The sequence below is a fragment of the Apteryx mantelli genome, chromosome 2 (genome assembly GCF_036417845.1).
Source record: "Apteryx mantelli isolate bAptMan1 chromosome 2, bAptMan1.hap1, whole genome shotgun sequence".
In the NCBI taxonomy this organism is placed as follows: Eukaryota; Metazoa; Chordata; class Aves; order Apterygiformes; family Apterygidae; genus Apteryx; species Apteryx mantelli.
The window spans coordinates 135,391,506-136,544,938 of NC_089979.1; the positions used below are offsets into that span (position 1 = coordinate 135,391,506).

General features: G+C 38.3%; 6 protein-coding genes, 1 long non-coding RNA gene and 1 pseudogene across 10 annotated transcripts; 6 read left to right on the top strand and 2 right to left on the bottom strand.

The window, feature by feature from the left end:
- Positions 1–20,474: 20,474 nt before the first annotated feature.
- FERD3L (Fer3 like bHLH transcription factor) lies at positions 20,475–21,056 on the top strand. Its single transcript, XM_013941494.1, has one exon. The coding sequence runs from the start codon at positions 20,475–20,477 to the stop codon at positions 21,054–21,056; it is 582 nt and encodes a 193-aa protein (XP_013796948.1).
- A 16,429-nt stretch (positions 21,057–37,485) lies between these two features.
- On the top strand, positions 37,486–39,939 carry TWIST1 (twist family bHLH transcription factor 1). Its single transcript, XM_067292491.1, has 3 exons — positions 37,486–37,500; positions 37,970–38,584; positions 39,234–39,939. The coding sequence occupies exon 2, from the start codon at positions 37,972–37,974 to the stop codon at positions 38,539–38,541; it is 570 nt and encodes a 189-aa protein (XP_067148592.1). The 5' UTR covers positions 37,486–37,500; positions 37,970–37,971; the 3' UTR covers positions 38,542–38,584; positions 39,234–39,939.
- A 44,933-nt stretch (positions 39,940–84,872) lies between these two features.
- HDAC9 (histone deacetylase 9) lies at positions 84,873–591,893 on the bottom strand. Its single transcript, XM_067291613.1, has 27 exons — positions 591,734–591,893; positions 545,745–545,860; positions 370,862–370,924; positions 317,041–317,282; positions 315,929–316,079; positions 313,407–313,533; positions 311,352–311,473; positions 295,386–295,517; positions 292,412–292,527; positions 286,354–286,476; positions 283,847–284,057; positions 283,210–283,427; positions 275,538–275,807; positions 234,225–234,402; positions 227,618–227,751; positions 220,174–220,294; positions 214,535–214,584; positions 199,540–199,647; positions 185,964–186,019; positions 185,634–185,721; positions 181,124–181,243; positions 180,694–180,791; positions 142,652–142,770; positions 110,905–111,038; positions 99,468–99,552; positions 94,125–94,278; positions 84,873–84,912 (listed from the first exon to the last, which is right to left on the bottom strand). The coding sequence occupies exons 2-27, from the start codon at positions 545,764–545,766 to the stop codon at positions 84,873–84,875; spliced, it is 3,282 nt and encodes a 1,093-aa protein (XP_067147714.1). The 5' UTR covers positions 545,767–545,860; positions 591,734–591,893.
- On the top strand, positions 591,416–612,024 carry LOC136991294 (uncharacterized). The gene is made up of 3 exons (XR_010883491.1): positions 591,416–591,551; positions 608,297–608,402; positions 611,479–612,024. It is a non-coding gene; the product is annotated as an uncharacterized lncRNA (long non-coding RNA).
- A 37,165-nt stretch (positions 612,025–649,189) lies between these two features.
- Positions 649,190–726,837, top strand: SNX13 (sorting nexin 13). 4 transcript variants are annotated; one of them, XM_067291614.1, is made up of 26 exons: positions 649,190–649,408; positions 673,846–673,958; positions 679,401–679,503; positions 684,627–684,716; positions 685,146–685,267; positions 687,721–687,842; positions 687,994–688,095; positions 688,742–688,830; positions 689,251–689,334; positions 693,763–693,901; positions 694,451–694,539; positions 695,721–695,820; positions 696,842–697,035; positions 698,570–698,674; positions 700,579–700,711; positions 703,540–703,577; positions 707,110–707,179; positions 709,770–709,942; positions 712,769–712,876; positions 714,023–714,133; positions 715,503–715,664; positions 716,822–716,893; positions 719,332–719,477; positions 721,334–721,402; positions 722,646–722,758; positions 723,285–726,837. In XM_067291614.1, exons 1-26 carry the CDS (start codon positions 649,397–649,399, stop codon positions 723,530–723,532), a joined length of 2,907 nt encoding a protein of 968 aa, XP_067147715.1. In that variant the 5' UTR covers positions 649,190–649,396; the 3' UTR covers positions 723,533–726,837. The 4 variants fall into 4 exon arrangements, with proteins under 4 accessions (XP_067147715.1, XP_067147716.1, XP_067147717.1 ...); XM_067291615.1 differs by having other exon boundaries at positions 709,803–709,942; XM_067291616.1 differs by lacking the exon at positions 715,503–715,664.
- Positions 726,838–813,566: 86,729 nt separating this feature from the next.
- LOC136991338 (tigger transposable element-derived protein 1-like) lies at positions 813,567–822,227 on the top strand (annotated as a pseudogene).
- Positions 822,228–900,719: 78,492 nt separating this feature from the next.
- On the bottom strand, positions 900,720–969,861 carry AHR (aryl hydrocarbon receptor). Its single transcript, XM_067291618.1, is given in 12 exon segments — positions 900,720–903,524; positions 903,526–903,606; positions 907,717–908,995; positions 909,846–909,987; positions 911,555–911,664; positions 913,608–913,810; positions 914,669–914,799; positions 919,362–919,485; positions 921,726–921,815; positions 926,080–926,195; positions 961,407–961,594; positions 969,761–969,861. Coding segments are annotated over 12 exon segments (2,574 nt in total). The 5' UTR covers positions 969,817–969,861; the 3' UTR covers positions 900,720–903,470.
- Positions 969,862–1,136,389: 166,528 nt separating this feature from the next.
- On the top strand, positions 1,136,390–1,142,744 carry AGR3 (anterior gradient 3, protein disulphide isomerase family member). Its single transcript, XM_013941557.1, has 7 exons — positions 1,136,390–1,136,495; positions 1,138,270–1,138,333; positions 1,139,632–1,139,684; positions 1,140,382–1,140,458; positions 1,140,720–1,140,783; positions 1,141,852–1,141,935; positions 1,142,695–1,142,744. Exons 1-7 carry the CDS (start codon positions 1,136,390–1,136,392, stop codon positions 1,142,742–1,142,744), a joined length of 498 nt encoding a protein of 165 aa, XP_013797011.1.
- The last annotated feature ends 10,689 nt before the right edge of the window (positions 1,142,745–1,153,433 follow it).

Genomic DNA, 1,153,433 nt, shown 5'->3' on the forward strand with positions numbered 1-1,153,433 from the left:
GGACAAAAGCATACTGAGGTTGGTTTCCATACCCCCAAGAGGAGTGAATAAATCACTCATACTGGAAGGAAAAGCACCCAGTGTTGAAGATCAGTATGGAAATATGCTGATATTTGAACAGAACCAGAGCTGATGGTTGGTAAGTATGCCTGAACCCTGTAGGCTGCTGCTACCTAGGGCAGCTAGGGAACATGTGGAAGCAGATGTCAGCTGTAGAGAGCCTAACGAAAGGAGGGATGCCTGCAAGGTAAAAGCAGTGTGTGTCTGAGTGCTGCAGGTGCCTAATGGTATGGCTCTTCTGGGGACCCTACTGGGTGGTGGAAAAACTTGGCTGTTAGTCCTAAAATAATGCTTCTCTTATTCACTGGAATAGGGCAAATATGACATGATTTTTAATGCAACATTTATATTTTAATAGTGCCTGGGGGCAGAATTTGAACCCACCTGTGCACAGGCACTGAACAAAACACGCAAAAAGTGTTCTTTGTCTCAGGAAACATAAATCCTATTAAAACTTCCTGTTCTCATTGGATGATGTTTGGAGGAATGACAAATAGCAATGTGACCTAAATGTTATTTATTTAAAAGTCAGAATGTCCCCTCTGAGTCCAACCAAACTACTTACAAAATTCCAGTCTGCCACAATTATGACCCCTTTTTCAAAGAATCATCATAGAACCACAACCATTTCAGCAGATACACAACCCATCCAAACACATGCAAACAGAGATGTGCACTGGAACAGAATAAATCCCTCTGTAAAGCTCCCTTTATTAACACTGGGACAAGAAATTATTCAAATGCTAGAAGACTGTAACCCTACCTCTAAAATTTTCTTAACTAAATTAGATATCAAAGTCTCTTTCTAACAGTTATGTGGTAGCAAAGAAGTATGACCAACTTCTTAAATGAAAGGAAAATCCCAGCCCCCTGCTTAAGTTAAAAATCAACTTCAAAGCCTGCTAAAATTAAGCTTTTGTTCCTGGGCTTCCTCTCTGGCTGCTCCTTGTATTCAGCCCTAAAGTTTCTAGAGCCCTGGTTGTCTTTCCTAGGCTTAATCCAATCCTGATGTAGGCTGCCAGAAGCCCTTCTCCCCTTCCCTCCCCTCCCCTCCTTTCTCAGGAGAGTCATCTAACCCAGAAACAAGCTAAACTATGCTAAATGCAGGCCGCTGAAAAATCTTCTTTTGTAATTATCTGTAAGTTACATACTCTGTAGAGTGCAGAGGTATTGTGATGGGCACCTAGCAAAAACATTAAAGGCCCAGAGCCAGAGCACTTCCCAATATAAAAATGTTAACTATATTAGTCTTGGCTGGATTAACTGGACAGAGGACGCAGTTGTCTCCCTACAGCATATCAGCTTGTCTTCTCTCTTCCCTGAGTTGTTAGGCATGAAGTTACATCAATGGTGTATGACAATTGTAACTATAAAATGTTGGATAGAAATAAAAACTGATGTGCATGGTGTCCTTGTTCATACTGGTAGCAGAGCTGGAGCAGCATAGTCCTGTTTTCCTCCTTCTCACGTCCTAGCACACAACCAGCAGGATTTTTTTTGCAAAGTATTTATATAAAATAAAGTTTAGTGGATATCAGTGAAGAGAATGATATAATTGAACTCCAGTGGTTATAGAAGGCATGCAATTTACAATTTTGCAGTGAAATATCTGAAAGAGAAAAATCTTGGTGGAAAGTCAAGTAAGTGTTTGTTCTTGTTTATAGAAACTTTTTTTTTTTTTTTTTTTTTGCCTGGAGCTTTATCTTGAGCAATAATTCTACATTCATGGTCTGATGTGACTATTCTACATGTAATCTCATTATCTTCCTAACAGAGAGAGTAGGAATGTAAATATAAATGATCTATGGTTTTTGACTTAGAAACCATGGATTTTGTGTCTCGTCTGTTAAACTGTTTTGAATCTAACCCAGCCTGTTGTGAACATTACAATAGAAATCCATTTGGGGAAAACCTTTTTATGTAGTAGTATGATATCGAACTCCCAGAAGCTCAGTTTTTCTAGTCAGTAAGCTGACTTCAAAAGGATAAGAGTATGTTTTTCTGGGAAGAGTATCCAGAAGTTTAATTCTTTAGTCTGTGGGAGCATACTCCATGTAGAGTTTGTTTCCCTGCATTTCATATAGCTTCTCTCCCTGGCAGGATCCTCCTGGATGTTTTGTAAGCCATACACTTATTTATTCCCACCTTGCTTACTTGAAGGTGATCCCTATTATCCTACCTTTCTTGGGTGAATAGTGGATGAAACTACATGTATTTCCTTGTATTTTTGCCTGTGCCCAGAAAAATCTTATTTGTCTCTACTGATCCAGTTACATTGCCTGTGCTTTCTAAATTCACCAGCTAGGTCGTGTGGCTTGGCATGTGTGCTGTTGGCAGGCTGTGCCCAGAATCCATATGACCAGCTTCTGGGCTGTCATCCTGCTGTAAATCATGGAAATAATGGAGATCACTTCTGAATTACGTCACTTAGCCGATACCAGAATCCTGACCTACCAATTTCCATAAACTATATCATTTGAAATTATTCCTCCTGTGAGGAAGTCATTTCATTTTCGTTCTGTCTTACTTCTCCTCAGAGTATCCTTACTGAATTCATGCAGGCATCCCAGTATAATAGACTGATTATAAGGGAAGAAATGTATTTTATCCTGAGCTCATGTGCAAATATTTCCTCAGTTAACACATTTCTCAGTTCCCAGTAGGATTAGATCATTGTACCTCTAATATTTCACAAGAATTTGCTGCTGATTTGATAAATTGAAAAGATGGCATCTTCTCTACCACAAAGTTCATTGCCCCACAAAAGAGCCGTTCTGTAATAAATAATAAATATACAGTACAGCTTCCTTAAACAGATTCCAAGAATTTTATATGCTGTAATTTAATCTTTAGAAAACCAGAGGCTATTAAATGAACTAAACTGTCTTAGCCAGAAATCTCTGATTTGGGCTGCTCTTTGATGTTTGTATCTGAAAGTCTTTGATGTCTTAAAATTGTTTCAGAAATTAGAAAAAAAAATCTTGACTTTGTAAATCATTTTGTGATTACAAAAATGACAATATGATGATGAATGGCACAGAGTTTACAAAAAGGAATCATTTCTCTGAATATTAAATTAATCAAAAAGCCAAGACTGTCTACTATGAGTTCCTAGCGCCTTAAAGATTCTTTGGCATCCCAGATGCACAATGAAACAAAAATAGTTTAGCGTTATTATGAGCACCTTTCCACATCTGCAATCCTGTTATACAATAAAGTCTTGTTCTTCTGTAGCAAGATTGCACCGGTTCTTTTTTTCTTTCTTTTTTATTATTAATTTGAAACATGTGGGCAGAGGGTAATCCGGTAAGCCAAAGGCATTTCATATCAGAGCTTTCATACAATCACATGTAACGTCAACCATCTGGATGGAAGGATAGATAGAACTTGTTTTATATCAATAGATTTTGAATGATAACAAGGAGCAAAACCAGTAGAGTTCAAACGGATTTATATATATATATATATATATATATATATATATATATATATATATTCCCTTCTGAGAACACAATATTAGTGGTATTCACTTGAACATGGGCCCATTGATGGAATAACTGTTCTTGCTATTCAATAAAACAACAAACACTATGCAATAAGAAAGTTCATTGTATTTACAACACTTTCAAAGTATAGCATTGTCTGTAAGGAGATACATATATAACATAAAAGAGAACAAGTGGTATGCATATACATGTGCAAAAAGAGAGTTTCTGTCAGCAACATATTTTTCTGATTGGTAAATAAATGCCACTTTGAAATTCCATGAAACTTGTGATTCAGTAGGCAATCAAAAGATAATAACTTAAAAAACAGATGCCTGTTTTTATTTTGAGCAAAGAGAAAGCATTATCTCTGCAAACACATTCATTTATCATTTCTTTTCAAAGTGAACTTCAAAATTAAATTAAAGTGTTTGAAAGAAAAAAAAATTAAACAGACATCTGAAAAGAATAGAATCTATTTATAGTTTTACCTTTTTGATGTCAAAAGATATCCTAGAGTAAAGCCTTAAGGATATAAATTCTTCTCAGAGTTAGAATAAAGGAATGCAATTTTTTAAGATGGATAATCCTGATTCCAGGTTTTGTGAAAACCTGATAAGAATTCAAAAGTTCATGCATCAACTCTAAAAGGCTAAAACCAAGAATCAATGCAAATACTTAAAAGTATTTACAGTGCTGTGAAATCCAAACTGCAAGCATGTGGAATACTATGTATGTTCTAAAAACTGCAATTGTTTGGATTTCTGTACAAATAGAAGCAGAGAGGAAAATATATGACATGTATTATCTTTGCCAGCACAATACAAATTAGTGAGTTTCCACTATATGTTTAGGTAACATATCATCTAATCATTTAGGGTATTCTAAGTTGATGTGTTGTTTTAATGTACCATTCCAGATGTTCTCTATTCTCTGCAAGTGCCTGAATAGAAATAAATTTCAAGGTGAAGACCTGAAAACTGAATGCTGGAATTATGTTCTGGCTGGTTGAAAAGCTTAGTAAATACTAGTAAATAGTAAATTAAAAGAAGTGCTGGCTTCCAGGCTGGTTGTTTAGATAGTTAATGATTTGATAGATAGATAGATAGATTGATTGATTGATTGACTGATTGATTTTTGTTAGCTTTTTCCCTTGTGATTATTAAGCATTCCACACAGTCCCCTGCCTTTTATAGTCAGCAGTTAATTCATTTTAAAGAGGAACAGAGGCCACAGGCCAGCAAATCACTTAAGCACTTGACAACCTCAAGTTATTATCACACTTGAAGTGAATGAGGCTACTTCTGTATTGGTATTGATGAACACAAATGTGTTTTTTGACTTGACTAAATCATTGACTAAAAAGTTCAGACCTCTTCTTTCAAAATATTCTTCTGTATTCCACCCGTATTTTCTCAGTTGTCATGACCAGGAATAGGATCAAAAGCTTTTATCTGCCATATCTGCCATCTCACATAAGTTCTATGCTGAAACTTTTTCAGATCCTGGAGGCAAAGGGGCATGTTGTCTCCTGCTCTTTAGAGGAAGAGTTCAGAGCCGCACAGGTTCAGGTTGAGCACAATGAATTTTCTTGTGGTGTTCTTCTTGAAGGAAAAAGTCATAAAGATTCAGAACTCTGAATTACAACAATCACAGGATCATAGAAATGTATTTTGGAGGTCTCTAGTCTGGACTCCCACCAGTGGGATTAATACCGGTACTAGATCAGGTCAGACATGGCTTTATGTTGTCCTCTCTAGAAAAATTCCAAGGATGGAGACTCCCCATGCTCTCTGAGCTGCAGTGCTATTGAAAAAGTTTTTCCTCGTGGCCAATCTGAACATCCCCAGCTGCAATTTCTGGCTATTGTACCTTGTTACATTGTCTGCCACAACCAAGAAGCATTTATTTTTTTCTTCTTTGTAGCTGTCCTTCTAGTACTTGCAGGTTGCTATCAGATCATTCATTAGCCTTCTCTTTGTCAGGCTAGACAAGCCCAGCTCCTTCAGCTTCTCTTCATGACCATTTTGGAAGTGCTTTACCAGACCATCTCGTATCTCAGCACCCCTCGTGTTCCAAGGGCCCCAAACTGGGCTTTGTATTCCATATAGAGCCTCATCAGTGCCAAGCAGAGAACAACTTCATTTGGTCTGCTCACCACACTCTCCCTAATATAGTCCAAAATATGATTTGCTTTATTTGCAGTAAGAGCACTCTTTTGCCTTATACTCCACCTGGAGTCCATCACAAGCCCATGCTCTTTTCAGGGATCTTTACTTAGCCAGTCATTTCCCAGCATCTACTGATATATAAGGTTACTCTGCCCCAGGCACAGGACTTCATTCTTCTCCTTTTAGACCTTCATGAAGTTTCTGTTGGTCCAGTCCTCAAGTTTATCAAGGACCTTCTGGATTAAATTTCTCCCATTCATCATGTCAATCATTCTCCCTAATTAGTATCTCTTGGAGATTTACTGAAGGCATATTTTATATCACCACTGATTTTACTGATGGAGATACTGAACAATATGGGTCCCAGTACCAAACCATAGAGTACTCTGCTCATTACCAGCCACCCACTGGACCTCAAGTCATTGATTGCTACCCTTTAAACATGAGGGTAGTGCCAATTTTCAATCCATCTAACTGTTCTTCCAGCCCATACTTCCTCAGCTTCCGCATGGAAATCCATGATGGGGACAGTGCCAAAAGCCTTCTTGAAGACAAGGTATTCTTTGCTCTCTTCTTGGCCATTCAGCATGTCATCTCACCAAAGAAGGCCATCTGGCTGGTCAGACATAATTAGCCCTTAGTAAGTCTGTGTTGGCTGTTCCTGATTTTTTTTTTTCATGTGTTTGGAAATAGATTCCAAGGGGACATGCTGTATGATCTTTACAGGGACTGATATGGCCTGTAATTCCCAAAGTCCTCCTCTCACTTTTTTTAAAGATGGGCATAACATTTGCCTTTTTCTGGTTGTAAGCATTCTTCCCTGATAACCACACTTTTTCAGAGACAGTAACCTTACAATCACTCCAGCATCCTCGAGTGAATCCCATCCAACTCCCTTGATTTGAAACTTCTCTAAGTAATCCTTACCCTGTTGCTACCTCATCATTGTCTTCTCCTCTCTTTCTCAAACTGTATCGGTACACACGGAAGTCTGGGACTAGGCTTTGCCTGTGAAAACTGAGACCAAAAAGGTGAGGTGCACTTCAGCCTTTCCTATGTCATCCATCACTAGGTTGTCTCTCCCATCAGACCCACGTTTTTTCTGAACTTTCTTTTGCTACTAGAATATCTTCAGAATTTCCTCTTGCCACCTTTTATGGTCCTGACCACTTTTAGCTCCAGGTGGACATTGGTCTTCCCGTTTTTTCTTTCCCCTGAGTACCCAGCAAAGTACTATAGTTATCCTATTTCACCTGTTCTTCTTTCCACTTCTTGTACATTCCCTTTTTGTGTTTTAATTCATCGGGAAGCTTCTTGTGTAGCCAAGAGGAGAACTAGCAAGAGTGCTTACACAGGTCAGTTGGATATACAAGGCTACACTGGTCTGTGATGTTCCACTCATCACTTCTGACTTGGGAGGCTGAAATGAGGGAGGATTTCCATAGGCTGATGGGCAAAAAGGTTCATGTGGCTATGCTCTCTGCACAGTCCCCACAGATGGCTTCATGGTGCTTTTCTGTAAGTGGTCTGCCTAAGTAACATGAAAAGTAACATGGAAAACAGTAGCAGATAAGAACTGAAAAGTCCAGGTTCTGGAAGGGACCACTGGACCTTCTTGTCTTCTTTTCTGAGACAATGTCAGAAAAATTTTCTCCACTGGGAAAAAGGTATGTTTAGTTTTGAACAATTGACTTTATGACTACTTAAGTTCCTTTCTTTTTCCTAGATTTTGGAGTCAGTCTTTAGACTGACCCTATAGCAATATGCTCTATCACTGACTAGTAGCTATTATATGTGACTATACAGCACATATGGCTTTAGCTGCAGGATGGCAGTGCAAGTTTTTGCTTGTTTTCATCCCTCTGAGCAGAACCATTTTGCAAAAAGCCTAATATGAATACTATATGCTGGCCAGTGGGAAATTATCCTGAATCCATTGTCATTGGGAAGAAGTCTGAAGTGAAATAAGTCTCTTAGTAACATTATGCAACTACCTAGGTTAAGCTGTTTTTATCTGATAGTTAGTTTTAGTTTAATTAATGATGAGATGATGGTTTTGAATGTTAAATGACTACTAACTAGAACCCCCTGTTCTCCCAACGTCCTTAAAAAGTCCTTTCTATGTTTGTCTTTGAATAACAAATCAAATAATACTAATACTTTAAAAAATACATGATGCAATTAAAAATGGAATTGTTTTAAAATATTCTGAAAAAATAGTACTAAACGGTAAGTGAAAAAAAATCATAAATGATGTGATTGCTTCAGAATGCATTAAGAAACTCCCTTTCAACACAGGCTTAGAGGAATGAGTCAAGAAATCCTGGAAAAAATCTCTCATAGCAATAAAGACTAAACCAAAACTACCATGGCTAATCTTTAACATCCTAGGACACTCCCTTTCAATGAATGCTGTGTACTACTGTACAAGAGTTTAATTCACAAGGCTAATTTTCTACCCAAACTAAGTAAAATGGGATTTATATTTGTCCTCTTTTTTTTCCTGAAAAGTAGAAAAGAAAGTAGATTTGCCCAATTATTCAGTCTTTCCGGAATTATAGTTAAAAGGGATTGTTCCATTCCTAATTTGTTTTCTCTGGATCTGGTCTCACAAATGAGATAATCCCAGTGAGGGTTAGCTTTGAAAGCAAAAGTGACTGATTTGACTTTCACTGAACTTGGGAACCAGTATTGCCTAGCAATTAAGAATTAAGTTAGCAATCAAGAGATAGTGGTTTTATTCTTAGCCTTGCAACTAATGTCTTTCAGTAACCCAGTGCAAGTAATTGAATCCACTTCTTTTCAGTCTACCTCTTTGTAAAATGATACTCTTAGAAGTTTTGCAGGTGTATTATGTATTTGCGTGTATATACAATTTAGAATGTTTTATGAGATGTTTGAATGGAAGCCAGTATGAAAAGATAGAATAACAAAATAATATCGAACTCTACAACTACACTTACTCCAGTGCTAGCAAAACATTCTATAGACAGGAGCCTGCATATCATGTGATTACAGAGTTAGGGGTCATAGCAAGTAATTGCAGATTCTTTTTTAAGTGCCTAAATTGCACTAATGGTGTGGGGGGCTACTGTAAGTGTAAGAATGAAGTTGTCTCTCCTACTGTGATACACCATGTCCTTTCTGTAAATGTATTGACACTATTGTTGCCCATAGCTAGTTGGGGAAAACTCCTAAATTGTTCAGGAATTCCCTGAAGTTGGGCAAAACTGGAGTAAAATTGCCTGGAAGGGAGAGGAGGACATGATGAAGCAGTGCTGAGATCAGGGAAGACTCTGGGAGTTATACAGAATAGATGGAGTAAGAGTCCTCATTCTCTAACCTGGAACATTCACTTGGGTGCATTTTTTATTTACTATTTACTTTTAAAATGTATTGTTTATTTATGTTTTCATTTAGTATTGCACCTTCAAACCACTGTGTTCATGAGTAGCACTACAGTAGTTGCTATAACTTTTAGGCTCAGTCTGTCTATATTATCCTATTTTCCCTTTAACCTGACAGAAGCAGGAATTTAAGAAATTAAATCCATTTTCAATTCCATGATTTCTGGACTTCTTTTTCATAAATTCCCCAGAACTATTTCCAGCTCCCTCCTGAATCTCTAGTCATATTGGTGAAGTAGGAGAGGATTCATGTAGTCAGTGAAGGCAGTGTGTATTCCCACCTCCTGCCTCCCCTTCTCCAGCCAGACTATGACTCTGTTTACCCCTTCCTCCCTTTAAAATATACTTCACTATCATGAACTGCACGAAAGTCAGTCTTTGCCTGAGTTTCTGGTAGTGCTTGAGGATCCCAGTAACATCTGGGATGCCCCTCTTACTAGCCACAATACAAACATAAAGGAAGATTCAATTTCAGATTCAGATCCTGTGATTCTTCCTTAATACCCAGGATCAGTCTCACACTTTCACACATATTAACGTGACCAACTGCTCCTTATTTAGTTCTAAAAACCTTCGACACATTCATGATAATTCTACACTGTGGCTACTGGTAAGCACCAAACTGCAGCTCACTGAGATTTCAGTTCTGTCACAGCCTGAAATACACAGGAAATAAGAGGAAGTATAACAAGTGATGTAGTAACCAACCTATGGCAAGGAGGAGAGAGTACTTTGATGTGACTGCTGCAAAAGAGTTCCAGGGTCCTGACCCATCGTTTGGCTCTAATAACCTGAAAATATTCATATATATTATTTTATTTTTACCCCAAACAAAAGAAAATTAGAATGGCTTATTGGTTATGTAGCACAAGTTAGAGTCAAGAAACTATGACACGATTGTATATGAGTTTCTTTGCTAGATAAACACAATGACTGGGTACCTGCAAATCAGATATTGCTTCAGTTCTAAGGGAAATAAACAAAGGGAATGCTAACAGTATTTAAAAGTCTACATGTAAATTTGCTAATAAGTAGTGAATCATGTAACTGGAAAAGACAAGCTTACACAAGATTTTGAGAAAGCTGAATGCTCATCTTTCCCACCTTTCTTTCCATCAACAATTTTGTCATCTAAGTTGGCAGTGAGCAATATCTTCCACCATTTTTGAAACATTTTCTAATGAAATTGCAGATTCAACATTCAATCTCATACTTACCAAAAATGTGAAAAGTAAAAATGTTTCATTTCAGCTTTTTTTGAATGAAAATATGACTTCTTCACTCAAAATTACTCTTTAGCTTCAGGACACATGACATTTCTTAAATAATAAAATGTTTTATTGCTGCTCAATTCACAGAAGACATGTTTCTTGAAAAGGCCAGTTCAGCATGAAAAAAAGTAACATGACACTTTGATTTGCCAATACTTTCCATCCTTTTCTTCAAAATTTCACGTGAAAAAAAAAAATCAGTTATTTCTAACTGTTGTACCTGTAGATTTTTCTCCATTAAAACCTGGGACAACAAAATAAGAGGGCTCAGACAACTCAGGTGAAAAACATTAATCTAATGACCTTTTATTTAAGCTCAGCCATGGCCAAGTAGATGTATCGGCAACCTTCTGAAACTGAATTCAGTTCAGGACCCCATAGAGACCCATTGAATTATTTTTTAGAGGAGGTAAACTTAAAAACTGCCACAAGTTACAAGCTATCAGAAAACACTCATGCAGGTTCATAGATCACATTGACAGCTTTGTGGAGTGCTGCAGCCAAATTAGGGGGTAAGACTCTAAGAGTGTGCTCAGATATACATGACAACTGTGTGAGAAATAACATTTCCAAAGTAATCTATGAAGACATGAAAGAACAATCTTCTCTGTGAACACAATTAGTATAATTAACTTCTGCAATGGCAACTTCAAACTAAAATTTGCCGTGAGAGGAGAATTCAGTCTGCTTTGACAAGAATGTCCACCTGAGTGGTAGGCTGCTGTTGGTGTTCAAAAGCCAAGAGCTTAAACCAGCTCCCTGCCAAGCCCTAACCCTATTTTCTTGACCTGAGCAGTGGAGTTCAGACATAATGTCTACTAACAAAGCCAGCAGTGGCTCAAGGGCTCTGTATCTAGTGCCAATGCTTGTGCTGCTAAATAAAACAGGCCATGGACCTTTTTCTGTCCTTGAGTTGTGGTGCCATGGCATGGCTTATGCCCACCTAGTTAAAATCTTTAGCTCTCCTAAATTCTCCAACAGGCAGGGTGGCTGCACACAAACTGTTTATTAGAAATGGTCCTTGGCCTGCGTTTCCTTTCAGACAATGCCCAAGCATTGCTAAGAGAGTGCTATTTGGCAGAGGCCCAAACCGTGCCGGGGGCGTGCAGAGAGCAAAGCAGTATGCACAGGTGCAGGCCAATTTGCAGGCCCTTGCTCTCCCCTTTTTTATTTACTCATATAAACTTAGTCACGCAGACTGACTGTGGGTGATCATGTGCAGAGGAATGTCTGTTGTTGTTGACGGTTAAGCAATTTGTACAATGCTTGCACTCAGTCAAATCAGACTGCAAGCAAGGACAGCAAATGCTTTCTAAGCGTCATTTGATTAAAGGAACCTGAATTAAATTTGTCAAGTTTGAAGTAAAAAGGAGATTCTTTCATAATAAAAAATTCATGGTCTGGAGCTAAAGCAATAACTTTGTATGTTTTACTGTATTCTTCCACATCTTTAGAACTGGCATCAAATATGCTTCCAAGTACTTTGTTGCACTCTTTTCTTGCCAAAATATCTTTTAATTTTATACATTTGTGTAATCAGACATCAGATAACCTTTGTGTAATCAGAATGTACTAGCATTTACAGGGTGATCCAGAAACCTTGCAATATCTGTGAAAAGGATTCCTTATGGCTTGTATAAAAAATAATACTGCTCCTAAATGCTGTTGAGTCCTACATGGAGTGACTGATGAATATCTTGGATATCGCAGATAATTAGAGGTATATTAGACTGGCAATATTTCTACTGTGATTTGAGCATGGAAGGTATTAGAAAAATGCTCTAATTTTCTTCCCTGCACATATACACACACGAATCAAATGAGTAGGTTTAAAAGGATATGATTTAAGAAAACACATCTGGGATATTTTACAGGCTATTGAGCCTATAAAAAGTATCCATTACTCATTTAATTACTAATTTTAATATTAATATTATCATGATTATTACTAATAATGTCATGAATTGTTAAAATCAATTATATTGACCTTAATGATATCTTTTTATTTTGTAATCCAGTCACAATGGTCATGTGTAGAGGAAAGGTAGGGGAAAACACATTTTTTTCCTAATCCTTTGAAGATCTAATGTTGCCATGATGTGCAGCAGGAACTTGAAAATCTGGCAGGATAGATTTTTGAGAGGGGTATACTTTTAGATATCCCTTTGAAAGCCTACCCTGATATAGCAGACTATAAATTGTAACTAAAACTAAATATTATAGTTTGCTTCTACATTTGTAGTAGCCAAATTCCTTAAAGATTCTATCCATGCTTGACCTTAGCAGTGAGCTAAATAAAGTTATGGGAGCTCTGTGTTGTTGTACCAGAGCGGGACCTAAGAGTGGATAACACTAACTGCAAAGGGAAATGGATGATACAGGTAAACAGAGTAAAATCAGACAAATTGGGAGAAGTGAGAGTTTTGGGGAAAGACAGCTGAACTTAAGGAAGTGAATCAAATATGAAACCCATGGAGGCAAGGCTAAAACATGTTCCACGGGGAATCTGGGACTAAGATAAAAAGCCTAAGAAGTGCTGACTGAAGCAAGAGGAGTTTACAAGAGAAGCAGTGGGACAGTGAATCATAACTGGAAAAGACACAGAACATTGATAAGGATAGACTGGAGGGGTTAAAGCAGGTTGATTCTAATTTTCCAGAAAGGAGAAGTGCTAACTAAGTCACATTCCCTTTGTAGACTGGAACAAACAGTCTTCTCCTCAAAAGTCCTTGCTGTCAGCAAATATCTATTAAATCTCTTGACAAAGTATACCATTTCCCCTCTAGTTTTCAGCATACAGGAGAAGATAACATTCTTCTTCATAGGCCTAAAGGCAGCAAGTAGTATGCTGGACCTAAAGATTTCAGCCCTGCCACAGACACATGTGGGGATAAAGTGATGGAACATAGGATGGAATTCCTCATTTTGAAGTTGACTTAAAAAAAAACCTAAAGAATTACAATAAAATTAGTATGCATTTAAAAAAAAGTTTGCTTGCAAAATCAAATCCTTGAAGTTAGTAAGTAATTAAAGTTGCCTCCATTTTGTTAATACAGACACATTCCAAATATACATTAATAAACTGCCTGATTAAATATATTATATAGAATACATATAAAAAATTTATTCTACTCATGGAAGAGCCAGATGCTTGTAGCTGAATAGTTTAATGGGATCTCCATAAGGTAAAAGAGCTGTATAACATAAGTTCTCTGAAAAAATAAATCCTAGATAACTCAGATTGGAATTCTCTTTTCAATCTTTACTTCTTATTTCCATATTGCTCTATTTCTGTTTCCCGTCTGCTCTATTTCTGTTTCCCATCTGCAAATGGATACTATACTAGTTCCATCCACATCTGTCAAGCTCACTGATATGGTAGTTGATAAGGCATGAGAAATATCTTAGAAAAGCTTAGAAATTATTAATCTTATCTTTAAATCATGGTTTAAATAATGCAGAAGAGTGAAGGTCAAATACTGAATAACAAGAAGGAAAGAAATTGCTACTCCTAACATCCTCTAATCTGCTCACAGAATGAAATGAAAATTCAGTGGGAAAGATACTATGTGATCTTGTAATTAGAGACTATTGTCATGAACACACACAAAGCCACAAACTGTTAAGAGGTTATTCAAGACCAGCAACAAAAGAAATTCCATACCCTCGGGGGAATATCAAACCCAGAATTTAGGAAGGCAGTGGGTGGTTCAGGGACTTGGCAAAAGGGACCTATTCTTTAGACATGAGTTTCTCTGTAGATCTCCTTGCTAGCTGCAGGAGATACACCTGTGAAATTAAAAAAAAAAAAAAAAAAAAAGAGCTGGCGATCTCTATCCAAATTCTAAAAATCTAAATAAAGCAAAAGGTTCGTCCTACCTGACAAACGTACTGTAAGTATCAGAAGAGAGATCAAAAAATGAGTAGCCCAAAAGACAAAATGGCTCATTCAACCAAAGCTGATCCCAAAAAATGAGAGTGGAGTCTACTCCACTCTACTCAGGATTTTAGGAATGAATCTTGGTCCATCATCATGCATGATATATTTATTCTGTTGATTTATAAACAAAATCTTTAGGTTACTATAGCTTTCAATTTGACATTTCCGTACATTTTACAAATTGTGAGAAGTGGAAGAGGAAAAAGGATTAAGAAATGGCTCTAATATCTAATAATAATAAAATTAATGAATTATAATAATGCTTTGGAAAAAAAATCGAGACTCTTAGGTAAACAATCCATATTTTTATTGCATTCCATTTTCCACAAACAATATTTATACAGCAAAATCAAGATGAAAGGAGCCATGTTTAAATAACATTACATTTTTCACACACACTGATAAAAAGCCAGGAAATTCAAAGTTAAGGTTGACATTCTAACCTTAATACAAGTCCTGTTCTCAATCCCTTCCACCCCCAAGGTTATGATTAAGGAATAAAGTGTCATTCATCAAATTTTGCAAGCTTGAGAATCACATCACACCCTAACCACAGCTATTCCCTTCATTTGTCTATGATTTATCCCAAACTTTACTTTCAAAACTTATTCTTCACCATCTGGCCCCATATGGGGAAATACCAACAATTACTTCTTTAAACTCCTCAAATGGTGTGTAATACAACTGCAAATATAAATGAATTTCACTTTACTGGCAGTATGTACCTAGTTTTATTAGCTTTTGCCCAAATTATTGAGTTTTGCTAATGATTTCCTGTGCCAGGGAACAATGATGTTACCGAATGTCACTTTTTTCAGGAAGGGCCAAGTCCTGAAGCCTGATCTTTATAAGTAGATGGTTAAATTCAAACTGGAGTAGTATTAAAGACAGGCTGTGACATGGTGATGCATTCAGGTAGTCAGATATAGGATTAGTGCCTAAAATTACTTCTGGGACCAGACTGTGATGTTCTAGTTTCACTGCATGTATTCTGTTTTTAAAGCAGAACTGGTACCTAGGCTTGACAGGTAATAATTTACTTATCTCGTGAGCAGAGGGTACTCACATCATCAGCATAAGTAATAAAGTTAATTCTTATACTGCCTATAAGGGTAAGGTTTTTGAGAAGAAAAAAAAAAGTTGCAGAGAATTCTTACAGACTGAAATTCTAGTCACTACACACAAATAAATCCAGTTTCCTTTGCCCGTAGTCTCTAGATGTATATCTTACTGGATTTTTGTTTAGTGCTTATTCATAGATTCTTTATTCTAGGGCCAAGATTCATCCCACCTGACTGAAAGTGTCTGAATTAGAGCCCAGTCTCCCTAAGCTCCTAGTATAGTCCGTAAGGGGAGACAGACTTCTAGCTGATCGAGTCCACCGCAGGTGCTCACATCTCTAAGGAATCACAGTGTCTCCAGGATAATTTGATACTTGGATAAGAGCCAGAAGTTAGATAATATGATCCCATTTGCACTATTAATTTTATTTGTCTTCACTGAGGCAGTCAACCAGCTCTTTCAGCATGTAAGACTTGCAGAAACCAAAGCTAGATAATCTTGTACTCCTCTCTACGCTTCATATATCAAAAACTTTCCTAGCTGGTCCAGCCATCAAGACCCTGCTTCCTCTGTTCTACAATAACTTAGACTTTTAATTCAGAAATCTCCTTCTCTCTGGTTTCTTTGAAAATCACTCAGAACAGTACTGACCAATCCACCTATACTTTTTGTTTGGGCTCCTTCAACCTCATGACTAACTCAGACAGAAATTCTTGAAGTTTAAATTCTATCACCATCCAGTGTTTCTTGTCTGTGTAATCTGCTAATGTATTGAGACTTCAGAGGTCTCCTTTATCCTTCCAGAGATACCTGATTCAATCACATTTTGTCCTGCTTTTGTCTGCATACCACCATGTTCTTCCAGCATCAGAATAACCAAGCTTAAGCTAACTTTGCTTAAATCCTTTCTTTTGTATTAATTCTTCAGTTGCACCTGCAGTTGCTTCCTCTGCACCATTAATTGAGCAAGTGTCAAGCAAAGATATTTTCTAAACTCTGTCCAGTTCCTTGCAAGCTTTCCCTATCTCAGCACATACCCACTCCACCAATGTGGTCTGGTCTGTCAGAAACGTTAGTTCAACAGGGCAGGAACTGTCCTCTCTTGTGTGGTAATGAGGCCATGATCCAATGGCATTACTATAACTTTAAAGATTAACAGCAAAATCAGACAGCTGCAATATTAGTAAATTGGAAGAGGCAAAGGTGGAAGCTGTATTAGCCCTGTTAGACCCTGTAACTGTTTCTATTGGTCAGACCCATTTTGAGAATGAAAGCAACTCTCTGGCTATTAAGGGATCAACTAAAGGAGAAAAGATTTTTCCCATGTTGCAGTTTAAAAGGAGATTGTGTAAACATTTTTTTTCAGTTACAGATCTAGCTTTTTGTGGTTTCTAGATTAGGCTTAGCAACTTTCAGCTCCTTGCTTATTGATTCATGCTTGACAGACAGTGCCCCCTTATTTCAGCATCCTGGGATCAGCATTGACTTCTAGTGAATATTCCAGTAAAGCACAGGTTTATATTGTTAGAATTAATAACATCTCAATCAGAGTGCTAAGTCATCTGAGTGCCTGTCTTCTCCTGTAATTGGCATAGGAACTCAGCACCCAGGGTTAAAACTATGTAAAGCTGTTTCCGTAGGAATACACTGAATTAAAATACACTTTTCCTCCATTTTTGCTGGTCCAAAGGATATTAGATTTTTGTTTTTTAATAAAAATACTTGTTAAAAGGCATTGATTTCCTAAGTTGTTAATAAGTGGGGCATAATTAGAGATGGGCAGAAGGATAAATATGATTCTCTGATAGGGCTGGTAGATCAGAAAAGCTACTGTGTTTGGGGTTTTAATCTCAAATCCTACACGAGCATCTAGAACTATATTATAGATATTTCTGAAGAAAAATAAATACACACATAGCTGCAGAATGGCTTGAAGATGTAACCATCAGTCTGTACTCCATACCTGTAAGCATTTCGTGAGTGAAAAAAATCTTTGTGATACACCAGTGAAATGCAGAAGTAGGATGTGAGGTGGATGAAGCAATCCTAGAGCAAACTGTCTGTATGCTTGGTTAAAACAAAGCTAGAACACACATATGAGCACCTAATCTGGGACAAGAAGACTGCAAAGTGTAAAGCTGTCTCTCATGAAAATTTGTCCTGTTTTCCCACATCACTACATTGTCTATGCAATGAAAACTTGTCTTCTACAGCATGGATATTCATTATGCACTTCCTCACCTCCACTTTCCTCAATGTGATAAAAATCGGCAAATATGAAATATGTTCAAAAAAAACCCTCAAATCACAGTTCATTCCGTTTATTATACACACTTTAAAACCATTAATATAAGAGGAAAACCAATATTAAAAAAAAAAAAGCTTAAGAGGAAAAAATAAGACACAAAACAGCAAGAAGAAAAAAAAGCAGTTTGACACAAGGATTCACTTTGGCTAAAAGCCTTCATTTTCTACTAGGACCTACCAGTCGCTCAGTCCTGACTCTAGTGCTTCCTTTAAGGATGCAGTGACAGGCACACCCTGCACTAATCTTTTCTGTTGTACGCTATATTTTTTTGTAATGCCATACTAACTCAGCAACCATATCCCTTTATGTTCTTGCAACACAAAGCACTTCTGGTTCTGGCTGTCTTTAAAATTTGTCTCCTGCAGAAGCCTGAAACTACAGACGTGCACTTCTTCCTGAAGAGACCAGCGTGAAGGGCTGCTCTACCCTTCTCTAAACGGCGATTTCCCATATGACTAGAAATTCGTGTAGAGATTGATACACAGAAGATTTCACATTTTCTCTTTCTTTTGTTTCATGTTCTGAGGTGTTTCCCAGATAAGTTTGCACCGTCTGATCGCACACTTCTGCTGGCATATGCCCTTAAATTGTATCTCCATATATTTAAGCGGAATGCCTGTCATATTAGAGGAGCTGAAATAATTTACGTTCCTTTGCAGATCCATCGTTTAGCCGATCTCCCCCCCCCCCCGGAAGTTTTCTTGTACAACACTCAATATTTGGAGTTCTTCAACTTAGTGTTAGTTTTGGATGCTCTGTAGTTACCACTTTTCTTAACAGCTGTATTACAGCTCCTTTTTGCTTTATCAGTTCATTCGCCAGGTGTTCTAATGAAGCATATGCATAATAAATAAGCACATCTCTGACCTCCTCTCTCCCTATTTGCTAAGAAATCTCATAACGTTAGTAAGAATAAAAGCAGCCCCCCTGCTATTTGTTTCTTTATGTAGTATTAGGCATGCCGTTAAATCACTGAAGTAGACGCAGAACCACCAGTCGTTTGCAGCAGCAGTAATGATGCCGGTGGTGCGGCAAGAGGAGGAGAGGTTCGTTGTCGCTCGGGAGCCCAGGGGCAGGAGGAAGGTAACTCGTCGGAAAAGGGCGAGGGGCGGCGGCGGCGGCGGAGCCGGGGCCGCGCACCTGCGCGCCGGGCGGCGCGGCGCGGCGCGGAGCTGTCCAATGTAGCTGCGCGCGGCACCCTGCGGCCGGGCCCCGGGGTGGGCTCCGCATCGCCCCCGCCGTCCCGCGTCGCCGGCCGCTGCCTCTTCCCTTGGCAGCACACGGTTGCTGCAAGTGGAAAAGCAAACGGAGCAGGGTGGCAGATGGGAGGCAAGAGTCTTTCCAGCTGCATCTCTCCCATAAGAGGGGATATTCGGTTTGCTCGCTCTCTTGGAAATGACGGCAGATCTTGGTCCGCGATAGGAAATATTTGCAGTCCTGTGGACAAACGGGGAGTTTTTTCACGGAGCTGGATCCTTCGGCCATCCCTACCCGTCTCCTTTGATCTGATGGGCTTTGAAATCACCTTAGAAATTAAAGACTAATTATCCCCAAAGCGGGAGTGGTAACAGTGCGTGACAAAGACGAAGATTAGGGTTTAAGAGGCAGTGCAAGGGTAATGGCCAGCCGCTCGTAAAAGCACGGTGTGCACAAATCGTGTGCCAAAGAAAATCGATCCAATTCAACTTGGGTGTGTCTAACACTGCAACAGATTGTGAGAGCCAGCCTGTTTATTTAAAGAGAGCCTGTGATGTGGGAGGGTGAAGACACAACCCCTAACTTCTTCCAGCCTCCCAAGACGAAAACCAAAACAATCCCCTACTTCCGTCCCCAAGGAAACATTGATCAAAGAAAGGTATTCAGCGGTGTCGGGTGCACGGGTGTGTTCATACGCATTTCACGGTATTTTGCGCTATGTATCCGGCGTTATCAGTGCATGCAGTCAGGTTGATTCCTACGTGCACCGCCGGTGATCGGGACGGCTCTACCAAAGGCGTGGGTAAGAGAGGCCGCTGTCCTGAGTAGCACAAGCTTATCCTCGTCTCAGGGGCAGGAGGAAGGAGTTTCAAAGCAAGTGCTTTGAAATTGCCTGAACCAAAACGAGCTTTACCAAGTAGCCTTTTACTGCCACGCTGGAAAGATGTTTGAACTCTAGCTGAAGGGGATTTAGGGGGGAATAGAGAGGCGATTCCAACAGTTACTACTGGGAATGCAATATTGGGTCCACTACAATGCTTACTTAGGCTAATGGAGGTCCTGTCATTCAGCTCCCATTGCGCTGGGATACAGGGTAAACATTCCCCGGTGACCCTCTGCATGCAGGTCCCCTCTTCAGGACATCATTAAAAGCATACATGCACTTGCCTGACATCGGTTGTCAGGCTCTCTCTCAGGGTTCAGAGATCCCGACAGAAAGCAGGAAGACAAGCGCAGTGGAAACCCGGCTCTGCTGCTGCGGGCTTTAAAGAGGCTGAAAATCGTTTGGTTGCGGGTGCGTAAGAAGAGACAAAAGTGCTCAGCAGGTAAGAGCGGAGGGTTTTTGCCAAGAAGGAACTGTCCTTGATCGCTGTGACAGGATTGACTTGCTGGGGACTCCTCTCTCGGGAGCATCCACGCGTCCCCGAGGGGGCTGCCTGTCTCCTCTCATCAGCATCACGGAGAGAAATTTTACAGCCGCTCTTTCTAGTCCTGCTAATCCTGTTATCCGCGGGGTTATAAATATTAACGTCGCTGGGGATGGGGGACCAGATTAAGCCCTCTCTGAAGTAAGATGTCAGCCAGCCTCTTCCCAGCCCACCAGCGCCCGGGGCTCTTGGATGAGCTGCACGGCAGAGCCCAGCAAATGCCGTGCCCGGAGGGGCTGCTGGGCGCCTCGGTGCTGGACTTCGTGGCCGACCTCTCCCTGGGCGCCACCGAGGACCCCCCCCGGGCCGGGCCGAGCCTGGGGCTCTACGAGTTCCCCCCCGGGCCTCCTTTCGGGGACAAAGCCCTGTCCCTCCGGGAGGGAATGGCCAGGGGGCTGCCCCTGGCTGCCTTCGGGGAAGGAGATCCCGAAGACGACGAAGAGGAAGAGGAAGAGGAGGAGGAGGAGGAGAGGATGAGGAGCGCTTCCCTCTTGGACCGGCCTAAGAGAAAGAGGGTTATCACCTACGCCCAGCGTCAGGCTGCCAACATACGGGAGAGGAAGAGGATGTTCAACCTCAACGAGGCGTTTGACCAGCTGAGGAAGAAGGTCCCCACCTTCGCCTACGAGAAGCGGCTCTCCCGCATAGAGACATTACGCCTGGCCATAGTGTACATCTCCTTCATGACTGAACTCTTGGACAGCTGCAACAGGCAGGAAGGGAGCTAGGGAGCGGGGGGCCGGGCGCGCAGCGGGGCAGGGCCCGGGCGCGCAGCGGCAGCCAGGGCGGGGGGCGTCGCCCGGGGCCCCGGGCGCTGCCGGCCGGGCGCCCCTTCCCCTGGGCACGCAGGCGGAGGCACCTTGCTTGGCTTCCTACACCGCAGCGAGGAGGAGGTACCTGTGGGCTCCAAAACGAGGAGTACTGGGGAAGTGTGCGGTTGGGAGAGGTTGGGGGGGGAGAAGAAGGGGGGAAAGATCCAGTATGTGTAGATTTTCTAATATATATGCAATAATTTTTGCAATGGGAAGAAAGAAAGAAAAAAAAAGACAGGGTTGGGGGCCTTTTGGTTGTTGTTGCTTCGCTTGCTTACTTTAAAATTCTGCAGCTTGCTGCCTTTGAGAAGGGGTCGGACGGGGCAGGAGAGGTGGTCCCATTTGTGGAGCGGCTTTCGAGTGGATTCAGTTGCCTGCTTAGCTGCCTTCCAGGGACTAGAAAAAGCTCTGCGTGTGCATTTTAGCCTAGCGCTTTCTTTTTTAAAAAAATAAACAACTCCTTTTTTCTTTGAAATCCAGCCTGACAAGTCCATGCCGTGTATCACAGGGCGAGTAAAGTGGAACATCTGGACGGAACAGTCTGTTGTCAGGATTTTCTTCTAGGGACCAGTTTGGTCCTTGCTTGTGAGCGTTCAATACTATTGCTAGTACGGAGCAGAAGCACTGGAGAAGGAGGAGGGCACGGTGCCGTGTGGGATGGCAGGGGAAAGGCCAGCAGCACGCCGAGTAGCGCTGGAAAGTCCCTGGAGAAGTGGAAAGGTGGAAGCAACAGGAGCCTGCGTGGGAAGAGATCTGGGCCCCCTGTGAGAAAGCAAACTCGGAGGCTTGTGGGCTTTGATTTTTGAGGGGGTCGGGCAGAGCCCTTCTTTTCCTCTGGATGTTTTTCCCCCTAAGCCCCTTCACGTTTCATTGCTGCGAGGAGAAATAATAATATTAATATTAATATTAAAATGCCGGAGGAGGAGGGAGGGGGGAAGCCCCGGCCGGCCGTACCCTGGGGATGGGGATCCCTGACGGGGCTCCGCCTGCGCGGACGGGGGCGGGGTGGGTCATTATTTTGATATAGGAAATACACCAAATAAATATACTAAATTACTTTAGTAATGCCTCGCAGGCCGGCTGTTAGCAGGGGGCAAGCGTGGCAGCGAGGGGGCCGTGCGGGGAGCGGGGCCGGTGGCCAAGGCCGAGGCGCCCCGCGGTGCGGGCTGGCGCCGCCGGCCCTGCGCGGGCAGTCGCGCTGCCGCGGGGAGGCGGCAGGCGGAGAAGCGCTGCGCGCCCCCGCCGCCGCCGCCGCCGCCGGCAGAGCCGCGGCTTTCTCCCGAGGTCTGCAGCAGCCTGCTCGGGGCCTAGCGCAGCCTGCACCGCAGCTCCCAGCTCTCCCGTGCTGGGCAGCGGCTCCGCGCCCCTTCGCAGCACAGATTCTTATCTCCGCTATATAAAACGGTCGTGATAATAGCGAGGTCAGCAGAGTTACCCTGGATTCAGGCCAGCACGGCTACAGTCTGCATCCAACTCTGATAGCTCTTTGATTTCTTCTCTCATGCTTTTGTTAGCTCATGGGATGATTCTTCTTCTTTTTCTCATTCCATTCACTTTAGTATTACTATCATTAATGATCTAATATCCTATATTAATATTCTGATATTCTCTTTCACTTGTTTCCTTGGATCCCTTTTCCACTTGTTTTTGTTGACCTTCCTGACTCCATACAATGCATTTGCTCTCTGCTTGTCAGAATGTTTTTTTTTCCAAGAGGCGGTCAGATAGTTAACACAGCTGGATACTCTCTAGAAGCTGGGGTGTTTCACCTCTTCAGATTTTTTTGTTTTGTTTTTTTTGCTAAAAATAAAATGAGAAAAAGGAACTAAGAATTAACAATGTTCCAAAATCAACAACTGTTCACATGACCAGATGCATTTTACTGTTACCATTGTGTCAAGCAAAAAGACGAAGACAAATTCTTTAAAGATATCGAAATGTGCAGGTCAGTGTTCATTTCTTAACACTATTTCTCCACAATGTCTATATAACTATGTTTTCCACAGCACTATTATATATCTTTTCATATTTTTTCTTGCCCATGCCACTGGATAAAATTAGAGCTCCATAACACTCTCAGTCTTAAGTTAAGAGATTCATAATGTAAACATGTCTGTAACAGATAATTCAAAAATTATTGGTTTTCTCTTCTTGGTTTAATAACAAAAAATTGGAATGTGTTCAAGATCCAAGTTTTTCCATACTTGTGTTAAAGACTAGAGAGAAGCAGAAAGAAAATGTTACATTTTATTTTTAAATATAAATCAAAATCTGAATCCTACATTATAAAATTTGATTTTAAATGGTCACAGGAAACTTTACAGCAGTAATACACAACAGTAGTGACATTCTTATTTGAGCCACTTTCTCTAAAAATAATATTTAAAATTAAAAATGCAGTTACAGTATCAACTCATGAAGACAATACACAAACAGCGCAGATCAAGTATCAAGGTGTTTTACATGTTTGTCAAAGACGTCAGAGGAGCTACTCGACTGTACAGATTTATAAGAGCTGAGAGGCTAATGAAGCTCTAGTTTATTATCCTTTATCCAAAGCAGGCAAAGATTTACCAGAATGGTAGTCTTGGCGCAACGTTTTCTTAGACACCTGTGTTAAAACTGAAGTACACCCTTACGCCTGTAAGCAGCTCGGTGAAACAGCGGGGTACCGTACCGACCATCGGCTTGCCCATGAGGATGTGTGTGAAGTCCTGGGAGCTCACCCTGCTAACAAATATCACCAGATTTTGGAATCACTGCGGACAGGCATCTCGCCGGCGTGTGATGGCAACTCACCGAGCTGACAAGAGAGGGGGCTCCGTGCTCCTCTCACCCCCCGTGAAACAGGATGGCAGGCACGAGAAGCCGGCAAAGCCCTCACCCTAACCGAGTGGCAAAACCGCTGCTGACTTGGGCGAGGCTCGGATTTCACCCGTTGTAGTTAGCTTGCTTTCGCTTGCTCAGAAACGCCGCTGCCACCAAGGCTGAAGCCAATCACAGTTCCCGGTTTCCCTAAAGCACCATGCCATTATCACCGCATTAAGCACAAAAACTGACAGTGTCAATTACTTTTGGGAAAAGATAATAGTGGGGTTTTTAAAGCCTTAAAGCTGTTTGATCATATCCCATTTTTAGATCCTGTTCTGAGGCGGGTTTGTTTATATTCTCTTTGCCCACTAAAGGCTGCCTTTCGGTAGAAAGTTGAGGTCCCTTGAAGCTATCAAGTTACGATTAGTATTCAGACACGTAAACCAAAAAATAAGTCTAAATGAAATCATATTTGAGAGGCATTACCAAGCTTTCTCAGAGAAGTAAAAATAAGCAAACGATTTTACAATCTGTAGTCAGACTGATCTTGTTTTACAGCTTCTCAACCTGAAAGTAGATTTAAGCAAATTAGTGCTGGAAACAGAACAAAATATTATGATAGCATTGCAAACTCCTGCATCCACATTTTGACCAGCTACTACGGCCCCATGATTGGTGTTTATTATCGCATTTGTCAGCGTTTCCATTATAAACACACTAGTGTGGAGGGTTTATAACTCAGCTATAAAAATTCCTTCCAGGATGAAACTTGATAAGTGAAGTCTTAGTCCAACAACACTTTTTTTTCCTTTTACAAACTTTAAAATAAATTAGTTTTTGAAGTCATGGGGTACTAAGCAAAAGTGATGGAAAAGAGTTTTTGATTTATTTTTGTTCTCCTTCAGATCAGTGGTGTTTCTCAAAGAGATTTTCTATGCGGCCCTTTTGGTCCTTTCAATGAACTTGGACCATTTTGATTTTCTTAAAATTAAAAATAGCTGAGACACTGAGGCTTAAAATGTGACTGCTGTGCATACTGAGTCCCCGTTTTCATAAGAATTTGTTGTTTTTACTAGACTTGAATACTACTGATCCACAACAATGACAGCCATATACACCTGTTACATATACACCAGAACAGTTACAAGGATACATAGGTATGCTGATTATAATCTATTTGCAGTTCAGTAAAATTTGTTGCCTTTTTCTAAAAAGTTGCTAAATTTAATCAGTTCAGAGTACTTTGTCATGTGAATAGTTGTTCCCTTCTGTGATTTCAAAAAGAGAGGTAAAGAGCCTCCTGCTGATTTGACTCTCTCCTAAGCACTGAAACCAGAAAGATAATAATTGTCCATGTTATTTCCAGTTTCATCTCATCTTACTCCAAGCTTTACAGTGATTCAAAGGAAGGTACTGCATTTTAAGGTTTTCCACACAGGAAGGAGAAAAGCTGTGTGGAGGGTCTTCACCATGCACAGATGAACTGAGAGAAAAAGGAGAAGTTAATTCAGATGCTTTTATATATATACATATATATATATAAGCATCTGAATATATATATTATCATATATCATATATCATATCATAATTATCATATATCATATACCATATCATAATATATATATTAGCACATATACATTATCTTCTACTTACTGTAACATCTTTAATTTTGTTAATGAATTCTGGCCTTTGAAAGTTACACTGTTATCAAAGAGTGGTGAATATACCACAAAAGTATAATAATAAACAGTCCACACCCAACACTATCACTGCTTGAATAATTCAGACTCATGTGGGATAGACAATCTTTCTGGACTGTATAAAAGACAATTTAGCAATGGTTTTCAAAAAATGTGCCTTAGGATCATTCATTTTCTGTATGATCAATGTGAGATACTATGTTAAGGTCCTACTTTCCAAAGATCAGTGCTGAAAGCGATAAGGCCCTTAAAAAGTCCTAGCACCACCTATAAACATCAGCTATTATCCTGGTTTTCAGGGGTGAAATGAAGGTGTGCAGCAAAGCTAGCCATTTTGTCTTCAGCTGTGACTGCACACAACAATTACATTCAGTGCTGCTGGAAAATACCAGTGTATTTTACAGTACCCTGAGAATCTTCCCCAGACTGCTGTATCCTGTACGGGCCTACCTTTCTGTGGAAATCAGGGCAGAAAGATGCCACTGTGTAGTGTGAGGAGGAGCCACCAGGCCTTGCTCCCAGAGCTGGCGAACCACTGGAACGGGTCACGCTGTCTCCACAGGCTGTTTCTGAGGCACACCTCCAGTTGCAAAAAATACCCATCATAATACATATAATGAGTGATTATAAATATAAAGAGAAGTTTTACAATAAACAGAAACTTCTGCAAGTACAAGCAAAGCCCCAGCATAGCCTTGACACACCCCCCAACGACCACCAAGACCAAGCACTCATGGCTCTTTGAATTCTCCTCCCACCCCTCCACTGCTCAGCTCCTCTCTCGACTGGTGAACAGAGGGCCCTTGCAATATAAAGAATGTCTCCTTTAAAAACACATTTATTTGAAAAATGAACATGAAATCTGGTAAAGCTACATCCAGCCACAGCACATCAGACTTCATGTTGCAATAGTGCGCTATATTTTCTATTAAAGCTGGCGCCAGTGATCACATTCTGCCATTCAGTCCACTCTGTGTGGTTGTATATTTTCTTAATGAGGATCTGAAATCAGCCCCTTCACTTAACTGACAGTCTGCCAGAATTATGCCATCTTTCCAAATGTAGAGATCATATGATCCATCTGTTGTCTGCAGCCATGCAATGGAAACACTTTCCAAAGAGAAATGTGGGTTGGCCCCAAACATACATAATTATCCAAATGCTGAAGTGTTTCAGATGTTTCAAGGTGATCTTGGACCTGATCTTGGCCATCTAAGCTCCTATGAAGTCTTTTAGAATAATGTACATAACTGAGGCATGGAGTTGGCAGCAAATTTTCTGAGTACAGGAATAATTTTAAAATTATTCTTAAATAACTATGACCTGAATCAGAGATTTAAGACTAAGGAATATCATTTTGGAGTGCTTACACTTTTAAGTAGTTCACATTTTTTGTTCTTAATAATATTATCACATATTAACCAAAAAAGTAAAGGATAGCCCTTCAGTGAATTTGCTGGAAGATGTTTTAATCAATTTTTAATCATATTGTAATGATATGCCAAAACACTGTGGCAACTCTGTAGCATCCTTGAATTTTGTACTGAAAACTACTAGATGCAAGAGAAGTTGTAGGATGGTGAATTATAGTCATGGAAAAAAAAGAAAAAGATGATTGAGAGACTGTGAAATGAAGGACTATCTGAGATCTTTCCCTGCCTTACTTGCAGACACGTGGAATTCATTTCGTCCTACATATGAGCCAGTTTAAATTTTCTTCACAGATATCTTGAATGTTGCCAAATATGATCAAACTGATAGTTTAGATCCTCATCAGGTGCCACCTCCTTGACACATAGAACCCAAATTTTAATCATGAGCAAATGGAGCTTTCACAAAAGGACTGATTACTGTGACTTGAACTAATAAACCAGACCTTGATTAGATGGAACAGGCAGTACAAGTCCTGTTGCTGAAAACGCCTTTACCAGCATAAAGGTATTAAATTTGGAGGCACGCCATTTCCAAAAAATTAGACATTCATCATGTTCTCACTGAGAGTGGTAAAAACACGAATCTTCAGTGTTCCATTGTCCCAGTCCTTTGATGGACCAAATGCATAAGCCAGTTGTCTGACTTGAGAGGATCTTGGAGTATAGAGTCAGTATTTTTTGCCTCCAAACTGAAAAGACATACTGAGTTGTTAAGAATAGTGCAGAAAGTAAAAAGCTCTGGTGAAGTTTCTTTCAAGTCTACTTTCCTTCCCAAAAGACAGTTCTCATGAAGCTGTGGTTCATTAGAATTATTTATTGGGATAGTCTTATGAAATTCTTCCATACCCACACAAACACCCAATATTATTCCAAAGATTCAAAGTGTCCTTAGGGATGGAAAGAGGGGGCTTTATGCTCAAAGTCTTTTCATTTACTGAAAACAGTCATTGACACATTTTCAAACGCTGGGAAGTATGCACAGAGAATGGTAAAGTTTGTCTTGCAGCAGCAAGGTGGAAATATTGGTTGCACTGTGGAGGTTTCCTAATCAGGGATGTTCAAGGGAAAAAAAACAAGCTGCATCTGCTGTGGGCTTTCTCTACTGTAGGCATAGAGTTGCCACTGCCTGTATGTCACTACTCTCCTGTATCTGTATTGTACCTGGGATGTTGCTATGCATCATCTGCCATGCTGTGTGTTACTGGGGAGCAGCTAATTCATTCTCTTCAGTTTTGGTGTCCTTGCAATAGCACCTAATGCAATGTGGATTTCACATACCATTTTCAATGCTCTTGAGCAAAGTTTAATGGCAACTTTTTGTCACATAATATTTTAACAACCTCTGTGACAGGGAGGAGTGGAAATCTTTTTTTGCCTCAATGAATGGCTTGGGAGGGGTATGTATGAAGAAATACAATAGCTCCCACAGCTACAAGGAATGAAAAAGCATGATCTTCTATCTATAGAAGTATAGCTCGCTCCTGATCTACACGAGGTCTTTGAGAGTACGAAGGGCTGTTCCTTGAAGTGATGGCCCGAGTGACTCTATTGCCTTCTTCCCTCCTCTCTGCATGCTTTTGGGTCGGCCCTATATCCTTCATGTCAGCAAGTGTTAAGAACTTGATTTCCCAACTGCGTACCTAATTTTAAAACATGGCTATTTTTCTTCTTTTTTGGATGAAATTTTCTACCCACAGTAAATTCTGTGTGGAAATGTTAAGGCTTAGACAGTTAACCTGTCAGCTACACTAACAAATCAGGTAGTTTGACATCTAGACCAGATAATTAGTTCCTGCAATGAACTGATGACATGAAACCACAGATGGAAGGATTTGGTGTTGCAAAATTCTACCTGCCAAATAGGAAGCTACGTTGTCCTCTTGCAAGAGACAGCCCAGTCTGGGATGCTGCTTCAAAAATAAGAATGTGGCAGCTGTTTCACTTTGTACAGCAACTGACACAGTGTTATAGGAAAGAAAATATAGAAAATTATCTTAGCTGATTGAAATTAAGCCAAATGACACTGTGCCATACCACAGCCACTCAATTACATACATTGAATGTAGATAAAGTTGTAGTTACCCATAATGGAATCTGGCCAAAAGACAACATCGTGAGTCTTTCCAAGACACTAAAGGATTTCTTACTGACCAAAAGTTCAACATCTTGGCTGAGAATAACTAGGTTGAAGGCCTTTTGGGGATAACCAAAATAGATCATAAATGTCACTGTAGATAGCTGTATGGCTGTAAGCCATTGCAATATAATTGATCAAACTTATATCTCTCTGAAAAGAATGACAACCATTTTATTGTCTTGTGTCAAATAATCCCCATTCAGCAAAAATTCCAAGAGAATTACTTCATTCAAAGTAAGCAAACATATGATACGACGACTAATGGGAAGCAGTGCAGTAAATATTGTGAGGTTGGAGTTTGCTTCTATATTTTCCTTCTTCTTTTAAAAGGCATATTGTTGACCACTATATATTGCTGTAGGATTATGAACTCAAGGTATAAACTCCATAGTTTTATAAGAAGTCTTTGCTATATTCCACCGCACATCCTCTGATTTTTAATTAATTGCAACATCTTCTGTCACTGAGAGCTGCATTAGCCCATTTGCAAAGTGTGTAACACCAAAGAATAACATTAGATCAGACATTAGAAAACCTCATAACCTGCTTGAATATGAACTGAGACATAAAGCTGGATGAAGTTTAGAGTCAGGAGAATATTTTGGAATGAAGCCTCTGCTCTGACTTTGAAAATCTGGGCCACGTTTTACTGTTTGGGGCCCGGACTGTATGTTCAGACCACTGAACTCAATTCATCTTTGCACTTACTAGGACAACATACTTTGACAACAGCATTTCTGCCATGCAGCAAAGTGTGGATGTTTTTAAGACTGAAAAGAAAATCACAGCTTTCATACAAGGGATTATTTTTAATCATGGAAAATTCCACAAAATCATCTAAAGAACAATCACTGACCCTTTACTCTGAAAGCAGCCTCTCTTAAATATTTCTCTCTATTCAACAATACTCTCGGGCTGGACCTGTTTTCATGTTTATGTTATTTAAAGTTTAATTGATCCATTTTAGGGCTTGATCCAAAGCCCGCTGAAACACTCCCTTTGACTTCAAAGGATTCTGGAACAAGTTCTTGACGAAGGCAAGCATAAATGTTCTAAAAGGAGAAACAAGTATTTCTCTGCTTCTGAGATTAGTGCTGCAAGGTCAGACAGTAGACTTGGCATGAGGATGTGTTTAGTACAGATACTTTTCAAGGCAGAAGCAGGAGTACTATGGTATTTTACAATACAGTATACAGATTGCTTTTCTGCCATAGACAGATAGAGAGATAGATAATAGAAATGAACAGTGCGTGTGCACGCGCGCATGTGTGTGTGTGTTTTACTATGTTAATTTACATTAGCATGTGAATAAAACACTGCCTTTTCTGAAAAAATGCACTAGGACTTCTGTAACCAAAATTTGTGTTCTAGATTTGCTTCTTTGTACAACCTGTTATAGTCATTAAAACTAGGGCATGGAGAAGTGAACAAGTCAATCTCCAGCGAGCAAGGTATCCTGACTAATAAATCATCATCCTGTTCTCTACAAGAGGCGCAATAGCGTATGGTAGATCTTTAGGCATCACATTGTATATCACAAAATAATTATAACCTCCCCATTTAGAAAGAAAAGTGTAGACTATTATTCCACCCTGATAGCCTTCTCTAAAGGAAAATACAACTTGACAGAGAGGGAAATAAACTCCTGCTCTCTCAAAAATACTCTAGCAGTAGCAAGTAATAGGATGTCCTTAGAGCCAAGGTAACTGTGGAAAGTATGAGATGGGTGTTCATTTCTGTGAACCTTCCCCCTCTAGGCTCCCCTCCTCTGCAGAGCTATAGTCAGCCCCTGTGTGGTCTCTGGGTGGGAGGAGGAGGAGATGGACGGGTTCCAACTTCCAGACCTGGCATCCAATCAGGCTACCAATCAAAAAAACATTTTCATTTGCCTAGGAGAGCTTATGTGTATGTTAGGATGACCTTCCAGGCCCTTTCCCTCACACTATGCTTTGCTGTCTGTCTTAGAGGTGAAAGAGACCCTATTACACTGTCTAATGAACTCCTGTGGGGTCTTCTGAGTCACTGTTGTTTCCTACATGACCCTTTTCTTCATCTTCCTCTCTGAGATCCCCAGTGCAGCTGTTAGTCAAAAGGAGACCACACTGAGCAGGGACCACTGGGAATCCTTCCCCAGGCTACAGACACTGCTAACCAGGGAAGGGCCTGCTTGCATGCTGCAATTTTGACTCTAGGAGTCTACCATGAATCGCAGGAGCTACGGGAAGAGATTGAATCCACCCCTAGGAAGCAGGCTTTGTGGAATGCTTTATCCATCATCTGTGCCTGGGGTGCTCCCTCCCCCACCTTGGAAGAAAAAGCAGAGTTTGTGGCTAAAAAGGCCTGAGGTTTTATGCAGTTTCTGTGGGCCAAGTGTATTGAAAGATTGAACACATAGATTTGAGTAACGTGTGGGAGCAAGAAGAATACAAAAAAAGGTATATTTACATAGTTCAGGAAAGATGGAAGAGATGGAAAGTCAAAAAAATCAAAGGAGTTGAAATAGCAAATAAGCTCCATTATTAATATAAATAACTATTATCCCCTGGAGTGTAGATAAGCTTGTTTTACTAAGCCGTCTTTTCAGCTTTAGACATGAAACCACAAAAATAAGACCCAGAGCCATAATTAGGGGCAGAGCTGCACGACAGTATTAGATATGTTGATCTCTTGTGGTGGAAAGGACTGGTCTTCCCTGGAGTGCAGGAGAGGCTTCCACTAAGGCTTCCACCAAGGTACTCATGCTCTGCTTAGAGAGCCCCATCCACTGTGATGAATTATTTCTGGAGCTGAATAACACATTTAAACAGAATATTTTATATTAAAACACATGTTGCAAATAATTTTGGATCTTAATTTATTAGGACTCCTGTCTCCTGTTTGGGATTGTTTGTGTGATAATGGGGACATAGGTATTTCCTGGCCTTGCACTGAGGAGAAAATCGGCAAGACAGAGCAAACCGAAACCAGACCAGACCAGACCAGAGCCAAGGCGCAGGGTCGCGCAGCGCTCCCTGCCGCCGGCCCAAGGCCCGAGGAGCGGAGAGAGCGAGGGGAGCCCAGGGCTCAGGCGCCCGGGTGCGCTCTGGACAGGGTAGGTGCGATACGAGCAACGTGACTTCCCTTCGGAGAGGGCAAAAAAGCCCTTGTCACATACTTCTGTGCCAGAAAGCCGTTATGACTTTAGCTCAAAGACCACATCACAACTCTAGATCGAGCTTAAACAAACAAACAAACAAACCATTGCAGTCATTTTGACAGTGGAACTGATTCACTAAACAATTCCCATGATGTCTTTCCCCTTTCAAGAGCTTAAAAACGAAGCAAGAGGCAAAGCAGCTTCGGATAGGAAAAACCTGCGGCCGTGTGTCCATGGAGGGCCGGTGTGCCGGGCTGCCCTCTGCCCGGAGCAGCGGCCCGGCCCGGCCCGGCCCCGCGACGCCGGCACCAGCGCTCCACGGGCGTGAGTTTGCGCGGACGAAAAGAAACGCTCGGGGCTAATTGAAACACAGCACCTTCGAGGGGATCTGTGTCTGATAAATAACCCGGGAGCGGGCGGGCAGCATCTAACTCCCGCGGCAGCTCCGATGAGGAAAAAAAAAAAAAAAAAAACAGCCTGAGCGGACTCAGCTGCAACACGAGCATCGCTGACGTGCGCCTTGCTCTAGCCTGACATACGAAGAGGCAGCCAAAGAGGAGCAGTTTGCTCACCTGGGTGCCGTGCGGGCGGCCCGCCGCGCCGGTTCGGCGGGGAATCGTGCCCCCCGGTGGCCGCCAGCTGCACAGCCCGGCCGCCGCGCCCCCGACGGGGCGGCCCTCGCCCGCCGCCCGCCGCCCGCCGCCCGCCGCCCGCCGCCGCGGCAGCGCAGCGGCGCGCACCCCGCCGCCCAGCACCGCTTACCAAGGCTTCATTACTCGCCGCCTGGAAGCTAGTCTGCACCCTCCGTTGTATGAGCTGCCGCGGTGATATAGGAAGGAAACAAAAAAAAGGGGGGGAGAAAGAACTGGAAAATAGGTCCTGCTCTGGGATACTCCATCTTCTTTCTGGCGGTTCGCTGCTCCTCGATACGAGTTTGTACCAGACCACTGTGGGAGTTCTCAGGTAATTTCCTCCCGTGCTTTGAACACGGGGCAAATTGTAGCGTAATTGCAAGTGTTCTCTTGTCCCTTTTGAAGGGACCAGGACTCGACCAGGCGTTCACCTAGCATCTTTAGGAATTAAAATGCTTTGCTGTGGAAATCAGTGGAGAAATTTCAATTGGTTTCACCGGCCTCAAAACAGATCTGGCCTCAAAACAGATCTTATCGTACAACTCCTAAGGAAATGACAAACTGGAGGTTTCCACATCAACAAATAGGCAGTCAGGAAGCCTGTCTCTGTGTGTGCATATATGCATTAGTTACATTATAGAATATCCCCTGAAATCCCCACCAGTGAGAAAGTTTTGTATTTTACCATATGAATAGCTTTTAAGAGCTGGATTACAATCTGTGTATGTATATGCAGCATCATTAATACAGAACAGCCTATTGCAACTCAACTGTCATATGTGTGTGCATGCATAACACATTGGTATACAACATTGTACTTGTAACTAGCAGATCTTGCATACATTAGTTCTTAAACTTGCCCACTAATTTATAAACAGGCAAACAAAATAAAAAGTTTAATTCATTCTTAAAGAAAAAAGAGAGAAAGAAGCAAACTGACAGTCCAGTCCCCTCCAAAGCAGCTCAATTTTCTGCCTGAGCTGATGCGGGGCATGCTTGTCCCAGCCTGAGACTCTCTGATGGGGTGCCTACACAAAAAACAAAATACTGCTGGAGGCATCTCATCCAAGTGCTTCCCTATGATCAGCCATGAATTTTGCTTCAAGGGAAATACGATCAAGATCACACTAACCATTGCAGTCCAGCTCGTTCAGTCACTCTGTTAAGGTTTCATCTTCCTAGGAGTTTGTCATTTGTTTAGCTCCAAATTCACACCCACACCTGTAATCTAGGTGTTCACTGTAACAACGTTATTCATTACTGCACAGATGAGAGAATGATGGAGTTTTCTCTTCAGGTCGTCCTGGCAGTGCCCTGTGTAAGGGCTGATCCTGCAGCACATATTTTACAGATGAGGTCCAGCAAGGCCTGCCAGAATGGAGAGACCCATGCAGACCTGGAAAGGCCTGGGAGTTGCTCGCATCTCTGCTTGCCGCCTCCAAAGAGCAGAGAGGGCTCAGAGCCCCAGGCCATGTCTCTGCGTGGCAGAGAACAGGACGTGGCACCCTTCGTCCCTTGCTCCAGAGCAGCCTGAGGTTCTACTGGAGTGGCTTTTGGAGGTCCAAAAAGTTCATTTAACACTGTGTGAACTAAACAATGATTACTGCTTTAATGTGAAATACAAAGTCCCCCACTCCACTCCCCACCCAAAGTTGTATATTTCAAAATAAACCAAAAGAAGTTGAATTGATTTTCTTTAAACTCTGCAGAGTCCCCATTCCCCTTCCCTCCCAACACAAGCACATGTATGCACACTACAAAAAACCAACAGCATATACACTCACAGAAACACACAAACACACCCTTTGAACACATATACACAGAAAACCCTGTGTCTCTCTCTCTTTCTCACACACACCCGCACATATGAATCTCTGACACATCTATCCCCCCCCCCTCCAGCACCAACTGTCTTTCTGCCACACACACTGGCACAAGGCAGGGCCACTGCCTGCTGACAGGCCTGAACAGAGGATCCAGTGGTGGGTCCCTGGGGCTCAACACTGGCCCACTCCCACCACTGGCACAGTGCAGGCCACCCAGTTCCTTCAGGCCTGTGGTGGGTGCTAGAGGCAAGAGCATGGGCTTGGTTTCCTTTGGTCCTGAGCACGCGACCTGTGAGAAAAAGATAAAACAACAACAACAACAACAACAAGATGATGGAGTTTGCCGAGTAATCATCACTCACACAGCAGTGTGCAGGCCCTGGGTAGCTCTACATGTATTCTACTGACTACTGTTGGTTGCTTTTGCTGCAGTTGCCTCCTCTGCACGCTCTGCTCCTGCCCTGCAGTGATCAGGTGGCATTCCACATCCCACTCGAAGGTCAGCCCTGACCCAGATGAGCCATGCCTCCTGCTGTAGACCCAAGCCCAAGTCTGCTGATGTCAGGCTTCACCTTTTACGCATGGCCCTGGTGTCCTGTTCCTGATGAGGTAACAACTGCTACATTTGATTTCATACTGCAATGTTGTTTCTGTAATATGAAGGGGGGAGAGAGAGAGCAGAAGGAAGGAAGGAAGGAAGGTAGGAAAAAAGTGGCAAGGCTTTTGCCAACCCCACACATATAGTTCCCCAAAAGCCTGCTGCCAAAGCAGAAGTGCACTGTGAAGACAGGCCCTTTTTATAAGGCTTGCCCATAACAAGCTCCTTATCTTTCTGAGTCCCCAGAGCTGCCTAGGGATGCTCACTGCCACAGCTTCCAACCTTTGCTCTGGGATGACACTGTCCAACATCCCAGAGGAGCATCAGGGCTCTGGGCACGGCCAAAATAATTGGTGAGAAGGAGGGGGAGTGAAAGCCAGCTCTTCCTACCTTGGAGGGAGCAGCTGTTGCAAATATGAGGGAAGCCGAAATCTCCCCACATGGGCCCTGGTGTTAAGGTGGAGGGACAGGCCTATCGGTCACTCCATACATGGCAGGGACAAACTGAAAATCAGGGGACCTGTGCCCACGCACCACAGGTCTGTGTGCCTGTGTGCTTTCCCTCCTCTGAATAAGTCACCCCCCTGTTTCGTTGTTTGCTCGCTGCGTTGGCTCGAAGGCCGAGATGGGAAAGCCCACCTGCTGCCAGCGGCAGAGCGGCGAGGCAGCTGCCGCCCCGCGGCGGCCCGAGGCCGGCCACCCCGTGCCCGACGGCCGCCGCGGGCAGCAGCGGGCAGCGGCGGGGTCTCCGGCCAGCCGCGCCGAGCCGAGCCGGGCCGAGCCGAGCCGGGCCGAGCCGGGCCGAGCCGGGCCGAGCCGAGCCGGGCCGAGCCGAGCCGGGCACCACCCGCCGCCGCGTGGCGGCCGACCCGGGCCCGGCCAGCTCAGCCCGCCGCCGGCTCTCCTGGGGTCCCGGCGTCTCGCAGCGCCCGCAGCGGGAGGCCTCTCTGTGCAAAGTGCGAGCCCACACTCAGAGGGGAGTGAGGGCTCTTTCCTCCCGAAGCAGATGGCAGTGCCCTTCAAGGAGCCTCGTCCCTCTCAGCGTTATCATTCTTCTGTTATTTTGTTCGCCCTTTTCGTCTTCCCACCTCAAACACAGCTGGGGGAGCCGCTGCGCTGCCCCGGCGCTTGCCCCCTTTGCCCGAGGTCCGAGAGTGTGCCCGACCCAAGAGACACTGCCAAGCCGGCGCTGGAGATGAGCGGTCCCCTCGCAGGGAGCCGCCGTGGTGCATCACCCCATTTGTTAATGGGTGGCAGCTTCGAGGTTTCTGTTCCAGGCTTTCCACGTTTCAATCTGAGCTGTTGTTAAAAAGACTCAACACCTGCTGCCAGCGAGGGGAGAGGAGGCACAAAGGCGGGGGAGGGGGAGAAAATGGCTTTGGCTACAAACATAAAAGAGAATTTAAAACAAGTAAGCTCGGTTCCCAGGAAGTGCCAGACTTGGGCGCCTTCAGGGAGGGCAAACTGCAGCGTGCGCTCAGCAGTCGGAGGTGAGGCAGAGCGGCTCTGCACACCCGCCCGTCTCCTGGCTTGCCAGGTTGGAGGCTGCAGGGACGCGGGTCCTCCTGGGTTTCCCTTAAGAGGAGCTCGGGGACTGGTGCATATGTATGAAGCTAGCGTTTAGTTTTCCCGCTGCTTCCACCTTTGAAGACGGCTTTTCGGATCGCAGTCCTCCAGCCTGATATGACGAGACTGTCCCGTCCTCCCTCTGCAGCCCGCAAATGTTGGGCTCCCGCAGAAAGGCAGACCCTGAGGGGGCTCGGTGATGGGAGGGCGGCGTGCGCAGGAGAGGGAGAGAGTCGGGATGTCAGCGGATGCTGCCCTGCGGAGGATTTCTCCTTCCTCCCTTCCTCTGCAAGCCGTGCCCGTTGCAGCGGGGAAAGTCCGAGAGATGCAGGCTGCCCCCGGCTGCTGAGGGCCAGCCGCCCCCCGAGTGCAAAGAGCAAGCTCCCGCTTCCCCTGCGGAGCCGTGCGCAGGGTGCGCGGGCACCCCGCGCCCCCCTGCCACAGCCCACCCCGAAGCGGAGCGCAAACTGGGGCAGCCCGAAAAAGAAACCGCGGAGAGGGAAAAGGAGAAAGGGGCTGGGGTAAGGATGTATGCGTGTGTGTGGAGGGGGAGGCTAGATCACTTGTGAATGGCTTGAAAAAAAATAACTGGGGGAGGGCGTGGAGGGGGGGAAGCGGAAACTTTCCTATAAAACTCAGCAAAAGTCCCTCCTCTCCACGTCAGGCCAATGACACTGCTGCCCCCAAACTTTCCGCCAGCAGGAGCTATAAGAACCTCCAAGTCTTCAACTTTCTCCCAATCCCAGACACCTCGAAGGGGCTCCAAGGAGGGATCGGGAGGGAATTTTTTTTGGTTGGCGTTTTTTTTCCTCTTGGATCCTGATGCCATCCCCCCTCCCCCCAAAGTGAGGTCCTCCCTCCCTCCCTCCCTCCTCCTCCTCCTCGCAGGCCAGCGAAGCAGCCGATCAAGGGGGAGCTGGCGGGTTAGGTGCCCCCCTCTTCTCCCTGCCCTCCCCCCCCTCCCGGCCCGCTTCTTGTGTCTCCCCCCAGAGATGATGCAGCAGGACGAGTCAAATTCGCCAGTCTCCCCCGCCGACGACAGCTTGAGCAACAGCGAAGAGGAGCCGGACCGGCAGCAGCTGCCCAACAACAAGAGAGGGGGGCGCAAGCGGCGCTCCAGCCGGCGCAGCGCCGGCGGCGCCGTCGGGGCCGCGGACGAGCCCTGCAGCCCGGCCCAAGGCAAGCGGGGCAAGAAGTGCGGGGCGGGCGCGGGCGGCGGGGGCGGCGGCAGCAGCAGCGGCGGCGGCAGCCCCCAGTCCTACGAGGAGCTGCAGACCCAGCGGGTCATGGCCAACGTGCGGGAGCGGCAGCGCACGCAGTCGCTGAACGAAGCCTTCGCCGCCCTGCGGAAGATCATCCCCACGCTGCCCTCGGACAAGCTGAGCAAGATCCAGACCCTCAAGCTGGCGGCCAGGTACATCGACTTCCTCTACCAGGTCCTACAGAGCGACGAGCTGGACTCCAAGATGGCAAGCTGCAGCTATGTGGCCCACGAGCGGCTCAGCTACGCCTTCTCCGTGTGGAGAATGGAGGGCGCCTGGTCCATGTCGGCATCCCACTAGCAGGCGGCGTGCCCCCCCCGCATCCCCCCGGCAGGAGCCCTAGGTAAGGCGGGGACCCCCGGAACCGGCGGGGAGGGGCCGGCGGGGCCGCCGTGGCCCGGGCGCGCGTGGCCGGGGCGCCCGCGGCGCCTCGGGGCGGGGGGCGAGCGAGGGCCCTGCGCGTCCCGGGGGCCTGGCCGCGAGGGCCGCCGGAGAGCGGGGCCGCGGGCCCTGCGTCCCGGGCGCGGCCCTCCCCGAGGAGCGCGGCCGGCCGCGTGGCCCACGCGCGGCGCTGCCGCGGGCCCGGCGGGGTGGGCTGCGGGCGGGGCCGCGGCCCCGGGCGGCCGTGCCCGAGCCAGACGGGGCCGGCCCGCGAGCGCTTTTTCGCCGAGCACTGTGGAGCCTGCCGGGCTGCCGGGATGATTCCTAGTGCTGCTAGTATTTTGAAGTGAGTCCATGTCCGCTGCGTGTTTCCCGATGTGCATTTCCTACGGCCCCACCGACCTCCTTTCTCTCGTCTCTGATACCTCTAGCTGGTTGAACTGGGGTGTCACATAGTCTCGGTACCGCATGCACAACAGAGGCACACGCTTCTTCCTTCTTTATTCGGGCACGGTATATATATTTAGAGAGAGAGAGAGAGAGAGAGAGGTATAGATATATTTATCTTTCATTTCAATAACAAGCTTTCCGCCTTCTCTGGGTTTTTGCAGATGACATTGTTCCCACAGAAGGAGAAAATGGACAATCTAGAGACTCTGAAGTTGGATACCATTTTTGGTTCTTGTCTAAAAAAATATACCAAGGATTTCTTGGAAATTAGAAGAGCTTTATCCAAATTCAAAGCAGGGCGTGGGGAGCACTTAAGGAAAGAGAAAGAGACAAGGGCTTTGGACAGTGACTACCCATTGGGCGTCTGTACAATCCACACATCTCTGCATTCTGATAGAAGTCTGAAACGTTCAATTTTTTTTTATTTTGACGAAGAATGTTGGAATTTAACTTTTTTTTATTTGCCTTTTTTGCATGCATTCCCAAGAGGTCGTGCCTATGAGCCACTGATGAAAGGAAATACATTATTGTGGACTTTCTACATTCTTGAATGAAACCAACCAACCACCCCCCCCCCCCCAAAAAAAAAATCCCCGTAGAGATGAAAACTTTTTTTTTTTTTTTTTTTTAGGGGGGAATAAGCTGGGCTCAAGCTGTTATATACAAACCTACCCGGTTCCTAACTTTTTTATTATTATTATTTTTTCCTCTGAGAAAAAAATAAACATTTTATTTATTTATTGATGACCCATGTTAAAATGCAAATAGATCCGGTGTCTAAATGCATTCCTATTTTTATGATTGTTTTGTAAATATCATTGTATATTATTTTTCTGCAATAAATAAATATGATTGAAATTTTAATAATCTTAAAGTTTGGTCTCTCTGAAAACTCAGGGTTGGAACTGGAGATAAATACCCGCTTGTTGAGCTGTAAAGACACCCAAGAGAGAGGGGGTACTAGTATAAACAAACCAGGCGAAAAAAGGCAAATAAACTAGCTACTGACAGACAGAGGCATGTTATTTATAGAGACAGCTTTATTATTCTGCACTGAAGCTCGCTGGATTTTGGGGCAAGATATATCCCCTCTGTCTCTCCCTCTTTTAATCATAACGCCATGCAGAGCTACGAGGAGAGCAGAGGAGCTCTCGCCGCGGAGCTCAAGCCCCGGCGCTGGGCTTTGCAGGCGTCTCGACCCCGAAGTGTAAGGCAGGAGAAGGGCCCATTCCCCGGCCCTTGGCGCAGACGTTTTTGCTGGTATCCCTTAGGAAGAGGCATCAGTTTTAAAGATGGGTATATCCACAGGCAAAGCAGAGAGAATGTGAGGCTGAAACAGGGAAGTGTCCAGCGAGTGGGGTTTTCCGGTGGAAGTGATGTTTGACTGTTCTGCTCTCTAGGGTTTTATTTAATATATAGACTAGAGATCAAATTTGCGTTGTTCAAGGCACGGAGGGATACGCTAACCCGCCCTCTTCTCCTTTTCTACACGTAGGACGCATGTTGCCTCTATTGCTTTTCACGGTACCTTCTACGGGTCCCCAGTATGCGGCGAAACCCCAGATGTAAGCGAGAGGAAATCTCCAGATTTGAGAGCTCGGAGGGAAGGTGAAAAGGGAAGCTGCTAAAACCAAAAACAAAACAAAAACAAAACAAAAACCCACCCAAAAACAACAAAAAAGGCCAAACCTCAAAACTGGACAGCTGATCCCGCCTCTGCTGTCACTTGCTCATCTCCCAGCGCTTCGCAGCCGGTCCGTGCCCCGGGATGCGATGCCTCCTGCCCCGCGCCTCCTGCCCCTCCGCGGCTGCGGAGGGTGCGCGGGTGCGCAGGGGGCCGCTGCAAAGCACCCGTCCCGACCCTGGGAACTCAGCAGAGTCCCCCGCTCTGTCAGGGACACTACCGCCGGGGTTCATCCAGTGTCTAGGGTAAATAGGATGGGGTGTTTATTCAAAACAGAGCCTGTTTGCGTAGCCCAGGTTGAGCTGACTTTCTTGCCTGAATGTTTTTGTTTCCATTTCCACATATTACCGTCTATTGCTGACATAACAGTATTATGAATTTAATATCGTGCATATTTTAGGCCAGTGCGCAATGTTTACAGTAGAGAGCCGGCAGCGCTTGTTTGCACTGACGGATTAGCGAGGACTTGGAAACTGGCTGGGGTCTCTGCTGGTCGCGGACCCCCGTTCCGGAGAGGAGGGGGAGCCGGCTCTCGGCTGCCGGAGGACCCCTGTGCTCCCCCCGGCGCCCGGCTCCGCAGCTCCGCGCCCAGCACCTCATGCCTCTCGAAAAAGCCAGCTCTGATGAGACCCAGCTACTGAGGAGAAGGTAGTGTTTGACTCGCTACAGAAAAAGCGAGGGGCACGGGAAGAAGACGCGGGGCTTTGGAGGTGAGGCCTGGGGGATTTTCGGGGTTGAGGGGGTAGATTTGGTTGTTCCCTTTAGGATAAGAAATCTCACCAGGGAAAGGGAGAAAACCGCTCCAAGTTTAAAAAGAGAGGAGATCGGAAAGGAACGAGGAGATGAGCTGCTCCATGCTGAGGGGAAGGCGCGTTTTATGGACGGGGATATCTGCGAAATATAAAAGAGGAATCAAGTGCATTGTAAAAAACACGGGCCAAGCTCTGCTCGCCCTCAGAAACGGGCTGAGAAATCCGGAGCAACTCCACTTGATGGGCTTAAGTCTGATCGACGCCGTCCTAACAAGTGAGCGGCCTCTGGCGCCCTGACTGTGCTAGCCCCTTCCAGCAAGCTGAAGCACACGAGGGAGAAAACCCCTCAATTTCTGTCCATGGGGCTCACGCCGCCCTCGGGTCCCCCCCCACGTCGCCTCTGGGACTCTCCAGCCGGGCTCCTCTCGGGCGCCGCCTCCCGCCCTGAGCACCCGGCGCTCAACCTCGCCGCCGGTACGTTTGCCCGACTACGAACCGTTACCTTTGCTTCATAAAAAATAATAATAATAAAAAATCTTAAAGAGGAGATAATCCTGGGTTTAAAATACAAACGTAACCTTTCCTGGGTTGGAATAGGGGACTACAGAGGCCTGGTGCTCCTAGGGCTTGAGCCAAAAGCGATTAAGTCACAGTCAGGCTTACTGAAGAACAAAAAATGTACGTATATTAATTTGTCCTCTGGGAATTTGAAACACTCTTGCAATCAGAATTTTCTGATTGTGCCTCTGCCTTTGCAAGTCCTGATTGATTTTTCTTCTTTCCCCGACGCATCAGTATGTCCCGTTTATTCACAGAGCAAACGCGAGCGGAGAAGAGGTCCGGGTGCAGGCAACTCCCCCGTCCTGCCGCGGCCCCGGCCGCGCCGCCGGGCCCCGCGCAGCGCCCCGGCTCCGGGCAACGCGGCCCGGGCGCGGGGCGCGGACCCGGCGCGAGCCCCGGCGCTGCCGCCCGCGGAGGGTGCTCGGCGCTGCGCCTCCTGCGGGGCGGCGGGCGGGTGGGCGCCAGCCTCGGGCCCTGGCGCATTCCTCGGTTTGGCAGGGGCCGCCCCGCTGCTTTCTCCAGGCCCGTATCGGATTCCTCCCAGGCGTACGATTTCACTTGAAGTCCTGCCCAGGAGCCCTTCAAAGTGCGCGCTCGTCCCGCTCCCATGATGTCAGGCGGTTTTCCCTGCATCTGTAATTTTAAACAAAACAAACAAACCTGCGGGGGGCGAGGGGGTGGAGGGCACACGACAAATGTCACGGAAACGCCAGCAAAAGCGGCGGGGCTCACCTGCGGCGCCGGGCGCGGGCACCTGCCGGGCGAGCCCGCGGGGCTCGGCGCGCCCGCGGAGCGGCCGCGGCGGGAAGGGCGCTCTCCCTGCGGGAGCCGGCACCGCCGGCCCGGGCTCGGCTCCCGGCCGCCCTCGGGGGCTGCGCCCGCCCCGCTTCACACGGTGCTCCCCTCACCTGCCCCCGCTGCAGCGGCCGGCGGGCCCGTCGGGGAAAGGGAGCGCTTTGCCGTAAATTAGCATCTTTGGGAAGGGGAGGGGGTGGGTGGCGGGAAGTCTAATCCACTCCACAGAGAGGATCCGGGTGGTTAAGGCAAAAAAAGAGGCGCACACATCCACATCCCACCAGGACTTGTTTTATTTGCTGAACAAAATAACCTGCCCTCAGTAAACATGGCACAGGATGTATTTTACATTAACTTTTGCACCGGCTTCTTTCGGCTTCAGTCCACTTGATGTTCTTGGCAAATCAAAGCACGTGTCCTTTGAAGAAGGTGTGTAATTGGAGTTTAAGGCATGTATGGAATTCCCAGATGTCTATAAAATAAGAAGGAGCATTTGGCAGGTCACTTGAAGGTGGAGCAGGTTAAAATCACTTGTACAAAAGTCCCCCTTTTCTTTTTTAAAAGCAAACAGCCTGCCATTTATAAGGACCAAGTGATCGGGATTGCAGGAGGCTTAGAGAGGTTTTACATAACAGGGACAATAAAGCTCCGGAGACATAATGATGATGATAACACCCGTCGAAAAAATCCGAAATAAAGCCCAAAACAAGAAAAAAAGATCAGATCGAGGGAAAATCTGTCCTTTCTCCCAGTAAATCGCTGTCTCCTTCGCCTGCTTAGGAGCTCTTGAACCCTTATTATTTAGACAACGTTCGTATCTCCGCCGTTACTTTTATTAAGGGGTAGCATCAGATCTGCAGGAACTTTAAGAAACGTCTCTTGTGCTCTGCACGGATACGGGCGAAAGAGGATGCATTTCACTCCAAAATAATCCTGACGAACCACGCTGAAATCAACTCGGCTGTAATGATAATAGTAGCAATTAATAATAGCAGAAATAATAATGGAATCGGTTTTGGACGACTAAGCGATCATCATCTGGCCTTGGGAGCTTTACCAGTGTTCGTGCAAAATATTAGCGCGAGCACAAATGTGGGTTTGCTTGGGGGGGTGGTGAGGAGGGGGCTGCCGCAAATCCTGTTTGCTGCGATGCAAAAATCCCGACACAAAATATTGCGGTGAGACGGGGAGTTCTGCCTTCCTAATCCGGGACAAACCTGGAACTGGGAGGGGGGAAGGATGCTCTCAGGAAGGGTCGGGGTTGCCCCCTCATGTTTAGGGTTGCTTTGTTCTGTTCGGGACGAAGCAGAGTTATTAAACAAGCAGTCGAGAAAGGAGCAGTCCACACCGTTGCAGCCGTGGGGGAAAGGGAAGCTTCAGAGGGGAAGGGATTTTGACATGTGAAAAGTTAAGCAGGTACCTGAAGGAGGTTTATTTTGACCAGATGTTAGAGCTTTTATGAAAATGTCACGTGAAGCGAACAGATGTACAACTTGCAAATGGAGCCCCGCCTTGTAAATACTGGGAAGGGAAAGGCTTGCAGAAAATCAAGCGTAAATCATTCCTGCCATTTTATTTGTGTGTATATATACATATATATACAATATGTAGGTTCTATTTAAATATTCATTTTTATTTATTTGTTTGCTGGAAAGAAAATGCAGATGTTCGGTCCCAACTTGCTATCTTTTTCCAGTTTGCCGAACCAAAGTAACTTTCTTCCTACCTTCCTTTTCTTCCTTCCCTTTCTTCCTTCCTTCCTTCCTCGCTTCCTTTTCTTTCTTTTTTGCTTGCTTGCTTTCTTGTTTTCTTGCTTTCTCTCTCTCTCTTTTTTCTCCCTTTTTCTCTCTTGCTCTTTCTTGCTCTCTCGTTCTTTTTCTGCTCTTTCTTTCTTGCCTTTCTTCCTTCTCTTTCCTTCTTTTCTTTCTTTCTCTCTCTCTTTCCTATTTTTCTCTTTTCCTTTTCTTTCTTTTCTTTCTTTTTTCTTTTTCCTTTTCTTTTTTCTTTTTTTCTTGTTTCCTTTTTCCTTTTTTCCTTTTTTTACTGTTTTACTTTTTTTTTCTTTCATTCTTTTTTGTCCGTCAACCCCCTCTTTTAGCCTCGGGACCGTTTGATCCTAAGGAAAGTATCGGATCTCTGTTGGGAGGAGAAGCTGAGACTAATCAATTGCCGCCTTTTTGAAGGTGGGTAGAGTCTGCTAAGGGGAGTAAGGGAGAGCCGGGCTGACAGCCCCGAGCCCCGCGGGGCGCGGCGAAGGCAGGCGGCGCCGCGCGGCTCCGGCTCCGGCTCCGGCTCCGGCTCCGGCTCCGGCTCCGGCTCCGGCTCCGGCTGCGCGCCCGCCGCCCGCCGCCGGCGGCCCCCGCGCTCGCGGAGCCGCCGCGCTGCGGAGCAGGGCAGAAGGCAGCAGCGCCGCGGCTCTTCAGGAAATTAAAAGCTGTCCTCAGTTTGACATTTCCAGAAGAGCACTGTCAGTCCCTCGTCAGCTGTAAGTCCTTCAGTCCCGGGTGTTTTTTATTCGTTTTGTACTATTATTACTCTTTTCCAGAAGGTCCTCGGGCTTTAACTTAAAAACTAGAGCCCTTGTTACATCCACGGCGTCAGTGGTTATCACTGTCGCTGCTCGCTTGCAGGTAGGTGGGGGCGGGTCGTTTCCCTCTGAAAGCCACCAGCCTGGAGACACACCGCCGGCCAGTGACACAGGGCCGGTGCCGAGAGAAGAAGCCAGGCTGGAGCCGGAGGAAGGCTGCGGTGTTTGTCGGACTTCTGCAAACACCTGCCCATATTCTAGGCGTTTTATTCACAAACATTTCCATGAGCTGTAAATATTCCTTACTTGTTTCTGCAAAGGTATTTCTGCAAGCGGGTAGCCAGCTACATTTTGAGCTATGTATTTTGAATTGTCGTGGAAGCTTTTTAGTATCTGTATTAAATGATAGAAAAGTTCTTGCTGAACTTCGATGGACAGAAATGAATCCCCCCCCCCTTTTTTAACGCAAACGTTTTCAAAGGCAAAAAGGGCTGACACTGAGCACATTAGTTTTAAGAATGACAGTGCAGGCGTATATAATGTAGCTAAATAGATAAAGGTACTGCCCATAATCTATAGCATCAGTCTAAAAGTCCCTTGGGATTCTTAATCTAGATTTATTGCCTTTGCGTCTCTATCACATGATCTTGTAAAAGGTTTAAAGTGAATGCAAATACAAGGTTTTTGAAATAAAAGACTAACTGTGGAGTCCTTTTTCCGTTCTTATCCATCGATGGTACACATGATGCACTCAGATTATTCAGCTGATACCACACCTTTTGGCAAGAGCCAATTGGTCTTGTAATATTTCATGTAATTTAGAAAAATATGGGAGAATGCTTTTTGCATTTGCCCCGGAATTTGAAAAGAAGTAAAGCTTTTCCGCGCGTGTGAAAGTGTACATGTTCCGAACACAGAGACACAAACACACACACACTCGCTTCTGAACCCTGGAGCTATCAAACACGTTTAGTGACTGAGTGAGATGCTGTCTACGGAGGGGTTGTTGATGTAGAAGCCAAATTAGTGTTAATTTCAAACAGGCGGCTAATTCCTCCACGGAACCTCAGCTCTTTCGAAGTGCTTTGCTTTGTTTCATACTTAATTACTGGAGACGGAAAATACATTCATTTCCCAATTAGAAAGGTTAGCTAATTAATTACTTTTTCTTTTCTTTTCTTTTCTTTTCTCTTCTCTTCTCTTCTCTTCTCTTCTCTTCTCTTCTCTTCTCTTCTCTTCTCTTCTCTTCTCTTCTCTTCTCTTTTTCTCTCCCTCTTTCTTTTTCTCCAAGCATCCTGGAACACCTTTCAACTTCAAGGTTTTTACACCAATATAAAGCAGATCCAGAACAGGCTCCCTTCCCCCATCCCCTCCGTCCTCAGATCTGAACTTAAAACATATATCATAGATCAGTTTTCATCCAGCGAATTTAGGCATAGTCCTCGACCTGTATTTTCAAAGACATTCTAGGCTGAAGTCTGCAATATTTAATCCAGTCAGCTATTAAATGTCCTCCGGCTTGAATCAAGAATTTAAACAGACATCTGTGCTGGGGATAATGACAGTAAAAGCAGTTTGGGTATAGTGTGTGTGGCAGAGTCGGGGGAATGGACAGAAGGACAAAGATTATATCTTTGATTTGGAAAATTCCTGGGTTTTAGGAGTTCTGTCGGAGTATTGGTGGGGGATAACATGAAAGAAACCCCTTTGCTCAAAGGCATGGTTTTAATGGGGAAAAATGGTTCTATTAATACCTGACAGTGCCTGACACTCTCCTTTCTTCTGCCTGCCCGGGCCGTAACGCGATACCCGCTCTCCCCAGCGCTGGCCAGGCCCGGCGCGGGCTGCCCGCTCCCCGCGGGGGACCCCGGCTCCGGCCGACGGGGCGCCCCGGCGGCGGGATGGCTCCCCCCGGGAGGGCTCCCCTGCCGGTCCCCTCTCTGGCCACTTCTTGATACCTTGGATTGGAGGGATGGGAGAAGCCCTTGGGTATTTTAGGCAGAGAAGGTTTCCCCCCCCCCCCCCCACCCCTTTTCCTCCCTCAACCAGACAGCCGATAGCCAAAGTTAGCTTGAAAGATGGATTTAGGGATTGGGTGGGTTCCTAAAATCCTGCAAAGCTTGAATCCAAAGAAGAGAAGAACAGGGAGTGGGGAAGAGGCTCAGCTTTTGATTTGATGAAGCACGTGTCAGATTCTGCAGTTCAGGCAATTAAAACTCGCTTCTGATCAAAGGGCTTCATAAATCGCTGGGAGAAGTGAACAGGTCAGAGACAGCTGTCTGTGTGAGCAAGAGGAGGGCGGCTGCCTATCTCCACCTTTCGGGCATTGCCATCCATTCCCACTGCCTCCAAGGAGTCTCGCTGGGAGTGGGTTTTTCCCGCTGCTTTATGAGGGCTTGTTTTACTTATGAAGCCATTTCAGCAGGAAAAAAGGGATGGAGGAGTTCACGACCACTATTGACTGTCCTAAGGGCAGAGATAGTACTGCTTTTTCCTTTTTGACTGGAGAAAAATTGCTGGATGCTAAGCAAATAGAGACAAAAATGATTTCCCTCATCCCTAAGAATGAAGTATGAGATGCTGGGTCCTCTGCATGGGGCTCAGCCCCAGGGCAGCCCAGGGGGGGAGGGCGCGTTCATGCTCAGCAGCCCCTGGCTCTGTCCTCAGCCAACTCCACTGCTAGGAACTGGGCAGTGAAGGAGAGAGGTGGGGAGGGAAGGGGGGAAGGTAAATGGGTTTTGCAGCCGAATGAAGGTGAAGCCCCTTCGCCCTTGCAAATGTCCCTGTGAGCAGAGCGCTGGAGCCAGGGAGTTGCTGCGGCTCTGTGCGTGCCAGCCCATGTTTGTGGGTCTCTGGGGTGGCAGGCGCTGTCAACTCTCCCACCTTCTTATGTCACAGTTGGTGTGTTATAGGACTTTACAGCTTGAGGGGCTGCTCTTTGATACTGGAATTTAGGGGAGAATCTATAAGTGGTCTCAAGGCACTTGTCCAATTTGAGTGCTTTTTGGTGTGATTTATGGCAAAAGGCTCCTTTCTGACACTTCCAGATGCCAAAGCTTTCACCTTGCAGAAAACGTGCTTGCAATAGCCAGGGCAAGTTTGTGCCTGCTCTTTAAAATAGCTGCTCTGGGGTAATAGGATGGGGACACGAGCCCAGTAAGCAGTCATTTCAAAAGATCTGACAATGGTTTCAATGGTTTCTACAATGGTTTCTGCCTCCCTCCAGCATCCAGGCAATTCACAAACACATGCTGAACCTCTCCTATCCCTCTGGAGGGATGCAGGACATCCCCCCCTGCCTCTTGCCTCCAAAGCATTCCTTTAGGTTGATTTCTTGTGCTTCGGTCTGACTTTCAACCTTCCTCTGCCCAGTTCGCCGTTTGGCCAGCTGAGTCATCCTGAGTCTCTGGATGTGGAAATCCTTTTAATACAAGGATTCTCGGAGGTTTCTCTGGACAGAGGGCAATTATGGAGTGAGAACTTGAGACTGGGAAACACAGGAGGACACATGGCTTCAGAGCACATCATTTACCATGAAGTCTCCCAGGCTAGGGTAACAGGCTTGGGATTCCCTTGCCAGAGATGACTTGCAGATAAACCATCAATAGCCCACAGAGAACAAAAAGTTCGTCCAATAATAGTGCAATGGGATGGGTATTATCCAAAGAAGTAGTGGAAACCTTTCTAATACATGCTTCTCAGTGGATGGTGGAGCCCAATCTGCATTCCTGATTCTCATGAACAGCAGGAAATAAAACCAAAAATGGATCAAAATTCACTATGTGGTGACTTCTTCCTTGCATTTCTTGGCAGGTGGGCTCAGATACTTGCTGTCTCAAAGAGACAGCAAGAGTTTTCCTTATGAAATTGAAACAGTCTTTTTTCCAAAGTGAATGCATCAGTAAAAGCAACTAACATTGAGCTTAGCTAATATTAGGCGAAGAGAAGAATGTCACCACATTAGGGTTAGCATCGCAGCAGCAGCTGGCATCTGACCACTTCCCCTCTGGAATGTCACTGTGATCCAGGAAGGCTGATGTGCTAAGATTCTTCATGGCTGTGACTGAATTATTCCACATGAAATTGAAACAGCAAACAAAAAAGAGAGGGGGAGAGAGAAAGAGGAAGGAAGGAAGGAGGGAAGAAAGGAGAGAGAGAGAAAGAGAGGGAGAGAGAGAAAGAAAGGAAGAGAGAAAGAAAGAGAGAAAGAGAGTGAGAAAGTGAGAGAGGAAGTGAAAGGAAGTGAAAGAAGCTACATTTAAAGAAATTTTCCTAAACACATAATTAGAAATCTGTGTATAGACGACTGCATGGTTGTCAGCATTTATCTGAAAATTCTCAAATGAAGCTTTTTACCTTTGTGTAAGGTTAATGGGGAGAGGAAAATAGAACTTTACTTACATTCACATTATTTCAAAGTATAAGTGTATCTGTTTCTTGTAGACAATTAATGGACCAACCCTACTTTTTATTGGCTTATGCATAACTGATCTGGATGCTCTGAACCCTAACTACAGGACAAAAGAAAAGTTATCTAATACTGGCAGTTTGACACTCTTCTCTTTTAAAGAAAGGCAATCTTGCCCCTCTCTTATGTCTTATGTTGGCCAACCATATCGAAAGACCTAAGATTGCCTTTGTCCTGCTGCATGCATATTTTCCATGGAATGAAAAGAAACTTCCCCAAACTTCAAACTTATCAGATCTTTAGCATCTGAAGGATATTCATCTTTAGGAGCAAGGCCAAAAAGTCAATAAAAATTTAATTATTTCTAAAACATATGGGAGCACTTATAAGACCAAAAATGTGATACTGTGTATTGGTATTGGGAGGAAACTCAATAATATACTTTCGGATTTGCTGATTAAGACTGTGTGTCCCCCCAAAAGGCAACATAAGCCATTGGAATTGTAATTAATCCTGACATACCTTCTAAAACTAGCATTTAGACAGGTAAGAGGCCAGGTAGGGATTACCTGTAATGATAGATTGGTGCTGAACTTCTATACGCAGGAAAAAACATGTGTTTATCATTTCTTTGTATAGTCAACAGGAAAAAGAATATTTGTATTGATAAGATTCTTGCTGTCTGAAATGAGTTATCTCCTTTTGCATATGTGAATATGTGAAGAGAGCAAAAAAATCCCAAACATCTTCTGAAGAGACAGAATGGAAATCCCAAATTCTAAAGTTAAAAATAGCTTCAAAGTATCAATTATTAGCAATGTCAAGCAGAAGGATGCTCCATCAGATGGGGAGTTCTTCTGTTGATTTCTCAGGGCAATGAATTAGGCTGCTAGTGAGTTATTTTAGCATATCCAAAACTGGGTGTTAGATAAAGGGAAATTCAATCTGCTAGATGTAGGACACTGACATGGAACAGTCTAAGAAGTCCCTTTACTCTGATATTGTCATGTAGGCCGTGCAAGACTTGCCATTGTTCTGGTTTTAGACAGCAACAGTTTCAAATGTGAGATCGCTGTTTCTGAAGACACGTATCTGAATCTGCTGAAATAAAGCCACACATCCATGTTGTCACTATCATTATTTTAACTGAGCAGAAGAATAACAATATAAGACACCCAAAACAACATACATGCAAATCACATTCTATTTGTCTATCTAATCTCAACATATTTATGCTTTCAAACATTCATTTTTTCTTTACCTCCTTTGCTGATCTCACCAACACTCTGGTCATAACCTCTTTTCTCTAGGACAACTTATTCCTGACTGCACATATGCAATGAATCTCTTCCTCTACTCCTTTTCCTCTTTTTTCCATCCTGACACAGAACAGCACATGAAGTATAGTTCTGAAAAATAATTCTGGAGCAGAGCTAGATTTAAGTTCAGATGGAAGTGAAAAACATAGTTTTCCAGTTTTCATTCAAATACAACACTTGCTTCTAGTATTGGCAGGTCCTGAATAGCAGATATTCAAACTGTGATGTCTATCTTGAAAAGACATTGGCTACTAACTGGTTACTAACTGGCTATCAACTTTCTATTCCATGGAGACTTGTACATTTGGAGGCAGGGCAACTAGATCACTTTGACTTTATAGGGGCTTTTTTAGTCTCTTAAGGACGAAAAATAAACTTTGAATTTTTTTACATGCACCATTACTCCCTCCCTTTCCCTTACCCTGAATTTGCCTGATGGTAGAGTATAATTTAAAGGATTTATTGGTATTAATTTGTGATCCTTTACCTCACTCATACACAGATTCACCATTGTCGAGTAATGCAGGCATCCAAGATGAATGCCAATAACATCACTATAATCTACCATAAGGTTATGTATGTCCTATGCCCTATAAGGGCAGAGAAAAAAGAAAACCTACACTCACAACAGCCAGGAAAATCAGGCAGTCCAAGTTTAATTTAAAGTTGTATCCTAGATTTGCTGCAGAGCATGAACAAGTTCCTAGGGATTAATAACACTTGACTACCTTACAGGATGGCTTACTTCATTAACCTCTAAATATTCTGAGTATCTCAGATGGGAGATGTTATCTAAGTACAAAGTATTTCATTTTGTATTCTAATGTATAACATTATATACACCATATATATTGACTGCATACATTTTATCTCTAGAGAATACATATACACCTACACTACTAGCTATATTCCCATTGGTGTAATATATGAAGATGATTTAAATCAGGCAGGTTTAATAAAAATTCATAGCAGAGCATGGAAAAGAGTGTGTCTGTGCCATTCTGAATATTTGCTTTAAATTCCCCCACATTAAAGAATTCAGGTAAACTAGATAATTCTATATTAATATTATATTAGCAATAGGAAATATATTTTTCCTCTAAAATTTGTGATATTTCATTCATTCTTTTCTCTTAAACAAAAATGAAAGCTAATTCAGTCTGAACAAAGTAGACTTTGCTAAGGTTACCTTTACCTGTATTGCTTGTAAGCTAAATATAACCTAATGTTCCAAGAAAGTATGGACTATTATGCCTAGATTTTTTATGGGAACAGTCAAGCTGTATGCTACACTTACTGGGTCAAGCTCTGACCCTTTTATTCACACTGAGTAGCATCTCACTCCGTAAATAGTCCCACTGAAGCCAATGGAGATGTTAATGGAGCCGAAGTCCCAGAACTGCCCATAGTAATTTTTGTTAAAAAAAAAAGAAGTATAAATATCTACAAGCAGTGGCAAGCTTTTGGCAGGGCAGAATGGGTTTCCAATGTAACCAAGGAAAAAGGATTCACAAAGTAGAATGTGATTTGTGGAGCGAATTCCGTATCACATGCTGCCAGTAATAATATGTCTTCTAGTCACTGCATGAAGTGAATAATTTTTGCAAATCGTGATGTAGCGGGGGAGACCATAACCTCTTTAACTTCTTTCCAGCAGAAGAAGAATATAGGCAGTATGATTCAGTTAGCAACATTGGACCTAATTGTCCACGAAATAAATTTTAGATTAACCATTACTTTTTAATTAATTTAGTCATTTCTCTTGGGAAATCTTCAATAATTCAATGAAGTAATATTTGTATAACTTTCTAGACTGGACATTTTGCAGCCTCATCAACTGAGTGAATTTGCCTTTTCCAATGTAGACTATAGATCTCACAGCTGTATTAACATAAGAACGCCTCTCAAAAGCTGTAGCTGAGAGATATTAGCTGGTGCTTATTTGAGACTCCATACACTTTCTTCTGTTTTAAATCGCTTTTTTACTTCACCACTGTTAGGGCCAAGAATAGCTGCATTATGACAAGAAGGATTGTGTTGACTTAACATTGTGGGTTTTCATAAGTTCTTATACACAAAACATCTTCATTATAATCAACACTGGTACAATACATGAGAGAACAATGGAAACAACCTTTTCCTCCATGCTCACCTCTCTTCTAGTTTATGGTAACATTTCTGTATGGAGTAAGGATCCTACAGAGCTGCTCTTGAAGACTTCACTGAACTATTAACATCCTTTCCTGTGCTTTCCCAGGAGCTATCTTGAAAATGTGATGACAAAAACAAGTACATTTCCCGTCTCACAGTTAAATGGTGGCCCATTCTGGTCCCCTTGGGGGTCTGAAAAGGTAAGCTATGCAAGCAGAAAGCCTCTCTTTCCCAAGCTAAAAGCAAACAATTTCTTTTGGAAATCTGCTCTGTGAATGATGCAACCAGATTTTTAAAATGGTGCTGAGAACAAATCTGGTACAAACAATCCTCAATATATCTGGCTGTCAGTACTGCCCAAAGATTTTGCCTCTTGAAAATGGTCTTGTTTTCTCAACACTTACTTTTCTTACCCAAATGTTCACAACTAAGCAAAATAGGCTCTTCCCTGGGGCTATGATGAACCAATGATAGTTTCTTTTTATCACAGAAGCTTGGTTTGGAGATATGGGCAGGAGGTTTGCCAAGACCACCTTCCCCAAGTCAATTTGCCATCCCTTGGAGACCTGTGGAGAAATGACCTGCTGGCTCTGCATGGGGTGGCACAGTAAGCATCAGCAGGGCACACCAGGGCTGTGGGAGGGACACCACAAATCCACTTAGTCCTAATGCCTGCGTGGTCATCTGTTTCACAAGGGCTGTAACCACTGCTTTCAAGCTTAGCAATAAAAATAGTAACTGAGGGACACTAGTCTGGGATAGTGAAGCTAGATATTGTCCAGCTTCATAGAGTGTAAATTGTTAAGCTTTATGGATTTTACCTGATAATATCAGTCAGCCCTTTACAAGTTCTGTTCACTCAACTTTAGCAACATTTCTACTGCAATTTCAGGGATCATCTCACCTCTCTTTTCCTTCCATGGGAAAGGCTAAGTAAGAATAATCAATTACTGGTGGAAACAAATCATTTTCGATGCAGTATTTTCTTCATCACTTGCTGGTGTGGGACGACTTCTCACAAGTTGGGATACATTTATTACTCAGCAGTTCATTTTTATAGGGAGTATATAAAGGAGTGGGGCATTGTTTCAAAATGTTTACACATACCCCTAACTCCAGACAAAAAGCTTTTTGTACTGATGTGGAAAGATGATGGACATAGGTTGTGTTTATTTGCTACTATGCTTCATAAAAGTATTAATCATTAGCCCTATACTGAACTTTCTTTTTCTGTGTGTAACATCAAAAGGGAGGTTTAAAGCTCTATAACCTTTTCTCAAGAACCCTACTCTTGAGTATTTCTGTTTCTTGTTTTGCTTTGTGGTCACTAACCACAGGAGAAATTTGTCTTTTTTACATATGCTGGAAATAATTTACTGCCCTTAGAAATATTAAACCACAAAAAAACCCCTACATTAAAGTAACATTAAGGGTCTGCCTTAAACCCACAAAAAGCCAGGAAATTGAGAGTTAAAGCTGAATCTCTGATCTGACACTCCAGCCTTAATTTACCTGATAGGGTATAGGTACAGCTGGCGTCTCCAGTGAGGTAGTGAATGTTGCTGTGTGGAGTACCAAGCTCTTGGAGCACCAAGTACCTGTAGCACCTAAATGCAACAGACGGACTGAAATACAAATTTACTAAGGGTAAATTACAGATCTCATTTTATATTCAGCTTAACTTAGGAGGATGAATGGATACACTTAGCCTCTCCACAGCCATTGCTAACTCTCTTTCTATAGCTCGTTGGCTACCATTCCTTCCTTAGCCTGACAAATATATTTTGGCCAGGGGATTCTCCTGTCTTCAAACATGTTCTGCTGGACCAATGATGAGCTACTCTGCACTCCCAGGGTTTGCTTTGCTGCTTCCAAAAAGATCTCAGCAATCACTCAGTCAGGTTTGCCCTTGCCTCACTCCATCCCATTCTGGTTCCACTGTGCTTTGTGTGCGCCACAAGCCTCTGCTTGCTGGAAGTAGTGCCCCTTAAATAAATTCTATATATTCTTCTGGACCACAAAAAGTTGAAAGAAAAGGCTATTGAAAGTACATTTCTGCACTCTGGTATATGTAGAATTAATACTATGTAAGAGCCATATTAAAATCATCAAACCAAAAAGTCATAAACCGTAAGATTAGGGGTCTATGGAACTGTTGCAGGCACATGTGATGAATCCACAGAAATTAGTGCAGGGCACAGAGGAAAAAAAATCTCAGTTTTCTGGGCTCTCATGGGTTTTTCCCTGGTCTTCTTTCACCAACTGAATTCCATTATCAGTCAACAGAAGGTACCTGACCTGGTGGAACCTTTAGGCACATCCTTCATTTTTAAAAGGATGGATGATTATTGCTAAAAAAAAAAGAAAAAAGCCCAAGGACATTTCTCACCTGAGAAATTTTCATTTTCACATATTTTTTCACTACATCGTAATCCTCGATCTGGAATTTGCTCACACAGGAGGTGATGGAAACAGAGAGTATAAATAGGTTCAAAAAGGGATTAGACAAATTCATGAACAATGTGCCCATAAACAGAAACCTATGGAGTGGTGTACCTAATACAACAGTTATGGATGCTGAAGAAATACAAGGGGAATGGGCTGCTAGACTCATAGACCTGTTGTCCCTGAGATCGAAAGTGGGCTAGATGGACAACGGCTCTTACTCAATATGGCATTACTTATGTTCCTATTATTTAACTATCCAAAATGGTAACAAATGACTATTTCATACTTAACTCTTATTTATTTTTCTAATTTCCTGTGTGAAAAGCCTTTTCTTTTTGATAGACTAAATCTCAGGCAAAGCTATTGAGTAAGAATTGTCATAGCATTGCTCTGTCTCAGGAGCAGTGCCAGGAGGAAAAGAGCAAATGGCCTATGCTTCCTTTATTCTGCTGAATAAACATATCCTTGCTCAATCCACTTTGCATTTAGACCCAAGTAAAGGGCTTGCTGCGTGCAGCACAGTCCTGGCCTACTACATACACTGGCTTCTCTCTGTCAGCAAGTAGATAAAGAGAGAGGGGAGAATGAGAAAGTGGAACTTTGCTTCTTCCCTTTCTTTGCCAGTCTGTGGTACCCAAACTGAATCGTTCTTGGTACCATAATCTGGCTTCATCCTGGGACAGATGTACTTGAGACAGATGTTTCTGAAAAGCAGCTTATCTTGGCCTGACAATAAAATATGGAATAGAATATAATGGAATGGAATGGATGGAATCATCCCTGGTTCAAGATTAAAACCATCCATTCTGCAGGTGATTCAGGTGAACTGGGTGGGTTCATCTGAAGATGATGAGATGGTCCTAGGAGTCTTGAGCAGATATGTAACTGTAGCCACCTTTCCCTTTCTGCGTTGCTAACTGAGAGTAAGGTCTCAGATAGACAGAAAGCTGTCCCTAGGAAACACTGATACAGGAAGGGAAATCTCAATGTGAAACCAACTGAGAATCACTAACTTATTTTTTTAGTATCAACAAAGGTTGCTAAAAGACATATATATGTATCCAGGCCTATAACCAGTCATGTCAGGGGCAAAAGTTTTGCTGTGAACACAGTCTAGTCCAATGGACTATTATAATGCTAACATTCTGTTCAGAGGCTAATTTGTAAGGACAGGTGATTTTATTAATTAAGTAAGAAGAGTGGGAGAATTAGTAGAAAGCTGACAATTAATCAAAATTCCAGTATTTTACAGCATTTATTATCTTCTATAGTATCTTTATCATGACACATCATCAGCCCACCTGTAGCAATCAAGCTGAAGCTTTTTCACTCTATCAGTGCAAGTTTGCCAAATGCTTGAAATAATTCCTACAGACCTAGGTCTTCATGAAAGTCACCAGGGCTGGGATGATTTAGCTGCTGAGATCAGATGAGATTGGGGTATAGAATTTAGCCAGTCTCTAAGCATTTGTAGTATCTTATGCTACCAATGAAATTACCACTATGCTCTTTTAGACTAGGAGGCTGATCAGCATTAAGGGAGGGGAATTCATATTATTCATTTGAGGCTTATGACTTTTGCCACACACTGATAATGGAAAGCAGGGTCATACCACTATTTTAACTTGCCCTCTTGGCATTATCTTCTTTTTTTTTTTAGGGCTTTCAAGAGGCAATAATCCTAAATACCTCGCATGGAAACGATAAACTGCTTGTTGCGACTTTACTTTGAACAGGTTCTCCTGCAGAGTATCATATTTAAGTAAATTGCCATCAAGTACAGCAAGCAACGCAATTGTTCACATTCAAACAGAGCCTTTTGATCATATTCTACAGTGCAATCAAGAATCACATGAGGATTCAAGTACGCACCAACCTCATTCAATGCTAAATAGGTGATAGAGAAAGAAGAAAATTAATTGTGGATGTCAACTAATTGGCTGAAGCATTAGCATATATTTATACCCTTAAAGCTTCCACTAGTTACATATAGTACTGCATATAATTGTTAAATGTTCATGTTCGCAGTGCTCTGCAAAAGTTTGGTTACTCACAGCTGAAGGATTATTAACGTTGTTTCATCTTCCCTCCCCCCCACCCAGTTCTCTCAGATCAGAAAAGGATTTTGAGCTTTTTATCCACAAGGCACATTAGGGTCACCAATTGGGAATTTCTAACTGACGGGTTAATTGAGGAAACTTATAGACTCCTGTTGAACCTCAGCCAATAATTTAGCTGATGGATTTAAGAAGGGGCAACAGATGTGGAGTTGGAACCTTTCAAAGAACGCATGGCACTGGCAGAACACTATCTCTGCCCCTATTTAAATTACAAATGGGACAACAAATATGACAAGAAAGTGAGAACTGATGCTGCCTGAAAATAATCCTTGCTTGAAAAATATGCACATCAGAAAACAAATATTTCTTAAGAAGAATATTCATCCTGAATTCACACAGACCCTGAATTCACACAGACATAGAAACAGCCTGCACTTACAACCTTGACCACCGTTAGTGCCACTCATTTGCAAACAGCTTTGTACATCCCTCCATGAAACCTCTTCTTCCTCAAGTGTTTTCTTTGAACTGCCCTGTAAGGTAACCTTCTCTCTTCTTCCAAACCCCATCTCCAATTCCCCTTTTTCAAGGTTGTCTGCTGGAAATTAACCACCTAGTGATGGTTTTCTCAAAGTGCATGTGGAAATAATGGTTGTGCCTTTAATGCCCCAAAAGGATGCTTTTTGACTACGTGGTTATATTTTTCTTGCCTTTTCCTTGTCCTCTCTAGTTGTGCAGGTTATGGATGAAATCCTGAACTAATGGGAGTCAATAGTAGGACTCCCATTGACTTGCACTGCTGGCAGAGTTTTACTTAGAATTTGGACAGCATAAAGCATTCATGAATATTCTAGTACCAGGAAATATTATTGGTAGGCTCTTATCTCCCATCTCTGTCTTTGCTCAGCCATTTTCCTTACTCTTGGATATTGTTTATGTCAGTTTGGGAACATCTGCTTTGAGCTCCACCCTTCAGGGTATAGGAAGGCAGCTTCCACCATCCTGAATCCTGAGAAGAACAGAAAAAAGTGAGAGAAGCATTCTTCCTTTCTTCTGGACATTAAAATAGAGTTTGTAAAGGAAACTGCCCATCTAAAAAACCTGGGTTGAAATACATCATCCCCCGAAATCTACAGGAATATCCAGTTGCGATGATTTAGTGAGTTTTCTGCGTGAGGCACACATCCTCCATTTCTTTCCTCGCTAGTTTTCTGTTTGCTGTCATACTTGCTCTGTTTAAGACTCCTCACAGCTATATGCCTAGGGGGCTAAGTAATCATTGCCTGAAAACACCACAAGCTTCATTTTCCATCTCCCCCTGTTGTTGAGAGAAGGAGGAGTTGAGGTGGAGTGACCCTCCCCTGCTAGCCTGGCTCTTGTTTTCCATCCCTAAATGAGATTGGCCACACTAAGTCTGGGCATAAAGGGGGCAACTTCACAAAAGTGGTTCCAGGACTCCCTCCTAGCAATGTGTAATTAGCTCTAGCTGTGGGGATAACAATGGCTCTGCTTTTGCAGAACCCGTATATAATCATTTTCTAGGATGACTATACATTCCTTTAACCATTTAGGAGTGAGAAGCGTGGTGTGGAAAGATTTTTCCAGTTTTACAGTAGTTTGAATCTCTAGCTATTTGGTGTTCTTCTTGGCTTTACTTTATTATGTTTGATATGGGCATTTTGGGGCAGGGAAGGAATGCAGGGGCCTGTATCCAGGCTGCAGTCAGACAGGCAGTTGTGGTTGCAGCTGGGCCACGTCACAGAGTACCTCTTTCCAGTCATCTTTGCTGGCTTCCCCTAGTCCTTACCCTATTCTTTTCTGCTTCTCTATCCTCTGTCACTGTCCTTGGAGGAGGTCCAAAATGATCTGGATCTAAAAAAATTAACAAAGTAAAAGTGTCCAAGTGAATCAATATATTTTTTAACATCTACAACAGAGACACTACGCATGTTATTGTGCTTGTATGTTTTAGGGAGCAATAACCTCTGGGTAACGAGAGGAAGAGCAGCTGGGCATAGGCTCAGGAACAGCTGTAGCAGCACACTTGACTATAGCTTAATTTCCAGCCTCCAGTTCATTAGGTTGCATAAGACACATCACACCTACACACTGACACCAGATATGTTCCCTTTGACATCAGCGGGAGCAGGAGCTGATCTGTGAACAATGCTGACTTTATGTCAAGCTCTGCCCTTGAAAGCTAGGGTAATCAAACTTTTTTCTTGGAAATAAGTGGAAACGTGAATTTACTTGAGATTATAAGACTGATCAGTGACGAAGAATTGTAAACCAAAAGAATAGGATGTTCCACATCAGAACTGAAATATGTGTATATATATCTTGAAATATGTGTATATATATCTATATGAATATATGTGTGTGTGTCTGTGTCTGTGTATGTATACACAAGATAGCTTAAGGAAAAGGAGAAATAACTGTGGGCAAATATTGGGTGGCCCAAAAAGAGAAAAAGATCTTGACTGTTATGCTATCTTAAAGAGAAGAATTTAAATGTTACTGCCCTTGAAGTGTGCTTGGCACTCATTTCTTTACATTTATATTTGGTTTTGATATCAGATACTTTTGAAATATTATTCACCTTTTCTTGATTCTGCTTAGAAGTTTTTACTAATTTTTAAGTAAACATTTTGGTGCATTTCTCCAACAGCGAGATCCTTTTCTTATTAACTACTACCGCATTTGTCATACTTGAATAAGTCAGATCTCTGCCTTTATCTTTCTTCTGTAATGGGAAAGTTTATGTATTTCTTCTGAACTGAATGTCACCTAAAGCAGATCAGTCATCAATAGCCTATCTATCTTGCTCCTGTTATTGTTGTACTGAACACCCCAAATCCTTGGTGTGTTTGGTACCTCTCTTTCTCCAGCCTACCTGGGGAAGCAGGAGGAAGGATTCATCACTCCAACCTGCCAAGTGTTAGACTTCTGCCTTTTCTTGGAATTTACTTTTTCAAGAATCCTGGCTTCAGCAACGTTTCTCCAAAGGGTAGCGCTAGCTGGGGTAAGTCCTTGGAGTCTGCAGAATTAGTGTTTGTTTTCCTGGATCTGTGCAAAAGGAACCTTAAGAAATGACTGAGGTTTCTTGCTTTGGCTTGATTTGCTTTGGTTTGGTTTGACTTGGTCTGGGGAATGTTTTTCCAGTTAGCTGTATGTGCATTACTCTGGCTTAAATGCTGCCACATTTTGATCATTCTGAACCTCCGTAAACACCTTGGATATCAGAGAAACCTGCCCAAACATACATAGTTTAGAGCATATAGGAGAATTATTCTTTAAATAAAAAAGGCAGCTTACACAGTCCTGAAACAGTCTATTCCTCCCAGTGGGTATTTGCATTCCCTGGCCCTAGCACCATTGCTTTAGGGTGGTGTCTAGAATGTACTGAGGATGGTTTCCCTCCACTCTTCACATAGAAGGAATATGCAATAGCCTACCTCTGGTAAGGAAATAAAGAACATACAATGCTTTCTGCCTGCAGTCCTTTTCTTCCTGCAGTCTCAGTGCTACCTTCAGAGACAGGCAGAGATGCATAGACAGAATGACTAAAACCCCATCCAGGTCGAACAGACTACATCAGACAGCAGAAATTTGACTACATGGGACACCCCTTTGCTTAGCCGGGCCCAAGATGCCAAAAGAGATGGAGTATGCAGAGCATCCTAAACAGCCAGAAGAAACAGGGATTTTCACTTCCCTGTACCACATAAAGAGGAGAAGAATATGGACCTGTGCCTCAGTAACAAGAAGGGGAACAAGGACCTTTCAGACTTGTGCATAACCAGATGAAGCAGAGGGAGAGAGAAATTCAAACCTCTCCTGAGCAAGACAGTGTCCTTAGGAAGAGCAGAACATAGGGCCAACAGTATCAGCCCTCATGAATCTCCCCTATTTGTTAGCTATTGAACCATGGCATCTTCCAAGTTTCCTCTCACACGCCTTCAACCTTAACCTTCCCTGCACTGACCTGGCTTGCCACAAGTCCTCTTCATGTCCCATTTATTCTGCTCTCTCTTTTCACTTTGCTGCAAGTCTTCCTCCCTTAAACCTTTCACTTGCTGAGAGTCATCACATGCTTCATTTATTTTCCTTTCATCCTCTCAGTTTTTGCTGGGTTTAGATTAAATTACTATTGTAACTATTGCCTTCTTTTGTTCAGCTTTCTCCTAATACTTAAACAGATTCAAATAAGCCCTGAATAAGTAGTAACTGTAGCAGTGTGTACTGTCACTCAGATGTGCACAGGACACAGGCACCCAAGCAGACAACACAGCTTGTCCCCTATTCAGTTTACACATGCACAGGGTAAGCCTCCCAACACACTCCATGTTGAGATGTATTTTTTTCCAGAAGATCTTTTTCTATTTGTTTCCCCAAGGCAGCTGTGGGACCAAGGCACTAAACAGGATAAACAATGAAGTGACTGCAATCATTTTCAGGGTAATCAGTGTGACTCCCTTCTCTCAGTCAGTTCTAGTCTGAAAAGAGGTGGAGAGGTGGTTTGATTTGAGGGCTACGTGTTGCTAATTCCTTTTTTCAAATGTCTCCAGACAGTGTTGCGAGATATTGCAGTTGTGAGATATCACAACACTTTGGGTTCATGCTAGTTTTCAGAGTGATCAGAGGTGGATGTTAAAACACTAAAAAAAAAAAAAAATCCTAACTCTGGAGCTCTGCTTTAATATCCCCAGCCAATGTACTGCATTGTTTTCTTTGTGTTAGGGAAAAATTCTTGGAGAGAGAGTAAAAAAACCTAGCACACACTGAAGATTTTACCTGCAACATTTGCTTTCCAAATCTGGAGTATCAGTGGTGGTCAGCTGTGGTATTACACATAAATCCACTGTAGATGAAACTGAGAAAAGCCTTTTTGATATTATTTTCAGCTCAAGTGGTGACAGAAAACATTATGAATGCAATAAACTGAAGGAGAGGGAAATGCAGGCTTATACAGAAAGGCAGATTTACATTTTCCCCAGCTCTTTGCCAGCTAACAAAAGTATGTCTCTGACTCTAGGGTCCACTTTTATTGGAGGTTGCTGCAGAAACCTCACTCATGCATCTGGCCAAATTTGGAGTTTGTAATAATCTTTTTTCCCTCCTTGATTTTAGAGATGCTAGAAGAATTCTGGATACTCACTTTAAGCAAAGGAATCTCTCAAATGAAACAGATGTTGAAGATGAATCATTTTACTTGACAGCTTATATCCCTATAACCCTGGATGGAATAGTTGGGTCCAAATGAAGAATAATGACATTTTATATTCTTTTTATTATTATTATTTTGATGACCACTGTCTGTAGGATTATTAGTTTGTAAATCTTAATATTTCTATATCAAATAAGGATGCAACAAGGAAATGTTTGTTCTTATTGTTGTTTGTGGACAGAGGAAGTCTTGATTAAAACTCTGTTCCTTTCTCTCCTTAAAGTTCTTGTTTCTTCTCCCCACTTCTGACCCTTCTCAAGCATCTATCTCCTTGGTCTGATTAGAGTTGCCATTCCTATTTCAATATCCTCTCACTATTGTAAATACATACCAAGGGTAGAAGGTTGCAATTTCCTTTGAGGTTAAAGTTACAGACCTAGGGTTTACCAAAAGAAGCTTATCTACTTTAAGGAAAGCCAGGTAAGTAAGGATCATGGTCACACCCTGTAAAGTATCCATTAATGAAAGACAACAGCACTTCTGAAGGATTAACCATCTCCCACCCAGCCACATGAAGAACACAGGCAGCGAGCTGAGAAGATGGAAAAAGCCCCTGATGAAGGTTGGCAGTGCAGCTGGTAGCGGTTGCTACCTCTGAGCCCCACCCCATCTCTGCGTGAGGTGACCAATGTGAGGGAGCACACCCTGAATCACAGAAAGGAGCCACAACAGCTACAAGCTAGCTGTGCTCAGTTGTAGAGAACAGCATGATGGTACAGCCACCAGGATCTAATATCTAAATGAGAGCTAGACATACATGTGTTTAAGAGGGTTTCCAACTTCTCACAAGATTGCTTTCCACAGTCCTGCTGAAGAAGCCAATGCTTTTCTAGCTAGCCAAGGGGTTTGACTTTCTATGAGATCTCACCCAAAATTGTTTTCATTTGGCCTGTGTCATGAGCCTGGCGACTCTGTTGTGTGGCAGAGCAGCAAAAGCTGCTTGCATGGGAAAGAATTTGAATGCATTGAACTCTTTGCAAAAATGAAGTTTTCTTGGACAAGTCTGAAGGTTTGCTGGGCATGGCTCCTTCCCAGGGGGTTTTCTCTGATGTGAACCAGAACCATCCCAGCTCCAGCTATAATAACCTAGCATATTACCCTTCCTCTGCACTTTGATATTTATCACAGTCACCTTTCCAAACCCAGAAGCCACAACTTGTACCCCTGCTTACTGACCCATGAAGCAGTTTCACTAGGTGAGGTATGCCAGGGAAAAGCAGATCGTACCCCCTGGGGTACTTCTAATCTGGAAAAAGTCTCAAAGCTCTTCCACAAGGGTGAATTTGTAGGGTGCCGAGTGAGACCATTTCATGGATGGCCTAACTACGACAGAAGAATCCATGCCAATTCTGACCCGTGGTCAGCTACCATCCCCAAAAAAAAGTACTTTTGCTTCAGAATTGTCTGCTGCTTGGACCCAAATGTAGTTTCTCTGCCTTAAAAACATGCAGGCCCTAGAATGAGACTGGTCAGGTTTCTAATATGTCATTAGACTGTCTAATATGACAGTCACTATCCTGTCACTGCCTAAAAGCCTGTCTAAGCAGAAATGACATTTTGGGAGATGTAGATCCTATCTGGAATGTCTTATATTAACTCTGTGCTGGATCTTGTGTCATTAAAAATCTCCAAGGATATAGAGATTCTTGCTAAATTTTGGGGTTTGGTTAGAATTTTCCAGTAGGTACTTGAAAACACAGAAAAATATGTAAAAAAAGATCTGTGTAAATGGGATAGATATATTATGGAAACTACAATCTTCAACAGCAATTCACTCTGTTTCACTGAAGGGGCTGGGATATAACTCATGAAATGGACTCAAGACATTATGGCTGACTTTGAAACTTTAATTAGCCATAGCATGATCTCTTTAAGAAAAACCCTAGCTGCTTTTAGTTTGTTGGGTTTTTTTTTTTTGGGGGGGGGAGGGGGTAAGGGAGGAGGACTCCAGAAATTCTTCTGAAAGTACAGAATGACTAAATTAAGGCAGCTTCTAATCCATTGAAGGGAAAATATTAGGAGGAAAGATTGTTCCAGTTTCTGCAATAATGCAAGGGTCATTCTACTGAGCTATAAGATAGAGTTTCTCTAAAGCTCTTTAACTTCTATTTGGAACTAAACATTGATTGGGGAAGAATCAAAGAATTAATCAACATTTTTTTCCTGTACCAAAGGGAGTCCAAAAATTTGAGAAGTCTGTGTCAGTTTAACCTCACAATAACAATATTTCAGTATTTTCAGAGGGGGTTAGGGAGGTTGGAGGAGGATGGGAAAAGAAGTGGTTTTGGCTCTTAGGTTTTCATGTGATTCAGATGAAAAGAACCTAGACCATTTCTTTGTATAATGTAAAATCTATTTCTTCCTTTTACCACGTGGCATACATCCTGGGCTGCTTAGAAGGTGCACGAAGGGAGTACAGGTAGTGAAGAAAGGCCAGGAAAGGCATGTAAGGGGATGTCAAAATGAACAAACTGCATGTATTTTCCTCTCTGCAGTATGTGCATAGGTTAAGAGACCGAGAAAAGAAAAAAAACCTTCCAGCGTGTTTTGTTTCTCATATCTGGCTTCAAAGCCAGATGCAAATCTTGGCCAAAGAAAGTATATAAATTCTGGGGCCTGTTCAATGGGAGGTAGTGATCCTTTTCAAATTCATAACTCAAACTGAAAACCATCACTCATGGAATGCACTCCATTTGGTGAAAAACATTCTTTCCAGCTCTATTGAAAAAAAAAAAAAAGAGAGGAGAGAGCTAGGCCACGTTGTACTAACATATATAGATGAAGCCATAGCAGAAGTGGAACAGCAGCTTCATAGCTAAGGGGTAACATGCTAATTAAGGTTATCTTGATTTGGGTCATTGCTTGGCTAGCGTGTCCTCATGGATTTGCATAAGTAAATTTAAAATATTCTGTTATATTTATTTTGGAAAAACATGTTGAAGAGAATGAATTTCTCTAAAAGGAGTGCATTCTGGGAACTATTGTTTTCATCAGATAAGGTTTTTCTTGGCTAAGCTGATGTAACACAATAAGCACAGTCACAATGGCTAGCACTACCTAACCTCCTTAACACCATTGCCGCTGCATTATTTAATTATTATTGCTACTTTATAGGATTTTCATTAATGTTAGCAGTGAGAAAAATCACCACCAGGGTTGCCAGGGTCAACAGTCATTTATGGGAACTCGTTCAGCTTCTGTGAGTTAGTATTTGGCACACATTTAAGAGTGTTTTCCCCCTATGGTTATCCTCACATTTTGACATTTCTGTGGCAATTTTCTTCTAAAAAATCTCATTCTCTTTCGACATCACTTATGTCAGAAAGTAGTCTGAAGCTAAAAGCTTTAGAGATGTATATGAAATTCAGGTTAGTCAACTTTGTCATGAAGACTGACCAAAAGTCAGCTATAGAAAACAGTAGGAAGAATTCACAAGTTTTCCCAGCCAGCTCACACATGTTCTAGGAACATAAATCCCTTTGTGATTTTGGAATGTTCCACTTCATAGAACAAATGGATTAGAGACTGGATTAAAAAAAGAAACTTCGAAGTGTGAAGTCATGGCCTCTGGGCTGATGTCTATTTGCTGAAAAGTCCAGAGGGACCATAAGCTTGCCGTTCTTCACACCTGCCTGACTCTGAACTGTCTTGTGTGTGCTTGGTGACATGCTAATCCACTGCAAGCACTTGGACTCAGGGATCTCTTGATGATCTAGATGCACTGTGGCCACCCCTCAGCTGAAGCTCACTCCTTCTAGCTGCACACCCCAAGAGTTGGGCTGGACTCTCCCAAGGCCAGTGCAGACAATTATAGAAGTTTAACTTCAAGGAGGATAGAATTTGTCCTGGAGGAAAATCATTATCTGGCTTTAAGTTCAATGGAGCTAAAATAGTATATACAGCTAAGACTCAGCCCCCCTGGTGTTTAGATTCCACAATGGTACATATATTCATAGCTGTGGTATGTACAGAGCTGGAGATAGACATATATGGAGCATTATAGCACTCTGGACTCATGTAATTTGCAATCTGAATGGGTAGCTAACCTAAATACAGCCATGGCAGTTTGGCAGATATCCATCTAATCTAATTCATCTTAAAATACTATTCTGCTTTGTAAAATGACTTCATTAAAGTGGCATCTTCAGATTCAACAAGCTTGTTCTCTGTGTGTATTTGGTGGCTTAGCTGCTTACTTTAATGACTGAAGTTCATTTTTGTCAATCGCACTCTTAATATCCCTGCACTGAGGGAGAAATGCATTTGTAAAAGTGGCATCCTGGGAAGATCTGTGGAGTTCAGTAATTTCCAGGTTAATTCACAAGTGACTGGGATTCCCCCCCCATGCCTCATTACCCCTGCAGATTCAATTTTATATGTGAAATCAAGCTGTTTCTTGTACATGGATCTTATGTAAGAGAAAAGTAAATTCAGATCAACAGAATGTTGAGATAAGTTACTCACAGAAGTAAATTGCTCACACTCTTGCGCTCTTTAATGGCATTTTTTATTTGAGAAATTATTCCGCAGCATGAATAAAGTGTTCACAATCTAGCCATTAGCTAGAATGCTAATAGAGCTGCATTCTGTTCTGCTTTGAGCATCATTAACAGCATTTTAGAACACTGCTCTGTAACTCATAGGTGTGTTCGCTAAAAGTGACAGTGGTAAATATCTTCTGAGGAAAACTGTACTACACAACCCATGAGCAATCACTGTTTCCTTGAAGAACAGTGTAAGCTGGTTCAATAATTGGAGAGGTTTCGCAAAGACAAGAATAAAATACAAAGGCATTAATAAGATAAAGATAATGATACACAAATACAATAATAAAAATCACAAAGACAATAACCTATCTTCTTTTTAAAGCACAGAATATTCTCCAGAACATCTGGTGAGTTACTGTTCTATTACCCCTGTACTCTTCCCTGACCTTATTATATACTTTGCATTCCCACTTCTATCTTACATTTTCAAAACAGCATTATCATCAAACAGATTTCAATCAAGAAATAATATTTTTTTCAAATGTAAAATGGCTGAAGTCTGCTCTTCAGATTTACTGCAGCAAATTGCCCAAGCCAGCCAAAATGCATTCTGGGGCAAAACGACACACACAGATACAAACAACAAAAAGCACAAATCTGACTCATATGGGAATATCTTATCACAGAGGGCACACTCTAATTAGACCAGATGAAGAAAGCAGACAGAAAACTGAGCCAATAATGATGCTAATGGTGCAACAACATGTATAATGCAAATGATAGGATGACAGAAACAGAGCAACAGGGAGATACATACATAGAAATACAAACAGCACTATTGTTCAGCCAGATCTGTTACATTTGCCATGGAGACTCAAATTTTACATGTTAAGAGCCACTGCTTATTCCTTTCCTACACATACTAAAAACATGCACTTACTTACAGATACAGATACAAACAACAAATCAAATGTCTTTGGAAATAAGTCAGGCATATTCGTTTGTCAGTGATAGCTGTCTTCCTTAGTGGGTTTTTGTTTCAATAATAAATCTCTGTGAAAATGTAGGCATCCTCAGAGTTAAAACATTTAAACTCCAAGTCCTCTGGAGGTCTTATTCACAGCTGACTGAAATAACTAGAGTTATTTCTATTTCAGTAATTTTTGGTCAGGCTGTTGGCATATTGAATAAATTAATATTAATTCTAACCAAAATTTTACTCTGCTCAGCCCTGCTTTCAGGCACTCTACCCCACTGAAGGCAATGGAACTTTTGGGGTAAGAACCTCCTAAACTGCATCTAAAAGCTAAGGAGTTTCTGTCGGTCATGGTGAAAGCACTCAGAAATGGCACGTCTGCAGAGTGGATGAGATGCTGGGCTGCACCAGTACTGCTGAAGGCATCAGTGTTACTAAACTCCTTTTTTCAGATGCTTTCATCCTGCTCTGCTTTCTTGGCTTACCTCCTCTGTGTGTTGCCACACACCATTTTGAAGATCGGTTTGTATAGCTTCCTTCCTCTTGTTCCCTATTATTGCCCATGCTATTTTTTCACCAGCTTTGAGGCAGCTCTCTTTCCTCCTTGGCATTATTGAATAAACAGAGCACATTAAAGACCTATGTCTTTATCCAAACTTGGAACAAACTATGAGGTGAGAGGCAGAATAATCGGTATCTTCTGCAACTGCAGAAATGGTAGCAGTGGACAAAGCTGCCACGGTAGAAAGAGAGATTTTTGGGTCAGGTTCTTTTAACTGGTATTTCACTGTCCAGTTGATGAACTGCTAAAGATGAAGTACAGATGTCTTCTCTACCAATAGGTGTTTTTGTAGGTAAAATATGCACAGATTATCTCTTCAATTTACATTCATAGAATCTGCTTATTGTTTTAGGGCCTCCTTTGCATTAGCTATTATTGGTGCAAAGGGCCTAGAAAAAAAATGCAGCTTTCCCCTCATGGTTCTTCTAGAGTCAAGATGACTGACTAGGAACAAATCGTTCCACCTCTGTCCCCACAGAGGCTCTGAGTTTGTGAGGAATAACTTTGGAGCAGCTGATATAGTCATCCACAGTGGAAAAAGAAACATACTCATACACCCAAAAAAACAGGGCAGCTCTCCTAGTCTCAATGGGTGGTATCAGGAGGTGGCTCTAAAAGGAAGTCAAATGCTTTAGTTTATTGCAAGAAGTCCTTTTAACTTCATGCTAAACTGGGACGGAGGCATATACCTAACTGAAGCTGCAGGGCTCTATATTTAGAATGATCTCTGATGAAAGGAAATTAAATCCCAAACACACTGAAGTCAATGGCAAAATTCCCACTGACTTCAATGGGAACAGGAGGTAGCCCATGGTCATTACAGAGCTGCTAACAAGTTAAATTTATTTAAGTCCAGATATGACAAACTTCTGTTTGTGATGGCTTCTCATAGAAGAGATTCCGGTAATAATGAGCTGACTTTGGTATTTCCATTCTAGCAAAAGTATTAGACAGTTAGTCTACACAGCTCAAATTGTGCTTAAGTCATTAGGAAAAAACAGGATACCACACCCAGTTTACGAAGCACAGATTCTTAATGAAGCCACCCTTGAAGGAACTCAGACAGATTTTCACAGAGAATATTTGTTGCCAGAAAGCATGGATGAGAATGTAGAGATGTTTATGTTGCAAAATGTATAACAAGGGCTGAATACAATAGATAGTTGTTATTTTCACACAGTTCTGTTGCTGATGGTTTTGAAAGATGTATGTAAACAACAGAAAAAGATTCACAACTTTAATTAAGGGACTTTTGTTAAGATTAAGAGCTGCAAAAGTTCAACACTCAGTATCCTTGAAAGGATGGAGGACAACATAATTCCCCTCTCTTTGCACAGGCAGTAGAGGACACAGTATGTGATGCAGTTTGCATAGAATTCCCATTTCAAGTTTGACACATAAGCAGCCTAGCGGTAAACTGTCCTAGGTGATGACATCAGTGAAAAGTTAAATAGATAGTAGAGCACTTGAAAAAGTGGGACTACTTATACTACTGCTTCCTGAAAAGATGCCACTAGGACTTCTGCACAGCCCATGGAAGTGGCTCCCTTCTGGATTTTTTTTTTTTTTGGTGAGCTTTTAAAGTTCTCATGCATTTCTCCAGCCAAAGTATAGATTAAAGTAATTTCAGTACTGCAATTTGAGGGATGCCATAACATTAAATTACACCCACTTAAATAATTACATCTCTTTAGCTACAAATGATAAAATAAACGTATCATGTTTAGTGCGTGTACTTTGCATGCAGTCATATAGCAGTTTACATGTAGAGCCTTTCCCAAAGTAGGAGAGGGAAAAAAGCCCTTCTGGAAATCTTTACCATTATGTTAACGTATTTGATTGTGGGAAACAATAATTCAAATGAGGCAAAGGTTATGGTAGAAAAATAAATGAAATCAAATGGGAATAAGCTATAGCTAGAAGGATAAGTTTCAATCAGTGTACTCTGTTCTCATTCTTAACCTCGATTAATTGTTAAAAGGAACATGATTGTTAAATCATATCTTCTGTTGGCTTTATGAACTTCTCTTTACATTTTTACTCTCTCAGGACCAATAAGACCTTTTTCATGCAACTTTATTCTCTGTATGTTCATTCATGTTAGCTATGACATATACAGAAAATGTGTGAGGTAAGGGGGAAGTAGATGCAACAGCAGAGTGTAAGCAAGAGAATAATTCTGCAGACAAAACAAATTAACTCAACAACAGGTAGTGAGGACTTTTCCTCAAATATTTGGTTCAGGTAAAGAGAAGAATGTCTTCAGGCTATTAAGAGCTAACCAAAATGTCAGTAGGGATCCTACCCATTGCTGTTTTAATCCACAGCACAGGCCATATCTGTTCCTGGCCCTCCTTGGTGTCCAGCTTATGAAGGACACAAGCTGTCACTCTACCTCAAAAACCAGGGCTTTTCAGCCCAGCTAGTGGTTGCTCACACTTTCTGAGTTTGGCTGTGCTGTTGTGGCCCAGAGGGTTATTATGCACATCTTCACAAATAACTCTCCTATTCCTCCCTGTCTGTGCCACACCTGTCTGCTTCATAAAATATTTTTACTGCAACACCTTTGGAAAAGAAGAGAGAACACTGAGACAGTGCTAATCCTTCAGTCATCATGGACAGTTTTCTCCCCTTTCATATAGCAATGTTAGAAATACATGGCAGTCTAAATGCAGCTCTAAATTTGGGTCTGGATTACAAGCAGGGCAGTATCTAGTGGTTTATATTAATATTCTTGTTTAGCCCATTTTAGAAGTAGATCTTGCTGGTGACATTTTGGAGGAAAACTTGACTCCATTTCCTCAAAACTGCCTTTGGCCTCTGGCACTATAACTTGGAGTGACAACCTGTTTTAGGACCCACAACCCCAGACAGTTGACCCAAATCTACATTATCCACAGGGCCCATTCTGTCAGATTTTCTCCAAACACACCTCCAGCATTAGGTCATGCACAAAACAGCTGGAGAGATTTGCTTCTGCCTTTTCTCTCATGTTTGGATCAGTCAGCCTTTGGGAAAAACATAGCTTCAGACCATGTCTGCAGGGGGTTGATCTATCCACTTCGGGGTGAGTGTTCAAAGCAGCCAGGAGAGACGTTGAAATTTGGGGGCACTCAAAGCAGCACCACCTTCTATGGCCTAGTTAAATACTCATTGCGAGAGTGAGAAAGAGTGTAGGTGTGACTGTGTAGCTCAGTGGTCAGACATTCCCCTGGGAGAGCAGAGGTGCAGTCCCACAGCGAGCAGGGCGCTGCTGTTAACAGCAGCTGTGAAGCTGACAGGACTGTCGAATGTGGTCAGCAGCTGACAGGGTTCTGGAGAAGAAATATCATCTCGGGAATAACCTCGTGGCAATGTTTCCAAAACCTTCTGAAACAACAAGAAAGGGCCAAATATTTTCCTTTGTCTCCATTCCCCAAGGTTTTTACCTTTTGGGATTTAAAAAGAAAAGATAAAGCAACATGTTCTAAAGAATGGAAGCAGCATTTGAAAAACTGACATTTCCCATCTCCCAGAAATCCTGAGTTCTGACCAGCTCTGCTCAATGTCCTTGGACTAAGGCTTTCTGCAGGAATGGGAGAGATTGGGGAAAGGAGGAATGGACACGTTACATTTCCAGGATTGTTACTTCAGTCAGTTTCATTTCAGCCATGATATCTATTGCAAAAGGATACTTCGGATTTGTGTGATTATATAGACACACATCAGAACTCACACTGGTTTGTTCCTGGTGGAAGCCAGGGATATAGATACTAGATACTGTCACAGATATTATAGGCATGGACAAAACTAAAAGCAGAAGATTAGAGAAATATACAAAAACACTAAGTAGGAAAACATACTACATGTGTCTCAAATCGCACAGCATGTTTCTAGAGCTGTCAGTCTAGTATCCCTCACACGCACATTAAATTTGGTCTAAAAGCCAGCAAAGCAAACAGACGTGCTGCTGCCGACATTCCTCCTGGCCACCCAGCCACACCAGCTCAGTCACCTGTGGGTTTCTCTGACTCCACACGCAATAACTCTTTCAGTCTGCTGCCAGGAAGCTTGATGATAATACGCTGTTGTGGAGAATTTGCAATGGTTATGGAGGAGGAGAAATGGGAGAGCCAATGTGATCTACGTATCTGTTAATCTCTGTTGCTTTAGTGTGACTTAGTACATTCCCTTTATTAAGTACTCTGCCACAACATACTGTGTAGTCTCTCCCTGGAGTAAATTTTCCTTTCAGTTTCTAGACATGGCTCCCACAGTCCTTAAAATTCCTTTCCTGTAGATGTGCCATGAAGAGATGACACATGCTGTGCAGTTAGAATAATTCTTCCTATAAGATGGTCTTGCTTCTTCATTGTTTTTGAACCACCAATAGGAACATGAGATTGAAGCTCAGCAGACACTGTTTGCTGTGACCTTATTTTAAATTTCCCTCTGAGCTGCTTGGACACCAGTTGGTGTCCATACCATGGTTAGTGATTCATTTCAGATGTGACTGGTAGGGTCAGATATTCTCTGGAGTTTTTTCATCCTTTTCCTACTCATCTATAAGATTCACAGAGAGTGATACTGGGCTTAGGTCTTCTTCTGCGGAATCTCACAGGAATTTTCTCTTCAGCAGTTTATTCTGATTCTGCAAGGGGATGAAAGATGTCCCAAAAAACCTTTTGAATCATGGACTGGTGCTCTACAGTGCATAGACCCCATCACCATGGAACCAGCTGGTGTGCAATACCCACACAGGTCTCACTTGCTGTGCTTGAAATGCACACTTGTCTCCTGCTTCTTGGTTTCCTGTGGTTAGAGTAATGTATTTTGAGCTCAGCACTTCAGACTTCCTAAAAGAAGACACACTCCACAATTGTAGTCTAGCAAGGATTATCCCATGACCTTGTGTCACACTGCTTCCTTCATACATCGAAGAAGATGCTTAAGAGGTCTGTATACTGGAGGCTCAAGTGAAATGTGTGTTAGAAAATCTCTAACACTACTCAAAGGAAGTCTAAGTAGGGAGCAAATAGAAAGAGTGTTGAGAAATCACCTGTTCAGCAACAGGTGTTTTTTTCCGAAGTTCTTGACTCAACTTACAATGTGAATAAGGACTTTGCTTTATTTTCTTTTATGAGGGTTTGGTGCATGTAGCCAGTGCCTGTTGTGACATGTACATTTATTGAACCTCTAAGGTTAATATGGGACATAAGGACTGGGCCAATATGTCTTTGTTTGGTAATAAGAACCACAACCTTATGTTTATAAGCAATGATAGTCTTGAGACAACTTCCTCCCAAATCCCCTGAAGGATCATAAGAGATCTGAAATGGGTCAGTTGTTATCCCTTACACAAGTGCAGTATTTATTGACATTTTTGAGTTCTTTACAGCCTACATTCAAATCACATCAGCCAACATATATAATATGATAAAGGAAAGGCCTAGTTCCTGTGCATGGATTTTTACACAACCCAAACAATTCTCTCTGTTTTGTGAAGGTCATTGAAAAACAAGGAACGAGTAAGAAAAAAACACAAAGAAACTACAGGATGTGATTCATAAAAATCCCATGTCTCCTCTATATACTTATACAGTCTTCTTTGAAAAAATAAATAAATGTTTTTGTTCTTTAGCAATGTTCCAGTGAGTAACACATGCCAGAGAACAAGCAAGCTCAAAACAACGAGCTAAAATTAGAAGAGGCAGATTCAGCATCTAAAGTCACAAATACACACACACTTACTTTATAGTGTGAAGGCATCTGGAAGAAATATAGTCACATGGACCATCTGGGTGCTAGCATTAGGACTGTAGCTCAGGAGATTCCTCTGTCAGCTACAGACTCTTTATGGATTTTTGAACAAGTCTTTAAATCCTATATGTGAAAAGAGACAAAAATTTGCCTGTTTTTGTGGCTGTTGTAAGGATGAAACTCAGGGTGTTTATAAAGATCTTGGATTATTTTGTTGCAGGCCACTGAAATAAAAAGATCTCTATGATCCATTCAGTTCTGAAAAGTGCTAAAAAGAGTGATTCAATCTGGGCCATGTTGTTATTCAGAATAATTATACTTCCTACTGAAAGTGAAGAGAAAAAGAAACCTGGTGTACAGTAGTACAATTAGTCAGTACTAATACCAATAATATCTTTTCCTGCATATTTTTCTCCTAATCTAAAAAAAAAAATTCTATGCAGCTAGATACTTGCTAGCCATCATCAATTCTCTCTTGGCCTTATCAGCTCATTCAGTAAACCACTTATACTCCCATGGGAGGCCTGTTTAGCAGCACCAAACAGCAGAAAGATCTAAATAGGAGCCTGGAGAATCATGATTTGTGGGCTAGTACCAGTGCTTCCATACTGTGCCATCAATCAGTAATCAGAGAATGAGTTATGTAGACCTAAGAAGGAAAGGAGAGCAATCATGAGCATGATTGCCCAGGTGTGGCTACCATTACAAAGAGGATTCAGGAGGAGCTGTCTGACACCACTCTAGATTTACATCCCAAGTGCAGATGCAGGCTCCAAAGGAGGCAACATGAGCTATTGTAGGTCAGTGGGGATGGAGAGTTTTTTTGGCATCAGATATTCCTTAAAAATTCCAAAGGTTACACTGCAAGGAAATACTACACTGGGATGGTACTACTCATGAAATAATGTGCTTGGACATTTTAAAACATAATTGGAACCTGCACATTTATTTTTGAAGCTTTTGCATTCTCTTCATTGTTTACAGATGGTGTTCTCAAGGTATGGGCTCAATCTTCAGTGTGAGCCGAAATGCCCATTGCAGGCAATGGCTCAGGCAGAGCTGGGACAGGTTCCTACTGGCTAAGGTAACACAGACAGTTGCTACACATCAGATCTAGTAACAGACTATACACATTTACATTTTGGCTATCATCATCCATATTTATGTTAGATTTCAGAAGAAAGGATGAGAGGTGGCTGAGAATGAGAAAAATCATTTCGTTTTCTAAGTATCAGTTATTATTTTTCCTGTGACAGTAACTAGAACAGAGAATCATCTAATTTAGCATTATTCATATTCAAGATCAGGTTAACTATAACACTGAGAAAAATGTTAGACCTTTACTAACTGGGTTGCCTAACACATCTGAAGTTGAAGAGCAGAATTTAGACATAATGAAAGGCAAGAGAAGCTGATAAGACATTATTACAGAATATCCCATTTATGTTTGTACCCTTTGATACTGTCTAAGAGTCTTGTAGAACTGCATGTAGTTATGCTGGGACTGTGTGTACTGGTCACAGCTACAGTCAGGTACTGTGAATATGGATAGTAACTGTACTGAGCTGAGTGAATGTACTTATTTGTAATGCACAATTTAACCTTTATTAATTGATTCATGGATTTGTTTTTTGATAATGTCTAATAACTTTAGCACAGGCTAATATTCAATTAGATTAGATAGTCAAAGATCAATACATTCAAAATGATGTAGTATGTTATTATCAGTAGATAAAATATTCCACAAAAAAGGTAGCCTGGGATCTTCCCAGCAATGCTCTATTTAGTTATTAATAATCTATGAAGACATTAATGTGGCAGTTGCAATGGGTTGTGTGTTTTTCAGTGATACATGGACAAAGAAGCCTAGCCTGAAGCAGCGTACAAACTAAGAGTAGTAAGAAAGCTAAAATTTTCACAAAACCCTGGACCCATACTATTGCTCAGTGTCCAGCAAAGTACTGAACTTCTTCATCTGGGGCTTTCACTGAACCTGGTTCCTTTTATAGCCAAACCCAGAAAAAGATGCAACAAGAATCCCATAACTCATTATTTCCCAAGTTTCAGGCTGCTTGTAGAGAAAATTAAGTACTGTACCTGGGCCACTCTGCTAGTAAAGGGAAAATTAAAACCCTTCCCTATTATAAAAGAAAATAAAAAGTATTCAATAGCATTCTGAATATATCATCTTCCTCTCATTTGGAAGGGAAAAGAGGCAGAAATTAGGAAGGAAAGCAATGGCTTAATGTGTATTCATCCAGCTTTTATGAGACTATACACCCTTCCTGATGAGAAGCCATCCAACTACTGCTACTTCTTTCAAAGCTGCCAGTGGAAAGAAAGATTTTTCATCGGGAGGAGGATCTCCAGGGGAAGTAGTGAAACAGCATGAGAGAATGAATCTGGAACAATTCACTCCCACCCACCTACATGAGATTCCTAGAAGTATTGTTAGCCTGAGGGTTTCCAAAAACCCACTCCACTTCTCAAAGGCAGGGTCATTTCTGTGGCAGGTTGATTTTAAAACAGAATTGGTGTCTAACTGAAATCTCTCAGAATGTTGGAATGTTTGAAATAGTCCCAGGAGAGAGGGTTTAATGCACAAAATGCAGGTGAGGCAGCCAGAAAGACATGATGAACGTAATTTATCACAGGGCTCTGCAATTTATCACAATGGTATCGCAGGAAACAGGCAAAACAGAGAAGGAGATAGATAGACTGGATAGATTAAGCTCCTTTGGGCATGGAACTTTTTTTTTTTTTTTTTTTTTGGAATATGCCAAGGAAATTACACAGTGCAAGACCAAATTTTCAAACAATATTTTACTGATTGGAATAGAGTTATGGGTTCTTGGGGCTCGGGTCCTTTCCCCCAAAAAGGAAAAAAAAGTGTAATGCTGAAGAGTGAAATTAAGGTAAAATTATAGGATGCTGGTTTGTTGATTTTGGTTTTAATCCACCTCTGAAGCAGCTCTGGATATGTGCCAGGAAGCACGGATTTGCATGTGCAAATCAACTAGCTGTACTTCCAGCTACCCATCTGCCTGCTCAGTTTTCAAGTTTGGGTACATGAAGCTCCACATACAGGAGCAGCTTCACAGGCTAAATCTGCAAGCTACTTTTGATCAAAGTGATCAAGTGTGCTCACAGGCAAATACGATTTGTCCTTACTCCTTTGCTCTTGTGTGCCTTCCTAAAAACAGTCCTGTCATATTAGTGTAACAGCTCCAACTTTTACAGCAGCAGGGCTGGCACACTGCAGTGGCCTGGAGTATTGCTGCAGTATACTGGATATTCCCCACCTCCCACAAAGTAGGGGCCTTACAGCTTTCAAAAGAGTGCATGTACTATTTGAATTGTTTCACTGGGAGGAGAGTTATGTGTTCTGCAACGCCTCAGTACAATGAGCCAAAGGAACTATAGAATATGAGCTTGGTGTTAAAGCCGTAGCTCTGCACTACTGTGCTTTGTGTGGGTTTTAGTCTGCTGTGTAACATTACTTTTACATTAACATTTGTGGTTCCTTTTCTATGCATTCCAGCTTCATCATGCTCCGCACTTTATATTTTAACAGTTAGATTCCTATGATCCAACCAGGGTGGCATGTTCAAAGCTCCACTTCTTTTCAGTGCTGATTAAAAAAAACAAAAGGAAAAAAGCTCAGAGTATCAAACAAGTTTACTTCAAATAACTTTTATTCACACTAGGACAAGACTATAGCCAAAGAATTATACAAAACACAAAACAAAAGAGATTTTTACAACTTGATTGAAGACTATTTCACGCTAATCCAATGCTTGTATATCTATAACCAACAAAATTTTGGAGCACAATATTACTTAACATTACTCATTGGATGCTTTCAGATACAAAAATGTATCAGGAGTAATAACAATAATCCACAGGTTCCTTTTACTCATACAGAAATGTTACTATTGACCTTTAAAAATTTCGCCCTTTGGGTTGATCCCACTGATGCTTTCTCCCTTAGAAAATTCTCTGCCTGGAAAGACAAATCACAGATAAACTTCTAGTGCTCAGAGCAAAAGGACTGTTTTTTTGTCATAGAAACAGATAGCAACATCAATTTTCAAAAAAAAAAAAAAAAAAAAAAAAGACATTTCAGCTATGCATCCCCGGACCAAAAAGGCAGTGTTGTAGAAACCCACAGCAATAAGCTTGTCTTGAAAGCCTTAGTCATGACTTTACCAGGTATTGCTTTATGCTTCCCTACTGTATCCTAATGTAGAATATTAAGCCAATCAAGAAATTTAAAATAGTAGTAAATAAAGCAGCAAGAGAGATGAGCATGAACTTGTTCCTGTAATACACGACATATACAGCCTTCTGAAGCCTGCTGAAGTCAATGGGAATACGCCTGCTCGTGCCAATGCTCTTTCACACAGACTTTTCTAGAAATACTAGAAATAGGGAAGTGCAGCTGAATTCAGATGTTCACCTGCACTTTCCTGCAGTTTGGGCGTGGCTGAGTGCAAAGTTAAAGTTTCTTCACTAGCTGCCTCGTGGGTCCCATCCAAAGCCTTCCAGAGAAGGGAACCAAGGCATCCTATGGCTCTGCTGTTGCAAAAGTGCCTCTAGCCAGTCACACACACCATCAGGAGGGGGATAACATGCGGAGATTTAGCACAGAACCACTCTTGCTGCACAGTACCAGCGCCCCCGGCTTCATGCTCTGTGTGGCTATAGCCCGTCTGTATAGGAGCATGTATTCCCCATAATTTACAGCCCAGCTCACAGTGGGCTCCACAGTTAACATCCAAATATTAATGTCTTTGTGCAGAACAATTCGCTGTAAACTGTTCTCATATACTGAGCTACAGAGCATGGCACTAGAGCAAGACAAGAGACCATGTAGAAGAGATGTGATATTTTCTGGAATGTCCTTTTCCGTGTTTGCACTGCACGTGTGTTATTTGCTAGAAACTGAAGCTGAGCTAGTAACAAGACATCATGGGACAAAGAAACCTTTTGGATCAAGGGAAAATCTTACATTGTTAGAAGCAAAATGGGTCCCTTCTGCGGCCAGAGAGGAATGCAAGTTTCACAATTTCTTTTTTTAACAATCAGCAGGCAGCCAGCTAAATCATACTCATAAAATACCACTCCAGTTTGGATTTGTCACAAAAATGAAGCATTTAATCGCTGCTAGATGTGACAAAGATAAGCTATTCCCATTCCCGCAGCAAGGAAAGAGGCATCTCTCAGAAGAGACAGACCTTTTTTTCGGGATCTGTGTGCTACAAGGGTGAATGCAATTACAGGTAAAAACTGAAACAAGCGACATAGCAAAGTAAAAGCTTAAGTTATAATTAAGAAGCCAAACTCCTCCAACTGCAGGTTGAAAAGCAGGTAGCAGAAGGCTGACTTAAGAGACATTCCTTCCCAGCAGGTTCCCCCCTATGTATACATTCTGTTTTACTTCCATATGGAATCTTTAAAAAAAAAAAAAAAAAAAAAGGTACAGTGGTTCACAAGGCTCTATGGTGACCTTTTAAAATAAAACAACTGTGCACTGTTACACTGTTTTTGGAAAGGCCACTCTTGGAAACCCCCCCATCTCCCCTCTCTTATTCCTGTTACACAGCGTCTTCTAGGGGCTTATTGCTTCTTGGGCAAATGCACAGGATACACTTCAGGGTAGCACACCTGGCTGTCGTTGTGTATAACAAAAATTTGTATAGTGAGGTTCCTGCCTGCGTGCGCATGGGCATGTTTGTGAGATGGAGGGGGCATTTCCTAAAGAATAAACGTTTGCTGGCCCCTGCAAGTTAACAGAAGTTAGTTGCCTAATAGCCACCAGTGCCTCTGGAAAAGCTCCCTCTAATTCTTCGTCCCAGACACATTGCCCTGAAAGTGTCCCGCTGTCTGTTTGCACAAATTAGTCAGTCTCTACATTCCTGTTCTCTACAGGACTTCTGGTGTTGGCTGCAGCAAAACCTTTCTAATATTTCATCTCCGGTTATGACTCTCGGCTTTTTAGGGAGGTTGCACTTAGATAAGATACCAAATCAAATACCACATACTCCAGAGAGGGATTCATTTAGCCACTTGAGTTCAGCTGGCAGCATTTTGTTGACTTTTTTGCAATGTAAAGAAAAGCCATTTTTGTTTACATAGCAGTTATTTATATTTTTTGTTTATTTTACGATGCTTATTTAAGATAGTTTAATGATTTTATTTTCCTTAGATTCACTTGCCTGGAATTAGTTACTTCATTTTCACTGAAAGTAAAATTAGGAAGGTACATAATTAAAAAAAGGGACTAATTTTGTCATCTTTACACTGGCAAAATTCCCATGAACTTTGATTACGCACTAGGAATTTTGCCTGAAGAAGGATCATATAATCAAGCATTTCATTGCTGCAGATTATATTAAAGCCAAATGAGCACACACAGAATTCCTACACACAGAGTCTAAAAATGAATTGCAAGACACTCAGTTTTTAGCAATTCCAAGATTTACTATTCATTATTGTTCCCACTCCAGCCCAGGTAAAACATTAAGCTGGATAAAAATCACTTTTTCTTGATATCTGGCTTCCTGTCACTCTAGCTTTCAGTTTCCAGTATGACTTTAAGGACCTAAGAACATAAAAGGAGTCCAAAATCCAATGTAGTTCAATATGCAAGCTCCAACGCTAGGGAAGAATGGAGAATAGAGCAAGCATTTTTGTGGTACTTCCTGCGACAGCATCTCAGATCCTGAAGATCTGTGGCTTGGGGAATTCTTGATCCAGTGGTGGAGTGCAAATTCCTACATACTTCCCCTGCGAGGCAGGGATTTGCCGCTAATGGCAATGGTTGTCTGGGGGTGGCGGTGCCGTGGGATGTCCTCCTCCAGGCCTGCAACCCTCCTGCATACCAGTGTCAGCCAGAGGGTCGGCCCCAGCACTGAGAACTCTCTACCACTTCTTCAGCTTCACCTTTCCCTTGGACTCACTCAAAGAAATCATCAGTTAGGCCACATTATTTATCCATTTCAGCCCGTTTTTGGAAGTAACTTAAAAGTTCAGATGTTGATATTTTGGCAGCTAATGTGAAATATCTGGGATTTAATTTTAAGAGGTGTCAATCTCCTTAGCCTAAGCTGAGGTCCATGAGAGACATAAGACTGTGACTTCTCTCAAAAAACAGCTCCTGTGGCTGTTTACATGCTCCTTACACGCTCTGAATTTGGACGTTAGAAATGAAACATGAAATTAATGCACCTTTCTGAAACTCCTGGAATTTGTTGTCAAATCAAGATAAAATTGGACATTTTTAAGAGCATCTATGCAAATGTTTTCCTGAAAGTATGGCTAAAATCACAGTTTAAATGGGAGACATTTTAACAGCAATCCATAGGGAGCTATTGATGGTAACAAAAAATACTGTGAGAAGAAAACAGCAGCAAGTGAAACTGCCCTCTCGGAAAGCCCAGGTCTGCTTTGAAGGAAGTGTTGATATTCACCATAAGCCTCAATCATTTCCCAGAGGGCTGAACAGTGCCTTGTAATGACATAATCAAAAAGTAATGGTGTTCTGGACTTAAAAATACAGGGCCTGATCCATCTCCCAGTGAAATCAAAGAGGGTTTTGCTATTGACTTCAGTGAGAACAGAGTTCTGGATACAATCTGTGTGCAGTTTATTTGTACATTTGCTTATCCAAATGATTCTAACTTTAACCAATAGTATGTCTAGATACATGCCTGTACAAATGCATGAGTGTGAGTTTATAATGTGGTTAAATTCAAATTATTTTGGCATTTTAAAAGCATTTCCAGCTACAAAGGACAGCTTTAGCTGATTTCCACCCCAGAACACAAACTTTCTTTGGTAAAGTTTGTAACTCACATTTCAAGCTGCAATTCATGTTCAGTTTCACACAAGCTAAAAGACATAAATAGATTTTGCATCTGTGGGGTTAATTTTAAACTGATCCTACTATGCAGCCAATTAAAATATTGCAGCCATTATTTCAGAATGTGAAAAGCTTTACAAATTACCCAACTCATCAGCTATGGTCCTTGGTTTCCTTGAAGGGAAGCTTCCTTGATGACCACAAGAAAATTGCAGTAAATGGCAAGTAAGATTGCCATCGCAAGTTTGCTGAAAATACACAACAAACTCCTGATTGCTGTAGTCATGTGAATAGTCCCTTCAGAACAGCCCAAATTCAGGCAAGGTGATTTACACCAGCAGTTAATTTAGCCTGCTAAGACTCTGCATTACTAAAATGAGCATGATTTTGTCTTGTAAATGGCAGATAGAATTTTATTTTATTTTTTAACTGAGGGGCAGACATTCATTTTAGAGCAAGCCTTTCAGAATAAAAGTTTACTTTAGATGATAGGAAATGACATTCCTTTTTTAGATTTCCCTTTTCAAAACATGCCTCAGATTTCTAACTTGTAGCAGAGAGCTTTTGTATAAGTAATAAAAGTCCTTAAAATTAAAATGCTAATCGTAAACAAACCCAAATGCATGAAAGATATACTCTGACTGCATAACAAAAGAGAATTATATAATTCTATTCGAGTGAAATCTTTCATCTTTGATTTACAGGTTTGAGTCTGCCTATAACTGAAACCATATTGTTCCATATCTTTCATATCATGGCCTTTCCCCAAATCTTGTTTTAATTAAGGTTTCTTTCAGATTTCAGAATAAAAAGCATGACAGTCTTCACTTATGGCTTTAATATATCCTTTGAGTTTGGAAAATATATAAAAAATGAACATCACTTGCTTTTAAAAGCTAAGCGAGCTATCAAATACTGCAAGTATTCACTTTAAGGTAAAGTAAGACATCTCGCAGGGTTCATTAGGTGAGAAAGCTGTAAACAAAACAAAAGTTGCTGTAGCACAATTTTGTTCATTTGGAGTACACTAAATACATGCCCTATCTCTTTCTCTGACGGTAAGGCAACATGTGTAATAGTTTAAGCATTCATTATCAGCTAAAGGCACAACTCTATGTTACGTTCTCAAACATGGATTTAAATAGCTAATATCACGTTGCAGGGAAATCTTGCTGCATTTTGGGGATCCAAAATAAAGCGAAACCCTTTGAAACTTCTTAAGCAACATCAACTCTCTTGGTTCAGAACTACATAAAAGAATCAGTTTGTATTCCTGTGACGACCGGTAAAAAATACTCCCAACATAACCTCCACAGAAACACCTGAGCTTCAAATGAGCTGCACGCAGATACTTAAGACTGCTGTTCTTAGAGTCAGGACACAGAAACGTTTCAGAACAAACTAAAAACACATTTGAAAAGCTATCCATTTTTCAGAAACTACTTGATCTCTGCTGCACATCTGTTGAGAGCTACTGTCAACTACGGAGTGTACCGCACTTTTTTTTTAAAGGCAGAAGATCGCTTATTTTAGAGAATCATGAATGTGTTTTTATGATATATAAGATTACATTAAATGGAGAGGGATCTTCAGGAAAATGGAAAATAAAATAAAGCACCATCAAGCACAGTACGTTAGGGGATTTATAGTACAATAAGAAATGCTTTCCCTTTAGCTAAAATCCCTTGTCTTAATTTACACACCTTTCACTTATCCAACCAAGAATTCATTACAGGGCCTAAAAAAATGGCACAGAAAATAAGAGGGATTTTTTTCATTACACAAAGCAAAGAAAACAAATTCTATTAACAGTTTAACACAGTATGAAAAAAATTACATAGTAAAAAGTGTCAGAAAGTGATTCATGGAGTTTACCGAGTATTTCGCTGGCTATTGCAATTCTCGTATCTATAATCTATCATGTAGAATTTTGTAATATTCTATTTCACAATTTATTGTTGAGCAGGTCAAACAGCATATAAAAAGCATGCTCTGGGCTCTTTCTCCCAAGCCTGTTTTACTGTAACTTTAGAATTGTAGCGGTTACATTTAAGGAATCTTTAGGGTCCTTTCAAGTCCATCCAAAGAACAAGTGAAGCTGCTATTCAGAGTTTTGTGCCCAGTGTTTATGTTCCATCTGATCTGTGCCACCCAAGCAGCAGACAAGACATGTCTGAGGGTGCTTTGGGGGGATACACAATGATGTCACCCACAGGAAATATCAGGGAGGACTTGGCACTTCACAAGGTTGGCTCTTCTTCCATGGGCTCGCCAGCAGCTCTGTAAAAATAAACAGGCAATCAGAATACGGCACAAGAGTACACAATGACATTGTAGATTTTCATGCATAATCAAAGCTGATTTTTCAGCTCTCTCTGATGTTTATTTGTATTATTCAGTTATCCATAAATAGAGTTTCTTTCCTAGGAAGTATAAACAAATGTCAAGTGGAAAAACATTTTAGATCCAAGCAATCACTGAAAATGTTCCTGTTTATATTAAAATATGTCAGAATATTTTATAACTTTTGGTCCAGAAATGTACATGCTTTGTGTCAACAGAGTCAAATAATTTCATGAAAAAAATAGCTGTGATACTTCTATTTTACAAGCTTTTGCAACTAAAAATACATGGACTTAGTTTTTCAAATGGGCCCATACCATTAAAACAAAATAGTTCTCTAGCAGTCAAGTAGTTAGCAACGTTTCTTCTGGGTTTGTCATACCAGCCCTCTGATTTTTGATTTTGTGCTTTCATAAAGGCATTGACTGGCTGCCTGCCTGCCTGAAACTTCTGACACCCGATTCTGAATTTGCTTAGCAGATTGCTGCTGTGGAGAGGATTTCTATTAATAAGGTCTAATCAGGTTATACATATATTCTTTATTAGAAAGCATCTGGTAAATATTCAGCCTAGGGAAGATAAGCTCTTAAAAACATCCAGTTAGAAAATGATGGGGACATATGCTGAGCTGGTGTAAAGGGCCATCATTCTTTGTAGCTAACAAGTTACTGCACCTGAGGATTATGTCAGTAATTATAAAATGGAAAGCTTCTGCAACCACGGTGAGACCTCACTGTTGAAGGGCATGAGAATTTGGACATAACCATTTTTCACCTCAGCCCTGCAGAACACCACATAAAAAATGAGCTTAAAACCTCCTTTAAAAATAATCACTTCAAGCAACTTTGAAATGAAAGGAGGGCAAAAAGTAAATACAAATAAATACATAAAACAGACATTTACCAGTTAAATCTCACTTAATGATTGACTTCAGTAAAACATCCCCCCAGAAAGTATACGTTCATGAGATCCCGTGGAAAAAAAAAAAAAAAAAAAAAGGAAAAGTAATTAATGGGGGCTTGCATGGGCTTTGGTGGTTTATTCAGCAAGAAAGCCAGGAATTTTAACTGAATCTGGAGTTTATTAAAGTCTTTCCCAATGAAAAATTCAGCAATGTCTCTTTAAGTGATTTTATACAGATTATTCCTTCATGATTTGGAATGATCGTAGCTAGCATGTTGAAAAATAAGTCAGATGAATGATATATGAAAAAGAAGTTTTTCAGACTACTCACTTTCCAAAGGGTTATTGACCCCAAAAGATTATTAATCTATAAATCTCAGATCCTTTGTCCCTGCCCACACCACGGGGAATTTTTCACATGCGCTATAACCACTGCAGGCTTGTTGCTGCCACGTGCAGAGGTGAAGCCAGATCTGCAGGCAGGCTGCAGGGGGGCCGCTGCGGCTGGGCAGAGCTGGGGTGGGAGCACCCCACTGCCTGCACGCAGCCACAGCAGATCACCACTCCCCCCCAAAAGGCAGAGCAGGCTGGGAGTGCTGAGCAAAACACAGCCGAAAATATTTATTGAAATCTCTTTCAAAAAATGACTATCAGTGTCTTCTCTCCTTTTTTTTTCTCTATCTTTTTTCTTTTCTTTTTTTTCTTTTCTTTTATTGTTCCAGCTTGCAGCAGAGACCACACAGTGGCAGCAGGATGGGAGGGAGCCCAGCCTGCCACTGAGCTCCTCGGTTGTGATACGCCTCGGTGGACCACTCTGGTTGCCTGTGAACGAGCAGGGTGCGCAAGTCACTCACCACCAACCTGCACCCGCTACAGCTCCTTGCAAAGAGCTGTTCCTTGGAAACAGGGTGGCAGGTATAATAAAGGCGTATGTTTCATGTGGAGAATCCATAATTATGTTTTATTGTTGCCGCTTTGCTGACCACAAGCTCCCAGTTTCTCCAGTCACTTTTGGAAGACCTGTATGTTCTCTGGCATAATGCAAAAGTACGATAAGCCCTTGTTAAACATCCAGGACCTTATGGGACTGTCTGAGAAGAGAATAATCTGGAAGCAAACAACAGTTCAGTTTTTTTAAGTTCTGCTGTAAGTGAATGAGAAGAAATAATTGTCAATAGATTTCAGTTAGAGATAGCCAGAGTGGGAAGGAGGGGAGCTCTGGAAAGCTCCTGGAAGTGAAAGTGGGAGATATTTATAAGGAGCTAGGGAAGCAGTATGCACAGCAGTCTGTTTACATGCATTTGGCTTCTGGGGGTGACATTCCCATGCACATAATCCAACTGAGAGATGATCTTGTTGAGGATTTGAGACCTGGGTAATTTTTCACTGAGGAGGGTGACTGTGAATGCCAAGACTGACCCTGGGCACTGTCCCGCTCTTCTGAGGCAGCCAGAGCCCACCTGCCAATAGAAGTTTTTATATGTAAGTGCAAGATGCAAGGCCCTTTGGGGGATCCTGGAGGAGGGTACAGCACCCTCCAGCCACCATGTCTCCGTGTGGGTACTCCAAAAGCCTTCTCCAGTCCTTCAAAGACTTATGCAGTACATGCTTTAACTGCAGATTATTAGTGTCAGAGACGTCACTGGATCTATCCGATGGCTTATCATTAAATCATACATTTTTACAGAATAATGGCTTAGGCCAGAGTTTTGTGAGAGAGCTAGTAAAAGTTTAGGGCATTTAGTACAGAAAGAAAAACACTGTAGTCACATAACACTGAGTGGTAAATCAATATATACCCATTCTGCTGAAATCAAAAGCTCCCCAAAGAAAAATTGAGGGGGCAGAGTTCGACAAGCCAAATATATGTTGCCTCAATTATGTCATTGTTAGTTACATCAGTTCAGTCAGTCTTCCTGTAGCTGACAAGAAGCTGGCATAAAAACATAAAACAGGCAAAAATATCATATTGTATGCTCTGACTAATTCCTCAGAAATGTGACTGTGAGCTTGGGTCTGATCCGGATTGATTCTGTGTGGTTGGCAGATCCAGGAGGACACAAATTGGGACTGTGATGATTGTAGAGCCACAAGTGCAATTTTTCATTATAGCTTCACTGTGGCTCATTTAAACTGCACGTTCCTAGGAGCACAGCCCTCTTGCATTTGGTCTGTTTATTTTGGTGTGCTATAAAGAGTGCTCATCTGCAGATCTATATAAATACAATTCATACTACTGCGCATTGAAATAATCCCTTTGTAGTTATTGCTAAACAAAATTATTCTAATTACCCCTTAAAATGAAAGAAATAGTTGAGATAAAATCCTGACATATGGATCAAATCTGTCAAAATTTGTGACATTTTATGTATTGCTCCGTGGCAATTGTGAATAAAAGGCTACCATATATTTTAATGAGAATATTATTCAAATTATTTCATATCTACAGTTTTTTTTAAATCGACTTTTAAGAATACAGATAAAATCCTTCACATCATCCAAAAAAGTAAATGCTTCTCTTACCTTGTTTTATAAATTAGAATTATAGAGATTCCTCATATCTACATCATCAAACATGTAAAAAAAAAAATTCAAGGTATGTTTCCAAGTCACAGAAACTGCTGAACAAAAGATAGGTTTTCTGGTGTGGTATGGCTCTTTTATGCCATAATCTGCTCCTAATTTAACTCAGCTGTCTCAGGAAAGATCACTGTGGTTGAAAAGTGATCCTCTGGTAGCAGAGAAAAAAGGTGCATTTCTGTACCACAGAGATGATTTGGAGAGTGTCTGAAGACATCATATTAGAGATCCAGAGTAAGTGTATACCCTAGTAAAAATGGACTTTGTATGGATCAAAGGAAAAAGTAACTAAAGAACTAAAAGCAAAAGCCATCATAGTTTAACAGCAGACTAAAGCAGCAGAAGGTAAATACACATACAGTCTCAAAAGCGGAAGTCATGTCCAAATAAGGCAAACAGCATAAAGTATAAACTCGGGCAAGTTCCATGTAAGCCCACAGTGAGGCAGGCCAAAGGAGATTCTGAGAAACAATTATTAAGCATATTCTGCTGCTTAAATCAGCCTCCATGCCAGAAGTAGAGAAGGTAAGAAATGCAATCCCTCTTCTGGAAACTACACGAGACACAGAAAGTCTGCACCAGGCAAATTGATAGCAACTACAATCAACGATAAAATTAGTAGTGATTTAGATAATAATAATTTGGTGAAGAGTTAAGTTTTAACTCTTACAGAGAAGTCAAGCCTTACAAATTTCTCAGAGGTTTCTGAAGGAATTGAATTGAGAGAGATAAAGGGATACCACCATGCAAAGAAAGTTTTCCAACAATTTTATCCAAATGCTTGAAGAACTTGGGTTATAAGAGAAGATCCTCTCACAGATTAACAATCCAACAAAAATAGGAAATGGATAATAATACTGGCCAGTTTTCACCACAGAGGGATGCTCCCTAGCATCTCAGAAAGACTTGGTGGTGTACCAGCATCTTTTGTGATAAACATGAAAGCATAACACCATTTCCAACTGGAAGACTAAAGGGAAAAAGAAGGTAAATAAACACAAATTAATACACAAATGGTGCGTGTTGGGGGCAGCTTTAACCGTTTATATACAGTGATGGCCTATGACTGAAAGTTTGGAGTTACTAGGAGTGGAATAGAGAACAACGAAAAAACAACAAAATACCCATATCATTAAGCTACTTTATAAATACATAAGGTGCACAACACCTTGAATCCTGCATGCAGTTCTTTTAGCCCATCTCAGAAAGAATTGTAAAAGGCACAGAAAGGGGCAAGAAGAATAATCAGAGGTAAGAAATGATTTTCCTACCAGGAGGAATAAATAAAGTAGGAGTCCTGAGATAGCTGAAGCCTTTAAACCCAGAAATGGGGCAGAGAGCATGAATAAGGAATGAACTGCTTTTATTTCTCACAGTATAAGAACTGAGGGGCACCCGGTGAATTTATCATATTTAACGCAAAGAAAAAGAAGCACAGTGCCTGATTAGATTGTGGAATCCATTACTTGAAGGCCAAAAGTGTAAGCTGGTTCAATAACAGCTTTGAAAAACTTATGCCTGGATAGGTATTCTGGTGGTTTTTTACACAGGACGTGTCAGATACAACTGCTGACTTGTCTGCTGAGATCTAAGGACTGATCAGGACAAGGCTGGCTCCAAAATTTCTCTGTTTCTGGTTCTTTTCCTACACACCCACCTTCAGCTCTTGAGCTTGCCGGTGATTTCAGATCACGTGGATTACAGCCAGGTATATGCAGGTTATTTGGCCCAACTGAGGTGGATGCCCAAAACAGTAAAATGCTAAGTGAAGCTTTATGAATTGACACAGAAACACAGAAAATGACTCTAGGTAATGGCTAGCTGCACCCCATAATCTAAACAGTCATTCTAGTATATAATATGTGACAGAAACTACAAGTGGTAGCTCAGTAACATTAAGAGAAATATCTAAAAATCACACTTTGTTTTCATTTCCATCTATGCCTAGCTGAATGAGAGCTATAAAGTCAAGTTCTGTTAAATGTTATTCTCGAGATTTACTGTTTGCTGTAAAAATAGTAAGTGCCAGAGACCTCCCTCCACACCCTTTTATTTTTCCATTTTAAGAAGAAATGTACAGAAGCTCCAATGTATCAGGGACAGCACTGTACTGAACATTTTCACAGCAAGATTTCTGAAACATATGTCTGGCTAGAGCAAAATTCTAATCAGCTAAATCTGCATCTCACTTAGAGAATAAGCAGTTATCAGCACACAAAAGTTATGGTAGTTAGAAATGTTTTATAGGGCATGCCTGTTCCTTTAATTGCATCTGTATTTAAATCTGTGTTAGCATCATGCGTGTTTTCTTTCCTATCCATGAACTCTTTTTTCTATCTCTGTTCTCTTCTGAAGTCTATAATCAAGTTTCAATTGGATCTTAAAATGCAGAGTTGTGCTTTGGTAAAATAAAACACCAAAAGCAGAGCAGCTTTTCACAGTCTTCTTCATTTAGCATGTCAGAGAAAATCAAATAAAAATAATAATCCACACTGTCGCTTGAAGAAAAGAAAGAAAAAGAGAAGAAAGAAAGAGAAATACTTAAAATGGGCTTTAGCCAGGAGCATTTTATTCTTTATTCATCAGTGGTAAATGAGTCAGATATGAGTTGGCCAGGAAAAGAGCTGTTTTAACCCAATCAGAGTTTAAAATGAGTCATCTCACTCCAAACACCAGTATATCCTCCAACATAACTGGCAAGAGTTTCCTGCAAAGTGACTCTTGCTGCTGCTCTCTTTTTCTGGAGGCCTGACCATCCAAAACCGAAGTCAACGGGATCACTACCATCAGTTCAGCGAAACAGGGTTAGAGAAGCAGACCAGAATTACTAGCTTGGATGACCATGGAGCGAATTAAGAGAAAGTAAATTGGCTCTTGGCATAACAAAGACACTGGCAGGAGCCTCTCTAGTTTAAGGAAGCCTCTTCAGGCTGCCCTGCCAGCCACAGCACTTTCTGCTCTCATCTTGCCCTGCCAGCCACAACCCAAACAAATACTCAATGCAAGGGCTTGCAACAGGTCTTCTGAAGGTACCGATATGGCCTCCTTTTACAATAGCCCTTAGCAGGAGGACTGAGGAGCCCTGAGGACACTTGATGTTGCTACAACCCTGTCATTTGTCACAGAAAGGGGCTGGAGGAGTACTGCATACTTGGTCTTTAGTTATAACCAATGTAACAAATGTAAAAAAGTAAGGTCATGACTCATTACATTACTCCAGTTTGTGTTGGTACGCGTCTATAAAATGAATGGTATGTTTCTATGAAATGAATGAAATTATACTGGCATGAAGCTGGAGTTTGCAATCGTGAATCAGTCCCTGGACTCATAATTCCATGCAGGAGTTTCATTTGTGTTCAAAGTGCAGCCAACTCCTCTCAGGAGACTTCCCACAGCTCAGAGGACTGGGCCCAAAAAATCAGACCTTGTGGGTGAGCATTTTTGATTCCCTAACATTCTTTTCATTCAGCAGGAAGAAAACAGTGACAGTGATGTCTCAGAAAGTCTCAGAAAACCTAGCTATCAATTTTGGCCCAGTGACATAACACTTATGTTGTCCCATCACTCCCTGATGGCAATCTGGTTTTGGGTACTTCTTTGTGGGTTATGAATGTGGAAACAGAATTAGGAACGCATGCGTGTAAAGGTTTTTTGTGCTGCTGAAAAACCCCTACAGCACCACAAAAGATATTTCAAACAAAGCTATTTTTCCAGAGAACAACTCATCATGATGGATTCAACCCTCTAAGAGTCCAGAACTGATGAAGTGTAATGAATCTGGCAGCCACATGAATTCCACTTGTGTACATTTCAGCACATCCGTTCCCCCCCACCGCCGTTTCTTTCAGCTCTGCTTTGAAATTCTGTTTTCAGAATGGGTGGAAACTGTCACAGGTTATCAGTAGGTAGGTAATAAATACAGTAATTAAGCACAGCATTAATCAAAGTGTTATTCTGTCAAGTCATGTGGAATCAGTGGTCGTGCTCAATGACTGTAGTTTTGGATGAGTGGAGGCTCATAACAAATACAATTCCTGGTTATTCTAAGCAATAAGTAAATAAGCAAAAATTAACTGCACTCTTTTTCAGACAATTTAAAACTTAGCTTTGACTATATTAATGAAGACTTCTTTATACTTCAGAATTATGCACACAGGTAAAGACACCCAACTTTTCTGTCATTGGCTAACAAAAGTATCTTATAACTCTCACAAATTTATATGACAAACCTTTACATTATTGCTTAGCTGAGTACCGATTAACTTTCTCACAAATTTAAAATATGTGTCCCGTTCATGACTGGATTCTTCCCTGAGCATTTATGGATTTTGTTTGTAATAATATTAGAATAAAAATAGCCATATCATATTAAAATGCAATTACAATACAAAAGGTAATTATGCAAATACTGCAAACTTTACTAGCTAGCTCTACTCCCTGTGTGTCCTTTTGAGACACATCTGTTAATTTATTGACAGATCAACATTCTTACTATTGTGAGAGACATAGACTTCCAAGTGTGTCTATGGTTTTTAGCTGGCACTAAACTATTCCCCCTGCATGCTCTCGGTTGGCTGTCAGTTAATTTCTGATTAAAAGAAACAAGGCAGGAGAGGAGAATCAAATCAAAAAAGTATCTATCGTGACGCACAAGCCATGGATCCTTTTGGCTCCACTCCCACCTCTTCCTTGCCTATCCACAGCTCCCTTCTTTCTCCCCTGTTGTTGTGCAGTTCAGCTTCACAGCATGCAGGGAACCGATGAGTCTCCTTGTAAGGATTTTTCCTTTCCTCTTCCCTCCCCAGTTTTCTCAGGTTGATGGAAACTGACTGGTTCCACTGCCTTTTGGGTCTTCCTCCAATGGAGGAAGCCAGGAAGTTTGTCCTTAAAATGAGTAAATAGGAAACTCCAAAAACTTCTGCAGTGATTTTTCTGACTCCTAACAACTCTTTGAAGAAATATTGTTTTGTAGGTGACATTATTCAGTGGCCATCAATTTTTTCATATCTAATTGGCAAAAACACTGCAGGAGTTACCATAACATTTTAACAAACTGTGAAATTGAGAGCAGTCAAAAACAGTTGACAAGCTAGGAAAAACAGCATTTTCTTCATTGGGTGGGGTACCTTCAGCACGGTACATAGAAAACATTGGCCCTGATTCTGTTCAGTTTTATACTGGCACTGTTTCATAGCTTCCAGGGAAGTAACTTTTAATGTTTATCTAATATCATTTAATAATGATTTAAGTCCATCATTTTTTAATTTATCTGACCATCTGCTAAATGCCTTTGTAGAAAGTTAAAACTATGACAGGTTTGAACATCTTCCAATAAGAAGAATGTGGGTATTGCACTTATCAGGTCTAATTTTTTCATATCAATATTGTGCATTTTATATAACAGGGAGCTTTAGAGATGTGGAGAAAATAAGGCTCCTGTACCATCATGAATCTTAGTAAAGAACTACATATTCTGAAAATATCTGTTAGCATAGAATGCCTCCATTTCTGGTGGCCAGCTAGAAATAACACAAATTCAGGGACCAAAAATTCCAGGTACCTCAATTATCAGATAATTTTGAAAACAATCTTAATCTAGGCAACCTATGCACCTCACATCACTGGAGCATAAAGCCTTGCTGTCTGCCATAGTGCGGTATACTTACCTGCTGCCTCCCTGAGGGAAGCACTGCTCAACATCCACAGAAAGAGAGGCCATAGCAGATACAGTTTCTGTCTCCTCCCTCTCTCGTTTCTGGGTCTCAGCCAGAGCACAATCCACTGGCACAGAGTATGGCTCCACTGACTTCCAGTACTTGCCTAAGGAAAACACACATAATAATTTACGGGAATTTTAGCTAGCGTGGTGGTACAAGCATAGTAATCACTTAATCCGGCACTGGGTGATTATAAATTAAAATCACTGCACTGTAAGCAGTGCAATTGAAATTTCAAACTGCAGTGAAGAAGTATATTTCTGGACCTAAGAATGCCAAGTTGGAAAGTGTTTTCATTCCAAAGGGCTGTGTCACACCCTTCCCCAGAAGGTAATAAACTGGAGGAGTAACATGAAGTCTAATGAACTCATATTGTCAGACAGACTATTGGCTTTATCTACACTAGGTGAAGGGAGTTCAGGGCAGGGTTAATACCTAGAAGCTCTGATATTGCAGACAGTGAATGCATATACAACAAAAAAGACTAGAAAAATGAACATTATTATACAAAGTGCTCACACAGCACCGTCTTGAAAAGGAAAAAAGTCAGAAATGCCAGCTTGGACTCAAGCGATGTTGCCAGAACAATCAGATTTGTTAGTCCTGGATGTTCTTTCTCCTCCAACCTCAGGGCGTATACTAGAACAATAATTTATTTAAAACTTGCATATGTGACCTGGCTGTTGCTGGAAAACTGCCAGACATCATAAGGAATTGAGCTTTCTGGTTTGATGTGTAAAAACACAGCAGTGAATTGGAAGAATAAGCGTTCTCAGCTTTTTGCCTGCAACAGAAGAGACAGTAAGCAGCCCTGCCAGTAAAACAAACAATAATGTGCAGGTGAGTCATAATGAACTTATCAAATGGTCCACTACTGCAACGCTATTCAGAAACAGAGGTCAATTGTGACAACCAGGTGAACAATTAAGAATTTACATACATATTTCTTATAGTCCTGTAATCCACTGAGCACTCACTAAATGCCAGGTGGATGACACTTGGAAATTAGGAGCATGAGGGAGGCTGGGAGCTCTGGACCAGCGCTTATTCAGCATTTAGCAAGAAGCTTCCAGCAGCTGCTACAGAGGCTGGGTCAGGGTATTTATCTGGGAATTAGAGGGAGGGTTTCAACAGCTGTGAAAGAGAAGGGATCAAGTAGGGGACTTTTCCAAGGGCTAAAAGGACGATTTTGGCAGCTGGGCAGCAGGCTGAGTCGAGGTGCTTATCCAGTGGGTAGCTGAAGGCTTTGACAGCTGGGAGGCAGGGCCAGTGGTGATGCTGTCTGTTCAGCAAAAAGGCTGCTGAAAACTCCCTCTTTGGTAACATGGCTCTCAACACAGTTTCAGGCTTTTCAAAAGATGAACTTTTTCCTCCAGTGAGAGAGCAGCTGTCAATAAAGACTGAAAATGTCTTTATTATGTCCTTATTCAAAAATATCACTGCAAGATGAAAGCCCAAGTCAGTCTGCAAGAACAACCAGCAAGCATGGCCAGCGTGTTTCTTTGAACTGTAATAGTGTGCACGTTGGAGTAGTTAGCAGAATCTTTAAATAACGGGGACCTTCTGGGGATAAAATGTAAAGTGTATTAAGTATCCTATAAAGTTGAGATTAAGTGTTAGAAGACTGGCTTCCCTCCAAAAGCATGAAAGTCACAGCTAAAAAGTTATGTACATAACAGTAGGTTCAATGATTGGAGCCTGGCAAATTTTATAAAAACAAGACAAAAATATTCTCTATTAATACTGTGCTTAGAGACCATATTCTCTATTCATTAAAAATACACTAAAAAACAAACAAAAAGTTATATGGGCATTCCACAATGTTCTCACAGATCATATGTGCAAAAGTCAGCCTTTGCAATATACACCCAATTCAAACCCTATAATTTATGGGCTAAATGTTTGCAGAGTGGGTGGGTTTTTTGTTGCAGAAACAGATGTGCAAGAAAATCAAATCTGTTGGCATGGGAATAATACCCCCTCTTGCCTATAAAAGAAATGAACCCATGTTCACTGCTGGAGTTTTCAAGGGTTCTTATTCATAAAATAAAACATTAGTAACCAACTACCACTGTGTTGCTCTCCTGCAGCAACAATAAAACAGCATCAGTGAGGACTGCTACATCGCATTCGTTCATCCACACACACTCACACACCAGCTGCCCCCTGAATTCTGACTTTCTTCTAACACTAAAACTCAGGGCCAATTCAAGCACAGTAGTGGGCTCTCTGTGCCCATTTAATTGCCCTTCACTCCCAAGTGATCAGTGATTTTTCTCGTTTCCCTGAATTGAGAATTATATTATAAGAGGGACATCAGTGATAAAGAGGGATACCAGTGTCAGGCCAGGAAGCAGGTGGCAGCACCTATGCTGCAATGGAGGATTCTTGGAGAAGGGGAATACAAGGCAGGGTATTTGTGGTTTGTGGGAGGAAATTTTAAAGCAATCCCAAGTAGGAATAGGATCGAGGTAGGAGTGGGTACCTCATGCAAAGAGGGCTTTCTGATTCTTGTGAAAAAATAATGGTAGATTTTTCTTTAAAACCAGAAAGCTGTACCTTACAAACACCTGTTAGAAGCAGAACAGCTGTGCAAGCTTCTTTTTATGGAGAGCATCACTGATATGTTGTTGTGCACAAAGCATACAGGGCTTGCATGTGTTTTCAACTGGAGGTTTTTCAGGCAAAGTCTTGTGGAATGGGTATGCAAGGTGCTGCATACAGTTGCAGAGCAGCTTTGGTAGAAACCCTACGTATGCTGTGGACTGACGATGAGATCAGCTCAAAACAGGAGCATCTCCAAAAACTGCTCACATCTCCAAAAATGGCATTTCTACTGCATTATACTGGAATGTGAAATTCTACCAGTCCTGTTACATTCATTGAGAAGAACATCGTGGAGCTCAGGGAAAAGAATGAACCATACTGCTGGTTTCATTCATACAAAGCTTGAAGAGCAATCACTGCTTGCAAGAACAAACAGTGAAACCAAATCAGTCTTCTAGGTATGCTTTGCCTTTCAGCATGAAAATGTGCTTAAGTCTCTCTCAAAGATTTGTGGGAGCACTGATTATTAACAGGAAATAATAAAAGTGAATGTTTCTGTTACTATTACAGACTTTTGTAATTGCCTTTTACTGATGGATTTGGGCATGCTGTACATAACTTGCTTGGAAAAATCAGTTTGGGGGTGGTGTACAAGCTAGTGAACAGGATTTGTTTAGAAATAGCATATTACATGGATGTGGGAACTACTACTTCCAAATGTATTACATTTCCAAAAGAGCTTTAGATCACTGTCACAAACAAAACATTTATACAAATTCCATTCCTCTCAGAAAAAAGTTGTTTTCTCTCACTGTCTAAGCACTGTACCTTCAATTTTTTGAAGCAAACACAGAGGAGGGACTTTTGTTTTTTTCCAAAATGTTACCAATATTCATTATCAAGGTTGGATCACAGAAATACAGACCCAATATAAATGTGATCAGTCATCCCAGCAAAGCAGGCTTTCTCAGTACTTCTTGAGGTGCTGCTCCACAGCCTAATACTCCTCAGTCTGCACAACTCTCCATAATGTCTAGCACATACTGGCCTCTCTTAATTTCATCTAATTATCCATCCTGCATAAAAATGCATTAAACTTCCTCAATGTTTCTTTCCATCACCCACTCCTTTCTAATACTTGTAGACTTATATGACCTCTCTCTCCTCCTAGTGATTTCTTAGGCAGAATGATATGTACATAACATTTTAGGTAATAACTGCAAGAAAAGATAGAATGCCATGTATAAATAACTCCAAGCCCTCAGCAGCCTAGCTTAGGTGCCAGAAGTACAGCCAGTTTGACTACCCTGACTGTACTGGTTCTGCTCAAACTTAAGCTTGTTCTGAACAAACTAAATTAAGCTGCTCTGCAGAGCTCCAGGTTTGGTTTTGCAGACATATGCTGTATCTTTCCTCCTGAGACTATTCCTTCTCTCTGAACTTCTGTCATTTGTGTGTATTTCTAGCAAGACACTATGTGTTTCTACATCTATTTTTTTTTCCTCCAATTCACATTTTTTGATGTTTTGGATTAGTTTTTCTTCAAATGTGTGTTTTATTCCAACTGAATTGTATATTCTCTCCTCACGTCTTTTATCTCTTTGGTGCCCCGTGTATTAGTTTTCTGTCCTTATTATCATTTGTGAATCAGTTCTGCCTTGCATAGTTGCATAGTATGTGAATTTCCCTAACTTGCTGATTCCTTCCATATCATTAACAGATCATTAACAGGATATTTTAAGGAAGAAACCACCTCATGAGGTACCCTATGACACACCACTCAGCAGAAATGACATAGTAGAATTTATCATATTCAGCTGATTTACTTATAGCTTGTCTCTATCTGAGTGAGTATCTGATATGAAGGATGAGTTATAAACCTACAATGAATTTTTGTTGTCTCTTTACAACTGAAATCAGATTGAGAACAAACCAATGATAATGTATGATGTTCCTTTTAAAACCTTCATGTATTTTATAAAGATGAATCCCTATTATTTGTGATGCATCTGATGTGAAGTAAAACATTTGTTATCCATTTGCTATTGTTAAGAAGCAAACAAACAGTAGGAGTCAGGAAGCTCCCACCACCTAGGTAAAATGGCAGAGAGCAGAAGATTAGAAAAATTAAGGAAAGTCTCCTCAGCTGGATTAAGGTAAAGAGAAAATTTTTTACTGAGGTCAGGGCAAATGCCCTAAAGCATTTGATTAGAAAGGGTTGGGGCCAGGGTACACAAGTGAAGCAGTCAAGTAGTCTTTGCACCAGAAATAGAATAAAATCTCAACATATATGTTAGCATTGTTCCATGGATCAATGTTCATTGTAAGCTTTTTGATTTTATCTCAAACTCCTATACAACTTGGAGTAACTTGTAAAGGACTACACAAGCAGAATCTAAAGAAACTATTTGTTAGATCTCTAATTTACCTGTTTCTGTCCCTCACTGATAAACATCTATTTCACTCAAGCTGCTCTGGAATGGAAAGTTTAGGGAATATTCAGGAAACAGAAAGCTCTAAATAATTTCAAAGACTTAGTTTTTCAGTGATAAATATTTAGCAGAAAAGAAGAGATGCCAAAAAAACAAAAGCAAAAACACACACATACTTGACATAGCATGTGGGTTTACACATAACACACTTGCCCATACTTTTCCCTGAAACAATAGTTTAATGTCTACAACATTAATGATATTAAAACAAAACAAAAAAAAAAAAAAAAAGAACACAAATTCAGAAACATACTTTGAATTTCAGTGGTCTTTTTTAAAGAAGCTATTGCATTCATATTGGGGATTTGGTGCACAATATCTTCTGGGAGAGGCTCCAGCTGCAAGAATAGAATAGAATAATATAAATTTTCCATAAGCCACAGGGAAATAAAGCAATCTGAAACAATCTAATCCTCAGGAAAAGCCTAGCCCAAGAACTGGTTAACATTTTGCTGGTATCAGTTCTAAAAGTATAGCCATGATTTTGTTTTCTGTTTTTCAGCCATGTAATTGAATTCCAAGGGGCTTTTCTATTGGCTGCAAGACTAATCTATGGAGTCTCTGAAGCAGGTGCATGTCTGTGTACTATTCATTAAAAAAATGCTAGTTATTTGTGTAATTTTTGTAGGTTCCTCACAAACCAAATTCCACTGCGTCTATATACGCAGCTGGGCACTCCAAATAAAACCTTGCTGAAGCCACATTGGAACCAAAGTGCGCACTCTATTATCTTTTTTTCCCACAGTTTTATTACTTCTAACCATCTTACACATTTTAAGATTTACAGAGGAAAACCATAAAACACAGCTGCTTGTAGTAGCTTTGCATTAATTTCAAATAAAGCAGTAGATAAAAAACTGCTTATGCTGATCAGCAGTAAGAATTCTCTATGTAAGATTTTTTTAGAGTCAACTGCATTTTTATTAGACCAATGTACTTCTATATTCTTTGGGTAGGGCTGCATCACAACAAAGTGACAGAAGGAAGACTGAGTGTGGAGTTACTGCACAGAGTTATTTCTGCCCTGTGGTTAATATGAGCCTCCCTTTCCCACTCTTCATGAAGGAAGATTAGGTACCTAAATATCTTAAGAAGTCTGATTCCTGGACACTTGACACGTATGCACATTTTTTAACACCTAATTTGCCATATAAATATCTCCCTCTTTGTTTCAAATCCCCATCTATAATCTGGGAATAACAGTATTTTTTTCTATTTTGCAGTGATACTTCAGTAAATGGGGACATATTAGTATTTTTGTTCTGATCATTGGACGTGAACTGGTCCTATTTTGGATACTGGGGTGCATGAAATATAAACATATCGTTGTACTGAACATCAGACATGACTGTATCCTATCAATTCATGAGGATTACGGCCAAGCAAAATAATCTGTATTTTGAAATTCATCCACTTGTGCTTTTTTGTCCACCTTCCACACATACTAGAGGCAAAAAAAAAGTCACTGATTCTCAAGACAAATGATTTTCAAATTGACATATAGAATTCATAGAAAAAGGTAGTAGACCTGTAGTTTCCTATGTATGCTCCCCAGAAACATTTGTACCTAAATTCAATACAAGTTCAGAAATAATTAGGCAAACAGCTCTTTGAATATTTATGAAAAAGGAAATCATTCAAATATATTTATTGAAAACACCAGAACATATTAAATGGTACTTCAGAAAGATTATAGATATTCAGGGACAGGGAGGAAAAAGTAAGGTAAATTACTCAATCTGTTCAGTATTAATCATTGGATTAGGCCTAATCTTGACCTCCTGAGACAGAGTGTATTATACAGGATGGTATGATGCAGCTGGGGGTGTGGGGGTTGAATGTGAGCCACAAAACAATTCTATCCAGTCTGGAAACTTTTTCTCCTAGAAAAAAGATAAAACATTTCTTTGGGCAGCATTCACCCTAATAGCTAAATAGCTTCTTGTACTGTAATAGTGTAATTCTCCTCTAACTAGCTTAGAGACCAGCCAGCTTTTCCCCTTCTCCACATAGAATGCTAAAGCTGGGCATGGAGGCATGCTTTCTCCAGAGCCAGAAGTAGCAGCTGTGTCAGGGCGGACATGGAGAGTAATATCAAAATCAATCTTTCTTTTTCAAAGCCAGTTGGACCATCTTTGATAGAAGACATCTATACTGCAGACAAAATTCCTTACTTAAGCATGCATCGGCCTACTCTAGACTGGGTCAAGTGAAGCCCACCTGGGAAGCTTCTCCTGTGAAGACTTCAGTTGCCATCACAGAATCACAGAATGGTTGAGGTTGGAAGGGACTTCTGGAGATCATCTAGTCCAACCTCCCTGCTCAACCAGGGTGACCTACAGCATGTTGCCCAGGACCCTATACAGACGACTTCTGAATATCTCCACAACCTCTCTGGGCAACCTGTTCCAGTGCTCAGTCACCCTCACAATAAAAAAAGTTTTTCTTTATGTTCAGATGGAAATTCCTGTGTTTAGTTTGTGCCCGTTGCCTCTCGTCCTGTCACTGGACACTGCTGAAAAAAGTTGGGCACCATCCTCTTTACATTCTCCCTTCAGCTATTTATACACACTGATAAGATCTCCCTTTATACACACTGATAAGATCTCCCCTCGGTCTTCTTTTAGCCAGGCTGAACAATTCCAGCTCTCTCAGCCTTTCCTCATATGAGAGATGCTCCAGTCCCTTAAAAATCTCAGTAGCCCCTCACTGGACTCACTCCAGTAGCTCCATATCTCTCTTGTATTGGGGTGCCCAGTATTGGACACAGCACTCCAGGCGCGGCCTCACCAGGGCTGAGTAGAATGGAAGGATCACCTCCCTCAACCTGCTGGGGATGCTCTGCCTAATGCAGCCCATGTGATTATTGCTTTAGAATCCTGTATGGGATTGCAGCTGGAAGATTTTCTTGTGGCTACAGACAATAGCACTATATTTTGTTTTCAAACAGTATAAATCACTCCATTCTGTGCACTGAACAAGTGTGCCAGAGAAGTGCTGGTAGGACCTGATTTGGTCCCAACTTTACTCAGTTACTGAGGAGGCCAGATTGCAAAGGAAGATTGTTGCTATATAATATGTATCAGGGATTAGAACTGAGAGAGTAATTACAATAAAAATCAGATCTACAGATACATTTAGAATTTTTAAATCAGCTTAACTTCACAATCTTCATAGGTTACTCTGTTTGGTTACTTGCAGATATCTGGGGGAAAACTATATTTGCAAAAATGCCCACCAACAGGTCAAGCTTCACAGATTTTAGAACATAGATTATTTGCTTAGTAATTCATACCTTGGGTTGTGCAGATAAATAACACTTGCTTTTATCTTTCATTGTTTTCTATTTAAAGTAATATGTAAATTGGTCAGGAAGAGGACAAAATCCTGAAGCTCTGTTGGGTCATACTTGGTGCAGGAACACAGAAGAGGAAGTAAATAGTAGCTTACGGTTCTGTTTTGACAGTTTCCTAATTCTTAAGGCTTCGAGGACCAATTCACTCCCCTGAAGTAGCTCCAGACTTTAACAGGAGGAATAATTGTACAAGGTATGGAATTGCCAGACTCAAAGATTTGAGAGCTGTATCTTGCTTTTCTCTTTCAGTACTTTGCCAGTCCTCTGCAAACCTCTTGTACTAAATAACAAGCTGGGATCAAGTGATGTAGAAATAGCTAGAGCAGATTTCCTGTTAAAAGGAGGATCTTTCGTTGCCTCTTCTTCAGAGATGAATTACAGGAGCCAAAAGTTGCCTTCATTTTTCCTAATGTATCAGTGACACATCTTTATTCAGCAGTGCAGAAATGAATTGTTTAACACAGAGGCTAAATCTGAATATCTCAGTGTATCAGCTGAATATTTAGAAATGGCAGAAGTGTTTTCAGAAATCAGGATATTTAATGAATCATTGAAGTAAAGAATAAAAAGGGTCAAATGCCTAAAAAATACTGTTTCAAAGTTGGACAGCTCTACTAACAGATCTGTAGATGATGTGTGTATAATAATCACTTTCGATTATTTCCTAAACTCCTTTTTCACAACACTTCCACATAACTTTCCAAACTCAGCTTCTGCTCCAGAGATGTTCTGCTGCCTCATCCCTGGTGGTAGCCAGGCAGGACCATGGACCCTGTTCCTTGTCGGGGAAAACTTATCAGGCTCCAGAGGTAAGTTCATTGCATTGTATACCCTGTTCAACCCAGGTGCAGTACTGTTACAAATACACTGTAAAAACAAAGCCAATGGCTTACTGCAGCAATTTCAATACATTTTGGAATAAGACTGTCTGTATCAGAGAGAATGATTTCTGTTGACAGTTATCCACTGTTTGGATACAACTATATAGCCATAGGGGTGTCCCTGGAAAATATGAGCCGTTAGACCCGACAGTGAACAAAAGAAATTACTCTACACCTGCCATATATGGCACTATCACCTTCTCTCCTACACTTATTGGCAGTCAGATCATGAAGTCTATTAAACCTGGAGGCTAACAGAATGGAAGCTGAAAAGAACACTGGAAACATATTGTCAGGAAAGAAACCTTTCAGAAAAGAACAGCTCAACTCAGTGCAGAAATAACCAAAGCCCTGGAGAGATAGTTTGGACCAGATACAGAAGGTCACATTTTCAAAGTTTTTATACTGTTGAATTGGACTTTTGTGCCCAAAATTTCTACTTTCATCTGCTATTATGTGCACTAATCATTTTTAAAATAGGAAAAACAAGGTAAAAGGGCACCAATCACTTGGACAGCCAAATGCTACCAGAGCCATACCAACAAATGTTTGAAGTAGAAATTAAGGATGGAATTTTCAAATGTCCAGAAGGTCAACTGAAATGATCCAAGGCAGTGCAGAGAGGATCTGAAGCTGTAGCAGTCGGTACCAAGCTGGAAAATCAGCTCTGGCAATATCTGCATTGTCCTTAGCCCTGTTGTATTTTAAAGCACAGAGATTAGCTTCAGTGAAGACTGCTGAAGGGTACAGTTAGAGAGAACTGACAAGTGAGGCAATTGCAAGCATAAAGTAAGGAGCATAGAGAATTCTGACAGAAACAGATGAAGGAGAGGGCAGGCCATGTTCCTCAAGGATGCCTAGGCTTCAGAGAGAAATGTTAGAAAGTCCTTTTACTGAGATATACTGAGCCAGATGTATATCAACACAAAGATCTGTCTTTTTTTGTTCTGAGCATTGCCTATGATTATGGAGGACTAAGCTCAAAGATCCCAGAGGTCTTCTGTTTTGTTATATTAGCAAACTTCTCAAAGTTTCTGCATTTTTCAATTATATTTAAACACTTCATGAAGTTTTTTTTGTGATCCACTGTTATAATATGGTATATAAATGACTTAGTTTTCACTAGGCAATACTTTCAAGGTGCAAAGATCATTAGCACCTACCACTCCCTGAAAACCAGTGGGTGCCTTGCCTTGGAAATATGTAGCTTTGGAATCCGAATATTCTCTGTTTCCTTGGCCATACTGCTTCCTGACTAGCATTGCCCATTTCGGGGACTTTGATGGAACCATGCTGACCTCTGGTACATATTTTGCATTGCTCCATTTTTCCCCCTATCTAATTTTCTATTTCTGGGCCCATTTTCCATGTTTGTGCAAGCAGCACTTGACAGGTGACTTTGATTCAGCATTAATTATTTACTAAATTGTAGGAATCAGATTAAGAATGAGGATGTGAGATTGTGACCAAGCTTAACATGCAATTTAAAATTGATGTCAGGCCATATTCACTTATATGAATGTTTCCATTTTGGAAAGAGAAATGCTTACCTGTTCTGGCAAATCATCCCCTTTTTAACACAGTCCAGGCCCTCTAGGCAGACTTACTGCCTAGCTGGCAAGCAGCCCCAGATTCACACTGAATTCCACAAAGGGGAAAATGCCAACTTTTCGTCATCCGAAGGAAAGCTGCAGAGTACATCCTTTCCTCTTAAATTGCCATCCCCTCCTAAATTCCCACTTGACAGATTGCAAGAAAGAAGCGCATACTTCACACTCTGCAAGAAAACTGCCCTGTATAAGTTTTTAAGAATGCTTGGGAGTCAACCAATCACAATGTTTTGTCAAATTCTGCTTCAGACTGAAATTCAAGCCAGAAGAGTGTATAGTAGAAGATGTTAAATTTAGTCATTTAAAAATCTTTTTGCACTTAGGGCCAAATTCAGCCTTGGGCGCCACAGTCAATGAGAGCAGACATGCATCCTTCGTTGCAGGGGTCCTGCTAGGCAGAACACGCTGTGGACAGAACTTTGTTTTTTCCTCTGTGCAGTGGAGAGCATGACCCCATCTGAAATTAATTATCACTTGTTATAGACCACAGCAAAACTGCTGTACCATGTATAGCTAAGAGACACTACCAAACCTGTAGACAGATCAGAGGGACCATGATGTTAGACAGACTTCTGTGTCCCATGGAAATATCCTGCCTGGCTGCTCCAAAAGGGGTGGAATGAAGGAAGTACTAAATCCCAGTTTTCAACCCAAGGGGTTTTGTCCTTGAAGGAATCCTTCCTCATTCTCTCTGGATGCACAAGAACACCCAAATCAATGCAGTTATGTTGGAAGTAAGCTACAAGATTTAGGGTACTGAACTCAAGGAAAGCTTGACCCTGAGGACTTTTTAAATCCAGATAGTGCCTCTTCAAAAAGAAAGTGGAGGAAAGAAGCCAGGACCTACTTCACTACAACATGGCACTGAATGGGATAATGGAAGTCTTTATGGCACTGAAGGCTACTAGGATGGACACAATAGCATGGAATTTCTATTCTCCATGACAAAGAATTTGATGGAATATTCAACCCAATTTTCATACACTGGAAGCATGGAAGAGAAATTTACTCCTTGGGATAGCATTTAATAACATGTTAACATTTAATGATTTTTTAAATGAAGTAATATATATACATGTAAATTTTAAAAATATGTATTTCAAATTATACAGATGATCCATGATAGGAAAAAATAAAATCATTTAAAGATTGTAATAATGATTGAGAGAACTGAGTTTTGAGTGCAGAATTACATCATTATCTCAAAAATGCCAAAGTTTAGAAGTAAAGTCTCTTTTAATTATCTGAAAAAAGCATTTCCTTTGTTTTGACAGGTGCTCATTCAATTGACAGATTCCAAGATCATGCCAAGAAAATGCACAGGGATATTTTAAAGCAACTTATGCCCATCCTTCCTTTTTACCTGCATGAAGGATTTCCATGTTTTCATTTTGGATTTTAAGGGAATCCAGCTGCTTAATCTCTTCTCACCTCTTGGGAAGATTTCCTTCCAAGGAGATAACCTAGGGTGCTCCTAATTAGCTCTACAAATGGTCAAAGAGTTTTTTCTCAAAGCAACATGGAGATTTTCTGCTTTTGCATAGAAGTATGGATGACAAAAACTGGGATCTCTAATTTGTTAAAATATATTTTTAATGTAAACTTTCTAATTAATAATTTTATTGATACAAAATTTATCCTTATTTTTATGTCTATAATGAACTTTTTTTTTCCCCTTCATTATTTATGGAAGGATTCAGTGGCCTAAACACAACCACATGGAGTCATTTCAGATAATTTAGAATGTCCTGCCTGACCTCCAGGTGCCACTCAAGAAGCGTGGGCTCTCCGAGTTCTTTGTTATATCTACCAGTCCTGTGCAGATATCCTGGATATCCTTGGGTATCTAAAAAGGCACTAGACACCACTGTTTAGAGAATAGTACTGGGTCAATTACCAACATAAGTACCTCAGAGAAAAACAGCAATTATTATAATCCCATTTGTATTTATGTAGAATTTCCAGATTACTGTTCAAAAGTACTTCTGTAGAGAGGTTCAAAAGTATTCATCACACATTGATTGGTCTGATAGCTCATGTAAATTCTGAGCTCTTCCAAGAAAAAGAGACCTTTTTAATGTTTTTTTTTTTGGTTAGTCTTCAAAATCAACAACTGCATGCAGGAATTTCCTGTGCCATGCTCAAATTATTTAAGATAAATTTGATAGTGTATTCTTTTCCTAGTGGGTCCACTTGCATTTATTAAGAGAAGAGTAAAAAGTTATCTTGATAAACAGATCACTTTTCTACAGGGTACATGTAATCAAAAGCAAATTTTGGGTGTCAACTTGTTCTTCATCTTAGTATTCAGAGACAAATTAAGTAAAGCAAGCATTTCTCATTTGTAAATCTGATGTTACTCCTACATATCAGAACAGCTCTCCATGGAAGTTGGAGGTTGCTGCTAGTTTTACAATTACACTTTTTGTTCTATGTTATTCTGATAATAAGACATATGAAGCAGTGAACTGCTGTATTGATGGGGCTTGGCCAAGAACAACAATAAAAAAAAAAAAGTTTTCAAAAAGCCCTGCAAAATGTTTATGACTTCTAATCTTCAGCACATGAATAAATACATCTGACAAATTGCAGAGTACCTTACAAAGGCCTTTCCCAACCTCTCTAATTTGAGTTCAATTACATGTATAGTGTTTAGAAGCTCAAGTTCATCTTGCCAATGTTTTGAAACTAAGGTTGCACTACATACCATTAATTGTAAAATTGAAGGGCAGGTAATAAGTTATAATTATCCTATTAATCACCTGCAAAGAATTGCATTCAAGGAAGAATGCATCCTCAAATTACAATAACTGGTGGTTTGAAGGAACCCATTTTTTTCTATTCTTGGCTGGAATACGCTTGGAGTTTGCTGTGCAAGTTCATGAATATTATGTTGAAATCAAGCAATGTATGTACTATTGGCCATGTGGTGTAGATTGCCATAAATCCATGGATGTCAACGGACATGGCATCCTCTCTGGAGTCTTTTTCTCTTCTTAGCAGCCACAGCGCATATTTTCTCTTTGAAATTCCTCTGCACCAGCACACTTAATGCATGTCCCTAAAGATGAAGCTGTGAGTAAGAGCCCTTGAGAATAATGCTTCCTGCATGAGAAATTTCAAGTTATTAATGATTGTGTCCTTTTTCAAGTGAATTATAAATGGTTGTGTGCTTACTTTTGTCTTCATTCTCAGTTATTAAGTATCTCCTGGAATATGCTTTGCTATATTTTGCAAACAATTAGATTCAAAACTAATACAATTTCCTAGGCTCTAGTTCCTCTATTAGGAAATGGAAGAAAGTCTTAATTCCAGTATATGTATCTTGTTTTGTTTTTCACAGTAGGTATTTTTTCTGAGATAATAGATAGCCAGTTAGTTACAGGAAAAGTGGTAGTCAGGTGTTATAGTGTTAAATCAAAACAAGGCCTTTTTCATAAATGGGTACCACCACCAAATGGCCATAACTAGATAAAGGGAGCCTGGCACCTACACAGAGGAAGACACATTGTATCATTAGCATTATTTACCTGGTGAGAATGGGTTTAGAAGGGCTATCAGTGCCTCAAGAAACTACTGCATCCTGACAAGGAAGATCATGACAGAGGATGTGAATGATAGCACCCAGGAACAGAAGCCGATTAAGGGAGCAATAAGGTGCATTCACTAAGATTTTCAAATGCCTCAAGCTGGGTTTCTTAATTCATATGTCAGCACCTAAATAAAAGGTCCAACACTGAGTTGAGCAGCCATTTCAAAAGTGCATGCCAGCATACACTCCTTTATGGGACTTGTCAAAGGTGATAGAAAATGAAACCCAATAAACTTATTTTTTTTGTGAACATTTCTGTTTTTCTGTAGAGTATGAAAGATCTTCTGAACAAGTCTAGCAGTCTTCACTTCAGTATCATTTTCTTTGCCTTTCTTTCCACATTAGACTTTTGTTAATTTTTAGGTTACCTTACCTGCTTCCAAAAAGAAAATAGGAGGAGCTATCTGGCATTGCTTACTTGCCATCTAAGTTTCTTAACGCCAATAGCCGCTCTTTAAGAGACTCAATTGCTCCATTCCCTAAACCAGATTCCCTGTAGCTTGTGAACATCGCAGCTAGTTCTTAAGAGTGAGCATAACCTGCATAACCATATTATATAGCCTGTTGTAAATGTGCACCTAGGCTGACATGCAGTCCAACATCAAGATTTCCTTAATCAGAAAAAGAATAGCGTATGTATGGGCTTTCCCTCCCTTTTTTAATGATATTTAAAGAATATAAAAATTTTGTGGCTTAAAGTTACGGGAAAATTTTAAAGTAGGGAAGGAAAGGTGCCTGTTCATTTCTAACATTAAAGGCTCCACTCTAGTCCTTCCTAGAAATTTCTGTGGCAGTTGAAGAATCACTGAAACTAAGATTCACTAGAGGAGTGAGCTTAAAACTCAGCAGCTAAAGGGGGAAAACGTTTCTGACAGATAGTGACATCTATCCATGTCCACTATTGAGAGCAAGTTTGAGGAAAGGATGTTTCTATTAAATCTCTATTTCCTTGATTATTTCCAGCTAAGTTTGAGAACCTTAAGAACTCTTGAGAACTCTTAAGATTTGAGAACCTTAAGAGTTCCCTAAGAAAAAAATATATAGAGAAAGCTGTTATTCTATTCATTGTATGTATAATGAAAAAAATAAGCACAAAAAGTCTTTTTCATGCTGGGTCATAAAGATGGAAAACAGATTAACAAGGGCATTTAGAAAAAACTTGATAGGTTATAGGCAATTTCCATTGCAAGATACAGTACGTCACATCAGTCTCACAGGCATGAAGTCTTGAACTTGAAGGGAACTAGAACACTAGCTTGCAATTTGGCACTAATTAATACATTTGATTGGAGAGAGTATTTAGCTATTGCCATTTCCCCTGGGGGAGAGGAAGGTAATGTAATACCACACTTTATAGCAAGATTGCACAGACTATGGCAAGAGAACCTGCAACAAATTCACAGTTTACGGTTAAAAACATTTGTCCTTACATAACTGATTTTGTCTGCATCTTCAGCAGGTTTATTATTATTATTCTTATGACACTTACAGGAGAAAAGATATTCCAGTGGACAACAGAACCATTTTTCACTAGCATGAATGTTTGCCTTCTGTTTTTGTACATAAATAGCAGATACTCATGTTTACCTGGTGTGATGATCCATTCTCAAAAGCTTTTTAATAGTGCATTCAGTGTTTGATAACTCCTGGACACCCAATTTAAATTACATACAGACCAACCTGAATCTTCATTTTTATCTCAAAAAAAATTTTTTTTTGATGTCTTGGACACATTTTTATTATTGTTCTTCAATTTCAAGAGCCTCTGAAATGTGTTCTTCCAGATGGCAGTTGAAGAAAGTGTCAAAATACTGCAGAAAATGTTTCTTTCAATATTCAGTCTCTAACACTAACAGGTGCCTTGCAAAAGCTCATTTCTCCATGCTAGTTGGCTGAAAGTCTGATCCTGATGATAGATGATATACACACCAACGACAACCACTGATTTCAAGTCTGGTATTCAGCACAACATCACCAAAAGCAATTTTAAGGTATAAATCTTACTCAGAACTGGGAATAATTTAGGCAGACACTAAATGATTCATATAATCATCTTATTTAGATGTATTTATCAAACCAAAAGGGGGTTTCAGCTCATTTGAGGTCTGCTCATTTCTAAGACATGTACAAATGGCATGGTTTCTATACCCAACAAAAAAAGTCTACTGCTATTGTTTTTTAAAAGAAAATCAAAGATAAGAGTTTCAGCAAACTTGGACTATTCTCTCCACCTTCTATGATTTACATTTTACCTCATTTCCTAAAAGGGCGTTTATACAGGCTTCAGATGCATCACAGATGGCAGTAAGGTCATGTCCTCCCTCCAGTGCCAACACAACACGGCCATCCGCTAGCTTCAGCAATTGCTTGGTTAGGTGACCAAAACCTAGTATTCAAATACAGTAGTGCAAATAATTAAAGCAGAACAGACATTATAGGCATGTTTGACATCTGCCACATGAGAATGTAGAAAACTCAGGGATATTGCACAGGAAGCATGGGATATATTTAGTCCAGTATCCTGTTTCTAACTGTGGCCCACACCAGGTGCTTTGGAGTTAGATATATGGAATTTTGTATGAGGCACATGTGAGATAATGTCCCTCATGCTAATCCCTAAGAGCTGGAGATTAGTTGAAATATGAGTTTGTCTCTCTCTTCTTACTGTCATTAACTACTGTCAGCCTGGATTCTCTTGCTACTTGCACATCAATGTAGCAAACACCCATATTATTTAGAGATACCTGACATGAACCTGAAGTAAGTCTCAGTTATCATATCATCAATATGACAAATAATACTTACTATTAAAATAAATTAGAATTTAAAAATATATATTCTTTTCATTTTAGATTATGAAGTTTTTGTGCAGAGATTGCTTCCTCCTCTGTATTTGGTGTTTGATTCTGATATACAATCATAGAGTGAAAAACAGTGGAAATGTTACATCTCAGCTCCATTCTGAAGTGTTTTTGGAGGCAGCACTAATAACCGGATCAGCAATTCTGATTCAAGGTTTCAATAAAGGCTGAAACTGTCCAGAATTTCCCGGAAAACTCTACCAGCATCCCTTGATCCTGACCTACAGTGTTCTAAGATATTCAGCATCACAGCCAAAAATGTCGGTACTTCACTTTCTGTGGTGATATATAACTACATAAATACTACCATAAAGATTACATCTGTCATGAAGTAAAATTAGTTTATTTCTTTTTTAATGACAAGACAAATTGTATGAAAAAAAAGTTCATTTGGAGAGAAGGGATATTTTAAATTTTGTGGTAGTTTCCTAGGACAGCTGTTGTTTTTGATTAATCTCCTTTAAGTGAGCAATAATAAGTGAAGTTTTGAAGCTATTGAAGTTAAATACCCATCACATCTTGTTCTTAATTTTTCTGTTTGTTCTGTTCTAGTTGCTCTGCTGTTGGTCATCATTACTCATTCCGGTGCATTTCATAGACTTAAAAAAGCACTTAGAAGACACCTTCTAAAGCTCAGGTGCTATAAAGATAGGAAAATCAGGGTTTTTTTTTTTTATCATGTTCCAGTGAAGAAGGTTGCCAGAAATTAAAAATTTTAAAAATTACAAGCATATTTTCTAGAGAAATTTTCCCAGTCACAAACGTAAGCCCTGACCCTCCAAACAAGCAAATACACAGTTAGTTCCATTTAGCTGATAGAACTCTGTCAAGCACATACATAACTGTTTTAAGAACAGAGACCTTAATGATAACTTTTTTTTTAAACTGTTCTGTAAAAAAAAAAAAAAAACAACAAAAAAAAACAACCCTGCTTGCCATTTAATCTATAGATGATCACAGAACACTTGTGGTAAAATATTACTTCCTTATGCCATTCCACAATCTTCTGTACCATCTAAGAACTGCAGTTTTGATTCTAGCAAACTACACTGCGGTTCAAATTACATATAGGGTTGAAAAACAAATAAAATCTTAAATCTCTCATTTAAGCGCAACCTTTCCTCATGAACCTCTCTACAAAAGAGCAAATTTAGACAGGATAATAAAAATGAAGGAAGGAGTGGAATGAGGATAACCTTTGATCTTTAGCCAATTTCTACTTTCTTTTACCTACAGAATTTATTTCTGTCTGCATGCTACAAGTGATCTTCAGATCCACAAGAAGAGAGTGCCAGCAGCATAAAGTGACTCGTACATACAGTTTTTAAAGGAAATGAAGAAGAATGAATAGGCACAGACTTCCCACATCCACAAACTCTGCAACTCACCCTTCAGGTCTGTGAGAAGCCCAGCAGCACTTTTAAGACACCATTATCCCTCACATTAAACAGCTTCTGTTAAGAGAGGAAAGTTCTACAGTATTTCCCCTACACATTTTGAAAATATTATTTGGCCACAAATGCTCTTGTAGCCACACCTTAATTTTGGGGGCATGTGTGGCAATAAATTTAAAGACTCTCTCAATGCCTTTTTCTTCTTTTAGATAACCGTACACAATATATCTGATAGACATCATTATAATGTTAGATTGTCTGCTTGCTTTCCTAATGGTGTTCCTAGTATCAATGTTATAATAATCATTCCTGGCTGAGTAAGGAACCGCGCAATGAGCCATACAGAAAGCATCTTTTCCAACAGAGATCCTGGTAACAAGATAAAGTGTTGCCAAAGCAAACCAACATGATGGGGTCTTTTCTTCAGCGTAATTACACAGAGAAAGTAAAGGCGACTTGCTAGAAGGGGAGGAAACTACTTTAGCCAACAGAACCAATGTTGCCTATGACTGAATGAGTTATGGAAATTCTTAACATAGAAACTTGGATCCCGTGTCACTGCAGCAACCTAAGAAAGATATTAGTCTCCTCGAGGAAATCCCCTGGAGTGCAGAAGTAACAAAATGGGAAGAAAGGAATCCCATTCAAGTAATGGTTTTAAGATGGGCTGTAGTTCATGCCAAATAATTAAGAAAAACAAGAAGAAAATAGTAACAAGCACCATGAAAAGAATCAGTCATCTCCCCTGATATAAGGAGATCTGATGCCTCCAACCAACTCTAATGTGCGAAAGGAGTTGGACAAGCATTTTGAATCCTCAGTCTTCCAACTTACATGAATCTTCAGATTTCAGCAGCAGTTCTTGGCCCTTCTGCTGTGACAGACAGCAAAGGTGCCAGATGTGATGCTGGCTTTAAAAGATCATTTCAGTTTGGATTTACTATATTCTGAAACTGTATGCTTTTTCTGTGGTGCATAAGATTTATAGGTTAATGACATTTTATAAAAACAGAAAAAGTTCAAGTATAAAAGAAAACTCATGCTAAAACATCAGTGCTTGATTTTCAGTCCAGCCTTAAATTGGCATTCCCTTTTTTTGAGGCTGTATTTTACTGGCACAAATGCCTTCAGTCCATTTAGAATCTGAGTCCCTGACTCAATAAGAAACACTTATTACTCAGGTCTTGAAATAGCCCAAATAGTATCCATAACTCTTTGTGTCCAAGAGGACGGATACAAAAGTCACATGCCATTAAAAAAATGAAATAGCATTTAAAAATCCAACTATTTAGGTGAAAAAAAGACAAGACATTCTGGGGTATTTATCAAATGTTATTGTAAATGTGCTGTCTCAGTGAATTTGTACTTCAGAGAAGCAGTACGATTTTTTAAAATTAGGCTCATGTTGTGTGCCAGAAAACTGTGAGCATGGTTTTGTGCCAGCAATTATTTTTAGACATAATTTTAGTAATTTAAATGTTAAAAGTACCTGTTTCCTTCACAGATCCAGTATTTAGACATCCAGGGTGGAATCTGCAAAAGCACTTAATATTGGCTTGCTATGATCCTAGTGAAGACAATGATAAATGTTCAATTTACACAAGGAACAGCACTAAAATGCTACCAAGTAGTTTTGAAAATCCTACTTGCTAATTGCTTTACATTTTGCTGACAAAAAACAGTGGGTGCACAGCTGTGCCTCTAAGCAAAAAAGAAGACCAGATTATAACTGAAATGATTATAAGACCTTATTCAAATACGAAAAGTGGAAAATGCAGTAAGCTCTTTTCGAAAACCTACAATTGTGTACATTGCACACAGAAGAACAAAAAGCACAAAAAGCAAAAGACCATTTAAAAAATATTGCTACTTTTTAAGTACTAACAAAAAAACTGATGCAGCAAATTTACTGCAGCATTTGAGAAATACCGCTGTGTATCTTCTTTCTGACTTACTATTTATCAACCTGAAACAATTTTCCAAGAGCCAGATTTCTAAAAATTGCTGTCCGCTTTTCATCTGTGCTCCTGGATGCAAGTGATTGTGACAGAAGGTAACATTCGAATCTGAGTTACAAACTGCAGCTCAACCATTTAGGTAATATATTGCATACAAACAATACAAAAATAGAAATATATCAAAACCCAGAGTAGCATAACTAGACTATTTTGTCGTGGATTGCAAATTATAAATTTCATTTTCTAGTGTACAATTTGAACTTTTGTGTTATTTTGTATTGTTATATATTGGAGAAATACACAGTATGGAAGCTATTATCTGATGACTTTTGAAGTGAAAATATAAACTTTTAAAATGAAAACATTTAACATTCTTTATTTATACCCTTTTCCCTCCTCCGATACTATTTGCAGAGTAGCTACAACATTCAGCCTTATATTAGAGAATATTTTATTGTGAGAAGGCAGAAAGAGAGAAAACTAATACTTTATTACACTAATGAGCAAGCTGCCAGACTACTATTAAAGGACACAATGTGCTAATCACTTGAATCACCATCTACTCCAATGTCAGCTTTTTGTGGATTGTTTGATGCCCCGGTATAATAGTAAGAGTCCCAATCTTTTTGCTTTTGTGGTAGACAACCCCCACATGTGCTCCTTCTAGTTCTGCCAAACAGCAAAGTATGATGTAGGAGAGTCTTCTGACTGCTTCATTCAATCAAAGATGCTGGATTTACTTAAAAACAAGAAAAAGTATTCAAGCCTATAAAAAGAGAGCACCAAGGCATTCCAATTTTCTATTTTTGTTACTGTGGTATCCTTACTCTGACAACCTGAAATAGAGAGCAGGTAAGAAAATGTTTGAACCAGGTCAGTTCTCCTCCAATGGATTCATTACACAATTTTATTTTGTACTATGGCTAGATGAGATAAAGCTAATGAGTCAGAGCATGTACATATAGCCTCTCATTTTGAGAAGGAAACATTTGAGAATAAAGATTACTTTTAAATGTTTTTCTCTCACCCTTTCCTCAGTAGACAGGGAAAGGAACCGTATAGGAGGGGAATACTCCAAACAAAACTTGCAGCACTCCTGGTCTGCATATACCATAATATATGCAGCTTGATTTGCTCTTCAGTGAATGTGCAAAATCTCAGTTAAGGGGGCTAAACCTGCCTCAGAAGATGACAGACCCCTTTCCTCTCCCCCACTGCACATAAGGAGAGCAGATGTCTCCTGTACAGTCGCTCTTTGGGCAACGTCAGGCTTAGCAGAGCCATTTCTCACAGGGGAGGTGGCTGGTGGAAGAACAACAGCCGAAAGGGTGGTGAAGCTTTGGAGAAAGCCTCAGTGAGGCTCCTGCTGCAATGGGGCCCCAATAGCTCTTCCAGCTTTAGCATCTTAAAAGCTACAATCCAACCCTAAATTACAGGCAGGGTTCTGGTGAGCTCCTCTGGTTATTCAGAGCAGTCTGAGAGGAATACACCCAAAACACAAAAACTCCACAGTCTCTGTCCTGGACCTCCAAGCATGTATTTAACTATTTACCATTTAATCATGTCATTACTCTCTAATTTACTGGAGAATGTGTTTTCCTCTCATTAAAACTGTTACAGTGATCATTGCCAAAAGTCTACCCACCAGTGTTCTGCGCTCCTTCCCTGTGGTTCCTTCGTGACTATTTGATTAATTTTCATTGATATTCTTCCAACAACAGCATCTAAAATTAACTGGGTCAGTTTTTACATAACTTCCTGAGTCATCAGGCTACACGTCCTAAATAAATATGTCCATACAGGAGTTAAATGGTAATTTACCCTTCCAGCACTGGCTGGAGCCAGAAGATTTTGCAAAGCTTGTGTTCTATGATAAGAAAACATGTTATATTCTCAGGTCTTAATTCAACACCTTTTATTCAGTCAATACTTCATTTGGATTAAGTCAGAGGTTTGACTTAGTTGGCGGGATCTGGCCCTGAGTGAGGGGGAAGGGGAGATTTCAATGCCAAATACATTCTTATGAAAAATGTTTTCCAAACAGCAGAAGTTATAAATGTTAGCTTTAAGGTACTTGAATTTAAAAGGAAAATATCTAGCCTCCAGGCATTAGCTGCTGATTTCTTGCTTTTAATACCATAGAAGGAAGCTTGGTAACAGTTTAAATTACATGTCTCAAGCAGGCATTTAATTTAGATTAAATTAGACAGTAATTGTACGTTAAATAAATACCAATGGTCTCAGAAACACATTTTTTACAGATTAACAATTTATGTAATAGATGTTTTTATTGCATGCCTGTTAGTTCTACAGTAATATGTTTTTCATAATTAACTGCTCTTTAGCTGCTACACTGAACATAACTTATTAAATCTCTATTAAGTACATGTACTCAAGGATACACAGGATGCCTTCCTGAAAACCAAACAATGCAAACCTCTCTCACCCAATACATCCTGGGAGGAGGGAGCAGATAGAGAGGGAGAGACCATCTTGCCAGCACTCAAAAGGTGGTCTGGACATCTTCAACTCTCTAAAGATATGTAGGCAAGTGGATTCCATAACTGATCTCATTTGTGTAGTCCTCCAGGAAAGAGGAACTTGCAGACCTCCACCATATAATGGCAGCACCGGCCATCTGACGAGATGTACATCAGAGAAAACACGTGAAGGAAGAAGCTTCCCCAAAACTGTTCTGCCAGCTCATTCATGCTATAAAAGGGTTTTCTTTTGTATCTTATATTATCAATTTATAGGGATTTTGCATCATCTGGGAAAGGTAATGGCAGTGCACAAAATGAGGATTATGAATTTAGAGCTGTTATATTGCTCTCACATGGACCAGAAGGAAAAAGTCTACCACAGATTTCGGCTGCAGGAGACAAAACAAGAACCTTTGGATGTTCCCAGAACTGGTAATGGTTTGGGCTGGATATTTTTAGCTCTGTTCTTGCTACCTATTTGCTCCATGCCTTTCTTCTCATTTTCCTCACATTCTCTTCACCTCTCCCCCATGTCACACCTAGCTCAAGTAATAACTTCTCCACTGTCCTGCCTTCCTCCCCCTTTTTTCATTTTGCTTCCTACTGAGCAAATCCTCTACCAAGTAAATCTGGAGAGAGAGCAAGACTATCCATCTCACAGGTTTTTTCAAGATTTTTTTCGGGAACATGTAGCTGTTCAGCATCAGAAAGAAGAAACAGAGGGAAAAGGTAGAACTGCAAGTAACTTGCTGGCAGATCAGAAACTCGAATTCAGATCTCTCTTCTAAATCAGGCTGTTGTTTTTTCTTGAGGGGGTGTTCTCTGTGGGATTGGTGGGGGAGGGGTGTTTTGAAAAGAGATTAAAAATCCCTCAAAAGGGATTTTGTAGGGGTACCTTAATTCCCCTGATATACATCAGCTTAAAACCCATCCCACATGCTGTTAAATCTGTCAAGCTAATAGTGCAATTTGTAGCACTGATATCATGATAGCTTCTTCCAAATCTGATCAGGTTGTCTGATTTAAACCAATACACAATATATGCATCTGCTGATACAATTTACAGATGATTATATCTCCAAATCTAAGTCCAGACTCAAAAGGATGGCTAGAAAACAAGACATCTGATAAAAAAAAATCCAAAGCATGAGGAATTTGTTTCTAAACCACACTGGAATGAAAATCAAATACTAATATTGACTATCCAATTAAATCAGACACCTTGATTAAGTTTGGAAAAGGTTATTATAATACTACTGCCTATTTTTTAAATACATGGAGTTTCTGCTTTTATAAATCAGTATAGCTGAAATGTGGGCACTGAGTTATGATTGAAAACAATCTGATGGGAAGATCTAGCTCTATGTTTTTTAACTGAAGAAAAGCCAAGTAAGTTAATTTTGAATAGACCCAAGAGACTAACACAAAGGATCTGATTTAAAGCCCGTCACTCAGAAGCTGAGAACTGACTGCCATTTTCTGAAGATGGTCTACAAAATTCTGCCAAGAAAAGCAGCATGGACTGAATGATCTTTCCAACATATACAGTTTCTTGGAGTCTATGAATTAAGGCTCTCGCTTTGTCATTTACTAACCCTGTCACAGCAACAAATCACATTAAATTAAGGGTTAGTTCCTTAGCCAGTGATAATCAGCATATACCATTATCTAAAGACCTGGCCTCCAGATGTGGCTCATTCATCATTCTAAGACAAGGGACACAGGCACAATGGGCATATTAGGGATGGGTTCTTGTAGGTGGATAGAGTTGAGGTAAATACTGGATTTCCTAACAAATTTAGTATCAAGTCTCCTCATAAACTCAGTATAAATATCAGAGGCCTAGTGCCTCTCAGAATTTGGATCATGTTGTTTAATAAACATGACTTTATAATATTAGGAGGGAATAAGGCAGTGCATTTTAAAAGGATTACTGTACATCTCAAATAGTTACTCACATTCCCCCTGGCCTTGTGCCCGCTAACCCCACCTGACACATACTATAATCACCCAGAAATGCACTGCCTGTCACCACTTATTGAAAAGTTAATGTGTAAAACTCACTAAAGGAAATGGTATTGAAACTAGGTTTGGGTTTGGCTCCTTACAGTCTTCTGATTAATTGCAATTTCCAAGTAAAATACATTGAGCAACTTTCTATTATGCTGTTCTGTTACAAAAATGTGTAAGAATAAAGGACGTGATTTCAGCCCATACAACAGGCTCTTTGTGCCTCTTCATACTACTAAAAGGACACACAGATGCTTGAAAAGGTGGATAGAAGCCCACAGAGTAAAAGAAAGTGTGGCTACCAATTGAATGACATAGGTGGCTCTACACAGCCTCTTTCCCAGATGGAGAAGTCATGTTAGAACCTTGTCACACATGTTACTATACAGCAAAGCTTGTGAGATCCTTAAGCTGCTGGGAGCACAGAAAAGGTGGCACAGAACTACATGGGCCTCAGATGAAGGCAGGTGTGACTTTACTCTGTGTCACAGTCAGGTGAACACAATCAAAAATATTTTTACTTGCTGTTTCCCAAAAAGAAATTTGGGACTTATCCTCATCACAGCTATGTAAGATTTTTAAAACTTAAGAGTAACAATTCTTCAATTTTTTTATTCTGTAGACATTAGGGCCAGATTCAGATGGTTCCATGTACAAAAGAGACTGATCTGGAGCAATGTTAATTGGAGTAGGAGTGGCCTCCTAGTTCCCCAGAAAACTTTCTCCCTGAATACACATATAAGAATAAAATCTTTCCTTAGAATATCCCTTCCCTGTCCTTCCAGTCTTCTGAAATACTCATTTCTCAGAACAATTGATCCATTCCATGAGCTTCTGTGGCCAAATGGTGGTCTATTAACTACCACTTGAAAAGAGATGCTCCAGAAACTTTCCTGGAATTCTTCACCCAGTGGGTTTCCACCTTTTCAAATGATGAAATAAGAATGAAATTGCATCCTCGCAAGGCCCGAGTGAAAAATGTCTTCAGACGGCTAAGCAGTTACGCAGTACTACTTTCTGGATTTTCTCAGAGCAAGGAGTAGAGTCATTCAGGAATGACCTGATTTTTAGGATCTGTAGATAATTAAATGGCCACTGTCTCTCCTGTCACCATAGCATGAAAGCAGTATCAAAGGTAGCTGGCAGACCTAAAATAATCAGTAATCTCCATCCAGCAATAGAAACATCAAGACAAACAATGAAATTTCTGTGCTACACTCAGGCCTACACCCAGCTAAGCAGTGTCAAGGTAACTTGAGGACTCCAGATGTTGTTGCAGCTGCATTACCACAGCCATCTTAGTCACTCTCCCTAAAAGTGGGAAGTTCAAAAATCAAGCAAAAATCAGTCAATCACTCTGTGAGGATACTGCTTCTTGAGCAAGATCAGCAATTTCTTTTTCAAGGAAAAAGCAATATATTGGCTTTTCTAAATGATGATACTGAAAATCTACTACCAGAATAGCTACTGTTTCTCCCTGCAGAGTTTTAACAACTGGAAGTAAAAGAACCTGCTGTCAGAGCAAAGCTCAAAGCTCCCTAGTGGCTCCAGAAACTTAGCAAACAGCAGATACTGAACTACAACATCAGGATCGCATTTGTTCTTCCTTCTGACAAAGCTGAAGAGCCACAGCAACTGAAAGCTTGGACAAAAATTATGCAAATATAATAGTAAATCCACTTACAAACCTTTAACAACAAAGGCTTTTAACTGTCTCACTGCAGATAAACAGAGAAGCTCATCAAGGCAAAATATCAAATTCAGAACAGCTCCACATATCGGAATATGCGGTCATCCTCACAGAGGAGGAGGAACTTCTCAGTCATTCTCAATTTTAGCAGAACTGCTGGTTTCATTGATCTGCATTTCAAAAGAAACATTCATGAATTGAAATACTAGGATCCTCCTACTGTTCTTATCTAAATTTTACAGCTGGCCACTATGATAGAATAATTAATCAATTAATATTAATTACACGAGAGAGAGAGAGAGAAAGAAAACACAAGATGAGACATGGGAGAACTGGGAAAAGCATAAATGCGTGATGGGTCAATGAATAAGATTGCATTATTAAATAAGATAACAAATAAGTGTGTGTTTGTGACTAAAAGACAGCATAGGCATATAAGGGAAATTACTGAATGCCTGAGTGTCTGAGTGAATGAACAAGAACAAAAATGAATGTGAATATGAATCTAAGCAGTGTCAAGGAACTAGATTTTCCTATGACCATCATAATAGTTAGAAAGTAAACAGAGCAGAGAAGGCTTATGCTCTTATTTCTGCAAATAAATCCAGATCATTTCTGAATTCTCCTGTGGGGATATCCTTTTGTGTCCTTTGTACACAGATGAACTGTGAGAAGGTTCTATGGCTATATTAACATAGAAACAATTTAATGTTTGTCTGCAGTGAACTCTGGACATATCAGTGAATGCCTACCAACTCAGCCAAGGTTTAAACAGGCAGCTGGCACTGAATTGAAAGCTCTGTGTGTTTGGGGTGACGGGTTTGTATGCATAGGCAAAAGTGTCAGTGACAACACTCAGAAATAAGGGAATATTTAAATATGTAGGTATCTGATAACAAGCTGGTCTCCTGCAAGCAAGCACATCACATGCCATTTATTCAGACATACTATGATACTATCATAGAGACAGAAGCAAAATCTGAAGTAATCCTACAGCTACAATGGCTTTATACTGCCAGAACTGCAGGCAAAATCTGGCAAAGTAAATGCAAATATGTCTGTTTCTTTAACCACAATAAAACAAGTTTAGAAATTGTGAATGAAATCCACATTAAAGTCCAAATGCATAGCTGGAGATCTGTGTTTTATCAATCAGAATAGAGATTTTACAGTGAACACATAACAGTCTCCTGAACCCATCTGGACTCAGAGAATCAGTAGCAGTTGCTATTTCTGAGCTTTAAGCTACTTCTGTGTCTTCCCACACTATGCTTTATTTTAGCGGGTCATCATAAATAAACTCAAACTACTTTTCTATATATGTTAATCTTTACAGGAGGTGGAAAGCACAGCTTCCACCTCCCTCACATGTTATGCGTGACTCCGTCTGAGGCTGCTTCCAACAGCAGCCAAGCAGCCAGCTCCGACACACACAGAGCCTAACCTGAACTAGCTCATGGTTCCTGGAAGGAACAACGATTACCAGCAAAAAACATTTGTTTTCCTTTCCTCTTTCACCTACTGAGAACTCAAATAATGAAATCGGCTGTATTTCTTATAACACTTGCAAGGCCCTAGTGCTCAGATATGAGGAGAAAACATGACTGAGCACAAATGCTTTCACATAGGTAAAGAACTGATTTCCAAATTAAAGAAGATTTCTAGTGATGGTAATTATTACTAATACACATTTAATGCTAAAATCTATACAATTCAGAGTAAGACCTGTGTGTTGCCGTATTTAAAAGGTGTGAGATCCAACAAGCTGTGCACCAGCAGGGCTGACACATGTGTGAGTGAGCAGATGTGTGTGGCAGCAAGCAGCCTGGGATGTAAAAAGCCATGACTTTTTGCTCATACCGTCCTGTTTCAGTTGCCCCAAAACCAGGCAGGAATAGTCCGTGTGATCCCCTAAGACCAGGGGCACATGGTTTTACTTCTTGCACGTTATATTGGGCCTTCTTAGATCCTCATTGTGTCTGGAAATGCTCAAGAGAAATTTGGCTCAATTTGACTATTATCAGTTCTGTTGGATTATTGTACAGTACATGTGATTTAATATTTGGATCAGAGCTCTGCCTGAATTTCTGCTGTGGCTCTTTGTGACCAGTTGCAATGCATAAATGACAAAGAATTACCTTTGGCTTGCTAGTTGATTTTACTATGGGGCAATTAGAAAAATAAATACATTTTTATTTCATCTGAAATTATGATTGAAGAAACAAGAAATGTAGAACTCTGCAGTGACATTTTTATTTCAAGAATGGAGCTTGTGCTGTTTAAGCTTGCATTTCATTATAGAAAAGAAGATAGAAAAAATAGAATAGAGAATAAATGCAGCAGAACATTTATTTTTTAAGATTGTAGGCAAACACTTTGAGGTGCCGGTTTATGGTTGCAATTTTAAACTTGCCCTCTCTATATTGAGGAAAGCAAAGGTCCAGAATAGTAGATGTTCATGTAATTAACAATTCTATCATAAAAAATATGCAAAAGGAGTCTGAATAAAGGTTGTGCAAGCAAACATAAATCTCACTTGGCCTAACTTCAGAGCAATTGACCTTACAACCCAAATAATGTTCGTTTGTGCGCAGTTTTTATATGCAATTTCTAGATTTACTGTTTCAAAGAAAGAGTGTGTAAACAATTTCAGCTGAGCTTAAATTGAACAACCCATTCATCCTACAGCTGGATGAAGGTTTGCGCCAAACTGGTAAACTTGTTTTGGAAACAGTCTCTATTGATGCTACTTTCAGATCCAGATTCAAAATGTTAATTTATTTATTTTTGTGTGATATCTTAATCAGGAATGAAATGAGGAAAAGATAAAAAATAATTTTTAGCAGTTCATTGGATAACAGATAATATAACCGGAAAAGGTAATGACACTTTGCCAGCCTAAGGATATTCCCTGTAAGTCATCAAGAGACTACTACAAATAAAGTTTTGAGAACTTCTCTAGGAAAAAGGCAGAAGAGACAACATAGGCAACATAAACAAAATGGCTGCTACTCACTTTCCCTCTTATTACCTAAAATCTTAAACTTTTGGTATTTCCTTTTTCTACAAATAAAATTTTGAGTCACATTTTAAAAAGTTCAATAACACATACCACTTATAGAAGTGTGTTCTAGGTGACATCTATATTGAAACAGTGACAAATCCCTTTGCTTGATTAAAAATGTTAAAGCTCTTATTAGACAATTTACCAAAAATAAAGATGTATTATCCACATCAGTAGTGCACATTAAAAATCTCAAAGTATCCAGTTCCAAGAGGAATCTTGGCAAACTCTGAAGTCCATATGTGGGAGAGGCAAGTTTAACACATAGTAAATATCCCCAAATCTGCAATTTACCCAGAGATATTCTTCAAATCTCACTTAACTTGACAGCTTTTTTTGGTCAGACACGTTTGGAGAACTCCAGTATGCTGAATCAGCCTCTGGGAGCTCCACTGACCATGTAAGGGATCTGTGCTTTTAATTCAGACACCCAGGTCTGGAGTTTAAATTTAGGACAGTGTTAAGACCTTTCAGGAGAGCCCAAAAGGTCCCAGACTCATTGGGAAATTCTCCCTGCACTTAAGTTATAGGTAAGTATAGCTAGCCTTTTATACATCATTAGAATTGATTGAAGTATTCATTGCAAATAAAATATTCAGATAGTGCAGCCCTGCTTCATGTTCATAAAATTGTTTGGAAATATATCTACTAGCATTTGACAAATGTTATGTTTGGCTTAGAGTTTGTCCGCAAACTGCTTACTTTGACTGTTCGCCAGTAATTCTACATTTTATGTTAGTGCCTAAAAAGTGACATCCTTTAGTGTCTGTTCTCTTAATGTGTAATGAAACTTTATATACAACATAAGAGGTAATAATTAAGATAAAGTGATGTGTTACAAATAGCCAGTTCTCGTGATCACACCAATATCCAGGAATCTTTGAAAAGAAAAGCCACTCCTCAAATATTAATGAGAACATAAATTAGAGCCTGTGAATATTTCTCAATAGGAAGTAACAAGCGACAAGAGGAGGAATGGAATGAATGAGTTTTAAAAGTCAAAGAAATGCTTACTGGAAAGATCAGCACTTGCATTCCTATTTACCTGGACCACTTGCCCCTTTTGCGAGCTGGTAAAGCAAATGAGTCAATACAAATCAAGATGACTTAGTAGAAGAACAGCAAATGGCCATTGTAAAAGTAAATGCCAGAGGAAAAGGGACGCCTCAAAGGCCCCAGTCAGGCAATTTTTTGCAGGCAGATTTAACTGGTTTATTCTGGCCAGACACCTTTAAAGAAGTCAGACATGCCATTTCACTTAAGAAAACAGCAAGATCAGGTCCAAAGAGAGTAAAATAAAATAGAATTGTAATTTGACCTTTTACAAAGTTCATATTTTGAAAAGAAAATAATAAAAAATTTGCAGTTTTTCATGAGAATCAGTTTATTCTTCAAACAACCTTATCTGATAAACAAGGAGTGTTATTTTTTCCTTCACAGACATATTGCCATTATTTTCATCAATTTATCCTGACTGTCAAAGAGCCTTCCAGAAAACTGTGGATAAGCTGAGAATTTATACAGTCCATATTCACTATCAGACAAATCTTTGCAAAGTTTCATTTTTCCCCTTGCATGTCGGACAAGACTGCAAGGCAGTCAGATACAGGTGTGCAGACATATTCAGACATTATTTTTCTTTCTTTCTCTTTTTAATAGAATATTTTGTCATTTACTCTGGTGAAAACATTATGGTTGGTAAAGTAAGATCAAGCAATAATTCTAATTTTTTAAAGCCTTTAAAACATTTTTTGAGAAATATGGGAGTTTAGACAGCACATTTATTTAGTTTTAATTTTTGTGCTGTCATACATCAGCACTGAAGTCCTGATTTAGAACACATGCAGCTTTCCTTTGAAGTTTTGGCTGCTTTTTTAACAATGGCAAAAAAGATATAAAGAAATTAAACAGCACCAAAAAATCATAAAACAGAGCTTTTGTGCTCTTGATTTATATATTGTTTTTTATGTTTGTTTAAAAAAAAGTTTTATTCTCAACAATCTTTCATGGGAAGCTTTGCTCTGACACATCTTTATTCATCTAACCCATCTCTTCTCTGTTGACCTTTCTTTTCCCCTTCTTATCCCCCTCAATCTCTCAGCAGAGCTTTCTAATTTCATTCAGTAGCAAAATGAGTTTGTTGAAATTTTTCTGGAAGCAGAAAAAGTAGAAAATACACGGTGATATGCTAAACTGAAGCTTCTGAATGAAAGCAATAAATATTCCAAGTAAACAGGGCCCGCGCATAAGAACAGCTTTATTCTGCCAGTGCTTGCTGGCCTCCCCCTTCCGTGTCTGAATCAGCAGCGAGATACTTGGTCCTTTACACAACAATGGCATTTTCCAAAGCTGCACGTGAAAGCAGCCATTGCCATTGCTCATTTTCTGTCCAGTGTGTTATAATGAACACAAGCCAATGCCGTATTCATTTGTTCCGTGGCCAGCTTTTTGCTGTTACTCTCCCTCCCTTTCAACTCAAAAACTAAATAAGATGCCCAGTCTTCAAGCAGCAACAAAAACACCACAATTGGCTTTGTACTGTTTTTCTCCTTAGGTTCTTCCATTCTCTGGAAGATTTTAGTGCCTAGTGTCATTTAAAGGTACCGGTGTCATGTGCTGCTGAGACCAGTTTTGTCCACAGCCTACCTTCAAAACTTATTGGAAAGTAATGTCAAGTTAGACCAAGGCCTAAAAGTGTCCAGATGTTTGAAGCAGAATATATTAAAAAACCATAATTCTTCACAATCAGTGCAAATATGTACATGTGTACAGTACCAGTGTGCATGCATAGAAGGATATGCGCAGGGCAGTTATGATAGCTGAGGTGGCTGGAGAAGCAGGGGCTGACCTATGGAGTTTGTCTGAGGTATTGCAGGCAGGTTAACAGCAGCATGTCCAGGAATTTACAGGCCACCTCCTCGTTTGTGGTATCTCTTCCCTTGCCTTCATCATCTCATACCCATATGCTTTCCCCCTTCTATTACTCCTGACAGTGATATAGTACTGCATCTGAGGCGAAAGTCCTTTCTGTACTATAGCTTGCTCATAGGTTAGTGCAAAATTACAGGATTATTAGAATCTCATATGACCAACATTGACATCCCAGATTTACCTCAAACCAGCTTTTCCCAGTGAAGTGATGCTTATTGCACAGATCCTTCTAATGTCTTAGTTCCACAATACCTCTCCTATAATTCATATTCAGAGCTTGAATAAAGTTTGACTGAAACTAGAGGGTTCTGCACTTTTTTTAGCAAAGCTTTAGCAACTCAGTCTATATCCATGGAATACTTGATTATGATTTCATTCTTGCTCTCATTTTAAATAAAAAAACCGTGATCTTTATACATCTTGGAAAAATTTCTGCTGGTTGGGAAAAAACCTTTGACCTTAACAGTCATAAGGATTCTTCTCCCCTCTCTTTAGCTAAGGAAAGATTAGCTTTCTTGTCTCTGTTAGTCTTCTAGGCTACCTTCTACTTAATGGAGGTAGAGAGGAATTTCCCCAGGAAGATCTGTTGCACCATTTTCAGAAAGATTGAATGGTTCTTCGGCATTAAACAGCTTTCTGTATTGACTGTAGTGCACAAATTAGACAAATAGCTTAGTGAGATGCATAATGTTCAGAAAGCTAAATTTAGGAGAGATGAGGCTCATCCATGGTTCTGAAAGACTGTTTACTTCAAGGCAAGTGAAATTTACTTTCATCTATCAAGGTCATGCTTTGGCATTATGAATACAGTATGTTCAATGAGAAGCTCTTCAGATAAATATGGAATTAGTGTTGAATTGCATTTAGATTAACCAGTCTATTCCTCTGCTAATACCTAAATAAAAATTACTCTTTTAGTCTTGCTAGATATTTTGTAAGTTACAGACCTCTGCCTTTATATTCTTTATTTTTTTATTTAAGCAAGTTATAATAGTAGCACAATCATATAGCATTACTATATTAATTATGTAATTACATGCAAATTGTTTCTAAAAATAATTTATATCTAATAATACTATATAATACAATATAATATATTTATAATAATCATTCACAGCTCTTAAAGTAGCATAGGTATTTTTATACAGAAATTATGGAAATGATGTAGAAATTATGGTGGTTCTACTCCTCATAACATGGAAGAAGGCATATTAGCTCGTCATAGTAATAATCCTTTTAGCTGTAAAGCCTAGTCACTTATGAATACCTTGCAGAATATTTCCAGATTCATAAACTTTGAAAATAATTATATGCAGACAGAGGATTTCTATGCCAAATTTGTTCCATTACTCCCAGTAATAATTCCTTAGACTACACTTCTCCTTCTGACTCAAAATATTTGTTATCCTATCTACCCACTTTGCACCTTGCTTTCTTTGGCTAAGATACACATCATCAGCTCTTTTAAGCTCCTCTCAGTACTTAGCTCACTCTTCCCCTACTGCGTTTTTATTCCACTGTTCTATTCCCTTGAGTATACCAGCAGTTCTCTGCTAATAACAGGCTAAAAACTTTAAATTCATTTTAAACTAGTTCTAACTTTCAAACAGGTATGCATTTACCACAGTAGCTTTTAAGTATCCCAGAAAAAAAAAAGAATTTGGTTATTTGTCCAAGAGTTTTAAATGTTAGGTCACCCAGTCAAAAGAACAGCTCCAGCTAGGATGTCTAACACCCAGCCTTACCATCTTCACACCTGGAATTTCCCAGGCTGAAATACAGGCCCTTGTCCTCCTTGGTCATGCAGGTATTTGTTGCTCTCAAGCCCTTTCTTTTAGATTACCACGAATGTCTATGCCAATCCAAAAAGAAGACGTTTGAAAGAGAGGAATTATTGTTTACTGTAGAGACTAAAATTGAAGCAAATGAAAATTGAATCTCTAGGGACATGCTCCAAAAGTGAAGTCTGCACAAATCAATCTCCAGACATAGCAAGTGGTATTAGCCATTCATCTGGAACTAAAACAGAGGGTACGTTCAGTAATATAGTGATATAATTATAATAAAATAAAAATTAAGTGTAGCAAAAGAGGTCTTTTCTCTTAACTTTTTTGATTGTATGATCATTTCTGATATTCTTCTAAAGCAGACTCTTTACTAATTGTGCATCAATTTTCTTAAAAGTTGAGGAAACATTCAGAGTAAAGTTATATATTTCCCATATGCACTGTGTCTTTCACTATAGTTTTATTAAAATAAAATATACACACAGGCACAGAGCAAGGACACTGTTATCTAATGCACTAAATTAGGTAGCTGAGTCAAGAATGACAAGAAGGAAGACCATATTTTGAAGAAAAAAACAGGTTATTGAAGACATAATGTTTGACATCTGGTATATGATACTCTAATAGTAGTGAGCCAAAGCCAAAAGAGCACTATTGTGCTTCAGATGAGATATATCTAGAAGAGTGCTGACTATTTACTCAGTTAAATGTATCCCCTCAGTTTTTGTTTGAAGTATATGTCTCACCTTGAAATGAAGGAGAAGATATTTTTTTACTTTGTCTCTTAAAAAGTATTGGGTATAGGTGTGGCCAGTTCTGATGACTGGTGTACACCATGCTAGAGGTGGTTTTATGAGCAAAGTGGGTAATACTTCTTGTTATGTTAGAAGGTACTCAGTTCCTTTGAAATCAATTATAAAATTTTTATTGACTCTAACAAAACAAAACAAAAAATCAGACCAATAATCTGTAAGTCTTTTTGAAAATTTTATACTGAAAAATGAAAATTAGCACTATTTTTCTTGCTTTTGCTTTCTTTTCTTAACCATGAATGTTAGATTGCAATACAATATGGAAATTCTTTGACATACTCAATCCAAATGGAAGAAACATTTTTTATCTTATGTTCTACGGTATATTCATTCTTTTTTCTTTTCTTTTCTTTTCTTTTCTTTTCTTTTCTTTTCTTTTCTTTTCTTTTCTTTTCTTTTCTTTTCTTTTCTCCATTGCTCAACTTTACTATGTCTGTGATAAAGTACTAAATCTGGTCAGGCAGATTTAATTTCCTGTTCTTTTTTAAAAGCACTACCTAAAAACTTATCTTCATTAAGTGCTACTGGGAGTCTGGCACCACATAACTAATCAGAGAATTCAGTAGCTTCACGTCCATGTGATGCTTCAAGTTCAAAGGGGACCAAGACATCCTGTTCGGTGTTTTGTTTCACTGAACCTATTAAAACTGCCCAGACCCCCTTAAGTGTTTTTTAAAGTAATCTTTATTCCTCATCAATAACCTAAACCATTATAAAAACAGTGTCAGCCTAGATAATTTTCAAATTTGTAATGTGATTAAGAAAAAAATGGTGATTTTAATGAAGTGGAAGGACTGAAACTCCTAGTGGATGCAACCATTTCAGATTATTACTGTTTTCCATGTTGCTTCAAGATTTTTGCTCAGGAATTTCGTTCAACTTTTGTGACCTTGATGTTTTTCCTCAAAAGGCATGCTGGGAAATTCCCAGAAGCGTGTACTATGTGTGGGAATGTATACAACCAAAAAGGGTCAGAAGAAAAAAATAATATGGGTCACTAGATATGCACTGTCTTCATGTATTTTCTACAAAGCTACAGCTGATGAAGCTGACACCACTAGAAAAATAAAGTTTTGTTCACAAGGTCATATAAAAGTCACAATTTTTAGATAATTCCTCTGATGTAGCACATCTTCTAATTAAATTACCAGTTTTGAAATCTTATCACTTGATCAATAGATTTTCCTTACTCCTTTTCCCAGGCCTTGATAAAAGTTTAAGACAATTGATTACTTACGAGTTTGGTCAAATGAAAAAATTACTTTTAACTTGTTTATGTTGTATTTTAAAGCTTAAATAAAACTATATTCCACTTTTATTTCTGATATAAGATGATCTGAAATCATGGAGGTAGATATGCAGCTATTTACAAGCTTATTACACACAGTGTCTTGAAATTCCTGATAAACTTATCAGTATATAAAGCAGTCATATTCAAACATGATTTTATTGCAAATAGTTATTCCAGTGTAGGAACTATAAAAGGTGCTTCCTGTATTTGGAATGAACTATAACTCTCACCTGAAAATAGAGGATTTCTTTACAATAGTCATGACTGAGATAGTGATCTCTTTACTAGAAATAAAAGAGATATGGGTAATAACAGTTGGATTTGGTTTGTTATAAGCCAATATCTTTTTTTTCCTGAAAAAAATCTTGAAAGACAAAATATTCTTTTCCTACAGTTTTTGTAGAAATTATCGTTTTTGACAGAAAGAAATAAGAATGCTTTTGCTCTTCAATTGAGAAAACTCTCAGAAAGAAATTCATATGAAAATATTATATTGAAGATATATTTTTGGAAGTACTATTTTTTATTTAAATTGTATTTTTAAAAATTTGATTTCTTTTGGCAGCATAAAAATCCTATGCAGAAAACTGTAAGTTATTCTTCATAACATTTTAACATTATTTAATAATAGGAAAAAGATGCAGAAGAACAAACACAATATGTCTAAACTGTAGGCATAAATGCAAACATAAATTATGTGGTACGTGATACATATAAGTGATCACCTTCCTTACACTGCACTCACTGAAATCATATCTGACATATGTAATCACACATAAAAACTAGGAAAATTATTCTGAGCCTAGCACTTTCACAACCCAGGCATTTCATTAAAGGATGCCTGTTGTTTTTAAATGACTTTTTTGTTGTTGCTTTTCTTCTTGAGATTGTTAATCCATTTTAGGTTGGTAAAAACAGCTTTCGAAACCAGTCATCATAACCAAACTGTACCTAAAAAATTTTGGTTACCATATAGGTAAAGAACCAGCCTTTTTTTGCAGAGGGGAATCTGAGACTATGAATCAAGGTACACAAACATTTAACCCAGACCAATATTTATTACCATAAGCAGAAATGAGGAAGTAATGGAACTTTGATTAACTTGCAGTATTTTGTTGCTCTGGACAGATACTTATGTTTATTTTTTTATTTCTAATTGGCAGACGATGGTCAGAGATCTGTCCCATGGTCAATTTTACCATTTATGAATCATAATCAGTGATGGGGAAAAAGGAAGGAATCTGAAATAAATGAACTACTACTTAATGCATTTCAAATGGATTTATTTTACAGCAGAACTATACCTTTTTCTTTCCAAGTTAATTCTGTAAAACTTCAGGAAGTATTTAAATGATTTAAATAACAGATTTCTCACTTAAAAAGATTTTTAGCCTGTATTTTTGTACAATACTAATACTTACAATGCAAGACACAGGCCCTGTAAACATTACTTATTTTAGTAAATTTTAATTGGATTGGTGGTGTGGTCCCAATCAACAGAACTGCCCAAAGTGAGTAAAAGCCTGTGGGATTAGGACCTACATTCTTGCATTACCAGCAATTTTATGACAATTAGTTGGTAGAGGCAAGAAAAATTTCATTGGAAAAATACAAATGAAGGTAATTTAGATGTTGAAAATAGTAGTGATTTGTAAATGTACTAGCAACTTGCGCCATTTTATTGCAGATTTCATGGTATTTAGTGTTTGCATTAAAACTGTTGGGATCCGGAGAGTACAATGGAATCTCATTGTTCAGTTTATAAAGGGCTGCAGGGAAAACCTTTAAATATGAAAGAAGTATGTCCTAAGAGCTCCACAGTAAAAAAGAACTCTAAATATTATTTTAATAATTCTCATGTTGTTTTGAGCATTACTTCTAGAATTGGTAGTACTGATATTCTATTTGGACAGTTACTTAAGGTGAAAGCATCCTGTGTGATACTGCATAATATGTGACTTTTTTGAAACTACTGCCATGAGTCAGTGTTTCAAGTCTGATCATATAAGTAAGCATTCATTTCCCTTTATCCACAAATAATTGACAAATTTGTTATGAGTTCTTTCTTTGTAAGTTCTTTTCTTTTGATTTCCAAAGGGAAGCCAAAACTAGCTTGGACATCATCTTTCAAAATTTCATAACCATTTTATTTTATATGTTTGCTTGGTTAAAAGAACACAACAGCAACTAAGACAGTTGCCTGGGATCAAAGCTAAAAATATCAAGAAAATTTCTTGAGATCAGTGAGGAATTGCGGGTGCTGATGTCAGTCAGGTCTGAAGTGTACTTGATACTGGGATAGTGTGAAAAAGATGAGTTTGCAGACCAAAAAAACAGATGGCCCCTTATCACCCTGTGGGGCTAGACACACAAGAGCAAACTTCAGAGACGCCTTACCTTTACCCTGTCTGTCCCTATCAGGAGAGACTGTTATATTAAGGGTTATTGCCTCTCTAGCCCTTCCTGTGATCAGCTTTTGAAGTCCATGGCCAAGAGGCCAGGGTGAGAATATCACCCCAGATAAGAGGTGTTTGCTCTGTGAAATATTCAGTACAAGAATCCGTGGGCCTCGTGATAGTTCAGCAGGGAACCACAACTCCAGCTAATATCTTCTAATCCCTGTTGGTTTCAGAACTACCCACCATAAAAAGCATAACTGGCTGTTTATTTGTGCAGGCAGGAGATAACATCTTAAAGTTACAGTCTGCCTTAAGTAGTAGGGATGTGAAGCCCGAAGAAATGAACCATCCAAGCTCATAATCAAAATTGTGTGTGCTCCCTTCTTCTCTGTCTAATAAGATGTAAACATTTTGGCTGGTGTTTCTTTTGAAAGATATTAATCAAATATATTGGTCAGGAATCACAAAGGATAGTCCGGTCTGCAAATTACATGTCTTCTTTTATAGCATTCTGAAGCTGTGAACAATACGTTAAAAATTTTCCCATGGTGCAACCAAGTAAATACTTGTGGCACATTTCTATTTATTACAGAGAATAGTTAAATTCTAAGACATAAATCTTGCTCTTCTACTAAAGGCTTTACAAATTCCCAAAGACAAGCCTAATTCCCAATGCAATGATGCTATAAAAGATCAGACACTTTATTATGGAGAAATCCACATTTGGAGATGTCTTTCAAGAATTTTCTCTCAGCACCCAATCCTGTGAAAAGCACATGCACGCTGTTGAACACTGTGTCAAGCTCCATTAGTTTCAAAATGGCCCTAAAATCTTATATTTAATTGGCTGTATTTAAATTGTAATTTGACAAGATTAATACTGCCTATGCAGAAAAAGTGCTTTTTCCCTTTCTTCATTCCATTGTCTTTTGATTTTAATAAGGAAAAAGAATTCATAAGTTTAAATTTTAAAATAAGAGAAGATGCCACCAGTTTTACCTTTTCTGTACCCCTCACATCAGCTATTGTCATTAGCCAGTGTCACTACTGTAGCAGGAAAGAAAAAATAACAAGTGGTAGGTAAAGAGATAAGGGAAGATGACTGAAAAAGAAAAATAAATTCTTGATGGTTTTGTGGAACCTCTTGTTTTCCATTGTAATCTATCCTCCGCCCTGTCCCCAGCAACTACCCTAAATCAAGTAACTGGCATCTGATGTATTTTGCAGATGGATCGGCACTGTATATCTGGAACATAGCGTACAGGTGGTTTTTCACTTGCACTAGTTAGTTAACTAGCCAGCAGACACATCATCTATTTGTGGGGCAGGAGTGGGAATGGAAAATGGAAATCTCTCCTGGCCTATTTACAGAAAGAAAGACTAAGTGAAAGAGCAGGTCAAGTAAGTGCTTCCTTATTAATATTTCTAATTGCTTTCACTTCCTGCTTAGGCTGTCCTTTTCTGGAAGGCACAGTGGTTAACCAGACAATCACTGAAAACACTGGGCAATAACAAAACCAGTGCTGAGTTTTGAATCCTTTTGAATGTCTATTCAGTCAGAGATGAGTGGCCCACATTCGGGAGATGAGGACTTCTCTGAACACAGCAAATGAGGTGAAATGTTCACTGATCTAATTCTGTTTCCTTTGGTTCAAATGGTAGTCTAAGCCATTGACATGTGCTTTCTTGACAGCTTGTGAGAGCAGATTCCTCAAACCAACATCAGAATTGTCCATCCACCACTTTCATACATTTTTTTCTATATTTCTCCAAATTTTAATTTCTTCTTTAAAAGGAAATCTACAAAAAAAAATCTTATCTTCTTTACCTTTACCTTTTACTATGCTATGTCCTAAGAGGATGCTAATGTTTTCCAGGAAATTCCTCTCTCTGTTCAATTTCCACAGATTACTCTTTCCTCATAGAACAAGATTTCTGGAATTTTCCACATTTCATATTTATTAATGCAAATGTAGTGTAAATGTCAATAATGCTGGAGTTCCTAGCAAAGAATTCTGAACTGAAAGTTGCAGTGCAAGAGGAAACTTCAGGGGTAGAAATACAGGAATAGATGTAGCATAATCTGACCTGGGAGGCTGGGCAATTCAATGACTGTGTCCAAGAGATGCTGCACCAGCCAATGCTAAGGGATAGGAGGAAAAAGAGATTAAAATGTTTCTTCCCCCCATTAGATTCAATGAAAATATTCATGACTGGTGGAATGTCACCAGCAAGCTTGTCATCTGCTTTGATGAGGTTTATGTATGCCTTTTATATTGTATCAAGCCACCATTCAACCAGCATTCAAGAAATCACCCTAGAAAACAAACAAATATGGCTTTCCAAAGTGAACAAGTGGAAGCAAAGTTTGATGCTATGTATTCATGCTGCCGGTCATGGATTCCCTTACATTTTCTAAGAAACAAAAGGAGCAAATGGAAAATCTCTGATGTGAATCAGGAGATTCTCCAAAGACACACGTTATGAATGTCCATTCCTCCACCTCCAAAGTTTTTAGCTCAGAGTTCCTCAAGATACACTCCCCAATCCCACTGCATAACCATCTTATCATCTCCAGTACATCAAAAGCAAACAATGTTAACCGAAATCAGTCTCTGAACCCAGAACTCAGACAAGAAGGAAGCTGTGGCAACTGAGTAAATTTAACAGCTTTCTGCTACCAAAAGGTATCCTCTCCTTTCTCTCCCATCCTCTACTTCCCTGCCTTGCACTAGCTTTCTCACCCATTGGTCCCTCCATAAGCTGATTTGGCTTGATGGCAAACAGAAATCTATCCACCTTTCTTGGTTGGGTAAGTTTTCTGATGGGTTGATGAGTTAACGTTGCATTCATTTAATGAGGGATTGGACAAGAAGCAGACTCTGTGCAAGGTAAGTAATGGAGAGTTCAGTAGTGGAAGGGGCATGCAATCCCCGACCCCCTTTTCCAACAGCAATGAGCTGTTAGAGCGGCTCACACTGTCTAGTGGAACTGCACTCTGCAGTAGCTAGTGCCAGACTTTCCAAGGTCATAGCTTCTTGTACTGAGAGGTGAGTCAAAAAGGCCTTCTTGCTTGTAAAGAGAAGAAATTAGAGATGGCATCCTAAAAGCCTGAAATGCTATTTTTAGAGACTTGAATTGTGTTTAAACCGCTACCAGATCAAAACTCCCATTCTGTTTAATCAGCTGTGAATTTGCATGTGCTTTCTTTGCCTGTCTTCCTTTAACATCTGTATTACTTTAGCCCCAGTAGTCCCAGTTAGGACTGAAACTCTTTCATGCTAGATATTCTACAGTTAGAAGAATATGTAGCTCCTCCCCAAAGACCTTATAATCACTCTATCCCAAATAACTCACAGTCAGCCCAAGGTACTGTGCAAGAGATAGTTATAAAAGTATTTGGGGGGCTCCTTTACAAATTAGAAAAAAGTAACTTTTAGTCTGCAATTCTTGAAATATTCAGAATTGTCACATAAAATATTTTATAAATATTGAGGTTGGCACTTAGCAAACCTTTTATCTGATATATATCTGAGGTACCAAGTTTAGAGCAAGACCAATTCTACATCCAAATGCAGTGATATTCAGTTCTAGGATTTTGCTTTGGCCTGCTTCTAATGTACACACTACATATAAAATATGGCTGAAAACTGAAAAGAAATCCAAGAAACAGTAGGACAGTTCTAAAGATTTAAGAGACTGTTGATAAAGAACCAGATCATTAAGTCTGATGCAAAATTATTTGCTAGAGAGTGAAAGTAACATTATTTAACACTCCTTGAAAGTTTATAGATCTGATCGTCAGGCATAATTTCAGACATTTAACGTGATCTTTATAGAACAATCTACAAAATTTCACTGAGTGATTTTTACATCAAGTCTCTAGCGTCTGAGTGCACTGCAACATACCTGTTTGTAAGGATATTATAAGAACATCTGTTTATAAGTCTCATTTAAAGCATTCAGGTGCTTTAAAGGCACCATGGCAGATCATTCGTTTCAGTGATCAATTACCTCATCACTAAAATGTGCACATTACTTCTGAATTTGTCTATCCTTAGATGCTACATATTTTACCTTCTTATCAGGTTGCATGCCACGTTCAGAGACCTTGTTATCAAAAACATTACTCCCTGTGGGAAGCTGGAAACTGTGATCAACTGTGTGAAGGGCAAAGCAGAAACCAACAGGATGGAAACCCAAGTTTAACCGGTTTGCTCCAATTTATGTTCTAAAAAAGCACCAGTTCCTACTATGAGAAGAGGTATTCCTAGAACTGAAGACCTTTTAGGCTATGTGTAAGTCAGCAACTCTTTTTGCACATTAATTTCTACCACTTAAAGTGACATATCCTTTGTAAATGAGTTGATGCTTAGAGCATTTATTGTTTCCTCTGTTGTGATTAATCAGATGGACTGTGGACTGTTACAGTGAAGTCCTCTAAGCCCTACCAGTGGAGGGCTCAGGAGGAGAAAAACTCTTTATAGCTTTACCACATATTTCATTGGTCCCACTTGAAAAGAGTGTCTCACGGCATAATATGACTTTTGATAAGTTAAGGACATTATTGCAATTTGCCCAAATAAAAACTTAGTAAGTTGCAAATTCGCTTAGTTGGAGTCTGTTACATTTTAGATACTGGATCACGAATTTGGCATAACAGTAAACAGGTATCCAAACTGACACTGCAGGATTTACTCCTTAAATGCCTGCAGTGGTATTTTTCCTACTGCTAATTGCTGATCTTATTTTGCACTCTGGTGTCAAATAGCATCCTTGGAATAACAGGGTAAAACAACAGGAAAACTCCAGTAAATCATGATGGCCCTTAACAAATGCAGCACTTTGGGAAGATATGTACCCTGAACAAAATCTTAAGTGTTGTCTGACACTTCTCCATTTATTTCATTCTTCTTATGGAATGATCACCATTTAATGAGCAATTGTGTGCAATATCTACTTCAACAGTAAAGTGATATCGGGGACTTTAATGTAAGCATTAGTCTAAGAGTCAATCTATAAAACAAAGAGAAAGTACTTCAGATCAGGATAATGTTACGGGCAGAAATTCTAAAGTCAGCAGAGCTAAATTTAAAAATACTGCACTTACAGGATCTAACAAATTGCAAATTTATGATCAGATCTGGCAGCTCTTTTTCAGATCTGTAAACTCTAGAAAATTGAAATGGCATGATGATACAGTATAATTTAACAGGGGTCACAGAAATTAACTATAAAATAAAGTGCAGAATATATCAGCTCTACTTGCAGTAGTTCCACCTAAGCATCATCAGGATGAGACGAAACAATAAATTCATATTCTTTAAGCATATCCTTCCTATTCTAAATATAAAATCCTTTTATTCCCTATATTTCTTTTCCATTATTTTTCTTATATTTTCTCTTTGATGCACTTTTTACTACTCCACAAAAAGTGGATTTTATACAGCTATGTTTTCATAATATTTAATATATTATATTGATATTTTACCTATTACTTTATTAAAAAAATAGTGCTATTCTAATAATAAAAAGGAAATACTAGGTTAGTAAGAAACTAATGCATGATTTTCTCTTAGTTGATTATAGTTTACATTAAAATTAAAGTACCTTTATAGTCCTTGATCTAAACAAAGGCCTCCCAATGATATCAATAGTCGCTCTGCATGAAGATCAAAAACAAGTATAGATGGTTTTCATTTAAATAATTATTTTACTGAGTGTTGAATAAAATGGATAGCTAAATATCTATAGTCATACAGTAAATAAAGCTTAGATATTAAAGGATACTGATTGAATATATGAGCTTACATAAATTTACATCTTTACAGTATTATAAATTGTAAAATGAGTTAGTTTCTCTGAGCAACCAGAAAAAAATATTATTCTTCTAAGAGTAAAGCAAATAAATAAATACCTGTGTACACTCACGTATATACTTACTGATGTTGTAAACATTGTTAACATGTAATTAGGATGTGCCTATGTTGCTATCTTATTTTTTGTTACATTATGTTGACATGCTGCAACATATTCCTTAAGTTTTTAGGGCAAATCCTCAGCTGAGAAAAATTAGCAATGACTTTTAGTTGTACCAGTTTACACCAGTGGCAATTACTGTCCTCTGCGTATGCATTTGCAAGCAGCACCTGTAATAGCTAGTGCTGTGTCGTGAGATCTGCCAGCTCCACAGAGGTGCCATCACAGAGGTGCGACAGCTTGTGGTCAAAGTACCAGTGGAGCCCTTAGAGAGTCCCTGCTTCTTCACGTAGTCTTTAGCAACCAGTTTAACCGAGCAGCATTGATGCAGCTATGCCAATACAAGGACGGGCTTGACTGACACAAATAGCTCCCATTTTTTTCCCCAATTATTTCAGTTAGCAAAGTTAAGTTTGAGTCACAGGGGAGGTGTAGCAGAAAGGAATATCTGAGATAAGCTGCTTGAGGATCCCTGATAATCTGCTGCCAGACCCTGCCGGAGGCAGTACCTATCACTAATGCCACATGCTAGGCCTGGAGGACTACCTGAAAGAGCTAAACTGCCACATGACATGGCCACATTACACTACCAACAACCTCTCTGTCTTTTCCTTTCCTTCTCATGTTAAACGTGGTGTAGCCATGACGGCCTAAGGACATGGGCAAGGCAAAGTTTTTGAGTGGAGAAAATTTTTTTTTCAGAAAAACTGGTAACGCTGGAAAAAGTGACTCATTTTCAAGCAGAGCACCTTTTTTAGAAAGGCCTTTTTCAGGACACAAGGCTTGTGCATTCAGAAGTTTATCTACTGTTTCCAGTTATGCTAGGTGGTCTAATAAAAGATATTGCCTATAAAGCTTGTCTTTTCTTACTGAGATGTTAGGAATATAGCTGGTACCAAAAGCCTAAGAACTTTCTGGCAGCAGTGAATTCCTCCATATGCCACTAGTCATCTCAAGTCTTCAAAGCCCATTTTGCTCTTAACAGATTATAAAATCTACCACTAAACTTATGCACATGGACTTGAGTATCTGTTTTGAGTCGTGTTTGTGTGGGTGTGTGCATAGGTATATGTGAGAAAATCCAATATATTAAGTGTGCACAAAGTGCTAGAGATTTATAAAGAAAGAATTTTTACACATTAAAATTTCACTTTACATTTACTTGCTTTGGATATAATTTCTGATTCTTACAATGAATTATATTAGAAATTTGCATAAATACCTATTTGTAGTCTTTAACATGAATGTTTCTCTTCAGACTTTAAATGATTTTTGTTATAGACAGTTAATTTTTCTACATACCACATACAGTATGTTATGTTCTGAGAAGGTATGGTGGAATGTAGAGAATTTTGTTTTGGGGAAATAATAAATTCCATTGGCTCTATACAAAAGGCTTTATTCATCCCTCAGGTGCATGATCATTATCCGGGTCTATCTGTGCTTTTTCCTTAATTTAAACAAGAGCCACCTACTGTAAATCACCTTTTCTTGCTTACAGACACATGTGCAACTTGTAGATGTGCAGCCTCTTAGATTTAAAAACGTACTATCATTTCAGACTCTGTGAAAAGCTATGAAGAGTTCATCAATTCATTCACAAATGAAAATTAGCCTGAGCTAATTCCAACATAAAGAACCCTTTCTTTGTTGTCAGGGTCAAATTCAGTTTATCCTGAGAGGAAAATATTGAGCTTATTGCAATTTATAGTCAAGTTGTTGAAACTGCTATGCCAGAAGATCAGGTATGGTTCCTTAAGCATGCATTCTCAACTGCAGATAAATATCCAGTGCTACTCTACAAAATAACTATTTTTAATCACTTGGAAACTCATCACCCTACCATATAAGCTCACAAAATGATGCCTCTCATCAGGAATCATACTGATGAAGAAAAATGATGAGCAGCCCATGGAGAACCCTTTCACAAAGAGCTTTTTTGTGCACAACATTTGATTAAAAATTGAAATACACACATAAGTAATACTCAGGCTACTGTGTTTCTTTCTTTTCTACTGCAACTGCTTCATGAGCCTTAAAAGCTGTGCAAAAATGCAATACATATTACTCCAAGCCACAGAGACATTTTCTTTCCTTTCCATTTATAAATTAGCATCCTTGTGAATGTGTTTCAGTAAGGCCTTGCACTGCTCTTTGCATTCTCACTTTCCACAGCATGCCAGTATGAACTCTCAGTCTAGCTCTTCATCTATCTCTTTGTCCTTGGTAGTCAGAGGAACCTTTAAATTGTGTGGTTAAAATGAAAATAAAAAATATGTATCTCATCCCTACTCCTCCTGAATTAAATGGAAAAATGCCAAATTCATTTCAATGACCCGCAATGAAAGGTGGAGGGTCAGAGGATAAAAGTCCTCTGAGTTGGGGTCCATTTGTACATGGTGTCAAACGCCATTAATTCTCGCTGACTTCCCTGGACTTTTGCCCAGGCATTTGTCATTAGCACCAAAGATCAATATTTTATAACTGTTTTTATACCATTATTATGGTATTTCTTGAGAATATATATACTGAAGAAAATTATGCACAGTACTGAAGGAGGACACCATTTTGTGTCAAAGCATGGAAACTGATTAATGTATAGTGATGTTACATTGCACAGCACTATACAGGCTATTACTACATTATCCAGTCTTGCTTAACACCCCAGGTTCACAATCATTTTGGCCACAATATCCAGTAAGAGCTAGTGACTTCAGAGTGCTAGATATGAGACACCTCAAGTAGACCTGTTCTTTAGAAACTATTGAATCTCTGCCCTGAATACACTTTCTAGAAGACTGAAATGGACATTGAAACCCTGAGACACCCAACAAAGTAGTCTTTTTAGAAAATTTTGGCCTTCGTAAACACTGATGTAATTCAGGATTAATGCCATTGATTTGAACAGATTACAATAAAAAAGCAATATGAGATTGGATTTAGGCCTCCAAAGTTTAAAATCTCCAATATATTTTTGAAGAAAAATAACTTACTCCAGCATTTGGAAAATGGGGCCTATTGAAAAGTATGAAACCTCTGAAATGCTATTTGAATGCCAGAAAAGTAATACTTAAAAAAGCCAAGACAAAAATGCCAAAAGGAACAGAGAGGAGCGAGCCAGCAATGCGAACATGTTCATTTCCGCACTGCTCCATGAGCTGTATGGGAACCCAGAGTACTGTGGCTATCTATGAATATTAATTAATGGACAATCTCTGCCTTCAGTTACACATGTGTAATCTCACAAAGTAGAAATATGTACATAATTTGGACTGCAAATAAGGTTCCTAACTAGAAGGGATACCAAATCAGAAATGTGCACCTTAGGACTAATACCTACATTTAGCTGTGACTTTATACCCGCCTAGCGGAGGGTCATGGCCTTCCACAGCATCGAATCCCGCTGATACTAGGACAATCTCTGGATCAAACTCATTGGCAGCTGGCATGATCACAGTCCTGTAGAGTGAAAAAAAAAAAAGCAGTTACAAATTAAAAAAACTTATGTCTTCATGAAATTGCCACAATTTCAAAAATCCACAATGCAACAAGATTTTATACATCAAAGACATTAATACTTTCCTTTAATTAAGGCAGTTTTCATTATAGATATCCAAAAACAAACAAATTCCAAGACTTTAATTTATTTCTTTCTATACTCAGTCTTTTTTTCTTTTCTATGTTTTAGGGAAAAAAATGCAGGTACATGTGAAAGCTTCTAATATTACACACACATCTGTGCCTGTTTTATCCTGCTGCCTATAAAAAGCTGCCTCTTCCAGGGAAGTGACTAATGGTTTACAGAGAGCACTCAAAGCCTGAGTGGAAACCCGGACTGCTCCAGTTAGTGCGAACTTGGTGTAAATTTGAACTATAAATTTCTTTTGGGAAAATGTTTGCTTTCCAAACTTTTTTTTTCTTAACATTTTTAAATGTTTGTCGAGGTGGGGGGTGACTCTAGCAAAGGAAAAACATGAAATTCCCTTAATCAAACCCAGACTATGTTGTCAAGCCTTTCCAAGGTCGAGCATAACAGGAATGTGACAACCACAAACTAGTGACAGCAACCCCTGCTGGTGTCAGTAAGATAATTCAGTTCTTCACAGTCACAAAGATTCCACTTTTTTAACCCCTTCCATGACAAACTTCAGTGATGACTTTTGTTGCTGTTTTGTTTTAGCTTTTCTCCAAAGTCACAGCATGAAAAAATGTATTGAAAGAAAAGATAAAACTTTGCATTCTGTATCCACAGATGCCTTCTTTCAAGCTGACTTTGCACAGTGAATGCATAAGGATAATTTTTACACTAGCATGACAGACACGGAGCCTGTAATGACTGTGTTAATGCAGGGAGATGTACCTAATATTAAAAGACAAATATACTAATGAATGCTGTAATCTAAATGCATTAATTCCAGGAAATCACAGTTTACAGTGGTCAAAATCTAAAGATGAACTTTGTGTATATGCAATATTATTTGTCTTAGTTCAAGTAATATTCATTTATTTATTAATAAGCATAGGCAAAAGAGATTACGTTTTTGTTGAAAGATTTAGGCTTTCTGTGGAGAAAAAAAAATAAATTATTAACTCTTTAGTTTGTTTTCAATTTATTTCTTAGTCTGTATTCTATGATCTTTGATTTCCTCAAAGGTATTTTTAACATTAGGGAAGTGTTCCTTTTACTCTTTTCTCAGGACAATTTTTCTGGCCATTTCACTGAAATTGCACCAAGAAAGTCTGTGTAGCAAAGTGATATATAGGAAAGTCTGTGATATATTCCATTTTTTCCATGTCATTACTAGGCCTCTTCTGAAATATGGATTCCAGTACTGAGCATTGCACTTCAAGGAGGACCTAGACCAATTTGAGAGAACCAAGAAGAGAACAACAGGAAAGGTGAGAGTTTTAAGAAATGTGGCCTAAGTGGAAATAATGATAGAATTGTAACTCTTTGGTCCACAGAACATGAGAGTAGATATGATAAAAGTCCTCAAATATGTAAGTGGTTGTTGCAAGAGGAAAGAAATAACCTGTTCTGCATTTCCACTGCAGTAAGACAAGAAATAATTGCAACAAGAAAGATGGAGTTCATACACCATGAAAAACTTTCTAATAGGAAGAATAGGTAATCACTGGAATAAAGTGCTTAAGAAAATTGAAGAGTGTCCATCTCTCTGAGGCTTTTAAGAATAGATGAAACAAACACCCATCGACCTTGCTACAGGTTCAAGGTGACATGGCCTTGAGGCAGGAGGTGAGAGTACATCTTTTCTAGCTCTTTTTTCCTGTAATTGTATGATTTATAGCTGTGTAATACACACACTCCACATATGAATAGTTACATTAAACACTACTGAACATTTTTGCGAATTTAACTCCCCAAAATTAGGGAATAACATCAAGAATAAAGATTTCTCATGCAACCATATCTTATCTTTCTTATGTACATACCTTCTGACACTCTCTTTAATTATATGTTCATTGTCTCAAGCAGCACCTACTTCCCAACGTCTGCAACACATGTGGCATGGATCCTGATTACTGATGAGAACTGTGGCTGATATGCAATCTTGATCTGTCCCCATAGCACCTTATATCTTATGCACTGAAAGAAGGAGGGATCCTGTGGAGAACCCTCCCTATCTGCAGCCACTTGTGTTTTGCCCTCCTCCTCTCCTTACACATTTCCTCAGACTCCAGTCAGGCTCTGTTTTTTTTCTTTTTCACATCAAATACAGTGGCAGCACCCTGAGCACAGCATAGCCAATGTGCAGGAGTGTCAGAGGATGGAGCACGTTCAGAGCAGACAGAATCCTTGGAGACACAAGTTGCCAAGCACTAACAAACCTTATCAGGCTAAAGCAGAATGAGATTTTTCAGAGCCGCATAATTCGGTATCGTAGATAAAATCTACAGTACCCCTACCACATTTCAAGGCCTTGCTTAAAAGCATAAAGGTGCCAGCACATTTTTTATAACTTGGGCAAAATAATGCATTTTCCCCTTGATCTCATTCTCAAAAGCAGCAAAAAAATAATTTAACTACAGTTTCTCACAAAAATTCCATCAAATAAATACATCTGACATGGAAACTGTTTGCCAAACTAGGTGAAATTAGCAAAATTATAGACACCTGAAGGCAAGGTCTTACAATACAAAGCACCAGGCATCACTATTAGCACCATTTTTAAAAGTAGCAAATAGTAAATGGTAACATAAATCTGTGCAGAAAGGATGTACAGAAATCTCCAGATAAAGGAAAGATAAGGCTATAAAGGTAATAAAGGTGATAAGGATAATAATGCCAAGGGCATTTAGAATTAATTGTTCTGATACTACTTTCAGTATTACCTGAATTTACATGACTAAAATAAAACATAAGAAGGCTTTTCTGAAACAGAGAAAGAAATCTTTCTTCTAAAATGTTCATATAAGTGTCTGCCAATTTTCACCAGAAAAATGACTCCCTACTTTTGCTGTAAGACTCTCATGAGTTGTGACAGAACTTTGCCAGTACAACCCTGCATTTTCCATACTAGAAGAGCTTGTCTCAGTGTCCACAAGACCCGTGTCATTGTTTGTCTCTCTTGCCTCTGCCATAATACTGAGAGACTTGGAATGTCAGAGTCCACCCAGCGCTATAGTAATCTTGTTGATTTAATACTGAACAGAAACTGCGAGCCCTTTTCTTTACAAAGGCATTACGGAAAATGTAATCTGTTTGATAGAGTAGAAAGCTTGACTCTGGATTCTACTGAAACAGCCCAGGATGTCTGCGGTCCTTGTTATGGCAGCCAGGACTGGTATTTGGCCTTTCAGACAGATGACAACCTCAGGTCTCTCAACTGTGGAGACATCCAGGGATTTAGGGACATCTAGTGCCTGAATCTGTAGTCCAGTCTTCCTCTGCGTTAGCCAACTGACATTTAAAGTCGTTCCTCTTTTGAATAACTACTACGAGCTCTATGCTCAGAGAAGAGCAGCTTAATATCTGGAAGAGATCATGAGCATTTAGTTTTGGACTGTGTGCAGAAAGGACCTCTCTAACATTTGCCTGGCTTTGGCAAAAACTCCTCTGCAGCACAAAACATACATGCGTAAATTCCTTCACGAATGAAACAGATACTTTCCTGTCTCATGAAGTGCTGTAAGGAATCATTAGTTAAATATATTAATTTGTATATATGGACTAAGTTTCACCAAGACGTAAATAAAAGCCTTTGGGATTTGCCACTTCTCAGACTTCAACCTTTTCACTCTAACTGAATAATCATTCTTAGAAAAACATTATGAGGTTGGCAATTGTAAAGAAAGCCTATCCAAAGATCTAGATTCCAATTCCAGGTAACCCAGAAGACTTGAAGATCCATCCCTTTTCCTTACCCAAATGCAAGGTGAAGCTCACTTCTCCCCCATAAACAAGCTTCCCTTGCCGCAGGAGAGTGAGGACTGCTGAACAGACAGCTACATCTCCTGATCCTGCACTGCCTCAGCCCTGTGGGTCTTGTGGGAGAAGGGACCCTGCATCTTGCTCCCTTCCCATCTTATCTGCACTCTGGAGGACACAATGAGGTGTGAGAAAAGGAAATGGTCCACAAACTGCCTCCTCAGGAGCGCCGTGCACCATAGCAATTCTCTTCTGAATTGCCTATGAACAGAATCCTCTGAATCAGCTCATACCAGAAAATGTGCTCTTTTTTTAAACATACAAGTAACATTGGTCATACACTAGCAAATATTCATGTTAACCTTCACAAATTCCTCAGATCAACCCTGGGCTCAGAAGTACGACTGCAGCTGGAAGGATTTGTTACGGTGCAAAGGGTCAAACCACTGCTGCAGAAACCCTTTGCAAGGGTACATAGGCAGACTGTATTCAGACATAGATAAGAGCAGTTATTGTCTGGTCTATAGGAGGATTAAGAAATATGATTTGGATTCTAACCATAGGGCCCCAAACAGGTACGGAGTGGGGACTGACAGACCGTCAGCTTCCCGTTTGAAGCCAGTTGGGCTGCAGGGTTTATCAGCAAACAGAAGTTAATGCTAGGATCTTTCTCTGGTGAAATGAGTAGTTTTTGTCAGAAGAGAAGCACATTTTATTCTTCCACTATGACTCACACTCTCCTCTACTTCCATCTCCAAAAAAAATAAAACACATAAAAGAGATATTTATTTTCTATGGTCCTGAATCATATAGAAGCATAAATATTTGGTATACCATAGGCACCTAATAATGACAGCAGAGTTACAGGGGTATTTTGCCTGGCTTGCTGTTTCTTTCTTGTCTCTCATATTTTCATTAATAGACATGTCAAATCCTAAAAGCTTGCACAGTCGGATCACAGGAATTATTTACCCATGTTATACTTGATACAGCTATAATGAAACTGTGTCCTTCAGCCCAAGGTAGGGCAGCTCTTCCTTTAAATCTGATGGTGCTGGGAACAGAGTATGTGTTTGGGAAGCTAAAAAGATTCTTTTTTGTCCTGCTAAGGAGATTTCCCCAAAGAATTAATATGTTCCATTTGGGTATGCTGTTGTCTGCAAAGAAGCCAAGGCATGGCTTCCAATTGGGTGTAGTCCTGGAGAAAACATCAAGCATGCAATCCCTCCCCTCCCCACCAATCTGAACATCAGATGCAAGACATTAAAGATATCCTACCAAGGGACTCTGTTTACTTGATCTTGTTCCTTTCATTCTTCCATTCTATTTTTGTACATTTACAGCACATGGCTAGGATGCTCCCAAACATTTGTTCTCTCTGAAGAGATTGCAGAGAAGTACCCAATCCAAAAATGGCTCTGCAAGTACCATCACACAGAGCTGGATATCTCCAAAGAAAGTTAAACTTATACAAATAGCTACAATTCTTTTGCTGTGTTGGTAATTTAAAAAGGAAACAAGCAGGAAAATCAGACCAGGAGAGTAATTTATGTAAGTGAGAAAAAAAAATCCACACTGTTCTAAAAGCACAGATTGGAATGTCTTAGTAACATAAATTATTTGCTCTTTCTCTAAAATCCTCCAGTGTTTTCATCCAGGGATCTTAAAGTACTTTCAGAATGTTAATACATAGAAAGGCTGAAGTCTTCAGCTGGTATAAATCAGGATAGCTGTTTCAGATTGTATAGTCCTCTAAAGCAACCATTTCTTGTACCCACTTCACAGATGAATCACTAAAACAGAGAGCTAGTATAAGAATTGATTAAAATTACTGAGCTGCCCCTGTAAAAAAAAAAAATTTTTTTAAATGCAGAAAAGTCTAAGTCCACTGTTTTAACTTCCAGAAAACACTATAAAAGCATTATTGTTTATTAAATTTCTCCAGACCTACAGTTTGCAATAAAAACATATACAGTGCATTGGTGCTATTAGAGTGAGTTTTTTGTCACCAAATGGAGACCAGTCTCTTGAAGGAATGTAAGTCTATCTACAGTTTCTCTGTTTCACATCCTGCATATAAAATAGTGTGCCAAACAATCACTATGTTGTCCTACCTTAAAATTACACAACTTTAAGTATGCTGTTGAATGCACACTGATATGAAGAGGTCTGGAAGAATTTAAAAGATTGCCCCAACAGGTATGTGGAACTTATGGTATCTATTATTTTTATGTGTTGTTTGCACATATGTTTTAATGTAACACAATATCAAGTAATGTCTGTCCTCACAGAAAACCACATAGCATTTCTTTACAACTATTGGAGACAATTTTTTTCTTTATCAGTAACATTAATTGAGTTTATATTAGTGTTCACCCAAATTTTGGCTTACCTTCATGACATTTGTTTATGCCAGTCCTGCTGTTAGACCAAGTTCACCAAGGACAAACCTGAAAACTTAACCTTCCCCCAGAACTCCTTTCTGACTGTCATCTGATCATCACCTTTGTCTTAGAGCTTTCCTCCAAGGTGTGCCTAAATCCTGCAGATTTTATCTATATTAGTTTCTAAGTTATATCTTTTATACATTTTTTATCTTTATAGCTTTGCTTTTTATATCTTTTCTTTTATTCTTACAGGTTTTCTTTATATCTGTTTTATTATTTTATGTCTTCTCTATCTTTTATGGGTACAGCCAAAATTCCTGTCCTGACTATTACTTTAGTTAAATTATTTGCTTTCTAGAGAGATAAAATATCTTTTTCTTTCATTCTTCAAGGTGCAAAAGGTACCACATCAGTACAACTTCACTACTGTAAACCATGCCCATTTCAGTGGGATTTACTCATGGTATTAAACTTAAGCACATGCCTAACTGTTTAAAGGGTCAAGGTCTTCCAAGGGGTGCACTCAAGTTAGTAATTTCAAATGTTAAACTTGTGGGAGTACCTAGAGTGCCAGTGAATTAAAAGTTTTAGAAGCATGATCATCTTTGCTTTTTTTTTGGCCTTTGAAGACATTTACAGGGCCTAAGACTATTATTTGCAGGTTCCTTTTTAAATGAATAATTATTTTGGTATCCTGAATGCAAGTTTCCTAAATTCTGTTACAACTGGAATTGCAATATCTTATACACTCAAAAAGCATAAGAAATACTGACTATAATATCTGCTGATCTTCCCATTTTTTATTATTATTTAGAAAGGTGGTTTCAATGTAATTATAAGGGCTCTTCTACATTTGATCTACAGTATGCCTCAGTCAGATCCTCTGAATCAGTATTAAAAGCACCAAGATAAGAAAAATAGTTAGCAACCGGGGCAGATATGAGAGAAATACTACTTTGTGGTTTTCAGAATGCACTTAAAAATTAATAGTGTTGTCAAATAAAAATATCCAACTTCTAGAAGATATGGGCAAATGTGGATACACACACAGTGCACATTCACATCTGTGTTCAGAACTGAGTAAATTCAAAGATCAGTATTAAACAGAAGGGTCTGAGTTCATTAAAAATTGAGGTAAGTTTGCCCAAAGGCTATGGGTCTACGTTTCCATCAAATGATTATACACTGAAAGAAAAGGTTACCTTGGGAAGGCCAGATGTGTAGGCACTAACTTCCATCTATCGAACATGCAAATATAAAGTGTTACATGGAAGTATAGGCCAAGGAAGCACATGCAGTGGCAGGATATCTCCTTGTGGAACACTTTTACCCCAAAAGTGATTGAGGAAAAAATGAATTTTTTATTAAATGTTCCTCTGCCTATTTAGCACCATATCTGTGTAAACACTTGCATGGTAAAAGAAATGTTTGCTATCTTTTTACCTTTTATTTCTTTTTCAGACCTCGATTTAAGCTGGTTGGTACCCTTCTATCTTGTGCAACGTAAATAAAACTTATTTACTAAGTTCTGGCTGGTGGCTGAAGGACTAATGTGGCTTCTAAGAGTTTTACAGCTAAAGGTGATATATGAGAAGAAAGAAATATAGGTTTCATTTGCAAAGATGAGGAATCAAAATAAAGTACACTGCATGACTTAAAATAGTATCACCAATACCAGAAAGTAAAAAGCAGTAAATATGGAATCCCACCATTTTTAGTCAATCATTTTTCTATTAAAGCCATCCTAACATGTGTGGGAAATTGTACTAGCACATGTATAAACACAGCCAAATTTTATCCTCAGGCATTACTTAAGACAGCATTTAGCTTTCATGGTGCAATATGTACCTATCAGAAAATCAATTTGGTGCCCATTTGTTTTTATTACTTTATTTTATATAAAAAGTAAATCTTTAGAAGCTTTTCTGCTAGAAAAATAATAATACCATTTAAAGGTATTTTAAGTTTTCTATTTTAAAATTTGGATGGCTGTAACATGGAGCTTAGAACACATATTGCATTTCTATCAAGCTTGAGTAAAGTACAGTATATCCCTTTTGCTATAACCAAATAACTATCAGTTTTGCCTTTCTGTTAAGTCATTTCTTTCAGCAGTATTTTATCACAAAAATCAGTAGATTTGGCCTAAAACTTTAACATAATAAGCTAATAATACTACTAAAATGGTTCACTGCCCCCAGTAAATCTTGTTATATAGTAAAATGGTTGTTCCTAAAACGACAAAAGTAAGTGTTATAATGCTAGAAACAGTTAAGTACAGAGGTAAAAATTTACCACAATGTGTTGCATTTATAGAGTTCACAAAATGATTGACAGCATGATATCCTCTCTGAGGAATTTGGTGTGTCTATGAAAAAGTGTATTATTTTGAGCATATTTTACCTTTTCAGTGTACTCTTTTCAAAGTAATTGACACCATTAAAATTCCTTAGCAACCTAAGAACAGTAGGAAACTACAGGAAAGATAGCGTAGCAGCTATTTTACTTGCATTCCCAGGAATAATGGAAAGGTGATTGGGGAAAAGAAGGAAAAGGACGACATTTTTAAAAAGTTAAAAAGAGAAGAGGGCCTTCATGCTCCCAAGAAGAGGGGTCAGGTGTATCAAGTTTGTCTCTAGGTCTAAAATCTATTCTCCTCATTTACAAAAAACTCCAAAAAAGCTTTCTACTTTAGGCCTAGAGCATATAAAACAATTAGCAGGAATAAAGAAAATGTATTATGTAAAATGCTATTGAATATACTACAGCTCAGTTTGCAGTGTTAACAGTCCACTTATGTCACCACTACAGTGATTACTAGAGAAGTTTAAAATAGTTTTCAGTACTTGCAAAGGTGAAGCGTGGGGAGGAAAGGAGTGTAAATCTTATATAAAATGTCTGGGAGGTTGGCTTGGAGTGGTTCATTTTTCATGTGAGCAATAGGCTCAGTGGATCAAAGATACAGAAATCCCTTGGAAAAATTACTTTTACCACAAAATTTGCTAAATTCCTGAAAACTGAAGCTTGCCCAGAAGGGGATTTTTTTCCACTTTTTAAATGAAAAGAAAGCAAACATTTTCTAGAAATCAGATTATTCATCAAGGTTATGGCCACTTACAAAAGCATAATTCTATGCATGCTGCATTCGGCAGCATGGTTGTGAATACAAAATATATGCAGTTGTCTTAATTTTTTCTCATATGTCTCTACATATTCTCCTCACTACTGGATAAACTGAAAGCATTGTTGCAAATGCTGTCTTCTCTTATCTTATATTTCTTTCCATATACATACTACTACTTTAAGAGATATTTTCTTTGTGTGTAGCTTTCTGTCTTATCTTCAATAGCAGTTTCACAAATTTCTGGATAGTCACTATTATTTTATGATACATTATATTGTCACTATTCCTTTGAAATGATGATATTCATAAAATAGCTCTTGTGGATAATCTGATTTTTTAGCTGTTAAGAGGTATTCTTTCAGAGGGAAGATACAGATATATGTCATCTTCTCATATTTTTTCCTGACTAGCAACATATACTAGTTGAAAAGGAAAACATGGACAATTTGTTACATCCAGACCAAATTAACCAACAGGAAGTCTCCCTGATCTAAAGCGGGAAGATATTCATGGTACAGGCAGCAAAAGTATCCAACACTTTTGTATTAGCAAATATAGGCCTGTTTGTTTGCCTCATGTTTGGCCGAACTTTGACTCTCTTGCTGGAATTTGGGCCACTTTAGCCCACTCCATTATTCCAGTATATATTTAAACACACCAGCTGGGCTCCATTTTGATAGCCAAGAACACAGTATCCCTCATATAATGTGGTACAATACAGAAACATCAAGTCTTGTCACTTTACCTCCCCACATTCACACTACAAAATTCTCAGAGAGGGGGTATTTGTGGGAGTGGGGGAACACTCACACTACAGCAGTAATCCCTACGTACCACACAGGGTTGGAAACTACTGCTTTTCCTGGTGCAGTTTCAGCTACTGTTTAGTTAGAAATGTGATCTCATGTTGGCTCTGGGTACTTTGGAGGAATCCTGCCTCTCTTATATTATTCTACACCCTCTCTTCTCTTACACTTTTTTTCCTCAACAAAATAGAGGAAATGATGATAGACTCCAAAGACAGAGAAAATAAAATGTCAGCATTTAAGAATCAGCTGAATTGAATGTGTTTAGAAGGACTGAACTCACAAAGGAAAGTACCAGACCTTGGTCAGGGAATAACATCAGGTAGGCTAACATTTTAAAATATTAAACAGTATCTTGCAAGAGTGTTACACTTACAACTTTAAGAGTGAAGTCAAAGAAAGGACTGGAAGGAATAAAGGTTTAGGGAAATATGGAGCCCAATATGGTATGTCGAGGACAACAGAATTTTATTATTGATTTCAGTGGAATTAAAAAAATAGTTCTTTATACCTGAAATTCAAGGGGGAGCATTTTCATATAGAAAAGAACTCTACATGTTAAGGAATCAATGTCATAAATAGAAAGCTTAATAAAATACAAAAGTAGCAAGGGAATCTGCTTTAAAGCAATATCTGAAGCAGAAAGCAAGATGGTCAAGAAATGCAGTGTCAGCTTCAGAGAAACTTAAAAAAAAGACCAATAAATTCCCATTCACTGAAACAATGAGGAAAACAAAAAACACATCTGGAAGGAGAGGAAAAAAAAAAGGAAAAACAAAGAGCTCTGAAAATAACTATTGAAGACAACACTACAGAATTCAGGAATAACATAACTCATCCATAAATACTTCACAGTTTGTTTGTTTGTTTTTTTTACACGGAAGCAATAGTGAATAGCAAAGCACTTGAGATCTCAGTCCAAGAAACAAAGCATAAAAAAGCAGCTATGCTGCAATGTGATTTAACATTTTACTTAAACCTCCATTGGCTTCAGGGAGCCAACGCTTCTCCTAATAGATTTTACTTGGTGTCTGCAAAAGGTATGTAGAAAGTCTTGTGGTCCTAGATCAATCACAACTGTTTCAGTGGTGCACACAGAAGAAGGCTTTTATTTGTACCAGGCAACTTACAGCACAAAGGCAGTTCCACTTGCCCAGGAGAGTCATACCGATACAATGGAAATTCATTCGCCAGTACAATCACTTACACCAACCCTTTGTGTTGCCAGCATCTCTGAAGAAAGTCAGAGGGAAAACTAAGGTAAAGTTTGGGATCTAGCAGAAGAGCATCTAAAAATTACATTTTGATGTTTCTGAATTTGCCTTTCTCTCCTGAATTTGTGCCCCTGCACTTCTACAAAATTGAACTGCTTCACACCTCTTTTAATCATTTTTTGATCTTATTTGGAGTGGTAAATTGGATAGTCTCTTCAACAGCATGAAACAGAAAAGACTTTTCTACCATATGTTACAGTAATAAAACAGAAAGCTGTTTCTCATTATTGGCTGGTCCATCCTCATGTAGTCAGTTGCCTTGGAAACTGAGATTGATCCTAATTTCAAGAAAATGTAAGAATGAACCGAATCATATAGTTCCTTTTCAATGTCTAATGTCTATCTCAATTTAAAATGTTAAAACTAGCAGCGAAACATCCCTAATCCCGCTTCTAGCTTTATTTTTGTTGCACTTATCTCTAAGAGTGACAGTTAAAATAATATGTTAGATCAGATATATCAGTAAAATAACTGTGAAGTTTCAGAAAACATTGTAAGCAATGTAAGTCAAATGTACATTGAAATGTACTTCATTAAAAAAAAAGGTTGTTCAAGATTTGGTAATCTGGATGACACAATATCTAGGTATCATGGGATTAAAAATCTTCATTGTATCCAAAAACTTGAACCTTTACTGAAGCCAAAATACATTTGATAAAATGCTCATTTTCCAGTACTTCACAGGCCCCTTCAGAAGTTCATAATAATTTATCTCCTAAGAATTTGAATGTAATTAGCTTTAGTGTGCTTACTGGAAATAAGAAGAGTTACCATTTATTTATGAAATTCTTTTGTCATTTTAAATTCCTTATTATAAAATTGCCAACAGGGCTTGTAAACTGTGCAAAGGACTAGTTCAAAAGCAGCACTTTTCATGTTGTTGTCTTTGGATTATGAACAGCAGCTAAAACTCGGCAAAGATCTGTTTACTGCTTCAGTTCTTCACTTCCAGTTGCCAACCTATGTTTAAAAACAAGTAATTTTACACCAGCTGAGAAATTGGCACACTCTTCACATCTACTCTTCCTTACAATCACTCTTGCAAGATAAAATTGCCAAGCCTGTCACAGGGAGCTGTGCAATTACAGTGAACAGGAGGAAGTTTTTATCATTCTTAATGGGAGGTGATCCAATAGATTTTTATGTTGTGGCCCCCCGAAGAAAGGCTTGAGGACTCTTGGCATCTAAGCAAAAAAAATTTGTCAGTCATTGATCATGAACAGCTAAGGAAAAATGTACTTATTAAAATTTGTAATCTTTGAATTATTTGCTTTTAAGATAGCCCAGTCTCTGCAACAAAAAGAGAACCCTAAATTAGTGTAACGTTAGGCATAGCTACCAAAAGTCTGCCTGTATACATAACCATCTAAGTTAATTTTGATTTTAGAGTCCTAATTTCATCACTCTCTAACTTTTGTGAACTCATAACAAAGTAATCAAATAATATCTAGAATTTATTTGATGATTTTTGTTCTCATTTATTGGACAAATCACTTCTTTCTTGCTGTTTATCCAGCTCTGTAAACTTGACAAATATTATTAATGAAGTAATTTACATGGTGAATTTTCTTATGTAGTGCCAGACAGATGACTTGTGAGTGGTTTTGATATTATTTGCCCAGCTTTAAAAAGACATTGCAGTAACACAAATACTATTTTAAATTTGATGTAATAGCCTTTGAATCATTAATAAATTATTTATTTTATTTTATATCTTGAATCCTAATAAAAATAAGAGCTCATAAATTGTAAATCTTGAAGTTTAATTCCAATCTTAGATGGATACTGTGGCAATCCTGGCAACCTATCAGTCCAAGTAGAAACCCATGGTCACAAAGGAAATGGTTATCTTTGAAGAGACTTGACTGTGGAACCTGACACTGGTAAAGTCTTGCTTGTTATGACACAAAGCAAGCCAGCTTTCCCATCACCTCATTCCTCTGCTTTCTTCACCAAGAAAGCAATGATAGAGATGAAGAGTATCAAAAAGCAAAGAATACTTAAAAATAAGCTGATTCTGCCAAGGCTCATATTTTCATCTTCCCTCTGGCTCTACCCCATCTCTAAAATCCATTGAATCACCAAAGGAGAACTCTAACCTGGTCATGAAAAAAAAATTTAAAAAAATAAAATCAGTGACTAAACCAACAAATCAGAAGTACTCTGCAGACTGGAATCTAAGAAGTACTCCTTTTAGCAGGATTGCTACCTACTGATGAATGCAGCTCAAGAAAGGCTTAAAGACATTAGGAAACTGCTGCAATTCTAGAATACCAAATACTTCTAAAATTCAGGCATATACTGTACAGATAAAAAGCATTTAAAATTGAATAAGGTATATGTTGTTTCATCAGCTACAGGGTACACATGCACCTTCCAGTTTGGCTCCTGTTCTAATTGCAAGCAAAACCAAATCCTGATATGCTGTTTCTACAGAGTTGTGCTCTCTCCTACTGTTCCTGAATTCTCCTTCAGAGAAGTAAAAAAAAAAAAAAAAAAAAACACCCTCAGATTTTTTTTTAATTCAAGGTCCCATATAAATGTAAATAATGACTTATTTTTAAGGGGACAAAGAATTGTTATTAGACTGGGCTATTGTGAACAAAAGTGGTGTTCTAGGTTATATGTATAAAAACATGGGGTTTGTTTATATTATTATCCATGCATTCAATTTTAGGCTCAATACAACTTTAAAAGGAAGTATATGTTAGCAAGAAAAGACCCCAAGGGGTTTGGAGTTTGGTTCATATAAACATGTAAATGTTTTGATGTTTATTTCAATCTTATCTATGCAAGGTCACCAACACTATTATAATACCCTCTTATAGAATATCTGTTTCTAATTCCAGGATGAAAAGATTCACAAAGTTTTGCTTTAACCTTTTTAAATCCTGTCGAAGATTTGGTTTATTCTGAATTTGGATTGAGGGTATAAAAGTTGGGCATTTTTTTATTTTATTTTATCCAGACTAGTTCCGCCATGTCTTGTGTAAATCATTACAGTCTTGTCTCTCTCACTTCATTGGCTTTTTGCTTCCATCTGTTTTCTCTCATCTTTTCCTCTTCTCTGTCTCATCTGCATTCTCTTTCTACTCTGTTTTCTCTCATCTGCTTGCTCCTTACTATTTGTCCAGCCCTCTGTTTTCCCCTTTACTAATTATCTAACAGGGGTGGAGAATGAATAAGAACTGAAAGCTCCAATCTGTGAGATGCTGACCACTCAGCAAACTTTACCTTTTTTTTGTTTTTTAAATGATAGTCCTGGATGTCTTCACCGCCCTAAGCACATTACTTTTCTGCATGTTGTCTGAGGTACGTTATGTTGTTATTCCTGGAAGCACTAATTTATGCAGGAGACATTTATACTTTTCATAGAAAAGCGTAACTCCCTACCTGCTCAGAGTCCTACCTGCTCACAGGTAAGCACAGTATCATGGTATGTAATTTATTAATATCTAAAGGGAAGCAGTAAATATTTATCATTACATGTTATTGTATATGTCAAAGAACATTCATGAATGTGCTTATTTTAAAGTAAATATAATTAATTTAATAATGCTGCTGCAATACAATCAAAAATTGGAGTATTTGAAATCAAAAAACAATTGATAGACATGTTCATTCACAGAGGCTCTATTCCAAAAGCTGGCACCTATGCCACAACCAAAGCAATATTTCTCTTGCAATGAAATGCTGGAGGCATGAACCTGAGTGATTTGGAGCTGCCCTGTTTAAAAGCAGACATTCAGGACAGCCTTTTTGGAAGGCAGCCACCAGAGTGTACTGTATTACAGAATAAATCACACTGAAAAGATGCTTCCTGTCAAGCTGGAGATACTTTTAGAAAAGATCAATTACAGGTACCATCACGTTTATGTGACTATTTCTACTTTTGTTAGTGACACAAGCTTATTTCATACACACTGTAAGATCCCAGATGAGTTCCCCTAAGATTTCACACAGATCACAATACCACAAGCTCTTAAATCTAGGGGAGAGGTCTCATTTTTATAGCACAATGAAGTACAATTACGGCATGGTCTTCTTCTGACAGGTTTGAAATGGTCTCCATCTCAGCTCCTTAGGGAATGTGTTGAAATGTAGCTATTTAAAAGATCTCTAGCCAACATTTCAACTGCTCTGAACTCTCATAAATATTATCGGCTCTGAATTTCTGGAAAGGGTCACTGCTGAGAGGTAGTCCCTTCAGGAGTATACAGTACCACCTGACTAAAGTACAACCTCATGCCAAATTATTATTATCATGTATTTTGTTTTAAGTGTGGCCAACAATGTTGGCTCTGGAAGGTGCAACACAAGGATATAACAAAAAGTGTACAAGCGAAGTGGCAAACCTTCCACTTACTTCATCAATACCTTGCCTAGGGATACAGCTACATTGCACATTGCAGCATAAAACAAATATGTCTGTGCTAGCTTTAAAATGCTTGGATACTGAAAATTTTTGCCACAGAAGGACTGGGTTCCATACAGGCTATTTTATCTTGCTAAGAAAAGGTAATTTATCTCAGCGTGCTATATTAGCCCACATAAAGCTTCTTCCAGCCAGGAAGATTAGCCTGAAGACAGATATAAACTACTTAGAGTGTGTGTGTTTACATTTTGACACTGTGCAGTATAGACAAAACTAGCATAGGTACTTCCTGCAAATTACATCTTCAGGTGTTGCATAGGTAACTGAAAGCTGGATTGAGTATGTCTACACTTTCTTTGCAGGTATGGAAGTATAGACATACTATGAGACACTAGCTTAGGACATTGTCCCTAACCAGATAGGCGTGAAATCATATGGCTAACTGAATTTTCCCCCAAAGTATGTGAATAACCATTATGCAGAACAGAGATGAATTTATCCAGGAATGGCATCCAAATCCAGATGCAGACCACCTACCCTTAGACACCTACAGTATAGGACTCTGCCTGTGAGCTAAGAGTCTAACCTCCCACTATATTTCATGGAGACAGAAGATTCGGTTCAGTTTCCTATCATTTGGGATGCAGGGGGTTGTCCCTCCTGGCCACCTGTTGTCACTCCAAAAGGGCACAGATCTCCCATGGATCCTCTGTTGTGTCTGTCACCAACCACACTATATGTCAGCTCCTCTAATGCTTTTCACATGGCACTAGACATGCATGTTTTGACAACTGAATCAAGGTCCTAGTCAGTACAGTCAGTGACATCTAGAAATTTATTCAAAAAATCAATGTATGTCTGTGCTTAAGAGTGAGTCAAACAGATTTGGTTCTCTAGATTTGGCTGACTGTATTGACAAGAGCTGCATAATGGGAACTAAGCCACCTTTCTTGCAGGCAGACACCTACATTGCAGGCACGTCTGAATTTGGCCCTGAATCCTTCTCTGTTTGGATGTTTACTTTTAAACATGACCTAATTTGAAATATAAAGCTGAAAACCACATCATCAGTAGTGTTGAGTAAACCAAGATAAAAGTTCTAGCAGAGAAACCATTCTAACAAGCCTCCTATTAAAGCTATTCTTCACCTGATCTTAAGGTACTGGGGCAGAGAAGGGCTTCTGGGTAAAAAATAGAGGAAGTCAAGGTTCTTGTTCCAAATAAGTCATCTCTCTTCATGTTCAAAGCAGAAAGGACATAAGGAAGTGAGTCACATCTGTATAATCAAAAATTTTTCAACTCACATCTCAAAATGTAAGGCTGCTTCCCACATTTTCCTTTAAGGTACCAATACAAATTGTCTCTACACAGCAGGCAGAACCTTCTGTTTTCTCTCAATGGCTCATACATTAATGCTTTTTCAGTACAAAAATCATAGTCAAATCTGGGCAGCTAGTACTGTTATAATAATTTATAATGATAATTATGTGAATTTTACTAAGAATAATAGTATTCATAAGCAGTATGGGCAAGACAAGGTTTAGCACTTTGTTAATTCCACAGTCCTCACACAATCTAATATGCCACAAATAGTATGGAACTGCGCTTACACAATAGCTTCCATTAAATAAAAATGTACTTGTTTTTTAACTGTATAATGGATGAATTATTAGTCCATTTTTAAGAGGCCTAAGACAGCATTGACTTCAAATTCAAAGTAATGCTTCATGCTACAGTTAGAACATAATTTCACTTCTGCTAAAAATGTTTTAAGCACAATAACAAAAGAGAATCCATGGGAAGTCTCTTGCATTTTTTCATTTTTTTAAAGAATCATTGAATTTGTGTGTATTTTCCTGTGTTTCATTACAGCACTATCGATCACTGCAGTTATTTTGGAATACTGTACATATGAGTTAAATTAAGGCAAGAGAGCTATTAGGAGAAAATATACAACTAAAAGCACTCCCCACTTTTTCTTAATCTTAAATCTGACCTTGTTAACAAACAGGTGCAAGACTTCACACTACAACAGAATACAATAGAGAAGCAATGCTTCATTTTTCCTCTAATTGTTCTTTTCTCTAAATTGTATCAGCTGCTATTTGTTTTATGTGATATTCACGATTATTCCTTTTTATTCTTTTCAAGTTTATTGTAGTCATGGAAATAAAAGTGCAATCCTTTGATCTTCTACATCATACAAAAGTAATCTATGACAATATAGCATGTGGCATGGTATGAGAAATGTATCCCAGTTGAATTCCTCAGTCAAAAGAATTACCTACCTAGGGTATCCTCTGAGAAAGTTCTCTGCAGTGAATTATTCCCTCTGTTTTTACTGAGTACAGCAATGAAATCGCACAGCCAAAAAGCCACATGTATATATGTTAGGTAGGTAATATGCTTATTAACTCTTTCACAGTCCTTCACCAGGATGAACACATGATAGCCTCTCTGAATGCAATCTATAATTATATAAACAGGTACGGCATCCAGTTAAATCTTCTTAAATGGCGTTATCTTCTAGTTACCTTCTTGGCATCGCAGCACATAAAAAATTATACAATCAACAAGAAAATGCAGTGCTGCCAAAACATATGTTGCAGTCACTGCATCTAAAAGCAACTTAATTAACCCAAGTGATTCAATTTACCTCTTATTTAAACTTTCTAAAATGATGTAAAGGAAGAGTAATGAAAATCAGAACCAAAATCTACCTTCAGAAAATTTAAACAGCAGAGTAGATAGACACATAAAAAAAGAAGGACATCTAATAATCATTTTTTAAACCTGTCATTTCAAAGATGTAGGAATTTCACAGGATTACTGATTAGGAAGCCCAGCATTTAGTCTTGGCTCAGCCAGTGATTTGCTGTGTGGTCTCCACAGTGTTTTGAAAATACATAGCACAATGACATTACATCAGATAAAGACAGTTTATGAATATTTTTGTTATACTTTCTTTTTTAAATTGAACATTTACAAGTAATTGTAACAAAACTCTAAGGTGGAAATTATGAAACTGTGTAGCCCTCCATTCCCCACATAAAAATGATCTTTTCTAGTAATAAGAATTGTAGCACCTTAAAAGATGTTGGAAACCTTGGAAATAAGACATTTAAGCCTCCAGGAAAATTTTCCCCGCAATAAAATGCTTCCTCAGTCACTATCCCCTGCTTGACTTACACCACCCACCTAAGCTTAACTTTACTCTATAAAGTTTGTAGACAGAGGTGCAAAGGTCAAATTATATTACCATTAGATTGTATAATCTTATTCCTTCTATTGAGATCAGTAGGCATATGTGCAAAGGATGAATTAAATCACTAATATATTTAGCTGAATTTAATAGATTTATTTAATATTATTTCATTTCTCCTAGTCAAGAAATCTTTTTTCCAGTATGCTGTAATACTATTATATCCTCATATATATAGATAGATATAGATATAGATATTCACCTAAATCCCATTAGCTTCTACAAAATGCAGTGAGTCTAGCGAAAGTACACTCACACAAGGGTTATGGCCACTTAACCCCACCTTGCCTTCTCACTGACACATTACTACAGCTCACAGCTATGCTGCTTCTGTTCAAAAAAGTTATCTTTTTTTTTGATTTAACAAAACATAAAATGTTCTATGCAATTTTGTTAAGAGATTCAAACTGTGTCTGACATAAGCAACTATTTCTTCTGAACATACTGTTTACAGTAGCAATAATTCAAACTTTGCTTTACTGCAATAATAGCTCAAACTATCTCTAGTGAGCATGGTATCTGTAAGGAAGTTTTTGTCTTTTTATTCAGTTACATAAAATGAGAGCAAAAAAAAAATAAAATCTGTTGTTTAATAAAGTGCAGAACATCTGCCCATCTGCAAATATTGCTTATGGGAACTCTTACATTTCACGCTATGACACCTACACCACTGTTTTCTCACAAAACTACCGCTGGTATTAGAATGGAAATCTTTTTTTTGTGATAATTGTAATGAATTATGATGTTTTCAAAAGATATTTTCTCAGCCCAAAGAGATTCATTAATGCTATAAGGTATGCATCAAGACATAATGAGCTCCCTGTGATGAGGACAATGAGCTTAACAGGTTAAAATTTCACAAAATGTTGATTAAAATATTAAAATGTGCTGCTCTTCATTAAAGCATATAACCAAATTGCCATTCTACCAACATAAAACATATTAAAACAACAGGGCATAAGAAAGGGAAGAAAAACAAGAAGCCTTCAGGCTTCTTAAATAGGAGTCCTTAGTGTTAAAAAATCTTAAGTTATACACACATAAAATTTGCTTTATAGCATATATTTTATTTGTAAAATAACATAAGGTGGAACTATCCCGAATTATAGCAGCTTGCTTTGTGAAACAGTGTTGCCTTATGGAAAGGGCCGAATACTCTGCAGAATGTATCTTTGTGACATTTCTAATTTTTATGAAGGAATCCAAGACATTTTCAAGCTATTAAGAAAAGCAGAACTATTAGCTCCATTAAAAAAAAAAACACAAGGAAATAAAAAACAAAATAAAATGCTCACAGAGTATACAACATCAGAACTGATTTTTCAGTCCTTTCTAATTTTCCTCAAAGCTTGTGTATCTTGATCTGAACTCCACAGTTGGGGTTCCACTACCGATTAATATTCATCAAAATTTCTTTATTATGTGCTAGTGTTGGTAATACGGAATCTGGCTCATACTGGACGATATTATACACTTTCACAAGTCTCAGGAGGCACAATCCTGCAAACATTAACACACATGTAACTTTACTGAGGTAAGTAGCCTGATTGTCTTAATAACATGGAGTTAACATGTAAATGTATTTATCCCCGCATCCAACTGTTTGCAGGATCTGTCCCAGGTTTCCCAACAGCAGTCTTCTCATGGACCTCCGTGGCCTGAAGTCTGAGACAAGTCTCTCCTGCTACAGTGTGTCTAGATCTGAAAACTCATTCACGCAAGAGTTTAGCTTTTTTTTTTTTTTTTTTTTTTTTTTTTTTCCAGCAGCACCACCAGCTGGAGCAGCTAAAGAGATTAGGACCAAACTCTGAAAATAATTATCCTGAAGAGAATAACTCACAACCAACATTGCTAAAATACCTCGATTGTTGCTTGCCGTTACAGTATTTCACAGGAGCCTTTCTGGTTTTGCAGAACATGTTACAAGTTACCCTCAAGATATCAGGCCGGCTGCAAGGAGTCGGTTCTGTAGGGTGTCAGGTCTGCAAACACACCATAGGGGTTTCCTCACTTTTTCCCACTTCAAAGAAACATTAAGAACAATTTCACTTTATTACAGATTTTAACTAGATTTCTTTCCCCTGTGATGATTAATTAGGCGTTTGTTACAATTTGCCTTCTTTCCACCTCTAAGAATAAATGTCCCCTTCTGCTAATCAGACACAAACAAAATGTTTTGAAAAGTAATCACTTGCTAAAAAAAATGGAAATTGGGCTTCTGTGTTGTGAGGAATGTACACATATAGCACAGTGAAATTTAACACTGGTAAATGATCTGACTACCTCAAAGTGAAGCTTTTGCCTTCCTACAGTGGCCTTTCACCCTGCCCTTTCCTCCAATCTGAGGAGAGCTGATGTTGATGGAACATATAATGGCTCCTTTCCTGTGTAGTAAAGTCAGCAATAAAGCTCAGTAATTAAGGTGACCGGGGAGGCCCAGCCCAGCAGGCTAGTGGTGTGGCAAACACTTTTAGAACTTCAAACAATATCAAAGTCACTGAAAAACGGGCCTAGTTCAGGACTGGTTTGAATTAAGCCTCACTTCCACACGCACTTTTCAAATCCAAGCTCAAACAAGAAAGCCAAGGCCTTCTGGATTTCATTAGAGCCAATTATCTTATCTGTTTCATCTCAGGCCTGACCCTAAGGCTGGCAAACAGCTATTCAGTGCATTTGTGTGGTTGTTTGAGAAAGCCTCCAGCCAGCCAATGGCCTGAGGAACCACTAATTAAAACACAGTTGCCCCCTGCCTCTAGTGATTAAATATTTTCAAGCTTTTGTAAATAATTTTTCCATTCTTTGCCCCAAGCCTCAGAGGTCCAATACATGCAGTAATTTTTTTTAGTTTGTCAAATAATACTGCTGGAAATAAAACTATAATAGAAACTTAGGAAACTCATATCTTGCTTCGTTTCTGCAAGTAAGATTCTACAAACTCACAAAACATGTATACTGTTTCTTACGGAATTAAGTCTTAATAAGCTTATTCTGCTTGAAGTGATACAGTGTATAACAGGCTTTACATTTTGTCAATAGTCATCATGTTTCCTCAGATGTCAACACGATATGTCTGCTCATGAGCTTAATGAGACCATACACACTGTAGAAGTGATCCTGAGGAATATATATGTTCCTGAAACGGATGGACAGAGAGTGGATCACACTTCCAAAGTCTATTTTGGGAAGGACAGGATCCTACCAGTAGTGTATCCAGATGTCTCATTTGAAAAGAATAGTCCCAAAGGGTCTATGGTCCCTGTCACAGTGTCCCAAATAAAATCTTGTCATCAAAATTTGCATAAGAGACAAACAATTGCATGTCTTTCATCTGGGCCAGAGGGTTCAATCTCTCCATCTCCCCTTTCAAGCCATGACCCTGGGAGACCTCCCCCCGCTTACCGCTTAGCATCACAGCAGAGGATCAGGAGGGAGACGTGGTTCTAGCCTTGGTCCCAACCACTCTGTCAGGTTGAGTGACCCAATGTGTCCCATGTATCCACTGTGAACAGTGCTGGGGGTGTGTACCTTCTGTGTAATATGATGGGGGGAGAAGTAACTTATATCCCTTTTTTTTTTCCCCACTCTGGTAGCTTTGCCAAGCAGTACATACAAAAACATGTCTTCTAAATTAACCTTTTAACTCCTTACATCTTACTATTATGCTTAATAATAATAAAAATAGATATTAGTATAGTACATTGGAGCCACTGTTATAAAACAAAACCCCAGTGCATTAGACACTGCAAAAAAGGAATAAAAAGATGGCTCCTGCCTATATAGTCTATGGGGGACCACAGGCAGAAAGCAGTACAAGCTAGAAAATTAGACAGCTTTGCTTTGCTGCAGTCTTAGTAGTACAGGAATCTAATCACTGTCCAATTTTGTAGGTGGTAATATAGCAAAACAGAACTGCAATAAAAGATTTCAAGGAGGCTACTGAAATAGCTTTGTAACTGTTTATGAGAATAACCTTACAAGTATGAATAGTATCACCAGAAAAAAGCACAGATACCACAGATACACTGACACCTGTACATGGTATCACGACCACGAAAACCAACTTCATAGGACTGAATGACACTGAAATAATTAAAAAACAAAATGGCAGAAGCTTAGATGTCACTTTAACTGGTGGAAATGTTAGCATATTCTCATATTCTGTATTTCAGAGACATGCTGCAGAAAAAATTTGCAAAATTCAGCCATTGCTGTGATGTGACTTCCAACAGAGAAGGTCAAAGATAGCACAAGTACTTGACTGAGTGACAGACAGAAAGATGGTTTTGCCTATAATGAGTGACAGTAGGAAGGACTTGGGGGTAAGAATTCAGTTACATTAGGTTTGAACTAAAGGTAGACTTTAATAATCAGTATATCAAAATATTATTCTAAATTTTCATGATGTGCAGAAGAGACAGACCAGAGACATAGATATGATGTAACAGGCTGAGAAATAGTAAATGAAGTTGCATTGTGGATGAACTATCCTCTAAAGAGATACAAAGAAGTAGGAGAAAGAACCAAGCCCAAAAGCAGAATGCCATGAAAGCACTGAAGAAAACTGAAGGAGGAAAATGTTGGTTCCTCCAAAAGACAAGTTAAAGGAGCTACTAGAAATGTTGAGTAAAATCCAGGGATACCAGGCATGGGAGCCACGGAACGGCAAATTTTCAGGACAAAGATCATCAGGGTCACTAGAAGTAGATGACACCTTACGGAAGAGCAGAATGAAATACAGACTCTGAACTTTGGGCTATGAGGAGTTTATGCTAAGAACAGTTTCAGAGAAATGGAAAGATAAGCTGCTATTTTGGAGAAGGTCTAGAAGAAGGCCAAAGGGTAGACAATAATCTGTACACTCACACCTTGGGGATAGAGAGGGAGAAAGGAGAAGTGGTGAGAGAGAGAGGTTAAGAGTGTTTTTTCTTTTCATTGAAACACAATTATATCATATGAGACAGCAGCCCTTTACGAGTGGAATTTGAGATTAAATACATGAAGAAGGGAAGAGAAAAGCTTGTGTCCAGCATAGATCAGCCAATGAAAAAGAATGATGCCCCTGGTGCCAAGGAAAAGAGTTAGAGAAGAAGAAAGGTGAGGAGCAATGCTGTGGTCAGAGGCAGAGGACAGACCGTGGAAGGGGATGGGAGGGGAGTTACAGCTGCTGTGAAGAATTTGGTGAGTGGTCAAACAAATGACTCTGAGAGAGAAATGTGAAAGGAAAATGGCAGGGGAAACTCTTAAAGAATGCAGTGTTACCTATGTCTAGTAATTAAAAAGGCTACTGCTTGAATAGTCTAATAAGATAAATGTTTACTAAATAAGCCTGTACATTGGGGAAACAAATAAGAGGAAGTGAGCTTATTTCCATTACTTTAAGGTTCTTAAACTTGCTCTGCAAGGGCATAAAGGACAATACAAACATTTCCATTTTGGTCAGTGACTTTTTCCACAGATGCCAATGACTGAACTTGACACAAAGCAGGTCAAAATTAACTCAAGAATATTCATCCACCGCATGTTTTTACTTTCAAGGACAGTTGATACTTCTTAGCCATCTGATGGTACAGAATGGGAATGAAATCATTGCCTTCTTGATCAGCTGGAAATCACAGTCTTCAAGCTGTTACAGATTCAGCATTTCTTTTTCTGACTTTGCTTGCAGTTTCTAACAAAAATTACATCAAAAAATATGTGACTGTTTTCAACACTTTTTTCTTGTAAAACCTGTAGTTTTCTTTTCTTGTAGACTTGTAGTCTACCTGGCAAATAAGCAGATAATAAATTGTCATTTTCAGATCCAAGGAGAATCATTTTCCATAGAGAATTCATCAGGTGGGGGATAGAGCTGATGTTAATAAACCATAGAGGATGAGAAGTCCTTATCACAAAGGAATGGAAGTACTTGTCATTTCTTAATCTGGAACATATGATAGCCTGGTATAGGGAGCCAATAAGCCGCCAATTTTCTATCAGCCTAATTATGAAGGTTTAGAACTATTTTTAATTTTTTTATGAAATATACTCTTTTACTAAAACAAAATAATTTTGTATCTGTGCATCAACTTTTTTTGATATTTTTCAGAGGGAGACTTTTTTCAGAGTGAGGAAAATAAAAAATATATATATTCCAAATAGCCTGACAGCAAGGGTACTAACTTCAGATGTGATGAGGTCAGGTTCAAGTCCCTGATTTGTAAGAATGGGGGATGAGAAATTGTTTTCAATCACTCAGGGCTGGGATTTTCACTTAAGATTTTTCTGCTTCCTAGAGTGATGTCCTCACCATGAGGCTACAGATGAACGTTGTCACGAAAGGGTTTGAAACACGCACTTACTTGTTTTCTTGGAAATTTTCAAATAGTTTTGGTTTTGTTCCAGTGTAGAAGAAAATCACATGTCAAAACCACGGACAGTCGCTACTTACTGGAACTGCTGTCTTAAGTCAGCTCTACTTAGTAATGCACATCCTGCACAGGAGGGAGAAAGCAGCAAAATTCAGTGAATTTTCTGACAGTGAGAGAAAAGACCCCAAAAGCTGCATCTTCCCTCTAGCCCTCCACCTTATACCATCTGACATGCAGGTACTCTGTACCATGAGATAGGAGAAGTGCTAAACAGCTTCCGCACATCCCAGGCATAGTTATTTTCAGCCTGGTTTATGCTGTGTGGTAATGTGTTTGGTTTCATTTTTCATGAATTTTTGATAAATTTATATCTTTGATAACTGTATTTTCATTGATACCTGGTATCAATATGACTATAAAGACTGTGACAGGCAAATACATGAATCAGCTAATCAAACATAAATCAGTCAATTAAAATACAAAAACATTTTTTGTTTCAAGCCATGATAACAATTGAAAATGCTCGTGTATAAACTTAAAGCTTCGCTTGCTTAATTACATTACATGTAGTCACAATAACTAAGATCAGATTCTGCCACCCTTACTCAGTGAATAGCTCCTGCTTTCACAAAGTCTTTTAACCAGAAAGATGACTCTTGCAAGAAGCTACTTATTTAGTATAAGTAATAATACTACAACTTAACCTTGAGTTATGCTGATGTGCAGAACTTAGAATGGCTTTAGCTAATGACACAGGTGACTGATTCACTTCTAAATCCTGACCCTAGTAGGAGCAAAATTGAGCATATGTGATCATAGGACAAAGATCACACTTTGCATGAAAAAAATACGAATATGACAAAAATCGTAACTCACTGTATGACTGAGCATTTTTCTAATACTGCCTGTAAGAAACAATTCACATCTAGGAGCTTGAAGTCTGATGGCTTCCTTCACACTGAGCAACAATCTGTTTTTCAAGTAGCTGCATTTACTTAATGGGATTACTGGTTGCCCAAGCAGTACTGCTAATATGAGACAATCATGAGTCATGGACCTCCCTGAATTCTTTTCATTAGATACTGTTTTTGAGAATTTGTATTTTCATAACTTCAGACATTTCTACAAGACTAAAAGCTGAATTAAAAGCATATCAAAACCCTCAGATTTTGGGGTCTAACTACATCCAGTATGGAGAAACCTTGAAAGATCTTGCAGCACTGAGATAAGTGCTACTCAGCATTATTCAGGATTCCAAAATCTGGCTCTTGACAGATTTTTCTATTTTTCTTTGGAATTACTGGAGCTTTGTTTACCAGAATATATTCTCTATGAAAAAGACATGTTCCTTTCATTCAGTTGCTTTATGGGCAAAGCGTAGCGCAGGTACACAAAATCATTAGAATTAAAAAATATCTCAAAGAAGTTACTAGTGCAAAAGCATGAGAACATCTATAAGCACAGACATGCCCTGGAGGTACACAAACAAACGTACACAGAGACACAGGTGCGTGGACACCTCATAATACTTCTTTGCAATCCTGGTCACATTTGAAAGGAGGAAAATAAAAACTCCATTTCTTTTTTCTTCTTTAAGTATTAAAAGAAGAACAGCAGAGGTCTCATTAACTAAGCTAGCTATAGAAGGCATGAATAAGAACTGTGTAGCTGAAAGGCCTCTGTTTCTGCTGTTCTTGAAACAACACTTCTGTCTGATTCTGGATAATGGGCTTTTAATAAAAATATCCACCAAAGGAAAACAATTAAACAATACATAAAGCACCAGGGTGTAATCTAGTGGTTTTGTTACAGTCTGGAGCTGTTCCAGCAGAGAACATGTGGATATTTTTTACAGGCTACAGTGTAGTTCTCAAAAGTTATTATAAAGCAACAAAATTTAAACTTGGGGCTGGACATCTACACAAGTGCTCAGTGTTGCTGTAGGACTTTGAATTCAGACCTGAAACTTATCTCCATCTAAATACCACAGATATTTTGACTTTTAGGGTAAAAAAAATCTTCTGTAGTCTTGCTGCTGTTTAATTTCTTCCAGGATGTTTCTGGTGATATTCTCACCTTTCCATCAAAGTATTTGACAATATGGCAATTCTTTATCCATTCGCCTCTATTCTTTCATCTTTTCTGGCTTGAAAAAAATTGGAAAACAGTTATATTGGAAAAGAGCTCAGGTACATTTCAGTACTTTGAAAACTACAGACCATGTATTGCTTGGGGTTTTAATCAAATAGTTTTTAACCTGAACCACATAAACTTGACACATGCCATATTTTATTATCCTTTCTCCTCCACCCCCTACTCTGCCATGTCAATAAAAGAAACTGTGCATCTGTAGAAAAGTAAGCCGACACTAATTAATTTCTGTAATGAAAGATTTCATTTTTGTAGTCCCAGTGAATGAAAGGAGCTTCATATGTATTTTTTTAAATCCCGGTACAGTTAAGGTGAAAGTTTAGGGTAGTTTGTTGAGGAAAAAGTTGGATTTTCCAAATAAAAATAAACAAGTAGGAAGAACAAGAGGTCACAGGATATAAACAGTGTTGCCAGTTTTAGTTTTATGGTGAACTCTGAAGTATAACAAAATGTTGAAAAGCTGTTTATACCAGTGTTTCAAAAAATTTTAACCCTATTTCTCCATTTCCTGAGAACTCTGTCCCTATCCCCACAATATAAATCTGAGTGCCCTGAAGAACTGTCACAAAACAGGAAAACAGCACAAAACTTTACTATAATTACACACACTCCAAACCTATTCAAAAGCACAAATCTTCACAGCTATTCAATATGCACATATGAAACTTATATACTAAGAAGCTTGAAGAATATTATTCCAAGCAAACTTCTATCAAAAGAAACTGTTAAAGCACTTTTAAGTCTTCTTTTTTATGGGTGTTTTGTCTAGTTATCTTTGAATTTTCCTAAGATATTTGCCATGACAGAAGGGAGAAGAAAAGAGACATTTCTGGTTCAAGTGTTATTTTAAAGACATTAGGAAGAAAGGGACAAAATCAGAAACGAATAACTAATTGCAACTCTAACTTACAAATCTGCAGAATACTATGGGTGACAGAAGGCAAACTATATATACAGAAATCACTGTATACATAGATAGATATTCCCCGACTGCGTTCTGTTTTGTTATATTGTTCTGCACAAAAACCCTAGCTTTTCCAAGTAGTACTATGCCCATGAGAATGCAGAAGGATTGTGGATAATTAGCACTCCTCATATGCCCATCTGTATTTGGGTAAATCATTATCTGCGTCTTGTACACTTGACTCAGATATTGTGTCTTCCTCTTTATGAAGTAAAGTGCTGAACACATTGCTGTCAGCAAACAGACAAGAGAGATAACAATATCTGGGATAATCCTCACCAGTTATTATAAAGCAAAGTATTGAGAAATAAATAATTTATTTCCATTAATAAAGATAAATATGGCATTTTGCTAGTCTGAGACCATTACTGATAACACAATAGATCCAGATTCTGAAGATCCTAGTTCTTCTATCCGCTTCTAGTTCTTTTTTTCAACTCATATGAGGCCAAGCAGCCTTTTTTGCTTTTTTGTTTCCCCTCCCACACCTTTTGTCTTTTTATGTCTTTACACTGCAGTTTTCTTAAATCAGAGACTGTTTCTTACTGTATTTTTTAGTCTGAGCCTAGCACAATGTAGCCTCATCAGCAGCCTCTCAACATTACAGTCCTAAAAATAATAGCATTAAGTTATGGATAATTAGAATATTAAAAAAAAACCTTTATTATTCAAAAGCTATTCATTAATAGTTATCACTATATACCAGTGTTCTACTACTTAGTTTATTTACAGTATAGCTAGGTAGAGCTAGCAAAAATGTTGTTTTTGTCTCCCAAGTTCTTTTGTTATGTTTATCAAAAAACAATGTTTCTACTCCATCAGAGAGTTATACAATATTGCAGAGCAGTGATGTCAAATAAAGCCATAATAATATTGGAAATAATATAAATCAATGGTTCGCCCTCATGTGGTGTATTTAGTTCACTTCCAGAAGAGCTTCAGAGATGAGCAATTAAATTGATTATGCAACTGGATAAATTTCTAAATAAAGAGTGATTGAAAAGATCAGAAATATTAACTTTCAAGAGAAGATAAATAAGAAGGGACATGACATAAGAAATGGAAATGTATTTAAGATAATAGTTAATATAGAAAGGAAAAATGTGCACTTCACCTACACATGAACATATGGACTTTTAATGAAATTGGAAGACTATAGATTTGAGATAAGAAAAAGGATTTTTTTTTTCAGACACACATACTTTAGATCTCAATACCTACAGATCAAATGAAGAAAAAAACTTAACAGGATGCACAAAAAATTAAAGCTGCTATCTCCACTTCTTTAGCAAGCAAAAAGTTCTTCAAATAAAATTTAGGCGAAAATAAAATAATATATATGAAAATATACTATATATGTGTACTTATATGAAACTACGTAAGTAAAACATGGGAATATTTCCTTTTAGTTTTCTTTTTAGGCTTCATGTATGACATTGTAACTTAAAAAGTCAAGAAAATTCATGATTAATATGTATGTTGAAACAGAGTTTAAAAAAGACACTATATTTGAAAAAGAGCAAAAATACATTTATAAAGGTGGGTTTTTTTATTAGATTCAAAAATAAATGTCATCAAATCAGAAAATACAGAACTAAGACTAAAAAAGAGGGGAGATCAGTATACATCAATGCAATCCCTCAAATACCATAGCAATGCACTGTAAGGCCATAATACTACAAAGAATATTTCTTAATGGTTTTGATCAGAGATTAGACTACAGTGATTTTTAAACATTTATTTATTTTTCTCCCCAAAAAAGCTCTGGGAACTGTAAGAAAGAGTAAGGAATTTATACATACCTTTATTTTCTTTCATTTTTACACTTTAACATGTCTAGATTCAAGTATGACTTTAATTTTGAAATTCCTTTAATACGATTATTTTGGAGTAACTATAATTTTTGAGATGTATTTTAAATTAAATCATTGATGCAGTACTTCATCCTTAGCTCTGTCTTAATGTCATCTATGTCATGTGAATTTGCTCACCCTCTTGAATTCAAATCATATACATGACTGCTAAAAATCAAATTCAGTATTATCATACGCTATTTCAAACGTTTCCAAGAAACACCCCCCCACACACATTTTATTTTAAGCAAGCTTTATGGCCAGGTTCACTGATATGCTCGGTTGTTTTATGCTACACTGGAGCGGTGCAAAGCAGCCAGAGCACACTGCCTGGTTAAGCTAAATTTACAGCTCCTTTGTTGAATAAAAGCAGTGCAAAGCAGTTGGAAGGCACAGCCTAGTTTCTTCCGCCTCTTGCATCTCCCCCACTCTTCTGAACACTCACGTTTGTTTCCTCCAGCATCTGCTATATTCTGCTATATAAAAACACATCTCCCTTTCTGTCCTCTATAAACTCTAAGTACATACATGCACATGGGCACGTGTACAACACAGACCTGTGCCTCCGTCTGCTGCCTCCTTTACTGAGCACATCTGGTATAATGTGTAGCTTATGAAAATAATTATTTTAACATGAGTAGTTGATCATTGCTGTTATTTTTTCTATAACTTTTGGCAGAAGTTAGTGGATTATATTCTCATAAACTCTTGTGTAGAATCACCATCTTAGAAGATAGCCACCATCTTCCCTTGTTTTCAAAGAGGTTAAAGTGAATTTAGCTTATATTGGTGAATGATGAAACAAAACTCTCTAGGGGCAAAGATACCTTGGTCCTTGAGAATAACAGAAAAGAGCTGTGCTTTTGTCTTATCACTGAGAAAAAGAAGAGGTGGCTTCCCTTTAGAAAAAGGACATTCTTTCAAGGATTTTTTTAGATAGACCAGTTGCTGAGCTATAATAAACATCAAACAAAACTTTTCTGGCAAAATTAAGACGTGTATTGTTTTCATTATTGCACTTCTTTTTCATTCTATGGAAGCTTCTATCTCTCACTTATATTTTTGCTACCTCCTTGCACTTAAAGTGAGCAAACATTTTCTTAGAAGAAATGCAAAAGAAACAGAAGGAAAAACATATTTTCTTATAGATGGAAGTCTTCATTTTCAAACTGTCTATAACCATTTAAATTTGTTTTTGCACTAAAAAGAGTTAGCTTAAAAATGCAATAAAGACTCTTCACATAGTACTGAACCAAAAATGGCAGATGCAAACCAGCACCATAATTTTTCCAGGTTCCCACTAGACTCCCACTGGAGCCACTCTCTCAGCATGCTTTTGAAGTGATTATTCTGTGTTATGCCTCTAACTCATCTTCAAATGCACTGTATTTTTACAGATGAAAGCTGGGAGCAAGGAGAGGGAGGTCCCTATTTCTCAAAAGAAATAGAAATATTTTCTAGGAGAGTTTGGAGAAAGAGATTGAGGTGGAACTCATTCAATCACAACAAGATTTAGGTAAAATAGATTTATCTAGTGATTTATTCAGCTGGAAATCACAAATATTTACCTACTTAAGTGTGTACATGCTTGTACAGTTCTAGAAATAGATTCTACTCTAAGAACTGTGTTCATGATATCAAACATATCATTTATCTATCATATATACCTGATTATGAGCAAAACTCTAGTGGCAGAAAAAATTGCCTTGGTCTCTTTTTCTGTGGACATAAACATTCAGAAGGTTCTGTGCTGTGAAATTTGATAGTCAATCAAGCAGTAATGAGCTACCTAGAGTCATGGTTGCCAACACTTCAAATATGCACTGGGTGTAACTGGAAGAAACTAGAGCTCTGCTGGTGAGAAAGTGAAGGTTATGTATACCTCCTAGGGAGCTTTGGGTGATTTTAATGCGAATTTCTCAATTTCTAAGGACTCAAAGGATTAGGTTTTCGAAGATGCCAGAAAGCAGGAATCCCCAGTTGTTCTCAAAGCAGACTCCATCCCTCTGCAGACTTACACACACCTTGCATATGCTGAAGAGGAACATTACCGACACCGTCTCTTACTTACCACTACTCTTACCATTCTGACCAGATGCATAGTAAATGACTATCTATCTGGCCCATCCTACATAATTTACAGAGTTTTGTGTTCAAAGTTGCATGAAGTTTGCTTTACTGATCCCCACTCAAAACTGTCAGACCAGTGATATCACATCCATACCACGGTGCACTACAGGCAAAAAGGTGCTTAGGGTGAAAGAAAATTTTTCCTGGTGTTTCTGCTTGTTTGTATAAAAGGAAAATAGCAGTATCTATTGCAATCAGCATTGTATTTCTCAAAAATAAAAATTAAAAAATAGCAATTAGGTATTTAACGTAATGTAGAAATGTCACCCGCATAATGCAAGCATGAATTTCAGGATTAAATAGATGCATTTAAAATAACAGCATCAAATTTTGAACCATTGGCAATTTTTTTCAGGGAGATCCTAATCATTACACTGAATGCATCTGCTTTAAAGGAATTATAACTAATCACTCATTGTAATGGTATGACTGCAAATGATTATTCAGTGTGTAAGTTAACATGAATTATGTTTTCCTGAAAAGTCCTGTTTTGCCCAGGCAAAATTGACATTGATTGACATTCCCTTTAACTCTGAAGTAGAGCAGTATGAACAGCAGCAAGATTAGCTACTCAGAACTGTTCACGAGTATGCCTTACATTAGACCTGTAAAGAACATATTTGGAAAGGTATAATTAAGTCCAGGTATTTGTCGTCATGATAACAAGGGTGCCAAATATGGTAGTAGTCTCAGCTACTAAGTCTTCTGTTCAATAAGCTGAGACCAGCATTGCCCACAGGGTTAGATGGCCAGGTTACTTATAGCATTATCAGTGTAGGTCAAATCTAAACCAAGAATTTTGGGGTGATCATACCAGATATTAACACCAGATGCTAAAACCAGTGATGTGAACCAACCAGTACCCTCACTTCCATAAAAATTCAACAAAGAATAAAGCAGATCTTGGAAAGAGCTTGAGGCAACATTTAAGTGTAGAAAATTTGGGGCCTACCACCTTAAGCTATTTGTTTAGACTCTTAAGTACAAGCAAATGATGTTAAAAAAATTCAAACCCGTTTCACACAAACAGTTTGATACTGTGACTCTTTTAGGCCATTTCTGTGCTTAGGGCTTATACTTTGAATTCAGGTGTATTGTTATGAGATCCTCCAAGTAGTTTTTTACGGACTACCAAAGAGTGCTTCAGAAAAAGATCAGAAATGAGTTTTATACTTTCTGTGGTATATTTTTGATATAATATAAGTCAAAAGCTGTAAAAGGTAAATGCACTGTTTCAAATTACAAGTCTTGGAAGTGATCAGAGATACATGTTAGTTGTTTCACTGTCCTTCTTACATGTCAGTTTTCACTAAAAGAAGGCTGTGTTCAGATATGTAGCATTTGCTCAATCTTGAGGGGCAAGAGCTCACTAAACCCTTTCACAGGACCACTTTACAATGAAAGGAAATGATGTATGTAAGATAGGACTACTGAAAGTATAAAAGGGCATGTTTTAAGCTGGTTCTATCTCCACTGGTCCCATGAAAATAGGACTAAGATTATGATGCATCACCTATGAAAGAATGAAATTTCATTTAGAAAGCTATTGAAAGCAAAGAGAAATACAGCATAAGACATTTCATATCATCCTTACTGATATGTTTCACAATTATTTACTTCTAAGTAACCTATACTTTACTGTCCTATACATAAAATGCCAATTGTTCAAATTTGTGAGGATCATAGCGAGATGATTTATGATTAGACTTTCCAGGTTAACGACTGGCTGCGCCGCTGGTGTTGGCAACAGGGTTTTGGTTTCTACGACCATGGGACCCTGTTTGAAGATCGACAACTGATGGCGAGAGATGAGATCCACCTCACGAGGCGGGGCACACGGGTCTTTGCCAACAGGTTGGCCAACCTGGTAAGGAGGGCTTTAAACTAGGAAAGATGGGGGAAGGGGAGAGTTATAGTGCCAGGGTAGCTGGCAAAAGACTGCTCAAGTCAGGATGCCTCCAACAGGTGAATGCAGCCAGGGAAGTGCGCATGGGATGTGGCTATGGAGGACCCTCTTTTACCCCTCCTGGGAAACCTGCATGCTCTATCACCTCCCTGAAATGCCTGTACACCAATGCACGCAGCTTGGGGAACAAACAGGAAGAACTAGAGATATGCGTGCGGTCGCAGGGCCATGATCTCATTGCCATTACAAAGACATGGTGGGATAGCTCACATGACTGGAGTGCTGTCATGGATGGCTACGTGCTTTTTAGGAAAGACAGGCCAGGAAAGCGAGGTGGTGGAGTTGCTCTTTATGTGAGAGAGCAACTGGAATGTATGAAGCTGTGCCGAGGGGTGGATGAAGAGCGAGTCGAGAGCTTATGGGTAAGGATTAAAGGGCAGGCTAGCATGGGTGACACTGTTTACTACAGGCCACCTGATCAGGATGAGGAAGTCGATGAGGCCTTCTACAGACAGCTGGAAGTAGCCTCACAATCCCAGGCCCTGGTTCTCATGGGGGACTTCAACCACCCCAATATCTGCTGGAAAGACAACACAGCTAGGCACAAACAGTCCTGGAGGTTCCTGCAGAGCATTGGTGACAACTTCTTGACCCAGGTGGTGGAGAAGCCAACAAGGAGAGGTGTGCTGCTGGACCTCGTACTAACAAACAAAGAAGGACTGGTGGAAGATGTGAAGGCCGGGGGCTGCCTTGGCTGCAGTGACCATGAGATGGTGGAGTTCAGGATGCTGCGAGGAGGCAGCAGGGCACCAAGTAGGATCGCAACCCTGGACTTCAGGAGAGCAAACTTTGGCCTCTTCAGGGACCTACTTGGAGGAATCCCATGGGTTAGGGCCCTAGAAGGAAGGGGGGTCCAAGAGAGCTGGTTAATATTCAAACATCACTTCCTCCAGGCTCAAGATGGGAGCATCCCTATGAGTAGGAAGTCAAGCAAAGGAGGTAGGAGACCTGCATGGATGAGCAAGGAGCTCCTGGCAAAACTCATCCAGAAGAAGGAAGTATACAGAAAGTAGAAAGGGGGACAGGCCACTTGGGAGGAATATAGGAACGTTGTCAGAGTATGCAGGGATGCGACGAGGAAGGCTAAGGCCCGTTTGGAATTAAATCTGGTGAGAGATGTCAAGGACAACAAGAAGGGCTTCTTCAAATACATCAGTAGCAAAAGGAAGACTAGGGAAAATGTGGGCCCTTTGCTGAATGGGGTGGGTGCCCTGGTGACAAAGGATGCAGAGAAGGCAGAGTTACTGAATGCCTTCTTTGCTTCAGTCTTTACTGCTCAGGCCAGCCCTCAGGAACCCCAGACCCTGGAGACAAGAGAGAAAGTCTGGAGAAAGGAAGACTTTCCCTTGGTGGAGGAGAATTGGGTTAGAGATCATTTAGGCAAACCTGACACCCACAGATCCATGGGCCCCGATGGGATGCACCCACGAGTGCTGAGGGAGCTGGCGGACGTTATTGCTAAGCCACTCTGCATCATCTTTGAAAGGTCATGGAGGACAGGAGAGGTGCCTGAAGACTGGAAGAAAGCCAGTGTCACCCCAGTCTTCAAAAAGGGCAAGAAGGAGGACCCAGGGAACTACAGGCCAGTCAGCCTCACCTGCATCCCCAGAAAGGTGATGGAGCAGCTCATCCTGGAGGCCATCTCCAAGCATGTGGAGGAAAAGAAGGTGATCAGGAGTAGTCAGCATGGCTTCACCAAGGGGAAATCATGCCTAACCAATCTGATAGCCTTCTATGATGGAATGACTGGCTGGGTAGATGAGGGGAGAGCAGTGGATGTTGTCTACCTTGACTTCAGCAAGGCTTTTGACACTGTCTCCCATAACATCCTCATAGGCAAGCTCAGGAAGTGTGGGTTAGATGAGTGAACAGTGAGGTGGATTGAGAACTGGCTGAATGGCAGAGCTCAGAGAGTTGTGATCAGTGGCACGGAGTCTAGTTGGAGGCCTGTAGCTAGCGGTGTCCCCCAGGGGTCAGTACTGGGTCCAGTCTTGTTCAACTTCTTCATCAATGACCTGGATGAAGGCACAGAGTGCACCCTCAGCAAGTTTGCTGACGATACAAAACTGGGAGGAGTGGCTCATACGCCAGAGGGCTGTGCTGCCATTCAGAGAGACCTGGACAGGCTGGAGAGTTGGGCAGAGAGGAACCTCATGAAGTTCAACAAAGGCAAGTGCAGGGTCCTGCACCTGGGGAGGAATAACCCCATGCAGCAGTACAGGTTGGGGGTTGAGCTGCTGGAAAGCAGCTCTGCCGAGAAGGACCTGGGAGTGCTGGTGGACACCAAGTTAACCATGAGGCAGCAATGTGCCCTTGTGGCCAAGAAGGCCAATGGTATCCTGGGGTGCATCAGGAAGAGTGTTGCCAGCAGGTCGAGGGAGGTGATTCTCCCCCTCTACTCAGCCCTGGTGAGGCCACATCTGGAGTACTGCGTCCAGTTCTGGGCTCCCCAGTACAAGAGGGATGTGGCACTACTGGAGCAAGTCCAGCGAAGGGCTACTAAGATGATTAGGGGACTGGAGCATCTCTCTTATGAGGAAAGGCTGAGAGAGCTTGGCCTGTTTAGCCTAGAGAAGAGAAGGCTGAGAGGAGATCTTATCAACGTGTACAAGTATCTGAAGGGAGGGGGTCGAGAGGATGGGACCAGACTCTTTTCAGTGGTGCCCAGCAACAGGACGCAAGGCAACGGGCACAAACTGAAACACAGACAGTTCCATCTGAACATGAGGAAAAACTTCTTCACTGTGAGGGTGACAGAGCACTGGAAGAGGTTGCCCAGAGAGGTTGTGGAGTCTCCTTCTCTGGAGATATTCAAAACCTGCCTGGATGCAATCCTGTGCAATGTGCTCTAGGTGACCCTGCTTGAGCAGGGGGGTTGGACTAGATGATCTCCAGAGGTGCCTTCCAACCTCAGCGATTCTGTGATTCTGTGATTCTGTAATGAGGAGTGCTGGATTTGGACCATATTTCACATTGCTTTGTATCTGCTATGCTTGCATGCAACTGGAATCAACATGAACACTAAGTATTTTTCTTGTGCCTGGTATAACTGCTTACACTTAAATTTTGTAGGTAGGGAAGTAAGCAGTTCAAAGTCAGTTTACCAGCATGATATAACTATGACAAAATGATTGAATGATTAAATTGTTAAACACTTTGTTGTTGTTGTTCATTCTGATTGGGTGACAACAACAATAGAATAACCCATTTATTAATCCTAATAAGTTTTTAAATACCAGGATTAAGTTAGTTTCACCATCGCTCTTCCTCCTTTCAAAATTGCAGTAGTTGTTACTCGTGTGCTTATGTTCTACAACTAGTTTTTGTAACTTTAAAAGAAAAAAAGTACCAACCTGAATGCTGTAAGATACTCGACATCTCCCATAGGAGGGTCCAAGCCACCTGTCCAAGCAATATTTATATTATACCCTTCACCAAGGCCACTTCCAACCTGAAAAATAGGAAGAAAATGCCCAAAGGATTGAAGAAGAGGAAGAGGAAGGAGGAAAAGAGAAAGAGGGAACAGGAATAAAAAGAAAAAATTCTGAAGTGTACTTTAGAAACAAACATCAAACAACATGTCAGATCAGCCCAGCCTTGTTTGACAAGGACTGCTCTGGGTTATGCACTTGTTCTACACTGGTCCCCTGGTCCCAGTGGACAATTTGGTAATCTGGTGTAATTTAAAGAACCAGAGAAGGACGAGAAAATTAGGGGTAATCATGCAATGCAATTACCTGAAAGATACAAATAAAAATGGGACTCTAAAGAAATAAACCTAACCTCATTTGGGGCTCCACTGCCGGGGAAGAAGTTGCCTTCATCATAGCGATGGAGGGAAACATACAGGATGCTGGGGTCAGCATAAAAAGCCTGCTGTGTACCGTTGCCATGGTGAACATCCTAAAGGAGAAAGAAAACAGATGACATGTAATAATGTCCAACTCAGTGCAGAGAGCTCAGTTCTGCTTTCTTTTACCCTCTCTCTCTCTCTCTCTCTGTTTCTCTCCCTCTCCCTTGCCCTCCTTTTGTCTTTCCCTTTCCCCCTCCCTTCACCACCCCATACTTCCTGAACTTTCAGGCAAATTACTCTTTAATGCACTCATTTTTTAAACTGGCTTCTAAAAATCAGGAAACCATAGCGAGCAGGCCCTGGAGACTCCAGATGAGCAGTCATTGAGAAATCCCAGTCCTTTTGTACAATTAGATATTTATACACCGGCTCTTTGTACTCCTTGCCTCAGTGATGGAATCTAGCATCCTGTTTTATGGAGGAATTTTATGACTTATTAACTGCCAGCAGTTCATAACCCCTCAGGCTTAATTAACTAGCCTCATTGGCCTCTGAAGAAAGACTAATGTTTAAACTACAAACTAGTATTTTGCAGAAGGATCCATGGTTTACAGAGCTTTTTCACCATTCTTGACAGAACACTAAACATAAGTGTATTCATTGATTTGCCAAGTTCCACTATTGAGGTCAAAGGCTTTGCGACCAGCTGAGTAAATTGGCTTTTTTGAAACATTCAGTTCAGTTAGCAGTCCCTCAGCAGTTAGATCCACATCAAAAGAGATGCCAGATGCAGAAAGGACTTCATACTTCATTTTTGCAAAATCATGACGGCAACAGTTAAGACATCAGAATATGATCTCATTAGCTATTAAATCATCTGGTAGATAGGATGGTGCCTTCCACAGTCAAGGAGTGACCTTGGCCAGGCTCCATATTTCAAACATTATATAACCTCAGTGAAAAGAAATTCTATGTCATTAAATAAAATACTGAGAAAGAAATACTAACAGTATATCTATATGATAAAAGCTGATGATGTGGACTCTTCTTTTTTTTTTTTTTTTACAGTTCTATTATTGTACACATGAAATTTTACAAGTGAAATGTAAAATGCACTTGTCCTTTGGCAAAGGAAAAATTTTTTGTAAAAAAATGTTTCAAACCTTTTTGTAAGTTTCTGCACAGGGATTTGTAAGAAGCTGAAAAATTACAGATATTATCAATTCTCCTCCTTTAGTCCTCCTTTAGTCAATCCATTTAAAATTTCTAATTTTAAGACAGAATTGAGAAGGATGATAGACAAAGTACTCTGAAGGGCATCATTACTACTCAGACTGTATTTATTTTACAAATGCTATGAAGTCTGAACTGAAGTTAGTATTAGAAAAACAATAGTCACTTTTTCCTCAGGATGTCTAGACTCCAGGAAGGTTCAGGTTAGGTCTACACTGCCAGCAGCCCAGCAAGCACTGCCCATTGCTTGCACCCTTTGCCAGCTGAGGTAGTCCATGACTTTTATCCATATTGCTCCAGGCTCTCCAGATTGATCTAATCTCACTTGCACTGCACTGTACGTGACTTGGATCTCCTCTGTGACCTATCCAGGGTAATATTATAAGGATTACTTTTCTTTTCTCAGTTGAAAGTGTTTGAAACAACATGAGGATGAAGTCACAGCCTCATTGTATAATGCTGAGATTAAATGTAATTCATCTTGGGGGCGGGAGGAGCATACACTAATGTGAGGGTGTTGGAGGTTTGAAGGCAGCCAGTGTAGTATTAGAGGTCTTTGAGCAGCAAATGAATTCAAATGTGGCATGCAGACTAACCCCAGAACCACATCAGTTTTCATTTGGGGCCAAACTAATTGGTTTACTCTAAAACAGATCCCAGATCACACTAACATACATGCAAGTATGGATGATCTTGGGACCAGAAATGCAACAACAAACTGAAGAACTATATTGATCATATAGATATATCTACAGAGAATATACCTAAAAACATAAGAGTACTATGCTTTGTGATTTTAGATTAGTCTTTATTTTCCATGCATATTAGGGGGTTGGCATAGGATTTAGGTTTCTTGCCACAAAAGTTTTCAAATGGCAGAAAAAAAATTAAATGGTAGGCAGAGCCTTTTCCTGTCTGCCCAAATCTCAAAACTAACTTTCTTGTTTAAACTTTAACCAAGGATAACCAAGGATGTCTATCTTTTGAAGAGCAGTAATTTCTCTTGTTAGACAAAAAGACATCTGTGTTGTTTAAGACTGTGTATGTTAGTTACCATGTGTGAAATGTTCAGATTCTGGCCTTGGTAGATCAAATGCATTCAGAGTGTATAATTCAATTCAAAATTGGAGGTTTATTCATATGGTGAAAAGAGGAAAGAAAAGCTGACAAACCAGTCTTTTACTTTAGTGTAGAAAAAAATGAAGGAAAGATTAAAAATTAAAAGGCTAAGAATTTATATATGAACACATGTAGCAGCTATGAAGATTACTCTTCATTTGTAACTAGAGTACAGTTTAATGTATGGGACTGAATATTATATTTTAGCATTTACATTGTAGTAACATGTATAGCTGCCAATCAGCCTAAGGTCCCGCTGTGCTAGTCACTGTCAAAATATAGTCTTAAAGGTTAATTTTAAGTCTAATGCCTGTAATTCCATTCTTTCTTTCAGATGCCCGAAGTTCTCCTTTGATGGACATAAAGACATCACTATTAACTTATTCATTCATTCATTCAGTTTGGATTGTAATTTAGCCATAGTTGGCATATATAAGAAATGTTCCTTATGAATTTTTATGCATCATTGCACTGACCATGGAGCAGACTAAGGACTGGACTGTAACTGCTCCGGGAATGAAGTAATCTGTATCAGCCACATATTTCCCCCCTTTCACCAGCTGAGTTATTCTGGCCAATGGGATAGAGTCAGAGAGAGGCTGAGTGTTCCCTATCTACTTTCCCGAGTAAGGATAGGCAGCTTCACGGGTAATTATTTGCACAGGCAATGATTTGCACATTTAACTTTGCCTTGCAAAATTGAAGCTGAATTCCTAAGTATTTATTGGTTGAGCAGGTCAAATGGAAGTGATTTCTTTTTCTGACTCAGTGAATGTAATGCTTACAGTCAAAAAGACTTAAAAACATTCACAAAATACAAACATTGAGTAGGCTTTTCCTATTCAAAAACAAGAATAAACATAGAATTCACTTTTGGCCAGCATTTACTGTAGTAAAACTCAATGAACTGTAAGATTCAAGTCAGCAAATGGATACAACATACAATGGAAGTGATTTTTTTCACAAATACTGGTTTCTTGCAGTTAATTATTGTGTTCCTAGGTGATAGTAAAACACTGAGAAATATCTGAAAAACTTCCTCAGAATATCTAAGTTACCCATATAGTTATTTTACCGCTCATTTTTCACTTGCTATTTCTTTCTCCCACACTCGCTCTTTCTCTGCTTCTCTTCAACAACCAGTATGCGTGTTTAACTGAACAAAAGTGCTAGATGGTAAGGCCATGACTTCACAATAAGATTTAATTATCAGTGCAGATATGAACAAGATTTAGACTATTAAGTCCTGCACTTCAAAAACCCTTTAACATATTTTGTCTTTAAATCTTTTATCACCTGCAAAAATTAATTAAGTGCAGATGTAGCAGGTTAGGTTTTGATGCCAGGGTTCATTTCCTGTCTATGCTTTCTCAGACACCCTATTACACCTCCTCGTGAACTGTAGGAAAACAAAAATGGTGCTCATAAATCAGCATTCAACTTTCCCTGGGCTGTGGATTGGGCTGATCCTACAAGTGCAAGGCAGAGCTCCAATTCATTATTCATGAAAATAATATAGACAACATGCCAAATGTCATCTGCATTTAAATAATCCATTTGTTAAACCTATTAAGTATTGTGTAAGAATGCCTTCTATTAAAATATGAGACTAATCCAATGAAGCTGATTTTTAATCATGTAGCTTTCCTTCAGGGAACCATTAGAAACCGGCATACATGATTCGAAAACTTCTTAGAGGGAATGACCTGTTGATTTGTTTAATAATATTGAAGTTACACAACAAGTCAAATCATTGCTAGCTGGGGGAAGTGGCCAATTTGGTTACCAAAGCAACAACATTCTTTAAGCACATCTGACTATTTAAAGTTTGTATTCTGTAGGGAAAAGTAAACTTGGGTTCTGTAGGGTTATTTTAACAGTGGAAGTATCAATTCATTTAAGGACCATAAAAGTTGCCCTGATCTGTGCCTTCTTCTCATTAAATTGCAGTTAACACCATTAAAGTGAAACATAGATGTTTATGGCTTCAGTACTGCCATCCTGGCTTTAATGAGTTCCCAAAATCAGAGGAAATGCACACCTTTATTACTTGTAGGTATTAAAAGCAGGAAAGCCTGACATATAAATACAAATTCATTATCTTTCATCTAGGTGCACTGAAATTATGGTGCTTGCAAGAATACATACCAGATCTACAATCAATATCTTGCCTATATTTAGCTTGTCTCTCAAGTATTTGGCAGTAATTGCAATCGAATTAAAAAAGCAGAACCCCCTGTGGAATAGAGAAGAACAGAAATAAGAAAGCAAATCAGTCAGGAAAACAGTTATAAATAATGTTCAGAGCATTTTAAAAAATGCTATATGATCTCTGAGGCCATAAATCTGCTTCTGGGAGTACCTAGAAAGCCTTTTCAGTCATCTGCTAACAATTACAGTTCTTCAGAGACATGCACAATGCAGGTGATTGCCAGTAACCTTACTGCTCCAAGATGGGCAATATTCCCTGGTACTTACATGGCTGTTGATTCTTCAGCATGATGGCCTGGGGGTCTTACAACAGCAAAACCATTCTGTAAGAACAAGATAGATTTTCAATTATCAGCTTAGGGAAAAAAAAAACCTTGACTCATTGCAAAATAGAGCAGCAGGCAGATAGGATTGAAATCTATTAGAGGCTCTTGAGCACATTTTTCTGTCCAATCACCCTTTTATATTTTTAGCTAAAATAGTATATTTGAGAAAAATGGCATATAATCTTATACAAATACATACAAACACGCACACACATGCTCACACAACATGATCAAAAGGGGAGGGAAAGGCAGGAGGAGAAAGCTGTCATTATCAATTCTGTTGTCTAGAATTCACACTTAACAGGGAGCAGAGACCATTGATCCATTCTTGTTCTAAATTCATGTAGTCTAACATTGCTCAAGCTAGAGACACTTCAAACTAAAAGTAGCTTGAGGTATATATTTTAAATGATTAGTCAGTATTGACCCTACCTCCTATATGGACTAAATGATAAATTCAGATGCACACACATGCAATTCCTAAGAGTAGAAAAAGAGGACAATGAATATCCCATATTTCTGCAGACCATAAATTAAACTAGGGAACCTGCCAAGTCTGCAAATTTAATAGATTCCCTAAAGCCAGTATCTCACACATTCTGGAATTTTATAGAAATTTTCGTAAAGGACAGCATTAGGATCAGTGAAGATCAAGGAATTTTTAGTCTACAGATTCACTGAAGATAAAACAAAAATGAAGTCCTTCCCCTCCACAAGGTAAAAGGAAGATGTAGAAATATTGACAAGGCATCTCAGTTCAAAAATGCAGATTACGTATTCAAAAACAATGCACCATAAGGGACACAATATCCAATCTGTTAAAACAGTCGTACTCAGGAACAACACAATTAATCCATCAAATTAACTCTTTGTTTCAACTGCTCAGGTCAGTTAGTTCTCTTTTGTATTTAGCTATATCCTTCATATCAAATTAATGATAATTGACATATAGATAAAAACAAGAAGTTATAATCTATGCCTGATTATATCAGCCAAACTTATATTTTCAAGCATCCTCACACAAATACCATATGTATATATGGCTACAGAGACTAAGCTCTGCATTATCAGAGGGGAGGGGAGAGAATGAGAAAGGATGGAATATTTCTATATTTTAATACTCAGTATTAAATTAGCCCAGTTAGATATACTTAAGTTAGTGATACGTCAGTGTTTCAGTCTTCACTCATCTAAAGCAAACATGATAATCACTAAACTTTCCTCTCACTCACACAGGTGTAAATCAGGAGGAACACCATGGAAGTTAATAGATTTACATTGGTGCCTCTGAAATCTATTTGTTTTGTGAATTATTATTCAATAATATTGAATAATTGAATATTCAATATTATTAATAATTATCAATATCATTCATTCAATGTGCATCTGCATACCTACAGTTCTATAAATCTATGTGTGTGCATGCACAATCATCTACCTGTGCTGTTTGACTGGTATTTAATTTAGCAAAAATATATTACCAGGCTATCTCACATAATTTGCTGCTAAACACAATCCAAGCAACCAGCTACAAAGTTTTGTAGAGTCCTAGCCAAAGATTCATCCATCTATAACAAACTTAAAATGTAATGAAAATGGAGTACATCTGTAAAAAATAATTCTGCTGATTGTCATTTAAAGAATTTGGGGGATTTGACAACATCATGCCTTAATTTGTATTAAATGTCCATACTTCAAAGAAAAACTTAAGATAGAACAAGTATATACATTCATATTTAGAAATGCATTCTTGGTGGTTGAATATAAATTGCCAATAGATCAAACACCATCAATTGAAAAAAAATGCAAAACAGCCATGAAACCAATGGAAAAGATAGATACACATGCTGCTGCCCAAAAGTTCATCATGTTATTTTTTTTTCTTAAAATCATAAATCTTTGGAATCAGTTCTTGTGTTTTTCAAGAAAAATTGGACATGCAGTCTCTATGGGCTCAAAGCAAAGTGCAAATGGAAAGAAACCTATGTTTAACATATTGAAAAAAGAAAAACCAACAAGATTTTAGTCTTTTGATCCAGGGGCTAGTGTTGGGGAGATCCTTCCTGACACATAATTTTTGAACAGCAAACTTTTACGCTGGTTATCTAAAATAATTCAACTGCATATATTTATTTTTGCCCATCCTATAGAGGATAGTGATCTAGGAGCATACAAGCTTCATGTCAGGTCTTGTGGGCTGCACTATTCAGAACTGAACCAGGTTTACACTCTTAGCTAAAACATTACTCCTTAACCCTCGAGATGTTTTTGAAGTTCCTTTGCACACAAAGTATGAGTTAGATGTTAATTCTGTGATGTATTTTTTTTCTTTTAGCATTTATGAAATCATTAAATAAATGTATGTTGGGAAAAGTACAGATAAAGAAGCAAAAGAATACTCACACAAAGAGGGTGTTACTGAAGAGAGAGCGTCATCATAGCTGTATTTTGTTCTCTTAAAATTTGTAAGTATTTGGAAAAAATCCCTACAAGAATTACAGCTGTCACTGCTCAGCTCACAGTTTATTATTGTCTAACTTTATCAGCAATCCCAAAAGATCAATATAATTAAGATGATTCTCTCTGAGAGGACTTGATAGGGGAATACAGAGAAGGAAAAAATGGGCACTGTGCTGTTTTCGAGAGCATGACAGATACTCTTCAGGCTTCTCTTTTCTGTTTCCTTATTTTGACAGATTTCATTACAGCTGGCTAATTTTCTGCTATCAGAGCTTAGCTTAACTATTCCGTTTCTCCATGAGCATACAGGACATGTACATTTATATTGTGACCATATATTGTGTGGTTTTACATCACAATCAGGTTCAGTAATCACATGGTTTTTTTTTTAATACAATGCATATGTTATGTTGATGATAAAGCACATAAAATAACCAAATTTTACCAAGCACTGAAAACTAGTTAACCTACAGTATTAACAGCAACATTTGTGCAATTGATAAAACACTTTCTGTTTCTCCTAGTTTCAAGCTTTGCATGGACACACTCTGTATTAGCACAACAGAATGTGAATTCATTTATTTAGGCAATATTTAAATACCAGACAGTGAGCTCAGAACAGTAGACAGAAAGGCAAAAATCTGCTTAAAAGGAAGAAAGACTAACACAGAGCAATATGTTGAAAATGAAGCCAACACACATAAATTCAAGTATTTTATACAGAGCCTTATTTATACTAGGATACAGACACCTTTATATGTAGACAGTCCTTTAAGCAGACTGACAGACATGAACATTAGAAGAAGGATTCATGTCTGTGTCATTATATGATTAGCTCTAGTTAAAATCTGAGGATAAAGAGTAAAGCCCCAACAGAGATATCCTATGATCTGTGCGTATTTGGACAACGAACAGAGAGAAGTCTGCCCAAACTTTCAGTTTATAAGGAAAGTCCATTGCGAATAGACCCACTTAGATGGATCTTAAATGGAAATTAAGAAAAAATATTATCATTTTTTCCATAGTAAGGTAAGTATCTTCTTTCATGGCTTTAAATACATAACTGGATGTTTGATTTCCTATGAGCAGAGGTGGACATCTCCATACTGCTACCTTCTTGTCTTTAGTGGTATAGTTGATCTCTTTCTCTAGCTGGGCTAGCATTCAACTACATCATACTTCAGCACCTACTATACCTCTGCCTTAACCTTTCCAAGACAAGCAGTCAAGACAATACAATAATGCAGTTGGTTCCTCCAAGGTTAGGGACTGACCTCTTGTGTTTCTACAACATAATGAAGTAAAACTAAAGCTAGGCAATTTTTCCTTAGAGCAACATGTGGTGGGCAAGGTGCAACCTCACTCTGCCCATCTCATAACGGGAGGAGCTTGCTCTGCCTGCACTTCAAGTGGATCAAAAGCAACACAGCCATTCTGGCACCCAAAGAATGCTGAGAAGCCTAGCTGTGAAATGGCACATACTAGCTTCAGCCTGTTGCTAGACTAGTAAAATCATATGTCTTTCGGTTGGCTCAAAGAAGAGTCACTGGACAGGTAATGCTTAATAATAATATTTTAGATCTTTGCACTTTTATTTTTCACTGAGAATGCAAGAGATTCCTTGCTGTTCTACACAGAGCAATACAGCTGATTTGTTCTTTAACCTGAATTCACACAATTGCATTGTATGACATTTATTTTTTTTTTAATATCGCCTTCCAAAAAAAACCAGTCCTTTTTTCTTCAGTCACAGTCTTCTTCAGTTTGCTGTCTTTTTTTTGTCCAGTGTAAGCAGGGAAAAAGTAAATACAAGATCTAAGATCAGATCCTAATAACGGCCTGTGAACCTGAACTGGTGATGGGATTTGGAAGGCAGTGTCCTTCAATAGAGGACAAAAAAACCACCCCTGAGTCTCTGATTTAAGACAGGACATTTTTATATGGAATTTAAAAATGGATCCCTTCCAGTTGAAAAGAGAACAAATTGAAGCTCATCTTGTGTTTTAAGTTCTATACTCTTGTATGGAAGAGCAATGCCCTTTATTCCAATTATGTAGAAGTTCATAGCTACGTACCTTTGAAAAGTGGCTGTCAAAAATTTAGTGTGTGTAATCCCTAATGAAGAGCAAGGTTTTCAGGAGAACACTGTCCTTTGCATAAGCTGATTGTAGCTGCACAGGTTGTTTAGGACAGCTTTCTCAGGAACCTCTTTTCAATTTATAGGGAGACCAGGTACCTAACTCAGGGCCTGAATTACATACTAGAAGCTCTATATCCCAAAGTCACTTGTTGAAGTCTCTGTTTTCTACAAGTCTAAATTCCTTAGCCTATCAAACCTTTAACTCTTAACAATAACATTGCTCAAACATGGTGTTCTTGGTCATCCACTTGTTTTTAATGGAAAAGTTTCATTTTTGCTTTAATGTGCACAGACTTCGAAATCACGAACAACTAACTGAAGCTAATGCTTCATTTCTTCATAGAAACTGCTTTAGCTGACTATAACGATCCCCTTGGAACTGGTACCCTGAAGAAGGTAATGGTATTCCTCTCAATGTCACTTCTGCTGTAACATGATCTTGACCTATGCCATCCAGCAGGGTAAGAATAAGAGTGACTGGTGTAAGGCTGAGACAGGTACCTGTTTAGGACAATTTTACAAGTTTACAATTCATGCTGCCAGAGCAAGAGCCAGTATCTGGCCCTAGAGGTCTATGCATACCGTGAGCAAGAACCCATGATTTAACAGAGCAGTGTTAGCACCATGTAGATTTGCCAAGAAAACAATAATGGACATGAGGGAATACCATTTTGTCTTACAGAGGAAGCTAGCAGTGGCCAAGAACAAAAAAATGGACATTAAATGTTTAACTCTATGACAGAAACAGAGAGCTCCCTGTCTGCGTTCTTGAAGTTCTGAAAAGATATAGCACTGGAGAAAATATATGAAAAGCTTCTACTTGTAATCTAACATAAATACAATTGTGTTGGCCTGTTCAGCTACATGTAGTGAGAAAAAGCAGACAAACAGTTTTTGAAACAGAGCGGTCATGGAGATAAGATGTGTACCACATATATAATTATATTGTACTGCTATATGAAATAATAATAGCCATTCAGCTATAAATTCAACCACAATTACTGGGATAAAATATCTAAGAGATGGTTCCATATAAAATTTGTAATTTTGTAACTTTGTAAAAGCAAAGAATATAAAGTACTATCTAAAAGGTTGTATTGGCAGCTTTGATTGATGGCTTTTATCAATCACATCTCTAACACTAGTAAAAAAAGCATTCATTTGTTACTGTTTCTTACATGCCATGCGTTGTATAAAATGCTGTTCCTGGGCAGTGGGGAGAAATGCCTCCTTTTTGTGGCTGCTTTTGTGGCAGATGTGTACATCTGCACGGTGGAAGGCACATCTGCACAGTGCTCCCTTCTGGATGGGAGCCTGAGCCTTCCCTGGCAGCAACAGAGGGCACACAGAGAATTTTATATGGCAGAGGGAGAGTTTGGTAGGGCAGAGAGTGAGATAGGGAGGCTGAAACAGAGGTAGGACAAAATCTGCAGGAGTGCCATCTGGGAGGCACCTGAGCATAGGGCACTTCCCCAGAAAGGAGATTTTTCTAGGTATCCAAAGGAGTTGTGTGGGGTTTGCTGCCGTTCAGGCAGGCATGGAAATTTGCTGACCTGACGCAAGACTAGAGGAAGGACACCATGGGACCAGGGGGACATCTGTCTTCAAGCCCTTTTCTTTTATTCTGGCTTTAGAAAGACACTTCATTTTAGTTTTTATTCTAGGAAAACATAGCATTAGAGCCATGAAAGGTGACTGAGGAGGATTTTTATATAGAATACTAGAAAATAAAAAGACTTTTTTTTGATTAAGCTCATTCTGCTGATTCTTTAGATTAGTACAACTTACCTTATAATGCTACTTCTATAGCCCTGTGTGACAAAGACCTTGAGAACAGTGATAACCAAGTGCATTTTGAATGATAATTTCAAGTTCAATTTAAGTTATCCAGAAATCACAAAAAAAACAGCAGAGTAACAATGGCCAAATGCAGGAGATTTATTTTCCTTTTGATTCAACCCGACATATCAGAAAGAACCATCCCAGGAACATATCAGATTCTGGTTATGAGGAAATTCATTTCAACCACTTTAATTCTGTTAAATGATCCCTGACTACCAACAGGGCAATTCTACACATGTGTGCACATGCACATATACACACACGCACATACACACACACAAAGGAAGAGAAAGGGCTTGTGCTTGTGCTTTCAACTTGCATTCAGCTGAAATGGATGTTCAAGACAGGCTCAGATCATGTCTTCTTTCAACTAATTTGCCCTTTTTCTTGAGTGTTCTTTTGCAAAATTGCTTATTCGAATATTCAGACTTTTTTGTTTTTAAATAGGGAATAACCAGACAAAACCTACCAGCTCCTGACAGTTTATTGCATAGATCTCTTCTGTTTCAAATTTGTCAAATCAAAAATATACGGTGCTTATGTGTTTCTATCACAGAACAGAGTGTTGCCATTGCCAACGTTGACATATTTAAAGGATATACAAAGTAAACTAGAGAGTAATCCTTATTATGGGTAATTAAAAAATAATAATTAATTCCAGCTATAGTAGTATTTAATGGGAACATCTGAGACTGAAGAAAACCATTTCAGAAGCGTTCCTGTGTATTTTCAGTAGTTTCACAGTCTGCTCTGGCACTGAGTTGCCCTTTGTGATGGAAAGTCATCTTCCATTGCAAAAAGAGGTTCTTCTCAGGTATACTCTTTTTAAATTATGTCTGGTTGGAACTTTTTTTTTTTTCTAGTCAGTTGTAAGACATTAAGGGACAGCCAGAGAAATGTACATTTTGTTACTAGAAAAGTAGTTAGGACACATTTACTAGTTACAAAACAGCATGCAGTAAAACAACAATTACAAGAACAAATAATATTTTGAAGGACTTTACTCAACAAAGTATAATTCTAAGAAAATTATCATACTAGCATAATCAACTATTTGAATTTCAGCTGCCTAAAAGTGTTATTAGCCAGTTAATAAACACCTAATATATAGCAGCAACATAAATTGCCAGCATCAATATGGATAATTTAGTTAACCAAATGGAAGTACCAGCAACTTAAACTCTTTCAGAAAAAACAATTATTTGGCAAAGCTAAGCCGTAAAAGTGATCTTCTATGCAAGTGCTAACAGTTACAAACAAAATCTGAAGTTCAAGGGAGCCCAAAGATGCAGAAAACCTTCTCCTTTCTTTTCCCCCCAAAACAGATCTGACATGGGGGTTAGTGGAACTGTGTATTCCTAGTGCCTGGGAGGGAGGTCAGAGGAGCACCAGAGCCAGCGTAAGGGGAGCAGTTGGTGCATATGGCCATGGTTTGAGAAGGAACAGGAAGGCAGGGAAGGACAGGGCACCACTTTCCATGCCAACCAGCCATAGATCACCCGCTCCTGAAATCTCCATCACTATTACAGAGCAATGCCTGGGACATGCTATGAGCTGCAGGGCTGCCTTTGGTCCCTACAGCACATGTATTGCAGCCTGAGCCTCCATATGCACTCTTTCCATTTCCAACATACTTGTAGCAAATCTCTCTTTTCTTATGACAATGTGAGAGAGGAAGGGCAGCCTTAGAAGGCAATCATTTTCCATAATACCTCCAGGAAAGAAATTTCTCTCTGCTGATGCAGATTTTTTAAGGCCCTCTTTCTGAAGGTATGGTCCTTAACCATTTTATAGGGAATAGAGACAAAATCTCCAAGTTCATGAGATATACTACATACAAGAAATCATATATAAGGCACAACCTGTATTGCTTCCCAAAGCCCCAGTAATTATATACCATAAGGTTTCTCTTATCTATTGAAATTACTTACTATGTATTTCTAATGATTAAAATGGAATGATATTCACCCAGTTCCATATACTCCACTCCTCTAAAGATCTACAGTCAGCCAGCATAGTATCAAAAACTGACTACATAAATCTGTTAGGGAAATGAGAAATGGGGAGAGGTGAATAGAGAAAAACAGCTGGACAGGAGAACTGTGGCACTGGTTCCATATGACAGAAAATCTTCATCAGCCATCAGCAGGCTTCCTAAATTCCATAAAATCCAAGAAAGGGCAACTTTCATGCAATCTTTAGATTCATCTCCTTTAGTAATATTGCCAAGATTGCCTCTTTGCACATGTAAATAAACAGATAAAAAAAGAAAAGCATAGCACATGAGTCTATAATATCATATTTATCATACTACTTATTTCACTGGCGTGATTCCTGGTTCTCTGTTAAAAATTATCTCTGAAGTGTAAAAAATGGATCTCAGATGAGTGCTCATTATATCAGCAAAAAATCCTTAATTTTGATGGGTAATTTTACCTACTTGATATAATCAAAAAAGAAACATCCAGATTAAGACTCCCCACATAAGGGATAATTTGTCTTGATAAAAAAAAACCCAAAACATTAATTTACTATTACAGCAGCAGTAGAATTTCAGTAAACCATATTGTTTTACATCCTTAGGGCTGTCATTCTGATGTTTTCCCCATTAGTCAGGGAGATCAAAGAAACCTAATATCTCACAAGGGATTTGAACTACAATGAAGAGAAACTTGCTCTAACTCGTGGTCAGTTTTTGAATACTGTCCAAATCAGATGAACAAAATGTTGTTGTCCTGAGAAGAGACCTGTGTGAAATGGGACTGCTAGTCTCAGGAAATTCAGAATAAACTATAGAACCTTTTGCATTGAGTACGAGTTTGACTCATGCCCAGATCTATAGTGAATCTCTCAACTGTTCTGTAGACTTTGGCAATTGGTTCTGTAGTCTCAATCCTTTTCTTAGTGGCATGTATCGATAGTACAAACCCGTTATTAACACTCTTGCAATAGCAAGCAATGTCAGTAGAGATCATGGACTGAATAAGCATGGAAACTGAAAAGTCCTTTCCTTCCTGGAATGGACTTTAAATGTCAGATGTCAGTCAATACAGGGCAACTTATGTTTGTTACTTTCTGTATTACAGTTATTGCATTGAAGACATTTGTCTCCAGTATTGTAAGTCCTTTGTTTTTCAAATTAATTGAACACATGTTCTATTCATTTTAATTCTAGCAAAACCAAGTCACATCATTGTTTTTTAAAACATATGTATTGATTCCTCAAGTTGTAAGAAATATTTGGGCAGCTCATCCCAATGCCACTGACAAATGTGATAATTTTCATGTCAGAAAAGCACATTTTAAAAGAGTGATATTAATTTTTCATTTCCAAGTCTTCTTGTCTCAGGTTTTGTCTGTGCTAGAAAGTTTTATGGGCTGAAGTTCTGAGGTTACCCTATGTCATCATAGCTGTTTTGGAAGATGGCACTCAGGTTCAACCTTTTTCTCCAGTGCTGATAAGCCGGGTCTCCTCTGCAGCACTTTGGAGCAGTACCCTGTGGGAAGGCCTTGCTGCGTATTGTAGGACTGCCTTTGTGAGGTGCAGGGTATGCAGCTCTTCTCAGGAAACTGTGGGAGTTCAGAACAAGTCTCTATGTCCTGTCTCATAATGCACTTTTCTTCTGAAGATGACACCAAACTGACAGTGCACCATCTGACAGCAATCCATGGTTGCAAACTTCCAGGGAACAATTACAACATGATTTTCTACTGCTATCATCTTGCTGTTTACACATTACAGAGCTGTTGTTAGATTACGCACAACACTTGGAAGGCCTTTTGTCGTGCAAAGGTTCTGAAGCTGTGGCAGAACTTTCCAGATTCCCATCACAGTTTCTCATCCAGATTCCCATCACAGTTTAATCCTCCCACTCAGTGTTCATAGTACAGGCCCCAATTGGTTGTTCCATATGCATATTTGCTTAATGAATGCATATAGAAGTGGTCAGCTTCACTTACTTCTCCTCAGATCTCCATAAGTACATTATGAAATTGGCTTTTCCCCTATATTTGAAACAGCTAACCAGCACAACGCACATGTTTCTAGAGGAAACCTGGGGGTTGACCTGCTGGAAAGCAGCTCTGCCGAGAAGGACCTGGGAGTGCTGGATGGACACGAAGTTAAGCATGAGCCAGCAATGTGCCCTTGTGGCCAAGAAGGCCAATGGTATCCTGGGGTGCATCAGGAAGAGTGTTGCCAGCAGGTCGAGGGAGGTGATTCTCCCCCTCTACTCAGCCCTGGTGAGGCCACATCTGGAGTACTGCGTCCAGTTCTGGGCTCCCCAGTACAAGAGGGATGTGGCACTACTGGAGCAAGTCCAGCGAAGGGCTACTAAGATGATTAGGGGACTGGAGCATCTCTCTTATGAGGAAAGACTGAGAGAGCTGGGCCTGTTTAGCCTAGAGAAGAGAAGGCTGAGAGGAGATCTTATCAATGTCTCCAAGTATCTTAAGGGAGTGTGTCAAGAGGATGGGACCAGACTCTTTTCAGTGGTGCCCAGCAACAGGACGCGAGGCAACGGGCACAAACTGAAACACTGACAGTTCCATCTGAACATGAGGAAAAACTTCTTCACTGTGAGGGTGACAGAGCACTGGAAGAGGTTGCCCAGAGAGGTTGTGGAGTCTCCTTCTCTGGAGATATTCAAAACCTGCCTGGACAAAATTCCTGGAAACGTGCTCTAGGTGACCCTGCTTGAGCAGGGGGGTTGGACTAGATGATTACCAGAGGTCCCTTCCAACCTCAACCATTCTGTGATTCTGTGATTCTGTGAAAAGTGGCAGCAAGATGGAAAAGCAACATGTAAAGTCCTAAAGGTAGATTGGAACACAGAAATCTTCAGGGCTAAAAACCCAGAGCTACCTAAAATTTAATCCTGAACACAGTGCAGGAAGCCCCAGAATACACTGCAAAAATATCCCCAAATTTCTTTACCATGTGAGGGTGGGTATTGTTGGCATCTTGCCAGCAAATCTTGGTTTTGTAAGGATGCAATGACAAAGCAAATGCAGGAAGACCCTGAGAAAACAGCTGATATCAGGAGTAGCACACTCATGGAATTTCCACTAGTGTGCCTTTCCTCTGCCAGGCAGGCCTGAATAACTTCTCCATAGGTAACCTTTCCATAATAATATTTCCAATAACCTGTCCTAAACTTTTCATCTTCTTTCACTTTAAATTATAAATGCCACATGCAGATTGCTGCTTCATATAATTGACATACTGGCACATAAATCATTTGACTTCATCTTAGAAGTATAGGAGCAGGTTAGATAAACACCGACCAGGAATAACATGAGTATTCCTGATTCTCTTTCACATCAAAATCTTTCCATACCTATTTTCTTAATGATTGAGGTAAACTAACTGTTTGGTACATCTGTTGGACAGTTGCCTTTCCTGTGTCTCAACTGGAGGTTGTATGAGACTGTCTCAATTCTCTCCGCTCTAGACAGAGATTCAGATTAGGATCAACAATAAATTTAGAATAAACTACAAATTAGCATTAAATTTAAAAAATATGTTTACAGACTGTAGCAATTTCAGTAGCAATTAAGGTCTTAGAGTGGCTGATGTTTGATTCTTTTCAGCTGTCCATCACACACAGATAAACAACCAAAAGCATTCACACAGTGTGAAAGACACCATAAATGTGTAGTGATATGCAGTGAAAGACCCTGATCATGTCAGCTGCACATAAGGCACAATCTTATTATTCTTATCAGAATTTGCTTTTACATTCTCTTAAAGACTGAAGAGTGTCCTACATTCGTCAAAGTTAAAAACTGGCAAAAAAATCCTACTTAATGTTCATTTTTCCCATTGCATGGGAGTAATGCACTCTGAGTTGTATAAAGAATCCTGTTGTGCCTTAAAAGCCTAATGGTGATGAACTGGCCATAAGAAAGCCTGCTAAACAGTGTCTCATATGGGTATTGCCTTGGCCTTGATTTGGGGTTTCAAAATTCATATGTGCTTGGTTTAGTACCTAGATAATGATTTCAGTATCTGAATATGAAAGTTTAGTAAACACATTTGATTGACTCAAAGATACAATAATATATTTCACCCAAACATTCTGCCATTTAAGACCTATACACACTACGTATATGTATATTTTCATACACACACACACACACACACATACATACACGGACCCGTCCTCTAATATGTAGCCTACATATTTTGGCTGAAATAAGGCTGAAATAGAAGAAGAAAATCCACAAGTTTCTTTGTCTTTTGGAATTAAAAAAAATCACAGTATAATGTTAATGCGAAAATATTTATTTCTCTCTCGATTTTGGAAACAGGACCGAATCCATTAGTATTTGGACTGGAAAGTGTATAAACAATTTCATTAAGGAGACATGTTAGCTCCAACAATGTTTATTGGGGCAAGTCTGCATTCTAAGTGCATATGGTGTACCTTTAAATAGGGTTGTTAAAATACCAAATAAAATGTCACAGTCCGTCAGGTCTGGAGCTTTTATAAATTGTTTAGACTGGGGATAATTTGGGTTTTGTACATCATTCTTTGCAGCTCATGTAGAAAGGAGATAAAAAAAAAAAGTAGGGCATGAGGAACAATGAAGTGCAGTCAGTTTGAAGTCGTTTCATGGAAAGGCATATTCTGGCTCATTACTCTCCTAATCAACAATTTCCCTCTTCCTCCGTAACCTGCACGCCCACTATTTACCTTTCCTCTCTTTGGGTGGCATTCTGAGGTTACACACGTGGCTAAATAAACATATTAAAAACATCACTTCAAAAGGGAATTCCACAGCAGCTTGCCAGATAGGTACACACTGCGTGCGCTTTTATCTGGGGCTACGGCTCCCTATCACCTCGACGGGCTGCAGAAAGCACTTTGCGGCGTCGACGGCACAACTTCCCCTTGCGAACGGAGGGCCTGGGGCGGCGGGATCGGCCGGCTGCCCCGGGAGCTGCTGGGGTTACCACGCCTTGGTGACCACCCTCCTCCCCGCTCGCCCTTCCTCCACCCTGCCCGCCAGCCCAGCCTCGCGGCCGCTCCTCCTCGGCGCTTTCCCACACACAACGCAGCCCAGACCTCACCTTCAGCTCTCCGGAGGCCACTCGGGAAGCCAGCTCGATGACACAGCCCACAGCCATGCGTGCAGCCCCGGCTGAGTGCAGCTCGTTCCAAATGGTGTCACTGTCCACCTGAGCAAACAGTCGGCCGGGAGAGAAGAAAGAGGGAGAGAAAGGGAAGGAGAAGGAGAGAGAGAGGGAAAGAGAAAACAAATCAGCGAGGGAGGGCTGGCAGAGTGACAGCCAATGTACAATAACATTAGTCTTCCGTCTTGGCCAGCTGAAAGGCCTTCTGGACATGGCTTTGCTTATACTTTTTCTCTACACGGACTTCTCCAATGGAAACACATTCCTGTCATGCCTCACTGCCATTCCCTGTTTAGATTTCTCATTACAAACAGCATTACATCGGCCGGATCTGGCCTACTTACGGGCCCGTCAGACACTGAGGCACAGCACTGGATGCAACGCGCACCGAGGGTCCCTACTTAGGCGTAAAAATCAGGAGCTGCAAGTGCCAGCACAAAGCATTTAAAAGAAATCTGTGGCTACTGGCTTGAGGAGGAGTCACAAAAAACTGAGCTGTGATCATTATGTGTTTGAAAAGGCAATAATAGTTTGCGTTTCTCACACAGGCAGAAGACATTTTTAAATTACTGAAATCAGAATAATTTTTTACATTAATTTCAATACTAACTATTGCCATAGACAGAAAAGAGAATAAAATAAAATAAAATAAAATAAAATAAAATAAAATAAAATAAACCCTCTGTTGTATCTCCAGTTTTGATGAACTGATAAATTTTGACTGAAAGGTTTTAGGATCTAACATTTTATAATAGATGAATGTGGTTTATTAAAAGCAGAGAAATTTTTCTTTCACACATTCTAAATGAGAAATTGTCACACATAAAACTTTATAAGAATAGTACATAATAAAATATTTTAAAGATGGCAGAACAGACCTGCTATACAGCTACAATCAATATGCTAAAATTTTATTTTGAAGTCTATATATTTTGGTAATGATTTATTTGCAGAAACAAACAAAAAGATATACAGGAAATGTAATATATCCCTTGTATGATATTATGTCAAGCAGAGATGATATTCTGAAATATTCTGAAATAGTCATCCAAGCAGCCAACCAGATTTTCCTGATGCTCCATGGGAAGTGCATTTAACTATATCATACCATACAAATTTATCATGAAAAGGAAAATGTTTAGGGATAGACAAAATACTGTGGCAGATGCTATTTGGATAATTTCCAAATACACAGCGACATGTTTTTAGTTTGAACCAGAAGCTTCTGTTCCTAATTTCTAAAAAAAAGAAAGAAAGAAAGAAAGAAAGAAAGAAAGAAAGAAGAAGAAAAAAAGAAATCAAGTAATTGAAAATGGATGCAATTGTTACTTGACTCTGGAGGTTTTGAGGAATTCTCTGATTAGTCAGTTGAAACAGAAAGAAGCTTGATCTTCACTACACCTGTCAAATGTCTTCACCATTACGGTTACAATAATATTATATTTCAGCTACTAAAATGATCTTATTTTTCTGTGATAGAGTTCTGTCCTGAGTTTTCTATCAGTTTTATCAGTTTTGTATGCATGCAACAGAACAAATGAAAATATTCATATTTAGAATAGACCTGAATGAGAAGACTGGCTTTTGCTTGCAAAGTTTAGAATAATAATAATAGTAACAGCACACTGTGTTTTCATCTGAGGCTCTCAAAATGTTGAACAAACATAATTAAGCATCATCAACTAGACACAAGATGATTTATAATATTTGTTTTGCAGATTGGTAACCTGAGATTTAAAGAAATGAAGTAGCTTTCCCAAAGACACACACAGATCAATAGGCAGTCCAGGATATTACGAGAAAAAAGAAAGAAACCAAGTAGTAAAAAACTGAAGACATATTTAACATTAAGCAGAACTTCGGGCTCTTTCTCTGTTGCTTTAAAGCAACTGTGAATCAATTCTTACTTTTTAAAATAAACAAGGAAATAAATAAGTAGAGGTCACCGGTTAAATCAATTTAATCAAATCATAATAAAGTTTGAAAAATACCGTGCAGTGCTTTCTTTAAAGAAGTTTTAACAAGAGGGCTGGGAAGAAGTACTTTCTTACCATTTTTATGACTAGCAAATTAAGGTTAACATGAAGGAGTGGCTGATGAAAATGATTCAGTGGCAGCTGCTCCGTACACCAGGGCACGAGCAGGAGCCTGCATCCTCAAAGGGGCTATGATTCATTTCCAGGAAGGCCGATTAAGTTAAAATTGTAACCGCAGCTTGCAAGTACCCACCCTTCAAGACAGTTGTCTGCTCTGACACAGGAGAAGGCAGTTTCTCCAACTGCTGAGCACTGTGTATTGGCATGGGTACGGCATTTATCATTTTCTGCTTTCAGCTGAGTGTGAGGAGACTGAACTGGGACAATAAGGCCAAATATCTTCACTGCAAAGTTTCCCTCAGACGACTTGAACAACTGCTACCTAATTTTAACTAGCCTTGACAGAAAATGGGCAACCAGGAAACAAAACTGCATTTCCCGAGGAATTTTCAAAAAAGACCATCTAAACATGCACAGGAAATTCAGGATATTTTGGCTGATTGCTTGGGATATTACATGTATCAAATCTTAAACTCTCAAAGCAAGGGGTAGCCCATTCAAGCTGCATATCTGAGTGCACAGTAATTATAATACAGGAAAACTAACATACAGATATGAGTAAGTACCATGGGAGGGAACAGTATTATAAACTTAGATGTCAGATCTATTTCATATTCCTGCAAAATTCAAACTGAATTTCTGAGGAACATCTCCTGTAAAACAACCCAGTGAAACTTTGATCTTACAGCCAAAGGTCTCGCTGCCACATCTGGAAAATGCCATCTCACTCTTTTAACTCCATTTTATATCTCTACTGCTGTTAGTGCTATGTCTTGCTCTGCCTTAAATATTTCAGGCGCTTAAACAGAGATTTTCTTTTTTGATGTCACTCAGCATTTACTTAGTAACTTGCTGTTGAAATACTGTGATATCAATGGCAAACCCATTAAAATTACAGCTATGAGCTAGTCCAGTTGTCATGTTGTATATGAAATACAGCTATGTAAAATTCTACTAGATATGCTTGCTTTATTCATAGGAGATGAAATGATTGGAACTTATATGAGTAAAGGGAATAAGATTAGACTCTTTGTGGTTTCTGGTTCTACTTCATGTATATATCAGATATATATCACACTATTTCTAGATGCTAAGTATGCATGAGCTGGTGACAAATGTGATACTTTCTGAATCACAGTCGATGAAAAAGTCAGATGGAATTTAGTAAAAAGTTACTTTTTTCTCTAAGTGATTTGCAGTGTTTAATAAAAACTCTCCATTAGGAATTTTTTTCTGAAAGTTTCAAATAAAATTTACAGAAAATATAACATTTCTAGTACATACTAGGATTTTCATACAGAATTTTAGCATTTTTTCCTGTTTAATTTCACATATTCTTACAATAAGATTCCTTTTAAAAATTGACAAGACAGGAAAACATTCTGAATGTCTAACCAAAATGAAGAAGAAACATTTTTAAATCATCAAAATGTCAGTTTCAAACTATAAGCATACTACATATTTTGTTATCAAAAAATCTATTACTATAGCAGCTCTTCAAAGAACAAGGATTGTGCATGATAGCCGCAAGAGCCAGAAAACACAAGCCCTATCTGAACGCTAAACTTTTTAACACACATATGGATTTACTTCACTCCGAGTTTCCTGAATGAGCACTGTAGGTTGTAGGCTTTTTCAAGCACATCTAGTATAGCTCAATCATTGGCATGTGTAGCAAAGCTAATACTCTGTAAAGCTACAGATGATAGAAATTAAGCTACCTGTCCCTGAAGTGGATGTGGAGGCATTAAAGAGGAAAGGAATGACTTAAGTGAAAAGAAATGTAGGTAACTTCTGCTGACTGAATGCAACTAATGTTTCAAGTGGTGTGTACAGAAATTCCCTGCCTTACACTATGAAAAGAATGTAATATGAACGTTTCCTACAAGAAATATCTATGTGATAATCGAAGCTTCACACTGAAAACTTTAACCGTACCAAAAACAAGCTAACAAACAAGTTTCACAGCCGAGATGTTTCAGCAGATAGAAAGCATGCACTGTTCCACCTCACAGCTGGAATATTTCATATAAGACAGATTGGCTATAAAGTCTGAAAGTTACCGACTCCTTATACCTTGTTCACGTCGTAGTATCTGTATATGAAGGTGAGAGGAAGAATATGGAAATACATCTGAGAGAGATAGATTGTTTATGCAAAGGCCGTTCTGAAATCACCATGGTTACTGAACCTGGAAATGCTACTTATATTTATCTGGAATTTATCTGAGATACAAAAAAGTGCCATGAACAACGATTCTAAAGCATTTTTAAAGGATTTTTTTATAACTGCCTTTTGTTTTATCTGTCCCTTCCCCTGCTAGAGAACCTCCTCATTCCTCATCCTGTTTTAGTCTCCCATCCTCTGGAAACCTCCTGGGATCTGCCTTATTGTCACTGGCCACAACTCTGTTGAAAGGTATTCTGCTCACAATCTGACACACCTTTCCATTTTTCACACCCTGCATGGTTAGTTATTTCCCATCTTTAACTAATTTTTATAAACTCTGAAGCTGTCTTACATACACATTTACTGATAGCTGGATCACAATATCAAAGAAGACCAAAGTTATTGCTTTAGGATAGATTCTGACAAAGCATCCTAGAGCATCCTTTCTCTCTCTCTCTCTCTTTCCCTATCACACACACATGCTCTTTTGATTTAACATAGATGCTGCTTCTGCAATGGACTCCTGATTCCATTCAGTGACCATTCCTAAAAGGAATTAAAAACATACCAAATTTCTCATTCCCATTCTGGATTCACTGCACAACTGTTGCCACCATGAAAATCAAAAGCATTCCTCCAAGAGTTATCATCTGGTACTACCAGAGGTCCTGTACTTATTCTCTGAGAATAGTGAGAAAATGCAATTTGTTGTCTACCTGTGCATGGAAATACTGACCAGTGACAATCCTTTGATGGCAGTGATTGTATGCTATGTGTCCAATATCTTAGACAAGAAACAAAAAAGTAGAAGTTCTTCACAATATTTTAAAGGGGGGGGGGTTCCTCTCTCTCTTTTTAATGAATAGACATCAGGGTCAGCTATTCTTAGATGGAATTTAATCCAGTATGCATTTCTGATGGACACATTTCAACACAAAATCTGGAAAAAAACTACTACATTAAAAAAAAAAAGCACTAGATATAAATGATTATAAAACTGGGAAGTAAATAAAATCTAGTGAACCAATAACAATGTAGTCATCTGCAGTAAATAAACAGATTAAGCAATATGTGAGAAAGAATATAAAAGAGTACAGACCTCTTCTGTGATACTGCAATTTAATAGAATTTGCATATTGCAGAGTAAATTCCTCTGCCTTAGCTTTAAAAAACATTTGGAGTCTCACACTCTTCCACTTTGCCAGAGCAAACATGTTTCCATCACCGGAGTTTTTAGTTCCCTGGCAAGAAGATAGAAATAAAGTGTTTTCCTAAAGTGTCGCAACCTCTGAAAATTGCGTGTGGCATTTTGCTATCATTTCCAGCAAGGAGTCTGCCATTCTTGGAAGGAGTTGGTGCCAGCAAATACCAGTGCAGAGGTCTGGAACAGCGTGCCTGCGACCATGAGCAGCGCAACGTCCCAGGTGCTGCACTCAGAGCTCTCCCCTCCTGCTCCTGCAGATTTACTAGCGGGTCATTCATCACACCCACGATTTCCACTAAGAATCAAAAGATCCTCCCCATGCTTCTCAGCTTCTGTTTCATCTCACCATGACTAAAGAAGCTAAGGTGTGCACATCATACCCAAGAAACGGTCTCTAATGAATGGCCTGTCATCCACATCTCTCAGTAAAGAACAAAGGGGAAAAAGTATGTATGGCTGACATCTCTTCCATAAATCCCACATACAGGAAGTGTGAAAGTGGACTACTTCAGGAGAAATATGTACATTGAGCTTCCTGAATTTCTACTATAATTTTCCAGCTGTATCAGAGACTTGTTTTGCCAAAGGACTTTTCAACTGCTTTAATCTAAAATGCTTGCCACATGGAGTACCCAAATATCAACTTTTCATTCTTACCTTTCCAGTGTTATTTTCAAATAAATTGTGAAGGTGATGCTATCTTTAGATCCCAGTAGGATGAATAGTTCAAAAGTTCTTCACAAATCATTTCTTAAGTAAAAAATGTGGAATTCACTCAGGCTGCACTGGCTTCTCTGTTGTGTTTGTATAATTCCAGTAAATAAATCTATCAGCAATAATATTAGTGGAAATACAAGTTTTTAAAAGAACTTCAGAGTATATTAATGAACTTTAGAGTATATTAATTCTGACTCCAAAAGCCTTTCTTTGTGCAACAAGGAAAGTGGATAGTACATGCACCTACAGTATATAGAATATTTAACATTTTTCTAGTTTTAACTGCCAATAGTGGACCAGCTTTTAAAGCAATTATAAATCAAAGTTAACCTTCAGAAAATATCCATCAAAAACTTTCCAAGTAGAAATTAAACCTTGAATGTCAGGTGGTTACGGATTGTGGTGGTTTAGCCACTGATAAAATAAATGCAGCACTCCTACTTTTATGTAAAGTGAATTCACCTGAAGATTGGTAAAAAAGCAAGTAAATATGTGAAATTTTTATTTAAAAATAAAGAGCTTTGTATTCTAAATGAGAATCAGAAAAGAATCAGGATAAGTCAAGCTAAGGCCTGAAAACAATAATATTGTCAGAAGAAATATTTTAATTTAGTTACTCTCCTAAACAAACTTTTATGACAAGCATTCAGAATCTCTGGGTCTCATAAAGCATACATTAGACACCCAAAAGGAACTCAAAACCTTAGTGAAATGGTGATGTGTTGATCATTGGTAGGTGGAATGGAGGGAGGACAGCATGGATTAGATGTGGATTAGAACTTGTTTTTAGAAAAAACTTATAAATAAAACACTTAGGCCCAGATTCAAGTCTCAGATACGTGGCGTATATCACCAGACGCTTGTAAAAATGTTACTGCACTTGCAGGCCTGGCCCTGAGTACTCTATTAACTTAACTTGACATTTGTTTTATTTTTTAATGTATTAGTGTGCAAAAATGCTTGTGCAATTGCCTTCTTATGTTTGATTGCGCAGTTTCTGGGAGTTTGTGGGCAAGTGGATGGAACAACATGTATTTAGCCATAATGCGTAGAATCACAGAAAATACAACTTTTATGCGCAGAATTCAAGCTTTCTTTATAAAAAGTTTGGCCGCTTGCCGCTGAACACTTTTTCCCAATGCGCAGCATTTAAGTTTTCTTCCTGGATGTAGATAATGTTCTTTCTGTCAGAGGCCACCATGGAGCTATGCTAGAACCTGGTGTTTATTCAGATAAGCCGTACACGAATCACAGTACATCTTCAGAGAGTTTTTCTGTCCATACTGGAGGCTGAATTCTACCAATAAGCATACGATGTGTTTTTAAAGTGCAAATGTGAATTCTGGTTTATTTACAGAATTCCCATCAAATCCATATACATGTGTGTAGTTGTCTGGGGACAGTGAATACTTGTGTTTGTAAACTGTACGTAAGGTATTATCCCACTATTTACATTTAAATTACATGTATACTGATTAATATCTTTGCAAGAAGCAGGCGTCTTTCATAATACTGGCTTTAGGCAGCTCAATATTTTTTAGGGAACACACAAAATGAAATAAGACCTTTAAAGGATGGACTTTATGGTAGTTCATTAACTTTACAATAACTGTCTGTGCTCTGTGCTGTATCTTTGTCTACATTGAATCTGGTCTAGTACCAAGGGAAAAAGGTTCTCTGTTAAAAATCAGACAAGGTTAGCATTTGCGCACAAGCTTTCAGATTACCACCCCTTAGCTCTCTATCCTCCCCTGCTGCAAGTTAAAGCAGACTGGGACATTTCTAAAATAGACCTGCCTGCAGCAATGCCAGGGAACTCACTCTCTCTCTCAGCTGAACAATTTTGCCTTTCACTACTCTAAACATCAAGCTGTGTGGTGGATGGCACATGGCCGCCTCAATGCAATGAAAGGAGAAGAATAGGGCAAAGTGTCTGCCCTTTAATGTGAAGAGATTGTTTCCTTTTTCTGTGGCCACTCTACTGATAAATTAAATGCAGCACCTCCCCCCCCCCCAAGAACAGACACCGTTGCACATTCCAGATCTGTAGAAAAAAATCTCTGTACCTCTGTAAATGAAGAATATCAAATTATTCCCTGCTCTGATCATCCAGATTCACGTTATCACACTTGCCTAACTTTTTTTTTTTTAACTAATGTGCCTAAAATTAGGAATTTAGTTGTGTAAACTCCCTATCAGTGAAGGGAAACAAGCGCCTCCGGCAGATTCTTCAGACCTTAGGTGGAGTGACTCTTGCTTTAGTGGTGCACTTGGCTCCTTAAAGACTGTATAGGCAAGCAAGGGTGGACAGGCTCCTGCTTTCGGTGTTTCAGTGATTTGTCTAAAATTAGATACAAAGAGCCAGACAAGTGAGTCTTCTGAGTCATGCCTTACTATTGTTCTGAGCTAAAAAGAGGTAAATGTAGTTTTTCTCTCATCCCCCTATTCCTTCTTCAGGTTGCCTGCTCTGGGAAGCAGTGAGTCTGTCAGCTAGAAAGACTACAATTCTCTATGCATAGAAAGAGCCAGAGTAAAATGAAATATTCATTGATCCAGTCGTACAAAACATAGTCCAGTGAATTGTCAGAACTGGTAGGAGTACACCAGCTGAAAACAGTGTTTTCCATAGTAATTGGGAGGATATTACACCCTAATCCTCCCATCTTATGGAGAGCCCCAAAAGGTTTATCTGGAACTGCACTGGGTGACAGAGCATGTAGATGCCTGAATGCCCTGGCAGGACAAACCTCCAGCTGTGCAGGGCCCTTGCTCAAGCTCCCATCTCCACTGGCCATGAGTGGTGGCTCCAGGATGGCCTTTCTGACTACGGATTTTGATGTCTTCAGCAGAAAACATCACACAGTCGAAGTTTTGTAACTGTGAGCCCTAAAAAAAGTCGTGCAAAATATATCAAACAAAGTAAAATGTGTATGTGAGTTTGTTCTGATTAAAATCTTGGAATTTCTTTATAGATGGTCAAGCTGTCAGAGAGGTTTAGGAGGTTAAAAAGTCCTTTTTTTCCGAGAAGTCTCCTGAAATCTGCTCCAAAATGTTATAACTAACAAACTTCTGTAGGTTAAAAAAGCTGCTTGTACTTTGCAAGTACTTTGAATTAACAGGTGAATATATTGGCAACATGGTACATTCATGATTACACAATGGAAGATATCCTATTGGGTTGCTGAGCTTTTAGGGATAACAGCTTATTTGCCCCAAGCAAAGAAACAGACATATTTTTGGTTGATATTATAAAAGAGCTTTACCTATTTGGCTACAGCCTGGGATATAGGGGAAAGACACAAGTTAATTGTAGCACCTGTGTGGAGGTGATGCTTAATCTGAGTGCCCAAACCATAGGCAGTCTTCTTTCTTAACAGCCAGAATTGGATGTTGATATAAGGAGAGACCCCTAAACAGTCTGGGGGTTAAATCTCCTACCAGGAGACAACCTCTTCACAAATACTTTCATAATTCTTACAAAAGGGCAGGTTGGGTACCATTAACTTTTACACAAATAAGAGGAGCGCACTGAAGTCCTAGTCTGTAAACGCTGACAGTTCTTCCTGCCCCTGGACTGGAAAGGTCAAGGAAGGAATGAGAAGTAGCACAAAACAACGTATTGCCTGGATAAATTATTTAAAGTTGTGCTCTAATTATCATTCATCTTTCCTTTCTTCCTGTGTGTCCAAGGCAAAAAGAACTACTGGCCAGCTACCACAGCAAGGAATGCCAAGGAGAAAATCAAGAGTAACGTGTGTGTGTGTGTGTGTGTGTGTGTGTGTGTACAACTATGTGTAAGTCTTTATCTCCTTTGATTTAACCTTCAGAGAATTTAGAAAGATGCTTCGAGCATTTTGAGGGATTTGTAAAAGTATAGAAACATTTTATAGCTTTACTTTTTTATATATATATAGTTACAAGCCCAAATTCTCTTCTAGTATGAAAGATCTAAGTTATATTAAAGTTAATGAAACAACACAGCTTATCCCAGAAGAAAATCGGATCCCCATTTTACTGCCACAAAAGCAAAATTAGAGGGAATGCAATGCACTTTCCATAAAATGTAGCCACCTTAGCCTTCAGATAGCTCAATATTTAGCCCACGAACCGTGCTGTTCAGCTCACTAAACATTTACTGTGTATAAGTCTGATTTCTTGCAGGGTGGTGTTCTTCTACAGCTCCTTCTCTTGCAATTTAAAGATCTGACTTTGCACAGTACAGGTTTGGAGCAGTGTCTTTTTTTTTTTTTTTTTTGAATTGGATAACTGACCAATTTCATATGATAAAAGTGAAATTCCCTTCTGTCTGCAGGGCAATCCCCAGGGAACAACGTATGAAACCCAAACTTAAATAAAATCATATCCTGTTTGCAAACATCATATTCCCTTTGCTTCTCAGTAATCTAGACCCATAAACCCCAGCACAGCTTGAGAGCCCATTCCTCATCTAAACAAATGCCATAAGCCCCTGTATACTTTTACAACCATGTCAGAAAATAATATTGACTGCCAATAGTGATGTGATTGGAATTGCCTCCTCTGAGCCATAAAAGAAGCAGTCTGTTATCAATTTCTCTAAATGCATAAGGGGAATTATGGGTCGGTTCAGTTCCAAGTTATAAATGACAATTCAAAAGCCGCAGAAGTGTTTGAAGCTGGGAGCCGATGATGACATTATCATAAAAGCCTGCTCTTCTTTGCTTTTGTGGGTTTTTTTGCCTATCAACTAGACAAAAAAAAATGGCTGAGAAATGACTTCAAGATTTCTTCACACAGCAGCAGGTCAGACAGGCAGGAAAACAATCACTATTTTCAGTGACAGACTGAGGCAAGGAGATTAAAATTACTCTCATTAAAAGTAGATTTCTGCTTCTTTTATTGTCATTTTCTTAGCACAACAGAGGGGAGGAATTGGAATAGGTGTATGCATTGATCAAATAATCAATTGTTTCTCTGATGGCTGTAAACAGATGAAAAAATGTGGAATTGTCTGATCATCCTCAGAACCAAAAGTAATTTGTGATTTTTCTCCCCATTAGGCCATTTTACCTGCAATTTACCCATCTTTCCTGGAATAGTCTTCACATTCCAAACCTCTGACCAGCTGCAAGGAACCATTTCTTGTTATTAAAAACACTGGCCTTTGAGCTGTTTGTCTTTTTCCAACACAAGTAATTTCACCCCCAGTATTTAGGATTGCTTAAGAATAGCTAGTCCTTGAACGGTGTCAAACTTGAAAAAAGAATAAAAAGCTTTATTGCAAAAGGGAGGCCCCATACTTCAGGGGCTGTTATACTGCTGACCCTGGATAGTCCTATGATAATGAGCCATCATTGAAAGAAAGCCTATTATAGGCAAATTTATGAGGTTAGATTTAATCAACATTTCTTTCTCCCTCTGTGACACCTGTGCAATTTGGCTGTCGGTATAAGACAGCTTCATTTTCATAGATGGAGAGATAAATTTATTACTTGTATAGTTTCTTATAAAACTTTGTGGTTTACTGTCTGGTTTTCTTCTGAAAGCCTTGAATATACCAAGTCAAATTCACCAATGACCCTGACATAAGCAGTCAGTTTTGCTACTTGGAAGCAAATTCATACGGATGAAAAATGTTTACAAAATAAGTAAATGGTAGCTTTACATGCAATTTGCACTGAAGTGAAAGCTTAGAGTCATGATGAAACAGGATCAGAGAATATAGGAGTTTTGCTATTTACACTGTCTTTCATTTACTTTGCGAAATTCTTTAAAGAACTTTCTTTTACTACAACCATAGATAATATTGAAAGAAGAGGAACTCTGATCTTGACTGTGGTTCCTTGGCACTATTGAACAAAATGAATAATATTATGGAATTCAAAGTTATGGAGGTTAGTTGGGCCTTTAAGTCTTTGGGGAGAAATGCAAGCCATCACAAGCTCATGCTAGGACAATCTTTATAGCTCATCAGGTATTCACTGCCTATGGAGCCCTAGGTTCCAGCCCTCGCTCCAAGAGTTGTTGGTGTTTTGCCCAGTGGTTCTTTCATGTGGAATGTATAAGCTGTCTCTGCAGCAGGGGCTGAGAGCTAGGACTTTGCATTACCTGTAAATCCATTGTAGATAGATCATAGACTTAGATAAATGGCCTTTATACCCTTCTTCTGCTCTGTCTTATGGGCCCAGGAGTCCTGAACTGTTTTCAACAGCGAACAGCTTCAGTGGATCATGTGAGGGGTCCCCAGCCAAAAACAGCATGCGATCTCCTCAATGGTTACAACACCCTCCCTGCCGCCAAGAGAGGGGAGATCTGCTATTAAATCCAGCATGGCAGAGGAGATAAATAAGCCTAGGTTTCTCATCCCCTGTGTGAGATAGTCTAACCACTAATCTATTTCATAATAGAAGGGCTGCATAATGACAGCCAGCAAGGTCCCCATATGGTTAGAAGGCAATAGGATCAAAGAGCTCTGAAAACCATTCTTCAAGAGACAGTCGTAACGAAGGGTGGGATTTTTTTAATAATACTCTTTCTCACTGTATTTTTAGCAAACAAGTAATCGAGCAAGCAAGTGAGAAAAAGAAATAAAAGAGAAGAAAAAAATTAAATTCAGACTCTTCTATCCCCCCTTACAGAGTCTTCCCATGACCTGAACCATGATCTTACAGCCTTACATTGCTTACTGCTTCATATCCTCCATTATACCGAAAACTACTAAGTAGCAATGCTTCTTTCTTTCCACCATCATTTTCAAAAATACGTAAAGGAATTGCTTTCCACACAGGGTGAAGTGGTTCCCTTTTCCAGAGCTCATCTTAACTAATAGAAAACTAAATATCAGTAAAAGACAACTCCTAATCTGATTATTTACCTTGAAAAAGGTCGTAACCCATTCCTTTAAAAAAATCCCATAGCAAGCCTGACAATAATAATATGTAGCAAGGCAAACCAACTAGAAAAATAAATAAATAAAGGATCAATTTCTACAACATGTTCTTTAACCCAATTTCCATGATTTAAAATCAGAAATAAATCAAACAGCCACAAAAAAGCATAGATAAATTTAAGTGCTCAAAAAAATGAAGTTACACTGAGCATTTCTGGCTTGCATTAGCTTTACAATGGACAACATACTTTTCTTTCATTAGAAAAAAAAATCAAAGTGCACCCATATTCAAGATTTTTACAACATAACTCATTAATGCCTCAATAACCTGTTTCATAGAAAAAATCTTTTATAATTTTATCTTTCAAAGAATACCACAATCATCTTTACATTCCAAAGCCTATAAAATCCCTTGTTCAGTTCTCTCTAAATTTCCTAATAACTGCAATAACAGTGGGAAAATTGTCTTAATGACAATTATTTTCACCTTTTTATACATAAAAGTGTGTGCACATGTGTGCGTATGTGTGCGCGCATACATAGAGGTGCATGTGCACATGCATGCATACATACCTGTGTGTAATGTTAGTTAATCCATATACATAAATGATCCCTGCATTTCAATTATAGCAAGTTGTTAATCACTGAGTTCAAAATTTTAGGCAGAATCCCTAGGAAGCATAAATCCACATTACAGGGCCTGGAATGGTTGCCATCTCTTGATCCTTTGTTCCTTAATTCATAGTCCAAAAATCCTCAAAATTGTTAAAAACAGTGAAAACTAAAAAGGAAAATATATTCTTTTTTGTTAAATTCTTAATATTTATTTTGTCAGTTTTGGGCTTGATGATGCTATCTCACAATAATAAAAAAAAGGATTACTGTAGTATGGAACTCATCCTTTGTGAAGGATAAAAGTAAATAAAACAAGTTGGTGAGCTATAGTAGAGAGAAGAAAAACATTGTAAGATTGCATTGGAAGTTGACCTGTAGCTCCAATTGCACTCCAGAGATTGTGGTTTTATTCCTGCATACCAAGAAACAGTGAACGAAAACTAAAATATATTTACATCATCCAGCCAGGCCATCCATAACCAGTAATATCAGCATTTCACTTTGATATTGCTGACATCAATAAGTAATGGATCCAGCCGGATGAAAAAGCATAAAATGCCTCTGTGTGAAAAAAAATTTAGATGGAAAAATATTTCTCCTTCATATTATCTTCACTAGAATTTAACATGAGCATGATACAAACTTCAGTAAAAATTCTCCATTCTAATTTTTTTTCAGTAATTCTTTTCCTAGTTTTGTAACAGATTTTCACCTGCAAATACTGGTTTGTTGAGCCCTAACACATACTTGCAAGCTTGTATCTCAGAATGAATCAGTGTCAAAACAGGACATAAGAATGTTTAGTTATTGAGTTAATTTATCAGCATCTACAAAGTTCTAGCAGCTATAAGCGGTTCTGCTTATGCTAAAAGTGTTGGTAATTTTTTTCTTCTCTGAGAAATGCAAAGCTATGTTTCCTCTTAAACAATCCATAAGACAGCTTCTTCAAAGCACATTCTCCTATAAACAACCATACCTGCATAATTTTTCTCAAAAATAAAGAATCCGTGGAAAAAAAATTAGGACATCTAAGAAATTTACACATTATCACAACAAAATATTTTCCTAACTGTTCCATAAGTTTATGTCAATGTACCGTCTTCTGTGTCTTTAAAAACACAGTATGATAATGGCTCAAGTTTCATCTTTACATTTATTATTAGCTTCTGAAGACTTTAAATTGATAATGCAACAATGCTAAAGAGGTCATGAATACATTTGTTGTATGCTGTCCCTCTTGCAAAGAAAACAGCATCTACTTACCCCAAGTCCCCCACAAGGCAACAAGGAAAAGAGTTTTTGAGACACGTTTCCTATATGTTGAAGAAAGAAGAAACAATAAGCATTGTTTATCAAAAACTGGAACAGAAATTCCTCATTACAGTAATTCTGATTTCTGAATTTTTATATTACACAATCAAAATACCATACATTAGAATAAAAATATTAATAATACTTAGAAAGCAAATCAGCCATGGGACATCATTGAAATTACTTTTTTTCAACAGTGGCAAATCTTAAAATTGGTAAGCACGTAGTTCCAAAAGAGCGTATACATAATGATCCAATCTCCACAGAAAGTCTGAACAAGGGCTAGTAATCATCAAAGTATCGTTAGCTGCCGAAAAGATAAGCAGCTAGTCTAAACTAGTCATCTCAGCTTCTTCTGCAGTCAGTGAGGAGAGGTAGGCACCTCTACCCAGCCTAGATGACTGATGGAATGAATTATATTTGAGAGGTACCTGTTTCTTTTCACTGACAACAGAGGGAGCCTCATTAAGCTTAAAGGGAACTGAAGACTAATTTCTTAATTTCACCTAACCAAAAAGTTAGCTGAGCTGACTCCTGCTCTAGGTGACTAGCTCACCCAGCTCCTTTGAAAATTTCAGTCTTTGTCTTCCTATCTATGCAAAAGTGCATTTATTTGCACTCAATCAATACAACAATATTTTTTAAACATAAAATGAAATACTATTTATTTCAGTATTACTTGGTAAATAGATTCTTCTAAAGGAAACATAAAAAATTAATAAATAGACTTAAAGCCTAATTTCTTGCTTATCCTGATTTATACATTAGATAATATGATGGTTTTTATCTTAATATTTATCCTCCCTTTTTATTCATTCATATCTTCTTTTTTTAAACCACTAAACTCACTGTTTGTCTTGATAAGGGACTATTAAAACCGAGTAAGGATCTCAGGATTTGATGCAGTTGCTATTCAAGTGTGTAATTTGATCCTAAAGCAGCTGTGGAAGAGAACATAAACTTTTCCCCTGCCGTATCACAGAACTGGCTTTGTAACTCTGCCATATGGAGGAAACATTAGATAGTGAATCACCCAAGTTACCTAAGAGTAGCCACCCATTGTTAAGGAAGAGGCAAACGCTACAGTTACTCATGTTTAACAGGTGCCAATGAAATGTATAAAGACAATTATAAGCCATCATCTTTGAAGTATGAGAGACTAGGCTAAAAGGTCTGAGACGAAGAAAGTGCTTTACATGTCGAGCAAAAGCCAAGATACATCTTTAACTGGCCAGAGGCCTTTGATCAGTTTGCACAGTGTGCAGGAGAACCCAAACAAAGCCTCCTGAGGAGCTACCAGGGGAAATGCAGGTGCAGCAGCTATGCCAAGCATCCTCATACTGAGAGTCCTAATGGCATGGCCCCAGACATACAAGGATATATTGGCTGCAGGAGCTTGTCAGAGTAGAGGTCTAAGAGGATTTTCCAGATCCCTTGCTAAGCAGATCCAGTACCCAATGCAAACAGCAATTTTTCACTTTTACTGAGGTGAAGATCAAAAAGTCTTGAACAGATAACTAAAAATTAGTGCTGTTGAAGTGTCAGGAGAAGTCAATGGGAACATAAGCTGTAATGTGAGATAAAAGAAGGCATTTTTAGAATATTGAATGACTAGACCCTTTTTCTTAAATTCCACTGCGCAGTTGGGTCATAAGAAAGAACAGATGAATTCTCATTTATCTCCATGCAGCTGGGCATATTATGGATGATAAACACTAATAAAAACAAACAGAAAGTAAAGACAAAAAAACAGATGGTGAGGCAAGGCACTAAAATCACTCAACAGATAGTACTAAAATGGGTGGAAACAAGCACAATGGCTTTTCAATATATCAAGAAACTTGCCAGGACATTCACTTCTTATTGTACAATACTCAGAAAAGCAGGTAACAGAGTTTACAGAACAAGAGAAACACCAACATTTCTTGGAAAGATCAGTGTGTGGAAAGGTTCCACTAAGAGAGAGTGAGACCATCACCTATCCATCTTCACAGAAAGAAAAGCTCTCCCAACACTCCTCACCAAAAATGAAAAGCAGTAACAAAATCAAACCTTGAAAATGATTCAGCCTGAGAAATTCCCATGATGACTGGAAATGATGCCCCAGAAGAACCTGGTAAATACTCAGTGATTTCCCTTCCCCACCCCAGAATACCTCCAGAATAAAAAAAAGATCCTTGGACATTTCAAGTAAGATAGAAGGAAAATTAAAAAATCCTACTTTTCTGGCTTTCCACCAGGACAGAGCTTGCAATCAACAGCAAATCATTTGAGAAAAAATGACTTTTTATGGAAGATTCACCACAACAATTTATAGATAGAGCTAGAAAAAAATACCAAAGTTTTGTCTTCTAAAATGTCAACCCACAAAGGCAGTAGAAATGGTTAATCAAATTTAAGTGTTACGACATTTATCACTGAGGTCAGGAAACCCCTACAGAATTTAAGGAATCTGCTGAGGTTATTGACAACTGAGGACTGAGAGTCTGATGAGCAAGAAAAGTGATGGGCAAAAAGCTCTCTCAAAAGAAAAAAAAAACTGAAAAGCACATTAACTTGGGAAAAGACATAGTTCAGCAATGTGAGTTTGAGGAACCTAACGGTGTTCCAGTATCATCCCTGGAGGATGAAGCCCTTTCTGCTAAATGGTCATTTTTTGACTGACTTGAAACTGCAATTTACTTGCAGATGCTCTGGGAATGCATCCTTTAGCTGTACTTTTAAAACTGCCTCACCATTAGGGATGTGTTGGCAGCATATGTCTCACTTTCACAAATTTGTAATCATTGGAAACTTGCTTTTAGAAACACTTTCTCAATTATAGTTGGAGAGGGAATAAGCAAACAAGTTTTTAAAACCTGTTTGGAAACTGTTCTGCCCTTGAGCTTATTCAAAGAGGTTTGAAAGGTTGTATTCTGTCACATAAAACCACAATGTGAGCTGACACATAGTTTCCATATTAGTTTCCTTCATGTCAAGAAAATGTAATGCAACATAACATGTTGCTTAACACACCGCAGTGAAATAAGATCAGTCAAAAGTTTAACTGCTCAATAGTGTAAAAATTGAAGTGATCATTTGCGATAGCTGCATTTGTAGGCCCTGATTCAGGGCAAATAAAGCCAAGAGTTCCAGCCAGTTTATATTCTGAAAGCATTAAGCGCATGAGAACTAAAACTGTGTGCATAATTTTCACTGATTTCAGTACTTAACAGCCATTTTGCTTTGCAGTCTTCCAGAGTTTTTTTCCTGAACATAGACACTGAGATAAGCATTTATTAACAAATAGTTAGGACAACTGAGTAGGACATTTCTATCCTTAGTCATACATAAACTTCATTCCCTCAACTGTTTCTTTTCTGTTTGAAAGATACAGAAAGTGCTTTTTAGAAACAAAAGAGCTTCAAACAGCACAGGTGTATTCTTCCGACCATATAGAGGGAACAAACACTTTTCTGGAATGCAAGTGGAGAGCAAACTGTGCCTCCGTCTTTTGGGAAGGAATGGTTAGGTCCTCTTTTTCATTAGGATGCAAAGCCATTTTCTGATGGAACAATGTCTGTAGAAAAAATGCACTTTCATCAAAACAGAAATGTTTTATGAAACGTTATTGATGACATTTTTGAACAGAAACATTTCCTTTAGATTTTTCTCCTTTGCTACACATCATTTTGAATTTTTATACTATACCAAAATATTAATTTTAGTGTCAGTATTGGTTAGGTTCAATGTCACTAAGCTGGGGACAATGAAAGGTGGGAGAGTGCATTTAATTTTGAGAAAATATAAGAAACAATTAAGTTCCTTTATATAAGAGTCGGAAAGCTCAAATGATTAAAACCTCCAGCCAAAACACAGACACATGCAAACGCACGTGCAAAGGGTGCTCCACTGACTGTTGTCTTGGTAAAAGGCTGTGCGAGAGACAGCAGGAAAACATCCTGCAGAGACAGAAAAGGGCGTTAAGCCAAGGATACTCTCAGAATATATGCTAGGAGCGTGATCTTGATACAAACTATAGAATAAATGTTTTGGACTGAGTGTCGAATAAAGGAGGCAAAGAGTGTTGAATAAAAGAACTGTGAGCAAAGAAATGATTTTCTGAGATTAGATAAACAAAGCTTTCTTCAGTCTTTATACATAGGCAGGAATGAAGTAGGAGAACCCGGGTGCATTACTTTTTTCACTCCGTAACTGAAACTATACACTGCATCCCATATGCTAGTCAACCTTTGAGATCCAAAATGGGAACCATATTTTATATCACTGTATGTTATATTTAGTAATGTAAAAATTAAAATGAAATGAATCAAAAACAATAAAATCTAAATGAAATGCTTGACTCTATCAAAATGGAGCATTTTGACAATGTTGATGAACCCAAATCAAAATGTTTCCAAATTTTCATTTTGCAGGAATTTTTAAACATATGATTTTTCTTGGAAAAACTTGTTTTTGTTTTTGTTTTTAAACGGGGACTCTCCTGTACATAGCTAATTTGAGCTCCTGTCTTAATGCATCATACTATAAGTATTTTTAATCTTTGATGATGTCTTGTATAAGAAGGTATATAAACTTAGATAACACTGTAATGGAGACATTTTTATTACCTAGTCTTCACTGAAACAAGTCTGCCTTACAGAAGAAACTCTTAGCATCAGCTTCTAAAGCAAAATAATTTCCACATTTTACCAGAAGTGTGGGAGCAATTTCTTTTGATAGCTAGTATTGGTTTTGTTTGGTTTGGTTTTTATTATATTTAGGGAAAACTCCACATCTTACAATGAGTATTATAAAAATAGCAGAGATTTCTAGTATTGCATCTAGTGTGCTGGGACATAAAGGGCAAGATTTTAGTCACAGATTATTTCCAAAATGCACTATTGTATTTCCTTTCACGTTCACTGCAGAAGGTCTGACAAGATGCTCTGCTTCGTGATACAGAGCTGAATTTAACCCTACTTTTCCTAATATAAAAGCACACACTGAGCGCTGGCTATGCATAGAGATATTTCATATGACAATGTCAGTTTTCTGATACTCTGTATATCCATAGGTCCATTTAGTATATTGATTTTTTTTCCCTATTATTGAGAAAGGTGTCATATTCAGCATAATGGGAAGGCATTAAAATAAAGTTCATATCTTAGCGAGATCTAAGCGTGGTATCTGTACTCAGTGTGGCTCAAATAATGATGGAAATAAAGCAAATGAGAACAGCAAACAAGCAATTCTGACAAGCAAGTGTGTCTTAAACTCCCATTTTCAAATCAAAGAACACAAGGAGACAGAAAACCAGCTGTGTTCCAAATTGCCATTGCCCTCTGATGGAGAACAAATTACAATAAAAGGTTAACATTTAGATGATTTTGAAGCAAATGTGGAGAAACTTCTATTGCTGTTTTCCAGCCTGTGCATTTTGCTAATCTATATTTGGCTTCCATTGTAACATTCTCATTCCACATAGCAATGCATTTGGAAAAAGTGAATTTTTGTCACACTGCTTGCCAAGTATTTTAAACTGACACCAGCTATGACTAATGACAGTGCTGGAATGTGCTGTTCTCAGTAGAATAGAGGCCTGTACAGACCTAGGAGTTTCCTGGGGTCCAGCTTCTGTCTGTTCAGGGGGCTGGTGCCATACAGCAGTGAATGATGTTCAGAGTGAACCAGCTGTATTTCCTCCAGACTGGCTTTTCGACCTCGAATTCGCTGAAAGAAAGCAGCAGAGGCCTACAATATTCCACTGACAATATTTAGGGAAAAAAAAGTAAAGGTCCAAAATAACATTTAGTATGATTAATAATGGGTAGAAATTGCATCATGCAGGAATGTGACACTGATTTGTTTATTAAAGTAATGCTATATGAAAAACAAATGCATGCATGGTTTATCACAAATGCTCCACTTACATCTTAGCAGAGTTAACTTAATGCAAGGTTTCACATATGAGAAAAAAAAAACTCCCTCTTTTTTATATTACATTAAGAGATAGAAACCAAAAGGTGAAGTATTTCGTAAGTAAGAAAGTTGGCTAGACAACTTCTCGTTTAAAAACAAAAGCTTATTCACACCTGTAAACTGCAGATGTATTCTGAATGAGGATTAATGCGTTTTGCCATATGACTAGTACCAGCGATTTACGTTGCTGGGAAGAACATGATCACAGTGAGGAGAGCCAGGGAGAGGAAGAGAATTAAAGGTTTAATAGTTAAACAAAATTTTTCTGTATCTTTTTTCTCAAATGTACATTTGCTCTCCCTGGATGTTTTTTCTGTCACATATGCTGACTCACTTGCTTCGCTATGTTTTTTGTAAGTATAGTTTCTTTCTTTAATTGTTTCTCCAGCCTGTACTATTCCCACTTAAATTAATATTAAAAAATCTGGCACTTCTTTCTCTAAATCTCTTGAAATGCTATCAGTTTAGGAAGGAAGGAAGATAGGAAATAAGGAAGAGAAGATAAAACTAACAGTTTCTTATTTAGCAGATCTGTTCCTAGTACATATTTGGAGTTACACACAGCCATAAAAAATATTTACTCCTCTGCTTCTGTTCCTGTGGTGCAGATTTTGCAGCTACAGCAAAATGAAGCAGATTTTGTTCAGGTTCAGGCATAATAAGCAGCACTGTCAACAAAGTTCTGATCCCAAGATCATTTTTACTGTTGATACTGGATAAGGTAGAGTGAAAACAGACTGATTTTAAGGTCTCAGATTCTCTTTGCAGAGCTGGTCACTAGGAGCACTTGGGGCAAAGCCTCTCAGGAGTGAGACTGTGACTCAGTCCAACTGTCAAGGTCTACAAACAGATACAGAATTTATCTAACTAGACCATTCTATTTTTACTAGACTGATTAACCTGTCACAAAAATACCACTCACAACTAGTTTTCCTAGAAGTTAATTTGTCATTCATATTATATCCATCACCTACTCACATGCATCTGAAAGCACCAACCTCTTCTCTGCGCTATCGGAAGAAAGCAACATTATACATATTTAAAGAGAACGTGCACTGAGGAAAAAAAGCAGTTGTCTGGGAGGGTTCAGAAGAACCAGGCACAATTTATTTTGAGTTAAGCAGTGGCATTTTTTTCTGAGTAATCAGGAAAAATTTCCTAAGAATTAGATCTAGATGACTGTGGAACAAGCTCCCCCAGGGAAATGGTGGAAGCCCTATTTCTTGCAGTGTTTAAAACTTAACTGGACACAGCAATGGAAAAAACATTTTAGGGAATGATCCAAGAGCTAAATGACTTAACAAACCTTTTTTTCATCTCTAATTTCTTCAGGCCTCTCCCAGTCTCACATGAGAATTTGTAGCAGTGCACTCACATCCTTTTAACACGCAGTTGCACAATCAAACTCAGCACATTATGTTACTTCATGGAGTCAGTAAACTCTATAATAGTTCTTCTGGGTCAGATAACATGTTTTTCTTCACAAGTAAGGTAACTGGTAACATTTATTTGTTCATCCATTCTCACTAAGGACTGTTTCTAATAAATTGCTTTAAAATATATATACCCAATTCTTCACAGAGAAATAGGAAAGGGAGGATAGCTCTTAGGACAGCTAAAACAACTGTATAAGAAAAGTAAAGAGATATTTGAGACAGGTCACATCAAAGAACCTTGAGTAAAATACTCACTCTCCGGTCATATATTTTCTACAAGTTATATAAAAACTCTTTAAGACATGCTTAAAAGAGTTAATTGTCTGGCTCTTTTTTAAGTGCTGCTAAATGCCATATCACTTTAACTATAAAAGGACCCACAGACAGCCATGACTTATGATAGGGATCTCTGTGGTATCCTGTGGAACACAGTGCTTTGCTCCAACAGGGCAGGGTCTGGAAGTGGCCCCCAAAAGGGTCAGAGAGCTGGAGAATTTTGCCAGCGAGCTAGGTATTACCCAGAATTGCCAGCCAGATTCTCCAGAGCAGAAACAGATTGTGCAGAAACAGGTCTAGTGGAGAAAGCGAAGAGCATCAAAGAGGATGCCCCACTCCAGGCAACCCCGGGCAATGAGTTTGTCAGGGTGCAGCCAAGGGCTACAGCTAAGAGGGCAGGCACAGCTCAGAGCTGCCATTTCTCCACTGCTTCTCCAGCTCTAACCTCGAGCACCAGTGAGCGAATGGCAGGAGGACGGGGAGGAAAAACAGTTCACACACATGTGCTGTTTCTGCATCCCCCATCCTCATTTGATGTTCCTTTCATCCCACCCTTGATGTATCTCTGTTTGTCAAGTCATTTTTAGTAACATTAAAATTCCAGCTACCTAAGGTTCCACATAGAGGGGAAAAATAAGCGATAGTAAAAAGCTTCTAATAATTGCTAAGAATAATTCTTCTTACATAATGATGTCAGATCTATAAAAGCACATGTCGTAAGTCTGTTACCAGAATCTGAAATCATATCATTTCAGTTATGCAAAGCAATAGTTGTTAGCTCTCACTGTCATGAGCTATCAGACAACAACATATGCATTTTTATAACTTTAGGCATGCACTTTTATCCACCTCTTTTTTAATTTCAAAGTGTCCTTTATTTTTATTAGCCATGGTAGTATCTAAAGCCTAAAATGTAGTAGAAAGCAGAAAATCGGCATAAAGCCAGTGAAAAAGATGTTCCGCTTCTTAGAAAACCAGAAATAGCATAGTAGAATGCGTGAACAGTATTTGTTTCTTTTGGGAGGAATTGGAAAGGGCTTTTTTGGTCATACATTCCTAACAAAAGGCAGGTCACTCTTCTCTAATATACATGAAAATGTGTGTGTTTTTTTTCTGCCCTCACACATGCAGTTCTCTCATCAGCTGGGACAACTCACGAGAGCAAAATACTGCATCTGAGGGCTTCAAAAACCATTCTAGAATTAGAAAGTTATTCTTTCCACAACAGGAAAATACTTTCACCATTCTTAGAATTTAAGGTCAGAAAGGACTGCCTACTCTGGTCTCCTGTTTAAAATAGACCATTAAAGTTTCACACAGAAAACCTCTATTAACCTAAAGATTTTGGTTATACTTCCAGCAGACTAAACTCTTGCACAGTTAGAGATTAAAAAAGACAAAAGTGACACTGCCTGTGTCTCTCTACTAAACTAATAAGAATAGTTGACATAGCTTAAGCACTATTTCTCACTCAGATCTCTCAGTATAAGGTGTCTATTCCCATTACTGCAGCTATTTGTATGGATATAGTGTCTCTGAAATTCCCTCGTGCTATCTGGTTTGTAAACAAACCAGAGTCTGCTGAGTCTTTCCTGCCTTTCTGAGTTTTCTCATTGTTGTTTAATCCTCTATTGGTTTTTTGAAAATGCTCACAGATAACATTAATCTTTTGGCCAGTTGGTACATGCACATCTTTCTCTCACGCGCACATGGAAATTGCAAGCATCACTCTCACATACATTCACACACATAGAGATGCATTTATTTTCTTTTTGTGTTTTACAGTACCTAACATGAATAGGGTCAACACTACAAGGGTTTTTTTTGTTGTTGTTGTTTTTGCTTTTAAGTGTCTTCATGGAGTCTCTTTTCCCTTATTGCTTCTTTTGTGGTAAACTAAGATTCAGAGTGTGGAATTTCTTTTATTTATTTCAGTCCATGAAAACCAGCAAACTCAAGGGTTTTGAATTTTAAATTCTTCCATTCTGACTCCTTCAGTCCATGAGATGCAGACAGCAGGAGCTGCAAGGTGCCTCTCTAATCCAGAAAACTATGAAAATTCAGATCAAATTCCATGGTGAAAAAGAAAATGTTGCTGGACCACCATCCCTATGGGAAATAGAGGTGGAGGCAGTAAGTGGGACCACATATACACGCCCCTTTTCCTTTCTAAAATTGTGCTGATCAGTATAGCCTGATGTCAGTCATGTGTGCATAAATTATGGCCCCACAGGAGCTGTGCAAATACTTCCTCTCCACAGAACAAGTAGAAAGCAGACACCACTACCAAAACATAATTCAGTCCTCCTTTTGTCCCAAAGGTAGGGCAACTATGCATTGCTCTTTACTAAGAGCAAGTTGAAAAAAAGACAATAGATGTTTTTATGCCAGTCTTTGCGTCTTTTAGTTGCCCTGTTCTGGTGCCATCCTTTGACATTTGACTATTCTATGTCCATCAGCCTTTATCAAATGCAAAACTGGCATTTCAAAAAACAGAGGCAAAACTGTTAACCTAATGCAAAAGTATTATAATAATTTTGTTTTACCAAAACATATTTTATATACCAGGACTATAAAAAAAAACACTACAGGAGGAAAATGACTGCATTTTCTTGCCCTGGGCTCAATCTTTAGTAAGTTTATAAAACTCACTAAGAAAATTCTCAGGACTGGCTGTGATCTAAATGTTTTTATTTTTCCTTTGTCTTCTGAAATCTGATGAGGGGGGTGCTCCATCCATTTAGAAGAGTGATGGGATTAAAAACAAAACAAAACAAAAAAAACCCTAGAACTAGTTTTTTGATTTAGCAAAACTCTTGCAAACCCTTGTTTGAATAACTCTAGAGTTCAAATACCTATGGATAGAAAGACAAAATACAGTCTGGAGAAGTAAGTCCTTTTGGCTGCATCTGCAGCAGTAAATTGACCAGTGCCAGGAAATATTCCCAGGCAGAGGAACACAATCATCTGTACTATTAAATTGCTAAAGTGGTCCTTCACACTGTTTTGGCCGAGGAAAAACTAGCGCTCTCCCAAACAGCTCCCAGACATGGTTTGGTTGCTGGCATGGACCAAGGAGCATTCCTGATACTATAAACATGGTCCTTTCCATGCCAGTTGGCCTGAGCAGCGGAGAACAGTCCCAGGCACATTTAATTTTGTAGTGAAGACACAGCTTTGAGTACCCCAGTCAAACCTTGTTATGATTTTACCAAGTTATATTTTAAAAGTCATGCTACACATGGGGGCTATGAGAGGAGTATACGCAGGGCTGACGCAGTGCTCACTGCAGTTAACACAAGTCACCCCTTGCCTGGTTGGTGATGACTGGGTTCTTCATACACATGGGCTCTCTCCTCCCCAGGGCCACAGACGTGAACTGTGTAAGAGGATTAATCCACACCATGTGATTTAGGAACCAGGTCTTACTCCCCGGTGCAGATAACAAAGATTGTATAGACATTGATTGTTCATTTGCATAAAGGTTTCTTGCTAGAGTAAGAAAACAGGGAGGGCCCCACGGACACACAGCTGTGGCTAAGGGTACATACAGTGCATGGTGCAGTGCAAGATAAAGAGGTCAGAGCTACCTCTGACTGTATTATCTTGGTGCTGAAAATACCTCATCAGATGAAGAGTGGGACTGCAGCCTTGCTAATTCACCTGCTTCCTGGGCAATCTCCAGGCCAATAATCCTAGCAGAGGTCTTTGCTAACACGCTTCTGTCATTAACAGTAGGGCTTGCCAACTAGTGCTGACTTCTGTTGCATAGAGGAATCCTGTACTACTTTTTAATGAAAAACTTTATGCAGGTTCAGAGTGACTGCAGAGTTTCCTGAATGGCTGTTGCAGGTTGATGCTCCTGAGCTGCCCTTCACACTTGTTGCACGAGGCAATGGACATGGCAGAACTTGACCAGTGGGTCTCCCCACATTGCCTCACTCCTTCAGACAGAAACTCGGGGAAATTATGTTAAGAAATTACATTAAGAAATATTAATGTGCATTCCGAAGTCAGCAAAAGAGATAATGCAGTTGCTTGTGATGCTTTGGCTCTGCATCCCTAGTGTAGTATATTCTGCAATGGAGTTTAATGGTGATAACCTATTATTTCTTGAATAATGCATTAACCTCTCCTTTAGACACCCAAGTCATATATTCAGCTGAATAACTTTTCTAAAGAATCCAGGCACCTCTGAAGCAAATCACTTCAGCCTTCCTCATTTTGAAAAGCAAGCATATTTCAGGATGTGCTTAGTGTCAAGCAAGCAATAAAGAAAATTCTGTGAAGCAAAGGACAGATTAGATCATCAAATGTAATCCTGTCTTTAGCTACATAAGAGAACCAAGATACTTGACACTTGGCTCCTTGCATTGCAGCAAATCTTTGCAGACAGTCACTAATTCACCTCCAAAAAGAGCTATTGTGCAAGTTACCTTGGATTTGTAAAAAATCTAAGTATATAAAAAGAAGCAAATCAAAAAATGGAGTATATGAATCCAGGCAATGGGTGGGTTCCTACAAAATGTAAGCAAACAATTATTTTCCTCAATAGTAGTTTTCACTGAGCTTTTTTAAAACTTGTGCTGCAATGCAGTAAGCTCCCTCAATTGCCACATGCTTTTGCAGAACTTGACAGTGCCACACCGCTCACGGGAAGTGGTAAGTAGTAGGTAAAGATTTCTTTTTCAGTAACCAAGAGCCTGAGAATGAACTTGGGAGCCCATATTCAATTCAAGTATAATGCTTTAATCTACAGTTTTGTGAAGTAAATCAAAACAGAAGAAAGTTTCACAGTTGCTCTGATATTGCCTAGGAAATTGGGCTTAAATATCTTGATTTTTGACTCAGTAACATTTTAGTCCTGGCAAATGAAAATGCTCATGAAAACAGGCTTTATAACCTGAAACAAGACAAGATGCAACGTGCTTATGGAGTGATAGGAACTACATTAAAAAATAAATAAATAAAAAATAAAAGCAAAAGCAGTGTCCTATGCTGTTAACTTTTTGAAGAAATTAAGAATTGTGTTATTGGAAGGACTGTACGTGCTATTTGCTACTACCTGTCTATCCTCCTGTACCAAGGTGAGGATCACAGTTATGTCTGGATTTCATGTCCTGATGCTTGTGGATAAATGACTTTCATTGTATAAATTCTTTGTTTTATGACTGAGAAGCATGCTTTCCTAAAATGCACTATTTTAATATCATCAACTAATTCCAAATAATTCCTAAAACAAATAACTCTATTATTATAGAAGAAAAACAGATTTAGAATTTAATAAATTTGCCCTTTACTTAAACAAGTAAACTACCTGGTATTTATTTATTTATTTATTTATTTATTTATTTATTATTACCTCACACTTGTTTAGCAACCCAGTTTCTTGCAGCCTTGACCAGATGCTTTGTATCCTTCCAGCATGTTCAGGGTGATTAGTATAGTTGCCACACATACACTGGTGCTTCAGCATCAGACTGTCATACACAACACCTTCAGCACAAAGACAGTACAATAAGAAACAGTAAGTAAAAAAAATGCAAGTTATACAGTCACATGCCATGTATATTACAGAACAACTGGATTTTATTTGTCTGTAAGAACGAGATGAAAATTCTAGATCTTTATTCCCCTTAACTCTGGGAGACTCCAAATTTAGACTGAAAAGATGCATCTTGTATCATCCAGAAGGTAAAAATGAATCCCTAAGAAATTATACTAGCAGACAGTATTAACTGTACAGAAAAAGGCAATGGGTAGTCTCTTGTAATAGCTTTTATGGCTAGAAAAAAAAATCAATCAAATTACTGAATAATTTATTTGCTCTTTCTCTAGTGGATAGTTAAGGCTGTAATCAATCTGTTTATAACAAGAAAAGGTCATGTTTTCATTGCAGTGTATGAAGAAATCATTCAGAAAACCCCCTTTTTAATATCTTTTAAAACGACAATACCACTCTGCATTTATATTGATTAACTAATACTATATTCATTCCAGATCTTAAAGCATGTCATATATACATTTCAGAGAGTTGCAGCCATGGCAGTCAGAGCCCTTTTTTCATTAAAAGAAGTTCTACCCACTACTGAATTAGGACCAAATCCTGTTGTTAGATGGCAATGCAAGGTTCCTTTTCAATTTTTTGCTTTCATTTATGCAAGGACAGAACAACTTTATAGGGAACAGCTATCAATATCACATTTCTCTGTAGCTGTATGTTGTAGGAGAAAGAGAGGATTCTAGCCAGTAGGCTCAGAGCTAAACTAACCGTCAATTTTCAAGGCTTTCAAACCAAGTCAGAGACACTGAAAAACAATCTAATTTATTTACTCATTGTTTGCATTTTCCTCAGAAATGTCTGAAACAAAAAATATTTTCCTTACCACTGTGAAGCATTTTTGTTTGGGACAAACTTGGATTTTTTCTTTCCCTTACAGTTGAAAGGGACTCAAATTAACAATTTCTCCAAGCTACAAAACTTGGCGTTCAAAACCTCTTTCTTATGTGCCACCACTACTTGGGATGCCAACACAGTTCTGGGAAAATTGTGTTAGCCTGCTACTGAAAAGTCAGCCAGCAAAGAAAATACAAAATTAAAGTCCAGATTCAACAACATGCTCAATACCGCCCTTATTCAGCAAAGTCCTTGAATGGGTATTGAACTTTATTAAAGTGTTTAAGAACTCTGCAGAATAGGAGTCTGTTTACATTGTGGGTAATGCAAAGTTCAGGTTCTGAGATAATTCACTTAGAAGGCAGAAATTTTAAATTATACTGTTCTAGAAATATTTATGCTGCCATATTACTTGGCTCATGTACTTTAGATCTGATCTTCTGGGATCTTCTTACTTAAGCCAAAATGATAACGTGACAATTATGTTTATCATAAGGAGAACACAAAAATAATATCTTGGTGCAGCATGACTAAGTTTATGCTGAATTATTATCTAACAAACTGAATAGTGCATTAGCAATAAATTCTTATACTTACTTTCTTGGTTTGTTTTCTTTTAAAGAAAAAAAACAGAACCAGTGAAAATCTGGAGCTAATAAACTAATAGAGCTTAAAATCTCTGCTGGCATTGCCAAAGCAGTTAATAATTTCCTTTCTCTGCAGTTATTTGCATTGTGCAGTTTATCAGCTTCGCTGCTCTATCATCAGGTCTTATAAGTTATTTGAAATAGCAAGTGTGCATGTAAATAGGTGCACGCTTACATACCTTGCTTTCCTTTTCTTGGCACCCGCAGTTTTAACTAATCAATTCTATCGTAAATTCTGATTGTACAATTCACCAGTGGTCATTTACAGTTAAACAAAAAACCCTTTCCTCTGCCCAACAGAGAAGGTAACAGACTGGATTTTCTGGAGTGTTTAGATGCTAAATGTACAGGTATGCATCAGGATGTTCAACAAGGACTGAGAGCAGAGTAGGTACTTATATCCAATGGACTTCAATGAAAGCACTTGTTAAATGTTGACAAAAGTAGCTGAAAGTTTCTCCTGCCTGCCACTCTTTCAACCAGTATTTCATCCTAATTATGAGTGTTCCCTGCAAGGTTAGATTTGCATAATCCAACCTTCAGTTAAAAGAAATAAAATATAAATTTTTTACTATGCTACTTTTATACAGAATCAAGATGTTGTGTAATAACTGCACTTTTTGGTAAACTATATCAGGGTTGCAATTAAACAGTCATTTTGAAATAAAATGCTGAAACTATGCATTCAGGGTGCCTCCTCTGGCTGATACAGGTATAAACATCCCATTCTCACTGGTGGCAGTACTACTTTACTAGTATGTTTTCCAAAATAGAATATAACTAAAAATGTAATTGTATAGCATGTGAATTATTTTGTCCAAATCAAAAATTGGGTTAGGTCAGTAGTGTATGACAGAAACATCCACTCCAAACCTTTAAATAGTAAGATATTCACACCAGTGAGTGTAAAATTTATTTCTAAACAGGATTAATTGATTTAAGAAAAGTCTGAAATACATGTTTTCATTTATTGCAGCCATCTAAATTGATTTAGGATGTGCAAGTAATTCAGATGTGTGGCTGCTGGTCACACAGCACATGTGCTTGGTACAATACCACAATGCAGCAGTAGAGTTTACTGCTAAAAATAGCCTGTAGGATTTCCCTAGCAGGATTCAGCCAATAATCTCCCCACCCCCACGAAAAAGAGTGAGAAAGAGAGAGGGAGACAACTGTTTTCAATTGCAGACTGCTGTGAAATATTAATAAAAGATGGTTACTCTGTCTCTCCAGAACAAATGCCTACAGCCAGATTCTGCTCTCAGATTCCTTGTGTAAATCTGAGCAGCTCCACTGAGACTGGTGGATTTATTCTGGATTTACACCAATATCACTGAGGTCAGAATGCGGCCCTGATGACAGACTGGAATGGTGACACCACTGAACCATGTAATGATAGACGACACAGGACAAAAGAAACTGAATTTGCACTGAGTCAGAAAAAGCAAGGTCTTCCTAGAGGGGACTCCCTGACATTCATTCTATTCCAAAATATTTTATTTGGGTCAGCTTCTTTTAATATTGTTTTGAAGAGAGGGGAGAGAGAGAGAGATTTAAAAATCGTTGGCTAGCATCATGCTTTGAAGAAATGTCATGGAGAACAACAATACCAAAAAAAGGCCAAGGGGACAGGTTCTAATAAATTATTCAGAATAAAAATCTAAACTAAATAATAGCAAATCTTCTGTAAATCTTCTAAATGAACATCAAGTAGATTTTATATTCTTTTCCATCTTTAACTCATTGTGTTGTGTATACACTACATATATACTGCCTAGCTCTCTTACAATCATCACCATTACAATTCCCTTCAGATATTTGGCTAAGAACATTTTTTCTCATGACTCACAAAAATATAGGCTCATTTTGATCCTGGTGTAATATTCTGCCCTAACAGTTTTCTTCCTGCTTTTTTTCTCTTCCAAGAATATATTGTCTTTAAATAGAAAAATAAACAATAAGGAATAATTTAAGGCAGGGAGGGGTTTTTTTTGTTTGTTTGTTTTGTTTTGTTTTACACAATAACTTATAAGGCCTCAATTTGGCCTCACTTTGTGCTGTACTAGATTTTTCTCCCTCTCCATCCATTCCTTCCTTCCATGTTTATACAAATGTTGGGTAATGCAGCAACTCTTGTGGGTAAAGGCTGGCTGCATTTTGTGCTCTTTTAAGGAAGCAAAGCATAGAATCACAGAATAATTCAGGGTGGAAGGGACATCCAGAGGTCTCTAGCCCAACCCTCTGCTCAGAGCAGGTCAGCTTTGAGATCGGACCAGGTTGCTCAGGGCTTACATACCACAGGATGTTGGAAAGGCTGAACAGTAATAAATAAAAACTGGGTCTGTGTCCTATCTTTCTTCCCTCTGACTAATCAACATATGCTAGGGCACTGTCCAGACACAGAAAAAAATATGCAAAAATAAAACTATACCGTATCATACCATTCCTTAATAACACATATATCTCATATTATTCACAGAAATAGTATTTCAAAGTCTGAGCATTATTACACCAAAGATGATAATTTCATACAATCAAAAATAGATCTATTTTCAGTGCACCCAACTGCAGTGATATAGATTATAGAAGTAAACAGGAAGAGAAATAGACAGTTTTATTAATTCAGGGAACGAGAGCGCAGGGTACACAATCAGTTTCAACAACTCAGATTCAGGTTCAGTTTATGCCATCGCAGAGCCAGCAACTTTAGAGCCACCTTGCCATTTCAGCTGAGCTTAAGAGAAGCCTAGAGAGATGTCAAAGATGAGGATTTCTCTGAGGAGAAAGGAAAGGTTTCCTCATGAACACAACGGTTGCGTTTTCTGTTGGACCTGCAGACTGGGCAACCAGTGGGCACCGGCTGGCCAGTTAGCATACATATAGCTCGGGAGCAGCTACAGCACCACACCATGCCTTCCTCAGCCACTACAAAATGGATGTAAAAGGGAGATGAAGGTACAGAGAGCAAGGGGAGATGCAGAAGCAAGAAGGGCCTGAGGTTGTGAGAACATGGGAAAGGAGCTCAATGATTGACTGAGAATCTCAGTTGTAATAAGCTGCATTTTTTTCTCTCTTTCTTTCTCCGAATCTCACCACTATTGTTCACATAACAATGCTTTTCTAAAAGGATAAGATTAAACTGTCTGCCTGATCTTAATACAACCCAACTGTGCATGTGCACAATCTGCATTTCCTCATGCAACTCCAGTGTATCTAAAACCTTATCAAGCTTCCTTGTGTCAAATCTCAAGCCCTTTACACCTGGTATGCCCCATTACCTGACATCGTCTCCATTCAGTATCTGTCCCACATCATTTCATTCCTTCTCTTTCTCTTCCATCTCAATTTCATGTTTTCTTCCTTAATCAGTGCCACTAATGCCACAATTCCGCAGATATATGTTACCCCACTGGCCCCAATCTGAGGACTTACAGTGGGAGGTGTCAGTAAACTTGAGCAATCAGATTCAAGCAGCAGCCTTTAGATTTGCAATTCCATTCAACTTTTCCAGTGGAATAGCAGATTTCTGAATAGGATATTGAAGCCTACACACGGTAAGCTTGCTTTAGTTGTCTTCTGTGAATCTTTTAAAATTAGTTTAAAATATTTTAGGGACTCTATGAATGACAGCTAGAAAAATAGTGGCCTTGCTTAACATTCCTCTCTATGCACAGCTGATCTTTTTGCTGAAACTCATGGAAAGTGTATTAGCATGTTTCTCTTTATACAGTCCAAACATTTCTTATCCAATAAGTGAAAGGCCTAAATTGACAGCATATTTACAGAAGAGGAAATTATGTCTTTCATCTTTGAATGTCACTTGCATCCATTCACCCACTTACTTTCTGTGTTTTAAGGCTATCTTTTTTTCTTTTGCACTTTTTTATTTAAAATAATAAATGTAAAATAATAAATGCTGCTTTCAAAGTCCACATTCCACACAGAGAGATGGGACAGCACGTTGTCCAGTACACAGCCAAATACAGTGCCCATTAAGGACTCCACCCCTACATCAGTCCACAGTCATGGTCTCAAGAATCATAAGCTTTTAGAGCATGGCAAGTTCTGCCAACCAATGTGAAGGAATTAATACTTATGGCAGAAACCTGAATAAGCAGCATCTCTGGGTACCGTCACTCCCCTTTTCTTGCGCACAAAGTGAAACTTTGCTTCTAACCATGCTGCAATGTCACACTGAGATTCACGCTGTTACAAAGTTAGACCTCTTGGAAGGTTAGGTTACCTATAATAAGAAAGATATTCTGTGGTCATTTTTCTCCCTTTCCATGAAGGTTTTGGGGGTCCTAATCACTCTGCTTTGGACAACCTAGATGATACCTATATGAGATGCTCCCTGAGTGACTGGACTACCCAGTGCCTGACCAGGAAAACTTTCCTCTGTAGAGTTTTCACACAACTGCTGAGAGACATCAAAGTTATAGTTGACATCACCTTCCATACAGCTTTGCTTTTGCTACAGTAAAAACAACCCTGTAGCATAGACTGACTTGTCAATTAAAGATGTTGAGAATTATACTGCAGCTTCACTACTTACTGGTGGTCTTTCTCCAACTTATTGGTGGTCTCTTTACAAAACAGGCAACAAGAACATGGAGAAAAGAGCCAGAGGATAGGGAAATGAAAGAAAAAGCTATAAAGGACTTAAAAGCAGCAAAAATGCACCTGTTGTTATATTGTCAGAGCCAGTCAATGATAATAATTCATGACTGTATGAATATTAACCCTGTGATTTATCAGCTGCACTGGCTGACTTGATGCCAGTACAACGTCATAAAACCAGGGACCAGTGAGGCTAAAAATGAATGTATTGCTGCAGGAGGTATTCAAAGAATTTAAATCAGTTGATCCTACATGAACAAACGCATTTGCCCTGCCTATTAAAAGCGGTCTTTAGGGAAACCTACCGGTTGTGTAGACATGCTGGCTGGGCTGGTCCATTGCTGGGTGAGGTAATGTGGAATCAGCGGGGGAAGACGGGGTCCTGGAAACAGGCCGATGTTTATCTAATCCTGCCATGCCAACTGTAACCATCTGAGCCTGGTAGATTTGCAACTGGTGGACACGCCGATGAGCCAGGAACTGCTGTTGCCAAGAAAACAGCACAGTAGAACGAAACGTGAGAAGGGATCAAGTAAGACACTGAGGGAAACATGTCAACAAATTAAGTTCATTAGGTCAGGGCTGTAATAAACAGTGTGAAAAAAAATGCACCTAAGACCTAGTCAATAAATCCATTCAACAGATGTTTTCACACTGACAGTGTGGGCTGCTGACTTTGCCAGAGAGTGGGTGATGGCAGGCAACCTGTCAGTTCTCCCTGACAGAGGAAAAGACGGCTTCACACACAGAGATTTATAAAAGACTAAAGGTTTTTTTCAAATACATAATATGGTGTTATAACATGCACTGTTATGTTCGTACACAGATAAACAAAAATAAAAACTTCTTGTAATACTGAAGGCTAAGAGCAGTGTCCTTATAACTCAGTACCTAATTTGCTGAACAAGCGTGAGGCTAATTTCTACAGAGGACTCACCAGACTCTTTCTAGAGCTGCCTGAAAAGCAGGAACATTTTGCATGTAAGTTGTCACAGATCATTTAGAAATTCAGGAATGGTTACATGAGATCCCACTTAGGGACCATCTTTTTTTGTCATAACAGCTGCTGGCTGTAGGCAGTGCCAAATGCTTTAGTGAAAAGTAGGCAGGTGTGAAAAAGATCAAGACAGAGTGGAAAGGCAGATTTTATCCTCTATTTTGTTTGTCAACAAAAGATGATTTTTCCTGACATGAAAAAAGCTGAAACTCTGGCCCTACTGAAATCAGTAGAAACTTTGGCATTCACTCACTCTGCAGAATAGGATTGCTTCCCAAGTCTTTTTTTTCCCCTCCGATTTTTTTCTATTTTGTACATATAGACCTAGAACCTCAACAGAACGTGTATGCAAAGGTGAGACAATTTCTAACCAGTCTGCACTCTAAATTCGGCTGAAATTCAGACCTCCATCTTAGAACTACAGACTTCATTTATCTTCACCAGGACCTGGTATATATGCAGGCATATATGGATTTTTTTTTTCCCTGAACCCAATAGCATTTAGTAGCGCCGTATGGTCCCGCTCAAGACAACAGGTTAGGCTGCTGAGGGCCTGGCCTGCCCCGGGAGGTGTTGCTTGGTGTCCAGAGAGGTGAAGCAGAGCTCACACTGCATGGGAAGGCAGGTGGAGCACCCGGGGAGTACCCCAGCCCCTCACTAGCTGCAGAATGAACCCAGAGTTCGTAGGAAGTGTCAATGTCTATCCCCCATACTAAAAAAAAAAAAAAAACTTCCATGAAAATGAGTGCTCATGAGTAACAGCTAAAATGGGAACAAATGCTTCAAAAGGCAACCTCAAAACCCACACTGAGGTCATGGACAGGGTAAATCACCTGGGACTTTGTCATAAGTGATTAAATATAGAAAAAAAAATATGAGTAAGTAAAAAGAGGTTTTACAAGAAATGGTTTGGGGTCATGAACCATCTCCCTTTCATCAATACAGTTCCCCAATTTTTTTTTTTTTTTTTAGTATTATTTTTGGTTAATGTATGCTGACAGGAAGCTGTTATGTATGCCAGGAATTATTTGGAGGTATCTGAGAAAGTCTGTGTAACCCCTTCCTTATGAACATAACATAAAATAGGATTCCTTCCTAAACTGCCTAAGTGCCTTACTGCTTTTATTTAGTTTCTCTGATGGTTTTAATTGCAGTGAATTTTCAGAGGGGCATTTGTTGTGCTCCTAGGTATACACATCTTTCATAATCTTTGTTGCAGATGTGTGTGAGTGGAAAGGAGAAGCGAAGAATTAACTATGGATGCATATTATCATGTGGAATATTCTGCCTGTGGAGAACAAAGGTAAATAAATCCCTTTCTGAGAATACAGCATTAGTTTTCCTCAGTGCTGGCTTAGAGCTCAAGAGGTATTTTGCTGTCTGTGGCACCATTGCTCTCTGCATCGTACAGTCACATGGTGACAGCAGCACTAGCATGCAGGTGTCTCCCTGATGTTAGTCTATTCACCAGCTCCTAGCCACTTTTCCAAAGCACTGGGGGCTAGCTAAGTGGTTTGGAAGAAGCAATGCTCCTACCTGCTAGAGCCTTCCTTCATCACACAGAGCTTGACTCTCACCTATGAAATCAGCAGAGTGGTTGTTATTTCTGCTGCTCTTCTCAATCTCATAGGTTGCTTTAATTAAATAGATAATATCTGTGTAGTTCTTCTATCCAAGGGACTTATGCTGTTGGTTTTTAGTGTTCACACTAACTAATGATATTTAATTAATTGAGACCACTTTTCTGCTAATTACTAGAGTGTAGAAAGCAAAGGGGATTGCTCCCTGTTGGAATGCTCTTCAAGATAGTGTATCTTTCCTCAGTGAGATATTTTGGCAGTCTGTATTAAATAGTATTAATTAAATATTCTGAAGGAAGTCTGTTTGGAAATTTGGCTCTCAGTGAGGTTTGAGGGGATTTGCACCATGCACAGATGTTTCTGTTTGGACTTTCCTCAGTGCTGGTTGACTTAGAGCACTGAGCCTTTAGAGCTGTCTTTTCTGCATTTTTTTACTTTCAAAATTGAACTTCACTTGTGCAATGCCTGCACAATTTTTTCAGTGAAGCCATAAGTTAGTTATTTAATCAATATCTAAAATTTAGTCTATTCAGGTCTCTGACATGAAAGAGTTAATTTAAGTGAGTTTATCTGATCTCTTCTGGTGTCTTGAAGAAGAGGGAGCAAAATGTGGTACACTATGAAACGTAGTAAATAATTCAGAAAGATGTTCTTACCTGTGCTTGTAAAAAGACTAGGTGTTTTTGTCTGTGTAGTCTATGTGCCTATATTGAGGGACATGAATAAATCAGGATGATTCTTTTTTTTAATGTTACTCGACCTGTATGAATTTCACCAAGAGCCAGCCAGCTCTGTATTTTAGCAATTTGTCAAAGCCCAAGAAGAGAGCTTGTTCCTGCTCCCCTGTATTTTCCTTCTAAAGTGTTTTGTTTATATCATTCTCCCCTCCTCAAATGAAACCAGATACATACCTAGAACTTGACACATGTTTATCAGCATAATCTGTCCAGGGAAGGAGAAGAAATCTGTGGAAGATTGGAAGCTGAATGACACCTGATTTAATTTCTGAGGTCACAGAGTAGTTTACCAGTGAAAATCTTCTTAAATTTCTTAAAAGTGTGGTAGTTTGTCTCACAGGGCTTGCACTGGGGCTGGCTTACTTCCTCTAGCAATTTGCAGACCTTCTAACTGTGATTTTAAAACTCTAGACATCATCAAAGTTTGGCCTTGTTCAGATTTTAGCCAACATTTTAGGTTAAACTCCTGATTAGGTTTCATTTTACAGAAAACAGGCATCCATGACATGCATATATTTTTTCCAGCCACCTATATATTTACACCCTGAATGTCTGAGATACTCTCTATAATGCAGACAAGCGGATTAATGAAAAGAGTAATGTGGATAACCAACACACTTATCTGGCTTCCCAAATGCCCACCTGGCCTCTGGAAGGGATTAATGCAATACAGTGAATTCATCTTTGGGATTTATGTGCAGCAGTACTGCAAACATATGTCCATCTCTCCAGCAATATGACAAAAGCAGTATTTGCACATCTTCAGGGTTAGTGATTTGTGTGCATATATTTGGAGCATTTCTTTAGTAATCCAAGCCCTGCCTGCCCTGCGTGGAGCCTGCCAGTTCCAGGTGCTTGAGATTAGTTCATTAGTAGAGGCAGGCAATTAGAGCCTCATCTACCAACCCCAGAGTGAGTTGAGAGCCACTCATCAGCTTCCTTAGGAAGTGGTTCAGGCCTTTCAGTAATTATTTTGAGGAGGGTTTTAGAATCAGTATCTGAAGAGCAGATGACCCTTTTAGAGGCATGGGAGGTAAATATTTGTTATTCTCCTAGAATTACTGTGAGGGTTGTTGTTTAGAAGGAGGTGGAATCAGTTTGGGTTGGTGTGAATGTTCCTTTTATCTAGAAATGTGGTTCCTACATTTTAGTGCTTAATGTTTTATGTATTCTGAGGTTTTTAATGAAAGCTACTTACTTATTTCTAATGGCTTTGTGAACTAGTGTCTGGTGATGTGCAAATGTATCCAGTTGAGTCTGTGTTGAATGACAAAACATAGCTGAATTTTCTATGAATTGTTGTTCCTTCAAGTTATTTTGTCTTGCACAGGGGAAAAGAAAATTACTGGGACTCAAACATAGTTCTTCTTCTCTATCCTAACAGTCTATTTGCTTTTTATCTTTGTTGGATATGTTGATATTTAGCTTGAACACTCTTAACTAAATCCTTAGATTTAAATGTGTGTACCATAATTCTAATGATTCTCTTCAATACTGCTGTTGCTCTTTTTGCATTGGGATAAAATATTCTCTTAAGAAAATCAAAATTTACTTTTCTTAACAGTGAGCTTAGTAGGCTCTCATATATTTACATTCAGGGTTTATAGCTATCTGTTGATGCACCTCTAATGTGTGAAGCATGGAATGTGAGTTAACGTCTATTATTTGTTAAAATCATTCATATATTACCCATTTATGCCTTCCCCTGAAAAACTTCAGTGCTACTAATCTTACAAGCTAAAACAATGATATTGGCTTAAACATTGTGATTTTCTTTCTCTCAAAGCCCTTCTTTGGGGTCTGTTCTCCAGTTACTTTTCTTCTATAACTTTCACATTGTTTTCTGAAAATTACACAAAAGACCAAGTATTACTGAAGAGGAAAAATACATATCTGTTGCAGGAAGCTTTGTCCTAAGTGAGGTTGAAACCAAAATCTTCCCAGAAGGAAGACCTGCAGCCTTCTAAGCACTTCCTCTAGCTCCTTCCTCTGAAGGCTATTTCTGATGCTTGCTCTGCTACCTTGTCTTGTACAGTGGCTCACATTGGAGGTCATACTCCTTCTGCCTCTTTAAGACCCTTGCAGCAATGCAGGAACAGGAAACTGTGTTTCTTTTTCCCCCCCATCACTCTCCTTACCTTTCTTCCTTCCCAGTGCAGTGCTAGCTGAACACTTACAAGGGCTACCCAAGCCAGCCACTGGCTGCATCCAGTAAAACAGCCTCTACTTGCAGCAAGCAAAGCTCAGTCCTGCTTTAGGGCAGCCTGTGGCCCAAACCACATCATCTAAAGTCTGCTTCAGCCAGAAACCCCGAGCAACCAGGAGATTCCTATAGAGCGGAAAGGTAGTTAATAGTGCTCCAGAAACCAAGGAGCTCATGAAAATGCTAATATAACTGACCTTGGTTATCCCTGAAAGGGGGAGAAACCCAAAGAAAGTAACAAATTCCTAAACAAGGAGTGTCAGGGACAAAATGGGATCTAGGTAAGCAGAAGCAGCAGGTCTTTTAACCCAGGAGTTCTGTGAACAGTAGCTCAAAGAAAACAGTAGTTTTGCCCATTGTCTTCAAACAAATCCATAACTAGTTGCCCTCAAGAACTGAGCAAAGGTAGATCATAAGATCTGAAAATACTTGTGTGCGCAAATGTGGAAATGAAGGACTGTAACCTAAAATGCACACTAGTCTGAGGTATCTCTAAAAATGAATATGTTGAGAGGCCTTCTTTTAAATTGTTCTGTCACTTGGAGAAAATGGATGACCAAGAAACCCTACTGATACTATTTTTCACAAAACCACGTATAAAGCCACAAATTTCCATGGCCATCATTTTCTCTAAAACTTGAAAAATTCAGTATTGCCATCTGAAATATACAGTCATCCACAAATTCAGAATCAGCATTTTATGGAAAGTAAATAAATAGCAAGTATGGACACAGGCACACTGATAGAGCAAGTAGAAGGATTATAGCAAGAGTGGACAGGAAGCAATAAGACTTCTAGCCTTGAGGCATCTGGGTGTAATGGGTCACAAATGATCAGGACTCTTATAGAGTCAGATTTTTCTTTTGTTGTAATCCAAGGCACACAAAGTTGACTGGAAAATGGTGAAACGGAGAGCAAGTTTTATCAGCTGAGTGTTAGATGTGGACATAAAACAAGGGTCTGAAAGTCACATCCCAGTGCTGCCTACAGTCCTAGGCAAACTATCTGTTGCCTTGTGCAGCAGATTGCTGCATGCAACAAAATAACACTGTGCCATCTGCCTCCCCTTGCCTCCCTCAGGACTGTGGAAAGGCTGCTGCCAAGATATGGATTATTATATGGGGGGGGGCCTTCTGCAGTGACTGCCCAGAACACGATCATCACCCTTGTTTCCTCCCTTAGTTCCTGGAGCAGCAAAGATGACATTTCAGAGCTCTCTGCCCTTTTCCTTCCACCCTTCCCTTCGAGGGCAGGAGCACCTTTCGGTCAGCAGAAGAACCTTACTGAAATGACAACATTTTTGTCTAGCGGGTCAAGGTGGAGGAGAAGAGTAAAGACTAATAATGGGATGACAAGGGTGTGCTCCTTTGTCAAGTCATGTGAGAAAGGACATTTCCGTGTTGAGTTATGTGATCGGATGCATAGGTCAGGGCTGGGGTCGCAGCCCTTGCCTCTGGTTGTAGGATGTAATGGTGGGATCAGGACTCTACCTCTTATTATTGCCCTGGGAGGTGAGTAGTTTGCTGACCTGTGGCCTGAAAGGGAGAGACAGTGAAAGTTCCCCCTTAGACAGGGAGCTTCCGAAAATCTGAGCGTCTAAAGACTCCTAACAAGGGACATCCTAGCCAAATGTAGGTAAGGAGTCAAGATGGCTATGTGCACTGAGAAGTCTTCAGCTGTCTTTAGGAAGAAAAATGAGTTGGGCAGTAACTATGTTGAAGCACAGAGTGATTACAAGGAGGGGAATAATGGGAAACAGCTTCTGGGAGGGAGAGCGAGAAGAACCCTAAAGACAGAACTTTCTGCTCGAGGGAAATTCCAAAGGGATTGAGCTGCTGGTTTTATTTGATGATTCCCACTCCTGTAGGATCTGCCTTCTCCATTCCTGACATTGGCAGGTGCTTGACTTTTGTCACTTCTACTAAAATGCTGACTCTGTGGTGCATGCAGCATACGTCCAAAGCAAATGCAGCACCTCCTTGAAAACTTGCATTCCTGGCTGAATCTTTTCCTTATTCTCTGACTCTCTCGGAGATTTAAAATACATAAGTAATTGGGGGTACAGTGGAGGGGAGAAAAAGAGTATCTAAACATCTTGTGTGTTGTGGCGGGGTTTTCTGTTTGTTTTCTCATTTTTGTTGTTACTTTTTTTTAACTTCTTAGAAGATTCTGGTTACTTTATTACTGTTATTAGAAATACCACAAGGCTTTTCTGAAGTTATTTGGTGCTTTCCAGAAAAGGAATATAGAGAAGTGCAGAAATGAATGCTAATGGGAAAATGCTGTCTGCATTTCTTGCCCTAACTTTCAGTGCAGTAAGTATTTGCTTCTTTTACTTTGATGCAAAGAGTAAATAGGCTATATAATCTTTTTATCATATTCTTGTTACAATTGCATAATCCTAGTATCTTTCCAGCAGTCATCCAGTTAAACCATCAGTTGACCAAAACTAATTAAAGAAAAAGCACCTGTCCCACCTATTTCTTTGTTCTAGGAAATATCACTGCACTCTCTTTAACAGTACTGGCAAATCATGATGGTGGTAACACCATTTTTGCAGACTCTCCCCTCCCCCAAAGAAGTATCATTAGTTTGTCCTTTATGCAGAGGAAAAAATAACATCCAAGCAAAATTCAGCTGTTCCTGCTGAAGAGCTGTGTTTTCTACATGCTTCAGTAGATTCTGCTTCGGTCTTGTATGAAAATCTGCAAATTCAGGATTTACTCTAATAAATGGAACTTCTTTTCAGAATTTGCTCTAATAACTGAACTTCCTTTCTCCAACATATTCGTAGAAAGAGTTATATAAGTTCTTAAAGCACATGCAAACGCATATTTATAATAAATGGAAATTACTTGGGCCAAAATATAAAGTCTTGCATAACCCTGTTTAATAAACAGTCCACAAACACTGACAAACAAGGTGTCCAAGGATAAAATCATCAGGGCGTATAGAAGCCTTTTGTAGATGCTTTCTCTCTTATATGGAAGCACATGCAGTCAGAACAGTGAGCATCAACAGATCATATGGTGAGCAAATAGAGGAGACATAACCAAGGGGTTTTACCAACTCTGCCACCTCTATGGTTCATTGCACCTAAAGCACGAACTCCAACAGGCTTTTGTATTGCCATCGTGCACCACAGTTCTGTACAAACCACCCATTTCTGCTATCACGTGTTTGACAGCAGAGTTGTAACCTAGTTAATTCTAGTCCTTTGGACTTCTGTCCCTCTGAAGATTTCAGAGATCGCAGTTTACTTGAATGTCATTAAAATGTCAACAGACTGCCTTTCTCCAACATATTCATAGCAAGAGTTATTGAAAGTTCTTAAAACACATGCAAGCACACATTTGTATATACTCCAAATTGTTTTAAAAACTTTTTAAAATTATTTTCCCTCTCAGATGTTCATCTTCCCATTTCTTTGATTTTTGGCATACAGAGAAGTAGTGATTATATAGTGACATAGTGACATGATTTGAGACTCTACAAAATATAGGACTTGAATATAAGGAGAAGCGTGCTGAAGAATGGGAAAATGGATGTTATAATGAAATAAAACTCTTTAGACCTCTTCTATATATTTTATAGAATAAAACTTACTTCAGCAACCAACAAGAAGTGCAGCATGTTATACTTGTTTTTTTCTTTGGAACAAGATCAAATTATTTGTAATTTGAATAAAATTGTACTGAAAACCTTAAGATTATTTTAAAGTGTTTCTTGAGACCAAGGACTTTCCTACTGTATACTTCTCAGTATAGGCTTCACTGCCTTTAACAAGGGGAAAACTGCCAGAATAGGTTAACTGAAAGCAGGGAAAAACCTGTATACTCATTGATTTAGGAATAACTAGAGGATAAAAAAAATGTGGAAAACAATATGTGCTCACACAGCACTATTTCTATAATGCAGACTGCAAAATAAAACATAATGTTCAATTTCTCATTCTTTGAACAAATCTTGGCCCTCTAAATACAAAGTACATTTAGAACAGTTCATAATGCTTAATATATTTTATAGCAAGGATTAATTAATTTATGTGAACTTTAAACTTGCTCAGTCACAATGTATTTCAGATATGTCCCATTGGAAAAAGAACTTGGGAGTAAAGTGCTACCATAAGGTGGTGTGTGGAGAACGGAAAGGGACTGAAAAGGAGGAGAGAGACAGAGAGCGCAGTATTATAAAATCCAAACAACTGGACATCATAAGCTTTGGTTTCCTCCCTTCTCTTTTCACCCATATTTCTTTATGATAATGCTGTCCATTTTCTTTCTGTTTTTAAGGTTTGAAAGCTATTATGCTTGTATGTTCAAACTGCCTTCCATGGTCATAAACTCAAAAAATGTTTCTTGTCTTTATTCTTTTTCCAACAAAAACTGAGGTTTTTCATGTATTTGCATGTCTCCAGAATCCTCAAATGTCATAAGATGTGACAAAAGTTGCAAGATGTAGAAAGACTACAAAGCCAACTGACAGGACGAGGAGGAGGACAGGAGCAAGTAAGAATATTTGTCTAAGTATAGCACTTCTGGAAGTGATTCATTGGATCAAGCTACAAAAGGTTTTTAGCACTGCAATAGCAATCATATTTTCTCTATCTAAAAGAAATCCCTATCCTAAATACACAGGCTTAGCTTGCAGGGAAAAGAGTCTGTATGCTTAAGAGACCCAAGGACCTAAAATTAGACACTGAACTTTAATATATGTTCCTTACCTGGGCTCTGTTGCTCCTTACTATAGTCCCTTTTAATACAGTAGAAAAATTAACATTCAAAGTATACAGATTAAAACTTTAAAAACTGCCCAAATATTGAAACAAAACTCACTTTCTTCTTTTAAAAAAGGGCTTTTTTTCACAGGATGGCTGCTTAGCATTTAGAATCACTAGTTCTTTGCTTTAAAGGCCAACTAAGACACAGTGGTAGCTTAATTTGTGTTTGAAAATAGGCAACCCTGGGAATTGGCTCCATTGTGGTACCACCCCTAAAGCACCTCCCCGAGCATGGCCCGACAGCACCTCTGGAAAGATGTCCAAGTGCCTGAGAACATCCTGGAGTTGGTGATCTGAGAAGGCAGACCAAAAGCAACCTGTAAGGGGCAGATGAGCAAGCCTGGAAGCACAAATGAGGCCTCCCAAGAGCTGTGCAGATGTAGTTAGAGCAGAGGGCTTTCAGCAGTTCCCCAAAGAAAAACAGTCTGTTGAGATGGTCACCTCCACTAATAAATTCATAATGCATTGTAGCTCTGTTTTGGGGCCAGAGTGTATTATTTACACTGATGTAAGTCTAGAGAGACTAAAAAGACTGGGTTTTCAGTGGGATATCTAAGACGACGATTTGGCATTTCAATGTCTCCTTCTTAAAGCAATGCCCACAATGAAGGGAAAGACTGTCTTCTTACAGCCAGGCGAAGCTTGAAGAGGAGGAAGAAAAAAAAAGTGGAAAATATTGCACGAAATCAATACCACAACTTAAACTATGTCTAGTGAAAATTGGGGGAGGGGGAGGGGTGGGCATCCTAAGAACCAGTCAAAGCAAACTGCTAATTCTAATTGTTCTCTTTAGTTGACCTTGCCTTGTGACAGGTTTGGTATTATGCAGATTTTCTACCTGCCACCTTCCATGGGAGGATTTTACAAAGTGAAGTTATGCAGGCAATTCCCCTTGCTTCTTACCTCTTTATTCCTAATTATGTTGGCCCTGTGTTCTCTCAAGATAACATTATAGCTGTCCCCAAATGCTCTAGATTTGGGGCCTGTGACAAATGAAATCATTTAGTGCTTGGAGATTTTTTTTTTTTTTTCTGTGTTGCAGAACTGTAGCTACTAACATGCTGAAAACAGGGCTGTTGCTTGCTTATTCTATGCCAACAGATTTATTCCTTTTTAAATCTTTTTAAATCTTTTCATGGGAATAACTTCATAGCTTTCCTTTTTGTCTTCAGATAGGTGTATTATGTAATGTCACATGGGATGTATTTTTTCTTTTAAAAATACATATGTGTTTACATAACCTGCTACACTTCTTGCCTTTTCTCATTGCTGTTTCTCACAAGGACTTTTTTCTTCCTCTGTAATCATTTTGCGTATATGTATGCGTATGTATCTCTTGCACCATTCAATCCTATTAAAGGATATCATGAAAATAATCTGTAATTCACCTGCTATGTAGAAAGTATTTCATGCATGAGGAAACTGAGGTGTAGAAAGAATGTGAACTGGGATTAGAAATCCTGAAATGTAAATCCATCCTTTAACCATTGTATCAGTAATAACTGCATTACTCCAACTGGCTGTTTTAGCTTGGAAATAATGCAGTGCTGTGGCCTTCAGTGTTTCTTATTACAACAGATAGTAGCAGAGATAGAGTCAGAAGTTGTTTCGTCTGTGCTTGGTTTGGAAAAGCGTAGGAGAAAATCAGAACAATGAAATCAACCAGATATCACAGCTGTTAGGTATTGGAAAGTGACAATTTAAAGCAGCTCTACTCCACAGCTTTAAGGTGGTGGCAAAAGGGTTCTGGACAGACTGGGTGAGAGCAAAAAGGGAGATTATCTCCATGACATAGAGTCATCATGGGGAAAAGGCCCAGGAAACTTTTCCTGTTGTTTTATCTTTAGGGTCGTTGTACTTAGACTTGTTGGGACAACCCATTCTGTTTTCTTTCCAACCTCTAGAAAGGGTTAAACATATTTGGAGAAAGCCAGGAGGGAAGGCTGACACACAGAGCAGTGCATAGAGCTGCAGCAGACACAGCGTTTCAGGTCCACCCTGATTCCTGAGAACTGCACCAGCAGCACCCCAAGCTGGGTGATCCCGGAGTGCTCCCCAGAGCTGACACCTCACATCCACGCTTTCGTTAGAGGCTGCCTGCAAACCTCATGGGCCACAGAAGACCTTTTTAAAAAGAATGGAGTCATCAAATGTATCTTAGTCCCGTGGCAAAACCACAAACGTGGACAGAACACCTGAAAGTTTTGGGGCTGGGTGCAAAGTGTCAGGTCCTGTCAAACCAGCAAAGTGCATCCTGTCAGTATGCTAAAATACAGAATGCACTTGAAGGTTTCTTCCCAGGAACAACATGGGGTTAACCCACAGTTGGCTCCAATATCAGCAGATATGCTAAGACATGGCAGATCTAGCCCTGAACCCATACAGAGGGCTAACACTATCCAGAAGTGTACTTGCAGACAGTGAACTCCTCGACTCCTTCCCTCTCTCCTTTTTAAAATTCCTACCTTGACTGTGGGTCTTGGGGTTGCTCTTTGCTATTCTCAGTGGACAAAACTAACTAAACAATTCAAAGCTTAATAGTGACATTTGAAAAGGAAAAAGAATAGATTATGGTTGAGTTGACTTTTAGTAACAATTTTAGGAATACCTCTGTTTTCAACATAAAAGTTCAAAGAGCCATTTGGATATGTGAATTTGGACTTTGAAATGTGCTATACACATGGATACAATTTAATGTGGAAGAATCTGACTGCTGCTACCTGGCCTCTTTTGCTTATTTTTAGTCAGTCTATGGAGAATTCGGAAGCCTTTTCTTTTATGGTTGGAAATATGAAGCAGGGTTGGTTTTTGTTTTTATTCATGTGGGTTGTGAGGCATCAATCTAGGCTGTGTCCATGTTCCTTTAAAACAAAACAAAACAAAACTGGATTTAAGCCCTGATGACTCTTGCCATCATACAACAGTATTCCTGTAGGAATGCTTTAAATTGTAATACAAGACATTTTATAGAATACGTGCTATGCTATAGGTTTTTTTTCTTTTGTCATGAAGTTATAAGATTTCTAATTAATATTATGTAAACTTGTTAATCAGCTTGAGACTTCTTTTGATTTTGAGTATATCCAGGACAGGATCCTGATATTTAACTAAAAAGTGTTTTGAAAAGTTAGATTCAATATGACTTCAGATGGAAGCATACATTCTCTGCTACCTCATCTAACCTGCAGCCTATTTTTGTGTGTGAGAATAAACAGCTACTGAGCTCCCTTTCAGAGCTGGCCATGTTTCGGTAGTAATGTTAGTAATATCTGGAGATTCAAAGTATTCATTCAGTATGAAAAGTGTTATGTGAAGTTATGCAAGCTAGCAGGGCCAAACTCTTTTGAAATTAGCAAAGTTTTGCTACTTGTGCAATGATTGCTAAGAGTGAAATTAATCTTATTACATTGGAAATAACATACCACAAGTTCACATGGCAGGAAGAAAAATCTGCGCTAATTTATGAGTAGGTGCCATCTGACAAGGTCTGAAGGTGTTGAGATTTTAGGGCCATTGAAAATCTTAGCAAAAAAAAAATAAGGGGAGTCTCTGGGACAGAAGCTAATTGGTAGGTTCCTCTTGGCCAACATCATTCACATAATAGGCACCTATCTTTAACCCCATGACAGAGGGAATAAGACAACAGAGGGGAAAATAGTGTGGGTCATGTGTTGTAGCTAATGCATTGAATGAACCGCTCCCTAAAACACCCAGTTTTGTCCCCAGAATAAGAAAGGAAGCTTAGGGTGACTAGTGCACACACTCAATGCCTAAACCAAAGGTGCGAGTTGTCTCACCCAACCTTCATTTTTTTAATGAGAAAGGAGGGAGTGAGAGGCCCTGAGCAGGGGGCCATGGCTGGCTCCCTCTGGTTGTGGAAAGATTTTTGGCTCTTGTGTCAGTCCTCTCCCAAAAGGGGATGTAGCCAGACGATCCTCCCCTTTTCTCTTAATAAAAAGGTTACAGACCCGTGCTGCAGAAATAGCTGCAGCAGTAGCTGAAGGTTCTGAGCGAGGCTTATGCTAAGTTGTCTTGTTTTGGGAAGATTTGAATCTCTAAAGTTGTTTTGTTTTAATATTCATCCTTTGAATTAAAACTTAATTCAAGTAATTTAAGTATATAAGCCATCTCTGAGGAATGTTGTCTTAATCCCGTCTCTTAAAATTCAGAAATCCTGCTTTTTCTTCTGTTACTGATAAGCTGTAAGAGCTTGGACCAATCTTTTAACCTCTCTAAGCCTGTGTGTCCTCTTATCTCATCCTGACTTTATCTGTCCTAACTACTGAGATTTCAAGGAGTCTGTCCTTTGCAATGTGAGGATTCAGTGCTCAGCACTAAGGACACTTGACTGCAGTTGTGGAGCTAAGGCACTACTGTAATGCACTTAAAATACTGAAAAAAGAAAAAAAAAATTGAAAATCTTCCTTCACCATAAAAAACTGAGTTTCATTTAGTTTGTTTCAGCATAGTAATTACTTATATAGGTCCAACTGCATTTCATGTTATATATTTATATAAAGATTAAAATAAATAGTGAACGATATGAGGAATTAAAGCAAAAGGACAAAGAGAGAGAGAGAAGAGAAGGTAGATTGGGAGCTGAAGAACAGGGATTCAACTTTAGAGGAGACAAATCATGCAGACTACATAGCTGAGTATCTGGATCCAACCACTGGCCCTTTCATGGCTTAGAAATGGTCAGAACTTTTTTTTTTTTTTTTTTAGTAGGAGCTTAATCCTCCTGTAAAAATTTCCTTGAAAAGTCAGTGCCGTGTGAATGAATATCACTGCACATCCCTGCACCACTATTGTGATTTTTGGACATTCATGCTGTACGGAGTTCTGCTGAGTGATCCTCCAGGACCCCCTTCAACAATTACTCCTTTAAAAGCCTTTAAATTAGTACTTGCATAACCTTTGAATACCTGGGCTTCTGAATCTGTGCTGATTTTGGAGGGTTTTTGTTTAACGCTCCATTATGAAATGGTATGTAATCTATTTATTTGATGCTTTCCAAAAAACACAGCAATTAATTGCTATAGCATAGCTATGTTTGTGGTAGCCTAGTAGTCAAACCAAACCATCTCAGAAAGCAGGGCTGCTTCCACCACAACTGCAGCACCCGCCCATTGCTGACCACGGTAACCTTTTTGGGAAAAGTCACTTCCATCAGTCAGGCCACTACAGGGCACTGGCCTCAAGGCAGCAAAACACTACTTGGAATAATTCTTTGCAGATGCCAGGAACCGGAAGTTTCAGGGAGAAAAATGAAAGCCATTCACTCTTCCAAAGACACAAGCCTTTGATACCACAAAGTCATTTGGACAGAGAGCTCCAAGGTCAGGAAGGCACGTAAAGATTGGTGATTAGAGAAATACTATATCAGCAAAGTGTGGCAAGCTATTAAAAGAAACTGTAGCTTTTATGATTGTGTTGCTGAAGCTTCCCCAGGGCTATTTGTATTAGATATTGAGTTAAGCATAACTTATTTAGTCCCAGCATTCCAGAAAACATTTTGATGTCAGCTACTGAAGGAAAGTAAACACAAGGAGGAGGAAACAGTACTGATCCCAAACAGATAAAAATATTGTAATTTAATTTTGTGAATCCATGCATGTTAGAGCATTAAGAAAGAGGAATTCTTAAAAGGTTGACTTAACTTAAAAGACTTGGTTGGTAGAGGTATTTAGTCACCGTGCAGCTGGGGGAGGAAGAATGGACAAACAGAGATGATTTATCACCTTCAGTATATGCTATACCCTGACAAAGCATGAATGCAGTTTTCTGTAGGCAACGTTTTTGTCTACAGCAGATTTTATGCACATGTGTGATTCTCATCTAATGTTGTGGCCTTGTGGGTATGTTATGCTAAACTATTTGCTTAGCTGGGATGTCTGTCCGGTGCATGTTCTGATGGTTGGTGACAGGGATTTGCCTGCATTGTATTGAGAAATTAGGCACTATAATTTAGGAATAGCTTTATGGCTCTGGATTTTTCGTCACTAAATTAAGGGTTCGTAATCTGATATAGAGGTTGATGATCAGCATAGATGGTAATCTCATAGGTCAAAAGCTACAGAGCAGTAGTCATATTTCTTTAATTTCTTTTTAAAAAAGCCAATAAATCCATCAAGGAATTGCTCTTGAATTCTCTATTCTCTCAGATACAACACCACAGACTTGAGGAAATCCCAGGTATAAATGTAAGGTCAGGTGTGTTTTTCTTTGATTTGCTAGTAATTACAGTTTGTTTAAGAGTGGGGAAGTGGGAGAGCTGAAATCTCAAAGCCAAGTACAGCTAACCCCCATCACACAGGAGAGATGCACCTCAAGAACAGCTTCTTGCATAACCTTACAGATATCACTTTGTAGATGTTACTTGTCCAGAGACGCTGTCTGAGAATTGCTATATACTCCCTACTAGCTTGCTCTGGCCAGATGTATTAATGTTGCTTCATTTGGGACCTGGGGAGATGCCAGACCTTCCATTTCCTTTTGTCTCAATAGAAGAGGGACATCAAGACTGTAAAGACCATTGAATTTGGGGGCTTCTCCTGATTAGCATAGTTACAGTTCAGTGCCCTGATGCTGGTGCTAAAATCCAGATCTCTCAGATAATGAAATTCTATGTTTCTTTGTTCAGAGTAGGAAAACTCCAGTATGAGATGAAGAGGAAGAAAAATGTATCTCCCTTCTCTCCTTGCTATGTATTTTTGTTCTTTCACTTTCACTGCAAAGAAGTTATTCATTACAACAGGAGTATTCCAAACTCAGCAGGTTACATATTAATGACCAGTTCTTCCAGACAGAGGATCATATTCCATTTAAAGTGTAAATGTTATGACTACTAGTTAACAAACTTTGCATATAAGACTTAGCAACTGAAGATTTTCTTTGCATATCTTCTCCCTAAAACATACTAGTTAATACACAGACTTGCTTCTGATATTTTTTAACTTAATTCAGTCTTACATACCTGCCCTAATTCTTGACATACTTGATTAAAAAATTCTGGACTATGGATTCTCTACTTCATAAACTGTAATTTCAACACTATTGCATCTTTAGGCTGTCTTTAACAACAGAGCCTTTTACTCAGGAATATAACTATTGCATTTTGTATGTTAAGGCAAATTTGAAACTTTCTGAGAGAGACAGCTAAGATGAAAAAAGGCTTATTTTGTTGACTGCTTGACTTCAGGAGTTTAATTCATGGCTTAAGAAAAAGAAAGCATAAGTGTGATTTGCCCTGAAGCTAGACAAAAAATAAAAAATAAATTTTAATAGAAGAATCCATGTCTGGCTATGTCTGAAGAACTAGATACAGCCCAATCAGATATAAGGAGGTAATAACATAAAGGTGTATCCTACTGTGTCAGACCAGCCCATCTAGCCCAATACTGTCCAAGATTGTGGCAATAGGAGATGCCATTTAATGAGAGCACATGAGCATGGTTACTTTCTGCAAATCGCCCTCCTTGTATTCTCCCAGCACCCACAATTTTTGCATTATAGATGTTAGAGATACATCCCTGCCCGTTTCCTTTAGTATCTGTTTATGACCTTATGTCCATGAATTTGTCTAATCCCTTTTTGAACTGCTGGTCCCTCTACAATCTCCTGTGGCAACAAATTTCACAATTTTGCTACTTGCTGTGCAAAGAAGTCTTTTGTCTGTTTTAAACTGATCTCTTAATTTCAACAAAAGCTCTCCAGACCTATTGCTGAAGGATCTGATGAATTACAGTTCTTCCTTCACTTTGCCTACTGCCCTCATGATTTTGTAAACCTCTCTGAGGGAAGTTATTTTGTAGCAGAATTAGTGACATTTCACCAAGAGAATTTGTGCATTTTTTAACAGCCTTCCATGGGTGATAATGTGGCCCTGCTTCTCAGCTGTACAAATTACCTTTCTGCTCAGCATTTTTGAAAATGCTGCTTTAATTAATGTTCCTGCTGCAGGCAGCCTGGTGGGTGACCTGCTGAGCGGAGCAAGATTACTGCCTCCTCCTGCCAGGCGTGCCCCAGATCTGTCACCCATTCTGAGGGCCAAGGAGAACCTGGCACCCAGCCGGGAAAATCTTATTATGTAGGTGATATTCACCAGGGGACCATCTGTAAGGTGCATTTTAGTTTTATTGAAATGTCCTGGTTTCTACTGCCATGGATTTACATGTAAAAAAGTACCACATTTAATAGATAGTTATGCATGAGCTTTCCAAGTATTTTTTCTACACTTCTGCTCTTAATCTCCGCGCTCTTCAGCCTGAGTTTCTTTCTCACTTCACTTCTTCATTCTTTCTTATTATACCCCCTGGGAAAGCATGATGTCTCTGCAAAAAAAGATTAGTGTCTGCTCCAGTGTTTGTAAGTGGTATGCAGTACAACTTTAATGCAATTAGAGTCAAAACAGAAGATACAGACCCCAAAGGTAGAGATCAGCACTGAAGCTAGATGTTCAATATTAAATACACTGCAACTTTTTCTTTCTAATATTTTCAAGTAGGAAATAAATCTCCCTTCTGTTGAAAGGCAGTTCTGCCTTTGAAGATAGAATAACGTTTACATAAATGGTAAGGCCTTCTTTAATGTAGCTTTCATTATCTCCTATGTTCCCCCTTTCTCTGAAAGCCAAGTGACTGATGTCAAGATCAAGGGAGTCAATCAATGTAGATACACTCCAGGACCCGGATAGGATATAAATCACCCTTACTCCTAACCATAGTAGACACCTAACTGAAGGACAAAAGTTTACATATTCACTGTCCTTGTGGGGGAGGCTAAATTTCCCAGTCGCTTACCTCATGGGAACCCCTCATGCATTAACCATTTGGGGTGCTTAGTATCACTTATCAAATAGGCTAATCAAAGTTTGAGAGAAACCAGCTCTTGACCACTTCTTGCCCTTTGAGCACTCCAGGGCCACCTCCTGCCCCTAGACTTTTATCTAATTAAAGTTAAAGAGGGGAAAATTAATCCATGGAAGAAAATGAGATAACAGCCACCATAGCAGACCATCTCAGAGCCTGGTTTGGCTTTCATCCATTGCTACCTGACAATTAACTCTTCAGCAACACAGGAACCCCGTTTTATGGGAGAAGGATCTGTCCCTTAACAGAAGGATAGGCTTTGTTTTTTCGTTATTTACTCTCCATATTGCAGCTCCTCTACTTGTAATGGGTGTGGATGAATTGAAAAGGTCATCCTTTACTCTCCTTCTCTCAAGCTTGACTTAGTGCTGTTTTCACTTGCAGAATACAAAAGTGAAAACTGTAATTTATTACAGTACTAGCAATTCAAGATGTTTTCCTTGGATTGTGTGCTTGCAATTGGTTACCAGCATTCCAGCCTTTCTTGCTTTTGTTGGCTACTAGCTTATAACCCTCAACTTCATTCTCTAAATCTGTGTTTAAAAAGACATTTAACAACACAGTTGGGTTTTTTCTTTTTTTTTTTTCCCTTGGAGAAGTGTGGAGTGTTTCCTTTACAAACGTGTTACAATTTTTTTATACTGCTTGTGTTCCTGTTTTGTGTTCCTTTTTTTTTTTATTTACCTATTTGATTTGGTTTCTGAAATCCAAAGCATCTTCCTTTATGATTACTTGAATTTTTCAACAGCCAAAGCTTTGGCACTGTAAATATCAGAAATAACACAGCAGTAAGTTAGTTAACTTACTAGAGTTACACTGCCAATGGAGAGAGTTGCATTTTATAGGGTACGTGGGAGTCCCAGGCTATGATTGTGCTTGTTCGCCTGGGAGGAGGCAGCAAGCCAGGCTGCTCTTACAGCAGCACCTGCTGGGCACCAGCTCGGGATGTGTGGGGAGCCGCTCCAGCGGAGGATCCCCCCTCCCGGGGATTTCGGGTTTTGTGGCGTGGAGGTAGCAACAGCATTGAAGTTTAATTTTCTTTCTAAAAATACTCTGATAATTTTAAAGACAGTGTTTGTATATCCAGCTTTTTTAACAGGAAGCATTGGATTATAATGTCTGTGGGACAGGCACATACAGCCAAAATTATAAGTCCTGAGGAAATCCCACTTATACTCTACACTGTCTCGGTGTTGTAACTTGCACCTTGAGGCACTCAAAGGTGGGTAAGTTAAAGTAGCCCCACTTGGACTCCTGTCTAGAGAATGAAAACTGGTTTAAATTATGACATGTTTATATTACTTTGAAATGGGCCACTGTTACTTTTCTTTCTTTCTCAGCCTTCAAACCTCATGTGTATCTATAGCGCTACAGCCAGTAGCGGTCATTAAATACCTTACAAGACTAACTTTAATATTGTCAGTATGCAGTCCCTAGCACTTAATAATGGGGATTCTACAACTCAGTTAATTACTTGCAAATGGAAGTTGTAAAAGATAATAGGGTTCAAACCTTTTCATTTAAATCAGAAGGAAGCCCAAATCAAGCTTCTATGTACTGATCTCTTCCAAATTTTGGGAAAATTTTAGTCCATATCCATGTCTGAACTAATAGGTGCCCTTTCCTTTAGCTACCTGAACTAGTCCATCAGGCCTATGATTTAAGATTATGACCTACAGCTGCTTACTTGTGAAAGGGACATTGGTAGGACTTTAAAGGGGGATAAGTGAGGCTGTGAAAATGAAATTCAGTAAACCCCTAGTACTATAGGATGTTTTGCACAGGGTAGGAAGGAGCTGAACTTTTGCTTGCTTGTCCATGCCAGGCGGCGGAGGTGGGGTATGTGGTGCTCCCTGGCTGGTGGCCACCCCCCACGAGGGCTGTTTGCAGCAGTGGGGTGTTTACGGGATTCCCCCCTGCGCCTCCAGGTCCAGTGTGGGGGGTTCTCCAGGACCCAGTTAAACTGAGATATTAACTAAAATACCAGCTGCTCTGCTCTGCAGTGTGCACTGGACCTACTGGGACTGGAAAAATCTATAATTGGGAAACACACTAGAGAGACCAGTTCTGCACTGGTAAGGGGATAGGCTGCAAGCTGTAACAGGTCTTTTCCATCTCCAATTTCTACGTATTTAATTTATATAGGGCACCGAAAATTTAAATTGTAGCAAACTTTGGTCACTATCCACAAGACGCCGATTTGATTCAGTGACCCCAAGGCGAAAGGTTCTGTACTCGATTAGCGTCCCCTCGCAAAAGCAGTCCCTCACTGAGCTTTTATATCGATAACTAAATGTAACTAACCTTTGCAAGCTGCGTCGTAACGTTTTCAGTCACCTAATTCCCAGTCATTTCACAAGAAAAGGGAAATTCAGGTTTGTACTAGACGTAAAAATGGAACTTCTTTGACACTTTATGTCTAGATATTTAAGAAAAAAATTATTTTTTGAAAGGGGGAGAAAGAGAACAGGTTGGATTATGACTCGGAGTGTTTAGGAGAGTCTAAAAGGTCCTTCCCTAGCAGAATATATTAGGCATCACTCCTACACTGCTTTTCCCACCCTCTCATGTGACTGATTGCTGGAGAAAATTCTTCTCCCACCCTTGCTGGCAATTTTACCTCTTCGACTATGTTACCCGCTGGAATGTGCATTGGAATCCCACCCTGTATCCAAAAGCTAAGAGAGTCTTCATCTTGATACTAGTGAAACTTGTAAGCAAGATTAAGGTATTTCTGCAGATTTTTTTGTGCATGCACAAAAATTTACACAGGCTAAGAAGATATAATGCTGTCTCCAACTAACACTAAAGGTAAAAATTTGGAAATAACCAAAAATAAGTTACATAAAATAGAAGTTGGAGGTCAGTATTTGTGCTGGAGGTGGTCTATTTCTATTTTTTTTTCTTTTTCCTTTACCTACAAGCCAAACACCGCTAAGCCAGAAACCACCAACTGGTACAGTCTCACAGTAACAAGATATTAATAGCCCATGGAAAAATCAACATATAAGTTTATATTATGCTACTTACTACAGTCCCTGTATTTTTTAGTTCTGACCTAACTGTAACTCTAGAAAAGGCAGCAGTGACATACAATAAATGTGTGCTCATTTTAATTTGTAATATATTTAAAATATTGTTGAAATTTCTCATCTGATTTGTGTTCAATGGACCCTCACTTCAACCCTTGTATTACAGAAAACTAGAAATTTTACATATGCTTTATGTTGTTGTTGCTTTTTGCTTAAACAAATACCTCATCCTTTAATACAGAGAGAAATATAAAATAATCCTGAGAGTATACAAAGTGACTTTGAGATTCTGCCATATCCTATACCACCTAAGGGGACTGTTTGGGCTTGCTCTCTTCATCATTAATTATATGGGCTCCTTTCATACACGTAAGCTTTTTCTTTCTTCTTCTTCTTCTTTTTCTTCTTCTTCTTCTTCTTCTTCTTCTTTGCATACACAAATATTAAGTAAATGCTGAAATATCTTCATTAGATGGCAGAAAACATTTGTATTTTACTTGCATGGACCTTTGAGGAAGTCACGCACATACATATAAGCATGTAGGCATGTTCAAAACTGGTGTATAAGTGTATCAGTGGTTTTACTTTAATTTTAAGATTACAATACGGAGGTTTGTATACACAGAAATGATGAATGACCTGAACTGGGTTCAAGCAGGCCTAATGTCTAAACTAGTCTCTCTTCATTTCTATGTATACTCTATAGTTTTACTATTGTCCCTTCTTGTTCAGATTCCTCCTTTATCATCAGTGACTTGGAATCTCCTATGTATCCTAATGGAGTCTGATATCATGATCCTCACTCACAGACCATGGAATTTTTTTTAATGATACATAATCAATGTCTTGATGTCTTCAAGTGCCAAATCCAGCAAGTGCCAAATCCAGCAGCAATTAAGGAATTTGCTGGTTAACAACTTGACAAGAATTCAGTCTGCGTTTGACTGGCCCCGACTTGTTCTGGTAAAGGTATGCAAACAGATTAGCAAACTTTCAATCAGTGTCTCTGAGGCTTGCCTCTTGGAAGGACTGACGCCAGTTCAGAAGTGCAAAGACGTTTCTCAATTTCAGGGATGTCAAAATAGCAGCAAGAATATCGAGCAAAAGAGAAAGAATACAGATGCAGCTTCTCTAAAAACTACCCCCCTAAAAATAAAAAGCAAGCCTGAAAGAGAGAGTCCATTCAGCAAGTGGTTTGGAGGATAAGATGTTAGATGTATAACACCATTCCCGCAGGCAAACCGGGAGCTGCAGGCAGAGTGCAAAGATAAAGCTTTAGGTCAGAGAAGAAATGTCAGAACTTCCGAAGAACTCTGAATAATCCAAGTTATACCCCGGAGTCAAAGGTACTGCTAAAGCTAACTGAAGCTGGATTGCAGGCTTGCTCTTAAGAGTCTCCAGACATTCAGGATGCTTTGCTGCTGTTTATATTCTGATGCTGAAGCAAGATTAGATACTTGGGAAAACATTGTTTTAATCTACTCCACAGTGATTCACACTGGTCACCAGATCAGAGTGAAGTCCATCCTGCTGAAAAGTTTTAAAACTAGGCAACAATATTGGAAGTGGAGCCAAATCAGCAGTGTTGTTTCTAAGGTTCAGGGCTCTGCTCCAAAACTACTGTCTCCTCTTCTCAAGCAGCTTAGTCGTCAGAAGAGGTCCATTTAATACTAAAAATTACCATGTTTGGGGTCAATAAATCTTTTTTTTTTTTTAAGTGATAAACCACAAACTGCCCCATGAATTGATCTACTTTATGTTGCCATGGAGTTTGTCATCTTCTTTTTTTCCACATACCCAAGTATTTCATTATGTTCTCTCCTTGAGACTTGGAGGATTTGGATTTCTCCCTCTCCCAAGATAGTTATCGTTGGCCTGCGCATCAAACAATTTCTTCTAGTGAACTCCAGCCACAGAACAAATACACCACCTACCAAACCAAAGGCGCCCTATTCAAATCACAGTCCCATTTGGCAGCCAATTCTTCTCATACCATTATACCCGGAGCAAACTATAAATCTTTTGCCTTGGACACTACTCACTACCTCAAGTGCGTAAAACTAGTTATTACAACAATTTTAGTAAAATGATCAACTGCTAGAAAGGGATTGTACTGTAGGCGTGACACCTTTTGCAGAGTTAGCTTTGTATAGACCCATTTTTTATTTCTCAAAATTCTTAGTGCTTCCTTCTAGCAGACTTGAAGCTTTTACTTCTTTGGACCTGCTTCTGCTTTTTTTCTTTCTTTCTCTCACTGTCTTTTTTTTTTTTTCTTTTTTTTTCTTCCCTGTGTGGTTTCTTGTATTCTTTGTGAGCTCAAAAACATATCCTATGATTTGTGGAAACCATCACCACACATAATTCAGTGTAAAAAAGGGCCTCATCATTACTGCCTTAGGTGAAATATAAACTTGAAATGCCACATCAAATTCATATTCATTGAGATCAAAATCTCACTGAACTGTCATAGGACTTTGTTTAACCCAGACTGGTTTTGTCTTCATGTTATCTTAAAAAGAATTCTTGATGTGACTGGAGGTATGGGAAAGGAATATCTCCTTAAAACATCTCCACAGTATAACTGCCTGAATAACTATGCATATAAGGGTACTTTTTTTTCCCCTCCATATTGAAAATAAAATATTCTTCTACTCCACTAGCACGTACTTAGTTGAAAACATTCTGAAGTGCAGCCTAACATTAGTCCTCCTCCATGATATGCATCAGGATTATGAGTTCAGTATAATCTATTGGATGGTACAATATCCACATCCTAGTTTAGTACAAAAACAGAAGTTTTAGTAAGACACTTATAATCCAAATGGAGTGATTTGGGAATATATATACAGAGCTTTCATTGCAGTTGACAGAAGGCACACACATATTCCAGGCAGGCAGGAGGGCAGCTTTACCCCAAAAGGCTCTGTTTGCTCTCTGTTACCCCAGTTACCCTTTGCACTGCTCCAAAATGCCTGCTAAAACTGCCTTGATAATGCACGGGAGTGAGAGAGGAGGGAGCAGTTAAAGTATTTGTTTACAAATAGTTTATTTCCCTCTCCAGGGCTATATAAAGCTGTGTGTGTTACTTTCCACCTTCTGAATTTGATTCAGATCCTTTCAATTTGAGGTAGTTTTGCTGCCTTCTGAGTTACTTGGGGGAAGTTTTTTTTTTTTTTTCCTGCTGAGGTCTTGGATACAGCTAACAAGAAGTCCTTTGCCACAGGGTAAGAGTGAAACATCATTAAGTCATGATTTCTTTTCCACAAGTGTAGCAGGTATGACTAAGCTGCTTACCTCCTAAGGCTCGCAGTCCCAAGGAAAGGAAGCGGTTAGCCCCAAAAGGCTGCCTTCTTTGGACCGCTATAGCTTAGGTTAAGGTCCTTCTGTCAGAAGGAGAGAACAAAGGTGACTTAAAACTTGTCCTCCCTTCAAAAGCAATGTAAAAGCTCACACTGCCTGCCTAAAATGAGACTGAGCATGTCCCTGCACGTGCAATAGATGCATCAGCAGGCTGCCTTTACTGCAGCGCGTCACGGATTCAAACCTGAAGATACGCTGCTTTCTCATCTTGCTCTGCTTTTGTATACTCGAGCTAACCTTCCTGCAGCTCGTGCTTAGCCCCAAACAGGGTGGAGAGCCTTTTCCCTTAATAAGCCGTCTTCAAAGGGAGGCTCAAGTAAATTTTACTGACAAATTTAAGAAATGGTAAGAAATCAATGTGGGGGGGAAAGCTATTCCCATAAATGTGCTTTCTAAATATAAGAGCACAAGATCTATAAAGGAAATCAAAGTCTGAAAATGTAGTTACACCTGCTCAGAGTAAATACAACACAGCACTTTAATAGACAAGCAGAACCTCTGTCTAGCATGTTATTTCTCAACCTTTCCCTTATGTTTAAAATTAGCCATATTTTCTCCTCAGATCCATACTGTCTAGTAAGTGAACAAATAACAAATCCACAGAATAAAAATAAACCTTTGAGTTTGATTACTTTGCTTATGGTTGCAATTCAGGTAGTCTTGATTTCAGCCAGTGTTGTTTCTTGGGACTTGGTCACACTTAAACTGCTCAGAATATCTCAGTTCTTACATGTGTCTGGTTAAGCTGTTGGTCACAAAGAGATAAGCATATCTCTCTTTATTGACAAATGACTTAGAACATAGTTTTGCAAATATGGTGTGTCTGTGCTGCTCTTTCATAGGGACCGTGGGCTTACGTTGGTGTAACATGGAAGAATTTAGTTCTGAATGTGATAGAGTTTATCTGTAAAAACAATTCCCCAACATTCAACAGAACTACAGGGAACAAAAAGTTAACTAAACTGTAGCACAGACAGAGCAAAGCTGATGGCATTAAGTAAATGTAGTTTCTTCAAAAGCAGCAATTTAATTTGTATCTCTTAAGGCACACTTGTAATAAAAATGACACATTAGCAGAAATACCTTGCTCACTACTCTAGAGCTACGTAAACACTATGTTGACATATGGCATGCCTGGAAAAACTTGTGCTTTTTTCTTTCAACTTTGGAAAGCTTCTGCAAGGAAATCCCAAACTGCATTGGGATGGCAAGGAGGAGAGAGCAGGACTGATCCTGACAGCTGCTGCAGCCAAGGGAAACATCCCCACAGGCAGCACAGCCCTTCAGCAGAGATTGAGGGTCTTTGGTGTAACCGGTGAGGCTAGGCACCTTGCAAGGCTGATCAGAGGGACTGGGGAAAAGTGGAGAGCTCCTGAAGGCTTAATGAAACTGTTTGTAAAGCACTACTTGTTAATCATGGACCTCTTTCTTTAGAGCTGCTAGTATTGTACTCCTACGTAGCTATATCAGCTTGTCATAAATGAGACAAGCAAGAAATACCTCTCTACTGCTCTCCAGGCCTTGCAGATGGCCAGTTTGGGGACATACCACACTTTAGAAGGAGCTCTTGGCATTAAAACAGAAGAAATAATGCTAAAATAGTGGGTTGCCATAGAATGTGAAATGTAAACAGAGTAAAGCATCCTGTCAAGGCAAGGAGGCTCACTTTTTCCGCTTGCAAGTCCCTTTTCTCAGGAGTGTGGAAATAGCTGGCTAGTGTGACACAGCAACAGGATTCACTCAACCCATATTGTCACGTCACTGGGGATCAGGATTTAAATCAGATGCAAAATGAAGAAAATATTTAATATTTCAAATTTAGATTACTAAAACAAAACCGAGTTCTTAATTTTGCTTTGACTATGGGTAGTACTCTATCACACTACTAGATGACAGGCAGATTTTAAAGAAATGTTTTACTATGGCCACACACTTTAAATGGAGTCTATCGCACAACATATGTATTACAATTGTAATACATATACAGCAAATGCATTATAAACCACTGGGCCCAAACTTAATAAAGCAAGATGCCTATTAACATAGGCAAAAATGAAAGTGTATCTGAAAGCACTATCACTCCACTTCCATATGCTCATGCACTTTTGCATGTAATTCAGTAGTGTAAATGCAAGTTTGGGAGGGGGGAGGAGAGGTATTTTCAAGTGATCTGCAGCTTCTGAACTTCTGAAAATCAGTCTTTGAAAAATGTGGAATTCTTTCTACACATCCTTCTGGAAGGTTCATTGCTCCTAATTTAAAAACCACAGCAGCAGCAGAAGCAGCCTTATGGATATGCAGGACACCATATTCTTTTTCTCCTCCTCCTCCTCCCAGTTTGTCATTTTTGGACTTGATTTGCCTGCTCTTGGCTGGCTCCTCTGCATGTTTTTCACTATTCCCAGTCTTCCCAGTATCACACTACAGAAGCCAATCTATTATCCCCTGCTTGGGGGGGTTGTTCTGCACAGACTACAGCCTATCAAGTTTTTCTTGGAATGCCTCTAGTTTCTTTTAAGTAGAGCTATCATCTACACTTGCTAAGTTACAACACCCTAAGGACTTGCATAGTGAGTTATAATCTACATTTTCCATAAATCATGCAAAGATGCATGGACACTGCTTGAAATGCTTGTGCATACATTCATGTTCACACCTGAATACCTATATGTATGTACACAAAATATAAGATCTACTAAAATATATAGATGTTAAGGCAATTCCTCTACAATGTTCTGTTTGAAGTTCTTTGGTTGAGAAGCATGTAAATATATGAACTGGTATGTAGAAAGATGGGAGCATATTCCCTCACCTGTTAAGTAAGTGGGAAGTAGTGTCATCTAGTGGTTAGTTCAAAGCTAATTGGGACAGGAACTGTGATTCAGTATGTATTATTTACAATATTTTTAATTTGTGCGTTGCTGTACTCTGCAGCTTAGATGAATCAATTTTATTTCATTGCATCTCACTAATTCAGCTACAAAACTGGGGAAAAAGTAAAGCTGGTTGGAGAGCAATACACTGAGATATCAAATACCTCAGCTCTGTCCCATTCTGCTCAGACATGGGTGCTCTCCTTTTCTGCACGTATTTGTGGTCACATACAATGTTTCCCTCCAATGGTGCAGACTGCTTTAGATCATATCCATAGACCTTCTGCCCATCCTCCTCCATACAACATGGGCTGAAAACTACTGTGGCAGGATACTTGCACAGCACCATATGAAGAGGTAAATGAATTTACTGCTAACACATAGAGTATCCAAAGTTTGATCTGTCTCTGAAAACGTAATGGAAAATTCTTTCTACACGTGGTAATTCCTTATGAGGTGGGACTCACTTTTATTAAAAGCTGGTTCTTATTTTTTCCTCTTATGGTAACATGGTCATTAGAAATTACATTCTCATAAGTCTAAAGCACTCCTTAATAGCATTTCTGGATGCAGGAAAACATACACTTGCTTGCAACTTAAGGAAATAGTAGTGCTAAGTGCATACTTAAAACTAAATGTGTGATTAATTTCTTTCCAGAACTGTGTTTAAAATATGAATGAAGTACTGTAATCTGACTATCTGTTCTACATTTTTGTCAAAAGACTTGCATTAAAGCTCTAATTTGCAGGTACTTCTTACATAAAAATCATGGTAAGGTGCTAATATAAAAGCTAACTTCTACCTGAATCCAACATTATCTATATGATTGCTTGCTAGATAGTGTCTTAATGAGTTACACTTTTATCTATTACAGTTTCATCTATTAAAGAAATTGAAATCTACTGAAAGAACTGAATGAAGAACTAAGCATATTATAATGGACCAATTACAAATAGGACTCTTCCAGCTGCCCTTGCTAACAAGCAACTCTAAAATAACTGTGATGCATGTCTTAAGTTTCTGCTAACAAAGCTGATTTCTGACCAGAAGGCTAGAGTATTCTTTTTCATCTAGTAAGCCCCAAAAAGTGACAGTTCTTCTTCATATCCCTAATATTTCCTTTTCAGCTCACCAAGGCCAAAATGTCATCTTCTCTTGTAAAACAAAAAATCAAAGCCAAATGGTAAAAATGCAAAGTTTTGGTTAAACAAACAGTCAGTATTTCAGTGGTTTTATCTGCAGCCTGCAGAGCAACTAAACAAAGCCAAGATATTGTCCATCTCTTTGACAGACAAAGAGCCTCAGAGGTCCAGAATGACATGCCCGGGGCTGGCACGTGATTAGAGTAATTAAATTAAATAGCAGGAAACATGTTTTCCATATGCCATTGCCTGGCCACACACAAACTGTAACAGTAAATCTTTTATATTACATTGGTTCAGGGAAATGTATAACCATTTTAAAAATGCGTGATGCCCACAAAAATAAAGTTAAAGGGAATACAGTAGCATACTGAATGGGCTCCCTGGCTTTGGTCATTGGTCTGAAATGCCAAACAAGTTCATTCCTTATTTATTTTTAAAGGTGCAGCTCAAAATGCCCTGAGCATGTGAACATTCAGGAAGCATTACCAGGTTTACATGGAAGGATAGTGCTGGTGATCTGATTCAGAGGAAAAAAAATAAGATCTCCACAGTAAAGTTAAGAGAAATGTCTTCAGTATCTTACAAACTGAAATTCTAACACATTTCTGTCAGTCTTTCGCAATAATTAGGTGCTCCACAGATGTGTTAAAAGAATTTTTTTGTTTCATTTCTGTTTTCCCAGCAATATGACTTAAATGTGATTTTTGTTTTCATGGCCAGTTGTTACAAGATACAATGTGTTTATCTATGCCATAATGCAATCAGAAGAATTGCCAGTCAGTAGAATCATCTGTCATCCTTGATTTTACTTAGCATTGAATTATTAAAATCAGCAAGAACACTTACCAATGTTTTTGCAACTAACCTTCCACTGGTTGAAGATGCCAAATTAAATCACTGGTGGTTTTATTTTGTTATGTCTTTTTGCATGGTAGAGACAAGATTGCAGATCAGTTTGGAAGGAACTATAAATCAGTGATTGTCACTGTGATTTAAATGTCCAGTCCCTGAGATTTTTTGGTGATGACATGCAGGAATATTTCCTGTAAATGATAAATTCTAAAGACTACAAAATGCTTTTAACATGAAGAGAATTAAGAATTTGGGGAAAACCTTCTCAGCACATGAAAATCTGTTCTTGAAAGTAAATTAAAAATGTATGCTACATCTTTCTGGTAGAATATGCATTGGATAATTTCCTAATCATTTTAGATATTTCATCTTTTGCTTTATCTATTTCCTTAACCCAGAATGCTGAAACAAGAAATAACAGAAACTTCAGTGCTTCCAATTTCAGGTCCACTACTGAACTAAAAGTGTTAAGTTTGATAATTATAGAATGAAATCAAAGTACAATCTTCCAGCTGGAAAAATAAATGTAAATTATGTTTAATAAGTAGTATAACAAAGATGATAGAATGTTGCTACTCTTGGCACAATCTCTAGTTATTATAATATTTCTCAAGTTATTAAAGTGAGATTCAAGATGCAACAAATACGGAGACTTAAGGGTTGGGATTTTTTTTTCCTTCTACTCCTTTGGATGCTCTCTTTACTAACTAATCTCCATTATTTGATCTAAAAAATTCTTGTTTAACAGTGAATCTAAGTTAATTAAAGGAGATAACAATCGCAGGAATGTGAAAATCAACGTCTCATGTTTGTAGCGGCTATTGGCAGTAGAGTTGGCAGAACTTTTTTTTTTTTTTGAACAATGTTTTTTTCAATTCTCTGATCCCTCACTTCTATTCCCTGAAAGCTGCAGTGAATTTTGGTTCAAATTGTTTCGTCTGAACGACCTATAAAATGTGTTAAAATCATCAGTTAAAAAGCAAAGCAATTAATTCCTCATTACAATCTTGTCTGCTAGAAAAAAGAAAGATGTAGAGCAAGTTCTTTGCCTGAACCTAGGCAGCAAGTAAAAGCTGTACGCTGTGGCTGAAGCAGCGCTGCTATATCGGGAGGAGACACAGCTGCAATGCAGCTGCTCTCTGATCCAAGTGTGGGCTCTTGAGCCTAACTTCAAGATGTCCTGTAAGACATGTTATGGCTACTTCTTCCTCCCCTCCTGCCCCCCTGTTACTTCCCACAGAAGCGCCTAAACGAGGAAACCCCTCTGCGACTCCGGTCCCCCGCTCCCAGCCGGCCCTGGGCTGCCTCCCTGCTCCCTTCCTTGCAGCGAGAGGCAGGTCCATCCAAGCCAAAGCAGCAGCGACTATAGGCTTGTGGCCTTTCTAAAGCGCATCTCCTTTTTTCCAGCACCGCTTGCCTCCCCGTAGTTGGAAGGGGGCGAATTCAGAGCGCTGTGAGGGAGGAGGCTCTGCTGAATGGCAGCCAGCCGCTGTGGCCAGGGTGGGCCAAGGGCTGGGGGCTGCTAGCCAGGAGTTGCTCACAGGAGCAGGGAAAGGCAATGGCAGCTCTGGGCATAACTGTTACTCTGCAAAATATATTCTTGGAAAGCAGCTCTGTGATTTTCACGCTCTGGTGTTTCTTCAGCATTACCCTGTTGAGGAAAACGAGCTATGTTCTGCAAGGAGTCTGCTTCCTCGTGAACCTCCACAACTGCTCAGTGGCCCAGAGGAAATTAGGCCTATAGAATGAACTTAATAGCATTTCTTTGCTCTTATAATGCTATTGTGTATGTAGAGCTAAGAAAGCAGGTGAAATTCAGTTCAGTGGCTTTTGCTGATATTGAAGAAACTAATTTTGTCCCTGGTGAATTGCTGGGGCCAAAAGATTTATACAGTTTTGTTTTTCCTGTCCTGGTCCCTGAAAGTATCCACCCTACTCCTTATTCCCAAGATCTTTTTTTTAAACCCTCTGTGCCTCCTCTAGTACAGCACTTCTCAAAAACTACTCAGCACGGGGACAAAGTATGGAAGCCGTTTCTGACAGCAGCAGTAGGGGGATAGTTGTTCACTGGTGATGCAACAGCATTGCAACAGAGAGCTGCAGAGAAGGAGATAAGGTGAGTACTGAGTCAGTTCTGGTAGTGGGCCAGGTGTGAGATGAATATTTTTCAGCTTCTAATTTTCCACAGATAATCTAGGCTGTGCAGTCAGCTGTAAGGCTTGAATCTGCTGGATTTGTTGGGCCCAAGAACTTATTCCAATGAATGAAGCTTTTATAGCATAGAAGTGAAATACACTTATATTGGTCCTTCTTGACAGAAGTTACTGTTGCATTTACAGGATTCTGCAGGCTGAATGCAACTAACTTCAGTGGGATTATGTCCCTCCTTCCTGACTTGTCCTACGTGGTGTTATAACTCTACCTCCATTTCCAAACTTCTCACCTGAAAATTCTTTTTCTTTTCAATATTTAATATTCATATTAAAGCAGGAGAAGGAAAAATGTGAAATATCAGCACTACATGGATAATAACTTGCTATGCATCAAGTGTTAAGTGCTTTTTCTTCTGACATCCTTAACTCCTAGCTGAAACAGTCACCCAGAAGAAGAGCAGATAGACACAGTAGAGTTGATCCTGTTAAGAAGACGTATAAACCTTCAAAACATTTTTCCTTCTCTGTAACATACCAGATCTGTCTGTAAGACAATATTCAGCCTTTTGCAATGATACTAAATGTGCAGGTGACCACGACAGCAAGAAAGAGAACCAAAGATTTATTTCTTCCTATAATTGTCTGGATAAATTCAAAGCATCCTTTCAGGCTTAAGTGAACCACTTATTCATGGCCTTCAGGATTGGTTACTGAAATCCAGATATATGAAGGAAACTGTGTTCTGAAACTTTCTCTTTGTGGTGACCCACTGAAGCAAACCTTTACAACACCAGCTTCATGAATGCAGTGCTCTGGTGGCTCTGGCATCTCCCAGAGGAGAACCCTCCACTTGTTCTCTGACCAAATATGCTTTATGCAAACGGACTTCACTGCCTGAAAAAATCTTGGTGTTTGATGGCTGTTGTAGCCCCTTGCCAGTGAAGCAGTGTAAGGTTCAAGAGCGCAGTGACTGAGTCTTTCACAGAACTGGACCCAGAGGGTGCAACCTGGCATGAGCTGAGCATGCGTGTGGGCTTCAGGGTGTTAACTGCACAGTGCAAAAGTCCTGTCTGATCAAGCCATCCCTGGTTTATCTTCTCGCCAAATCACACTGATTCTTGCAAACCCACACAACTGAAAAATGAAACTGATTTAATGTGAGGTGTTTTTTTTTTTTTCTGGAGGGAAAGGGTCAATGGAGGTGAAAGAGAGGATTACTTCTTTCACATGAGGGTCTAAGCTACTATAAAAGAGACAGAGCCTAACAAGAGCATACAATTCAAGCTTCTCAGAGAGGACTTGGGAAAACATGTAAAAAGAAGAGACAACATTGGTGCTCTGAGCAGTCTGCCTGGTCAGTTTGTTCTCCATCAACACAGATAAGTAAGTCTCCACGCTCATTCTCAGTCTCTCGCTGAAGAAGTGAAGTCTTGCTCCTTTCCCTTTTCTCTTGCTAGTCCTGCGTTGCCTGTGTTTGTGTTCTCCTAGCCTTACTGCAAGCGCTGGAAAATTTTATGAAAACAGACTCTTTCAGATAGCACAAAAGGCAATGCTGAATGCATTTTATCTGAAATCACTAGCCCTAGTGAGGCCTGCTCTCCTCCAGAAATGGCCAGGTCTGAGCTATTCAAGTGAGGTATCCCTGGGTTGAGCCTGTGGCGATGACACCTGTATTAGTGCTGCCACTTTTATTTTTCAGTCAGAAGAACGAACAGAGATGGCTTTGAAGATCTCTGTATAAAGTCAGTAGCTTCAGAAAACTAAAAGCTACACAGAAACTGATCTAATTTATTATTCCAAAGTGAGGGAACTAACCAGAAACTATGACAAAAGACCTATAAAAATGAGAACAAAGATGTTCTGAAAAGAAAGGGAGATATCAAGGGATACGCTGTTAGGCTTGGGAGCCTTTGATGTCCTAAGGCAAGATTTCAAAAATGGATCAAAACTGGTGAGAACTGAGGGGATCTTGATCACCACTTGTCTCTGTGTGCTGTGAGGTAGCTGGCTTTGTCATCGCTCTTAAACTTGTATTTTCAGTAAAGGAAGATCTAGGAAAATGATCGAGGAAAAAGAATGACTGGTCTTCTCAGCAGTTATCCATCCCTCTGGGCATAGAGGAAGCATTCAGAATGTTCCTTCTGCCCAGTGCCCATTTGGGGTCTGCAAAATGCACTGTATGAGAAATCTGGTTTAAAAATCTGCAAACTGCCACCTAAAAATACTGCAGCGCTTATCTTGATGGGTGCAAAATCAAAAGACTAAGGAAAGGCCTGGAGACTAACTGAACCCTCTATGCTTCACAAGCTTCTTTACAGTGAACCTGAGCAAAGGCTTCTTAGCCCTCACGATTGCTGCCTTGCTGCAATCTTGTAGCTGCACTTTCCACAAGCTCCTTTGCTGAGGAAATACAGGCAGAATGAACAGAAAGACCTCCTTGGTCTCCTGGGGGTCCAAAGGTCACAGGCGAGAACATGAAAGAGACAGATTATGTACTGCTTTCTACATTAGAGCACCTATGTCTCAAAGGTATTCAGGCCGGGCTTCTCTTCCAGGACATTAAACAACAGAGCTTTATTAAGATTTAACCAGCAGTATACTGAGGAACACATTTATTCACACTCACATTTTAAGGGAGGGAAGAAAATGAAAATGTGTGTGTGTGTGTGACAGAGGGAGAGAGAGAAACATTCAGAGGTCAAAAGATAATTCTTCCAAAAATGAAGCATCTAACAAAGCAGCTTTCCAAGAACACATAATCCTCTTCAATGACAATAATAAAAAATTATACTGTCTGATACAGGAAATGATGAATTGTCTAATGGTATGAAAGTAATATTATCTGACTGTCAAAATGTGAAGTGATAATTACTAGGATCTAGACTTAGAAACTTTCAGCTCATGTTAGTTATGTATCCCTGATTAAGTAATTTTGCCTAGTGTTGCCCCAGAGGTCTCCTTACATGCTGCTTTCTCTGACAGAAGGGGCTAGTAACAGTAATCAAGGTGCTATATCTCAAGTATCTAAAGGAAGAAAATATGCATAACAAAATTTGGGGTCAAAAAATAAAAGCAGTATGAACATTATTCGATGCAGGTATCGGTGAAGTGAAATAATTTGTCACATCGTAATGCCATATGGTTGCTCAAACAAATCAGTTCTCAATTTCATTATGTAACAAAATAAGCCTTGTTGTAAATCATCAGTTGCAAAAGCCAATAGGAGAGGCAAATGAAAATAACAATCTCCTTGGCATTCATCAGAAAGTGAATTTGATATGATCAGAATATCTTGATTGTTTTCAAATCCAACTAGAAAAGGAAAATTACTTGGAAAAAATTTCATTATGATGCACTCTCACATAGAATCAACATAAAGAAAAGGATTATTCTTCCTGTAGCATTTGATATAGATCTACATTTTTGATTATAACAGTTAAAAACATGATACAGATGGACCAAACCTCAAGAGTAAAGAAGACAGAAAGCTATCTAAATATTCAGATGGGGCTTCCCCTCATGTAGATGAATCAAAAATTTCCACATGATTCTTGGATTATCCCTTTCTCATTCTGGGGATAGTCTATGGCTCAAATTTGATCCAAAAATCATAATGCCAGCTTGAATTATTCAGATGTTGTTCTGGGACTGTGTACTGACAGAACTGAAGAAGGGCAGAGTGGTACAAGGTTAATGCCTCTCTTACTTGCTGCACAGTTAGAGAAGACAACTAGGGTAGCCTAGAAAAAAAAGGTGAATTGAGCTAGTATGTTATAGGACTGTTGTTACTTCCTCAATTGCAGAAGGAGGAGAGGAAATGGAAGGTTTCCTTAGAAGTCTGACGGTGTTCAAAAATTAGATTTCCATCTCACCTTCTGGGACTGAAGACCCAGTACTCTTCAAGGCCAAACATGTACCTTGCTGTCAACTTCGAAGGACCAAACGTTCAGAGGGCACGTTGAAGAGAGCATCTTCCAAACAACCTCCCTTATGTTTCAGAGCTACATACAGCTAGAGTCAATACAGTCAATTTAAGGCAGTTATGGAAGATTAAAACAAATGCTAGGAAGGCCCCACAGCCAAATTCAAACCATCTCATTTAATCAGTTAATTAAGGCACTGAATCACTTACAAGTAAGTATCTGGTCTGTCAAAACAACTCTAGTGACTAAGGTCCCCAGGTAGCCATAACAAAGAATTAGGTGTCGCTGAAGAATGATTTCAAGTTACCAAGCTAGTACCCTTTTCACCCTCAGCTGATGTTGAGGTAACCCCCGGGTCTCCAAGGGCTCAGTGTGCCTGCATGCAGAATGGGGAGTTATCCACTATGGGCTACATTAGTTATGGGCCAGAATCAAAATAAGCAAAAGGACTCTGACACTTGAGCTCAGAAACCAGGATATGCCGAAAAGATTCCCCTTCCCAGTTCTGTTTGTGCATATCAGTGAGCAAACAGGGCCCAGACCCCAAGAGTCCCTACTGCCCAGCCTTTTCACTGGCTATGCATTTTGGCCGAATCATATTTTTTTGCTCTTTATTCTAATTCTAAATTAGGCTGAGTTAAAATGAGGGAAAAGATGCAAAGCACAAAATCTTTCACATGCAATGGTAAATCCCACAAAAATCAATGGATTGCACTAGAAAAATATAGAAGATAATTTTATCCTATTGATGATCTGTTTGCCTGAGAAGTAATTCAGCATATAATGTTCTGATCTAATTACTCCACTGAGAAACGAGGTACAGAAGTACTGCTACCACCCAGATGATGGGAATTGCATAAGGAAATCAGAAACTAAGCAAATAAATGAAAAGCAAACAAACATCCCTTAAGTGGATAAGTAGGACATGCTGCTAGTGGGACAGAATACAATAAGGAAATTAACTTGGCTTAACTAATTCTGGCTGCAAATTGTAAAGTGTTCATAAGGGGGAGAAATAAGTAAACATTTTTAGATTGGTCCTTGGGACTAATGTTTATAAATTTTACCTTAGAATGCCAGTGAAGACAAAAACAGGGTATAGCTGGATTAAGCAACAAGGAATCTTAGAAATCCTGATGATGATGACGATGGAATGAAGATAGTGCATGAACGAATTGTTGAATAGAAAAGATGAGTGGTGGTAGTGTCTAAAAAGCTCCTGCTTTGCTGAGGAATTCAGTTTTTAATCCTATTTTGCTAATGCCAGAAGATGAAAAAAAAAAAAAGGCTAATGTTATAGTAACTATAGTCCAGTAATGAATTGAATATATAAATATTATCTTGACTAAAACCTTGAATATATAAATATTATGAAGCTTTTCCCCTCATTTAGTAGTAAATGCAAACTCTAACTAAATTTCTTAGTAAACTTCTAAACTGGCACCTTTACTGGCTTTATCTTTTTGGACAACAGGGCAGAATAAGCATTTGCTGTTCCAAAAAAAGATGCACATGACTCCTGGAAAAAAATGTGACTTGCGGATTGTATCAGTTTATGATTGTTTTATTCATTGTGGGTGCTCTGATGCATGGTAAATAAATAATTTAGAAAAAAATTTAGCTATAGCCACCAAAACATGAATTTTGAAAACTGAAAATATTTAAGGCTGCTCTTCTAACTCTGACATGAGTATTTAAACAAAAGACATCTCAATAAAATCACTCTTGGTAAGAGAATTTACAGACACCAGATTCCAAATATGTAATAATCTATAGGGCAAATAGTACCATGTTTTACTGTTAACACTACTTAAGCTTTGCTAAGCTAAAACTTGACTTTTTTTATCTAGTAATTTTCATGTATTACTGATAAAACATTTTTTTGCTGTTCTACAACTGAAAATAATTTCATTGTATTTACAGAAATACATATTCTTACATATTCATGTTGCTAAAAGCATTTTATTTTAGTCAAAATGCTACCAGAATCAAAGTAGTTAAGAGCCAATGCAATTTAAATGAACAGTTAAAAGGATTAGATAGAATGCAACAATTTTCTGAACTCTTGTCGTAGTAATAATTCATATATTTCCTCAGTAGAGATGGTCACATATATACAAACTATGTTTCTCTCTGTAAAGCTGAATCAAAGTTCAGGAAATGCCACAAACCAGGAGAGCATTTAACATCTTTAAGTATATACTTAGGTGCTTCTCTGAGGTAGGATTTGACTCTTTCGTCCATAATTGCTTTAAAGTCTGCAAAGTCTGTAGTTCCCCCCCTCCCCAATATATTTATAGGTGGCCTCTAGTTCTGCCAAGGTCTTGAAGAATATCAAAAAGGTCAGTATAAGCTCAGTTTCAGATGAATATCGTTTTGGTTCTAGATGGACTTTAGAAATGTGATGGAAATGATTTCAGTTCATCCAAATTTTGGATAATTAGGAGCCAAGAACTCAGGATTCACCTTTATCTTTCCAAAATGGTGTTACTTATGATCACATGGTCAAGACAAATGCCATGACGGGAAAATGAGCATGCATCAATAGCATTTCCACATTCACTAAAACTTATAATGGTTGATGTAGGATAAAACAAGAGACCAAAAATAGACTTTGTGTAATCATTGTAAAAATAGTGTAATAAAAACCTTGCTCCTGAAAACTTCAATTGTTTCAATAATGTGTAGCAAGCACATTTGGTTATACAAAAGCAAAAGCACAACTAAGTTATCAACTTTACACAAAGTCAAATATCTGAAAGGGGATCTTTTAAAAAAAAAACTTTATTTGAGAAAGGAAGAGACTTATATCAGAAGGCGAAAAAGGGAACATACAAACAGAATATATTTACAACACAAAACAAGAGATCACCTCTAAGGGTGTAAATTATAATAAATACAGTAGATTTAAAACGTAAGAGACAATTATCAATTAGAAATGTGGTTGTTTAAACCCAGTTTTCCTTTTCACTGGTTCCAGGTAGTTTCTCTACTTTAATTTTATCCAAATTTGAAAGATTCTGAAGTTGAAGTCCACTAATGTACTGGGGTTTGTCACCTGAATGACATTATAAAAATATCTTTTGTCCTTTGTGAATACATGTCTTTCTCTGAAGTGATATCATACAAAAGTCTTCTCATCTGCAAGTTTCTCCCCAAATAAAATGTATCTTAAAAGATGCACTATCCCTTTTGACAAGGCTGAAGTTAGGTTTCAAAAAAAGTAAAATTATACAGAATGGGGAAAATATATAATTTCATCTGTATATATGCTTCACTCTTTTGAAAGTGAATGTGATTTTTCAATCCAAGATGGCGAAAGATTATTATTAAAATATGAAGCACACATAAAAAACACCTGCATTTTGTCAATTAATAAATCTTTCCTATAAAAGATGATCTAATGTTTCAGGAAGCCTTTCATTTTATAGTGACTATTTAGTCATTTAATTTGTTTGGAGATCTTTTTAATAAAAAGGATAATGTATCTTTAGAAGTTGTAACATTTTATGAGAGATTTAATAATATTAGAGCAAAATGTAAACAACACATGCTAATAACATATATTAGAACAATTTCTACATTTGGCAAAACAGCTATCTCTTTTGAAACAGGATACTGCACCTTAAAATACCTTAGCTTTAGAAATATAAATATTTTTAATAGAAAAAAAACTGACAAGGATTCCAGGTCATTTTGGGATTATCCATATTAAAGGGGGTCTTAATACAATGAATCTTTAACTAGCTTAACAAAAGTAAACCTATAAAACAAGGTAAACATATCAAAAGGGAATATGAAGGAAATGTTTTACTGGAAAGCTTCCTTAACAATTTCCCTACTCGCTTTGTTATTTTCTTTGACAATAAATCAATTCATAGAGTGCCTTTAAAAACAGAGAGAACACCAGCCTGTTCCCCCTGCCTTACATTCCTCAGTACATGAATCACTTGGGCTTCCTGTTTCCATAAGGCATTTCCTGCTCCCCCTCACAGAATCACTTTTCTGCAGGAGAACAGCAGGGACCTGACAAAGTAGCGACTTAAATAAACAGTGCCTTCCATTGCATCCAGCATTGCTCTGTCTGATTTTCCAGTAACCAAGAGAACCCCAGCTTTCTGCAAATGCACACTGTCCGAATGCACTTCACTTTCCAGCATTTGTAAAATACTCTGCAACGATTTGCGTTTTCCTTTTGCCAAGCTGGCATTTTATACACAGTCATTATTTTAGAATATGTCCATGAGACCTAGCGATAAAAGTTATACAATATTGTATGATTAATCTTTATTAAAAAAAATAAACACGTGATTGGATATCAGATAATAATAATAGTTCTGTGCTTTTCCTGCAATATCGTAGTATCTGATTGGAACCTAATGCTGCATTTTGCTTCTCGCCAGTATTTGCATCTGCTTCATTTGAGGATGTCTCTGTGGACAGTATCATCAAATAAGACAGAATGAAAAATAAACTAAGCAGTGCAAAAAAGGAAACAATGCAATTTTTAAACAGTGCCTTGCTTTGCATCTTTACATCCACCTTGTATTTCTAGTCTTCTCTAAATTATATTTTATACACAAGCCTGGGACCTCCGATATAGCAGTCAGTACCTGTCTACTGGGTAGAAAATACCCTATTGTTAACAGTGTTCAAGACTACAGTATGATACATTATATACAGATAGATGAAAGCAAAAGTCAGAGGATTCAAAATCAGAGAACAAGACTGTTTCATCAGTCAGGTCTGGAAACTAATTCCAGCAAATGCTGATCTCAACAAGCTAGGTGATACAAGTTCCATTTCACTAGAACTAAGAGATGTCATGACAATCCTGGCCTAAAACATATTCTATTTATTATGCAAAGATTTAGGTAGAGTAATTGACTGCAACAGGTATTTCTCTCAACTAGTGGCCTTAAGGAAGAGCTTCACTATGGTTTTAAGTGTGCATACAACACCTCTGCTGTTGTTAAACTCCTTGAACAATAAACTGGGATTTGCTAGTTCAGTGAATCAAAACACAATTGCTTATCAAAGCCTAGAAAATGCATGTGATTTTCAGATAATAACCTTAATGACAAATCCTGGAGCTAAATCTTTGCCTATTACCTGTTGCATAAAAGCAGCTTGCTCCCCAGATTCCATTTGCTGGGTTTGAATATCCTCATCACTGTCGGGCGGCTCCTCTTTGACTTTCACAGCCCCCACCTGCTGTCCTATTCTGTCATCCACATCAGCATTGCTGCTCTCAGCCCTAATGCTGGCACCACTAGCAGGAGCTCCTTCTTCCTGCATTGAGGGGTCTCCATGCAGCTCTTCTTCAGCTTCCTCTAGGTGACTGCCAGGCTGCTTTAGCTGTTCAATGGACTTGGAGAGCATCTGGAAGGAGGAAGAGGGCAACAGTTACTCTTTTCGCTGATGGCAAACACTGAGAATTACTAGGTTTGCACCAATAAAAATCAAGGTTCCACAATAAAAGCAGATAGCTATGCACCTCTAACAAACTAATGTATAGGAAAAAAAAGAAACAAAGTTCATAAGCAAAAGGTCACTTTTTAGCCTGCAGTAGAAAATACCATATATGTAAAGAGTGCTATACAATAATATTAAACTAGCAATAAGGCAGAAAAATGAAAAATCATTACACATCAATCACAATGAGTAATATGGTTAAAATTTTGCTATAAGGAAATTAGGGAGTATTCACACAAGCTTCTCTACCAATTAAAGCCTGAAGGCACTAATGTCCAACAAAGAAGCGGTGACAAGGAGCTGGTGTTGGTCATGCCTCCTGTGGCACAAGGAGGCTCCCTGGGAAGACTACAACCTTTGTCATGCATGGCACAGGTATCCATTTCAGCCGTAGTGACATAACACAGCTACCCAGACAATGGTGTTTTTACATGGTTAACTGCTAGCATAAAGCTTTGCTGAGGTGCCATATGCCTCGATGTTGCTGTCAAATATGGTTTATGCTTTCCTATTTAAGATTCAGCAAATGTAATCCAAAAAATGTCACCCTCTGCCTTGCTGAAAGAGACACAAATCAAACACACGCCTAAGCATCTGCAGGATCAAGTGAGTAATTATCATTTGTTCACCTGCCCCCTAGCCTTGATTTCAAGCAAGAAATGATTTGTATCACCAGGGTCAAATATACTGAGAGAGAAAAGGCATCTTTTACCATTATACTTGCATTCTCCCCCTTCTTCTCCCTCCTGTGCCTCCCCCCAACTATGAAGTCTTTCAGACTGAGTTTTAGCTAGCAATATATGCTGAGTTACTGGATGGTTTGAGTAAAGCTATTTTGGCACAAACCATGGATGTCGTAGTTCTTTGCTTCATTCTGTTTGCTAATGCACATGGAAAAATGCCGCCGTAGTGCAGGGCAGGTTTGTCATGTGAACTAAGAGCTAGAGCCTACAGCTGGACTCAGGAACTCACACAAAGCCAGCCACGAGAGCTGAAAGATCTGTGTGTGCAGTTCCAGGTGATGCTCTGATGCTTAAGGCTAATACCAATGGCGAAACAAGTTCCACAGTGGAAATCTCCAGGCTTCAGTCACAGAAAACCTTCATTCTGGAGGTAAGGGAAGCAAAATGGCTTACTAAAAAGAAAAAAGCAAAAATCCTTTTCCATTTCTCTAGTGTCTGGCAAATCACAACGTCTCCTTCATGGTGCAGGTGGCATTGCTCTAAGCCGAGGAATACTTACTAGTGCAACTAATGCAAAGTGTCTCCTTTTAACATGAAGAGTCTGGAAAATTTCTCAGATCAAACCCATAAATCTTTTACAGTTGTTTCTCAGGGATGATGCTGACCAAGAAGGCACTGAAGCTAGCTACATGCATTCAGATTGAGTACACTAATTTCTGTCTCTTAGTCAAACATCTGTGGGTGATCCTTCTCCATTCCTCAAGGAAGGAAAAAAAATAAAAAAATAAAAAATAAAAGGAAAGAGTCTGGCTGCTTGGCTGGCTCACTAGCAAGCAAATGCAAGCTGAAACATCTGTGTGACAGATAATCATATACAGCTACAAGAGTCACTGATGCTGATCCATCTGTAAAATGTTCCATATGCCAGTTACTTGACATCAGGTGGGTTACTCTGGCAGGAGAGCCAAGAGAAAATGGGTGCATATCCACAGCAAAGTTAAGACACATATTTAGCTCATTACTGTTCTCCTTTCTTTTATACTTTTTCACTTTTATTTCAGCCTCTTTCTCCTTCATGCTGCTATATGGCATAGATCTTCAGTGCTGCTGAGCCTTCTGATGCAGCACATCATGTCCTGTAGTATTTAATCTATACATGGAACACTTTCAGATGCTTTTTGCATGTAATCAGAGGAGCGATACAAGCATGTAAGGGGCTGTGGAGACTACAGTGGTATTTGTGTACATTTTGATTTGCAGTGGCCTGCTCCTGCACCAGGGAAGTCAGTAGGAGATTTGCTCCAGACTTCAGCGGCAGCAGGAGCTAAGCAAATTAAACTTTGCAGAACTATGTGAAATTAAAATGTATATATATTTTCAGATAGATTTCACAAAGTGCATAAATATAATCTTTTATGCAGAATCTTATTTAAAAATCCTTTACATTGTGACCTGATGGCAGAATTGAGAAGAAAGACGAACCTCAGCTACAACTTTAAGGAGTTCAGAGGGAGGTGGAGGAGACAAGGGGCTATGAGGCTGTATGGTCATTTCCTCTCATACAATAAAGCATGATAAAAAGATGCTGAGGGCAAAGGCAGAAGCCAAAACCTGTAAAATCACCCTGCTGGCCAGTTTGCTAAGCCACAGTTGTCCCATTTCTCCATATCAGCACCATTCATCAAATGCTGCTCAAGTCCTTTCACTGTGCAGTTGGATGCTTCTGCTTAAACTTAATGTTTAAATCCTTCACTTCAAATTTCAACTTAACATATATATTTATATATATATATATATATTTGGATCTATCTGTAGTTAAATGCAGGACTTTCTTCTGGTTTAATGCACAATTTTGATTTTGAAAAAGTGATTGCTTAATCTCACCTCTACTAAGAGTACATTTAAAAATAATAATAAAAATGTTTTATATAATGAATTCAAATAGAACTGTATAGATTGGTCTTCTCAAACCAGCACATATTATTTTTATAGCTATTCCAAGAAAAGGAATCACCCCCAAAATAACTTCATGCTAATGTAACCTATATATTTTTTCCTTTTATTTTCAGGAAATTAAACTGTAAGGGATATGCATGAGCCAAAGTAAATAGTGGCAGCAGGAGAGGAAGCATTTACAGAAGTCAGCTCTATTGTATAGCTGTAAGAGTCTCACCAAAAAAAGACCTCAAAGACAATCTAACCTGCTTGGTTGTACAGAAAAATGGAAGATTAAGTATAAATAGTCTGGACACTGCAACAGACCATTTTATAGGTTTTTCAGTTGCAGCCATTGTCTATGTGTCTCCTCTGTAATGACAAGCTCTTGTAAAACACATCATTTCCAAAGACATTTTAAATAAAATGTCTTTACAAAGAGACAAAGGACCGAGAATAGTCCTGCAACAGCCACCACATATTTCTTTCCTTTATAGACGGTTCATTTTAAATACACAGCTGTTGTTTCAAATAACTTGTTTACATGCTTATAGAACACACTTTTTCTCCTTCTTTCCTATGGTGATCAGTTTGCTTTTACTAGCCATGGATGTTGTTAGCTGTATGGAATCATCATGGCACCTGCTCACTGGGCACTGCTAAGGGGTCTAGTTATCTCTCAAAATCTTTCTTGTCCATGTGGCTTAGATATTAGTTCTCAATAAAGGAGAAAATGCTCTGGCTATTTTTTCAGGTTCCACACATTTTTTGCTATTGCTATAGTTTTGCCCCAAACCCTCCCACTATTAGAAATATTTGAAAGAAGAAATGTGTATCTCACTACCTCTCACTTTCAGAAGATGCTGGTCAGAAAGGTTCAGCTGGAAAGCTGGAACCTCAGCTGTGACATGTTTAATGAAATTATGCCCATTTACTCCAGGTGAAGCCTGGATCCAAATAGTCTTCAATATTTCATTAGAAAGCAATCACAGCAGTAAATGAATAATCTGGAGTTAATTGTCTCTGTAAAATATTCCTGTTGACAACAAATATCTCCCTAGTTTTTTCCATCAATAAATCAATAAAAACATCCATGTTATTTTTTATCAATAAATATTGGCCAATTAGCATCAGCATCCAAAGCAGTGATGAATTTTCATTCCCTATACATTTTTGTCATTTATTTTTTCACCTCACAGTCTTGCCCAATCACTCTTTTCCTATACAAAGATACTCTAAACTTGAATAAAACTGAAATTCAGGTACTCCTTATTTAATCTTTAAAATTCTCCAGGCTGCCTCCATATTTTAGTGCACATTGCAAACTGCCCCATTATTTTAATTCTTACTGCTCCAATACAAAGAAGGATTTTACCATGGGAAAATATTTGTGAATAGTTAAAACCCTATAAATATATTATTATAAGAACACATGTAGGGTTCCCATACTGAACAAATGAAATCTGGGTCCCAGTGAAGCCAGTGCTAGCTTGTCATCGGCTTCAGTAGAGGCAGAATTTTACTCATCAAACACAGTGATAAAAATAACCTTTAAAGGCAGAGGGTTCCATTCACTTACTGCTCACATTATTAATTCTGAAATTTTCTTGAACTCAGACTTCTGCTAGTGGCTTTGCACTTACATTAGCTACATCAAAATTACTTTTTTCTTTTTTTTTTTTTGTAAGTGGCAGGGTCAAAGTTTTTTAGATTCAGAGATTACACATAACATCAAGATCTTAAGTTTTTTTATTGTAGCAGTCTTTCAGTACCTGATTGCAATAATTTTAACTGGAGTTTTCAGACATTGCAGTCGCATTATTGAGCAGAATGAAGTTCAACAATGGTGATCAAAGGGCCTTAGGAGGAAATAAGCTGTCATTTGAACAGAAGTATATTAAAGCTGACAACAGCAAAGTCGATCTTCCCAAAGACAAGCGGAGTTCAGGTTACTGCACATTCATTATTATTTTTCCCCCAGAAAGCTGTGACAAGGGTTTCTACCTACTTTTGGATGGGAGGTCAAAATTTGCATTTGAGCTAGAATATTTTCAGAAGGTCAGTGCACTAGATCCCGCAGGTATAAGTGTCAGACTTCAGCAGAGATGTATACCGTTTCCCACAACAAAAACTCGGCATCTGACAGCTGATCAGAAATAATCCATAGGGGATCTTCTCTTTGTTAGTAAGGACAGAGGCACAACTCTCAGCAGTGATTTGTTTCTTTTCAGAATGGAAATGATCTAGGGAATTCTTTACTTCTGATCTATGTTAGATTTTTGCTTGTTATCACCCTTACAGAAGCTCTGGCTTGCTCCTGAAGTATATTCTTTTATCAAAGAAAAGAATTGCTTTTTTATACAAGATATATTTAAGATTGAGGGGGTGGGGAGAGACTGTTGCTCTCTTCCTCTTTTTTGTTGTTACAGCACGATTTCGCCCATATTTCCACTGAAAAAGATCGAACCAAAAAGATTTTTCAGTGAGTTCTGACAAATGCCATATCATCTTAGTTCAGGGTGAAAATTCAAATACTGGCTTCTGCTGAAATATATTAAAGCCTTAAAAGCTAAAGTCCTAAACATCAGGAAAAAAAAAGGAAAGAGGAACAGAAGAGAGATTGAAGGCATTAAAACTCATTCTAAGCTCTTGATCAATTGGCATTTCATAGTCTTGTCAGCTTAAAATCATTCTTGTTGTCTTTCTAATAAAAACTTTTAAGAGAATGTTTGAGTACTTTTTATTAAATAAAGCATTTTTTTCATGACCAAAAAGGAGGGAATTATACATTTTTGCAGGCTTTATCATATGGCCTACATACGGAAAAGTAACAGACAGAAAAATGGAAAATAACAAATGCATGTATTCCCTTGACGCAAGCCCAAAATTCTCCTAAGAAATGATAAGATGGGGGGGTTGCTTTGCTCCCTGGTCTAGAACACCTCTTGTTTTCCAGGCTGACTGCAGTCTTTTCAGTTTCTTATCCAGTCTAGTTTTGTGAGGTTCAGTATATCCCTGGTTAAACTAAAATGAAGCTACCTAATCTCTTTGTATGATTCATATCTGATTTATTTGACTCAAGTTTAAATTTGACATTCAGGACAAATATACCTATCTGTCACATCACATATCCCCGAATGTCACAGTAAAATTTATGTCAATAAGCATATGATCTAACAAAAACCTGTAGGTTTGGTTCTTTCCCTTGTGAGGAATGCATGAACAGTAACTGATCACTTTGCAGTGAATACCCACAAACAGCACAAAGACTCAGTACTTTACTACTAAAAATTCTTTTCTCTTCAGACAGTTGAGGGCAGGTGAAATGTTTTCAAAACCTGAGGCTACAAGATGAGCATATGCCATCTTGATTAAACATATGGAATGCATACTCAAAGGAAAGCCAACTGGAGTCCTAGTTGAGTAATCAAAACACCCAAACTGAGAGGGGTTAACATGCGAGGATCAGCCCTGAACTTTGAAGTCTTCTGGTCTTCATTTTTCCTAATTAAGACAAGATTTAATAACCAAACCACTGTACAAACTATGTATTTAAACTCTAGGTTTGTTTCTAATTTTGTTGGGAATTCCTAGTAGATTCCAAAGAATCAGTACCCCATGGGAAGTTCACCCAGTAAGGTGGACTGATTTTTTTTCATTTTCTTATAGGTACTAGGACTGAATGCCCACTTCTCATATTTTTTTCTTTGTCCTTGACTCTTATATAAAAGTTATGAATTGACCCTTAAATAAAACAAGAAAAGGAAAAATGCACAATTAATATATCCTTGAAATATTCTAGGAGCTGTGGCAAACAACTTCTGGAAGATTTTCTAATAAGTGCAGAAGAAAGTTCTTTAGGTAAAAGCATTTAATTACTTGCATAGCTACATTTTAGAGCAGAGAACAGCATTACATTTGTTGTAGAAGCACTGGCCACTGATAAATATATCTAGATTCTGCTGCTCTCTGTTTATTAGCAGATGGTCCCCCTTTTTTTTCCCCACCAGAATAAGTTATTACTCTACATGGAAAGAGGGGCAGAATTCAACTCTAAAACTGATGTTAGAAATAGTGCATGCTTCTCTCTCTCATTTTTTGGTATTGAGTTTTATACTGCCATGTAGATAATGAACATTAATGTTACTAAACAACTTAAAGAGAAGGAGTTATTTTAATAAAAGCTGATTAATTTTTTTTCAACTGATCAATAAATTTCTTACACCAAAAAGATAAATTTAATCAGCTGACTGACTTCAAATGAATTATATACATACTCCACATGCTATCACATAATGAGTAAGCTTAACATATGACTCAAAGGCAGCTGAATGGAATGCTTTCTGAAACTGGAAATGGCAAATAAAAAAGTTGAATAGAAATTCAGTAATCTTTATGGCATCATTTACTTATTCAACAGGAAACCAGCTGTAATTTAAAACTGTAATATTATTTGATCCCTGTTTCATTGAATCATATTTTCATTGATGTCAACAACGATAAACTAGTTTTGTATCATTTTTCAGAAAGCTGAAAATGAAGATCTATACAAACGCACACAAAATATGCATAAACAAGCTACTTGTACAATAACCTGTCTATTGTGAGCTACCACATGGCACCAATACTGTGCTTCCTTATTATTTTTCAGTCTTTAAGTTTAGTGGAAAGTCCTTACTTTGGGAACTCACCTTATTCATGTGGATCTGTTGCTGGTACTGTTTCTGCTTCTCCAAAAACTGTTGATGTTGCTGCTGGATAACCAGCTGGGCCAAAGTACTCTGAGGAAGAGGAGCTGACTGGGTTCGATTCAGTGGCCTGTGACGAGGCAGTTTGTGGGCAGCTCTTATGCCAGGTGAGACTCTTTCCTTTGCTGCTAAAGGAGACTGAGGATGAAGAGGAACTGCTCCTGCAAAACAGCGACATTTCACTCCAGTGTGAAGAACAATAAACTAAGAGATCTAATAGAAGAGAAACCTCTCAGTAAGAAGCAGGGGAGTATATTGCAGAAATTTGCATCAGCACTGATGCAGTGGACCATGTATCATGTGCCTAGCCACACTGGGAAGCTCAACAGCTGCAAATGAATGTGATGAAGCAAACATTTTCTCATTTCCGTAATCACTGAATTTTTTCATGCTAAAGGACTGGAGCAGAAATCACTAAAGTGGGTAAACAAAACAAAGACACTGCACTTTTTTCTCCCACCCTTCTGCTTCTTCCAATGGCCAAGACCTGTAGAATCTGTATTACCACATGCAGTTTAATACAAATAAAATGTCATTAAAACACCTAAAATTAATCCTGTATTGAAGCCTTGATCATTACCAGTCACAAGAAGCTTCTGCTGTCTCATTTGTTCTTTCAGTAACAGATGTTGCAAAAGAGCTTGGTGGCTGCTATTTGGCTTTCCCTCCAAAGCAACATGGGGATGAGCTGAAGCTGGAGGAATGCTCCCCCCATACTGTCCAGCCAAGGCCACTCCTTGTCTGAGTGTCTGGGTTTCTCCCTTCTGCTTTTCTTTGAATGATGATGAAGCCTGTCAGAAAAACAATGGCACTGGTAAATGCTTTTCATAGACCTAGTCTTTTAATTAGATGGTCTGATGCCATATTTTGAATATATATAGAAAGAAAGGTTAAAATCTCTGCCTTACGCTTTGCCTGTGAGATGAAAAGGGACGAAGAGCATGCCAGTTAATTTTAACACCATGAGAAACTGAGTAATAGAATCACTTGAAAAAAAAAATCAATAATAAAAGTCAAAGCACAAGGAGCTACTGATCAGAACATTATTAATGAAATGACAAGACTGAGACCTATCCTTAAAATTCTGAAAGATCTTTCCACAGAATCCTGTGCAGGAAAAGAGAGGATCAGAGGAAATAGTTTACATTGAGCTTGGATTACGCAGGGATTGTTTTTTAACATAATTTTCCATCAGACAGCAAGTTAGTCAGTAAAACAAAATAACTACCTGTAGTAATGGTAAGCTGTTACTTTTACTGGAGCATTCCCTGACCCCCGGAAGGACAGCACAGATGTAAATTATCCCCTTTGCAAAATACATTTTTATAGTAAAACTCTGATCTACTGAATCACCAAGAGCTCTTGTATGTGTGTGGCATTTTAAAGTGCCCTTATACATGGCTTGGCTATTGATTGGAGGCCTAATTTTGGAAGGCTTTGGTCTAACAGAAAAATATGTTGAGGCCTGCAGGTTACCAGTAATGAAATGTCATGGTAAAAAACAGTAGGTCTGATAATCTGAATTCCACATATTCTAATGAAGCAAACTAGGCTTCCTAATTAATATTTTTTGGGCATATGCTTACTTCACACTCTGCCATCACCCTTCCCTGAAAAACAAACACCAAAGTAAACTTTACAATTTACAACTATTTATTCTAGAAACAGAAATAAACATTACTTACGTAAAACCCCTTTGTTTTTTCAAATGCCAAAAGCAATATTTGGTGCTAGCTGACCACACCAAAAGCTCTTACGATTTGAGCGAGAAAATTAAAGATATTTTCATTTCCTTTGTTAATGTTATAAAATTTCTTTGAACCTAGTTATATGTTTTGTGAATCAGCTAGGAAATTTTTGATGATATAGTTTGGAAAAGTAAGCATTACTTTTCGTGATCAGTTCAATTTTTCCATCCCTTAAAAACAATAATTTGCTTATAAATATCTCATGAAAGGCTTCTAGAGAACTGATTTAGAGCTTACACAGTTTTAGTCGTAAAGGTCATTATCTGATCTTAAAAGGCTGGACTGCAGCAATATATTACTGGTGAGAACATTGCACGTACTGAAAAAGCCATAAAATGACATGAAATTTGAACTATATTTAGCATTGTAATTAAGTAGAACTTATTACAAACCATAGTAGGCTGCATATTTTTTTATACACTGGAAGATTTTATTTACACAGCTAGAATTTTTATAGAAGTTACCAATTCGTATTCTATGAAATCTAAATTGCTAAAATTTCTTCACAATTCAGACATTATTGTACAGAACCATCATATACTTTACACTAATATTTTTACCTTTTTGCTGGAAATTGGAAAGGGTAGAATTTTGACTAGTGACAACATTTTCAATTATTTTACAGGGCCCCAGATTTCACCTCTAGATCACTGTGACTTTGTCTAGATCTAAAGATCCTTATCCATCAATATGGATTGCTATATATACCATGTCTGTGTTTTCATGCATTTTATGCATCAGTTTAACATTTCACTACAAATAAAGTTGATGATTGCTGCAGCTTGAAAAAAGGCCATATGAATGTAACTGGTCAATAAAATACCAAAAGTTGTTTCCATATCTGCCTATTTCATTTTTAATGATTGATAGTGCACCCCTCAAATAACAAACCCACCTGCAGGAATACCAGATACTTCCCCTACTATGCTTCATACCAGCCTAGGTTGCTACTGGAATCTCATTGTAAAAATAGTTACAGGTGTTGTACTTAACCAGGTACCATCAATCATTTACCCAAAATCATCTAGTGTTAAAGTTCAAATTCTATGATCTCCCCATATGCTATACCTCACCACGTCTGAAATGAGGTATCTGATTTGCAAATATAAATACAATGTGTCTGGCCTGTACTTAGCTAAGCTCCATACAGGTATTTGTTTATTTGTTATTAAGAAGGATTATTGCTTCAAGTCATGGTCTTAAATTTTCAGATGTTGCCCATGCAAAGAACGGTGTGTTTCCTGCTCTGAATGGCTTACATTCCCAAATGCTAAAAAAAAGAGAATAGGCAGAAAGTAGGTTTCCTGGAAGACAGAAACGCTTTAAACTTGTCACTTACACTGATGTGAGATTGTACTGCTGGAAGTCCCAGGGTAATGTTGGGCAGTGAAGGGGATGTGTACAGACTCAACAAGTTCACTGATTCTTCGTGTATCAAAAGACGTTGCTGTGAAACCAGATGCTGGAATAAAGGAGAAAAACAACAGATGTATAATCTCCAAGCTTTTTATCTTGGTTACTCTATCCTGGTTATCCTGCTACATTGAAAGTCTGTTACATATCATACATTGGGTAGCGTCCCATTGGGGTTCCAGATAAGAAAAAGTACTGTCCCTCTAAAAAAGCTATTAATATTTCCTGTCTTAAGAAAATAACTGGTATTTGTCTGGGATTATGCCTTAGTTAGCAAGTCAAATTTCTATGCAAAACCCAAAATCTTGAGAATGCCTAGACCATCTCTTCTCTCATCACCTACACTTTCACTAATATAAGTTCAGTGGGGATTTAGCCAATATATTAAGGACCATAAGACAAACTGTAAAGCACAGTTTGCCTTTTGGAACAAAGGAGATTCATCCCCTAAGGTATATGAGGCTATATATAGTCAAATCAAAAGTGTCACTGAATGCAAATGTGTTAGACCTTTACTTACCATGGTTATTAAAATTTCTGTTGTAAAGTATGAAATACAGCTCACAAATAGACTATGTATTTTCTAATTCTGATCGTGATATGGGGATGTTTCAGTCGCATTACTTAGTTCTATTTATGTGGGAATTTAGGGTACCAACTGAGGCAGAATTGCCACATCTTCCATTTAAAACAAATGTACTCTGTCCCTCTCTCTATATATATGCATATATAGAAATAGTGTCCCATCATTCTCTGATGGTGGGATACTGCTGCACAGCTTTCCTAATTCCGTTCAACCAAAAATCTTTAACACTTGTTTTGAATCCTTGTGATATAATTTTCAAGGACATGTAGTTTCTAATATACTTTTAATCACTGTCAAGTAAAAACCGGCATTCAACAAAGATCACCCATTGCCTTCCCATTTTAGATTCATTGCGAAGAAACATAAAAAGTTACATTACCACAACAGGAATCTTTTTGAAGCCTTTGCCTCTCTGATTTAACAGTCATGTTTTTCAACATGTGGTCTAGTATAGTTGCTTGAATTACACTTTCTGTTTAACTCTTGCTTCCCTCCCAGAACTTTAACACAATAAGAGCTACAAAGGTCTTATTAGACTTAGGAACTCTGGCATGATATGGTCCCCAAGGGACCAACATCCTTGAAAAAGAATACCCTGTGTAACAGTATGACACAGTGACTGCTTTCTTCCCAAACAAAAAGCATATGGGACTCCAATAACAGACCACCTCCAAGAGGGATACTGCACACTCGGGCTTTGACTAAAGTAAATATAATAACTTGTCAAGCATGTTGTGGGGAGCTGTAGATTTTCCCCTGGACAAACCTGGAATATCAATTAACTCTGTAAAATACTTTGTGCTAATACAATGCAACTTCAGACCATCAATGAAAAGTGGTTAAGCACAAAAACACAGGATGCTATTCCAAAACATAACCTTCCTCATACAGTTTGTTTGGAGACACGACCTGTCACTGAGACAATAACAGTAGACGTCTATCTCTGTAGTTTTCTCTTGGTACCTAGGGAATGTCAACAGACAGTATACGAAACAAAGAAGCTTCACTTGTATATTACATTAATTCCTGGTTAACAGTGCCTTGCTTTGATAACATCCACCTTTGACCATTATTAAACCAAACATGTCCAGACTATGGAGATATTATTGAGGGAGACTACAAAAATTTAACTGAAAAAGGATGCTGTAGCAGCTGCAATGCACCTTCTAGAACATCATCACATTTGTACTGACTGCAGTATCTACACAGAGCTACTCCAAAAATACATGTTTCCTTTTTGTTTTTCAATACACCACTGTTACCTTCTAAGATTTGAATTAGCAAGTGAAACAGTGGTAAGGTTTAGAGAAGCAGTAGAACTCATTCCCACTGCATTAACGCTAAGCATGACTGCTACAGGAAGCAAAATCAATTGTGTTATGTAGCATGAAAGTTTAATGTTAAAAATATGAATTTATTTATTAGACTATTTACATCCAATTTGTAATACCTCTATTAATTGGTCATTTTTTGTTTTGGTAAATAATTGATTAAAAAAAAATCAGTAAATATTTGCTTAAATGCCAGATAAACCCTGTCTCTGAAAAAGAGTTTAGGAGTCCACCTGCATGGATTAGGGTCCAAAGTATGTTAATGTACAACCACATGTCCCCAGCTGCAGCTTCTCCTTTTACACCATTGACAAAACCCTGAGATAGTGGCACAGATTTGAGATGCCAGCAGTGTCGTTTGGCAGCACAATAGCTAAGGAATGGTCCTTCTCCATGTAGACCTGATGGTCTGGACTGGCACTAAAGGCAACTGCCCTCCAAATACTTACTGGGTTCATGGATCCTGCTTTCTGTTGCTTAAAATAATCCTGTCAGTGTAGTTACTTTCTTTCTTAAGATAGAAATACAATAACTAAATATAGCAGTGCATGGTGGTGCACTGCTAAATTTAGTTATTGTACTTCTATTTTGCTACCTGGGCTGGCTGAGAAGCGGGAACAACTATTTCACATGTCCGTGTTACATAAAGTGAGGAAGAGGAAGTGGTTTGCCTTTAATACTTCTAAATTGTGAAGCTACAGTAAGGTTGTCATGGCTTTGAATATTCACAGTTAATTAAGTTATTTCTTAAAGTTTCTTCTTTTGTTGCTAGAGCTAAAAAATGAGGCAGAATCTTTCCACATGCATTTGAAGCAGACCTCCCCAGCTGTTCAGAAACTTATACGCTTTGCCACTAGCCATTTGTAAAGAGCACCTCACAGAGTTGAGTATTAGAAACATAGGGTTACATAAAGCAAGTATGTGTTTATCTGCCTTGCATGTCGTTTATGTCTCCTGTATAATCAGGTGATATTCTAGGAAATGCTGCTCTCCAAAGTGCAAATGAAAGAGTCAGAACGTGACCTGAAGCCCACTGACACCAGATGGAATCTTTCCTTTGCCTCCGATGGCTTTGGACCAGGCTGTGTACACCTAACATTAATCATTTCGCATGACCTAGGCAGGTTGTCCTCTGAACTCAAGGGACATGCTGTGCGGGGCCTCAAACCTGCTTGCATTTCTCATGGAAGTAAGATTTAGTCCCAGCACAGCAGGTGACCTGAAAGTGTATGGCACACTACCAGAGACAAATAGCTGCTGCGGTGAACCTTGATGCTGCTGGAGACAACCAGGCCTAATAAAAACAGCATTTTATTTATAAGGTGCAATTAAAAACTTGCGCTTAACTTTCAAGTTTCATATAATGAGACCAGTGTTTTAACAAAGCATACACTGAAAGTACTGGTGAGGGAACCATGATAGTAAAGTGTTATCTGCAGAGATGCAGCATTTGCAGTGCACCTTTGTTCATTCAAAAAAATGTAAATGTCTGCCCACCAGACTGTCTGCTCCACTGGGTAAACCACTTTAAACTCTAGCTATTCAAATGGATATGAGAAAAATACTTTAAAAATCCGTTTCATTACTGATAATGCTCTAATTCTGCCTATGCACTAGAGTGTGATCATTTACGGTATTGACTCATGTTTTTACTGGTAAATGGCTCTCTGTCATAGCAACCTGTTTTCCCCCAGCAAAAAGTGTTTTATTTGCTGCCATGAAAACCATGGCTATCCACCCACTCAGATATGAGCACAAAACTTACTGCAAATGTCACAACAATGATTATGAAACAACAACAATGTGAGTCATGCAGAATTACAGCAAAACAAGTGATATTTTGGGTGATTTTAGAGCACTTATCCTATTATTAGAAACTTCTGTACTTTGTATGTCTGATGAAAAATTGATTAGATATATAGCCTTTGAGAGCTGGCAGCAAATGTTGAGCTAGAGAACAGATATGTAGTAGTTTGGTTACTGTTAAACTACCAAATAAAATCCCACTGAAATTAAAATGTACTGAAGTTGAGATTTATGGAAAAATGTTTGAGCCCACAGGACCACAGCATTAACAATCAAGTAACCAAAGAGGTAAAGAAATCCCTGTCTGGATCCAGAAATGGAAGCCAGTGGTTTCAGCTTCTTAGCACACTTCCAGCAAGCTAAGTGACTGACTCCAGTACACAGAGCTCAACATCTAAAGGAACTTTTTACGCTCATTGGAACATGTGTCATACGAGGCTAAAACTTCTGTTGCTTGGTATAGCAATGGCAAATGATATGCGATGCAGTGTCCTAATAATGAACAGAATATAATCCTGCTGGTTCTAGCTACAGCCTTTCAAATGTCCCCAAAGAGAGATTGCTAGTCTGACCAGATTGTATGTGTTTCTGACTGTCATTTAATGCTGTGGGCAAGTGTCCAAAAACTAAAATATGCAAAGTAGCAAGCACTGAAAATCAGTCTGAGACATTATTCTCTTTCTGTCTTGTAGTAGTAACTCTGATCTCCTCAAGTCAATACATGATCCAATTGGATATGATTTTGTTTAATACAGCATTAATATCTACATATTACAACTTTCTACTTCTATGTAAAACATTCACAATTTTAAAATATACTATTTAATCCCACCAAACTAGTATCTGATCTAATCCAAATGTTGTATCTTGCTGTCCATCATTTAAATTTCTTTGCAATCACATACAGAGTGGCTATGAGGCAAGACCACATGTTAGCCATCAATGCAATTTTTTTTTCTTTTTGGTTACGGGCCAGAGAGAGGCTACTAATCAGTGTGCAGAGGTCACCCACCTGCCCCCTGGATCATAGTTCACACACACAATTAATTCATTATGGGGAAAAGTCACTGCTGGAGGTTGAACTGCCCATTCCAGGTTTTTTTGAGGTGAATGTCCTGCCACTGACCTGGAGAAATAGCTCCATTAGCTAAAACTCTGTTAAATCACATTTCCTTATGCAATTTTTCTAACATAAACATTATAAAGCAACAATTAATAGAAAACTTTTCCACCAAAGCAAAAATGGCTGTAAGTATGGGTACTGGATACAGAATACATTTGAATTTCATTTTCTCTTAGAATACATTTATTGTCCCTTTACAATATTGCCACAGATAAGCCTGACTTAGGTATGTCTGTGGTAAATGAGGTTTCTCACAAATGATTTAGCACCTATATGCCTATTATTATAGGCATATATGAACAAAACAGAATAATAAATAGTTACAGTTCCTTCAGTCCTTGGATCTGTCCTTAGACCTAAAGATCCAGCTTTATGAAAAAATTATCAAAAACTCTGGGCATGTCAGTTATGTGGATAAGTACTGTACAGATGAGGAAACTGAGATACAGTAAAATTAAAGGCAAAAGTGAAAAATGACTTAGTCACCTAACTCCAATATTGGAATTAAACAAAACTACTTTAGCAGGCATCTGAACCTGGAAATGCCCTAATCCATATGAGCTAGAGTGACCAGTGCCTAAGTCACTCCTTCTCACGTGAAAGTCCTTTATTAGAGTTCTGCAACGTGCACCTCTTCAGACTGTCCCAACAGAGAAGCCAGATGCCTTGTCCCTTCCACCTACAGCAATCTGAGATCCTGAAAACAGGTTTAACGCTTTACTACCTCATCCAGCAAGACGGTTGGTCCTAAGACCCTGAATATTGTTGTGACTGTTCATTTCACATTCAACAGTCCTTGCCTCATTTGTCCTTCATGACCTTGCCCCCAACTCCTTTCCTAATATTCTGCAATAAAGATACTTCCAAGCTCCTTCCATAGCTCCCTCCCACTGTTTCAGTAGCATCACTGCCATTTTTGTTTAGACTTTGGTTACCAAGCAGTCTCTTTATATGCCAGCCTCCTTTCCAAAGATACTCTGCCATCAGTCTACAGTGTCCTGGTACCCTGATAATCACAACTGCTACAACTGAGTAATGCTTGTGAGTATCATCAAACTGAAGTTTGGAGTCTCTCCAAATCTAGAAGTCTGAGCAGTTATCTAGTCAGTAAAAAGAAAGAGTATACACTTAGTCTTACCTCAGCTTGAATGGTAGCTGGCAAAACCAAGGTTTCATTTTCTGTTATACTACCAGTCGGACCATTGCTTGGGGAACTGGGACCTGACCCAGGGGAGCTGCTACTGACTGAAGATTCTGGAAAACAAATTACGCATACATGAATTCATGGTTCACATAGAAAGGCAATGCATGATCTCAGTGAACCAACTGCACATTGGTTATGGCATAGTTGTTGTTTTTTTTGCAGCTGAAGAGTATTTACCAGCTATGAATAAGCTATTAATTAAAAAAAATAATAATTTGTTCTCAATTATTTTGGTTTTGTTTTTACAACACAAAGAAAGATACTCTTGTTCTTTTCGCTTCGGATCTGTCTGCTTCACAAAGTGTGGGATTGTGGGGTTTTTTTTCTCCACAAAGATGGTATGATACTCAGTAGCAGGCAGAGATACAGGCATTGAGCATGTAATCAAAAAAAAGAAAAGAAAGTCTCTTCTTTTTAACTGCATAGTGCCCTGCCTCTGTAAGAGATCAAAATGACAGAGATAGCCAGCTTGCAAAGGTCATGATAACACGTCATCAATTCATGAGGCCTACTGCCACTCCCTTACTATTTGGAAAGGGTGCTGGAGTAGTCTGTTGTAAACTAACCTTTATGTACACAAGTAATAATGATAAAATACACACCACTTTCACTACATCTTTGTCACAAATAAGAAATACAAAAGTTTTAAAATAGCATTTTAAAGGCTGTACATTATCTTGATTAAAAATTCCCAAATTCTGTCTAAGATAAAGGGAAGGAGTATGATCTAGTTGTGTGTTGTTGTATTAAACTGTTCTAATCCTATATTGATAAATGAAAGTTCTGTACATGGAAAAGATTAATAAGGTTACAGATAGAAGAGTGTGGCACTAGTAGAGATAAGACTTCTTCATTGGATAGCTTTAAATGAAAGTCTTCAAGAAGTTAAAATAACTAATATCTAAATATGGCCATAATTATTCTGAGGCTACTTCTTTGCTTCTTTGTTCTTTCTTTCTCAGTCCACTTGCAAAAATATGTCCTCACTTTCACTGAAATTAGCATGAGATTTCCTAGCAGCTTCTTGGACCTGTTGCTGTTTCCTGCCAGAGCTGGCTTCAATTTACTAAAGTGAATCAGTATCCAAATATACTAACTGGTCAGGGAAATTTCCTGCACTGAATTCTCACTGATTTCATTAGAAGAGTAGAAACACAAACTAAGTAATTTTTTCTCAGCTTTTGAAAAACTATAATAGCACTTTTTACATAAATATGCATTTACTTAAGTGCTAGTTTCTGTTAAAAGAAAAAAAATGAGAAAACACTTCAGCCAGAAATGTTTCATCGAAATCAAATAATTGATTAAATGTTTGATAAGTCTTGATTATGAAAGGTATAAAATGTCATGTATCATAATAATTATAATGGCAGTCTGTTAGGCTCAGTGTCATTGACACAGCCATGAGTAAAACACATATTTCCTTCATTTTGAAGTTTCTGCTCTAGCAATGGCTACAGAAAAAGCTCCTGGGATAAGTATTTTACTTTATACCTTACTTGCAAGTGTAGAGAATACAAAGAAATCTGCCACAATTAAGGAAGAGGAGATCAAGAATCTCAAAAGAGTTTCAGAGAACTGAAATAATAAACTAGTTGTAAAAAGTCCTAATCTGGAAATAATTTATAGGGAAATCATCTTATTTAGTTACTTTGATGTTTACAATCACATCTGTGTCCCAGTTTTACATCTGACATACTGTGAAAAGTTGTTGTGAGAATTGCATCTATGGGGACATTGAAGTGAATCTGCCTATGTTGCGCTGTATCTCCACCTTGGTGTGGCCTAACTGATATACCAAGTGAATCCAGATATATCTCTGACAGATTAGTAATTGCTGGTGGTATAAACATATGGCCTGACTGTAATAGCACTTGAAGCATGAAGCTACCAAGTACTGGTGTAAATTCATAGCAAGCAATACCAGAGTCAGGCCAAACACTGTAAATGCTCTTTTATTTCAAATAAATGGGTAAAGCCTTGGCAGTTTTCTGTTCCTATGCACTAAAATGACATGACTTCAGGCTGCTTGGGAGCTGTGGTGAAATGTGCAATTCTGCAAAATAATGCATGTGATATGAGTCACCACTCTATATATCAATACCATACATGTGAAAGAATGCTTTGGTATCTCCTGTTAATTGGCCTGTCACTTCTTTTAGTTCAAGGGCAAGAAAAATATTGAAAACAAATACTACTTGATGAAAAAAATTTACTTTGCGTTTTCCCCTTTTTAATCTCCCATATACATATTCTGTGTTTTCACATGCTAAAAATTCTGTTTCAAGTACTAACAATATTATCTGCTACAACCAAAAGTTTGCCACTGAATATTTAAACATCCTCAACTTTTTCTATTTAAAAAATAGCTTAGTGATTCCTTACATTGAAAACAATTAGTTGACATTTTCAAACAAAAAAAAAACAAAACAGGAGGACAGGATCAAATGTATGATCCCCCAAGGGTTCTGGATTAACCTAAGGACTATCACATAGGCCTTTCTGTGCCTGCTGTTTGCATTTACATTCTCCACTGGAGACAGAAAGTGGGAGATGCAAGAACCAAAATTTTGTCAGTGTACAGAAGAAATAAACAAGGGGAACAGACTATTCTTTTTTTTCTCCTTTAATGTCCTTCTTCGCTGATAGGCTGCCATTCATTTGTTCTTGTACTTGCTGTTGTAAAGTGCTGGTTTCCAAACTGGTTTGGAATCATGATTTTCAAACTGACAATGACTTTTTAATAAGTGGTAAAAAGTTGCAGATTTATATGTAATCATTTCTTTAAAACAGTTCCCTTTCCAGCAGCAGAAAAACAACGGCTAATAGCATGGTTAATAAACAAATTCAATTCCAGTGTATCATTTTGGGGGCTGATAGATGAAAGAATTTTTCCATTCTTAATTACCTGTCACCTCGAAGAGTCTCTTCTTGAATGAACTGACAACATTTCCATCCCTCCTCCTGAGTAAAGGACTGCTTCTCCTTTCTGTCACCTTTTGTTTTAACCTCGAACGTACCTTCAAATTGGGCTCTGAAGCTGGAAACAGAGAGAAGAAAATGAATGATTACAAATCAAAGTATTGCTTCACCCAGATACCACTGACCTGTATAGGGCCTTCCCTATAGGACCTCATCAGATCCAAAGAGAGCTCAAAGGCAGAAATTTTCCTACCTGTCCTCCCCAGTCATCCTGCTGCCCCTCATAAAACTCCATTTTAGATTGGGGAATAGGAGAGAGAGGAAGGGGGCCAAATAGCTTTGGGCCCAATACTGTTACTACTTTTGACCTCACCTTTCCCTGATTCTCTCTCCCCTGCCAAAAAACAAGTTCGGAATGAACTTGTATTATCAGAATGTCTCTGTTCCCAATCTAAGTTAAATCTAGGACACAACAGAAAAGAAGACACGAGGACACTCTATTCTGTACACTATTTCCTTGACTCCAAAGAGAAATAATGTTTTTTTTTCCCATACCTAGCAATCTGGGATTCTTATCCTACTTTACAACGTTGCATGGATTAAAGTATGTGAAGCTAAGCTATGAGGAGCACATTTAAAAAAAAGCTTGAGAAAATCAACAACACAAAACTCACTAAGAGTCAGTAAGACTTGTACTTAATATTTACTTTACTGAGCTAGTGTTGGTTTGTTCTTTTATCTGCCTCTAAACATTTATGATTCCTCACATATTCTTCTTGAATTCAAGGAGCAGACACTAGGCTATTAAAGCAAAATATTTCAGTGGCTATGCTGAAAAAGGAGAAAGGAATTTCAGTAATAAGTCATTGAACTAACTTCTGTTCCACCCTACAGAAATGGCCATTACTCACTTTTCATCTCATCCCATTTCAATTCTAATGTTACCCAAATATCAGTACAGAAAACATTTTTTTCTTTTTCCCTTAGAGTCCAATAGTAGGTACTATGACTATTAGCAGCTCATTTTATCATTAGCATTAATTAGAGGTTAATGAAAGTTTTATTCTGCATCATTTTATATCTCTTGTAGGTGAAAACTTGGATGTCAATATAGCTTGGAACTCAACCTTATAATTGGATTACAGTCTGATGACAGAAATAGAAAGAAGCCTCCATTGGTGCCTTTTGATTTCTCTCAGAAATATAAATTATGACAAGATTTGCTGGCAGAACATTTCTTGGTCAGCAATTTTAGGCCCAGAACTTCAATGTTTTCTGAATAACATACCAAACAACTAGATTTTTTACAGTGTCCAAAGAACATTTACGCAGAAAAGTATATGCTCTAAAAAGGAAGAAGTAGGATTGATTCCCAGAAAACCTAGGATTATATTTAATGCACCTTGGGCAAGTTCCACCTCTCTCTCCTAAATAGACATAGTCTTTTCATCATGTGAAGACCAGAGATGAAGCTCTGCTATGCTTTTTATTTTGTGATGTTTTTAGCACGATAAAATGTTTCATGTACCCAATTATCTGTTCTTGTGAGTAAACTTGCTATCAGATAGACTGCTAAGAGCTAGTGAAAGATAACTGTGGAATAGAATTTGTTTACATTTCTCTTTCTGGAACCGAGACTTGGCTGACCAATATTTTAAAACAGAGAGAGCTGGAAACTGGGATCAGTTCTCTCTCCTATGCACATGCATAAACCCAGCCCCAAAAAAGGAGCAGGAGTTAGCAGAAAACAAAATAAATTAAATCTTCACTCCATTCAACACTTTACCTTTGGTTGCTTTGGGATAAGGATTCAGCCCCACACTTCTAACTCCAATCCTTGTCCGGTAGGTAATATCAACACATTTGTTTCCTGCTGTCCCACTTGTTCCCTCAGGAACAGGGACATTAGAAATGCTTATGGCAGAGCAAAGGAATAGCTACCCTGCTCAGAGTGCTGCTAAATGTTCTGTAACCTCAAGGCTCCTTCCATCTGTAGTCATTCACTTGCCTTTGTCACACTATATCGCTCTTGGCAAGCAGTCCCTTCTAAATGTGCCTTGAGCACATTTCAGAGAAAGAGGCACAGGCTAGCAAAATGCTGGAAATCTTTAATAATAAAAATATTAACAAGAAATTTCAGTTTCATCAGTTACTACCATCGCTAAGACTAATGGTCACTACAGATAGCACCTAAGTATGATGACATTTCGAAGAAAGGTAGTCATCTATTGTGCTGACTCACTTTGCACCGTACCCTTAAAATTTAGAAGATTTCCACGCCCATGACAAACTAATGTGATACAAATCCTCTGTGATATTCACTGGAGAGAAGCTACACTTCTATATGAAATGTGTTTCATGCTCAGTCACAGAGATTGCCTTTCTATTTTTACCACATTCCCATCATATTCTGCAACTCAATCAATCATATAAACAGAGAAAGCACTTTGATGTGAATGCCTGAATTTATGAGCCAGCTGAGAAGATAGCCCTTACATGAAAGATGAAGTACCATTTTTAAATGGAAATAATCAATTTCAAAATGAAAAGGCATGGAGAAGAGTGAGTTTAAAATTATAAAATAAAAACTCCTGATAAAAGACAAAGCCAAGGTTTGGAGGGGTGTGTGTTCCTCAAGAACTGGCATTCTTGAATGTTTCCCATGAGACACTGCCAGATGCTGACATGATACCAGGTAGGACTTGATGGCTGGAAGTAAAAATTCAGATTTCAATGTATGAAATAAATCTATCCAATCTGAGGATATCTGCTTTGAAGGACAAAGTGCAGAACTGGAAAGTGGTTTCTTGATACCCATCAGTGGCTGAGGCACTGACTTGGTGTATGACTGTAGAGGTCACTGTATCAACCTGCCCCACTGAAGTGGAAGCAGAATTATTGTTGACTGCAACCAGTATGGATTATATTATCAATCCTATGGACCTCAGTACACTCTTACATGAAGGCAGTAATAACATTTCTATAACTGTCAACATTCTTCTAATAGTTAAAAAGGCAAAATTAAATATTTTAAGCTTCAAGGACAGACCTGTGTATTAAAATTATAAATGTATGTGTGGATGGATGGATAGAGAGATAGATAGACACACATACCTCCCCAAAGCTCATTACTGATATATGTGATTACTTATCAATTATTTTAATCCTTTGAACACTGAAATGCCAGAGCAAAGGGTGGAAAACAAATTTTTTTAAACACTGTTTAAATTACATTGTCCCCCTAATATTTGCAGAGCATTTGGAAAGCCTTAGTTGCAAATGGTGAAGAATTATTTTAATTAATCTGGTTTGATATTTTAGCTAGTGGTTCTTAGAATTGGTCTGCAGAGGGTATCACACAAAATAACTATTTTGCATTAGTTCCTTCTGTGGGTATTTTTACTGCACATTATGAACAACTTTGTTGAGTTTAACTAAATCCATTGCCAATGTTGACTATGCCAATCACCCAAAGATACTTGTAGTGCAGAACAGGAGTGTCACAGGGGGAACTAGTACTAGTCCTAAACTTCACTCACTGGCTTACTGCAAAACAGCTTCCTCATGTAGATACAAGCCCTTAAGAATTAACCTTTTTATGCTGCATTAATACCACAAGATAATTAAAAAGGCCCCTAAGGAGGCTATTACTCTATGCAGTGATTCAACCATAAACCAAGACACTGATTCAGCAAGATAATGAATATGTGACTAACTTTCTGTACACCAAACGTCTCACTGAAGTCAAGAACTCAACACTAGATTAATTCTAACTGATACAGGAAGATGCAATTTTCACTTTCCTGAGATAATAAGCCCTTTCCAAAGCTAGGGAGGATGACATTCCTAAAACAGTATAAGTCATGGCTCTTCAGAGTATATGCACCAGAGCAGGAGAACACAAACTGCAGAGATACCAAAAGGATCCCTTCTGGCAACAGCAGCAACGGGAGGATGCTGAATGAGGTGAGGTTTCCTGGGTTAGATTTCTGCCACTTAAGTGGGCTGAATCATGTCGCCCGGCAGCCAGGATGCCAGAGACAAGAGAAGCAACAAGAGCACGTGGCTGGGAGCCTGGAGGAGGAGGAAAGCAAGAGCGCACCTTTTCATGGTAGCAGGCCGCTAGAATGGCTTATTCATCTAAAATCTTGCTAAGAGCCAGCATATATCAGCTATGGCTCTAACATGGCATTAGCCTAGCCTCTTTGCTACACAGTCCTCTGTGCTTCTAATACATTTAGCATTTTGTGACAAGTAATCTCCTCCCAGTTGCAGAAAGGGAAAATATATTATTTGAGTATGTTTTGTAGGAAAGAAAACAAAAAGATACAGTGATATTCTCTGAAGCTCATCAAAGACCATGTCACTGATCTTGACGGGAATCAACTGATACCCATTTGAGTAATTCACTCAAGTGGATTTCAGTAAAGACTAACTTGAGAATGACTCTGTTTATGCAACTCTGCAATACAATTTTTAATAATAGGATGTTACAGTAATATGGTGTGTTCGGTATCTTATCATTATTAGCTGGCTTAGCATCTCTTTTTAGTGCTGTTAACCTGAAGTGGTATTACACTTTAAATGGTTGCCTACTTTAAGTGGCCAACGGCTATGAAAGATACAGACAGTATCAGTTTAAATGACAACAGAAGATATCATAAGCAACACAATGGATCAGTTACCTAACTCCTTGGCATGACCTGCAGTTATTTCTACAGAACTGGTAATTTTGGTTCTAGATAAAGAAGAAAGATAATGTCTGGATGAATTTTGTCATCTTTTATGGTGACTTCACATAGCGGGAAAGAGGTTAGTGGCCATATTGTTAAAAATAGCAAATATACAGACTTGCACATATGTATGTATTATTTCATCACAATCACCATCACTGGTGAAAGAGAACTACTCTCTCCTGAATAACATGATATTGAGAAGCAAGCATGAGAGACAGGAAAATGATACAGTGAAATCATTATGTCATATACTACATTTTGCTTAATCATTAACAATTTGCAGATACTAGCATGAAAGAATATAGCCTGTGGCTAAATTGCTCCCAAATGAGCTGAGTTTTTTTGACAGGGCTTTGTTTCACTGTTTCTTCTTATTAAATACACAGAGATATTTAAGAAGAACGGATAAAAAAAACTCTCTACTCATGGGAAGGGGACATATAAATGAAGGGAATGTAAAAGATAATAATGTGCTATTTTCTCATGGTTCCTGGAACACAGTACTACTTTTGTATCAGAAAAGCGTGTGCCAACTTCAAATCAGCATTTAATGAAGGCAGACAGGAAATGGGGGATGGCAGATGGTGTGTAGTGAGCAGGTCCTCATCTTGAGGCTAAAGCCATATATAGGAAACCTGAAGAACAGAAAGTGAGCTTTTGTCCAGGTTTAGAAAGGCTCTAAAGTGAAAGCATTTCCTTTTATTAGCTGGTCTCAAAAAAGCTGTGGGGCAGTAGAGGTAAATGATACTAAATTTGGCTACAAGGATTCCAACAGCAGCACAAGCAACAGAGGCAAATTCTGTATATTTTCAAGATTTGCCACATCTCACACGAGAAAGAATTTCTCCCTGTTGCCCAGACACCAACTGTTATCACTAAGATCATTTTGAAGTAATAACATGGACTTCTCTAAAATATTTAAGTCAGCAGAAATAACTACAAAACAAAGACTTCATAATCTAGAAGTAATTTAGCTCTGGTATTCTCTGTTTCTTTTGCTGTCGTTTTTTTAAGCTGTGAAGAGTCATCTATTAAACTAATTTGCATACATTCTATACTGTACACTAGGCAGAAGTTATCTGAAGATCTTTTTCTGTTGTTTTTACTGCCTTGTATCTTACAAGCACCAATAAAGGAAATTACATAGTCAATGAATTCTTTTATTTGAGCACATGGGTTGTTATTTTTTTGTACTGTTGTACTGGGGACCCATGCACAGACAAGGACTCTATGGCATTATTTGCTTTACAACACACTACAATGACAGTCCGTTCCTTAGATAGCTTAAAGTCTACGTACAGGACAAAAGGATGATGGATGGGTACAGATCATTGGAGGTACAACAGGTGGTTCTGGCTAGCATGACGGTGGTTTTCAGTGTACCAGTGGCTCTAGCTTTGTCAAGTTTCTTTGTAGCACTGTGGCAAATAAGAGTTTTCTAAAAGTTACTGAATGTGGTAATAAAATAACTTTGAGTTCTCTGCTGATATTTCCCCTGAAGCAGGAAGAGCATAGTGAGAAAACATTGTTTTAAAATTGAAGAGATGAAGTTGTCCTCCTTTGGTTGCATTCATTGCATAGCACAAGTGGGTCCCTGGCCCACTGTGGGCTCCCAGTCACGATGGTGATACATATAAAGCCGGCTGGGCTGCCTGTCTATGCGGTGCCAGCACTGGAGATTAAGGAAAAGGTCAAATCTCACCCGATTACTGTACCAAGGAAAACAGTCGAAAGAGGCATATCTAAGATTCCTAAGAAGGTAGTCTGAGGGTAGTTGGCTTGGGAGAAATACCCATTCATATATCTCTCAGGAAAAAGACCAAATCTTCCCATTTTCCCCCCTCAGTGACGTAGGCAGTATAAAAGGCACAAGCTACTCCTATCCCCCATCAGAAAGGAAAAATGAGGAGACAGTCTGGGCTTCTTCACCAAAAATATGAATCCAATCAAAGTCTGGCAGAAGGCTCTAGAGAGGCAGAGAACATAGGTCAGGAACCAAAGCTGCTTCCTGCTCCCTCAGTTGCTCTGTGGAGAGCTGCCATCAAATTCGTCCTTCTGAGAGACCTCTGAAAGTCTCACAATCCTATTTACATGTCTGCTAGAACCTCATGTAGACTCAGGAAGCTCTGACTACATGAGGTTCTAGCAGACATGTAAATAGCTTCTGCTCTGCTTGGAGTTTCTGACTTCTGCTCTGATTTCCTGCAGGCAGCCACAGACTGTTTCAGCCACCTCCACATATCTGAATATATTAAACACGGGCAAGACGGGCAATGGCTTTTGGTTTCATACATGACTGACTTCTACAGTAAAACCCCACCTTCAAATACAAGACAATATTGGAGAGTAAATACATGGGACAACCTCTCCCCTAGCTGACAGACTGGAAGATACCTGCATGCAGTATAGTTTTGTAGGTTCAAGGACTTTTAAATTCTGGTAATTTAAAATGCCTCTTCTCAAAGAGTTTTACATTAGATTCATAAGACTGAAAGCCATTTATACCATTTCCTTGAAATTTCTTCCAGAAACTACATGGAACATCCATGTTACTGGTCCTGACCACTGGGTGGTCCCAATGAGGTGGGAGCACCAGATACAGCCATTTAGGATGAAGATGCTTTGTTTATCTGACTTGCATCACCTAATGTGTTTTCAGCATATACAGAAACTGTTTCCTGTACTACCATTTGCTTTAAGGGGAATGCTAGTCACATGTGAAACCCTTTAGTCCTTTGCTTTATTTTAGTTTTGTAAAAGGTAGAATGCTTTATTTACTCAGACTAAGGTAAATATCCATTCCCTAAATAAGAAAACAGGTTTAGTGAAACACATGGTAAAATAGCTAATTAGATTAGAAGGGATCCCTCAGCCCTTCAGCTGTCTTCAGGCTAAGGAAGTAATTTTAACAAGATTAACAGTTTTTCATTGATTGCCTAAAGAAGGTTGAAAAATGAAATATTCCCTGAAGCCACTTTAAATATTGAACTTTTCCTTTAATGCATTGCAATCAATATGGAAACATAAAATTTCTGTTTTAATACCCATGCAAATAAGTATTATCTTTCTAGGAATGCTTAATTGAATTAGGTGTAGGAATTATTTAGTGAACTGCTTGGATTTAGCCAGAATTAGGCAGCTGTAGGGTTTTTTTCATGAAAATATGATCTACATAATATATTTCCTCTTGATATCTCCCCTGTGTGTCACCTGTGAGGCCAAAGAAGCAGACTCTTGATAGAATTCTTAGCAATTTCTATTCACTAGCACCATCTCTTCGCATTTGCACAAACTCAGCCCATATGACTGCATCAGCAGAAACCCCACTACCTTGAATGAGGCTATAGTTTCACTGGGCTCTCTGTAAATCTATAGGGAGTAGAGTCCTCATTGTGTTTCAGATCTGCTGAAGCCATGGCATATGATTGTTATGTCACATCTCCTTCCATGTGAAATGGCAGAAAAAAGTCTTGAAATATAGAAAAGAAGAACAAGGATATTTTAATATTAATTCTTATCTTCCCTTTTCATCCTCAAATTCTGTTATGTTTGTGCACGTTATAGCATTTATGAGAGCTAAATCACATTTTAGTTCTAAGGAGCTGTAGAGGGTAAGGATGAAGGTGAAGGCATCCCTCATTTGAATGGTAAGAACCAAATTTAGACATGCATGACTAGCAGTCCTCCTGGATATGTCTTCACTGGTTATTCTTGTCCCCACTTCTGGCCCTATACACCAGGCAGTTCTAGCTGGGAAGATGTAATGGGAATACAATACTGTACTTTCTTCAAATATAGCAAATCCCACTCTTCAGCCTACATCCTCCTCCAGCATCCCTTGAATCATTATTTTTGCACAAGCAAAATTACATTCTCCAATGAAGAAGTGCCAGAGACAATCCCCTAATCCCAACAGTCCAGGCTTTTGCAGGGCCACAGTTTGACTCCTTAATATATTATTTATGGTTTACAGAATAATCATGTTCATTTCCCCAAGCCCTATGCAAGAAGGAATTAGTTAATAGGGTGATTAAATCCCAGGGATTTTAATCTAGAAAAATATCCAACAGTGAAAAGTCATTGATGGCAGGCAACAAATTATAATGTAATATTTCGCCAGCCTTCAGAAATCTATGATTAAACACCATCACTTTCTCCCCGTATTTGAGAGGACATCAGTTTCATTGTAGATGAGAGCTAGGTAGGTCTAGACTGCTGAAGCATATGTTTAGAGCTGCCCAAAGCTAACACAGAGTAGCAGCCTATAGGGACTCTGCTACAACAGTACAGGATGCCAAGAAAACTAAAACATCAAAAAGCTGTGCATCTTGCTTTCCTAACAGATGAGAACTCAGGGCCAAATTCAGCTCAAGGATAGGAAGGCACAGCTCCACTGAAGGCAATGGAAACTGCATTTGGCCCAAAAGTTGCTTGGGTTTTTAAAACATGTTTGTGTAACTTCTGTAAGGCAAGGCTGACTTTGTGAAAGATCTCTCCATATTAAGTGAAGTGAGGAAACTCCTCACCTGTTTAAAGCCTTAATTAGACATTGATAATGCACCTTCACAACAAAGCTGAATCAAAACAAGTTACTTTTAGATAGGTTCTTTATGCTCTGGGATGCAATTCCAGTCCTCTACAACTTAATTAGCTAAATATACAATGTAACCTTCCATCTGGTAGAGTAGTTTAACAGGAATAATTGTGCACCACCATAACTCAAAGAGACACTGAGGAAAATCATTGAAATGCTATTTCCTTTCCTTTGGAAGAGAATTATGTACAATTTCAGCATGCTTTGCATTTCTAACAGTTAAAGTCAACAGGGAGGTATCACTCTCATTTATATTACTTTCCCATGAGAAAATCAAAAGCAAAGTACAAAGCTTATGCCGTTGTTCATGAATGGCTCTGTAATACTTACTTGGCTTTAGCCAGAACATGCTATTTGGCAGCTAAAACCTTTAATTAGAATTGTGGGTTTGAACAGATTTTTCAGTGAAACTATGTTTTGCAGGAGTTTGGAGAAGTGCAATCTTTACTAACCAACATATTCTATTTTAGATGATCTGATACCATGTGATTTCCACTTTTCATTTCTATGTCTGTTTCTCTCTTTTTGCCATCGTTTAGATGTTCTTGTTTACTTTTCCAAAAGTTTTCAACTGTCTTTGCCTTTGATATGGCTATCTCACAAAAATCCAACAGGAGTGTTTGCCACCGACTTCAAAGAGTCTCAGATTTTATACATACTATTTTGAAACTTATTTATACAGAAGGAAGAGACTTTCAAAAGCCCATTAAAACCATTCCACTTCACAGTCAATGGACATTGTGCTCTTAAAATCCTTTATATATTAGGACTGCTCTGTGCTCCTTATTTAAGCTAAATTTCCTTTAGGTTCAAGTGTAAAAAAGGTGTTCAATACTTAATTAGTTACTTATCAAAAAAGTATGCAAGCTACTTGGTAATTTATAAAATGTTTCTGAAAACATTCAAAGTTTGTGTAAGAAAAGCTTTAGGTATAAAGTTAGCAATATCAAAACACATGAAGTAGAACTTTGTAACTCAATTTTGGCTATGTACAGGCAAGTAAAAGAAGAGTAACTGAGAAGTTAAGATAGTAGTTAGATTAAGACTGCCTAGTTAGCCTAAATGTGGATATACCAGCCATCAAGAAGGTTCAGTACTCAACACAGCAGAGTAATTATCTGACATGATATAATGTGAAGTAAATACAAGTAGTGGGATTTATGCTAAAACTCCAGAACAAAAAAAGATAGAAAAAAAACAAGTCCAGACCACCTAGAAATTAAGTAAAAATAATCATCCAAGGATAACAGCTTGGCTTCCTGCAATTAAAAGTAAGCGTTGAATAGAATAGAGGAACAATCTTGCACTGATGGGAAGACGAGGATGGTCTTTATGGGACTCATCCTAGTGAATCCTGGTTGAATCCTCCTGTTGAATCCTGGTGCAGGCCTCAGCAGCTTTCGCCATACCAAGACAGACCAACACAAGTGCCTTAGATACCAAATATTGTCACTAGGCATTCATTTTTATTTGGTTTTAAGCTATCTAAAACCATTTTTCCTCTCACCCAAGCTAAGTTGGAGTGACACTGCATTCATTCTCACCCTCAGCCTAGGAAGCTACAGAACACTAATGGAACCAAGATGACTGCAGAACAGCACAGTAGCTACAACAGTATTACATTTCTTTAAAGCTATTGGGCTCCAGCGGGCTGAACTCTACTTTGGCCTGCTCATTACATAAAGCCGGAAGAAGCTGTTAACATCACTTTTCTTCAGATTCATTCTTTAATTACAAGTGACAGTCTCTTCTCGTTCTCAAAACTCTTACTGCTAACTGGGCCCTCTCAACTTATTGATAGCGAATTTAAGAAGGCTAAAAAGTCTATCTGGCAATTAGTTACTATATTGAAAGAGAAGTCTTGAAGAAAAAGGACTGGGAATCAGGATACCTCTTTTTTTTTATTCCTGTTCTGTGACAAGCACTGGTGATTTCCTTTGGGCAAATCACCCAGCCCAAATTTGTCACGATTGTTCACTAACTCGGGCAACCAAAGACTCTGAGAGGCAGGAATGTTTAGCACCTCTAAAAAACAGTATGAAATGAGAACTGTATCATGTTTGCCCTCTTTCCCTGCTTTGATTACCAAAGTGCCTCTCCCATTTATTGTGCCTGCTTATAAACTAGGAGTAAAATAATGCATCTCTTTACTGAGGTGGAATTCTTCATTTTGGCAGACATGTAATAGAAGATTTGTGATCCTCTAAGCCATTTTTTTCATTGAAGACCATCAGAAATTCAGCTTTTTCATACACTGTTACTTCACAGGAGAATGTTTTCCTGGAAAATGCAGACAGAAATGGAATTAAGTGGCATGTGGGTCATGGAAGGGAAGGGGAGAAAAACTTTCACATACAAAACGTTTTTCTTCTCAGTTTCAACTGCTCCAGTAGATTAGTGAGTCACTAAGTGCAGAAAGAATGATGGTAAGGAAATATTCTAATTAATTTCTTTGAAAAAAAACTACATCTGCTGAGCTCTCATTCAGGAATCTTTCACTCCCCTTACATAAGAGCTATGCTGTTATTCTACTGCCTAATCAGGTTAACCTAATACGGTTTTTACAAAGTGATCTTCATGGCTGTGCAGCACAGCCTCCTTCCTCTCTTTCATCACAATATTAAACAGTCCTTCATCTCCTCTTTTTTCCTGTATGAAATTACATAATTTCCCCCCTCCAAGCAAGCATCTTGCACTATTTGAAACAGCCATGCCATGTTTCCATTGAGCATTCTTCCAAATTTTGGGAAGTGAGCTACTAACATGTTCTCAAATAGTACCATCCTGACTGACCCCCATACAAAATACAAGTTGTAAGCTTACAAGTCCATGAGCAAAGAAAGAGCCAACTGGCATAAAATCAAAATAAATGGAAATATTGATCAACATTCCCATTCTATCGTGATCGTGCTAAACTCATGAAAGAAAAAGTTTAAACTTGATATACTGACATCCCCAGGAATTTCTTCCAACAAAAGTCAAAATATGAGGCAAAATGCAGAAATTCCATCTATAAGAAGATTTTTAAAATGCAGTTAGAGAGTTAACCTTTATTGGAATTTACTGGCTTTTGCTGGTTTGCATCAACACTAGCACACAGAAAAAGAAATGTTACAGATTCAAGAAAATCCAAATATTTTGGCCTTTTGCCAGAACATTTCTGCATTTATTTCAACAAGGTAAAAAAAAGTTTTCTTTGAGAAAACCTCCTGTCCTATGAAACCCATGTGGTTTGCTACATTTTTTTTTTAGTTTTATAGCAGCCTTGTGAAATAGATGATATTTTCCCAGATAGATAGATAGAGTATTATGGACATCAGTAATCAAAAGTACCTCATATTAAATGATCAGGTTTTCAAAAGCACACAGCTCCCATTAGAGCTCTTACAATGGTCAGTATGAATTTCAAAAGTGTTCAGTAACTGGGAGGAATTTTCAAACCTCTCTGGGTAATTTAGAAGCATGATTCTCATTGAAAATTAATGAGCCATGTGCTGCTCAGGCTTTTGGGTGATTTGCAAAAACCTCTCACATTACAACTGGTATCCACAGCGAGGTCTTGGGCATTTTAAAAATTTGGTCTTATGCTATTTAGGCCAAATTCTGCTCTCAGCTACAGATGTACAACTTATGGTATATTTATCTGTCCAATGAAGCAATAGCTCCCCTTGCTCTGCTCTTTTTGAAAGTCTGTCAACACAGAGCATCTGAATGCAGCTGTGCAAAGAGCTGCATATCCTGGCCTCTATCCCCTAGGACAGTCCCAATCCTCCATGCAGCAAAGCTGCGTGAAGCCCACCGCTGACGAGTTCTGCTACGTCTTGTAAGGAAAGCAATGATCCACATGGCTAAGGGAGGTGTGCAGTAACCATCGTCACTGCATTAATACGTTAACCCTGGTGCCTAACTGTAAGCACACAAACACCAAGACACCAAGCATTTCCCCAGTTAGCTATGTATCACATCATTACTCTAGATGCTAGAAGAATAACAGTAGAAGCTGTGTGGAATATTTTCTCTCTACCATGGTCTATCTGAATTCATTTTAAAAAGATTAACAAGGAGATGCCATTTTAGGACTAATTTAAGTAAAGGTTAAATAGATTACTCAAAAAGAAAGTAAGTAAGAAAGACTCATGATTTACAATTCCTATGTGACACTTAGCATTCCGTTAGTACTGAATAACACATTAGGATGTCAGAAGTGAATCGTTCAGCTTTGCTTCCCATTAAATCTGATCTTAAAGTAACCAATTCAATTATCCTCCAAAGACATTATATTAAATTTGGAAAAGGTATTTCTATGTTTTATGTTATGAATATGGAAAACAAAATTGAGAAGCAAACCAAAACTGTGATTAAAGTCTACAATAGGTACTCCTTTCTTAAGGCTAAAAAGAATGTAAGGTTCACTTTCATATGAATTGCTGACTTCACGCAGGTTCAGCATCACAGAGGGTTTACCAGGAGCCAGTGGCAATAAGCATTCATAGCCCAAAGGAAAGGAAAAGAGGTTCACCCTTGTGGCAAAGGTCAGATTTCTGCAGGCTTATAGCCTGTTCATATATATGAGTGTTCGTGGGACATCTTTGTCTAGTAAGGTCCCATGAGGATGACACAGGCTCCGCAATGTCCCCTCTGCCTGGAGGATGGCCCTATAACCACCCAGATCAGATGAGGGTCATTTGACTTGTATTGATCTGGTTCCTGTTGCTTTTACTCTCAACCTGGTGAATAATCATTGGACCCTTTGTGGGGATGTTGCTGAAGGCTGGAATTACCACTCTAGCATGAGAGACTGAACGTGTAAACAGGATATTTGACAGGGTTGCTATTTTCACTGATGCAGAGAGCTGTCAAGTACACTCCCTTGCTAACATACAACATGCTGTACATGTCATTTCTATTTGCTTATCAGAATCACTATATAAAAACATTAATTAATGCTCATGTCATAAAAAGTTATGCTAATGACTATATTACTATTTGTCTACTTATTCTGCAGACATCTTTTCAGAGAGTCATCATGTCCTTTGTTCAATTTTGTAACTGATGCATTACATGCCCAAATATTTGGAATAACATATAGAAAACATCTGGATTTAATTATATTATAGTCCTCTTATGCAGACAATGGGAATTGAATTAAGGAATATTTTGAAACCCCCACAGAGATATAAAAGTATTAGCAGCTGCATGAGAACTTTACTGTTACAATGTTTGAAAATGTTTTGTTTTACAGATCAACAGTCTGACACATCATGAATATCAATCATAATATTTAAGATATGTAAACATGAGGGGAAAATTAAAACTTGCATTTCAAAAAAACTGTAGATGAACTCACAGCATTTAGAAGATGAAAGGTGTATCCTTTTGTTTAAAAAATCAAAATGCATAGCCTATTGGCACAGAAAATCTATCTTGTACCATGGTGTTAAGCAGAAAACCGCAGAAAGGCGTATTGTGACAGAATAGCCTGAACAGTATTTTATAGAATCTTGTTATAATGCCACCATATTGTACAGAAATCACATGGAATAATTCCGCTAGAATAAATTAGCAGTTTGCTTTTCATTTTTTCATTCTTCTGGAAATACTTGGGGATATAATATGAGCTTAGAGAGTCTATCCTGAAGTATTAGATGCAGACTGGATTTTCTTTCTGAATGTACACTGGTTCCAAATGCCACTTCTTTTCAAGTCAGTACCAGTTTTGCTGTTAGTTTTCAATCTCCCAGTGGCTGAATCACATTCAAAGGCAGTTAGCACAGTCGGGGGCCAACCCTTCTCTCTGAATGTAACTGTATCACTCAACAGCAGGCTCATGCAATAAGAGATCTAATGTTTTCTTTTCTTTTTCCCCTCTTAATGTCTCCCTGCATTCTTGGATACTGGTCACTGCAACAAGGGCCCGAGACAACAGCCACATGGACTCCACCACCATCCCTCCAGCATTCTTTATGGTGCAGAGAAAGTCAAGTCTACAGTTCACCTTCGGTCAAGACATAAGTCTCAGTCGCTAAATCCTTTTAAACATTCTGAAATGTTCAAGTGAGTATTTTCTTTTAAAATATTAAACATTCCTACATGAAGAATTTAAAAAGCACATATAAATGTGGGCGTGTGTATGTTTGTGCACATATGCACACAAACTTTGGCAACCGAAGTCACAAAATATAATATTAATCCAATTTCTCCTCTTTCCATGAATTCTTCTCAAAATATCCTCAAGAACTTTGTCTAAAGACAGCCTACAGTCTGAAGATAGATACTGTATCTACCATGGAAAAGAGAGAGCACTATTAAACCCAGAAGTAATACAGTAATACTCAGAAAAAAAATATAATACCATAAAAGCTCCCTGAAATGATGGTTTATTTAGAAACTAAGTTTATCAGGATTGAAGCTTGCGCTCGCTGTTAGCACTGGGAAATATTGGCTTTTGACATCTTATGGTCAATCTAACCCAGAAAAGATACAGGCAGGATCTTCGAACTTTCCCTGTGAATCATCCTGAACAGGCTTTGTGGATTACGAAACGTGCCTTACTGATGGACAACCTGGTTAAAAGGTGGGAGAATAGCTGGGTAAGGGGTTTGAATAAACTACTCTAACTCACCCGTTTTACGAAGTGGAAAATCATCCTTGGCATCCTGTGCTCCTGGTAAAGTGTATTTGTATGGTGGCGAGGCCCCACTCAGGGGTGGAGAGCTTTGATCCAGTGAGGTATGGTGGGCAGCCCTGCAGCAGACACAGAGAGGTCACAAATTAGCAGTCATTGAGGTGACCAGCAGTAACTATCTACACATGTTGTACACATGTCTCAGCTGTGTTTATGTTCTTGTTTCTCTAAGTGTGCACAAACCACAGGCTCATGTAACCAATTTCATTTTTACAGTAAGTTATGGAACTCCTTGGGATTCCCAAGAATGTGCTTTTTGACTCATTATAAAAGTCACATAGGGTAAGATTCATGTTGACCTACAGACAGGATCTGTCACCAGATTGGGGAATTGACCATTTTAGATGGTTGCATTTTAATATGAACCAGCTGAAGCACAGCAAAAGCCATTTGAATCCTGTTTATTACGTACAAATAGAGGTACACTTATCCAAGCCTTTTCTATAAGAAGGTGGGGAGCTTTTCAGGACAGGGGTGCTTGTACAAAACTAATCCAAAATATTGAGTCATTATTATCTCTTGAAAAATATATAGACTATTTAGTCAGAAGTGGACAAGGAAGCTAAAACCTTGCCTTTAGGTTTACTTGGTAGCTTTTGTGACTGTACCATGCTGCGACATATAACATTTATGTCAGCAGAGAAGCTCCAAACTGAAGAGTTCTTTCTGACAACTATTAAATGAAAGAAATAATGTGGACAGACCTTTCTGAACATGGCAACTGTAAATTGCAAAAAAATTGCATCATTTGGCCCAGAGACAGGGGTTTTTTTGTTTGGTGGATTTTTAATTTGGAGGAGGAGGGAGGAGAAAGGAGGGAAACTTTCAAACTTTGCATTTATCTAAACATCATTTTATTTGGCTTCTTACAGAGTCCTCTCTGTCTCTTTCCAGTGTAGTGCAGTTAATCAAATAATAATATGTCTCTGTCAAAGAGAGGCACTAATGTGAGATGAAGTACTTCTTTCCCTTGTGTAGAAGACATCCCTCCACAGAGCTCCTAGTTCTTACTTATCTGAAGACTCAGAGCTAACCTCAGACTACTAGGCCAAAAATCTTACATGTTCCAGAGAATCTTGCACATTATTTGGAAGAAATTATTAAGTAATATATCTCCACTAGAAACAATGTAAGCATATATTAAATCATGTTACCACAATGCTGTGATTAGCTCAGAAAAGAAAATCCAAGGGCAGACCTTCAATAATTCTTTTCAAGAATTAAGAGCAAGTACTAGATCAAAATCTACATGTATTTTTGTTTGTCCTATTACAGGTCAATTTGGGGGTCACATTGAAATCTTTCAGAAATGCAGCCGGAGCTCATTTTGTAGGATTGCCTTATAAAAATGTGTCTGTTGCAATATGGAAGGTAAAAAGGCAATAATTAATGACTGTAAACTCTTAGAACATTAATACAACCATTACAGAACTCAATAAAACCACTTGTTTCAGTGTTCTAAGTAGATTCTTATCAAGGCCAAGGCATCATCAGAATATAGTTTTGAATATTGAAATCCATCAGAGTAAGAAAAGGTAAATGACCTACCAGCCTTCTCAGAATCCTTGCGAGTTACTTATACTATATAAATAATTGCACTAGAAGGCAACATATCTTCAAGAAGAAACAAGTTCTCTGATTGATTCAAAATCAAAGCGAATCAACCACAAAGTTGTGCTAAGTGCAAAAATTGAACAGACTTGGCAAAGAGGCAGGTGTACTTGGAAAACTTGTGATGGCAAACTCAGGAGATGAAGCAGTTATATTTATACAAACTCCTGACACCACCTTGTTCTCTATGGCTTTCAGCTCATCACCTGCCAGTGAGTACTCTTCAGTTCACCAGAAATATTGCACTTCTGTTTTTTTTCTAACTTTTTGGTTGAACTTTTACCTTGATCTGGAGGCAGACTCGCAATATCCCTGCTGGAGAAGCATACTGACATGCAGTTTTAGCAATAAGGCAAGGAAACAGCTTAACACTGAACATACGTGTACCAGAGCTTGGGGTGGCGGCTCATGGAATGATTCTTTCCATTTGCTGGAGAGTCTTTTGTTACTGATTTACTCAACAGGAACTCTTGAAGTTTCTGCTTCACTTCTGTACTGGCCACTGCCCCTAAGACACACAGAATTGAAGAGTTTTTATCTGCACTGAAAAAAATATTTTTAAGCAAAACATAAACCAAATCACAGAAGAATGCCCATGTCTTGTTGCTGAAAGTGTTGTAAACTATAAAAAGCATTGGTGGAAACCAGTCAAAATGAGATAACATCTGAATTAAACATTTTTCTGTAAAAGACTTAAGTTGGCCATAACCCAGAAATACAGTGAAGTCATAAGGAATATTTCAACAGTAGATGAGGCCATTTATCCAGGGCCAGATGTATCTAAAGAATTTAAATTATTTCCTAATAATTCCCAAATATAAAAACAATGATAGAACTAAAAAGATAGTGACAAAAGGTCACTTTGAGTTAGCAGCAAAGAATGTTTTTCTTTTAGTAAAGTGATGGTAATAGCACAGCGAATCTGCTCTGAGAATACTGGCTTGACTATGGGTAGAGCGTGACAGAAAGACTCAGCAGTGAGCCTTTTTATTCAAGCCACTTAAGAGCCTGTACCTGCAATGTCTGGAAGATGAAACACAGTCTGAAACACGAGTTGCAGTTGATAACTCTACTCTTACAACACTGGAACATAACTACAGAAGGACACAGCGCATTTTGACCTCTCTTGGGGGCTAGCTTGATAAAGTGCAATTATTAGAGCACGCCAATGTCAGCTTAAAGTGCTGATCCCTGCTTCCAGAACTAGGCATGCTTTTTTACTACTGATAATAATATTTTACATAAAAAAGCATAAAAAAGAAAAACAAATGTTTGTGCAGTTTTCCTTGTATAGTGATAAAGAAGGGAAGTAGCAGTGCTAAGGACAACCGATATTTGGTGTTACAAACTTACTCCACCCTGACACAGGAAGACTAGCTGGCCAGCATGTCCCCTACGACCTGGCTCCCATAAAAACCTCTCCTCCCTGCCAGCTTCAGACCCTAACTCCCCTCCCAGAACCAGCCTTCCCTCCCCTACTCATTAAGTACATCAGCAGCAGCACATGCTGGAGCTGGACCTGGGGTTCACCGGTGCTGCTTGGATGACTGGTACACACTGAACAGCCACCCGGCAAGAAGGGAATCACTGAGTTCACACTGCTGCTTTTCCTTTGGTGGGAGCACTAATAAGACCCAACTGCTTATACAGAGGCAGATTTTCATAGCACTTTTAGGTTCATTTTGGTTTTGGGTCTTCTTTCACCCTCTCTCTTCTGGGTCAATAGGCTGGTGGTTTGAAAAGTTATTAATGTGGCAGAGAGCAAGGAACCTGACTAGGTCAGGTTGAAAAGGACAAAGAAAAAAACCTCACATTGCGAATGCTCTTCTGGAAAGCATTCTGCAGACAGAGGAACATATACATTCCCCTTACACTCACCTTCCCCCCGAAAAAACAACCCCCACCCCCACTCCCAAAAGCTAGGCAGTGGAAGTTCTTTGAAAGCTCTGTTTGAGAGTCATATGTTGCCTTCATGGATTCATTATTCACCAAAGTAATGGAAGCCTCTTAATTTCTAGAGCCTACAACCTGCAGTATATCAACAACTGTCCAACTGATACATTCTTCCTCACAAGAATAGGCATAAGTATATTACCCCTATGAGCATAACGTACAGCTCTTTTCTGATTCATTCTTTGTTAGTTAATACTTTGTGCTCATTTATCAGGGCCAGTAACAATATCTGCTTGTGGCAGCTTCATTTTGAATACCTTCACAATGTGTTTCTACAATCTGATTTTTAAACTGACCTCACTAAAGGGAATTATTTGTATCTGTCTCCCTCTAGTGAGCATCAAATTCCAACAATATCCTTTATCTCCATCATTTGCCTTAGAACTATGTAAGAGCTAGGAATAACTATTGGTCAGTTGCCATGAAATGGTATCAGGAACAAACATAAGGCAGTTTGAAAAAGTACTGTTTTTGTAACTAACACAAAAATAATCAGATGTCTCACTTGAAGACATTCTTAAATATTTTATTATATTTTCAGTCTTGAAACAATGTTCAAATTACTTCATCAGCAATACAAATTGCTGTTTTGTAGTGCCTTCTGTATTGGGAAATAAACTCCTCAGAGAAAAGTGAAGTGAAACCTTCGGCTTCCAAATTCCCTACCTTTCTATAAAAAGAAGAGCTAGATTCTTGAGAGGCATATCTACAGGTCTGTCAAAATGTGCTTTCCTACAGTTCTCCAAGTCTGCATGCAAAATAATAACATGTTTTTGTGGGTGCAACAGCGGCTCTGCCTTTCAGCAAGCACAGCTTTGACCTCTCTAGCGGCATATTTCATGCAGTTAATAGACTTGTTTCAGATTCCTGTTCTTTGTCCGTTTCAGCTGGGAGAAGATAAGGGAATATATTATCTTTCTTATTAGGATTCATGGTGCAGTGGCTCTTACTTTCTCGGCCTCTTTCTTTGCCTCTGAGGGGTGGAAGCTGTTGTTCCCTGCGATGCCTCTCCAGTTCCTGCTCTTGCCTCTGCTGCTCCAGTTTCTGCTCTTTTTCGAGGAGTTCTTGCTGTTGTTTAATGGCTAGGAGTTCCTGTTGTAACTTGCACAGAACAAAAAGACATGAGAAAGTGCAGCTTGCACTGTTTTCTAGGTCAGTGCAGGCCAAAATAAACCCCTTCAAGAACTGAGTATCAGCACTTTTACTTGTGCTTACACTTCTTTATACCTCTTAACCCACTTTCTCACTCTTTCAAGTGGGATAGTGCATTATCACTTCTCACTAAAGTCAGCTCTAATATCAGGTAGCAGCTTGCTGCTGCGGTTTCACTTCTTTCTCTTTTGGCTAAATGCATTGAAATTGCACAACATTCTCCGTTTTTGCCAGTGTATCACCAAATTCTGGCTGTGGTGCTCAACTGCATTTGTCAGCTTCATTGAGCAGAAGCTTAACACAGTAATATAATGGCAACTAGACCTCTCAGAAGGGGAAAAAATAAAAAGAAAGCCAAGATCATAAATTCCCAGTCAAAATCCATTACAGTAATCCTATCATTGTGCATGTAATCCCATAAAACATTTTCTTTTTACATTATGGGAGACAGCTCAGGGAAGAGTGAAAATACAATATTTTTAAGGCCTACCTTCACTTTACAGATATAAATATTACGCCCTTGTTTATCAATTTGATTTGTGGGCACAAACTCAAACAGCAGCCAAAAAGAAGTCTTTTAATATACTCAAAATTGCACATACAGAAAAGAAAGCCATACTGAAGACTGACTGAAAATTTGGCTAAAAAATAGGTAGTTTGAATTTCTGTGAATGTATTGGCTTCATGAGACTGAGGACTCTAATACTACTACCTTGGTTTGCTGCAAGTAACTTGCAGGTAGGTGCTACTAACTTTGCTTGAAAAGGCGTCTATCACCCAAATACACCCAAATCCCTCAAATTCCACCTCTCAGTCACAGCGATCTTTCAGGATCGCTCCCTTTTCATGTCAGCCTATAAGCATATTTAGTTTACAGATAAGCTGAGGGATAAATGAAAAATGTTGCTACCTTTATGTGCTCCTGGAGCTGGGCTTGGTGCTGGCGGGTCAGGTTTTCATGCTGTTTCTGAAATTCTGCAATCAGCAGTTGTTTCTGAATTTGCTGCTGCTGCTGGATCAGGAGTAGTTCCTGCTGTAGCTGCTTTTCACGCATAATTGGGTCCACCATGGGAACCATCATCCTGAGATCAGTTCGCAAGTCTAACGGTGAGATAGGCTCTAATCCCACGGGAACCTCTGATTTTACATCCACTGTGTGAGAAAAACAACAAAATACACATATATGTGTACACACATATATATATATAAAATCTATAACTGGAGAAGCAGAACCAAGATAATTCCTACTGGGGAAGAGCATATTTTCATTTAAAAGCTCCTTCAATATACAGAGCTAACAAAACACTAATACAATCTATACCATATGCAAACTTCAGACATTTCTACCAGCAACCTGAGATTTTACAAACTATCTTATAATTTTCTTTCCATTCTCTAGAAAAAATATTCTCAGATGAATATTCTCCGTGGTAGATTAATGGGAACTCCAGTTCTAAAACCATGTCACAGACCAACTGAGCAATATTTAGTGAGAACTTGCTAGGCACTATTAATGCATAGCAGTGAACACTCAGGGTACTTCTGCAGTGGAAGATGAAGGCCTTGGACTTCTCACTGAATTGCAAGAGATTTTACCTTAAACAGAGAAAGCTAGCATCTAGATTATCTGAGAACGGCACTACACATGAACAGCTACCGGATGTCGCATAGCTATTGAATGTTAGGGAAATGAATATACCTAGGTTTCTAGCAAACACACATGACAATAACACACAGAAAATTATAGGAAAATAATTGGACAAACAAAAGTTAAAAGTTTTAATACAGCTTTTCAGAAAGTGACTGCCATGCTTGGAGTGGATCAGACATAACACACTATTACAAGACTCCTAAAGAAACGAAAAGGTCTTGCTAAAAAGGATTGCTCCAATTTGCTGCAATAATGGTATATATTGTTAACCCAGCATTAAAGTAGTTAATAAAGAATCCCATGGCTTTCCATCTCTTGATTTAAGTCCAAGGGACTAAAAAGCAGAGGGAGAGAGAGATATTTGATGATTTTCACTAGAATACATGTAAAGCTCGAGTTTTCATATTAACCGAAGAGACAGAGGATAACTTTATCTGTTACAAAAAGACCAAAACACAAACAAATAACATTTGTAAAGAGGGGAAATAATTAACAGCATAGTCTCTGCCAAAGCTGAGCTGCTCTGATTCCATCCACTAGAGGACAGTGGAACACAAATACATTTACTACTATTCAGCTATTTTCATACAAAAATACGATTATTATTAATTGGAAAGAAATATGGTGTTCTGAAATGACCAGGGGTCAAGACTCTATCCATATTTTCTCCTTTTTCTCCATTTTACCTGTCTTTGTTTTTCAAGAAACAACACAGAATGAAAAAGAAAAAAATTCTGGCAAACAGGAGCAGTAAAACTGCCGAAGTTGAAATTGCAGCAAATAGAGCTGAACTCCAATTGTACGATAAAATCTATTAGCATGAAATAGACAATACATTTTATAAAAAGAAGATATGAGGCCCCAAATCACTCCAGCTGGCCATATTCTTTTCTTGTCAATATTCTGGAAACATCAAATTTTGTTGGCCTTTTTTTCACTCCTAGTAACTGTGGTTGTAAACCTCAAAGCATAATTTGCCTTCTTAACCCGCTATCCCAACAGAATGATTGTGCCTAACTGCTTACTTTTGTTCTGAGACTAATCACTAAATTATAAAAAATCACCTTTAACTTACAAAAACTACGCTTGATTATAAATAATTGCCCCAGACCAAGAGAAAGGGACAGGCAAACCCCCCAGCCTTTCATCCAATTTATTCAGCAGCAATCCACATTCCATTTGTCTAGACTAAATATAGCTGCGTTTATACAAGAAATCAATAGTGCTTGCAGAGAGCAGAGCAAAGACATGAATATTTCATCAAACTTGAAGAGAAACGGCAATCAGCAACCTGACAGGTCTGTGGAGGCTGGCTGCCCCTCCCAATAAGTCCCGCTACTTGGACAACGGCTCATTGCCTGCAAGTCCCAATCTTATCATAGGCGCTCTTCTATTTTTAACATTAATTGCATTGTAGGTGACAAAGGCTTATCATGTATAAAGTGGAGAGATGGATTTTCTTACATCTTCTGTGACGGGATAATAAGCCTTACTAGGAACAATAATAGTAACTAGAGCTCTGCAAACCCTGCAGGGTTCAGTTCACAATAGTGTTTGCAAACTGAACCCCGCAGGGTTTGGTTCGAAATAGTGTTTGCAAACTGAACCCTGCAGCTTGGTTTGCAGATACTGACTATGAATCAACTCCTACAGGTCTGCACGAAGATTCAGTCTGATTATGCTTCCCACCTCTAATCAGCATCCCACTTCTTAATTTCCAGAGCACTTCTTTGTACCTCGGAGGGGACGTCTTCCGATTTTTCTGATGGAAATTTCCTTCAACAATTAGTAAAATGTTGTAAAACTCAAATCAGGCTTAGTTTGATGAGATTCAAATTTTCAAGAATTCACACTCTCTAATAACAAACAATGTTGGAACATTGATTTCATCAAGTTCAGCTCCATTCATTAATGTGGGGGAAAAATAAACATTTAAGTATTTCTAGAGACTTCAATACATAGAAATCAGTACATAATATTTCATGTCAATAATTATCATTAAAAAGACAATGTTTACTGACAAATAGAGACAAGCAGTTATTTACCGTCATAAACTTTGTTAACGGTTAGGTTATCTCCAACACTACTTATAACTGTTGACACAGCAAATATTAGCTTTTGGGGGCAATCATGGTCTTAAAACTATAATAGCTAATAGTTACCTTGACAATAGGCAACCTCATCAACCAAATACAACTAAATGATTCTAAATAAGTAACTATAAAATCATCAGTCAAACTGAATATTGTGCTACTGCCTGTTACACAGTCCTCATGCCACAGGCCACTTACATTCTTCTTACTGCTTATCAAGTGACAAGAAAGGGACAAAGAAGCCCAGAAGAGTTATGTCAGTGTAAAAAATGTGTAATGGAGCAGAGAATCAGAATCAGTGTCTTTAGGAGCTTTGACTCTTAGCTGAAGCATCTTCCTCCCCCCATGACCAACACTATTTTAATTCTGGAAAGATCAAAGGTGATGCAGGATGTTCATTCTCACAAGTTTTTTTATGCTTTTCATCCACTCCACACTAGAATACATGTATTTTTTCAGGTAGAAATGGAATGTCTTAATTTGCAGTGCATTCAACTTTAAAACTTCACAAGAAGCAGCGGGATGCAGGATTTTGCCATCAGGATTCATCAAATTATTAGCCAAAGGAGGAAATGGATGCATAATGAAAGAAAATATTAATCAGAGTTTCATAAAGGCTAATTTCACTTTAAGGAGTCTTGATTTGCAGGATTTCCTGTAACACCAATGCAAAGAGATTCTACAAGGTACAATTCAAGAGTAGGACCCTACCCTAGGTTTTCTCCCCTGTGGTCTGGAAGAGCTCCTTCCCAGCTTCTCTGGAGGCTACGGAGGAAGCCCAGGGTTTCCTCTCTGAAGTCAATTAAAGTTAAACTCTCTGAGTTCAAGTTAGCCATGGTGAATACTCCAGGAGGCAGCAGAACATTAACTCAAAATGTTAAGGAGAGCTCAGTGGTTCCAGGAAATATGCCAAAATCTTAGTAGAAAAATATTTATTTTTCAGCTAACAACATGCAAAAGGCATGTGTATTTATTTGCCCTAAAAAAATGTACTGCCTTTATCTTGAAACACAACAAGAATAGTCTCAAAAGAACTTCCATATCAATAATATTCCATAGACAGAACTTCCTGCAGTGGTTTTGTCATTCTATAGAAAGAAAATAAGACACTTGTAAAATGGTAATTGAATATATTTGGAAGCTTGGAGCATATTTATAAGGAGATAAAAGAGCTTGCTTTAACTCTGGGGCGTTGTTTTTTAAAACCACTCCTTAAAATGGGAATCGCTGAAAAACATCTCTTTCATTGAGAGATGGCATCTCCAGCTCTGTTTCCCGTGACTAGTTTCAACATCTGCACACTGGTATATTAGAATATACAAGTCTTCTGAATCACAACTGCCAAAAGAAAATACCAGAAAATAAAACAACCCACTTTCTTATCATCACCTCTCAAGAGGGGCGATCTTCTTTTTCACTGGCAATTATCTTTCTTGGCAGACATTTATGTCATCTTTAAAAGTGGGAACTTACATGAGGGGTGGTGTAATTATTTGAACAGTTGTCATTCTTTACTTGAGATGTAAAGAAGAAATCTAGTAGGTCAGCTTACTATAACATGCTTAGTACATTTATGGTTTTTACTTTAGAGGAACTGTGTTAATTTGTTGGGACTGTAGGGATGCAAGTTAACTCTTTCAAAATGGAATTTCTTGTGTAGCCAATTATGTTGCTGGGATGGCAGAGTAAGATAGACTGGAGAGAGGAACAGGGAATGGGGCAGGTTAGGCTCTTTCTTCTGCTTGCTTATCCAAGGCAGTATTTTACTTCGGAAGTGGTTGAGGTTTATGAAGTGAGCAAGGAGAACTACAAAACTTGGAATGTTAAACTTTTAAATGCGACAAGAGACAAGGGGCAGAAGATAAGTTCCTCCAACTGGCAATTTCACTATTAAGCAATAAAAGCGTATTTCTGAAAACAGACAAAAATGAGTAAAATCTAGAAGACTCAATCTGTCAAGAAATGGTCACGCTTTATCCCAAATATCAATTCAATGAAATATTACACAAAAAAGACAAAACTCTATTCTACAAAACAGAGCCCACCTAAAGTTATTATTGAGTTGCATAGCACTTTCAACAGGTTTTTTTGATAAAATTAAAACAAATCAGAACAGAGTTTTGCACATTTTATGTAAAAGATACAGCCTCCATTTAACCTCTTCATTCAAAGAAAGTGCAAAATCTTCCTTTTTCAGGACTGATCATCAGTAAATCATGACATAATCAGAGCACTAAGGAATTTACAGAGAAGTATTCTAAATAGTGGAAAGCATGGAAGATCCAAAAAAATGTAGACAATACTTTTAATTTACTTTCCACTTTAAACTTAGAATCTCTAGATTTGTCTGCCACCAAATCCAGGACTTGAAAAGATCCACGGATATCTGAAAAGCCATAACAGTGTCTTGGGACTTACTGAGGAGCAAAGGATTGAAAAAATGAAATAACATAAGAGGCTGAAAGTTACAGGAATAATGAACAGAAGGTAGCAGGAAAACTTTGGCAAGTGAGGAAGAGACAAGGTAACTGGCAGGAGATGGGGTAGAGAAGGACTTGCCAGGCATTAAGACACGAGCAACTAACCAGACATAAAGCACAAGGAAAGGAATTAACAATTTCTGAGCCAACTGAGGCAGAAGTTTCTGAGTTGAGAAGCAGTGTTACCGAAACATGGCTCACTCCGTAATCTAAGAGCAGTCCTGGCACACTGATAAAGTGGCATTGCTTGACCTCACAGCCAATGTAAATAAAGAACTAGTGGAGCAATGTGTCAGTTGTGAGGATGCTGGGAAATTAAGTGAGCAACATGGTTTTGAACAGCCACTGATAAAGGGAACAGAGTCGTGCAGGAGAACTACTAATGGGGTTCAGTGTACAAACTTATAGAAAAATTCCTAATTTGGAGCCCATTTTTCAGAGGAGAGGTGGTTCACAAGAAGTTGCAACCCTGGGCGACCTACACTGCAGACTCCAGGAGCTAGAAATTGAAATTTTAAGAATTACTAGGGACCTCAGAAGTACAAGTCGGACAATCAATAAACTATGAAAGGTTAGGTTACCTCCCGTGGGATGCTTTTATCATTCCAGCTCTGGTAGCTAAAAACTTGTACCTCGATTCTCAGCTGGTATAATCTGTCATTTGTCTGTTGATGTCAGTATAGGCAGAGCTGCTTTGGGCCACCTGAGAAGCTTGGTACAAAACCTCCCTCACTAGATAGAATGGGAGTGAAAGAAGTAAGATGGCCTTGAGAGCATATCATTTTAGCATCCATAATGGGACAAAAGCATCCAGATTTAGGATCACACTTGGATTTTGTAATCTTTTTTTTTACAATATTTAAAGCCAACAGAAATTATTCTCTAATCTCACAAACATTTTAAAAGGATGCACCTACACTAAATAATCTGCCACTTAGATTTCACTGAATGTTTATAAATTTTTTTGTTTAATTACATTTTCTCAATCATAGTCTGGATTTTGGTTGTGAACAGAAAAGGGAAAAAGAAGAAGGAGAGCATATGCAAATGGAAGAGTCTTTTCAAAGCCAACATAATGACTTCTGGTGGCTGTTAAGTACTCTGTTGCAATTTGTATTTTGAAAACTTTGTCACTGGGAAAGGAAAAGTACAAGAAATTAAGACACATTTCAGATCTGAAAAAATACTTTCCAGTTTTTTTCTTGGGTTATCCTTAAAGAGTCAGTAATTATTTAAACAGTACTATCACAGAATTAGAAGTATAAATGAACTGTCAAAAACCTGATGAGGCACTCAATTGGCTTTACGGTATTAAGAAGAAGTGTAATAAATTAGACTAGAAATGTATTCCTCTTTGTTCTGTAAAAGGGATTTTATCATGATTATACCTTTTCCCTATTTCTTTTAAGTGTTTGCATACATGTCATAATGAGAAGTAAAATAAATGCAAACAGCGATCTGGGCTTTGATTTACCATTCTCTTATTTCCCCAGGGCCTGAAAAGGAAGCTCAAACAACCACAAACTTCTAAAATATCAGTGAGAGGCCTTGAAATACCAACACTGAAGTTACAGCTAGCTGACTTTTTTAAAAAAATCAAAGACTTTATTAAATTGTTTTACTAAAATCAGATTCCTTCTCTGCAAATATGCTTTTGAGTCAAACAGTCATAACAAACACAAACACAAATGCCATCTAATTTGTCATATGCAAGAAGTTTTTAAATGTTATAGTGTTTGCTGTTTCTTCACTAGTGAATACATGAGCAATAGTTCCATTTATTAACCTGCCAGAGTTCATGCAAGTATCCGGCCAACCACTGCTGTCAGAGGAATAAAGGCAAATGTGCCCAGTAAATCACATCAGAATGTGAAACACTTCCAATCTCCAATCTGGGATGATCTGTTATCAAGAAATCCAAGCTGAGCTATATTTGGGTTTCTGAGTTACTTTATTTATATTTCAGCTAGGAGAGCTCTTACACATGCATTCTCTATACCCGTCAACACATAGGCAAGCTTTCACTTTTCAGAAAATGCCCTTTTCTTATAAAGAATCTGAATATCCTAAATTCTGGATACTTCTGCTGCAGGCAAGATAAAAATAGGCCAAAGATAAATGTGGATATAGTTAAAAATGTAGAATTTCTATATAACTGCCAACTTTCTTCTCAGCTCCAAAGTCTATGACATACTAGTAGCAGTATTAATTAATGATAATATATTGGTGTTAATGATGCTGTTGATACATGCTATCAGGTTAGTCTATTGGACCATAACGTGCCCACCCCATGGTAGGAGTGTACTAGAAAAGTCAGGGGAGATCTTATTAATGCGTACAAGTATCTTAAGGGAGGGTGTCAAGAGGATGGGACCAGACTCTTTTCAGTGGTGCCCAGCAACAGGACGCGAGGCAATGGGCACAAACTGAAACACAAACAGTTCCATCTGAACATGAGGAAATACTTTTTCACTGTGAGGGTGACAGAGCACTGGAAGAGGTTGCCCAGAGAGGTTGTGGAGTCTCCTTCTCTGGAGATATTCAAAACACGCCTGGACACAATCCTGTACAACATGCTCTAGGTGACCCTGCTTGAGCAGGGGGGTTGGACTAGATGATTACCAGAGGTCCCTTCCAACTTCAGCCATTCTGTGATTCTGTGATTCTGTGAAAGCAAATAGCATTCGTCCAGTTGTGCATCCTCTGGGCACAGATCATACCACTGTAAACTAGATCATTATTGAAGAAACCAAATAAGGTTTGACAAAGTGGCAATGCCACTTTCTGTTTGCAGACCTAAGTGGGCACAATATGTCTCCAAATCAATAGATGCCAGCTTATTGCTATCCTCTGGTCACTTTGTTAAAGCTTTAACTCAAGGGTGATATAAATATGTGGATGTGCACTTGCATACATGCATAATTCCTGCCTAAAATGTTCACAAAGAGCAAAGAGGAGCCATGATACAGTGTGCAATAGCTTACCCTCACCCTCCTTTTTAAAGCAGGAATAATGGTAGCTGCTACATACACATCAAAAATGGCAATAGGCCTTTAACTGCCTCAGCATTACATGCATTAAAAGACAGTGTTCAAAGCACTCCAGCTTGCTAAAGATGAACGAAAAGGCACCATGGAGTTCTCTAGAGACCTGCTACAGTCTTTGCCTGATCCTCCATTCTGAGACAACACGAGGCTGCTTAAGTGCTACTAAATTTATCTGGAATGTACCATTTTCACTTACTCTTCTTTCATGCTGTTCTCCACCTGCGAATGCTGCAGGCATGTCAGTGGCAATGCTGGGTTTACATCTGCTGAGTACTCCTCCCCTCTCCCCAGCTGTGGGTACACCACTTGTCTAGTCCCAAGTGGACATATAGAAAGAAAAGAGGGGCAGAAAGGTCCTCCTTAGAGCTAGGGTACCAAAGGTAAACAGTAACCACGTGGGTATGCCAGCAGTTATATCCCTAAGTATTGCTGACCACCATGCTCATGGCAAATTAGACTGCGGGTAGATGTCTGCTGAACCAGTATCTGCAAGCAACTTTGCTGTTTCAGATGTGTGACAGCCAGCGCTCCAAATGAAACCCTTGGAAGCCAAGACACAGTGCGAATCTTCCACAGGACTCTTGGCAACTTTGTATTTTAGGGAAAAAGATGAATGACCCAAAAATATATCTTAAAAGGCATATTTTCCAATTCCTAGCTTTTTTTTTTTTCATTTTTGTAGCTGTATGTGTTCTCCAAGGTACTACAATATCCAGGGTTGTCTCTTTTCTTCCTTTTTACTGCGTAACAAAAGTTGACATGCACACGTAACTCACTAAGATCACAACCTCTCAAGAAGTCATTATACCCAGGAAATGAAGAAGGACCTTCTATTATTCCAGTGCTTTTAATAAATGTTTATGGAACATTCTGATCTGTGACAAGCATGGTGCTAAAAATGGTTTCTGATTCCAAGTGCAGAAAAAGGGAGGGACCAAACTGAAATTGCACACAAAGGAGGGGAAAAAATCCAACAGAAAAATAATAACATTATTTAAAGAATCTTTTCAAAGGGAGATTAGATCAGTCAGAGACTAGCAATGCAGTACTACTTACTGTACTAGCTCAGAAATAAATGCTGCACAAAATTACTGCAGATATTTATTAACAAGATGTACTTGCTCATATTATATGTTTATTCCTATTCTGCTGCCCTTCCTACCACCTTCCCTTTGACTGTAACTGTCAGGGGAGTCTGTCTTCCTCTGCTTATATAAAACACCTAGTATACTTGCATAGTAACTAAAATAAAATGAATAAATAATAAAAGATCACTGGCTTGTGATTTTTCACAAGTCCACCCCTTGGAATACTGATACCTAGAAGCAGAAGAGATTGTTACAGCAAGAATGGGAAACATATATAAAAAAATATGAGGAAGGCAGGAAAAAGGAGGGGAAAAGAAAGGGTCGGAAGGATAGTGTAAAGCAAGGAAGGTAGAGTTTGTTAGACTGCAGAGTTGAATTAGGAGTGGCAGAAGATGAAAAGGGACAAACTAACACTGGCAATACAGCAGATGGGAAATTATGCAGCAGACAGACCACAGAGTTGGATGGATTACGATGTCAAAAGGAGGAGAAAATGGGCTGCTCTAAAAAAAGTAAAGGGGGAGTTTCTCAGGAAGATCCATCTCAGCTTGATGAAAGGGTTGTGAAGGTTTTAAAGGCCTTGATTTAAACTATTTTTTGCTGTAGACAGGGCATATCTTTCAGGGAACAACGCTGAGTACCATGCAGATGGCCTCATTTGCATTACTAAATTTTATAAGACAGGCACTTCAGTAAAAGAGATTACATAAAATATCATACAAAAAACACTATAAATGCACAATCAAGGAAATACCAATCTTCCAGGATGATTACTTATATTTTTGGCTCATTAATGTGAAGACGTTTTTGGTTTTATAGTGCATAGATTCAAACCACAACCATTTGCAGTAAATAATCACATAAAATCTCTCTCTCTCATATTCTGCATTTGAGATTTGGGGGAGTTACCTGAAAAAAGGAGAGAGACATCTCACACGCACAGTTCTAATCTAAATATTACAGAACTCTTCTATATTATAATGAAAGGGTCTCTTGGCAAAAACAAGCATTTTAGATGTTTACTTCTGAACTCAAGCAATATTCTTAAACTGAAGAAAATCCCAAACTAGAGCTATGACATCTAGTTCATGTAATTCTGTGAAATACCTAATGATGTAATGAGATACTTAATAACTAATTCTTGTCACTATTACACTGCTTATCTGAATTCTTCCTTTCCTGGTTTGTCTCTTTTTGCCACAGTAAATGATTTAGATCCTACCAGGTCCATTTGCTTGTTTACATTGCTTTGACTATCTACTTTGATTCTTTAAAACTATATGATGTAAATACACTCCACCAGTTCAAAAGATTTTGGATGGCTGAAGCAACTTACCACTAACATAGCATTCCATATGACAGAAATAAAAGATATTTCAATTTCTTTTACAATTATGTAAGCTAAACTTATTATAAAATATTATTGTTTTGTCCTCTCTAGACAAAATAGATCTCTGAAAAATTCTCAGGAGTGTAAAGACATTATTTCAACCACCAGAGGGAGTCAATCTTGTTTTTTAGGTCAACTAAAAATTAGATTGAATGGGAAAAGTACTGAAAAGGCAAGAAATGGCTAACAAATACCCTTGTTTGTATCCACATATATGTACACAACAAATATAAAGAAAATAAAGCTTAATTTAGTATGGGATTCTGTTCACTGATATAAGAAAATTACCCAAACTTTTTGCTTTAAGTGTTTATTAACAAATCCTATTATGACTTCAGATTAATTAGATTTTCCAGAATCAGAAACAAATAATTCACATCATCAGAACGACACTTCATATTTCCCTCCAACTTAGTATTCTTTCTTTATTTGACTTCAGCTCACTACCCTGCCTTTAAGTCTGTTCCAGGCATATGCTGGCTCAGTTCAAACCTGTAAATACAGCAGGTTGTCTCCATTTTTTTTATGATTAAGTCACCTTGTGAGCATGAAGAGTTATGAACTTATGACGGTGAGTATAGGAAAGAAACAAACATTTCTATTAACTTTGACAAACATTTGTCTTTGCAATTGTTACTCATTGGAAAAGCAAACTGTAGGAATTTTTATCATGCTGGCAGCTTTCTAAGTACTGATATATTAGCTGGAGACATTTTCCATGATTATTATTATAAATTAATACTAAATAATTTTTCTGCATTCTGCAATGTTCCAGAAACTAATGCAATAAGACAATTCTAAGAAATGCATCTCTGTTATGTCAAAAGAAACAACAGCCATAGAACAATTTTACACAGTTCTGATGCAACCAGCAAGTACAATTCGGAAAACTGGCAATCCAAAAATTATTACCCATTTTTGTTTTTCTGCATTTCAGTACATACACTTCTTACTAGTGGGTTGGTTGTTTCTCTCTTCATCTCAGCTCATCTGACAAGCAATAAACCAGTCAAGCCAGAGGGTATTTCTTCAGTCTCAAATGAGAGAATCGTTCTGAAGCAAGTTTTTCCAGAAGTTAAACTTCATGTTAAGGCCTCATCCTGTGTCTGCTAAAACCAGTGGGAACTCTTCTGCAATTTTAAACTCAAATTTTAGAAATTTTCAGGTCAGGCCTGGAACACACACACTACTCCGAGTGCTCAAAATCAAGCATTCAAAATCACTCTTCAAGAAACTCTTAAGGTCCTTTGAAAATCTCAGTCTAATCATTTAACTAAAGCCTAGTCATACTGAAACCCCAACCTCCCTCTCAACACATTAATCGTTCAGAGTAGAAGTCCCCTCTCATCAGAACTAAGAGGAAAAAATCTTAGCACATTTCAATAAGAGGCATATTTAGTCCTGTTGGCTGGGCTTTTAAGCCTGGCTGGAAATGTCATTACAAACTGAGGTTCTGCAATACAAAAGGCAACAAGAAAGTAAATGTTCTATTTCTGCACTTTAAGCTCAACTTTTTTTTAGTTGATGAGATATAATTAGTGGTAAGTTATGGAATTATTACATCAAGCATTGCATATTAAGGATTGGGAGAAGATGTCAGAGCAACTAATTTAGGTTTGGCCATGGAAAGGCTGTAATGGTGAATTTAAGGCAAAGTACAAAGAGAATTTGGTATCATATAAAGTCATAAACACATTCATTTAATAACTGACTGCAATCTAACCTGAAACTTCATCAAATGCACTTCTGAAGGCTGGATCCTAGATTTTCAACAGAGTATCTTAGTTGCTGCAGTAACATCCCTTACCAAGTTTTCTTCAATATTATTTATTTTTTCTCAGAAATGTGCATCTGGTCCTTTGGGTTTTGCTTCATTTCCATAAGGAATCACATCTCTAAATTTTGGAAATTCAAGGGTTTTTTCCTCCTTTATCACACTGATGCATTTGACAAATCAGGTGTTTAAAAGATTAAAACCTTTACTTTAAAGGAACTATTTTCTTTGGGAACATTACAGTGTACAAACTCTACAAGACGATTTATTAGATAAAAACACTACGGCAAGACTATGAGTAAAAAATAGTGAGCCTGACTCATTCCCTACCCATATTTTACATATTCAGTGATCTTTTTAATTTTGAGTTTTCTTCTCCCTTAGTCAAGGTATTTTAAAAGTTATCAGGAAGTGTTTTTCAATGGTTTAAATTTGTTGACAATATTATAATGAAGCTATATTAAAATAATCAAGAATAAAATGCAAATCATTGCTGAGGAGTCCAGAAAAATACAACTTCACTTCATATGACTTTTTATATTTTGTCACGGTACAGTTATATTTCTTAGAGTTACACTGCTAATGAACAGACCTTTATTTTGGCTAATGAGGTTATTTATACTAATTTTTATACATGCTTTTTTTTAAAGTTTTCTTCACTTCATTAATATCTGATAGCAAATAACTGAACTGACATTTCTACAGTTTTGGATTTCCCTGTACCCAACCCTCGCCCACCACTCTCTCTGTTGACTGTTAAGTTTAACGGGTTAAATGAACACTGAGACCATCGTGGTATATCAATATAGCATGTTTAATGCAACATTGTAGGAACTGAAACTGAAGAATACACTGTGTGAAGCTGACTTCCCCAGGCTCACCAAAATAAAACACCTCTTCCTAGAACTATCACAAAATCTCCACAACAGGACTACTCATTGCTGTGGATAGAAGCACTCTTCAGAAAGTATAGGAATAAAGGAATCTGGATACAGCATAAATATTTAGAGAATTACCAAGAGTCAGTCTACCTGAAGCAAGGGAGGTCTGCAAATACAGGCAATGAAGATACCATTGACTGCACTCATTCCAAGTGTGTGAATATTGTTCCATCAATTCAGAGCTACTATGCACCTGATAAAACACCACAAGGCAAAGCTGATACCTAATACTACCTTTCACATCCTACACTAGTCAGAGTCCCAAAATGACAAAGACTAGATCTCGGTTCAGAAAGAGCTCATCACTTATGCACAATAATATCCCATCTCAAAATGAAACTGATAGTCAATAAACATGGAAAAATGTTTCTCAGGGATGTACCTTAAATCCTTTCTGAACACATGAAAAATGAATGACTCACCTTCCACACCAATGACCATAAAAAAGCAGATGATCTTAAAAATGGGAACCTACCAAATGGCACTCTCCACTATCCTCTTAATTCAACCATCTCCAGAATTTGCAACTTCTTTGATAGGGCTTTACTGGCTTACTTCACCTCATCTTAGGGGCCATTCTGGTAAAGAATACAGTGGTTTCAGTCTGGGATGAAGTTGCAGAGATCACGCTAAAATTACCAGGAGGCTGACTTCAGACAGTGCCACACTATAATTATCGGCCACCTACTAAAAGGTATGGAAATCAAATGTCATACTGCTGTTGACTCCTGGTCACCAAGTTGAGCAACTGTAGATCCTGTACTCTTTGGAACAAGGAGATCAAAGCTGTTTTGTTAGTCAACATTAACATATATGACTCATGTCATATACGATATAATTTTGTGCAAATACATTTATATTGACAGCATTTCATTGTGGCATTAGGCAAAGATCCCACCACCGCTACTGTTGACACCCTTTCCACTGACAGTGACAAAATATTACTGTGAACAGCTAACAGCAAAATCACTAGGAATCATTTGACACCATTTTTTGAATCATTCAATATCATTTTTGAATCATTTTATATATTTTTTGCTGTCAACAACTTGAAATTAAGATTATTGAAAAGCATAATTTTTGACTGGAAATTACTTCTGACAATGGGATATTCAGCTTTTGAATTCTGTATACCGGCCAATGAAGGTAATACGCATCTCCAGATATTCAGTTTAATATCACAATAAATGAAATACTAAAATCAACAAGATGCAACTTTAGTCCTTTCTGCCATGCAAACCCCCAGTGAAACCCACTGATACTCCTGAGCATCATGAGCTCATGACCATAATCATATGATGGCCTTCCAGAATCTTCTGAAAATAGGCATGAAATCTTGCAAGTCATTCTGAAATCTTGTTAAAGGTCCTAAACTTTCAGAATTGAGTCAAAATCCTGAGGTTCAACAGAAGGAAATCTGCAACAGTCCAAACATCCTAAGAAAGCACCTGCATGTGAACTACAAAAAAGAACTTGAGAGTTCAGTGCTGAGAAGCAGCCGTCCACGCTCTGCGCGCTACTGCAGAGATACATTGCAGAGATACAAACTAATGCTCACATTAGTTGTTTCTACCTTCTGCCTTTCCAGGCTGGACCTGCTGATCATCTTTCCCTTGTAAAAAAGAGGGAGACTAAGTAGAAAACTACCCACCAACACTTCCAGTCCTTTAAATAAACCCCTCTGCTAAAACCTTAGGCAGCAATTTTTTCCTCTTCTGTACGTTAAGTTCCACGTGTTGCTGAGTTCAAAACACTGCTATAACAATGCGATTATCCTGATAATGCCAGGCAGGCTCACATGGCATGAGCTTCAACGCACTGTCCACCCAAGCTGAAAACTGCTGGCTTTTCCAGTTACCCTGTCTATCAAGCTGGGGGACACATTAAAACAGCCACCAAACTACCTTCTATAACCTCCTAGAGAAACCCACTGAAACTGCCATCACAAATTCCCCCATTATCATTATTACAAAGACGAAGAAAAAAATACTGTTACTTGTAAAGCAAACGCCAATCTGATCTGAGATGTCTTTTTTCTGAAGTAAACATTACTCAGTTCTAAGAATTTGCACAATTCATTTCCTTTGCTCTTCCTTGACAATAGCTATTTAGAAGAGATCTATTTATTCTCCAGAACATTTCACAGTTCCTGTTTCTAGATGAGAACCATATTAACAAAGGGTAGAAAGACACAAAAGTGTCTCAAAAAAGCAAGACTGAATTCTCTAACATTTGCACTGTTGTTTCCACAGGGGGGAAAAAAAAAAACCAAAAAAACCAAAACAGACTTTCAAAGATAGACATCAATGCAGCTAGCCTTGCAAGAGCTAGTGATCCTTCCATGAACTTGCTAAAATGGAGAGAAGAAAGTAAAGAAGATATTTAAGATGAAATGAATAATTATTCATTAGAAATAATTATATTATCCTACAAGCAATTCATAAATAAGTGTCAAAATTGACTTTTTTCCAAGAAACAGATTTGCAGCTACTTCACGGTAAATGATTATACCTTTCCTTCATCTATTATTGTCACATTGGATTACAAGCCCTACTTTCTTCCTGAAACACACTGGACTCCATGTTAAAGTAATTTCAAGCTGATATTGTACTTTCTACACACAAAGAAGAATGCAGGGAATTCACTTCCTAGAAATCCACTCAGTGCGTAGATGCTGGTCTCGTCTTATTACATAAGTTAAATATTTTCTGCGCAAACTGAACAACCTATGTTGTATTTCATACAGCAGTATTTACAGCAACAAATATGTGCAAATAAATACAATTCTTCTTACAGAATACAGAGGACCACAGCACAAACAGTAAAAACAGGAAAGGAAGAGCAGCATAAAATTTTTAAATGGATTATGTCGTCAAATGCAAAGGAATTTTGTGTGTTAAACAGATACTGAATATTTTACTCTCTTCCTACGCTCTTTATAAGCTTTTCACCATCACCCCCAGGTACTACTCTGACTATGAAACCTTTGCTTGGCGCCTCCCACTGTGAAACTGTACTGGTAGTGGCCATTGAACTGGTGGTATATGTTGGCATGGACATGCAGTGCTGTTTTCATCCCTTGCCTGTGGTTTCCTTTTCCATAGCAGGCTACCCAATATTCCAGGCACAGCCTGAACCAGTATAAACCTCCTGCTAAATTACTGTGGTTCCAGTCCTCAGCCCAATAGTGGGCACCAGGGACTGAACTGCAGTCTCTTGAGTACAGAAGTATCAACATGCTACTGGAGCTGCTGAGTAAAATGATTAATGCATTGAAATACCTCTATTTTCTAGCACAGTATGTTCTTAACAGTTTTATTAGGCTTTTTGGAATCTGCAGCTTGCACTGCCATAAAAAAATAAAATAAAAACACAAATCCACTGAAGGTTTCTTCTCAAAATATTTTTTTTGCCACAATATATATTCCATTGCATCTCTGCATGCCATTAAAACATGTAATTTACTTGAAAGCAACATTATTTGAAAAACTGTCCTTGAAAGTGAAATCCTTGAAATTCTACATTTATATTTATAAATATATATAATTGCTTATACCTATATTTATATTTTAATATTTTTATTTTATTTTACAATAAAAATGTGTCCCAAAAGCACAGTCGAGTTAAAAGCTACAGATGCATTGGCATCATTGCTATCATAAAAAATCAGGCTACAAAAGAAGAGAAACTGAAGAAGAAGGCAACATCAGCTTGCATATCTCTGTTTACTGAAAACTTTAACCAGCAAAATTTGTGTAACTGATATACTGAGCTTTATTTGAAGTTTATATTTTAATTTTATTTTATATATGTATGAACAGAGCTGGATTAAGAAACTGTAAGGCCAAGAGCCGCAAAACAGAGAAGCATTTGATCATACCAGAATGTAGTATTTCTTCTCACACAATGTCCTAAGTTAAAGGTTGGGATGGAAAGCCAAAGAAAAATGACGTAAGTATAATCATTGTTCCTGAATCTGAGGAGAGCTTAAAATAATGCCACAGAGAGGTAAGCTGCTTCACACTGTGCATAAGCTCCATGTCTCTTCTCCCAGCAGTTCTCATCAGCCCTCCCAAGCATGATTAAAACAATGATAGATCTATCATAACCTTCTCTCTGAAGAAAAGGAGGAGCTCCCTGTTCTTGCTGTGTGAAAGGAGGTGAGACTTGCTAAAGTCACTCTAAACTCATCTCTAAAGTCACTGTAAATACAAGTGGTGTAAGACCAGCTCATAATGACTGAGTCATATGAGCTATGTCCTAGTGATGGCCCTGACTGCCTTAATGAATCAATATGTATTATCAGAGCCTATAAGAACTGAGTGTGAGTACTGTGAAAGAAACAGGAGCTGTATGCAGTGAGTGCACAGAATGGTTTTGTCAGGGATGATTATGAATCCTGCAACCCTCACTTAGCTAGTAAAACATAATCCTGTATTTGATACAATTAAGCCAATTAATACCGCACAAAGAATATTTTAGAACTTGTTAGGTTGGGTAGCCTAGTGCCTTGGGAACAGTCTTTCTATCGCAGCAGTGATAAAACCATTCTTACATTAGGCAGAACTCTGTTACAGCACAGTAGCACCACTTGAGCTGAGAAAATATCCCATGATAACTGATGTTGACAACTCCCAGCCATCGCAGTGACCGTTTTCGCAGCCTGTAAAAGACAGAGCCACCAACATGAAGCTAAGAGTATTTAGCTAGTTTCAATCTCAGTGCAGCAAACCATCTGGCGAGAATTCTCAGTCATCCAACCACGGGGCCGTTAAACTGCTTTACTGAGGCTGGCTGCCACTGGGGTTGTGTACTGGGGGCTGGGGGCAGGAGGGCTGTCTGTGCAGGTGTTACTTGCCACTTCCTTTACCTGACTGCTAGACAAACCTCTGTTCCCCTACTGAAATACTGATTTCCCTGTTGTAGCCTCTTTTCTCCCATTCCCCGCTGGATGAGCTGGCACAGCACAGAGCAGGTACATGGAGGTAAGGACAGAGGAGTAGGAATCACACTCTCATAACTCTAGCTCTTTCTAAGATTCTGCCAATACTTTCTTGCTTATAGCTGGCTTTCTGGCAACAGCACACAAGGGGAATAAACAAAATCTGTCTTCTTTTGTGATCCATAAGGGGCACATAGTGGATGTGCTTCCCAGAAGTGAGTTAGAGAAGAAGGGATGGAACAAAAAAATGACTAGGATTTCATTATGCCAGGGTGATGGAACAGGACCCCAAACTGCTGTCACAAGGCTCATGGCTCTAATGAACCACAGCACCAAAGTAGACTGTAGAGTTTGGGTAAACTAGACTGAAATAATCTAAGTCTGCCAGCTGCTTCTCTATACTAATGTGCCAGTCTCAGTATTGCTATTCTGATGTGATAGATGCATTTTAAGGGACAACAGGTTTTAAGTCTCTCTTTAGCCTAAAGACGTAAATAAGGACCAGAAGTAAATAAGCATTGCTTTCACTTGAAATTCCAGCAGATTTTACTCCCATTTTTTGGACAGCTTCAGACGGCCATTAACTGTTATGAGAGTACTAACCTATACAACACTTCTCTTACTAGTTCAATAATTTTACACTATTTTGCTGATCTATGATTCTAGTAGAAGCATACTAAGCCATAATAAACCAGATCATTTCTTCTGAGAGAAAAACTTAACTGCGAGAAAAGGCACTAAGGGAAGTCATGTGTTTAACCCCATCTCTAGTAGAAACAGAGGTGGGCCTTCAGTCAAACACATGTACAAAGATCTGCAAAATTTTACAGTCTTTATGGAGATAAAAGGCATTTGAAAGAAAATCTGGGCCTTTTATGTTAATTCCTAACCCCTCTCCTGTCCCCTTTGACCCATGCTCTCCAAAAAGAGTTCCGCTTAGAGTCAGTCTGCCAATACTTTCCAGACTATGGCAATCCCCTGAAAGTAATTCTACTCTGCATGTTCACGAGAGGATAACTGGCATATACCACATGGCCAAATTGAAGCCTCTTTTCTGCTCTCCCTCTGTCTACAGGGACAGAGCAGGAAAACAATGGCGGCAGTGATAAATCTACTGGCAGACATATTTATTCACACACTAAATGAAATCTCCCTCAGACGGGCATGGTGTAGTCTCTCTCAAGCATATATACTTGCATGTATACAAACCAAAACCTGGTTAATCCCTTTCGAAATTTCCCTACTACATATTAATATTTGGATTGATTAACAATAATTTGGCATCTCTGGAAGTCACTAAACGACTGTCTGGGTTTTACACTGCAACTTTCAATTACCAATTTAATCTACCAATGTGATACCTCAGCATTTTTTGTGAATATTGCATAACTCTCTAGTCATAAATGCTACAATGCAGTGTTACATGCAAGTCTGCTCTAATGCCAGTTTCCCATCTGAAAACCACCATATGATTTGTTTGCCCAATCATATTAATTAATCCTTCATTGGATTAAATGGCTATGGTTCGTTATTTGTTATGCTGCTACCAAACAGCTGGGTCTTACTAACTTCAGTGCAGTTTGTGTGCAACTTAACAGCATATTCATTACAAAACCCTTTTAAAGCTTAAAAAATGGTCTGTAATCTGAACATCCTGTTGCATGGCATGTTTAATTTATAAGCACTTTCATCTGTAGATGACATTTTCCCACCACATTTTTGTTAGCAGTTTTGAAGGGAAATTACAGATAACAGAGCAGTCAGCTCCACTGTGATAGTAAAGATGCACAGCAGATATCATTGCTCAGACAGGTATGCAAAAGACAGCAGAAGCTACATACAATTCTGATTTCAACAGCTCTTTGTGGATAAATGATAAAATGATACTCTACCAGTGAATATAATTATGCACAACAAATAGCTGTACCACTTTTTATTTTAAGAATATACCACAAAATGGGAAGAGCCACATGCTGTTAACTGCACTTCTGTTGGTGACCATTTCATTTGTGCTTCTATAAATATTGCTTATAAGCAGCTATAAAGACAAAGATTTTAAAATAGGTCATAGGCATTAGGAACAGATTATACTTTACAGGTGGGAAACAATGATTTTTGGCACAAGTACAGACTGTGTCTGTGTTCAACATGTGGGAAGTCTCCATCAATAAAAATCAGCTGCCACCAGTGCTGAATGAACTCATGCCATTTCAGAGAACAGCATGAATTTTTAATACAGCTCTGTTGTCTTCTGCAGGATATTTCTGTATCTCAAAGGAGTAACGTGAGGAAACAGACATTTTAATGTGGGTTGTGGGAATAGTCCTGTGATTGCAGGTACTGGGCTAAAGAATGCAGACAATTACACAGAAAAGAGAGATATCCCATTCCTAGAACACACAGTCTCAGCTAGGACATCAGAGGTGTGCAATGCCCTTAGGGGTAATGTCCCCAGATAAAACTAGGTTATGGTTTGAGACAAGCACAGTATGGCTGTTCCTGAGAACCTTATTTGCACTTTTTCTCATATACTGTCATGAAATGTGTACCAGATAAGTTCTGGCCACTCTGTTTTCCACCAGAAAATTCTAATTGCTCTCACTAACGATACAAAATAAGAACCACCCTGGTGGTCTGCCTGTTTGCAAGTTGCATCTCTTGGACACATCATTATTCTGTCCTTGTCCTCTCGTCTGGCTTGTTCTCTTTAAAGAAAACATAAGAAAGAAGGGCATGGCCCAAAACCAACATGAGAGCAGTCACATTCTTGCTACACTTCTTGCAGGTGACCGATGACACTTTCTTTAAATGCCAGTACTGTCATGGGTAACATGCTGGAAATACTTTAATAATCTTACCATATTACAAAGTTCAATACAGATTTATTATCAAGGAAAATATGACATATTTTAAATCCTTCCTCTCAGTGATATAGTTTTCAATTAGCTTTCCATTTGTAGCTACTAACTTATTCCTCATTCCTTTTGTTCTTGCTTTCTGTCCTCCATACGACAAAAGCAAAAGGAGAAAAGAGCCAACACCCTATCCAAATAACTCTTGCTACTTTTTTAATATGTCCAGCAGGAGCATTCATAGATTGATTTACAGAGCAGAAACTAAGCTCAAACTAGGACTCAAAATATAATACAGCTTAATTCCCCTCTCTATTTTTGTCAGGAAGAAAATACAGAGAGAATATGCAGGACAACAAGAAATAATTGCTTTGCAGAAAACCTTATCTCATAGAGAATTATTTACAGCCAAATGTGTTAATACACAGTTAAAATCAGTTCAAGATTGCTCTGTATACCTAAAGACCTGTATGTATTCACAGAAAGGTCCCCTTAAGATCCAAAGTTGCAAGAGAATATAAAGATTCGTCACATTGTTTTCAGTCACTGCCCAGGATGCCAGGGCCAGGAAACTATGTAGTGAAATGCAGAAACCATAAATATTAGCAGAGATCAACTGGCAGTGTAAAATTGTTGCAGAGGCAATCTATTCCATCAAAAAATGTTTCTTCATTCATACAGAACACAACTGATGTGCTTCCTCCTCAACAGATTTCTTAGACATCTCTAATAATTTAATTTAATGCAACATATTGGCTTTTTGGCTATTGCTATTAAGTACTCAACTCTGCTGGTCTTTCTAACATTGTTTCATAATATGTCAACTGGTCTACAGAATTTAAGAGATAATGTTAGTCATAATATGGAATTCAACTGTCTAGATGCATATTTAAATAGAATAGAGTTATTTTAATTAGATTTTAAAATGGCACTAACTTTAAACAGGTACTCAAGAATAGGAAAGTTAGTTTTATGGCTGTTAGTCTACATCACATATTGAATCACAAATGCTTTTTTTTTTCCATAGAGGTCTTTGTCCCCCATTTACTCTGCAGCTCCCAGCCATATTCCCTGTACTCAGCCAGCTCCTAATTCTCAGTTCCAAACGTTCACCACAGTCTCAGTGTTCCAATTTATAGTGTCAGACTTTTTTCTCTTTCCTACCCAAGGAAAGCAAGAAGAATAACTTTGCAGTGGAGTGACAGATGTCTTATCCATACTTGTATCTGGATTCGAGAGCAGCCAAGAACTAAAACTGCTGAGCTCTGAAATGAAGCACATTCAGTGCAGATGAAACTTTCAGCTGATCTACACCATTTTACAACTTATATCACCAAGAAACTGTGATTTTACCAAGGGTATTATATTGGCCAGATGTTTACAAAAATAAATAAATAAAATGCATTATTCTAACATGACTTTTCATTGCCATGCCAAATTCCAAAACTTTTGCTCCTGAATACGTGCACGCTTCATGCTCTTAAAGATCATCAGAACTTTTAACATGAGTAGTGCCTACAAGCGGCAGCAGCAAAGTAGTCAAGGTGTCTTGTCACAGGCACAACACATATGCTGGGCATGCCTTGTTGCAAGCTCAACCTACCTGTAGTAGGCCAAGCTGCAAAACAGTATTTGGGCTATAGGTCTATGAGACTATCTACAAAACCCCACTGACAGCCAATGACCAAGCAGGCCTGAATCTAGACTTTGTGTGTTGGTTTTTGTTTTTTCTTACATATGGCTGATTTTTTTCAGAAATACAAACAAAAGTCACCAGCTTCAAGAAGATACTCAGCCTGGAAACTTTCAGCTGGAAAGGAAAAGTTTGATAAGATCTAAGTAGCCCTACCAGCCTTGTGTACTACAGGCAAAGCAGCCTGTCATATCCATGAATATTGAGATTAGAAGCTCGGGGGGAATTCTGATTACACTGAAGTGAATGTAAAAATCTCACACATACTTCAACAGGGATGACTTTTACTCCTAGAGGACATGCTTTTAAGCAATGATCTCAAGGATTTTTCAGATTTATTTTATTATCCAGGTTCTACTCTTCCTCTGATCGAAGTCAATTGCAAAATTTTCTTTAACTTCTAGTTTAACAGCCAAATGGAGGAATTATTTCAAAATTCAGCAAGGACAGTGAATTACTTCTGAGACAAAACTCTGTGAGCTCATTATATAAGAATGTGTAATCTATGAATAAATACTTCATACAATTAAAAATCTTAAAATTTTGGGGGTACTTACATGTATTGAAGCAGAACCCAAAAAAGACTTTATCTTTTTTTTCTCATTCTTTTCCTTTTTTTAAACAAAACAGGAGAATTTAGGTTTTACTGTCCTGAACAAAAAGAAAAAGGTAGAGTGCTAAAGCCCTGGTAAAGCTTTTTAGGATGTTTATTCTTTCCGATAATATAATTTCACCAGCCTCCAGTGGCTGCTTATTATAATTTATTTTCCTCCATGTTCATCTTTATTTTGTAATATTCCCGACTGGGGGAAGTGAACTATTGTGAATGAGTCTTTGGCTAAGCAGATGATCTAAAAACCAGGAAAAGAGTACAAGAATTTGGAAGGTTCAGCCTGAGTGGAGAATGTAATTCAGATGTCCCAGAGATTTCAGCCTGGAATGGATGAAATTTACTGTATGCAAAACTCATGCTTCATCAAATTCAGTCAAATCTCTTTATTGGGGGAAATGAATTTTGTAGTGGGCCGAGATAAGAATGCCCCAAAAGTGTATTAGATTTTTTTCCAAATTTCATAATTAGTATATGGAGGTATATGTGATTAATCTAGATGAAAATCTGACTTGCGTGATTCCTGAAAGTTTCACGAAATATACATTATTTTAGTCCTTTGGGCAACCCTTGACGATGGTGCAAAAAAATATTCCTGTGTGATATAGTGAAACACAACCTGATATGTTTGAAATCTCACTGTATATTTTCCACAAATAAATTATTTATTTTGGAACCAATTTTAAATGCAATTACATCCTTCAAAAATCCTCAGCTGAAAAAGCTGAATCCTTAGTCTTCTTCTTAAGTGCAAGCATTTACATTAAAAAATTACAGAGGAGATGGATTTTATTGGTAATACAATTTAAGCAATGCTACACTTAGAAACATATAAAGGATCTCTAGGGATATAACTGTTGATACATGGCATTTTAAGTTATGAAATCTTCTCACAAGCAATCTTGTTTCTAAGAATGAAATGATTGGTAATACACAATGCCAAAGTTCTCATTTTTCTAGGGAGAATACACTTGCCATATATCTTTGGAATTAACCCCTATCAGATAAAACTAGAAGGTTGGCAGTATCAGTGCTCTTCATTGGAAATAAAGACATTCACAGTGGAACAGATTGCATTTTCAACAGCTATTGGTCTTCCATTCCTTTTCCCACTGAGAGAAAGTCCTGCACTTTTGCAAAACAGAGATCTAGTGAAAATTGGGGTTTTGGGAGAAGTCCTTTACTCTTAATCCAATAAAATCCATTGAAGATTATTGTCTTAGTTGGAATGAGTAAGCATCTATAGGATTGTGGACAAAATTTATTTGGGGGAGATTCCTAGCCAAGGAGACATATGCACACTGTTATTTTTCCCTTTGTGATACTGAGCTTGGAATACATTCCAAAATTTACCCTACCAAAATCATTTTAAATGTAATCCTATTAACCTATTTTAAAATAGAATTTCTAAATGTTTTTCCCTTTCCTGATGAAGAAAGCTCATTTGATCTTTGGCCAGTCTTCCCTGGAATGAAACACTATCTTACTCAATTACTGAATACACAGAAAATTTCCTGCATACTTATCTTTTGTCTGAACTAATGACATCAGTAAATATCTAGCTGCCAACAACCAGAAGACAGGGTAAGCTTCACTGACTGAAATGGAAATTTTGCCAATCTGTGCCACCTTTAACATTTCACTATAGATAAAGCAAAATGAACCAGAATCCACAACGCCTGCACTTTTCTGGGACTACTAAACGGATTGTGAAATCACTAGTGCTGCTGTGTGATTTTCTAAAGGTGAGACAAATTCAAAGTTTGAGTGCTATAGTGCTCTTTTTCACTTTATGTCAGGCTTTCTTCTGCTTTCTGAACCAAGGGTTCTCTTTATTCTTTAGACCTTCTGGAGTGTAGTAACTGAAGAAAGCACACCTATGTCCTTGCCCTTCATTTCTATATTTAACATCAGCAAATGTCATTAAATAGTGAAAAACTGCTTCTGTCATGTTCTCAAGAAAGCTAGACAGTCCAACAGTTTGTATACTAAGTATTAGTGCCACACGAAACCCAGGAACCTAGTTCTGAGATCACTCCACATATGAAATGGCCAGAGTTCCCTAGAGTTCCAAATTCTGAGATGCTTTTAAGTGGGTCTTGAAAAGGCACTGAAAGTCATATGCAGTCCTGTCTCCTGCAGCCACAGTGGGAAAGGTGTTACTCCATTGGTTCTCTGTGCAGACAGTCTATGCTTTATGAATACGATACTTCACTGAGTCTCCTTATGTCTATGGCCTATGGGGAGCACATAACTGTGCACATAAAGGGGATAGGCAGACTGATTGCTAAAATGAAGGTTGTGTAAATAATCCAGATGGGACAATGATTCCATCCCTTTCATTCTCATGGGTGCTTATCCCAGCCATTTCATTCTTCAGGAATTTAACCTTGCAAGATGAAGCATCCTTAGGTGATTAGATCCTTTGTAAAGGGAAATGTAGCAAAGTTTCACATTTCTTTATGACTCTACATATTCTAATGATGACAAAATCTACTAGCTACTCCTTTCATTCATATTTCTTTTTCTTTCATTGGGAGCATAATGCTTCCTCACTCAACTGTCATATTACAGCTTGAAGATCCCAGCTAGTCAACAGAGACAAGGACAATGATATTCCTCATGCTTTCTGCCAGCCTCTCTGTAAAAAGGTCTAGTTGGGTCAGTCTATGGAAGGCAAATGGTATTTCCCTTCATTCTTATTTTTATTTTATTTTTTTTACTTGCCAACTGCAGGTTCTGGATATTTGTCCAAGGACATTGGAAAGTCATTTCACAGAGATCAATAACAAGGACAATGTATTTTGACTGGCATCAACAACCAGGTTAAATTCAATCTGGTGCTCCAGAGATGAAGATCTCAAGATTATTACCAATCCCCTGAGCTAACCAGGCATTCCTCTAAAATGAGCTTGTTAATTCTGCCTTAAACTCATTTGCATCGCTCACTTCTCCCACTGATTTCAGCAGAGTGCTTTACATTCTGAGCACCCTCTTCTACAGAAGTTCTTCCTGGATATCTTATTGACTAGACAGCACACCTGTATAAATTCAATCCAAGCCTTTGCATTAGTTATGTTCTTAAACTGCTGACTGGCAGAGATCCCATTGCTTTCCTTTGAGAGTGCTATATGCAGGGTACCTCTTTAAGTTCTAGTTAGCCTCCTTTCTTTTAAGCTATGTAGGCTGTTCATATCTTTTGTACTACAAATAGAACTGATACAGTTAATTGAAGGCATCCCTGCTGCTGAATTTAGCCAGCTAGTCTGGTAGTCTGAAACTTCAGAGCATGTTCCTATAATACAGAATGAAAGGCTACTTTAATTTCCTCCGACCCTGTTATGGGCCAAAACTTTTTGATAGAAAAGGTTTTTTGATATGCGAGGAAGTAGTTTTACTCATCCAGTAATATTCCATGTTTCTAGTGTTCACTTCTGGCAGAAGCTGTACATCTTACAGGTATACAAACACCAGTATATATGTATCCTACCAGTATACAGAAAAAGGCAGGAAAAGTTAAATTTTCCAAAGTAAGATTTCTAACTAACTGAACTGCAGCAAAACACACACACACAAAAAAAAAAAAAAAAAAAGACAACTTAGGGAAGGTTTTAAAGACGTTTAGTCACCTAAATCATATCTTGGATGCCCAGAGTCAGGTCTCAGCGGATGCTGGACATCTAGGTGCTTTTGAGAATCCCAATCCAGCCCAAATCCCTTCTTGCCTGAATGCTTTTGAAACACAGATCTTAAGTAATGGAGAAACTCCAGAATTCAAATGCTATTTTGTCTCAATAAGACGACCAGCAGTCCACCTGCCTGTACACCTAGAAGAGAAATCCCTATAACCTTCCATTTCTACTGGAACTTCTAAAAGGTGGTATAGTTACAAATGTTTTGTGAGTGCTCAGATTACACTGGAAACATGCAAGCACAACACTAACTCCAAAACTGGAGAAATGTCAGCAGTTTCTTTGCTACTTCTTCATTTACGTGTAGCCAATGTTTACATTTACCAGATTCAACTACATTATCAAATACAGTTCATTCTTTCCTGGGGAAACAGGAAAGTGGTAGTGCTAGTGAACATGCTAGAATACATAATTGATCAAATAACTTAAAAATCTGCAGAAGAAGGTGAAATTTACCTGAACAAACTTTGTACTGTTTTTCTTGTAAAGTGTACTTTCATAGTGCTTCCGAGTACTTCAATACTTCTTTAAGTATGAGGACATTCAGGAGCCTGTGATTTTGATAACATTGTTTCCATTTTAAATGCACCCTATTTAGAACTTACCATGCTATAATGTTTTGCTCTTAAATACTACTGAGTTTGGAAGTCTTGACCCCATTTTCTCAATTGCTTTTGCTAATTTAAAAGAAAACATAGTGGCTGTTTTGAAGTTGGGACTGTAAATACAGAGATGTTTTATGATTTTGGATTATTTTCTTTTGCTCCTATCATTTAATATGGCCACGTTTCTGGAAATATTTTTTTTTCCAAGTCATTAAACCATAAAGTGCAGTGGTGCCTTTCAGTAATTTGATGGGAAGGGGGGAAACAAATTATAAATGATTGAGTTATTTAATTTAGAAATAGACTTTTCTCTGAATGTTGATTAATTACTTCCCATATAAATTTCCTAAGGATTATAGTATATACAACATTTGTAGGGGGAAGTCTGAGCAAGGTTGATGAATTTGAGCCGATTTATTGAACAGGCTTCAAAAAGGATTTACACTAAGCACTGTGGGGTCTTTTCCACTGCAAGCGTGCCTCTGTAGTAGCAAGTTGTAGAAACTTTTGAGAGAAGAGGGGAAAATGAACCACCTGTAGTACACTGCAGAGGAATGACAGCAGAACACTCTCCTCATGCCCGATGCCCCTTTCCTGTTCGCACCATGAAAATGGGGTCCCAGTTCAAAGACATAGGAAAAACTCTAGTTGGCTATCTCGCTCCGTCCAGAAATGTGCAATATATATTGGAGAGGTGCTCTAAAGCAAAGCCCTAAGTTCAGAAGCAACATAGAGACATTTCTATGAGTTCTTCTCTCCATTTGGATAACCAGATACAAGTAGCTGCATAACACCTTGAACACAATCTGGAGGCATTTGATGTCTACTGACCTTCAACACCACAGTGTCAGCCTTGACCACCTCAGGCTGAGGAATTAGATCCCAGAAACCTGCCTAAGCCAAGCCAACCAAGACACTCCTGAATATTTCCAACTGTGCCATGACACTGTTGGAGGTTTTATGTTTTATTTAAATGAAGGCTGAATATTAGTCACGTCTTTTCATGTTGTTCCACACTATCATATACTCTTGGTAATGCTGATAAACAGGATGATTACTGCATTGAAAGGCCATTTATAGAAAAGTTAGCACAGATGGGGTGAAATTATGATTATGTTGTCTGGACATCTGTGTCATTCATACAGGAAAACCTAAAATGACTGATAATTATCCATTTTAGTGAAGCAAGTAAGAAAAGCTTATTCACTGTGTAAATAATATAGTATGCTTTTGGTCCCCCTCCAGTAAAACTGTATAGGCAACAAACCTTCAGGCTTGCACTGGATACTCTCTGATTCTTACACAGCCGTAAAGTAGCCTTGGCTTTCTCCCACAGAGAATCTACAAGAACAGTATCAACCGACCAGTTCATTGGCTAGTTTCCACATTTTACATAGACTTATCTATAAGCTCAATGTGCTAAAAGACAAAGCCTTTAGGTATCGCAAGTAATTTATAAAAACTATCAAAAATCATAGCACATAAAAAGAAATCCCAGGAAAGAGCTGAAAGAACTCTGGATAACATTAGCTACCTTATACTGTCTAAATTCTAAGTTATATCTCCTTTTTCAATTCACTACTGGTGTTCTCAAATCTGTATTGTTTATGAGGATGCCCATGTGTTTTTCTGCTGTTATTTACTTTCTCAAAGTATTTTCTGCTCCTGTAAAGTTACATAATACTCAGAAGATGAAAGAAAGACTTCCCTACAACTTTTAAATTACTGTCTATCATGGGCTGATTTTGAATGCACTTCCAGTCACAAGCATTTTATTTATCCTTAATGGTGATGTGTCCTTAGAGCACAATAGTTTATTTCAGAAATGGCAGTAAGAAAAACAAAAGGTGAAGTCCGTTTCAAACATAACTCTCTCACCGCTAAGACATCAGTCTTCCTCTAGATACTGTGTGGTATCCATTATTTTTAAAATGGCTTGTTCTCCTCTAATTGGATTCCAGATAATTATTTTTGCCAAAAAGAAAGGTTTTCTGTGTTCTTAAAATAATTAGGCCTGATTGCAAATCAAATTATCCAGTTTCAAAGGCTTGTTTCCCCTCTCTGAAATGCCTGTTACAGACAGACTGCAGATGACTAAGCCTTGTGTCATCCCATGGCTTTATTAGGAGAATGTTCTAAGTCCTTCACTTTCTCTGTAATCAGAACTATAATTTCTTCAGATTATTTTAAGACCAAACTATAGCTAAAGCAGGAAACTCAATTTTACTCTGAGCTCCAGACACGTCGACACAGCAAAGCAGGGCTCCAGTTTTACAGGCTATCTTCTTACATAAAGCCTAACACTGGTATTAAATTTGAGTTCTCTATGAGATGCACCATGCTGGCTACTATCAGATAGCTCTCTATTCATGGAATGAAGAGTGGCACAAATGTTTGTTTTGATAATCTGTTTATAAGCTACTCTTGTAGAAACAATATAGGCTCAGTATGGCCACTTCCTTCTGCTTCTCTCATTCATTTTTAAACGAATAAGGAAAACAATCCTGTACCCCAATGAAAGAGAAGGGAGAATATAACAGCAATATATGCCCTGAAACTACAAAACAGCAAGCTCAGAGCATGTGTTTCCATTTAGCTCTTCAGCTTTGTTACTGGTATTTGTTTCAGTAAAACTCTAATAAGTTATAGAATTAATTCTACTGAGGCAGATTATTTACTGCTAATTATGTTAAGACACTTAATCATGATGTAAACAGTTGTATTAATAGTATAAGGAAGGTACAATCATCCTTCAAGGCTATCCACCTTTAAAATGTAAAAACATCTAACAAAAGCTTTAAGAAGACATACAACGAACTTTGGAAAACTAACGTGTGATGAAATGTAAAAGTAAATTAGCAGCGATACTGCAGCCATGAGGTTTTCTTGACGCTGTGGAAAAAATAGAACATGGTTAGTACCCCACTACTTTTCAACAGCCTAAAGTGGGCCTCACAGCTAAAATGTCATCTCACATTTGATTTGCTATTGCTAGGATATAACTTAATTAACTCTTTTTTTTACCAGTTTGCTGTTTATAACCCAGTAGAATATCATTCCTGCTTTTGTTTAACAGCTTCTCATCCTCTTCAAGAGCCTGAAGTTCCACATAAATAAACCACTGGTTTTGCTCATAACATTAACCAGCTACCTCCATATACACCACATTACTTTCTGTGTTGTTCCTCTTTCTCTCCACTTCTTTCTCATTTTCCCCCATTAATGAAACCTGTCTCCCAGTTCTTGTTTTATCTTCTCATCTTTCTTGTCTTTCATGCTCCCTCTCCATTCTGTTCTCCAGAGCCCTCCTACTCTGCTCCCTCAAGTTCATTCTAACATTGTGTACTAAAAATTAAGCAAAAAGTAACTTACACTAACAAAAGAACCGCTTACCGCTCCAGGATTAAAATATTCTGCTGAAACAAGACTTCCCAGTGAGAAACCAGATATGATTTTTTCCTGTCTTTCTAACTAGCTTTCTTATCTGTTGCTTGTTACCACCGGACCAGAGAACACACTCCAAATCTATTATTATTATTATTATTATTATTATTATTACTATTATTATTAGGGTGGTGGTTATTATTACTAATGTTGTTATTATTATTGCTATTAATACAAAGCTATATATTTATAAAGCTTTAGAAACTAAGGACTAGATTATGTCCGCAGTGGGAGTTACCTGAACATGAAAGGGAAGAAAAAAATGAAATGGAGCTTCCTTCTTTCCATTCTATTTCCTCTCCCTCTGCAGAGCTCAGAAGCTATAGGTATTATAAGGAAAGAGGATTGTAGTTCACATGATGAATTTGAATTGGTGTTCACATTTGAAATGTTTTCTTTAACACCACAAAAATCAGGAACTTTTACAAAAATTAAAAATATTAAATCTAACGAAACCAGGTATAAATGTATTTCCCAAATCACGACTGATCCCAATGCCAGCTTACAAAACTGATCTAAATCAGTGTGATAGCTTTACTCTAAAACCATATCATGCACCATAAACAAAGAAGACCCACATAAGGGTATGGGATATCCTTCAAAGGTCAGTACAAGGGTCAGGAAGGTACTTCATGGACTGCAAAATTGCTTATTTGTGTGCTTAAGTTAAACTGTAGACTTGCATACTGTATTGATTCCAGGCTTTTCTTATCTGAATATCCATTCTTATGTCATTTCTATTACAGGAATTCTTATGTCAATGCAAATATTTTAAGAATGATCAAGTCCAAAGAAAGAGCCAAGGCTTTTTCACATATCACCAAATGATGTATTTGGTTAATTGGAGGGTTTATTTTCACTACATATAGCTAATGTTTTTACTAGATGAGCACAGAATTTAGAAGAGTGAATTCAATCCAGTGACTTCACTGCATGGCTCATTTTAATTCAGAAAGTAAAGCAACTCTGAATAATGACCACAACTGAGACAGAGAAACAGCTACCACTGAGCAAATGCTGTCCCTGATCTGAGCATCAGCAAACAATAACAAACTACTCATTGAGTTTTCACTGACTCAAACCCTTCAAGTGGGTATATCACTGGCTGTAGGTAAACCAGGTACAAGCCCAAAGCTTTAGTGGTCTGCATGAGAACATAATAACTGAAAGTGCATGAGAAGATAATAACTGAAGGTAATGAAAAATTGGTCAGTTCTGCTTCGTAAGCGGAAAGTAAGGAGACACAGCAGCACTATTTCAAAAGGAACAGCTAAGCAAAATCAGGACATATCTCTGTGTTTCCTTACCCCTCCTCAATACATTAACAGTTATACATGAAAGACTAAATGTACCCAGTGTTCTGGCTGCAAGAAAGCCAAGCCTCACCCCACACAGCTCAGGGAAAGACGCGCAGCGAGATGGCAGCTCAGAAGGTTTAAGAGGAGCATTGAAGCATTCTGATTCCCTCCACACTCCCTCACTGGAACTAAAGCTGTAAAAGTGACTGCACAGTGTAAGAGGAAGACCTAAAGAGAGTCTAATTTCCAGAATTAGGGACTCTGAGTAAAGATGCACTAATAACATCTGCTTGTTCTCTTCATAATGCTACTACTGCCAATTAATTTACTAAAGAGCAAAAAAATTCTTCTACCTGTCAGTACTGCACTGACAATACCTATAATGGATCACTGTTTCTCAGGTTTCCTGACTAATAGACACATGAGCCCGGTTTAGAAGGCAATCAGGTTTACATTCAGAATCAAGCGATTGATTGGAGTGAGACTGACAGAAAATCATTTCCTCATAATTGGTCGGAAGTTTTTGCCATCAGACTCCCAGGAGATGATTACAGCTTCCTCTTCCTCCTTTCCTCCCTCCCTTATCCATCCCACTTCAGTTTTATCTTCTTTATTATGACTCTGTTCAGGTGGCAAGATCTTTTACTAGAGCTGCTGCTTTCCCTTCCTGTCCTAACTTAAGAAGTCACCAAGAAACTGGAATTCTGCAATTTGCAGGGTTCTTGTAGAAAGCCTCGGTGATGTTTTGGTAACCCTAAAAACACTGGAAAAGAAAGCTGAGTAGTGGCTTTGAAATAAGCCTTTGAAATTGCCATTAAGCATCTTTAAATTCACCGGAATCAGTGTGCAAAGTGTTCCCCAAACAGTGCATATCATTGTAGATGCTTTCCTTCCTTGTATATAATCTCTAGGTGTTCCGTAGAATATCTATATGATTTATAACTATCTGCACAAGTGGCTTAATTCTAACATACCCTTAGTTCCCAATTTTGCAATCTTAACAATCTTTAAGGATGGTTTTTAGGTATTTTTATTGCTATTACCAGCTAATTATGGATTTAACAGTGAAATACCTGTAAGCCTGTTAGTAATATATCCAAAGCTAATCTAAAACACTGGGAACCATGCTAATTAACACAGAGGGATACTATTTGTTTCCAGTATCTCTCTGAAATCAGAGCAGTAAGCCAATAAAATAATGGCTTGCATGTTGCAGAAATGCTATTAGAAAAAAAGAACCACTAAAGATAGTTCAACAAGAACTGATGACATTTCATAGAAATGCTATCCTCTGCACTTGTTTTCTATCAGTCACTTACTGTAATTCTTACCTAAACAGGCTTTAGCAGGATCCAAACCAATGATATGTTGGAAGAAAATTTTATGACTCTCAGGAACCATATATAATGTTTCCACCAAGCAGAGCAGAAGGTTCAGTTAATTATTCTTTGCCTCTAGTGAAGCTCATTTCTCCCTGGATAAAGACAAATCATCTTTTGCCTCACAAAAATATTTGGCTTTTTAAAGATGAATTAAACTTTTTTTTATATTAAATGACTCTATTAATAGAATGCTACTAAGACTGCGAAGTTAAGCCCTCAAATAATAAAGCCTTAAATAATTACATAAATTATATAAAGAAAGCGGGCTGAAACCTCAAGCCCTTGCCTGTTTAATGTCCTTACCCAGAATTAATGGATATTTGGTATCTTAAATGCACTATGCTTTAGTTCCCATCCACAACACATCAACAACAATACACCTCATTTCACAGGAGGTGTTATGTGAATACATTAATATTTGGGAAAGTTATATAAGGTGATCTCAGGAAGATATTAATAAATTTTGCATGCTGGGTAAGATATAAATGGGGTGAACTTGACAATGGCTGTAGCTAGACATGGAGCAAGGAAGTTATAAAAATGTTTTCATCTTTCGTCTCCCCTGGATGAAATAGTATAAGGCAGAGGTCCTGCAGGAAGAAAATGTAATGTGGTTATGCAGTCCCTATTCCTACTGGCTTCTTGCACCTATGCCCCTCCTCAGGTTCTCCATGCACTCTTTGTTGCTTCCATCCTTCCTCCTCCTAGCTCCTATTGTTCAGGAAATCCCACCTTTCCCACTGCGTCCTGATTCCTCGGTAGTCTGAGTCCTTAACCGCAGTCTCCTTGGTTGAGCACATGGTTCCGCCACCAGCCACAGTTTTCTCTTTCCCCTTCTCTCTCTTATGGTTCCAATTGCCAACCTTTCATCAAAATCCCTACCATGCTTGGTGATGGAGGTAGAGCAGTATGAAAGGCAGTTCAGGATAAATAGGCTCCTACTCCCAATCCAGGTACCCATAATTGGATGACGTCTGCTTTCAGCAGCTCTGTGTTGAATAACAAGAGTGTTATAAAGGACAAGAATGCAACACGCTCATTGAAAATAGAATACCTTGACATTTTATTGGCAACACAATAGCAAAACTTGATCTGCAATTTAAATTTGGCCAAAAAAAAAATTTTTTTCAGGGAGAAACTGAAAAGTTGCCTTTCAGCCAAGTTCCTGACCTAAAGCATAGATCAAGTTCCTGATTTAAAGCATAGAAAGCACTAGAATTTCCCATAAGAAAGAGTGCTGGAACTTTTTAAAAGACAAAAGAGTTTATTTTTGTCCAGCTCCTTTCTCAAAAATGTTTGAGATGTTTTGGCCAAAAATAATGAAATAAAAAACAATCAAGCCGCATTTTAGCGGACAGCAGAATGGCATCTTCATAAACCTCACAAGTATTTAGCAGCATTTCCTTCAAAATCATAGAATTTAGTAGCACATCACGCTAGTCTGAAAGTCTTAAAGACAATCTTGTTTACAAGTAAACCTCAACATTTTTGACTACTGCTACAATGACTATTCTATTCTAACCTGGTACAAAAATGTGGCTTTAATTCACAAGAAAAATCAGCACACATATACTGAACTGTAATAACAAAATAGCCATTGAAGATGAAAGAAAAGGCTTATTGGTTCTTTCGTGTTAACAGATGGTTAAAAATAAAGGGAAACAGATGTAACTTGTGACTTGATAATCTTTCCACGTTAGTATCCTAAAATGGATTCTCCCTTGGCAGCTGAAAAGCTCAGGTAATATAATTCCAAGTAACTCATAGTTATAGTCTACCCAATTTAAGGCCTCTTATAAACTTGTCAGTCCTGTTGTTTCCTAAATATTTAAATAAATTCACCTACAAGTTCTTTGTAAAGATGAAACCAGAAATTCATTTCTACTCCTACCAGAGGTATTTCCTCAAAATATTTGTTTCTGATTTAAGGAAAGAAATTTTTAAATAGCATTTTCAAAGGCTGTAATCAGCTTAAGAAGATGAGCTTCCATCTAAGTTAGTGACGCCATTGAAAAAAGCCCTTACTGATTTATTATTATTTATTATGAATAAATGAATAGTATTAATATTGCAAATTTTACATATAGTGCTGCTCCTACAGGGTAAAAGTAGATTTCTACACAGTCTTTCCAGAAAATATTTTGCTGTCATCTTTCCTGTAAAATCTTTGCTGTAAGTTTTAGTACTATATAACAAAACCCTACAACAAACATCATTTGTTGAATAGTTGCTAAAGAACTCAGTACATTTATATCAGATCTTATTATAAAAGCTTTCCCACCAGGAGTTTCAGCTGAGATCAAGCCAGAAAGGTTCTCCTTTAAGGAAGGAAAACTCAGTTCTTGGAACTTCTGTTTCTGTTCAAGGAAAGAGGTAACTTTAATGTTTGATCCAAACCGTACTGAACTCAATAGGAAACACTCTGAAAACACAGATAATATCTTGAAGTCTTGAATACTTACTACCGCACCAACTTCTCAAGTATGATGAGTCAAAGATCTTTTGACATTCTACTATGACAGAGGAAAGTATCTGACTTCATCATTTTACCATAGTAATTGTAATTACTCTGAGGAAACAATTATTACAAAACAATTATCTGGTCTTTCAATTTTACTTAACTCTTTAAACATAAAGAACTTTTTCCTAATGTGACTTTCTCAGAATCTGTCAACAAAAGGTATGCTACAATAATAGACTTATGGAATGAGGTCAAGGTATAAAAGGTTCGAGGTATAAAAGATTCCATTTCAGACTGATGAAGAATACATGGGCCTCTAAACATTACAGCTTTAAGCATACTGTGCTTGTCTTCTTGGATCAGAACAGGAATAGTCAACAGCTTGCAGGAGAAAGTCCATATGCTACTAAATATGCATAACACATTATTTTATTCACAACTTTATTTCTCAAGAATTAATTTCCAGACTTAGAAAACTGAATAAACTACGGCCCTTACCCCCAAATGACCTCTATGCATGTCCCGGGGCTCTTACCAATGGTATGACCACAGCATTGTAATAAAACAGGTGCGATAGCTTTCATTTACTTCCCTGCTTACTTGTGGCAAGGTAACTGCCAATATAATTATCTTATTTCTCAGGGAACAATGACTACAGTATAGACAGAGGTGATGAAAGAAATGTGTCAAAATATGTAGTTTTGCACAGGCTTGAGGCTCACCTGTGCACAGCAGCCCTGAGGCCTCAGTGCTGAGGATAAAATATTTTCTTAAAGACTGATGTACATCAACATGTGATTTTGTTCTTTCTATAACAAGTAAGAATACTTAATTTTATGTCTTCCTTCTCCCTTATAAGTTAGTAACAGTATGCAAACCTTCACACATATTTGCTTTTGGCCTAAGCACAAAGGGAAATTTCAAATCAGAGCGTACTTTTTTTGAAAGGCAGGTGATTAAATGAAGAAGGCAATTTAATCCCAGACTTTACCAGCAGCCATCAGACATAACTTAAGATCATCAATTCTGGAACAGCAATAAATTTTTAGATTGTTTTGGACAAGCAGGATATCTATCAGTGTGAAAAGCTGATCAACATTCCTCATTATTCAGGAGACACACCAAACACAGTGAGGTGGACTGGAACTGGCACCCAGCTAATGGTCAGAGAGCTTTTCTGTACATTTTATCAAGGAAGCAAACATGTCTTAAGGGAGTCTGCAAGAAAGCCAAAAGCTACTAATACCAATATAACTAATAATTGTTCCTATTTCATGATAATAAATTATCCAAGTAATTTGAGTGAATTCTAAAAATTGCATATATAGACAAAATGCAAACAAGACATAAGTCACATTTTTCAAATTATAAAATATTTTTTTAAAGTCTTGGGGGTTTTTTGTTCAGCAATTTTTTTTCCACCTCACGAGGACAGATTTCATAACATCAAAGCAGAATCCAAGCATTCCAAAGGTGTTAGGATTAAATCCACAGCTTTGCATAAATTGAAAAAGAGAACAAGGGAAAAATGCCAATAAAAACAACAATTAAGAAAAAAAGTTGACTTACTTGTCTTTAACTTTGGAAAAGGTCAATATGAAACAAGGATACTGTCAGTCAAGAAGGTGAAATGAGTAAACAAAGTGATAAGGACTTTTACAGTATAAGACAGATGCCTCTTGGCAGAAAAATATATGAAAATATTTATGGACAGCTCATTCAAAATATAACAAACATTAAACATTGAAATGTGTCACGATGCATGGCAAATAACTAGACTTTTGATCTGTCATTTTCACTCATTGGAAATCTGATGGGCTGCAGATATTTGTTTATTCTTTGATCTAAAAAGTCATAGTAAAGGTGAAAGTGCCATCTTATCATTTTCAGGAAATTAACAGCTTTTTTATCAACTAAATTTAGCCACTTCTGATTTCCATAATGTTCCAATGGTTTACTATAGGGCTTTTTTCTTTTTAAAATGCATAGGGGCCTTATAACTAAACAAATCTTACACATATATAACATCCTTCAGGCCAAAGAATCCCAAGCCAGATTATAAACAGTTTCACCTTATTTCCTCAGTCGTGGAAAGTGTATATTTTTGCGTGGAGGGACCACTATGTAGTTATTACAATGTTCAGCACCTTTGAGCTTTTCTGCCAGTGTAAAGAAATGCAATTCAAGGAAGTCCAAGAATAGGCACCAGCAAGCTCTGCTGGATCATCTCCAAAAGAAGCAACCTGTAATTTTTTGTGGCATCTCCCAGCCTAGAGAAGGACAGATGCACAGGTGACAGAGGAAAACATCATGGCAAGCCCTGTGAAGAAAAAGCAATTAAGAAATACTACATTTTCTACAGGCTGCAAGCACACAGCTCTATATGTAAAGTAAACCAGAATTATCATTTCTTAATGGTCTACCCTCAAAAGGCTGCACCTTTCCCAGCAACAGTTCCCTGTAACTTCATGTTGTGCATTTGTTTCACCTGAGTGAAAGGAGCAGTACCCAGCAAATTGCCAGTATGCTGGTGTCAACAGGTAAGATTTGCAGACAGCGGAGTGCAATGAGCCAAATCACTCCAGGAGGCAGCCAGTGTCTGCTCCTCACAGAAAGATGATAGGCAGTTATTGCTGATTTCCAAGGCTACACCCAGGACTTTTCTAAGTGATCTCAAGTCCAGTAGGGCCAGAGGTATCCAATCTGTCTAAAGGCACCATACTGCCAGGCCTGGCAGGTGAAGCACTCCTTATTCTGAAGGGTGGCCACTGAGTGAGACAAAGATATTCTTCCAGCATTGCCATCTGACTGAAGAGGAAATCCGGTTTTGAGAGTGCAGCCAAGCAGGGGTGAGAAAAAGATGTGCCAAACATAAAATCAAATCCCTACTGCTGCTGCCCTCCATCACACAGTATTTTCATTTTTTCTTCTATTATCCACATGAAATAATACTATCAACTATCTTATTGAAACAGAGATTTAAGAAAGATGAGAAAATTGATAGCTAAGAAGTACAGAAAAAAGGTAGGGAAAAGAGATAAGTATTAACTAAGCATGATGCAAATAGCTGAAAGATTCAAGCTTTGATCTGCAACCCAGTGGATCCAATCCACTACTGGTTAGAAATTTCAGGTACAGATGATTTTTCTAATTCAAGAGCAGGCCCTCTCTCATTTAACAGCAGCTAAGCACTCTGATGGCAGTAACAGCCCAAGGGTGTAAAACAGCTGAGAACAAAATGGAAATGGAAATGATGTTCTTCTCCTTCTTTAAATACCCATATATTTCTTAAAGCAACACAAACCAAACATTTCTACATGATTTGGTCAATATTAACTCAAACAATACTTACTTCTAACAATTGCTTGTAACAATGAAAGCCTAAACTAAATACCTAGAAAACTATCACTGCCTACTGAATTATATGTTAGACAAGGAAAGATAACAAAACTACCTACTTAATGTTTTGTCATATTGCTTTCATGACATACAGAAAGAGCATTAGTACTGGAAAAGTCACACATCTGCTGAAAGATCAAGTAAGTGGCATGGCATTTGTACAGATCCAAACATATCTGTGCAGTTTTTCACCATTACTCAGTCACTTTCTCTCTCTCTCTCACTCACACATATATTCCACCACTTTTTTAAAGAACTTTTTGGTCTTTCAAGCCCCCTGTATTTATCTGATGGCATGGTGTGACATGCTCTCTCTTTGCTGGGTTACAGTGAAAACATCCTCTCAATAAATAAATTGCACAACAAAATTTCCAGTGTTAGGAAGTCCCAAGGACACACTGAACTAAAGAAAGAACAGAAGCAGAACATGTACCTGACATGACCTAAACCAGAACTGTATTGTTTCAAAAGGTTTACAGCTGAGGGCCATGGGCTGGTTACAACACTCAGATGAAGAACTGACCTGCATCAATTCTGCAGTTCATGTCCCTTTTCCCTCCTTTTCCTTCTCATGGCCATATTAGGGAACTGTTCAATTTAAAGCAGGCCCGCACCCAGCCTACCTGAGTTGTTTCATTTGAGGGAATTAGCAGCATCCAGCAAATGGCCACTATTCTGACACGACCATGCAAGATTCACACAAGGTATTTTGCTTATCAGCAACCCAAGGTCACAATGTTCAAAAGCTACCCTCCGAGCTGGGGGCTAAATGGAGAAGGGCTTCTTCCCTGTCTCCAGAACCAGTAATGGTGGGTGGACTCCACCATTTGATTAAAATAAAATGACTTTATAAACCTGCTACTAAATGGGGTTTTAAACTGAGTGACTAATATAAGTGACTAATAATGTCATTTTTTTACCCTTAATCTGGACAAAACTGCACAATAATCTTGGAAGGAAAGTTCTATATATGTAATTTTCCCAGTAAATGAATATATATCATGAAACATAAGCATTAGAAAATATAACAGGTAAGATGATCAAAAAATATGTTTGTGTCACAGTCTAGCCCTGTGAATTTTATAACACAACTGCATCTAATTGGACTCCATCATGACTCCATTTATGACTCATTTTAATAAGTAACTGAAAAGCTGTAGTTGGTGCTTTAGGTAGTGTTTCACCCTCCTACCATAGTTATTTGTCTCTGCTCTCAACAGCTCTTATTGTTAGAAAAAAGTTCTAAAATCTAAACTAAACTTTTATTTTCTTTGCTTCAGGCTATTATTCCATGTTTTACCATCTTTTGAGAACAAATAATTCCCTTCCTTCATTTATATTGGTACCTTGAAGTTATTTATAGCCTGTGCCCATGTCCCTCGAGTTCTCTCTGTTATAGACTATAAATATAGCTCCCTTAATCCCTCTTGATATGTTTTATCCTGCAGTACTTGTATCAGATTTGTAATCTTTATAATTTCTTTTCATTTTAAACTCTTTGGATCAGAACTACACACAGTATTGCAAAAGAATGTGAAGCATACTTTGTTCATTTTAAATATGATCCATTTATACCGTTACAATTGTGAACACTCTAGTCAAGGTTGAAATGCATGAGCTACTGTAGTTGCTTTCATTTCTGGTGACATCTTTACAACAAATTGTTTTGAATTTAAAATTTCTCATGTTTTGTCTGAGCTTGCAGATTAATCTTATAAGAGATTTAGCAAAAATGATTTTAGTCAAGTAAGAATCATATATGTAATTTAAAAAGAAAGGGAGAGAGAGATTCTTTCCCCATATGTTCTTTGAGAAACTATATCCTCTGTTAACAGCAACAGCTGAGCCAATTTTTGTTTAAATGTGACTTGTTTTAATCTTATCGACATTTACAGAACAAATCAAGTTTGATGGAAACTGACTCTGTAGTTTTGCAGTTATGAGCTTTGAATTTTAGTTACATGCAAACTTTGCAACATGAAAGCATAAGAAATTCTTTCAAAGGGTTAACAAAATGGTGACCAAAAAGGGCCTGGAATTCAGTACCACTATGACCTTTTGTACCAATTAAGGATGTGTTCCACAGACTTTATCTGGACTTCCAAAAGGTCCTTCACAAGGTGTCTCAGAAGAGCTTGTGTTGTGTAAACTTCTTCGAGCTTTGCGTGAAGTTACAAGAATTCTATCACGGATCAGAAACAGTTTTAAAGATAAAAGCAGAAGGGAAATAAATATTCCTTTTGAACTTAGAAAAAGGTTGATAGTGCACTGAGGCTACAGGAATCACTGGTTTAATATATGTCTGGAATAATGGAAAAAAGATTGATTGGGTTAAAACTACAGATGAAACAAATCTATTGAGGATATTTCATGGAAGGCTCTGAGGAATGCCAGAGGTCCTCATAAAGCTTTGCAATGGGGAAACCAAATACAAGATTTCATTCGTTTTTGGGACATGCAAGGTAATTTCTATTGGGAGGAATGAGTGGAGGTATACCTTACGCTTTATTAACCTTAACTTAACCTTAAAAACAGATGGCTGTCATTGCAGACAGCTCAGTGACAACATGTGGTCAATGTACAGCCGGAATCAAACAGGAGAACAGGAAGTACAGAAAGTAGGATAAAAGTATGTTTTCATATTCATCAACGCGGCTTTGTCATCAGGAATATTCCATTCTGATTATCCTATCTCAAAGGGAACCATGTCAGAAACAGGAAAAGGCTAATTGGTTTTAAGATGATTAAGAGCTTAGAAAGACTTCCTTCCATAAGAAGAAAGGGGCTGATTTTCATTTGAACTACCATGCTTTTTTGCTACAGTCCTAAAATGGAGCACATATTATTTATATCCACTTCAGCATTCGTCTGTCTATGTTGGAAGAGGAAAATAATGTGATCATATTATAAATGAGAATTATTGACATAACTATGGGCCTTCCGGGGAGTGCAAGTAAAGGTAAGCTAGATTTAGAGAAGAAATGTTTGACGATCTATACAGCCTTTCTCATTTGTGAAAAGTAGCTACTGGCTTCTGGGTAGACCTTATAATTACATTCATAATCACAAAGTTCAAACATCTGAAAATGTTATCTAGTAAGAAAGTAGAGTTTTTTCTTTTCTACTGACATTTTGGACAATTAGTTCTAATGCCAAGTTCTGACAGCTAGAGAAAACACATTATTTCCTACATAAATGTTCATAATCAGTGTTTTTGGCTTTACATGTTGTCCCACTCATGATTTGTGGCTGTCACCAGTTCAGTAGTAAAGACTTTCATAGCAATAGACCAGCAATGAAAAAAAAACCTTTGCCTCCAGATCTTGTACCCTCTACTTTGTGTCTTACTGTGAAGAGCACAATCATTTTTGAAGAGCTCTGATCCAAAAAAAAAAAAAGTGCACTTAGCAAATATACCTCAATTTGTCAAATTATATGCATTAAACTTGAGACTGCATTCAGTAAGAAATGAACAGCAACAACTGGAACAATTACAAGATCCTTTTGACCTGTTTGCTAGCATGTCAGCATCACTTATTTTTTGGTTTTGGTTTACCTAGGTACCGGTATCTTTCATAAGTAGCAAATAGGGAGCAGCACCAAACGAAGAAAAATTTTGCTCCCATAACTGGAATTCTATTGATTTCCAGATAATCTAGAAAGGCTAAGGGCATGTGGGAGCATTCTTCAGTTACAAAAATAAAGGAGAATAGGAGGGATTACCATGGGAGACTGTCTGGCAAAATATTTTCTCAACAAAGAGGTGATTAAAAAAAAATGGAGCAAAAGTGGCATGCAGGAGCCATGCAGGCTTTCCTGGAGCAGACTGTATACATGGCACCTCACCAGGGCTGATATGGTTTGGGGGTGCTGCCATTATATTCACATTTGCTGCAGGCTGTTGAGGCCAATACAGATATCATTTTATATTGCCCACTTAAAGCTAGACAATGTATACTTTGTAGGGCATTTCCCCTTCATACTAACAGATGAAGCTTATCCTATAGATAATAAAAGGTAATGATTGGCAGCTTCATTGGGACAGTATTAGCATAAACTCTACTTAATGGAAAAGTGCTATGTAGTTAACTGGATTTTAACAAGGTGTTAATTGGGTGTGAAATTTTAGGCTCTGTCCTTTAAATGTTGACAAGAGTGAGGGGTGTATGTTCCAGGCACTGAAGATTTCTCAGGCAGCAGTATATTTTACATATTCGAAACCAGTATAAGCCATAGCACGTTGAAGGAAAATATTCTGCCTTCCGTCTCCCATCTCTGGCCCATCGGGCCCTGATGACAACTCCTTCCTTCCCCATGCTGGAACAAGCACCTGAAGCTGCACAGTAAACATGGGGTTATGCTTTAACCTGGGCTGGTTGTTCACCCCATCAGTTCCAAGTGGACACATGAATACCTGTGCCAGTACAAGGGACACGACTATTCAGCGGAGGAATCAATGGCCAGGAATACAGAAAGGATAAGACTGCTCATTTTCCTTCCCTGCAATGCTAGCTGTTGTCTCTAGAGATCTCCCTCTCTCCCACATATTGAGACCTTACATCTAAATGTTCAAAAACATAGTATTCACATGCAGTAGGAATGAAAAAAAAAAAAAAAGGAGAGAGAGAGAAATGAGAAAAGTAATAAAGACTGGATTTCTAAAGTCTCTCACTCTTCTTTCAGAAGTCCATAGCATGACACTAAAGTCTATTTGGTAGCTAATTGTTTCATATCTTGGACTACATCTGAAGCTCCTAGCCACTACCATAGTATTAGTATTCTCTAGAGGGAGTAACAAAAGTGGGTCCTTAAGAATGACTTCCTGAAGTCTTCAGGAATAAATGGGTGCTGCTACAGTTCTTTGAACATTTGCAGATGAAGAATGGCAGATAGATAGGAAATTTATGGGATGTGTCTTCTGTGTGCTATAAGTTCTGCAGGACAAGGAAAATCACTTAGAACGCCTGAGAACACTCATTTAAGCTCATCTAAACTAAATTTGGAGACTCTAAGGTCCTCGGACTTTTGACAAATTTTAGTTTGGTTGTTAAGTTCAAAATGTGCCCAGGCAGTGAGGGGGTAAGAGGTAGGATTTGATGCGAAGTGTATGCATGTACATCTTCTGTAATTGTATATGCATATCAGCAAAAAGAGAGAGGTTTATTCTGTCTGAGACTATACTTGAGAATTTTAGCCTAAGGGTAATTCTTATTTAGAAAGAATTACCCATTTCTAACCATTCATTTTTTGAACAAAATAGCTATGTCAGTATCACTATCCTTATTCATCCATAGCATCACCATTACTTAATTTAGCTACATTAGCATTCCTTGTTTACTTCTTTGCCTATAGCTCTTTGTTGTTGTCATTTGTAATTTCCTTCCTTTCCCTTTAAATTCCAGCTGCCCCATTATCACCCTGTATGCTTTGGCACGAGAGGAAAAAAACAGAAAATAAGCACCGAGCTCGGAAAAGAAGCACAAAGCTTAGAAAACTGCCTATTAGGCCAAGCAGAAACGGCAAGCTAGGGATGGTGCAGGTGGCACAGCAATGGTAATTCATTGTAAAAGCCCTGGAGAGATTGCTCTGCAGGTTCTCCAGGAGCGCTGGGCTATAGGCATGGCTGGGGAGATGAGGGATGGCGAGATGTAGCACAATTTGTAGTGTGTGCTTAAACAGACTCAGTGTCCCACACCTCTCCCCCTCCCAAACAAATTACTCATTCTCATACAAAAAACAGAAAAATAGTCTGTATGATGGGGGGGGGGGGAGAGAATCCCTGAATACTAGCTTACTGTGTGACCACTTACAAGAATAAAGCAGCCCTAAGTTGTTTTTAACAACTTTTGCTAATTCTAAAATATTCTGATTTCTCCACAGGTTTGTCATTATGTTTTCTGTTTCTTTTTTGACAGAAATGTTTCTCATTTCAGTTAAAGTTAATTGTTTTCATAATTGTTTTCACCCAAAGTTTTCATCTGCTTTCCCTGATAGTTAGCATGTGTACTTCAATCACCTCTAGTTTCCACCTCCTACATAATTCATTTGCATCTTCAGTTCTTTCTCCAGCCTCCCTCACAGCAGCATTTTAAGATAGGAAGTGCTTGCATTGCTAATCTTTGCACTTTTACTACTCCATTTATAAAATTCTCTAATATTTTCCTCAAGCCACTTTCCATCCTGTGAGTAACTCACCTCATACTACTTGAAGAAATGCAGGTGAGGCTTATTATTTCCTATGGGATTCCTCCCATTGTCAATTCTTGAAAGAAACAGAAGAACAAAATTTTGTTCTTTTTTTGAAATAGATCCTGTAGGAAGAACAGTGACAGCAAATGATAGGACACCCATTTTCTGATATGTGCATGGAAAGGAGTAGATCTGCCTTCTTAGTCTGGAGCAGTTTTGAGCGTACACATACCACAGGCTGGTGAGCATCTACTTGACTTCCAAGGTAAAGTGTTTTCCTGAATTTAGGTCTCACTAGATTTCATCAGCTGCTGAGCAAGGATTTTTAGGGTCAGAATTTTGAGGCATCTAAATCATTTCTATATCTAGTCCTTAAACAACATAGATCTAGCTATAAAAGTAGATTTACTCAGATAAAACTCATACTGACAATTTGTTTTTATGCTATTTCTTACACCTCTTTATGCACCTCGAAGTATGAATTCTGTCACTATTCATCTCAGCATAAAATCCCACAAAGTTTGGGGATTTTATTTCAGGTTTCTTGGTGATAATGCCATATGTGCATTTCTACATCTCAAATCATAATGCCAAAAACAAGACCAGTCCAGAAGTTTCACTTCCTTTGTACCCATAGGAGAAAAAAAAAAAAAAAAAAAAGGATAAGCCTGGGTAAATAAAGCATGTTTTTCAATAAAAGTGTTGATCTAGGGATCAAACAAGTAGATAGAGAGAACTAAGAATTTTTTTTCCTTCAGGAAAGGGTGTTGTGAACAGCTAAATAAAAGGCCATCACTAACATATTTACAGCAGTTACACAGGAGTAGCAAAGACCAAAAGGAGTTTTTATGTAAGATTTGAAACTAACAGTCTGTGTTCCCTGCTGCCTCTCATATTGTTACTGCTGGACACCAACAAGGTGCTGGCCTTGGGCACCGAGAAAGAAAAGGAAACTTGGATTAAGAACAGAACAATTGGGGGAAATTATTAAATTAACATTAAGCTTTCTCCTCATTCCATTCCAGACTGCACAGAAATTGAATAGCTGTTATTCCTCCCTGTGGTCTGCATACTTCAGCCACATGGATCATGAGAGAGAACAATCATCTTTGATTGTAAAAACATGATTTATAAAATTGGCATTTTAAAAGGATTCATGTGTTCTTTTTCTTGTCTCCTTTGATGATACTCAGTTTTATTACCTGAAGGAATGTGTTATCATTAGAATAAGCTGTCCTGCATTTCAAGCATGGGCATCAACAAAGGGCTTGAATTCTTGGAGCTCTTGTCATGTTTATACACTCCAGAAGCAGGAAGGAGTTTCAAACCAGGAGACACAAAACAAATAAAACAGATGTGTTAGCTATGCTCAGATTATAATAAATGCCAAAGTACCTTTACAGTAATGTTAGACTGCAAACCTCACATAAAGAAAAAAGCTGCATATCATATAATGGGAGAATTTAACAGTAGCACATATTTATTCAACTGTATAAAGGCTTCTACTGCCTTTGCAAGCCTTTTAACATGAGTAACATTTTGAAGTAGAACAAATTAACTGCCCCTTGATTATATCCAGAATATGCACAGAGGTAGAAACAAGCCATTTATTTAGTGGAGGAAGGAAAAAAAGAAAAGACAGAGTTCATTAGATTATTATAATCCACCGGTATTTCACTGTTTTATAAATTGCCAGCTTCCTGAGCAACAATTACATTCAGAGGCTGCAGCAACATGCAGCTGAAAATCTCCTACTTTATTATTTTTGTTGCTCTTCATCAAACAGCCACTAAAATCTTGCTCCTAGTTACACCTATACAACCACAAAGATGCCAGTGAACTTCCTTAGGGCAGAATATGCCTTACTGCATTTTGAGTGACAGGTCTGCTTTAGGAATCGAGTTTTCCTCATAAGCAGGAATGTTTGCAGCATAAAGCGGCATAAAGAACGGTTTGCTAAAAATGTGTCCATTTGCTGAACCCTCCCGTAATGTCTGTGCAATGCATTTGGGAGTATAATTAATAGAAGACACTACATTTACGTAATGAAGCTAGAAGGGTCCATGTTGAGGAGCTGTATGCATATGTGACATGTTTGCACTGAACATGGAGCTTGACAGTGCCAGTCCCTAAAAATAGACCGTGGATATCCTTGTTCTCCTCAGCAGCCTGAATCCCCTGTTCTCCCTGGTGCAAGACATCACTTTGGCATCCCACTCCCTCCTCCAGAGAAGTGAGTGTTACCCTGAGGTACCTCTTTTCAGTAGAAGTGGAGGAGATAAAGAGGATGTTGCATCTGCAGCAAGCACACATTTTAAACAATATCATTGCCCCTTAGCAGGCAGTTATCGTGTTGTTTTGGCAGCAGGAAGGAATCTGTGGTTTTTCTTGAATGTTGCTCTTCTTTATTTAAACTACCAGAAATAACACAAAAATGACAGAATGCTCTGTCTATAAATAATCATTCCGGTGTACAGTTATATTAGGAGGTAACTCAGATGGCATGATAACGCCTAACAGGCTAATCTTAGACCTGTAATGCCATAAGATGAAAATAACTAGGCTAAGAATAACTGACCCAGAGGAGTCAGCCTGTTAAAGAGATCCACGGAACAGGGCATTTCAGATGTTCATGTTTTTCAGAATAATATCTGTCCGTTACTCTCCCTAGAATGTTTTGCATCATACCCATTGTATAAAAATAAAACAATAGTTGTTGAAAAAAGTTAAAATGAAATGACACCTGAAACCTTTCCCACTATCTACCCACCAAAACCTGAAATTCATATGTATATGGCACATATATACACACACATACACAAGGAGAGATGAATGTTTGCAGACTATCTGGCTGAATGTTCTGATTTCTCACAGCTTTTATCTCTGCAAAGACTGTGCTAAAGAAAGGGGCCATGCAGTCGATGTAGAAACAGAAGTCTGATTAAAGTTCTGGCAATAGGAACAGTTATTCCTCATATCCAGCACAAATCTTAATGAAATAAATGGATTCTGTACACAGGTTTACATGAAGAAAGACTCTGGTTGAAACCACATGCCTCTGAGTGCAGTGCAAACCAATATGTATAATAAAGGTGAACAGCTAAAACAATAAACAGCTAAAGTAAAAAACTCTTTTCCAAGAAAGTGATTTAGCTCAACACACCAAAGAGAGGAGAGCTACTGTTTAGTTCTGGTACTAGTAAACCCTCTGAAGAGCTACTGTCTGAGATAATACATAGATCATTCTTTGTATCTGTATAAAGCTGTACATTAGACAATTCAAATAAGGAAATAATTCAAGTTTTTCATAAATATCAGAAACTTTAAATAACTTTGCTTTATGCAATCTCTCCACAGGAACAGTTGAGCAGGTGAAGGCTTTGTACAGCCAGGAAAAAGAAAGAAAAAAAAAAAGGAGAACAAATATCAAAGTTATGGGCGCAAGAACTTGCCCTGAAGGCAACATAAATGCACTTACACAAATGTGTATGCATGGTCATCCAGACATACAATAGATACAACATATGAGATAAATTTTACCAGATTAGGGTTTACTGAAGGAAGACAGCTAACGGGACCTGTGGCCCCACATACAACAAGGTGCATGTAGCACTGATTCTGCCATTTATATCCAAGTGACACAGCTTGAATTTCTTGATCAATGCAGAAAATACTGAGACTACATTCACTTACCACATTTGTGAAATTGCAAGTATTTTGCAGCCTGTAGGTAGACTGAATCAATCAAATTAATCATTCTGAATCATTATATTCTCTTTAGACTACTTCTGCCCTACAGATTTATGAGCCTGACCAGTGTTACTTTCCTTATTTTAGAGAGGGGCAAAGTGATATAAGCAGGATTACATAACTTGCTCAGGTCACCTGTCAAATCAGTGACAAACTAAGGCTTTAAACGCAAGATCTCCTTGAACTCCTGATTTTTCAACACAACAGCTTTGGGCTAGAAGTAGAGGATGCCTTATCCAATAAAAGTTCAGGTGGAATTTAGGAAGGCCAATGGAAGGGTATATGTCAAAATATGGCAAATGAAGCAAACACAGCAACCTTACCCTTTGGCAAAACAGCACAGTGTATTTAATCACCAGAGGTTAATAATCTTGGCTTTACTTCTTGAAGTCACACATCTGTAGACTCCATGGCTGGGTAGGCTGTTTCCTCCCCTTCATACAACTGAAGTGTATTTGATGAGTATAGTCCTGCACCGGTTATTTGCTATATTTTGACACGTGTTCTTGCCATGGACTATGCTGGACCAAATGCTTTTATTAAAGAGGTTATAGTTTGTTATTTATATTGTGGTAAAGTAAGGGGACAACTGAAAGCTAGGGTCCATTGTGGCATTGCACAGAGAGTCTTTGGGTAAAATTAAAGCAACAGCACAGCTAAACAGTACCATCTTCCAAATAAGAGGCTTTAGACACTAATTTTTTTTTTTAATCTTGAAAGTAAAACAAGTATGATACCAAATAAGAATGTATCAGCATCATTTTCTAAAATAAAGATGCATAGTACTTGCTGCTGCATTTTAGAGCAATAGTACCATATGGGAGAATCTAGTTCAGCCTTCTCAAGATAGCTGAGACTGCTCTCTGCAGTAAGGTGTAGGTGTCTGTAAATTATACAGCTTCTTGAGTCGGTGCCGATCTAGATTGCTCCATTCATAATTAGACTTTTGATTGGTACCTATCCAGATCATCTCATTCATACTATGATTTACAAGCAGGGATGGAGACAGACAAGCAAAGCAGTAATTGAGGGAATAGCAGAAGAACTGCTTCACATGACAGGAGTATTTCCTGTGCCTGCTATTGTCAGAAATTCCTTAGACAGTTTGTTTTGCAAATATATATCCACTGGACACTGATTCTATCTTCTTTGGGGCTGACTCCAGTGCACTTAAAATTAGAGTTGAAGAATACATGCCCATTGCATCTTGAAACTAGCAAACTTAAAAATCCATTAAGTGAGTGCTTCTGTTGTGCTTATTTCAGGACATAAGAAATATCAAGGCTGCAAGCTGTAGATGTTCATGGACCTGTTCTCTTCTTAAATATGTGCAACTTTTTAATCTGAGCAAAAGTTATATGTATGTAAATGAAGGTAACTTTAAAGTAAGGCCATTGCAATTAGCAAATGACTGATTTTAGCTACTCCTAACACTAGAGCACATCATTATACCCTGGGAAATTCCTTTTTCCCTTATATGCAGCATAGAAGGAGGCAACACAGACAAAATAATCAGGCCTGGTCCTGCAAGACCCTGAACTCAAGAGAGCTGAAGGTAACTGACAGCAGCACCAGACTCTGTGGTTTCATGTGACATGAATTAAACTGCAGACTAAGTACAGTGTCAATTACTTGCTGTCTAGTTGTGTATTACAAAGGCCAACAGAAACACTGAAGGATATTTTACATTCTACAGAACATATATATTTAAACTTCTCTTACCTGGATAACAATCTTGACTCTCAATTGAAAAAAAAAAACAACTCTGTTCTACTTTGTACTACAGAATGTTATATGGGCCTAATGTAATATCAGATAAAAATCAAATGTTACATGACATCCTTGTCTCCAGTGAAGAAAAGCGGTGCTATAAACTTACAGAAAATTTCCTCCTTTTCTTGTCTTTCAACTGAGAAAATTGCTATTACTCAAGCAATATTAGTTGGTGGTTACAAGGTAGCATCATGAGCTAACAAAACAGATTTTCACTTATGTAGAGCTAAATCCAATTTGAGGTATTATTAAAAAAATAGGGGAGGAGGGTAAAGCAGTCAGTGTTAACTCTCTGTCCAATACAAAAGCACTGGACACCTGCTGACCTGTCCAGGAAAAACAAAGAAAAGCAGTAATTCTTGAGCAATAGGTCAACACTGTAGATGGTTCTGCAGAACTATAAAGAAACTTTCAGAGAACCTTCTGCTTTTATCCATTATCTTAGCTACAGCTTAGTTGTTCACATTTGTAAACAAGTCCTTCACTCGATTTCTGTCCTTGAAAAGGGAACTGTAATTGGTGATCAAAATCTCTTCTAAAAAGATAAAGAAATGGTAAATTATTTGAGAGGACCAAAAAAACCACCCCAAACCTCAAATGAAAAGAAACAAAACAACCCAGCATCTTCTTAACAGAGGAGGAAAACTGCCAATCCTAAACATTACCAGTTGGAAGTCTTCTTTCCCTCAGGGATTCTCATTATTTGAAACTACATGTAATAGTTTTTCAATTTCTCATTCCTTCCTTCAGTCTATAATTATCACGAGGTAACCTTGGCTTTCTATACTGGAAAACACTAATCATAAGGTTAAGACACATCTAAGTCTTTCCTGATAGGAAAGGTATTGCCATTTGACATAATCTCTCACAACAATTTATTTTAATATCTGAAACCACAGTTCTACGCTACAGTTGTTTGTAAAAAAAAAAACCAAACATAAGGACAGCATAAGTTTTATACAGCAGGAAAAGAAACAGACCTTTTTAAAAAAAAAAAACAACCAGACGACCAACCAAACAAACATGGGCTCAACAGGTGTACCAAAAGAGGCAATACTCTGAGAGATCTGTGGTCTACAAACATAACCATGCTTAACAAGTGGGAAGCACTGCCAACTTTTGTAAAAAAAAAGGGGGGGGGGCAAACTAAGACTAAAGTACACTATTCACACTCTAATCTATGTACAGGTCCTCTTTAAAGCCAACTATATGAAAAACAAAGTCAGAACCCCAGGACTGCAAAATATATAAAGCAGCTAACATTGTGCCTCGAAGATAGAGGTTCAGCCCAATAAAACCAGAACTGGAGTTCCCAGAGTTTAAGAGAGAAAGGGCAAATGTAATCTGAAATTTAGACTTTTTTAGTCTGTCTAAATTGACATTTTAATTGAATGGCTACAGTTCTGGCTTTATTCATCCTCAGTACCTCCTGCGCAGGTCTCAAACACAGCTAACAAAGAAACTAGAAAATATAAGAAAGCTTCAAGAAACGTCCAACGTTTTATCAGAGCAGCTTTGAAATACCTTCATTAAAAATACATCCAATTTACATTTCAGTGAGTCATTACATCTGAGTACCACTGCCAAGTTCCCAAATATTTTTAAAGTAAGGAAATAAGCCATGCATATTAAAGACACAGACTTGCTTTAACATTTTTTAAAGCAACACCATTATGAAAACGGGAAAGGATTAATATAAAAAATCCCTTTGTATGTAAACTTGAGAAAAGGAAACTCACAAAAAGACCAAGTCCTGTTTACAAAATTACATACGAACAGAGCTGCCTATGGTGGGCTCTAACTGCAGCCTACTGAAAAGGTCTGGTCTGATGAAGGCTCTCTCTGTACCACAAGCCCCATTTTGCAATCACAGAACAAAACAAATAAAACAAGAAAGGAATCATAAACTATATTTCAGTTGATAGCTTTTTGCTCTTGCTAGAGAGCAGCAGACTAAAGAAGACAGACCCCCCCCAACAAAAGCAGCAGCTGATATCTCAAATAACATTGTAGAGAGAATTACTTAACAACAACTTATAAAAAAGCCCACAAAAATCAACTCAGTTCTTTAAAGGAGGGGCTTGTTTTTTGTGTGTTTTTTTTTTCAGTTATGGTGGGTTGCATTTTCTGAGAAAGTCACCACAGAGGCAGAGAAGTGTGCGGTGCTGAGCTCTTACCTGAGCTGATCATACTGTGCATTCTTTGCTGAGCCAAGAGCTGCTCCCGTCCAGAAACCCCATCTGAGGAAAAACACGATTCACTCTCGTAAATTGTCTGCAGCATATTCCAACCGGCTGTACTTCAGCTACATGAGAGATTCATCACTGCACTTGTACAGGGGCGTCAGGCGCGACCCTCTGTAGTCCTACCTCCTCCAGCGAGGCTTGTAAGATAAAACACTTCAGTAATTAGCAACGTTTAAGCATCTGCACAAATAGCTATTAGGAAAGAGAAAAAAGCAAAATCCACTTTACACAGCCCCAGTCTGCCGCAAAAGAAGAGGAAGTACCCAGTGGACTCTGCACCCCTGAGTTTGAACAGTTGTGTTCTGGAAGCCAACAGCAGGTGGAAGAAGAAATGAAGAAATATCTTTGTGCTTCAGGCTTTCTTGGGGGGGGGAGGGGAGGGGGGACATAGAGCCTCTTAAAAAAAACGAAACCAAATGAGCACCGTTTCCAGGGACGAGGAGCCCCTTAGGGTTCAGCCGCGCTGCCCCCGGCCCTGCGAGCGTTGCGGTCCCCGCGGCGCTGCCGGCTGGCTGGGGGCTCGGCGGCGCTGGCCGCGGCTCCTGACACCGCATTTGCATATGAATCAACACCACTGTGGCCCAGAGGCGGCAGAAATAGAACAATGGCTGGCCTGAGCCAAAAATAGGTCAAGCATGGCCGGGCGATTGGAGCCTGCATTAATGCATTTAAAAATACCACAGCAAACACAGCTGTCCAGTCTCTGTCTTTCAGACTGCGATCCTCCACCGCTCGCCCTCGAGCGCAGTTAACCCTTGCCCGCTCCGCCAGCCCGGCTCCGGCGCGGGCACGCGTGAGGTGGGCCGAGCACCCGGCCACGGCCACGCCACCGAGGGAGGCTGCGAGGGCGCCGCTGAAGGCGAGGGACAGCCACACTCACGGCGTTTCACCACGCTCGGCTCTCCGGCCCCCAGCCCTCCCCTCCCCCGGGGAGGATTTTTGTGAAAAGCGAGCATAACGCGAAGGCCTCTGTATTGGTTCTAAAATAATACTGGAAGCTTTTGCTCATAATGTGGTTTCTGCCTCACCCACGCACAGCAATCCTGGTGTGCTATTTTTGTTGCCCGTTTCTCTGGCTACGCTGCAGTTGGCTTTAGCAGTAGAGTCTTGCTGCTGCCTTTTCAATACAGGACCTGCAGTCGGCTCAGAAGAGGCGATTTCTGAAACTGCTGGGGGGGCTGCCAGGGGAAGCTGAAGGTGGAGAGACATGTTAATGGGGACCTGGCTTCATACTTTCATTTATGAGCAGCATTTCCATTTTTAGTGTGCTTGATACAATTCTTATAGTAAGTTACCAGTTGTGGCACAGCAAACGAGACATGCTTACATACTATCCACTGTTCTGTTGACTTATTAAAATTTGGACGGGGCTGAGCAGCTCACACTTATATTTAGAAGCAGCAGGCAATTTGCACTGCGTCTCTCTCAGTTTTATGAGGTGATGTGCTTTCAGAATCGTAGCATTTGCCTGCATGTCAGACTAAAGCACCGCACTCCTCTGGCTCTTGGCAAGGCTTCATGCATGCTATAGCAAGTTAATTTTTCATAACGCTATTTCAAAAGTTGCATATTCTGCTTGCTGATTAATAGACCTACACCTAGATATGGCAAGATTCATTTCACTGTTAGAAATGATACTTTACTTCTCTGGCCCTGCTGTGCTATACAGTGTTTGCCGCACAGGCGACCAAAGCCTCTCGCTTCCTAACTATATGAATACTGCATGGTGGCCAGGCACCTTCCAAAGTGTTGAGTACCTCTCCAGGTTCCTACTGTAGGGTAGTGGCAATGACAACAGGGAAGCAATTACTCACTAAAATAAAGAAGCCAATGCAGAGGTTGTCTCAGGGGTTTCTAGAAGATCCAGCAAATCTCTGGATTATCTCAAGCATTTCTTATTCTTGAAGATGCAAGAATACCGGACAATATTTGAGGCTCACTTCTGCCTTTTGGCCAAGAAATGAACTGTCTGCTGTTCTAATGTGAGAGATTGTGGTGAAGGGCTTTTTTTTTTAATTTCTCACAACTCTGATACCCAACAAAAGATTCACAATACCAAAGTTCTGTCATATTCCTATGACTTCTGGATAATCTATGGCATTTTGGAGGTCTGTGGCTCAAATCTCCTTCCTTCTTCCTAAATTGATTCTTCCTCCACATGCCACATCATCTAATCCTGCTGAGAGTTACAGTCTGTCCCTTCGGACAGATGGAGACTGCAGCAGCTGACAATGGGATTTTCCCAATAGGATCCCCAATTCAACACCCCCTCTCCCTGCCTTTTATCCCCCTCCCACCCTCACCAATTTACCACATATACACGGTGACTCTGCTTTCCTCTGCCGCTTTGTAAAGAGGAAGAACCCTGCCATACAAAAGGTAAAGGGGAAAGAGGCACTTCTGCTGTGGAAGAACTAAAGCTCTGCAGACAGTATAAACCCAGCTCCGGCTGGGGCAAGGCCAAAGGCAGGGGCAGCACAGAGGCAGGTAGGGCCTTACAGCGCAGGACTAGTATCACATGTATCACGGTAATATTTACAGCTGACAATTTTTGATATCGTGAACTTTTAAAGTAATACTCATAATATTCTCATGGCAAGTGCCATAGAGTTAGCTTAGGTTCAGACTAGTCAGTAATCAAGTTGGTTTGGTGTATGAACCATTACAGTTTGTTCCCCAAAGGACTGCTTCTATATCTCATTCACAAGGATCCTGGCACTGCCTCTGGGAGACCTGCTTAGACCACTGGGACCTGATGCCGGAGCTGTAACCATGTCAGGAAGAGAATAACTTACGTTGAAAGGAGTGAGAAAGTAAATGTTCTTTTATCTTTTGAAAACAAATATATCCTATCTTTTGTGGGAAATGTATAGCACCAGGGGAGAGGTTTGACAAAAGTACAAGGGGGACCACCAGTAGAAATAGAAAGCGTCTCTAACATAGAAATAAATTTTAAAGAAGTGGAATTCCTTACGCCTTTGAGGCAACCAGAATGTGACTCTGTTTAGTGATTCAGTGCCTCAAAATAACCAGTCTCGTATTACAGGGAAACATTGCAGGAATAAGTAAAAAGAGGCCATAACACAGAAAATTTTGGTGTGGGATCCTGGTATTAGGTATCCATATGCATTTTTATATTCTTATAAATGTAGCTGCATCTTTTTTAAGATAGTGAGCATTCACGGATCTGACCTCAGATAGCTCAGTGACTGAAAAAAAGCAAACTATTTTCAAGGGCAGAAATGTACATCCAGATACTTAGCTTTAAGCATTCTTAATTTTGGCATACGTATTTTAAAATGACAGACATATAATATATGCTATGTTAGCTAACTCACAGACTGTAATGACTACTGCATTGTGTTTTATATTTTAGATTATACATAAAAATTGTGTTAAAATATTTTACTTATTAAGTCAGTCACCCCAAAGGTAGGGCTTTTACAATCTGAATTCTTCCCACTCACTCCAATGTATAATGGGCCTACTTCAGAAGAGCGACATGCTTAACTCTTAAGCACTTGTGTAAATCCATCCCTTTTCAACATAATATTTAAGCACATGTTAAATTCTATTGATTTCAATAGAATTTAAACACATAGTTAAACACTTTGCTGAGTCAGCCCAGTCTGTAACTGTATGATCACATGATTTTATATAGCTTCTTTACAGTCCCATAGGGGAAGGATAAAGGGTTCATGCCTGAAGTAAATCGGTTTTTTATTTTTAAAGCTAAGGATGTTATAAGGTGACATTTTCATACAGAAACATGAGATTTTTGTTCCAGTTTTTCTAACACATTTCCTAAACTTAGAGAACTTTAATGACACTAGAGCTAAGAGTAAACTGTTGAAATGATTTAACACTGCTGAGGTGACTCTAAATGCAATCAGCAGCTTTATGGAAAATGTAAGGCATTTTAGTAGCACTATGATATCATTACAGTGCGTTTCACAATGTGTTTCTCTCATTTTGCTTCTGAATTGCTAAACCAAATAAATATACGGAAATTAAACTGGGAAACAGCATTAATGCAACATTAAGACTACGAAATTAAGCACTCAAAAATTAAAAAGAGCTAAGATTTCTATTGCATTATTAACTCAGCAACATTATAATTAAGTAGTACTTTTCTGTTCCTCCTTTCCTTGTTAAGCACAAACAATATATTACTGTTTGGTTTTTAGCAAATCCCATTTATCACTCACATTATTCTGAAGCAGAAACTTCATTATTATTATTGTAGTTCCAACTTTTGCAGTTTCTTACTTGCAAATTAATTCTTAGACTCTTCTCCCTTATTGCTTCATTTTTGTAGATTTTTTGCATCATATAAAGTTAGTTATATACAAAACTAAATTAAAGAGTGTTATTTAGCCTCTAGCTCAAGTTAGGATATCCCAGGCTTACAGATGTCCCATACAACCTTCTTTCAGCTCCTTTCTTATTAGACAAGTATTCTGTGAAAAATCATCAAGTAATAACACTTATCAATATAAAATAATGCATAAACAAATGGGAGCTATATTAACTTTGCATGGGTAACAGTAAATCTGGCATTTTTCAGTACTGAAGTTTTGAGTTCTAATCTCTGCAACCTAAAGAGCTCCTAACTAATTTTTTGTACACTTAATTTCCAGGATTAAAAAAAAGAAAAAAAATTGCCATTGTACAGAACAGATGTTTCTGTAGCCACAGTTCATTAGATATTATTAGTACCATGTGAAACCCAAACATCCAGCATAAATTACTACATCTTATGCTAGAGGATTAACTGGGTTAATGAACAGCAGAAGACTATTACCCCAGAGAAGAAGATGGTTTGAGGGTAGAGAGAAATCAGCGGAGAAGTTCAAGCAGTTTGTTTTTTCTCCCTCCTAGAACTAAGGGACAGTATCCCTATTCCAAGACCCTGGAAAAGTAAAAATGGATCACTTAATCCATGTGCTCTGTTTGGAAAGATGGAGTGCAGGAATGTCCCTGATGATTAGTTTTCTATATAGCAACTCTTTGGTGTTCCCCATGCAGGAATACATGTTGCTTTTTCTTTGCCATGTCGTGAACCCACAGGATGGGCATTTTTCAAGTGAGGAGAAGAAAATTGTATTTTTAAATATGCTTAAGCTCAGTTCAAGCCTCAAAGAAATTTTCTGGGACAAAGAAAGACATATCTTTAGGGGATTTTGTGACAAACAATGGGAGAATAAAACTTCACAAAGTTTTGGGGATGAGGAATGCTACACTTGATAAATGTATGGGTCTCTACCATCTCTTCGTATAACAATACAGGGAGCCTATTATCTTTCTCATGTAAATTAGCTAAGGGGTTTTTGGATCTAGCTCTCTTGGCTGCTTATCACTTCTTTCTCCTCTTAGAATATGTCTTTCCATCTACACAGATAAGTCCACTAAAAAGTAAATCCTAGATTCAGGACAATACCTCAAAAACACATGCTTAATTATAGGCACAAGGCTAAAGTTAAGCATATGCTTAACTGATTCAAGGGTATTTTCTGAATTACAAACTTCAAATAATTAAAAAAAAAAAGAGAAAAAAAGAAAGAATACTTAGGATAGGAAATATGTGCATAATTCAATTATTCCACTGACACAGTTATTTACCAGTTCACAGCTAAAATTTAAATCTTTTGCAGCAAAACTGAGGTAAATTGCATACAAACCATACAAGCCATATAAGCCATGTAGCCAAAAGCAAAATCAGATACCTACAAATAGATGCCTCAGTCCAGCAAAGCACTTTGGCCCTTGTATAATCATGCAAATAGAACCCGCCAAAGGAGATTTACTAGGTCTTCCACAGTTCTGTCCAGCTCTCTTGGACAGCAGCATGTGCATGTGTGCACTGAGTCTGACATGTCTAGCTGCACTAGACACACCTGAACTAACATACATAAACGAACCCTAGAGCACATAACTTATGACAGCTTGCAATACACGCAGCGTACTTTAGGCATTTCAAGCTTCTTGCATATATACCGAGCAGATAATCTGTACCTCCTCCACTCAGCAATTTGCACAGGATTTCCTGATGCCTGGTAGCCTCGCAGGTCACATCAACAGACCTGGACCCTGAGAATTCCTGGACAGTAGACTCAGGTCCCTGTGCTGGAGAATCAAGATGAACAGCATCCCCAGCTTACAATGTATCATGGGTTTAAGTGTTTTTTTGGATTTAAGCCAAGAAATGTAGGCCACGCTTGCCGTCTGGAGAACTGCACTGTGAAAACCAAGGACTATGCAAAGGATCACAGCAGAAGATAGCCAACTAAATATGAGCTCCTAGGATTATGCTGTGATCAAGATGGCTAATAAAATCCTTGGATGTATAAATAAGGTTATATTGAGTAACAGTGGTGAGGTGATATGCATATACCAAGGGAATATTCTTGGGATACTGTAACTTGTTCCTATGTACTTATTTGAAAAAGAATGATGAAAAACTGGGGATGGATAGACTTGCTACAACAATACAGAAAAGTTTGGAAAACCATTGGAAATTGGAAACTCAAAGGCCTGAGATATGTAGTTTATTGAAGAGGTTCTGAGGTGGCTTCGCACTGTCTGTATATACACAGGGCAAGATGTCCAGTAGTGTAGTAAAATGTTCTTTATTTTAAGAAACAAGGCTTTAAGAAAAATCCATCAAATAGAAAAATTCAAGCCAGAAGTGAGGCACACATTTTAAACATAAATTATAACCATTGCAGCAACTTATAAAAGAGTTTTAGGTCAATAGTGACCCTGTCTCTGGAAAGAAAACTCCAACACCTCTACAGGGCAAACTCAAGGTAGGTTTTGTTGTAGAACTTATACAAGCCAGACCTGGTGAGCATGGGGGGTATTTCCAAGATACTAAGAATTAGTAAGAATTATTTACTAAGTTATAGGAACACTAATAACTAAAAAGTATAATTTTTCACAGTCTCCTAAAAAGAGGAATTGCATTATTTTTATATTTTTAATCCAAAATACGTTTCTTTTCCTATGAGACTTGATAATTTTTACTAAAGTAGCACAATGGATTTCATTGTAAACATCTAGAAAAAAATGGCTTTCTGAAAAAAGCAAAATGTTTGCTTTGCTTTGCTGTTCAAAGCTGCCCTTCTAAGTCAAATAGAGCTTAAAAGTATGTCTAAGGATCTTTCTAAATTCAGGCTTGGATTCACTGAGGGAGGAGGTGGCTTTTCGGATGTTACCCTCAACACTGCTTACAATAGCGTAGCGCTTTTCCATCTCATGCTACAACCACACTACACAACCACCTACGTAGATTGGGGCAACAGTTTCTTTGTGAAATTTTGAAGCAAGTCAGAGTGAGTTTCTGTTAAACATCAAACAATTTACACAGTTCGAGAATTGCAACTACAAACCACTGGAAGCTTAGCCAGGAAGAAACTGTTTTACATAAAGCACTAAAAAGGCCACTCTTCCACATGTGGGCCAAGGAGTCAGTATGAGATATCAGACTATGTTTCGGGCAGTGGGAGGAACATGCCAATTTCTTCTGCTAAGCTGTCTGCTCACATCTCCTTCACCTCTGAGCTCTCTCATGCTTTCTTTACCTGGGAGCATACAAACACAAGGAGAACCAGCATTACATGGGCAAACACACCTCTAAGAGCAGTAACAAATTGACTGCTACTGTGCTATCAAAAGGTCACATCTCATACCAGTCAATTATGAAACCACATGAAATCTTTCTGGTTAGCTGGACAGTTACAGAAGCTAAGCTTGGTTGTGGTTCTCTCCTGTTTTTCAAAACATTTCAATGAACCCGGATCCAGTTTTCATCTGACTTTCTTCCTCCTCTTGAATTCTGATAAAAGGCATCAGACAGATCTGCAGTGTATAGTTTACCAAAATGTGATCAGTTCACTGGCTTGGGAGTTGTCCTTTACTATGCCAGTGAATTTGAGTCAAAGCTAAAAGGATGAAACTGTGACTTCAGTGGGTAAACTGCAGTTATTTTGCCTGACTTCAGTGGAATGAGGATTTCTCCTGAGAAGCAATATGATCTTAATTTTCCTTGTTGAAACAACAAATTTAGAGACTGCAAAACAGAAAAATGAAAATACAATTGAAATCAAGCTTTCATAATCCTGAATGGAAAATTAGAGTACATTTTGACTAAATATAACTTCTTCCCCAAGCTAGGTAAACCCCTTGAAAATCTTAACCCGGCTACTCACCATATAATATATAATATGTAATATATTATGGTACTACCAAAATATATATGCCATTTTGTCACAAACTTGAGTTCCTTCCTGATTTTTTTAAATAGATGTACCCAGTTGGTATTCCAAAAACCAGAATCAGTCCAAAGAGGGATTTTATCCATTATTTAAGTCCACGCAGCAAAATTATACAACTTACAATTTGCTAGGCAGGCTGTCCAATAGAAAAGGTGAAACAACTGGACAGGAAGTGGACACCAAGTGCCCATCAGCAGGCAGATGTGGGCAGCTGCAGCTCCCGCTTCCAGGCTTCCCTCCTCTGCCTCTCTGGCTCCAGGTTGGTAGCAAGAGGCAAGCACTCAAGCTCCCCAGGACAAAGAGACAAGGCTGGACCCAAGCTGACTTAGTATTATTGGATGTCTCTGAAGCAATAATTCTTGAGTTATCCAGAGTTCCTCATTAACTGGAATATTGCAGCCCAACAATTTTTTGGATAATGGAAAGAGAACTGTTCACAATAAACTGCCAAATTGTTCTGAGCCTGAAACCACTCAAAGAAATAAAGTTCTGTGAACATGCAGAAATTAGACATCCCTATCCCAAACATGTTTGTTTCAAACATCAAAAGTAAATATGCAATTGCTAAAATAAAAGCACAGAAAAGAACTGATAGTTTGCATTGAGAGCTTAGGATATTTGGAATAGCACATGTTGAATCCACGTTCACACAACACTTCCATTCTAATCATCCCACTCTAATGGGATTCATTTATTTCTTGAAGAAGAAAGAATCTAGGAGATAAAAGCTCTTACATGCACTTCAATGCAAAGAATTTCTGTGGAAAGGCAGTCCAAAGATGAATGAATTAACTAATTAAGAAAACCCTGCAAATGCTGGAATCCCAGTGCCACAGCAGAGATGACAGACCATTTCACATGGGCTTAAGCTTCTGAGTGGTGAAAATGCAGAATCAAACTTGTGACCTGGGGCCTGTTCTAAAAATAACACAGCTTTATGAAAGCCATCTAAGCACCTTCTGATGACATTCTGTTGATGGTACTCAAGAGAAAAGGCTGGCAGGATAGTTGACAATGCCATAAAAAACAAAACTTTTCAGTCAACAGTCAGAGATTCTAAACTATCAGGAGTCAGGTCTCAGGTAAGTGACCAGTCACAGATGAGCTGGCCTGTATCTGCTGGAATTGCACTTCATTTCCAGCCTCTTCCCCCACTAGTTAAAGCAGTTGGTAGTGAAATAAACTCCAAAGAACATTTGCCTGCAGTTTAGAATATATTTTCCCATTTCATGTCTGAAATTAATGCAATTAAAGTGTTATCATTAGTCCACTTACACTATGAAAAATTGGGTACAATTTCAGCAGTCCACAAAACCCTGCTATAAACAGGGAAAGTGGCATTTTTGGCTAAATGTAACCAGTGACAAAAGCTAGACTGTTCAAGGCAGTAGGTATCACATATGGGCGATGTCCATGGAAAAAACTGCACCTAGCTTGCCTAGTACACTATCCTTAGCCTTAACAGTACTAACTCTTCTCCTTATATCTGCTAGAATTACAGGAAAAAAAAATGGAGGCAGCTCAGACAACTAAAAAGTGCATACATGCTTTGTAAGTGGTTTGCTCACTATGAGTGAGGAATGGTTTGCTCACTATGAGTAAGGAAGTTTTCGATGTCTCAGAAGATGAAGAAAAGTAACTAAGCTATGAGTCTGGTTTTGTGCAGTCTCACAGAGGGGTGCAACAAAATTGGACACCACCTTAACCAAAATAGTTGTACTGTAATAATAATACAGCTGAAAAAAAACACATAAGTAAATTACTGGTATGATGAAACAGGCTTCAGTTTGGTCAAGCTTTTTTTTTTTTTTAACTGCCAGTATAAATGCTTCTAAAAATAGCACCCTTATGCTTTACAATACTAATTTGCTTACCATTCTAAACAAATGTCCTTCTCCATTCTCAGACCACAAATATGACAAATCTTACATTTAAAGAATATTTTATTTGAAGTAACACAGCAGAACCAGTTTTATCTAGCCAACTTCAAAGAAAATGCTACTTTAAGCTATCTTATCACATTTTTCTCTTTAGATCAGTATTTACAGGTGTACAAAATCTGTATCTCCCAGAGGCCATATGCATGTGGGGGGGGGGGGTATAAACAATGTAAACAGACAAACAATGCATCTTCAGCTATTGGTGTCACAAACAGTAGTTGAAATACTAAAGTGAACATACATTGACAAACCACATAAAAAATTAAGCTGGAAGGTACATAAGCCAGTTTCTTGCTTAAAATTTGTGATGATTAAGTATTTTATTGACTTGGGGCCTAAATCATTATGTTCACTTTTGTTCGCTTTGTGTCCTCTCAGACACAGCAGAAAGCCTCTAGCAATTCAGAGAGGCTGTATGCTATTCTGGGACTCATCAGAAAATGGATGAGTTGGGAAGTTGAACAACTGGCTATATTTGCAAAGGGAAACCTCCGAGGCTTACCTACCAAAAAGAATTTCAGACTAGAAATACACTTAGGATGGTTGCCAAAAGAAATATTTCATCAGTCAGTCTTTTACAGTACTGTGGCTTTCATCTAGATTTTTGTCAAACAAATTATTTAGCATTGAAGACACCAGCAGGCAACGGCCTTGGTAACTGCTTTCATTTCTCACACTCTTCTTGTGGCACTCAGCAGTTTTGTGGTACTTGGTCTCCTGAGCCAAGGATCGTAAGCGTGTTACAGGATGCTTGGGGTTTTTCTGTGTACTGTCTTGGAGGGAGGGGAGAAGGAAAGTACAGAAATGGTCAGTGGAGCCTTAGTAACTACACATCATCTATGCAGTGATCTGCAACAGCAGAGGGCAGGACTGAATGACCTTGGCACCTCCTTCAATCATTCTTCTTAAGCGTCATTGTGAAATACTGTGTTTCTAGGAAAGGCATGAATCAAAGGGCAGCCATTTCTGCCCAACACATATATGGAAAATTTAAAATAAACCAGCTCCTGCAGTCTCAGTGTCGCTGCACTGCTGATCAGTAGAAGAACGATGTCTGCCTTGATGGGACAGGGCAATACCACCTGAAGGAGTTCCCTACACACTCTCATTCCTCTCCTCTCCCTGCCCAGGATGGCAAGGTTTTACGTGTATTTATTCATTCACTCTAAAGGAAACCAGATCAGTTCTCCAATGCAGCTCCAAAAGCACAAGTGAGGAAAGCAAGGCCATTTTGTCATCACCAGTCTCTCTGTTTCGTGAAGCCATAACTGCAGTGACAGGAGTTCAAAGTCCTTCAGACATTGCTATCCTCCCCCAGAACTCTACTCACAAGCGACCTTACAGGGTTTCAGGAGGACTTGCATCTTGAAGAGATTGATACCTCACAGAAAATCTATACTGCCAAGCCAATATATAGCATTAACATAACTGACTACCCAAACTAACCAACATCCTTTAAAGATGTGCACAAAGTTAACAGTAGGCCTGTTTTGAACACTAAGGAAAGAAAAAGTCATAGAACTCCATAAACAAAGCATTTGAACACCCACAGATTTCTAACAATTTGTAGTTTTGACGGTACAGATCTAAATTACATTATTTTAATAAATAATTAAGGTCTCATTTGAAAATGAGAACATTATTCTTCAATTAGTTGCTAATGCAGTACAACTCTGCATTTTCCAGTAATGTAGAAAATGGAATATTGGGTTAAATAACTTCTACAAGACTCCTGCTTATGTCTTTACTTTTAGTAAAATTTCAGACTATTTCAGACTGATTTAAGACTTAGACTTAACTCCTCAGCCTAGCTAACACACACAGTTTCCTCCACATCTTCCAGTGTGCACATGCAAAACTCTCCTAGTCTGTAATTTTCCTGTCCTAGCAGAGACAGCAATCAGAGAGTGCCACCCATGCCGTGAGAGGACAAAGGGACGTTCCAGACTGCCCTGACGTCATAGGAAAGGCTGATAAACAATCCATACAATTTGACCACTTTGTTTGCTAAGCTTTACATTTATTTTTGTCTTCTGCACATGAGAAAAAGGCTAAACAGCAAGGCTTATATGCTATTCTGCTCAACACACAAGACTTGAAGCGGACTAGTGTTGCCCATCTTTACATTTAATAAAACCGTTCTCAAATTTTAATTTTGGATACAAGATAGGACAATATTCAGCCTGACATGAAAGAGGCTTGGATCCTTGTGCTCTTCATAAGTTCATTGTCATTATGTGATTTCACGTAGAATGGAACAAACCAGGCTGAACATATCTCATGCCGTTCATGATCATGCAGAGCCAATAACCTGTTTCTGACTAGCACAGATGATCCATTTCCATATTTGACAAGGTAACATTAGTCCCTTTACCTGAAGCAATGTAATGCTTCACTGGCAGAAGGTGAGGCCTGCAGCAGTCTTAGTTTGGTGGTGCCAGACAGGAAACTTGCCTTTCATTCACATACAGAAAGAAAACACCCATTCGATACATATATTCCACCAGTGGATTTTTTTGTGTATTTGATTTTTTTTTGCTCATAGGCTTCCATTTTTTTCTTGTGGCAACATTTCAAAGATCATGTGATGCTTTTTACACCCATATGTATTTATCACATGGTCCTTAAAAGTGCCTGTATATGGGGGATAGTTAACTACTGTTAAAAATTCAACATATAAAGAAAGGATGTTTCCTTGAGCTGAAACCTCTGATCACAGATTTCACAGTAATCAGAGACTACATACATTCTCTGTGTTCCAGATCCCAGTCTGTAAAATAGGAATAAGAGCAGCAGTATATTTCACATTAGTATTTAGAGGACAAGTGCTTGAAGGGTGCTCAACACTGTGGAAGTGGAGAACATATAAATTCTTTAGGCCAAACTATTTTTGCCAGAATACTTCTAAAGCACAGTATCAGTTAGGAACTGGTAAACTGCATTTTGCCCCAAGGAACTGGCAAGGCTCTGTTTCCTATGACTGTCAATGCTTTTTAAAAACCTATGTCGTTTCAGATAGCTATAACCGAAATAAAATTGCATGTGATTTCCCAAAACCACAAGAGTTACTGGCTTTTTTTAAAAGGTAGAAACAAGCACAAAGAGCCTATGTTTTCTTTCATTTTTCAAAAGCTTTTTGTTTTTACTTGTGTTCTCTTAACCTACCCTCCTCTTCAGAACATTTTAAGTAGTTTTGTAGGTAGAATATTGTAGCTTGCAAAAAATCATGGCCAAAGGAAAAGGTTCGTTATACCTCTCTCTAGGTTTACAGGTTTACAGCTTAGAGACATTTCCATTCAAAAAGAGGAACAAAACAGTTCAGCAACAGATGTTGTGGCAAGCAATGAATCTCAAATATGAAATGCCTGATGTTAAAATCATTTTCTTCTACTTCAGCTCAAAATGATTCTTTTTTTCTTTTTTTTCCCTTAAAAGCATGCAGGCCTCAGTCTTAGAATCTGCTGTACATTGAAGAATTAATGAGATCAATTGAAGGACTTTTTTCTCTATTCATTTGAAGCTGTGGTCATATACATCTGCTCCATTTACTTCATCTCCAGCATGGACCTGGCATGGTCAGTTAGTTTTCCTTCTATTTTTGGCATAAGGATATTTCAGCAATGATTGATTGTGATGAACTGCCTCTTCTCTACTAAACATTAATCTAGCTAGTCCTCTTTATAACCTTCCCATGATTCTGGAAACATCAATCCCAAATAGGGAAAAATATTTCCATAGGATTTTTCTTTTTAAACCAACCAGAAAAACAGTCTTTGTATAGTTGTGGGACCCATGTTTGTAAATGTAACCCTCTCCTTCTGACTTCACTACATCCACCAAACAGGATGGCGTTTTCCAAGAGAAAATTAGTAACTGATGACTATTTTTCCAACACTTTCCTTTCTTGCTATTATTATCTCTTCAGTTATTGCAGATGTACAACTGTCTTTCCTGCTCTCCTCCTTTAACTCCATCTTTCATTTACTATTGAAATGTTGACTAACTTCATGGTTCATTTCTTAAAATCTCAGGAAAATAAAAAGAAAGAAAAGGGCTTTCTCTCTTATCTGTGAAGAAGTCTCCAGTACTTGGCTATTCTTCTTCCCACCACTAACTTAAAACTCTCCTTCTTAGGCTAGTGTAAAGAATTGAGCTGATATGCTCAGAAAACCACTGACATTACCAGGCACTGTCGTTTTTTTCTTCTGCCTCTGAATAGGGATGGAGATTGTGCATACATAGAAGATATTTCCATCCAGGCTGAAAAAATGATTTGAAATAGGCCTCTTTGCTGTGATAATGAACATAAAATGTTCCCCCTCCACATCAGACAAATGAAGGGGTTATGGCTTTGTACTCTAATTGTACTTTCATTGCAGTTGCTACCACCACAGTGCTACTTTCCTCTTCTTCCAAAGTTTCTGAGACAGTCCACAGAGCCACCATTTGCATGCTTCTGCAGGATGAGCTCTTTCACTGACCTGCTACCGGCTAGGAAAGTACCCCGCAATCATTAGAAGTTATATTTATTCCAAACCCATTAATTCAGACCTCATTTCACAGAGTTTTAACTGCCATAATCTCTGCATGTTGAACTGAAAAAGCAAATGCAAAGTACTCCTCAAAGACCAGTTGACATCAAACATTTTTCAGGTTTCCCATTCTTTTCTTGCATAAATAAATGTCTCTCTCTTTTACTGTTTTCTCTCTCACATATTTGCGTTCTGTAATTTTTATACAGAGTTCTTCACAATCTCTCGTCCTAGAAGTTTCTGATCACTAATTCTCTGTTTTAATCTTCCGTCTATATTTAGCACTTTATTTCACAACTTAGTTTCTTACTCTTTGATCCTTTAATACACGTCTTACCCTGCAATTTCTTTATTCTTCTCATTCACAGCCTGAACATTCTTCATCAAATACAATTCAAAATGTGTTCCTTACCACTTGTTTTCTTACTGTACTTGCATACTTTCATCTTTCCTCAGTCTACAGAAATGCTTCAGAACTGTTTCTCTCAACTGCTGAAATTTTTCCTTTCAGTTCCCAAATTCAAAGAACACTTTAATCACAGCCAATTTTGCCATGTCTATCATTCCATTTCTTGGAGAGGATAATGGTGGTCATAGCATTCATAATTCATTTAATGTCATGTTTTACGTTTCCTTGTTGTTAACATTTTGTATATTCCCTCCTGAAAATGTTTAGTCCTTTACAGGCCAATGAAAGGGGAGAGATCTTTCCTGTTTTGCCACCTACTCAAATAACAGAGGCAACTCTTGACTTGAACATTTTTAGTTTCTAAATTGGTGTAATACCAATGGACAGACAACAGAAAACACCCAAAAAGCATCATTTTGCTATGATCATAAAGACTCAGCATTTTAAAGCTGACAAAAGAAAACTGACAACATACTGTGAGGCCTGTATACTTAATATTCATCACTTGTAATCACCTCTTCAGAGCCAGCTTTATCCTTTGTCATACGGAAAACAGAGAGGTATGAAGCCCTGGTTTTGGCCAACATGAAACAAAGGTAGGCTTTTTATTCCATGAGAGAAAACACTGTTTTCCCACAGCACAACATAAAGGGAGTTGCATGCTGAAAGAAATGGAGGAGGAGTGGGGAGGCAGTTGCAGAAGAGGGATAGTTACTATGGAACTTGGAAGCCTGCTAGAAAAACAAACAAAGAAAAACTGCAGTTTGGGAAAAACCACGTTGTCTATCAGCCTGACACTGACCAAGATACAAAGACTTAAAAGCAACGATCAGCTTTACCAAACAGGATGAGCTTGCAAAACATATAGTGAAGCTCTGTGAATATGTTTAGGATCTATTTTTAAAAAATACAGACGTCCAACTTTCCAGCATTTCTACAGCTTTCCTATGCCTAGCTTAAAACACACTCAAGACAAGCAAAAGAACATGGCTTATTTTAGCACTGTTCATGTAGCTAATTCAGCAAATCTTTTGGCTATCACCAGGATCGTGTCTGCAAATCTGCTACCACCTTTTCAGGGTTCCTCTCTTTCCCCTCAGTCTGCATCAAACTCTGCAGACCACATACATTTCAGGCATAAACTTCCTGATTTGACAATCCTATTTACTGGTGCATTAAGAACCTACCAAATCCTCACATTTTTATTTCAAATGTATGTTCTCATAATTGGGGGCTTTCCTCCTTCCTTAGTTTAAGAACAATGCATATGGATGGTGCCATATAAATAATAAGAGACATTATCTTGAAGACACTTATAGGCTTGCTTGGGCTTACACACACATAGGACTGAACAGATCTCCTCTTGGGCATAAAATTAGTCATCTAAGCATCTGCAAGACTGGCACCAGTACTCCTTTATTAGCTGAATATTGATAAATACCATCAAGCATTATGCCAAACAGTAAAAAGCTGGGCTTACTCAAATAAAAGATATACCAGTAGGAAGCAAATTTTAAAAACAGCTCATCTCAGTGACTCAGTCTGTTTTTATGATAAACCAAACTTTCTAGAAGTAACAACAACAAAAGTCTGTGAGGTCTATCATTCTACCAAGACATCCAACCCTGGTGTTTACAGGTGCCTTATACCAATTAAGCAAAAAATAGCAAAGAAATTACTAGGTTATATTAAAAGAAGAGCTTAAAATAAACATCATGAGCTAATGTTAGAGGTATGCAATGAACTAGGTTAGGTCACACCTACAGCATATTATTGCCTGCAGCTCTGACATCTCCTTTATGAGCTCTACAAATACGCTGCTAAAGCTGTTGAGAAGAGCATCAGCAGTAAACTTTGCATCAAGCCAGCAGTCTCTTTGCTCCCTCACTTCCCATATATGGTAAATATTGATAAATACTATATCAACTTTCTACTCTGTCCTTATTTTAAGCAAATCTTAACACTTTAGTTGCAGAAGTTTATTTGGACCACTTGCTATTTCCTTATTTATGTGAGAGTGAGAACCTACTAGTCCAGCAAAATTCACCTCTTCAAGATTTTATCATCTTTGTTGCTCTTATATTGAATACATGGCTAAAGATATGACTGTTATTGTCCTAACCCCTTCCTCACAAACACAGTCACATCATATCACAAAAGATGGTGTCACATCTAAAATTAGAAACAAATCTCAGCTGTGATGATTTTAACACTGAGCCTAACCTTGAGAAATGCTGAGTGCCTTCCAAAAGGTACAGAGGTACAGGAAAATAGATTCAAAGCTTCTCAGCAGCTTACAGACTTTGATTGCTGGACAGTTTATCAAAAGACAACAGTTAAATGAAAAAAAATTGTGAAATAGAGATGGATTTAGAATAGCTACTGTGGAAAAGCAAAGTAGAATAACTAGTGATACCCATTCACATATAACACTTGGGGAATGTTTTTATACTTACATGCTCTTTAGTTTTTAAGGTTCAGTTTGAAACCTAAACTCATGGCTGACAAGACTGAACCTGCTTCAAATTATACCAAGCCCTTCAGGTTTGTGGGCCTCATCTGACCCACAGAAAAATAATGACATTGCATATTGAAGATGAGCCTTAAATGACCCTCCCTATTTACTTCAGTGTATCACCTGACATGTTCTATGAGATCAGAAGCTATTTCTAAATTACACCAGAGTGCAAAAGTGTGGAAAAAAACTGACATTAGAATATGAAAAGATAACAAAGCCAAAACTGTGAAGCTAACAAGACACTTCCTAGTCCCCATGACTTTGCCATTTATTGCATTTCTCTTCACATTCTTTTCTGTTGTATTTCTACTTCAGGCGCAAACTTTCCACACAGTTCAATAACTACACACCAATTTTCAAACTACTTAGTATGGTCAACATACCAGATTAAAAATTATTATGGCCATTTATAACAATGATGCCATGAATCAAAGAAGACTGGTATGTCATTCCAAATTTATTTCATTAACAGTATCCATTTTTATGCGAGTTAGCTTGTCTATAGCTATTTGGAATAAAATTTGATTTATTTCTGTTTAAGTTGGGAAACAAGGGGCAAAGATATATTGTGGCATGAGGCACGAAATTTGTTTTGAAAACATATCAGATCAGTGGAGCAATTATGGCATCCGTATATGATGTGCAGTATATGCTTTAACATCTCTTTTTTAAAAGCTTGTTTTGTTCAGATTACACTGTGTCAAAACCTTTCAAATTTACTTATTGCTGATTTTCTGACAAGATACTGAACATTAGGTGTCTGAAGCTCAGAATGTCTGACTTCCTAGAGGGACTGTGAAAGCTGCAAATGTAGATCACACTTTATAATAATGTAAAATACATGGCTGAATTTTTTCTCCTGGTGGAGCCAATGGGAGTTTCTGTCATTGGCCCAAGTAGCTGGATTCCACCCCTGCATCCTGCCCAAAAGAGCATGTAGAAAATACAGCCATGTGAAACATATATGCTTACCTCACAGCATAAGGTATAGTGAAAAGATTGGTAGGCCTTTTCTTTACTATAATTTACTTTAGTGCAGAAGGATAACTATTATAAAATTGAACAGAAGCAAGTGCCTGAAAACCTGCACAAAGACCGTACAGACTAAGTGGGAGACCTTGAAAAATCAACAAACCTACTTATCAGAGAATATATTTCATACATATACATACGTATATACATGTCTTTATATAAAACATACTACATATTCCCTAATAATCCTGATCACCAAATATGGCAATATTTGGGCTCTCACTCAAACTATTAAGTTTCTGGTGCCCTGGTCAGGCAGCTATCTGTGCTTACAGTGTTATTGTTACAGAAAAAGAACCTGCAGAAGAGAAGCTTCAGCTGCTACATTTCTATTCCAACCAGCACCAGAGTAAGACTAGAGTCCCATCACTTTCATCACTGCTGCCTATACTTCTGGTCAGTCCTGAAGTTCACACCATCATTTCTGCCTACAGCTGCTCGGGAAACTTAGAAGTGAGATGGGGAAAAGTTTGTGAAGAATCCAACTTCGCAGATCATAGCTTTCCTAAGATGAGGATCTAAATTCTTCAAAGTATCCCCCCTGCCACCTGCAATCTGACTTGAAAGATAAAGGATTTACTTGGTGTCTGTGCAAGCCAGAGGAAATTGCCAACTGTCATCTACAACCCATAAGCCCCCCAAATAGAGTAGAATTGATCTCAAAGGGAAAAATGGATTGATTAGGAGGGGCAAAAAATCATTAAACTGAGAGGAAAAAAAGCGTGTTTACTTTCTTTGAAAGGTTACAAATTAAAATCCCTACACTACTTAGAAATGAAATATGTGTTCAATACAAATGTTTTTGTTTTCTCACCTTGAGATAAGAACTGACAGTGCAATTGTTAGCAGAATTACTGCTTCAATAAAAATCTGCCAACATAAATTATTCAGTTATTTTAAAAAAAGTGCATTGTCTATTACTGTTTCAAATGCTTATCAAACCACTAAAGGCCAATTTCATTGTACTAAATTCAGTGCAGTGGCTTGCTAACTTGTTACCACAACTAATTGGAAAACATATATGAGCCTGGTTTTAACATGCTATGCAATGTTAAAATGCTTCAAAGGACTCCATGGGGAAAGCATGCATCTGGATAGAAACAGCTGCTCGTGTCAGGTATAATCCCTTTCTTACCATAAGAAGTATAACACAAACATGAGGCACAACGATCCTTTTTTTATGTGAAAGAAGCCTTTTCCCAAATATATATTATTTTCTAAAAATAATAATTCATAATTTTTTCAGTATTGCCCCAAGCCATAAAGAAACGTCAACTTGTACATCAGTATATTGGCAAATGGTATTCATTTTTTGGCAGGAAATTAGTACTGAACTTATGATTTCAATGTTTATATCCCTGTTACAATCAGTTATTCATGCAATCTAAAATTAACCTAATGAGTACATTTTAGTCTTCTGACCTAGCAGCTTTTTATTTCTTTTTCTATCTCATATAAATTGTATTTATATTGTGTAATTGAAACAATAGTGTTTTATAAGAAATAAACTATTTTGTTTAGTATTTTCTCTTTGCCCTAATAACAATACTGTCTAATTTTACTTTAATGGAGAAATTACATGAAGGTGTCATGGCCCTTAAGCACTCAGGGTCCAATGTTTGCTTTGTTGGGGTAATAGTGAACCAAGCAATGAGTTCCTGGCTGGCCTTGGCAAGGAGTCCACAAGGCTCAATTACAAATGGCCAGGACAACCATGTAACTAGTGGCCATAGCACTGGAAACAGTGGTATCTACTCAGCTGAACAGCCCTGCACCCTTGAATTAGAGGCTGGCTATATGGCTGGACAGTTAGATTTGTAGGTGCGTGTGCTGCGTGTGGTGGAATCCAAGGGAGTCACCTCTCGCCAGTCACCAACCTCTACAGCAAGCGTTCAGTCGCAGGTGGATCCTTGAAGTTGAAAAAGAAGACAAACGACTATAGCATCTGTCAAACTATAGAACTAGATCTTCATGTTTTTACAATACCTTCCCTAATTTCACAGAAGGCTTTTAGTACTCCTCAACCATGTGTAATATAGCAGGACCCCTAAAACCAAGCAATCGATGCAATCTCTCTTGGGAAAATCAAACAGATTACCCACCATTTGACCCATCCATTTCAATGTCTATGGCCTTCTTTCAATTATTGTCAGAGTCAATGAAGATATTTTAGTCTTTTGATCTAGCTATTTTCTGTTTTCACCTTTTCCACAAATAAGCATGTAAATTGTTTACTGAATTAAAATAAATCAATAACTATCTGTAATCTGTTGAATTTTGTGCTTTTCTCCACAGTATTGGGCACTATGAATCCAATATTCTATTTCTAGCTTTTCTTGTAAGCATTTTTTATTTTCTCAGTCTTGCGTAACAAGCAGCATGGCCTCAAGTGTCAGGTAGAAGGTGGCATGCACTGTTTTGACTATTGTTACAAAAATCCATCTTTCATTAGAGCAGTCTAAGAGTTGATCTCTCATAAAAACATCCCACTGCAACTTAACACATATGAACTGTTTCATTGCAGAGAAATTCCTTGTTTAAGAACACCATGTAAGGATCTCTTACAAACTCTTAAATACAAAAAGCTGTGGCTTTTGCAAACACAGAAGCACAAGCTCTGATATGCCACAACTCCACAAACGTACACGCAACTACAAACAGTAATTGTCTGACCTGAGCGGTCAGGTCCCGACTGGACCTGATCCAGTGAAACGACTGCCAAAACTAACCCAATAGATTTCTTTTTTTCTCTCTCCCTTTGTTTACTTTCAACACTGTATTTCAGTTAAAGGATGAGAACAACTGAAGCAGAAACAGAACACTGAATAACGCTAAATCCTCAGAGGCTGCATAGAGATTATCTGGAAAAACATTGTATTGAAAACACAGCACTAATGAATCTTACCTAGTAAGAAAGGCTTGAGAACAAGAAGGCATCCTTCAAAAAGCTGAAGTTGTGCCAAATGAAAATTATAGAAAGGATCATAACCTCTGGCAGATTGAATACAAGAACAGAAAAGAGAGCAAGTATAAGGAGCAGCTAGCAAAATGACTAATAATTCTATCTTCAAACACATAAGGAAAAGGTCTGACAGAGTCTGTAGCCCAGTTAATGCTCAGGATATAAAAACAGCATCCAGAGAAGACAAGGTCATTGCAGGGAAGCTAAATGAATTATTTGCATCCACAGTGTATACCTCACCTAGTAAACAGTGAAGTGGTAAAGGCTGCTGATGCTAGTAAGCTATTCAGAATAGTAAGGACAAGAGCTAACCGTGCAGGACAGCCAGAGAGATTTCTGATACTGAATGACTGGGCAATAAAATGGTAAATAAATTCAAGGCATGTAAAGGTAAAGTGATGCGCATAAAAAAAGCAAACCTCATTTCACACATGAAATGACATTTTCCAGGCTAACCCCAGCCACTCAGGAGTGAAATCCTGGAGTCGTAAATAGTTCCACAAAAAAATCTGCTCAGTGCACAGTAGAAGTCATAAAAAGAATATCAAATATTCAAAAATGTTATTAGGAAAGGAAAAGGAACAAAACTGACAAAATCACCATACCACAGCTTACCCATATCTGGTGCAGTTCTGATCCCCTCATCTCAGAAAGGATATAGTAAAATTGGGAAAAGTTCAGAGAAGGGCAGCAAGGATCATTTTAGGTATAAAATGACTTCTGGATGAAGAACTGGTAAGTAGGTTAGAAGTCTTCAGTCTGCATTAAAAAAAAATTATCCAGGAAGGATATGACATATCTGCAAAATCATGAGTAGCATAAAGATGGTGGACAGGGGCCAATTTCCTAATTTCTTTAAGTACAAGAGATAAATAGCACCAAAAGAAATTCACAGAAAGTAGCTTCCATGCAATCAAAGGATGTGGTTTCTCACAGATTAGGTAGTAGAGCCATGGAACTCCTTGAAAAAGGATATTATGGGTGCCAAAACTTCCCATGAGTATAGGGGGAGATTAGAAGAGAAATCCACTAAACTTTACTAAGTTCATAAAAACCACTCCTGGTTCAAGAAGTCCCCTGAGCTGAAAACAGCTGGAGGTTGTGAGGTTACTCAAGAGCAACGTCATACATATTCACCCTGATCTTCCTCAGACAGCTGTTTACAGCTACTGCTGGAGACAGGATACTTTGTTCTGTGCGGTGCTGTATCACCGCAGCATATTAAGGGAGCTGTAGTGGGACATTTTCTAACACCATTTTGGCGAGTATAATTTTTGAGACAGCAATCTATCTGATGGCTGCCATTCAGATTAGTAAAGTGTACATTTAAGGCCTTCAGCCAAGGCCACCTTCTATTTGTTAAAAGGCTGTTGCTGAAATAGAGGCGGAGTTTGTTGGTTTGGGGTTTAGCCAAAAATAAATGGGATTCTTATTTTCCTCACAAGTCCTATTCTGGGGTTTCTGTTTCAGTGTCTCAGAATGACCACTGAAAGCAAAGCCACAGACACAACACAGCATAGGTCAGATGTGCTCAACCTCTGCCCACCCCATGGGCTGCTGGCAGCACATCCAAACAATAGAAAAATTACTCCACTGGAAGCCGTCCACTCCCACCTGCCATATTTCGTACCTGTTCCAGGTAGGCAGAGGGCACTGCGCAGGTGCGCAGGTCTATATGCAGTAAAATCTGGTAAAGCCAAGAAAATAAACCTATTGCACATGAGCATTTCAGCTGAACTGCCTAAGCACTGCAAAAAAACAGTACAGCATGGAAGTGCACGAAAGACTGCTCAAACGCTCTTTGTCCAGCCAAGGAAGAAGACTCTGCTGCTGCTGAAAAAAAGCATCTGAACTGCTAAAACAGATTATCTGTGTATTATTGGTGTAAGAAAGAAATAGCATGGGGTAAATTAGCCAAGCATGGGGAAAAAAAATTGTGGAAACTTCCTGGGAAAAGGCACTGTACAAACATCTGTGGACCAACTATAAGCAATGAGAGATTTGGGGTAAGGTTTTAACATAGTAAAAATGACCTAATATTTACAGTGTGAATAAAAATGAAAAGGATGTCTTAAATAGACTGTATATTGAGAAAAAAGAAAGGAATATGTATTTCATCTGAAATTCAATTATATTTGACATTGTGTGTTCAGATTATATAAAAGATATATATTCATAAATCTTCAAGAGACTGAAAACTTCATGAATATAATAAATCTAATGTAATTTGAATCAAATGTCTACTATGTCATTCTTCAGACAGGCTGTGCCTTAGAGCACAGTAGGCTAACGGTTGACACTTAGTTTTGCTAAATAAACCATCCCCGTTCATTTAATAGCATCTCCAGCCAGTTAAAAGAAAAAAATACCCCCGTAACACTATACTAATTATTAGCTGTGATGCCATTAAAGCTTTATGATTAGTGCTCTACAGAGACAATGAATCATGTATTTGTATTTTAGACAGGAAGGTGGTTGCCTGGTAGCAAGGATGCTCACACCTGCTGCAAAATAATTGCGGGGAAAATATTAAAGATCAGAGAAAAACAAAAACTTTATATTCACTTAAACTGAATTTAAGAACTGGTTGGATTTCTACAGGATAGTAGTAAAGAATTATCTCCTAACGCTGCATTTCTTTGTTTCTGAAACTCACCACTACTTCACTTCCCAGCATGGTTCCTAATATTCTGAGGTGAGATAAGAAGATACGAGTGCAGACTGTGACAGAGAAAGTGTTTCCTTTTATTCTGCTCAGAGTTGTACTAGTGAGTTTCTAAAGATGAATCATGCCCCATATACGCCTGCAAATAATCAAATACAGGAAACCTCCAAGTAAACAAAAGTCTTCTCAAAGACTGGAGGTTCATAAAATTGTACTTAATCATTGTTTAACACTGAAATTATGATTATCTGCATGACTGAATCCACAGTGGGGATGAAGATAATTTCCACAGAAAGTCCCATTACAAAAAAAACTCTAAGCAAAATAATTTTATCTATTTATTGTCTATTGGCCCAAGAATACTTGCAAGTGGCTCCCATCACGCACTACTTCCTTGTCAAGTTTATCACAAATCCTTTGTATATTACTTCACACTTTCTCCAAATAGCTGAATTCAACAGCTACAACTTTAGATAAGAATTTAGCTTTTCATATGCACATATATGTGTGCATGTGTGTGTGTGTGTGTAGGAGAAAAATTAAGTGCTTATATATGTGGTTTATATAAGTATTTTTATCTTGCAAGGTTCAAATAAAAGCTTGAAAACACTATATAAATTTTCAGACTAAAAAAACCCAAACACATCGGACCCTCCTAAATATATTTAAATAATATATAATTATTTAGTTAACAGCTTCAAAGCTGACTAATTTTTGAGGACTGACTCATGAGTTTTATTCTGGGTTGGCAAAATAGCCTCACTGTCTCTCATACATTTCCTTAATTGGACTATGAAGTCAGAGTGGAGCAACATAAGATACTCTCACACACTTACTTCCAGGAATGAGGTGTGAAGGCTAGCAAAACAGGCACAATTTCCTGCTCCGTAGTGCTGACTTTTACCAACAGGCTAAGCTAGTGGAAATAAACTTTTTTTTTTTTTTTAATCTGACAGTGAGTAACAGCACAAAGACTCTATTTTCTACTGTTCAGAGAATGCAGAATATTTTGACAAAAACAAATACTTTTAGAATAACAAGCCTCTTTGTCCTTCAAGGAGAGCTTAGGCAAAATCATATTGGCCTGCTTATTTACCTAGTAGTTGATTAAAAGTAATTGCCTTCTATCTGCAGGTAGAGTTCAGGTCATACACACTGCCTCAGCTACAGAACACACAAAGAAAATAAAAAAGCATGTGACACACTTCTGTGCCTCCGAATGTATTTGCTGGTGAACAGATCTGTGCTACAAATTCAGTTGTTACAGTCCCTCCAGTACAAAGCACTACCCAACTACAAGAAATTAAAAGCTCCCCCTGTGTTAGGCTTCTCCACCCAGGGACCTTCTGTATGTATGTGCATGTATAAACATACAGCTACACATATACACATACTTACACTATGTTTATTCCTTAATTAACAACTGTTATAACAGGGAATATGGCAACATTAAAGTGTTTTGCATATCACAGACAACAGTTCACATACTTCACTTTTTGCATATTACTTGGATAGCTGCATTGAAAGGAAAATATCAAATCCTCTCAAGCCAACTCGAGGCAAATGTTTACAGTTTATTACAGTATGTTTCTAACTTTTTGTAGAGGACTAGGTATTCAAAGTGTGACCACTAAGCAAACAATGAATGGCAATGCTGTATGAACTGCTTAAGTGAAAAATTAGAATGAGTTTTAGAAAAAATGTTGAAATACTTAAGGTCTGAACAATTTTGTTCAGACTTTCAGCAGAATTTAGGGAATATTTTGTGCTTGATTTATAGATTAGTATTTATCTCCTCTCATTTATGTGTCCCTTCTGATTTATATTCAGTATTATTCTTTCACAATTATAACATTCTTTATTATTACCTTCCTTCCCAGTATTCAATGAATAGCCTTCCTATTAAAGAAGTAAAAAGAGTACTGGATTAATAAGCATTTAAATTTTGTTGGGGGAAAGCATAATTTAATTTAAAATATGAATGCTCTTCTTCTAAGTCTCATCTTCCAGCTTCTCCTAGGTCTTTAGAGGAGTGCTGCCCTAGAGAATTCAGTGTTGCTGAGAAGCAGATCATCTTTCTGCTGTACTCTCATTCTCTGCATCTACAAAAACACTTAACTACACAAGCTGTAATTCCCATTTTGCTGGTGATGCCAGTGACATAAGTCTTGCTCAAGCTTTCAGAGAATACTGTTTCTGAGATCACTTTCTGGGTTTGTTATTTTGAGCAAATGACCCCTTCTTTTTCCACCTTTTCATTGGCAGTATTCTGTCACATCAGACCCCAGCTTCTTCTTTTCACATTAAACCCTTCTGCAACCTGGCCTCAATTTCACCGGCAGAGTGTAGACCTGCTCTCAGCTACTTGGAATTGCTTCTCTGGAAATGTATTCCCATGAAGCACCTGTGTTTTTCCAAGAAAAATACTAACATGCTTTTAATACAAATTATCACTGAGATTATTAATGATTATCATTAAGGAGAGGAAGTTTTATGGACAATGCATGTTGTTGTGTGTAAGTATGTGCATACAGTCTCGTATGTAACACTTCCCTGTATAGGTAATAACACAGAAGACTAATTATTACATTTATTACATTCTTTCTCTGTTATTATTATTTAATAATTATAATAGTAATAATGCTATTTTCCTAATTACTTGTTGAAGCCCTGAGGGCTTTTGCCAGTCTATCCTTATTTTGGTACTTTGGGATTTGCAAATATGCCACTTGTTAATGTAAAGAGCAACAGTGGACAGAAATGTACTCGCAGCATTGAAAAAAAGGGCTGAAAACCAAATGGAATGTGATTAATGTGATGAGGATTATCAGTGCTCTTCCCACTGCTGCAGTGCAGTCAAATGAACTGGAGCAAGAGTAATCGCAGACAGCAAACAGATTGAGGTAGCATTATAAGCATGGTTAATACTCAAAACCTCTTTTTGGCAAAGACTTTAGGTAACGCTTCTGCAGAAATGAAATATCAGATAAAGACAGAATATAAAGACACACTGTTAAAAAATCTTCAGAAATATAAAGAGAAATCTCCTTAAATCTGTACCTTTTAAAATAATTTCCCAATTGACACAAAGCCCACATGGAGTTGAATCCAGTAAGGGACATGAAGGGCAACAAGAAAGACTTCTACAGGCATGTCAGCAGCAAAACGAAGACTAGGGAAAATGTGAAAATGTGGGCCCACTGCTGAATGGCGCAAGGGACCTGATGACACGGGACATGGAAAAGGCCAAGGCACTGAAGGCTTTCTTCATCTCTGTCTTTACTGGCAAAACTTGCTCAGGAACACCAGGCAACTGAGACCAGTGGGAAAGGCTGCAGGAAGGAAGACTGCCCTCGGTACAGGACAATCAGCTTAGGGAACATTTACACAAATTGGACACACACAAGTCCATGGGACCTCATGGATGCACCCACCAGTGCTCAGGGTGACTGGCCAGTGTCCTTGCAAGGCCACTCCTGATTATCTTTGAAAGATCATGGTGGGCAGGGGAGGTTCCTGAAGACTGTAACAAAGCAAGCAAATGTCAAGCCTATCTTAAGAAGGGCAAGAAGGAGGATCCCAGCAACAACAGGTTGGAAAGCTTCACCTCCATCCCTGGAAAGGTGACAGAGCAAATCATCCTGGACACCATTTCCAGGCATATGCAAGACAAGAAGGGGACTGGGAGTAGTCAGCAGGCATTTACGAAGGGGAAAGCATGCTCGACCAACCTGACAGCCTTCCAGGATGAAACAACTAGCTCAGGAGACAAGGGGAGAACAGTGGATGCTCTTTATCGCAACTTTAATAAGGCTTTCAGCTCTCTCCCATAACTTCCTCATTTATACAGCGATGAAGTATGGATAAGGTAAGGGGACAGTGAGGCGGACTGCAAACTGGCTGAACTGCTGAGATCAGAGGGTTGTGAGCAGCAGCATGACGTCCAGCTGGAGGCCAGTCACTTGTGCTGTGCCCCAGGGGTTGATCCTAGGGCCAGTGCTGTTTAACCTCTTCATGAATGACCTGAGTGATGGGACGGAATGCACTCTCACCGGGTGTGCTGAGGATACAGAACTGCCATGAGTGGCTGATAGACCAGGTGGTTGTGCTGCCATTCACAGGGACCTCGACAGGCTGGAGAAATGCGCCAACAGGAGCCTCAGGAAGTTCAACAAAGGGCAATGCAAAGACCTGCAACTGGGGGAGGAATAATCCCATGCACACGCTGGGGGTCGACTGGCTGGAAAACAGCTCTGCAGAACCAGATCTGCAGAAAAGGTCCCGGTAGACAACAAGTTGACCTTGATCCAGCAATGTGCCCTTGCTGCAAAGACGACCAACAGTCTCCTGGGCTGCGTTAGGCAGAGCGTTGCCAGCAGGTCAAGGGAGGCAATCTTTCCTTTCTACTGAGCACTGGTGAGAAACATCTGGAGTGCTGTGTCCAGTGCTGGGCTCCTCAGTAAAGGAGGGACATGGACATACTGAAGCGAGTCTAGCAAAGGACCACAAAGATGATTAAAGGATTGGAGCATGTGTCATATGAGAAGAGGCTGAGAGAGCTGGGATTAGTTAGCTTGGAGAAGTGAGGGCTCAGGGGGGATCTTATCAATGTGTATAAATAACTGTTGGAGGGGGAGTAAAGAAGACGGAGATAGACCCTACTGAGTAGTATGCCTTGTAAGGATAAGCGGCAATCGACACAGATCAAAATACAGGAAATTCTATTTAAACATAAGGAAAAACTTTTTTGCTGTGAGAGCAGTCAAAGACTGGAACAGGCTGCCCAGAGAGGTTGTAGAGTCTTCATTCCAAAGATATTCGAAACCTGATTGGACAGAGCCCCGAGCAACCTGCTCTAGCTGACTCTGCTCTGAGCAGGGGGGTTGGACTGGACAATCTCCAGAGATGCCTTTCAACCTTAATGATTCTGCAAGTTCATGATCATTTCCACAAATTGAAAAAAGAAACTTCTTCAGAGAACTTAGAACCTACCAAAGAGACCAAATCCTGTAACATGCCATGCATGAATGGACCTTTTTTCTCAAAGACAGAGGTGCTCCATCCTTTGTGGTGCACCAAATGAGTAAGGAGACCACTTGAACACCTTTCAATGCAGGATTTATGCCTTTGATCTCCACTTACTAGTTTGTGATTTTTATAATTACTTTATTTATATTGTAAGTTATTTATGAAAGTGGGCCAAGCATAGACAGGTTTATTTAAATTTTCAAATGGCCTATTTTGGTCAGTTTAAATCAGCTGCGAGTAAATTCAAGCCACAAGTAGGCTGCCTGTTCCAGACCTAGCCCTGCTGATTTAAGATACTAGCACTCCCATTGCAAACTAGTAGCTGGACCCCACTGCCTGCAAAACTCTGCTAGTAGAAGACATTTTAGATCTCTCTTTTTCACTGGAACAGGAGCTAGGTGAACCATCAGGATGTTCCAGATGATTTTGGCTTGAGTAGAGAAGTCTCACAATCCCTCATTGTGGCAGAGTTTTGGAAACACTGAGCACCAGATCGAAAGTAACAAACAGCTGGCAAGGATAATAAGGCCTTCAACTAGCATATCTGCTGGTAAAGTGAACACAGCCATGAACTAAACCAAAACCACCTTAGTTTAAACTGAACAATCACTCAGAGCTTGGTCCAAGTTTAAATACAGAATCTACTAACTTAAAAACAGAACCTGAATAGTTCAGTGCAGAAATTCTTATGTGGATAATCACTTTCCTTCAGTTGCATAGAAGTGCGTTTTTATAAATTACCTGTGGGGCAACTCTGCTATCATTAATAATGATCAGAACTTGTTATTTTACCTGAGTTACGCACAACTGTGTAAAAACAGGAGGAAAAAACCTTGGTGTTTTTCTGAACTGATGCAGGGTACCTGTTCTGGCAGCTCGCAAACAATACTAACCTTCATTTATAGAAGTGTTGGCACCAATAATTTTCAAACTTCTATACACATTTCCATTTTTGGGGAGAAAATTAAATTTGTAATAGCTTCTATTTCTTTCAAAATTTTATGTGGCAAATATTTACTATAGTCATGCTAAGAGACTGAAAATGACTTTGATTTGTTTGCTTTACAGCATTACAACAGCTAGTGATAAATAATGCACTTGCTGCCAGGTCTATGAACCCGTGCAAAGTTATTTTTTAAAGGGAGACAGGTGAGACTAAAGTTAGGAGAAGACAGAACACCCTCAGGATTGCGGTCATGCCCCTTGGTCTCCCCCTCCCTCACCCCTTCAGTGAGGCACACCACTGCATGCAAATGCGTCAGGAGCAGAGTTATGCAAGGCCCTGGCTCTGTTACACACCAGGGATTGCTCCTGACCCACCACAGCTCCAGGGCCCTGAACTACTCTACATCCCCAACATAGCCCTGGCAGCAGACGCGGCTATTTAGATTCCATTCATTGGGATTACAATCTTGGGATTCCACTTGGAGTCCAACACATGCTGCCGCACCAAAGATAGCAAAGCTGCCTTCATCACTGTAGAAGACTGCCAGATACTGGCAGGGATAGCACACCCATAGCCCAAGCCCAAATCCTTTCATGCTGCTTCGTGAACTCTGTGCTGCAACCTATGCACTGCAGGTAAGGTGGCTTCTCCAGGAGATACTGAGCTGCTCATCATGCAAGCAGGATGCATGGTGAAGACCAGCAGCTGTGTCAGCAAGCCATTTGATGGTGCCTCATATGCTCCCGGTTAGAGAGATATACTGATGAGTTCAAGTTCAAACATATGACCTCACCACATGAATGAACTCATAAGACAGCACATGTATTTTTAGGATAGAATTTTTGGAAGTGTTTGACATTGGTCTAATTCTATTCCCACTGATTTCAGTTCTACCATTCTAAAGATTCTACTGTCATATTATTATTTAAACCATGGGAACATGCTAGAGGCTTACACATTTTCTTATGTCGCATCTCCTTTTTTTTTTTTTAATTAACAACACTGTTAAATTTAAATTGATTTATATTTTAACAAGACTTACTTTTGAGAATAAATTATTTTTCCTTCCTTTTCTCTCAACCCTGTTCTGCTATGAATGCAGATCAGAGTTTTACTGACTCTGGAAGGTGATGGAGTCATGTCAGTTTACACAAATTGGAGACCAGCTTCAAAATGCTTCATATTGTTAATCAAGATACCAGACTATGCTCTAATGAGAGACATGAACTTTTCAGCAGCAAAATCAGTATTTGATTTTGTATCTGACCATCTGTCCCTTCATGTCCATCATACAAATAAAGAAACTGAAGAAAAAGATAACACATTGACTCAAATATAAATAGCCTCTGGTTCATCAAAACCTTTGTGGACAACAATAAAGTATTAAGTGGAAAAATAAAGCAACTTACAATAATTAGATTTAGACTGCTACTTAAAGAAAGTTGTGACTTGACACTAATAACTAATTTTGCCTTCCGTGATTAGTGAGAGCTGCTTAGTATTAAGCATGTTATCTGTTGGCTCTGGCATGATTATTGTCTTACAAAATGCGTTATTAATTTTGCTGCAGATACAAAATTCTCTTTAACACATAGGCTCAACAACACTGTAAGTATTCCATTACTCATACATTATTAAGCTCTTCTATAAACTGAAAAACTCAGGAGACATCTTTTGTAGAATTTAGGAGCTTCTGTTATTCAATAGGGACTGAATTCTGCAAGGGATTCCAAAACTGTGGTTTTAGGATACACGTTCTTAGAGATAAGAGAGATGTAACTGTAAAGTGAATTCTGGCTTCTTACAGTCCCAGTCATTAACGTTACACAAAAGCAAAAAATACAAGGAAGTTAAACATACACAGACCTTAGTTGATTTTGAGACTTTGTGAAAGGGGTAGGCAAATACAGTAATGATGAAATTATCTATCCATTCTTCCCATTTAATTTAATTTACTCAAGTGTGAAATTATTTGATTGCTCTGACTCAAATATGAATGAAAAATACAAAAGACAGTTGCATATTTATAGCATTGACGGTTGGAGTTGACAAGGTATCTATTTTCAATTGCTATTGACACTGGCACATCTCTTCTCCTCAGATAAATATTCCCAGGAACTCTTTCCCAACAAGGTAGAGTATGTATCAGCAACTGCTGCCTTGATTGTGCAGCCTGATCCAGAAAAATGTTGGTAGCACCCCTAGACACCTGTTATTTCATTTATAGTTAACAACCGATTCACAGAGACCCTGGCAACAGCATAAATTCATAAAATTTGTTTCAGCTGTAGATATAAGTGGGTGCAATTCCAATCTCCTCAACAGAACTTCCTTTTTAACCATGGCTGTACATGGTCCCTAAATAGAATTTGAAGGGTAAAGCTCTCTGGTATCTCTTCTTAAAGGACCACAGAATTCCTCAAGGACAAACATACTAACTTTGCTGTAGATTTAAGGCATAAAGAAACTTCCCTTGGCAGGGAGAGTCCAGCAGTGAAACACTGCTGCAGCCACAGATGTTGCTTTGGAAAGGGATAATGGGAGAACTCAAACCATTTATATTTAGTTTGCAGGAAGCTCAACAAAACATCAAGGGATGTATTGAGGCTGTAAATTCCAATAATAGCATCTGCTACCGGGGGTCCTCTAAGCTCCTCAGAACAAAAAAGTGCTCATGTCCCTTCTAAAAAATATGAGGGAAGTAATTCTTGCAATACTGTGTTCCTTTTCACTGGGAGTAGTCCTCTTTTTTCACCTCTACCCACGTTAAGCTTCAGTGAATGTAGACCACAGTTCACATCCTGTATGTTCACACCTATGCCTAGGCTGTTCCTCAGGCAGCTGAGAGATTTGTGATTCTCATTCAGGTGAGCACAGAGCACATAGCAAAACCATTCTGAAAGAGGAAAAATACAGCTGTTTCAACATGCTTCTTTATGATTTACCTAGGGCTGCATATGGTTTATTATTTTATGTGGCATTTTCTTACTTATCTAGAGATTTCTACAGCTGCTTTATTGAGTATTCAATTGGATTACACAGGTGATCTTGATCCAAACTGGGTCTCTTGATAATGTGCATGGACTACATCATTTTATTCTTTTGGGTTTACAATGATGTAAATGAGACCAGGGACAGGCCTTGGCTCCTACCTACAAACACCAGAATACTTTATATTTATGCCTCTTTTATGACGTATTTTGAAGTTAGAGAATAGGACCATCCCCACAGGCTGCTTTCCCCTCAGGCATTGATTCTAAAGTCAGTGACTGAATTTACAGGAGAAAAAGACCTTTGTAATCTTTTCAGATTAGATCCCAAATGGGCAAACTTTGTTAGAGCACATTTTATTTTCACAGACTGAGGAGCCCAGCTACCATGACGGGCACGTGGAGCCCCTGTAACCCGTACACACTGGTTCCACTTCAGTGAAAACGAGTGAAGTGAAACTGGCAGGTTTTCTGAAGCTCAAATAAAACTTAGGGTTTTTGTTCTAATTTAACTGAGTACCTGAAAACTTCACCTATTCAAAGCCTGTCTCCTCTGCCATCTGCTGGAGCCCTGCAATATTAACTCTGGTACACTGCACTATAACTTTTGAAATCTACCAGAATGAAAACATTATTATTATGTAATATAAATTAAATGTATAATCAGATAACCATGAAGAATACTATACCCTTATCAGGTTGATCTAGCATAGTGAGCAAGCTTTGATCTTGGATACAGCAGTTAGGCCCACATCCCAAACCAAATAAACAACATTCTTCTAGGCCCTTCAGATAAATGAGGATTAAAGTAAAAGCTATTGGTCCAAACTGTAGTATTGCTCACAATAATGCATAACCAGTTACTCTCCTGTAGTCCATAAAGCTGCCTGAGAAGTATCCATTTGTAATTGTGTGCAGACTGCTACATTATTTTCCTGTGTGTTTTTAAAACAAGCGTCAAAAACAAGTGTCCGAGTATGAGAGTTACATATAATCCATATGCCTTGCAGACTCCTGCAAAAGAGTCTGTATACATTGGCATAACATGAAAATGCATTCTGAGCCATAAATTTCAGGATCGTTTTTACAGGCACGGTGCAGCTCACTGTAAATCAAAACAAAGCTCTCTCCTTTATGGAACGTGCCAACGTGTCAGTCCTGGTGACCAGCCAGACTCACTGCTGAATTGTCATTGGCAGGACTATAAATGGCAAAAATGGACAAAACTTCTGCAAAGGCAACTAGACCTCCTTAACCTCAGCACGTCAGACCTCCCAGAGGAAAGCTGTACCGAGGAGGCAAAGATGAGGGGAGGTAACTCTCTGTCTGCAGCTGAGGTGATTACTCCCTTGGCAACGCAGGAGAACCTTCCTACTGCTGTTGGTCTCATTTGAGACACGGGGTGCCAAATTTTTTTTCTGAAACATTTGGGAAATGATCCCATAACAACAACGAGATGCTTCAGCTCCTTCAACTCCCAATGACTTTAACAGAGACTGACTACATCTCTAATTAAACCATGATTTTCCACGTTTCTGTATAGGGGCAGAACAAGTAGAGAAGCTACAGTTCAGGTTGTCCAATGATTTCATTATATTATTCTGTATTTGGCTCCTTATAGTTGTAAAAAAACCTAACAATTTTCTCATCCCAGCTGTTTGCCTCCAGTAATTTTTAAGGTGTGGGGGAGCAATGCTGCAGTTAAAACAACTTAGCCAATACAGCTGTTTTGGAGAAGAAATCTGGGAGGAGGGAAAAATTATTTCACCCATGCAAAATTCTCATCACTAACACTTCCAGCATGCCATGCACAAGCTTAGAAACAGGAATCAAATTTTGCCAGAGAAGTCCTCCCTTGATCAGAGAAAGACCTTTTACTGTTCCCACTGAATAGATTTTTTGCTGAATTACAGGTCTGCAAAGTACCATCTGCATATGGTGTAAGAAAAAGGTTTTTGGGGGACTGACAAAAATTCTCTGTTGATCACGTACAGTTAGACCTGCTTTGAGCAGGTTATTGGACAAGATGACCTCCAGAGGGTCCCTTCCAACATATAGTTTTCAATGTTACTATGACCTGAAAAAGGCCAGTCCAGCCCACGCCTGACTGAGACTCTCCTTGAGCTTACTAGTTGGCACTGGCAGAAACTTCTGCCAGAAATGTGAACCAGACCATGAGAATGTCTACTGGCTACTGGCTGTCAACTGGTGGAGTTGAGCATGAGTAAACAGTTGAGTGGTTAGACCCTGGCAAGGTCTAGGCAGGCTAAAGCAAGGGCATTGCACCAGACAGTGTTTTTCTTTCCCAAATTCAACATTATGCATACTCAGCTTGGAGACTGTTTCCCCAACAGGCAAAGTGCTACCAATTGTTTTATTGACGTGGTCTTGCCTTTCCTCAAGGCAGCAGCTCCTGCCCTCCTCTGCCTGCCATGGCTTCCAAACCCCACTCTTACAACCTGCCTGTGGGCCAGCTCTGAGAGTGGTTACGCCAACCCAAACCTAGAGATGGGAGGTTATCATACTGAATTAAGAAAGTTGAGTAATGTAAGTGAGAGCAAGGATTGTGAATGGAACAAGAGCAGTAGGCAGCTCTTACTAACTGGGAGAAGAGCATGCAGAAAGCAGAAGACAGGAAAAGATGATGGAAGAGTAGCAGGTTTAAAATAAATGATGAGAAGGAAATAGAAGTGGGGCTATGAGGGATAGGGCAAAAGTATTTAAACACAAAACTTTATCTCTTTACAGAGCCTGTAATAAAATTCAAGATTCTTGAGAGACAACATTTTTCTACAGTATTACAAACATCTATGAAACTCCTGAAAAAGATCAATCTTACCCCCATCTAATAGTTGATTTGCAGATAGGACAAAATTTCCTTGCTCATCCTTGCACTTGCAATCATGGTGATTATTGTTGGATGGATATCTATGCCATGTGATAGATTTATTTTTTTTCCAGTATGGTCTTAGAAAATCTGGGCAATTACATACAAAAATCCTAAGAAAGCTGAACATGCCAATGCTACGAAATGAGCCAGCCTTTAATTACAAGGTGATGGGTTTAGTTTGTTCCTTCCCACAAGAAGGGAATGATGCATGATTCGGTAAACAGTACGGACAATACTTGGGAAATGAACCACTGAAATAAAGTGCACATCACCTGCAGGATGACTTCCTTGGGAATTTTTTTGTCCCCCACATCCCCTTTTTTTTCAACTGGGTTAGGAAGTTTTGTGTGAATGAGCCAAGAAACTGCAAGTGGAGAAAAGTTTTTCTCTTGAATACAGAAGCTGAATAGTTTTTGAGAACTGCCCTGCCATACAGTTTCTGTGTGCCCACAGGCCAATCACTTAGTGCATTGCCCAGCGATGAGTAGCTTCAAAATAGATTTGGATTGGGACTGACAGACCATCAAGTGTACAGAAGTAACCTTCTTTTAAAATTGGTACACTTTGTTAGTGCCTCTCTTTTCTATGCAACTAAGTGATTGACTAAGGTCAATCAATGTGTTCTAATCCTTTAGCCTTAACAAGGAACAGAATTTGGGTTTTCCATTTGTGTGAAAGACTAAAGGCATGTTCAAACTGCATGTTTAGCTCAAGCATATGCCCAGGGCTTAGTGAGCCACTTCTGGGCTGTTAAGCACAGCCTTTTAGCTGAGCCTGGAGTAGGCTGTGAGAATTTTCCTCTCTAGAGGGCACTGAAAAGCAAATTAGCCATTGGTTTCCTTTACACTGGAATGACACTGCATGGAATGAAATTCCAATGCAACAGGCGTCTCTAGCAGAGAGGTGATAATCAGCCCAGCTCTCCTGTACAGTCTGCTGCCAGGTAATGCCAATGCTGGTACCACCTGCACCTCTTCTCCATCCTAAGACTGAGAGAGAGCTTACCCACCTCTCCCTTAGCAGAAATTATAGGTGGTTTAAGCTAGCTATTTGCACAACCATTAACACAGCAAGGAGGGAGCAACTAGCGGCACTGACTTTTAGCTGTTAATTGTCATGGTTTCTGCCGGGTTTATTATTCACATTGCTTGCAGGAAGGGAGCTCATGTTTCCCCAGGAAAGCTGCTATTCCATTATGTAAAAGGCAGACTTCAATCTTTTCCAGTGGCCGTGCTTTAAAAGAAAAAACATAAATGTTCTCCTCAGTTCTGTGAAAGAGCGTAAACATCTATCTTGGTGCTGTGGATGGCCAGTGGATGGAGGCAGGCCTTTGAATCCCCAAGCAAGGTGTTAATGCTGCAGAGGGGGACAGGACTGTGCACATACTCCTGTCCTCAGTATTTCCTACTAGCTAGCCAGGAGCAGCTCTCCACAGAGCTCCCTGATCACTAGGGAACCCCTTCTGGGAATCCTAAGTCTCTCCATGATGGTAGAGAGTTTGTACACCCTGGATTCTACTCCAGCAGCACAAGAGTTACACAGTGCAGTACTTAGCTTTAGCTGCCCAGGTCCTTTCTTGGATACAGCATTTAAGCCAAATTTATCCTAAGTGACTCTTGTGTTTTCTCCCTGTTTTCTGAGTGAATGATTTGAAATGACTGACCTGGGGTTCCATATTGATTTTAGGCTGAAAGACTTATAATTGCAACTGAATTTGAACGGATCTTCTCCCATACAGAAGGCTTTAATACTACTAAGTACTTTGAGAAACAGGATTTTTAAAATAGCTAGTTACACTGCTATTTTAGTTAGCCTCTGAGGATAAGTCTAAACAGCATAAGTCTGTGCCATTCAGAGATATCCTATCTTAATATAGCACAGCCAGCACAGTGCTTCACTCAGGCTAACTGGGGAAGCACAATGCAGAACATCCAGCTTCTGGTAGACGAGCTAGCTTAATGCTAACTAGCTGGAGTAACTCATCATGCCCTGTGTTTGAGTTTTCTAGTTATAAAATAAAAATAATGTCATCTCAACTTTTAAGGATATTACGAGAACAAATTAATCTGTAAAACACTTGAAATGGGCAATAACCACCATCAGAAATCCTACAGGACATAACTGATTTTGTATCCAGTGCAGAGTTGGAGGGAGGGTGGTAAATAAAGTTAGAGCTTTATTGAAAAAAGAAAGAATAAGACATACTGCATAGTAACCTATACAGCTATACCATCTATCAAGTATTACCAACCAAGCCAGATTCTTTAAAAAAAAAAAAAGAAAAGAAAGAAGAAATCATGAAAATGAAAGTGACAGAATATGCATAAGAGGAGAGGAAGCAAATTAAGGGTATATGGACAATCTAATTGCTGTTTAACTCTACTGTTTTAGCATTTCACAAACTATTTTGCATGGGTATCTCATACACGTTTTAAATACGTAAGATATGTATAACATTTTTTCTAATTAAGTATATCCATTTCCACCTGACCAGGAAATAGAAGGCTGTCCTTTTTCATATTTTATATTGCACTCCTTTTTAAATCTATGTTGATACATACACCATATTTCTAAAATCAAATTATAAAATTCCCTATTTCCTCTGTAAATCCTATTTATATGCAGTAGTGCTTTATTCTTCTACATCATTACATCTGGTTCTGAAATGGTTACACAAAGATGGTTATTTATAGATCGGAGAGGCACAAACTTCCCTCCCACCTCCCCCAGTATAAGGGTCATAGAGCCCTCACCTGGTACTAGATTTAAAGTGACGGGTGATAACATAGAAGTAAAAATAACTTGCCAGTATTCTCTTCAAAGACAGAAAATTATCAGTTTAAACACAGGGATGATCTGTTTTTAATTATAGAGAGTTTCATTACAATATAATACAAATACATATGCCCAAGGACATACAGATAAATGAATATATGCATACACACAGACACATGCTACTTACCAAAGATTATTTTAGTCAGAAATCCAAATGAAGTTGGGGCTAACATCAGCTTTAATTAAAATCAGCTCAGTAAACCTGATACTGGATTTCCAGTACTAAATGGAGGTTTACAGAGCTTTAATTAGGATATAAAGGCTCTGCTCCCAGTGGAACAGATCCTTAGTAAACCCCTCTGCTATTCCATTATCCCCAGCCCAGCATGTGTCATTACGTGCCTCTGTCTATTTTAGCCTTATTAATGTGTTTAGGCACATACATCAGTGAATTAGCTCAAACTGGTCTAAGGTTTCAGGATGAGGGAGCCAGTCATTTCCATCATATCAGCTTTACCTCTCACCTTCCAGAAAAATAAATACTGCAGACCAACCCTGCTAGTCTCCTAAGTAAACTACTCTGGATCTATAGCAGGTTTTATAATAACATACTGCATTTCAGCAAGTTTATAAAGCAAATAGGAAGTTTCAGAAGACATCCATAGACCAAAATCATCCACTTAAGTTTTGATTTACAAGACAGATTGCTATCAAAACTAGGAATATTTCACCTTTGCAAACAAAAGTAGTTCAAGAAATACATTTTACTTTTTAAGTACTCTGTACTCTTGCTCCTATAATTCTACAAGAAAAATGCAAAGACAAATTCAGATAGAGAAATACTTTAAAGAATTATTGCTTTTTTCCGTCACTCAGTGTTGCTTTAAAAAGGCATTATTAAGCTTTATTAGTTTTGACTAGCGCTTTCCACCCAGAGTGCCCAGTTTTTACAATGTCCTAAATAAGAATGTTTTGTCACCAAAAATTATTCTTTCTGTGTTCTATAAAATGCCAGGTGACTAACAATCTTCAGAAAACGTTTCAAAACCACTTAGAATTCATGACAGCCTTACTCATATTATTATTTAATTAGTCAAGACAAAACTTACTTTGGCTGCACTCTGAATGTTTATTTTTAAATGAGGAAAGTACAAGGATATAATAAATATAAGGTAGATGTTGATCACTGAGTCCAAACACATTAATTTTGATGTGGCCTGTCACAATGATACTTTACGGGGATTTCATACAACTAAATCCCACACAGTCATAGTACATGGACAACTTCTTGACTGAGAAATTTTTTGAATCTAATTGCAGACACAGAAAGTTAAGAACTTAAAATCAAAGTAAACAGGAAAATAAAACTATGACGTCTTGAGCCCATTAGCTGTGCACTGCTGTTCTGCAGGCCACAGAGGTTAGGGGTCACTGATTTAGGACACCTATACCCAGCAGTCTCTGCTGTGCCACTATATAATACAGCACTAGAGTCACTAATTTGGGTACTGATCAGAAATTAGTTCTAAAACCTATCCAGGAAAGGTCTGATTAGCCACTAGGCTAGCCTGAGCTGGGTCCCATACCACCACAGACAGTCCACTGCTTCAAACCTAGCTTGGGTACTTATATGAGTGCTTCAGACAGAATAGGTCACAGTATTTCATCCTTTGGCACACTTAATTAAGGCTGATTTGAGAAACTTTAAGACTCAATCATGCATAAGACACGCAGAGCACTCGCTCTATCATTTCCCCTTGCTTTGAAGAGGACAGAAGGTTGTGCCCTGACATTTTATCACCACCTTTCCCTTGTTGCTAAGGGGAGAAGTATCATATCTCCTCTCTTCCACTGCTCAAGCTTCTAGTACATCACTGCCTTTCCCCAGTCCACATTTTCTTGTGCCATTTGGAGACCTCTATTACATCCCCTAGCAAGGCTCAGTGATTCTCCTTACTTGCTAAAATGAAGGTCAACAGTATGGCTAGAGGTGCTGGTTTAGCCCAGCATTGGGATACATAGAGAAAACGGTCTATGAGGCCTTTTTTTATTTTCCTTTGTATGTTCCTTTCCCTTTGTACTTCCATTGTCATAATCAAGCAACCATTTTTGTGTAACCAAAACACAAAGAAACTTGCCAGTATTTTTTTTTTTTTTTAATTTCGGAGAAAGAAATCTAGTATTGATGTTAATATGCCTTCTTTGAATATGTTATTGTCCACTGATCACCTGAATATTGATCGGATAGAACACAGGGAATATTACACAGTCTTGGTTTATCTTATATAGCTTTTTAATAGAAATTGTATTGTTTTTTATACAGACATAAATACATATACATTTGTGAAAGCTATGATAATCATGCTGTGATGATCTGGAGAATATGGAGAAGCAGCACTTATCAAAATGCCAGTTAATCCTGAAAATGAAAACCACCAGCAGAGAAGCTTATTTCTGTGAGACCTGCTGAACATGAAAACAAGAAAGCGTTCGGGGTTTAGGATGATATGAAAACTTACTATCACAAAGATATTTGTCTGGATTCCTACTTATGACACAAATTATAGCTCACGGCCTAAATTGTAGCACCTTATCCTGTATGACATAACATGATGACAGATGCACATTTCTTGGCAGGTTCATAGGTAATTACTGGTATTTTAGCTCATGACCATGTTTCACACTATCATATTAAGAGCTGGAAGTAGAAATAAAAATCACCAAATTTTTTTAACATTTTTGGGAACATGCAACTATGTAAAAAAGCCCTGCATATTGACTACAGCCTGACTGCTGCGGTCTGTGCAACTACTAAAAGCTGATTCTTTTGTGCTAGGTATTATACCTTTTACATATAAAAAGTCAGACCCTGAATCTAAAAAGAAAACATGACCAGATAAGTTTCCTTACCAGCAAAGCGGTAAGGAAAAGACAAAGTATGGAAGGGCAGAATTACTTGTTCAAGGCCACTTAGCAAATGAAGTCTCCTTTCCTTTCCAGTCTCCTGTTCTAATCATTGGATGATAGTGTTTTCCCCAGCTTCCTTTCAGAAAGGAAGGAACAATATATATTGTTCTCTATACAATATATATTATGTGTAATTAGCTCAAATATCAGCTAGAATCTTGAAGGATCATTAATGAATGAGGTCATAAATACACTGGATAACAAAACAGAAAATGAGCAACACATGCCTCCATCATATTTTCAACTTTTAATTCTATAGTACAAACTTGATAATAAGTCCATTCATATGGTAAGAACTCAAACTGAGTACAGATTTAATATTCATCAGGGAAGCTATGGCACTTTCTGCCATTTGAACCTTGCTCTTTTACAAATTCAGAAAATAATACTCAAAATATTCAGGCAAGAGCAATAACAAAAATGTTGCTCTAGTTACAGTAAAGCACTTAGAAGCATGGTTTGAATGTATGAGATATCAAATGAATATTCTGTTTACTGATGTGAAGTAATCTAGAAAAATGTTGTGAGCATTTAATTATTGCAAAGAATCCAGAGAATCTCAGACATTAATTTTAAATATTCAATTACCTATTGAAACAAAAATCTATTAGGATGCTGTCGTGACTGTAGCGGCTGCTTGTTAACTCTCCAGCATGGAAATAAAGCTTGGGCAATGAATGTAATTGTACTAGGGATCAAAGAGCTGAGCTCCTACTGAGAAGCAAGTGTATACGCCGCCAATATTTCATCATTCAGAGTCACTCTCCCTCCTCTACCTAATATGAAAGCTATAAAAACAAAACAAAACAAACCCTGAAACTGTTACTGTTAAAGCCAAAAACTAATTAGTCATTGCTTCCCAAAAGTGTTATGTGAAAAGTCTCTAGAAATAATGGGCTGCATTCTCAAATTTTATAGGTTTACTGAGTCTAGTGTTCTCTGGTATTTCCTGTTTCCCTTGCTAGGGAAGATTGAGTCAAGTTTACAAGTCATCTTGAATAACACACAAACCTTTCAATAAAGGCAATAATTTGTAGATTCATAAAGCATACACGTGAAATAAAGACAAGGGTGGTAAATAAAGACATTAGCAAGACTTTTTGCTATTTTTTTTAGAATTCCCAGTATCATAAACCTTCTAGCAGCATATGAGTTTCCATGTCTGTGGGGTTAGGTGGTGCACTTTTAATTATTTTACCAGTGAAAATATCTGAGTTTGAAAGCAGTAATACATGACATTCCAATGGAGGGAAAAAAAATAAATAAATTCACATTGGTCTAAAATGCTAAAATGCTATTTATATATGTTAATGCACACACACAGAAGTTAATAGGCTGCTAATAATATGGGGAACAATGAACAGCTTTCTTCCTCTACTTGTGAGACATTTTAGACAAAGATCTCAAAGCACAAGAGTATAGAGGCTCCTACACGATCCCTAAAACATCCACCTATGGTGTTCCTCAAGCCGTGAGCGTTTGAACCATACTCCAAACAAATAACAATAAGGAATTACAGACTACTATCCCTCTCGGTAGCTCTGTAAGAAGCAGGGTTAAATGTCATGGCTCCTGAGCAAAGTCCTGGGATGATGTTTCAGATCCTGGCCCCATTACAGTCAATGACTTTATTGTCATTGACTTTATGATGTCAGTATTTCAGTTCCTGAGATCATTTAACTGTCCCAAATATTTATCACCTTGTTTTACAACATGGCTGAAAGTATCTCCAAAAGAACTGCAGCCACAGTGTTGTGATCAAACACTAGTTTAGTGATGACTCAAAGAGAAAAATACCATCTTCTAGAAAAACGACAATTACCGGAGTCAGTACGTGGGTGGGTGCACAATCCCAACCCAAATTCACTTATGAGATCTAACCCAAGTGTGTATAGCTTTCTTTAAAAATACATTTTACTTTGCCTTTAGATATATTTTACACAGTAATTATGAAAACAAACTGGCTGAGAAAATGCTCTTTCAACACACAGGGTATTTTAAAGCTCTGTCTATATCCATATGCAACTGTATTTGCCAGTTTTTCACAGTACTATTCTGCTTTTCCTTATCTTAGCAAAAAGATACAAACTCTCCAAGGACTGTGTTCAAGGAGAAAACACCTTTGATATACTTGATAAAATAAAATATGTGCATCTGCATGCACTTGCATAACCACCATCCATATAATAAGGATGATAATAATAATGGTAACATGCATAAATTATTAGCAATACTTTCAGGTTTTTTTCTTGTAGTGTATTCAGCTCTCATAGACATGAGTCTGAACCCAGCTCCACTAAGGTAAAGTAGACTCTACTGCCTCTTATGTCAATACAGCAGATGTAGCAGGATCAGAACAGAACAAATCAGATGATTAAAAAAGAGACAGTAAGCTGGGCAATTGGGTTGATCCCAAACCCAAAACAGACCTGTTAGCAAGCCAGAAATTTAGCCTGCATCTTTTGCACTTTTATTAGATGTTTTTGTATTTGCTGACTATTAAACTGCATAAAAAGTACCTGGAGATGTAGTAAGCTTCTAAAGTTTTGGGTAAAACCAGGTTTTCTGCAGTAAACCTCTGTATCACAAAGATGCCTTTATCCTGAAACCTAAGCCTTCACTGACATTTTTAGCAACCTGACCTTGGCCTTAAGACACTATTAGAACACATTTAGTCCCACCCACATTATATGTATTGTGCAACTTTCCACATATACGGTACTCTTCAGTAATTTCATAAAAGCAACAGTCTGTATTTGTTACTCTGGCTGATGCACATTTGTTAAGTGAAGTACACATATATGTATGCAAATGTGGGGCATCGCTTGAGTTCCTCATAGCTTCTACATGGTCCTGCAAAGACCACAGACGCAGAAGCACTTGGTCCCCCAGCTCCTAATCAGAACTGCCCCCATTTGGTGATCTGGCACGATAAGTGCAGTCTCAATATGTGGCAAAAAGTGAGAAAGCCATAAAATGTCTATGTTTTGTTTTTAGCACACAGAGCTTTTGGGCTTTAAATGTTCATTAAAAATATCAAAATATTTTTAGAAATGAAATCCGAGATACCTGTTTTGAATAAACTGCTGTGTTCTGAGGTAACTGGATTGTAAAAACAAATATGAGTATTAATAAAAATGTTCCAGCAGCTTAAATCTGTTGTAATTTAGTAAATTACAGTACACCCACCTAGTAGTCTTGTGCTATAAAGTTACTTGGGACTTTATACCAATATATTTCTAGCAGCAAATCTCCACTGCAGACAATTTATTTGACCTCTTTCTAGCACAGATCACGTTATATATAATACTGAAACTCTTTATGCTCCTAAAAATAGTAATGCAGAGATTCCGAAATGATTAATGACAGTTAAGACTGTTGAGTTTGATGTAGAAAAATAAAAGAATGTATACAGCCATCCATCTACTGAAACCTGCAAGATTATTTTTCCTGTTCTTGGGTAAGGATATTAAATTTCATAAGAGCTCTCCCCTTCCAAGATTGTGCAGCTAACAAAGAACTGCATACTGTCAGAAGATAAAGGGCGAGAAAGCATATTGTAACACAACTGCTGTGCTACAAAAGCATAGGACAATTATATTGTCATTGCCAGAGCATTACACATAAACATTATATTCTAACAGGCTGAACATAAAACTGATTGTACGCCTCCACCACAGTTTGCAGAAAGGCACCTAAGGTGGGCACCCTCAGAGTGTGATCCAGGTCACCTATTTCAGTCGACTAGTGAGGGAATCAGACCGTCCTAGAGCAGACGCCTAATTTTTAGATAGATAAAGTGAGGTGAGATGAATTGTGTTCTATGTATCTTAATTTCACTTTTTTTTTGGGGGGGGGGTGTTTTAATTCATTTTTCTGACTTAGGAAACAGACAAAGTTTGTACTGGTCAGACTTATTCTGCTTCCTAACTATGTTAAAAACAAAACTGGCCAGTGGAAAAGCCGAGATGTCTAAAAGAAGAATACACATTCAGATCACTGAGCCTACTTCAGTGACATCAATTGAATGTCAGCTGTGTCTTAAGAATCTTTTAAGCTTATTTCAAAGGGACTTTACTCAAGATGAGAATTATGACGCTCCATTTATTGGAGATAGATCACAGCCTTCAGCTTCCTGAGCATCAAGATATGTGATCCGAAGAAGCAGAGAGCAGACAAGGAGACTTGCTATCCCCACTGGGTCTGCAGATTCATCCATCAAAAGCCCAGCATAAACTTAAGATCAGTCTTTTTCTTTCTCAGTTATTATAACAGATTCTAATGGAAAACATCATTTAAGCAGACATTGGAATAATGGGCAGCATGGTCTCAGGAAAAATCATCCATATTCCTTGGATGGGTCAGCAAATGTACAAGTGAGACTCACAACCTGTTCTGTACACAGGGAAAATTCTTGCTCATTGCAAGACAGAGCAGAAGAGACAAAAAACCTTGCTGAACATCATTATATTTCTTCTGGTCCCCCAATATTGTAGCCCACCATTAAGAAATTTCATTGTTCATTGAGAACAGGGTGGAATATAACCTGAGGATATAGCTAAGAATTCAGTTCACAGCCCATTTAAAATCATAGCACTGAGTGGCAAACAGCAACAGTTGTTTGTGTATGGACATGAGGAAACTAGGAGTCAAGAGTATTAAGAACTTGATGCTGAAAATTTAAACAGCAAAGCAAATCCTGGCAACAAGCCAGGATCACTGATTTTTGGTAGCACATGAAGTTCCCTTTCATTCCAAATTTGCTTGGTGCTCATTCCTGGTAATGTGCAGATGTCATTGCACTTGCCTAAGACCTTTCTTGTAATGAAGGACTGATTATACATACCATTAAAATCATAATGCTGCTGCTGCAGGGAATCTGAAGGACAACAAGCTGAAAAGTGTTACTGAAAGAACAAGAACAGAATTTACTCATTCTTCCAAATCTACACAGGGATTCATCATTCAAAGAGCCAATTTTACTGCTCAAAATAATAGCATTTGTAAGGATCCTGGATCTTTAACTCTCATTTCATCACCACTGTATCTGAAATGCTTATCATTTCTATTTTATGCCTTATTGTTTCAACACATATTAATTTTAAAAAGCATACACGGGATGTATGTTTTTCCTTTACTGGATCCTGGATTTTATAAGAAAAGAGTTTAGTTATAAAGGCGGGGGGGGGAGGGGGGAACGAAGCTTTTTTAAATAAATCTGGCGAAATTCATGCAAATGCTTCCCACGATTCACCACTGATTTAATATGTATTTAATAATTGTTTAAATTGTTTAAATAAAATACTAACTTAATAGTCATTTAATAATTATTTTGTACCAATTAAATTTTCATCAATAATTACTTAATTAAGCTAAGTAGGTTTTAACTGCATTTACATGGCTTTCATTAGTGCAATTTAAAACTGATTTAATCAAACTCTTGCAAGTTTTCAAATACAGAGATAACAATTGCAATTCTTCTTGGAAACACTCTTAACCACCAGCACCTTTATGCACATAAGTAGTGCCTTTGAGTTCTACTCACTGGAATGAGGCCCTATGGAATATAAGTAAAAGTAGTACTCTCTTTTCTAGTATTAAATCTAGCCAAGAAAGATGCAGTTTCTTAATAGCCATTTTATTTTTCTTTTGTCTGAAAGCCAGCGCTTCATTGGTGGCACACTTTGAAATTTCTGAAATCCATTCATGTAATATTGGTAGTTTTTCTTAGTGTGCCATGAAATGTATAAAAATTCCTAACGAAGAAGGAAAAAAAATATGCTGAGATTTCTATTTACATAAAGGAACAGCTTTATCTTTGGGGGCTATCTTTGCAACTATGGGGCCATCTTTGCAACTATCCTTTTTGTTTCAAGATGATATTTCCGTATATTTTTATATTTTTACAGTGGTTCACAAGTGCATTATTCTGTATTGAGATGTTGGTTTTCAATCTTAAATATTTATATTTTATTTAAAAATTATCTTTCTTGTACTTGGTTTTTTGGAGTCCTATGAAGATTGTAAAGCAAGAAATAATGCGTAGACATATTTTGTTTAAATTCTTTGTGCCAACTCATGAAAACACATCTTTCCCTCTAGCACAATGACAGCCCCCCAAAAAGCCAACACACACACACCTTTTCTTCACCTGAAATTTGAGTATTTTAAAATCATTAGAAAGACTCTGCTAATAATAAGACTATCTATCTATGGCTTTGTTTAAAAATGACTTAAATAATTCTAGCACCCATAACCCACTGAGTTTTACTGTGTAGGTTCTAGCAATACTAGACCTCCCATCAACTCCTACAGTGAAATTCACTAGAATACAGCTTATATTAGAAAAGAAATGTGCACAGTAAAATTTAGGAAGGCTTAGGAAAAGGAGGTTGGGTTTTTTCATCTGTGCAGGCCACTCTCTTACTGCTTGCATAGGAGTTTGCACTACTGTGCTCTGTGCACCTTGAAATCCCTAAGTGATACTGCAACAAAATTATAAATCAGACTAATAAAATCCATGTTAAAGTGCATAGCTTTATATAATAAAATCATTTTCAGACGTAAAAGTATGTTGAGAAATGATTCTTGGAGAAAAAAAAACAGACCTAACATTAAGATTTTATTAATGAAATAGATATTTTACAAATTATTCAGACTTTTTGATGGTTGGGTTGTCTTGCAGTTCAGCTGAAGTCAGTACGGTTCGCAGAGAAATTGCGGCCATCAGAATGGAAGATTTGTGAAAAATCTAGCACTGATCTAAAGCTCCAGTTCTGACAACAAATTAGTATATATCTCATGCATACCTTTCATCCTTCTGTAGATTACATATTTTCATGAACTTAAATTATGCAGGTAGATGTATTAAAATAGTTTATCCAAAAGTTCTGGTAACTCTTGGTGTCATTACATTTTGTTAAGCTATAATATACATTTTGTTGGAAGCTATATTGGGCCCGTGACTAAATATAACATAGGCACTAAACCTACTCTTACAATAATAGCATATTCAAGGATAATTTTACTGTTGTCACAACTACATAACCTAAAAAGAAAGTCAGGCCCCATTTACATGAGCCGTGATAAAATGAAATTAACTATGTTAAAATGAAAAAAAAATCAGGATAAAATATACTAATGGACTCTTGTAATTATTCTAGAAGGAAGTGTTATAAACTGGAGAATTCAGAAATGAGCCGATGCGCAATTTAAAAGTATAGAAGTATTGCAAAATACAGTTACAGCATTCATGTAGCCATAGTTGCACCATGCATAGGATGTAGCTGAGCTGAATTTGAAGATGGCAAAAAGAAAAAAAAAAGCCACCCCCACCCCCATATTTTCTCTTAAATGTTTCTGTTAAGTTTCTATTCAAATATTATTTAGTTCATTCTTGATTGCCATGCTTCAGGCAGGCAAGGCATGTCAGGTTCCCAGCATGCCTTGTTTCAAATCAATATTCATTATTGGAATACATGAAGAAATACATGTACAGATCTCACAAATTAAAAAAAAAAAAGTTTGTCATGATGAATGTATATACATATACACACACGTACAAAAGCACCTTTTCTGACTTTGGAGACAACTTCCTCGTATGAAGAGGCAAAGCAGAACAGTCTGTGTAGTTCTCCAGACTATTTTTCTTTCAGTCATCTCAGGCAACCAGGGGTCCTTCTCCACCCAAGGAGCCCTGAGCTATCTACCCCCAAGAGGACCAAAACATGCCAGCAAAAAAGTATGGGGAGGTCCTACCTTGGGTTTCAGAAAGCAATAAAGTTACATTAGCAGGGCTCAACATAGCACTGACCAGACTAGATTCTTTGAGTTTCAAAGCTCAATAATTGATTTTGCTTCTGTTGCACCTTCTTCACAAGCAGACACATCCTGCGTTCTGCAAAGAGGCCGGGCAGCCACAGAACTAACTCAACAGAACAAGCATGTGCTAAATAGCCAGCAGTAAACCTCTTCAGCCTTTGCCAGGAGTCACACACCTCTATTTCAAAGAAGTTGTGTTAATATTAGAAAGACAATTCTGGCTCTTGTGAAATATTCCAAACAAGCCTCCTGTATCTCTTTCTTCTGTTTTTTCATTAGAAAATAATAAAAGAATAGTTTCTCAAAAAAAAAAAAAAGTGTAAGATATTTCTCACTAAATATCTGTGATATATAAAAGAAGGAATATCTTTAAGGACATTTACCTTATATAAGAGCGAAATCAATTGCTCAAATACGAGATAAAAAGGAATGGAGACTGGAAAAATACTGGTATTTTGCAAACACCTGAATGCCTGTTGGCTTTGTTTTATCTTAATTAAAGTCAATACACCTTACTGAATGTCATTATTTTATTACTAATAAAGTACATATTAAATGAATTAAAGACTGCACAATAGACAAAAATATCTCCATATGAGAAACCACCACAATTAAACAGCATTAAACAAAAGAATTTTATTTGGGAGAGGGCCTGGTAAGGTAATCCAAATACTTTACAATATTTTTACCCTTCATTTGAAAATATAAGATAACTGCAAATGATATAACATCTGAATGATAGGCAACACTGAATGAACTGTTAAGGCTCTGTTCATTTCAAACAAAACAAAATGTGTTTTAAAACCACCAACTGAATTGTTACAGATATATGCAGAGCAATTCTACTGAATGAGGACTTTATCTGGACAGATTAAAAAATTTTAGGGATCACTGACAGCAAGCAATTAAACACTAGTAATGGGAAATTTAGTTGCAGAACAAAAGTTTTTTAAAAATGTGTGATAAACATGTTACTTAAGATTCACCACTGAGGACTGGTCAATGTATTTTCTCCAATATTTTAAGAAATGTAACTTTCACATTTTTCAGCTTTCTTATTTTATTTGTTTTTTTTTTGGCATATATCTGCATGAAAAGCATAACATGGGGTTTTTAAGAATACGTTTATTGGACAGCTTCAACAAAAATGTTTTCTTTGCAAGAAAAAATTATATCTTTAGTGCAAAGTATTTCAGTTTTGAAATGTAAAGACAATGCAGTCAAATTGAAGGTGGTTCTTAATTATTATGGAAAATGATTTCTTAGTTGCACCTTATTCCCTGTGAATGTTCCACAAATAGTACAGACATAGCCAAGGTCTTCATTCTGGAGCTTTAAATTATCTTTTCAATATTCTGGTTTTATAGAAAAAGAGCTCAGAGAAAGGAGAGAAGGTATAATAAGATCCTGCTAGTGACTCTATCTGGTATGTGCTGACCAACCTGGCGAGCAGAGCTTTAAATTAGGAACAACATAGGGAGGGAGATGATGACTCACAATCAATCAGGTGAGGAAGTGGTGGACCGGGTGGGTGACCAACAAGGAAAGGGTGCAGGCAGATGTGGACAAGACAGACCTCAAAGTCAACATAGAGTGTGCAGAAAAGGTCCCACTCCAAGCGTATGCACACAAATAAGGAAGTGACAAGGGGACAACATAATGTTTCCTTTTCTGGGAAATCAGCACAACTGCATGTATGCATGCAGCATGAGGAAAAGAGAGAAGGAATTAGAGGTCTGCATGGGCTCTGTGGAGGCATATGAGGTATGCAGAGTGCTATGATCTAATTGGGATCACAGAGACATGGTAGGATACCTCACACAACTGGAGTGCTGTCATGGATGGATACAGGCTCTTTAGGAAGGGCAGGCCAGGATGGTGGGCGAGGAGGGGAAGCTGCCCTTTGTGTGGGAGAGCAACAGGAATGCATGGAGCTCAGCCTTGGGATGGGTGATGAGCCAGCTGAGAGCTTAAGGGTCAGGATTAGCAGACAGACAAACATGGGTGACTTTGCAGGTGGCTGCTATAGACCACCTGGTCAAGAAGAAGTAGATGAGGCCTTCTTCAGACCACTGGAAGAAGCCTCATGTTTACAGACCCTGGTTCTCTGGGAGAGGACTTGAACCACCCTCATTCATATCTGATGGAAGGGCAGCACAGCAAAGAACAAGCAGTCCAGGAGGTTTCTGGAATGTATCAATGTTAACTTCCTGACATAGGTGATTAATGAGCCAATGAGGGCAGGGGTTTTGCTGGACCTGACACTCACAAACAAGGAAGAACTGGTTAGGGATGTGAAGGTCAAGGACAGCCTCAGCTGTAGTAACCATGACATAGAGTAAAACTCAGGATCCTGAGAGCAGAAAACAAGACAAATAGCAGGATCACAACCCTGGACTTCAGGAGAGCAAATTTTGGTCTGTTCAGGGATCTGCCTGAAAGAATCCCATGGGAGATGGTCCTGAAGAGAAGAGTCTACAAGAGCTGGTTGATTTTCAAGAATCACCTCCTCTAAGCTCAGGAAAAGTCCAAGCTGACATGCAGGAAGTCAAGCAAAAGTGGCAGGAGGCCTGCATGGATGTCCATGGAGCTCCTCACAAAACTCAAACATAAAAAGGAAGCATACAAGAGGCAGAAGCAGGAGCAGGTGACCCAGCAGAAATACAGAGATAACATCTAAACATGCAGGGATCTGGTTAGGAAAACCAAGGCCCACATGGAGTTGAATCCAGTAAGGGACATGAAGGGCAACAAGAAAGACTTCTACAGGCATGTCAGCAGCAAAACGAAGACTAGGGAAAATGTGAAAATGTGGGCCCACTGCTGAATGGCGCAAGGGACCTGATGACACGGGACATGGAAAAGGCCAAGGCACTGAAGGCTTTCTTCATCTCTGTCTTTACTGGCAAAACTTGCTCAGGAACACCAGGCAACTGAGACCAGTGGGAAAGGCTGCAGGAAGGAAGACTGCCCTCGGTACAGGACAATCAGCTTAGGGAACATTTACACAAATTGGACACACACAAGTCCATGGGACCTCATGGATGCACCCACCAGTGCTCAGGGTGACTGGCCAGTGTCCTTGCAAGGCCACTCCTGATTATCTTTGAAAGATCATGGTGGGCAGGGGAGGTTCCTGAAGACTGTAACAAAGCAAGCAAATGTCAAGCCTATCTTAAGAAGGGCAAGAAGGAGGATCCCAGCAACAACAGGTTGGAAAGCTTCACCTCCATCCCTGGAAAGGTGACAGAGCAAATCATCCTGGACACCATTTCCAGGCATATGCAAGACAAGAAGGGGACTGGGAGTAGTCAGCAGGCATTTACGAAGGGGAAAGCATGCTCGACCAACCTGACAGCCTTCCAGGATGAAACAACTAGCTCAGGAGACAAGGGGAGAACAGTGGATGCTCTTTATCGCAACTTTAATAAGGCTTTCAGCTCTCTCCCATAACTTCCTCATTTATACAGCGATGAAGTATGGATAAGGTAAGGGGACAGTGAGGCGGACTGCAAACTGGCTGAACTGCTGAGATCAGAGGGTTGTGAGCAGCAGCATGACGTCCAGCTGGAGGCCAGTCACTTGTGCTGTGCCCCAGGGGTTGATCCTAGGGCCAGTGCTGTTTAACCTCTTCATGAATGACCTGAGTGATGGGACGGAATGCACTCTCACCGGGTGTGCTGAGGATACAGAACTGCCATGAGTGGCTGATAGACCAGGTGGTTGTGCTGCCATTCACAGGGACCTCGACAGGCTGGAGAAATGCGCCAACAGGAGCCTCAGGAAGTTCAACAAAGGGCAATGCAAAGACCTGCAACTGGGGGAGGAATAATCCCATGCACACGCTGGGGGTCGACTGGCTGGAAAACAGCTCTGCAGAACCAGATCTGCAGAAAAGGTCCCGGTAGACAACAAGTTGACCTTGATCCAGCAATGTGCCCTTGCTGCAAAGACGACCAACAGTCTCCTGGGCTGCGTTAGGCAGAGCGTTGCCAGCAGGTCAAGGGAGGCAATCTTTCCTTTCTACTGAGCACTGGTGAGAAACATCTGGAGTGCTGTGTCCAGTGCTGGGCTCCCCAGTATATACCGGAGTGAGTCTAGCAAAGGACCTTGAAGATGATTAAGAGATTGGAATATCCGACATATGAGGGGAGGCTGAGAGAGCTTGGACAGGTTAGCCTGGAAAAGGCAGCTCAGGTGGGATCTTATCAATGTGTAACTGTTGGAGGGAGATTAAGGTAGATGGAACGAAACTCTTCTCAGTGATGTCCAGTGAAAGGGGAAGAAGCAATCAACACAAATTGAAACACAGGACATTCCATTTAAACATAAGAAAAAAACTTTTTTTACTGTGAAGGAGGTCAAATGCTGGAACAGGTTGCCCAGAGAGGTTGTGGAGTCTCCATCCTGGAGATACTCAAAACCCGACTGGATATGACGCTGAGCAACCTGCTCTAACAAACCCTACTTTGAGGAAGGGGTGACACTAGACGATTGCCAGAAGTGCCTTCCCACCTTAATGATTATGTGAAATACACTGTAGCATTTTGTTGTAGTTGGAGTGCGCAGCAATCCCACCCTCTTACTCCCTATGCTTGATCATGCCAGAATTGAGGAGAATGGCCAAATCATGGACAGAATTTTGTGCAAAGGACAAACTTAAGCTTAGAGCCAATAGGCACTTTTAATACCACACTGCTTTTGTTAGACCAAGGGAGGCACCATGGAGGCTAATTATTTTTGCTGTTTTTATCCATCAGCATTACATTTTTCAATGTTCACAGAGAAAAACTTTAGTTAATGAGATCCATAAAGATTCTTTAATCAGCTTATATTGTGAAAAAGTATTAAAGTCTCCACTTTCACAACAGCGCACAAAATATATAGTTTTATGATATATTACTAGCTCAGGAACTCACCTCCCCCTTCCCCATGAACCACCTGCAATTTTTAATAGTCATGTATCACCAGGGTACCAGAAACCCATAAAAATTTAACCTGCCAATTAACAACTAGGTAAAGTTCCAGCCTTGTACAATATTTTGATTGCTTCCAAGAGTGTTTCACAAAATATAGAAAATATTTCCATAAAATTGCCAACCAGAGTTTTGATCTGATCTATCCTCCCCCCCCCCCCAAAAAAAAGGCGGGGGGTACAACGTGGTTAGGAGGAGAAAAAGTATTATGTATTACAAAAATCCATCTGTGCTCATACAAGACAGTAGACATGCCAAAGCCAAGTCTGTAGAGGGAGCGAGACAGAGAGGGAGCGAGGTGTTCAATATATCTGTTAATTAAGGCATGAAGTATTGTGCAATAATTTTCATGCTCTTTCACAATATCGCATCAACGAAATAAAAGATCAAATAACATTATCTTGGTTTTCAGTAATTCTTTAAAAAACAAACCACACTTTTCAGAAATACATAAATCTAAGTGCAAAATAGTTTCATTCACATAGACCTAGACTGGGAATTAAAACTGGTTTATATGTCTTGGCTCTGTTATCTTCAGTAGACCTAGCAGTGTTATTAGACACATAGAGAAAAATTAGGAGAGGCCAACAGAACAATGCATTCCTCAAACAATACTTAACTATTTAAAATGTAAAACTTAACAGCAGAGTACACAGAAGTGGCAGCCTAGGACACGGGGTGATGGCAGAATCAATCTATATTCCAAGACATATCTAAGAAATGTAAAGTGTTTTACCAATATCTATGTTAAGACCTGGACAAATAAGGAACAAAAAAACCATACCAACCTCAAAGAGCTAATGTCTAATTATAAAGTGAGAAATTCTAACGCATACCTACAGTAAAGAATCCATAAGATGTTACTGATCACTAACTATAATAGGCACCAACCCATAGCCATCAAACTAATCACTGCTGGGCAGTTTTTGACCACACCATTTTGGAGATGAATACAGGATCTCCTAAACATGAGGAGCGAGATTAGAAAGCATAAAAATGTCTGTCTAAAGGTATAACAAATTGGTACTGAAAGCTATTGAGCAAACAGAGTGAGAGTACATGTTGGCTACTGAATGTGAGATACCATGAAAAAGCAGCAGCAAATAGCAGGAGAAAGTCAAAGATAGTAAAAGGTAGCTGGAACTGCAAGCATTGAATTTTATGGAATTAAAGCAAATCAAATTATTTAGAGGGAAGATGTCCAATCTCAAGAGGATGTGAACAAATTTATAGTGGAGGGAGTCAATCTAATGATTCTCATCAAAAAAGCTCTCATCAAAAGCACAACAGCAATTGAAGGAAGTTGATAGCTGTGATGAGTCAAGTCTTGAGCTCAGACAGCAGGCACTGGGATGAGAAAGAGGATTAAAACAACAGTGGACAAAAGCATAAAAATGTAGGCATTCAGCAGCTGTAGCAATGAAAAAAGGGAGCAAAGAACAAGAAAAGAAATCACAGGCAATGGGATGAAACTAAATGATGGGTGGAAAAGAATTTGGATTTATCTGACATCTTTCTACCATAAAGATGCAGGTACTGCAGAAAAACCTATTCCATGGAACAAGAGGGTTACGACAGAGCGTAGGGCTGCATTCACGAGAGACCTCCAAAGCACTGAAGAAGCTGACTGAAGAAATAGGTGTGGGCTTCATGATAGATTTGAAGTCTTCCAGCATATAAGAAAACTGTCTAGCTTCTGCTTAGTAACTCAGTTTTCTTAGCAATACTTTGTATATCTCATCTGCGAGAATTACAATAAAATAAATATTTGTAGGAGTCAAGAGAGAAAGGAAGTGACTACCATACTGAAAAAAGAAGAAGAAAAAAAAGGACAACCAAAACAAACCAAAAACCACTATCAAAGCCCACAGGTCAAACTTTTTCAGAGACCAGCTACAAACCCTAAATAGAAACATTCTGATTTTCATGTTAGTTTGATTTACTCTCATTTCCAATTGAGTATTACAGAGGAAAGGGATCAAAATAATTTACAAATGCAGACTAAAATAATATTTTGCATCAAAAATGCCAAGACATAAAGTTCAGATAATATCAAATCTATCATTCACCTGGTTTTAGATCTAGATATATTCTAATATCAAATATGTATTCTATTACTAATCAGCAATCCTTTACATTCCCATAAAAAAAATAATCCAGTTTGTATTCACATTTTTATAGGAATAACATTTTAAGAAGGAGCTCTCTTAAAGGGAGTTCTGTTTTTTTCAGGAAAGGGGAATCAGAAGAATGCCAGAAGGAGCAAGCAATACCATGTTTCTGGTTCTCCTCAGACTCTGCTATTTTAAGTACATATAGTACATAAAATCTGGAGGCTACAATCTTGAACAATTTGAACTGGCAAAGCTGTACTGAAATCAAGACAAATTCTACTGCACAGCACATGGCTTAATAGATTGCTTAATTGTGCTTCTTATACAAACAACATTCAAAAGATATACCTTTTCTATTCTAAATATGCTCAGTATTTAGTATGTTCAAAAAAAGTTTTATTTCATAACTTCCATTGACTTTAATTCAAGTCATTTTAATAACTTTTTTCAAGCTTTAAGGACTTGGTATATAGCATTATGTTTCAACTATAAGGACCATAATTTTACATACAAATCATATTATTATCATCAATACACAGCATCAGTACATAACATGCGACTTGGATTTGGAAGCTTCCTATCCCTCCCTCCCAAGATTAATCTAAACAATCCTAATGGTTCACAAATAATAATTTACAACAAACACCCCTTGCATTTTTTATAAATTATTATAATTTAGAAAAGGCCAACTTAATACATGAAATATGACAATGACCTATAAAATAAAAGTTCAACTTCTAGTTCTGAATTTCTAATTTACAAATTATACAGGATGGAAACATAAGCGAAGCTAACAATTTAAAATTTTTATTTCGCCAGGAGGGTAGCATGTATGTTAGATTCATTATGGAGCAAGAAAACTATCTCCATGAATTCTGCTTTGATTTGTGGAAGTCCCAGATGCCACTTCAATTTAGGCAGAGTATGGACCAGAAACACAGCTCTCATCACACTACTGCAAACTAATAAAGCAAGACTAAACTTTCTTTAGTAAGGGGCACTCTTGGTGACCAAATTGAACAAAAATAGCACAGTCCACATTTATCTGCTTCTTCTGTTTTGCAGAAGTCAGGGGGGTTCCTGTTTTTGATACAGGTACCTTAGATCACGATCATGTCATTTCATGTTCAGGGAAGAAAATGGATTTTTCAGTTTTACCATACTATTTTATTCAGTGCCACCTGAAGAACTGTAGAAATTAGCTCTGTCACACACCAGTGACCTGCCTAGTCATTTTTCAGCTTCATAAACAAGTCAAAAGGAAAGGAAATCTATTTTTTATTAACCAGCTTCTAAAACTAAGTCATTTATGCTTCACTCAATTGAGACACCTAGTCAAAGGAAGAGAAAGACAACTGCAATAAGTTTACCAGTAGGTTGCTTTATTAAAATCTATAAGCTGATATTTTTCAACACAATCAAATCATCATAAAATATGTTATGTATTTATGATAAATTAAACTGTTACTACACTCCTTTTCACTATAACACCACTCTTGGGAGTGAGGGATTTTGTAGGTTCCAAATATGTGTTATTGTAAGGTGCTGTTCTACTTAAGGTTAAGATGCATTTTCCATTATAAAACCCCATTTCCAGGGGTTTATTACTCAGCCATAAAAACCTGCTTGGGGCTGAAATATGGTATGTAAAGACTCAACTCAACAGCAATTTTTTCAACAAACATGAAAAAAAGCGCCCCAGTTTAGCTATTTTTAAATTAGACAAGTGCCAAAAATTCCAAAAAATTCCGTACCTGCAGAGACTTGACTCTGGATCTAAAGCAAAGCACTGAGCCCCTAAGGCAACAAAAGCCAAAAATGCTCTCTTCAGTGACCATCCCAAGCAAACTTGTCTGCCTAAGCCAGCCCACTGCGCCAAAGGCAAAGCAAAGCCAGTTAGTACCAACAGGACCATGGGCAGCCTAAGCATGGTACCAATACGTTCAAGGACTGCTCTTTCCATACTCCTTTAGGAATATTTAAACTATCCCTCCAGTCTCCCTCCTTTTACATTGCCTGTAGTGCTGGCATTAAAAATTCTAAAATATTCTAATGAATTTGCCTTGATTTACTTTGCACCATTAAGTTAAAGTAACACAGGAACGGATGTCCAGGGTCAGACTCCAGACTCCTGCAGCTCAGTATCCAGTCTTAGGCAGCGCCTCATGAGCAGATACCTAGCAGAGACTAAGAACAGAAGCATCATACTGGTTTCCCAGCCTCCAGCTATTTTCAGCTCTACAACATCTTGAGCCAGATGTGCTTTCTGATGCATTTAAAATGTTGCAAGATCAACAATTTTACAGAGTCACTGTACACAGAAATTCTGGAAGTTTCTTCAAAGACTGAATCTGTGTAAGAATTCTTTACTTTTAGGACATAAAACACTAATTATTTATAGTGGTTCCATCTTCAGTGCACAATCAGGTATGTGCCACACAAGTATGTGACTACACATACACAACAACTCAGCTGATCTTAAAAAGTTCTGATTAAAAAGGCAGGGAATACCAGATTAACGCAACTTGCATTTTAATGCCTTTGTGCATGGGTGCTGTAGTTCAGCATTCAACTGTACTATCACAAGCTATTTTTTCTACAGGACTTATGACATATTTGCTCAGATTAATCACTGCTCTGTTAGATATTTTATTCCTTCCTCTTTGTTCATTATGCAGCTTTTACTCGCACCTTATTCTTTGCACAGCATTCCAAAGCAGACATAAAGGAGGATTTATACATTTCCTTACAGGCTATTTTGTGATTCACACTGCAGCCACATGCTAGATTTTTATTTTTGCAAAGTCCAGTAACATGGGCAGATTACTCATTTACCAAAGAGGAACTGCAGCACTAGAGTACTGAAGTAAAAAGGAGCCGTTCCTTTCGGTTGTCTGATCTAAGACACCCACAACGTACCTTTTTTCTTAAAGAGCAGTTAGCATTATACAGCACTTATAGTGTTTCAAGCGCAGCTGCTGCATCTGCAGCTGTGAATCTTCAGCACTTCTGAAAATGACACGAGCATCTTGGTGTGGGCACCCGAAAAATGACAAGCACACAACTAACAGACTGATTTTTGTAATGTTTCATGGGAGCTTTGTGACAGAAGCAGGGACAGCACCCAGCCTCGCTGCATGCACCAGCCTGCATCATTTATCTGCATCATTCTGCAACCCTCGAGCAGGCGGGCGGGTGGGTTAGCACAGGCACCAGAGCTTCATAACTACTGAAGTCCCTTCAGCAGAAAGAGATGATACTCCCCTAGGGGGACGAGCTGGCCATCTCTTGCCAGCTGCGTTCTCGGATACTCCACTGCATTCACTGAGTGCACAGGAGCGACGGGACAATTTCATACGCTTCAGGAGTACGACTGCAGGAGAGGTCCTGCTCACCCCAGAGTGCAACAGAATCCAGCCAGCAAAGCAATGCAAAAGTGTAACACAGAGGTCAGCTACATCTTTTATACACTAAGGTTTAAGATGTCTCTACCAAAGCAAACTTCTCAATATGGACAAATCATAGAGGGATAGCTTATTCCAGTTAAAAATTGCATTTACACTAGTCACTGCACCGCTGTCAATATTGGTGTTAGAGCTTTCATTTAAGCTAAAAAGTCAATGTAGAGAAATCTCACCATTTTTTAGATGTGTACATATTACACAAGGTGAGAGTGGAGCATGGCACACACAGATGATTTAACTGGAGATGTGTTTCAGTGAGCAATTCTTTCCCACCCTGCAACACACAAACACATACCCTCCATTCTCAGCCAAAATGTGATGGCAATATAAGTTCTGAAAGATTATAAAGCCCCTTGTGAATGGTTAAGTGGGGATTATTTAAAGACTTAAATACACAGAAACCTGACACACTCCTTTTTAATGGGCAGGCAGACTGTTGTTTATTTAGTTTTTGAAATCTAGTCTAAATTAGGCCTTGAGAAAGAAAAAAGTAGCCCAGCTTTCAATTAGCAGATTGTCTTCCACTGTTCAAGGGATAATTTGAGCTTTAGAGAAACATGTGTAAGAAGTAAAAATAAAACATAAGCACTTCCTCATACTGTATATTGCTTTGCATAAGTCTAGTTATCTTGTGGTTCACCATTGCTATTAAAAATTCACATGTGTAGGATAAAGTATATCAACATAGAACAAGATTGTATCTTACTAAATCTCACTGCTTTCTATATCAGACATTAAATCTTTTAATACTGCCCAACTTATCAGCAATGGTCTAGAGAATTCATGATAAAATTAGAGTAGTAAACAAGGAAGCTTCCACAAGAAAACTGTACAGCTTAAGGAGTATGTCAGTGAATAGCAATAAAATATTTTTATAAGAGAAAGTGATACTGCTTAGTAATATCAGTACCAAGCTGGAAATGTTGCCTATTTTAGGGATAACTATTTTCAAAAAAAAAATAAAAAATAAAAAATAATAATAATAAAAGCAAATTCTAGACATTCAGCTTATTTGGAAACAAAAATACTTTAAAACTTTTGTTACAAAACTTTCCTTCACAAAGAGATCTTTTTTTTCCTGGAGTATTTAAAGCTGAGTTAAAAACTAGGCATGCAACAGTAATTTGCTTTTCAAATTGACTGACACCTAGGTCAGAAGAAAAGAAGTATTTTTTTCTCTTTAGTGATTAGCATGAAAGAACATCTGCACACTGCTCTCATGAGCAGAAGGCAGCAAGAGGGAACTTACACAGGCCCTCAAGATTAATTCAGGTTTTAAACTGACATGAATTTCTGAGTTTGCGGTGTATTTCAGAGACAACAGAGGGCAGGATGCTTTTCCATCAAAGATTCAGAATAGCAAAACAATTGAATAAATACTTTCTTCATAAATACACCTCCTCACAACATTTTTTTAGCTTTTAAAATAACCATTTTCCCAACACTGTGCAAGAATACAGGTTTGTTTGATTTCTGTTCTAATTGGACCAAACAATACAGCCTGCTTTGGTTTGTGTGTATACATATGCACTTTAGAAAAATTCAGGGAAAATGAATTTTTCTGTTTGAAACACAAACACAAATTGAAATCCTAGTGTGAAATTCACGCTCATCGGCTTCCCAAATGCTAGCAATTTCAGTAAGCAATTAGCAAGCCAAACTATTACACAGCCACTCCCTGCACTGCAGTCTTCTTTCATAAATTTCAGACTCCTGCCTTTCTGCTGAATTTGGCTGAAATTTGCCAAGTGTCAGAAGGAAAGGCTGTGGGCTTTATCATTTTAGCCTTGTTGCCTCAGGAATACAGGCTAAAAGTCCAGAATTCAAAATTGTTCTCTGGTTGCCATACAAATCTTGACATTAAAGGATTAGAGATTCTTGAGCTGCATGATACATTTTTGCTACCATTAAGGAAAACACATGAAAAATTTTTAAGAATTTTCATTATAAAATGCATGCTCAGCTTTCTGCTCTCTTTCAATTTTAGGTTAAAATTCATCATACACCTCACTATTTCAGTCCTCTAAGCTGTCTTGCACCCCTTTGAAATCCACACTGTTCTTCTGAAATTACATTATTCTGTCTCAAGAGGAAAGCAGAGTTGTGGACCTTATGCTATCTTAGCTAATTCAGGAGAAGTTTACATTGATGCCCATGGAAACCAGAATTCACCTACCCTGCAAATTGCATCTGTACATCACTGTCTGCTTAGTGTTAAACAACAAATGAAAAGGCAGATAGATTTGACTGGTTAATTAAGCCCGGGGAAAAAAAAGCATCAAATTAAATTAAAAAATCATTCTTTTGCTGTTCTTTCATGTATTTCCTGATAAGATAAACAAGGCCTTGCTCATATCATCATACTATTTTTCACCATATACATTTCAAAAGGCTGCATTAGCAAAAGTGAGCCTCGCAATGGTCAGGGTGCTATGAAATGAATAAGTACTCAGTAACTAATATTAGAGAAGCAAATAAAAGAGAAAACAATGCACATCATAGATTACTTCACTAAAAATGTCCTCCCTATCATGCCATAACTCTGCAAGCCCTACAGTCTGGGCCCCTGCTAGCTCCCCATCAGCACTGTTACTAGTTGAATGAAAAGGAAGCCCTTGCTGGCCAGAAGAAGACTCGTCTCTGCCGAAGTTGATTTGCCTTACAAATTTAACCTCACATTTGCATCCTTTAAATTTGAAATTTAATTGGGGGAAGCTTAGAGTATGCATCCGGTTTTCAAGAAAGAATGCCAGTGGCAAGCACTGAGATAGTGATATAGGCACAAAACACAAACACAAAATCTCTTTCTCTCTATCACAGGCTCAATCTTTCACCTCCTCCATAAACTACCATTCGTCAGGAGCATACTTTAAGGATACACTTTGGTTTGAAAAGGTGACATGCTTGTCAAATACTGCACCACATGCCCCCTACTCTGATCCTAGAGGGGAGGAATTATACTTTTTCAGCAGCTGTCTTAATAAAGAGGCCTTGAAACAAGACACTGTTTGAGTACAAAGAACCCACAGCAACTAAAAAGCAAATATAATACTGCTCCTAGGTTTGTTCTTAAGAGGAAAGACAAAGTGGCATTGGTGAGAGGCTTGCTAGTTTGGACCTGCAGCAGCAAAGAATCTGCAGAAGGTCCAGACCTCGCACAAGCAGCCCAGGCCTCATGACAACCAGCACAGGGGAAGGACACCCTTTCCTTATCCACCGTGGAAGGACAAAGCTCAGCTAATTGCTCCACTCTAGTTCCTGTATTTTGTTCATTCAGTTTGTTATGTTTGGGGAAAGCATTATTCAGGGGTAGAGTTCTTTACTTGATCAATCAGTCCATACAGAGTTCGACTAAAAGTCTAAATATTTTAATTTTTTGACTGCCCTCAGCTATCCAAAGCTTGCTGGAAATCCCACAGCCTGTTCTCCAGAACATAAGCAGCCACAGCAGCCGCTGTGGTTACAACGCTGGCAGCGGGCACCTTCGAGGTTAAGCAAGGCAGTCTCTGTGCCCAACTCTGCCAGCGGCCAGCAAGGACAAACCCGTCCCACCTGTGTCCATTAGACTGACATGCTCAAACCCAACAATCATAACGCCAGATCTGATACTGTTCCACCGCTCTGTATTTTGTCAAAAACATCAAAATGTCTTGCTTACCAGTGATTCATATGAAGTAGTTACATGCAGTAATAGAAATGGCTGATGTACTGAAAACTGAAACTGCATGGACAGTAAGAAAACAAACTGAATGTTATATGTGAACATATTACTGTATTTTCCTATTTAATTTTAAAACCTTTGTTTTCAAAGAAAACAAAACTTCTGCAAAATATACCTTGAAATACTACTGAACTCAATGAAGACACAGCAGAAAGGTCTCAGACTACATAAGGGTTTTGGTTGCCATAAATTTGGATTAAATGTTTATGAGTCAGTTGAAATATTGCAGACAGGATCTTTTTTCACTATAGGGTGCACAGATACAGTGAAAAATCCTCTAGAAATATAGAAGATTGTTGGTTTAAAACATGATTATTTATTTTTAGATCAATATATTATGGCAGTGGTTAGAGGCCCCACCTGAGATGGGAACACCATCAAGCAAGGCACTCTTAAAACAGAGGGGGGGAAAAGAAAGACTGAGGACTCTGTTGGGCGGAGATAAAACAGATGCGAAAGTCAAACAAGGGGAGAAGCAGCATAGCTTCTATTAGCTCTATAATATAAATAAAGAACAGAAACAAAGTGACTTGCCTAAAATAATATTAAGTATCTACGGTGGGAGAACCGTGTATCCTAAGGGCCAGACCAAGTTTTTAACTAATGTCAGTCAAAGAGGACCTGGATGCAAAAGTGGAACTAGGACATACTCTCATTTTAATTCAAATATTATACTCTATAACCTTCCCTTTTCAATCCTCTTTAACAAAATATTGTATCACAGTGCCACAGACAGCAAGACGCTGCTTCAGAAGCAGGCTGTTAAAAAACTGCTGTTTAAAAACTTCCCTAGAGGTAAAGCTTGCTGATTGTTCTGGGCAGATGAAGTCCAAAACCCATACACAAGTTCCTATGGAAAAAAAAAAAAGGCAGTAAATGTAGGGTGTTTTCTTTTTCTCTCTTCAGTTTCGGTTGCACACCACTATGTACTCTCTGCATCAAAACATCCTATAAATACGAGTTTGCTCTGCTTCGTGCCTTGTTAAAACTCACTTTCAACTCATCTCTCCTGTAATCCTCAGTTGTGCACATATCATACACTGATTAAATTAAATGCATATTCAGTAAGTTTACTCTGTAATTATTTACTTGTGCAGGAACATCTTGCCATTTTTACACCCTGGAAAGTTTACCTTGCTAATTGTAAGCTCATTTTTAGACATTTAAGTAAGTGAGATTACCAGGACATGTAAAGATGAGTTAATTATTTAGGTTTCTCTGTGTTCTGAATAGAGCAGAAATCCTTTACAAATCATAGTGTGCATTTTTGCATTTATAGACTAATCTAATACACAAACACATATAAGCTTCCGCAAGCATCTGAAAATGTGCATTTCCTAAGTTTGCATGCATGAGTTTCCCAACACAGACTATGTAATTTTAAAACAGCAAAATAAAGTGTGTAAGAACACATTCAAAGAAATAAAAGGGAAAACAAGTTCTGTTTTTTCAGCCATGCTAGCCCCACCCCATCAAATACCGTTAGTGTTGGAATGGGGAACCTTCACTCAGCCCTGCAGCACGGCAGGCACTAAGCAGCACTGCCCAGTGGCAGCAGCGCCGCTGAGCAGAAAACTGGCCTGCAACAGAAAACTGCTACTTGACAGGTTTGGGAGGGATGCATCACTGCTATGTCATGCTGAATTTGAGGGGATGATTAACAAGAAGCCTATTATGGCTTTCTCTTCACATCCCAGAAATCAGGAGAGTTCATGTCTCAAGCGATATTCCACGCGAAGAGGTGGACCTCAAATATACTCAAGTACTGAGTTTAGTCAGAGAAGTGGACTGCCCAGCTGACTCCCTTTCCAGTAGCATTTCTGCTACTCTAAGCTCCCAGACTTTTCCAGCATTGCTTTTCTACTGCTCTTTCTGCTACTACTTGAGCAGTCTGGGCTTCAGCTTCTGGAATGCTCACGTGCAATTATTGTTCAATCAATCTTCTAAAGTTTTCCCCAGCATTACAGCTGGCATAAAGTAAGTGGCAATTTTTAATACTTTATAGTTCCAATAACGCTAAAGAGAAATAAGAATCTTTGTCGTTGGCAAATTTTAAAATGTGTTGCAAGCAAGGGAAGTATAAGAGTGTCTTAAAGCAAAGCCTAATCGTGGAATCATACATAGTGGGAAGGGTTAGGCTAGCTAACAACAGAGGTTGCAAGCAGTTCCCTCTGGAGTTACACATACAAAAATATGTGTGTCTATATAGGTGGGCACAGAAAAATGTGTGATCATGCTTATGCTTTGTTTGGATATCTATCTGATGGCAAATTGAAAAGAAACAGTCCCTGGAAAACAAACTGTCACAAATCAGCTGAGTGTCACCAGGAGAGTGCCTGTCAAATACTTTTAAATGACCCAAATTAATTTCAAATATTTTTTGAGGGTTTTTTTTAGACAGTAGGGGAAAAAGTTTAACAAATAGTACCTGAATCCCATGAGCTCCTTGATAATATTTTGTCTGTATTAGAAATGTTTTTGGAAATCCTTGAGTACATTTCCAGTATATCAGAACTAAAAAAGACTATCAGATACTCTTATTAGTCAGTTGGAAAAGCCAAAACAGCCCAGTAGGAGGGAGAAATGTTATACTGATATGATTATGAGTCATTGCAGTTTTGGTTGAATCAGGGCCATTTATTTGAAAATCTGCTGCCCCAAAAGGTTTCCTCATTTGCAAAACCCTTATTTTTTTTTAACTGGATATCTTACATATAAATTTGTTTCCATCACTTTATGCTTAGGAATCTTCTGTTGGCCCTTGTGTAGCATGATGCCTGTAACATCCAAAACAGAGGGCTCCAGGATGTCTGCCATAAGAAAATGTACTGGCTTGCTTTATTTTTAAACATTAATACAGTTGGCAACCATGAGGACATGAATGACATGATTTACAAGTTTGTGGGCCAGACAAAGAAGGATCAAAAGATTATCTGCAAGCAAAGAGTCAACATTTCAAATCGAGGAAATAGGAAAAGGCTCGTCTGTACGCAGACCAAATCTTTTCAACAGTCCAAGGTGGGGAGAGAAGAGAGACGGAACTCTGCTCCGACAGCTCCCTCTACAGGGGTCGGGATGCAATCCCGAGGAGCTTGTTTCACTGTCAGAGGTTATTTCATCAGAAACCTAAGTGTCTTTTTTTTTTTACCCTAGGTAAAATATCTGAACTCAAATGTCTACACTTTGATGAATGCCTAACCTTGTAGTTCAAACCTCTGCCGTTAAGCGGACTGGCAGTACAATACCATCTCTCTGTCCTCTGAAACAGTGGTCACTGGTTTGACCACAGCACAGGCAGCTTGTGACTGAAGAAGCTGCATTCAACAGCTGCCCTGAAAATCAGTTAGTCCCTCCTTGCACTTCTTCCCAGGCCCGTGTTGAGTCACACCTCCCATTTGAGAAACACTCCTCAGTTATTCACCTTAGGCTTCTTCCAGACCTGCCTGCGAACCATAAGAGAAGCTGGAATCACTGCACTACAATAGGAGTTCCACAAGATTTTGAGTTCTGAATATTTGGCCTTTTTCTCCTGGTTTCCAGATCTTCCTAAAAGCCATCAGACTCTGCTGTGAAGATCCTGCAAACTAATATAAATTGCCAGTAACAAGCAGATGGGGACAAAACCACATGACATGTCTTCTGGTAAACTACAGACCACAGTCTAGAGAATTCAAAAAGCATCAGTTACTCTGACTTCTCTCTTTGAAAGACATATCTGACTCCTTCCCACACCAGCCCCCAGGGAAGAAACAGTTGCGTCATTCTGCTCTGAGCCCAGCATGGAAAGTGAAGGACAGCTTCAGTTGTACCATCCAGACGGGAAAAGGAAAAGAGAAAAAGCAGAACCCGAACCAGTGTGGGAGTTGAGAGGTATATTATAGCCAAATCAAACACTTTCCAAATGCTGGAACAGAGCACAATCCCAAATACAAATGAACCCTGCTGATTTTATGATCTGCACAATGAGGATTATGAAACTATCACTTCAAGGCTACACACCATTTATAAATACAGCACTCGAGTTGCTAAAAAGCCATGGCAATACTAGATAAACATATGCTACTAAATTAGTTCCTCCAAAGGATTATTATTACGCTGTGAAGTCGAACTTCATAGATTCTTGTTCATACCTCCTAGCTTCACCTCTTCCGTACCCAAATGAATATTTTCTAAATTCAGTAACTAGGAAAACCGGTCTTTTCACTCAAGCATTTAAACAGTCAGTCCTCTAGTGAGTAACAATAACAAAAAGTAACCAAAAGGACAGAACTCCAACCAACAGCTCCCCCTATCAGCAAATCCAAAGGAGGTTCAAGGGAAGCAAAAAGTGAAGTTGTTTTTTGATTCACAGGCACTATGAACTAAAAGATGAAATTTTCCAATGATGGCAGGAAAATTTTGATAAAATGCAGAGACTCATACTCAGAGTTGGTACAGTTTCTGTTTTGCAATGACATAGTATTTTATAATATAGATGATGAGTTAACAGAGTGCATCGTCTTCCACTTAAAAGTCATTGAAAAGAATTTTGTACTCATCTACAATGTAATATTTAAACCTACAAGATAAAAGGTTTTCATATTTTGCTGTACAAATAAGAGGTAAATTCCACTGTGGCTGTGGCTGCAGGACAGGCATCAATTTCTGCAGTAGACAACAGCACATATTTGAAAGCAGAATTTGACCTGCAGGTTTACTGCTAGAATCACTGAACCACTCAGGCTGGAAGGAACCTTGGGATGTCTCTAGTCCAACTTCATGCTAAAAGCAGGGTCAACACTCAATTCAGATCACATTTTAGGGTTTTATGCAGTTGTGCATTTAAAACATCCAAGCATGGAGTTTCCCCAGTCTCTCTGAGTAATCTGTTCCAGTACTTAATTATCCCCACAGAGATTTTTTTTTCCTTATATCCAGTTGGAACCTTTTCTGTGTTAATTTATGACCACTGTCTCTTTTTCTCCTGCTGGGCACTTCAGTAAAAAACCTGACTCCATCTTTTTGGTAACCTCCTCTTAGATACTGGAAGGATGCTGTTAGTTCCCACTTTTTTTCATAGCTTTGTGAAAACCATTAAGTCTCAGGAGCAATTCACTTTTTATGCTCTTTTTTATATTTTTTATATTTTGTATTTTGTACTATTTTTATAATTACTCAGCAATTTTTTTATACCTACTACACATATAATATTTGAATTCAGCTATACACACTGAATGAAATTGTTTATCATGAGGTTATGTAATTCATCACATAGATATCTCCAAATGTCTGCGTTGGCTTGTATACATTACACAGTATGTAGATACAGCTACCTATCTTGTGCCCACATATCCTGCCTCCATACCAATATGGCACTTTGCATTTTAGAAGCATTTCACCTGTACTTTGTGCACTGATTTTCAGTTCTGAAACAGTTTTCAACATTATGAAATTCTGAACAGCTTCAAATAGCCATTTGCTGCTTTCCCTTTTTTAAAAAGCTTAAATGTTTAATCAGAATGTTATCTTCTGCTTTCAGCCAACTGTCTCCCTTATCCACCCAAATACGCTTATATCTCATGATTCAAAGAAAAGATACTTTAATAGTACAGTATAACAACAGCAGGCCTAGAACATGAATTTCACATTTGAAAATATGAGATTTCCAAGCTCCCTAGTGACACATGTAAATACAGTCTTCTGATCCTTGGGAAAATCCAATATGTTGAGCTTAAAAGTGATAGTGTTATGATTCAGAAAAGTGATATAATTATGATTCAGAAATCTATTTTAGTTCATTTAAGATTATGTTTATGACACTCTCTAAGCCCTACCTTCAAACTAAGGTACTTATACCTTATATTAGCAGAAAAAATAATACCTCTAATACCATTTAAAGCCCTCTAAAATGTTTATTGGTTTCCCTAAAACTTGGAAAGCACATAAAATACTCAATTGTGAAATGGAGTGATTTAAAGCTTTTAATAGCTCTCCAGAAGGAAAAACTGTATAATTTGTTTGTTGCTTTTTCTCTTGTAAAAATCATACCTACTCTGATTTCAAATAGATGAAACCTTGCTTCAAAACAACTCTATACTGTGTGTAGATTCTGGATTCACATTTACTGGCATATATTCTTATGCATGCTATTTTTATACAACTTAGACTAACATATAATTACAATTCTAAAGGAACCAATTCAAGGATTCCCATATATCATCCCTCACAAGCACATCTCACAGCAAAAGCACAAACACAATGTTCAATTTTGATCTCAGAAGAGAATGAACAGCCAAATACACCTCATGCTTACCTTTCTTTTCTTCTTTTTTCTGAAGAACACATTACAGCATATTCATGGAGCTGCTTTTTATGTTAGAAACTTACCTTAAGCATAACTTTCCTTTTTCAGTCAACTCAACATTTTTGATTGATTGAAGATATGTGGCTAAAACCATACAATTTGAAAATCTCAAAGTGTAGTTAAGAAACAACTTTTTCCTCCTATGTTAATCATTGATAGTTGTCTTAGCTCAGCTCTTCCAGGCACAGAAGATATTTGACAACAACCCACTGTGCTTTGACTTATGCTCTTAAATTGCTCTATGCAATACCTCATACAAACATTTCTGATTACTGTGAGAATCTTCATCAATCCATTAGTTGTTAGACATACTGGGAAAATAGTATACCCAATCAAATAAATATTTGTAGATATGTATCTGCAGATAGATGCAATTTACTGTCTTTTAGCAAACTCCATCGTGGGGAGAAATTGTCACCAATTGTTTTCTATAGTGATTAGGCCACTCCTTTATTTTAATCGCTTTCAAAATCCTTAACTGAAAACTAAGGCGCTACACCTGACATTCACATTATGTTGTATTTTTCTTTCATAAAATCCATGTAGGATGAAACAGAAAAAATAATATTGTTATATACACATATATTACCATATGTGCACTATTATTTATATAAGAAAGTCCACATGCTTATTCAGGCATCTCAAGAATGCTGTACACAATCCTGTGTGCAGTCTCAAGCACTCAGTCTACAAGAGAGGAAATTTGTGTTTGCTTTCATAATAGTAAATCAACTTACCTTGAGGGACATAGCAAAATTCTTTCTTACTAGTCATGTGCTAATTACTTTACTATATTAAATATATAGAAAACAAATTGTCCTTAACTATACAGTATTATTTGTAATCCCTAATTTCCAAACACTAAATATGAACCAGCCACAGCATAAATAACCAAAATCCTACAAATAACAGCAACTCTATTGGCCCAAATACATAAATGGTGGCTGACACCAGTTCAAATGCTTTTTGATGACTGGTCATTAAAATTCTTTGTTATCAAGGCTTGAGCTTTCAAGAGTTTCTGTTCTAGCTACCATGGAATTTTAAATCTCCTTAGATTTCTGGGAATAAGAAGTTAAATATTTTTCAAGAGGTGTGAAGAATGAAACATTTCTCTCAGTGTCTGTCTGCGGATAACTCTTCATCTTTCACACTTAAAAGAAACAGGATAAAACTGCGCCACATTAGCAGATCACGTCTTCTTCAAAACTATACCATACAGCATAAGAGGAAAGATGCTGTAGGCTTTTAAGAATGAGGACACTGGCAGGTAAGGAAAAAGGGGGGGTGGGGGTTTGGTGGGGGGTTTTTTGCTTTGGGTTTTTTTTGGGTTTTTTTTGCCTTTAAACTGAAGAATAGGCCAATATCATTAGAGGTAGCTGAATCCGGCGGGCTTCAGGACCCCAGGGGATTCCTCCTGCTCCCTGTGCTGCCCTTTGCTGCTTTTTGGTGTCCTGGGGTTCAGCCAGGAGCGAGGCTGAGCACATATTCCGAACACACACACTACACACCATAAAGACACAGCTAGCCATGACGATCAGCGTAGAGGGAGAACAGCATCTTCACCGGCACCCACACAAACACAACAGCTCTCACACAAACGTGACCACCACAGACAGCTCGACCCTGTCCCTCCTCCCCGGCTGGTGAGGACTCAAGTCCATTGGTGGAATATACACAGGTGCCAGCAGGTCCCGCCAGCAGCCGGTCTCCGACACCCGGAGCCCCCGTAGCTGCCCCCAGGGCTGGCTCTCCAGCTGCCGGCCCCAGGAGCTCGGAGCCCCTCGTGCCAGGGGCTGCCCCTCAGACCTCTCCTCCCACCACCAGCCACCCTGGCTCGAAGGGCCCTGGCTCCACACACAGGCTCACAGCAGAGCACACACGCGCACCGAGGGCAGGTGCAAATAGGATGTAGTGAAAATATAGTATAGACTGCAGTGATCAAGAACAGGGCTCAGTCAGACAAGTGTACTGACTAGCAAACTGCTTACACGTCACAGGCCCCTTTTTTACCTTTTCCCTCCATTTTCCCTTGCACGTTCCTCCCTGACCCACCTTCATCCCTCCGCCTTCCCCCACTCTTGGTCCTTTCACTAAATACCCCACAATGTCTTGTATATTCTCATAATCTCCTTAAAATATCCCATAATAAGTTTTACATAATCCCCAAATATTGTCCCCAGCAACCCCTAAAAAGTCCTATACCCCCTTAGGCAATAACTGCTTTTAGTTCACATGGCATGGTGGGGAGAGGTTTTCTCTGGTTGACTCATCTGGGGGGGTTTCCCACCAGGGACAGGGTCTGACCTTTGAGAGTCTTTCGAGCTGCTGACAGCGTGATCCGACTCCACTGATTAGGTTACTAGCATTACTATCGCATACGGCTATCGCTACTCTGCTGATCCTCACTGGGTCTCTGTGTTCACTGTGATTAGCCCCTAATCACGTAACCTAACAGATATTGATGTAATGATCCTTTTCAAAAGTGATTTTGTTTCTATTAAAAAATCATAAAAACTTTAAATTGATTTCAGACAGCCTGATCTGCTCTCTGGTGAAAAACATATGATAAAGTGAACGTTCATGTTCCGGTGAAACAAAATTTTATTTTAGAAAATTTCATAACAAGAGGTAATTACGTGGGCAAGATTACAGCCTTGGTTGCAAAGGGACAACTTCTAAATTGTCAGAATTATGAATATTGAATATAGATGTATATAACATAAATATACACTCCCAAACACACAGGAACTCCATATACAAGAGAGTCAATGAAGTCACCAGGACTGTGCAAGAGTGTGTCAAAGCCAGTGTCGGAGACTTGCTATAAACAATGTTAAATTTATTAATGATTTAAATTGCAGCAGAACTATTTTCATGCACAAGAGTTATTTTAATAAGCAAGCATCACAGACTTAACACTTCTATCGCATGCTCCTCATGACAGAGACTTGGCATTTGTCACCAGCATATTTACTATGATTATGTCACAGATAAATGGACTAAGATAGAAGTAAAAAAACCTAATTACTCTAAAGCTTATTCAAAATACAGGCCTTTATTTTAATGAAGTCAGGATTTCAGCTTAAATATTTAATTGCCTAGGGAAAAATCTAGTCTAATAAACACTGAATTCAGGGTTTTGTTGAGGATCAAATTTGGTATGCAACAGCAGCTGAGAGAAGGATTTTACTGATAAGGGCTGCAACACACAGACAGAATGAAGAACTCTGCAGCATTAAGTTTGCCAAAACCGTTCATTTTTTAATTCTAAGGTTTGGGGGTTATATCAGGTTTATAACTATTTAGCATGATTTTCATACTAAGAGAGGAGCCCATAAGTAAAGTGTCATAAACTCCAGAATAATGTTTTTCATATATTTTTTAATAAAAATTAAATTCCATCCCAAAATGTAGCCCATTGGATCTGAGCAAGAATCAGCAAACAATAGCAAAAGCAATAAATCTGTTAACAATTTTGAAAATTTACTTGCAAATTTCATGGTCCTAACCAGAAATAATATATTTCTTAACATTCTCACCCATAGATAACTGGAATTTCAAGGAACAGCTGAGGAATGTTAATGATCAATAAAAGAGATTTACTTGAAGAGTTCAAAGTTGGGGAGTGGTACTATATACATCCCTTTCAGAGCTAATTTTGCGTCAGTGACTTTGATTATTGAAATGTCATTAGTGGCACCCTGGTTCTCGCTTACATTTCACTTTTGAGAGCACTGGTGTGATACAAAACTGATACTTCAAATACTACAGGAGCAGTTTACTTCACAAGCAATTATATAATGTACTGATTCTCTCAAAGAAAAAAACTTGGGGGCGGGGGGCGGGAAAGGCAGCTCATAGCAAGAGAAGAGATCTACGTCTTTGGGTAACAAATTCAATCTTGTTGCAAGGTTCCTTGACAGAAATATTGAAACCTGAGAATCATATAAAGCATCTGTTTTTGTCTCTCTATATTCCTAAAGCAGAATTCATCTATTGGTATTTGTATATATCTGAAACTCCCAAGCTGGTACACAGTTATCCTTCAAAAGTAAATCTAGCTATTGATAATGCTGCTGTTAGTTGTTCTATTAGGCAATCTCTATTACAGACAACCATGCTGGTTTTGACTTCTCTAATCCCGTTCCTTTGATAAAAAGGAGCATAATTGCTTGGGTCTTCCACTGCCATTTATGTACAGTTAATTCCAGTCCATACCTTGAATAAATATAAGCAATAATAAATAAAATATATTTCAAGATTGGAAGAGAATGTCATTTAAAAGCCCACAGTTTTCTTATTCAAGTATATTTTGGTTTATACTTATTTTTAACATGGATACTTATCTTAACAAGGATCCATTTAACATTTACGTTATTTTTAAAGTTGGTGCAGTATGCACACACACACACACACACACACACACACCATTCAGATTTATTATTGGACTCTGAAGAAAAGCAGTTCTGACTTCAATTATAGCCTGACAATTCCACTGAGCTTAATGAGATTGCAAGAATTTTATTTGCAAGTAGAATATCACCAACTAGATTCTAACTGAATTTAAATGGGAAGTATTGTTTCAATTATGGAAATGAATTTTCACCATGTCTAGCTCCATTACTGAGAACAAACTGCATTTCCAGCATCATGTTAATATTGATATTAGCCATACTGAAATCCTTAATCCATAGGAAAAATAACAATATACTTTTTCTGTATGACACAACCTTTGTGGGAAAAAAAAAGTAGCCATATGTAGCTAATTGGATATGTAGCTAATTACATTATGGAACACATCTGAGGCGTCAGGAGGAACAGTGCATAAACATATTTTCAGTTTTGAGCACATGAGCAATCCTATTGATTCATACAGAACTACTCATATTCTTAAGATTTAGTACACGCCTCCATAAATTGCTGAAAATCGAATAGCAAACATCTTAACTACAGTGGACAAGCAGCATCCTCATTTCTAAGAAAGCAAAGCAGCCAGATGTGTTCAATAAACCTGTTTTCTTTTATTTGTTCCTATGCATGAATTTATGAAAAACAAAACTTCAGAACCCCCCAAATTTCCTGAACATATTTGGTTCCTTAAAAATGTACTTAGTTTATTTATTCATTCCCCCTCACAGATTTTCCAGGTACATGAATACAAAATATATAAAAAAGACATAGAACTATGGCCAATACTGACTAAAAATTAGAAATTTATTTCAGGAAAAAAAGCATCACATAAGAACAGACACAACTGGCTATAGAAACAGGATTAGAATATTATATATTACTTGAAGAAATCCAGCAGAGACCACTTCTTACTGAAGGGTGAGCAAAAGATCATAGCTTAAATTGGAGATAGCCACTGGAATAAGATCAGCAGAGAGGCTGAACTGAAATTGTCTCATTCCACAGCCCTGAGCTGGTCGTGACTCAGACTTTTTGCAGTTCCTAGTGTAATCCTTTTTGTGCCTCAGGCTCCTGAGGGTCCTTGAGCCTTAATACTGCATTCTGTCCTTCCTCCCATATGTATGTTCCACAAGTGTTTGTACAGCAACACAATACTAGCCTTAGTCCAATGCAAAAACATCCAAGTAGAAAAGTGATTGTTCAAATCTTGCTCTGTATTAAGTTAAAATGTAATACAAGTAAATGTTTCAGTTAATGAAAAGTCTCTGTAATAGCCGTTAATCATCATGCATTAAGCTTATATTTATCATAATAATATTCATTACAATGGATAAGCTGATTTGTTAGCAACGCAGACGTCACATGCACTTCAACAGGATTCCTTTATTCACTAATAACACGGACATTATTTTAAAGTATTTCCAAAAACATTAATGCACAACGTTAATCTGAAATCCATACCTCAGTTATTTTCACGAAGCAACTGGCAAGGTTTGTTTAGGAAGTTTCATGCCAAGCTTCAGAAGTGTGCACTCTAACCTTCTTCAACACATAATTCAAGATAAACACTTTCTTCATGACAGATGTTTCAAGAGATCAAGGAGTGGAACAAAGGCAGAGAGTGACATGAAGCACAAGTTCTGGACCATTAAGATGAATGGATAGATTAGCTGGAAAATTCATAATGACACGTTGGGCTAGCTGAAGTGGCTGTTTATGTAATTACAGCTTTGGTGCTTAAAAGATAGGAAGCTCTAAACAGCTTTACATTAATACCCCTGTAGGAGCACTTCTGCACTATTTCAATATTCCTGCCCATCAATGCCAATCAGAGCAATTCACCTGACATCTCATTAAAGGTTTTTAAGTGTCATCTACTACAGGACAAATAGTTCATTAGGCAAACTGTTATGGACCAAATACAATCCTTATGCAAAACACTGCAAACAACATTCACGAATATTGCCAACAAGGGCTAAATAAAAGTCAAACAAGACAAAGTAACGCTAATTGAATGCACTCTCATACAGCACAATCCCCATTTGGCCCACACGTCTGATTTACTGACAGATTGCAAGACAAAATGTTCTGCTTGCTTTAAAAAAAAGTGCTCTATCCAGTATATCCTAGATATAAAAACTGAGAGTGCAAGTCTTTGTGTTCTTTGCCCTGGAAAGAAAAATTAAGCAACAGTTTACATTCAGTAAAGCACACTACCATCAAGCCAACCTTCTCAATTAATGTTTTCAGCAACATTAATGATCACAATACTGATTGTAGGGGTTTGCCATGAATTAAAACCTCGCCAAGGTTCTTCTTTTAATAGTGATTTATGATGTTCTCACTGGCACAACACACACTGACTTACTGACTGATTACAGGAAGAAAATTATCTACATGAGTTTAGCAAAATTGGCGCTCTTGGAATACCAGTTAAAGGAAAAGGATAAAGGAAAAGAAAGATTCCTTGAATTTGCACACAAGTGCTCTCCACTGCTCATTAGGAAATCCAGTGAAGGTTAATCAGAAAAATTGGAGTATTTTACTAAAATTAAGAATACCCCAATTCAAGACTTGCTGAACACAGGTTGTTGCAGGACTGCTGTGTGTAGAATAAAATGGAACTACTCAGTGATTTCCCATATTCTTCTTCTCCTTCTATAAAAGTGAATAATATACTGACAGAGATCATTCTATGAAGCAGAACACCTGTCCACAACCTAATGATTACCTCTGTTTCTATTTCACAGTCACATCATTTCCTTACAGCAAAACCACCATTAGCTCATGATGAAAGGTAATATGTGCACAATATGTGCTGAAAATGATAGGAATGCTGGAGAGAATGCCTTAGAGAAACATTTATTGACTCTCATATTCCTGCAGTAAAATGTGATGAACAGTTGCCCGTTATAGACTTAAACTCCAGAAATCTACCTCCCCCCCCCAGAAAAGAAGAAGAACAAAGAGCAAAAATATCCCAAATATTAGCATTAGTCTGAGCTGCAGTAATCATATAATGCATTTTCAGTTCTGCTTCAAAAAGCCATGTCCTACCTGTAGCTATAACAGTGGCACAGAATAACTTCTGGACTTGGTAGTCACAGTTCCTGTACAGAACATCATTATAAAGGACATTCTGGCATGAAGAGACACTGATAACAGACACTCATTCCCAGGTTGGTATAGCAGCTCCTTAAGAGTTGAGGAACTACATAATAGTTCAAGACATCTTTGCATAAGTAATTCTGCTGCACAACAGAGAACCCACTACTTAATCATACTAAGGACCAGATCTAAAACAGGATGTAGATAGCTAAAGTCTCCAAAAGTCTAAAACTCCAAAGAAACTTTTTCTGAGCTCCCATAAGCCTAAGAAGCACTAAAACATACCTAGCACTTCCTTTTGGTTCAAGTATGCTGTAGGTGCCTTCTCTACATAAACAACAACTTCTCTGGCCCAAGCTATTCAGCACTTTGGTTGTGTGTGATCTTTGACTAGCCTAGAAACTAGGCAGACTGGCATCTAAATCATCCTATTAGGCATGCTCTGTACATAGCTAATTTATATCAACAAAATTAGGCTTCTAAAAATGCAATCATAGTGGCTTTCCTTTTCAAGCATAGCTGTTGTCTCTCCCCCTGCCCCAAAATGATAGCATTTCTTCAAGATTCCAGCCAACTTTCATGTGAAAACCCAGTTCAAAAGAAAGTAGGAGACCTAGGTTCAGCTCCCTTCTCAGTTGGAGGGGATCCAAAGTATAATTCCCGCTTTCCCAGAAAGCACCTTAATTCACCAAGCAGTTGGCTACTTTGGGTGGCACAAGAAAAAAGCAAGCAAAAAGCTGCTTTACTTTGGCCGAATGGTTAGGGAAGATCTGGGTTCTAATGTTTACCCTCATGATTATTTTTATTTTTACTGTTTCATATGAAATCCAAAACAGAGTCACAGGCCTGTTACAGTATTTTTTATTTAAGAAATTACAACACAAATTTAAACTCTTCAGTTGTATCATACCTCTCCCAAGCACGTCTTAGGATTCTGGGCAGTGAAACTTCTGATTGCTGTAAAATCTAACTCTCAAATAAGCTGATAAATATAGCTTGCAATGTGATTATACAGAAACAGTTTGTTCCAGTCATACAGGATTCTTGACTTGACATCCCAAATAAAAAACCAAAGTGACCAAAAAAGCATTTCAGAGTCTTACTTTGGTATCAAGTCAACGACATACTGAATTTTCATTTTCTAAGATGAAATAATTAGAACAACCAACAATTTAGCTATGGCAGTTCCTTATATTTTCTATAATTTCCCCTTCATTTCTAGATTAAATTAGATAAGAATGTCCCAGATTCATGAAAACAAACCCTGTTATTTCAATGACTACATAGTTTCATATCTCCAGCATTAACTTCACAGTATTTCCTGTTGGTGCTTTAAAAGGGAAAAACAAGGTATCTTGAATTTGTAAATGATAAAAGACCAGCACTTCTCACAAAAGACCCTCCTGAAGAGAGATGGATAAAGCTTCGTTTTGTGCATTCCAATACCAAATTACTTCTCATAACAAACTGTTCTGTTACTTTCACAAAATTTTTCTTATAGCAAAAATCATTCCACTTGGTTGATCAGGGTCTTGAGAAACAGATATTTGGCCTGGTGTATATTGCTCTGCAGGGCTGTGTAGTCCAGACTAAGGCCTGATCATCTGGACAGCTTAACAAACCAGACTGTTTTCGCAAAACCAAAGTGCATCAAACTGAAGAACTATCGATCCTCTGGGACTTGCCTGGAGCGCCAGTTGCTCTCCCGGTGTCGACTCCTGTAAGGGGAGGAATGCATTCCAGCAAGGAGAGTCTGCCAGTGCTGAGCTAGCACTTGCGCTTGGACCAGAGCACCGGGGAAGGGAGAGAATCAGTCTTTCAAGGAAAAAGAAAAGCTGGCTAAAAGTTCTATGCCTCTCCTGGTAAAGGACTGGCACACAAGAAAAATCCTCTCTCTCTGCGTAGCAAGGGAAATGGGGCATTAAATTGCCTTTGTAAAATTCAGATAAAGAAAAATCTTGGGGACAATGTTTCTTTTAGCAGCTTGAGTAAACTCTTTTGTCCTGTTAGCAAACAAAACTCAGCTAAAGAACAAAAAGTAGGTATGAACTACTCAAAATCCATATGATATTATAAATGCTGAATCTCTGACCTCCTTTTGGTTGCTGCCAGGTAGCTAGGCCAGAAACAACATGTGATTTCCTTTTCCCAGTTCAGAGGAATCTGAGTTAAGAGTTTGCAAAAGGTACAGCAGGAAGATTCTCATGCTTGAATTTTATTTAAATGTGCAGTTTAAATTTGCTGCTGTTACCAAAAAAGGTAGCTGCAAGGCATAAACTCAGTAGTATTCAATGAATCTGGCTAAACATTCAATAGTGCCAGGTTCTATGATGACAGCCTGGCAGATCCCAGGCCTTTTCTGCAGGGGATCAAGGAAGAGTTTGGCTTGTTAAACTTTCCATTAGGTTACAAACAATCTGCTTTCCAAATCGCTTAGGTACTCTAGAGGATGCCATTAATTCAGTTTTCTGTGCAGTTATTTGCTTTTTATTAGGGGTATGTAGAATATGCCATTCCCATAAGAACTTACTGAAAACAAAGCAATAATAGGACTAACTCCTCTTAGTTTCTCATTTATACCATTTGAACATGAATGTAAAAGGCAATCATCCACTTTTAAATCATCTTATACTGGTGTAAACGAATTCAAGTGTTTCATGCTAATGAAGAACTGATCTTTAAAGATGCTATAAATCTTCTTCTGAAACCATATGCTGATAAGCATTTACTTCATTTTTCCCCCACTAATATAGTATTCTCATTCAAGGAGATGGGAACTGACAGAAACTTTGCAACAAATTGTTTTTGTCATCTTTTGTCTTAGGGAGCAACTCTGCCCATAGGAATGTCAATGTTCAGTTCTGTTTCCAAGAGGCAGTGCCTGTTAGTTGCTGAATTTATTTGCAGAAGAACTTTTCATCTACACAACCTACTCAATACCACTGTATTGCATAGTCTTTTTTTGTCGTTTCTTTCTAAAGGACTAAATTGTGAGAATGCTACTATAGACAAGACGTAGCTTAACCATCTGCAGTAGTTACTGATGACCTCTTTACCTTAGCTTTCCTTTATTACCAGAAATTTATTACCAGAAGCAAGATACCACCAAATAGCTGGAAAAATCAATCAGAAGAATGCCAGCAGGTAGACAATGCCATCAAGCACATGTTTATACCATATTATAGAACACAGCTTAGTGTAAAGAATACTTGAAACAAGTTTTAACATCTTATTTTTTGTTGTTACAGAAACTATTCTCTACATGTCTAGATGAGATCTTAAAAATGCCTTAAAAACGAGTAAGAAGCCAGGAATTCTTGCAGTCTCATTCCAATTCTGCTACTGACTTGTTGTGTGGTCTTCGAAAAGGCACTATCCTTTCTCTGAGTTTTATTTCTCACATATGATGATACTAATATGCAGTAGCAGGTAAGGCTGTATCATATGCGAAGCTGAGAAAACAAGTTAATATACACGGAAGAAAACTCATAAATATATTAATCATTACATATGCCATTTTAGCACTAGATGAAATTATGTGCAGCATGAAAAGTATGGACAGATGAAAAGATTACTGTGAGTAACACAGGGTCTGAATGTGAAACCCAACAGCTACTCTATGGTATTCACCTGTGCACACATTCTTACCCAGTAATGTCTTGACACACACTTTCTTGCCTTTCCCACACAGGAAAAGCATAGCCCACTAGAAGTTACCATGGAGTAGCTGATAAATTGCAAGACTGTGCCTAATTCAGCCATGCTATCTTTTGCATATGTCACTCATAATCTTTACTCCCACCGACTAGCACCTTCCTCTAGGAGGAAATACTTTGAATAAGGAATATCAGAAATTCCTTTCATTATCATTATGTTCAGCAAGCTGACAGAGTTTTCCTTTGGGCCAACAAAGACTTTCTGAGCTTGCGAACCAGAACACAAGCCTATGGTATTTACATGAAGAGTATACACAAAATATCTTTAATCTCTGACCTGCATTTTAATGCAGATAGTGCCAGTTTAGTATAAGTCTGTCATATGATGTGATCTTTCAAGGTCAATACAACTCAGTACAACTTACTGATACCATATCTAAGTTTGATACTCTTGACTTTGAAAACACGCAATGTGTTCTGGAGAGCCAGTGCAGTAAGCAACTTAAAGATTTAGGGACAAGAAACATCGTACACATGTAGAGTACTATTAATTTCTAAGAACGCGTTAAAGAGCACAAGTTACATATTATAGGAGTGAGGCTTGGTAGAATGGTTTCTGAATCTTACTAAACCCTATCAGATGCTGCTGAGAAGAGGGCTCTGGGGTCCATTCTGAAAGACAGTTCCCTTCCATACAAAAAAGGCCTCGCAGACCTTCTCCCGGGGAAAAAGACATTTTTGCCACAGTGCAAAATCTGAGACTTCAAAAGTGTTCCCACTTTGTCCAGGGATGAAATGGATGCATTTAAATGAAAAACAAGAAAGAGACTCAACTTACTCACTAGCTTCACAGCTGGACATTCCAGTGTCAGCCTGAGAGGTAACCAGGGCCACAGCTGAATGAGGGAAGGTGGGCTACTGGATGTTCCCAGGAGGGTCAGTTCTCTTCTAGACTACACAAACCTCTCCAGATTGAAGCTGTGTTTTAGGCTAGGTGAATTAGCTTCTTCAGTAAAAAAATTCTTTATTAGATCCACTGAGAGCAGCTTCTTAAGCCCCAGAGGAAAGTCTCCTATTAAACTCTTTCAAGCGAGAAAGCAGCCAGAAAGTCAGGAAAGCCATCACATCACAACATTCAGATACTTACTACGTAATAAGAAAGTGATTTTCTAGGTACTCCACTACAACAAAATTCACACGCAGGGTTTGATTTAAAGCATGCTTATTTCACTGTGAAAATTCTGTTTAACCTGCAAAGGTCAGGGATGGCCTCTAAGCCCATTAAAATAAACTGCAACATCAGCCTTAGGGAAATGCTCTTCTCCCCCCTGCCCCCATACATTCTTTTATGTATAGATAACTAGCTTTTTTATAGAAATTGTGAAAAACAATCATATCTGAGATGTCATAATTTACCTTAAGGTCCATGAAGAAGCCTGGAACAGCAGTGTAACAAATTTTTAAGGTAGCAAGAAGGACAAATCATATTTCACACTGGCATTTCTAAAGAGATCAATTTTATTCTGACTAACACTATCCTGTAGTTCCCAGGAAAGACAGCTGGAAAAAAGAACTCATTTTATTATAATTTCCAAATGAAGAATAGCATTCACACCTAATTTTGGAGAAAATATAAAGTGACAGGATTTCATTATTACCTACAGGATTTTGCAGCCATTAGAAACCTCAGCATTAAAGCACAAATACTAAAAGAATATGTTTTCTGATGCTGTTAGGAAAGCCTGTCACCAAGGCTTTCTATTATGCTGAAGAGAGTTTGTAGCATGTATAATGGAATAGTTCTCAGGGAAAAATATGCTGTTTAGTACCCATTTTCATACAAAATTCATATTCATTATCTCTATGTGGTGAAAAAGCATTCAAAGAATATTTTATAGTTGGTAACATTTTAATGATGATAACATTGCAGTTGTAATGTAAAGGAGATACAACCATGCCATAACATTTAGATTTAAATATTTCCAAAGTTCGAGTACGTGTATTTGGTCTGTTTCTTCTGCAGCTAAGACATCTGCTTAGAAGACACAGCAGCTTAACACCTGCTGTTTAAAGCAATTCCCTAGAACCTCATTAGTTTTCTCAGTCATTGCTAAAGAGTTAGTATGGCACAATGCCTAATGCATTTGCTTCTGCCTGAAAAAACAGACCTTACAGCTTCAGTCCTCTTTATCTTAAAATTACTTTAGAAATATTAATATCTTCCCTAAACATATCTGTGAGAGAAGCAGGTATTAATATTGCTTCGAACCTGACACAGATACTTTGTGACTTATTCCAAGGTCTTCAAGTCCATACTCATACAACAGTAAGAAAATTGAAACTACACCTTTGGCAGTCCTCTCATGAAAACGCAGGCGGTAGTGGCCAACACAAACAGTAAAACGGGATCCAGTGGATGCTTCATTTACTTACAAAAGCAATGACCTGCCTGTGCATCACGAACTGCCTGCATTGCCTTGAGACTCCATGTCACCAAAAGGTATAAATAATAAAAATTTAGCATTTTTTCATAACTATGCATGCATGAGCTGTCATTTGTCTAATGTACCACTCAGGGGAATAGAAGAATGTGGAAGAGCAATCCAAAAGATTTTTGTCTTTTTTTGTAAACAGACAGATAAACTTTTTGTTTACAGAAGGATGAGAAACAAAAAGAGATATCAACTTAAATTATAAGGGACACCTGTGATCACTGTCTCAGTGACAGCCCAAACACTTTATTTCTCACACTTAATTTCTGTTTTGCTTCACAAAAAAGTTGTAATGTACAGCAAAAGCAATATGGTCACATTACTGCATCATGAATGCATCATGAATGGAAGGTAAAAAGTTTGTTGGCACCATGTATGCTGTAACATATGATAAAAATAATTAAAAAATCAAGTTTATGAGAAGGCCACTTTATTTTGAATGAATATTTTAGATAACAAAGGTTCACTTCATTCTCCTTGAAAATTTATATTAGAGGCAAACTTTTTCAGCATTAAGTCTTTGGCTGGAGACATCCATTGGGCAAACTGGTTTCATTGGGAATCAATACAATGAAAGAGCTCTTAGCTTCATCTGCAGAACAGACCTAACACGATGCATCTGCCGCCCTCCCGCACTAGCTCCCCACTTTGTTCTTAGATTTCTGCACATTAGCTACTGTCACTGCTTTCCTCCTACTTTCCAAGAGCATGAAACAAGGTTTCATAAACAGTGAAGTGTGTTAATTCAAACAAAATACAGGACAGCAGTTCTTTCTGAGCAGTAAAGTCCTGTCTGCATATTTTAGCTGTTGCATAGTTGTTACCTTTAGCCCATAAACTTCAAGGTCAATTCAAGGTCAAGTTTAGGTGTTTAGCACATGAAACTGAAATGTTGCTAAAAGGAGCATACTTCATAAAACACAGTATTTTGTTCTAATTTGGGGTTTGTTTGTTCTTACTAGCTGGTAATTTTTAATCTGTTTTCTAAGAGGTAGAGTTAAACAGTACTTTCAAGCTAAAAGTATAATTTATATACTTGGAATGCAATTTCTATACTCCAGATTCTACTACTTCCCCTTCTAACATCCACATCAAATGTTCTAAGTTTATGTTTGCTGAAGAGCAGAACCTAGCCACTAAAACAAGGCTGTATTTATTCAGAGCTGGTATCAAACATTTGAAGAAGTTTATGCAGACAGAGAGAACTTCAGTTATACAGGTTATTCCATATAGTTCTCTCATACGGAAAAGCATGATAAAGTTTACGTTCGATTGCACTGAAATACAATCGAATTTAATTTGTACTGCTCTTTCTCATTTCTAAATGTTAACTGCTTTATAGCAGTGAAAGTAAATTGCTAAGATAACTTTTTTCTTTTACATCATCGATATTTTACATTATGTCAGACAGAAGCACCACAGTGTAATGTTAAGAAAAAACACACCAAGATAATTAGAAGAATACTAAAAACCTACAAGGGAAGTCACAAAGTAAATAGTGAAATCTTAAATCTTTGCTAACCTGCGTTCCCCCCACAAAAGTTAGTTTAGAGGGGTGACTGGGTCTACACTTCCTCCTCGCTTGCATGCTGTTGATACCAAGATACAGCGAATAATGTCATCAGTTTCCTTCAATGCCATTACAAAGGATTAATTTGCACCCAGGGAATAAAAGGTTGTGACAGTAGCTTTTGGATCATTCAACAACAAAATCCAGCTTTTACAAAAAGACTCAGAAGCACAGGGGAGGAGGGAAAAAGTCATTTACTAACATTCTTTAATTCTTTGTGGTACAAAAAGAGTATGTCATGATTTATGGCTGAACAGCACATTTATTTTGCTCATAAGAAAAGCTTTTTATAACCTGCTCATTTCTGTGGCACTCAGGAGTTATGAGATCTAAGTCTACTCATAAATGCGGTGTCCTGCTGAAAGCGATCTGATAGTCTTTCCATTAAAAACAGTTCTACGTGCTGCTATGTTTTTAAACTGTAGGCCAAAATGCTAAAATACCACAAGTTTTAAAAGTATGCATTAATGATGGTGCACAAAATTAGTTACTAGTTTTTGGTTTTGCTTTTTTTTAAAAGGGGTCATTTATTGTTAATTAAGCATTCTTTTCCTGATTTGATTACATAAAGAGTTGGTTTGTAACACAATAGCGTATGAAGGTCAGTATGGCTACAGGAGAAACCCTATATGCTGTGACAAATCCAATAACCATCAGGGTTCATAGAAATAAAGCATTTCTTAAAATATTTTGCTGATTTGCTAAGGTATTGGGAGACATTTTGCTGACTGTGTAGCATTCCCTGAAGGAGATACACTGTATAATGAAGTTGTCAGCAAATTTGCTTATGGGGTGAAAGACTGGACTGTACGAAGCTCAGGGTGCACAGGCAAGTCGCAGGGATCGCAGTCCTGCAAGGAGAAGTGGAAGGGTGGAGAGGAGGAGGGGGACTAAATGAAAAGCTGCTTCTGACTACTGCTTTCTCACCCTCTGCTTCTACTTGCAGAAAGTGAGAAAGAGTGGTAACTAGAATTTTTGCTCGTTTGCTGGACTACCCAACAAATAAAATATAAACATACACAAATTGTCACATCTTCAGCTTAAAAAAATTCTGCAGCAGATGTGACTGGTGGCAGGGAGGGGACGTTTCCGTGAACGCTGTGCGGAGCGGCGCAAAGCCCCAGGGCTGCGACAGGGCAGCCGGACACGGCTGCAGCCCCCTCCTTCATCCTCCTCTCCCTCCTTCCCTCCCCTGCATAGTGCAGCTTCACACTCCCCACGTTCAAAGATGTGGCAAACAGCCACAAACTTCAAAATGCCCCTTGTGAAGCACATCATTGAGTAGTACAGACAGCAGTATGTTTAAACTTCAAACTAATAAGATAGGGAAAAACACCATCCCAGAGGAAAAAAAAGATTAATATACTCCAGAAAATAGTTTCAACTCCAGGTAAGTTACTCACTGAAGTTATAAATAAGGTCTTTTGGCTCCCTCTAGAGGTTTCTACCTGCCTCTTTTAATTCAAATCCTATTCCCTGGTAAGGGAGGAGGACTATATGATTTTGATTTAGCTGGACATGCTAATAATACATTTTACAGTTTTGGGGAAGAGCTGCTTTTTTTTCCTATGGGGAAAAGGTATTTGAACCTTTCTTTTCCCTACCCTGAGAGCAAAAATTCCACATGCATTTTTTGTTCTTAAACCAGCATAATCTTTAAATTCTTTGTGAGATAATAATTCAGCTCAAAGCAATTATGCCCCTGTACTCAGAGTTAATATTCTCACAGGCGAACTGTGATCTGAACCATCACTAATTATTTCTTCTGCAACCAAAACCATCTGTTACATTTATGCATTCCAGCACTTCCAGGTTTTGTTGTTACCGTTGTTCTGAATAGCTTTAAAACAAAATGTCATTATTACTCTTCATTTTGATTTAAAATAGCAGCATATATTTGTGTTTGGACCCTATCAAAGAACATCAAGCAAAGGAATGAATGAGCTAGTTGTGAATCCTGTTCTACAGATTGTCACCTAGTTAAATCTGGACTGGAGCTTACACTTTGATAGCATACAAAGAATAAGGCCATTGCATTAAATTAAGAAAAATAGTAACATAAGAAAAAATAGCAGAAAAGACACGCAATAGGAGTTTTGTTTGTGACGGTGCAAGTGATATCCATACTACACACAAAACTCTTCTGGTCTCTAAACATACACAAAACAAGGTAACAAGGCCTAAGAATATGTGGGTCTCTTTCCACTGCCTTTAATAGGCAATATATCTTGCTTCTCACAGCATGCAGGTAAGACAGGTTAACAATGCAGCATTTAAAGAAACTCTGGAAATGTGTTATTAGGTCCTTTTTAACAGTTATGGTCTCAATATAGACTCAAAAATATCACCACTGGCTCATTTCCCTGAAAAGTGGGCGTGGGTCAAGCTTGGATCACCTGTATGAATCCTTTATAGAGTCCAACAGTTCAATTTTGGGTGCTCAGAATGCTTTGCAACAGCAGAAGCGTAAGAGATTAGAAGTATTTGTAGAACAAGTAAAAAACAGAACTAAGCAAAACAAAGCACCAGCACCAAAACCAAGCAAGCTAACAGGTGTAATACAAGAATAAAAGCAACTCTGGGTATTATTAATTCCATCCAAATGTTTTCCCCAGTGTCTGTAATTTGCTTAACTCAAGTCTAATCAAAAGTTTTGAAGTCTGCACACGGAAGCGCAGCGCAGCCTCTCAGACTGCTGTGCTTCGGGGGCTGCACAAGGCAAGCGGGGCAGCAGCCCGGCAACAACAAAGCTGCTGCCTGCGTGCCCACTGCGCTTTGGGGGATTAGCAGGGGGTCAGGCTCCCAGGGCCGCACCTGCAAAGCGCCACACTATGACATTAGCTAATATCCTGCATAAATCATATTCCTTCTGTTTTAAAAGCAAATAAATAGCTGTGCATGTGTCCTTTGACCTTCATTGCTGGGAAACCTGTGCAGTTTATCTTTATGGCAACAGACTACATTCAGCTAACCGCTGCTGGCAGGGCATCCCTCTGCTGTTTAAGTACAAATGAAATTCAAAGCGGCCATACCCATAAAGATTTTCTTTTAATTCTTAAGAAGTAGAGGGGACTTTAAGAAGTGTGAAATAAGAAAATTAAAAAAATATATAGTGAACCATACATATGAACTACACAATGAGAACTGTAAGAAACCCCTCATAAGGCATTTATTCTATAACATTAAAAAAAGTCCAAAGCATACATCCGATTCAGGAGGCATAGGAGCTTTTGATCTCTATTTCATAATATGAAGACAGATCCGAATGCAAATTTAACCCTGCCACAATTTCTATAATTTACTTAACCATAACATTTCATTCAAATTCAGGTTCAAACCCCAATTACAGGCTCAGTCTATGCACAGTAAACCAAAGAAACAGGCATTTGTTCTTCATCAGAAACTTGTGAATACCAAATAGATAAACATGTTTGCATAAAAATCATATTTTTAGTATATGGAATAATATTAACCAGATAGAACTATTACTATCTACCAGACCTTAAAAATGGTAATGATTTCTGAAATAGCTTCTCCCTTCAGAGGGTATCGTTAAGAAATTAAAAATAGTTAACTTAAAAAGAGTATAGAATGACACATCATACTGAAAATAATGTTTTCTTTGAACCTCAGTTCTACCACAGATCCTTTAAGTCAGTGTCTTTGGAATTACTGCATCTAGACAATAAAAGCTAGTTCTTGATTTTTAGTAAATCGCTCAAAGTGGGTATCTGCATTTACTGTAGAAACATGGCATAGAGCTCTAGCTAATTCTTTTAAGACATCTAGATTTTTAACTCTTCAGCTACTGAAACATTGTTTTCCAGTGACTTTGCTAGAAGCTTCTTAAAATTATTTTTGAAATTAATGATAGGGAAGAAGAAAAAAAGCAATGTGAAAAAGATGATTTTGATATCTTCTCACACTTTTTAAGCAGGAAACGATATAAACCATTAGAAAAGGGAAATCATCACTAGGGTTCTAGTATAATACTTATTCACCTCAATTATTTTTGATTATGTCATGTGGTTACACTGCTACCAGTCTGTAAACAGGATTTTGTTGGACACCTTTCAGCACTGAGTATACCAAGTCCCACATCTTGTAGTAGCGTCATTTTTTTTCATGTTGTCGCTAAATTTTGTTGTCTCAAGTCTCAGGCATAACAAGAAAAGACTTCCAAAATTCCTTTGGGACTATGAGAGAAATGTCCATTTTAACACAGGTTTGATCCTTAAGCTGCTTCACATATATCGACTTCATTAGGTGTTATATATGTCATTCAGGTACAATGCAAATTTGGGATAGAGTCCTGAGAGTTTAGGCATGAAGAGGACAAATAATTTGTCTAAGATCATACTGGACTGCAGCACTCTTAGGAATGTAAATGCAATTTTGGGATTTAACCACAAGACCATTTTTCCTCTCTATTTTATGAGATAAATCAACAGTATATGTAAAATATGACCTTTCATTACATCACTAAAACCTAAACTGATTTTGATTGAGCAAAGTAAGGCAACAGACTTCTTTTTTTCTATTTTTCTTCTACATAATTTCCTTTAAATTAGACTGGAAAAAAAGAAAGTTAATACAAAAACCTGGTTCAGCACAAGTCTTCCCTGAAAAGCATAAGGGTATCTGATAACCTGCAAAATCTCAATCTGGCTTCTGGCATGCATGGGTTTTAATCAGAATCTGAAATGTATTTGCAGCAATTTATATGAATCAGCTTAGATAGCAGTTTTACTAATGAAAATGAAAAGAGCTATAGCCATGCAAAAGGTTTTCTGAGGCAACATTAAGGGGGCAAGAACAGTCAAAAACTGGTGAGTCACTCAGGTAAAAACCACGGGCAGCATATTCTTTTTTTCCGTATTTGTACTGAGATTTTGTATTTTTTGAGCAATGCTCCCTGATGCATATTTAAAAAGCAGCAAAAATTTCTACCGAAAAAAGCAATCAAGCATTAGCAGTGAAATATAATAGACAGCATAACAGATCTTTTTTCCTAATTGCTCTATTTATTAGTCCTCTTGATAAGTATTCCATATTTATTCAGAACTACAGATTAATCTGAAGCTGGATTTTCACAGGACTGTATTTTAACATAAATCTGATGGAATTCCCTCACCCCAATTAATTACAAAGATAAAAAATTATTTCTGGAAAGGGTTCCTTGTTTAAAACTTAGCTTGCTCAGTAAAGGCCATTCTCAAGTAAACTAAATAGAAGACAAGCAGAAAGTCTGAGATGACTTCTTGTCCCATAAGTACAAATGAATTTTAATTCAATACTGTTGGGGACATGGTTTACAGGAGCTCACTTGATTCAAGGCTATGGTTTTGATGGATATGGCTGCCTGTTCAGCTGCTGAAAAGAGGAATGTAATCCAGGTTGATGGTGAAAAGGGTAAAGAAAACTCCCAAAACTCTAAAATAGAATTTATGATACACTCCACAGATATTAAAAAAAAAAAATCCACAGAAACAGAAACACTGCCACATTTGCATGTGCATTCACACAGATAAATGTCTGGCATGGTATCTGAAACAAACTTACACTATAATAAATAATAACTCCAAAGTATTTCATAGTTTTTCTAAATAGGATAGAGACTAGTTTGGACTGCTTTGGGAAAACTGTATTGTCTTTTTGGCCTAGCACACAGAAATATTTAAATAAAGCTGTAATGACTTTCAGTTAGTTACCTCCACCCCTTAACCCTCCAGAACACTTCGGCTCTGCTGCTTCCTCCTCAGTTAGTTAGGAAAGATTTTGTAGCACTACCAGAACTTTGAATCTGAAGAAGTGTCCAGGGAGCTGAAAGCTGGTGTTGTTCTCACCACGTCTGTAGCACTAATGCACACAAGGCTGCTCTTGGGACAAACTCAAACGTCATTTGAAATACCCAACCTAGTAATATGGCCAGCAGAGGGACCCATAAGGCAAAAATAGCTCATACAGCTCAGTGTTGCAATCGGATGAAATGCAAATTCAGAGGGTACTTTTCAGATGATTACAGCCAGTTGCACACTGCATACCCCTCTTCCACGGGCTGCCCACGGTCTTTGCACAGGCCTTCACAAGACATCTGTAAGTCTACTGTCTAGTACACGTATCTACTTGTGCTCTATTTTCTGAAGAGTTTTTTTTCATCACTCTCCCTAACTCTTTCAGTCTGCGTGCCATTCCTCTTTCACCAGGGAGACAGGGAAGCGTAGCGAGTGACTTGGCTTGGATCTCGCTGTCTCCTGGCAGTTTTGGTGGCGGGATGAAAAGCCTGTCCCCACCTGCTAGCTCGTAACAGCTCAGCGTTCAGGCAGTCTGTCATCTACCCTGAATTGGCTCTGTTTTAGACTACATTTGCTACAGTGACACAATTTAACTAGTTTTATCTCTGTTGATGAGCTATCACATTCAAGGATATCCAGGGATCTCTCAGGCACAGGGTCACCGCCGCAGAGTGGCTGAATTATATCAGACTTACAGCTGTAGGACAGAACGCAGCAGCCTTCTCCCAATATATTTACAGTAGCATCTTAGGAAACGAGAAGGCAAAAACCAGCAGAAATACTCATCCGGTCTCTCCAGCAAAAGCAACATCTAAACAGAGCAAGCTATTAATACAACCTAGTAAGCATATGGAAGACATACCTCAATACTGCTTTACTTTACTATAACAAAAGACAATACTCTACGGTTCTAGTTACAATATTAGATCTGTCATCTCACCATAACAAATTTAGAGCCAGGCATTAGGTAACTGCTTCAGTTTGCAGTTTGCACCACTAAATGCTATTACATGCCTTAATTTTATAGTCTGTACCACTATACCTTTTATAGATCAGGATCAACACTGCTTCCTGTATTCACAAAAATCAGGTAAGTATACAGTCCATTAGCTGTCAACCATAACCACAATTTCATAGACTAGAAAAAAAGTGTGCCTTAAAATCTGTCTACTCTCTATTCTACAGAATTATAAGGAAATTATGGAAACCATCTTCTCACCAAAATAAAATGCTTAAATCCTGATATGCTGGATAAATATGGTGTTTTCTGCCTATTTCAAGGTGTTCATATTTCACACAGCCACAGCTAGGATAAAACTGGCACCTTGCATACAGTACCATTACTGTCCTCCTTTTTGGCACCATATTCAATTTGTATTCAATTTGTAGCACTGACTTGAAACACTGCTGAAAAATAATAGAAAAATTCTCTAGTAATCATCAATAAAACCAAAATAAATTCATAACTAATTATCCTGAAAAAGAACAAAACACTATGTTTATAACAAGCAAGCTGAGAAAATCATGAAATCACTACATGAGCTGTTTAAGGAAAGCAGTTTTAAGAAGGCAGGATGGACTTTTTTACTGCCTATTTGAAAGCACAGTCCAGAAGACACTCTTCCTGTTTCAAAATAACGACCTCTTTGCAGTATTAAAGCTTTTAATTTCAGGAATCTATCAGTTCTTAGAATGGCTGGTACAACCAATACCACCTGTAAACAGCACCCTATGTGACTTTTAATTTGCTCTTACATTTTTATTGTCACAAACATTTTTGGAGTTTAATAATTAAACCTTCCCTGGTACTAGCATTCTTAATAAATGTCCTGATCTCTTTTTAGAACCACACTGATAGTTTGGAAATGAGTTTATCCAAAACAAATTTCAGTTTAGACTCACCCATAGTAATGCCACTATGAATTCTAGCAACTAACCACTTCTGACCAGATCCTTGGTTAATGTAAATTGAATAAAGCAAATTTAGATGAGATATGATCCATGTGTCTTTGACATAAAACTAAAGAAAGTTCCAGACATCTGCCTCAACAGGATTTTGTTCAAAAAAACACTCCTACATACCAGTTATAAATATACAGAAGGTTATATATATTTATGCTAGAAACATATATCTGATAAAAATGACCTCCTCTGCAGATTGAATTGGAAGTTTGTTAGTGGGAAGGTGGACTGTGGAAAATAAAAAGGGTGCAGACAGAATTTTCCTAGATCAGGGCTTATGTTCAAAGAAAGGTCTACAACAAAAACAAATTGGATCTGGCTTGTTTTTCATTTGGATAGTTAATAAATATGGAATTGTGCCGTCTGTATGTAAAGCAATGTAGTTAACTATCTGTGGCTGTACTTACACCATGATCATCAGCTGCCCACATACATATGCTATGGAAATACAGTACAGTCTTTAGTTCCTCAAACACATGGGTCTCTACCGCCTGAGTGAAATCAAAGTACATGCTTGCTTTCTCTCATTAGAGGAAAAGCAACCTGTCCATACATGAGATGGAGTTCCAGCCAGGAGATGGCAGCAGCACACGTAACGACTACACTGGAAAATATTTTAGAAAAACAACAATGTCTGAAAGAAACATTTCTGCAAACTGTGGCTTGGGTACAGTCATTTATTTTGAGTATATGCCTTTATGACCACAATTCCAACATCAACTAAAATAAAAAAGACAAAAAAAGCATTTCCCAGGATCCCAGTACTTACAATCACACTAAAGTATCACATTTGGTGTTACTGATATTCCCTATGGGAAAACTGTGAATTCAATACTATGTATGGCAACTGAAATTAACAGAAGTGATGATATGGTTCCTATGGCAATAATTACTCCGTCTTTTTGTATTCACGTAGTATTTTCTGGGGCTCCTAAGTAGTAAGTGTGGCTGCAGCTTTACCAACCAACTGCCTCCCTGACATTTAGTGCAAAAGCACGGAAATTGCATTTTCGAAAGCAGCACCCTTCCCTTCCTCTTTTCCCTCCATTGATAGGTTCCTCTGAAGTCTGTCATATGGCTTTTCAGGCTGGTTAAATAGTACTAGGAGTCTTCGTGGAGCTGTGGTATCTTTTCTCTGAAATAAGTACTGCAAAATACTCTGCTGGTATTCTCATGACCACAGCTATAGCTACTGCAGTACCCTGCTCTCAGGGGGGTGGCAAAGGCAATAGTTCTGTATTCAAAGTTCACTTCCTGAGGAGGAGTATCACAAGTAAAATGTTTCAGTTCAATATTACTTATGAAATTTTCTCAGATTTGTGGCTGCATCTTTTCCTATTTTCTTTTGTAGCCCATTTTCTTTTGGAGGAATGCTTCCTAAATATAAATAATGGAACAAAATGTTCAGTCAATATTCAATACAGTTTCAAAAATATGGAAAAAATAAAAAATATTGCATATAAACATATTAAAATGAATTCCAAAAGAGTTCTGAAAGCATCAAAACCAAAAAAGGGTGGAAGAGTAAGGAAAGCTTTTTTCCTTACCAGGACGGAGTAATCCTACAGTGTGTTCTGGCATTGTAAGAGAAGACGCATGACCTACCTTAGAAGAAGTAATGACATAGATGGAGCCTGTATTAGACCAGATTTTGGAGATACTAGGGAAAAAAAGCCACATCATTGCGGTATTTGCCATAGGTCTATTTAAACAAACTACTGGTGAAGGAAGATGGGAAATAGAATGGCACTTGACCATCAGGATAATGGAAAAGTCTTTGGGAGGGGACAGTATTTTGTTTGACTTTGTTTTGTTTAATATGCAGAAATTTTGAGTGATGTTTGTACATGCATTTGAAAATACCTAAGGATAGGAAAAGTGAAAAAGAAAGATAGGATGAAAGAGGGGCTTTAGAGTAGGCTATGAAGAGGGAGAAGTTAGGATGAGACCAAGTTTAGGCCACAGGAGTGTGGCTGGACACAAACCTAGAAAAGATCTCTCAAAGTGACTGGAAAGAAGAGGTATCTGCAAAGAAAGACTTAATAAGAGATGGGTGAAAAGAGAAGACTGAAACTCATCTGTCTTATTTCAGATATTAAGACCCTGAGCAGAGGATAAAACTTAAAAATGGAAATAAAAATGCTGAATAAACTGTCAGCTGCCAAGGCCTGGCAAGTTCTTCAACAAGGAAATATTTTCCCAAATTAATGGGAAGACATCAAATATATTATGGTCATCATCATATCTTTGCTTTTCTTCTTGAGACTGTGCAAACCCCTCGGGTGGTGTGCTGCTACCCCTGCCCCTGCTCAGACCACTGGCCCAAGCAGCCAGAGCCCTCCCTGCAGACAGCACCGAGACGCAGCCTCCACACTCCGCATTTGCCTGGGGAGAGCAGCGAGTACAGAGGAAGCATGGGTGCGAGCTGAAAAGCAAAATGTGATAACCCAAGATCATAATGCCTGGCAGCAACTCTCTGTCCTAAAAGCCAAAAAGATGAAACTACTAAATAAAAAAGTAAATAACTTGGTATTGGCAGCAATAGGTTTCAGAGAGCTGATCTGGGAAAAGCTGGGGAACTAACTTTTGCTTTCAACAACATACTAATGCAGCAAATATTTTTCAAACGTAAATATGATGAAACATATAGTCTTATAAAGAATAGGCTTTTTTTATTGTACTACTATCACACTATGACTTTATTTTGCAAAGAGATTTAAAAGTTATTGAAAGAGTCTTCACAAAAAGTAAGGACTTTCTTTTTCTCCTTTCTTTTCTTTTTCATATACTGAACCCTTTTAAACAAAGCAAGGTGGGATATGCTAAGAACTTATCTCCATAGTAGTCAATTTGGAGGGAATTGAAATTTCAATAGGATATGAAAAGCTACTTAAAAACAGAAAAGTGTTTGCGAATTTTCTCAGGAGGGGGGAAAATAACACAGTTGTTTAGTTTACCATATCAAAAAGAAATTCTGTCTTTGATTACAGTGCACTGTGGGCTTAAAGCTAAGCAGGAGAGATCCTAGTTAGTAAACATCATCTCACTCATTCTTAAGAAGCTTAAGAATTGCCACCACCAAAATACTTGACTTAGTCTTTTAGAATAACCGAAATAACACATACATGTAAAACACACGCTGTAAAGAAGGACTAATCAGAAAAGGTTTTTTAAACATTCTGGGAAAAAAGCATCAAACTATCTTACTTGGAGGATTTATTATTTATATTTGCTAAGTCTCACCTTCAGACCATCTGTATGGATATTGCTATGAATAAGAGGAGGAAAGAAAAATCTCTTTATGTAATTTTGCAAATTTGAGGTAATAATGATGAGTTTAGGAAATAATCTCAGTGCTCCAGGTTTTTTTCAATATACTATCGGTACTAATTTAAAGCAACATCTGTAGGTGTCTTTCTGCATTTGATGATTTTTACTGAAGGCTGAAGAATCATTACTTCCCAATCAGTCATCTACACAAGTATGCGCAATATTATGCAGTATTTTATTCACAGTTAACCATTAGAGATTTGGGGTAAAATGCTGATTTCTCAGAGTAGATATTATAGCTTACATACCTACATTCTCTAAAAAGAAATCAAGATGCAGAGCTTCTTAGACATCCCAATAAGTTTAATGAGAGCTTGACATACCATTGAAAACAAGAAAAGAAAGAAAAGAAGGATGGGAAATAAAAAGTTATTCGAAGGATGCAGGTGAATGTAGAAATGAAAGGATGTTCTCATTAAAAACTAACACACCAAAAGGAATAGTCAGCTCCTCTGATTTGAGAATTTACACAGAATAGTAAAGGTTAAGCCACTTTTCTGTAACAAACTAGAGCATCTAAAATAAGAAGCAGTATAATAAACCACAATTTTACTTTCAGATAACACAGTTATTCAGATTGGTATAGCTTTACAGTACACTGAAACACTGAATTAGATAATATCTGCTCCTTTATGTACTTTCTATAGAACTAAATACGCTTTTGTCACAAAGCAATGAATTCAGCTTCCACTAAGAAGAACTGTCAGCAGAAGAGAGAGACCAGCACAGTTAGAATGCAGCAAAAAATGGCTCCAAGGTGCTTTTGGTCATTTCCAATGACACCTACCAGCAAAGGAATAAGGGAAGAACAATTTCTTATAAACACACCACAGAAATATGAACAAGAGGACACTTGAAAGTTGGCTGTGTTAACTGTTTCTCTTTAAAACTTACAAAATGCCACGTAGAAAAAAAAATCTGAGGATATATTTAATGCCAATGTAACGGTAGTCTGGAGTCAAAACAAACTATTTACTCCCCAAATTCCATTTTGATGCTACTGCTGTACAGCTTGAACTTTTGTTAGATTCATAAGGGTAAAGGGAATTTCCTATTTGAATAGCTACTTACTTTCAGTGGCTACTGTGATTAATAGATTAGAAGTACCAAAGGGTTTTGGTTCTCACCAGGGAAAGCATGGTGAGCTTTGTGTGCTGGCACCCAGCTTTGGCTTAGGTAGTTTGTATATCAGTATATCCTCACTGCTGAGCAGTCATTTCTGAGGGGACTGTCCTACAGGCAGAACCTGTGCTTGGCACATATCTGTTCATCTATAGATCTCTATGTGTGTTAAACATGTAAGCAAGCATTTATAGCCTTACTGTAAGTGAGTCTCGTCTCTGACTGTACAACAAATAAGCAAAGGTTTCACAGTGCTTTTATACATGCAATCCGAACAAGCAAGAGGACCTTTTCCTAATACTCCCTAGAAGATCTTTCATTGGCCAAAACACTGGGGTGACTGGGTCTACACCGAGGCCTTTCTTGCCTTTAAAAAATGCTAAGAAGTATCATTAGAGGCATACATTTCTAGGCATTTATAGGTCAAGTCATGAAAAGTTATTAATTTAGCATTTCTAAAAGATACAGACTGTCTGATTCAAACCATTAGTTTCCTAAGTGAACATTTTCCAAAGGCTTGCACCTGCTAGCCCCTTCTAAAACAAAATGCATGCTAAACAATAATTCATCTGTAAGTACAAATGGAAGTCTGCACTAAATACATGGCTTGCATCTACACTGTAAATATACAGTAAGTTTTACTGCTACACGTGAATTTTTCGGAGCATGGCCTGTAACACTTCTCAAACAGGAACTGTATGCTTCAACATCATTTGTATTCTTGATGGACAAAACGCGTGCATTGCATGTTGTAATTAGTCTAGGTTCAGCAGGTTTCATTGTTAGAAAATAGATCACAGAGAAGATGGCGCTCCATTTGAGTGGTGAAATTTAAGCTATAATTGCCTAATTAGATTTCAAAGTGCATTGACGAGTGTGATCAAACTCTATCTGAATATTTACTAACACAAGCATGAAAATGACCCCTACAAGATCTGGCAACCTCATTAGTGCTAAGCAATTAAGAAATAAAAAACTTTAAAAGCTTTAATGAACACAGAGTGAACATTATGGTCAACCGCAACAGCTGTTGTGCTTTTAAGATTTACGAAAATTTCAAAGACTTAGTGTATGTTATAGTACATTTCCAACATACCCACAACCAATTCCTAAAACATAGACTGAATTTTCTAAATTGAAACAAAAAGACGAGAGAGAGAGAGAGAGAGAGAGAGAAACGTAGCCCTTCCATTCCTTTTTGAACAAAATGTTCAAAATCAAAAGCCTTCAATTTATGTTATTTAATGTAGCACCCTCTCTCTGATTTTATTTTACATACACATTTCAGAAAGCACAAGTAAATTTAAGGAAAAACTCAGTAAAGGGAATTAATGCTATAACAGCTAAATTTTATGTGTATTAAACACAGACTGGAATGTAAAATACAACATTAAATACCTCTGCTGCTGTTACAGGGCACAGAAAAATTAGTGACCTCAGAGTGTCAACCACAGAACTAGTGCAAAAAGCAAGAAACAGCATAACCCTGGCTAACAGGAATCTAAGATAAACAGACAGTGTCTGGGCCAACTTGTCCAGTTCTTCACAATTGAAAAGATCAGCTTAACAGAATTTTAACTCTAGATACATGCACAAAAAAATCCACGTTAGTCCTTCAACACATCAAATGCCACAAAACACTCCTGAACATATTTAAAGCAAATATCAGATTTTTTACACAACAGACCATGAGCCTCAAAAGCAACAGTGTTTAGAAAGAGGGCGAGGAAGAGAGACCAGGGCACGCGAGAGCAACCCCAGGTTTTGCCAGCTTCCCCGTAGAGAAGCTGTTAGATGAAGCAGGCCAGATGATCCTTGCAAATGAACAAGGCTCTGTGGTGTACAGGAAGGAAAAGGAACCACATTCGTTCCTAGCAAAACTCCTTCCAATCCAAAAGTCAAACCACCAGTCCAAGCTGGGCATGCAGAAAGGACTCACCCCCCAGGGGACTCTTTCCAGAATCCTGGCTTTTCCTCTCCTTCCCCACTTTGACCGAGCAGGTCACTCAGATCAGCACATCTGCTTGACTGGGCCCCAAACCACCGCTGAGTTTCTGCATCTCGAGATTTACACCATGAGTTCCCAACTAGTGAAACATAGCACAAAACCTAGGTATCAACCTCTCCACACCAGCGCTGACTCCACACAGAGGGCCAGCTAAGCCAGGCTTATTCACTTAGGCTACCTGGCAGTGACACTGGCTGGAGGTGTGAAGGCTGCGATCAGAGGGACAAAGGGATAATAGACGCGGGGCAAGAAACACAAGGAGGCAACAGCAGTGCAGCCTAAAGGCAGCAAAAGACATAGAGAGAAGAGGCATTGGTGGGCAAGAGAGGAGGGTAGGAGGCTGCAGCAGTCGCAGGATGGGGGAGGCCAGGAGAAGGTACACCAGCAGTCAGATTCAAGTTTCCAGAAACCTGGGAGAGCTTGTTTCACCTCCAGAGCTTTTACATGAGCAAGGAGTGGCCACAGGCAGGGAAGCAGCTTTATACCACTTTTCAAACCATGGGCACTTATAGTTTATACATTCTTTTTATTTATTTATTTATTTATTTACTTATTTTAATTTGGGGCAGAGGGGTGGAGAATCCAGCCTGTAGCCTAGCAAGAGAGGCAAAAAAACCCTGTCAATTATATTGGCCTGAAGACACTCCAAAAACTTTTTTTTTTCCCCTTATGCCTCTTACTTCAAAAACTCAAACACAGCCGAACTCACTATAGATTATTCATTTGACTATGAGAAGATACTTTGTTGTTCACCATTCATCCTTCCCTGCTGCTAGGGAAATTACCTCAACAGTTTGTACCTGGGTGTGACTCCATTGGTCTCATTCAAAAACTTTTACTGACCTTCCTGCTATTTCTTTACAGCATGGCTGTCCTTTCAGCAGCACAGCTTTCCACCATCCTTAACTGAAATACTTTTCCACATCTTTCTTTAACTGAAATATTTTCTGAGAAGGAACAAAGCAATATTGTAAAAACAATCAACATTTACTACTTGCATTTACCACCATTGCATCTTTGGTTTCCAGGAGCAAACCAGAAAGTGCCTTTATGTTCTGCTAAGTGATTTTCAGCAGTACTGTATTATACTTCAGCAACTAAGAGAAGCTGTTGAAATTCAGAAAAGGAAGAGTACCATACCATATAAAATGGTAAACGATGCAAGAGAGAAGAATAAAACACTATCAACTATACACACAGGACAGGCAATGTAGTATTTGACTGTTACTCTCTTTATTTTTAATCCCACCCCACTAAGAGCCTTTACAGACTATTTATAGTTATAATTAAATGTGTTCGGTGTGTCAACATCTTCTACAATAATTCTAGTAACAAATAAATTACTAAAAAGTCTTTCTGCCATTATACCATTAACATCTGAGATTGATAACAAAAGCACAGCATAATTAGATGTGGATATTTAAACCAAATAGAATTCATGCATTTATTACACACTTGGTTGCCTGACTAAAATTAGGCAACTAATCTGAATATGAATGATGAAAAATAACAATGATGAAAAAAACAATTAAAAAACAATACAGAAATAAATGCAATGAGTTTTCTCTATTTAGCCCTAAGTGCCATTTTTATTTCTGATTATAAAAGCAGCCTAATCTGATTTCCTATTTGGTTTGTGACTGCAGGCTGCCAGGAAAGCACATTGTTAATTGATCAGCAGAAAACATTTCATTTCTTTTAGTTTATGTTTAGGCTTTGATCTTAATTTCTCTTGTGATTTCTGCCAGGATTGTTTGTCACACTTTAGCAAAATCTATGAGTCACACAGAAGATGCTAAGCTTATATCCAGGCATTTGGTTATGAATAATCTTCCTATAGTCTAATTTACATAATTTTGTTTTGTGGATTCTTCCATGCAGATATATTACTGCCAGTGCAACTGTACTTAGAGTAGTGTCAATGGAGTCTGCTTCTGAGAGTTATAGTTTGCATATAAAAACCTACTCTGAGTTGAAATATGGCATATATCACAAAGTAATGCCTCAGAGGAAATTCATTTCAAAGAATGTCAGGAGGAGAATCAAGTTTGGCTATATTAACCTATAGGAATGCAAAATAAAAACAGAAGATGGTGATTTCTAGAGCATTTCTTATAGCTTAAGAGTCTGTTATTTTGTTTAATTTTTAGCCTAGTACTGCAGGCAGAATTCTGCCTTTGGGTTTGGGATGTTCAAGAATTTTCATTTGAAACAGATAATTAATACTGTGTTTAAAAAGAGTAGTTTTCAGTGACTCCCAGTGAATGTACTGGCAGAAAATGTCATCATTTATTAAATAATTGAGGTATTTTATGGAGTTTTGTCCATTCTAAGAACCTGCTAGTTTTCAGAGGTGCTAGCACCTGAAACACTTGTTAATGAGATTTGAATATCTAAAACATTATCAGTGTTGCAAGAATATTTTCTCACTTCATCGCCCAAAAGTGTAACTGAGGAAAGACCTTTAGATTCTGTTTATTCTATTATTGTATGTTACCCTTTTCTGAATTTCCTGCATGCCTCACAATCTTTAAAAGTATTTACTCAATAGCAGTGGGAAGTAGGGAGAACTACTTTTTCAAACACAAAAGAGAAGCAGAGGGAAACTGAGGCCAGATATACAGGACTCCCATGACTTAAAACACCAAAACCCTTTTGTTGTTCTGGAGTACGTGATTTGGACTCCCTAATTCTCAATCAGTCCTCAAAACACACTCTTCTTCCCTCCGAGAAGCTGGTTCTGGTTGATCCCAGGCCAGCGCAGCCATTGGAAGGAGGAAGCATTAATGAAGGAGATCCCCACAACAACTTCTTGAGAACCAGCCAACCAGCCTTGCCTTCCTCCCACATTTTTACCAGTCTTCCAGATCCATAAATGTGTCTCAAGGCTGGCCCTGAGCCCAGGCAGCCAAACCCCAAGAGGAGAGAATATACTCAGGGCCCTGACATTTATTACCACCTCAAAAGACTAAATAAAATACTTTGTCCCTTAGCCTTGAAGATGCAGAGTCCAATTTTACTTGTGCTTTAATTGCTAATTTTGTTACACATGCAGATGAAAAAGGGAAATCTGAAAAAAAGGATAAATGGTTTAAGTAATTCAGATATGATTGCAATTTGCACATTTACAGTGTATAATTAAAATATTAAAAGATAATTCCTTATATAGTAAGGATTATAATTTCCACTATAATCACAGGTACATCTGCAAGGCATTATATGGACAAGCCTCCTTCTTGCTCTGCTACTGTGCTGATGTAACTAGCTTCCAAATGTTAGTGTGATGCCAAGCCTGAGTTAAATGTGACTTCTCAACACAGCATATTAGTTCAGAGTTGGCAAACTTGCTTGCCAAAGTTTCTAAATACAGTTCCTGCATCCTTTGCAGATAGTCTTTTCACTAATAACACCTTTGTAAAGGCATTGTTTTAAATATAGTGTTTAACCTAATGTTAAAGGGGGTAAAAACATAGCAAAGAAAGTTATTTAACATAAGAGTTTAGCTTAAACAAATGTAAGCAAGGAAGTGCTGTAAAGAATGATACTCGTCACCTCACCCCATTGAGGCCAGCTAATGGAATTTAACTGATTCTTTGAGGAGCAGGTAATTTTATGTACTATGACAGCACAACACATTAAGAAAAAGCTTTCAGTATTTAATGAATTTTGTGGCTATTCATGTTTGAAGCTCTCTTCCTTTGTATTTCCTGGTGTACACATATTTTTGTAATGTTTGTTTCCATGCTTTGGTGTATTTCAGTTTTACTGACAAGTTTTTCCTCACAAAGAATTCATTCTTCCTTTCCTTTGTGCAAGGGAACCTCCTGGTGGGATTTCCTCCTCGATGGACAGTCTGTTTTGAGGACAGGAAGTCAACAATTTATCCTGTTCAAAGAATTTTGATTCTTCTTATCAGTTAAAAGTTTTGCTGGATACAGACAAAATGTGAGGCAAACAGTGTTTTACAATACCTACCTGGTTCTTAGGAGATACCTCTCTGTGTAATGAGAACAAGACTGTCTAGTAACTTTATAAAAGCAATCATATGTCTACTCAGTTAACTAAACTAATGTTACAACAAGTATCCAGACAACCGAAAGCTAAGTTTTGTGCTACCACTTTCCCATACACACATTATTTAAATTCTCAAATGAACCCATGCAAAAAAAGCAAGTATTCATGGATTAACTGTATAATACTTCTGATATTAGAGCAAAATTTTCCTAGCTCACATGGACTGCAGAATATCCTTGGAATAAATGTGTACATGCATACCTGTATACTTACCTATTGACATGTCTGCAATAGTGCTTAGGCCAAAGAGGCAAGTGGAAATCTCTTACTGATTTCAGTCATGTATTTGCTGGAAAGCTAACAGAACAGGGGAAAGCCTCCAGCCTAAAAGATTAAAATCAAATACTCAAGGGAAGATTCCCAAGTATTATAAGGCACAAAGGGATTGCCAGTTTGTAGGTACTCAGATATAAATGCACACCACAGCAGGTTAAGCTACACTGCCGATTTGCTGTATTTTGAATATACTGTTTAGCCACTATTATTGTAATGACTAGAACAGAAAAGTTTCCTTGAGTCTTTTAAAAATGTAGGACTGAGATCTTCACATATACCCGTGAATGCCTTTTTTTTAAACTCGCATATAAAAATTGCATGTATAGAACACATTCGTGCTAACACAGATCTAAACTGATAAAGTCTAAAAGGTTTGAATATTAAAATAAACTTCAGGGAGCTGGGGATACAGACTACATTGCAAGAGTGAACTCAACTCATGTTCTAATAACTGATTTGAAAGCCATTTAAAATAAGAACTAAAATGCAAACAAGGCATAACCCTCCTCAATATGGCAATGCACCTCGGCACAGTTTAAATAAACAGACAAAAAAATAACCTTGAACACATCTATTGCCACTCTTGCTCCTACAACCACATTGGTTCATCTTAGGTACTGTAAAACATTTTTGCTATTCTCAGCAACCAAGGCTTAACGTAGCTGAACAAAACCCAGCTGTGTTCATTCTGCTTCATAAATTATCATCGCCAGCCAGAGAAAATTACAAAAATCAAGTAATTGTGACTCTCCAGCATTTGCTTTTTCATAAGGGTTACAATAAAATTAAGAAGTAAGGGTTCAAACAAAACCTAAAATGCAAGAAGCATTAAGGCTTCTTGCATTTTAAAATGTTAAGGCTACACTGACACTGAGGTACGTTTTTCAAGTACCACATTAGGAAGAGAGTTTTTGTTCTGGAGCATTTTTGGAAGCAATTTGGTACATTCTTACTCCAATTATATATGCTCTGTCTTCACAGTTTTTAATTTAAGTTCTACTAATACTTTATAATGTTTTTTATAGTTCAATTTTCTCTCCTTTTGGTATTTAAAATGGCCAGGTAAGTTATAAAATTCTTTATTATTGTTACTAATGTTCCTATTGTTAGAAATATCTTTAAAATATAAATTCTGAAAATGCTTTCTTTTACCAAAAATTTATTTATTGTTTCTTTCTGTATTTTAAAGCGTGCTGGGATTTTATAAATATGTATTTTTCCTTAGTGTCCCAAATTATGCACAGTATTTTAGAGTATCTCTAAGGGCATGATATTTCAAACATTTAACACTCAGAAACAGTATATCAGGTAGACACTAAAGATCACTCTGTTCATAAACTTATTCACCAGCATTCACATTTTCTGGATCAGGACCTAGGTTCAGTGTTGCTGCATAGCCCAAACTACATATAGGTAGTTATAAAAATAATATCTACAACTTTTTTTTGCCTTATCCTTAACCTTCATTTGGAAAAATTTTCAAACTAAAAACTCAAGTTAGGTAAAATTATCTTAATATTATCAAATTACAGACACTCTTTTTTTGTTTTGGATTTCATGTGAGTTCATAGAATCGTGATCCTATGAGTATTGTACTTTGATAGTATAACAATGCAAAGATGTTGTGCAGGTTTGTAGTCGAAAACTGTAACAATCTGGAAACAACTCCTTTGGCTGAGTTACTTTAAACCAGATGAAATTTAGAGCAATGAAGGGTCTAGTGTTCAGAAAAAGCTAAACAAACTCTTTGAGCAACTTTAAAGTAGAGGTTGGCAGCTATTGGTCCTAATGTTTTATTCTGCTACTGCCTGGGATGGGGGCATGCCAAGTCAGCTCGCTGGTTCTTCAGTGTTCGGAGGCTCATCAATGATTATCGTTACGACCAAGTGTTTCCACATAATGCAGAAATGAACATACAAACTCAATGTAGCTTAATCACATATTTCAGTACAGTATTTATGTGATATTGTACTCTTTGATAAAATACTCTATACATGCCAGAGGAAACTAGAGATCAAGTATAATCCAGTCCAAAGCCTCCTTTGGCAACAACAGAAAAACAATAGGAAAAAGGCACATCAAGATGATTTTCCTAGTCTTATTTCTTAAACTGAGGTTGTTTTTCTGTTTTTATATTCTACTCTTTCAGTTAACAGATCTCCCTGTAAACTCCTATCTCCCTCCCAAAACTCCTAATATATTTTTCATGTAGACTACCACGGCTACCACATTTTGCTACAGCACCCGTTAGAGAAAGAGACACATTCGTTCTTCCTACAACATGCACATCTTTAGGCAGCATTGAGTGCTTATGAATTATGACTTCTAAATCCAGTAAATAAATTTTGGAAAATTTTAGTCTGCTTTCAGCTAAAAAAGCATTCAAAACAGAGCTGGAACAAAAATGTGATTTTTTTTTTAAACAGTGCTTTAATATAGTACAACACAAATGGAGTCTGTCACATTACAAGTCCCAAGGCGCTTCACAATTTTCAGCAAAAGCTGACAAAACCTTATCTAGTGAGATGTGACATAGAAAACAGATTTTTTTTTATCATTATCTTGTATATTAAAATAGTAGTTGAATCTGGAGACAAAGAATAAAGCAAGTTCAAGAACACAGCAGCTATTAGAACTGAAATTCAGAGGTCTTGAATTTGGGATTAGAAGATGGCAGAAGTCTCACTTCATGGCAAAAGGAATTTATTCAAAGACAATATTCCAAACTGTCTTCTGCTACATTAGCTGTTTGCTTACAGAATATTGTTAAAACCCAGTGCTACATAAAAAGAGCTCTAATAATACAAACTATAAACCAAAAACAAAAAAATGCAGAAACTAATATAATTTCCATAGAGATACCAGTATGAAGAGCAACAAAGGCACGTTTTCTGTATCTGGTCTACATATGTGTCCACAAAAACTATTTGGAATATTGTCTCTTTAATAATTACAATCTAAGTTTCCTTATAGAGAGACATCTTTTTGTTTTAACATTCTTTTCAGAATCAGAAGGAAAGACTAAGTGCTGAAATTTTTATAACAGCATCTCCATTAATGTTTTCTGGAAATATTTGGGACATGAAGGACAGCAGTAAAACACCCACCACATTCAGAGAAATTAGAAGCAGAACTACTCCTATTCCCAAATATTCTAAGGTCGGTTCTTTCCCCTGCCGCCTACACACACACACACACGGCAAATTAATATAAGGCTTGGAGCTGGAAGGGTAACAATTACAAAATATTTATATCTTTAAAACTCCAAATATTCTACAAGCTGATATGCAACACCATACAGGAGTTTCTTCATGTAATAGCAAAATGCTTCTTCCTCTGAATAAGTAGCACTGGATGTAATAGGATAAAAGTGAAAATGTCCACATACAGCCAAGAGTTCAAGATAAGTTTCTGACTGTCTGACACTTAAATATGGGACTCTTCCTTCCAGAAAGAGACATGTTTTGAGTAACATTGAAGATGGACGTATTTGAGTATTACAGAGTGTATCCATTGTTGACATCCCAAACAATATGCTTTTATCGTCTTTGTTAGGAGGTGTTCCAAACTAGTTCAAGGTATAAATTGTTTCACTATATCTTTCCTATACCATCATCATCACTAGAGACTTAAATTTCACAATAATGGGAGACCAAAAGAGTAGGATTTTGTCTTTTAATATCATTCAGTATCTACAGAATTATTCACTTGCTGAAGGATATTCACATGGGCTGAGGTATATCACACATGAACATCTGTGTTACTATTCCCAGATCTTCTAGGCAATGGAAAAGTGAGTGCTTTAGCTCCAAGACTTTAATACCATGTCATCACACAATAACGAATACAGTAGCTCTGCTCTTGCTTGAACATAGTGATGGATGGGAATGTAAGGCACTGGGATTTCTGTTTCTTTCTGTGAGTTGTCCAGAGTGAGCATCCCATTACAGAGCAGGACTCTTCCTCCTTGTGCTTCTTTATTGAAAGGAAAGTTTCAGCTCTGCTGAGTTCTGCTGCTGCTAGCACAGTTTCAAGTTTGCACCTTATAAAGTCTTCTCTCTCAGTGGGAAATAGCACCGAGTGATACTGGGAATCTTTGGTTCATTACAGCTACTTTTTGCAACATAAATGAGAAGTATATATACATAATGCAAAGTATGAATTGTTTCCACTTCAGTATTTGACGGCACATCTAGCACGGAGGGAAAGTGGTAAACACCAACTACTGATATAGCAAATATCTGCAAGAAATGCATCCAATACTTGTATCGAAGAGCAGTACCCACTTGCAGATTCCTTATACTATTGCTTATACTATGCTATAGCAAACGTTAATTCCATCCCTCACAGACCTATGTAGCCCAGAGGTGTTCAAGAGGCTAATCATGCAGAAACCATTCATTTTTGTGTTCACCTAATGCTGTGCACAACAGAGTCCTGGCCTGTGACTGAAGCCTTTAGGTGCAACTGAAGGACAGCTAACAACCAGCACCTGCTTACTTGTTTAATTACACTAAAATACAATTATGCAGAAAAGTGGATGGAGAATTACTATTGTGCCAGCTCTTACAATACTTAGTGTTTTTTTTAATCTTCTTGCTACCAGGAAAGCACCTTTTTGTTTAAAGAAAGTTAATCATTCTGCTAATTAAAACCAAGTAGGTGCATCACAATTCTTCAATGCCCAGGGTGAAGCCAGAAGTTAAATGCTGTTTTCAAACAAAACCTTAGAAGAGAAATTGTAGCTGCTGAGAAGGTGTACAGACAGACACATGCACACACATCTCTGTTAATCTTACTGTCGGAAAATGTTAAATCTCTCTTTAAAAACTAGGCTAATACCCAATGGAAGCCGATGTATTTACATGCATACCATGTTTTTTCAGGAAGATTCCCTTTCTGGCATTCATACTTTTAAAAGCACAGAAGGTGTTTAATAAACTTAAATTACTCTGATACACAAATGTATGTATGTATGTATCTAAAACACTGGCCCTCAGAAACTTTCATTCATCACTTAAATGCATCTTCCTAAGTCACCTCAGGATGGGAGTATTTCCCATCAGGGCTTACTCTAGGAGTACCAGAGTTGTCTGGCCCTACCAGCACACATTTGCGTACTTCAGATAACAACTCAGTTGTTGCACAAATCTAAGAGGTGTAGGAAGCAAGGATGTTTGTAGCTCATAATCAGCTCTGTATCACTCCAGGGCAGAACAACTGCTGTCTCTGCCAGCATCTGTAATGTGGCCCTCTTTGCAGGCCAGCCACCGCCCAGCAATCTCTTTAATTCACAGAGGGAGTACGCTTCACCGCAAGCTTGTACATTCCCTAGGATCCATCTAACTGAAGTCAGATTAAGTTTCTGAAGTTTTCTACTAGAACAGCATGCTGATAGTCCCACATGAAGGGGTGAAGTCGCACACAGTGAATACAAAACAAACTACTGTATTGGATAATCGAATGCACGCCTGAAATAGAAGCACAGAAGCAGAATAAACTAGGGAATAAAAGATCCCCAAAAGAAGTATTTTTACAAAAGCCAGAGTTTAATTTTTATTCAGTTACTATTATTTGTATGTGTTCAGCATGCTCTCACAATTCAATGCCATTTTTAGTATGATTCTTTTCAGCAAATAGAAAACAACATGCACAAGTTAGAATACAAAAGTAATGGTATTTACTGTTTTGTTGCTTCAGCAGAAGTGGTCAGATTTTTTATGAGGTGAGCAAAGATCAGCATCACTAGGAGAAAAGAAGTCTCAAGGCGATCAAGTACTCTTCACCAAACCAACATTTTATAAAACAATAAACTCTCCTTCATTTGCTTGCTCCATGCCAGTCCCCCCCCCAATAAAACACATGTAAAAAGTGATCCTCTTTTTGCAAATTTTGAAAAGGTCCGAGAGGAAAAGCACTTTCTGATCCCATTCACACCAGAGTACTCACTAATTCCAGTGCTCTTCAACTTACAGCAGCATTAAATGAACCAAATTAGATTAAAAGACTCTCTTTCTCCATATCTGAGAAGGGTGTCAAGATCGCACAGTTCAGAATGGAAAAACAGCCAACAGAAAACAGTCACTGTCACATCAAACAGGGGAGATGCTGGATGCACAGGGCCACAAGCCAGCACCGTGGCCACGCTGAACAGCATCTTAGTGCAGGAGGAATTGCACTGAAGTCAAAGGATGGCACTACAGCAAGATACCACCCAGTAAGAACCAAACAACCAAAAAAAACATGTCTAATTTTCTCATTCTTCAGATTGTCCAAGACAGGACATTACAGTAGATCATGTCTCCTCGTTGTTTATTTTTAAAAGTACCAGCAGCTAATTGCATAAGAAGTAGTTAGGCCATCTATTCTAGTCAGATGAGCATGAATGATTTACTTGTCTCTTTAATCTGATTCTGTACACACAGTCTGAGGTGTCACTGCATTGAGATGAAATTTAAGTGACATTAATATTTTAAGTTTGTATATTTATACTTAGAGCTTTTCAGTAGGAAGGTTTTACCAGACTGTTCATTCTAATGACAGATAAGGTATGAATGCAATTTGCACATACACGCCTGAGTTAGCTTCAAACTACCCAATAACTGTGTGGCTATGGAGTATGAAGATCAGAAGAATCTCGGTACACACCGAGCCTGCAAAAAGCTCTATTCTGTATCACCAGCCCCCCTGTCGCTGTCCCCACCCCACCCAGCCCCAGCCCCATCGCAGGCCAGCCCGGGGCTGTCAGTCTCTGCCCCATGATGCCGCAGCGGTGCCAGCTCCAGCCCCACCATGGCCCGGCTCCTGCCCGGCCACGGGTCCCCTGGCCCCCACCCCAACACCCACCCTGACCTTGCGGGCACCCACAGCAGCGCCCGACACCCTCCGCGGCCCTGCTCCCTCGGGGCAGGAGGACGGGTCCTGGCGGCCAGGCCCAGCCACGCCCCACCAGGAGCCCCACAGTGCCCTGACAGCTACTCTGCACACAAGACAGCTCCCTTAAAGCTGCTTCAGGTGTGTCTAGGTCAACTTTAATCAGACTAACCGCAATACAGACAAACCCTGAAAAATGATCATGTAGTATTTGCTTGATTTCTCTAGGAACTATCACTAAAATAATACAAAGATAATTATCCATGTTCTAAATGGTTTTCTTGATGTCTACAGCTACTTGCCTACAGCAAAAACAAAGTAGCAGAACCAGCTGAGAAAAGCACTACCATCAGATATATCCTTAAGCAATTTTGATTTTCAGTATAGTGAGAATAGAAAATGAGAACTTGTGTATCTGCTTTCTTGGCAATGTCAAAATAATCTCCACAATTCTAGACTGCACGCAAAAGTAAGAGACTTGAACATAGGCACGATGCCACGCTGTACTGCGCCCCTCAGGAGGGCTGTGTCATTCTCCTGCAGAGTCAGAGGCTCACATGCACAGAGTCCATAGAGGCTATTTTAAATCAAACCTAGAGAAAACAGCATTCTCTGTCCTGTACTGCGTGATCACTTTCTCCAAGTCTCACTGTTTTCACCTGCCCTGCAAAACTTCTTTTTGGTCTGTATTGTCCCAATCAGTCCCCTCTTATGCCTTTTTTCCTGACATTTAGCTAACCCTCTCTTCAGCAAGCCCATGAAATTCACACAGCATTTGTAAGATACTACATAAAATATGTTTTGCTGGCATACCAGCTGTGCTGGCATAAGCACAGGTCAATCATTATTATTAGCAGATCACTGATGTCCAAAAAACTGCTGACCGTGCTAGTGAAAGCTAAGGGTAATTCAATAAAGACAGAACTTTCAAAAGAAACTATGTTACAAAGGTTGTACCACAAACACTAACTTCCTTTCCGAAGTACTATGCGAACCTCACTTTATCAAGAACAAACCACAGTTTGCCCATTATGAAGTTGGGCATAGCATGGCTAAAAAAAAAACAACAAAAAACCCCCTCTAACCTAGAAACGTGCTGAATGACCCTACTTCAGAAGCCCACCCAGAACAATACAAAAAAAGCTGCCAGGGAAGAGTTGTTGGAGAACAATATTAAGTTGGTGGCAGACTTAGTTTAACTTTGGCTGGTTCCTTAAAACTTGTAGAACAGGCTTCGACCATCTGTCAAATAAAAAAACAATTCTGTGTAAAGGCACCAGAATGTGATCAAACAGGGATGAAAAAAATTCTTTAAAAAGAAAAGCAATCTGCTTAATGCGGATGACTATATTTTGATTTTTTGTTGTAAGACAGTTTTTTAGTTCAAGAAAGAAGGATGCAGCGTACAAACCAGATGTTACAAAGAGATCTTTCCTCATCATTGTACATAAAATATTACTAAAACATTTTAAATAATCAGTCAGGTTATCCTTGGGTATTACCTTAAAAGCATCAAAAAGTTTCATTACCCTGGTCTAATTCCCTGCAAACGATAGAGTAGGTTTACACCTGAGGAAGTGGAGAAGTGAGAACCTGAATGTCTCAGTAGTCTTGTATAATAGCTTAGGTTTTTATTCCTAAGCCAGAGACCGAATGTCTTGTGGAAGGCTGAAGACATTTCTCATTTGAGTCAGTGAAAAGTCTCCTAGTAACTATAATCCCCAATGATTGAGAATCAGAAGTAGTACATTTCTGAATTAAAAATAAATTAAGAAATATTTACTCTTGAGAAAGATCAGGCAGTATTTTGTTACCTTCTGTACTAATATTGCTTACAGGTCCTGGAAAGAATTCTTCTCTTCATCAACTCCCAGGGGGAACTGGCCATTTTGAAAGGCTTATTTTAGCACCTTGCTGCAAGGAAAGCTGTGAAGCAATAGCTCCACAACAACACGGCCCTCCGATAAAGGGAGGTATTTATTTAGCAGAGTCTTATACCATCTACCCTTCACAAGCAGGAAGCCCGCTCTGTCTACAACAGCAGTTCCACAAATAGACACAGACTTCTTGCCTCTTCTTGACCACGTTTTCACTATGTGGTTTAATACAGCTACCATCTGAGAAAAGATATCCAGCGCTCACAGTCACTAGCAACATGCCACAAACAGGACTTTTTGCTTCAAGTGAAGCTAAAGCAAATAGAAATTTAAGAACACAGTATCATAGTTTTCCTAAACCTGTCACAGAGGCCATATTTTACAGATTTATTCAGTAAAAAAAAAACAAAAAACAGAAGCTCTGTTAATTTAGGGAGTCTCTGAACCAACCATCTTTTCAGTTTCTTTTATAATATCTTAAGGTCAGGTTATCTGGGCACATCCAGTAAGGGCAGTGGTAACACACTGGCTACAGGTCTTAGCTTCTAAGCCGTTGCACAGAGAGCTGCCCCACTCACATCTGGCAACTGCCCGTTAAATCTTTTTGTTTGGGATATGATACTCTGCTAAATACTCTGAGATAAGATACTCCGCTAGCTCAGCCTTAAAATTGCCATGAAAATTGCTGATTCATCCTCTCCAAGGTTTAACTATGAGCTATTTAATTTACATTAAGAATACATCTCTTCTCCAAGACAGTACCTAAAGCTCAATTAGCAAACTCCAATTTAAATTCATACTGAGGTAAATTTTGCCCAGGCCCTGCTAAGTAGTACTTCCTTGGGGAAGTTTTGCTCTCATCTTCCTGTGGGAGATGCACTTATTCCCCATCATTTTACTCAAGATGATACAGCATCTTTTCCAGATGATTTTCCAGCTGCTGAGACAGAGTGCGGTGCCTGGCACCAGGTCTAAAATCATCCAGGAGACCTCAGTAAAATTAGGTAGCTCTGGCCTAAGGAATTAAACATAAGCTAGAGATAGAGAGTACATAAACACAAAGTTCCCACACTACATTTTTCTTTGCTCTGTATATGAAGAGTTTCATAAAGAAAGCTACTATCTAAAATAAAAATCAGTTAATCTTCTACATCCAGAAGACATATATTATCTTTAGGCAGAAGGGAAGGAGAAAAACCTTAAAATTCCACACACTACTAATTAAAAGAGTGTGTAGGAAAGAAAAAGGACACCTGTTGTCTTTCAATCACATCACTAGAGATAGGCCAAATATACAGCTTGTTTTAGCAAATGTGGATTTGTTTGTTTGTTTGTTTGTTTGTTTTCAATCTGGAGAGCTTTACACTTTACGCTAGCTCCTTGGTACATCTCAACACAACAACCACATGTTAAGTATGCAGCATCTTAGAGCATGAGATTTGGAATTATGGAACTATTTTAAGATAGCCATTATTAGCTAATAAAAAAGGTGTTATTGCTATCTTGAACCTGGTAAGTGGGCTTCTTAATAATTAAAGCATCACTATTGTGTACTATTTATATAGTTGTTTCAATCTGTGATTATATTCAAAACTCAGAAGACTGAAAATACCCTTCTGTAATACAAGATGTCGAGTTTTATCATCATCAGGAGTCCACTTGATACATATTCTGAATTTATTGCTCAAATTAATAACACTTTAGAGACAAAAAAATCTTAAAATACTACACCCTGGGATCAAAATGCTGTTCACAAAAAAGTGCTTTCAAATTTACCCCAAAAAACATACCATGAATGTTTAAGGCATTTAAATTTCAAAAAAATTATCATTTTTGTTTACCATCCAGGATTTTGGCTTTTTACATGTAAATGCAGAGAAGACCATACGATTCATCTTCTCCTCCCACACATTCATACTAAACATCTGTATTCTACATGGAGATGGCTTGTGTCACAAATTATGACACTGACGTGAAAAGCTGAAGGAAGGTTTTATGAGAGCAAGTTTTTGTTTACATACACTAAGCATAAATAATTGCCTTCTGAAGGATGGAAACAGATACAATTCCATGAAAGATAAAAGCAGCATTATTTAATTCACATTTTCCTGTTTTCAGATATAAATACACTTTTTAAAAAAATGTTTCAGAAACCAGAGAAAATTATGTGTAGTACCAGAACTAATAGTCTTTTGAAGCTACTGCATCAACTTATTTTAAAGAAAATTTAAAAATTTCTATTAAAATTCAGTTTGATTTGATTCATACAATTAAACTTAAAATTGTTATAGTAAATGCTTCACTGCTTTGCAGAATACTAGCTCACTCAGGCACTGTTAATATTTAGAAGAAAACTGCAGAAGAGAGAAAAAAATGGAATTACACATAAAGAATTATTGTTGCTATATTATATGTATGCACACATATGTGTGTGTGCATATACACAGACACACAAAGAAATAAATCTTATTTCCATGACAGTCTTCTATTTTCCAGTGATGATATGTGTCTCATAAATAGTAGATTTGGGTTTTGAAATACAACTGTTTAAAAGACCTGTATTTCTTCACATTCAGAAACCTTGTAAAGAAAGGATCAAACATTAAAAGCCTTTGATACTACTGCATTGTCCTTTAGCAAACACTGACTTCCATAGGGTAAATTTATGCTTAGTATAATTGCAATAAAACAAATAGGGCATAGTTAGGATCAATTTAACCCTATTCTTTCTGTAGGTAAAGTGGTATATTCTGTAGGTAAATTGTATATCTTATATCTTTCAAAGAGTTAAATACATTTCCCAGCAGTGAAAAGACTGATCAGTACACAACAAATCATTTCACGAACATGAAAAATCAGCATACATAACTCTGCTTATGCAGGCTACTCCCTCCAGCTCCACAAGAGTGTTTTTACAGGTCCCTAGATATAACCATAATTCTAAAAAAAAAACAAAAAAACACAGATATCTTTAAAGAGCTCTTAGGCATGAATTCTGTATGGGTTTAGACAGTCGTGAATTAGAACAGTGTGCTGCTGTCAAGCATTTGCCAGTACTTGATCAAACATCCAGCAGTTGTAAGACTTGAGCACACAGCCACTGACCTGTGCTATGTTGTCTATTAGAACAGCAAACTCTGGAGCCCAACTCTGAAATGCCAATTTCCAATCTATTTTACAAAGACATTCCTTTCAGTCTGTTGAATCACAGTTTTGTAGTAGAACAGTTTTTTTCTGTAAAGCAATACTTGAAGATTTTTCATAAGGAAAAAGTAAATTTGCAACAACCTATCTGCACATTACATCAGGAATGCAACTACAACTAGGAGTTTTTAGCAAGAAAATGAAAAATGTGTGATGTATAAATAATATGTGCATGAGAACAGGGTTTCTAGGGATAATATTTCACTGTCTGGCTCAATTAAAATAAAGGAAATACATCCAACACTCTCTCTGAACACTAATTACATTTTGTCTTAGCGTTTTCCCTAATAAAACTTCACTTGCAAATAACAGAATTATAGAAACTTTTGCAAGAAATGAACTGTCTATTCATTATTTATTTTAATTTTGAAATAAATTCTACCTTCTGTTAGATATAAAGTCTGATCTGAGCACTCTTAAATCAACAGAATCTCACTGGCTTTAAATCTTAAAAAATCTACCTACAGTGCTATAAATCAAGCACTGACATTTACAGTGTTGGTGTACAGTTACTGTTACAAGAATAAAGATACCATGCCTGAGACATAGGAAAATTTAAGGCAGAGCTCACAACTCAAATCATCTGATTCTGTCAGTTGTTGCACTTTTTCTTCTGTGATATATTCAAAAAACAAGAAAAAAATGGTTACATTATTTCATCACCTAGTCAATATTTGTCCTCCTTGTTAGTTATTTCTTTCATGGATGGATATGATAAGAATAAGTTATGATATGCAGTGAAATAAGTTAGGTTGTATCACTAGGAATAATGTCTTTAATTGCTTATGCACTTGTGCATAAACAAAAGGATTATTCACCAGTAAAATTCTACCCCAAATCATTACACATCTTTACTGAAGTCAACAGACTTATGGTAGTATCTGTCTGATAGAATGCAATTAATTGTCAAAATATATATGTTCAAGTTTTGGGGGATGATTTTGTTTGAAATAAAAGCATTATGAATAACAGTAAGGATAATAGATCTTATAAATCCTTAAGTTCTTTGCATAGATCTAAGTTCTTCCAAAACACTTTTTCTGTTTTCCCTTGTTAAACTATCCTGAGCATATGAAATATGCCTACAGCACAATAAGCAGACCAAGTCCTAGTTCCAGTTCATTCCAGTATTACACGAGTGTGAATGTGCTATTTTCCAAGATAATACTAGCTCCAAGTCTTTGCAATTTTTTATTACCTTAAAATACTTTCCTGAGATTGAAACATTTTCTCCCATCTGTCAAAATATTGTCAGCAGAATAAAGCTGGTAGTAATTTGTCAAAATATTTAATTGCAGAAACTATCTTAAAATCAAACCCAACTCCTTCAGCTACTTAAAAAGAATAAGCTGTCAAAGAGACAAAATGTTTTCAGAACACTTTGAAGGATTTTACTATATTCATGATAAAAGTATTTAAGCAAAAGACTAATGTAAGCAGTAAAATATATAGACAGTAAAAACTGAGGTTCCTTTTTTTGCCTAAAGCTACAGTTTACCATATATAAATTGGATAATGAAACTTTTACAGTAAGCGCTCTGGAGAAGCTATATATTCCACTAGACAGACATCCTCTCATCATTTATATCTCTCATTTGAAAAAAGAAACACCTATCCATGAAGATTTTTCCTGACGGATTGCTGCTGGAAAGCAAAACCGTCGGAAATGCACTGTTTCGTGACTATACTTTCAAGCTTTTGATATACATACATTACAAACATAAAACTCTTAAAGAATATTAAGGCTACAAAGATAAGCATTCTGAAGTTACAGAATGTTGGATTAGGATTGTCTTAGACATTTTAATTTCTCTGCTTTGCTTATATGCATTATGGTACAAATTTTAAGTGTTCATATGCTGCTTTTTCTTAGGACCCTTATATCAGAGGTGGATGCAACTCATTGACCAAGGAGCTGTTATGTATTTTCTTTCCTATCCACTTCTTAAGGTTCTAAACTTAGCTTACAGAACATTATCTACAGCCTCCTCTGAAAACAAAATTATTCATTTCTTCACTGGGTTCCCTAAGATATTAATGAAAATCACTCTGCAACACATTTCACATTTTCAACACCTCTTCAGTATGACAGAATGCCCTACACTACAGATGTTGAGTAGAGTCGTCAGCTTCCTTTTCAGACCAGTTTTCTCCCAATCAGCCCTTCTGCAGGTAAGTGCCCTCACCCCTACCCCCAGTTTCACCACTCTGCATTTTGTCCCTATTTCCTTGTCCAGCCAGCACTTCTACCAGTCCCACTCCCAAATATAAATCCCCCTAATAATCTCTCTGGTATTGCTTCAGTCTCTTGTGGATGCTTTTTCCTAGTTTACTTGTCTCACAGACTCTCAAAGCAGCTCTTGCTTCTTCTGTCTTTAAGTTAAGCAGACTTCTCCTTTTCAAATGTCCTCTCACATTCAGTAGGCTTTTTAGACCTGAACAGATGCATTTCCTGAATAGTATCTGCTGTCAGCACACTTCAGAACTGAGTGAGATTTTTCTGCAATTGCAGCTTCAATTTTTCCAGGCTGCATTATGTCCAAGTCCAGCCAAACATATGCGGCAAGGGGCTGCATCTTCTTCAGAGAGCATAAAGAACAATGATTTGCCTGTTTTGAAAGCAGAGAAGTCAAGAGCTTTTATAAGTTTGGCAATATATTTCAAAATTAGCAGAAGAAAGTAGTTTTCCTTAGCTCTGCTGTATGCAATGGCTGAACCATTTTGGCTTGAAGCAAAGCACTAGGAGTATCTGCAGCAAACACCTAGCGTGGAGTATTTCATCCCACACAGGTAAAGCGTGGCAAAGACATAGGCAACTGAAAAAAGAATCTCAAAATGGTAAGTGCTAGGCAATCTTTTAACTGCTAGTACTGTCAATCCAGGTCTACCTGTCAGGGAGACAGTACATGCGTTATAATGAGAAAGAAATGAATCCATGTAATGCTCAAAATGGAAATTCAGGCAAAATTCTTTGCACATACAGAAGTTTTAGCTTAAGTCTTTTCTACATACTACTTCCCCACTATTCTATAGTTTTCTTAAGTATTAGCATGGGCAACCACTGTTCATTACTATCACAGGGAAACAGTCTTCTTGTGATTTAAGAGCTGGTTTGAATACCTAATTCTCTTTAGCATCCATGAAACATACTGAAAAAACACAGAAAAGCAAACTCATTTCTGTGGACCTTGGTGCAGGCAGAACTTCCATATCTCACAGTAAGGGTGACAAACACAAACATGAAACTCAAACATGCTGCTCTCTTTGGAAGCAATTTCTCTCAATCACTTGATGGAAACAGCGTCAACCCTCTACGACTTAATTTATTAGCCAGTCTAGTTAATATGGCACGCCTTTATCTGTCAGTCCTTCAACTAAATTTTGCTTGGCCTAGTCCATAGCTTCTCCAAATAGCGAGTCCTTTTACTGCCTCCTCAGGCACAGACAGCAGCTTGGAAATACTTCCCATTAGAAAAAGGAAAAACAAAAGGCCTAAAATATATAGTGTTTGTCCTTCAATATTTATGATAAATTTCAGGGTCCATAAGACCTGCTGGAAGTCTAGAAAACTGAGTAAAGCCTGCCTGCCCCAAACATATACACGTTTTCTGACAAATTGCAAGAACTCACAGCCCAGTAAATGGGAGGTTCATACCCGTTTCAAACCGTATTTGCACTTTGCCAATTCTCCACAATACTGCAGTTTTTGAAGGTATTCCAGGCAGTTTAAAACAGTCTCAAGAGCCCTTTTAAGCTCTACAAACCTCCCCAGTTTGTTTCATATGTTTCAGAGCTATAAAGAAGTCCTGTATCAGATCCCCCTGAAACACGTTTCTATTTATATACCTCATTTTAGTTCACCTCAAGACTAAACTGGAGCTTGAAAAGGTCCTTGAAGAATTGCTTTTTGCTTTGTAAAAGACAAAACCCTCAGCCATTCCTTAAGTTTGGGCTTTTCAAGAGCTTCCACCTAGTGTTAGAGGGGCATGGCAGATGTAAATGTCATTCATTTAATATTTACATACAGGGCTGCCAGCCATTTTATACAATATGAATTTCCCATAAAATCTTTTATTCTTCTTTTTGAAAGCATAGGATATATAACTTTCCCCGGATTTTCCCGCTATGGTTATGTACTCAGAGTTTCTAGCAAGCTCCTCTGAAAGCACTTGAAGGGTAAAGAAATGTCTGATAACAGCAAGGTTGGACTCCCTGGTTTGGGTTTAAGAAATATTAGTGAGAAGAAACTGTCTCTTGAATGGCACTGACTATCAAAAACACTCCTGGTGTGAGCGGGGAGGGTGGGCCAGATGATCTCCAGATGCCCCTTCCAACCTCAGTGAATCTGTGATTCCATGATATAACAGAAGCACTAGAGTCTTCTCGAGAACCACACCTAATGGTGTGTGAACCCACACACGTTGTTCTGCAAAATCTCTGGGCCAGAAAAAAACACACACACACACACACACAAAAAACAAAAAACACAAACAAAAAAAACCCCACATCCACACAGCAAAACCAAGGCTTAGCTAATTCATGTTATATAATTATTCTGAGAATCCTGGAGTGGAAGCAGTACATGCCCAACAGTGTAGTCATTTTCAAAGAAAAAGTGCAGAAAGACACAATCTGTAGTACATTGCCATAAGGTCTGTGGAAACAGGATTTGACCTTTAAGTAGGGAAACCATATTTTAGGTAAGCCTTATCCCAAGATAACATCTTAATAGACACTGCCAGAAATGACATGTTTTATGCCACTAAACTATAACTTGTCTATTATAGCAGCTTTGTAAGACACTTACTAAAGCTAATCTATTTTTACAACAAATACTGTTTTTCTATTAAACCTGTTCTCTCTTACACATCAATTTCAGAGAGTCAAATTTAAGGGATGAAGAGAAGGGCGAAATATAACTGACTGAACCAAAAGCTTAATTTCCCTGAGAGCAGTCAGATTTTTAAGCTCTTAGAAAAGCTGCTTATAGCTATGTACTCCAAAAAAAAAAAAAAAAAAAAGAAAAAAGACCAGAGTGTCTAAAATACAGTGTCTAAAATGGCATACAGGCAAGAACGTCTATATCTCAGCTATTATTTTCAAAAATTCTGCTTATGTAGATATTTAAATGATTTTCAAAATACTGTATACTGAACTCTTCTGAAAACACAGCCACATATCTGAAGAGTGATCTGCTTTACAGATCTGGTCCTACTGTTATCCCAGACCATTAGAGAAATCTGGGACCAGTACTTTCTAAAAGTGGCTCGGCACTAATACAGGTTAGAATACAGCATAAAAAAGCTTCTCTGTCCTTCACGCATCTGGAAGTGGTTTCCAGGATTAGTTGCTCCATCACCTTCCCAGGTATCAGTGTGAAGCAGATAAGACTACAGTTCTCCATATTCTCCTTCTTGCCTTTCTTGAAGACAGGAGTAACATTTGCTCTCTTCCAGTCCTCAGGAACCTCTCCCCATCACCATGACCTTTCAAAGATAATCAAGAGTAGCCTTGCAATGGCATTCCTTAGGGCAAATCTTAACAACAAACAACGAAGAAAGCATTCAATACATTGGCCTTTTCCATGTCCCATGCCACATGTCCCTTGTGCCATTCAGCAGCATGCCTGCATTTTTCCTAGTCTTCCTTTTGCAGCTGATATACCTATAGAAGCCTTTCTTGTTGCGCTTCATGTCCCTTGCCAGATTCAACTCCAGGTGGCCTTTGGCTTTCCTAATCTCATCCCTGCACATTCAGTGTCTCTATACTCCTCCTGCTTCACCCACTCCTGCTTCCACCTTTTGTATGCTTCCTTTTTATGTTTGAGTTTTATCAGGAGCTCCTGGTTTATCCACACAGGTCTCCTGCCACTTTTGCTTAATGTCCTGCACTTCAGGATGGACTATTCCTGAGCTTGGAGAAGGTGATCCTTGAAAAATCAACCAGCTGTCCTGGACCCCTCTTCTTTCTAGGACTATCTTTTTTAGTTGTGGTGTAGCTGGCCTGTTTGCATACCGATGTACTTAAGTCATTTATTTCCTGGGTGGTCTAAGAGCTCCCCAGGTAATTATCTACACAGATGAGAAAAAGGACTGATTTGGGACTCTAGTTGCAAATACTTCAGTATTTGACTAATTGCTACAGAAGCTCTCCAGATGGGAATTTTGGATAGTCCTAACAGTTCCCTAGGCAGTTTCTGCTGTGCCTAGACAAATTCATATGCTTCAATATGTTGATTAATCTGGGTTAAATCTCTGGTCATTCCACAGACTCTCTCAGGCAGTTTCTGCAGCAGAATTGTACACAGATAAGACACTTGTAAACAGTCAGTAGAAACTGTTACTACAGATGCAGAAATGGTCATGTAGGACACTCTTTGTAGTTAAGATATTTAGGAGATGATTTGTAAATAGTTTAAGATAATCTATAGCAATGGATCATGCATCTGCTGGAGTGGTCATGTAGGATCACGAGCCAGCTGGATTGTAAGAATTCAGTGGAACTGCGGTTTGGGGAGCCTCACCCAATCCAGCTGAAGACGCTATTGTAAGGATCCACTGTCCAGACCAGCGACTGATCTTTCTGTTCAAGAGATTTGATGGTGAGCATCCATGCAATATATTCTACTTTGGGACACTCCAGTATTTTATTTGCTTCTTTTCATTGTGTGAGCCTATGACTTGAAAAGCCATCATCAGTGAAAGATCCTTCATAACCTATGATTTGTGTTTACCAGTATCACTACTTTGTAGGCACCTGAAACGTCACCATATCAAACAAATTACAGATTCAAACAAATATACTATTATTACTCTATGTGCAGTCAGTAAAGCAGATCAAAGTATTAATGTGAAACAATTGGCATATATTTCTACGAATTGGGTTCCTGCTTCTAAAGTAATATTTCTCTCTCCATCACACATTTATAGTACTATGCTGTTACGATGATCTGAAGAATGAGTATTACAAGATATATATACAAAGTACTTCAGGCGTACCCTTACAAGGCATATATTTGTAATCAGATACTTCAGACCTTATTTTGCAATGAGGGTACATAAGCAGATCATTGCCTTTATTAAAAAAAAAAAAAAAAAAGATCAGATAGCCACCTACTTGGCATCTGCATTGAGGCAGCAATTATAACTTGATCGATACATGACTAAATGAAGAAAATAGATAACTAGAGGAACATTATAGTCATTACACAAATATACGCATAAAATGTACATAGTTCTGCAAAGAAAGATACAGTCATTCATTTTTATGAATGCATCTGTTCAGTTTTTTCCCTTCTCTACTCCTGACGATTCTGTCAACCACCCTTCCCCCCGCCAAATACAGTAACAAGTAATTCTGTAAGTATTCCACAGGTATTTTTAAAAGATAGAACTTACAGGACATGGATAGACAGATTTTAACATGGGTTGCCATGAGTGGTCATTTAGACTTTTCCAGACAGTTAATTTCACTTTTAATAAGTTGCAAGTTATTAAAAAGTCCTCCATACAAGGTTCCAGTCTCCATTTCCTACAAATAAATAGCTGAGTAATAAATTAGTTTACAAAAGAATTGAGGAAAATGTTCTACTATACAGAACGATGCAGAAAAAGAAAAAGAGATATATTGTGCAAAATTATAGGAAATAAAAATGTTTGGCCACACTTACTGAACTCAGAGATGCCCAAATTTGATAGAGCCAAAGTAATGAAAATCTTTATGTAAATTTCTACTCCCTTAGCTGCTTCCATCATAATCTTGATATTGCACTATAAAACTCCCCATGAATTAAAAATAAGTGGTTTTGATTGCTTTGAGAAAGTTCTTACCATATTTCAACTCTTCTTCAGTTGTGTGAATTGCATTATGAAATTGCAACTCAATCTTGAAATGGTATTACAATAATTGTGGAACTTGTGTGTGTGTGGTTTTTTTTTTTTTTTTTTTTGTTATAGAGATATCACTGCACCAGCTGCAAGGTTCCACAATTGGAAAATCTCTACCTACAGCATGAAAACATAACTTTTCTCTGAAAAAGTCTGACAACTAGACATTTTTTTCCAAAGATGATTTTACATGAGTCAAGACTACAAGAGTTAAGATTGAATTTGCTAGTATTTCAGATGTACTTAGAGGTCTGGACACCAATTCATATACTTCACCGCTATTGGCTTTGACTGAGTTAATCTATTAAGGAAAATGCACAATTTTAACTTTCAGACTCCCTGAACAGTGTTTCTAAATAACAAATTACTTTGTTGAATCAACCCTCTCAAACAAATCCAGGAAACACAGTTACATTGTTCAGCACATTTTCATGATAGCCAAAATGAAACAGATCCTCTTATTTTCAGTGCTCAGACATTTTGCTCATTTACTTCTCCCAACCTGATATAAATCTTTGTTGCTCCCTGTCAAGTTTATGAACAAATAATATTCATTTATAATATCAATTCACATTAAAGGCAATTAGACTGGGAAAGAAAACATAAGCAGTTATGGCCAAAGTGGTATTTTTAAATATAGTAAAAATGATTAATACAAACGGAAATCAGGCACAATGGACCTATTTAAAAAGGAATGTTCCATTCTTTTCATTATCAAGCCTGGAATAGGTTTGTGGTATGAATGACTGAATCTGTAGTAATTCTGTGGTTTCAGAGGAGAAAGAGTGAAATGAAGATAAGTATTTGTCAAACACAGATGTCATATCAAGATGTATGAGTAACTGTAATCCAGTACTGTATTTCTTATCTACATTAATACATGAAGAGGAATGAGGGAGAAAGAGGATGAACAAAATAAATAATAATAAAAAACCTTTCTCTCCAAGCTTTTAAATCAGCCTGTGTGGTTAAGACAGTCAAAAGGACTGATAATATGCATCCCAAACATTTTCCATCTGACTCAATTCACTGCAGTGAAAGAAGTAACTCTGAGGAAAAAAACCCACAAACTTTATCTATGTATGCTCACAATTAACTGTCTTAAAGTAAACACAAAAATGATGATCTTAAAATAACCTGTAGGGAACATGATCTAGCAACCTATAAAAATAGTTGTCCATCATACCCAAATATACAGCTATCCCAAAAGTGCAAATAAATCAACTTTGAATTTTCTGACTCACAAATAAAAAACCTTTTGTATGCAAGAGAAAAAATGGAAAAGTATGTATTTTTAACTGTTACAACTAAGAATTGATGTCTTGTTAAAAATATATTTCCTATCAAAAGAATATTTATGGGAAAAGTTTGTACAAGCTTCATTGAAGATGTAATATATATATATATATATATATATATATATATATATTTAAGCTGACACTGAAAGGAAGCAGACTTCAGCAAAATACAAACTCAGGACTGTGGCCTGGGGAAATGCCATGGCTGCACATCACTTTAACAGAGAACAAAGCATACAGCTGCCTGTAATGCTTTATTCATTCAGAACTGTTACTCATGATTCAGTGAAAGTTGGGTACCATTACTCTAAATAGACCAAAGAATGAAGTGATGTTATTGTCCTATGAGGCCAGCATTGTATTTTACTCCATTAGCATTTCCTTGTTCCATTTTGTCAAGCCTTCAACTTAGCTGGGGTATTAAATATGATCATCATTTACTACAATTACTTCACACCGCTATAAGCAAGTCTGGCACTTGAATTCAGGGGGGAAAAAAAAACAACCCACTAGACATTAGTTTGTACTGTTGTAGCTTCATAAGACTCTAAAGTCAAGAAGCTATGAAGGTTACTTTTAATTACAAAAGGTAAAGTCAATAATACATTACATAAGTCTTTATGACTCTTTATATGATCTACTCCCAAACTGGTTTTATCTGGGTTTATCAGTTCTAGTCTCTGGCTCAAGCGAATTATGATGGTAACAGACAGGTCTTTCCCACCAATGCCAGTCAGTAAGTCCCAGCTGAAGCTATGCAGAAGCATCTTTTTGTCTTATTTGGGAGGGTGAGGTTGTTTTAAGACATTAGATTATTCCTCTTGTCAGCCATGAAATTCAAGGCAAGAAATGCAAAAACTGCCAACTCTTGGCCTTGAAATTTGTCTTCAGGGAAGCACTGCCTTTTCTACAACTATCAGCAGCTACTGACTGCTTGGAATGTGAAATAATTAGGAACTCCCTCAACAATTCCCAGAGGAATGCACATCCTCCCATTCTCTCCAGCCCTTTACCACATTAAGAAATGCTCAGCTTCATGTGAAGGCAGATAAATGAAGAAATGGGAACTGGGGGGTATACAAGACACCCTTTTCAAAGTATCTTGCTCCCACTGCTGCCAAGAGGAAGGCTACTGTTAACTTGTCTTCTGCTTGCCCACAGATTTTTCCTGACTAAAAATGTAACCCACAGTAAACAGTCGTCTTTGCTTTTGGGGGCCATAGTGCTTTATGCCCTGCTAGCTATGAAGTGCTTTACAGAACCCTACAAATCAGTAGTGATCAAAAGCTCCACTTTGTAACAAGCAACTTGTTAGACTCCATTTGTGCCACCTGACTTCAAAGGGAGAGATTATTTTTATTAATCAAGGAAGAAAAGAATTTGGATGCAGACAGAATTAAGCTATTGGTAAAGCATGCCAGTTGAATGGGGTATCATTAAACAGAGGGCTGTATTGGAGGACTAAATTAGGCATAGGGAACAGGAGGAAAAAAAACTGTAACTTAAAATGTGATAGGGTTCATTTATGCTGCTAGATGAGATTACTTTTCTTTACAATACATTACCCAAAGGCACTTCCAAAACTGAGAGAGTATATTACATGGTGCTAATCAGAACTTTTTTCTAAGTAGGTCAAATGTTGAAACAAAATCCTGAAATCTTATGCAGCGTTAAAAAAGTCTCCTGAAAGCAGTACAGCCAAGGTGCTAATCACTTTTTAAAATATAAAAAACGTTCTGCACAAACATTAAATGTAGCACTTTAAAATGCACAGTCATACACCTGAGGCTGTTCTTTCACTGTCATTTTAATTCAGTTTTTAATAACCAACTGAATTTTAATTAGATGAATTGCTTTATTTGCATTTACAGTTGTTTAATTTCAGATTGACTTGTTTAATGTTTAATTTTTTCTGACATCAGGTCATTCCCACTTTCAAATGGTCAGGTAGATTGAGATTTTAGGAATATGCTTTTTGTTAAAAAGAAAACAAATAAGCCAAGACAGTTTTTTCCTGTTTTTATTTACAACGGGCACATTGTATCTTTGAAGGGCTTTGACTGAGGATGAGGGCATGAGGAAAGACAGTGAAAGTACTAGCAAGACTGAAGCAGAAATAGCTTTACTACCAAACTGCCGAAAAGACAATTCTGACTTCAAGTTCCAGGTAAACACCCATTACATAGTGTCCTAAATAACTGTGCGAGTTCCAAACAACCTAAAGTCTCTTAACTAGAGACTACTTTTTTCTGGCCGTTATTTTAAAGCCTAAATGAAGATCGTCCATTGCTACCTATGTGCCTTCTTTCAGAATTCAAGGTCAAAGTACATACGTGCAGGTTCATGGGAAGGGCAGGCAGGACTTGCCACAGATTTAAATGGAAATACCATTAACCTTTTGTGAAGGTATAACGAATAAAGCCTTTCCTGTGTTCTGGGCTAACCGAAAGCTGTTTAACTGCAATTAGGACAGCACTTAACCCTAGCTGCTAAGCAATAGGGTCTATTAGCTTGGGCACAGCACCATGCAGCTTCTTGTAATCGCAGAATGCAGACAGAAAGATCTCCCATGTTTGCAGCATGGAAACAGTAAACTCCCATCTGCCTTAAAAGGATATATTGGTTTACTGATGTTACAGCTATCAGTGCAGAATTAGGATTATGAATTCTGCTAAAGTAAAACTGATCAGGGGATGAAGATTAGAGGCAGCTGAATGAATTCTGAATCCAGTTAAAATATTTGAAATACGACTTCTTTTCATAAAAATGGGATGGAAAGAAGTAGGCAATGTACTGTACTGTACTTTGGACATTAAAATAAACCCAGACTAGCTTCCTGGCCCAAGAAGAAGTTGCAGCTTTACCACCTTGGAAATCAGCTGCAATAATGCACTATATTCAGCTGTTCAACATTTGAATTTCTGCAAACTCTGCTTCAGAAAGTGCTTCACAAAAATAAAAGGTATTTTAAACTGTTCATGGGTTTGCCATATACATATATGTATTTTACACACACACACACACACACATATCTTCTCATTAAGGAATAAAGAAAAATTTTGAATGAAAAAACTGCTTGACAAGGTAAGTTACTGGGTCTTACAGAAAAAGTAATAAAATACCATAGTTTCATGCATATAGCCTGCATTACTGTTAAGCTAGTTCCTTGCAAATAAGGCAGTAGATAACCAAGTTCATCATATAATCACATAAAACCAAAGAGAGAGTCTAGGATGCTATGCTGCAGAAGAAACATTATCCCAGGGAAGAGTACTGGAAGCAAGGGGGAGAGAAAGACAACCCCACCTGCACATATAACCCAACATTACTGTTCAAGTACGGGTTTGGTTTATTTTCTTTAAATACATGATCTGTAGGCTGTATGTGACTATTGGCTGCATGTGTAAATGTCATACAGTAATAATATAAAACATTTTACTCTAATCCCATTTTGCTATATATTTTGGTATAGGAGTTTATTCTTGCAAATCTTCGTGTTAGACTAAGCTACCCTGTTAGAATATCTGCAAACAGAAATCTGTAAAAGAGAGAAAAACATGGCCATCATATCTAAAATGTGCTTATGGCCTCACACCTTAAAACTCAAAATTTTATTTTTCTTAAACAATGTGATCATCTGCCTCAAATAATTTGGTTATACTCCTCTTTTCTTCACTCTTCTCCCTATGAAAAGGGCCATGAAAGGAGGCAGAATTGTAATAACAAACAAGAGCTGAATAATCTGTTCAGTTATTCGATGAATAGTGCTATTTACCTCCAGATAATTTATTTAGTGAATAATTTCTCTTGTATTAAAGCAATGTTATTAAATCCTGTAATTTTTATGTCTTCTTATTTGTAGAAAATGCATAGAATTTGCAAATAGATCCTATGTGAAACAAAGCAAAACAAACCTCCTGAGTCATTCAACAATTTCTTAAATAAGCAGCAGCAATAACAATCCCTTATATGAAAAAGATTTAACAAATTATAAAAAGTTAATGAAAAACTGCAGTTACCAAGATTATAAATTACAGAATCAGCAGCAGGACTGTTTTCATTTATGAAGCCAAAATTAATTATAATGAACTAAGGGAGCTCTAGTAACAGCCTTGATTAAGAGCATCAAATGCGTAAGTGAGCTGAGCACAGTTTTAAATATGTAACAGCACTAAAGAGTGGCCAGAGTGATAATAATTGTCAACATCTGCTGTTTCACTGTAATGATACAACAAATCCAACTGCAAAAATGGTGCTTTTTAAACTTTCTGGCTGAGATGTAACCTTTCCTGCTTCCTCTGCTTTCAAATACAGATGTGCAATGATCATGCCCCAAAACAGAATATTTGGCAGAAAAACTATGATGAAGAATAAGATGACTTACCAACATTTATGTCATAAGAGATGCCATTCTAGGAAAGAGCTCAAACAGGAGAAATGTTTTTCAGCCTCCATTAAAATATAGTTATTTTACAATTTTACAATTTTTTTTACAAATTTATGATTTACAAAAAATAGTTAGTTGACAATTTTAACTCTGTTCCTACAGAATTAGTGCATTCTATTAAACCTATTTCTGTTTCACTTCATCCTCCACCAAAACCTGCTAGAAAATTGGATCAACAAAACCAACTTTTAGTCAATCATACTTCTCAATGAACTCTATTATTTAAAATTCTCTATTAACCTTTGAAACTTGTATTGCCAAGGCTACGTGTTGCTATTATCTGAGTTCTAGAGGAAGTAACTGGAAGTGTTCAGAGAAGCTTTAAAAAGTTACTACTTCCTACAAGCTGCAAACTTTCCAAAACTGACTAATTTGGCTTCATAATTGCAATCTTCCTTTTGCATAAACAAAAGTGCTGGGAAGTATCAAAACCCACTTTTATTCTAAAGACATGATTGAAGTTACGGTTTTATAAGTATGGGAGCTCAAACACTGAAGATGGGAATGCCCCATGGAAAAGATAAAAAATCTAATCATTGCCCAAATGTTATTTGTTCCCCACAAGAACTACAGGAAACCATAAACACAGTATTGACCTTCTAAATACCTATGATGGGGAGTGAGATTACCAATGTATGAAGCAAACGAATCTGCAATTGCCACAGAGACATTCAGATGGGGCTCCTATATATTTTATCCCATAAACTGTGAAATTCTAGACATTTTAATTTCCTCCATATGCTTTCAGAAACAAACACACAGATACAGTGATATTAAAGAACACACATCCCTGCCATTCTTCCCTCAAAAAGGCAGCCTACAGAAGTAATATACAATCAGATTTTAGAAATGTTATTTAAATAACCTAGGTGCCATCCCACTCAGAGGAGCAATAACAAACACAGTATACTAACTTGTATTATATTTAATGTATAAAAACAGTCCAGTAATTGAAGACTACTTTGACTGTTTTATGCTTGCTATGTATCAGAAATTTGATTTTAAGAACTGATCTCCCTTTTTGTAAAATTATTTCTTTTGTCTATGATATGGATGCAGAAATGGTACTGTTTTAAACTGGCAAAATTTATTTAAACTGTGTGCATATCCATGTGTGTCCACATGCGTGTGTGCATGTACATGCATGCTGGGTTCTGGCCAAAGTTCTGCAGACAGTCAACAACTGGAATATCTTGCAGAAACAGCAACCTTTTCCATAACATGAACTCTGCATAGCCATATGACTTTCCAGAATCTGTAGTATATAATAAATACAGAAACGGTGCAGAAAAATGTCACCCTGGAATTATTTTACACCTGTTTTCACAGTGTTTCACTCACAACCAACTGTAAGAGAAGAACACAAACTAAAGGAAGAGAACAGCGTCTAATAATAACCAGTACTGGAGACAGATCTCAAAATTTAGGTTTCTTGGCTTGGAATAATCCTCCCTCGCCACCCCCAACCCCCCCAATACTCAGAATCAAATGAAGCGCATTAATTTCAGTTCCTTAAGGGACATGACATCTATATGAACAGTAAGCCTATACTTCTTATGACTATTAACACCAATAATAAATAAATGGATACTATAACCACTGGTCTTAAACATTGGAAACCTTCAGGTTCCCTAAGGTTAGGCTTTGTTAACACATATTGTCAAGTTTTAAAGCTTCTAAGCCAGTAGGGCTATTCCTAAGACCAGTAAGAGATGGCCTTGGGAACAGCGCTAAGCAGATCTGAATGGTAAAGAGAAGAAGAGGAAACAGAATTGACAAACCAACACCTTAAAAATTAAATGACAGGTCCCTCAAACTATTTGGCTAAAAAGTCATATTTTTAAAACACTTGCTTTCTGCCTCCTATTATTCAAGAACTTTGGTACTAACATTTTTTAAATTTTCCCTACACACAGAAGAGCTAGAAATTTATTTTTAGCCTGGTTTCCTAAGGAAATGAAACTTATCCGTTAGTCCCTCATCACAATAACTTCTGAATTCATAGAATGATTTCTGCCAAGTCTGACAGAGTAAAGGTCTTAAATGTGTTACGTTCCCCAAAAAGGGCAGCTGGGAGAGGAAAGAGAATTTATTACTGCTCCAAGTGTGGGCTCACCTTTTATTAGGCATTTGGGAAAACATACAGGAGCATATAGCCTTATATGCTTGACACAGAAAGCCAGGCTGCTTTAGTTCTGTCACTCAGGGCTGCAGGTGGAGTAAGGGGAAAGGATAAAGCTGTTTGCTTCATTGGCTTGTTTGCTTTAATGGAAGCTGCGGTGCTCACACATTTGCATAATTCCAGTTCAGTTGCAAATAGAAGTAGCATGGACCAGATTCCTCACTCATATCTTGTCATAGGTCTGCCAAAATGTCAAAAAACAGTGTAGATTTGCTGAGGAACTGGCTCCAAACACTGCAATGCAGTGAATACTGAACTACTAAAATTTGTTAAAAACTTAAACCAGAGGAACTTTTGAGGACTTCCAGAAGGACCTCATGCAGCTAGGTAACTACGCAAAAGAATGATAATTAACTTCAGTGTAAAGAGCCAGAAGGCAATGTAAAGGGTTAACCTCTCTCAAAACAAGCTTATTTTTATTTGATGGTCAATAAGAACAAATTACGTGCTAATTACATTCATTTTGCTCAGATGATGGGTATGAGTGGCCTCAAAAAGCCAGTTCTGCAGTCATTACTACTCCATAACTTGTTCGCTACTGCTAAACTCCCCACCCTTGCCCCTTTACAGGACTTACTTGTTCTAAAGCATGTTTTGTTGATGGCTCTCTTAAGCCATCAATATTAAAGATAAATTCTGTGAAAGCCTTTTTATTACAGTAAACCTATATCTTATGACAAGAGCAGCTGGGAAATACAAGTTTGCTCCTAACTGAATCTTCATGAAATGGTCCTTGATTTTTTTTTTTTTTTTTTTTGTACAAGGCTCAAATGGAATTACCTCTACTGTTTTTCAGTGAGAGACTAAATATAGCAAATTTAAAATGTTATGTTTATTAACCTCATGGAATTTCCAATGTATTTGGTTTAATATTTTTATCTTTTAAAAGTGAATATCCAAATGCAATCAGAAAACAGAAGTCGCTTTGAAAATACACATTGTAGAAATTGGAAGGCATTAATGTGAATATGAAGCAACTTCTCACTAGAGTGCCTAACATATACATCAAGATAATATTAAAGTGTTGACACCATGTCTTGAACAAAGATCCTAAAGTGTATTCACAGCTTTTTAATGATGCCTTCCCTAGGAAAAAAACAACCATTATTGTTTTTAATAGGAAAAGCATCATTAAAAAGCTGCCAAAACATTTTAAATAAAGCTATTAAGTAAAAAAACCTACTGAAGACACAAGTCAGAATATCCCACTAAATGAACAATGCTATAAAACAGATCCTGAACTTGGTTTGCCTTTCCCTAGTTTGGGGTATATTTAGCCACATCACAGACACATTATAAATATGACAACAAGAAACCATTGTTACAGCTGAAACCCTAATTACAGCTTTTGGCTGCATACTGAGAATCTGATCTAACTCAGAGTCAGACCAGCAAAAATAGGATTAGAGCCTTGAATTGTAGGGGACTCCAAACACCAGCTTTGTACTTCATACAGACTTTACGGATGATTAACAATTTTGCGAACATAAGCATAAAAGTAAATTTTCTTTCAGCCTTGAATACAAATCTCCACTGTAAGACTACTTCATTTCAGGTTATGTAATGTATTTAGTAGTGAAATTACTGAAAAATGTTTGTCTGTTTGTTTATTTTAATATGTGTAAGAACGTGTAACTGGAGCAGGGCAAAAAGAGCAAAGGGGATATCTGCAACTGTGCTTTAGCCTATTATTTCCAATTATTAACTATAATAACAATTATTACTAATAGGACCTGCAACAGAAGCCATGAAACAAGTATTTTCCAAGCACCAAATAGCAATGGCAACTGACATAGATTGCTTCAGGTCTGTGACAGGATGTGAAGGACTACACAAAATAAGACACTAATGGGGACAGATCTCAACTGATTCAAAATAAACCTCACTTAAACCACTTCTCTGACCTTTCAGGCTCGCATTTGTCTTTAAACTGTTACTGTTACTTCAGTCCTTAGCTTGCAGACTACCAAGGGAATATACCCTCCTGACCACATGAAGAAAATGGGCTGCTAAGGCAGGAATGTTACTATTTAGATTTGTTTACTATGAACAACCCCCTGTATCATATTTCTTATAAGTATGAAAAACTAACATAAATCAATATTTATTATCCAAATTTTAATCACTGAGCATCATTTCCAAATCAATTTTCAACTTAGATCTTAAATGAAAGGAACTTACCAGTTAGGGCATACATGGTCTCATTTATGTAGCTCATGGTGGTTTAGAAAGCTAGCAAGGCTGTTCTAATATTGTAACAGACAAAAAATTAAAAGCAACAATGAAGGGAAGTGGTTAGTCAACTAGCTGGTTCTGCTATTCCCTCCCACTTCTTACAGCAGTACCTAACTCTGTGGGCTCATAACTCAACTTACCATCTCAGTTCCTTCTTTCATCTGTGAAAAAAAACGCAAAATAAAAAGAGCAAAAAACCCACCACAAAACACACACACAAGTTTTGCAGGATTATTATAGTGTTTCAAAACCAGATGTCCCATAGCCATAGTCATAATCAGATACTAGATACAATATCCAAGCAGTAAATTCTTCACTTACTTGGAGAAAAAACACTGAAAAAGCAAAGTTCTACCTCAGCGTAGTTTTCCTCATTGCTGCTTTGAATGGAGGTTAATAAAATGCAAGCCATTCTGCATTGGTGGGGATGGAAGAATAAATTAGCTGTATCTATCATTTAGTTAGGTTACCTAACAGAATTGATCCAGCTGGCTTTGCGATTTACAGGGAGAGCAATTTTTAATGGCAACGACAAGAAGCCAGAAGCTATCACACAGCACAGAGTACCGCACCACAGGAAGGGGAAAACAACAACTGCTCGTGGCACTCTTCCAAAATGCAAAATTAAACCCAAAGGTTCAGATTCAGTTATGCAAACCTCATTCTTGCCCATGCAAGTCAGCATTTTGAAATAAGACTAACTCTCTCTCAACCTCCATATTAGCATTACCATAGGGAGTATCACTGTTTACGCGCTGAGTTTTCAGAAAGCAGAGATCACTTCCAGTAGGAAATGATGCATTGAACGTTTTACATGATTTCCTGCTGAATCTCACAACTCTCCTTGCCCTGAGACATAATTCTTTGTAAAATCACAATCACTTGCCGCTTGCTGTGACAGCAAATCACCAAGAAAATTTCTACAAGTTAAATATGAGACTGGAAAACACTGGCCTATAAGCTTCTCAGAAGCAACACTTCCCCAGGAAAGTAGCGGGTGAAATTCTCCCACGCTTGTGTTTTAACCACTGCATAGGCATTTACACATCTGTACATGAACATGGGATGCTATCTAATGAAATATTCATAGCTTATAATCACTTTTTACGAGTAAAAATGACCATGGGTAATAAGAGACAGAAAAGAGCTAAAAATGATACAATTACTTTTGAATATGTTTAAAAATTTTCTTAAAGACATGTTTGTAAGTGTATTTTCATATCTGCTCTGTATGCTTCTACGAGCAATAATCTGGTTCTCTGTATTTTAGCAAAAATTGTATAGGATGAAAGTCACAGCTCAGCAACAAAATTATAATTTGAAATACATTTCAAAGAGTGATCACCACATATGAAAGGAATTAACACAACCTCAGTGTCCTGATTTAACTCCTTTAAACCCAGTGAAAGAGTTCTCATTTTCAGCAACAGCATTTGGGGGGGTGGGGGAAGACATCTTCCTTTGTTTTTTGTGCATTAAAATAATATAAACCAGCTAAAGACATGCTGATTAAAGTGAAGCAACAGAAACAGGCCAAGTTTATTTTTACATTTGTGGTCTTGTGTTTTACTAAATGTTTTCCTTTAGCATTTGTAAAGTATATCAAAGATTTCGTGTCTAAACAATCCAGTTTTGAGGGAGTTTTGAGCATATGAGATAAATCATGAACTCAATCAATGTTCAGCTTTTCTCTCCACAAAAAAAACACAAACAAACAAACAAAAAACACCACTCCAGCAAGGCCACAAGGAACTGCACCCTTTCCCACCTCCCAGAATATGCACTACTCAAACCAGCAGCCTGTACAATAGCTTTTTTGGAAGAATTACCTTGATCTCATCCAGCAGAGACATTGTTGTACTCTACTTTCTCTCACATTTCTTTCATTCTTCCACCCGTAGCAAGGGATAGCCCATCTAACACGATGAAGAAGCTCCATTTTGTAAGATTTTCACTGTACCCAAAGGAAGTATATTATGCATCTGCCGCTATTCTCGTTCACGGCAGGACAATTCTAACAGCATTCTTGTTGCATTTTGCCAGTAACTTGGCATCCAGCTGCATATTGCCAAGCCCCATTTGCTGTAGCATGAAAGTGCAAAAGACTTCATAATAGTACCATTAATTCCTTGAATATTTACTTACTAAACAGCCTCTGCGGAACAATTTCCCTTCCTGCTGGGGATAGGAGAGAGGATCTGGAGTGGACAGACCCTCCAGAACTTGGAGAAAACTTGTGTTTTTGTGTGACTGTGAGAAAGGACTTTGTTCAGTAGGAGGGGAGACGAAATAAAAATGTGGACTAGGTGATGCTACCTGTTTTTGAGGCAATTGCCTGGCATAATAAGCAACCATCTCATGCAACACTGTTCACAAACACATCAGACTGTAACTCCTCAGGGTTTCCGCCCTCCCCCGCCATCTCCTCATTAATAGGCTGTCCCAGAATTTCATTTTCGTGATGGTTAAAAATATTTCTGTGATTTCTAACGTATGCGTCCTTTGGCTTAAATTTATCTTTTTCCTCCCTTGTAATGACTGCACCGATACAAAGAAATCTGATCCTGCTAGATCTGGGACAGCTTTGAAGGCTTTCCACTACATTCATTCTTGTAAATTTGGCAGGGGGGAGAGGAGGGTGGTGTTGTTTTTTTTTAGACATGTTCCACATGCCAAGAAAATGTGTTCTGTTAAGTTTTTTTTTTAATTATTCCTTTCCATTTCTGAAGGCATTACTGCACTGTTTCATCCAAAGCCAAAGTCATTATCTCATATTTTTAACATGTATTGCAGTATTTATGTGCTATAAACATTCTCTGTGAAACAATCACTATCCGTGTGAACAATTTTCTCCTTTATATCCTCAGACAGGTATCATTTTTTGCATGTCCACCGAAGAGGAGAATTAGCCTCCCTTTCTCACTTTTCAGAATTTGTCAATCTAGTTCTTTAAAATATATAAATATATATTTGAATTATGAGAGTTATTGAATTCAGGTAATTCCTAGCATAAGAGATTTTCACATCATCATTTAAAAGTATACTCAATTTTTAATTCCTTGCTACATACAATATCATATTCTGCTTACTATTTGTGAAACCAGAGGTGCATTATTTATGTTATTTCAATATAAAAAGGGAAAAATATGATTCTATCTAGGATGCATTGTCTTGTTATTTTCTAAGTGTTTGTAATGCTTACGAAACAGATCCTCGCCTTCAAGTCAAATATTCTAACCACAGGGCTTCATTTACCTCAAAGGCTAAAGCACTGTACAAGGTGACAGCTGGACAAGAAGGTGTTTACAATACCGTTCAACACAAGCGAAGGTAGCTGAGTGCTAGATGTGCTAGCCCAGCCACAAGAATCCTATACTTGCATTTTCTACTACTGCCTAAATCTGCTGCAGTGCTACCACATAGATTACATAGGAAAAAAGAGTCAATCAAATCAAGAGTTACCTACTTCAGAAAATCTTCTGGGCAACTTGACATTCTCTCCTGAATTTCCAGCTGTGGGTGGTCCAGAACTTACAAGTGTAATATACCATAGAAAGTTGTCTGAAGTATGATTCAGAACACAATTCAATTTAACGAAAGGACAAGACCTTCAGCTGGAACAGATGTGTACTCCTTTACTGACTTCAGTATAACTGAGCTGATTCAGCCTCATTCACTGATGCAGGAAAGAAGATGACTTTATACAGTACTTCTACCTACTCACTGATCAATATAAAATTTTGTATCTTTTGGAACCAAAGATTAATCCACTCAATTTAAGTCCAAATAAAGTAGGTGTTAGGTGGAGAAAACTGAGGAACCATCACAGAAGTGATTTTTCTTCCCTCCAGCTAAGCTTTCACATAAGTGCCTACTGATATTAACATCACCACTACATAAGTACCATTATCAAGATATGTATATTCAAACAAATAGTTTCAAAGAGTCAACCAAAACATTTTTGTAAACACAAATCAACAAGGGAGTAGTGCTTTATTTATGTCAACTATATCCCAAAAGAATCAAACTACACTTAGAATAACACCCAAAAAGTAGCTCTCAGATGATCTCCTTAGTTACTAAATAAACAAACTGCCATTCAAACCCCCTCACCATGAAAAGCTTTCAACACTTTTCCTGAAGATCCCCAGATCTGTGGTCTTTTGAATTCATAAGAGAAGCAAAGCTGCAGATCCTATCAGTATGCCCTGCGCGTGACTCTCCTGTTCTGTATCAGCTTGTGCCTTTCTACTGATTGCGAGTAACACAGCATGAGATAAAGCAGTTACTTAAGTAACAAGAACAGAGCTAAATTAATAATGCTAAGGATTGCGTCATTTAAAGAAGACACTATCTTCTTCTCTAGTAGAAACAATAAAAAAAAAATCCTCTGAACACCTCCTGAAATCTCAGCATTCATTTGCACATTGGCTTATCAAGCATGGGTAAACTTAAAAATAGATAGCAGATTTAAGTTATTCTATGGGGATAGTGAGGTAGCATAAAGCTTTTTTTCATTAATCACAGCATCTATGCTGTGATATATATATATTACATGGCTAACATGCCAGACACATCAGGGCACCCCACATATTTTAGTATAGTTAAGTACGGTGTCTATTCTTCTACTCGTTCCACTTCTATAAGTGCAAAGGCTGCTGTATTTGCTCCGATACATTTACTATGTTAACAACATCACAGCAGAAAAAACAGCTGGATTCTTCATTTTGAAAGATAAAACATGAAAAAGTAGGAAAACTCTTGTTTTATATATTAAATATCTATTTTTCTTCCAGTATAACCCATAACTATGTAAACATCAAACCAATTTCTAAAAATCATTTTTGTTCTCTTGAGAAATCATTACAGTTCTTCTTCCTATTTAAAATAAAAACAAATAAAAATAACTAAACTGTTCCCATCCTCATTTAGACCAGCTGTTACATTTTGCTGAAATTCCTTGAGGAAGTGCAACTTTTACAAATTTGGACAGCTTGTTTCATTTCCCTAGCTGTTCCTTTATATCATCTTTGCCTAAAGGGGGGGGGGGGGGCAGAGATTTTTTTAAAAAGAAAGGTGTTCATGTGGAAAACATAAATGGTCTCTTTTTAAAACTGACCTTTAACTAGTAGACAAAGTCATGGTAAAAGAATTATAGACAGATCAATTAAATGCCATTTTAATTAATTTAATTGTTTTCTAACCAAAAGAAAGAGGTGCCATTATTTTACTGCAAGTCCATGAAGAGATCCTTCAGGTGTAATACTCCAAGCTAGTTTCATTTTTGCTGTTGAAATACCGAAAACATTTACATAGCACCAGGTAATATCTCCTCTATTTAATAAAAGGCACTGTAAAGCTCAATACTTTGTTGTAGTAGTAATTCTTTAGGCATAAACTACAAAATGATTTTGCCAATGTAAAGAATATGATCATCTGGACTAATATTAATACATTATCAAGGGGTCCCACTGGCCTATTGCATCACAAAATATACCTGATGTTTTAAAAATTACTATCAAAACAGTACTTGTTTGGCTTTGTGTACTTTTTTTTTAAATCTGTCAGTGTCAAAGGAAGCTTTGCTTAGCCTCTAGAATTTGCAAACTCTCCAGTCACCACTGTGTCAAAATAAACAGTTTTCCTGATCTTCAGTTTACATCACCCAAACACTCTACAGCCCCTTTAGATACTGGAAACACAAAAGGGACACTGCCTAAGAAAAGACTTTTACATGACACTGCAGTTTCACATAAACTTTAAAGTTTGGCTAAGCCAGTACTGCCATCAAAACAAACTCTTGCTGACACAGACTTTTGTATGATCACGTGAACCAGATAAGGAACTGATTCATCTCACGCTAACCTTGGAGTTTGGAAGAAAATTTTTCCCTATCAGTCAGTTCTGACCCCCACTTCACTGCGTGACCATGCTGGGAGGGAACAAGACAGAGGCACAGGCAAAGCAGGACTTTGTCGGAGTACTAGTTTTGAAATTTGGAAGCTTTTCCTCAAACTACAGCCACAGTGTCTGGTGACAGGAAAAGCAAGCGTACAGCCTGCCGGGCTAGTGAGCTCCAAGGTAGCTCTGCCACTTGAAAGCACCAGAGGAAACCTCTGAACTGCTTTTGTACCTGCCTGCTCCAGAGCCATTCAGTGGACTGGAAAAGCTCCTAATTCAGGCTCAGAGTGCCAACACTGCCCATCACAACACTCACACAGCCCCTCAGCTAGTGCCACCTGGCTTATTAGCTCAACTGCAGTGAAACATCTAACACAGTCATAGGACTTTGGTGTTCCTGCAAGTTTCTTCAACTAGCACAAGTTGCCCAGGCCCCTGTTCCCAGGGTCTAGGCAGCACTGCCTGCACTAGCCCTGCCTGGGGGTAGGAGAGGTCCTCCAGAGGGAAGCTTGAGTTATTCACATTACAGGGGGCAGCAGAATCAATCCCAGCTGTACTTTTTAGCACTACTTGGAGGCCTCTCTGTCTCTAACATATAAAGAAACTGAAGCTCTCACCTACAAAGGAGACTTCAATAAGCACCGATTTAAATGGGAACCCTCTATCCTCTTTCATGTTATACAAGGAGAAAATTCACTTTAGAAAAATAAAGGAGTGCTTTCAGACTCCAGAAAACAAATGTAACTTGTATCTGGATCAGTGCTAGTATGAACCCTTCAAGCTGTTCCTCGATGGATTCACTCCAAGAAGGTTCAGTACTGCCTCCTTGATGAGTGATAGTCACAAACAATTATTTCACGTTCTCTGTGTTCTTATGTTATTTATGTTCCACAAGCAGAAGAGAAACCATATTTTGTAGATATTTGTTCTTATATCATGTATTCTCACTGTGTGAAAAGACTTTGAAGACACTGGAACTTCCAAACCTATTTTTAGGGCAAGTTAATTTTCCTAGATAACACCTTTTCTTATGATCTAATAGCCCATCATCTTTCATTATGTGATATGGCCAATTCTCCACAGTTGGATTTTAAAAAACAGATTACTAAAGCAATACATGTCAAGCTGTTGCAAAGGACTGCTTATTTCAGGTAAAACTCTTGAAGTGAGATATATTATTCATTTTAAGACACTAACACAACTTTTTTGAAAATTAAGGTTCTTAACATACACCTGTCAAATTATAGAGATCAGCATCTTATGCACAAGGCCAAACCACTGATGACAAAAGCACAGTGGTTTTCAATCTATCATGCCGTGATATCTTATTTGCAAAATGCTTATACAATGCAAATTATCAGTTTTGCAGCTGTCCACAGGTATTTCAGCATGAAATAATATCACCTTTTGAAACATTTCTTCTAACAGTTCCATATTCTACACACACAGACACACTTTGCACTTCATACTGTATTCTAGATGCTTCCTTTATTGTCAGTATGAAGGAATACAAATCAAGCATTAGGAGGTGTTTATGATCCAACTGCTAAAAATGATTGTCACAGGATGCTAAGAATGAAAAAAAATTAAGATTAGATCAGACAGGATGAGATCTTTTGCCCTCTCTTGTTCTGCACATTTGCTGTAGGAGGGAGCAGCTATGGAAATAAGCCAAAATAGTAGAATATACAAGTCAAATCTGGATGTAATTTCTCACTCAAGACTACACATTTTAAATCAGGTCAAAATACTAAAATGGGATTCCCGGGCCCTTTTAAGTTTCTTTTAAATTTTAGAAGACAGATTGAAAATATGAAAAACGGCATAAAAGATGTTACAGATTTGTTACACAAAGTACTTGTGGCAGTACTTCAAAAAACTCATAGTGATTCTGTGTATTCACCCGTAGTTCCTTTTAAGGTTTCAATCTTTAACATATATTCCAGTATACATATGTTATTATAGTATGCATAAACCAGTCCAGTGTTTTAAAGAATCTAAAATCAGACCCTCAAAATGTGACTCAAAAAATAAAAAATAACAAAATCCCTGATCATTTTGAAAAACATTGGCTTGGTACATCTGAAAAATTTACATGTACAGGAGGGGAAAATGGTGCAGGGGATAACAGACTCCAAGTGTGGGTGGGGAGGGAGGGAAAGGACAAGTGCTGCTGCTTTGACTGTTTCTACAACTACTCTTTCTCATTCTTTTAACATATGGCATGGATGCACAAAGCGCTGAATGAGGAGTGTTTTGGATGGAGCTTTTTTTACATCACATGAATAAACAAGTAAAATAGAGTACTAGAAACTTCTCTACAGAGAAAACGTCCCATAAAACACTTGCCCCCTCTTAGCAAAAACAAGTATCCTCCACTTTTTCTCCAAACCCAGTATGAGAATGGTCAAAAGAGCATACTTCAACTGTTTATTTTAGCCAAAAGAGCTCAACAGGACTATTCCATAACTGAAAAGTTTTCACAGCTGGTTGTAGTGGCTAGAGATATGTTTGTATTCTCCTGCCTTTTTGGCCAATGGTTCACCTATCATTTCTAAGTTTCCAGGCTGCATCTGAAATCTGTATTAGGGTGAGATCTGGACACGTACCAGACATTCTATCTGCATGCTTATTTTCACAGAAAATAAAACTGGGTACGTAACCCAGGCAGGAATTGCAGTTCCTGCACCAGAAATTACCCCTGGAACAGATCTACAGGAAGATCCTTAAATTCATCATAAACTTTTTTCCCTTTAACTTTTACGATTAAAAAATAGCACCAAACTCTGCATACACACCCATGAAAGTGCTAACAGTATAAAGACTACCATATCTCCTATACTCTCCTTTTTTTGGCACTACTTTAGACACAGAGATCATTACTGGCTCATAGGAAAGTGACCTTGCTTTTTCAAGGAATCATAAATGCAAGAGCTGAAGTTACTATATTTACCTTGCCTCTCATACTTTCAGCATTACAGAGAAAACATTTGAAGAAACAGAGGAAGAAATTCCCTTAAGGAAACTTTTTTTCTCCTTTTCTCCTAATTTCTCTGTAATTTTCTATCTCTTTTTTGAAACCTTCCTTTACTCTTTATTTCTCCCCAGCAACAGCAACACAAGTAGCTTATACAGACACTAATCAATTCAGGTTGGTTACTCAATGATGCTAAAAAAAAGGAAAAATTGTTAAAAAAAAAAAAAAAGGCATATAGAGAGATTATGTGCCTAATGCCAGCTGAATTGCTTAACCTCCCCTTGGCTTTCTCTCTTGAATTCTGTATGTCTGTCCTTTGCCAACATTTCTTCCTCTTCTGAAAGGCAAGTCCTGCATGTTCATATCTTTCTTACAGAGAGCAAGTGGCGTTTCAATTTTTGAAATGCGAACAATTCAGAAAAGAAGAAAAAGTTTCACTCTCAAACCAAATGGAAACTGATTTTGCTCTGGAGAAACTGTCATAACATCTAATATTTTCAACGTGGTACCTCCTGAGAAGTAAAATTTTAACAAAGATTTTATTTTACATAATTACTCTTGAAGCTTTCAAAAAAACTGTACACTGACTATACAGAACTTGATGAACAGAGCTGCTCCACATGGATTTCATTTGGTAATGCTTTAGCTTCTAGTTATTTCAAATCTAATTGTAATTTAACCTCCTAATCTCTTGTTCTGCTCTTCAGTATAACTGTTATTTATGTAAGCCAATCTCTAATTGTTTCAGGAGAACCTTAAAAAAAACGTTTAAGGGTAGAGATTTTGAGGGACTTGGTAGCAACGTGCACTTCATTCACTTTATTGTAAGGATATCATCAGCTAATCTCTTCCATGAAACAGAGTGACTGATTCACTTGTTTGGAGGAAGGTTTTAATCCTCAAAGAACAACTTTAAAACATGTTTCTTCTCTTTTTCTTTTAAAGCAACACCAACTTTGCTATGATCTACTGAAACATGGAAAATTTTGTACTACATTTCACAAGTGATTGCACCAAAAATTGTTTTCCAGTACCTTTAAGCACATATATCTAGATGCTTTTCCAAATAACCTAAGCACGTGTTCCAATGTTTTCCTCATTCTGGATTCTAACAGATGATAGCTGTATTTGGCTGTCAGTGTCTTTAAATAGTATGCAAATAGTATAGTTCTGCAATATACCTTTCCTATAGGAAAAAAAAACATGTAATTATCACTGTGTTTTATCCTCTATATCTGCGTGTAGTCCAATATAAAGAGTCTCTGTTATCTGTACTGTTACAGACTACAAAATGTGCACCTTTCAGGCAGTACAGCAATTTATCAATGATGATGCTTCTTTAAATAACTTTAAAAAAAAAAAAAACAGACAACCTTTAAAGACTACATCTATAGAAGACTTTGTGGCACTAATCCACAGATCTTTCTCATCTGAAATTTATATTTAGACACATAATTTCTTTTATCTGTATACCAATTTCTCATTGTTACAGAACATATGCTCTTCCTCAAAATAACTTGCTATTTTTGTACTATTACTCAGTCACATACTTCCACAAAGCTGCAAGTGTTACTTCAGATAAACTTGGTGGCTTTTGGCTTGGTTTCATGTTACTTTATAACAGCTTTAATAAGAGAGGAAGAGTACCTAATGAAGCATGCTCCTGTACCCGCTCCACCAAACCTGAGCTTGCTTTGAGTGACGGCAAAGAAACCAGTTGTTTATCAGTCCCCAGTGGACTGGGAGGAGAGGAAAAAGGACAAGTTCTTGCATATTTTCCCTCTGGCAGAAGTGCTTGGAACAGGAACAGTATCATATCCTATCTCCTGGTAACTTTAATGACTTTTTCTGCTATTGTAAATGCTTCTGGGTGCAAAACAGTAGTGGTCCCAATTGTAAGTTCATCTCACAAAAGGTGGAGGAAAAAGAATGCTAAACATCCACCAGATCTAACAAAACTGTTGATAGATGTGACCAGTATCCTTCTTTATCTTTGAACTTATCATACATTCAGTTACAGCAACTTAGACTTCAAATGGTTTAGATAAGTTCAATGATTGTATAACATCTCATCAGAATTAGTGAGCAAATGATAATCTAATGGCAATACTACTGCCTCTTCCAGGACTTTTTTGCATTAGCTGTCATCATGAGCACACCAATGGGATTTTTCCCCCTTTTCCCTCCAATCACAAATGTAACCATATGGAACAGATTTCATCAAAAACAAGCCATGTTTTACCTCAAAAAGTAATTTACTGCAGTCATATAAATATATAAACTATGTATATTTTTGTGACACATTTTTTAAAATATAGATGTCCCAAACACATATCGAAATAAAGTACCTCTATTCTCAAAAAGGAGGTAGCAGCTTGTTTCCTGTGGAAAATGAAAAAAATCAACTGACAGACAGTCTATTTATCCATTATGATCATAAGAGATTCAAATACGTACAGATATGTAAAGGAATTTAGCATGAAACAGTACTAGCAGATAAAGTATGATATTTGTTTTCTATTCTAAATATGTGTACATTTCTTACCAACTTTATGCTTTTTTTCCATCTTATTTAACTATTTCAGCCCACATTATGCAGAGCTTACTCATATAAAGTAATGCATGCTCACGCAAAATCTCATCTGTTCAATCACAGCGTTCATCCATGTTCTACTCAACGCTGCTAAAGTCTAGAAAATCCAGAATTTATTATACAGTAAGGACAATTTTATTATACTGTAAATCATTTCTAATCTAAAAGCATATTCTATCCCTTAAACTAATTTTGACCCAAATAATTTATTGAATCTAAAGTGGAGTCCTGATTCTACAATGTTAAGCCTTAAAATGTCTTGGTAAACTTAGTGTCTTTGGGCTACGGGTAATTGACCTTTCCTTACAGCTCCTCTCTGAGGAAGCTAATAAATCTCTGTCCTGATACATCTTCAGTGTATTTTGAAGAACCAGCCTTTGATTAACCAGAGAGTTTCCCTTTGCTTGGAGTCTTTTGGAGAGGAAATACATTGCTTTTAAGAGCTGCTTAAAGCTACTGCAAAAAATGTTTTGGACAAAAAAATTCTGAAAATTGGGCACAAATGAAGTTGCTTCATCATACAGTGATTGTCTCATTTTCTGGTTGCACAGCTCCAGCCCAGCAAAACCCTAGTTCTTATGGTAGTTTTGGAACAGACAATATGAATATATAACCTATGAAATTTTGTGAACTTTCTCTTAAATGTGTCTTAACACTCCTTAATTTCTGAGTTTTTAATCTATTTTGCCACAGTTATATGCTCTGTATACAGAGCATACAATCACTACCCTGCGAAAAATAGTCCTAAACAGTTTGTGAACTTAAGTAAAACTGTCAAGGCACAAATGAGTTGTCAGGGAGGTAACCTGCAGCTAGGAAGCACTGAAAGAACTGGGAAGGGGAATACACAGTTAACTGTTCCAGAGAGACCCAAAAGACAACATCTGACCGTTCTGAAGTTCAGCGTATTAGCCATGTATTTAGTTAATAGACACAGAACTATTCTTTTACAAATATATTTATAACAGCAGTGTCCTATCAACATTAACTATCTTGTAAGCTACAAGGGGAAAGGGGAAAGGAGAAAACAATTCCTACTAGGGACTGTTCCACGTTATACAGCTCAGGAGGATGCAAAAAGCTCTAAGAAGGAAGTTAGCTTTCTGCTCACTGAGAGGCAAGCTACGTCTCTAGATCCTGTTGCGCACCAGGTACATCAGGCCATCTGGACAGGACTGAGCTTTTGTTTTTACTTTTCCACCTTCTACTGCATTGCACATGCTACTGTTAAGTAAATTACCCAGCATACTTAAAATTAGCAGATAAAAAGCAAAAAGAGTAACTGCCATGCTGTTTTAGTCATCAGAAATCCTATCTCTTACCAAGACAAACTCTACCTTTATCCCCACAGTTTATCTGGGTGGGAATCAGATTACTGCCTCATACCACAAGGCAGCAGGCCTATCATCACTTAAACTTTACCTTTGACTCACTTGCAGCCACACAGACATCATTAATCTCGAGTATTCCTTACCCCTCTATACCGCTGCATCTACTATAGCATATTGGGAAACTACCATGTTCCATCTCTGCAGAAGCTCAAAAAAATCACAAGCTGAAAACTAAATTCCACACATTTGAATCATCAGAAAATGATGACTACTACAATATTTGAATCATTATTCAGCTTAAACATCCAGGACTGCGTACTTCTGTTTTCCTACAGCTCATTCCCAGCAAGTTTGTTGTTGAGCTCTACTGGACATTTATAATTTTGATGTACCGCCCGCACATCAGAAGAACTTTACAGGTTCTTGTAAAACAACACTTCAGAATCATTTGATCATTCAGGATCATCATTTGACCTTCTATGAAAAGGAACCATTCTGTGGACAAGAATCTTTATACAATTATCTGTGTAAAATACATGCTGTTCAATTCCTGTGTCACATATTATTGTGTGCTATACCATAAATAGCCACAAACCCAGAACATGTGATATTACTTTGCATATATTTTTAAAGAAATACTTCAGGAAATTAATATTGCCTATGAGTGGATGCAGTCTTTCTCACAATCCTACATTCACAATGGAATAACCCAAGGACTTGTCAATTACAAGCAATTTAACAGATACCGGAAAAATACTAGTTTGAAATGCAAAGAAATATTAGCAGTTTGAATATCACATTTATTGGTAAAATGCGAGTATCTTCATTTTGAGTGAATATTTTTATATCACAAACTAGATTTCGTTTTCCAGCTACAAGAAAGCTAACTTTTCATATGTTCATATTCAGCCTGCTGTTATAAAATACTGATCAATGCTGTTAGCTTGTGCAAGCCTTGCATTTAAAAAAAAAAAAAATCTATGAATAAAAATAAAATGATAGTGAACCAAAATTCAGAATTTTGAGCTATTAGGAATATTTGAAAATTCTTTCTAATTAATAAGTAATCTTATCTCTTCATGAGCCCAAGATATTTTCTCAATGTATATGTAAGAAGTATTTTGCATTTCTTTTACCTCTAAATTGTTAACTTTTCCAGTAGCTTAGAAAAAAAAAAAAAGAAAGAAAGAAGAGCAGGAATCGAAATATATGGAAACTCAAGTCCTATGAAGCCATTTCCAACAGAATTATTTTAATTTATTTAGGACAGAAATGCAAATAAATCTTTTGAACATATACTGAGCACAGAAGATTGCCATGAGACTTAAATATAATTATTATGACATGGGGTGGGGGGGGAACTGAGAAAAGTATTAGCTTGACAGCTTAGAAAATAGACATTCAAAGGATGTAGTTCATCAGATAAGCACTAACAGGGGTCACATTGCCTTTAAATCAAAGAGTAGCAACAATAATTTTCAAACTAATATCAGAAAATCCTGCAAAATAGTACTATTCTTTCACCCAAAAGCTCAGTATGCAAAAATGTAAGGTAGTAAAAAAAAAATAACGTTGACAATATTTTTACTGTAAGAAAGATGACAGAAGCTAGTATGTCTTATTGTTACTTGAGGCTGAGAAGGCCTTGGATCAGGGACAACCATCTTTTCTCTCTCTCTCTCCCTCCTTTTCCATCTTTTTCCAACCTCCCAAAGCTTTTATATGTAAATACAGGAAACAGGTCTATAGGATGTATCAGCACTTTACTTCTACCTGAGAGGAACGAATACTTACCTACTCAAACATTTTAACCTTTATATATGCATAAGAGTGGAAGAACATGCACTTATAATCAGGCATAGCACTAAAACTAATGCAGAATACACACATAGTGAATTTGTTCATGCAAACTATCACAGTTAATGAAATTACCTAGATATTCATCAAAATAAAACTATTGAAAATTTAAATATTTAGCATATATAAGAAAAAGACCAGGAGAGAGACGACCCTTTCCTCTTCCATTTCTTTTATCATCATAATCCCTAGATATATAGAGGTAACAAAAAAATAATGTGCACTTATTTCTTTAGACATTTTGTTATTTAAAATATTTAACAATATTAAAAAGTATGGAGGAAATTATTTTATATTCCTAAATAATTTATATTTGAGGTAGTCTCACATTAAAAAAAAAGACTCCAATATTGATTACTTTGGATATTAATTAATGGCTACATGTCCACTCTAATTCATATTAAAATTGTTTCATTTACTGAACCTTACAGATCTTTTTCTTCTTTTTTAATAATTTTAATTCATTGTGGCAGACTAACATTGCAAATGATATGGAAATCCTTCAAACTCTGCCATAAGATAAACATCCTTTCAAATATAAAAAGGGACAGACTTAAATTTTTATAGAACACAGTACAACATGAGAGCGCCGCTTTAAAGACTGTGAAGAAGGCTAGAAAAAAGCAACCAGATAACAACACACTTTAAAAGAATTACTGCACAGGAAGGAACCCTTGTCTAGACATACTACCAAATAATATAAAAATCTCAACTTTTTTCTAAGAAGTAGGTTGAGACCAGCTCATTTCAACACCATCTGCCTTCTGGTCACTAACCTTCAACAGATAATAATAATGGATCCTCTCCCTTACAAATACTGACCTACTTTAGATCATAAAAGTAGGCCAGAGAGAATGCCAAATCTAACTTTTACCATCTTCTAAAGCCAAAATGGCTTTCACTGAAGAGTCATGTTTAAGCAGTATGATCGGGTGTGACATGACAACGTTCTTTTGAAAGGCCTAATACAGCAGTTCATTATGAAAAGAACCTAAGAGAACATGTTAAAATACTATCACAACATTCATCTGCTTGTACCTTAGGCTGGTCCAAATATGATGAAAGAAAGCAGGTCTGCATGGAATGAATGTAAATACTGGCAGTGGCATCTGGGTAAAAGCAGGAAAAGACTAAAGCTGCAGCTCCAGCTTACTATTCCACCAGTGGTAGATCCAACTTAAGAGATTCACTTCTCCCTACCATTCCCAGCAATCTGTTGCTTCCCCAGCCACCACTAGACACTCCCACCCCCTCACTTGTGCCGGTTCACTCATTTATAAAGCCATGCTCTAAACTGGGCCTGTGAAATGATCTCAGTTGTAGAAACTGTTCAACAGAAGTGTTGGCTTTAAAACACAAACAAACAAAAAAGCCCAACATATTTCACATATCTGGTTTGAAAAAAAGTAGTTTAACACTGAGGACATCAACTTTCAACAGGGAAAGACTTCAGGAATCTCTTCTACCGCATCTACTCCCCCAAGGCCTGGGGATGTGGAGCACCTGTGATGTCTACGTCGATGACGCCTGCATAGCACAGACAACCCAAGGAACTGGGAAGTGTAACTGACATTCAAGAAGAGGGAGGTACACAGAGTCTTTCAGCAAATTTCGAATTGTGCATTCCACTTCGAGAGAGGTTATGAAACTGCTCTGTGTTCAAATACAGGGGTGTGGGGAAAAAAGGAAAAAAAAAAAAAGAGGATCTAACTCTGTTTCGTGAACGTTATGGTCCCAGCCTACCTCATAAATATAAATATCCAAAGGAAATGCATGTCACTTGAAAGGAACTGGAAAATGCATAAATCATTTTCAGTAAACACATCGGGGAAGACTGAGCAATTCAAATAAGGCCCTCTTTGGGAAACGGAAAATAGGTAGCCGTATCTCTCACAGTGCCAATGACCCAGCACCTCAGGCCGGCCCAGAACCCCATGCCGGCTGTGCTCTGCCTGTCAGGGCAGGGAATGAGGCTTGTTTCGGAGTACTGCCCTAGCCAGCAGGCCCACGCACAAGGGAAGGGCAGCCATGGCTCTGCCGCCGCTTACCAAAATACGGAAGGGCTCAGCAGCTCTTAACTGCACTCACAGACTGCTCTCTACTTTATGCAGATTATAAATTACAAATAATCAGTTGAAGTGGCTTGGGACAATTTTTCAGTTATACTATGTCATGGTTTGAGAAATTTTACTGGTTTCAGTATGATGGTACTGTGGATTTCTGGAGACATGCGTAAGAGCCAAATTTGGATCAGTAAATTATGCTTACTGTAGCACAGTGATTTTAAAACAGAAAACAACATGCACAATAGCATTTTTTGAAATTTTGTCTTAAGAAAAAATTCTGAGGAACATAAAAATGCATGGAAACAATCCAGATTTACTTTTAAAGAAGAGTAGTTAAACCAGTTAAACTCAAGTAAGGATACTCAGTCAGGATTAAGTTAATTCCATGCAGCTTAATTCACTTCCAAAATAAACTAAGACAAATTAAATTAAGGGCACTGTAATTTTGAATGCATGCTGAATAAGGATTTAATGAAATTTAACTAGTCTACTTCAACTCATAATTCTAGTTAATGCAGACTAATTTTCTTGAATGTCCATATGTAAACAACCCCAAAGATCTTGGAAATGATATCATGTAGAAAAACCTGGCTGGTTTTAAGAACATACATTGAAATGTATGTAAGGCCCCCTTATAAAAAGCATTAGTCTTTACAACTCCCTCTGTTTTCTACTTAATTTTGTTTTTAAAAAGGGGCATTTGCATATAAATTATTAGAATTTGGGATTATTTTTGGAATAAAGCATAATTTCTCTTTTCTGGTATTATTATAAATGGGGACAAAGCTGTATTTTTAGTCTAATATTAAATCACAGAGGGAGATTTCCAGCTAAATCTAGAAACAGGTAAAATATCCAGGCACTTCTGCATATTTGCATATTTTTATATGGGAAATAAGTTTAACATTTTCAAGAAACACAGATTTTTATCCTTAAAGAGAGGTAATGCGCAGTATGAAATCTGTGGTTATTTTGCTACTTTCAATGTTTAATCTTCTTCTCTTATCTATATAACGGCATAAACCATTCTCTTAAACATAACAAAGAAATGTGGGTAACATAGTTCCATTTACAAACTCAAGCAGGTAGTAAAATACTCTTTTTTATTATTATTCCCTGCCTACAGAAAATGCCAAGATCATGTTGCTTATAATATTTCTCAGGCCTCACACAGCTAGAAAGAAACAAGGATGAACCAAATTCTGACCTAAACCTGCAGGTCTATGGATGTGACCTGCCCACTGGAACGACTATGGCCCAGCCCTCTCAGCTTCAGCTTCCTTTTCTTTGTTGAAGCCATGCCTGAAAAACAGTCATTTAACACTAAGAAAGGTGCTACACTGGAACAAGGAGGAATCCTGAATGGATATCTAAATACCTGAAGATATTGAGTATTTCTCAGTAAGCAAACCCATCATCTCTTAAACTTGGTAGTGAGTTCATTTAATTCAGTTAATTTAGTAGTCTGCACGAAAAATCTTATGGTACACATGCACACACTGCAAAAAGTTGGGCAAAGCCATCAAGTTAGGACAACGCTACCTCCTATTAGCCTGTCCTCAGTTGCTCCTCAGCATTTCTTTCCAAAAATCTCTCCCCTGAAGGTCTGCCTGTTGAGCTGCTCCTGAAAATGTTTCCAAAGGCACTTCAGTCAAAATGTACCAGATTAGCAAAGGCCTCGTATTTAAATTATCAATAGTAATCTGATTGCTGTAATGGATTACCAGGTGTATTCAGACAAGGCAGTCTATGTATTCCTAAACTCAGAGATCTCTAGCAGAGAGAAACTAGCATGCAGCTGAAGATCGATTAGAGACAGCAACTTTTACTTGCACAACTCTCTGCTGAAATCACCTCAGTCTACACCTTAACATGACCGGTTTTAGACCTGAATTTAAACAAAAGCTAAAGATGTTTCAAGCGATTAAGAATCAGTTTGACCTAAAATTATTTCTGAACTTTAATGAAATTAAGTTGTTTCAGCAAAAATATATATGAAAAACACTGGAATGACCAAATTCTTTGTTGTAACATCTTTTAAATTAAATATTTAGATATTTTATGTGGCATTCAAGAAGAAAGTTGCTCAAATTTTAAAAGGTTAAAGTTCAATCGCCAAATCTAAACCATATCACAATCTTCCCTTACTCTTCCCTCCTTTAAAATTAACCAACTCCTACAGCACAAATGATTTACTGCAAATCTCTTTACTGGTGCAGCATACTTCTTCTTTTGTACCCATGCAGATCTGCCGAACAGCACAATCAAGGTAAAGTCAGATTTCTGTCTGATATTAATCTTCTCATCAGATGAATGGGAAAGAGAGATAAACAACAGATATGCAATCCATTATTTCTCTCCTCTACCAGATTCTTAATAAAGGAAATGCTGATATCCCAGCCTAAGAGCTCAAGGGATCTCATTTCCCCTTCCTCCCTTGTCCTCCTGTTTAGGAGTGGGTCATAATTATCCTATAGTAAATACACTGAGAACCATTTTTAGGTCACTGACAAAATATTTAAGTCAGAAAGCCTGGAGCAATCAAATCATCAGAGAGCTTTTCCTACAGCTGGCATGATATAAATCCAGATACTCATCAGTTTAAGACTGCATGTCATGTATACAGCTACTTAAAAATTCATCTGCACAGTTTTATCACTTCTCCTGTCAAAAACTAATAAATTCACATAATTTGATTTCCACCTAAAACATCTTAGAACCTGACTACAAGTGTTACTATTTTAAGATCCACTTGTAAATTGAACTTGCAATCATGTTGAGGCAAGGACAGATTTGCAAGTTCTTAAATCACTAGTTGTTTCAGCCAATGATCAAACAGACCAAATAAGTGCAATTAAAAAAAAAAAAGTAAATTAATACAATTTCAAAGCACTTTTGAAAGTTATTTTCATACTGAAATGCTTCCAAAAAGCTTGTAACCTAAAATTCTGCTTGTCATCAATTAGTATAAAAAAATTACATGCCACAAGAAGACTGATTAATTTACATCCTGTGGTTCAAATACCTCATGACTCATGGGCATGGCAGGTGCAGCAGAATTAAATGTCAGAGAGAATGCCACACTATCAAACTGAAATAGCTTTGCATTGTAGACACATTTAAGTATAAGCCTTCAAAATCAAAACAAAGTAAACCATACCCAACCATCACTTAGCTAGTTCAGTTCTGGGCCTGATGCTACCTTTAGAGATAAGCTGGAATTTCTGCATTATTTCCCACAGGAGGCTTCAGTTTATAAGATGATGACAATTTGTGTGGAGGATATTGAAGTTGAGGATTTGGGGGTGATTAGATGAAGCAGGAAAAGAAGTTCTTGCTGAACATAAAGTTTTATGGAGGAAAAGGTATTTCATTCAGAAAACATAATTATTCATTTAATTAAAGCAAATAGTGCCAAGGCAAAAAAAAAAAAAAGTATAACATCAAGAAATCAAGATCTTAACTAAATCCAGTTATAAAAAGTGTAAGAAACTGATGGGAGAAGGATATGGAGACATCTAATCATTAAATATGACTGCTTATGCCAGCTGTATGTAATTCATATCAGCTGCCTATGGCATAAGCACCTTAATCAGTGCTTGTTTTCAAAGACTTTTGTTTAATTCAAGACCCCTTTCTGGATCTTCTGCACAAATGTGGTCATCCAACATCACGGCTTACACATCTGATCACTGCTCTTCAGTTTTGTACAGCTCAGCTTTTGTTAGGATACGCCCTAAGAGAGTTCACTTCCTGAAATACATTCCTTCTGCCAGTATTTGATATAATCATCATATTGAGACTAGTTAGGTAAGTATTACATTGAACAGTGATTTACAAGCACATTGCTCGAGCTGCCTAGAGACTGTTTCCATTTCACCTTAGGTTTCCCCAGCAGCAGATTTGTACACCTGATAAACAGGGAGTTAGGATGATACTCTAGGCTGAAAAAGTCACATTAAAGCCCTTCGTTCATAGCAGAATTCCCCATCTTGCTCCAGAGTAGCAAGAAGACTTGAGCTTCAGTTTCTCACATCCTGGACTAGTAACTCAGACTCCTAAATCCAGTCTGAAGGCACGTCCCCAAGAACAGGCTGGTGACTTGTGGAGCCTGGCAAGCCCTGGAAGAGGTCTTGATTTCAATACCATCAGCTAAGCAAAAGCTGCAAAGATCCCTGCCTGAAATAATATGGGCTTTTGTTTTGATGTACACTTGCCAGGTATCTTTATGACACACTTCTCATATTTTGTATGGTTCTTAACTCCTACAAACTTCCTCCAGAAAAACCCCATTGATCATTGTGCCACTGATTTCATTTAAAACATTCTTTCATGGATTTCAGTGGGATTGTTCACAGAATAAAAGCACTGTTGTACAAAAAATACATGGTCATAATCTAGTTCCTATCAAATACAGCTGTGAGCAGTTATTGTGCATGCCTTTGAATTTAGCATTATGTAACCTTCCTTTGGCTTAACCATGTGGAGAAATATTAAAATAAATTAACATTTTACTAGTTCTCTAATTGGAAGTGTCTGTTCTAAACGAATATGTTTATCAAACAGTTTGACTAGGAAAATACATTACTGTAGCTGCAGTTACCCAAATTACATGCTGTCTAAAGCAAAAAGGGCAAAAGCCATCTGGCTCATATATCTAACATTTTCTAGACAGCTTGCAGCTGGTTCTGATTAAGCTGCATCTCAGTATTCTCAGAGATCTATTTTTATCTCTGCAAGTTTATTTTTAGGGCTCACACATCCAAAGCACATGGTGTTTACATTAATAAAAGAACAACCGCCTACAGTTAAGAAAAGCTTTGTGCAATTCTTGTGGCACAGTCACCGCATAACACAGACGGATGGTTGAATAACACATCATATGTACTAATTAAAAAGGACTTGTCCGCTTTGTGGCTTTTTACAGAACTACAAAAAGCCTCTCTGGAGAACCTGAATGCCAGGGAGGAGGACAAGTTGCTAGACAACAGACTGATTTACTTCAGTAATGAAAGTGGTTTGGATGATTGTCCTAGCAGGGGAGTTCATATGTCCTGTCCCATCCTTCCTCAGAAAGTCTCTTTTTTTCAAACAGAATCTACAGATTGCCCAGACAGCTTAACCTTGTATATTATGCAGCCACATATATTAGGTAGCATAACATACTGTCTCTGCCACCTAAGAACATTAATATAAGCAGAAAATCAATGTGTAGTTCAGAATGACTGACAGGTTCTCTTAAAGCCCTGGAACTGTAAGAACAGAGGATGTTGGAAGTTCAGGAAGCATTAGCAGACCTATGGCAGAAATTTATATATATGCTCGGTTTACACATGGTTTTTGATTGTAAAATGCCAGGTATTTCCTGTACCATCAAACCCTCTCTTTCATAAGAATATTAAATCCACACACCAGAAAAAGATTCAAACTCGGTCATTCTTTTTTAATTCTGTATTTTTTCATTCCACGCTACAGACCTAAACTGCAACAATATACATCTGGAAAAACAAAAAAAATACCAGTAACTAACTACATTAAACACAGCTAACACTAAAGCTAATCCACCAGGCAATTTTAAAATACTGATTCCATTTTGCATAGACCATTGTGCATAATACATGTACAGAGTACATGTAAGAGTGATAGTACTCTTACACCTCTGATCCTTAACTCTTCCAAAGAAAAGCAGGCAGCTGCATCAGCCAGCATGGGTTGGCAAAGGGAGCTGCTAGTGGTTTTAGAGAGGGCGTGCTCCCAGAGTTAGGTTTTGGATAAAGTTATCTCTCTCTGCTTCTACTCTTTGTGACAGAGCTGAACAGAAGAGCTAAAGCACTCAGCGGCTATTTCAGGATTTTCCTGTCTTAGCTTTCACTTACTTGAGAGCACGTCCACAAAAGCTTGTCCAGGGCAAATGCTGAACTACTTTGAGGCAGGAAAAAGGAGATTTATCCAGGATCTAAGGCAGCTTTTGAGCACTATAATAGTGCTGTCTGTATCCACCACAACTATTGAAAGCTAAGTTGGGGATATTTAAGCGAGCTGTATTCACTTGACCTCACTACAGATGTACTCCAAGGCTAGAGGAACAACTACAAGCACTTTAGGGGAAGCTGTGAAAAACATTTGATGTTTTTTCTCTTTATACAACTTAAAGCGTGCATATTGTGCGCTGGCCTTTATTGCAGGTTAAAATGAAATCCTTTCTCTGCTGCAATCAATAGGAGTTCTGCTATGGACTTCTATTGGGTCAGTGTGTCACCCTAAGCCTACAGTACTCTCTCAAAATACAGATTAGCTGGCTAGCTCCCCCTCCCCCTTTTTTTTTTTATAGCAGGGGTTCTGCTATGCTTCTTCCCACTAAATAGCTTCTCTGGAAGTACCGTACTGGTGTCATAATTCAGACTGAACTCCTATTCTTCACAAGGGGATCTGGTTAAATCAAGACAACACATGAGCTGCATGTTCTAACAAGACAAAGGATTGCTAATGCTGTTCCAGAGTTAGAGCGCTGACTGTTTCCTGAAATGTTTAGCTTTTTTGCCCCTCTCTGATTAGCAAGTGATGTGATTCACAGAACATAGAGCATACACAGTAAGTAACAGGTCTCCATACTTACAGAAAAAAAACTATTCTCTATCACTCTCCAGATCAATAATCCTTAATAAATCTTCCACTCACATGAGATCACTCTCCATTACACAGTGTAGGAAGAACCAAGAATACAGCTAACATAAAACATCCATAAATGGATGATAAGGACTTTCAACTTTGAAAAAAATGTGTGAACATATTTCTGGAGAGGACAGATACAGCCTTAAACAGCAGTAGGTAGAGGAAAGCCAGCTGTGAGCAGTTGTGATTACTTATTCCATGGCAATGTCATATAGTTAAGTGTTGAGGAGAGTAGGACCTGGTTAATCCACAGTCCAGATACTTGAGAGTACATCTGCATGATATCTGCAAATCAAAGGTTATTAAGCAGTGAGATATTAATACACAATAATCACTTGCACAGTTTTACTTCTGGGCGTTACTGTACAAAAGAATTTTTTCCCTTCAATTTTTACCTTCTACATACACTTTCTGAATAATAACAACTCAAGTACCAAGGTCAGACAAAGCACAGATTTGGAGTGATACTATCAAGAAATTAAATTTCTTAGCATAAACAACCCTTTAGATAAAGTTTCATGAGTCAACCTTATGACATGATAACTTTCGGAAAGATAAAAATTGTCTCAAATGAACCAGTTATGAAAAATGTTTGCGTGGCTTAAATAAAAATTGAATGAATGAACAAAAGAACATAAAGAATTTGCAGATAAAAGCAAGTTTGGGGAGTTGCAAGCACTTTAAAAAAAAGAGAATTAGAATTCTAAATGATCTTAATAACTGGAGAAAAAGCCTGAAATAAATAAGATGAAAAGATGCAAAGGCAAATGTAAAGTAAGACATTTCGGGGAGAAAACAAAAACAAACAAACAAACAAAAAAGCAGAAAAATAAAATAATGAATAAAAGGTGGGTAACAATAACCCTCACCCCCATTCTGCAGTAAATTGCCCTAAAAATTGAAGCAATCAACAGTGGAAAGCTGTTCAAAACCAGACAACTCTCTTTCCAAAATAACACTAAGAGTGTTTTGGAGACTTGAATAAGAGCATATTGGAGAAGTTCAGGAGACACTAGGTAAATATCCTGTTCTATTCAGTACCACCACCTGGGAAATAATATACGGTTTTAGATGGCAAACTAAGAATCTAAAGGAGAAAATTGCAAATAGTATGAATTTTTAAAGTATCATTTATGAGAAAAAGTTAAAGAAAAGGATTTGTACAATCTCGTAAAAAGACTGAAAAGAAACACAAACATCATCCTAGTAAAAAAATTTTGAACAAGGCGGGATGGGGGGGAAGGATGGTAGTGATTTAGGATAGGAATTCAGAAAAATGGCTAAAATGGCTTGATACTTTGTTTTGGCAGAAACTGCCAATGTGTGAAGCCCAAAACTTCCAACTCAAAACATGCCATGTTGTGGCATACATCAGGTTGCCTTCCTTTCTGCCACAACTCCCAGCCGGGAGCTCAGAGGAGCCCTAACCCTGGAACAGACCTCAGGGCAGACATCACCAAGGCCACACAACACAGCCCCAGGGACCACAGTCTTCACCAAAACTAGGCACTTTGCCCCCAGACCTCTGACAGCTGTTTAGCTAGCACATTTCTGTCAGGCTCTGTCAAAACTTGATTTTAGTAAGAACATGTATAATCTAGGGATTATAGGACTTCCAAAATTCTCTCCCCTTGCCAAGTGTGAGCAACATTCCCCAGTGAGATCTTTCATGTTGGTCTATTTCAGACTAAGTCAAACTTTAAACAAAAATCTCAGAGAGTACAAATCTTGCATTTCTAAAAAGCAATGTTATACATGCAAGTAGTAGAAATATAAATAGAAAAAATAGGAATCTTGCATTTCTAAGGATAATCACACATTGAAACTGGTCATAAAGGGGCACTACAGAATCCATTTCATTGTCAGTTTTTAAGAAAGGTGTTTGTCTAATCGCTTCAAGAATGATCAAATGTTTTTAAATGATGCCCTGAAGCAGGTTCAAACCATGAGTTCCACTGGTTCTCTAGGACTTGGATTCAGCCCACAGGACATACAGCACAGAACATCGTCTTAAGTAAGGGCTGGCCCCCAAAACTAAAATCATATTCTTGAGGTCCCTCTTGACCTTCATTTGCTAAATGCTACAAAGAAGTAATTAATTCAATTTTTAGATTAAGACATTCCATACACTATAACATTTCAGGCTTTGTAATGAAGTTTTGAAATTGTCACCAGCTTCAAAATTAGGGTGCAAACTACAAAATAGTTCTGCTTTTTGTGAGTTACCTAATCTACAAATTACCTGTTGTAAGTGTTATAATTATCACTGTAGAAACAGTTATTCTGCAGAAACACATCTGGGCTGCTAGAGACAAAATTAGGAGGTGGTGTGTGGGTGGAAAAAAAATTAAAAGTTGGCAAATGCCTTTCTGGGGGTATTCAACATAGTCAACATTTATGCAGCTAATCTAATGAATGATCATTAGATCATTACAAAATATATAGATATTATAGCTTCACATGTGAAAATATTAATTTCATGATCTCTCCAGAAAGCATGTTTCGATTGCTTTGTGTTGCATAAATATTAATGAATATGGAAGAAGCCTGATGGACAGATACTGAAATACCACTTTAAAAGTGGTACTCTGTATGACAGATGTTGTGAACTTGCTGGTCATTTGTTTTAGCTATGAACAGAGCTGAAGAATGAAAATGTCCACTGAGCTTCCAAATTCTTCCTGGACAGAACTGGGAAGTCTTAACATTTGGAAATCAGGAATAAGCAGTAAAAGTGGAGATGTGTTAAGTTCTTAGTATTTCTCTCCAGGTTAGAGGCCTAGGTAATCTCACTGTTCTGGAGACTGATCATGTTTCTTCTCAAAGATCACTCACAAGCTTTTTTTCCAAATGTAGTACATGAGTTAAACACTCATTTCTCTTCTGTATGCCTTCGCACCTTGCCCATACCATTGTTTGTGTGACCATATAGTAAACCGCACTGAGGAACCAACCCAGGCTAAAAATAACTCATTTTTCTCTTGGGAACAGTTGAGCCTGGATCAGTTCCCAAATCTGGCCACACATAGAAATATACCTGGCATGACTGAGGAATCAACGAGAAGAGTGGGAACAACTGGCAGGCAGTCACAAGAACTGCTTATTTGGGCACTGCCGCTGAAAAAAAGTCACTTTTCAAACTGCAGCCTCACCTTCACAGCTTTTAAAAGTTTGCAGTACCTCTGGTCAAAGTGTCATGTCAGCAGGCTTCTCTCCTACATTAGAGGCAGCTGCATCCTGTCTCCTCCCTCTCCCTCCCCACACTAGGACAGACACACACAATGAATCTCAACACTGAATTATTTAGTAAGTGATTGAAAAGAATCAGCTATCTGATGAGTAAAACCACCCAGGAATAAAATAACTTTGCAACCATGCAGGAAACCACGAGCATCTTCCACACTGCTTATGTTCTCCTCACGTAAAAAGAACACTGCTAACTGCAGAGAGGGTTTTTTCTTGTTTATCTGGACACTGAAAAAGCAATTCCCCAAATGCAGATGTGAAGATTGACTGAGACAGAAATTAGGAAAGCAACTGATCTGTCAAATGGAATACGGCAATGAAGGACCTGAAGAGACCAAACTTTAACCTATCGGTTCTTTAATTAGGTTTTAAAAAAGAACACAACACTCCAACACCCAAAAATCCAGCATGCAGGACTGTTCATTGAAGCAAACAATGTTTGTATAAGACAGAACTGGACTATCAGGTATGCCAAAACTAACCAAATGAAACTTAGATGCTGGAAAAATCAAGTATTGAGTAAATGCAGGCATTGCACTTACCAAAATGTGACCAGGTACAGGTGTGCAAAGGGAGACCGGAGCACATACCATGGTGGTCAGCATTCAGAGACCTAGAATCCCCTTAGCTTCACAGTAAACCCATACGTGTACTGAGCCACAATAACCAAAAGACACAAAACAAAATAACTCATTCAGAAAAGTAGCACAAAATCCATGGATTCCGGAGTGCTGTATCTGATGTTTCTTCTGGACCTTTGCACAACAGGGAGCTGCAAAACCACACGGAGACAAAAACAGTACAAGCTGGAAGTCAGCAAAAGCTTTAAAGGAAAAAAAAAAGTTCTTATTTTTTCCCCTCAAGATATTTTTAAAGGAAAAATGTAAGGCATCTGTATTTTGCTAGAGGTACCAAAGGTACAGCACAACTTAGATATTCAGTTTATTATTAAACACTATGATTGTTTTGACAAAAGCAAAAAACACCTATGCTAACATAATAGATATCGATGCCTGTGATTGTGGCATATACATATATAGGAAAAATTACATTACCAAGAATCAGACAGAACGTTTCTCAATTCAGAAAGAAAGAAAGAAAAAAAAAGGAAAAAAATTGAGAGATGTGGTACCCAGTACATATCAAAGCTAGTTAAAAACACCATCATTCCCAGCTAAAACAAAAACAAAAAAACACAAACAAAACAAAAAAAGACCAGCCACAGCATTAGAACACCACATTTGTATTTCTTCCTGCACCCGTATGACAAGTTCCCCCCTCTACTTGTAGGTAGAAGTATCATTGAAATCTTACAGTGGAGCCTCTATCAGCCTATCGTTTTATATTTTGTGATTAGTCCTCCAGTGAACTCCAAAGTTTCTGGAAAGTCTTAAGCCCATCTTCCTGAGTAGTCATGCGATAGTTCTAGCCAGACTTTACTGGAAAATGCTCACTGGTAGACTTCAGCTTAAGCCTTTCAAATGAGAAGAGACAGGACCAAATACAGTATGACAAGAGAAAGTGTGGAAGTGTGGGGTGTTACAGCTCTGAGGGTATCTTCCAAGCCTCCTGCATGTGTTTCAGTGCTAATCTCACTCTCTGACAGACCAGCAGGCTCCAGCAATGGATCTGCTTGGCCCCCAGCCTTGGCCCCAACTGGTTTCCCCTCCACAAATTTGTGAGATAGGATTGATCCTCCACACAGATGTATTAGGACTTCTTATACCTGAGAACAGTCTGAAGAATATTCTTACCTGAGACAGTCCTGATGAATAGGTAGGAGTTCGGAGAAGGTAGTGACCAAAAAATCAATGCCTTAAGCTATGCCGAACTGGATTTCAGCTTAATATATGAAACCTGCTGAAACTGAAAGATGTGATGGGGTCACTTTGTTATGCTGAATAGTTTCAGATCCTGACTTGAGGGGGGATTTAACAAAGACAAAAACAAAACAATCAAACTCATACACCTAAGGAAGGCTTTACAGTTTAGATTAAAGAGATTGCATCAAGTGAAGCCAACTTTTTCTAAAGCAGAAGAAGATGCTCCTGATGCTCTGTGCAAGTTTCCTGCTACCACAGTACAATTTAGAATCGCAGGCAGCGAAGAAGTAGAAGCAGACACTGTTAAATATTTCTCCTGGGAGACTGGGAAACAACGGCTTCCCAAATTTACTTGGAGTGATGGCAGCTCCCCCATTCAGTAAAAACACATGAATAATTTGTCATATATTTACTCACAATCAAAGCAACTTCTAGAGGCCTGGCAAGATTTATAGACTGTAAAGACAAGCCATGTAAATAATGAAGGCCCCTCATTACTATCCAAAGTCTTTCAATAGTTAATTACCAACACTGTTGAAAAATGGAGCCCTAATTCTAATTTGAATTTGTCCAGCTCCATCTTCCAGCCAGTAGATCTCATTACACCTTCTTCTGTTAGATTAAACAAGTGTCTTATGTAACAGAAATCTTTTTTATGTAGGCATTCATATACCAAAAATCACAAATGTCTCTTAACTTTCTCTTCATAAAAAGAAAACAGACTGTTTCTTCTTTCAGTAAGGTATATTTTCCAGACCCCATTTTATTTCTGTAAACTCTTTTTCAAAGCCCTTTTTGAAGTGTAGCTATCAGAATTAGAACCAGTATTCTCACAATCATTTTGTTCAGTTAGTCTAAATTAAGGCTGAAGGAGAAGTTTCACTTGAGCCTATGTCTCTTCTTTGTGTTGAAAAGGACATTAAAACATACTCGTTTCAGATTAACACACAGCTTCTCTTTTCTCTGCTCCCACCTCCCCAAACACTTGATTTGGCCACCAAAGCAAAAGTATTATTTATTCTCATCACTCAGCTCCAACGTCATAATGAAGCCCATGTGTTTTGTTAGCTACCACAGTGAACTAGCTTCACTTTTTGTGATCAGGTTGTTTATCATGACTTACAGGTCATACTAAAGCATTCCAGTGTAGAGACAGACATTGAAAAACCGATAGTGGAGGGCTATCAAGATGGTCAGGGACCTCAAGCACGTGACCTATGAAGAGAAGCTGAAGAAGCAGAGCTTCATGAGTCCGGTGAAAAGAAGGCAAAGGGGGAGGTCTAAGAGCAGCCTCAACTACTTGGACAAGAGTTATAAAGACCATAAGCCAGGCTTTTCTCAGTACTGTTAGATGATAGTAAAGAGTCAATAGCCACGAATGCTAACTTGGAGGCCCAGGCTTTTCACCAGGAGGGCAGTGCAACACTGGAGGAAGATGCCCAGAGAAGCTGTGCAATCTCTAGCCCTCAAGGTTTTCAAAATTCAGCTAAACAAAGTCACCTGAGCTAGTGTTGTTGATAGTCCTACCTGACCTCTAGAGGTCCCTTCTAATCAATATTTCTATAATTCTCCTCTTCTTAAATGCTACAGTCTTTGTTTCTTTTATTTGGTTAAAAAACAATTTTTTCAAAAGAATCTACTTTACCAAGTAGGATTATATAACTATATATCCAAATTCATTCCAGTATAACGGATGTTAGCTCTACCAGAATTAATATTTTCTCTAGGTAACTGATAAAAATACTGAATAATAACTAAGAACAAATTCCTGCAGAAATCTACTAGGAAAACCTTTAGGGGATAACAATTTTCCCCATGTACAATCTTTCGAGTTCTGTTAGCCATTTTTTATTTCATTTAATGCTATAATGATTTTGGATAGTGTTATTTATAAACAGATTGTCATGCACCACAGAGGCTAATTACATTCCTCAACAATTATCTTTACCAAACTAGCTTTCTATCATTGAAAACATTAACCATTTGTTTGAAAACTTTTTTTTTTCTTAGAACCATGTTGACTGACATGAGTTATAATACTGTATTTTCATTCTCTAAGGAATGCAGTATTCTGATTTTCCTTTCCTAAGGTCATTCAATATATGAGAGTATATTTACCCACTTAAAGTATTTATATGGCATTTGCTTTATTTTATAGTGTTCTGAAATATATTTTAGAACATTTAAAAAATCTGCTTAGCCAATTATTGTAATCGTCTTGCATGAGAGTTATCTATTTCCATATGTTTAGCATTAACAGGTGATGGACAGGTATTTGGATATTGGTTAAGTTACAACCTATTTTCTTGTTGCTGAGATATAAAAACACAACCTTATTTAATTCTATCTTTAAAAGAGAAATATTTATTGCCTCTTCCACAGTTTAACACCTTTTTACACTTTTAACACCATCACAGGGCCAATTCTATTGAAAAGATATAAATGATATCTTTCTTTTCAGTGATATTCATTTAGGATGATTCTTTTACTCAAGCACATTCAAGTTGCACAGTTTGTCCTACACCCCTTCAGAACCAGATCCTTACTTAGCATAAATCAGCACAGTCTCAGTTTACATCCACTGAAGACATAGTCATTGGCATGCAGCAAAAATTAGGACATAGAGAACAGTTTGCAGGTAACTTCTGCATCAAAAGCCCAGATCTCTCATAGCAAGAGGGCTGTTTAGAGGAGTTTTGTTCTGAGAGTAAACTCAATTTTTTCAGAATACACTGAAGTATACTAGCTTGGGAGCCTATGGCCATTTAAGTAAGTGATTGTGAAGATATTAGACATGACTGACTGGCTGGTTAATGTATTCAGTTTATATTACCACCATGATTTAAATTAAATTTAGCTGAGTTTGTTCAGTATATTCCAGTGAAAGTGTAACTACAACATACTGGTTTTATGAACTAAACAGAGTAATGGTTCTGAACCTCTGAAAGGACAGTGAAATACTGTATCTTGTCAAATGACAGTAAATTTGATTGCTATTGCTAGTGTATTAAGTATCTAAGTGAACACTGAGAATAAGGTACATACTTTAAGTGAGAAAAAGTTTGCACCTCTAATTAAAAAAGCCATTCTGAAGAATCTTTACATGAAATTAGAATGAGCTTCATAAATCAGATTGAAGTAAAAACTTTTCAAGGTTTATCCCAGAGAGATTATTTAACTGTTAAAAGCAAAGCAAAGAGATCTCAAAATGCAAGATCTGTGCTTTGGTTACACAGGCCAACGAAACAGTTTTCTTGAAAGACAAAGTTCCAGACAAAACATCTTCTGGCCAGTATTAACAAATGGTTCGTGAAAAGGAAAGAGCAATACAGTTGTAATTTCCAAACATAGTATCTGTTTGAAAAGACAGGATTTTGTCATGTATGCACACATTAAAATTCGTATGCATATATCATTTTAAAATTCCACAGTTAAATAGTTATATCTAAAAGCATTCCCCAGTCTTATTCTCCCAAGTTAATCTGAATGTGCAGAAAGCATTAACTAATTCCACAATGCACTGTCTAGATGATTTATTATACTGTTGCTATTTATTTACTTAAAAGTTGAAGAGTAAGCACACAAAGTGGTAGGCATCTATGAACATGTAGAACTGTAAATGCATGAGAGCAGGATTGTGAGGCTTTTATACTTTGATTACCAATTTTAATTGTAAATGGTGTAGATTCCTTCTAAAAGAAAAACAAATGAAGTAGGTCAATGTATTTATGAACTTTAGCAACTAGCAAGTGAACAAGAAGATGCTTTCTTGTCTAATGCACACATAGCATTTTATTAATTATTTAGTTGTTTATACATTCAATTCCCAGTGGCAGAACAAATTCTGGATCCAAATTCTGCATTCATGTTTATGTGCTATTGGGATTTTACCTGGAAATATATGGGCAAAGACTTCAGGCTTAAACCATTATGAGCAAAATATACACAGATGGAATGAAAGTCTATAAACAGTAACTTCTTTTAGACTTCATAAAGTGATAAGTCAGGTTTTATATCATACTGAGGCTATTCTGGATCTCTGTAAGGAGATTCAAAAGGTCAAAGCATCGGAACTGTAAGTCCAAGTTGTGCTTTGCATTGAAAGGGAGAAAAAGCAGAGGTTGGGAATAGGGTGAGAATACTTCTTTTATATATTTCCATAAGCCTGAGCTTATGGATTATTATTTTTTATTTTCTATATATTAAAGAGCTGCAGTAGTCTGTCACACATGTATTGTGATATAATGCAGTTCATACCTATTAATCCTGAAAGTCAGTTGGCCAGATTCAAATCTGGTGTAAATCACTGTAACTTCACTGTGCTCAGTAAGTGGGTGCAGTTTGACTGAGTGAACTTAATTAATAAATTAATTTAATTCTGCCTTTATTTAAATGGATTGTTTTTGTTCCAACTAAAAGGAAAAGTCATCTTAAGAAACAGACGCATTCGACTCTTTCTATCTGCAGTCAGAGCCCAGGAAAGCATTCAGGCCCTCAGTTTCATCAGTTTCCATGGAACTGAAATATCTACTGAAACAGCTATACCTATTTCAGTACAAAGAAGAGATTTTAGTTTTCTGGACTTTCATTCACCACTTCCCTTGGGCTAAAAATTCTATTAAATCTTTTTACAAAACAACTGACAAATTATATTTAAAACGTACCCACACACAGATCATTCATCAAAATACTCTTCATCTGTTCATGGCATATACTGCTGGTTCACAGATGGTTACTGGACTGTGAAATAACCTTTTTCTGCATTTTTACACTAAAACAATAGAGGAAATAATACAAACTTTGAGCATTTTCTATATTTAATAATTGGGAATAGGAGGAAAGAGAGTCATGAAAAAGCACAGCAAAGCAGAACAAAAAAACAGAGAGTCAGCTTTGCAGAGAGGTAGAGCAAGCTATTCCTCAAGAGGAACAAACAAATGCCTATTAAAGAAATTCAGAACTGAAAAGACAGAAAAGTGATGCAGAAGTAGGAACTAGCAAAATTCAGCACAAGGCTCCTCTCTGTTCCCACACACTTCACTAAGAAAAGAAAAATCACTTTCTCATTGACTACAGCAACAAGCAGCTCTTAAAAGGTACCAAAAGCTTGAAAAATAAGTACTGGTACTGAAGAACAGGAAAGAAGTGTGAACAGGGATTTCAAACAATAAAAGAGGAAATTCAAAGAAGTCCAGCAAAGGGTTTCTAAGTCTAAGATTTCTACAACAATAAAAGGCACTGAACAACTCTTGTCAAAACACAACATGAAACTTTTTTTTTTCCTTCCTTCCCCAAAAATCTCCCAAAACCAAAACTGCATTAAAGTCCAGACAGAGAATTATGGGATTCAGTGACGAAAGAAACTGTTCATTTCAAAGCCTCTTTAAATTTCCTCTTAGAAATGCATCTTAAATTGGTAGTGGTTGTAAAACTATAGCTAGTGTTACTTCTTCTGGAGGATCTGCCTATCTTCATTCTCAGAGTGGGTTGTTTTTTGATTATTTCTTTTTAAACATACTGAAAGTTTCTCTCACACAGATATCAAGTAACTGGGAAATTCTGTGTTAACAACCATTACTGAGACACAATAAAGTAAAATTAATTCAAGTTATTAACATTTCTAATGGCCTAATATTTAAAAATATAATCATCATTTTTCTATTTTTTCTTTGGAGAAAGAAAACTAAATAGGCTGTTTCTTTTTTTATTGTTGCAACTTTTAAAGTAGTATTTCAAAAATATTAAACATCAATAACATAGATTGGGTTTTAAATTTAGTAATGACAGACATTAAAGAGCTGATTTCACCAAGGTGCAAATACGTAAAGTTTAAACATTTTGAACATGTTCTATTTAGCAGTAGGCACATGTTAATACACTTTTGGAAAATCAACATGATCCCAGGGATGTTGAAAAGGTCTCTCATCCTAATCAACGACCAGCCCTCTGCAGCATCATTTCTCATATTTGCAACAGTAAGAGAAAGAAACTGTTTTGTGAATTTACTGATAAACTGGATATGCGGTTTAATGCTGGGGGACTGTGATACCAGACACTGACATTTAGCAAAAGCTTGTAGTAGCTAGAAAACTGCTGGACAGTTCAGAGATTCACATATTTTCCTTTTTACACCATCTATTAGTATTACTTGCCCTTCTTCCTTAACAGAAATGATTCTACCCCAAGTGATTCCATGAAAAACTTCAGGGGAGTTAATAGAATTGATTTTTTTCTATCATTTAACTGTTCCAATGTTACAGATTTTAATTTCAAGATGAAAAACAAAGCACAAAATACCTAATCTAAAAGAACTGATTGGCAGGAGGAGGGAAATGAGAAGTGAGAAAAGGTCTCTGTGGTCTGACTCCCCTTCTCAGGGGGAAAAGATGAAAACCTAGGTCTTCCTATCCTCTGTGATCTTTATTTTTACAGAAATACTTACTGCCCATCCTTCTAGATAGGTGCTCTTTCTCTTTGGAAAACAAGAAATACTGGGTAAGAAGTACTATATAAAGTAATTACATGGTGTAAACAAAATGACCGCCTGTCCAGAAAAATAACAGCCTGGGCAAGGAATAGAATACTTAGGAACTGAACTGGTGGTTCACACAATAGATACAACCCCGCAACCTCACTAATGGAAAATGCATTTCAAAGCATTATACAATCAAAAAAACAACTAACTCCAAAATATATCTGTGGATATTAATTCACCAGTGGGGTTCTATTTATTCAATATTAGAGAACAAATAACAAAAGTTTTTCTCAAAACAATAGGTTAACTATCCCCTTTAAGAGCATATTATATTTTCTTTTTTTGCCTAATGCTTTTATGTTCACGAATCTGTTGAGATCCGTGCACACGCAACAGCAACAGGATGTAAACATTTCCTTAATGATCTTACAGTTTATAACAAGCAAAGCAAACAACCAAACATCAGCACCTTCTCCTGCTGGGATTCAGCATTTACTTTATAGCTCTACAGGTAGCCAGAGTCTGGTCCCTTAAGGTTCAAAGACTTGAGATCAAATTAATAGGTAACACTGTTGTCACAAGTAGATGTTGCTACACAGGAGGCCTGTTCATTGCATCATACAATGCAAGGAAATACTTATGTGCATTGGTGCTGCGAGCAAACCCTACCCAAAGAGGTTCCTCAGGTAACATTCAAATAAAGTATGCGTAATTCTCGCGTGTTCCACATCTGGTCTTTCAGTGGTCTTGCTGGACAATTTAAGGCCAGTATGAAGGAAAAGGTGTTCTAAAGAAATAAGCATTTCCTCCCATAGCACCAGTGTACAGAGCTTCTAGTAATAGTAATGCCTCAAGCACCTACACATCACATCATTGTAAAAATATAAAGAAATTTAGCATTGCACACAGTACTTGAAATTTCCTATAGCATTTTAGATTTTTGTTAATGACATGAGCCACCCACAAAGCAGGCTGGCCTGTAAAATTCACTTACAATGTAGTGCTGCTTTACCGGTTTGTCTCTCTTCTGTGTAAACAGTATGTATACATGCACAAACTATTTATACATGGGTTAGTTAAAGATAAAATGTAAAACAATAAAAAATTAGAATTACTTTTCCATTGTGGCCTACAGCCCTGACCTAAGATATTGAAGTTTACAGTACATTATGGAAATTTTCAGTGGTCTTACATATAAGGCACACAAATTATTATTCAAATGAGGTAGTATCCCAGCACACACAACAGGAAAAAAATGAATACTCTCACGATTAAATGGTAATGTTTACAGTTTCCTGTGTAGAAATTATTTTAAACTACCTTAACTATCAGCTATAAGTGAATATAGCAACCTAGACCCTAAAGAAGCACAAGATTTTCAGGCGGAGAGAGTCAAGAACACAAAAGCCCTACTCTAACACTATTCAACAGATCTCCAGCAGGCTTTTCCCATTTAAACTATCTGCCATAAATTAAAAGACTGCCTTCTAAAGGCTCGCCATAACAGGATCAAGCTGCTCAAATCAGTGCCAATCTGATTGATTTTTCTACTGGGATACTAGGGATACTTCATCCACTACTGCAGTGTCTTAGAAGTGAAAGAAGTTTATCTTAGTAACAATATTTCTAACCTCAAGTTAGATGCAACTGCCTTTTTATCTATTCATTTCCTAAGGTTCACCTTGCATAAAAAACATCCAGGGGAAAAAAAAGACAAAAGCTGCAAGATGACAGAGAAATATTGGCCAAACAGGGAAGAAGCATCTTTGAAAAGGAGCAGGAAGTGAGAACTCAGCTAATGTAGATCAAATTAGCAGATTGAGTCATTTTATCTTCTAAAATCTAATAATGAAGTATTAACTGCTCACGCAGATGGGAGGCCTTCCCTACCACTCAGCCTAGTACATTGCTGTAGTGCATTGGAAGCAACGGTTTGAGTGATCTCAAAAAAGTGCCAAAATACTATGGAAAACATGTCTCAGACCCTACACTGGGGACAGAAGAGATGCCAAAGGAGAATCTCATTGTCCTTTAGTCCACAGCATTCATTTTAAGCAGGATGTGAGACTGAAGTCTACATAAATCCTGCCTCATTTCAAACAGCAGACTCACACTCATTTTAGAAACACACTATAGTTAATGAATGGAGAGAGAGAGCAGATCACCTTGTAGAAGTGCCTGTATTTCTCTGCTTACTAGCCTGTAGATACTAGGAATCAGAGTTAAGGGCCTAAAATGAGACAGTAGGTAACACTTGTCTCCTGTGCTGATGAACTTGGAAGATGTGTACTTTCTGAAACCTGTATCATTAAAAGGGAGGGACTGCGTGAAAGAAAAATGAGAACCCTGTGACTGATGTTGCCCTTAAATACTGTAACTCTGAGATATTTTGAGATGTTTGGTGAAGCAATTTAGACTTTTCACAGGCAAATTCTAATGATGTGTTGTTCTTCATTTTTTAAGTGGCCAGCATGAGCATCTCAGGCCTGAGAAATGCAGCTCCTAAGGGAACAGATATGCATTTTGACTAATAAGAGGCTATGAGAAGCTACAAAGTCATGAATTTTCATATTAGATGGCTAGACAGAACTCAAGCATGACCCAGTATGGCAATTCTTATCTTTTATGATGCAAAGTCACTAGTCTCAAATTGGGCATCCAATTTTAATTCTCATGACTCCTTAGTTTGTCCCCCACTGTAAATCAGAATAGTAATACCCCAACATCTCACTGCAGTGTGGGTAGGGTAATTCATTAGTATGTGTGTAAGTACTGTGATGGTACAGTGATTAGCAACACAGGATAGCTCATGAGTAAATTAGGACTTCTGACCTCGAAGTCTGTTCTGAATAGTGGTAGCAAATAAGAGAAGGTGGCAATATACTGAACAGCAAAATTATAAGTAAATTCTCATTAAGTGACCACCAAGCATTCTGTGCATTGAACGAATTACAAGCCCCTTGGAAAAGAAATAACATGTCAACATGCGATTTAGACTGTATGATATTGCATACATATTAGGGAGATAAATTAAGATTTCCCATGCAAACTTAATTCTGGCATTTCCTAACTCTAAATATTTGACTTTTCAACCTTAATTTTCCTTCAATATTTTTTGTACATAGAAGTTACTACTAGGTACAGATACTCTGAAGTCAGTCTTATTCACTTTAAGAGAACTGAGATTTCATTCACCCTGCTGATTGTCAACCTCTAATGTAATTTCCAAAAGGTGCTAAAACTTCTCCAATAAGATAATATGGTGATAAGTACCCTAGATAAAATCCTGGCTCCGTGCAACTTGCTGCACTGTTCATATGCCAAAAAATAGTGAAATGTCATACGTGGCAGACAGTGAGCCTGCTTTCTTTCTGAAGGAGGGAGCAGGTTGACAGACTAGTATACACAAAAGTGTATACGTCATCCTATATTGTAAATATGTAAAAAAACTGAAAAGTATAAAAGATACTTGCTATACAGCTAATATCTCTTGGAAAGGGACAGAAAACCAATTTAGAAGAATGTAAGATAGAATGGATGAATACAATACATACATGTTCCACAGTCTGTGAAGGAACATAGAGAGACTGAAGCCTCCATTGATACTAAAAATCAAAAGCAGTGCAAATTCACTCCAATGAAAAGTGTAAATTCCTTCCAATTACATACTGTTCAAGCTTACTGACAACTTTTTTTAACTGAAGTTCTTGAAAGAGCTAACTAAATATGCAATAATTTTTCATTCAAAATAGACAACCCACTATTTTCCTCACACTATCGCTAAGTGTTTCAGCTATTTCCTAATCCATCACTTTCCATCAGCAGGAGAGATAAAATGGCAAAAAATCTAATTACCACCATGATCACTAGTTTTGTAACTAACTATTCCAAAATATTTATCTATTTCTACTTTCCAGTGGAATGGTACAAATATGGGCAATGGAACATAACTGGTAGATTCATTAAGAAATTTGTGAAGTTATAAAGTTTGGGGAAAGCCTTTCAACTATCCTACAGTGCTTATTGTGAGATCAGTGTTGTTTTATTTCAACTCAACAGTAATTTCATTTTCCACAGATCCACTTGCATGTCAAAAATACTTCATCTGTTTTCACACTGAACTAATTAAAACTAGGGAAGACTCACTACAGTGCACACTGAAGCATTCTCAAAATTGTTGATGGGACTCAATTAGGAATACTTAGATAACTGAAGATAGTGAAAGTCTATTAAGAATGGACCTTAAGGACTAGATTTAGAGGTATTTAAGCACTGGACTCCTCCTCCTGAAAACAATGGTAGTCTAAATACCTTTATAGATTCAGGTCTCTCTGATTATGCTGAATGTTTCTCCTTATTGCATTTGCAAAGACAGCAGACATGAATGCATATTTGCAATCTGTTTTCTGATAGCAATGAGAATATATTGGAAATTTTTTTTCTATGAGAGCCAATTTCATTTTTGACTATGAGTTTCAGCAGACTACATCTACTGCAAGATAAGAAATGTTAGAAAGACACCAAATTAACTGGAGTATCTTGAGATCTGAACTGTACATTTAGGAAAGTACAAGTTTATTACATATTAGCCACCACTGGGATACACATAAAGCACAGGCATACTTTTCTACTGAATGTCCCATCGTATTTTGTTTTGATAATTCACCACATGCACCAAATTGCACTGGTGGGGGGGGGGAGGGAAGGGAATCCTAGTGTGAAACCTAGCTATGTTTTACTCCATTAACATAAGAGCAATTATTCCCAGTTTTCAACACTACAGTCAACAGTTCTCCAAAAGTCTTAACTGAATTACATTTCTATGAGATGGGGAATCTAGCAAATGCATACCACTTATTAATTATTACAGTGTTTTCCCTGATGCTGTTATACTAGCTGTTTGCACAAAGCCAAAGCAGGCAGAAAATAAGCCACCTGTACAGCGTTATTCTACCAACAGTACCAGAAATAGACATTTGAAGTGTGGGTGAATGAAGTGCAAACCATATGGGACGTTGCACAGATTTGAATTGGGGACTATCACTCCTCAAAAGGAGCGAAGTCAAGGCGTGTTCCATATGTAGCGTTCTTTTTCTTTAGAAGTTTGAACATTGGCTGCAGCTACTAATAGTTCACCTTCTGTCAGGTGAGACAGCAGCAGCTCATTCTGCAGGCATCAGATTAAGCAGGTACACAGACCATTGTTAATTATGCATCGATAAAGATGGAAGCTCAGCAGAGAATGGCCAATACGGACAAATATGACTTTAGAGTAAAAAGAAAAGCAACAGAATGCCATCTGCTCTCATTCTTGAACAATGCAGCTATGTAAAGGCAGGTAATAATTTAATGATTAGATAAAAATATTAAATAATTAAAAATATGTTTTAAGATGCCTATTCATGTCTAATCATGATTGTTCAGTTTTTTAATAAACTCTATGCAAATATTAAAAAAGCATTGCAGACTTGTACTGGATTTATAATTCAAGTGAGATAAGGAGCCCAAACAATAGCCTTTTTTCATGTATAGCCTTTATTCTGTTTTATAAGACAGTCAAATCTTATTAGGTGCAGCTGGCATATGGGTTACTTGCCAAATCCATTCTATCATCAGCACAAAGAATTCTGCACATTGTAATACAGGACAGTGTTCTGCAGGAGTGAGGTAAAAAAACAAGACACAAACAAACTGACCTGGCTGTGTTGTGGAGCTCATCGCTGTTGATAGAATGATAGGTTGTTGACAGTGCAAAGCCAAATCTTGGCAGAAGTTGTTCAGATTTTGAGGTTCTGCCTGAAGTGGGGTGAATCTGAATACAACAGAAAAGAAAAACCGCTTTAGAGCTATATATTAATAATATACTGGGTTTTTTTTAATGATGATAAATATGACAATCACACTAAAAAGGAAAAAAACATTTGAAACTTTTCTCAGACTAAAGGTTTCTTCTGTCATGTAAATTTTCTCTCTAAAAATCTAGAGCAGACAATCATCGAAAACAACACTAAAGCTAAAAATCCTCAAACTTCAGGACAGTCCAGATTCAGATACAAACTTGCATTGTAGCATGCCTATAGTCACAAAACAATCTTATAAAGTAAAAAGGACTGGTCATTTCTCTTTCTATGAAGATCAGAGTGTTATATGAACTGTAGAGTTCGAAAGACTTGAGGAGGAAATAGATGGATTACATCCTTACAGCTAAGCAGTGGCCAATTCACAGTTTTAACTGTAGGCATTTGCAGTTAGCACTGAAATGTGAATGTGCAGAAACAGATCTGCATTCAGAAACCTCTCTGGAAAATGTACTTTCTTAATCTCCAATGTTTACATTGCTTATAATACAACTTGTTGAAGTAATTAGCATAGCTGAATGGATCCCCCGCTACTAGCTAATGACATTTCTGACCCTGCCAAGAAAGTTGCTAATAGTGTGGGCTGCTTGAGAGTAGGACAAGGAAGTTTCTGTAATTTGGCTGAACTTTTCTCACAGTCCTGTGGCATACTTAGTTCAATGCAGAAGCAAAAGAGGCAGTGTTTCTCTAATACTTACATCTGTTGAAAGTTTAAATTTGCAGAGAAAAGTGGCTTTCAGGAGACTAAAATATATTTCGATTCAAGCATGATATAAACAGCATAATGGGAGAGAAGAGAAGGCTGTAGTGCATTACAATACTTTTAAACTGACTATCCTATTCAGCCACTGCTCCTGAAGCATCTAAGTAGTCAAAGGTATTTTTAGCACTGAATATTTTAGCAGCTTTTGTCACGAGTTTTTTTGAAACCACCAACTGCACATTTGGTTTCAAGTTCAGTTCAGCCAAATTTCAGATAGTAAATTACATTTTAACTAAGTATAATCATTTAAATTTTGCATCATTATCATTTGAGAAAGGGAACTCACTTATTAAATAAGTAACTTCTACTTGTATGTGCAGTAAAGTAGTTTGCTCAAACAGGCCTGATCTTTGGATACATCCAATATTCCAGCAGATAGCATCTGTAAAAAACAAGATGCATGACACTTTGTGCAAATCCTACTTATTTTTCCTTGCCTACCTCACGAATCAAGTTTCATCACTTTTAAAAGGGACCACTATTAAACTGAACAGACCCAATTAGTTAATCTAATCCAAAACCTCTGTTTGCGCATGTCTTTACCTTAACTGAGACACATGAGGGTGTGCTACATCCCCATACAGCTCCAAGAAATGTTAATATAAATACAAGAAATGAACAGTTCAGGCTACATCATTAATAGTTAACATCAATATTTAATTACATAAAGCTCATTATTATGCTAGCAGCTGCGCTGACGATGAAGAACATTTTCTAGTGAATCCAATTTCCATTCATTCAATACCCAGCCTCAGAGTTCTGACTATGTGGTACCTCATAGAAAGGGAAGAGAAAGTAATGGATATTAATGTTTAACTACGGCCTTTACTAGAATTAATTTTCAGTAGAGGTTTAGAATTAAACAGAATAGAAAGGTCTGGTGTTAGGATTTGACCGCATTCTAATAAAAACACTTTTCTGATCACCATATGTAGAACTATTATTTTATCTAACTTCAGTTCATGTAGACCCACACACCTGAGCAGATATTTTGAACTAGTATAACCAGAGAATGTGCAGTCAATTGAGACTGCAGGATCAAATGGCTAGGGAGTAGCTTTCACTGCATGTAAACAAATCTCTACTTTCTCCCCAATAAAAATACTTGCATGTAATTTGGGATTGTTAAACCATTAATGCCAATTTTTCTGTTGAAATCTAGAGAAATCAGAAAATATGTTTGGCATACACCTGTCAGTGCAAATACTGACATTTCGCACCCCATCAATAAAACAGCCCTACCTATCCTAAGCTACTGGGTTATGGATACCAGTTTTGTTGACAATCTTTAGAAAGAAGCTTCTTCATAGCTCTTTAATGCTCTCTCTTTCACAGCAAGGAAAATTTACCCTCGATAGAGGAAGGTCAGGTTAGGGAACACTTAAACAAACTGGACATACACAAGTCCATTGGCTCTGACGGGATGCACCCACGAGTGCTGAGGGAACTCACCAATGTCATTACAAGGTGATTCTTGATTACCTTTGAAAGCTAATGGTGACTGGGGGAGGTTCCTGAGGACTGGAGGAACACAAATGACACTCCTATCTTCAAAAAGCAGAAGGAGGATCTGGGGAACTATAAGCCAGTCAGCCTCACCTCTATCCCTGGGAAGGTGATGGAGCAACTAACTTTGGAAACCACTTCCAAACATATGAAGGACAAGAGCGTGACTGAGAGCAGTCAGCATGGATTTGTGAAGGGGAAGTCATACTTAAACAACCTAATAGCACTCTAGGATGGGATGACTGGCTTGGTGGACAAGGGGAGAGGAGCGGATGTTGTTTATCCTTGCATTTAGTAAGGCTTCCAACACTTTCTCCCATAACTTCCTCATTGACAAACTGATGAACAGACTAGATAGGTGGACTGAAAACTGGCTGAACTGGCAGGCTCAAAGGGTGAGATCAGCAGCACAAAGTCCAGCTGGAGGCAAGTCATTAGTGGAGTACCCCAGGGGTAAGTACAGGAGCCAAAACTGTCTAACATCTTCCTTAATGACCTGGGACGGACTGCACCCTCAGCAAGTCTGCAGATGATACAGAAGAGTTGTTGATACACCAGATGGTTGCGCTGTCATTCACAGGGACCTCAACAGGCAGGAGAAATGGGCCAACAGGAGTCTTATGAATTTCAACAAAGGAAAATTCGCAGTTCTGCAACCTGGGGAGGAAAAAACCCATGCACCAGTACATGCTGGGGGCTGACTGGCTGGGGGCCCCCATGGACAACGAGTTGAATGTGAGCCAGCAGTGTGCACTTGCAAAGGCAGCCAACAGCCTCCTGGGCTACTTAAGGGAGAACACTGCCAGTTGGTGAAGGGAGGTTAATCCTTCCCCTCTACTCAGCACTGGTGAGACCGCATCTGGAGTGCTGTGTCTAGTTCTCAGGTCCCCAGTACAAGAGAAACACGGACATACTGGAGCAAGTCCAGCCAAGGGCCACAAAGATGATCAACGGACTGCGGCATCTGTCATACAATAAGAAGCAGAGAGAGCTGCAATTGTTTGGCCTCAAGAAAAGAAGGCTCAGGGGATCTTATCAATGTGTATATACCTGATGGGACAGTATAAATAAGACAGAGCCAGGCTCTTCTGAGTGGTTGCAAAAATTGAAATAGAGAAATTCCATTAATAGAAGGGGAAAAGAAAAAAGAAACCTCCCCCGCACACACACTTTTACCAGGAGGGCAATCAAACACTGAAACAAGTTGCCCAGAGAGGTTGTGGAATCTCCATCATTGGAGATATTCAAAACCAGTCCTGAGCAACCTGCTCTAGCTGACCCGGCCTTAAGCAGGGGAGTTGTACCTGACGATCTCCAGAGTGCCATCCAACCCCAAATATTTTAAAATTCTGTGATGTGAAAGGGGAAAGAAAACATGACTTCCAAGACCACCATAGACAGCACTGAATATTCACTGAGGTTAAACTTGCTGAGAATAGCTCCTGTATAATAAAGCATTCTGCTGGGATCCCCATAAAAAGATTTCAGTTCAGGGATTTTGTAGATTTAACTGCACTGGTAGTTTTATATTTTTATGAAGTGACAGGTGGCATCTGGCCTGATACTCTATTTCCATATATTTCTTGTAATTGCAAAACTTTCATTAAACAGAATGTTGTTGTGCACGTTCAGTTTTAACAGCTCCTTGCAAATATGGTACAAAGCTCATATTGTCAAAGTTCACATTCAGAACCATGAAAAATTCCACATCATCATATACAGCATTACATCCACAATGCAGACACTCTCATTCAAATACACTTCTAATGAAAAGATGACATGCTTCATTTCTTTCCTTTTACCAAAGGAATGTCATATTGTATATCAGACAGTATAAACTGCAGTGGCACATACATTTCAATGTCAGCCACGAACCAAAGGAAAAATCAGAAGGCTGGCCATGGTAGATCAAAATTTTATGTGGGGTACTGCAGTCCTTGGGAGATGCATTTGTACTTGACTTCCGCCCACAAAAACAGCATACAGCTCCTGATCAGTCAAATCATGAGGATACTAAGGTATTTGCACTCTGTAAGGCAATACACTTTAACTGGGGACCAAGGATAATAATTCACCCCCATCTGTTACCCAATTTATCAACTTGGCATATTAAGATATAGCACAGTATATGGCAAATTAACTGCTATTTTCAGATCCATCGCTAGAGGTGACACTATGCATCACTGACCTGCATTTGCTCACCCAGAAACAATGATCCCTTCTCCTTTATCTTCAAAGAAAATTCAGTAGTTCATGTGCTCCAAGGACTGATGCAGCTTTGAAACTGCAACAGGAACAGTATGAGCTGGAATTTAGATCTTCATGCCCAGTGGCCACCATAAAGCTTATGTTTCTCACAATTATAAACAGGCACAACATTTTCAAACAGAAATAAGAATTTCAAGTTAATGTCATTCCTTTAAACTTCTTATTCCTTCATCTTCTTTCTCTGCTGTTCCCAAAACTGTATTCACTGACTACCTTTTTTTCTGTCTTGTGCCTCTACTGCAAAATTCCTTAGATAATTGGGTTTCTGAAATAGGATACACTGAATACAAATTAATAGAATTCTGATGAAAGAGATACTTTTACTTATGTTTCCCACTTCCCCAAGATGAATTTTTTATGTGCACTTGTGAAATGAATTCATAGGCATATAGTTTTCAAAACTATATCCTGGAGGTATCTTCCAGATTTCTCTCTTCTAGGAGGACTTTTTACCCAACTCTAAAATATCTCTATTTGTAAAGGTTTTCAGAAAATCATTATGCAAAGATTCTGTATATAAAATATGTAATAATATACTTCATCAAATAGCAAACACAACAGGTTGGCACCCCTAACAATATATCTAGTAAGTACAGATTTTCTGCTGGCTATTTTATTTTAAAATAGCTTCCAACTGCTTACTGACAAAGTTGTCTTGTATTTGAGACCAAAATGCTTTAGGCCATTCACCTCAAGTGTCACAAGAAAGGAACAATAACAACTTCTCCTAACACAAGCTTCTGCGTCAAAAAACTAAGGGTCTAAAACAGACATCAGAATTAGTATAAATCCTGTTGTCTGACAAGAGCAGTTAACAACAAGTAAATTACAGAAAAACTGAAAGTGTTTTGGGTTTTTCTGAATAAAACAGATCTCTGCAGAGCAGAGCAGCAAGATGGTTAAAAAATAAATACTTCTTCCAAATGACTGACATTTTACACAAAGATCTTGAATAGATATCCATATTTAATAAAAATCAAAGGAAAACAAATTAGATCAAACTTCAGATCTTAAACAATGCCAGACTGGAAGCCAAATTACAGCAAACTTTTACTAAGGTGAACTTCACTCATGTAAGTAGAGAGCTCCAAATTCAACCCTTCTAAGTTTATGTGAATCTTCACAATTTGATTAGAAAGTAAGCTGGCATGGCAAAAAGGAAAAAAATAAGATCATGTGTGTTAGATGTTGGTGTGAATTTTAAACACGATGGCCTTAAAAAAAGACACCAGTTCAAAAAAAAAAAAAAAAACACACAACACTTGTTAATACCTATATGCTCTTTTATTGCATTTCTATTATATTTGGTTTACAAATGTAACATAAGAATAAGGTAGACTAAACATGATGCTATGCAGTGTAATGCTGTTAGGCAGTGACCCTTATAGGCAAGTACAGTGCAGATTTACTAGTAGAATTATCAAACAGAAACTCCAGTCCAAAAGATATTTAGGTTTCTCACTGCTTTCAGTGGGAGTTTGGGATTTCTATAAAGCAGCAGAGCCCTCATTATCCAGCACTCAGTGCAGTATTGAGTATTTTTACAATAAGGCATTCAGGTATCCAATTAAGAATTAGATATCTACTTAAGTCTTTTTGAAGTCAATAGAAATTTTGCACTACATATCTTTGTAGTCCTGTTATTAAAGAACTGCTCTTGCAGTGAGGTCTGAACAGTGACACTGCTTTACTTCCCCAAAGCCATCTTTGACATGCAGTGCCTACCAGAAAAGGATGTGTTACAGAGTCTGTAAGGAAGCCTCAGTAAAACAATCACAAATGTAAAAGTATACTGGGTAGCAGAAGATGCACAGTGTTGTGCAAAAAGGAGATTAGGTCAATATAGCCCCTTCATTTCCCACTAAGAGCATACAGGCTGGATGGTGTGGTGTTTCAATACAGTATCAGCTACATGACTGCAAAGCCTCCAACCCCTCTTCCTACCCATCTATATTGGGCTGCCTTTCTGGATTCAGAAATTAAAGTCAAGAAATTCACAATCTTTGTTTTGAAGAGTAAGTTATATCACTGTATTTTTCCAAATACTCATATGCAATACTTAGCAGTTTTTACCTCACAGATGCTGCAAGACAAACTTTCCTTTCTGAAGCTCTTTTAAGCAAGCAAGAGAGTCATATATCCTTACAGTCAATCTCTTTTACATTCACCACCTGCTACACAGAGCTGAAGCAACAAACACATCCAAATAGCAAGGTGATGAGGACGATGCTTTCAAAAATGAGTTTTAGGCCTCAATCATCAGGATTAGATAATATGCTGCTAAGCAGCTGTTTGGGCTTCTGCTATGCCTATTACAGCATACTGGCACAAGCTTCTGCTTGGTTTCACAGTGAAGCCAATTGGAAACATGATCAAGCTGAAAACAGCCATTTTCTTCTACCAAAGTTATTTCCAGCCTCATCAAGTCTTTGATCTGGTCACTATGCAGCTGCGCAAATACTTCTGTTGCAACAGTAACAGCATAAGCTGTCCTGCTTCCCTCATCCACATTAGCCCCCTGGTTGGGGAGCACACATCAAACTGTGCCCTCACATACTGAAAGTGAGGCACAAGATTCATCCTGCACCAAGTACCACCAGGCAATACCAAGGACCTCCCTAGGGGACTGGTCTGCATGATGCTTTCATAGCAAAAGTAGAGAATATAGGACAGGCTGGACTCTTTCTGTCCACCTTTCCAAATTTTATTATTATTAATTATGCCAGGTTTTAATCAGCATTGTAAATGTATTTTTCCCCTATTTCTTATTTTTTCTATCTTTTCAAGTAAAGGGCAGCATAACAACTTGTTGGGCAGCACATGAATATTTCACAATAAGGGTACTTTATCATTAAAACACATCAGGATATCAAAGCTTCTTACAGAATTTCAATTTTGGACTTAACATCATGTTTATTTAGAACAACAGAACACATCTCACAAAACAACAGGAATTATTCACACCCCTGTGGGAGTCTGTCTGTCTTAGCTAATCTAGATAGCTAGTCTCTTCCCATAGAGAAGAGAAAGCCTCCCAAGGGCATCTCAGACATCTGACCTGGGTTCTGAATTGCCCTCTGAACAAGTCAGTCTCACTCTCTCTTCCCCAGCTCTCAAAGGAAGCATGAGGACATGTGCTAGTTAAGTTAAAAAAAGAAAAAAGAAAAACCTTAATGTATAAATATTCCCAAATGTTATAAAAACTTTTGATCTGTAAACACCAACAATTGTTTGGATTCATTTCACTTAGATATATTACAATAGTTTGAAGTTTTTTTCTGTTTTTAAGACAAAAGGACTTTCTCTCCCTCACTGAAAGAGGTAACTTACCTATTTCCTCAATATACAATAATTAAACACTTTCATTTGATCAAAAAGATAAAAATATACAGCTGGGGTCATCACATTACTAGCTTATGTGACACTACTAGCTCATCATCCTCACATGTAATCCTGTGATGGAGTACCTTGCTTTAGGCTCCTTTTTTTTCTTTTCTGACCGATTACCCCTCCTTCTCTGTTCTTTTTTAAGATTTGAATAATTTATACTTTCTGTTCATCTTATAAAGCATTTAAAATACTTAGTGTTTGCTTGACAACTTGTTTTGAACTCTGTAGAAGTTTTACCACTGTCTTCAATAAGACTAGGGTGAAATTACAGGTAAACCTCTTTCATGTTAGTTATGTTTTTATGTAGTTATTAGCATAGATAATCAAATTCGATAGCACAGATAAGCAAATTCAGTAAGACCCGATCTGCAAACAGTCCATGTTTTTAGAGCTCAATGTGTCTCTGGAAGTTGTGCTTTGACATTTGGTTTGGATGAATCCAGAAAAACCTCAAGGTAAATCAAGAATAATATTCTGCTTCTTCCCGCCACTTCCACATACTGCACAAAGTTGTTCATGGTTAGGCCAAAATTACTGTTGCTACATCAGTTACAACCCAGATGTCCCATCCAGGAAACAAAACTTTTAGTAAGATATTTAGTACTCCACTCTTCCAATTCACCTCTAAAAGTGATACAAAGCTTTCTGACCTGTGATGAAATGAAAGAGAGCTCTTACACTGTGCTTCAGTGGTCTTGAATTGGTACATGCCTGTGGACTGTTGAACGCAGGTCTCAAACACGAGCTTCTGAAATCTCAGTTGTTTCAGCTTCCCCCTAAAGACGCAGCATTCAGTTTTGGATACAGCCTTCAGTGACGCTGGCATATTCAAAAAGCTGTACAAGTGCAACTTTGTTTAGATTTAAACTTTTGCCCTCTTCTATACTTCAGATATTTCTGAGCTTGGAGAAGTCTAAGACACTTATGATACCAGATATTACTTTAGAGGAAAAAAAGTGAAGGGTTTCCAAATTTTACAGCTTATCAGTCATGTAATATTTAAGCTGAGAAACGTGCATTTGAAATAAATGAAATCCAGAGAACCTCAAATCCACAGTCATATTTGGCTCTTTAAGTAGCTAGCAAGTCTGACTTCCACCAGGCAGAAAACTTTCCAGAAGATAAATCTAACATAAGAGTAAGGCATGCAGAATACAGACTCATGATGACTTCTTTTTAGATTGGGAGTCCCAAGATGACAAAGCAAGAGAAGCATTTAAAAATGGTAAAATGAAGGCCAAGAACTGTGGTAATCATCTTCAGAAAGTGGTCAGCTACCTTCATTACTTAGCACACACAAGCCCCAAGTGAGATCAAGAACATCTTGTGTTTATACTAACAGAGTTTCTGCTGCAAAGAATTTGCAACCCCCATCAGCAAACCAGGCATGGGGGGACAACAGGCCTTAGAGGCACAAAGCACAATGTTCTCTGGCAAACAACGTCTTTATTTTAAGAAAGGGGTTTTTTTTAATAAAATGAAAAAGTCAGGCTAATGAGGGAATCAAAGGAGTGGGGCTATAGTTACATGTAGATTCTTAGCAAGTTTAGTAGAAAGTAGAAGTACCCTGTATGTGGAACTCTGTCATAACTGTAAGCCGTTATACTACATGTTGTCCAACGTTACTGTGTCATGTGTTCAAAGTGACTGAGTCAACATTTTCCATTTAAACCTGTGTTGAAAAACTGGGTTTATCTGCTAGGCATAAAGAAAGATTTTTGTCATTCATACCACCAGGAGTCCTTTGGGTTTTGTTTCTTAATTAACGGCCAGGTATTTTTCTGTTTATTGAAAATAAGTTTCGGACAAATTTTCCTCAGGAAAAAATATGGTTCGCCAGAAAATATATCAGCTGAGTTTTAAGATATAAATCCATTATTAAAATCATTCTATTTGCTCTTAGTGAATTTATCTAAGCTTGGAAAAATTTCACACTAGCTTCTACATATATTAGGTTTCAATTGTGGCTTCTCAATGTCCAGAGAGCTATTACCACAGAGTCTTTAATCATACAAGCAGCTCTTTGCATTGTTTGAAGAGTAATAACAAATTTGTTGAGCTAGTATTACAAAATAAACCTTTCAGTAAAGCTGATGCATTGAAGCACATTTACATTGGATGTCCTTTAATGGTGGATTTCTTTACAGCAGAACATAACTTCCTATAAGACAAGTTTACAAGTAAAATCAAGGTTTATTAGAGGATGCTTCAGCAGGAACTCAGTGACACAGAAAAGTCTGATTAACACTTGGCATTTTCAGCAATGGAATATAAACCAAGAAAACACAGTCTTTCTGCATCAGGTAGCTAAACTGGATCTCAGGTGGAGGTCTGAAAAAAATATTTTCATGCAGAATTATTTTTCTGTGGTTTCACCAATGTCACTGGAAAAATACAATACATGCTTGATAATTTAGAAGTTGGTATCACAACAAATTCTTCATACAGGAACTTCATGCAGGAACTTGCCAGCCACAATACAAAAGATTCACTGATGCACCTGGTTGATGAATTCAACTCAAAGCAGAATTTAGCAGAAAGTTCTGTTCCCTGCTGCAAGAACACATCGTCATTTAACAATTGCACTGGGCCAAAGTAAGGGGAAAAGCTAACACAACATTCATAAAGCCCACGGAAAATAAGTCTTGTCCAAAGGAAGGAAAAAAAAAAAAAAGACAAAGCTTGATTTCATTCTTTCATAAAGATTACAAGCTCAGCCAACAGATACCCACAAGTTCTGACCTTTACACAAACTTGTCCGCTCTCACTCTCACCACCTGAGGTTTGAGGGAGAAAACCTCCACCCTGTTTTAAAAGTTGTATCTAGTGACAAGCTGGAGGTAAATTTTCTCACTTAAAACAAACTCTGTCCGCGCACTTGTGCATCTACTCACACATATACCAAAAATAATGGAGTTCTTAATAAGAAAGGAAACTGAGTCACTTGGTGATTATGATTACAACTGTGGAAAGCTTTTTTTCTTGCTATTATTTCACAATCAATAATCTGAACAAGGATGGGACAGACCACATCTGTGAACAGAAATGCTAAATTTAGCTAGTTATTACGGGTCCTTTAAAGAGACAATTTTTATGGATTTAGAGTTCTCAAATGTGAAAGAGGGTTTATTTTTATCCTGGAGGAATGAACAGGTAAGCAGATGTCAGCCAATCAAATGGAATCACGGAATTCATTTTACACTTCAGTGAGACTGTATTCCACTTGCTGTTCCCTCTAAAAGAGTTAGAAGAGTAGTCAAAGGAAGGGCTAATCTTTTTTTTTTTTAAGAGTATTCATTGTCCTTAAAAATGGTTAGATTATGTGGTATTTATCTGTGCTTCAACCAAATATAATCACATGAAGTTTTTTTTTAATCATAAATATTAGATAATATTCTGATATTAATTACTGCTGCATAAATTTAAGAGGCCAATAAAATTTGAAACTGAAGGGGAAAATATGTCATCTTATCATTTTAAAGTTTTTTCAGCCTGCAGGAGCAATTTTAAAATCAAACGATCAACTGTCAAACCAATGTAAACAAAACTAATGTCAAACAAAATAGGACATTTCTTAAGCCTTCGGGACTCAAACAGAAGTGCACAGACAGATCAACAGAGATGGGGAGGAACACAATAAATGCTGGAGAATGGAAATAGAACCTGGTTTCCACCACACTTTTCTCCACGAAAACCTTTTATTATCTAACATTCAGCAAGACGGATGATCCACTAATGCAAGAAAAAACATCCAAAATTGGAGTTACAAACTCTAATTCCTTATACAGGGGTTTTTTATGTTTTAATTCCAGTTCATTCTTAATGTAACCACAGAAACAGTGTTTGTAAGTACACTAGAAGGGTTCTTCAGTGTTTACAAGATATTAAATACAGAATTTAGCAGTCTGGTTTTAGAAAAAAAATGGAGCTTTGCAACTGACTGAAATAGAATTTATACTTTTTTTTTTTTACCACAGTTCTTTTGCATCCATATGCAATTTTATTCTATCACTTAAAATCACGTGTCATTCAACCATAAGTCACTTTGGTAACTCTGTTTCTATAGAAAAGGAGAAGTTAATGAAAGCTTTCCCAGATTTTTTTCCACATGGGCAGGAAGCATAAGGGAAAATAATTAAAATTATAGTGTTACATTTGGATTTACTGCCAAAGCCTTGCAGAAAGTAAATCCAGATGCACAAACAGGAACAGCTTTTAGGTTGTTCCGCTGGCGGAGCTGCCATAGCGTGTCCCCACCTGTGACAGCTCACAGGGCGCTGGAGCTGCCCGGGCCCAGTCTCCCCCTGGCAGCGGCGCAACTCCTTGCGTGCTGTGAGAACACCCACCATACTGCACATTTGACTAGAAACAAATTTTGCCAGAAGCTTTACCATTATGTTCAAGGATCTTATGCATGCCATACCACACAGACTTAAAGAGCAAATAAACATCATATTTCACTGTTTTCCAGTATATCCAGGTTTGTTCCACATAATACAAAAATAGTGTAATTAAAAAAAAAGCCTTTAATAACACAGTAATAAAAATCCCTCCTGACCTTCAGACATGTGAACAACCTCATGTTCACATTTTCCAGCAAAAAAAAACAAAAGCAAAAGCGAGCCAACAACAAAAAAAGCTAACACCTAACACAAAATTTTGAAGCAAGTAGAAGAGTAAAAAATATGTCCTACCTTACAGTAGAATGCTTAACGTAAAAAGCCACAGTTAAGAGAAAATTTCAAGAGAATACATTAATTGCAACTATTTACTAAATGGACTCCTAAATAATGAAAAAATTTAAATAAATGGCTTTATTTTAATAAACAGTTAAAGTCAAATAAAGAACACTCTCAGTTGAATGGCTATGCTTTAACTGGCAATATACAGTTCAAGCTCGAAATGAGTAACTGTAGAACAACTACATTGTCCTGCAGCGGGAAGAAGCTACTTGTCTTGCGAACATGAACATAAACATCCCTAACTACAAGCTTGTGACCAAAATATCCTCCATAAAACTGGATGAGGTCTCTCAAGAAATGAGTTTGGTGACCTCATCTCCTTTGCAAATCCACTCAAATTCTGAGCGAGCCAAATCTCAGTCCATTTCAGGCTCAGAAACAAGAGTCAGGAAAACACAGCATATGCTTTCTTTCTAGTGATCTCTATTCTAGATAGAGTACAACTAAGAGGCAACATCCAGGACAGGTGATCAAAAAAATTTCTGATTAATATATTGTTTTTAAAATAAACATTAGTATATTGCTTCTTTAAAAGAACATAAATGACCTAGGTAACCGACTGGAAAAAAAAAAAAAAAGCACTTATGACCATCTACCTGTTCAAAGACAGACAGAGATTTGGGTATTCAGCTATTTCAGCAGTAATCTATAATCTGACTCCATAGCAAAATGCAGAATTGGTTTCTTGGAACTGATATTATTGTGTACAACTAACTTAAGTTCATGTTTACAATGTTTCTAATTTGGGTACACTAAAAGAAAAGGATTAATTCTTAAAATAGCTAGTTGATGCTTCTGCTAGAAACTAAAAGCTGGTATAGGTGCTGGTGTGAGGTTTAATACTGAATAAACAGCTGCTAGTGTGAATTCAAGAGAAGTCTTGTCAGTGATTGGTAGTATTTCTAACTAACTCAAAAAAAATCCACAAATAATACAGTACACACACAATTGAACCTACACTCAATTAGCACACAGCCTTTTGACTTTTCAAGGCTAAAAAAATCGAACTGCAAATGCTGCACCATCACAAGTATTGCATTAGTGCATTCGTTTATAACCTTAAGAACCTTTTTTTTTTTTTAATCTCTAAAAGATAGAATAGATGCATCTCTGTCATCATCACTGACAACACCTGCTAAGGCTGGCATGCTCCAGTTTCAAGTCACAAGACGAGGTAACAACTTTTTTTTTTCAGTTTGTTTTGGTTTAAGTGGAAAGAAACCCCCTTTCTTAGGGGCAGACAGTTGCAAACAGCTGAGAAACAGAACAGAAGAGGACATGGAAAAGGTTAGGAGAGTTTGCTAGGGTGTCAGGAGACAGTCTAAGAAAATGAATGACAGTTCCGAGTTTTATTCCAAGATATGCCTTCAGCTAAAATACTCAATCATTGTGATAAAGGAACAAGGGAAAGAAGCAGTAAGTAGAAGTTATAATGGTGTTCAAAAATGCAGAATTTTCATTCACAAACAAATGGAGGTATGGCAGCATCAGCTCAGGGGAAAAAATAGGAAAAAGAAAGGAGGTGCAAGGCAACCCATGCAGTATGCAAATCAAAGAATCCAGAGTTTCATTTTTGATGTTTAAATAGAGCAAGACAGCAAACCTCTCAGTTTCAGCTAGAGAAAAGCATTTTCAGGGAAAGTGGAAGTAGCAAATATATATTAATGCAACTGTAAAAACCTGATCTTGCTTGAAGTTAACAGGAATGTTCCAGCAGTGTAGGATCAAGGAGATCCACGGTATCCATTCCAAATACTCTTCTTCTAATAAGCAAAAGAAATTAGGAACTTCTATCCTTCAAAAATATTGGGAAGATTAAGCTGAGATCCACATAAATTCTACCTGACAGTGTGCTGTAGAGTGCCCCACAACATCTTAAGATACTGAATTCATGAAACTGTGTGGGAAGTAGTTAAAGAAAATTTCAGAAAACAGAGGCTGCACAGTGAAATCAAACAAATAACTGCATTTGAAAAACTGTCTTGGCATTGTACATCTAAACTTTTTATAGATCCAAATTTAAACTTTATCTGAAACTATTCCTTTTTTTGAAGTCCTAATTATTAAGTGCCCATACAACTAAGAGGTACTCATTCTCATATCAGAGAATTACTTTTTGTTCTCATCCTATCACTTGCCTATGGTCTACGCACAGCCAGGGCAGCACTGTCAGCCATTCACTGACAATATATGACCTAACTTAGCTTGCCTATTAGAAAACAAAACATGCATGATACTTCCAACATCTCTGCTGTATTACTCAAATCTAGTTCATATGATGAAATCCCTTCACAGCAGTGAAGTGAGGCTGTGATATCTCAGGCCTAATATTGCCCGTTTGCTAGCAAATTGAAAAGTTTAAATCATAATTATTTTTTACTCAAATAAGAAGGGACATCAGTGGAGGTGCTGAAAATACTCCTTAATTCCTGTTTGATGTAATGAAGACTAAACATTGTGCTTGATGCTTACCTACACTCATATCTTAGGTAGAGCCTTGATGCAGCAACTGAGATTTCCATGCACAGGGTCCCACTGGAGTCTGTCCCCACACTTCACAGTTTGTTGTCATGTAGTAGCCTTCTCTCTTTCAGTCCTTATACCCAAAATTCAGAAACTGACCTTGTCTGTAACTTCACAACTGTGTTAAACAGGTACTTTTGACTCAGTAATTCATTTCTACTTCTTCTCCCCTGGCCAGTGAAAATATTCATACAGTTCTATGGTAAACTGCATTATGAAACTTTCTTTCTGCTTAATTAGTTTTCACCTGGATCAGATCGTTGACCCAGATCATTACAAAGCTGCACAACCACTTCTGCCAACAGGAAGCACATAGGCAGCTGTGGGCAGAAAACAAACCACGTATCTTTATGTAAAGCATGAGTATAAAGATAAGCTGAAATAACATTCTAATACAAGTGGACTTCTATAACATGACTACACATAGCATGATTAGTCCTTACTGGACAGCAGGGGGAGGTGGTACTGCTTTAAGAAAAGGGTATAATCACAGCAATTCACTTTGCGGGTAGACAGAGTAAGCAGGTGAGTCCTTTCAAAGATAAACTAGTATTTGCTATAAACAGAACAGAACTGGTTACAAGGTAGTTAACCTACTTCTTTAGTTTTGTAACACATAAATATTTCCTGACATGATTCAAGTTTTGGACAATAAAGAAAAAACAGTGCCTATTGCCTATCTCAAGGTTTCATTATCCATGGAACATTATGCAGAAGGATTACCCCTTTCTGACTGAGATAAAGGGATGTGCTTTTGTCCCCTTACCTTGACAAAAATAAAGATCTTCATATGCAGGCAAAAAAGTCAATGCGTCGGGACTCAGAAAAAGTTCTTTCTGGCTTTGTTTGTTCTTCTTTTAATCTAATGATTAAGTGTGGTAGGAAAAAGTAACAGATACTGAGAACTTAACAAAATGTTTTTTCATAATGTACTTGATATAACAAAAGAATTAAGAAGTTCAGAAACAAAAGTGGTAGGCTTTTATCAATTGTCTCCCTCCTACCATGACAAAAGACTACTTCTAGTGTCTATACAAAAGCAGATGTAATGACGATAGCAATCTCAGAGGACAGTCCAGTATTGCCCAATGAGGGTTTGCTGCATCTATGTGTACTTTTAGGTCCATTCAGCAAAAACAGCAAAAATAAAAAAATGTTAAGGGCTTCACTTGCACACAAAGAATATGCAATTCCAGAGATTGTGTTGTTGGGGGTGGTGTCCCCAGCTGGAAATCCAATCCACACACAATGCCAGAACTGATCTGCAGTCTCTATTACTGATTACACAAAGGCAAAGTTACTATAGTAACATTTAAGAGAAAAGGGAATTAAGGGTGAATTAATTTACAGCATACCTTATTCATATCAAGCCAAGATTTCAATGAGACTATTCAAGCTCTTGATTTCCCACTGCAAAAATATGAGGGGGAAGAGGGGGACAAAGAAAAGACCATTCTTCCAATATTTTTTAGAAGTCTTTGTGCCGGCAGATCGTAAGTAACCAGAATCTTCCAGCTATGGGAGAAAGCAGAACAGCAGTTTGCTGACAGCAAACGAATAGCTTGCAGTCTAGCTGCACACCTTCTCCAAATCAGCCCCACCCTATAGTGAAGTGGTGGGTGCGACCCAAAGGAACCAGCATTGTCTCCTGTCCGCAAACCACTCGCAGAGCTCCTGCTGCCTAGATCTTGTGCTTATTAGGCACATGAATACTTTCGTTCACATAACCCATAACCTGACGAAGACTGACTGATCACTTCTCCTCCACCTAGATTTTGGTCTTGTGAAAGAAGCATGTCTTTATAGTTAAGTTCAGAAGCAGAAGAGTGCAAGAATAGCACACACACAAGGGAAAAAAAAATCCTTCAGCGCATGTGTCTACTGGACATTTACCTTCCATGTGGAAAAATATGTTTAGAGCTTCCAGAGAGCAAATTTATTCTCCTTCTGGTTTGCACAGAACTCTTGGAGGATTCTGTCTAGATGAAGAGACATGTTTAGATTTTTGCTTTCTAGATTAATGTGGACACTGTACCACTCTATTCCCCCACTTCTGCTACAGCCAGCTCCCTCCCTCCATCCCCTTATATACATATTCAATACCCTACAAATAGCATCTACATTAATAAAACTCTCTCTTGTTCAGATATTTTTACCACTGAAAACTGTTTTCCATATCTTGAATGAGTTAAATTTTACTATCAGTAATAGTTTGGGAAGTGTCTTGTGGCTTAGTCAATTATCTGAAATACTAAATTTCTTAGGCCTATCATCACACCAACTCAATATCTAATTAACTTGGGGCATGGAAAAGGAACTCAAGTTTTCAAGGAAAATAAGAAAGCTATATATAGAGGGCATGAAGGTTACAGGGGGTACTGTACTTTAGTCTTCAGCAACACATGTATATGTTGTCCTCATATCATTTTCAGGTAGCAGCCCATTTGTTTTGAAACCAAAAATACTTCTAACGCCATTTTGAGTTTCCTACTTAAAAGCTGTTTTGAGATTAAGACACAACGAAAACTCCCTAAATGCAGCCAACATTGTGTTAACTAACTCTTCTCTTATAGCTTCATCTCCTCTCCAGTTCAATCACTGTAAAATCCTAGTGTGTATTTGATCCTCAATCCTTTTCATTTATCCCACATCTCCTACTTACTCTCTTGTCATTCGCATGATAATCTGGTGCAATCACAGCCCTCTTCCAACTCCAGTTATTCTAAAAGTCATTTAGAAGATCCCAGTTTTTATTTAACCAACTCACTGTTAGCCCTAATCTACTCCTTAGACTATTTATGAACTATTGACCCCAATGGCATAAACCTGATTCTGCTCTTGCTGCCATCAGTTTCATTCCCTTGGAACTGGTGATGAAAATTAAACCCAAAACCAAAGTGCTTTGGAAAATACTACTGAAAGGATTTTACAGATATGAATAACTCAGAAGCTTTAAGGCAGGACTGGAAGTTCTTATGACAAAAATTCCCTGTTCACGAGAGCAGAAATAATTATCAAACACTGCTTTCCACTGCCTAAAAGACTGTTTCACTCTAGGAATGACTTACAGGTAGCAAGAAGCTGATTTAAATTTCATGTTGACTCACTTCTCAGTATCTTACACATTATTGACTTCATGATGCTGAACATTATACAGTAAAACAGGGCTGAGATGACTTCACTGACGACACTGAAATTTTTATTACTTGGTATTTACATTATTTTTGTCCCATGTATGTATAGAAGAGTTTGCTTATTCTTTTACTAGTATCTTCCCCTCAAGAATTCACTTCTGGCCCTTTATATCAAAGCTACATGTATCTTTTGAGTTAAAGTAATTTTAATTGAAAACAGCACTAAAAGACAGGAGTCTTTCTCATGGCTTACCTATATTCATACCACACTTTCCATCTCAGAGGCAAAAATCAAAAATTTCTTTGTAAAAAACTAGCTCAAAATTAACAAATTGACAAGGTTCACTTACAGGAATTACTAAATCTGAACTACGGAGATGGTTCTTCAACACAATCACATACTTGAGAACTGCAATATACCATTAGGAATATTCAAGGGAGTAGCTGCACAAATATGACTATCAAATAGCATACTGAGATGTCTCAGCTCCTTTCAGCAGCCACAATGGACACTCCAGAAGTCAGAACCACGACTAATGCTTTAAGAGCATAGTAGACTAGACAGACAGAGCTGCTAACTCAGTGACCGCAATCAACTGTTCCAAAGTCTTTTTCTAATATCAGTTCTTCCAGCAATCAAACTCACCCTGCCTTGCATTGCTACATTATTCTGCTGGACACTGGATTTGTCCTATAGATTGCTTTGATTATGGTAAAACAGCAGACAGTAAGAATAATACTGTATCAAAAGCATAAATAGTGCAGCTACTCAAAATGAATGAATGCACTCTGTTGTTCTCTTGTTCAGACACACTAAATCCATTCTTTATACCTGACTGGTTAATTACATCACCCTTACAAGCATCAATCATCTGCAGCATGGGAAGTTAAACTCAAGCTATATATTTTTATATTTCATTTTCCTGTATATTTCACATCTTCTATACTATACATGATGCCCATTGCATTCCTTTAGCTTTTCAAAGGGATTAGCCTAGTATTAATTCAAATGACTACTTTCTGGAAAGGGTCAGTGTGCTCATTACAGATTATTCTATTCACAATCCTGTCATCTTTATCTGCCTCTTGGGACTCATTAGCTGCACTTATACAAGTATGAATATATCCACAATGCATATTCTCTGTCAGATTTAAAGCCCTGATCTAACAAGGGCAAACTTTTGTTCTAAGTCACCCAAATAACAATCAGTGAAACTAAACATGAACATGAAGTTAGGCACATACCTAACTCTTTACAGAATCAGACTCAAAAAGTGCAGAGTTATCATGTAAAAGAAAATCACCAGGCTCTTATTCAGCTACAATGCAAAATTTGACCTCCATTTTGCCTCTATGTGCCTCAAAGAAAGAATAAAAATATAATTGCTGATATACCTATGTTACATAATAAAAGGAAGAGCAAATTTAATATCTGAAATTCACTGGTTAGGAACACCAAAAAAGAAACTGATTTACTCTCCAAAAAAAATACCATGTTTTTATGCAATTACATCTTGCTGGGAGCTTAAAAACATAGTTTGTAAATTGACCATTACAAATAGCATGATTAGGCTAATAACGCACATGTAGAGAACCAGATTCTTCCATCAGAACATTCCCCATAAAAAAAAAAAAATTTTACTTGATTGTTTGGGGGGAATGTTCTGATAGATGCTGTGGGGATGGAAGGCTGTGACATGCTGGAAGAATCTGGTTAAAGTGTCACATCTTAGTAATAGGTGCTTAGCAGGAGAGTTACTCTGGGGTAACATGAAGCTTTACAGGGAACTCTTGTACTGAGAGATGTCACCAGTTTTAAGCTACCTCTCACTACTTAAATTTTCATCTTCAGTTTAGACCCATCTGCACAAAAGATCACCCAAGCTGGCTACAGTCAGCCCAGTCCTTCTCCTATACAAGTCATCTTCCTACTACTCATGTTTCCTCTTATCACCTTAACTTGCCCATCCACTGCGCCATCAGGCCTTACTCCCCAGGTGCCTACTATTGCCACCAATCTTGTGTGTCAGCCTTCACTCTAACTTTACAGATTTCCTTACATCTTAACCTTTTTCTCTGACCCCATTATAGAGCTTCAGTAACTCCCTTGACACCATACACCTCTGTTTACACAACTTTACTGTTAGTCATATCTATCAATTAACTTCAATTAATATTTAGGTATTTTCCTTCCTCAGATTAAGCTTCACCAGCTTTCTAAAATTCCTTTCTTTACTGGCACATTCTCCTTCCCAGACAATACAACTCACACTGACTGAGTTTCCTAGTTGCTCATCCAGGACCAAGTTTAACCTGGGTTTCTCTAATCAGCTTGAATCAAGCTAACACTTCTCTTGGCTACCTATGTCAACCCCACTGATATTAACAGGAATGAATCTGTATATTCCTGTAATTTCTTTACAGATACCAGTCTACAACTTACTATTTTTAGTTGCTAATAATATAACAAAGATGGTCCTGTTTAGATGTGCTTGCTCCCCAGCCATTGATCCAAATATTATGTTTTTAAAAAGTCTTTTCTTTTCCCAAACTGCACACTGATGTCACCAAATTCTATGATTTGTCTTCCCTCATCTATGCTTTTTATGACAACACTTTCACTGCTGCTGAGACAAAAGTATGCCACAGAGTTCCTTAATCTTATATGAGTCATATTCACCACAAAAGCTCAAAGGAAAGGCATAAAAGAAAACTGAAACTCACAAATACATCCAAGAGCTTTGCTATCCAGGTAATATGTCATCACCGATTTCTTCAAAAGGTCTTTCTGGATTGAAAACACAGATTAAAAATTCTCAAGATGCACAGTTTCTGCTCCCACTAACCAAAAGAGCTAGCCCTCTATCAAATTTTTTAGAGGAAATGTATATGTGTATATTTAACCTCCCTATATTACAAAAAAAAGTCACTGGGTATGAGTTCAAAGAATAGTACTAGAATCAAGCTGAGTGGAAGATGTCAAAAACTACTGGCAGGCATCTTTAAATTTAGGCAGATACAATACTACTTTTATAGGTCACTGAAGCCCAGTACCTGTCAGGGATACTTTGAAAAGTACCAGTCCTTGGTTTCAGTTGGACTATTTGGGTGTATAATGTTTTGCAGGACCAAGGTCTAGATTATGAAATTGGAATTTGAAAGAACAAACTTCAAAGTACAGAAACAGGTTTAACAGACATATGTATTTCTGATAATATAAACTTCCTGTATGGATTTACACATTTCAATATTGCTTCCAAGACTCAGGAAATTTGGTTACTAACTTGTTCAGTGCATTTTATATTCCATTTGCTGGTGCTAGGTGTGTGACATGTTTCCTATACATTAGTTAGCATTTACAATAAATGTGAAAATAAATGAAAAATAAATGGTACAGACAAAAAATTGAGTTACAGAAAAATGCAACTAAACAAGTTCCCACCATCAGTGGTAAAAAATATCAACATATGAATAAGTTGTTTTTTAGAGTTGTTTAATAATACACTAGTGCTACAAGTACTGGATGATACGTTACATGCCACACCATCCTGAGCACGATTTCTTGACACTATCAGAGAAAATGTCCATAAACTGAAGGAAAAAAAAGGAAAAAAAAAAATTAAATCAGAGCAATCTATCTTAAAAAAGCAAATGATGTATGTTTGTACAAATATATCGTATTCAATAATACTGTGTGTATGTATTGTAGTAACACATTGTATTCTTTTCACAAAATTGTCATGCTACATGCTTTACAGAATCACAGAATCACAGAATCACAGAATCGCTGAGGTTGGAAGGGACCTCTGGAAATCATCTAGTCCAACCCCCCTGCTCAAGCAGGGTCACCTAGAGCACATTGCACAGGATTGCATCCAAGCGCGTTTTGAATATCTCCAGAGAAGGAGACTCCACAACCTCTCTGGGCAACCTGTGCCAGTGCTCTGTCACCCTCACAGTGAAAAAGTTTTTCCTCATGTTCAGATGGAACTGTCTGTGTTTCAGTTTGTGCCCATTTCCTCGCGTCCTGTCGCTCGGCACCACTGAAAAGAGTCTGGTCCCATCCTCTCGACACCCTCCCTTCAGATACTTGTACACGTTGATAAGATCTCCTCTCAGCCTTCTCTTCTCCAGGCTAAACAGGCCCAGCTCTCTCAGTCTTTCCTCATAAGAGAGATGTTCCAGTCCCCTAATCATCTTTGTGGCCCTTCGCTGGACTTGCTCCAGTAGTGCCACATCCCTCTTGTACTGGGTAGCCCAGAACTGGACACAGTACTCCAGATGTGGCCTCACCAGGGCTGAGGAGAGGGGGAGAATCACCTCCCTCGACCTGCTGGCAACACCCTTCCTGATGCGCCCCAGGATACCATTGGCCTTCTTGGACACAAGGGCACATTGCTGCCTCATGCTTAACTTGGTGTCCACCAGCACTCCCAGGTCCTTCTCCGCAGAGCTGCTCTCCAGCAGGTCAACCCCCAACCTGTACTGGTGCATGGGGTTATTCCTCCCCAGGTGCAGGACCCTGCACTTGCCTTTGTTGAACTTCATGAGGTTCCTCTCTGCCCACCTCTCCAGCCTGTCCAAGTCTCTCTGAATGGCAGCACAGCCCTCTGGCGTATCAGCCACTCCTCCCAGTTTGGTATCGTCAGCAAACTTGCTGAGGGTGCACTCTGTGCCTTCATCCAGGTCATTGATGAAGAAGTTGAACAAGACTGGACCCAGGACTGACCCCTGGGGGACACCGCTAGCTACAGGCCTCCAGCTAGACTCTGTGCCACTGATCACAACTCTCTGAGCTCTGCCATTCAGCCAGTTCTCAATCCACCTCACTGTCCACTCATCCAGCCCACACTTCCTGAGCTTACCTATGAGGATGTTATGGGAGACAGTGTCAAAAGCCTTGCTGAAGTCTAGGTAGACAACATCCACTGCTCTCCCCTCATCTACCCAGCCAGTCATTCCATCAGAGAAGGCTATCAGATTGGTTAGGCATGATTTCCCCTTGGTGAAGCCATGCTGACTACTCCTGATCACCTTCTTTTCCTCCACATGCTTGGAGATGGCCTCCAGGATGAGCTGCTCCATCACCTTTCCAGGGATGGAGGTGAGGCCGACTGGCCTGTAGTTGCCTGGGTCCTCCTTCTTGCCCTTTTTGAAGACTGGGGTGACATTGGCTTTCTTCCAGTCTTCAGGCACCTCTCCTGTCCTCCATGACCTTTCAAAGATGATGCAGAGTGGCTTAGCAATGACATCCGCCAGCTCCCTCAGCACTCGTGGGTGCATCCCATCAGGGCCCATGGATTTGTGGGTGTCAAGTTTGCTTAAATGATCTCTAACCCACTCCTCCTCCACCAAGGGAAAGTCTTCCTCTCTCCAGACTTTCTCTCTTGCCTCCAGGATCTGGGGCTCCTGAGGGCTGGCCTGAGCAGTAAAGACTGAAGCAAAGGCGGCATTCAGTAACTCTGCCTTCTCTGTATCCTTCGTCACCAGGGCACCCACCCCATTCAGCAAAGGGCCCACATTTTCCCTAGTCTTCCTCTTGCTGCTGATGTATTTGAAGAAGCCCTTCTTGCTGTCCTTGACATCTCTAGCCAGATTTAATTCCAAACGGGCCTTAGCCTTCCTCGTCGCATCCCTGCATACTCTGACAACATTCCTATATTCCTCCCAAGTGGCCTGTCCCCCTTTCCACTTTCTGTAGACTTCCTTCTTCTGGTTGAGTTTTGCCAGGAGCTCCTTGCTCATCCATGCAGGTCTCCTGCCTCCTTTGCTTGACTTCCTACTCATAGGGATGCACCACTCTTGAGCCTGGAGGAAGTGATGTTTGAATATTAACCAGCTCTCTTGAACACCCCTTCCTTCTAGGGCCCTAACCCATGGGATTACTCCAAGTAGGTCCCTGAAGAGGCCAAAGTTTGCTCTCCTGAAGTCCAGGGTTGCGATCCTACTTAGTGCCCTGCTGCCTCCTCGCAGGATACTGAACTCCACCATCTCATGGTCACTGCAGCCAAGGCTGCCCCCAACCTTCACATCTTCCACCAGTCCTTCTTTGTTTGTTAGTACGAGGTCCAGCAGCACACCTCTCCTTGTTGGTTCCTCCACCACCTGGGTCAAGAAGTTGTCACCAATGCTCTGCAGGAACCTCCAGGACTGTTTGTGCCTAGCTGTGTTGTCTTTCCAGCAGATATCGGGGTGGTTGAAGTCCCCCATGAGAACCAGGGCCTGGGATCGTGAGGCTACTTCCAGCTGTCTGTAGAAGGCCTCATCGACTTCCTCATCCTGATCAGGTGGCCTGTAGTAAACACCCACCACAGTGTCACCCATGCTAGCCTGCCCTTTGATCCTTACCCATAAGCTCTCGACTCGCTCTTCATCCACCCCTAGGCACAGCTCCATACATTCCAGTTGCTCTCTCACATAAAGAGCAACTCCACCACCTCGCTTTCCTGGCCTGTCTTTCCTAAAAAGCACATAGCCATCCACGACAGCACTCCAGTCACGCGAGCTATCCCACCATGTCTCTGTAATGGCAATGAGATCATGGCCCTGCGACCGCACACAGATCTCTAGTTCTTCCTGTTTGTTCCCCAAGCTGCGTGCATTGGTGTACAGGCATTTCAGGGAGGTGATCGAGCATGCAGGTTTCCCAGGAGGGGTAAAAGAGGGTCCTCCATAGCCACATCCCATGCGCACTTCCCTGGCTGCATTCACCTGCTGGAGGCATCCTGACTTGAGCAGTCTTTTGCCAACTACCCTGTCACTGTAACTCTCCCCTTCCCCCATCTTTCCTAGTTTAAAGCCCTCCTTACCAGGTTGGCCAACCTGTTGGCAAAGACCCGCGTGCCCCGCCTCGTGAGGTGGATCCCATCTCTCGCCATCAGTTGTCGATCTTCAAACAGGGTCCCATGGTCGTAGAAACCAAAACCCTGTTGCCAACACCAGCGGCGCAGCCAGTCGTTAACTTGGAAAGTCCGTCTCCTCCTCCTCTCATCCATCCCCCTCACTGGCAGGACTGAGGAGAAGATGACCTGGGCTCCCAGACCCTTGACCACCATCCCCAGAGCTCTGAAATCCTGCTTGATGGTCTCCAGTTTGCCCTTGGTGTCATTGGCGCCCACATGGAAGAGCAGCAGAGGGTAATAGTCCGAAGCGTGGACAAGCCTTGGCAGTCTTTCCATGACATCTCTCACATGAGCCCCCGGCAGGCCACAAACCTCTCTAGACAAGAGGTCAGGTCGGCAGATAGATGCCTCCGTCCCCTGCAGCAGGGAGTCCCCCACAACAATCACCCGCCGCTTTTTCCGGGTGTTCCGGCAGGGCACAGGGTCTGTTTTCCCAGGTACTTCCCTTGCAGCCATGCCCATCTCCTCCTCATCCTGGAGGGCACTAAACCTGTTCTTCAGCTTCAGGTCTTCAGGAGGAGTAGGAGCCTTTCTCCTCCCACGAGCAGTGACCAGTTTCCAGTCTTCTTCTACGATGTTATGATGTACCGTTTCACACGGCACAGAGCCCTCTGGCAACTCCACTGCCGCGGGGGGTTGGGACTCCCGAAGATGCACAGTCTCCGAGAATACCCTGTCTATCTCTTGCTCCGCTTCTCGGATGCTGCGCAGCCTACTGACCTCCTCCCGTAACTCCCTTACCTGGGACACAACTCGCCAACAGCAGCACACCTCCTGCAGGAGAGCTGGCTGCCAGCCCAGGCCTCCCGGAGAGGCCCCAAGCACTCCCTGCAGCCTGAGACCTGTAGAGCCGCATCTACTGTCAGAGGGTCGGTCTGAGTCCCAGCCTCTGACACAGCAACTCCAACAGCTGCTGGGGAACGCGCTCTGCGGCGTGTCACGACCATACTTGAGGAAGTGTACACCACAGGGAAAATAAATAAATAAATAAATAACAATAGCTTAAAAATTTCATTTAGCAAAAGCAGTTTTGCTGAACACTGTTTTCAGTACCAAAAGTATTTTACTAATGAGTCCTTTACTTTTAATTAAATTAATTTAATTTTAAAAGAATATGACACATATTTTGGAAAGAAATAAGTTCAATTTCAAGCCCTGTGAAATAAAATAAATGAAAATGGTGAAATATTCAAAATTGCAGATATTTAAATATTTCTACAAAAAATACTGTGTTTGAGCATTCTAAGACAAAAGATCTTCACAGCTCATAAAAGCACTGGGAGATAAGAGTCAATTCTCTATGAGAATTTAAGCTACATACACAGAAAAAGTAATCCCATTCAGTGCAACAACGATTCCTCAGAGGGTATGACTATGATATGGAGACAAAGCACTGTGTAAATTACTCCAGGGAAGAGTGACCAGAGCAATCACAGAATCACAGAATGGTTGAGGTTGGAAGGGACCTCTGGTAATCATCTAGTTTGCTCAAGCAGGGTCACCTACAGCATGTTACCCAGGATTGCGTCCAGACAGCTTCTGAATATCTCCAAGGATGGAGACTCCACAACCTCTCTGGGCAACCTGGTCCAGTGCTCAATCACCCTTACAGTAAAAAAGTTTTTCCTTATGTTCAGACAGAACTTCCTGTGTTTCAGTTTGTGCCCATTGCCTCTCGTCCTATCGCTGGGCACCACTGAAAAGAGTCTGGCCCCATCCTCTCTACACCCTCTCTTCAGATACTTATACACATTGATAAGATCCCCCCTCAGTCTTCTCTTCTGCAGGCTGAACAGTACCAGCTCTCTCAGCCTCTCCTCATATGAGAGATGCTCCAGACCCTTCATCATCTTAGTAGCCCTCCGCTGGACTCACTCCAGTAGCTCCATGTCTCTCTTATATTGGGGAGCCCAGAACAGGACACACCACTCCAAATGCAGCCTCACCATGGCTGAGTAGAGAGTTCACCTCCCTCAACCTGCTGGCAATGCTCTTCCTAATGCAGCCCAGGATATCATTGGCCTCTTGGACAAAAGGGCACATTGCTGGCTCATGGTCAGCTTGCAGTCCACCAGGACTCCCAGGTCCTTCTCTGCAGAGCTACTTCCCAGCAGGTCAGCCCCCAGCATGTAGCAGTGCATGGGGTTATTCCTCCCTAGGTGCAAGACTCTGCACTTCCCTTTGTTGAACTTCATGAGGTTCCCCTCTGCCCATCTCTCCAGCCTGTGAAGGTCCCTCTGAATGGCAGCACAGCCCGCTGGCGACAAGCCTGTATTGCTTTAGTTGTCGCATCCTACCTGTCTTCAGACATTGCCTACATGCAAACATGCTCTTGTCCAGTAGTTGGAGTTTCATGACACACGGACAAGAAACATTAGAAGCTGTAAGCAGAGCTGGATGGTGGCTGTTTGCATGTCTTGTGACTTAGAAGAATACACTCATTATCCAGAGGTTTTCTGTGATTTGAATGCCGAGCATGTCAAGACTTGTCCCAGGAAAGGATGATATCTTCTTTTTCCTTCTTCTCCCAGGAAGAGTTGTCCCTCTTGAAGACCCAGAGGAATTGATACTGAGTCACTAAGATGTCTGTACACCAAAATTCTGCATTGTTCAAGCCAGGAAGAGGAAAAAAAATAGGACAGCACTTGTCCATACTGGTTGCCTGTGGTTAATAGAGAGCTACCTGTTTAGAGCTGTGAAACAGATTGGGACTCAGGCTGCAGTGGAGACTGGGATAAAGATGTTGGGGAAAATACAGAGAAAGAAGTCGTCCTTACAAGAGAGACTTCACTGTCAGATTTAAGGTCTCATGCTAGAACAAATTGTGTCGATAGTGGGTCAGTGTGTGCCCTTTAGTGTGTACATGTAATACTGTTGTGATTATCCATGACTACACGGTGACTAGGCCAATATACTGACTAGCCCTTTCCCCTGGATAACATTCTTCCTCTCACCACTGCCTTAACTAGCTTAGGGCTACAAAGGACTTGAAAGTGGCAATGCATAAAGCTATGTGCAGAATATTGCTGACACAGATACCTTGCAATATTCCTGATTCGAGACCCTTTCTTATGGGCTATGTTCATAACAAGTGAAGAAGTGAAAGTAGTCTATCTTTTCTTTTTTGAGGACTGCAGGAACTGACTACCCCCTCTGCATCCACTCTTCTCCTTACTTCCTATCATGTATGAAGAAAAGCCATTCTCCAAGTCATTCCTGCAAAAGCCAAAACTCAGCAATGAAACTGAAAATGTTGGTTCTGGATTGTCCTGTTTTCTCTGAAGACAGACCAGGAATGGCAATGGCAAACATGAGAAGGTTTGGGCTCTCTATAGGACTGAAAGCTGAATCCACATTTTCAGCAGTTTCAGGATATAGCCTACTCCTTTTTGCCCACATTGAATACACCAACTGTTTGATGAAATTTTCAGAGGCAGCAAAAATATGTTCCTGCAAGACCCTTTCGTAAAACAGATTAGAATAAAATAAAATAGAATAATGGTAGTTCTAAAAAAGGTGCAAGTCTCAGTGCAGCACTCACAAGTTGAAAAAAATCTGTTTTTTTTGTTTTTTGTTTTTTTTTTAATCTAGTTTATTTCCATTAGGATGGGAAAGAAGTAAAGATGATCCTTTCTGATCAGGAAATCAGCAGCAAAACAGATTGGGACTTCAAAAATTCCAGAAACAATCAGGCTTTGTTATTATTTGCTGCTATTGCCTATTGAGGCATAAGGTGCTCAGCTTTGTACATCTTATATATTCCCAGTAGGATGTGAATACAGGAATTCTACCAATGACAAAAATATGGTACCTTTTTTTTCTTTGAGACCCTATTCATTAGCTCTTTCAATACTTACCTGACCTGTTATATGCCTTACAGCTATGTGAAAGGGTTGTTTTTTTCCTCATGAAATATATAAGGTATTGGTATGACTCTTGATATGACTCTTGACCAAGTGAGAGAGAGAGAAAAAAAAAAAAAGTTGTTCTCTGGAATAGAGCCAAGAAAGCATGCAGTGAAACAGTTCCATAGTGACTTCTTGCAGCTTCTAGAGTGAGCTTAGGGGCAGGATGGATATGAAAACTTCTTTGATTACATATTCACTTCCTATTGCTCCCAGGTGATACTTCTTTGGCAGCAGTGTCGGTTGGCTCCGAGTATTTTCTAGTCGTCACCAACCAATATGATCTAGACTGTCCAGCCACCTGTGTAAGCCCTTATATCCAAGTTCAAAGCCTCTATTTTCTTCCTGGAAACATTCAACTTCCATTTTAATCATTTTAATTAATATTTTGCTGTTTTAATTTTTATACAAAATTCCTAGTGACAGTTATGTTTATCCTTTTACTACAGAACTGCAATAAAATAGGCAAAGCTTCTATCAATTTTCTGATGTATTGCAAAAGCAAATCAATTAACATAAAGGGAAATTACAGCATTCCAGTTTATTATTATTAGGAAATGGGAACCATGCCACTTAGTAAACTTGCAGTTACTATCCCAAAGAGCTTCCTAATCTATTCCTGATATAAATTTTATATTTCCTTCTCTTAAATTTCCATTTATTTCTTTTGGCAGCACTATTCTTAGTGTGAAATGGATGCATAATGAAACATAAATGGCTTCAAGTACCATTTGTTATGTGACGTCAATGTTTACTGCCCTCATGCACATCATACTTTGACTCTAAACAACAAACCAACTGGAAAATGGTTAGAAACATCTGAATTCCAAAAAGGACTTGATTCTGAGACTTATTTCCTGAGCTATCTTCTACACAAAATCTACATGTACCATTATATTTCTAGCGATACCACAGCCAACACTATTCTATTATATCAGGGTAAACCTAAAGAAGTCAGATGTAACAGTTATACTTCACCTCTGAAATTTTATGATTTTCATAATAATATACCATGTATACTCTGTATTATATAATAAAACAAAATAGGTGATAACCTAGAGTTGCACACTGATTACTCACATTCATCCTATGTCTTTACTAGTAGCTTCTGATGAAATCTTCCAGACCAAAAGTTAATTTTGCTTTAAACAGGGCTTAGTTTTTCCAGAAACTGAAATTTTCACAGAAAATTTTCCACAGAATTTACATTATGCTTCAGACCTTTTAAATCCCCCAAGTATGAGAGCCAAATTGCTATTAAAATTCTGGGCATTTGGATGCCAAAATGTAATTAGATTCATTCAATTCAGTTAGACTGAATTGCTAGCTAACATATCACTAGCTAACAACCTGACACAAGTCAGATTCTATTTACCGTACTATGTGTCAGTAATATCAGCTCCATTAATATCAGTGTAGTTAATTATCACTTTTGCATAACTGAAGCAGGAATGTTAGTGGGGAAAAAAAAAATCTATAGACATGAGAATACTTGCTTGCATGTGAACATCTCTGAAATTCACTGAAATCCAGTAATCATTTTAAGGATGAAAGGCAATGTGCTTTGATTTGTGTGCGTCTATAGCACATAATCCATATCACGTTGGTATGCATAACTTTAAAGAAACAAATACGTACAAAATAAAGTAAACAGATCAGAGCTCAGTTCTGGCCTTGGGGATCTGTATATGTAGCTACCATTAACTTTAAAATATAACTATCTACCATAAATAACATAAATCCTTTCCTTATCTTCTTTAATATTGTGGAGCAAGGAGTTGGTTAACTATGTGGTATTCTCCTTCAGAAAGGAGAATAATATGAAATTACAGTATACATACCACTGCAATAAGGACCTGAAATAGATGAGATTATATGATGCTTTAAGTGAAATAGTTTAGCCTAAGTATCACATAGCTAACCAATTTCATGAAAGAAAATCACCCTCCATCAGAGTAAGCATGGAGATTTTACTCAGAAGTCTTTTTTGAAATCTACTTTTCTTTTGATTACATTTCTATGACCTTAAAATATGAAGAATATGCCTTTTAATTTTCTGTCCTGAATTATTTACATTGAAAACACTGAAAGGATAATTTTTTTTTCTTAGCATAATAATGAATTGATCGTATTTCTTCTACATTATTTCTATACAAATGTATTTTGATCTTTCTGACATTTCTATGCATAAAACCTAAGTTATGGTCCAAATACTACTTGAAAAAGAAAGACTCTTGGTTGTGTTTCATGTTCTCTCTCCAAGTTTAGTACCTTCTTGCAAGACAGTAATATAAATATCCCACAAAAAGGAGTAAGGAGAGATGACACAAACAGAGAATTGTTCTGAGGGTAAGTAAATGGGAAGCAAAGTGAGAAATGACATTTAATTTGTCACTACAAAGTTAATCGGCACTTCCACATTCCTCACATGCAATGTATACACTCTGCATAAAACTGCACTCTGCTGCAGTCCTGAAACTGCAAGGAAATTGTGGAAGCAGATCTGTCGTTGCTTTGTGGCCCGGAAAAAAGTATTTCACTCTCTGGACACCTAAAGAAATCTCCTACACAAACCAGCGCACTTTATTGGTACATATTCAAGAAGACACTGCAAACTTGTATTTAGTCATTAATACAGGAAAGCAGTAATGGAGAGCATAGAAGCATGCAGATATTTTGATATAGGAGAAAGTACCTGGAGTCCATGTAAAAATCTTTTAAAACTACTTAAAGGTAATTGACAAGAGATGCCAAAGAAGAATCATCAAAAACTATTTTTGATATACTTTTGTACCTCCTTAACTACTTTACTCTACCTAAAGCATAGCAGTCTCTTTGAGCTGCCCTAATGTGTAAATCAGCGCAGAGAGTGTCTTAACTGCTGCTAGCTGCAATCCCAACCTTCATGGGCCCTGCCATTTCTGCTTCTGACTGGGAAAGAGATGACTATACTACAGTCTTCCATAGTGTAAGGCTCAAGTAAGTCTGAACCTGGAAGCAGGCCTTTCACAAGCCCTCCATGGCATCTCATCTCTTTTACCTGATAAAAACAGCCCAGAGAGAGGTGAAAATTTCTTGTGCAAAGGTGACATCCTGACCTCATTATAGTCAATGGCAAAATCTCCTCATAAGTGAAATCTTTGCCCTTTGCAATCAAAGTCCTAACACTGCTAATATCACTGTCCTCCACAGCAAGTTGTTTAGAAAATATCCAGTCCTATAACCTTCTTTTGTAATCTGCACTTTAGTAATCTGAACCAGTATCAACGGCATACATTAGCATAAGGAAAAAGAATGAGTGGTTTATCAGCTCTTAGAAGTGCCAGCAGAAGTCTCATCACAGTAATAGGCTAGAATTGCTCCAGCTTGGTGTATATCACTAAAATGCAGTAAAAACCTAGGGTTACACACTGATTAATCATATTAATCATGCATCTTTATCAGGAGTTTCTGATGAAAGATTCTTGGCCAAAAAAAAAAAAAAAAAACCTACTAACTTCATTTTCCAGTCAAAGAAAAGATTTGAATTCTTTTGTTCCCCATGACTAAAAGACAACAATATGAAGTATCACTTTCATATCAGCACTCTATTTTTTCTTTTGGAGGAAGAAAAAGAGTATACGTAGAGGGAGTGGGAGACAAGGTGTATGTGATGGCATACAATAAATATAGATCCTTTTTATTCTTCCAAGTGATTTTGCATAAGAAACCTGGATTTATTGAAAGCAGCTGAATATCCCCTTTGGTGTCTACTTCATTCACAGCTCCTTTTAAGAGACTAATATGTCTAAAATAAGAGAAGTAACATCACTAAAAATCTTTACTCAGCTTTTCTTTATTAAATTATATTCAAAACTGCTCTGTTTTATGTGCAAATATTCCTTGCTCAGCAAGGAATACACACACGCAAGAGGACTGGATTGCTAGGCCACTACTACAGATGGCATCAGTAAATTAAACCTAGATATATCATTTATAATCTCTTTCTTTGGCTGGATCTTGCTTTGGATTCCTCTCCAAACTATTCACTCTGATTTAGCATTGGTAACTGAAGTGATTATTTAATTTGCTGACTGATTGTTTTGTTTTTGTTTAACAACAGGAGGGAAAAATCCAGTTTCTCAGGTCTTTGTTTTTCGGTCACATTAAGCCAGCATAAATCAGCACTGTCACTGAATAAAGTGGTCCTAACTTTTACCACTTATTCCCATATCTGTGCCACCTCGTTCCTCTGGACTGGAAAACAGAGTCACATATTAAACTGGATAAGAAAAGAGATCGAGGTCAAAACTAACATTTTTCTTTTTCCTAGATGAGTTTTAATTTCAATTTTAAGAGTCTGCTGTTCTTGCCACCATGTAGCCACAATAATGTTTATGTTGGCACAGAGGAGATGAACAAGAACATGGCATCAACAAGTGGCTGGAAGCCATAAGGTGGATGTAACCACTTCAGTAGTGGTGCTGATCCGCATGAGTTTAAAGTGATAATGGAATTATGAAATTATTTACCTGAAAACATCAATTTTGAAATTGATGAGTAGCACATCATTTAAAGTTTAGAAGCTAAAGCTTAGTCATATTTTAGCTAAATATTATGTTGAGTCTATATGTCAGATCTTTCCCAGTATCCTCTTCATTCCTTCTTGTACACTGCCCTCTCTTTAATTTAGGCATTTGAGCTTCTACCCTCTTTTCTTTCATATCATTCCTGAGATCCCACTCCCATTCACAATGGGAAGATATATACAGCCAAGACGGGAAGATGCCACAGACCACCAGTAATGGTCTTCCTGTGTTTCAACTAGGAATAGCTGTTTTTAAATATGTAAGAATTGTATGTACACTGGAAATCTTCAGGCTGTGCAGACAGCCAGACTTCGTAACAGAACTTACTGTTGTCACATTCATCCTTCTCCTATTTTGTCCTTTTCGTCCACCACATTGTCCTGTTGCATCTTATCTAAGTGGATCCTAATTCACCCTTTGACAGTACTAGTCTTAGTATACACAATGCTGTCTCCGGGTGCTACTGCAGATCAAATAAAAAGTAACATCCCAAAATTTGGCTAGGCTAAAATTAAGCTAACTGCAGTACTTTAGTCAAAATATTAAAAACATTCATATTTCACAGACTATATCTCCAAGAACTCAAGTATATCAGCTTCTTCCATGCAGTGTTGCTGTGGTTTCTGTGCTAGAAGTACAGTTAGTTGGCAGTGAGCTATCTTCAACCTCCCAAATATTTTTAAAAAAATCCCTAATGTCTATGAATGGGTACATGTGAACTGAGGACAGTGTATGACTCTGCAGAATCTACCAGAATGAGACGCACAGGAGCCAAGAAATCATTCCTCAAAGCAGCTAGAAAGACTTAAGTACTGAGGCAGCATACTCTCTAGAGTTCATAGAAGTTTCTTCTATGATCAAGGTGACACAATAATCTAAATCTGGGTGTACTTCACCTGAAAGGGATTCAAATCCAGCAAAATGATCTAAAATAACTGAATGGATTTTGTATCACAGAAAACCAGTGTTTTGCTTGTGACTGAGGACAATATTATCAAAGATGAATTCAACTGATGAACCAGAAAGAGCTTTGTACATCTATCCTCACTCTTTGCTATATTTCGGAGAGGAGAGGCACAGATGAGGACATTTGAAAATTAACTTGAATTCAATTATATACTGTAACTATATGCCCAGGGAAATATTTCTTAAAATTTATCACAAAAATATCTATGCTTAACAGTGACAACATAAAGGTTATTTATTTTTCTAAAACCATCCTAAAAGGCACTTTGGCAATCATTTTCAAAATAAAAAATTTTTATTAGAAACTTTAAAGCAAATATTTCAGTATTTCATCAAAATAAATGAAGTTTAATTTCTCACCAACTTTCCAGTGTTCTATGTTTATGCACTACTAAGTTTGTAAGGCTTTTTGTCAGAAATTATCAGCCATATCCTATATTGATTTATACAGAAAATGTCTAGTGAAAAAAGATGAGTGCTTTGCATGCAGATCAATAGCAGGATATTTGCAGGCTGTAAAGATGACACGTTTTTGTTTTATTGTCAATAACTGTGGGTTTTTTATAGAACATGCACACTTATTTATGATTTATTCTTGTTATATTATTAGTATCTTACTCAGTTACATGTTGGTAACAAAATGAAGTGGTTCCCAAATAATTTCATCTAAAAATTATCTTTCAGTATTGATATGGCTGCTACTAATGGCATAGGAAGGCTCCCCTTGTCATCAATGGCCATAATATCTTTCATTTCATCATTTTATAACCAGAAACAGTCATACTTCAAGAGAAGCTACACTTCTTTAGCCATGCAAATTTCCCATCCATTTTTTAAATTTGCCTCTATCTTAGCTTCAGCAATATCTAGTAGAAATCAGCAGCACATATATATTGTGTAAACACTGGGTTTTGTACATTTGTGCATTTTTACTTCATGTCTCCTACAAATATCCTTCTATCAGTTACCATCTTGTCTGGTCTGTAAACTGAAAGGTCCAATCTCTGCTTTCTTCTAAGCATTTTCCTAACTGATTTCTAAATCCTTTTCTACTCTGACACATCTCTTAAGAGACATTGAACTGAACAAACTGTATGCTATTAATTGCAATCGTGGCATCATAATACTTTCTATATTCTATCCAAATCTTGCACTTCAACTTTGGCTAATATTTTATTTGTGTTTAACTATCAAGCACATTTGAAAATAGATTATAACTTAATTATCCCTTAGCTTTTTCATGGACAGTTAGTTTGGAAACCAACAATGTATATGAGTTGTTTGAATGATCGCTTCCACCATGTTTCACCTACCTTTGTAAACAGTACATCTCATCTGCTATAAATCTGCACGTACAGTTACCTTTGCAAAACCTCCTGAAATTCCTTAGGCTCTCACTTACCGTGACTGACCACAAGCGATTTATGACTGCAAATGCTGCCTCTGTTAATGATTACATTAACAACATTACTCCATTTATTTCTGTCCTTTGTTTCATGCTTTGGCCTGTTAAACCAGACAATCCAATGGTTAAGGCAGTAACTCAATTAGCACAAATTCAATTTGCTGCTCCGCTTCAGGCCTCCTGCATGATTTTGGTCAAGGCATGTAAAAAGAAACATAAATTGCAAGTCAGTTTGCAGGACTGCACCTTGGCCATATCCTCACTCTGTTGCAGTAGACAAGATTGAACTCCAGCTCCTCTCTGCTCCCTGCTTACTCTGATTTTATGGGAAGGAAAACTGAGTGCACAAAGGGCAAAAAGGAAACCTGTGGCAACATCCGGCCAGGTCCCTGGTGTGGATAATACCAGTCAGCAGAGCAGACATACAAAATGGGACTACCATTCCTCACAAAGGTCTGGTAAAGATGAAGGATTTTGAGATATTCAGATACTGTAATAATGAGTAAGAAACTATTTAAATATCTAAAATAGGTTGCTGGATTATTTAATACTCATGATTTTGCTTTTTAGAGTTTGCAATGACAGAATGCATGCTCTCAGATTGTATGTTCTGTGTTAAAACATTTTAGGGGGTTACAGGAGGATTACACTAGCTGTACTTTGAAAACTGAGAAATTCTTTCCCATCCGTTCTACACATTTCTGCTGAACATGATTCAACACAGTATTCTCAGACGAGCTCGTACTCTTTAAGAGACTAACAACATAGATCCTATGTTTCAGAATACTGGAAAGTAAGGAAAAATGTTGTTGCAGTTCCTGGTGTGTATGCATTTCATATTCTGTTCATGATTGTAGCAGCTTTCCTAACATTCTCTTCAGTTATACTTGCAGCAATAATATATGTAAAAAATAGAAATCTCAGAACAAACAGGCAGTGTTTTAACTATTGAATTTTATTTTCTGCTTCAACACACTGATCTTTCCATTTATACTATATTTTCAGAAAATACAGAGTACCCATTTATATTGTAAATAAAATGGCTTCAACTTTAACATCCAAATTCCACTTAATTAATAGCATGGCTTATTAATCGATGTTGGTTATATTGTCTATCAAAAGGGCAAATATGAAAGATTTAAATGGTAACTGTATCTATTGTATCCTGTCAGCATACTCCTCTAACTTGAAGTTACCGAAAATTTTCTTTTAAATCAGAATCAAGATAGCAATGAATACCCAAGAGAGATTTTCCTGAAAAGATGTACTGTCTGAAAGGTCCACATTTTCTACGTATTTAATATACACACACACACACATACATGTATATGAACAACTGAATAGCTATGTCTCTATCTATCTATGAATCAAGTAAATGTCTATCATTTACATACACAGTATGTATATTTACAAACACAGTTACTATGTGCATGCTGCTTACTTTCTATTTGGAATTTAGCACTTCAAATTTTTTTCCTTGGAAATCTTGCATTCATGCCTGCAGTTCACCCACCTCTTGTGAAAGCAAGGTTTCAGTTCAATAGCTAGAAACTTAATGGTAACTGTCAAAAACATTAATAACTAGAGTTTTCTATAATTAAAGCCCTAGACATACAGAAATGTTGTATTGTATCATTTTCTTCACATGCTTCTATGAAGGAGATATTTTAATATATGTAAGGAGTATTAAAATAAAATTCCAATGTCACATTACTTCCCTACTCCAAAACAGCAAGATTCAAGAACTTTTTCTGACCATAACTGTCAAACAAACTGTGTTTCTAGTACCTAAGCTGCAAATTCTTCAATGCACGTAACAGCTTTTATTAATTTTGTGGTCTCAATACATTACAGTCCTGCTCAATATCTTATTCATGCATTTTCAGAATCTTGTGCTATTTAATATTCGGTACATTTACTAGTATGAAGTTTTATGATTCCTCTTTACCCAGCACTCATTAAACTTCATCTAGAATACTGCATCCAGTTCTGGGGTTCCAAATATAAGAAAGGTAACTTGGTTAGAGTGAGTCTAGCAGAAGCCACCGAGATGGCTGGGAACTGGAACACTTGGCCTATAAGGACAGGCTGAGGAAACTGGACTTGTTCAGCCTAGAGAAGAGATGGCTTTGGGGGCGCCTAACAGCAGCTTGCCAGTGCCTACAGGAAGGTTACCAGGAAGATGAAGCCAGGCTCTTCTCAGTGATGCGTGGCAGAAAAACAAGAAACAATGGTCATAAATTGAAACTGGGAGGTTCTGATTCGATATAAAGAAAAAAAAAATTGCTGTGAGGATAATTAAGCATTGGATCAGATTGCCCAGACAGGTTGTGGAACCTCTTTCTTTGGAGGTTTTCAAGACCCAGCTGGACAAATCCCTAAATAACATGGTTTGAATTCAGTGCTGAACCTGTTTTGAGTGGGAGGTTGGACTACACACCTCCCAATATCTTCCTTTCAACTTGAATGATTCTGTGATTTAGTGTAATCACAGACTTACAAAAAGGAAATAAAACTCCCAGTTTGGCCTGAATACATCCTAGGACATATCAGTCAAGTTTTTTCTTTATTTTTAAAAGAGATGATAGAATATTAGAGCCCTTGGACAATGCATTAATGAGACTTCATCTGGGCACAGCCTATCATTGTGGTCATCTTTACTGAAGAAATAAATTCAGATTGAAAAGGATACAGAGAAGGCCCCCAAAGATATTGGAGGAACAGAGACATTCTTTTATGCAAGTAAATTAGAAGGGTTTGACTCAGGCTGGCAAAGTGAAGGCTCAGAGGATGTAAGATTTCTGTTTTAAGTGCATCAAAAAGTAAAACCAGGAAAGCTATTTGACAGTGGGTATTCAAACAGCTGCAAATTGACCCTATAAATCTATTAGCACACCCACCTAGATTTCTCATTGCAAGTCCATCAGCATTTTCATACCCCTTCTTCTTACTTTAAAATATGCTCCAGGGTCAGTCCCTGGCTGTTACCTATTGCACAAAGGATGCTGAAACAGGTTCATCTGCACACAGATTTATTTGCAGAGTTTCTAGCTGATGGCATACATTGACACCAATGACAAAAGTTCCTTTTGGGAAAAAATGAAAAGGGGAGGTGGGGGGAAGACAGAGAGACAGACAGACAGACAGATAGACAGAAAAGGGAAAGAAAAAGGGTGAAAGGAAAAGGGTGAAAAGGAGAAAAGAGAGAGAGGAAAAAGGAAATGGCAAAACTGCCACCAGTGGCTAGCCAAGAAGAGAACTGACAGTCTCCCCAACAAGCATCCTCTTCTAGGAGTCCTCTCCAGCGCATCAGGTGGTCCACCATAATACTTCCCCCACAGTAACTATATAGATTTCATCACAATCTGTTCAGATTCCCTATTGCTTGTTTCCACTGATGACACTATTAGCACTGACTGGAGTACTCTTTGACCAGGGGCAGGTGTTGCAAGCTGGCTGACTGGCTGTTAAGCCTTGGGTATATATCTTATTCACTAATACTTACCAGATACTTAAATTACTTTTAAACTAAAAGTTACATAACAAGGTGCAAGACAGGGGGTGGGGAAAAAAGGGTGACTCTTATACCAGTGGCAATCGCTTCCCATGGGAAACCTGACATAACAATATCAGGGTTGTAGGTGCAATGCTATGAGAATAACAGTACAAGAACAACAGCACGGACAGAAAAAAGGAAAAATACTGCCACAGCAGCTTTGGAAAACACTGCCGCAGCAGCTTTGGTGAAAGGTTGCAGAGCTGAGCTGCAAGTAAAAAGCAGACTCAGAGCAATGGAAGACCCTTAGCATTGCACAGGTTGAGGCACCTGAAGCACTGTGCAACACACCACCTACTTTATGAACAAGTTCAGGTTCAAGTCTTCCCATATCTTGGATGCTCACAAGGCTGACAATACCTTTTTGCTTCCTGCTTCTCTGGTGGACAAGGCACCATGTTTTCCTCTGAATGACCCTTGTCAATCCGTTTAGTAAGACACTCGCTAGACAGGGCCTTTTCAAGATTACGACAGCATGTCAACAAAAGCTGGACTCATTCAGCATCACTGCACAGAGTCACACTTGCTCAGCCTGAGTCAGATTCAGGACTCAAGTCTGAACAAAGTCCCAGGGGTTAGAGTTATCCATTGTAGAGAAAGAGCATTCTCCGTATCTTGTCAGTTGTGATCCAGAATAACCCTGCATGGAAATATCAGACCAGCCTAAATTTTGGAAGTAAGTATTTTTAGCTAAGAAAGAATGTATTGGTAACATTGGGAATGGGCACATTTGGCACAGAAGCAGAGTAGAGCCAAACCCAAGTCCAGTGGCAGGCCTAAAGGAAAGTAAAAGCAGTAACGGATGCTTCAGAAAAGGCGGCCACTCTTATTTTAAGAATATATCCCTTATTCCTTTTATTTTCTTTTACTAGTTTTTTCTTACTTCACTCACTTGTAGCATTAGCATTGGAAGGCAGGATCAACCACTCAAACCTTGGCAGAGCAAAGCAATGTGACTTCTGTTTAAAATATTTTGGTTTCTGGCAGCAGAAATGTGCATTGTTATAGAAATTTGGTATACAGAAAGTATAATGTCCAGAAAGAGGATAATTCTCTTATTGTATTGTTCCAGACCACACTGTTTGTAAATCTAAAATAAAAATGGCAGCTGGCATCGTATTTAAGACTGCTTTGTCATCATGTTTTTGTGTCCGTTAAAACATATTATGTAGATTCTGTGCTTGTACAGTACGGTAAGAAAATCGCATACAAAAAGGAAAACTTCTGTAAAGGTGAAAAGCAAATGATCACTGCATATCAGTACTGTTGCAGAGGTTCTGCAAATATCATTTGCAAGGTGGAGAGCTCATGGTAGCAAGGCAGCTACTTCTGGCATAACAGTGAAATTTCTAGAGAAAGGCCTTACTAGACTGTCTGAAATCTTCATCTTGTCTCAGCAGCCAATAAATAGAGGAGGTTTCCAGCATCTGTCAGCTCTACCTGACTGTACTGATGGTTTTTTCTGAGCTGCTGAGAAAACTATATGAAGAAGACTTCACAATGACGTGGTAGACCAAAAAGTAGCAATGAACTAAGACAAAGTTTCAGAGCAGAAACAGAATGAAGAGATACATAAACTAGCATCTCCTGCTCCAAGACTGAAGAATTGGGGACAAATAAAAGAAGTACTGTAAGTAGTCATCTTCTTACAGGCACTTCTGAGCTACCTCTGCAGAAGACTGTTTCATTTCCTCAAACAAAAATAGTTATATTTATGCAATAGCTTTAAAACCAAAGTTTTCAATTTTCCAATAAATTAATGGAGGAAAAAAAAGTGTTTGCTTCCTACTATCTGCCTAGCTCATATAGTATATAATACATCAAAAATGCTAAAGACAAGTAAACATCTGATCTCAAAGGCTGTGTAACAGACGTTTCCACTTTTCCTCACCTGTTAAAGGAATTTCAGAATTGCAAAATTCCTTCTTGCCAATCTCGACTATGTAAGAATCTATGAGCAGTCAAACCAATCAAGCCAAAGATCAATTTAGCCCAGTACCTTGTCCTGAAGTAGCCAACAGCAGATGAGCAAGGAAGAGCAGAACAGCAGTGCAACAAAGTAATGGCGTCTCCTCGGAATACTCTGAAGTCTCCAGAATATTTGCAGGTTAGGGACTTTCTAATCCAGAAGCGTTATCTTTGTGCTTTCTAACCCTTAATAAATTTTTCTTCTATTATTTTTTCTAACTAGTTTTTCAACCAATGTCAACTTTTTGCATTGATTTTTCATTTGCATTTTTTGCATTCTTTGGCAAAAAGTTACATAACAATGTATAGTGCAAAACGGAAAAGCTTGGGTACATCCTCAGGGGAAAGTTAGATAATACCTTGCAGTTGAAAGGATTTTAAGATGGCTTTGAGCTGTTAAAACATTATTTTTGTATGCTAGTTAAGCACTGTCTAGTTGCAATTTTTAAGTTGCTTGAAGATGAAGATGTGGAATAATTTTCAATGACTACCTTTACTATGAAATTATTTCACAATATTATCGATGTTGTTATAATACAGTTGTAACACTAGAACAATCTTATCTTGTATGTGCTTAAGTTCACCGTACAATGCATTCATTGAAAGTAAGTTGCATCAAATAAGCGATAAATTCTTTGGTTGTATATGATCATTCTAATCTAAAAGCTTAAGGCCTAAAGGAACAAATGAAAAGCCATTTCATGAAGTGATATATGTTAGCTCTAAAAATACCTTACTCACATTTCAGTTTCAGTAAACAACCTAACCATAAGATTCAGCAACACAACTTTCTCTGAAAAAAATGCTTACTTTTTCAGAAATCATTACTGAAATGTTGAACTGTGACAAAAATGTTTTATTATGGAATAGCTAACATTTTGTCTTTAACAGTGAATTACCGTTTCTCTTTTTTTTTGAACTATGAAATGTATTAGGTACATTCCTACCTAAATGCAGCAATAGAAAACATTTTCCTGCATAAACAGACTTGAAGAGATTGGAAAACACTGTTAAATACTGATTCTTTTAACTTCAATTTCCAGTGAAAGTTAATTTCACATAAACAGTATATATACAGGCAGAAGTTTTTATAAATCACCTAAAACTCCCCAAACTGTCTTGGAATGTAAGTTCATGGTTTTATTGGTTATGACAAGATTCTCTGGAGACACAGCATATAATCCTGTGCAAATCTGGCTCAAACCTCTTTTGTGAGAGGGGAAGAAAACCCTCACTCCTGAGAGATAATAAACTCTCTAAGCTACATGATCAGATATGTTTACACTATAAACCAGAAGTACTTTTATTGCCGTTTGTATACGCACACCCAAGGTCACTGCAAATTGGTTAGTCTGAATATTGATGAGTATAAAATGGCGATATTACATAATGTCTAGTCAATACCTGGTTAACTTCATTTGCCATTTTGGAGATCACTAGAGTACATTACACCTTTTTGTCATCTTACATTGATTATAATAGTTCAAATACAACAGGATTTGATTATTTTCAAAACTAAATTTCTTCTACTAAGTATTAGGAGAATACTAAAATACTAAGTATGCCAACTACATTTAGTCATTCTTAATATCCATGGTAATTGACACCAGGATTCTTGCCATTTTCATGACCATTAAACTTGAATTTGATCAATATTTTCAGTATGCAAATTACATCTAAACAGGAACTTCCATGGGACTATCTAGGATAGTGAGCTGAACAACTGGAAATGATTTCGCACTTTAACCGCTTTCTAGAAAGTAGATAATTTTTATAACTGAATATCTTTTTAATGTTATCTTCTATTAAGAAATTAGAAAAAATACATACCATTCAATCACAACATTATCTTTTTTTCAGGGAAAACTCCCCCAAAAAATAATTGCACCAAATTAAGGATGTATCAGGACTTTCAGTAGTCAAGACACTATTTTACTTTTGTTTTTAAACTGCTCTCAGGACAGGAAGATGGTAGGAAACAGAAGATACAGAACAACTTACAAATTACTGTGTCTGACTGGTCACAGAGTGTTCACTATAGACTATATAAACTTCAGGTTTATGGGAAGCCAAACACTAATGTTTTCGAAACTAGCATTTTAATCTCAGATTGAAAATATTTGTGCCCATTATACATTTTCATAGACTCTGATCCCAAATAAAAAGGAATCTGAGACGAGAAGAGTGTTTTGTGTAGGGTTAACCTAACATATTGCTGCATTTGAATGAACTTGGTCACCAAGAAGCATAATGGAGTGTTTTTCTCTTTTTGGAAATCTGGATTGACAATGACATTTTATATAAAACAGAGATAGTTCAATATTTATATGAAGGAGCTGGCACCAGCGGCAGGTAAATATGATGGCAGCTTTTCTCTGGGGCCATGACAAGTTTTTCCCAATGTTTTGGATCAAATCTCTGCCAATATAATCAAAAAGAGGTGTTAGAACTGTGCATTATTTGCATCATTGCTTGTGGAAAGGAATAGTTGAGACCTATCTATATGTTATGCATATAACAATGCAACTTAAACGTGTGAAGGGATGGAACTGCCTTCCAGGAATGCTCTGGTATTATGACAGAGAGCACCCAGCGTTTCTCTCTGAACAAAACAGGCGATCTGGGTACAAAACAAATGCGGGATGAGGCCATTACTACAGGAAGGTATTGGACATGACAGAATAATTAGACACAAAACACAGAAAAAAGAGAAAGTTTGAAATACCTTCAACAGAACAAGGAAGGCTGTTGGGGGTGCAGCAGGGAAGAGGGAGAGGAAGAGAGAGAGGAGGCATTTGAAAGACCTTAATGTGAAATATCCTCAGTTTTTGTTCACAGAGTTTTCAGTAAAGCTTACAGGCCTTTGTAAGCTTGCAAATTAAATCTTGAATAGTTGTCACAAAACTATTCTTCTGTCATGGAAAACAAAATGTCATGGAACTAAAGCTGACTGTTGACAGACAAATATGTTAAAAATTCCTTGATTTTATGCCTGGGCTTATTCTGTGCTGTTTATGACAGAGATTCTCAATAACTCTTACCTTAAAAAAGAACATTCATGCATTTTCATATGTCAAAGATCTTTATAGTATGCTTCATTACTTCTCTCTTAATTTTAGGCTTGTTTTAAATATTCCTTTCCTATTTAATTCTCTTGTACTTTAACAATGTTTTGGACCTCTTCAGAGCACTTAAAAATTCAAGCTGCAGTGGGCTGAACGTAAATTTTTTTTAAAGATGAATACACATTTTTGAAGATGAATACACATTCATTAAAGATGAATACACACTCATGACAAGTAATACCTGGGGTTTTTTTCCTCTAGTAACAAGCACAAATGATTAATGATTCCTACTATATTCCATTTTAGATCAAAATTCAGACATTTTAGGCAAGTCAAAACAATTCTACCATCATCAAACACTAGCCATGCCATGCCAAGATTTGCTAACCTGCAAGCTCCTTTACAGGAGCGCACACATCACCTACAGCCACTGAAAATGCCTTTTAAGAAAAGTAAGGGCATACCTCTCAGGCAGGAGGCATCCGCACCTGCCTGCCCACCGCCGCCTGGCCCAGGCCGTTTCCACCCGTGAGCTCGCCCCGCTATGCAGGGAAGCGCCTGGGAGAGGCAGCTCAGCCCCGCGCCTCGGCGAGCCGCCCGCCACCTGCCCGGCCCCGCCGCAGCCGCCCACAGGGGCTGCCGCGCCCGCCCTCCCCTCGTCGCAGCCCAGAAACGGGTGTTTGCCAGCTCCTCAACTTTCGCCGGTGCTTTATTAACGTAGGCAGCCGGCCGCGGCACCGCTCAGCGCAGCGGCAGCCCGGCGGGAGGAGGGTGCTCGCAGAGAACCCACCCCACCCAAGGACCAAGTGAAATACACGCACAGCAGATGCACGGAAAACTCCTTTTCCATCTGCGCTCCGAAGGGACAAAACTTGCCAGGGAATAACAGCCCCACACCGACCGTCATCGCCACCTTAAAAGCCGGGAGCCACGCGAGCGCCTCAGGATGCTGACACAGCCCGAGTTCCGAAAAGCTGCCGAAAGGTCCCAAAACACCCACCTAGCTCGCAAGCGGGAAGGGAAGGGAAGGGAAGGGGGCGGGCCGCCCCCCGCCCCGGCCGGGACGGGAGCGGGGGAGCAGGGCCCCGCGCTCGGTAACGGCCGGCGCCGCCGGCAGGGCCGCGCGGGCGGGGCGGGCCCTGAGGCGCCCGCCCAGGGCCACTCACCTCCCGCGCCGCTTCCTTATCTCTTCGCTCGCGGGCTGTAACTTCCAGTCCTTCCCCCAACTGCCATCTTCCAGGGGAGTGGGAGGGGACGCGGAGGGGAGGGGAAGGAAGGGGAGGAAAAGTTGCCGCCGCCGCCGCTGCTGCTGCCGCCGCCGCGGGGCTGAGGGCCGCGGCCCGGCGGCAGAGGGGCGGCGGGCGGTGCGCGCGGGGGGAGTGTGTGGCGGAGCGGGCGGGCCGAGGCCGGGGCCGGGGCGGCGGCAGCTGGCGAGGGCTGGGCGCTGCGAGCGCAGCCCGTGGCGACACGAGGAGGACTGACTAAAAATAGCCGCTCGGCAGCGGGAGGCGGAGAGGCCGCCGGGCTGCGCCGCGCTCCCCGCCGCTGCCGCTGGGGGGGCGAGCGCGCCGTGCCGAGCCGAGCCGAGCCGGCAGGGGTAGAGGCAGCGCCGCGCCGAGGGGCGCCTCGCCCCTGAGGGCTGCCCGGGAGGCGGCAGGGGCTGCAGGAGCGGCGGCGCGGGGAGGGGGGCCCGGCCCTGCCGCCGCCGCCGCCGCCGCCCGCCCACGCGGGAGCGGCGCCCTGCGCGGCCGGAAGGGCTTCGCCCTCGGGGCTGGCGGAGCGGGGCCCGCTAGGCCGTCCCGGCCGCGCCGGCTTGGCCCGGGCCGCGGTTCCCTCCGTGGAGATAACCGGCCCGTAACCTGGTCCTGGAGAAGTCGCTGGGCTATGTCGTGCCCCTGGCTGCCCTTTCCCTTCCTAACGTCGCAAATAAACCTGCCGGGAGGAGATGCAGCCTGCGGCAGCGGCTCCCCCCAGCAAGGGAGCGGCGCGCTGGCGAGGCCGCGCTGCCCCGGGAGCGAGGGCGGCGGGACGGGGCGGGACGGGAGGGGACGGGGTCCCGGCCTCGGCCGCCGCTTCCCCCGCAGCGAGAAGGCCGCACAGGGCTGCGGAGCCCCCGGGGGCGGTGGGATGTTCCCGTGGGCTGCCATGTCCTGCAGATACTTCGCGTTTCTGTCGCACTGTTCGTCCGTGTGCTGCTACCCCTCTCCGATCTCTTTATCGGTCTCGGTGTTGCTTCATATGCTCAACTAGAGGATGAGGATGCTCATCTTCCTGACTTCACAGCAAATTTCTCCTCTGGTATTTATTAACAACCACCAGAATTCCCTTTTCCTAATACTGTTTTATATGGTATATGAACAAGCACTTTATATGGTATATGAACACTAAAAGGTAAAGCTGGTGGGTAGAGAAAGATTTGGGATTTGTGGCCTGAATGTCATTGACTGCTCAAGGGATGTAACAGATGAAAATTGAAATGTGGTAAGGAATTTGTGTGTGTGTGTGTGTGTGTGTGTGTGTGTGTATCCCTCAAAATCTCATTTCTCAAAATTAGAAATAAAACTGCTTCTGCGTATATTTCAGCTTGGAGAGGAATCTCATTGTTTTGTTTTGCTTTGTTTTTTAGTTTGGGAATGAATTTAAGTCATGAAGTACCATGATGTGACAGATCTAAGTCCAAATTGGCTAATCAAATCACATAGCACTGCTTCTCTGACAAATATATGCTATTCAACTTGAGCTATACTTTTATTTCATTAGGTACTCTTGTTCTCTGTCTACTCAAAGGAAGCATCAGCATTATAATGATATTCAAAAAAGTAGTCACTATTCTAATGTTTTGTTAGGAACTCCTGAACTTATACAGGTCGAAAATGACAGGAAAATGTCTCTGAGACACCTTGAAGTTTTGGTTACTACTATGCTTGCTCTACTCATTTCCACTCCGTGCCAATAAATATAGTCAAGTGTTGCATGGTAATATCCAGGCGGCCTTTATCTAGCTTTTGCTATATCTAGTATTGCTATGCCATTAATATACATTACTGCATTACCTGGTGCTAATTTTACTGACCAAAAATGAATTATAGACTTGACTGATGTATTTTGCTGGAGTGAATGTAGCTGTTCTCTCAAATGTAGTGTTCCCCATTTTATCGCTGTCTTTTTGACTTATTACAAACATTGTAATGTTGCCCAGAGAGGTTGTGGAGTCTCATTCTCTGGAGATATTCAAAACCCACCTGGATGCGATCCTGTACAGTGTGCTCTAGGTGACCCTGCTTGAGCAGGGGATTGGACTAGATCATCTCCTGAGGTCCCTTCCAACCTCAGCCATTCTGTGATTCTGTGATTTACTGAAAGACATGGGGGTGAGAAGAAAATGTGGCAAGCCTGCATCGTAATTTATAAGTTTAATTTATAAAGCCTGAGATGAGAAGCTGAATTCCTTAAAACAATTTCATCCCTAAAAAGAGACTTGCATCATCCTCGTGGCTTCATCTCTGCCACATTGTGAACGTGTGTCTGCTGACCATAAAGGCTTTGATACCCCTCCTGTATACTCTAATTTACAATAATTGGATTTTCAAATGGAAAAAAAACATGTATATTTGTGACACAGAAGATAAGGTTGTTGATGAGAGGGCCATGAAAGGTTTTGGAAAACATGCTGGAACAGAAAAGCTTGTCTTCCCCCCTATCTCCTCACTTAAAAGAATACATTTATCAGGGACAGTAAGAAAAAGTCCATAATAAAAAACTTTGTGTTTCATCTTACATTCAATTTTGTGTTCTTCCAGCTGTTTCCTCACAAGAAAAGACTGAAGGAACTAGGAGGAGAAAAAAAGCAACTTTTTTTCCTTCTTTTTATCAGTCAAAGAGAAGCACTGAAAATACTGAAAACGGTGAAAAAAACTAGTCCATACAAAACTTGGTAGCATTCAATAAACTCTTTGACACGTTAACACATATTTTATTACCATTTATACTGTGGAAGAGTAGCTCTCTCTCTCTGAGGTCCCAAGCCTTCACTGAAAGCTTGTTTAGATATCAAAAAGGCACAGAGTTGTAACAGCTCAGGAAGTCATGCTTGAAACAAGGAGAGTTGACCAAAGCATTGCCGTGCTGAAGAATTTACAGGCTCTGCCTGCACTCCAGCCTGGATCCAGGACAAGTCCCTTGCTGTAATATTGAAAGGAAACGTGTAGGATGTTCTTTACTGTTACTACTAAAATTAAGATGATACTCGGCTATGTCCCTTTCCAATACAGTTCATAGTTTCACAAAAAGTTATTTTTCCCCTTGGAATGAACAGAAAAGATCCTTAAAATTTAACAAGACCAAACTGTACTTGCAGTGTGCAAATGCTTATTAACGTGGATCTGAATAAGATGCAAATAATGCTTGTCAGTGAAAAACATTGAGGAATGAACAAAAGCTAAGTCTTCCCCATTAGTTGATGTTATATGCCAGCTCTTTGCCGAAATGTTAGTTCTTTGTGATGTGTTTCTGTTCCTGGACTGTCAGCAAATCCTTTTCATTATCTCTGACAGTCAAGAGGCTTCAATTATTCTTCTCTGGCAAAATCTTGCAATACAACTATACTTCTAGTCACATCCAGAGCAGTCTGACAAGTTGTACTTTACAGAGATGATTCTTAAATTCACCTTGAAGTTCAAGGACGCAACCACCTACTTTCTGAGTAAGATGAATAAGCACCCCAAACTTCGCTGTTGTCCATTCTTTAAGTTCTTGTACGGTTTTGAATGGAACTCATGGTTCTGCTTTTTATCTTCAAAGTCCTGATAAATACAAGGCATGCTGTACTCCTCTGTGGAAATCAATACTAAATGCTTTTCATCTGTAACCTCACAGGGCTAGATCCTTCAGATGCTTCAGGTCAGATTTTTTTTTAGGGGAATGAGGTTCCTAAAAAAATCAACTGGTACCTGGAGTTTTATAAAGAACATCCATGTACCAAGTACCTAAAAGTGTGTCCTCTTCTGACCAGTGTTGTGAAATTCCCTATGTATGTTTTATACGTATATTAATGCTTACAAGAATATGTGCTCTTACAATTACTAGTATTTTACTGAGGAAGTTCACATTAATTCCTTCTCTAAAATTTTAAGATATGCTTTTCTTCTCTAAGAAAAACATTAGAATTTGGGGGGAGGGGGTTCTAACTTACTTGTACTGTTTGTTAGTCTGACTGAGAATTAGTTAAAAGGTCTTTCGGATGAGACTGCTTGCCTTTAGTAAGTATCTTGCTTGATGGCTCATAAAGATTAAAATATTATGTGTTTCAGATTGAGTATAATTGTTGGTTTTGTTTATAGAAAGTGTTTACTTTTTTCTTGAAAAAAAGAACAGTGGTTTAGCTGATCAGATAGTTTTGCGCAACTTGTAAATAACCACTTAACTGCTACAGAAGTAGACAATCTAAATAAATCAACACAGATGCCAACATTTTAAAGATAATAGGATTTTTTTTACTAACAATAAAAAGAATGGCTTTATATATACTTAAATGCCTTGTGAAAATATATTTCCTGCACAGTGGAGATATTTAATGTGTGATTGGCTCTCAGTCTCTATGCTTTCAGGAATGTCTACATTTGATAGGACTATTCAGGTGTTTAAAATTAAACATGTTATTATCCCCTTTGTTTAGTGCCAGTGGTTAGGCAGTATTTGGAAATTTGTGGGTTGTTTCTCAGAAACATGATAGAGTCAAATGGTTTTGATCCAGTCCTGTATACAGAGATATACAAATCTTTCTTCCTCGGGCATAGTAAATAGTGAAATGAGTGACAGGACAAAAATTACTTTCTCAGAACTCCAAGCTTTTATACAGCCTTTATGCAGCAGTGCTGTGCCCCCAAAGTGGTTCTTTCACTCACTACTAAGCAAAGGTTTTTAAGTGCCCCTCTAATGCTGTACTGTAATGAGCAACAGCTTAGCTGAGCCATGCAGAATGGGCAATCATTCCCATCAAAAGAGGATCCAAGTCAAAGGCTCATAATGAAGTGGATGTCTGTGCAGAGATTCCCTGATAGCTTTAGACTAACCAGAGCTGAGCCCTTTCCTCACTTTCCGATATTGCCCTTCAGTCTTGATGCTGAATCCAGTTCTGTCCTGAGCCTAACCACCTTGTCTGACTCTGTTGCAGTCCTGCCTGCATTTTGTTCATATCCTTTCTGTTCCCTCTTTTCTGCTACTGAGATGCCACATTTATCTACACTTTGAGTTGAAGACATTGGCATGTCCCATTATACTGGTGCAAGGTTTCCTAACTCAGTTCTCATTTCTGTCTCTTTGCTTTTTCTGACCTAGGTCTCTTACCTGAAGTCATCCTGACTATAGGACTCAGCTACTATCTTTACCCCGAGTCTGGTTCATCTCTAGCAGCAAGTTCTGTCACTCTCTGCCCTGTTTGCATAATCCCTGTGTTTTCTTGCTTTCTCCTTAATTTCCTGATGTCCTTGTTTACTCCTGCCATACCACATATAGTTCCACCAAAGGAGTGCATTTGTATTCACACCTCATGATACAAATCTCAGATTACAGGATTGAACACCTCTTTCAGCCTTGTCATGCTGATCCATGATTTGGAAGGTAGTTTCTATTCTTTCAGCTCTTACTAAGCTAGCAGGCGTTAAAGTACTCCTTCACTTACCCTGAATAGAAAATGGATTTTATCCAAACAAGGATAAATAATAACTATATCAAGAACTGCCCACGGATCATAAATATATCTAGCTTACAAAATTCCAGTATGCATCAGTCTTTGTAAAAGTGTTTAATAATAAAAAAAATTAAAATATCCTACCTTTGCACTCAGTATGTCTTATTTGTTCCTTCATAGTCCATGTTAGAAGATAAAGAATTTTATACGTGAATTTATTCAGTTCCTAACTGAACTACTCTTTTAAAAACAAGATATATCTAAGTTGAGAAGAGGAACTCTCTAAGGAGCAATCTGACATTAAATCTGACTAGCTCATGCTTATTTGGGTGAACAATTGCATCTGTTTTTGTCATGCACTTCTTACAATTACCTGCATTAGCGGATAATGCTGATTCTGAATGAAAGGGTGAGCCTGAAATTACACAAATCTTTTTCACTAAAACTGATTCATCAGGTGGGATTTTTTTTCGGCTTTCTGCCTATCATTCATTTTTTATTATCCCACGCTCTATAGTGATGACAGAGTTGTGATGAGGAACAGGCAGAGGTTGCTGCTGGGAGCCTCTGTCAACAAGCTTTATGCAGGCAGCTTGGGCATGATGATGATTCATTGATGATCAAGTACAACCAACAGTGTGAATATCTGGGCAAATCTCTCCCCATTCTGGGAGAGGGGGGAAGAATGATCTGATGGCATTATTATTCCTTGCTGTGACTTCTTCCCTCTTATTCTGAGATGTCAGTCTCCAGTAGCTTTCCTTCCTGAGATCCCACAGCTTGGTTAGAGGGCAATATGAACCACAGTGCCCATGGAAAGAGAGCTTTTCCTGCACGGTTCTCAGCTTTGGGAGGGGTTATCATTGACCTGGTTTTCCCAGTGGGGTGCATGACCATGTGCTGTAGATGTTTGCTGTTGCTTTTGTTGACTTAAATGTGGATTCCACTGACGTGGCAGCACTGTAGAGTTTAGCTCCATTGTTAAACAGTTCCTCATAGATAATTACACAGGCATAGGATAGTTTTGTAATTATGTTATTAACAATAAAATATGTATTTCTTATTATTGACTTCCATGGCTTTTGAAGGCTATAAGTGAAATAAAAATTGAGACATAACTCCTAGGCAGGTGGTGAAGAAAGAGAGGGACTTAGTCCCCCTTAGTGCTCATGAACGTTCATGCAAAGGCAGCATATGCTTCTCTCAGAGGTTTTGCTGTCAGGCCGTGTAGCTCCTCTTTCAATTTCCATTAGCGCTGCAGGCACCCTGATATGATCGGTTTCTACTTGGCCATAACCTTGTCAGCTCCCTTCTGGTATTCACCTATTATCAACCAAGTAATGCGAGTTTCTGAAAATGACCAGTTCCATTTACATTTCATAATCTGTTGAAAGGAAAAACATTTGTGACTGAGTAAGAGAAGGAAGGAGCTGTCAACCCTGTTTTGTGATTGCTGCCCACAAATGTTCTCACTTTTTACTTTAAAAAAGTGTTCTGACAAAAATATTAGCACTAATAGTACAGTATGCATATGTTCTCAGAGTATAAATAGTGCAACTTCATCTCATGAGTTAGCTAAGGGCTCTATCCAATGACTGTAATGAGATTTGAGGTAGTTCAGCACCTCACAGCAGGCACTCAGCACACATGGGGAAGGCGACAAGCTAAACTTCTGATCACATGAAATATAAAGCACCATCAGTGCTTGTCAGAACCAAGGGGAGTCACAACCTCAGTGCCTGCAGCATTAAGCCTTCCCTTCTCTAACGAACATCAGAAAACATTTCCTTCTCTGTTGCACTGCATCAGCATTCCCCAACAGGCACATCCTACAAACAGCAGCATACAGCTTTCACACAGGAAGTGAAACTTGTGAAACTTGTTCACTCCAAGTTAGGAGCTTCCATTTCAGGCAATACCAAGAAATACCTCAACAGAGCAATTCCTCCCGTTCAAATATAGGAGCCTAAATTAGGTGAGATGTATCCCACCCAACGTGTCTGCTGTTTTTTACTCATTCTTTACCAGGTTTCTTTTTATTACATGAAGTCTTGCAGGTGATTTTTTATCAATCAAGTTAACAGAAAAGGCTTCTTGCATATAGACCATCAAGGAGAGATCAGTCTAATCTTACATAAATTTTGGATTCCTGAAGTTAATATCCAATTACAAGTGGATATGCCATCAAGCAGATGTATTGTGTTTAAGAGTATGAAACAGATACATACCGTGTTTTGCAACTGCAAAACTACAGTAAGAAGTGCATACTAATGGTACTAATGGATTTGATTTAAAAAAATTGATGATCTCACAACAAATCTGGGAGGCCAATATGGTTTGTATGAAAAGTCAGAAATGAAAATTAGCAAGAAGTATCCTACATACAGAAAAATAGTACTTTGCCTATTTTTAATACTCCAGTCTAAAGTTTTGTGTCCTCTGCTGTGTTTCATACTTTTATTTTTGGTTGTTTACCACAACTATTCTCTCTCAGCCAAAGAAATTTCAGGAAATGTTGCTGACAAGAAGCCCACATTTAACTTTTATCAGCCTAACATTTCTTTTGCACATAACTGAATAATTGTATAGAGGTAACACATACTCACTGTACTGCATGAGTGCCCAGTTTCTAAAAAAATTTCACACAATGTATTGTACCCTGAAGAGAAAAATGTACTTACTCACTGAATACCACCTATTCTGTGGGAGTAAAATATTCAGGGTTTTGGAGGTTTAGTTTTATCTTTCTTTGTGCTAACCATTATTAGAAAGAATGTTTATAAATGGTGCAATATGGCATAAAATCTTTTAATATACATAAGTATATGTAAATGTATAAGTATATATAAATATATTCATAACATTTAAGCATACACACACAGATATATTAAAGGTTACAGCTGAGAGCTGGAGTGTGTGTATGTGTGTGTGTGTGAAGTGAAAGATTTTTTCTCAGCCTGCTGCAGCCTTTTCCCTGAAAAAAAGAATTTAGGAGTATAGCAAAATTCACCTGTGCATAGCCTTTGAAACTCCTCCTATTCTACTGGCTTATAGTACTAGAGTTACAGAAATAGAAGAATAATAGAGAAAGCCTGTTCTTTCTATATTTTTGCCTTTTGTCTGTAAAGCAGGAACTATGATCTCCTCCCTAAATCTTTTCTGCATGCAGTATAGCTACTAGAGAATATTCAGGTCTTTTTAGAAATAAGATTAAAAGAATAGCAGTAGCATAATTTGTTACAAAACTCGTATTTTACATGCATATTTATTTGTGTTAGTCTGTTCAAATGAAAAAAGTATCATGTATTTTTTTGATAAGGAATAGAGTCATGCAACTTAAGTAGTCACTCCAAGTAAAACTCTGGAAAATCTTAAACTCATCTGTAAAGTTTTATATTAAGCAAGGATTTATTGAGGGGAAAGTTTCTATGTAGTGTTATTTGTAAAAAACAATATATACATTTGTCTTTGTGAGTGTTCATCCTATGTCTTACATAAATGGTCAAAACTATAGCTAAATATATCAATGTTTATTATACAAAACAATTTAATTTTCTTCAGGAACTGGGTGAAAGTATAACAACCATTCCTTTTTTGAGCAGTCGGGACAGGTTGACAACTCAAACATATCATGATTATTTTTTATTATACAAAACAAAATCAAATCATTCCAGTCCTCTGTATTCCCCTCCACACCTTCCCAAATAAGTCGAGATATGTAAAGTCCCTTGAATACAATATGAGGAAGGACTGTTGTCCATTCTCTAACAAGTCACTTTTTGGCTTATTGCCAAAGCCTGACAGAGCTATTGACAGATTTGTTGTATAGTTGTTTTATTTTTGTATTCTTATAGTAGGAGAGCATTCAAATTCTAGAGTACAGACAGATCTGGGCATGATAAAAGGATCTATGAAGAATATATTCAAATCAAGGTGGCTTGAAAGGTGATGTTCTTGTGGAATGCTGTAGTAGTCAATGATGGCTGAATATTGGCAATCAGGAATTAAAAGATTTTTTCAATATTGTCGCCTATAAAAATTCTCATGCTCTTCTTTCAGCTTCTTAAGCATCTTTTCTCCTACCTGTGGCTGATGTTTGAAAGGCTGAGACTCTACTACAAAGCTAGCTATTGTCACCACCGATGAAACTGAATGAGGATACATTGTTATTGGATGATAAATTGGGAAATTCTAATCGTTTATCAGTCTATAGAATAGTCATTTCCTTTAGAAAACATTCTGAACCCCAGTTCCAATAAAACTGTTTCTAGGGGGATTATTCTGCTGCGTGCACTGGGAATCTGAAAGCAGAAAAGTAATTCTGTCAGCAGAAGCTGAGGATTGGTCTCAAGTTTAGCATCTCAGTGCTTCTTCACATTATGACCAGGGGCTACCTCTGATTATTAGTGAGAAAGTGATCAGTAATGGTCTTTGTAAAACTATAGAGAACGTCAGGTCTGCTTGTGATTCTTCAGACAATGACTGAACAAAACAGTGATCTCTGTCTTTTTTACCCATAAGATCCAAGGAATTTGGCTTATTCCTGCTGTTCTTTCTAATACCAAACTTCCCAAATACATTTGTCCAGTGTTTTTGCTATTGCTCTTTACCTGCTCACTGAGATCACCTGTCATCATGATATGTTTAAGTTGTCAACCTGTCCCAATACACTGCTCAGAAAATGAATGTTTGTTACACTTTTATCCAGTGCCTGAAGAAAATTATCAAGCAACTCTTTAGGATTTGTTTGCATACTGAGCATGAATATCTTACAATCATCCTGTGGATTTTTGGGCCAGTGCTGAGGCTAATGATGCAGAAGCAGATTACATATATCAGCAATTGCAGGTGGTCTTTACTGACACCCTGAGAAGCTGAAATACAAAGTAACATCTAAATTCAAGCTGTGGGCTAGAGGGCAAGAAGTTACACAGTGATTTCTACAGTATGTAGTGCTAGATCATGTGGTTTATACCAAAGCCTTTCAAATACAGATACACAGAATTAAGTATCCAAATCTACAATTACATTTTTGAATAAATATGAAACATTCAGCCATCATGAACATAATTTTTCCTTCTGATTTCAGTGAAATACAGCAACTTTAAATCAGACCATTTTTACTCTGGTTCCACAATGCAATTATTGTATAGCTTGCCAGAGAACAGATGTGGTTCCAGGAGTCATGCTAAGGATTCTTCATCTTCCAGATTACCTAATGGATGCTAATTTCCAGACATGAAAGAACTTACAGATATCTGGAAGTCACTTACTTTATCACTGACATCAAGGAACTGAAGGGGTTAAATTTCTCCTCCTTGTTGAAGAACTCATTTTTGATCCAGATGGCCTTTGTCAACAACTTGACACTAAGAGCAGAAATAGTGACTGAATGGAATTATAGCCTTTCCCCTCCTCATCATCTTTGGAAGTGCCATTATCTGTGACATGTACTTCTTTTTAATATAAGAATGTGGAGGTCAGGATTTTGAACGGGTAGAGTTTAGAAATACCTATGTCCCTATGCATTAATAAAATGTTTACCCCGAAGGACAATGATTTATTGAAAGAATCCTTAAAGTGCTTCCATCTAAAGATGGATGTTTTGCCATTGCATTTTAGTTTTTCTCAGTTTTTAAAATCCAGTTCTGTCAAAGACTATCTATAAATATTAGCTATGAATATATTGCTCATTTTATCTTTAAAGGGGATATTTTTCTATATTTTTCTATAATGAGAAGGATCTGCATACAAATAGGAGAACAAGTGGGATAAAACCTTCAACAAACATAATCTTCAAGATTATTTTCCTGGTACTAAAAAGGTCTGAAATTGTTGGTACTTCTTTTTTTCTTACAGGCTCCATCACAATCACAATTATTGGGAAAAGCTCTAAAATTAGGTGGCGTACTCCTATAACAAACCCATAACTTCAAGATTATCTTTTGAAGTAACTATTTTTTTTTATTCTGAATGCATACATGCAAACATGGCATTTCCTCCAAGTTTGAAGTAGTCCAAGAAAAATAGATAAACATTTTGTAATATTTTATTACATAATTGATTATATGATTGAGAACAAAAGAGGCTGTCAGACAGAATTTATTCATGCACAGTAAGTCAACCTCTAAAGTCAAGACGACATAAGAACTCAATTCAGTTAGTAACTGAACAAATCAGATGGAAAAAATGTAGCTATGTAACATTTTACTAGCTAGTGGGTAAATTAATTATGTATACCTGAGACATCCTGTGATCTTCTACCCTTTAATATTCTTTCAGTAAATGGAAGGGAGGGTGCCTAGGAATATATAACACTGTTTGTGGAGAGCTCCAAGATGCAGGATACTGGTCCCTGTCTCAAAACAGTATTTGAGTAGAGTATAAATGAACCAAATAAGTCTATTGTTTTCCCAAATGAGGCAATAAATGCTGATGTCTTAGAGTATAGAAACAGTACATTTATTTTCACATTTGTGAAATAGCAAGCACTTATTTGGATGCATGTCATTAGGGCTAAGTGAATGGTCTGTAACCAGACAGAAACAGAAGAGCTACCCATTCAGAATTCAAGGGCTTAAGCTGTATTGCTCAAGAAAGAATTTCACAAATATTTCTGAATATTTTATGATGTTTAGGAATGCGAACAAGTTCATCTATCTGCTAGTTACATAACACTGTCACTCTTACAAAAATAGAAAGTACAAAAACTTCAGCTCTGCAAAAAGTATAGCTGCCCACAATGTCCCAGTTTATGGGTTCAGTCCTCCAACGCGATGAGCACTTTGGTCCCAATCCAGTAAGCTACTCAAGTATCTGCTTAACTGTAAGCACGTGAATAACTATGTTATGTTAAGCTGCTACTATAGCTAAATAGAAGTCACAGGGTCCTGATATTGTAGATGACATCTTTCCTTAACTATCTCTTTGAAATGTTAGAATTACAGTTACTTATCTCACTGGGTTTTTATATACCACCATTCATAAGAGCTAGTCTATAACCTGCCATATTTGAGTGTGAAATGACTAAAAAATGGGTAAATAGATTTTTTCCTCTTACCAGTTGCTTTCAGGAGGAGTTGTTTCCGGGTGCTTGAAAGAATTATTAGAATTTGGAGTGGGGGCTAAAGGAGCTATAGTTTCCCTGGCTCCACTAGCTGCATATAGTGTAATGAATGCTGTATATCACCTAACAGCGAGATGCTGCCTGGAGCCTCTCCCACCTCTTTAATGAGCTTCACAGAAAGGGTGACTGCAGAGCTCATCACTCTTACTGTGCTGGTTAGTCAAGTGAGGCTGGTGCAATCAAAAAGGCTGATGCTGCACTCATAAAACGTGACATTTAGGCTGTTCCAGCATGCTGTGCCCAGGAGCTTCCAGAAAAGTTCTAGCTGACCCAGCTAGGACTCCTTTCCATGGCCATATGATTCCTCTTCTCTCTCTTCTCCCCATGCCATTTGACCTCTTATCATCAGAAACAGTTTAAAATCCATGTCAGGTTTGGCCTTTAATGACATCCATGTAGTTTATCAGCATGTGAATTGTGCTTTGTGGTGCACATTATTTTTTATTATTACTAATACTTCATCACAGTTCATGAGTCTCACACGATGAATGTGGGCTACTGTATTATCCCAGTTTGTGTGCCTCATGAAGCTTCTGCCTTCAGTCTTCATTGTTGCAGTCTTTGCTGTTTGCTTTCTTGCTCTTTATCCATCCATGTATAATATGACACATTTTCAACTGTAATCAGTATGAAAACACTGAGAGCTTTAAAAATTTCATGTATCTCAAGAGCACTGTAGATTACTTTTTACCTAAAACAATGCTCAGATGGCTGTCACAAAGAAAGTTAAAGCGAAATGTCAAAAGCTGTAAGGAAAAAAAGCTGCACATGGTAGATACAAGATTCAGTGCACGGTAACTCCCTCTTAATAAACAAGCAAAGATCTATTGGAAGGAAAATTTCCCTGCATTTGAAATTTAACTGCCAACCATCCACATCCTACACATAACTGTCATAAAGGATGTCTAAATCTGTCCTCATTTATAACATGTGTTGTGACAAGATTTGACAGTCTCTGAAAGAGCTATAATTGCCATCTAAACATCCAGCATTTTGTCAACTGTGATCATGTTTAGGGAAAGCATTCATTTCACTTAAAAAAAACTAGCATTTTTTATTCCTTCTGAATGAGATGACAGATTTTTTTTTCTCTTCTCATTAGGGGCTGCAAGTCAGACTTAAGGACTTTTTTTTCCTCTTCAGTATTTTTCCAGTTACAGAAGTTGGAACTTTTCAGATTAAGAGAATGATTACTTTGAAGAAACCAATAGCACTATAACAAAAATATCATAGGTATCTACAAAGGTATAAAGGTAGCTATCTACAAAGATACTGGTAACGCTGAGAATTTCTGAATGTCTTCTCACCTAAAGAGCTAATTTTGATGGGTGCTCTGCTGATTATCACAACAGAAACCAAGGTGAAAAAGAGGAAAAAGTGTCCCCAAATTTGCCATTTTATTACACTGCATAAATGTTTTGTAGCTTTATTCCAGTGCATATAGTCATTCTAATGCAACTGTAGACATTGCTCCCAGATGAAGATTTGGAGTTGTCAGTGTAAGAGCAGAAAGAATGTTTTTGATGGAGGAAATGTGATCTGTCTCTTGGGCATTAATAGTCTATATAGGTGGGACTACAACTAATGCATAACTGATTAACTACCCTGATGGTTCAGAACTATACAAACTCTTACTGGGCCTGAGAGTTTATGTCTTAATTGCTTTCGCAAAGTAGTGAGCAGTAAAAGTCACCAGTACTAGAGCAAACACTCCCCAGAAGTGTTGTTTTAATTTACTCTGGCAGTGTTCATGGTTCTTCTATGTTTATTTACCAAAAACAATCCAGCAATAAAATTTTATTCACAGAAATGTTCACAAAAAGTGAACAATAAGATGTTCTTTTGAAAGTATTGGTACCAGAATTTTCATATGTGATTGGACAGTGATTGGTGCAGCAGTGCCATAGGAGCAGGATTACATGCATGTGTCCCCAAATCCTAGATTTATCTTGCTTGCCTGGTCTGCCCTTGCCAAGTGCACTATTCCTGAGAAGTGTATACCACATGGAGTGTCTGTACTATGCTACTTTGGGGCTTTTAAGGAAGTACATGGCAAGCTCTTCCTCTGTTGGTTGAGAGGGGTCAGTAACTGTACTAAACTTTTCCTCCTGGCTGAAGTTTGACTGTGAAATGGACTGGGAAACCAAAAGAACAAGACTTGCTGTACAAATGAAAGCACTAGTTTGCATAACATGCACACACACACACACACACACACACACGTGTCATATTTACATAATTACTAAACACTGTATTCTTTATTTAGCTGCCAATTAAGGCTCTCTTACACTCAAACCATATGATTCCTTCTCACGCATACAATTGTACATAATGTGTGTCAACAGTTACTCCACACTAAAAACTTTGATGTTAGCAAGGATGGCCACACTGTGCAGTCATTCCAGTGCTCAGTCTCAGTTCAAACAGTAAGTCATAAATAATAATCTGACACCCACCAAATAGCCAGTTTAAAAACAGGAAGAAAAAAGTTCTTGCATAAGCTAATAACTACTATTAATCAAAACCATTTTCTTAAAATTTACCTAAAAATGGCAGTTCAACATCCATGGATGTTTCATGGCTTTCAATAAGGCCTCATGAATACTCCCTTATTAAAGAATATGCTTAAAAGAATAGAATCAATTCATATATCTATCAGCCTCTACATATTAATAATGAGATATTTTATTAGGAACATCCTTAAACAATGGAAAGCTTATTTCAGGAAGCAAGGAAATGTAAGTATGGATCAGAGACCTAAATTAGTTATCTGGAAATAAGAAGTTACTGTTACTGGTCCATTTAGATTTGTCTGAAGTTAATTTCTGCACATAAATCAGACTCTACTCTTTATTAATTAGAGCAACTAATAATGTGTCTTTTTGCACCTGTCTCAGATTATGTAGCACATACTTATTAGGATATTTCCAGCATCCTAGTGTTTCAGTGATGCTGTTTGTCTAGCAAACCAGATCCTCTAGCTGACAGTATTTCTCTGTTGGTCGTAATGCAATACAACTTTTGAGTTCTAGGCTTAAGTAGCTGTTGGGATCAGTGGAAACTGGAGGACAAAATGTTAGAAATGTAGGCAAATGCAGATATCCAGCAGCTTCAAGTATCTTTGTAACTGAAGATAGATGAATGCCTCAGTTATTTCCAGCTGTTAACACCTTCCAGAGTAACAAGGGTTTCACCACCTCTCTGTTGATAATCACTATGCAGTTTTTAAACATTAGCATCCTGAATGACCTAAAACAAAGTATGGTAGAGGGAAGCTGGAAAAGATAAACACTAGCACAAGAGGAGGGAATAGAAGACCTTTTTGTGGGAGTGAGGAGAAAAAAGAAGAACCTAGAAGACATACAGAAAACTCAGCAGGGAAAAAAAATGGGATACTGAGCTGGAATTTTAGGAAAAAAAGCACAGGGGTGTGCTCTTGACAGGAGGTGAACACATAGAAGGCAGGAGATTTCAGGAAGTCTTTAAATGGACAGGAATGGGAAATGACACACTGAGACCTCAAGAGAAGATGCGAGGAGTCTCTGATGAATGCAACCCTTAGCCCCTGTAGCAACTGCAAAGTCAACGACAGAAACCTTTTGATGTTAGTAAGGGTCCAAAAATTCAGATTTTACTGTCTTAAGTATTGTGAACAGATATCTATAAGGAGGATTGATAAAGAAAATTGAAACACACATTTTACAAACTCTAAAAAAGTTTTATTTCTTTTCAAGTGAAGGAAAGGATAGTTGTGTTCTTTACTGGTAAATGATGAACAATTTTAAAAATATGATGTAAATTTACCTTTCTAATCATTAACTGTAAGAGGTGTATAGTATAGGTATCAAACAAATGATTGTTTGCTTTGCTCTGTCTCTTGATTTTTATGATTCCTTTGTATATCTACTTACTCAGATAGGATCACATCCTGGAATGGGAATAAATCCAGGAGATGACAGCAAGCAGAAGGAATTTTTGTGAGGCTCCTTCTGAGAGCATTCCCCCACATCACTCTGTTAAGGTATGCAATTAATACTAAACTGTAGATCCTACTTCCAGCCTTTCCAGATGCTAGTTTGGCATTCTCCCTGGGGTTCATCTGGTTAACTGAGTAGGGAGAAAGATAACATCTCTGGTGTGTGAACCTATGCAGCCTGGTCAAGGAAAACAGTTAATAGAAGTCCTGCTTACGCTAAAATAACATCTTAACTACAGCTAAATAAAGGGCTTTGAACTTGAGAGCTTCCATTAAAATGTTAAATATGTATGAAAAATTTAAAAGAAGCCTTACAAAATACTTTGCAAATTCTATTCTGTACTCTTTAGGAGTTTAAATGGCTCTAGTCTTAGCAATGATAGAAGATAACTGTGTTCCAGTGCTAATGTTTATGTGCTTGTTACTCCAATATAAGAGCCTTTAGTAATCATTATTTGCATTAGCTTTTTGGATCAGGAACATATTATGCCATTTCTTCTGAGTGCACCTTTTTCTTAATACTGAACAGCAAGCATTTGCTTGGAAGAATCAGACTAAAATAACTGTTTTGACGCTTAAATGGGTGAAGTTGCGCAGCTCTGAATACTAATCAGCTGCAGGTAAATAATGTTTCCTCTCGAGGGAGTTTGCTAAATGTGCTAGCTTGAGCTAAAAATAACCGGCTGACCTGCCCTCCTCACAATAAAATGTGGAACTTGTTTCTCCTTGCATGACTGAGGAGCAGGTGATATAGTTTATATCATTTTAAGGCAGAAAGAGGTTGTTATGCTCATCTAGAAACTGTCTTAAAGCTAAAATATTTGTGTATCACATCTGGAAAAGCTGCTTTGTGAAATGGTACATGCGATCATTCAAACAGAAGAGTCAATTCTGGAATTCTCCAATTGTTTTTTTTAACAAAACACCACTGAATTCTACGTGATTAGCATTCTTTTATGTTGCTATGATACAAAGATGCTAACTTTAAGTGAAATGGTGCCAGAAGGCTAATGGCCATCGGAGCAGCACAGAGGGCCTGACATTAGCTATCTCTTAGGAAGTCTACGGGAAAGTCTGTTTTGTTGCCTGTCAGAGGTCTCAGCTAAATGTCCTTGCTTCCCCATGCAAGATAAAAAGCTGATCTTGATGGGAAGGGAGAGAAAAAGACTGTTCTCTAATCCTCACAAAAGTGCTGCAGAAAAGCAAAAGAACTGGGAAATACATAGAAAGGACACCAATAAGATTTTTAAATTTGAGGACATATATGAGCTAGAATGGGCTAATAATGGATTGACAAATAAAAAATTATATTTAAACTAAAAAAAGGTTATCTGAAATGTCTGTTTCTCAAATGTTTACCCCACCTTCATTCCTCCATTACAGGATGACTTAGTTGCTCTTTGAAAAAAGGGTCACCTTCTGTTTAGCCATTTTACTGCAGGGAATGCAGCTGCAGTTGCTTCTTGTTCTTATATACAGTGGAGCTGGGAGTTTGTGACTATAAAAAGGTGACTATACAAAAACACTGGCAACAAGTTTGTTTTGAATTCTGCTCTGCAGTTGGTCTGTGTAAGGTGAAACTATATTTCATTTAAAAAACAGTTTCAGGAGTACAAATACAAGAATACAGTTTGTATTTATCACACTTTCAGGATTCTGTGTGAAATTTGATAAACTGGAAGTGAATATTTTGACACCATGAGACAACAATATTAAGTGTAATGCAATTTCTTTTCTTTAAAATGCTATGGGTGCTGGATTTTAGAAAGTAAAAGATAGGGACCACAGAAAAACAGGGCTTTAAAAACCTCAGGATGTTATCTAGCCCATGCTCTTATCTCAGGATCAGCCATTGAGAGAGGTTTCGTTTTGCTGTTGCTCTCAGAAACCTCCAAAGATCACACAACTGCCCATGACATCTGTTGTAATACTTAGTAATCCTTACCACTAGAACTGACTTATCTAATTTAAACCTTCCTCTGATGCCTTGCAGAAAGATCTAGGCCCTTCTGAGGTGACTTACCACAGTCTACAAGAGGGGCACTTACCTATGCCTAGCAGAAAAAACTGTAACTCAGAGCCACTGCCTGATAACACAGCCTCCACAGTGAGCTTCTGAGGACTGTCAGTGACTGCTGCGCACACTCTCATCTTATGGAGCAGCACCTCTACAGCTTAGTTCCTTCCAGACCGGCTGCACCCCATTTATATGCTAACTTTCTGTCTTAGTAGAGACAGAACATGCTTTAGTTTACTGGTTTCAGCATAGCCCACCACTGTGTTTTATGACAACAGACAGGCTGATGCTAAGATGACATAAATAACTATATATCAATTCTTAAGGAATTGAGAGACTCAGATTGTACTTTGAAGGACTCAAAATGAAAAATTTTGTGTAAAATAAACATAAAACATAGCTAGCCTTAAACTTAACAAATACTACTCTCTATTTGTACTTTTCATCTGTATATATTTCTGTATATGTCACCTATAATCCTTATTGCATATTCCTTTGAAAGGCTGGATATGCATATTTCATTGCCTTCCTCAATTAACAACTTCATCATCTCTATTCTGTCTTCATCTTTATCATTCCATATATTCAAATATAGAATAGAGGCTCCCAATTCCCACTTTTTGTAATGCTTTGGATTGACTCAGACTCTCAGATCAAATGCCCTAATACATACTCTTAAAATATTCTTTGAGGTATTTAATTCTCTACATATTAAATATAATATAAAATATTAATTATAGATAAATCTAATTAAGCCTGTCATCACCAGTTATTCTGTGTGTTGGAGAACAAACATGTCTTGTGATATCTGTGTGATCCTCTGTGATGAAGGTTATCAGAAATAGAGATTGGCTTTGTATAGGCATAATTCTGAAGACAAGCTCCTCTTTCCCCTGTTCTTCAGGTATGTTCACATTCATATGAGCTCCCTCTGCTATAGTTTAAGCCCCAAACTTCTTGTCTAGTCACCAGTGAACATGGAGAATACTTAATTTCTTTCCTCTTTGCAATAGTCTTCTACATATTTGAACACTTTTATTATGTTTCTTCACAGTCTTGCGTAGCCTAAACAATCCAATTATTTTTTCTTTTTTTTTATTATAGGGTTACATTTTCTGCAACTCCACTTGCTCTCCTGTAGATTCTCTGTTTTGCACCGCTTTTTGAAGAGTATTACCCAGAACTAGATATAGAACTCTACTTGAAGAGTGCACTCAAAGGATTATTTCACATGCTTCATATATATGATAGTCTATCTAGAATTAAATAAGTCAGATAAATGAATGTGATAAGACTAGACAGTTAGTGAACAAGTGGTCCACACAGCACTTGCAGGTCATTCTTCAAATTTTGGTTAGTAATATGATGCTATTTCCAGGTGACAATTTGGATTAAGAGAAGCAAATAAGAGAATTATAGTGCAAGTTAAGTGGGGAGAAGCCTAAAGAGGTGATCTGATCCAGCTCCCTGCTAAGAACACAGCTAACTTTGCTCCTGTATTTTTTTTTTCATGAGGAAAAAATGAATGGTCTTATTACAAGGATGTTCTAATACTGCATTTAGTGGTGATGGTGCCTGTATAACGATTGCACAAATCTGTACCTTCCTATTTGTTGTCTATTTTGTAATGCTTTATGCCAAATAAAAATGTTGCTCAAATTTGAAAAAAAGCTGTCAACATTTCAATAACAGATATGATGCTGGACTGAGGGTCAGGAAACCTATGTTCTTGCCCATATTTGCTTCTGTTTGGCTGCTGATCTTGGACAGCTTTGTGCCCCTTCATCATTACATTCGACATTTCTGATGTCCTATTTAGAACCTATAAACTCCAAAGGACAAGAAGGAGGTCTTTCATTTTACATTTACCTCATAGCAGATAAGTCATGATGATTGAATCACAAAATAATTTAGGCTGGATGGGACACTGGAGGTGATCTAGTCCAATCCCTGTTCAAAGCAGGCCCAGTTAGATCTGGTGGCTTAGGGAATTGTAGAGTGTCTGTGTAGAGCTTGTGGACTACGATTTTTGAACTCTTTCTACCTCTTTGGGGATTTTAATAACTCTTAGACATTTTTGTCTGTAAGGGACCATGAACCAATCAATTTAATTAAGAACCATATTCCCTAAAATCAAATATCTTGAACAGAATAGCTCCCGAGTCTTCAAATAAAAATCCCATGCAAATATAAATCTTCTTTCTTGTCCAGAATTTTGTTTGCTTCAGATAAAACTGTTAACCACAACTTTTGACTAAATATTTCATGTTCTCTTTGGTCTGAAACTTCTGTTTTTCCAAGAGTTTTTCTGTACTCTCCTTTGAAGACTGGGATTAAATAAAGTCACTGGCATATTCTTTTTTAAAATTAAATAGTGAAATGACAATCCTGACCCCTCAGTAGTAATTCCCTATACTCCTTGAACCATTCAGACTCAGTAATGATTATCTTTTGCCAAAGTATTTGACATTTCTTAGAAGGAATTTAGTATGTAAATTTGTTCAACTGTGACCTCTCTGAGGAAGGAACTAATGTAATTGCTGGTCTCAAACAGGAGCTTCCTACAGATGTGGCAAATTATAAAGAGATTGAACAGAAGAAAATTAAGGATGGAAATTTTGCCATTAAAAGTACAATTTCTGGAGAATGAAGGACCCTCTTGGAAGGCACACAGTCAGATATGATAGTGTTTCACATACAGCACAGAGCTTAACAAGCTTTGATTTATTTATATGAACAGAAACATTTTTTAAAAGTTGTAAACATGTAACCTGATAATTAGTCATGCAATACAGCATTGCTGTTCCATAGTTTATTTTCATCAGTAATATTAATCACTGAAGAGCAGATGTATTAGGGGTGACCCAAGGTTAAAACAAAGGATTCAAAACAATGAACTAGAACAGTACATGATAACATGGAGAACTTCTTGATTTATAAATCTGAGAGTCTGTTGTGGGTATCTGCATCAACTTCATGCAAGTCTATTTGCCTTTTAATCAGACAGTCCTGATCATGGTGATCTTTACTTTGCATTAATTTTATCTGTTTTTGGAGGTAATGTGACTGTGATAAGAGCCAATTAGTTTTGCACCATCAAGAAGGACAGTGAATTGTGACTTGGCAAAACAAAGATAAAATTAACCGTTTGCCTAAATGAAGCTATTCATTGTTGTTTTCTCATAAGGCTGGTTCTGTATATGTTCAGCTCCATGAACAAGATAGCTGAGGATATGCAAGTCTATCTAAAGTAAGACATGTTCTGAAATGAACACTGCACTAATGTAGTAAAACTGCCCAGTAATTCAATGCTAATTTTCCACAGGCCATTAGATCTGTGTAAAGATTCTATTTCACACATATGAATCAGTGACACAGTGAGAAATAAGCTAGCATTTCAGTTCTTGTGGCTAATGCTTCTTAAATGAGAAATGAAATGAGCTGGATGAAAGATGCTTTTTCCAAACAGGTACAACAACACTGTCTTTTTAAAAATATTATTGCAAGCCTTTTGCCCAGAAGTAAGACAAATTGCATGCTGGAGTGAAGCAAACTGAAATCACTAGACAGAATTTTGCAAGCCTATTTTTTCCTTAATAACACTTACCATGAAGAAACCTAACATGCAAGCTGTATAGCTTTACAGAAGCATAACTATAGTTGTGATACAGGTAAGATGTTTTTCATATTTCATGTACATTATGCATTTTAGAAGTTATTTTAGGGTAATATATTTATACATGACACTGGCAAAAGAATACAAAAAACCCCCACAGATTTCCAAGTTATTGGAATATGTGTCTAACTTTATATTTATTTATTTATATAGATATACAGAAAGTGGAGAAGACAACTAAAAGGGAGACCTCCAAATTTAATTAAAAGCATTAAAGAGTAACTAATTAAGAATAATAAGGTTTCTCTCCTTGTCAAATTGGGTGAAATCAGTCTGAAATTATAGAGTTCACAATCCTTGGAAAGGAAAGGATGGAAAACAACAAAAGAAAAGAGGGGACACTTTAGTAGACCCAGAGATTAGGTAGGTAAAATCATAGTGATCTAACAAAATCTAAGAAAAAAAAAATCGATTTAAGGAAAAAAAATAATCTAAGATCAGTCTAAGGAAAAAAGAACTTAATGAGAACTGGTGTTTACTCAGATAAATGATATTAAATACAAATGTAAGCGCACATATATTATCCCAAAGCAGAGAAAACACAGTAAGTGTAGAAGAGACAAACTAGTTTAAATCATGGATTCTACAATAAACTTGAAAATTAGAAGGGAACATATAATGAAAAATGGAAAAGAGGTTAATTTGTAATTAGGAGAATAAAATAGCACAAATAGGCAGAGAGAAAATCAGGGACACAAAATCAGAGACAAAAAAAAAAAGATACCAAAGGTAACAAGAAAAAATTTTTACAAGTAATAGTAACATTATAACAAGAAAAATATTGGTCTGCTGCTGAACAAAGAAGAAAAGCTATCTAGGGATAGCACTCAGAAAGTCAACATGCTTTAAGTCTTTTTTAATTAAATGTCTTTACTAAAAAGACCAGTTGATAGTAAAGGCCTAGAAAATTAATACCAATAACAGAGGAGTAAGTTTTCTGCTTTAGAATATGGAAAGAACAGTTAAGAGACTACTTAAGTAATTTTAAATTTTTTAGATTAGCTTGATCTGATAAACATCATCAAACACACGAACACCTAATCAACAGAACTGCAAAACTGTTAATAACTGTATTTAGAAATCCATGAAAGACAGAATACATACTAAGAGTCTGGGAAAAAAATATATGCAATGCCTATGTTTAAAAAGTAACAAAAAGAAGGGTTGATAAAATATAGAGCAGTTAAGTTAACTTCAGTCTTCAGTATAATTATGATAAAAATCAAAGAAGCATTTTGTAAGACCCAGAACTGTAGAAAAAAAGAGTAGCAGACAACTGAAATTTTTACAATTTGTGTCAAACCAATCTGATTTCCTTTACAACAGCCCTTGTTGTGGGGAAAGCATCTGCTTTCCTAAGTCTTGGTGTAATAAGGTAATCACAGAGTCTAACACGACCTCATAAGGACATCAGGAAAACATGGTCCAGATGAAACTGCCGAAGGCTAGTGCAAACTGCTCAGGTAACATACCTCAAAGGATGTTTGTCTGTGGTTCACCGGAAACCACAAAATGGAAGTGCATAACAAATATAAGGATGGCCTGTCTCATGTTCTAGTCAATGTTTTCCCCAACCTGCGTAATGATTATATCTGGGGAAAACACACACCTAAAAGGAACCATAAGTTCATTGAAGGACAAGATCAAAATTGAGAATGAACTTGACAAATTAACAAACTAATCTGAAAACAAGATGAATTTACCATGCTTAGGCAGAAGAGCGCAAAAAAAAAAAAAAAAAATGTTTAGGTAAGGGTACTTTAAAAGAAGAGCTAAGAGAGATAATGGATTAGAAGCAGAGCCTGAGTTAGCAGTTCCATGCTGTTATGAAAAAGCCAGACATCATCTTGGAATCAATTAACAGAAATATAGATGGCAAGAGATATAATATTCCTGTTCTGCTCAGGTAGATTGATTAAATTACTTTCCAAGGTCACATCTGCTCCTCTTTATGATTCTACCAGGTGCACTGTTATAATATTTGCTCTATTTCAGCAAAACAACTTCCCTTTAAGTCTTTGAGACATTGATTTGAGGCTTAAACTTTCAGAAAGGCCTAAGTATCTAATTACTACAGAGTTCAAAAAGGTTTGAATGCCAGTGATTACCGAGAAGTTCCTGGACCACAATTCTGCTGTTTTGTATATCGAGAATCTAGTGTTGTGATAATTACGGAAAAATTTGAGTCACACTCAAAACTGAGTCAAAAAAGTTTAACAACTAATACTTTGAATTAGCTCAAATATTTTTGCTTAATTACCTCTATTTGTAGTATATTCCTTAAGCCCAGTTCAAAACCCAAATGATCAGCCCTGTGTGCCTCTGTTGTTGATCAGTCACACCCTCACTTTATATCACAAAAAATGGCCATTTCCTTCCATTTCAGCTCCCTCAGTTCCAGTCACTTTTCCTTCTCCTTTGAAGAATCTTCCCTTTGAAACAAAAAGTTGAAAGGAAACTTTCAGAGATTAGAAGGCTAGGAGAACTCCTATGTGTGAAAAATAATATCCAGGCCAAATATATTAAATATTTGCATTTGCTTTATTATTGACAAAGCTACCATTTCCATCTAGTAACAGACTACTACCATTATCAGAATTATTAAATATGCCATTGTTAATGATCTTACTGTCAAAGTAAAATCCAGTGCAACTTTCTCCATAGGTTTTATGCAAGATATTTTAAGCTGTAAATAATACTTAGAAATTCAGCATATATTGTAGCACTGACAGCATGAGACTTCCAGAATACACCACTTTAAAATTTGCTTATCCTCCTACTGGGATAGATGAGTACTAAAGAGACTGGTCATTTTTTCTGTAGTGTGATTTGGTGATCTGTAAAAGATACCAGTGAGTAACCTGCTTTGTACTCTGTTTAGCCATTAGGATATTCACCCATATTCATTCAAGTTCACATTTTTCTGCAATAGCAGGGGGTCGAAATATTAAATATTTAGAGCTATTAGTACTCATTTGAATAGGTAATCATTACTTCAGATTTTTACTTTGACTAATTAAGTCACTTTTTGCCTTCACCTGTGCGTCAGTCATTTGTGACTTATGGCACATTGTAGATTGTTAAAATATATATATATACACACACATTCTGGATATAACCCATACTTTCCTCTTTTGGAAGTCTATTTTTGCTATGGTGTAAGGATAACAATAACTGCATTTTAGTCGGAATTCTTTATTGCTTAAAGCCCATGTTTCCCTGCTAACTCCTGCTCTCTTAGAGAGGCATTTCCTTCCCTTTGTCTTCTGTGTTTGTAACATGAGTTTGAAAACATCCAAGTTCACCTTAATTAAAACAACTGATGTCTCGCTCACATTTTTTGAATAAGTCATTATTTCATGTTTCTTAAAAAATATTACTGAATAGAATTATTTTTCAAAAGTTCTTAAAATTGTTATTTATCAGAAACTTTCACGCCTTTAAAATAGTCCTGAAACCAGTGAGAGCTTAGGCTTATACATCTTCCATAACAGGTATTCAGTACTTGTATGAATTGACATTAGAAACAGTAGGCAAAAACCCGGGGAATGAACCCACAAAACTACAATAGGTTCTATTTTGATATAGAATGTTTTCATCTAATGGGCAGATTAGGTCTATTCAAGCTCCCTATTTTTATAACAGTGAGCACAACACATGTAATGGATAGCCTAAAGCTGAGAGCAGTGATCTGGACAAGATAACTGTTTCAGAGTATAGTGTTTCTATACTGAAGTTTAAGTAAGAAAAGAGAAAGCCATCTCAGGTTATAGACTTGAGTAGTTCCTTTAGAATACAGGCTTTTTTTTATTATTAATTTCATTGAGAACCATGGAAAATGAATCTGCTCGAAGAAGGAGGTTTTCTATTCCAACATCTGGAAATCTATTTGAGGATGTGTACCTCTGGAGGGATTCTGCAACATGGGGAAAGGTACGGTGGTAGGTGCAGTAAATATGTTAAGCACAGGGGAAAAGAGGGAGACTTTTTTTTCCATTTGAGTTGAGTTTACGTTTTTGACTATTTCTGACTATGACAAATTCCCAATGTGTGTTGATATAGTAGGGTTAAGCGAGAGAGATCCCATATTAACAGGAGAGGAAATGTACAGATAAAGACAGATAAAAACCTAGAAGACTATTATAACTCATTTGGTAGTTACTTCTAAAAATTAGCTTTTCCATGGAGATTTGCGCCTTTCCTAGTGAACCTCTAAAAACAAACAAAAACAAACAAACAAAAAAACCCCCAAACCGTTCTTCATGCAGTAATGAAAAAACTGCAAGTTCAGCTGTTGAACTAGTAGAGTTTGACTGACATTGTTCTGAGGAGTCCTAGTAGTGATAAAACAAAAAACAATTTCAATTAGTATTAATACATAGAGCAGTTATCACCTGTAATAAGTGCTTTACAGTGAGAGTGCATTAAACTGGAACAGCTCTGGGCCCCTTAAATTCTCTGTGAAGATAATAGCAGAGAAATCCAGCCCATGGTAATTCACTTTAAACTCATTCTTTCTGCTATGAGGATGAAGTTTCCTGGACCTTCCAGTGTAGACACCTGCCAAATTTGAAAAAAAAAACCACCTTGAGTTTGCACTCAACAGCCTAAAGTGGCCTGTAGTTTTGTTCAGAACATGCTTTTCTGAGAAAAAAATGAGGTTAAAAACATATACATCCATGGAAGAGAGCATTCATGTAAGAGAAATTCAGTCTAACTCTGAGTCAAGAAGAGATGGAAGAAACCCTGGTTATGAGGTACTTTTGAGCCTGAAGCTTAGAATTTTGATACTTTCACTAAAAAAAGTACAAGAACAGAAAAGGAGTAATCACCAAACCTCAGGAGAGAACAGTACTATATGGAAAGCTTTTAACAGCATTAGAACTAAACTTGCAAACCTTGAGATTTCTCCTGTTATATAATGACACCAATATCGAATGTCTATAGCTCTCAATGTTCACCAGGAAAAAGAGCAGTCTTCCCATGATCAGACTTATAGTCCACGATGCCTGATATTCTGGTTAGTTGTAATGAAAAAGAATGGGGATTTTGAAAAGAAAAAGAGATAATTAATGATCTCACATAATGAGTTAATGATAGAAATAGATTGTATATCCTGCCTTAACTTATATTGTCTTAATAAGTGAGAAAAAAAGATAGGAAAGAAGAGTTTTAGTCAGAGTTGATGAAAGACTCATTTCTTCTTGGATGTCTTTTTCCTTAACTATCTTGTTTGAAGCAAAGTACATTTACCTGCTTTCTTAAGAACTGATATGTGTTTATAAAGAATAAGGAAAGATTACTTTTATATATAGTTTAAACAATGACACATTTTTGCTTAGCAAATACCTGTGAAAACTGAGACATCGCTGCTTCCTCAGATGTCTCTTATAACCCTCATGTCCTGCCACTCTACCCCCACAGCAGCACTGTCAGAGTGCAACTCTGGGTCTCAGCAGCTTCTGTACAAAGCCCACCAACTTAACTGAAACCATCACGGTCAGCCATTTAAGCAAGGGTGGCCAGGCATGCTCCAGTCTGCTGGCTCTGCTGAGGTGTGGGAACCTTCAGAGAAAGATGCTAACAAATAAGAATATCTGTAAACATCTGAACTGGATTTCTCAGGCCATGTATTTGGGAGAATATAGCATGTTCTACAGATTCATCAGAATTTAGGCATCAAGCCCCTGATGTTTGGTCTTTGGTGACTGCATACAGCTAACCAAGAGTTATAGAAACACTGGAAATTAAGACACTCCCAAGGTTAGATTACAGGTACCTAAAGTGATAGTTTGGTGCCCCATCTCTCTAGTCCATCTAGATTATATACAATCTCATATGGCTTTTTCAAATAGAATACTTAAAATGAAAACACATATTACTGTACAAATGTATTTAACAGAGAATTTCCTTACTTTATTTAAAGCATTTAAATTGTGTGAGATGTGACAATTTTCATGGTCATCTGCAGAAAGTTTCTATCTCATAAAATGAAAAACAGATCTGTAAAAAGCTTGGACTACTTCTTGTATTCTCTTGGTCTTTCCAGCAATCTATTATATTCCTCAGACTCATCACACCAATTTCAGTTGGACAAGGATATTGGTTTGGATATGTATGAATAAAAACACAACACTGCATTTTGCAACTATAAATATGACTTCTCCAAAACTTATTTTAACTTCCTAAGACTATCAAGTTAAATATCAGACATTGTGTCTGTGGAAAGTCTGAACAGCAAAAAGTGTATTATGCAGCAGGATTGGGTGCAGCTGCAATGAGGACAGGAGACATAGTTCCTTAGACTCTCTGCTATACTCCCAAATGTCTAGCCGCTTTCACAACTAAAATTTGAACAATACTGAACACCATTTAAAGTACATTAGGTCTGAATTACTGTCCCACAGGGAGTTCTTAAGTTGTTTAAAATGTAATGAGGCAAATGTCTCCCAAAATTTTTGTAGCAGTATGTTAAGTCAGTTTAAATGCTTATCTCTATAAATACAGAATAGAACAAACCTTTCAAACTTTGTAACTATCATGTATATCTTGATGTTAAGCCAAACTTATGTTTGAATGTTGGTATTGATTTCCCACTTTCTGCGAATACTTTTTGTTATTAGATACTGTCAGATTAAAAAAAAAAAAATCGCATTTATTAACCAGCCTATCAGCAAAACAGTGGTTAGTTACTGAAAAGAGCTCTGCCTTATCTGCAGTATAACAGGCTGAGTACATGGATATAATCAAAAGCAAAATACCAGTAATCCAGTGTCCAAAGTTATCCACACCATCACTAGGATCACAGGAAGTACCAACTGAGATCCTTACTTTAGCATCAAAGGTAAAAGCACACAGGCAGGTGGAAAACACTGCACATCGAGAACAGTAAGCAAGAAGATAACATTTAAGTCTGAGCTGGGGACTTTTCCCAATCAACTGTAAGCCAAACAAACAGCTAGCATATGGTATGCTGCGCATATGGATTAGATAGAGCATACACACATCTGTTCCCAACTCACTTACAGGTGCTAAAGTTAGTGAGCCTGATTTGGCCTGAAGTCACTCAGTGTTTTGTCACTGGCATCAATTACCACAGGATGAGGTTGTTCACCATCGAAGCATTTAAAAGCAAAATAAAAAAGTCTACACACTATTTCCTTCTCAATATTTTTAAATCCTTCTCTGTCCTTTACTTTCAAAGTATACCAATTCACACTTATCAACCCAGCTTTGAACACTTTCATTTAATCCTACCTCTTGCCTTCTTGTTCACTCTTCTTTATAAGCTCCATACAGTGGACTCCTTATTTTTCTCAGTTTTCATCTATTTAGATTATTTCCTGCAGTGAACCATACCATAGCAAGATTTTGATTATTTATGCAGTAATTTCTGTGAAAGTAGTGTTTAATCATCTATAGCTTCACACACAAAAAAAGAACTTACCAAGCTGATCTATACCTTTTCCAGCTACTGTATGTTCAGTGCTTGAAAATACCTCATACTGTGTATTCACTTCCCTCCCACAGTGAGTGAACAAAATCTGAAGCATTCAGTGATTTTTTTTTTTTTTTTCTGTCCAGAAGGGAGCATTATATCATCTAGTCTGATCTTTTCTGTGTGTCACAAAACACACTTTCTATGACAAAATTTAGGCCAAGAGACTACTCTATTTTGATTCATGTATTAAATATCTAGCTTAGATAGACCAGCATTTGGTCCATCAGCAATAACTACTGGTGTTTTCTTTATAACAGGCTATGTCTTTCATATGTACATGCCTGCCTGTCTTTATGCCTTCTATTAATGTTTCACAATTTAGATAGTTTTACAAAGAAAATTTTATAGTGAAATTTCCAGCTTATTTGGTTTTAAATTTTAGATTTTCTAAATGAAAATCACAGTTCTTGATCAATGCTGCATTTCAGATGTGTGTGCCTGAAGCATCATAGCACATCATTTGAGACTGTTATTGAAATTCTTCATACAGTTCAAATATACGTAGGAGGAAAAAGAAAGTCTTTTATGAAGAGGGAAAGATTTTCTTACAAGTCCTAATATTCATAATGCTGTCCATTGACTCTCTCAGTTGTGAGGTATACTTTGAGTCTCAGAAATGACTTCCTGTTAATATGGAGGATGTGTATTCCTCTCCCTAAGCTTTCTTTGCATATGTAATCCAACATCAGTCTGCAAAATTAATCTGTGGAGAGCCCCGAGTAACCTGGTCTGACATCTTAGCTGACCCTGCTTTGAGCAGGAAGTTGGACTAGAACCCTCTTGGATTCCCTTCTAGCCTGAATTATTCTATGGCCCTATGATTTTCTTCTCCACAGGAAAATGTCCTTTCTACAATCATCAGTCCACTGGTACTTATGTTTATTTTTGTCTTATCAGGTCTATCTATGAAACCACATTGGTAGCAAACCTCTATGAGAATGAGCCAATCACTGCAATTTGTGTGAAGGGTTGTGGAGGTCAGCATGGAATATACTTGGTTTAGTACAGGCCTTCATTGACTTGTTTCGACTGTGTAGCCCAAACAGGTTGTCTCTGTAAATACCTAACTGCGTTGAGTGGTATCTGCAGTAAACCTGACATCAGGAAGAAACTGGACTATAGCTTTCATCTACCATGTCAGGACACTAGTATTACTTATCTAATGGTAAAATCCTCTAGGTGATTATACACAGGCTGTGAAGACTGTCATGTTAAATGCCGAACACTCACTGCTGCCCTGCACAATCACAGGGCACAGTGCAAAATTGAAAGAGCCAAAATGGAGCTGAAAGCCCATTATCTTTTGCATTTCTAGTGACAGGAATTTGCCAATAACTTTTCAAAGTGCTTACATCTTGGACCACTTCTAGCTGCTCCAGTAGTTTGTCCATTTTTTGCATAATATGGGCAAACTTAGGAATCTCAATAACCTGATCTGACAGAACCCCACTGCCTTGACTCAATCTGGGACCCATGCAGTGACACTACACCATCACCTTGTGACTCTTCATTCATCCCTAATTTAATTTGGTTTATAATTCCTCTGTATTGTGTCCCACATTTCTTTCTGAAGAATATGGGGATACCTTATCTTTAAAAAGGCAGCAGTTCTACAGAGCTCATCAAGCACAGGTAGCCAGAACAGTTTGCTTGGAACCCACAGTGTTGGTACAAATGGACTGTAGAAAGCAAGAAGAAACAGCTGCATTGCAACAGTAAATATTCCAGCAAAGGGCTTCAAAAATGGGTGCAAGCTGCTCAGGAGCATCAGTCAACATCGAGCACTTGACACAGCAATAGCAAGAATACTGGAGACAAGTTATTCAGTAGCTACTAACTAGTTTGACTCCAAATTCAGTGAAAGGAGAATTGACAGAAGGGATTTTTTTTTGGGGGGGGGGGGTCAGAATTGGGCCTTTCTTAGCCATCTCAGATTTATAGAAAAGAGTAACCTTCAGGAAAGCAAAATCTCCGAGTCATCCCTTCTGAAACACATTTAGTCCAGTGATCTGACTCTAGAAAAGAGCATATAAAAATCAGGATAGCTGTTATCACAGCTTGATTTACTTTTTTTCCAGCATTTATAATGTAATGCTAATCAAGATGCTGCTGCTGAAACCTACATTTAAAAAAAAAAAATGATGGAATAAACTGCCACCTAGAGTTAAAGCCTTGATGTTAATACTGTGTTATGTGCACATTCAAGATAGACAACTCTAGCATAACAATATTTGGGACCAAGTCAGCATAATCTTTGAACACTAGCAAAGTGAGCAGAGATTTGTTAGGCATTACAAATTGAATCTATATGCATAATTTCTTAACAGATATTAATCTATTTAAAAATCACTGCAGAACTGGAGATCGTTATTAGCATATGTTATTCTCACCCTCTGACAGGAATGTTCTAAATATAAGTGCGGATCAGTAGACAGAACTAGTATTATTGAAAACAAGGTGCCTTTTGTTTTATTTCTTGGCACTGTCACTTTCAGTCCATTGGGATTGCATACACATATATATCAGCAAATCCCCACAATTTTAGCAGTTGGTTCATATTATCTACACCTGCTGTAAGAATTCAGAACATTATTTTCATATTTATTTTTAAACTAAAATATTAAACAGGTCAACTAACTTTTGAAAATGCTGGCTTAATCTTGTGCCCTCCTGTAGAAAAGTAATCTGTACATCAGAGCAGCTGTGGCAGCTGAGCACAGCAGTTAGTCTTGCAAGTGGTCACTGTCCAAAAAACTCAGAGCCCTGACTCCTGTGAATACCTAGCTTCTCCAGACACTGATGGCTTTTGGTAATCCCTTGACCTCATATAGCACTTTACAAAGATTTCATATAAACAAATTGTCTTCCTATTAGATATACAACAACAAATATATTAGAGATACATACAAACCTATGACAGAGAGGGAAATGGAACTCACATTGCTTTGATGCCTTCCCAGGGCACTAACTACTACAGTAACCTGTCTCTCCTTTCATGTAGCACAGGCTTATTACAAACTCCTTTTAGGCTAGTTTTCTAATGAAATGAGGTTTACCCAATCATGCTGTGTGTCTACAGGTCTGGAAGCCTTTCCTCACCATCTTTTGGACCCAGTTCACCCCAACAAACCAAACTGGAAAAATGACAGTTTAACTCCAAGCTTTGCAGAAATGTGTGGTTGAGTAGAAGGGGGAAACAAATTAATAGCCACCTATAAAGGAAAGGCCAACAGAATTAATCCATTTTACATTTTGTTTTGCAACCAACTGATCAGCTTATGCACAACTGCATATTAGAAAAGTCACATACTAGCCTCTTGTCTGATTTGCAGTGTGGAGGGTAAGGTTCAAAGGAACAAGAGAAAGAATTGGGCCTATTGCAGGGGAGCAATAGTGGAGAGATAAGGAGGCATGAGGGATGAAAGATAAATCCATAACAGACTAGAAATCATTACTTCTGCCTTCAACATAAAAGTTTGTGTGCTTATTATGGTTTCTGAATCCTTGTCTTCTTTTCAAATAAGAGATTGTGACCACTCAAATGACCAATTAAAGTGAAATCCAATCAAGAAAAGAGTCAGTTGTAGATTATCAAAAAGCATATGCACTTTGAAATATCTAGTGTGCACAGTACTTTTTCAAATGAATAAACATCCAATTAAAATTGTTATCTGTGAAGAATTCACTCCAATGGGGGAAAAAAAATCTTAAAACTTTGTACTAAAGAAGTAAGATTCAGCTCACAATTCAGCTTGCTGAAGTGCTCTTGGCAGCAAGCCTGTAATCAAGGATTGAAAAGACAGCAAAGATTATATTGACCTCCTAGAAATCTTTTTTGAGAACTCATTCCTGGCAAACAGAGGTAGGTATGCCCTAGCTTGGCCTGCACACTGGAAGGGCAGTTACTTGCGTAGGGGTCAACAACTTGTTGTGCAGCAGGCATTGACAATAGGGATTCAGCTTTTACAAGCATGAAACCCTCTTTGGGGATTGAGCACTGCTAGAGACTGGATCCACCTGATAAGCGTGGCAAAAGCATCTTTGCCAACTGACTGCCCAACCTGGTGAGGAGAACTTTAAACAGTGAATGATGGGGGAGGGAGATGACAACCCACAATCAAGTGAAAAAGAGGTGGACTCAATTAGCAAGGAAAGGGTGCAGGGATATGTGGACAAGAGAGACCTTCAAAAAACAAAACAGGGCAGAAGGGGGCCCACCCCAAGCGTATGCACACAAATAAGGAAGTGACAAGGAAACAGTATGATGGAAGAAGCTCTCATACCTTTTCTGGGAAATCAGCATGACTGAGCACCTCTCTGAAGTGCCTGAACACTAATGCATGCAGCATGGGGAACAGACAGGAAGAATTAGACATCTGCAGTTGCAGGCCTGCAGTCTCATTGGGATCACAGACATGTGATGGGATAGCTCATATGACTGGAGTGCTGCCATGGATGGATACAGGCTCTTTAGGAAGGGCAGGCCAGGATGGTGGGCGAGGAGGGGAAGCTGCCCTTTGTGTGGGAGAGCAACAGGAATGCATGGAGCTCAGCTTTGGGATGGGTGATGAGCCAGCTGAGAGCTTATGGGTCAGGATTAGCAGACAGACCAACATAGGTGACATTGTTGTGGGTGTCTGCTATAGACTGCCTGATCAGGAAGAAGTAGATGTCTGTTCTTCAGACAATGGGAAGAAGCCTCACATTCACAGGCCCTGGTCCTCGTGGGAGATTTGAACCACCCTGATATCTGCTGGAGGGACAACACAGCAGCACACAAGCAATCCAGGAGATTTCTGGAGTGTACTGATGATAACTTTCTGACATAGCCAGTCAAGGAGCTGATGAAGGCAGGCACTCTGCTGGACCTGATACTCACAACTAAGGACAAACTGGTTGGAGATGTGAAGGCTGGGGGCAGGCTTGTTTGCAGTGACCATGAAATGGTGGAGTTCAGAATCCTGCAAGGAGAGAACAAGACAAATAACAGGATCACAGCCCTGGACTTCAGGAGAGCATATTTTCGCCTGTTCCAAGATTTGCTTAGAAGAATCCCATGGTAGATGGTCCTGGAGAGAAGAAGAATCCAGGAGAGCTGATTGATTTCCAAGCATTACCTCCTCCAAGCTCAGGAACAGTCCATCTTGAGGTCCACAAAGTCAAGCAAAGGCAGCAGGAAGCCTGTATGGATGTCCAGGGAGCTCCTGGCAAAATCAAACATGAAAAGGAAGCATACAAGAGGTGGGTGGCCCTAGAGGAATATGGAGATACTGTCTGAGCATGCAGGGATAGGGTTAGGAAAGCCAAAGCCCACCTGGAGTTGAATGTGGGACATGAAGGGCAACCAAAAAGGCTTCTACAGGTATATCAGCTACAAAAAAGACTAAGGAAAAGGCGGGCTAACTCCTGCTTGGCACAGGGAACCTGGTGACCAAGGACATTGAAAAGGCTGAAGTACTCAAAGCCTTCTTTGCCTATCAGTCCCATTGATAAGGCTATTATCATAAACAACAGATAGAGAGGGTCCAAAATAATTATGTCATTTTCTCCTAATTAGGTTTTACTTTTTTAGACCTTGTCAGTGTTTTTCTTTGCATGTCAAAAATAAAGTTTGACCAAGTATGTCTGTATAGATCTGCCAGTAGGCAATTTTACCATATCTGACTTGAACAGAACTATTTAAGGTCTTCTTAGTTTCAGTGAGAATACTTAAATTCTTTTGAAAGTGATCTCTGAAATTAATTTTATATCCAAGCTCTCTGCCTTTGCAATTTGGCCTTCTAGTCCACCACCAAAACTGAAATGCAAGAAACATGCATGTCAGTAAAAACCAATTACCTTTTCCTCATATAAAGCTTTGTCAGTCTAATATACTGCTATAGAACACTGACTTTTAAAAATAAAAACAAAATTTACATATTCATTTAGAAGCTTTCATGTTCATATTGCAGAAACACTAGCAGCCTCAATCCAAACTGCCATAAGGTGTAGGACATACAGACAGGATAATATATTCCGTTTCTGAAGATCATAATTCCTTTTTCCTCCAGCTTTATCTGAATAGTGCTAAACTCTGTTTGACTCTCTGTACCACTTCTCCTCACCACCTATAATCTTGACTAGAAATTATATTCCCCTAACACCTAACAGTGTAAATAAACCTAGCAACTGCTACACAACTACTGTAATGTAGCTTCTTTTGTGCATCTTCAGTGTATTGTCAGTAACTGTATGCTGGAAGCAAGCTGTCTCTCTCTCCTCTGTGATAGTTTACAGTAATCTCAAATCCACCACTAAACTCTGTTTCAGACAGTACCTGACATGTTATAACCATATTGCTTCCCAGTAGAGAGCTGTTGTACAGCATTCAGTCTGTTACTAGCACTTTAGAAGCACTTGTAGAAGACATGCTGTTACTGTCACTATATCACAGAGATCATGGTTTTTGAAGACTTGTGATATCATTAATATTAAATCAGCTAAAAAAAACTTGCACAAAACATTACAAACCATTGGATGTTCAAAAAGTTGTATCTTTTTGCAGTTGACGTATTGAGTTCTCACAGTACTGGGAAACTGTGCAGCTCAGTTCATATCAAATAATTATTGTGTTTAAATTATACAGTAACAAATGATGGTTTCCTTACCTCTACAACTCTGCTCTGCTGTGCCTCCCTCCTGCACAGCAATTTCTTTTCTTCCAGTCCTCTTAATTTGGTAGAACTGGTGACTTCAAAAAGCAGATCTGGACACATGCTGGCAGTTAGTCTTTTCCACACATTTGGGAATGCTTGTTGGGTTTCATTGTTTGTCACTAGCCTTTTTTTTAAAAAAAAAAAAAAAAACATAGAAGAGGAGGAGGTATTATAAGGAACATTACTCTCTGGTAGTTAAAGGATACTATTTTTCCTTTTGAGTGGACCTGGGGTACTCATAAACTTAACATCATTTAGTATTCATTTTAGAAAATATCACATACCACATCTTTTTCAAATAATACATGAGTTATATTAGAAGCACACTGATCTTTGTTCACATAATAGATAGTCCACATAATGAGGTTCAAGCTACTAGATACCTCAGTTACAAAAGTGACATTCATCATAGCAGACAAAGTCTACAAGGCCTCATAGATGCTTAGGACACAAACAGAGCGAACACCTGGACCATCTATAAATGTATGATTCTTTCCTAGTCATTATAGAGTTCAAGTGAAGAACTGCTTCCATCTAAAGTATTTACAGTTGGGTTTCAAGTACTTCTGCACTTCTGCACTTCAGTTTAATGATAGACAGCTATGAAAGTATAAAGAAGCATGCATCTTTCTCCAGATGCCTGAATATCTTCAAGATCTAGGTTTCCATCTGATCATCCATATCTCTGACATAGGCAGAGCCTGGGTTCTAACTCCATTAGTAACCCAGGCAGCCTTTGTTCAATAAGCAGCCTGAATACTTGCAAGATATGAAATAGGATGTATAGAAATAAACTGTAATGACCAAGGTCTAATGTGAAGAAACATATCCTATGACCTCCTCAACCTGTGGAATTTTGAACCTTACTCCCACCTCAGAACACATAACAGATGGTGAAATAGCCATGTACAACTGGACAAAAATTATAAATTCTCCCAAAGTCAACTTGCGTATACGCATATCTCTACCTGTCAAACACAGGACCTGTGCTTTGCTGTATATGAGCGGTCTTGGCTATCAGGAATGCACAAAGTATTGTTAAAGATTTGGTACAAATCATACCTAAGGAATGAAAGGGAAACATTCTGAAAAAAAAAAATCACATACAAAATCAATATTATTTTAATTTTGATAACATTTAAATGACAAGAGCTGTGGCTTGATTCATGAGTCACATACTTTGCCAATGTCATCTTTGGTTCAGGACTAGTGAAATCATGCAAGTGACATTTGAGATCCTGCTGCATTGAACAGAGGTCTTCGGATACTCTGCAATGTCTCTGGCTGCAGAGATCCTCTATACTGCAATTCAGAAGTCTAACCGCAGAGCTTAACTAAAACCAGTTGTCAATTGCCTGTTCTTATTTCTGTTGTCACTGAATAAACTAATAGCTAAAGTAAGTTTACAGTGAAGAAAAGCACAGTACCTGCTGTACCAAACATTCCTTAGAATTCTTCTTTAGAAATCCTAATACTTCTAGTGTGTGCTCCAAAAGAGATGCAGAATTAGTTTGGATTAAGTCCTTGCTTAAGCTCTTATATCTAAGGTCACAAGTCAGGCCAAGTTCTATTTCTCTAAGCCCCAGTTAACAGTGTTATCAGTTAATAGCTGGTGTTTTTATTTAAGCATTTGGTAAAAATAATATCTTCTGATAGAAAGCAATTAAGACAAATAAATAATTGGGATAAAGTGTGTCCGAGGTAGCACAGAATATAGGAAAGGAGAACTGAAAGTTCTGAAGACTCAAAGCAAAGCTCCCGCAACAATGGCAAAACCAAGACAACGCAGCCTGGATCCCGAGGGAATTTCAGTGGTGTTCCACAAGCAAGTGGTCTGCTCTAGAACCCCAGAGCAGAGCTCAGTTACTGACAGCAGTGCAGCATTACTGAAAAAATCACTAGATGGTGCTAGCAGAGACCTGTTTACTCTTGTCTGACAGAAGAAGAAATTTGCTTTTGAAAAGACTGCTCAGCATTAGAGAAATGAGATCAGCAATCAGATTTCCCTGCTCTCTTTCTGCCATTTAGTAGGTTCAGAACTTCCACAAAGCAAACAGAACCAAAGTGTTGTGATCCGGAGCTCTGCTAGCCAGTGGAGAGTGGGTGTATAAGCATCCCTTATGTTATACTTCTTGGGGGCAATAACATGCAGCTACAGTTTTTAAACCACTCCACATTAAAGCATTCCTTCTACAGTTTTTCTAAGGTTTGTTAACCTTTTATTAAGTTTCATATTGAAATGATCCTTCTGTGACAGGAAATAGTTTCCCTAACCCAAAATATATTTGGCATGTACTAGGTGCTTCTGTAGGAAGCAGGGAGATTTGTTTTCAAAATGGGTAATTAGGTTCCATGATTTGACTTGTTTTACAGAAATGGAAGATTAATCTTATGTTTTGGCACATTCTAAAACAGAACATTGTACTCTGCTTCCCAATGCTTCTTGCAAAAACCCCCCACAATAAACAGATCAATACTACAATTCATAACCTGAATATAAAACCAACATCATCTGTCAATTGAATTAAAAAAAAAAAAAAAATTCACCCAAGACCTGGCAAAATATAAGGAAATATGCAATGCCTTTGCTTCTCCTAGCTAGGCACATTCATGTATGTTTCACTCATTCTGCTTTTTCATTTCTCGTTTTCTCTCAGGCTACTGTAGAAATTTAGATCATGAAAGAAATTAGTTAGCAGGTTTCCAGACAGGGAACTTGTTTTATTAGCTCTGTTCTGAGATGCCAAGCAGGCAGGTTGGGAAGAAATAGGTTGGAGGCAGGCATGGAGAACTGTGCACTGTGGCATAACTTTGCATTCATTATAGTCAATGGTAAAGGAATTAAATTTCAAATAAGAGCAAAGGCAAGGTTACACACCAAGTTTTTCCTTAGTATTATACAGTTAAGGAAACTTAGCAGGCTGAACTGGACATTTGCGGTTTCTGGCAGATAGAAATAGTATAAGCATTACGCAACCTCTCTCATTCAAAACACTTTCCAGTTTGTCTAATATAGGGTAATAAGCTCTAAAGAGAAATACTCAATTTATTAACTTAAGCTGATACTTAAATAAATGGATGACTACTGTTACTAAACCAGGAAAGAAAAGTCATTGGCCAAATTCACTGGGATTTCTTTATGTCAGCAACTTCTCAGATTAACAGAAGTCTCCCAATACTCTTCCAAAAATTAGATGATCAAGGAACAAGAACGTCTCCCTCTTCCCATTTAATTGCTGGCATGATGAGATCCAAGATTGAAATTTACTATCTGCTCAATTTATAGACAGACTTTGTATTCTAAAAAAGAAAAGAAATTTCAAAACAGGAAGTTAAAGCACTCAGTAGACTGAGTCATAACCCATCAAGGAACAGTGAGAGCAGGGCTGCTCCACAAAGCAAGCACAGCACAGGCAGGGCAGGGCGCTTACCAGCCAGGGCACCCCCACAGCACCAGAGCTGGGCAAGAAGAGCAGGAGCAACAACAGCAACAGGTCCCATTAACCATCCAGTGATTAGCAGGCAAAGTAACAAGCCAGGCCCAAGATCAACACAGGATATTTAAGCAAAACAACAGGAATCCCCAAACAAATAACCCAGTAGCAAACAGGACCAAAAGCAAACACACCTACACCATAGCTCAGGCAGGGACCAATGACCCAGACCAGAGCTTAAACGGAGCTCCTGGGCCAGTGGATAGCAGGTGCATAGTAGGAGGTCCCAGGTGAGGCCAGTCAGGGGATTCACAGCCCATTAGTGCACACAGGGCCCTGAGACAGGCATAAGCCATCTCTCTTCATGCACAGGAAGAACTGCTTTGGTCATAGAATTGCAGATATTTTGCTGAAAAAACTTACCTCAGAAATACTGTCTTGAAAATCTCAACTGATATAATTAAAGAACTAGCCTGCCCCTAACATTTTCCCAGAAAGAGAACTTCTGACAATATCCTAAAAGAATAACGGCATAGGTATACATTAGCAACACCAACTGGAACAAAGACTGTGGAGAAAATCCTCACTTATTTTCTGTCAGTTATTATCTGCATTGTAGCAGAGAATGCAGTTCTTAGTCTTCAAGAGAGAAGCAATTCTAAAAATGGAATAAAAGATAGTAATTCTTGAAAAAATTATGCCCGAAATTTTATAGTTGTGTTATTTTGGCCTTGTTGCCTGTTGGACAGATAGCAACTCTATTAGGAACAGTTTGTGACTTTTAAATAATTTTATGAATTTATACACCTATTATTAGCTTCCTCATCTGATTGAACACATTTTTATTTTTAATATTTAGTCAGTTCTTATGCTAAGCATAAAGGTAGAGCCATCATTGTGGAAGATATAATGCTCTAAATTAGGTCTCCTGGGGCTTGTACGGGAAAAAGAAAGAAGATAATGTGATTAATAAAAGAAATTCAGACAGATTGTTATAAAGTTGGCAAAATAAAGAATCTTAAGATATTTCTGCACTAATGTTAGAAGCTTGGGAGAGCAGCAGAAACTACTACAGATTTTCATGAATAAACATAATTATAATTGGATTGACAGAGACAATGTAGGGAGCACTTCACAACTGAAATGCACATCACTGACACCCAGTACTCAAAATCCAGGGACTGCAAAAGTACTGTGGAAATGACAAGCCTACGGTATTATATGCTTGGAGTTATACATTAAAGGGTCATGTCTGGATACAGATCTAGGAAATATGATCTGGCTTCACACTAGAAACAGTGATTCAGGGGCCTGTTCTTCTTGAATTTTTGTTGGTCTTTTACTTTTGTACTAATTAGAATCATATAATTAACCCAATATCACTTTGGGAGCCAATGCCTTATGCTGAAAAACATGGGACTCAAAAAGAAGATGCTCAGAATTGCTTGTAGCAATAGCTCATGTTTTATATATTAAAAACATGAAAAAATATGGAATAGAGTGAAAAGGTAACTTCATCGTTTTAACTTCAGTTTGGTTCTTTTTTGTGTGCTTTCCCTAGAAAATGAGCATTACGAAATGGTTCTGTTTCTGTAAGTTCCCCTTCTGGTAACTTTGGAATCTAGTATCAATTACAGCCACAGCACTGAGGTTGAAAGTTGGTAAACTTCCTCAAGTTTAGTGAAAAATGACACCTGGAGAGAGAAGAGAGACACTATTAAAGATCCTTGAAAGAAAGGTATGAAGAATGCAGATATTTTCTGTTCTATTTAGCAGAAGCCACTCAGCCAATTTACATATACTGGCCAGCTAGTCAGCATGCGCGTAACCCTGAGCTAGTCATAGCATGTGCTTTGTCTTATACAATACATGAACACTGAGCTGCCCTGCTAGCAGGTCAAATAAGGTAGATTTAGGATTTGCTGGGTGCTAGGTTATTTAGGTAGCATTTACAAAAGCTGGAGGACATTGGAGATATTGTCAGGGAGGAGATCAGCTAAGGTCTTGGAGAAGACCAGAGTTCTGCAGTGGGTGTGCTGAAGGGACCTTGGAGGACATGAGATTATTGTGAAAGTATATGCAGGACAAGAACATAAATCCAGGAAACCAGATTTCATATTTTCCACTGCTTTTGAGGCAGCTTATTTTGTTTCTTGTCATTCATAACTAGGGTTTGAACAGAATTGTTTTTAGCTTAACATTGAGAATATTAAACTCTGTGACTCTAGGTTTTGTGGAAAGACCTTATAGAAGCCTCAACTGTTTCATTTTGAAATCGCATACCTTAACTGAAATAGCAAGATACTGTATCTTTAACAAGTTAACTTTTCTCCATCGTGCTCTTTAGCCTTTCGATTTAAGTAGATTTATATTTAGTTACAAAACAACTTAACTATAAATATGATTTTATGATTGCACTAGAGAATGCATTCAATGATCCTTACTGTTTTGAATTAGACTCTGATCATCAATGGTTTTTCATATGAGTTTCTATAGTAAAATATTTTACGAATACCAACATGCCAAATCCTCCCACGCCATAAAAACTTTTAAATTCTTGTATATGTTCACCATCATAGGCACAAAAAGGGACATAATCAGCTTATTTTTGACTGCTGTTTGCCTTTAAAGCCACATTTTCATACAAATATGATGATATTTCCCAAAGTAACCTCCATAATTAATTTAAAGGAGGTAACCCTTAGAACATGGAAAATCTGTTGCCAAATCAAATGCCTTCAGTTAAAAAAAGAGCAACAATAAACCTCTCCAATCTCTTCTCCTCTCAGTTTCTCTACCAAGCACAGTTTAATAGAGAAGAAAACTGTAGCTTTTCATCTAACATTCTGAATGCGTGCTTAAGAAATAACAAGAAAAGACCAAATTACAATTTATAACACTATTTATAATAGACACTATTTTATAATGGAGTTAAATCCTATGCCAAAAGAAGAGCCTTTCACAGGCTACAGCAAACAAAAAAAAATCAAAAATAACATGTAACTGTAGTAGTGCCATAGCTATGGGTGTTCCACATTTTCCCTTTTGATTTCTTTGTCCAGTTAAGACATACTATTGATATGCAACAGCAATACCTTGTGAGCTCCAGGCATTCAAAATCACGAGCCAAAATCATGAGTCTAGTTTACAAATGACCTAGGATTATTTTTATAAGTGATTTTTTTAATCTCCTTTGAATGATCAGATTTTCAAGGTTCTTTTATGGAAAATCAAGATCATCATGTAAGCATAAATATATTTATGAGTTTTAAAAAAAGCACTTGATGGCCTGAGACATGTGAGAATCATGAGAGAGGATAAACTTTTATAGTGCCATATATTATTTTGCTTGGAAGTACCAGATGAATGGAAAGAAATAGTTGTAGAATATCAAGTGAGGCACAGCCTGCAAAGTTTCATGTGTTTTCAATCCCTTTAAACTATATCATCCAGAACTCTAGAGACCTTTGAAGGTGGCTGGCAGCGCTAGGTCTCTCTTAGTCTGTGTAGATTGGCCTGTGACTTTACAGATGAAAATGGGAAGCTTTTGCAAATCTATCTTTAGACATTTAAGACAATCAGACTTCTGATTGCAGAGTTGTATTTCCCCAGACCATACAGGGATCCCGGACGGAGGAACTCAGGGCGGTGGGGCTGGATGTATAACCCTGTAGTGGGCTCTGCCTGCTTGACCCTGCCCGTCTGCCCATGGCAAACAGCTACACAGGTTGTGTTCAGGTACCAGGTGTCCTTTACAACCCTTAAACAGGTACTGTCATGAAGCCAGCCATTTTAGGGACTTAGGTCTATAACACCAAAGGCTGCATCTGAATGGAGGACTTGGAAACACTTCCAAGCTTGGTAAAGAAAGAAGACATAAGGCCAGGCAACATTATAACATGCACCATCCAGTTACAGCATGGGCCAAGGAAAGGCCTCTTTTCCACATCCAGCATGTTAATAAAGGCTTTCCTCAAGGTGGATTCTCTAGCTTCTAATAATGTATGAACTTACACTACAACCTTTCCTTAATCAGGACACCAATAAGATCTTCTTCTTTTACTTGGCCATTCTCATAACCTTGTAGGAACATATTTATTTTTAGAACTCTGGTCCTGAATTAATGGAAATTAATTGGAATTAGCCAAAGGGCTCAAAGGTATTAGTGGAAAAAAGACAAAGAGATAAACATGCATGTTTGCCCACATGCACACTCGCATACACTCACACATGCAGAGCTTTCTTATCACATAAAAATCAGTCTAAAAACACAATTTAAGACACACCCCTCATAAATAATCTGCATGTCATACAACAGCAGCTACCTAAAGAACAGCTCATACTGTTTAGTTGGTGTGGAAAACTTCCCTGTAGCTTATGAAAAAGTTGAAATATAGCATTAAGCTTATATAGGAAGAAAGACTACTTTTATAATCTTAGCAAGATACTTTAACTATGTACAAGTCCTAGCATACTAAAAGATTCCTTATTTGCTAAGTAACAGCATGGTGGTTTGTAATAAACACTAATATGATATAACATGTCAAAGATCAAAGCCCCAGTCCTAAAAGACACAGAATATCTCAGAGAATTATGGCCTTACTGTTTTGATTTAATCAAGGAAGCTTGTTTAGAGCATTTCTTAAAGACATTCATGCATTTCAATGTAAATAATTTTCTGAAAACAAAACAGGAAATAATCTGGTTCCCTGCCCTCCCCCTTTGCACTTTGTAGCACACCTATTTTTAATATTACTATAAAAACATATACAACATATACAACATATTAATTCCCTCATCAGAGTACTCCTTCAGTACTACTATCAGCTGTATCATATTTAAATGGAAATAGATTTATTTTCCATAGGTTTCTTGTTTTGTGTTTAGTATCATATAACATAATTAAAATGTGCAGCCTTTTAAGATGTAAAACTTGAACTTATGGTTTTGCAGAATCAGCTCACGATTATACATTCAGTTTAATGTGGTTAAATCCGCGTTGCTGCCAAAAGTGTGGCCTATGCTCCTGGACTTGCTGGACTGCTCCCTCTTGAAAGCTTCAGTGCTGGTAGCAGCACAAGGAAGACAGTGGGAGGGAGCAGCTGGGAAGACACTGGTGGCAGTGAATTTGTGCCAGATTGATGTGAGCATGTAGCCATGGCTGCAAGCCTCTTATTTGCAAGATTTTAGCAGCAGAGATGTAGTTTTACTTATTTCTATGAAGCATTTAGCATTTATTACTGTAAAAAAGCACATTTTCCTCATAACAGTTGTCATTTTAAAATAAACAACTTATAAATAATTATTATGAAGAAAGTACATTTTTTTGGTATGACCATTGGATTTTAATGGGAAAACTGACAAATCAGGGCTGATGCCTACCCATCTCAAAACCAGCCTTAAGACAATTTATGATCTATATCACAAGTTGTGTTTTCCCTTTTTCTTCTCTAAGGGAAAGGCCTACTCTAAATACTTGTGAAGTCAGTGAAGAGCTAAAACCCACAGCTTCCTCAATAATCTAGAAATATATAAAAACTAGAATGATAAATAATTTTGGTTTTATGTCACTCATAACAGTAAATATACTCTTACACATTAAAACTGAGGCTACTGGAAAAGGATATAAGGAACCATGTAGCCTACTCTATGCCCCAAATCCTGAAAATTGAAGTCAGTAATCATCCTAGTAGGCACATGCACCTGAACAAGCAAAATGATATCTTAAAAAAAGCTCAACTCTTAAAATTAAATGTAATTTCTAATTGGAAAACAAATCACAAAGTGCCACTCAAACAATTTCATTCTATACATTTAAAAAGATTTTTTTTTCCCGCATCCCTTTTGCAATCTTTTAATCAGCACCTGTGTACTTTACATACATGATCAGAATGTTAAGTACAAAGAAAAAAATATTCTGTGGAAATAGATATAATTTTTCTTTCTGTAGCTCCAGTGCAGCAAACCAATTCATTCCAGATTCATTCTAATTCATTCCACAGTTGGACTTTTTCTGTACATAGTGTAAAGATTAAAGAAAGAATTTACAAAGCTATGACAGCTTCTGCATAACTAGCTATATACATTCCTGTGAATAAATGCAGCTCTACTTACAACGCTTACCTAACGTATGAAAAGAAAGGTATTTTTCTTTATTACCTCAGAAATGAATCAGTACAGATTCTCTTAATTTTTCCTAATAAAAAAACATTTTTTAATGGAAAGCTAAAAATTTAGATCACTAAAATACATTTTCTCTATATTTATTTATTTTTTGTGGAGTTAGGGGATGAGAAAAAGTTAGATAAGAGCAGTTCACTACTTTCTATTCCAATCTTTACTTAAGGATGGAAGGACAGTGAAGAATCAAGGTCTCAACCAAAAACACAAACATGCTATGGGACTCCTTCCTTGGGGGACAGAGCTCTATCTCTTTATAGACTGTTTTGGGTATGGAGTGCTAAAGTGATAAAAAGGTCTTCTGAGTTCCAGAAATCTGTAGATTTTTGAGAAGAATATTGATGACTTGTTGCTTAAAATATTAATCTGCTTGTGGAGCAGTGTTTGGGATACAGCTATGCAATGCCCATTAATAGGCAGGGGTCAGAAGATGTTTAAGTGTATTGCTCACAATCCTACAGACACACTTATGTTTGCCTACATCTGTGAGTAGAGAGATTGTAAAAGTTATTCCAGTAGCTAAGTCAGCAGATACAGAGGTTTTTGAAGAACCAAAGCCTTAGGAATAGCAAAGATGGAGGTTTTGAATCAAGGAATATCTGTATCACAGACCAAAAATGCATCTTCTGACCTTCTCTGGTTTTCTGAGGCTGTAGGATTCACATATGCAAGCAATTCTGTGCCAAGAGGAAGGAAGAAAACTTGCTTGCCTAAAGCAGAATCTTTTATAATCACATGGCTTAGACATATGACTCCACGGATGGAGGCTTTAGGAGAAATGAGAAAACCACAGTACCTGTTGTAATTACGTAGTATGGCAGATATATTTGATATGTCTACTTCTAGCTATTTCATATTTATCAAATAGCTATAGGGGTTATAGGTACAGAGATGACATTTCCTTTCCCAGTCAGTGAGAATGAGAGATGCATCAGATCCAAAAGTGCTTGTGGTAGCCAGCACCAGCCTTGTCCTCCTGGAGAAGCAGCTCTCTGGCTGGAGGGTGAGCCACAAGGTGGAAGAGGCAGCATGCTTGCTTCTGGGGCCACCCTGCCCAGGAGCAAAGTGCAGAGGCAACAGCCTGTGTTCATGCTCAGTCATAAGAAAGAGAGGTATTTCTGTAAGGGATATGGAGGTGTTGCCATACTGGGGAGCTAGGAGCAGAAAGGAGGAGGGAAGCATGCACGATAAGCCTAGGATGAAAAAGGCGGAATAGAAGTAAAGTGGTATTAAGTCCATATATGGTGGGGTGAGGGACAATAAAAAAGGTGCTGGGTGAGCAGAGAGAGTAAGGATGGATGCAGGTGAATATCAGGAGACTTTGTGGGACAGATATTTATTTTTCACAGATGGATGTGGATGGACTGTGATAAAGAAAAAAAATCTTAAATTGTGCTAAAAATATATTATTCTAACTTGTTGCTGTTTCTTTCCCCTGTCATTTTTTTTCTAAATGTGTGTGTTTATTGGACTGCTCCAGAAAAGTGCAATAAAAGATCTAGTGCAGTTGGTTTATGTTTAGCAACTGGAAAATCTTTGTTCCAGCCATGCTCTGTCACTATCACCAGACACTTTGGACCTCAAACTAGACAACTAGCTGCTGTTTGGGTTTTAATTCTGGAGGTACTTCAAGATATTAATCAAATAAGTTCTTAATTTCTTAATTGCATCATGCATTGAGGAAAAATTTGATGTAACTAATATTGTTCTTAATTAGCAAGGTTTTAATTGACTAGACTAATAAAAATTTTAAAATAACTATTAAAGTCAACAGTGCAATATCAGAGTAGGAGAGAACACAGGTTTTTTTGTTTGCTGGGTTTTTTTTACTCCTTCACCTCCAAAGCACTGGTGAATTTGGAGAAAAACATGGGGGTTTTTGGCAGTTACTTCGTCTTTCAAAAGTGAAACTGTGGTTGTTGTAGGAACCTAGCAAGAACAATTTAACAGAAGGATCTTAATCTATCTGTAAAAATCCCAAATCTCTTATCAGGATGATGACTAAGCAGATCCGAAGTTCCACTCAAAACTGCACTGCAGACTCCTGTGTGTAGCTGTTTAAGAGAATTTAGCTTAGTCTGTAACTTTGCAATCTCAGCTTTGACTCTGGAGTAGTCTGGGTCAAGTGATGTTTATACTCAGTGTTTGCAAATAACATCTATGCCATAATATTTTAGGCTTAACCTGAGGATATAATTTGACTGCAGCATGTGTACTGCTTGTAATATGAGGCATAAATAAGCCTGAAGCACTGTATGCTTAGCTTGAAGGAAAAGTGTTACAGTTTAAAACAACTGGCATCAAGGAGGAAGGGAAAGAGGAAATATGCATTTTAGGCTTACAAATCTTTTTCAAGCTGGCATTTCAAAGGCATCTATTTCAAGAGAGAATGGAAATTATCAGGAAATTATGGGACATTAATAGGGAGAATTTCACAGTCCTACTTTAGGTTAACCTGCATGATTAATACTTAGGTGTGTAGTCACTCTGCAAAAGCCTGTCTAAGATTATGCCCTTACTGATTCTTCATTATCTTAGGTGCATTGCTGAAGCCCCAGGTGTATGTCAGCAGCCATAGAATAAGTTGTTCTGGTTCTTTCACAATGAACTGTGGGAAAACCTGTCTGTCTTTCTGGGAACTGGATGTAAATTATGAGAAGGGACAAGTAGCAGTCAGTCCTATAGCCTCACTGTAAAGTGAAGGGAGAACTGACACAGGGAAGCTGGTCTCCCCTTCACACCTCCCTGTCCAGCTGGCTCAAGTTGATAGGTGAAAGGCTCTTGTAAGTTAAGAAAAAGGGAAGTACTGGAAACAGTTGAGTAAGAGTTGAAGTTAACAATATAATGCTCTTTAATCCTAAGTGGCTTGCAGTGGTCCTGCAGAAGGCCTCCTAACTTCTAGAGGGAGTGTTAAAATTAGGAAGAAACTTTTTTTCAAAAAATAACGATAAAAAAAAAGAAACATCTCCTGAAAATCTTGAGGAAAGAAACAGAACCTTGTAAGATAAACCAAACGAACCGTAGAGATAGTAAGAGGTATAAAATCTTAAGTCAAGGACTCATTTTGTATATAAAACGTAATCAGTGAAAGACTCTTTATATGGCCTCTCTGACTATGCATGTAACTATGAGGAATAGGAGTGCCCTGGGAACTGTTTTTTCTGGTGGAAGGAGGGGCCTGGTAGTCCTTTAATACATGAAAAACAATTTGGAGCTGACGTGCAATGAGTTTTCCACCCTCCTTCAGAGGACCAGCAACTGGCTTGTGTTATAAAGTACATAGGAAAGAGCATTCTGGGTCTGATTTTAACTGAAGAACTGAAGAAAAGGTTGTCTTTCAAATAAGTAATGGCTGTTGTACTCTTCTGTATTGCCCTCTTCCTAATATATTGCAAGCAGCATTTCATTTCAGGAGTTAGGATTTCCTGAGGCTCTTTTTGATGATTAAATTAAATCTCTGCTTTTTGTGGTACTATTTTACATCTGTCTTTGTTATGAACAAACTGCTACAAGTGGGAAGCAAAACAAACTAATAAGAGAAAGAAACCAAATTGCTAAGTGACCTGGAGGGATCTGAGCAGTGAGAACTTCAGCTCTGAGAGCGTATACAGTACTAATAAACTCCTTTACCTGGAGAAAACCAGCAAACAGCAGTGACACAATAAAAAGAAAAGTATAAGCCATCCAGAATCCTCACAGTTTTTGCCAAGTCCTACAAATTAATCATAACTTAGAATATTTAGCGTCTTTCTTAAAGTTGCCGGAGCCACGTCATTAAATGCAAGTAGAAATAATCTTTTAAAAGGGTTAGTATACCTTATGATTGCAAACCAAAGCCTGAAGATATGACTTGACTGCTTCTTAAAGGTTTAGGAAACAGGGAAAATGTAAACAACTTTTATTTCCAATCTCATGGTTCTTAGAGCTTGGCTAATGGCTGTGAACACCTGGGGTTGCTGATACTGCAGTCAGAATATTTATTTCATCCTTAGCTATTCCGTTCTTCTCCTTTTTTTTCTCCCCTCCCTCCTCCATACATAAACAGATTAACTGTCTCAGAAAAGTTGTTGATTACGGATTAAGCATTTAGGATTCTGTGAAAAACATTACTTACAGAGAAAAAAAAAGTAAAAAGTTTTAGAATAACTTCTAATCTCCCTCACACTCCCCAAGCTAATGCATTAAACTACAAGGGTATTTATCCTCTACTCAGCTTTTGGTTTTTTAAGTACATTTCCTAATTAAAGAACCTCTCACATCATATGTTAGCTGCAATGGAGTTAGATTTCTTAGACTTCTCAGGATAATATCTTCATCTGTTTTTTTTGTAAAGAGGACACTGCCAATCCCAATTTTGCAGGATACAAATACGGTAAATTGAACTAACTTTTTTAGTGCATAGTGAATAGATTTGCTTCCTATTTGGGCTTTTTTCACTAGCTGTCAATCTTAATATGTGGGCATTGTCCACCAAAATGTTTTGATATAACCTGTTTTGTGTTCTCATACCCTATTGGCCTTGGGTATTTTTATTTTGATCTTGAGTCATTTGCAAAATTCAGTATCACTGTGCAGTTTTATTCTGATTATAACTACAAGTAATTGGACTGCCTCTGGCAAACAGTCCCACTATTCCTCATTCCCTTTCTCTAAAATACAGGGTTTCTTTTCCTTTTTAAAAACTTCACAGCAGCCTATTTCAGGTATTCATATGCCTTACCAGCTGGCCTTACTGTTGTCTTTGAGTTTGCAAAAACAAATGATCTGTTTCTTTTTATTGTTCTTGTCTTTAGTGAATGTTAGACTGCCTCTTGTTTTAATCCAGATTTTTTTTATTGATTCAGTCTTTCATCCTCTCTTAGAAAATTCTTGGGGAATTTTAACCTCTAGAATACCATGTTACAGAATTCTTCTTTGTGGACACCATGTCCTTTCTTCCTCTGATCTGTGTTTAGATAATTCCTAAATTGATCACAAATATTTCTTCTCCCACCAGCAATAAAGGCAGTATGTGACCTGAAAATTCAGGACCAAACTTTATCTGACTGTGGCATAAACTTAAACGCTTGGAAAGACAAGCACGATATAGTGATACAATTAAATTATTCTTACCACAAAAGCAAACTCAGTCCACTGTGTCTCCAGCACTGGAAAAAAAAAACCAAAAAACTCATGTGCACAAACTCTGTTTGCAGTGTGTTCTAAAAATGGCCATACGTACGCTCTAGAAGATACCAAGAGAAGGTATCTTTCAGACCTGTGGGCTCTTCAGCTAGAATGATCTACCTGCCAGCCACATTCAAGAGTTCAAATCTCAGAAAAGAAGACATTTAAACCCTTTGCAACAAGTAGTTGCTGTAATCAGGTCAATCATGGGTATTAACAATACTTTGAAGAGGAACAGAAATATCTTCAAACTACAGAGATATGTTCTCATGACCTCCAACTCACTTGAATGGAGGGAATGTGGTCATATACCAATTGTATAGTGAACATTCACTTTAACAGTTTTATTTTTAAACTAGTTTATGATTCATATAGAATTGCACTGGCTGCTTTCAAATGAATTTTCAGAACTAAGATGATTTTTCTAAGGAGTTTTGTTTCCTGTCTTGCTATCTGTGGCAGCAATTTGCAAAGAGCATAGGAAGTCTTCTGTTTGTGTGCATTATTTTCACAGAAAATTAATGGCCAGAAGCTAAGCAGCTGAAGACTAACATCTATGTCACATTTCTGAGATGGCTCTAGTCATGTCGTTACAGATTTCTGAAAGAAACACCACTATATTTTTGTGACTGTTTCCTTTGTATTGAGAAGAATAGCTTATCTTTATTCCAATGACTGCTTAGACAATTTGTTTGCCTTAGCAGCTTAATTCATGTCTGTCCTAGTTGGTGGCAACTGCTTAAATAGCAGAAAGTTCGCTACAGTTAAGAAACGTAGGCTGGCAAAGGCTTTGAAAGGAATTTCTGCCTCCAAAAATTCTGAGAACATGACCAGATTATTGAAAATATTGCATCCTTATTGTAAAGGATGAAGCAGGAATTACCCCTGATGCTTCTTCAGTACTTAGTTATCTAATGTTCAACATTCATTTGTCTAGACTGGTCCTTTCACCTTCACCCTTCCATTTTCTGTCTGCACTGCATCTCGGTAAGTGTTGAGAAATCAGAAAGTGAATGAGATCTTCCAATGGAAGTTGTAGATTGTGATCTTGATCAGAAGCAAAACTTCTGGTAGCTCACATCAAGCTCATACCTTAGAATAGATAACATCCTGGAATAAAAGAATATTCAAATTTCACACATAAAAGACACTCTGAGTTTTCCTTTCAGTCATGTTGATTGTTTTGAGGTCATTCAATTTTACTTGAAAGCAATAGAATTCAATCAAAAAATACAGAATTTCTTTTAAACAATGACACTGAACACTTGAAACTTTTAATGACTACACATTCTTCAAACTCGCCATCCCCCCAGAAAACCCAAACCAAAAAAACCTAAACAAACTGCAACCATAATGCCAGGCTAAGTCATAAACAACCTAAACAAGAAGAAAATATAAGTCAAACTTTGGTTTATGTCAGTTAGTTATGGGCAATCTAAGCTAATTTATAGTATACAGAAACAATTCTGTAAAAGATGACTCTAAAGAAAGATTAAAAATTTCAGGCTTGCTGATGATGTGAGAAACAGTATAGTAACCATTCTAATGAAACTGCTTAGTAAAGCAAAATTGGTCTGTTGTTCATTCCCTCTGTCCCTCCCCGTCCTGGCTGTTTTTTCCCCTTTCCTTAGTCTGTGCTTGTCTTCTAGTAAAAGCCAAAAGCACATATCCTTTCTCTCCCCAAATGGAGGCTACTGCTGTTTTAGAGGGTATCTTACTGCCAGTTAAGTCATTGATTTAATTTTTCATAAGCTGGTGAGTCAACAGTTATTTAGGTTTTGGGACTGTGCTCCTTTCAGTACTGGAAAATAATCTGTGCTCTTTTCTGTTTCATTTGCGAGTCAGCACAGTTGCTCTTTTATCGCTAAATCTTGCCTGTGCCCCTTCTTCTGTGTCTGTTGCATCCACCCCCTCACATTTGTATTTTTGTCTCTGAGCCTGGCTTTCAACTTAGTGCACTCAGTATGTCTCATTTTACAAAAATCTTTATCAACTTTGTTTTAGATAGAGAGCCAGTAGGTGCTATCCCTATCTCCTCCCGCTCGAGCTGCTTGGGATATGTATCTCTATTTCAGATTTTAATGCTGCACTTACCTGTAATTTCAGTAAATACCCCTGCAGCTCCCCCTCCAGTCTCTGCAGTGGGATTTCAAAATGTGCACCTAGACCACCAGACAATTTTCTTTTTTTACAGTCAGTGAAAACCGTGATCAGTTGTAAAAAACACTAAGTAGTTTGGCAAGGAGTAGGAGTTCCCTTGTAAAAATGAAGTTATTTGCAGTCTTGAGTCTTACAGCACTACTGTCTCTGCCTCTTCCTAGTCTTTTAATTGAATTAAGCACTCAAAAGGGCCTGTGGGGAAAAAAAAATCTCTGAAAATTTTAAGAAAGGACTGGGTACAAGAACCTTCTGCAACATTTGTATTTGATTAGATGTATATATACTTGCCCTAAAAAAACTCTCTGCAGAGTGCTTACGCCTATGTTTAAGCGACAGGAAAAATAAAGAGTATGCTGTTCTGCCTGGATGAGCACAGTACTAGCATGGCTACATTGTTTCTGGTTAACTAGGGTAGTTCAATCGCAGTGCTGGTACCAAGCTACAGTATAAAGAATACACAAGGATAAAGTGTAAGGAACACATGACTCATCAAGTCTAATAGCATTATTGTCACTTGAAGATAGTCTCAGGAAAATGAGTGTTCAAGTGCTTCTGGCCTACCAAATATCATTGAAAATCCTTTTAGTCACTGTAAAAGCCTTGTTTCCAGGCCTGCTTATATTTAGTAATTCTGCCCTCCAGAAAAAATAATTTTGCACATGCACTTATTCAGTTTATTACAAGAATGGGAAGATACAATGCAACTATTTAATCCCTCAGTGACGGGCAGCTTTCTTTTCCCTTCCTCCTTTGTGCTACTCCCAGCAGCCTATTTTAACAAGTCCCGGATATCACTCTTTCCAAGCTGCTGCTTCCTGTTACCTGCTCTCTGTGCTGCTGCCTCTGTTCTGCCTTGAGATTACCTTGGTATGGCTCTGTCCTTCTTCGCTGCCTCCTTCCTGCTGCTGCAGTTACACTACCTTTCCCTTTTGAAGTGGAGCTGGTAACCTAGAATGAGAATAATGGATTGTAACATGAAAAACTATTTTGCATCAATATTAAGGCTAGGCTAACAGGTGTGAAAACAGGGAACAGTTTTGAGTACCACTCTTTGTAGATTTATTCCAGCAATATAAGAATGGAAGGTGCTTCCCTGACTAGCGTGTTGTTACAGCTGTTGAATCCCAAGCAGAAGGAGGGGCAAATTCAAACTCAAGTACAAAGTATCAGTTACTACTTCATCTTGATGACAGAAGAAAATAGCTGTGAATGTAAAACTGTGGTCTGGAAATCTGTTTATTTTGTATGTGGGGTGTGTGTGTGTGAAAGAGAGAAAGCAGTAAAGGGGAGGGTTGGGACATGACCTAGGCTCCAAATTGCTGCTGAAGGGTCAAAAGTGCTGCTACCTCTAGGGGGAAAGGAAAGGTACTGGAGGAGCTGAGAGGGCTTGTGAATGCTAAGTTACATCAGAACTTCAGAACATCATGGTAATGCCGAGATAGATATGTTCTGTAAAATGAGAGTCTCTCTTAAAAATCCATTCAGAAGGGAGTAAAAAAGACCTTTGTGAAATAAGAATTTTCTTAGCCTCCCCCAATTGTTTGAAATAGTTACATCAGAATTTGAGAGATTAATGAACTACATTCTACAGGATCATTCCTATTATTCATTCTTAGCCTGCAACCTTTAGAAACACAAACACCAGTAACTTTTGCATCAGTTTTGCATAAGATAGATTGGCTCTTCTTTTTGCATCTACCACACTTAGGATATAGGGGCAGATTTGTAATAGGTTTTCAAGGAAGATTATGTCATTACTTATTTTGAAAACCTTATTTGATGTGTTTAAGCATACAAGGTAAAGAAATGCAATACTAACAGACACTGTCTTTTACTAGAACATCATCTTGGTTCATTTACAGGAAAACACAATGTCACTATCCTTTTTATATATTCATGAAAATCATGAGACTTTCACATCCTGTTTATCAACACTTACATTTTATAAGCTCAGTAATTTGTCTTATCAGTGGTGATACTGTGCCTCACCCAGAGAATGCATTTATGACTAAGTGACATGGCAAACTGTGGGTGTTTAAGTATTTTGATTCTATTCCTACCCTAGCTAAGTACGTGTTGACGTACTCACACTCCGTTTTTACGTAATTACACAACTGATGATTTACTAAGCACTCTGCTCTACTATGGCTCCCTTCAGGGTTTCCTCTACCACAGACCTGAGCACAGTGCATTAAACCATGATGAAAGCCATGAACAGAGAACTATAGCCATGTATATGAGTGTTTTCCAAACAAATATCTATAGCATATGTTTTGCTCTTACATCTATATAAATGTCAGGGAACTAAAGCAATGCAACAGAATCGATTTTTCACAGCCCTCATTGCTCAATGTTTTTGAACAATTTTTCATTTACCAAGATGGTGAAATACCATATGCAAGACCACTTCATGGTTCTGTTATTGTTAACCATACTGCTGAAAGCACAGTTCTGTGTGCTGTAACATTTGGATTTTCTGTGATGGATCAACTTGGAGAAAAGAATATCACCAAGCATTCAAAAATACAGACTCAGAAGTGCACACCTTACCAGATACTTCAAAAAATTCAACATTATTTTAAAAAAGGCAAATAAAGCATTATGACTTCTGAGGGGCTGCTTTTTTTTTTGAAAGTGAAATTCACATGACTAACAGCTGGGTCTTCAACAGGGGAAAAATCAGTTGTATGAGTAAAAATGAAACTCAGTAATACTCATGAATAAAACCAAGAAGTGGGCAAACTTGAACTGCTATTTTACATTCCCTGGGAAAATTAGAGAACTTCTACAAAACCCGTTCGCCATGAGAGTAACCTGTACCTCTTTGCACCTCTACAATTAACAAAGCAGAACTTTGTTTTTACTTTTGGGGGGGGGGAGGGGAAGAAATCCTAAACTGAAGATTTTTTTTTTCCACATTATAGTAGTAGTGTTATTTTTCTGACATCTTCATTACTGGTCATTCTCCTTTTGTGCGCAATTTCTGTTACCAGCAATGCACAAAATACCATCTTGTTTCTACTTTCCTAACAAGTTTAAGTAACCTAAGATTCACTTCATAACTTTGAAGCCTGATAAGAAAAACAGAATAGTGTTTAAGGAAAAAGCAACAAACACGGAGCACGGAAAACTTCCCTTTTATTCAAATATTGAGCTGTTAGAATATGCTCTTTCAGGAGCAGTGACTCGCTGGCTTGGTACCTACGCAAGGCACAGATTCTGAAAAGATGCGTTCAGTTCCACAGTTGAGGCCACTGCTTAAGAATAATACAGGTAATGCTAAAACAAGTGTAAATCTCTCTCTTTCTGAATATCTAAAGCATCAAAAGACACGCAGTCCTGCATCCATTACTGGTAAGACACGCTGCTTGACCCAAAAACGTTTAAGAAAATATCTGAATTTGGGTCCTCAAAACTGTTGTCTGACACCACAGAGCTCAGAGACAGGATAAACACAAAGCCTCGCCAGATATAGGGTTAAAAAAAAAGCAGCCCGCTGGTTTTGAAAACAACGTTGCAAGTTCTGCTCTCCTCAACTTCTCCCTTCGGGCTGGGGGTATTTCAGGGCGGTTTAGCTGAGGAAGAGCTCCCGTTTCACCCGGGCGTGCAGCCGCGGACAGGCACCAGCCCGCATAAGCCCCGCCGCGGCCCGTCAGAGGAACCCGACCGCGGGCCTGCCTCGGCCTCGGCCTCGGCCCCGGCTTCGGCCTCGGGGGCCCGCGGCGCCTCCCCGGGCCGCCACAACGGAGCCGCCGGGCAGGACGCTCGCGCGGGGCCGCCGGCGCGGGCCATGGGCGCCGCGACCCAGGTACGGAGCCCCGCGACCGGCGCCGAAGGGAGCTGGGCGCGCCGGGGCCGGGGCCGGGGCCGGCGCGGGGAGGAGGAGAGCCGAGCGGAGCGGAGGGGAGGGAGCGCGGCCGGCCGGCCCCGGCAGGGGCGGCCCCGCGGCCCGCAGCCCCAGTGGGCGGGCGCGCCCGCGGCAGCGCGGCGGCGGCGGCGCACGTAGCTTCGCCAAGATGGCGGCCTATCCGGACCGAGCTGCGAGGGCGGCTGCGGGGCTGGGGGCCGCGGGCGGCCGCTGAGGGCGGCGGCCGAGAGCTGGCGGCGCTCGCCTCGCCTCCCCGCAGCCTGGGGGGGAGTTTTCCGCGTGGCCGCGAGGCTTCGCCATGCTGCGGGGCTAGAGCCGCGTGGACTCCGCAGCGGGGTAATAATGTTAGCAGAGGTAAGAGCCCCGCCGCGGCTGGCGGGGGCTGCGGGAGGGAGCCGTGTGCGGCGGCCGGCGGGAGCGGGCTCTGCCCTCGCCGGGGCCTCTGCGCGCCTCCGCGGCGGCAGGCAGCTCCCGCACGGCGGGCGGAAGGGCAGAGGCACTGTCCAGCGCGCAGGGCGGCCGCGGGCCGCTGCGCCTCGTTCCTGCCCCCCTCCAGCCCGGCCCCTCTCCGGGAGGCCGCGGTGCTGACCCGCCGGCGCGGGCGGAGTTCCTGGGGAAAATACCCGGTCCGGAGGCCCGGCTCGCCGCTGGGCCTCGCCGGGAGGGTCCCCCGGCCGCCCCCGGCCCCCAGCGCGGGGCCTGCTGCTCCTCCGCCACGGGGCCGTGCTGGGCCGCTCCTCCCCGCCGGTGGCCTCGTACCGGCTTTGCTTCCTCGGGGGCTCAGACCCACCGCTCCGCTCTGCTCTCGTTGGAATTTCTGGCCGTAGGTGATCGGTATAAGTTATCTGCCTCAGTTCGCTCCCTCCCTCCTCACCCCCACCGGGCTTCTGTCCAAAAGCGACTGGATGGACGTTAAGGTATGAGGTAAATGCTGTGCAGGTGAGGCTCTGTATGAAGCAGAAATGGCTACTGTATCAAAGGTTGTGCTCTCACCTGGGAGTGTGGTATCGTGCGTCAGCTTCTGTAGGTGACACTTCCCCTGTACTTAGGGTTCTTTACAAAAACCAATTGATTTTCTATTTTATGCTCCGTCAACAAGGCGTCTGTCTTATAGATGCTTCTCTAATGTGATGGTGATTGTCTGTATCACCTATTTTATAGTGTTTTATAATTTGTCACCTTACCCTGCAGTGAAGGGTAATTTGTCCAAAATTAAATTATCCTAAATCTTACTCATTTTATAGGATGAAGACTTGCTTTCTGACACTTGAGAAACTTAGCGTGGCTTCCTTGAATCATAGTTTTTAAAAAAAAAAAAGCATACTGAAGCTCTTAATTTGCATCATTTTCAAGTTCCTGGGCATTAGTTCTTTGGTGTGTTGAGCTCTCATATTCTCCCGGGAGGATAAAATTTGTCAAGTGAGTTAAACCTATAAAAGTACATGTTGTATTTTCGTACGTGGAGTATTTGGTGGGTGATCAGGGTTAATCATCGGCATTAAATAGTGTTGGTAAGTGTTGTGATGCATAGGCACTGGTGGTAGTAATTTAAGTTATTTTAGGATGACCTAGAACATTCTGGGTCAGTGCCTCATACTTAACTGTTCTGTTTGAGGATGGCGGCGTGTGCCTATTCCAAGAAGGCTCCATGGAAAATTTTTATCTAATAGCACTGGTATTGCAGTGTGGATGAAACTTGCTCTGCAGACTTCTTGAGCTAGAACTTCAAGGCTCATCACAAGAGCTTATGCACGTGATTACGAGTCATGATTACACAGCCTTAATACCTGGAGGACTGGATTCTGATGTTCTCTACTTCTAGTTCCTGTATATAAAATGTCTGTTTCAGGATGAAGTATTCCAGGCTTGCTCTCTGCCAAGCAGATAACTTCTTAAATTTTGTAGGGGGCAAGCAAAGTTGCAGACTTTTTTGCTTGCTTTCTTGCCTGAAAGGTTGCAGGAAGAAGTTCTTTAAACAATTGCCAAACAGCTCTTTAGGGGGAAACATCAGTGCATAATAATAATAATAAAAAGAACAACTCTTGACATGAAGTGGAAAGGATCCTTTCCAAAGTGTATTTTTGGGTGTTTTAATGGTGACTTGATAGATAACCACCTTGTGAAAACTGCATACGGTCATGCCCATGAACTCTGTTTCACCCTTTGCAGGAAGACTTGCAGATTACTTCAAGCCTACTGATGTATATGGTATTCTGTAAACATGCTAAACCTCCAGTTTTAATTGCTTATATATATGAGAAATAAGGTGGAATGTATTGTGGACTGACATTATAGCAGAGCAGTAGTGAAAACTGCATGTGTCTGTATGCTGCCTACATTTAATATCTGTATGCAATATCTCCTAAAATATAGAGGCTGTGCAACTAACTAACTTCGAGGACAGGGAACACTGGACCACCAGTAATTCTGTGAGGGTTTTTTTTTTCTGTCAAAGTAACTGTTTTATTTAGAAACATATAATGAAATGAGATCAAAAAACAATTTGCTGGATATTCATGGACTTATGTAGTTTGCTACTGCCTAGAATGACACTGACATTCTTTCTTAGAGTCACTAAAAATCTAGAAAAAAACCTGCTGTAATTTTTAGTTTCAAAAATCAAACATATTTAAGAAAAATGATAAGTCCACATCCTTAAGTATGAAGGAAAGGCAGAATCTGCTTCTAAATCTGTTGTTATTATGCAATTAAAATGTAATTTACGGTTTCTCAAAATCAATTTCCTACATCTTTTGACTGTACGCATATATGCAGGCCCCAGCAGGTTTGGTTAAGTTTTGTACGGATGCAGTTGTAGATTTAGGACCTTGTCAGCAGTAATTTCAGGGGAAGATCACATTTATCAGCAAAAAATACTAGGTGTGTTTTTTATTTGGACCTTACTGCAGATCTTATTTTAGTTACATAAGAATCACATTGGTGGATGCCAAACAGATACTGTTTTTTCTTATTTACCTACCTAGCAAAGATTCTTCCTGAATTTTCCATCTCTTGTCTTGGCCGCTGAAACTTTATTTTTGCAGTCTTATTCGTCAGATGTATGGTACCGCCCTTGCTTTTTGAGACCTGGTGTGGCCTGTTTCCGTGTGGCTTACTGTTTGAGCACGCAGGATTGACTTCCTTCTCTGATCAAGCCATGATGGACACAGGCTGCAGTTGTGTTTCTTGTGTTTTCAGATAACTGTCTTCATCAGTCTTGACTCTCATGCAGTAGCAACTGTACTGCCTTGACCATAGTTAGGCAGCTGGCCTTTTAGAACTGTGGTTTGTGCTGGTGAAAACTGTCTTATATTCTGATGGGAACAAAAATTAAATAGGATTTAAATGGGACTTAGCTTACAAACAAGTTTTAAAACAAGTTTGAAATTGACAACCTGTGTTGTCAAAGTTTGCAGCCTCCATGGCCTCTATGGAAGTATAACCTCTAGAAAAAGCAAGGTGTCTGTTCCAAAGCTGGCTGTTTGTTTGTTTGTTTGGCCCGGTTGTGCATTAAACTGTTTTAGGATGCACGCTTAGTGATGACTTCCTTCAGAATTTATCAGTGGCTAAATTTTCTGACAATTGAATCCATCCTCTGCTTAGCAAGAGAATATTTTGTTGCAGTCAATAGTTATGGACAGTTGAGAAGCTTTCTGAAACTTGACAAAGTAGGAAAACGTATTGTCTACAGCTAAAAATAAGATGTAGAAAAAAGAGCTCTGACATGTTGAAATTTCTTGTTATTACATCCAGTCAAGATAATTCACTAACTACAGGTAATATTTCCTTTCAGTTAAACAAACTACTTATATAAATAACATATTTAGCTTTTTTATTATTATTAAACTTTGATAGCTGAGAACCAATGAGAAACCAAACTAATCAGCCTGATCTTGAGAATAAAGGTTGATACAACAGCTCTTTTCAACTCGTTTTAGAGTAATAATGAATTTGCCTTAGGGAAACAGGAGCACATTGCAATGTTTATGTTAGTCTGACTCGGAAAGGTTCAGGACAAAGCTAACTGTTCTATATGCTGTAGCATTGTTAATTTTTCTGTTGCTTGATACACAGTTATGAAGGATCACTCTGATGTTTCACATGACTGAACTATAATTTGCTGGCAGAGACAACTTTAAGTGTGTAGACAGTTAGCCAAGCTGCAGAAACAAATTAGCTTTCTGTCCTTTTGTGACACTTCTGTGCTGGGGCTTTGCCTTGATGCTAGTGTTTTGCTAGTGTAGACCTAGGTAGAGGTTCAATTATAAGCCCTTGGGAGGTAAAATCCTCTCTTTCTCTTTTAATGTATTCTCTAAACCAAGTCTTTACTGCTGGCTGTTGGTCTGCTTTGGGTCCCTAATTGTTGCTCTGACAGAGCTATATAATTCTTTACTCTGTAGACTGTCAGTTAAAAATAGTTAAGGAATGGTAAAATTATGAAAGTAACATTAACAACAATACTAGGAACACCCAACGTTGTGTTTTTAAATATTTTACTAGCTATAGTAAAAGGTAGTGTCTGAACTGTCAGGACTATTTGTACAGTGTATAATCAGGCCTAAACTGCTTAGGTTGTATGCAAAGGTCTGCAACAATTATAAAGCATCAGTCTGTGTAAATTCTCAAAACAATGTGGAGAGTCTTAATTTTTTTTAAATTAAAAAAAAAAGTAATAGCTTGTCTGGTTGGGTAGCTGAAGGAGTTTAAATGGTGTTTTCCTATGTCTGCTAGCACTCTAGGGAATTATCTCTTGTTTAAATATGTTTGTCCCTCTCTCCCCACCCTTGCAAAGATGACAAAGCACGTTTTCTTGTGAACTAACATTAGGAGAGCTGCTATTATTAGAAACAGGAAACTATTGGTGTTGTATGTAAGTTATTGGCAACACTTAAAGAATTAATGTTTTGAAGTGCCATTAGCACCTTTTGCTATAGCTTGGCCAAGTGTACCAATTATGGATTAATAGAAAATCAATTTGATTGGCATTTTCTGTTAGCTGAAAGAGAAACTTCAAGAAGTATAAGGGATCATGACGGTAGGCTTAATTGCTTGTTTGCTGGGGGGTTTTTTTTTTTGGCATTTTTCCATAAATCTCTGATTTCTGAACTGAAGAAATGAAGCATTGTTTCACGATGTAAACCTCTTGATTTTTTTTTTTTAACAAGACCACTCTAACCTTGTTTATGTGCTTTCTACAGTATTATAGCTTAAAATGATGATGGCATGACTGTGATTATAAGTATGAGGTGATACTTGGACTTTCTTTTTTAATGTGAGGTAGTGTAGATGGTAGGTATGTTCAGCTAGGGGACTCCTTTTATGACTATAATTTATTTTGAAAATATGTCAGTTTTATCCAGTTAGAGTTCAGAAATCTGTCAAATACTTTATTCTTGTTCTGCAGAAGAAGTAGCTGTAAAATTCTCAGAGGTTTGAGCTAGACTTCTGAAGAATTTACAGTGTTGATTGGCTCCATGTTTTCTATACTGAAGGGGATGTGATCTCAATTTTGCAGTTAAAAGACTGTGAGCAGAGCAAACATTATTCTTGTATTTAGATCCTTGGAATTTTACAAACGTTTAAAAAGTCCTACAAAATTTCAGCTGGTTTTGTTCAAGTGAGACTCCCTGAAAATGCAGGGATTTTTCTGCAACTTAACCATAGTGATTAGTTCAGTAGTATTTCATTTTGAAGCCATTTCACCAGTGGATCTTAAACTTCTTGAGTCCTGCTGCTTTGAATTTTTTTCCTCAGACATCAAGCACAAGATTTTATAAGACCTATTTGAACTTCACAAGTGAGCCAGTCTACCAGTGCCAACAGGAGAAGGAGATAAATCATCTCTTCTTGCTCACTCTCCACAAAAGTCCCTTCCAGCAGCAGAAGACCTGTATGAATGATGTAAATACTATGCTTTGATTTGGTTAGAGGAATTTTTGGTATTCGGAAATCTTTAATGTCAAGAACTGCTTTTATTTCACAGGTGGAAGTAGTGCTAAGTTTGTTAGAGTGAGCGATAACATGACCTAATTAAAAGTTCACAGATACACGTCTATAATGTTGATGTCTAAACTGCTTAATTTAGTATTCCGGTTCAGTTGGATACATTAGAGTTTCGATTTGGGGGGGGCGGGCGGGCAGGCAGGCAGTGGCTATGTACATTTTATATCCAAGAATGTTCATGAATTCAAGAGACGGTTTACTTTGAAGAATATTAGTTGTTTATCTGCAGCTGTGCTTTTGTTTTAGTGTGTTTTATTTTATTTTCTTTTCTTTTGCCTTCCCTGTCTATTCCTCTGCCATTCTTCCCTCAATCCCGTGATTCTGGGAGGAACAGGATGATCTGAGTTCTATTTTATTCAAATCTGATTGTGTCATACTGCTATTATTTCATAAATATCTCTATTTTAAGATCGTGTATTTCTGTTGTTCAGTTTATTTTTGCAATTCTAAGGAGTAACTCTGCTCCCCACTTCTGCTGGTGCCTTATAAGGCAGTGTAAGTTAGGCTATCTCTTGTGATATAAGGGAATGAACTTGAACAGGAAGCTTGAATTGCTACATATCCTGTAGGATACTCTGCATTTCCACTCTTCCTGTTGATGCTGTCAGGCAAGGACCAAATAGAAAATACTCTAGTTGTACGTTGTGAAATTCTTGTTACAGCTGACCAGCTAACTATGAAACAGTGCCTCAGACTTTAGATAATTTCTCTCATAGCTCTTCATCAGTACTGAAAGCAAAGGGAAAGAATTGTCTAATGCTCGCTGTCATCCTATATTCAGAAGTTGGCAGTCTAGACTATGTGGATGAGTTAAAAATCTGGTGGTATGCAATCTTTAGAAAATACATATTCAACCTCTATTATTTTAGAATGGACAATTGCTGTGAAGTTTTGCTGATCATAAAAATGATCTTGGAACTGGTTGAAATAGGGGCATGATGAAACCTTGCTCATTGCCATGTTGCTATTCTAAGAACTGCTGCTGCAGATTGAGGAGAGATGTCTCTGATTAGTCTTGGATCCTTTTGTCTATGTGAGGCCTGAAACTTATTCACTTAAACCTTTTTATTCCATTTCCTTCATGTAACTTAATTTTCTGTTTATTTTCATAGTTTTTTCTAAATTTTGTAATATTTTATAATGTATCATCTTTTCTGAAGCATAATGTTTTTAAAGTAATATAATCAGTAATACTGGTATGTTCCTTGTTTGCCAAAGGAAATATTTGTGCTTGAAATCGGAACACCTGTTTTTTGGTGTACTGTTGTTTCTAAAATGCTATGCTGAGCACTTTTCCCAGCATATCTTGGAATATTCATCAGAGTGATAAACTTAATTTTTAATAATGAAATGCATATGTGATTGAGGTAGCTAACTACCTTTAGCATAATTTGATAAAATACAATCTTTATAGTATTTTATACACTCTTAATGAATACTTGTGCTCACAGTACTAACAACTGAAATTTCATTAACTTAAGTAAAGTAAAATTTGGTATTATGAAAGTCTTAAATCCTGTGATTTAACATCTCAAGAATTACAGATTTAATCTGATGGTACCTATAAAACAACTAACTGGGAATTATTTATTATGGCTCTTACTGCTTATATATAACTTTAAAATTCTTGTGGGTGAAAAAAATTGTTTTGTGTGAATATAATTTTCAGTGTTTTGATAAGAAAATATTTCTTTACAGTCTTAGCCTGCTAGGAAAATAAGGTTTTAATTAAAGTTTTCACACTAATCCTAGTCATCCCTTTCATAGTCAAGATTCTTCTTTTTAAATTGATTATGCTGCTCTAGTTGTGTTAAGCATAATTAACTTTCACTATATGTGTGCATGCATTTTGAGGCTTTTTGTACTTGTGATGTGCTTTTACAGGGATAAAACAAAGCAGCTGTGCTGTTGCTGCTGCGTGGAATAGCATACACAAGTTAGTTTATGGATGCCTTCACCTTGCTGTCTGTGTTGCTCTTTGTTTATCACTTGCCTTTCTCAAGTGTTTCCTTCCTCTTTGTTTTTCTTCCCTATATATCTATGTTTGTTTTCCTGCTGATGTAACTGGGTAAACCATATATTTTTTTTCTTAGATATCCTGCATGCGTAGAGGAATATAAGACACTAAGATTGCCATTTCACATCGGACCTAACTGAATCTGATTTGGACTGTTGCTGAAGGACTCCCACTCCCACCAGACACAAGTTTCTCCCTTCTTCTTGTTTCAGGTCTAGCAGCTAAGCAGCAACCACATGAGGAATTGTTTCAGCTTGGTGAACCAGCCTCCTTCTGGAGAGGGCTGAGGCTGGGAACCAGGAAAAGTTACCAGATCAGTGTGATCCAATGTGAGGGTGGCTGTGTGATCCAATGTGAGGGAAGTGCACGGTGCTTTCTTGCATTTACTGCTGGTTAGATCTAAAATGAATCAATACCCAAAATAATTCCCGTCCTTTTGAAAAAGGGGAACTTCTTTCCTTCTGTGACTTCAGAATGTGTCTGTGCCTCTAGAAAAACTTAGGAGTGAAGTTAGCTAGATTCACTTTGGTTAGGGTTTTTTTGGTCTTGATGTTGTTGAACAAGTGACAGGGATTAAGGTTTTTAAGTATCTTCTGGAACTTGGTCTGTCTGAGAGCTGGTTGCTCGAATGACTTACATAGTTTTGTTTATGCAACTATTGATTATCAATCTATAATCTTGAAATATTAGTGACAAGAATTTTTTTTTTTTTTTCAACTGCCTCAAAATCCATTGGAAATATTCCATGTCCTGATCCTGGAAATGCTTGTTTGAGAATGAAATGTTCTATTGAGTTTATAGAACTATCCCTCTATGTAAATTTTTATTTGCAGATGATCACTCTTGCTTTCTTTTTCTCCGTGACTTCCAGTAAGAAGGGATCTGTAGCAGCTGCCCTTGACTCTCCATGTGCACCCCCAGTGTTGCAGTGGACGGTATATGCCCAATGGGGTCGTCCAGGAAGTGGTTGCTATAGTACCTCCAAACCAAGATTGTGCTCAGTAGAGGAGAGGAAGACCACTGAGGCCAAAAGGTTCATCAAGGATACTCAACAGAGCTAACAGGCTCTTGGCTTATGTAGGGGCCGCATGGACGGAGCCTTGGAAGAGATTGTAGGTGGCTCCTCCCTACTTACACATACATGTTTCCTTCTGAGCTACGCAGTGCAGCACCTGTCGGCAGTGTTATGTAGCAAATCACTTGAGCCAAGGCCTGTGAAGTTTCTTAAGGGTTGTGTATGCAGCAAACAAAATGGTTTTGCCAGTGACAGTATTCAGGAAAAATTGAAAGCACATGGAGGAGCAGGAGAGAGAGACACAGAATAACCATCCTTTCCCAAAATTGTTGGAGAATCAGATGTCACTTGGAAGTGAGTGGGTGAAGCAGACAAGTCTTAAGGATTGAAGGAGGGATTGGGAAAGGGGATATTAAAGACAGGAGGCAGAAAGCCTGGGAATATTTTATTAATATTCCTATAACACTTCATCACTTTTCTCCTTTACCCTTCCCAAATATTTGGCATGTTTGCAATCCTTATTAATAAAGGAATAAATAATATCCTTCATGTACATGCCCTGCTAGGAGCCTCAGCTACTTACAGAGGGCATTGAAGGCTGTACCTACAGCTGCCAAAGAAACTGGTCATCACTATTCCAGTCTGGTTGGAGAGATAATCTCTACTTTTGCAGAACAGGCACTCTTGTTTCAGAAGGTATTGAGGATCATATAAAGTCTGTATGCAGGGCCTGCTACCTTGCTGTGAAACAGCCAAATGCAAGTTTGACTTCCATTCTACATTTGGTAAGGTCATGTTAAGCTAGGCATGGACTCTTTGGCTTGGATAAAGCCTCAGGACCCACAGGAATAAGGAATGCATCATCTTCCAGGGTGCAGATGTACAGTCCAGTGCCCCTAATGGTCCTGCTTAGAAAGAAGCTGCCAGCTTTCACTTTGAGTCTGAGGGCAGAAGAGTAGAAGACATGTCATGAACCCTTTTAATGGGGCCTGCTGAGATGTCAGGTATTGTAATTCATTAGATCTGTGTAACAACTATGTGGTAGCCCTTGTGATTTATGTAGCTATAGCTGTTTTCCAGTGGGCTGGGCACCTGGTGGGAATGTTGATTCTGTCAGTTGCTGGGAAGCCTATAGAAAGCAGAGACCTGGATGACTTTGTCAGTGTCCCTGCACTGCAGTGTCCCTGCACTGCAGTGTCCCTATCCAAAAGGAAGAGGACTTGGAGCATGAGCTCAACCACTGTTTTGCCCATTTCAAGCTTGGTTGGTTGCTGGGTTTTCAAGACTCCGCAAAGTGATGGCCACTTGTCTGAAAAGAGGGATGTGGTCGTCAGACTTTATGCAGTCATTGAAAAGTCATGTTGCCAGCCCACAGAAGACAGCTTCTGTGATGCCTGTCTGCATCTGCAAATTTTATATCTTTTGCTGGTTGTCTCGTGTTGGGGAAAAGGAGGTCTGGAAAGCAGACTCAGGGTGTCTTCCAAGAAGAACTGCTATAGCCATTCACCCCATATACTTTGGGTGGCTGAGCGTGTTGTATGTGTTTACATACTATAATCACCTTTGTAAAACAGAAAAGGACAGCCCTTTGTAGAGGGGCTTGTAGCCATGGAAGGAGAGGCTGGCAGGATAAGTTTCTTTCAGATAATTTCAAACCACGGGGGAAATAGACCTGTCTATCCCGGGAGAACAGACCAAATCTATTTTTTGGTAACCCCCCCCATGCTGCTTGTAATGGAGATGTATGGAGCCTTGGCATCACCTGCTTTGGCCCACTGATCTGTTTCTGTTGTGCCATATTTCTTGTTAATGTAGGCATAACCGAGATGAAGCTGACCAGATGCTCTTGGAGCCATCTTTTGGTGTAAGTTTTGTGAAGAGACAAAGACTGTCTCAGGAATTTTGTGACATGAAATTCATCCACATAGTCAGAACTGATGACGGAATGTGTACGTGGGTGTTGGAAGAATTTTCCTTGGATTTGTCATTGTGACAGAAAATAGAATATATTTTTAATGGAGTTCTAAAATGTTCCTGACTCTGTTTTAATCACCATAAAATACTTCCAAAGTGGGTAAATTCTTAAGGCAAAGACAGGAAAGTAATAAAATATAAAATAGTGTATTTTAGTATGGTTGAAGGTTCTGGAAAGTATTAAATGGTAGCAAGCTTAGTAAAATTTCTTAACACAGAATACTGTCTCTTATCTGGGGGATGGGGGTTGGTGATGGATGACTAGGGTTGTCAAATCACCTGCATAGTGAAGAAACTCGGGATAGCATGGTATAGTTACTTACAGACAAACACTCTAGTGTCTCTGCGAGGAACCATTGTGTGAGTAGGTCAGCTTATTCCATTTGCCTTAAATTACAGTGTCTGTATCAAATAAGAACATATTCACACCTACTGAACAACTTCATTAGCAAATCGTATCATTTGAGCAGATGTGTATATTATGTGATTATGTGACTGGACACGTATCAGTCTCATGTATCTTATGATGAGGAGGATAGGTAAAAAAAGTCATTGTCTGACCTGATATGCCCATGAGTTCCTGTATGTTAGATATGTGTATTTATTTTAGTTAACTGACAGGGACATCCTTGGAAGTGGCATGTGACAGATGAGGCTTCAGGGCAGCTTGTGTGCTATAACTGCTCCATTGGCTACTGTACTAAGATGCTGACCTCTGTTTCTTAGCCCCTATGAGGAAAGGGAAGAGTATTTACCTTAGTGTAAGCTACAAGTCTGTAGAAAGAAGCATTTTCATCTTTTCATGCCTTTCCTCTCCAAGCACAAAGTGAGAGAAATTTTACTTAACCCTTAAATAAGGACATTTTTGCTGTACTCTCAAAATGCTGCTTTATTGGCAGTCACTGTCCAGTCTACCAAGAATTAGGCATCAATAGCTGGTTGTAAAAATTGCAGTTTTCTTCCAATATTGTGTGTTACTGAATAATTCGGCGACACTGAACTGTTCTTTTTCTCTTACTTCATTTTATACAGCTGGATGATATTCTGTCCAGAAAAACAGTTGTAAGGAACTGGAAGTTTTGATGATTACTCTAGCTTTGTAAAGGCTTTTGTCATTCTGTTACAACATCTGTTTTCACAGTTACTTTAACCTGTCTTCATCCAGTAAGCATGTTTCATAGGAAGTTTGGCCTTGTTAGAGTTCAGATGTAATCTCAGAGGCTACTGGGTATTTGTAGTGAAATTGTAGTTGTAGTTGTACCAGGGTTGCTGTTTTGTTTTGTTTTTTTTTTTTAACTGGAGAAAAACAGCATTTTAAAAACTATAGTAAGTTTAAACTTAAGAAGGAAATAGTGGAATAACATCACAACCTTGAGAAGAAGGTTCTTGTATTCTGTCAGTGGATTTAAGTTTCTTCTTAAAAATGCACTGTACTTGCAACTTGTGACCTATTCTTTATGTTGCTACTGGAGACTTGGCTTCTTAGTGGTGCATACTCTGATTTTCTTTGAGGTGCCTTTCTTCTTACATCCATTACATTTTGTAGTTTAATTATCATACTAGTTAAAGAGCACTGCATACTTTAAAAAAGGGGAAAAAAATAATTGGGGAACTATCAGTAAATAGTCCTGATTCAGTCCTAGAATCATAGTGTCATAGAATAATACAGGTTGGAAGGGGCCTTTGGAGGTCATCTAGTCCAACACCTTGCACAAAACGGGTCTAATTAGTTTAGTTTGCTCGAGGACTTGCCTAGTTGAGTTTTGAACATCTCTAAGGATGGAGATTCCATAACCTGTTTGAGCATCCATTCCAGAATTTGACCACACTCCAGTAAAAATATTTTTCCTTGCAGCCTCTCCTCACAGGATATGTGCTGTAGTCCCCTGGCCAACTTGGTGGCCCTCCACTGGACCCACTCCATTTCCATGTCTGTCTTGTAACAGGGAGTCCAAAACACAGTACTCCAGATGTAGTCTCCCAAGTCCAAATAGAGGGGAAGGATCACTCCCCTGGACCTGCTGGCTACACTCTTGCTGATACAGTCCAGGATGCTGCTCCTGTTCTTTGCTGCAAGAGCACCCTGCTGATGTATATTCAGCTGTTGTTCACTGGGATCCCTGGATCCTTCTGTTGAGTGGATTCCCCGACAGTTGGCTCCAGCCTGTATGTTGCATGGGGTTCTTCCACCCCCAATGTAAGACTGCATTTGTTTTTGTTGAACTTCATGAAGGTTCCTGTCAGACCATTACTTGAGCCTGTCCAGGTCTCTCTGAACAGCAGCCCTGCCCTCCAGCGTATTGAGCGCTTCCCCCAGTTTGGTGTTGTGTGCAGACTTACCAAGAATGTGCTCTGTCCCATCATCCATGTTGTTAATGAAGAAGTTAAACAGTGTTAGTCCCTGCATTGATCCCTGATGGTCCCCACTAGTTAGTGGCTGCCAGCTGAACTTTGCACCACTGATCACATCTCTCTGAGTCCAGCAGTCCAGTCAATTTTACACCAACCTTATCTGTGTGCTTGTCCGGCCCATATCTCATGAATTGTGTGATAAGGAGACTATGGGATACTGTGTTGAAGGCCTTGATAAACGCAAGGTATACAACATCCAGAGCCCTCCCCTTGTCCTCAGCAGCAATCACCTCATCGTAGAAAGCAATCAGGTTGGTCAGGTGTGATTTGCCTTTGATAAATCCATGATAGTTGCTCCCAATCACCTTCTTGTCTTTCATGTGTTGAGAAATGACTTCTAAGATTTTTTTCCATAACCTTCCTGGGGACTGAGGTGAGGCTGACTGGCCTACCTTCTTGCCCTTCTTGAAGATGCCCTTATGCTGCTAATGTACTTCGAGAAGTCTTTTCTGTTGCTGTTCAGCTCCAGCTGAGCTTCAGCTTTCTTGACTCCATTCCTTAGTATGGGTTACAGTACTACCTATAGTCAAGGTGCGATTTGACATTACAGCAGAGCAGCTAAGAAGCTTAAAGTGGTTTTCCTTTCTCAGCACTAATGTTTATAGTTTTCCTCCTTCATTTGAATAAAGAAAAAAGGGCATTTTTTTACTGGGAGGGAGGTGAATGAGGTGGGGGGGTGTCTTTTAACCACATGATTTCAATTACCAAAATAATCCCATGAAGAGGTGTGATACAAATGACTGCAGTTAGAGATAACAACCTTGACCACCAGGGACAATGTAGAAATTAATTTTCCTGCTCATTGAGTGTGTCTATTTCTGGAGAAGTCCTTCTAGCAATTATGATAGATAATTCCCATTATCTTCTTTTACTTGTATTCCTTTACATTTATAACCTGACCTAATAAGACAATTAGAATATCTCTTTATATTTAGCCTAGACTCAGATAAAACACCCTAAAGTTATGCCACTAACTTAATATTTTAAAGTAACTTTCTTCTAGATAAGGAGAGTTCTTTGTTTGGAAATCTTTAAATTATCTACTACTTAAAAACAAACAAACAGAAAAGCCCAGTAAGTACTGCTATGTAAACCCTGCATCCAAGGGGGTGTCACCTTTAAGTTAGCTGTGAAAATGAATATTGTATTTCAGAGGACTCTGAAAGTTGTGCTTGAGGTAGCAAATAACAGTTTTAAAATAATAACCAGCTGGTTAATGAAATGAACAAACTTTTAATGTGGCTAATTTTAGAGTCTACAAAAGCCAGGGTACTGAAAGATTATTCAGAAGTTATGACTACATCTTTCAACAGTAAACTTAAAGTACTGGAGTAACTGTGTCTGTGTGTGTGTGTGTATACAATTTTAAATCATAATAAAGTATGCTTCCTGCAAATAAGTCATTAAAAGTATGGTTTATCCACCTTCTGTTTAGAAGAGACTTCATGTATAAGAAGCTTGCTTGAGAATATCTGTTTGTAGATACTTCTATTGGCATTTGATTTATTTTTTTCCTAAACTATACTAAATTGTATTTAGTGCGATCATTGAATCATTCACATCTTTGGAGCTGTTGGCTTTCACTCTTGAGTTATGGTTGCTTGATAATCAAAAAAAATTTTGCGGCTATAAGAGAAGATTTATTTTGCAGTTCTTAATAGTTTAGTATGTACACATCCCATGTTATAATTCCAATGGGTTTTAAATGCATCTGTGGTATATACTTTTATGTCTTAGAAAGGTATCTTAATGGTGGGTACTACATATCCTATCCATTATGTAGAATAAGATTTTTTTTCTTTGAAATTTAACACTGTCACTAAAGAAACTGAGAAGTCATCATCTGACAAATCATTTCAAAATGTGTAAGGGTAGAGCATGTCTTGGAGGAAGCAAGTGAATCTCTGCGTTGCACAGAGGAGGATGATAAATAATCTGAATTTCTCCCTCTGTAGTGTAAACTGTCATCCCTTACACTAATCTGTTGGTTTCCACCCTACCAGCTCATTCCCATCTGTTCTCTAATGCTAGCAGTAGCATTCCTGCAGTCATACTGTGAACTGGATCGCAGAATTGGCAGATCCAGATTCATCTGGCAGTAAAATTAAAAAAAAAAATCAGTTATTTTCAGCTGGGTCAGTTCTGTGATGATGTTCAGCATGTGGCCACACATGTAGTTCTGGAACAGCTGGGGGCAGAGAGTCAGGGAACGCATACTCTTTCCCTTTCCTCAGCTCTTCATCTTTCAGGAGCAGCACTGAAGTTATGCCAAATTAGCCACATTATGGACATCTACAACATTAACCTATTCAAGTAGGCATGTGTTAATAAAGAAGCAGAGAAAAGACAACAAATGCTGTGTTGGAAGCTTTTCTCATTAAAAAAAATGTATTTATTTTCATGTAGCAATTGTTGAGAAATTCTCTGTGGTATCTTCATAAAAGAAGTACTGGTTGCTTTTTAAGAAAAGTAATTGTTGTTTGTCTGAACTCTTATAACTCATCTCTCTACTTTCTCCTCCCTCTCTTAAGATCTTGGACAAGAATTGGCTGCCTTTTAGCAGTTGGCCGTATGCTGTGCTGTTTATATATGTATTTTTTGTTTTTATTAGTAGGTATAAGCTGATATGGATAATGGAATAAACTGGGCAGTTTAGTAGAGATTTGTGTTCAGCGGCTACTTATTGCTTGGCAGAGAGGCTATGTAGTTGAAGTTATTGCTAGTGCGTACCGTGAGCTCAAAACTAATGAAATTTTATCTTCAGAAAGCATAGCTGTTAACTTCTGAAGAAAACTTTTTAAAAACATGCCTTATGTGACTTTCTATGATAGCCCTGAGCTCCGCCTGCAAGTTTTCAAGTAGATAGGATGTGAAGAGATGGTCTACTAAAGCTGATTGTTATGGTGAGAGGCTGATTGTTGTTGAGAGAAATCTTGAGAATCTTAAGGGATGCAAATTGTACCAGGAACAGAATTGATACATCTCTGGATTCATTTAGTAGGATCAGATTTAGAACTGAAAGAAAAAAAATTGCTGAAATGAACTTTGAAGTAACTCCTTGCAGGGAAGTTAGGCAAGAAGGTAAAAAGCCTAAATGCTGATTAACCATAAATCAGGAACAAAATATGCAGTAACATGGTTTCTTGATTAAAGAACATGTCACATCACTATTTTTAGCGATTTAAGAAAACAGGCTTCTTAATTGATAAAGATTCTTGGGGCTTCCCCCGCGCCCCTTCCCAGAGTAAAAGCACTAGCAGAACCTGAAATAGATGTAATCTGTTTATCCAGAGACTGAATGTAGGACAGTTCTAGTATAGTATAAGCTTATTTCAGTGGCTTGAATTCAAGCTTGAGTTAGAAGGATTATTTTTTTTGTCTCGCATAAAGGGGTAGAATGTAGCTAAGGTGATCCAACATGTTTTGATTCTTCTTGTCTGTGTTCTGTACTTTTGACTTGCATCTAAGTTAGTTTATTGGTGTGGATTGTTATAAAGTTAAAGGATTACTTAAAAATGACTTGAAGTATGTCACTTACTATTAGATTTAAAAAAGTAGCTGAAACTGATTGTATCTCCTATTTCCATTCCTGTTTCCAAGATGTTCAAGTGCTTCCTCTAAACATGACCAAAACCCCATATCCTTTTAAATTAGGGTTTTAATGCAAGCATGTGATTAGAAGGGGTGTGTGTCTGTGCCTCTGTGGAGGTGATCTGTGTGTTCCTCCCCGCCTCCCCAGTTAGATTCCACTCTCAAAATAAATTACATGAAATGAAGTTTCCTTTCCCATTCTGTTGGTTCTCCTGCACGATAAAAAAGTTATTTGTGCTGTTAGGAAAAATAAAGGACTGTTTAATTTAATAACAAATTAAAAAAACCTTCATAATTTCATTTTGTTATCAGTAATGCTGGTGGAGCACGTGCGAGAAAGGGAAAAAAGCTGGACTCTTGACTCCCAGGCTGAGTTCATACTCTGTTTTTTGAGCTTGCGAGCTAAGTTTGACGTTGAAAATATTTACCATTTCTGGCAGTGCAATTACCAGTGTTAGTCAGAAGACGGTTCTTTTTCTTCATCAGCTTTATTGCACAAATTGATTATATTAGACTGTAGTTTTGCCATTTTTACCTTAATAATCTGAATATAACAAAGAGTCCATTTCTATTTCAGTAATAGATTTTGTTGATCTCTATTTGAATGAAAACTGAAGTTGACATAAAATGTACAAAGCAGCTTCCAAACTTTTTAGTTAGTGTTAAACTAAAGGTACAGTATGTATGCACTTCATGAACATGTTAAAATATATTTTCATTTAAAGGCTCACACTTAAAAATGAGCTTATGAATTGTAGAAACAGTGCAGTAATTGTGGTTTTAGGATATAAATCAAAAGTTACTAGCTGTCCATACAAGCTTTGTCAGACCAGCTTATGTAAGTGTGAGGGAGGGTAGGGGAAAATGATCTCGAAAGCTTTTCTATCTTGAGCAGTGTGAGAGGCAGCAGCAAAATCCAAGCTAACTACAGTTAGACATTATTGCTCTTGGATTAATCCAATTGTTAGTCCATTAAACCATTTGACATACAAAGCATCTGTTGAGCAGCGAAGGGCGAGATGAGGTAAAGAGAGGACAGATGGATTCTTATTTAGCAGTTTTCAGCCTGTGTAACCTGGAGAGATCAACAGGAATACTGCAATTATTCAGAAGAAATTGTTAGGTGGCTTGACTTCTTAAACTTGACATCCAAGATAATTGCTTAATACTTTTTATTTAAAAGATGATTAACTTATATTTATATCCTTCAGTATTTTAGGCTTACTTTGGAAAAAATAAAACTAAACTTAGATCAATAAAAGCAAAATAGACTATATAAAATTTCTTCTCTTCTTAAAAAAAATTTGAAGAGTTTTCTTGTGAGTGCTACAATAAATTGTTTTTTAGACTCACTACAATTATTTTTACATAGCTGGAAATAGGAATGGATCTTAGGATTTTATTTTGCCTCATCTTTTGGGGGGAAGGAGAGAAAAGTGTGGAAGAAGAAGAAGGAAGAAGAAGTTAAAAGAATAGACCTGAAGAAGAAAGAATAGTTCTGAAACTCCACTTGACATGGCTTTGACTTGGTTGCTATAACTTTGGCATATAGTAAGAATGTAACAACAAAGATGTTAATGGTTTATTTCACACTTGTTAAATATTTCTCCTAGCAGTGTAGCATAACAATTTCACTGTAGATGAAATTGTTGCTCCAGTTAATACAGCTTTCCAATTCTGCTTGTCACACTAGTGAAGACAGTAATTTGAATCCTAAAATAATGTTCCTAATCACTTGACAAAAATGACACTTGCCTTAATTATAGAAAGGTATATAGGTGAACAAATTCCATTTACACTCAAAATTGGAAGTCACATTAAAAGGCAGACGTGTGGAATTAACAGAAAATTAAACTTGACATCTGCTGTATATGCAATCCTTGACAATTTTTTATTTTTATTTTTTAATGTGAGCCCACAGGTAGCATTAAGTATGTTTGGCAAAACACAGTATTTAGAAAAAAAAAAAAGTTTAAACTACCCAGATGACAGAATAGTTTGCTTATCAATGTCTAGTTAGAGAAATGTCAGCTAATGCCATTGTTTAAATGTCAGTGGAGAAACGTAATTGGATGTACACAGGGAAAGACTTGCGGTTCACACTTTAAAGAAGCAAGTAAAGAAGCATGTTTTTATTTTCTAATTTAGTGGTTGCAACAGAATAATGTGCTCATTGAAATGGGGTCATTTAAACACAATCTCAAATGACTCATCAGAAGTTGTACAGGCCTTTCAGATACTATAGCTATGAGATTTAAGGCGAATTCTGCTGAAGTTTTAAGACTGACAGGTAGATGATTCCAGAGCCCAGCCTTTTTGTCTTAATGTTGTGCCTTCCCCCACCCTGCCATATGGACCCTGTCACCAAATGTGAAACCACAATTTGTGTGTGTGTGTGCGCGCACGCGCACACACACACACACACACACGCACGTAAACATGAGGAGAGCCAAGTGCTGGGAACAGGTTGGATTGGAGTGGGAGTGAAGTAGCATCCAGGGTTTCACAAGAAGGAGAGAGTGTCCGCTGCTTAGTGGCAAAGGGGAAGAGGAGAAAAGGAGTATCTAGAGGCTGGTTAGCTGAAGTAGCAGTATTTGACTCTAAACTAGAAACAGTTACGTATCTATCAGTTGCAGCTGCAAACCAAAATTGACAGCACCAGTTCAAATCCCAACAGAGCAAGGCTATACTTACCTCAGATAATCTTTTTGGTGAAAGCCGTATCAAGGGTGAGGGTTTTGCTTAAGGATGGAACAGAGGCAAAGCTCTGAAAGCTCATCAGCTGGATTAAGTGAACAAGAAACCTATTGAAACTACTTTGAAGTATAGTAAGACATAGATACATTTGTCACTGGGTTAACTCATTGCTATGGTTGTGATTGTTGGTACATTGAATCCTTGCCAGGCTCCCGTTGATTTGACTGCAAGATGGTCTAGCTAATTCATAACTAGTAAATCATAATATGGAAACCTGCGTGCATACTAAATTACTGCCAGCCCTTCACTGTATTTAACGTTTATTTGTTAAAGCAAGCCCATAACATGAGAGGAAAACTATTAAGTGGAAATATGAGGCTATGTTAGCTCTTTGTGTGTATGATCTTACCAATACCGTACAGAAATTTTTCTTCATATGACTTTGGACATGACAGATCAGAAGTGGTGATGGTGGGGCTGACCTGTGGTGTGTGTACTAGTGCAAATGTGGCTAGAACTGATGAGGGGGAACCCACTAGTGATTTGGAATAAAGATCCTTTCCCTGTGCGAGCATGTTTATACACATACAATATATATATACACATGTATGCTGAAGGATTAATGCCCTAAGTATCTCTCAGAGTCTAGGTAGCTGTCTGGAAAGTCAGTAGCTGGTAGTATGACAGTTCAGTTACGAAGTTTGCCCTTCCAGCATAAGGCATATCGGCTTTTTTTAAAGGGTCTGGATATCCGCTACTTCAAAGCCAGCATATACCATCTCTTCAGAAGACCAGCTTGTTCTTTCTGTCAGGAATGACAACCATTCATCTTACAGTTAACTTTAGTAAGTCTAGACAGAGTTTCTGTAAATCTCTTATAACTATCTTCAAACAAACAAACAAACAAAAAACTTTGCCTGCAACATTTGGTTGACTTTAGGTAGAGGATTTTGAATTTAAGTACTCTAACTAGTTCCGTAGTATGCATTTGGTTAGTACAAACTTAATAGAAAGTGCTGCAGAACTTAAATTAGTATAATGTTTGGACTTTCCTTGCTTTTAATAGCTGATTTTAATGTCGTAGTGTTTTAAAAGGAAATTTAAACAGTGTCTTCAGTTTTGTCTGTGAGTCGTATTGGTAGAGTCCTTTTGAAAAGCACTAAGGGAAATTTTATTTTCAGCCAGCTGAAATGGGACTGTTCTGATGACTAGATCCTTTTGAATGCCTTTTGAATTAGTAAGATTATACACCACTTATCTGAAGCATGCAAGAATTGGGCCAGTATCTGTTGTACTTAGTATGGTGTACCAAGTTGTGCAAGTTTTAAGAAATCCTATTAAAATACCAAATGAGATTTGAATCTCTGTAGCCATACGCTCAATTGCAAAAATAGAGCATAGGACAAAAGGTCACTGTTTTATCTATTAGAATAAGAACTTTCTTTGATAATTCTGCCTTCATCCAACTCTGAATACAAATCCTGCTATCCAGTTTAATGAATTTTGTTAAGTCAGGTAGAATGTTTATCCCACATTTAGAACTTAAACTTTTTTGAATAGTACCATTAAATATCCTGATATTTTGATATACTGATTTTTTTGATTAAAAAAAAAAAAAACAACTAATCATTGTCTTCTGTGTGTATATTCCCTGTTGCTTGTAGTACTCTGCAGAAGTTTTAAAACAAGTGTATTTCTGGGGACATAAATTAGAGGAATTTTCTTTACATGTTGTAAGGTAAACTTCTAATGGAAGTTCATGTCATTTTATTGTTGTAGTTGCCACATTTTCTTTAGATTAATGTCCCATCACTTGCCCTCCTTTTCCCCTGAAAATACAGTTTATCTGCATTTACTTACTATTATGAATCAACAAAATCACCTACTCACTATGACCAAGAATTTTTATTTGTCATAGCACAGTTCTTCAGCATTTTAACTGTATGGGTTGTATATATTTTTTTATGTTATGCTGCCAAACATGAACTGAAAGATATTTGTTTTGTACTGACTATATTTTAAATTATTTTATTTGTAATGGGATAATATGAAAAGAAACATAGCAATTACTTTTAAAGAAACCTCTGACTTCTGAACTGTTTATGTATTGTCACTGTATACTTCACTGGTGGTGTAGTAGAGGAGTCTGAAATATGATGACTACTAAATGATAGAGGGCACTTCAGATGCTATTAGTTCTCAAATAGTTTGAATATAGTCTCAAGTTTTAATTCCTCAAAGTTGATGCAAAATTCCCACACTTGCAAGTTGGACCTAAATTTTGCTATGCATGTATCCAAGCATGGTGCTTTTTGTTCAGTAGTAGAAATGGATGGTTTTTTTCCTTCTGTTTACAGTGCCTCTGACAGATTTTCTGCAGAACATAAGCTTTTTCAAAAGTTTCTAATTCACACAGTCTTAAAGACTTTGCACTGTAAGGAGAGAGGTGCTTCTTTCTCTTCAGTGTGTGACTCAAGATGACAGAATAGTGTAAATACCTTGCTTGAGAGAACGTTTTATTGGGTAGAGTATGGGAATATTGTATTTAGGGCTGCCTTTTTGTTAAGAGATCCAGCTTTCTAGCTACAGGGAGGACTGAACAAAGTAGGAAAGACACTAATCAGGAAGAAAATAGAATTCCATCTCAATATACCTTAAACTTGGAATAATTAAATTCTTCCTACTTTATTATGGTGATTACCCTTTACATTTGTGAAACAGCTCTCCTTAAAGCTATGATCTTGGTTTTGGGCAGCCTCATGTCTTGCTTTCAGAAAAGAACTGAGGCTGCTTTGTGGAGGAGCCTTATGTTATATTACTTTTCATTGTCCATAAATCTTAAATCTGTTTTGTCAGGAAGTTCGTTTTCTGAATCCAATGCCCAAAGTGGAAACATGAAATCTAAATAGATCCTTCAAAGAAATAAGAATTGTAGCTAAGCTTCTACCCTCCTCCATTTTAAAAACTAAAAAGGAGCTCCCTGCAAGTATGGTGTTCAATCTCTGCTTATTTTCTAAATGTTAAACTGCAAGACGAGTATATTTAAATACTTCCATAGTGTTACTTGTTGACATAGCAGTTGTCTGAATTTCCATCAGGGTGTCGTTTGATCACTGGTAGGAAAGGCATAAATTAGACAACAAAAAAAGAAAAGTTGAGAACATTAGAGCTGGAACAGTTTTGGTGGCCTATAAATACTTGTCATCATCAGTTTCACGCTTTTGGGACTTGGCTGAAACATGTTTTCCATATTGCACTATAGACTAGATTGAATTAAATTTATGTAATCTTTGTTGACTGCATTGCAGCATTGTGAAAGTCCAGAACTACTGTAGCTTGGTTCAGGCCAGTCTTCACTGCCTTGCTTTTCAGATTATCCTGAATGTATATATTGTTTGCACTGTAACCTATATCAGCACAGTAACCTGAATCTCATTGCTTTGTTCATACCTTTGCTGAATCTGCTAGAGCAGGTGAAGATTTGTCTACTGAATTATGTAAGGCGTCATCCTAGAATTAATTTACTCCTTAGACATGAAAAGCAGATAATGATGTTACGTTATCTGTGATCGAAAACACATTTTTTTAATAGCCTTTGATATTTGTTCTGTTCTCCTATGCCAGTAAGAATAGACTCCTTTTCCTATTTTATTGTACAATTCAAACTACTTTTTTTGTAGTGGAAATCTTTGAAGGATGGAGAAGGAGATGGATATTAACATATAAAGAAAATTCTGAAAGCGTCGCTGAAAGTTGTTCATTGTTAGAATGAAGTTGTGGATGTAGTCGAAGGCAGAGAGATGTTTTTACCAGGTATTTGCTGATAAACATGACAAAAGTGATCCTAACTGTGTACAAACAAATTCCCATGACAGTAAGTGCAAGATAATTTGTTTGTTACAGGAATTAAGTGTCTGCCATAAACATATGCATAAGCATATTTAAAAACTAATTGCGAACGCTAAAGCCCTGTTTGTACAAAAGAGTAATGGAATAGCATACTTGATTTTTTTATGATTATAAGTAAATCTGAAGTTGGATGTAAGACTTGGCCTTAAGGAGAACTGATTTAGTATATATTTATCCCATCATGGCTTGAAGCAGAGGTGAAAAGTACAGCTGTAGGCCTAAAAGTATTTGATAAGATTGTGAAAGTTACTAAATTAAAATACTTTAATCTTATTTTCCATCTTAAAAAACAAACCAAAAACCACAGATGCTCTAGCAGTTGACTCCAGCTGCACAAAATGCTTTTTCAAAAAACCTTTTTCTCCCCCACCAAATATCAGTCCTGTCTGCTGAGCAAACTAGCAAAATCTGTTTCCTACAAACATGATAATGCCTACATTGAAAAAAAAGTTTTTCCAGGTTCTCTTTTTCTTTTGATATTAAATTTTTTTTTTTTAATGGACTTGTATTTAAATAATCTGAAGAATTGTTTGAGCACTCTTGATAATTTGTTAGTTTTATTAAGGAGTTTCTTAAGCTTCCCTCTTTTATTTTAAGAAAAAAATAAAGGTAAGCTTGTATCAAATGTTTGGTGTACCTGCTGACCAGTGCATGGCTTGACTGGAGACAGGGACACTTTTTGGTCTTGAAATTGCTTTGATCTAATGAAGAAATGGCATTGCTTGTCTGTTGAAGATTACACAGTTGGTTGTGGAAACAAGATTGTATTAATCTCTTTCCATTCTGTTACAAAGTCTGCATTTTTCTTGGAAGTAGTGGAGAATTTCACAGAAAAAAAGGGATCTCAAGAAACAAAGTGCAAAAAATGAGAACAGAGAAGAAAAGGGAATGACATTTTAAAGGGTAATATTTGCATCCGAAGTGAGAGATTGGTAACTTAATAGTTGAAAGAAAAATACTCAAATATTGGTTAAACTGGACTACTAGCCCACATATTAGTTAATAAAAATACCGTTTTAATAAAAAGAACTTATTTATTTCATCAAACAAAATTTCTATTTCATATCAAGTTAAAATGTATCAAGATTTTAAGAAACTACAAATACTGCTCTGGAGAATTTAAAACTTTACAGATACCATATTAATTGTTCTTCTGTGTGTTCTTGTTTTCAGACCAGTCTTTCCATATGGGGATGGGGAAGTCTTGGCGTTGTGCTTTTTCTAATAACTTTTGGACCCTTCGCTATATTTTACTTTGCGTTTTATATCCTCTGCTTTGTGGGTGGGTAAGTATACTACTTAGTGTTTTGTATAATTTCCTATGAAGGTAAAACTATAATGTGCGTATTAGCAGAAAATTTGATCCAAAAATCTGCAGTAACTTCAATGTAATAGATGTTTTCATATTTGAGAGTCTCCTACTTTATGAGCCAATTTTTTTTTCTTGACATCTCAAATTTAACCAAAATAAATTTTCTGTTGAATAGTGCTGCTTATACTACCCTTGCCAACGCAAAACATTTCTGGTGTGGGAAAAAATATTAGTAGCTATTTGTAATATGATGATCAGAGGACAAATATTCACATAACAATGTTTTCTTCAGTTGTTTTTTACTTTCTGTTACTGTATCAGTTTTTTCCCCAGCTATTTATTACATAATTATTATGTCCCTTTTCCTTATCACAATCTTGTTTTCCTACATAAGATATACATTTAGATGTCACTTTTTTCATGAAGAAAACCAGTGGGTGTATGGAAACGATAAGTGTATACATGGCTACATTTTGTGCAGATAAATCAGTTCAGCAACTATAGGCATTTCATACTTCAAGCTATTTTATCTATAGATAGGAAGGGAGCAAACAGGTGATGTTTTTATTGTCTTTAACACAGTTATTACACTGGGTATTATAATGCCTGCCTTATAACTTGTGTAACTTTATTTTTAATGTCACTCTAAATTTGTTGGTGGGATATTCCTACTTTCTCTCACACATATGTCTGTTATCTACAGCACAGTAATGTTTCTTGGCTCTCCAAAATCCTGCCTGACTTCTAAGTGGACATTTGGGCTACCTTTAGTATTTTTATTTTTCTCTTTGAAAAACCATCCTAGCCTTCTTATCAGATGTAGTACAGAATGTATACCTGTATGTCATATTTAAAGGTGTAATAGAATTTAGTGGCTAGAATTAGAGACTCCGTGCTCAGGTTTTAACTGTATTAAACTTTGGAATTCTATTTCTGAGAATTCATAATAGCCAATTTACTAGAATGAGGATTTGGTTAGAGGAAAACTAATTTTTAAGTAAATGCCTTTGTCTTGTTGAGTTGAGACAAAGTTCTTCTGTTTTCTATTTTGTATTACTACATCTTTAGTATTGGCAATATGAAAAATAATGTGAGATTTAATAAAAAATTAGATGCTTAACCTTCCTTCGTGCTCAATTTCAATTGCTTGGCTTGTCAAAGCTAACAGACAAAGGAGCTTCTTATAGGGTATGTTTCAAATCAGCTACAGTTTGTCCCTGTGAGCCTGTCTCTGGTGTCTTAGCGTGCTCATTCTCAAGCCAGCTCTGATCTCTTTGCTATGCTTCCTTTGCTGCTTTTTTTTTTTTTTTTTTTTAATGTAGTCAATGTACATTTGATCTTCTCAAGGCTAAATTCATCTTGTGGTGGTATATCTATTAAAGCAGAACTTGTATCCATCTTCCTAGTATGTGTTTGTTTATGTAGGTAGATATTAAATCTTAGCCCTTCCAGTAGATTGCTATTACTTTTTTAGTTTAATGTACAAATATTTTTGGCTAAGGCTGTGATCTGGCCCTTTTTTATGTTGTTAATCTTTTGCGAAGTGTGACATGTACTTTAAGCTTTAATATTCAGTATGCAGAGCCATGAGTACTAACTAGGTCAGATAGGTTTATATCAAAATTATTCTTGTCTGCTTAATTCTTCTTGAATTAATTTCCACCAAGTTACGCAAAATACTTAGTCCTATTCCTCTTACAAACACAAATATTAATGTTGTAAAGTAACTTCTTCACCTATGATTAGAAATTATGTATTCACACCACCATTATATAAATTAAGAAAATAAAAATCTAACTTTGCTACATGTTTATGGTAGCTTCCTTAATACCTCACTTACCCTTATCCTGAGCAAGGTAACAATTTTGGATGTGGATTTTTAAGCTATAATTTTATGTTGATATTTTAAATTCTTACCAATTTGGCAAGCAATTTTCTAACTTTTTACACTTGCTTAAAAATGGTGGCTGTATCAATGGTTCCTGACTTCCACCAGCTGGGAGTCGCACTTCTGTCCCATTTTACAGTTCAGACAGCAGCAAATGTGGAATTGCAGTTGGTGGCATCTTTACTATTGACCTAAATATTTAAAATATATGCTAATAAGTTGTGAATGAAAACAATAGTGATGCCATAGCTGTATCAACATAATCTCTTTCTGCCGCCACTTTTGTTGTGTGCTAATTTCTTTTTGCTGTACTCGTGTGTATTTCCTTTTACACAGATGACTTACAGTAAATGTACAATTGTTATCTGTATGCATGGCAGGATACTGAAACTGTTTGTGTATATAAATAAAAGTTTTAAATCAAAAGCCTTTTTTTATTTAACTTTTTTTTTTTTCCCAAGACTAATTTACAAAATCTTAGCTTTTTTTGTTTTGTAGTACATCTCTCTCCAGTTCAGGATCTGGTAAGTTGTCACTGTAGGGAATTTAGCTCTTTCTGCCAGAAACAGGAGGCAAAAGATTGATATTGTTTTTGTAACCTATATAGCCAAGACTGTTGCAATGTTTGAATCTTCATGAAGTACTTTCTGCCTCTACTTCAAGTATTGGTGCAAACCCATTAACCTGAGCGCTGGGCCTGCCTTTTACCATCTCCCTTTTCTTTGTAGCATGTATGCTTATTTCCTTACTCTTTCTTCTTCCCTTTTTGAATCCTAAAGGCATTGGGGGGGGGGGGGGGGGAGTGATCTGTGGCTCTGCCAACAGTCCTTAGCTTCTGATGTTGGCAGAACTGAAATTTCTTGGACGACCAATCACTTTGCGACTTTAGGGAATTTGTTCTGTCCTCAAAAATCATAATTAAGAGTATTGATTCACATCCCGATGTATGTGACTGGCTGCGTGTGCTGATGATTCTGATTGCTAGCCAATTTGGGAATGGTTCTGAAGCTGCTTTTTGATGTCCAAAAGAATTCAGCTGAGGCTGTTACATCTCAGATTTGAGGGGAAAATGATAAATCTTTATCTGCTGTTAATCTGTTTCTGTGTAAAGCTGGTCTTCCAATAATCTTTGGAAAAATCTTTAGACTTTTCTCCAAGTGAATAAAACAGAAAAAGGGAGAGCTTGTAGGTTATTTAAATTTAGTCTGTAAAAAGTCTAAAATGATTTGTCTTTACTGGGCTGAATATCCTCTAGTTCTTGACGAATTAGATGGCTGGTCAGGAATTTCCAGCGCAAGTGCTTAACAGTTATACTGGATGGTTTGGCTATATATACTTTCTAAAGCACCCAAGACATTAAGTCGGAGAATAAAATGTATTGATTTCAGATATAGAGGCAGAAGCTCCTAGCATTTCTTGTTAAAAAACAAAATACTTAACAGGCATCTAAGAAGATGAGCATACATTTGAACTATCTTGATAGGATATTGTATTTTTGAATGGGTCATTAACTTCAAATGTGTCATCTTAAAACATTTGAAAGAAAACAGCTGTATAATCTAGAGCTAGTTACTTCTAACCCTTCTGTCCTTTGAATAAAAAAAGAGAAGGCACATCCCCTTTCTAGAAGTTGCTAATATACGTTTAAAGTTAAAAACTGTTAAAAACTGCAAAAATTACCTTTTGGATAAACTGGTTCCTTTAAAAGCAGGCTGAGGTTTCTAAGTGGTAGATTATTTAAAAAAAAAAAAAAAAAGAAGAAGCTATTTTTAATGATTTTCTTTTTAAAAATTTGATTAATATTTAGCATAGTGAAGCTAATACTGAGAAATGAGCCAAGCAAGTTTTTTGTCCTTGAACTGAGTTATAATGCTAATAGCACCATTGGTGTTAGGGTTTTAAAGCTCTCTGGAAGCAGCTGGAGCAGATGAGTAATTAAAGCTTTTTTTTTTTTTTTTTTTATTTATTTCCCCCCGTCCTTCAGTCATTTGTAGAAAGTATACTTAGCTGGTAGGTAAAGACAGTGCTGTAAGCTCTGAGGCAATCTGTGTATCAAGTGAAATTTTCTTCCTTCTGCATTGTTACGTTACTCATAATTATTTTGTTCAACTTTTTTGTCCTGGAGTTATGTGTAAATGACCATCTCCCTGCACTTGAATTACTGAGCCTCTGGAGTACTTAAAAGAATGGTTCCCAGTCTGGGAATTAAAATCTTCAGATGGCTTATTTCTGGCGAATATAGGCACACTGATAGGATTTCTGTTCTAATCATGTGAGTAAGGATGTCATGTATCAGGGAGCAGTCTGTATTAAAATATATATATCTATCATTTCAGCACATTTGTAGCCTGGAACAGCTTTGAGTTCCTGGGGTCCCAAGTGTTGCTCAGTTGGCCACTTTCAACTGCATACTTTGCAATGTGTGTTTAAAAAGCTATGCATGTCCAGCCTTCACAAGGCTAGTCCGAGCAGCACTGAACTTCATCTTCGCATTATTCTTCCTGCTTGACTTTTCAAAGGCTACCTACTTTGATTACATTGTAACTGGGGAAAAAAAGAAGACTGCACAGCTTTTAGGTTTTCCTCTATTTCTTATTCAAATAGCTTTATGGTGTGTGTGTTCCTGCCCTCCAGTCCTAGTGTCATAAGCTATATTTGTTATTCCTTTTTATTCCTGTTGCATCAAAGTCAAACTTCTTATAACTTACTTTTTCCCTCATGCCTTCATTTATATCATAAATAAGCAGGACTGTTTTTCATTATAAGTCATAATTTAAATATCATTGTGGACTTCTTGGGGAAGAAGACAATAAATTTATAATATAACATGCTTTTAAGATGACTGGTCCAGACATGTGTGAAGTCAAATTTATATACCAATTAATAAACCTTGTGTTTGACTTCAGCTGTCCTCTAGACTTTTCTTTGGCTAGCTGTTCTTAGGCAGCCTGACAGGAATACTTTTTTTTTTTTTCTTTTGCGGCTTATTGTCATAAGTTCCATGTCAAAAATATTTACTTCTTCTCATTTAAGCATATGCAACCAGTAGCATTACTATATCAGTTTCTTCCTGGTCTGTGCTTGTGTGTCTTATGCCACAATGTAATGGCCTGAATACATCTCTAAAGAGTTTAGTTCGTCATGGTGCTGAAGTAAAAGAATCTTTGTAAAAATGCAACCAGACTAACTTATCTATGTACTCCTTTTTCATTGCACTAATATTTATGAAGATAGATGGCACCCATCTCAATTTCTTATCATGCAGCAGGCCCTCTAGTGTAGATTGTGCTGTGTAGATCTCCTGTGTGATAGGAATTGGTGCTGATCCTAATACAAGACTGAGAAACTGCAAACTTGATATTGTGTCAGTGATTTTGAGCAGCATGCTACACTGTGAAAGACCATCTTTCTTGGAGAATCAGCAATGAGAATCTTATATTGTCAGTTTATTTAACTTGGTGTGAAATATTTTCTAGAGGAAGGAAAAAAAGACTTTGTTTTAGCTAATCTCTCTTTTTTCTTTTTTAGGGGTTTTGTGGTTACTCTTTTATTTGGAAAAAACAACTCAGAAAAATACCTTGAGCAGTGTGAACATTCGTATCTTCCTTGTACATCTGTTGGGATCACTAAGGTAACGAGAGATTACTGGTGTGAACTTCTAGATCAAATTTTATAACTTTGAAACTTAGAATAACATTAATAATCCTTTTCTATGTAAGAATTTAAAATGTATCAGTTTCCTGAGATATATGCTCCAGCTTTCATGTTTTGAGTCAAGTTTCTGAGGTGCAAAACTATGTGTGAAAGTGCAATGCAAGGTTTTTCCTTTTTGAAATACAAGCTTTTTAAGCATTTATAGAAAGTTTGTTTCCACTATTGTTTCTGGCTTCACTATGAGAAATGAGTAAGATATAAGTGGTTAATATTACCTGTTAGGAAATTACTAAACTTTCTTTCTAGGCTATTTGTTTTTGTGTTATTTTTGTTTGGCTTGGGTGGCAGCTACTTCTTGCTTGTTTTTACACAATTGTCATCACTATTTAGGATTCTTCCATCGTCGGGTTTTTATTCTCTCCAGCTTTTTGATTCTTTATGATGAGAAAGTTGCTAAAGCCTAGATTTAGAGCACTTCAGGGAGGTAGAAGTCTTTGTCTTTGACTGTCTTTAAGACCAAGCAGAAATCACAGAAATGTGTGCGTAAATGCAGAGGAACAGTGGGATCCACTTTTCCACTCTGTCATCTTTTTTTCTTGTTTGTTAAAAGAGACAAATCATTCTGATTGATGGATCTAAATTCAGGCTTCCTAATTGGATAAATCTGCATCTCTTTGACACAGAATAAATTCTTACTATCCAAGAGGTAGAATTACCAGGAATTCTTGGTTTATGAACCTGTACATCTCAGCGGTTCAGAAGTTTAGATATATCTTGGCCTAATCCGTTTGAGCTATTCAGAAGAGGAAAAAAAAGTTTCACCAAAAGATTGCCAGTTATGTCATGATACTTAATCTCAAACTGTTTTGACTGAAACATCCTTCTCCTCCTTCTTAACTGTCAGGTATTCAGTGGAGTCACAAAACTATCTCATGGCTCTCAACACTGCATGTTATCTGTGAAAGGGGGGTTTCAACTCTCTTATCAGTAGCACATTGAAGGAAGATTTATTTTGGGATTCAGCAGTATGTTTTCTAGTCACAAGTAGTTTTTGTGGCTGATTCGTAGCTCAGTTGGTAAGTTGCCTTTTCATATAAGCCTTCTTTTTATCTGTGGAGATAAATCTGGGCCTTAAATATGTTCTAAACTTTGGAGTGTCTTTCCTGATCCAAATGAAAAATACAAAGTTTAAAACTTTATTACTACTACTGCAAAAGGACAAGTCAGCAGATAAATAATTTTGTTCTGTTAAGGGGGGCCTATTCTCCTTTCAGAGGCCCAAAGTCCTTGATTTCCCCAAATAGTTAACATTTGCTTTCGCGTTGCCTGAAATACTGATGTCCTTCCTGTTTAAGAAATGTAAGATAACAAGTAAGATCTCCCTGAAACTGAACTTCATAGGTTTTTGATATCGAAAACATGTAAGTTTAAAAAGAATGAGTTGCTATATAGCCCTTGGTGCTTATAATATACAGATTGTGAAATGTTGTTGATGCCTCTCATGTTGTCTGAGAGCAGAGTTATGAGAATTTTTTCTGTATTTTAAACTTATTCTACACCTCTAAAAACCTCTTTACATTATGTTGCTTCTTTAAGCTCCATATTTATGCATGCTCTGGTCCCTTTATAATAGGATAAAATGTCTTCCTTTGCATAATCCTCACAATCTTGGTGCTTTGACTTCTGGTGTGAGCATGGATTATTAACACGTCATTTTTTTCATCTGACCTACCCTGACTAGTCTGTGGATTGAAGTTTTGTTGTACAAAGGTGTTTATTTTCAGCTGTCTTAGTAAATGCTGTTTGAAGCTGTTCTCCAACTAAAATCTTTGTCTTCTCTAGTAGTGTTTTGTGTTTCTTACCACTCTACTAAAATAGCATTATCTGGTTTAGTTGAGCTTTTCAGTAACAGTGATAGAAGAGATGAGTCCTAAACTAAACCAAATGGTATAGGTTTCCTTGGAGTTCCTGTTCACCATTTTGATGTTAAATTTCTGCTGATTTGTCTTTACTGGAAAGTAATATTTTTAACTTGAAATTGTTTTCATTTTTAAAACTGTCATGGCCCTAACTGGTCTTGAACACAATGAATATTCTCTGTAGTGGCTAGTGTATAGGTTATGATTCTTCCATGCACCAAATCCAAACTCATTTTGCTTCAGCATTAAATTCTTTTCTGATGCTGTATTTTGAGGAGTAATATAGTTATGTGGATTCCTTAGAAGAAGCCTTTTTTTCCCCCAAAGAGAGTGGGGGTTTTTTGTTTGCTTGTTTTTCAAGTTAAGTTAAATGTTCAAATGCTTGATTTTAAAGAAATCAATTCTAACTCAGAGCACCAAAAATGTGGCTGAAAATAATGTAAAGAATGCACCTGACCTTTAAAAACATAGGGTTTGATGCAGATACATTTGCCCAGTTGCTGCTTGTTATACATAGTAGTGAATATATAACAAAAGCTTTGCATTAAGGAGATCTGATTATGTAAGTCTGATGGACGTTTAATTACTTTTCTGCTGGTTTTTTGTTTGCATGCAAGCAGACAGGTTTAAAAATTAGGATTAGACTTAACTTTTGGAAGTCTCTATTTTATATAACTTTCATGTCAGGAATATACTAAATGTTGTAATGCACTGGTTCTGTAAGCTGTGTATCACCTGCAGATCTACATTAAAATAATGTTGAATAAAAGGTAGAGCCTTCTCAACTGTTAATTGATATGCCATTTTCAACAAAAAGGGTAGATTCAGACTAACTTTAACAGAACTGTGGAATGTCTAGCGATTATCATATGTCTCACCCAAAGGGCAAGGAGATTCTTCTGTAGGCTAGGCGCACTATTGACAATAGTTGCGGCACTTTCTTGTAACCTTGTCAACTTTGAATGATCATTGTTGTAAGTGCTAGTTACATACTTGATCCCTGACTAAAAATCTCTGAATCCCCTTTTTGAGTCAGTGAGTCATATGCTATGGTGCGATTGAATGCAGACTTGAAAATCTCCTGTGTCCTGTCCAGTCGTGAAAGTCTCTCTGGCCTGTGACTGCAAGTATATGATTTGGGAAATTGTGGCACACTCTAAATGAAGCATTCTTCACATTTGCCGGTTATCTAGCATAGTTTCAACAAAGGACTTTAAAATAACCATTAGTGTGACAAAGCAAAACTGTGAAGTCTTTTCTTTCACTGAGTCTAAGTGCTTGGGGAGCCTGGGCTTGCATGTACTCAGTGCTCTGTCATTGTGCAGTGTGTGTCTCCTGTTCCTCAAATCAGTAATTCCTGCTCGCTTGAAATGAAGTAAGTAGGAATCAAACTTAACGATAACAAAACAAAAAACAAAAAAAAAAGTGGTATTCATTTTTCCTAATTGATGAATTAATATTGATGGGAGTGTGTATCAGACTAATACTGTGTATAAAGTGCCAGTTAAATGGGACAGTTTCTTTGTGTAAGTTGGGTGCCTCCTTTAAGTCCATCTTCTAAATTAATGTATGGAATCATGGGCTTAAAACTGGTAATGCTTGCAAAAGTAGAGCTACAGTGAAGGAAATTGTCAGTTGCTATAGCTGCATTGAAATTTAAAGCACTTATTCTAAATTTTAGATGTCTTCAGACATATCAAAAGCAAATGAAATTATTCTGCACATGCATAAACCTCTCACATATGGTCTGACCTCATAGCTAGCTCTGCTTTGAGCAGGAGGTTGGATAAGATGACCTCCTGAGGTCCACTCTATCCTGAATCATAAGAGCCTATGAGCATTCAAATTTTACCGGCAAAGTTCAGAAAAGTTCCCTGGGTGCTTTTTTATTTATTTGTTTTTTCCTGGGACATTTTCCAAATGTGGCTTTATGCATACAGTCTTTAAATTTAAGGAGGGTTTTTTTTGACAATTTTCTTGCAGGTTTTTAACAATGCTGTGGTTAGTATAAACATTTAAATGTTCCATTCTGTATTGTCTTGGTATTTTTGATACTGTCAAGACAAAAAATTTGCAAATTTATTACTACATAATTGGAATATTGTTGGAATATGAATCAACATTCTTAGTATGAAAGTAACTTTAAACAATTACCTTGTCTTGAAAGTTAAAAATATACAGAATTTTCCAACACAGTGAAAATGCTCCCTGTGTTGAGATACAGAATTGGTTAGGTAGAAGGGGAAATGTTTCCTATCTTGGATATTTGACTGCTGTTTTGAGATATACTGTTAAGTGATTTAAATGAGAGAGGGTAAGAGAGAGAGAAAGAGAGAGAGAGAGTGAGAGAAACTCAGTACAATAAAAGAGAAACACTTGATATTCAGCTTATAATTTTTTCACTTACGTTTTCTGGTAGTTCTGCAGTATTTCCAATATAGTCACAATTTTTCCTCTCTATTTCAAAGAATAAAACAACTTGAAATTCTTTGAAGAATAGCGCAGGTTACTGGGTGGTCATTTCTCAGAAGATAAAGGGGTTTATTGCGGGTTTCTTAAGTTTGCAAAAAGGAACTGATTTAGTCCACTCAGAGTAGCACTGATAAAGTATGTTCCTTTTCAGCATGTCACTTACCAAGGGTTTGCTTTGATCAAGTAATTCCTGGACTTAATTGCTTAGAGTTGCAAGTCCTTCTAGGAAATAAACTTCTTCCGTGCCCCCTCCCCACCATTACTTTTTAAGCACTTGTCTGTCAAATAGTAATGGTGGCAAAGAGTAGTTTCTCTACTGGGATATATAACAATCTGAGATGGATAAAGAAACTGAGACAAAAATGAAAAATTACCTGCCAGAGGCAGCACAGGGAGTTCATAACAAGTGTGAAACTGTAACCTGCCAACTATCCTGTGCTGCCGTTACCTCCAGTGCCATTTTGTTGCTATTTGAGTTTTATTACCTTTTGATCTGGTATTTTAGTAAACCTCCTTCTTTACAGTAAGGAAGAAGTAGTTTTCCAGGTTAGTTCCCCATCATTATTTACTATGTACTGAACAGTATGGATATTACATCTGATATTCTGTATAAAATACAATCACAAGCAAAATGTTGTCATATAAACTTGTTACTGCAAATATACAAGTATCATAAACCTGCAAAGTTAAATTTTCTAATCTCTTCAAGTGCATAGAAGAAATGAAACATGAAGCCAGACCTATTAAGATTGACAGAAGACTGACAGGTGCAAATATAATTGATGAACCTTTGCAACAGGTAAGAATTATTTAATTTATTTTTATTTTTGCAGGTACTGGGTGATAGCATGTATTATCTAAGTAGTACTGAGCCAGATAGAGGTTGATTAATAGTCTCACAGTTGAGAGTGGGAAGTGAAGAAAGCTGAAGGATTGACCAGGATATTGGAGAAAATTTTAGTCTGTGTTTTCTGTATATTAGTGTCTAAGCAGAGCAGTGGTAAGTACATGCAGACCAATATGAAAAAGAGTTTTCGGTATGTGAATTGTGGAGTCTCATTTCCTATTTCATACTGGGTAGGAGAGTGCCATTTACTACATGAACCTTTTAACAAGACTGCTATTCCATTTTGAGGCATAAAAGCTATTTTATATTTTGTCATGTAGGATTTCGTTCATTTGTTGGTCTTTCCCTCTCCCCTCCCCCATCCCCCTTTTCAATTTTCAGGTAATCCAGTTTTCGCTGAGAGACTATGTCCAGTATTGGTATTATACACTAAGTGATGATGAATCATTTCTTCTGGAAATCAGGAAGGCTCTTCAATATGCACTTGTTCAGTTTTCTGCCAGGTAAGATTTTTTGTATTTGCTTCAATACGGTGGCTAAGCAAGTGGAGAAATAACTGGATTGTACTGTAACAGACAAATGATTTAAATTTATCTGTTGACATAGTTCACTGTATTTTACAGAAAGATCATGTAATATTTTAAGATAACAATCTATGAGAACTGCATTTTTTTGCTGATCCCATAAGGAATGAAAGGAGGTGGTGTTGTTAGTCATGGTCTTTTCAAAGTGGTCCTTTCAGCATTTTTGTAATGTCTAAATTCACTCAATAGCAATTTTCCTACAATTTAATCATTGAATTGCATGAATCATCACCTTTTTTTGTACAGTTCTGTTTCATATAAACAGCAGTGCTAGTCCAAAGGTAAGTCAATCTGAAATCCTCAGTTCAAATGTTTGTATCAGCTCAGATAACTTTTAAAAGTGGTCTTGCTCTTCAGTATGCAAGAGCACTGCAATATTTTCAAAGATAATAGTAATCTGGGGAAGGAAAGAGTACATCATATGTGTAATTTTTTTTAATAGGGTTATTTGGTTCAGGACAAACATAGTTTATTTGTCCACGTCTTTCTGTTGGTGGTTAATCAGGTAGCAGGAAGACAGGGACCATGTCTAGGAAATTCCCTATCTTCTTTACTATGGCTGATTTGTCAGCCTACGTAGCCACATGTCATTATATCCCAATACTTCTTTAAGCAATGATTTCAAGTATTCATCCTACTGTGCTGACTGATCTCTTCTGTCTTCAGAAGGCGCTGTGAGTCACTTCAATATAGTACACTGTTTAGCAATTTTTGAGGTTTTGTCCCTTCCCACTGTTGACTTGAAAATACGTATCCGTGTGCCCTTCTAACATGAAAGGTCAAAGATGGAGAGCTAGATTTAATGCTAGGAAGAATTCATGGTATTAAAATCCTATTGTCTGTGAAATAATGGAAATCCTAGGAAACAGAATGTTGTAAATACTGAAAATTAGGCTAAACAAAATGTATGACAGTGCATTACAGAAAACAATCCTGTACTTGCATGAAGTGGACCTGGCTGCTCACCTCCAATGTTTCTGTCTATGTTTCGAAATTACTTATTTGGGCAGGCAGTGTAAAGAGTTGGGTTTGTGTCAAAGCAGTTCAAGTTATAACCAACTTTGTTATGTGTTTATTTTCCTACAGTATTATAGCTCTACAATAATAACCACCACTCTTGGGCAATTACTTTCTGCCTCTAGAAATCATATCAGTCTCACAAGGCTACTGCAATTGGTTGTAATTATTGAGAGAAGTTGATCCAGTTTATTTATAATGACTGTAGTCTGATACAGCAGTAGCATTCTCCAATCAGTTCCATAATCTCTAATGTCATTTATCCTGTGAATTTCTGGTGACAATGGATAGGGCAGAATTACTTTTTTGAGTTGCTCATTTGCAGGAATTATGTAAGGCTGCCACCTAGTGTTCATACATGATTTATTGGCTGTATGGATCTTGATTATTGATGGTTTCATTTAACTGCTCTTCAAGGCAACTCCACTTTTGCTTACCACAAGTAGATTTGCATTAGGCTTCCCTCTTTTCTAGAGTTCCTTACCTCTCTCTTTTTGAGGGAATAAAGAGCAGGTGAGAGGGAAAGAGACAGAAATCACTTATACCAATCACAAAAAAAGGGGATGTTGTAGAAGGATCCTGCTGTAAGACAATACGTATTTGAGAGAGAATGAAAACTGAGAGGATTCAGATGGTGTAATACTTAGCACAGAGTAAAAGCCATCCTTAACATCTAGCTTACTAACACTCTGAGGGAAAAGTGCCTTTTTGTTTGGCTAGTGAGGCATGTATGTACCTCACAAGAATATCTCTGCATCTTTCTTAGACCACTGATGAAATGATTGTTATGAAAAATCTAACAGTGACTATTTTCTGACAATTCTCTATGCACGTTGTCAGTTTAGACATTCTTGCTAACTACCTCTCGTGTAAGCTGTGGAATCAGTTGTTTATAATATCAAGTTGCGTGTAATTTTGAGTGGAATGTGGTTTTCTTGTGTGTATATACTACAAATTCAGAAAAAAATGATTTTATATCCCTTCCCAAGTGATAGAAAATATGGCTAGAAAACACCTGGAAAGTCATTTAGTTTTAGGTTATAGATGTTTATAGACAGTTTATATCAGAATTTTTCACAGATGTTTGACAGTATCATGAATCAGTGCACTGCTCCGAATATTAATGTTGACCTTAAGGTAATTCAAGCATAAATATTAATGTCTAGATATGACTGCTATTTTACAATATTTTATTTGTTTTCAGTAAGTAGGCAATTAAGAGGCTGTTTGCTTTGTTTCTCCATGTTTACTACTGCTGTGGTTCTTGGTAGGGAGGAAGGAGAAGTAAAAATTTGTAATTGTTCTTTGTATTAAGGATAAAAGAATTTATTTTCATGGACACCTTTTTCTGATAGGTCAAAGGAAACAGACTGGCAGCCTTATTTCACTACACGACTTGTTGATGACTTTGGCACTCATCTTCGAGTTTTCAGAAAAGCTCAACAAAGAATAGCAGAGAAAGGTGATCAGATGAAAGGTAATGACTTCGGTATTTCTTACTTTCAGTCTGAGTAGGTAGATGTCTTACATGCGTGAAATATAATTAGCTTTATTTTATATTTCAAATTTACTCTCAAGTTTCTGATCTTTACAGAAAAGTATGTTTGTTTTTATTTTCTTTTGTATAGACCAAGCTGAGGAACTTGTAGATACATTCTTTGAGGTTGAAGTTGAAATGGAAAAAGAAGTCTGTCGTGACCTAGTCTGTACTTCTCCCAAAGATGAAGAAGGTGTCTCAATATTATCTTTTCAGCTTATTTTAGTATAGTAGACTGAGTTAAAATATTAGCAAGTATGTTAATAAAATGGAATATGCTCAAATCTTAGGTGACCTTCAAAGCATGATTATCTACAATACACACATTTCCTCTTATTTGTACACATTAATATTAATAATGAGGTATATACATATGTAGCTATTCCTCTTTTCATTGGAAGAATTTTAAGGTAGGAATATGTTTTCTGCGAGGTGGGTGATGGGTTTGTGGCTTCTTGCTTTTTTTTTTTTTGTTGTTAGATCTGTCATCTTTATCACTACTCTGTAGTCTTCATTAAACAGTTCTCATTAAGTGAATCAGTTTATTTTTTTAGGGCAAAGTTTGAAGGAGAAGAAAAACTGTAAATGTTAAATAAGGAAAATAAGTTGGTGTTTGGTTCTTGGAATTTGGCTTTTTTGTTTGGTTTGGTTTTGGGTTTTATATCACTGCTCCTTATATTAAGGCGAAAGAAGTAACTGTGAGGCTTGAAATACAAGGATATATACTACTGTTTATTTGAATTTCACTTTAAGGATTTATCTGTTGGTTTTTAGGTGTGAAATAATGTAATACAAAATTGTGCTGAGGGGCTTTTTGTTTGTTTTTTCTCCCTCCCTAGGATTCCTAAGGGATCTGTGTGAGGTTTTATTGTATATATTACTACCTCCTGGAGACTTCCAGAACAAGATCATGCGATACTTTGTCAGGGTAAATACAGACTCTAAAAGTCATGCTAATTCCTTGGATTAATGGTATAAAAATTTTTAGATCTGAGGTGCTCATTTTATAAAATTGGTCAAATTGAATATTAGATTATTTTTAGTGCAATGCAATCTTGAAAAGTATTTGTTAGCACAGAAATATTTGTGTAAAACATATCTGAAGTTTCTTCTAGTGCTAGTAATGTTAACATAGCATGATAAAATGGCTTTTGTTTTTCTTGAGGTGTTAGCATCTTTTAATGTTAGCTGGAAAGGAATATGCTAGTGACCACTGAATGATATCTGTAATTGCACATTTAGAATTTTTTTCAGCCTCTGTGTTGTGATTTTTGAATTGTTCTGGTTCTGTTAGCTTTAGGAATAAATGTATAAAGATATGATAGCTTTACTATATTTTATTTTTCAGGAAATCCTCTCCCGAGGAATTCTTCTTCCATTAATAAACCAGCTCAGTGATCCTGATTATATTAATCAGTATGTCATATGGATGGTAAGATTTAGTGTTTTGATTATTTCCAGAATTCACTTCACTTGTGTTCCCTGTAATCATGGCAGATAGATGTCTAGTAGAAATTTTACCAATATAATACTGATGAAATGGTAAACTCATGGCTGCTGTGCATAATTTTTTTAATATTATCTGTATTATCTGTACTGTGTATTGTGGTTCTTTGGCAAATAAATGACTAAAAGTGTAAAGTTCTGTGACTTTTTACTGTAGCTCTTCAAGAAGTATGGTGATAACCTTGAAGTTTTCTTGGCTCTTCCCCCCCTCTTCCCCCTTCCACTTTAAAGCTTAAAAAGCCTCCAGAATGACAAGTAAGACTTTTTGCTTCTGTGAAGGAATCTTTTTTTTTTCTTTCTTTTTTAGGGATTTTTTTTTTTTTTTGAGAGAGATATGTGGTAACCATTAATAACTTAACTGAATGGGAAGAAACAAAGTCTTTACTTCAATATTTCTCTAAATGCAGTTGGAAAAAATCTGCTTTAAAGTCATAATATTTAGTAAAATTAACATAAATAGAACATTTACATTTTAATTAATGTTATTGTCTGATTTGGAATGAAACTTAAAACTTGCTATTGTAGTTTATTATCCCTTCTAGGTTATGGGGAGAAGAAGAAGAAAAACAACCAAACAAAAAAACCCCAGCCTGACTCAAGTTCTTTCTACTTTTCCTCATATATTTCACGATCTTATATTATGCATTCAAGAACTATGCTGAAAACACCTTGGGATTTCAGAGTCAAAAATTCTTAAGTACGACACAAAATACAGGTTTATGTTTGCAATATGCCCTCCACTCTAGCTGGCCTTATTTTACATAAATGTTTGCACACTGCTTTTCTACAGGAACCTAGCTTTAATGTGGAAAAAATGACTGGTGCTCATATGGACCCAGCTTTTCAGTTTTTGTTTCCCTTCTCCTCCTACACATCTTCTTTATTTGTAACTTGGCCTCATTCTTTATTTACTGAGCACTGCCCCCGGATGCATCCAAAGATAGAATTCTGAAGTTTTTATAAAGCTTTTGGTTGTGACGGTGATGTCCCAAATATTAATTTTCATAATTCCTTTCTGAGATGAAGACGTAAATGTGCTGGGAGAGAGATAAGAAAGAATAAATGCTTTCAAAAATTTAATACAAGTTTTGTGAAATTAAGATTTTTGCAGAAATTAAGGTCAGAAGTAGAGCTGACTGAAATAAGTTCTGGTTCTTATGAGACCCTTTGACATAAAATCAGTTTCAGACCAAAAAATGTACTTCCTGAAAATGAGAAGTTTAATTCGATGTTTCTGGGTATGCCATAGTTTGATACTAGTTCACTGGCAATAAAATGTAAAGCTTAACTATAAAATTAGGAGTTAAACAAAACTTGTGAATTTCACAGAGAGAGACATTTTTAGATGTTTAAAGTTTCTACTATTACTACTATTACTTTTTAAAATGGAGGTAATTATTTTTTTAAATGGAAGAAAACCTGTGAAAGTTTTTTGTTAAACTTGGTCAAAAGTATCCACTCTTCTCTGTTCGGCTTGCAACTCGTACCAACGCACTTCTGCAGACAAGGGGTTGTATTTGCATATGTAAGTTAGCATTTATGAAAGATGGGGATGCAGTGAGTTTTGCTTTGAATGGTAAAGGCAGCATCAGAATTCAGCCCTCTGGAGCTGTGTGCACATGCTGTAAAGCTGCCAACCTTCCCATAATCCCCATGTTGCATTCACAACACGGTTTCCGGTGTTCTCAACAGCAAGGCAGGCTTTTAGAGATATTCTCCTTCACTAACACAAATCCCTTTGAGTCCCTACAGCAGCTTCGTTCTGTGCCGATACTGGGACAACAATCCTGCAGAAAAATAATATGTATTAAAATAGTTTGAGTATTTACAAGGATATCTGAATTACAGTTTCAGAGGTGATATTAATTTTTTTCACTTGGTTATGGTTACATTGTAGAATGTTTTAGTTCTTCTTATAATTCTGTATCTTAAAAATCCATTACATTAGGAACACGTAGGCTTGCAGGGAACCTTAGCAAAGCTGAAACCTTTTCAGTGGTCTTATCCTTTTCCTGTTTAACTAAAGAGATGGATAGTAGCAATAGGAGGTTGAGTTTTGGACATAAAGGAGGATGACACTCTTTTCAGGTAACTTTGTAGCAGTAGTTGTTGAAAACAGAAAACTATAATGTAAAATTGGTTTTGGCTATGTGCATGCTTCCTCTTTCTTGGTCTGTTTCTTCTACCGAGCTTGGTCCTTTTGACCAGTTCTTTCTAACTTATCCCTATTTACCCCCCCCCTTTATTTTTTTTAACAGCTACCTTTATTTCATTCTTCTCTAAAGTTTTCATTTCAATTCCACTTTCCATTCTTCTATTTAAATGCTTATCAACCATCTATTTAAACACTTATGGGCTTTGTACAAGCCTTTCCCAGCCTCCTTTGCCAGAACTTCCAAAATTTTTGCCCAACCACTCCGGTTTCTTTGGCTCTGTTGCCTTGCCAGATCTTCCCAGAGGGTAGTTTGCTTCAGTGTTACATTTTGCTCTTCTCAGTTTCAGTAGTCAAGACTGCTCGCTATGTTTTTTACAAGTCTGGCTTTTGTCCATCATGTCTCTCTGACTCTGAGCTGGGTGCCTTCTTCCTCTGCGTTATCTAGGCATAGCAAGAAGACGAAGATCTACAATAAGATTTCCCTTCCTGTGCATTTTCCAAGACTTGTCGCAGCCTGTTATAGGGGCTTGAGGCTAGAGTGTGTTCAATGCAGAGAATACATCAAGAACAAACTTTAGCAAGCATATGCTGTGCAAACTTTGTCCAGATTCATGTACGTAAGGAAGAAAGAATAGTTATTTGTGAGAATTTATCGAGAATAAGTCTTTGAGACAAAATAATGGAAGAAAAGATTGTTGATATTTATCTTAAAACTTCAGGCTCTTTTTCTGTAGTTTTGTTTCTTAGGGAATAGCTGAATGGTATTGGCTGAAGTGTCATAAGACAAACTAAAAAAACAGGAAGAGAACTTGAGAGAAATGCACAGCATGTAAAAATTTCTATCCCAAGCAACTGCAAAACCACATTTTATTGTGGGACATATTAGTCAGCTTTATGGGTAGGATTGATAGTTCTAGCTGTTTAAAAACTAAGCTTTTTTGTTTGTGGGGAAAGCAGTTCTTCCGATGAGCCTTAATTTTTCAGAATAATGGTGTCCAGTTTCTGGATGAGTGGGTTTTTTTTTTTTTTTTAATCGTCACTATTTCTACATTAGAAAAAGTGAGCCAGATTACCAAGATTCGAGTTTCTACACTATTTAATGGGAACACTTTAATTAAACACTGTTTTGAGCAGAAAGTTGGGCTAGATGTCCTCCAGAGTCCACTTCCAGCTGAAAGTATTCTATAATAATATTAAAAGCGCCTTATTCTTTGAATTGAGAAAAAGCGGCTAGGTCTCTGGATAATCATCCAGTTTTTCCAGATTGTCTGGATTATCATCCAGACAATCATCTCCTAAAACTGGTCATGGAAGAAAAGGGAAACAAGTACTTGAGGTTTGAGATCACAGTATATAGTGCAGGAAAGAATCATGTAGCAGTGCTGGCTGTAGCTTAGGGACAGGCAGTTTGTGTTTGGCAGCCAGCACTGCTCTGATGGAGGGAATGACTCCACTGACCCTCAGAACTGGAGGCTACAAATACAGATGGTTTGCGGATGTCCTGTTTCATTTGACTTTTGGACTTCTGAAAATTTTGCACTTCTTTCAAAGTTTATCTAGTTTTGTAATATACAAATAGCCTCAAAAGGGAGGTTTAGAAGCATCAAGATTTCTTCTACAGACTTCTTGAAGCAAAATATGACTTTCTTGGGGAAAGTCATTTGCTCTAAAAGCATGTGTCTTTTCAATGAATTTGGGAAGTCTGAGCATGAAAACTTGTTTTCTTCCTTTCTATATCAACTGATCTAATAAAATACTGCCTTTAGTTTTACTTACTTTACTTGAGGTTTTCATATAAATATACATACTAGTAAAATATACTGTGCATTATAATTTTTTACAGTGATTTGATGATAACCATAGGAACTTTTATAATATATCATTATATTATGATTGTATCATCTCTTAATTTGGATTTGCATGCAAGGTATAAATATTGTAGGGGTGTCATGGTCTGATCTCTGATTCTTATGAATGGAAAATCTTGGAAAGTTAATTTGTTCAGATGTATTTAAAAATGAAGATTTGGAAGGTTAAATCCTTGCACAAAGTTTTCATGTTAAGGTGAATATCAAAGCTAAATTTTGAACTATGCTCTCAAAATGCCACTTCGCAGTGCTGTGTCATTACATGAAAATCGTCTCATGTGCTTTTATCTGTTTTGCATTATTGACATGGTAAATTGTCTATTTGTTTCAGATTCGTGATTCCAACTGTAACTATGAGGCCTTTATGAATATTATTAAATTAAGTGACAATATAGGCGAGTTGGAAGCAGTAAAAGATAAAGCAAGTGAAGAACTGCAATATCTTCGATCTCTGGATACAGCAGGAGATGGTTAGTACTGTATCATTTTACAAAAAATTGAGTGTTTAGCAGCATGATCTCTGAAGAACATTCCAACAACTCAGAAAATATAAATGCTTTGATACAACATATTATAAAATATTTTGTTATTTAAAAGAAATTATATACGAAGAGTTCAAATTTGGACCTTCTTATGTGCTTAAAAGACAGGTGTTTTTATACTTTTTTTTTTTCTTTGTAGCACTTACCTAGTACTTGTCATTTTTCTTGTATAGACTAGTTGGCTAGATAAAGTTATAATTCCACTATATTGAAGCTTGCCTGACTGGTGATTCTGAATTTCAGTACTTTGTGGTAAGGACTGGTCAGTTAACAGTTAAACTCAAGAGACAAAAAAGAAAAATATTTCTTCATATTTGCTTCATCAGTAGAATATTTAAACTTAAAAACTTTACTTCAAAGCTGATGTATTCTATTCATTCTGTTACACTTTTTGTTTGTTTGATATTTTTAGAGTATTCCAGGACAGGAGTTTATTTGCTACTCTGTCTTTTTTAATCCTCTTGTTTTTGCTTTCAGATATCAACACTATAAAAAATCAAATAAACAGTTTATTATATGTTGTTAAAGTATGTGATTCAAGAATACAGAGGTTGCAGTCAGGAAAAGTAAGTATTTTAGAATAATTTTAGTTGTGAAAGAGTGAAGTTGCGAGTGACTTGGTAGTTCAGTCTAGCTTTTTAACTATTGCAGTTTGAAACACACAACTTGAAGTATGCAAGTTAACTGGATACATTATACAATTGAAGCTACTCTTTTGTATTTGCAATTTTACTATGGAAATATATTCTAAAGATTCATGTGTTTAGAGATTTTTATCTTGGTTTCTAGCTTTAATAGTTTAGATGCATCAATACATTTTAAAATTATTCTTACTATTTCAATATAAAAGTTGAACTGAAATATTCTGTAGCTGATGAATGAAGTATTTTTGTGTTTCTACAGCTAGATTCAGTTCTTTCTTTGCTGCTACTGTGTGCACCTTTTGTACCTCAGGTTTACTTTTTGGCAGAGTTCTCATTTCTTGTTGATAAAGGTACCACGTGCTGGTTATTTACAGTATTTTGCAATGCCTTGCAGACTTCATGTGTTGCATTTTGTCAAACGTGTTTGCCTCTAGCTCACAAAAAGCTTGAGGAAAACTGATGTTAAATTTAAGAACCTAATGTGTGTGTGTGTGTGGTTTTTGTCTTTGTGGTTGGTTTTATTTGTGGAGGGGGTGGTGAGAAACATACAAATTCAGTATTTTTGACTTTTCTTAGTTTCTTGACTTTCTTAATTTGACCTGGATGTGGCTCCAAAATAACATAATCTTGTGCATATTGACTGCTAAAATGTTTAAAATGTTCTATGACTATGATCCTTCAGCACTACTCTAATACCAAGAAATATCACGTTAATAGAACAAAGTTGGACAGAGATGAATTCAAGTTGTGGTGACCTGCAACCCATCAAATTCTGAAATTAGTTCATCTCATGAATTCATTTTCATGCTACTGTCACCATTGGTAAGAGATTTGGGTTTAATTTGGCATGTATAGCACTACAAGAAAGGCAGTGTTAAAAGCCAACTTCCCAGGTAGCAGAAGTAATCCATGCTGAAGACGAAGTTATGAGAAGATAACTTTACAATCTTGGTTTTCATTTATTAGTGATTGTGAAAATTGTTAAGCTGTTTTATTTTCTATAATGTGAATGTTTTTTTTTTTTTCTTATGACTGCTTTGCGGTAAGCAAAATTTTTAAAAGCTAACTTAAAAAAAAAACCCTTTGAACACACTGTTTTGCAGGAAATAGATACTGTGAAACTGGCAGCAAACTTTGGAAAACTTTGCACAGTCCCTCTGGACCATATTCTGGTAGACAATGTTGCACTACAATTTTTTATGGGTACGTATTAATTTATCTATCTGATTTGTTGTTTGTTTGTTTTTGTAAAGCATAAGATAACCCACAAGACTGTATACTTGAAATTGCTAAATAGAAGTATCTGTTGAGAGCTAAATATGTATAAGCTCCTTGCCAGATGGAACCAAAACTTTTCTGCATATGAGTCTACAATTAGCTCTTCAGAACACCATGTACTTCTGAAAGCTTGTATCAAGTTTGCTTCAGTACTCATCCCTCTGTAAAAACTAATCTTGCAGGGATTCTTGGTCTGTCAGTTAACAAGTTTGTTACGTTTAGAACAGAATCATTGCAAGAATTGCTTAGAATTTCATAATTGAATGACTCTGAAACTTGATCACCATTGTTGTTTGCTTTGACTCTTGCTAGCCTGGTAGAAGCTAAGACTGTAGATGTTAGATTTAAGTTTTGAAGATTACAAAGCTACCAAAGGTTCCTTAATTGAGAACCTAAAATACAGCAATAATCTATGAATCACTTTAGGTTTATCATATTATCAGCAGATTGATTAGGATTATAGGTCAAGTAATTTATATTTAATATTTTCTAATGCTTTATTCTTTCCTGTAAATGAATTGTGCTGTTGATAATCATTACTGAGAATATTGATCAGTTTTGTTGCTGCTGATAGTCTTCTTAATGCAGTAGATGCACGTGATTTGTTAGAATTTCAATTTGAACTTCCTGTCAACTCGTGTCATGCTGCACAAGCCTGTATCCACACGATAATGACTATGACTCAGTTTTGACATGTGCGTTTTAAGATTAACTGCCTAGTTCTAGACTGTGCTCCAGATTTCGTTTACTGGTTATCACCAATGAGTATATAGTACTTGATTTTTTTGAGTCTAGTTGATGACTATTCTAGTCAGTGCTGTACTTAATGTTCAATATGCGGTCAGATCCTGGAGTTCTGTATTAAGTTAACATCTCAGAGAATTTTTATTCTAAGATGTGCACTAACAATTATATTTGCTGGATGGGTATTTTTTATTTTTTGTAGATTATATGCAGCAGACTGGTGGCCAAGCACATCTGTTTTTCTGGATGACAGTGGAAGGATACAGGGTTACAGCACAGCAGCAGCTGGAGGTATTGCAAAGCCGGCAAAAAGATGGAAAGCATCAGACTAATCAAACCAAAGGTCTATTAAGAGCAGCTGCAGTTGGCGTTTATGAGCAATATTTATCAGAGAAGGTAAGAGTAACTTATTTCTGAGTTGTTTAAAATGTACTCTTTCTACGAATAGTTGTCTGTTAGTTATGGCTGTGTTAGTATGAAATGGATTTGATGTAGCCCAGGTTGTTTATGAATTGTCATTTAAGCTGTGATGCATGTCTTCTGTCCCCTTGTGCCAAGCATCGAGAAAATAATTTCTTTTAGTTGTTTCTTTAAAAAAAGACTTGTGTTGCCAATGGCTGTTCTATCAAATGCACTGGATGCATTCCAGAAGTTGATTTTCTATTTATAAAGGCAAAACTAAAGAAAATGTGAAGACAAAATAAGGAATTAATTCCCTCTGTGCTCTCCTTTCTCCCTTCCCTTCCTTTCTCCCTCCCCCTCGCCCCCGCCTGATTAAGAGGAAAAGTTTGCTACAAAATGGAACCCACTGTTTATGTAAAACTGGATTCAAGCTGAGTTTTCAAATGAAATAACTTCCTGTGCACCTACAACTGTCTGTATAAATTGCTAAAGTATCACCCTGTTAGATGTCCTTTGTCAAGCTAAACTTTAATATTTCCAGTAGTCTCATAATAACGGAGTTTGCATTTCAGTGGAAGAAAACACTTGTCAACTTGTGTTAACAAAGCATTGTTGTTCTGAATTGGTGTACGCATAAAAACCACCTCTCAGCTCACACAAAAGCTTCCTTTAACAAATTATCACTCAAGTCTGTTGTAATCTTTCTCTTTCTGCATTATTTCCTTCACTTTGGTTTTTCACCTCAATAGTATGTTGACATGGTGGTCTTTAGACTGTCTGAAGTTTGCTCTGCTGGATTTTCAGCTGACTGAACACTAGTGAGTTCAAAGTCAAAAAACACCTAAGAGCCTCTCAGCTGTGCTTAATAGCTCGAGCGGGCTGCACTGGGTCTGGTTCAGTGCTGGCTCCTGTGTCTGGTACAGAAAATTGAGAAAGGATGGGAACTCAGGCCTGTCTGAAAGAATGCCCAACGGGCAGTAGTTGGGAATTTGTCATACCAAGGGACGACTGGGAAGCTGGCAGCTGGTTAGTATGCTGTCCCTTTTGGTAGCTGTAATAGGGTCTACGTAAAAAACTGTTGTGATTACCATTCCTGGTAGTCTCTGCAGAACTTGATAAAATTAACAATTGATTAGTCTTTCTTCAGACGCTTTTGGACCTCATCCATTTACTTTCTAATTGGCTTCTTCATTTCTGAGTCTAAATTTTATTTGTGAATAAATAAATAACTTGTTTTCAAGCCTGAGTAAATCTAGTTTTGATACTCAAGCTAATGAACGTAATGGTTTTAGGGTGATTCTTAGTATTTAATCCTGGAATTTCTGAATTTGAACACATACTCTTTGCATCTCATTGCAGTTTTTTCTGACTTCTCTATGTATTCTAGACCATTCTGGAGCTAGAAATACCTATCAAGAAGAAACTGAGTTTGCTTGCAGAATTGTGGAATTATGTATCGGATTTTATTTGTGAAAATAGAAGCTTTTTATTTTTATGCTGCAAAAGTTGATTTAGATCTCTATGGCAGGCATCTCCGAGAGTTAATATTGATGACAACTTAGTAGCAAAACTGGCAGAAACACTGAACCATGAGGATCCAACACCCGAAATCTTTGATGACGTTCAGAGAAAGGTATACTGTATTCATCCTGTATTTCTGAGGAATTGTTAAGGCTATTAAACTTCACTACAGTCATTGGACAGGAGGAGGGAACTGGCATATCTGAAATCTTAAACCTGTTTTACCATTTTTCTGTTTTATAAAAATCATATTCTAAATTACTAACTTCTGCTTAGTCATAAGTAGCCCGTGGTTTTAACAACAACAGATGGAAGGAGTAGTGTCCAGTGTGAAATTAGTCATGAAGCATGAAGCAGAACTGAAATTGTGGAATTATTATTTTTTTATGCATCAATCTAAGAATCTAATGTGCCTCTGTAGAATAGCAGCTAAGTGGTACAATATTAGTCTGTTTCGAGCTCTCTTTTTGAAAGCTGGGTGTAAGCATGTTACCAGATTCAATATTGTATCTCTACCAAGGAGTTAAAAGAGCAACATAAATAGTAACGCATATGAAAAATACTAAGTGTAGTCTCTTTCTCTTCAAATAAACTTAGCAAAACTCAGATTTTTGACTGTTCCGTGTCAGTGTATTTCTGCAAGCCTACACAATGTGGCTCTCAGAAGCAGTATGTACCAAAGATAAAACTGTAACTTTGGTACTTGCATATGTAGATTTTTGTCACTCTAATATAAGTATTTAAATAGGAATGAGTGAATGATTAATATTCCATCAGCAAATTAAATATCCTGTCTAAGAGATTTTTAAAAAATTCAAGTCATTAACTTAATGTTTTCATTTACATTAAAAGTTAGTGATACAAGCTGTAAAACTTAAAATCAGTCTGTTGTACTGGAGACATGCATTTAGGCCTAATGAAAACACCTTGTACAATGTATATTGCACAAAGTAGGTTACGAGGGCCTTGCATGTGATTTCTTTATACTGAAGACAGCATAAAATTCTCATGTGTTATAATAGAAATTGGCTTCCTCAGACCTGCATGAAATTTTTTTCCATTCTTATCAGATGCTAGTACTTGCTATATTTCTTTGTACAGTGTTCTGTTAAAAATTCTCACCATTGAAATAAGCTAACATGAATATCCAAAACATGTATGGATTAGTTTCCACTGCATATAAATATGTATGTCTGTTTATGTGTGTGTATGGTTTTTTTTAACAGTACTTTGTAGGAATCAATTAGTGAAGATCTATTTTCTTAAGGCAATTTTCTAGGGGTTTAAAATGTCACACAGTATATATTCTCCCTTTTAAAATCCTTAAGTACATAAATTGCCATTTACCTTTGTGATAAACTTGCTTTGTGTAACTGGTAAGTAGGTAGTTGTGCAATTGGACATGACGACACTGGAAAAAAGAAGATAGCAGTAGAGCAGGAAAGCAGTGAGCCACTCTATAGGCTATATAGACACGTTTTGTGGTGATGTAGCTAAATCTTTGTGATGTAGGATTTGACTGTAACGGCTGAGCTGGAAATTTTCAGAAATGTGATGTAGTATGTGGTCTTCCCTCCCTTCTTTTCCTTCTTCTCGCCTCCCTCCCTAAGTGTGCGCAAATCTACATTTATGGTTCATCAACAAAGAAGGACTCTGAGAAATAAGCTTTGCAAAATGGTAATGACTAACTATAGTGCGATTGGGGTAAGAGGAGAGGAAGGAAACATTTATGCTTAATGTGCTACTTTCCTTGTTATCCATACATACTCTCTCTGATAAGAATGATATTTTCTGAGGTTCTGTTATACTTTTAATGGAAATGTAGTGAGAACTAATTGTGTTAACACTAAGCCTGCATTGAAATTTCACACAGTTGGAGTAGAGTTTAAAGAAAACCTATACACAAGGAATAGAATGCACTAATATATGTTGATCAAATAGAATTTATGGAAACTTGTATGATTAATGAAAAAGTTGATGAATATTCCTAAAGTTAGTATTTTTTATTTCAATAAGGTGTATGACTTGATGCTGCGAGATGAAAGATTCTACCCTTCATTCAAACAGAATGTATTGTATGTGCGTATGTTAGCTGAGCTGGATATGCTGAAGGATCCTAGTTTCAGAGGATCAGATGATGGTGAAGGAGGTGAGCTCCTTATCTGTAAGGGGGATTTTATTTATTTATTTATTTTTTAGACCATTATTTTTTTCTGCTTTAATATGAAAATAAGGAAATTGTACATATCCTTTCTGAGAAATCAAATAAAGTTCCTATAGTATCTCTGATTTTTAATATTAGTGTATCCTGTTTGTGCTTTTTTATAAATTGTTTTGAAAATCAAATGCTTTTTTCCCCAGTAAGTTTATTAACTTCTTTTTCTTAAGTCTCAGTCACAAGTGTGTGGCCAAAATAAGTATGTGACTGTCACTTGCGTTTTTTTTCAAAATATTGAGGTGCTTCAACTTGCTGGGTTGTTTTAATACATAGCTATTCAGCATCCAAAAATAGAACTGAAAAGTATGTAGGATATGTGGGTTTTTAAAGCTCTTTGGAAAACTGAAAACCTGGAAACTCTTTTTCTTTTTTTTAACTGATGAATTGAGCCTGCAACTCCAAGATGTTGTTTCTTGGTCATATGTAGAGGTAGGGAGCCTTCACTTCTGGAATGTTCATTTTATACATTTTTCCCATGTTTCCAATTGCATTCCTTGAAATATCTTCTGTGTGTGTGTGTTGGTTTTTTTTAATATAGTTTACCTTCCTTTGTGTTTTTCCCAATAACATAGTGCCTAGAGAGTAATTTTAACATAGCTCCCTTTCTACACACAAACACAATTTTTTTTCTTGAACTCCTTAAGGTACAGTTTTGAATAAACTGAAAGGTATTTCTAAGAATAGAAATAACTGAAAATGGAAGGAGGATTGTGTGCTTTACTACCCTCTAGTGGTATACATTGTTAATGTCTGAAAAATCATAAGAATTGGAATTGTAAAGATCAGTTTTGATCTTCTCACTTTTGTTTCTTTCAATATTAAATTTATTCACTCCACCATATTCTTTTAGTCCTGTTGATGGAGCTATCTCCAATGTCTCTGCAAAACCTAAATTAGTATACACAGTATTCTATAACACTTTTCCATCTGCATGTTCATTCTCATATTCTCAAATTCTTTTACCTAACTATTGTATCTTGTTCTTTTTTGTTTGGTGTCTTTCTCCTCTATAATTATTGACCAATTTTTGTGAATATAACACTACTAATATTTTCATGTGCTAGTTCTGTTCCGTAGCTTTTAATTTGTTCACTTAACAATCTGCAGTCTTCTAAATTCTTAAAAAAAAAAAAAACAAAAAAAACAAAACAAAAAAAAAAAACACACAACTGGAATTCTGAAAAAATTTGCATGGTTTTACCTGGGTCAGATACAGGTCAGGTCATTCCCAGGTTAACATTCCTGACTGTGTATATTTAACAAAATCATTAACAAATATTGGATGCAGTCCTGCCACTGAAAGCTACCTAAATAGAATAAAATGTTAATGTACTCTTAAAGCGAATAGAAATAGGAGTAAGTCTATGCCTTATCTGTCAGTCAGGGAGCATAAGCATTCAATTCATGTTTTCTCTAGAGATAGAATATCAAAAGATTCTGAAGTTTTTGAGATTTAAGCAAACTTCACATGGAAGGGATTTAAAAAAGAATTCAGAGGATGCCTGATGGTATTTGCAATTTACTGCTGGCCTTTGGCATTCGCCAGCCTTTAGTTTGCTACTAGCAAGCTTAAGTGCGGCATGTACAACTCAAGCTACTATTTGTAGCTGTTTTTTGTCTTTGTAGGGTGGAAGTAACAGAAACAGTAGCTTCATTTCACTTTGTGAATGCTAGTGTGGCTCTTCCTTTCGACGTATGCTACTGTGGAGGGGGAAGAGGAGAGTTTATTTCTGTGCTTTTTTGTTGTTTTTGGTTTTTGAGGGGTTGTACAGGAATTTACTATACACCATGTGTGTATCATCTTCCTGGTGGATTTTGTGTGTTTGTTTTCTGTTTTATTTTGTCTTGTTTTAATTATCCTGCCATGCTGGCTTTGAGATGTTTTGATTCTAGTATGTGGAAGAAACCAGATCCTTTCAGGGGCCTGAACAGGTGTCCTCAATCTAGCGAATTCTCTTAAAAGCTGTTATGCCTTCTGAAGTAGTGTGATGCATGCTGCCATTGTATGCATAGTGGATAAGGACATGCATTGTGTTATTTTAAAACAAATTATTTAGTATTCCTATGTTAAATTGAATTATTACTTGTATGATGTTGTATACCTCATATGAGGGTTCAGGTAATTCTAGTAACCTGTCCCTTTGTCCCTGTCTGCTCCTGCACTCTTGTGTCTTAGCTTTCTTTTCTTATAAATGCTTTTGGGTAGAAGGGCTAGCTGGCAACAGTTCTATTGAATAAAGTTACAGTAATTTTTTTCACTTTCAGAATTTATTTAATAGAAGAACATTTTAATATTCAGGCTGAAGACAGCTTTTTAAATCTCTGTGCTCTAACAAAGCTAGTAAACATTTGATCATTTCAAACTTTTTTTTCCCCCCTGTACATAGTCCCAAGAAGTCAGCAAGTCTAAAATCATTCTTCTCACTAACTGAAGTGCAAATCTGATTGAAATCTTTTAACTGTTAAGCTGACTCCTTAACAAAGCAATTTAATGTGATATGAGCTTAACATAAAAATTAATGTTCTCTGGAGTATTTATTTCATATAGCTATATGTACTTGCACACATTTTCCTTTATATGTTTTTATTGGAAGCCTGAAGTGCTTAGATGCTGCACACACCACTTGTCCAATGCTACAGTTGTCCAATTTCCCGTAATGTTTTGTCTTTGCAGTTTTTTTTTTTTTCCCCTTGTGTGTGGCCTGACTTTGGAGAAAATCTAACTTGTTTTTCCTTTCCCTCTTCCTTGCTACTCCCAGAATCCTTTAATGGGTCTCCTACTGGCAGCATAAATCTGGTAAGTGCTTTTTTCTTTTTCTTTTTTTTTTTTTCTTTTTTCTCCCCAATAGTAGAGAAAGTGTTCTAAAGTAGTTTGAATTGTGTATATGTTAGGGAACTTACTGCATTACAGTTTAATTTCAGATAAAACCTACCTTGCTGTTAAAACAAACTGAAACAAACCTCAGATATGAATTAATTTGGAAGATAAACCTGTGCTTTTTGCACTTCTCCATGTATTTCATGAAATATTTGTACTCTTTTCCTGCAAGAAACTATGCATTCAGCTACAATTAATTAATTTATGCAAAAAATGCTTTCTTATCGATGTCTTTTTTAAATAGACATGAATTTGGGGTTAGGTGGTGATAGGTGAAAAAAATCCTTTGAAATCTCAAAGAATTAAATTCAAATAAACTCTAAAATGAGTCATTTAGTTACATTTTTATAGTTTTTCAAGATAGGACTTCATTAGGAAACGTGGAAAAAAACTGGGTTTTATCTATTCAAGGTATGAATCTACATTTTATAAACATGTCGCTTTCAAATTCACATTTTGGTATACATATATATATATTTTTAAGCAGTTTTTGACTATATAAGTTTGTCAGAAGCTTTTCTTTATTACATACATGGATTTAAAAATTTGATAAGACACCTATACACATGCTGAATGGTTTCGTAACTATGAAAGTAGTTGTATACTTTTCACTCATTGTCTTTCAAATGGTTTGTCCCTCATAGATTTTATTAGGTTTAGAATGTTGTAAACTGAAAGTCAAATTGTAGTCATTTAAAGAGGAAAAATCAGACACATTTTAGAGGTATTTCCTTCCCTCCCTCCCACTTGTCTTGTGGCTCAGTTCAATGGAGTTTTAAGAAACAAGTGAGGTTCAGTTGTACCTCAGCGGTTCAGTTGTACAACCGTCAGTTGTAGCTGTACTTTCCTAAGCCTTGTACCTTTAGAAAGGTATGAGGTCTACGTGCAGTTTCCTGGCGGATGTGCTTCATGAGCAATCCCAGTTCGTTCTGGGACCATTCTGTAGCTCCTTAGGAGCTCCAGTGCATCAGTTAGATCACCTTGCTCTCCATGCAGAGGAATAAAATTCGTTTTGTAAAGAAATGCATCTAACATAAATGTAAACATGCTCTTGTGAGGATTTTTATTTTATTTTTTTATTTGAGGGCAAGGCTGTTTTACTATACTGTTTTCCTCTTGTTTACATTTTGGAATATGAAGAAAAGGGGTAAATTTTCAACTGATGCAACTTACACAAAATCCTTTTAGATTATGCAGAAGAAAAGCTCGCTTTAGCCAGATTTTTTTTAATAAACTTACGTAAAGCAATGATAACATTTCACAAAAGAGCTTTTTAAAATTGACTAAGCTTTTAAAAAAGATATTTCAAATGTTCTTTTAAAAAATTCTGGCATATCAAAGTATTTTATGGGTAAGGATTTGTCTTTGCTATAGCTCATTTGTTTAGTTTTTATCTACTGCTTAATTTTACATGCCCTTTCCAAACTAAGCTAGAAAGTCCTAAAGCCTTTATGAAACACTGTTGCATTACAGACAGGTATTTGCACAGGACACTTCCATGTCTTATTTTTGTTCTGAAAAGTATATTTCTAGAATACTGCATTTATTATTTTTGTAGAGAGTGAAGGGCATTTTAGCAGAAATGTATATTAAGTGTCTGTTTATGCATAAGAACCTTTGCTTTCTGTAGTCTGTATTGTTCAGTGCTGTTCAGGGTTTTCAGTGCTTTTACAGGTGTTTGAATATTGGCAGATTAGTTTTTCCTGGCTGAATTCCATTTCAAGAGTAAAAGTCTGTAATAATAGTATAGCTCCCTTGTGTCAGTTAGTTACATAAAGCCAACTAGACCATGGAAAAGGTTATTTCAGAGGTCAGCAAATTTCTGTGCTTTTAACTAAGGACAATGTATTAAATAAGATGGGGTTGTGGTGTGATACTTTTGCATTGTAATTAACTTGTGTTCCAGGGAATATACCTCATGTTAGCGGTATCAGGCATTTTAAAAATAAAATGTTTTGGTAGCCGTTCAAGTCTCAACTATTTAATTTATTTATATTAATTGTTCCTCTATAGTGCCTTGCCACAGTATCTGAGTGTTTGCTGAAGTTTACCTTATAAAATACATCTCCTGCAGTTTATACCTTTATTTTAAGATTGATTGGAAGAGGCTCAAAATTTTGAAAATTTATGTATGAAAATTTATTTTACAAAAGCAATTTCTTAATTTCTGCCTTTGATTTGATACATGCATCTGCTATATTAAACCAGTAGGGCACCTTTTCTGGGGTATAAAACCATTGTGGAATAGATTCTTGCAGATTTCGTCTGAATGGATCCATAAGGTGAGCTTCATATGCGACCTTTGCATTGAGCAAATAGAGGTAGTTATGCAGGTATTGCATATCCCAGACCTTGAAAGCAGGAGAAATGGCTGGGTTCAGCTTCTAAAGGTCATTAATAAATGCTGGCTTGATTTGGTGCATTTTGAGAAATTTTTGCATAGTTTGCGTAGGTATGGCACTGCTACCCAATTGATTGCACTCCACGCAACTTCTGGTGGCACCTCAGTGTTAAACTGGCTTGGTCAAACTGTGATATCAAACTACCATGAAAGATATGTGGGTAGTTGCATATTCATTCTGAATGCATATCTTTGAGAATTTCTGGGTAAGATGCCTGAAGGAGTCAAGATCCCAAGTCCCTAGTCTTTTTTAAGTATGTTCCATCTTTGGCCCTTGTAAACCCAGTAATTTAATACTAGGACCATCCATGTCCATAGGCCTATCCTCTATTTTTGGCAAATGCAATAGTGTATCTAAGTTTCTCACCCAACCATTTTGCACAGCAAGATTATGCTAAATGTTAATAGTCAGATGTACTAATTTTAAATAATATAAAAGGTTCTTTAAAAAGATAAGCCCATTAAGCTGGTCCTAGATAATTACTAAATAGGGAGACAGGGCATTAGCCTAGCTGAAAATGTACCTCTTTATTTGTTACAAGGGAAAACATTTCTGAGGAAAGTTTTTGCTGTTTTTTATACACAACAGAGTTGATGTTCAATTTTTGCTGTACCGTAACTTGTTTAATGTTTTAAGTCACTTGGAAGAAAATGGAATAGTATAAAGATAGAATCAAAAGATCTAAATATTGTAAAACATCTGTATCTTCATAGCTATATTATTTATTTATTTGATGCTCAATAAAAGACTAGATACAGCTGTACTTTTGCAATTAGAATTGAGGGTGACAGGTACATCACTGATCACAAAACTCTGAGGAAACCATGGGAAAAATAAGGTGCCCTACCATTTGCGTAATAAGGTTTTAGTAGCCAGATAATAAGAATACTTATTTTAATTGTTACAGTGCATTAAGCTATTCTATTAGTATTGTAAACTGGGAGTTTGAAAATGAAATAGATTAAAGAAAAAGCCTCTCTCAGTTGTGGCTATGATTGTATTCTCTTTTGCCTGTTCCTTACTTCTCCCCTTTCTCCCCCACTTTGCAGTCCTTAGATGACCTCTCAAATGTCCCTTCAGATGAGACGGTTCAAATCCATGCATACATCTCAGATACTGGTAAGTGCATCTGCTGTGATGGTTGCTTGCTTCTCTTCTGTCTTTTTTTTTTTTAATACTACAGACCCTTCAAATCCTAATTATTTCACTTTGTTTTAAAACTTCATATAGCATTTGAATTCATATTTCCCATTAAGTCCTTGTAATGAAAATCCTTACAGAATTGCTGTTGCAGTTGTAGACTGTATTTCTGTACTTCAATGTAATTTAATTTTTGCTGCATGCATTGCTTGTAATTATTTTTCCAATTCTAATTCTTGAATGTTTACTTCTCTTGCTATAAAATCTTCCCTTATCTTGTGCTTCCTCATTGACTTAGCTTCGAGGTAGTTACTTCAGTCTTTACAGTGGTGGTATTTTTGGATATTTTTGAAAAATTTTGGCTAGTAATAAGTTAAAATTTTTATTTGCATGAGAGCACATGATAAACTTATCAGATATCATTTGCAAATGGCCTAAATAGGCAGGATTCCACTGGGGTAACTAAATTGTGAATGGGTCTTTGGATACACGTTTTGTAGAGTTCACTTTGCAACAGACTTTTTTGACGTTGTGTGTTTGTATAGCAGAGATGTGTTATGAGCAAGAATTCAACTACTTGACACTTAAATTAAGCTCTGCTATTTTAACGCAGTATGAGAGAGCATGCTACAATCCAGTAGTGTCTATTTAAACAGTTTTCAGCCCTCTTTTGTTTAAATCTGCTATTCAGAGAAGTGAAAAAATAATTTAAAAGTTAGGATTCAAAATTTTGCTTTTTTATTTAAAATGATATGAGATGCTTATTCTCTGAATTAAACTTAGGAGATGTATTGTTTTGGTCTTTCTAATGAAAAAGGTAAACTTAAAACCACACAAATAATGTTTAATGCATTATTTTGATGGCAGCACATACTGATAACTGTCAGCTTGATTCTGTCTATCCATAATACTTCAGCTGAATGAAGGGATACTTAAAGGCTTAAAGTCCCTGCCTTGTGGATGCTGCGGACAGTCTTGCACCTGTGTGCAGGATCCTTTCCTCTGCCTGTTTAATATGCTGTTGGGGGGATTATACCAGACCTTCTCCATCATCTTTGAAGATTCACCTTGCTTTGTTTTGCAAAATAAGTGCTGATTAGGAGGCTGTTACATAAGTAGCCTGCTGGGGGGTGGCTGCTTTCTTTTTCTGCCACTGCTGTCCTGAGGTGGTACTCCTGAAGGTGCAATTCAGCAGTGTCTCCGACTTGTAGTCTGGTGGCAGCATGGCAGAATGATCAGCGTGAGGTCAGAGGATAGGGCTTGCTCAGAAGTGCCTGCAGCTGCAAAGGCTTCCATGTTCAATTCTCTGGGTGGTCTTTTGGCAGCATCCTGACTGCTTGCTCTTTTCTCTGGGGCTTCATCATTCATCATTCATCATCTAGAGGGTAGTTGCCAAAAGAAGGGGTGGTGATACACCTTCACTAATGTGCACATTGCTAATGAGTAGTTCTTACATTGTCAGCAATTGCCCTTCTCCTAAGGATGCTTACTGACTGCTTGTGGCTCATTCAGCCCTCTACTTCAGAGAAGTCAAGATTGGAAGCACAACAAGGGTTAGAGCTGATGATTTGTTAAGAAAGGTGCATTTTATAGAGCACCGGTGCACTGAGGAGTTCACAGAATGTAACGAAAAAGGATTTTTATCTTGCTACTGAAATACTGTGTTACTTGACATTGGTTCCACACTTAAAGATGCACCGTGTTGCCAATTTAAATGTGTATGCACAATTTAAACTGTATACACAGTTAGTTCTAGACTATTCTGCAGACTAAATAGAAGTTTTTGAAAAATAAATTCTGTACTGGGCATGGGAGGAAGGTGCAAGAGAAAATTAAAATGTGCAATGGAGGACAAAGGTACTTGTTTCTATTCAAAATAGCTATCTCTTTTTTTAATCTATAAATTGACTCCTCTCCATAAAATGTGTGTGCATACATATATATCTATATATGTGTGTGTGTATGTATATACACACACACACACACACACACACACATATATAGTTTCTGTTGACTTACAGAAACAGTGGCAGGCTTATTTTTATGTTATTGTTGATAACAAACTACTGCTGTTAATAACAAAACTGAATGCTTACAATGTTCTGCTTGTTAGCACTGTCTTTTGCACTTAAAAGTTACTTTGGTAGATTTTTTGCAATACAAGTAGAAGGTACTTTGACTGCTGACTATAGAATTTCATCTGGTTCTAAAGTTGTTTTTCACCCATATCTTGAGTTCATTAGTCTAAAGTTATTTTTAATAAAATCTATTCACTGTTCTTAGAAGTTGAAATGTTTTCTATTCTTTGTCCGTGATTAGCATGTCAGTGAAACTTGTCTAACTTTTAGGCTGCTTAATCGCTGTAGATTAAACTTAAGTTTCCATAGTAAGTTTCTGGAGGGTACCACTTTTAAAGTGCTTTGGATAAAGGGATGGCTTACTCTTCTGCTTACATGTCCATTTTTGTCTCAAGTCTGTCATTTCAGACACTTCTTCACTTCACGTTTGTGTCCTTTCGTCTTCCTTTCTTCTGTTTGTTCCCTTTTTATTTTTGTTTTTAAACTACTAGTCTATGCTGACTATGACCCATATGCTGTGGCAGGAGTATGTAATGACCATGGCAAGACATACGCACTGTATGCTATCACGGTCCATCGGCGAAATGCAAACAGTGAAGAGACATGGAAGACATACCGGCGCTACAGTGACTTCCATGACTTTCACATGAGGATCACTGAACAGGTAATTCATTGTGCAGAAACTTTTTAAGGTTTCTTTGAAAGGTTTTTTTTTGTGTGTGATAGTATGGCGCGAGAACTGGCTTTCTCCAAGTGAATTGAGATGCAGAGTTATAATACCACATTATTTTGCATTAAATTGGATTTGTTCCACTATTTATATCATACATTATTTGTACTGAGCAGTTTACAGGTGCACCTCTGTATAGTTTAGTAACTGGTGCTTATATAATTGCTCTAATAAAAATAAGTGGAACTTGAAAGGGATTGGTTTGTTTGTTTGTTTTCCCTTTGCTTAACTTTATTTAAAAATGTTCAGATGGAAGTACTGTTGGTCTGAAGCAGTGGCATAGTTCATTTGTGGTATTTGTCACAGAGATTAAGAAATAAAAACTGAGCTTGGGAAATAGGCATTTAGGTTTTAAGTGAAATGTTAAGGATCAATGGAGTCTTAGAAGGGACAGCTGTTAGGAGTTCTGTGTGCTGCTAGACAATCTGTCTTTTATTGCTCTGCTTGTATTCTCAGACTCTTAACCCCCATGAAATGAAAGAAGAAAAAATAGAGAGACTAGTAATTCACCAGCTGGTACAAAGTAGAACCTGCTGACATGAATAAGTGTCAGTAATGCATTGCTTTTAAAAGAAAAGAGTAAAATGCTTTTAAACCAAGTCTTTGCAGCATTTAGATTGACCGCGTAAACCTTTTAACTAGTCAGAAGCATTGGATTATAGCCCTTTACTCTGTTGTTAATAGAGAGGCTTAGAGAACAAATTCTGTTCAGGTAGGTTAGCCCTGTAAAGTCAAAACAATAGTAAAAATGGAAATAGCATTGTTAAAAAGCAATCATTGTATTGAATAATTGTTTTAATTATAAACAAAATCTGACTTTTCTTTGAATTTCTGATTAACTTACAGTGTGCCATCAATAAATTTGAAATATGACCTTTTTGCATTTCTCTTGAAATCGATTCTTCAAAATTAATCCACAGATTTGAAGAATCCCTGACCTGTTATAACAGGTGTGGGTTCCCTGTTCTTATAATAATGAGTTAATGTTATGCTAATATGGGCAGTCGTTTGACCTACTGACCTACCACTACCTCACTGGAGGAGAAAAAGGGCAGCAGCAGCACATTTCAAAATAAGAAAGCTCGGAATTTTTTCATTGTTAAATCCAGTGTACTTGAATTGAATTTACTGGGGAAAAAACATCATTCTAGCACATTAAGTTATCAAAAAGTAAAGAAGTTCTTTCAGTTCTTCGTAGTATCTCAAACTCCAAAAATTTTGCTTTGGTTTGACAAAAAAATTGACATTCCTACTGATTTTCCAGGTACAGGAACATCACTGGTACACTGAATATCTCTCTTCTTTTTGAATGCATGTCCGAGATAGTTTTTCTAATTTGACTTCTTAAGGGTAAAGGTTAGAATCTTTTATTTAAACTTAATAGGAAGGGCAGAGATTATTGTTCGTGTTTCTCCAAGAAAATAGTACTTAGTCCAAAACGGAATTGAAGTTACCTGTTCATATTATCTGTAAGGGCTTTTTTCTTTAAAGTACTGTATAGGTTCACATCCAGTTTTTTTAGTTAGTAATTTTATAAATATCATTTGAAGCTGATATCTATATTTAAAATAGAGGCTGTTCTTTGCATACATTGCTTCTATTTAGATACAAATATCCCAATAAAACCTAGATTCTCTCTTCAGCGTTTTTTTTCCTGCATGACATACATCCAAGGGAATGGGACTAATAAAGTTGGAAAGTTACTCTTTGCCTCCTCCTGCAGGCCATAAACTGTATACAAACTATATGACCTTACAGAGTTTAATGTCTTCACAAAATGACACTCTGCAGGGACTAAAGTGGAGTCAACCACTCATTTAATGTAATTTAAATGTAATTTTGTAGTCTCCTGTGGAGAGAAGAGTATACCACCTTTTTCCCAAGTTGGTTCTTTAAGCCCAGATACTGTAACTTTTTTCTTTATCCCCTAAAGAATCTTATTATTTAAGGGAAGTCTGGATTTTGTACTTGAATATAATCCTGATACTTCAAGTTTTATTCTTGCCACTTTTATTTCTGTGGGTTGTAGCAAAAAGTTTGTCCTTCTTCAAAGTGTTAGGGCCTCTTCTTTCTCCTCTGCTTCACTGTAACACCTTTCCAGTATGTGGAACCATGGAACAGTAGAAGACACTTCAACAGTGCCAATCACTGTCATTACCTGAAGCAAAGGCACAGGTGATGGCATATCAAGCATGGTGTGATACCCTGTGAATAAATCCACTTCATCCACTCGAAGAACAAAAACTTTCCTCTTGAACAATTCCTTAATCAGTAGGTTTGATCAGGAGAGGAAAGGGAAGATGTTTTAGAAAGACTTGAAAATTCTCTTGATGTATAGTCATATCCCTACTAACTTCTGTCTAAATATCAGTGATAAATCTTGAACCAAAATCTTTTTGAGTAGGTGTGATGACATATGAATAATTTGCACAGAACTAGCCTAAAAGTAAATGTGTATTTCAAAATAGTGTTCTGTAATCACTGGAACTGAATATCACATATATGTTCCAGAATTAAATTTTGCCCTTGACAGTCTTCTGACAATTTATTGTGTGCATTTGTTCTTGACTCCTTGCTTTTCATTTGGACTTCTCCAGGGAATAAGAGTTATGGGATTGCTGCAGAAATTGTCAGGTGTTATATGGCAAAGGATATTAGGTGATTATAATGGCTCCTCTCATTTCTGAGCTTTATGTGGTGGTATAAAATTATTTTAAACACAGATCAAAAAAAATCTTTCTCCCCCCCCCCCCCCCCCAGTTTGAAAATCTTGCAAATATACTGAAACTTCCTGGCAAAAAGACATTTAACAACATGGACAGAGAATTCTTGGAAAAGAGGAAAAAAGACTTAAATGCATATTTGCAGGTAAGCTTTTATGTTTCAGGAGGGTTTTTCTATATTTTTAAGTTGTGTTCTCAGTTGGAAATTTTTTTCTGAGGTGTAAAACTGCCTAGCAGTTCTTGTTTTATTCCAAAAAGGCTGTCATAGGTGTGCCAGCTGAAACTAAATGCCAAATTTGAGTAATGACAGTAAATACAAGTGACATAGATCACAGATAGTTCCTCAAGTTATTACAGGAAGATGAGGTGCTTAATTTTGAGGTAATGATATCCAAGGATTCAGAAAACTTACTAATAGAACAGAAGTAATTCATCCAAATAAATTAAGAGGAGATATAGCCTGAATAGTATGCTGTAGGCGGTTTAAACTTGATGTTAGCTAATAAGTTTGCCACTTCTGTGTTGTTTTGGTTTCTTTTCAGCCATTTCTGTCTTGACTCCTCTGAGCTGGTGAGGTTCCAGCTGTGCTGGTTTTTGAGCACAGGCTGCTGACTTCTATTACGCTCATGTCTGTGGTTACCTTCTCTTGTGCTGTAACGTAACAAGTGGCACGGCACCCAGGCTGAGCTGTGTGAACAACTGCCTGACTTCTCCGTTCAGATTGAACCTCTGGCTGCCCAACCCTAATGAATTCTGTTGTTTTGTTTCATAGTAATTTCCTAGGCACGTAGTGCTAAAGTGTACTGACTGACTTGATGGGCATGTAAACAGACCTTATAGATACTGTCTTAATAATTTTATTCAGAAATAATGAAACTGAATAAACTATTGTGATATCTAGCTGCTCTTTTTAGAGCATATTAACATTTTTCATTTGTGAGATGTGCTGTTTTTTTATAGCTATATATGTATATATTTTAGTTATTGCTATTTTGTGCTGGTGAGTTTTAGAAGCTGATGGTTGTAAAGGTGTGTATTTTTCTGCGCAAGGCTATAATTAACATATTTGTTAAAATTACAGGGGATGATGAAGCAGCAAATTGTTTCCACCCTTGGAGTAGTGTAATGCTTTAATAAAATTTAGAGAATGAATGAGAAAATACCTTTCAAGATGCAGTGTCTATATATAGATATATGAACTTTGATTGTGCATGATAAACTTCTGATAGCGTGCATGATATGGCCTTGATTGTTATTTATTAAAAAGTGACTTAAAACTTTTTTTACTCAGCTTTTATTAAATCCTGAAATGATGAAAGCTTCTCCAGCTTTAGCCCATTATGTGTACGACTTCCTGGAGAATAAAGCCTACAGCAAAGGGAAAGGAGATTTTGCACGGAAGGTAAGAATGTTATGCATCATCTATTGAAACTTGAGTGGAGCATTTATTAGCATAATGATTGCATCGAACATAGTGGTTATGAAGTGATATTAAACAGCTATATAGCACTTTACAAAACAGCTTGCAAGTGAGTTGCTTTACTATTGTGTGAGGGAGTGACAAAATATTTCAGGAAATGAGAACAAATAGAACCAAAAATATTGCCATTTTTGTAGCAGGTACATTTATTTGTGTGATGAGCAAATAAAACTTTCAAATCAGAAACTGTATAATGCACTAAGCCTTTTTAAAAAGCATGTACATCACAAGTTACTTTCTGTCAAAGACATTTGTGATATTTTTTTGTAGTCTCATTCCTTCTAATTTCTTTTTCAATTCTTTACTCTATATTTGCTGCTATTACCATGCTCTCTGCTTTTCAGCCCAACAGATGAAATGCATTTCCATTCAAAAGCTGCTGTTATTTAGCCGTTGTAAATGTTCAGAGCCATTGGTCAAATACAGAGATCTGAGCTGTGCATCTGTTTTGTTATGCACCATAACTTTCTTAAAACAAGTAATTCTTTCTTCAGGTGACCAGTCCATGTGGGCAGCTGCTTTGCAAATTCTTACAGATTCTTATAGTTATTCCTAAACTCTAGTGATTTTTATATAGTAAGCATCTGCAACAAATATAGTTGCTTCAAATTGTTCTAGGTGTGTTCCTTAAACATTGAACACTGAAATGAAGTAAAAACCTCTCATATTAGGTTTATCAAAGTTTATGTAATGACTGAATAAGATCTGCTTTCCAACTTTATTGGGTTCTTCACACTCCTGTCTTTGTAACAGCATTATATTAGAATATGTGCCTCTGGACTGAATTTAAAGTACATATTGAAAGAAAAAATTGTAACACTTTATGGAACTACTTTTTTTTGTTTGTTTGTTTTATGCCTGGTACTTGCCAAGATAATGAAATGTAGTACTCTGATGCTGTGTAAAAGAGGTGTGTTTCAAAGGAGATAAGTTGAAAGCAAGGAATGAAACACATCTGGAAGAAGTAGGCTTGGAGGGGAGAAGGTTGACTAAATGGACAAGAAAAGGAGAAAGAATTCAAACTAATAAAAGCCAAGGAACTGAAAAAGGAAATGAATCAGGAAAAAGATCTTTTGAAAGATGTCAATAGTTACAGTAGGGATTTAAGGAAAGAGAAATATAAGTGAAAGTGAGGCTGAAACTTTTGTCTGCATTCTGTAATGAACTTAAGCAATTAAGTGTTGTTCTTTGTATTATTGTCCACTAGAATAGTGTGATACTTCTCATAGTGTATTAATGTACTAGTGTCCTCATAGGTTATACAATTCTGGTTAAACATCTTCCCCTTCAGATGGACACATTTGTAAACCCACTGCGTAATTCTATGAGAAATGTATCAAATGCAGTCAAGTCTCTCCCTGACAGCCTGGCAGAGGGAATGACTAAAATGTCAGACAACATGGGTAAAATGTCAGAAAGATTGGGACAAGACATAAAGCAATCATTTTTCAAGGTAAGAAAACATTCACTACATACTAGTGAATTACAAGGAGGCTAGCTATCACCACATTTAAACTTATGTTGTGTATTATAATGAAGAGTCAAGACTATACTACAGTGAAGTCAAGTCACTAGATAGCAAAGCAATGTTTTATACCTACACCTTTGTAATAAAGTTCAGCAGTCATCATACTACAAATGTGGAGTTCTCTTTGCTATTAAGTAACACATTAAAAGATGGAACATGAATCTTGAAACTCAGAATTAGGAGATAACCTCTCCTCTGCTTATTCCATGCTGAATTCTGTTTTTAACTCAGTTTTCTTTCTGCCTCTCCTGCCATCTACTGCTGTTACCTTTTCTCATCTGATATATTCTTAAAATACAATACCTTAAAAAAAAAAAAAAAAAAAAAAGAAGAGTGATAACAAGGCATGCTACCTAGAAGTTCTGTGAAAGTAGTAGTCTTCCTAACACATCCCTCTTACCTGCTTTTCCCTTGCCCTCTTCTTTCTGTATGTAACTATGATCATAAGCTCCTCTGGTCAGGAATTGCTGCATTTCATGTTAGCAAAACAGTTATATCCAGTAGACGTAGAACAGTAACACAGATGAGTTAACCCTTAAACCATAAAGGGAAAGAATGAATCTGGGGCTTTCTTTGGAAAACATAATTATTTTGGAGAGAAAATGACTGGGTCTGGACTTTCTCATTGCTAGTAGCTTCGCTGTTGTGTGACTAACAGTGTATCTGCAGTTATACTCACTGACAAGTCCATAACTAGGCAGGAGTTAAGTTCAAGAAGAAGTATCAGTCCCATGTGGATTTATAGATATTTTTCAACTGAAATACTAGGCACTTCAGAAAACAGAGGATAAAACTGTCAATTTTTCTTCCAGCTTTGGTACAGTTTTTGATTTTTGGCTTAAATACGCATGTGGATTGTTTTAAGGGTGTTTATAACTTTGATTGCTATAGGAGAATATGTACAGACTTGATCTGTTGGAAGATGAAATGAGTACTGTGTATTTATCTCCTGTAACGTGACTGACTTTTGACCAAGTGTTTGGTTTTGGTTTTCATAATGAAATTGGTTATGAAAAATGATCTGATTTATTGGCATTCAACAGTATTTTTTTCCCTTATAAAGATTAATTTTTTCATTTTAGGTGCCTCCTCTGATCCAGAAAACCTGTTCAGATCCTGAACATTGCCGTGTTGCAGCACCAATTGATGACAATGTGAGTCTGACTCACGTCCTTTCAAAGATGACTCCTCTAAAACCAAATTTAGTGAATTGCATATCCTGTGTTAAGCTACTTAGTTATTGTTTTCTGATACTATACCAGACACTTACAAACAGTATTTAATTTTGTTAGGAAATTGATATAGTTCCTTCTGAAACTTAGCATCTGTTTTAGTACTGAAATGATTTGCCCAATAGTGCAGTAACTTACAGTGTACATACTACTGTTTCTGTGGGACTCCCCCCCCCCTTCTTCCTACTGATATCTGTTCAAAGACAGTGTGGGGCCAGAGTGTCAGCAGCACTTTATGGAATCTTATTTTTGAGGTAACTTTTTAGAAAAATTTGTATAATGGATCAGAAGTAGTTCGATATATTTTTATAGAAAAAACTTTGAAATATGTTTCTAAATAATAAACCTTCATTATGTGGATGCCTAAAATGCATAAATGAGTAATATTAGAAACCTGAAAATGAAGTTTAAGCTCTTGATGTTCTCATAAGCTGTGGTATTTTGCTATTGGTTTGACTGAAACATTGATCATATATGTGAGCACAATTGAAAAAAACCTTTTATCTTTAACTAGGACAGAAAGTGATTATATGCAGTTTGCTGTGGTCATAAATCTGCACCTGTTCTGCAGTTCACATTTTTTTTTGGCCACATCAAAGCATTCCAGTTTGTCTTCCTGCGCATAGCTGCTATGATGGCTTGGTAAATGTCTTTTTGCTTGAATAATGTAGAACGTGAATTCTACTGGTTTTCTTTTACCATTGTTTTTCCATATATCAGACTATATGTCTGTAAATTGTTTATTACAAACGTGTATCTTCAAACTGCTCAAGCTTCATGTTTTTCACGGGCAAAACAGAATAATACAGGTTAAGTACATGAACAGCTTTTCCATAAATATTTCATTGATCTTTTGTAAAATAATAGAAGCCAGAATTCTTGATTGCAGCTTTTTAGCTTCAAAGTAATATTGAAATCTGTCTCTTAGAAGCACTTGAAAATAATGTTTTGAAACCTTTCAACTGTGAACTGCTATTTTAAGGTATGTTGTTCACAAGTTAGAGTCACCAAATCAAGCAAAAATACGCCAGCTCGTTGAACAGAATTTTACATTTCTTATTTCTTAACCTTGGGGAAGCAATACTACATAGGCGATATATGGCCCTATTAAATCTCCAACTGAATTATGAATTCACTGTCTGTGTTCCAGTTGTACCAAGAACATAATTTGTATATGCATTTAAAATGACAGTTCTGGCCCTATAAACTCACTCTGAAGATAGATGTACTCATGTAGTCTACCCAAAAAAAGTCTACGCAGCTGTGAGTTCTTGTTACTTTTCCCATGGTAACATTAGCAATATAATGCAAACATGAGTAAAATGAGCAAAGTTACGTTAGCTGCTGAAACTACTCTCCCATGTACAGCCACATCAGATTTAAAATATAAAACAAAACACTGAATCTTATGCTTAGAATGTAAAAATCACAATCCAAAAACAGAGAGAAAGTGTATTCAGTCTTAATGAATTTTGCTGAGGATTTAATAAGTTTGTGGTTTTAACTTGGTATTCTATGAATTTTTAGTAGTGAATATATAAAATTTAAATAATCAAAAAATATAATATAATATAAGCATGTGTGTGCCATAAGTTGGATAAGAAGCTAGTGTTGTTTCTATAAGAGAAAAAATTAATAATATCAAACACAAAAATCTGATGCTGTCATACTACAACATTGAGTAAACTCTCCCTCATATTCTAATATTTTAAAAATAATATGAATGTTGACAGTTACTGCAAGTGTGCACTATCCATCTTTGAAAATTATTTCACATCATTACATGTTTTAGGATTTCTGTTAAAGTTGTTTGTTCGTAAACCAATAATCTATGTAACTTATTTAATAATAAAATGATGATGCTTTTCTTAATCTACAGTCACAAAAGCACAAATTTAACTGAATTCTAAATAAAAAGCAATCCACAGAATCGCCTAAAAAATAAAATCCCACTGGTGAATTTGGCAGTATTGCTTCCCTAAGAAAAGGTACCAAAGAAAAGCTTCCTCAAGAATTCTCATGTTACACTCTTGGGAGCACTACTGCCTAAGGAGGAATTTGAACTAAGTATTATTACTAAGTATTTACTTGTGTTAACTTTGCTCAGCTTTGGTGAAGTAACAGTTTCTCTTTAAGTGTCATTTTAAAATTCAGAGGATTTAAACCTAGTTTATCTGCTATCAGTCATGTTATAGAAGATTTATGGAAGATTTCATACTGTAGTAAACACCTAGAGCAAAATGTTTCTGTCACTGTTCTGCTTATACTGAAGCATTCAAACTGTGAAGTAGCTACTAGCAGCGTAGCTTTCCTGAATGGAAATAAAAGTGTACTGATTATATTTTTGTTCACTTCATCAGGTGGATGACAATATTCCACTGAGAGTAATGCTGCTCCTTATGGATGAAGTCTTCGATTTAAAGGAAAGAAATCAGTGGTTAAGAAGAAATATAAAAAATCTGCTTCAGCAACTTATTAGGGCAACATATGGTGACACAATTAATAGGTACTGTTTTTCTTATGTAGAACTTCTGTGTGAGTGAGGCGATGTGGACAGTGTCTTGAAATCCTTTTTTGTATTATTAAATTATGCTGTTTGTAACTTTGTATGCTTCCCTCTTTACAGAGGATCAATAATCCAAATATAAAAGTGGTGGAAAATAGACATAACCACAAAATACTGCTGAAACACAAATTCCTGTAGTACTTGTGTGCTAGAGAACTTCCACAAGACCTTTCACATATTTGCAAGAGTTCACATTTCTTTGAAAACAACTTAATATTGATGCTGTCTGTGCTTTTTGCCCTATTTTTTATATAATCCTTTTTGCTGCTAATACTGTTTATTACTTTCTTCACTGTTTCTGGTTACATCTGTTTGGTGCTAAAAGTGAGCCACTAGCACTATCAAACTGGGTGTACTATATTTATATTTAATTCCTATGCTATGTTTTCACTCTCAAACGTTAAAAGATGGAGGGAGAAAGGGAAAGCACTGTTACGATGCTCATTCTGCCCTTCATTATTGTATCTCTCCATAAATTAACACATATCCATTCTTACCCATGTGCAATGCAAATTAGTAGTACTAAATAAGTCACCTTTCTTCCCCTAGCTTAGAAATTCATTATCTCCAGGTTTTCTCTTCTAATCATTTGTTTCTGAAATGTAAATAAAAAACAAAAAATGTTTTAGAAACAGGAGTGACACTAGATTGTCACTTTGGTTCAGTGCTGTGAATCAAAAGCTGTTGCTTTCTGCGAGGTGAACAATGGCTTCTCAACACTTCCTTCAAGAAGTAGCGTTAACTTTTCCCCTTCACCAGCATATTTGGCAGTTCTTGTGGTACCAGTTGTGATGTGGCCATGTAATAACAGCAGTGGCTCTGTTTCAGATGCAAACATTCCTAGAGGCCAGATGACAAGTGGCAAGCAGTTATCTGGAGAACTGTGCTTCCAAAAACTTGCCATCCTATTGAATGACTTTCTGAACACTTTTTGCTGTATTCAGGCTGTAGTATTACTAGCTGAATATGTGTACATGCTACTGCTTTCTTATTGCAATGACTTGAGTGCAGGACTATTTTGCTTCTAGACTTGGTACTATTTCTGCTGTTCCCAGGTTCCTCTGGTTCAGTTGCTCTAGCAGTCAGACCTTGTTCTAGCAGATCCTTAAGGTTTAATGTCATTGTGCAGCAAAATCTCTTCTCCTATTTCTTAGAAAACTAGATTCAAATTGTGTTTAGGAAAATGGTCCTGGGATTATGGTGATACGCAGATGCTTGTTTTGTTTCCATAAACATATTAGTTTTGGATATTGAGCCATGTGTATTTGTTGATGAATGGAGATCAAAGCTTATGGTCAGTCCATATCTATGTTTAAGATGATGAAGTAATTACCTATGTACGTACAACAGTTAACTTTTTAGTTAAGTTCTGTGCTACCCAGTACAGAAGCAAAACTTTTGCCCATTGAATGTGTGGAGGAGAGCTCTACAAGCAAAACAAACTTACAACGCTGCTGTGAGATGCAACTTCCAGCCTGCTTAGTAGTCTTACATTTGCTCAAGTAGCAAATGTAAGCTTTAGAAGTCTTCAAAGACTTCTTGAAGAAGACTTCAAATGTTAGCTTTAGAAGTCTTCAAAGAAGAGAGACCAGTGAGCTTAATTTTTTCTTGAGACTCAATCTTATCAATGTTTGCCTTCCTAGTGTACAGTTTTATAGAACCTACTTATGGAGTTGGAGAAAAGCTGAAATATTACTTTGTTTGCCCTAGAATACTCTGTAAAATGCTATACTTATTTGTTCTCTTTTTTAACAACAAAATGAGAGACACCACTGACCTGCTGCTTTGATTTTTAGAAAAATAGTTGATCATGTTGACTGGATGACATCTCCTGAACAAGTAGCAGATGCAGTGAAACGCTTCAGGTATGTCTTTTCTGCTGGTGTTAAATATGATATGCTTGTCGGTTGATGTCTAATGTCTGTGTATCCTTCCTATTGTTTTTACATGAGGAAATTATTGCTACTGAACAGAATTCCAGTGAGGAGCAGACCATGGTTTTTAAGTGTCTTAAGTGGGGGAAAAAAAAAAAAAAAAGAACGTTGGGTTTTCTTGTCTTTCTAAAATGGTGGTGGTGGTGGTGGTGGTTGTTGTTTTTTAGCCAGTCCTGAAGTGTTGCAGTACTGTTATACTTCTGAGTTTCACCATATTAGTGGATGGAGCAACTTGTTTACCAGAAGCCATGTGCATTCCTTGTGCTAGAAGGCAAACAATCATTATTACTATAAAACTTAGCTCTAAGTTGATACATGTTGCCTACATGGGCAAATATAACAACTGAACTGAACTCTGAGTTTGAAAGTGGTGAAGATTCTATGACTAGAGGAATCTGCTGGTTACGTCATTCCCTTTCCTAAAAGTCTTAACAGCTTCTATGATATTTGTTGAGCAAGAACATTTATTTATTTACTTATTTATTTATTTTACGGTGATGGGATGTAAGGTATGAAGTAGGATAATCTAGTAGCCCAAGGGTCATACTTCACTGGACATTCGGTCATTCTTTAATAAAACCATGAACAAAAATGCATGCGTCTTGCTCAGAAAAAGAATGTCACTCACTAAAGAGAAATAGCTTTTCAGACTGAGGTATATATTTTGCATGGCTGTACACTACACTGAAATGACTTCATTCACCTTTAGATTGTTTACAGATAATATAACTTTCATCAATATAACTTGCTAATGAAGCAATTAATACACCTGAGCCTACAGTCTCTCAGTGGCAATAGAGACTGTTTGGTTTTTAAAAATATATATATATATGTATGCATATTTTGTGTAACAAATATGTAGTGTTTGGATGTTTTTGGAAACAGATTGGTGCGTAAAACTTCCTTAAAATTTTCTTTCATCTGATTCTTGTACTTAAAATGCAAGGAAGAAGTAGCATACAGTAACCACTAATATACTGAGCGTATTTTACTCCTTGCTTGTGATTTTCTTTTCCTTTTCTTTTCCTCCTCTAATATTGGAAATGTGTGTTAAGTTGTGTGCAAATTACTTTCTAATATTATTCTATGAAATAGCTTTGAGGGATTAAAAAGAGCCTTTCAAGAATTCTTGATAAAATTTTAATGTATTTTGACAGATTTGCTTTTATTACAGAGATGCTTTTTGGCCCAATGGCATTTTAGCAGAGACTGTCCCACGGAGAGACAAAGCTATTAGAATGCGAACAAGAGTAGCAGGGAAGACTAAGTTACTGGAGGTAATGCCAGGTAAGTGGGTTTGGAATTGAAGCCAAATAATCCTTACCATATACTGTGGCTGGAATTAACATCAGTATTCTTGTTGAGTGTTGAAATATTGAGAGGAAGTGTTGACTTATGAGCTACACTTAAATAAGAAGGTTTTTAATTATTAAAGCATTGAAGATTTTCATGTGTAGTTTGATATTGCAACTGTAATCTTCTTAGAACCAGCTCTGTATTTAGTTTCATGTGAGGATTTTAAGTTTTGTATATGAAATGCATGTATTCCAGCACAGGGTGCTTTCACTGTAAAATTTCACATATACAGCACAAAAGTGAAGTAACTTTCAGAGATCCTTCCTTCTGTAAGAGAATTTTTACCTTAATTGTGCTATGTACAATAGAGGCAGTGTATCTTTGAATTATAAGCTACATAATTAAAAAGAAAAAACTTTGGGTAAATTACTTGAAAGATTTAACATTCAATTTAAGTTTATTGTTAACCCAGAGGCAGAAGTTAAATTAAAATTCTGTGTAATTATCATTTTTGTAGATGAACTGAAGCACATCATAGGTGCCGAGACAACACGAAAAGGCATTCTTCGGGTCTTTGAAATGTTCCAGCACAGTCAACTGAATAAAAGAATGGTTTATGTGTTTCTGGAGAGATTCCTAGAAACCTTATTTCCACAAAACAAGTTTCATGAGCTCTTCAACAAACTGCATTCACGGTCAAAGCAGATGCAGAGGTATAAGCAGAGACTACATTCTACTCAAGCGCCTTCCTTACAGAAAAGGTGACACTGCAAACCTATTAAGCTGGTGTATGTTTGTCCAGGAGTCGTTAACTTGGGCAGATGCTCTGGGGCTTCAAACTCACATGCTGTTATTTCTGCACCAGTCTCTTAGTGTCACATATTAGATTATTAATGCATCTGTAAGACCTGTGGATCTTCTCATCTTCACCTGTAATTCAACCACTACCACAAGGGTTTGTGTGTCTTAAATGATTTGGTGCATCTTCATGCAACATTGAGAAGAATACTGGTCCATTTTGTAAGAATGTTGGTTCCTTCTGCTCCTGAGTCAATGTTTTGCCAGCAATGAAAAGTGCTAGACTGTTTGAGTAAAGCACAACTGCAGTGATATAATGGAGGAAAAAGGTGTTTTGGCACGGGGAGATGGTGCAATGTGTGAGAATCAGGTGGGATTGTTCTGCATTATGACTGTTGAGGTTCTGTAGGTATTTAACATCCCTGTAAAGGCTGAGCTAACAGGAAAAGCAGTTTCTGGAACAGCAGGTTCGGCGGGAGGGGAGGTATGGGATAACCCCATCACAAAAGTACATTTATTAAAGAAAGGTTGAGATAATGTGGCTTTTACATCACATTAACTTCACCTTTTGTATTTTGAAAAATAAACTAACATTAGATCTTTTGGGGGATTTAGTAATGAAAGGCAGAGCTGCAGTAAAAATAAAACCTTTATTTTGGTTATTCTTTAGCTTTAAGGGCCATATTCTGCTCTTATAGCACCTGACATACATTTTGCATGTAACTTCAGTGGAGAAGGGACATCACAGTCACGTTCAGTTGGTATATTTGAACATATGACAATTCAATCGTTGAAGAAGGAAGGGGGGACCTGTTTCAAAGAGGATAGATATCATGTTAGAAGATGAGGAAATTGCACTAAGAAACAGTCTACACACAACTCCCTGCTAAAATCTGAAAATCGTTTGGGTGTAAAAGACTGTCCTGCTTAATTTAAAGATTCCTTACCTTTTAGTGTCTAAGGCTCATATGGAAAAATGTTAGAATTAGTTGGGTCCTCACAGATACAAGATTTCATTAAAGTCATATGCAAAAATTTGGAAATTCCTGAACGCATCTCAGTGTATATATGAAAATAAAAAGGAGATAAAACTACAATATTTTTTTAAATAATCTTTTTTATTTTTACATAGTGTAAAATTTTAATAAAACTTTGACATCAAAGCCCCATATCTATCTGTTTAGTTTCATCAGAAAATTTATGTCCAGTTAAGAATAATTATGTCAAACTAAATGTTTGGCCACGGTATATCTCAGTTTGTATTTTCTTTTCATAGTCCCCTATTGTTTATGAGCGCTACTATCCAAGAGAATAGAAAGTAATCCTATAGAGTCCTTTTTTTTTTTTTTTCTGAATGCTAATCATTATGTAAGATTTAACTATTGATCAAGGATCCTTATAGTAATTTTTGTCTAAATGGGAACAAATGATCCTTCTATGTGGGGGAGAAATGCAGGCCTTTTATTTTATGTAAGTGTTCTAAGAGGAGAAGACGGAAGGCCCTCAAAATGGGACCTGGTTAAATTGACTGAATCCTATGTATAGATCATTTTTTCTCATGGACTCTATTCATGCAATGTAGCCTCTTATCATACTACTTAATGATGATCATATTGTATCGTTAACATTCTCATACAGTATGCATGGGCTCAAGTGCACTTGCTTTTTCTTTATCGCAGAACTAAAGACTGTAAATTAAAACCCTACCTTTTATGATTTCCAGGAAGACAAGTCAGTAAAAGCGTAAGACTCTTTCCCCCTTCCTCTCTGCAGGTGTGTAGAAGTGTGATGATTAAGTGCTGTGGAAATTAACACATTTCTTGAGTTCCTGTGCAAAGTAACCAACATAGCCAGTTCCTGTTGTTTACATGCCTCTATCTTCCTCTCATGTCAGGGCTGTAGCATACTTGACATCTGACTGATAAAAGATCATTCAGCAGCTGTTCTTGGTGATATAGTAAATATATCATTGATCCTACCAAATCTTATTTATGTCTTTTAAATCACAGAATTTGTTATGCAGTATGAAAATGAAAAGTTAAAATATTGTTTTGTCAGATCTGTGGAACCTCTTATCTATAGGTACCATGATAAATTTCAAGAGAATGGTGGTCATGTGCAAATTTGGTATTTTTTTTAATTACCTGGTACATTTCTGTACAAAAATAAAATAATATCTTTAGGAATGTGAACTGAACATAATTCACCATGTTTATTAATTTTACTTAATGAATTTATTGCATATGTATACTTATACACACATGTATATACATGTGTGTATGTGTATATATGTATTGAAGTTCTGTATTTCATTACGGAATGTAGCTTCCTAATTCATTGGTGTCTGTTGGCTAGAATCATCAGAAATTAATACTTTTTTTGTTAAAGAGAGTTTGTATGCATCTTTATTTAAATGGTTTACATGCTGCCCATTTAAAATATCCGCCCTGTCAACCCATGCAGTCCATTATCCTATAAAGTCTCCAAAACTGAATGTTAATATACAGCACTTAAACTGTCTGGGTGTATCTTCTGGCCTTTGGGTGCTGTGACTGGCCACTGAAAATTGTGCCATTGTCAACAAATGCACTTGTTTTAGCCTTAATTATTTTTAAGAGAAAATGAGCAATTGAATATTTCATTTGGTTCGTCCTCAAGCTTGTGCTTCTGGTGTTTGCTAGAACTAAACAGTAAATTTTAAGTGCTACCAGAATGTGTACCAAAATAAAAGTATATAAATTCCACAATCTAAATTTTAATTTTGTGCAATATTTTCATTTAATGCATGTGTATTTGAATAACTGTAAAATAAATGAATTTTTAATGTTTTGAGGTTTAGGTTAAAAATGTCTTCTCAGCTGAACAATTTTGCATTCTGTTGTTGCATTAGTTTATTTAAGGACTTGTTTTAAAAGTCTTATTTGTTACTCCTTGTTAATTCCCTTGTTCTGAATGGTCTTTGCTCATCTGAGCATAGCTCATATATTACAAGGGAAAAATCTGAAGAGCACATCTCATGAATATAGCTGTTATAAGTTACTTGTGCATATCATTGTACAGTAAGTGTGAGCTGTGTGCCTAATTGTTCTATTGATGCTTTCCCCCTCCCTTCCCTCTCCTTCTCATTTCCTTAACGAAGAGTGAACATGAAACAGGCTGCCATGGTCACTTCTACTGAATGGCAGAGACTCTGAATTTTTATTTGGAGTTTGCTATGTTTTGTCCAATAGAAAGCTAAAAAAAAAAATTACACTAATAAAGTATTAACAGGATTATTATGAGTCTCTAACTGTTGTTTGTTTTTTAAAGTAACTCTCACTAGCAGGTGAATGCTCCTTAAGTCTGGAAAAAAATCAGTACAGATAAATATTGCTGTTAAGTACCATCAAAAAAAAAATCATTCCTTGCTTTTAAACACTTTATAAACTAGTTTTGCTTTTAACAAATGAATATCACCTTTTTTTTTTGAGGCCAGAATGTTCTTTGACCTGTGGAGAAATAGAACATGTTACTTGAAACAACTTCATATTTATTTTTTTCCTGAAGTGTTACTGTAAGAAATAGAAAACTTGGACTTAAAAGTTTAATTTTGACTAAATGAGACATTTGGCCTTGCATGAGTTTTTTCCATTCTTTTCCACAAATTCAAAAACTGGTTATTTGTATAATGTTAACTAGTGCTTAATTTAGTCATGTAAGCTGATTACTAAGCATTACTTACTAGGAATATTTTTATTATAATTGCAACAATAGTATTGAGGAAGCAATTCTGAGGGTGGAAGATGCAAAAATTTTTCTTTAACAGAAAATTTTGCATCAGTATTTGCATAGTTTCTTATATTTTAAAAGGCTATGTGCAGAAACTGTGGACTTCTATGGTGTGTAGGTTTTGTTGGTGTGTGTTTTGTGTTTTTTACAATTTTTTTAAAAATTCTTTTTGTCTTTTTTTCCCCTGGGTTTTCTTTTCTTTTCTTTTTTTCTTTTCTTTCTTTTTTTTTTTTTATTTTTTTCAGCAGCAGCTGGGTATACCATGGGAGCACAATTATTACCCTTGGTACATTTATTCCAGCTGTTTCACATTCATCAAAAAGATGTCTTGAGCTGTGGGGATGTTAGTTCTTTTATTCTAGGATAAAATGTTTACTCTTTTCACTAACTTAAATGCTTTTGCTACAAGATATAGATACATCTCAGGGATTTTAGTAGTTTATTGCAAATTCTTATTTGTTGGGGCTGTTATGCTCATCCTGGGATAATTTCAAGGCAAGAAATTTACTCCATGATAAATTTGTCTAGAAGTTCTTAACAGTATCTGCATTTGCTGAATGAGAATAATAAATGGCCGATTTAACTGTTCAGTCTATCACATTGTCTGGTTTATATTGTTTTTGATGCCTAATAAAAGGGTGAGGGTTGCTAAAGTTTTTCTAATGTTAAGCAATCAACATCCTTCTACATTGACATATAACTCAACTACAAACTTCATGTTTTAGATCTTGGAGGAAAGGAAATTATGTAATGAAAGCAGCAAGTCCTTTTTTGCTAAATATTTCAAGACTAATTAAGCTTTATTTTCATGAAACACTTTCATGAAACATCTGTGCCACTGCAGTTTCCCTCCCCTCCTGTCAATATGTTTGAATACTTTTGTACTGAAGTATCTCAAATACCTGTTTCCCATACAGTGTGTCTTTAAATTACTGTGGCATGCTGAGGTTGAAATAATCTGCATAAGTCAGTTTATTTGATACCCAATTCAGAAAGGGCTAACTGGAATTCTTATTTGACATTTTAGAACTGGAATAGCAAATAAGTTAATTCTGAGCTTAGGTTTGAGTATTGACCTAGATTATACTTAAGCTATTGACAATCAAGAGCTACTGGGGGGAAAGAATTTAGCTTTCAAAAACTGACTTGTTCTTATCATAACAGTTTTAGAAATGAGTTCTTAGTAATTTAAATCCTTGTGTTTGGATCACTTTCTGAATTTTCTCAGTAGGAGATGTAAGAAACATTCTAATTCTAAATTAAATCAAGAGATGCCTATGAAATTCTCAATTATTAAAATCCTGGAATTTTAAGTGAGAGATATTAATAAAATTGTGAGTGTTAGGAACACTCCTTTTTTCATTAGGAACATGTGAAGGATGTTTGTGCAAGTGCTCCAGTAACTTCATTTACAAAATGGACAGAAATTGAAAGAAAAATTTCCTGGTTTTTTTCCACATTAAAACAGACATTCAGTACTGAGATAAATATAAAGCTTCTTAGACACCTTTTTGCAGAACTCATCACAAACTAGCAAACTACAGGTTTCTTTCTTTTCAGCTGAAGGTGAAGTTAGAATTTATGAAAGAAGACATTTTCCTTTTTAGTTTCAAGAACTTCATATGAAACATTGCTTTATAGTCTGTTTGAAAACTGGTTTCACATCTTTTCCTTTGACAGAAAATTTCACATATAAATTTTATATCATCTGCGCTGATTTAAATCATTAGTTTCCCAGTATTCCCTAAAGTCATTTCGCAAACATAGTAAACTGGGCCTGCTTATACCTAATGTAGAAGCAAAAGAGCCATTTTGGGGAGAAAAGGGTAGGAGTTGCCCTCTGTCTTGGGTAATCATGTCAGCAAAGTGAAACTAAAATGTCATTCACTTTGAAATTCATCAATTTTTCTGACTTTTCACATTGCCTGATAAAGGAAACAGGCCCAAATTCTCCTATATATTGCGTATGTAAATGGGAAGATACTTTCCTTATGTGTAGGTTTTAAGTGATGTTGAGGCTTCCAGTTTACAGCTGTGATAAATGTCTTTTAAATGTTATATATTCTAACAATTCTTCTAATAAATGCAATAAATGCAGTCTGCAAAAATGTGGGTTTTACTGACTGTGTAGAAAATGCTTTCTCAACTCTCTGTGATTCTTCAGAACGAAGATATGGGCTCTTACTAATAAAGGAACTTTTTGAAGTACCCAAGCAGTTAGAAGTAATTCTACATGTTGACTACTTTGCTTGCTACTGAATCCTTCCTAGTCTTTTCTGTCAACACTACTGATATTACCAAGAATATAGTCTCTAGAGGGTGTTTTTCCTTGAGCTATAGGAGGTGTAGCAATATTAGTAGATGGCTGTTTGTTTAGATGGACTCTCTGGTTCAACTGTACAGGGAACAGGAGTAAAATGCATGCACAATGCTATGTAGAGTATTAAATATTATTCTTTCCAGTTAACCCAGTAATTAATTAACATAAGAACAAATAACTAGAATGACTTGGGCAACCACTTTTTTTTTTTTTTTTAGTTAAATTTTTGGTATTATAGCATTTTATATGGCAAGGTTTTTATTATGATGAAGGCTGTGCTATGATGCAAACACTAGACAAATCTATTGCATAGTAATCATAACAGGTTATCATAACAGATTAAAACTAGTTTGTATGGGCTAGAGTGCAGGTGTGTCCTGGACAGGAAAGCATGTTTTTCTAATTGTTTGGGATGGGAGAAAGAAAATTTTTTCTGTTTCTATCCAAGTTGCCACCAACAAAGCAATTAAAGGGGCATGTAAAGAGATGTCACTGTCAAGAATTTGAATCTCTAAACTTGTATGAAAACTACTCTTTTCTTTCTGTGCTATTGCTGCCAGTATTTTTTGAGCACTGGTTGAAACACTACATAATTTGCTAGCTCACTAGAAGTCCAACTCGGTCTTTGAAATCTAATTCACTACAATTTGTAGAACTCATACATAAAACTCTTTTCCACAGTTAATCTTATAATTTTTTTTTTTTTTTGTAATCAAGATGGAATATGTCAACTTCTCTATACAGTACTTAGCATGTTGAATTGAGGCTACTGTATAATACTGGAAATTACTCTCATACAAGTAGAATCTATAAATTGTAGCTTTTTACTGCTGTTAGATAATGTTGATTTTTTTTTCCTTTGTTTTATCTCTCACCTATTCTAATTATAAAGATCTTAGTGGATTGATCTTGGACAGTTCTCAACAAAAATGACATTGCAGGAGTCAGCTGTACTGCATATGTGTTCATTTGATTTAATAAAGGAGCAGTGTTGTTTCTGCCATTTCTTGAGAATGCATTCTTGAGGAAACATTTCTAATTCAATAGAATATTTTTGGAGAAAAAAATAAAATGACATAGCCAGTGGAACTCAGCTATACTTCTAAGTTGTATCAACATTATTAGTTGAAGCTTCTAATCCAGATCTAGGATGTGGCTTCCTGCAGAGTGCTCTGGTTGAGGGGCAGAAAAAGAACAGGAGCAACTCTTGCAAACTTGCATAACAGAAGATGAAGCATATCAGTGAGCACATGGTTCTCATCCTACTGGACCATGCTCTGGCCAGACATTCTGTCCATTTTGCTAATGTCCTTTATACAAAGAGAAAAGCTAAACAATAAGGACAAGCTCCACTGCAGGTGACATAAGGAGTCACGATTTGATTAGGCTGAAGGAAAAGAGCTCTATACCAAGGCTGTCTCCTACAATATTGTTCTTAGCAGATATATAATACTATTATATCAGATGAAAAGACATCCATCTGACAATGCTCCCAATATTATAAAGGAAAGTTATCCCCAAACCACATTTTTTCCCATTGGCTTTGTAAATAAGCAGCTTCTTATGATGATACCAGACAATTCTAGTATTGATGTGATCTGGGGCAGGTGCTTAAAGAAAAATGTTTAGATGTAGGATCCTAAATCCATAGTTAACAGTACTGGATTGATAATTCATATGTAAGTAAAATGACAGTTACCTGAATTCAGCTGTCTATAAGTCTTTATCCTGATTTTCCTCGATGCGTAGAATAAAATCCATTTTTGTGGTCATGTTAGTTTTATGTAAGTATTTTGAACTAGAATTTATAAGAATCCATGAGAAGCCACCCTTTAACTTTTTTAATTATTTTAACTGAAAACTATTGTACTGATCATTGATTTTTATGCTCACAGAGTCAAGTGAAAGTTTACTGAGATGAAAGGTATGTGTTCTCATCATGGGTTCATTAAGCCGTTTCATCAAACACAGTAAAACTAGTAGTAACAATATGTGAAGTACAATATTCTCAGTGCTTCCATTAACTTAGAGAAGAGAATAAACTGAAACTAAAGCATGGCAGAAAAAAACAAATTTGAGATGGGTCAAGATACCTCAACCTCTGAATTATTTTGGAAGCTTAAACAAACACTTTAAGCTTTCACATCACTAAAACAAATTAGACTGTAAGTAACTAAACTTCTAAGTTTGTGAATAGCGGTTCCTTTACTGGTCTATGGGGGGGGGGGTTGTTTGTTTTTGTTTTGTTTTTTGTTTTGTTTGAACGGTTGTGTTTTGGGTTGGTTCGGTTTGTTTTTTTGGTCTAAGGTTCTTGTGCTTCTCTAGTACTCTGTATGTGTTTCTGACACTTAAACCTTCCACATTAAACGATTCACATCACAAAAATACTATTCCACAAAAAAACTCCCATTTCCTCTCACATGAACTGTTCAGGTAGATTCACAGGCTGAGAGTGTCACCCTCCAAATATGCCACATGCATATTTGCATGCCACACAGGCAATGACTTTAAAACTGCTTTTGTTGACCACATCAAAAAATCAGTTAAAATCAAATTTCTGTTGGCCAGTCATCTCAGCTAGTAAATGACTGTCTTTTCATCAAAAGATAAAAATGAGGTGCCACCACTAATAGTTGCCACACCTACCTATACTTTTCTCTGAGTAATTTTTGCCACCCCCCCCTTTTTTTCCCCTAATCAGCAAATTCAGTGTTCCTTTTTTCTCAGGAACTCCTAGAAATATAAACATATCCACATCTTCTTGCCTTTGACAACGTTATATCCTTGTAGAGTGCCTTCATCATAGGGCATGTTTCTGTGCTTGCAGCTTACACTAGGACAGGGAGAGGACTTTTTAGCCTTCCACTGATTTTTACCACCAAAATCTAAAATCTGTATGTTGCTTGCTGTAAAAACAACATTCAGCAGTTCTTTTGTTGGGACCTGCAAGCCGTCAAAATTCAGAATCTCTCCTGGTTACTACTACTGTTAAACTAATTCTAATTACATACATCTTCATAGATGGATAGCTTGAAAATTCATTCTTGTTTTAAGAATAATGAAAGCAAAATATGCAACAGCAATTTCTGGCAGATTTTACTTGTTCATTCTTAGAGTCTTTAGAGAAGGGGGAGAGACAGCTGTATTTTGTACACATGTACAATTAAATCATTAAGAAATCCATGCATTTTTGCTGCTGCTGTGAAAAACAACTTCTAACATCAAGAGTGGTTAAAAAAAAAGACTAGAATACACTTGTATGTCTTTTTCAGTGACACTGAGAGTTTCCAGATACTTGGAAAGTTTTCCATGAACTTGCTCTTGAAGTATGGACAACAGAAATACCTTATGGTAAATGGTGCTGTGGATTCATGCATTTCTTAAAGAGCATTGAACTGGGTAAAAAGCAGAGGGGTTGGGTCTGTAAAGATGATGTGGACAATAAATTGTATTTTGTGGAATTACAGATGTTCAGAGCATGAAGAATATCTTGCCAGAAAGAGTAAGCAACCTGAGATGTTAAAAGCAAACATGTCTTTTCATTATAGATGCAGGTAAGGACACAGAATGAAATCTTGGCTAACTGAAGCTGATGACAGAATGCTGTGCAATGAAATCCTAATTTTACTGTCTTCAAAGTTCATTTGGCCATGCGTGCTTTTGCGCTCTGCATACTAGCAGTTCCTTCATATGTTAATTAAGAAATGCATTGCATTTAGGAGTTTTATTTCTGGGTCTGCCTCTTATGGACCTGAAGCAATTTAATTTTAAAGAAGCTTCTCTTTATTGTTAACAGTTCCACATGCCAGATAAATTCTATTGCCAATAGTAATAACCTGTTGCATCTTTTAGGTCATGTTAATTCACAAAAGACCTATTGTGAAAAACTTGCAGGGATCATTACCTGAGATTTTCAATGTTTGCTTAGTGTAACATGTCATGTTTGGAGGAAAAAAAAAAAGTATTTTTTAATTGCGTATGAAGCAAAGCAGACATTTCTAGTCTCGTTTGTGCTTAGTAGTGTGGCTGTGGTAGTTGTTCAGTAGTCAGTCTTGGAACATGTAAGAAATACTGGTTTTTGTTAAACTAAGCTTACAAAAAATATTTAAACAGTTCCAACTACACTGAAACTAGATAAAACATTATTTGAAATTCTCTTTTTCAGGTGTATAGTGAATATTTAACCATTGTTTATTCCTCAGATGTGTGTGTTATAAGCACGAGCAGAGCATTATGCTTCTGAAAGCAAATTTATTTAGAAGGAGTTTGCATTCTCCAAGCACAGGGGTTGAATGACACATGCAATAAGTAGTTGTAGATAGGCAGGGAAGTCGCTGAGAGCAGTTAGGAAGAAGTGGGATACAGGAGCTGAAACTCCTAATGCGACCCCCTCTGAATTGCAGGAGTTGAAAAAGACGTCAGGCAGCGGAGTTCTTGGCTCTGCATCCCTTCTTCCTCCCTAAAAAGTGTTTAGGTTATGGGTTACGGCTTCAAAATTCAAGGAGCTTGTCAGTTGGCTTGATTTGTTGCTGGCGTTTCACAAGGACAGTTGGTCATATGAGATGAAAACAAATATTTAAGAAATATTTCTGAATTTTGATCCAAAACTTCATAACAGCAAGTTCCAGAACTCTGTTCTCATTTAACCTAATCCTGAACCATGTTCCACATCCACATTCCCCTTTCTTTACAAAGCATTTTATGTTCTGTGGGTTTTTCTTCTTGTTTTGTGTTTATCTGTGTACGATAGACCAATAATGCCTAAGACCTTTTTAGTTAGAAAAAGGTGATTGTATATGTCAGTATGAGCCGTGCCTGAGGTAACATAATTGTAATGAAAAAAACTGACACACAGCAGGTGTACAAGGAATAAGCAAAAAAAAAATTTATTATGATAATGATCATGAAACTGAAGGCCGGAGAATGTGAGCTATTTGTAAGGCCCCTGGCACCTTCATCAGGTGCTCTGACGGTACATGCTTGCCATCATCTGTTCAGCTCTGGGGAGTGTGCAAAGCTGAGAAATGTGACAGCAAGCAACAGCAGCCTGGTTAATAAACTGCTTCTCTGTTTATAAAAGTCCTCAAACTTCATGATATCTAATAAAATTCAGAGTCTTTAGAACTGAATGAAAGGTGTAGCTTTAAGTATTTTTCCCTGAGGTTTTTGTGATCTGTACATTGTAGCATGCTGGGGTTGGGGGGGTTGGTTCATGTTTTGGGGGCAGGTGTGAGCATGTTACTGGGCCCCATGGGATGGACCTGCATGGGCTCCGCAAGCCAAGGGTGGGCAGGGGATGTGTGTCCTTGAACAGCAGCCGGCAAGCAACATCAGTCATTTGCTCTCAAATTCTGGTATTTTGGGGAAAAAGAGGGCAACGCCTGCTTTGAAAGGTACTCTGTGGCCACAGACCCTACCTAACAGATCTATAGATGCTTTTGTTCAAAACATGGTCTCTTGTGAAGTTACTGGGGTTGGGAATGTATATGGAGGCTGTCCAGGCTTTAGCAGGCAGACCTGGCATAACTTCTAAAACATGTCATTCTCCCAGAAGTTGGGGTTTTTTTGTTTGTTTTGTTTTGGTCAGGGACCTCCTTGGCATCTGAATCGGAGCAAGAGAAGAGATCAGATGTTTGCAGGTTGATTTGCTGCAAATGTGTAATAATTTCCCCGCTTGGAGAGAAGCACCAGGTCCCAGTTGTGTGAAATCTGGACTGAGTAGGGAAGACCTGACAAATCTCCTGTGACGCAGCCTGCCCCTGTGCCTGCAGGCTCCAATTTTTGGTCATTAGTAGGAGCTTCAGTGCTCTGGCGAGGACTTTGATGCAGCTGCTCCCACAGCTCTCTCTGAGAGGCTTCCCAAGCAATGGGAGAGCAAACTTGTTTCATGTTTCATTGTGGACCAGCTATAGCTGTCCTATGCCAATGGAGGAACGATGATGAGGTAGAGTATACTGGGGTGACAGTAATCTCCTCCTGCTTCCTCTCGCCTAAATCCACTTTTTCATGGGGCCCCAAATGAAGCTGATAGGAAGACACAGCCCGGCTTTTGCAGAGGCACGGAAGGAGCATGTGGCTCTGTGGGGAAGGACTAGGCCTATTTTGCTTCACTTCAGCGGTTCCCAAGAACTGTAGGATTGGGCCCATGGGTTTCAGCTTATTCTCCAAAAGGCAGCTATTAAGACAGGCTTGAGTGCTGCAGATAACTAAATCCATTAGGATTCCATTCTGGTGCTACTTTAAAACATTCTGTTTAGTGCTGCTTATTGCCTGGACTAGTTTCAAAACAAACAAATAAATAAATAAATAAATAAAATTGATCCAGCTGTGGTCACCCAAATGCCTAAGTTAAACTATGACACTTTTAGGTAGGGCAACTTAACTCATCTGACTTCCTTAATGCACTGTTCCTTCTTTGTGCTGGTACATCAGCTAGCTGGTTTATACTTAGATGAGTTATATCTGTGCCATGTTGAAATCATTCTTGTGCAAAGAAAGAAATTCTTATTAAAGGAGTTTGATTTAACAGAGAGCTCAGGAAAGTCAGAGGGGCCATTTCAGAGAGAATGTGGAAAGGTTCCTGAGGTCTGTGCTAAGAGTTTTTACCCCACTACATTTAGCCCATTAATTGTATTTCTAAATATTTACCATCCTATCATTTTGTTAATTTTTTTAATATATGTCATCTATCCTTTTTACCTTGTGCTTTTACCTTTTGACCATGTGTGAAGATTTAGTAATGAGTCCTCAGAGAAAATCAATTGACAGATTTATTTTATTTTGTTTTATTTTATTGTGTATCAGTCTTGCCAACCCAACTCCAAAGTAGTTGGGCACTTTTACCCTCTTGGAAAAAACTTCTAGCTACAGGTGTTTTTTCTTTTTCTGTATGGGGGTTCGGGAAGGTCACAGAGGCATGAAATCTATCCTAATTCAGCTTAGCTGCTAATCACATATAGAGAAAGGAAAGTGTGACTGAGTATTGAGTAAATGTCAGTTGGCACCTGTTTTCACAATCTCAATTTGTTTTTCTTCTCACAGTGTATTACACCTCTTAATTTAATTTGTGACTGGCCTTTTCTCCTCCCAGCTGTCCCAGACTATAGCACACACGTTCCAGCTGGCGTTATCAGGGGCTTAGCTTGGCCCAAGGACCGAGCCAAGCAAATTACCCCAGTCCCATGGACGCGTGGGTCTCAGCACTCTCGCTGCCTTATCTCACTTACAAGCTGGTAACTTGATTCTCTGGACCTGAAATGGAGTATGCATATTTCAAATACCTTTAAAAAGTCTTTCCCATTCTAACTATGTTGTTTTGGGATTAAAAGGGACTTTTGGTAACGAAGTGGCCCATTCAACAGCTTTGCAATAATTGCAATGCTAATGTTGATTTAAGTTTGTTTTTTAAACAGGAGAGTTCCTAATGGTATTTGCAGAAGGGTAGGCTGCCTGGCAGTTGTACTGTTAAAATGTACCACGTGTAAGGGTTGCAATCTCCTTCACTCCCATGTGCAGGCACACAGAAAGCAGCAGGTCTGGAGAAATCCAGCATTCCACCCCCGTGGCCCAGAAAAGTTTAAGGCAGTCCCAAAGTGACCTTCAGAGAAGTAACAAATTTAATTTCTTGGACCTCAGGCTATGATAGCTTAATCCTTCCTCTCTATCACAGTTATCTTCCAAAATAAGATGAGGGCTGTCTGGCAAAATTAAAAGATAGAAAGATCATGAATTTGCAAGATGAAGAAGCAAGTGTTATCTCCAGAGCTTCCCTTTGTGGAAGATCTGAGTATTTTAGGTCAAGAAAAAAGAAAACTGCCCAGCCCTGTTCTGTCTGAGCCAGTATTTCCTGTCTTCTGTCAGCTCTGTGAATTTATAAAGATTACAAAGTTTGAATATAGTGTTGCATATTATTAAATAGGCTGTTAATTTGTTCTTCAGAAGTTAATCTAAATTATCGGCTCTGACTACCACTGAAACCTGTTAGTTCAGGATATTTCCATCCTGATAAGCTTGCAAAGTCTTTGGAAATCTTGCAAAGCTCATCATTGCTATTACTAGTTTGCTATTATATTTCAAGAATATCACTGCTGCTATTAAGTTTTGCACTTTTACTCTGGGAAAAGCCCAGTGCAGTAGTATATTCTCTTTGTTAAATGATATTGCTCATTTTCCTTTACAGGAGTTGTCCAAGAGAGTGAGTATGTTAGCAGTTGTCTTTGAATTAAGTTAAATTCAAAACATTTTTCTGAAAACAGGTCATTACTACTAAACTGAGGAGATGCTTGAAGGGTTTTTTTGTGACTTTATGGGAAAGTATTGAGAAACATTTAATTTAGAAGCAATTCTAGTCAATCCACTCTCTGCTTGCAGATGGTGTCCAGAGAGCAGACACCAGACACAGGGTCTTGTGGGTGGAAAGGGCAATGCCTGGATGGGAGTTGCGGCAGAGCTGTCCCTTCTGCCAGGTCACATGGACGGTGCAAGGAAGCTCTAAGAATATTACAGCTCATTTCTTTGCACAAAGACAATTGTTCTGTTTGTATTAGGAATGTCCAAAGGTCATATTTAGCTTCAGTCAGTCTGTCTCTCCTGATCTTCTTTTTCAATTTCATGATGCCATGTGTCTGTAAAAGATCATGGTGGGTGAGAGAGCAGACATATATTCAAATGTTACTCTCATTCTGCAGGTATTCCATGGATGTAAGGGTGATATTTGAGAGGAATAAACCTTTTAGTCTCCAGGGTTTGAATTTTTTTTTTTTTTTTTAACTTGGTCTTAGCCTGTACATGCTGACCAAAGAGGAATTTTTAGAAAAGTGGCTCTTGCCAGAGACAGTTGATGCTTGAAGACTGAAAGTTATCTCACATCAAGCCTATCATCATCTAGATTATTGAAGCACTCTTTTTCCCTGGCCTTGACAAGTACAATCTTAGCTCTTCAGAGTGCTGTCACAAAGACCACATTTTTAGCTTAGACCATTATCACTTCTCTGCGTTTAACCCTTTGCTGTTTTCAGAGTGCCTGGTCCATATGGTCTTCCAGAGCCTGTAGAAGTGTTAATTGTAATGAGAACAATTCGACTTCAGAGAGATTCCATAATAAAGTCTGAAGAGTCTGATTTGCAAGGTTTTAGTGTATGGTATTTTAAAAAAAAATCAATTTGCTGTAGACTTTTTTTTCAAGAAATAAATGTCCCAGCTGTACTGCTTTATAATCCTCTTAAATATTTCTCTGTATACAAGAAATGTTTCTTCAAGCAAGTCTGGAGTAAAGATTGGGGTGCCCAAGTGAAGTCTGTCTACTTCTGCTGCAGCTGAGGGGCACATCAGCATGATCAAGAGACATAAGCACACTCATGGCACTTTCTTTCTAATGTCTGAAGTGCAATCCAGGAGATCCATCTGCCAAATGATAAAGGTTTGTATTGCTGACCTCCACCTTACATATAGTCCCTGATATGTGACAATATCATACCAATGAAATTGGAAGTTTTTGTATCTCCATATACTCTTTTTCCTATCTCCTTCTTTCTCCTATCTCCTAGTCTTGCAAGTTTGCTGCAATAGTGCTAGCAGGCTGAATATTTTTTTGTTTGCCTGTATTTGCTTGGGTTTTGTGCTGATTGCTACTCTTTGGAGTTAGGAATCTCCTGATAATAGGGTCCTGTCTCAACATATTTTCAGCTAAATTCAGAAAGTGAAAGGTTTGAATAAAATGTTGGAGCAAATTACTGAATTGCTGGCAGAATCTCCCTCCCCTCATTTTTCCACATTTATTTCAACCCTAACTCTTCAGAAAGGCATAGAGCTGATGTGGTAAACATTTATCATACTTTGTTTGCCTACTGCTGATGACAGAAATTTGTTGTAAAACTCTAGTATATGAAGGTTAATCTAGGAAGGCTACCAAATTTCTCTTCCATTGTCTCTTATGAAGGAAGCTGCACTCCAGGATTGTCACACTGAGATAGAGAAAATAAAAGTGAAGCTTGGAAGGGAAGTAATCACTGGCGAAATACATCTGCCTAATGAGAGCAAGATGGAATTGAATTTCCAAAGACCATTCTGTCTCTTGATGAACTTCTGTTTTTCTAAGTCCAAAGAAATTCTGCAATAAAAAAAGAAACAAAGATTAAGGTTGTTGGCTCAAAACTAGGTCCACTAAACCCAATTTTTCTCTCTCTTCGTGCGATTAAAGGGAAGCTGTTGTCCTGACTGTTCCACCACCAGCACATCTTGAAAAGCCGAGTTAAAGTGCTGGGGGGGGGGAGGGGGGTAATGAGAGACTTCTGACAGAACTGTGTCTCTGTTACAGAATGTCCCTACTACATAGATACTGGATGTCTGTATGATTTTTTCTGTCTGAAATGTACAACTTAAAAAGAAATCTCCAAAGCCATTTTGGAAAAGACTTAATTTTGAGGGGTGAGAGGTAAAGATGCATTTCTCCTGTAACACAAGGATAGCTACTTTGCATTTGCATCATGCTGATACAAGTGTCACATGTATTTTCAAATAAGCTCTTGTGGGAGATTGCCACCATGATGAAACTTATGCTCTTCAACCCATTGAAAGCCCATTATGTTATTTTAAGTTATGTTACAGGTGCCCTAAGGCATGGCCTGTAGTTCCAGCTCTTGCAACCATGTGATTACATATTTTTGTTTTTAAGAAAGGATTTGATTTTCATACATATGAATACACGCACATATGTGTGTGTGTGGGGGGGAGAAGTGTTGGGGGGATATTACTCAGACATAACCAAGGCTTCAATCTGCACAGAGTCTAAGGCAAAATAGCTTCAAGAGGTGGAACCTGCCCTGTGTTTCTTCAGTTGCTCTCTCACAGCTCCACTGCCCTCCCCACCATAGTAGGGGGCAAAATGCAGTGAACCTTTTTGGTGCAGTAAAACTGTCTTAGTGGCTACTGTTGAACAAGAAAGAGATGACCTGGGCAGCAACTGTTGTCCCTAGTAGCTCTTGCCCCTGCTCTCTGATGTTATTATGGAGGCCCCCAGTCATGCTATCTGAATGCCTCAACTTTGTCTGTGCCCACTTGGATCTTTCTGCACAGCTGAGACTTAAAATTGGCTTTTGAGGTCTTTTGGTGGCTGATAACTACTGTTTTTTTCGAGCTGTCTTTGTTAAATGTGCCCTGGAAAAGCAGGTAAAGATGCTCTTTTACTGTTTAGGTTTTGTAAAATTGCATTTTTATGCTTCAGTGGCCTTTAGGCTAGACTATGGCTATTTTTGCTTATTCATTTATTGCTTTCACAAATAATTGGATTTTTATTTTTCATGAGTTCCTTCACTACTGCCTCTCCCCCCATGCTCATTATTTCCCTCCCCCCATCTTTTAGCATGATTATTCAACCCTTAGTTCAGCATTTGGTGCAGCTGCAGGGAGAAATAATGAGTAGTTGCATGGGAGAAAGAGACCATTCCTCAAGAAGATCAGTGGCTGCAGGTATTGCAGCCTCCTCTGTCACTGTCTTAGGAGGCTGAGGAAGGGTCTAGTGCAGATGTGATCCTTTTACCTGTGCAGGAGGTTTTCCCCCCTCTCACTTGCACTGTCAAATATATCTTGCATGGCCATAATCTAGCAGGCTAAAACACTAATTATCTTTTACCATTTCTTTTTCAAACTGATCAGTATTTATGCTTAAGGCAAAATTAAACAACTCAGATTAGACACGCTTCACTACCACATCTTCTGTTTGTTAAAAGCAACTTTGCCATCTCAAGTTTTTATGGCTGACTACCTTAACATGCATGCATGCTTTCCTGAAAGAGTAATCATGACTTTACTTTTAACTGCTCATTCCTGCAACAGTATTACATGAGGATAACAAAGTAGGAATTACGTGTCTGTAGTTGTTGCCTGTCTTGAACCTGTCTGGGTTACTGGCAAACTTACAGATAAATGAAATGTTCAGGTAAGCACATTTCTTTCAACGGTTCCTTGCAAAATCAGAGAATTCAAGTAATTAATAATATTTGAGTGTCTTAAGACAGAAACATATTCCCTCTTTGTTCAGATAAAGTGCTATTAATAACTTTAGGTATACTTATTAATAAGTTTACATTTTATGTAAAGAACCTTTTAAAGAAATACTTAAATACTTAAATTAATGAATATCTAGCATTTACTGAAAAGATATCTGAGGCTTTCCAGGCACAACTTTGCCTAATCTAAAGCCACTGAAATATAACTTAATAATTTTACTATTTTTCAAGTTTGAAGTGTACAAAAAGATACTGTATGTTCCCAGACTACATGTTAGTAAAATGCTTTAATAATCATACACACCTCATTTTACAGATGAAATAGTTGACATCATTGCAAAGATTTGTGTGGTTGCTTAACTTGGTGAATTCACTCTCTTTCAAATTTGAAGTTCAGGCATGTAACATTTTCCCTTTAGCCGATCTCTGCACTCCAGAGCTAAGGGAACTGAGAAGAAAGTATGAAAATATACTCTGTCACCATGTATTTTAGATCATGCCTGTACTATTCCTTCTAGCTCCTTATTATGATGATCAAATCGGGGCTGGGTCGGTAATGGGCCTGGGGCATCCCTTTGACTCCCACACCTGGGCTCCGGGGCAGCACCGTGCTGCGTCCCTTCCCATTCCGGCAGCCGGAGGGCACCGGGCAGCTGGGTGCCCAGCAAAGGGGAGAAACTCTTCTCCGGGCTTCTTAGAAATGGTTTTGTGCTCCATTTTAAACCCCTCTATAATTTGAGTCATATTATGCTTGCTTTAGGGGACAGATATAAAACTGGAAGAATCTTTTTCTCCATGCCTTCCCTGTTGTCCATGATGGGGTGCTTTTTTAATAGCTCAGAGAGGGCACAGCTTCTGTCATATGTTAATATGCTGTACTTATTAGTGACAGTCTCTACTTGATAGGTCATCAGGTGCTGCATTAGTTTAAAAAAGAAAAAAAATAAAAAGCATTCAAATTTCTATGTGGTGTAATCTAAATTCAAGGGAAGAATTTTTATCTGCTTTTCTGGTAAGCTGGCGTGATGATGATGTCCCTGAACGTTTCCCCTTGCAGAGGAAAGGCTGAAAGGCTGAAGAGCTACTGGATATGCAGAAAGTAGGTTCCTTGTGTGTGTTTGTGTGTCTGCATTTAGAAAGAGGAAGGGGTTCTAGCAGCAATCATAACAAATTTCAGCAAAGGGCATTTCCTGATGTGCTGATGACTGGCTGGCTTTAATGACCCTCAGCTTTTCTCTGGGTCATTAACTCTCCAAGGTAGTTATTAATCCCCAGGAAATGTCTTGGGTCTCTATATTCAGTGCTTAAAGACAAGACAGTATCTTGCAGATATTTTTCCTATGTAGCATCCAAAACACACATTCAACTGAATCTCTTTTTCTGTCCAGATGTTCCAGTGTTTTTCAGTCTCCTGGAGAAATCTTCTCTTATTGTACTGATTTATTTTGGCCTTATATTGAGATGGGTGGTTGCTACTATTGCATGTCTGCAGGAGACTGAAGGTTTCCACACCCTTTAGTCTTGGGGCCTTCACTCACACTTCATTAAGTGAACTGCAAATGTCTGTGTGCAATATAATGAGTATTGTGCTTTGGAATGTATAATTTATAAGCTTTATTCTTACATTCTGTCCTTTATAGTTACTGTGTTGTACTGATGCCCAGAACAACAGCCACTTACACTGAATGGAGAGATTGATGCTCTCACGGACACTAGTATAAACATGTCCTTGGCCTGTCAACAATTAATCTAGTATTTTGTAAGCTAGGGGATGAGAACTTTTGCAGTTCAAAACTTACTTACAGCATGGCTTAAATGGATGATGCCCCACAGAAGCAGAAATGTTCTTACTTTACTTTTGTATGCTCTTATTTCCTTTAAAATATGACTGCTTAAAATTTTTATGGGGGGGGCTTTGAAATAACTTACATGATAAAAAGTTTCTGCTGGAAGGCACAGCTGAGTCTCACAGAAAACAGCCCATTTCAGCTGTCAGCCTTGTGGGTGCAGAAGTACAAGAACAAAACCACCAAGCCAGATGTGACATGTTTAAGGTACAGCAATGGCAAATCCTAACAACGGATACATTGCTGAGCATTCATGAGAAACCTTAGATTTGACACTATTTGTGGATGAACTCTTTATTTAACATTAAATGCTTTCAATCTTTAAAATCTTATATGCTTTATGACTACCTGATTAGATGTTCGCAGAGACTGATCTCACAGCTGCAGTTACAACTTGCAAAAGGGAGCTCTTTTTCTAGAGGGCCTCAGTCTGGAATACATCTCCGCAGTGCGAAGTACCAAACTGTTAAGGATTAAACGTGCTATGGCAATCCCTACAGCAAACACAGAGATTGGCAGAAGTTATAAAGAGGCCTGGGGCCGTCATGCCTTGAAAAGTTCCCAGCCAGACTTTTCTGTGACACATTTTCTGCTTCACAAAAACTTCTCTAGCACCCCCGTGCTCTTTTCTGTGCCTGTAAGAACAGAGCGTCCTGAAACACCCAGAAAAGTGCTGGGCTAAGCTCAGACAGTCCTAATAAGTGAAAAATCTGTATGGACCAGTGCTACCTTGAGTTCAGTAGGGATCATGGACTTTGCTATGGTAAATGTCTCATTTACTTCACCAAGGGTTTTCCTTAGAGTAAGGCATGGCAGGTGGAATGACACCCTAAGGAAGAGCTACTTCTCCGTTATTCATGGGAAATAGATCTAAGTTTTTCTGCAAATCAGGGCTGAGGTGCTTTGTAACGTGTTACAAAGCTCCTTTGTATTAAGTTTGTGGGAAGGCAAATCACACCTTTATTAGAGAAATAAAAGGTTTCCATCACACATTTTAAATTTAAATTTCCATTTAAAATAATCTGTCTCTAAAAATAGGCAGTCCTGAAAATTAATTATAAATAAAAGAGCAGTTATAAAATAATAGTATCTACCAAGAATAATTTTTAAATGATATTGTTTTCAGTCAAAATAGTCAGCCTTTGTCTCTAGAGATGAGGTTGTTTTTTTTTCTTTTGATTTTATGCCCATAATAAGCCAATAACTGCCAGTTTAAAATCAAGGGTTTTTTTATTATTTATTCTGTGGGAACACGGGTTACACGTCTGCTACCAGAGTGTCGGTGGAAATAGCACAAATATGTAACAAGATTGCCATCTCCTGGGAAACGCTTGGAAAGGCAGCTGAGGGGAAAGCATATATTGCAATTTGGATTTCTTTTTTTCCCTTTTTTTCTTTTCTTTTTTTTCCTTTTTTTTCTTTTCTTTTAACAAGTCCAAGACCTCAGCAACGTCTCAATTAACGTCTCACTTTCTAGCTCTGCGCTAGTTGATCACATGCCTGGTCAAAGACAGAGTTCCTTCGCAGTGGCAAGTCCCTGATCTCCCACAGAGAGGGGATGTCCCCACAGTGTGGGGAACCTGGTGTAATCCTAGCAAGGACGTTCGTAGCCTTTAGCCAGCTCTCTTCCCCCTTGAAAGCCCTAATATACTGAAGGCTGAAATAATAATAAAAAAATTTAAGATAGTAATTACAGGTGTGAAAATTGTAGTCAGAGCTGCCTTTGGCTTCTTAAAAATTGAAAAGTTGTAGTGCCTTGGGTATTCCTTTGGGTATAAGAAAAGGCAAATGTTTTGTAACTGATTTCCTTAAATGATCTCTTAGAAAAATCCAGTGGTCAGCAATGTCGATGTTTAATAGTAACATTTAAGCTTAAGAATTTATTTTTTAATTCCCCAGTGTGCCTGAAGATGAATCTAGTAAAAATCCTAAGCGTTGCCATGCTATGGTGATAGGGAAGGGGCAGCTGTGTGCATGAACACAGGCAGTCCTGGAGCCCTGTTCGGCTCTAAATCAAAGAGAATTTCAGGTGACTTCATTAAAAAGTAGAAACTGCGATATCAGCACTGAAGCACATCAGCGATAAGCTAGGTCAACATTTTTTCAGTGTAGCAAGCAATGCCACAGTTTCTTTCCTCCTGCAGCTATTTCTTTTTCGAGGCAGGCATGCAGCAGCTGGCATAAGCTAGTCTGAAGAAAGCGAGGCCCAGACCCTATGGCAGCCATCCAGAAGGGGAACCGGGGTTGGGGCTGGTGGTGGGGGGACCTGCAGTCTCCCCTGGCCTTTCCCTCCTCAGCCTGCCCACCTCCCTGCAGGCAGCTTGCCAGGACCCCAGGGACTCCACGGCCGTTTCATACCCGAGCAGTGACAAGCAATGTGCACGCTCCCATAAAACAGCTCTTCTCTTTTTTTTAATCAAGTAATGTTTGTGCTGTCCCTTGGCCATTGGTGCTGTCTGTAACTAATCTCTCCGCAGGGGCAGCAATAATAGAGATTAGCAAACAGATTGGACCCTTTGCACTTTTTGCACTGTTTGCATAAAAACATAATCTTCCTGACCAGTTGTCCTGAAGGGGCACAAATGCTGGCAGCTCATAACCAGTGTTTTCCGCAGTTGCGATGCCACCTGAAATGCCCCTTTTGTTATAGCCCCGTAATGCACGGGTCACTCATGAAGACTGAAGCTGCTTCACTGACCTTTCCTCAACTGTCAGGGAAGAGCGGGTCGACCATATGGAAGTGGTATAGTCACACATAGAAACTAAGGGTAAACACACTTATCCATTGCATATGAGAAGTGGCTAAATGCTGTATCATCCAAATGAAAGTACGTAAACTCCATTTACATTAATTGCCCTATGACTATGTTATCGTGTTGCATTTTAGTTTTACCTCATGCGTTTCTTTTGCATCAATGCACGTAATTACATGGTTGTCGATCACAGCCTGAGCTGGTATCCATTATGTGCCACTGACTGAAAGCCTCTTATGATATTAGTCTGCAATATAGAAAAACTGCAGAAGAAAAACTACTCATGAAAAAACCCTTTCAGCATGGACTTTGTTGGCAGAGTCCAGAAAACAGAAATAATACTGTGAGTGCTAATTACTTGCTGCTTATTGATGAAACAAAGCAAAAGGAAGCTGTCAAGTTTCTGCAAACATGACCCTTCCCATGCTCACAAATGACTCTGCTTTTGTCTAACTTTCTTTTTGAAAATGAAGCTAACTTTCTGTGAGGTACATTACATGTGAAAGGCACTGGCTAATGGCCCGTCTCATAAGTGTTATTGGTGTCGAGGAGACCAAGCATGATGATCTAAAATGTGTTTAAACTAATTCAGTGACTGTATTAATAAGGATTTCCAAAATCCTGCTTTGCAAAAGGCTAGGGTTTGAACCAGTGGAGCTAACGGTTCGCTGCAGATACCGCTTTTATTAAAATAAACACACAACTTCAAAAGTGCAAGAAAATGTCCCCATCTCACTGTTTTGGGTGACTGTGTGTTTGGCTGAGAGTACATAATGAGCCAATGACACAGCAAGAAACAGAACAAAAAGTTGTCCGAATTCATTGTTTAATGAATCGAGCCCCACGTCGAAGGCTGTTACTGCTCTCCGGTGCTTTGTGCGACAGTGACATCCAGTCGCTCTGGCTGCGGTGGTAACTCGCTCACTTGGGTACAGCTGGTTGTGCACAGCCCCAGCAGCACAAAGTGCAAATACACTGTTTCCTTCCCAAAGCTGGGTCAAATAGCTAAAGGGTAGCTATATCTACTGTTATTTATCTACTGGGAGTTGGACTGCGCTGAGCGACTCGTTTAGCTGAGGTCATTACTAGCATTTTGCAGCTGTCTCAATTACATCACTAAAAGGAAGATTTTTAGCTTCTCAACCATGAAGAGCTTGTAAAGTAATGCATTAACTCCTATTAAACTTAGTGCTTGTTCTCCTTTTTACAGGATTTGCTTGGTGAAACAACAAAATGAAAGGATATGCCTGGAGACAGACCTATAGCACTAAGCGTTACTGCTGAAAGTTTGAGGAGAGCTGCCAACTAATTAACACATCCAAGCAGCTTAGCGTTCCCGCTGAGTTACAACTGCAAAGGAACTATTCAAAGGGCTGGTTCTGAGCACAGTGGGGTTCTGTGTCTTTCTCTAAACTTCCAGTATGTGAGCAAGTGATGAACTGGAAGAAGAGAAACATTCAAATAAATACTTTTAAAGGCCTTCAGAAATTACTTAAAAGCATCCGTTCCTGTGAATATTAATTTATGTTTAAAAAAAATGACTTCCTATGAAAATCCTGGAAGTGTGTTGAAGAAGGAAGGGATGATTTACCATGTGGTTTTCATCTCTAATATTTAAGGTTCTGACACCACCTTAGAGTCAGATTTTTCCCAGTTCCTATTTCATCACCTGAGATCTGGATTTTCAGAAGCGTTCAGTAATCAAACTGGTGAATGCCTTTGAAAACATAACCCTAATAGCTTCTTGGTTATTTGGAAACCTGGTCTGTGATTTACTCTCTCAGTGCGGCTGGAGTTTGTCCTCTGGGAAGATTTGGACACATGTATGAACAGGCCTTTCTTTTTCTGTGATGCACCAATTAGACATGAAATGTGGCCTTCATAAGCACTTGCAAGCATGTGTGCATCTCCCCCCAAGATGCTAGGTACCTGTCAGATCTGCCTTGGCAGTCTGGCTTCTCCTCATCAGGTCTTGCATACAACAGCTTCACATATTAGTTCAGTTACGTGGCAAGACCACAGACCATTTTTTAAAACTGTTCTTCATGTATACCAGGGCCCTGAAAAGTCTTTTGGCATCAGAGCACCAGCTCCTTCTCCCCCAGGTCCCGTTTCTTCTGCCATCTCCCTGGATATCGGTCTGATGATCCTTGTAGATGGGTGCTCAAAAGCAAGCAGCTCTCGGGAAAGACTCTCCCTGGGAGCGGGCACTGGCCTGTCACAGGCAACCACTGAGTCTTCACTTAAACTGAGCAGAACCATGGCTGTTTTTTATTTCAGCTCTTCCATTCTGCCCTTTGCTGTGGGTTGGTGCTGGGGACAACCAGGCTCCCATAGCTGTGTGTGACCCGGTCTGTGAAATGGCTGGGAGTGCTGTGTGTCTGCTCCTGCCGTGTCTGCCCTGCACGCTGCCTGTGGAAAGGCTCCGGCCGCTCCAGCAAAAACAATCCACCGAGCGTGCTGAAGAAACAGCATGGCAACAACATACATCAAGGTGCAAAAGTGAGCTGCTGCTTTTCTTTGCCATCGGAGCAAAATAAATGTTTTCTTTTCTCCTTTCTCTTTCAAATCAGGCTTGTGAATTGGTGTTGACCTACTGACCAAACCACCATTAAAGGTCACAACTAGGTTTCAGAACTTTCTAATGCATGTTCACTGTTAGTACACCCTTTAATGAGAAATTCTTTGGCTGACACTTCTGCCCTAGATGTTAATTTATTGTCCTCTGTGGAAAGCACTGTGTGTTGCAGGCCTGTATTAACAGTTCTCCAGTTTGATAAAAGACAGTCTCTAAATTTCAGTTCCCTTAATTTTTACATTTTTTTCTCAAGAATTATCAGCAAAGATCTATTGCATGCTCTATTACTTTAACTTTTAGTAATAACCAAATATCCAGAAACAAAATAAGTGTCATGTATCATTATTACAGCCCAGGCTCCATAACCGAACATTTAGAAGTGGGTAAAATTCTGTGCTGACTCAGATTTTTTTTTTTCTTCTTCAGTATTTTTTTCATAGGAAACTTGTGTAAAAATTCCATTCAGCCATTCAGGGCCTTAGAGAATGCAAGGTGAATCCTGAATTTCATGGTTTTAATTTATACAGTCTTTTTAAAAAAATTGCTCTTCTACTGGAGAAGACAAAACATGTCAAATTAGAAACCAGAAGCGCTCTTAAAGAAGGCTTAGACACATAATTTTGCTTTTCAGACAGACATCTACAGCTACTACAGGAGTGAATGTAGATGGCGGAGCTTTAAATTCATTAGCATATAAACGACGGACTAATGCTGCCACCTAGTGAACAGTGAAGAATTACCAAATTCCTACAACCCTGTACTTAATAAACTGACAGCAATTCCTTACAGTTTCCACAATTACAACATAGCATGAAGTGTAAAAGAGTGTTTTTTAGAAGCAGATATAATTTTCTTGGAGATGAAGCCTGAAATAATTTTGATGCTTGAAGTGTTAATAATAGACTGCATTTATGTTGCTGTGAAAAGGCTTGACTATTTGGAAGAGTCTTGCTGCAAGATGATATATACTTGACGAGTGACTTTTTTGAGCTGTGCAGTTTCTGACGAAGGCAGTGGAAATTTATTTTCAGGAGCTCTTTGAAAATTTCCTGTTCTGTATCTGTATAAACCTGTTTTCTGCTCTAGCCTGCACATAGGGATAGCATGTGCATTGAATGCTGCTCTTGAATGCCATTTTCACTGGCAGGAATTAGGGATCTGACAACAGGAAATCAAGTCCGGATGGATATCTTTGTTTGTTTTTGTTAAGAAATAACAACTTTACAATCTGAGATTTTGATTGGAAATATTAATCTGTATGTTGAATCTATCATTTCTACGGAGATCCAGGGGACTGTTTACTTTTTCTAGGGGGACTGTCTTTAACATGATGAAGTTCTGGGTGATTTCAAGTACCATCTTCATTAATAATGACATGCTTAGCCAGGTAGATTAAACAGAAATTGAGTTTCTCCATCATAGTCCAATAGGATAACATTGCATAAACAGAGACAGGCACTGCGGGTACTGCAGAGCATTAGGTGGTACTTGTGGGCAGAAGGTACATACGGGATACTCAGTCCTTTGACTTCACTGTACAGCACAACTTGGGTGAAAGTAAACAGCTTTTTGAAGGTAGCTGGCTTTAAAATATGCAAATCAGGAATGACTTAAGTAACATGGAAGAGAAAGGAAGAAAAAAAATTGCTTCTCTGTATTTGGCAGCAGTCTTTCTGTCTGTCTTTTTTTTTGCCATCTGAAACACACATTTGAGATCAAAAAAGTTACTGGAAACAAGAGCTTGCCAACAATAACCTTGATGTGTCACACTGCTTGCTTCCTGCTCTGATGTATTTGTCTTCAGTGAGGAGAGAGACTCTCAAACAAGAAAATGGGCTTTGGTAGTTTTATTCTGTTTGCTGAATGATTTAGAAAGTGATTTTTTTTATCTCTTTCTTGTGTTTTTTGTTGATTTTGGTAGCAATTCTCTGTCATTCCCCTTTGTGCGCTCTTGTTCATCCCCTAGGAGCTCCTCGCTTGTAGTCAAGTGCCAATAAAGGCTCCCTTGTGGCCCAACACATGCTGATGAGGCCCTGTTGTGGAATGGCTCTGATTTAGCTGTATGTTGTCATTGTTGTCCCTCTCCCCCACTCTGAATGGATCCCTTTGGTTAGTTTTACAGGGATTTGAAGATCTGTGATTGCTCTGCTTGGCAGGTCCCTCTCAGCCAAAAATAACGGAGCAGACTCTGTCCTGAGTGCCTCAAAAACCACTTAAGGTCTGGGTGAGCCCCTTCTTGAACAAGGCCGTGGCAAATTGTTCTAAAAAGGAAATGCAATTAGGGAAACATCAGCCTGAGCATTTAGATGTGAGTTCTCAGGAAAACCAACTAACAACAGATGCACAGTATATTGCTGACCTCTGAGGTCAAAAAATTGCACAATTTAGAGAAAAAAGCTTTGGTGACTAATGGAAGCCTTTAAGTAACATCCTTTCCCAGCCCAGGAGAGCTGGCCGTTTCAGCTTCATCAGAAAGCTGCCTCCAAATTGTATTGTAGCCCTGGTAACTAGCCAGTTCAAAGTAGGAACAAATTCTAAAGCCTTCAAAAGGGTTTCTGATGTTTTATCTTTACTCATACTGTGTAGAGGGTGAGAGAGTATGTGTACTCTGGGCATGTAAAGAACAGGGAGAGAGAGCTTGTGTCAGTGTATCAATAAGTGTGCTGCGGGTATTTTTCCCAAGATGCTGTTCTGTTTAATGCACTTAGTCATACTCCTACCAGGTTAAATTTCAGATAAAAATAAATTCAGATAAATCCCAAAAGCTGGAATTTATAGTTCTGTTTCCTTGTTGTTACTTTACTAATACTCCCTTGTGAATACCACGCATTTGTTTTGAAAGCAGGATCTTTCATGATATGATCATGTAACACTGACTAGTATGACCTACTAATTTGTTTTATGAGTGTGCTCCTTGTATAACTTTTCCCTTTTGATGAGTGCCAGTGTATTTAGAGTGAAATGGGAAGACACTGAGCTACAAAGAGTTAAGATTTATTCAGAGTGTCTAAATGAATGTGGGCTTTTCCTTTACTCTTTTAACAATGCTTTACCAAAGCCTTAGGATCTTGTCCCCAAAAATCTGCCAAAAAAGCAAAGTAGAAAATAGTGAGGATCCACTGGGGAGGGATTTTGGTGTGCACCATTTACAGGCACAGCACCAAACACACTAGCTCTGAGAAGACAGAGAGAGACTCTTTTCAAACCTGCTTTTTTTTGGGAGCCAGCACAAGCCTTGGCATGGGATTGCACAATTCAGACAAGCAAAAAGGCCATTGGCAACTGTCATTCATCCATGCGGGCTCGGACCGCTCCTGGCTCCTGCTGTATTTGTTTGGCTGTGCAATCAGATAAAAGTCATTTGCCTGATGGGTGGTAAGTCAAACCAATGGCTTTCTGGGTGCTGCTGAGTTAATGGTAGTTTTCTGGGGCTGAGAAGGCAAGCTTTTGTGTCACAGCCCTGTCCCCAAACACCCCTCCTGTGCTCCTTGTCTGTTAGACATTCCCAGCTTGCCAGCACTTGGGGAAGTTAGTGTTGGAGCTGTTTGCCATCATGGCGCTGTAGAGAAGACCTCGTTCAACAAGTATGAACCCCATCATGACACTCCACCCCTGCCAGGAGTGGCTCTTCTTTCTTCCTCTGCTTGGTGATCTGGGTCCTTATTGAAGGAGCAGGTTCATTCACTGGGACTTCTTGCAGGTTAGCTTTTAATACTGGTTCTGCAGAAAAAGCACTTCATTTTGAGGGGGGAAAAAAAAGCAAAATTAAATGAAAGTAAAACTGTCAATGGGTTTAAAATGCTCTAGTGTGTTCTGATAATGCTATTTTTAGTGTTATCAGCAGCTTTGGCAATTTTGCTTTCCTTGCCCTCTGTCAATATCTGTTTGATCAGCCATGGGCAGTCTATCTTTTTGGAAGGCAGAGGAAAAAGACACTCAATATGCTTTTTCAAGGCTATTACATTTTGTCCTTTCCAGTTGAGATATTTCCTTTGATCTTAAACAACTGAAGTCAGACAGCAACTTGTGACTGTGGTCATTCTTGGCTATGAAAAATTTACTGAGGGTCAGGTATGTGCATCATCTCTTTCAGGCTACTTCGGGCAGCTTGCTTCAGCACAGTTCAGAGGGGCAAAATCAGAAGGTTAAATTTTCAAATGCAGTGTAGAAGGGCATAGATATTGATTAGGTATAGCCACAAATAATCACTTGTGCTGATGGGATTGCAAGGAAGAATCATCTTGATTTCTTAACTTTGACTTGTATCCTAGTTGCAGCTGAGATTTCCTTGTGCCTTTCCTGTTTATATGTAGTCCGTGATTCTTTCTGAATGAATGAACACGTTTATGTTTTTGTAGTACTGCATTTACTTGTTTGCTCTGTTGAAAACGGTGTTATAATGTTGGAAGCATGTATAATTTAGATGATTGACTTTCCTGAGCTGCTCTTACCACACTGTGCTTATACTTCGACCTCCTGTAAGTGCTTTCACGTACAGCATCCATAATAATCCTCCATGACTCTTGATGCAAGCCTCCCAAGAGTTATTCCCACCCTACCAGGATTTGCAGAGAGATGCCAGGAGTGCGGGACATTAGCTGGTGGCTGATGCTGTGTCTGTGCATGCCTACACCAGCTGACGACTGACAGTCAATTCTTTTCCACTGCTAGATGGCATTGTATCTTGAGGAAGGAAAAGCTACATGACTCTCTGTGCTCAGTTTTATCAACGCATCTTTTAATGATGTTCTAGGAGCTGTTATTTTCGACTGGAACTTGTATTTTTTTTTTTGTATTCTCATGCAAAATACCTATTGACTTAAATGAGGTGTGTTATTACTATGCCTTACAACATAGGGGAAACTTTATCTCAGATTATTTATAATTGCTGATTTGTAAAGGTAACCTACCACCTTATGCTTGAAGCTTGGCTATCTAATGATGTGCTAATGGGTGGAGTTGCACTTCTGAAAAGTTTTTATTGTGTTGTAGAATGATTCAAAAAAGATGCAAGTCTGAAGAGTTTACTGGGTGGAAAAGATGGCTTGGATACTAGAGCACATACCTTCAAAGTGAAATCACCCATTCACACATCTTAATAAACTCTTACAAGCTAATACAAAAACTCATCTACTCCAATATAACCTTGCTCCATTTTGGAAAAAAAAAAGAAAAAGTTCCACAAGGAGCAAAGAAGAAAATTTATGCCTTCAGCTGACAGAGGCTTGGCACAGTAGGCTAACTTCAAAGTGTGCTAATACTCTCCAGAGATCAGTAAACATGATTAATACATAGTCTGTGGGATTTTTTTTGTGTGTGTGAAGTTGCATAGACTTTTAAAAACAAAAACTTTTATATTTAATGTCTAATGCATTCCATCTGGTGGAGTGTGTATCAATATGTTCCTATTAAGGGCCAGATTAGGGACATGCTGAGTAGTAACTTAATCTGCAAATAGTGCAACAGCGCTATTCTAATGAGGAAATCATCAGAATATGGGTTTAAATGCCCCATATCAATATATTTAGAAAAACAGCAACATGCTGCTCAGGGTTGCTCCTCAGTGCCATACCTACTGGCCTCCTTCAGCAGGCAGCCTGGGGAAAATGAAACTCTGATATAAATTTTTATCCTGCCGTGGGTCTCTTCTGTGCCAGACTATGTGGTCTGTGCTCTGCATGCCAGTGTGGCTTTACTGAAATTTCCTCCGTATAAGTCACATCTGCTGTACGCAATTTCATTTAGTTTAATGGCTGATGCATCTTCTCATCAGCAGATGCTGGGGGCATAGAGCAGTGTACGATGGAGCCTATGTCAAGTTTGGCAATCATGTCCTCATTCAGGTATCCTGAGTCATCTGGTCATATGTCTTTCTCTGTCTTTCAATGTGTCACGCTGTCATGCTATGAAGGTTCGATAGCAACGACTGAGACAGTAATATAATAATAATAAAAAAAGATGTTTATTTCCTCACACAAGTTCTTGGATTAGTAACATCCATTAAAATAATGCGATTACTAATTTAGGAAGGATAACACAAAACCATCAGTTACTAATTTAGAAAGGATAACCTGAAACCGTCAATTACTGCGTTATTAATTGGAAGGACTGCTTATCCCTACTTGAAAGCTTTCTTGTTCGCTCTCCTAGTGAGAGGGCTCTCAACCTCGAGGAGTTCCCTTAACCCAGCGTCCCAGGAAAAGGGGAGGGGGGGAATACTCACGGTCCAGCCGGAGAGGATGATCAGGTCACGTTCCCGTCCCTGCTCAAACTCTCCTAGCTGCCAAGTCTCTTTTTATACGGCTGGGGCTCTGGGCAAACACTGCTTTGCTGACTTTTGCGAGTTTCACAATCACAGGACTGTCTGTTTGTCTGCTCGGGAGGACCCTGCCAGCGAGGCAAGACCACAACACCTCCGTATTGCTTCTTCCCTCCCCGGGGGTCCGTGCAGATTCCAGGTGGCAGACTTCTTCGGTCTTGTTAATGCTGCCATTCCGCAGCCTTATACATATCAATCCTTGCGCATATCGGTTGGTAGACGACTTTAGTCCTGTTAAGTCCTCTGTTCAGCAGCTTTGTGCACGTCAGCTCTTGTGCTATCAGTTCTTCTGCATATCAATTGACAAACTTCAGTCCTGTTAACTCTTCACTCGCCCGTCACAATGCCAAAATTTCTGGGTTTTGTGCTTTTCGTAAACTTTAAAGAGTCTCTTCTGGATATTCGTCGGACAGTTAAACTCTACTCTTTGCCCTATCTAGCAAACAGCACAATCCATGCTGTGCTGTTATTTCTGTTTTTTCGGTTGGTATAGAAACCTTGTGTTTGTAAATGGCCACATCATTTTTCTGCAGTTCTTTTATTTCCTTTTAAAATAGTGATGGGGAAGGGGGAGGGGCAATCAATGTTTAATGTATTTTCTTCCTTCCTGCATTTCTCCCTGAAAATATTTCTGCCAAAGCTATATATTGTTAGACTGTAAAGTTTCCCTGTTCCTCCTCATCTTCTCTGCAGCTGTTGAACAGTTGACAGCCAGCTGTATCTTAAAAGGAGAAGTTTGAGGGAGTATGGGAATTTATGCTGGCATCGCTGCCAGCTCTGCGTGCTGCCCCGCTTGGGCATGCTGAGCTTTGTGCAGCATGTGTGTGCTCCTTCCATCCGCCCCACAGTAATTGCTGGTGGCTTGGAGAACACAGCCTTTCCCTACTTTTGTATAAACTATTTTGGCCAACCTGTGCCAGTCATCCTTTCATCCACAGGCAGTTGTCTGACATAGCCTGTGAAGGAATGCAGTGAAGGGTGCTTTCATTTCCTTCATTCAGCCTACTGCTCCTTTGGAGAGAGCTGCTGTGAAAGGCATGACATAAACCTGTAAAAATCAGACAGTGCAATACTGCGGGTTTCAACCTGAAGTCCACAAAATGCTTGCTTGCTGCCTGCAAAAAATTGCCTGGTTATGTAGTATGTCCTTACGTCAAAAGGCAAGGTAAAATTTCGTCCTTCCTACTAGGAGTGTAACTAGCGGCTGTATCAGTGATAAAGACAGGATGTGTTTCTGAAAGGAGAGGAGATGGTTTCCATCCAAGGTGAATGGTCAGTGACACACTATCTCTCTTCAGTTATTTTCTTACGTCTGCAGCCTGGTCAGGGGATTGACTCCAAACTTTTAGTCCCAATGACCAACAAATGGGGCAGTTGCACTGGTACCTACCTGACTGTAGGATTTATCTACCTCAAAAAACTCTCTGCTGTGGCTTTTCTGGTCTGTGTGCTTGTACCCTGTAAGCTCTGAAAGGTAGAGTGCATCTTGCTTTTTCGTTTTACCTAATGTAGTGGGAGTCTAGGCTGGCAAAGCCTGCTCATGCTGTTGGGATTGAAATAATTAACAATAAAAGGCAACCTCTTCCTTTTATTTTGTGACACTACAAGGTGGCGGTGGTAGATATAATAAGCACATTTGTCCATGGCAAAAGTCAGTTATGCAGGATTCAGCTCTATGCAAGTCCTATTTGTCTGTTTTAAATCCAAGAAAATAGACTCCAACAGAGATCTAAAGACAGTGAACATGGCTGTTGCCTCAGTACAGTAGTAATTAAAGTGGAAATTTTAATCTTAACAATTTACATATAATTTTCTTTTCAAGTAGGTTTGTTTTCCATGCCTTCTGACTCTTCACAGCCTAATTTTCTGGGATGGAAACAAATTGCAAGGGATTTTGTTTTAGAAGTTTAGTGGATCACATTGATTTCTAAAAGGTGTTAATAGGCTGCCATAAGTCCTATTGGATTTGTGCTGTCTCTGCTGGCCATTCAAAGGCTGCAGTGTGAAACTCCTGCTGGGATCCCACAGTGTGGCTGCAGCGAAGGTCGCCAAGGTTCAGCTAGGCAATGTGCCTTTATTATGGCTATTTAAAAAAAAGTATATTTGGAAGTGTCAGTGCACGTTCACTGATTGGTGAATTGGTGTTAATGCTCTGCTGCTAGACTAATACAGCTGCTTCCTCAGGATCTCCTTTCCTGTCCCAGTATTTAAAGCAAAGCATGTCGAAGTGTAGATGTCCTCTTCTGGCTCTGTGTGCCAGGAGAAGCCAAGCAGGTGGGTTTTATGAGGGCTTCAGTCTGTTCCTTACTGATCCACTCCTCCCTTGGGCCATGCAGTCAGGGTGCCAAGAGTGGGAGGTCTCAGTATCCCTTTTGGGCCATATCCTGCAGTCCCAGAAGAACAGGCACAGCTCTCTGAACCTCAGATGTACACTCAGAAAGGTGCCCTGAGTATTCAGCAGCACAGAGCTCTTTCTTCCTGGCTGTTTTACCAACCCTACCAGCAAAAGGCATCCAGGGCTGAGTTTCAGGAAGCAAATTCCTGTTCATCAGGCTGAAGAGCAGGATTGCTGTGGAGCGCTGAATTCCATCTTGAAAAATGGAGATAAACAACTTCTAGGGTGTTTTCAGCACTGTGGGGTTACCAGTACTCTTTGTGAGGATTTAGCTGAGGATAGCGAGGTATTATATAGGGATTTTTTTTTTTTTCTGATTCATGGCATGAAGTTAGAATAACAAAAGCACTAAAGCACTCACAAGGATCTGAGTTTGCTAGAGCTGACTTGTTTTTTAGACAAGCTGTTAAATTTGAAATTATACTTTTTAAATGTAATTTTATTGTTCTGTAATTTGACCATGATCAGAATAGTAAAACCCTTTTATATAACATGCTTGGCAACAAGTTTTGTAATTGTGCGTCTGTTTAAGATCCATTCAGTGTGCTGAAGTCTTATGAACAGTCAATGCTTTGCTGAATAACAACAGGCAATTAATTCAGAAATCTATATATGCAGCAGCTTTTTCAGTCCTGTTGTGTTGCCTGGGCTTGCACAAACTTCAGAATGTTTCAGGATTTGGCTCAATATATTGCCTGGCGAAGATGTGTAGGATGTGAATATTTAGGGTTTCCCCTGGGGACTTTTAGCTTTAACAAGGAAATATTAATCATTTCTAAAGGCTGATGCAACTCATATTCCATCAAAACCAAAGGAATTATGCATACAACATTTGCATGATCAATAGATTCATGTTTGATGGATTGATTTGCAATGCCTTAAACTGTCCTAGTTTGCAAAGAGTTAATTACTAAGATGTCTTCATTAAGTGTTTCCCCCCTCTGGATTTCACAGTACTCTATCAAAGAGAAACACCACAATGAACTAAATATTTTGGAAGATATTTCTCCTCTGGGAGAGGGACATTTACAGAAATTCCGGACATGAAAATGTCAAATGTTACTCATCCTCTCTGTGGCTTTTTATTCCTTTTTGAAGTATGTTTGCTTCCACTTGGTAGCTGAGGGTGTCACTGCTTGTTATTCGATATGCAGAGCTGGGGCACACAAAAGGATGACTAATCCCATTTACTGGAATTTTACAGTTTTCATCAAGGCCGCAGTTTCCATTTCAAGCTTTATAGTAAAAGCACAACACCAAACAGACTTCTGTTATTGTTGTAGTAAATTAATATGACTTACTATTACAGTAAAAGAGTCCTTTTTAAGGATTACTCCTTGAACTGAAAGGAAACTTGTATTTAAATTTTTTTACAAGAGGCAATTTATAGTAATAATACATATAGTACAGAAGGCTCCCTGTCCCTTCCTAAGCAATACCCTGTAATACTGTGCCATTTCAAAAATATTGTCTCTCTCTCTCTCTCTCTGTGTCTTCCTCTCCCTCTCTTTAATTTCATGGTTTCAAAACCAGTGGATTAGATCTTGGCTGAAATAAATATCTTGTTATAGTGATGTGAATCTTGTTATCAGTAAAAACTGCATGCATCCATTGTATATTGAATAATTTTTGCTTAATGTTCAGCAGATCTAAAGGAAAAAAGAAAAACTCATAGACACTATCCCAGGCTTTTTTACAAAAGCCTTTTCTTCTTCCAGTTTTCCTAACTCTTCTACCACAGTGTTGTTTCTAGAGTCTGTCTTGCAGCTATAGCAAGTCTTCAAAAAATGGTCTGAGCTTATTGTGACAAATCTAATAATCATTTTATTTAAAAAGAAAATGAATTCTAAGATAGCCATCTTTTGCATTACAACTCTGAGCCCCTATCATTTATATCTTTGCCAGTCCCTTCTCCCTAGTCTTGGCTCATTCCCGTCACTTTTCCCTCTTCCCCTTTTTGTTCCTGTGAAATATATTATCTCTCCTTCTATATTAAAATCTCCATAATACACTTTATACCCAACCTGTGACCTCCTTCATAGTGGACTGGTACAAATTGGCACAGCCTTGGGAATAACAACACAGACACAAGTGCATTAAAATCAGATTAAATTTCTATAGAAATAAAATCAAAGTTGCCTACTATTTGCTTTATTTCAGGTTCTAGAGTATCTGGTATTTCTGGAAGCCCCAGGAAGCCCTCACGTTCTTATCTGAGAACCTCGTCTTCTAGGTAATGAAATGAACTCTAAGGACTTGAAACCAAAAGTCAAAGAGAAAAAAACAGCTTTGTATTTATCGCTTTGGAAATTTCATGATTTTTAGACCAAACCTATGATTCTTCTTCGTGTGGGGAAAGGAGGAGATGATCATGCCTGCAGCTGGCAGAACTAGAAGGATATAGGTAGCAGTTGCTTCCCTGTTGTCATTATTGCAATAAATATTGGTTCAGTCCTTCCCAATACAGTGAGGAGAAGCAAATCTGAAGTCTGCCTCAAAAGGAGTGGGACCACAGCTTCAAGATGTTATGGGTGAATCAAGGAACACTCACTTGCCCAACTATCACAGTGGCTCTATTCCTCTGTCTACTGAAAAAAAGGAGTTAATGAGCTGGTTGTCCTTCAGCCCTGATCATGTCAGGTTTTTTTTTTTTAATGGTTTCACAGATTTTTCCACTCCTGTCTTCTTGAAAGTACGTCTGAGTAGCAGAGTCTCCTGGATTCTCTTTTGTGATGTAAGCTGAGTTTATTCTAGGGACTGACAGAACCTATTTCTGATGGAATTACAACTGGGAACTACCAAAACACAGATGATAGTGGAAACCTCTGGATATATGTGAATAACTGGCCTAATCTGCAAAAACAGCATTGGAAAGAAAATTTCCATTGCGAATTTAGCAGACTCTTGAAGCCTGAAGAACTCTCTTGCTGGTAGGACTTGGAAGCTTTGCAGTTTTTGGAGACCGAGCGTGTGCTTTGGCCATGTGCCAGTTCCATGTTGGGTAAGACCAGATGGGCTGCCTGAGCACTGCTTTGGAGATCAGAACTCTGGGTCATCTCCATGGCAGATACGTCTGGGCACAGCCTACCTGATCACATAGGTGATAGAGCAAGTCAGGATTTACCACGTTGATCTGTCAGCATCTCTCATTGCTCAGGGGTGAGTGATTGGATGTAACAGCATTCACTGTGTTGTGCTCTTAGCTGAGTTAGTGCCAGCCAGTTTAGTGGGTTTGGTCATATGGTTCAGTCCCCTAGAAATACAGCTGAGCTCACCTGACTAATGTTTTGTTTTGATAATTGTAAAGGCTCTTTCCCGTATAATACAATTTCCTCTCACACATGGTTTTGTGTCCAAACTAAAGGTCAGATTCTCATCTGGTTCAAATCAGCATGGCTGTGCTGATTTTATGCTTACGTATACTAACTAATAAGCTGGAAAATTACTAGCACTGTTATACAAATGCGCATAGACTCATAGCGCTGGGGTCATCAGTGACATTAGTAAGAACGTTAAGACATTTTGGAATTCGTTAAGACATTTTGGAATTCTTATTTGTGACGTCCATAACTGAGAATTTTGAAAATCACCACACTGTACTCTTTATGGATGCCTTGGACTCTGCTTTTATTTAGATATCAGCTTTTTATAAGAAACCATCTTCATTCCCATCCAATTCCTGTACAAGCTGTTCTTCAGAGCAGAGCTGCTAACAAACCAAACATCCTAAAATCCTGGGTCTTACTTGTATAATTTCCCAAACTGGACTCCATTAATCCTGCCCTCCACATCTCACAGAATTGTTGGTATTGGAAAGGAGCTCTGAAGACCATCTGGTCTAACGCCCCTGTGAAAGCAGCGTCAGCTAGAGCAGGTTGCCCAGGACCATGCCCAGTCAGCTTTTGAATATCTCCAAGGATGGGGATGTCACCACCTCTCTGGGCAACCTGCTCCAGTGTTCAACCACCCTCACAGGAAAGATGTGTTTTCTAGTGCGCAAGTGGAATTTCTGGTGTTTCTGCTTGTGCCCCGCGTCTCTTGTCCTGTCCCTGGGCACCACTGAGCAGAATCTGGCTTCGTGACACCCTCCCATCAGGTACTTAGACACACTGATAAGATCTTCCCTGAGCCTTCTCTTCTCTAGGCTGAACAGTCAATTTTTTCTCTCAGTCTCTCCACGTGACACAGGCTTCAACCCCTTAATCATTTCTATGGCCCTTCCCTGGACTCGCTCCAGTAAATCCATGTCTCTCTTGTACTGGGAAGCCCGGCACTGGACACAGCACTCCAGGTACTCTGCTCTGAAGAACCAGGACTCACCAGTGCTGAGTAGAGGGGAAAGATCATCTATCAGGCTGGTTAAGCATGACCTCCTCCTCATAATCCCATGCTGACTAGTGCAAGTAACCTTCTTGCCCATCATGTGTCTGTAAATAGTCTGCAGTTATTAGTTGCTCCATCACCTTCCCAAGGACCGAAGAGAGGCTGGTCAGCCCATAATTCCCCACATACTCTTTTTTGCCCTTCTTGAAGATGATAGGAGTGACATTTGCTCTCTTCCAGTCCTCAGGACACTCTCCTGATTGCCATGACCTTTCAAAGATAATTGGGAGTGCCTTTGCAATGACATTGGCTAGCTTCCGCAGCACTCGTGGGTGCATCCCATCGGGGCCCATGGACTTGTGTCTGTTCAGTTTGTTGAAGTGTTCCTTAACCTGATCCTCCTCCACCAACGGTAAGTCTTCATTGCTCCAGACTTCCCCTCTGGTCTCCATGGCCTGGGATTCTGGAGAGCTGGTCTTATCAGTTGAGACTGAGGCGAAGTAGGAATTCAGTGCAGTAGCGGGCCCACATTTTCCCTAGCTTTTCTTTTGCTGCAAACTTTCTTTTAGGAGCCCTTCTTGTTGCCCTTCATGTCTTTTGCCAGTTTCAATTCCAGGTGGCTTTAGTTCTCCTAAACCACTCCCTGCATGCTCAGACAGTGTCTCTATATTCCTCCTGGGTCACCTGTCCCTGCTGCCACCTCTTGTACCCTTCCTTTTTCTGTCTGAGTTGAGGCAGGAGTTCCTTGCCCATCCATGCAGGCCTTCTTGCTCAATTTCCTGCTTGTTGAGCTGGACCCTTCTTGAGACTGCAGGAGGTGATCCTTGACCATCAACCATCTCTCTTGGACCTCTCTTCCCTCCAGGGTAGGGTATCCCATGGGATTCTTTCAAGCAGGTCCCTTAAGAGGCCAAAGTCTGTTCTCCTGAAGGCCACGGCTGTGATCCTGCTTTTTGCCTTGCTCCCTCCTTGCATGATGCTGAACTCCACCATCTTGTGGTTGCTGTAGTCAAGGGTGGCCCTGACTGCTCAGGTGTAACTCACTGCAACACCTGCCTGTCACAGGTGAGATGGAGCTGCAGTCCCTGATGCTGCTCTCGCTGTGCCCAGCTGCCCACAGGCTTTTTCTTACTGCCCATGTCAAAGGCAGAGCTGGAGTAGTAGACAAACATCTCACAATTTGTTTCCTCACCGGGCAGGGATCTTCAGTCACCATCAATACCACTGGCAGGGCTGGAGGCGTGGGTCATGATCCTCTTCGTCTACATCCTTCCAGGGACCTTCACTCACTGCCAGTGTCTTCAATGGGGCTGGCAGTCTGGCTCTCGTCCTGGTTTTCTTCATGCCCATGGAGGTGTGAGCTTCTCTCCCTGCCAACGTTTGGGCTTGAGCTGGAAGCGTGTGTCACAACAGGGTCCTTTGCATTGTCACAGGATCCAGAGGTGCTCACACTTTCTGCCTCCAGGACACAGCTGGAGGAACAGCTTTTGCTCGCTCCTCTGCATCCTCCCAGGGCAGGGAGCTGCAGTCCCTGGCACAGCTCTTGCTCTCCCAACTGGCTGAGCTGCACAGGGAGCTTGTCTCTGTGGCTGTGTAAAAGGAAAGGGTCACCAGCATGAACTGTGTTTCCTCACAGGCCAGGCAGCTGCTCTCCTCTCCTAGGGAGGCAGCAGACTTCAGGGTGGAGGTGCTGCCACACCCCAGGGGGGATGGTCCACCTCCTGCCCTGAGGTGGGGGCAGCCCTTGGCCCTCTTGCCAGGGGAGGTGACACTGGTGGGATCAGGGTGCTGCTGGCCCCCTGGCACCTGTGTCCACAGGGAAAGCAGCCCCAGATTGCTTGCCACCAGCTCAGCAGGGTGCTGCTTCCTCAGCTGCCTCCTGGACCATCGTCTTGTGGACTTGGATGAGGACTCCCCGTCCCTGGGAGCTGCTCTCTCCAGTCTTCCCTCACAACACCAGCCTTTGCCAGCAGCAAGCTGTACACCATCCATCCCTGGCCATGGGGACATCTTTGCTGACCTCTTCCTTGTCTTCATCCTCCACCTCATCCTCTCCATCCTGCAAGTGAGGGAAGCAGTTGTGAGTCTGGGCTCAGGGCTGCCTCTCCCTAAAAGCCAGTCCCTGCACTCCCCAGGCATGCCCAGACACCATGATCTGCTCTACAGACACACACGCACACAGACACAGCCTCACATGCCAGAGGGAGGAGCTACAGCTCCAAAGAGCCCTCTCTGTCTTCCCGCCCCCAGCCAGGCTCCTGCAGAGCCAGCTAGGCGCTGTGGTAGCCATGGAGCTGCCCGGGGATGCTGGGGTGACTCTTGTCTCCATCCCCCCACCTCCGCAGGAGCTACCTGCTGAGTGAAAGAACTGCTCTCTCAGAGTCCCTCTCTCCTCCACTGCCCACAGGGGCACTGGGTCCGGTGACAATCCACGCAGGCTGTGAAAACAGGGGCAGGTCCTACTCACAGGGGCAGAAGGTCTCCTAGCATGCTACTGTTGGTGCTGGTGCTGGTGCTGCATGGGGAGGGACATTTCCCCTAGCATTCAATACCCTCCCACAAAGATGGCTAGTCCTGTGCTCTGGGTGCTGTGAAGTGGGACTGAGCGGGGGACACAGGCCTGGGGCATGTGAAGGGATGCCTGTTGGGAGACCGCCCCCAATGCTGAGGCAACAGGAGCCAGGAGGTGCAGGGGGACTCTCTCCTGGCACTTCCCTGCTGCCTCTCCTAGGGTCTTCCTGGTGGAGGAATGGTGCTGTGCTGTCAGAAGCATGGGAGGAGGGAGGCAGAGGGAGAGGGAGGAGCATAAGGGAGAGAAAAGGAGAAGGCAGGAGGCATGAAGAAGGCAAGAAGATTCAGGACAACTTCACCCACTCTCAGCGTTTCCAGGGAGGGCGGGGGCAGAAATGACTTCTGCCGGCTTCACCCAGGGTTTTCACTGGCCTAGTGCTTGGCAGCAGCCTGACATACTGCAACTCCAGCAAAGCTCTCACCCGTCCACCAAGGGATGCAACTCCAGGCTCCAGAGACAAGAGTGCTCCAAAAGCTTCTTCCTTCATGCTCCCCCCCTTAGATTTCCACCATCTGCAAGCCCAGCAACAGGGGACAGCAAGAAGGAGATGATGGGTGCCAGCTCACAAGCTTCCCTCAGGTTCCTCCCTCACTCAAACTGCTTCCCCAGGTGGCTCCAGAGGTAGTCGCTAAGCTCCCAGTACCTCCCAAACACACTGAAGCCCCATCAACAACCCTGAGGAAATAACTGTCCCCTCCTCAGCAGGCTGAACACTGGTCTACTTTTGGCCAGGCATGGTACTGGGTGCTCTTTGAAAGCCACAGCCTCCCTTCACCCAGGCACATCTTCACTGGGAAGGCAAAGGGCAGACCCTGGCCAGGATGGCCACCCGCCCTCCCATCATCATCATCACCCACTCCTCAGGACCAACACACTTCGGATTTTGCTAGACCTTGATGAACACACTGTTCCCCCACCCTCCTCCTCAGGAACGGCTTCTCCCTCCAGTGCTTCTGCTCCGCGGAAATGTGCCCACTTGAGCGCTGCTCTCACGGGCTCATTGAACCAAGCCTCTGGGCTTCCCTGCACCCAGCTCATGGGACACACACTTCAGGCCTGTTTGCTCGGCTGGGAATGGTGTTGGGAGGAAGCACGGTAAGATTTATTGGCATGTGCTGACAAATGGTGGAGGAGAGGGAAAAGGGGAGGCTTTTCCACTTCCACTGTTTAACGACAGCTAATGGACACAGACACAGTGGTGGAGCTTTGGCACAGGCATCCAAAGGTTTCCTGTTCTTCCTTTCCAGTTCAGGGAAGAAGAAGAAACTGGGCAAAGGCCACCCCAAACCCTTTCCCCAGGACATTTCTCTGCTATGGAGAGATGGAGAATGAGCTAATTGTGCTTCATACTGGGGAGGGGAGGGTTTCACTCTGCCCCCGTGTTTTCACCTCCCCTATTCTCTCAAAAGCAACACTAGAAGAGGATCACATCAGTTATCTCACATGCTTCCCTAACCCATATTCCCCCACATGGGAAGAAAACACTTTCCACCCTCTTACTTGCTTGCACAGGACACTTGGTGATATCCCCTGCCCTCTCAAGCAGAGATTACTTCTTGGTGTGAGAAAGGGCAGCTATTTTGCATCTCCCAGGCAGGGGTGCTCTGCCAGAAGACTTTCTCCTTCTCCTTTTATGCAGGGAATACTTTGCCCTGGTGCCCTGAAGCACAAGGACTGGCTGAAGGGAAGAGGGAGGTCCCTGAAAAGGCTGCAAAACCCAGAGAAGAAGAGCCTCCACTTGGAAGTTGGACCCCATTCCTGAGTCTCAGAGCAGACCAGCAAGGATCCTGGCTCCTCATCTCCTCCAAAGTCCCTCTGGCCACCCAGGTTCCTGGGCAGTGCTGAAACACTGGCATCCCCAAACCTGTCTCCCTGCAGCCCTCTCTGTCCGCTTGGGGCATAGGGAAGGAAGCAGCTCTTACACCATTCGGCTCACAGGCTCTCGCTGCTCTTGGGACACTCACCACAAGGACAAAGCTCCTGCCTGGCCACCAGCACTAGGGACATCCCCCAGTGCCTGGCTGTCTCCTATTGTGTGCACGGCCCCATCCAAAAATAGGGGGCAGGGCTTCAGCCTTCACCCTTCCTCCCCTACGTCTCCTGCATTCTCCTTGCCCGGCGAGGCCTTCACTGCCCTCCTCCTCCCAGCCCCACAAGAAGGGTGTCATGCCTGTTGGGTTAGCCAGGAGGTCCTGCCAGAAGGTTCCCACATGCTATTGGCCCTCTTGTCCCTCCGAGCTGCCCCTGCCCAGGCTGAGTGACCAGGCAGGGGATGGAGCTGGGCTCCATGGCAGCTCATCCTCCTCTTCCTGCTGCCCCTGCCCACCTGCATCCACGCTCCCACACACATGCAGGGGGTCTCAGCCCCCACAGGGTCTCCTCCAGGGCAGGGAAGTTCTACCTGTTTCTCCGAACCTCCTGGAGCAAGGTCCCTCAGCCCTGTCACCCGCAGCTGTTTGTGCAGCAGTTTCTGGGCCGTGCTCCACCATCTGCTGGCTCAAGGCTCCTCACAATCATCCATGAGGAAAGTAGCCCCAAATCACTTGCCTCCAGCCTTCACCACCCACCTCCTCAGCTGAGGTTCAAGGAGGCAGTTTCTGCACCCAGAACCTGCCCCTGGGGTCCTTGGAAGTCTGACACAAGCACACTTTCCAGCGTCAGGGTTTTCTGAGCTTGGAGGGTGCCCGGGGGAGCTCTGAGGCCCTCTCCAGTCAGCTGCAGGCCTGGGCTGCTGCTGCAGGACGTGCCCTGTGCTGCTCTCTGGCACTGGTCGTACCCCAGCAGTGTAACTGAGGGTCCCCTGAGGTCAGCTGGGCCCCTGTGCTCCCGAGGGGTCACCTGCAGGGAGATCCTCTCTGACCTCTGCTCCTTAGCTACCTTGGGCCACAGCAGTGCCCAGCTGGGTGTTCACAGATGAAGAAAATGAATGTGGCCAAGCTAATTATTTAAGAGTTGTTTCATTTTCTTAAAGAGAATTCAGTCCATATGATGGTTATACCAATACTCTGCCCAGGTATTTTAATGTCAGAAGTCTGCTAGGAATTAATGCTCCAAAACTGATCTATGTTGATTCACACCCCCCATACCACACACACTTAGTTACTCTACTGAGCAGATTTTCTCTTTCCCTAGCTTTTTCCAGAAGGTGTCACTGTAAGGCAGTGACGATCAAAAAGTCTGTAGATGTAAAAATAAATGAGTGAAAAGGCTTCATAGCTCTTTTCTTGCAATGATTATTTAACTCCTAATAAATCAACATCAACAGTTTAAAACATTAGAAGGGGAACATGAAATGGGAGCTTCAAAGTTTCTCCGTAATTTGAATTTACAGTCTGTCTGAGAACATTTCATCCCAAAGAAAATCCAGCTTCTCAGCCCATTAGTTTAATAGCTGAGAGTGTGAAATCACTAAAATGACTAAGCAGTTTTAAAGCCTCATCTTTTAATGATAATATTCTGTGTGCATACATAGGCACACATCTGAGAAGCACATGTGCACACCAGTGAAACATGGATGCAACTTTGTAATGAAAGACCACAAACAAAAATATTTCTTTTCTAGGTATTTAGTGAGATTGGATTTGTTTGCAGACTTAAACTTCCATTAGGCTGCAGGTCTCAGCACAACATGTAAGAGGATATTACAAAATTAATGGGTGACGCAGATTTGGAAAATGTTGCTAATATGGCCAAGGATTGGAATGTTGTACTGCAAAGGCAGATGAGGTTGAGGGCTCCAGCTATAGAAATGGGATAAAAACTTATCGAAATGAAATGCAAAGCCTCACACATGGGAACAATAAGACAGATATGCATTGATAGGCAACGAGTGAAGAGGAAAAAGCTCAAATTATGGCAGGAGACTAGTAGGCTGCAGGTATGGTCTAGCATTGAAAAATATAGGTATGGCCTAGGATAAAACAAAAGAGGGGTTTCCAGGGAAACCAGAAGAGCTTTAGCACCTTTGACCCAGGCTATGCTGAGCTCTCACCAGGGAGGCTGTACCTTCTTCTGGTCACTTACCTTTGGTGGTGGTGAATGTGAACTGGAAGTGGAAAAGCACTAGCATGCTTGAGGAAGTCAGCTGTAGCATGAGAGAAACATTATTTAAAACACAGGAAAGAGGCAACACAAAAACTAGTAGGGGGAAGTGGTCATTTGAGCTGTAAACTAAGGAGATGAAGTTCTCAGGCAGAACCCCCTTTTAGGTACTGTATATTTAACTATAGCACATGATGTACTTAATTACAATACAAGACTACAGTTAACAGTTTGGGAGGGCCTACTTCCTACCAGTATTTCAATTCAGTAAAATAATCATATGCAAATACTGGATCATTCCTTTCACACCGACACTCTGCATGGGGTGGGTGCAGCCCCATAAGTGATGCTACCTGACATATCCCCTGTCTCTTTGTATCTGAAATTTGAATCCATACAGATAAGACAGACTGTCTGCTCTGGTTACTGTCTTATGCGAAACCACTCTGCCATGAGCTGGTTTTGGGCAGGGGTGGGTTGATGGCCTCCTGGGTCCATCGGCAAGTGGGATCCAGCTGAGTGAGCAGTGCCCACGGCAGTCCCAGTTTCACTTTGGGCAGACTCAGTTTGTGGCCCTGTGGAGTGAAAAGGCTACCTGAAAGAGGGGCATGAAGCCATCATCCTCCTATGATTTTTTTTTTCCATGAGGGCAATCAACAGAGTGGAGAGAGGAAAGGACTGCAGGAGGGAGCAGGGAGTGAGACAAGGCAAGCATTTGATGTATGTCCCTGAAGGACCCTAACAGGGCAGAGTTTCAAGTACTCATTTTAACAACACATTCTTAGCAACAAATTTTCTTTTTAACCAATGTGTTGACAAATCAATCCTGATTTGAATTTGTACATTGCTTTGATTTTTCAGGCAAGTCTTGAATATGTAGCCAGATTCTTAATATAGAAGCAACTGGAAGTAGGTCATTTCCGCCCTTCAAATATCGTAAAAAAACTCCGCTATGCTGTAGAAGAAAGGGAAAAGTCCCCCCCCCCCCCCCATCTTTTAATCTTCCCGGGTTTCTGCTGTGCAAAGCACTCTATGAAAAAGAAATTGGCACCAAATAAAAATAGTTATTTCCTTTTTCCTTCAATTTTACTCTTCATCAGGACAATATTAATGAAATCCATCTATTTACTTTGTGGGATCCTAGTAACGTACCTTCTCATTATACCATAAATAACAGAGAAGTAAGAACCTTATGACTATTAATTTTAAATCAAAGTTATGGGTTTTATAATGGATTCCATAATACAGATTTCAAAGTTTACAGTAGTTTAACCATAGACAAACATTGTATCCTTCCCTCCTTTGTAATTCAGCTGCTCTTTATTTTCTGTTGCAGCTTTGTATGGTTTAAACATCTGGGCCTTAGGAGTCATTCCATGCCTGTTTGCCTTATTAGAGGGTTTGGTACTGGAGCTCTCCAACTGAACGCCAGAGTCCTTCCCTTTGTTTTTCTCAATGACGTACACAAGAACTTTGAGGTGGTGTAAGAACAGAGGGATTCATGGCTAATAAATACTTCATCTAAATGGGTGAGTGTTTGAGCTGGGCTGTTAGCTTAATTCTAACCATAAGGAGCAATAACTACAGCATACTTTGGGTGGGAGAAGACATCAATCACTGTCACTTTTCAGCAGACAAAAAAGAGCACGGAGGGAAGAAACTGGGGCAGATTTTAGCTTTTGGAAACTGCGATATAAGCTTTTCATCCATTCTTTTTTGGATTGTTGGTGTTCTGAACTGCCATCTGACACACTTTATTTCTGTGGTAATGTAGCTTTTATTAGGAGGTAAAGTAGGATGATTAATATGAATATTCTGAAAAAGGCTGGCTACAGACATGTTGTTCGATTGTATTAGAACACTGCAGGAAGACTCTTACCCCTATTGGCCTCTGGGTGTGTAGGGAGGTTTTCCACAGTAAGTCCCTTGACATACAGGAGTTGAGATACCTCTGTTGTGCTCTGATATTTATTTCAAATCTTTCAGCTTAAGGAGAAGTAATTCCTGTCACAAGTTAACATGCTACCATATCAATCTTCCCATAATATCAGAAACTTCTTTGTCATGGTCGCTTTAAGCTTTGCTTACCTTGCTATTAGTAGGCAGTGAGAAGATGTGCTTTTAAACCAGCATGAAAGGTTTAACAGGAGGAGAGAGAATTCTTCCTGATGTGGAAATGATTTGCCTTTTTTAGTAAGTTTTACATTCACTGTTTTTAAAGAACAGAAATGTGGGGTAAATGTGCTACACTTCTCAGTAATGAAAATACCTTATGAAAGCAATTTTTGTTGTGAACAGCAGAACTTCGTTGGCAGGGTACTGCAATCAGCTTGCTGTGAACACAGCCCGTTCTCTGGCATTTTACCCGTTAGAGGTGAGCTCCTGGCCCTGCTGAAGTCAGTGGAAATTTTGTCCTTGTCTGAAGGAATTCACAAGGTCACCTTCAATCTCTAGGTTCCTTTTTATTTTTATTTTTTTCTCCATTCTTCAGCATTCCTACGATTATTTGAAAACTCACTGACACTGTCTCTTCCTGTTTGGTAATCAGATACTATGTGCATCCAGGGAGACCTCGTCCTCAGCAGCAGCATCACTGCTGCCATTGGCATGGGAAGAGGGGCAGCTCAGACACAGTGCCTCGCTGTCTGTGCCCATTACCAGCACAGGAAAGACATCTCATATATGTCTTATTTATTTAGATGGGAGACTTTTTCAATTGGAAGGCTTCAGTCTCCTAACTATATTCACCATAACTGTTCTTTCTTGCAGCTATGTTCTGCCACTTTGAAGCAGCTGAGTTTTTGTAAATAAAATGTGTTTTCCTCTTTATTTTGGAAAACTGCTGTCATTCAGATGAGCTGCTACTTCTTCTGTTAAACCTCTCTCACTGCCTCATTTCTTTGAGAGCCAGCTGACTTATTTAATAATACATAAACGAGAATGAAATGAGAAAGGCATTTGCTCTCTATTTTCTCCTGATCATTCTTACTGAATATATATCAGCTTCAGATTTACACCAGAGCCAATTTTGAATAGGAGGAAAACTGAAACAATCCATCAGGATGTCTTAATTAAACTTTTTCAGTCTGTTGTATTATTTTTTTCCTTATGATATAACTTTTCAATTTTTAGTGGCTTGATAGGTTGGAAATGTCTGCTTGTTCCTTTTGTAAAAGCATGGGTGAAATTCCTGTACCATAATGGTCACAACCAGTTTTGCCATTGACTTCAGTGGAGCTAAGATTCTTTTTTTCTGCATGAGAAAAACCCTTAGTATCTTTTGGTAATTTTTTTTTAATAAAAAAAACAATAAAAAACACATAGATTTTAAGGGAAATAAAAACAGTTTGCTAATGTCAGCAATTTTTTCCAAGAAAAGCATTTTCTAAATAGAACTTTTTAATTGAAAAAGGGCTTTTTTCTTTTTCTTTTAATTTCAGTCTACCTGTTTAAAATGTGGTTGGTTGAACAGTTTCTCTCTTACCTTTTGTGTCTCTTTCTTTTCTTTTCCACTATCATGTTTTCAAATCCTTTTTTTGTTTTCTGTTTGAGTTTCATGTTTGTCTTCTTCTTAGTTTCCATTTTATATTTCTTGTATATAACTGTATATCTATATTTTTCTCTTTTGCTTTCTGCCTATCTCTGCACCACAGGAGGTCTTCATTCCATTCCTTCCCCCGCTCTTTTCTCCTGTCATATTTTATACTGTTGCCATATTACTGAGGAGGTGACTAGTACCTCAGAATATACTTAAGGGCACCCTTTTACTCTTCCTTCCTGAAAAACTGAGATTCCTAGTACCACTGTCTAGCATGCTGCTGTTGAGAAAGGGAGATTAGTCAGCAGGCAGCTATGGACTAACTTGCTAACAGTGATACCCATAAAAATGTAGATGGACAGTGTGAAGCACAACTCTTGAGATGGTATTAATAATGTAGGCATTGCAAGAAGAGAGGACCATTAGTCATTGCACTTGGCTTCAGTAGTGGAGATACTCAGTAAAGGTGGCGCTCCAGCAGAGAGCTGGCAGAAGATATGTGTGGAAATCCAGTAGAAGCCTGGAAGAATATTGAATGGTTTTGTTGGGTCTTTCTCAACCCATTCCTGTGTTCAAAACTGTTAAATGGCATAGGTAAGGTAACAGCTAAGTTTTAGATAAATGCATGATGGCCAAGATTTGAAACAGTAGTTAAATAGCAACTTGGATACATCTGTAGAGGATGGAGAGCCAGAAATCTGATCCAACCCACTGGGGCATCACTGTTAGGACAGCTCCCAGTGATTACTGGCAAAAAGGCATTCTTCGTCACTTGAGATTATGACTGGGTGCACACCACAAGCTCTTCTGATTTGACTGAGCTCCTGTCAGTAGCCTGTCTTCCACTTAATGATGATGGGGGTCAAGAAATAAGACTTACCCTTACCTTAGCTCTTTGAAAGTTTAGTTTCTACGTGTTTGATTTCTAGTGTTCCTAATGCATAGTAATGGCATAGGATTCATCTTAACACACTAGTGCATGTGTGGGTTGAGCAGTTGTTTGAATAACAACAGCTAGAAGTCAGAGGACCTGTTCAGAAAGTGGGAGATTTAGATCCTAAGCACTTTTCAACAGGAGAGCATTTTAACAGCATTTAATATGTAAAAATTGATAATCTGCACTCAGAATAGTGCTCTAGTGATCTTCTCTAAAGTGTTCTGATACAGGCTGCTCTTACGCTTTCCTATAGATAATCCTATGCTTTGTGCTAGTTATCTAAATATTTATTGAACCTCAGAAAATGTGGCTCTCCAGCATAATAATTTGTGTCCATCACCCTGGAAATGGCAAACCAGATTTGCAGTCTGTGATTATTTCCAATTGTTACCTTGAGGTTTTACATGAAATGGAGCAAAAACAATGAGAAGGAAGGTACCCTCTCCAAAACCAGCCTACAGCTTGGTTGTTCAGACATTCATTGAGGAACTAGGTGATGTAGATTTAAACATCCGGAATAAATGGAAGCGAAGCCCCTTATGGGTGGAGGAATACTTTACTTGCTGAACTCCTTAAACCTAGTCTTCGTTTCTTAGGCTTTTACCACAGATGCTTGGGAGGAAGTGCTTTCTTTAAAGAAACTTTCCCTTCGATCTGTGAAACCTTCTTTTTAAAACAGTTCTTTTTTTTCAGCAAGAACAACATTTTTATTTCTAGCCTCTCTGAACTGATTTGTTTCCTTTAAATCAGTCATGATATTGGAAAAAAACCCTACAATTTTCTAAGCACTGCTTAGCTATTTAAATCATTCAGTTCTTGCAATGCTAAGTAAAGTGGTGACTAAATTTTTTTTTACAATTTTTTGCCTTTCTTCTGAAACACAAAATACAAGTGACTTACCAGATAAATCTGCTTACTCTTGGAATAATCTTTGACTAGGAACATTAAGGAAAAGCTTTAATGTGTCAGTGTGTTTGCTGCTGAAGAATAAATAATTCTCCAACCCTACACTGTATAATAATGCTCTCCCTCCCACCCCTGCTCCTGTCCCTGTCCCTGTTCCTATCCCCATCCCATCCCTGCCTCCAACTGCCCAGGTCTCCTAATGAGCATTATTACTGACTAGTCATGAACAAAACAAGTTAGCATCAAGAGATCTAACTGACTGTGTCAAAAAGGGAATCCAAACCATATACTTAAACATTGTCTGGAAACATTTTTTGATACTTCACTAAAGCTGAAGGTTGCTTGTTTTGGCACATCTCCCATAAGCAACCATCCCTCACCCCTTCAGACTAATTTATTAGAACAGTTTGGCAGGATAAGCTTGACAGACTTTCAGTTCAGTGTCATTAGTTTCAGAAGCACCAGCTCCCTTACATTAATAAGGAAATTAATCTTGGCATCCAAATTATTTCCACCTATTCCACACTGGATCTCCTCAAGTGATTACTTCAAGTAATTCTCTTGTAATTCATGTGAGTTACTACATATCTTTTAATCCTGTTAAGAAGAGAATAGAGATTATTTAGTTAAGGAGCTCATTGGAAAAATGATCTAAAGTGCACTCTGAATCATTAAACAAAGCCCATAATTGAATTATGTAACACTCAGGAGAAATTTCTATGCCTGTTCCAGAGGGTCAGCAATGAATGAATATCCGTTTCAAATGTATTTAACTTTGGCCGTGAACACAAAGAAGGATATTTTTCTTTGTCTGTGTTTTTTACTTTTTCCCATGTTACCACTGAATTTGTTTAAAAGTTTGGGATTGGTTGCTTTCTATAACAAATTGATTTTCAGTTATAATTCTTTTAAACAGAAGTGTCTGCCAACAGTCACTTGATAACATAGCTTGACACTGACCTGGTAATCAGATTTAATCCAACCCTTGGTGCATTTTAAAGTCAAAATTTTTATTGTATTTATGTGCTTTTGAATATATAAACTGATGCATTAGTGCTCTCTAAACCTTCTTTCCCTCCAGTTCCCTAAAGAGATTGGTCATTCCATTTAAAAATCTATATCTGCCTCTTTACCAAGCATTCAGCAAAAGTCAAGATACTTGAGGAACATTTCAGAGGAAAGATGAAAATCTGAAGAGAAGCGCTGAGAGAGTATTGAAAAGATCTGAACAGTCTCGCGGGAAGAAGATTCATCTGTTTATCTGGCAACAAATTACAAATCGCACCTTGTTCCTCTTGCTCATGTAGTAAGAATAGCGCAGCCCCAAATCACAGGGGAGAACACAATGACTGGACCTTTAAATGCCTATTTATTTTCAACATTTCACAAGTGGTAGGCTTTTTTCCCCTATTTCTTAATTCTGAAAATGTTGCGTCCAGAATACTAAGCCCTCTAAGGCTTTACCTTAATATGTAAAAGGGAAATTTAAACTTATTATTAATACTACCTTAGCTATACATCTTCAGCAATACATTATATTTAGAATGTGAAAACAAAATAGTGTTCAAACTAACAAAAAAATATAAAAAGATATTTTCACACATCTGCTTTGAAAGAGCAATTTCATAAAGCTGAAAACAATTAAGAGCTAAATCATTTGGGAGAAAGCATTTAAACAGAAAAATGTGAATGATAATTGGGAGCTGCTTAGGAATATTTTACCAAATGCCCCAAAAGCCACAATTGAGAAACAAGGCCATGTTGGTTTTTTAAAAAAACCCACCCAAACAAAACAAAACAAAGCAAAAACCCTGACTCAAAGGGAAAGTGGAAACAGATATGAAACACAAAAAACAAACCAGGCAAAATGCAAATTTATATAAAAATGGAAGAAAGGAAAATTTGACAGTAATACGAGTTAGAAGGTAGAAATTGTTTAACAGTTCTAAAGAAAAAATCTCTACAAAGAGAGCAATCTAGACAACTTCAAGACTATAAGAGAGACATTTTAAAATATACTAAAAATAAATCTAACAGTTATTTTGGTCCATTACTAGAAGAAAGTGGTAGAATTGCCTATAAAGATAAAAAGAGGGTAGAATTGTTCTCTAAATACTTTTTCCTTTATCTAGAGAAAGAACCAAGAGATATAATCACAACAACCATCCAGTATTTAAGGACAATATCGCAAACTGGCTATTTAAACTATGTGTTTTAAAATGAGCTGTCTTGGTAAACCTCCATCTAAATATTTGTTCTCAGCTAGATCTGGGAAAAATTAACCTTGTACCAATATTTTAGAAGAGTGACACAAATAGCTGGCAGAATAGGGCAAGGATTCTAAACACCTTCTAAATAAAAAAATAAGGGAGGGTCCTATTATTAGTATCAATCAGCATAGGTTTTCAGAAAGCAGCTTTTGATATCTTCTTTAAAAAATATAAGATATAAGTTTTATTAAAGGCAAGGGCACTGAAATGTTTTGGCATTTGGCATTCTGGTCAAGTATTGGAAGGGATAACCGGTAATATGGCGTAGATTAATACCTCATCAGGAAGTCTAAAGGTGTAAGTATATTAGAAGAGCTGTCACTAAGAGGACAGGTTTCCAAAGCAGGGGTGGTGGTTCTTGGCCTTTACATTGACAGCATTTTCATTCCTGATACAAAAGAAAATATGAAAATAATTCCTGACAAGGTTTTCAGAGGGCATTTAGACTGGGAATGAGGGAAATCACTCAAAAAGAAAGGGTCAGGGTCCTGATACAAAGAAAGAGAGAGAGAGAGAGAGAGAGAAATTTAGTTTCCTGTGGCTAAATGGAAGGTCATGCATCTAGCAATAAAAGGTGACGGCAGTGCAACAGAAGAGCTAATGACTGAAAAACGAGTGGTGATCCTGTGAGTGAGCTCAGAAGGCTGCTGTTCTCTGTGGATGTGTTGGGCTGCAGGAGCACGAGGAGGTAAGGTCTGAGGCTGTCGTGCCAGAGAGGGGGGAAGAACTGGAGGGTCCCCAGGCGAGGGACAGAGCACGTGGTACGGCCAGGAGGGCTGCAGCTCTCCTTGTCTCTCTGGCTTTGCTGCTGCTGCTGCTGCTGCTAAAGGCCATAGGAATGATGAAAGGAATAGAAAAATGCAGTCTATACTGAAACCCTCAAGAGCTATTTAGTTTATCACAGAGATGAATAAGGAGTAACTTGACTGCAGCCCATAAATATACATGTTGGGAAAAGGAGTTTTAGGATAGATGGCTCTTCAGTCTGGCAACAAAGAATTTGTTAGTACAGATAGGAAGCACAGTCATGGGTTGTCTGTTGCTGCAACTCAAGACAAGCCTGTTTTGGGAATTAGTTCTGGGAAATCCTGCAGTCTGTGAGAGGGTCAGACTGGATGGTCCCTGACAATCTATGGATCTATAAAGATGGAAAAAAGAACCAGGACATCCACAGGGGGAGGGGAAGAGATCTACCCAGGTCTGAAAATATTGCTGCAGATGTCACAACTCAAATAACATTTGGAGAGTTTTACTCTAATGTAATCCATCTCTGCAAAAATGACACATCTGTTTCCACTTTCTGGTCCTTATATTATCTTTGTAACATCACTGTAGACTCCATCTGGAACTGAAATTCTCTTTAATTTTTTTAAAGAAGTGTTCCTGATAAAATCTGGCATTGTAATGATTTGGAGGCAAGGATAAGCTTGGAAAATGGAACATTTTCTGTTTCCTGCCCATGTAACTATGGTCCTTCCCTCTCCACAGACACACATGGTACAGATATATACAAATATGAATGCACTTAGGCTGTACACATATAACACCGTGAATAAAGAAACACATAGACTGAGAAAATAGATCCTTGCTTAGTGTTAATAACATGCATACTAATCCTAAAAACAAATTAAAATGTGCTCTTGGAGAAATATTTTAAATATTAATATTTATTTTAGGTGTGATTTCTAACTGGGTAGTATCAGTAGTTGTTTTACTGTTCCTGGTTTTTGTTGCTTATGTTTTGAACCCATCTCCTCCTACTTGGCTTTGTAGTAAATCCAGGCTGCTGGGGCTTGGTCTTGACTTACTGCAGTTTAAAGGAATTTCGCCTTTGACTTCAGTAAGAGCCAGCACTACTTTTACTTTTGCTTTGCAGCCTCTTTTAATTTCCTTTACCATGTGCATTAGCCCAAAGGTATTACTCCTGCTTCTGTTATGCAAAGGTCCTTTTCAAATTTCATCATTTAACCATTTCAGTGGAAGAACAAACTAGATTTGTTGTATTTAGATGATTAATACCGAGGGGAACTATTAAACTGTATTCTCAAGCTGTTTGTGTACACGCTTAATTTGGGAAAATATATTTGGAAATGTAAAATGGTTCTTTGTTAATAATGGGTGAATTTTGGTGTGTCTTATTGCACTAGGAAGAATGAATAAATGTGATTACTGGAAAACCTTTTTAGTCTCATATTGTCTCATATTCCCCTAGAGGTCCCAGTACAAAGGCTACCAAAGTCAATGGAGGCTTGGAGTGCAAGCATTCTTTTAGTGCCTTTGGTTTAGCAATGACAGTGACTTATTAGTCTTGATTCACTTACTAGGCTAGGGTGGATATCTTTCCAGGAAAAAAATCAGTGCAAATGTTTTGCTAAGGGAAAAGAAGGAAAAGAAAAGCAATTTTTGTAGATCATATTTTTAAACAATAAACCCATTGAATCTCCTTTAAAATCAGTGAGAATTAATCAAGAGGCTTTTCTTGTAACTTACCAAACTTTCTTGGTCTTTTTCCAGTCTGGGTGGTGATGCATTTTGGACTTTTTTTGGGGCGTGAGAGGGAAGAGTAAGAATGCAGGTAATACCAATCATATGTCAAAAGTCTGAACGTGGAGTAAAAAAGAGCAACTCCAAGGAGGTCTGATGACAACTTCTTGGCCAGCTTCATAGCTTAGTTTAATTTAGATGTTTTTATGGAGGAAGAGAAGGGAAATATTTTGCAGTGTCACATGTGGTTATAATGGATCTATCCCTAGACTTCTGTTTCTTCTTTTGTCCTTGTGCTTCCGTTTCCTGCCTCAGGTTTGGGAAGGAAATGCACTGCAGCTCCAGCACAATGACCTAGCTCTTTACAGCATGCATGAATGGTCTGAGAACTTCTTAAAGGCAATGGCCTAGCAACATCCTTTCTCTCCCTATAGGGTTGGCAATGCATAACTCACCCTTATGACTTGCTCATACTATTTTGCAGTGACTTATAACTGCGAGGACAATATTTGATGGGTATTTCATCTGATAAAAGACATCTAGTATCTTGAAGCCACCTTCATTCTTCAGCTTTTTCATCAAGAATCAATTTTGTTAGCTGCCTTAATGTTTTTAAGCACGTGATGGAACTGACATATCTACTTGACGGATACTTTATAGCATAGTGTTCCTGGATAGCAGACTAAGACCAAATCTAAGGTGAAGTAAAGGGAGGATTTCTAAGTGATTTTCATGCGCCTGTATATCTTTTCTAAACAAATACTTGGCCAATAATAATGCTATTAATCCATTAGGCAACTCTTCCAGAACTCTGACGTTGTTATTGAGGTTAAATTTCTTCAGCCTTTGAAAGAGGTGCTTCCTGTCCTCCCAATCAAATCTCTCTCTCTTTCTCATCTAGATAGCTATCTATCTATGAATCTAATCTAGATAGATTGCTAAGAAAATGAAATTTTAACAGGAGCACCTATTTTTCCAGCTTTAAAATGTAACAGGTCAGTTCATGCTGCAGTTCATGGGGCTACATAACCCTCAAGGAGCCTGCCTTCCTTGGAAAACTAAGCATGAAGATGGAGTTACAAGTACTTTACAAAGGTCAGAAGAAATCATGAATTATTCCTTCAAAGCTAATGGAAAGATTTCTGTTTTCTTAAGAGGACACCGCATCAGCTCTCTAGCCATATCATGCAGCCTTGGTTGTCTAGTCATATTGGTAAAAGTTCACAGTGATGCTGCAGATTTCTCAAGCGAACAAAGCAAAGTGGGTGTGTATGTGTACATGTAACATCAATCCTGCATGTTAACAATTCCTCAGCAAGCGGGAATGTTGCATGATTCCCTAATAGCCTGGGCATAAGCATTTCGAGTCAATGAAAGCTTTTTTTTTTTTTTTTTAGAAGACCAGGCTCCTGCAGTGAGCCTCCTGTAAACAAACTGTCAGCATATGCGAATTATATCTTCCCAGAAATGTGTTTTATGTTGAAGAGGAGAAATCTTTAAGATGATAGAATTTAGGAATGCTGATAGCCTTATAAGGACTAAAAAAGCTCAGTTAGAAAAGAATTGCATAGAGAATGTCTCATTTTTTGGTTACCAGTTCAAACCATGCTTAGGCTGACAAATTCTGAAAGTTGTCATCATGGAGGAAACACGCCGAGACTGCAGTAATAGAGTAGTTGCAGAGATGGGCACCCCACAAAACCTGCCCTTATAACTAGCACCAGATCTCAGCAGAGGTGTCCGCTGCTGTTGTAGGGTATAGAAAATGACTTGCCATTTTAACTCAAGAGAGATCTGTTTTGGCTGGATGTGAAGCATATTACGCAGTTTGTCAGAGCGGGAACTGTAGGCTGATAAAGTCTGGTGCTTCTAGTACAGTGTACTGAGCTGTATTTTAACATGTTCGTTATCATCTTATTGAAAGGCTGCTGTAAATGTAAATGGCAATATAATTTAGTTTTTGATTCACAGTTTATGCTAAGACCCCTTTGCACCTTTCTAGCAGTGTGATAGAAAATTAAAGTGAAGATAAATAGAAATAGGCTGAGTATACCGCATTTTACTACTTTGTACTGTACAAGCAATGAAAAAATGTGCTCACTGCAAATGGGAATCATGCCAGCTGTCTTTAATCAGAAATAATGAGTGTCTGAATTTTCTGTAAAGTTCCTTGTAATTTCCTTTGTTTAAACACAAGAAATCTTTAAGGAATTTATCAAATTTGCTGGAGGACATTTCTGATCTGTGAAACGGAATAATCTAAGTATATTAATTGATTTAAGGGATTAAGTAAAACTAACTCTAACCTGTGGAAAAAGAGTGCATTATTACTTCCTTCCAATCTGTTTCATGTTGAACTGACTTGGGCACTATATTAAATTATCTGTTGGCCATTATTTTTTCACTGGGAAATGGAACAGAAAACTTGAAATAAGATTTTCCCATTTGCAAAAAAGAATAAGAAAAGGAATAATCCATAATGACTGGGTTTACTTTTGCTTTATTTAATATTTGTCATGTTAAAAATAAGTTAATTTCAAAATGGAAATGCTTTCTGAGCAAAATGCCAAAAATATTTTCCTGTCTGAAATGATTTTTTCAGGTTAAACACAAATTTGCAAAAGCCTTGGGTTTCTCAGAAATGGCATTCTTTGATACAATTTTTGCAGCTTGTCAAAAAAATTAATCCAGTATTAAAATTTGCACTGATTTAAGTGTCATGGGCCACATGTGTCCATTCGCTCATTTTAAGCCCTTTTATGAAGTGTCCAATTTCAGTATAATCATATCAGACTTGATATATCCACAGATCTGCTCTGAGATTAGCCAGCTAGAAACATTTTGAAAAGTGCTAGTGTGTGTGTCTGTGTGTGTGTGTGTTTGTGTGTGTATGTGCGCGCGCACTTCTGGAGGTTTTCTTTGAGGTTTTGGATTGCCATTTCATCCAATTTTACATAAGCCATTTAGTTTTAATGTAAGCTTTGATCATTTATGGAAGAAAACAGCCTTCATTAATCAAATTTAGAATGCAGAGGATGACTTAACAATGAAGCGTGTGCTTATGTTCGTACACATGCTTCAGTCCCAGAGTGCTAATTTTCCCTGCTTTTTTTCCCCCAACCCAAGCACAGTGTGTTCTGATAGAAAAACTGAAATTTAGGAGGCACAAAGAAGTAGATAAAGAATCGTCAGATTTTTATGTTACTTACTCCTACTTCAGAAATTTTCAGAAGTCATCAGTTATAGAAATGTTCAATATCAAGACCTGTAGAATCACAGAGAAAGATTTCTTTTTTAAGATGAATGAGAATGGTCATTCAAGGATCTCATTAGTAACATTCAGCTTTGTATGATCAGGGAACTATGATGCAATTTGACAGACATTGCAAAATATGTTTTTATTAAAGTAATAACAGTTATAAAGTTTAAAATAATTCATGCATAAGTCAGAATTTTTTACTATATTGAAACTCATGCTAGTTGAAAATCATATTAGACACTAGCAGCAGAGTCACATATCAAGCATCTTGCTACAGCAAGTTAGAAAGAAAAGACTGTCAGAAAGACTTGGTATCAGTCCCTATTCTGTTGATGGACCACAGGGAAATCTCAGCTCCAGTAAAATCAATAGATTTTTATACTGAATTCAGTGGAATCCTGGGCTTTTTCCAACGTATGATGTATGAAGAACTTAATATATGCCTTTACATATATTCAGTGAAGAAATAATGACAGTAGCTATCCACCTGATGTTGATACTTCAGTTAGCTGACTTTCTATGTGAAAAAATTGCATACAAATGAAAAAAAAAACAACTTTAGGAGCCTGCAAAATCAGGAAATGCAGATTTGGACTGATTTTTTATACTTAACTAGGCCCACATATTTCTAAATATATAGGCAGTCCCAAGCATTTTAAAAGCCGTCTTTAGACAGCATTGTATGGGTTGAGGCTAGAGCTTTTAGCCATAATTCTAGATTTCCTTTGCCTATGTATATACAAGCCAAAACACTAACATTGTTTTCATAGCAGAATATAACTATACTCTGTACTGCATATAGTCAAACATAGTCAGGTCAGAACGTAAGAATATAAGCCTCTTGTTCTTTTTTTCATGGTATTACGTGTCAATAGGATGTGGCATAGTATGATTTTTGTGAGGTTGCTTTTTTATGTTTCATCCAAAAAGCACCACTACTCCTATATTCTTCCAAAGAAGAATGACTGGAGTTTCCAATGGTTTGACTTTATTACTGGCTGACAGTGGGTAGAAGACACTATTGCATATTCTCTTTTTCTTTACAGCAGTCTTTCCGAACGCTTGAAAGTGTTTTCTTTGGAGCCTGTTGCTAACTCAGAGGAATCCAGGCAACCATCCAACAGCGCTTTCAGTTGCCCTTAGCTGTCCTGTGCAAGCAAGTGCTGCTGGTTGTGCTTGCTCTACCATGATCCACTACAATAAGTTCAGAGCGACAAATGGGACAGAAGATAAGTATTACTTTTCACCAGCTCTGAACATGATATTCTTGTATGGTGGAAAATTTTTTTAGCTTTTGTTCTTAAGACACTTTAAGTAGCTTGAAAAGCTGATGGATAGGTGAACATTTCACTGGAGATGTATTATGTGGTTAAATTACATATCCTCTTACATGGGTGTTTTCGCTCATAGAAAAGATCTAGTGTTGTGCTGCACTTGCTTGGTTATTCTCAGCAGTAGATTTGCTGTGATGCTAACAAGTCTTGATCAGAGGGCACCCTGCAGATGTCACCCTGGGGCAGGTGACAGGATCAGTCCTTCCAAGGAGCATAACTGGTGGTTCCTTTCCAAGGTGAGTGTGGCTCCTTTCTGTCTGTTTTCAGGATGTTGATTTCACTACTCATTCACTAGTGAAGCAGAGGGAAAACAGCTGCTATGGGAGCAGCAACATTAACATTTTAGTTTATATAAGTAGTTCACTTTTGAAATGAATCTATTATCCCCACTTTTTGCAGTTTGCTCACTCCAAGACCACTTTGTAATGTGAACCAAACTGGATGGCTTTCAAATCAGAAGATGAGATCTAGGAAGGCTCCAAATGGGCTCACACCACTTGGGCCTATTGGACCACACTAGACCTACTCTATAGTAAAGCCCCCTGTAATGATGAAAGTGGAAAAGCTGGATCCTCAAGAACAACTTTTTCTCTCTAACGACTACCTCCTACTGTTGCCCACTACATCCTAATGCAGATATACACAGTATCTGTTTCATATTGTAAAAATCGATATACACTAGAGTTTGCTGGAAACTGGTGACTCTGAGTAGCTTTGCATGATGGTATCTTCTACCCACAACTTTCCTCCAGAGCTTGACCCCACTGTATCCACCATCTGAGCGTGGATGTTTCCCTCCTTGGCCAGCTTCTCATGACTCGGACCGAAGGCTATGAGTTCCTTCCTGCATGACAGCAGAGTGACCAGCTGCCACACCTCTTTGCTGATGGATTGAAGTGTTTTCAGGCCTGAAGTTGCATTCCCTCCAGTTGCTACTGATGTACACAATTTTTACTAGGCAAGAATAAAGGGATTTAAGGGAAGAAAGAATAAAAGTGAATTGTCAAAGGAAATCCTGCTATTGGTTTCCACTATTTCCTTCTATTGTTGAATGTCGCAGATGCTGAAGTAAATTTCTACTAGATGGGAATCCCACATTAACTATTGTCATTTGCATTTGGTCATGGCCAGCAGTTAAACCATTCTTCCTTCTCATTTGAACAGCTGAAGCATACAGTGGTATTTTAGACATTCTTCAGAGTAAGCATGCATAACACTTCCCACAGGTTGCTGTCCGCTGAAATGGGCCAAAAGAATTGAAAGTGTTGAACCTTCATAAACTTTTTGGCAGCTCCAGTGGAATTGCATAGAAGAGGAGGACTGCCAAAACAAGAAACATATAGGTCATCATTCTGATTTTTTTTTCTTCCCTAGGTTTTTAGAATAATTTATATGGTTTATATAAATTTTGTAATATAAATTTTATAATTTATAAATTAAATTTATATTTAATTTATAATTGAATTCCTCCATGATACTGTTGATTTTTTCCCCAGTGAATTGTCTGGGAATTTTCTGAGAGTCCCTTCCAATCCTGAAATACTTCTGAAATAACTATACCCTGAAGGCACGAATTCTGAGAATGGGGCAATCGTTGTTTTTAATTGTATTCTTTAAAAGAGGGTTTAAAATCTCATTGTGAATCAGTACTAACAGTGCTATGACTGTAGAGGAATCAGCAATTCTTCTCTACTGATCAGACATGACATTATCCTTGCAGGCTTGATTGTATTTTCTCTGCATGAACATGAATATGCTTTGCTGAATGAATGCAGGTCCTGAATGTTTACTCTGATCTGCAGTTCTTGCAAAACACACTAAAATGATCCCTAGAGTAAAATGACCCAAAGAACAAACCCAGCTAGTAGAGCTAGGAGTTAGTGCTTGTTAATACACTCATTGCAGATACCACGAGTGGAAGAATAGAAAGACAAACAGCGACTCAATCAGTGAAGCGATATAACAGACATTGTCTTTAACTGTTTGTTACTTAAAAGAGGGAAAGAATCTAAAAATTGTCTGCAAGTGGCCCGCAGAGATTTCCTTCAGAGAACAGTCTCCTAGCTGTGGCAAATCTGTCAGTTCTCTACTTTCCACCACTCCCTCCCTTACTGGAATAGGCAGCATGGGGATCTGGCCGTGACAGAACATACTGTGAGCAGCCATAGGCTCCACCTATGCCAATCTTAGCCCTGTGGCTGAAATTACACAAGATGTTGGCAATGCTAGAAAAGCTGGCTTCAGAAGTTTCCAATCCCCACTTCTTCCCTGGCAGCTTGTATCCCCCATGTTAGGGTCTGCCATACCCTCAGGTTGCACTTCTGTGACAAATTAAGCCAATCTAAGTCAGCACAGCCATGGTCTCATCTTAATACTTTGCTCTAGCTCCTGCACTGCCTATCTTGTACTAGCCCTGGCATTCAGAGGGAGACAGAAGTTAGGAAACCCTACAGAAATAAACTAAGAGGCTTCTGTTAAGCCCCTTGAACGAGCCTGAGTTACTGGGAATCGTCAATGCCAAGATAGGAGGGATGGAGAGTGCAAGAGAAAGGGAGAGAGGACCATGGCAAAGCTAGTTTAGATTGGTTTAAGCTGCTGGGAAACCTCATCGCCATTGCACAAGAACAACAGCATGTGGGGCCACTCAGTAAACTGAATTACTGAAATGAACTATGTTAAGAAAAAAAACCAACCCACCTTCTTGTAAAGGGTTGCATTGGTATGTCTGAAGGGGCAAGCAAACTGCAGTGGAGTATTTGTTCCTGCGGAGACACTATGGCTCTCAGTTCATGCTCTCTCCTCCAACTCGGCACAGAGGCGCAAAGCTGGCCTCTATGGGGAATTTGTCTGCCTCAAGTGCATGAATTGAAAAAAATGACGCTTTGGGTTTCAAGGCTGCTGGAGGACAAGTAAAAGAAGATTTTAACCCAGGATTGCTTGGCAATTGGCCCACATTTTTTTCCAAGCTGTTTTTTTGAGATATCAGTGTTCTTGGCTGGCAAGGAGGATGTCTGTAAACGCCACTTAGAAACCTCCCCACCAGAGATTCCTCTCTGTGCTCAGTACTGAGACTTAAAATTGTCAGCTTGGAAAGGGCAAATCAGGACTCAGCTCTAAGGATCACTTGAGCCCAAGATCACCACCTTTCTCTATAGGAGACAAACACCTGTGCTTCTAAAAGTAATAATTTGTCCTAATATAACAGTTTGCCTGTACACGTCAAAACAGGCCAATAGGATAATCTTCATTTCAATCATAAAGAGGCCAATACACAGAAAGAGAAGGCTGAAGGCCAAATATCCACATGTGGATCTGAATTACTGTAATCAAACTGAGCTGGGAAGTCATAAGAGTCTCAGAAAGTTCTCTGTATTTCTGCTGCCAGCTGAGTAGGAAATACAGTGATTAGAGCCTCTCTCATGTCCTAAATTTCCTCCAGAACTAAACAATGAACAGAATATGCAAATTCAAGGAAAGAAAGGTAGCAGACCTTTTCTAAACTGAAAGCAGTAGATTCTACTTTGGAGCTGCTTAATTAGAATACCCAATTTAAATACCTCATTGCATGTTATTGAACATATATGTAGATATTCTGCACCTCAGTTCAGTCAATGAAAACCTGTTGTGCCTTTCAGCAAAGATAATTAACTCTGCTAAATGTGTTTGCCAGAAATATTGGAATATAAATCATCCTAAGAGTGGTTTGAACAAATTAAAACCAGTCTGTTAGAGTGACAGCATGCTGACATAACTTGAGATACAATAATGGGTTCTTTGATGTCTCTCTAACTGAACCAGCTTCCCCAAATGATTTTCCGTTTTTCATTTTAATATCTTCAATTACTTTTTTGTTTCTCATGGAAATGAAAGAACATTCATTTTTATTTTTAGATAAAGCATCACCTGCTTTGAAACATTTTTATATAATATATTTATAATTTTGACAGAATTTTAGGTGCCAGATCATGAGGGTTATTTATTTAAATGAAGGAAGGCAGAGCTTTCTTCCTCATAAAGCATACAGAAAATTTGACTGGTTGAACAAATGTTTCCTTCATCTTGATTTCTGGATGTGTCTATGCTAGGAAAATATCTTGTGTTGAAAACTGTGTTAGTAGTTAAATGGATCTTTTAACATTGTGCACTTTCCAGTAACAGAGAACTTTTCCAGAACAGAGAAGATAACAGTGTTGTCCTTAGTAATGTATTGTGTCTTGTTCTCATGCTGCTTACTAAAGAAGGACATTAGAAGAGAGCAATTGGCTTTTCATGGTCTTTCTCCCCTGGTTGTTCACGTTCTGTGCATTTCTCCTAGTATCATTTGTTTTGTTCCATTAATATTTTCATCAAGTGACGTTTTAGTTTCCATAGCAGTCAAGTGAATCTCCCCTGGGTAAAACTACTACATGGTACCTGACCTTTCATAAATTTTTTTGCTTGGTTTGTATGTGATTATTTCTTTAGTACAGTCATGCCCTAATGTTACCTTATCTACATAAAAAGTACCGTATCTACTTTATCTACCTTAAAGCAGAGTTACCTTTCTTTCATATAACAGTATAATCATAAATGCTCTACTCCCATTGGTGCTGACCACAGCATTATATAAGTGTGGACATCAACACCCAAATAATTCCATGCCTTGCACCTTTTTCTTTAGGGTGGAAAAGAAGGTTTTCAGAACAGATCATTCAAGATGGGACATTAGTAGCGTCTTTAAAAGAAGGACCGCTGTCTAAAACAAACAGAAGAGCAGTGTGACTGGTTCACATGCTCTGTGAGGATGCTTTCAGAACTCTAAAAAAATGGGTTTCATCACAGGGCACATCTATGTCCCGGATCACTTCCCTCATCTGCTCAGATGACTTCAAAGAAACCAACGAAATGCAAAAGTCAGCCTTGTGGCACAGTGAGCTGGAAGTGATGCCTTCTACTGAGATTTATGACTCTGTCTGGATAAAAAGAAGTCTTTCTGTTCTCTGTCCTAAATGAAGCAACAGCTACCCTTATACACAGGCTTATAAAGGGCTGTGGGTGCTGGCTCCAGAATTCTACTTTCTGGAGTGGAGGGAAAAAAACAGAAGAAACCCTTAGTGGAGGTGAGGGAGAATGTGAAAATCTTGTTTTGCATTATGTTCTTCTGTTTCTTGTCAAACCCTCCTCATTCCTGTTCTATTCATAGGCTAGTTTACAGAAAAGCAAACTGTAATAGTTAGCATCTGAGGAATTCATAGGCAAAATAGACTTTAAAGGCTCCCTTGGGCCAACCTCAAAATGTATAATTTATTACACTAATTTGAATTAATGAACTTTAACACCAAAATTCAAAGTTGCAACAGCTTAAATGACTTAACCGAGCCTTGTTTTCAGAGATTCTGAACTTCTTATGTTCCCAGTGAGTTCTGCAAGAAGACTGAGCACTGGAGAAGTAAAGATTTTCCCCACATCTGACCCCAAGTAGTACCTGGGAGAAAAAAAAAAAAAAAAAAAAACGTAGATCAACTCACAGTCTATGTTTTAATCTTTTAAAATGTTGGGAACTCAAAATGTCGTATTGAATGGGTCTCCCACCAAATCAGCTAAATTATCAAAGCTTCAGGACAGGAGTTATTGGGTAGATTCTCAAATCAAGGAATATAATCTAACCTGTCTCAGGGGTTGCTTTCATCTTGCTCATTACTTAAAGACGATAAATAGGATGAAAAAGAAGTTGTTCACCTGGAGAATCATGTTATAGAAAGAGAGTCCCAGCCCAGAAGCTGTTCAGAATCATTGGTTTACCTTTTCTTCCTTTATTTTTGCAATACTAAACAGGATCTTGATCTTCTTTATGTTTAATGCCTATTTTCTGTGGGGGACTACAAACTTCGACATTTCTAGATGCTAAAGCAGAGATGCCAGTTGCTGCACTGTTCATTAAATACATATACTTCTGGAGAATGAGAAGTATCCTCATCTTGTTTGGCATAAAACTGTCATTCCTAATCTTCATTCCTAATCTTCATATTATTATAATTATGAACTATGAAGAGTATGAAGAGTATGTTTTTTAAAATTTCTGCTGCCCTGAAACATAAAGGAGCATTGAAAATTTTTCTCTGATAGAAAGTTTTCTTAAGACACAATAAAATATACTTCCTTGCCTTTTATAGAGTCATATTTTGCTTTTAAATCATACTTGTTGGCTGTCCTTGAGATTTATTCTGGACACCTTTTAATAATTAGCATGTCCACTATGGCTCAAAGTGTTACTTGAAACAGATAAGAGATTCTTCAAGATCAAATACCACCTTTTCAGAGGAAGAGGCTCAACTGATTAAAGAAACCAAGACAGGATGGTATCAGTAAAGCTCACAATGCAGAGAAAAAGCTGCGTGAACTTTTCCAAATTCAGTTCATAAAGGGCTTGTGAGTAGCCAGAGGAGATTGTAGTCTCTGAAATTCAACAAGATAGGTGGTTGCCTGAACCCAGATTCCTTAGATTGATTATGAACACAAAGGTTAAGATGCTGTTCTCTAATTTGCCAGAGTTGTCAGTAAGGTTAGCCTTTACCTCCATCACCCCAAATGGGCCGCTGATCTTCTTTCTTAGTATGGTTTGACTGAACTGAAATCTTAAGTAAAAATAAGGAGTGTTCCCAATAAAAGGAAATTTACAGTAGCACACTGGGAGACTGTACTGTATATCAGTGTATACTGGCATGTAGCTGTGTACAAGCATATGCCCGTATGCGCTATGAAATGGGGATGTGTATGGAAACAATCTTCAAATGCTACATGTTTTATGATGCTTAAATATTTATGTAGAGTGAGGCTGATCATGTTTTCTACCTGCAGAGTTGCCAAGTGTTATAATCCAGTGGGGCTACAAGGGAAGACGCAGTGTGTTTTCTGTGGCATTTTTGGCCCAGAGGCCTCTCTCTGTCGCCCGCTCCAGCCCAGGTTGATGCTGGCTTGAATTAAGGGGTCAAAATCTGACCCCTAAAGACTAGCAGATAAATCTTCTAGACCAAACTGTTCAGTTTTTTATTGAATGTGAGCTGCGGTGGTATTGTCTAAAAAGCTCTTGCCACAGTATGCGTGTATAGTAAATCAATTACATTTCATATTCTGAGTTTTGATCTCCAAAGTATGGCATACATTTTGCTCCAAAGAAGGAGCAAAGTAGTTGATGATGTTGAGATGTTTTGAAGATTAGCTGCCAAAGTCTGTTTTTGTTTATAGTTAAACCACTAATAAAGATTTTTTTCCTAGCTTTTTTCACTGTTTTAGAGTGGGTGCCCAGAAGGTACAGTAACTTAAAAAAAAAAAAAAATTCTCCTTCCTTAGTCGTGAAGACTGCCGGGACTTTAAGATGCATGTTAACATAGTTCCTGCAACACCACTGAGCCCCAAGGCTCTATGTATCTTACTGCTCCTATTGTTGATATCGGTAGCAGAAGTATGTGAACGGTTTTTGATGAATGATTTTTGCTAGAAAAAAACTAATTTACAGCTGGTTAATATTATGAAAGACCTACTAGCCAGAGATGATATTAAACAGCACTGAACATTCCCTGAATTATTTCTAACATCAAACAAATCCCTAGCTAATATTAATACATGACTATGTGAAAGATCCAGGCAGTAATATCATCAAATTATTAAAAATTTGCTGTCATTCAAAAAATAGGTATATGACTTTTATTTCCATTCTGATAAAAAGAATGCCTCTCAAATTTAGAAAAAAAATGCTGTATTAAACTATTATGGTAACAAGCTTGATTTTTAACTAAAAATGGCAATTACTTTGGCATCTGAGTCCTGAATATAATGTAATTAACAATTCTACTTTTTCAGTATAGGATTTTTCACATTTTATCTGACTATTTTCTACTTTTTTACACATGGCCTGATACTGTATCCATGCTTTCAGGGAGTGGTAGCTAGCCATGTAAATAGCTAGGATTAACTGAATGCCTAAATACTGAAGTGGAACTACTTGCATAAGGAAATGCCACTCAGTGGGAATAAAACAGAATTGGGTGTAGAATTATTTGTTTATTACTCATCAGGCAGAATTACTTGACCACCCAAATGAAGTCCCATAGGCAGTATCTGAAAGCCAGCAGTAAAAAGCAGATCATGCTCTTAAGAGTGGTCTTCACAGTGGATTTTTTTTCTCAGGGTTTATTCTGGGTAGTTTTTTCAGTTTATGAATGACAGAGTTAAGAAGAGAGCATTTGAACTTAATTAGTGATGAAAGATAATACTTATAATTACAGTATGAAGAGAAGCTAAAATATCTTGGTGCATACAAGTGGCTATATTTATTACCACAATAATTAAGTCACATATAAAAAGACTTCTGAAACCAAATTCTTTAAGCCAGTGACAAATTTGGCTAGCTATCTTAAACTATAAGAGCCTCACTGGCGCCATCCGACTTCCTCTGAAGTCAATGGAAATTTTGCCTGTGACTTCAGTGGAAGTAAACAATGAGATAGTTTGGAAAACAAAATGAAAAAGTCACTATTAGTGAGTCATGAAGTTTGGAATCAAACTCCAAGGCAGTCTCCGCATCGTTCAGTTTCCATGTAAGCATATAAAGCAGAAATTCTTTAATTCTTTCTTTTCTAGTAGAATAACAAGATACAGAGTATGATCTTCCAACACAGCACGACTTGGTATTTAAACCATTGAGCAAATGACCACGCTGTTGTACCCAGAGCTCTGATTCTGCTTTGCATCCTTTTTGAGTCTGATGTATCTCATCTATCATCAGAGATCTGTGTATTCAAAGCCGAGAATGGTGCAAAAGTCTGGTAACAGTAATTTATGATTGTCTAAATTATCTCTCTCTTGTATTAAAAGAGCTAGAAACTAATTTCACAGTTTTTATGCTGTAAATGTTTTCATAAGAAGAAGTTTTTTGGGGTAATTGGTACAAATAAAAATTACAGTTCATAAAATTTTGGTAGTATTCCTTGAAATAAATACACTAATAGCGCAGTTCATTGCAACAAAATATTTCTAAGTTAGAGATCCTTTCTTTTCAAGGTATAACAAGAAAACATTTTCCAACACAAGATCCTTTGTTATTTAAAGGGTGAAAAATGATCACATCAAGACAGAAGACAGGAGAAAACATGACTGGCATGAAGTTAAACCCCCTCCAAAAGTACTATGGGAAAGATCACTTCTATAACTGTGCAGTTCTGCAAATAAGGATTTCATCCACTAGTTTGCCATGGTTTCTCAGAATACAATGGCAGTTCAGTATGAACGTATTGTGCATATATCTGAGTTCTGCATACTGGCCGTCAAGAGTCTCTCTTCAGACAAAGCCTTATTGTTTATTAAAATGTTTCATAAGTCCTTGTTGTGGGAGCAACAAACCTCTCTTCCCCACCAAAGCCAGATCCCGTTCAGAGTACAATTTGGAATGCATGTCCTTGTTAATTTAAAGTACAGAATAGCCTCTCTGTGGTCTGTGCTAAAAATCCATTTGAATGCAATGTCTTTCCCATAAGTTTAAATGGGCCATGTTGTTTTGTGTCAAAATAAAGGCATACACTGACCCTGACCTTCTGTTCTGGCCAAGCCATGTTCAGTCTACAAATGGAGGAAGAAGTGGAAGGAAAATTTATTTTAGTCAAATTTTCATTCTCCTTACTCAGGGCTTTATTAATTTTTGCTTAGCTGTAACACTTCTACAAAAGACACTGAAGCAGAGAAATAATCCTCATGCCTTGTATGTACTGTAAGCATAATCATTGCATGGCTCCTGTACTGAGGTTGTGAAGTGGACAACACAGAGATATTGTGCTCCCTCCTATTCAGCTGGAATTTCGTCCCTTTGCCTCACCAGAAACGCTGAGAGGAGCTCTAGTATAACAGATTTAACCCTTACATTTTCTAAGTTCTAATCTCTTAAATACAGGTTTGAAACATCCAGTTTCAAGTAGAGATTTATTTAGTCCTAAGTTTTCTGTAATTATTTAACAATAATTCTTTAGACTATTTGCAATATAATGTAGCAAGCTATGGGTACTGCAGCATTACATCCACATTCTTTTTTTTTTCAGGTAACAATGTTCAAGCACTGTTTTGATTGCTGAAAATCCATATTCATGTCTCTACTTTTAATAGTTATGTGTATTAACTCAGAAATATTAGACTTAAAAGCTTGCATCCATTGGCAAATAAGGTTATTCGTTAATAAAATTGTTTCACAGAAATTAGAAGCCATACAGGGGCTAAGATGTTGTCTTTTATTGATTGTTGCTAAACAGAACCACAAATCTGTATCAAACAACTGCCCACTGACTCCCTCACTACTTACCAAGAGACATATATTTACCATTCCAGTCTTTGGGTTAAATAAGTCCCTTCCTGGCGATGAAGTGGGGTGTATATTCCAGAAGGGTAAATGGCATCATAATTTCAAATGTTATATACACTTTCACTATGCTTAAAATATTTTAATTTCTCTGAGAAAACTATTTTGATTCTTGCTTTCACTGTTTTCCAGTCTTCTGATCCAATACAACTTTGTGAGTAGCTGGAGCTATATCGTATTATTTTGTCATTTCTTTGTGAATTGGCGAAGGCCTTTACTCAAGATAAAACTTCAGTTTGAGTGGGATGTGAAAAGAAGGACAAATAAAATCCCTAGATGGCCTATACTATATGCTTTAGACTGAAGATTTAAACAAAAAGATATAGCACAGCAGGATAAAGAAAAGAAAATGTAACAACAAAGTGCATCTTGGATAAATATACAAAACAAATGGTTCTGCCCTTTCTTCTAAAAAAGAGTATTTTGAACATAAATATAAAACAGGGTTTTTCTTCTAAAAAACCTCAAACCCCAATGCAAGCACATTCCAAAATAACCCCTGGGGTTAACAGCCCAACATAAACAACGTTGGACCATTGATGGACTTTCCATTTTTCTTCAAACTGACAACTCAGGAGACTTTCCGAGTGCGTGGGTACATGCAACATATCAGTTAAAACAGGAATGGTATTATGTATCCTATCAAAATGAGAATGTAATAACCTAAGCTCTCTATATTCACTGATGGGGTTCTATGGAAAATGTGCATCATTGAAAGCTTGCCACATCTCAGCACAGCTCACTCCCTCTCCGGCAGTGCTTGGTGACCTTCCAGTGCAACAAACACGTGAGGGACTGCTCGCTAGTGTGGGAAAGCAACGCCCTGGGCTCCCTGTTGAATTGCCACAAGGCAAAAGGAAAGATTACCTACAGTGCTTTTTGTTTCCCACATCTCAAAAAAGGGATCACTGTCTGCTGTTTGTCTTCATACTGAAGACTCTTTTTTCTTGATTTAAACTCATAGTTTTCACCAAAACCCTTTGGTTATACCTTGCAGAAGGCTGTTCATCTCATCTGTTTTACTTAGAAGGCTTAACCATCTTCTGAGAGCTAACCACTGGCTGCTTTGCTGAACTGGGATTTGTTGTGTTGTCTTTTTTTCATCCTTCTTTTATACTATTTCTGGACAGAGATGAGTATATATGGGTACGGGTAAGTATCTGGGTAAACCGGGTCTGGGAAGGACGCAGTCTCTGCGTCCATGGCAGAATGGATCTTTGGGTATATTAGCTTTCTTCTTGCAAGCAATAAGCTTCTTGCCCACTTAATGCCCTTCTTGGCCAACTAACCATAGCAGATGAGGGTTTTTGCCATTGTTTTGGGTTCTAGTTCTGGAACTACTGCTACAGACCGAGAGTTCCTTCTCTCTCTCCATTCCTGTTTTCCTCCTGGCCTCTGCGTGGCCTGGGGAAAGACAAGGAGGGAGGGAAAAGAGACCTGTAGTATCCTGAAAACATTTAATAAATCACTGCAGCTTTGTTTTCTGCCTTCTGTCCATGCAAACACCCACCACGTGAGAATCCCCTTAGCACACGGCACCACAGGAATCTCTAGCTTCTGTGCAGTGCATACAGGGGCCTCTTTAATTGTTTCTTTGCTTAAAGGAAAATTAAGGCTACTTAAATGGGCTGTTTCATAGTCATTTAACATCTTCCCCCGCAAAATATTTACATAACTTTTTTTTTTGTTGTTAGACTTATTTGACGGCCGAAGTAAGCTTTTTCTGGACTGCTTCTGTGCAAATGTGATTTAAAACTTCTAGGAACATTTTCATGAAGGTTCCCTGTATTTGGAAGTCATGTAAAAATGCAGTAAGAAATTAATATTTACTGATGAATTGATTAAATGTAATGCATTCAGTGAAATGTCAGCCTAAAAGGAATTTTAGGCCATAAAGGTGACTTTACAACCTGGATGTACCTTTGATGCATGTACAGAAATAGTGATATATGTGTCCCAAACACACAGATACAAAGTCTTCATCCTGCCTTTTGTCTTTCCCGCTTATTGTTTCATCCCTGATGACTGGCACATTTGAAGGATTCATTGCTCTGCCCTACCAGGTAGCGGTTATTCCCCCTCCACCCTTGGTGGCCATGCCTGTTCAAACAGAGCTCCTTGTGCTCCACTCTGATAAATGAAGATAGTTTTCAAAGAGAAGGAGGGCCTCAAGGATGGGCTGGCCTCCAGTCTTTCACTGTTAAGTCTTTTTGGCTTATTTACTCACCACATTTTTCTTCCACCTGCCTGTCTATCAGAAGGCTGAGTAATGCACATGTATATCAGTAACATTGCTTAGGTAAGCAGTCTCATTAAGTTCAGTATGGCAAAGCACATATAGACATTTTCAGACTGAGGGTCTAGGATTACAGGCCTCCTGTTATGTGAAGTCCCTTTTCAGTATCTATCTGTACAGCTCATAGTAGAATGTGTCTCCTGTGTCATCTGGGGCTTCCAGGTGCTACTACAAATGTCAGAAGACAGTAAAGAGCATGGACATCTCCTGGTCCATCACAATAAAACAGAAGGAACAAGACGTTGCTTTACCAGCTCAGAGTCACTTGAAATCTCTTACTTTGGGGGGGATAAAAATGGCTAAATATGCATCACTCAAAGCAGTATATGCCTAACAAACGTGTTGCTGCTTAAGTGTAGCTGCCAAAAAGCATGACCGTGTTTGACTCTAAGACGTGCTGAGTAGTTTCTTCAAAGTCTGGAGCATCTCTGTAAAATGGCAAGGATAAAAGTGTTGCCAAGTCTCAGGATGATAGAGAATCAAGTCACAACAGCTGGATTCTACTTCCTTTGAAGTCACTAGGAAAGCATCTTGTGGTTCAGGTAACACAGGACTAATCCGCAAGATTTGTCTCTCTCTCAAACAGGGAGCTCACCTTGGTGACACTGTTTGGTACACATAGCATTTAATCTATCTCAGTAACAGTGTCCGTGCATCTCAGTTTGAAACTGAGGTTGCTGCGGTCTTGTCTGCTGTACAGAACTGTGGGAAGGGAATTAAAGAACATTGCAAATATTTACTACAGGCTTTACTAGCAATTAAACTTTATACTGTGCCTTTTTTTCTGAGTAGCATCAGATCACAAAGGGCCTAGAAGGTCAATTCTCCCACTGCAAGAGAAATCACTGATATAGAACATGGGTATTTCAGGCTCAGTTATTTTGTACATGCACAGGCTAGTACTTAGAGGTAGTGGAACCAGGCAGAGGGAATCCTTTTTTCTCAGGAATGTCGTTCCACATTCCAGTCCCTGGCTCACAGGGAGCCTTTCTGCCTTAAGAGTTAAATTCCCATTACAGACATGAAAGCAGAAAGCAAACTCCCCTGCATGCAATGACTTTCCTAACAGTCTGGCATCTCAAGCTACAAACAGTGCAGCATTTCTTCAAGGACTGGAATCATGCCCCACACCATACGAAGAAAAAATATGAAATTGTATTATGTGTAATAATACCATTATGAGAATCTAGCAGTAAGAGAACTCTGTTCAGATCTTTTTTTTTCTTTACATTTTCACATCTTATGTTTAATAAATTGAATTGTTTTTAATCAAACATTGCCTACACTTATAGGGTTATGAGGTAAGTGCGTGGTTCCTTGAATGAGATGAAATTAATGTTTGACATCTCTGAGAACACAACCGCTGATGTCCAGTAAGATGGCTGATTAGGATGAGCAAAGGAACAAAACCTGGGAGAAAGAAGATTATCATCTCTAGACTTTGTGTGCAAGAAGGGAAAGTTCTTTGCTGCCCATCACTCCATGAAGCCAGGGCAGTCCTGGTTCCCCTCTTCTGATGACAAAGGCCTGTGCCTTGGGATTTGAGAGATTTGAACAGGCTTTGGCCACACCAGCTGATAACACTGGAGAGCCATAGAGCAAGCGCCGTTGCACTCTTTGACTCAGGCCACAGTGAGCGAGCATGCTCTCAGTGTTCTTCCAAGGAGCCCAGAGGGGTGAACTGCTTCCCTCTCCTCCGCTGCTCTGGGCACAGTGCAATGCGTATGTGTTTGCACCTTGTAAGCCAATGTAGGCACCATCCTGCCTGTTCACCCTGGGCACCAAACCCACAAAGTTTTATTCCAAGGAATCTTGTTACTGAAGATGCAGTGCCACTATTTTCAACATTCAGAATTTTTTAACTAAGAATATGCAGGGTAACAGAGGTTTTCCACTAGCTAAAAAGAAGCAATGAATTTTTCATGTTATCTGTCAGCTTAATTTTGCTCTCTGCGCCACACAAATACATTTATAAAAGGACAACTTGTCCATTTGCTTTCTTTAGAATTATTCTCAGCTATCAGTGACAGCAAACCCAAATTATTTTTGCTTAATGAAATTACAGACTGCTGCCTGGGGCATTAATATACAAATGGCTTAGATGTTCTGAAGTGAAATGCCATATCAGCTGCTGAGAGATCTTATCATATATATTTAGAACAAATTCTCTTTTAAAAAAATCCATGCAGTAATGGATGAATATTATTTGTAATTTCTGCTATAGTTTCTTTTCTTGGAGTCAGTCTTGATAGAATCTTGCTCTGAGATACTGTCGAGAAAAGCAGATTTGTAGTACTTGGCTTATTTGTAATGAGAAACACATAGTGGGTTTATATTTTTGTAATGATAATTTTGGACTAAAAAGTGCTGTCTGCACTGGCTTCCACCTCAAAGACTGAAACAGCAAACACAGGTTCACAATTCATTTCCTTTTCTGTGATTGATGCAATGTAGACAGACATTCACTTACTGGATTATATTTGTATTAGCTAGCGAAAGCAGAAGGTGTTGTATCTCACCATGCCATATATTGGATCTGATTCTGCAGCCAAAAGAATTGAGTTCATATGAAAAGTCATACATATAGAAAGAAGTTAAAATTTCCAGCAATATCTGCAACAGGTTGAAAAAAAATCTTCTCCTGGAACAGCACTGGTAGCTTCTGTTTGTGGGTTCAGCTAATTCCTATATTATATTTTGCTTTGTGCTGTTGTGTAGACACCCAAAAGAAAAGAATTCACGTAGGGAACTGGAACACATTTGGTCCAGCAAGCAGGTGAAGAGGGGAAAATCGTATAGTAGCTTTAGTACAACCTAATCACGGTAGTCGTACACAGGTCTTCCCCCATTACAGCCTCATGGCTCATGTTTTCCAAGCTACACACTATATAGCTCTTTGTCTTCCTCTGCTTTTCAGGAAACATATGTGCCTGAATTCGTTAACGGCATCTAGAAAAGCACAATTTCCTGTTGTGAGGCTATACCCTATAACAGAGGGCTGAGACTTCAAAATTTTTAATGGTGCATCATATATTTATCTTTTGCACACTTTTAAAATCAGTGCTTTTGCAATATAAATGTTTCCAACAGAATAGTTAGATTCCAAAGATCATTCTCTCAGTAAATAATATAGTTTCTTTCTACTTACCTGTTCCCATCCTCTCCCTGTCTCTCCAATATCTGCTCCTTCTCACAAAGTCTGTCCTTATTTATGTTTATATTCTTTAATATGTATCAATTAAAGTGCTGCATCTACTGAAATGGTTTTTTGGAGCAAATGAAAAATTTCAGCACAGCAGAGAAATGAAAAACACAAGCTCACTTCAAAGAAAACAACTTTTTTTGCTTTTTTAGCTATGCATATCTGCTGAGGGCCTAGTATACTTCATGACTTATTTCTTAATTTTTATAGTCTGGCATTAGAAAGACCTGTTCAGAGAGCAAGTGTTTAATTGTCTTCAAAGTTGTACTGGAATTAGTTCAAAGGACACTGTGAACCCTAGTATTTGATAGAAAAATTGCAATTACTTAACAGAAGACACATCTTTGCCAACAAAAAATTGCATGTGAATAAATAGCTATTTGCCACTTACCGTCTCCTTAGTTCTGGATGAAAAATTGTTACTGAGAAAATCGTTAAGCAGGAGAAAATCAGTAAGCATATGGATTTAGTAAGTTATAAGGACAGATCTGAAAATGAATGGAAACAATTTTTTTTATGAACACAAATTTTGGCTGAATTAAAAGATTCAATCTAAATTTAGCCTTTTACTCAGAAGCATCCTGCTCTTGTATACATGACTAAGACTGTATACACACAGGCTCCCTGAAAGTGATGTTTATTTGCAGATGCCAAGATGTCCCTCAGACAAATATCTAACCCAATATTATAGAAAGTGGATGCAAAACTAACTGCTGCTGTCAGGGACAGCCAGCTGGCCAACATGTGTTTAAGCCAGTGAGACATTCAGACTTGAGAGGAACTGATGGGCGCTCCATCCTTCCCGAACTGCAAAGACTGTGAACATCTTCAAAATTCCTCTGTAAGTTGTTTTGTTTAGCAGTTAAAGTGTATAAAATGTGCGGTTTTGTTTGGGTTTAATATGTCCATGGAGTAATGGAGTCTGGAGTGTGAACACAGAGTCAAGGCACTCTATGAAATCACAGTTAAGTTTAATGGTTTTAAGTACAAAACCAAGAGTCCTTTCTTGAGTGGGGACAATACAAAGAGATGAAGGATATTGGGACACAGAGAGCTGAGATAAGGCTTTACTTTGCACGACTGTGCTTCAAGTTATTCGAGGTGTAAAAGTAGGCCTTTTTTTGCTAGAGTTTGAAAACTCAGAAGCCCAGCTACTAGCAACAGTCAAGAGCACTTGAGGAGATCAGGCTCATAAACTACCATAAACTTTTGTACTGTGTTTTGCACAGAACCCTAAAAATACCTATGTCTTGCACATAGAAATACTGATAGAATTAATCTTCACATACCAAAGGAGTAATAGACTAAAGATGTGTATTTTTCCTCTATTTTTTGTCATTGAATCTTTCTGTAAACACAATTAATTAAATCTTCATGTTTTGGTTTCCCATGCGGCAAAGCAAGAGCACTTATACCAAATTTTGCAAGGCAAAAAGATCCTGGGATTGGAAGTGCTGAAATATGTCAAAGAATATTATGTTGACAGCCTCCTGGCAGAAGTGGTGCCTGAGAAAGTGTAAGAATAGCAGAGATGGTCAAACCTGGGAATTCATTTGCTTATGCTTTGTGAAAAATTTCTCCTTGCCAGTTTTAGAGTTCTAAATGTGTAGTGACATTTAACAAAACACAAACTACCTTTTCAAACATCAGATACCTTTCTGTGATTCCTTCTCAATATCACAATATTTTGTAGTTTTTTTAATCCTGATGTCAAATAGGTATGAACTTTCTGCTAAGTTCTGTAATAATTCCAGCCTAAAACAGAGTAATTTAAAGGTAGTTCTTGTCTGATATTTTTTACACTATTTCCATGGCCCAAACTTCTGAACCGAACTGTTCTTTGTCTATAGCAAAGTCCTCTACTTTAGGGAAGAACTGCAAAATCACTTAAGGGAATGGTGTTGAATAGAAGTCACCAAAAAATGAAAAGGTAATGGATTTACTTAGCTGTTTGATATTGCACAGCCTGGCTGCCAAAACTTCTGTCACTGGTGACAGTGCAGGAGAAGGAACTTCAGTCACGTTTATAGGTTTAATACCATTGTTTTTCAGCTGCAAAAAGAACCTTGAAGAACAGCTCTTGGATTTAGATGTCACAGATAAACTTACCAGAATCTCACCCCCAAAATCTAAAAGTTTCTTGCTCATGAGCTCCTAAAAGAGCTTTTAACAATATCTGATCCTGCAATGAATTCACCAGTTGTGTCTACAATTAACCATGAAGTCATAGAAATGTAGTTTTTTTCATCTTCATGATGTCATTTTATATTTCATATGTGCTCCATTGAGCCATCATAGATCACTCAAAAAAAAAAAAAAAAAAAAAGTGCAAGAACATATCCATGGAAGAAAATAGAACATTTTACATTGCTTCTCTGTCAAAGTAGTTTTTTGAATTTTTTATTGAAAGCATATTTTTAATTTTATGCTCAAATTTTTATTCAACAATGCACATTATTTTCTTAATAATCATTACTATAATAATACTCTGTACCTTTTTATGTGTTTCTTTCCCTTTTGCAATTTTGCATCTTTTCAGACCTTCACTAGCTTTGAAAAAAAGAGGGTGGAAAGAGTAGAAAACATTGATATATACATTTCTATGTATTATATTGCATTTGGGAGTGATTTATACAGTGAGCTGAAGTAGACTCATTCCTTTCTCTCACAACTAATCATTTTTTAGACTTCAATTTTTCCCTGCCCCTTTTATGAACTTCTGGCTATTCCACTTTTTCTCCTATTTTGAAAATTGCATCTTTAATGGACCTATTCAGATGATCTAGCCAGGTGTTCTGGGTCTTTCTGATCTCCCGCTAACACATTATTCAAAGCAAGGTGAACTTGGTCTCTTCTCCACCCTCTTCAGCCAACTCCATCCCTTCGGAGACCATATCCCTTCTTAGCTGATGTTCTGTTACTCTGACCATACGTAACATTCACCCTACCCTCTGACCCCCATACCTTCTATACACAATTTTCCTTTGGCTGCTGTGTGCCATTACAACTTTCTGCTACATGCCATATGCTCTCTTTTCCCCGGCTGCAAAGCGAGGTTTACTGAGCTTTGTGAGATATATTTAATTACTAAAGAACTATGCAGTCCAGCAGTAAATGTAATATGCATCCCAGAAGACCTACAGACAAGCTTCACTTGGCACTCATAGCAATGAGGTAAGAGAATAAAATGAGTTTGTGGTCACATAACCAGACCACCAGCTGAGAGTTAGGAGAAAATTAGACCCATTTTAGTAAGGAAAAATGTTAAAAGCTTACATAAGAGCCATCATTCCAGTCTTCTGTGAACTGTAAGCTGTAATTATGCAAACTATAACAATGATTTTTCTTAGCTTTATTCTTGAAAGTTATTATCACTGTGTGAAATGAAAAATTAAATTTGCTTTAGCTTGCTCAAAGTATGCCTTTGTTAAAAAAACCCTGTTCCCCCCAAAGATCTGCAGGAGGTCAGCCTTGATAATCAGTATGGTCTCCTTTAACTTAAAAATTGGTCTATACAATTCTATAAATCTCTACAGTTCTATATTTCTTTCAGGCTGATTTCTGAATAAGGAGAACTTTACAGCTTACAAATCTTTAAGATGATCTTATTTTAGGATGGATTGTTGCTTATGCTGGTTGAAGCTGATTTCTTATGATGCAGATGCCATATGCCTTTTTTCAGCCAAACTATGCAGTATTGTCAGTGAAGGAACCAAACTTCTGCTTTTTGGGACTTGCCCCAAAGATGATGAATTTAATCTGCAATTTATAAGGAAGAAGTCTACCTGATAAAACTTTAACTGGCCTATTTTTATTTTGTTTTGTTACTGTGGGACCCGGAGGAAATTCAGAGGGGAAAACTGACTATGTTAGGTGGAAACTCCTGTGAGAGATGGACGCCTAACTCTAGGACTCCAGGGTGAGAGAAATGTCTCTCTTTACCTGGGGATCATGATCAGATATCCTTTCATATTTACCTGTATCCTGTGCAGTAGTACTATGCTGCCCTTATTTTATCCTATATGTGATTTGGGCACTCGTGCCAATGTTAGATACCCGGAGTCAGTTCTTTCTACTGCTCACTGGATCTTGAGTCCTTGACATCATCCATGCAACTGCAGTAAACTTGGTGATAATTATATCAATGGATATAACTGCAGAGGATGGGACAGAGAAAGACTGAAAGGACTATGTCTCTTTCTCATTGAAGCTGTTTCAATTTAATCAAATATTTGTTCTCTCTCAAAAGTGACTGCTAGAATGATGCTTTATGAAACAAAACTCAGAGGAATTGGAAATGTGGGTTTCATTTTCTCTGTCAAAAACCATTTAGGTGCTTCTGCAAGATGACACAGCTTCAAGAGTAGGGACAGAAAACCTTGCGTAAGGATGACTGCTATTCAGGATGCTACAGTGTTTGCACAGAAGGTATGCCTCACTGGCAGAGCTGGGAGAGCAGTGGTGTGGGTGAGTGATTTAGCATTTTGGCTCTTAGATAAAAGACTTATTATCAAATCCAGCTTTAGATACATGCTATTTGTGTGTCTGAATACTGGGGAGCCTGGGACTTCAGAAAAACTGGCAGTAGCAACCTGTTTTGAGGTGTACTTCGTATAGGTTTATACTAGAAGTATAGTGATAAATCTTTTACTTCAGGAGTATGTTGGATGCTCTGCATAGGTATTGTAGGTCTGTGTGGAAATGCCAAGTATACTGCATGACTGTAGAGTAAATCAGGCTTTAATTCACATATCTAGCACTTCATGAAAGGGTCCAGACCTACTATGCACACACAGTATCCTGCCACACGATAAGAGGACTTGCTAAAGCTGCCCTACCCCAGCACTCTCTGTTCTGAATGCGTCTCCAGGATCAAACCTGGTGTCACACAGGCCTGGACAGGCCCAGAAATAACATACAAGTGTCTGGGCAACTTTATTATCAGAAACAAGGTATGTGTGAACTTTCATTGCCTCCCATGCAAGTCTGCTACAGAGAGTGTTTTGAATTTTGGAAGTAGGTACCAAACTACTATGTGGCCCCACCATTCGTACTCACACCCTCATTCTTACATGCTTGCACCGCCAAGACGTAAGTATCCAGTCTGTTCAGCATGCAGGCCCCAAGGTGCTTGCATCCAGGTGGTCTGTTCAGGATTCCCTGTGGTGACATGGGATAAAGGATGCCCGTTGTCAGTCCTCCTTAACATCCACTGGATTCCCATGAGGTTGCAACCACTTGCTGGTTTAGGATATGCCCTTTTTGTATCTGTATGAGCCTCCCCATCCTGCCCCACCTCTGTGACCAGGACGTGCTCACTGTATTCAGTCCCTGATGTGGTGTCCTGAAAAACTACATGTAGGTGTTTGCAAAGCTCTTGAAGATCTGATTACCTAAGTGCCATAAGCACGTGCCATTCATATAACCTTTCTTTGTTTTTTCCTTCTGGTGCTTCCACACCCATACATGGTTTGGGCTTTATAGAGTAACTTGGGGTATTCCCCAGTGTGACTGAGAACATAATGAAGCCCTAGGTTTATGAAAGAAAATTTTGAAATTTTCCAAATAACATTTCAAAGCAAGATTTTGTGGGTCATAGTCACTGTTCATGTAAATTCATTGCCAGCCGCAGTCCAGATGAACTGTTAAAAGCTAAGGCACTTCCTTAAACAGCTTCTTTTGAAGAAAATATGGGCAAATGCATTGCTGATCAAAGGTCGAAAAAGTAAAATGCTAAGGCATTGCTGTTTAAACATTACATCCTCATTGTGACTAATAATTAATTTCAATGACTTATCTGACAGAGAAATCCACTAATCCTGAAAATTTGTGGTTATCCAATGACTGTCTCTTTCTTTAATGTTTTTCCATGCTTCAGGCCAAGGAGTTAGCATTTATTTTGAAAATAGTCCTTGCTTCCTTGAGTTGTCCCTGGAAGACTTACTGTTTTGCATACTTAAGTGTTTCTTAAATCTTTAATTGTTTCCTTACACTTCTGTCCTCACATGTGATCTGTGGTTTTACCTCTCTTATTTATATTAACCAGAGAATAGATCTTTTTCTGAGTTCATGCATTTATTTAGCTTCAGGCAAATTTAACTGTATAGCTCTGCAGACTGACTCTAGCAAACATCATGGAAATTATTAATCTAAAACATACTAGCCCCAATCTGCTCATTTAAAGATTAGTGAGTAATCCCATCAAAGTCCAAGAGGCTAAATGTGGGTGTAAGCATTAGCTGTGGGAGTAAAATTTCCTGATTCCTTATCTTAATTTCTGAGGTGGCATTTCCTCTCCCACCTTTTCACTTCATGGTATTTGAGCTGTGTCCTCAGCTGGTGTAAACTGAAATCCTTCTGCAAGGTCAGAGTTAGACTGATTTAGACCAGCTGAGCCAACTCCCTTCCCGCCTTGATGTACAGACTTTGTGCTCTCTCTTGGGCTTCCAACTGTGCATTCCTTAGGCAAAGGCCTCCAACAGCTCACTAAAAGCTATTTAAGTTTGGCTTTTATTGCTTTCTTCATATAAGAATCTTTGTGGAGGAATGTCATTAACATAATTCAGAAAAACCTGAGCCCTCCTGTCTGAAAGAAACAGCTTGTGTCAAGTTTCAAGCGGAGAGGTGTATGTCAGACTTTGTTTTCATCTTATAAACATGGGGTTTAGCAATGGTTTTAGTTTCTATCAGACTTTGTTTCCATGGTCAATAACATTAACCATTAGTTTTCTGGATTGCTTGGTAATACGAATTTGATAGAGACAGAGCTGTTCTATGAACACATCAGGCAGTACTCCAGACTGCTCGCTCTCCTGGCAAACCATAGCATGCGCACTCAGTTACACTGTGGGGTTATTTTGGGACAGCTTGCCTATGGCTTACCCTTCTCATTTGAACATCAGCCACTTCCCTGCATAAGGTCCCAGATAAAGTACACATGATTGCTAGGATAACATGATATTTGTTAATCAAAAGAATATCAGTAGGATATTAGTTTTAAGGTGCACTGGAACATAAGAACTAAGAGCGTTGTATCTCTCTGTGAAACACATACAGAAGATGCAACTCCACAAAGCACTATGAGGTGGTCCCCTACTGAGTATGTGAAAATTCTGGCTTCCTCTCAGTCTGGCATGTATATCTCCAAGAAAAGGCTGGTGCAGGTTGTAGAAAGAAAATTTTCAGGAAGGGAAAGTAGAATTTCATGGAGATCTGTCCAAAACTCAGTGACGTAAACAACCATCATGAATGTGCATTGAGAAGACAGTTTCTGGGGCCTTTGAGAGCTGGAAACACAAACTTCTGCTGATCTGTTGACCATCACTTTGGAGCTGGAAGATTAGCCAGAAAGGTCTTTGAAGAGAAGACATCCACCATTTGGGAATTTCATATCCCTTGCTATCTGCAGGCGGTGAACATGCAGGAAATCTCATCAGTCTATGGTTGTGTGATGGTAGGGCTGGTAGGATAGACCTTTTTCCCTCTGCCTTAGCCTTCCTTGCATTTAGATCAAACAGGATTGGGTATTGCTCTTTAGAACTTATGCTGTATTTTATAAACACTGGTATGTTAGCTACATTGTAAGCTGAGGAGGCACTGTTCCAACTAGAGGCTGGCAATAAGCAAGCAGAGCCAGACAGGTTGGCAGCCAATGGTGGGATGAATGAACAGCCAGATTCAGCAGCATTTTCAGCAGCAAGCCTGTCCCCCAACCCATCCTCCCCGCACAATAACAGTCGTTGTGCAGCAAAGGCCCATAAACATAGCTCCATTCACTGGGGTAATTCCTAGAATTTACCCACCTTTTTAAGGCATTGGGTGTTCAGTCTAGCAGCCTCCTTTGGCTCCCCTGTGGCATCTTCTACAAAAGTCCTCATCTTCCTTCTCTTTCCTGGAAGAGAGGCATCAGTTTTGGATAGTTGATTCTGCAGAGAATCCCTGTTGCAGTTGGAGTTCACAGCTTTGTCTGACTAGAAGGAGTGATCATGTTCAGTTTGTAAGTGAAAGGTAGCTATTATTAGAGCAGGTTAGAAGAGAAAAACGTCCAGATATTTATGGCATTGGAAAGACTCAACTTTTTCAATAATTGTGTAGAGGCTTGAGTACAATATATTTCTAGAATATATATCTATATGTCTATATATATATATATATATACACACACCATGGACTATTTTATAAAGACATATATTACTGTCTTTGTAAAATGGTTCACACGGCAATCCATAATAGTGAGAGATAAACTAGTGCTGGAGAATGTTCTGATGGATTTGATTTTGTTGTAATTTAGAGACTGCATAAAATGTACCTGGCTTGGATGCTTTCTGTGTAATCACAGAATCACAGAATTGCTGAGGTTGGAAGGGACCGCTGGAGATCATCTAGTCCAACCCCCCTCAAGCAGGGTCACCTAGAGCACATTGCACAGGATTGCATCCAGGCGCGTTTTGAATATCTCCAGAGAAGGAGACTCCACAACCTCTCTGGGCAACCTCTTCCAGTGCTCTGTCACCCTCACAGTGAAAAAGTTTTTCCTCATGTTCAGATGGAATTGTCTGTGTTTCAGTTTGTGCCCATTGCCTCGCGTCCTGTCGCTCGGCACCACTGAAAAGAGTCTGGTCCCATCCTCTCGACACCCTCCCTTCAGATACTTGTACACACTGATAAGATCTCCTCTCAGCCTTCTCTTCTCCAAGCTAAACAGGCCCAGCTCTCTCAGTCTTTCCTCATAAGAGAGATGTTCCAGTCCCCTAATCATCTTTGTAGCCCTTCGCTGGACTTGCTCCAGTAGTGCCACATCCCTCTTGTACTGGGGAGCCCAGAACTGGACGCAGTACTCCAGATGTGGCCTCACCAGGGCTGAGTAGAGGGGGAGAATCACCTCCCTCGACCTGCTGGCAACACCCTTCCTGATGCGCCCCAGGATACCATTGGCCTTCTTGGACACAAGGGCACATTGCTGCCTCATGCTTAACTTGGTGTCCACCAGCACTCCCAGGTCCTTCTCCGCAGAGCTGCTTTCCAGCAGGTCAACCCCCAACCTGTACTGGTGCAGGGGGTTATTCCTCCCCAGGTGCAGGACCCTGCACTTGCCTTTGTTGAACTTCATGAGGTTCCTCTCCGCCCACCTCTCCAGCCTGTCCAGGTCTCTCTGAATGGCAGCACAGCCCTCTGGTGTATCAGCCACTCCTCCCAGTTTCATATCGTTGGCAAACTTGCTGAGGGTGCACTCTGTGTCTTCATCCAGGTCATTGATGAAGAAGTTGAACAAGACTGGACCCAGTACTGACCCCTGGGGGACACCACTAGCTACAGGCCTCCAACTAGACTCTGTGCCGCTGATCAAAACCCTCTGAGCTCTGCCATTCAGCCAGTTCTCAGTCCGCCTCACTGTCCACTCATTTAGCCCGCACTTCCTGAGCTTGCCTATGAGGATGTTATGGGAGACAGTGTCAAAAGCCTTGCTGAAGTCAAGGTAGACAACATCCACTGCTCTCCCCTCATCTACCCAGCCAGTCATTCCATCCTAGAAGGCTATCAGATTGGTTAAGCATGATTTCCCCTTGGTGAAGCCATGCTGACTACTCCTGATCACCTTCTTTTCCTCCACATGCTTGGAGATGGCCTCCAGGATGAGCTGCTCCATCACCTTTCCAGGGATGCAGGTGAGGCTGACTGGCCTGTAGTTGCCTGGGTCCTCCTTCTTGCCCTTTTTGAAGACTGGGGTGACATTGGCTTTCTTCCAGTCTTCAGGCACCTCTCCTGTTCTCCATGACCTTTCAAAGATGATGGAGAGTGGCTTAGCAATAATGTCCGCCAGCTCCCTCAGCACTCGTGGGTGCGTCCCATCAGGGCCCATGGATTTGCGGGTGTCAAGTTTGCTTAAATGATCTCTAACCCAATCCTCCTCCACCAAGGGAAAGTCTTCCTCTCTCCAGACTTTCTCTCTTGCCTCCAGGGTCTGGGGTTCCTGAGGGCTGGCCTGAGCAGTAAAGACTGAAGCAAAGGCGGCATTCAATAACTCTGCCTTCTCTGCATCCTTTGTCACCAGGGCACCCACCCCATTCAGCAAAGGGCCCACATTTTCCCTAGTCTTCCTTTTGCTACTGATGTATTTGAAGAAGCCCTTCTTGTTGTCCTTGACATCTCTAGCCAGATTTAATTCCAAACGGGCCTTAGCCTTCCTCGTCGCATCCCTGCATACTCTGACAACGTTCCTATATTCCTCCCAAGTGGCCTGTCCCCCTTTCCACTTTCTGTAGACTTCCTTCTTCTGGTTGAGTTTTGCCAGGAGCTCCTTGCTCATCCATGCAGGTCTCCTGCCTCCTTTGCTTGACTTCCTACTCATAGGGATGCACTGCTCTTGATCCTGGAGGAGGTGATGTTTGAATATTAACCAGCTCTCTTGAACGCCCCTTCCTTCTAGGGCCCTAACCCATGGGATTCCTCCAAGTAGGTCCCTGAAGAGGCCAAAGTTTGCTCTCCTGAAGTCTAGGGTTGCGATCCTACTTAGTGCCCTGCTGCCTCCTTGCAGGATCCTGAACTCCACCATCTCATGGTCACTGCAGCCAAGGCAGCCCCCGACCTTCACATCTTCAACCAGTCCTTCTTTGTTTGTTAGTACAAGGTCCAGCAGCACACCTCTCCTTGTTGGTTCCTCCACCACCTGGGTCAAGAAGTTGTCACCAATGCTCTGCAGGAACCTCTGGGACTGTTTGTGCCTAGCTGTGTTGTCTTTCCAGCACATATCGGGGTGGTGGTTGAAGTCCCCCATGGGACCTGGGGATCGTGAGGCTACTTCCAGCTGTCTGCAGAAGGCCTCATCGACTTCCTCTTCCTGATCAGGTGGCCTGTAGTAAACACCTACAACAATGTCACCCAAGCTAGCATGCCCTTTAATCCTTACCCATAAGCTCTCGACTCGCTCTTCATCCACCCCTAGGCACAGCTCCATACATTCCAGTTGCTCTCTCACATAAAGAGCAACTCCACCACCTCGCTTTCCTGGCCTGTCTTTCCTAAAAAGCACATAGCCATCCATGACAGCACTCCAGTCATGCGAGCTATCCCATCATGTCTCTGTAATGGCAATGAGATCATGGCCCTGTGACTGCACACAGATCTCTAGTTCTTCCTGTTTGTTCCCCAAGCTGCGTGCATTGGTGTACAGGCATTTCAGAGAGGTGATCGAGCATGCAGCTTTCCCAGGAGGGATACAAGAGGATCCTCCATAGCCACATCCCATGCACACTTCCCTGGCTGCATTCACCTTCTGGAGGCGTCCTGACTTGAGCTGTCTTTTGCCAGCTACCCTGGCACTATAACTCTCCCCTTCCCCCATCTTTCCTAGTTTAAAGCCCTCCTTACCAGGTTGACCAACCTGATGGCAAAGACACGCGTGCCCCGCCTCGTGAGGTGGATCCCATCTCTCACCATCAGTTGTCGATCTTCAAACAGGGTCCCATGGTCGTAGAAACCAAAACCTTATTGCCAACACCAGCGGCGCAGCCAGTCATTAACTTGGAAAGTCCATCTCCTCCTCCTCTCATCCATCCTCCTCACTGGCAGGATTGAGGAGAAGATGACCTGGGCTCCCAGACCCTTGGCCACCATCCCCAGAGCTCTGAAATCCTGCTTGATGGTCTCCAGTTTGCCCTTGGTGTCATTGGCACCCACATGGAAGAACAGCAGTGGGTAATAGTCCGAAGTGTGGACAAGCCTTGGCAGTCTTTCCATGACATCTCTCACACAAGCCCCTGGCAGGCCACAAACCTCTCTAGACATGAGGTCAGGTCGGCAGATAGATGCCTCCGTCCCCTGCAGCAGGGAGTCCCCCACAACAATCACCCACCGCTTCTTCCGGGCATTCCAGCAAGGCACAGGGTCTGTTTTCCCAGGTACTTCCCTTGCAGCCATGCCCATCTCCTCCTCATCCTGGAGGGCACTAAACCTGTTCTTCAGCTGCAAGTCTTCGGGAGAAGTAGGAGCCTTTCTCCTCCCACGGGCGGTGACCAGTTTCCAGCCTTCTTCTATGGTGTTATGATGTACCGTTTCACACGGCACAGAGCCCTCTGGCAACTCCACTGCCGCGGGGGGTTGGGACTCCCGAAGATGCACAGTCTCCGAGAATACCCTGTCTATCTCTTGCTCCGCTTCTCGGATGCTGCTGTAATGTTTCATGAATAGTCAAATTGTATATTTAATTTTGTCCCTCTGCCAACATTCTCATTCTTTGTAGTGAGCTGTATGGAACAGTTGCTTATGGATTGCTTACCCTCTTAACTTCCCAGCCTTACACAATATATTTTGTCTGTGTTGGTGGGCTAACTAACCCTCCATTACAGAGAGACCTACAGACTGGTTTAATGGCCCACAAGTTAAGATTTAGCATAGCTCTTTTAAACAAAATGAATACTAATATTTTTTGGCAGCATTCTTCATCTCTTTTGATCTTCCATTTGATAGACACTTAAAAACAGTAGTAATTTTAAAATTAAAATTCTTTGCCAAAAGTCTTCGTAATTGTATTTCTCTAAAAAAAGGAGGTTTGTTGATTGTTCATCAGTTCAAGATATCCTAGCTGATTCAGAAATATTTTCACAAATACAAGCAATTGGTTTGGTTGTATTTTGCTGCTGTCTTACAACTGCAGTTTACAACTAACTGGATGGCTGCTTACTTGTTCACTGGAAACCCACAAAGACTGAAACTTTGGTGAATGTTAGTGGCAATTCATTAATTTTTGTACAGTGCACTGAAAATTCCCTGGGTCTGTTTTTTTTAAGACTCATTGCTGCTCTTCAGCTTAGGTTCCATCAAGTCTGTGACAGACTCATGACTTTGTACATGATACACACAGTTCTGGATTTTTCAAATGCATGATTCTTCTTTGCTGATGCTTCTTTAGTAGAGCAAGCCCAGAAAGAAGAGATCCCAAATAACTCTCAGGCTAAATGTTGTAATAAGTTATTTCAAAAATACTTAAACCCACATACAGAGAAATCTAGTTAGTCAGCTAACAATTAATAGTCTGAAGAAATATCAACGTGTTGGGTAAATTGTTCATGGCTTTGAATATAAAATGGAAAATCCTGGCTTGTGGTAATGTAACTATATTCAGCTGCCTTGGCTTGTCAAAAATGCCTCTAATCTCTCTTTCTGTAGTGTAACTATCTTCTTCCAAGAAAATTGGGACTTGAGAAATGAATAGACTTGAAGCTATTTTACAAAAACTTCTGATCATTAGCTGAAGTCATATTTAGTTTAAGGAAGGTCAAAGACTTCTAGAATAGAAATATATCTTGTCCTGTTAGGAGAGGAAATACCTTTAGCCTTTTGCTATATAACTTTGCTCTTATCAGTTTGAAAAAACAGAACCACAGGAAAGATGATTATATCTGTCAGACTGTTTCAGATTGATTTGACTCTTCCTTGCAGCTGTACAGAGACAAGATCTGAACCTTTTCACTCATGGTGATAGTTTCTTCTGTGGGAAATAAACAAGCAAGCTTGCTTATGAAACACTAGAAACCAGAGTGCCTTGTTCTAGCCAGAGGACCTTTTGTCAGTGCTAGGAACAAAAAGAAAAAAAATAAATGTATATCAATCTCTTACAGGATCCACCTTGGCATATTTTCATTGAACTAAGGGAAAAAGCCAAACTAGCCATTTACGCTAACCTTTCTGAGAAGGGCTGAAGGAAGGATCAGGCTGCTAGACCTCTTTCCTGCACATACAAGAAGTCCTGGTGCATATTGCAGAATAACTGACTTCACTGGGATTGCTAGTACTTCACTGAGAGAGCAAAAAAGCTGGAGAGAGATTAAAATGAACAACTGAGAGGTTCAATTTTAAGAAGCAACCAGTGATTTTGATATCCTTTAATCCCTCAATTTCAAATGAAAGTACTGTGAAAAAGAGGTACTGTCATCCATACTTTTGATTGCAGACCTGAGCCCACACTCTTTTTGCATTCAAATTATTTGGGTGCAAATGTGCACTCAGGCATGGCTTCTGGTGCACACGGAAAAATCGGACATGCTCACCTGTTCAGTACAGGCATACCTCTTTTTATTGTGCTTTGCTTTATTGTGCTTCACAGATACTGCGTTTTTTACAAATTGAAGGTTTGTGGCAACCCTGCGTCAAGGAAGTCTATTGGTGCCATTTTTCCAACAGCATGTGCTCACTTTGTGTCTCTGTGTCACATTTTGGTAATTCTCACAATATTTCAGACTTTTTCATTATTATTATATCTGTGATCTGTGATCAGTGATCTTCGATGTTACTATTGTAATTGTTTTGGGACGCCACGAACCGCTCCTGTATAAGACGGCAAACTTAATCAATCCATGTCGTGTGTGTTCTGACTGCTCCACTGACTGGCTGTTCCCCCGTCTCTCTCCCTCTCCTCGGGCCTCCCTATTCCCTGAGACACAACAATATTGAAATTAGGGCAATTAATAACCCTACAATGGCATCTAAGTGTTCAAGGGAAAGGAAGAGTCGCACGTCTCTCACTTTAAATCAAAAGCTAGAAATGATGAAGCTTAGTGAGGAAGGCATGTAGAGAACCAAGACAGCCCGAAAGCGAGGCCTCTTGCGCCAAGCAGCTAGCCAAGTTGTGAATGCAAAGGAAAAGTTCTTGAAGGAAATTCAAAGTGCTGCTCCAGTGAACACACGAATGATAAGAAAGCGAAACAGCCTTATTGCTGATATGGAGAAAGCTTTACTGGTCTGGAGAGAAGATCAAACCAGCCACAACATTCCCTTAAGACAAAGCCTAATCCAGAGCAAGGCCCTAACTCTCTTCAATTCTATGAAGGCTGAGAGAGGTGAGGAAGCTGCAGAAGAAAAGTTTGAAGCTAGCAGAGGTTGGTTCGTCAGGTTTAAGAAAAGAAGCCGTCTCCATAACGTAAAAATGCAAGGTGAAGCAGCAGGTGCTGATGTAGAAGCTGCAGCAAGTTATCCAGCAGATCTAGCTGAGATACTTGATGAAGGCGGCTGCACTAAACAACAGATTTTCAATGTAGACAAAACAGCCTTCTATTGGAAGAAGATGCCATCTCGGACTTTCACAGCTAGAGAGCAGGAGTCAATGCCCGGCTTCAAAGCTTCAAAGGACAGGCTGACTCTCTTGGTAGGGGCTAATGAAGCTGGTGACTTTAAGTTGAAGCCAATGCTCATTTACCATTCTGAAAAGCCTAGGGCCCTCAAGAATTATGCTCAATCTACTCTGCCTGTGCTCTGTAAATGGAACAACAAAGCCTGGATGACAGCACATCTGTTTACAACATGGTTTATTGGATATTTCAAGCCCACTATTGAGACCTACTGCTCAGAAAAAAAGATTCCTTTCAAAATATCACTGCTCATTGACAATGTACCTGGTCACCCAAGAGCTCTGATGGAGATCTACAATGAGATTAATGTTGTTTTCATGCCTGCTAACACAACCACCATTCTGCAGCCCATGGATCAAGGAGTCATTTGACTTTCAAGTCTTATTATTTAAGAAATACGTTTCATAAGGCTATAGTTGCCATAGATAGTGATTCCTCTGATGGATCTGGGCAAGTAAATTGAAAACCTTCTAGATAGGATTCACCATTCTAGATGCCATTAAGAACATTCGTGATTCATGGGAGAAGGTCAAAATATTAACATTAACAGGAGTTTGGAAGAAGTTGATTCCAACCCTCATGGCTGACTTGGAGGGCTTCAAGACTTCAGTGGAGGAAGTAACTGCAAAGGTGGTGGAAATAGCAAGAGAACTAGAATTAGAAGTGGAGCCTGAAGATGTGACTGAATTGCTGCAATCTCATGATAAAACTTGAATGGATGAGGAGTTGCTTCTTAGGGATGAGCAAAGAAAGTGGGTTTTTGAGATGGAATCTACTCCTGGTGAAGATGCTGTGAACATTGTTGAAATGACAACACAGGATTTAGAATATTGCATAAACTTAGTTGATAAAACAGCAGCAGGGTTTGAGAGGATGGACTCCAATTTTGAAAGAAGTTCTATTGTGGGTAAAATGCTATCAAAGAGCATCGCATGCTACAGAGAAATCCTTTGTGAAAGGAAGAGTCAATCGATGTGGCAAACTTCACTGCTGTCTTATTTTAAGAAATTGCCACAGCCACCCCAGCCTTCAGCAACAACCACCCTGATCAGGCAGCAGCCATCAACATCGAGGGAAGACCCTCCATCAGCAAAAAGATTACGACTCGCTGAAGGCTCAGATGATGGTTAGCATTTTTGAGCAATAAAATATTATTTAATTAAGACATCTACATTGTTTTTTAAGACATAATGCTATTGCACACTTAATAGACTACAGTATAGTGTAAACATAATTTTTATATGCACTGGGAAACCAAAAAATTTATGGGACATGCTTTATTGCGATATTCGCTTTATTACAGTGGTCTGGAACTGAACCTGCAATATCTCAGAGGTATGCCTGTAGCCTAAACTGCTCCCAAGCCTAGTTCTATGGATAGTTTGGACTGGCCAAGTCCTCAGCTACATGTCTCATATTATCTCTGGCAAAGTCATGTGCCTAGTGTGGCAGACAGGTTCCTTGAGCCTCTTTCCATGGAGGTCCTGATATAGTAAAGTAATATAGATGAGGCTAAACTACAGCCATTCATACTGTCATATTCTAGACTCACAGGATATTGACTGCTCCTTGGTCAATGCTCATAGAAACATTACATGTTTGTAAAGCAGTCAGGAGCTTGCTCTCATCTGGACTCCGTGAAGCAAACATTACAAAAAAGAGATTATAAATGGAATTTTATACTTACATGTGTCAAGCAGCTTTTGAAAAAGAGACTTAGATTTTAGAATCATTTAGCTGCTTTTCAAAATTATACCCATAGTCCTTTTCCCAGAATCTGTCAAAACCCCAGTCCTTAAAAACAGTACTAATCTATTAACTGATATGAGGATGAGTAACCGCCGTGAAGTCACATCCACAGTTGCATCCTTTAATGTCTGCTGACCTGGGGACTAATGTAAAACAAGGTAAAGGAGAGGCTTTTATGCCATTTAACTTTTTTTAAGTATCTAAATTAGGGGATTTATTTAATTTCACTTCAGCTGTCCAAAAATTAGGCAGGTAGGTATCTGCCCTCAGCATTCAGTGGAGGAAATAGGCAGATGACATCCCTTTTGGAACTACCTATTTAAGGCCTCTAGTTTAAGTCAAAATGAATCCTTCAGGGATGAGAGGCTCCCACTGTTAGATGGGAAGTTAGTGGGATAAATCCCATTTTTCATAGCAAGCTTTAAAGATAGAAGCTTCCCAAGAATTATTTTATGTGAAGCAAATGCTAGGGGAATTGTGGTTCTAGAGCGCCATATATTAAATCCTGGCTCATGTGGAGTGTTTGCATTTGTGTACCTGCATTGTCTTTGTTTAGCTTTGGAGTTTTAATGCCTGCTTTCTGAACTGATAATAACAGCATATGCAAAAATAACTAGTGATAATTTCACTTACTTACTATCCAAGGAATCCTATGCTGCTAATGTGACTTTTCACAACGTATGGATATAGAAGCAAAATTAAGTTTGCATAGCAATCTAGAATTTCAAAATATCAGGGAGCAAAAATAGAACTCCTATTTTAAACTTTTATTTTCAGACACTTTAATGTTTAGTTATAGGATTAGACTGGTTATTTTATAACCGTACTCCAGGGCTGGCTGTTTCCTACCACTTCTTGCAAGGGCTGCACAATTCTCTGTCTACTGTGCTGATGACAACCTGTGTAGACAGGCATGACAAGTCTACTGCAGTTCTGATCTGCTGGTTGCCTTTGTTTTCTGTCTACCTGCATTAATGTTCATCTGCACATGTCTTCACATATAATAGAATAAATATGATCCTACAGCACAGCTTCTGGCTGGTATTAGATGGAATAATTAACAAACGTTTCTCCTTCATTGCTGTATGTAGCTTTTACATCCAGTAGATGTTTAATAGATATAAAAAAGAAGTTTAACACCACATGTCTCTCTGTTCTAGGCCATTGAGTTTTCAGACTTTGAGGCTGGCCTCTCTTGGGAAGGTCTGATGTCTTCCAGTGGGAGGCAGAAGGAAATGAAAACAACCCTATGGAAAAAGAAAAGAGGAATATTTTTCCTTCCTTGTTGGTTTATATTCCCTTAGGGCTCAGCAGAATAACTCTGTACTGCATATTGAATATGCAATAGATGGTTCTGCTATTGCTAATTCTGTGGTAATAACCCAGCAAGATAAAAAAGCTAATAGGCTGCCCATGTGTTTAAAATTGTCTTCCAAAAACACTTTTTAAAAATAAATGTATTCCAGAAGATGGGTTGGAGAGAGACATTTTTTACATCCCTATTAAAAAAAAACATTAAAATTGGTGTGAGCTTTTCCACTGAATTCAGTTAGAGTAGATTTCTAAAATGCAGTTCTTGAGAACTGTACAGGGAATACCTAGCATCAATGCAGTATCAGTATCAGAGTATCAGTTTTGTCACCAGTGTGACAGAACCTAATGAATAGCTACTGAATAATGAATACCTACATAATTCTATTTGAAAACTTCATTACATATAAATGTAGTAAAAGGTTTGTTGTATTTTCTGTCTAAAATTGATAGGTCTTTTGCTGCATGTCCACTGCAAGAAATATCAGTGGTATCATCTTCTCTTTCGGCAGTTTCTGTCTCCTTCTGTGATATCAACTGTTATGGCTTCTTCACCAGTTTTTGAATTCCTTCTGTGTGTTGCCTTCCCTACAAGCCATATGTTTCTTGTAAATGCTTCTGTCAACTTATTCTTGATGCCTTCTTCCTATGGTTTCCATGTGGCAGCACACTATTCACTATTCTTTTTACCTTTTGGTAGCAACTACCTCTTGATAGTTTTCTTTATTTCTACAGTCCTTTCACTCCTCTGCCTGCAGTCTCTAAAGGCTTTTCTGTTCCTTTTTTCTCTATAGACTTAGCTTTTCATGAGCTTTTATTGTGCATGACATTGTGGACAAGAGAAGTGCTCATTATGGTTGACTAAATATAATCCACTATGTGTGGAGTTTCTGTAGAAAGGAAAAATTGGCTAAGAAATGGCTGAAATTAAAGCGTAAAAGTGTGTAATAGTTATACAAATGACATTAAAATGAATTTTTTGTCTGGATGTCTGTGCAGGCATGGTTTTCTTAAAAAGTGTTTTATATTTGAGTAAACATAAACAGTGTGGCAAATCTCCCCTATTCTTTATTCTTCAGTTAAAGGACCAGAATTCTCCATCATAATACCAAAATGAAACTGCAGATTGTGCACACATTTGCCCATGAATCAGTTATCAGAATGAGAACAAAAAAAGTAGTCAGGATCAGAATTGAAGATATTTTTGCAAGATTCAGCAGACAGTTTCTTCAGTGTGGAATTATGGATGCAAAAGTGTAAGCTAATGCTCTCCACTGTTTCAAACAAAATGTAGATTATTATCACTTTCTGGTAAGATTCTCAAGTGAGCAGAGAAATTTCACATGGAAGTAGCAGGTGAGAGGACTGTATATACTTATATTTTGTAGGTTCATTCTCTTTGAGTCATTACTCTGTGTATATAGGATCACATAGCTAGATTGTTCATCGTCTTCCCAGTTAAACAAATAAAGATTATTTATTTTTAATTTGAACCATTCTAACATTTTGTTTTAAATAACAGTTTTTTGATCTCTGAATACATTCATAGCATGCTAACAAAAAGAAAACTGTTACTCTACAAAAATGAAACGTGGTTAGGTTTCCTCATACGGATACAATAAAGAACACTTCTGGTGGCTTGACATTGCACAGCTGAATAGTTTTTGACAGGGAAAATAGCTATAGTTTAGTCTGAGATTTGGCAGTACTACAACTTACTAAATACTTGAAGTAATCCAGTAACTCAAGCTTTGTTATAAGCAGGTTGCTTTAAAGCATATCATCTCAATAATTTTCACTATGTTAGTATCTTTCCTCTATGAATGTTATGCTTGCTTCTTAATTTTTTTATTATTTCTGGGACTGATCAGGATGGCCTTTTGGAAATCTCCTCGCCTCACCTCTCCCTCTCCCTTTCCCATAGGATGAACTTGTTCTGAAAAATAGAATGTTCTGGTAAGAAGAACAAAAATTCTGAGCCACTGTTCAAATCAACTGTATTTAAACTCATTTATTTTTTTCCACACTGAGTTTTATTTAACTCTCTAATTTCATTATTTATAAAAATAGTAGTGTATCTCTGTACATGTTACCTCAGCTATCCTGTGGGCTTCCACTGCCATAGTATGTGAGTTCATCAGTCCTAATGTGCTTTTATTCAGCTACAGTTGGGAATTACTGCTTTGAAGTGCAGAAGAGGAAATCAAGACACCTGTGTATGGGCCTACCGTGTGCTAACCAGACACCTGGAGATACCCAAGTGAGTTGCAAATAGGATAGCTCTGAAACTAGAAGCAGGACCAGCTCCAGTACTGCACATCAGCGTAGCTGTGTTGCTTTCAGGCCCAGAGACATCTCTGCTGAGTGTTGTACTGTGTCCTGCCAAAATATTCTGTGGTTCAAAATTAGCTTGTTGAAACCCACTGTGCGCTGCGCAATGTATGCTGTAAGCAGCTTGCCCAGAGCCAAACCGGGAGTCTGAGCTGGGATGGGAAGTTCAATCGCACGTTCTAGCTCTGCATCTTTCATCTTAACCCACAAATCACCTTAGCCAAATGTCACTGAAGCATATGAAAAGGAACCCACTGGTTTTTAACTGACTTTTGTTCAGGCCTGGTGTATAGACCTGATTCAGTAAATCTGCTTACGAGGGAAGTCTCCATTAGGTGAGCTCAGGCTGGATTTCAGGGTCAAATTCTAAGGTTGCAACTTGGTGGAGTGTAAAACAAAAGCAAACTCTTTGAATTGCAAAGATAATTTGAAAAAATGAGGGAAGGATTCACGTGATGGGATATCCAGCCATAGGAGAAGAAATCTGTCAGTGAAGGTGAGAGAACTGTAATTGGCAGACATAGGTGATAATGAAACATATTAAGTATGAAGTGACCAAATACCGATGCAATATATCTTACAAAGTCTTTGCAGATTTGGCTGTGCTTCCTTAAACCAATCCATTATGATTAATGTCTCTTTCTAGTGATAAACATTAGGTTAAATTTATACTCACGATGAATTTGTTCTACAGACAAGATTTGTTTCTCTGGTACATAGCAGTTATTTTATTTCTGTCATGTAGAAAAGAGATATGAAGTAGCAATGAAGGCAAAACAAGGAAAAGCTGTGGAATGATTACTTTAGAATTTCAGCAGTGTTAGGAGAAAATTAGGAAACTAATTAGGAAATTAGGAAAATTAGTAAGTTTGGATAATTAGGAAATTAGAGCAATTTTCCCTCATGCGATTATCTTTCAGAAAAAAATTGTTTCACCATTAGGTATTATGCTTATGTTCCAGAGTATCTGATTTGTTTTATGTTACTTGCAAATATCATCTGCAAAATCAGAAATGGAGTAATTTTAGATTAATGTGAGTGTATTCAGTGAAATTATAAATGCTGAACTCTTCCTGAAAGCAACTGAACTATTCTGAGTCAATTTATAAATGATGTGGTTTGTGTAAGGTCATTCTATTTCATAACAATGCGTAAGTTATGTCATTTCAGTGATCATTTATGAGACGAGATTTGTTTCTTGAGCTTTATTAGTATTTAGCCATTACTACAGATGTTACATGGGCATTTTTGAAATATTTATGTGGGATAGATAATATTAAGCTTTCTGTTCTTTAAAATACTAAAAAAAATGATAAAGCAGACAGTTTTGTATAAGCGCCACCTAAGGACTCTTGTTGTGTAAGAGACTATGCAATTTTATACACGCAGTCTTTTGGGGCTTTTAAATATTTCAAATATTTTTATTATCATCCTTGCACTGTAAAGTTATTGGGTTTTTTTGACATACAAAGGGAACAATATTTCTAATTTCCAGAGCTGAGCCAAGAGTCTTTTACTAAGTTGTAACTTGTAACCTTTTTGTAAAAATCAAGTAGAAAAGGAGAATTAATGAAATTTCTGCAAATACATCTACATTTTAAGATTTTTTAAAATATTTTCTGTTATTTTTAACACATATTCATTATGAACATATTTACTAATTTGTATGGATTTAATAAGGAAGTTGAGCATTTTTCACAGTACCACAAATATTAGGCTTAACTATTACAAATGAAGGCACTGATGCAACTACATCTTTTGTCAGAGAACTGATAGGTGATAAACTGTGGGACTTCTTAGAAGTCGATGTAGGGCCGAGGTTACAGCAGCAGCTCTCAGAGTCAAGGGATGCTGATTCCAGTCATGCAGAGGAGGTGCAGGAGAGAAGGGTGAGCCTTTGTACTTACGCTGTGTGACTGGTGCCAGGTTACAAAGGTCAGTTGTTTAAAGTACTCTTTCGTTTTACAGCTTTACTCCACATATGGAGGCAGTCTAGGAATCCAGTTTAGATAAGGAAATGGCAGAAATACATATTTTGTTGTGCTCTGATTTTGGATCGGTTTTATGTTTCTTCGCTATAGTGCTAGAGCCTCTAGGAGACCTGGGGTCCCAATTTGACAATCTAACATAGAGCTGTGTCCTAAACATCTGTATTGCAATATGCTATGTAGGGAAAAAGAGAGGCAATCAATTTCAGTTATCATGGTTGCTTAGTACTCCCTGGGCTGGTATTGGGCTTGGAGCCATTTTCATATTCTGATTAAAAAACTCCCTGAATTCCTCAAGAATGTCATAGCTCCATAGGAGCTCGTCCACATATTTAGTTAATTTCAGGTTATAAAAACAGAACTCTTCCTCAAACGTTATTTAACTTACACCATAATGAAATATCTAAGAATATCTTTAACATATATAAAACTCTTATCCTCTAGCTAAGGGAAAACTCACCTAATAAAAGTTTTATCAGACCTGGGGAAAGGAAATATTTAAATTCTCACCTGGCAGATACTAAAAATAGTACTGTGACAGGCAGCATTTCCCTAAAGACTAGCCTAGAGCCTGCAACGTGTGAACACAAGATGGAGTGGAAAAAGTTTGGAAAGAAATCCCGTTCTTCTTGAAATGCATAGCAACTCTCCCTTGGCTCTAGCAGCACCAAAATTTCATTTGGAGGGTCCATGACAGTAGACCGTGACCACACAGAAGGCAGGGGTGCACCTGCTCTGGATGGTCTCCCCTGGAAAGCAAGACAGAGCAGACATGTAGGGTCTCATACTGCGTCATTTTGTAAGAGAGCTTATCACCACTGACTAAATAGGGAGTCCTGGGGGACTAGCTGTTGATTTCAAGACTTGTATTAATTATTTGAAATGGAAGTGTTGTGAAAACTCTGCACACAGCCTACTCCCTCCATTTCCACTAATGCCCCAGTGGCCAGATCGTATGGAAAATCTGTTAAAGATAGATCACATCTTCTTAAGGGCCAGGGCCAATATTTCCTTTATATTTTTTATGTTACTTAACACAATAGAGCTCCCTGCTAGCTGATTCTTTTTGAAATTATTGAAATATAAATGTCTGGTCATAGTTAAAATAACCCCAATCTGTTATAATGTTTAATTACACAGGCATTGTACCAGTTTGTCAAAAATGGCAACATTTGATCCATAAATGTGATCCCATGGGTCACATCTATAAGCAGTGGGATGCAGCACTGTGAAAATATTCAGCATTTGTGCATGTGCAAACTAGCAAAAATGTGAGTCTTTAAATAATATGGATAAATATTTTTAACGCATATTCCCATGACTTTTCATTTGGTCCCAGTAAGTTTATCAACGCATTCTATAACTGTGGTCTCTTTTTACACTGATCTAACAGGTGCCAACACAGTTACTCAGAGAAATTAATCATTGCCCAGTCTTACTGCAGATCAATTTGTTTGTGGAGAAGGGAGGGAGGCAATGAGAGAGGAAAGTGCAGCTGTCTTAGTGGCTCAGGACTCCATTTACTATTATTGAGGTTGATGCCATTTACTGCTTTCTGCTAAAAACTCTTTGAACTGAAGACAGGATTGTTAATAAAATGCCATGAAACACATCTGAAATGTCAATAAAGAGAACAAAAATACCCCTGTTTTGGGGCAAATAAAACATATAGTGAGTGGCTTTGTTTTTCTTGATAAAAATGGACTGCAGCAAAAAGGCTAACACTGAGAAGTATTACCATGTGAAAGAACTTCATGTTTTTAGGAAAAAGTGTGTTCACTGCCTAAAATTTCAACCTCTTAATGCTTGTCTAGATTTAAACTTTCTCAGGGGTCTACAGAAACATGTATTTTATGTTTATGTAAGGAGGAAGGGATTCTTTCCACAAGTATTACAGTAATAGCTCTGGTATGCACTTCAGGGTCTGCAAAATTGCTTTTTCTGGGGAAAACAATTCATGAAATTTCCACAGCTAAGACCAATTTGCACAATCCAAGTAAATGTTCTGGGGTATTCTCTGAGGGTGAAAGGGCTGAGTACACCCACATTGTCTCCTCCCACCTGCAGCAGGCACAGAGGCCTGGGGCAAGAAGCGGCCTCTCTTACATGTCTTCTGAAGGCACGTCACTTCCAAACCCATCTTCACACCCTGTTGATAACAATTATAATTAATAATAACAACAAATTTTTATTGTTCAAAAACATATGGGCAAAATGCTGGCTTATTTCCACCGAGTCAAAGGAAAACTTCTGTTGTCTCTAGGGTGGGGGCAAGTTTTTACCCAGTGGGTGTGGACTTTTTTTTACAGGATGTTGCATTACTTCCCTTGCATTCAGTACACATGGGGAAAGGAGGGGAAGCATGTAACTTCGCTCCTCACGATGTAACTTAAAAAGCTAAGAATATTCCTCCTTTTTTGGCTTTGCATTAAGGGTTCAGCTTTTGCTCTCCATATTGTCCAACAATCTGCTAAAAATTTCCAGCAGCTACATTTTTCAGTAAAGCCAAGTACAGTATGAAGTTTTCCAAAAGGTGAATGAAACAATCCATAGAAAATGTCAGTCAGAAGCCAGAGTATAATTTTATTTATTTTTTTGATCCTTATTCAGAATTCATATGATTAGCATGTTGCAAACTGTAAAATGAAGTGGAACAAAAGTGCCTGAAATAAATTTCACCTTGACCTGATTTCCACTTGACTGAATTTGTTGTAGTAAACTGGTGACACATAGTGGATAAACAGTAACACATGTCCTCATTTGAAAATGGGGAACAGATGGTAAACACACTGATATAAGAACTGTTACACAAGAGCACAGTGTTTAATTCGAAAGGTCAGATCCCCTGAAAGCTGAAACAAGTTTGATAAAGGAAAGGGAAACATTGACAAGGAGTCAAGCAGGCACAATTCAAGTAGGCACAGCTTCCTTTTCTTCAGGGGGTTTCACTTGGAAAAGACATCTGGCCACATCTGCCTTTTTTTAAAAGCAACTTTCTGAGGTGTTGTTACTTGCAGAAGTGCTGGTCCTGAAAGCCTCTTCCCTAGGGAAAACACTTCACCGGTTCAATGGTTGCATTTGTGCCACTGTTCTGAAAAATACTTCTGGTGCAACAGTGAAATATACTTTTTTTTATGGTTTCGAATATATTTTGGCCTTCCAAAGATATTGGCTTACTGGATCATGGCTTCTCCAGTGCAGACTGTCCGCTAACCATGAGCATTGCATTGTGTTCAGCAATCTAAACTGAGTTCAGGAAGGACTGGGGAAGGCATCTGCCTTTGAATGCCTGTGATGTGTCCACTGGGCATGCAGGAAGGTTTGCTGTCCTCATTTTGCATATCATGATCAAGAAGAATGAGCAGAACAGAAATCTCCAAAGTCCTAAGCAATTGTCTGGCATATTGAACTGTCTGTCTTCTGTCAGAAGCACGCTGGATGGATTTGATCTAGTTCTGTTTGGGCTGCAGAAGGAAAGGAGCTGATCTACCTCACAGATGGCTGAAGTATTCATGGTCAGTAAGACAAAAGAGAAGAGCTGGGAAAGGAAGATGAAAATCTAAGGAAGTGCTCATTAGTCAAAGATGGAAGGAAGCTCCTAACCCTCCCTCCAGTAGAATTTCAAGATGTATAAGTCAAGAAAAATAAAAGGCTACATATATGAAAATAGATTTTTTTTATTGAGCATCTATGTTTTATCTTGTACTATAGCTCAAAAATCTTAAACTTTGCTGCTCAGAAATGCACCAAAATATATCTAAGAAGAGAGAAAATAAGTAATTCAGCAGAAAAATCTTTTTTGCAGAATATAAAGACTTTAGTTTTCAGAACTATTCAAAGGAATTTTATTAAAATATAATTCATGGTATAACAATTATTCTCCTTTAAAGTTAAGTTCTACTGTTAATGTACCTAGAGTGTTACTCTTAAACCATGTTTTTTCAATCAATTCTTGGCAGCAGAGTACAAATTTAAAATTGAAGTTGCTCTGTTTAAGAACTCCCAGAAAACAGAGATGGAGTGAAAAATTAGGTGCTGAAGTCAGGCATGTTGAATGTTCAGCATGTAGCTGTTTTCAAGAATTAACAATGCCAAAGTCACTTCACTTGTGACTTATTTAACAGCTGTCTGCAATTGGAGATCCAAATTTAGTCTCTTATCACATCTTTTACTCTAGGGGCTACTTATTCCCTTAAAACAAAAGTTGTTCAAGCCAAGAATTTTTCCCTCAGTCATATGGGATTTTGTTTTAGCTAAAGCACGGATCTTGCTGGTATCCATGCCAAACAACAGATATCTCCTACCTCTCACCAATATCTCAGAAATTTCTGTAGTGGTTACAGCTGCAGGGCTAAGGGTTTGCAGCCTCAATCCCACCAGTCTACAGCCTAAGATGGGTAGAGGGGCAGTTCTGTTTTCCTTCCCAACTGTTCCATCAGTGGAAATGGTCCCTCCGAATATTTGACCCCTGTGTCTCTGGCTGCCATCTGGCTCTTCCCCACGATGGCTTTTAAGTATGACCTGGGGAACCCCAGGGAAGGCAGCAGATACCCAAATACACTGAATTTAATACAGCTCTATACTTCGTGGAAATTTGCAGGGTGTCCAGACCAGGGAATTAAAATGTGCCACTCTGTTTAGTTCTTGGGCTAGAACCAGCCTGCCTTTTCTCCGTGCCTTTCTCTGAGCACAGCCTGTCATCAACATCTGCCAACACTGCAGACATGGGGTGGTTTCCTCCCCTGTGTCCTAGCAAGTGGAGTTATTTGCTTGTAAAGTATATACTCTGGCAGTAGATCAGGATTATCAAGCCCTCAAATATCATATGTCCCTGTCTCCAAGGTTACATCTTAATCATAAGCATTTACCTTCTGTATTTTTATTGCTCTTATTTATACCTTGACTGAATTTTATACATTGTTTATTCCATGGAACTTGTTTCTTTGAAAACTGTTGGATATTTTGCTTGTATCCTGAGAGAATGTTGAGAAACTGCTGTCTCCAGCTTTTCTGTATTCAGTTTCATGGGAATACTTTGCCCTCAATCTGTAGAGTGGGATTTCTGTTGGTTGGCATAGAGCTGTTTTATTTCACCTCAGAAAAGGGTGAAATGCAGTGCAATGTGCTTCCCTCCAAAAACTGTGATGGGTTAAGTGATTTATCCTAAATCAAGATGGCATGGTAATATTTCATGCATCTATCACTGTAAATATACATAGATGTATGCAAGGTTTTTTCTGACCATTCTGAAAAATACATTTTCCATCAGAAGTAGTACTGGTAGAATTAATTCCAACCTAGGGAGGGAGATAAAATAAAGGACTTCTTAAGGTTCAGTCCTGTCCAATCCTATTCTTCTTTCAAGGTCCCCCAGGCTTACTCTTACAGAGATAAGTGAATATTTTGATATCTTTCAAAAATATAATTTTTCCTTTTATTAGTTGAGCTGGTGGAGATAGGGGAATGAGTTGACCTTTTATAATATAAATGATAGTTCTTTGACTTCAAAATAATCAATATCATTATTTTCCTACTTCTGCAATAGTATAATTCTATATATAAATGGAAATGAGATCAAGCCCAGAACCTGTAAAGCTGTTTGCAGTCTCATGAGATTCTAAATGCCCAATTTGCACTCAAAGATCCTAAAAGGTCGATTTACACCTCCTGATTCAGGCTGTATCTACATTAGCAACTAGTGCAGTACAGTAAGGGTAGATGGCAGATCAAGATAATTGATATTGAGGATTTGGTGTTCACATTACCCGTTTTTCAGGAGTTTTACCTCAGACTAGCTCTAATCTGGACTCAGGGAATGAGTGTCCATTAACAAGTGGAGTGCATTGGGTGAGCTCCTAAAAATCATCTTCTAATTTAGCTTCATCAATAAGCAGTCCAGTTCATGTACTCTGAGCCCAATTTGTGATGTGAACCGAAGCACAAAAAATGAGAAAACTGGGAAAGCCATTTCAAAAGTGCACTCCTGATCTAAACTGAAATGCATAACCATTAACTGTGGCTGTAACCACATATCTAACCTGCAAATAATGGATATCAAAGAGTTTTTTGATAGTTCACTGGCTGAAATGCATTTGTGCAGAGAAGGTGCTAAATGGGAAAACAGATCAATGTAAGTCTAGGTCTGTTTCTGGATGATTTAGGAACACAAGGTTTGCTGACTTGATGCCTTTTATGTATGTGAGAAATCAATTGATTGTCATTAGCAAAGCAGTCAGCACATCATAAGAATCCAAATGTTTTTCTGACTCACCTGTTAAGTTTAATATTAACAATCAAGTGTTAATGAATAAATTACACAGCTCTAATTTCAACTCTAAAACCTCTTTCTAAGAAGAAAAGGTGATGTGAGTATCAATTCATCATCTTTATTCAAGAAAGAAATTAAGCCCTCCGAGAAATTCAGTATAGAAGCATTTACTTCAAGGTAAGTGTGTACAGAAAGGATTGCCTCAAAGTTAGAGAACATAGAGGGTTTCTGGAATCACATATGTGTTTAATGATAATTATAATATGTTTTCATATTTATTTAACAGCATATTAACTTGAACATGCTTTTATAATCATACCTTTATTACATGAATCCTGGAAATGTATTGTGATTTTTTTTCTCATCAAGTGACATTTAAAAGAAAGGATCACCAAGGTTATCTGAGTGATGCTCTTTCAGAACTATTTATTAGTTTTGTCTCTAAAGGTCACCAATACAGGGTAAAGTTCCTGGGTCTCTGCTTTTAAAAGTATTATGCCCCTTATTTTTGCTAAAAGAAAGATATTTCAATTTCCTTTATCCCAAGGTACTGATTTTTAAAAGTATGGCAAGATAAATGGGTTCACCATGTGTTTTATAGGTGGACTATGTTATCAGAGTATCAGCAAGGGACATGATACTGAATGGCAGTATTTCTGTTCAGCACTGGTATGTTCCATCTGTGCATCATACGTCTCTATGGTGAGGTTGAATTAATTATCATTTTAGGCATAAGCTTACAGTAGGAAATACTACAGCAGTCATGTGTGGCCACATAAGGACCACATTTGATTTTTGGTAGCTACCTCATCTTTGGAATCCAGTCTGGACATAGAGAGAAGGCAGAGCTCACAAAACATTTCATAGGGCCATGCAACACTAACTGGTATGCAAGAATAATAACACATTTGGGGAGTATCCCAGGTGAAAGGCAGAACAGTGTAAGATGGTTCTGGCAAAGATTAGAAAAACTCAGGGCCAGGCATTAAATTTAGGCTTAGAAAGGGCCTGGGGTAATTCTGGAGGTAAATGGGGGTAGAAACTGTCCAGGCTTGTAAACTTCAATCCAGATCGCGTCTGCATGGAGTTGTTCCTTCCTGACCAATTTAAGCAGCTACTTGTGTCTCCAAGCCACTTTTTTAGTACCTGGGGACTGTTGAGATGAGCAAGGACTTTGCTTACCTGAGCTGCAATGAGTTAGGCCACACTGAGAGCTGGAATAGTAAATAGGAGATTCCCAAATTTTCCTCTGGAGTCAAGTACAGCTGGAGTACATTTTGCCAGTGAAGCACCAGACCACAGACATGTTTGTGCTTTACCTAAAAGGAACCTGCAGGAAGAAAAAAATCACCTACATATTCTCTGCTCATGTAGCATTTCTCCATTGATTTTGCTAGGATTACACTATTTGATTATACTGTATCCCCATTTTATTACCCAGGACTATATGCGCTCTATGAAAATATGGGAGTTAGTCTTGTAGGACTTGCATTCCTTCCTTCATTAACCTAGGCTAATGTAGGCTTCCCTACTATGGTATAGGAACCCATTGCCCTCTTCCCTTACTCTTAAAACTGTCTCTATTACCTTAAGAGCTCAGGAGACACTGCTACTTGTAAAATTTTCATTTGAAGCAAGCTGAGTCAGTTTTACTTACAATGCAATGTGTCCATATCAGGAATGAACCAAGTGACGATTTTACTCATCTTTCCAATTCTTTTTCTCCAACATATTCGCAATATTCTTAATCATATACAATGCCCATTCTTAGACCTAAAATCTAGCTTTACAGCAACAGATCCCCATCAGCTGCTGAAAGGTTCCCCACTCGTTTAAGGCCTTTTAAAATCCAAGTCTCTGATTTTGGACTTCCCTCAGATAAATTTTAAGGAAACAATATGTCCTGAGACATAGCATGAAGGAAACGAACCATAATTCTGTCCAAGTTTCATGTCATTCTTTATGTTGTAGAGTTTGAGCATCTTCCTAGTGGGTACTAAGACCCAGGGCTCACTTTGCTTAAATATGCTTCTCCCTTTCTGCCAAGATGAAAACTACGTCAGGACATGTGTATCTATATCTTGCGTTTGCAGTGTAATTTAAGTAGGTCAAAGAAATGTCCCTTGTATATGTGGGGTGAGGAATTTATTATTTATTAATAATTTATTAATAATATATTATTATTTATTAATATTTGAAAAATAACAAATCCTAAATCAAGGCCTAAAAAAAATCATAAATCACAGAAGGATTGAGGTTGGAAGGGACCTCAGGAGATCATCTAGACCAACTCCCCTGCTCAAGCGGTGTCATCTAGGGCACCTTGCCCAGGACCATGTCCAGATAGCTTTTGAATATCTCTAAGGATGGAGACTCCACAACCTCGCTGGGCAACTTGTTCCAGTGCTCAGTCACCCTCACAGGAAAAAAAGCTTTTCCTTATGTTCAGACAGAACTTCCTGTGTTTCAGATTGTGCTGGGCACCACTGAAAAGAGTCTGGCCCCATCCTCTTTACGCCCTCCATTCAGATGTTTGTACACATTGATAAGATCTCCTCTCAGCCTTCTCTTCTCCAGGCTAAACAGGCCCAGCTCTCTCAGCCTTTCCTCATAAGAGAGATGCTCCAGTCCCCTAATCATCTTTGTAGCCCTACGATGGACTCACTCCAGTAGCTCCACCCCTCTCTTGTGCCGGGGAGCCCAGAACTGGACGCAGTACTCCAGATGTGGCCTCACCAGAGCTAAGTAGAGGGAAAGGATCACCTTCCTTGACCTGCTAGCTATTTAATTATCAAAGGTTTGACAAAGTCTGTAAACAAGTCTGGGAACAGAAATACAGATTTGAAAGTATGAAGAAAATTACACAATAACAGGTTGTTACTTTCCAGTCAGGAAATCCCAGTAAAGAATTTCAGAGTCACGGCAAATTAAAGAAGCTACAGATCCATACAATGATAACAATCATCATCTGATCAGAATACTTTAAAGATCAATATTTAGCATATGAGCTTGGGTAACCGTTTAGTTTCATGGTATTTTCCAGACACAAAGGGACTAGATAAAGTATTTTTATGAGTGTTACGTCTTCAGATTTAGTACTGTTTCAATAGTCTTTCCCACTGCTGTCATTCTATTTAATTATAGGAGAAATATGAAAGGTAAAAAATGAATGCACTTGTAGGATCATCATTATGACAGTTGTATGAAGCATAACACAAGACAGAATTACATAGCCATGTGGAATCAAAATATTTATTATTCAATATATTCATAGAACATCCCAAAAAGGGCTTTGTTTTATATTGGCATACCTGGGATCTTTGAAATGCCTAAGAAAGGCTGATTTATCATTAAAAACAATTGAATAACTCTTCTGTTTCTAATAAACTGTTATTGTGCTTTATCAGTAAGATATATAGCCACTTTCTGCTCTTATTTTCCTGTTGCAGTCCCATTTACTGTGCCAGCTACCATCAACAAAAGAAAAAAGAAAAATATGGTCTTCAGCCTGCAGAAAGCAATAGAGATTTACTGAAAATGATGACTTTGCTTAGATGAAAATGAAACTAATTCACTGTGCATTCAAGATCAACGGTTATTTTTGTAACTCCTTTTCATATTCCAAAATCTATCTTTATTATTAAAATAATGCCTTTGGGTATTTTCTTCCATTTAATGCTAACAAAATCAGACACACCTGGAGTTTCCATATGAGGACACACTTTTCCTCTAGATGATGACCTGTGAACTCAGAAATAAATATGTTGCCATTAAATATTTCACCATGACATTTACATAAACTCTATTTAAGGGAAGCATGTGTTGCAAGAAATATACTTCCATTCTAAATAGTTTCCCTCCCTGCCTCCCTTCCTCCTCCTCTCTCCTTCTCCTCTCTCTTTCTCTTCTGCTGGATCTCTGATTACAGTATGGATACGATTCCACATGATTTACAAATACTGTAATAAGAGGACAAGTAAAATGTGTCCCACAATTAAAAAGAAATCAAAGTTGTCCAAAAATAAAACCCAGCTCAAACCTTGAGTGCTTCAGTAGGAAAGGTAAAGAGGCTATCATAAGAAAAAGATAAGCGTGTAAGAAATAAATATCTTTGCAAATGAAAAAAACAGGAAAGCCTATAAAATGTATCAGAACAAAAGTAAACAGGAAATTATGAGAGCTAAAAAAGATTTTGAAGAATATCTTTCAAAGGATGCTGAAACTGTTAGCAAAATTTCTTTAATAGCATCAGAACAGAAAACCAGCTAAGGAATCAGTGGGACTATCTGATGTCAAAAGTGCAAAATAAAGTACTCAGGAATGATAAGGCCATAAGAGAAGCTCAGTGAATTTTTGCATCAGACCTAATGGCTGAATGTGTTGGAGAAGAGTACTACATTTATTATATATCTTTGTAGCAGATAGGTCAGAAGAACTAGATCAATCTGAAGAACATCTACTGGAATTATTAGATGAAATAGACATTTCAGTTATCAGTAGGCCACCAAGACTGGATAAAACTTATCTGAGAATACTGAAGGAAAACCTATGTGAAATTGCAGACCTGCTGGCCAAGTTGTATTATCTATCATTACAAATTGTCACTGTGCCAAAAGACTGGCAAACTGCTAGTGCAAATACCATCTACAAAAAAGGCTCTGGAGGTAATCCTGGAAATTGCAGACCAGTGAGCCTATATTCCTTCTCTGATAAAATGGCACCATCTGTAATAAAGAATAAGATCAAGGAGCACATAAATAAGTGCAACCTGTTGGAAAGGTGTCAGCATGTTTTCCCTAAAGGACAATCCACCACAGCAACCTATTGGTACTCTGAATGTGTTGATAAGTGTGTGGAAAAAAGGAGTCAGTGGACATCAAAAACTTAGATTTTCAAAGAGCCTTTGACGAGGTTCCACACCAAAGGTTACTGAAGAAGTTAAGTTGCCATGAGACTGGAGGAAGTCTCACTTTTAGCCCAAAGGTTCAGCTGCCTGTGATACAAGTTTCTTGCAGCACAACTGTGTGGGAAGGTACATGAATTGAAGTAATGGAAGATTAGAAAAGTAGAAACATGGAAAGAAGATGAAATGTTGATTGTTGAGATAGTAATCATTAGCAGCTCAAGGATTCAAGAAGAAGATGGTAAAATGAGCAAGATCAAAGATCAGTCCATTCCAAGGAATAGTGGAGACATGACGGATGACTTCTGGGTCAGCAGAAGCTCACAGGGTGTCTCACTGACGGTAGGAATATTAATGCTCAACCTAGTAGTATTTATTTACTGTATGTATTGACCAATAAATAATTGGCATGTACTTTCACACTGTGTATATCCTGCTTGCAGAGTTTCCCTGTGCATGAGAAAAGTTCTTCTTTCAAAAGTGACAGAGCGGTGAAAAGTTGCAGAAAGGTTCTTTCATGGACTGAAAAAGACTTAGAGATAGAAAGCAAAGGGGATCTTAGTGGTCATTTTTCAGAAGAGTTACTGGTGGTGCCTACTTAGGATTACTACTGGGACCAGTTTTATTCAACATCATCAATAACCTGAAGGAAAATGTGAACACTAATGTCTCTAAGTCTGTAGAAAATACTAAGCTCTTTTGTGTAGTAAAATGCCATACTGATAGTGATGAACTCAAGAAGGTCCTTACAAATTTGAGCAGCTAAACAGAGGGTAGATGTAGATAAATGTAAGGTAATGATCCTATGGATCACACAATGCTGAATTTGGAACTGAAAGTCACAACTGAGGAAAGAGGTTTTGGAGTCATCAGTGAAAGGCCTCAGAAATCTCTGCTCAATTTACAATGGCATTCAGAAAAGCCTGCAAGGTGTTGTAGAGTATTGAGATGAAGACAGGAGGAGTAATGTTGCCATTATTCAAAATCTTGTACACCCATGTCTTCATTACTGTGTGTAGCTCTGGTCTTCAGGACCAGGTCAAAGGTGCAGAGAACTAAAACAATCAAGGGGTAGAGTAGCTGCCTTTTGAGGAAGGACTGAGGCAGCTGGGGTTCCAGTCTGGACAGCAGAAGGCTGAGGCAGGTTATGATCAAAGTTTGCACAATCATATAGAGAGTGGAGAAACAGAATGTGAAACTGTTCTTCATCAAATCTCGCAAGGACAAGCTGGTGTAGGAAACTAGTAAAGGGAATTGGATCTCAATAGCAAATAGGAAGGAATGTATACTAATGCAACAGTTCTGGATGCTGGGGGATATGTAAACGATAGATCACAGAAAGTATCTGCATTCACTTATTTCCTCTATATAGCCATACAAGTTGCTACTCTTGAGAGAGGATACTGGGGTGACTGGACCATTGCTCTGACTCAGTAGGGTATTTCTTACATTCTCATTTCATGCACAGCCAATACTGGCATTAAATTGTTTGATTATCCATTTTTTATGATTTCTGAGCCCTAATTAAAGTGGCCATAATGGTTTGCAGGAATCCAGTTAAGGGACCCCCATGATAGTGAAGTGAAACTGTGTAGAAGGCTCATGAGATTTCCCTGTTGTGTCTCTAGTACATTGTTGTTTTCTAGGGCAAAGTACAGATGTCTAGTATCACACTAAATGTCTAACACAGTTGTCTAGTACATCCTACTATTTCTGACAAATTCAGTACTACTAAGTGCTGTTATGAAGGTGGTCTACATTGTCTGTATTTTAGGGTGTGTAATATTCTTCAGAAATATTGTATTAAAAAGTTATAATAAGTGAAAATTGAGCAGAACCACAGTATGTTCCTCATTGTGACTTTACCTCAATTTCTGTATTCAAGAAGAGAACCCAAACATGAAAAGGGAGAAAAAAATCCTAGGCTTGAAAGTTATTTGGACATATTTTTGAAAGATTTATTGCAACGCTACATAAAAGCCTAAGAATCATGTCTGCAGGAAATTAGCTATGCATTCCAAGAGACTTTTTAAGTGGAAATTTAGGACTAACTCTTCTCTAATCTACTCTATGAAAATACAATGCTAGAGAAACTTCCTGCCTTTCATCCAAATCACTTAAATAGAACAAAACTTGACAAAGAACATCTTATTTAATCTTCACATGCAGTAAAAGTGCTTTCAGTGTCTGTCAAAGATCGAATTAGTCGTCTGTTGGCATCTCCAAGTCTTTAGGGAGGGCTTATAGAGGCACTTCTTAAAGAGGAGCTTGATTTTGTCCATCAGAGGTCTTTTTCTGTTTCTGAAGACGCTGGCTCTTGAATGGACTGTAACAGGTTCTATATTGCTTAGCTGATGTTGTAGTCCTTTGCAACAAGATACATAAGCATGTAGCTTGTTCTTATGTCCATAATGAAAGGAAAAGGAGCTAAATGGAGTTAGAATGAGGAAGAGGATTTAATCAGGTTTGATGGTGTAGCAGGGATGGGCGTCATGAAAAGGCAAAAGTTTAGGGCACTGACACTACCATAGCATCAGTGTTCCCCTCCGTTTCACCCTGGTGTTTCGGAGCAGCCCTGTTCTGATCCACATCACCCTGCAGTGCCTCTGCTGCCCTTGGTCCAGAGCAGTGACAGGGCTGTCTGCACCCCCCCCACACTGCTTCAGTGGGGAAAAAGCTGACTCAACACCCCCATTCCCTCCACTGATGGGTGACTTTCCTTTCCCTCACCAGCTAAGTGCTGGAGCAGACCAGCTCTTATTTCTGTATGGGATCCCTGGGGTCTCTGGGTTGTGGAAGGGAGGGAATGGGTGTGAGGGGAGGGAATGTGCCTTACTGAGTTATTTACAGGGAATAAGGGAGGCAATGTCCCAGCACGCTGTCATGCAGCTTGTAATGGGGCTGACCAGATCTGCAAATGTGACCAGCAGATCAGATCTTTTGTAATCTTCTAGGATCTCTGCAATCTTCTGAGCCATCCCTCCTTCTGATACATCTCTCCATCTGCTTCCCAGACCATTTTCCAAAAGATTTAATAGTTTCATAACAGATAATAGTACTGAGATGCCTTTTACAGATCTCAGTGTTGGAGGAGGCTCATATAGTATTGCACATTAATTTTGATTACAGACTTAATCTGACTGACTGACCATAAAATGAAGTGAGGTCTCCAAATCTTTCTCATTGTAAGGATCAGGGGTGGCTCTTATGTTGGAGATTCAGGGACCCACCTCCATGGCAATTTTATAACTCATAGTAAAAACTTTCTGGATCTTATTTCCCTTTTCCCCTAAGTGCAGATGGGGCACATGCTTGCACCAAGTCCGGCCACACAGCCCACAGGAATGGAAGCACACTGCACCTGCATGGCAGCCCTCCAAGGGCAGTTCCTTGGCTCTCTCTGAAGTCACAGAGACAGGTGCATGGCAACCTAGCCTGAGAGTGAAAAAGGGCACACAGGAGACAGAAGACCTTTTACAAGCTAATAGCATTTTTTCTGTTTTCCAACATATAACAACTAAATATGCTTGTCTTGTACTGTCTTGTTAATGAATAACCTGTACTGTTATTGCTTTGTGTGATACTGTTCTCTTAAATTCCTACTGAATTATATATGCGCACACACAAATCTATTGCAAAATTTACTTTTGAAGTGCCTGCCAGCTAAAAAGCATTAGAGGTGCCATGTGTAAAGATTATGCTCCGTACACTGGAAACAGGCTAACTAATGGCTTAAAAGTTACACTTACTACAATGCAGCTTTTCTCCAATATATCACCATAAACTAGTTTTTTCTGCTTTAACACTTCCCTGTTATTAGCCTGCATTAGTGTATATGGCATTGGTGTAACTGTGTAGTGCAGCACTGGTCATGCAGCTTGCAAAAATTTTCAGAGCTCTTTTCAGAAACTGGACTTTTGTATCAGTGAGTCAGAAGCAAAAGCAGCCTATAACAAAGAAAATGGAAACTAGTTGCAACAACTACACAAATGCAGTTTGATATTCTCTGTGAACTGTCAAAGCTTGTTAGGGGCAATTTCAACCAATCTCTGTCTTCTCTTTTCAGTTAATGTATTCTTTTCAAGTCAGACTGTTAGTTTGTCATAGTCATTGTCATCAGTCTGGAGAGGGGACTACATAGGAATTTAGGCTCTAAAGCAATCTTGGCATGACTTATTTGTCAGGAACCATATGTGGCAGGTTAAAATCAGAAGGTTTATATTTGCTACTGAACAAACTTACAAGCTAGTTACCACTAATGAAGACCATTCCTGTTAACAGTGAAATTCCACAGATATGTCCTGGGGCAGTCTAGATGAGTTGGATGGCTCCGTATAAAATGGTAGTCTGGGACTTTCTCTGGAAAGCTGACTGTTATATGCTCACACCACATATGCAGTGGTGGTATGATATAAAGTACTAGCAGAGATGGGAAAAGACTGGATCACAAGATTTATGATATAATGCACTTGATTAAATATAGCTGGCTATCATCCAGCTTTGTGTGCGACAATCAGTAGCAGGCTAGAATGGCTGAGTAACAGATGGCTAGTACGGATGCTAGAAAGGTTTGTGTTTAAGCACCCCATGCTAAGCCACTGCAGAGATGTCCTTACTTTTGCAGCTGTTTTCTTTAGATGTCCTTGAAAATTCAAAATCTGATCCAAGGCCACTCCTAGATACACCTGATATGACTTGTGCTTCGTGTAGTAGTGTTCACAGAGTGAGAAATCCAGTGTTAGGTGTAACTACTATGAAGATGTAGGATGATTGTACTTGGCTGAAACCTGTTACTGGTCATAACATAAGGCCAGATTGCTCATATCAGCAATCAGAGTTACACCTAAGGAGCACTGTGACTGAGCTAGAGCACTTAGATTGTGAAATTGATTTTTTCTGCATAACCTAAAAGAACTGAACCTTAAGAAAGTGATATATTTAATCAAACAGTCTGAGAATGGAAAATCCATTAGCTAAGACAGCTGCTATTGAATTCAGTACCCTGTCAGAATCTCAGGATCTCTGGGGCAAACAGCAGTTTAAGTAAGATTGTAAGAGACAAGCGAAAAGTAGCAAACAATAAGACTATCAGTTTGTTGTACATGAGGATCTGAAAAGGGAAACTTGTTACAGGATGGTTCTAAAACTTCTGGACACTTCAAGATATTAGACCCTATCCAAACAAAGGAAAAATACTGCATAAAGATTACAGGTGCAACTAAAGTTATCAGCACAGGATGAGCAATGCTTGTGATGCTAGGAAGGCCTGTCTTAAAGTAGGAGGACCCCATATGCAATGGTATTTTATGGAGTTTTACTGGAACATGTTGCTGTCAATGTGCTTAGGTATTTGTTGAGAAAGGGGATGCCAAACTGTATCTACATGCAAATATTGGCTGATATTCACCTATTTAGATATCAAAAGGCTGTGGAAATGGCATTGGCACTAGTGACTGAAATCTGTAGAAGTCCTATGTCAGTTAAATTTAAACACAGATCAAAGAGATATTTTACAGTTTCTTGAGAATTGTGAGGTTGTATGGATTGTGGATTTGTGAGTTTCTGCTTGGGTAGTGGAAACTTTAGCTATAACTATAAAGTTTTAACTTCCTACTTAAGCATTATATTCCTTTTCTCCAGATGGTTTATTAAAAACAGGTCTATGAGATATAAAATGTATTCCAGTACTTACATTTGGGTATATGCAAAAGATATCAGTTACATTTTCTTTCTGGAGAACATCCAGAGAAACAAATCCAAAATTTAAAAAGCTCATAAGTCAAGGGTTCTAGGCGATTTTTTTTTTATCCTTCCTGTTCTCCATTGAAGATTGAAAGTGTTGCTGCAGGATTTTACACTAAAGAGAGAAACTGTGACAGAATAATATTCATCTTTGAATAACAGGGACAGAATCTGTTCCAGCCAGCACTTTCAACAGAAACGGTAGTTTCTCCTTGGGACTACACTGATGATGGCCCTTACTTGATGATTGAAAGAAAACTACCATGGAACTTGGAACATTCTCAAAAAGTGATTTGGATAGGAAATGAAATGATAACATGAAAATCTTCCAGAAAACACTGTAAATATATCAAAGGTTAAGTTTTTATCACTGATAATTTGTTAAGTTATTTCTCTTTATTTGAATAGATGGTTTAAGATGTATCCCTCATTTTATATTTCACCAGGACTGATGAATTAGGCCTACGTTTTAGGCAGCAAAAAGAGAGAGCTAAAACTATGCTTCCACTAATAAAAATACAAGTATAATTCCAATTCAGATGATCTTGTGAGAAGATGTTGCTCAATATTGTTTTACTCAAGTATATACGCAGAAAAAAAGCTTCTCTGTTGGAGAACAGAGAAGCAGAGAAAGAAGGGAGCTTCAGAAAAGTTTGCAAAAGCTTGTGTTGTCTGGAGACAGTGGGCTTTGGGGTGGCAGTGTTGGCTGAGGGCTAAGAAAGTGTTTGTTTCTTCTTATGTCCAAGAAAGAAGGATTTTGTACATTTTTGCCATATCCCTCAGCCTCAGAACTTGGTAGGAGGCATGGCATTTTTCTGCTGTTTCAACCACATTAGAGGTGCACATTTCTACTACATTTGTGCCTTCCACTGCTAGAATTTAGGAATGGACTTAATAGTAGCATTGTTTCTATTCTAACTACAGCTGCTTCAAAGACATCCAACTCTAGTACCATTTTCCCTCCTACTTGAAAGATCCCAGCAAAAACAGCTTTTGGTTAGCCACTCTGGCTAGAAGGGCTACTGCTCTAGTTTTGTAATAACATTTTTGCATAGCATCCTTCACCATGTGCCTAGCAAACTGCATACACCCCTGAAGCACGAAGGAAAGGAGCAGTTGCCTAAGAGTCTTTGTATAACCCAGAACAACTGAAGAAAGTAAATCACATTAAATCATTATTATGGGGGTTTTGGATGGACAAATAGATAAAATTGTAGTTTCCTGAGCCAAACCAGCATACAGGCTTTGTATAAAATAACTTCTTAGCTGCTGGTTCAGATGAAACTATCACCCCTAGCTTAGAAACAGACTGTCCAGATAATGGAGCCTTGACAATTGATATGAGCCATGAGCTGGTCCTTCCCTTTCATGGCTTATATTCTGAATGTAACTAAATTTCTGGCCAACTCAGTATATCTCTTCTAGTCTCCAACCCTGTTGTGGTTTTGGTTCTGTTGAAGAGAATTTCCTCAGAGCTTGCAAGGAGCCATGAGTGTCTTCTGACAACTTAGCTGCCAGTAGGTGCACCATTGCAGCTAAATGAACCACTGACTTTAATAATGACATCTCTTGTCTTGTGAAAACTGCATGAAATTCCTAAAATCAAGAGTTATTAAAATGTCAGCTTAAAATTTCCTCTGAAAAACAGCATTGCCAACAGTAGTACAATATCCTCAAGCCAAGATTGGTCAGATAAAAATGGACTCCCGGAGAATGGTAATACTAAATAATCCTTAATATTGCTTCTTGCAGAATGGTTATTATTCTTTCTTATTTCTGCTAGAGACTGATGACCTACGTAAGGTCTAAGCTTGGCAAATTTTTCTTCAAAAAGAGAGGAAAGCCCTAGCGTGAGGATGAAAGAAAGTTGAAATCTCCTTTAAGAGTTTGGATCAAGGATCCACAAAAAACTTGCGGTAGAGCATGAGGATGAATCCAGATTTCCTGACTCCTGTCTAAAGCCTTGAAAACCAAACCATCCATCCCCTTCTGCATTTTTCCTGAGGTATCCCATGAAAGGAATGGCCCTGCCAGAGGCTGCTTAACATATAAGACTCACAGGCAGAGGTGGTATGGCTAATCTCAAGCAGCCTACGTAAGTAGCCAGAGAACCAGGATGGAGAGGACTTAGTTTAAATCTTTGGAATTTTAGGGGTAGTCAGAGAAAGCACAATTAGCAAGATATTACTCAGACTTACTAGAGCACAATGTTGTTAACCTGCCATGCATAAAATGTGTTTTGTTGTTGGAGTTCATAATTCCACAAAATCCCCAACAATTTTTGGTTTTAACATCTGAAGTGACCTTGGTGTTTACAGCACAGGTTTGTTCATGATTTACTGAGAAATTTGCCCCTCTGAGATAGGTTACAGGCAGGTATGACCTTTTGGGGAAGCTTGTAGTCTGGCTTAATGTTTTCTTTATTTCTTCTTCAAAGCTGAAAAGTAAGTAACCCAGAATGCAGCCTGCCTTCTCCAGTATTAGAAAAGGTTATTTTTATTCTTGAGCTGGACAGCTGATTTACTGCAACAGTCACAGCTTTTGTCCTACCAGCACTTGTTTTCAGAAACTAAGCTTTTTTTGCAGTACCTGAAATATAATGGGAAAACACTGTTATGAAAACAACATAATAGTTTTCATTCAGATTAGGAGTGTTGAAGTGAGTCTCCTGATTGTCCCGTCTTACTGTACTTTGGCAAGCAGCATTTCCAGGACTTCTGGAACTGGATTCCTTTTGGATCAAAGTAAACAATTTACTCCAGGGGTTTACCTAGTGTGCTCCAACAACCACTGGGCATTCAATCCACTGAACCAGGCTAGAGATGGACTGAAGTAAAAAGTCCCAAAATATATATAGTGTGGAGACCAGGACCTTAGCACCAAGTGAGGTTTTACTCTACAGATCCACTCCTAATGATCTGCACTACTTCTTATTGTAAGAATAGTCAATATGTCCCTTACAAGATATGATATTTACCTGAACTGATGTAGAAAAGCTATAAATTCATAACCTTTATGGAAAGAATGACTTTCAGTTTACTTTGCTAGTAGACTACATTTTGAGCACAGGAGTCTGAGTTTTGCTGAAGCTGTTCACACATAAGGAAGCACAGATCTGGGTCATGTTATTTAATAAGTACCAGGACTTGATTAAAAAATGTACATTAGACTGCCAGACCTAACACAGGAGTTGAGAACATCTCCTTGTCTCTGACTAGTTTTCTAGACTAAATAGTAGTTTTTTATTGATAGGATTGGTTCAAAATCCAGATACTTCCAGTGTCAACAGCTTATTTTGGGAATATTATTATTAATAACATTATTATTAAATTTCAGGATTAATTTATCCTAGAAAATGATGAATGCTCCACACTTTTCAGTCTTTAAAATGAAAGTGCATGTCTTTCAAAAGATTTGATATATTTCAAACAATATACTTACTTAATGCATTACTGGCTACAGTCTGATACAGATAATGCAGATACAGCAATACACTGTTGGGAGCAATTATTGGGTACAGTTTGAGGATCTGTATTATCAGGGAGCTGAGATCATCCAAATGGTTTCTCAGGATCTGAACATCTAGAAGAATATGTTCTAGTTTTTTCACCAAACGTGGAGGAGTTGTTCTCAAACCTTCATGGTACCTCAGTATTTGCCTGAAAATACAAGGTTGAGATCTATAAAGAGAAAATCACACTTAAAAAACATGCCAGCCTCTTTATCCTGTCTTTACAAACTGACAGAGAAATAACTTTGATATACAGACTGCACGTAATATATTTCTCCAAATATATAAAATGAAAAGTTAAATATATTAAAATCAAATTATCCCCCCCCCAGTGGTCCTTTTTATCAGTTAAAGTAAGTTGTGCTTTGTGCAGAGACTTGTCTAGTAGGGTGGCAGTAGTCCTGGAGTTCCAGTTGTAAGCAAGACATCATGATTATTTAGGGAACACAAAGATTATTTATAAGAGTAAGAAACATCTCCTGCATCAGTATCTTCAATCTAAATAGACCAAACAAGAAAACATAGGAGGAGAAAGAAACCCAGTGGAATGATGTACACAGGATTATGCTGAAGATCTGTTGTAGAGCCAGCTTTTCTGATAAATTAGTCTTTGCTATGCATGAAATGCCCGTGTTACATCCTCTTAAGTGGCACTATAAGAGACATCTCTTTTGACAATATTATGGTTGTAAGGAAAGCAAGATGGTACAAAATAGTATCTTCCTTAATTTCAGCTCAAGAGTATAGCTTTCTCCCCCACCCACCACCAGAAAAATAAAAAAACCAAAAGCAAGTATTACTGCTTATTGCAGGTGACAGAAGTTCTGACACTCTCCGAGAATTGTTGCCTTTTTTCTTGGTCACAAAGTTTTGCTTTGAACTGTATGAAAACTAGTAGAATGCAAATGAATGCGTTTTTACTGGTAAATTGGAGTTAACTTGGAAGACTATTTACCAAATTCTATGCAATTGTCTTTGCCTAGTAGTAACTAGAAGGAAAACAGTAGTGTTTCTGTAGATGCAATAACAGTAATCAGCTGAACATGACTCCTGTTCAGCACTTGTCTCTCAGGCACCTCAGTCCTATGCCCTGTCAACATCTGCTTTAGATCAGTATTTCTTAAACATAAGAGCTGTATTTAATTTTTTTTTGATCTGACTCTAATTCCCCATATTTTCTTGTAACATGGCAGAGTTGTGCTATTATACTAGGGTCAGTACTACATTTCTTCCAACATGAGATTATATATTATCAGAGTTTTATCGATTGTGTCTGAGTCTCTTTGAGGACAAACTGTTCATTTCATCATTACTCTTGGCCTCCCAGCCTCTCGCCATTCCGCTTGTCTCTCCTCTGGTTTGTGGAGCACAAATATAGCATCTCCTTTCTCCTGAGAGCTGATAATGTAACCAGATCATGTGTAAACAGGCTACAGCCAGGCCCTTCCTTAGAGAAAAATGTGTACATGAATGCCCAGGCAGCCACAGGGTTTCAGGCCACTGTAGTAACCATCCTTCCAAAGCATGGAGAGGCAGTGAGGCAGGTTTTGGCTGCTGTTACAGCCCCAGGGCCCCGTCGTGCTCAGCGAGGATTTCACAGCTCCACATGTTTATCTTCAGTGATTCTATTTTTGCTTCCCTGTACTTATGAAAATAGAACTTAAAGCTACATTTCCAAGGATAGTATCTTCTGTTTTTTTTGACACACATGGGTTGTGACATTTGTGTTTATATGTAACCCAAGCCTAACCAGCAATACGTGCAAAGCAAGGAATAAGCCACTAGAGCAGGGAGAACTATTATTAGCAAGCAATTGACTCAGCAAACATCTCCCTGTTTTCTCTTTATGAATTACCTATCAGTCCATACTGGATGATTCCCAAACCCACACAAGTGTTCCTAGTGATCACTGCATACCTCTGTCCTGAGAGCTTCAGTGAGCACATGATCATGACAGCTTTTCATCCCATAAATATCTTTGCAGATAAAATGAACATGAAGTTTCACAGGAAGTGTATGAAAAGGAACTTTCAGTCCAAGTGACTCAATTGCAGCCTGTATCCAACCAAATTTCCACAGCTACTTATTTATGACATTTACTACCTACAAAGTACAAAAATAATTATGCAAGAATCATGCAGAACTTATTTCCTTCTACAAGAATTGAAATGTTATGAAGAACTTGCAAATGTCTATGTCTACACACGGTACTGGAGAATGTGTTGGCTAATGTCCTTTTGTACAGAAGTAATGCAATTAAATGTTATTATTGTGGCTAAATCTTACAAGGCACATTTTTTTAAACATTTTTCAGTGTGGTGCTTTGACATTTGAAATGAAAAAGTTTGTGTCAATTATACTGCCTTTATCTTATGAAGTGGCGTTGGATACAGTGTGCAATACTTCAATAAAACACTGATGCTTGTCACTGGAAATTTTTTATTTTATAAGATAAATTCCCTACTATATTCACCTCATATACTAAAAAACTGTAGCTGCATTTTCAGGATATTGGGCCAGTTTGGAGCTACAGCTGTGACATTGAAGAGCCAGGATTTCTGCAAAAGGATACTGTCTGTCCATCTCTCGCCCTCAACTAACTCACTAACTCTCTCTCTCACCACAAAATCTGGAAAAAAGCTTGTTATGGGGGAGCAAGGATGATAAAAATAAGTAGTAGCAAATGGAAACAGTTCAGCTAACCACAAATGTAACTGATTAGAAAATTAAAGTGTCCTATTCTCAGAAGACTTCTGTTCTTGGAATACAGTGGTGAAGCAGGAGACTTCTGTGTGTTTGTTATTCATCGTCTCCATTTATTACATTAAATTAACTATTACATTTTTTTTGCGCCATAACTCCAAACAGATAGCAGAGTACAGTGAATGAAACATCCAACATACAATTAAATATACAAGCCAAGCCAGTCGTTAATTGTTCACTCTCCAGCATCTGGACCTTGAACATCCAATTATACAATTAATATGCTCGTTTACTCACATGCTTCTGGAGAGTTTTCAGCCACCAGCCATCAGACCTTTGCAATAATACTATATCCAGCCAGGCTGGAGTCTGATGACTGTTTCTTACACAGACCCTAAACCAGTTCCAGCATAAAAAAATTGAAACACAATATCATTCCTCTTTACTTACTTGTGTCTGGGAAGTAAGTAATATGATTTAAGTCTATTTAACCTGGCGATATTTGTGTTATTATTATGTATGCTATATATAGCAGAAAGGTGGCTAGTACAGCAGTGGTCTGAAGGCATTCTGATATTTCTTCAATTTTTGATTTCATGGACTTTTCTAAATACCTTCAGTGTTCAAAATGTCAATTCTACTTGGGATCAAAACTGCACTTATTCTCCACCTATAGGACTCTAATTATTTTTCCTGGATCATGCAAAAGTTCCACCCTTGTGAGGGGATTTCAGATCAAAGCATCTTTAGTCCAGCCTGAGGAGTATGGTTGCACAGCCTCTACATGAAAATTCAACTACTGATCCAGCCTCTTTTAATTATATTATCCTTTTTTTTCCACTTTTGAGAGCTTTCTGCAAGCCTGTGTGGAAGCTATTATTCCACTGGACTCTTCAACTAACTGTAAGATGTCAATTCAGGTGTTATTAGGAAGCCTTGACTTGAAAATATTGCACGCTTCTCTTAAGATAGTGCTTAGAACAGGAGGTCCAAACTGTACCTCTTGGAGAAATATTCATGTTATTCAGAAAACAGTCACACTCAGGGGTATGTGATTTACTTCCCAGTGGAATTTAAATCTGAGATCCAAAAAGATCATCTGAACAACGTGTATTTGAAATATCCCAATGCCACGCTGTGTCACTGTCACCATATACACTTTGATCTATAAAAGGAGATAAGACGTTTCAATCAGCACTAAATAGCAGCTGTCTTTAATGGCTTTAAAGATAGAATAGACTATTTCAGCTATTATATTGTGCCATCTTTAACATCTCAATTTTAGGAGTGGTAAGCAGCGACTATAAGATATATAGAATGGTATGAAGTGAAGTCGAAACATTTCTTTCAATATAGAAGCAAAAATAACATCTGAGATGAAGTCTGCAGATTCTGAAAATAATTTTTTTATTCTGAAACAACCTTTTTAAAACTGCTTTTTGACATTCTCATTTCTCATGAAGTTTCTATTTTTGAAAAAAAAAATCTGAAACATCAAAGTTTCCCACTAGATAAAAATTCCAAGTTTTGACCAGCAGTGCTTGGGAATCATGACAGACACCTAGCTGAATGTCGACTCCCACTTCAACACTGTAGGTAAGAGAGCAGATGTAGACATGCAGGTGAAAGAATATCAGATTGCTGTGGTGTTAGGGTGATTAAGACTGCAATGTTATAAACTTTGTTTATTGTTTATTGTATAGACTATGTGACAGAGTTCAGAAGAGTGCTTCTCGAAAAGAACATAATCATCTCAATCTACTGATTTAATTCAAAGCAAAGGTTAAGAGTTAAATTAGTTACACACATCTGTGAAAAACAGGTTTTACAGTATGGGGATCTTCAATATGGCTGGCGAAAGCTCGAAAAGGTCCCATGGCTGGAAGGGAAGCTCAAGCAATCCAGAGATAAAGTGAAAAAAAGTTGTAGCTGAGAATAGCTATTTCACTGACACAGTTTAGCTTTTGGAACAGCCCTGGTAATCTTTAAAAAAGATTTGGAAACCTTTCTGAGGGAGATTCTACACCTTCTGGGTATGTTCCAGACATATTCAGGGAAAGCTGAGAGCCTATGCTCTCTACGCTAGCCTGACTAGATAATCCCAAAATTGATGAAGGATTTCAGATCACTCACAGGCGACCGGAGTGGTCACAGAAAGAATTTGTCTTCACTCAGAACTACCTTGCACTACATTTAGTGACAACAGAAATTATCATGTTCTTCCCTTGCTTTGCTCTTTCATTTTTCTTCCTAGAGGAGGAAAATATATGTTTTCTTCTCAGACCTGTTCACTGGCTTCAACTTTCATTTATGATGGAATTCAAACTTTTGTTCTTTCTTGAAAGCCCCTAGTTCTCCCCTTCCCACCCTCACACTTCACATTTTTTGACAGTGCAAGCACTCCCTCCCATCTTCTCTTTACTTCTTCTCTTGTGCTTCAGCTCTCACTTTTTCCCTATGCTTTCCTTCATATGTGAGGAAAAAAAACAAAAAACAAACACAAAACCTTCTTCCTGTGTGCAGCCATCTTCCTCAAATCTATGATTATGGCTATTTCTCTTTTCATGAATTATTGCTGCTCTGTTATTGCACAGTGTAATCTATTTGTTACCTATCCAAATTTCCTGGACAGAGGCACACAATAAAATTGCTTTACCATACAAAGCATCATTCTAATGACATTTCTTCCCAGAGGGAGAGGGAGACAGAGGGAGAATTTTTTGTTTACCTGCTTCCAGCTTTATCTACTTTAGTATCAACTGTTCAGTGCAAGCTTAATGAAGTAATTTGGTCATTGCGAGTCAGTTTCCCAAGGGCAGGACCTTTTGAAATTTTCTGTTCTTTCTTAAATGCAGAGATGTTATCCAATATAGCACAATTCCTACAAACAATGCTGTATAATGCAAATTTAATCTCTATATAACATGGCACTGCAGCAAATCATGATTATTCAAATTAAACCTAGCAATATTTCAATGTCTCTCCCATTTTCATTTTTCCTCTTAATGCTGGGATCCAGAAAGGTTCTTTTGCTTGCAAATCTTGTTCTACTTTTATTGCTACCAATAGTTCATGAAATTTTTCTCAGCAATAAGTAGATTGTGTGCAACAGCCCAGTTAAATACTTTTTCACTAGCTAAATTAATATGTCATGGCAATAAGTCATCTTACTACCTAACAAACAATGTGCACAAAATTGTATCTTTACAGTATATGACAGAACAAAGTGGTCCAACTGTAAGTTGCAGTACCATTAATATATTTTCCTATTAATAATGTGATACAAATTTCCTATGAAATTCTATACATTAAATTTCTGATATAAGTGTATCAATGTTTTGTCAATATCAGTGACAGTCAACTGTTGTTTCTGTACAAACTAGGAATAATAGAGTGAAAAAGATACTCCTATGTCCATTTATCTATAAAGATTAATTGCTGGGAAGCTATAAAATACTACTGTGCTAATCAGTTAAGTAGCAATAATCTCTCTGGAACTGCAAATTCATTAATGAATCACCCCCACTGTAAATACAGTGCAAGCAGAAAAATCAGTAAAAACCCAACCATTCTTTTAAGGTCAGAAATTACCAACCAAAACTCTGCTGTTTTATTTATGCAAGACTGCACACCTAGTTAGAGATAAGGCAACCACTGCTGAAAAAACTTTTTAGATGTGGTAATGGATTTTCATAAAGACCTGAAAGAAGTCTTTTCAGGTTCCCTGAACTTGCTTTTTTCTTTACTCTTCTCATTTTAGATTGCTGTATTTCCTCATTTTGGACTGCTTGCCTGTAAGCAGTGAAATAAGTAGAATTTTCATTTAACATAAAGCAAAAGGGCAGTGTTTGATCATTATTGAATTCATAGTCTTAACAGTTATTTTTCTAAGGAAGGATCTGGAAGATTTTCCTAAATGTGGAAATAATTTCTGAACCTTAAAAAGTTGTATATATGTTCTGTAAAATTATGAATAAGCAGAAAATAATTAATTGTTTCTGTAATATGGCAGCCGGGGGGGGGGGGGATTCAATGAAAAGATAGTGGGTGTAAAAACAACCAAAGGCAGTTTTTTTCACACACACATAATTATAGTGTAGAACTCACTAACACAGGATGCACTGGCTACCCAACTATAAATTGCTACTATATTTATCTAAATCAAAATGATTTATCTAACAGAAGAATTATGAAAGAAAAACCCATCCAGGACTATTAGGCACAGTGGTCTGGATGCAGTCTCTGGTACATTAAGTGTCTAAAATACAGATTGTTGTAGATATGTGAAAAATATACTCTCTTAGTTTTCATACATTCTTTTCTTAAAAATCAGCTTCAGACCTTTGACAGAGGCAGGAACTTTGGCCTTCAGTCTGTCTTAGCATAAATGTTCTTATCTTCTGTTCTATCTTTTGTACTGTATGACTCACTAGTCTGTATTTCTGTCAGCAGATGGCATTACTCAGTATGACCCATGAATGTAAACAGAACAAAGGGGAGGTAATTGTTTTAGGAAAGGAAGTCTTCAGCAGAGTATGTTAACAAAGTGGTCCAGTCCATTTTCATTTGGGAAATTCCACTCTGAAAGCTCAGGCAGAAGAGAATGAAAATGCTTCTCAAAAATGTCACCTAAAAACATACACGATGTGATGCAAGAAACTCATTTTCCAGAAGAAATATGAATTGTGAACAGTGGAGTCAGTGCTCAAAATCTTTCCCTGAAGTGTAAAATGTGACAGTATTTGTCCAAAATCCATCTCTCAGTGCTGTAATAGAAGCATCTGCTGTTGCAATGAATATACATTGTCAAATAAAAAAGCCTATTACCATCAAAAGGGTAATAGTAAAGATTAAGCCAGAGAATCCAGCTTGCCAGACTAGTGACTAGTTAGGACCCAGTTTTGCCACCCTCCCTCATGTTACAAATTTCTTACTGTATGAATAAACCTAACGAAATCCGTGTACGTACTTGTCCTGCTAATGAGGTTGATATCGTTGGTTCCTTCTTCAAAAGTCTGTCCCATGAGTATCTGTGTAATCCTTACAATGAATGGGGAATGGCCATGTGAGGTGGAAGAGAGAATCTGTTCGTGGTGATTGTTCCCTTCAGTTATATTGACAGAGGCTTTATGAATATGTCAATTCCCCCAAAGCGGGCCAAAGCAAAGAACAGAACCTAAAATGTCAGCGGCACTGCATGAAAGACTGCATTGAAAACAGGATTAAGACACTGTGGATAATCTTTGTCTATAGTGGATAAACCAACCTAAAGACTTTGAAATACAGTCAAGGAAAATGTATAACTGATTGAATTTCTGGTTGTGTACATCACTCACCAAATGAAGCCATTATTCTGTTTGTGAATCATTCCTTGACCTTTTTGATCTCTTAAGGTAAGTCATGAACCTTCTCAGAAAAAGAGCAAGTTAAATGGAAATTCCCGGGCTTTTAATAATTGCTTTTTGTTAATCGCTATGTTCTTGTAATAAACTTTGATTAACTTTCAATCTTTATTTCACCTAAATTAGCTGTACATTTGGGAATGTTTACAAACACAGGGAATGTGGTTAACACTATGTGGAACACTGACACTGTTTAAACTATTTTATACATCTAACTTAGGAACCACTTTGCTTCCTCCCCCTTTTCCTTTGCCCACCCCTGAAAGCATCTACCTTTCTCTTGATTATAAGGAAAAGTTAAGCTCCTCCTTAGTTTTTTGAAACACACCTAAGCTGCATGCCAAAAATTGGATAATGCAGATGGTGAAAATACCCTTTCACATGTAAGTACACCTAGGGTAGAAGCAATAGAAAGCAATCCCTTTAGAAAAATATGCTGCTAAGACTTTACGCACATATTTCATGGTCCACTGAATCACTTATTGGGAGGATGGTTTTAGGCAGGTTTTCTTCTTACAAAAAGTGCTCACTGAAAATGTAATGGACAATTTTTTAACTGTATGGACTTAATTTATACTGTATACATTTCCCAAACATGAGGTTGTTCAACAGCATAATGCCTACAAAGCTAATAAAAAGCCATTATTGAAAAACATCCCAACATACCAAACATCTAAACATACAGTCATGTTTAAAGGAAGAAAAACTCTGACAAGTTTGCTTTAAGCTGGAGATTTGCAACTAAAAATAGTACACTGTTCAGAATTTAATTTACATCATTGCTAAACTGGATGCATTTAAGAATTCAGCTGGACAGCATGATTTCAAAGTTCATTTTTTCTACTTTATAAAAAACTGTAACTCATATTCTTACTCCAGAAATTTCTTTCTACATGCAAAGTCTTTTTCACGGACTTGGTGTCTACTGTTGCGATAGAACTTTTCTTAAATTAGTGTAATGGAAATAATTGCTACTGTATTTGTATTCTTGCATAAAAACAAAAACAATGCAGTTTATTGAGATGATTATTTTATGTATGTTTCACTAAAACTGTAAATGTATTGAAAACTTTTGTCACTACTATTGTACAGTTTTAGGGAAATAATTGCATGGAAATCTCCTCACAAAGAAAAAAGCCAGGAAAATGAATTCCATTCAAACATCTGCAGCATTTCTGTGGATTTTTAATTTGGCAGATCTTGCAGGGGTGATTTCATAAAGTGCTTAGCACCACCCTCGGGAAATCCTTAAGATGTCTCCCCTAAAACTGGAGAAATGTCATATTATGACTTTTTAAAATAATTGCCTATTCTTTCCTACCAGGGGTAGCTAATTATATTTGACATATGAACAAGCATGAGAACTCATGCATATTCCAAGTTAAAAAAAACCTATAGCTTGGGAAAAAAAAAAAAAAAGATTTCCATGAGGGAGTAAGATGAACAGCAGGTGAGAAAAAGATGTATGGGGGAGAATCACAGATTATAGCTACCCATAGCTAATTGCTGGTTAGATGAAACATGTGTGTCTGTTTTCAGCAATTAGTGAGGAGATCAATAGAAAACATATATATTTAATTAGACATATGGTTTGTTTTACTGTAATTGGAACCCTATGTCACTTCTGTCTCTCCATACAGAGTCTGCTCTAAATTGTTTTCTTGGGTATATTTGCATCATATGGAAGGTGAAGTGCAGACACCAGCTGATAATCAGACCTTGTTGTTGCATGGTGCTGTTAAACGTAGACATGTACTGTGACTTAACCAGAGCAGAAACCAACAAAACTTTGATTTTGAATGTCATTAAACCCTTTCCCTGATAACTGGTCACACTGAATGCCTTCTAACAACAGCTGTTACCACCACATCCGTTACAGCTTATCAGTACTTTGAAGAAAAATATTTCCTGAATCTCTAAAAATTAAAGAACTTTTCATTTCAACCCTTCTGAGAAACAGATATGATCAAGATAAGGAAGAATGACAGTGGAACTATGTTATTTTGCTAATTGAATATGTCTTAATCAATAGTTTCAGTTTAAAAAAAGAAAGGAGAATAAAAACAGAAAAAGATCTTCCAGCAAAGTTTGAATACACAATCTCACTCCAACTCTCAAATTGCACCTATTTCCACTATACCTGGTAGTAAATCTCATATATATCTTACTGTAAACTGAGGTGAAATTTCCTTTGCAGTGTTCAATGAAAGATATAAAAAAACAAAGACAGTAATCTGAGGGGAATTCTTAGTACCTAAAATGTCTTTGTTTGTATACATGTGCTATGACAATATTTGTGTGCAAACATTTTGAGTATTTATCTCCAGCGTCTAATGTAGACTATTTTATATGCTAATTTAAACATTTGAATATTGCTTACCAGATATTTTATTAATTTAGCAGATCTAAATTGGATGAGATATGAAGAATGTAATGAAAATCACAGCTTTCACGCAGTTCTTCAGGATACCTCATGCTGTAAACATCTGTTTGGTTCATGCTGGTGAATCTATTTTAAGCAGAACACTTAATTAGTAGGCAGAGTAAGAAAACTCTGTTAGAGAGGGCAAGAGAAATGGAAGAAGGCAAGATGCAATAAAAGTCATTGACAACTATTCCTTAGACATTTGTGTTAAAGATTCTATGTTGATCTAATAAAGGATGCAGACACTAAAAAAGTGAGGCACTGCAGAACAATTTTTAGCAAATCTGCTCCAAAGAACCTAAAACTCCCTGGTTTTGGGACTCGGAAAGAACCTCCAAACTGCCTCCAAAATAGCCAGCAGAGCAGGTAGGCTGTGCTATGAGGTGCCCTGGGAATGGGGTAGTTCAGTCTAATATCCTGGTAGTATCCACTCCAGGAACCTGTGCTTGCTTCTCCCCTGGGAACAGCCCTTCTTCTGCAGGCAACAGTTCACATTTAAGTGTCCCTATGTCTGAACAGGGCCTGAAATGGGCAATTCCTGCCCTCAGCCCACTTGTGATTCAGCAGGTGAGACCTTCAGCCTCTTTCACGAATGCAGAAGTAACCAGCATGGCAGACAGGAGCAAATACCTGCTGGCTTTTTCTCATCCTGCCCTCAGCTGGTGGAAGGCTTCTCTGTCTATCGCTCTTGTTGTCTGGATCCGGGAGCACTTGCTTTGAAAAGGCAATGAACTCTGGAGCCATCTAAAGATCCCCAACAGGAAACAGAGAGACCAAGGACATATCTGAAAGCCTGTCTTCTGCTCAAGCACAGATGCATTTGTCATCAGTGCTCTGAGGTCTTCTGAAAGTGGTTACGAACAACCTCTACTGCCAGCAACTGAATGGTGTTTCTTTGAAAGGTTGAACAGGTGCCTTTGACACCTGTCTTTTAAATAATGGGCCTAGTAGCTAAAACTTCCAACCAGGATCTAAGATCTGAAGTAAATCAGATCTGCCTGGGGAAGGTGATCAAACCTACATATCAGGAGAACAACTTTGCAGCAAGATTATGGGATATTCTGGGTGAGCTCATTTTCCAGATCTCTTGTTTTAAGCTCTGACAATGTCAAGAAAGGATTTCAATTTTATGGAGAGAGAAGGACAAGAGAATTAAAGTGCTGAATGTCTTACCTTCTGATCCCTTATATATAGCTTATTATATGTATTTATATATAAAATGTACATAATACATTTTATCAGGTGACAGGTCCAATGTGCATGAACAGTCTTTCTTTCCAGGATTATGTTTTAGGAATGGGACTCTGAATTGAGTACTCTAAACACTAGGCTGAAAACTGAGCATTTCATCCTACTGCTCTGCACTAGAATATTTGATCCATTTATGCAATGAAATGCCACTTTTCTTTCTAGCATGAGTATAAACCAACTTTGCTTTCACTTACCTTAACATACTCATCTAAAAAATTCTGAAGTTGCTGAGCAACTATTGTACAAGTTGGAAGGTACAGATTTGGCATTCCTCAATTTCAGGAAAAAGCTTAACCTTTCTTCTCAATTCTTAGGGAAGTATTCTAAACCAATAGTAGGTACCATTGCCACTATTTTTAGTGAAGAGTCTCATCCTGCCAGGGAAGTAGGTCTGTCAAACTGTTCTCAGGAGACTTATACGGAGATTTCCATATACAAATCATCTGGGGAGAAATTAGGCAAATAACTGTTTGGAATAGGGCAAGGCTGGGGTAGTAAATGGACTTTGATTGTCTGGAGAACTTTAAAATTAAAGAGTAAAGGACTTATGGATTTAGAGGCAGGTTTATCAGGAAGTCTCTAGACTCTTCACCATCTTGAGTATGGGTCCTGAAAGTCTATCCATGTCTCCTTTAAGCCTTTAAATCCTTTTATTTTTGGAGTCATTCCTCTGTGACTGTATAGGCTTCCTAAGGTGGTTTCATTCTTCCTTTTCCCTATCTTTACTTGCTCTGTATTGGTAGAGGAGTCCATTGACCCAAAGCCCCTTTGGTCCTATAAAGTTGTATAAAGGCACATTTCCAGTAGACAAGTCAGCTACATTAATTTATTTTGTTGGAAAGTTGTTCTTCATCTTAATTATATAAGTGGGATTCAAAATAAAGCAGCCAGCAAGCAAGTGTTAGAGCTTTCAGGGAATGTCACATAGTTAACTTCCTTTCTCATGCACTGCTTAAAAGATCCACTTTGTTCTGCCTAATACGTTTTTCCTTCCTGACCCTTTAAAGTGAAACTGTCTAGCTCAAAAGTATTATTCTTGGACTGGGGCCTATGAATATTGTCTGTAATTCCCCCAATTAATGGGAATTTTCTAAGTATTATTGCCATTGAATAAATTGCCATCATTATCTCTGTTTTACAAGGGGAAATTTCTTTCACTGGTATCTGAATTCTTGCTTGCCTAATGCTGAAGCTGAGGATATTGTTGCTGGACAGAGGCCTAGGCATCGAGTGCACTGAAGGCCAAAAAAAAGAAAATAATCCCTGTAGAAGTCTATTGAAGGTGAAATTGTGTGTGTGAAGTTTTGTTCTTGCGCAGTTGACAGAAGGGCAGCTGGTTCAGCCAGGGGACAGAGGAAGCTTTGCCAAACCCGTAGGTGGTGCCCAGTGCTTTGTCAGAAGCCCCATCCGCAACAGGAGGAACAGGACAGCTTAAAATACTTTTCCAGGCCATTTTGCAACAGGTATCAACAGCTGATTTCCTCCTTCTTTGCTTGAAATGGGTGAATAATTCAGGATTGCATCAAACACCTTTTGGGCTGAAAAGGCCAGGTTTATTACATGGGCTGCTTGGGCTGTTGTTGTACTCAGTCAACCAAGAGAATGCATGAGCTCAGGATCTGCTGGGTTTCTTGGCTGTATCTTGGCTGCACATCAGGGTGAGACCTCCCTCCCCATGGCCTGGTTCCCATGCTCAGGAAAGTGGTGTGCATGTTCCCAAAATGGACCCATGGCATGCTGCAGGCGCTGAGACTGCACTGAGATGTCCTGTGGCCTGTGGAGCATGCCTGCCCGCAGGCCGCAGAGGCAGAAAGACCCCACACGTCCCACTCCTCTGCATGGTACAATAATAGTTCCTGAAAACTGATGAATGTTTGGAAATGACAAAAAAGAATCTTCACCTCAAATTACATCTAGGCAAAACTGTTGCTCCTAGCTTTCGCTCATGCTCTGACTCACTGTTTTGTGTTGATAAAAGCGATGTGTTCATATTGGACATTATTTCACTAACAGGCCATCAAAGAAGGCGGCAGAATGCTGTCTGGGTGAACTGGGGAGGAATTATCCCATCCTGCGAGTACCCGTCTTTGTGCTCGCAAAGAATCCTCGCCATAGAAGCAGGAGTTAAACATAGACCTGACCCCACACCTTCCCTGCATTACCACCCACATGGAGATTATGCCTCTATTCAGACTGAGAGGATTAGTTTACTTCAGCCTCTGATATGCAGTAAGTGCTGGCAAATATTGACTTTCTTATATCTAGCACTGCTCTTATGAACTGAAGAGAAAATAAACCCAAACAAAAAACCTTAGTTTTACATGTTTTTTTTTTAATGTCTTATGTGTGATTTTAACATTTTATGAAGAGTGATCACCCTACCTCTTCTTCCCTTTAAGCTGATTTTAATGGTCCTGTTGGCATCAGAAAAACAGGTGCAGACCAGGCAAATGTTTATGAATATAACTGCATTGCCTGGAGATCAGAGATCAGTTCTAGAAAAAGCAGAAAATTCTAGTTCCACTTCTGGTGAAAAGCCCAGTGCTTATAGCCATTTCACTAATAACTTCCCAAAAGATTTAGCTGCTCTGGGGAAACTGGAAAATGTCATCTCCTCCCAGCCTGAAGTTATTTAAATGCTCCTGTGTCAACCAATATTATTCTGCTTTTACGTTTTCTCCATTAGACAGCTGCTGGCTCTGCCGTTATGGGAAAGCCACCCTTGAAGTCACTTGACCTCTTGGTGCCTTAGTCAACACAGATGGAACACTGAATAAAACCAGGATGTTACCAGAAATCATATGACTCATTTGAACTGGGGAGGGAGGGCATTTGGGAGAATTGTTTTTCTTTCTACTTGGGTAAATAAAGAGTTTGGCTTACCTAATTACATATTACAAAGGTGTACAGATTCTGTTTTTCAGGATTGTGTTTTCACAGTTTAGCAGTCCTCTTTAAAAGGCCAATAGTTGTATTTTAAAAAGTAGCATATATTTTGATCTGAAGTAACATCCTATGTTTCTTGTTTTCAGATACCAGGATCACTGAATGGTGAGTATTGGCATATATAATCTTTATATAATTATAATCAAAATGCTTTATATAATCATAAATTTTTTGATAATTGCAGTTAGAATTGGGCACAGAATTCTTATTGTATGTAAAACATTTTAATAAACTGAATATGCATTTTGTCACAGAGAACTCTACAACTATAGCGGTGACTTCTTCAGTATCACAACCCACCAGCCTCCCCAAAGAGCTGCCAGCAATTGCCTGGAGGTCATGAGCTTGTTTCCGGACCTTTTTTCTGGCATTCTGCCAATACAGATTTGTTCAGACATTAAAACCAGCTCTGCTTGCTGCTTGCCTTTACCAATGACACCTTACCATCCTGCTCTGCCAAACCATGGAATGGATCTATTGAAGTAACATAGACTAAAGATACCAAGTTGCTTTAGAAGTGGGCTGAATATAGAAAAATATGGAGCCATGAAATCAAGAACCAGGTGAAAACAAAGGTGGAAACAGTAAAGTTTGAAACTCCAAACTGGAAAAATGCAGTTATCTAATAGTCTATCATATGGACAGTGTCTAATTATTTTTTCATGTCTATTTGGTTGATATCAGTTTTGCATTGTAATGCATTATATCTTATTGAAAAGAAGAGGCATTTAAGTATTGAAATGATTTGAAGCTGTCAAATGGTGAGCGATTCCAGAAAACTGACCGTTTCATTTAGATGCTTATAATTCAGACCGAGAGGTTCTGGAAAGGCGTTATAGGAATTCTAACACAACCTCATCGTTATGTATCTGGACACAGAATATCTCTGGTTTCAAGCAAAGATCAAAGTGACTTTGATTGGAATGCAATGTTCTACCATCATTCATTAATGTGTTGCACTGCTAAACAGTGCACAGTCAAAAGTTTTCTTTTCTTGGTCCCACACAAACAATTTCTTTAGCTGTGGTAAGGGAGCTCTCGCTTCATAATTGCTGATATTTTCATTTTGTTTTCACATTTGATTTCAAGATAGAAAAAGTTACATTAATACCATGTAATATTTACAATTTCACATGTTTTGAAGGAACACCAACATTGTGAAAGGTTTGTGAGCCTTACAGGGTCAGTTGACAAATCTGGTCTGAACTATCTTCTGATCAGTAAAAGAATGAATTAGGATGATCTCAGAATCCTAAAATGTCTCTGATGCTGTGGCCCTTTTAAAATTCTGACATCCATTTATAGGGGGAAATCAACTCTGTAATAATGGCAGTAAAATAAATGACTGCACACACAGTATGTGAAAACTGCATTTACTGGATGATTTGAAAGTCCATAAAAGAAACACAGAAGAAACAGATGCTTCAGTGAATCATCAGAAAACAAAGGGCAATGGTTAATTCCAGAGGATAGGTTACATGAGCAGTATAAAGAAATGGCTGATCTGGCTGGAAGCCCTAATGTTAAAATAAAGCCTCTGTAGAAATTGTGACATTAGTTAGCATGACTATAAAATAGGAATTGCATTCAGTCCTGAGGTCTACTGGTTTCTGTTGATGGGCCTGCTGAGAAGGGACCAGCCCACAGAGATGGTGCATGTGCCAAATTCATGCTGCAAGCTCAGGAGTCCTGGGAGGTATTTCTTTCTCACCAAACTCCTTCAGGGAAGGTGTGGCTCAGGATGGAGCCTGTGCCTAAGCAGCACGATTAATCTTTGCGTTAACATGACGGACGCTCTTCAAGTTAAATGTACTGGCAATGTGAATTGTATGGATAAGGCTACTTGTTATTTACAATGTACTCCACCAAATCCCCAGCTTGTCTAAAAGAGTGATGTGTCCTGCTAAGTACCCTATTCATGAGGCAAATAAAGTTATACTGACCATGGTCATAGGTCTGTTTCATAACCTCTTGCCTATTGTGGAAAGCTGATAGGTCTATGTAATTCAGAGACCCCCCCTCTTGACCTACTTCAGCAATAACTGCTTTGAGTTCCGTCCTTTGATAAACATTATTTCACATCTGGAAGACAGCCCCACATATTTGTATATTTGTAACAGATGTTTTTCATACAATTTAAAAATAGGTTTTAAGTGAAAGTTTAAAGAGTTGCTGCATATTACTTTTATTGTTGTTCTTATTGAAAACAAATAATCTGAAGGTTTGTTTCCTTCAGCACTGCAGCAGTAGAAATGCACAGTGAAATCTGGTTGAGTATAATAGAGGTTTCTATCATATGAAGTCATTTTAATTAAATTTCATTGTATAATATTGTTATTAATCATTAATGAAAAATTCTGATGAAGGACCCTGCCCCACTCCCAACCCTATGCTAGGAGCAATTCTCTGACACTGAATCTCATTGTAGGGCTCGAAAGAATATTTATTCCACTACAAACTGCAAGTAGCCGAAGGTTATTGTTCATCAGCAAATTTTGTAAGTGGTGTAAGCTCTTATATTAACGATGTTACAACAAGGATTATTTTCTGTGCAGACATGAACACAGACATGCATAAAACTTTCAGTAGACTGCATCCTCCGTTCTCTTTTATTGATATTGTGCCTTTCACAGAGTTTAAAATCTCTTTTTTTCATGATTTCTCTCCAGTTCCTGCTGAGGCATAACAAAAAACAATGCAGCAGATGATGTCAGTTAGCCTTTATATTTGATATCTCAAGGATGGGATAAGCATGAAAAATCAGCAGTATTATCACAGTCCTATTTGATTTTCCTCACATCACAGCTGAATCACACTAGTCACTGACTCTGTTGCATCTGTTCTGCGCATTTAAAAAGAATTTAAATCCTCATTGTGCTCTAGATGAGGCACATTTTAAGAGCATGTGAATTCTTAAGGAAATCCATTCTCAACCAATAGTGTAAAAGTAAGTAAGCCTCACTGTTCAATAAGTGTGAAAAGTGGATAAACTACTTTTTATGTAAATTAAAAAATAGGTTCATTTTCTTTACCCACATCTCTATTGCCACCCGAAAGTATGTCTGCAGAAATTACTGGTTCATAAAGTTGCTGAATTGTTCACTGAGTTAGCCAAAGGACTTCTGAACTTTATTGCTAATGGGACTGAAATAGTTCTTCACAGTCCAAATATTCACTTCCTCCAAAACATTAAGGAAAAAAAATCTTCATTTTGCAACAATAATAGCATGAATGCATACTAGAAAGTTTATTACACTATAAATCACTGCTAAAAAGAGTTTGCTTTGGAACAGTTATAAAAAAAATTGATGAAAGAAGATAAATACAATGATTCATATGTTCATGTGAACTCTGCTGAGCTACTTACAAAGTGAATGAGAATTATTGGTTTATAAGAAGTCACTGCTTTCTTAGCTATGAAGTTTTGGTGTTTGACAGAAGAGTTACACGGAAAATAATGACCTCATCTACTGATTTACAACTGACCATTCTGTTCTTAGGGATATAATGAGGCATTCTCCTAATTAGAGCTTATTGGGGCTCATTATCTAGAAACCAACATTTCCCATAAAATGAGATGGCATGCTGGAGACATGTATGCCTCAGCTATAGTCTGGCACTCTGGTATCATTTGAAGACTGTAATTTTGAAAAATAACTGAAGAACTCATAGGCTGTGAAGAGGAGGAAGCAGACAGTATAAAAGCTGGGCATGGTGCCACTGTAAATACAGAAGCGTTTGCCATCCATCACATCACTGGTCTGGGCAATACCCAGAGTTGTGCCTGCAGGCAAATTCAAAATCAGGCTTTGCGGCTCTCAAAAACAATTAACTGAATCTGGTATTTGTTTAACCCATTTTTTTTTTACTTATGGAACTTATACCAAATGTATCCATAGATCAACCACATATACCAGCTGGTGTTCATGTAAACCTAAGATATGTAGGGTATAGAAGGTGCTGAGATTAAACAGCAGTAACACTGAAAATATTTTTTCCTAAATATGGGATCACAGACAGATAAGAAAGTGAAATTTTTCCCTCAAACATTGCAATGAACCTGTTGGAATAATTATAAAATGAAAGAACAAAGGAAATATTTTCTGTTTTCTGCTTTCATAAGCTTTTGACACGTTTCCAGATTCTGTTCCTGCTTATAAGTATGTAGACCTAGTAAAGTCAGTGAGGTTTCCTGGTATAACTAGGGTTGAAAATGTATCTTTCTGAACTTTCTCTTGTTTCCTCTTTTGAGAGTAAACCTAGATACCTGCAATTATTAAAAATTCCTGTCAAACCATTTGTATTTCCAAATGTTTTTCTAAAATTGTAAACAGCTTTGTGCAATTTTGGCTCTTGCCTTGTTCTAATGCATGAAGAGAGGTGTATACATAGGACACAAATGTATCTCTCATGGCTTTCTCCTGAGCAAAACAATGATTAATCATACATTCCTTTTTCTAACTGTGTAGAATATTTTGGCAGATTTCCCATGTTCTAGTGTTCGTATGTCTCAATGGAGGCATGCAGTCTGACAGCACCTTTTAATATTAATACAAACTTTGCCATAGCAACATGAGTGTTGCCGCAAAAAGGTCACTCAAACAACTATGCAAAATAATTTGAATTACTGTGGGGAAAATTCCAGATCAATTCCAGCTTCCCCAAATTGTTATAAGACACACAATGCTTCAGTCCCAAACTGTAGCTCAGTTCTGTGTTCCCTGCACATTTGCAAGGAAACATGTTGTGGGATGGAGAAGAGGGAATTACCAGTGAATGGAAACCACAAGGTACGCCGACAAATCCACCAGGGCACAGGTGAGATCTGGGCCAGAAAGCAGGCAATTTCTTTTATACCCTCTGTACCTGATTTTCCCCTCACGTAAAAGCAGAGGACTGACTTTCTCCCATGTGAGTCTGACATCATTATTTTCATTACAAGAACGTTAACATTCTTTCAAGCAGCATATACAGCTGGTACAGTCTAGGGACACAACGGTAGAAGAAAACCCAGGTGCATAACAAACAAACCTCCAACTATGTTCTACTAACTCCTACCTGACTTTGTGGTTCCTGACTTCTTGCCAGAAGACAGCCAGAAATACCATGCAAAACAGTCCCTGGTTGGGCCACAATGCCATGTCTTCTTCAAACCACTCTGTGACTTAACAGGCTAAGCTAAATTGCAAGGTGATATGCGCTGTGCTCTTGTCTTTAATTTGCCTCTGTAGTAAAGTCAGGAATAGAAGAGGTATCAAAAACCACAGACAGAGAAGAGACCTCCAGCTGTGTTCTGGACTCAGTTACCCTGATGAAACAACCAGATTGCAAAACAAAAACAACTTTTTCATGCCTTTTTGAGAGAACACTAAAGATGAAGCAACTGGTTTCTGCTTTTTTAAATGAAATGCACCAGAGAGTTTTGCTTTTCTTTTTTGAGCTCTTTAAATTAAAATTCCTCCAGAAAGACTTTTCAAAAGCAAACTGTGGGCTCTTCAGAGGATCTTTTCTTTGGATTGATGCTGAAAGATGCTAAATCTCTTTGCCTTTTGAAGTCCACTCATCATTTATCAAGGAAAGTACTGAGAAAAATTTATAGGATGTATCTGGTACTTTGGGCAAACATGAAAAGATTTAGCAGAAACAAAAGAAACCATGGAGTTTACTTTTATCATGTGCTTAAGGATCACAAAAAAGTATTTCACAAGAATCAAATTTCTGGAATAGATGCGGCTCATCTGAAGCAGCATGAAAAGACTGGAAAATTCATCTGTGCTGGGATCTTACACTGCTGCTTGATGAATATTTTGTATGGTGATGGAACACTTCTTTGCTGAAGCTGAGAGAAGGTGCTATAAGTAGCAGCTATGAAATGTTCATGTAGAGTGTCTAACCCCATCACTGTTGGCAGTGCAGCAGAAGACCCAGATGTGAAAGCACTCATGTCCATGTGAAGAAGTGGAGACCAGTCCCTTCAAGGGACCTAGGAGCTGAATATTATTCCAAACGGATCCTGAAATAGTGAAGAGAAGGCACCATCATGGACTAACTACATTTCAAAGTTGTGTCCTGAAAAACAAGCAATCTAGAAAATTATACACAGACACTGTTATGAAGTTAAGGTTGCCAAATGAAGCACTCAGCAGTGTAATCTTAACTGCCAGTCCCCCTCCCCTTGTCCATATATGACAGTAGGGATTTTAACTAAGTAATTTAGTTGTTCCCAAGACCTGATGAGTTGTTAAGTGTACAGGATGGTGATGAATCAGCTCTATTGAAGAAGTCCAGGTCCTCCAGGATCCTGCCAGAAGAGTGTTCAAGTTGAGACTTGGAGGCATCATGATGCCAGGGCCTACTGCATCCTCCCAGCTTCCACTGAGCTGTGGGAAATATTCAGGCACTACACTCCTGAGGATCATAGGAAAAATCAAGGAAAAATGATTAATTCTGTCTTGTCTAGGGTTTAAACTGTCCGCAGTAAAAAGGTCTGGTACCACACACTCAACATACAGAGAAAACAAATTCTTAATTATCTGCTTATTATGGAGGCCCCATTCATGCTGAGCAGTGGACAAGGCAAGGGTGATCTGGAATCCTACCCATAGTGCATGTGCACTGAACAGCTGGTTTATGGTCACAAAGACAACTCTTAAGTCTACTATTTCCTAACTTCTGAATTATGTGGCTTTTAATACTGTTTTATCTAGACTGTGTGTGTATAATTTTAACATATGGCAGCCACAACATTCAAATGAGAAGATGCAACCTTTCAAAAACCTGCTGAGAATTTTTCTCTTCCTTGAAAACCCAAGACTTCTTGCCAGAGGTTAAATAGATTTTTGCTTCAGTGTGGATTTCTAACTAGATGAAGTGACTGTAAATCAAGAGATCTTTGCTCTATTACTAGTCCTGACTTCCTGTATCTACTTAAAGAAATCTCTGATTCTCCTTTACTTATTTTCCATGATGGTAATATGAAGGTGAGAAAACACATTTTGACATTTTTCAAAGTCTCACTGTCATGTGAATATAATCTATTATAATCAACTAGAACAATGCTTAAATCTTTCAGTTATTGAACAGAAAGTTGACTGTTAATTTTCATCTGCAATTGTAGATGAGTGATTGCAAGATGATATCCTAGCGTGTTTGTAGAACTACACCACTGGAAGGCAACAGTGCTTGCTTTCAAGTTAAGAATAGCTACACTGGGTCTTACCAAATCTCTCTCTAGTCTTTTAGCTAGTCTCTGAAAGCTGGTAGAAGGAGAGAAGCCTCTTGCCTCATGAAGAGACTAACAATAGAGCAGTCATCCAGAAATACCTGAAATATCTCTTCAGAAATTTCTCACATTTTCTAATAGTCTGAAGTTCAAAGACATCCTGAGTCAGAAGTGATGGCTTTGTATTTCATGGTGTCTTAAAGCCCATATAAACTCCTTGTGATGAGGAAATCCACAGCTTTACTAGATGGGTACAGAGGCACATCCTTTTGCTTGTTTGAACCTGTCACCTGCTAACTTTATTTGATGGTACCTTATTGCTTAAGCTGAGCAATATAACTCTATTTACCTTCTCCATGCCTCTTACAAGTTTACATCTCAACCCATACCTCAGCGGCTCGGTGTCCCCCTTGCAAATGCCTAAAGTAATTATTTGCATGCTTATTTTGTAGGGTTTGTAAGCAAGGTCCTTTTTGTCTGTTTAGCACCCAGTTATTGTTCTCTTCAGGGAAGTAGGTTGATTCTCTAGGCAATCCCCCATGACACAACTCTAAGCAGCCAGTTCAGAAGCAACAGGGAAAATGTGACCAGTTTGGCATGAGGGGAGCTTTCAGATCTAGGCTGTAGCTGAAAGAAAGCAGCCAAATTTCATGGATTTCCTTTTCCATTCTTCAAAATCTTCCACTAATGTTTATGTTAGAGTTAAAATTAAACTTTTATTTTAGCCAAAGACAAGCTAGCGAAGTTTTGAGAGACTGACTAAACTTACCTTTCTGTCCATCCAGCATGCAGATTAGTGCTTAAAATCTTCCTGGCCTAAATTCTTGAGCATGATGTGGTGATGTCCAAATCCCAATGTCATCAGACACGCAAGTTTGAACCTCATGACTAAGCTCCAGCATGTTTCAGAAACATGTTAGTGTTTCTCCCCTCTTGGCTCCTTTCTGGACATTTGTGATGCTGATTGAGTTAAAGCCCAGGTTTCCCTCTGTCCTCTCAGTGTTGTCAGAAGTCAATATTGAGAGTGCTGAGGCAGGATGGGGAAATCCACATTCAGATTTCCCCTGCCTGATTTGTATATGGGATTTAAACCCAGATCCTCTAACTGCTGTAAGGCTAGAGGGTGTTTAATGCTGACATTCCCTTAGTCTCTCTTATCCCTCTGTGTAAAATATACTTAAATATTCATTGAGCTTGAACAGAGTGTGAAAATGACTATATTTAGATTCCAGCCTCTGTTCATACAGCTACTAATGTGTGTAAAGTGGATAAGCTTCAACAAACAGACTGAATAAGACCTTGCTCAGCTTATTCTACAGTCTAAGTGTAGGGGAGCTCTCTTGGGAGGAAAGCAACTTTATTTCAAAGCCTTACTCTAAACCAGATGTAGGAAGAACTTGAATGTAAGGCCGAGATGTTTTTATTTCGTCTATGGTGATGGCTTTCTTTTCCTGGTTTTTTTTAGTGACACTTATGCATCCTACAATTGAAGATGATTCATGGTTGCAAAGCATATGTTAAAGGAGTCCTATGTCCCTCTATTTAAAAATTTGGTGATGAACCTCCTTTTAGGAAAGAGCTAAGTCCTGCCCTTGCCTGGGAATTCCTGTTGGCCGGGTTGAGTTGCCTCACATGCATTTTTCTGTCTTTTTTCAAGCCTCCTGGGCTTCAGATGTTTAAACACACTGTCAGTTGCCTGGCGCTAATTTTGCGATTGAGGACTGCCCACTGGTACAGCTCTGACTTGTTTCCCCTCCATGCACTTGGGCCAGAGGGAAGGCAGAGCGATGGCTCTAGCAGCTCTTTGCAGGTGACGATGACAGTAAGGGTGACACTGCCGCCTCTGCTGGGCGAGCACACCCAAAATGCCCTGAGCCCCAGCGACAGCTCTGCTGGCAGGGACGGAGGGAGCGCGGGCGCCGCACAGCTTACCTGGCCCCCAGGTAGCACCCTGGGCACAACCCAGCCCCAGCACGGGAGGCTCGTGCACAGAAGCCAAACGGAAAGCATACGGAAAGAATCGAACTGGAGAACCTAATAAAAGGACTGTGCTTCCAAAGATGAAACACAGGGAGAACAACCAGAGAGGCTTAGCCCAAAGCAAGAGCTGTGGGTACTGACAGTCTTTTCTTTTGCAACTAGAAACCCTTGGCCAAGCGCAAAGGTTTGAGATATGAGATGATTGTTAGCAATACTATGGCTAACCAATTTCAGATCAGTACGCTTGCAATATTTTCATTTTAGAAGGCCTGATTTTAAGGAACGGGTGAAGTTAGACTTCCAGAACTTCTTGCACTTGAAAAATACTAATAAAAATAGGTTTTGGTCCTCAAAACCATTAGCCTCATTTTTTTCTCCTGTTTCTATCCCTTCACATGCACATTAAAAAAAGCATGATATCCTAGGCTATTTACCAGTGAGAAGCTTCAGACCAGCTCTGGCAAACTCTTAGGGCATAACATCCCTCTTCCCCTTGCTGTCGCTCATTCTCCTTACTTGGAAAGAGCCTGAGGAGTGTGTCTTGCACCAGTGAGTCTGCTCACCACCAATCAGCAGAAAGCCAGCAGTACGGTTGTTGAACCAGTACAGCTAAGCCATTCTCAAAATACTTCGCTAATCCATCAGGTATGCCAGCGTGCTTTGTATCCCTTACTGGATTCACCTGCAAGACAAGAGCTGGCAGAGGTACCCTTTACAATGTTCACAGCATGGCACGAAGCACAGCCAGAAGTGTCCCTAACTGTTCTGTTTTGGGTGTATGCTCTAAACGTGAGTGAAGAAGTTTCTTTCTTTACATACAATTGTCGGTCATACTTCAAAACATACAAATGCTTTGCGATAGAGTAAATTGTAAGTATGCCATTAATGGAAGTATTTTTTGCAACTGAGCTGCTTATTGAATTTCACATGCACTTATATTGCACAGCCTTTTTTGTTTTGCTTCCTGTTCTGTATTTGTTTTATGATGTGTAAATATATCACAGGAAGGGTATTGTCAAGGGATACATTAAATTAATATTTCCTAATTAATAAATTAGGAATCAGTTGTGGGATACTCACACTAAATCTTTCTTAGAATCGAGCATAAAACTTTTAAAGTTGATAAGTGCACATCACCAGTGAATAACACTAAGAATGAATCACTCTCCTCAAATGAATCATGTTTCTCCTCCATAAGAAAATTTAAGAATTTTGCTTATACAACCAGAAAAAGAGGAATTATTTATGCAAAGACATTTAGTGCTTGATAAAGCACCACACACATTTTAAACAAATGAACTGATAAAAGAATATATGTTAAAAAAAACATAAAAAAACAAATCTATAAAAATCAAAATACTTTGTGCAAGCCAAAATAGACTTCAACCCTGTTCTGTAATAGTCCAGAAAAGGACTGGATATCATCAACATTAAGCTTTCAGCCAGTGCACCTGAAATGCAGTAAGTATGTTTTGCTATTATCTGTACCTGTCCAAACTTGCTGTATTACGCCAGGGCTGCTCTCCGCACTAGTATGGCTTACGTCTTTGCTTTGAAACAACCAACCTGTATTGTGGGAAATAAACAGGCCTGTGGCACACCTACTTAATTTTTTTTGTTATGCCTGTGTTATCAGAAAAGGAATGTACACATTGCAACCTCTCCTGTTTTCTGTTAATGCAGAATGGCTGTAGAATTCTTTCTGGATTACTCTGTCATGTGCAAGTACAAGCAATTACAGTAGGTACAAGGTTTTACCTATCAAACCCAGTGTACTTATCGTGTAAGCAGTAAGTGCTTACATGATAGCCGTGCTCTGTAACTTAGTTATCTAAAACCCTGCTAAATGTTTTAAAGACTCTTTCACAGGGTTTTCCATCAGTATCAAAAAAGATCAGCAGATGGTATTTGGCAGCTGTATTCTTAACAGGTCTGGGCACTGAAAAGCACCAAAGATAATAGTTTACGAGTCTCAAACTAATTCTCCACTTAAGCACTGTGGTCTCAATGCAGCTAAAACTAAAACCTTTGCTTCAATAATATAATTGAAAACATCAGAAAAATAAACATATTGGTCATCCAAAATGAATACAAACCATCTTGACCTCAGCTTGACACCTCCACGAGTACATTTCATTCTGATCTAAATTACGTTGGGACATCTAATTTTTTAAACTTTACTGATTTTTTTTCAGATCATTAAAAAATAGATATAAATAAATACCTCCTGTGTTGAAAACTGACCCTTTCTTTTGCTTCATAGACAAGTCCTTAACCATGACAGAACTTTATCATTTATACTGCTGCCCTTCTGTTGAATTAATGTTACCTCATTACCTTAATAATAAGTATATGTCTCAAAGGGCATTTTATTCTTTGTAGACAATTCAAAGCTTTCTGCTGACTGCTTCTTCAGCAATCATATTTTTGTACAAACACTGAGATGATTCTGATAAATTGAACTTAATTTTCCCTGTGTGAAAGACACAAAAAAACAGTTTAACCACAATGGATAGACATCAGGTTTGCATGAGGTTTCATGCTATCATGAAATTACTTTTCAGATCTTCTAGGAATTGCTAGGGCCTTTTGCACTCACATATGTCACCTTTTGGAGCCAGGACTGAATCCCTTCATTTTTACTCAGTTTCTCCCCTTAGGTGAGCCTGTGATTACCCTAGAGTGGTGTCGAGCGAGCTCCACCCCACCTGATGCTCAGTTGACAGAGCACCCTGAAACCTCCTTTCCTCCCCCATCCACACTTACAGATCTGCTGCCCCGACTCCTTAGTCCTACTGACATGCCCTGAGATTGGGGGACAACTGGGTACGGGGAGCTGAAAAATTTTCAGATGGGGGAAAAAGAGAGGGAGAAAACAAATTTTTGTTGCTGTTGAAGAAGATGGGCAAGAAAAGGTTTATCACATTGTTACAACCCAAAGCAGAGCTTGTTCTTGCTCAGGAAGTTCACCATTCACTGTAAGGTACCAGTTTTATTACTGAAAATAATGTATATATGTGCATCTTTGCAATTGCATAGGATGTGTAAAACACCTATTTTTGAGTCTTCATTGCAAAAAACCCTTCAGCTCAGCATCTTCCCTAGGATAACATCTGTCCTTCATTATCTTCACATTCAGGCTTCTCTCCGATGCGTCTTTGAATAGCTCTTTTCTCCGTGATAGCCCTGACATTACAAGACTCTCACTTGCATTAGAAAACAAGGGTTCTTTTTGTTGAATTACTAGTACTGAGTCTTTCAGAGTTATGTTTTTAATGAAAGTTTCCATAGATGGTGGATTTTATTTGGATGGCATTATTCTTCCATAAAAAACAGTAGGACTTTATTGTTTCCATATATACTTATTATAGTTGTTTTTTGATTTGGTCACAGGAAAAGCTGATGTTATGTAGAACTTCTATGAAGGGACCCTTCCAAAATTTTTTGGACCATTATCACAGAACTAGAATGAGAGAAGAAAAGCATCTAAAAGGCCAGAAAAATTTTTATTAACTCACCTTTCTCATATTGAGGTACAAAGCTCAGATTCGTTTTCCATGAAAGCTGAGCCACAGAAAAAACAGTCGATGTGATGGTCTCTCTACTAATGGTTAAATTTAGTGTTAGGTTTTAATTTCACTTATGTTATATTGTCTATGCAGATCTCCTTACATACAAGATTTCCAGACGCCTACATATAATGGGACAATGTATAGCAATACAATAACAGATACAAGTCCTATTAATTTCCTCTTTCCTTGATTAAACAGAGAATGAATTTTATTATTTATCATGAATTTTATAGTTTCAATTTAGCTGTGACAAGTATATAGGATCTCAAACTCCATGTATCTGTATAAGACGTGAAGGTATTATTTTTTTCCAAAATTTATGAAGATACTGAAATAGTGACATGAAATAATTTTAATGCTATTAGACATAGGGAAGAATTTTCCAAAGTGACTTAGGGAGCGGGTGCTGGATTCATCTCTCATAACTTTAGGCATGTAAACAATTGGCATGGAGTATAAGCTGATTCTCTAGGCTGTCCTCCTGTAGAGGACTACAGGCAATAGAAAGAGATGAGAACATCTATAGGTCTACAGGGCAATGTACCTCACCTGAGTTAGCAACCCTCGACAGCCTAATAGTCTTTGGATCTACATTGCTGCTGCAGTTTTGGGGTAAAAATTATTGCAGATACCCTTAAAACTGTACCCATACCGACAAAGTTTGCCAAAATGCAAGGAAGTCTGTGCTTAGACCTACTTGAAAATCCATCCTTTTTGATGGCATCAATGGATAGATAACATTCACAACACTGGAATATGTGACATGAATGAGGCAAGAAATGAAAGAAATTTTAAGTATATCTTCTTCTTATCTTTGAAGCTATATTTTATATCTACTTCAGCAGAAGTGCGTTTGGTACTTTGCAGGCACAAGAGAGCTCCCAGGGAATTTACCATCTAAGGTCATTTGTCAATGCTTTACCTGAAACTGCTAAACTTGGCAGGATCCATTTTCTTTTCTAATATAAGGCGGGATAAAATAAGCAGCCAGGGATCCCACAGGCTGAGTAATGCTGAAAGAAGGTGTTTTATATTGTAAATCTGGCACCCTCCACTTCTGTATCTTGAAAGTCGAGATTCATCTGGTCTCAAGATGGACTGGAGTGGAAGTGGACATCATGGTTATGTATAAAATTCCTCTATCGCAGCCCGAGAACTTGGCTGCTCCCGGGCCGCAGGTGGTCCCTGCTGGGGACACTGCCTCTTGCCAGGTTTTTTTTAGCTAAGATGGGAGAAAGGAAAGATCCAGAGTTTCCTGTTTTTTTGAACTGAAGTGTCAATGACCATTATTTATGAACTGACAAAGAGGCCTTTTGTTCCTCCCTTTTAATTAGAAACTACAACAACTTACTTTTCAAAGCTGAAAATACTTGAAATGATCCCAAGTAATATTCCAAAACCACTAGCCTAAAGCTGGCAGTTAGCAATCTAATGAAATCTGATCAACTGACTGAGCCCCCCTTTTCCTACACACATACTCACATGCACACACACACTCCCTTCACCCCGGCACCACAAAAAAAAGACCCTCGACAACGCAACCACATTCCTTTTGACCAGTCATCTACATTTGTTACAGTTACACAGCTAATGCAGACAACTTGGGATCTATCCATGGGAGACTGCAAACACTGCTTTAAGAACTGAAAACTTCATGAAACCTCTTAAAGCAGACTAAAAAAAGCACATTCATTTCACAGGCTATTTTTAATTTCATTCCAGGCTCATCACAGGGCTCTATAATCCTCTTCTGTGTAGAATATCTTCATGGTTTGAACTCCTCTTTAGCAGGGTAGATTTAGCATTTGCTGGGGGGGGGAGGCTAAATGAAGCCGAGCTGCCTTGTAGCAGCTGCTCCATACCAGGCTCCCTTCTTCCCCATTTAGGATAGTTGCTCTTCCAGCACAGGCCCCCACAGCACACACACCAGGTCACAAGATGTGAGGGGTTTGTTTTTTTTTTTTTTTAACGTCAGAGTTTGACAGACAGCTTGCTGCTGAGATTCAGCCAGATACAGCTGGTCAAAGCAATGCTGCTCATTTACATCTGCCTCCCATGCACTGAATTCTGTCAGGTTTTATTTGTCATGGATGGAGTTAATTGCAAAATGCTCAATACTGAGAGAATATGGAAGATACAACATAAAACAAGCATCTGTTCTATAAGAAAAATGAAATGCTGACACAAAGCTGGCCTGAAGCATTAAAGCATAAGCAGCATAAATGGCTGCATGAGGCCCCATGTGTTTGGGTGCTCCAGGATTATTTAGTCTGTCCCAGGCAGTCCTCCTCCCAGCAAGTTCCTCTGCCCCAGCCTGCCCATGGTAACAGCTTTTGAGTCTGTTCTTACACCCTGGCATTACAAAAGGTGCTTGGAGATTTTTAGTAGGACGCAGTAAGACTATCATAGGGGTATAAACAGTGAGAAAGCCAGAGTGGGTGTATGGCTGAGAGGGTTTGAGCGAGAGGGATTTGTGGGGATGAGGAGTGGGAGAAGCTGGGGAGGTGGGATGGCTTGGTCTCTTGGGGAAGGGAAAACACACAAAAAAACTTTCTAAATGTGAAGCAGGGACCTGCTTTTTGAATTTTGCTTGAGGTATGCCCTCACTGCCTCTGGCCTGTCTGGCAGGGCCAGCCTATGCTCCTGTCGTGCAGGAATGCCAGCCTGTGGTGTGCTTCCTTAAACTAGGGGCTGGGTCATCTAGACACCCTCCAGTTGTTGCTCTTCAGCAATAGGAGAATTGCTCTGAGCTCGTGACAGAGCTTCATGATATATTTGCCCCTAAGTGGAGAGTAATTTTTAAGAGACTTTTCTGAAAATGTTGTGGTGCCCAGAAGTTTTCAGAAGGCAAATGTTTAATGACTTTGAGAGCACAGAAAGACACTCTTCTCTACAGACTTTCAGTGAGTGACGGCCTCTCAAAAATGAATGGTTTGCAGGAATATATAAATGTGGTATGTGGCATTTCTCTTACAGGACAAAAACCTGCTCCAAAAGCATGCCATTTATCAGAAATCAGTTTCATTTCAGTCAGAATTGATCAGTTTGATCATTTGTTGTTACATTTATTTGTATGTTCAATGTCTCTGTGAAAGCAAATCTCAAATGAGAAACTTTTAAGAACACCCATATACACCATCCCTGGAGTATACTTTTTCCTATGCTAGCGTTTCTATATGCAGAACCAACAAAATTTGCAAAATATTTGCAGCACACAGCAGAACTCGTGCCAAAACACACTCTTAAGTCCTATTGATCCAAGTAGGATTTAAGCATTGAAAGTTAAACATACACTTAAATTCTTTGCAAAACGGTGCCTTAAATACTTGCTTAAGACCTATTTCTTTCATACCAAAGGCCCATAATAATCTGGAGTTAGTGATGCCACTTCTGAGTATTTTGATGTGTGCAGCAAGCTCCTCCTTGGTGTCTGCTACACATCTGTTGGTCTCCTTACCCCAGTCGCACTCCACGATAACCCGTGGGCTAAGTTCTCAATTGTGTAGGATGAAGAAGAAATGCAGTCTTGACCCTGCAGGAAGGCTACAGACATTGACACTCTGAGTTGGGACCTGGAAACGGTACCAGATGTGAAGAGGAACAAAACTTACCAGCTAATCATGGAAAACTCACTGCCAGTAACCCACAGAAAAATGCAGAGCTCAAACAGGAAAACTCACAAATTTCAGGAAAAGCAAAATTGCCTCTAGCCCATATTGTCATTACAGTCTTTCTGTAAATCTAATCTCTAGTCCTCCTAATGGCAAACTAGCTGCCCCTTTGCTTCTTTTATGCATATCATTTGTTGCTGCTTTTTTTCACAATCTTCTTCCCAATGTCCTTCTTATCTCCAAAAATATACAAGTAAATAAATAAAAAGTGACTGTGACCTCTCTCTGACTTTGTTCTACTTTCAGTAGAGACACAGTACAGGCTGATGCCTGAGCAGGATTCACTATAATTTGAATCCTCTTGAACCAAATGTTTCCCTGTTTTTGTTTTTGTTTTTTTTTTTAACCTGGAGCCTGAGGATAACTTAAGAATAAGACTACCTTGTCTATATTTATTTGTGTTGCTTTCAAGATCTTTATGTTTGGTTCATTCTATTTGTATATAGTATATCATCCACTGCCAAAAAGAGACTATGGGAATGTCTGTGGAATCATCATTAATTTTTCTGTACTTCAGAAATTTGGACTATTCTTCCCACAGTTCAGGGAGTCAACATCCCTCAGCAGATCAGGCTCACCATCTTTCTGATCAGGAAAGACACTGTGATACCTGCCCTGATCACTAACTGTTTTTTCCTTTGTCTTTGAAGTGTCGTCATATGGCAGCATGTACAAATACAATGGATTTTTTCTTAACTTGCCCATCCTTTTGTCAGCAATTCTCCATCCTTCTGTTCATATTGTTTCTCTTACCTCAGCAGTTCCAGAATTAGAAAATCTGCCCAGTCTGCCAAAGATGTGTGAGACACTGTCACATCCATAAAGGTGCATCCTTTTCACACTGATTGCTAAAGCACTTGACACTTAATTAATAGACTGTGTGAAACGATGTCATTTATATCCACAGCACACCAAAATTGTGTGACTGAGCACAGGACTGCAAATATTTATTTCCACAGCATTCAGAACTCTGTTCTAAATGCAACAGATAACTAGTTTTGGATATTTTGCCAAGTATTTTCCCAAGGAACTTAAGGATTTGCCTGGACGAAACTAACTGCGTTGTCAGAATATGTCAGCACACTCTGCAATCCTACGTTCAGCTCCACGTTCTGAGCATGTGCTTGCTGGTTCAACTGTAAGATAATGAAAAGCTAGGTCTCAGCTTGTCCAGCTGGCAAATGTCAATATTTATACTTCCTTGTCTACACTAGAAACTCAAAACACATTAATTTAGACCACATTAATGTAGGTGCTCAGTGTGTACGAGTTTCTTTGGGGCCATCGGCACAATTTCTTGTTTTTATGAAATCAGAAGAAAGGATTATGTATAAGTAAGAATAAATAAATATATTTTGAATTTTTCCATGTTTTAGTAACTGAAGAAAGAGCTTTAAATGCTCAGTTATTTCTAGGACTTGCAAGATCAAGCAATTTAAAAGAACACACAATTTATTGGAACCATGTTTAGTTTGTTTTTAAAAATCAGCATTTTGGCTTATAAACTCAGATAATTTTCATGGGAAATTAATGCCTACTGCTAATAGCTGGATTCAATTTCTAAGAAATTATACTAGTAAGAAACTATCTTCTGATAAATAGTTAAAGATCAGTTGTGAATTTATCACATGGCCCAGATTCAAATTTGTTCAGGCTCCCTAGTGCCTTCATTTGCATTCCTGAGAGCTAATTCAAGAATTGCAGGGTTTAATTAGTTGCAAAATTTTTGAAGCAGAGAGATGATGTCGATTATTGCATGAACAAAGGCTAGGATTTTTGAAGAACTCAGGGTAATTGAAGACTCAGCTTGTGGTAGAATATAGACACCTAAAGCTCCTAAAACCTACTGATACTCTATTATGACTAAAAGATGTTTTGTTACAAAGAATTACCTCTTTCCAGAAACTCCTCATAGTAAATATTAGCTAAATTTTGACCAGAGACCTCTACTGTAGGCATGACAAATGAGAAGTGCCTGACCCATATACAGCACCATCTTTCTGGGATCTTCAGCCACATCTCATTAACAAGAGTGCCAGGCTTGGCAGCATGATGCACCAACCTGTGACAGGGAGATGTTTGTTGTTTCACATCTTCCTGTCTTAATAGATTATGAATATCAGCAGAAGAGAGCCCAGAGACAGCTGAGAAGATGCAAATTCAAGTGCAAATGTCATCTTCTGCTGCCCCAGTAATTGTGTTACAGTCTCAGCTACCAGAAAATATGACAGATGCTCTTTCCATCCACCAAGAACTTCCTCAGCAAAACCCCAAGAAGAAATTGATAGGGGAAGGATGCTGGGAATAAGAAAAATAGTAGTTTAAGCATGAGGAGGTGCCCCATAGAAAGGTCTTCAGTCTTCCTTTTTGTTTTGACATGCGCTTATTAAATCTTTACATTCCTCCTTAAAAGGCTGCTTTTACCTGAAGACGTGGCACTAAGTAATCCTGTACACTGGGTATAGAAAAGGGGTTGCTGCTTCATACAGATTTCAGTCAGCTTTGGAAAGTCAAGCTGGGGTGTTTCCGTCTTGCTCATCGCTGTCTGCAGTAGGGTTCTGCACACCAGTTTGTGATACCATTCACAGCTCTGAAATGCTGTTCTCTGCAGCCCTGCTGCCTAGGGCACTTGCGGATAGCCAGTATGAGTTGTAAGGTCACCTAGGTGCAAGTATCTGAATTTAGTAAATGTTAATGGCGCGCATGGGTGAACAGGGTAAAAGTACTAAATAGCTCTTTGAGAGCTACCAAGAATTCTGGTTAGCCAGGAGGAGCAAATCTGCTCGGCAAGTTTCAGAGTCAGGCTACATTTTAATACAACATGGTTTTCTAAAACAAGGGGAAAGATGTCTTTGGCGGATTTTAAATCTTGGGTTGAAGAATATGTTTGGTAGTGGGAGACAGGGATATGAGATGAGTCTTCATACTGCATTATAGTACACCAATAATTTTTGAAGTAGGCAAACGGTGCAATGCATTGCTTATTCCATTCCTTTAATTTGTGAGGCTTATTAGAATGTCGCAGTTAAACTAATGGGAATATTCAACTCATGCTCTCCTATAAAAAGGGACTTTTTTTAACCATAACTGATAATTAGAGAGCATTAACTTAGAGTTCTGATCCAGATCATAAGGAAATGATTAATACAACATTGACCGGATGAGGGCAAGCTGAGTGCCCATCTCCACTCAGTCACAGACAATAGTCAGAAATCCTCAGACATATCAGTATCATTATGTCCAAGACGCAAAGGGAGTAGGGGGAATAAATGCCACTCATGTTGACTCTGGTTACTTTTCATGTATCAGCTCAGGCCCAGGTGTTACACCAAATATCACAGTGTATTTTCTCTTGATTCAGGTTGCCAGCAGTGATGACCTGTTCTGCTCTGCGCTACTGATTGAAAGAAACAATAGGCAGTACCAATATTTTAGACACGTTTTAGATCATATTTTACAAAAAAATTAAATTGTTAGCATACACACTCTCAGTTCAGATTGTGTTTCAGATTGAACTGACACCTCTCTCTTTGCATTTAGTTTGAAAACAAGTCATAAATCATTGACATGACACAAATGAGCAGCTGGCTAGCTCTACTATTTTTCTTAACATGAAAAAAAAATACCCCACAAAACAAAACTTAATAGCCAAAACAGAACTAGCTCGGCTGCAACACAATAGCCTAAGTTTTTGGCTATAAACCCTACTTCTGATTTTCTATTGTGTTAGTAATTCTTCTACCCTGTGAATAAAACAAAAATGAATTTCATTGTGTTAAATCATATACATAAAAAAGGGTTATTCAGTTTGGATGTGTTTGTGCTTATCTAAAACTATTTTGGCAGTATAACAGTGCATTATACAGTTTATTGCTTTTTGTTTTGGAAAATGAAAGCTGCTAAGATATTGTGGTTTGGAAGCTGTCTACAGAGCATGTACAATATTTCTCACAGGCATACACTTTCACTGGATTTTTGTGTTTTCTACAATGGATTACAGACACCTTATATAGTTAGACTTCTATGTAACTTCTCAAAACACCTTAACATTTTTAGGCAGAATCTCAGCTGGTTTAATTTCAGTCACTACAGTGAATCAGGGGAGTTCTCTATTGTACCATAATAAAATTAATAATGATGTAATATACACCCTGGGATCTGTCCCTTTTTATGCATTATTATTACAGTTTTTAATCCCTTACTTAAAAGCTATAATACCTGTATTCCTCTTAGCTTTCCTTAAATGAAGTTTCCTTTCTCTAAGAAGATATCCCTTTCTGAGATTTACTGAATAAAAGAAAGAGAATAAAATTCCACAATTTCTTAATTGTGCATGGTGTCTGGTGCCAAGTCGCATACAGAAGCAGTGCATGGAGAAAGAAGTGAATAAAGCAAAGGAATTTAAGGTGAAATGAGCTGGGGGTGTTGAGTGGGGGATGATTCTAATAGCAGCAACAAGAAATCCTGGTTTTATGGTGAGGAAGGATCATAATGTCTATGGCACATGGCTTAGGTTATTTTTACAGGACACTTGCACATATGGAGAGCTACAACGTCAGGGTGGTGCTGTAGCTCAGTGCTTATTTGGAGCTGGGAAGGGATTCCCTTTGGTGTGCTGTATCTATGGACACTGGGGCCATCAGAGTTGGAGTTGCACCAGAGTCCTGCTTTGCCTGGAGATCTAGTAGCGTACCTGGGTTTAGCACTGAGGCGTAGGTGAATTATATATGTTGTTCTCACATATATATAGTACTTTCAGCTTTTACAATTGTATTCCAATTACCTCTGGTGCCCTTAAATCACTATGTATCTTGCACTCAGTGTGCCTGGGTGGTGATAGCGGGGGAATCCTTGGCTATTTTGCTCAAAATGTATTTCAGTCTTGCGAGGTTCCAAAGATTCAGTCATTGGAGAAAAATACAGTTTTACGGTCCAAAGGATATTGTAGTAGTACAAACACCATCTGGTCTGCATGGACCAGACCTCCTCCTCATTTCCCAATGTGGTCCCAGGGGTAATCCCTAATTTGGGATACACACATTCGGCCTGAGAACTGTTTCCCAGATTTCTGTGTTTCCTCCCCTTTGCAAAAAAAGAAATTGCCAACTGCTGCTTACGCCCATCTCAATACCTTTGTTATCCTTTTTTTTGTTTGTTTATCACCATCAGTGGATCAGTAGCTTGAGCAAGAAATAGCTGACAGCTTTCAAAAGGGATTAAAAAAAGAGTTCTTTGTTTTGTTCCCTTTTATCTCAGGATGGAAAAGCTGGTGAAAGTACAACAAGGAAACAAATGGCTAACTTATTAAAGCGCTTGTCAAAGGGAAGGGGCTACCATTCTGTGCAGTGCAACGTACGAGTCAAAAGGAAGCAGAGAAACATTTTTCTGGCAGAAAAGTAGTGTCTCAAAGGCAGCCCTGAGGGTGCCTGGCAGTGTCCTGGAGCCAGCCTCCTGCTGCCTGCTCCCCCTGGCATGCCGGGGCGGACGCCTCCCTGCACGCCCGAATTCAGGGCTCCGGCTATGCCCGTGGCCAGGCTGGCAGGCGTACACATGGCAAAGGCGTCTGGCCTTGAAGGAAGCCTGGTCCAAGCACAAACAAGGATACAGGTTTTAACGACTATGACACATGGGGAAAGCAGACTGCAATTTTTAAATGTGATTAAGTAAAGAGTGTACTTAATAATATAATCAAGCAGCTATTGCAGTGACTGTGCACACAGTGGTTGTTATAACACTGTTTCTTTGTTATTGCTTTCTGTTGCTGTAGCTATGTGTTGACGTATGATAAAGATATATGGGTGTAATAAGTATTAGGGTTTTCTCATCTATGGAGTGCCAGCGAGGGGACTAAAATCAATAAAGAAGAGATAAAAAAGGAAATGAGCCTGAGAGGGCGAAGCTATAAATCAAAGGTGTGTTAAGTGCCAGTCAGTTTTATTTGGTGCTTTTACTGTAAAAATAAATAGCAATAGGAATTGGCTTGGATGCGATATAATAGCAGGTAGGGCTCACAACCACACCTTTACCTTCACTGCCAGTGTCTGCCCCTGCCAATCCAACTACACTCTGACACTTGCCAAGGGTCTCCTCTCTTATGTTGCTGTAGCTACCACTGCCTCTGCATCTGCACCCCAGCGGCTGCCTTGAAGCTCCCACTAAGCTGATTTTGCCTTGATTCTCCTATTAACTCAGCAGAATTAACCGAGGGTTAGAGCCAAGAGAGGAATTCAGTGTGCCAAATTAAGCATAGAGATGCTGGACGATGCACGATGGTGCATGATGAGGTTACCGCAGTGCAGCCCCCCCAGATCTGCACCAGGTATTGGTCCAGATGGGGCCCATGCACTCTTACGGACTGGGCACAAGCTAGTTCCCACCACTTCTTCCAGGGACCATAGGCTGCCTACTGGCCTGATCACAAAAGATAAGTAGTCTCAGTCTCCTAAGCCTAGAGAAAGTCACTAGGGAAATAAAGGTGGTCTTCTGCAGCCTGGATCAGTGCTTTAACGGTGCAAATATTGCAAAGGGGCCCCTCCACTTGTGACAGTGTTTTAAAAGGAAGAGACAATCACAAGTGCATTTAGTGGGGAGCTCAGCCTTGTGTTCAATGTGCTTTGTAAATGCCTCTGGGATCATGCCCCTCAGGAGATTTAGGCAAGGCATGCCTAGGTTTCTGGATCCCAACGAGGCCACGGTGTGAGCTGAGTACCCAGCTGCTTGACCCTGTCAGAAACGGGCCAGTTTGGAGAATGTGGTGAGATGTGAGTCCCAGCACTAGGGAAGCTTTGCAGCTCAGGAGGAAAACATCTCTGGTGTTTTGGTGCCTGCAGAGTTATGTAGCAGCTGTTTAGTGGTATTCAATATCTTAATTTTGAATTCACCACCCAAATTCTGCTTGAGTCCCCTAGCTTGAATCCAAGACCTGGTTTCATCCAATTAACAGGCACTAACTGATGCACTAAATAATCCCTTCCCTCATTAAAATGCGTCTTCTTTTCTCCATCTACTTATATTCCTTTATTTAACCTCTTGTTAACTCCATCCCTTTGTCTGGCCCCTAAATCTGTCCTCTTCTGACTCTCAGGCCTGTTCCCATCCTCACAGTCCTTCCTGGAAGGACCTTCTCCAAACCTGGCCTTTCCTCCTTGTCTCCCTTCCCACAGCCATTCTTGACTCAGGCTGTACACTGCACACCATGGCTGGTCTACCTCAAATTATTCCCCAAATATTTCCCAAATTTTCTCTAAGGTTTCAGTCAGAATTCCAATGTGATTCCCCAGTCCTGGCTACAACTACTTCTTTTCTTTAGAGCTCTGGTGGAAGCACTAGTTTCCAGAGGAAAGGGCTGATTTTAGATGGGAGCTGCAGATTTTTTGATCAGTTTTTCTGTTAGGTGTTTCCCTCCTGAAAGTTTTTATTTGTGAAGGGATCACAGGTAATGCTCTACAGTGTATTGCATAACTTCATGTGATTATGTATTTGTTCTGGTAAACAAATACAGTGTAGAATGTAGCCAGTTCCCAGATTTAGTACTTTCCCCAAATGCTTTCCCAGCAAAGTATTCACGTTTCACTTCCTGTGTTGCTGCAAAGGTTCAAAGCATTCATATTTGGCATATGGTTTTATTTTATTTTGATTTTTATTCATTCTTGTTTTTTGTGAATATAGAAGCCACCGTAACTAAGCTGTAGTGTAATGCTAATACACGTTTAACTACACAGTAAAACAACAAAAAGCAAATTTAAACAAAAAACATAAATGAATTCACCACTAAACCACAGCATATTTCCAAATGAAACCATTACTATCCCACAGAATCATTACATTTCCTGCATGGTGGGATAAAATGAGAATTAACTTCATGAACATTTTTCAGCAAAATCATAATGGAGCTGATATACATCTTTATATACATATATACATACATATATATATCTCGCATAACATTGGCTAACATCACTTGGAACTTTTTTTCTCTGTATAATACCCTTGATTACACAGCTGTTACCTTTGATTTATTTCAGTACAAATGAGAGAAGAATCATGACCTACCACTTATAAGCAATAGTACCATCACATTCTCAAAAGTCACCCCTGTAACCAGCATGTTTTCCATGACTTCTCTTTCTTTTCATATTGAGCATTATACTTTTTATTTATCTCTATTGTTATTTTTTTCTTTTTAAAAATGACTCCTTTATAGCTGTAGAAAGCAGTATTCAACTGATTTAAACAGTTGTTGGAATTTCCAAGTAGAAAAACCATTTATTTTCTATCACTGTGAAGCAACAAGAAGGTGTTTATACTAAAGAGATAATTTCATCAGAGAGTATATTTCTGACTCATTTGAAAACAAACTGTGCACAGCACAAAAGACAAACAAGACTGGAATATATAATCATAATGTTTTCTTCAACCTGAGATTAAAAAAAACAAAACACAATCCTCTTTCTGTGAAGTGAATCTCATATATTAGGAAGATGATACTTTTTACTTTTCTAGTTAAAATAGCTTTTAGACATAGGATTTATTACTGTAGGCAGATGTCAGTCATTCAGTCCATTTGTTAGTACCCCACTGAAGCAAAATGCTTGATGGAGGTTAATAGGGTTCCTGCCAATCACAAAAAAACACTGTTCCAATTGAAGGGGAAAATGTTGGCAAAAATATGGGAGAGTCATAGTTAATCTCATGGAGAACAATGAGTTCTTCAATAAAAAATTGGGAGTTTCTGCAATGCAGTAATTTTATATCTCCCATTTAAAATGTAATAATGATCAAACAATTTACTGTGCAGATGCATTCTCACTGCATTAATTGTAGCAGGGTGAACAAGTTCTAACAATACAGTGATTAAAAACGATCATATTTCAATCCAGAGCTAAAAAAGACTGGAAGGTTTCAGTAGATAAGTACTGCGACAGCGTCCTTCATCTTTCTATAGCTGGTTTGAAGCAACCCAGGTCAGTAATAACCAAAAGTTTTTATTGTCCTTGATAAAGGTCTTCTGAAGTCTGTTTTCTGACTAAGTGAAAAGAACCAGCAGTTTCAGTTCCACAAAACAGTAAATCTCTCACTGTCGGCAGAGCCTGTGCTGACTGCCTCGGCACATTCAGCAGTGTATGCTTATGTCTCACCCCTAGAAATATTCCCCTGGAGGACAGATTTGGGAAAACCTGCTGTGGTAATGTCTGAATTTTTATTCAACCTGAGATCTGACTGCATTACACTCAGCAATGCTAAATTAATTTGTAAAATTTACAAATTGTTTCAAATATATATTTTTGTTTTGACCTGTTGAGACCTGCTAAAGACCTGCTACAGACCTGCTGGGTATCTTCACAGATTGCAGAAAATGTGCTTTATGTCACATGTTGACGAATGATCTTAATGTGAAACTGGAAAGTGTAGGATGGCTCTTTGCTTTATCTTAACCTTCTGTACCGTTTCTGTTGGTTGTTCTTTTATAACTGAATTAAACCCAATGAGCAACTTACTTATACTGCTTGTTTCTGAATTTGTACCAGTCAGAAAAAAAAGTCAGCATTAAATTTGGAGAGAAAGCTTTGCCTTCTTTCTTTATTAGTATAAATGATTGTGCTATGAGTCAATGTAAACCTCAGAGCTACAAGACTTGCGGGAAATGGTAGGCCTCTGCTTTGCATGTAGGAGAAAATGGGGGGAGGGAAAACTCAGCTGATTTATTTGTATGAACTGTAGTGTTTCTTTTACCATGTTGTACTGTGCTTGAAGTTGTCTTGTTGAGGAGCTGATATTCTAGTCACAGAAAACGCACCCTTGGTGAATCTAAATAGATTTACAGAAGTTGTGGGGAAAGGAGGAATGGTCAGTGGAAAGGCGTGCACAGACCTGAGCAAACAGGCGTGGGACTCTTGCCTAAGTAAAATGTAGCCATCAATGCAGTTGATTGGCTGTCTGGAACAAATTTTTCCCCACTATGCTTTTGCCTGGAAATGCTCAGCCCTTTCTAGATGTTGCTTCTGCTACTGAGAACTTCCCCGTGGGACTGCTCAGGTAAGAGCTGAGTTAATGAGCTAACTTTGTGAAACTGGAGCACATAACTGACATTGTAAAGGAATACATTAGTTCAGACTTCCTTTACCTCTTTGAGTCAAGTCAGATATGTAACAGCAATTTTGGGTGAGAGAGAATCATCTTCTGATTGTCCTGGAACTAATCAGTTACATTTTTGGACAGCAGAATGGACCTTATTTAATCTCCACTAGCTTCATATTCTGTAGATATATTCCCATTCAAAAATAGACCATACTCCCAAAGATCACAGACTGCTTTCAAAGGATCACTGGCAAGATGGCTGGTGGCAAGGATTGCTTGCTGCAGAGCAGAGGCCTGTTCCCCTACCCCAAGTATAACCTGAATATGGGCCTGCAGGAATTTCACATGTGCTGCAGAAAACCAGAAATGTTCTAGCAGAGACCTGCAGCCTGTCCCCTTGTTCCTGTGTCCCTGTTGCACTGCATGCACTGAGGCTGAGAAGAGGGGAGCTAGAGAAGTAACTGATGAGGTCCCTTGCAAGATCTCAAGCCAGAGCCGTAGAGACAGATTTTGCATTCCTTGAACATCAGCAAAAGAATTTTCTGGACCTGGACCTGGATCTGCTTGTCTATTTTCAAGAGCTCCACAATGCATTTTTGGCAAGCTGGGAAATGCTCAAGATTCAGGATTTTTGTTTTTTTCAGAATACAAACAAAGCTCCCAAAGTCTTGAAAAACCAAGAGGTTTAAGAAATTAAGCCAAATACATACATAAACATTTTTTGAAAGTTGCTGCACATGCTGCCAAAAAAGAAGAAAAAATCAGAGTCACGTTGCAAACATGACAATGTCAAATTCTAGCTTGAAATTGCATTTGTATGACGACTTTTCACTCTGAAGACAGGAGCTTGAAGATGCTCTTCTTTGGTGCCAGTGAATAAAGTTAACCTTGGGCAAGAATGAATCTAAGAAAGCTGACTGGAAGGCAATCAGGGAAATGAAAAGGACACACAGTAGAAGCATTCATTCTGCAAATGAACCCCATTTTGAACTTTAATGGATTCTGCTTTGGCTGTAGTGTTGTGTGCAAGCTTGATTTGTGATGTTTCATGTATATGTAATGGTAGGTTAAAGTTACATGTTTATTAAAAGAAAAGCTACAGGGCTTAGCCAATATATGATCATCCTAGATAAAAGCTGATTCATTTTGGCCCAAGGGTTGAATCACAGAAATAAATCCTACTAAGTGCTAAAATCAGAGAGAATCAAAGCTACAAATCTGGCATGCAAGAGCTTTAATCTAGAAGCACTGTATACATTGTATTATAGTTTGGATTTTAATGTACTCATTGCTTGAGGAAAAACCATCTGCTTTATATTATGCCTGCAGTGAAGAGTACATTGATTTCATCACATCTTTACAGAATAACAGTAAATGGACTGTGAACCATTCTTCAAATAACTTCTTTAAGAATATAACAACTGGTCTAATATTTCAAGGTATGAAAACATAAAGAGAGTGAAATAGAATAGAACTGTAAAAATTTTGAGGTCATGTTTCAGAACTGTCTCAGTCATCTTCCATTTATTTTAATCTCCATTTTGACAATTGATTATCTACAGCAGTCACTGAGAAATTGATTGGAACCTTTCACTTTGTTCATATGTTAGAGATACTGTATTATATTGCGGAGAGATATTGATCTGCAACATCAATACTGTAGGACATGTCCTGTGCTTTTTTTTTTCTTACAAGTTGATTACTTACAATGTTAAGGAAAAATTTAGCAGAAGTTCATATTTTCAAGAATAGATGAAGGCAGCAAACATTTGCTAGGTTTTACAAATAACTGGGTTTAAAAATGTAAATGTCAGGTTCTTTCTAGAGAAGGGCTTCCAGAGACAAAAAAAAAACCCAAAAACCCAAAGAACAGAACTTGCAAATGTTTTGCAAGAGACATAAGTAACGTGTTTTGACACAGGAGCAAGGTTTTGTCTAATTTGCTGGAACTTTCAGAAAAGGCAGAACAGACATGATGGTGAGGATAAAGTTACACAAGTCATATCACTGTGCAAACATCATCTACAGCACACAGTGACATACACGGTTACTGTGGTCACTAGCCAGCATAGAGTTCAAAGTATGAAGTACAGCAGTGAAAGTAAATACAGTCAATATCACAATTTTCCACGGCTTAGATGAAGAATGCATGGTGGCTCCGTGCAGTGCAAGGCAGTGGTATTACAATACCCTGCTTTGAAGGGTAAATGACTGCTGAAAGATCATGATTAGGCCAGAAAATGGAGAATGTTTCCTAACCATCAGAAGAATTCGGTGGTACTTGATAACTTTGTGCAAGGGATGATATGACCAGATTCTTTTAATAGTGAAGGGCTAGGTTCAGTGACCCAGAAGGCCTCCTCAAGTGGTATTCGAGAGCCATTCTGTTTACACTAAAATAGGCACTAATATCTGAATCATTCTCCAGACTTCACTGACTGTAGATCTAGGTCTTTGCTGACTATAATGGGAGTACAGACACCAAGCTCCCATGTAGACATCTAAAATTAGGAGTCTTACTCTGGTGCTGACCCCCACCCCTCCAGTCTGCTGCTGTTTCTGTTGCACTTTTTTTAACAGTATGAGCCAAGACAGTACTAAGTTATGACCATGCAGACTAGCTGGCATGGATCATTCTGATTCATCCATGAATCTGTAAATCAAAAGAATTTTCAAACGCTCAGTAAAATAGTCTCATATGTTGAGATCTGCATATGGGGAATATGAAAACAATCTTTTGACTTAACCTTAATTAAAAGAAAGGGCCTAGTATTTAACTGGGGAACTGAAGGAGTTACATTTTATCGCCAGAGTAATCTCCAGTGCTTTGGGTCAGCCCATTATATGACTCAGTGCCTCACAAGAGAGCAACCAGGACTGCAGGTTCCTCATATTCACTGAGATTTAGTCATAAACATGGGGGGAGGCGTACTTTGCAGCAGCAGATTTCACTCCAGAGAGAGTAAGAGGAGAACTAGTAGCCGCCTCAGTGCTGCCCTGCTCACCTTCCCTGCTCGGACCCGAGGGCACCATCTCCAGCAGTTGTGTCGGGCTGCTCAGTGACCATGCCATTTCAGGCCTTTAATGTGCCATTTCAGGCCCCTTTTCCTGCCTGTTTTCATTAAGTGGCATTAATAATGGATTATTATAGAAATGATCTAGTGTTACAAATTTTACTGGAAAGACATTTGATAGCTCCCTATGCAGTCCTGCAAAATGGTAAGTTTAGCAATAGACTGAAGCAGTTTTGGCTTCAGCAGTGATATGTCATAGCTGGTCTATGCTGACTTTTTCCAAGAGAAAAAGGGTGGATGGGGCAGGCAGCAATGAGGGGATACCTGCACACCTGAGCACCAGGAGGGATAAATGTAAGGATGGGAGGACACTGTCTCACCAACCCCAGAGCCCAGCTCTTTCCCTTGCAGCCTTCAGCCCCCATCTGCAGAGTCCCACCATCTTTCCAGTGCTCTCTTGCCGCAACTGCTCAAAATCATCTCTTGCTCAAGCATCTCAGCACTCCTGACCCCAGTCTTGCTGCTCAAAGCCTTCATAACCACTGTCTCAGGGTGCTCGGCAACTCAGTTTCTATTCGCTTTTGAAACTCCTCCTGCTGCCCCATGTGGTCCGGCCTCACGCACACTCGCCCATGCCTGTCTATTGCTGCTGCCTGGTGGCTCCTCTGGCTGACCCAGCCTGCCTCGGTCAGGACAAAAAGGACCAGAGTACTTCTGGGAGTACTTCAAAATGAGCTACATTTCTCTGAATCTATTTTGACATATTTATTAGGAGATAAAAAATAGGAAATGTCTAGTAAAAATGAAATATATGGGGACCCAAAACTTGTCCCACTTTACATTTTACTTTTAGCCTGGGACTGAAAATGAATTTGATGCGGGAGTTGTTATACTCTTGTCCTTGTTTATTCCATTTTGTGGACAATGCACACCACTCCCATTGCAGCAGGCAGAGGAAGTTGGCCATACGTTTCTAGTTCCCTTTTTGGTATATACAGGAAGACTTTTCTGAAACTATGCTAACTCTTTGTCAGATGTGACATCCTACTTAGTCCTTTCTTCCTCAGCTTAAGTCAGTGGCTCTTAGCAGATAGAATAATCCAAATAAATGTGACAAACAGTGATAAGCATAGATCTGAGCAGAGGTGGGGGCTTTTGCAATGTTAATCAACAGAATAGAGAAAGACTACTCAGTTCAGTATGGGATGAAAGCAAACTGTTATGCTATCTTTGTACCATTGTACAATGTACATATATGTATCATTGCTATCTTAAAGAAGGGATCTGCAGGCCCTACCCTACCTAGCATCTGTTGGGACCCAGATGTCAGGAAAGATTTGCTATGCTGAGAGCCTGGCACACATGATCAGTGGTTGCACTGAGCTTCAAAGTTCTGTGTGTAGGACCTCAAGGAAAAAACCCTAAATAAAGGACCTTCCTGGCATACATCATGTTGGTTTTTCAGGTAAATCAAACTATGTTTAAAAAACAAAAGGTGGTAAAGCCTTAATGAATGCCTCTGTGTTTGGCATAAAGCCAAAGAAAAATGCTGTACTGCTGCTTTTCAGAGAAAGACTGAAGTTATTATTGATGGGTGTGGGATAATTATTATGTACTCCTTTGAAGTAAAAGCTTTTCATAGTCACTTGAAAGTTTCAGGTAAATTACATGTGTCTTAAAAATAAAATACCTCATTTATTGACAATATGCACATTTGGCCAGGAGGAGATCTATAAAAGGAGCAGGTTTATTGGAAGAAGTGACAGGAAGGTTTTGTAAAGATCAGGGCTTTTTACAGACAGCACTTTTATTTGTGATTGTTACTGCATCTACTCCAGCAAGCTGATTTCAGTGGGAATTTTGTTCCTTTGTGTATGTGTATTTTATATGTATATATTAAATTGCCTGATCCGCCTATGAACCCAGACCTCCATGACTGCTAGGAGCACCAAAGCTCTGTTCACTTCACGGGGGAGTTGCAGATTCTCAGTACACTTCCTGGAACCTCTCTGCATGTACTTTAATTTTTTTAGAGTAAAATCCTCCCTTGGATAAGATATCCTGCATGATTTAATCTTTCACAACAGCTTATATGAGGGCTAACATTGTGCATATGCCTTAGGTGAGCCTTTTCACCCAGTTGTCAGTTTTTCAGTTGCAGATCAGCTAGCGTATAAAAAGGCGCAGAACAGTCCACAGAATTTTTGGCCTGGTCGGCAAGTTCGTCTTCAGTCCATTACCCCTGCTGCAAACGGAAAGACTCCTTAGAACCCTAAACAGGAGGTGAGAGGGAGCAGTTATGCCAGAGCTTCCATGGGAGAAGTGGATGCATTGTCGATGAAAGTTAGCCAGTGTTGTTCCAGCTAGCTGATGCTACCCAGATACATGCAAAGTACATGCTTAAGGGATCACAGTCAGGCTGAGAAGACTTTGCTTCAAAAATATTGCTTTCAGAAATTGTCTTCCTCTCTCGCAAGGCCAGAGACCTGAAGGAAGAAGAATTACCATAGAAAACAGAGCTGAGCGCCAGCAGTTGCAAACTGAAGCGCTGCGCTCACTGTATTGGGATTTCATGTGCGCCGAAGGCAGCCTGGAACAACAGCTGTAACACCCAGTGGTCCTGGCACCCTGCCGACCCTGTGTCACGGGAAACCTTTCTGTTTGGCTGCCTTAGCCCCCATCTCAGAGAGGGTAACGGGCAAGATGCCACTGGCAGCAGCGAATGAACGGTTCCCAGGACAGGGCTTTTGTTCACAGAGTATTTACAAGCAGAATGCAACCTAGCTGAATGTATTAGATAATTAATCAGAATGGTTTTATTTGGAAGGCCGAGCACCAGAGATCAGAATTCAGGTACTGTCATGTGGTTGCATTTGGTCAAAAGTGTTGTATTCTCTTTCCTAGTGAGATAAGCTTCACGGTATTTACACTTGCATGTAAAAATGCAAATTGCTTCTGCATTCCAATTACTTTGGTGATTCAATAACTTAGGCAAATAAAATTGTAAAGTTTTATCAGTAGAACTCCAATGTTAACTGGATATGAGCAGAAAATGACTATGACATAGAGATAATTAGGAAAATATGTTGTTACTAAGTTCACAGTTTTGCTCTCCTAATTTCCAGGTCTGTGGAATGGTGGGTAATTCAAACTGTTTGCCTGTTAACATGCTAAACAGTTCCAGGGCTTGATCATGCCAGAACAAGAAAGGGATGTAGTTCTGTGCTACTTTTTTTTCCTCCTAAGTGTTCCTCAACAATGTGAGGGTGCCACAATGTGGCAGTGGTTCATGTGCTGGGTGGAAGCACCTAGTGCCATCTGAGATGCCCAAGGTTATCTGTTCTGGCCTCCCAGCTGCTGCCACAAAAGGGTGTGAGACTGCTGTCTTGGATAGCCTAAAGCATCTAGAATGGCACTAGATACCATGCTTAGGTCCCTGAATATCTTCCAGTATGTTATTCATTGATGTGGGTAGGAGGATTGAATTTATGAGTTCAGAATTTCAAGATTTATTTGTGTAACACTAACTATGTATACCCCGAGTAATGAAATGGCTGATCTTGATCCTTAGTCATACTCTTGATATTTTCTAAAATACAGAAGAAAGCTACATCTAGCATTACATCCGGTAACAGATCCTTTCCCTTTGCAACAGGGAAGTATTTTGAATAGTCGCTCTTCATTCCTCGGAGTTAAGAGTAAAATGGATGATGACATTATCACTGAACAAGAAGGAAAAGCTGCATACCAGTAAGACTGTGTCAGTAGATTGCTAATACAGCAGAGGTTTCAATTTCTCAGTGAAGTGCAGTGATTACATTTTTTGAAACCATACAGATACTAAAGAGAGGCTGAATAGCTGCGTTATTAAAAGGGAGAGGAAAAAAAGAAGAAAGAAAGTAAACAAAAGTTAATTTCCTTACCTCTAGAAAATATAATCTTTAAAAGGTTCTTAGAAGATAGAGTTCAAAATTCTTTCCACTGCCTCTACCACTTCAAATTGTATATCATCATTTATGAAAAATGTATAGGCCTTATGTCTAACAGGCTGAGCAGTGGCAGGACTGAAATGTGGAAAAAAGCCCCTATTCTAGTTCTATTGTGATATTTTTCCATCTTCTGTACTTCAGTGCCAAAAATGGTTTAGCATAGATCAGAAAACTAAAGTTAAAAAAAAATAAATAAAAATCAGTCTGTGTTTTCCAAGCTTATTCCATATTCATTTTTAAAACAGGCATAAGAGCTTTTCTCTGTTTGATATGAATGACAAATGTCTCCAGCTTCAAAGGCTATAACCATTAATAACCATTACTTCTAGAATGGGAGTGAACTTAGGAGACCCAGAGCCAGAGACTGCCAGAAATGTTTTAGGTGTATGCAGAGAGCACAGTTATTTTTACAAACACAGTCTGTATTTTTCTACATGGATAGGCAGGAGTGATCTCTTTCCTGAGGCTTATAGATTTTAAGTAAGGTAGGCCACTTTTAAACTCACTTGTCACCTTTTGACAAGCTAATTTTCCTACTTTGCAGACTGAGCTAAATCCATTGTGACTGGGCCTCCGGGTATGGAAGAACTGTCAGGGTGAGGACGCAGGCAGGAGTGGAGGGGAGGACAGAAAGGCAGGGAGTAGATCTATGCTGTGAAATTTTTGTTTTTCGTAGACCAAAAGGATTCCATACAACATTGCCAGAAATATTTAGAAGCAGCAACTATAGGATTTACATGCAATTTTTGTGAAGGATCTCAGATTACTTATGCTGCTGCTTTGTCAAGTTCTATGAGATAAAACAGTATCATGAACAAAGGAAGATACATGTTCAGCTGCTCTGAGAGCAACTGATGATAGCTGTAAACACCCACTGCTGGCTGAGATGACATACAAAGGCTGTCAGCTAGGGAGTAAACACCTTCCCTTTCCAATTTTTCTGGATTGCTTTTCTAACCTTTGGGTGAGTCACTTCCAAAGGTTTTGTATGACTTTAAAAAGTATGTAAAACCAAAAAGAAATTTGGCAGGCAAGTAGGAGCTCTTTAAAAACATGCAGGCAAGCATCCACCCATGGTCTGTGCACACATGTTTTTCCCATAGATTGAAAGGCTCCAGTCTAGTCATGACTAAGCAGAGTCATGAATTAAAGATGGGCGAAATCCATTAGGTCGTACAGTTTGTTCCCATAGCACAGGCTTGCCAGGCTAGGTCTGAGTGCTCCACACAATGGCACCACTAACTATTCCCCAAGGGGACATCACTGGGTCTGTTAATATTCCCCCAACTCCCCTTAATATTTTGGTCTATCCCTCTTTCACAATTTCATCCTAAAACTCCCCAATGCATCCTCTTCTATCAGAACAATTCTCCCTTTACTTTTTATTTTTATTATTTGGGAAATGCAGACCATCACCCTTTTAACTAGCGCTTAGCTAAGTTTCTCTGAGTACACTTTTATATTGGCAAAGTATGAAGAAAAAGATTTCTTAGATGGTGATGGAGAAAGAGACACAGCATGGGAAATCTGATACGAGTTTGCAACATAATTTTCAGCAAAACCAAACCGATACAAATCTGGCATGCATAAAAAATTTCCTCATATGGAGAAAGAGGCAAGAGATTTTCCCATATGTGTATGTCTCTAACACTATGAACAATCGATTCAACTAACGTCTCTTTGTTGAGCACTGAAGGGGTGGACTGTGTTCAGTTTCAGAAGAAGAGCTTGCTAAAATGAAAGGATTTTGGAAGTAACAATAAAAATAGATTAATGTTGTAAGGGCTGAGGTATTTTTTTGAAGAACCTGCCTTCTTTTCAAGAAAAAACCTTAGCTGGTTACTCGCTCTTTTCCCCGGGTTGTCCTATTTCTTTTAACTCGTTTCTTCATACTAATGATTTTGCTGAGAAATAGCATGGAAGTGTCAGTCACTGACTACATACTGTTCAGCTACAAAATGATTAAGGATAAGAGTCAATGAATATTCTGTTGTGTGGCTATCTGGGATACAATGTCACTAGACAACTAAATAAAGAGGCTAGCAGGAAAAAAAATGAAGAGTAGGAAATGACAGGGTGAATTAAGAGAAGTCATTTTTCCAGGAGAACTTGTACAGCCTGACCACTCTCTCAAGTGAACGAGGACTCACCACAGCCACCACCGTCAGACAGACAGAGCTTTGTACAGCGGCGAGGAATCCTGTTGTGTCAGTGAGTGGAGAGAGATGATGCAAGAGGTTTCTGCAGCATTCTGTGATTCACTAGTATTATTTCTGTTTACTGATACAGTGGATTAAAATTAATCAGGTGATGTACTTCTACTGAGGGCTTTGCTGTGAAATAGTAATTGCTAGTAGTAATAATTGCTAGGTTGCTGACTGATAAACAGAGATTAAACAGTCTGATCACAAGCTATGGAAAGCCATAGGTCAGAGCTTGTTTATGCAGCTCACCAGGAAACACTCAGAAGAACGATGACAAGACTTTACATGATCAGGGTAATGAGCACAATATATTTGCAACTCACAGTGCTTGACTATTTTTAGCTTCTAGTGTGCCTAAAAAGCAGGCTTTGGGACATTAAGAATCACAAAAATCAGAAGAGGATGCAGTTTATCCTCCAAGGCCAAAAAAGCTGGCTGGCCTAAAGATTTCTTTAGTGTGATCTTAATGGCACTGTACTGATATTCATCTGATACGAAAGATTTTATTTAGCCAGAAACAAAAAAATCTAAAAATTCTAAAAGCCACAGAGCCTGCTATATGGTTACAAATGAGCATGATCCCAGAAGCTGATAACTAGCTAATTTGCTCCCAAATATGCAGGATCTCAAGATACACTAATGGTGGGTGAGACACTTTTAACCTCCAGCCAAGAGTTACTATTTTTCCTCCTTCTGCTATTAGGCAAAATGTGCCTGGACATTTTACAGTGTGTCATAAATTAAAGAACACCAAAGGGACCTTTCCTCTTTATTACAGCAATCTACACCAAAACCACAGTCTGATTTTATATTGTAAATAAAACAACATATCTGGTTTCTAATTTCAGCAAGCTGAGTAGCTAGTCGTTAATGTGGCTCTGAAAAAGCATTTCATGCATGATTTAAGAAGTTGAGTATAGGTAATTGTATCTGAAATTACACTACTAAAAATATAATACAGTGAATGAATGAAAGGTCAGCTCCTGGCTCATGAGGGATGGAAGGAGGTCCTTCGTTATTTGTTGCAGGCTATTTTGAAGGTAGAGTTTCTCAAATTCTGGGTTACAACTAGGAAGTTATAAAAGGTTTCAAAGAGGCAGTGGGTGGAAGCAGTATGTGGAAGCTCTAGTCCTCTGAAGTGGAGAGCGAGGAGGGAACATGAGTGGGCTGTAATACCTGGCTGGATCTGTTTATCTTAGCTGAGGAATTGCTTCCTACCTCTCATTGCTGGCAGTGGCTTGGTTCCTCCAGGGCAGGAGAATTGACTCAAGGTTGCATGAAATAAATGAATAAAGGACTATTATATAAAAATTCCCTGTATGCTGCAAAATAGGAAAAGCTGTTTAAGCTAACATACATAAGCCTGCATGCTAGATGTCTGTGTTAATTTCCAGTGTTATCTGCACTCTTGCTCTGAATCACAGTGGTAGCAACCATTCGCCAAACCACTGCGGCAAAGAGAGCAGCTGGCAGAGCAAGCCACAGATGGCAGAGTAAGCAGCAGCAAGGAGCAGCTAGCAATAATGTGCAGCAAAGCTAAAAGAGCAGATCACACAAACAACTTAGCAGCTGTTCCAATTGAGTCTTGCTACCCAGCAGGTTTTACCAATTCAGGGCTGCTAATTAAGTGATATTGCAAAGGGGACAAGGGCTGACCCAGCAGTTGTCTTGTCAGAGGAAAACAGACTCCAAAATAGTTCTGTGTTTGCTTTAGGCATTAGGTGTTATAAATCATCCTATTTACCTACCTTGTTGGAATTTTGTTTTTCCCCCTTAACCCCCCCACCCCCAAACTGTTAAGCCAAGTGATACGTGTTTGCAAGCGGGGACGTCAGCTCCTTCTGAGCATCAAGAACTTCAGATGAGTTATTCTGAGTTTCTGGGTGGGAGTGTTTGTGGCTGGTGTGTTTGTGGTGATGCTTTACAATTGAATGCAGTCCTTCTTGCTGCCAGTCAAGTCCTGGCAGACAGGTTGTACTACAGCCACTAGGCTGTTGTGTAAAGGGAGTCACCAGTTTCTCAGCGGTTGTCTCAGACAAGTTTGGTCTAAGACCTCACAGCCAGCTCCAGCTTCTGCGGCAGGAGCCTCACCAAGTGATAAGGACTCCCCTGCAGTGTCCCTGAAGGAGTTAAAAGCCTTGGCAGCACTTCTGAGACATATTAGGTCTTAGCATTTACTGTCAGCAACTTCAGCGGGTGTGAAACACCACGCAGGAGCGGGGCTACCTTGTTCCCCGGGGAAACAAACTATTGCTCCTGCCATGAAGCAACTATTCTTGCTACAAAGCCTCCCCAGGCTATCGAAACTCCCTGCTTGTCTCTGCCATGTGGAAGCTACCTGCCAAGGTGATCTGAACAGGCAAAATCTGTTTCATACTGTGGCCTTTTCTGCAGAAGCTCTTCAGCTGTCTTAATTAGGAAGCAACAGAGGCTACAAACAGCATTTGTAGCATCTAAATGATAGGCTTAAATTGTCCTTATTCTGTTAGCATCTATTGGAGCAGGTTCTATACAAGATTTGTGTGGATCCCTAGAATAGTTAGGCAAATGTGTCCATTAAGACACAAATACCCTACTTTTAAAAATAAATAAAGGCATTGAAAAATGTTCCAGAGGTGCATCCACTCAAATCTGGATCTTTTGCTGCATGTTTCACTGTTATCATTAGAGAGGAACTGACATGCTGACTTCAAACCACCTTGAACTCCTACAGATTTTGAAATTACAGCTGAATCAGAAGATCTGCTTCTTTCTCATCTTTAGCAAGAAACATTTTAAATGCTATTTTTAGATGTCTGCAAAACTTTGAGGGAAGGGAACCAACTTGCTGAATGTGATTCTTCACTCAACTACATTTGAGGGGAAAACATGACTTTAGAAGCATGTTAATGAGCTTTATCTATATTCTTTTAACTGATCATTTCCATATTTCTGCTGCTTAACTACAATATTCTTGCTGTATTCTTGCTGTATTCTGTAGTTTCTGCCATCGTTATTTTACCTAGTGATATTAAAATTTAAGTTAGCAAAACTTTTCTTTTCCTGAGAATTTCCTTTTGTTTATTTTTTAAGAACTATTGAGAGACTGCAAGTAGGCTTGAGCCATAAAGCTAAGTATATAAAAATTTACTGACTGTACTGACTCTAAGTCCAGATCTGAAGTTTAATATGGATGCTTCTTATATATTGAATAAGCTATTGCTAGCTTTTGAAGGTCTAGACGGCAGTGGGATTAAAACATTCTTTGGCATATTGTGCTTCATGATTACAGGCTGTTCTGTGCACGTGCATGTGTTACACAACACTACCACCACCCATCACAGACTCACCAGCACTGTACTATTTTGTCCAGTAACTTTAGAGAGTAAGCAGCTTCTGCAAGCAAAGGACTGCTCTATACTTCACGGTGATTGGTGCTGCTGTGATGCCCTGACCAGCTCTTAGAATTGCATTTGAAGCTCTACTGCTAAATCGTTCTCCTCTTCCCTACAGTTCCATTTATAGCTTTAAACAGCAATTTGCAGCTTTTGTAGAAACAGGTCTCAGGCACACTGATGATTATAATGTTGATGAGAACTTGGAAACCCTGTGCTGTAAAAACATGTAGATGGTATGGATAGCTAAAATCAAATGGAATAACCTCTCTGATAGGATCAATCTATAGCATATCTTAGCTACTGACATCCTTCATTTACTATAGACATAAAACTAAGTATGAAGGCCAGGTCCTCTTTTAACATTAAAGCCTCCATCCAGAACTGATGACTTCTCTCCTTAAGAGGACGAAAAGGATGGTGTTGGTAAAGAGCTGAATGAGCGTCCTAATCGCTGGGCCACAGACTGCCCTGGGCACTAAGCACCTCCTGCTGAAGAATCCAGTTCCAAATGAACGTGCTAGCTACCGGACTACAGGGTACATCTTTCTCTCTGTTATTCATGAACTATTTGTTCAAAGTGGAACAATTTCAACAGGAGAGATTCCTTCATTTCAGAATATCCTATAAACCAGTTTGGATATCTCGATTTCACATGCTAACTCCAAACAAGGTAGAGGAGGGAGCTGAACCTGTGTCTTTTGTTTGTCAGTTCATTTTGAGAGAAGACTTTCTTGCTGGCTGCTTTCTGTTGGATAAAACTGTTCAGTTTGTTCTGAAACCACTTACTGATTTGGGCCCCACAGAGATGCAGGAAACACCTGGTATGCAACTTCTCGAGGGCTTAGTAGCCAAGTAGCTCAGTGCTGCCAGGAACTTAGCGGTTATGGATGAATTAAGGTAGTTGGCAGCTGAGTAGAGACTTTGAAGATTTAAATTTTGGCTATAAACCCCCCCCCCCCCAAAAAAAAAAAAAAAAAAACTTATGGATCTCACCACATGAGTTAGAAGCAGGAAAAAAATACAATTACCCTGAGACATCTTTCAAGTACATTATGGGTGAGACTATTCTTTCTGCATTTCCCTGCTTCATTAACCTTCACTGAATAGTCTTACAAAGTAAATTCAGTACAGTTACTTCTAATTTAGACTTTTCTTTTATTAGCAAGGAACCAAGTTTCTCTAGCTCATACCATCTACCAGGGAAGATACCCACTATTCCATGTTAAGAGGGAAGTCTTCATGCTCACAGTCAGTGAACATGGAAAAATTTGAACAGATTTCTCTTGTCTTCCTTGTCTTGCTGTAAATACAGGTGGAATTGTTATATTAAATATTATTGTTTGTATACAGTGTTAAGGATTCCAGTTACTGTTAGTATTCCTCAGGCTTCCTCTTCTGATTCTTATAAGGAAATTTATCTCACACACTCATCCGTATGGGCCTTGGACACAGACATGCATGCACAATCTCTACATTTGTGTGAAAAACTGGGTGGAGTTAGTCATTTAGGAACATTGCTTGCACTTTTATTTGCAGGCAGGCTGGATTCAAGAGAAGATAAGAGCCTGTTGGCTTCATCATAAGTTATGAGAAACACAGTGACTTTAATGTTGAGGAACCTCTCCCTTCCTCAGAGGCTGACTAGTTTGGAAACTAGATTATATCTAGCTTTATTTAATAATTAAAAAAAAGGCCTGCTGGAACTTGACTAGGAAGGTTATTGAAGAAGAATCCTTCTCATTATCCAACAGACTGATCACATCTTTAATTTCACATCTCTGGTTGCATCTTTAGGTATTTTGCACTTGGCTGCAGATGCCTGACAATAATGATCCTACTCATTATGAAGACCAACTTTAAGCGACAGAGGATTTATAAAACCTAGGCCCACCACCAAATCAACACACCAGAACTTCCTTGAGAGGAAGAATGGATACTTGTTTATCTGGAGAGCTGGCTCAGACATCCTGGTGACTAATCAAAGCAAATGGTGCTCCCTGGAGCAACAGAAACAAAGGGGAAAACACAGTCCATGCTGGAAATCATTAAATGTTCAGATTATGTGGAGTATAGGATGGACTTTCATGATTAGTTCTAGAAGCCAACTTGTATTCCGGAAGTCTGAAGCTGTTTTGATGTAATGTTACCTACTTGGCACTAGAAGTGTCAGCTTGAAGGGAAGGATTCTTATGAGCGTGAATTTGGACAGGAAGGGGAGAAGGCAATAATAAGTAATTTGTGGACCTAGTCAAAGGAGAGAATAAAATATTAAGGGTGGAATTAGGTTCTTATTCTAGATAGCAACTTTAAGCTAACCTAAAAGCCAGAAGAGACCTTACATAGGTGGACAAAACTCACGTGAGAGTAATTTGGTTTGTGGTTAAATTGTTTGAGCATGAAACATGGTTCGTCACTAAGAAAATGCATCTCCAAAAGAGCTATTTGGGAAAGCCTCCAGAGCATCAGGCTAGATGATGACTTCTATCAATAGATTGCCTGAGCTTATGATGCAGTAGACTAATGCAGGTTAGGAATCAGCACGGTAGTTAGCCTTCGTGTTGAATTAGAAGTGAATTCCATAAGTCATAAAGAAAATGGCTTGCTATAGAAGAAAGGATCTCCCTCCTTCACACAAAATTAGACAGTGAGGTCTTATGTTTCTGGGAACAGGTTGTCGTGCGGCCTGAAGGCATCCCTTTAACAAACAGAACAGACTATAAGAAGGTTGGCTTGTGTTACATATATTATTGCCTGATTAATTCCAGATGTTACTTAATAGATTTGCAGCCTTACTGAATTACTCCTCTTGTGTCTTAGCTTGTTTTTTGTGCTATGCAAGGAGGGTAAATGGGATGACAAACAGAGGGACCTAGATACTGAGTTGATAGCCTAGCACCAATTCTGGATAACACAGAAATGTCTTAATATATTACAAGATAACAGCATATTTGATACCAGCTAACTGGTCCATCATGTCACTAAACCAAAGAACTATCATAAGTTTAGTAAACTGCATAGGGGATTACAGTGAAGCATTTGATTTAGCCCTACTACTGATTTTAAAATAACAACATCATGCCAAGTTAATATAGCACACAATAAACAGTAGTATCTGTAATTAGAAACCAAGTAAATTATTTTGCTAACTTATTAAAATCACTATTTATAAAAGTAAATAGTAATAAACACAGAAAATAGATTACCAATGGACAGCTACAGATCTCAAAATAGAAAATGCTTATCTCTGTGTACATTTTTTAGCAGGGCCCATGCAGAAATCTATTCCAGCCTCAATACTATTCAACTATGAACTTATTTTTCACTAAGCAATGAATATAAAAGCTTTTTGATGAAATTTGTTAGGCACTGGGGAAATGGTTCATAATCAGAAATGCAGTTCTTCAGGAACTCGTGTTGCACAGTAGTCTGGCAGCACTGGAACATATGTTTATACAACTAAATGCAAAGCCACAGACCTAGAGACCAAAAATTAAGTTCAGACCTGAAAAAATCATTTTAGGTGACCACTTTTCAAACTGCAGAGCTTTGACATGAATGTTTTGCATGGCACATACAAGACTGCATAAAGAGTGGTGGCAAAGAAAACAATTTTTGTTATGGAAGTAAAAACCAAGCTTTTGAACTGTTCTTTTGAAATGTAAGATGATGTTAAAAATCTGCATGGATCTAAGTCCTTTTAAGTACTTTCTTTCCTTAGTGGGAATGAAAAGGTTGGGCAAATCAGAAGAAAGCTGAATTGTGGGGGACAAGATATAAGGGCAGCTAGGGGGAAAATGGTTACATGACAAGTTCTGAGGCACCACAATGAACCTACATTGGGAAGCTTAGCAGGTAGAGCAGGTGAGCATACATCACCTTTACTTCTAATTAAAACAGCCTGCTTTTTAAAATTAATTTCAGTAGCTGTCCTGCATGTCTGAGATAACGTATCAGGAAGCTTTAGGGAGACTTTTAGACAAATAATTTATGACAAACTTAGCAAAGCTTTCAAAATGCTGATGAATCAAATGCACAGTATCAAGGCACATGATATAAATATTAGGGAATCAATTCTCATATTTAATTAGTTGTACTGCAGAACAGAACAGACTCTTGTCTATTAATGTAGCATATTCCTTTATATAATAGATAGTATACATGTTGTTCTTATATATCATTCAAGCTTTCCTCTGCCAGGGAAATGCCATTTAAAAATGAGCTGAATACATGACACAAACAGCAGGGTCAAGTCTTCTAATTCAGAGCAGAGCTATGGAAAGTAAGTTATAGAAATACTGAGAAATGTATGCTGTCAAGTAAGTAGAACACCAAGAGTTCACTTACTTAATATTTAGTTTTCCAACATCTCTCCTATTTTTAAATGAGCATTGGTCAGTTTGCATATACTCAGGAGAAATACTGATTCCTACGCTCCTCCAAGAGCAAATACTTTATGAAATTATGTCTATTTTCCATTTGGAAGTGTGGCCTTATTCAAAGAAATTCATTACCCATGACAAATTTTGGGCTGTCTAAACTCAAGTTTCTTGGGAGCAGGCTGTTTACTGAATCCAACTGCTACTTGTGGATTACTATTTACAATGTTTATTAATAACTCATTTTCATGCAAGTATAAAATGAAAATACTCAGTCCCTGGATGAATACACATTCACACTCTAAATTATATACATTGTATTTGCATCTAGCATTCAGAGAAGTGCAAAGTCCACAGCAATGTAAGTAACAGCAGTTTCATAAACTATTAAATGATGAGCTCTCAAAAGATATTAGCAACTGTATGATAACGTATCCCTTTGTATACTGCTGAAATCAAACATTTATGCAGTAAGAGAACACACATTTCAGCTACATTCAAGTGAATATTTTATTACCATACATTATGTCTTACAAACTTTATTGAAGATCAGCAAGAGCACTACAAAACCATACCTTAACACAATAAATGTATTGCATGGTATGTTCAGGCATAGCAAATTAAAGAAAAGAACTGAAAAGAAAAACAAGCTATGAAAACTTGTACAAAAATGGACAGTAATACTGATTAACACTGGGTTATATCTTACTTATAAGAGACCTGAAGGGCTAATAGAGATCCAATTTAGAAACATTTGTGCACTTTAGGTACAATTTGGTGCAGATCAAGAGTGCACTAATACAGTCAATGTTGTACAGATAAGGTAATGCACAAAATAAGCTGATATTATGCAATTAAACAACTAATTTGTTTACAGTAAATAGGGCAGCACAGTTATAGTACTGCATCCTTGGCACTTAGTGATAGAACAACATGTATTTGGTTTAACTAAACTCATAAAAAAGGGTATATACTGGTTTGTGAGATGTAAAACATACATTATCCCTTTGAACCTTTCAGTTTTACAGCGTTTTTCTAATTTTCAAGTTAAAATTCATACATGGCACACTACCTAGATATGGAAGACGTTTCAGATATTGCTTTAAAACAAGACTTTAACTAAAACGTGTTAGGATGACAAATTAATTCAAATGATATTAATTAAATCTTTCAGTGATGTCTTGTACTGAAAACAAAATCTGAAACGCTGAAGAAAGTAACCTTATATTACAAGGTTAATACAAGTAAACTTGTATTACAACCCACAATTTCTTTATGGGCTTTCCTGAATAGTAATTGCTTCCTTAATGTCCCTTTCACATATGGTAATTTCACTTAAAAGAACTGCTGAAATCATTCACCTCAAAAGTTTTAACTGAATTGGAAATTTGGCCTAGCATAGTATATCACAGAATGGAAGAAGATGCATTCTTCCTCACAGAAAGCATTTTTCAAATAAGAAAGAATTCCAATTTTAAGTGATTGTCCATGTATCAAACAATATTAACAACTGTCTGGAGGGAGCTGATTTACTTTTGCCTCTGTTTTAAACAAACTGGCTACATTGCCATTTTATATTATATATAACAAATGCAATAAAATTGTTCTTAACATATAATGATCTAACACTTTAGCATTAACTGGTTTAAAATATTTTACAAAGACATTTTATATGTACTATACAGCACACAAGAGTATGAAATATTTTGAACATATACACATTTCTATATTTTTCACATAGACTATTATTTTGCACCAAACATTGGTGTCTACAATTCTAACAACCCTCTCAGATAAAAAAAAACAAAACAGAATGTTTTGCGGATGGGATTTTCCCGAAAATAAAAACTACAAAAATCCTCTTATTACACAGAGAATTTCTCTAATGAACTATTTTTTTTAAATTTCATATTTTGCACAAAGCTTTTAAAGTGGATCCACATACATAAAAAGAATAGCTTCTCTGTCCTTTGCAGTGCAATTTGCTAGGAATAATATTTAACAAGAATGGACTCTGTCCCTACCATGACCATTAAAAACTGCAGCCAATCAAAATGTGACTCAGTGTCAAATTTTTTTTTGTACAAAAGTAAACCTCAATACTATTTGCCATTGAGACTCCTTTTCCCCTTATTTAAAATGCAATCCTTTTCAATATCCATTTTAATGAAACGATTTGCATAGAGCAGCCTCGTATTATTTCTAGAGAACATTATGAGTGTTTTAACACAAGATAAGGCACATGTTTTTCAGCATTAATAACCTAAAATTAATCCTGAGGAACTGTTCCTCCTCCCCAGCAAAATCTGCTTTTTTAATATACCCTGTATTACCTGAAGAAAGCAGAAAAGCAGTACAGAATAAACCAAAACTCCTTAGCTGAACTAAATTCAGAACATTAAAAACTCCAGATAATAGTGTAACAAATCCACAGATAAAGTCAAACTCTAACAAACTATCTTTAGGAAAAAAAGATACAGCCAGTAGCACTGTAGATGTTAGATAAAAGTTCACATAATACAGATGACATTAATGGTAAGTTTTTCTAAAATAAGCTCCCTTCAGAAAGAAGGTGGCTAAATTGTGAGGCACTTAAGGTTGACAATATAAGGAGGAATGCAAGGGATCTGTTTCATAGAAAACCTGAAGTTGCATATCATATCCTTGTGTTAAGCCTTCTATTAAAGTGCTAGAAATGGAGACTTAAAACAAAAGGATTTAAATATAAGTGATTAAAGAGCTTAGTACACAGTAAAATTAAGTGCTTTTGATTCTTATGATTTCAGAGCTTTTTAATAATTTTTTTTTAAAATAAAGTCTGGAAATAATTAATCCAAGTGTGAAATCCTCTTCCTTGTGCCATTGATGCTATTTGTAAAGTGCCCAATTATTTTTCTAAACAACAAAACCATTTGCCTTATCTTATGTTGTGCAGCATGACATAGTATGTAGTACATATGCAATCCATACTGCAATGACACAGTCAGTCTGATGGAAAACAGCACATGCATACTTTTAGTCAAAAAGTTTTCATTCCACCTGTCACCCTAAAAAATTAGGTCTTGGATTACATATCCTACCAGTATATATAGTGCAACCAACCTCAACTTCTCAATAAGTAATTTAGCTGTTACAGCCCAATGTTCAAAGGTGGACTTATCAAGCTTTTCCTTGGAGCAACCTGATGCCCAGACAAAATCACAGATGGAACTCTGGATCTGAATTATATAAATCCACTAGATGTCAAATCTGAGAAGGATCTGGGTTCTGTCGGATGATGAAGAGGCTGAAGATGTGTGGCAGTCTGTGTATTACTGATCACATCTAACTGAGAGGGATATGCTTCATTTACATTTCCTCCATTGAAACCGTTTTGGAACTGGGGGAAAAAAGACAATATAAAAGGTTAGTATGGGCAACTGATTAATTTAAAAGTTTTTAAAAATCCTCTTAAATACACAGATTGGATGAGATCATCTTCAAACATAATGAACAGCTTTAAAGCTATACATATATATTTTTGAAGATGACGAATGATGCAAAGTTAATTGATTTAAGGTGAAGTCTGAATGACCACTGAAACCTACCCTTGTTAAAGTCAGTGGTAATTCTACTTATAGCTAATGAAAGCAGCATTATGTAGTCAGAATCTAAAATATAGTACAGTTTTCATTTGTAGAAAGTACAGTCTGAATACTTCCTATTTCCTTCTCCAGTTGTTCCATTTTAAAAGCCACCTATTTGCATATTTTAATGTCTGCAAAGGGATCCAGACTTCACAGTTCTTCCAGGAAGGCACGTTCAGCCCTCTTTGTACACTGAAGTGACTGCACTTTATCCACAGGCTGAGCTGTCTTAGGGTGGGCTTTTTTTGATCTTCATATTGACAAAGCCAAGTAAGAGCAATGGATGGCTTTCATCAGTCTTGACATAATTGTTCATAGGATTATTTTAATCAACTGATGTAATGCTTCCTGTCATGCTATGAAAAACTTGCATTACCTACAAAATACTCCACTCAGTCATGCAAAGAAAATAAAACAAAATATTTTAAACATCTCCATCATCTCTTTGGGAGCAGTTTGTATCGGAAGTATTCACTCACTCATTCAAGATTCTTCCTTAAAACATATATTATATATTCATTCATCCATCTGCCAAACTATGCTGGCGGTTGGAAACTGTGTTTTTTTTTTTTTTTTTTTTTCCTGCTAGCCAGATCTTTGAAATTTGACTTTAACTGAACACAGTTATTTTTCTTCCAAGTTTTTAATAACTAGACTATAGTGATGTGAATTATATGCTTTTAATCTAAAGATGTCATATACTTTTAAAGATAGATAAGATAACACAAGCTAGGGTAACTTCTGACAACTCCTCCTTCAGAACTAGCTTATTTCAGTATTCTTCATTAATAAGATGAGCACACTCACTAAAATTTATAACAAAGTTCTCTGCAGACTCTAGTAACTGGAGAAGTTTTTCTCCTGTTTATTAAAGGAACACTGATCTTAAACAAACAACCAATTTATCAAAGGCCTTTCTACTCCCTCCATCTCTGAAAATATATTTAGCCAACACTGGCTGTTGTCCTACCACAGACGCACAAGTTCAATAGGAATTAGTTTAGGTAAGACAGATGAGTTACAAGTTAGGCAGAAGGTCAAGGCAGATAATAACAATGGGCCCTCCGTCTTTTCACATGGAAACCAACTGGGGTTGGAAGGATGATAAAAGGATGGGAATTATGACTCCTGTTACAGATGCCTGTCCTCTAACCAGACTCTAACCTCTAACTGATTGGGATGTCGGGATGCTAAATCCAGTCAAAGAATGCTCTGCTTTGGTTTGGCTGTGGGAATGGAGGCTCAGAACAGTAATATTTGATTTACTTAGTCACATCCTTAATAGAAATCAAACCTTGATAATTTTATTACTGTAAATAGTGGTACATTCTCTCTATTTACAATAAACAAATGTATACTGTCTACCACTTAGGCTTTGGCATAGAAGGTATTTTACAAGATTACAACTTCAAGTGCGGTGACTATACTTTTGACTCACTAGTTCCTTCGGGTTCACATATTTTAAATTTCCCTAACTCCTCTGATACAAGACTAAATACAATCTCAGTACTAAAAGTATATACAAACACAGGGTTATCTTTCCTTGGAGCAATGACATTTCTGGGTAAAATGAAAACAAGTTTCTAGATTAAAAGACTTAAATATAATGTTATTTACACTGGTTTACACTGGTGCCTTACTTTGTCCTGAATCTATATAAATGTTAACTGGCAGGTGCAACTACAGTTCAAAACGGGGTACAGTCTGGTACAAGAGACTTTTTGTAAAATCATGTGAACAGTTTGTAGCAGTGTGGGCTGCAAAAGTCAGTGCTGTTTGGTCTAGGAACAAGTAGTCTCTTCCTTCCCCAATGCTCCCCCCATTTTGCATAAATAGGTTTCAGACCTGCAAGGACTTGAAGATAGCTATCAGCTATCTATGATTACTCTTACAAAAAGGACAGGTGGGAAAATCCTTCCTTATGTCATGAAGAAATGTGCTGTTCTTTTAAGTGCCTTTGGACAAATATTCAGCAGTTTGCTCTTCAGAGATGAAAGAGAGCTAACATGACAAACGTAACATCAGTTCTGTACCAGGCTTCTCCTCGTGCAACGCTATTCAGATGCATACCGCATGGGCAAACCATAGCGGAAGGAGCTGAATGTGCCTTCAAATGGTTTAAGGAAAGGTAATTTTTCACAAGTGACCTTCGTTCATTGTTTCTGACAACCATGATAAAAGCAACATTACTACTGCAGCACAACATTCTAGTAAGAACAAAGTAATTAAATTAATTTATTCATTTATTGCATGTAGAGATGCTGTTTTAGTTAGCCTTTTTACAGATAGATGAGAAGAAAAAGTAATTGAGAAAAGGTAACAAAGTGGGCATAACAAAAGTGATTAAGGCAGCATAACAACAAAATAATTTATTTTAAATCAACCATTAAAAAGTAGAAAATGCATTAACTTAGGTGCTTGCAGTTCAAAACAGATGAGCTACACCAGTACAGATCTTGTGCAAAGAACAATTCTGCACTATAACAGGGATGAACTTGGCTGACCCTGGAAATGCTTTTCAACCCTATTATCAAGGACTCTGAAGGATTAATAGCACTGACCACAGCCAGGCACAGTACAGCCAAGTGCTGTGCAAGCTTCCTCACTGTACTTTGCCAAAGTAACTTCATGCTATTTCAGTCCTTGGACACTCAGGCAGAAGCTAGTCATCTTGCTGAACTGTATTATACTGAACTTTTGTAATTGTGCAATTTTATTTTTTCCACCAGTAAAACAGTTTCAAAAAAGGATTTGTTTCGTATTTGTAATTATACATACCAAAAAACTGTATGTGTTCTGCTTGCATTCCTCACCTCTGTCTTGTGTAGGTTAAATGCCAATTAATACTTTAATTCTGTAAATGCTTATGCATGTGCATAAGCATTTGTAGGATCAGTACTTTAGAATATAAACTCTTCGGGTGTGTGTGGGGGAGAATTGCACCTCTGTACTTGAGCAGCATTAATAGAAATAAATGGTACAATTTAAAGTACTTCAACACACTATTTTAAATTAGGAGTTCCCTGAGTAATTGAAGCTTTTATTTCTAAGTTAATTCTAACTATGAAGAAGTGTGCTAAAAACTGCAGTTTGTGGTAGAGCTCCTCCATTTTCTACTGCTTTTGTTGTGCATTCTCCTTAGCACAATGTGAAAAAGGCTCAACTTCTCTACTGTGGATATAATTCTTTCCTTCTCTTTTGTTTTCAGCAGATGCAATTTGAACAGAAGCTTAAGGAACAAGCTGACCTTTGTTTACAGCCGTGTTATGAAAATATTTCTGCAGTATTGTCATGTGTATAAATGCAATAGTTCATAATATTTCAGGCAAATTATGTGATGTTACAATCTGATACTTAAAACAATCCTAAAAATCTTCTAAGAATCTGAGTAGCAAGAGACCATTGTAACATTTTAAAAACTAGAGATTTTTCTGGAACCTTAAAACATATTTCATGAAAATAAATCTGCCATGCAGTAGCACTGACATCATTCCATTCCTCTACAAAACTCACATAAGGAAATTCTAAGATTCTGACCAGCCTGCTTTCCCTTTGCTCCTACCTTGTACTGGGAAAATTTCTAGTCAGTACAGTAAACTAGTTGTCTCACTGTGTTCTTTGAGTATAATACTGCCAGAAAGAGGTGACAATTCTGAAAGCTACCAGGATGTGGCCACTTGTACATAAGGACATGACCAAATGCAACTTTGCTCAATCTAATGAGCAAATGAAGCAGGAACATTCACTCACTGCTAAGCCATCAGTTTCAAACTCAGTGATTCAGTTGCAACAAACTCAGCATCCCACAAGTCATCCAAAAAACTGATTCAAAGTGAAAGCAATATAACAGCACTCTACCATACCTTGTTCAACAATACTTGTTGACTTGCCATCATTGGTTCGTACTGCATTTGATCTACGCCGCTGGGCTGTGATTCTTGCGTGCACTGGTACATAGACACAGCGCCTGCATAGCACGTTTGAGGAGTTAGCATAACTGACTCAGAGTTTATCCCACACTCTTGATTTTCAGGGACTTGCTGCAAACAACTGAGAAAATCCTCAAAGTTGGAAGAAGCAGAATAGGTTGATCTGTCAAAACCTGCTACAGGGAAATCCATTTGGGTAAAATTAGAAAGCTGTGGCATCATGGGTGTGGGCTGTTTGTAAGGAATAAACTCTTGCCTACATGCATAAGGTGCAGTGTTTACTTCTGATTTGTAAGAGAACTCGGGAACAGTGGCATGCATGCCAGGAAATACATATTGCTCAGGCTGCTGCTGGGAGCAGCTAAGAGGCATACTGCTGCCAGAGCTCCAATTTGTGAACATCCCGTTGACTTGCATATGCTTCATCTTTTGACACAGCTGCTGTTGTTGCTGCTGCTGTTGTAGCTCCACAAGCTGTTTCTGGTGCTGATGAAGTTGATGCTGATCGAATTCTTGCTGTACCAAGCAACCAGCATTCTGGACCAGAGGCTGTTGCTGTTCACAACCTGAATATAAGAAGTCAGACTTATTATTTAAGGAATCCTGAACATAAGTCAGAATTTCATCAGTTATATCAATGTCTCCAATATCATCCGCACCAGAGAACTCAGTTTTAAAAAACTCCTCATCCTGCTGAATACATTTTAGATCTTCAAAGTCAATACCCAGATTTTTCATGATGCTGTACAAATCACTGGTTTTATTATCTTGAAAGAGTGCTGCACTGTCTTCAGGAAGTAGCATATTACCATCTTGGGAACACTCCATTAGCTCCTGTTTCAGAATGCTGTGGTTTCCAGCAGGTAAGAGATTATCTGGCCAGTCACTGCTAATAACATTGCCCAATTCATCCTTGGTTTCTGTAAAGAAGTTCCGCTCAAAGGAAAGTTTATTTGAGGCTGGAGGGCAGAGATACACAGATTCACCTTGCCTTAACATGGCACCTAGAAGGGAGTTTGGATCCACAGAATCTTTGTGTAGCGTAGCTTTGGCAGCAGCTTCTTTTCCTGTGGTACTTTTATTCTTCGGCTGAGAAGGATCCATAAGACTTGACATAGGGAAAGTTACCTCATATAACACGGCCTCACCAGTGGCAAACATGAAGGGCAACTTCATGTTACGCTTCCGTAGATGTTCTGCCCCCTCTTCATCTCTGAAAATAAATAAAAAATATGGCATAATACTGCAGTACTATAACAATTTAACAATTACAGTATTTTTTTGTCCCTTGGAATTAATGTAAAAACAAAACAAAACCAACCCCCCAAACCCTTATTCTATCTGTAGGCATTTTTCAAATTCCTAGCTATTCCAGCTCAACTTGGCTGAGTTAAACCAAGAGGCAGCTTATGATATAAGGAGCTTATGACTGTAACACCATCCTTACGTATTACATTTGTAATTAAACCTAGAGAGCATACACTATTTTCTGCGCATTATGAGCTGAAATGAACATAAGTGGGCTTTGTTCCATGCATTATACTTTTCTTGACACAGCAAGTAAATGAATACTTCAGTATTGAAGTATCTACTTTTCTCCCTTTTACAAACTCCCCAACAAAAAATATTTAATTTGTATAATAATGCTTAATTCTACATTATTTATGGTCCTGAACTGAATTCCAAAGAACTTAATTTCTATATGTTATATGTTGTTTCTCTACACAACTGCAGCTGGATTTCTTAATTTTTGCTAACCGGGGTACTAAATTAAAAATAGGTTGGATGGAATAACTTGGTGTTTGTACCACTACTCTTACTCTTTATAAGAATTAAAATATCAAAAGTTTCACACATCAGGGAGGACTATGCCACATAGGTAGGTACAGAAATGGCAAAATCTCTTTTCAACATTTGTTAGCAAATGAGAAGAAAATCTCTTTCAGAGTTCAAGATTTAAAGAGGGTTTATTTAAAAATAAACAAATCACTTCTGAACATCAACAGGATCAAAAACTGAAGTCTGTCGGTTGAAGTATAGCTCTTTGTGCAATGATGACTTACGTAAGAGGTCTCTGTGTGGCAATGATGTAATCTGGTCTTCCATTTTTGTAGACAAGGCGTGCATTTGCTTGAACCCAGGCCCATCGATTTTCTTTGGTTAGAAGCCTAAACACAGTCATTCCACTTTCTCCAGTCTTTATCACTAGAGTAAATAAAGGGCAAACATACTGTTTAGTGTCCAGTGAACAAAAATAGGAAAACCTGGCATGTCATGAGGGTAATCTCATTTATAGAGCAATTTCACAACCTCATGTCCTCAATTATTCCATTTCAGTGCAGCTCTAATTTATTCCCAGCAAAATAGGATGATGGATCACTTTTAAGGATGTCTCATTACTGGCAAATAAAAGTCAAAAATTACAACTAATTGTAAGATCCACTACAGAATGGCAACATCCTATATCTAGCCTTATCCATTATTTCTGCAGTAGCTGAGATTATTAAATATTAGAACATGTAATTGTCAAAAGCAAAAATCTCTTTTACTGCTGAAAAGTGACTACTGTTTAGACAATTAGAACATACATTAATTCTTAATCCAAGTTCTTTCACATTTGGATGATTAGTGTAGAGGTATTTCAAAATGCATTTTCCACTCCCATTTTCTATCACTTCATTGGCAATGCTTCACAAGCATACTGTCATTTCAGTTCTACACTGCTGAACCTGCTGTATTTCTTGACAAAGAAGAAATAAAATACAGAAGGAAAGTTTAAGAATCCTAATGGAATAATCTTCACTAAAAGGAGACTTCTTTTTTTAGTTTAGCACCACAAAATAGAGAAAAGCAGATTTTAAAACGGAGTGAACCTTCATATATCCTGTTCTGCAAAACTTTTTCTCTTTTCATTTATTTAGTTAGCTTTGGAATAAACCCCAAATCTGATAGGCTACTGAAACTTTTAGTTTCATCTGCCATCATCACTTCTAGTCCTGGTCTATTATATGGGACAAAAGTGATTGAGCTGTCCCTGAAATAGAATATCTGCTTAATATAGGTTAAGATCTAAGCTGCTAGTGGGATTTATTTAATTGTATATAAAGGGACAGAAGAACTAGAACATTTTTTCAAGAGAAGTCAATAAATGAGAAGCACCACCAAAATATCCTGAAAATATTTTCTAACTTCCAAAGACAAATACGTTATAAGTAACAAAAAAACAAAGAAAGAAGTCTACCAAATAGTTACATATCAGATGGCTGATAATTATTTCTTTATTAGCTTCAAACATGATAATTCTCTCCTTAAATTGTTACTTAAGCCAAATTAAGCTGCTAAGACTCAATAACAGAAATTTATACTACACTAGCATGCTAATTCAGTGGTTAATTTTTGTTAAAAATCTTACACTGAGATCAAAAGAAAATGCTTTATTTATTTCCCAACAGGAAGGCTATCTTAAAAATAGTGTCTTTGCCCAAAAGGAAGTTGTTGAAATAGCAAAAGTTGGGTTGTGCAGAGAAGGAAGTGATAAAGGCAAGATGTGACAGAAACTGGGATATTTAAACTAAAAGGATCTAGATAAGAATATTAAATATTTCTTCATCCAGTGTAAACTCTTATAAAGAGGGAAAGGTCACACAAAATCAATGTTTTTTGGTTTTTTTGTTAATGGCCAGATTAATTTTTGAAGTGCTTCATAATATTTTTCAGTATGAATGTAAGTCACACTTTGCTTTTTCAGCCTTTCTTAAAGAATGAAACTTACTTCGGACATGATTTTCAGCACAATAAAGCATATCAGCTGCATGAACAAACTGGTATCCCGTTCCTCTCATACACAGCTCTGCTTCAGTGTATCCCAGGACAATCTTTCCTCTGGAAGGTAAAAGAAGAAACTGTAGCACTGCTGATGAACCAACTTACAGAATGAATGCCAAGCAAATCAATTATGGCTAAAACATTTCAGATATAAATGTTAACAACATTTTCTTGAAACATCAATTGTATGCAGAAGTATGAGAGGTCTAATAAAAAAGTAGTGAACAAATCATGAAACTTTAACTAGCTTCCCAAGTTGGCTTCAGTGATTTGAAGTAGGTTTGCAAAATTATTACATCATTACAAAAACAATATGTCTACAGTTAAGGTAGGCTCCTAATTACCTTTTTTGAACTAATGACTGTATTATTGGCCACTTATTCAGTTACAGCAGGCAGCCCCCATTTGCTGCAATGAAAGATAATATTCACTTGGCTGTATTTCATAGCATTTACCTGTAGGTGCTTGTATATAGAATTAAGTAGCGGCCTAACTTTATTTATCTAAACCTTCTTGACTAATTTATTTATTATTTTGTAATTTAAAATTAGAATTAGAGGTATATTGCAGAATTATATCCCTTTTGCTATTGAGTGGTTTGGGCCGCTGCGTTTGCATGTAAGTCGATTGCCTAAAATATGTCTCACCTTCCCTCAAAGTGAGAGACAGAAATTCAGTTGTGCCAGCAAGGCTGCAAATCACTTCTCTTTTTGCTGCATAAAAGCCCACACTTGCTCCTTTAAATAAGTAATGGATATTTTAGATCTCATTCTGCCACGTAAGTATGAGCCATCCCTTCCACTTCATGTCAGCCACTGCTCACCTGAGCTCCTCAGAGTTCCAGCAAAAATTAATTTCATTCATTATAAGAGGATTACTTGCAATAGCTATGAGGGTCAAATATGACTAAAAGAGTACTTTACTAGAGGTCAGGGAGATGAAGAAGAACTCAAAAGAATTTGTGAGAGCTCTATGAGATATATGATAAAAAGAATGAAATAGTAGAAAAGAGATTGAAACAGACTTGGAAGAAAGAAACAGGGATCCAAAGACAGATAGAAAAGAATAGAAATAGTAAGGAAGGAGAACAATACATGAAAAAGTTTAAAACGAGACAAAAATTGAAGGTTTCAGGTAAGGCATAATAAAAAAAAAAAATCAAAAAAAGGAAAGAAAAGGCTGTGATAACATTTTGTTAACAACCTCTACTGGTATGAGTTTATATTACCCAAGAAAAGCATTTTGGTTTATCAGTAGACAAGACACTGAATAATTCAACTCCACACTATTCTGTAAGTAGGTATGGAAATCCACATGAGATAACTGAGTGGGGGGAAAAAAAAAAAAAAGAAAAAAGAAATCACACTGATTGTCAGTCAAAAATAGGGAGGGAGGGAAGAAGGAAGGAAGGAGGCCAGAGGCTTTTTTTTACATAAGGAAGCATCTTAATGGGCTTCTTGCCATGTTGATGCATAGTTGTATTATGTTGATCTAGTAACATGGTAGTGTTTCCAGTTTCTATACAGGAAAAGAATGGTTTGGAAATGGGTCAAAGTCGCAGGATAAAGGAGGAGTTCATTTGTTTAATTTGTAATAAATTCCATTTCCATTGTATCTTACATCTATTTGAACTGAAGGGGAAAACAGGCGTGTAGAACAAGTCTTGGATTCTGTTCTATCAATTCTAAAGACTGAATTTCATGCAGAACAAAACATTAAACTTTTCTCCTTCCCTAATTTATTAGTATTCTGTTACTGTAGGATAACAGAGTCTAGGGTTTGTCTTTTTGTTTTTTTAATGATCTAGAGACAGAAGGCAATATGAATTTTCAAGGAAGTACACTAAAACAATCCCATTTCCATTTATTAACTAGCAGGGGTGAAGAGAAAAATCATCAGTATTGACTGAAACAGTAACCAACTTTATATTTTAAATACATATTTGAAACCTATCTCATCAGCAAACGAGTAAAGTTCTATGCTTAAGAATCTACACCTACTTTGCATCACAGCCGGTAGGCGTGAAATCCAGTTTGTGTTTAGTTCTGAAGATGAAGTTTTTGGTTCGTATCTCAAGGATAGATGGTGGCTGCAGAGGAGTAGCTACTGCAAATAGAGCAAGCTGAGGAGACAAAGTAGCACCATCCTTCCCTTTCTTGTTTTGTCCATGGAGAAACTTTAATCGCCCTTGAAAATTCATGGCCTTAGGATGAGGAAAGAAGTAATTGTTACATATTGGAGATATTTAAGAGTCAGATATTTCTGCCATGAAGTACAATATAAATTATATCTTTCTTTTCTTTTAGATCCATTACATTCAATCTTTGTAGCATGATATACATGAAAGTCAGTTAACAAGTTCAGAGTACTATTGTTATATCCATTTCACTTAGAGATCTACCAATAAATAAACTAGAAAAAGAACTAATACTCTTTCTTTTGAGGGAAAAAAAAAAAGCGCATTCAGTAGAAGAGCCAACTGGCATTTGTTAACATCTAATTAACTGAGCACTTATTAATTCTCTTGCATTTCTGTCAATGATTAGTATAAAGTATACTATTTCAAAATCTTATATAAACAATTCTATTGGTAAGCAGTCACGTACAGGAGATAAACCCACATTATTTTTTTAAAAAACACAGAATTGACAATCAACAAGTGTATTAAAAAGAGCAAACATTTTCCCAAATAAGAGAAAATATTGCTTCTGTTGATTATTAACTATAACTTATTTCAAGATACCCAGTGGAAAATAGGGCTTTTCAATCCATAAATCATACAGTACTTCACAAAAGCAGATGCTTACTCATATTTCACAGCAGAACCTGAGCCATGAGAAATGAGGGAACTTGCAGCTGATTGTAACAACATGATATACGTTCCTGGGGCAACCCAGGAATAGAACCATTACTTGTCATTTAGTGTAATTAGCTGAAATATACTGATTCAAGCAGCTCAGATATCTTCAGAGACTTAACAAATAAAGCAAGTTGCTATACATATTGTAAGGATGCGGTAAATTTCCAATTTTTAGGCATGGTTGGAAGTTTCTATACTCACCAGGAACCCAGATGAATTATCCAGGAGGCATCGTAACCTGCAGATGAAATTCCGTTCCATAAAGGAAGAATTCTCTGGAGGAAGTTGGTCTGGGTTATAATAGGTTGCTGGCTGTGAAAAGCCATTATCTCCTACAGGAAAGGATTATTTATAAGGATTATTTTTAGAAGAACACCTAGTGAAGGCTATCTATAACAAATCATCTTCCGTCTCATAAACAAAGCCTCAGGTCATGACCTGAACAAGAACAATGTAAACTAGAAACATCCTCAGAACCTTTACTGATTACAACACTATGCTAAGTATCAGTTCTTCTGATGGGATTATGTTTTACAGGCTATAGCATTTGAAAACTGTATGTATTATTATTATTATTTTTTTTTAATTTGGGCTTAATTCATTATTTAGTCAACAAGTTAGATTTTGAATCAGTCACAGAAAACAGAGCTCTCAACAGACAGGATATCCCCAGTGCTGCAAGGGTAGGATCTTCAAAATGGAATTAAGCACCCAGTAACAGTAACTATAGGAACTGGCTACTCAAAAGCTCAGTAGAGGGTATCAGACTATGACATGGTCACTCTCCAAACATCCAGGCAAAAGCTGTCCGTAGCACTAAATAAAACAAAGCACTTTTAGAGAATCACAATAAATAGATGTAATCATTTTCTTTAATGGATGAAAAAAGAAAAAGAAAAGCCACAAAATAGTGAAGAATATTTCATCATTGTGCTGATGAAGAAAACACTGTAGTTGCCTCTCCAGAGGAACCTGAAACATGTATTATGTAAAAAACAATCAAACCAAACTAAAACAACCCCCCCAACAACATGAATGACAACTAGGATCACAACATGATGCTCTATTGCCACCTTAGGACAAGCATTTGCTGCTAAGTGTCATTTAGGAAATAGACTTAAACATCTGGAATATAAAGTAAAAACATAAGGTAAATCAATAAGCTTCTGATAGAATTCATATGTTCTGCATGAGGCTACATATACATAGATATCATACCACATCTTTTCAAAGCAAATTTAGCAAAGTAATCTTTTTTGTAATATATATATATATATATATATATATATATATAAAACGCAAATTAGTCTTTCCCTCAAAAAATTAAGAAAACTACAACAGTGTGAAATGCTGTTTTAAAGTGCTAAACATGCAGCTTTGACTAAAAGAAAATTAGATGCATTTGCTTATGCATTTACTCTGCCAGAAACCCCACACAAGTAGTATAGTAAAATATTCCATATACTGAGGGAACTGACGGCCACGTATGGACAAAAACAAGACCATAGGTCTTAAGAAAGATCCCATATTCCAGACTCAGGACACGAAGTCAGGGATAGCATGTCACCTAATTACACACCACATTATGTTCTCGGGAACATAATTCTGTCTCCTGAACAGCTGGGCAAATGTATAGATAGGCTGGGTGTTTTGTACAACAGCTAATCAACCCCAAAGGAAAAGAAGTCACGACCAACAGACAGTTCACTTTACCTGCTGTTACTTTAAAGGCCTGAATTGGTGTCAAATGAGGCTACTGATGGCTCACCAAGAGGCCTGGTAACCTAAAGGCCATTGCAGTTCAACAACAACGTTCAGCTCTCCAGTTTTTCAGATAACAAATTTCATATACCCTCCACTCCCCCACCCACCAAACTGCTATCCAAGACTGATTTTTGATGAATAGACCTCAAGATATGGAGAAATAGAAAAAGGGGCCTAGCTGATAGTGAGTATCAAGTAAGACATCTTGAAGTTACAGCCAACTGCAGAACGGAGTATTGGCCAAAGTCACCGTTATGAGCTGATCCTACAGAAATGAGAACATGGTCCAGGATGGTTGCCACCTGATTTTGATATTAGAAAGTAAAAAATTCCTTACCATATGGATGGTTCTCAACAGACAAAAGCAAGCTTACTTACTTCCTTCCCACTGATGTTGTTTTGTTTTTTTTTGAATTGCCTAACTACTGGTAAGAGTTTTCAAAACTTTTATCTCTGAGGTGGTGCTTCTCCAAGAGGTACTGAAATGGGTCAGATGCTTTCCAAAGAAGCAAGATGTGTGAAGCAAGGGTATCAGAGAAACAGAAAGCTAGCAGATCCCAACTCCACCTTCAAAAATTCCAACTTGGACATCCCAGAGAATTCTTCCAAATACACAGCTAGGATTCAAATGCTCGTATCCTATCCGAGTTCTCTCAAGTGTCTGCCAACTTCCATAGTACAGTGTGGCAGTTCCCAAGAATTGTACAAAACTTCACTGGAAGAAGCAACATAGTCTGTAGCTTGGGAGATGAGGGGAAAGGTGATCAAACTATGAGGCAGGGAATGGGCTTTAACCCCAAGCCTCCTACATTTGTAAAAGGAACACTGCTGCAGTTTCCCAGACAGGGAGGTCAGCAAGCAGTCAGGTTTTAGTGCCAGGACCTTGGAGAACTGACTCCACACTAATTTTAAGAATGCAAAGAGAGTCTCACAGAGGCTCTGTGAACCCTGGTGCAAAATCATTGGCTGACAACACAGGAGTTAGAATCTATATTCCCAAGGAAACTCACACTAGAGCTTGTCAACACTACGGAAAGACATGCACGAAAACTCTATGCATTGAGATCTTTTCATTTTCTTTGAGCTCAAGACCTTATATTGCTGCTCAGCAGGCACACTTTAAAAGACAGTCCAAACTAGGTGCTCCAAAGCTGAAATTTGGGACTGAAGAAGTAGAATCTTGCAAACCTCTCTGGGAGTATGACAGTGCTGGGAGAAGCATCTGGGATAGGCACTGTAACAGTTCAGGAGACCAGCAGTAGAGCAGCACACCAGAGCACAGAGTGAGAAGAGATCAGTCCAGGCTAACTGAAGTAGAATTAGTTCTGAAACTGAGGCTGAAATCTGTAATTAACCCTGAGCACACTTATAGTATACCTATATCAATAACTATATAATTCTGGCTGAATGTATTAAAAAAAAAAGATTAAATTAACAAAAATGAGGGGGTCTTTATGACACAACATTATCCTTTACTATAAATTTGAATTTAGTTCAAAAATCCTCAACATCCAAATATATTACACTACTTGTGGCATGAAAATAATTTGGCAGCTTTTACTAAGCTAGAAACACAAGGTACAAAACAAAATACTGTTTGTAATCCTGCTCAGCACTTGCAGTACTTCCTTCATCCAGTAAAATCTGACACCGAGTCAACCTGGTTTCAGACTTCTCAAACACAAGCATTTATAACTTCATATGCACTTGTTTAATCTTGGAGCACTACAGAACACTGTTTCACTCTGAAGTAAACAGTAAGCTAACCCATAAAAACATAGTTTGACTGTCAGCAGCTGTTTGCTATCCTAATATTAACTAATTAACTTGCAGCATAATTTCAACTGGATTGTGTAAATTGTTCCATAGATGGTATGACAACACTGAGGCACTAAAATGAGAAATTGATATATACGGAGCTTTCGCTGAGCCAAACAAGTAAATACAATTTGCTTTGTTGCTATGTTTTCTCTTATCAAATCATGACTATAAAACATTAAATGGGAAATTGTAAGAGTTTTAAATCTGGTTGCTTTACAAATGATAGATTTACTATAAAATAATAGAGACTTTTCTGCATTAAAAAAAAAACAGAACTATAGGTAAGAGTTTTACCTAAATATTTAAACAACTACTGTGCAAAACAAAGCATCACAGTCATCTCAATAGTTTTGTCATCTTTATTAGGCAGGCATACGCTTCCTATACTACACGTAACTATGCAACAACAAATCCCCTTTTCCCTGACTCCATATGCAAGCAATGTGTTTCTCCTTAATTGCTTCTCAGTTCAGCAGATCACACAAGCATCAGTCAATAATGTGCCAATCAGAAGTGCTAATCAGCATAACATTTGGTCTAAAAGGTTCCTCTGTTGCATCTTTTATAACGCTTCCCCTTTTATTCCCAAGGAGATTAGTGGTCTATGTGGCAGACTAGATAAAACAGCCACAGAAGTGGAGCAGTAAAACTCTTCCACAGTCAGGAATGCAGTACTCTATATTAACATAATATTGTAATACATTCTTAGACATGGAATGGATCTGCAAGCCTGAAGAGCTTAAAAAAAGCTGTCATATTCAGCTTCCTTCCTAGGCTAATAAATTTGACATCATGATCAGTAAGCAGGAGTAGATGCAAGAGATCATTACTTTAGAAGAATCACTCTGTCATTCAAACAATGATTAAGGCATGGTAAAACTGAGGGTGAATACAGAAAAAAAAATAGAGTTTCCTCATTTCTCATGTGGGCAAAAGACACTGCCCACTTTGCACTGTCTTGTTTGCAACACAGATGTGCAGGATCACCCCCTTTGCTATCAGCCACAGTACTACTGATCAAACTCGAGAGAAATTCAGTTATTCATGCTCCAAATTAAACTCTTCCAATTCATATGTTATTCACAGCAAAATTAGTATTTTTATGATGCTGTGCTATGAATGGCTGTGCTCATTCAAACTGAAAAGAAATAGAGCTTTCCATTGTTGGCTAAACATAGCCATAAAATTCAAATAAATTTAAAAGATGTTACTTTATTCTTTGTTCATATAAAAGAACTAAATTAAGATATTACATACACCTGCTTTAAAAAATTAGTCAGGGAACCATATAAGCTTGCTGAATTCTCACCTTGCAGGCTTGGTCCAGAATCTGCAGACTGGGCAGGATTTAATGCCCAATGTAGCTGACGTTGAAACTCAGGTCTGTCTTCTGTGTGAATCAATTCAAATACGCTCTGGTGTATAATATCAGACTATGTACAAAAAGGAAAAAGGAGACAAATAAAAAGTATATAAAACATCTGACAATATCATGGAAGTCATCTTGTTGACACCATTTCTAATGGCACAGCAAAACCCTTTTTGCTCAAGGGATAAAAACATATATTTGCACACGCATGGAGAAGTTTTCTGAAGCAATTTCTAACAAACCAGAGAAATATTCAGTCATGCCAATGTCTGCAAACATGAAAAATAACAACACAAATATTACCTTACAAAAAATTATTTAAAGGCAAGCTTTTCTTTACCTGTTTTTATCTAAATAAGCTTGGAAGTGTTATGCTGAGGGTTTTTGTTGATGTTGTTGTTGTTGTTGTTGTTGTTGTTGAAGAATTATTTCATTTCACATACTAGTGAACAAAGTATTTGCCAGCTGGAACTTGGACCTGACCCATTCTAGGTGCTCCAGGAACACAAAAGAAGCCAAACACAAAGAACTTCCAAATCTAAGACAAATAAGCTATGCATGTTGGTTTTGTTTGGTTAAAAGCTTTTCTACTCTTTAAGGATATATTAAAATCCGTACATATTAAGCTCTCATATCACCACTTGTGTGCTTAGGAATGTTATCTGAATGACAAAGTTACAACATTCAGAATCAGTGGATAAAGAAATTAGGGGGGAAAAAACACCCAAATATTTAAGAAAAAGCTTATTAAACTGAGAAGAATTAAATTGCTTGTTTTCTGCATGAATCAAAAAAACCCTATATATAAAGGCAAAATATTTAAAATAAAACATAGACCTAAGGAAATTATGATGAACTGGCAAAAGCAGAAGTCTAGCTCAAATCTTGCCTTAATCTGTTTCACAAAAGAATCAATATTTTTCAGGAAAATTTGCCAGAAATGCTATTTTGAGGATTTCAAGACTTTGCTTTCTATATCATGTACTTGATTTATTGGCATTGCTATACAAATATCATGCCCAATTTGTCTCCCAGTATTTTCTCTTCATTCTCAAACAACTGAAAAATCGGTAGCTTAAGGAATAATAATGTTTTGTTTGGAATATTTTCTTTTATACAAACATTCCCCAAACTCTTATCAGCTAGCTAAAAATACAGACCAAGCAGCATTTCTCCCTATTTTTAGGCAGCAACTGCATCTGTCATTATCCAGTACCTAACAGCACCATATACTGGTAACTGCAGATGTGGAATATTTTACCACAGAAGTGCAGCAAATACAAATGTATTTGGCAGCAGCTCTGCCCATGGGTGTCCTGAGAAGACATTTATAATTCAGTGCATTTAAAAAAAACAAAAAACAAACAAACAAACAAAAAACCAAAAAAACAGGTGTCACAGCACAAATTATTCAGTATATGTATCAATGGATTTGTCATTAAGCCAAAACCCACTTACTTCATCTACACAAAGCATAGTAGTTCAAGTGTGACTTCCATACCAGTGCTACCTCACATAACCAAGAAAAGGGCTGTCCTGGAAAGGAGGCTATTAGGTAAAAGAAATTCTATATACAGGAAAAAGCAAGCAGCATGAATTGCCAAAGCCAGCATCACTGGGCTATCTTAGGATCCGTCTATTCATCCAAATTTGCCCTACCTGCAATGTAGGGGTAGGGATCACAACAGCTTGTATTCTCTTAACACAAGCTAATTCTGGGAGTTCTCTAAGGAATGCAATATGTGCCTTCTGGATCTTGGTCTTTACCATTTTGATACGTGGCTTGCAAGGCCAAGATAGTTAGCCATACCTAATCTGTACCATGAATCGTAAATTACATATGTACTAGTCTTTTTAAAAAAGAAAACATGGGAGAACTAAAATTAGTAAACTAACTCTGTAGATACTTAAACCTCAAAGCATATGGAGTTAATTTTGTATGAAAGGTTTCTATTAAAATAATTACCTTCCCATTGAATTATGTTTTGTTCAGCATCATAAACTGGGTAACACTACAGTATAAATTTCAAACAGTTGTTCCAGTAAAGACTAATTAAGTGCGAAAGTTCCCTATCCTGCCTAACTCAGCAATGGAAATGATATTCCTGTTGTGCTTGGCCTGAGATCCCATTTCAACCATGTAAACTGATAGAAAAGTAATATAGTTCCAAAGTAATCTAGTGTAAAGTGTCTAACCATGAATTTTATTACACAAACTATCAGACCCTAAATATGAATACTGATGCCCTCAGAAATTAACCAAAAATTCTGCAAAAAAATAGAGGAGAAAAAAAATAAACTTACTTGTTGGAACCCCAAGTAGTCCTGGATAGTAGAAGAGACGTAAAAAACCAGAGCATCTGCTGTAACAACTAATACAAAACCATTTAATGCCTGGGGAGGAAACACACCAATCTGTCAGCTTCAAAGACAAAACTCCAGATAAATTATTGCAGCTGTAAGTCTACCTATACCTTAGTCTTACAATAAAATGCGAAGCGTGCAAAAACATATCATTATCTAGCAGCCCAAACAGAAGGATTCTTCATTGCAATTCTCTACAGTACACATGACAATAAAGAAAACTGTGCATCTAATGAAGAAAAATATTTTTTAGAAAATTCCAAAAATGGAGTCAGGGGAGAGGACAAAGCCCACTGATGACTTCTATTTACTGGTGATTACAGGAGATGAGGGGCAGTAGTTTAAACAACTACAGATTTATCTAAAGGTAGCTATCAACCAGTTTGCAATACTTGCACAGCTCAAGTCTTCAATACAATTAATTCTGCAGTATGAAACTGAGCCATGTCACAAACGGATTCCCAAAATCTGTTCTATTCATAGCGCAGACAGGCTTAAGTGGACAGGAAATCAAGTGATCAAGATCCTCTATATGGTCCAAAACAACACTTTATAGCTTACTTAAAATAGAAAACCTCTGCAGAAGCCGACTGCTGCAAGCAAGCAATGTTTCTGAAGAGACTTCCCCCTTCATGAAGAAGCAGACTAAGTGGCTCCATATTCAAAGTCACGCAAAGGGCATTTATCTGAACTCCCAATCAATATGGTTCATGGCAATTGTTGTGATAGCAAACAGAACATTTGTGACTTGGCAGCTCATCTGAAAGGTGCTGATTTACTTCTATGGATTTCAGTCAAGATTTAACAAAAGGCTATCTCTAGGGACTGAACTAAGTCTATTGTGCCACTTTATTTCCTCAGCTGCATTCAAAGTCAAGTTTTGCTAGTGTACTCAAAAAAACAGCTTTTAAAATTCTTTAGGATGCAAAGTTATTGTAACTATTAGAAAATGTAAAATAAGTGAAGGATATCCTATTTCTTAATACAAATCATGATAATATCGTTTGATTATGAAATAGCATTGTTCTTCCACAAACATTAACTCACATAGCCCCAAACTGCGGTAAGCACCACAGTTGCTTTTCCATATTTCCATATCCATATTACTATTTCTTATTCTTTTATTATTATGCTCTAATTAAGTTAAATATCTGATTAAATGACTAGTTTTAAAGTTCTTTGAAGTGCTCCTATTTAATTTGTAGACATTTCTTAATCTATGCTCTTCACAGTTGTCCATTCTTTAAAACTTCCTTCTGTAAGTTTAGTGCACTATATCTGAAAACAAGAAGGTCTAACTCTCACAGTAAGAGTTAAAAAAAATCTGGAATTAAATAGCGTAGCTAAACCAAGCAAACCTGAGATCTCAGAGCAGTGTCTCATGGTAGTTACATAAAAGCCTTGGTTTTGTTAAAGCTTATACTAATTCTAAGGGAACAGAACACTACAATGGCAGGTGTTTGCATACTCCACTGATGTATTTTGCAGCATATTTCATTTCAAATCGTTGATATCAAACCGCTGCAAGCTGGACAGTGATTTAATTCTTGCCCAAATGTTAAATTAGTTATTCTGCCCTGTTTCATACAAAGCCATGGAAAGATTTACTTGTCCATTCGATGACAAAGGCAGGCAGTCCCTGTACCTGGCATTCAACGATATTTTGCAGTGGCTCTGCTGCACAGTTCATTTTGAAACAGGATTGTTACTGCAGAAGTTGGATATCTTCTGTAAGCCAACAATTCTGTAAAATGCAAGTTGTTTGCCCAAAACCCTATTACAACAAATTACTGGAAGTTCCTTAAACATGCAGATGTCCAAGCTCAAGAGCTCACTTAGATTCATTTACCCATCCTATACCATGGGTTATGAACTTTTTCTTCTTTTTTCTTTTGTCCAAGAATGACAACAACTGAAGAAATAGAAAACCTTCTACAAGCAATATTTGGTGTCTTTTCTATTAGCATACTGAGCTTTTATCATGTAAACAAAACCCACTTAAGTACAGGAACCGATGCTGATACAAGGCTTCTCAAGAAAAGATTTCTAAAAATGGGTTTAAGATTTGGGGTAAGTTTCAGGCTGAAATGTCTTTGGGATCAAGTCCATCCCATAAGCAATGTTTCTCACCTATATGTCTAAACTGACATAAGAACATAAGGATACTACAATCATTAGCTGTTGTCAGAGAACCACATCTGTTTTCAGTTTATGATTTTCTTATATACTCTTTGCTACTGAGCAAGTCTTTTTCAAAGATTAAGAAAACTATTATAAGACAGCATCTACCAAACATCTATATTCATTCAGTCACGTAAGTGAGAGGTCTGTGCTGTAGAGGTTTTGGCAGAATTCGATCTGAAAATAATTATCTTTAAAGGCATAATGATATTTCTGGGTGAGTTTATTATTCTGGAGGATGGGAGGTGTTATTTGTGCTTATGCAACACCTACCTCCTCTCTAAACTCTCAACACAGAGAGAAGGGCAATATATAGAAACTGTTCATTATTGGTGAGAATTACTTCATAGAGGCTGGAAATTTCACTTGCATGTCATATCATAAGCTTAGACTACACTAGATCATGTATCTATATGAAGACTTTGACATAAATGAATAACTTTAAGGGAGATACAGCTTAATTTCAAGCTATGTATTTGATCTCCACTCCCACAATACACTGAACTGGTAAGGCAACTGGTTTCTGTTTTGAAGACTAACAACACTACAATTTTTCTCTTTGTTATGAAGCAGATGATGAGCAAATAGAAACATGTATAAACAATAGAGTATATATTCATACCAACTTTGCAAACAATAGAGATAGAATAAAAAAAAAAAAAAGTGTTCATTATCATTTGTAGTCTACAGGAATCCGGGTGGCAATAAAAGACTTTCGAGTATAGACACAAGGAAAGGTTGTGACCACTATTTACATCTGACTGAATATTCAATATCTTCTATAAAATTTCAGTTTTATCACATAGCATTTCTGACATTCCCTAAGAAAAGTCTACCAGCTTATTCATTCTTGAGAATTAATTTTTTGATATAAAATATTAACAAATCAATTTATGAAATTCAGTTAATTTACTTCCCAAGGAAGCATAATTTATATTAATAAATATATAATCTATTTCACTTTCATATGGGAAAGCAGTTTGATACAACAATTTCATCATATAACTTACATTTAAAAATCACAAAAATAACTCAGTTTCACATCAAACAAACAGATGTCTCCAATGTAAATACATACTATCCCTTTTTTCAGACCCTTTCCATTTGAAAGAAAGCTGTTCACCTGTAATAACTCTGTAACAGTTCTTTGTCCTTCTTTATTAAGGTTAGGATAGGAAAGTACTTGCATCCTAGTTTTCTAGTCAGGAAACTATTTTCCACTAGCATTAGTTTACAGTAATTGTTTTGTAGGATTCTTTGGAACTATTTTTACTTCTGCCTTTTGATCAGTCGCATAATTTTTGTTCTATGTAAGAAAATCATCAACTTTGACCTAATAATCTGACACTTCAGATAAGTCAGTGTGAAAAATGTGTGTACGAGACAGATTATGAACATATATCAAATGGAGCTGCAGGACGCAGTAAAAAACTTATTCTGTGAAACCAATTAGAACATTGGGATGCTTATATTAATCATTTCTTATGTTTTATCTGGACATAGTAATATATCATTATATTTCATGCGCTTTGACACTCTACAATATTAAAAAAGACAATATAACTTAAAGAACCTATTTTTTACTATTATTTTCCTAGAAGTTATTGAAGGTATTTTAAAATCTGTCCTGAATCTATACTATGAACTCTGGGTTCTTTCAAACCAGAGAAAGCAAGATATTCCAGCAAGATCAAGGTCTTCTAAAGAGAAATAGGTTTTTTTAAGACAACTAATTTAATTATGACAACTAGTCATTAAATTTGCTGTAGATGATTAACCTATCAGAACTTTATTAAGAAGATTGTCTTTGTTTATATTACCTATATTAACAATAGACGCAAAGAGATGGGAAAAAACAAACTGGGAACTGACTCATAGTGAGAATTTTAAACAGGTCCCTGTAGTCTAATACCAACTCTTCAAAGTCACTAGTATCTCCAGAGGAAGGTGCAAGAGCTGCATAATAATAGCCTAAAGAAAATGAGGTAATAATTTGACAATAGGAAAACTTCCTTTTGCAATCTCATCACTGAGCAACTAGTACACTCAATATATTAAAATACTACTTTTATTTATTTAAATCTTCTTATAGTAGATTCACAGCAAAACATACCTGCAGTAAGAGTTCTCCTTCCAGGATCTGCATCTCTTCTCCATTTTTTGTTGTTCTACAGTTCTCCTGAATGCCATTTCTTTCTGATCTTGTAGAGTTAGAAGACTTTAACGCAACTACAAAAAAAAAAAAAAAAGTTGAGTGATCTTTGAAAGACTCGCTGGAGATTCATGTGAAATTGTGCTAGTTTGTGAAGTAAAAATAAAATTTAAAAATGCTTTTAAAGTCAATCTAATAAAAGATCCCTGTCTCAATGCCAGGCTTTTTTTCCTACCTTTAAAGATGCCCCCCAAATCTGTCAGCTATTTTCCTTCTAAACTGTAATACTTTCACAACAGAATCAGTATTACTGAAATCAATCCAAACCTCCTTAACACAATAGCATGCTTGTCTTTTGTGCCTCTCCCCCTTTTTTCCTTCTCTCTTTCCTATGAGGCACGCTTTTAGCTCATCACTTTTCTTCATAAAGGGCATTTTTGTTTTCATAAAACAAACTCATATAGCCTGATAACACCACCATACGCTGCAGTAAGGTACAACAACGCTCACACTTTATTTATCTCCTCTAACTTCAGACATTAACTATGGTGCCTCAGATATGAGCCCACTATTGAGCTAAAGCTCCCTTCAGAGACAGGAAAGAGAGACACAGGAACCCTAAATGCATATTATACATTCAAGAAAACATGAAGCAGAGAGAGTCATTTTAAACAAAAGGGCTTTATTCTGCCATAGTTAAAATTTAACTATTTAACATTAAGCAAACTTCCCAATTTCAGCTAAACCACTATAACTATGAATAACCATTATTCATGTCATAAACCTAACTGATTTGAAAAAATTACTCAAGGAATACGGGATAAAGAATCAGATCAAATTACTACAATGTACCTGAAAGTCACAGTACCTCCTATCTCTGCACTGTATGTTGTAATAAACAGGACCCTATTACGGAAAACAACTAGATGCTCAAAGGTTCTCCATAACTCAGAGTTTATCTACTTTCCGCAGGGTGTGAAAAAGAGTTTCCAAGTCAAAATTAATTATTTTGTCTGGATCTGCAATGTCTAGACAACTTAAAATTACTTGAGTAATTGTACCTTAAATCTTTACCTTAAAGCTACAACCTCCTCCCACCCAAATTACAAGAAATTTCTAAAAGCGATTGCACTGCTGTAAAACACCAAGAGTTTTCATCTCCTGAAGATGAGATTTTTAGCATAAATCCAAATGATTTTTCAATCCTGCTTAACCCCTTCATTTTCAGCTTCTCAGACCTTTAGTCAAGAATCTTCAAGAACTTCTGTTCAGCCATTTTTCAACTAGGTTAAATGACATTTTACACTAGGAATAATAATTAAAAGATAAATTATGCCTTTTCTTTTCTTTTTTTTTCCCTTTTTTTTTTTTTTAAAAAAAAAGCTTTCACTACAGCTAGCAACTTTTAAGCCAGACAGTTTTCATTAAAATACCCCTCAAAGGCACCACAGAGGAAAAGTATGCTCTAAAAAGACATTAACTGATTAATCGGTCAGGAATTTATCTACTGTGAAAGTTTTCTTTGAAATTAAAACCTTAATGCTCTCCTTCCTACCCAATAGTCAAAAGGTTCTGTACTAGGCCACACAGAGTTGCAATAGCAATTCATTTTTAATCAAGTATTTGGAAGATGTAACAGTGTTTTTCCTACAAATTATTTTAAAAGACAACCACAATATTTACTAAAACCCCCTAAAGCTCACTAGCAATAAAAGTTATCCTTTTTTTCCAATTGATATTGCATGCTTATTGAGAAAGAAAGCCCAAATGCAGCTTTAGAAGCTGCAAGTAAAGATATATAATCATGCTTTCCATTCTAAAAAATACCATACACAGTTACTTAGTCTTTTTTTTTTCCCCTTTTATAATAGGCAAATAATAAATGAGGGTGAGGAATTATACAAGGCTCTCTATTGAATGATGCTTTGCTCTTCATCCACCAATTCATAGCTTGCTATAGAGCTCAAACACAGCCTACACACTGGCATGAGTATATTCCACATAGCTTTCAAAGCCTGCACGTAGGTACACACGAACTTAAATGTTTTGCCAAATCGTAACCTAAGCTTTTTGCAGAAATCAGAATATGAATGAGCACAAGCTGTTGTAGCCTAAGACAGATGGAAAGATTGCTGACAATCTGGGATGAAAAAATGATAACCCCCCCCCCCCCAGTACTTTGTTCTGCCAGATAAACCACATGCCTGGTCGTGCCTGCTACAAGCCACCCAGTAACAGGTGTTTAGGGACTTGCTCGCCAAACACCTATAGGCAGGGAGAAGAGATTGCGTTACATGGGAGGTAGCATTCCGAGTCTTTGAAGATGTGTCACTAAGCGACAGCTCTAAAACACCCACACAGTTTTAAAGACTATATTAGAAGAAAGGTTATCAATTCACTGTTTTATCTACTGAAAAGAAAGCTTTGTTTATATCAGGCCTCTTCTCGATTAATCAAGAGGTATAGATCAGAACCGAAGTCCAGATGTCCGGATGTTGCTTAGGTAGGCATGCATTCATTTGATTTCATTAATTTGATAAATAAAAATAATAAAAATAATAAAAGAATAAAAGCTAAAACCCATTTAGAGAATAAAAGCTAAATCCTCCTTAGCTGCTATTAGAAAAAAAAAGAAGCCAATTTCACAAAAATTAAAAGTCAAATAATCTAGAAGAAACAAAAAAGTCTGAATAACAAATAGGAAACTGAGGACTTTTCAATAATTTTCAAAAGCTCTAATGTCCTAAATTGAGAAAGAAACATTCCTAAATTAAAAAGCCCCAATTAGAAAAGAGAGAAAGCAAACAGACAGGGACAGGCTGTCATTGCTAGTAGGAATTCATAAATGGAAACCAACCAGGTAACACTCAGCTCAATTCCTCTCTCAAGAGCTATGCAGCAAGAGCTTTACCCTCTAGCAATCCCATTTCCATAATTCTTCCACCATGTGCAAGAGAAAGATGCGCACTTTAAATAAATTATTACTTGCTGATGGCTACTTTTATTAATAGGAATAGTTCAGAGCAATTAATATATATTAGTAGATAGGAATTGGTTAAAAGGGGAGAGGGGAAGGCGGGAGGGAAGACAACAGAGGAAGCCAAAGCACACAGAAGAAATCTGTGTCCAGCCAGAAGGATTATACAAAACAGTTTAAGAATACTGGGAACAAAAGGAATATGAACAACAGAATTTGTTCCTTGTTAGGCGGAAAAAATATAAATATAAATAATAATGTAGAAAAAACAGGAATGATGACCAAATATTTCTGTTCAATACTTCAGAGAATAAAAAGTGAGATATTCACATTCCATGACGGAAGTGTTTTTAGTCCAACAAAGGTAAACATAGGTGACTGAATATGGATATTTTAGATCAACAGGGCTGGATAAATTTTAGTCTAGATTTTAAAAAAAGCTTGTTGAATTTCCGTCTGTGGAGACAAGACAATGGAATGGGAGACACAGAACTTTGATGGGTTTTTTTAGTTGATACTGCCTTCTTTTAAATTTTTATTATTCAATATTTGTTTATGGGAAGCACACATTTCAAGCTAGCTAGAAGCCTTTTTAATGAAGTTATAGATGTAATTTGTAAAGGTTACAATACTAATACAATTATGGTGCTAGCCCTGTATGATTAAAATTTTTATCAATACTTTTCAGCCAAACAAAAAGAAGTATTACCAGTAAAATTTGAAGTTGACATAAAGATTATGAGAGTAATAAATGCAGACAGTGCAGGTCCATGACACTTGGCAACCCAGACTACCTGGGTTCAAACTTCAATTTGGCTGCATTGACCCACATATTGTAAGGCTACGTAATCACAAAAATTTGCATCTCCAGGTAAGAGAGATGCTGAATCAACAGAGATGGGTCAGAAATATGTGAATGATTAAAACATGCCATATAATGAAGGGGGAAAAAAAAACAAACAAAAACAAAAAAAACCCACACACTTTATTTAAACTAAGACTGTCTTCTGGAGTCCAGGCCACTTCTACAAGTGCTTTCAGCAGACAGAAGTATAAGAAGATTCCTAGTTCACTGAACATGTTTGTAAGGTAACATGACATTGAGGACAGCAAACAAGTGGGTAACTTATCCAAATATTACTACAGTTAACATAGTCTAGTGCAAAGTCAGTAGTGTATGTGGGTACCTCTCATGGCCTATTTACTCACGTAGTCAGATGAAATAATCACAAGAGTTCATTGCTTTAAAATCTTTGAATCTCTGAATTACGTATAATACACATTTCAGGCTATCTTCTCTGATTTTCAGCCACAGGATGTGGAAGCATGGATAACCCAATAGAGTAAATATATATTGATTTTATAATTGAAAATATTTTCTGCTCTAGAAGACATGAGAGATGCAGTCAGGTTGCTTCTTTGAATTTCCCCCTAATAACTTTAAGGCAATAAAAATAAAACTGTTTGCCCTGTAAAAACAAATGATTTTCTGTTTTTTAGCACACATTTTTAGCAGCAGGGCTAAATTGTAAGCAGAAGCTTTTCAAGTTAATGATCTTCATTTAAACCTATGCCCAGCAACATGCACCATTTACATTGCCAAGATTTTCCTGATTTGAAGCAAAAACTAAACCCCAGGGAAAACAAAATGAGGTAGTGACCTTTAATAAGTTTTCTAAGCACAGAACAACATTATGGTTTCTGGTACATTAGTTTTACAGTTGTGAAAGGCAATTGGTTAGTGTCCATACCAGCAAACGTAGAAGATACCAACTCAGTTTTACATTATATCTAAAATGACAAATTAAATAATGATGGTAACATCAGCATTTACCAGCTTATCGCCAACTATTAAACTCATGTAATAGAAGATTTGTACAGAGGGGTAAAATATTAGAGTTATTATACATCTGGAAAAAAAAAATCTTTCTGACATACAACTGCTTCTTCAGGATTGAAGCAGAATTTTAGCAACTCAGTTCTAACTACAGACAAAAGCCGTCTTTTGTTTTAAAACTGGATAATTAACTGCTTACTGAAAAATGATTTTTAGTACATAAAGAGGAGTGCAGTCTTCTTTCTTTCCACAGAATAACATTCAGTATGAGAAACTGCTTGAAGATATATGGTAAACTGCATGAGTTGTAAGTAATGTGCTGAATCAACCAGTAATACACGATAGAAAGATGTACTTCATTAACTCTGTTGAGATATTCAGAAATAAATCTCCTTGTTCTGATGCAGAAAACCAGTATGCTTTGAGGTTGCTGGAATTGTAGAAATAACTACACATCCAGGTCCTGTCTTTCTGAATGCATTTTCCTCAGTATTGGACTTACTGCTTTCACCTTTCACAGGAGAAAATTCTCTAATTCTCCACCCTCTTCAAACCAGGACCCTGAACTAAGACAAATTTAACCTCAACTGTGATTACTCAAAGAATCCAGTCAGAAACAGTGCTTTCAAGTTGCTCCTTCACTGGCTGTAAGCAGTGATCAAAAAAACAACAGAAGGTTTTATAGAAAGTAATAATCCTAACTCCTAACAATATGAACGTAACAAAGAATACAAGCAGAATGATTAAAGAGAAATAAAAAGTTTATCCATCATCTCATTTTGCCTTGATCCTCTCCATTTTTCAACAGAGGCCTCAGGCCAGTGTTTTTCATCTTCAAACACTCGGATCTCTGGGGTTTCTGTCTGGTAAAAATGCTTCCCATCGACAACCCGCAACAGCTCTTATCCTGTTCCTTCCAGGCTGTCACTCCTGCTCTCCGAAAGAACCTTTGTCATCTCCTCACTTGAGGACTGGCTGCTTTCAAATCCCATCTTCAGAATTTTATTGAGTTTGCAAAAAATCAAAAACCATGCAGTAACCTGAAGTTACTGTCTCCACTCCTGAGCACCGCCAGCAGGAATCCTGCAAATGGCGATTTCTTTCTCTTCACAAGTTACAGCAGCAGAGAATCAAAACATTATCACAGAGCAAGTGCAAATACACTCTACTGACAAACTTCAGATGGCAGTACCTGTACTAATTCTTTCAAAGTTAGTAAAATAACTGAAGCAGCACAGAATTCAGCATAAGGTATGTCAGCACCTATCTAGCCAACTGAGGGGTATTCATATGGAATTCTTATTTACCACACAAACACTTATCTAGTTTACTATTACTTTGAGAAAATACTATAAAGGCAGTAAAACTGTTGCAGTTCCCCTTTTTATGAAAATAAAATGACATATCTACATGAGATTCAAAAAGAACACTAGTAAAAATTAAATTTTGGGAATACTAAAGGCATTTTTATATGACTATTGTCTTACCGAATATTTGGTTGCCTGCCATAGAACAAGACAGGGGCACTCCTAGGAATGTATATCATTACATTGGTAATACTAAATTAGCAAAACCATGCTCTATTTCACTGTTTTCCTCAAATTGAGAAAATACTAAAATTGAAAAATGTGTGTTTTTTGCAAAGTATCAGAAGGAACTAAATAAACAAACAGAAATAGGTAAAGGCAATAGAATAAATAAAGGCAATTATTTTTGTGTTGAAAGGATGAACAAGTTTTTCTGACATAAATGAAGAAAACACACCAGATTTGCTAGTGCTTAGTCATGGAGTCTGGAGAAAGTATTCCAAAGTGAAACCCGAACATTCCCACACCAAATGTCTCTTCTTATTATTACATCAGTGAATAAATGTATGATTAAACAGACTTCCCATCTCAAAATTCTTAGAAGTCAGCCATGTGTTAGAAGAATCCCTAGTACAAACCGATTCAGTGACCGCTGGCTTCATGGAAATCACACAAAACTACTCTACATTTGTAACTCTTTCCTCTTTGTTACCTTCTCCTTTCCAATGAAAAGGCAACAGCAAGAATTTTTGAGGAGCCAGGCTGGCTCACTGCAGCAATTTGTAAGGAAAGGAATATCAAGTTGCCAGTTTTTAACCGGGCCTTTTAAAATCACATTGAAATGCATCAAATTACTTAAATCAGAGTTGAGATAATTCTACTTTCAGGTAAATGATCTGTTCAAGCCTAAAACTGTATTAGGCAAGTGCTACATCAATATTACAAGTAGATCGTTAGCATATCAGTCATGCAGCCCTGGAATTTAATCTTAAAGAGCTTCCCAGAACTGCTTTATTTCAGATTTTGGCATTGTTCCTACAATTCGGCCAAACAGGTCAAAGTTTGCAGTCAGAGCCAATTTAGACTGCTTCACAACCCTTTCAGTAGAATTATAAATTCAACTAGTTGTTCTAGATTACTGTAAAAAAAAAAAAACAGCAAGAGTTTTCTTGAGCAGGATGTTCTTACTTGCTTGAGTAACACTAAACTCTAAAACAAAGTTCATCAACCAAAGCAAGACTTATTTCAAAAGACAAGGAGGGCATTATTGAGAAAACTGAGTTCAATATTAAACTCTTGCCTAAATCATTAACATACACCAAACTGTTTATACTAGCAAAAGATCCATTTTAAGCAGGAGAAAATATTATATATCCACATATTTCTATATCTAATATTAGATTATATATGCAATCTTAGCTATTTTCACTACTTAGTTATCTGAAACATTTTGCACCTATTTTCCCTTCATGGTCTCAGTGATAATATTTATGAAAGTTATTAATAAAAATAGATAAAATGCAATTAAAGAATTTTTAGTATGATACATAAAACATGCAATGACAACATGTTTTGCACATAACTACACTTCCAATATGTAGGTTACAAGTACAATAAAATACATCTAAACTAGGGAAAAAAATGAGTATGCAAAATACTGCAAACAAGTTTTCCATTCCTTCATTTATGACTTCTGAATATTTTTTAATTAAGATAACTTTACTTTTTTTTTTTTTAATCCTACTAACAAATGAGTGGGAAAAATAAAGCAATAAATAGTAGAAAGTTCCTCTTATTTTATTTTCAGAAATTCTGATTACTAGCAACCAATCAATTTTCTAAATATTTCACTAGTTTAGCTCTTGCTTCTACGGGCTCACAGTTTCCACTCAGTTAGGATTTTTTTGGCACAGCATCCTTGCTTTGAATATCAAAAAATTTTGGATATTGAAGAATGTCATATACTCATTTTTTAATTCTGATATCTTGGCTTTTGTGTATTATGCCATCTATTAATAATGAAGTCTAAAGGTTGTTGTATGCATCAGTATTTTTGTTTCTTACATGACTGAATAGGAAATAATTTAAAGGAAACCTTATTTGTAAGTTGTATTGCAATTTACAGCACAGCTTGTAAAGCACAACAAACTAAATGGATGCAATAATACCACGTATTTCCCATTAGCCTCAAAACACCAAAACATGAATACATGAATAAAATGTAAATAATGTTATTATTCTGACATGGTCAAGAACAGTATATGCAGAAAGCAACTTAAAAAACTAGGTATGGAAGTTGAATAACCAAATTTTGTAAGCATAAGCAGAATTAGGGTGAAATTGTACATTTGGGAGTAACTGGGAATGAAGAATACCTTTTTCCCCTTAAGCATGGGAAGGACAAATTATGACATTACTGGACTCACCTTTAAAGACTATACTTTACTTTTAAATGCAGAAAAATATCAATACAACATATGCAGAAGCTGCACAAATTTTAATATTTCCATTAAAAATGCCAATCAAAGATTAAAAAATTGGTAATGAACAACCTTCAACCTCAGAGGGCATGATGCTTTAATCCCCAAGTGCATTTTTAGCTAATGTAAAGACCTATAAAGATGTCTGCATATTTAATATAAACAATTGAAATAATCCATGAGTCACCAGAGACAGATATTTCTTGATTTGGCTTTCAGGAAATCATTATTGGTTGAAGAAGGAGGAAAAAAAAAAATAATAATAATAATCAAGAGGCAGGTATGACAAGAGGATAAGCTCATGATATCACCATGGATAATTTCAAAAAAGAATTACTAGGTAATGACTGGTGAAAAAAGAGAAGAGAGAATGAGCAGGAATAATGCTCCCCCCCCCCTTTTTTAAACTAGAACAAGTTTAACAACAGAGGTAGAAAAAAAGCCATAAAAGATTATTTCAGTGAATATAAAAGGAAGAAGAGAATGAAAGTAAAAAATAAGTGGCCAGGACCTGGGAATTTCCTTTTTTGGCTTTTGAGAGTTGTGAACTTAAGTGTTGCACAGATATAGATTGTCTACTGATGTGTACAGACTGGCAGAATTCAAGAATTTCCAACTGTACGTCTAGTTTGAAATCCAGATTTTGTGCCAGCGACCCTAATCAGAATTCCTCACTTACATAGGCTAGTATTTAAAATGATGCAAGTTCTACACATGTGCACTCCTGAATTTTCAGTCATCCATAACTTCTTTGTTTAACCCAAATCCAAACTGTACAAAACACATACCCATCAGCTATACAATCAGACACAGCAGAGAATACAAGTCTATGCATCTGTGAGAAGATTCAAGGCAACAAGTAGTTTTCTTTAGGGGAGAAGTAAATGTAAGATTTGCCCCCAAAACACTTAAACTAGAGAGAAAAAGAAATTATTTTGTCATTCAGAGAGTTAAAAATGCATGAATACAAAAGTTTCAACCTTTTGAACTACATGCATGGGTTGCCACCAAAGCAATTACTAGAATAAAGCAATTTTTTTTGCTAAAATAAAAAGAACCACATATACATTTGGTATAACCAGGATAAAGAACTGCCAGTATTAAGGTTTTATTAAGCATTGTCATTGAATGTGTCAGAGAAAACAGACAAAAACAAACTTACAAAACTACTCTAAATATTTTGTCAGTATTTTACTGAAATTGTTCAATGTAGAGCTACAGAACTTCCCAAGGGTTCTCAGTATCTAAAATTCAGGCATGTCTTCATACATATTTTACACTGAACAATAGGGAAATGAAAAAGTAATAAACACTATTTGAATTGCTGCATGAGTCTAAAAATATCCTCTTCATTGTAATCAATATATTATCAATAGACAGGAGGAATAAAAGCAGTACATAACATTTTTATTATGGTAAAGTTTTTTTTTTTTTTTAAATGTGTTATATTTCAGATTCACCTAACAAAACCTATCTAATTTTAAATTGACCTTGGGTTTCCCCCACTTTACAGAAAAGGTATTATTTTCCATTTATCTGAGATCAAATATTACACTTAAATAATACAGCACAAAGCTATTTTTGGAGTAAGGAAATCTGTTGCTTGCCCTTTCAAAATTTGCATGTTTGTGAACTCAAACCAGTGCTACTTGGTTTCCAAGTCTATGACAGGGATACATTTCTAATGTTCAGAGTTATAAATCATAAGACAGACAGAAACTTGGCAGGAGTACAGCTTTTTCTTTTCCTTGCAACTTCTGTCAAATTTCACCAGCCAAGACTCAAAGGCAGTCCAGAATTTCCCAGAAATCACATTTCTGGATCATAAGAATAGCTATAGTAGCTTAATATTTATGAGAGAGTAAATGAGCTTACTATTCTACTGCAAAAAAAAAAAAACTTTTTTTTTTTAAATCTAATATTGCTGCTTAGTAAAATCTACCAACACAAACAACAAACAAAAGCAGAAAAACCTTTCAAAAAGTTTCAAAATACTTCTGAATACCCTTTGTTGAATAAGCATTCTTATCCTGGAATACTGTAATATTAATATTTTAATTTCCCTTTCTTTACTCTAGTTTTGATATGTTATACTTGAACATGGTATATATTCCAATATGTATTTTCTATAGAACAAGGTTTTCATTTGAATTCACCATTTTTGTCATTTAAATAATTTTATTAAATGGCCTATCTGTAGAAAAAATTCATACAAATGCATCTCAGCAAGTTTTTAAAAAGTTTTGTTTAAACAGAAAGTTACACAAGATGAACCAACAGAAGTCAGTAACTCACAGGCCACGTATGTGGTCACTGAAATGCAGCAAGTTGAGTCATAAAGCAAATACGTAATAGGAGGTATATTTTAATAGTTTGTTGTACTGACCATCCACAGTTCTGCCAAGCACGTAGCTATACAGGTAAGTACTAAACACGAGAGAGAAAAAAAAAAAAAAAAAAAAAAAACCACCCACGCACATAAGCCCCTTCTTTCTAACACCTGAAGTACCTGAGAGCCTCTACTAAAATCCTCTGCTCTACTGGCATTCTTTTTTTAACCAGCAGAAAGCCTATTAGAAGAAATGAACCTTAACATCTCTCTTCAATGGAAGGCTGAATATGTAACAGCAGATAACCCGGACAGGCAGTATATCTTATCCAATAAGTTTATTTGAGATGGGCTACATGTACAGCAACTTCCTAAACTGGACTTTTGACAAGACACTGGATTTCCACCATTAGGTTGGAGAAGTATCACCAACTTTATAGCTATGTATCCTTCCAGGATGATGTTCTTACTTACGCAACAGAAGCGTACCATCTCCAAAACCGACAGCTGCTTTTTCCAACTACTTCAACATCTGACAGTGCTTTAAGACAGCATAATTTCATACCCCAAAAGTGAAGGAAGGAACCAAGTAGAACAGAATCTGTTGTCTAAGGTATATCTTCACATGACAGCAGACGATTGTATTTTTAAAGTAAATACAGGATTATGAAATAAACTGCAGTGTATTCATGGGGCAGGTGTGTGGAGGGGGGACAGAGTGAGGGGGAGAATGAATGTCAATACAACAAGGAAGTTATTGGAAATATGCATAAAAATTGAAAGGATGGATGGTTGTGTGGTTCTGACACAGCTTTCCTGTGTGATGTGGTGGAAATCACACAGACCCTGTATACTTTGTTTCCTTATCTATGAAACAGGAATAACTACTTCAGCAGTACTGCAAGAATAAGTATAATCATGATTCAAAATGTCAGATTCTATAATTGAGGACCTTGGAGAGAGATTTTAATGTCTTATATGAAAATTATATTAGATAATAGATAGAATAAAGCTTATGGTTGCATGGTATTTAAATATCATCTTTCCTGATAAGTTTGATTGGTTACAGTGAATAGTAAAGTTTATGAACTGAAGATCTAAGAATACATATAATCTACATACAACAAACCAATAAGAACTTCAATGGCTTTCTATATTCAGAGCAGAAAAAGGAGAAAAAAGATGATGTTAGACTGAATCACCACCCAGGCAATTTAAATGAAGACTGTGCTTAGGAGGTCTCATGGGACCAAAGTCTGTATTTTTTGATCAAGCACCGGAAAGCAGAATTAGCTATAGCAGAAATTTTATAAACTATGTGTTGTGCCACAGACTAACCATTCAAAAGAAATAATATTCTATTCATTACAATCCTAAGAGGGAGGGGAGGAGAAAGAGGCGAGGGACCCTCCGAAGAAAGAACTGGAGCAAACAGGCTCAACTATAGGAGAGCAGATGAAAGCAGCAGGAGGAACCGCTGCTTTGTTTCATCTGCTCTTCCCCATTCCATGCATCTTCCTGCATTTCACAGAAGGCCTGTTCTAATTTGCCAAAGAGCAAATCTTTAAACACCTCCATTTTCAGAGAAATGTGCTGATGAAAGAAGAACGACAGACAAACCACACGTAGAAACTTTGCAAAGCTTATTCCATAAATTCTAACATTATAGAGGTTTGTATATCAAGGATTAAAATATACCTTAATAACTCATACTCTGAGCATTAACACACATTTGTTACTGAATAAGTCACTTACTAGTCTTTCAGAAACTTAACTGTCTATTGAGTGTGAAGTGTATGAAGACAGCCACAGTAAAATAAAGCAAACTGATAGTTTGATTACTGCATTATCAGACACATCTACCAGTTCTGATAGGCAGAATGGTTTTTTGGCCATAAATGTACTTTAAAACATTTTATGTTTAAGACTCAAAAGTCAATCAGGAGTTTTACTTATTATTTAAATAATCTGTCCAGTTAAGGCTCTGTCCCCAATAATTCTAAACAAAGAAATGAAACAACCCTTCTGAACCATAACCTTTTCAAAATACCAAAGACTACACAGAATTGCAGCGTCAGTATTTTCCTTACTTTCATGCCAAATTTAAGCAATACTCTTCTATGCTACGACATCAAATTATTGTTAATAAACTGCCTCAGGAATCAAGATAAACACTCACTTAAATAGTATTCATTAAGCATCACCACTTAATTGACCCACTGCTACACATAAACAAAGCAAGCCACTGCCTTGCGTTGATTGCCTTGAAGGGCAACCACACAAAAACAAAAGATGAGAGATAGTATCTGAGACTTCTTAAACAATTTTTCAGTTTCTGGTTTTAGTTTTACTCTTCCTGATAAGAAGAATTTGACTTGTGTGGACTTGCAGATTTCTTTGAAAAATGATTTAGAAATGCAACTTATTGTGAAAATCTGATAGCACAATGGACCTTTCGAGAGTTCTGATGCTACCTAGCCGTGGAGCTGATAAGGTACCCATGATGTATTATCGCAGTATATTATAAATATGGAGCTGATAACTCTATGCCACAATCTGGAAGGATTTCCATCTGTTTCCACATAACTTTGTTTCACAATTTTACAGAAAATATGAGAATTTGCTAGATGGACAGAAAGACTATTCCTTTCACACATACTCCATTCTTGTTTGGAAATTCCATATATTCTTTTTTCTAAGGAAACTGTTAGACATTTGAAGGGCTGTACATAACTAACTAAAATTTCCTCTTGACAGACAACAGCTATGGAAGCATACTCAACCTTCACTGCAGCTGAAGGACCGTCAGAAAGCTAAGCTCAATATCTTAGTGGAGACAAAGCAACATTTTCAGTCAGTAACCACAGTAAGAATTTAAGACCAAGAGGAACCTCCTGGTAACCATATCACTATAACATATATCAAGCTGAATCTTTAGAACAATTAGGTTTTTTCCCCTCCTCATTTCTTGAGATTCTGTTAAGGCTTCTCTTGTAACTAAGAATCTCCTAATCGCCAGCCCAAATTTTATCACATCCAGCTTATTCTCATGTCTTCCTGTGACAACACTGCCCGTTAACTTAAATGGCTCTTTTCCCTTCTCAATGCTATCCTACCTGATATGTTCATAGACAGCAATCATATCCCCTAGCCTTCACTTTGCCAAGCTAAACACAAGGAACTCAGAGTCATCTCCTGTAATACATGCTCTCTTGGCCTTCTCTGCACTTGTTCCAATTATATTTGTAAGCCCCAACTTGATTTTACAAACTGAATGCTATCTCTGTCTTACATCTTCTAAAGATGATCTTTTAAATCTATGTGCTTTTAAATAGACCTTGATAAACTTATGGAACATTCCAAACACTCCCACCATGCAGCGTGAAAATGGACCATCCAACACTGTCTCCAACAGCACTTGAGGAGACTCCACCAAAAAACATCAGAAGGAAGAAACAAAAAAAAACCTAGTCCAACTTCATGAGCACCCAACGCCTTCAGCATACTTAATCCCATGAAAAAAGCTGAAACAAAACAAGCTATAAAAATGCTTTTCATCAATATTTATTAACTAACTAACTACTGAAATGGAAAACATTCTTAACATTTTAGCAGGCAGTTTGAACACTGTCATTGTCTGGCTCTCAGATTTCAGAAAGCAATTACATAATAGGAAATAGTGTTTTAACATGGGCAATTGTAATAGAGATTGATATGGCTATAGGCCAGAGCACTATGCAACTTAACTCCAGAGGGCCAGATCCATATAAAGGAACACATGACATTTGGATTCCTACATCCAAAATACTATTCTGAAACCTCATAATCTAAACAACATATGTACTTCAGTTTCCTAAATTTCCTAAAGCCCCACCATGTGTAGCCAGGGCTCCCTCCAGAAGGGAAAGAATGGCTTGGTACTTTACTTCATCCCGGACCCTAAGCAGGATCCAGAAATTAGGTATTCTCCTGACTCTCCCCTGTATGGCATAAATCCAAGTTTTTCTGACAGCTGGTAGTCACTGATTATTATACATGTCCAGGGAATATGGCATAGCCCATTTTTAACAGTATCAGGATATGCCAACACCAGGTTCCACTCTCCCCTCTGCTACAGGTGATTACAACCCCTTTCCTTCACAGCACTGGAAGTGAATCATAAATCTAGGGGTACAGGTAATACCTATTCTTTCTGTTGAGAGTTTTCTATTACACAGAAGAGAATAAAAAAATTTCTAAACTTAAAAGGAAAATAAAGTAAATTCCCAGCTGGGACACTGACTGCAGAGTGACAAGACCAATCCCAGCTCCGGACCCTGCTGAAAGAGCCATTCAGCTATTTTATAGAAAGCCTGCTTTATGTGAAATTCATAAACTAATCTAGAAAACTCAGTTTTGAAAGGACTTTAGATTAAGCAAGCTAATTAAGAGAAAACAGAAGTCATTTAAAATGGGAGAACATTGAATTCATCTTGGGAATCCATTTCTTACACTGTAGGAGGTGTTCTTTACAGATAAGGATATAACATCTATACAGTGGACACCATAATGAAGAATTAGCATTCACTGATTTTGGCCTCAATGCAGAGAAGAAAAATGAAACAACTGTAGAGCCAAAGTTTCATGGCAGCTTTATTTATAACAAATGTAGTAATGCACATACATTTGTGAACACCTGCATGGTATTATATTTATTTTAACAGTTACATTCAATAGACTGTTCAGGATTTTACCAAGAAAAGTTTTTTTTGGTTGCTTTGGTTTAAAATTTCAGTTAAAAATTTGTCCCATGCCTGTATCAAGTATATCCAGATTCTTATTAGAGTAAGCACAAATCAACTCATATTCTAATGGTGCCATTTGTCATATTTTTTGTAATCTTCTGCCAATACAGCAGAAGATCAAATGAAATAAAATCTAAACATGAGGTTTTACTTACCCTGCCACAAGAAATAATGTTCAAGGTGGCAAAGACAGATCTGTTTGATAATTATGTATTTTCTGCTAAATTGTTCCATATGCTTAGAATATTTGGGTTTTAGCCAGGAAGAAAAGCAAAAGCACTTCTGGTAGTTGAGCAGTTCCCCCCCCAAATGTGTATCAAGTTACCTTTGCACAATGGCTCCTTAGGTAAAAAAGATTTATATTAGCCACTTCTGTTCATTATTTTAACCGTGTGTGTGTGTGGGGGGGGGGGTGTTAATTCCAGAAACGTATGCATTTAGCTTTAATGATTTAAAATACAGTAAGAGAAAATTTTGCAAAAATACTTTGAAATAGTCCATTGACAATTTCACTTCATTGCTTCCATCTGCTTTATTAGACCTTTAGACTATTATCAGACTTATGCATATATTCCTTTGACAAATGTGATTAATGAAAAAACATTTTCATATAAAATAATCCAGTATAAGTTACAGTTATTTATAGTCTCTGTTTAATCAGCTAATAGGAATTAAGTTTTAGTCTCATATTTATAATTTGAGACATTCCCTTGTGTTCTAAAAAGTAATTCATCAAATTAAAGACTTGTTTTGATAAAACACAATAACTAACTAGGATTAGTTTTAATATGTTAATAAGGGAAATACATAGATGACAGAATACAAGACACTGAGTAAGGATCAGGAATTTGGACAGTGAATGTTAATACCAGAAACGCTACTTCCTGCACTCCAGGCCTTTGTTCCGTAAAATTTTAAACTCATCAAGACTGTTTTAATTAGTGTTTGTAAATTACATCATATTGTGACAATAATTTTTTCCCAAACATACTGCTATTATGAAATATTTTGTAGAAATTAGTGCCTGCTGATTCTGAGCTCAGCAAATACTGAAGCTCCACATTATCACCTTGACATTACGGTACTATTAAAAGAAACAACAGCAACATGAGAATTTTCTGGAAAAGTTGTATGTACTTCCACCAGTGACTCTCATATCACTATTTCTGTAACAAAACTTCCAAACAAAAATTAAAGAATAAGTTTTATCCTTGCAGTTAATACATAAAGTAAGTTTATAAAAAGAAATAGTAGAAAATCTCCATTTTTCCAGTAACAATGACAATTTTAAGAGTTTGGTAACACTTATTGCAGCAAATCAATTAAATTTTATCCAAAATTTATTCAGACATGCTATGTTTACATCCAACTCTAAGGTTTTTTTGGCTTGCTTTTTTTTTTTTTTTGACATACATTCTTTTCACATGTTTCAATTAATTTATTCTGTTCATACGACATTAACTTTCTTAAAATAGGAAAAATTCGTATCTCAAAGGAATGGATTATTTTATAATTTCAATTTCCACTGCTACCGTAGAATACAATATTACAAGGCAAGAATAAGTCTCAGAAATACACTTATAATTACAGCCTAATTAAATTCTTAAAGTGATGACAGTTAATTCTTGTCTACCTGCGTTGGAAATCAGTATAAAAGGTCAAATTATCCTCACTCTTAGACCAAACACAATCACTAAGAAGAAAACAAATGCAGTGGCTCAAAGAACTGAAGGGTTTGACTTATGTGGCTAGACAGCTCTTGAACACCCCCCCAGCTGCCTTTCCCACCTTGCTCCTGGAAGTTACTAGCTCTATAGCCAGGGTAGCTTTAGCCAGGTACATATTTGCCTTTAAGCTGCAATAGTTTATAGCACAAGGTGCTCATGTCGAATGAAAACAGTAGCACTTACTGAATATTCTGAGCAGTAAAATGCTGCAACTCATCAGACATCTACAGCCACCCAGGTTCAGCCATTTCTGCAAAGTCCGACTGCTAAAGCAAGCCAGAACACTGAATAAAGTTGCGTAGAACATATTTAGCAATGTCAACTGTAACCTCCCAATTTTGCAAGCCCCCTCTGTGTACGTTGAATGACATTTGCAAATGCCATAGTCAAATACTAAATATCCCTGAATTCAACATTAAATTTATCAAAGAGTGGAAAATGATCACTACTGTTATCTTTTCCCTATAAATGTTAACATTCCATGAACAACTCAGTTTTTAGCCTTCTGGGATGCACACATTTTTCAATTAAAAAAAAAAAAAAAAAAGGCTACGCAAGCCATCTGCCAGTAAAGTATGTTACTTTACCAGTTCCAGACAAACGAAAACAAATCTGTATTGGCCTTAGTTTTGCGGTATATGTGTGTATAAACTACGCGCTCAGCTGAAAAGAATTTATTTCACCCTGCTGAAAAGCATGACTTCTGACTGCTCCCTCAGGTATGTTGTTCAAGGGCATGTGCAAAAGGGAATTAAAAAGCATATTTCTGATGATGGCTTAACTAATGTGTGCATAGAGGAAGGTGTTGATCCGTACAGAGCTAAAACAATCAAAACAGGTGAGATAGACACAAAGCATATCCAGAACCTCTGAGACAGAACTGATCTTGTTTATTCCCATAAAAGACAGACACTAAATTGTCAGACATTCCTTCTTCAGGAAAGCTTGGGTTTCTAGTACAGATAAAAAAATATATTATATTATTATGAACTCTCCTAGCCTACTTCTACCTTTAGCAACAAAAAAGGTTATTTAAAAGCAGTATATATAGCATCAGATATGTTTTTCTGCTATTTGCACATGGAAGGTTGCAAAAACTGCCGATATCTGCCTCTCTCCAAAAACATAACACTATTTAACTGGCATAATTTAAGGGTGAATTACAAATAAACTAGAGAGTTCAATAATGTACTTCTTAAAAGTCAAAAAGGAACTATGGGTGTTTAGTCTAGTAAGTACCATAGTAATCTACAACTTTATGCTTTTATGTACGAAATGGCATTTCCATCCTTAGATCCTAGTGCCAGAAAGTCTACTATTTCATTCCAAACATTTAGGACTAGTAGGCAAAGTATGTATATATAAATATATAGCTGCCAGATTTGTAGAACAAATTCAGGTGACAAAGTTCTTGATGTCCAACCTGTTCCCTGCAATCAATTTCACCCTGCAAGCAATGCAGCAAAAGCTTCTCCTACAACCAATTCATTCTGCTTATAAAACAAAAATCCAAATATGGGGACCGCATCCAATTACAATTATTATTGTTACAAGGCAAAAACTACAAAAATAATCAGCTTTTAAAAATTATTTGTATGTCAGTTCCATTTATCTTTTGCATGTAATTTCATTCCATAGAACCTTTGAGTGGTGTGACACTTCATCTTTAAATTCAATTTATTTAAAAAAAAATTCAATCCATTATCACATTTTTGAGAAAAGATAGCAATTTACTGTCAGAGAAGTATATGGAAAAAGTGTGATGCTGTAGCAATGTTATATTGAAAATTTTTGTACCTGTTGATCTTGCAGGATTCGAGATTCATTTTTGAATTACTGGAAATTAAGAAAGTATAGTTTAAGTGTAAATCTATTATGACTATTATCCATATCTTGAGAGGAAAGAGGTCAGTTTGTGGCCTTAATACACACTTAAATATAGGAAATATTCCATAATAAGGAATTTAAATTGCTGGGTTGATTTCTGATAGAAAGCACCACTTAATGAAATGTCATTACAGTTTTTAGTGCTTTGGTTACTATTAATTACAATGATGAAATAACAAATAAAAATAAAAAGCCATTAAAACATAGAACAACAGGTTCCCTAGATATATTACAGATGCCAAATGGTCTACACCCTTGGTTAAGCATTAAGCTTCTAATTAATGGAGATGTAATCCTCCTGTATCAAGGTAACGCTGAAAGATGATAGTAGCACTGAAAGCAATAATTTTGATTGCTTGTCTTCTCAGAGAAACATCCACATATCTATAGCTTTAAAGTATACCTTCAAACATTTATTGGTATAACTTGCATTTTAAAAGTCTCTCAAATTTGGAGTTCTAATTCTTGAGAGTTCACAATAATACGCCCTACTAGTTTCTTCCATTAGAAAAGAAGAAGAACAGAAACGAGAGAACCTGGTCATGACATATAAAGCCAGTAGACACCTCTACACAAAACAGAAGGAATTTGTGCCACAAGAAGATCAGGAAGCCCCTAGAAGAATGCCTACAAGAGTTACAAAGACCTCATGAGGCAAGGCAAGGAGACTAATCAGATTGTTCTCTCTCTCCTTTTTTAATATTTCTTACACCAAGAAAACCCCTAAGCAGCGACCTGGCTCTATGCAACTGCTTAGACCATCAATTTTCCTCCCAGGTTTTGTTTAAGAAAGTTTTATATGGTTGTATAGGTACCACTGACTTGCAGCTAAAATAAGACCAAACTATAAGAAAGGAATTCTACCAAATAGGTCTTTGATTACAGTATTAAGGACAAAACACAACTGTGGCTAATTTCCAAAAATAAATTGAGTTAGAAAGCTCTCTGAAATATGGCTAAGTATTCTCCCTGCCATAGCCTGCAATCCCAAGCAGGTCATGAAGTACAGTAGCAACATGCATAGCTGTGCAAAAATACAGAGCTTGAGACAATTCCTCCAAAATTCTCCTGAACCTTCCATTTAGTTTAATATGGTTCTAATTAAAGTTTATTTTAATATGACTGTGGGTATGAAGTTGGCTAATGCAGGCAAAGATTCTTCAGAATACTTGAAAGATACCTCAAGTATGAAAATATTTATATACAATGTAAATTCCCATGTTTTATTTTCATCCTGAAAGGAATGTGACCCACTTTAGGAAAGATAGCAACTGTAGGCTTGGGGGCCTTTGCTAAATTAGAAGGGAGACACAAATCTATTTTCCCAAATGACTTCACACAGATAAGATCCCATAAAGTTTCAAGTAGCACAGGATTTTGAACAGCACTGGAAGATTCTGCAAAGGCCATTTGCACTGAGACAGGTTTAAAGTAAAATGTTTTCTGAACAATTAGAAGATCTAACAATGTATGCTTTGAATCTGCCCCCTTCCACTCAGTATGGATTTCCCTCCCTCCTCATTTTCATTTACGACTCTCAATTAGATGAGTGCTTTTTGAGAAATTATAAAGTAACAAATCCCCTTTTGCATATGTGCTCATTGGGAGGTAAGAGGCAAAAATCAGCATGGCTATTTTCCTTCCTAGGACACTTATGAGCTTAAACAGGGAAACTAAGGTAAAAGGCTAAAAATGAGGGAAGGTCTTAGCTGTGTATCACCCAGTTAGTCCCAGTGTCTAGCCATACAGTTGCCAACAGTCAGCAGTATCAGATCTTTCAGAGAAGGCACAAAACCTGCAGACATCAGATAACCTGTCCCCACTCTTGCACCTCAGAGAGATCTCTCTCAACTAAAAGGCAGAATGAAATCTATCTATAAAATGTAACAGCCCTCCCCAAAACCTGTCTATGTATGTAGATGTAACCGAGACTCACTTGAGCCACGCTGTTCCAGAGAGACAGTTGTATTTCACAACGTGAGCCACTCCTCAGCACTGCAACTTGAACTGGTGAATGGTAATAGAAGTAAATGGTATGGAATAGAAACGTGTTAATCTTCCTCTCAAACACAGCTATGTTACCTCATTTTACGCAAGTTCTTTGTTGGACTCTTCTGTTTTGAAGAATTCAGAGGAATTCCAGTCCTGTTAGAAAAACTACAGGATTCCTTTGGTATTCTTGCATATATACCAGGTAGAGCCTCATGTCACACTTCTTTTAAAAGAAGTTTGCCTGCTCAAGCACTTCCTCTTCTGTCATTAGTACCTGCTAATACTTTCTTCTCTTTAAACTAGAAAAGGCAGGTGTAAGGCTCACTACACTTTTGTCACAGTGTTAGTAATGCAAATCTTTGCTTTAATTTGGTTTTCCTATATAGCTTGTAACAGTTATTACAGTATTCTACCATTCCATCTTTTTGCAGGCTTCCTTACTGCTTAATGTAATATATTCTTCTCTATTAATTAGTCTAACTATGTTTTTAAACTTCTCATTTGTATACACAGATTTCATAACTTTCTCTCTTTTAGCAGGTATTTGTCTTATTTCATTCTCTAACCAAGCATCCTAATGATTTTGTAGAAATGTCCTGTTTTCATCCCGTCTTGGCTCTAGTTCAGTTGTTCACGGATTGTATTTTACTGGACAAACATCGCTAAAGAGGTCAATAATAAAACAATCGATCCTCTTCCTGTGTTCATCACTTCTTGAAACTTTGCCCCAACTTTTAATTCTGAACATGCCCTAAATCACGTTTTATGAGCGGGCAGCTCAGGTCCATTTGATGAAGGGTGATCTAGTTGCACACACAGGCTCCCTCTCCAAAAAGTTTTTCTTTTTTCTTTACGATCAAGGCTTTTTCTTGTTTACAGAATATATCCTTTACTTGGCCTGTGCAGAGAAACAAGTGTGGGCTGTTTCTTCTTCTTCTTTTTTTTTTAAAGCCTGAGTACTTCCACTACTGTGAGTACTTTCAATTAAGCAAGCAGAAGTTGAGTGTCTGAGAAGGAAACCACCTTGCTTAACACAGTACTCAAAAGTCCAGACAATTAGCCACAATCTTTTAACAATTTCTAGATTAGTGTTTCTTTCTATATCACCAATACAAAACATTAAAACAGCAATAGAAAAGCCATAATTTAACATAAACTGAAACTGCCTAACAACCTTGTCTTCTGACATGGCTTAAGAAAAGCAAATGTCTAATTTTTTTCTTGAGTTCTGAAGTCAGTTAAATATTGAAGTGCTACTTTTAAAACATTTTCACTAAGTGAAATTGGAAAATATATGAATGAGTTCTGTTAAGCCCTTCATAATTGTGCTCAAGTATACAATTCTCATAAGATTAGAGGTTTATCCTCAAAAATCAAGAGATACCACATACCAGACTTGCCGCAAGCTTGAAAAAGCATTATAGTGATAAAGCCACTAAAAATTAACACTAGCATGAACATCAACAGTTTAATGCCTGAGCTCCTCTCACCTGCTTTCACTCTCTGCTCCCACAAATATACAAACTGTTAGCTAAATCCCACTCCTGAAATCACAGCTGTTAGTCTGTATAAAATTTACTACTACCAAATAGTAAAGTTGTATTGGCAGCTAAAGAAAAATTACGACCAAAAGTAATGAATTGTTCCCCCCGCCACATTTTTAGAACTAATTGCATTTTCAATACCTTGCATAATATTCTACTCCTCCACTTAAAAACAAAAATTACAGAAATGAGACATAAATTGAGAGACAGTTTATCAAGTCAGTCTTCCTTATTTTACATGGCAGATGATGTTAATCAACCCTGCTGGTTTATACAGAAATGCCCGCTGTGCCTTTAAAGCAAAATGCTTTACAAAACATAAGTTGCAGAGTAATTGAATTATTTTCCATAGAAAAATCACACTATATAAGAGTCAATGTTCCCTTTAAAAGCACTAACAGTATCTGCGACATTCATAAACATGGTTGAAGTTATGACATAGAAGAAACACTCTTCCTGGTTTTAAAACAATGTAGCAACTCTAACGGTACTCTGGCCCTGCTATACAGGACAGCTGAAGGCTAAAGGGTTTTTGCACACTCTTATGCCACCGCCCCCCCCCTTTTTTTTTTTTAAGAAAGAGTAACAGCGTGGAATGTTAAATGTTTATGCAGTTGTCTCCTGTAAAAGGGGGACATATCTTCAGTTGCCACAAAGTGGTACTTAACACACTGCTATGTTTTCTTAAGCAGATGGAAAAACCAACAGTTGAGTTGTGTGTTTTTTCTCCTTAAGTGATTCTGAGTGAGTGATGCTAAGTTTAGTTCACAATGTACTAATTAATCACTCCAGAAACACCACACTAAGTCAACACATGCCTACCTCCAAAAACGAGAGTTCAAAAATTGCATTTGGAAGACTTAGTCTTAGCTCATGCAAATGCTTGCACTACCTACAGCAGACGTTTCCAGACTGTGGTATGCAAGCCACTTCAAAGTTATCTCGTGTGTGTGGTAGGCAATCAGTAGCCACAGCTCCTGAGCCAGGCAAAAAAATCAGAAGCTGCTGCAACCACTACCCAGGAAAAGCACATCCCGTTAAAGCCGACAAGCATGTGTGCTTCTGGCTCGGAGTACTTCCATCCGGAGCACATACCTAGGGTTCCAGTTTGGGGAACAAAGGGGCACAGGAACATGAGACCAAACAAGATTTATATGGGAGTTGAAAGGCAAGAAACAGTCCCATTTTCGAGCAGCAGTAAGAAGGTAAATAGGTTAGTATACTGCAAAATGTAGGAGCAGAAGTAAATTATTAGGGTCGTTGTCCAAGAAGGGCATTGGTACCTATTTGCTGTCTGGGAATTTCTGAACTTCTAATATAACAGTAGTAAATCTTTTTAACTAAAAGTAGAGCAAACGAGAGCTGGGGGCGGTGTTGTGTGTTTGGAAACAACCCTGAAGGATGACTATACACGAAATTTCTACTAAGTAGCAGAACAGCAATTAGTGTACAGTGCTTTTATGGCTATCCAATTGCACTGAGCTGATGTCAGAATTATAGAGTGGGGTTTTTTTTGTTTTGTTTTGTTTTGTTTTTTTTTTTTGTAAACACACACACACACACAGTGAAGTTAACTTTTTACTTTACCTTTTTGCATTTAATTTAAAACATAAATCTCAGAAAACATGCAGTTGCTCAAATTCATCAACTCTCACTTGAGCTTTGAAGCTTAACAACCACATACCAAACTGTACACTGCTTGTGGTTTTCAAGATTTAAAGGCAATGAAGTCTTGTTCCATAACCGTCACAGAGTCACCTGCTGAATCACCCAAACCATTTCCTGGTACACCCACATTTCTTCTGAGGTATTTGCCATTCAATTAATTGTCTGGGTACATCTTCCTCAATTTGTAGATGAGGTGCATGCCTGCAAGTTTTAACTTACCATCAGACCTATTAACATGGTACTGCCTCAGCCACACACACACACACACACACGAGAGAGAGAGAGAGAGAGAGAGAGAGAAAGAGAGGAAGGGAGGGAAGGAGGTAAGTAAGGAGAGGGGAAGAGATTTGTTAACTTATTTGGGGTGAGGAAAGAGTTAAAGGAGATGATTTACTTCCTTATGGAGTGAAATTGATGGTAAGTTGAGCATAGATTCACGGAGTCACCTGCCTACCATGTTTTTTGTATTGCATCTCCAGCTTTAAAAACAGAAGGTTTTTTTCTATCACTTATTTTTTCATACTTTAGAACAATGAAAAGAGTTTATATTCATAAAGCTATTCAGACTTTCTATTTTGTTTAAAAGTTATCATCCACTTGTTATGCTTTTTATTTGGCACCTTCAAGTAGAAAATGGCAATTAATACCACAGACATTTTTAAATTAAATTGCTAGTTCTGAAACAAACTGTTAAACTCTTGGAAATTTATAGATACACCATCACCCAAAAAATCAAAACCTCCCGAAAAGTCTTCCAGAAATAACTGTTCTCAGTTTTGTATATCAGTCACTTTTATTACAAGGTCTAGGAGCGTAAAGTGATTTTCAAATTCCCCTTACAGTTCACAGTTATTTTATTACCTTTTTAAAAAGCTTCAAATGGTTTCAGTAAGGAATTCTTCTCTCTCAAACTTGGACCTGGTGCTTAAGGTTTTAACTGAAATCCATCCTTTATTTTCCCCCTCTGTTGAATATGGAAGCAATGCCTTAACTTTGGCTTCACTCAATTGATGGCTCAATGGAAACATGATAGGTCTTTTGGCTGGTGAATTTCTGTATGCTTTCAACTAAAAAAAGGAAAGCGTCAATTGCATTTTATGTCATAGAATGAAACAGGACAGTTTAATTATTCTACCAGCAATGTGCGATGTGTTTGGCCACAATAGCATTAAAAAATGATATGGGAGTGGGTTTGGAAGGTTTCTTTACAAGACCATTCCAGTCCAACCCTTGTTTTATAAGGATATTAATGATTAAGCAATTCCTAATAGAGACATCTCTTACTTAAATTGAGGGAAAACTAACATATATTCCAGCAAAAAAGATGATGTTGCTTTTCTACGCAAACTCAGAACTTTTCAGCAGTAAAAGCCAGGCTGAACAATTTAACAGAAGAGTTTTCTGAATGTTTGATAAAGTATTACATGGGATTCAAGTGGACTTTTGGAGATCTGCTTCCCTTTCCGCCAGAGATCATCTTCTCTCCACTTGGGACAGGGGACTCATTTCCGTCTTGTGTTAAGACCCACTGACCTATCCTGGTAAAGCTATGTACGTAGCCTCTGTCTGTAAGACGTGTCCTCTCTTGTTCTTTGCAGAAATCTCTAGTAACTCTCTGCACTTCATAGGTTACTGTTTAAGTTAGGCCTCAGTTCTATTACATGGAGGGAGAAGTGGAAAGGACTGCTCAGGACAGACCTAGAGGAATGCTCTGCAGAGCAGACTGCCTGTTCCCAGTACTGCCAGAGGCAGCAAAAACACCCACAGCTCTTGCTGGAAGGTGTTACAGCAATAGCCACTAACCAGCATACCATTTCTTCATCTGCTACCAGAGAAGCAGAGGATTAAATAGCAAATAGGAATGGGCTGATGCAGCAAGAACAGCTAATTCTCAGCTCCTACAATCAAAATGTGCTTGCACTGGATTGAGCCAGTTATCTCAGGAATGTAATGGTTTAGGTTAGAAAGGGACCTTTGGAGGTCATCCGGTATAACCCCTGTTCAAGGCAGGACCAAACTAGATTATCTGTTTCCTAATATCCAATTGGAACTTCCCATGTTGTAACCTGTGTCCACTACCTCTTGTTCTATGGCTGCGCACTTCTGAGAAGAATCTGTCTTCTCTGTATGCTCCTGTTAAGTAGTTAAAGACAGCAACAAGATTGCCACTTGGCCTCTCTTCTAAAGGCTGAACAAACCCAGATCTCAGTATCTTCTCATATTTCACTTCACCTTCTTAAGCAAACTGATGGCCCTTCACTGGACTTGCTTCACTTAATTTTCTTATACTTGGAAGTCCAAAACTGGACACAGTGTTCTGATGCAGTCTCAAATACCAAGGGAAAAAATCACTTCCCTGGACCTGCTGGCTACACTTTTGCTAATACAGCCCAGGATACAACTGGTCTTCACTGCAAGGGAACATTGCTCACATATGCTCAAATTGCTGTCCACCAGGACAGCAAAGCTGCTTTCTAGCTAATCAGTCCTAAATGCATACTGTTGCATGGGGCAATTCTCATAATGCAGGGCTCTGCATTTGCTTTTGCTGAAATTCATCTCGTTTCTCCAGCCTGCTAAGGTGTCTCTGAAGAGCAACCCTACTCTCCAGCATATCAGCCACTCCCCCGCATTTAGTATCATCCATGAACTTGCTGAGGGAACACTTTGTCCAATAGTCCAGGCTGCAGTATTGGCCCCAGTATTAAACCCTGAGGGATACCACAAATAACAGGCCACCAGCTGGACTGCTGATCATGACCCTTTGAGCCCAGTGGTCCATGAGTTTCTACCCGCACTCCCTTGCCCAGAGTCCACCTATCCAAACCATAACTCACCAGTTTGGCTATAAGAAAACAACGAGATGCTATGCTGAAGGCCTTGCTGAAGTCAAGGGAAACCACACCCACTGCTCTCCCCTTGCCCACAGAACCAGGCATCCATCACAGAAGGCAATCAGGTTGGTCAGACATGATTTGCCCTTAGTTCGCAGATTGATGAGAATAGCATTTTCATAGGATAGAAGCCGAGGAAAAACATCTTCACTTGACTAAGTCATTAGTCAATTGAGAAGGGTATAGCCATGTTATAAAAAACACTGGAGGATTCAGGGTAGCTGACCCTCCTAAATGCAGAAGGTAATTGCAAGTGTTCCAGCAGAGGGCCCACAGTCAGCTAATGCAGCTTGAAACTGCATGGGGCTAACAGAGTAAAGGTGGATACTTCAGAAATATATAGTCTGATGCATTCCTGAAAGTTCTCACAGGGCTCAAACCCTAAACTCCACTGATGCTGAACATCCTACAGAAGGCCATAATCGTTGCATTCTGCCTTCAAATTCTGATGGGTTGCACAAATAGGAGCAATTCTTTTTCTTCCCCCTTAGTGGTTATAACTGATCGGCATTTAAACTGAGTAGCATACTGACCAGGAAATCACATTTGCACTTTTATCCTTTTTAAGGATCAGCTACAAAACACAAAATTATATATATTATGCTTCACCTGTCCGCAAAGTTTCCCATTAAATAGGTCAAGATACAATAATAACAGAAGCTTTAATTGTCAGTGTGTACCAGCATGATACCAGATGTATTTCAACATCTTAATGCAATCAAATCCTTGGCCTCAGGTAAGATACTGCTTACAGCAGCATACAGAGGATGACAGTGTCAAAATAAAATTAAGAGCAGCTGTGAGAAGAGCAAGGAAAAAAGACTGGAATTGTTTGCCTTAGATATGTTTCTTCTTATCATTGTCTGACAGAAGTACACAGAACAACAAATGATATAGCAAGAAGTAGACTGGGAGTTGCCATTAACTTTTCCTCCAAACACAGAAAATATTTAAAATCAAGATGCATGGCATATTCAAAATCATTAAAGAAAAGAAATCATCCTTCAGTTTGTAACTCAAATGTAGACACCAAAAGGCAAAAATGAATTCACTAAGCTTGAATACTTCAGCATGAAGAAAAGCAAAACAGTTTACACCTTCAGAATATCTTGTGCTGGCCCACAGAAACTGGCATTGTGGCACTGAAGAGGGGATGATGGAGTCTGATGGGGTAGTCGGCTTATTTGACCAGAAAAAGCATAGACTTGCTTCAGTAAATTCCTGCTTTATGCAATCATTTAAAGTTTGTTTTGAGAGGCCAAGTATGTATGTCTTTTAGTTTATCAGAAGTACATTTTGATGCCACCCATAAAGTGTGTAATCCCAAACAATTCAAAAGACACATGGGTTGAGTTTCAAGAGCCAATTATTCAGTGGAAAAAAAACCAAAAACAAGTATCTCTCTTTGTTCAAATAAAAACAGAGTTTAGCATGCATCATTGACTGCAATTAATTTGTATTTGTGCGTCCATTTTAATGTTTACAAACAGCAAACAGCAAAATTACATTTTCTTAAAGCAGTTTCAGATAACTCTGTTCTGGGTCTTACAGTTTACTTCATTTAAGTTTCTGGAATAACTACTCCAAGTTTCCTCATTAACTTAATGCCTTTTTAAAGCATACAACTTTGACAGTCCATCACTGCACTGAAATGCAGGACTCTCACAAGTTTTGCCCCAGGAAACAGTTGTCAATACATCATCTGAAACTCTAAAGAGCACTGTACTTTTTTTGGATTCTCTTAAAAACAAGTTATAAATTAGCCCATTACACCATAAGCCAGCTCTGGTAACTAGAATTAACTTCGAGTTACCTGGTTAGATTTCCCAAATGATTCACAAAGCAAGCATTCTTTAACCAGTACTGCTCTATCACGGCATTTACAGAGCAGAAACTGTTTTAACAGAGCTAAAGTTTTTGTTTACATAGGAAAAATAAACTATGTTATAACTGGCTAGAACTGTAAACTTCTACAGAGCTCAATCATAGCAGCAAGTCTTAATTCCTTATCAGCACACAGATAAAGTCAAACAGGAAAAGCTAGAGCGTTTCCGCTCTCCACAAGCACACACAGGAGGAAAACCGCTGAGTCATAAAGGCGCATTAAAGAGCATTAAAAAAGCCGTTTCAGCAGTTACACAGTATTTGTACGTTTCTAAAGAACATTCACACTCAAGTTTTAAATTGCCAGAATGTATTTTTAAGATTGTAGTCAAGCAAACTACATTGTACAAATTCAAGTGGGTGAATTATGAAGTCCACAAAAGAGACATTGAAAGCCTGATACTACCTCTGACTACAGTTTTCAACTCAAACTCTCTTTGGAGGAGGGATCACCAGGTACTGCAGTTTGTACAACAAAAACAAGAGCCCAACCTCTGATTTTCAGGTGCTACAGTACAGCAATAGAAATGTCAAAGATCACAAGATTTGGAATATACGTAGTGTCAGAAAAGCAGTATTTCCTGCGGTCAGCCTTTTTATATTCCTACCCATTCTGGTTTTAAGTATCATACTAACCATAACAATGTCAATTCCAGGAGCACTTACACAGTTAACTTTGGGTAACTTATATTTTAGGCTTTGATCTTGCAAATGAGACTATTCATGGCAATAGGTATCCAGAGCAAAGCCTAGATCACTACACTTAAAATTGTGTGTATATATATATATATATATATCTGTACGAAAAAGTGCTACAGGAAAAAAAATACTATTCAGAGTGGGGCTGTCGTTCTAAGAAAGATTACAACAGCTTTGTGGCATGTAAGAGGTTCCTACATTGACTTTCCATATGCTTTTGATTAAGTAATACACACAGAAGAAGAGATAACCTTTTATTTCTCTTCCTTGCAAAGGGAGTTCTAACAACGATTAACAACAGAACTACTGAGAAAATACAGTGTAACAATCCAGGAAAAGAAATCCTGAAGAATACATTAACTGTCAGTATTTGCACCTAACTTCTCCTCTTCATCCTACAAATACATTGACATATTAAGCTCTGACTTTCTGATAGGCAAAGAGATTAAATTTTAGATGCATGTATGGGGTTTATTAAATGAAAGTCATATCAATCTATACAGGTATAGCACTACCCAGTTTTGTGGGCGAGAAGGAAGTTACGTGCCTCGTGACACAGCACAAAGTGCTTCTGATCAAGCCAAGAATCAGAACAATACAACACAAACATACACATTTTGAGATTTAAGGTGGTGATTAGAGCCATGTAGCTCTGACATCATTTTTGAGGATCAAAATATAGAACTTGAAAGGCTACTTATGTTCTGTTATGTGTTTTAGCCTGTAGCAGACCAACCACAAAGGCTCAGTATGAATCTCAGAGAGGAAGGGGGGGGGGGGGGAAGACTCAAGAATAGCAGCGTGGAAGAACAAGCAGGGATTAGGAAATAACATTGATTGTATGAGACTGCATAGTGTGATACTGAAATAACCATACAATTCCAAGACCCACACTTTGGAATGATTTTGGAGGGAGGGGGAAGGTGAGAGAGAGACAATACAAAAGGGAATTTGATTTTTTTTTCTTTTTTTCCTCCCCTCCAACACACTAATAAGATTCAAAACAGCTCATTCAAAAAGTGAAAATGAATTCACATGGTAGAAATATTGAATATTGAAATGCTCTCTGATTGGGCACAGAAAGGCATAACGACCAAGGTGGGAAACCAAACAAAACAGAAGTCTGCATAACTGTTTTTCAGAAGCATATAATTGCTAGAAGAACCACCAAGAGATGTGATGGATTCTCACATAAAATCAGGTGGCATAGAAATCAGGTGGCACTCAGTGTCTCACAAACTATGGGGTGTTTTCCCCTTTGGGAGTAAAAAGTGGCTCAAAAGGGAGCCATGTATCAAATAACACTCAGAGCCATAAGAAACTGCTGGCAACAGTGAATTCCTATATGGCATCAACATAAACACCTGCAAGTAGTAACTGCAGCCAGATGTCACTGATCTATTCTGGAGAGGGTTAGTTTTTCCTAACTTGGGAGTCAGAAGTGTCTATGTACACAGTACGAAAAACAGGGAAAGAGGGTAAACATGAAAGGAAAGTTGCACTTTCAAAAAAATACATGAGGAAAGCTGCGTTAGACAAACAAGTCAGGTAAATATAATTGCCTGAAATACAAGTAAATAAATCTGTTGCATTTATTCTTGTTCTAACCAATTATTTTGTACTTGCGGGTTTCTGTTTCAAAAACAGACTGAACACTTGGCAAAAGGGTTGTCTATGTCAGCTAGACTGCATCAACTAGACAGCCGTTCTCACTGCGACAGAATAGATCCTTTGTCTCCCACTTTGCACATCTTTCCATCTGTGTGTTTTATCTTAGGATATACTCTTCAGAGCAGAAACCACATGCAGTATGTTCTCCAAAATATGCAGCATGATAGAACAGCAGGCATCACAGGAAAAATACATTATATAAAACATCTTTTATGTGATGACAATGGGAGCATTGCAAATTTAAGCCATGTTATGCCAAAGAACGTGTGTTAGTTATATCACAAAATAAAATTAGGCAATGCAAACTTACTGGAAAAAAAGCCTTAATTATTTTGTTATTGCTGTGCTTGCCAGAATCACTTGCATAAAACATAAGAAATCAATTCTGAACTAATTTTGAACAGAAACTTTCTTCTGTAATTGCAGAATACTGTCCAGCAAGCGGGGAGACACACACACACACACACACTAGAAACCACAGGAATTCTTAGTAAAATGGATGAAAGAATAATTAATAAGTAACATGTTAAATTTTGTTTCTAATGAATTGATACACATACATAGTACTTCAGTTTCTGTCCTTAATCTTTAATACACCTTAAGAAAGTATATTAACAGTGCCCTAACATGTAAAAAAATAGTGATCGGTCATATTAACTCTACTTTTATCCCTGTTCATCCTTGTAACTTATCCAAAAGCTTAGGAAGACTCATTGTAAATGTTGCTTCTTACTGCAGTAAGGTATTTAAATGGTTATCAATTGATCTTGTAAGGACAAAAGCTAAAAGCAAAGGGGCTTTTTCATTTTGTATGCACTGTGAACCTAGGCTATGCCTAAACGATCATCCAGTTGTGCTCCAGATGCTCAACTCACACTGACCTGCACACACACAGAAGGAAATGTCCCATATTCTACTTCTCTATATTTTTCACCATTGAATGCACATGTGCATTGGCACTTATCATCAAAACCAGATGAAATAATACCAGTACAACTTACAAAGCCATTACTGCCCTTCAGCAGACACCTGCCTGATTTATCCTAGTCTCTTACAAACTTACAGGCACAAAGTAAATCCTTCACTAGTGATTTAAGCTAACCTGCTTGACTTTGAGGACTGCTAATCTATTTCAGTATAGGCAGGTATTACATCATAGCTGAAATGCAGCAACACCTTTAAATAACTTCTCAGCTGTGATTCACTTGGCAAAAAGTTTGACTTTAAGAAGAAATAGACTTAAAAGACATTATTTTAAGTCACCACTGAATTTTTCTTTTCTTGACTATAGATCTTTAAGTTCAGAGTCTGGTATGCACAAGAGTATACCAGAGTGCTTGACATGTGGATACAGAAAGTCTTCTGATACTAATACTGACTTGAGACTAACCTAACCACACAGGCAGCTACGTCATTGAACTAGTGTATCTAAAGGAGCAGTGATCCAGAAGAATTATTCAACAGCAGCCACTTTAATATATAATATATATATAATAACTTTAAAGTTAACAACAACAAAGTATAATGACCTAAAGCAGCTGAGCAGAATATAAATCATCAACAGAGGAAAAGAAGATTTTTAAAGGTCACAGAAAAGAAAAAGAGTACACCTGTTTCCTAAACTCTGAAATAAGGTAGGGGTGCGGATTTCTATTGCATCTTAATCTTGAGACTGCAAAATAACTCATCCTGGTCTACCTCTGGAGACAATTCTGTACCATCTTAAAGACTGGGGGGGACATACAAGCAAAAACACTTTTATACTTAGCTTTTAAAGTAAAAACTATAATTTTTTTTAGACATCTAAGTGAGGTACATCTATTCAAACTGATAACATTTATTTGCAATGTCATTTACAAAAAAGTTCTTTCTTTCACAGACTTCCGCCTTCAGAAAACGGACATCTACTCTGGATTATTTAAACTTGGAAAAATGCAAGTGTTTTCTTTGAAAAAATATCTATTGTTACAGCAAAAACTTGGGTTTCCTTTCAAACAAGATCATATGATTACGCGTTTATATTTTACTTTCCGCAGGAATTTACACACCCCCCATTTGTATCCTGTTATTCATTTAGCGTTTCCCTTTACTTCAGCATGCTGTGTTAATAACGTGGACCTGTTGGCTCAGTCTAGGCACTCAAGGTGACAATCAAAGTGCTCATTCCTGCATTTATCAGATTTATTCTATATGTATATAGGGTATATTATTTAACTACACAAAACATTCCATCAAAAAGGTAGATCTATAAGAGGTATTGTATAGACAGATTGTGAAACTCGCTGTACTAACCTAGTTCTTGCTCTTTATTATGTATGTTAAAACACTTATTTCTCCTTTGGTGGGTCAGTTTCCACTGAAACAGGTTTCACACAGTGTTAATTAAGTACATTAAAATAGTGTAAAAGATGATCTTCCTATTTTCAGCATTGTACCTGTACTCAAGCTATAAAACATGGGATAAAAATTTATGAGAATTACCAAAAAGAAGCCACTAGTCACCATAAGTGAGGAGAAATGCTTTGTAGTCCCGCAGGAAAAAGTGAAGCTATCTGAGGCAGTTAGTCCTACTACCCATGCTACTGAGACACTGTGAAGAGGCTGAAACATTAAACTGGTAGCTGGTGTGGACACAGGTTATTATAATGTCCAAACAGCTTTGCTGAAAAAAAAAATCTTACAATTTAATATTAAGGCCACTCTAATTCTTTAATATCTGCAGCTGATCAGTATAATTCCATCTTCATTATAATATTGTAAAACTTCACTGATTGATAAAAAAGTGAGGACATTTATTTGAAAACAACGTTTCTGGTTTATTCGAGTAATGAAAAGGACCAGTTTTCCCCTTTGAAGGAACTGGCATGAAGCCAATCACCCCATTTCACCCTAGAGAACAATTCAGATAATGAAGGAGATGGGTAAAACTCCTTTGCCAACTTTGAGATGGTATAAGAGAACACGTTTTCTGCCCTCATCAGCACTCAGAGTGCTACTCGTATTACTCGTGCCAGGGCTGGGGTCAAGGAAAACCTGCCACACAATCAGAGAACCATAGCTATCTTCCTGATCCCTCATGATCTGCACTGAGCAGGGCCTGAGCACAGGACAGACTTTGCCTTTATTTCTTTATAGGTCATGTTTGCAATAAACTATAGGAGGGGGCACTGGCAATTACTTTAGACTAAAATGAATTCACTTTTGATGAATCATCAAGCAAAACGTCCAGCTGATGGAAAACTCACATGAAACATATTGAAGAGTAATAGTTTTATGAAGGGGGGGGGGAAAAACAACACACATTTCTTCAATATCTTTGAAAGGCTAAGGAAAAGGGCTGGAAGACTCATTAAGGGCAATATTACTTCCAAATGTAAAGCTTTGAAAGACTGGTGATTTAAGTGAAATCTGAAAGCAGATATATTTGGTTTTCAAGAAACTGGAAAGGTTACTTTATATAGTTACATTGTATATAACCATGCAACTGGATGTTCCATTAAAATATAGATAAATTTAATGATTTTAAGTACTTAAAAAGCTGAAACAAACATACATTATGAACAGAATTTTACAAGCAGTCCAAACACAAATAAATCCCCAACTCTTACCATCAAAGAAACTTTTGGCTCTCAGGTAACTGACGCTAAGCCTAAGCACAGACAGCTTATCCAGTTTGGCGATAACATCTTGTGGGAAAGGCAGAAGGCTAGCCAAGCGATCCAACTCCGCATTCAAACGATCCCTGTGTCTCTTGGATGGGTTGGACTTGACTCCTTCAGCTGGGGATGGCTTTACTCTGTGGCAAAAAATAAACAATATAAATGTACATTCCCTCCAAAAAATGAAGGTAAATATTTGCCAACTCTAACATCACAAACAGCCTTTTAAAATTTAACATGCAAAATGTTTTTCCCAAGTGACTTATATATTCCGGGGGGGGTGGGGGTGTTAATCTAAGATAGTTTAAAACCCCACTCCAACACGCACTCACCGTTAAATGGAGCAATAAGAGCTATGCCGGCTATCTGAACACTTAATGGACATTTGAAACCTTAGAGGATTAGTGTTTATAACAAGCTTTCTACACTTTAATTCAAATGTCACTTAAAGAAATCTTCCAAATGTTCGTATTACAGATAATGCAAACATGTTTATGAAAATTTGTACAAATTTACTTGACATCTATACTTTTTTACTTCAATTACAACTTCTCACAGGTGTCCTTAATTCTTAATCAATGTTTTGAATGTTTTATTGTTGGTTTAATATTACAAAAGTTTTAGCAACCTGTTAGACAATGAGGCATTCAAAATGGCACAAGAAAACAAGAGATACAGCTCAGTCAGCAAGTAACATCATTCTGGCTAACACTGCAGTAAGCCCATCCTCTAAATCACCTTAGGTAAGAGCATTTCATTTGAGTATGGCATGACAAGTGTACTTATATACACTGTACAAAGTAGAATTAAAACAGCTTTCTGTTATGAATTAGATAATAAAATTTTTGTAAACTTGCTATTTTCCATTCATGTCCTCCCTAAGTCCAATTCCAGATACTTGGATGCTCCTGTCTTCCCATATACACAAAAGTCTATGAACAGGTTTAAACACCTACTCACTCAAATTATATTTAGTCAATACAAGTCAACACCAAAACTCATCAACTTATCTGCACAAGCTATAATATAGACTAAAACATTTATCATACAGTTTTCTACATAACAAGAAATCCATTCTCACTTTTCCACTACTGTAGTTTTGAGAGGTCTGTAGTTCAGTTTGTTACTATTTGTGTTACTTTCATATGAGTGTTGAATCTGTAAGACATATCTTTTGCAAAAACACGGAACATAAATACTTTGAGCAGTTATTTGCTTTAGTATTTCATTTAGTCTGCTTCTAAGCTCCATCTTTCAATCAATTTAAAAATAATTAGAAACTGTAAAAGCTCCAATAGTTATTTTTATCACTGCTGAAAGTGAATCATACTCTAAAGTATTTTCATCTTAAATTTCCAATCAAATAAGTAGTGATAGAGTGGACATGCACATTTTTAACTTGTTTTTTCTTTGTTCCAAATAAACTTCTTGTTAGTTTAAATTCAAATCCCTCTTTTACAAGCATTGTTTATTCAAGCATCACTTGTTAAAAACGTGTACTTAAGTCTGACTACCTAGTCACTAGCACTGTAACTTTCCTTTTATACATTAAAGAAGGCATGTTCTCCCTTCTTTATCCAGAGCCCGGAAACTTGAAGATGCTGTAATACAAAGTGTTGTTAGCACACGCATATACAATAGATCAGCGCCAACAGCTTACTCCTCAGCCAGACAAAGTTGAGCTTGCTGCAGAGTAAAAGGCTGTCTAGGACACAGTTCTAATAAAGTATTATACTAAAAAATTAGAAAAGTTAGAGAAACAGATAAATCAAGAAGAAATATGAAAATTCTCTTTCAAGAGAGCACTATGTCAGTTCATCATCAACTGCAATGTATGACAAACTAAATATTTGGTTAGATGCGTGCTTCAGTTACAAGCCCACACTTCGAGACCTTTAGCTTACCACAGTTCCAAATGAATATTAATCTTAAAATAATTTAGTAAAGCTTTCTTCACATTCATTATTCTGGCAGAATATTCACTTATACAAGCCATATGACTAACACAATTGAAATACAAATCTGACAAAGTAAACTAAATTCAAGATCACCAAATATTACCAGTAACATTAAAAGGTATTTCATAAATACGGTCTGTATATTAAACTGACAAAAATATAGAGATAGAATAATAAATTGCAATTTTAAGACAGATAATAATTAGATAACAATGTGAATAGCTCACTACTACCAAATCAAACAGTGAAGGTCCCCATGCAAACAGTTCCCAACATATGATCTTCTGCCAAATAAATCAGCAATAAATAGAAGAATTTTCCATTTTCATGACCTCTGCTTCACTTAAAACTTCTATAAGCAATTTGACAAGTTATGCTGAAACTATATGCAGCTGTGCAGTTAATGTGTCAATTTGTTAGTTTAGACCTAATTATTTTTTCCTTTACTTTCAAAGGATCTTCCTTACCTCTAACTAGTCAAAGGCATTCTGATTTTCTAAATGTAGCATATAACATTTCTGAATATTAAATTACCGGTATTTGCAGCATAAACCTTACTATGTCCTCTCCCTCCAAACCAAACTTCCATTTTCCCTAATTTTATCCTCTGACACCAACCAAAATCCATGATATAAATGGAGCCTTCAGTGATGAAAGAAATAAGATAGAAGCTACTAGAAAATGAAGGGGAGAAAGAAGGGGCATAAACAGTGATTTAAACCACTTTCCTACTCCCTTATATGAACCCTTGATGCAAAGGACAGCCCTAGCTTCGTTGCAGAAAATAATCTTCAAGGAAAATTAAACGCTATGTCAAGATTAAATCCATACACGTTTTATTCAAAAAGGAAAAAGAAAATAAAAGACTAAAGAAGGGAACTGATTTTAAGCTGACCTTTCAGTTCTTGATCTTTTACCTTACTCACAGGAAATCTGAATTCTCTAATCAAAGGCCAGAGGTCTCTGCACACTCTGTATTGCTCACAACTGAACTGCAATCCTTATCATGCAACAGCTGCAAGACAAGCAAGCACTGTTAGATCTAGTTCTAACACTCTAAGGATTTGCCATCATAACATTTGACTATTTTCACAGGTCCGCTACAGGCTATTTATCAGAGGTTTTAATTACATATGTCTATCATGTGTGCACTCATAGACATTATGAATACTGAATTACTAAAAAAAAATAAAATAAAATAAAAAGAACAAGTACCTGAGTCTTAATTATTATCAGAAAGCCAAAATAGGTTTCAATATTTATATGCTAATTTTTAATTAAAAAAATTTGAAGCGGTTCTTTGAGAAAATGAAAATAAAGCACAGATTTATTATACTCATAGTAGGATACCAAAAACTTAAAAAAAATAAAAATAAAAATAAACTGAAGAGCATGATCTCTTATTCACAAGACCAAAGCACGAAGGTAGCTCAGGAAATAAAGGAATGTGCAAGAAGAGCACTAGAGATACAGTGAACTATGTTAAAAAATGGATTAGAAAGTTCATGAGAACTGTTCTATAGCTTAGGAAAAAAAAGGCATAAGGAAGAATGTACATCTGTCACCTAGTTGACAGATTTAACCTTTTCAGCCGTGTATATTTTTCATCTCATCTTTAATACCACATGCAAAAACATCTGTTATTCTTAGGTATATTATTTAAATCAAATATAGGTCAGGTATGTGAAATGCATCAGTTACCACCGTGTAAGTGCTTCATACAGAATTTTGGAGGATGTCTCCTATTTCCTTTAAGGAGTATTAAAAAAAAAAAAGAAAGAAAAAGATTCTAAGCATTTAATCCTATTTCTCACACTGGATTTACCATTAATAAAAATTCAACTGATGATTCATTTGGGAAGGGCAAATATGACCCAGACTTTGGATCCCTTTGATCCAAGTTTGTGGCAGACCTATCTTGAAGGGGCAAGAGACAATTTCCAATGGCTCCCTCAGAGGCCAGTGAAAAAAGCAAGGATTTAGGCAACTGAAGGCATAAAGTCTTTTTTTACTAACAAAACTTGATCAGTGGTGCACTACAAGTGTGATGCTGCACAACTGTTTGTCCTCTAGTAGCAAACAGTGTTTTGGTTTGCTTAGGTTGCCTTGGTATATGGATTGATGACCAAGAATTTAACAGCAACAGCCAGAACACCAACCAAGTGCGAAAGCTTCACATCCAGTTAACATATTTTGGTACTGTTCAAGATCAGGAGACAAGGCTATTCAGAAAGAGAAAAAAAATTTTCATAGCTACTGAGCATAATATCTACATTTGGCTAACTTAATTTTTTGCAGATTTTCAAAGAAAAAAAAAAACTTTTGCAAGAAGCATTGGCCCAAAAGCCCCCCTTAAAAAACAGTTAATTGTAAGTTACAGTCAACATATAGTATATAGGAACAAAAAGATTGGCCAGGTTATCATTTCTATTATATTATATTTGTTCTATATATGACAAATAAGAGTTTTCTCTAAGAACAGCTTTAATGTCTCCTTATCAAGTATTCTTTCAAGGCAAATAAACAAGAAGTGCCAGAACAAGCCTCCAAAATAGAAGTTCCTCAGTAAAGAAAAGTAATCTTTAAAAATGTCTCTGCATTGCTTTCAGAAATCACCGTCTTCATTTGTACTCTTACTTAATGATTGACTAGTCAAACATTTTTCTATAGACAATTTAATATCATAAGTACATTTAAGCTAACACTGAGCAAAACCGTATCATAATTTCTTATCCAGTTTGCTTTTTCAATAAATATGCTGCTAACTCTGTGTGTATGAAATAGTACGAAATATTTAGGCCCCCCCCCACCCCATTCCTTGTCTGCTACATTTATTCATTTGTGCAAAACAACTCCTTTCCAAATGCTGGATAAGATAAAAACAAGAGAAATCAGAGCTAGTTAAGGTCATAGTAGGCAGAAGAATATAAAAACTACAAGGTGGGACTCACATATTTAATGTTCTTCACCTAAGGTTATAATGTGTCTACAATATATCCTACTTCTATAACACTTGCATTTTGTCGTTCCTACTATAACACTAGCATATAATTTCAGAAGTTCAGTAAACAACCACTTGAGAAAAGGAGTTCAAGACCAAAAAAAAAAAAAAAAAGAAAGAAAGAAAGTGGGGGCCGTCAATTAGTCCCAAAGTTTCATTAAAATCTAAAACACACCCATAAAAATACGGCCACTAGGGGGACTCCATATTGTTCAAACATTAAATGTAAAAGAAATTATTTAAAGGCTGCAAAATTCTAAGAAAGCGATTTCTGTAGCATATTACATATTATTGGAATGCACATTGTTTACTGTGCCCTTTTTTTTTTTTCCCTCCAGTTAACAAGATGAAATGTAGGAACAGTTCCTATTAAGTTTCCCCATGATCTCTTTTCTTTTTAAACATATACTATTGTGGTACTGTAGTTCTCTACTGAATCAAAAAACTACACTTCAACAGTTGGTATCGTCAGGGCAATAGCTCAAGATCCCTTGTTAAGTTCAGTCCTGTATATGGCATATAACAAAAGTAGTGTGAGTGGTGAGGGGGAGGGAAGTTACCTAAATTGGTTTTGAGTTACTACCATGACTTTAATGAGTTATTTTATATCTGAAGTCAAAAGTATTTCTTCCATTTCACTTTTTCCATTAACGGTATGGCATTATATGAATAGCTTCTTCCATCTCTATAAACTTGCTGCCTATTGCTACAGGTTAAAAATTATTATTCGCCATTCAAAGTTACATATATGGCAAATAGAACACTAAAAGAACTATCTACAGAAACAATCTCTTCTATAAAATATATTATATTAGTTCCAACAATACACCACCTCTTCCATTTTAAAACTACTTTTTAAAGAGGTTTGAATTTTATTGAGGGGGGATATCAACTTGAAATGGATTAAAGTTATTGTAGTGTCAAACCATAGGGAAAGGAAACAGAACATCAGAACTGTTCATAAAAATCTAAAACCTTCATTAACCGACAATGCATACATCCCCCCCCCCCAAACAATTACAAGAGCTTATTGCTTCTCTCACTTCTTTTGGCCTAAAGGTATGATGTGTAAATAGTTTTGTGAGAAATCAGACTCCTCTGACATGTTAATAATGTTCTGTAAGATTGGTTGCTTGTGCGCTTAGACCAAAAAGCACAGCCATAGTGAGATGAAAAGAAACAAATAAGCGATACACGTGAGAGAAATTAATCTTGCATAACAATAATTTTGAGTAACCCAAATAAGATAGGGTAACAATCAGCCTCTGCTTCCATTTAGAGGTAAGCTAACTATTATAATATGAATACTCTTATTTTAAGAAGAAATAATTGTTTCTTCCTCTAGTCCCAAGTCCCTCAATAGATAAATGGTTTCCATTGGTAACAAAAAAAGCTTCAAGTTCAACTAATGAGAGAAGCTCAGCTAACTTACAGCAAGAACAGACATATGGAAAAAGACTACTTACATGAATATTATGGTAATGTAAAAGAGAAAGTTTCACATCCTCTAACCAAGACTAACCAGAATTTAGTCGCAAGCCAGATACTAAGCCATCTTACCAGAAGGGCAGAATATCTCACCCTTTCGCAAACAGAACTGAAAAATTATTTGCCTTTAAGAACTAGTAGTGTGCAGATATTGCCAATACATTTTTATTTCCTCACAAAAAAGCAACACGAATTTAATTCTTAAAAAACAGATCTATAACGCGAGTCTAATTAAGCATCTCTACATTTTTATTTTGAAGTGAATGATCAAAAAGCAAGCATTGCTATATCCATAATGACTGCATCTTCGATAATGACCAGCAACGATATTGAGAAGAAATGGATTTTTAGACTTTTTCAGCAGACAAATTAACACAAAATCTGGATACGTACACAAATTCTAACAGCTCCAACTGGAAAGAAACAGGCACTCAAGCTAATTCCCATCCCCCCCAAGGAAGTTGTCTGCTATAAATCAAAAAATATATCATTTACTTGAGAATTTTATTAGATATTTGCCATTCACTTCTTTAAAGTTTTTTATAGTCTTGATGGTTATTTTACTTCTACAAAATTCCATTTCAGAACTACAGAGGGTTTTTTTGAGCTATGCATCATGGTTTGCTTATTTTTCCTGCAATTCTCTAGCTTGGCTTAACTAGCCTTTATGACCTATAGATTCTTGACTTTCAGTTGAAAGTGCAAGTTAATCATCTCCTCTATCCTGGGATCACTCGCATGAAAGTAGTCTTTTAGTGAAATGCAAAGCCTAGGACTCAAACCCACAACAGGTGCTTAATGCAAAATAACTCTACTCAGGTACTCAACTGTGCACAGAGATTTTTTTTTTTTTTTAAGAAAAAAAAAAGGGGCATTTTTTTTATTCTCCTTGGGCAGATCAGTGGGATCTGCAGCGTTTGCGCTGGAGCTGAACGAATAAAAACGTTTAATGCAACATCGGAGATTTAAAACTGGTTCAGGTCCCCCAGATAGACTAAAAATAGCCCAGCTAAATGGGAATGCGCCGCACCTCCGCGGGTGCCGCCGCTGACATCCGCAGGGGACACCTGAGCGACGCCGGCACCCGCGCTCGGCCGGGCGGCTCCGAGCACACACGCACACACACCCCGCAGCAGGGGACGGAGGTCACCTCGCGGCGCGGCTAACGACGCCGCCCCGCACGCCGCCGGCAGAGCGGGCGCGGCGCGGCGCCATCTCGCAGGCACCCGGCCCGGCCGCACCGCCGCGCGGGACGGAGGCCGCGCGGGGACAGCGCGCAACGCGAGCCGGCGCGGCGCCCGGCACCCGCCGGCGGCGCCCGCCGCCTCAGGTGCCTCCTAATCTAGGTCAGCCGACCCAGCCGCGCTCCAGGCACCTCTCCAGGCACCTCTCCCGCTTCCACCTCCGCGGCCAGCCTCCTTTGTTTTTTTTTTTTTTTTTTTTTTTTTTAAATAACAATACATAAAACAGGAGGCCCGCCGGCGCCTCGCGGCACCACCTCTCCGCACCGGGAGCCGCGAGCGGCGGCGCCGTCCCCGGCATCCCCGGAGCCGCGGCACACGCGACCGCGCCGGGACGCGGCGGGGGCCGGCATCGCCCCCTCGGGTGACCGAGGCGGCCGGGCGCCGGCAGGGCCGAGAGGCCCGCGGACACACGGCCGCCGCGCCGCGCCGCCTCGCGGAGCCGGGCGCGGAGCACGCGGGCGCCCGCGGAGGCGGCCGGCGGCTGCGGGGCGCTGGGGCAGGCGGAGAGGAGCCCGGGGCCGGCAGCTCCGCACGGCGGTGCCCGGGCCGGACAGTAAGGGTGAGCAAGCCGCCCCCTCGCCCCCCGGTGCCTCCCCGCGGCGAGCCGCTTACATTTTCTGCACAGGTTTCCGCCGCTTGCGACTGGCGTAGGTGACATTGGGGTTCATCCTGCCGCGGCTCCAGCGCCCCGCGCCGCCGCCGGCTCCGCCGCCGCCGCCGCGCCGCCCGCCTCGCCCGGCTGCCGGCCGGGGGCGAGCCCCAGGGGCGCTGCAGCCCTGCGCGGCCCGCGGGCCCCGGCCCTGCTGCCCGCTGCCGCCCGCAGCGCAGGGAAGCGCGGAGCCGCTCGCAGCGGCGGCGGCGCCTTCCCGGCCGAGAGACGACGGGAGGCGGAGGCGCCACGGGGCGGGGACCCCAGGTGATCGGAGGGGCTACACCCCCTCGCCGCCGCCGCAGGGCACAGGTGCGGGGGCGGCCCGAGCTTCCCAGCGCCGCTCGCCCGGCGTCTGCCCGCCGGGGCGGCACCTTCTCCCGCCCGGCTCCCTCTGCGGCCGCGGGAGGGTGCGCGGCAGCCCCGGCACCCCGGCGCGGCCGCCGTCTGCTGGCCGAGTGCCTGTCAGTGTGCGCCGCGCCTCCCGCCACGCCCGCGCCCGCTCCGCCCGCCGCCGCTCGCCCCGCCCCGCCCCGCCCCGCCCCGCGCGGCTGACAGCTGTCGCCGCCCCTCGCCGCGGAGGCCCCGGCGGCGGCCCGCGCGGGGGGGGCGGCCCGGCCCGGCCGCCATCTTGGGAAGGTCGCGCGAGGAGAGGGAGGCGCGGCAGCGGCGCGGCCTGAGGCCACGGCCACGGCCACGGCCGCGGGGAGGGGGTGGCGTGCGCCGGGCAGGACGGGGAAACTCCCAGGCCTGGGGTGGCCGGGGCCGAGCGGCAGGGCTGCTCCCACCGCAGATAAAGAGGAATGTAAGCGCCAAGCACCCATAAAGCAATATTAATACAGATACCCGCGCGCCCACCCCCCAAACAGTCAGAGCATTCAGTTTTGAAAGAAAAATGGTAATTCCTCAGCTGCAAGATGAGGCCTGTGTCTGTCACCCCAAGGCCTGCCACCTCCTCCTCTTCCCACCTCCCCTAGGCTGAAAAACCCATCAAGGCCGCAGCTGGCCTAACAAATTAACCAGAAATAACACGCCACCTGCAAAAGCCGGGGAGGGGGAGGGAGCCCTAGGTGCACACGAGGGGGAGAAGGGAAAACGCACGCGGCTCCTCCACGGACAGCGACGCAGGGCACGTGGGCAGCCGCAGTCACTCGGGGGAACGTTACAACTCACTAAGCACCGAAAGGAATGATGGAGTTTATTAGCATAGGATGTGGTTAAAGTCTCATTAAGGGATGAATCCGTGAGTTATTACACTGACATTTTAAACTAAACACTTATTTTAAAGGCAAGAAGCAACATCACAAAAAGTAAAAGGTGCTGCCAAACTGCTGACAAATAAAACCATTCAAGAGGACTCCTAATGCATTTCTGACCCTCTGTTGCTTCTCCCTCCCATTTTCTTCCTCTGTTTCCTTTCACAACAGCAGAGCTCTTCCCCCAGAATAACTACGATAAATTTTGTCTCAACGCTAAACTTGGGAGACTGGGAGTCGCCCTGTGTAAACACAAATTATATACAGTCATTACGGAGACAAGAGCCTGGCTGACCCACGCTGAAAACCAGGAAGAGCTCAATTCTCAATTCCCCCTGAAATCCACAGAGTCGCAGGCACTTTCTGTGGGAGATGACCAAGTCCAGCCAAAGGAAAGGAACTGCAGGGTCAGCCTTTCTGCAGTTCAGAAATCAGTTTCTTGGCCATGGGGTTAGCACGAGTCCCTGCGCTGTGTTTTTCCCCAGTTTTCCATGACTGGCTGAAAGGAGGCTGAAGCAGTGTCCTTGGTGCTGGCCTGTGCACGTGCACAGGAGCTGTAAGAGCTGAGACAGCAGTGAAGAATACTTGCACGTTCTCTCATCGATTCTTGAAACCGATACCGCGGTTATGCAAGTATTCCTGCTCCAGTTTGCTGACAGAGGTTGTTAGCTGTGGCCCAGGTATTGCCCGTAGCTGCTGGGAAACAGCGGCACAGCGATTGTGCAAACGCATGGCCCAGCTGGTCCCCACCGATGCTGCTCTGCGTGCCCGCGCTGCCACCCCAGCACAGCTGCTTCTCTGAGGAGCTGCTGCTGGAGTTACGCTGCCGTGCCAGCAACCCCTGCGTTGTACCACGATATGGACCTTGTCCACAGACGCTCACAGCTTGAATTAGACAGCATACTGCATGCTTATTTACCAGCTTAATTGTGTGAGTTTAATTGCCTGGGAAGCTATCCCAGACGCAGAACACACTGAAGCCACGATATTCAAATAAAATAAATTTAACTAAACCTTAAAAATGCTAGTGTGCTTGCTAGTATGCACATCGTTGATTAAATCATGTTTTGAAAAATATATCTTCAGCAAATGAAGTATGCTGAAATCTGTCGAAAAGTATAGTAGAACTGTATGTCGTACAAGTTTAGTGTCTTGTAGTCATATTCCTGGCACATCCCTGGTCAAACACCTTTGTAGAGGATGTCAATTACTCACTACCTTCTTTCTCTCCTCAAACGCTTTCCTCTTCATTCTCTCTTCTCTCTTCACAAGATCTTGCCAACATTGTGAAAGAAAAGGAGGACAATAAAGTGCACCACATTTTATTTCATTCTCTGCTCCAGCTCCTTTCTCTTTTCAACTGTAGGACTGAAAATGCTTTTCCTTTTTGTTCTCTCCAACCCATTCCATCTACCCAATTTCCTCTAGCTCAAGCTTCCCAGTCTTTCACTTCCTCACTCAGATTGAGCAAAGTTTCTAGCAACTTCTTCCCTGAACTTCAAGAGCTCAACTGTTTCTTGACCTTTTTTGCTGCTTGGATACTGTCTGCAACACCCTGTCTGCTATCTCATCTGCCACCTCCAAATTTACTGGGGGCTATTTTAGCCTCCCATGATAGATGTCATCTCCCAATTCCCTGCCATGGCAGTGGGAACACACATGATCCCCATGGAGTACAGTGGTTACTCTCTGACAAGTTCTCCTGAACTTGTGCTGCTAGGCAGAAACCACATCTTCCTTCCATTTGCAATCCCTTTCACTGCCTACTATTGGAAATTCACTCCTATGGATCAGCCATCTATTTAGTAACAAATAAGAGATTTCAGATCTTCAGAATAGAGAGAATCACAGAATGCATAGAGAATTTCTGTTTGTGTAGCTTAGGCCTTAGAGACACAATTACCTAAACATCTCTATATAACATTATCCACAGTTTTCATAAATATTTCTTTTCCTAGTGTTCTTTTGCTGTCTCTTTGCCTAATCCATTATCTCTTTCAGTATATTCTTTTCCATTTGTTTACTTGGGTACAGCAGAATTCTTGCCTCATATTCGATGTAAAACAGGCAAAAAATGTGTAACTGTGATTCAGCAATCTTACAGCCTCCTTTGTAGCAGACAAGTTTTTTTTTATTATTATTCTTTTCTAAGGTAACATTTGGTCAGGTCTAACAACATGTTTGGTCTTGCAAAAGATAGTTTTGGGTGATCTCACTTGGACAATTAAAGTGATTTAACTCCTATGCATCTTCAATACATAGAAAGAATACAGTATAAAGTATATTCCACAGTTCTAAGTAGTCTTTTCTTATTTTACCTCTAGGCCACAACCATGTGGCCTACTAGGGCTAAACTAAAGCTTGCATCATCCCTCTAAGATCTATTCTAAAACCATTGTTTCCTTTAGCATTTTGTATATTTATTCTTGTTTTTCGTTGTTTAGTTTTGTTTTTTTCCCTTTGCATCCATCCAATAACGAGATTTTTTAGAGAGACTGTAATGTGTGAGTTTGTCTATTTTATGAATCCTGCCTTTCCCTATCTTCAGCATGCATGAGATGCTGTATTAATTAATACACTTCTCCAGATTTATTATGCATTGTAATTATGATCCTCTGAAGCTTCCAGAGCTCCTATTCGTCAGCAGTCAAACCTGCGGCACTGACTCTGGAGTGAACGTTGTTCTGCTCCATGCATCAATTTGTCCCCTTCCTGCTACTCCTACCCTGACAGTCCCCTCCTCCAATCTGCCTCCTGGACCCTCACTGATTTCAAAAGGTGGGCAATGGTTTGGAGGAGGGGTGTTTACTAGACAGACAGAAATTCTTGACTGGGCTGGAATTTCACAGGGTCACCACGAGACCAACAAAAATCTTGTCATTTGGGAGGAATTTATAAGAATTATAAACATTGCTTGTTATCTTGGGTCATCTCTGACTCATTTCTATCCTTTATCCTCCTTTTTAAGTCCAGGGCCAAAACTTAACCTTCCTCAGATTAATTCTGTGTGCTGACTTCTTCTGGCTGTTTGCAATGCAAAGATCACCGAAGAAATCTGATTTGGTTATCTGTGACTTCTTTTCTGCCTCCCCAGAGATGAGAAAAGACAATTGTGATTTAAACTTGTGATTTGTGCATCTCAAATTTGGGGGATATGCTGAACTACCACTGACTTAGGCATTCTTTTGCATGGCACCTTTGTCCTGCTAAGAAAGAATATCTATAGTGACTCTCTTCGTACTCAATTCAGCCAGCTAATCTTCTAAGAAAGTTGGAAGAGTGCCAGTGAATAGCCTGTGAATTAGTGCCTGTAGTGACTACAGTCACAAATATATAGTAATTCTGTAGTCACAGATGATTTACAGTCACAAAGTATGAGTAAATATAGTAAAAGACATAATGACTAGAAACCTAAGTGCATTGAAAAACCTGGAGTATGGAAGGAAAATTTGCATCATCTTTTTACAACTACATGAAAATAATTATATCTAGAAAAAAGAAGCTCCCTGATGTGACTAATCACATGTTGTTTTATGACTACTTAGTCATAAACAGAAGTACAGAAGCCTTATTTGCATTTATTAGTTGAACTATGTATGATTTTAATGTGAATTAGATTACCAAGAAACTTTTTTTTCTGCTATTTTTGTTTTTGTCAACATAGGACAGAACCAGCTCATTCTTTTTTCTCTTCTTCTCCTCCCTCCCATTCTCTTATTCCCACTTACCCCTGTGGGAGCTTCTGACATGTCAGTGTTTAACATAACACCCAGTTTTCCATTTACTGTTTAGGTTGGGGAGCATTTCTAGAAGTGAAAGGGTGATATAAAGGATCAAAGATATGAAACATAATTAGATTTGGGTAAGCAGACTATAAGACTTACAACATGGTTAATGCTTGAAAATCTTTTTTTAATAAAGGTATTTTAATTATTTTAAATTCATTGAACTACTCCTAATCCACAGAAATTTAAAGTCTCAACTGTTAAGACAGAGGCCAGAAAAATCCTGAGTAGATGAAAAACACTTTTGGAGACAGTGTTCAAGACTTTTCTACTTCCAGAAAATTTGAAAAATAAATAAGCATCATCTATGAGACAGGATCAAGGTTCCACTCAGTTTCTAAAAATTATAAAACAAGAACTTACAGGTTTCACCTGTAAGTCAAGGAAAAAAGATCTCATAAATCATATCATTGCATATGAAGTAAAAAAATCAGTACATTGCTTATTGTTCTCAGGTTTTTTTTTCTCAGATACCGAAGAGAGCAGGCTATAACAAATGTATATAGAAACAGCCTCCCAGTTCAAGAGAACACTCTTTTTTACCTAAAAAGAAAATGAAAAACCCTGAAGAGCTATACAGATATAGCAAGCAACTTAAACTTGGCTGCCTAAAACAGTCAGCAGCTCTTTTCCCCCCACAAGCACAAGTAAATTTTATCTAAAATAGCCTTTACATTATTATCATACTCAATGAATTTCATGTTTTTTCCCTAAAAAATAAACAGCTACCCATTACTATTTTAGTCCATCCTGTTCACTCCCAGTCAAGTACTGGGGACCATATAGTGATCAGTGGTGACAGCTCATCCCTTCCAAGGGGCAATTCAGAAACACCTCATAGAGCTTAGCCTCTAAACCAAGACACCTACAGTCAGATACCTGCATGACTGCCACTTCTTCCTTCTCTCCTCACTCTTCTACTTTCCTCGCAATACACTCAAAAATTCTTTCAAATGCCCCTTTCATTTTTTTTAACCTTCAAACTATCATTTTCAGTTTCTATCTTGAACTACAAATAAGCCTTCTTAAAGCACAAAAGTTAAAACATGAGGCCTGCTGTAACAATTCTGCTGAGCTACATGGATCTGTCACTGTAAATCCCTTCAGGAGGGAAAGAAAGGTTTCCTATGGGTTGATACAATACCTGAGCCATCACAAATGTCACGTCCTTGCATTTTAAATGCAAGGCATATTCATTCAATGTTGTTTTTGCCACTGTACCACAGGGCATTTAATGACAACATTAGAAAATCCTTACAGAGCTTTCACCTAAGAGTGAGTAAAAAGCCTGCAATATATTAGACGTTAATCATGGCATTTAATATGCTTCTAAAAAACTGTGCATATACTAAAGTAGATAGAGGTCTGTGCAAGAATCTGAACCTATTGTGACTGTGAAATTTCCCTGATTATGTTGTCTAAATAAACACTTGCTCCATAGGGTAAGTTTATGTTTGTTATGCCAGTATACAAAGAGTTATGTCTGTAACTACAAACCCATTTAAAGAAAAATTCTGTTTCTGCATACATTGTACAATGTTCATCTGTGTAACAGTCAAGCACTGTTGGGATCAACAAATACAGAAAGACTATGTTTGCCTCATGTTCACAGAATAATTCCCTGCCACTGAGGCCCAGTGGCACACAACGAATCACACTAATACTATTGTATTTTTTTAGTTTCCAAACTAAGGCGGTTGCATGCAAACTACAAATTGCAAATGGTCACTGATCTGTGGTAAGCCCTGACCTGTGCCTGGGAATTATGTGGAAATGTGCCAAAACTATGTAACAGACCATTCTAACAATTTAACGCTACAGGTGATTTGAGTTTTAATGTCTAGGAAGTTCCCTGGCACTGGTAACTTTACTAGTATAGATAAACCTTAGAGTTTATTTCCAATGCTTTTGGCCATAAATGAAAAGAATAGCCTACAATTATTAGTATGCAGAAGCAGGAAAGTTTTGGTTACAACAGCAAATCACCATAACAATGAGCAAATATGGACAGCAGATGATCCAGACATTGCTGCACCAAGAGCTCTTATATACAGAACAAATACATGAAGAGCTGGTCTTTTTACTTCTGCCTTAAAAGACTACTGAACTGTATTTATTAATAGGGCTTTGTTGCTAAATTGGCTTATAATATTAACAAAACCTGTGGTCTGAGAGGGCCTGAAACAAGCTTATGATTATGATGTCTAACTCAGTAGGCTGTAAATTCTCTTTCTGCTCTCATTAAGAGGGAAGAGTATACACAAAGTAAGACTAATGAGTAAAAAAAACAATCTAAATTAGAAGTGACAATACAGTTGCCATACCAGAGCTTAATTTCTGTCCCAACAAACCTGAGCTAATTTTAATAAATATAGTTAGTTGTCATGAATTTTAGTTTAGTCTTATAAAACCTTTCCATTGCACAGGGTAACACAAGCCACAGTTATGTTATATACAAGCTATTAATGTCCATTGTATTCTTTCTCTTGTTCATGGGACTTCCTATCAAATCTAATAGGCTTATGTACGGAAGAATATGAAAAAAAAATGTCAAAATAGATACACAGGTGTCTGAATGCCAAAGGCCAAGGCTAAAAACAATACGTTATCTATATAATCACATAGAGAGATTTCCATGGACATACTGAGTAATGAATTATAAAAAAGAACAAAAACAAGAAAGCCAAAAGGTAGTGATTTTAATACCTATTCAGGAAATAGCCTGCCTGAGAGCAAAAACGTAGTATGTGTTAGTTTCTTTCAAACTATTTTCTCTGACATGATAGAAAACTAGTCGTTCATTGAATCCATATTTCTCAAAAGCATAATGAGCTGTACTTGTGTCATACCTGACAGCTAATTGCCCTGCCTCTCCCTAAAAGCCCTCTGTGTAGCCTCCTCAGCCTCCCTAGGGAACCTGCTCCAGGGCTTACTGTTGGAAAGCCTCTCCTAATGAACAATTGTCATTTTTGTCATTTTTGTAGTTTAGACCCATAAAATCTTTTGCTGCCCAGAGTGAATACTGCTTTTCTGTTATTCCTACAGAAAATTTTCTTTAATTTCAGCTGTGACTGAGACACCTGAGGAAGTGAAGAGAAAACATGAAGGCAGAGGACAGTGACTCTGTGAGGACAGGAATGTAGAGAAGCTACCATCATGAATCCGGAGAGCTACCACATTACATGTAGCAAACAATAACACTGGAAAAGGGTAACAGGAGTCGGTATCTTTTCTTGTACAGATAGTAGCCAGGGCATGTTTTTCCGTCTTCTCAGCACTGCAGCATGTGCATGTACAGAAAACTGCCTACAAGCCAGTTGATATATTGTTTGCTTTATCCTTTTTCTTTTCCTCACGTTTATCCTGTTAAGTATCCTGACTACACTGTGTTTACATGTATTCCTAAGCAAACTACAACTGTTGCTAGCTACATATCATCTTTATCTTCCCTTTATCTCCAGTTCTCTGAATTCAGTCTGGCCCACAGAGTAGCTTGTAGTATTTAACACTTGCTAGTAAAGACTGTTCTGAAAACCTTCTAATCAATGTGCTCTATATGCAAGAAAAATGTTTAGCTCCTTGATTATTGTGACTTCCCTGTTAATTTTCACCACTAGTTATGTAGCTTCAGCTTCAACATAGAGCCTCAGGTGCTATCTGAAAAGTAAGACTTTGACAATCTTAACCATGCATAAGCTGTCTCTTAAATATTTGTACATTGTAGACATGGACAAAAAAAGCAGAACAATACATCTAGAGTGTTCTTTTTCAATTCAGAATATTCTTTAAGCATTTTTACATTTGCACTAGTACTGATGAAGATGCTGAATTAGAAAGTTCTGTCCTTCAAATGCAGCTGATAATCCTTCCAAGGAAGACACCACCATATTTTGAAATAGACAGGAATTTGCAAAGAAACCAAACAATGAGGACATAAATTGGGTGAGGTGGACTCATCTGTGTTAAGTAGAAAACAAACATCTGCAAGTTGGTCCATCTGAACCATTCCTCTGACCTTCAGGCTTGGCTTAAGGTGGACAATTGTCTGCATAATGGTCCAGGACCACTGTGAGTTGGTTTAAGCATGTTTCCAAAGATGGAAGAAATCATTTCTGATCTTGTTGCTACCTTGACCCTAAAAGAATCAAGACTTACAACTAAAAATTACTACTTTATTAAATAGAAAGCAGCTACTCTTTTAGATGTTCATTCTTCTTTTTTCTACTAAATATTCCTACTAACCCTACTATTTTTACTAAAAATATTCATCGATTTCAGTCCATGTTTTATCCAGTTCCCTAATTACATCATATCAGAAAATCTGGCAGAGAGTAGTATGCATGCTAAATAATAAGAAAGCACAATGTTGTATTTGGTGCAAGGTATACATTTATTTTCTGCTAAAAGTAATTATGTTTCTGTGTACAATCTTGAGACATTTCATAACAAGTCTTCTAGAATTTTATCAATGTCTGGAGTCACAGACTTTTAAAGCCTTACACTCTGAAAATGGGACTCATACAGTACATTTCTGGGAAAACAACTGGAGTTTAACAGCAAGATAAAACTGGAGAAAAGGAAAGAAAATAACCACAGTAGACAAAAAAAAATCTGGAAAGGAGCCAATAATTGAAAGAGATGGTTTTTGAAAAGCAAATGGCAATGGCTAAGGAGCTGGAGAAACTGGTTCCCTGGTTTGATTAAAAAGAAGACATAAAAAAATATGAAAAAAAGAGTTAGAAGAGAGAAATCACAGAATCCCATTAGTGGCTCATAGAATTGTGGAAGCTATTATTTCCTAACAATTCATTTAGGAATTCATTGTACGATCTGGTGATCAATACGTTACATTAAAAAGACCTTTCTTAGAGTTGTTCATGGCAGTAGTTCCTGTGGCAGAGTCAGAAAGAGGTTGAAATTACTAAATTTCTTGGATATATAATGCTATCATTTCCCAGTACAACTTGTGTAAGTGGTCCACCCACACCTAGTCTACATCTATACCAGTAACTATGCATTGACAGAGAAAACCCATGGCCTGGAAACCACTTGGCATAATCTGGTCATAACTGTTCTGTTAAACTCCCTTATTCTCCAAAACAGGTTTGTTGCACTGAAAGTACCTGTAGTGCCTGGCACAGTACCAGCTGGCGATCCCAGATGAAACCCATACAAAGGATCACTCTAGAAATTTAACAGTTTATGTATGACTGACCTACAGTATATAAATCCTTGCCTGCATCTAGGCACTATTTAATTTACCAGATAGATGTAGCCCTTTTACTCCCACCTTCTAGAATCAACCAGTCCAAAAAATGGACAAAGAAGGGGAACAATGTTGAGCTTGTTCCTTTTAAGAGTCTTTCGGTAGCCTTTTGGCTGTGTGGAGCATCCTGTGAATTTAAAATAACTGTGAAGCCCTCAGAGAAAGGCCTACACAGGGAAACCTCTACCTCTCCCACCACAGAAATCCTTCTGCAATTAATGGGGAAAAAAAGCCTGTCCAAAAATGGAGACCAGGGCAAGCAAATTGGCTTTGGGCTATTAGTCTTCCTGTAGGAACCTCTCCCCAGCCACAATTGTTTCAGCAGTTCATGTTCCAGAATGTTATGGCTAAATAATGTTTGTTCAAGATGTATTGCCACCTTTGTATAAAATATTTAAGTCATTCCTGTAACATTCTCAATAAGTATGTATTTGATGGACTCGATTGTTTAAGGCCAAAGCTAGTCGTAAGGTCATGACAACATTTATAAGGGACACAACAAGCCAGTTATCTTGATCAGGGCAGAACCTGGTGGTTACCTTGTGTATACTTCCCCCTTAATTTCCTTCTCTTTGTAGCTACACAGATAGAAGAAACTGAGCTCAGTGTTTTCTTTGCCTTGATAATTCATCTCAAACTTTTCTCTTGCAGGTGGAGCAGAATAAAGAAAACTGCCAGTATATGACTTTTGTCCTAAAATGTTCCAGTTTCTGATGGTTGGAAATATGGTTACCTCAAAATCATGGCTGTGGATTTTATTAGATGAGAATAATATTAAGTCCAAGAATTTCAGGTGTGTCTGCCTCATTCTGTTCCTGGTATTGTTACTGATGCTTGTTTTCCTGGATTCTTTCCTTCAGCATCTAAGTACAGTTTAGCAATAAGAAGATGAATGGTTGCTATAGTAACAATTTCACACAGGCATGATTAATGACATTAATCTTGATGACGATGCTATAGATTGCTTAGGGTGGTAGCTGGAAGAACCTCTTCTGAGCCTCACTGGGTTTATTAAAACTGCTGTCCATAATCAGTGTAAGCTCCATCACATATATGCAAGAAACCATCCTATGAAGATTTTTATATGCTAACATTCAGTCAGAAAAAAATAATTTCTAACAGCAGACTATATCTGGACTTACAGCAGAATTTTCTACAAATGAGAAAGCACCTCTAGTTTATGCCATGAAGTTTCAAGGGAGAAAAAAAGGAAACAATATAATATACTCATTGCTATTGAATTATTATTATTAACACTGGGCATTTAAAGGATTTTTTTGGCATTCATATGCTGAAAGAAGATCTAATATTAATAATATTTGATATGTTGTGCTCCTTTAATTGAGCCTCTTCCACAAAGTTAATATATTTGCATGTATCCAAACAGTAGAGATGCACATATTCCATATTTTCAGAACTGCTTGATATAAGTGACCTAACTTACAGGATAAGCTTGGAACAGTACTCCTTATTGTAACGCTTCCTTGTCTCTTTTATGAAATAAAACATTATTTTTGAGTAGCTAGGTCATTTCCATCTATAAACAGCTCAGAAATCACTTAGGTTTAGTCTGGTAGTGTTTCCCAACCCCTTCAATCTATTTCGCTTAACAGATGTACAGAGGCACACAGATGGAAACAAATCAGTCTCTTTTGAGCTTGTTGGTTAAGAAAATTATAATCAGGACAGCAAGCTGGTGGCACTCTTTCTCTTGTAACTGAAACTATTGCAAAGGTGATATAGGCAGAAAAAGCGTGTTCATTTCTAGAAAACCATGGTTTTCATTTGGCTTGCCTAATTTCCAGCCTACCTTATTCCCAGAAATCGCTTCTATTTAAGACTAGAAGTGACTGTCCTCATTACCTGTGAGCAGGATGCTGCTTTGCAAGGGATTCTGTTGAAATTAATGGTTCATCCAAACTGCAGGAGCTGTTAGTCCCCAAGCCGGGGTGCACATGCTGGCTGCATCCTACAGCGGGATGAGATGAACCACAACTCAACATCTTTTTCCCTCACTCCCAACGCTCAAGCTTCCGCTGGAAGAAAAAGCAGATGCACCAACAGGAAGGAGAACAATGTGCACTGTGCATCTGGGTAGCTGAAATGAAGGATTAATTGCAGAGTACTCCTGCTCTGCAGTCTAAATGCAATCAAGGAAGAGTTATTACTGAATGCAAGGTTAGCAGAAGCTAACCAGTTACAAGTACTTTTGCAACTTCATTCTATTTTTCTGAGTCCTGGGTGATAGGATTCAGGGAAAAAAAAAACAGTTTTGCTATTGGTTTGGTCCTACCAGCTGTCTGTATTGCCTGTAAGGATCCTCAGGCCTTTGTATCTTCTGAGTCAGCATTCTGCAATTCAGTGACAGGTACCAGCAATCAGGTACCCATCACAAATATTAAGCATGGCTCACTCTGAAATTTCACTGTGCTTTGGATCCTACAGGACTTTCCTTCTGGGGACTTGTTATGGCATGTTTGCCCTGAGGGAGGACGTAAAAATAAAGTGATATATATTACTTTTTTCAAGGTAAATTACATTTAGGGGGAAAAAAAATGTTCTGTACATATAGGTTCAACCTGCATCTTTGAAAATTCCCCTTTACCAGCAAATCCCATTATTGTCTAGGCAAAAACAATCACCCTGTGCTTATGAACAGATATCAGTGACACTTTTTTGATAGCTTCTCCTTTCTTTTGCCAAACTTCCTTCTATTTTAAGGGTTCGTGAGATTTTCAGTTTCCTTTCATCCCAGGCTTGCTAACTTATACATTACACTCCTCCCAAGCATTCTTATCCCAATGCATCCAGTGTGCAAGCATTTTTCTTTACAGCTTTGAAGGTAGTTGTCTTACCAGTACCATTATTTAATGCTTCATTCTCACTTCTTTAACTCTTCCTTTATTGCCTTCTTTCATTTAAGTCTTTGCTTTTGGACAAACAGGCAACAATACAAAGTTAATCCCATTAGTCATTGAAAAGTACCTACATTACCCTTTCAACACAATGAGTTTTGTTTTTTCTGCAGCTGTTTACTGCACAAAGACACATTCATGAAAACACACACAATTACAGATATTTTGAAGGCATGGGGAAAACAGGCAACAAGAGAGAACAAAAAATTCACACATTTTTCCCATTAGCCACATTAGCAGACATTTCAAAACTTTTATAAGAGTGTGCTAAGATTCACAAATCCATCTAACATTAAGCTTAAGGTGAAATTTAGGTGACTTTGAGATTTTAACATAAATACTTCAAACAGCCCTATTATTAACAGGTGGTTGCTGATCTCTAATATCATCATAACCCTGTGTATGAACTGTACAACTGGACTGTTACAAAAACATTATAAAAATGAAGGGAAAAAAAACTTGGAACAGATACATAATGCCCACAGAATCAGGCTATAGGGTAGAAATGGTCCAATAAATATTAATATAAATAAATAAAGTAATAAATAAATAAATATAATATCATGACAGTAAAAAGAGTAGCCTTGAAAGAGCAGACAAACTGTGTTTCGAAAATTAAGTAGAACTGATTCAAGGACTGGAGGCAATGGAGTAGAAAAAAAGAGAGGTTAATCTGATCATCCAGCAATCCTTTATGAGCCTTTATGTTCATAGGATCATTCCTCTTTGGAGATATTAAAACTTATGATGGAATAAATAGGCTAAATTGAGTAGAAATGAAAATGCTTATCAAATCTTTATTTTCTTTTTCTTCAGTACGCTGAAAATAACTGTGCTGTGAAGTCTGCCCATAAGACATCACTGCCTCCACTTCTGAAGTCAAGGTGTTGATTTTTATTAATCGACTTCTGCGGGAAGCTATTGATTTTCCCCCTGTGTTCTCTTAGTGCTTCAGTAAGTTTCTCATCTTCAGCATTTAGCAGACCACCAGGAGGCACTTAGGCTTTCCATTTGCTTCAAGTAAAAATAATGATTTAAGTGTAAACCAGCTTCCGTTCATGACTGGTGCTATCAAAGTCTGCCGGGCTGAAATGAGTAGATGCTATTTATTTTCCATATCATAATTCACATGTAGACATGAATGTTTCAAAAAAAAAGGAAGTTAAGATGCCTATAATTTAACCTAACATTTTGTAAGAAATCCAATGAATTTAGAATTTCTGATAGAGAGTGTGAACACAAGATCAGGCATTATATAATGTGTATAAACAATGTGAATTAAGGCTGGAAAGCTTCATCACCTTTCATGCTTTGAATCACCTGGAAGTCAAACAACGTTGTATGAGAACAGCAAGTGGGCCAAACAAATGGGAAAAAAGATTTAATGAAAATAGTTACTTAAGCAAATATTTATCTTTAATTATGTTGTGTTATTGTTAACAATGTTCACTTCAAGCTTTTAGCTCATTACGATTGTGTCTTCCTCAGGATACAACTAATCAAATTGCCTCAGCATAATATAATTCTTTAGGGCATAATGAATTTAATGCTTTATATAGTGGTGCTAAACTTAACTGTGCATAGTCCTGTATGTGTAAAGAGTAAGTCGTCATCATACAAACCATGATGTGCAAATACCCTACTTTAGAAAAATCTATAAAATATTTTAGGTAGATTTCAAAGGGGTTGGCATACGGCATGACACAAAGCTATTTTTCCAGGAGAACTTTCCACGCACTAAAAATAAATTTACAAAGCATAGATGTACTTTTTTCCTTTGCAAGAATTCACAGTATAGCACAGTATGTACTACACTCTACACACACTGACTGTAAAACTCAGAGGCAGTTTCAAAAATATATCAATTAAAATTACTTATCAATGACTTGCAAATAAAAAATAACTTTCTTATGCTCTTTCTATCTGTGAAAATCTCTTATAAGCAGTAAAAGTAATAGTGCTTTCCAGAGGGAAAAAAAAGAAAAAAAAGACAGCTCATAGATAATTTTGATTATAATGCCCAAGGCAGTGTTTGTAACTGTTATGCAGTAGATAAATGATGTAACCAGTAGGTCTGTTTATGTTTCTTTTTAACCCATGGTAACTTCTGAATGTGTTGACAAATCTCCTGTGAATAAGCACACAACCTTTTATTTAAAAGACAGAAAGATTGTAAATGTATAAACATATTTTTTAAGTCCTGGTAGAATCATAATATTTGCATTATTACTGTACACTTAAATTATCCATTTGCGCTTTTGGAGTATAACTGCTGTCGTCCTATTAAGACACATTCACAATATCTTTTGAATATGATTTTTTTTCTTAAAAAATTTTACTAAACTTACTTAAATTGAGTGCTGTCTCTTCTCCTATTATAAGAGAGAGTGTTCCAGTAGGACTATTTCAAATGCTAATAATAAAATTTGCTTTCTATGCTAGCCATAGTACTTTGGATTATTAGAAAGGAAGGTATATTTTGCATTTCGGTGTACCTTCTGCTGTATTTGCTTTCTTTAGGGTTTGTTTTTTTTTGTCATGCACAGTAGAAAATACTAGAGTCGGGAACAGAACTGAACATTTCATGATTTTTTGTCTTGATGTAATTATATAGTTTTTTGTGTTTGTCAATTATTCTGCAGAAAAACAAAACCTTCTATTTGTATGGTACTGGATTAATATTTTTCAAATATCTTATCTGTTTATGGTTATACAACTTGATAAACTAACTTTTGAAGAAGATCTTTGACTCATAGTCCCACCTATTTTGGGGAAAGCATTTGGAGTCTCACAGTTCGCAAGAGAAGACCTTGTGAGTTGACTAGATCATGTAACCGAGTTTGACCGCTTCCCTCCTCCAGCCAAGACACCAGTCATTTCTGCCTTTACAACCTTCACAGCAACTGGACACTAAATACAACACATAGGGGTAATACTGAGCTTAAAGCTTGTTCCAGACAGATCAACAGAGAGATGGATACTTCTTTGTGTTAAACAGATGGAAAGATATTGAATGAATGTATGGAACAGTGCAGTCTGAAGGTTAATGTGAGGGTGTGAAGGTAATGCGATGGGTAAGGCTGTCAGCTCTTGAGGCTTAAAACAAAGGGAAGCAGAGGCTTCCATCATGCTGGAGAATTACCTCTGCTTCAAAATGACAGCTTTGGCCATCCCATTTCAGCATCTATCATAACACTTCTGTCTTTCACCTAAAGAGCCTGCAATGTCAAATTGATGCCAAATGCTGCTAATTGTAAGACTTAAGTTCTCTTTATTGTTTTACTTAGCAATAGAAAGTGAAAAAAATACAGGGGTATGACTCTTTATAGCTGAGTCATTCCTTCATTCAGCTTGATATGTTTGCTCATTTTATTATTTTTACAGAAACAAGGGAAACCAATCAAAGATAAAAGAAAAAAAAAAGAAAAAAGAGGAAGAACAGTGAGGTAAACTGTTTCCTGGATGGTCAGACTCCTTTATTCTCAGAATTGTTGTCTTTTTTCACCCAGAATCCACACAGAAAAACTTCAGAAACATTGGCAGCATTAACAAGTTCACTTAGTGCAGGTTTGTTGCCCTTTTTCCTCCAGCATAATAAAAATGCTAACAATAATTATTAGGATGTTCCAGTCAACTAGTTTCACAAGAAGTTCGATGAATGTCTCTGGTTTGTGTGTAAAAAATAAAAAGTGCAGAAAGTCTTTGGATTGTAAACTAAGATCCAGAAAAAAGTGATGTTTAGACACACAGTGAGTGATACACATTTAAATTATAGACCGTCTTTTCCTCACTATAAAAATATTTCTACCATAACTTCAAAGTGTTACCTGGTTCAAAAAGGCCTTTTTGTGCAGCAGTATGAAACAGAAAACTATTTAGAAAGACGGAAAAGATAAAAGGCTCAGATCCAAACCTACTATTCAAACACATCCAGTATCTGTGCATATTCAAATCCAGATATGAAAATCTCTGTATGTCTACTGACCCTAACCAAAACTGTGGCTCCAAAGAGGCTGCTTCATAAACAAAAACTCATTTGGCCTGCCTGTATTTAATAACTTTATTACAGTTTCAAGAACTTAAAACATTACTTTTCTTGTTTTGCAGGAGACCCTTCTAAAGCTCTGGATAAGAAGCACAACTCCGCTCAGCAAGACTGATCATTTACTTTTGAAAATGTTACATTCAGGCCTATACTTTCCTAAACAGGGATGGATTTCAGAAGAATCACAGCTGGTTCTTCAGTGAATCCAGTGTCTTCATTAACGTGCTATTTAACTTGTCCATCATGCCAGGGAATGTGCCAAGCAAAAAATCATTATTTCTTTAACCAGCCCATAAGAGTATTCTCTGTCTTTTGATAAGAAAAAAAAAAAAAAAAAAGAGGAAGCTAAGCTGTCTTCCTCATCATCTATGTCCAAGAGAGATTGTACGTAGTTAATATCACACAGCTAGGAATGAGAAGACTAAGCACTTGTAACCTTGCCATTAACATCTAAAAAGTTAGGCCCTTAAGCAGAATAGCCAACACAGACTAAAGGATCTGAATTTGATCATAGTATTTAGAAACAGAAACAGCTGATTCTGGATTAGAGAATCCAATCATATGCTAATATGTGGTATCATCGTCAGGCAGACATTGTATCAGATAATAAAGATATCTGAGATAGTCTAAGCTGTATTTACAATATTTAAATACAATAATAATAACCTCTGTAAAATAACTTAAAATACAGAAAGGTGAATGTTCAATGTTTGTATGTGATAAACTGTGCTTTGATCCTTATTTTAGGGATTGTTCAATGACTTGCACAGCACAAGCGTGCATGTTAAGCATGTATGGGGCTTGCATTTGTGCTCTTCACTACGTGAATACTGTCAAATATGATATTCTGGCCTTTATGTTGTGCTTCTGTAGTGTTGCTGTCATAGGGACAGAGAGGGACGACAGACGAATCTGGGTTACGCAGACTGAGGTCAGCCCTCTCTGCAGCCCTGCAGTCGTCACTTCTCCAGAGAAAAGAGCTCCCTGCAAGTCAGAAGCATTTTCTCCATTCAGGTGCTTTCCCATAAAATCCTTCAGATGGGATGCTTAAAGTAAGCCCTTAAAGGGACCAGGGTTGCGCTCCTGGGGAGTAGTTGCTTGTGTGTTCTCTTTTTTCTCTGAGAGAAGGATCGGCAAAACATCTGTTGTAGGATATGAGGTAGTTAGAAAAAGAGGCTTTTGATAGGTCTGAATAAGAATGGAGGAGAAGAGGAATCTTAAAAAAAAAAAAAAAAGGATAATCAGTATTAACTTCCAAAGGTATTTTTGTAAACTCTCTCATTGATCTACCATTATTACATACAAAAATATAATAAAATTAAATTTAGCTTATTGGAATCAAAACTCTAGGATTTACTGTAGTCTGAGAAATCTTAAATCTGCCTCCTTATGTAATTCTTGAGAGCTAGGAATAAATTAGAGTGCTATGAAATAAGACCACATATAATCACGTGATTAAAGAGAGTATCATAATAAATATATACCAATGGGGCATAAAACCACTGGTATCTCTTCCTTCACTGTAAAACTTGTCTTCTAGACTGGACAGTGTATAGCATTTTACACTAAGCAGTCCTATCTTTATACATTTAAATTCTGGAGCTCATAAAACTTGGTATAGCCCTCAAACTGTCAGCTGTAAGACACCTCAGCTATGGAGCAACTTTGCAACTGTGATATAGTTTCATGTATGTTTTCACCTTCTTCTATGGAGAAAAAAAAAAAAGAGGCCTAATAGATTATGCAAGAAAAATTAATTCCCAAAGAATATATATACAGTCATACATATATAAATAATGTCTGCAAAAACAATGCTAGAAGAACATTATTTAAGGCGTAAAGCCAACTGTTGAGATGTAGCTCTAGTAGATTATGAAGGTGATACTTCAGCTCTGCAGCAAGTTGTGGGTTCCACAATTACCTATTCATACCAAGATTTGGTTGATTACCCTTATGAGAGATAAAAGTTCCAGGAAAAATATATGAGAAAAAGAATATATCAGGTCTTTTTCAAAAGTTTTGTGACACTGATCACTGACGTCTGGGACTATTTTCAGTAACAACTGCCCTGAGGAAACACTGCAATCAGCAGCTATCAGTCCAAAAATTAGGAATAAATTTGCCATAGAAATTAGTAATTTTGAGGAAAGAAGCCAAGAGAAGAATATTTTGTGCGTCTGGCAAATAGCTACTCTTTATGGCAAGAAATTATATTGTGGGGGAAGATTTGAAACAAACTGGAAACCAATGGTTTAAAACCAAGTTTTCCGGGCACTGAGAAAGATCCTGTGTTGATAACAACATGGAAAAGCTAAAATATGAGGCTTCGGAAAAAAAAAAAACACAAAAAATGAGTCATTAAAAATATGACTGAATAGAACTAAGTATCTTTTTCCAAAGCCTTAGTGTGAAAATAAGCTAAAAAAAGTATCTCACTTAGTAAAGGCAACAACTAAGATTATTAATTCAATATTAACTATATGAAAAGTAGGAAAAAATTAAAGAGTCTTAATTTGCTAGAAATATGAATGTTAACCAGATTGTTCTTAAAAATGAGCCATTTACATTGCAGGTGAGAACCATGGAATTGGGATCTACCATATTAAAGGGATTCTGAATGCTGCCTGTACTATACAGCTTTGTCTAGTGTTAGATGAAAGAAGGCTGTGAATAAACTAATGTTATTTAAACTTTAATGGGATTAAGACAGCAACTGATGCAATTTGATTAATCTTTCTAACAAGAAGTTGAACACATTTGGTTTTAACTACCATAAAAGTATCACTCTTTTTCTAACTGTTTTTTATTTTGATGGGGCATCCAACATAACATGATATGGATTAGTTTAAAGGCAGTTGAGTTTGATTATTTTCCTCTCTTTGTTTATTATGTTCCTACTATTATTTTAAATAAAAGGATCTCTGCAAAGAGATTCAAAAGATCCAATTAACAAACTCTAGACATGGGTGACTTTGAATGTATACAAATACAGAAGAAGTCTTGAGCCTAATCTGAGCATGATGAGTAAATTATTCTAAGAACCATTACTTAAGTACCATCAGCAATGCCAAACTGCAAGGAACAATTTGTAAATTGAAAACATGACCTTATGTTTTCCTTAATTGCAGGCATTGAAAACTTAGAGAGCCTGACCTGCTTTTAATTTTGAGCTCCTAAATCTGTGTTAGGGAACCTTTGACCTGGGGCACCAGATTAGGTCCTCAGTTTCCTTTTGTAAATCCTGTTGTTGGGTTTCTTCCCCCGCAACATGCATTACAGGGCAATACATATGTAGCTAAGGCCCACCAAACGAGTCTGCGAGGCTCATTTGGCCTTTGGTAAGGACAAGTTATCTTCCATCTTGCCTTCTTGTTTTTTTCTTCAGCTTAGCCTCAGATTTTAGCTGCATTTTAAACAAATAATCACTTTGATTTCTTTAACTGGTAAGCTTCTCAGAAACTTCTAGCTCATTTATCAGTAGGCACTGATCATTAGCACATTAGCATTCCCTTGCATGTGTATACTGAATAGGTTTTAACTGGTTATTCCTCTCAAAGGTCCATCCTGCTGGCCAAAAAGATAAGGAGATATTTTTATTTTGCCAGATTAACAGTCAGTGGCTTCACATATACCAGAAACATAAAAATTGGAACACAAGGCAACTGTGAGGAGACAGTCTGCTTCAGCCAGTCTTTAATCCACAGCATTTCTATGAACTGAAAAGTCCCCAAACCACCCTTAACACTGTAAAGTTTTACTGATCATTCAGAGCAAACGCACAGAAATATTGAATTTCTCCTTGGGAGATCACAGTGTGCGGGTCAGGACAAGGAATTCGGAGAGCAAGTTTTATGCTACTTTCAGATTGTCAGATTTAGCTTGTGCCAGGAACCACTGTGATTCCTGGTGAAAGTTAAGAGCCTGTTCTTGCCTAAGAGAAAGAAGAAACTATGCTTAACCAATATTTGTGAGATATTTCTTGCAGGCAGAATCCTTCACAGTACCAACCCTGACTTAGCTCCCTTATCACCCAGACAGGCTCCCTCTGCTGGGAACCTCGTGTTTCACCAGGGAGTTTAGACATAATTGCGTGATAACCCTACATCAGTCCCTACATTGAGGGACTTCTTACCTCATTCCTTGATAGAGACAGGGATCAGGAATAGCCCCACAACTTCCCGTTTCTCCAGGCTTGGTATGGAAGAACAGCATTTGTCTCTCAAATTTACTTCTTTAAAGCTATGTTTAAAAAATATGTGCTGCAGGGTTTTTTGTTGTTGCGGGGAGGGTGGGTGAGGAAGCAGGGTACTTATTATTAGTTGTTTAAAATGTATACAGTTGGTATCCTGAGCTGAAAAAAAGTGATCTTTCAAGGCAGATTTGCAGCCAGTGCTGTCCTGTTGACCTTCAGCTCTGCTATACTTCAGCAAAGCATGTTACTCATTTTGGGGTTTTGGCATCCTCTGTAGACTCTGTTTAAAAAAGGGGGGGGAGGGAGGAATCTCCCCTGTGAATTGATGAAGAGCTTCCTCACTGGGAGGTCTCTAGCTTCATAAGCTATGGAGAATGGTGAAGTCTTCTCCTACTGATAAAGGCAGAGAGCCCTTCCTGAGCATCTGTCCTCTCATGATGGAGCATAGCCTCATAAGCTGGCCATTACCCTTCTCACTGAAGCTCCCAGAAACTTCAGCTTAGGCTTTTACATGCCATCTGATCTCTTCCTGGTGTGCAGTCAGGTTTGTTGATGGAAGAAACCCCAGGATGCCTACTCAGACCTCCCATTAGCTTCATGCTTGACAATGCCAGGTTTATAGCCCCATCCTTTCTGACACCTTTCCACTAATAAGAAAACTAATTAACTCAACTGCTACTAGCTCTGATATTTCAGCCTTCCCAGATGTCTCCTGTTCCCACAGCCTCACCCCTCCATGGGCCAGGACAAGTCCTTGAGTCCCTGCTCTCCTCCTCCTCCCTTGGCCGCTGCATGCTCACCTTCCTGCAAGAGCTCACAGGGCTTCCCTCCCCCACCCCCCGGGTTATCTCATAACCATTGGTTTTATCCCAGTGAGAAGATGCTATTTGACTTGCACCTAATTCCTCCCATTCTCCACCTGGGTGCTGAGGCTTTAAATGTGTCTTTCCTTAAGGGGCATATTACAGAAAAGGGAAGGCTGGCTCTAAAAAGGTGACTGACACCCCCCCACACACTCTTTTTTGCACAACCATTGCCATTGCACAGTGTGCTTTTGCCTGGGTGTATTTCAAACCAAAACAGCCTAGTAGTGCTTTGAGGCTTACTCTCCTGATCTGTTCAGCTATCTATTTAAGACAGGGATTGTACATTTGCCATTTTTGGCAGAGTGAATATTCACACATATCAGCTCAAAATTGAAAACTGTGAAATTTCTGCTATTTCTTGACATTTATACCACAGAGGTCTTCAACAACTTCATAGACAAGATGTTACTATATTTGTTAATCAGATAAAATAACGGAAATCCAACCAAGACTGAAAAATCATGTTTTCGTTCTCACTGATACAACTAAATAGAGAAATATAGATCTGAAACTACACCCATTGCTTCTGAAGATGACAAAATCTTCAGTGCAATTTCTCCTCCCACTATATCTCTCTGTACTCTTGCGGCTTGTTAAATCCATAGGCTCACACACCCACACAGAGCAACTAAATGAATCATTTTCCTCCACAACTTCCCCCGTGTCTACCAAGATTAAAAATAAAAGTCTTTGAAAATTGAATAACTGAAGAGTGCTAGCCGTCATGTGTGTAATAAATAAAAGAGACAATCAAGGAAACATGACTTCTCAAAATGTCACCAATGTCATAAGTTCCATAAAGGGTTCTGAATGAGGTCACTGCTGCATATAAAGGCGGTTTATGTTATACTGATCAGATTGCTGGTTCCCTTTCCAAGGGAGGTTCCCTCTTAAGAGCATCTGATCACTTACATACAAGAGCAGTCCCACTGAGGTAACAGGCATATATGATTGTAAAGTTTAGCTCAGCCTATTGAAATGCCAGAGGACAGGGAAACACCCACTTTCTTCAAGCATCTCAGATCAAAACTGTTGCTTTAGCACTGGCTAATATCAAGAAAACCTGTATGAGAGTCCTACAAACTGTCTGAAATTGGGCTCCATTTCAAATTGTAAAAAAGAAAGAGGTCCAAAGAAAAATAGAGAAATCATGACACATAGCAGTGAGGAAAGCGTGTAAGCAATGATGAAATACTCTATCTCAGGTGCATATTCAGTCTTTGAATATTATGTTGCTTACCAAACAGAATACACATTTCTGCTTTTTAGGGGTAGGAAGTAGCCAAACAAAATATCATTCTAGAAGAACATAAGACATTTGTCATATAAACTGCTTAGCTGTGGAACTACTTGTTCACATCAGTGTTTTAAAGAACCGCTCAGGATATGTCAGCATATATTTTCTTTTCCGTATTCTCTAAAATCTAGAATGCAGTTTGTATTTAATTTTCAAGAATTAAGAAATGAAACAGAGCTTTCCTGTGGACAAACTTGCATACTATGTGTTACCTTTATGTGTACCATGAATAAAAAAGTTATTTAAATATGAATAAAATGCCGTTTTCAGCTCTCTTCTGTCATTTATTTGCTTTTTTTTCCTTGTGAAGGAAAAGAAATTTTTCTTATCTGTTGCAAAACTTTATCTTTTTTTGGCAAAATTTCTTTTGTATTTTTTGTACTTTTCAATTGCATTTTATATGGTATGTGGAGCAGGCAGAGCATGTGCATCCAATGATTTTATTTTTATATATATATATATGAAAAGTATTTTTTTTTTTTTTTTTTTTGCAAAGAGGAGACATTTCTGTTCAAGGACTGAGGCTGTATGAAGAAACAGGAAAAAAAGGCAGCTAAGTATGAAATTACATATGCATATTGCCTGGATGAGTACTTAAATATCTAGAGTGAAGTCTGTTGCAAACATTAAGGCATTCTCCATTTATTCTTGACAATTGCAGTGCAATTGCTTGGGATGCCGCACAGAGCAGATGACTTCTAGCCCTCGTGACTACTGAGAAATACTTATAAACAGTGAAATTTCTAACTGTACTAGGAGCTATGTATTTTATTCTAAGAATTCACTCAAGCTAGATCATGTGAAGACTTTCAAGTGGACTATTTGAAACACAAAGATGGATTGCATAGAGATTTGCCTTTGTGTTGTTTAGATTTAGAAAATGCATAGACCCTGCAGCAGGATAGATTTAAACAGCAGTTATTGTTACTGACTGGGATTACCACAGTCTCCTGTAAATAGCTTGTGTTGTCATTATCTTTGCTCAAGGCTGCAGAGAAGATATATTTTACTTTTAGAGATGGTTAGGAAATGGTTAAGCACCTCCCAGCTGGTTTTCTAATGAAGGATTTGCAGCAGGAAGATAATAGCCTCTAAACATAAATTTTTGCTCCCTCTCCCCCCCGCTTTCTTTTAGCTTTCACTATGAAAGAAGCACAGTTAATGTTCCTTACATGTCTTTTGATTAAAAAAAAAAAAATCTAAATACCTAAAACAGCTTCAGTAGCTAAAACCAGTAAAGATATATAGTACCAGAAAACTTTGTCAGATTTTCACAGGCTGTAACCACTCCAGTAAAGCAAACCTCTCCCCTCTCTTCGTTACTAGTCTGGGTCCCTGGTGCTTTCCCCACTGCAGTTAAACATGTCATCACAGCCGCAGGACTCAAGTTTCACTGGAACAAATGGTAATCTTACAGCAATTCATTATGCTTTCTACCCTCCCACGTGACAGCCAGGCAATCAACTTGTATCATCATCTTCATGCCATTAAAATGAAGTATCAAATAATTTAGAGAAAAACAATGTGTTTCCCCATATATATGTGTATATATGTGCATAGAAGAAACCTTTCATTATGAAGTATTATATTCACACTGATTCATTCTGTAATGAGCTTTTAATTTTGTTCTTTGCCAAGATTAACAACTCTCTTCGGCCCACCACTGCAAACAGGTTTTTTAACGGCATATGAGTGCATTGTAATATTCCCCAGCAGTACTGTCTTGACAAGGATGAAAACTGGAGCCTTATCTTTCTCTGTAAAACAGCTGTTTCACAGAAAGCAGCAGTACAAGCTCCTACAGAGTGATCTGCCTGCACTTTTAGTGGTTGAAAGGACAGCTCATTCTTCCCTGCCCCTCCACATTTGCCTGCTGACATGACAGCTAAGAAAACCTTTGCAGGAATATTTTTATCACCAATTTTATCAGTGGTTCACTGCACCATTTATGCACTGGAAACAGGAGTGAAATATAACCTATTTCTTGTGTGATAGCAATTGCCAGGCCAAATTTTTCCAGTAACTAAAAATCAAGACTGAAGTAAAATAAAAACATTTTGAAGATAGTTATGATTCATCTAAAAGCCTCGCAAAGCCCTTAACTGAGAAAGTAACAGCAGCTGTTTGTGGAGCTGAAGGTATCAACTACCATGACAAAAATGCCACAAGATTTGTCTTTCTTAAATTCTTCCTTATATGAACACTACAAAATGGTAGAAAACAGTATATCAATACCTGCTTAAGCTACATTTGCATTAAATACAAACATTTTGAAGTTGCTGTATATCTATAAGTACACAGTGATCTGTTTAAGGCAGTTTGGATTTGAAAATCATGACAAATTAAAAGTTTGTCTATCACAACAGTTTAGTTTTTGCACATGAAAACTCTCATACCCAAAACCTTGTGGAACTCCAGGTTTCATCTATGTAACAAAATGCAGTTATTGCACTCTGTCAGCCACAGAAAGATTCCAGGAAGCCCAGCTGCATCCACCTCTCAGTAGTACAAACAGTAACACCACTCCTCCAGAAAGATAGTCCTGAACTGGGGTACTAATTTTACCAGTAGCAAATGAAACAATTCAATTTTACATATGTACAGAGTCAGGAACAGCTGTTCCTGTGTCCTCTCCACTCAGTGTGGGTGCACTTCTAGGAAATCTGCAGGTGATCTTGTACTTCTCATTCAGGACACCAGAGCAAGGCTGGGCTATTTCAAGGTTAGAAATATGAGGTGGGGCTCCAGCTTGTTGCATTTCTTATTTAATAGAATTTCCCAAGCCATGAAGGACTGAGGAGGGTAAGGTGGTGACTTGGTAGATACTGTGGAGTGTATGGGACCTTCTACTTCTGCTCTTTCTGGGAGTTGTCCTCAGTTGAGAAAAGGGATAGGGAAGCATGCAGGAGGCAAAAGCCTCGTTTTCTCGTTTAGGTAGTCTGAAGATATATGCATGCTATTTGGCTGTTTGGGAGATCCCACCAGCAATAGGTAGCTCCTGTCAATGAGAACTCCCACTGTAACATGTTAGACCATTCCTATTAAAGCCCAGTAAGCTATATCTGAATACAAGAAACACCCTGCTTTTAAAGACTTAAAGCTAGATTATCAGTTGAACAACAGTGTTTCTTACTATTGTAAGAAGCCTTGTTCTACATAATGGAAATAATTATATTTTATGGAATAAAAATAATGATTATATATTTTTAAGTGACAGAAATAGTCTGTCTTGCAACAAGAGTAATGTATCCATCTACAACCTGGAAATTATGCAAACCATATGCACATGCAAATATCACATGAATGCTTTCTTTCTAAATAGAAAAAAAGTGTTTGCAATCCTACAATTAGTGAGTGATGTGTCAGCTCTACTGCAATTGTGTGAACAGTGTTGTCACATGTCTTGTGTCACTCTGTTCTTACTGGAGGAGATTATAAAGAATACATATTTCATCCACACACCACAAACTATCTGCATTTCAGCAGACGTTTTTTCACAGCAGAAACTTTGGAAAGAAAAGCCAGCCTTTTTAACCACAAGATATGAATCACACTGCAGTAGCATGGAAACCAAGGTTTTAATATGAGGCACATTCAGAAATAACAAATAAAGAACAAAGATAGCAGACTATCATGATAACTAATTCTTGAGAATTTCTACAGGAAATCTTGGCTACTTTATGAACAAATTAAACTTTGCAGTTTACTTATGAATGAGACAGACTGAATTCTTCCGTTTCTCAGTAAAAGGGTTTGAACCACTAATTATCTTTTTTGCAGGTTGTTCTAGCCCATATTTAGTCTCGTTATATCTCTTTGGGTTTTCTGGCACTGAGAACATACCTTATTTAAATTTAAAAAATGCATTCTTTGGAATTTACAAGATTTATAAATAATGTTAATTTACATGTTTTAAGGATATAGTTCTTTGAATCCTTCCATCACTTTTTGCTGCACCATGTTCTAGCTTAATTTCTTTTTCTTTTAGTACTGGCTTCATCATTTCCAGCCTGGGAAGTCAAAAACAAGCTGCTATTATGACAGTCTGGTGTCTGTAGATTAAAAAATAGTAAAATTCTGAGATTCTATATAGTCTTAAATGTGTAATTTATGCACAGGCCAAATAACTGAGCCATTGTCATGAAGGCTTTGGTAAAGGTTTAAAGGGCTGCATTCTGCTGTAAGTACCTTTTCTTTAGCCAATATTTCCCCATCATGAATAGCATAGAGAGTTTTGCATATGGGATCTCCCTCACACTAGGGTTAACTGTCATCTTAACAAAACCCGTATAGTATAAGCCAGAACACAAATATTTCTCAGGGTCATTTGGAAAACATAAGTAGAAAGAATTAACACAGTATTATTCATTTTTGGTTTTGAATTATATTAATGCAGCTAACTGCCTGCATGAGGGAAATGACAGCATATTTTGTCCATAGTTCAGAATAAAAGCATGTGCTTAGGTAAGCAGTCAGGCATAGCAGGTCATACAGTTGGCACTGGCTGCTCTTCTGGAAATGAGTGGGCATGAAGTCTCCCAGAGGTGGCTTCTTGAGCTAGACCTCATGTGCCAGAAATTCCTGATTTCCCCTCCATTTGTTTTTCATTTCAAGCAGACACCATCTAGAGATCAGAGTCCAATGAAGATTTTTCTCTGTGGAGCCCCCTCCCGTCATACAGTGTTAGGTCAGGGCCTAGCTACAGGTAAGAAAGGAAGAGAAGCCAAAGAGAACATTAATAAGAACAAGAAGGTCAATCACCATGCAGAGAATGCATAGGAGTATTATTTTGGTTTTAAAAACTAGGCCTACAATGTTGGAGACATCAAGCCAATGGCTACCTTAAGCTGCCCTTCTGAGAATTTTTCTGCTCACAGGGTCCTTTCTTTAAGTAAGTCAACATTTTTTAGAAAATTTAGAAATAAGGAACTTCATAACTATTTTCTATTAAAGTCTAATATTCAGCCAATCAGTTTTGAATATTAACATGAGTAACTAGTAGCAACCTGTTAGACTTTCACTTTTACTGACAGGTAAAATTTTCACTTTAGAAATTTTTATTTGCAAGAATTTGCAGTTCTCTTATGCCTGGGGCAGCTTTGTTTTTAAAAGAAGTTTGTTACTTCCAAGCTGCTAATTCTGCAAATGGCTGTGGGATGGACCTTGCAGGGAGGTCTCTAATCCAGCTATGTCTGCTCTGCAGTACAACGCAGACACCATGGCAGCATCAGGCTTAGTGTGGCATGATGTGCGGCAGAGCTGCTGGATCTGCCAGTGCCATGTTGCTTTACTAACTCACCTAGAGCTAGCTCCAGCATGGTGCTACGCTGGGTCACTGTGCCTCACTCCATCATTTTTCCCCTTCCTTTGTACTCTCATTGTGTTCAACTCTTTCCCGATACCCTTGTCCTGCTGTCCTTCTCCAATACTCAATACTTCTCTGATTATTGTTGCTATTTTATGATTTCATCAGACGAACAGTGTTAGAACTGTGGTACAGATGGGTGATGAGAGAGGGGAGACACACACACACACACACACACACACACACACACACACACACAGAGCACTCACTGGGAGAAGGTGCACACCCAGCAGCTACACAGACATCTGGTCTGCCTTCTTCTACAAACATTGATTTGAAGGTATGAGACAGACCAGCATGCTGCAGGAAGCAAAAGGTGTAGAAGTAAAACCAAATGTTGATGAATACTTTTTTGTTGTTGTTATTTTTGTTAGCATTCAGCAAAGATGCATCCGAACAAAAATGCATTGAAGCCAATTCTATCAGAGCCTAGGAAAAGCTCTGCTCTGGATTTGTAGTTTGTTCTCATTACAAGTCGTGAGACTCTGGCATGTGCAATACAAGGTGGTTTGGCAGAAAAAAGAACATATATGTTTACCTTCCTTTCACCAGCTCTTGTTCAACAAATCTGAACTACACAGCATATAACAATTAGGAAAGAGTTAATAAACATGTACATGTTTAACAAAAATCCTAATTTAAATGTAAAAAAATGAAGCTAAAATGTGTATCATTTATTGTTCTGAAATACTGCAGGGCAAAACCCAAGCAAATAAATAAAACTGAATGCAGCAGACCTCTGCCTTCAGCTAAAGTTGGGATTATTGATGCATGCAGACAGGTCAAATACTGTTGTGGTTTCACATCAGTTTCTTCTGTTTTACTTCCATATTTCTGAGAGCTTCCCTTAGGTAAAGAACACATCTGTTTGTGTCTGAAAACAATAGATACGCTCAAGCTGGAATGTGGAGGAGGTTCTCCGCACAAAACAAGCACAGCGCTCTGCTGGCAGGCTTGCCACAGGGCACAACATAACTCAGAATATGAACTGCTCCACTTACCGGCACTGCACAAACAGAAAACTTCTCTTCAGACATGCCCTTGATGATACCAGCAGAATGTATCTGAAACTACCACTGGAATATTCCAAGTCGCCTCCTGACACTGGGATAATCTATCCATCAAGCTGATGAAAGACGGCTACTTCCAGTGTAGTATCATTCAGATTATTATAGTGTAAAAAAGGAATAATAATAAAAAAAGCGTGCCATATTAGCAAGAAAATTGCACCGACAGAGCAAAATTGTGGCCATCTTACAGCTAGAAAGAATTTTGTCCTCATTTTAATGAAATTAATATTTAACCTTAAGTATGTATAATTATTCATCCAATTAAAGATGCAGTCTATTGAAAATGAAATTAGATCTGCATTAACATGTAAAAACCCCATTTGGCCAGGCTTTAAAGAATCAATCATGAAAAGGTTACATGTAAACTACTAGTACGAGATCAGTGTTAAAGATAGTGCTTTGGCAGTCTTATTTCCTTCAAGCTATGGAGGGAAGAGGAAAACACATTTTTAGTGCAGTCATTAAGTTAACATCTTTCATAATTTATAAAGAGTCATGAGTCATTTTCTGGGAACAGCATTAAAGGAACTTCAGGACATAGTATTTGAAGAAAGAGAATTTGGGAAGTTCTGTAATATTGTAGAATTGCATTTTTTGATATTTCAGGTAAATGAGTTCAAGCAACATTTGGGGGGTTCATGATTTCTTTTATAAAAAATGAGTCATAGAAGGGATGGAATCTGGTATCTTACAGTCAAAATGAAACATAATTAAATAATGCAATTACCTAGTGCTATAATTCTGACATATAAGCAAATCATGGGCTTCTGGTGAGCATTTCATCAAAAAACTTTGGATGAGTCACAGGAATTTCAAGCACAAAAGTATTAGACAGAATTTTTCCTGTTTTATCCAGTGAAGCTGTAATGATTCAGCAGATGATACTGTTTAAAAAATTATGACTATATACATGCATACATATATATATATTATATGTGTGTGTGTAAAATCACTTTTTTTAAAGTTTCAAATAACACAGTTGCTAAGAAACTGATAGTGATGAAAGTCATTCTATCTAATTCAAATGGTTATTTTAGATTTAGCTACAATAAAACAGTGGCATTGTAGCCCCTACTTTCAGGACTATTTCTGATTTTATTCAGTGTTGATCTAATGCAAATGTATGTATACTCCTGGATTGGGAATCTCCGCCGTGTCCCTGAGCAGAGTACTCTAGCCACTAGACTTGGCTCTTTTACCTGCTTTCCTTTTAGCACCATAACTCTCCCTTTCTTGCAGCACAGAAGAATCAGCTGCAGCCAACAGAGGTTGGTCTTAGACTACTACCAAGCCTTGTAGTTAGAACCCATATACTAGACCATGGGTTCAACTCTATTAGTTTGAACTGAGGTAAGAGTCCAGTATTACCCACTTCCCAGGGTGGTATCAGCCTCCATCGCATTTAACTGTATGCTTGAGCACACCTAACTTCTTGGGGTTTTCTGCTAAGACTTGGATGAAGCAGCTTTTCACCTTCACCTGGAACCTGCTGAATGCTGGATAGCAGATCAACATTTCTCTCTCCAGGACAGGCACTGGGGGCCTGAACGTGGATAACTGAAGTTAAGTGTCATGAAACATTTGGGTTAAGAAGGACATATTTAATGTATAGTAGTCCCTGAAATAGATGAAGTAAATTAAAGTTCCTAGATCCTCTTTTAAGTCTGATTCAGGCAGATTCTGCTCCACTTTATTAAAAAATTCCATATATAATCATTTCTAATAAGGCTAATCCTGTTTGTTTCAAGGAAGAGGAACTAGATCCTGTCCAATGTTTTCACACTTCCCTAATTTACTTGAGCATTACTTCCTAACACTGCTTCAAAAGAAAGGAAAAATAGATCAGCATGTCCCCTTCCCTTTACAAGAGCCAAATTAAAACTCTTGCCTAAATTTTGCTCATCCGTTAGAAGCTTCTTTTCCCAAAGTAAAATATTTATATTTTAATAAATAGTACATTTTATTAAATTAAAAACCAAAGAATTTTAAATGTGTCAGAGAAATTTTAAAGGTGAATGTAAGAGAAGATGCAACTTGTCTTCTCACCTTCCCTTTCTATTCTATCCCTTGTGTTTTTTTCCTGAAATTGTTAATTTCTTTGTCTCACATTCCAACTCTATTAACCAAATGTTTTTACTAAACTTTTTTTTCCTATGGCAATTTTTCCCCTTCTAGCAGAAAGATGAAAGGCTAGTAATTTGCCTGCAGTCTCTAGAACTATAAGAAATGGGAGATATCCATATAGTCATTCAAAATATTATAGAATAACTCTTTCAGTGCAACTAATTAAAGTGTAAAGTTCTGTGCACATAGTACTAAAGAAGACATGTCAGGGAAATGTGTCTCAGTGACACAAATACTATTTAGAGCAATTCATTAATCAGGTCATCTTATATTTAAGGTATTGTGATGAGAAAGTAACTTGATATTTTACATTAAGGGAGAAAGTTTCTAATGGAAGTAAAAAATAGGAAAATGTTTTACTTTGCTTGGGAATAATAACCCCAAAATGAAAACTACATCATTACAGTCTGAACTTATAGAATAGAAATTATCAATCCTCATCCTTAAGATAAATTTTTATGAGCATATTTTGTTTTAATCAGTTATTTTATGACTATATTCTACCTAAGTTATTATTATTATTTGACTCATTTGTCCTCGAAGAGGTAAGCATTTAGTTTCAGAATGCTGAAGCTGTCCAAACACTGCTTCAGTGAGCCTATTGTAAAGCTTGAGGTGCAAGCTGTAGTAGACACATCTGTGCTTTTGTCTTTTGATACAATTTCAGCCCAAAGTGTGGAAATGTTTGAAATCAGATTACTCTTGCAGGTGAAGTAAATAGGTCTGACATGAGTAACAGAAACAGACAAAGCAAGTTACTTTTAAGACTATATGCTTTTATCTAAAATAAGTAGTCCACCTCCTTTTCATTTCTGTTGTTTTAAGACAGACTCTTCCCTTGAAGAAAAGTTTTCTTCCCTGAAGGGGAAATATAAAGAATGAGAACTGATAACAAAAGACAACAAGCTTTACAAATGTACCCAAGAGACACAAGTGAGCAATGCCCCAGGGGAAAAATAAATTTAAAAAAAAGTAACTTATTTCCAGATAATTCTAAATTGTCACCAGTGGCACTTTCGCAGTAAGACGTGACATTGCTTAACTAAAAAAATAAAAATACAGAATAAAAAACCAAAATCCCGCACACTCACAAATACTTTTGTCCCACCTACAAAAACCACCCAAACCCTCTGACTTAAGAAAAACCTTTCCAGTTCCTCCCTTTTCTTTCACATCTCAGATGTACCTGAGGTATAACTCAACAGGCAGGTAAAGAGAAAATTAGAAGCACTTAAAAGTTACCATTTAGCTATGCAAACCAGTGTGAGAGTCTGAATGAATGGCTCCTAATGAAGCCAAGGATGTTCCTATTGACAGCTAAGGGCACCTGCCTGCCAGGTCCAGCTGCACTTCTTTGCCCTCCTGCTCTTTCATTCCAGAGGCAAGCAGTCAATGCAGTTAACTCTATTCACATTGAAATAACTCAGATTCAGACATGGCCTAAATAACTGTACCTACTCTGTTTCACAGAATTAAAGAAAATGCCACTCCTCCTCTTTTTTTTTTTTATGTTTTCTGTAAACACTTTTAATTTTAGTATGAGGCAATATGCAGCTGTGCAGTATAACCAACAAGTTACTTCTCACAGATTATCTCCCACCCTTCCCAGCACCCAACTCCTCTTCCAGCCACTTCTCCAGCCCCTCTTCGCAACCCCTTAGCTCCCACTGCTGCCAGCCTGCCCTATATTTTTTAAAGGCATAGTGCAGTACTGCAGTGTAAGTGTAAATCAAGTAAGTGTAAATCAAGGGCTACATTTACTGCACAAAGCTAAGTCTTGTTAACTGCTTCCGTGATAAATCCTGTAGCAGGTATGTAAAATACACTTGTCTCAGACTTCTGGGTTGATTTATTACACTCTCAACTTTTCAAAGCATAAACATGCTTCAGAAAATGTTGGCCAAACATATTTGCCTTCTTTCTTCAGTGAACAAGGTTAAAAAAATGAAGATAAGGCAGATGAACCCTGCTTGGGTTTATTACATGAATGATCTAAAACACCCTTCCCCCCAAAATCTGACAGCCTTTGCATCTGCTAGCATCAAGCATTTAAAAGGCAAGAGTAAGTACCAAAATAAAATCGGCAAAATTACACCAAGCTGCTTTCCCTTACGTATGTCATAGGCTAAAAGCACTCCTGCAAGGACTTTGCTTCTACTGCTGTGCATTGTGTACCCATTGGCACACCAGGGTAATTACACTCTGCACCTGACTGTCTCATTCAGCAATTAATTAGACAAAATAAAACAGCTTCAAAGTGAGGGTTTAAAAATAAGTCCTCTTAACCAGGAAACTCCATGGTTTCAGATGGAGAATCTTGGTTTAAAAGCTTGCATGTTGATCTAGAAAGAAAGTAGACAGAAGAAAGAAACTCATCTTGCAGGTGAGCTTCTCAATCATCAAAGTACACCTCTCATTTTAAGGAGATACGTTATGATACTATTTGGTAGTGCCTGAGGGCCAGCAAAGACTGAAGCCCTGCTGTGATCACCGCTATACAAACACAAAGAAATAGATTTCCTGTGAAGCTTATCGACCAAATAGAAAGGGAAGACTCCAGGTAAGGAAGTGGTATCATAATGTTATATATGAACTGTGTGAAGGCAGCACTTCCATGTTAGTTTCCTTATTAACTAGAATGGACTAAACTAAATAGAAATAAAATAGTATGTCAGGATGTGGAAGGGACTAGAATAAGGAAGGAAGTGTAAAATGAATCTGAGGAAAAAACTAACAGGATGCTGAAGAGCCAGTCATCATGGGACAGAGTAAATATAGTCAAATCTGGAGAAATCATCTGAATGGCTGAAAACACCTGATTTCATTTTTATGGATAGTCTTGAGAGCTGGGCACTCTCATAGACCCTCCCCTGTGCTTTTTCTTCCAACTCTGAGTGGGGAGAGGAAAGGCACCTCCTAGATCCTAGTGGCTCCAGAGCAGAAGCCTCATCTGCGTTGGGTTGCTTTCTGGTGGTGCTGGGCAGTTCCCTGCATTTGCCTCCATGGGACCCTTCTCAATACCGACAGTTCTGGGAATCAAGAATATAGCAAACAAAATGGTGAAGTCAAAGGTGCAGCAGACATGCATCCTGCATCTACAAACAAATAAACATAGAAGGGAAAAATATGACAGAGCCTGGGTAAAATGAATCACACTATTTCCAGGTGTGTATAAATGACATTACTTTTGTTTCGTCATACTATTTTATTTGCATTGTTTTTTCAATTCAGAAGGATTCCCTGAATGCAAGAATACCTGAAAAAGAAATAGGTAATGCACAGCAAACAAGCTAACACCCTGGGTATATTTGTATGAAAATTCTTGCAGATCACATACATCATAACATGTTGCTGACTCACTGCTAGTACAAGAGAAAATAATTTCCCTTCAGGGACAGTAATATCTTATCTGTTATCTCTTATCTGCAAAGAGAAAGAATAATAACCTCAAAGTCATAGCAAATGATCTCCACCTGTGACACTGATGAAATACTGGGTTGAAGCCAGCCAGGTGGAACTGTAGAGGCTGCAACTGTAAAATAAAAACATCTGTCTGGAAAAAGGCTGTAGATTCAGATATGGGACTTTGTTTGGAGAAGGTAAACAAAAGGACAATCTTCAGTTACAATTTCTGTGATGGAATATAATGAATCAAATAACCAGAGTGTGCAGCTATGTTTGAGCTTGGGGGAAAAGAAAAAAGTCTTCTGTCTGAGTTTGGCATCTATGATAAAAAAAGAAGTTCCTTTTCTGAATAAGTTTCTTTTCTTAATAACTTCCTAAACTCCGAAGGTATCATTTTTTTATTTTGCTCCTTAACTAAGGAAGTAGAAGCAAAAAAATGAGAAAAGATATTGCACAATATCACAAAGGAAAGAGTATGACTGTTTTAAGATGGATCAGATTAGTCTATAGAAGCAGAAACTTTGCACTTGTGAAATTTAAATGTCAGGATAAGCACTTACTATATTTAACAACATGTAAATGCTGAATACATATTTTGGGGTTTGTTCACCAAAAAAAATTATGGAATTTTCCTCACCATCAATCCAGTTAGTGAAACCTTACTTTGGTCCTGACCAGGGCAATCCCATGCTCCTCAGCTTAGCACAAAACTGAGCTACCTGTGCTGTGAGATAGATGCTGGCAGCCACTCCTCTAACCATGGGCAGCTTCAGCAAAAATCTTTAGGGTGAAACCAGTCATCTAATTCAGGGTCTAATTTAAGTGCTGCCTTACCATAGTTTTAGTTACCTTGCCCCAGGAAGGGGGAATTCACCATCAAAGACTCCTACATTCCCTATACATCAATGGAAGGAGGGAGACGTCTCTGGAGACCCAGACAGAAAGATCCAGGACACGTAACATAGGTGCTTTTCACTTCTGTTGGATGCAGAGGTAGTTTAAGAGTTAATGCATGGGCAAGTTAAGAGTTAACTTCTCCAGTTAGTTTTATATAGATCTCTAACTACACTGACGGTACAAGGAACTAATAAGAAACGTTAGATGCATCAATCTATTCATGGACCAGCCTACCTAGTTTTCTTCTGAGTACAGGTATCTGAAGAAAGCACTGTAAGACTGCCCACTGTTTATATGGTGATATAATAGCTGGGATACTCGCCCAAGGATTAGAAATCCTATGCTGAAGGGGAAAAGAGGAGGGCAGCACTGGGTTTCCTAAACTAACTCTCTCAAATACATTTTACATTAGGCCATTAATATATTTAGAAAAAAGTCTGGGGAACAGAATCAGAGTTTATGAACCCCAATATCTTTCCCTGGCCCTTCCCCTAGATGCAAGCCTTAACCAGTTGGTTTCCTGTGATTTCCCACTAGCACTTCTGGCTAGACTGTGGTCCAGCTTCAAAGGAAAAAATGGAGAGATGAAGAAGTCATCCTCAGGCCTAATACTTGGGACAGTCTTTTGAGATGTGGGGTCAGTCCATTCTAGGCCAAAATAAAGTCTGGAGCCCCTGCCACTTCTTCTGGGATTGCTGCAATCACTACATTATTATGTACATTATTATGTAAACAGTAACACAGGTGTCCAAAGCACAATATTAGCTGTAGTTTGAATACATCTCCCTTTCTAGGCTTATCTGGTGGACAGGATTGGGATTCACCTGCCCATTCATCCAGTCCTGATCACCCTGAAGTCCAGGGAAGTAGATATCTGTCTGCTGAGAAGAGACATGCCTTCAAACATGCGTGGAAAACAAGAGTTTTACAACTGGCTGAATTTAAGCATTTAAAGAATTAGAAATTAAACAGTCATTGAAAATAGGTGGATTTTATTGCTCTCTGGGACTTAAGTGGATCTTATTATATGTATTCAATTTAGGCAAGATCAAATCTGTCTTCTAGTGTGATTCAGCCATTGTGAAACTGTTCTTGGGCCTTAAATATATTTGGAAAATTGACACTTAAGACACTGGTACCGATGGAAATAAAAATGGAAACTGCAGCATAAATAGACATTCAGTTTTTTATCAGAGTCCTGCTTTGCGAAGATTTAATTGATAACTGTAACACATGGAGGAGTTTGTCTGCATTTGAGAGAACTAAGTTCAACAATTTATGAGGAGCACCTGATGAACCTACATTGGTGTAATCTCCAGGGTGGATGAAGATGTACAAAAAATGATGTATAAAAAGCTTTCCTGAGCAGTTTCTGCTGTATATCAGGAATAAGCAAAAATGTAATGCCAAACAGCCTTCCTTGCTCAACCTTTAGGTCAACACAATGGCACCTATGCCCACTACTTTCAAGCACAAAAATGTCTGGAGCTTTATCAGTGGAGAATTATGGGCTTAAGTTTTCCTTATGGTTATGGAGGCTTTATTCTGAAGTTTGATACTACAATAATCAGAGTGAAGAAGAGCCTTATATCAAGTCAAGGTCAGAGTCAATCTTCATCTTTTTGGACCACTAGTTTATCATGGTTAAGATTCACTAGTTTCTGCTGACAACAGCACAAACAGGCACAATGTGGATTACATTGTGCTTTTGACTGCACAACCTAAACATCCAAGCATACGTTTAGAGCTTGCGTAATGGGAGAAGTTTTAGGAAATTTTTGGCTTCAATTTTCACCTCTGGATCTGCAGTGAGATACATTCACCACTGTTCAATGTTACAGTTACAGAATAATAAACTACTCAACTCAAGCAAAGACACTAATAATCTCTACTTTTCTTAGAAGCATTGATTTCCAAGTTGGCAGAATATATGTATGATTTTATAAGACAGAAAGAGAGTACTAGTTAAGAACAATGTGTCCTTGCTTTGAAATGTCTACATTTAGATTTTGCTGGAAGCAAACTTTTATGATTGAATTCACCTTAGAAAGCAAAGAGCATGGAATGACCCAACAAGATCTTTCACAGCTGAATGTGCTTCTATAATTTAAAACATGCACCAAAAAAGTCAAAAGTCAAGAAACGCAGTGTTGTTGTTGCTCCCAAGATAATAGCCTACACACTAATTTAAACCTACTCTTTATTGTGCCCTGAGATAGCAGCCAGAACCAGTTTTGTATTCATTAATTTTCTTTTAACTAGAATTAAACATTTCACAAAGGAGTTACTAGAGCTTAGATGATAAAAGGTAAATCAGTCCGACATGCAGCATGGTGCTTCTCTTCTGTGGAAATTTCTGCTGGTAGAAATGTGAGTATTAATGTGGAGCATATAATGCTGTGACTTTGTAAGGCACACCTGGTTTTCATTGTAGCATTACATTGTCTCTGTGTCATAATGCTGGACAATCCTAAAGCATTTTTCTATCAGCATCATTTGTTCAATTTAGCTCAATTGTTCTATAAGCTCTGGCGTGTTGTAACATACATATGACCACCATCACAGAGGGCTGGATATATTACTAGTTACTAGCTTATTGCTGTTACTACTATATTGCTAATTCAATGCAATCAGTTGATAACAGAAAACAGAACTAAAGCCAATAAAGATTTTTACAATAAATATCCCAGAGTTGCTGTAAATATTCACATCTATAAATGTTCAGATAGAAAACCTGCAAAACTAAATTCTTCGCTTGCTGTACTAAAACTTTCCAAGGCTTTTTCTAGTCCTGCCTACTCAGTGAGTGCAGCTGATCATATATTAGTGAATGGATAAAATCAATGGAGGGTTGAAGCATCTGACAGGGTTGACTGAAATGCTTGGTGGCTCTGATCACTATGTGATTCCAACTTGTGTGTCAAGGCAACAGAGCCTAGACCTTTAGCTGGTCTGGGACTACTGAATGAGCTCCCACAGGAATTAAGAATCAATGCAGAATAAACTTTATGTGACTCTTTATAGTAAATAGTTTAATATATATAATTAAACACATTAAAAAGTGACAGTCTGAACTCTGATATTGCTTTTGTGACTTTTCTCCAAAACTTTTTCAACACTGTCACTGTTGATGATGACTAACTATACATGCACATAATGAGCATATATATACACTATATGTGTATATGTGTATATATGTGTACTGTACGTAGATAACCTTATTGTTCCCTTTAACAGCCTGCTATTTCTTAATTTCAATTGTGGCATCATGTCTCAAATTTGAGAAGGTTCCCAGTTGTTCAAATTAGCGTATGTTATCACTTAATTTTTGGATTATCAAAATCCATGCATTTATTGACAGTAAAAGATATTGTGGCTCATTTTCCTGCATAGTATGTAGTACTGTATGTGCTTGCAGGGTGTGAGTTCTTGTGAACTTTGTGAGTCAAAACTAGACCTCCCTGAGCTAGGCTGAACTCAGTGGTTCTGCTGTTAGTCGCTGTGAGTTCAAAGTTTTACCCCCATCCTTGCTGTTGGATAAAGTGCCTAGAGACCCTTTAACTCTAAGTGACATAAACAGTAAATGTTCATTCTTAAAGCTTCCTATTTTAATGGTATTAGGAGGACTAATAACAATGTCAATACTACCATATTCTCGGGAATGCTGTGAAATGATCACCTGCATTCATCATACTAAAACTCTTGTAAATTTAGAATCTGGAAATAAAAGCCAAAAATCAGAAGCAGAACTCTCCTAATGATTCATTGGTGATTCAGAGTGTGTCATTTATCCTCCATTTGTTGCTAAGGGAACTTGACACCCACTTCCTACCACATCATCGCTGCAACAAAAACAGTGTCAAGCCACAATATAGTTGCTTTGCTGCCGCTTATGACTGCTAAATGCCAACTTCTTGTAAAAAAATAACTGTATAAAATTGGTTTTCTTAATATCATCATTAAGTTCTATGATTTAGAGTTAACAGTGGCCAGCTAGAAATCACCCTGTAAAACAACGATATGATCTGCAGCTTGCAATGTATCTTCTGTAAAATTTTAAGATTGGTTCTACTAAGTGATTTGAACTATAGTACACCCTGAATCTTGAATTGTGTAAGGGGTTTGACGGGTTTTTACTGAACTGTTTTTTTGGCTGCTGAAACCATTTAAGCAAGAAATAGGCTAAGAGTGGAGGTAGCTGGAAAGTGGTTTTCTGATTTGCAAAGAATGTTTTGCGTTTTTTTTTGGTTTTGTATTTTTAATGTGGTTTACATCCAAACTAGATTAGATCAATCTTTTTCAACATTTTCAGTGAATTGTAAGCTCCCCTTATCTTATTCACTGCTAGTGAGACTGACTTTCTTGTCACCAGGTGTGTCTGCTCTGACGATAGGCATCTGAAGAGGCACCCAACATATTTTAATTGAAAATTTTTAAGCTCAGACAGCTGATTTCCAAAGAAAGTATCTTGTTTAAGATTTTCTGGCCAGCTCTAGCAAAGATATTTCAGACTGACCCTATACTTGCTTTCAGTTGAGCTGAAATGATTTTGAAATTCTTCAGAAAATCCCACCTATACTTTAGACTGACCTATAGAATCACTCGGTGATCCTTTTTGCTTTCTTCAGACAGGTCTCTCTGCCTTTCACTGGAAAAAAGAAAGAAAGGTTGGGGAAGAACTGTTTCTTAATAAACCAATACAGTAAGTTCACTTTGCACACCATAGTATTCTAAGTATTTACCGCACCATAGTTTTGTGAGGTTTCTTGTGTGGCTCACTTATTAGAGATCCTGTTCTCACTGGGAGCTGAGCTTTGCAAATTGTTGGTTATTTCTGCATTAGGAGCAATTCCATGCCACACACAAAGAATGGGTCTCAAAATCCATTCTTGTTTCAGTGCTGAATGAAATCAAGAAAAACACGAGAGAGGGAGCAACTCAGAAAGCTTGGCACTCTGATGGTAAAGACACTTCAAACTCGGACTTTGGAAAGTCCATGCTGAGAGTCCATACCTTTTCCAGTTCAGAGTAAGCTGAGGCAAAATCTTTGCCTGGAGCCTGTCAGAAACATAATTTAAACCCATGTCTTCTGCTAGAAGAGTAAAGCCCATTACCCAGGATAATCTCCATTCTGTGGCAGAATTTCACTAGAATTTCCACTCATTCTCAACCTTTTTTTCTTTGCCAAAGCAAAACTTTTTGGTTTCAACTAAGTTGCATTTTGACAGAAAAAGTGTTTGCAAGCCAGATTCAGTGCTGAACATGGTGGCTTTGGTCCAGCAAAGCACTTATATTCTTAACTCTAAGAAAAAACTTAGATCTTATTGTTCCAATTGTTTGAAATCATGTAGTGTCCCTTTAACATCGGTGCTGTAATAAATAACTCTAACCCTTTCCTACTTACTATGGTTTTCTGTTATTTATCTGGGAACCTAACGAGAATAAATTCTGAGGCAAACAACCTGTTATGGTTCAAAACAACCGTGAGTAACATGTTCCAGGAATTCATGAAGGTTACCTTGTTTTGGTTTAATTTGTCAAAAACAATTAGAAAATGACTGGGAAAATATTTTTTGGAACTTGCTGTTTATTTTTTATCTCATTCCTCCAGAATTAAAGAATTAAAAGTCCCCTAAATTACTATCAAAACCTGCTGACTGTGGAGAGAATAAGTCAGTTGTACAAGAAGTATGGAGGTGGAGTATCATCCCATATTATGTACGTACTTTTTTAAATCTCCTATTATATAGTATCTCTATGCAATATGTACAAGTAAACATACATATCACATACAAGAATTTAGAAAAACTAATTGTTTTTTTAATAACAAGCAGTACACATTTTACCTTTAAGTGCACAAAAATATAAATATGAGTGCCAAGTGAAAACCAAGGATATTTATTCCTTTCTTCCCATAACTGTGTGAATAAAAATTGATTGTAATCTTATACATGTATATACCTACATATACCCATAAATACATAGTGAGAGAGTTCAACATGAGGTTTCAATGCCTACTTTTACATTCATCATTTTTCATCCGAGAAAATTTGAATCTCCTGTCCTTTTTGGAGTCTAAATCCACTTGAGATAAAAGCAATAAGCAAGAATTTTTTCTTTTATCTTAGCATTTGCACTTAGACTCTCAGACTCTCCACAGTGTGATAAAAAGTTACAAGAAGATCAGGCTATGTTCTTCAGGGTGTAATATGGTCTCCTATTGAGGTCAGATAGGGTTTTTTTTACTACATTTTTCATTGCACTGCATAGTTGGCCACAGCAGGGTATTGGCTGAAGCCAGTGTCCTCTTACAACATGCTTCTGTAGAACATTTTGCCCCCGAAAGCTTCACTTTCCGTGCTGCACAGCATACGCTACTACACTCCTTTAACTCGCAAGGAAGCTGAGGCAGAGACGTTATTTGCCCAACCTCGGGGTAGATTAGGAGGAGGCAATGTAAAGGACAGAGGCCTTTTGGCTGCAGGCTGGGGCCTGGGGGGGGCTCTGCTGAGAGCCAGGGAAGGAGGGTGACATGCGCCAGTGACAGCCTTACAGCACGGACCCGGAGGCAAGGTTGGAGCAGAGCCCTATGTCTTCAGTGACTTGGAGAGAGATGCTGGGAGGAAATACGGACTTCAAAGACCCATTACATTGCCAAACGAGCAAAAGAAACCTAATTATAACTGTGAATGTGGCCAGCAGGGTCCGTGGTGCAGCTGGAAGCAGCGCTCTGTTTGCTTCATGTTCAAGTTCCCTTGAAGCTCCCCTGTGTCAAATGTTAAGCATATTTTAGAAGGTAATTGTCTCTTAACACAATTTTAAGTTTTAAATAGTTCATTTGAAATAAACAGTAAAGCTTCCACTGACTTCAGTGAGACCAGAGCTTGGCTATAATCCAAGGCTTAAGAGCATTTCTTACACTAGCATTTGATCTTACTTGACCATTTTTTTCATTGTTTTCATCCCAAGGAAGGGATTTACCATACAAATAAGGACAATACTGGGTCTGGTATTTCGGGGAAAATAGACTGCACTCTTCTAAATCTTCTCTATAAAATCTTCCTGCCCAGAAAGGCGGCTGAATAGCACACCCCTCTTTTGAAACTTTTTTTCATTTACTGCTAGAAAGAATATCTTGGGTTTTTCCACCTTCCAAGCATCATGCATTGCAAGCCCAACTTATACAAGAGACATGTTTTTCTTGTTGCATGGTTCTAGTCTGAGTTAAGACTAATTTGTAGACAGTGTTAATGTTGTGACATTTGTCACAACACTGTAAGTCGCTCATAATCTTAAGAGATTGTAAACATATGATTTGAATTAAGATGCCGTCTCATTAGCTTGTGATATCCTTCTCTAGGCCTAACTTTGGTGGGCAGACTGGGTAGAGAATATTAAAATGTTCATACTTATTAATTCCCTTTCTATAAAAATACCTGTTGTTTGTAGTCAGATATAACAGCCCCTCACCTGCCTTTTTTTTTTTTTTTTTTTTTGAAAGAAGGTATTTCTGAGCTTGGTCACTCTGGACCCTCTCAAATCCTTGACTGCAGAAACAGTTACTTTTAGATTATACTTAGGCATCCTCTTCAACTCAGCAGAAATCTGCACTGCTTCTGCAAAGGGGAGGTCTCATCCCCTTCCTCATGCCTGCTGTAGTCTTCATGTGGCTGTTCGGTGAACTAGACCAGGGGACTTCTCTGCCTGAAAAGCGATCTGGGGGAAAAAAACCAAAACAGACCCACCAACCTACACTCCTGCTGGATTAAAGTAGCTGTACAACTGCCATCTTAGAATAGTTGGTGCTGACCAACTATTGCCCAATTTAGGGCCATTTCGAATCTTTTCTAATATAGTCTGAACACCAATCTACTGCCCAGGCAGCCCCAGGGAATACCCTCTGGCTCCAGTCCTGCACAGAGCCCTACTACTGTGGTCCAAAAGAAGTGGACAGGAGACTATCGGGATTGCTCTCTCTATGTATGGATAGCTGTCCGTCACAGCACAGGAGCACATACTGTAGTTGTTGAAGGCATTCATGTTACTACCTGCTACAAATCTCTACTTTTACGCATATCAGAAATGTTTGCTCACTTTGAAATATTTCAGAGGATTGTACATAATACCCTCTTCTCTCCCTGCTCCATTCTCACCCCAAAAGAGAAAGAAAAACAAAACAGCCAGGCATTTGCAAAGTTTCCCAACTAGAAGTTATGTTGCATTGTACTTTGTTATGTAATCATGGTTGAAATTCATGGGTTTTTTATCCTTGGGTTACTAAATCCATGCTTTGAACTCCAAGTGTTGGTATGCATTAAAGTCAGAAGAATATCAAAAGTTCACTGCTCGAAGGCATGTCTCCCTTTTTAGGCAGTGCTCAGGTCTTGAACTTAGGAAAAAACTGTATTTTTCTAATACTGCTATGACTACATCTGCAGCTGTCAGGAGATCTATATCCAATAGCCCAAAAGGCATTTAGAGGAGAATTAGATTCAATTTTGAATGTGAAAGAAATAGCTTAGTCCATTTTATTTTTCCCATTTTATCTCCATATCCATTCTCCTTCTTTCTTATGTTACCAAAAAGACTGTCAGCACTATTTCCAACATCATTTCTGACACAGTATATGGACTCTTGTTACAGAAGTAGATGTGGAATATATTTTCTTTATGTTTTTTGTGTGTGTTATGCCAGAGTATACTAAATGATTCAAAAATACTTGCTAGGGCAACATATACTGTAAAAAAGAAGTATTTATAGACCACTTCATTCACTGCTAAAATGGTAAGTTAAAAAATGTAAAAAAATCAATATCTGTACACCACTTACTTTTTTGATCTAAACAGAAATGGGCTTAAATCCCTGTTTTTGCAAAATGTACCTTGTACCATGCACAACTACATTTTTTGTTTTCTGTATACTAATTCATTCTAGAAGACTGCTGTAGGTAGCCACAGTTTTATGTTCAAATAATTTTTCTAAGGAGACTTTTTTTTATGTAGAGACCTATGTTAGTAATAAACCTGTTGTGTTTTTTTCTCTCATTTTCTGCTTTTTTATAAAAATAGATGTTATCAAGGAATCTTCAGTTATCACAAGTGATGAACACAGTGGTTTTGTACTTATAAAATTTATATATCTGAAAAAAGGTCTCCTTTAAGAATGTAAAGATTTTTAGCATTATAATACTGAGGCAGTGGTTCAGTACAATAAAGTAAAGTGCACAAATACAGTAAAGTGCTGTTCACAGAGATGTCATTATCAAACTTTTTGCTGTCATTTTTTTTCCTGATGCCACCCTTCTCTATATCAAACTAATATAATGCTTATTTGGTGGTGGTATGTGATCTCAGCATAAGGTAGCTGAATACAGACCATCTGCTCTCTTTGCTAACGGAATCGTCACATGAATGTGGATTGGCCACATGTAATTGCTAATCTAATGGTTGGGTACTCCGACAGTGTGGCCACTAGACCTGATGAAAATCTTTTGACTGAAACCTTTACTCAAAAAAATGGGTTTTTGTCAACAGTGATTTTTTTCACCAGAAAGAATTAGGTCTTAACCTCATATGTTATTTGGATGGAACATTTTAAAATCCAATGTAAGCTTTTATTTCACTTCTAAAGTAGCTGGAACTATGCCTTGAATTGTATTTTTAATTTCAACTATTTTTGCAAAAAACAAACATTTTCTAATAGAAATAAGATATAGAAGATAAATGTACCAATAATCTTTATTTCTTAAACCAAAAATCTCAGTGAGATGTTTTAACTGGGTCATGAGGACTGTCACTAGAGTTTTAGTCTACCTTGAATTCCAATACAAAACAAATGGAAATGTTATCACCAGCAAACACGAAAGTCTCACTGCACTAGTTTTCTTAAATTAATGTGGCTGGAGTGAGTCACAAGGCAGGACAAAATACTGGACAGGAGAAGAGAAAAGGTTGTTAAGACCTGATGGTGCTGAAGGGGTGTGAGAGAAAGGTACTGTCATGTTATCATTAAGGGGCTTTAAGTCACCCCTCGTACAAGAAATGCTAACAAATTAGATATTTCGCCTAACTCTATAGTTGAAATAAATTTTCAAGGTGATAACTCACAGAGCTTTAAAGAAATCTGACTAAAGTGAACAGGAATTTCCTTCTGACTTCAGAGGCGGTTGGAACCGACCCTACGCGAACAGCTTGATTCACTGAGCTGCGCCCACCCCACGAGGCAGCTCCGTAAGGCACAGCCCATCGCGGTTGCCTGGTGTTTCGCGTTATGTGCTCAAGAACATGTTGCTCATGTGGAATCACAGTTGTAATGAAATCTTCATTGATGCATACGGGGGTAGTTTCTGCCCAGCTAATAGAGCATTCTCTCTGTTTTATCCACAGTATAAATATATTCTTTTTTGTTCTTATAAAACTGGCTTCTCAAAAAAGGTGGCTGAGCAATTTGTGCTCCAACAACTGATCTACATCAGGAAATATAAATATGATCTTTTAACTTCAAAGACCTAAAGTCTTTTTAAATTACTATGCTGAAGAAATTAGATTTATATGTATCTCATGTTCCTCAGGCTTCTAATTGAATTAGTAAATGAGAACAATCTTCTTCATCCAAGTGAAACTATCTGGGGTAAGGCTGCCCTAGTGTATAGTTGCATTTAGCTTAGGTATTGACTGAAGATTTTTCATGGTAACTAAACCCTTTAGCCAGCAGACTTTACTGTGGGATTTAGGAAAGATTAAACTTCTAGGATCCTGCCAAAAGCAATAATTAAAGTAACTAGGATCTGCTTATATAAACAACTGTTGTTTTATTTTAACTGGGACTTTTGCCTTTTACTAGTGTCAGAATAAGTTTCCAAGAGACTCGACTTTCAAGGAGTTCCTTTTAGTAACTGTGCCTTTTCTGAAATGCTAATACAGCACACTATTTGCACGCTAAGACAAAATTATAAACTGTTGAGAATTAATTACTGAATGATAAACCCAGCTTTGAGCAGACAAAATCCTGAAATTGCCATGGAGTAATAGATTTATAATGTGGTAACTAAATCAGAAACATGAGAAGAGAAAGGAATAGTTATAGCTTATTGGAATAATGAAAAAGAAAATAGTGAACTGAAGAACAGCAAGAAAAAACAGTAAGCCTAGACTGTACCTGAGCTGGTCTGGGCCTTGAGCGTTTAGGAGACCCAACTTCTTCTATCCATCCTGCCCTGCAAGAAGCTAGAGATCACCTGGCCAAGGTGGCTTATAGACCTCAGTAACCTGCGAGACAAATGCCTGTTTCTTGAGGATCCAGCCCAGGCTACAGGCAGGCTGGCTGTCAGAAGTGGTTGGTCCACGCACAGAGTGCAGAGAACCCCTATGCATGGGGTGCCTCTATGCATGGGGTGGCTAGGTGGACTCCTGATAAGGGCGTGCTCCCTCTCCTCCTCTCCCCTTCCCCTCCCTGCCACACTACACACACACACACACACACACACATATACACATGCAGAGCATACTGCCTGCATCTACCTTGAGCCAGACCTCATAGTCATCCCCTGAGAACACAGGTAGAAAACTCAGAATGTGTCCTAACTGACTGACAGGGACTAAAAAACGAGGACCAAAATGACACACCTTCTCTTTGGGAACTCTTCCTGGCTTCTGTGAACGGACCTGGATTGCGGTCTCCTTGATACAGGGCCCCTCGTGCTTGTTTTCCCCACTCCAGGGCCCAAAACCTTGTATGCAACTTCCTGTAGGTTGTAGCTAGCTTTTACCCAAGAGCTCCATGGCTGCAGTTCCCAGTTTTAAGAAGTTATTGGGAACTAATAGTAACTCTAGGATGTGTCCCATGACCTGTTACTTTTAGCATGTGTTTCATTTATGTTTCTACTTTTCATTGCATTTTTTTGGCAGGAAAAGAAGGAAAGTTTTGTGTAAGGCTGCTGAAAATCCATTCTTAGCCACTGGCAAGCCCAGCACTCTTTTTTATCCTCCTCTAAGTCCTGCTTGGAGGACAATGGATTTAACTCCATTTTCCTATCCTTTAAGTAAATTAAAAACATTGTATTAAAAACAATGCCAGCAATGTTTTCCCTAATAGACAGATAGACATACAGAGTTTATTGGCATAATTAAAGGCAGACTGGTCTTTAAAAGCTAACAATTTCCACAGAGTTGGAGAGTCTGTCATTGAATTAAGAGGAAGCAGTAGATGTATCTCCTTTTTTTGTTGAGGACCTGCCCTCAAAACAAGTTCCTAGGTAAGCCTAAAAGAGTTTTAAACCTTCCTCCAACTCTCACCCTGTACATTATGCCAAACCACTGTAAATCTGACTGACTGACTTAAAATTTTGACTGGTGAAGCTCACACTGAGGAAACAGATGAAAAAGGCCTAACAGGTAGAACTACTAGCAGGAAGGTGTAAGAAATTTTAAATTAAACAGACCACCAACTATTTTTACACAGATTATGTTCTGGCTCCTTGCAAGTTAAATTAGTGACATTTTAGACACCCACATAACAGATGCTTAACAGTCTTAGATTTAAAAATGCAAAACATTCAATACAGGGCATTTCAGATACTATTTTGTATGACTTTTTGTAGAGTTTATAGAGATTCTTCATAGTTAATCATTTACAGAATAACTGCCAGTTGTTGACCTTAGATGCACAAATATAGTGGTGATGGATATTGCCTCTCTTCCCTTAATCTGTGTCCTATTTGACACTAGCATATCTCCCTGTCAGATATGAGTCTTGAAGGTTGATCCCTCAACAGAGGGGATATGTAAGAATTGGGCTATACTTAAAGTTATGTAGGCTCTGACATTCAGTGACCACATCTATCACCAGTTCCACAGTTGTGAGAGTATACAGAAGTGGGTAAACCAAATAAATTTATTTGAGAAGTGTAGGTGTATTCATGGACTAGGCTGACGCCTCTGCAGTGTTGATGCGGCATAGCATTAATGGGGCTCGAGTCTGCCTCCCTCTTTCCAGAAGTTCTTGGTATCTAAAGTTTCACACTCTGCTATTTTCTCCTCTATCCTCCAAAGCTTTATATATTAAAGCTCAATGTTTAATCTTCATTTTCCATGTAGAACACCCCAGACATCCTGTGCACAGTTCCTCCTGCTCTGTCTAGCTAAGCTGATCTTCTAAACATAAAATAGCTAGGGAAGAAGATGAGAAGAAGAAGAAGAAGAATGATCAAAATCATCACCCAGGGTGTGAGTGGCCTGTGTTAATCTGTAGTTAACCAGGATCAATATGCTGAGCAATATGTAACAGCCAAGACCTTGCCTGAGTAGCTTTCTGAAGGAAAGCTGGGGTAGGGAATGCAATCTCAGCTGGTAAATTATTCTTCCATATTTGTTATTGGCATAGGGGAAGGAGAATTATAAACAGTGAAGAATTTGCTGGGTTACAGCCAGTGCAGTTACTGTAACAGAGAATTTTGTTGTTCCCTTGAGCATGTTTAGTTTCCCTTAAGGATACCAGGCAAATGATGAGTTTCTATAGCTCATTGCTCTCACCTTCTTTTGAAAATAATGAAAAAAATTGTTTAAAACCTTTAAGCACTGGCTGACTCTTAGGCCTGCCTTTGCAGATTTAAAGACAGCTGTAGCCCACGTCTTGCAAGCACAAGCAGATATTTTCAGAAATTTGCTTTAGATCAAAGGATTATACCATGCGCTACTATTATTCACTTAGCTTTCTTATTCCCTAGATAGTCATTTTTTTGGTGCCTGGATTTATGTGCTGTAGTTTTTGGTATTAGTCACCAACCATCAACCTTTTTCATGTTCAGTCCATTTGATGGAAAGCATCAGAGCAGAAGAAGGAAGACACAGCACTTTTTTACAAAAGTGTCATTTACTTTCTTTAGTCCAGGTCTGCATGGCTTCAAGGATATGTTGGCACTGGGGCAACTAACCCAGAAGGCTGTGGTCATACTGCTTCTATCACACAGTTATGCAGTCATACTGCCTCTGTGATTTCAGGTAACAGCTTTGTATAGAGTTACACTGCACAATGTAGGCATGCCCAATTTAGCCAATGGACATGACAGGTGGTAATGAACCTTTAGAGCAAGCAGAGTTTTTGTAATGATAGGCTAAAAACACCTACCTTGGGCCACAACTGAAAAACAACCTACAGTGTATGCCTAGAAAAAATAAGAGTATATGGAAAAGTGTTAGCTTGTACTTTCCTATCAGCACAAAAGGCTGTGAATACACAGCAATATACTTGGATGACAGGAGACAGGACTATCTAGGTCAAGTTCAACAAGCAGTTGCTATAATCTATAAGTGAAATATGTGCCTATAAAACACCAGTTATGGAAAAGAAATGGTCAAACACCCATCTATCCTCTGTTTCAGGAATGTCAATACAACATAAGTGGCTAGTCCTTATAGAGCAGCTCTCTGTCTCAAAAACTAATTGTCTAGAACACAAGGGTGAGAGCAGTCCTCCTGACTGACATGTCAAAAAGACACCGTTCCATTCAAAATCTTGTACAACAAAACTAAACACATGGCATGTCTTCACAACACTAAATATTGTGTGCTGCCTTTATAAGAACATTGAAGGGACTTGTACAGACAAGCAGAATAATGCAACTTCAGAATATAGCACATATATCTGGGGACAAGAAGATCATCCAGTTTGGTCTTACGACCAAACACTTGCAGCACTGTTAGTGCAAAAGAAGACTCACTAAATTCTATTGTTTCAGCCTCAGTAAGTAAAGTTTTACTTATTTATTCCCTAAAGTTGGAGGAGTCATATCCCCAAGGGACACTCATAGTCTAATTTATGAAAGTTCAGTGTTATCATATACTTATGCGAGTGCAGTTATACAGATAGCAGTGACTTTAATTAGCACAGCCGGCATCCTCTCCTGCAGGGAGCAGACTGACTGACAACTGCAGGCATTTGTCAGAAGTTGATCAAACTGAGCAGGGCTGTGAACTAAACTCGTGAGAGGATTAATAACACAGGCTAAGCAAAGTGGGTGAGCCAAAGGAGGGCCAGGTTATAACCATGGAGAGCCCCAAACAAACATATCTCCACTTTGCATTGAACAGCCTTTATAACAGAAACTCAGGGTATTTTTTAATGCAGTAGATCTTGTAACTGCTGAAACTGGGTCAGTTTAGTTTAACACAGCTTTTTGTTGTTTTGATGTTATTCTTAGTAACATCTTCTTGTAGAACATGCCAGGGGTCTTGTGGCGCATATGTGCGATGCTTCTCTCATGCTTTCACCTGTTTATAGCAGTAGAATTCCTTGGATTCATATAGAACAACTTTAACAGGAAAGTCTAGATGGTCACCTAGCTTACCTAGCTCTATTTACACTTTAATAAAGCTGGATGGGAACCAGCTTGCCCATTTCATTGGCAAACACTTTTTTTTTCCTTTCTAAAAAAAGTACATAATAAAGAATTGAAATGACCGTGGCAAAACAAATTTAAAATAATTTATTAAAAAAAAATTAAAGCAGTGCTTCAGTTTTGAACACTTTATTTTTTCTCCATTTTCAATATCAAAAAATGTTGAATTTTCTAAGTTAAAAATATTTTAATGGAAAATAGGTATCATTTCATTAAGAAGCTGTCAGAAAAACCCTTTTTGATATTGTCAGAAAAAGCTTTTTTGACACTTTCAAAATACTTGACTTGAGTTTTTAAAACAAATGGATTTTTTCATCCAGATCAGGACACTTTTCCAGCCTGTTGATTTTTCTTCAGTATATAAGCAGCAGTTCCCCTTAAACCATGCTATACTTGTAAAAGTCAAATGGGAATGTGTATGTCCTGCACAAAGACAGGAAAGTTTACCTCTAAGTGACCTTCAGCATTTCATGCAATCACTGTATTCTCGATGGAGACACTTATTCTAGATGAACTGACATCAACTGAACTTGAAATAAAGTTAAAAGAATTACAGTACTTTAATCACATCAAATATATACCTTATTTATCAGTCCAATTTAGAACCTGATAAGATTACAGAAATTGAATGAACGCTGACCCCACTCACTTCTTACCTATGATCAATGTAAAAAAAGAAATTCTTGCAAGAGGAAGCACAGAGGACTTGTGTAAAGATAGGGAGGCTTTGCTGGCCCCAACGGGCTATAGCAATTGTCTGTATGATGGTGTGGTGGTGAGGAATCAACAGCTTTGTAAAGTCAAATTGCCAGTGATTTTGCAGCCTGGAGGCCATCCATAGTCACAATTTGTAGAGGATAATTTCTCCTGAGTATGTAAATGTATCTCAATTCCTTTTAATGTTAATGAAGGGTAACACAGGTATACTCTCAGTCTAAGCGGTATATTTTACCATTAGGAACTCTTTGTTTTTACAGCAGTTTCAGAGCACCTTTTAATAATTTGGAAGAATATTTTTAATGCTAACTATGTCTGGCACCATGACACTGCCAGGTCTCATATTTCAAGTATTTCATGTTTGCCAAACACATGTGCAAACTAAGGATGCCAGCAGGGAATTTAAGGTTAACTTGTTCTTTTTTTCACATTCATGTTGTTTTTTTTCCTCTCTACCAAATCCCCAGGATCTAAACATTATCATCTTTAATTTTGATTTCTTATATGTTTACAGTGGGTTGGAATAAGTAATATTTCCTTTTAACTGCTCAACCCATTTTCACTAATATAACAAGGTTCATTCTCAGTGCACAGGGAATGTACAATTTACACAAGCTAGACCATACCTTTGCATAAATGCCATGGAAATTTATTCCTGTTTTATGAATATGTAATGTAAACCGTGTTTGTATTGTACTCAAGGTGCTTTGAAAAGTAACTCAGTCTTCAGATCTGAACCAATAGGGAATGCAGTGCTAACAGATGTAACATTTGCAGAAGGATTTTCATGAGGAGCAATTGACTTAGCAAAAAGATTAGTAGCAAAATGCTTACAGAGGGCCACGGCCTGGATTCTCTTACTCTTAATCAGTCAGACTAACACAGGGTCCAAAGGTGCACTGAGCTTTCCTAAACACGTGCCAGCTGTCATGAAGGGGAGTTTGTCTGAATGAAAACAGAGAGCCAAATTCTGGCTGTATCAGTTTCAGTGGGAGTTTCACCAAGATTTCAGCCTGTAAGAACACTCCAATTTTGGCTCCAAAGAGAGAGCTGTAGTGGGAAAATATTTAAGGAAAATTAAATAACAGCAAGCTGAGTATCATGGCCTGGAAGTAATATTTAATGAAGAGGTGCAAGATGAAGATTATGAGGCATGGAGGGGAAAATGATGCCATTTAAATACCAAAACCTCAGGGATATACTAGCTATTAAATGAAGATGAACAGCTCTACATCTGTGCTGGACTTGAAACAAACTGTGGTTTATAGAGATCTGTTTAAACTCTCACGTTTAACTGCTGATCCACAGCTAACTCCAGAATGCAGATGCCTAATGAGCAGATATCCATGTTGGACAAGAACATAACTGAACATATTTAAATCATTTGCTAAGAAAAATAAAATTTTATGAGAAAGGAGGGGTGCAGAGACAGCTGAAGGGCCAAATTCTGTTCTCAGTTACACATACGTAATTCCACTGATTTCAAATTCATGTATGGCATGTAAACTGAGAGCAGATGCTGGGAAAAAAAACAGATTTGGTCTGAATTTGATCAGTCTGCCTCAGCCTAAGAGAAATCAAGAAAAGTTTCGTTTCTAAAATCTTTTTATGGGTTTGTTTCCCTGAATGAGGTTCACCTGAGCCTTTAAGATACTATGAATCAAACAATCATTTATTAATGCTGTTAATTAATTTTAACTACATTAATTATTACTTTTAGTGCTTAATAATTCTGGATCAGACGGAGAGGGATTAAAGCATCTGTAAAACACAGTGGACCAATTTCTGTTTTAATCTCTGCTAGTACAAGTCAGTGTATTTCTCCAGATGTGCACAATATACAGTATATTATTAAAAATCTGGGTTAGGCAATATGTACATCATTTACATTAGAGAATCTGGGTGACACTTTCATTCTCAAATGTCACCACTAGAATATGTCAATACCAATGTATAGAAAATAAAGTGAAGATTTTACCTTGATATAGTTTCACCAAACTTGTTACCAACCATTTATCTTAAGTGCTTTCCTGAATTATATTTGATTCTGTTTACACTGAGGTAAACAGTATTCCCATCTTTGATAACACTGGGAGCTCAGCTGTCTTTTAGGTGCTGTGTTATGTATGTTAAAACACAAAAATCGGAGAAATGACACTTCCTGTGTAGGAGAAAGCAGAGAGAGGCTCCCTTGGGTAGCATGAAGACTTATCAATCCTTAAATCAGAAGCAATCTATTTAAATAAAGAGTTTTTTGTATTAGAGTAAAAAGTTGATCTCTAGAGTAGCAAGGCTGAGGTGTTTGCATTCCCCTACAGTAGTCTATAGAGTCATAGTGCGTGTATGAATGTTCATGTGAAAACTCATTTTCAAAGAAATCATTTCCTTCTTTGTAGTGGAAATTAAGTGTTTCCTTTGAAGAAGCTAATATCAGCTGTTTGTGTAACAATACAGGCTAGGTTATTGCTTCTCATTTTAAACCAACAATAGACTTTATGCCTCCATCCATATCCAAATTCACATTGGTTTTTATTCTTAAGAAATGGGGAACACCTTGAGAGAGCACAAGGAAGTTGTGAGAAGAAGTGTTCGGAGTTCTTGTTTTAAATTGTTTTGGCATAAGCCGGATGTTTTAAAAGGTACACATCAAAAAGATAAGACACAAAGGGGCACATTGCCAATGAATTTACATCAGTTTTGACTCTTCGTTGCCCGCTCCTCCTTTAATACAATGACTGGACAAATAATTCTATGGTGAGAGGCAAAATTAGCCACGTATTAGAAAAGGATGTTGGAAATTTAAAGATATGAATTTGGTCTTCCATGGCATTAACATTTTTGTGTCTGGTTCAAAAAGAATTAGAGGGAAAAAAGCCCTAGATGTGCACCCAACCTTCTAATCCAAATCCAGGTCAGACATATTTTCGTGGTATGCCGATCTGGGGTGCCATGTTCAGTTTGTTCCCTTTTCAGGCTTCAGTGGAGATACTATGTGCTCCAACCCCATCTGAATTAGAGAGATTTTTATATAGTATATGTCATTCAGTTTTGTTTATCACAGTACACTACAGGGCCCACCAGATCTTAGAGGCTGGTGCTTCTCCCTTGCATGCACCCTAGTGTTTGCTATCGGTCACAGCTGCAAACAGCATAAAGGGCTGTAGAGTCCTGTGGTCTGACCTACTGTGGTCGCTCTGATGTTCTTTTAGCACATTCACTGATACTGCCATGAACTACTCTTAAAGACAGATGTGGGCATACTTCATCTTGCGGATACAAATTTATTTCCCTACTATCCCCAAACACCACAGATCAGTCCTTTAATGAGATCATTTACTCAGTCTCTTTGTTCCACGAAAATGCTTACCACAAGGCAAAGGAAAAAACCTCGGTAAGAGAGAACAGACATCCAAGAGCATCCTTGATTTTAGTGAGTTGCCAGTAAAAGAGAGAAATGAATAAGGGGGGTGGGAAGGGTTTATGACTCAGAGTCACTGACTCCACTGTAACAATGTCTCCTTTATCGTTCCTGCATAGATCACAGTCTCGTGCCAAGAGAAATTGTCAAAAACAACCAGAAAAACATCCAAGCAGGCATTTGGAGCAACAACATTAAAGCATATTCAGAGAGTGTGTAATGCACGCTCGCACACATTGCTGTGTAGTTGGGAACTCAGTGACCTTTTTTTAAGTCCTTGCAAGTTCCCCTTATTGGGCTCAGCCTATTTACCGTGCTTCAGTGACTTGTAGTTCTGACCAGTTATATTTGTTTCAGGAGATAAAAGAGTTTACTCCAATAAATGTGTGATATGAGCATTACAGTTTCATGCTGTGCTTGCCAAGATTGTGCATGTAAATATGACATTTAATTTTTTTCTTTCCTTTTGGTCATTGTGACAACCTCCAAGCAGCTATGGGCTCAGAAGCCACACTCTAAATGACTTTAGATTAGTTGCACTTGGGGAATGAACAGCTGCAGTCAAAATGCCAGTACAACCACATGAAAAATGAAAAGCTCTTTTAACAAAGTAAGTGTCTTCAGAAGAAGAAATTACCTATTTCTTGACCCTCTGCAGCTCCTTAGAAAATTTTCTTGCAGAAGTCAGTTTATCCCCATCATTAAGAAGACATGCATTACTATTTACTGTAATTAGTCAGTCATGAGGTTTCCTCCTTATCTGCCTTCTCCAATTAATGCAATTAGCCAGTAACAATTTCTGAATAATAACTGCTTACTAATATAATAATAAATACCAGGGATGGAATTTTCAAAGGAGAGTAAGGAAGTGTACTCCCATTGAGGGTTGTGTTTTTAAAGGAAAGGGTTCACACGCAATTGTTTTTATGGAGCATTACTCACTAATTAGTAGCAAACTACATAGCAGATTCCGCAATTTATGGAACTGGCTGGTAGCTGAAGCATGATTTTCATCAGACTAATAGATTATTGATTTTAGGGAAGAATATTACTTCCATTTTCTTTTTCATTAACAAAGAATCAGATTGAAGAACAAATGGATTTCTAACTGCAATTGTATTTTGGGCTCTGTTCCCCCCAAAACTTAAGCTGAACAGGAGGGATCCTTAAGCTTTCCCTCATGTCTTTAAGTTTCTTCTATCAGGATTTAAAAATGGTTTTTCAAAATGCTGAACACTGCTGCAAACATTGAGTCCTCAGTTTCTACAGACCTGACAGGATCAAATCTGGCATCAACGTGATTCACAACCTGATTCACAACCTCCTGCTAGTCCTAGGTTACCAGATGCATCAAGAAGATTTCAGGTATTTAAACATGGACATCTACAGCATTTTAGACATCCCTGAGTGTCTGAGATATCAACCCAGGGCTTACAATATGACACAGGACAACTGGGACAGCATCAAATACTTATGATTTGGCATATTAATCTTTTCTGAAAAACAGCAAAGAGGGAAAGCTTTACCAATGCTAAGCTTTACCCCTTAGCCATGTTAATGAAAGCAAGAATATATGCTTTGCTTAAAACTAGAAGATGAAACCTCAAGTCAGAAAATAAAAATCAGTTTACTGGACTATACTACTGATAGTTTAGTCACTTTTATCTATTTTCTAAAGGTGTCTGAAAATTCTGCCTTCCCAAGTTCAAAATGTCTGTGCTAGTTTCCTGGGAGTAATCAAATTATTCAAAAACATAGTTCTTAAATATCAAATTATATAATTCTTATGTTTGATCAAAAGTGGCTTATAGGGGCTGGGATGCCTTCAAGCCAATGGGTCTCTGATCTCAGTTAGAGCAAAATCTCTACCACTCAAATTTATATACTGCTTTTCTTAGGCTTCAGATGGCATGTGGAAAAAGAACAGCCATACTTCAGCCATGTCACCTCCTTGTCATTCACCTACCCCATTTAAACATGTGAATGTTTAAATATACAGAGTATATTTAAACACTATAAACAGAGTATGTTTAAACAATATACTCTTGATGGCTTTTCAATCTTTGACACTTCCAAAGATGGTGGTTTCCATGTTCCCATAAGCCTACTTACTATGAGATGAACTTATCAACAAGTTATTTCATCACTGCCCATTTATCAGATGAGAAGAAGATGCTTTCAATAAGTTAGCCACCTTAATAACTGTATATCTGCAGCCTACTGACAAAATACACTTTCATAAAGCTAATTCTGCCTACAGTTGAAAGTAGAGAACTGGAGAAAATACGTGCTTCACTTCCGACTGATAATCTCCTTCAGAACAACCTAAAATGTTGGGAATTGGGCTTCAAAACTAAGATTGTTTAAAAAAACACAAGAAGTTATATAAGTAGATTCTTTTGCAAGGAGACAATAATTAAACCATATTATTATCTAATTATATCTCTGTTTCAATTATAGTGTCTAGTGGAGGAAAAAAACATTTCTGTTTTTACCAAAGCAGCAAACAAATTCATTGAAAATGCTAGTGGGTATACCATAGAAATATATATCCAAAAGTCTTATCGCCTTCCAAAGAATCAAGCCTTTAAAAATAAAGAACATCTGCTATGAAATTTCTGTGCCTAAATTGGGGACTGCTAAGTGAAACTGTTCATTTTTTTCCTCTGCCAATAGCAAAATCCTAAGACCTAGATAATTACTCTTTTGTATGAGCTACAGTAGTGCTTACACACCTGCACATCTTCGGATGAGCACTGTTTGGGGACATGCAACAAAAATGCATCCATGACAATGGGACTTCAGAGTTTGTTTACTATCTAGCTGATCTCTTTCTCATTTGAAGTTTCCCAACAATCTTGGCCTGAAGTGGAGCTTATTCCAGAGGGAAAAGTGAAAAAAATTAATGATGAATAATTACATTGTTTGGGATCTAACATTCCCAAACAAATGAAGTCTTTAAAACAAGAAGTAGCAAATATTCCAATTTTCAGTGTCTTTACAACTTCACTGAAATGATGTGTAATATCAAAAAAATTACTTTGAGCAAGTTGGCAGTGGCACCCTGTGAAACTTATATAACTGTCTGAGTTCAGAAGAATACTTGTTTGAATGCCAGTGCTTTCCCAGATTGTGTCAGGCTCTCCTTTCATGGCTGAAAAAAAATACCAAAAGCCTTTCCCATCAAATGAAAATAAGCTGATGTTCTTGATTTTTTTCGTTAATGCTAGATAACAGGGAGCTATAGAGATTAGCTACTTCTTCATATTATCTGTTGAAAGGGTCTGCTGTTCCAGCCCCAGATCTTAACATGATCCATAAAGTAGAGCCTAGAATCCAAAACAAGGAGGAGCCCGGCATGTCAAGAATCATCTATCGTACAGTTCATTTAATACAATCCTTTCAACAACTATGCTGCTAAAGGCAGGCCAGCCATGTTGCATTTTAAAAGGGCTATTTTTGCAGAACAATGTTGCCCAAAGCATTTCCTGTTCTTATCACTCCTACAGCAATATGTCTGGAGCTCATTACCAGTAGCCCCTACTTTCAATGGTCAATCTTTTTGTAAAAGATGTTCATTCATGTTTTCTCCCCTCATCTCCACCAATTTGCCTTGTGAATTATCTGATAATATATCACTGCTGCACTGATTCATTTGATAAAACACAGACCTATTCACATCTCAAGAAAATTTGTTGAACAAAAGGCAAATTTCTTAGACCACCCACTCACTGAAAATCTTTTGTACCTTGCAGCTAAAAGAATTAAAAATCTTGAAGGAATCCATTTGCATTATATTACTTGATGCTTGTTAAGTAAGTAATTAAGTGGCCATGTTGAGAAATCAGACCATGCATGTTTTTTGTTTCTCTTTTAATGAAAAGTATATACTAAGAACATTTGGTAGCAATTTTATGTGTATTTGTTCTGCGCTGATGGCCCCTGCTTGCTAGCTGCTATGGAATTATCCTGCTTAAATACGGTATCAAAAGAACAAAATGACATACACATAACACATTTTGGAAGATTTGAGGATAAAATTTAATTTCTAAAAAATATCTTGGAGATATGGATGAAGGTAAACTAATGAATGGGACTGTATAATGCGGTAGGAGAAGGGAGTTTATGAACTAGGCTGTCTCTTTCAGGCTCACATTCTCATAGTCTCATTGATGGGACAGGATGAACTAAAGTGGTTAGAGGAAACCTGAAGCAAAATATAGTAAAAAAAAAAAAAAAAAAAAAAAAAGGCTTTCACAGAAGCCCCAGTTCAGCAGGAGATGCAAGCATGTGCCTGTCTTTAAGCATAAAATTAGTCCCATGGGGTGAAATCCTGCCTTCACTGAAGTTACATTTCATTTCTCAGAAATTGCCCAGGGTTCAGAACACTGCTCTTAGCCATTAACGTCAGATCTCTTTGTAAGCTGAAGTCATTTGCTTCCATGTCCAAGTCGGTAGACTTTGGCGGGAAGATTTTTCAAGGAGAGCTTTCACATAGGAGTCTTGCAAACGATTCTCACTGAAAGCTGTTGGGAATCTTATGACTGCCTCTCTGCTGCTTTGGGGAGCTAGGGGTTAGGCACGAGGAAGTAGTATTCCTACAAACTCCATGAGGCAATATAATTTACAAGCCCAAATGAGTGTTGAGGGACAGATTTCTTAGTTATTTGATTGGAATTAGCATTTGGAGGAGTCTGCTTCTCTCCATTGGGTTTGCAGGGATCACAGACTTTGAATCCATCCCCTGACTGCTATAGCTCCCCCGTGGCCTTAGCAGCCAGCCTGGGGACCACCACCTCCACCCTCTGCCAGCCCCTGCCTGAGTGATCGCATTAGGCCCTGTGCCACACCATTTCAGCAAGCTCAAACAGCAGCAAGCGAGGCACTTTCTTGTCAGCATAGTTTTTTGATGATTTAATGAGATGAACCTAATCTCAGTGCAGGGGCTGCTAGGGACATGGTGAGATGACATGATCAAGAATGAGAGGTAAGGTGGCACCACAGCAACCACTGAAATGATTTAGATGCTAAGAATGAATAAAACACTGAATTCAAGTCTAATACACAGAAACTTGATCTCCACTTTTGTATGGCCTATTGGAAAAAACAAATGCAGAAATCAAAACACAATCCAAAAAATGGTGACTTCTAAGACCCCAGTCCCACAAAGAATCATCCATGTGCTTGTGTTTCTCTTTCTAATCATTCCAATATGACACTGGCAGGGACATATTGCCCGGTAAGGGAAACACTGCCTTCAAAGCCAGATATCACACATGAGTTACTAGGAATACACACAAGAGCACACGAGTTACTAGGAATATTTCTAAGTGGTAACCAAAAAGCAGGTAAAAAAACCACATAATCTAATCTTGAGGATTTAAATTTTATGATGAAAGACCTTTTAAGTGTTGCCAGTAATTAAAAATAAAGGAAAAGTTCATAAATTAATAGAAGTCATGTAGATTTGAAGTTTGCATAGGTTGAGAAGTGGTTGGTCTCCTGTGTACCAGTTACTGCCGGGTTACAATCATAATGGGTACTTCCTAAAATAATTTAGCTAGATGCATGTTTTGCCAGTAATGGGCAGGCAGTTACTGGAAGTAGGCATAAATGTACCACTATCGGTATGCATAATAAAATCTGGAGAAATGTTATATTCAGGAATTCCCCAACATGGGCTCTGCAATCTGACTCTCTGAGTCAGATTCTGACCTCTTTTATATTCATTTTGCAGTAATATAAACCCAGTCAACTCAACTGAAAGACCTGATTTTTACAGCATGAGATTAGAATGAGGCTTTATTCTCTCTAGGGCATTTTCTAGGTAGGGAAGTTAGTGTACTGTGAACCAGAAGGGCAATATACAGCCCCATAAGTGCTTCTGACCTCATCCTCACAGGGACAACTTGAAAGCCAAGCAGTCTTCTATGCCTTCAGCACATGTTGGCAGGAGCTTGGAAAAAAAAAAAGGAGGATTTACACAGTGAGAAGGTATGAACCTAAGTTGCCCAAGTTAAGAAGCCAGTTTCCCAAGACTCCCTGTATTATCAAAGATCGGGAGCACTCCTCTAGAGGAGCAAGAGCCCTCCTCTTCCCTCCTCACTAAGCGTACCCTAACGCTGCCATTGCACTAGGCAAAAGGAAAGTAACCTCTTCTTTCTTGCCAGTTCAGTTTTAACCTCAGTCAGTTCCTGGATCTGCTTTAGCACATGGCCGTACAGATGTTATTGTTGGCACAAGGCAGGGAGAGGTGGAGAGGAGCAGCAGAGCAGGACTGCCTTTTTCAGGGGCACAGGATTGAATGTGCTGGTTTTATGTACACTAGTTTTCCTGTGCGAACAATTCTTGTCCCTGAATTTCCTCTGTTCCTGGCTATTGTCACTGACCCACCCACTCATACATGTGAGAAAAGGATTAGGTGTACCTTTTCTGTGTCCATTCAAAACAATGGAAAAATCCATAATAAGTTCTATAACTAGAGAATTATGAGTATTTTATATTATAGATTAATGGAGCTGAACCTTGGTACAACACTCATATTTTTAATGCCAGCATCCTTCAGCACATATTAGCTTATGTCACACTCGAAGCAGAAAAGTTTGGATACTTCAAGAAATTTCTTTCTGTGCTATTTCTACCTAAACCCAGAAGGTGCCAAATATCTTGCAAACAGAATATTTCTTAGCAAAAGTAGTCTGAAATGTTTTCATATAAGAATTATATTTTTTTCAGAGCATATTCCAAAACAAATGCTGAGCACTGAGAACACTGAAGGTTTAAAAAAGGAAAGTTGAAAAACTTTCTTAAACTTACATACTTCAAAGTAATTTAGATTTAAATCTCTATAGCCTAAAACAACTCTGCTAATTTCAATGTGAGAGGAATTACATCCTGCATATTCAGACATATTACAGGACATACACATTATGAGAGAGTTTTCAAACCACTGCTTTCTCTTCTCAAGGCTTCATGACCTGAAAGTTATGCCTTAACTTTTGCGCAGACCACTGTGTTTTACGTGATTCGTATCACATACCACTAATTAGCTAAATTTATATAAAAATCTTTCAGGTTTGAACCTCCACAAACTTTGCCATGATACTGGCAGAAGTTCTAGTTTTGCAACAGAAACCCAAACAGGGCCAATTTGGCCTGCTTTCTCTCCAGAAGTTCAATGCAGGTGTGGTGGAAATCTTATTTTCAGTCATATCTCCTGTTTCTGCTTTCTCATCACTTTCTCTGGATTTTTAATCCATAGCAATTCACCTACTGTGGTGATCACCATTTTAGTGGTGATTTCTTTTAAGACAGCTTGTTTTGAAAAGTTAGAAGCAAATCAATTCTGCTATCGAGTTTAATCATATATTCATCTTTTGCTGCATGCTGGCATTTTAATTTGCTACACTATGAAAATTACTGAGTCTATATGCTACATAATATATAGAAATTTCTTTTGTTTAATTAGTTCATCCTGAGTACATTTTCTTCCCATGAGCAATTTGATTAGCTTATTTAAAATTCAGTCTACAAGACCATGTGAAGTGACTAATATGAAAGGTAAACTTGTATTTATGAAAAACAACATCCTAGGCAAGAACAGGAAAAATTCCCACTGGCAGAGGTCTCTTGTGTTTGGAAGCCGATTTTCCCATTTGTGTCTGGGAACAGTGTTAGAAATGAGGTTCAAAGTAGCAAAACGAGTACATAATGTTAAAAAGCATTAGTTTATACAGCAATTCTTACTGGGTTTTGCCCTTCAGTTGTGCCTCTGAGAAAACAAATTGAATTTCCTGATTTCAAATGGCAAACTCTGCTATTACATACTTTGCGATTTCAAAGAGCATCTGTCATCACACAAAGACAAATACATTTCTTGGAGAAACATCTGGTGCTTTTTTAAACAAGCCCCAGGCCAGGTCTGCGCAATGAATGAAATATGTACTATAGATAGAGTGTTATTTAGTGTTGCTTTTCATTTAATCAACTGTGTGTGGAATGTTTGTATTGCGTTAACTATCTCTAAAATATTGGCTCTCCAACCACTTTGGGCAATTATTGAATTTTTTTAAAAAAGAATTGTGCTGCGAGTATAACAACAAAGAGCAGTAAATCAGCTCTACTTGATTTCCTAGTTCCTTGCAGGATATCTGTGGGAAAGGCACTAGATGTTCACTCACTTTGTTTTTAGGAAGGCAAGTGCTTGTTTTTTGTGCTTGCATAAAAATGCAGCATTGAGTTCTGGCTTGCTAAATTTACAATACAGAGGTGAGTATACATCCTTTCCCACCTCATCCAATCACACCCTCACAACCAAGCTAATATAAAAAAGCTGAACTGTAGTTCAGAAAAGAATACAGAACAGGCTAATCAACATAGCACTATTCTCTAAAGACCCATTTTCAGCTTTTGATGGTTTTGAATGCCTCTTGTTGTGATGCCACTAAACTGGCTGGTAGCAGGGTCCAGGAAATATGCTTTTCTGATGAGGTGTCACAAGCTCATTTGTAACATCGCTCTTCTCATGCCGAATTTTGGAGCAATAATAGATATCAAAGAGCACCTCGATTGCTATCTGTGGTTAGGCTCTATCATGACTCATGTCTGACCATTTATTTTGCAGTAAAATTATAAGCAGAATGAGTGAACGGCAACAAAGTCACACACATGAGTAAGGAAGCAGCTGGGAAACTGATATACAACATACTGAAAGTTAAGATGAAGCCAAAAAGAGACAAGGGTAGTGCAAGCATGGAAAGGAGGTGAAATGTCTTGTCCAGATCATATGGCATGACCATAATGTGAGATTCATATCTGGAGACAACATTTCCCACTCTTCTAACTCGAAGGTAGTGTGCTCTGGTTTTGATTCACTCTATGGGCCCTGTTTGGGTGTTTTTCAGCTCTGGTCCAAACATTTTCAGAGTCTAAGAGTTCCTAGATATGATGAGGGCGCATCTGACTGTGTGCCTCCTTGGACTTACACTACCCTGGAATGGCACACATCTACCGAGCAGAATTATCTAGTCGGTTTATTTACTTTACCTTTCTTTCACTGCAGGGAAAAGGACAGCATTTCATCTGCGTCTTCTACATTCACATCCTGCTTTTAGGTGAATGGTTCAGCATTGAGAAATGTAACTAATGCAGTAATGTAAATATACTACATACGTTTGGAGAACAAGGAAATAAAATAGCAAGTATACATAAATAGATAAGTCATACAGCACCAGAAAACACTGCATGGCAGAATCAAGCTTAGTGTATGTCTACATTAAAAACAAAACAAAACTAAAAGGACAAACAAGACCGTAGAATGCATCAACAAATAATTGGAACACAGATACACAGATCTATTGCTAGGCGGTGTAACATGCTTCCCACTGAAGCATCTTTTGCAATACTGTCTGCAAATTACATCTTTTAAGCCAACCCTCATTTTTATCAAGGCTGTCAAATAAAGCAGTAATTTTGGAATGAATAAAAACTATCATGTTTCAAGGCATAAAATGATCTCAAACTAATAGGGTTAGTGAGAAGCTTTTCTGAATACCAAATCACTCCATATAAGCTACTAAAGATCTCCATGCACATTCTTCTGAAGTAAGTGACATACGTTACTGGTGGGCCAAAATATTGGACAAACAGAACTAGTGATCTGATTTGGGTAGCTTAAGCTTATCCTCTACAGATGGAAAAAAAGAAATGTACTTCTTTTGAGCTGAGTTCTTTGAGTGAGCATAGCATTTTAGAAAGAAAAATATTCCTTTAGCACAATAGCAGCCTGGCTAGCAGAATCGTATGGCACTCACTTAGATTCAACAGTCAACTCAAATTACAAAGAGCCTTTCCATTGTCTAAGCCAATGATCACAAAGTGTTTGTACCAATGCCAAGTTTTGCATGGACAGATTTGGGTGGGCATTAGTGGTGATTAGCTGCAGTGCTTTTTAAAATAAAATTCTCACCAGATGCTAAAGAAGTTTGCCATCACTGATCTAAGCTACTTCATTTCGAATCTAATGGCCACTAGGTCTGGAATGTAGAATAACATATCTAAGATGAAACAATCAAACAGCGGAGCCTCATTAATTATCTGGTCTCAAAAACTATGCAGACAGTTTAAGATTATGAACAGCAGTGGCCACAGTAGACCATTTGACCCGAATGCAGAACTCCAGCTGGTGCTAGCATCAAAGCCAAGCTGCCAGCCTCCATCCTTCCCTGCACTATACCTTCTTGCACGCTGCAAGGGCACTTCCTGCCCTTTGTAGGGCTATCGCTAGAAAAGCTGAAGTCCCATGCTATGATCAGGTCCTACTTAAGGGAAACATGTAGATTGGGGACATTAAGAGGGTTTATCCTGTCAAGAACATCTGTTCCTACCCCTCCAAGCAAGCAGGATCCTGCTCTTCCTCTCAGCACTGGCTCACACCACCTTCCTCCTGTGCAAACAGTTACTTCACCCCTCATTCTCTGTGCAGCAGCAGCCACAAGTTTCCATGATCTTTTCTTTTATGAAGATCACCTTTGCCCAATTGTCCTGGTATAAAATTAATCTCTGATACAAAAAAACCCTCCTTCTCATGCTAAATCTGCAAGCACATATTAGTCCTCCCTACCCAAGTTTGGATTCCGGTTCAGCTATAGTTCAGACAAATTCAATTATACAAATGAAATAACAAAATTACTTAATTTCCTTGATGTTGTCCCCATAATGTAAAGTTATCAAACTGAGCCAAACAAAAGGTTAAATAGGCTGAATTATCAGCCCAAATTATGGATGGCTACATAATATGGGTACAAACAAAGGTAATGGGGGAATTTAAAGCACACAGAGCTGCAATTATTTTGCTTTTAACTAATGTAAAGGAAAGAAAGATCACAGAGTAGAAAAAATAACTCCAATCTGGCCTATAAAGTAAAGGTATAAAATATCCCACAAATATGTAGTTCTAGGTATAAGAAATTCATGTATATGTTTCTTTGAACACTGAAAATTGTCTGACTTCTCTAGTATTTCCACAGGCAACAGGTTACACTGAGGGTTAGAGCAGACCAAATAACACCCCAGTGAAGGCAAGGGAAACTCTCACTGCAATTAGGGAGATCAGGGTGGTCTGAAAAAGACCTTTAGTTTGTATTTAATTGATACCGATTGCTTTAAAAACCTTTCTTTTGCTTTTCTCTTTGGAGATGTTTCCATTTGTAAACAGCAACGCGTATCTGTTGCACGCTGATGTCTGCAAAGCCCGACAGCGTGGCTACAGTGGCTCAGCCTGGGATGTGTGGGCGGGCAGGCATCAGGGGACGTCAGAGCAGCCTCCGGAGAGGGGCTCCAGGTCTGCTTTACCTCTGCCCTCACCAGGACTGCCGGAGCTCGGACATGCCACCCTGCCTGCCTGTAAGCAGCGTGCAGGGATTTATTAATGCTGACTTTTAATTATTTTATTTGCACTGCCTTACATTGGACATGTTAGAATATTTTCTTGCTGGAGAAGAGAGATGGCAGAAGAAGACATGCAAGTAAAAAAACAGGGCAATTAAATATTTTCAAAAGCCAAACAAGTGGGGAAAGAAGCAGAGAGAAGGAAGATGGGGGGAGATTTCTGGAATCAATCAAAGACATTAATGTTTTCTTATCCTAAGGTTTGGGAATGTTTTTAAATCCCATTCATTTCCTCATTCTTTACTACTGGCAGAGTGTGGGCTTGCACAAAGTTTTATACAGTTTAGTGACTAATATGTGGTAGGTACATTGAAAGACATTTCTTTTGTCTTTTTAACCAGAAATTGACCTCATGGGGATATTTCCCATAACACCTATCAATAAAAATTAAAAGTTATGGACATGTCGTATCATAATGTGATGGTCATTGAGAAAAATTACCACAGCAAGAAAATAAATATGCTGAGATACACTTGACACATACTTACAACTCCGAGCACTTAAACAAAGAACTGTTAACCACACTTTTCTCGTCCAAGTTTCTATTTTGACAAAACTGTTCCATTATTAAAACTGGTTGGGAATACTGCTTTTCCTTGAGAATATTCCATTAAAACCATTTTCTCCCATAAAATGTATTTCCATCAGGTTTTATTGAAAACCTGGTATTTTTTGTCAGAAAGTGCTTCCGGTTAAAAATGTTATTTTTCAGTAGCTCTTAGTATTCAATGGAAGGAAAACCTATTTTTGAAAAACAAAATGAATCAGCTCACTCTGTTTTCAAGTAGAGGAAATAATCAAGCAACACAGCAGTCCTCTTGTAAAGGATCAAGATGTTAAGAAGCCACTTGCTACAGAAATGTTTCTGAATTGAAATGCAACAACCTAAGGCTATGCAAGGGTGACAAAATACCAAGGCATAGCAAATAAAACTGATATTTACATTAAATTAATCCCACATTTGAAATCTGTTGTTCTACTGTTTACATTAATTTGTTTTAGCTTGATAAAATCAACAGTTTAAAACGGATTAATATAGTCATGGAAAGAAGCATGGAATAAACAGACATGATGTAATAAAGTAAGTTAACTCTAAAAAGCAAATGACCTTATTGCTTCTTTCTTCAATACGTAATTACAGATGCAAAAAAAAATGTTTTGTGGAAATTTAAGAAAACGTCCTAGAAGGACAAAGGAAGTTAGACAACACGCCCGACACACATTAGTTATTGAAATGTAGATGAAAGTAATAACTATATGTTCAAGCTCTGTTATTAGTCAAGAGTTAGGAAATAAAGGATATATAATAAAATCCTCAAATGTTTCCAAAAGTTAACACAGAAAAGCTTATCTGCAGTACAAACCCAAATGCTAGCTTGTGGGCATTCTGCTGTATACTGTAACTAACCATGACACTCAGCAAGTACCATTTCCATCCTTGTATTTACGTTATTATGCAAACATCATTACCCTCACTGTAAACCTGCAAAATGGAAGCTCACAGCGGTGGGGACAAGAAGACGGGTGAGCCACATTTTCCTCCCTTTGGATAGGAGCTTTGAAGCTCTTTTGCTGCTGGCTTGGGCTGTGCTTCTCGAGGAGTGCCCGGTGCAGAGCTGCCTGCCGGCCCCGCAGCTGGCTGCGCACCCGAGCACCCGCTCTCCTATCGGGAGCACCCTTCCACATCACACACTCCTGCAGAGGGAAGGAGTTTGCTTACACCTCTTTTTCTTCTCAGCTCTAGGTCAACTTCCTTTGACTTTAGATGGTCCAGCAGTTGAATGTGTCTCTTCTACTATATAAACATACCCCTTTGATTCTCCTTTTAGTCTGTCAGTTTTTATTCTTCTGAAAGGCCTGAATCTTTTTGCTTATTTTTAAAAATCTCACTTTGTCTGTTATGATCTTTTGATCTGGTCAGAGATTTTTCACTCTCCATATTCTTTTCTTTGTGATATAGTTGGAAGAACCATTTGTGCTGGCTTCAGCCAATGTTGCTCGCCGTTCACATTTAAAGTGCCAACATTGCTCTTGGTTTGTCTGATATGTGGTAAAGCTCTAATCAACTCAAAGCCATCTCTCAGGATACTGAGACTGTGCATAAAGCAGCAATTTTATCATGTCAGCCAGAACTTGATTGCTGGCCATAGAAAGCTTTCACAAAGAAGCATCCATGGAATCCCAGTGAAGAACACAGCAATAATTTGCAGCATATATACTATTAGTGTAATATATGAGATGACTCTTATTAGTTATTCTGGAAAATAACTATTCCACGCACACAAGTATTAATAAGAATGTATCAGATGTCAGATACATGGAACTAAAAGAAACTTTTAATTTGTAAAACTTTTAATTTTTAGACGATAGTTTGAAAACTTGTAAATTCTTCTGAAAAAGATAAAAGTCTGCTTTGTTTTGGTTCAGTTAATGATATAATCTCATTTTCCATACTTATTTGTCTTAGCACAAACATGTTACAGACATCAAACCATATAAGAAATCTCAGTTCTGTTAAGTTAAGCCCCATTTTAGCACAAAGTTGTGGCTGAGAAACTTCTGTTTTCACATTATTCAAAACTGAACTACATATTCCATCAATGGGCCAAAAAAGTAAATCAATTCTAAGAGCACAATCACTTCAGTACTGCAAAATGTACCAGGTACTTTTTGAGCAATGGTGTTTATACAGTACTGACATGATTGTAATGTTGAAGTGTACCATAATTATCTGGTCATGTAGTTTAAGAATAACTAAGAAAATGCAGTTACTTATTGGAGTTGTTTTCTTCTCTCTATTCTACCAAAAAATCTTTGACAAGGTCGGAATATAGCATTATGACCATCTAGCCTAGCTCTTGCATAGTGCTGCTGCAGCATTTTAACCCTGATTCCTTCAAAAATCCCAGAACTCCTGCTCAAGAAATATGCAGGTTTAGGAATTTCTTCCAAAGCCCTCTAAAAACAAGATCGAAGAGAAGGCATAATGCAGATATCAGTCAAAAAATGTAGACAAGCAATAAATCTAACTTCTGCTGTCTTCTATGTAAAGCTGGACTTGGAAGTCATTTCCAGTCTGCAGGGAAGGAATAGCAAAGAATAAACTAAAGTCTGTGAACAAAGTGATTGTCAGCTGGTCATTGATGCTAAATTCTCTTAATTTACATGGGGAAGAAATGCTAAGATGTTTCCTGTGACTAAACGAAAAAATACATTGCTATGACAACAGACAGTTTTGACAGGATCTCAGATAAATGTGTGTGAAATGACATATCCTTTAGATATTCCAAGCAGTAGATTTACAGCAAGATGAAGAAGTTCAAAGCATGATACAGAACCAGTCTTGACAATGTGAATATATTATCACTTTTAGCACCTACTGCTGTTATTGCAATGTGCACCATTCTTCTATTCCATCACACAGGTACAGATACAAGATCTCCAATCTTCCTAAAGACAAAGACTGAGTAGTAGCTCTCCATTTCTAATGCATACAACACCACAGACATAAGGATTACAAGACAGGCTTTTTTCTTGCCATCCTTATGTCTGTGCTGTTGTCTGCATTAGATTAGAAGAATGGCACACATTGCAATATCAGCTCTGTCAAAGATGTTCTCTAAATAACTTGCCATAAAGAGGTATATGTAGGCAGTTCCCCATATATACTTTCTAAATTCAGATAAAGTTCAACCTTTATGACCAAATGTATTTTTGATTAAGAAGTAGCAGTTATTTACTGCTACTTCTGAATCTCCTACACTAGATCATTTGCTGGCATAAACATCTGTCATTCCAATAAAGAAATGGCTCAGTTTAGCAAAAAATTGAGGAAGGCATTATTCTTCTTCTTTCCCCAAGCTTGGAATTCCAATGCACCCTGTTGAAATGTCTTTGTACTTTCAGCCCTCCTGACTGTTGCCAAAATGATCAGTCTTCTTAAGTGTAATTAAGCTATATAATCTCAGTCACAGAACTGATGCATCTGTCATGTGGTCCAATCCTAAAAGTCTGAGAGCTGCAAATAAGTGCTCAAAATATCAGTTAAAAGCAAAAAATGAAGTGCATCATGAAGAGATTTCATAATCTCTTTTCTTAATTTGAACATTAGCTTAGCTGAATTTTTGCTAATACAGCAGGAAAGAATTCATGGTTTAGGCTTTTTTATAAAACCACAAGGGCTTGAGAGTAGGGCTTGACAGTTTTTATATATATATGTATACATATATACACATATATATGTGAACTGCACGCTATTTCCTCATTTCTGTTGTGTATGATATTACAGAAATAAAGGTGTGAAATGTTTTTAAATGAAGGTGTCATATAGAAATAGAATTGGGAAAAAATATACTTTTTTAAAATTTTCCTTTTTTTTTTCACAGAACTGTGCTGAGGAGGAAGCACCCTTATTCATTAGAAGTTTCAAAGCTAAAATTTGATACCAAAAACTCACAAAAATCAAAGCTGAAAGCATAAAATAAATTTCTTTTAGCTTTGGTCAGAATCAAGATGATTAATCTAAATCTTCCCAAGAAATTCCAGAGTCTGGATTTGATGTTTTCATACTATTATTTATCAAGATAATATATTTAAAGTGTACTCTTCTAAGTAGCAGTATATCCTGAACAAGCAAGGAAGACTGATGATAAATGCAGGAATAGCAGAAACCCCCTCAAAAAATTAGCAACCCAATTATATTTTTTATCAACACAGTTTGAAGCTTGATACCTTAGAAGATTCTTGTTTTGCTCTAGATTTAGAACAGATAGCATTATAAACAGATAATTTGATGTCATCTGTACTCTTCAGAGAACACAGCTGGGTCCCAAAATGTAATGAATTGATCATCTTAAAAGCTGCCCTATGGAAAACTGTCAGCTCCAGAGCATTACGGATATGAACATCAGCAGATGTGTTATCCAGATACTTCTATACACTTTTCAGTGATGTTTGCAGCTATGATTGACTGTTTCCAAAGGTATGGCCCCCAGTCTTTGTTATAAGTCACAGCAATCACTTAAAGGGATTTTACATGGTAACTTACAGTCCAAAAGACTAGAAAATATAAAGGAAAATAAAGAACAGTGCAATTCCAGGAAAAATTTATGTCTTGTTACAATTCACATTGAATGTTAGGTAAAGCATTAATGTGCAGGATTTAAGGAAAAACAATCCAGGATATCCCTCATGTTCTGCAGCATATACTAGACTACTGCTGCAAGACAAAACTGATAAGGTCTTACAAAATGTCACTTCATACTGAATTTTATTTACTCTTGTTGCCAATTATGCATGTAATAATAGGCTATTTAGACAATAAGGATGTCTAAAGATGTGTCATATGTTCATGGTTAAATATGTTAAATGTCACAATAAAGATGACATTGTTATGGCGCAAGGTGAAAACACTGTCAAGCTGCCTATGACCCAGATGTGGTATATGTCATCAAACTGATTGTTTCTGTTTGATTGTAGTTTATAGTGCATAATATTGCATATCAAATCTCCTGCAAAAGTGCTGCTTGCCATGAGAGGATTTTTCTCCCTTCTTACAGTATTTAATTATAGCTACGTCTCGTTATAGCTGCTGACAGACATTGAGAATATAGAATTTCAGTTAATGTTAACTATCCTTTTATTGGAAAAAAAATATATATATATATACACATATATATACATTTCCCAATATATATTTCCAGATATAGGTGTATCTGGGGAAAAAAAGAAAAAAAAACAGAATAAAATGAAATTTTTATGGGGTATGCTTCCCAGAGGAAATCAATAACACTGCCCTGCCACCTTACTATAGTAAGCAGAGTTTCTGGAGAATTTTTGAATATAAGGAAAGCTAAGAATTTTCCACTAAAGTCTTATTCCATATATTGCTTGCAGATAAGCTGAAAGTGCTCTTCCGGTGATGATATTCACTCTTAGACGTTGGCTTTGTCCTTTTGTTAGAGGAGAAAATCAGCACCTTTTAGACAGAAGCTTAAATAAATTGATTCTTCTCAAAAGTCATTATCTGGGCTGGGGTGGGGGAGGGGGGTCATTCTTTTTTCTTATTTCAACTTTTTATTTTCGCCTTCTAGTTTCCTCCCAAGCTTCAGTAGCAGTTGACTCAAAAGGCCACCTCTGGAGTAAACAATTTTCAGTGGTGATTTATAATGTTATAATTACCCTTAATATATGGTTTTTTAACACAGCTGGACCCTCACTGCAGTTGCACTGGGAATCTGTACTTGCTGGCAGTTAACAGAATACTTTCTGCCAGACAGATTTCTATCACCACTCCTAACTTTTTTTTCCATTATGTGGGATATTTATAAACACTATTTCAAGCTTGCATTTGCAGCATAAGTTATCGCCAATTAAATCCTCTAGGAGCCATTCCAGTTTTTCCTACAAAACAGCATTTTTCATGTTTTTATTGTATGTTGGAAAAATAGATCAAGAAATTAAGGACAAAAATAGTCAAAAGGCTTGATTTGCACTAGAGAGAGCCTTTGAGTAATAATTGGTGTCACTCCCAGAGAAGACCCAAGAAGGATTTTAATATTACGTCTTCCTGGTTTCTACAGAAAGCAAGCTAATACTGTTTTTAACTATATTCAGAACACATATCTTCTTGCAGCGGATCAACTCTAATTATAACATTTCAAGGAGAACAGAACAGACTAGTTCTCCAACTCTTTCTTCTCTGAAAGGGGATGCCCTTTTGCTCATTTGGGTGAAGATCAGTGAGTATATTCTCTTTTCTGCACCCCACTAAGTACGTACTGCTACAACAACTCTAAAAGAGCTTTATGGGTTTTTTGCACCCTTTCACTGTTGTGTCAGGCTGAGCCACAGCCTATTCCTTCCTGACTAGAGGAAAAGCAAGACTACCAACTGATATAGCTAGCACTCCTTGGAAAAGTTTTGATGGAACCATTTGGCCTCAGAACACAAATGCTTCCTGTAATCATGACACTCCAAACATAATTTCTTTCACTAAAAGAGAAATGGACCCTGAAAAATAGAAAGAGGATGTGCGTTACAGTTAGTTACAGAATGAAATGTTTGCCATTAAATGCCTTTTTCCCTAAGTAGGAGGTAGAGGGAATTATCCATATTATACATTGTAATGGAAACTATCTTTTATTTGTTTGGCTTCCTTCACTCTCACAACCCAAGGAATTGCAAATTTTGGAGCATTTGTTCCAAACTGGAACCAAAAAGAAATGTTGAAATCCAATGTTCTTTCACAAAACAGAATTTCCATCCTTAATACACTGTGTGCTCTGCAGAGAGCTGGGAATTATAGCTCAGTTCTGTTTTGTCTCTTCAACTGGCAAAGCAGAAAGGGGAAGCACAAGCTCTGTATAGTCTTTGGAGAGTGTATTTACAGCTCAGATGTTGCCATGCTAGCCAGTGAGGAGAGCAGAAGGAGATGACTATCAGCCTGAGGCACTCACAGTTCTGGTATCACAAGACTCACAGACTGTTTGATGTTAAATAACCATTAAGACCAGTAGAGAAAGTAAGCTCTCCATATGGATGTGGAGGAGTGGAGATACTACTTGTGTATTTTTCTACCATTAGGGTCAGACACAATTTGATAACACTGAGAAAAAGGTAGTTTTACTCATGCCTTGGATATTTCCAACATACATAGTTTTTCATTCTAAGAATGAATGAAATACATTGCTTTAGCTAGTATCTAGGTGTCCCATGCAACTATATGGGCAGGGAAAAGGGCAGCATTTCCGACATATCCCCTGACAGATCTGTAATGAGTAACCTCACTCATTCCATACAGTTTAGGTATCTCAACAACTCCATATCCCTGGAGAACTGTAAGGACAGAACGGTGGTAGGAAACTTTCCCATTTCTAACCCCATTCCACCATCAGCACTCCCCCCCCAAACATATATCCAGAGTGACAAAAAAGACAGATTCCCACACATTTTTAGCACATTACCAAGTTTTACAAGACAGTGCGTGAGGAGTCCAAACTTGCTTAACACATGCTTTATAATTGCTTGTGAAGAAGTTTCTTATACTGTCTTCACACTCTTTTTACATTTTCAGAGGCAGTAGAAGATAGAGAGTCATTCTTCTGTTAGTTTTCTTGTTTGAAGGGCAATGCAAGCCACAGATCTAATGCCTCCTTAAGGAAGGCATTTAAGTAAGAAAATCAAGTAACTCATAAATCTGGAAACTACTTTTCTGACAAAACGAACAGGGCCCTAAAGTTAGGCCATTACTAATGACTTAATGGGAATTATATGGTTATAGCTGAGGTTAGGATTTTGCACTTCTCTTCTGGTGCTGAAATTCACAACTAACTAGAACTAACAGAAGAAAATTGCTTAATAAAAAAGAAATCAGCTGACTTTACTTCTGTATAGGTTCCCCAACACTGCAAAAATAGTTCAGCTGACATCATTTTATGGATACTTGCACTGTGTAAAAATCGCAGAAGACGTTAGCTGGTTTCGCTAAAACTGAATCTGTCTCCTAAGGGGAAATTAAATAAATTATACATGACAGCTGAGAAGTATCCACAGATCAAAAAGCAAGAACCAAAGTGAGTTACATGATTCCAGATCTCTTCTGAAAGCATTTTTGTTCAATTCACACCAACTAGAGGTTGAAATCTGTGCTTGTTTCTGAACAGCTATTATAACCTGCCTTCACATACAGTGCTCTGACCCACTGCTGCCACTTCTCCCTTGAGCCAAACACCTGCATCTGTGCTTATGTTGACAGACAGCTGCTCCATCTCTTTTCAATCTCTGAGCACAATCAAGCTCAGATCAGATGTATGGGCTCAGTCCTTGTGTGGTCCCAGTTTCTGGTTCTGACCTGATGTTCCCCATCTCTTTTCCTGAAGGCGATAGTATTAACAGCATATCTCTGCATGCCTCAGTCAGACTTTAATCACAGTCAGCAGTGGTCACTGTGATGATAGGTGGTAAGACTTGCAAGACAGAGGAGGAAATAAAGATACTCCATTGACAGAGAATAGAACAGGTAACGTGGCCAACTGCCAGCTAAGACCAAGCAGTGGCAAGGGGATACATCAATGTTCCCTCCTTGTTGCTGCTGCCCAGACAGAGTATTGCCAAGACATGCATATATACATACATATATAACCTCAGCATAGGCAGTGCAGAAGTGATGGATGGGTCTATTGACCATTGTTACTGCATTTTTTTTTGCTAGGCTGATGAAATCAGGGTTACCTGATGTAAGCACTGTACAAATGGAGTGACAGAAAGCCCTCCCCTTAAAAAAAAAAACAAGATATTTCCACAGATAGAAATGATAGATAGAAAGTAGGAAGGAAAACAAGGGACAAAAATAAGCGATGTGCTTAAAGGAAAACTTCAAAGTAAGTGCCAACAAAACCCAAATGTTTTTCTTCTATTTTTTATAGGTTGAAACTGTTCAGTTCCATGGATCTAGCCTGAAATTTATTGGTTTCAATGGAAATATATCCACTGAGGTCGACCTTGGAAACAAACATTTTGATTTTGTTTTCTGTTAAGATCATTTCTTGTTCCATTTTCACAGTTTGGGTTGCGTCTGAAATAAAGCTGACTGAGAGGTCTTCTATAAAGTAAGTTCTTGCTGGAAAATGCCATTCCTTCCAAATCTCCTCTTTTTATGAGAATGAACAAGCTTCAGCTTGACACTAGGCTCTTGGCTATGCTCCTCTTAAAGGCATTTCATGTTTTATTAATAGTGATTCATACAGACAAATAAACTGGGGATGGGAACACTGATTGGAGCAAGTGGCTCATGTTCACCTGTCTGATCTGCTGTTATCAGAGCTAAAGTGAATGCTCCAACTATCAGGCAATTCTGGGAAGGACGCTCTCTGTCTCTGTTATTCACTCTTCTGGGATTAGCATCTCTCTCACACATTTTTCAAAATCTTTGAAAAGTCTTGAAGATATCCCAAAGTTTCTTGCATGCCTCCTGTTCTAATTCCACCCTCTCTCAGATGAAAAGAAAATAACTAAAATGGAAAGATGCTTTCCAAGCCACCCGTGCTCTCCCTTGCCGGCAGACTGCTGTCCACAGCACATTCCTCTGCAAGATTTGGTCCTATCCCTCAGAGATCCCATTGCTTCCAACAGCTAGTTGTGGAACTCAGGCTGCCAAATTTTTAGGCTTTTGAAAGTCTCTGAATGAGGTTTCAACTCCAAGTTTTGCTTCTTACACACATTCTGAGATGAGTTATTTTACACAGTACATAAAACACCCCTAATGATTTGAACCAGTGATTAAATGTGTATTTTCTGTCATTCAATTACAGACATGCTAATGTCATACTCTGGTATTAGGCTGACCAAGCAATTTGACTTTGCAATGATATGCAGCACAGTCTAAGCACAAACAGAGAGCTGTTTATGGGACAGATGTTGAAAAGATTTCTTTGTAAACCTTATTTAAAAAAAAAATTATAACACACCACTGTATTAAGGTTACAAAAGTTAACACATTTGAACTGAAATTCTCACAGAATTCTCACTGAAATTCTCTTGTTGATTTTTTTCTTAACTTTGCCCAGGATTCTGTGCTTTTTAAACAACTTTTAGTATCAAGTATAAACCAGGAATGATAATTCCAGTTTTTAACAAGAACTGTTAGACAGCCTCTGCACTCTGTTCATCTATCTGCAGAACAAAGTTCTGAGATTCCTATGAATGTAGTTTAAATCTGTTGTAAAAAAGCTAACTCACAGCAATTCAATCTCTATTCAGTTTTCACCCTTTCACCCTTTCAGTCTTTTCTTCCCATAAAAAGTACAGACAGGGTATTTGAGAAGAACTTGCTTCTTCTGATAGTACCAGGTCATCTGCCCTGATCTCAGTCAACTATGCTCTTAGGAGATTTTATATAGGAGTTTTCACCCCCCAATTCTAACTGTAATGCTGCACAGATTAGATGGTGTTTCATGGTTTGAATCCTAAGCCTGAGGAGCCCATTTATTTCAAAACAGAAACAGCTCTATTCACACTTTTGGAACTATATATAAGAGAAAGACACTCAAAAGAGTTCAGGAATCATGACTGAAAACCCAAACAGCTCCTTTCTTATTCATCCATGCTTTTATGTCCTCTTCATCTGCTGGCATTATAAAGCCTGGAGGAAGAGGTTTGTGCAAAAATCATTTTATAGCAGTTAAGATGGGCTACACAACAGAAGATAATATTTTCATTGCCTTGAGGGGGAAAAAAGTAAGAGAAGCATATGTAATTTTGTATAATCCAAATAAAAAAAGATCAGGAAATTTGAAGGTAAGCTAAGGTAGGTTTTGATTCTTTCATTCTGTTATGTCTATGTAAGTCTTAATGCTGCTTGGTGGTTGCTAACAATCTAATCTAAAAGCACAGGTGTTTTTCTTTTTATTAGTTTTTTCCATTCTCAAGAGAAGTGATGTGGTACAGACCACAACAAACTGAACAAAACCCCAGTAGGAAGGCCAGTTCTTCAGAAATGCCAGTAATTATAGAGCAAGTCGCACAACATGCAAATGACTGTGAACTTCAGCCCCTTGCCAGCTTTTGGGGCCTTTTAAAAAAAAAATTAGCAGTCCTTCAAACCATGTAGGCAAGGCTTTGCTCCATCAACTCCAATTGTTCCTTCCAGACCTTGGGGGACAACCTTAACTATCGCCTGTTTCTTTAGTTTGGATTTCTTTCTTTCCCAAAAAGGCACCATAACTATTAGATTTTATACTATAACAGCTCCAAGCAAGCACTGCTTATAAATCAGAAATCCCAGCCTGTAGCAAATACAAGTGAAAACAAGCATTGGTTTTGCCATCAATTTCTGTAAGCAATTCCGAAGTCCGCTGCCTGGGAGAAAACCATGACTTTCCTTCTCTTCCCTTCTCCCCCCCATTCGTTCTATCCATGCTACATTTTCTGAGAAGGAGCACCCAGCATTTGGAGCAAAACAAGGCCTCCCTTCTTTTATAATGTTCTCTGCGGAGACCGATCGGGCAGGGGCTGGCAGTTATAAAGCTAGCATGAGACCCAGCCGGGGTAGAGAGCTTCCAGGAAGTTTTTGGATCCAACTTGAGGAGTGAAATTTCACTTATCAGTTTTACAGGAAGAAATAAAGCTGAAATTGAAAAACAAAGGGTTGGCGGGGACTTCAACCAAATGGAGGGTGATGTCAAACATTTTCAGCCTGGAAGACAAGCCAGCAGAGTGGAGGCAGGCTAACGTGTAAAGGCTATCACGTCCTCCTTCAGTGGTAGAGTTTTCCTTAGGACAAGAGAGAATTGCCAGTTTTTGAACACAGCAGTCTGTATGTAATTTATTTATAAAGGGAAAGGTAAGCTCTTTGTGACACTACAAGTTGTTGTGTGACCTTAAGATCAACTCCGCTAACATCTTATCAAGTTGGAGCTATTGTGAATAACGAGAGGCACAAAGGGTCAGCGTGTGAAACATCAACCTTTGTGAAAGGTTGCTGTACTGCACACTGACCCTTTGTATTTCAGAGCTGAGGAGATTTCAGCTCTGCTCTTGGCAGCACGGATGGATGTGTCAAGCCAGACTATGCCTGCTGATATGCATGAGCAAGTGCCACCAGTTTCAATAGCGCTTGCATGCTTGCAACTGCAGGGGAAAGCCTGTCCCCTCCCTGCTATTCCAGTGCCCTGGACTGGGCAGGGAGATGAGGGAGGAAGCAGAGGCTGTCTGAAATCTGCCTAACTTTAGGGCTGCTGTCAAAGCTGCTCTCAGTCTTTGTTGAGAATTAACTATCTTGCTATTTTCAATGAGAAATCAGCCTGTAAAGCTATCCGTTTGATCTTGAAGGAAATATATTGATCCCACCTCCTTCCTCTCATCTGTTTTTTATGCTCCTGATATCCATTCCCATGTTATATTTTCCAGGTACCAATCCCAAGCTACAACTATGCTTCAGTAACGATGAGCTAGCCTACGAGAGCTGCCAGTAGTGACTATAACCAGCTCCCTCCTGGCTACTAACCAGCGATTGACAGCTGAGCAGCTTCTCTGATCAACAGCCAATGGCTTCACGATGTTCAGCCATGCAGGCAGGCTAACCCGGCAGCATAGTCCACATTACCACCTGCCAAAAGCTTAAAGCCTGGCTGTAGGCATCTACACTTGTGTGAAGGTGTATGCTGTTATGATATTGTGACAGCAGTAAAAACAACAGGGATGCATCAGAACCAGGTACATTTTACCCATTCTGCCAACAGCAGGTCAGGGCCTGTACTAAATGAAGCACGATCTATACTTCGAATGCAGTGCAGAGCTAGCCAAGGGGACAGGAAAACCATGGGGAGGAAATAAAATTTTGTCAAATTAACTCAAAACAAAAGGGAATGCAAGACTGCGAGTTTTGTGTCTTTCTCATTATTCTCTAATATACGACATCATCATGGATAGAAAAGAAATATGAGATTTAATATGTTATAACAAGCAGCTCAATGTGAAAGACAGTCATTTCACAGCCTATTCAAAGCAAGGAGCCAATGCTATTCTACCTCCTCTAAAGTAAAAATAATTTCATTCAGGTAAACTGAGCTGTCCTGACTTTAAGCAGAGTGAAGAACAGGAGAATTAAGGTTAAGTCCTTTTTCACTGGTTCTATGTATTCATTTTCTCTCTCTTTTTTTTTTTCATGTTTATTGGTTGGAAAAGGGGAAATTTACAGATAAGGAAGCTGTGGAGCTTTTTATTTTGGCTTTACAAAGTTTCCAACACAAACCAACCTTATTTATTGCAAAAATGTTATTTCAAGAAAGGCATTTTCTGTGAAATTTCCATAAATTAATTTTATGTTGATGTGTACTTTTCTGTCTCTCCGACTTCTCTTTAGAAAAAACAAAATAAAAGTTTGGGACAGTGAGTGAATTCCATGAGAAAGTAATTTAGTTTTCTGCCACGTGTTATGTTGATGACTCCAGACCTGCCTGCTTCTCAGAAATAACTCTTTCTTTTCAATTCTGTTGGAAATTCCAAAACACGAGCTTTTACTTTAACATTTGTTATTGTTTATTATTGGTTTTGAAGTGTGTTTACCCGGATCTTACAAGCCACCATACCAGTCACTTAGCAGAGAGCTGAAATTTTATCCCTCTCTCTTTTTTATAGATATGAGGTCCTCAGGACACCACAATGTTAATGAATTAATTTCCACAACAGCCTATGGAGGTATTCTTTAAATTACGTAGTAGGAAACTACATTTTAAAGAGGTAACATGAATTTTGGAGCTAACTTGGGAGATAACTGATTTTCAAAGTTATTGTCATAGGGAGTCGAGGTTACCTAGCACCACTGCTAATCTACTATATGTTGTTTTAAGGGAGCACTCAAAATTGATAGCCATTTTTAAAAGCTGAGACCATTTGGGCTACCACTTGTAACTGCTTTGCCCGGGCTCTCAGTCTCATGCTGTAAGTGTAGGACTTTCAATGTTTTGTTTTATTTTTTTTACACCTGAATATTTCTATTAGACATTTACGAGACACCTCACTCTGAAATGCTGTAGTAAATACTGACCTAATTTTACTTCAAAATGTAATCTCGTGTGACGGCCACAGAGAAAAGAAACAGTCCTGAAGAAGTTATATGTGCTTAAGTATGGCTTTTTCATCTTTTTTCCCTGCTTCATACTTCCTTTTTTAAGGTAGGAAACAATGCTGTATGGATATTTTTAAAGTAAGTGTAAAATTAACCTCAGACAATGAAGCAGAGTGACTACAGTGTGGGAAGTCCTAACTGAAAGACATTTTTAAAATTTCCAAGGTTTGATTTTTTAACTTTTAGATTTTTATCCAGAGGCCGCTATGCTCAGAGTGGCCTTGTAGCCTAAGGAGCCAGAGGGACGTTTTAGATGGTTGTATTGGATCAGCTCAGGTGATAATCTTTGAAGGTTCTGTAATACAGTGTATCATTCCCCACGTTGCCAACTGCATGGCCTGGTGGACTGAAGTGGTGACAAGTGAGTGTCAGAGGCAAAATTTCACAGGTTGCAGCAGCATCGGGTTAGGCAGCCCTTTAATCCGCTCGCTCGCCTCTTCAGGCTGCTGCTGCGTCCGCCTCTGTGCCGTGGAGGCTACACATCAAAGGCAATGACTGTGCTTTAGCATTCTTTCGTTGACCAATTAAATTGATAATATTGGAGTTATGTTCAAGATTAATGCAGTTAGAATACACATTAAATTATTTGAGGGAAAACAGAGCATGTCAGAACTTATAACTTAATGATATTCTGTCCTAATTAAAAAATAAAAGATAAGGGTTTTTTTCCTCTGTAATTACAGAATAAGTAGATAGATTAAAAAAAATTCAAGATATCATGCAAGTCAAAATGGGCCTGACAAGCTATTCCAATACAATCAGCTGCTTAACTAAATCTCCCTTTCTTCTTCCTCTTTATGTTTTGGCTTACTTCATTCTAAAGCCTTGTAAGACAGCCTTGTCTTGTAGATAGATGCCTCAGGACTGTCTTGGATGCTTCGGTATCTCTCAGCGTTTTCATGTCCTGTACGCTCAAGGTATTCACATTCATATTTGGATGTGAGTAAAGCATTTAAACCCCCTCCTCAGCTGAGCTGGAGACAAACTGGAGCATGAGCCCTCTCTCCTGCCTGACGAAATCCTGGAAGTGAGCTGTTTTGCACTTCCTTTGGATCTAAGTATTTCTTTAGTCCTATCACGACTGGCTTCTCAACAGTGAAAGTTTTATTAGGCACTGATACCTGAATTTCCAAACAGCCCAGCACAGGTGATTTCTGTATCTGCTGCCACATTCATAGAAATAAAATATTCAAATTCTGATAAGCATCATCATTTATGACCTCTTCACGATGACAAAAGAGAAGTAATCTGATTTGTCCCAAAGTATGCTGACAAATATGAGAAGAAATATTTTGGAACCAGTGACAGATACGAAAGGACAGCATATTCCAGGTGAATGCAGAGTAGGCAAAATGTCTCCTCCTTTCAGATATGTTTCTACAAGTTCTCTCTTTTTTTAATTCATACTGACAAGCACACAGTGAATCTAGCAGATAAATATTTTACTCAGATTTTATGCTGTCAGTGACATGTTTGCACAGCAAGAATCAAGTCTGCTCCTCATTTTCAGGGGCATGCCAAAGCAAGTGCCAGCCTACACAGCTCTGCTCTTCAGAGGGCAGGCTTTCCTCCGATGGCTATCCCTTACAGGCACAGCAGGGCAGGGCTCAGCAAACAGCTAATTATTCTTCGATTCTGTGGTCTAGCAGGTCAAACACAACCAGTACAAAGGGTCAACTGCCTATATCATAGCTGCATTTTGGCATTTAAGAGTCTGCGAGTGGAAAATTGACTCTGGCTGTGGGAACTCGGTAAGTAGGTTCCTCCTACCGAGAGCCTTTGCTGCCTTAACAGGGTGGGAAGCACTCAGCACTCACTCTGGGGTCACAGAATTTTTACCAATCGCGTTGTTAACCATAGGTGCATTTTAATAAGCTATGTTGGGGATTTGCATGAATTATTACTCAATTATGAATAATTTTCTGATTCAATCACAAGTTTCAGGGCTTGATATAGCAGTTACTGGGTGACATTTTACAACATGTGCTAAGCTGCTGCTCAAGTAAGATTTTATGGCAATTCACTCTCGAAATCTGATACCCTGAGTTTAATATAAAATGTACAAATAGGAGTTTACGGTACAAGAGGCTCCTCAGTTATATGAAGTTGTTCTTTACCATGTCTCTGTAATAAGATACAAACCAGTAACCTACAGCAAATTTTGTTCAGATGACCAGTTGATTCAACAACATAAGGAAATGAGATTTCTTCAGCACTACTGGGTATTTCTACCAGCAAACTTTTGTGCTTTTCCTTTTAGAATAACTGCAACTTCAGCTGTTGATGCCAGGTACTTTTTAGCCTTTTATTAGCTCTTCTCTCTTCCCCTCAACTCCTTTCATGCACCATCAGCAAGGAACACAAGAAGTGCAGTTCCCAAGAGACCAGTGACATGATAATAATCAGTTCTTTATTAAGATGAGGCCAAGCTAGAAGATGGAGTCAGTTACTGGCATTGAGCTGTTAGTATAGGGCAATGCTAAACCACATCTGCTTAATCCAGAGAACTTCCAGTCAAACAAAAAGCAGGTTCACGTGCTGCTGACGCAGAGAGAGATGAATCACAGACTTTGCTGGCAAGCTTTCCTTTATCTTGGCACAGCCCAAAATATGTCCAAATTATGAAATAAGTGGGAGCTAATTTTCTCTGAAGGAGGTAGCTTGGTCTTCCCTTCAAGGATGCAGTTCCCTTGAAGAATGGAACTAACGGAGCACTTTGCTTCAGGGGCCATGTATACAGTCACTGCTACATCTCCACCAGACCACTGGTGAATGACAAATTCACCATGCAATAATCAGCACAGCAGTAACATCTGATGTGCTGAATCAACAGGACCAAGGAAAAGATGAATTGCTCTGCTCTGGTGGGAAATTGGTAACACTCTAGTAAGAACACTCAAGCAAATCTCTATAAACTATGAAACAATTCACCAGGAGTCATCAAGCCCTAAACTGGATTAACATAAACAGCAGAAACTCAGGCACTGCAAATATACAGATAAATGTGACTGTATCCCATCCATCTTGCAATGGTAGTGATTTTTTCAGTCCTCACAAATTTGCTTCCTCAGATTTGTTTTTGGTTCTAGCTTGAGATACGAGAAGCTTTTGATCCATTCTCTTATGCTCTTAGTATAGGAGGCTCTTTCAAAGTATGTTGCATTTAAAGCTTGAAATCAATGGGAATGTAATGTTTTTGGTGCCACCCAGACTCAAATTTGAGTGCTTTAGCATAGCACTACAAATTCTAAAGTACTGCTGCACTTTCACAGAACATTTTGTGGGGATTTTTGAACTGCTTGATTTTCTAGGAAAAAAAATGGCATGTATTTTAAGTGTTGCACTCAACAGCCATACTTTTATTCATAATTTCCATGCAGAACACTATTTTTTACATTTTTTGATAGAGACAAACTACCAGAAATCCATTATACTGTTGCATGTATTTCAAACATTGGCATTTAAAAACCATTTATATGCATGTGTGAGTGAATTTATACACACACAATCACTGAACTACATTAAAATGCCAATCATAAGTAGAACTGCAGACACTTTGGCAAGGATCATGAATCATTTCAGCACCTTTCTTAAAGAAATTGTTCAAGAACAGGCAGAAATGGACAGTCTTGTAAGTCAAAAGGCTCTCTATCTCTTGAACAAGGTGGTTTTTTTTCTTTTTAACATAGACTGTTTTTCTTTATGTTATCACCACACTTATCTCTGCTTCTCTTTGGAATTAGCTGCTCTCCAATTTGGGATGCTAAGCAGCTATACCTGAGCAACAAAAATCACTCCCAAAACATCAGATGTTGTATCATTTTACCTACTTACTAGCATTTCTCTTAATCTGATAGCTCCTGGAGAATTCCAAGGAAAGTATTTTATTTTTGAACTGCTCAATAAATTATGTCCATACACAGTAACCTTTCAGTCAGCTCCCCACCATCGTGTAGTTCTATCAAGCACAGCGATGATGGGAGCTCGAGAGGATACAGTGAACTAATGTTGCAAGGAGCTGTAATGGTAATAGTTAATTAAAAAAGTGAAAGAACAGCCATTGGTGAAATTTCTGCATGAGTTCACCCCAGTTGTTGCCAGTAGAGGAGGAGCTCTGCTTCTGCCCAAGAACAGTCTCTTCCCCAGTTCGGCCAGGAAGAGACCGTTTGTAGCTCAGATTAGCAGGCCTCTGAAACTCCCTGCCTCTCACTTCAGTAACTGAGGGGGGTTGTCATAATGCAGCCCCAGTAAACTTGGCTCTAGCAGGAATTCATACGTAAGGATGTGGTTCTTTATACTTCAGTTTTCAGTTAAAAACTTCTAAAAAGATAACTCCTTTCCCGTTCTAGTTTTGCTGTTCTTTGTACTGCATAGGATTGTAGGCTAGACAAACCTTTAAAAACTCCTGGTAAGCGTTCTTTCCTTTCTGGAACTAATGTTCTAATTTATTAATAATATAAAATATATTGTTAATATTTTCTTTTTGCTGGCTGTTGATTTGAAGGTGTGAGGGAAAACATGCTGTACAAAGAAGTGACTCAGATTTACTTTTCCTCCTCATCTTTCAGATTTAGACAGACATGTCTAAATGACATCTCATTGTCGCAGAACTTAATTCCTTCACATAATGCAGAGACTTTCAGGAACTCTTGACTAGATTGGGTTGGTGATAAAAGCATGTCAATACCACAGCCCACAGAGCTCTGCACTAGTGCAGTATACCCTTTCACTGTCATTTTCGCCTATACCTAATATATGATGGAGAGATACGGAGAAAGTGACAGAAGTTTTAAGAGGGACCTAGGTTGCTGCTACATCAAAACCTCAGTAATGCAAGCTAGGGTGAGGGCACTGAGAAGCTAACTCAGGAGCCTAAGTCTCTAAACGTGGCCTCCTGGGATTTTTATGCAGATATCTTCATTGTTGTATTCCTGCCATTTCACTTACTACTGATTAAATAATAGCCATTATCTGACCAGCCATAACCCTTTCCCTTGACCTTGGAAGAAAATCTTGAAGGTTCAGCCTCTCTGCTCTCAAACTTCACTTGCACACCAAAGTTTTGCTCAGTGGTGATGAAGTCTCCATACTACAGTCTTCAACCAACCTCCAAAAATTAGCAGCATCAGAGTGAATTAGTAGACACTACATGCTATAGAAGAAACTGTGAAGTTAATTGTGATTTAATGGTTCCACTCCCTCCACATACTGAGGGAATTAAAATAAGATATTATCATACAGTCCTGTCTAACTAACAGTAAGAGATTAAAGTCTTGCCCTTCCTCCCTCACTGAAGACAAAAAGCTTAGAAATCTGTCCAAAAAGCCCCCACCAAATAGGCAAAAGGTCAAATACACTAATACATTACATTAAAAAAAAAAAACTGAATTCTAACCTGCATCTCCTGTATGTTAAAGCTCAAGAGGTTGTTTTAACTTGTGTCAGCCATTGCTGAGCTACCTAAGAGGTGAACGTTGTGGTTCTGTGCACTCCTCCAGTCCAGTCCAGTCCCGTCCCGTCCCGTCCCGTCCCGTCCCGTCCCATACCTCATCTATCTCAGGCTTAACCCATGGGCTGCAAGATAAGACCATTTTTTATTTATTAGGTTATTTATGCTAGCCATATTATAGCTCCTGTGACAGCTGGAATCTCCCAGGGCAATTATGATTTCTCCTTTATGTCACCTGTAACTGGTAGGGGGCACAGGTGTAATTCAATAGAGGTAAATAACTCTCTGGTAATCCTCTTCCAGGCCTTGATCCAGCCAAGCGCTCGGTACTGAAGTGATCTTTTGACTTTAATGGGGAAAGTTAAGCAAACACTGGGTTCCAGTGAGTAAAAACTCCTCTAGTAGTTTATCAAAACACACTAGCTCCAATACATCAAAAATGGAAACATTTCTGCCATATCATTTGTGCCAACATGTTTCACAACCAACCTTACAAAAAACTGTCACAACAGCAACAGGAAATGAAAGTCTGCTAGCTACCCCTTTCCCATATTTCTAAGACTTCAATATATCTATGATGAAGCAAGCTGGTCCCTCAGTCCCCTTTGTCAGATGTGCCAAACACAAAACATTTTCAAATATGTACACAATTTAATTTATAAACACAAGAACCTTAAGTTAATCTAATGTGGGACTTGAACTATCACCAAGAAACAAGATGTAAGAAAGCATGGTTCAAAATACCATTAACCTGGTTCAGATTCTAATTGAAACAGCAGCATTGGTAGTTTTCAGACAGGATAGCTGCACAGACCATGTATCCCTCTTTTTGTTCTCCTGTAACATGAGCAGCCACAGCACTGCTAGCAAATTTGTACTTTCCTTCTTCTTCTTTTAGCAGTGCTCTGTATAAAAAAATGACCAGGGGTGTGATCCAGCAGCCTTGGAGGTGAGCAGTAAGCCCATTGGTTCCAATAGGTCTTGAATCCGATCTTAAAAGAACAAATTTGGTAGACAAATGGCTTAGAAATAGCTGATTGATAGAATGATATAAAAGACAGCACAGCAGCATTTTTTTACTTTTTTTTTCTTGCTTGGACAGAGGCTGATCTGTGTGCCAAGGGCCTCTTTTTGCGCAGAAACCCCCAAGATGTTCTCTGAAGGCTAACAAGCTAATTGCAAAGGAAAGTTTTAGAACCCTCTTTTGACTAAATTGAAAGATTGCACACATTTTCCACCATGTTTTGTTTATGATATAAATGATGTCTTAAACATTGTTCTTCACTGAAAATAGTCCAGCTGCCCATAATCTGGCACTGATTTTCAGTCCATATTTTGCAGCTTTTAAATACATTCTTGGCAGGAAAGTTAGAAATTTTAGCCTATGATATTAAAATCTGCAACTGGACTTGAGTGCGGAAACATTTTTCCACGTCTTCAGTATGCTCCATTTTAGGAAGTTCCACTTTGGTCCTTGGGTGCATTTGAGCCATGGGCAGGTGTAAACAGCACCATGGCCCCAGCAAAGTCATTTTTCTGAAGGGTCTTAAAACAACAGCCAAGTCCCTGGCTTGCTGTGACAGCAGGCATCTTTGGAATTCCTCTCCCAGTTTATGAACGAATCATCACATCAAGTAGTTTTGAAATTCTGGAAGATTCATTGTTAACACACTGTAAAATACTCAATCACTTCATAACTATGCTTAATCAATACCATTAAGACATAAAAGCAACAACAAAACACTTCTCTGTTGCTCAGCTGACTAAAGTTTCTGTTACTCTGGGTGCAAGTGTACATTTCAGACTCCCCTGAATTACAACCATTAAGGTTTTAAGTCACAGACCTATCTCTTCACTGATGTTAGACTTAGAATGGCTTTCAGACATTCAGCGTAAATTATGGCTTATTTAAAAGAGTATCCTTCATTTATAGCCGTGAATAATAAATATCCAGACAAACAATGACTGGTATGCCAAATTACACTGCTGTCATAAACATAATCTAAAAACATATTTGAAAATCTGTGTGCTATAACACTATCCCATTTCTCTCCCTCAGAAGCCTTAAAATGTCAGACTTGATTCTAACAGAATGAATTTGTTTACCTAGAGTTTGGGCATAATAAGGTTCAAAGACCTAATAGCACAAAGTCCTGAAAAATCTCAAAGAAAGTATTGTATTTCTGCCATGAACAGAACACTGGTGTGATGTGTCGGTCTTTTCATAAAAAACCCTATTTGTGTGCATCTCATTAAAAAGCCACCACGCTGTAATACTGAAAAGAGAGTAGAGCCAAAACTGGAGCCATTGCAAGTGGCATATGGCAGTTATGGTGGAAATAATCAGATTCTGGCCCAATAGGTGCAAACTCATTATTCTTTCAAAGCAAAAAATACAGTAGCTCCTAAAGGCAACCTGCCCTGGTAGCAGAGAAAGTGGAAGAAGCAAGAATTACCCATCAGCACATCATTAATTTCTATTTTCTTTTAGTCTCTAAACGAGCACTTTGTGGCCTTTCTGATCCAGAGATGATTGGTATTAACTGAAAGATTTCTGTTGACCTCAATAAGCTTTAAATTTAGTCCTTAAAAAACAGCTGGTTTTGCCAGAAGATGAGAACCTCTTTTTCTTCTCTCTCTTCGAAGCTCAGATCTGTGGCAGCTGCCTGGAACATGCAGAATGCCTGAGCTAAGCTTTCAGATGATGCGATTTTTGCTTTGAATGGATTCTCACCAGCAGGTAACTTTGTCTCATCTCCCTGAGGACATAGCTCAGCTGTGGGAGGACCTGGCAGCCCACATGCCACTCCTGCACCTACGGACACTGAACCAGCTGTGCTGCCCGGCCCAGAAAGCTCAGCCCCGCTTTGGGGCACAGTTACCAAAATCAGGGCCTTGCCAGGCAAAGGATTTGAGATTTGTGCCAGGTAGGTGACAACAACAAGGGCTTTTTACCGCCATAACCCAATGTCAAGAAATGTCTCACCCTTAACAGGAGATGACCTGAAAAGTTTGTAGCTTAATTTTGATTTTTTAAAAAGCTATCATGAGAAACCCTGGAAATTTAGGCTATAAAGTGTTCAAGACGTTGAACAAAGTTTCAGTTTGAGTTAGCAGCATACTGGGAGAACAGGGATAATTTAGGATTTACAAATAAACTTGTCAGCTTTTGTTTCCTTCTGCCAACATTAGCCAGAGAGGTTTGGATCTTGCTTGCATGCAGTCTGGGGAGAAGAGAGGATAAAATGGTTCCATCTTTGGCCTCTTTTCTCACCGTGCTGAAAATCAGTAAAGGATCACTCAGACAATTTATTTCTCCTAGAAACTAACACTATTTCTGCCAGGCTAAAGTATAATACTAATGCAAGCATCAAGGACAACAAAAATGCTATGGAATTCTATACATTCCATGAGCTTTATGGATGCTTTCCCGTTAATATCAGATAAATAGTTGAAATCTAAACTGTGTACATTGGTTTTAATTTATTCTGTCCTATTTCACTCCCTTCATCTCCTGTTCCTGTTGATCGCTAATATCTGTTTGACAACTTCTGTTCTATCTTTGTACTTCCTCTCAGTGATTTGTGCATCCTTGGATTACTAGTGTTTTAGGCATTTGAATATTTTTTCTGTCCTCTTTTCACATCCTGTTGTAATTCCCTAGATTTGGTCTCATTCTCATAGTTCTTACAATATCTGATTTTCTAGTTGATAGTTTCCTTTTTAACTTTTGAAAGTTAAGTCTGTTTCTTCCTTTCCCCCCATTCATTCACCTCTTTCACTTTCCTCCCTGACTGATTATTCATTCTGGGTTTTATTCCAATGTCTTTTCTCCTTAACCACGGCCCTATCACAGAGTATGCAATAGTTTCCAAACAAGTGTTAGAAGTAGCCATAAAGAGGTACCCTTTCTTCAAAATTACATCACATCTGTATTTGAACTTCCACAGAGTGCCACCTCTTCTAATAACAGGAAAAAAAAGGATAAAAATTTATTTTGAATGAAAACTATACTCTTTTAACTGCACCAGATTTCTTGGAAAGTACAACCAGCTAGGATCTGTGAAATGCTTCCAACATTAAAAATGTGTGCCAAAATTGAAAAGCGCGAGTTGAATATGAACAGATTTGTATCTGCTCTATAATAATTATGAATGTTGAATGCTGGCCTGTTTATTGGAATAGTTACTGTGCAAATAGATTGGTTTTGTTTACTGTTGGAAAGAAACAACTAAGACAGAAAAAAAATAGGGACAGATAAGTCACTTCTGTGTGGACAACGGAAGATTGTTTAGAGACAGTAACAGGACAAGAAAAGGCCTGGGTACCAGGGGCAGAGTAGCAGTTTTAAAAGGAGCATGTTCTGAAATAAGAAAATTATTTCGGAATGAGACTGAGACAAAGGCACCTTTTGGCTATCTGAAGAAGTCAAGCCTAGACTGCCAGCTATCTGGTTGGGACCCCATTGTGATTACAAAGAGCTAAAACATTAGTCAAGTGAGTAGTTCTATTGAATTAAAGGCGCATACATCTCTGCAGGACTAGATATTTATTTTGCAGTGACTTAAGATTTTGTCTGAGATGATTCAAGAGCAAAAATCTCATAGCTTCTGTCGATTTATTCCTCTGAATATTTCAAATATTCCAAAGTTTCTTAAAGTAGCTTTAATATTCCTTTTAAGCTTTCTTATTAGTGTAGAGTGACCAGTGACTTTCCCCCATGCAATTTCCCTTAACTGCTCAAACTCAGGCAAAGAATTTCTGTGTTTATGCCAATAGTCCCTCTCTGTGGGCAGTATGAGAAGACAAAAACAAAAAGAAATCAGCCCTTGAGAAAAAACCCTACAACATTACTGCTGAAGTATAATTAACAAAGCACAGAAAAGCTGTGTGAGTATACTCCAGCCCAAGAGATATGCATATTTTTCAGATTTTTAATGCCTTCTCTGATGATCCTTAAAAATCTCAGTTCTCCATTAGCATCCAGCCTTTGAGTCAGCAATCAAGAGGGAATAATTCAGAACTGACATCACAGGCAACTTCACAGTTTAATGTCAGCAGATGACAGGGAAAGGAAAGACTTGCATCAGGTTTTCATCAAACTGTGTTTAGACCTTATCATGGGTTTCTAAACATAGGTCTGACCAGTCCCACATTTGGCACCAGGTCCAGCCTTTCGCAGCCTCCACTGGAAGGGATTTCTGTGACTTGATTTCTTTCTTGTCAGATGTTGTAACCATTTTTAGGTGGCTAATGAATATGTTAATCTGACCTTCTAATCTCTAAGTATGTTACACGCCAAAGAATAATAAGATAGAGGAGAATATGTTACAGAATAGATGATTTCACTGAAAATCAGAATTCTTTGCCAAATTTCACTGTAGTTAGTGCTCTGCAATATGCCAAAAATATCAGACAAACAGGCGTCAGTATGATTATCTTCACTGCTATTTCCTTTTTTTCCCTCCAACTGACCACTGAGACCACTAAACTAGCATGAATAAGCATACATTTTGCACATGTTAACTGCAGTGTTTGTCAACAAATTGCATTCCTTTCTCCATTAGCTTGTCTTTGGTCAGCCATCTTGATCTGTTATACAAGAATTAGTATCAAATGAGTGATTTACTTTTGCAACTCCATCCATGCCAAACTGAAATGGATAAATAAAGTTCACTAAGAGGCAAAGGATGAAGTTTTTGTTTTGGTTTTTAAGATCTAGTATAGAGATTTCAGTTCACTGAATTAAGAACAACTTCAGTATAGCTTGGATCCAGATCCATTTCAAATGCTTCCAATTTTTGGATCTTTTCTATTCCAGGATCTTAGTTGTAAATTATGACTAATAATTCATAAAATAAGACTTTTTCATATCCACTTCCTGCCCACTGGCATACAGTTACAAATGTTATTGGTGGCAGCTGAAGTTTCATGTACCTTCCAAAGAGTGAAATGTAAGCTCTGGCCATTGAAATCTCATGACGAGTAGCAGCATTAAATTGGTTGAAAGCTCAGGTCCAGAATAAAGGTTTGGAGCATGTATAGAACTGCTTTTTCTTCCACAGCACAAAGAACATCTTTTATTCCAGAGTAGTGAATATAATCCTATCTTCTACTTAAAGTATGTAGTTTATTATCTCATTTTTTCACTTGTGTTTTTCTGCAAGGTCTCCTTAATCCATTTCACTGAAAAAGGGATTTAGCAAGTGTAGAGTATATCAGATTTCCTGATAGACACAATGGTGTTTTTTCTTTGATTAGCGATTACAAAGCTATTTCTTTTTGTAACTGTTCCTAAGTGAGAGGTGAATGAAAAGAAAATTTCCTTTTTTCAACTACTGTACAGAACCCTGTGTCTACAAGTGTGTTGGAGAAGGATCAGAAGAATATTCATGCAGTGTCATGCATATGTACAAAATTTCTAATTGATTAATCATACATTATGCAAACCTGTCAAACATCATGTTAAAATCTATACCAGCATTCCAAAATGATGAATTACTATTAATCCTTCTGAGATTCCCAAAGCAGCTAAAATATGACTGAATTAATCCTCACGATGATTATATAAGACAGGTAGTATCTCACTTTGAAAGACAAAACTCATTATATTCTACAAGGAGTTCTTGGTTTGAGTCTTCAGTAATAAACTTCCTGATATATATTCTTAAGAGATACCAAGAATCTAGAAATTGTATTGTTACATGGAGCTGTATATATTGCTCCCTTCCAGAAGAGCAGGAAAAGAAACAGTCTGTGTGACTATAGGAGCAGGCACACAAAAAGCTGACAGAACTGAGCAGTCAGAATTAAACATCTACAGGAAAATATTGACAGTTTGGCTAAGAGGTCAGGTCTCCCAACTCCATGACTTAACTGCAAAAGCATTATTTAGAATATCCTAAATGATATTCTAGGGCTGAGGAACTTCTGCATTGATCACAGCTTCTTTGTAATAGTCCCTCAAAATATTAGGTTGTGTTTTAATGCAAAATAATATTGTTTCTCATGTGCCTGCACGTTTTCTTTCCTTCTTTACACATTGTCTTTTTGATTCTTAAAATAGCTGTACTGCAAGTTCATTACCTGGTGGCTCACTGAAAATTATTTGGTTACATAATCAAGAGACACATGAATGAAGCCTCCTTGTCTTTGGCCTCAAGGTGCTGTTTCTGCTCGTGTGGAGGTAGGAAAAGAAACAGCAGTATCCGGAGAGGTCTTGCCAATCTGACTCTGCCTTCTGTGGAGGACAACCTGTAATGATGTGAAAAGTCTTAGCTATTGGGTCACCAAGGTAGAGGAAGGAGGAAGAAAAGATATATGCCAGCTTTGGAAGGAGAAAGCAATCATTCAGTCCTTTTCTGAAACCATTTCAGAAAGCCCCTAGATGCATGCTACATACCTTAGAAAGCTGAGAAGGGGGGGATTCTGTGGGGGGAATTAATTGGCAAGAAGTGAAAAGGGTTCTCCAGGTGTTCTCCACAGCTTACTGAGCAGTCTGGGACCTGTGTTTCAGTCTCCTTTTTGGCTTACTTCCTGCCACAGCCCTGTTTCCAGGAATACAAGGTACCCCAGTGAGGAACTGCACGGAAACAGCTCAAGTGCAATGTGAGTTTCAAGATCCATAATTTAGCTACATCTGCTCTGGTAGTCAGTGCACAAAAAGAGACATCTGATGATATGAATGGAGCCACTGAATACAAATGATGAAGGCTGCTATTTTCTGTGTCAAAAGGTCACACATCCAGTCTTCCAGACAATTCGAATGGAAGTGCCTTCTCACAGCAACAATATTTTTGCAAAATCTCCTAAGAGAATATCCGGCACGCTGCAGGTGTTGTGCAGCTCTTACATGTGGTAGTCCACATAGAGAGTATTTCCACCTTTAATCCTAGTCAGGGCTACAGCTGAACTGGAAGAGAGCCACGATCCTGCAGATGGGCAGGAAAAATTCAAAAATCAAAGGACAGGCCAAAAGCAACTTTTTTGTTTTGGATATTATGCTTGTGGAGTGTCTGGTTAATGACCTTACCTACAACTTGCACATTAGTTCACATTTGAAAATCAAAGCTAATTTTCAGAACACTTTTCCAAATAAAATGAGCAATCGCACACTGTCTGTTGGTTTACATTAAAAACATCTAAACGTTTTTATCTGAGAGGGATTTTCACTTGAGAAGGAGAGTTTGGGCTCATTCAGCATATTCTTTCTTTATTTGTTTTTATTTTTTATTCTTTGATGACTTGGAAAACTGATACCTGTAAATTTTTCCACAACTTTTTGGGAAGGAAATAGGAAGGAGAAACCCACACCAGTTAAGATCTTGGGGCCTACACGACCCAGTTTCAGGTTTTACCACGCAGCATATTTATTATCAAGTTACAACCCCTGTAGAGCACAGTTTGCAAGAGCTGTGGCAGACTAGCATTTAACAGGATGGAGACAAAGTGTACAGCTATAATAAACCACTAAACTGAAGCTCTATGACAAACCGTGAGCGGCACAAAGACATTCAGTGCTTACACAGTTTCTTTGTTTTAACTCTAAGGCTACTAACTTAGATGTGGCTTCCAGCTAAATTAAAACCTATTGTAATTATCCTCATTAACTACACTCTCTAACATAAAAAATGCAGGACATCAAAAGATGGTGATATAATGAGGGTGGAGGGTGATGGACACGTACTACTTTGCTTCAAGGCACCCTGGAGGAACTAATGTATGTTTATACTCATTTTTTGCTCTGTTTGGGTCTTATTCCACTTCCTCTGTGGTTGCCTTGCTTTGGGCCTATGACGACAATCAATGATAATGGCTGACTACATACAATTCAGCTGCAGATTTACAGGATAAAAAATAGACAGAAAGCAGTAACACACACCATAAAAGCAGTTTGAGGAGGGGGGGGTCATGTAACCCCATCCCTGTCTTTTTCTTCTCTCCCTATTTCCCCAGGGAACAATTACATTTAAGAATAATCCCTTGTCTTAGCATATTTGAACAAGGAAAATTAAATTAGCTTCTTCCCTGGCTATGGTTCCTAACATTATTGGGAAATACTTAATGAAGGCTCTGCAGAGCCCCTTTACACATCTCGTTAACTAAAAGTCCAGGATTTACAGCTCCTAGCCGCAATAACCGAGCAATGCCAATTACCGATAATGCCTGATGCAGAAAATATGCACAGCTGAAATATCGGTCACATGTAATGACTATGATGGCTCACATTAGGAAGGAGTCTTCCCATACTGGAGATGTACAAACTAGGTAATACTTGTTGCTCCTCACGGCTTTTTGTATTGGCACAACTCTAGGTTTTGAGGGGATGGGGTGAGGGGTGGACAGAGGCTTACGAAAGTCCTTAGCAAATGAGCCGGTGGCCTGAACAAAAGAGTGTTTGAAATAGCCTCTCATGAGCCCTGATTCTCAGAAAGCAAAAAAGGAAACTCAGGCAAGATGATTTTTTTCCTTAAGATTTTATTAAAAAATGAAGTTTGGTCAAATTCTTACCACCAGAAAGGCAAAAGCATTGAAGAGCAAATATAGAAATCCTGGGTACTAGAAAAATTGCAAGGCTAGAGAGTGCTAGGCTATATTACAGCATTAAGCCAACCTGTGTCATAAGCAGAACAAATGGAGACAGACCTAAAGCCTGCTGAAGTCACAGGACACTGTTCTGCTGATTGCAAGGGACTTGGGAATAGGGCTAGTATAAGGATGTCCTCCTTAATCAAACTTCATTTTTATTAGCACTCCAGCTTTTTTTCCCCCACTAATTTATCTATACACATTTATTTTAAAGAAAAATTTAAATACATTGCCCAAACCCAAAATCGCCTATTATCAAATATTAAATTGAAACCAAATCAACAGTTTTTCTTCATCTTACTCTGACCTGACAATGCAAATACTAGAATCCTTTTCAAATCAGCATTTTCCACAGATATGTTTATCCACATCAGTCATTACCAAAGGGTTTTACTCACAGAATGAAAAACAGACTCTAGAAGTTGTGAAAACACGGTACAACTTCTAGTGCTCTTAGCAGCATGGTTTAAGTCAAGTCAGTCTGAGATGTTACTGAAGATTCTGCACTGCTTAACCCAGTTGGTCTGGAGATATCTTAGGATTTCCAGGAAGTATTTTTTTTTCCCAAAGATAGTGGAAATACGCCATGAATAGTTCTAGTTTTGGTAGCTGTACAGTACTAAAAAACTGAGACCTATAACTTAACATTAGCCACTGAAAAGTGAAAAAAAGTAACCTGGTTCCTACTTAGGTCTGACTGACCTGATGTGGTGCCTGTCATCTGACTTTGGAGCAATGTAGAAGAGCCCCGGGGGTTTTCTGTGCCACAGATGCAGGATGTTGTTTAAGGTGCCACTGAAGAGTATCCTGTTGGTGAGATCGGATGGAGTTTGGAAGCTTTTGTGTTTCCAGAGCAGTGCAAAGAGGCCAGATTGCAGACGGGATCTACGACACTGCCTAGAAGCATTCAAAAGTTTTCTTTTCCGAGTGATCAGAAAGAAATATAACCAAATATTTTGCTCTGATTCAAGTTTTAAATGGGTGCTCTAGTCTGATCTCAGTTGGTTCACCAGTACTTAGGTATGAGAAATGTCAAGGTAAGCTAGACAAAAGCAGAATAATATCTGCACCTTTCTTCATGGACTTGCAATCGATATTCACAGACTAAGTTGAAAATCACCTAAATAAACACCTCTGTTAAGCTAACATTTTCCAGTGATAGCAGTTTTAAGGTTGTGAAATGTGTTTGATGTGGTCATGTTACAAAGCCCAGTTTCCAAAATGTTACTCTCCAACTTTTTTTTTTTTAAATGTAAACTGACCTTTTTCCTGTTGGCTCTATGGTGGCCAAGATATATTTCATTTAATACTGGCTTAAGTTAGAGGTAAAATGTTAAAATACTCTAGTGGTTTTATATGTACATTGGAAAGAAAATATTATGAGAGTTGTATGCTCTTTATTATAGCTCATTTTGGAGAGTAGGACCAAAAAGTTTAGCTCTGTTAAATGTCCTCAAGAAAAGTCACATATTGCAATAGATTATGCTAGTCAATGCTTAGGTAAGAAAAAACATACTTCTTAAAACAACTACAGTTGGCCTTTTTGAGCTGGAAGAGAAGGTTATCATTTATATGGGGTAATAATACAGACTCAGGGCCAAAGTCAGCACTGGTACAGAAGGCAACGAGAGTTACACATCTGTAAGCATTTGTGCATGTGTCTACGTAGAGGAATCCAAATCTCTAAACATGCTGTCTTTGAAATCAATGCAAGAAAGTCCTATTCTCCTTCAGGGTGCAATATCAAGTTCCTCATGCGAATAACAGAAGCACGACTGGTGCAAGACCAGTAGGGTGGTAAGTGATAGCTAGCTGGGCAAGGGGTGAATAGAGAAGGGGGTGGTACTTAAATTTTAAAAGCATCTCTTCCCATTGCTTTTCCTGTTGTTTTCTGGGTCATCATATGGATAGCCACCCAGCCACAAATGATGCTCACCTGCACCATTTTACTCTTCACTCCAAGATGTGGTCTCCAGGCACTGGGGAGAGATCAGAATTGAAACCTCAGAAAAATATCTCAGAGAACAGACATTGATTTTTTCTTCTCCCAAGCACAGAGGCCTGGCAAAAGATCAACATCCCTTGGCAGGTGGACAGGTATAGAAAAAGAGCTTGTCATTTCTATTTTTCTTGAAAATGTCCATCAGCTTTGTAGTTTGTGTGAACAAAGAGAGTTAAGTTATTAGAAGTCCTATGTCCAAGCATCATCCCCATATTTTCCTTTTAATCAGAGCTAATGTGTATATATATATTTTTTTTTTGCTAAAAAGTCAGCAATTGCACCTTAAATGTTATTTATATACAGGCCAGCTTATTTTTCCCCTTAGGTTCCCAAAACTAGATGAGGTTGAGAGGTTTATACTTGCCAGGCTGCCATCAGACATTGATATTTATTAAATAAAAAGAGGACACATGATTAGTGATGCACTGTCTTTAAGTACCTAGAATGATCTCATAAACCCACCAGTTCAGCCATATTAAGAGCTGTAATAAAATACACTCATTAAAGTACTGAGGATAGACAGTAGCCTGACATTAAAGTGCTTTAATTTTCTTGCAGTACAGCAACTGCAGCACATAAGTTTAAGGTCATCTGCTCTTACGAGGCATGATGCAGTTTGTGTACAGTAAATAAACCAGAGAGTATTGCTAACACTGATTATACAAAGTGTTCAATGGGATTTGTCATACCAATGGTCAAATGAAGATGTATTCATGTATTCATGGAACATGTGGGAAACATGGATTTGTCCAAAATTCAACAGAATTCAGCAAGCAAACTGCAGCCAGAAACATCTCTGGAGTGATGCCAAACAGTGAGTTTGAGTGTTTGGGGGTTAAACTCTTGCAAGATGAATCAGGATGTCAGATCAATATAAACTTTAAATAGAAAACTGCTTTTCATCTCTCCCTGCCACATACCCTGAATAATGTCCTAATAAATACTGGAGACACACCTCAGTACTGACACTCTCGTAGCACTAACAGCAATGTGTAAATGCTCTTAGCAAAGCCCAAAACTCAGGAGGCAGGGCAGATCTGAGAGGGGAAGTGTCAGCTTGTTCCTTCAGGTCTTCCAGATGAAATGTTAAGGACCTGAGCAATAGAGATGCTGGGGAGGAAGGGCACAAAGAAAAGCAGGAAAACTGAGAGTTGCAAATCTTCATCAGAGAGAAAGTCACAATGATGATTATAGGTCAAGAATGGCTAAGAGGACGAATGGGCGAGGAGTGAGACCAAAACAACAAGAACACAGGAAATAGTAAAGAAGGCAAATATATCAGTCGAGGCAAAAGCTGGCCGCAGAAAAAGGAACAGGGTGTGAGTCACAAACCGATTCTCTGACACCAAAAATAGATAGGAGGAAAGAGATAGACACCCAAATGGTGAGAAAACAATTCCAAAAACATAAACGGAAGAAGTGAAAGGAGATGTATGTTATGTCAGTAATTTGAAAGACATTAAATATCTTAAGAATATAACTGGCTGAAAGCTACAAGTCAGATGTCCTCCATTGCGAACATCAGATTCAGTGATGCTGGAAAGCTTTGTGATTGTGTCAGTTTTGCTGAATTCTGTGGCTTGCACTTGGCAGAGATGGAGAAAGAGACAAGAACAATTTTCCCCAGAAAGTAGAGTATTCCACTTCAAGATTTTTCTAAGTTTAATATTGTGATTTTTAATTCAAAATTTCTTTTTTAAATGTCCCTCAGTTTTGCTTATTTGACCTGGAGCTATTTTTATAACTTTCTAGTTCCCTTAAAAATTTTGAGCATTTTATTTTGGGTGACTCTTGACAGGAATTTACCAGCTGTAAAAATAGTTCAAAATTTCTAATGTTCATGCAGCCAGAAAGTAGCAGAAATCTCAATGAAACTACTTTTATTTCTTCTTTTAACTTCTAAGTTTATTTAAATTTTATTTATTTAAAGTTTACTTAAAATATTTATTTATTATTATTTATTTATTAAATCAATCATTCATTCAGTTCTAATTCAGAAAATTTTTAGACTGATATTCTCTCACAACCCCCTTTGAGTCCCTGGTAAGATTCTGGTTGTAAACTCTCTGACAAGGACTCTTATTTATCCACTGATGCTTGGAGTTGCCCTAGGGCCTTATCACATGATATGGGAGGCCTGAAAGATTTCTGAATCTCCCTATCTCAGCATTGTCTATGTCTTGTTATATATTTAAGACAAATATAGATTTCATGACTTCTGAATATTTTTTAGAATATTTTACTTTGTGCAGAATACTGAAAAGCTATCTTGAAAAAATGCTTCTTGAAAAAATTTCAACAATGTAAACCAGCATACTAACAATGTCCCACTGCAAAATTCGTCTTTATGATGCCTTTTTATTAATGATGAAAGTAATCAGCCTTTCATACCATTTCTGTCTGCTTCCAGCCTCATGCCTCAGGAATATGTTCATGCTCTACTGAGCTGGGAGCCTAAGAGTCAAAGCCAGAAGGACTGCAAGAACTATTTTAAATAGCTGTCCTCACCATACAATAAAGTGGGAGTTTTGTCATGACTGGATTTGCAAATTTGACTGAATGACTTGACCACCCACCGTTTGTTGTACATTAAGAGAAATGTAACACCTCAGTAAAAAGGGGATGGAACATCTCCCTGTTTGTTGGAAGTTTAGACAGTCCTGTTTAGATGGTGAGCTTTTCTTAGGGATCTATGAACTTTGCTCCAAAACCTAATATTGATAAAATTTCTAGCACTGCTGTCAGCCACAAGTAACTATCACCTATGGGAGAAGAAAAGCATAATATAAAGACTATTGCATTTTATTTGGAAAAAAATTAAAAATGAGCCATATATTTTGTAATGTGAGCTGATCCTGTTACAGTTAATGCAGCTATACAGATTTCTTCCTGAGTATTGGACTGTTTCACAAGAGAGAGGACTTAATTTCTTGTGACCTTCTACCTTCTTTGTGGAAGATTTCTCTTTCAAAAGTACTGAAGTTGTAAATGACCATACTGAGAGCCATATGTTGAAAATAGGTGCTTTGTTAGAGGAAAAATGGGAGTGTTCATTCAGACACAATAGGCTATTATTCAGTGTTCATGAATTAGTGAATGCATTTCTTGGAAAGTTGTTATTGCTGAAAGGCATGGTAGCAAGGTAGGTGGTCTTCTAAGTTTATTAGTTGTTATCAACAAATTCTAGTAAAGAAAATACTGTGCAGCAAAAGATGCTATAATTTAACAGATTTGGCAATGCAGATGATACTTTATGGGAAATAGCTTGCAACCAATGTAATTCACACTGCAGTAAAAACCTCCTTGTCTCAGGGAAACTCAGAGACAAAATAGATACTTAAGACCAGGTAGTGACAAACTTTTTCCAGTTAGTAAGACTTCCAGATCTACGTATATTGTATGTATGTATATATGTGCTGTATGTATAGATATAGTGTATTTCTATATAGCATTTACATATTATATATAAATTTCACAAGAAGGAAATGATTTAATATTTTTCTGTAGAATGTTTTCTCTCTTATTTAATGATCTGTGTCTGTGATTTCACACTGTACTTCTGACACAGATCTTAGAGCTGCAGATGTTTGCCCCCACTGATGATACGACTGTCTGTATAAATGCCAAGTCTTCTAGTCCCTATTCTAGATAAAGAAATTGTATCTATGTCTCATATTTTTACATTTTCCTAATTCCTGTACCCAGACTGCTTAAGCAGACTGATCTTAGTATCTTTTTTGCATCTTCCTTTCATGTGTGTCTAATATTCAGTCATACCACCTTTTCTTTTAGGCAGTCTGTCAGTCCGTTCATCCTAACAAGTAACAGCATTCACTCAGTTCCTTCTTAATACACATATTTCCTGGGAATGCTAATGTTAATCTGCTCTAGACAGTGATTATTTAATATAATAAATCTACACAACCTGAAAGATTAGACCCTCATTGGATCATTCCCCACACTTTATTTCGGTGTCTGGCTAGTATTATCTAGCTAACTGAAAATCTGGTGGTTTTTTTTCAACCTTATGGTTTGAAAAGCACCACAGTACAGTTATGGCCTACATTTAAAAAAAAACGTTTGTGAATTTGGGAGCCTAAGTAGACAACTAATTTTCAGAACAGGCAATCCAGCCTGCTCCCCACCAACATGGAAAGCTTAAAATGGGAATACAAAGGGTTACTAGACTCTGACAGTTAGAAATGTAATCCTAGGAACAGTCTTTTGGCATATGTGAAATAAAAAAGAAAAAATACCTCTCTTGACAGATAATAAATTCTCTACAGAATACTGGAAGACCTCATTCTTTAGGTGCAATGGCTAAACAGGAAAACCACCAAAAAAGAAGAAAAATTACTAAAAAGAAATAATATAATATCATAGCATGACCAACCTACATGCTTTATTATACGTTATGCTTGGATACAAAGACAAAATTAAAATATCTTTTTTTTTTCTAACACTTGGAGGAAGTGGTGAATTGAAAGAACTTCTTAAGTCCTAAATTTAATCTTGTATTTTGTGATAAGGGATGATTCAGCTGCTTCTGGTGAAAGACAGGGATGAAAAAGCCTGTGATTTTATACAGCTGTTTGCCACGTATATGAACACTTTTTTTTTCTTTTGCCACAAGCTCATTAGAAACTGACTTTTTTGCCTCATTTTTCAAAACAAGTTGTCTCCCGCATATAGATAACTTGGCCTGCTCCATAAGAGATTTTGTTAAATATCCTAAAGCCACCAATTTCTTCATAAATAATTCCTTTTCAGCCATCACAATACTGTTCCTGTTAAAATTACAGTTCAGGTATGAGAAGACATTAAGAGGTACTATCAAGCACAGCTAGTTCTGTAAAAAACATAAATAAATAAAGACCAGTATCCTGTAAGCAAAGGCTAATAAAAATCAACCCTGAGAACTTTTTTCTGCAACCACTGGGTCTGATCAAAGCTGCAAAGTCAGTGGAAAACTTGTTACCCACCTCAATAAGAGCAGGCCCATCCCATGCTCAAGAGCTCCCCAGTGTCCTGCCGCTGCTTCTACTGCTGTTACTGCTCTGCACCACACACATTTGCTGTCCATGGAGAAAGGTCATCCCGAAGACATTGATGATTTATATGCTCAGACATGGCATTGTAAAATAACAGGCTAGAAAAGTAATTCATTTAGGAGTGTGACAGTGCTGGCTGTGAAGTTAAAAAATTATTTATAATAAGGATGGTTATTTACAGAGCACCTCTAATCCAGAAAAGATCAAGGCACTCACCACATTTTACAATTTAATTTATAAATTTAATATCACAGGGATCATTTCGCTTAGCACTGAAACCTCTGGGACAACATTTCGTAGAAGAGAAGTGCAAAACAGAAGATGAAGAAGAAATAATATGTCTATTTAAAACTACTGGATCACCATGTGTTGTGCCAACTGGAATTTGCCCAGGACTCCAAAGCTAACACCTCTAATGTTGTGAAAGTACTAGAGCGTCAAAAGAAATCACGTCTGATGTTTTACCCAAAATGTGAGAAAAAGACTCGAAGTGCAGATTACTGATCAGCACCAGAGATGACATCCTAAAGCTCCTAGTTTTCTTTCTTACCCAGCCAAGTGTCTATTAAGAGCTTTTGCAAGAGTTGCTTGCAATAATTACTTTCTGCTGCTACAAAGTCCGCTGCAATGACTTAGCCAAAGACCTATTCTTTCTCTTTCTCTGTTTACACCCACACACAAACACACACACATATCTCAGGATGAATGCAGGTTTGCTTAGTAAACTGGGGCTAGGAGCAAGAAAGTGTCTTATAAAGTTGCTTGGATAATTCTACAAGTACCGATCTCTCTTGTACAAGTATTGATAGTAATCAATAAGACAAATAACATCACTTGTCCTCTCGACTTCTGCATATTCTGCAAATAAAAATTATCTATCCTATTTGAGATATGGGAAAATAAGCTAAATGGCTTACTTACCTAAAAATACAATGTGTAATAAGTATTAGTTAAATTCATGAAGCTAAAGAGTCTAGGGAAAAAAATGCTCACTTTCTTGCTTGTAAGAAGACTTTCCTATATTCTAGTTTTTACCATCTAGAGTACGTATGGCCCTAAATTTAATAGACAATGACTACCCAGCTAGTTTCTGGATCTGTGTTTTGCATTTTTTTATGCAGGAAATACATCACCTGAAGGAAAGAAATGTGTATGGTACTCAGAAATGAGAATAAACACTTTCTAACAGACAAAAAACATATTTCTCCCTTAGCATTAAGGGAAGTACGGTGACTAAGCTGAAAACATCTGCTTTGCTCCTTGTATATGGAAAGTATAACAGTCTATGTATAGTGCCAAAATCAATATATGGCTTCTCGTTTGATGAACAGTGCTGGCTATGATCAAAAGCACAAGGCCTTATTCTCCACCTTTAATAGGGCAGGCAATCAAAAGGCAACTTTCCACAACTATACAAAAGTAAGAATGGGAATCTAAATCTGTTCCTCCTCATTTTGCATCCCAGATGAGGAGGAAGGCAGAAACACTGTACCCTCCTCCTAGCCCTCTGTGACTAGTGGCATGTAATGTTTTAGTTCTAGCTCCAGCTCCAAGTCCATCAAAGCCAAAGTTAATGAACTGCAATTGTCCACCTTCTTCTTTCCTAAACAGCTGTTTGATTAGAAGTGTGTTAGATCACAAATACCAAGCATACTGATCTTTGTGAGTGTCATTAGCAATATCTCTCAAGCCACACTCCAGGGGGTTTTACTGGGGAAAAAGAGCCTGCGTAAGCTGAGCAAAACAGGCTTTTTTTCCCCCATTCTCTAGTACAAACAGCCCAATGAATGATAAAAGAATTTTCAACAAGCTTACTAGAAGTTCAACTCCTCTCACAATGATCACCAACCGCATTTATTCAGCTAGAATCCAGACACTGCATTCAGATGACTTTGTCTTTAAGTTCTCTTCAAGAGGAACAAAATACTAATTAATTTTGTGAGCTTCAGCATTCTTCCTTCATGTAACACCATGAGGGATGCAACTCAACAAAGCGGATCAGTCTAACTTTCCTCGAAGCCAGATCCCAGCAGTCCCCATACCAAGGGCACGCAGCTGTGGTTTTTCCATCCGACAGGGATACAGAGGGATAACACCACCCTGCCGGGGTCTGCATCTACAACACCCACATAAACTCATTAAGAAAAAATTACATTAAAAAGGATTGCATGGTGTGCACTGGAAGAGCTTAGATTATCTAGTGAGGCTGAAGGCCAGCAAACAATCTCTTGTGAAACTAGACAGTAACATCACAGGCTACACATGTAAGTCATTTAGCACTATTTACACTAGCCAACCCCACACATACACATGAGTAATTAACACCTTTATTCTTTCCAAAACTAGGCCTTGATAATCAAAAAATTAACAAGATATACTGTGATGCTTCCCTGTCTTTTGTTTTATCTTACCCTTATTTATCTTTCCTTTTCCTCTTCTAGCTGTGGTGAAGATTTCCTTTCCATCTTCTTTTCCTCACTTTTTCTTGTTTTAGAAGAAGTGCCTTGAAATCTAGAAATGCGTTCTTGCTGCATTCCCTCCTTTTGGGGGGAGTCTTTTGTTTGTTCTCTGTTTTGCCTCTTATATGGTGGGACTTCTTCACAAGCCTCTGTTTTTTTCTCATGTCAGTAAAGCATTTTGCATATTGTGGCTAAGATCAGAAGAAAATACTATACAAGAGATATGGACTGAAAGAGTCTACTTTTTTTGATATACAAAAGTGGAATCTACAAGAAACACTAATTACAATGACCTGTAGGTTGTGTCCTTATTCCCTCATTTCTTAGCTATCTGGGTCTTTGCCATGAAAGACCTAATTCAAGAATCATTTACAACAGTGTATATGAAGACTAACCTCTTTAAAGTTGTTCAGGCATAGAAGGAACTTACTGTCCGCCACGGCTCCAGGACTAAAATGACGCCAGTGTTCAGTAGTTCATTCAGTCTACAGCACTATGGCTCTGTGGGGTCTGATACAGGATTATCCACTGGTGCTCTAGAGCCAGGCTACAAATTACTCAACCAGTGGCATTGTAATGCTGCTCAGAATTAACCAAAATAACAAAAATTTTTATGTATTTTGGAATTAAAAAGTAAGACACTATTACTCAGTTGAACCAAGAAATGATCAACAAAATGCCACTGTAAACACTGCAATGATTTGTTATAATTTCTTCAAAGTGCTGGGTATCCCATTTTATCTTATCTTAAGTATATTTTTTATATAGTGAAGGGCAGCAGTATTTGTCATGCAGGCAGTAATAATATTAGGCTAGTTTTGCTACACATAATGCTAAGGAAATTATGATATTTTACCCCTGTTATGATAAAAGCAATTTATGTTAGTAGGGTTTTTTTTTTGTAAAGATATGCAGTGACAGAGAGTTACTGTCTCATCTGTTACTCATTAGCACATTAGTACAAATATCTTTTTCTGTGGTTAACAGAAATGGTAGCAGCAATGTGTTGAAATGGTTTGAAAATACCAAACTTGTTTACTGCCTTTTATTTCATAGCATTTGATATTGATGGAAAGTGGAACATAAGGGAACATAAAATTCACAATTTGGATCAAAATTCTGTGTTAAAGAAATTTCACGGCAATCACACCAGCATGATTATTCCAAATATTCATGGATTATGGAGATGACAGATAGCCACTCAAAGTTATTTGAGAGAGAGGTACTGTCTTCAACACCTAAGATTTTCAGAAACAAGGAATGATTTGAAATCTGTGTTTGGAAAGGCTTGCAGAGATTAAGTTGAACTACTAAAAACTTAAGCCTTAAATTACACTATCCATGACTAGATATTTTACAAGCCCTGTGCTGGAATAAGCACCCAAACAATAGCTCTTCATCTGTAACTTCTGTATTTTAATCTCCTTGGTCTGCAAAATTGTGTTAGAAATTTTGTAACAGTTGGCTTTCAAATGAAATTTCTGGGACTTCCTTATTTGTATTAAAATGGGAAAAAGAGCTTCAGAGTAACATTTATTTCAATGCATCAGTATTGTACTTCTGCTTCTGATCAACACCAGAAAATGTAAAGGCACACAAGGATATGTAGTAAGAGACAGGGTAGGTAAGCAAGAAGAGCAATTAATCAAACTTTTCTTGAGCTTCAAGGAAGATCTAGTTTGCATATTAAGCAGAAGTCTGAAAACTATTGTTAAAATTGATTTGTTCCCAAATCTTCATAATGTATTTATTTCCAATGTAATTTCTGTATACTTTTAAGTTGTATGAGTATCTACTACTGCTATAAGATGCATAAGAAGAAAACAGGACATGAAACAACATCCAAAGTTTAGAAGCTGGATAGGAAGAACTAGAAGCCAAAAGCAAGATCAAACCAAAGGTAACTCGCACAGTCTGATAGTATGTTATTGTATATACCAGCCTCTAGGAATAAGTAGACAAATTAGATCTTGTTCTTCTTGCTAGGCTTTTATTTGACGTCTTGTGAGACTGGTCCAAGATAGTCAAGACACATGTAAGTCACAAGATGTAACTATCTCTTAAAGCAAGACACAGACCTGGTTGCCAGCAAAAGAGAAGGTGTGTAGGAAAGGGAAGCGATTCTCCTTTCCTTAAAAGAAAAGGAGTGGTGTTTCAGTTGCAGACTTATCTCAGACAAATTCACCAATTTATTTGCAAAGCTGCTCCTGAGTTACTGAGTTACAGCATACACTTGTCCTGCACTAGCTTACCTGGGCTGATAGGACTCAGAGAGACGTAGCCTATGTCCCTTCAGACAGCACCAAACTGAGTCAGTCTGTAAACCTGTGCTGTATAGAAAACTCTAGCTTGACACAAAGCAGCACAGTCCTGGGTTTGCTACAAGTAACCGTGCAGCCCCGCACGCGGAGGCAGCTGGGCACCCCTGCAGCAAACACTGCAGTTTACACCTGCACCCCTTGCTCCCAGCGGGTACATGCGCCCTGTTATTTTTCCTCAGTGAATTGTTATGAGAATGTTTTCCTTCTCCTGCCAAAGAGACCAAGTTTATGAGGAGCAGGAAAACACGAGCAAGTGCCTATCACCTGAATCTTCACTAAAAAGTCACCTGTCACCAGCTCACAGGGAGGTGTAACATTGGTCTCTGATCTATGTGGTCTGAAGTGACCTGGTCTGCCTCAGCTGGAAACACCACCTAATGACATACAGAGAGGAAGAAGGTACAGGGAACTCAGGCAACTCATCGGCAAGTGCTAACTGTTGAGCTCCTCTATAAGAAATGTTGTTCCCATTAGTTTCAGGGCTGCTCTGTAAATCTTACCTCCTCAGTTAATGAGTACACTGGAAAACCACAGGCAAACTCACACCTAAGTGACATGTGATAAAGGACCTCCTGCCCTGCTATTTCACTAAATATTTTAGATCAGTAAATCCTGTCAGACCAAACTTTCTGCTGTAATTTGGGGAAAAATGTGTTTCTTGAAAATGTGATAATTCCTGTGATAAACAGAGACACGTTTGGAAAAGGTATCTCAGGCATTTCTGCTGATGTGTAATTGGGGCATTTGTGTCTTAACGAGAAAAGCAGACATCACAGAACAGCAGTATTTGCAGTGTTGCGGCAGAGTGCAAAGAACACATTAAAATGAAGGTGAGCAACATCCAGTTGTCACAGGAGCAATCTGCCAAACATGATAAACATGGCAATGTCCTTAGGTGTACTGGCAGTGCTCTGCAGAGGCTGATAACAAACAGCTTCTTCCTCAGTTTTGGTATAGCATTTAAAGCTCCTGTACTGAGAGAAAAAGGAGAGGAAGGGAAATGAAAGGAACTTTCACACTGAGTTTATTAGAAGCAGAAATTTGGGAGAGGGAGAAGCCTTACCTTTTGAAACCTCACTTGTCTCTCTTTAGATTATATTATGCCCAAAGGCAGAATAAATATTATTTTGTTGTTTGGAGCCAAATGATGACTCTACTCCACAAATATTTCCAATGCAGTTATATGTGGAACAGAAGGAGCTGCCCCTATTTTGGTTTTATTTTTTTCTCCAGCATCAGCAATGAAAGTAGAACAGGAACTTTAAGCAGTTGTGGTCAATTCAATCTGGAGAGAGAAAAAAACAAAGTAGATCACAGGAAATCACACTTCTATTCTGCACTTGTAAGATTGCTAGAAGGAGCTGATTACAAAAAGGAAGCTAAAAATCTGGCAATTTGCAAGAAGTGGCCACTTCCTCTTTAGGGACTGTCTTCATATTCTGATTTACTAAGGGTACCTTTTCCTGAATTTTAGAACATAAATAAGACCTTTGCAGTAGTTCCCCAATTTGTCAGAATCACTAATAACCTACAGTGATTTACAGTATCCATTCCAATAGTTATTCCTATCTCGGTATTTGAAAATGCTTCATATGCAAGAGATTTCAGGAGTTGTCTCAGAATCTATTTACATTTCCTTTTGCACCATACACCACCATTTCCCCATTTCACCCTTTATAAATTGACACTGTATACAGTCCAACATTTTGTTTGTTAATTTATTTGTTAATTTACCTCAGTGCAAACAATGATTTTATTACAAATTTATAATAGATTATGTATAGTGTTTGCTAATTTCTGACTTTTAGGGGGTAGTCCTTTTGCAGGCAAGTCCTTTTGCAGGCAAAGTCTCAATACTCAGAGGCTCTGATCCAGGAAAACACTTCACTGCTGAAACAATTTCCATTGGTCTGATATATTTTAGTTAGGTATTTGCTGACATTTTTTATTTTAAAGTTTCCCATCTCCCTAAAAGATCTACTTTGGGATTTTCTCCAAAGCACCTCAGTTTTGACAGAACTGCTTGCTTGACTCTGTGCTTGTACCCAAGCCCCAGGAACCAGATGTTCCTGCGAAGGGGCAAGCAGCTGGGGGAAAGGATCTACCTGATTTTAGCACACCATTACCCACACAGCTGATGGAGCCCTCCACAAAATGCTACGAGAGCCATTACTTTCCTTTAAGACACAGCCAGCCAGAGGAGGACTACCACTACTACCTCCTTTTAGTGTGAAGCACAGTTTCAATAGGGGTGACAGAGAGTATCCCTCACCTGCAGTAAAGTTTTAGTTCATTTTCTGGAACATGTAAGATGTGCAGGTTAAATCTCTGTGAGCTAAAGAAATTACTCAGTCCAGGATTTCCTTTCCTCAGTCCAGGAATCTCATCAGGCACTCTAGCCATTATTTTACTGCATGGTCATATCACACTATATGTACCCCAACTTCTCAACCATACTGAATAAAAACAGGGGGGAAAAAAAAGGCAAGGCCAGCTCATTTCTTCCATAAGTCCATTATACTTGAGACAGATGTGCAGGCTGTGGATCACAAACAAACAAATTCTTCTCCTTCCAGCCATGAGTGAAGTAGACACAGGCAAGAAAAAGGATTTATAATTCATTCTGGTCTGCAGGATTTCCAGTTGGCAGCTGCACACCCTATTTGTGAACGCTCCTAGGCACCCCTTTTGTTGCATGGGCCTTGTTAATCACTGTGCTAATGCAGCAACATCCCTGCTCTCTGCTTAGGGACTGCAGGCGTTTGGTGCTTCTCAGTGTCACACGGAGATGAGGACAGCTCTTGGTGTAATTTTTTTCTCAGGTAACTTTCTTCAGCTGAGACTTGCTGGAACTTGCTGGTTGTTTGTTCCACTCCTTTCCCTCGCTTATTTGCCTTTTCCCCATTGTCCTTCCACATGCCCCACATCCATTTTTCACTTTCCTTTCTTTTTCATTGCATTTATCCTGCTTGGTGTAATCCCTCCAGCTCAAGGAAAAGCATGGAAAAACAGTGGTGTTTGCTACCATGACAAGCTTTGTTCCACTTGTGCATCATGTCCCTTCTCTTCCTACATGTTCAGCCTGCCTGCTCAGACCATGAGCGACTTGGAGCTGGGACCACCTCCTACTCTACTTTTGCAGACTGCAGTGTGACCTGTTCTTGGTTGTCCTCAATCACTTCCATGCATGGAGAATAGTTTTTAAAAAATCATAAGCAAGCCATTAATTTCAAACCATTAATAAATATAGTCTCCTGGCAGAAATATAGTTATCACTCTATCATCTGAGACCACAGCTTCTGTGACTACAATGACATGACAAAAATGCATCTGAGCTAGTCTCTAAGATCATGCAGAATTTGAAAGGCAGTGACTCGCTCTATACTTACTCTAGTTTCTTAAAATTCAGCCCATCCAATTACTGTCTCAGACAGTTTGTTTTGATATGACCATTTCCTATCATAACCTCCAATCTGTTTTTTTTCAACTTGTTTTCACATCATGCATCTTCTCTGACACTTCTTTTTTATTCATTCTGCACTAGTTCTTTACGGACTTACTTGATTTGTTACTTGATAGTTGAACAATCAGCCCTGAAAATTAATAAGCTTGAATTTAAAATATATATCTTTAGTTACTGTGGTTAACTATATAAAAGGTTTTATATTCTTTTTTTTAAAGAACCTGCAAACAAAAGTATTTTCTTTTAGTAGCTGTGCAAGCTCCACATTTTCAAAATTTGTCCTTGTATTATTTTAGAGAAAGAACAGTTCCTATTTCCCAGCCCAGGACTATGTTGTCTCTGGAGGCTAGCAGAAATAGTAGTGCCATTTTAATATTGTTGGATAGATGTAATTCTGTTGAGCATGTTACTTAAACAAAAATGTTTATCACATGCTTTGACTTTCTCTGGGAAACTACACCAACCTTTGGGTCTAATCTAGCTCTCGCCAGCTACGTCTTTACCAGTAAATGAAACAGATGCAGGACACAAAGTCACCTTCTGGTCCAGGATCATCCAAACCGTTTAACCCTTTGCACAGTCCCTGGCACTGCTTTGGCTCATGCTAAGTCTCCCAGGCAAGGCCTGGACACGGGTCCTGCCCCAGGCGTGTGACAAGGGACGTTTTCTGTTGGCCATTCAGAGGCCGTTGCCCTGCTCTGGGCATGGGGAAAGCACTAAGACACATTGACACAAGCCGGGCCACGTTACTTAGCTTCAGAGTCAGAGGACAGGCCAAGGACTGCTCGAGGATGTGGGTACAGCTATGAGAGGTGATCTTCCCATTGACGTCAGCAAAGCTGGAACAGCTACTTGTCACTAGGTCTAACCAGTGGCATTGGTCATTGTCCCACAGTGAATGACAGCTGAATCAGATCCCTGTGTTAGTCATTGCACTGTATTATTTTCTTATCATAGGAATGTTAACAAAGACTATCAGCTGAAAATGCCCTTTGCTCGGAAGAAGAAGTGTAGTCAAACAGGAAAGAACTTCTTCTTGAACACTGAAGGACAAGTGTCAATCACAGTTTCTCTGCCAGAGGCAGTATCTCTAGAATTACATTTGAGTAGTTGTTTAGAAGCTGGTTAACAGTGGATAGTAGTGACTTGCAGTTCAAAATGTTTTGTGAATAATAATATAGGTCTAGTATTATCCTGAGTCAAATCCCTCCCAAGGTTGGGAATTTTTTGGTGGGGGAGGGGAGGGAATGATGCCAAAAATTATGGTTGAATCAACTCAGGTTGCTGAATGCAGCGGCTCTGGTGGGATGGAAGTAGGCTGTTAGATCTGCTTCCAGAGTATGTATTATACTAATGGATAATGGAGTGTGCCATTATAAAGCTAATTCTATTTATTTTAGACGGTAGTATTGGGAATGGGGAAAAAAACTGCTTCAGAGATAGCAAAGAATCTTATCTCAGCAAAAAGCACCTATATAAATATGCAAACTTTTATATATGTATTTCATATCTCCATTCCATGACATTTGCTTATGATGCATAGCTGAAGTGTATAACAACATCAAACTAGTAACAGCAACACTGTACACACTTTACTTGATGAATAAAAATCTGACATGAGCAACAGGAGGATATGCCTTAGAATATACACAGGGAAGGACAGTAAAAATGACTATTCATAGATGGTTAATTTAATTAAGTTTATAGAATGCCATGTGGACTAGCCCTGGGAGTCCTAATGTAACTGAAAGTAGCATTCAGTTTTGCACATATGCCAATTTTATTTTCACAGTACACAGAGAAGAGCACTGCTGGTAAGAAGACCTTATATTGTAGCGAGTTACAATTTTACAGATGTCTGTATCTGCTACCCATTCTCATTCTGAGTAATACCTAAATGCGGGGTCAGCTCTTCTCTTGGTCCCCACAGACTCTTAGGAAAGTAAGAAGACCTCAGTTATTTCCTTCCTCATGCTAGAGTTACCTTCATTTGGCTCAGAGGTTGCTCTTCCTACCCAGATGAGCACAGCTGAGCCGATATCAGCTGCCCTAAGAAGAGAAGGGGGTGGGCTCTATTGCTGCCGCTGGGGTTGTCCATGTGAGCTCCTGCTCTCCCCTGGCAGGATGGGCTTCTCAGTGCTGCTCAGAGTTGGTGTTGAGCCACCAGAGGAAGGATGGAAAAGGTGGACCCTGGTCATGCCCTTCGAGTTCAGAGTTCTGTAAGCAGACACTGCATCTGTGAGAGCAGCAAATTGAAAAAAAAAAAAAAGAAAGAAAGAAAGAAAAAAAAGAGAGAGAGAGAGCACGAGTTGTTCATGTGAGCTACATCAAGCAGTAATTGGAGCTGGCTCACTCGGCTGGAGGTCAGAGCTAATTGAATAACTGGGGACTTGCTCCACACACACATCTCAGCACTTCTGGCTCAGCCTCACCACTGAGGTGGAGGACACCTGCATCCAACAATTGTTTTTCTCAATTTGTTTATTTGTGGTCATTAAAATAGTCTCATGCCACATGTCTAGTCCTTTTTGTCTCATCCTGTCGCTCTTGCTCAGGAAGAGCGATATGAAGCCTGGCAAACCGGCAGTGAGCTGATCTTTTGTCACTGATGTTTGAAATAAGTGTGTGTTACACTGACAGTGTTTCTGCTTTGCCTAGATATAAAGCAGGACTTGGAAAAGACTGAAGAGCCTAAAAAATATCTGAGATCTCTGTGGGGGTCAGAAAAACAGGAGGGGTGATTTAAATATGGTTAATTTGTAATGCAGCTTTCACATTTGGCTTGAAATTTCACAACATATGCTTGCAGTTCTTGCTTTAGGAGTCTAGTGAGTCTGCTATGTTCTGCTTGGTTGTCTTCTGCTAATGCACTCTAATAGTGGATATACATGAAATTATAGGGTGGACTTCACAATCTCATGGTTTGCACCAATTCTTTCCTGATCTCTCCATCCTAAAAGGGTCTCACTTAGAGGTGTTTCAGGATGACTAGAAGGAATGGGATTCACCTTAACTCACTTTGCCTGCCTGAAGGTTAGGCACTGGGTAAACGTTCCTCTACAGCCCCTAGAGAGACTGAGGCACCTCCTACCCATGTGTAGTTCCTTACCATAGGATGCACTGTTTTCTTCTCAGATGTCTCTCCCTCTCTCCAGCTGTAATAGAGCTAAAATACAAATATGACTCCATTCAGCTAGGTTCCTATAATGCCTAACCTGGAGAGGAAAAAACAAGCAAACAAAATAAAGCACAATTTTCCAAGAATTAGAGAAATTCAGGGATCTGCCCTTCTCTTGCCAATTTTTCATTTGCTCACTTCTCTGTACTCCTCAGTTCCAACTGAAATTGAAAGAGGAAGTATTGAAACACTAGAGAACTTTTCTCACAGTATTTCTGGAGGAAACAGAAACACTAAGCACTGGAAATCTTCCGTCCAGTTTTGCACACCCTAAGGACAAGCAAACAGCTCTTCTGGTAACACAGCTGTGCTAGACAAGTTATGAGTATGAGTATAAACTTGTAGACATCAGGGACACCATGACTTATAAACACTGTATTACATTTTACCTCTACCCTATGATTATATAAACCATGTTTGTCTTCTGAATGAAAAACAGTAAAAGGAAATAAATCAAAATCTACAGTCACTCTTTTTTCTTAAAGGGAGAGCACCCTTCAGTATTTCCCTCCTAGATAAACTTCAACAACCCTGAACTCGGAAGCCAAAACCTAGGAACTGTGGCTTTTGTTATGCTTTTTGGTGCAAATAAACATAGTCTCTGTCAGGAATGGCTGCTTAAATCAGGTCGCTGAGCGTTTCAGCGCCACAGTTACAACAGAAGTGCAGGGAAAGGCAAATCTTTCAACTAGCTGAGGACCTAAGCATATATAGTTACAGACTAGAGGGAGCATAGCCGCTTGTGTGGTACATAATAACGGAATATAGGGGAAAAAAGGGCGGGGGGGGGGGGAGACGACGGGAGAGATAACACTATTTGACACTCATGGCCAAACACAGAAGAGCATGCTGCACTGGCTGAAGTCTGAGTGACCTGGATGGACAGTCCTATGCAAAGTGCATTGCAGTAATCCAGCTAGCAGCTGAATCATGAATAATTGCCCTGACATTTTGATGTGTTATAAATACCCATCCAGATGCTGAGGGAAAAAACAAGCAACTTCTTCCCCCCCCCCAACCTCCCCCCCAAAAAACCTTGTGGTTATCCATACCACCTGAGACACTGAGTTCCTAAAATTAGATCTAGACATACATATGAATTTGCTCCTGAATGCTTTTAAGGGTTTCTCTGTTTTGTTTAGATTCTCTAATGAGCTTTTGTCTTGGAGAATAAATTGCTTGTTAAAAAGAGAGTAACTGCATGGGATCAGTTTAATAAAAGAATGAAAATTCAGCCTAGGATTTTTTTGTAATATTCAGAGGTGAAAGATTAATTTAAAATATTTTGTCCAATTTTGCTCTGAAGACAGAGCTAGAAGAACCTTTAATAGATCATATAATTTCTTTCTGGATTTAGGTAAAATATATTTAAATCATCTTTACAAATGTATCTCCAACCAATTTGTAAAAACACCCAGTGAAGGAGGTTTCACAATGGTCTTAGGTTACTTCTTTCACTCTTGGCTACTTTTATAGCTAGGACTTTTGAAAAAATTCTATCACAAGTATCTTTTTAGTTAAAAAAAGGTGATTTTTTTCTTCTTAGTGGAAAAGAATAACTGATCTTCCTCACAGCAACTTTCACATATCACATACTGTGTCCTACCCTCCCCACCACTGCCTTTCAGTCTTCTCTTTTCTAGAATATTCCTCATACCTAATGTTTTCTAAACTTATCTGTACTGCTCTCCTCCGGACTACCTATGAGCAGTCTACATATTTCATGAAGTCCAGGACCGAGAAACGGACAAAGTGCTCTAGCTGAGAGCACTTGCTGAGGCACAGCTGCACTGTGTGAAGAGTTACAAGCTCCCAGCTTTTATATATTTGATGCTTTTATTAGCCCATCTCTGAATGACTTCTGCTTTTTTCCAGGACTGTCACATTACTGATGTGTCTTTCATTGCGGTCTCAGATATACAGTACTACGTGCCTAGCCCTCATTTGTGTGGAAGAGAAAATTCTGATCAGACCTGACTTTCTCTGGCCCTGCGTTACATTGGTGAAATATATTTTGGGGACAGCTGCTAATATCTACATGCTCTATATTAAGGCAGGAAGATAGTTTCCACCCTTAGTAGTCCATAGACTTCTGCCACGCTTTCCTTACAAGCCATGGCAGCTTTAGTTCTGCAGTCCAGTATTTACAATACCAACCTAATTGTCTTTATTAGCCATTATATTTTTCTTAACAAATTAACATTTGAAAGGCTTGGTAATTCTATTTAGAGGGTCTGTTGTGGGAAAAACAACCTCCAACAAATGACTGAATTCCTCAAGCTCAATGCAATCATAATTGCTTGATACAAGGTACAGATTGCCTTTGTGTTTTCCTAAATGGGATTAATGCTTGGAGGATTCAGTAACTCCTCATTAACAGGCAAAATGATTGAGTGCAAATGACTTCCAAATAATGGCTTTGGTCAGATTATGAGTGTGCCAGAGAAACATATACCCTAAATGACTGAAATAGTCTTTTCAGCTTTCTCTTCTGTGCAGACCATGGATTTGAAGAGATAATAGACTCTCAGCTAGCATAATTGCAAAGTATTTTCTTATTATCTCTGACTAAATATCTATGTGGGCTAAACAGAAAGGCAAAATTTGAATACCATTTCCTGCTGCTGCAGGAGCAAACTGTAATATCGTGGCAGTTATCACAAAGGAGAGATTGTAGATACAGAAGCACTTTGGGGGACTCTGCAGACCTATTTACCATATAATAGATACAGCCTGTAGTTTGAGAGGAAAAAAAAAAGAATCTTCATTTGGCACATAGGAGGACTCATGCTTTTTCTTAATGCTTGAAGCATTATACATCCATCTGTTGAAGAAAAGTGATTTTTGTGTTTTGATAAGCCATCGTACACACCCATTACATAAATATCTGACGGAGCCAAACAAGGATTTGGCACCATGTCCCTGGACTCTTTTTTTGCACCAGGGATTAATGATGCTACTAGATATATGATGCCAGGAATTTTGTTCAGTTTCAAACATCTGGCAAACTCTTAACCTGAACAATTTGAAAGCTTCCAGAAAGGTAATTTAAGAGGTTGTAAGTGAACCTCTCAAGGCAAATGACCATGTTATAGGAACATGATTCAGCTCCTACTGAAGTCAATGAAAATTCTTCCACGTACATCAAAGGGATCCAGATCAGGCTACTGTCACACATGTTGCAGGTAAATTCTTCTTTCCTCAAGCCACAGCAAGAATGCTGAGTCCTCTAAAACTATGGTCTTACAGCACTCTTAAAGCAAGGAAAATTGATCTATAACAACTTATGACTAGAAAATATATGTAAAATATATTTCCAACATTAATAATGTTGCTATTAATGCATTAAAGGCCTTTACTTATCTGAGAAAAGTGTTGCTGAACTTTGCCTTCATTGGTCAGGAGGTCACTATTGTAAATAATAAAAGGTGGGAGTGTGTGTGTGTTTGTGTTATTCTCCACATGTCACACTGTATATCTAACCAGCACACCATTCGTAACATGGTGGGAGTGCTCAGAGACCTGCACATGGATCTGGACTGCGCTGTGAATATGCAGGTTCACACAGTTCTTACTCAGGCAAATTTATACTCTAAGTAGCGATACACTGTAACGGAGGTGCTTTTTTGTTATGCTCTGATGATTTCCGTCTGCAGAATGGAAATAAGTCTAGCACTTCAAAGAGCTGAAATTATTTACTGAACATCTTCTAACGCATTATGCACATCAAAAGACAAGATAACTGAATGATAATATGCAAGGATGTTGGATAAACAGTTTTAAAGCATTGCTTATGAAAGAACTGTGTGGTTGGACCAGATAGTGCATCTGCTTGCAGAAGACAGTGTACTCCAGGAAATTTTAATGGGTCAAAGATTAAAAGGCACAAGTAGGAAGCTATAAAATAAGGCCTGAGAATTATTTTTCCCATTTAATAGAGACTTGAACAGAAAACTGTATCATATATCATTATTCAGATCAGCTAGAGAAGCAAGAAAGCAGAGTACTGTGTCAGGAGAAAGGAGGAACAGCGTAACAAAAATCATCAAAACCAAATTATCTCCTTGTTTCACCTCTGAAAAGGATTTCAGCCTAGAATTTGGTTGCTTAGGTGTCTACACGACTCAAAAAATATCTTCATGTCATTCATAGACACGAAAGGTAACGGAGTATAAATCTATAGTGTACCTATAGTGTACCACTGATTTGTCTATCATAAAAGAAGAAAGGCCTCAAATCTGTGACTCTCAGGTATTAAAGTTTTTCTAATCAAATATGATTATCAATTTTGCCTAGGTTCCCATTTTATACTCCATCACAGAATAAAGAACAAACTGAGGAAAAGGGAGCATCACTAAGCAGCAGTGTTACTAAGTCTAGGAAATAGAATAAATTCTATGGTAAGTTTCAGTGATGAAATTTCTCTTTAATGAAGAAAAAACTCTGTTCTCAGTTCTAGGTAATGGGATTTAGGATTTGCAATTACTGACTCTCCTTTGAAGGGGTAGCTTTATTTATCCCCCCGCTCGGGATACCAGCCACAAAAGTATCCCCAGCATATGGAACAAGTGTTTTCAATGGGAATCTTTCCTCACATAGTGCAGCGCATATTTCCTTGTCTTTTATCAGGCTAAGGAAATGAATTAAATACTCTGCCTCTGCTTTGTACAGAGAGACATTTTTGTTTGAACAGGAACTTCATATCTACTAGTGTATTTTCAAAACTGGTTGACATGGTTTCTAACACTATTTAGACCTAAGTTTGTTTATTTTAGAGTTTTAGAAGCAGATGGAAGTTTTCAGTTGAACTGTATTTTTCCTCTCCTTTGTAGATTTTCCCCCTTCCTGGATTAATTCCAAATGCCAGTTTAAGCAGGATAATAATCCAAGAGAAAAAATGAAAAAAGGAAAAAGACAAATAACCAGTTCAATGTCACACACCATTTATAACTGAGTTGTCAGCTTGTGAGACTTTTCATCAAAATAAGCCTTCCTGGTGTTATATTCTGTGCTGGTTTTTACATGTATAAAAAGTCTCATTCTAGAGCACTTAATATTATGAAGTTCTCTCTTTTAAGCCTATTTATCCTGTAGAATAACAAGAGACTGCAGTTAAAGAAATGACATTTTCGTTTTTTGATGCCTCACTTATTTAATAGTGATAAAATAGATGATTATTAAATCATGACTAGCAGCATAATATATATGTATATGCATTGTCCTTTATAGATAACGGAAAGATTAAGAATTTGTATCTTTACCACATACAGTGTTACCCAACACAGAATTTTCTGGAATATTTTTGATGATGTGGGTGGTAATGGTGATTAATATAAAAGATGCAAAGAGATTTTTCATAGTCTTTTCCCACAGATTTAATACTTCCATGTTCAAACTTGTCCATTGATGGAAAAACAGAAAGTAATGCTAGACTATACCAAAAAATAATTCCACAAATCCTGCAAACTTGGACTTGCTCCTCCAAGCCCATGATCACTACAGGAGTCACTGGATACCAGATGTGGACTGTGGATGCGATTTTCAGTGCCTGTTACAGAAAGCTGCATTAAAGGGGGTTTAGGCAAGCAGCCTGTCTGTAGCTCTAGGGCTCTGGGACAGCATGTTGGCCACAGGAAGGGACAGTGGCAGGTCTGGAAAGCACAGTGAATGTGCCAGTCAGTTGTAGTCTGCCAGGATTTTGCCTAGGACCATATCAGCTCTGTAAAGCAGGCATGCACAGTGATGTGCTTTGCAGTCCTGACCCTATCGCCCCAGGTGGGACTCCTGGACCTGGCTGCTGCAACTGGGTTCCCTTTCCATGGGAACCAAGATGCAGAGCAGGAAGGTTGTGTGCACTCACCCTAACCCACAAGTTGTGGAGCATTCCCAGGTCCTAAACACTAGGCACATCTTAGGAAACCACCATACTTTTGCAGACAAGAGCAAATTTATTCCCTTTTGTTCCGAGCTTGGGGAAGTGAAAAGTGTACTAAAGCTTTACCCATACTTATGCAAAGTATGAGTTTAATGGGAGCTGAAAGCTTTCAACTGCTACCCAGAGGCAAGTATGAAATGTTGGTTTAGAATGCTTGGCAGAATTTGCCCAAATATAAATGAATGTGACAGTGGAGGTGTGCTCTATTTAACAGTTAAGCTAGGCTTGTGTCTAGGCTAGTCATGCTGAGCCCTGATCTCTGGACCATTCAGACTGCTAATGTCCTGCCCCACATGCTGGCATCTTCTACTCCCACCTGTGTGCCCACAAACCCTGTGCAATGACGAGATAGGGTTTCCTCCTAAATTTGGAGAGGGTAGGGGTCCACAAATTGCAATCTGAAAAGCACCCAGTTGGTGACCACCTCTTGCTAAGAGCAGAGATGTATGAGCACCCTAACTTTGTGCCCACAGTGCAGTATAAGTCACATTTCTGACCCTATAATGCAATAGAGGAAGAATGCTCTCTTAGTTGAGCTCCAGGCGCAGCAGAAAGCCAGCAACGCTTAGCACTGTCTCCAGCTAATCTCTACAGCTCAGACATAGGCCCAACTGAAGCCTCATGTGGAAACACCAGCAATGAGACCCAAGACTCACTGGGACTAGTTTCTGGATTCAGGGTGGGCTATATGTGCCACACCAAATGGAACTAGGCTTCTTCCAGGATAAATGCCACGGCTCTATAGTGGGTGTGTAAAAGATTTACATTCTCTGTGGGCTGGGACAAGTAATGTGCACTAAATTACACAGACACAATTCTTCTCTTCCCCAGATCCTTTCTCACAGCTTTGCCAAGGAACAATATTCTTTATTATTAAAACAATTCACAGAATCCCGAGGATAATAAACTTATTCTTCTAGTCTGACATAGTGTACAATAAGAAATTAATCAAATTTCACATAGTCATTAACCTAGGGTCACTGCCCATCTGAATTTGAGTGAGACAGTCCTGATTTTTGGTAGAAAATATCTTCAAGGCAGTCTGAGGGAACAAATATTTAAATGCTACAGACATGTAGAAGACATGATAGTGATTACCACGTGTACACTGGCTAGCTACTTAGTGAGACATTTCTTCAAAGATAATGGACTGAACTTCATTCAGGGCCTATATTTTTAAAAAAGCAAGTAAAAACAGACCACAAATCATAATTTTCAAAAGTAAGACAGGGAGAAAGCCACTGTAGGTCCCCTGACATGCCTAGTGCCACCTCTTTCTCTCTCCACTGACTGCAGAAGGGTTTTATGAGATGAAGATATCTTCAATGCAAGTCCTTCTGGGAATATATCACTAGCTCTATGCACACATTAGAACTCTTGCGCCAGGAAGTCGCTGTGTACAGTATTCTCAAGCCACAGTCCTATATTCCTACCTCTGTCTGAACTAGAATTGCTACTAAAGCTTATCCAGAAAAGAGAATTCTTTCATCGTATGAGCCATAGGCATCTTTCAAGAAAGCAGTTAGTTTCTATTTTACCCAAATCTCATTGCCAATACACCCTACCATATACTGTGCAAAAAATAAAGGCCAGATAAAAAACACCTTGCGTGCAATTAGCATATTATGCCCATTTTCTTTATCCTTTCATAACAAAATACTTTCCAATGAAATGTAGTGCACTGTGATCACCTTTAAAAAAAGGGGGCAGTCCCTTCCCATACCTCGGTATCAGAGAGGAGTTATTTCTTGTTCTGAGTACAGGGAGAGATCATAAATCTCACTGGAGAAATCCTACTCAACACATGCGCTTCCTTGGAGGGTGTCTGTTGACAAAACTGACAAAGCTATCTTGATACATTTGTTCCTTTGTATATTTTTGGACTTTTTTCCCCCTCGCCTATTAGATGAGCCTTGCTCATTAGATGCTATTTAGCATAACTTCAGATATCAAGGATGTTTTCTAACTACCCAATCCATCTGTAGTGATCAATAATGTAAACTTATAATATTTTAGTTTAAAGCTGTTAGCCTTTAAATCCCCCCAATTTTTCAAGCTGAATAAAGGGTTAGACCAATCATTTGAAATCTGATTGCTCAGCTATACTCTGGGCAGCAAACCAAATTTGTTTAAGACTAATTCTATTTCAGGCTTGAGAAAGGTTTCATCAAAGGTTGCTTCAATAATCATGTTAGCTTTACTTTGGAACAGATGCTTCTAATTGTAGGACTAAAGTCCTCAGTTGAAGTTTTTACTCAGATGAAGTCTTTATTCAGACAAAACTTCGATTCACCCCTTTGAACACAAGCTAGCGTACTCTGTGAGATCAGTGAAGGAGCAGAGACTGAGCCAGCATTCTGCACTGGAATTTGTCATGATTGGGCATGGATGACATCAGCTTTCTAACCAGAAGATTAAATAATGTCAATTAAAACATCTGAGAAAAGATCGCAGCTTGCAGGGATGGGAAGATACTAAAAATTTTGTACTATACATTCTAAGACAAGTTAGCATGAAAAATCTGGAGAGTAATTTGAACTTGCGTTTTTACTGCAACTTCAGTTGCATGGCTTATGGTTGCAGTGGAAAAAAAATGAATATTTGGCTGAGGATAATTAACAGCAAATAGTAAAAATGTCATTCTAGCAAGACAGGTTCTAATCTGCAGAAGGTCAGAAGGAAACACCATGAGAAGTGTAATCCTCTCTAGGTTCCCACCCTTTCTGTGAAAATGAATCAGTGAATCAACAATACAAAGTGTTCAGCCACTTTTGACTCTCCTTGCTTAGGAAAGAGTTCATTTCTGTAGCATATCTAAGAGATAACTAACACAATAGCTTGCTATCACATCTGTCTTGATAATTTTTTTCTCTCCATCATAAGAATCAACTCCTCAGTCTGATATTTTGATATTACAGTCGAGCTGGACACAGCTATGTATTGTATAAGAAAAAGTTAAATTGAACATAGTTGGAGTTGGCTTGGACACAGCCTGAGAGAGGATACCTGCTGGCACCCAGCCAAGATGAGGCACAAGGACAGAAGTACCTGGGGCCAGAGGAAAGCAGGAGTCGAGGAAAAGGCTAGGCAACGGGACCAGGAGGGAGACGGGGCAGGCAGCCAAAGGCAGATGGGTGGGACAGGTACCCTTGGGCTTACTGGGTAAGGAGAACGGGACTGCAATGAGATGCTTCAGTGTGCACTGCTCTCCATGAGCACAGGAGTGGGCCTGGCTAGCTAAGCAGAAAGGATGTAGAAGGGTGAATCAGGGTGAGAAAGATACAAAAATCAGGATGTGCACAGGTTAAAAAGAACGGGGAAGTGTGTTAGCTAGAACAGACCTCTCCAGAGGTCTGAGCTCAGATTCCAGCTCTGCCTCCTGTAAAACTGTAAGCAGCATGCCTCTCCTCCTTCACTGAGACAATACCCTCCTTGCTCTAGCAGTTACTCTGTCAGAGGTCCACACACAGATATAACACTGCAATCCTATGGAAGCTTGCAGGGTTTGCTTGCTTGTTAAATCAAAAATCAAGGAAATTAATGTCAAGACCCTGAGCACCCAGGCCCAGGCCCCCATTTCAGCCCAGCCTGGTGCCATCAGTCCCTGCCCCACAACACCGTAGGTGCCTGTCCCAGCCCCGTTTCCTGCCATCCTGGCTTGCCAACTAGACTTCCTGGGTTGACTTCACCTGGGCTGATGACCACTGGACAGTGCATAGATCCTGTCACTGTCGCCACCCTGGCCCTGTGCAGATGTGGTGGGACTGTGCCCTGCCCTTCCGGTGCTGGGGTTGCCCCGGCACCGGCTCCAGCTCCCTCCCAGAGCAGCCCACTCTGCCTGCTCTCTGACAATTTTCACACAGACACTATCACATCAAAACAGCAAAGTCAAACACTTGGAAATATGGAAAGACTATAGATAACCTTAATCTGAATTTGGCCTCTTCCTTTGGGACCACTTCATGAAATACAACATAGAAAATCCTGTGAGAAAATGAATACTTTGGCCTTCTATAAAAAGTTTGTACAGCATAGCGTGGCAAAGGCAGTGTCACCCAATGAACAGCAAAGTAAAATGCTAACAGCGTTCTTCTAAAACAAGTTTTGTGCATGCATCAAAGTGAGAACATAGACTGGTTAGGATGAATTATTGTATGAATGGCAGTGTTTCAATTAATAGTCAAAATAAATCAAAATAAGTTCCCTCTTTCAGAGTTCCCTTATCACAAGTTGGATAGGATCTCTTCAGTTTCAGAAATTATGTCAATCTAGATTGTTTGCTTAACCTAAGTCTGCCTCAAGATGAGTCAATTCTGTTCTATCAAGGTTATATTTGGTTTGTTTTTTACCTCAGCGATGTTATAGCTGTGTTTTCAGGTCTGGCTGTATTTTAACTCCCACATTGCACCTGACTGGTTTTATGGCATCCACCTACAAGGTACCTTTCTTAGATAAAAGATGTCTTCAGTTAAGTCTTTTCAGCTTTTCCATTTAAGTATGACATGGTCAATACCAAAGGATATTGCTTCCAAAAAACACATTAAATGTGAAACTTGCTATACAAATAATTTCCTGAAAGATGTTTGGAAAAAATAGGCCTAAATAAACCCAGTCTAAAGACTTAGATTTTGGGTTCCTGTGAAAAAGAGCTAATTTCCTGAAATCTGTAATGTTCTGTTACAGTGCTTATCTCATCACTCTTGCTCATTTCCAAGAACAGCAGATAGACATCATGTCTGTCATCTGTCACATCATCTGATGTGATAATGTCTTATGTTTCTAAGTCTGATATGAATCATCCTTCAAGTAAAACTATGGCACTGAATTAACTGCTCCTGTACAGGATTTAGGCATACAAATTAGGCTGCTGCCATAAATTTGAATTATGGCACAGAAAATACCGAACTTATCCACTTTCCCACTAGCAAAACCAAAATGCTTATCTGGATTATATGCCCTGAAGTGACTGGTGCATGACAAATTTAAATTATGTTTTATATCCTGGACCTGTTCCACCAAGAAAAGCTACTGGATCCTAGGCAAAAAAAGTTTTCTGGTGACGACCTACATTTTTAAGAAGCTTTAGTGTAAGCCAATTAGAAATGCTTACTGTGTTATGCAGAAGTTCAGCAATGCTTATCCTTCTGCTTGCCTCAGGCCTCCCTCTCACTCCTAAAGTCTAACTCAACATTGATTAATACCTTTTCCTAGGACCAAATTGGCTATGAAAATGCTGGGAAGCCAGATGAAATGCTGAAATGGTTTGGACATTAGAATAAGACTTCATATTTTATCTGCTAGCAGTGGGTGCCTGCAAAATGAGGAAGAGTCAACAAGCAGCTTTTTGGTTACAGCATTATCTGTCAAAGTTTTTAACAGTTTTCAGTTAACAAGAGAAGGCTAGTTAGAAAATTATATTACAGCAAGTTGCATACTGTGCATAAAAACAAAATATAGCACATGCTGTTAAAACAAATTTGAAAAGAAGGTGGAGAAAAAGAAGCAGTTAGGGGTTGCAGAACGCAGCAGCCCCATTGAGGCAGGACTGCCGCGGCTCCGTGCCCCCTGGTGCAGCTAGTAGCGAGGCTGAGCATGCAGTCCCAGCAGGCACACACACAAACATATCCACGCAACACGCCTACATACACACTCGGCTGGCCACAAAAATCAGCGCAGACATACTCGGCGCTCACGCAAGCACAAGCAGCCTTTCTGGCTGATCACCGTGAAGGTCCACTAGTGGGAAATGCATACATGCAGGTACAAAGCGGACCCCTCCAGGAGCTGGCCCCAGGCGCTCACTCTGCCCCGTAGCTCCCTCGGTCCCCAGTGTCCCAGTCACTGGCACTGGGTCACACAAGCCCCCAGGGCCGCAGCCCTGTTCCAGCTGCAGGCACAGACCAGCCCACGCACGGACACATGCTTCCCATCACCCCCAGACCCCGCAGTCTTTCCAGCATCTCCTGGACCCTCTGGTACCCAGCTCCTCCAGCTGTCTTGCACACAGACACACATGTATTTTAGGGCTTCTTTGACACCTGGTTCCCAGACCACTTCTCCTGCTCACTGGCCACTCAGGCTTGGTATTTGCTAGCAATCACACACTGATATATGTCCTCTTACTTGCTCTGGTTGATGGCACCACAGACACAGGGGCCCCAAGACCCATGGTCTCACTCCAGTTCCTGGCACTTAGGCCTCCAAACACGCATCCACACAAAAGAGAATCTCCTCCGCCAGGAAAATAGTTAGAAATGGAGTTTAATAAGAAGACAGGACAGATTGCGCTGATCAGACGCAGGGCATGGCCAGACAAGCAGCCCCTTTATCCCTTTATACCTCTATTTTCCCACACTCCCCAAACTGCCTTGATCCCTCCCTTTTCCTGCCTTTGGTTCCTCCTCTAGGCATCTCACAATAAGTCTTGTACAATCCCCAAATGCTTTTCCCCCGCATCGCATAATGTGTCCCTTACCCCCTAGGCAGTAACCCCTTTGGTGTGTGAGATGCTCTGGAGAGTAGCTCCCACTAGCGCCCAGTGACGAGTGTCGCCCTCCCAGTAGCGGGTGCCACCCTGGGCCCCAGGGCTGATGGCTGCCCTGTGACAGCCCCGGGGGAGCCCATGCCCCTTTCTCTGACTGTGTTGTCAGGGTCCCCCTCGCTGTTTTGCTTCTGTTCTCCTGCACATGAAGGGAGGTGAGCCTTTTACAGGCTGATCACTCTCCTGGGACAGGCCTGGGAGTAGGCAGGTCAGGGGAATTTCTGGGTTCCCCCACCTGCCGTTGTTCCTCTGGGCTCCTGCGAGCATGAGAAGAGCAGCCTTTTATCACATAACCCAGCAGAAGCTTTTGTGTCAGCCCTGATGCTGCCCATGCAGCTCTGTGAGGCTGAGCCATGATGAGTCCCTGTTAATCATGCCGAGGAATGCAGGACAAAGCACTCAGCTAGCAAGACCATGGCAAGCCCCTGAAGTCAGCCTTTAAAAGGCAATTGGAATAGTACAAGCAAAAGAAGTCACCAGCTCAGACTGAATCTTAAAAAGGACTCTGTCATTACGAACACAATGAGGAATCAAAAATACCACAAGAGACCTGAGGCAAAAATCTCTAAGGCCATGTTCACAGCACAAGGAGTCCCACAAACTAGAGCAAAAGCAGACGCCAAGATGGCATGTGACATTTGGAAAAAGATACAAGAGACTCAGTGGTTTATATCTCTTTGCTTGAGTTTGCATTGCCATTCAAGTGTGTAAAACCTGGGCAAACACAAAGACTTGAGAATCACTAGGTCAGGGCAATCACTCCTGTAATAAAGAGCAGCAGATTATCAAACTACTATTTTGCACTGAAAATGGAAGGAACTTGCATTATTTTTGATAGAGATCTGTAAGCCAGTGTAGGAAAGACCTGCAAATCCACATCAAAACATTGGGCACCAGAGAAGCATTACTACTGTATATAGGTCAAAACAGCTCAGCCGCAGGAGCCATTGCAGCTGGTTCAAAGTATAACCCTCTTCTCCCCTAGGCCACTGGAATAGTAATATCTCTCGGCCCCTCTGCACCAAGCACCACATGCATTAGATATTATATGGCCCCAGCCTCTCACTCCACCCCCTTAACGTGGAGGCAAAAAGAGCAAACGTTTTGGGTTGTTTTGTCCTCAGCTATTTGCAGAGGCAGAGGAAGATACTGACTGTTGGGGCTGACTGGCTATTGTATATCTCCTTGACATGGCATCCATGGAAGCGTGGTCCAGCTCTGCTGGGCCACACTGGTTTGGATAACAGAGTTCTTGTGAGCATCTGAGATTCCCTTTCCTGGCAATGTCAACTGTTATTTGTTCATTGTTTTATACTCTGTTAGAGAAAAGGGGGAGGAAAGAGTACCTTTAAGAGGCTCTGATACCAGTTGCTTTGAACAACTGATATGGTATGCCTCAGCCTTTGTTATATACTGATTCTTACACTATAGACAATGACAGAATTAAACCTGTGAGGCTGTGTGTAACTTGCGTTCTGTGATACATCTCTTTCCCCCATTGCCTGCCTGTGTCCTGGTTCTCCCTAGTTGTCCAGACAGCATGTAACATACCATAGCTCCTTACCGTCTCTGCAGCTGCATTTGCTCCCCATGGAAAATGAGGCATAGCTAACTGGGGCTGGTACCTGCCCAGGTCTCACTGCAGAGCTGGGATATGGCCAGGGCACAGGCCTGAGAGGAGCTGAGTCACTGCCTGAGGGACTCCTTGGCTCCAAGGGACTGCTGAACGCTACATGACACGTTGTGACCTTAACTATCTTTCAAAACGCTCCTCAGCCCTCCTGCATAGGCAAAATGTAGGTAAAATGCTGCAGTCAGCAGCATCCAGCTACAAGTATATCCCAGTAAAAGCAATGGAGAAAGGCTTTCTGTCACTTTGGACAGTGAGATATATTATAGGGAAAATTAATGTGACTTCTGTGTCCTCTATTTCTTGATCAGCTTTACCATTTCTGTAGAACCTCTTACAGAAGGTAAGAAGCTGTTACCCAAATGGCAACAGGGGAGAAACAAAAAAGACGGAAAAGATAAAATCAGATCATTATTTTTTCTCCCCAAAACATGCTGTTTCAACAAAATTCTTTCAGAACACATTTCACTATCATTAGCAGTAGGAAAAAAAAAGTAATTTCATCTGTTTTCACTGTAGCCTCCAGTTCTGTCATTGTGTTACATTTCACATAAATTTTTGTAAAATACTGCTTATGTGCATTCACCTCTGGCTGCTCTGGGAGACATCACCTTGGGGCCACCAGAACAGCTTTTCAGTGCTGAGTATGTTACTCTCCAGCTTGTTTCATTATTGCCAGGTACAATACACTTGTGTTATACTTGGAGCGTTTCTACCCCTGAGACAGTGGCAGGCTGGCATCACCCGGAAGTGCCACCATGGCCAAGAACAGGGGCACAGCAGTGATCTTGTCAAAAGCTAAAGAAAAGTTGTTAATATGCTACAATGCTGCTCAGTGAAGGACAGAGAACTACACCATCCTGTAATTACTATACAGTGCAAAGAAGTCAGTAAAAATACTCCCTCTCCTTGTTGTACTGCTCAGCTCTGCCCTGGTGTCTTGTGTCTCTGTGTGTCCTTTACCTTTTTTAGCCACAGCATCTAAAAAAGACTGTGCTGATTTCAAGTCGGTATGATATTTTTCAATAGTCAAATATTCCAGGAGCATTATCTTAGAACATCAGAAAGTCTTTTTAAAAGGTGACTCACAGAATGTTTTTTTAGGTTCCCCTTTAGTTTTCCTTGTCCTGGAATCCCAGAAAGTACATGCCACCATATATTTTCTCATGACACCCCTGTGAAAAATGGAATATTCACCCAAGAAACTATTGCATGAAACTTCACATGCCTGCATGCCTTCTCATCTAGCAGGGAACCTAGATGAGTGTTCACCAGGTTTACAGTCTCTGAGATCCCTCAGATCCACAAGGAAGTGGTCAACAGGTCCCCAGAAGGACCTGTTAAAATTGTTAAAATTGTTAAAATTGTTATGAATCAAAATAAATGCTCAGCTTTATTTGTGATCAGAAATTTCCTAAGTCAACATAAAAAGCTTTTTCTGTCCCACCTGTCAACTTCACTCCTATAATCGCAGTCCCATAGGCTCAGCAAAAATACAGCCACATGATTTACAGAGGAATGGATACCATGAACCACTGACCACAGGTAAGATCTTCTGGATCTGTGAGGTGGAAGAAACAGAGGTATGTGCCAGTGTGCAAAGGCCCTGGGGAGAATTGGCGTTCTGCTCCTGAAATGCAGAATTACACAGTACCTGCCTTTAGGACCCTCAGGCCCCAGAAGGCAGTAATGCTGTACTTCAGCTGTCATAAAGCAAAGAGAAAGTAAATGCAAGTTTCACCTTTTGCAAAGTCATTGATAAACATCATCTTTCTGCACAAGAGTAAATCATAGGCAATTTAAAATTCTGATTTAATCAGGAGGCTATAGTTAGTTTGCCAACACCAGACCACACAGTACTCCTCAGGAGGAAGTGACAGCCTCCTTGAAGTTGTGTGACTAAGGTGGCAAACAGGGAGAACTGCAAAAGGTATAAGTACATTTCTGCAGCCTCTTTCAGTGACTCTCTTTCCTCTTCCCTCCCCCCCAGCTCGTGGACCTGTTAAACAGCTGGTTGTATTACAGAAAGACTCTTTCTGTACTTGCCCTATTTTTTACATTCGTGCTAAGCATCCCCTGCTAGCTGCTGTTGCTGACAAAATACTGAGTTCAACAGATCAGAGGTTTGACTCGCTATGGCCATTCTGATGTTGGCTTTCCACCCACTTTGTGTCGCTTGCTGAAAAGAGAAGGCTCACCTCTTCCTGGCTCTTGCACTCGGTTTATTGTTGGCACCTGGGTAAATGGGTTTAAGAGTAACCTGTCAGCATAGCAGAACTTTGCAGTCACATTTTCACAAGCAGGACAGGGAAAATTAGAACAAAACACTGGGAAATCAAGCTGACAGTTCCTGTAAAATCCTAGATACCTCTCAGAAAGCACAATAATATTTCCTGACTCTCAAAACCTCGTCACAGTGGTATTAAATTAGAGATTTAATATTATTTCTATTACATTTCTTTTTCACATTTTTTCCACTACTACATTCATTAACTTAGATGCGCTTTCCAGTTTGATGACGAATTTCCAGTGCAAGTTTAACATTTGTTTTCTGTAGTTTTAGTACTACTCTGGCCTGGCAAAACATAAGGCCAATAGCACCTTTAGGGGAGAGACTTCCTTGTAGAATGAACTGAAATGCAGAGACTGGTTTGTTTGCATTCATCCATGTAGAATGATGTCTCCCTGCAGAACATCTTGCTAACTGCAGTCTTACTTTATTTGCAGCCTTGAGAAAAATATACCAAAAAAAAAAAAAAACTCTGCAAGGTCCAGATGGTGCAGTCAGAGGCTGGAGTGAAGACAAACTCCCAAGTTCTCTTTCTGCACAGAAGCAGCCAGAGTCCCTATCCAAGAACGACACAAAGAGCCTTTGTGCCTGTTGATGAGAGATCCCTTTGAAGCTTGGGAATCCTGACTGGCAGCCTCTCATATCTGGCCATCTCTAGGTATGGAGCAATGAAGAATGGAAAAGAGGGAAGAGATGGGAAGGGAGAGAGCAGGAAAGAAAAAAGGTAGGACCAGCTCAGAACAAAATCTGGCTAAAAGCCCATGACATCATCATACATTTTGCATTAGCATATCCATGCCACTTTTTATTTGAGGTTTTCTTATCAAAATGGAAATTTTCTGTCTATTTTTGACCTTTTGACCAGAAAGTGGGAAATAGCTCTTAGCTGTAAAGACGTATTATAACTCACTGTTAAAAAAACCCAAATCCTCAATTTAAAGATTCATTGTAAGACATAATAAGCCTCAGTTTCTCTTTAAAGCACACATACATAGCTAGTTTCTCTACTAGATTATGAGAAATCCTTTACACAAAACAAATTTCTGCAAATAAACCAGTTTTATTTGATTAGGAATATTTCCAGGTTTAGAAAACACTAATTCAAGTCTCAGCTCTATCTTGTGGTGAGGTTACAAAGAAAAATTTTTTACCCCTCCACGTCTTGCTTTGTTCAGTTATAAACTGTACAGCTTCCTGGTTGAAAGCTGTAAAAATGTTATAGCTGATTCTTGTACAGCAGCAAGCATTTGCTCCTTAAAGATGTACAACATTATAAAAGTCATACTTATAATGTTAACAAATCTGTTCCATTAATGTGTTTCTCTTTGCCACTGTCAATTTCTGGTTTCCCTAATGTATAAAACACAAAAATTTAACATGTCTGATCAACGAGTCTTTTGTATTTTCATTATTCTGCCTTTTCAATTAGATGTCATTTGCTGTAGCTGCAGAGAGAGAAAATGGCTTACAAAATAAATTAACCTTTCACTCTCTGGACTTTGAATCTGAAAGGAATCAACAATTCCTTTCGTTTGTGATGTTCTTTAATCTTCTGTGCCTCTATTTAAGTGAATAACTCTGATCTTATGAGCAAAGAAAACTAATAGTATGTATTTCAGATGGAATGCAAGTGATAAGCACAGAATTTTTGTGATTGGATGTATAAGGGCATCAAAAATTAGGCTCCAAATCTAAAAATATGTCTGGCTGTGATTCCCCAAGGCCAAAACAAGAACTCTAGAGACAGGAATAGATCCCAAGCATTTATGATTCTGTCACAAGTTTCAAAACTTGCTTTTCTTAAAAGTATCACACTTTTAGTTGCTTCCCAATACTCCTCCCAATGCTTTCAATATTTACATTTTTATCATTAAATCATAGGCCTTCAAAATTTTCTTCATTACCTTACTAAAATACAGACTCTCATGAAATTTTCATCATAGGGACAGCCCAGTCATGATATCTGACCAGCACACAATTCAAAAATTATGTCACATGACAGATCTGCTGGGGTCCTGCATTGTTGTGAGTCCGCACGGGACTCAGGCACCTTCCATCTCAGCCCTGTCCTGCTGGAGAGACTTCTGAGGGAGCCACCACCAGTCTCCTGTGTGAGCCTCCTCTCTGGGAGCTGCCTTTCCTCTCAGGTAACCAAAACAGCTGATATTGATCTGGCCATAGAAGATATGGATGTGAGGGGATGTATGGTACAGAGAGTCATTTCTTATCTAGTGCTTCCACTTTTGCTCTAATGTATGAACACCTCAGAAGAAGATTTGTTGGGGCTTTGTTCTTCCTGCTAGAGTTCAAGACAGGAAAGGGAAAGAAAATCCCCTGATGATTAACTGAATGGGCAAGGATTTAGGGTTTTTTATTTTACACAGCTGGGTGGATAACAACAAATGTTGACACTTTTCTTTATAGCCTAAAATCAGTCCTTATAGAGGTAGGAATAGCTGGGTGAAAGTCTCTGTCTTGGGTGGGACATAGGAAACTGATTTACTGACCTGTTTAGCCTCAAAAAAAAAAACAAAAAAAAACCCCTATGCATATAGTTCATTTGGGACTTGCCCACAAATATTCTGCTTACTGGTTTTGCTTGATCTCTGCTGGTGGAGTACATCAGCCTGGCAGAACTGCTGCTACATTACAGTGCACTCACTCCATTAAAAACTGGGGCAACTTTAAGTTTATTGATTTCTCAGCTGGCCGTGATGACTCAGGAGAAGAGTCAGCCCTAGAAGAGGGGAAGTGCAAGAAGACGGCCCTCCAGGGCGTACCTGGAAGCCCCCATTTGCAAAAAGAAGGCCGAGCGAGTCCCCTCGGCAGGAGCTGACTCTCATGCCTCCTGCGTTCTCCGGGGATGGCTCCTCTTTGCTTGCGAGGGAGCAGCTGCAGAGCCCAGCGCAGAGCCACGCAGCATGCATAGCGCAGCAGAACCACCACTGTGCTGCTATGTCAGAGGCTCTCTATTTACCAAGCAATGGCCACTGACATTGTATTGATCCAGTTAAAATGCAGCATGTGCCACTTCCAGCTACTATGGAGTAAGACTCTAAAAACAGGGAAGACAACATTTTCATACCCACAGTCTGTGGGAGCAATGAGGAGCAGCCTTTTGAAAGTGGCAATTAATGTATCTACCTGGCAGGTGTGGGGTCTGCATTGCTTGGAAGGAAATCATAACTAAAGTGATTACACTTCAGGTGTGCTCACGCGAATCAAACTTCTTGATTGCATTACACTGGTCTTTAAATCAAAAATTTTAAAAACCTTCATTTTTGTTTAATCTTCATTTCAATTCCCTTCATCATATGTCCCATCCTGAATCTAAGTGCCAGCTGATCATCACCCCAGCCTTACAGGGTACCACTCTGTGTTCATACCAAGCTGCTTTACTCAGAGCACACTGCTGTTTGTGATACCCCTCCTGCCTGGGAAGCTTGGTGTTCTTCCTCGGTCCGAGATAGATCAGTGAAAAGAGAAAAATCAACAGTCGTTGAGAGGATACTCATCAAGGTTCAAACACACCCACTAATTCTGCCACGATTCACTGGACAGGAAGCAGAGAACCATTACTGAAATCTAGCCCATCAGCACCAGGACAAATATTTACCCTTTCTTCAGGTAGATCCTACTTCTTGTCCAAGCTGGCGCCACTTGGACTCTTCGCTGTTAGCTGACAAGACATCATAAGAACTCTTGCAGCAACAGTTACTTCCTACTCAAATAGGTACTTATTAATGTCTCCTTATTGGGTCTAACACAGTGTAGTGTCCTGTATTCTTTCTGAATTAAGCACACACAGACATTGAGAGCTTTAGTTATAATTATCATTAGTGCCAATAGAGAGGAACAGTAGGGCACTTAGCAGGAGAGGACTGCCTCCCCGCCTGGGAGCCTCTGCTGGGAGCACAAGGCGGCTGACCCCCTCCTCGCTTCCTCTGGGACTTTGCTCTTCTTTCTCCTGTGGATTTCAGTCCATGCTATTGTGTACAAGTCTTGCTTTCCATTTTTTTCAAGAGTAAGATTTTCTTCCTTGCATGGGGTCTTGTAGCTTCCTCATCAAATTCTGTTAATCTGAACAGTCAGACAGGAATTTCACTAAGACAGTTACAGTTGTCAGTTTTCTGATGAAATTTGAGGAGGCAAAGATCTATTCATTTCAACCAAGTAGTCCAGGGTCTTTCTCTCAGACTTAAGACATTCATAAAACAGATATTTCTTTCACTCTGCTATCACATCTTAAAATACATCCTTGCTTTGATATAGTCATTGCAGTTCTAGTTCTGACAGCACTTTAAATAGGAGGCATTACTAACACTGTACAGATGGGAATCTCACAGTACAGAAAATCAGGTGACATACCCAAGACTGCTGAGCAGACATGTGACATTTACAGTAGCAAAACCCAGGTCTTTTGTGCCCAGGAGCTTTCCCCTGCAGTTTAGTAGAATTGCAACAGGGTCCCAGTGCCGAAGGGGTCCTTTAGGATCTTCCACAAAATAAACACAAATAGATGGCATTTTCCATTAACACTCCAGCCATTTCTGGATTTTAAACTGTTCGACAGTCAACACAGAAACGTCAAGATACCATTTTCCAAAATGTTTGGCACCTACAGACACAGTTAGGCCCAATCAGATGTTGCCCAGATTGTCAGAATCAGATAACACTTGCAGCTCATGCTTAGACACGAGTTTCATCCCTAGCTGATGTCACCCGGGTTAAAAAGCATTGGTCTCTACCATAGAATTGATGTTATTTGCAGCATGTTACATTAGTATCTGTGACAAAAAGCTTTACATCTGAGTGAAAGAAGAAGCTATTTTTCTCTGAGCTGGACAAAAACTGACTTCTCCTGCCCTCCTCCTTTTTCTTCCAGGCACCTAATTGTCTTGGGAAAAATGACCTGTTTATCAAGTTAAACAATACAACTGCTCTCTGGAACAGACCAATAAAACAGGATTTATACGAAAAGCTACAGTTTTATTGGCTGTTGGCTTAAGCTGTTTGCCCTATTTTAGGACCATATCATTTTTATTAGTTTTTTTCCCCCTGTTGAAAAGACTATTAATTACATTGTCATAAATAAGGAACTACATTGTTTAATATGGCCGTTAAAAAGGAGGTTTATAGATCACATGACCACGAGGGTTCATTTAGCTCTCTTAGTAATTAATCGAAATAGATGCATAGCAACAGTTCACAGCATGTTTTTGTTTGACCTTTTCCCCCTACATTTTCGACCAGTTTGGGATTGTTTTATATAATCTCTCCAAAAACTGACCTTCGTTGCCCTCTGCTGGCTACATCATTTCCTCACTATACAGTGTAACTCGCTGTGCACAAAACAGGGATGTTAACTGGACAAATTACCGAGGACTCCAGCTTGCTCTCCATCTAAACTGCTGCTAAAAGTAGGAGCTACCTCAGGGTCTGCCTGCAGCAATGCTGTGGTCTAACTCTGCTGTCTACTGCACTCAGGTTAATGAGTTTAATGCATACTCAACTGCAGGCACATTACAGCAACCACACTATTGCTTAAGGCATAGACATCATCTCAGGCACAATAGGAGTGAATATTGCTACAAACAAAAAAGTTGTTTAAAAAGAGAATCACATTAGTTCAAACCTATACATTAGAGCCTGCCCAGATAAGCTAGCAAAAAGCAAATTATTGTACTTCACCAATATACCTTGAAAGTCTTTCTTAATGCCTGCATTTAAAATTATTTTATTTCAGGAAAAAATAGTCAATTTCTACAATATCATGCTTCCAAATACTTCTATTAGTGCCTTGAAGGAGCAGGTCATGAAACACTACACAGCAATAATTTGCCCTAGGTTACTAATATATGTCTGTCTCATGTCAAAAGTGAATGGTATTTTTTGGCAATTTTGTGATTTATATGAAATGTAGTTGTAGGAACAGTCCGGTTTCTCACAGATGCATTTCCATGAAGCCAAAGAACTTGATAATCAGTTATTTGGTTGGCAGGGTCAGCTGAGAGGCCAGAGCTGAAGCAAGCATTGAGACAGAGCTCATCTCTCAGCCTTAGTGGTGAAGTACATACATCAAGATTTAGGTGCAGTAGGGACATCTGCGCTGCTGTTGCTTTTGCTGTGCCTATTTCTGGAGTAAGTACACAGTCATTATGCCCCTTCCATGAACAGCTAATTCGCTAAACACTGAAAAGATTCCAACTCTCCCTTCATATATTCTCCATGTGCTTGGCAGGTGCTGGTCATATCCTGTAGGAAGCTGGCTTTGAAATAGTGGTGAAAATTCTCTTTCTCAAAGAGATAATGTAGCCATGACTCTCTGACTCTTCTATTTTTTCAACCACATGCTCCTCCTTGAAAACTGTGCTGAGATGTTTTTGCCAAATGTAAGACGGCACATTCGGTAGGGCACCATGCAGGCATTTTTTCACCAAGGAGGAGGACCCCGCTACATAAGTTAAACCCTACAAGTGCTTTATGTATGAAAAAAGTTTAAAATTAGGAGAACAGAATGTTTCGGTCACCTTGAGTTCCGCAGTTAGATCAAAATAAATTCACAGTATAGTGGGCATAGCAAACTGTAGAGCTAAGCTATCTTTAAAGAAAGAATTACCTTAAAAAACATTGGGATGATATAAAGAGGAGGCAGAAAAGAAAGTTAGATGAATCATAGACTTGGAATGGAGAAGTGTGTATTTCTCTTTTGTTTTGCCTGAGTTCCCCTTCAAGATCTGCAGTGACGATGCCCCTGTGGTTTTCTTTGAGAGGGTTTTAAGACACAGAGGAATGCATCCATTTTCCCACAGTTCACCAGTGGACTTTATCAATGCTGTTTATAACTCTCCAGTAGATACTGGAAATTTTTGAGACTCTACTGTGCCTGCTAGGTAAGAAAGGATTTTAGCACAAGATCTCTTAGTTCCTTGTGCACAAGAAAGTGAGGAAAGTCCCCTCTGTGAATCTGTCATAGAGCCATTTAAGGTTCAATATACCATTTCCTTTAAAGGAAACACAAAACAGGAGATTGCTATTCCATTAAATTCACATTTCAATAACAAGCTAATACAGCTCCCTAGTTCCTATCCCTTATTTATCATAATTGAGTCTTAGACTATTCTCAACTCATTAGAGGATAATAAACCATAAGAAGAAAGCTAGGATTTTCATTAGAGCAAAAGATTAGACCCAGTCATCCAACTGATGGCCTACAGACAAGCTGCTCAGCCTTCAAGGAACCACACAAGTTTTCCCAAGGTGCAATGTGCCTCCAGTCAACAAGTCACAGGATCAAGGCCCAAAAGTTTCAATCTTAGTTAATTCATCTGCTTCCCTCTAGTCTATTTGGCTGTAGAATCTGTATGTCTTAAAGGAGAAGAGAAAACAGCTGCACTAAGTCCTGTGAGCTACACATATCTAGAAACTGGAAGTATTTTTTCTTCTAGCTACAACACATTCCTCATAGTGAGTCCCAGGTTTGTCTGTCTGAGTGATGATGAGCCAGATATGAACACTGCAGAGCGGGTAGAAGAAGTCTCCTCAAACTGAGGCAGCACTAAAAGTGGCTCCAGTTAAATTCTTCAACAACACAATGGTTTACCACCTGTGACTAATGCCGGCCTTCTTGTCATGACCGTGTATCTGCTTTACATAGCCCCAGAAGGAAACACTTCCCCCACCACACCTCCAGGGGCTTGAAAGCAAACACAGTGTGATCTGCTGCTTCACACCCCATAGTAATTAACCTTAAGAAATGATATCATTAAAATGATGTGCTCTTGGAGGATATTATGGAGGGCATACATTAGACAGCTAAGTAGCTGTCCAGTAATTTGACACTTAGTCTTTAAATATTCAGGATTCTGGATACTGATTGGAGTCAAATGCCAAAATAAAGTAAGATGCATTGGGGTTTTTTTTGTTTTTTTTTTAAAAAACAGCTTGAAGAGTTGAAAGTAAAGCATTTACACTCCCCGGAGATAAGACAGAGGAAAATATTCCAAACATGATAAATCCTTCCCTGTCATTACAATTGAACATTAGAGTATCTGTCCTATTGAAGAAAACCCACAGAAATGGGAAATGTCATTTATGAATAATTATGCTCTTTTATGGGCTCCTACTCATTTTACCAAGACATCTGCAAAAATGGCCCCACCTCCATTAGAGGAAAGGCAAAAGAAAATTTATTTTGACAAGATGACAAAATGTCAGGAGGGGTCCTCAGCAGGATTCAAGGAAATTGATTAAAAAGAAGACAGGCTGCTTTTTAAAATGTTATGAAATCAAATTTTCTAATGGCATCCCATGGCTTTTTTGTATTTTCTGTTAGTCTGGAATGGAAAATGTTCAAAGGATCTTTCTGTGAAAACACTTCCTATAGAATAATGAAAGTCTCTGCTTCCATCTTGAAAACCACATGAGCACTGGCCTGCTATACATTAAAACAAGAGACAACAAATGAAGTTACCATGCAAGTTCTGGGAAAGGGAAATGTAAACTCATACTTGTCTCTCCCTTGTCACTTTTGATGTCATACAAACATTCATCGAAGTTATGCAGAAGTAAAATTGAGTGGAGAATAATGAGTCTGAGGAAAAGTTTCAGAAAGTCCTGGATTCCCTTTTCACAAACATCAAATCAACAACACATCGTTAGCTCATAAGAGATCTCATCCAAAATCAGTGAAATCAGTGGGAAGGTTTCCATTTGGCTTCAATGGGCTTTGAATCACCAAGAGCATAATTACAGCTGCTTAACATTTTTTCAGCAAAATTACTTTTTTAAATGAAAAATAGCCTTTTAACAACAGTGAAATTCTCATGGGACCTTTTGTTTTCATTTATCTATTTTTTTTTTCTCTTCGGTGGAACAGGCTGGAAGTAAATAAATAACATTCGTTTCTTTTCCACCTCCTCCCCCAAAACTTTTAAATTTCATTTCTTACTTTTTAACTGGAAAAAGAATATGAGAAGCAGTGTGAAGAGAGGAAAGTTTCAAGAAGGCAGCACAGTAGTCAGGCAAGGGAGCTGGCCCACCTAAAAAGCTGGGTGTCCACTAGAAGCGGGGAAGAATGACCCCAGAGGTGAGCAGATTGGCCAGTTGTCTTACTTGCTTGGCTGTTCAGGCAAGTGACTTCTTTCTTCTTTGTCTTTTTTGATGTTGCACACAAATTAACTAAGGAAATGCAGACATGATACTGTATGGAATCTAAGAAAAACTTTCAAAAAGGCTTAAAATATGTTGACAGTACTGATAGATATCCAACAAATATTACAGTTCAGTAGAAACAGAAAATATCAGCTGTTTCTTGGTCAGATACAGGTTTACATGGGCCACACAGAGTTACCGATGACGGCCTGCAGGGTTATCCATTGTGATTCTTCTCTCACTTGTGCATTCAATCTTCTGAAGAACATTAAATTATTCTCAGCAAATCTCCATCTTCCACCAGAATACTCAGAAAATCACCTTCTGCATAATTTTTCCCTTACATGGAAGGCACCAAGTACATGATGCTGATCTGCTCTAAACATCTGAAACACATCTGTAGTAACAGCAAACACCTGGTTTCCTGAAGGTGGTAAGACAGGTACAGTGGCTACAGTTATCTGTGCCTGCATAAGACACTCTTTTATTTATAAGGAGGGCGTTATTAGATGAGTTGTGTACCTTTCTAATACAGATTATCATTTATGTTTCACTACTGTCTCAAATCTTCAGTTAAAATAGGAATCCCAATTACATAAAATGTTTCAAACATAAAGACCTCATCTCATTCTTTGCCAGCCACTAAAAATTAATGTATGTGTAAGCTAAATCACCAGGAAGACATCTAAATAAATGTATAAATGACATCAGTTCTTCCTTCTTTCTTTTCCATTCTTGTAAAACGTTCCACATACTTCCTGCTATTCTGCCATCCCCTCAACAACACTCTCCAGCCTTGCATTTAGCATTACTAAAATCTGGAGATACAGTCTCTCTCCCTTTTTTTTTATTATTTTTTCCACCAAATTTGTTAATTAGCAAAATCTTTTAGCCTTGAGGAGAGATTTACTGCATGTCAGCACACAAAATGATGTTGCTTGAGTCCATAACACTTTCTCTGTTATTTCATAGGCACTATTTACAGCACTCAAGCAACCTATTTGCTTTGCTAACTATTGCTACATATTGGCCAAAGCCATTTGCTGAGCTCTCTGCTGTCAGTCCTCAATAACAAAGCTCCTTGAACAGAGCTGAGAATTGAGCAGTTCTAGTGGTCTGCATACATTATACCCATGGAGACCACGTCAGACGGACTAGGCAGATTCTCCTCTCTTATGACATTCAAGATGTTGATCTTCTGATTTGCAGTTTCTGCATCCATTTGGCAGAGCTGATCTTGCTGTACGAACTAGGAGCATGAGTTAAAGCCTCACACCTCAGCCTTAGTGAACGAAGCCAGAACTGGCTACCTGGCCATGGCCTGCATAAACTAGTCCATTCCAACTGTACTAACTCATAGGATTATTTAGACACAAACTATAAGCTGAAGCTCAAATAGCTGTGGGACACAAAACAAATCATACTCTGATGTGTATCGTTCTACCCAGTATTGTTATATACCATACACAGGTCATGTATTTACATTCATCCCCCTTTTAATAACAAATTATCAGGACAACTACCCACTTAACTCCTCTCTATTGTGTTCCTCATCTCAAACCTGCAGTTTTTTCCTCTTTTGCACTATTCCTCTAACTCTAACAATCCCTTCTTTCATGTGGATTGCATACCTCCTTCAAATAACACTCCATCCAACATGATCTTGCTGGCTGGCACACTGTCACTTCACAAGGTAAGTATCAGAGCTCAGGACACAGAAACCTTGAGTCTGAATGGGTCTTATGGGTAATATCCCAGTGTAAACTAGAATTTTTCACAGTTATCTAACATGGTAGCTGGTAGCATTGTATTTCCTGAATATTGCCATATGGCTTGAAAAAGATGAAAAATGCATTATACTTTCTGTGCATACAGAAGTACATGAAAAAATATATTTTTGTTTTCCATACAGAGGAACTCTATGAACTCTATCTTTCCCTGAATACATTCAGATCCATGACCACATCTGAAAATGTTTCCTGTCATCCCTTCATGTTTCCTATAAAAATCCAGTATGCTACCATAAATGTCTAGAATGAGGCCAGATAGATAGTTTCAGTTACTCATTTCATGAAGGTGCCTTTTCAATCACAACTTCTTACTTAAAGGTCGGCTTCTTGGGTCACATTACACTTCAAGAGCCAGACTTCATGGTTATGGAAAGTTTCTGTACATGTCAGTCTCAGAAGGAGAGGAAGACCAGACTGCTTACATAAAACGGTGTTTCATAATGAGAATTATTTCAGGCACATAGGCTACCAATGAAAGGATGGAAATATTGAGAGGAATATGCCTGTACTGGATAGTGTAGTTTCATTTGGTGTGCATCACCGCGGCCAGAGCAGCACAAGACTACGTTTACATTCTTCCAACACTCCCAGCAAATACAGGTAAATATTAATAGAGGTTGTTTCATCAGGGCCAAAGAGAAATCCTTCTAAAGTCAATGGAAAGACAGGGGGGACTGTCTCAAGGACTCAAGGACAATGAGGGATTTGGATGAGGTTTTTGTTTTCTGTGATTTAGCCAAATATTTGAAGAAAATGTAAACAGGCCTTGTGGATAGCCATGTACAAAATATTAACACTCTTTGTTAATTTATCAGTTTCTTTCCTGTGTTTCAGTCTATAAAACTAACTCTTGGAGTCAGAAGGGGCTGAAAGATATATATCCTTTTAGGAAACTGAAATGGCAATGATGTAGGCATGGGAAACCTCGCTGTGGTGTGCCGTACACACCAAATCTGTCAGACCATCATGAATTTGTATTACTCACCCATGCTAATTCATTAATTAAAATATCCTCCCCAAAACTGAGCTAATTTAGTTCAGCTGAAATCAGCTGCAAAGCTCCCTAGTGAAGGGGTTACAAAAGGAGACAAATCCCGTTTCCTATCTATAGCCTCTTGCACAATTCAGGGAGTCAATGAATAAAGATTCTCTTGATGACTCAAAAGAATAATCTCTGTAGCCCTACCATGATCTTTACATTAGTTTACATTTACATTAGTTGAAGAATCCCAAAAGACTCTTCATTGTCTAATTCCAAACTCTCCCTTTCCCACCTGTCTTAAAACAAGGATTTTCCATGAAGATGAAGTCTGTCCCACAGGAACAGGTATGGATTTTCTTAAGCAGTAGCTGAAAGTTGCCCACCCTTGTGCACAATGACCTAAACCAGCTCTAGTACCAGGCACCCCCTCCACCTGTGGAAAGAGGTGGGAAAAACTGCCAGCAATTGATTGCTTTAACACATCAACTCAAACTTTACAATCTTTTATTAAAATTTAAAACTGTCCTTTTTTGTAATATGAAATTTTAAAAGAACTATCAAAAATGCAACTTCCACAGCACAATACTGCCAAAGTACTGAAAAGGATGTCCTGTCTAGACATTTTTAGACATATCTATACTTTACTGACCTCTGAAAAAAGATTTAAGTGCCGCTGTGGTAAGAGTAGTTTGGTTGATACAGGTAGTGGTTTGTCAGACTTCTCTTGTACATCCTGTTCTCTGAACTGAAGAAGAATGAAGCAGAGCCAGATATAAAAAGCATCAAACAATTTAATTTTTTGTGGTAAGAGGTATACTGCTAGCTGGGGAGAAGTATAACCGACTGCACATGGAAGTTCCAGAGTAAGATAGCACTTTTTCAGAGATTTCTTTAAAATATTTTGCTAGTTTGTCTCCACCTTATTAATGCAAGACCTGCAATATGGTTCATCGCTTGCATTGGTCTTCTAGAAGCTTATTTCTTTATGTCATTCATATTAAGAAAATTTGTTTTTACCACAACCAATTGCCATGAAAATAGAAAGCAATAATTCAGGATAAAGTTTTCACATGCTAAGGAATAAATTACAGCAATTAAACACTTTACTTGAAAAACTGCTATTGCTGTTCTTCTTCTATAATAGTAACAGTAACAACAGTAATATGGAAAATATGTTTGCTGATTTTTTCAGCTTCTCAGGAGTCATCTCTTTGTCCAACCTGAATAGTGACTACAATTATACATATTATGAAAACTCACAAGGACTCTACATCCATCTGCCAGAAGTGTTCAGTGAAAGCTCTGATGGACATAACATTATGATCATGAAATAATTATAATTAGAACTGGTAGATAGATTTCATCATAAGATACTATAATACATTTCCCAGGGGAAGAAACATACCAAAAATACTATGATATCAAAATACAGAAATGGGGATTTCCAAAATCATATATGAAAATGATAGTTCAAAAGTAGTGGGAAATGCAACTTTTGAGACTCAGTTTGAATATGACTAATGGGTATCACCACAGAGTCACAGACAGTATAGCCCAACCCAACAGGCAAACATGGGGGAAATACTCAGCTGGTTATTCAAGCCAATATTACTCAATGAAAAATACATACAGGGAAATCAATAGCCTGCAATTCCTGCAAAATTTTTGATCAGTAGTTACAATGCAACATGAAAATTAACAGATTTAATAAATACTTTGGGAAGCAAAACACCAAAGTCACACAGACAAAGATCAAGAAATACTTTCCAGATGTCATATATCAGCAACCTGTGAAGCAAATGGTAAAGCTGATAAAATATCATCAGATAAATACACAGTTGAACAAAATAAGGAGTTACAACGAAGCTAAATGACTTTTTTCCTTGCACTTTTTTAGAAGTTGGTAATGAGTCACCTACCTTAGATCTTCACTTTTGAGGTAAAAAGGATGAACCGTTATCAAGATGTTCAAGCATTATTAAGATGTTCAAAGTGAAGATGCAGAAACAAATTAATTTTGAAAGATACTTTTTCATTCATTCCTTCACTGAGGTAAATTATCTTTAAGTGATAATGACAATCAAAGGAGGCAGGCATATTTCTTCAGTGCCAATAATCATGGAAGAAGTCTGCATGTCTGCATTCACAGCTACAAAAGATTTCTTATTTGTTCTTCTCATACGATTTTACATAGCAATCCTTCAGGTTTCAGAATAAAATAAAATATTCTCCATCCTAGTCCTGTCCAACAAAAAACGTCTCCTGATCTGTACCATAGTTTTGACAGTGATTCACATGTCTCCCTTTTCACTGAGTAGGGCTCTACTGGTTGTAAAACTCCTCTGTGGATATTTCTGAGAAATCCAAAAGACGGCTTTCACAGCTGGGATTCTGGTTTATAAACTTCAGCAACAAAGGAAAAGGAGAGCCTGATCTTCGCCTGTTGTGCAACTGACTGCATCGCCTGTACCTGCTTCAACCCACCAGCTTACTCCACAGTGGGTGATACTTACAAAGCTCATGCAATGTAGAGCAAACATGCAAGTAGGTGCACTACATATACTTTATCAATCACCAGCTTAAGGCGTCCTCCAAATTTCTGTTGACTTCACTGGTGTAGGATGAAACTCATACTGAAAGAAACAGGGCATGGCTAGAGACTGGGGAAAGCTAATCTCATGTTATGATTTGGTCTTGTGATATTATAGGCAGCTGTGAGGAGAGTGTTGAGCATAAAATAATGTGACAGCTAGGACAGTGTAAAGAAAGCTTTGAACCCTTTTTGGTTTCCAAATTTCTTTTTGGTGCATTTTGGATAGACTCAAAGAACTGTCTTGGATATACTGAAGTCAAGTTAACCTAAACCATGATTTTTAGAAGGAATTAATGCACATCAGAAAGAAATGGAGCAGCTTTGTTATTTCAAAACTACATTTTAATACTCAGAATTTGTTTTCTGCATTATTTAGGAGTGTCTGTGACTGTCACAGCTTCACCAGCAAAGTACTGGGACCCTGGTAGTTGAAGCAGCAAATAATTTGAAATTTGATAGAGGTATCAGACATTTTTCTTCTTCTTCTCTACTTTCAAGACCTTCCCCTAGTATTTCTGTTGTTTTTACCATACAGTAGCTTTGTCCAAAAGTTCCTCTGAGTATTTTTATTTTGTATAATTTCTCTGCAGTTTTGCAATTATTCATTATTTGCAGGGTGTAATGATTAAGAAATCAGAGATCAAATCATGTTATGGTCAGTATTAAACAAATGAATAAAATTCAGGCACACCACTCACTAAAGACATCATGTACAGTTTTTTGATTAAAAAGCAAAAGGCAGAACCAAAGAACAGTGGAATGCAAGAAAAGATGCCAAGAAAGACTCATGAAGTAGTCTGAGTGCTTAGGATACTCTGAGATGACTAATTCTACATAAAAGTACTTTCTTTTTTTCCATCTAATACCTACATTTGTACATTTGCAAGGCCATTTCTCTCAGCACAGTTAGCCCACTAGTTTTAATTATGCCTGCTGGGATTATTTTTTCCAGGTTTTCCTGTGCATGGTCAGGTTAAAAATACTTTTGAGATACACCTCTAGAATAAATTTTGATATATATAATTCCAAATCTCATTTTCCAGATGCTTCTATGAATATCAGAGTCATGAGCATACCAAAGGTAGTTTTAAGAGTTACTTACAGATTGTGTCATGAACAAAACAGAAAACCAGTCTGGTTCTTCTCTTACCCAAGAACTTTTCCTTCCCTTTAGGGCATGGTTGTGAAAGCAGGATGTTGATGGATGTAAAATTGCAGGGTTTAGCTTTAAATCTTTATTTGTGAACAGCTAAATCAAACTGAGACTTTGCCTTTAGGTCCCTGCCTGGTTTTAATTGCACAGTCTTATTCTGTGGCTTGTCCTATTCTAACCATTTCTGCTTTTCATCTTTTGTTTGATTGTTTGAGCAGGCTGAGGAATTAGATATGCTTTGTTTTAAGCCTAGTTTAATGTAATTATATTTCTGGAACATCATGAAATTCAAAAATAATCAAAGTCCTGAACCTGGGATGAACTAACCCACTGCAGCAGTATAGGCTGGGGACTGACCAGCTGAGCAGCGCTCTGCTGAGAAAGACTTGGGGGTCTTGGCTGTCGGTATACTAAAAATGGGCCAACAGTGTGCACTGACAGCAAAGAAGGCCAACAGTATCCTGGGCTATATTAACAAGAGTCCTGCTAGTGCTTATTTTGCTTTACTTGGCACTTATTAAGCAATTTATGGAATCTTGTGTCTAGTTTTGTACCCCGCAATACAACAAAGATGAAAATACACTTGAGTAAGTCCAGCAAAGGCCACCAAGATGGCTGGGGCTGGAGCACTTGCCCACTGATGAGAGGCTTGGGGAACTGGGCCTGCTCAGCCTGGAGAAGAAGCGACTTTGGGGGGTGGGGGTGGGGGGGTCTAATGGCAGCTTGGCAGTGCCTGTGAGGATGTTATCAAGAAGACAGAGTCAGGCTCTTCAGAGTGGTGCACAGTGGCATGGATAATGGTTGCAGATTGAGAGGAGAGGTTCTTACTGGACATAAGGGGGAAAAAAATTTCTCTGAAGATTATGGAGCGCTGGATCAAGTTAACCAGAGAGGTCATGGAGTCCCTGTCCCTGAAGGTTTTCTAGAACCAACTGGACAAAACCCTGAACAACCTGGTCTGAATTTGGTGTTGACCTTGTCTTGAGAAGGAGGTTGGACTAGAGACCTCTGGATGTCCCTTCCAATCTGAATGTTGCTGTATTTAGACACCATCAACCAGTTTGGACTCAGTTAGGAAACAGGAAATAGATTTCTCTTAAAACAGTTGAAGAAAACCTTGATTTCTCAATTTTAAAAAGTATGCATTGGAATAAGTCAAAATAGTATGACCTGCTGCCCAAGAAAGAGATTAATGAAGAAGGAAGAAAGATAAATAAACAGGCAAGAAATGGCTAGGTTTTAGAGCATCATTCTGTTATCTGGAGGCCATTGCAGCATTGTAACTAATTTGGCTTTATGAAGGGCTTCATCAAGTGTTCCTCTGAAGATCTGTTCAGGATAATACAAGACACAGCTGTTTTTCTCTGTTCCTGTCATGATCCATCTTTTGTTTATGTTTGCTCTTTGTTTTGAGGGAGACCATGAAGGTAAGAGACCTCCCTGCAGTAAAAGCCCAGCATCAGCTTCTGTCCCTAATAGCAGGTTAGGGTTGGCTGTCAGTTCCTCCAGAGGCTTCACTGTCCTTCCTCCTCTCTTGAATGGACAGACAGACTGAAACATATGGGGTAGATTTCCTCTCACATACTATAGATGTCTGCAGTGCAGACTTCCGTATCTGAACACAACTTCCATAAAAGTGCCTTATGACCAGTAGAAATTGAAAATTTAGAGACCTTCACCTGACCTTTTTAGACTTCTACTTTGGAGTGACTTAATCTCACCTTGACTCTACTGATTTGACATCTGTTGACTGCAAGGGGATCTAGGCTGACTTGCTCAGATGTAGATGTCTATATTGCAAGTGTCTGCGTTTTGCCAGAGGGAAAGTCCCCATGGCATTTGGGTTTTGTTCACACTGGAACTGGGTCTTTCACTGCAGCTGGACACAAGAGCATGGTAAATCGTGCTATGGCACCCATATGGCGCTCTTGCAACTTATGGCTGCTGACAAGCCGAACTAGAATTAAATCAATTTGCAAGAGAAAGGGAAAGTATTCATAAGCCACTAGCCTTCTCCCAAGCAATCCAGTTCCCACCGATGACATCCTTTGCCAGTCAGTACTCCAGTAATATTACATTGTGGATTTAGTTCAGAACTCAGTCTAGTTCATGTTCTTAAGACAGACAACAGATGTTATTTCCAGCAAGTTTCCACTGGCCTTTGCTAAGTCATTTGTGTTGGATTTTCCTGCCATAATTAAATATTGTAATTAAATAATTTCTTTCCTTTTTTATTAATTTATCTGAACTTGTCTTTCCCAGAATATGGGCAAATTAACTCAGTCATTGGCAGACATTCATTTTAATTCCACAGTCTCGTCACTGTAATCTTACAAGCTCTGGTAAAAACTAGGTAATTTTCAGTCTGTCTTCATCCCTTAAGGAATGCCACAGAAGCAGTGTGTAATTTGTATGCACCTCTCAGATGACAAACTACGAACAGTCTTCTTGGCTTATAAGTAAAAATGTCTCCTCTCATTCCTCTAGTTGCCAGCCCTGTAAATTCAATCTCAATGTGAACATTTTCTTTCTTCTTCCTCAATAATGCTCATCAAAAAAAAAAAGTCTTCAGCTAGTTCTGCTGTTTTACAGAGTGGCAATGATGCTTGTTGGTCACCATGAGAATTGTTCTTATATGATCTCTTGAATAAGTATGGTTAGAATTAGAATCTTTAATCCTTTAAGAAAACCATGACAAAAGAGAAGTCAAAATGCTTTTTTTAATTATTAAAATTATTAGGAAACTTTCTGGATGAAATGATATGCAGTCAAAAGATGCACTTATGTTTCAGATGGCATACCATCAAATTGACAAAAGAAAAAGACTGCTGGAGGTGACAGCACAACTCCATTAACATAAAGGAGAAAACTGCCTTTTATTGCAGTAAGATCCAGATTTTGCTCTTTTTTGTTGAAATGACAGAAAAGTATGGAAAATAGTCTGAAAGTCGTGGGTAAAGTTGGCATCCAAGATAAATACAAGACCTAAATGCTTTTCAATGCTTTCCATGACGTAAATGCTTTTCCAAGCATATGTTTTCCCAAAACATATTTGTTTCTGTTTAGGCAACAATCCTAGCAAAATGTGGAGGAGTTTGCAATTAGACAGGCTAACGTTAGTCACTACACTTAGCACAAAAGGCCAGTCTCCTCAGCATCTGCCTTAAGTCAATTGAGAAGGAAGGGTTCCCTCAAATGGGTGGTTGAGAACAGGAGTCTAGCCTAGTCTAAACAAAGTATTTTTCTCACTAGGCATGTAAAGCAATGTGAATACCTCTTCACTACCTTTAAACTGAACATCTTGCTCTACCTGTGGGCTGCATCTAATTTGTAGTGGTGCAAAAAGAGGGAGAAAGTTCATTAATATTCTCTTATTCTTGAGAAAATGCTGTGGCAGAATCTGAGCAGAACCCTAATGTAGTTGCACACCTGTGCCCTCACCGCAAACCATTCTTCTTGAAACACCACACCAAAATCTTTCAGCCAAATTCCCGTTGCAACATTTTACAAGCATATGCAACAATAGCATATTTCATATTCAAGAAAGGAAAAAAAGATAGGGTCACTGGAATCTGTTACACCATCTTCTGTGCAACATCACCATCAACAATAACAAAGAACTGCTGGCTTGTACCTGTCTGCCGAGATACCTCACTGATTCAAATGAAAGATCATCTTTATTCTCAAAGAACATTTATGGGAGTGTGACTAGTGCCACGTCTAGAAGCTAATACACAGGCCTTGGAAATGATTGTTGTCAGAGCATCAGTTAAACAGGTGGCCAGGACACACAATAGACTCATTAAGGTTGAGTACCAATAACACAGACTTTAGTGTTGAACATATCTAGATCTTGGGGCTTGAAATCTATTAAGACTTTTTTGAGGTCTAACATAATCTATTTTGATGTACATGCTAAGGAACAATGCAGATATAAGGGGATCTTCCAAAGACGTGACTGGACGGATACCTAAAAGGACTAACATCAGATGATGGGCACTAGTCTCCTAATCATGTCTTTTCATCTCTGTTGTCTAAAGTAGCAGCTTTAGGGAGACTAACTTCTTCATGCTAGATACAGCCTGCACAAATAGTCATGTAGAGACAAATGCAAGTGGTTCCAGCGTTCATCTCTGTAGAGGCCAGCGCATGTAGATCTTCTAAAGATTGGTAAAGATGGAAAAGGCACACCTATAAAAAATTAAAAGCTATGAAGAACTGCATACAGGTAAAACTTAGGTAGTAGTGCAAGGGGATAGTTCAGTTTGGAAGAGATTAATAACATACTCTTTGGGTTTGCTGATAGCACAAACTGGGCAGCAGCATCAGTGTGTAGAAAGTTATGATATCATGCTGGAAAAATTAGATGTTTTATAATTATGAAATACATATTTTGGTATGAAATGTAATTCTACAAGGTATAATGGTACGTTTTTCACAAAGACTATGGGCAGACCTTTCTGCTCAAAGCCAGAGGCCTGTTGGTCAGAAAAGACTGTGGAAGATAAAGACATGGGTGTACTAGTCATGCTGTGACTGACTATAAGTAAGCAATATAACAAAACTCTAAGTGAGGCAAATGTAACCCTAGGAGGTATCAAAAAGGTATTTACAGAGAGGGAGAGTAGTTGTAAAGGTCCTAGTAAGACCATATCTGTAATACTGTGACACATTTTTGTTCAGGAAACCTGAACTCACACTGGAACAGATGTGGAAGAGGGCAAACAGGTTTGGGGAATAAAGACTTTTCCTTACAATGAGAAAACTCAAAATCATTTGCTTGTTCATTCCAGAAGATAAAAGACCAAGCTGGGATATGATGTCTGCAAAAATACTTACAAGAGCAAGAAAAGAATTATTTTAACAAAAGAGCAATGCTGGCAAGAGAACACCTCCCTGATAAGTTGCCATGTGTAAGTTTAGGTTAGTTAAATAAAAGTTTTTCTCAAAGGAATGAGTTTCAAGGACAATCTTGTGAAATAAGAGTGGGACTAGATTCCAAAGTAACTTTGAGATAGTTTAATACATTTGTGAGCAGGGTTTTATGGTGTGGCCACCTCCAGGAGTGGAGGACAGTACTTCATAACTCAGTCCTATGTTTCTATCTGTCTCCTATTAAACCTTGGCTTCAAAAAAGAAACAAGAAAAGACTGTAGCTAGAAGGAAGCTAATCTGAAACTAAATATGTTTCTGTGTCAGCTATGTGGGCTATAAATGTAACAACAAAACAGAGAAAGGGTAAGTTGGGTCAAGTTAAAAATATACCCCAATACTAGAAATGAACTGTTAGTCAATGGAAGCCAGAACGTAATGTTTAACAGTTTTTAATGGCCACAAAGGTCAAGAAAAGTAACACCTGGGATACCTGTCAATGTTTCAGGATACTACCATCTTTTATACCCTCTGTTTCCTTCTCTTCAACTCTCCTCAAAGTCAAGTTGTTTTCAATTAGATACATATATCTTTGCCCTGCTTCTCAGATGTGAATCATAATAAAAGGAGGCCATAGAAACCCATAAAAATAAAAAAAAAAGAAAAAACCACTGATTTGGGAGAACTACCTTTCTAAATCAAGTTTTCTGAATACATCGTGTTATGAAGGAAAATATATGTGAAAAAGGCTTTCTATCTGAAGAATACAGAAGTCTGTTGTCACTTACCCTTTTCAGACTGCATGAAAAATGCTCCATGTGACAACAACAGGTTGATGATAAAATGGTTATGGCTCCATGGATCAACTGCAGGGAATGAGCTCAGACTTGGTCTAACTAACTGGTGAACACCAGTAAATCGTTCAGTGCAGAGACCTCCAGATACAGCTCTGCAAAGAGCTCAGGTTGGGAAAGCTACATTGCAATGACAAGAGCTGAAACCTTTCTATCAGGAAAGCAGCACAGTCTGTTAAACTGGTGAGGAATGATCAGCAGGAGCCCTCTTCTAGCAACTCATTGTTGAGGATAAATGGTACTGCACCAGAAAGACAGGTCCACATCAGGAGAAGAGAAGCCTTCCTGCCTTCTTTAGGAGAAGCTTTCCTGAATGCCTGCCAGAGAGATCAATCCCATATTCTCTGATGCTGTATAAACACTCGAAAACATGCTTAACTTTAAGCATATGAGTGGTCCTATGGACATCAATGGGGTTGCAAATATGCCTAAAGATAAATACATATCAAGTGCTGTGCTGGAATGGGGCCCAGGACTCAAAAACTTGCAGGATCAAGGTTTGGCTGAAGAACAGAGTAAAAAAGGAGACGAAAGCTGAGAGATACTGAGTTGCTCTTGTGCCCTCTTGTGTCAGTCCTTCATGGAAACAAACCCTGGGATAGACCCCTGATTATAATAAAAGTTAAAGGAATACCTGTACAGAAATCTTAAATACTAAAAGAAGTTGTAAACACTGTCATTTTACAGCACACAATGCCGTTTGATTTTTATGTGGTATTACATTTTAAAGCAAAGATATAGTGATGTCACTGCAGAAAAACATCACAAAAACATTGCAGCAACAGACGTCTCTTTCAACAGATGCCTGGCTGACTCACTCTCACAGCTGCAGCAAAGTAGTCCAATGTGTTTCTGGAGAGCGTTCTTGCTTGTGAAGTCTTTATTGGGACACTCTGACTGCAGGGAAATGCAGCCGCTTTTCATTTCTTGTGGCAGTCAAAAAGTTTCATTGAATATTTCTGAGCTCTCAATCTCTTCCAAAACACATGCTGAATTTCCTGGCTCTCTTCCTCAAAATCCGGTCTGGGTTTCTACCCCATCCCCTCTCAAATTACTTTATATGCACATAAAATACAAAAAAAGTCTGATTTCTCAAAATTGATTTTTAACTGTTTTTCCAAGCTTTGTGAATTTTTATATGTAATCATTTTATGCTTAAATAATTTGTGTTCTGAACTTATCACTGGAATCCAGCAAAGTTAAAATAAAAACATTTGTTCTTTAGCTATTAGTAATGCAACACTGCCAACTAGAGGAATTGGGAACTATCAAATTCTTGTCTTATGGACCACATCAATAAACTGAAAGGGCTGTATAAGCATAAATACTGAAAGATCATATTTGCTCTACACAAGTCCCACCCAAAGCCTCCAACTACAGTGGTGTTTGCATTTAATTTTCTTTAGATTTTGATGCTTCACAAAGTCATTTATGGAATCAAAACACTAGAAAGATATTCTATCAAAATTTGCTTCATCCAGAAACTCAAATATAATAAGAAAGTGAGGTCTGAAATTACTTCAGGCTCCTAAAAGAGTTACTGAGCCATTCTAACAGCTTTTGGAGAAATATCTCTACAAGACATTACAAGAATAAAAAATTTAAAAATTCATAACTTAGAAGGCAAAAGTAAATTCTAGATATCTCTTTCTTAACCTATGATTTTAAAAAAGACTTCTTAATCTATTGAAATATAGTAATTATATTTTCTATTCAGGTGGGCTACAAATTCATTTCTATAAGTTTAGAGCTCCATAAAATGGTGCACACTTGTAGGGGTGAGGTACTTGTTCACAGCTGAAGTAGCAAGACTGAAAATACAGAAAATATACATTTGACCAGAAAGGCTTAGTTATTGCCTGCTGCCTGTGCTTTCCTGACATGTGCACGTTTACTAGATCATTGTGTGAGAACCAGCTCAATATGAACCTGTTAATTTTCACACACCATGGAAAGAGCTGGGTCACTTGGGCCCCCCTTCATGGTCCCTGTTCGCTTCCCTGAAAGGCCCATAATGGTAGGACACCACCAGCATGTGGCTACCCAACATCCAGCAAGAGTGCTGGAGAGCAGAGGTGGCAACAGGACCTTCTGCAGCAGGACTCATGTCTCCTCATGAGACTGCAACAAAGCCCCAGGAGAAGGCTCTTTCCAGCTGTACCCTCACTTTGCAGTTCCTCCTCTGCCACAACACCAAAACAAGCATAACCCAGTGTGTAGGCAGTGTCTCACTGGTCCAGCAGAAAACTGGGAGGCCTGAGTATGCACCACACTTCTAGGTTTATCTGCTGTGCTCTAGACTACGGAGTGAAGGAAGTATGGTTCTCCTCTCTTCCAGCTGAGGGTCACAAACAGGAAACAATATAGGGAGCTGTACCAAACCTGGTTCCTTTTGGAAACCTGTTCCCCAGAGGCTCTTTTGAGATGGCTAAATAAAAGCAGAGAGAAGACAGCTCTGTGTGCTCCATCACAGCACTCTCTGATCTAGCTAGCCACAAATAGACATCCAGTCTTCCTCCCAGAGAGGCTGGCTGGCAGTCTATGTGCTCTCAGGCACACCAGGAGCTTGGTTGGCCAGAAGGCCTTCCAGGGCTTCCCCATGTGTGATATATTCCAAATCTTGCTAATGCTCTGCTCTATTATTCAGAAAAAAAGACAGCTGAATCTAAATAAACAGGACTTTTCTTTCAACAGAAACCTGGAAGATTGTTTGAAAACTGCATGGTTAGAAACACTGTAACAAAAAGATCTGCCGATAGAAGGGCCAGCTCTATCTGTTAGAACTCACTTAGCATTAAACAAACAAATTCTCCAGAACATTTTGTACTTTTGAGCTGAAGGGAGGAGCCTGTAACATCCAGAGCTGGTTTCCTGCTGTTCACCAAAACACATATATTCTGTAAATCTCAGCAAAATTCATCAAAAATAATAAATTCTGTTTTTCCCCTGACAGCCTTCCAAGCCTAATATCTATAAAAATGGCTGGGAAGTTTGAGAAGCCTAAGGGGAATGAAAATAATTTCATTGGGAAATGGAAGCAGATAGGCGGACAGCAGTGACTCATGAAGGCTTAGAGCTTCACAGTAGCTGCAGGGAGCTGACAGTGAGGTGCCGATTAAGCCAGGAAGCAAGTTTTCCAGGGGCTGTACTGTAGGGCAGTTCAAGGATGGAGGAGTCAGAGTGTCCCAAAAAAAGAGAGAAAACCCTGGAGGGGGTATGAGGTGACATTACTGGAACAAGATGAAGGCTTAGAAGTGAAAGTGTAGACATTGACTGGGGAAGCAGGAATATAGTTTGCAGCCAGTATAAATCACTGTAAAAACTATTTCAATAAATGCTTTTTTTCCAGTTATATTATTATGTTTATATTCCATAACAATGTCTTTATGGGAAAACAAAGCCAAAAAGCACAGTGGTCCAGTGTAACCAAACCGCTGGGAGTTCAGACATCCCTGGAGTAGTTTATTCATTTGAGCATTACCTAGAGTACTTTTTTTGGAAAAGAAAACAGTGCATGTGCTGTGAATCAGATCGTAATATCAGAAGTGCCATTTCCACATTGGTGACTATTTTGAAAAACACACACAAAACCAGAGGAGCCCACCAGCATGTCATATCTAGATTTCATTCAAGTGTTTATTGAAATGAATTAGAAATTTTCTAATAATGATTTTTGGCTGCCATTCAAAACCTAAGCCTAATGGACTCTTGCAGGGTTTTTCCATTTATTCATGTTTCTGCTTGGCAGTGAAAGTTAATGTTCAGAGCTCTGAGCCTGCAGTGCACTTGTCAGCCCTCGTACTGTTTGCTATGTTTGACTATGCCCTGAGATCCAGACCTGTTGTACACCAATAGGTGTACATGAAAATATGTTTTCTATGAAGCTTTTTCATGGTGTTCAGTATAAAATCCTGGGGGACATTGTGGTTGTGTAATCCCCTAATTAATTTTTTATTCATTTTCTAAGGCACATCAGGCATTTGTAAAAGTTTTTTGCAGAGTTATCAATAGATGTTGCAGGAGCAACTTTGAATTTTGGCTGCTGTGGCAGCTGCGCCCTCCTCCCTTGCTCACGCATGAGACTGGCTGAGGAGGACTGTGTCAGCAACCTCCCTTTCTGGGAAGCAGATCCACAGATAGCGTTTAATCCTCTGAATTAGCCCCAATGGTCAGCCTTGCTGTTAGAAAGCACCAGCTGGAGGTACCATCTTCAGGTAAGACAGACCCAAGGGCCCCAAAGCTTCTTGTAGTCAAAGCTTTTTATGAGAGCAGAAGCATTAATCCTAGTGTCCGATTTCAAGGATGGTTATAAACTGCCTGTTTATATTCTCTGGCATGGACGTTTCATTGGAGAAGCTGCCGCTGTCTGGGAGGCACGGGCTGCATGTGCCGCATAGGGGCAGACTCCTGGCATGCACAGCCTATGGGAAGCACTGCTGCATAGCACCATTCCCACACCACTGCGGGGTTTCCATCCAGCTTGCTCAAGGAAACCCAGGCATGCAGGCAGAAACCATGCCCTTGGGTCTCATCCTGGCATGTACGAAGCTGGGGACCAGGCTAGCAGGCCCAACAGTTAAGATAGCCTGTCAGCTTGGTCGAGCCCCTTCTCAGACCTCAGCACAACTTTAATTTAATTTCATTTTATTTCATTTTATTTATTTATTTATTATGTTATGTTATGTTATTTCATTTCATTTCCATTTCATTTCATTTTAAAACAATGGTGAAAGTGCGTTGCAGCATTCCTTCTGCTGAGTGAGCAGTTAACTAAGATTCAAACATCAAAACATTGCCTATCATCATTTAACTCATCATAAATCTTTTCACACAAGTGAAAGTGAAACACAAGTGAAATTTTTTACACAGGTGCATTTAAAATTATAAGGATAATGCAATTTTCATGCTATGTTAGTTACTGAGGCAGTGAAATAAGCAACAGTATTACCCTCTGCCAGTCTTTGCCCTGGTGCTTTTGGGTTTGTTTTTACAAAGGTAGTTTAGCTTCAGGATTCATTTTATTAGTCTCATTGGTGTTCACAAGGCAGGAGAGGTGTTCACCCACCGTAGTTTGCTGGGGAGGGTGTTGAAAAATGACACTTTTGTACTCGACATCTTTTCTAACTACTACTTTCCCAGTGAGGATGTGTTCAGACACGTGGGAGCACAGCTGAACCCCAACTGGGCCAGCGAGCTGTTGCAGTGGAAGTTCAACCAACCACGCTCAGTTTCTGCCTGCCCAAGGGTGGATGTGAGAGGGGTGGTCAGGGTTCGAGGAGCTTTACAACTTGCATGGGCCATATTATTTCAGGGGGTTGTAGAGTACATCTTGTACTATTCCAGGTATCAGTGAACCCAAGACTGACTAGAATTAACACAGATTATACACTGAATATAGATTTCCATAGCAATAGGATTAATCCCCTAGGGTTGGAGTTGGGGGCCCTAGCATTGCAACATTCCCAGGTTGCCCAATTGCCCCCTGGAAGTCAATGCCTAGCACGCTTAGTAGTGTTTAAAATTACAGGGGAAAATCTTGGCACCAGGCAAGCAAAAGCTCAAAATCTCACTGACTTCAATGGGACAGGACATTTAATTCACAACCTTCAGTACTGTATGGTCTGAGCTAAAAGAAGCAACAGCACTATCAAAAATTCGCACTCATCTTGATGTTATGACATTTGTGGAACAATTCACACTGGAAAAGAAAAAGAAAATCTTTTGTATAGGAATAACTTGTCATTGAAACCCGAATCCTTCATTGCCCTTTCTTTCCTCCATCAGTGACGCTAATGCATTTTTGCTTCTCTTTTTAAACCAAAGCCTTTTGTTTGCATTGTTGTAAAGGAGAAAACTGACACTCCTCCTCTTACAAAACAACAGGTCAAACCATTTCTTTTTGTCTGCTAAAGAAATGCGGTCAGAGTTTAACATGACTGAGCTGAGCAAGAAGCAGTGTGGCCATCAGGCCCCTTCAGAAACATTTCACCAGACCTGCTCTACCCTTTCTATTCAAGCTATAATGATTATAAAATTAGGATAAATTGACTGATAGACCCAACAGAAAGTGCATAAATCACAGATGCTTGAACAGAAAATGGCTTTCTGAAGTGTCTTAATACCCCTCCTTACTACTGTATCGGTGGTGTGCTTCATATCATCAGGCTTTTCGTATCTTCCCCAGAGCGTGGTAAGAGACCAGTACCCAAGCGATCCAGAGAGGCAGGAGCAGCAGAGGGAAGGTACCAGACATGAGTGTTTTAGTTGTGCAAGTACTGAAGAGGGAGATTTTTAATAGTCAAAAGCAACCATGAAAACTTTCCTTTTCATTTAAATCAAATGTACTTTCTTTTCCTTTTAATGGAGGTTCCTTCTACTAAGCCTGCTGTAATTCAGGGGATTTTATACTTAACCTTGTGAGGAGAAGCCATAGCCCATGATGAAGCACATAGAGCAAAGATGTGTCACTGGGGGATCTTTTCCCCTAGAAATTTTCCTATATACCGACTTCTCTCTTTTGTCTTTTATTCTTATACTTTGAATTCCCACACTATGCACTCAGTGAATTCAGATTTATACACACCTTAAGAGCTCAAACAAATAAGTTCCCACAGGCTAACAAGTTGGACATAGTTATGGTGTTAACTGAGCCGCAGGTTGTCTTCATTCTTGCTCATGGCCCACAAAGTTTGCCACTCAGCTGACACAGAGTAGCTCATTACACTCTTGGGACTGGCTCCTGTAAGCAAGCTGTAGCCGTGCAAAAATATTGGAAAAGTCATTTCGTATGTTGGACTACCTAGCCCTAATGATCTCTACAGCCCATGGATGTAGGAGAACAGTAAGACTTTTGGCAGCGATATTCATCCTCCGCTCTGGCGTTTGAACAGCAGGCAGCCGTTCTTGCGCTGTGCTGACTTGTGCTGTGGGCCTCGGCAAGCTGCTTCAGTTCGCTGATTCACTTTTCTGTCTACAGAGATTTCACCACTGCAATACCTTTTGGCACAGAAGATTTTGTGCACCTCACCCAGATAGTATTTCATGTAGGCTTTTTACTCAATAAAATTTTATATGAACCCTAAATTGTGTTTCTCTTATGCAAGTGGTCCACGATCACTTTAAATTAAACTTATGCATAAATGAGAGCTAATGTCACACGGGGTGGTCCTGTTACCATCCCACCAGCTTGTTGCTCCTTAGGCCAGGGTACCCCTACCTTATACCAGAACAAGCAATGAGAAGGCCACACAAAGAATGAGATCAGGGAACTGATACAGGATACGACAGCCTTTTTTTTTTTCACTCTGAATTAGCATTGGTTTTGTTTGTGCAGCACTATGTAGAACAAAATTTAAAAGACAGATTCACATTTCATAAATGAGCTGATGCATATCTAAATCTGCCTCTGCAAGACTTTATGAAAACTGGCAGCTGAGTCCAAACACTGGTCATTCTCCAATATCTTTCTCTTTCTAAAAGTTTATCCTCTTCATATGCTTTATTCGCTGCTTTCTGCTGACCTAACCCCTATGTTTAGCTAACTCTTACATTTCCTAATTTTGACCTGGATAGCTGTATAATGAGTACAGTTAACCTCTGGTAACCTGTACACCCAAAATGAAACTTTTAGGAAGGAAGAGAAAAATGAAAACACCTTCCTTCCGCGTTACCCTGGAGACCGCGCTAGCAGTGAAAAAAAGCCTGAGTCAGAGCACAGAAACACGTGCTCAGCGCAGAGATGCGATATTTGGCTGGTGACCGCCGCTGCACGGTCAGCGAGCTATACGCAAGGCAGCAGGGCCAAGGGCTGTGGGGGTGGCCCCGCCGCTGGTACGAGCTCTCGCTTCGCACTCGCTTCAGGTCTGAGTGCTGGACACACGCAGGACAAAGCAGGGAGCTGGCAAGCTCCCACCAAACATGCAGCGACCAGATGTGTATAGAGAAGGCACCTAGCATGGTTTTACAGAATATTTCCAGCTTTTTCCTCCAGTATTAAACCCTGAAAAGGTCTGTTTTATTAGGCCTGTCAACTTCTGTATGGCAAGGTGGTCACGGACTGAAATCCTCATTTTCAAAAACAGATCACAGAAGACAATAAGAGCATTTGCAGCTAGCTCAATGCTAATTTTAATCTATTTCATTGAATCCCTACTCACTCATCAAAACAATAAGAAAGGAAACCTGTGCAGTGAAGAACACAGTATCTCAGTGCTGGGCAGCAATACACTTCAATCTACTTAAAAAATTTGTAATTTTCTAATTGCTAAACAATCTGTAGTTAGTTGAGAAATAAGAAGGATTAAAGCTTCTGTGGAATTTCTGTGTGATGACCCAAAGCTTGGATGGATGGATGGATATATGGGTGTTGGCTGTTCTTTAAATTATCCTTTGTTTGATTTCAGAAAATCTTTTTCATTTGTTCAAAATTTAAATGAGAAAATGCAACATAGCACTTTGATTTAAATATGCGTCCGCCTTTCTTTGGTAACCAAACCACATTTCTTTCCTCTTCAACCTTTCTAGGAGCTCAGAGTATTATGGACTTAAATACAATTGCTATACTTTTTTAAAAAACTGGAAATGCAAGTTTCTATTCTCCATTACAAAAGTTAAAGATAGGTCAGCACTAAAAATACAAAAAGCCACATTTCACACTTTTTGGTTCAAAGTAGTTGATTTGTTGCAGCAGCAAATATTGGGGAGGAAGAAGGGAGAAAATTCCTGAGAAAATGCCACCTAGAAAAAAACAACTTATGCTCAAATTTTACAGATCAAGCTGAAAGGCTTCTTGAATAGATATGAAAAACATAATACAAGAATTGTGCATCCTTAATCTTATGCATATCAGTGAAAACAAAGCATCAAAGATAAATAAGAACCCAGACTTCACACAAAGAGGAGGAAAATCTGTAACCATAAAATCAATATAACCAAATACATGACAAAGGAAGAACCAAAAGAGGATTGCATCTGGTTCCTGTGCAAAAGCTATCCAAGGAGGGGAACGGTGAGCCAGCTAATTCTTTCTTTATGCAAACCCAGTGAATAAAGGACTTTTCCTTTATTAATCAAGGGAGGTCAAAATTATATCAAACATCACATCCAAAAAATCAGATCATTTTTAAACTACAACTTACAGAAGCAATAATCAGATGCTTTAAACCATATTCTTAAAAAAAAAAAAAAAGAATTTTTCTCTCAGAAAAAGTTACTTTTATTTGTTAATTACATTCCTCTACACAAAGTAACCCTTATGTCTTCCTATTAGCTTCATACCTAATCTTCAAGCACCAGTGAACCCAGCCATTCACTGGGAACAAAAGCACCTACAGTTCCAGCTTTCATTGGTGGTTTCTTTTTTCACTGGACATAAGCCAGACTCAAACTATTTGAGGGGGAAAGTGGCAGACACACATAGGCCACTATTTATTTTCAGTCCTCATACAAGAAATCTGATACAAGCCAAGATGAAGAGAAAACCAAGGAGACAGTGCGCAAGCATGAGAACTCACAAGAGTAAAAAGTTGGAGGGATGGCAGAAAAGGAGGGGGGCGGGTGGAAACCCATCAATTTGGTTTCCAACAAAAAGGTCCCTCTTGTTTCTGCGGGTGAACGTGCTGCTGTTGCTGCACAGAGACCTGGGCAGCTCAGGTGCTCTGTGTTTCAATCACACCCATTTTTAAGTAGCCACCAGGAAAAGGACCTTCCGTCAAGAGAGCTGGTCAGCCCTGGTGAGCAAACATTTCTCATTCTCCACTTTTCTCTCAATATACCAAAGAGCCTTGGCTGATAAACATGTTATAAGCTTAGTGATAAGAAAAAGACAAATGGTAGATGCTTAGAGATTAATTAGCACAATGTTTGTTCTGACAGGGAGATTGAGACAGGTTCTATGGTGTTGGCTGTAATTTTTTTTCTTTAAATCAATTAACTACTGGATCATACAACATCAAAAATTCAGAATATTGAGTTTAAACTACCCCCCCGGTATGGCTCCATGAATTATCATTCTGAAAGACTGTGGGCTTTCAATAGGATGAAGATAAATTATTTAAACTTAAGATAAATAATACTGTAACTTGGAGAAATTTATACTTTGATTTTTTTTTGAGATATTCATCCTGAAAGAAAGGAGTGATCTACACATTCCATACTTGATTTATAGTGACACATCTGGTGTGATTTCAAAGCCATAATTATTAATGTTTAAATAGAGTTTTAACATGTTAATATAAATGCTAGATGTTAATATTTTATAGGTAAACTGATACTAAGCATAGTTATTAACCTTCACAGAGAGTTGTTACAAATACTCATTTGTCAAGAATATAGTACTAGGTTGTAGGGATAGGCTTTTGCTGAATCAAGCTAGTGGTCTGCACAAATATGTTGAAAACTTAAATGAATATTCCTTGGCCCCCAAGCTAACATAAAAATTTTAGTTTCTCTTTATGAAACACTAGAAAAATTCACATTTTCTCATTCAACATTCATAATCTCAATTGTTAAATTAAGGGGCAGAATTAATAAGTTCCAAAGGAAACTCCTTTCTAAAAAAAAATGAGCCAGTGATGGCTAACACACAGAAGCCTAAGGGGGGAAAATGTGAAACAAATAGCAACTCTAGAGCTGTGATGCCACAGGGGGGGAAAGGGGAACCATTGTGGATGAGACTGAAAAGGGGAAAATAATATAGTGATTGTATTGATTATTTTAAGAAACCTAGAGAAATTTCTTCAGAAATAAGGAATCTTTATGATATTTAACAAGAATTTTTCCTTCTTTTTAAGGTGCAAATTTTCTTCCACCCCTTGAATGAAAACTTTTCTTTATTGAGTTTGGCAGGTATTGAAAGTGGTATTGGAATTTATTCACCCAAAATGGAACGGATAAAAGTGATTTTAGTGGCACTGAGGGATCCCTTACAGCAAGGATAAAAAGCTTTTTTACTCTTCCTTACTGTCTGTCCTAAGAATCATGAAGCATCTTCTTTTGACAGTGCTCAGGGCCGTAATGACATACTGGATGTCATTATTAAATTCCAGTTTGAAATCTTCTTTATCAGTACAGGCTAAAGTGGGTGTGGTTGGGGGAGCATGTTTAAGTCAGAAGACTTTCTCAACAGGTTGTCTTATTAACTCATAAAGCTCAACCTCTGAAAATTGGAACATCCTGTAAGATGAGAACTAACAAGATGACTGGGTGATATCCCAGGCTATGTGCATTGTATTTCTCAACTTAGTTCAAAGCAGCAGGTTCAAATCAACCTGAAAACTGTAGCTTTAATGCCTAAAGATGACTATATCAGGAAGTAATAAGACCTAAATGAAATTAATTGATTTGAAAAATGTGTGGTGGGTGGGGTTTTTATTTGTTTTGTTTGTTTATTTGTTTGTTTTCCAAAACACCTTTCCTGCAAGCTCTGCTTTGTGCTTTAACTTTTATCAGGACCAGAAGTTACTGCATTTCTTACAGTGATCTTTGTCATGAAGAGAAGCAAATCCCTTCAGAATATTGAAACACCTGGGAGCACAGATGGACTGTTTTTTAAAGGAGGACTTGAGCTGAAAACTAATTTACAAATGCCATGAAGAATGGGAAAAATATTAATTTTTTTCATTGTGAGAAACACCTGGAAATCAGAACATTTGTTTCACATCTGTCTAGCTCTCTGTATATTCTGGTTCATAAACTGTAGGCTAAAAATTGAATGACAGTTTCAATATTACAGAATCACAGAATCGCTGAGGTTGGAAGGCACCTCTGGAGATCATCTAGTCCAACCCCCCTGCTCAAGCAGGGTCACCTAGAGCACATTGCACAGGATTGCATCCAGGCGCGTTTTGAATATCTCCAGAGAAGGAGACTCCACCACCTCTCGGGGCAACCTGTTCCAGTGCTCCGTCACCCTCACAGTGAAAAAGTTTTTCCTCATGTTCAGATGGAACTGTCTGTGTTTCAGTTTGTGCCCATTGCCTCGCGTCCTGTTGCTCGGCACCACTGAAAACAGTCTGGTCCCATCCTCTCGACCCCCTCCCTTCAGATACTTGTACACGTTGATAAGATCTCCTCTCAGCCTTCTCTTCTCCAGGCTAAACAGTCCCAGCTCTCTCAGCCTTTCCTCATAAGAGAGATGCTCCAGTCCCCTAATCATCTTTGTGGCCCTTTGCTGGACTTGCTCCAGTAGTGCCACATCCCTCTTGCACTGGGGAGCCCAGAACTGGACGCAGTACTCCAGATGTGGCCTCACCAGGGCTGAGTAGAGGGGGAGAATCACCTCCCTCGACCTGCTGGCAACACTCTTTCTGATGCACCCCAGGATACCATTGGCCTTCTTGGCCACAAGGGCACATTGCTGCCTCATGCTTAACTTGGTGTCCACCAGCACTCCCAGGTCCTTCTTGGCAGAGCTGCTTTCCAGCAGGTCAGCCCCCAACCTGTACTGGTGCATGGGGTTATTCCTCCCCAGGTGCAGGACCCTGCACTTGCCTTTGTTGAACTTCACGAGGTTCCTCTCCGCCCACCTCTCCAGCCTGTCCAGGTCTCTCTGAATGGCAGCACAGCCCTCTGGGGTATCCGCCACTCCTCCCAGTTTGGTATCATCAGCAAACTTGCTGAGGGTGCTATTCTGGAGGAATTTGCTGCCCTAAAGTGGATTACAACAGGAAGCAAACACTGGTTGTTTCTTTTTTTTTTTTCCCCTCTGTTTTATTAAGGGGGATATCATGAGATGCCTTTTGACCAGAAAATCTACTATCCATTAAAAAAAGCCCATGCTCTTATGTATTACTGAAATTTAAAAAACTAACAGAACAAGCAACTAGTAGTACTATCTTGCTATATTCATGATCCAGTATTATACTATTGTACCCATTCATGATAATCAAATTCTGGGTGACTAGAAATGAAACTGAAATGAATTCTGTTCCCCTGATCTGTTGTAGTGAGAACCATCACCTGCAGCCTATCTTTGACAGCTCAAAGCAGTGTTGCATAATATGGAGTTAAGCACCCCTCTTTTGCACTGTCCTCAAAGGAAGGCATTTATAGAAATAACCAAAACTGCCTCTGTGGTATAGGTTGTTAGAATACCATTAACAAGTTGATTTACTTTATACTAGGTGATGAATACAGGCAACTAAAGCTGTTGCGTTGTTTTTCAGTTTCCTTGCTGTGTTGAAAGAGATCTTCTTAAAGAAAATATGCTGCATTCAACGTTGGCCTTGTCCCTCCTGCTAATTGCAGTTTCTTCCAACCTCGCAATGGCAATCAAAAAGGAAAAAAGAGCGCCCCAGACACTGTCAAGAGGTCCTGTATTTTTACTTTATTAACCTCCTTATCCCACCCAAGAGGTCATCAAATGTTTTTATTTAGAATATAGCTGAAAGCATTTATTTATTTATTTATTTATTTATTTATGAGGTGTGTTTCTCTAGTGTTATGTGGCACTCTAAATTGAGCATCTTCTTATTGCATGACTTTTCACCCCTTTGGTTTGTCCTGAAGGATATGGCTGAAGGCCTCATATAGCCTGCACAACTCACATGGCTCCCAGTGACCTAATGATAACTTGTAAATACTGAAACACAATTTCATAACTCCAGTTTCTATGGAACAGATTTTCTACAGACCCATATTTTTACACAGAACAACAGTTTGGACTGGGGGTTTTTGTTTGTTTGTTTTAGGATGTTCTTTTTTATATATTGTGAATATATAAGACAAAATCAGTGGCACTTGTGGAATAACCAAAAAGAAATTGCAGATCATGGTTCATAAATGCAGTTTATTTTTGATTAATCCACAGGTGTCGGATTATTTTGAAAAAATGATCAGAAGAAGCAACTGTCAGTTTTCTAGTCCTGGTTTCTGGCCTTTTGGGATACTGTAGAGTCTTGAGCATGTTACCTGTAATTTCCACAGATCAAAGGGGAATATTTAAATCTTCTGTAAAATGACCCCAGCTGATTCTCTTGCGTTACAACTTATGTCAGCAACTGGTTTCAGCCAAGGCTGGGGACTTGTGGGTCAACAGGCCAGAATCTCCCCATCAACCAGATAAGTAAATCTGTTGTCTGAATCAGTCTCCTGTGAGAAGAGAAGACCTAGCTGCGTCACAAGCAATTGTCCCACCAGAAGGTTAACGCTAAATCGGCATGATCGGGGCTGGTCCAAGCACTGTCCAGACAACACAGAAGAAATAAAGCCTTAACCTGGTCCGGGTCCAGAAGCTTTTGTGCCCTGTAGCGTGGAATTCACCTGGCAGCTTAGCAAAAGGGAACGACGCTGCTCAGGAGTCTGGAGCCTATCGCACAAGGGCTGACATCTTTGGGACTGGAAGGCATGAAACCAACTGGACTGTTAGCTAGCGATACACGAATCCCACAAAGTGATGAAGCTGATGACCTATTTGGATTTTGTTTCTATGGAGGTTTTTACAGAATAATCTTTTTTTTTTTTTAATTACTTACTTAAACAGAGTATTCTCAACTCCAGGGCTTTAAATTCATGACTCAGGAGCTGCTCTTAAAACTGTAATATGTAAAGCATATTACAACTGGTCTTGTTTGCTTTTTCATATTTTAATTTTATTTTTCTCTATAACTTTTATAAGCTGTCAGCCCCAGGGTCTACATAAAACACAGATCAGCCAATATAAAGAATTTGAATCCTGATTTGGGAACATCTGAGTATTCCAAAAGAGATCTAGCGAGTTTGCCAAATGATGCAAACTGTGTCCGCTTCCCACTGAGGCTAATTTTTTTTTTTAATCTCCCAGTGCACCTTTCAGGAAATTTAGATACTGAAGTTTAGGTAAATCTGAGCCTGTTTTTTGTATCTAAGTTTACATAGCTCTTAAAATTTGTACAGTAACCATAAGAATTAGTATATCCATGATGACTGGGAACCTTTGACTGAAGGAAAAAAAATCCCATTTGTGCGCAACTATTGACAAATGCCTGTCATGCTATGAAGGTTTGATAGTCCTGTTAACTCTTTACTTGCTCGTCAATATCAAAAATATAATTTTTTTATGAGTTATATATCTAGCCACTAGTTAATCCTTCTGTTATATTTCTAGGATGGGGAGATGATGTTATTTGGGTGCAAACTTATGAAGAAGGGCTTTATCAAGCAAAAAAAAGGTAAGAGATTAAAAAACAGCTTGAAAAGAAAAAGTTGTTAATCCTATAGTCGTGCCTCAGTATACTGTAAAGAAAGAGAACAAATAAATCCCATTACAGCTGATCTGCAGACCACACAGTTTAATAAACCAGATTTTGTGTACATAAATAAAAGCAGTTGTAGGGGTCTTGTGACTCTGAAGCAATATCCTCAGCTGTTAGGCAAGCCTGCATTTAATGCTATTGTTTCTCTGTCACAATAGCAGTGTAGTCATTTGAATAAGCAATGATAAATGAATATTATAATAAAACAAATGCACCTGTTTCCATGATATTATGTATCTCTGATTATTTCCTTAATCAACTGGAGAATCAGTTGCATTTGCTCTTTCATGTTGATCTTCTGTCTCTAACATTTTCTCCAACGCTTTATATGCATGATGTACCCACAATTTCTCACTGTCCTAGAAGTTACAAATGAATTTTTCTCTGGGATTCAGCTGAAAATATATTTGAGGATTCATAACTTCATATTCATTTAAATCTCCATTACAGTTCATTTTAGACCATAATAGTGTAGTACAAGCTACTGTTAAACTGCTTTTTCTTTTAAAAATAATTCCCCTTCAATTAATCTCATTTATGGTCTATGAAAAAGGCTAGGAATCTGCTACTGAGCAATTCTTGACAGCGATAACAGATCAAGTGTTAGTAATTACACTGCTGAAAAGTAACAGTAGTTGAAAAAATTGCAGGAGAATATGCACAAATTTGTTTTATTTATGCTTTGACAGTCAAAAGATAAATAAGAAGTCTTGCAAAGTATTGACATTTCATGGAAAAATTCAATTTACTGTATATCTGTTCATGAAAGCTTAAAAAATGAAACTTTTCATGGAAAGTGTCTGATTGAGAACACAATTTTATAAAAATGATTTTATTCCAGGCTGGTAAAGACTTAATTTTATTTTTTTTAATCACATAGAGAGAACTTCTCACTTAAGAAATATTAATTACCTCTTCAGTACCCACAGTTTGATTACATACTAACCAGGTTATGACTCTGCAGTTTCTTTCTTGAAGAACCTCTTATTTTAGAAAAAATATTAGATATGGGACCTCTGTTTCCCTATTTATTTTATGAAAGAATTATGTTCTTTTCCCTTGCTCAAAACAATTTTCAATTCTTCACAGAACCTCTGCATGGTTTTACTGTGGGTTAGTGTGGGATGAAATACTATTTGCTTTTTCCAATCTTTTAGTAAAATCATACTTGTCAAATGATCTAACTACATGGTTTTTTATTATTATTAATGAAGTAACAAGCCACTGATGGTCATTCATCATTTGGAAGACTGTCAATACTGCCAAGGTAATTTCATTTTCTTTGAGCTTTAAATTTTTGTGAAGATTTTTTATAAGAAACTGCAAATACCTATATGCTTGCATGGTCCTCTCACAGTAGTTTTCCAAGACAACTGATTACCTCATTACATATGTGCTTACTCAAAAGCGTTTAAAGAAATAGGTGAATGAAAAGGTAGTTGAAGAGCTAAGAAATTATTATTATTTATACAGACTCCACTACGAACCTGCCCCACAAAGAATATGAAAAATCCTTTATGTTGCTGTCCTGCTATCCCTGATGCAGCACTCAGGAGCTTAATTAAGAGACACAGATTTGCTACTGACTGATTGAACAGATTTAATATTGTTCAATCCTCCTGATCTGGTAACTAGAGAAGAAGATGAGGACAAAACTGCTGAAATTGATCTAATATGAATTTTCCAAGAATAATACACTTTTGTCAAGCTGAGATATGGTATCTATTGAAACTACAGGCCTCATAAATAACAGAAGAGAGCTTCCATTTTCATAGCTGGGAGGTTGTATTGGCATGGGTTGAAAAATCAAAAAGCAGTGATAGAGCCCTGGAAGGAAGTGTCTCCTTTCGAACGTGAAGCAACAGGCATGAACAATGTGGTCAGTCTCAGGCCAACATGGTGCCTAAAAGCAGAAGAGGAGGCAGTGGTTGAGGTGGACTTCAAAATTATCGTATTTTTTCCAGCACTGAAGAAAGCTTTTGCAGAAAATGAAGAGATACAAGAAATGGCCCAAAATGACTTCGTTATGCTGAATCTCATGGTATGAGGGGTTTGGGGAGATTTGATTGGTATCTTTTTTTGGTCTGTGTTTATGATATTTTGTCTTTCTTTTCCTGCCATTTTAGCTAATATCTTCTGGTATTTCAGTTGCATGTATGTGTATGCATGTGTGCATGTGTAAACACATACCAGTAGTGCCTCTTGTGGCTTTGTCCACTGGTAGCAGACTGGTTTGCAGATGATGCTACTTCAGCAAAATTCCCAGAAATATTTTAATAATCAGCTTTAATTTCTCTGTCAGCATGAAACCACAGATAAAAACCTGTCACCCGATGGACAATATGTGCCTCGAATCATGTTTGTAGGTATGTACAATATTTATGTAGATTTCTGCATCTACACCACTGTAGGGACCTCAGAATGAATCATTTTGAAGAACAACAACAAAAAAACCCTCAAAATTTCTCATTACTTTGGAATGAATCTGGAATTTGGGAGTGCTTAGTTCAGTTCTTCATCCATTGCAGACTTTGCCTGTAACCCAAGGCAGTTCACTAAGGTCATATTCTGGAGGGTATCTAATTCCTGCTGATTTCTTTGGGAATAGAAAGCTTAAATATCTGTAAGCATCTGGGCTTTTGCTGCTCTGTGCTACTTGCTACTTATGTTATGAGACTTTGTTTACTGAAAACTGTCAAATATCTGACCGAATATAGATGTCTACAGTGTAGACTTTACCACAGAGGTATTCAATAGTCAGTGCAGTCTAAGGAATGATTTATCTCACTGTAAAGTTGCATCCTGAAATAGATCTAATGTACCATTCCCCCAAATGCATATTTATTTTCACTGACTCTACGGGCAGCTTGGAGTCACTAGCTCTGTGGTGATATTCAAAGTTAGGTGAGATGAAGCCCTCCCTCAGAGAGCAGTGTAGTGACAGGAGTCAGACAATTAGTTGGCAACAAGCTTGGAAGGGGAACTGGGCGAATGAGCTGTTCACAACAGCTTTCTCCCACAAAGAAAACGTTAAGAATCGTACAGTTTTAGTTCTGAAGGCTCTAGGTAGGTCATGCTAATATTGCATTAAGTATGCATGACCCTCATTATTTGTACATCCAGTCGAACTGGTCTTTCCCAAGGTAATCCCAGAACATGTAATACAGGATATTTTTCTTTAAATATGGATGAAAGGTATGTGAAATCTATCATTTAGAAATAGCTGCATATATAAAAGTGAGCATTCGTAATTGTTCAGGACTTCTCCAAGAAAAGAGTGGTTGGTGGAAGAGAGCATAATCATCTTGTAGTTGTCTTGTTCACTAAATCGGAACACCTCAGAAACAGGTCTGTCAAAGCAGCCCCACAGTCACCACCCACAGCGATTATGAGAGTGGAACTCTGTTTAATATGGTTACCTGTTACTTTTTCAGACCCATCTCTCACAGTAAGAGCTGATATCACAGGAAGATATTCTAATCGGCTTTACACTTATGAACCACAAGACATACCGTTCTGTAAGTGCTACCTTTTTGTGTTACTTTGCATTTCATGTTATAATTAGCCAGATATATCCCATCGCCATTTATGTTTCAGAATCAGTTAAGATTACTCCTCTTTCAAATTTATGAATGAAGAAAGTGTGTGAACATTTACAATAAAGTATAACTGTCTAACCTGTTCTAGCAAAGCACTTGAGCACAACTATTGTTCCACTAAATTGATTAGGACCTACTCAGGTAGGCGAAGATGGGTGCCAATTTACAGGATAAAGATCTAAGCAATATGCAAGGGGAATAGTGAAAGTCACTATGCTCAAAGGTATCGAACTGCGCAATATAGGCAGCCGGGGTGGAAGGGAATCTGAGAAAAAATGTTGCTGGTTTCTTGGGTACCACCTAAGACCCACATTCCAGACAAGAATGTGATTTTTCAGGTTGAGCTAGTTCTTACTCTGTACCATCTATCTGACACCAGAGCAGTATCTCACCACAAGTATGCACTTCTCATCTGATTATCAGGTTTGCTGTTGAGAAGTAATGGTGTTGAAAAGAGCCTTGTCAAGTCCCTTTAAATTGAGCTTTTTGATTCATGAAACTTTTTACCTTCTGCTTCAGTAACACTGCCAAAATTATCACTGTAGATAACTCTAAAATACAACATGTGACCATAATTTAATTTCAGTGTGAATAATTTACTAATCAAACTAGGGTTTTTTTAATTGTACAAATGCACTTTAAGTACTTGTTTATAGTTCTTTTTTATTTTTCTTCCAGTAATAGAGAACATGAAGAAAGCACTACGTCTCATTCAGACAGAACTATAACCAGCAACAGTGAAATGACCATAGCCTCTGCGAGGTGAAGCTGCACCAGGAAACCTGACATTTTTTAATATCTTAGTTAGCTGCTTTGTCTCTACTAGTGTTTTGAACTCTTGCCAAACAGATTTGGTATACCAGATTTCATAAGAAAGTTATATGTATGATACGAAGAACAAATATAGATTACTGTGCCCACTAGAAAACAAGATGAGAAATCTGTTAAACACTTTGAAGTTAGCTATCTGAATAACTGAAGGGGATGGTATAAGATGCAACAACTTTGAACTTTACTTCATCAGTCCAACTATGGCTTCATTAAGCCAGCTATGACTACTGGCTGAATGTTATAACCAATCCTTTTCAGGCCTATTTGGTATTCATTATGTAAGTTAGCAGCCACATCTCAGCTCCTCATTTTTATTTTTATTGCATAGTGTAAATCTTTAGCATAACTTGGCTTTATTCAGTTATTCTCATTAAAGGAACAGAAATTCACTGGCAAATCAGACAGGAAGACACTATCTACAGATTCTGGAGTAGCTTATATAGGAAAAAATCAGTGATCTAGGCTTAAACATAGGAGTGGCTCTTTTTCACATTTAGTTTTCTTCTGTATCATTCTTTAACTATCATTTCTGATAGCTGAAAACAGAACACGCATTTCATGCTTAGCTTGTGATATCAAATCGCAAATAAAGATTTTGCTATGAGAAAAATACAGTGAAGTAAAAGAGATGGAAGGAGATAATCCTAGAACTCCACACCTGAGGCCAAGTGATGCTTGTAAAATCTGGTATGGGGAAAATGAGCAGGTTTGTCCTAGTTCTTTTCATTTAAATGGCACTTGAGGCATGTGAACCTCATCACAGGTCATTCCCTCTTCTGTAGCGTCCCAACCCCAGACATCACGGTGGCAACGTGGGGATCTGCATGAACGAGGTCTTTTTCACAAAATTTCCCTAGGCTCACTGTAAGCAAGGGCAGACACCTACTTATTGTAAAAAGTTGAAATCAATTGAGGTGTGAAATTGTTATCCTGACAACATGTTTTTTCACAAAAGCAAGACAGCAAATGATTCATCTACAATAAGAACAAGAAGGCATCTGTTATGGTGCGAAGCACCACTGTCACTTTTCTGTGTTACCTGCCATTTCCCATAACACTGCCTAAATGCACATAAAAAAGATGAAGGCAGACTCTCTGCAGGATAGTTTTGCTAATTTACAATACCTAGTATTAATTTGTCATGATGGAGTTATATTGTGCCTATCTATGTCTTCATACAACTGTGTAAAATTTGGTCATAAGAGCCTATTCTAATAGACAGAAGTGACACGTATACTAAAAGAAAATTTTATGAGTCATTAATAACATATTGTCTTCATAATCTGTTAAAATCTTTTTTTTTAACCTATAGGAAAATGCTAGAAGCAAAATTAAACTGGTAATCACATTTCTTTGAACTGTGTTTAGCTCTACTCATTTATGTCCATAATGTACTCCAGATTTAGCAAATTTCCTGAACTGTGGGAACACCCCCTATAGAGCATGACACAGACATTTGGGAGAAAGGGATGTGAGCTAGCTGCCAGAGCTGATGCAGGAGAGCCATGGCAGCACTTCTGAAGTAGGGTCAGGAGAAAACTTCACTTCAGAGAGAAGCACAGTGAAAAGTAAGTTAGGAAATGCTGTAGTATGGTAGACTCAAAATATTACCAAAAGACTAGGTGGAAAGTGATTTTGCTATCATTTTGCAGAGAATTCTTTTCCTTCATACGTTCGCATTCACATTGGCCAAGATTATGGGAAATGCAGGCTTGGTACGATCTCTGCTCTAACTCAGGCAGGAAGTTAAATGTGGAATAGTAGCACTATCTGCCAGTGACTGCTTCACTTATTTAAGATTCAGAGGACGAAGGTTTCAGGCTTTAGAGGGGTATCTGAGGGAATGTTGTACTTGTGGAAATATTTGCATATAAATAAGTAGATACACACGGCACGCATACGCAGCCCAAAGCCATGGATGTTATCCTTTTTGTGCTGATTGCAGATGCTCCTCCTGCTCAATGCTATTACATTGCTGTAACAAAGAGAGGCAAGCCACAGATATGGTTTGGGTCACACCAGCATAACTCAGCAGTCCCATCTCAGAGGGCTTATTTAGTTTGAATTGCAAGGAATTCTCTAAAAGCAGCTTAGTTATCAGCTAAAAATACAAGTCACTACTTTGAGTGAATGGAAAACAAGGCCTGTGTGTTAAACATAACAGTGCACAACTGCAAAACAACAGCATATACGGCAACAAGGTCTTCCTTTACATTTACAGTTAAACTCTATCAAGGTTATGGGTGGGGGGGGTGCTTTCACAGCTGTTGACTAACTAATATGTAGCAGTTGTTCCTAGATACAAGGACACACTGGAATTGCTCCGAGATAAGGTCACCAGACTCAACCCGCATCTTGTGTCTGTGGTTGCCCTCAGCGAATTTACTGTTCTGAGGAATCCAGATGTACAGCCTTTGCTCTGGTTTCTTGCCTATCTCCACTGAGTCAAAATCAAGTTTATTCGTTTTTCAGTGCTGATAACTATTGCTAACTCAGCTTAAAATAAGATACACACTTGAAGACATTTGCCTTGACTAGTTCAGGTTTAAATGAAAATGAATAGTATTGTCATGCTTCTCTTTTAGTGTCTGTGCTACAGCGGGCAAGGTGTCAAGTTAGAAAACTAGATCCTCAGAGATCAAATGCATCCTAACAATAACACTTATAACAACACTTAACTCCTGTATATTTGCTGTGATTTACTCAACTTTGGGGAGAACAGATGTGTGTCAAACTGCTTGATCTGAAAATTGTACAAAATAATAATGAACATCATACAAACATTTGCATGCTTAGGGATTACATTTATATCACTGCTTTCTGTGATTCATGAGCAGAGGTGACTGTCAAGAACCCATAAATCTGGAAACCCAAAAGGTTTGTGACTCTGGACCACAGTCCAGAATTTCCCTGGGCTCAGTAATGCTAAACTCCATAGCCTGACTGACCTCAATGCTATAACAGAAGATAAAAGGATAATCACTTATTGGTATTGTGGAAAAAAACAAGTAATGAAAGCCCTGAGCCCAGAAGTCGACTGTTATTTTTCCCTATTTTGAGCGTTTGATATTGAGCCAGCAGGCAGGAAATACACTATGTGAATTAAATAAAGAAAACTGCACTATAAATAACAAAATGCCAGAACAATACGATGACAATTGCTTTCATTCTGGAATGAATGTTAGTCTTTATATCTACCTTCCAGTGCTCGTAATTCTAACGTTTGAAGAAAATCAGGATCAACTGACTAAGGTCTTATTGATGCTGGTTGTACCTGTAACCTAGAACAGTATTCTCCACTCCAGAAGTGTCTGACAGCTTTGAGACACCTCCTCCCCAAGCAGAAAACAGCCACTTTCCAGAAATGCCACAGGTACAACAATTTCTCGTGTCTGATGAGATCTACTTTGCAAAGTGACCAAATGTGTTTTCACCCTCTTCTCCCCCTTCTCAAATCTCTATATGTATCAGGATGAATTCTGTTCTCAGCTGCAGCCTTGAGAAATAGGACTGAATCTTTATGAGTCTTAAAGATGCAGATCCAGTCCTTTTGGTGGAGCTAGATATTCAGGTAAAAACCACCCTGTATATTGCTCGACATTTTTTCTGCTCATAGCTTAGTTCAACATCCATCTTTAATTTTACAGTTGCCACTATCTTTCTGCCTTCTTCGTCATGGAGATTATTTTGCCAGGTAATATCTCTCCTGATGGAACAGAAACTCAGATCTCAGATTACAGTCTCATTGCTCAGAGACAAAGATCATACTTCTGTAGCATATTCAAGAGCAGATGCAACCAACATGATTCTTCCCCTCCTTTTTTCCCCAAAATGAATGGCATGAGACACTATTCCTCTCTTCTTTTCTCCTTCTCTGCTTGCATGCCACTGATAAAGTTATTTACAACATTAGTGGGCAGCTCTTTATTCACACCTTTTACTTCCATCTTTCAAAATAGGGTGGGAACTTCCTTTAGTTCCTTGATTAGTTGCAGTTAAAACAACCAGGCTTATTTGACCTCCACTGTTCAGTTTATAGCTAAAGCAAGAGAATAAAGACAGAAAATGTGGGTGCACGTGCAAGGGTTATTTTACACTGAATCAGTCACAATATAAAGGACCTATAACTGAGAAAACCTACCTGTGTAGATTGTGTGATCTTACAGAATTAATAGCATCCATAGATGTAGTGCACAGGTTAATACAAATATGAGCATAATACAGCATGACCTGTGGAAGTCAATGATGTTTTCTATAAAAGATTTTTCTGAGTTCTGCCTTTGCTATGAACACGACGCATTCTGGAAAGCAAACTTTATCACCACTTGCTCACATATCCATACCTGCTTTACTCCCTGGACTTATCTGTTGTAATCAGACCAAGGGAAGTCAAACAAATGTGGCCTTAACGTCAGTGAGGTGAGGCACAGGAATTGGGGAACTGACGGAACAGGATCCTCCCCTATGTATCCGTCTCAAAGCAGAAAGGCGTTGGCTTTTCTAGGCAGATGGCTGATGTATTGGTCTGTGAAGCTAAAACATTTTCCAGTGTGCAAATATTTGCACTGAGCCAGAACAAAAGAAAAGCAACCATACCTTTGTGTACTATGGAGACAATGGACTGTGGGACACCTCAGCATTTTAATGGCAAAAGTAACATGATCTTGAGGAATGAGGCTGATATACTTTGGACTGTTTCATGTTCTACACGTGTTCTTGGCAAAGGCTGATTCAGAGAAATTTCCGAATGCTGAGGTGTCCTCCACAGGATTGGCCAAGTCACTACTGCAGTTTGTTTCATTTCTTTCTTTGTTCAGATAGTTTGCAGAGATCTGCAGTATGAATGAGGTGGAAAAGATAAGTCTCCATGGCAATTAAAAAGTCCAAAAACACCACTAAGAATGGGATGGAATATTTGCTCTGGCACCAGGAAAACTCCAGAATTTACAGTTTACATACATGTACCTTTTCCTTGGTGTTCCACGTGCTCATGGTGTTGTTGGCACTTGCCATCTTGGGTTGCTGTTGTGCATTGCAAAATAACTGACATACTTGTCAGCAACAGTGGATCCATTTCAGCAGAGTGTTTCTTTTGAGAGATGTCAAATATTTAGTCATACTTTTAGAAGAAGAGATAAGATACAAACAAGCATCCCCAGTCTTCACATAATGAGAAAGAACCCAGCTACAGTGGAACCAGCCTTGAGTTCACGCTGCCATATCAAGGACTACATTTCCAAATTTCCCTATAATTCTAACTCCCACTGTTTGTAAGTAGATGTTCAGCAAAAATTAGCCTCTATGTGTGTCGCAGGAGAAAGATGACACCATATGCAATAATTTTTCCAGGATATAATGCTCACAAGACAATACTCACCTGCTTTATTGGTGCTCAAACTTGGTTACTGTTTCAGGAAAGTTCTTAAAAATATTTGGAAAAGTAACAGAAGATACAGTAGATCTTTTAAATGTTCACTGAGGATCACTCATTACTGCTTCGTACATTTTGTCTGTATATCCCCAGTGAGTGCTTGTAAAATGCTGGCACAAAAAAGAAACCCACCCTGCTATTAAGCACTCAGCCAGCTGGAGACAACTGAGTTCATAGATATATCCAAGCAGCTGGCTTCCTTGCTTATGTCCACATACAAGAATGATGACAGTGACTGCCTAGAGCAGAAGCTAAGCTAAGCCAAGTTATACTTTGCAGGATGTGAAGAAAAGGAGTCTTGGTCTGCCTAAGCTAATTTTAGCTTCAAGACTAGAAGCAGGTGATTTTTACATAACTCTTGACCATTTGTATTACAGAATCAAGGAACAAGAGTCAGCTGCTTCCAGACCTCCACTGCTCAGTTTGGAAGGCAATTCCACATCTGATATATTTTACTGTTATCAAATATTTTCTCATGCTCACTAAGGAGCAAGCTCACCCTAATTCAAAGAAATATTCCCAGACCCAATAATGAATTCTCAAGAGGCCTGAAAAAATTTAAAGATTCAGAGTAGCAGTTGCCTTGGTCCAAGGAGTCCAAAGACTCCTTGGAAGTTTAAGTCTCCAGGAGACTCAGACTTTTCCTACTTGAAGAATGCCCTTTCTTATTTACTAATCAAACAAATTAAAACATAGAAAATCACACTTCCATGAAAACGCATTATGGCTTGCTCTGCTTGCTTTAACTAAAGACATGGCATGTGGAATAATTCTTTAAAGAGAAAGAAAGGGGTTTTATCCTGTTACTATTGTTTTAAAAAGTCCAGAAACAACTTTGGCATATCTCATGGATATTTTTAAAAGAATAAGTATTCTTTCATGAGATATTGATAGGAGGCAATGATGCAAATGTTAACATATCTTAGGCACCTATTTGGTATCTGTCATAATAACACCAACAAGTAGGACTACTGGTCTTCTCAGGGATGCCTTGAGGCTGCTTTTCATGACCAAATGTGTTGACTACAGATACTGAACTGAACCCCCATCTGTGAGGCTAAAAGTTTATTAACTTCTGGCAATGGACCAGACAGCTTAAGCTTTAGGCTATGCTGTTACGCACACCCAGGTACGCTGCATGAAGGTTGCCTATGATATGGGAGAAGCATTCAAAAGATGGGCAGATCTTTTGGAAAAACAGTTATGTGAGCTAAGGATGTTTAGTTATCCATATTTTTATACATGGGGAACTAAAATATAGGTAGGTTAAGATCACACAAGAACCACGTAGCAGAGCAAGGAACAGAAGCTGTATTTATCCAACTGATGATATGAATGAAAATAAGCACAAAGAGCTGCTTCTTTCTGACCACAAAATGCATTCTGCTGGTCATTTTAATCTTTGAATTTAATAGAAAAGAAGACACTATATTAAGACAAATGAAACAGAGAGTTTCTAGGATTTGATTACTAAGGCATAAGCCTTAAAGCATAAAGCCTTTTTTTTTTTTTTTCTGCACTGAAACAAGTCAAGAGATACGTGTCCTTCTAGCAGAGAAAGGATGACTCACCAAGAAAGCTACACAGCACAGGAAGAATTTTCTTTCATTTTATAACATGCTCTACTGAGCCATAAACAAACCCAGAAGTAACAATGTCATTGGGAAAGGGTAAATTCCAAAAATATTTGTGGTAAATGGATAATTCCACAGCCGTAGCTACAGTGCTAGAGTGGCTACCATATCACCAGGTAGAGAAGTTAAAAATAGTTAAAGAAGAAACTGGTTCCAAGGCTGCGAATATTGAGTATTGCCAGTGCCAGTGAATACTTTGGCACTACTCTGTGCATATATTTCAGTCATGTCAATTCAATACACTTGTGACTGTATGCAGATAAATCAGGGAAATGTTCGGACTACACAGCAACCATAGTGGCAAGTTGCCAAAAAGATGTCAGGTTGATAACTTTCTTTTGAAACAGCAAAGTTTAAAAACAAGTAAAATCTACCATTCAAATAATTACAATAAATTAAAACAGAGTGGAAAAATATAAATGAATTATGTATTTTTATACATAAATTATGAATGTATTGGCAAATCTCACTGATGAGACCTCAAATTACAACAATACTTCTATGGGTATTCATTTGTAGAAATATGGATTGGTTTGCATGCTGATACAGTAAAAAAAGCAAGTAAAGATCATTATTCTTTAAGACTGATGTTAACTGTTCTCAGCACAAACTATTTGGACACAAAGCTTTCCAAAAGTTCCCTAGTTCCCTCATCCCCATCACAACAAAGTACACTGTAATAAAAGTTATCATTTCTTTACAATGTGTTCTCTAATAATTCATTACTGTTCTCTGGATTCAAAAGCGAATTTGGAATATTAATATTATGTTAACATATGTTATTGCCAGGTGAAGTGGACAAGAGGGAGACCTTGAAACCAGCAACGTGGGGCTGGAGGGGGCTCACCCCAAGTGCATGCACAGAAATAAAGAAGTGCTGAAAGGACAGCATCATGGCTCTCATAGTTTTGGGGGGAAATCAGCACAACTGTGTGCCTTTTTGAAGTGCCTGTACACAAACGTACACGGCGTGGGGAACAGACAGGAGGAATTAGAGGTCTGCAGAGAGTTGCAGGGCAATGATCTCATTGGGATTGCAGAGATGTGGTGGGGTAGTTCACACAACCGGAGTGCTGCCATGGCTGGGCACAGGCTCTTTAGGAAGGGCAGCCCGGGACGGCGAGGAGGGGAGCTGCCTGCCGCAGGGGAGAGCAGAGGGAGCACAGGGAGTGCTGCCTTCTATGACAAAATGACTAGCTCCCTGGATGAGGGGAGAGCAGGGTGTTGTTTATCTTGACCTTAGCAAGGCTTTCAACACTTTCCCCCACAATATACTCATTGACAAACTGATGAAGTATGAACTAGAAAAGCAGACAGTCAGGTGGACTGAAAACTGGCTGAACTGCTGGGTGCAAAGGGTTGTGGTTAATGACACAAAATCCAGCTGGAGACTTGTCACTAGGTGTACCTCAGGGGTCAAAACTGGGACCAGTATTGTTTAACATCTTCATTAATGACTGGACTGATATGACAGGCTGAACCCTCAGCAAGGTTGCAGATCATACAGAACTGGAAGGAGCGGCTGATACACCAGAGGGCTGTGCTGCCATTCAGGGACCTCAACAGACTGGAGAAATGGGCAGGGAGGAACCTCATGAAGTTCAAGAAAGGGAAGTGAAAAGTCCTGCACCTGGGGGCAAATTACCCCAGGCACCAGTGCAGGCTGGGGTCCAACTGGCTGTAAAGCAGCTTTGCACAGGAGGATGTGGAGGTCCTGCTGGACAACAGCTTAAACATGGGACAGCAATGTGTCCTGTGGCAAAGAAACCCAACAGCCTCCCAGGCTGCATTAGGTAGAGCGTTGTCAGCAGTACAATGGAGGTGATCCTTGCCCTCTCCTCAGCCCTGGTAAGGCCACATCTGGAGCACTGTGTCCAGTGCTGGGTTCCCCAGTACAAGAGAGACATGGACATATTGGAGCAAGTCCATGTGACTGGTCAAGTTTAAGGGATATATGAGGAAAGGTTAAGAGACCTGGGATTGTTTAGCCTGGGGGGGGGGAATAGTTTGGGGGGGGCGAGGGCAAATCTTATCAATGTGTATAACTACCTGATGGGGAAGAAGGGGGGAAATAAAGAAGACAGAGTCCAGACTCTTCTCAGTATTGCCAATGAAATGACAAGGGGCAATGGGCAAAAATTGAAACACAGGAAATTCCATTTAAACATAAGAAGAAACTTCACTGTAAGGGTGATTGAACAGGCAGAAACAGACTAGAAAAGGCTGCTTGAAGAGGTTGTAGAGTCTCCATCCTTGGAGGTATTCAAAACTCGACTGGACACAGTCCTGGGTAACCTTCTCTAGTTGACCCTGATTTAAGCGGGGGGGGGCTGGACTAGACAGTCTCCAGAGGTCCCTTTTCCACCTTGATTCTTTGATTCTGAGATCTGAGTGTTATTTCCAGTGCAATTTTTCGGAGAGACAGAAAGAGGGTTATAACCACCTAGAAGTTTTAAGTGATATTTCTGGTTTAGCCAGAAGGGTTCCCACACAAGCTAGTGGCAGAAATAATTAGTGGAAGTTCCAAAAGAGAAGACTGTGGAAAGACAGTGTCTAGAGAAGATACACTGGTATGGCTTAAAGGTTTAGCCAACAGAAAAGGCAAACTACCTGAGGAAACCAAGTAACTCAGAGAGAAGAAAATTGGACATAGCGGAGCATTCATGCAGAGGCTGGGAGACAACCTGATAAAAGAACCAATTAGGAGGGTCATTATTTCATACCTCAAATATATTTTCCTTGAATTGCTTTCATTCTAAATAATTGGCACTTTCCTTTGGGAAAACATGCTGATTAGTGGTAATTCCATCATTATTCTCAAAGAGGACAGATATCATATGACGAAACAGCTCAGGCCTGCTGTGTGAATACAAAGAACTGATAGGAGATGGTAGTCCAACTCCTTGGTCTGGAGGACGTGGAACAGACAAGCTGGAGGGGGGTCAGGAGTGCTGCCAGTCACGCAGATTTGTAGCACACCGCTGGAGTTTGCCTGTGACATGAGAACGTTCCCAAGCTTGAATTTGACCAGAAACTGCATGGGGATTTTAAAGTGAAACTTTGTTCTTTCTGACTGATTTAGGCAGTCCCAGCAGTCATTAAAAGCATTCGACCCTTTAGCTGAAGGCTGCCATCCATGGCAACTGTGCGGCCCTTTTGTCTATCCTAGGACAGAATTTGGCCACAACAGCAGCATTTAGGCAGATGCAAACACATTTCCCCTTTTTGGCTATTATATCCCTCACATGATATATACCTCCATAAATAAAATGCACTTTCCCTGGTAGAGAATACTACCCTGCTTAGATGAAGGGATGGTATGGTAGGTGCTGTACTTCTTGAATCATTTTGATAGGTGATTAAACAACAGTAATAATCCCTTGGTTATGCCAAGTTTATCAGAAGTTTATCAAGTTTCTAAAAGCTAATTGTCTTGCCTAAATTCAGGCAAGAGGCTTCTGTTTAAAGTCAAGGCATCCACTACAGCTCTAGACATACTACAGGAGGAGTGAAGGGACAAC

What these genes read in the sequence shown, in the direction of transcription:
- SNX13 (XM_067291614.1), top strand. An exon ending in ATCAGTATGTCATATGGATG is followed by an intron (nt 689,335 to 693,762) that starts GTAAGATTTAGT and finishes TATTTGTTTCAG; the next exon opens with ATTCGTGATTCCAACTGTAA. An exon ending in CAGCACCAATTGATGACAAT is followed by an intron (nt 716,894 to 719,331) that starts GTGAGTCTGACT and finishes TCACTTCATCAG; the next exon opens with GTGGATGACAATATTCCACT.
- HDAC9 (XM_067291613.1), bottom strand. Translation starts at nt 545,766, where the DNA reads ATGAGCTCCACAACACAGCCAG. An exon ending in GGACCCCAGGAAACTCCTAG is followed by an intron (nt 214,585 to 220,173) that starts GTCTGTACAGGC and finishes TTCAACATATAG; the next exon opens with GAAACGTGTCTCAAAAACTC. An exon ending in GTATAAAGTCACAGCTAAAT is followed by an intron (nt 111,039 to 142,651) that starts GTAGGTATTAGT and finishes TTTGAATACTAG; the next exon opens with GTTTTGGTCACCTAACCAAG.
- AGR3 (XM_013941557.1), top strand. Translation starts at nt 1,136,390, where the DNA reads ATGCTGCATTCAACGTTGGCCTTGTCCCTCCTGCTAATTGCAGTTTCT. An exon ending in AGACTGTCAATACTGCCAAG is followed by an intron (nt 1,139,685 to 1,140,381) that starts GTAATTTCATTT and finishes TATTTTTTCCAG; the next exon opens with CACTGAAGAAAGCTTTTGCA. An exon ending in ACCACAAGACATACCGTTCT is followed by an intron (nt 1,141,936 to 1,142,694) that starts GTAAGTGCTACC and finishes TTTTTCTTCCAG; the next exon opens with TAATAGAGAACATGAAGAAA.
- FERD3L (XM_013941494.1), top strand. Translation starts at nt 20,475, where the DNA reads ATGTCAGCCAGCCTCTTCCCAGCCCACCAGCGCCCGGGGCTCTTGGAT.
- TWIST1 (XM_067292491.1), top strand. Translation starts at nt 37,972, where the DNA reads ATGATGCAGCAGGACGAGTCAAATTCGCCAGTCTCCCCCGCCGACGAC.